The 1,147,574-nt window shown below is 44.4% G+C and overlaps 6 protein-coding genes, 3 long non-coding RNA genes and 2 pseudogenes across 28 annotated transcripts; 8 read left to right on the top strand and 3 right to left on the bottom strand.

The window, feature by feature from the left end:
• Positions 1–80,183: 80,183 nt before the first annotated feature.
• On the top strand, positions 80,184–91,967 carry LOC118501900 (uncharacterized protein CXorf49-like). The gene is given in 2 exon segments (XM_036031678.1): positions 80,184–80,197; positions 91,517–91,967. Coding segments are annotated over 2 exon segments (465 nt in total).
• Positions 91,968–100,165: 8,198 nt separating this feature from the next.
• Positions 100,166–106,719, bottom strand: LOC118501748. The gene is made up of 2 exons (XR_004904403.1): positions 106,639–106,719; positions 100,166–100,617 (listed from the first exon to the last, which is right to left on the bottom strand). It is a non-coding gene; the product is annotated as an uncharacterized LOC118501748 (long non-coding RNA).
• Positions 106,720–108,051: 1,332 nt separating this feature from the next.
• UBR5 (ubiquitin protein ligase E3 component n-recognin 5) lies at positions 108,052–230,979 on the top strand. 8 transcript variants are annotated; one of them, XM_036031327.1, is made up of 59 exons: positions 108,052–108,252; positions 147,822–147,866; positions 148,241–148,322; positions 148,809–148,885; positions 149,622–149,741; positions 154,746–154,935; positions 155,126–155,285; positions 155,877–156,026; positions 157,764–157,957; positions 166,249–166,365; positions 166,451–166,561; positions 167,441–167,595; positions 168,386–168,503; positions 171,821–172,005; positions 174,573–174,682; positions 175,474–175,586; positions 177,126–177,269; positions 177,366–177,477; positions 177,719–177,873; positions 178,153–178,350; positions 182,040–182,250; positions 183,171–183,297; positions 187,217–187,368; positions 187,799–187,894; positions 188,250–188,373; positions 190,602–190,699; positions 191,491–191,639; positions 192,147–192,238; positions 193,425–193,571; positions 193,688–193,806; positions 193,888–194,014; positions 194,336–194,465; positions 195,449–195,609; positions 195,725–195,964; positions 199,924–200,047; positions 200,643–200,754; positions 201,855–201,986; positions 202,368–202,625; positions 203,158–203,426; positions 203,769–203,980; positions 206,413–206,643; positions 207,162–207,235; positions 208,669–208,841; positions 208,940–209,053; positions 209,906–210,126; positions 211,544–211,664; positions 211,748–211,846; positions 214,787–215,030; positions 216,483–216,594; positions 217,278–217,422; positions 218,376–218,506; positions 219,918–219,978; positions 221,860–222,035; positions 222,264–222,348; positions 223,748–223,903; positions 224,258–224,371; positions 225,797–225,941; positions 227,257–227,342; positions 229,813–230,979. In XM_036031327.1, the coding sequence occupies exons 1-59, from the start codon at positions 108,191–108,193 to the stop codon at positions 230,023–230,025; spliced, it is 8,379 nt and encodes a 2,792-aa protein (XP_035887220.1). In that variant the 5' UTR covers positions 108,052–108,190; the 3' UTR covers positions 230,026–230,979. The 8 variants fall into 8 exon arrangements, with proteins under 8 accessions (XP_035887220.1, XP_035887219.1, XP_035887216.1 ...); XM_036031326.1 differs by having other exon boundaries at positions 211,748–211,852; XM_036031323.1 differs by having other exon boundaries at positions 157,746–157,957; positions 183,174–183,297; positions 211,748–211,852.
• A 6,063-nt stretch (positions 230,980–237,042) lies between these two features.
• Positions 237,043–261,383, top strand: RRM2B (ribonucleotide reductase regulatory TP53 inducible subunit M2B). Its single transcript, XM_028533813.2, has 9 exons — positions 237,043–237,372; positions 243,586–243,741; positions 248,418–248,534; positions 249,321–249,454; positions 249,884–249,978; positions 254,581–254,714; positions 255,556–255,660; positions 256,852–256,965; positions 261,184–261,383. Exons 1-9 carry the CDS (start codon positions 237,325–237,327, stop codon positions 261,334–261,336), a joined length of 1,056 nt encoding a protein of 351 aa, XP_028389614.1. The 5' UTR covers positions 237,043–237,324; the 3' UTR covers positions 261,337–261,383.
• Positions 261,384–326,217: 64,834 nt separating this feature from the next.
• Positions 326,218–667,386, top strand: NCALD (neurocalcin delta). 5 transcript variants are annotated; one of them, XM_028533999.2, is made up of 7 exons: positions 326,218–326,302; positions 432,561–432,612; positions 508,271–508,319; positions 527,132–527,234; positions 647,444–647,840; positions 662,033–662,138; positions 664,766–667,386. In XM_028533999.2, exons 5-7 carry the CDS (start codon positions 647,463–647,465, stop codon positions 664,861–664,863), a joined length of 582 nt encoding a protein of 193 aa, XP_028389800.1. In that variant the 5' UTR covers positions 326,218–326,302; positions 432,561–432,612; positions 508,271–508,319; positions 527,132–527,234; positions 647,444–647,462; the 3' UTR covers positions 664,864–667,386. The 5 variants fall into 5 exon arrangements, with proteins under 5 accessions (XP_028389800.1, XP_035887213.1, XP_028389799.1 ...); XM_036031320.1 differs by lacking the exon at positions 527,132–527,234 and having other exon boundaries at positions 326,276–326,302; positions 664,766–666,604; XM_036031319.1 differs by lacking the exons at positions 326,218–326,302; positions 432,561–432,612; positions 508,271–508,319; positions 527,132–527,234 and adding exons at positions 590,438–590,453; positions 590,484–590,551 and having other exon boundaries at positions 664,766–664,906.
• A 4,957-nt stretch (positions 667,387–672,343) lies between these two features.
• GRHL2 (grainyhead like transcription factor 2) lies at positions 672,344–810,406 on the bottom strand. 4 transcript variants are annotated; one of them, XM_036031318.1, is made up of 16 exons: positions 810,018–810,090; positions 768,431–768,626; positions 758,854–758,921; positions 753,411–753,804; positions 747,460–747,515; positions 743,878–744,034; positions 742,080–742,191; positions 722,560–722,654; positions 705,484–705,642; positions 699,487–699,574; positions 698,572–698,711; positions 694,646–694,677; positions 690,812–690,906; positions 686,649–686,734; positions 677,303–677,367; positions 672,344–675,225 (listed from the first exon to the last, which is right to left on the bottom strand). In XM_036031318.1, the coding sequence occupies exons 2-16, from the start codon at positions 768,596–768,598 to the stop codon at positions 675,111–675,113; spliced, it is 1,830 nt and encodes a 609-aa protein (XP_035887211.1). In that variant the 5' UTR covers positions 768,599–768,626; positions 810,018–810,090; the 3' UTR covers positions 672,344–675,110. The 4 variants fall into 4 exon arrangements, with proteins under 4 accessions (XP_035887211.1, XP_035887210.1, XP_028389722.1 ...); XM_036031317.1 differs by lacking the exon at positions 810,018–810,090 and adding an exon at positions 810,278–810,406 and having other exon boundaries at positions 672,634–675,225; XM_028533921.2 differs by having other exon boundaries at positions 672,634–675,225; positions 810,075–810,189.
• Positions 793,468–794,056, top strand: LOC114514783 (annotated as a pseudogene).
• Positions 810,133–817,134, top strand: LOC118501747. 5 transcript variants are annotated; one of them, XR_004904402.1, is made up of 4 exons: positions 810,133–810,216; positions 813,583–813,664; positions 814,092–814,478; positions 816,465–817,134. It is a non-coding gene; the product is annotated as an uncharacterized LOC118501747 (long non-coding RNA). The 5 variants fall into 5 exon arrangements; XR_004904399.1 differs by lacking the exon at positions 810,133–810,216 and adding an exon at positions 810,326–810,414; XR_004904400.1 differs by lacking the exon at positions 810,133–810,216 and adding an exon at positions 810,449–810,535 and having other exon boundaries at positions 813,583–813,643.
• Positions 817,135–848,677: 31,543 nt separating this feature from the next.
• Positions 848,678–869,152, bottom strand: LOC114514837 (annotated as a pseudogene).
• Positions 869,153–997,256: 128,104 nt separating this feature from the next.
• ZNF706 (zinc finger protein 706) lies at positions 997,257–1,006,257 on the top strand. 2 transcript variants are annotated; one of them, XM_028533669.2, is made up of 4 exons: positions 997,257–997,513; positions 1,000,816–1,000,952; positions 1,002,669–1,002,776; positions 1,003,432–1,006,257. In XM_028533669.2, exons 2-3 carry the CDS (start codon positions 1,000,818–1,000,820, stop codon positions 1,002,762–1,002,764), a joined length of 231 nt encoding a protein of 76 aa, XP_028389470.1. In that variant the 5' UTR covers positions 997,257–997,513; positions 1,000,816–1,000,817; the 3' UTR covers positions 1,002,765–1,002,776; positions 1,003,432–1,006,257. The 2 variants fall into 2 exon arrangements, with proteins under 2 accessions (XP_028389470.1, XP_035887208.1); XM_036031315.1 differs by lacking the exon at positions 997,257–997,513 and adding an exon at positions 997,876–997,897.
• A 26,338-nt stretch (positions 1,006,258–1,032,595) lies between these two features.
• LOC118501745 lies at positions 1,032,596–1,044,869 on the top strand. Its single transcript, XR_004904397.1, has 2 exons — positions 1,032,596–1,042,020; positions 1,043,943–1,044,869. It is a non-coding gene; the product is annotated as an uncharacterized LOC118501745 (long non-coding RNA).
• The last annotated feature ends 102,705 nt before the right edge of the window (positions 1,044,870–1,147,574 follow it).

Below are 1,147,574 nucleotides of genomic sequence, written 5' to 3'. Positions count from 1 at the left end.
GTCCTAAGTCATCTGCATGTGCGCCTTCGTCCTTGGCCTTCTGAGCCCCAAGTCTCTGAGTCCTGACCTTTCTTTACGAGCTGGAGTCCTGGCCGTCCTGGGACCTCAGGTCTCCAGTGGCCAGGGTCCTGCTCTGAGTGCCCATCTCTCAATGCTCATGGTCCTGTCCTCGGCCACCACCACCAAGCCACTCTGCCCCTGGTCTTCCATCCAAGCCCCCAGACACCCTGTCCTTGAGTGCTTCCTGATACCCTGGGAGCCTCCTGCCCCGGGCCTTTCCCCGCCGACTGCCGGCCAGCTCCCAAAGCCCCCTTTTATGGACTAAGACACGAGGTACTTGAGAATAAGTGGTTGGATGTGACACTGGGGAAGGAGACAAAGGCAGGGTTTGAAGGGCCGTGTGAGCCAGCTAAAGAGTTCGGACTTTATTTTGAGCATAATGAAGACTCCCTGGTTTCCTCTTCTGTCGAGAGAAGTTGCAAGGTAAGTCTGACAGCCACACTGAATGTGCACTTGAGGGGACAGCGGCAGCAGCCCAAGTTGGGGCTGGGGGTCCCGGCTGCAGGGACGGCAAGCAGGAAGCCAGCAGGGTCACCTTCTCCAAAACCCACACAGGCCCCATCCAATCCATTCTCCATGTGGCAGCTAGAGAGACTTTCGTATGTAAATCTGTCATTCCTTAGCCCCACCCCCAGAAAGTCTTCAATGGCTTTTCTGCCCTGTTAGAAGAAGGGCCAAAATCCTCACAAGGTGCTGGACAATGGGGTCTCTACCCACCACTCCAGGCTCCCCTCCCGCCATTGTCCCTGGAATTCATTACACTGGGACCACCGTGGCTGTCCTTGAAGTCCCACCCAGGGCACCTCATTCAGGTCTTGTGGGGGCTCTGGCCTGTCGGCTTAAAAACTAAACTCCCACCCATGTCCTTGATCCAGCCAACTCCCAAGGCCTTCTTTTGGTTCCCTCTTAAGTTTCCCTTCGCCAAACTAAGCACTCAGTTGACTTTGCATTTTTCTTTCATACCATCCTTTGTCTGTTTCCCCATCTGTAAAGGTGGGGATCTTGTCTTTTTTTTTTGCTCACCATTAGTTACCTACCACAGTGCCTGGCACACACTAGGGGCTTCAGGTTTATCCAGCGGATGACCAGATTAGTGAATCAGACACAGTTTAGCGCATAGCACGAGGACAGAGCGACAGAGTGATGACTCCTAGGTTGCTAGCCTGGGAGAACCGTGGTGCTGTGGACTGAGGGAAGAGACACAGGAAGAAGAGTAACGTTGGAGGACACACTGAGCTGGAGGCGTAGGTGACAACTTTGAGGTAGAAATGTGGAGTGGGCTGTGAATAAGCGGCGCTGGAACTTGAGAGAGAGCTGGGCTAGAGATATAAATTTAGGAGACAGAGTTTCATAGGCAGTTGGAACCCTGGAGTGGGCAAGATCATTTAGGAGAAAGAATAGATTAAAAAAAAAAAAAGAGGAGGGCGGAGGCAGTCCCCTGAGAAACAATAAGAAATGAGAGAAGTGAAGGAGCTCAGGAAAAGCTCACAGAAGGAGAATCAGAGTGCTAAGAGCCCCTGCACGGAAGTCTCTGGTGCATCACGAGACAGAGCCCGGTATTCCCTGGGGCGCCTGGGCCTTGGGTGAGGGGTCCCGTTCTGTGAGGTGAGGAGTCTTAGTAAAGAAAGTGATTTCCCTGGAGGTATTAGAATGGGAGGCTGGCCCCCGAGTCATAGGGGACGATGAGTTCAAGCAAAGATCAATGCACTCAACTTCGGACAGCGGTTGAAGACTTTCAAGAATGGTTCCACCCAATGCTGAGAGTGGACTCTGTTAACAGGAATGTGTCCCACTCTTTCCTGAGAGCTCCTGCAGGACTTGCACAGGTTTCTCTCGCTCCAGGCGATAGACTTCTGAACTCTAATATCACCATGAGTCCCATCCCTCAGCAAATGTCAGTAAAGGTTAACACAAGCAAGTTCTCAGTTTTAGATTCTTAAATACACAGGTCCGGGAATTTAAGTACACACATCTGTGTATACATGGCGCATTATGAAGATGGCCACAGCTTTATTTTAACTAGGATTCTCCCATAATCCCATCCTTGTAGTGATTTCACACTTCACCATGGTGGGTGTTCTTGACATCATTTCAAGTGACTTAACAAAGGTAGCGAGTCCTTTAAAGATCAGATGAAATGTGGTCTAGTCATGTCAGAAAGACAATGCAGCAATTCATCGAAACCTGCAGAAACCCATGGGAAGGATTTAGAGTCACAGTCCCTGCAGCATAAGCACAAGGAGCTCTAATGGGCTCTAATAAGACGGCGGGGGCCCTTCCTCACCCAGGACCATGTCTGTGGAAGCTCCCACCCGCCTCGGCTGGTGTCCAGAATGAACCTCCCCTGGGGTGGAGTGCAGCAGGCCTTGCCAACTTCCCAGGCTGGACAAGGCGAATGCTTGATGCCCTGTGTTGGTGGAACTATGGGTCCGGAAGGGCCTTCTCCGCCTCGTCCACCAGATAGGACAGCTGCAGGCCACTCCCGCCTGCTGGACCAGTGCTACAAAGATACTTGCTTCTCTAGCAGCTGTTGGATCGACATGTGGCACCTAAACACCGAAGATAAATGTCACACTCAGCGCATCCTCAGCTGTGTTAACAACAATTCACAGGAGAGAAAAACCCTGAAAAATTAACTGTGGCTATTTCTGAGTAGTAGGATTACAGATAACTTTTCAAATTCTCTTTTCTGCGTGAGCTCTAAGTTTCTTCAAAGAGGATATCGCTGATTTTATACTGAAAACTTCGATGGTATGCTGTCTGTCGCACCGTCAGCTTCACACTGGACTGCTAAGCCCACCTCTGGCCTCTGCCCCTGAGACTGAGGCGGGCTTCAGAGCCGTCCCTCTGAGGAGTCTCTGTAGTGACCACCTACTGTTTGGCCTGCCATCATCCCTGGCACCTTCTTTTAGTAAATATCTTGTCTCCTACCCCACCCTCTGCCTTTAGGTCCCACCAGTGAAGTTGCCCCATCAGGGGTCAGACACTCACCAGAGCCGGCCAGTCTGACTCTCCCCAGATCTTTCCAAGGGGGGCTGAGGATTGTGGGAGCTGATTCATGCTGGCGTGGTCCCTGAAGAGACTGTACCTCAGTTTCTGCCCTATTCTGTCATTTTCAAGTTGGTTCTTCAGCTTTCCCTTGAGTCTGTGAGCTCTTCCTATCCTTCCAATAAGCTCAGCTGTGTTAACAGCTGCTTCTCCTCGGTTACCCCGTCAGCCTCAGCTACTTCTAACCAAACACAGCAGGTACGGCAGCCTGTCCCCGGGCCGGTCCAGGCTGAACTTGTGGGGCGGCTGTTCCTCCGGTGGACACCGTCCCATCTAGTGCAGCGCCGCCCTCTGAACCCAGAACCGGCTGCACCAGGGCCACCATTCCTGAAGGCTCTGGGGTGCAGGGGAAAATGTCTCCAAACACCCTGTCCGTGGACGGTCCCTGGGGTAAGAGAGGCTTCACTGGGGTCGGAATCTCAGAAACTGAGCTTTGGAAAGCCCAGGTCATCCAGACTAGCTTCCCTCCTAACGGGGACTCTCTGCTCAAGCACCCCAGACAGATCAGCCAGGGAGAGCTGGGGGCTTGTGTACATGATGGGGCTACTGATGGTTTAGAAGGGTTAGTACTCCTGTGACCAGTCGCACTGGTTCGTATCTTATCTCCCCCTGCACCCCTTCATCCCCACTAGACTTCTAACAAAAACTTAAAGATTTTGTTTATTTATTTTTAGAGAGAGGGGAAGGGAGGGAGAAAGAGAGGGAGAGAAATATCAGTGCAAGAGAGAAACATCAAGCAGCTGTCTCTCGCATGCACCCTGAATGAACCTGCAGCCAGGCATGTGCCCTGACGGGGAATTGAACAGGCGACCTTTGCTTTGCCAGACCAAGCCCAACCAACTGAGCCAAACTGGTCAGAGCTTTTTACAAAAATCTTCCTGCTAAATAAGGTGAGGGAGGAGGCGGGGGAGTGTGTTGGCAGATGACTCCTATGGCTGCATCCCACAGGAGTCAACCTGGGGCCCGAGTTGCTGCAGTGGGAGGTTGCTCTTGGCCGTCTGGGTCTGAAAAGGCAACTGAAGCAGTATTTTCCTCTTTCTTTCAGCAAATATGCTCATTCAGGCATTATTGGGAAGGGGTGTTCATATACTAAGTAAATACACGAATAAATTTCCCCAATAAAATTTGAGGAGTAAACAGCACTGTTAGTGATCCCTGCCCTGGTTTGCCAGGGACTGAACGCTTTCCTGGGATGTGGGACTTTGGAGCCAAAACCAGGGCAGGAGACCGAGGCTGGAAGTGAGGGGAGGAACACCAAGTGCCTGTGGTGGTGCAGCCCCAGTGAGCCCGGCTCAAACCACGGAGCTGCCCTCAGCGGGTGCAAACCTGTGCTTCGCCCCTGGCTTTAAGGGGAGTAAGGAGTTTTATCCCTGGATCCTTCGTGACCACTCCAGCCTCACTCCCCTTTCTCCCACACTCTCGTATCTCCACCTGTCCCACCTCCCTTCAGCCTCGTGAATTCTCCAGGAAAAATTAGCGGCAATCTGGATTGTTTGTGAGGACAGAGACCAAAACACTGCCCTCACTTCCTTGAACTTCACACTGGAATCATTCAAACATAAGAGCACATTTCCACACCATCCTACATGCAGAAGGGCTCTCTTTTGCCACAGATGGTGTTTGAATAACATGAAGGGGTTGAGAATCTTTGTATTCCTCCCATCGCTCCCACCGTAACTGCCTAATTCTTAGTCGATGCTTACTTGAATAATAATATTTTCACATTTAATGAGCACTCGAGTCTGTGCCAGGCTAGCTCTCCCAATGACCCCCTGAAGCAGGGACTCTCCATCCCCATTCACAGAGAAGGAGACCGAGGCACAGAGAGTCCCACAGGCAGTGACAGGGCCAGGGTGGCCCCCAGTCTCTGTCTTTGAAGAGTGACGCTTGAGGAGAAGGTATCTCTTTATCCTCACCCTAAAGGTGAAAGAGAAATTGGATCTGAACGTCAGGACTTCCTGAAGTCCCGCTGCTGTCGTCCGCACTCCTGCAGCCTGGTCTGCTGCGCGCTGTGCTGTTCCGACGGAGCCATGTGCTTCTCTGCTCAGCGGTGCGCCTGCGTCCCGCTGGGGTCGCCGTGCGATGGGTGACTGTGTGCCTCCCCTGCCCACTCTCCGCTCTCAACAGAGGAGGTGTTCCTCTCCCAAGGGAACATTTCCTACCAAGAGCTTTTCCCTCCCACAGCATGGAGGGCTTATTTTGTAGAGAAGCGGGAACTTCTCTGTCAGTTCGTACCAAGGAAAATGCATTCAGAACAAAATGTTCCCGCAGAGGAGACCCAAGTCTTTCTGCCCAGGACGTGGATTTGCTACCTCCAGCTGGGCTTGCTCTTAGCCAGAGGATGTGCAATACGAACCCTGCCTTACACCCTATGTTCTGTGTGACTCAGCTTTCTGGCGAAGTCTCCCTGGAGCCCTGCGGTACCCTCAGATCCCTGACTCCTTCCTGTCTCCCTGAGAAGCACAGTGGAGAGAGAACAAGGTGGGACCCCCAGGGCCAGAAGCTGGACAGAGGCCAAGCCCCAGGGCCCCTTTGAGCTGCGGGACAGGAGGCCTCAGGAGGAAGGGACCAGAGAGAGGAGGAAGAGGGACTGTGCTACCCGTCTTCTTGTGCCTACCCAGAGGTTCTCAAACTTCTTGGTCTGAGGGCCACTGTATACTCCTGGTTATTGAGAACCCCGGAGATCTTTGGTTCTGTGGGTCTTACTTATCGGTATCATACGGGAAACTAAAACTGAGAAATTTATAGAACGTGTAATCATTTCAAAATAATAATAATGGTAAACATGGGTCACGTTTGTGTATGATCACTCTTACACATGACTTAGTGAATGTTCACAGCATTCTGTGGAGTAGAATTGCCAGGTCATGGGCTATGCACACCTCCAGCTCTATCAGGTGCTGCTAAACGGTTTTGCAGATTGTGTTTATCCATATACGAGGCCTGTCCGTAAAGTATCCAGCCATACGCTATAAATAACAGAGACATTTATTGAAGAAGACACAAGATACAAGAAACATTGTACATAGGACAATGACACCTCAGTCTCCTTCAAAGTAGGCACCTTGGGACCTCACACAGTTCTCCCAGTCTCCATCAGGTGCCCTGTCATATTTTCTCGAATCTCATCAACGGTATGAAATCTCTTCCCTTTCAAAGGGGATTTTAGTTTTGGGAAAAGCTAGAAGTCACAGGGCAAAATCTGGGCTGTAGGGGGCTGAGTCACCTGGGTGATTTGATGTTTTGCCGAAAAACTCTGCATGAGATGTGATGCACGAGTGGGCAGTTGTGATGAAGCTGCCAATCACCAGTTGCCCATAGCTGTGGCCTTCTGAATTATCTGAATAGTTTCCACAGAGGAATGTTCAAACTTAATGCAAAATTTGATGCAGATTTGTTGCTCTACTCGCTCCGTCATTTTGAATGGGACGGCCACACAGTACACATGCTCACTCTGTGGGGTCTCCTGCCCACACTGAGCAGTACAGTGAAGTCATCATTGTTCACACATGCACATTCCAGTCCACTCTCCTTGATTGCCAGGTTACATCAGTGTCATGCAAACCGTTCTCGTTATATTAACAATGGCTGGACTTTTTCCGGACAGACCTCGGACAATCGGTGGCAGGTTATTTTTAAGGCTAAGGACTGTCCAATCTCTTTTTGAATTTGTGCTGCTATGACACAAACTTCTATTCTCTCCTAAATGTGTTATCTAGCACACCTCACTGATCACTTACACGAGTGGAGATTTTGTTTGTTTGACAAGAATCAAAGAATGGGCAGAGGTTCACGGTAGGGCCCAGCTGGAGTGAGAACACAGCCTGTGGGGGATGCCAGGGGCCCCCAGGCTGAATTGGCTACGACACCGGGAGTCTGGGTGGTGCCTGTGAGCACACCCGCCGCCTGTGGGCGTCTTGGAGCATTCCTGGAGCATTCCTGGGAAATGCCTGGAGGGTCCAGCCTGTAAGACATCAGGGCCAGAGGCACCCCAGCTGACTTTTGGAATACACCCCACAAGGGGGAAGCAGTCTCCCCACTTTGACACGGAGCAGGGGGTGGCAAGGGGTGTGTTCAAGGCCCCAGAGAACAGAGCACAGCTCTGCCACCTCTCGCCCTTTGGCGCGTCAGCAGTGGCCCAGATGTGCCCAGACCGACCTGGAGGCAGTAATAGCAGCATCCAGGAGAGGGGAGGCTCCAGGGAAATTGTGAGAGGCAGCGTCAGGGCTGGCAACCCCAGGAGAGGGCACCCTTAGCAAGGGTGTCAGGGTCCTCAAGATAGAAATGCTGCAGGGACCAGACACCTCCACGGAGTGAGCTGGAGGAGGCAGGCAGAGCAGTGCGGTGGTGCACCGTGAGTCAGGCAGGAGAGGGCCGTGGCCAGCTTCTGGAAACGCCGCTGAAATAACCGGGAGAGGCTGGCAGGAGGCTGGGGGGCGCTCAAGCACGGCGGACGCCTCACACAGAACTGTGGTTTACTACAGTTGTGGTTACTCCTCTTGGCCAGGAAACCAGGGATGGTCAGGGGTCTCTCTTTTTAGATTTCATTTACTCCTAGTTTTGCACACAGATGTTTACCTTTTACATAAATACAACTAGAGTGTTGTTCATCTGATGTTTCTCAGAGTTCCTTCCCCAAACCCGGCCTTTAACACAACCGCAGTAACGCTAGCTCCCTCCCCACATACGCAACAGAGCAGATCCCCACTGGAGGCGGAGAAGTGAGCGGAGTGTGGTCCAGAGGCCGTAAAGTCTTACCCTAGCACCTTCCTGCACTCTCCAATGGTGGGAGGGCCTGTGGTGTTGGGTGTGGTCTATCCGTCCACCCTTCTACCCTCTCCTCTTCTGGGTCATTCTGGGTCTCTCCCCACTCACTCCTGGCAACCCCGGATGGGTGTCTTTCTAGACATCAATAGTCTGTTGAGCTGCCTGCAGTTACCTTCATGTCAGCACCCTCTGCCAGGTACCCCGTGAAACTGCTTCAAATCTTCTTCCTGGAAGTTCTATAATCTGATCACCATCTCTTACTCTCTAGTTTTTTCATTTTTTTAATGATACACTGAAGATTTTTTTCAGATTTTATTTGTTTGTTTTTAGAGAGAGGAGAGGAGAGAGAGAAAGAGAGGGAGAAGGAAACATCGATTGGTTGCCTCCTGTATGTTCCTCAACTGGGGACTGAACCCACAACCCAGGCATATGCTCTGATCGGGAATCGAACCCATGACCCATTGCTTTGCAGGACCATGCCCAACCAACTGAGCCACACTGGCCAGGGCTGAAGATTTTTAAAAAACCATCTAGAGGACTTCAGTCTCCTAATCCATCCAGCAGCCTCCACTCCACCTTCTTCTAGTCCACAAGCTCTTCCTCACCTCCTGCCACCTCCCTACCAAACAGAACTCAGTGACTCCTCTGAGTTGGGGCAGGGTAGAGGGTGCAGGGGCCCGGTCCCAAGGAGAAGGGGAGCACTGCCCTCGGAGGGCAGAGCACACCTCGCACTTTCTGCCTCAGTGCCTTTGCAAAGCTGCGTTCTCTGGGTCCCCCACACTTAACCTCCTCTCGACTTAGCTCACCCTGCTCATCATGGTTCGGGTCTCAGCTCAAATACCCCTTCTCTGGGGTCGGCCTACCCTGTCTTCCCACTACCCGCTGTGTCCCAAGCACATGTGACAGTGGCCGTGGCAGGGCATCTGTTAGGGCCAGACAGGAAGATTCATGCTGCTGGGCCCTCTGGCCAGAGGAACCTCAAGTGATCTCCTCTGGTGCAGGCAAACCTTCCCCTCCTCCTGGCCTGTCTTCTCCCCACCTCCTGCCCCCTGCCCCCCACCCCCCACAGAACACTGGTGTTTTGTGAGCCCTAGGGAAGTTTTTTTAATCGTAAGTAACAGAAAATCCAGTGCAAACTAGACTAAACACTAGAACTTATTAAGTTACATAATTAACTTATATGACCTGCACGTGTGTACATCAGGGTTGCAGGCATGGTTTGATCTAGACTCCAGTTCTCTTTCTCTGAGCTTCTTCCCTTTCTGCCCTCCTCACAGTGTTGGCTTCACACTCAGGTTTGCTTCCCTTAAGCTCACAAGATGGTTAATAGCAAAAACCAAGGCTACGTGTTTCCTGGGTTACACCTGAGTAAGAGATGGTGAATACTCTGCAACGATCAACAAGAGCCTGGGAGACCTCCTGATTACAGCACCTGATGACCCGGGCCCCCTCCTTGTTGCCGTGAAAGGTCATTGCAATGATCGTGGAGCTAGCAGGTCCTGTGTGAATCCTTGAACTGGGAATTTCAAAGTCTGTGTTTCGCTATGATCCCACCTTCAGGGACAAGCCTGCTGCCCTTTCTCCTCCATTCTATTTCACAGAGTTGTAAGTGATGCAGGCTCTGGCACCAAGTCTCCCCGGGGCTCCCGGGGGAAAGACGACTGTTTCCCGACAGCTGTGTTGCTGACAGTTGCCACGTTGAGGACTCCCTTGCTCCACAGAATTATAACCCCTTCCACGCTCCACCATGCTGCTGGGCTTGAAACTCCTATACCTACGCTGCCCTGGAAATAAGATGCATCCTTCCCAAGTGCTTGAAATATGGTGCTAGGAACTGGATTGTGTCCCCTTCAAAATTCATGTGTTGAAGTCCCGACCCCCAGTGTTTGGACATTGGACCTTGGACCCTTGTATTTGGACGCTGGACCTTTAAAGTGGTGATTAAGTTCAAATGAGACTGTAGGGTGGGGCCCTAATTCAATCGGGGCGGGTGTTCTTAAAAGAAGAGGAAGGGACACCCGGAATGGCACACAGAGCGAAGGCTGTGTGAGGACTCGGTGAGAAGGTGGCCATCTGAGCCACGGAGCGAGGCCTCCGGAGAAACCAGCCCTGCCGACACTGTGATCTCGGACTCGCAGCCTCTGGAGCTGTGAGGGAATGAACTTCTGTTGTTTCGGCTGTCAGGTCTGTGGCATAGTGTCATGGCAGCCCGGGCGGAACTAAGACACGTGGCTATCTTCCAACCTCTCCGTAGGAGGATCTCCAGCAGTGGTGGGGTGATAGATGGGTGACAACCAGCCCTCCAGGGACAATGGCCTGATTTATAGATTTGCCAGTCGCCACTGTGTAAATATGCTTGCTATGGCCTGTTTCAGGCTGTCAGTGTGATAGCACTGAGTGTCGAGCCGGGAAGGGACGTGCACCTTCGTCGTTCACCAGCCAGAGCCGGCTGGCTCCTGCGTGCCACGGTTTGTCGGCTGACCCCAGGAACAAAGAGGGTTGCAGCCCACGGTACGGCAGGATCTTGTTTGCTTATTTGTTGTTTTTTAATAAAGTGGCGTTTTACTAGCTTTCCCCTACTCCCACCAGTCACACGCACACATACACAGGCACCTACGTGCTCTGGTCCAGGGCTCTCGGAACAGGGACTGGCTTGAACCTGGAGCGGTCCACAGATTCTGTGTCCCCTGTGCTCCTCACAGTTAACTCCACATCCGTCTGACACACTCACGGGAGACAGGAGCAGATCAGAGCTGCGTGCGGTTGGCCGACCTCTGTTTCAGACCCAACCGGCTCTCCTTGAGGGCTGACAGTGGGAAAGGTATTTTCCAACCATCCCGGGATCTGCATTTCCATTTCTTCATTGTTTCTTTATTCCTACAAACCGGCTAGTTCCCAGAGACCTCCGCTTTCTTTCCCATTATTTACCCTACACGGTTTAACCTACTTGGGGACATATGAGCTAACTTTATATCTATCAAGGGCTTCACATCTCTCCCCAGAGCAGCTTTTAAATGTGCTTGACATCTGTACGTGAGCATCACAGTTCTGACGCAGGAGGCAGCAAAGGAAGAGCTCTGTCGTTGCTGGCCAGTGGCTAGTGTCCTGGTTGCCAGGCAAACGCCTTCTGGCTCTTGGGTAGGATAAATGGTAAACCAGGGCAGGGTGGAGGAGGGAGACGTGTCTCACCCATTAACTCAGCAGCCCTGAGCCTGGTCTGATAAGATCACCAGGCATTCAGAACATCACAAGCAAAATTACCATCGCTTAGGAGCGGGGGAGCCCTTGAAAGTCAGTGTGCATTATCTTTACTAGCTGGGAAAAGGAAAGTCTTGAGACTGTGTATTCATCCGAAGGCCTGGAAGGGAGAGGAGGTAGGGGTCCCAGAGCCCAAAGAAAAAGCCCATAAAGCAACTGGTTAGTCACCTGCCCCCTGTCATATATGCAAAGTGAACAAGTGGAGTCTGGAGCAAGATACAGATTCAGGCTTACAGACCCCCACAGATGCGTCCATCCGGGTAGTCACGTCTCCCCTAGGGAAACCAGCACCACCTTTATCTGTCAATCAATACATAACTCCCTCACTCCTATCCTGCCAACTATTTAAGTCCTCAGAACAAGGAACTCTCACTCTCTGGCCTGGCCACCCTTGCTCTTGCCATCCTTGCTCTTGCCTCCCCCTCCCCCACCACCACCTTAGCTAAGCCTGTTCTCTTCCATTAGAATGTATCACTAATAAACCCTGCTTGCAAGCTAATACACTTGCTGATCTGTAATTCTTTACTGTGTTGGCAAGAAGAGCAAGGCTTCTCCTGGTAACAGTTCCTTAGACAAATTTGATGATTAATTGTACATTTTCCATTTCCCTCCAATGCAGGCTGTGTAGCATGGGTACTGGGCTCCCTCCTCCATTAGCCGGGCTGCAGCTAATGCTGAAGAATCTGCTTGTCCAAACACCAGGGCTGCGGGCAACATCTCCATTGCCTTTATTATGAACTCTGTCTTTACTGAATGATTACCAGCAGAATTCAAAAGAACCCCTCTCCCCACCTAAAAGCCTTAGTTCCTCTTCCTCCTGCATGTCCCCTCTTCCTTAGGAAACTGGACTCTGCTTGAGGCAGTGGCTGGCATTTAGCTCAGGGCGTGCACAAGCGGCCACTGAGCACCTGCTCCCGGCACCAGAGCCGCTGGTCTGCAAGCACTCGGTGTGCCCTCTGCCGACCCCGGTCTCACGGGGGTTCCCGTATGGCTGCATCTTGGTGATGCGGCTGCAGATCCTGCTGGATTTTGTTTAGGAAAGATGCTCTTTGAATTAGGAAAATATCCTGAGGTGGGCTGGAGCAGGCTCCTGCCGGAACATGGAGCCGATAGTGTGCCTCTCTTCCCGACATCACACGCAGTGATATCACATTGGTGGCTTGAAACTGACCACAGAGGGAGTATTTAATTGAGGGAAATCACCAAACATTACAAATCAGGGCTTTTTCTGTCTCCCCCCCCCCCCCAACCATCTCCTTACAGCACACCACTGGAAATATACAGAGGGGGGGGGGGGAGGAAGGAAGCCCCTCACAGGAGCCACAGCCTGTGCAATCCCAGGCTTCTCCGCCCCACCCTTCCCATCATTCCAGAAGCTCATGGTGCTAAATGAGAGCGAAACAAATGTGAACCACACAACCTCCTTTGAAGGGACCTCTTCCCTTTCTGTCTCATTGATTGTCGTCCTCTCATTAGGACACCTGGTGGACTCCAGGGCTGCGGGCTCACTCACAATGCCCCTGCCATGATGGCTGCTTTCTGCTCTTTACCAGCGGTTCCCAAATGGAGCTCGGCGGGTAGGACTGCTATGAATACAGAGGTCAGAGCCCAGCCTCTGAGACACCCCACCTGTGACCCTGGGCTGGGGACCAGGAGTCTATATTTTTAATAAGCCAGCCTTATCCAGACCCTGAGTTAGACCGACTTGGAAACCACTACAAAAACATGCATAGATACACTGCACTTCTCGTCCGTCAGCAGCGTCCGAGGGTTCAAACCCAGCCAGGGCTGAGGCTGCAGGACTCACTCAGCCTGTTCTGTTTTCTGGGTTGACAGACAACATCTCTAAGGCCTTCTGCTCCGTCATCCCCTAGTCCACATGACATGCGGAGTCTTGGTGACGGGCTTGATTACCCAGGGACACAAAGGCTGACTACGGGGCACAAGATGGGGTGAACTGATTAACTGCCTCATGAAAAGCTTAATTACGCATCATCTTCTAATTTGTCATTTCCAAACGAAGCACAGAGGCTGCCAGGTGAGCTCAGCTGTGTCTAATGAGAGGCCGGGCACATCATCCCAGAGTGACTCACAGTTACACCCTCACACCCCCAACCCACCCCCGAGCTGATAATGAGTGGGTGCCCCCCCCAGTGACTCCCAAACTTTACAATGCAAATGAGTCACCTGGGGAGCTTGTGTAAAAAGCCCTATTGCCAGGCCCCTGCCAGATTTCTGCTTCTGTCCCCTCAGGGTGGGCCTGGGAGTCCCCTTCCTTAGCAGGCTCCCCTGGCGACTTGGTTTGATGCAGCTGGTTTACTGCAGCCAAACAGGTTTTCATGAAATGTCGGGTCTTAAAGCTAGTATCTTCCCTTAAGGAATTCCTCTGGAGTAACAATGAATCAGCTGTTTCCTTAGCTCTTTTAAAAACATAAGTACCAAATAAATAAATACACCACAGTGCCGAGTTTAGGAAAATAAACCAGGCATGCCAGCGGAGGCAAGTCTGTCGTCCTGGGAGGTCATCGGGCCGGACACACCTCCAGAGAAACTGGTACGTGGTGATTGACAGGAGGACGTCCCCAAGCGGGCCGGCTGTTCCCTCAAAGGAAAGGGGGGTGGTGGGGGCGGGCGCCAAAATCCCCCGCTGCAACAGCTGGATGCAATGTTCCCCCGCCAGGGTTAATGCAAGTGATTTCTTTTTGTGAGGGTAATCGCCAAATTAAATGTTTTAATTACTGAAATTATATGTGCATTTCTTCTGAGAGAAGAGCATCGTCGGAACACGGTATCCACTCCCCAGAGGGCGAAGCTGCTTTGCTGGAAGTGAAGGGGGTGTCTGGAGTCCATTTTAATTTCGCCATGAAACCAGCTTGAGAAATAAAGGCACAGAATGACAAGCAGTCCCAGCCAGCTGTGACTTAATGAGCACAATTCAAAGCTTGGAACCTGCTAGCCACATCCATATTAATATGTCTGTGGAAAAAGGAAAAAAAAAACAACAGAGAAAGTGACAAATCGTTATTTCTAGCGTTTGAAATGAATTTTAAATTGTTAAAATGGCAAACGCTGGTGAGCATCCCTTTGAGACAGCCCAGCTGTCTGTCTCCCTGCCTGCCCGAGTGCTTCCTGCGGCAGAGGTAGGGAGAAACGGTTTCTTCACACACCGGTGCGCCCTGGGTCCCTGGCCAGGTCAGCCCGTGCAGCAGCAGGGGTACGGCTGACCTCGCTCGGCTCCTGCTCCTGAGCTGTGTCCATCCCCCACACCCTGAGCCAGGCACCCTTGCCCCCTCCACCGGGGCTGTTAGTTCGAATTGTTTGTTGCATAACCATCGAAGTCTTCATGGGCATAAGAGTCTTCGTGATTCTGATCCCCCCAGTCACAAGCACATGAAAATAATAAAAATGTCTTTCACCAACATTTGGAGATCCTAAAAATAAAAAGTGCTGGGTAAGCCCGCAGTGTTAATAAGTACAAGGCGAGAGGGTGGGTGTGGGTGGGGCAGACAAAGGAAGTGCAGCCGAAGAGAAACCTCAGTCTGCGTTTTTGACATTCAACTCGAAATAGCTACCCGGTCAGGCAGGGGGAGAGGGCCCCTGGGCAAATGAGCCATTCCTGTAGCACCTGGTGGGTGGGGGTACGGTCCCTCTGGTTCTGGAGAGAAGGGTGTCAACACTCTCAAGATGAAGGGCTTTTCATTCCCCTGAACTTGAACTCTGCTGTTTGTCATTGTTAGTGGTGGTGGTGGTGTGTGTGCGTACGTGTGCCTCTGTGTGTGCATGTGTAACTGGCGGGCCATCCTAGTTCAGAGCAAGGGCTTTCAAATCAAACAAAACCCCTGGTCTTCCATTTTTTCATCTGGAAAGGGGACTAAAGTATCAATCCCATTGGGCATTTTCTGATAGTTGAACAAGAAATTTACGTACATGCTTAGACTCAGAGCCTGTCACAGGGTGAAGATTTTTGACACTACTTCTGACACCTGTCTCAGTGGCATGGAGTGGCAGGTCATTCTTCAGTTAAAAGCATCTTCTAACACATGGTGGCCACTCAGAAATTAGCATTTCAATTCAGCACCTAGTCATAAAACTCTCGGTTGTGACACCTTTGTGAGAAATGGTGAAGCATTTCACTTCTGCTTTCGTGTGAGGTTCATGGTTAAATCTGGATAGAGGATGCGACCCAGGAGTCATGTCTAAAACTAGAAGCGGGGAGTGACTGTCCCCGTCGTCAGTGACCAAATTCTAAACCCACCAACAGTCCAGGAGAGGGTGGGGATGGAAGAGGCACAGTCACCAGAAGAACGGCAAGCCCCCCTTTCCCTGGTGGACCTCTGGGTTTGGGATTCAAGCCGTGGACCCGAACCCCAACCTCAGACTCCTCATCTGTGAAACAGTCACAATAACACCTACATCACAAAGGGACAGTGTGGACCCAACAGGTGGTATCTGCAATGTGCTTAAAACAGCACCTCGCCCGTAACCACACGGACCACACGCCAGTTCCCGTCTGCAGCCAGGTGCACCACTCACGGCCCTCCGCAGCCGGAGCTTGTCAGTCTCTCCTGCCTTGAGGTCCTTCAGCAGTCCTTGAAGTCCTAGCAGATCGGATACTCTTCACTGTCAGCTGTTGTGGGTTGAATTTGTCCCTGTGAAAAGATAAGTAGAAGTCCCACCCCCTGTACTTCAGAATATCACCTTATGTGGAAATAGGGTTTTTCCAGAGGTAACCAAGTTAACATGAGGTCATTAGGGTCAGCTCTCATTCAATCTTACTGGTATTCTTATAAAAAGGAGACATTCAGACACAGAAGACGATATGAAGACACATGGGGGAGTGCCGTGTCAAGACAGAGGATTGGAGAGACGCCTCTGCAAGCCAGGGAATGACAGAGATTGCCGGTGAGCCGCCGGAAGCTCTGAAGGGTCCAGGACGGGCTCCCCAACAGGTTTCAGAGGGAGCGTGGCCCTGCTGAGAGCTTGATTCCGGACTCCTAGCTTCCAGAGCTGTGAGACAATACATTTCGGTTGTTATAAGTTGTGCAGTTTGTGTGAATTTGTCAGAGCAGACCCGGGAAACTCCTCCACCACCCTCCCTTGCTCCTTACAGCCGAAACTCGGCTGCGCACAGAACAGAAATGAAGCTTGGGGAACTAGGTCAGGTCAGGTGTGGAACCCACCAGAGGGCTCCTCGGGGATGAACTGAGCAACCGGACAACCGGACCAAAAAGAGGAGGTCATTTGGCTTTGAGACGGACACACACTCATTTATGGTCCCAAACCACTGTTTTTTAGACTACTGTTGACCCTTGAACAATGTGAGTTTGACCTGCACAGGTCCACTTACACACAGGTTTGTTTCAGGAAAAGACTATAAATGTGTTTTCTCTTCCTTATGACTTGTAAATAACATTTTCCCCTTAGCTTGGTTTCTTATAAGAATGCAGTGTATAATACACATAACATTCCAGGTATGTGTTAACGCTTTATGTTCTCAGTAAGGCTTCTGGTCAACAGCAGCCTATTAGCAGTTAAGTCTGGGGAGAGTCAAAGTTATATGGCAGTTTTTGACCCTGGGGGTTGGGGTTGGTGCCCCTAACCCCTGTGTTAGTCAAGGTTCGATTGTTCCCTGAAATCTTCGGGTTTCTTGTAGAATTCTGTTAACATTTGCTTTCAATGTACATTTCTTCAGTACATTTCAGTTATTTTACTGACTTCAGATAATAAACCTTTATTAAGTTCTTTACATCATTTTAACCCTCACAACAATCCTCTGAAGTGGGCGCTACCATTAAGCTCATTTCACAGATGAGGGAACTAAGGCACAGAGAAGTTCAGCAGTTTTCCCAAGGCCACGTAGCTGCTAAACGGCGGAGCTGGAGTTCGTGTGCGGGGAGTCCAACTCCAGAGCCGTCCTGTGGAATTAGAGCTGACTCTTGAACAACACGGTCTGAACTGACACACAGATTTTGTTCTACTGACCTCTGTTCGCTGACCTGTGCAGCTCAAGCCCACATTATTCAAGGGGTAACTGCAAGGGGTTTAGCATCGTAGTTACACTCAGATTTTCCACTGCGAGGTAGGTTGGTGCCTTTAACCCTCCCCCCAGCCAAATTGTTCCAGAGTCAGCTGTAGACTTGGCCTTCTGCCCATGGTTCTGCGTCTGAGGAGTCACCAACCACACATCAGAAATATTGTCATACAAAGTCATATTGTCGCCGATGGGTACTCATAGGTAGGCCTGTGATGGTTGGGTCTGTAATGAACATGTACAGAATTTTTTTTGGTCATTATTCACTAAACAATACAGTATAACAGCTGTTCACATAACATTTACATTGCATTAAGTAATATAAGTAATCTAGAGATGATTTAAAGCACCGGGTGGGGCAAAAGTAGGTTTACAGTTGTTAGTATGGAAAAGAATACAATAATTAATGACTAATAATTCAAGAATAAACTCTGTGTTTCACATACTCACAACTGTAAACCTACATTTTCCTGCCCTATATACAGGAGGATGTGCATAGGTTACACGCAAATATTAGATAATTTTATATGCGGGACTTGAGCATCTGAGGGCTTTAGTACCCACAGGAGATCCGGGAATCACTATACGGTCTCTGAAAACTATAACAAACACACACAAACATGTACTCTGAGATGTCCCATTTCCCATTCAACATGGCGGAGACTACCACAGCACAAACTTGTGCTGCCAGACACTCTTTTGTACAGAAAACCTTGTTTATTCACTTATTCATTCAATTCACTAACATTTATGGAGTATGCACTATATCCTTTTACGACCTTCCTGTAACTATATTGATTAGGAAGACCAAGGTTCTACTCTTGTTTCTTAAAAATGTTCAGATCTGTGTGCATCCATTCACTTAAAACCACACCCAACACAACAGTGAGTTGTGCACTGATGGGTGTTTCAGGGGGAGAACATACCATATTCACTGTTGTAATGTTTATTGTACTTTTGGATGCTACTCGATTGACTTCTGTGTTCACGGTAAGAAATATTGGCAGTTGGAAGAGAAATGCAAGTGATTCCATTTTTGAAGCCAACATTTTCTATTACTCTCCTTTTAGGCTTTTAGATCAGTTGAACTGAAGGACATCCCAAGCTTGCAAAGCAGGTGGTTAAAAGTGCCTGCTTTTTTCATGTATGGAAATCAGGATTTTGTTTATTCCATGCAACAGAAGCATGATGCAGGAGGACAAGCTTGATCTGAGGCCAATCGTGATCTAACTTATATTTTTTTATTTTTATCTGGACAGTCTCATTTCCCTTGTTGTTTGATTATTATAAGCTGTAAATATGGTCTCTTGAAACTAGCAGATAAATTTATACAGAAAAAAATAAATTTTTATGTTATAATTCAGTGTCAAGTTTCCTTTGAAAACAGATACAAGGTCTATGCACCATCACCCCTGACCACCACGGCACAGACTGCTACTGGGCAACACGGAGAGTCCGTTTTTGTCCCTTTCAGCTGCCCCACGCCCTCTAACCTGAGATCACGGATCAGTCCGGACTCAGTTACTTCCTGTGATATGTGCGGTCTGCTACGGAGCGCGCTCAAGTGGCAGGATGGTAGATGCGGTGCTTGGAGGTCACCTCGTAGACCACCCATTCAGCCCGCTCCCCAGGGCTGAGCTGGGCTTCTGGAAAGTCCGATTCAACCTTGCTGCAGATGAAAATGTCCTCCTGGAAATTCTCTGTTCGGATGTGGCTCTGAGCAAAGCTTCATAGGAAGTTCTCAGCTTCCACTCCTGATGAGAAAGACAATGAGTTTCGTAGAAGTGAGCCTACTCAACCACCAGGAATGGGACGGAGTACTTCCGCTAGTGACTCACTTATTAACTTGATTGAAGGAATGGTTTCTCTTTACAGAACTGATTTTATAAATAACTCATTTTCTTTTTGCATAGTTAATACATGCTCATTGCTGATAAATATGAAAATACAAATAGCAAGAATAGAAAGTCAATTAAAATATTCATGATCTTAACCCTGGCTGGTGTGGCTCAGTAGATTGAGTACCAGCCTGTGAATCAAAGGGCCACAGGTTCGATTCCTAGTCAGGGTACATGCATGGGTTGCAGGCCAGGTCCCCAGTTAGTGGGGTGCATGAGATGTGACCACACATTGATATTTCTCTACCTCTCTTTCTCCCTCCCTTCCCGTCTCTCTAAAGATAAATACAATCTTTTTAAAAAAATTAAAAACATTTAAAAAAGAGGTATGATGGTCATGCTTAAAAAAGATCACTTTAAAAATAATAAAAATAAAGTTTATTTTTAGAGTAAAAATTTTAAAAATTCATAATTTAAATACTTGAGAAAAACCACTGTTAACATTTTGATGTACATCCTCTAAATCCAAAGTCAGCAAAGTTTTCTGTTAAGGACTAGGAATAGTGAATGTTGTAGCTTTGTGGGCCAAGAAATAAAATTGAGTATATTATGTAGGTACATATACAACAAGAGAATTGCCATAAAAGTCTTACTGATAAAATTCAAAATATAATAACAACAACAACAAAACAACAATAACAACTAAGTACAATTTTTTTGTAACATAGATCTACTAATGGTAGAAATGGAATTCTTTGTTAGGGAGTGAATGACATTTTCTTTCATTGGAGTTCAAAGTTAGTGTTTCAGGTCTTCACCAAAATCTGTTGCAAATGCTCATCTTTTAATACTGATCTGTAATGAAATTTTCTGTAGTTCGTCTTTGAAAATGTCTTTTCTCACAAGCTAGGTTCTATTAAATACTGATATCAATCCACAAGCATACAATTTTAATTGAGCATATTCATTTTTTCGGAAGGCAGTTTTAGAATTCTATTAGATTCTCATTCGTCTTTTAGAATACCATTACAATGCAGATTAATTGCTTTCAGTTGAAGATTACGTGGGAGGAGCTCTATTGAGGCTCCACGGATTTTGAAATAGGGAAATTTCCCTTACACTTGCACGGAGGTTCAAAAAATGCTGTTGAAGCTATAGTTTGAGCTCTAAAAATATGTCCACAAAAATTTTGTGTGGGAATGGAGGTCTCGTTTCTCATTTTAACTTTGGAAAGTGTAATAAGCAGCTTGACCTTACTCGTGATTCAAACAATGTTAGTTAACATCAAAATGACTATTGCAGTGTGTAACTTTGCATATAAACACTGTTTTGTTTTCTAATTTTAGATGGAATTAAGAAGCATTATCAACTCTGTAGCAGAAGTTAATTTGCAAAGCCTTTCAGTTTTCAATGATAATGATTGCTTAATAAATAGATGAACAGATAAATTAAAAAAATAACAAAGGGAACTTCCCATTAAGAACAATTTCAATCTCAGGTCGAAGTTCAAAAATTGCAATAAGATTCTACCACTGCTAAGCCACAGAACTTAGTGGAGTAGTGAAAGCCCGGATGTTTAGCTTCTGCTTTTGACAACAATTCATAGAACTGACAATGGCTTCGTCCACAACAACAAATGACACTTCCAGTTCAATGACACGTGACAGACCCCAGTATTTTCTCCATGTACTAGCAGAGGGATCGCACAATGGATGACCACAGCTTTTAATACCCTGCCTTTTTACAAGCCTTGTAAGTTTTCCCGACGAATTGTCTCTCTGCCCCACACACGTTGTTTTCCCACCGTCATTCATAGCACATCTTAGGAGATTCCACTTCAGGTTGTAATGATTCAGTTTTCTCAGCTTCTCTGAGTACATTCTCACCTTTAGTTGTTCCATACACACTATGCAAAGAAGCTAATTTTTAAAAAGATTTTATTTAGTTAGTTTTAGAGAGAGGGGAGGGGAAGGAGAAAGAGAGGGAGAGAAACATCAGTGTGTGATTGCCTTACGCGCCCCCTGCTCCCCCTGCCCCGGGGACCTGGCCCACAACACAGGCATGTGCCCTGACTGGGAATTGAACTGGTGACCCTTTGGTTTGCAGGCCAGCACTCAATCTACTGAGCCATACCAGCCAGGGCCTGAAGCTAATTTTTTAGCCACTGCAAACTTGGCATTGATTTCACAAATTAACAACTGAGCACTATCGGTAACATCTATCAACTCATCATGAGCCAAAGAAAACCACTCAAAATAATTGGCTTTTAAAAAAATTGACTACTAATGTTGCTCCCAAAGTCCTCAAATTTTGAATTAATTGAAGAAAATCTAATAGTCTTTCTTTTTAGAAAAATGGATTGTTTTTATTTTTAGATTTTATTTTTATATTTTTAGAGAGAGGGGAGGGAGGGAGAAAGAGAGGGAGAGAAACATCAATGTGTGAGAGGTACATCGACTGGTTGCCTCCGGCACATCCCCAGCGGGGGACCTGGCTCACAAGCCAGGCTTATGCCCTGACCAGACATCGAACCGGTGACCTTTAGATCAAAGGCTGATGCTCACTCCACTGAGCCACACTAGCTAGGGCTCTAATAGTCTTAAACTTGTCTAATAGGCTTACTTTTCTCTGGATATATTTTCTTGGCTGTTACAATCAAATATGATTTAATTAACTCACCTTTGAGTGAGTTAAATGGCATTCCTTGCTTGGCTAATGATGGGCCACTCAAAAGTGAGCCATTTTGGTTGCAATCTCCTTTTCATGTTTTATTTTTATGAAGAAATCCTGTTGTCATGAGATGTGGCATTCTTAATTCTCTTATTTTTCTGGTTGTTGCTTTCTGTGAGTTGTGAATACCGTGACGAGTGCTTGATCTGGCGACGTGGATGTACACTGTATCTTTTTAGCATAGCGATGGTGTCACTGTGTGCTTTGCCAGAGATTCAATGACAAAACAATCCACCCTCCACTGTGCTTAATTAACAACGTGACATTCAAAGTCCGTTTTTCTCTTTTTGTTTTGACATGGCAGGTATGCACATATTATGTGCATATAAAATAATAAAATACATATAATGCCACCATATAGTGATAGTGCTCTCAAAATACCGTCAAATTATAACCGCGCCACTGCAAGTTGTGGTGCACTATTGCAATGTAATTCTTTTTTAAAAAAGATTTTATTTACTTTTAGAGAGAAAGGAAGGCAGAGAGAAAGAGGGGGAGAGGAACATTGATGTGAGTGGGAAACATCGATCGGCTGCCTCTTGTTCATACCCCAGCCTGTGACCCAAATGGCAACCCAGGCATGGGCCCTGACCGGGAATTGAACCAGTGACCTTTCACTTTGCAGGATGATGCCCAACCAACTGAGCCACATGTCAGGGCTGCAATGCAAATCTGGTCCTACTGGAGTTAGGTCAAATTTCACAGCTCTCCACAAGACTTCTTTCACCTCAGACACCATCCTCAACCTTTGGGTTTCCCAGCAGTCTACACCTCTGACCAACTGGCTACAAGGTTGGGGCTTTCCCCCCTCCTGAGGTTCAGTGATTCACTAGAATGACTCACCGTACTCAGGAAAGTGCTATACTTATGCATACAGTTCTATTATAAAGGATAAAAATCAGGATCAGCCAAATGAAGAGAAGCACAGGGGAAATTTGGAGGGTGACAAGTATGAAGCTTTCATGTTCTCAGGATGTGTCCCCCTCCCAGCATACCTACGCATTTCAACAACCAGGGAAGCTCACCTTAGGCTGACGTTTAGAGCTTTTATTGGAGTTTTATTACGTACACATGATTCATTGAATCAGTGGCCAGGAGGATGAGGTCAATCTCTAGCCCCCGTCTCCTCCTCAGAGGTCATGCCAATAGCAGCTCCAAATGGTTCTCGTCACACGGTTGGTCTTCCTGCTGTGGCCTATCCCCGATCCCCACCATCTCATCAGCATAAACTGTCCCACAGAAACTCACCACGAGTCAGAGTCAACTCATTAGCATAAACCGTCAGGACCCGCCAGGAATAACACAGACCTTCCTATTACCTGGGAAACTCCAAGAACTTAGACGGTACCTCCCAGGAACTAGGAACAAAAGCCAGCCAAATTCTTTATTATACAACAGCCACTGGGCAGCATCATAGACCACAGAGGGAGCCACATCCTGTGTCTGTTACAGCTCTTCCCTCTGCCATTGTAGCACACACGGGGGCAGCTGCAGCCCACACACAAACCCATGAGTGTGTCCTGATAAAACTTCATTTATAGACACGGAAACCTGAATTTCATATAATTTTCACGTGTCGTAAATTCTTTTTTTCCCAACCATTTTTAAAAATGTAAAAATTATCTTTAGCTCACAAGCTACAACACAGGAAGCAGGCCAGCTTTGGCCCCCATCCTATAGCTTCCTGACTCCTCTCTCATCCAGATCAAGGAAGGCCAGCCAACTGCAGCCCGAGAGCCGAATCCTGCACTCTGTGCCTGTAAATAAAGTTTTACGGACACAGCCATGCTCGTTCATTAACGTACTGCCTGTGGCTGCTTCGGGGTTGCAATGACTGCTTTGCGTCGTTGCAACAGAAACTGCATGGCCTGCAGAGCCCAAAATACTTATAACTTCGCCCTTTGTAGAAACATTTGCTGACCCCAACTAGACCAATAGAAAGGAGGAGTCCAGGTATATTGGCTTTATCATTTCATCTAATTACGTTAACACAATTAGGTAGGAGGGTATTATCGTTACTTTACAAATGGGTACCTAAAGCTTAGAGAGATGGAGGAACTTGTCCAAGGTCACGTAGCTTATAAATGTTGAGGATGGGTTCAAATGCAGACTTTTGGTGGCTGTCGGCATTCGTTGGGCTGTGGCTGTACATGTCTCCAATCTGCTTGGTGTCACTTTGCTTTCTCTTCTGGGTCGTATCTCTCTCTGCCTCTCTCTTTTAAGGACAGTTTGTGACTGCACACAGAGCCCACTTGGATAATCTCACCACAAGATCCTTAACTTCATCAGGTCCACAAAGGCCTTTCTTCATTGTAAGGTAACACTTAAAGGTTCCAGGGATGACAGACCCTATACTGTTGAGAACCATGATTCAACCTCCTGCACAAGAGGTACTGCCCAGGATCTGTGCGGGTCTTACAGAGAAGCAGGGGTCCTTTCACCACTCCAGATCCACTGTCTACTCTTCATCTTTCTGTGCTCCTGGGGGCTGACTGTGTGGATTGGCCTCTGGTTTCTGGGTGGGTCCTGCTAATGACAGTCACAGGTGGATGCTGTTTCCCTGGCTGCCCTGCTGCCTGGGTCCATTGAATCTCCACAGGCCACAGCTCCTGTCAGGTGACCCTCCCCATACGCCACCATCTCCAGGTTCTGGGAGCCACTCCCTCCCTGCCCCCTCCAGTCTAGGGGTGGCAGTATCCCCAGCCCTGCACTGTCCCTGGCTGGTCACATACCTTCGTGCATCGTCCTTTTATTTGATGTTCCTTAATCACCCAGTTTTAGTGTGTCACCGGTTTCCTGTCAGGCCCTTTGTGTCAAATCAGAGATCTATTTATAAGGAAGTTTACTAGCAGCATTATTTATAGAAACAAAAACTCAAAAACAGTCCAAATAACAAAATAGGAGACTGGTTAAGCAAATTATGACGTCTTCATACAGAATATACAAATATTTTAACAATAATATTGTAAAAGAATATTATTGAAATGATAAATAGTCACAGTATATTCCTAAGTAAACCCCCCATAAAATTGTATATATAGTAATGTCTTATTTTTGCAAAGTGTCTCATTTTATTTTGGAAAGAGTAAAACCATACGTAATATTACATTTTAATAAAATTATATCAATAGGTGCTTGTATATCTTATGTATAAAGTGTGTATTTTGTTATGTATATATGCCATATAATTATATTATATATGCTATAGAATGCAATCATATACGACACATTATATAACATGCTGTATTCACCATGTTACATTTTTTTCTAGAAAAAATTATTTTTCTGGAAAATTATTTACCCATCGGAGCATCTATGTTTATACCATACATGTTTTCTAGAACACACAACACACGTGCTATAGTTAACATGTATGTGTAGGCATGTATTTCTCTTTTCCAGGTCATTCAGCCTTTTAGGCTTCAAATAAAATTGGTTGTATGCTCTATTACATGTTTGTGGGAAGTATTATGCACAACGTCCTACTCGGGTCCATCCAGATTCCCAGGAGCTCATGGCTGCCTCAAGACTCCCTCTCAGCACCCCCGGGCTTCTTTTCCTTCTCCAGTGCCCCGGCTCAGATGTGGGATAGAGCCACTTTGCCGAATTTCTGCAAAACCACCTGCAGGAGACAAATGTATGTGTGGTGGACAGCTTCTTACTGTCCAAAGCGCCACGTGGCTACTTTTCCTGCAGTAAGCTTCTCAACGATCCTGGGCTCAGACCACAGTGGATGCAGCTGTGGCCCTGGCTGTGGGTGGGCGTGGCTTCGGGAGGCATGGGCGTGGCCTTGGTCAAGGACTTGGCCATAAACCTGGAGCCAGGGCAGGGCAGATCGGCTCTCTAGGTTCTGCTCGCTTCCATTCCTCCAACCCCCTCTTCATTGCTTGCTCTCCACCCCAGGATTACAAACCATGACTCCCTGATGACTGACAGAGGTCGTTCTGGGACAGAAGAGACCAACCAGTGGAAACTCTGAACTGTGAGTCCCTCCCATCTTCACCTGTCGCTAAGAAAAGGCAATGCACTTGCAGGCACAGCCCAGGGCTGGCTTGTCGAGTAAACTAGAAAATTGCAGCTTCCACGCTTAACTGGCTGTGTGGTCTGGGGCATGGTTCTTCACGTGCCTCAGTTTCCTTATCTATAAAATGGGGGTGGCAGTGTCCTGGCTGGTATAGCTCCGTGGATCGAGTGCCGCGGGCCTGTGAACTGAAAGGTCACCAGTTCCATTCCCAGTTAGGGGCCAGGCCTGGGTTGCAGGCCAGGTCTCCAGTTGGGGGCGTGTGAGAGGCAACGGATCCATGCACCATTCGCATATGAATGTTTCCTCCCTCTCTTTCTCCCTCCCTTCTCCTCTCCCTGGAAATAAATATATAAGATCTTAAAAAAAGAAAAAAAGAAATGGGGGTGGCAGTAACATTTAATAGGGTTGCTGAAAATGAAATGAGTTAAATACAGAAGAGTATCTTATCTTAGAGTTAATAATGTATGAAGTGTGTGGAACAAGGTATGGCATGAAGTAAATACTATTGAATATTAGCTATTTTATTTTCTCTTCATGAATATGAATTATGCCCTCCCCTCCCCCTCCCATGAACATGCAGGAGCAGCTATAGTCAGCTCAACTCTGAATTATGTATTTCTGTCTCTATCTATATCTAAAATCCTGGAAGAAAATATTGCAACATGTTGGAGGTGAGATTATGGTGTTTATTTTTTCCTTTTATTTTCTGTGTGCTTTCTCAAGTTTTCCATGTTTTGTACGTTGAGCATTTGTTATTTTTGCAACTGTGGAAAATGCAAATTTGTTTTCAAAACAAAGGCAAGAGAAGCCTCATGGGGTGATAATGGTGTGGGTTAGGAGAAATCCTTCCCCTGTGTGCAAGTCAGCTTTTGGGAAATCGGTAGCCCTTAAAAATTAATGATGCCTCGCTGTTTGCATCTCATAAGAAATCTATGATTATTTATTGCTCTTCAGACTTGCCATTTTGGCATCTTAAAGAGAAATCAAACACAGAAAAATTAAAGTGCAATGTTTGGTTTGTTTCTACAAACCGAATTGTTCTGAAGATTTCCCCTTTGCTTCCTAGATTTTAAGAGGCTGAGCCTGCTTCCTGCCCCTAATTGCTCTCTTAATTTAATCTGCTCAAAGTCTCTCCCGAGTGTAAATCATGGGTCTTCAGGGCTGACTCTAGCTGGTCTGGTCTCTTGCAGGGTTGTGCTCAGCTGTTTTACAGGTTCCCCTGAATTCTGTTTTGCTAGCTTTTTTCTTCCAAGCGGGTTTCTCTGACCTAATTAAAAGCTCAGGTATTTGCACGAAGTTGCACATTAAGCGAAAGGAGCTGGACTCATTTTCCTTTTCTCCAGGAGAGAGCTGGAGCTAGCTACGCATTTGTCCTGATTTTCCTGTTTTGGTCCCTGATCATTTCTCTTATGGGCGCACAGTAACTCTTGGTGTTTATCAAGCGTAAATTGGTTCTTTGCATAAAAACAGAACCCAAACAAGTTAGTTCACTTTCATTTCCTTCTCTGTAAAGTGGAGATAAAAAACATATATATTAGTTTCCTAGGGTTGCTCTAACAAACAATCACACACTTGGCTTAAAACAATAGAAATTTATTTTCTCCGTAAGTCTAGAGGCCAGAAGTACAGAATTGTGGTGTCAGCAAGGCTATGCTCCTTCCAAAGTCTCCGTGGGAGGGCCCTCCCAGCCCTGGTCCTCCTTGTCTTGTAGCAACATCACTCCATTCTCTGCCTCCATCTTCATGGGGCCTTCTTCACTGCGTCTCTCCTCCCTTTTCTCTGATGACACCATTGCATCCAGGGCCTCATTTAAGTCAAGGGTGATCTTATCCCAAGATCCTTAATTACACACGAAATATCCTATTTCCGGATAAGGTCACATTCCCAGGTACCTGGGATTATGATTCAGACATATCTTTTAAGGGGATGCTCTGCAACCACCAGAACTCATCAACCTTGTTGAGTTGCTCGGTGTTACAAATGGTGTCATAATGTGTGCAATGCCGCTACCACAGAGCCTGGCACACAGTATGTGCTCAACTAATCCTCTTCCTCCTCATCATTCTCACCCCACACCAAGGGAGCACTTCCATCCGGCCAGGGCTGACACGGAGCCTATTTGTGCCTCCATCCACTTCCTCCCCTCACAGCATCTCTTCAGGGAGCTGTTGTAATGCCCCGTTTTACAGACGAGCAGACGGAAGCTTCAGAAGCTTGGAGGGGCTGGCAATGACAGGTGGTGCCGGCACTGCAGAGCCTGTGCCCCTCTCCGCTGCAATCGGTTGCCTCGGGTCTGCCCTTCTGCTGTGACCCAGCACCACCCCTTCATCCCTGCCACACTGCACTCTGACCCAGAACCGTGTGTGGTGGGGAAAAGTAACAGTGGAGGAAGAGAAGAGAGAAGTTTCTGTGTTTCTAAACCGGCTTGGGTATCCTGGTGACAGGGCAGGTGGCTTGCCCCGGGGTGAGTGACCCGAGAGAGGGGAGGAAGTCATTGTGCCTTTTATGTGCTCACCTGGGAAGTCTCACATTACTTCTGCCACACCTAACTCACTTCTGCTGAGGAATGAATTTATTCCTTGGACATGAGTCACTCAGTTCAGCCCACACTAAAGAGGGAGGGGCATTAGGTGCCACCCTTCCGAAGGGAGAGTACCAGAGAACCTGGGGACAGACTTAAAAATAACCACACTACACACTGCATGGGAGGACGACGGCCTTTGTCTAAGCACTTAATGTGGGATTTTAATCAAGGGCTTAGCTCTGCAGAGCGAGGCCTAGAGCTGAGTTTCAGGGCGTGAGCCAAGGAAAACTAAACTGTCCCATACACGGGGAGTGGGGAGAGGGGCCTGGGAGCAGGAGCCTGGCAACACGCAGGTGCCTGCAGGTTTGTGAGAGACCAGGTTTCGGTGCTGTCGTGTTCCACACGGTGTGCCGAAGTGCAGGCCCCTCTCACCAAACCACTGATGATGAAGGCCCCCCCCACCATAAACACACACGCACGCACACGCCCTTGCCAGAGAGACTTTCAATGGTAATTACGGAAAGGGGCAGAGTTTCAGGTCCAGTCGATGGAGTCTAACAAGCAGGGACTACACTCGAGGGCAGCAAGCTGATCCTCATGATGGTAAGGGCCACGAGGTCCCTGGGAAGTCTCCCAAATCTTGGGAAAGGCGATGACAGTTCAGTGAGCCTGGAACGGGAGGTGATCTGAAGGAGCAGAGAGACTGCGCAGGGAGAGGTCCCTGCCAGGGAGTCATTACTGAGCGCGAGGAGCTGGAGAGGGATTCCCCTGGGAGGGGCAGAGCCTGCCCTCATTTCCAAGAGGAGCCTTCAGGCAAGTGGAAATCCTCATTAGCTGCTCTTCGGACAGAGAGATGGATGGGTATCAGCTCTTTGCGGTTAATTTTGCCACTAACTGCCTTGGAGGATTCAATATTTCTGAGCAAAGTCTAAGCTGCCATTTAGCAGTTTTCATAATGTTAGGTCCTTTGCTTTCCTCTCCAACAATACGTGGTGGTTTGGGAAGGGGGCATTCATGGGCATCAGGCTTCATTAAGCCTGAAAAATCAATTTCGTGTCTCTCAACCTGAGGCACGCCATCAGCTCTGTGGTGTCCATCACTCTGTTCCTTGTAGTTACTAGATTTGTACATCTCTCTTCTTCTGAAAAACATAAAGCCCTACTGAAGGATCTCTTAAGAGCAAGAACATCCCTGATATTTTGATATTGAACAAACACCCTTTCGACAAGGAAAGGCACCAAGAGGAAAGATGGTTAAGTGGGGAAGAGAACGTTATGAAGTTCAAATGTTTACCATTCCACCAAGACTCTGGTTGGCCAGGCTGTTACCCATTTAAAAGTCCTGTCTGGGCTCTGGTTAGTCACCGTGCCCATCAAGGGTGGGTCTGGGTCTCGGCCCGCCCTGGAGCCCCGGTGTGTGGCGTAGTCCATGTGCCATAAACATTGGTTGACGTGAGCATTCGTAAGAGACCATGAACACAGAGAGATCAGGTAGGATCCAGTTCTAGAACATTTCCAAAGGTAAAAATATTTCAGAATAATGAAGCCCCTGATCAAAAGGTTATGGATTCCCTTGTTTCTTACTAATGTTGATGGGGATTCAGGAAGGTGGAGGGGCAGTTCACAGGGCGGGGTGTGGGGGCAGTGCAGGGAAGATGGCAGGTGGCTGGTGCATCCGTCCATGCTATGCAGGCAGAAGTAGATTCACAGTCGTTTGTATGGAAAATAATATGATAATTGTGAATAATAATGCAAGAATAAATTCTGTGTTTTGCATGCTCACAACTGTAAACCTATGTTTGCCCCACCCTGTATATATCCATTAAGGCCAGTGAACTTAAACACTGTTTTTCCTATTTTCAAAAGCTTTGCTACCAAATGTCATGGAAAATAACAAAGTCTAAAGGGAGTAGACTTTGAAAGGGATCCTCTGCCCACTGATTTTGATATGGTCTGTTACTCTCCCCTAATTTTTCCTGCATTTGTGCATTTTAAATCCCCAAATAGATGCTGGATTCCATGAGAATAGGGGCTGTATCTTTCCCATCTCACCCACCCCCCGCCATACACACACACACAGGGTCGCACACTGGCCCTGCCTGAGGTTCGGCTCACACCACCTGCCTCCAGGTTCACTTGCCCAGTTCCTTAAACAATGGAAGTGTCAGCTGGAGCCTTCTTGTCCCTGAAGATCTGGACGGCATCGTCTCACATACACCCTCCCACAGACTCCGGAGAACCCGGTGCCTTCTCTGAGACACCTATAGGTTCCTGGGGGGCCTGCTGCTTCCGTGGGTTAGTTCCGCTTAGGGTTCACCTGGCCGAGTCGTATAAACCTGAGACTCAACCATTTCCTTATTTTCTACATATTCACACCGACACATCTTTGTGTGTGGGGCCGACTTTATTTTTACTAAAATCTCAGGAAGATGGAGAGATTTGCAACACAGAAAATCAGACAAGTTAAAAGTCAACAGCCATCCTTTCTGGCCTCCTTTTTAAGGTTTTATGTTTTCTTAGAATTTTAAAATTTTTTAAAATTTATTTTTTAATAATTTATTTTTTATGTCTTTTGCCCATTACGTTTATCCCCATCATACCCTCTCCCACCCCCACACCCCCAGTTGCCGCACTGCTGTGCCCGTTCCTGAGCCGGTCTTTCTCCTTTCTCGCTCCACCCCTCCACCCCTGCGATGCCCCTCCGCAGCCGTCCGCCTGCTCTCCATCCATGAGTCTGTGCCTGGTTTGCCTGTTAGTCCATTTTGTTCATTAGGTTCCACATGTGAGTGAAGTCACGCGGAAACACCCTCCAGCCGTTTCTGCAGCCTCCGCCCGGTAACGCTACCTCCTCCTCAACGCTCCCCTTCTCTCTTCTTGCCTCTTTCCCTTCCTCTCAGGAGAAAACGAAACAACACCCTCCCAACCCTCATATACAAATTCCTCCCATTTTCCAGGCCTTCCTTGCATACTCAAGTTTCATTTTAAAACACCAAAGTTTTAAAATTACCATTCCTAAAGAAAGACCCTTCCTAAATCCTTAAATTTGAAGACAGATCAACCCCCATCCCTAGTTTTTGTCTGGATATTAGTTAGTAGGGGAATGTGGTGATGATTTAGTTTTGTAATCGCTCTGATTCCCAGTTTCCCCATCTATAACATGAGGATAGTATAGTATTTGCTTCATAGAAGTGATGTGAGAATGAGTGAGTTAATGTGTAAAGTCCTTACTTAATACAGTATTTGGCACATAATCCACAGAGAAACGTTACCTACTCTTATTTGTCTCCTCCCTCCCTTCCCATGTGGGGTCCTGTTGGGTCATTTGGGCCTGAGTCACATGCCAGCAAACTCACACACACGTCCCTGCACTCCGTCAGCCGGAGCTAACCACGCCTCCGGCTGCTCTCCGCTGGCATTCTTGTGCCACTGGGTCTGCCCTTCCCTGCTGGCAAAGAGGAGTATAGAGAGGAACGAGGCAAGTCCCCATGTGAGTTTTTTTTTTTTTTTTAAAGATTTTATTTATTTATTTTTAGAGAGGGAAGGGAGGGAGAGAGGGAGGGAGGGGAGAGAGAGAGAGAGAGAGGGAAAGAGAGAGAGAGAGAGAGAAACATCAATGTGCGGTTGCTGGGGGTTATGGCCTGCAACCCAGGAATATACCCTGGCTGGGAATCGAACCTGGGACACTTTGGTTCCCAGCCCGCGCTCAATCCACTGAGCTACGCCAGCCAGGGCCCCATGTGAGTTTTAATCTGGAGGGAAAGATAGACGTGGACATGTGGAAGGAATGATCCAAAGAAGCTAGGAATGGGGCAGGGGAAGGACGAGCCAAGAGGTAAATCAACCAGCTTCAAGGTCTTCAATTCAAAATCAGTAACACAGCCATGTTGCCAAGTTGTCAGCCCAGAATCCCATTATGCAGTTCCTCAGTCGGTTTTCCATCTGTTGCACATTTTACCACTGTGCAGTTTTAAGACTTGCCACTGTTACATTGTGTTGATGATTTCAACATGTGCATATCAGTCAGGACTCCATCAGGGAAGCAGAGCCATTATGAATTATGGGATAAGAAATTTATTAGAGGAAATGGACCTTACATAATTTCAGGATGAGCTGGGGAAATAAAGGTCTGGGTAGAGGAGTCGAAGCATCAGGGAAAAGTCACCACCCAGCCCTGACTTTCAGGGAAATCTGGGACCCAGGCATATCCAGCTGCTGGAGGAGGATTGGGAGGGAGCTGGGGTAGAAGTCTAGCGGGGGTTGTTGGCTTTTCATAACGATGCCTCTCTGCTGCTCAGCACAGCAACTGCTGGCAGCCCAGGCTGCTGCTGCTGGCGGAGCGGGCAGGCAGGAAGAAATGAGGGCAAAGCAGAACCTACTGGCGCATCTGTGTCTGTCTCGCCACCTCTGACCAATGTGAATAAATTTATTTACACTTACACCTGTAGACTGTCATGGTGCCTGCTTCATTCTGCTTCCTAAAGCTCACACGACCTCCCTTTTGGCCAACTCTACACAGACTCGTACAGAGGAAGGACACAGTGTCCCCAGTGGGATCACCCAGTGCAACATGCACTGTGGGTCCCGGTATTCACTGCAAACTGGGTGAATGACCAATCACTGATATCTACTTCTTGGAACAAGAGGAAAAGTTACAGGATCTGGGTAAATGGCAGAGTCAAAATTCTATAGCAGAAGGTTCTAAAATGAGACTTCACAAACACAGCTACACAATATATGATCAAGATGGTTCTGCAGAACACTGGAGAAAGGACAGTCTTTTAAAATAAATGGTGCTGGGCCAGCTGGAGGCCCACACGGAGTAAACATAAACCTTGACCCCCCACCTCACAACGTACGTAAACATCAGCTCCAAGATGTAGGTCTAAATGTGAAAGATAGAACAATACATCTGCTAGCAGGTAAAATAGGAAACCATTTCCATGACTTTGACCTTGGACAAGATTTCTCAAAAACACAGAAAACACCACTAATCTTTTCTGGAGAAAAATGCGGAACAGTTTCAAAGCACAGTTGTTGGATGGAGTATAAATAAATTCAGTCACTTTGGACAACTGTTTGGTGAGGAAAAGCAGAGATTGCCACCCTAAAATATGCCTTTTGGGATATTGATTGTTATAAGCTGGTTATTTTTTTAAAAAACAAAGACTCTGGAAAACTCCTTGACCTTTCTTCTCCTAACCGCGTGGAAGAATTTCTGCTGAGGGCTGGCTCCAGGAAGGGAGACACCATCCTAGACACCAACGGTTCGGTATGAACCAGGTACGACACCCGGGGAGGAGCCTGGCGAAGTCCCCTCTGTGCTCCACTGTCAGAGGCGGCCCGGCAAATGAGCACTTACTGACCGGACACTGGCTTGTCCATCTCCTGTGAGTTTCCTTCCTGCCCTCTGACGTCCCAAAGCACAGCCGCCACTGTGTCCTTGGCTCAAGGTGGCGTATGAGCCTCAACTGCCTGATTTGTCCTTGTGTCTCACACTTATGGAACTCCGTAGGTACCTAAGTAATATGTTTGGTCATTTTCTCCAGTTAATCTGTCTCCTTTAATCGGATTATTAGCTCAGCCAAAAGAGCTTAGAAGGGTAGGAAGAAATTTATTTTTCCTCCCCCACAATGATGTTTACTAAAGTTGAATATAGGCATACCCTATATTCCAGCAATTTCATTTCTACTTATGTACACAATGTAAAGGAATTCTGGAGGTATACAGAAAGATTTATGTAAGAAAGTTTATAGCTACTTTATTAATAGCCAAAACCAGGAAGCAAGCTAAACATCCATCAACAGTTGAGTGTATAAATAACTCATGCTATAGATTCACACTATGGAATACTACACAGCAGTGAAATGAACAAACTGCTACATGCAGCCAGAAAGATGAATTTCTCAAACAAAATTTTGAGCGAAAGAAGCTGGGCACAACTGAATATACAGTGTTTGACTCAAAAAGCTCACTATGGGCAAAGCTAACCTCTGATATGAGAAGTCAGGAGGGTGATTTCCTCCAGGTAGTGGGGGTGGATGAGGAAGAGGGATTTGGAAGGGGACTTTGGATGTGCCAGGAATATTCTGGTGTTTGATCTAGAAGGTGGTTATAATCTGCAATAATTCATTAAGCGACACATGTATGATATGTACTTTCTGTATGTATGTTTTGCTTACCTTTTTAAAAAAGCATATTTTTTAGAAAAACTTTAAAAATATCCTGCTTTATCCATCACTGATCACCCTATCTTATAGTCTTTTTCTTATATCTTAACCTCTTTTATCTCTCCTATGTTATTTCCTTCCTTCTTGCTCCAAGCACGTTTTCCTTTCATAATGCTTTTTGCACCTTGGTCCCTAACTTTGCTACTCAACAAATATTTCTTGAGTAGCAACCATATATGCCTAGCACTGAGCCAGGCCTAGAGTTTATGATGCTGAAAACTATCAGGGACCCTGACCTCAGGGAACTCCAGCTTCCAGTGGAAAGAGGCTTCCAGACAGGTAATTGCATCATAAGTGATTCTTCCTTCCACCTCCCAAAATTCAGATCTTCCCCAAAGTTCTAGATTACAGTCAGAGTCTCAGAATCCAGTCCCAATGTCTCCCTCACCTCCTAGCAGGCCTCCCTGCTTCCCTGCTCTTCCCCACAACTCTATTCCCTTTGTTGCCTCCTGCTCTGACAGCCCTCACTCGGCAGCTCAGAAGCCTTCGGTGACTCATCCTCTCCACCAAATTAAGTTAAAATGCCCTCACTTATCATTCAAGGCCTGACTTGTTTTCCTGGTTTATGTCCTACTTCCCGCCTGTGGTTCTGTATGTATTCTGCTCCTTCCTCCTCCGGCCTTTGTGCATCCTCTCTCCTTCCCGCCATCATGTCCCATTAAAATGTGTAACAGTCTTCTTTCTAGCCCACTCCTAATGTCACTTCCTTTCTAGATTCTCCTCTGATGCCCTTCACCGAGTGACCTCTCACTGCGGCTCTGCAGAGCGAGCGCTCCTCTTACTTTACTCAGACCTGGTGTCTGGAGGTGATGGAGGCTGGGATTCCAGCTTTGCCTGGGCAAGTGAGATCATCCTGAACTCAAGGCTTGAATTTCCTGCCAAGTCAAAAGGAGATAATAATAGTACCTACTTCATAGGCCTGTTGGAGGGACTGATTGAGATAAGAACCCAAGCTGCTAGTGCCCGCCCTCTGCAGAGGGCAATTACTGTATTGCCTGGTTTATCTCTGCACCCCCTCACCCAGGTGCTTAAGCAATTCTCATGTAGAGGAATGGACACACCAAACCGGGCAGCTAGATTGACCTTGGGGATCTAGGGGATCAGTGTTAGGGCCCTGGGTAGGGTCAGCATAGGGCCCAGGTGTTAGCAGGTGAAGCGTTTCCACTTGTTCTATCAGGGCGGGAGAAACAAACACTAAGAGTCTTAACAATTGGCGGGGGCACAACCCCACAGCATAGGCCATAGCAAGTTACCAGTGCCTCGTGGATTGCAAACAGTTTGGGAAAGATAGCCCCCCAAAGCCTTTACTTTGGGGGCTCTCAACTCCGTGCTTGGGGACGTAGCTGTCTGCACACGGAGAGCTGAAAGGAGGCAGGAGGTGTCGGTCCAGTGCATTTGCATTTGAGCCCCAGCGGAAAATACAATACTCCTGATGTGTCCGGCGCCACTGGAGGAGGGAAACCTTTGGTGACCTCATTTGGCAGCACTTGTTAAATGTGAAGACGCACCTGCTCGGCGGCCCAGCAGTTCTGCTTCCAGGTGTCCGCTCCAGGAAGACACTCACACAGGGAGACTTGCTCAGGGAGGTGCGTGGCTGCACTGTTTAAGGTCAAGGAGTAAAAAAAACCCCTGAATGCTTATTCATGACAAATAAGTAAAATGGGGTGCATTTAAATGTTAAAATACAAAGTAGCAAATACAAAGGCATGAACTAGGTTTTTGTATATCAATATGGATCAAAGGTATTATTTTGAGGGAAGAAAACAAGTTGCAGAATGATGCATTCAGAACGATACCATTTAAAGATATCAAAGCGATACTATATATTGTTCAGGGCTAAATATATGTACAAGCTTTAAACAATGAGCTGAAGGGACATATGGGATGCACGCTAAATTCATCATTTTAGTTACTTTTGGGAAAGTAAATTCGACCAGGAACCAGGAGGACTTAAATTTTAACTGTAATGTTTTTTCTCTTTTAATTAAAAAACAAAACAAACCTTAACGCCTTCAAGGACAAATTTTAACAACTGAATTTAGGGTGATGGTTTTGGTATAAGAACACAATTCTATTCCTGGCTGCTGTGGCTCAGTGGACTGAGCACCAGCCTGGAACCAAAGGGTCACTGGTTCGATTCCAGTCAGGGCACATGCCTGGGTTGTGGGCCAGGTCCCCAGTAGGGGGCATGCGAGAGGCAACCACACATTGATGTTTCCCTCCCCTTCTCCCTTCCTTCCCCTCTCTCTAAAAATAAAATCTTAAAAAGAAAAGAGCCTTAAAAAAAGAATACTATTCTATATTGAAAAGATTCATTTTTTCTCAAAAAGAAACCCAACCCCCAAAATATGGCTATGAGCCTGATTTGGGGTATATGTGTTGCATTGTATTGTGTTAGGCAAGGAGGCATTGGTCAGGATCCTTCAGGAATATCTCTTTGCAGGCAATAGAAATGAATCATTACCATAGCATTGACATCTGAACAACCTGCTGAAGTTCTTAAACCTCTTCGGACCTTTTTTGACCATCTGATGAAAGCTATGACCTCTTGACTCTGGGGACACAACGTTCATATATATACAATGTGGCATATGATGTCAGGGCGTGTGGAGCCCTCAGGTTTAGAGTTGCACTGCTGCAGGGTATCCAGAGGCTGGCTTTTTTTTTTTTTTTTTTTTTTTTTTACCTCCAGAACAGCTGTTAGAAATGCATGGCAGAAAAACCAGGAAGACTCTTTAAAATGTAATATATATAAATGCAGCACTCTCTTTGCAGAAAGACAGTTTGGAGTGTGTGTGTGTGTGTGTGTGTGTGTGTGTGTAAAGCTGCTGAAACCTTTTATGAGGTAAATAAACAAGCTTTTCAAGAGCTTTCAGTTTGCATCCTAAAGTGCAATGTCAATAGGTCAGACCATTCTGGGAAACTTGAGACTTAGGAAGCCCAGTTTTTGCCAGTGTAAATGCCAGCAAACCAGTCCTCGGAGTCAGCTTCTCTCAGCCCAGAGCAAGAAATTTAGAGAAAGCCATTCGGTCTTGCCAAAGGACTGCAAAGTCTGTTCTTGCCGCAGGGACCACGTGGTGCCCAGCCCAGCCAGCCTCTGTCTCGCCTTGTTGGACGGCCTTGGGTTTCACCCAACATCCCTGAGGGGACAGAGCCTTTCCATTCAGGTTCCACGGTGTCCTTTCTGTCCCCAACCTCTGTCTGGGACTCAGGTAGCTTTTTAAACTAAATATCGTTTTCATATTTGAAATTTTTGAATTTGACTTCTAATATAGGAAGAAAAATAGGGGCACTATAGTGAAAAGAATAATTATGCACACTTCACGTCTGCTGCATCTTCCCCAGCTGATGCAAAGGTCTCTTCAGTGGGGCGATGAGCTGCCCACAGCCCCAGCTCAGAGCTCCCCCTCAGGAGTACCCCCTTTGGCGGTGCTGTGGCCCAACCCTAGAGAAGGCATTAGACACTTATGGGAAACTCAATCCCTTCCAAATGCCCAAAGTCAGATGGAGCCTTAAATATTTTATAGGAAAATATTTGCCAAAAAAAAGTGACTTGGCAATAAATCACAAGATAGTACTCATTAAGATTACTTACTGACAGGGACAGCTGACAAAATGATCCCAGCCCAGAATTATTTTGGAGCCATGAAAAATCTATCACCATATACATACGGGCAAACGTAGGTTTACAGTTGTGCGTATGGAAAGTAATACAGTAATTAATACCTAATAATGCAGGAATAAACTCTGTGTTTTGCATACCCACTTTGCCAAAGCGAACTGTTTTCTGATTGGGAGAAGGAAGCCCAGTCAGCTCAACCCTGAAATCCGGAGGAGAGAAGTGGCTTGGGAAACTCAGGCAGAGCCCCCACTCTGCTTATGTTGAAACAAGGATCAGCCCCCACCCCATCCCTACTGCAAGGCAGCTCTCCTTAAACACCCCACCTGTGCAGAGGGGGCAGCTCTGTAAGAACTCCGTGCCTGCCAAGGAGCTGTGTTTCACGGAGTCCCCTGGAACCTGCCCAGGGACTCCTGCAGGGTCTTAGTTGGAGACCAGGCTGGGAAGTGCACTCAACACGCCAGTGCTGCTCTCTGGGGAAAGCATTTACTCCCGACCAACACTTCCCCGGCCGTTTTAGGGGCCCGATGGCAGCTGTGCACCTGTACCCCAGGGGAGAGCCTGGGCGTCCCTACTGCCTGTGGTAGTAGGAACTACCTTCTCTGCTTCTAGGCTCCGTTCTGCTGCCTCGGAGGCGCAGGCAGGTGTCAGTGGCTCCTACGGAGAGCAGCGGTTCTCAGACTCCCACCTCAGAATAACTGTGAGGGGTCATGAAGATGGAAACTGGCTCTGTCCCCAGAGTTTCTGATGCAGTAGGTCTGGGGTGGCAGGGAGCCAGCATCTGCATTTCTAATGAGTTCCCAGGTAATGCTGAGGCCTGCTGGTCCTTGGACTAGGCTCGGAGAATCACTGGTCTGTGCCTTTCATCTAAAATGCCCCTAATTCCTCAGCTTGAGTCCAATCCCAGAAGGAAGCCCTAAATACGCAGCCCTCCTCTCCACAAGTGTTTTGGAAGGAGGGAGGGGTATGGACATAGTTAGCCAGACACAGAGTCCAAAGTCATGTACAAAACGGCCCTTTCATTTCACATTCAGGAGAACATTCCAATCCATTCTAGAGACCAGAAAGGGACTGGGCTGTCTGCAGCGGCTCCCTCCAGCTCTCCCTTCTCTCCTGAAAGAGGATTCTCCTTGAAACCGTTAGGCACCCAAGGGGCAGCTCCCTCCCTCGCTTTTATCCTGGACCTCCTGTCCTGTCTCTCTTTCCCACAAGACCCTCTTCTGCTTTCTGGCTCCTGCTGGTCTGTGCTCTGTTCATTCCTTTCCATCTTGATGGAACGAGGCATCAGGACCAGGGGAGGGAGTGGCAGAAGGAAAAGGAAGGTGTGCCTTCCATCATCTGCCCTCCGGATGTGCGGTATGTGAGACCATCGGGATTCCTGTGCCACCAGATTAGCAATGCCATGGCACGTGTGTCCTGCGTTATGCTACAAGAGTCTCCCTCTGACATCCAGGTCTGAAGTGCGCCCGGTTCCAGGGAGGGGGAGGGGCGGCCTTTTTATCGCACTAGGCGGAGTCAGCGTGCTGCTGATCTCTGTGGCAATGCCTCTCGCTCCTCAAAGGGCCAGGCTGCTGCTGGGAATCCCTACTCTCATAGATGCTATGATTCCAGACCATGGATTCCCCTCAGGCCCTACCGGGTAGGCCACGGCTGCCTTTACCTAGGACATAGAGGTGGCCCACACGTGGGGCATGTTAACCCTGATTAGTGTGCAATTCCCTAGCAGCGGCTCCTCAACCTGGCGGCCATCAGAGTCACTGGGAAACTTGTAAGAACATATCTATTATGGAAAAAAAATGTATGACACAGAAAACAAGGGTATACTTGTTTTCTTTATATATATATATAAAAAAATATATAAAAAGAGCTCTTACAAACCGATAAAAATACTGATAACCCATTAGGGAAAAAAAAGGAAAAAAGGCAAGAATAGGGAGTTTATACACATACAACATTCCAGATACTTATTAATGTAGGAAAATATAACTGATGTCACTCAAAGTCAAGAACATCTGAACATCGAGGTACCACTTCTCACTTATCAGACTGGCAAAGATAAAACCAGCCGACGATGCACTTCATTGTCAAGAATGTGGGGAAATGTGCTCTCATACATTGTCGTGGGAATGTGTGTTGCCATAACGTCTTTGGATGGCAGTTTGTCAACACCTATCAGAACGTGCAGGTGTGTTCCCTTAGGCTCAGTGACTTCACTGCTGTTAGTCCAGCAAAGTGATGTCTTAACACACGTATGAGAATGTATACACAGGAAGTTCTTAGCAGCACTTGCTTATGATGGCAAAACCCAGAGACAATAATGCTCACCAATAAACAGTGGGTTGAGTAAAGTGTGCCATGGCCATCCACGGAAGCTCTCTGCCACCGTCGGCAAGGAGGGTGTTGATCTGTGGCCATGGAACAATCTCTAAGACATGGTAAGAGAAAACAGCAAAAGGCAAATAGAGTGCTTTAATGTGCATCACTTCTTTAAGAAGGCGGGTGATACCTACAAATGTATGTTGATGCTTATTCGGAAATATGTGTAGAATGTTTTGGAAAGGGTGATAAGAAACTGGCAATAGGTTGCCTTTAGTTTGAAGGAATGATTGACTCTCTCTGTCTATATCTATATCATCCATCTATATATCTATTTATATAAACTTTGTGTTGTTTGAATTTATTTTTACTATAAGTATGCTCTATTTTATTTTGTTAAAAAAATAAAACATTCTCGCGCTCCCTCCTTAGGTTAACTGGACTTGAGACTCTGAGGTTGGGAGGCAGGAATTTAAGTTTTAGAAAAGAACTCTGGGAGAAATGGCGGCTTCTGCGGTTGGGACAGGGGGCACACAAGGGGAGCTTGGAGCATGTTATGGTGTCACAACTCAGGAAGAGCTCAACAAACAGAAAAATGGGGGTGTGTCAAAGGGACTCGGGAGTCAGTCTGAACAAACTTCCAACGGTCAAAGCTGGAAAACTGGAGCAATGAATTAAATAACATAGCATTGGGTTATAACCGGAGTATAAAATATAAACCCACGAGTATTTGAAGAAACCCAAAACCCTACTTCAAAAGAATATATGCACCTCACATTCATCGCTATGTTATTAACAACAGCCAAGATATGGAAGCAACCTAAGTATCCATCAACAGATGAGTGGATAAAAAAGCTGTGGTACATTTATACAATGAAATATTACTCAGCTGTAAAATGAATGAAATCTTACCATTTGCGACAACAAGGATGGACCTAGAGAGTATTATGCTCAGTGAAATAATTCAGTCAGAGAAATACAAATACCATATGATTTCAACTATATGTGGAATCTAAAGAACAAAATGGAAACGGACTCATAGACACAGAGAGCGGACTGGTAGTTGCCAGAGGGGAGGGGGCTGGGGGACTGGGTGAGGGAGGCGAAGGGTCTAAGAAGTACAAGTTGGCAGTTACACACCAGTCACGGGATGTAAAGTTCAGCATAGGAAGTACGGTCAATAATATTATAGTAACTATGTGTGGTGCCGGGTTGGCACTGGAATTATCCGGAGGGAGGATCACTTCATAAGTTATATAATTGTCTAACCATTATGCCGCATACATGAAACAAATACAAAATAATATTGAAAGGAAACTGTAATTGAAAAATACACAAATAAATAAATAAATATCCATGAGTCCATATTGGTATCCATAGATGGTTAAATGAATGGGGACAATGGACACATCTCCCTTACAAAAGAATTCCAAGTAATTTATGTAGATACTCTGCACCCTGGAACGTGAGGCTGCAGTCCCACCTCTCCACTGATATGGGCTGTACACCCTGACCCCACAGAGCACCGTGAGCGGGTGGAGGGATGCCCCCTTACAGTGCAGACACTACCTCCTCTGGGCGGTCAAGGTCAGCATCCACAGTGATAGGTCTTGCTGAGAGTGTGTACCTTTGATATGATATCATAAGAAGGATATAGCTGGCCCTCTGTATCCATGGGTTCTGCAACTGCAAATTCAACCAACTGCAGGTCAAAAATGTATATATTTCTAGAGTGTTATGTTGCTGACATAGACTATGTAACTAGGCCTATAATGGTTGCATCTGTATTGAACATGTCCAAACTTTCTTTTCTTTGTCATTATTTCTCAAAACAATAGAATATAACAGCTACTTTCAGAGCACTGTCATTGTATTAGGTATTATAAGGACTCTAGTGATGATTTAATGTGTACGGGAGGCTATTCATAGGTTACATGCAAACACTAAGTCGTTTTATATAAGGGACTTGAGCATGCTTAGGTTTTGGTTCCTGTCAGGGCCCTGGCACCCATCACCCCAGGAAACTGAAGGATGCCTGTGTTGCACTTCTATGATATCCCCCCCAAACCCATAACCTCAGCATAACCACAAGAAAAGCATGAGACGAACCCAAACTGAGGCACTTCCTACAAGATACCTGGCCAGGACTCTTGAACGCTACCAAGGTCATGAGAAAACAAGGAAACTCTAAGAAATTCTCACAGAACAGTGGTGACTAGAACATGATGACTAAATGTAATGTGGTGTCTTAGGATCCTGGAGCAGGAAAAGGATGTTGGTGGAAATCCAAATGAAGCCTGGAGTTAAGTCAATAATCAGAAACGGAAACAAAATGCCGGGCAGTTCTCAGGTAGCCAGCCTGGCTCCAGGCTGCCAGTAAGCACTTTGGAATCCGTGGCAGGAGCGTGGAAGTTCTCAAACCTGGGTGTGCAACAGAATCACCCAGGGAGTGTTAGCCCTGCAGATGCCACTGTAAAAGTTCTGATTCAGTAGATTCATGGGATTCGGGGACGTGCATATTTGTTAAAACAATAGCCACGTTTTCATTTGTTAATTTTTTTGCATTTAAAGTATATATTTTTTGCATTTAAAGTAAAATATTAAAGTATGTTTTTTGCATTTAAAGAATCTCAGTGACACCTTTGAGATTCTTTGCTGTGACCTTTACTACCACACGACTGCAGCCAACCACCCCACAGGTTTCCCCCTCTGTCAACTTTGCAGAGGCCTGCCCTTCCCCCCAGTTCCTTAGTGTTATGAACCTTAATTAGGTTGATTTGCTGTTTAGCACAAAGGGCTTCTACCAACCTGACTAACATAGACTCAAGGTGGTTGGATGCAAGCACACAAAGATGGGCTAGGCAGCCAAGACACTGGCAGCTTTGCAAATTCCACCTGCTTGGTCCTGGGGAAAGAGGAAAGCCTTCAGCAAGCACCTTGTGTAAAGCGGTATTAACCCCCATTACTCCTCCAGCTGTGATGCCATGGCAGTGGGTTACCCATGGAGCCAAGTCTTGGATGCACCTGAGCCTCTGCCTCCACCCAGCACACTGGTGTCAGGGAGAGAAGGAATATGCATTTTAAACAAGCACTTCATGGGCTTCTGAAATGCCACGTTTTGGACACAACACACTGGAAACCAAAATCTGATACTCATAATTATTATGCCCATGAATAAAATGTGCATTCAGTGGGAATACAAATCTTCAGAAGATAAAAAGATTATGAACTGCCATTCATTATGTAACATCTCCAATCTATTTGGGGCATTCAATGAATTTTTAAATAGAATTCTTACTGCCATTTGACATGTACTATGTGTGAAATGAACAAATACTGAACATAAGGAATTAATAGGAAACCTTCCAGCACATCATCCCTCCTGATCATGCCGACCTGGGATAATCAGAAGAGTTTATTTCCTACAGCACTTAAGTCGCATTTAGGTCATATTCTTTTCTTTTTCAACACAGGCACAATGTGGACCGTGAATGCATTTGCAGAATTAGAGGCTTGGCAGGTACGTTGTACTTCTCTCAAAGGCGTTCTGCTCCCTCTCCCTTCAGCTTCTCCCTGCCCACGGTTCCCTCTCCCTGGGACTGTCTCTCCCAACCAGTCCACGGCATCTCACGGCACACAGTCCTAGCTAATTCCTACTTAGGTCTGAGCTGGAAGATCATTGCCTTGTCCAGCCTCCCACACTGGTAAGGCCCCCCTCCAACAGACCCCCAGAACAAGTCATTCCAGCCACACCACCATTACTCAATTAGAAAACAAACCTAGAATTCCTTTCTTTGTATTTTGTTATTTTTTCAATCCATTGCTTGGGTTTTTACAAGTAAGTTTCAGTGCTGTTCAATGGAACATTCTATGAGGGTGGAGATGTTCCTTATCTCTGTGCGGGATTCAGTCCAGGACATCAGTTGCCTGAGCCTGTGCCTCCCTGCACCAAATGCTTCATCGCTTTCTTTGTAACTTACCTCTTCTGTTAGGCTGTGTATTTCTTCCTCCATTCACCCATTGGGCTGAGAGGTCCGGGAAGGTTGGTGGGAACTTTCACATGGAAGAGGTGATGACTGGAGAGGGTCCCGCGCAGCGAGGAGGTGCTTCCCCGCAGAGGAAGGTCCCGCAGGCAGATGGGACACCGTGACCGAGGTTCGGGACGTGAAACAGCGAGACAAAGCCCAGGAGAGACACAGCCACACACAGCTTGTGCCTCAGGAAGACATAAAGGGAACAGGACAAAAAAACTTACGTAAGATATGGGAAAACTGTTTAGAATTGGATCTTAGAAAGTGAAATGTAAAATTATAACAATAATCTATAGCGATACATATTTTAAACAAAAGTCGGGTAGTAATTTTCAGCCTGCCCTAACTTTAGAATGAAAAACAACGTGTTGATTTAGGGTTGAGGAGTGTTGGAGGTGGGGGACCTTCTGCTTGCCTCCCTTGCATTCTTGTGACCGGACTAATTTTAAAGTTGACATGAGACATTAAGAGGAGAAAAAAATAATTTAATTTTGCGCTCATGTGAAATCATAAAATTGATGCTCAGAGAGTGACTGCAAAGCAGGTAGCTTTTATATCTTTTTAGGCAAAGAAACAACACATTTGTGAGGATTTGACTGGAAGAAGAAACAGGTTTGGGTGCTCGTTAATGAGGAATCTAAACAAAGTCTGGACTTGGGTGGAGTAAGTCAAAAGAAGGAACAAGGTTGGTCTGTACAGGCTCTGGCCCTGAATTCCCCAACTCTGGCGATCAGGATGTCTCTCTGTCAGCCTTCCGTGCAGGGAGAGCACCCTTCCTGGGAAGACTTGTTTCCCACACTCAGGGAGACCAAGTGGGGTTAAGGCATCCCCCTTCCACAAGCTGCCTTTAAGCAATTTCAATGCAAATAATCAATGTGCCAAAGGGACATATTTTGGGGCAGCCTACTCTGGGCCCCACCAGGAGTCCACTTAAAAAAAAAGTCTGCTTTGACAAACATGTTGCGGTCCTTCATTTTTTCCCCCATCCCCGTCCCTTAATCTATGATTTCCAAGTGTTTCTCTTCAGAAGATTCTATTATGCCCATTTTGTCCCTCTTTAATTGTTAGCTGGTCTAACTCTGCAAGCCTTTTGTTTATCAGTGTTTGCCTGTGATTCCAGCATTTTTCCAACATTACTTCCATCAATTTCATGAAACCGTACATCTGGGGCTATTCAAATTATGGTAATTTGTATGTGTGCGTGTGTCCCAAACTAACCAGAGACATTTGCATAATGATTATCAGCTTAAGAAGAACTGCCTGCCGTGTGTACGGCTGGCATGCTGGGTATGAGGCAGGGAGCTGTGGGAAAACCTCCCGACACTAAGCCAGCGGGAGGACTTCAGCAAGGAATTCTGACTTTCTGACATCCAGATTTCTGATCTACCTCGAGGAATCTGTTGCAAGATTTCAATAAACACTGCACAAATGAAAACACCTACCATTGTGCCTCCTCAGCAAACACGAGCACGAGCATCCTCAGCAAACACTCCTGATCTTCCTCTGCAGTGCTTGGGATACCCTGTGTTGCATTTGCTTGATGAGCTGATGTGTGCACTGATCAGATTTTCATCTCATCGCTCCGTCAGATAAACACAAAACCCAACAGAAGAACTTTTGTGCTGCAGAGGGACAAAACAGGAGACATTTTTCAATTTTTAAGACAGGGGTTCTCAAGAACCTAGTTTCCCATTGATTACAGAGATAAAAGCAAAACAGGAATGTGAAATATTACGTATGCTGAGGATGGTAGCGCTGGGACTCAATAGAGCTGGCATCTGCAAGACATGCAAAGATTTTTATTCAGGGCCAAGGGATTCTGGAATCCAGCCTTCCTGCCTGTCATTCATTCTAAGGAAATAAATACATTAGACAGTGAAATAGGAGCATCAGCATGCCTCATTATGGTCTTAAAATTGAGTTTATAAATAAAAGTAAGAAAATGGAGCACCTCCAGGGCTCTTGTGAAGAATCAATGGCAAATGTGGGACTCTTTTGCTGCCAGCCAGTGCAAAATGCAGTTTTTCTGTCTCTTGTTTTCTAACATCTTTTCTGAATTCATATTTTAACAGACTTGTTTTTAGAATGTGTTGTGTCCCTCAGGAACAAAGGAACTCTTTGAAAAGAATTATATGTGAAAATTAGCTGGGTGGTTTGCAACCATTTACACTGGCAATTTGTATGCAGTGGCAGCCGCCTAAAATGTAATGTTTCCCTTATCATACAATTCCCATTTCTTCTGAGGTAACTTAGAGACGGAAGTCCCCAGTCAGTTAAGGAGTGAGGTCCTGGTTTTATAACGAGGAACTGAAAATAGTAATGAGATTTGTTATCATAGTAGAATAAAAAAAAATCACAAACAGAGGAAGGAACACATTTGAGATTTTAATCTTCGTGTGCCATGTTCCAGCCACATAGTAACGGTATCATGAGAGACATTTCTCATCATTTCTATGAGGTGATACTTGCAGCTATTTTCTTGGTGTAGGTTAATTTCGTGGAATTACTACACAAGGATGAACGATCATGTCTAAAGGAGAAAAATGCTTCGAGGCTGTGTCTTACTCCTACATACCCTCCTCGGGAAGTTTTCAACCAAGAATTGAGTATATAAGCATTAGAGGGATGTTTAAAGAAACTACTGACCTGAGAACATTTTGGAGGAGCAAGACTAGATATTGCCAACAGGGCCCAGAGAAAATCTAAGCTTCCCAACACACATGTCAGAGAAGATTTGCATGCCCTCTGTTACTTGCCATTTCCAGTTCCTCATAGGAGAGCTTTCTGTTAGGCCAATTTTCTGAATATATAAGTAAGTTTCCATAAATTAGTAAGAGAGAGCTCAACAACCCAACTGAAGACAGAAAGAGAGAACACAAATGGCATGAAAAACACTTTATCTGGGCCATTATTAACTCAAAGAAAAAATAGGAAGTTGTATAAGAAATGCAATCTTGGTTCACACCTTGGCTCAGCAACAAATAATATTTAAACGTACAGAAATAATAGCCTACGTGCTGAACCGAATACAACGCTAAGTAGCTTATTGAACAAGATGGACTGGGAAGGTTTCAGCTGCCAACCTCTGTCCTCGGTCTTCATCAGCCCCGTGGATGCACTATCAGACAGTCTCTGTAACTATTGCAAGAACTTTAGGTTATTCAAGTATTGCCTCAATTCTTTTCAGGTTCCCCCAAGTCCATCCAGTGTAGTCTGGTATGAGAATACCGAACTCTTACCCAATTTCTCCTCCTCCTCTCCCACAGCTTGGGCCTGACCCAGGCTTCAAGTTTGCAGCGGGCAAGAAGTGCGGGTAGGGTTGCCAAGTAAAATACAGGACGCCCAGCTAAATGTGAATTCCAGAAAGCAACAAATACTTTCAGTACAATTATGTTCCAGATATTGCATAGGATGTACTTACGCTTGGAAAAAGCATTCATTGTTTATCTAAAATTCAAATTTAACTGGGCTTCCTGTACTTTTATTTGCTAAATCTGGCAATTCTGGGTGGAGAGGTCCAACATCACTCATCATCTAGCCCCCTGTGCTGCCTCTGGCTCCTCTGGAGTTAGATGCAGACGTGGAAAGAGGAGACATGGCGGGGGGGAAAGCTCTTGACCTTCAGAGTTGTTGTCTGCCATGGGGCTCCTCTCCGTAAGTCCTATGTCCAAGGCTGACTTGGTGGGAGCAGCTCACCACTGAGGAATTTTTACCTGTACTTTCCTAGACCAGAAAGATGCCTCATGTTGACAATTGTCTCCTCAGCACGTGGCTTCTGTTCCGTGGGGTCATTCTTTACTCTTCAAGATAGTGCTGTTGGGCCCTGGCTGGCGTAGCTCAGTGGATTGAGCGCAGGCTGTGAACCAAAGCATCACAAGTTCAATTCCCAGTCAGGGCACATGCCTGGGTTGCAGGCCACGGCCCCCAGCAACTGCACATTGATGTTTTGATGTTTCTCTCTCTCTCTCTCTCTCTCTCTCTCCCTCTCTTTGTCCCTCCCTTCCCTCTCTAAAAATAAATAAATAAAATCTTTGGGAAAAAAAAAAAAGATAGTGCTGTTGGGTGAGGAATTTCCGAAAGCTGCCTATTGGCAGCCCTGTTCCACAGAATCCAATCTGGCCCGTAGAAAACCACATCCTCACCCCGCCAATCCCTGGAAGTGCTGGCCACCCTTGACTCTTTGTCCTGCTTCCAGGCAGGCCGCTCCAGGAAGCTCCGGCCTTCAGATTGTTTTTTTCAGGTGTGAGTCATTCACCAAGTGAGGTGACTATCCCCTCAAACTTCAGGGAGCACCTCTCATTCTTTGTGAGAACCCTCTTGAAATCCCCCTCACTCAGTGTAGGAGGAGTGGGAGGAGTCCTTCCCCCATGCCGCATGGGTGTGGGGCGGGAAACACAATACTGCCAACTCTTCCCAGAGCAATCCCCAGCACAGGCCACTTCTGCCCCCTGGTTAGTTCCCGAGGGAGGTCGTGGCTAAGGCCGGGAGCATCACTTTGGGGCCACGTAGTATGCAAGACCTGTGTGGATTGTCTGGAATCTCTGTTTAGAACACAGGGGCTTTTTGAACCTATTTTTCTCAACTTTGGAGTCTAAATTCAATCTCAGAGACTTTAAAAATCTATTTCAATTACCTGTTACATAACTAAAAATGGTTATATAATCATATCAGGAAAATGATGAGAGGGAAACTGTGTGTGTGTGTGTGTGTGTGTGTGTGTGTAGGGGTAGGCTTGTTCCTAAGTCCTGATTCTTGTTTATCATAACAGGAAGGCAGAGGAGAGTGTCTCAAACTGAAAAATCAAGAAGTAACAGTATAAGTATATTACTAAGAAATATGGATTAAAACACCAGCAGGGGGACCCAAGCAATTGAAAACACTTGTTTTTAGGGAGTGAGATTGGGGGTGTGAAGATGAATAGAGAAAAATACTGCTATTTTTCATTATAAACCTTTTAGTACTAATTTTTAAACAATGTATTGCTTTGATAATAAACATTTAAATGATACATTTTGACAAAGCCACCAACAAAGTATGTAGTTATTAAAAGAATGAGGCATCAAATGAAAAAGTTTCTGCACAGCAAAAGAAACCATTAACAAGACAAAAAGACAAACCACTGAATGGGAGGAGATATTAAAAAATGATACATCTGATGAGGGGTTAATGCCCAAAATATATAAGGGACTCACACAACTCAACATCAGAAAACTCAAACAATCCAAATAAAAAATGGGCAGAGGACCTAAACAGACACTTCTCCAAAGAAGACATACAAATGGCCAGCAGACACATGAACGATGCCCAACATCACTAACCCTGAGGGAAATGCAAATCAAAACCACACTGTGGTATCACCTCACGCCCATCAGAATGCCTGTCATCAGTAAACCAACAAACAACAAGTGCTGGCAAGTATGTGGAGAAAAGGGAACGCTTGGGCATTGCTGGTGGATTGTAAATTGGTGCAGCTACTATGGAAAACAGTATGGAGATTCCTCAAAAAATTCACAATTGAACTATTATATGACCCAGCAATTCCACTTCTGGGTATTTATCCAAAGAAAAGAAAAATACTAATTCAAAAAGATATATGCACCCCTAAGTTCACTGCAGCATTATTTACAATAACCCAAACAAAGAAGCAACCTAGGTGTACATCCATAGATGAATGGATAAAGAAGATGTGGTATATACGATGGGGGAACCTCAAAAGAAACTGGTATTGTCTTCTGGAGGGTAGGCCCCTTGTAGTACAGGCTTCCCCTGCTAGGTGAGTGTTCTAGGAACCCATCTGCATCAGTGTACCAGTGGGTGTTCAGTGAAATTTTTTTTAAAGACTCTTCCAGTGTATTTGCCCATTTCATGATGGATGGTTTATGAGCACACCCGCCCACACTGTGGTGAGTGTTCAGCAGTTTTTGAACAAAACATCATGAGCTCATACCCCACCCTCCCTACTCACCCATTCTCACCCCAAGCAACTTTTTTCCACCCCCCTGGATGAAAAAGTCTTCAAAGGGAAACATTTTGCTGATGTGGAAGAGGTGAAACAAAAAAAGGCAGAAGTGTTAAAAGGCATCAAAATCGATGAGTTCAAAAACTTTTTGAGCAGTGGAAATAAAGTCTCAACAGGTATATGGCATCAAATTGAGAGTACTTTGAAGGTGACTGAAGTTTAAACATGTAAGCGTAAGTACACAATTGTTTTATAAATAAATTGTAGGCTTTTTGGACCCCCCCTCACATATAATGGATTATTATTTAGCCACAAACAAGAATGAAATCTTGCCATTTGCGGCACTGTGGATGGCCTAGGCAGGGGTGTCCAACCTCTTGGCATGCCTGGGCCATACATTGAATACATTGCAACATGTAATCACAAAAAATATCTCATAATGTGTTAAGCCAGTTTATGATTTGGTGTTGGGCTGCATCCTGGAGAGGGTATGATGCTAAGTGAAATAAGTCAGACAGAGAACAGAGAAAGACAAATGCCATGTGATTTCACTTTTCTGTGGAAACTAAAAAAAATAAAAATAAAAAAACAAATGAAACAAAACAGAAACAGATCCATAGATACGGACAACAGACTGATGGTTGCCAAAAAGGAGGGGAGTGGGGAAAACTGAGACAAATCTGAACAATAATGACAGCTAACACTTTGAGTATCAGACATAGTCTGAATTCTGCTCTTATAGCAACTCATGTGTCCTCATGCGTTTGTTTGCTAGGACTGCAGGTAGGGGGCTTAGGACAGCGGAAACTGACTGTCTCTCCGTCCCACGGGCTGGCAGTCAGCAATCAAGGAGTCAACAGGGCCGTGCTCCCACGGAAACGGGCAGGGGAGGGTCCTTCCCTGCCTCTTCCAGCTCTGGCCGCCCCAGATGTTCCTTGGCTGCGGCAGCATCCCCCATGCTCACACGGCATTCTCCCCACATGTGTGTTACCTGTCTATATCCAGGCTCCCTCCTTTTATGAGGACACCAGTCCTGTTGAATCAGGGCCTTAGTGACTTCATTTTAACATGATTACTCCGAACATTCCCTATTTCCAAATAAAATCACACATTCTGAGGTACTAGGGGTTAGGACTTCAGCGTGTCTTCTGGCAGGGACAACCCAATTCAACCCATAACACCATGCAGGGACCCCATGAGTGGGTACCATCATTAGTACCGTTATCACAGGCGAGGAAAGTGGAGAACAGAGAGATTAGGTAATTTGTTCAGGAACACGGGACTAACTAACCGTGGTTCTGGGATTTTAAACCCAGGAAGTCTGGCTCCCATATCCTGTGCTTTTAGCCACTCGACCGCCCTCTTTCTCGCCACTGGGTGCACAGAGCAAGGCGGAGCAGAGGGTAGACCACGCTGTTGTTCATGTTAAAAACACTGGGGGCCACCATTGCGTGCAGGCTTACATGTGCATGGTACATCTAGGGAAGAATGCTCAAGGGGCTGACAGCAGTGTCAACCATGGGGAAGAGAATTTGGGGACCGGGAAGTGAGCCTTTTCTTTTATATATATTTTTCAACACTTTGAAGTTTGTTGGGGTTCCTTTGTTTGTGTGTTTGTGTGTTTGTTTACCACATACAGGAATTAATTTAAGGCATTAAATTAAGAATGAAAGAGGAGTGTTCTTGCACCAGTCCATCCCTGAGACTACGGGGTGACTTGGTGACCTTCTACGGAAGTGTGCAAGGACTCTGTTGGGAGGAAGCGATCTCACCGCCGGCTCTTAGACAACCTCTTGAGGAGAGACAACTGCCCCGAAGGACGGTGTGGGTGGCTGTAGAACATGGGGCAGTGGAATATTCCGCAGCCATTAAACTTTACGTTTATGAAGAATTTTTTAACACTATTGGGAAATATGCTTATACAATATTCATGAACTTATATGGATGGATATTCAGTTATCTTTAAAAACAAAGCCAGAAGGAAATAGACCTAAATACTAAGCCTGATTATTTGGGGTGGAAGAATTATGGGTGACGTGCATTTTCTTGTTTGTGCTTTTTCATCTAAGTCTGGAGCTAGAATTTAAAACATTTTTTGGGGAGGGCGGTATAAGGGGACTAAAAGGTAACATAAAAAATACAGTAAATATGAAAAAAAGAATTTAACACATTTCTCAAAATGCTAGCAGTGTTTCCGGTGAGCTGGAGGCACTCCCACACCGACCGTCGCCGACTGCCCCGAAGAGGCACCAAGGCGAGAGGAGTGTGCGAGCCTCGGAGAATTCTCCCGCAAAAGTCGGCCGAGAGCTCGTTTTCCCACGGAGGCACTTCTCTCCCACGACCACTTCCCTAACTTGATTCCTCAACAAGAATGTTTTAAAGGAGAACCAGAGACATGGGGGTGTTCTGCAAGGTATCAGCGGTTACACTTGAAACTCCATTAGGATTCTGTTCTTTCAACTGGCCGCAGGATATAAGCTTGCCCTGCAGGCCCAGAGTCAGCTGGTCAACAGTGGGGTGGCCCCCCATGACTACTCCTGCTGTGCACTGCACAACTCACGGGCGTCATTCATGTGGACCGATGGGAATAGAGTCCCCCAGCGAGGCACTTTGGAGCTGCTCTTGTTGTAAAACTTACCTAGCTTGCTGGAGAGGCTTGGACTTCTTTCAATAGTTCATCTCCTGTCACTATCCTGCTGAAATCATATAATGGTGACAGCTCTCAGCCCAGCTCACCACTGAAGGCACGTGTCTGCAGGGTGGGCTTCCACGGCACCAGCTGGTACATTACCCAGACAGCGTTAAACAGTCCTTAGCCCGGAGCCTGGCTAATTCTCCAGAGAGCTGGGGATCAGCTCCTCATATCCAAGCCCCTGGCCAGCAGCACTTCTTGGTTTGCATTCTAGAAAGGATCCCTGTGGCCTTCTCAAGGAGGCTACGTCACACAGCAGGCTAAAAGAAAACCTGCTATGAAGTACAGCCACAGTCCTCCAGGGACTGGAACTACTCTGATCTTGAGGTCTCTCTTCTTATGAAGCCGAGAGGCACCACTCAGCCCTAATCATTCTAATAACCAGAGAGATTTGCATAACGCTTTGACGTCTACAGAGGGCTGCTGACAACCAGGCAATGCAATAGAGCAGGAAAAGGAAGTTACAGCAAGGTATTGTGTGCTTGATCTCATTTAAGTTACGATGATCATAAATCAGTATGACCCTAAATACACAGGGAGGTCTAGAGGAACTTAAATATTATCAGCAGTTATCTCTTGGGTGGTAGAATTTGGGGGAGTTTATTTTTTTGTTTTTACTTTTTCATCGTAATTCTCAGTACTTTATTTTTAACCATCAGGGTTCATTATTTTTATAGATTAAAAACAAAAAATTATTTTTCTAAAGAGCAATTATATACATCTCTTTCGATGCACGTATAGCTTTAGGTAAGCTATACGTGCATCGTAAGCTAACCTGTCTGTGCCTCAGTTTCCTCCATTGTAAAACGGAGGTAATAACAGCTCCCGTTTCATGAAACTGAGGATGAAATGTATTAGTGGATGCAAAGTCTTTAGAACAGTGCTCAAAACATTGAAATGCTCAATGCTATTATTATTTTGATGGTCATGGTGGTTGACGTTAGTTTTATCATCATAACCCCACATTGCACAATGACATCGGCAGGTCAGGAATTCCTCGGAGCAAAAAGAGCCAAATTATTTTTACAACTCCACGAGACAGTGATGGTTGAAAAGAAAGATGTAACTGCATCGATACACTAAATATCAGGAGGTAAAATGCTTCAGTGAGGTAAATGTCTAGGAGATAACTTCCCAAGAAAAATGCAGTAATTTTTAGTTTAACAAACTTCAAAGAAGCGTATGAAGGTCATAATGAGACAAGAACGTCTCTACAGAATGCCTGCATAGCGCAGGCCACGGGCCACCTGCAACACTCAATCTGTTTCATCAACACAGACCCTGAAAGTAAGAATCTGGGAGGGAGGGGGGCAGAGTGGTGTACATTAACCCCGTGGCTTTCTCTTTGCAGTGGGCAGACGTCTCCGCCTGGTGTGTGCATGTTGGGAAAGGCCCAGAGAGCTACGGGTTTGCACACGGGTGCAGCTCAGGGCACCAGGCTTTCCACATGCATGAGCTCATGCAGCCTGACCCTGAAATACTTGCTCTCACGCTCCCCCTAATTCAATTTCTGGCTCAGACGCCTGTGGCTCCTGTACCCTGGGGTGAGGGCACCTTGTCTTAAATCCCGGGTCCAGTCTCTCATCTGATGACGACTGATAGAGGACGTGGCAGCGAAGGTGTGCCATCATGCAAGATGACGTGAACCAGGGACTGGGGTTAAGGAAACAGTGTAGGACGTCCTTACCACTGCCAGTGATAAACCCCTGGGCGAAGCTGCCTGCTAATTAAGGATGTGCAACAGCAAAGACCTGTTACCATTGCACTGAGAGGAATTCCGTGCTTACAACTCCACGGTAAATGGAAGCACTTTTCCTGAGCAGTTTCATGGCTGAAAAGAGGAATTGTTGTCAGTGGTACAAACAGATAACGTTTACGAGGCCGGCCACAAGAAGGGCCTTCGTATGTCTTTCTAGCAGATGAATGGCTCTGTCACCCAATGTCACCCCGTGACAAAAGTAAGACATCAGAGCCCGGCAGAAAACAGACAAATACAGATTCTTTAAATGGGGGAATAAAAAACTGTTTTTGTATACCTGTATCAGTTATTATCAAATAAAGACTAAACATAAATATTTTGAAGTAGCATCTAGCTTAGTGACCTGCATGTGTGGGCTCAGTTTTATGTTACTTGGTTTATTCACACCACACCGAGGGGAGAAGTGATTATTTAGAAAATGATTTGGAACCTGGTCTAATACAGGCTGTGGAAAAAAGCCCCAAGCTTCCACCCCCATAGCAATACTGAAATTATTTTGACCTTGAAAGATGTTAAAATAGTTATACCAATGACCACCTGGGTCAATAAAAAAAATCTTTATTGATTGGAGCCACAGAGCTTCTTGAGGTGGTTTCTGAGATAAACAAGTTGCAAAATATTTTCTTGTCAGTATTTGCAGACCACTGAGCTAAATCTCAAGAGCTTGGAGTAAGATGGTCCACTGGGAGCTAAACTATAAAATCAAGACATAATGGGTGGCAGTAAAAAAACAGTCAAAATCTCCTTAAAGAGAGAAAATGCCACCCAGGCAGGTCTTGGCTACCCCAGAAGAAGTGTGGAGGGAAGTGTGGGTGGTGCCCAGCCAAGGGGTGCTGCCTAGGGGAGCAGAAATCTTAGTCAACAGCTTTTGAATTTTGACTTTTTGGTGGGGGTGCCTGAACAGGCCAATCCCCAAGAGGAGGTGTGAGCAGAAGATTGTTGCCAAGTGGCCCTAAATGTTCAGATTCCTTGGCAAGAACCTCGTTAAAGTGAGCTGGAGGCACGCTGTGTGTGCGTGATAGCATTCAACACTGAACTAACCCGACTTCCCTTGCTCTCATCCCTTGTTCAGAAGCAATCTCTGGATTACCTTCGCTTCTCATGTCAGTGTCCCCGTGGAGAAACTCTGTGTGGAGAGGACGGACACCTCCTTGTTGTGATGGGAACAGTTGCTGTATTCCCATCACCACAATTATCTCTGGCGTTGCAAATGGATTTAATTGTTATTCAGTTTATGATTTGGCTTCCCGAACAACTTGACTACAGGGAGAAAGTGGGCTCCCCATGCCCACTTAGGCATTTCAGTCTATAATCTGCATTATGTTTTGATTTTGTAGCTGAAGTCTCAGCGGGCACCCTTATTTCCTGGTTCTTTAGAAAAAAAATACCTTCTTTGTAGCCCCAAAGCATTAAGGAAAGCATGCAAATGAATGCATTGGTGTTTTGGTTTTATATGTAATCTCATAGGCTTGGTTAAGGTGAGTGTAATTGACAAAACTAGATTTCTAAACCCATAGCACCAAGAATCACCCGAAAGACCACGGACAAGTTTTAAAGGTAACAGGTGTCACCTGAGGCCTCCAGAGTCCGCTCACCTTCCCTGGAAAAGTGCACCCTGTGTCTCTAGGATGGCAGACACATCTCTCTTCCTTTTCTCCCTAGATCTTGGACCATAAATGAGCTGGCTGCTTTTGTGGGATTATTTGAGACAAACTAGTAAAAAAAAAAAAAAAAGAAAAAAGAGGATATCTACTCAAAATAAAGAATTTGGCTTTTATTTTATTTTTTTATTTTTTAAAGATTTTATTTTTATTATTTATTTTTAGAGAGGGAAGGGAGGGAGAGAGGGAGAGAGAGAGAGAAACATCAATGTGCGGTTGCTGGGGGTTCTGGCCTGCAACCCAGGAATGTACCCTGGCTGGGAATCGAACCTGGGACACTTTGGTTCCCAGCCTGCACTCAATCCACTGAGCTACGCCAGCCAGGGCAGAATTTGGCTTTTAATAATTGATTCAAAGCTGTTCTTTCTGGCAATCATTAGCCATTAGGATCAAATGCTTGTTAAGTCCACTCTTAAATCATGATGACAAATCCACGTGTAGCTTGCACAGAAGAGAATGTTTGTGTTTCTGTCCTCCATGACAAGAAGTTATGCATCCAGCTGACCCAAGAGTAGTAAAAACTATTACAATCTAAGGCTAAGTCTAAAGGAAGAGAGGCCCCCCCACAATGCCAGTCTGTTCCCACTAGAGATTATTAACTGATCTGTCAAGAGACCTTTCCGACTCTGATGCTCAAGGTGGTTTCTGATGTACGTTCTTGTGAACACCACTGGTCAGGCAGCAGGTACTCGGCTGAGCCTGACCCCAGCTGAGGTCCATAAAGTCACATGCCAAGGAAAAGCCTGTAAGAACTGCAGCAGGTGTTACTGGCAGATTTCTCTTCCGGGGAGCAAAGAATCTAATAGAGGCTTCTACAGAGTAGTTACACTTAACATGTATTCTTCATGTTAAGTACCAGCTTGAAAATCCCAGACTAACAATTATAAAGCAAAAAGTGGCCACCTTTTTCACGGAGCACCTAATAAATTAGTAGATTCGTAATCAGGCAAAGAAAAGAATTTTCCATTAATCAAACTTTTTTGTTTTGAGATAGCTGTAGGTTGACAGTATGCAATTGAGATAAATACCATGGAAAGATCCTATGTCCCTTTACCTGTTTTCCCCAATGGTAACATGTTGGAAAGTTCTTGTACGAGATTACAACCCAGATATCAACATTAACACAGTCAAGATACAAAACATTTCCATCACCACAGAGATCTTCATGAAGCCCTTTAGCCACACCCGCTTTCCTCCCACTCCCATCACTCCTTAACCCCTGGCAAGCGCTAATGCATTCTCTGTTTCTTTTGTCCTTTCAGGAATGTGTGAGTGGAATAACATAGTACATAATCTTTGGGGACTGGCTTTTTTTTTTTTTTTTTTTTTTTTACTCAACATAATCCTGTAGAGATTCATCTAAGTTATTTTATCTACCCATAGCTGGTTTCTTTTATTGCAGAGTAGTATTCTATAGTATGGATTAACCTTAAATTGTTTAACCATTTATCTGTTGAAGGGCAAATGGATTGCTTTTGGTTTTTTGGCTGTTATGAATAAAGGTGCTATAAATATTTATGTACAGGTTTTTGTGTGAATAAAAGTTTTTCTATGTCTGGGGTAATTGCCCAGGGTCACAATTACTGGGTCAAATGTTTAGTTTTTAAAGAAGCTGCCAAACTATTTTCTAGAATGGTTGTACCATTTTGCATTCTCACCAGCAACATACAAGTGACCCAGTTTCTTCACATCCTTGATCGCATCTGGTATGGTCGCTACTTTCCATTACGCATTTTGATAGGTATTAGTTATATCTCATGCTGGTTTTTATTTGCATTTTCCTAATGGATAATCATGTTAAACATCTTTTTGAGTAATTAGGTGCCATTTGGATATTCTTTTTGGTGAAATGTCTTTTCATATCTTTAGCCCATTAGCCCAAAACTCTCAGCTATCAGAGAGTTTTGAGAGTTCTTTATATATTCTAGAGACTAGTCTTTTTGTCAAATATATGCTTTATAACTATTTTCTCCTAGTCTCTAGTTTGTCTTTTCATCCTCTTAACAAGATATTTCACAGAGCAAATGTTTAATTTTGATGAAATTCAATGTATTACTTTTTCCTTTTATGGATCATGATTTGTGTCAAGACTAAATATTCTTATCTAGTTTTAGATTATGAAGAGCTTCTCCTGCTTTTATTCCAAAGTTTTATGGTTGTATAATTTCCATCTAAGTCTGTGATACATTTTAAATAATTTTTTGTATAAGGCGTGATACTTAGGTAGAGGTTTGTTTATTTTTTTTGCCTATGATGTCCAGTCATTCCAGAACCATTTATTACAAATCTCTCTTTCTTTCACAGAATTCCTTTTCTATCTTTGCCAGATCAGCTGGGCATATTTCTGTATTTCTATTTTTCGTTCTCTCGTGTGTTCCATTGACCTAAGTGTATTCTCCCACAATGCCACACAGTTTTTATTACTGTTATACAGCAAGTCTTGGATTTATTTCCACTTTATTCTTCTTTTTCCAAATTGCTTTACCTTTTCTAGGTCCTCTGCTTTTCCATATACATTTTAGAACAATCTAGTAATATCTATAAAATCTTTCTGGGGTTTTTATAGGAATTGCATTAACCCCATATATCAGTTTACTGAGGATTAACAGTTTTACTAAGTTGACTCTTCTAATCCATGAACACTCTATGTATCTTTTAACTGAGTGCTCTTTGATTTCTTTCATTAGCTTCTTGTAATTTTCAGTATTCAAATCCTGCATGTACATTGTTAGATTTACACTTAAGAATTTCATTTTTTTTCTCTTTTTCTTTTTAAGATTTTATTTATTTATTTTTAGAGAGGGAGAGAGAGAGAAACATCAATGTGCGGTTGCTGGGGGCTGTGGCCTGCAACCCAGGCATGTGCCCTGACCAGGAATCGAACCTGCAACACTTTGGTTCGCAGCCCGAGCTCAGTCCACTGAGCTACTCCAGCCAGGGCAGAATTTCATTTTTTGAACAATTTTAAATGGGTTGTATTTCTTCTTTTGACTAATGTTTTTGTTATTTATTTTCTTTTAGAAAAACATACAATATACAATATTATATTAGTTTCAGGGGTACAACATAGTGATTCGGCATTTATTTAATAATTTTTTTACTAAATACTGAAAGTATATATAAATACTTAAATAATGATTCAGCATTTATATACTTTACAAGGTGTATTATACTTTATATACCTTACAAAGTGATCACCACAATAAGTCTAGTGACCATCTGTTACCACACACAGTTGCATTATTGATTCTATTCCCTAAGCTGTACACTCCATCCCCATGACTTATTTTGTAACTGGAAGTTCGTACTTCTTACTCCTTTCTTCAATGGTGTTATATTTTTAAACTTTGGTGTTCACAAGTTTATTGCTAATATATAGAACTACAACTGATTTTTATGTTTATTTTATATCTGTCAATGTTGATGAACTCACTTGTTATTTTTGTGACTTTTGAGGGTTTTGGAGATTTTCTATATAGATGTGTCATCTGAAAATAGGGATGATTTTATTTCTTCCTTTTAAATCTTTCATTTACTTCTCTTTTTTTCTAAAATTTGTATTTTTAATATATTTTTTAGAGATTTTATTTATTTATTTATTTCCCTTTAGAGAGGGAAGGGAAGGAGAGAGAGAGAGACATCAATGTACGGTTGCTGGGGGCCACGGCCTGCAACCCAGGCATGTACCCTGACTGGGAATCGAACCTGCGACACTTTGGTTCTCAGCCCACGCTCAATCCACTGAGCTACGCCAGCCAGGGTCTCATTTACTTTTCTTGCCTTATTGCTGTGGCTAGAATTTCCAGGATTATGCTGAATAGGAGTGGTGAAAGCAGACATCCTTACCTTGTTCACTATCTTAGGAGGAAAGCATTCAGGCATTCACAATTAAGTATAATGTTAGCTGCAGGATTTTGTGGATTTTCTTTATCAGTTTGAGAAAGTTCCCCTCTATTCCTATTTCTTTCTGAGAGTTTTTACTATGAATGGGTGTTGAACTCTGCCAAATGCTTTTTCTGCATGGATTAATATAATCATATGACTTTTCTTTTTTATCCTATTAATATGGTGGATTATACTATTGACCTTTGAATATTGAACCACCCTTGCATTCCTGGGATAACCCCATTCGATCATGGTGTATAATTCTTTTATATACATATAGCTGGATTCTCTTTCCTAATATTTTGTTAAGAACTTTTGTATAACAACTTACAATATTCATGAAGGGTATTATACTGTAGTTTTCTCTCTTTTTCGTACTATCTTTGTCTAGTTTTCATACTGTTATATAAATGAGCCCAAGATGTCCTCCCCGTATTGGCTCCTGGATTGTTTATTTCTTCACTGTAGGCTGGGACCCTTTGGCTCAGTAACAAACTCAATTTTTTTACTCCTCCAACACCCAATTATTTTCAAAATAGCTCCAAGAAGCAAATGTTTAGTCACTTAAGGCCTGCCTGCTGTGCATATCCCATGCAGGTTCACCCAGCATGTGCTAGCCATTGGTAGGCTAGAGCCTTATGGCAGTAAGACCCCAAGCTGCTGCTGCCCTTTCGAGTCTTCCGGCCCAGAGACTCCACACCATGCTGCTGAGTAATACCACCTGGACACATACGGCCCCTCTCCTCCGGGACCTCCCTGGTCCTTCTCCGCTTCTTGATAGTGGCTCTCTGGCCACAAGCCTCTGGAGGTCTCATACTATGAGGGGCTTCTCTTCACATGCATCCTTGTCCAAGCACAGCCCAGTGAAGCTCGTGTGCTACTTCCCTAGTCCTTTCATCTCTTTCTTCGGCCATCCCCCCATTCCCTCACATCCCCTGCAGGCATCGGGATAATACTACTAGCTTCATAAAATGAATCAAGAAGTACTCTGTTTTCTGGAAGAGATCATGTGGAATTGATGTTAATTTTTCCATAAGTGTTTGGTAGAATTTTCCAGTGAAACTCTGTCTGGGGATGGAAATTTCTTTTTGGGATCTTTGATTTAAAAATTCAGTTTCCTTAATAGGTAGAAGGCTATTCAAATGATCTATTATTCCATACTGGGTGTGGTGGGGTCGTTTTTGTTTTTTAAAAAATACAATATTTTTTACTGTTGTCCTCTTTCTCCTCCTCCCAGGGATCTGATAAGTCAAAACATTAGATTATTTGTTAGAATCCCACAGGTCCCTGAGGCTCTGTTTTTTTGTTTCTTTTCTTTTTCTTAAGCTCAGTCTATTTTCCCTCTGTTGTTCAGATTGGATAATTTCTATTGTTCCAGCTGCTTCAAGTTCACTTATTTGTTTCTTATCCCCTCCATTCTGCTATTGAGCCCATCCACTGAGTTTTCAGTTTCTGGTTTTAATTCTAAATTTTGTCTTTGGTTCTTCCTTGTATCATCTTATTTCTTTGCTGAGACTTTCTGTTTCTTTGCTGAGTCTATGTTTGTTTTGTTTCAAGCCTCTTCTTAATTGCTTAATGAAGCATTTGCATGAGGGCTGCTTTAAAAGCTTTGTCAGGTGATTCTAACTTCTCTGTCCTCTTGATATTGGCGTCTAGTGACTGTCTTCTTGTCATTCCGTTTGTGATCCTATTGAGTTTTGGTATCATGAGTGATTTTTTAATTTAAATCTGGAATTCGGGGGTACTATGAGACTTTGGATCCTATTAAAAACCTTTTTGTTTGAGCTGGCTTTCTCTGACTTTGTTCTGGCAGGGACAGGGGGGAGGTTCTGCCTCGTTACTGCCAAGTGGGGGTAGGAGTCCAGATTTCCCACTCCGCTCTGTGGACACGTGACGGGGCGGGTGTTCTTTGTTACTGCGGGGTGGGGGAGGGAGGTCCAGCTCTCTCCCAGGCCTGCGTTTACACCCCTCTGTCCTCTGCTGACACCACAGAGTGGGGAGTGGCCTTCTCACTGCTGGGCAGTGGTGGAAGTCCTGACGGCCCACTGGCCTCCCTGGCATCACTCCGGTGGAAAGGAAAGGGGTGCTGCATTACTGGGGGTTGGGGACGAGGCCAGGCTCGCCACATGGTCTCTCTCCACTGAGTCCACGAAGGGGATCTTGTTACCTCTTTTGGGGACAAAGTTCTCGTTCCCCAGTCTGCCCTCTCTCACACCACCCTGGAAATAGGCTTTACTTTGTGCATTTTCCCCTTGCAGTTTACATTCCAGTCTCAGGGAGAAGCCATCGAGGCTTCTAGCAGTGGTGGGGCTGGGACTACAGTATTCTTTCCTGTGGTATTTGGCTACAGGAGAGCAGCTTTTAACTAAAAGTTTTCTGTTCTCGCCAGGCTGCCCCTTTTCTGAGTTTTGGCTGGAGAGAGCGCGCTTTTGTTGGGGCCTTTTTGTTTTGCTTAGCTTGTTGGCATTTTGGGGTTGTTGGCTTCCCTGACTCCCAGTCTGAGATAGGCAAGGCAAACAGAAGGCCCTGAGAACTCTCCGCTGTGTTGTTGCTCGGGTCTCAGTGTCCCCAGCTATTCTGCCTTCTTCTCGCCACCTCTCACAGTCTCCGTAGGCTTGTTTTATGTACAACGTTCAGGGTTTTTCACTGTACTTAGTGGGAAGTATAGGAAAAGTACCCCTACTCTGTCTTCATAGCAGTCCTTAACTGGCCATTTTGAAAAACAGTCCCAACCCACATTCTGAGTCACACCAGAGACCAGCGTATCCACGGGATCCCCGGAGGTGACCAGCTTGATCATCACGTGAGCTGACTGTTCTGAGTGGCTCTCCAAGGAACTCTGGGGGCTGGGAAACTCCTCCAGGCATTTATTCAGCTTGAAGTGTTTTATCAACTATGTTAAAGGAGGCATAGTCACCAGTTTCCAGGCAGAGAAAGACCGGAGCAGTTGACCGTGTTTGTGAGTCAGTGGGGGTCCCATCTCAAGTGGGAGCTTTGCCTCCCAGGCCTCCGCCCTCAAGATTAAGGCTTTGCTGTTGGCCCCGAACCTACCCTCACCATCGTCTCTGACAGCCAGACACACACCCTCCGCTGGAATGTACAATCCCTACCTTTTCTTTTTAGGTGATGAGAAATCTACAATAAGCTTCAAAGCTTCAAATCTGATGTTACTTTAATCACATGTATATCCTGAATCTTTTGTGCACACAGATCGTTGGAGAATGTCTGCCAGGTTCACCAGGACACTCTGCCCATAAAACGGATTTTTTTGTTATCAGCAATTCATTGGTAAATGCTAAGAGAAGAAATGTCACCCCAAACACCGAGTTTTAAGTAGACCTCAGGCAGGCAGGAAAAGTCACTGATTGCATTGAAAGGTCTTGCTCTAAACTCCCATTTCAATCTTATGTGCGCCCAGACACTGCATGAGAAAGAGGAAGAAAAGCTCACTTTCTGCTGGTGCAGAATATTCATTCACTCTAAAGATGGGGACTCGGTCAGGATTACACTCAGCGGCAAGTGACAGAACAATCAGCGCGACAGTGGCTTCCACAAGACAGTAATTTATTCCGCTGCTGTGCAGAAGTCTGGAAGAGCCACCTGGAGCTGCTGTGGAGGCTGCGCGTGAGCAGGGGCCCACGCTCACTATGAAGCTTTCACGTCGCGGTTCAGAAAGAAGGAGACAGACTCTTCCCCTATCGGGAGACCTCCTCGAAACTGTGATTGCTGCCTCTTGCTGGCCTGACCTGGGTCACGGGGTCCAGGGAGTTGGCGGGAAGGCCGGGCAACACAGGGCTTCTTCCGAGCGGCCGAGTGCCTACGTAACCACGTGTTCCATTACTGAGAAGCACGGGGAGAATAAACGTTGAGGGTAAATAACAGTTTCCATCACTGGGACTAACAATGACAAAAATCCGTAATGTTAACGATGGTGACCACCCCGACTCCTGGCTTACTTTCACGTGTCGTGGTTGCTGAGCCTTCGAGGGCTTTTTCCTTTGGTGACTGCACCTGCCTCGGAGAGGAGGGTTCACGAGGAAGCCGCCCGCCCCTTCCCCCGCGGCGGCATGTGAGTGGGTTCTGACTCAGCAGCGGCTGAATGCTCAGGTTCCAGGAATGATTAATTCTGCCATGGAGTCTGTGGAATAATACAGAATAAATATTATGGCAAAAAGATCACAAGACCAAGCAAATTGCATGCCCTTGGCAGGGGAAATACAAATGTTAAAAACAAATCATAACCCGTCCGCCAGAGAGTCAGAGCGAAACTGTAGGAAGCTTTGGTCTCTCTGATGCTTGCAGAGAGGTGTGAGTGACCGACCCACCCTTCTCTTAATGTCTGCGCCTCCCCCTCAGTATATGGAGAGATAAATCCACGAAATGAGAAGATTCACTTTAAAATGCGGCTTCATGGTACGAGTAAAATGTGGACACCCACCTGCACAGCTAATGTTAAAGGTTTATAGTGTTAGGGTACTCACCTGCCATGGCACCCTGGGACTCAGAGCTAAGTAACTGTGTCTGAACTTTACCCAAAGCACGTGCTGATGCTGCTCTACCTTAAAATAAAACCTTCACTTGTTTACAACCTCTCACTTCTCTAGAGCTCAGCAATCTGCAGCCTCTTGGGAGTGCAGCTAAGAAACCCATATCTATGAGAAAATAAAATAGATGGCATACCAATTGAAGCATTTTTTCCCCCAAGGAAGTCCAAAGCATTCATTGGATCCTGACTCACAGGCCCTGTGGTCTTGCACTACACACAGCTCTAATAAGGCCTGTCACCTGGCTTCCAGCTGACAAGCATACTGGAGCAGTAAAAGCAAGAAAAGGGCTGTGCAGACTGGCATGTGAACAGCAATAGGAAGCGATGATTATGAACCTGCCATAGAGAAGGACAGAAATATACAAAGGATAGACAAGAGCTTGAATAAATCTGGTTTTCACAGACATTTAATGGATGGGCAAAGAGCCTGTACCTTAGCAAGTGCTGGTTAGAGTACCATGTCTTCGCTGAGCAAACGTGCATGCAATATGTGCTCCGTTGCCCTTGCGTCAGGGCACAAGAGTGAACTCTGGCCAATGGAATACAGACAAAAGTGCTATGTGCTGCCCTCAGGTACTGTCCTCCAAATGTAAACTCTCCCTCTCTGCCTTATGGTTCACAATGCAGAGGACTCAGGGATGGACTCTGAGGCCGGAGAAGATACTGGAGCCCCAGGCAGAAGGGTCCTGGCTCCTGAATGACCACATAATGCAGAGCACGGGTACTGCTCCACATTGGACCGTGATGCCTGCTAGAAATATTGTATTTTGTTGGGTCAAGACACTGAGTTTGGGGGTGATTTGTTACAGTAACCAGAATTTCTCAACCAAGGTAATAGAGAAGTTAGTACTGAAAATGTAAACAAACAAGCAAACAAAATAATCTGTGGCATCATGTAGTAAGTAGCAAGAAAACAGATACAGCAGGCTGCTATCTAGAAATCCATGTAACTCAGGGGCAAAACTATGGTAAAACTGTCACCTGTGATAGCTTGGGGGCAGGCCGTATGCCCATTGAACTTGTAGCTCTGTGGGAAAAAAGTTAGAAAGCCACATATTAGTAGTGTGTTGGTTCTTACTGGCTGCATTTGACAGACTATTAAAAGATGAACTCTTCACAAAAGCAGCCAGCGATGACCTCTGAAAATGGTTCACTATTCACTTGACCCAGAGACCCCCACAAAATCATGCAAATCAAGAAGTTCAAATCTTTGTGTTCACTTTAACAACACTCGTGAAACTGCCCAGGCCATCAAGGGCGTGCAGATCTGAGGAGATGCCAAGTAGTTGAAGGATGTCACTTTGCAGAAGCAATGTGTGACCTTCCGTCATTGCAGTGGTGGAGTCAGCAGGTGTGCCTGGGCCAAACAGTGGGACTGGATGCAGGGTTGGTGGCCCAAAAAGAGTGCTGAGTTTTTGCTGCACATGCTTAAAAATGCAAAGAATAATACTGGACTTAAGGGTTTAGAGGTCGATTCCCTGGTCACTGAGCACGCCCTGGTGAACGAAGCTCCTAAGGTGCAGCCCTGGACGTACGGAGCTCATGCACAGATTAACCTACACCTGAGCTCTCCCTGCCGCCCTGAGATGGTCCTACTGAAAAAGGGCAGACTGTTCCTGAACCAGGGGGGAGGTTACACAGAAAAAGAAAATATATCCCAGGAGAAACAAAAGGTTAGGGCCCAGAAGTAAATTCAGCATAAAATAAGGACTAATAAAAGGGAAAGAAAAAAGAAAGAAAAAATGAGCACAGGAAAAAAAATTGGCCAATTTGTATGCAAAAGTGAAAAGATAGAGAAGTCCAGAAATTCAGGGTCTCACAGAGTTGGAGAACAACTGTTTTAGGCTCCAGATTGAACGATATAAGCAAATATAAGGCTTTGAGCAACGAGGTCCCAAGAACATGTCTCAGTTGAACATGTGGCTCAGCCTTGCGTTAAAGATCGGATTGAGGCTGTGACCCTCCAAGCCAGGCCTGCCGGCTTGAAGGCAGACACCATCAAGTTGAAAGAGGCAAGGAGGGAGAGGGCAGACTCGGAATAAAAAAAAATAAGGCAGCCTCGAAAACTTTGTCTAGGACGGAATTTGGGGTAAGATTACTGGCACATGGAACTGACTTGAAGTAAAGAGATGAGAAGCCTACAATGCTTTTTAGTCCAGCAACCCAGACCAAAAACGTTTTCACTATTCCAAAGAAGTTTCGAGCCTCTAATCTTTTTTCCAAGGAGGGCACCCTCCCAAATATACGTTTCAGTTGTAGCTAAAGAAAAGGATGCACAATGAAGACTATGCAAAAGGGTAGGTGCAGAGCCACAGAAAACAATGGAAAATTCCTCCCAGGGGAGAGAATCAGGGCTTAATCAAGGGTATGAAAGTCGAGAGGATTTCAAATTTGTAAGGATCAGTGACTGCTGTGTGTTTTCCACTTTCTCTTCCAAAGGGAGTGATTAATGCGGTGATTCTGTGTTCCACTATTTTATTAGTGTGTGCAGAAGGCAGGGCCGGGACCAGGGTGAGGCGCGTGAGGCGCCCACGGTACAAAGTGTAAGGACGAGCTCACTGTTGGGGGTGCGAGAGCTGGCGGTGTACACAGGAGCCACTTTCAGGCCTGAAGGAGAAGACTGCACAGTAACACCTCATCTGGACATCCTTACTTTCGCGCTGAATGTCAAGACTGACAGAGGCTTTGGATCGTTCCTCTTTGCAGGGTGAGGGGACAGTGGTCCATGTGGGGAGGAAAGAATGAAACAGACCTTTGGTTACCAGAAACACAGACCGCAGCAGAGACTGGCACGGCATTCCCCAGTACCCATGCTCTCTCCTGCGTGGCACGCCGGGAAGCCACATTTTCTCATCCCTTTGCAACGAGGTGAGGTCCCGTGATTGCGTTCTGCCCAACAGGATGTGCACTGCTCAACACAATGGAATGCAGCTTCAGGCCTGGCCCCTGAAACCTCTGGTGCAATTACCACCTGCCGCCACATGCAAACAACTGCAGTGGAGGGCGCCCAGGCCCTAGGAGGTGACAGAACCGCAGATAGAAGGAAACTTGTCAGCAGGATACGCATTTCTCTTAAGTTCATGTAAAACATTTACAAGACAGACCACATTCTGTGCCATGAGCACACCTTAACAAATTTCAAAGAATAGCTAGCATACGATGTCTGTTCTCTGACCTCAGCGGAATTAAACTAAAAATCAATAACAGAAAGATAACTGAAAAATCCCAACATACATGAGCATTAAACAACACACTTCTAAGTAACACATGAGCAAAGAAGGAATTGCCAGAAATGTTTAAAAGTATTTTGAACTAAATGAAAATGAAAACACAACTTACAAAAATTTGTGGTAAGCTGTGAAAACATTGCTTAGAGGGAAACTTACATCACTGGAGGCCTATTTACAGAAAAGAAGAAAGATCTAAAATCAATAAGCTAAGTTTCTACCATAGAAAACTAGAAAAAGAGCAAATTAAATTCAATGTAAATAAAAGAAAACAATTAAGAATTAGGACAGAAATCAATGAAATCTGAAATAGATAATCAATCAAGAAAATAAATTTCTTTTCTTTTTTTAAATATATTTTATTGATTATGCTATTACAGTTGTCCCATTTCCCCCCTTCTCTACCCTCCACCCTGTACCTCCTCTCCCACCCACGTTCCCCCCCTTAGTTCATGTCCATGTGTCATACTTATGAGTTCTTTAGCTTCTACATTTCCTGTAATATTCTTGCCCTCCCCCTATCTATTTTCAACCTACATTCTATGCTACTTATTCTCTATACCTTTTCCCCCTCTCTCCTCCTCCCACCCCCCTGCTGCTAGCCCTCCATGTGCCCTCCATTTCTGTGGTTCTGTTCCTGTTCTAGTTGTTTACTTAGTTTCTTTTGGTTTTGCTTTAGGTGTGGTTGTTAATAATTGTGAGTTTGTTGTCCTTTTACTATACATGTCTTTTCTTTATCTTCTTTTTTTAAATAAGTCCCTTTAGCATTTCATAAAAAAAGGGCTTGGTGATGATGAACTCCTTTAGCTTGACCTTATCTGAGAAGCACTTTATCTGCCCTTCCATTCTAAATGAGAGCTTTGCTGGATAGAGCAATCTGGGATGTAGGTCCTTGTCTTTCATGACTTGGAATATTTCTTTCCAGCCCCTTCTTGTCTGTAAGGTCTCTTTGGAGAAATCAGCTGACAGCCTGATGGGAACTCCTTTGTAGGTTACTGTCCCCTTATCTCTTGCTGCTTCTAGGATTCTCTCCTTTGTTTTTACCTTGGCTAATGTAATTATGATGTGCCTTGGTGTGTTTCTTCTTGGGTCCAACTTCTTTGGGGCTCTCTGAGCTTCTTGGATTTCTTGGAAGACTGTTCCCTTTGCCAGATTGGGGAAGTTCTCCTTTATTATTTGTTCAAATACGTGCTCAATCTGTTGCTTTTCCCCTTCCCATTCTGGTACCCCTATAATTTGGATGTTGGAACATTTAAAGGTGTCCTGGATGCTCTTAAGCTTTTCCTCAATTTTTTGAATTCTTATTTCATCATGCTTTTCTACTTGGTTGATTCTATCTTCCTTCTGGTCCACTGTATTGTTTTGAGATTCAGATTCCTTCCTTTCACTATTGGCTCTCCTCCGCATATCTTCCTTCATCTCTTTTATGGTAACCTGCATCCTTTCATCTAATTTGTGCCCAAAATCAATCAATTCCGTGAGCTTTCTGATCACCAGTGTTTTGAACTGCGCATCTGATAGATTGGCTATTTCTTGGTCGCTCAAAAGGATGAGTCCTGGGAGACTGATCTGTTCTGTTGGAAACATATCTTATGTCTTTCCCTGTCTCTCCTCCTTTTTTTTCGGTCTGGTCGCTCTTGTTACGGTAGGGGGAGGAGCCTTAGGTGTTCACCGGGGCTGGGCACCCCAGTCACTAGATTGTGACGTTATATGTGGGGGCAGAGGCAGGAGCGGGACGGGAGGGAACAATGGCGGTAGTTCTGTTCTCCTGGGCTCAGACCCTTCTCTGGGATCCTGGGCTGTGAGCTCTGCCTTGGTCCACAATCGCTGCCTCACTGGGTCCACCAGCCGCAGCTTGCGTACTCAGGGTCCACCCACTGTGTTCTTGTGCCCCGGATGGCTGTTGCGCCAATTTCACGCCAAATTTTCCCCAACCTCCGCACGCCACCAACCTGCACCAGCCCTGCACCTGCCTGGCTCGTCGTCCCCTACCAGTCTGCGTGTACGGGTCTACTTCAACTTGTTGGCTGTCCGACTTCCATTCAGATAAATCCTCTGTCAGTTCTGAGTGTTTTTCTGTCTGTAAATTATTGTTGTTCTAATCTTGGTTTGCGAGGAGGTACGGTGTGTCCACCTATTCCTCCATCTTGCCGGAAGTCCAAGAAAATAAATTTCAAAAGCAGAATAGACAAATAGATCAATATAACAGAGAACTCAGAAATAGACTCCCACAAATGTAGTCACTGAGCAAAGGAGCAAAGGCAATACAATGGGGCAAAGATAGTCTCTTGAGCAAATGGTTCTGGAGCATCTGGACATCCACATTAAAAAAAGAAAAGGAAAAAGAAAAGAAAAAAAAGAATCTAGACACACACCTTACATCCTTCATGAAAATTAACTCAAAATTGATCATGGACCTAAATGTAAAATGCAAAACTATAACATCTATTGGAGATAGCATAGAAAAAATCTTGGATGACCTTGGCTATGGCAGTGACTTTTTAGATATAATCATAAAGGTGCCATTCATAAAAGAAATAATTTATAAGCTGGACTTCATTAAAATTAAAAATTTCTGCTCTATAAAAGGTACTACCAAGATAATGAAAAGACAAGTCACAAACTTGGAGAAAATATTTGCAAACTACGTATCTGATAAAGGAATGTTACCCAATGTACACACAGAGCTCTTAAAACTCAACAGTAAGAAAACAAACAACCAGTTAAAAAAGTGAGCCAAAGACCTTAACAGTTACCTCATTCAAGAAAATGTATGGATGGCAAATAAACACATGAAAAGATGCTCCATGTCACATGTCATTGGGAAAATGAAAATTAAAACAATGAGATAGCACTAAACGTCTAGTTGAATGGTGCAAGTCCAGAGCACTGACACCACCACTTGCTGGGGAGGGTGTGGAGCAACAAGAACACTCCTTCGTTGCTGGTGGGCATGGGAAGCGTTCAGCCACTCCGAAAACATCTCAGTGGTTCTCTCTTTCTCTCTCATTCTCTTTCTTTCCAAATCTAAACATACCCTTACCGTGCAACCCTGCAATCACACTGCTTGGTATTTACCCAAAAGAATTGGAAGCATATACGCCCCAAATCCTGCACGTCAATGTATACAGCCACTTTATTCGTAGTTGTCAAAACTCTGCAGCAACCGAGATGTCCTTCACTAGGTGAATGCATAAACCGTCGTCCATTCAGACAGTGGAATATTATTCAGCTCTAAAAAGAAATGGAATATCAAGCCGTGAGAAGACATGGAGGAGCCTTAAATGTATATTACGAAGTGAAAGAGGCCAATATGAAGAAGCTACGTACTGTGTGATTCCATCTTTACGACATGCTGGGAAAGGCAAAACTATGGAGTCAGGAAAAAGATAAGTGGCTGCCAGGTGTGTGTGGGGGAAGGATGACTAGAACAGTGAAAATATTCTGTATGATATTACATTGATGGGTATATATCAGTATATTTTGTCCAAAGCTATAGAATGCACAACACTAAGAGAGAACCCTAATGCAAACTCTGGGCTTCAGGTGACTATCATGCGTCAGTGTAGGTTCAACCTTGGTACCAAAGGAACCACTCTGGCGAGGGGTGCTGATAATGGGGCCTGTGTGTAGGAAGACAGTGTATGGGGAATCTCTGTTCCTTCCTCTCAGTTTTGTTTGAATCAAAAACTACGCCTGAAAAACGAAGTCTTTAAAAAAAAATCTACATTGTTGGAAGTGATAGTTTGTGGGAGGCAATGTTGTAAAAGTGGTGACTTGGATTGGCTGCTGGGGGTAGACAGCTAAAGATATTAGAGAACTAAGAAAAATAAAATTTTATTGTCACAGACAGTACTTTTTGATTTGTTCTTTCAGTTGGCAGGCCCGTGCTAATGATATGATGACTGGTCATGGAAGGAACTTCGTGGGGGCCGGTTGGTGCTCCTGTCCCAAGCCACGGGCACATCCTGCCTGATGGCTGTTGACAGATCAACACCGAATGGTCTCTCCCACTGACAAAATAGTGTCTCCAGGCACATGTCCCTTTGGTGGTGTGTGGGGAGTGGTGCCCTCGTGCATAAAAGACAGTTGTGTATGATAAAGTTTTGGAACGAATGGTAGATGAATTGAAGAAATAATTTTTATTGAATTTGCTTTAATAATATCAAAGTGGGAAGTCCTTGGTTGCTTTCTTCATAACTAAGCCTTGCAGGTACATTTTGGAACTTTCTGTCTCTGTCCACTCCTCTTTAAAAATACACCAGAGAAGGAATAGAGCTGGACATCTCACATGCCTCTTGCTTTCACTGACAAGTTGCCCTTAATGCTACTCGCCCCTTTAAATAAAGAAGATGAGAGAAACCTAAAACCATCCAAATGAAATTGCCCTGAGTTTCCCAACCTTTGACAGAAACCAAACCAGATACATTCAAGTCCACTTGCTAGGAGGGGAACGGAGTGAGGTCTGGAGTTGGGGAGGGTAAGTTTGTCTGGGCGCACATGTGCTTCCACTTACAGAGTAAAAAAAAATTGATCTTGATCTTTACTTAGATTTCGAGAGCGGGACATGGTTCCTAGTTATGTCTGCATGTGGTTCAAATGTTGCTCGAATCGTGGGCCACTATGAGAAGCTGATGAGAATGATGGACTTCACTCCCAGAAAAATGCACGGCAACACACGCGTGAGACTCGGCATGACACTCGTTTTATTGCCTTGGAAAATGTTTGTCCTTCTCTCAGAGAATTACAAAATAGTTATGTTTTTCTGATTTGGATTTTCAAGCAAAAATTACCAATCACCTTTTGAAAACTTACTGTAAATAAAAGTGTATATAGAACAAGAAATAAGTAATTCTGCTACAAAGTAATTTTAGTGAAAAAGATGCTGCTTCTTTGATTTTTAAATTTTGTTCCCCCCACCCCCACCCCCCAAAAAAATCCATTAGCCATTTATTATTTCCAGTTTTCTGTCATCAGAAGTCGGGGCACAGGAAAGCCGAGAACCTTGCAACTGTGGCAGAAGGCTTGGGGTAGCCTTCATGGCCCATCCCGACTGTTGGCAGAATTTCAATACAGGACTGAGGCCCTCATTTTCTTGTCGGCTCTCTAGGCTGGTGACCACTCTCAGCTCCTGGATGCTGTCCTCAGTTCATTGCCACGTGCCCCCGATAAGCAGTTCCTAACAGGACCGTTTGCTTGCTTGCATGCAGGCACGGTGTGTCTTTTCAACTTCCCAAAGGGCATCGCCCCTTTAAGGACTCACCTGATTAGGTTCAGCCCACCTAGATCCTCTCCCTTTGGTTTAACAACTGATTTAAGCCTAATCACAAGAGTGACTTCCCATGATTTTCACAGGTTCTGCCTGCACTCAAGGGGCGGAGATTCTATAAACCGCTTACACCAGGGGGTGGGGTCCTTGGGGGTCGCAAGAATCCTGCCTGCCCCGGCTGCATTCTCACAACTGCCTCCAGAGAGACGCCTTTGATTTAATAAGTTGTGCGGTTTTTGAAAAGATAAGACAAACGTTATCATCCGACTGACTTTAACTAGTGTTGATGGGACTGAGGGTTGAAACCCTAACGCACTAAAGCCTGCGGCAGTGACTTGGAATCGTGGCCAGCTAAGGATGGGCGTGGATCAAGAACACCAGGATTCTCCACAAACCCTTCAAGTAGAATTCACGTGACTTCATTTCCTTTGTTCTCAAGGCAATGAGGTCATCTTTGGCAAGGTCGGCTTCACTACCGCCTTGTGTGTCGACAAGGAACAGATTACGGATTCCCTTTGCACTTGATTGTCTGAGCAGAAGTACACCCTAAAGTGTTCTGGGGGCTTTTGGGTCACTCCCGTTTTCGGGCTGCAGAGGAATCCAAAAAGCTTCTTTGTCACTCTCAGTTCTAGCCTGTGGAAGCATGTGCTTCACTGACGGAAAGTTTGAACCTTCCTGTTTCCAAGTTATGCTTTCAAGTGTGTAGGCTTGGCCAAATAGTTTGTATTGGTTTTATTTTACTTTATTTTTCCAGCAGAACTGGACTGGGGACTGACTCCAGGACCTTGGTCTGAAAGATTCACCTCATTCAGTATGACCCCAACTCTCCGCCTAACACACCAGGCTGTGAGCAACCCCCCCCACCCTGCCCCCCACGAGCATCACTAGGGACGGGCTCTTCTTTTTCTCAGAAGCACACATGCAAACTGCTGCTTCAAATCCTATCAGCCCTCCATGATCTGTCTTATTCTGTCTGGTTGATAATATTCTGCTACTATTAGTTGACAAAACCTCGTGAAGAGATGGCAACGCGAGGCCTTGGCTTGGAGGATGGTGAACAAGCCCGCAGCGCTGGCCAGGCTGTGGGCCGGGTCTTCGGCACAGATGCCTGCAGACCGGCTTCCTCCTCCAAGGCGGGTGACCAGGTGGGCAGCCGGGCGTCCAGGGACACCTCCGGGAACCCGAGCTAGAGTTTCCTTCCCCTCCAAGTTTGCTTGGCAAAGACTCTTCACTGTTTTAAAGAAGTTAGTGGTGTGTGTATTTTCAAAAATGGGCTCAGAAAACATGTTTCTTTTCCTGGTGGCATTGGTCAGTAACAAGGAATAAAACCCAGAAGGTCACAGAGAAATGTTTGTAGTTTGGTTCTTCTCCATGCCAAAGAGAACTGTTATCACTTTCAATTATTTGAAGATCTGCTTCAAACTATGAGAAAGGACTGTTACACATTTTGGAATGCATGACGTTGACCGAAATATTCCTCCTTGGTCTTGAGCCCCCACTACACCCATTTCGGGGTGTCTGGCTTCGCCAAGGGCTCTCCAAAGAATCCCATGGGGGTTCTTTGGCTCGGTTGCAGGATGAGCAGTCTTGCAGAATGCATCAGTGTAAGGCAAAGGATTTGAGATGAACCCATCTGGTAAGATTCTAGCTATTTCCAAAACAGGGTTTTTCTCATGCGTCCACACTGCTTGAGTTAGTTGTGTTTTAGGATGCAGAAGTGTTTGCACGGGCAGAACCAGGACTTGGTATGTGACTGCGTTCGGCAGTGAAAAGAGACCACAAAGCACAAAAATTTGGTCATACTGTACTTTCCTTCAACATTTTCTAATTTAAGCCACACCTACAGAAGCAAAGGCAGATGTCTGTATCCAAAAGATAGGGTACATTTTATTTAATTCTTGCCAATGCTAAACTATTTTGGAAATCTTCGAATGGCAAGAGTGACAATTGTATATTACCCACCCACATACTTAGCACGTGGTAAAGACATTTAAGTAAGCACAAGTCAAATGTGGGAAGTTCTACCAGCAAACTGTTCCATTCACTAGTTATGTGTGTAATCAAAGAGGCAATTGTAACAGCTCGGAGCTGATAATGAACTGTGATGTCCAGTTCTGTAGGTTCAAAGAGAATAGCTTCCAGTGCATTACACTGCACTTATAAGTGCTTTTATATTGCCAGTATTTTCACAGATGCACGACCAATAGAAAATAGAATCGACAGCACTGAAAGAACTGTGATGCCCTGCTTCCCTCCAGACCGCACGTAACTACTCCAGCAGAGCAGTGTGACATGAGCACCTGGGGGCTGGCCTTGGCTTTGCTTACATTCCACCGCGGCTCAGTTACTGTCATTCATGTCAGCAGTGGCATCATAGGTATAACCCTGCATTTTATTCCCGTTGGCTCTGGTTTGCTGCAAATAATTTTATACTATGGGTAGCGAGTGCTGGCCCTATCTTCATCAGTGAACCTCTCTTTTAAGTGTAGGCTTTGATGTGTTTTGTGATTCGCTTGCATAAATCAATAGTTGTTTTTTTTCTTTGCACTCTTAGTCTTCTTGAAAAATAGTACTGAATAAACTAAAAAAAATATCTTTATCACATCCTACAACTATTCTATCTTTATCATTCCAATGATTGTGAGTTTATATGTTTATAGAAATCAACTCATGAATGCTAAAAAATTTGCTTTATATATCAATGAAATAAACTCCTAAAAGTAAATGCTATTTAAAAATAAAAATATTTTCACCTTAGAGTGTCAGGAATATTAGAATGAAAGTAATCTATATTATCAATGGTTCTACCACAAAAATCAATATTTACTCTCAAAAGTTGCAGTGTTTTCAAATGTATTTCAACTTTTCCATGCTTTTGAAAATTTTTAATGATTCCTAAAAATGTTCAAGGCTATTTTCCATCAGGAATTTTTTATGACTGATTTTTTAAGTGGAGGAGACCAGTAAGTCTAAGTAACAGAATATTGCATTCTTTGGCAACACCATATGCTAACTGTTGAAACAATTTCCTTAAAGTTTTAGAATTCACCTGGGTTTTATTGTAATCTTCAGATAAATTCTCGTGAGTACTGTCTATCACACAATTTCATGAACTTCGGACTATGTGCACGACACCAAGTGGACGCTGAATCGTTCTCTGGCTGTCAGATGAACTCGGATTAATTGCCGGTTATGACGAAGCCTCTGTTGCAAAGTTACCATCACGGACACCACTCTTCACCTTGCAATGGAATATCAGCACATCGTTTAAAGATAAGAACTGACTTCGGTTTTGACAATGTTTAAAGAACAACCACACTTCCAAGCAAAGGAAACTCGTGCAAGCACACACCACTGTCCATAGCTGAAATCTCATGCTGCCGAACAACAGCTATGAAACGTGGGGGCCATGCCTTGTAAACTTTACAGTTGTCGGCGGGAACAAGTAAGCCTGCTTGAGGAGACAGGCAAAACCCCAGCTGCAGACAATGCCAGGACTCACCAATGTTTTAGGTAAGATGCTCAATCGTGTTCTCCTGTCTTTGTCTGTCTGGGCTACTATAGCAAACATACCATAGACTAGAGGGCTTATAAAGAACAGAAATTTACATATGAAGGCTGGCAAGTCCAAGATCAAGGCACTCGTAGATTCGGTGTCTGGTGAGAACACGAGCCCTGATTCATAAACAGCCAGCTTCTCCTTCTATCTGCTCATGGCAGAAAGCAGAGGCGGGGGCAAGTTCTCTCCTGACTCTTTAGGACACTAATCCCATTCATGAGGTCCCCCTGATAACCTCATCTAATTCTGATTAGAATTTGGGGCCTCCCCAAGGCCCCACTTCCTAAGACCATCGGGTGTGAAGTAGAGTTTCAACTTGTGAATGCTGGGCAGACACAAACATTTACTTTATGCATGTCCTTAGTTTTTCTATGCTTTTATCCATATGAAACATTGGATATTTTTATGTTTTGCCAGACAAATATAATCATGACTTACATTTTATAATGTACACAGCTGGTTTAAGAGGTATAATTATTGTTCCCTATGGAATGCTGGGTAGAGCCCTGCCCACTGCCACCTTTTTTTCACTATTACCCTATTCTTGTCCTACCTTGATATTATATTTATGCAGTTTTTCCAGAAACCAAGTAAATCCTCACTTAACATTGATCAGTTCTGTGACTTTAAAGCAATACATAAGGAAACCAATTTTACCACTGGCTAGCTGACATAAACAAGAGTGAAGTTCCTACGGCATCATTGAACAAAAGGACGGTAAGCAAGGACCTGCTGTAATACCCACTCGGGCATTAGCCTGGGTTTTAGTATATTTTTGTATAACAGTCTAAGTGCTTTCTTATTCCATAGTTGAGAAAGGAAGGCCGTGGTGTTCTCCTTTCACGTCATTAATTGGCAAGATTGTAAAGTACGTTTTTCAAGTACATTTGACAGTGATTTCAGAGAAGAAATTACAGGGTTGCAAAAGCAAGTAGAAAGAAAGGAAGCAAAGCTTAGTAGCAAAATATCAAGTGTTCAAATTTGCTACAGAGTGGCAAGTAAGTGGCAAGAATCTTACCTGGGTCTGGAAAATGGTTTCACAGGCAATTGAAGTGCTTTCAGTTAAGAACTTTCCAAGATACATGAGACAGCATGAACCATTTCCTGTGCAAATCAAGGGCTCGGAGTCGACAAAACTGACAGGACCTTATTACAGCTTATAGAAAAACGGAGGAGAGGTAACAATGTGACTAGCTTACATGGCCGTTGTATGTTGACGATACCTCTTCCTAAAATGTCTTGCACGTAGTTGGGGACTGAGAATACAGTGACATCCACTAGCACATGCGTTTCCAGGTCCTGAGGAAGAGCTCCACCCCAAATGGTTTTCTTTGCTTCATAAAGTCAAGATGGTCCCTTGGGCCTGGGCACCCACCCTTTTCTTGCACAAAGGTTGTGCTCTGAGTCTGACCAATATCTAATGTACATAGTTACCAGAATGAAAAGCTGAGACCCCAAGTGCACAGAGACTGGGGATTCACATTGGAAAGGGCAGATAAATTTAAAACAAACTTTTTCAAATGATGAAAAATTTCTAGAAACTATGTTGCAAGAGATGTAAGGTATTCTGTGATATATATAATCAAAAGCAATCAAAATGTAATTAAAATACAATTTTAAATGAATTTTAAATGTTCGTTGATATGGTGTGTTATTTGTTGCTATGGCATTTAGAAGCATTACAAACATTCATATCATATGAACTTTCTCAAATAAAGTTTAGAACTTTCCCTAATAAAATTCTGCACCTCAAAAGTACACGCTGTGATGTCAGAATAGTGGCTGTCCTTAAGGGTGCAGTGCGGGGCCGGGCAGAGGGGGTCTGCTGTGGTGTGGGGAGGACCAGTTGCACCTGAGACTGGTCCCACCCACGGCTGTGCCCCCGGGGATGTGCTGCGTCCATGCAAACCAGTTTGGACAGCTCATTTAATTTCAGGAATTTGTGAGTCAGTTGTTCAACACAGCTGTCATTAAAATCTTAATCATACAAACTCACAATTAAATAAATTATACTAAAGGGTGCTCAAAACTTCCTACAAGTATCCATATTTTTCAGGTTACGTATGTACATTGTATCTGTATGGTGAAAATGTGTAACATATGCAGATATAGTATGTATATGTTATTGTACATCTCTTCCCAACTCTGCATTCAGTGCTAGCATGTCGGTAGTTTGAAATGGGCTGTGGTGGGCGATTTGGTTTGTGCCACAGAAATTGACAAATGCTACAAATCAGATCTTGAGCTTTGTTGATTTTCTTGATTTAGGAAGTAATGGGGGAAATGTTAAAATGCAGATTAAATTTACAAGTATGTCACATCTATAGCCATTACATTGTAAAGAACACAGAAAGATGAGGAAATATTCCTCCACTACTTGAAAACTGTTATCCAGCCCAGCCCAGAAGTTGCTCACGTCATTGGTAAGTGAGACACACCTGTTCATTATTTACTTTTGCCTTGTTGCATAATGTAAAGAAAAACATTAATCAACATTCATGTCAGAATTTATACTCTTTACCTGCAACCTTAGATTCTCTACAGATACAAAAATCCAGCAAAAATCAATGATTTTCCATGATTTCTTTATTTCCACCCCTTTGTTTCTGTTTTTTCCCCTGTAATTCTAATTAATGGGATATTGACTTTATTACTCTCATATCATCCTCCTCTGTTTATTTGTTCTACCTTCTGAGAGATTTTTTTCATCTTTATTTTCCAAGGCTTCTATTCTATTTTTAAAATTTGGCAATCATTTTAAATTTCCAAGATGTTGTTAGATAGGCTGAGGGTCTCAAGGTTGGGCAGTTCAAAGTGTTACTACTAAGTGTTAAAAGGTTTGCAGATGCAGCTGTAAGGAGGATGAGCTTGGCAGGAACTCAAGCGGATAAAGGCAGCCAACTGCAAGTCAGAGAAAGACAAACACCACATGATTTCATTTACATGTGGAATCTAAAGGACAAGATAAATCCACAGACAAGATTGAAACAGATCATGGACGCAGAGGGCGGACTGGTGGGTGTCAGAGGGGAGCAGGCTGGGGGACTGGGTGGAGGTGGGGAAGGGGTCAAGAAGCACAGATCGGCAGTTACGGGACAGTCGCAGGAATGCGAAGTCCAGCGCAGGGGACAGAGTCAGTACCATTGCAGGAACCATGTATGAGGCCAGGTAAGTGCTGGAAATACTGAGGGAGCACTTTGTAAAGTGTATGATTGTCTCACCACTAGGCTGTACACCTCAAACCAATACAAAATAATATTGAAAGGAAACTGCAATTAAAAATGAAAAAAAAAAAAACCCCCCACAAAGAAATGAACATGTAATTGACCGAATAGTGTATGTAAAGCAATGGGTGAGCCTCCCTTCAGAGAGACACAGCTTTGGATGTGAATCCCATCTCCTTTATTTGCTGCAAGTAAAACTACCTTGTGTCAAGCACGCCTCGTTCTTGCATAGAGCACCCCAAGTGGAGAACCCCTTGAGTACAGTAACAATGTCTTTCCTGTTCTCCCACTCTGTCATTTTTACAAGCTTCCTTTTTTTTGTTTTGAAGGTGCAAGTTTCATTTCGCAATGATTTCTGAGTACACAGAAGGATTTTGTAAAAGTTATCCACTCTGCTCTGAATTGTTTGTCACAGGATTGATTTCTCTGTTTAATTTGGTGATTTTCTTTTTGTTGTTGCAGCCTTTTCTCTAATATCTCGGGATCCTTGGCTGCTCGTATGTATATATTTTGAGATGAGGCACTAGGAATGCTTGGTTGTGTGAATTACCCTCTCCGAGTGGGCCTCCTCAGATCAGACAATGGCCCGAATATAAAAAGGCTGATGCCCCAACAAGTAAGAGGGAATTTCCTCCTGCCTGTCTTCAGCCAGGATATCGATTTTTTCCTGCTTTGGGCTTGAACGGAAACATTGGTTCTTGCTGGGTCTCGTGCCTACTGGCCCTAGAACTAGTGGACTAGAACTACCGGACTAGACCTACATCATCAGTTCTCCTCAGTCTCCTCAGTTGCTGACTGCAAGTCTAGGGACTTGTGAGCCTCCATAATCCCATGAGTTAATTCCGTACAATAAATTAAAGTACTTATCTATCTATCCTATTGGTTCTGATTCTCTGGAGAAGTCTGACTAATACAGTAACTTTTCCATTTACATTTGTTTTAATTAATATGCAAATAGAGTTCCTTATTTGACATGTCTTTTATTTTTTCCCTTGGGTAGAACAAATTTTCTTCTCATGAAGAAAGTGTATCTTACAGAGAGTCTCTCTAGTCAATGTTTTATTGATAAATTGCCTCTTGATTTTTAACATCCAGATGTCATAGTACATAAGTCTAGTGCAATGTGAGACATTTTTGGCTGATGTTTATATAGGAAAAAATTATATTTACACTTCCCAGACTCAGCACAATATTTTAAACAATACAATGAGAAGGAAGTATCGGGTTACATTCCCAATGAACTTGGTAGAATGTCCAAATCATGTGCAGACATTCTGAAAAGTGCACTGAGTGCAAAGTGAGGGGAATATATGTTTCAGATGTTGCAGAAGCAGAGACACGAGGGAACGGAATTTCAAAGCTGTGCAGCACATGGCTGAGTGGTGAGACTTAGCAGAGAGCAGGGAGCTGACACTGAGGTCATTTCAGGCAGGAAACACAACATGAACCAGCAGAACTTGAGAAACTGGCAGTATCAGGTCATTCTGTGAACACGGGCAAAGGACGGGCCGATCACAGCGGCAGAAAAAACGGAAAGGTCTGCGTTGTGCACCACTGGCCCCACCCCCAATCTTGGCCCTCTCTGAGGGCCAACCCTGGAGGTTGAACTTATTCCTACTACCATCTCCACCCCAGACAGCTCTAGAGGACCACCCTCCTGAGAAAACGATCGACCACAAAGACGGAATGTCAGAGACTTGAATCTGGGAGGACTGCCAGAGAGCGGCTGGGGCCCCAGCCAAGTGCCCTTCAGAGATGCCATCAGAACAAGCCCCAGCCACTCAGAGCTTCTAATCACCATCTATCAGAATGATCATATGGCTTTAATCCTTTCGTTTCTTACAGAACTCTCTTAACTGCCTTATATTTAACAGACCAACACGCACTGTCTCTCCAGAAAACATACTGACAGCTGTGTATGGTCCTGTGGACCCTTGAGCAATGTAGGGGTTAGAGTGCTGTGCAGTCAAAAATCCACATGCAACTTTTGACTCCTGAAAACTTAATCACTGTTGTCCCTCGGTATCCTCGGGGGTTGATTTCAAGGCCCCACAGATACCAAAATCCTCAGATGCTTGCTGCTACCTGTGCCCACATCCACAGGTTCCCAACCTCAAATGCAACACCTGAGGATACCAAGGGCTGACTGTATTTATTGAAGGAAATCCATGGAAGCCCCCCTCCCCGCACACCCCTCTTTCCCTGCAGCCTGACTGGCACCGCCCCCTCTCCTAACTCCCAGTGGCTCCACCCTGCTGAGAGCCAGCTCCTGGCAGACTCTGGGACAGATTGAGTTGTGTGGCTCTAGTGTGAGAGAGATTTTTTTCTTGTGCACACAGCTGGTTCCCTTCACACAGCCAAATCTTGGTCTGTTTGGGCCTGATAAACTCTGCTGGCATCACCCTGATGACTCTCTGAAACCTCACCCCCTCGACAAAGGTGTGCAAGCACCCAGAGGGTGGCAGCTAGCCTTGATATACCCTGAGACATTGGCTGAGTGGTCACAGACCCAGCACTCACGCTGAGTTTGAACCTGTATCAATCTGGTGAACTCCACTCTCCCCTACCTGGTGACTCACTGAGAACCTGTCTCATGCAGCTCAACTTCCTTCAGAGGCTCTTTCAGCGACTGAGCCTATCAGGCAGCTGGAAGGTGAAGGCAGGTGGAGGCAGGTCTCAGGGGGTCTTGGAAATTTTGCTGACCTGCCCTGGGGATCTGGTGCTGGTAAAAGCCAGCTTTGGTGAGCAGCTTGGTCCTTCCTTCACACACCCAGGCCCAGCAGAGGCAGCCACAAACTGCAGCTCACTTTGTAGCTCCAAACAGGTTGCCAAGGGCCAGTCAAGGCAGCATCTGACATTGGGCTGCACCAGAGTCCCTCCCAGGAGGCCCCAGAGTCAACATACCCAGTGGCTAGCTTCAGACAGCATCAGAGCAGTAACCAACTAATTCCACAAATGGTGCATCCAAAGGGAGAACTCAGCAGGCCCCAGACATTGCTGAGGCGAATTCTGCTCTGGGTGGGGAGCACCTGCACATCAGCTCGTACACTGTGGTCAGGGTTGATCCTCACTGTGAGCCAGGCTGAGGGTTGATCCCACACACAAATGGGCTAATCAAGGTTTAGTTACAACAGAAGGGTCCACGTAAGCCACACAAGGGTCATCCTGGAGCACCCAGCACAGGCAATCAAGGAGGCTGTGTCGCAGGGTCCCTTAGGATACCTGCTATGTTAGGCCACCCTACCAATACTGAGAGTCATAGTAGATCTACTCAATACATAGAAAAAAAATGCAAAGGGGCAGCTGAAATGAGGAGACAAAGAAACGTGCCCCAAATGAAAGAACATGAGAAATCTCCAGAATAAGAGCTAAATGAAGTGGAGACAAGCAATTTACCAGATATAAAGTTCAAAAGAATGGTTATAAGGATGCTCAAGGAACTTGTGAGAACTACAACATGGAAAAGGACAAATAAACCATAAAAAAGAACCAGTTAAGATATATATCCAATTAAAAAAATAAGCAAAGGACTTGAGTAGACACTTCTCCAAGGAAGACATACAGATAACCAAAAGACACATAAAAAGATGCTCAACATTACTAGTTATCAGGGAGATGCAACTAAAACCACAATGAGATACCACCTCACAACTGTCAGAATGGCTACCATTAATAAATCAACAAACAACATGTGTTGGCGAGGATGTGAAGAAAAGGGAACACTTGTGTACTGTTGGTGGGAATGCAGACTGGTGCAACCACTGTGGAAAAAACCCTAAACACAATTCAAAAGAACAGATGCACCCCTGTGTTGGTTGCAGCATTATTTACAATAGCAAAGATTTGGAAGCAGCCCATGTGCCCCTCAGTAGATGACTGGATAAAAGTGCTGTGGTACGTTTAGACAATAGCATACTACTCAGCTGTAAAAAAGAAGGAAATCTTAACTTTTGTGACAGCATGGATGGACCTGGAGACTATTATGCTAAGTGAAATAAACCAGGCAGAGAAAATAAGTACCATATGATTTCACCTATTTGTGAAATCTAATGAACAAAATAAACTAACACACAAAGTATAAACAGACTCAGATACAGAGAACACACCAATGGCTCTCAGAAGGGACAAGGTGGGGGGGCGGGGTGAAAAAGGTAAAGGGATTAAGAAAAAAAAAGGTGGGGGTGGAGATAATTAGTAATGAAAGAAAATGACTTGGGATGGTAAACACACAATGCAATATACAGATGATGTGTTACAGAATTGCATTCCTGAAACCTGCATAATTTTATTAATAAATGTCGCCCCAGTAAGTTCAATATAAATAGAAAGAAAGAAAGAGGAAGGAAGGAAGGGAGGGAGGGAGGGAGGGAGGGAGGGAGGAAGGAAGGAAGGAAGGAAAGGAAGGAAGGAAGGAAGGAAGGAAGGAAGGAAGAGGGAGGGAGGGAGGGAGGGAGGGAGGAACCCATGCATAAGTGAGCCCGTGCAGTTCCAGCCCGTGTAGTTAGGGTCAATGGCGTACTGCTCACCCATAACCAGCAGGCTTCTCTCTAGTACAATCAAATACTTCTCCTTCTGCAAATTGAGTTGTTCAGTTGTTGTTTGTCCCCATATTGCTTTTTGCCACTTGTACTGGTTATTTTAAATATTTAATATAATCAAACACTTTAAAATATGGTAAAATGTATGAGGTGAAAAAACTGTTGACCCTATTTGGAATAAGAACTCTAAAGATTTCCCCCCAAATTCTCATCCCCTGGTTACTCTCACACTAACCTAATTACTCTGCTTCACAGGGACCTTGCAGAGGAAATTAAGATTATTAATCATCTGACCTTATAAGAGAGGGAGATTATCCTGGATTTTCTAGATATTTCAAAAGTAATCACAGAAGCCCCTGAAAGCAGCAGAGAAAAGCAGAAGAGATGAGATATAGGGGGGAGACTGGAAAGACGAGAAGGAAGTGCAAGAAGAACTTGCTCCACCGCTGCTGGCTTTGCCGATTGAGAAAGGATGTGCAGAGCAGGGGAACGTGGGCAGCCTCCAGAAGGTGAGAATAACTCAGGCCACCAGGCTGCCAGGAAACAGGGACCTCAGTCCTACAGCCTCACAGGACTAAACTCTGCCAACACCCCAACTGATTCTGGAAGTGATTCTCCCTTCAGAGCCCCCAGGGAGGAATGAAGCTCAGCCAACCCTTCTCTTACAGCCTTGTGGGACCCTAAGCAGAGCCCACTGAACTTCTGACCTCCAGACCAATGAGATACGATGGGTATTGCTCGAAGCAGCTATGGTTGTGGTAGTTTGTTACAGCAGCAATAGGAAACCAATACACTGCTGAAGCCTAAATTTGTGACTTTGAAAAGATTTAACAAGAGGACTTGCCTGTCGGTGTCCAGTGCAGTTACCAGCTACATTTTAGGTCTCTTCCACTTTTGTTTTTAATGGCCACTTTACCTGGAAAAAACGTACAATTTTATCAATAACTAAAAAGTATATTAATTGCAAGTAGTTGCCTAAAGTAAAGTTGTAGTTTTGTAATATAGCAAAACACTCCCCCCTACATTTCAGGGAATGCCCGGTGCACTGATTTGTCACTGTACGGCACTGTCACTGAACAGCACCGTTGTACAGTGAGGAGGAAGCAGGAGGTCTGAGGGGACTGGGGTGCTTTGAATGGGGGGCAAGCTGAGAAAAGAAAAGATGAGGGGAAGCTGAAGAAAGTAGAAAAGAAAAATTGTAAAAAAGCAAAATAAGAATTCAGTAAAGCAGTAAGGCCTTTGACATTTTTTTTAATATATTTTATTGATTATGCTATTACAGTTGTCCCATTTCCCCCCTTCTCTACCCTCCACTCTGTACCCCCCTCCCACCCACATTTCCCCCTTTAGTTCATGTCCATGTGTCATACTTATGAGTTCTTTAGTTTCTACATTTCCTGTAATATTCTTGCCCTCCCCCTATCTATTTTCAACCTACATTCTATGCTACTTATTCTCCATACCTTTTCCCCCTCTCTCCTCCTCCCACCCCCCTGCTGCTAACCCTCCATGTGCCCTCCATTTCTGTGGTTCTGTTCCTGTTCTAGTTGTTTACTTAGTTTCTTTTGGTTTTGCTTTAGGTGTGGTTGTTAATATTTGTGAGTTTGTTGTCCTTTTACTATACATGTCTTTTCTTTATCTTCTTTTCTTAGATAAGTCCCTTTAGCATTTCATAAAATAAGGGCTTGGTGATGATGAACTCCTTTAACTTGACCTTATCTGAGAAGCACTTTATCTGCCCTTCCATTCTAAATGAGAGCTTTGCTGGATAGAGCAATCTGGGATGTAGGTCCTTGTCTTTTATGACTTGGAATATTTCTTTCCAGCCCCTTCTTGCCTGTAAGGTCTCTTTGGAGAAATCAGCTGACAGTCTGATGGGAACTCCTTTGTAGGTGACTGTCCCCTTACCTCTTGCTGCTTCTAGGATTCTCTCCTTTGTTTTTACCTTGGCTAATGTAATTATGATGTGCCTTGGTGTGTTTCTTCTTGGGTCCAACTTCTTTGGGGCTCTCTGAGCTTCTTGGATTTCTTGGAAGACTGTTCCCTTTGCCAGATTGGGGAAGTTCTCCTTTATTATTTGTTCAAATATGTGCTCAATCTGTTGCTTTTCCCCTTCCCATTCTGGTACCCCTATAATTCGGATATTGGGACGTTTAAAGGTGTCTTGGATGCTCTTAATCTTTTCCTCAATTTTTTGAATTCTTATTTCATCATGCTTTCCTGCTTGGTTGACTCTATCTTCCTTCTGGTCCACTGTATTGTTTTGAGGCTCATATTCCTTCCTTTCACTATTGGCTCTCCTCCACGTGTCTTCCTGCATCTGTTTTATGGTAATCTGCATTCTTTCATCTAAATTTCGTCCAAAATCAACCAGTTCCATGAGCTTTCTGATCACCAGTGTTTTGAACTGCGCATCTGATAGATTGGCTATTTCTTGGTCGCTCAAAAGGATGAGTCCTGGGAGACTGATCTACTCTGTTGAAAACATATTTTTTTTTCCCCCGTCTCTCCTTTTTTTTTTTCCAGTCTGGTTGCTCTTGTTACGGTGGGGGGCGAAGCCTTAGGTGCTCTCCGGGGCTGGGCACCCTGGTCGCTAGATTGTGACATTATATGTGGGGGCGGGGCGGGAGCGGGAGTGGGGCGGGGGAAAACAATGGCGGTAGTTCCGTTCCCCTGGACTCAGACCCTTGTCTGGGCTTCTGGGCTGCAAGTTCTGCCCTGGTCCACAATTGCTACCCCTCTGGGTCTGCCAGCCACAGCTTGCGTACTCAGGGATCACCGCTGCCTTCTTGCGCCCCCGGATGGCTGTTACGCCGATTTCGCGCCAAACCTTCCCCCGACCTCCGCGCGCCGCCGACCCGAGCCAGCCCCGCGCCTGCCCGGCTCGTCTTCTCCTACCAGTCCCGATGAACGCGTGTACTTCAACTTCTTGGCTGCCCGACTTCCATTCAGATAAATCCTCTGCCGGATCTGGGTGTTATTCTGATAGTAAATTATTGTTGTAAATTACTGGTTTTCTAATCTTGGTTGTACGAGGAGGTACAGTGCGTCCACCTATTCCTCCATCTTGCCGGAAGTCCTGTCGCCTTTGACATTTTTAATCACTAACTCAGAAAATACAGTTTTCTAGGTTGAAGGTCTACTGCCTACTCAAAAGTAAGTTCAAGTTACTTTCAGTGGCTTTTTAAATACTGCTTTATACCCTGCAGAGCGTCGTGACGTTTTTCCCTGTGCTTTCGAGGAATTCTTCCCGAGATAATCTGTGGGAGGAACTCTGTCCAGCAGAGCTCTCCCAGCTGCCACAAATGAGAAATGAGTCATCCCAGACACAATCTTGCTGTTCTGGTGGGAAAGGGGGTGGCAATTCCCTCTAGTGGGGAACGCCATGAACCCTTGTCCCAAATGGCTTTTATTGGGAATGGTATGTGTAGGTATATACAACATACATGGGTAGCTCATCAATGAATGTCAAAAGGCTATAGTCATACAAAAACAGGTATTATCTATAGATAACAATCAAAGGAACACAGAGATTTGTCATAGGTCAGGGTCTGTTAGTCATGCTGATGCCAGAGGGTCTTTAAGACGTGTTTCATGAGATAAGGAGTTCGTTTACTCCATATGCCTTGAACTTAAACATCCGCTTTATATCAGCAGGGCTATTGCAATGCAGAGCAAGTTTCCAAGGAAACAATGTACATTTCAGACCTGATTCCCACGGGAACCCGCAGTGTCAGGGTCGGGTCATGTCTGCCACCTGCATTACCTGGTTTTCCAGGGAGACTTACTAGCCCCTTTCAGAGCCTGCTCTCACGGGGCTGCAGTCTCCGAAACCGCACAGAGTGGTCCCCAACAATAATCTTCTCTAATCGTTGGTGAAAAATGAATTTGAATGATGTCTGAATCCCTTTCAGAAAAAGTTGTGTATATTCTTCCCCACAGCTCAGTGGCATCAGAACATTAGTATGGAGATTTGGGGCACAGCAAAGAACTAGTGTATTTTGACTATTTGTGTTAAAAGTTTTAGGGCGAGGTTTCGTTTTTTTTCTACCAAGTCTGCTAAATTCTGACTCCAACAAAGCAAACAGACTGGCAATATAAAATTAGACACCAGTTCCATGTCTTTTTTTTTTTTCATGAAACCTATTGTAAATAGATAATTGTATGAAAAAATTACAATTATAATGATCATAAAAAAATTAAAAACCAACCCCTATCTTTCTGAAATGCATCAGAACCAAAAGCCTACAAAGAATGCTGCTTCATGGTTCAAGCCAACAATTACCAAAATATATAAAAGTTAATGCCTTTATTACATTATGTTTCAGAGAGTTATTGAAGTTACTGAAGATTAAGGATATTGAAACAATTATAACTCAGAGGCTGTCCTGTGATGTTATATAGTTTAAAGCAGGATCCAATCAGGAAGAAATTTTTCACTAATAGGAAACAGAGGGAGGAATATCTCGAAGGTAAATTTAGGATAATTGCAAATATTTGATAGTATAAACTTGGTAACTAATTGAAAATTAAATGTTAGCACGGTAGGGGATTTTAGCTTTTGACATTTTGTGACTTGTGTGCACTTCAATAAGACTGTTCTACTATAAATACTGAGTTGTTGAGGAATTGTTTTAGGCCATAAGCCAGGACAGGAAATAAATGATTAGAACAGTGCCCAAGACAAATGCCCACGAGGACCAGGCAGGGGACGCAGAAAATGAAAGTGGCCCGATGTGTGAGAAGAAGGGAACAGCGGAGACGGGGAACAACTGGGAGTGGGAGTAGCCTCCCAAGGGGCAGCCGTTGACAAATGCGAACCTGCGTGATGTGATCTTCAAACTTTTTAAAGTGGTTTTGGATATTTGGATTTTATATAATATCTCTTGATATTTAATTCAGCAAATCAATTTTTTAAACCCCTATGAGTCAAATAAAACTCATACACTCTCTGGATTCAGCTTGTAGATCATCTCTAGATTACCAAGGGGGACGGCGTTAATATTCCATGAGCTCCTATTAAGTGTTTGAAGACTTGCAGATCACAGTAGAGTACAGCGGAGCCACAGAAGCACATGAGGGGAAGCTGTGGTGAGAAATGACCAGCTCTGACTCGTGTTAACCCCAACCAGAGCCTGGGCTGAACCCATGCTTCCTTGTGGCCTCCCCATGCTGATAGATGGATATCTTCTCCTTCTTACCTTCCCCAACCACGTGACCCTTCTGGGGTTGGAGCTCCAGGCAGGACTCTCAGTTCCAACCTTCTGCCTGTCCTACTGTCACCTCATGGCCATGAAATCCCAAGTGTCCTGATCACCTAGAGGGGGTCAGACAGTCCCATCCAAGCTGCGGCAGCAGCAACCAAGGCCTTGCTATTTCCAAAAGTTCCATCTTTCATTTGGGCCTTTGGATTTCTCTCGCTTTCTTAGGAGCTCAGCTCCATGTTTAAAAGGACACTTGTGTTTCATCTAGCATTTAGAGGCGTTTGGGGAAGGAAAGGTTTCGTGTTCTGGAAATGGAAGCCCATGCCCTTCTGTTTTCTCTTTCTCCGTTGGATCGTTTCAGACCAAAGGCTCCTGCATCTAGAATGTGGAAGGAGTTCCAGACTCGGTTTGGCATCCTTCTTTTTTTTAAATATATATTTTATTTCTTTATTTTTAGAGAGAGGGGAAGGGAAGGAGAAAGAGAGGGAGAGGGAGAGAAACATCAATGTGTGGTTGCCTCTCACATGGCCCCCAGTGGGGACCTGGCCCACAACCCAGGCATATGCCCAGGCTGGGAATCGAACCAGCGACCCTTTGGTTCACAGCCCACGCTCAATCCACTGAGCTATACCAGCCAGGGAAGTTTGGCATCCTTCTTAGATGATAAATCCCACTCCAAATCCGGATTAAATCTTTGATTCCAGCTACAGGTAATTATAGAGCCAGCACTAGAAGCCACCCCAGAGAAGGGATGTCAGGGACAAGACCCCAAGTCGTCTCCTCTTATTTTAATTTTTGCAGGTTCATTTATAAATTGAAATTACTCCTATTAAGGTTAAATCTCATTCACATTTTAGAGATTCCCAGGAGCTGGTAAGGAAACCCCTTTTGATGGGCATATTAAGATGAGTGGGATGGCCTTGTTCACAAAGCTGCTTCGATTTGCCTTACATTTATTTTGAATGAAATTCGCTGTTAAAGAGAGCCTCTTACCCACCCAGCTTTCCAGATACCCCCGTGATGATGAGGGGCCTACTTCACCTGAACTGCCCCCTTCAGACCCAGAGCTCCAACCTGTCGTGGGATGTGTTGCCCAGGGCACCACTCATGAGGGTAGGCATTTTTTTTAAAGAAGGAACCAAGTCAAGTCCAGTGGCTTGAATGATTCTGGAGACACGTCCAGACAGGGCGCCCCTGGTGGGCCAGGTGTGTTCCTGTCCTCTGTTCCTTGCACATTAGCTGCAACCATGCAAAGGGAGTTTGCTGGAGAACTGGACATCTCTTCTCCGGACAAGTCATCAGCTTGAGAGAACACCAAGCATGGCCAGTGGCAAGAGAAGCAGACAGGCCCAGTGACCTGCCTCAGTCCCCACCTCAGAAGGAGGTGCTTTAGGAGAAGAAATCCCTCATTGGCAGTATCTCAAAAGTTGTCCTGGGGGGGCACCCCAGGCCTCTACCCTGAAGGAACCAGCAGCCCTCTCTCAGAGCTCTGGCCCCCCAGTGCTCGGGATTGCTCTGAAGTGTTTCTCAGCCCTTCGGGCCCAAAGAGCCCAAGCACAACTCCAGGAAGAAACCAGTGGTGAACAGGACAAGGGAGTTTGAAATGGTGGCCCAAGGAAATACCAACCCAAACAAAAGCCCCAAAGGGCCAACTTCCAGCAAACAGGCCAGGGCCATTGCACCATCCGTGCATTTTGGAGGACACAACAGTGGAGACCCCAAGAGCAAGATGTTGCAAGTTCCAGGACATTCGCAGCTCTGGGCCACGGCCCAGGAAGGAGTCAAGCCCAGAGTGCCCCCACCCGCAGGTGACCAGGGTCTGCTTCCCCATCCACCACGACCGGAAAAGAAGCAGTGACCTCCTGGAGCACAGGTCTGCCCTCCATGCCCTGTGCTGCAGAGAGAAAGCGACAGCCTTAGAAGTCAGCTTGTGGCTGTGCAGTGCCTCGTCAACAAGTTCCAGATCCTTTGAGGTTGGACACAGACCCCTTCCCCCTTCCTGCACACACACACAGAGCAGCTGTGCCTTTTGAATCCAGGGCCTGCACCCGCACCGGTTCCCGGTTCTCCTTGCCCACTTCTCACAGGAAGGTCCTGCTTTGCTGTGTACCAGGGCTTCCCTCTTTCCTGAGGTTTAGCACAGCTTTTGTCCCCTGTGTGTTGTGGTGTTAAATTAAAGTACTCCTCAGAGGGAGGGAGGGAGAGAGAGAGAGATAGTGAGAGAGAGAGAGAGACAGAGAGACAGAGAGACAGAGAGAGAGAGAGCGTGAGCGCCTGGCGATCCTGTTGGAGAGATTTTGTTTTTCAGGGGGTGGAGTCGGGGGATTAAGGTCAAGATGCATTGTTTTAGGGTATGTTACTTTCATGTAATTTAACATGAACTCAGGAACTGGCAAGGAAAAAGATTAGGAGCTTAGAATGATAGTGTGAAGAAGAGGCAAGAAGAGGCAAGAAGAGGGAAGTGTGGGAGGGTTTCAGTGAAGGGGTGGGAAAGTGGAAACGGCCAGGCTGAAACCGGAGGCGAAGCAAGCTTCGGGACGGTATAATGGTTAGGGGCCCACCTCAACTTGGATGGTACTCTTCAAAGAATAAAATGCAATGAAGGGGCTATTTGGAAAAACCAACAAGGGTTAGTGAAGCACAGTGGGGGTGGGGGGGGTGAGCATTTCCCAGGTTATCACCCTCAGCCTGAAGAGGAAAGGAGGCGGGGCACTTACTGGAACCTGGGGAGAACCAGAGCTGTAGGAGGCAGGGAGGCCTTGGGTCTGCAAGCGGGGTGAAACCCTGGCCCAGTAGAGACGGAGCTGGGGGGTGGGGCTAGGGGATCTCCCCCTAGTGGTAGCCATTGGTTTAGTGCACATGGAGGCCAGAGGTCTAGGGGAGCCTCGGAGAAGCGGTCGTGGGTCAGCCTCCTGGAGAGAGCGCTGTGGAGAGTGCATCTGGGGAGGTGGAGGACTGTCCAGTGACGGGGGCCTGCACCACGGGTGGAGGGCGAGCTGGCCGACGTGGGCACGGGGCAAACACACAGAGCGCGCGCACTCTTCACCGGCCTCCTTTTCAATCTTTCACTCTTGCTTTCATGCTGCTTCTGCTTTTTCCTGTCAAAACAGTACCTCCAGTGTTGGAAAAGCACTAGTTTTGAAGGCCGTCTTCAGGGGATAACCCTTTCCCTTTCCCCCACTTGCCCCTCCCAGCTACAGTGCTCATGGAAAGGTGACAAAAATCAAGCCATTGTGCAGCATCTTGCTGGCGGGCAGAGGGGCACCGAACCAATAGGATGGGCAGTGGACTATCAGGGCAAATGGAGAATCCCACCAACCGTGTCTTTTCCCCGGGGGAATCCAGTCTCCCCTGGCCACCTAGGTCTAACACACCCTTTTCAGTTTAGTCTCTTGTGTCTCCATCTAGTCACTGGCCTTCCTTCACTGGGTAGCTATGGAGGAAAGAGAGAGAAAGAGGAGAAGGAAGAAGTGAAGAAAATATAGAGTGTGGCTTTTCCCCTTCCTCTCTTGTCGCTGAAATAATGCACTACTGATTTCCCTCTGTGGGTGGCCGTGAGCACTTGAACCCAATTGAGGGAGGGCTCTGGGGCCAACCTTTAATCACTTGTCAATTCGGTAACCGTGACCCGTAATGGTATTCTCAGCATTTTACGAGGACATTACTCATAATGATTGGTATCTTTGTGTGTGGATGGGGCTCACAGAACACGGCTAGGCTAATGTCCCCTTTTAGGCTGCACATACACAGTCTATTTTCTAGTCTGTGGAAATAGCCACTAATTGGAGCATCGGGTGCCATTTGTGAGCCTGCCTTGTTTGACCTGTGGTTGGTGTGAAACTAGTCAGCCCATTTCTGATTGCAAAATATCAGGTTGGTCTCTCTGCCTTTGTCATTTTTCAGCTAATCACACGTACCATGTCCTAATGCTGGGAGTGTAAGATTTGGAAACAGAAGATACTTTCCCCTTTTAAGCCCCCGATAGTGTGACCTTGAAAAGTTGCTCAGAGTTGCGCTCTGAGCCTTACTCTTCTCACCTGTAAAGTGGGGGTTTTAATATTGTTATTTTCCGCCCTGGCTGGCGTAGCTCAGTGGTTTGAGCACGGGCTGTGAACCAAAGCGTCGCAGGTTCGATTCCCAGTCAGGGCACATGCCTGGGTTGCAGGCCACGGCCCCCAGCAACCGCACATTGATGTTTCTCTCTCTCTCTCTCTTTCTCCCTCCTTTCCCTCTCTAAAAATAAATAAACTCTTTAAAAAAAATATTGTTATTTTCCTTGCACACGTAGCTCAGAGGGTTATAGCGTACTTTGGAGGTTGAAAAGCGCAAGTAGGCATTGATTTTTGTTTGCTTGTTTGGGTGATTCATACACCATGATTCAGGAGACAGGATTCAATGAGCTAGACACGATTATCCCTGGCAGTGACAAGAAACTTGAAAATACATGCTTCTCAAAAAGTGTGTCCTTTGGGGGCCAAGGCACATGGCTGTTGAAGCTGGGGACCACTCAGGGGTGAATGCCACAGCCTTGCTGCCAGAGCGGAAAGCTCGAGCCAGTGGGGCCGACAGAATTACGTGTGTGGATTACTTCCAATCACAGTATCAGGAAACCACTCTCCTTCCCAGCTCTTTCCATGACTTCTAATGGACAGCAAACTGGGAAATTAGCATTCTCTAATGGATTTACCAGTAACAACACTGAACAGAATCAGCAGCTGGGCTCAAGACCCAACTGTTGTACTTTCCAGTTGTGTGACTGCAGACAAGTCATTTATCATTGCTTAGCCGGAGAAAGAGGATCTTGAAATCCATTCTGCAGGACTGTTAGGAAGCGACAGTAAGTTTGTATACACAGTGGCATTTTGCAGGCTGCGGAGCAGGGGACAAATGGAAGTATTAGCATTCTTCCCAGACACTGAGGGAGGTGTTACTGAGCAGTGCATTTGCTCACACACAAATAGCAGAAACCGAGGGGAAAAGTAAGCAAAAGGCCTGGTTAATTCACACACTGGAACAACCAGCTTCTGAATCCTACAGATGTGATTAGGTGGTGTCCAATAGAGAGCCCTGGTGGTGTCCAACAGAGAGCCCTGGTGGCAATTTCAGTGGCTGGACATTTGAGCCAACGAGCAAAAGCTGAAGGGGCAATTTCCTCTACAGAAAAGAGGGATGGGAGGAAACCTAGTGATTTCCAAGCATACTCAGGGCAACTATGGGAATGTGGCGAGCAGCTGCACCATTTCCACAGAAAACAGAACTTGCGGGGGTGTTGGGGTCCGTGGGTTAGGAGCTGGGGCAGCGGGGCAGGCCAGAGCACTGTGGCCTGACTGTGAACGCAGCCAGATCGCCTCCTCCAGACCTAGGCTGGGGCACAGACACAGAGTTGAAGCACATTGAGCAAACGTGGGCCGACCCCTAACATTGAAAGATTTATCTTTGTGAGATGGAGCTTAAAGGTGCCCGTGGGGCAAGAGACCTTACTTTGGCAGGTAGCTCCCCCCAGAACTGAAGTGTGCTTTAATCTCTGAATTAGCCACTTGGGGCCATTTATTACAGCCTTACATAACCTGAAATACAAACTGATATTTGGAGATAGTCATCCTTCCTTCTTTCATTCATTCATTCATTCATTCATTCACTTTTTATCTGTGGATCTGGTATGGCTGACAGTTATGCATGGGCAGATAAACCAGCGTGGACGGGACATAGTCCTTTCCACGAGGAAGTGCCTTGAGTCGGGCAGAGCGTAAAGCCCGTAGAAAACTGTGGTGCACGAGCGCACTAGATGGAGAGTGCACTGTGGAGGTCTGGGGGAGAAAGAAATGTCACCTGACTGGAGATGATGGGTAACATTACAGAGAGTGGCATTTGGATCGGGACCTCAGAATAGGCAGCTTTCGGCAGGACGTTTGCAGCAGGGGGTATAGTGTGAATCTTTACGTGGAAGTATTTGATTTTTTTATTATGTCACAGCGCTTGTACATTACCCTTTTTCGACTTGGGAGGTTTTTACACGGTGTTTCGTACGTACCTGGAGTGAGCGGCCCTTCTTTCCAGCTTCTTTCCCATGGTTTCTCTGCAGAGACTCTGCTCAAACAAAGCCCTTCCTCTGGGCTTTTATCGTCCTTGTCATGTTCAAATCGACCCCATCTTGTGAGACCACATTCTCGTTTTTTTCCCCCTGGGGAGAAAGCACTCAACCTGTCTCTAACTCCTACTTATAAAGCTGGATCTCATGAAATTGTTATTTCTGTAAATCAAAAATGGTCAAATATTGACAATTTTATATAGCTCCACCTAATGGAGTCCCTTCCACTGACTTGGTATGCACATTGTCTCACGTTGTATACTTTTCATTATTAGAGCTTAAATTATCTTGTTTCCTTTTTTCTTGGCTTTCTCCCTGCTCCCATCCCCTACTCACACCTTGAGAGTAAGAAAGATACAGTCTTATCTTTGCTATATCCCTTGCCTCTAGCATATTGTACATGGTAGATGCTCAATACTTGTTTAATGAATGAATAAATGGTTTACCTTCCTGGTTCTATCCAGGGTTTCTGCACGCGTGCGTGTGCACACACACACACACACACACACACAAACGCTATTCCTATTTGCATACTAAACAGATTTTGTCTAGTTGTGGGACTGGGTGAGACTTTCTACGTCTTGCTTATCTCAGCTCTGAAAGGCAAGTTGTAGGGCACACTAGGTTACTGGTTCTCAAACCTGGCTGTTCACCAGTCGCCTTAGGGAAGCGTTAAAAATACTGATTCCAAGGCCCACCCCAGACCAGTGTAATCACAGTGTGGGTGGGGGCAGTAGTCTTTAGATAGCTTCACCTCCCAAGGTGACCCTTAGGTAGCCACTGAAATAGTCTTCAATCTGCACTTGAGAACCGCCAGACTCCTTGAAGTTCGGGAGAAAGGACTGCCTCTGTCTTGCTCATGGCAGGGTCCCCAGTACTTGACACAGTGCCTAGCACGTGGTGAACCGTGATGAACAGCTGTTGAATGCACGGACGGCTTTTCTGTTTCTGATGGCATCTGCAGCTGAAAGGGGTCTTACGTGGACTGGCCTTGAGAGTTTCTAGGGCTCCCAAACTCGAGATGCTTGTATATTTGAGATAGTATATTAAAAGCCAGGTGTCAATAGGTAGTTTAACCTCTTAGCCTCAGATTCTTCTGTGAAATGAGGGCATTGGGTTAACTGACCACTAGGGTCCTGTCGAACTTGATCTTGCTTTCCAAAATGACTCCTCTATGTACTAACTGTGTGATTTGGGGCCCATGACTTACCTTTTATTAAAATATCTGTAACCCCATTTTTTCACCTCTTGCGACTGGATTGTAAGCCCGAGGGCTGGCCCATCCTGCTGCATTCACCTGCAATACTCAGTGCCTGGCATATAGCCGTCACTCAAGAACTCATTCTTTGGAGGAATGATAGAGACATTTTTAAAAAATGCAACAAGAAGGTACAAGCTAGCTCAGCTAATAAAAAAGTGTGCATAATAACCTCGACTCACTGCACCACTAGTGGGGGCATGAAGCCACACAACCATTTTCCTTTTTCGAATAATGAACTTATTAAGATATAATTAACATATCATAAAATTAACCCTCTTGAAGTTATATATCAGTAGCTTTTAGTATATTCAGAGTTGCACAACCATCACCACTAATTTCAGGACATTTCATCACTCCCCCCACCCCCCAAAAAACCCTGTATGCCCATTAGCAGTCACTGCCCATTTCCTCCTCCTCCTAGCCCCTGGAAACTACCTGTCCCCTGTCTGTCTTTGCAGATTTGCATGTCCTGGACACATCATATAAAGGGTAATGTGCAACATCGGGCCTTTCGTATCTGACTTCTTTCACTTATCCTAATATATTAAGGCTTATTCATGCTGCAGCCTGTATTAGTACTTTATTCTTTTTGTGACAAATAGTATCATTCTTTTGATGGATATACCACATTTAATGTATACATTTATTGGATGATAGACATTTGGGTTATTTCCACTATTTCTCTATTATAAATAATGTACTATGAACATTTGCATACAAGTTTTCGTGTAAGTTTCCCGTTCTCATGGGGATATGCCAAGGAGTGGCCTTATGATTACTCGAGGTCTGTCTTTTTGATGAGTTGTTAGAACTGTCACACTGCTTTCCAAAGTGGCTGCTCCCTTTTACAATCCCATCAACCGTATATGAGGTGTCTGTCAATCTCTACATCCTCTCCAACATGTTATTGTCTCTCTGTCTTATCTTCACCATCCTAGTGGATGAGAAGCTATATCTCATTGTAGGAAAGATTTACATTTCTCTAATGATGAACGATGTGGAGTATCTTTTTGTGTGCTTATTGGGCCATTTGTATATATTCTTTGGAGAAATGTCATTCAAAACCTTTGTCCATTTCACTCCTAAGATTTAAAAACTTTTACTTGGCAGTATGGCATTATCTGGGTCTGGAGGCTTAAATTCAAATACGAGCTTCAGTTGCTCACCTTCACAATATTTTCCTACATTTTCTCGACTGCACCCTTTGACGGAGCAGTCCGGAGGAAAGCATCCTGCCTTCTCTCTCGGCATCCCTGCCCCTTCGCCACCCAGCGCTGTGCCCCTTCCTCTCGTCTTCTTTCACACGCTCCAGCTCATCCTCAGCTCCCTCGTTCCCCTCCACCCATTTCTAACTGCGACTGTTTGTCTTTTTATTGTTGAGTTGTTAAGAGTTTTTAAAATACATTCTGGTGCTAGTCCCATATCAGATGTATGTCTTGTAAATATTATCTCCTATCCCATGGGTTGCCTTTCTGCTTTCTTGATCTTGCTCTCTGAAGCACGAAAGTGTTCAATTTTTATAAAGTCCAGTTCATCCACTTTTTAGTTGTTTATGCTTTTGTATATAAGAAACTATTGTGTTCTCTGAGGTCACAAAGATTTGCTCCTCTATTCTAAGAGTTTGAAGCTTTATCCATTTTGGTGGATCTATATAGTGTGAAGTGCAGCCACTTTTAAAAAAAAGTATCTTTTTCTATAGTGAAATTTAGCAAACACAGAAAAATACACAAAATAAAAATGTGCAGCTAAATAGATTATCAAAGAATAAACATCCTATCATAACATTCCTATCAGGATCTGATAGGAATAAACATCCTATCAGAAAATAGGACACTGTCAGCACCAGAAGGTCCCCTCGTGCTGCTTCTGTATCGATGCCCCTCCTTCTGCCATGAGGCACCTACAGCTCCTTAGGCAGCCCCTTGTTAGCTTCTCTTAGTTTTACTCCCTGAACGCGTATCCCTAACAATATAGTTTTACTTCGCTGGTTTTTGAAGCTCACAGCAGTGGCTTTGTACCATCTCTGGCTTCTTTCACTCAGCATTATGTTTTTTGGAGATTCATTCAGGTTTTTCAAGTAGCTGCAGCTCACTACTGCGGTATGGTGGTATTTTGCATGAACACAGTGTGATATTCTATTTTTGATGGTCATTTGAATTGCTTACCGTTTGGGGCTTTTATAACTAGTGCTGCTATGAGCATCTGCTTCCTTTTCTCTTGGTGCACTTATGCACATCTCTTTGGTATATACCTGGAAATCAAAATTTTGGACACATGTATATTTCACTTTCGTAGAAAGTGAAAAACTGTTTTCCAAAGTGATTGTATCAGTTTAAGTTCTCACCAGCTATAGAGATGAGTTCTTGTTCCACACATCACCAACACTTTTAGTTCTCGGTCTGTTTGATTATAGCCATCGCGGAGGGTGTGCCATAGTCACCTCATAGGGGTTTTAATTTGCTTTCCCCTGATGAGAATGAGGTTGAGCACCTTTTCATATGTTTATTCATTATTTATGTATTTCTTTGGTGGAATGTCTAGTCTTCTGTCCATTCTTTAGAAACTTGGTTTTCTTCCTTTTTACTTAATGTGTAATATCTAAGAATGAAAAAATGCATTCTGGATGTCAGTAATGTAGTATTGCAAATATCTTCTTCCATTCTGTGGATTATTTTTTTCAAACTCTAAATGTTTTCTTTTTGATGGACAGATGTTCTTATTTATAATATAGTCTAACATAATGATCCTCTGTGATTAGAGCTTTTATACCCAGTTTAAGAAGTTTCCCCCATTCTAATATTATACACATACCATTCTATAATATCTTCTTAGAGACTTTATTATTTGCCTTTTACATGATGTGGCTAAGGATTAAGGTTAATTTAAAATAATAGTTATATCTAATCATCTCAGTACAATTTATATTAAACACTTCTTTTCTGAACTGCCCCAAAGCACCTGTGTTGTTCTAGTCCTGCAGTCACACACGGTCCTGTATACATTAGCCTTTATTAGTCTGTATCTGAGGTCATTATTCTCCCTCAGTGACCTATTTGCCTCTCCTGACACTTCCATCTGATTGAGAAACAGCTTGTGAGTTTCACTGAGGTGGAGGAGAAGTGGTGGGATTTTGGCTGAGGTTGCGGCAAAACTGTAGGTCACTTGAGGGAGACCAGACAACACCCCAGCATCAGGCGAACTAGTCCATGAATGTGGTACAGGCCCCCATTTAGTCAGGCCATCTGTGCTTTCTCTCAAAAATATTTTAAAGTCCTGAAAAAGAAGATAAAAAATATGTACAGTAAAACGACAGCAAGCTCACAATTATTAACAACCACACCTAAAACAGAAACAAAAACAAACTAAGCAAACAACTAGAACAGGCACAGAACCACAGAAATGGAGATCACATGGAGGGTTACCAACAGGGGAGTGGGAGGAGGAGAGAGGGGGAAAAGGTATAGAGAATAAGTAGCATAAATGGTAGGTAGAAAATAGACAGGGGGAGGGCAAGAATAGTATGGGAAATGTAGAAGCCAAAGAACTTGTATGTATGACACATGGACATGAACTAAAGGGGGGGGGGGGGATATGGGTGGGAGGGGGTGTGCAGGGTGGAGGGGGGAAGGGGAAAATGGGACAACTGTAATAGCATAATCAATAAATATATTAAAACATTTTAAAAAATGTTTTAAGGTCCTCTGTGTAGAGGTTTTCTACATCTTTTATTGAATTTTTCTTAGATACTATTTTATAGTTTTTATATTATTTAAATGGTATTTACATTTTTCATTCTCTGTTTATTTTTATATATAAAACAACTGATTTTTGTTGGACATTATACCTACTTCTATTTTGCTAAAGTTGCTTATGAATTATAATTTTTATATATTAAGATATGTCCTGTGGAAATGGTTTGTATTTTCCTTTCTAAAATGTATATATATATTTTGAGGTATAAACAGTTTCTTTTAAAGATTTTATTTATTTTTTTAGAGAGGGGGGAGGGAGAGAGAGAAACATCAATGTGTGGTTGTCTCTCACACACTCCCTACTGGGGACCTGGCCCACAACCCCAGCATGTGCCCCTGACTGGGAATCGAACCAGTAACCTTTTGGCTCATAGGCCAGCTGACTCAATCCACTGAGCCACACCAGCCAGGGCTTGAGGTATACATAGTTTTTATCTGGTTCGAATTAGAAGTCTATGAGTCTCTGTTAATCTGTTTATTTGTTGGTTTTCTTCCCTGTGTTTTCTTAGCTTGTTTGAGCTACTTCTTCCTGTAGTGAATCGTGGCCTCCTCCTTCTCCTTCTTCTGCAGTGTGGCTGTCACTACCCGGTACTTCCAGCCAACCTCATATATCAGGTGCCTCAGGTAGGCAAAGTGATGTGTGGACTTTAGACACAGAAATTTGCTTTCTCACCAAATGTCTGCTTTTTCTCACCAAATGTCTTCAGGTAGTCTCAAGTGACCTGGCCATGCTTGATCTCGTGGGGCAGCATACATTGCATAGTCTATCTGAAGATGTGCTTGGGATCCAGAAGTGGTAGGGACCATGGAAAGAGTTGATGTCTGTGTGCTTGTGGAAGAAGACCCGGGCCTGGTACCTCTACTTAGTTCTGTAGGAGTTGCCACCATTTTCCAGCCCAGCAGTACCTGCCTGGCCACCCTGACTTCCAGATGGCCTTGGAGGTGGTTTTAACCATTGGTTACCATTTGTTCTTCTGCTAACTCTGGTAGCTTGCCTCAAGAAAATTAATCCCTGTACTTCAATTTTTTTTCATGTCTTATTGCACTAGCTGGGGTCCTACTGCAATGCTGAAAGGCAGTGTTGAGAACAGACATCCCTGCTTTCAATCTTAGGGGCAAAGCTTTTAACATTTTGCCTTTACAAAAAGATGTTTCCTGTAAGGTTTTTAGAAATACCCTTTTTAAATTAGGGAAGTCTCCTATTCATTGTTTGCTAAGAAATTTTCTTTATGAATGGTTATAGAATTTTGTAACACCTTTTTCTTACCCTGCTGAAATGATGTAATGATTTTTTCCTTTATTATGTTAATATGGTAAATTACATTCATTGATTTTCCTACATCAAATCATTGAACTTGTTTATAATCTCCTCTCCTTTCAAAATTTGTTTTGCTAATATTTAAAATTTTGAAAAGTAGCCCTGGCTGGTGTGGCTCAGTGGATTGAGTACTGGCCTGGGAACTAAAGGATCACTGGTTTGATTCCCAGTCAGGGTACATGCCTGGGTGGTGGGCCAGGTCTCCAGTAGGGGGTGTGTGAGAGCCAACCACACATTGCTGCTTCTTTCTTTCTACCTTCTCTCCCCTCTCTCTAAAAATAAATAAAATAAAGTCCTTTTTAAAAAAAACTAGGCTCTCTTTGAGAACAGTTTTAGATTCACAGCAAATTGAGAAGAAGGTACAGCAATTTCCCATGTATTTCTACCTCCATACATGCAAAGTCTTGCCCATTATCAACATCCCCCCCCAGAGCGGTCAACTTGTTACAACTGATGAACATACATTGAAACATCATTATTATCCTGAGTCTATAGTTTATAGCAGGATTCACTCTTGATGTTGAATATTGTATGGGTTTGGACTAATGTATAATGACATGTATCCACTATTATAAGTACCATACAGAATAGTTTTACTGCCCTGAAAATCATCTGTGCTCTGCATACTCATCCTTCTCTCTTCATTAACTTCTGGTGAACACTTAATTTTTTACTGTCTCCATAGTTTTGCCTTTTCCAGAATGTCATACATTTGGAATCAGGTTATATAACCTTTTAGATTGATTTCTTTCATTTAGTAATATGCCTTTAAAAATTTCTCTGTATCTTTTCATGCTTGACAGCTCACTTTTTTTAGTACTGAATTTTTTTATTCCATTGTCTGGATATACCACAGTTTATTTATGTATTCATCCACTGAAGGACATCTTAGTTGCTTCCAAGTTTTGACAGTTATGAATAATGCTTCTATAGACATCTGTATGCAGGCTTTTGCATGGACATAAGTTTTTAAATCCTTTGGGTAAATACCAAAGAGTGTAACTGCTGGATCATGTGTTAAAAGTATGCTTAGTTTTATAAGAAAACACCAAACTCTCTTCTAAACTGGCTGTGCCATTTTGCATTCCCACGAACGGATAACAGTGTTTACTGCTCTGCATCTCTGCCAGCATAGGGTGTTATCAGTGTTTTGGATTTTCAGGTCCTGTTCTTTTATTCAGTAAGCAATCATATACTCACGTATTTTGCCTTTTCATTCTTCTTCATTCCTTTATGCATCCTGGGCTTACACTGGGAAATCATTTTCCTTTTGCTTCAAGAATACCCTGTAGTGTGGGTTGACTGCTAAAAATTTCTCACTTTTTTTCTTTCTTTTCTCTTTTTGGATTGTCATTTTTCTTTCATTCTTAAAGTTAATCTGCAGTAGTGTGCTTTGCCCACAGTGGGGAAAGCTTGAAGTGTCAGGGAGTTAAAAACCCACAATTAATCCTCAACTACTGAGGGATGAAGCTGATGAATAAATGCCTATAGCTTCTTCCCATTCCCCCAATGGGGTAATTCTGAGTATGGCCAAACACTGTCCTTCAGATGGTCCCCAGTGGGATTGAATTCCAGCTGTTCACAGTGGTAAAACATTCATCAGCTCATCTTTTATCATTTTTTTTCCTGTCCTTGTTTCATTTCTTCATTCCCATACAGTGCTTCCTACAATCACTTCCTAAATAAACTATTTACAGCTAAATCCTTGTCTTAATCCTCTATTTTGGGAGAAACCAAATCTAAGACAAGGCCTATTTCAGAGGTATAGCCCTCCAGGGCTCAACCCAAACTAAGAGGGGTTCATTAGCACTCACCACTGCATCGGGGAACCTTGGACCTCAATCCCTGGTGTTTTAGTCCGGCATGCTTGTCAGAACTGTTCAGCCTTTTGGCTTCCCACTCTGTCTTTCTGGAAATTGGCATTCATCCCAGAGGAAAAAGTGGCTCCAAATACAAGACTCACTTCCTTGGGTCTTATTCATCCCTTGGATCCCAGTCTGGTAATTCATCATTTTAACTCTCTTGTATCTTTAAGCAGATTTAAAGAGATACTTGGCTAAATTCTCTAGTTGTCTCCAAAGGGAGAAAAAGTCCAAATTATTAGGGGAAACTCTCCACCTCCTTTTCTAGGCTCGTATTGCACTTTGGCTCTTCAAAAAGCTGTTTGAACCCTGTTTATCTCCATTCCCTGTTTGTATTCCCTCCTCCCTCATCCCAGCAATGGGCTTGCCCAATTCCATGCCTTTATTCTTGTGTTTCCCTGTTCAAAGTGTGACCCACGAAAGTATTAGGGCCCTGGGAGACTAAAATCCTCTTGAACGTGCCATGCTGGACAACAGGAAGACTGCTGTGTCAAGGTGGCTGTCAGTCAAAGACCAAGCGGGCAGTGGAAATGGGCTGCCTCAAGTGAGGAGACTGGCTTCAATCAGGCCAGGAAGTCTCCGTGCTAGGAAACTGCGAGTGGGTAAATCAAGTGGAAGCAGGGTGGAAGCACAAAGATGAAGAAAGGTAGGCTTGGAGGAAAGAGTCACGAGGCAAAGCCTGGGTGTGCAGCTTGTTTCGGAGCAAGTCTAAAACGACTAGGCTTAAGCTATTCTATTTACCCAGAATATTCTTGAAAGTACAATTGAAATGACTTTTCTTAATTTTCTTGCCCGGAATCACATACTTCTTTAACTCCTGTAGCACTCACTGCATTTATCATATCACATTTTTTCCTATTGGCTTTGAATATTCTATTCCTTCTAAATTACTAACTAGATGGCAGTTGTGGCACAGTGGAAACAGCAATGGAATAAAAGTTAGATAATCTGTGTTTCAGTTTCGCTTCAGTAGTTACCTAAGGTGTTTGTTTGAGCCTCAGTGTCCTCATCTATATAATGGGGATAATACTACTTATCCCAGTGTGATTTGAATACTTACAGACATAAGCGCATTAAGTGGTACACTGTGAGTACTTGACAAATAAAAGCTTTCCTTTGCAGCATCTACTAAGTGTTATGAAGTACCCTAGGTGCTTAATGTATTATTTTCCTTAAACCTCACCACAACCCTATGTACACCTATTACTTGGAATATTTTACAAATTAGAAAAAAGACACTGTGATAGGTTAAGTAATTTAATCAACGTCACACAGTTAAGTAGCAGCAACAGTACACAATTCCAGGTCTGTCTGGCTCTAAAACTAGCAGTGTCCGTTGGTCTACCCTGCTTCCCCACGGCTCATATGGACTTCTAATAAATACTGGTCTTGAAATCACCTCTAGTCAATACTAATCTGAGCCAATTTTGGAGCTGGTGAAAGTGTTAATAGTGGTGAAACACTATTAAAAGCGTTTCATTATGTGTCTTAAGCAGTACCTACTCTATCCTGATTCCTAAGTAAATTTTCATATAAGGTCTATCCAGAAAGTATCTAGCCATGTACTGTGAAAAAAAATGTTTATTGAAAAAGATACAAGAAACATCATACATAGGACAATGATGCCTCAGTCCCCTTCAAAGAAGGCACCTTGGGACCTCACACGGTTCCAATCACCATCAGCTGCCCTGTTGTATTTTCCTGAATCTCACTGATGCTCTGAAATCTCTTCCCTTTCAAAGGTGATTTTAATTTTGGGAAAAGCCAGGAGTCACAGGGTGCCAAATCTGGGCTAAAGGGGGGCTGAGTCACCTGGGTGATTTAATGTTTCTCCAAAAATTTCTGCACTAGAGATAATGATACACGAGCGGGCATGTTGTTGTGATGAAGCTGCCAATCACCACTTGCCCATAGCTGTGGCCTTCTGAGGCATCTGAATAGTTTTCCTGAGGAGGAGTGATCAAGCTTAAGGCAAAATTTGATACAGACTTATTGCTCTACTTGCTCTGTCATTTTGAATGCGATGGCCAAACAGGACGTATGTTTAGTCAATGGCATCTACCATCCCACTGACTAGTACAGTGAAGTCTACATTAATGATTCACATATGCACATTCCAGTCCACTCTCTCTGGCTGCCAGGTTACATCCGTATCATGCAAACCATTCTCCTTGTATTAACAATGGTTAGACTTTTTCTAGACAGACTATTTTGCTTGAAAGAACTTCCTAAGCAAAAGTGTGTATATGTAATACATTAATAGAAGAAAAGTGTTATTTAATATTAAGAATTTATCACAAGACCCCCTGATTTTAACCAATATCCAGAGACTGGAGAAGTGGTTTCAGATTTTCATGTTTACCTTGAAAGAGGTACTTGAACCCTGGCCGGGTAGCTCAGTTGGTTGGAACATCCTCCTGCTACACCAAGATTGCAGGTCACGTCCCCTGTCAGGGCACATAAATGAATGCATGAATAAGTGGAACAACAAATCAATGTTTCTCTTTCTCTCGCGGCCTCCTCCCCCCCGCCCCCCCCCCCCCCCCCCCGCACCAAAATTTGATTTTTTTGAAAATGCCATAGAAGCCTTTGAAAGAAAGGCTCCCTAGGAAAAAAACAATTAGATCCATTGACAAATTTGCCATCATGATACCACTGATCATAAATTCAAGTAAGCCTTTGTGGGACAGAACGTCTTTCATTTGTAAGTCGTAAAAAAATCACGAACCATTTAAATCAGGAAATTAGTGGAAATTTCCACATTTTTTTCTTTGTGTAGCTACTCAATGGTGGTAGTTTTGGGGACATTGGGAAGACTGAGGTAAAAAAAGTTGCTGCAAGTCAGCTCTATGATCCTAGGATAGGACCTTGTGGAAAGGTTCTTACATAAGTACCTTCTCCAATAGAAGGCTGTGCATTTCCTGCACCTTAGCTGATTTTACACTTCCACTTTAAATATAACTGCGCAGGGAAGACGAGAAATAACCAAAAAACCCCCTAAGGTTCTGCTAAGTAATTAGGGCAGCCCCAAGGAAATCAAAGAGAGAAAACGCAGGAGCCCCACTCTTCCTTCCCACCTCCCTGGGGACATGCTGGCGCTCTCGCTGACTCCCTCCCCGCGCGGGAGGACGCGCCCCTCCGCCTGCTCATTCTCTAACACGTGCTCTCCGGGACTCTCACTCCGGAGCTTCCCAACCCCACCGGGGGCTGAGCTCGGGGCCGAACGGACCAATCGGCGCGCGCCTTACAGCGCCGTGGCCCAACAACGTTGAGCCGCCCAATCGAAAGGGCCTGATCGCCCGTTTCCCGGAGCTCCGCCCCTCGCAGCCGGAGCCCCCGCCCGCCGGTCTCCTCCCTCCTCCTCCTCCCCCCCGCCGTTTGCCCCTCCCCCGCCGCTCGGGAGCGGAGCTTGCGAGACGGAGAAACTGGGGCAGAAGTGAAGATGGCGGCGGCCGTGTTGGCGGCGGCAGCGGCGGCTTCTCGCCAGTGACGCGCGGTGCGGGCTCATCCCAGTCCCCACCTCCCCAGTTTGGACCCCGTCCGCCGCCGGGACCACACCGTCTCCGCATCCCGCCCCACTCCTCCCTCTCCAGTCGCCCTCCTCTCCCGACGCCCGGCTGCCGCTGGCGGCGGCGGCGGCGCGCCCCGAGCCCCGGCCGCCGGCCTCGCAGTCCTGCGCGCTGACGCCGGGGGAGCGGGTGGCTGGTAGATCTGCGCTCCAACCCACCCCGCCGGACCGCCGGGTCGCGAACACACGCCCGGCACGGAGCGACGGACCCTGCGCATTTGCTTCCCTCCATTTGGGGACTGGGAGGCGGCGGCGGCAGTGGGTTTTGGGGAGGGGAAGTGGGTTCGGGGGGGCGGGCGAGAGCGGGAGGGGGCTGTCCTCGGGAGGAGGACGAGAAGGAAGCACCATGACGTCCATCCATTTCGTGGTTCACCCGCTGCCGGGCACCGAGGACCAGCTCAATGACAGGTAATAAGGCCGGCGAGCGGGGGGAGGGGCGTCTCCCCGCCCTGCCCTCCCCCACGGGGCCACGTTGGGGCGGGCGCCAGTGTTTACGCGCCGGCCGGCCGGCAGGAGGGTGGGGCGGGGGCTGGTGTCCTCACTGCCCCTGGCTAGGCCCTTTCCAGGGTAAACTTCTGGTCCCGGGTGCCCGGGGCCGCGGGGGCAGCGCGGTGTAGATGGGAGCGCGCGCTGTACCCCCCCTCTCCTCCGAGGAGCCGCGTAGAACTCAGCGAAGATTGGGGGGGTTGGTCCGGCTCCCGGGGAGGGGGGGCGGGCTGTAATTATTGCCGGGCCCAGGCCAGAGGAATCCATATTAGTCAAAGTTGAATTGAGACAGACAATGCGGATGGGGGATGGTGGAGGTAAAAAGAGAGGGAAGAGGGCCCCGGAGTAGGGTGGGCTGGCCCGGGCCCCTGGGAGTTGCGTCCCTGGGGTGGTCTGGACCTGCCAAGCCTGGAGATCGCGGGGTTGGGGAGGCGGGGGCGAAAAGCTGATTCCCGGCAGATCGCGGTGGGAGGGGGTGCAGGGAGGAAGCGCCATGATTATTGTTATTATTATTAAATTTGAGCCCCTGCAGTGAGGTTTGCCTGCCCGAGGTAGGGATGAATTCAGGCGGGGGTGGGGAAGTGGCTTGGATTCCCTATGCTCTCCTCCCGAAATGGTGCTGGCAGCTCCTGCTCCCTCCCCTGTGGTGTGAGCTTTTTTGTTTCCTTTTTTATTCTAATGATAGTGTTTTCCTGAGTTGTAATTTGACAGCTGAAAAATCTTGCGTAGAGTCAAAGAAAAACTCTTACGTTTGCAGTTCGCAATGCTGCTTTTCCTAATACGCTGTAAATTTCTGGGATGGGTTTGCTATGGGCGGAGGAAGGATGATTTTTTTTTTTTTGGTCTTTCTTAAGAAGGCTGTCTTGGCTGTGGATTCATTTCTCTCTTTCCTCCTCCACCGTTCCCTGCCAGTTTAGGTTATTGAATGCAGGGTTGCATCCTCTCAGGGAACTGAGATAAAGCAGGAAAAGTTCCTTCACTGTTGCAAAACAGACTCCGAGTAGTCTGAGGGAGGCCTCCATTAAAGCAAATCTTAGAATCTAGGACTCGGATCCAATGATAGGCTGAATGTTTACGGGGTCACAAAATGGGGCATTTTAAGCCCCCTTCTCACTGATGCTTTCGCTGCTGTCTTTCATTTGAGTGTAGGGGGCCACCGGGATCCAAGTTTTGAAGTTAGATATAATTTTTGCTAAGTGACTGGGTGTCATAAGTTGCCTGACACCCTGTTTGTCATGCGCTTCCCGGAGGGAGGAGGAGGCCTAACTTGCTGCTAAGATATTAACCTCTGTTGCGAAGGAGCTAACTGCCTCAGGTGGGGCGGACAGCATTTCAATCCGAAAGCTGGCTGCTTAGTTTCTGGCGCGGGGTTCGGATTCCTGTGATCTTTGCTGTATCCGTAATTCAACGTTTGTGAAACTTTTGGAATGTTTTCTGAAGATATTACCATTTGGAATTACCACATAGATTCTTTAAATACTAGGAGAAGTTTTAAATCGTTTAAGATTTTGTTATGGGATCCTTATTCTGATTTTATTTCTTTAGCGATAGAGACTTTAAAAAGACTTTAACAGAGGATTTTTGGGGTAAGTTTTCGAATTAGGCTAGTAGCGCGGATAACTCTGCTGTCATTCACAGAGTCGAACTGGTAGTGTATGGAGTGTAACATCTTGTAACTTAGAAAATTGCACTAAGGAGGAGAGTAGTAGGGAGTGTTTTCAATATTAGTCTGATTTTATATATGTCAAGAATCCTGAGTAGTTGACTCAGTGAACCATGCATGCCAAAACCTATTTTGCAGTGGTGTTGGGCAATTTGATTGCTTTTTCAGGATTCCTTTTGCTTCAGCTAGTCTGAGAAATTGACAGGTAATGCATCTTTTTTTAAGCTAAGCTGCCTTTTTCTTTTTTTATTCCTAGTATAGACAAGTAATCAGCTTTGTTTTTGAGTCCTGTAGTGTCAGTATACAATATTAAGAATATTTAGATCATCTTTAGTTTTCATTTCATGAAGCAAAGTACAAGTGATTTTTAATTCAGACCATAAACTTTATGCATGAAAGGTGCAGATATTTTGAAATAGGAAAGTTTTGTGGGTAAAATTTTAGGGACCTAAAGTTGTATCTAGTAGCAGAGAAAATGTCTGGTCTGTTGAGATTTGTGGAGGAAGCATTTGAGACAGCCCCTCACCCTAAGTTTTGAAGTACAGTCACCAACTTGTGGTGGAGCTGTTCTCTCTGTCTCTCTCCTTTAGAAGAAAGGAGACGACCAGCCTATTGCTGCATTGCTTGAGAAAAATCTGTTTTCAAAAGATACTGGCTTTTTGTTTGTTTGTTTTGGGGTGTTTTTTTTTTTCTTTTTTTTTTTTTTATCTTAACATCTAGAACAAGAAGCCCAGAATATTTTCACCTTCAGAAAAAACTTGACCAAGGTTTAGTAAGTTTTGGTAATAGAAAAGAGTGTGCCACTATAGCTTGATTTTTATATGAGAAATTTGCCTATGATAGTCACAAGTGAAATGATAAATGATAGTTTTGGGTCAAAAGGGGTGTAAATAGGTGGACTTTATTCTTCACACAAAAAGTAAAAAGATTCTACAGGAAGTTTACTGGGAGTCAATTGCTCAGTTAAAACTTAGGGGACTCAAAACATCAGTATTTTCTTCAAATAAGGTTTCTTTAAATAGCCACATCCTGTTAAAAATCAAATTATTTTATTCATTGTACTCTTGTGATGTCTCAAACATGTAAAATGTACTCAGCATTAAAAAAAAGTTACATTGATTTTTTTTTCCTTCATTTCTTTAAACTTGCTAATTCTGTGGTAGTCTTTGTATATTTTTGCCTGTTAAAGTCTTTAATTATGGGCCCTGGGGGACCAAATAATGAATGCAGTCTATGACTATAGGTGGGGATGTTTGGGGCAGAGCAGAGGAATTCAGATGGCCTAGGATGTAGGTTGCTCCTGGTTTCCCAGAGTGAGTGCAAGGTCCCTGGCGCCCAGGGGCTGGCCTTCTGCAGGTATTCCTGGTGTTGAGTTGAAACCATTCCATGCTCAGATACTTTTGTGACCTTTTGATTTCCTTTCAAGTGAGTTTCTTGAGTTAATGCTATGTTCCTGCTTAAAACATTGCTCAGAGTAATGGGAAAAGGATACCAAGAACATGGTTCTGCCTGTTGAGGTTGAAGGGAGAGCTGGAAGGTGCTCACGGAGTTATGTACACCAGTCTTTTCACTAATGAGTTGAAAAAACAGGCCTAGAGAATTTATCCAGGAACACGATGAACTACTGACAGATGAGATCCACATGACAGGTCTTCTGGCTACTTCTTGCAAAGTCCAGGGCTCTTTCCACTGTTCCACGTGGCCTGTATTCTGCGGTATTTATGCTTTCTCAGGCATCCCAGCCTTAAAGCTGCCACCTGTCTTACAGTTTTGATTGCCCCTTCTTTCTCAGCTCGTCCCTCCAGGGCTCCAGACTGATGTTTGCTTTTTGTTAGGCTGCTCTAATCCTCTCAGCCCTTTCCTAGAGGTAAGTTAGGAGAGGAGAGGCCTTTTTGAGATGACGTGGGTATGGCTTGACATGCCACTGTCCTGCGTGGCATGGACTCCTTAGAATGAAGGTTGTTAACAATACAAACCAGTTTGCATTGTTTCTTCTGTATGGAATTTTTACGGGAGCTTTGTTTTTTATTATTGTCGCTTGTCGTGCAGTCATGGGCTGTGACTGGTTGAGATTGTCATATCGGAAGGGCATTTCTCTAAGCAGCTTCCCCTCTAGATGCTGTGAGATACGACAAGGTGAGATGGACAGGAGTTTGAAATTTGGAGTTCCTAAATCTGGATTTGTCTCAGCCCTGCTGTTTATTAACTATTCAGTATATTACAGTAGGCAAATCATTCAGCCCTGGAGAACCTCACTGCCCATTTCTCCTTTCCACCCTCCCCCACCTCACCTCAGTCTCTTACGGCTGAACACCTACCTTAACATCGGTGAGCAGCAGTTGAGATCGTGGGAAACACAAATATTATATAGTAGATTCAGTGGAAAATATTATGGAGATGGTTACTTTTAACTGCTGTTAAGTGTGGTCTGGTTTACAAATACAAAAGCACTACCTCCCAGAAGAAATTACTCCGGAATATCCCTAGCACGTAGTGTAGAACCCGGACACTTAATCTCAGATCAGTGGTTTTCAGCTGGATGTGATCCCCCCACCCCGGGAATTATTTGGCAGTGTCTGGGGACACTTTTTGATTGTCATAGCTGGGGCATTGCTACTGGCCTCCGTCTGCCTAGAGATGATGCTAAATACCCTGCAGTGCACAGGCCAGCCCCGCAACAAAGAAGATCCTGTCCAAAACGTCAGCTGTGCTGAAGGGGAGAAACTCTGTCCAAGGCTATTTTGAGCGCTATCGTTGTAAAACTAAATGGAAATGATCTTTATGAAGAAGAATCCAAGCAATATAAGTCTGAAAATGTGACTTTAAATGGAAATTAATTAAAATGAAATGAATTAAAATGTTAGTTCCTCAGTCAGACGAGCCACATTTCAAGTTTTTTGTAGCCACGTGGAGCTGGTGGCCACCACACTGGGCAGTGCAGGTGTGGGACAGGGCCCGCGTCATGGAGTTCTGTTGGACCACATTGACATAGAAGCACCTTTGTTTTTTTGTTTGCATGGCATGACATTTAGTAAAAGCTGCTTATTTTTATTTGGAACTGTTGGGTTTTAAAGACTCAGGTGAATCCTTGCCCTCTCAGTAGGAGGCAGAAAATATGCCAGGGATTTCATGCAGCCAAACAAAGGTGGTAGTAGGTAGTTGAAAGCCAAAATTTCAGTGTGCCATACTCAAAACCACAAATACTAGTCTGTGTGGGACAGAGCATCCCTCACATCACTAAAGCAGTGGGGAGTCTCACGGTTTAGTTAGTTGTTGAGATCCTTACTAGAAATAATAACGCAGCACCTGTACTGGAAAAGTACAGGTGAGCTTAACTAAAAGGATTAAATGAAGTTGGTTAAGGAAAGTATTGTAAGGTTAAAGACAAGGTATGACATGGTCAAACAAAATACTGAAAATCAGAGCAAAGAAGGGCAGATGAATTTTACAAATAAAAAACATCAGTGACTGTTGCAGGCTTAGGAGTAAGCGGACTCTTGGGAAGAAAATTACATGGTACATAGGAGCGCAACTGGGGGTAATGGGATGAACTTCAGAAAGGTTAGGCTTTTCCCTAACAATTAGGTTATTTAGGAAATAGTCTCCGAAGGAAAGTTTTATTACTGGAGACTGTCAGAGTACCCTTTAGTAGATTTTATAGGGGATATTGAAGGAAGCAGTTTTGTGTTGCAGGAGGGTGTGCTTGTGCTCTCTCCCCCGTTTTCACCGTGCCCGTCTGCTTCAGTGAGCGCAAACCCCCGTTGGAGTCCGTTTCGGTCATTTTGGCACCTTGGCATTCTGAACACATGAATCACTGTGATTATGAATTGGTGCTTTTATTTTTATAATTTTTAAGTTTTCTTCAAAAACTATTTTTAAGCTTCTTCTTATGGAAAATTTTAAGCAGTTTCAAACCTCTTCCCCACTTCCTCCCTACCATTAGATAATTGCATCAGTATACCTTCAAGATGTATCTCCAAGGGGAAGACAGAAAAACAAAACAAAAAACCTTAATATCAAAATTTAGTCTGTTTGATTTTCCTCTTGTCATCCATACTTATTTTTGATTGGCAATTTTCATCATTTTACCTAATGGGACTAATTAGGTTCTAACATGTTACAACATTGACAATTCCTGAGAATAAGAGAAAGTTTGTTTGGGTTGTAGACTTACAAGGAAGGGCAGCATCACACTGGAAATCTTAAGGCTCCCTTGTCAGCAGTCATTTGTGATGGTTATGTGGTGATAGTAAGGAGGAATTCTTGAAATTAAGTAATTTTCTGTGGGACATTTTGAGAAGTAAGATTGCCACGTGAAAAGTTTGCAACATTCTTCTCAGTCAATATGTAGAGGCCAGACTGTTGGTAAGTTGAACTTGGCTATTAGAAATTATTCTCTAATGAGGTCATATTTCATACTACTTTCTGGATAGAATCAGGGTAGTGGTAGTAAACCTCTATAAAATGAGAAATATGGTAAATTCTTTTTGTTGGCGTATTAAATAAGGTGTTAGTAATTAGTGGTCTTTCATGTGTATTTATTGCAAAAGTAATGTTATTTGTTTAATTTCTGATGTTATTTCTCACCTTAATAAAATGGTTTCAACTTTGTTTTGTAAATCAGCTTTATTGAAGTATAATTTACATGTAATAAAATTCACCCATTTTTTAAAAAGATTTTATTTATTCGTTTTTAGAGAAAGGGGAAGAGAAGGAGAGGGAGAGAAACATCAGTGCATGGCTGCCTCTTGAGTGCTGCACACTGGGGACCTGGCCCGCAACCCAGGCATGTGCCCTGACTGGGAATCGAACTGGTTCACAGCCTGTGCTCAATCTACTAAGCTATACCAGCCAGGACTAAATTCACCCATTTTAAATGTACAGTTTGATGAGTTTTTGACACATGTATACAAAATTTGTGTACCCACCACCACAGTTAAGACAGAGAACGTTTTCACCCCAAAAGTATTTTTTGTGTCTGTGTCAGCGCATGTGCCGTGACATGAGAAGTGGAAGACGATGGGTTTTGTAAGCCTTAAGAAAAAAACAATTTTGAGATTGGGAAGGTTAATTAATTTGATGAGAAAGTTAAGAGAGATGATATGGTAGGGTTATTTTATTGTCTAAATTATGAAAACAGGGTTTTTTATATATATATACACACATATGTGTAAGTATGTGTATATGTATGTATATACAGAAAATATATATAAAAGGCTCTGTCAGGGAGGGATATTGGGTTTGTGCAATTCATCATCTATTTTCTTACGTTGAAGGAGTGGCTTTGTTTCCCATCCAGAGTAATTTGAACTAGTCCAGTTATAGCTCTGTGTCATCATCTGCATATGGAAACCCTACTTTGTCTTCAAAGGAAGCACTGATCAAGTGATTTTTCTTAAATTGCATGCAAATCTAGTTTGAACATTCGTGCTTAGTATGCTTAGATTTCTAGTGGTGTTTAAACTGAAGTCTCCTAGAAACCCCTTGATGTTTTCCTTAAGTGGTTGCTTTTTTCCTGCTTATCAGGGGTTGTGACCGTTCTCTATAGCTAGGGAATAATGAAGGAGAGGGACTACTTCCGTGCTGTAGACAGTGTGACCTTTAGAGTCTGTTGGTGGTTCTTTGGGGAGGTACAGGAACTACTGTTTCTTTGCTCCTTGCAGTTGCCAGCAGGCATGACAACAAATTGCCACCACCTTTTTCTGCTGACTCCCTGTGAGGTTCCTGTCACTGCTGAGGGGATGCAGCACCAGGACTGGTGTCTTCTGTAAGGGAGGTTGGTCGCCCGTGGTCTGCAAGTTGGAGATGACATGGGGGCTGCTTTTGTTGGCAGCTTCTCATCTTTCTGCCACTTCTGAGAGCAGAGAGCTACTAAAAAATATATACAACATCCACATCCAGGGACAAGGTCCAGTATGAGGTGAGCAGCCAGCCCATAATGTCCCAGAACATTCCCGCTTCCACAGAACTGTGGAGTGGGTGGTTGGTCCTTTGCTTTTCTTTCCCGGGGCCTCTTGACTCCTCAGAAGACTGTCTGGACATGTAAAAAGCCTTTTTAGTTGACATGAAGATTTAATTTTTCTTTAGTAGATACTAGGACATTCTTGAGGGGTAACAGCATTGTTTTTGGGTATGGTATGTTCAAACCTTTTTTTTTTTTTTTTGAATGGAATGTTGAAGTTTTTTAAGAGTAACCTAACCTAACCAAATTGTAGTAAAAACATTTATTGTGGTGGGTTTTCCTGACTAAGAGATTCTTTTATTCAATGTAGTGCTTCTCATGGTGTCTAAATGGACCACTGTCATCAGGAGCTGAGGAACTTGAGGACTACTGTATAAAAGGCTCTTGCCTCTCCATTTCTTTGTTTAAAATAAAGTGATGCCAGCAGATAAGGTCAAGCTTGTGAGCTCCTTGCAGTCCCCAGCCATCCTCTCCCCATCAGGCTATGGGTTCTTCAGCTGTCTGTTTGAGAATAGGGTATTTTCCTGCCCTTCGAGGCAAGAGTAATCTGTTTTTGTTTGTTTTTTTTTGTTTTCACAAATGAAATTTTGAAAGTTCCAGTGAAGTTACAAATACTAGGGGCTCCCCGGAGCCCTAAGACCCGGGGAGGACAGCTTTGTAAATACGGGTGTCAGCGCGCCGAGGGCCACAGGGGTTGCACTGAGGGGGCAAAGCTGGCCCACCGCCGGCAGCAAACAGGAGGACTGAAAGAGTCCGGCCTGTGTAAATATTTGCCCTGGGTGGCCTGCCCGGAGCTCTGAGAACAACAGTGTTGGATTAATTTCCCTTGGTCGGTGAATGTTTGTGTGCTTCTCCAGCACGGTGCCAGGCCAGGTGCCAGGCCAGGTTCTCGTGCCGGCGCTTCCTGGGACGCTGCGCTGAGAAGGAGCTGGAACTTCTTGGGTTGCTGGGAAGGGTGATGTGAGACGTTAGTGGGCCCGGGGAGCAGCATCGGCTGAGTGTGCTGTGCATTTTTATTTAACTTTTTTACTTGAGAACAATTTTAGACTCACAAGAAGTTACCAAAATAATGTGGAGAGGCCCCTCGAGATTAACGAGCATAACGAGCTTCCCCCAATGATGACATCTTGATTGTGTCAAGTATTTTTCACATTCTTGTCAAAGTCCTGGAGGTGGAAAGGAACATTTTTCTCATAGGCATTTTTGAAAATTATTTATTTCTCTGCTAAGATAACAGATTAGAAGACCGATTTAAAGACTTGTCATTCTGAGATGGTTTTAGGTTGATGAAATATATTTTAGGCAGTGATTTTTTGGTCAGTCTGTCTTTGATATGATGGTGAATGGAATATAAATGGGAGGAAGACGGTTGGGGATTTGCTCTTTTTCTATCTGACACTAATTGGCCGTGTGACCCTGAGTAAATGAGGTACTCTCATTTGTAAAATGTGAGAATTGGGCCAGATCGTCTAGGTTTTTCCCACTCTGATTTCTATGCTGTTAGCGTTGTGGTAGGGAAAAGGGTTTTCGTGTTGTGGAATGGCTCGGGGGAGAAAGAGCTGAGTCTGTGGTTGTTCATGGTTTCTTTTACTTAAATTTTGTTGATGAATGGAAAAAATGAACTAGGGAAGTGAGAAAATAAATTTTACTCTTTTGTTCAATTCAAAGAGTATTTTGCCAACTAAAGTGTATGATTAGGGTACAAAGATGATGACTGTTGTTTCATGGGGCTTTCAGTTTAATGAGACAGACATATAAGTAAAGAATTAAGTGTGGATAGATAGTGTAAGTCACGGGGAAGAAGGGTCTGCTGATTAAACTCGGTGCTTATGGAGGGCTGTGCAGACAAGGTGTCAGAGTGTTGGGACTAGTTCATTATCTTCCATTCTCTTGAGCCTAATGAATTTTCGTCTGTGGGGTTGCAGATAATGTTCATCATAGGTGCCTGTGTTTGATACTGATAACGAGAGCCCAGAAGTCTTGGGCTCTGTGAGAACAGCTTACATACAGTGAATGGTTTTTTGTTCTTGCTTTTTATTTGCCAAAGATACTGTCTAGGGATAAGAAGACAAGAAGATAATTGCCCCATCAGGATGTGAAAACAGGTTGCTTCACCCTCATGCTTGGACTGTTTGGGGGTTGGCAAGGAGGGGAGACGGCATACGTGGGGAGTTTATGTGGGGAGTCTGCCCCTTTCTGTCACTCGTGCAGGCTGGGACTGGGATCCTGAGGCCACCTTGAGTACTGCCAGGAGAACAGTTAAAAACGAGACTGTGTCCTCTGACTCTCTCATTGTTATTATCTTTGTTTAAAATACTTACATATTTATCTGACGTACTTGCAATAAATATTTGACGATTATGGTTATAGATACTCATGTGATAGAACTGTTTTAATGGATTTAGAATTTCATACCAGATTTAACACCTCAAGGTGAGATAAAATAGTTGTAAAATACATTTCTGAATTTCGATGTATCTGCTTAATCTTTCAATTTTTGTGATACATTTTTACCTGTCTTCAGGTTTGCTTCTTGATATTGACATTATTATTAAGTATTACAATTCTTACAGAATTTGGGAGTGTTACTGTGTATCTAAAAGATTTTGTGGGCCATGGGGAGAGAGCTCTGGAAAGACACTGAATTTGGAGTTAGGAGGCTTGGTCTTTGGGTCTTGGATGTGCCATTGCCTCAGATGAGTCACGGCGTGCGTTTGATGTCAGAAAGTTCATTTTGGCTTTGGATCTGTGTGACCTGTGGGCCTCTAGATACTGTTTGATGAGTTATAGTTCATACATGTTGGTTAGCTTTGCCATTTAAAGATTTGATTTTTTACTTCCTACTTCAAATCTGCTTTTTCCTGCTTTTCTACCCTTTTGTACTTGTTCCAGTGGGTGTTTATAATTGTGGATATTCTAAACTCCACCTGTTTGTTTAACTGGAGGGAAGTTAAAAACCAATCCAGCTATTCTGTTTTTTTCCCCCCCATTTCAAACAGCTAGGGCTGATGTATTTGATACAAATGAATTTAGTACAGTTATATTATCTTTTAATTATACTTTCCATAAAAATTTAATGGGGCAAGTTTCCATGTGTCAGAAGCTCATTTGAAATAATGTATGATGAAGCAAAAGCACGTTGACCTACTGGGGCGGAAGTGTTTGCTGACCCGGGATCGTTGGTGTGTTGAGACTGTTCTCTTTTTCAAGGATGTTTAGGAGGTCCTGGTGCTTGCTGTCAGGTGCCCATGGGAATCAAACGTCTGTTTTCCAGGATACCTGTTACCATTCTGTATGTTAGGCTGTCGTAATCTATACTGCCTTTTGACTTGAGCAGACTGCAGGTACTTGACTTTGCTGAGTAGGAAATAATACCTGAAATGTTCAAAATTTTACACCAAGGATGATTTTAGGATTTTGGTGTTTTACAGCTGAGGAACGTGAGGGCTGGAGTGCCCAAGATGATTAGTTAAGTGACAAAGACAAGACTGTGCATTAACTCAGCTTTATTGCTTTTCCTTTTATTTTTGAAGTGGACATGGAAAGTTACTTGTTTTTGTGACAGATGTATATTAATATATACATGAATATAAATGTTAATATGGAAACACCATATGTATAAATGTGCCATTAAAATGTCTCATCATGTAATTCAGTAAATTTGGGGGGGCTTCTGCTGTATGTCAGTTCCAGTTTTGAGTGTATGGTGGTGGAGGTCAGTCTGTGGGTACAGGCTAGTACAGGGCAGTATGGTGCATGCAGTGAAAGAGGGAGTTCCAGATTCTTTACCAGAGGCACATATGAGGGAAGAAAGCTTACTGGAAGAAGGGATGTTGAAAACAAGGATCAAGATTCTGAACAGCAGGGAGGCTGAGTGGCTAGTGGAGGATCCATGTGATGCAGGGCAAGCTGTCGGGGGCTGGAAGAGCTTTCTACGCAGAAGGAACGGTATGTATTGCCTACCCCTAAATTGGGGGAGTACAGTACATTTGAAGAACTTAAGCCCAGAATGCTTAGAGTAATGAGTGCATAGGGTTTCAAATCAGTTGAGAGGTTTTCTTGTTTTTGGTAGAAAAAGATACCGTGTTAACTATTGGGTTGGCCAAAAAGTCCATTAGTTTTTTTCTGTACGATGGCTCTAGTAGTATTTAGTTGTCTTTGACTTCATTCAAAACAATTTTGTTTGATTGCATCGTGACAGCTGTCATATCAGTGTGCATTTAAAAAAAATCAAAATTAGTGAGTTTTTGTGCAGCCATTTTAATATTGAAGATGAGAGAAAAATACACAACTTCTTTGGCATATTATGCTTTATTATTTCAAGAAAGGTAAAAATGCAACTGAAATGCAAAAAAAGATTTGTGCAGTGTATGGAGAAGGTGCTGTGACTGATAGAACATGTCGAAAGTTGGCAAACGTTCTTGGTACAGTTGACAGTTTGGCCAAATAATTCTTTTCTGTGGGTCGGTCTTGAGCCCTAGAAGATGTTTTAGCAGCATCTACCCACAAGAAGCCAATAACACGAGAGAGCCGACAGACTCAAAATATCCAAATCAATAAAGTTATTGGTGAAAATGAAAAATGCGTCTTTTATTTTACAGAAAAAACATAACGGACTTTTTGGCCAACCCAATATCTTCAGTGGTGAGCTTTGTGTTATCATGATAATATAAATCTGATGTGCTAGGTCATATGTTGGCTGTGACTGGTTCATTGAAAGGTTAGACTTGAGTAACTGATCCAGAGCAGTAAAGGGCGTGAATTCCATTCCGGTTTATGCCAGTTGCTTGATTTCAAGACTGCAAACAGCATCCTTCCCCTCTGTCTAGCCAGCTTGTTGGTATTTGCTGTTGTTGTTACTGAGGACGAACAAGCGTGAGGGGATTGTTTAGATCACAAGCCTCATTGCTGTTGGGGGAAACACGGCAAATCCTGTAGATGAGCCAATATCACTGAGATAAAACAGTCTATGTTAATGACAAAACTTTCACAGGAAGTGCTGAAAATGACAACTTGTCTCTGGGTTATGAGTGATTACTTTTGATGTCTCTTAATATATGTTAGTATTTTACACACTTTCATATGAGCATGTATTACTTTAATAATGGAAAAAGAATAAATCCCTCATAAAGTGTTTTAGTTTAGTTAGTGATCTACCTAAAATAACATGAAAAGCATTTAATAGAGATACTAATTTAATTTCATTAAAATTTATTGTCTCTAGAAACTTCTTAGAGGAAATACAATTCTTCGCATAAAACTGAGGGCTGATTCTATAAGTGGATTGATCCACTGTGTTTTGCCATGTATGACACACACCCACACTTTCGTGCCCAGCATACAAGGGACTTTCATGCCCATGTATAACATGCACCCTTATTTTTCCCTGAAAAATTTTCAGCAAAAAGTGTGCATTATACATGGCAAAGTATGATATTATTTTAAAAATGTTATTTTGAGCTTTGATATTGAACAAAGCCCATTAAGAACAGATATGGGCACCATTTCTGACTTGAGCTTGCAGAGTATTGATTCACAGCCCTGTCATGAGGGACGGGTGCGCAGTGAAAGCCTTTCGGGTTTTGGACCAGGATGTATCACTTCCATTTTACAGCGAGTTCATCCCCGGAAAGATGACTTGTAAAAAACACTGCTTTTCCCCAGTTGATTGACCAGAATTTTTTTCCTAACTTAAATATAAGTGAACATTCTCAGAAAGCACTTTTAAAAATTTTATTAATTCATTGTTAGTACTTTTATTGAGGGCTTGTTTTGGGCTACTTATGGGCAAAAATTCCAGCCCCTGTGGGGCTTGCATTCTAGTGACGTGCTTTTTATATGATAATTATGAGACACTTCCTCTGAAATTTGTGGTGGGCAACATCTGTATGTTACATCTATTTGAATATGTTCTTATTAAAATGTAATCAGTTAGAAATGATGGGAAAGCCCACTGAAGTAACTGTTCTTTGTAACAAACATCCTTGAATAGTTTAAGTCATTGCCCTGCAGGGCAGGACTGATCTTTAAACTTGCCCTTCCTTCAGTCTGAGCCTGTGAGTGCCCTGGGAGAGCTGAGGGCTGACCTCTTCAGAAGATGAGCTCAGTGTGGTCTTTGCAGACATGATGGATGTTAGTACGTCTTTTTGCTAAATTAATTTGAACTTCAAAAATAAGCAAAATAGAGGACTTTATTTTATTAAAAATTAGTTCTTACAACTATAGTCCAACCTTTGGAATAAGGAGCGAATCAAGTTGTATGGAATTTAAACAGTCTTTGGCACGCACTGTTCCAATGCCATGGGAAGGTATCGCAGCATGACCTCACTTTCCCCTCTTTATTTCGGTAGGAGGCCTCCTTAAATGCTTGACCTTCACTCTGTGTGTGTGTGTATTTTTGACGGAGTGGATTTTTTTTCCCTTCAACATTCTATTGTAAACATTTTCAGATATGCATAAAAGTTGAAAAAAATGAACGACTATTTGGTTATTCACCTTCTAGGTTCAGTAATTGTTAACATTTTTGTCAAATTTTCAAAATATGCATTTTTAGGTAAATAATTTTGTTGAACTATTTGGAAGTAGCAGTCATTATGCTTTATTTTTAAATGTTTGAATTAATTAAATTTAAAATGTTTAAAATTTATAATATGACCTTCTGTGTAACTACCATCCTACTATCACACCTTAGAAAACTAACAAAAATTCCTTTAGACTATCCAGTAGCCAGTAATATACTCATTTTCCTCCCCTTATCCTCAGAATGTCTGTATTTACACTGTGATAGCTGGGTTTTTCAAACCACAATACAGTCAAGCTTCATACATTATGTTTGGCTTCACTTGAGGTTTGTCATGGAGTCTTTTCACCAAAGTATTTGCAGTTTCTCCAAAGGCCACACTTGATTATTAAAATCATTGTATTTTGAAGCACAGTTGTCATTGTTTTAAATTTTCACAAACTTTGACTTGTCCTTTGTATAGTTTATTCTGCACTGGATTACATTTTATTGTCAGATAACAAACTATGATCAGCAGCAGCTTGACTTCAAGACTTGTGGAAGTGATAGGCTGGGCCGCACCCGTGTTCAACGTGCAGGGACGTTTGGAGACCATTTTAATCAGAAATCAGTGGCTTATGAAGGATTTGGCCTGTTGGCTTTTGTGTCCTTATGCAGTGTCCTGACTGCAGGGGTGGGGAGAGGAGAACATTGTTCAGTGTGTGTTACCGGGCTGAGAGACAGGAGCGTCGGCCTGTCAGTGTCACACCAGTTGTTGTACTGGGGTGTGTGTACAAGTGTGGGCTGCTCGGGTTTTGTTTATGGAAAGATTGGCTTTTACTTTGAGCATAGTTTTACTATTCAGGTGAGCCTAAGGTTAAATAGATTTGTAAATAAGGAAGTTGAAATGCTTAAGGAAGTCCACAGGTGTAGGTAGGTAATACAAAGTTTTGGGTTTTTAACTTGGCACAGTTAAAGGAAACAGGTAGGAAGATACCAAAAACAAAGCATGGGTAAGGCTTTGTTCGCATACCGGTGGAACTAGGGCCAAAGAAAATGTCGAGGTTTTCTTTGGTCATTCTGGGGTTTCTTTGTTTGTTTGTTTATTTATTCGTTCATTTATTTTTATTGCTGTGTAATAAACTTCTCCGAACCTCATGTGAAACAACATTGTTATTATTTCTGGGCACTGACACTACTTGGCTGGGTGGTTCTGACTAGGTTTTTCTTCTGCAGTTGCAGTCGGATGGCAGCTTGAGCCCGTGGAAGACTCGGGGGTCCCGCAGGCATACCTTCCTCGGTGCGTGAGGTCCCTGGGTCCCTGCCTGCATAGCGGAGGCTTCCAGGCCCCAGCCCTCTGATGTGTCGGTTCAGAGTTTCAAAGGCATGTGTCCCAAGAAAGTGCCTCTGGCTGGAATGCCTTTTTATGACGTAGCCTCGGAAGTCACGCAGAGTCACTCTGCCTCATTCTTTTCTCAAGCAAGTCATAGGCCTGTTCAAGGGGGATAATTAGACTCCACCTCTTGATGGGAGGAGTGTCAAAGAATTCACAGATTTTCCCCCCTAAGACCACCACAACCATTAAAAAATATGATAAACTCAAAGTATAATTATTCAGAAGGAGATTTGGGTACCATGAGAGTATTAGGAAAGATTGGTATCATGTATTTGATATAAACACAAGATGACATTTTTTTAAGTGTTTTTTTTAAAGGAGTCTTTTTAAAAAAAGATTTATTTATTTTTAGAGAGGGAAGGGGGGGAGAGAGAGAGAGAGCGCGCGAGCGAGCGAAAGAGAAAGAAAAAGAAAGAGGGAAAGAGAAAGAAACATCACCGTGCGGTTGCTGGGGGTTATGGCCTGCAACCCATGCATGTGCCCTGGCTGGAAATCGAACCTGCGATGCCTTGGTTCGCAGCCCGTGCTCAATCCACTGAGCTGTGCCAGCCAGGACATTTTTATATAACAAGACGGCATTGGGCATTATGTATTTTGTAGACGTAGTAACTGTTAATGAACATGGTATTTCCAGGCAGAAGTACTGAACTTGCTGAACAACTTAACATTGCGGAGGCACTCAGTATCCCAGGTCAGGCTCACAGGGAAGTCGATGTAAATGTGTTTCTTTGATGTCACTGGTGCTGCTCCCATAGTTGGGCAGTTGGTTGGGCACATTGTGTAGGAAGTGGGAAGCATTTATGTGCTCTGAGAGGGGCTGCTGCTTCACTGTGATTGTGCTCGCATGCAGGGTGTATTTCACCATGAAATAGTTTTCTTTGGACAAGAACTACTCAGCTTCATCATCCATGTGATTAATCAGCTTTAGAACTGAATGTTTTGTATGTCCAGAGACACACATGCCTTGAAGTGACTAGGTTTTGCTGCTGAGTTAACTTGTTTTAATGATCATTTATATGCCTGCTCTGTGCCAGGCATTGTACTGGCTACTGACTATGCAGTAGCAATCACAAGAAACCTTAACAGTCAATTCCAAAGGGGATTTCCAGAAATCTCTTGGGCAGGGTCATTGAAATAAATGTGTAGCTTACCAGTATGATTACTATGAAGGCTGCCTATGAAGTTTGTTAGAAATAGGCCGTATTTCATAGCTTTGCCTAAGTGGTATTCTGGTATTATTTGTGGTCAGTTTTAAGGGGCTATTAGTCATGTGTCATTTTTCTTGCTGTGTTGCCGTTTTTATTAAATGGAATATGTGAAGTTGCAGCATCTTTTGTGCCTATGTGAAAAAGAAAGGCCCTGTATTTATTTTGTACGTACAGTGTTTTTTGTTGTTTTGTCTGTTTCTAATAAAAGAGGCCTTTTGTCATTATACAGTGAAAATGTGTCACTGGCCTGTTTCTAGGGGCCTTCCCAGGTCTGACACTCTTAAGGGGAAAGTGGGTGGAGGTCATAGATGGTGGAGATGGTAGGAGGTGCCAGTGAGGTGTCAGTTGTCATTGAGTCACATTGGGGCTTCAGAAAGCCAAGAGAGAAGGCAGTGGCTTACAAAGACTGCTTATTGTATCAGAGAGAAACTTACTCAAGCTGAGATAAATTTTTAATGACTCTTCTACATTTAGAGATAGTAAAAAGCCCAATGGACCACGAGTTTTAAAATTGACGTAAAAGTTTTCTTTATGTGACTATATTTAAAAAAGGAAGTTACAATAAGTTGTTTTATGGACACCCGCCTTTGGAGATTGAAGGATGTAACTTTCTGGATTTGAATTCTGTAATGTTTAGAGACTGATCACGTAATCCTGAGGTTTGCTCATTTTAAACATGATTTTTAGTGTTGTTACCCCTTACTGCATAAGAAGCACTGTTTTTCAAAGATCTCTTTTAGCATCCTGGCAGCATTGTTGGGGAGAAAATTTGAGTTGGAGGAGACCGAGCCTGGTTCCCAGGCTGCACAGCTCTGGGTAGTAGGTCTCCCAGCACCGGCCCTTAGTTTTCAAGCTATACACTGGGTTCTGCTGCCGAGGCTCGTGGGCACTTTCTTTGAATTGCAGTTTTAAATATTTGTAGATAAAACAAAATGTCATGGAAAAGGACTATGTTCTAGCCTTTAAAAGCAGCGCATTTACTATCTCGTGCCTACACAAACACATTTTTTAAATTGCTTTACAATATTGGTCTGGTTGCAGAGGGCAGAACCATCATCGTGCGTCTTTTCCCTCTTGCCTGGGGTTTGGGGGAGCAGAGCGGATCATGTGTAAAGTGGTGAACAGTCTCCACATTCAGTTGAGTATGGAAACTGGGAGAGTTGCTCATTTCTGACGCCAGTGTGCCAGTACCTGTTTACTAAGCTCTGGCTAGACATTTCATCCCGACGTGCCAGGGTGTCTGATGGTAGGCTGGGGACACTTTAGAATCATCACTGCAACAGCACTGAAGTGTTTCTGTCTGTTATGTGTTGTTTGAGTGAGGAAAGTGGAGAACAGTCCATCTCTGGCGTTGTATAATATTCTGGTATATTCAGGCAATCCATGCAGTACCTGTAATGTGCAAAAAATAAGTCACAGGCCACATCCTTGAGATGTATACTATGTAGGTGGGGAAAAATAGAGATGTAAAAAGTGGACTAGTAGTATCAGTGGCAACAGTTCAAAGCAGTAATTGATTAACTGCAAAATTGAGTAGGATCAATGAGTTCTGGATGAGCTCAAAAGAAGAAGTGCCCACTGTACTGTAGTACCTTGCTTATACTTTCTGTAGATAGCTGATAAGTGCCTTGGGTAGATAATGGTAATTCTAAATGTATTTTAGAGAAGTTGAGATGCAGATGCTGTGGCTTCACATTGTTCTTATAGTACAAATGACCTAAGAAGTACAGTTTTATCCATGAACTTGAGTTATGTCTAGTTGATACTATGTGTTAATTATGAGATCTCCTTAACATTTCTTTCAGTGCTTATTTTTTAATGGGGTGTGATGGTAGATATTTGCTGTCTTCATCCAGAGTGGTACACCCATCCATAATAGTTCTGCATCCCCAAATTCCTTTTTCACCTGTTCCCATGGAATGGGGAAAAGCAGTTCCTTTTCTTTCACTCTTTTGGACGTGGTAATGATGGACAGGAATAGCAGGAGCAGCTAACCTTTTGTACCAGGCTCTGTATTAGGCATATTAGGTGCCGTAATGCCCTGTTGGTTCAAACGTGTAAGTAAACTTTGCTACAATAGAAGTGAATGTATTGTTTAAATTATTTCTTGGGTGTGTTGAGGGACTCAACAACCTTTTCTGGGGTAGTTCAGATCAAAACTCTTGATTTAGTTCAAAGGTCAGGCTTTTAAGAATTCCTGATTGCTGTGGTTAGAATTTTTCTGGCTTGTTTACTTCATAGACTCTGGTCAAGCCACTAGAGAAACTGGTAAAGGAGTTTAAAGCAGTAGGGTCAACGTGCTTTAGACTTACTGGGTTCAGGAAGAGCTTGCAAGGAACCACTTAAGGTTTTTAAAGAGGGTTTTGTCCCTAGGGGGTCTTTAGTTTTGTTTGTTTGATTTTAGTCTCTGCTCTGTTCTTGTCTTCTGCTTTACCCCAAGCTGTTGGCTTTGTGGATGTACAGTTGATGTTCAGAATGCTTAAAACATTTAAAGTTGCACATACACATTTTAAACACAAATAGTACTTTTACTTTTCTGTCACTTTTGTACACAAGACCACAGGCGCTGCTCTGACATTGGACAAGTGAGTCTGTGTAGTTTCTATATTCAGAAAGGCAGGAGAGGGGAAAATTTTTGTTTTTCATTTCTATCTCAGTTAACTGTTCTGTTGATAGCTTAAGGAATTTTGGGTCTAGTTTTATAGTTTGTTTTCAAAGTGTTTTAAAACCTTGTTTCTACTTTGTTATTAGTGTGCTATTTTGTTGCTTTATTTAGATGAAAGCAAATTTACTTTTTGTGTATGCATTGTTGGTTTAGGATTATTTCTGATTGGGAATAATTTTTCCCCAAAATGATAACTTCCAGTATTTCTTTAGATGAATTCAGCGTCGTTTTGACTCCTGATCCTTTCTGCGTGACCTCCCCCTACCCCAAAAGTTTTAGGGTCTTAACTTCAATACCTGGTGCTGAGACATGTCATGTTGAAGTGCCTTGATGGTAGGGCCTTTTCTTGTTTTTGTATTTTGGGCCCCAAACACTTGCTAGGTCCCTTTATTCTAGAAGCTTGAATCATTCAGTTCCAGGAAATTTTGTATGTTATTTCTTTTAATACTGTTTTTTTCCCTCACTCATTTTCTGTCTCTTCTTTTGGAACTCCTGGTATTTTTAAAAATTAATTATTTTTTTAATTGACTTTAGAGAAAGGGGGAGAGAGATTTGTTGTTCCACTTATGCATGTATTCATTGGTTATTTGTATGTGCCTTGACTGGGGATCAAACCCACAACCTTGGCAAATCAGGACAATGCTCTAACCAACTGAGCTACCTGGCCAAGGTCGCAGCTCCTGGTATTTGGATGTTTGATGCCTCCATTGCTCCTATGATTTACTCATCTTTCTCTATTTTACATTGCTTTGCCATTTTGTTTTACATGAGGTTGAACTTTTTTCCCCCCTCTCTGTTGGACCAGTTTCCCCAGAGCGCAATCCTGAAGGTAAGTGTGTCTGTGCAAGCATTCTGGGTTGGGGATTGGCCTACTTCTCATTTCAATAAATAGCTTTCACATCTTCCAGTGTGCCCATCCCTTCCTAGCTAGGTGCCCCCAGCCACTTATTCTGGTGGGATTTCTGCAAATTGGGAACAGTTCTGCCTACAGGGTGGGAATTTAACTGCTCCCCAGGCAAACTTCCAACAGTCTTCCTGTTTGAGGTTACCCCCAGACTTCAGAGGCACCTGGTGTCCTCAGTTCCTGGGAACAGGTCTGTTCGCTGTTGATTCCCCTCCTGCAGATTTTAGGCTTCAGTTTCTCTCGTCAGGTTATTTGCCACTTCTCTGTTTGCTTTCTAGCTTCCAGAATTTTTGCCTCTCTTGCTTGAATGCTTCTCCTTGCCCTTATAACTTTAAATTTCATTTGTTGTCCTTTTAGTGGAGTTGCAGGAAGTAGTGGAGATAAACACTTAATGAGAAGTCCTATACGAGAAAATGATTCTTACTTATTCTAAATAGACTAGTTCTCCTACCCAGTGTTTTAGTCTGCTGCAGCTGCTATAGCAAACCACCGTAAATTCGGTGGCTTAAACAACAAACATATTTTTCACAGTCTTGGAGGCTGTAACTCCTAAATCAGGGTGCCATAATGATCAGGTCCTGGTGAAGGCCTCCCTCTTGGCTTGTAGTTGACTGTCTTCTCACCTGGACCAGAGCAGAGAGAGAGGAAGCAAGCTCTCTCCTGTCTCCTATATGGGCTTCAATGCCATTATGAGGGCTCCACCCTCAGGATGTAATTTCCTCCCCGAAGGCCCCCTCTTCAAACACCATCACAACATATGAGTGGGGAAGGGGGCACATTCAGCCCATAGCACCCAGTGTAATTTTTATGTGATTCTCTCTTTAGCTTGTATATTTTTTCTTTAATCTCTGCTCCTGTATCGATTCCTGGCCATTGCCCTGTTTGCTCTCAGAAGAGGTCCGAAGCTTGCTATAGGGCTTCACAGTAACTCTGTACTTTCCTCCTGAAGATGAGCATCCCACAGAGTGCAGAGTTACTAACTTTCCAAAATGTACTCAAGACTGACTCACATTTTAATTTTGCGTGACCTCCATTGGTCTTCAGGCATGAAACATGTTCTTCAAAACTTAGGGTAGTCGCGGTTTGTGTTTTACTGTTTGGAAACATGTTCTTCCTTATTTTCTTTTACATCTGGTGAGGGGCCAGAAGAAAGGTTTCCTTTTACTTTGTCTACCCATTCATTAAGGTTCTTTTCAGAGCATTGAAGTTCTTCTATACATACAGCTTTCATTTTGTGTGATTTTATGTCCGTAACAGGTAGCAAAGTGGGAGGGTTGTTTTGTTAGATCTGTGTCCCTTATATCTGCTGTCCTGGTAATGATATCTGTGTTTGTGAAGTACACGGGTCTTTCCTTTTTTTTTTTTGATTCCAGAAAGTCATTATTTGGTCACTGGAAAGTGGTATGTGATTTGTCGCTATCATTTCTTCCTGCATTGTTTTGACTTGGGCTGCTCTTGCACTACCCACTGTTTCGATGACTTGTAAAAACAAAGGAAAAAATTAAAAGAACAATAATGACCAACATTCGAAAAACTCTTAGAATTATTTTCTTGGCTTCCCGAAGTGTTTTGGAGAATTTTAACTTTTTTCATTGTATAAGAGCTCAGTGTTTTTTAGTTCAATAGATAAATCCTCATAAACATTTTCACTTGAAGAAGCCCCTTTTCCTGAGACGGTGCGTTCCAACCGCCGTCAAGGCCCATTCCCAACCCCTGACCCTCCCGGGGCCCTGGTCCTCATTAAATCTTGTAACCCAGAAGGGGTTCTGACTTCTCTTAAAGGTCATTTTTGCTTTTAGCACTCATCTGGGCACCTGCTTTACTATTTTATTTTTTGCCTTTCTATGTATATTTTGTTTTTACAAGCTGGATTGTAAATCACTGAAAAAATAAAATGTGTGGATCAACTCAGTGTTTCTCAACCTGACTTTTTCCCTCTCGGGCTTCCCGGACGGTAGGCCGACTGTCTTCCGTAGCTGCCGCTGGGTCAGGGGCAGCGTCTCCCAGCGCGTAGAACGCCTCGGGTGGGTGGGTTTGTTTCCCTGTCTCCCCAGGGTGTTTCATAGTTCAGTTTACTTCCCGAAGTACTTCGCGGCCCGCGTTCAGGAAGTGTTTGTGGATCCATCGGAGCTGTGGCGGGTGTGCTGTGTGGTGGGACTGGAGAGAGGCCTGGAGAGCTTTCGTCTGGCACGCTCCCTCCCACCTCTTAGTTGAGTAATTGCAGGTAAATAAATCACTTAACCTCTGTAGTCTTCTGTTTTCTCAGATGGAAAACAAGGAGACTATTATATCAAGGACTCCATAGTAAATTACGAAACTCTGTATGTGTTTGTTTTCCTGAGATCGAAAATGTTAAGGCATATCAAATTAAGTACAGTTCTGTGCTGGTGCCACTTAGTGAGAAATTTTTTTATTGTGGATTGTCTTTCCTGCTTTTTCAATTTTACAGTCATCTTTGTCATCTTTCCTTTTATGAAATATTGGTAATAATAGTGGGTTGTTTTTTAAATCTTACTTGGCAAAGCAAAAAATTGGCAACCTTATGTTTGTCCTTACAATTTGAAGGAAATTTTGCTAATCTGTTAAATCCAGGTAACATACTTTAGCGCATTAAAAAGGGGTGTTACCGAATGCCCTAATTTGGGGACAGTTCTTCCACATATTTATTAGGTAAAGCTTGTTAATGTTCCTTTTCAGAGTTTCTATCTTTACTAATATTTTCTCTGAACTATCAGTTTCTGGTAGAAGTATGTTAAATTTACCATTGGAGTTGACAGTTTCTCAAATGATCAGTTTTTAGTAGGTGTATTTTTGAGATTATGGTATTAAGAATGTTCACATTCACACATCTTAGACGTTCTTGTTGTATTATTCCTTCCCACTGTTCTCTAGTGTCTCGTTATCTCTATTAATACTTTGTTTTCCTCCACTTCGATAATTTTTGGCTTTTAATATGTGAGATGAGCCACTTGAATTAGTAGATTTATTTCTACTGTCTGAATTTCATATTTTCTGATTTTTTTTTGCTGCTTTTTTTTAATCCATTAGGTCCTTAGTTTTTTTGCATTCTTTTCCCTTTCCTCTTTTGATTTGGAAACCATAGGTTACTACCAAAATTCTCAGCTATAGTATTTTCTAACAAAACTGGGGGAGGCGGGGAGCACTCTCTAGCTTCCAGGATGAACCTGGCTATGGTACACAGTCTCTCACTGGAGAACACTTTCAGCCTCATTTTCCTTCTGCGGAGATGTTTATCTTCTGTTTGATCTTAGCTTTGTGTCTGTGTTTCTCTCTCCCTTCCTCTCTCTCCATCTGTGTTTTGTAGCTGTGTGTTTAGACTAGGAGAGGTTTTCCTGGAGTGAACTCACTGCACTGTCTCTACTTCAGCCGTTCTCCCACCCCGCTGGTTTGCATACCTGTACACAATATTTGGTAAATGCTTGTTACTTGATAACTAACTTACACATTTTGTTCCTTCCATTTGTTTTAGTTTTACCCACTTTTTTCAACTCTGGTTGGAAAGGAGAGAAAATGGAGGGAATGGAGGGACCACTCAAACCTACGGAGGGGCCTCTTCGCTGGGAGGAGCCTCTTCACTGGCTATCCACATCAGGCGCAGTGTTGGAGAGGAAAGGAAGGGCAGAGAATTTAGTCTAGTTCAAAGCAACAGTAGAAGCCTAGTGTGAATCTGCAAGATTCAGTAGTAGTGTTTGTACTCAGGCTGCCTTCAGTTTAGGTTTGTTAATTGTTTTGTTCTGTAAACAGTGAAGTGCATAATACAGATGCTTTTCATTTTTTGTGGGAAACAGCAGGGCTCCTTGTGTGTTGTAGCTGTGATGATGGTGACTGGCTTTTGCAAACATTCCTGTTTTAACCCAGTGATTATTGCTAGGACAGGTTTCAGACAGTCTTTGATTAGTCTGGCTTCATGCTAATAAAGATGCCCAGTAAAGTCTGCTTATACTGCTGAGGGAAAAATGATACTGGAATTTACTGCTGTCTCCTTAAAGTAGATGATTTTGAAGTTAAAGGTCTTTGATTTTTTCACTTAAAGGGATAAAAATGCCTGTGGCCATATTATTTGGATTTAAAAAATTATCTGCTCAAGATAGTCTGCTTTTTTTAACAACGTGATTTTTTTAACAGTATAATTTTAGGCAGAGGGGGATTGTTTATGCTGTTTCCTTTTTATCTTTCAAGTTGATTAAGTAGTAAGAAAATTGAGAAATCATTTTTATTAGATAAATAGAAAAGACAGAAAAAGCATTTTGTCTCTCTTGAGCTCTAGCTTTTGGAGAGTCTTTCTCTGTGCCAGGTGCCCCTCCGACTTCTGGGGCAGAGAGGTAAGGAAGACAGGGTCTCTACCTCAGGGAGCTAGGATGTCAGACCCGTGTCCTGGTTCCTGAGGTCTTACTAGAAAGAATGACCTGAAGTGTGGTTTGTGTTTAATTTGGGGAACATAAGATTAAGCATAAACAGGTTTGTTTATTGTAGGATTTGTTGGGTTTTGTTTTATTTATTTATTTTTAGAGAGATGGGAAGGGAGGGAGAAAGAGACGGAAAGAAACATCCATGGGAGAAAAGAAATATCGATTGGTTGCAGTCGCTTGTCATACGTGCACGGACCAGGGACCAACCCTGCAGCCCAGGCATGTGCCCTGACTGGGAATCCATTGGGCCACCTTCCACTTTGCTGGATGACACCCAGGCAACTGAGCCACACCGGCCAGGATTTATCAGAGTCTTTAATGGTCATATGTGAATTGTTAATTTCTAAGAGAGGGCTGTCCTGAGTGACATTAACAGTACTTGGAACAGTAGAGTGATTAATATTTCCCTAAATGTACTGCTAATCTTGTGATTATTTTAAGCAATCCTTACGTGTACTTGTGGTATTTTAGAGAAGTGATTTGCAAACCTATTCATGGTTAGAATCACTTTGAGTGTTTAGAATTTTTTTTTTTAATTTTGAGTTCATATGTTTATATGTTTCAAAATTCAAAAAGTGTACATTGGCACCCAGGAAAAATTTCCCTCCCTGCTCTGTTCTCTGCCTGCCTACTTCCTCTCTTCATAGGTGACTAACATTACTCTTTCCAGAGGCTTTCATTCAGGTGCCATAATTTATTTAGCCAGAATATAAATCACTGAGCCTTGTATTTGGATGTTTCTGATTTAGAAGATTGGGGCAGGGCCTAGGAATATGTTTTTTAAAGTGTTTCCTAGAGACTGATAATTAGACATATGTGGCATATTACCCAATTCTTAAAACAGCTCTGTGAAACAGATATGGTAACCACCGATGTTTTGGTCAAGAGGTAGAAACATGAGAGGGGGAGATGTTAAATGGCCTATTCAAGGTCACGCTCCATCTTTTAATGGTGGAGCTGGGGCTCATTGCCCTTAAAGAAGGTGCTGGCTTTCTTCGGTTATCTAGGTGGGACCATGTTGGCACCAATTCTGCCCTTCCGTGTCTGTAATGCTGATGATTGGCCAAAAAACCAAACAAAACCCCAAAGAAATAAAACATTAATATGGGTATTTATATCCAGTTCTTCTTATTTTGGTACAGCATTAAATATTAGACTGTTTTATTGCATTACTGGCCAGTAGATGTCCAGTGATTAGACTTTCTGTAGTTTGCAGTTTAAGGCACTTAGCCAGACTGACTCGTCAGTGTCAGGCACTTAAAAGGCAGGCTGCACTAGACATTTATCTGTCCTTCTGCTTCCTGACGAGTCTCCTCTCCTCTCCTCTCTTTCCTTCCAGCTTCTGTTGGCCCCTTTTGCTCTTTTTCTTAACACCAACCCAGGTTAGATCACAGAGGAGAGAGGTGGGAGGGAGCGAGAGCGAGAGAGAAGAAGAGCATCCTCTAAGTGGAAGAGAGTAGGAAGAGTCTCCCAGGGCTGTAAAGTACTGTGTGATTTTCCTGTCTGTCTGGTAAACTTTTCTCAGAAAATTCTTAAGAAAGCATTTCAGAACTTTCTGAGCATTGCAGGACCATTCGAACCAGGGTGTAGCCCTGCAGTGGGTTATTTTGTGGGATAGCATTCCTTTGGGTGCTTTAAAAAACCTTGTCTCATAATAGTGGTCATAGCAGAACATGTAAAACTCTTAAACAGCTTTGAAAGGAATAAAAAAATTTTTAAGCCTACCATTTTGAGGCTGTGTGTGAATGCCCATTCGTTTGTTTAACCCCCGTCTGTTGGCAGATGGTTACTAAGGATTTACTGTGTGTCAGGTGCTGGGGGCTAAAAAGTTAGTAAAACATGGTTCTTGCCCTCATAGAGTTTATCTGGTGGTGAAAGACAGGAATATTTCATCAAGCAAGTAGTTACAGCGTAAGAAGTGCTATAGATGAAGTATACACTCCAGGCGTAACTGGGATTCAGAAATGCCTAGTTGAGCCTGGAGCAAAAGGTGAGTTAAGGTTTCCCACAGTTTTTTCAGCCCAGTCTTGAGGGACTAGTAGCTCGATATGTAGAAGGCAGGGAGGGTGTAGTTATTCTAGGCTGAAGGAATAGGCATGTATAAAAACAGAGAGTACTTTGGTAGGGAATAGAGTAATTTAGGTAGGGAATTAATAAGAGTATAATAGTGTTTGCGGTATGTATAGAGTCCTAAAGGAGGATTGAGGAGATGTGATTAGAGAGATGGTAGGGGCCAGAAGAGAAGGAATCTCACTCTTTGTGAAATAAAAACCCATGCACAAGAAACAAAGAATTATAGTGCATCCACAGGTTTCCGGTTCCAAGAATTCCCAGACTTCGCTGTCATTCCCTGCTTCCCCAGGTTCCTCTGAGGTCTCAGGATTCAAATCAGACCGTTTGGTTTGGCAACCAATATAAGCCAGCCATGGTGGGTTTGAGCAGCAAAATATATATACGAGGTCTATATATTTTGGAAATCTATAGACCAACCATGGAAAAAGTCCAACCATGGTTAATATAATGAGAATGGTTTGTGTGACATTGATGTAATGTAGCAGCCAAGGAGAGTGGACTGGAATGTGCATGTATGAACAGTGACCACCTCACGGTACTGGTCAGTGGGGGTGGTAGACACCATTGAATAAGCATGTGTACTGTGTGGCTGTCACATTCAAAATGACTGAGCGGATGGAGCAACGAATCTGCATCCAATTTTGCATTAAGCCTCCATGGAAATTACTCAGATGATGCAGAAGGCCACAGCAATGGGTGGTGATGGGCAGCTTTATCTTGACAATGAACTGCCCATGCATCATGTCTTGTGCAGAGTTTTTTGGGAAAACATCAAATCACTCTGGTGACTCAGTCCCCTTACAGCCCAGATTTGGCACCCTGTGACTTCTGGCTTTTCCTAAAACTAAAATCACCTTTGAAAGGGAGGAGATTTCAGACCATTGATGAGATTTAGGAAAATATGACGGGGCAGCTGATGGCGATTGGGAGAATTGTGTGAGGTCCCAAAGTGTGTGCTTTGAAGGGGCCTGATGTGTCATTGTCCTATGTATAATGTTTCTTGTATCTTGTATTATCTTCAATAAATGTCTTTTTCATATTACATGGCTGGATACCTTCTGGATGGACATAGACACATATACACACAAACATATATGTACACACACATAGCCAGCTTTCCCAGGATGAGAAAAATACAGTTTAGTAATGATAGTGGCTACCATTTTGTGAGCATTTAAATGCCTGGCCTTTGCCAAGGTACATACAAAATTGCCTTCAATCCTTACAGCATCACTACCAGACAAATGCTTTTAGCTCCATTTAACAGACCAAGAAAGCTTCCATACTGTGGGAAGTTAAAAGTAAGCTTGCCCAAGGTTACAGAGCCAGTTAATGGCAGGGACGGAATCGAACCCAGTGCACTCTTTCCCCGCCCCACCATGCTGCCGCCCTTCACAGGACTGCAGGTGTGGTTCCTGTGGCCCACGGAGTGGGAGCTCGGGATGTGAATGACCGTTTCAGAGGCAGTAGAGTTGCTATTTCATCTTTGATGTTAAAAGGGCAACAAGAAGAAATCCCCATAGCTCGAGTTTAAAGAAGTTCTCCTGAATCTAATGGCCTCAGGATCCCAGGTCGGGATTATAACCTTATACTTGACTTGTTTCTGTGGAAAATCAGATTTCATTACAGGTATTTCATTTCAGCTTGCAGCTTTAGCTCAAGGACTGAATAATTTGCCAAATGGCAGTGTTTATTCTCTGAAGTGCATCAGTTATCTCATGAGACATTTGATTTGTATGTAGAGTTAAAATTGGGTTTGTAATGATTTCGAATACATTATCTGCATTTGGCAGATACTTTAATTAATGATGTTGCTGGTATTCAGAATGAGGATACAGCCGAAGGGTAAAGAAAACCCAGAATTTTCTCTTGAAATTTTGGCTGGTGCTGATGAACTTTTTGGATGGGAGATCTAAAGAAGTCTTCCCATCTTACCTGTTAGCACAGCTTGATTCTTGTATGTACTTAACAGTGGCATGCGAGGAAGGCGAAATTAGGTGAGATGGACGGACTTAACGGAATTCTGAGAAGAATTGTCTTGTCTTACCAACTTTCTTCTTGTCTATTTGGCATGTGTGTTTCCCTTTTCCTGTTTTTAAAGCAGCTGAAAAGAACATGGTTGGTTTGCTCTAAAGGAAAATGACTCATTTTGTTGTGTTCAGCATTTAGTTTCTCTGAGATGTGTTTATATTTCAGATGGCACAGTTGTTTGGCATTTTGATCTCTATTTTATCAGTAGAGTGTTATTTATGATAGTATATAGGAAATAACTAGAACAAATTTCCAGGTTAAGGGAAGCAATAACATAATTTTTTGCCTACAGTAGTTTGTTGATCATTTCTATAACGTGAATTTTGTTACCTTAGTTTTATAGAAATCTTTTGACCATTTTAGGAGGAAAAGCTAAATTTCCCATTTACAAAAAATTATATCATTTATTTATTTAGAAGCTTCCTTTTGGTCTTCAATGCATCTTGAAGGTGAATGTCCTGCATCATTTAGAGTGAAGTGAACACATGTAAACTGGCATTTGTCATCTCCATAAGCATGAAGTATGTATAAGTCATAACTATAATTGTTACTTAGGAAGCCGCCAGATGGATTTTTCCTCTACGAAAGCCATCATTTGTGTGATTTGGGGTCTTTAAAAGGAGTCAGATGTTTGCTACTTGGTATAGTTTTCTTTGGGCAAAAAGTGAGAAGAGTCACACTGCTATTTTAGAAATTGTCAGTTCAGATTTAAAAGCTAACATGTGGTTAGGAGTTAGGGCCGAGGAAAGGTGTATTAGGGATTAATGTACAGGCTGAGATTGAGTTATAAAACTGATCAGGTTACTCTTCACCAGGGAAATACCCTTTTCTGAGGGCGTGAGGAGTAGCAATCCTTCTGTCTGTAGCCTCAAACCTGGATGCCTGCGGGTGCTGGGTAAGGAAGGACACCCGGGCACCACGAGGGCACATAAGCCCAGTTGCTAGTTCTCGTTCTATAGGAGAAGCTAGAAATCTGAAATTCTAGGTGTAATCTGGTTTTAAAAGTTTGTGAAGAATCTTTAAAAGTCTTTTAAACATTTAAAATAACCTTCAACTCAGTACTGTGTGTCCATATGCAGGCTGGCAGTTTGTGGCATTTCCTTAAGTGTGTCTGTCGTGTCCCCGCCACTTTTAGTAAACGACTGTCCCTTTGCGAGTAAATCTTAGAGAAGCGCTCTTGTGTCCTTGCCCCTGCTGCCCCCCACCCCCACCCCCAATGAAAATCACTGGGAAGTGGATGCGAGGCACTGAGTGCCTCTGGGGAATTTAATGCTATGAGGAAGGCAGTGTTAAAATTTTTAATATGCCTTAGGATGCTTTGCTGTACCCTTTAATATCTAAACAGATTCGTGCATGGGTAAATGACTTACTTAGAGTGCAAGATAGACCAGTGGATTTCAGTATAATAGTGTGAAAATTTCCTTGATCGGGTTTCAGATTCTACATTGCAACCAACCTGTAAGGAACTATCACTTGTTGGGTTTTGGTATAGTATCAAAAAATATCCATTATTTTAAAAGTATTTTAAAAGTACATAGTTAGGAAGTTATTTTGGTTGACATTTGCGGCTGTTTTAGTAAGAAAGAACAATTATTTTTTTCCAGCTTTGCTGTAATAATTGGTGACTTGGATGGCACTAATGTTTGAGAATACACTGCGGCAGTCCTCCGAGTGTGGTCTGTGGACCCCGGGGATCCCTGACAGCCTTTCAGGGACTCGGAGGTTAAAGCTGTCTTCACAATAATATTGACACTTATTTGTCCTTTTCACTGCTTTGACATTTGTGCTGTTGTTCAAAAGCAGTGGTGGAGGGAAGATCAGCTTCTCAGTACAGATCAAAGTACCGGCACCAAACTGTGCTGAACAGTATTGTGTTCCTCACGTGTTTCTGCACTTGCAGAGGGGAAGGCGCCACTTCACTTAAGGGGGTCCTTGTTGAAGCAGTTACTGTTATTAATTTTATTAACTCTTAACCTTTGAGGGTATGTCATTTTAATACTCGGCGTGACAAAATGAGAAGAACATTGGTTTTGTTAAGGAAACATTTCTGCAAATGTTTTAGTTGCAAGTTGAACTAGCTATTTCTCTTCATGGAGTATCATTTTTGTTTGAAAGAGTGACTGACAGACTATGGTTATTCAGACTTGGGTATTTGACAGACATTTTCTTGAAAATGAAAAAGTGAGCCTGTTACTTCAAGAAAAACAACTGAAGTTATTTGTTGCCAGTGATAAAATTTAGCTTGAAGCTAAAATTAGAATTTTGGGAAATTTGTATCCATCACCATGAGTTGGACACTGTAAAATGATAGTGACGGGAACATACGTGGTTTCGACTTCGAAGCTCTGCACAAGTCAGCAAACCAGTACTTTCCACAGGACCGACGCATGCTGTCAGAGACTCCTGCATGGGCAAAAGATTTTTTCCAACTTTACTGGCAGGTTTCAGATGCCACATTGCTCCCAGTCTTTAAGAAACTGTCGCTCGTTGAGTTTTGGTGTAATATCAAAGAAGAATATCAGAAGAATATAACAGTGTGAAAAGGGTATTAAAGTATTCCTTCCTTTTCTAATGACTTATCTGTATAGGGCCAGCTTTTCTTCTTATACTCGGACCAAAGCAGTACCCTGTGCGGGATATTGAATACAGAAGCAGATCTGGGGGGGGTCTGTGTTATATTAAGCCTGGTAATAAAGAGGCCTGCAAAAGAGTAAAGCAGTTCTGCACCACAAATATTTTTTGGAAAGTAGTTATTTTTCAAAAGGTAACTTATGTCAATATATAATGAATTTGTTATTTAAAAAAAAATTAAAAATTTTCTTGCTTTTTACTTTAATGTTATAAATACCAGTGGCTATATCCCAACCAAACAAAAGCTTTTTGGGGTCCTCAGTAATTTTTAAGAGTCTAAGGTGGTTCTGAGATGGAAACGGTTTGAGGACCATTAAAGTGAGGGGTTGGGAACGGAGACTCTCGAGAAGACATAAAGACTGTTTGGGGAGGTGAAAAATGCACCCAGAGGTTCTGGCTGACTTTTAAATAACACACTCCCATAGACAATACAAAGAAATAAATGGTCTTTGCTTTCTTGAAGCCTAAAATCTTTTTTTTTCCCTGGTAACACTTAGTTTCTGTTCTGTTTAGTTTCTATATTTGTCCTTATAATACTCTTATTGCTCACTTCACTATTGTTAAATTGGAAGTTTTCTGTGGTTAACTATGACATGAGAAAAATTAAGGACACAATAGGGAGTTTTTAATATAGCTAAACTTAGTTAATTTAATTTATTCTAAGGTTGTAACCTTCTTACATTTTTGGCATGAAAATGAGGCACAGTAATTTTTTTCCTCTGTGTGTGTTGTCAAAAGAGCTATATTCTCTCATCACCCACTCCCACTTCCATTTACTGTTTCATGAAATCTCAGAGTTGGGGAACTCATAATCAGAGTTAAATTCAGATAGAGGCACTACAGAATGACTTTCAGAAAATGTATCTGAAATATAATGTCTTGAAGTCCAATCTCAGACATACAGTGAGAGAGTCAAAAGAGACTTTCAGAATCACAGAGATGAATAGAATCATCCTTATGTTCTGGTGGTTGTTGCTGGGACCGGGCACCCCTATTCTTACAGACTCATCTGCCATCCTCAGCACCATGGTGCAAGGTAGCTCCTAATATTTAAGTCACAACACAGAGTGGGTGGATAGGGGGAAAGGTTTTGGCCCCTTCACAGAAAAAAAAAATCACAGTTCAGCTAGAGGAGGACACTGAGTTGCCCCTGTCCATTTTTCTCCTGAAGGAGCTCCCCTACGAGCATGCCCAAGGTAGTTTGCCAGTAGCTTGCTTAGGACTATGAAAAGGAATTTGGGGTTGGTTGCCCTTTGGACTGGATAGAATAAGCTTGCTGATGCAAGCCATCAGCTTAACTTGCTGATGGCACAAGTACATGACCATCTTGGAATGCCCTTGGCCACTTGGCTAAAAGCACAGACTTTCCCACCAGTTACAGTGGCTGGCAGTGGGGACCAACATCATAGGTTGCATTTATTGACATCAGTGATAACTCGATCAGTTGGCATGCAAAGAAGCAGTTCAGAGGGAGCAGTGTGTATAGTCTGGTACAGTAGTTGTGTAAAAACACAGTGCATGAAAGTGAAGGGCTTTCTTTCTGCCTATACTGAGGAAAGGACACAGTGAGACAATGGAAAAGACCATGTCCTGTGGTTACACGTGGGTTTGACTCCTGTCTCTGCCATCTGTCTAGTAATGTAGTTCCCCTCTTCCAAAAAAAAAATACATACAATTTTATTGCATCTTGAATTTCAGGTGTGAAGATTTTGAGGGTTTGCTTTTGGGGAACTGCAGTAAATATTCTTACAGTATTTCTTTTTTTACAAGAAAATGCCTGGGGACAGATTTTGAATGTACTGCATTTGTGTTTTGGCATTGCCTGCCTTCTCTGAAATGGATGGCAAGAGGCGAGCTTCAAGATGTTTTCTGCAGGAATCTGCAATTTATTGTAGGTAACCTTTACTGACTGTTGGCTGTTGTTTTGTTGTCTGGATTACTGTGGAGGTTGGAGTGAGGTCACTTTAAAGACAGCTTGCTGATATTAGTGGGTAAACAGTGAATTATTAAACATTTTCTCTATGTCACCTGGTCAGTCAGCTTATAAGAGTTATATGGGCAACTATTGTAAAAGAAATTTGAGTATTCACACTTTTCTTGCTTGCTTAAAGCTTTAATTTGATGTGGAAGACTTGAGGTAGTTTTGTTGAGATTATGAGCAAAAACCTATTCTGCCTCTGAAACGGGTTGCATACAAGTATTATTGTACATTTTTCATGGTTGGAACTGGCTCTGATGAAGTGGAAGATGGGGAAAGACTTGGTAAGTTTTGTCCTGTCTTTGCTTGGAGTCTATGAAGCTGGTTCAGCTCATCATTAACATAAATGATTGGAATGTAAAGTAGACAAGGAAGGTTCTGTAGGAGGGAGAAGCTATAGATTTTTGTAGGGAGAAGGCGGGGCTACCAGGACAAATCCAGGGAGGAGGTCGTATTTGAGTTGGGCCTAGAATGACCAGGCGTGAGACTGGAGGAGACATGCTGGTGGCAGGGTGTGCCACTCCCCGCCACTAAGGGGGCTGCCAGTAAGCATGAAACATGGGTGGCGGGCCTTGTCTTAGAGTTACAGGTTCAGAAAGCCATCATCTCGTAGAAGGTGGGATTTCAGGACTGTCTCTCTCTCCTGGAGGCTTGAAACCTCTTAGGAATCTGGATATACCAAAATATTTTTAGTTTTGGAAATTCAGCTAGAAATACATCAGGTTTTTAAATTCAACTTAGGAATATGTGTGTCAGAACATGCAGGTGTGTTAAGAGGCAGGGAGGAGGGGTTAGGCAGAGAATGATGGAGCAGAACAGCCTGCACTAGGTACTGTTGCCAGTTGAGTAGTACCAGTGGGAAGATGAATTATTTTTGAAATTAGAATGTTAAATTTGGGGAAAGTGAGACTGAAATTATAGGGGATTTCAAGGGCAGTAGTGAAATGTGTTAGCTTCTAGCAAGTACTGCTGTACTTTGAATTCAGGTTTCTCTGTTAACATCAATTTGCTGTTACCTTACCTTGGCACTTAAAAAAAATTCCCAGCTTCTGGATCTGTAAGATATCTGTAAATTTGAAGGAATAAAATAGGTTATTGAATCAAGATATTGTCTAAGGGGTAGTTTTTATTAATTAAATTGAAGGGCAGGACACCCCTCTGTGTTTTGATGATGGCGCCCATTTTGGGCAGTATCAAAATGTCTTATTACGAATAGTTGTAGGGTTTTTTCTTTGACAGTCTTTCCTGAAGATATAAACATTAGCACTCTTGTAAAACAAACAAAAAAAAGACACCGGTTGCAGTAACGCAACTCGTGTCCTGGCTGATGGGTTGGGGGACTGACTGTGAGATTGTGCCGGAGTCAGCAGGAGTCTCGGCAGGAGGGCGAGCCTTTAGGGCTCTGAGAGATGAGGAGCCCTGGGGGCACGGAGGAGGAATAATGCTCACAAGAAGGGCAGCCTGTGCCCACAGTGAAGAAGTGGTTGAGTTGCTGCGGTACCAGATACGAAGATGCTGACACCAAGAAAGTGCTTGAAGCTGGCACGCCAGCCACAGTGAAAGGGCCATTCCAGGGCCTGCAGTTCCCTTGCCCTGTACATCCTGCCCAGTTTAGGAGTTTGCAGAGAATTGCTGGTTAGGCTTAGGTCTGCACCCTCCTCCGGTGCTCAGCCTTCTCCTCTAGCTTCTCTTCCAGCCTCACTTGTGTGCTGCCCATTCTCCATCCCTCCCCTGGGGTGACTTAGGACCTGACTGTAGGGAAGGAGCTGTGCGAACCATCAACTTTCTGAGTGCTGTCTTGGTTCTGGAGAATCCGTTTCCTGGCTCTGTGTTGCCTGCTCTGGGCTTCCTGGTGACCCGGGGTGTTACTGAACAAAGCAAGTGCTAGTAGACGGCAGCAGAGTCTCCTTACTCAGCTCTTCCGCACAGATGTCCAGAACTGAGCCTCCCCGAGGAGCGTCAGACTTAGAACTGACCATCTTGGGAGACAGGCGCCTTCTGCAAGCAGACGACAGTGAGTGTGTGGGAACCTCTGCGGACAAATCTGGCTTTTACTCTCTCACCTTGATCTCCTCCCCCTCTCCTCTGGCTCCTGTTTCCCTTCTCAAGACAGCTGTCTCATTCTCACTCATACTCACCTGTGGGAGACACAGACGTGAGTGTCAGGGAACACTGATGTTGCCCCAGTGGTTACCAAGAGCACGTGACCTATCTGTGATGGCACGGTTTTTCATCCAGGTGAGGCAAGTGAGAAGAAGAATCTGCAGCTCTGAGCTAATGAATCTGCAGCCAGAGGCCTCTCCTTGTTGGCACTTGCTCAGGCATGGTGCTTATTCTCTGCTCCAAAGAACTTCTTCTTTTCCCCATGAAGCATTTAGCTACCATCACCATCATCACAGCCATTATTATCAACATTATCATTACAACCATCTCCACCGTAGTTACCACCATCACCACCATAATCACCACTATCACCAGCAGTGAAGAACATCACCACCACCACTACCACCACCACCAGGTGTCACCAGTTACTCTGCATTAGACTGGATGCTACACTCCTTATAAACCCCATTTGGTCACATAACCACCCTGATTATGTAACTATAGACAAAAAGAAGGTAGCGATTGTGTTTCAACTGAGATATGAGAGTATACGGACTTGCTTTCTACTCTCAAGATTTGTCGGACGCACTTTATTTCTTAGTTCCTCCCTCTTGCTGGACTCTTCCTTAGGCAGCTGAGATCTGAACATCTGCCATGATGTCCTCACTGGCCACTTGTCTCCTTCAGAGTCTGATTTTCTGGTTCTGAAATTTTCAGAGAGCTGCATCACCTGCCATGAGAAAAGCCATTGTGATCCTTAGTAACTACCTCCCTCAGTTTTGCCCTTGACGTAGCCTGGCCTCCAGGGACACTGGGCTCCTTGATGTTCTGCACACACATACCTGTCTCGGCTCATGTGATTTGCTATTCTGGAAAGTTCACCTCTGCTCCACTTCACCCTGGAGCTTGGCCCCCTCAAATCCTGCCTGTTCTTCAAGTCTGTGTGCACCTTGTGTGTGAATTTATCCTGGTCCACTGAGCCAGGGGTGAGCCTTTCTCTCCTGCAGTTGTGCAGCATTTTTGTGCCCCTAGGAACATTTATCACAGTCTGGTTGGGGTCTGTCTGTATTGTGTGTGTATTTGTGGCCCAATCAAGACATGATCCTGGAGAGCAGGGTGTGAGCCTTCTTCTCTGTGATTTGCCTCCCAGACAACACTGAAATATTCAAACACAAACAAAAAGTAGCGGATACTACTACTACTACTACTACTACTACTACCACCCAACAGTGAACATAATACTCAGTAATTGATTATAACCTCTCAGTAACTATTTAGTAGATAGCTATTCCCAGTTTACAGATGAGGAAACAAGCATGGACAGGTTGAGAAAGTGTCTCAGTCATGGCTTAAAAATGGCAGAACCAGAACTTTAAGCCTTGTAGTATGGATCCAGTGCTCTTCCTCCTGCCACGCAAGTAGATGCCCCAGCTTTTTGCAGTCTCCAGGTCCCAATGGGCTCTGAGTAAGCAGCTGCTGCTGAGCTGTCTCCTCATGAAACTTGACAGATGTACACCCCTTGGTCCAGACTCTCCTGCAGTATTTGGAATTTTCTTCCCCACTGTTGCCTCACTGAGTACGCCCCCTCCCCACATTTGTGATCCAGCATGTATTACATTGAATATGGCATCTGTGTAGTGGTACTAAAGCCTGTCGGAAGCTCAGCGCTGACCTGTCCATCGTGTGTCCCAGCCACCCACAAAGGCTCTCCTGTGTCTCCCCAAGTGAGGTTAGATACTGAGTCGCAGGGCTATTTTGTCATGTTACACTTCGCTCCTAAAGTTGTTTTCTGTTACAGCCACATGTGAAGATTGATTCCGAAATGGAATTTGCTGCACTGTAGGGTGGTTTTCCTTTTATTTTAAAAAAGGAGAAAACTTTTGTTAGTGTTTTGTTAATGAGAGGAAATATAGTTAATAACTTTAAGCATTGTAAGCTTTAAGAGGAAGAACTTTCACAGTAGACAAGGGCTTGATCATTACTTGGAGACGTTCAGGATTTAATGACTTTGAGTGAGTGTGGCTCGGCCTGCAGTGATCGCGCATGTCTGCTGAGGAAATGCAAATGGGAACCAACACGCGTTTGTGATTTACTGTTTTTGCTTGAAGGTTTCTTTGTCCCTATTATCTGGGATTCATGCAGTGTGTAGGTGGCCAGTTTAGTCACGATAACTGTCTTGAGATTTGGAAGATTGATACATTTTATATGCACTTTTGGGATTGAATGTAAGAAAGGTAAAATATTTAGTATTTGGGCAAACTGTCTAAATAAGTGTCCATGTAAAATCAATCTGTATATGAACATTTCAGATGGCTAAGATGACATTGAATTTGACAACTAACAAGTGCTATCTCCATAAAAACTTTGCATATGTATCCTTTGCTAAGACATTTGCTTTCCTGTTGTACATTCATAGGAATTTCAGGACTGAAAAGAACCAGAGATGACTGACTATTCATCCGTCCTCACATAGGGGAGGACGTGAGACCTGATGGGCTTGAAGGAACCCTGTTAGTTAGCAGTAGCCAGGCTGGGGGTGGCCCCCAGATCACGGGCTGTCCAGCGGGCATTGTTTCCAGCACGGATGAGTGCACACTGCAGATGTGGTCAGGAGTCCACTGTGATTTTTAAGATTAGAAACTTTAATTGGTGACAGTAACTGTTCCCTTTATCCCCTAGGTATCCTGAAATTTGCTAAGTTTTTGTGTTATTAAATATTTTCTAGCCTTTTGATATTCTCAAAACCTATTTTAACTTTATAAATACTAGCTACTTGGAGTGAGATTTGGAGCCATGAAAGGAACATTAATTATTAATTTCAGTTATTGTCCAGCTCTGGAAAGGCCTTGACAGATCTTATCTCCCAGTGCGAGGCCCCCCCCCCCCCCCTTGCACTTTGTGAAAACTAGAGAGACAGTGTTGAACGAAGAAAAAAGAAATGGAATTAAATGGGTTTAGTTGTAAGCCAGTGACTAAGTACCTTCTAACAATGTCACTACTATGGTTTGGGGGAAGTAAAGCCTTTCTTAGCCCTTTCTCATATTCTGGCTCAGGTAGAGAGAAGTTTTGTAAATGACTCGTGGTAAAGGTGGGCAGTCCTGCTGGGCTCTGGGTGCTCTGAGGGCTGTGATTGCCCAGAATGCAGCCCAGCCGTGCAGTCTGGAGCCTCCCAGCCTGCCTTCTGGACGTGTGGTCAGCCTTCCTGCGGCGCTCAGGAGCACCACAGTGCCAGCGCTGTTTTCTCCTGTCTTGGGATTGGAAGTGTGCTTGTAAATGAGGGAATGGGTTTGGTGGGAAAGTTGGACACTCCAGGACCAATGAAAACACATTTTTGTTAGTGAAAATAAATAAATGTGTTTCACTTGGGGCCATGTCACACAGGACCAGAAGCTGTTTTTTGGGAGTGAGAATAAAGTCATCAGTGAGTATCTACTTTTTTGGGAAAGAACTTATGGCATCATTTGAAAGTTACTCTTGCTGGGGATTAAGATTCAGTTTTATTATTATGAGGAAATAGATTTGTGCCTCCCATATATTTTCATTTCATGTTGTGCATTTACATTCAAGAATCTTCTGTCCTGCGTGTGTATCATGTTGTGTTTAAAAATCGGCGTTCCATTGGGTGTTGATTTAAGTACCAGCTCTACTGCCACTTTCTGTTATGTAAACTCTGGAAGCCTCCTTCTGCTCATCTGTAAAATGGGATTAATAATATTATTATTGAAGTTGCTAATAGGATGGTGAGGGAAGGGAATTGCAGAGTCGACTTGTGATTTTTTGGGAACCAAAATCAAAGGTAATGTAAAAACACTTGTTGCCATAGCGAATACTGTGCACACAGCTGTTAGAAACCACTGAAATAGTGGTTATAAGCACCGACCAGAATACAGCTTTGTTTACACAGCATCTGTACATGTGGTTTATTCATGTTTTTCTTTGTTTTTAAAGGTTACGGGAAGTTTCAGAGAAACTGAACAAATATAATTTAAACAGGTAAGAGTTATAAGATATTTACAGTTTCCTGAAAAAAATGATATTTCTTTATTAGGAATAACAGCTCATATTTAGGCAGTGTCCATTAGGGATATTTTAAGCTATCAACTTTTTATGAGTTGGGTTCATTTGAATTACAGTTTCTCTTTATGCTAGTTTTTAAAAAATCTGGCATATCAAGGAGCTATAATGACTACGAGAATATACTTATTCTTCAATTATTGCTTTAAAAATACTCATATTTTAAACAGGATTTGCCAGCTTTTATTCTTTTGTTAATTGGATAACATATAAAAAAGAAAATAACTCTGCAATATATTTACCATTTACAAAATAATTTTACTTTCATACTTTTTTTTTCTTTAATTCACCAGCCACCCCCCTTTGAATGTATTGGAACAGGCCACTATTAAACAGTGTGTGGTGGGACCAAACCATGCTGCCTTTCTTCTTGAGGTAACTTACTTAAGGTGGAGAAGAGAAATGAAAATAAACAGTTAAAATACAACTATGTATCATTAGGTTTCTTTCTTTTTAAACATGGAAAATAACAGTTTCTTGCAAGATTTACTTCAGAGCTTACCCAATTCCATTCCCCTATTGTGTAAATTCTTTGGGCCAGAGAAAGCGTCAGTGATTTACCAGAGCTTGAAACTAAGTAGTAACAGAATGGAGAAGAAGTTCCTGACATTCAGTCATTTCCTCACTTTGATTCTGTTAGATTGCGGTATTTTAAATTACTTTTCCTGGTTTCTTGATAATGCATGTAAAACATATTTCCCCAGCTCAGGCGTGAGTGCCTTCTGAAAGGGAGCTTATTTGTTGCCTTTAGATTGACAGTGATGGGCACATAATGGATGTTGGGAAAATGTGAATTTGAATAAATTCAAATTTTAACACACGTTTCACTTTGGAAATTTCTTTTATTTTCTTTGCTTTTAGGATGGTAGAGTTTGCAGGATCGGTTTCTCAGTACAGCCAGACAGGTTGGAATTGGGTAAACCTGATAATAATGATGGGTAAGACATGTCCTTTCTATATAGTATTTAGCTCTTCAGAGGTATTATTTTAAATCTGTGTTTTGATTTTTGGTAACCCTCAAGTTAAAAAAAAAGCACTACAGAAAATGAGACACTTAAAACAGTGAAATGGTTACTTTGTAGTTTGATTTTATTTTTTATGCAAGTAGTGATGTATAGCTAAAAATACCAGCATTAAAAATAGCAGCAGCTTTGATGATCACTTAACAGAAATAGGTTACCAGAGGAGCAATGTGTATGTGGTAGGTCCTGAGTCAGATTGTCTCTTTGACTGAAAGAACTTGTTAGATCATGTTTTTTTTTCTTTTTAGTATTTTCAAATCAAGTAACTCAATTTGAAAATGACAAGGTCTTTAAAATGTTGGTCTTTATAAATGATGGGCATATAAAAAAGGTTGCTGGGCAATGCATGATGAATTTCAATGTACTGCTTCTAAGGAAAGCATGATTACTTTAAGAAATCTACAGAATAATTCATCTGTAGTTAAACCTTGAAAACAGTGTCAACCAGTAAAGAACTCCAGATTGTACGAGGCAACAAGTTGTTAGATTTGCTCTTGCATGTGAGTATACACCTTAGTGGGATTGATCAGAGAATACTTAGGCTGGTATTTTACTATAGGAAGTCTTGGAGTAGTGAGGCCTGGAAATCCAGGCTTGTTCACAGGCATTTTGGGACTATTCTGTGATTGTTCTACCTCTTGTTTTTTCCCAGGTCGAAGTTGAACAGCAACTCTGGGGCTGGGAGGACCTCGAGGCCTGGTAGGACGAGTGACTCCCCATGGTTTCTCTCAGGCTCCGAGACTCTGGGCAGGCTGGCAGGCAACACCCTGGGGTAAGCTGTGGCTGATGGTGGCGTCCGCTGGTCTGGGCTGGTGCTCTGGGAATGTTCCCTGGGAGTTCCTGTCTGTTGCAGTGTTATCTAGCGATGCAGTGAGGAAACTCTCCCGACTCTGGGCAGGAGCTCCTGTTGCTCATGACGAACCACCAGGATACACATAACCCACACAAGCTAATTACAGTTAACCCAGGTTCTTGGCCTTTAAATGTGAAGTGTTCACATGGGATTATAATGTCATTTAGAAATTTCAGTGATACCATCTTTGGTTTTGTGACTCATTCTTAGGTATAAAAAAAAAAACTTAAGATTTTTTTCATCCTGGTATCCAAATCTGATAGGTCTTTCTGAATTAATTTAGTGAGGTTTGAAATTCCTTTAGCTAAAACTTAAAGACAATAATAAAGTAAATTTTGCCTTTTTTAAAAAAATTGAGGTATAATTGACATAAAATTTCAAATGTACAACATAATGATTCTGTATTTATCCAGGCACAACACCTCAGAGCTAATTGTGGCTTTGGGTCCAGACCATTGCGGTGAAACAAACACTGCAATAAAGGGAGTCATGTAACAGTTATATTTATACTATTTTTAGTCCGTTTGTTAATTGCAAAAGCATCATGTATAAAACAGCAATGTATGTACCTTAATTAAAAATACTTGCTAAAAAAATGCGAACCATCATGTAATTATTACCATAGGGGAATTGTTGCCAAATGCAACCCTCTGTGTGCCTCTCCCCCCTTTTTTGTCCTCAGAAAAGCTGCAGATCTGGATTTTTATGTGAAGTCTCCTGATTTAAATATTGGAAGTAATTAATATTTTCATGTAAATAAATATATGCACATACACAGACCCACACACTGATCACAGGTATATAGGGTGTGTGCATCCTCTTTTAAATAAACTTTAATTTTAGAACAGGTGTACGTTGACAGAATTACAGACAGTACTGACAGTCTCATAAGCCCCCCACCTAGTTTTTACTATTCCTAACATCGGACATTTTGGTTTATACCATATTTGTTTATCTGTATATCTTCAATGGGCATTTAGGTTGCTTCTGCTGCTTGGCTGTGGTTAATAAGTACACTTACGAATATGGGTGTTGCAAATGCCTTTTTGAGACTCTGCTTTCAATTCTTCAGTGTATATCCAGAAGTGGTATTGCTGGGTCGTATGATAGTTCTATTTTTAATTTTTGAGGAACCTCCACACTGTTTTCTATGGCACTGCACCATTTTATAGTCCCACTGATAGTACATGAGGGTTCCAGTTTCCCACACCCTCGGCAGCACTTGTAATTTTTGTCGTTGCTGTTGTTAGTAGTCATTCTAACGGGTGTGAGGCAGTGATCTGACTGTGGTTTTGATTTGCATTTCTCTGATGATTAGTGATGTTGAACATTTTTCTGTTTGCTTGGCCATTTGTGTATCATCTTTGGAGAAATGTCTGTTCATGTCCTTTGCCCATTTTTAAATTGGGCTGTTTGGTGGTGGTGGTTGTGTGTAGGAGCTCTTTGAACATTCTGTATATTAACCCCTTAGGAGCTATATGATTTGCAAACATTTTCTCCCATTCCATAGGTCACCTTTTCACTCTCTGGATTATGTCCTTTGAGGCATAAAAGTTTTTAAGTTTGATACTACCCTTTATGTCTAATTTTGCTTCTATTGTTGCCTGTGCTTTTGGTGTCATATCCAAGAGATCATTGCCAAGTTTCCTGCCAGGAAGCATTTTCTTAGTTTTCTTTTAGGAACTTCATAGTTTTTAGGTCTTATGATTCTGTCTTTAATTCATTTTGAATTTATTTTTGTATGTGGTGTGAGACAAGGGTTCTGTTTCATCCTGTTGTGTATGGGTATCCAGTTTTTCTAGTATCATTTATTGAAGACGCTGTCCTTTCCCCATTGAGTGGTTTTGGCACCCTGGTTGAAGATCATTTGACCACATACACGAGAATTTATTTCTGGGGCCTCTATGCCATTGCATTCTATTTGCTTTCATACCAGCACCATGCTGTTTTAATTATGGTAGCTTTGTAATGCTGTCAACTTGTGAAGTGTGAGCCCTCCAGTGTTGTTTTTTGATCTTTATTTGCAAAATTGTGTTGGCTGTTCTGGGTCTCTTGAGATTCTTTATAAATTTTAGGATTAATTTTTCTATTTTTATAAAAAATGCCATTGAGATTTTGATAGGGATTGTGATGAATCTGGGGGTTGCTTTGAGTGTTATGGTCATCCTAACAATATTAAGTCATTGTAGTGGATGAACACAGGATATATTTCCATTCATTTACGTCTTTTAATTTCTTTCAGCTGTGTTTGGTAGTTTTTCCATTGTACAGGTCTTTTACCTTCTTGGTGAAGTTTATTCCTAAGTATTCTTATTGATGCTATTGTAAATGGAATTGTTTTTTTTTATTTTTATTAATGTTATATACTTTAATGCCCATTTGTTTTTCTTTTGGTCTATGAATGGCTCTTTACCATTTCATCTCTATCGGGTTGGCCAAAGAATTCCGTTTAGTCTTTTTCTGTAAAATAAAAGACATTTTTCATTTTCACCAATAACTGTATTGATTTGGGTATTTTGAGTATGTTGGCTATCTCCCACGTTATATAACATTGATTGTTTTCAGTCAATGTCTTGATTTGATCACTGTCAACTTCAACTGGTCTGCCCAACTGTGGGGCATCGTCCAGCGAGAGATCTCCAGCACGAAACTCCACAAACTACTTTTGACACGTTCCAACAGTCACAGCACCTTCTCCACGCACTGCACAAATCTTTTTTTGTGTTTCAGTTGCATTTTTACCTTTCTTGAAATAATAAAGCATAATATGCTGAAAATATTATGTAACTTCTTCCATCTTCAATATTTAAAATGGCTACACAAAAACTTAACCAATTTTGATTAGTTTTTTTAAAGGCACACTGATATGACAGCTGTCATTATACAGTCTAATAAAATGGTTTTGAATGAAGTTAAAGACAACTAAGTGCTACTAGAGCCATCTTAGGGGAAAAACCAAACGAACATTTTGGCTAACCCAATAAAACGTGTTATGCAGCCCTGAGAATACACTGTATTCTTCTCTAAAATTATCTTGGGCAGTTCTTAGACTCTAGATACCGATGGTGCATGAGCGTGAATTGACAGGGTGCATCAACAAGTGTAGATAGCTTTCATAAAGGATGGCACCAGGTTTGCTGGAGTGTTCCCCCCACCCCCATTTTACTGAGGAAACTGTTTAAAATGTTTTTATTTGTTAAGACAGAGATTCGATTTTCCAGTTAAGTGAGAAGAGAGACCAAGGACTTTTGTTGTATGTTGATTTGAGTATTGTTACTGATTAATGTAGTCATACATTTTTAAGAGGGAAAATGGAAGGCTTGGAAAATCAAATGTAAACTAAATCTATTTGTAGTGGGAGGTGGAAGGTTTCAGTCTTGGGTGAACGCAATGCAGAGGAGGGGGGTAAAGTACCACTTTCTAGATTGAATAATCTCTAAGTATTAGATTCATTTTAAAGAGAACTGGCACTGTCATAATTTAAAGGCTAATGTGATTTTTTTGGTGGTCATGTTCATAAGATCTGAATGAATGCAGAAAAGCCATTGTTTATGGTTATCTAGCTTACTTAATTTGAATGAAGATACTTAATTCTCCTGTTTGGGGCAATAAGTGAAGATGTCATACCCTTTCTAAGTTGTTTTCTCATACTTAAGAAAAAATTAGCCCTGGCTGGTGTGGCTCAGTGGATTGAGTGCCCACCTGTGAACCAAAACGTCACTGGTTCAATTCCCAGCCAGGGTACATGCCTACGTTGCAGACGAGGGCCCCAGCAGGGGGGTATGTAAGAGGCAACCACGCATTGATGTTTTTCTCCTTCTCTTTCTCCCTTCCTTACTGTCTCTCTAAAAATAAATAAGATCTTTTTTTTAAAAAAGTACTTTACAAAAGAAAAAGTCACTAATTTTTTTAAAAAACAGAAAAAGAAAAAATTAGGGCCCAGCCCCTGGCTGGGTAGTTCAGTTGCTTGGAGTGTTGTTCCGATACTCCAAGGTTGCAGGTTGGATCCCCAGTCAGGACACGTACAAGAATCAACCAGTGAATGCATAAATAAGTGGAACAACAGATCGACATCTCCTCCTCTCTCACCATCCCTCTCTCTTTGTCTATCTCCCCACGCCCCCTTTCTCTCCTTCTATAAAATCAATAAATAAAAATTTTTAAAAATTAACAAATATTTTAAGGAGTAGGTTATCCTTGGTCAAGTTGGTTAATAGTACTGAATATTAATGAACACTGTATTACCTGTGCAAATGAATATTTTATTCCATGCGAAGGACTTCGAGTTCTGAACTCTGAACTTTACTTTTTGTGTAACAGTGTTGGTAGTTACATCTGGTGGGTCTTTTAAGCAGAGGTGAGATGTGCAGTATAACTCATTTTAGACTTGTCAGTAGAAACACTTGGTGTGTGAATCTTTTAAAAATTTTAGTTATTATTTTAGAAGTCCTCACCTGAGGATATGTTCATTGATTTGAGAGAGAGAGAGAGAGAGAGAGAGAGAGAGAAAGGGGATGGGGGTTAGGGCAGAGGGGGGGGAAACGTCAATGGGTTGCCTCCCCTATGCACCCTAACTGAAGATTGAACCTACAACTTACCTTTGTCCCCTGAGCAGGGATCAAACTCACAGTCTTTTGGTGTATGGGACAATGCTCCAAGCAACTGAGCCACCCAGCCAGGGCAGTATGTGTATGTTTTAAGAAAATATTTTAAATGGCACAAGAGTATGATATTTATCTTTCTAAAAAGTGATTTTTATACATGAACATTTAAAAAATGAGGAAGTGTTATTTTAAAGCTCAGTTCCACTATCAATTAGACAAATAGCTTTATCTTAGCTTAAGAGAATGAAAATGAGATCTGAGGTGATCTTTCCAGAATGATTGTATAAAGTGATAATTCTATAAATTCTCCAATGTTTAGAAGCCGCTGGAGTTCTGGAGTAGGTGGGAGTGGAGGAGGGTCCTCCGGTAGGTCATCAGCTGGAGCTCGAGATTCCCGTCGACAGACCCGAGTGATTCGGACAGGACGGGACCGAGGGTCCGGGCTGTTGGGCAGTCAGCCGCAGCCGGTCATTCCAGCGTCCGTCATCCCGGAGGAGCTGATTTCGCAGGTACGGACCTTGTAGAGCCCTGAAGCGAAGGCACAGGCATGGGGTGAGGTGTAGCCGAATTGAATATTGTAATGGGCTGTAGTCAGGGCTCATATCACTGCTTTCCTATATTAATCCTAGGAAGATGATTTCGAGAAAGAATTTAATCAAAAGAGAATCAGCATAGCACTCTTGTATTTTTTTTTTTCAGGCCCAAGTTGTTTTACAAGGCAAATCCAGAAGCGTCATTATCCGGGAACTTCAGCGAACAAATCTCGATGTGAACCTTGCTGTAAATAACTTGCTCAGCCGGGACGATGAGGATGGAGATGACGGGGATGACACCGCCAGCGAATCCTACCTGCCTGGAGGTTTGTGGGTTGCCGGCGTGGTTTTTTCATCTCTGGAGGGCGAGGTTCTTTTAAAGACAGGGTGGGGTGGAATTTTAAAGTGCAGTGAATAGTTTGAGTTTAATTTCCAAGGTGGCAGGTACTTCTCACTGTAGTGGTTTTTGATTACAAAATTCTTTAAAGGGAAACTGGGGACATGTCTTTGCTCAGTGGACCTGTGTTTTATGCCAGTAAAGAAATGGATGTCTGTGTGTGGCTTTATCGCTGGCTGACAAATGACTCTGGAATTTTGTTTTTTGGTGCCTTTATTACTGACTATGTCTTACTCACATTTAAATTTAGACTAGAATATCTCTGATGTCACAATTATCTTAAATAGAGATCTTATTTTCTTGTAACTTTTTAATAGGTAGCACAGACAGCAGACGTGCATTTGATGTTCCTTAAAATATTTGTTAAAAATGTTCACTATTTCCTAGGTAGTTATTGCTTTTTTCCTCAGGCTATGTCGGTCAGTTCCAGATTTTGATGTTTTAACTTGCAGAGATCTTTCAGTGGTCTGCAGATGTTTTCTCTGTGCCTGCTTCATTTTCATTTGTTTCTGTTTTATAGAGGATCTTATGTCTCTTCTTGATGCCGACATTCACTCTGCCCACCCAAGTGTCATCATTGATGCAGATGCCATGTTTTCCGAAGACATTAGCTATTTTGGTTACCCTTCATTTCGTCGCTCATCGCTTTCCAGGCTAGGCTCATCTCGAGGTAATTTTGCAGTTATTTCTTTGTGATCATGGCTGACTGTATGGAGAGAGAGTGGTAAAATTTACTGTATTTGAACTTTTAACATTACTGTAGATGAAGTCATTAATTACTAGTGTTTTTGGATGCTTTGGCATTAAAACTAGTTATTTTTTATTTTTGAAGAGCCACAATACTTTAGAGATGATCTTATCTATATTGTGGAATATTCATCAAGGGTTATGACTTACGTAACTCTATTTTTAAAAGGTATTATGGATTCTGAACTAAAAGCAGAATTCTACTTTATAGTGACATGCAGCATTCGGAAAACAAGTCTCTTTATTTCATTTGATTAAAATAAAGTGATTATTAATTTTAAATCCTGGTTAAATGGAAAAACAACTTAGAATGGGATTGGCCAATAATAAATATATAGAAATGTTTAGCTTATTAAAATGCTATTTTAGAGGATATAGGAAAGGTTAGAAAGAAGATTTTGAAATTACATAAATATAAGACTTTCTATATCTATGTTGGTATAGATTTAGTTTGCATTTTAATTTTGTTAAGGCAATACTTTCCAGAATGTAAAACTGCCTGATTCAATAACAATCAGCTATATTATTTACTGATCATTAGTAAACTGAAAAAGATGCCGTATTATATTAAGAGCTTGTTGCAAATATCTGGTACTTAAAAAGTTTTAAAACAACAAACCTATGATCTTTTAACATACTGAACCTATTTAATAACTTAAAATTTTTTAAAACAAGTGCCTTAAATGCACCAAATGTTGTGTTTTCAAATATTCAGTATCTGACACAAATAACTCCTTCTAAATTTCTCCCTTTTGCTTTTTCTTAGGTCATTCTATGTAGTAGGCATTACTTTTAATTTGAGCCATGTAAAATTGCTGGTACTTGCTGGTGTTTGATCTTCATTAATGGCACTTTCACATGGTTCAACTTAATATGTTTTTAATCCTTATCAAAGTCTTGGAAAGTTTATTTTGATTAATTATTTAAAAAAATAATGTGTGAGCGAACTGCAAAAAACTGGCTGTGTAGAATTGATAGCCAGTCGCAGGGTAAGCAATTTTGTAAGGAAATCTTTCTATAAAGATTCTTAAAAGAAAAAAATAAAGTCCTATCTGGTTTCTCAAAAATTTTTAAATAAGACTTATGCATAAAAATCCAGCCTATAAAATTGCTGTAAACAAGAGCTCAGATTAACAGAAGTTTTATAGTTAATGTTAATGGATTTAACCATTTCAGCTTTTTTCCTGTATGTGCAGGTTTTTTGTTTTTTGTTTAAATAATAGACGACATTGTAACAGATACTATTGGTTTTACATATATATCCAATGTTGAAATTCTAATTTGTGTACATTTTCTAAAAGATAAATAAAAACTTGTGGTAAGCATTTTTAATGAAAGCCAGAAATTTTAAACTCCATTTAAAAAATTCAAAACCCAGTACAAAATAAAGTAATTCTCTAAAAACATGAAGTTGAAATTCAGAAAAGTCTGCCTCTACATAGTTCTTGAAAAGTACTAGTTTATGATGTTTGTACATTCACTTGAAAGAGTTAATGTTTTGAATGTTGCATGTCAGGCTTATTAGAAATACATATACGTGGAATTTTGTGAGTAGATAAACTGCTGTTCGTTGCCTCCTGAAGGGTCTTTACTAGAGAGTGGCTTACTTTTATCCCACTGGTGTGACCCAATTGCATACCAGTTCTCCTTCTTCCCTTAGAGAGAGACTCTGAGCTGTTGCGTGAACGTGAGTCCGTTTTACGTTTACGTGAACGAAGGTGGCTTGATGGAGCCTCATTTGATAATGAAAGGGGCTCTACCAGCAAGGAAGGAGAGCCAAACTTGGATAAGAAGAATACTCCTGTTCAAAGTCCAGTATCCCTAGGAGAAGATTTGCAGTGGTGGCCTGATAAGGTATTTGGAAAAAAAATCGCCATCCTTTCCATTTAAGTAGATCCTGGCAACCACCCTCCACATCCCCACACCCCCCAAGATTTCTGTTTTATTTCAGATTTTTATACTACTGTTAATGGAAAACACACACACACAGCTGTGATTTTTTGTTGTTAAAATATAGACAGAGCATTTTTATTTGGCACTACATGCGTCCTATTAGTGAGATGTTTCATTGGTGCCATTTTTTTCCACTTGATGAAATAAATTAGAGAAATCGGAATGGTGAGTCAGATGAATACATTAGCATTATGTTTTAAGACTTCTTTTCTGGTGGTGCTAATTACACTAGTAATTGGTGGTGTGTCTCTGGTGTGATTCATTTTGTAATGTCATGGGGACCCCAGTTTCTGCAGGGCACGTTTGTGGTCATTGAGATACAAGCGTGTGTGTCAGGGCAAGATTAGGGGTCTGTGTTTCTTTGATTAGTTAGCTGCCGCTTTTGATGGCAGTGAATTCCGACAGGCTCTTTGTTCTCAATGCTGTGGGAGACAAAACAGGCTGAACAGGATTGGACTGGAGGAGCCCTGCCCTGCGTCCTGAGAAGACGTATGATGACTGGCCTCTAGAAAGCATCCAAGGTGTTAAAGATTTTAAGAGTCTGTCACCGCCACAAGTAGAAACAGAGCTGATGCATCATCCTACTGATGGTGTGTAGGTTTCATCGTATGCAGTGATGGGTAATTCATCTTCAGGGGGCCCTAGAGGGAGCCATGATTTTCACCTCTCTCTTGTGCTGCTGCTTTCCGATTTCCAGAATCAGTTGGGTAGGAAATTTTCTTAAGTAGAAGTGAAGTAAAAGAACTTTGAGGTTAATCTCTAGCAGATAAGGAGATTCTGATAAGGATTTTTTTTCTTTGAAGTTGAATTTGGATTTGGGGTACAAAAGGAAAATATTATCTAACTTTCTGAATTTATTTTTCATAGTTATTGTGGATCTTGACATAGTTCATTTACTTTCCACTACATTCAGCTCATGTAGAAAACTCGAATGCAAGAAGGAACATGAATTTTAATCAGTCTCTTTGTAAGCAAAAGGTTATTCTGGTTTCTTTGGCAGCTGACAGACTTTCCCTGACTTGAATTCTTTTACTTATTTCCATAAAACTAGAAATTTCCAAAGTTCTACCTGCATTCCAAGTGGTAGAAGTGGGTGTTTAACCTCTTGGGTTTTTGTTTATTTAGTTCACTGTTCTGTGTTTCCTCTTTCCTTGCTGGGACCATAGTAGGGCTGTGTCTGCATATTGTCTGGCAGCCACAGAAGACTCATGAATCTTATTTTAATAGTGCCATTGCATGTATGTTGGTCTGGGCCTCTTCATCATTTATTGTTTTTGATTAATGAAAGGCTTTTGAGTAGTGCAAGTTTAGCAAGCTTTTCCCTGGCCACTGTACCCACTGTTAGATTTAGCCAGTATGTTTGCCTTTACTGAGAGACATGTGTTTAGGTCTCTTGTGTTCCGAGATGGGTACTAAGTACATCACAAAATCTGGACACCTCACAGACCTTACTTGGTGTGTTTCCTTGGTTTGTTTAGACATTGACTCAGTAGGAATAGCAGTTTGTGCAACCAGGTATCCTGGCTGGACGTTCTTTTCCTGTTAAACACCTCATTTAAAATATTATCACTGGAAAAGAGCTTTTTATTAGTTTATGATTGAAATTTAGACATCAAAAAATTTCAATTCAGGAAAACAGCTTAACTATTAAACATTATTAGTTATTAAAAATACCAGTGGATGCTTGTTTGCAGGGCTGAAGGCTCCATTCAGGAAGAGAATGTAGTTTATTCAAGGGTGAAAAGACCTTGCCTTCAGGTAACTTTGGACAACATGCAAAACTGTTGTACAGGAGAATAGGATAAATACTACATGGAGGAACAGGCAGTATGTGGGACCATGCTGGTCCTCCAGTGTAGGGACAGTGAGTCCTGAGGAGCAGAAGGTTTGGGGGAAGGCTCCGTCGGGGTTGGAGAGGAGGTAGGTGGAGTCAGGGAGATGTCAGCATGTCCTCTTGGGAGTAGTCTGTCTCTAAGAATATGCATCCCAGCTTAATATCAGAAATGACCTAATTCAGTATTTTTAGGCTGTAAGCTTGGTTAGTACCCACAGCTTTCTCCATTCTTCCTTTTAGTTAGGGTGCAGTTCCATTGGTGTATGATCTGGATTAGTACTGACTTGCCCACCTCCCAGCCAGAGGAACAGCCACTTCCTCACAGTCTCACCGTTTTCTGGTCTGGTGAACCTTTTAAATGGTGGAGTGTTCTCTTTAAGGCTTTGTGCTGTAATCTTCAACTGAAAATATTTGAGATAACCTTAAACCTGAAGTCTTTCCATGACCTGTTCTTTGAGTTAAATGTCAAAACTAGTGTAAAAGCATAATTGAAATTTATCACAGGGATGCTGAAAGAAAGCTCCATGAAGACAGAGCTGTGAGAGTAATTAAATCAGTATTACTTTAGTAGCCTTGATTAAATGCAGGCTGTGTTTTATGCCATTTGCTTAGGTGTTAGTGTTAGGGTGAGAATTTTGTAGGAAGGCAGAAAAATGGCATTAATACTTCTCAAGTAGATACAGGAATAAAATTTGGTACAGGAGGCTTTAGGGAGTCACAGGCGGCCACACAAAGGAATTACTAAGAGTGGACACTGGAGCCAGACCGCTGGATTTTATACCCTGGCCCTGCCGCTTAATAGCTGTGTGGCCTTGGTGCCATTCTGTAACCTTCCTGGGCCTTTGTGTTTTCATCTGTAAGATGAGGCTAATAATGGTTCTGACCTTATGGGATTGTTGTGAGAATTAAATGAGTTAGTACGTGTGAAGTGTAAAGTACATGTGAAGTGTAAAGAGCAAGGTTCTTGCAGAGTCCTGTTCCGCAAAGAGAACAGGAAGTTCCTGAAGGTCATGGCAGGGAGTGGGTGTGGGCACTCCAAGTAGTTCCTGTGGGAGGAGCATTTTGTGCGCCAGGGTCTCTGTTGGTAGGGAATTGGGCACAAGCTGGAAGGATATAAACATGCCCCTTTTCTGACTGGACTCGAATGCAAGTAATGAAAATATTTAATTACAATTACAATTTAGCACAGTAAGACATTAAAAGGCAGCCTGTGTACGTACCAAAGTAAGAAGTGGAGGGAGTGTCTAAGTCTGTGCCTGTAAGGTCAAGTCCCTAATGTGTAAACTAGCCACGTGTACACTGCTTTCTGAGTAGTATTACCAAATAACCAACTATCTTAGGATGCTGCGTCCCCTCCCAGTGCTTCTCTCCCTCCCCCGTTCCTGTGCCGCCCGCTGTTTGCTTATTGTCCTTTACATTTCTGCAGATAGCTTTGGTAATTCAGTCACTTTGATGAGAAGATGGTCTTTCAGTTAGGCGATTATCTAACATTGACTCCATTTTCACTTTTCAGTCATTTTTTATTGTAATTAACTTTTCTCAGATTAGAAATCTAGTTCTGTGTTGCTGAATGTGTAGATTGTAACTATATATGTATTTATACCAACCTACTTTTAACAAGAATCTGAAGTGACTTATTTAAAAGGGGAAGAAGGCAGTTATAGTAGTAACAAAGACTGTTAAAAGCAGAGTGCGAATATGAGAGCTGAGTAATTACTGTTGAAGGGAGAGGAAGAAGAAAAATTACACAGAAATTCATGCTAAGTAAATCTGCTGAAGCTGACCATGAAAATTTCACTTTGCTCTGTGTCCCAAATCCTTTCCATCTAAGGGATGCGTGCATGCTCTCTTTTCAGTGAGCTCCCAGCAGACCCGGTCAGAGTTGTGTGGTGGGTGAGGAAGAAACACAGTTGCTTCAGCAAGTCAGTGCTGTTAACTTAGAGTCTATCCCGTGCTATTCTGGGTCTATTGTCATATACAGCCTGGAGACAATAAGGAAGCTTAATCCTACCAGCCTTTTGAATTACAGAGTTGTGTGTTATTCTCAGTGTCTTTGAACGACGAGGGAGGAAATAGCCCCATGATGTTGACCTCCTACATAAGCTGTTGGAACAGCCTCCTTGTTGGAACCAATTGATCAGACTCATGGGCCGTGTTGCTTCCCCTGCGGGGTTGCGGAATTCGGTGGGAGAGGTCTTTGTTGTCCTTGATTTTAATTGACACTGGGACGTTTCCAGGAAGATCTGCTAAGGGTTACCCACGTGTGTCACAGATGTAATTTAACAATGAAACAAGAGCAGGACCAGAACTGGTCATAAAAAGGAAGAGAAGGCAGATGCACGCATCATGTGGGAAAGTAGACGGGCGAGGGTGATCGAATGTGGGTGCGCACAGTTGGTCAGACTGCAGTGTGACCTGCGTTGTGTTCCCCCGTTGTGTTCCCCCGTTTCAGCCACAGTGCACAGCACGTCGTTGTTGGGGCTGCTGCTTGATGGGAGGGAAACTAGTGTTTGCTGATAGTGGGAAAATAGATGAAAGCCAAGTTTTGGGGGAGAAATTCAGGAATAGACATTCCGACCTCTTCGAAATACAGATCACTGCACGCAGATGGCGCGGGTGGCGGGCGCTCCTGTTGCTGGGCCCACGGCCGCTGGTCTTTTAAGGTTTGGCTGTGAGCTACTTTCTAACGTGTTTTTAAGTTCCCTTCTCCCTTTGGGGAAGAATTTCTAATTTGATTGATGATCCGTTTGTTGTTATTTCGACAGTTGCAAATTTACTAATTAGATTCACCCTCTAAGGACTTGATTTTTGTTAAATAGAGCAAAACTACTGATCTTTTTTTTTTAAAGATTTTATTTATTTATTTTTAGAGAGGGAAGGGAGGGAGAAAGAGAGAGAGAGAGAGAGAAACATCAATGTGTGGTTGCTGGGGGCTGTGGCCTGCAACCTAGGAATGTGCCCTGACTGGGAATTGAACCTGTGATGCCTTGGTTCGCAGCCCGAGCTCAATCCACTGAGCTACACCAGCCAGGGCAAAAACTACTGATCTTTAAGGAAACAGTGCGTGCTCACTTTTCCAGCTGGGTTGAGGCAGGCCCCCAGCTTCTTCAGAAGCAGCTGCTAGTCTTTCATTAAAACAATAAAAGCATTGTTTTCTACGGCATTGTGAAATGAGTGAGCTAAAAATACTGTTTCTTTGTATGTATTTGATGGTTTTGTATTTCGCTACACACAAACCTAAAGCAGGCGAGAAACAGTAGGTGATTTTTCCGTTGTCTTCGTTTGGTTGGTGGTTGTGCCATCTGTCCAAATTTGTCTGTACAGTAGTAGGTTTTCGCTGGGCTCATCCGGGACTTCTTATTCTGGGGAACGTTAGCCTGTGCTTGAAGGGTCGGGGGCAGTCGGTTTTCAGCGGGCCCTGTGCACCCTGTTTTTGCCATAGGGATGGTTTGTTCTGGATCACACTGCTCCGGCAAGGCATGCACTTGACGGAGTTGGAATTTAGATTCATTCGTTCATTCAGTTCCTAGTGTGCTCCTTCTGTGTGCCATGTGACGGGTGGGCCTTTGGGAATGTAGGGGTGAATATGGTGTGGACCCTCCCGCAGGAGACTCAGTGGGGGGAGACAGACATTCACATACCACGTGGTGTGTTTACAGTGTGATCAGCGGTAAGGACTGAAGGTGAGAATCCAGTGCTCGGGGGATCAGAGCAGGGGCTGGCACCACCTGAGAGACTGGGCAGTGACTCACAGATCAGATGACATTTAGACAGCATTGTTAAGGTTAAGTAGGCGTTGACCAAGATACAAAGGCATTCCAAACATATCAAGCATGGGCCTAAGGTCATGAAAGGTTGCCGTGTCTTTGGGGAACAATGAGGATTCAGAACTGGGACTGTTGGGGGGGGGAGTAGGAGACGAGCAGGATGGAGCAAGACCGCAAGGGGCCCCGCACAACTTGCCAAGGAGTTCAGATGTGGTTTCGCACTCACCAGGAACTTAGGGGAGTTCTCAGAGAAGTAATGGGATAAGATTGGTGGGGTTTTGTTTTGTTTTTAAGGAGACGGACATCATTGGCATTGAGGGAGAAAGACAGGAATAGGACAAATCTAGAGTCAGTGGAGAGACTTGGTAGAATTGTAATAGAGAGGAATTGTGAGGCTCTCCACCAAAGTGGGGACCGAGGAAGGGGAGACAAGTGCACCACCGGTTCACTGGTCGCTCGGTTGTTGAGGGAAGAGGAGATGAGGAGAGTGCCCAGCTTCCCCCGCGTCCGTCTTGCGCAGAGGAGGTGGTGGGTGGCACTCCTTTAGGTGGGACTCCAGAAGTCAGGCAGCTGCGAGGAGATGATGCATTTGTTTTGGCAATGTTCCGGCACTTTCAGACCTCCGGGGCTCCTGAAGATTAGCCTGGAGAGAGGAGATTTACGTGTTTAAAAGCATGGTGCCCTCATGGATAGTCACTTAGGCCAAGGGTGGAAGATAATTTGAATAAAGCAACGAGGACAGAGCCTGGGACAGGGAGTGCATGGTGAGGCAGAGACGATGGAGAAAACAGTCATGAAGATCTGCCCTGTAAACAAGGGAGAGAAGAGGTCTCAGAACTGATGGTGGACAAGATCCAACAGTTGAAAAAGAAGGTGGATTGATTAAGTGCGTGGGGCATTGTGAGAACAGTCGTCGTTGCTGAGGAGAGCTGGTATGGTGAAACAGGCTGAGTGGTAATTCTCGTACTGTGAGCGGGGTTGAAGGAGAGATCAGCTTGGATGGTTGTTGGGATTGCAAGAGAGGGTTGTGTCTAGTGTGTGCGTGTGGGTTATCTTTAAATAGGAGACAAGGATACTTCAGTCTCTGAGATGGGGTGTTCTTTTATTAAGTAAATGTAGAAGTGGGAATATTCAGGAAGCTTGTGCTTTCTGGGTGAGTTGGAGATGAAGTCCGGGGAGCAGAGTAATGATGGTGGACTTGAATGGACCCCTGCTTGTGCTGGGCTCTGTGCTGTGTACTTATGTGTCCCATTATTTGGTTTTTACCCTCCCCATCTCCATAGTGTTATTCTTGTACCCATTTTAGAGGTGAAAAACGGGTTCAGAGAAATTACATAAGGTACCTGAAGTCACATAGTTAGGTGTTGGGTTTTGGACTCACTTGGTCTGATACCATCTTTCTTTCAACCCAGCGCTTCAGAAGGAAGTGTCAAGGGACCTGTTAAGGTGTGATGAAGCAGCCATGGAGAAAGTAGGCAGGGATTTTCAGATACCCATGGGGATGGGAAGAGAGGAGTCTGTTATTTAGAGAATTTCATGTTTGGTCTCTTTCCCATCATGACTTGGAAATGGGCCTGACCAGTGCTGATAAAATAGATTTTAAAATTACTTTTCTTTTTGTACAACTGTGAGGAATAACCCATTATTATTACATTGAAAATCTCGGCAGGCCTCACAGGCTTTAGCTGAGTACTACGACCCACCTGACCAAGTAGGATTGCAGTCCGACAGAGAACTGTAAAGACACTGTTGATTTAGCACCCCAAGGCAGAATTCCAAAGAGACTACTGTATAGACCTTGGCAAAAAGGATGAGCCGAAATCTGTTACTGGCAAGTTTTGTGGTGCGATTTCTGGGTAGCTTCATGGCTCTGATTATATTGGTCATATATTCAAAAAATTGTTATTGATAATTGTTTATTTACATGTATTATCCAAGCTTTGTATAATTTTGTTGCATTCTAACTCATTGCATGTGCATTGCCTTAAAACTAAACAGACTTTTACCTTAAAAACCAACACACACATTTGTTTTAGTAGCTTGGAAGAGCCTACAGGGAGGGCATCTTCTGTTTTGCCGCTGGACTTTCTTTCCCTGCTTCACCTCCTGTGCACTGTCCTAAGCCCTGGGGACCCAGGGGTGAACCAGACAAAGCTTATGTTCCAGTAAGATAGACTATAAACAAGTTAATATGATGCGTCAAGTTGTGAAATGTGTGAACTAAAAGGAAAGAGGAGTAAGGAGATAAAATACACGAGTGGTGGTTTTAAAGACTGTGTGGCCAGAGAAGGTCTCATTTGAGCAGACTTGATTGAGGAGAGGGAGTGATCACAGAGAAACAAGACAAAAGAACAAGGGCATGGTAGGAACCTGGTGGACGGATCCAGGAGCAGGAAAAGGCCAGTGTGACGTGAGTGAGGGGCTGGGCCACCTTGTGGAGGGCCTTGCAGGCCCTGCTGAAATACAGACTTCACATAGCTGTGGTTTATGTGTTCACATAGTCAATCCACAGGTTATGTAGTGATTGTATCCAAACCATTGGGTTTGGCAACTGTTACATTTATACCATTGTATTATTTTTTACTTTGTAGGATGGGACAAAATTCATCTGTATTGGAGCTCTATATTCTGAGCTTTTGGCTGTTAGCAGTAAAGGAGAACTTTATCAGTGGAAGTGGAGTGAATCTGAGCCTTTCAGAAATGCACAGGTATTTTACTATGTTAAATTTTGCATTGAGTAGGGCCTACATATCAACATACAAAATGGTGATCATTTTTCTTATGCTTTCAAAGAATCCTTCATTACATCATCCACGAGCAACATTTTTGGGGCTAACCAATGAAAAGATAGTCCTCCTGTCTGCAAATAGCATAAGAGCAACTGTAGCTACAGAAAATAACAAGGTATGACACACTTTCATTGATTGATGGACACTTCATGCTTAAATTCTTGATTTCTTTTCCCTTTTCCGTCTTTTCATTTTCTGTCTTTCTAACTAGATCCATAAATACAAAGTATCTCTGTTTTAGTAGAGCAATCCAGTGTAGGTAGGCCCTGGCTAGGTAGCTCGGTTGGTTTAGAGTGTTGCCCTGATACGCCAAGGTTGTGGGTTTGATCCCAATTGGAGCACATAAAAGAATGAACCAATCAATGCATGACTAAGGGGAACAGATAGATCAATCTATCTCTCAAAAAAATAAAATTAATAAATAAAAAATTTAAAAAAGGGAGAGTATGGGGACATCTGCAGTTGTGTCAACAATAAACATAAGGGGAAAAAGTGCTTGTAATTTAATGTGTGATCTTTTTGTTGCTTATGTATCTCTGTTATAATTTGACTCTAGAGGTAGCTTTCTACTTGAAGGGAAGGAAAATTATTCAAGGTAAATGCTGACAAAAGAGATATGAAAAGCACTGTAACTAGAGATTGCATTATAGGTTGAGAAGATATGAATATTATACCTCAGATTTTCAGTTTGCTTTAAAAGAGTCAAATTGTTTTTAAAATTTTGGAGCAAATGTTTACTTTTGATTAATGCTTTGTATGGTTTTAGACAGTTCAATAACTGCTATTTTGATTTATTTGTGTGAAGAAAGTAACTTGCTGTCTAGTCTTATTAAGAACCTTTTCTGGATTACTTATTATTATTATTATTTATTTATTTTTAGCATTTAGCTCAAAACATTTTAGAATTCCAGTCTAAAGAACATTAAGTTTTGACCACGATTCTTTTGCAAAGATGACTTGATTTTATTTAAATCTCTAATATTTTATTGTTTAGGTTGCCACATGGGTGGATGAAACTTTAAGTTCTGTGGCTTCTAAATTAGAGCACACCGCACAGACTTACTCAGAACTTCAAGGTGAACGGATAGTTTCTTTACATTGCTGTGCCCTTTATACCTGTGCCCAGCTGGAAAACAGTTTGTACTGGTGGTGAGTATGGAAGGCGGCTTGTGGATGCTGTGCGTGCGTAATGAATAGGGGCTCTGAGCAGCGGAGCGCCAGCACGAGGAGGTCAGCGACAGATAACGCGGTATAGGGAGGGGAATCTCACTTCGGAGCAAAGTGACATTAAAAAAATACCTTAAAAGAAAACCTTATAAAAGTAATGCATGCTTAGTGACTAAAATTATGAAATTTTATGAAAATATAAAGCAGAAATAAAAATCACCTATAATCCTACATCCTCAAAGATATAACTACTGTTAACATTTGGAGGTATTTTATTGTTTTTCCTATACATAAGTGTGTACTTTGCTTTTACATAATTGAAAGCATAGGTTAAAGGGTACTTTTTCATTGAACAGCATTACTTAAAATGTCATTTTAATGGTTATTAAAGTATTTCATTTTATGAATATTCTATGCCTTACTATTAGAAGGAACTTTAAATGTATTCTCTGTTGTGTTTTAAGGCATCACTAAATTTGTGTTGATAAATAATAGGGAAATCTAATGAAATATATCTATTTGGAATAAAATATCAACTGATGAATTTTTTGGTAAATTTTATTTCTACATGTTTAATAAAAATGAATCCAATTAGATATTAAACCTCTATGATCAAGTTTCAATTCAGTATAAGTTGAACATGTTAATATTCTGAAGCAAAAACATTGGGGAAGGAATGCACCAGAAATATGTGAATGACATGTGTGATTTCAGATTTGTTTGATGAGCTCATTTGCTGCTTATTTGACCAATTTTTGCTTTTTCTTTTCAGGGGTGTAGTCCCTTTTAGTCAAAGGAAAAAAATGTTAGAAAAAGCTAGAGCAAAAAATAAGAAGCCCAAATCTAGTGCTGGTATTTCTTCCATGCCGAATATTACTGTTGGAACGCAGGTAAGTGATTAGAATCCAGCCTGTCCTAAGGGGATATCCTTTCTCTTCAAAATCACTTTCTTCCCCTGTTAGTAACTCCCAAGTAAGCAGTTTTACAAATGAAGGTCATTTAAAGGACCAGGTTCCAGTCGCTTGTAGGTGGCACATCACTCTATTCAGTAGTTGAGTAACATGTGGGGTGTCGCCCAGTGTCAGGAGGTTTCCCTGGGGCCGGGTTCCCAGCCTTGTCTGGTTCTAGGAAGTGTTTGGTCTTTCATGCAGAGCCTGGAGCCTCGTACCTGACACGTACGTTCCTTCAGTTTGTCTGGTGGTAGCGCCGGGGCCACATTGTGTCGAACACATGTTCCCGGTGATTCTTAGGACCAAGTCAGTTGCTCCATGCTGCTCTCTGGGCACGTGATCAGCACGGCGCTGGAAGCTTTGTCCGATTACCCATGTTTCTGCCCGTTTCTGTGTGTGGACTCAGATGAGTTAGGCTCCTATAGGGAGGGATCTTACAGAAGGTGATTTTTCTAATACCCAGCTGGCTTCTCCACCTTTCCAGGAATCTGCAGAGTCCATCTTTCTCTAATTACCTATGTGTGAGGCTGAATTGTCTTTATATATACTTTACTCAGAGTAACTTCACAGCACATTGAATGCAGAAGCAGGCATGGGAATCCAGCTGTCTTCTATTAAATCAGACATTAAGAGATTTGCAAAAATGCAGACATCGCCACTTTTCTTGCTGATTTTTTGAAAATATAATTATTTCTCATAAAATTGTTTATATTATTAACAGGGAGTTTGTTACTGTTAAATGAATATTTAAAAAATCCTGAGTTTTAATTACTAATAGAATATATTAAAAACCGACTACATATGACACACATAAACAAAAGATTTTTAGGTTCTCAGTCCTGTTTAATAGGGAGAACGGGTTCTGAGACCCAGATCTGAGGGCTCTGGTCACACGTCTGATTCATTAGACTCACAGAAGTTTGTCTTCGGGGTCCAGCTTGACATTTATGTTCATTTTAGCAACTGCTGCGATGCACGCTGAAGGACTTTGTAGGCCCTACCACTCAGACAGACGTGGATTTGATTCCATAATGTGGTGCTCATTTCCTCATCTGTCACATTCTTTCAACTCACTTTTTTCTCTTCACTACAAAGTGATATTACTTGTACAGTATTGCTTGTGTCTTAAAAAGTTGTCACCATGTTAGCTGTTACTTTTCTTTAAAACCCAGTTCAGATGGAGCTGATCTTTTTGTTTGTGGCTGTTTTTTGTCCTACTCATGGTTGGTTGTTTTGTTCTGGTTCCTTTGTTGGCCGTCCAACTAGGAAGTTTTCAGCAGTTACCCACTATTTTGAATATTATTGTTCAGTCTCCATTATTTATGTCCGTTGCTGTGGCCAGATCTCCCCTTTCTTGGAGCGCCCCTTTTCCTGCTGAGTTTAAATACTGCCTTCTGATGTTCTCCAGGCTCCATGTTCACTGGACTCATGTAACAGAGGACGTCTTCGTCATTGCCTTATTCCTACGTAGGATGACATTACTGTAGACAGGGAGGGCAGAACAAACGCTTTAAAGATGTGTCAAAGGAAAACTAATTTAGCTCGGCACTGGATTGCTGAAAGATAACAGCATATTAAAATAGTTGGTGTAGAAACAGGTTTTGTTTTGAAGCTGTAGAAAATGGAAGTTTACGACGTTTATAGTAGTCACAACCACAGGATAAGGAGAGCACTCATGTGTTAACATCAGAAGGAACTGTTGATCATTTTGGGGTTTCAGCCATATCTGCACTCACAGGTTGTAGTTGTTGAGATTAATGTGTAGGCATATCTTCTTTTATTATGCTTTGCAGATACTGTGTTGCAGGGTGGTTGTTTTTTTAACAAATTGAAGGTTTGTGGCAACTCTGCATCAAGCAAGTCTGTGAGCACCATTTCTCCTGCAGGCTCACATCATGGTTAGCATTTTAGCAATAAAGTATTTTTAAACTAAGGTGTATATATATTTTAGACATAATGCTGTTGCACACTTAATAGACTATTATATAGTATAAAAAACTCGATATGCTGTGGGAAACTAAAAAAATTGCGTGACTTGCTTTATTGTGTTAGTAACTTTATTATGGTGGTATGGAACAGAACCCACAATATCTCTGAGGTATACTTTTATTTTCATTGCATGTCTTGTTATGTGGTAGACCCAGGACACACACCTCCCTGTCTTAAGTGCATTTTTTTTTACAAGAAGGCATTGATGAGTAACCTGTTCTGTGTCTTGCCACCTTTCCCTTTCAGTAACAGCCCTTTTTCTTATTGGTCCTCTTTCAGGCTTTCTGCTTTCCACCAGTCTTTTCTGAAAATTTGTGGATGAAATTCCCTTTAAGTCACAGTAAAGAAGAACATATATTCTCAAGAAGTTAGCTTCTAAACCCATTCATTAGAGGTTTGGGAACTGCATTTAGTAACATTCAGCTATGCTTTGCTAGAAATGCTACTTTATGCTGGCATTTCCAGTTCTCACACTTCTCAAATGTACAGTATCTTCTGTGTCATTTTAATTATAAAGCACCAAAAAACATGATCTTCATGTATGCTACTGTCAAGTACCACATAATCATTAGTTATTGGACGACTGAACAGAATGTTTGTAACATTGGGCTATCAGAGCAATCAAGAGAGATTTCCAGAAATAATGCTCATATCTCTTTTGGAGCTGCTATAGTGCCACCTTGCAGGTTGTCGGTTTCACAGTGTTCCCCAGTGGTGAGAATTTATAGATTGTTTACTCCTGAACTCAGTTAACTGCGAACACTAACATCTACGTACTCTTTTAATTTAAAAGAAACCTCATATTATCCAGGGAAGCTTCGGCCTGTAGAAATAGCAGTCTTCTGAGGGAAACAAACATCGATAGATTCGAAGTGTTAGAGCCTACGTAGTGTCATAAATTAAGGAAGGAAATAACTCAAATTATAAGAAACAGACAAAACATGAAATTGTTTTGTTTATGTTTCCCTTTTTAAATGATCTTAGTTTGTTCTCTGCTGTTTTTATTGTTTCCTTATAGCAGAATGTCAGAATATTCGCTGCCTGAAATGTTAATTTTCAGCAAATGTGCTGAAATTGTTCCTGCTGCTTTGGGGAGCGCATTTTCTTAATGGAGACCTTGAAGTCAATGCTTTAGCAGCCTCTCGATCGTGGATGATTGTATTTGGAAAACTGAGGAAGCAATATACTTTCATATATTCTATTTTTATACATTTTTGAAATAACTTCTAGTTTGTCATCTTGATGGTGATTTTTCTTTTGTTTGTCAGGTGTGCTTGAGAAATAATCCTCTTTATCATGCTGGAGCAGTTGCGTTTTCGATTAGTGCTGGGATTCCTAAAGTTGGTGTCTTAATGGAGTCAGTTTGGAATATGAATGATAGCTGTAGATTTCAACTTAGATCTCCTGAAAGCTTGAAAAGCATGGACAAAGCTAGCAAAACTACTGAAGCTAAGTAAGTACCATCCCCTCACTAATCCTGATTTTACACTGCTTTCTAGTGTGCGCTCTATACGAAGGGGGGTAATCAAGGGAGATTTAGAGGTGTGTAGAGACTCAGAAAAGTGCTGAAATGATGGGTTCTTGGTAGTATCCACAGGAGTTTGGAAAGGATGGCAACATCCCCCGTTCACTGCTTGGTTAATATCTGTGTGTTACAGTTATTCTTGGTGTTTAATGGCCAGAGTGACGGTGTTGTGTGGGTCTCCTCTGTTGTCTTTGTTCTGTCGTTCTGTCTGGTGCAGGTGTTGTGCAGCACGAACAGTGGGTCCAGCCTCCCTGTGTTAGGTCAGCTTTCTCCTCCTCTTAGTTTCTAGTCTTGCCTGCATCCTGGTCATTGGAAGGGTTTTACAGGTCACTGTGCTGGGGAGGAAAGTTCTGTGAAGGACTTGCAGACTCTTAGATGGGAGACGTACGTGAACAGAAATGCCGCTGCATCGTGTATAGCCCACATTTTGGGGCTGGCTTATGGTTTGGGAGCCAGATACACAGATTTTAACACCTGTACTGTTAGAAACATCTCCTCATCTTTAAAAATATGTGTATTACAATTTGGTTGTTTGGTACATGAACCTAAAAACTTTAATAGAAGTTTTTAAGTAACTTTTTCCTTACGCTTATAAAAATAGGTGACCATTATAGAAATATGGAGGAATAATATCACATCCTAGAAATAAAATTTTAAATATTTTGCTGTATATTTTTTCTAAATGTTTATAGACATTTAAAATAAATGTTTGGGATGTTACTATACATAGAGGTTTTTAAAGTGACAATTTTTTAGTGTACTGAAATAAATACAATTACAAATTTACTACTATTGCTGTTACTCCTCTTAATGGTAAAAATGCAAATTGAAATTCTGAAACACAGGGATCACCATTAAATAACTTAAAAAAGAATATTTAAAAAGCCAAAGCACATACCATATGCTCTCACCTTTAATTGGAACATAATCAACAAAAGAAAAAAGCAAACAAAATATAACCAGAGACATTAAAATTAAGAACAATCTAACAATAACCAGAGTAGGGGGAGGGGACAGTGGGGGGGAAGGGCTTTCAGGAACTACTATATAGGGCACAAGGACAAAACCAAGAAGGAGGGTGGAAGCAAGGGAGGGAGGTAGGTTTGGCTGGGGTGGGGCGGTGGTGGGGGGAGAGTGGTGGAGGGAAAATGTAGACAACTGTAATTGAACTACAATAAAATAATTTAAAAAAAAGCCAAAGCTATTGTAATTTATGTCTAATTAAAGGTTTTTTTGGTTTTGTTTTTAGTGCTTGGAACTTTCTCCCTAACTTCATTGATTTTTTTTTAACCTAAAATAGAAGTAACAAAACACATTTTCATTTTCATGAAACTTTGTAAAGAGTGTTTGAAATATTTTTGATGTGCATAAATAGTTTAAATGAGATTACAATAGAATATGCATTTTAAATCCTGTACTTATGAAGTTGTTTAAGATCTTCCTTGGAATTTGCCATCTATATTAGTTAATTTAGTGAAAGAACTAAGTGAAATGAAATGCTAAGAAGATAATTTTCATGTCAATCACTGTTCTTTGCAAGTCATTGAAACCACTCACTTTAAAGGCATGCTAATGGTTAGTCGGGACCACTTGGCTTCCGCACCTCAGGAGATTTGCCTGAGCAGCTGTTCACGTGTGCTTGCCCAGAGCACCTGGCTAAGATGCTGGTGAAAATAATACTGGTTTTCTGTGGCCTGTCTCTGAACTCACGTGAAGTTCCAGGTGGGGGTAAGGAGATGAGGGTTGGGTTAAGGTGAATGAATACTCTGATTATAGTACATAGCAGGCTGATCTCTGTATAATACATTTCTAACTAAAAATTGACTTCTGCCCTTTAGTGAATAAAAATATTTGTTTTTTTCCATCTGCAGAATATTGTATAGTTGGCTGCAGTTATTTTCTTAAGTATAATTAATGAATAACTAGGATTAGTTACGGGATTAATGTTAATCCTGTAACTTCTCATTTTAGTTATAGCAGGTGATGCTTCATCACCATATGGTTCAAGAATAAATTCTGGTAAACCACTGTGAGTCGAGTTCCTCCTCTGAACGCCAAGCAGTTAATGATTTAGTGGGCTTTTTCGTTGCTTTGCCTTTACCTTTTTGTTTTTTTTCAGTTGGACTGCTGTGTCCAAGCAGGGTTCACAGAAATGTGAAACTTGTTTGCTCAGGAGGCTTATGATGAAGCTGTGTGGATGAATCGAGCGCAGCTTTCATTGTTCCCCGATAGGGCTTATCTGAAGCATTATTCCAAGTTGTTGATAGCTCTGTGCGGTGTATTTCTTTCCCATTTTACAACAGGACTAAAAATGTGAAGTACGCACTGGGTGCCTTTTTCAGTGCCTAGAGTCCTAAAAATAAACTGCTTTGTTCAAGTGTTTAATGTGCATTCCCTTATATAAGAATAGAATTGAGCCTTAAAAATAAACCATTTGACAAGCTCCTAATACTTCCTTTTCCTAATTATGAGGAAAATCTTATTTCTCACCTCAGGCCCGAAAGTAAGCAGGAACCAGTGAAGACGGAAATGGGCCCCCCACCGTCCCCAGCCTCCACCTGCAGCGACGCGTCCTCCATCGCCAGCAGCGCCTCCATGCCCTACAGTGAGTGCGCGTCGGGGTGTCTGGCACGCCGCTGCGTCCGGTTTCTGTCTGATGGGGCAGCTCCTGCTATTTTTAATATCTTTTTATATAAATTGTGTTTCTACTGGTTTGATTTGTGTGTGTGTGTGTGTGCAGCTTTATTTAAATGAAAATGAAAAAGTATTATTTACAGCATTGGCTATTCCTATTGTATTTGAGCATTATAATTTTTTACAGGAAATAAAATGTGTAACTGCCACTAGCTAGCTATCTGCCCAGCTTTGCTGAGAATGTTACTGTAAGCTGGTAATGGCTCAGGCACAACTTCTGCTCAGAATTTGTAGAATTTGTAAACTTAGTTACTAGTGTATCTTAGATTTCAAGAGTGTTTTTAAAGTTCCTCACAATAAATTTATTTTACAGTGTAGTTGCTCTGCAGTTGAAACTGAAAGTTAGACTTTAATAGCTATGTGATAGTTTTAAAAACAGCTCAACACACCTTTTTTTTTTAAACCTTGCTCAGCCCTACTTTTGAGGGCCCAAGGTACGTTTGGTACTTCTTCCTTGCAGCTGGCTGTAGACTACTACAGTCCTTTTAGACATTGAACAGATAAGGCTAGTTTTCACTCTGAATTCATTAGTAAGTGGAAGTTGGTTGTAAGACCGCAATTTATAGAGCAGGAGACCACCAGATTTTTATTTAGCTATCTCGACTGTGTATCCCTCGACAGTGAGTGTTCATGTGTCTAGATGAAATCTGTAGTCTCTTTTGCACTGTCTTTTCGGCACTCACCCTTTTGTTGTTGTCTAAGAACGACGGCGGTCCACCCCGGCCCCCAAAGAGGAGGAGAAGGTGAACGAAGAGCAGTGGTCTCTTCGGGAAGTCGTTTTTGTGGAAGATGTTAAGAATGTTCCTGTTGGCAAGGTGCGTTCAGAACATCTAAGCGTTAATCTCTAACAGAACTGTAATGGTACTGGTTGTCCCAGATTTATGGTTGGTGAGTGTCCATCAGCTCCTCCGACACAGGTGCTTTGTTTCTCACCCTCCATGACCTCTGTGAGTCCCACCCCCTAATCTCATGCAGGTATCCCCTCTGTGCACGACAGATGAACAGGCGATTATTATGCCTCTTTGAGCATTTTTGCTATGTTGTTTTTTTAAAAAAATGCTGTTGTGGAATAATTTTAGATTTGCAGAAAAGCTGCAAGAAGATAAATACATTACTTCTTTTTTTTAAAAGATTTTACTTATTTCTAGAGAGGGAAGGGACAGAGAGAGAGAGAGAGAGAGAGAGAGAGAGAGAGAGAGAGAGAGAGGGAGGGAGAGAAACATCAATGTGTGGTTGCTGGGGGTCATGGCCTGCAACCCAGGCATGTGCCCTGACTGGGAATTGAACCTGTGACACTTTGGTTCACAGCCTGAGCTCAATCCACTGAGCTACGTCAGCCAGGGCTCATTACTTCTTGCTATAGCCCATTCTTTGGAACTAGGAGACAGTTCTAATGGAGGCCATCTTCCATAGCATTTAAACATCTCATTACTTTAAGTCACCTTTGACCTTCTCTTCCCTGCTCTGTGGAGAACATCTTACCTTCTAGGAAACCAAGTTAGTGGACTGTGTCAGCTAGAATGTCGTTAATTTCACCTTTCTCTCCACGTAACACTTAAAACCAAAATGGATCTATCGTAGAATATTTTCAAAGTAAAGGTTTTCCTGGTTGCTCCTTAATTTCTGAAATGTGATGGTCTTTCATTTGTACTTAAAGGAAAGAGTAGACACACCACACACACTTAACAAAGATCTTTTTCATATTCTGTTACATTTGATTGTCAAAGTGGAACTGTATTTGGGGGCAGGTGTTTTCTTCTGGCTCAAAATCAAAAGCAGTAAGTAGCAGAGGTGGGACTCAGGTATTCTGGGTTCAAGTCCTATGCTTGTTTCCCTGTGCATTATTGACTGTATGTATACCTGTGTTGTCCAGTATGGTAGCCCCTAGCTGCATATGTGGCTAATTAGTTTTGGTAAAATTAAGTAACATTAAAACCAGCTGCTCAGTCACATCAGCCCCTTTTCAAGCCACTAATGGCCATCATGTGGGACAATGGAACGTTACCCTCATTGCAGAATTTCTTTTGCATTGCCAGGCTCTAAACTATTAAAGAAGGATGATGTGAGGATTTTATGGATTATACTTAATTTTTCCAGTTGATTGCTAAACATCCGCAGACCGTAATCACTGGCTCTGGGGGATAGTTTTTCTCTAGAAAATAAGCCTTGAATAATAGATAACAACAACAAAGTTTTGGTGGGTCTGTTCATGTTGATTTAATAAATTGGTGATGATTGAAGGAACACTCAAAAAGAATTAAATTCCTCAATGTTAAATTAATTCAATGAAAACCATTTGCTGTATTGATTTCACATACAGTATTAATTTTTAGCGTATTTACCTGTGTTTCTAGGTGCTAAAGGTGGATGGTGCCTATGTCGCTGTCAAGTTCCCAGGGACGTCCAGCAGCACAAACTGTCAGAGCAGCTCTGGGTCAGATGCGGACCCCTCTTCTCTCCTGCAGGACTGTAGGTTACTCAGGATCGATGAGCTGCAGGTGAGTGTGGAGGACTCGCTCGGTGGGAGGGTCTTGGGACTGCCTCCTTGAAGATGTTACAGAATTTGAGAGCAAAATTCCTTTTGTGTCATTTAGGTTGTCAAAACTGGTGGAACACCGAAAGTTCCTGACTGTTTCCAAAGGACTCCTAAAAAGCTTTGCATACCTGAAAAAACAGAAATATTAGCAGTGAATGTAGATTCTAAAGGTAAAGATTCTTTGAGTTTTTCAACTGCCATACTCTGTGTCTCCTCAACACTCACACAGTCAATGACAGATTAAAGTGGCTTGAGGCATTTGACACTTTCTGTTCCCTGCGTGTAATGTAGTAGAGTAACATGTATCTGTTGGAATTGATTTACACATGTGGCCAGAGAAGTCAAAATTTGGTAGTGTTTATCAGAGAGTACTAAAGACATCTAGTAATTTATTTTTATATGTTTCTGAAGGTGTGCATGCTGTTTTGAAGACTGGAAATTGGGTACGGTACTGTATCTTTGATCTTGCTACAGGAAAAGCAGAACAGGAGAATAACTTCCCCACAAGCAGCATTGCTTTCCTTGGTCAGAATGAGAGGAGTGTAGCCATTTTCACTGCTGGACAGGTACAGAGGCGTTTTTTGCTTTTGAAAAGTGATATGACAACATTGTCGTTTTTGTGAAGTAAATAATTCTAACTTGCTTATTATTAACTAACGATTGAGGAATTTAGAATTTTCAGCACATTTGAATACTAGGTTTCCTGCTCGGTCATTATTACTAACTAATATATATATGTATTTACAGATATAAAACCAATTAAAAATAAATATGTAACTATTGTAAAAATCAGAGATACAGTTTTGATTGGTAAGCAGATTTTATTATTTCCTGTCTGTGCATAGGAGTCTCCTATTATTCTTCGAGATGGAAATGGTACTATCTACCCAATGGCCAAAGACTGCATGGGAGGAATAAGGGATCCTGATTGGCTTGATCTTCCACCCATTAGTAGCCTTGGAATGGGTGTACATTCTTTAATAAATCTTCCTGCCAACTCAACAATCAAAAAGAAAGCTGCTATAATCATCATGGCTGTAGAGGTAATGTGACTTTTGAAACTACTTGCTATTTGAATTCACGAGACAACTGATGAGTCCAGTTGATAGATCGATCATTCATTGCCCCTTCCCTGCAGGAGCTAATAGTCTCTTAGGACAAGAGAGATGAGTGAATCAGTGATTACATGTCATTCAAGTGTTTGAGGAGGGCATGCACAGTATGGGGATGGACACTAACTGTAGAAAAGGCTTCTCTGAGGAGGCAGTGCCCTGCACAGAGCTCTGAGTAATCAGATAGGAGTCTCCTGGACACAAGGTGAAGGTGGGCCATGTTATCTCAGGCATGGGAGAATTCGTACCTTTTGCTAGAACAAGAAGGTAGGGCTCACAAATATTAGTGAGCGGCACTGGTAAAGTCTGGAGAAAGGCACTAGGTGTCTCATGTGTTAACCTAAGGGTTGTAGGAGTTCCCCTGAAAGCTAGGAGAAGGAATTTAAACTGGCCTTCACAAGGAAGACTAGCAGTAGACAGAGAACAGAAGTTCAGAGACAGATAAAAAAGCTAATATAGTTATCCAGGTGAGAAACAAAGTAAGCTTGAACTCTGGGAAATGAGGAAGAGTGGGTAGATTTGAGAGCTGTGAAGAAAGTGGAAACTATAAAGTTTGAAAGCTTCTCATGCGAGGGTGGCTGTTGTGGAGAGGAAACATAGAAGGGGAAACATGGGAAGAGGGAGGAGGAGGAGTTGTGTGTTGAATATGCTGCTGTTGAGGTCTTTGTCAGATGCCGAGGTAACACCATGGGAAGTTACTGAGCAATTGGAGCAGAGGTTGACCTCAGTTGACTTAGAGAGGCTGCACGCTGAGAGTACCCGGCGGGGGGGGGGGGGGGGGGGGGGGGGGTAGGGAGGCCGATAGGCGGCTATTAAAATAATCTAAGTGGGAGGTGAGGGTGGCTTTGCCTGGGAGGTACAGTTATGAGTGGGAAGTGATGAGATTCTGGGTGTGCCACATGTGCTTTAAGGTAGAGCCAGTGGGATTTGCTTATTGCTAAATATAGGGTGTTAGATGGAGGAAGCAGGAGGGCAGAAGGTTTTGGGAAAATGAAAGTGCCACTTACCGAGACGAAGACTGGTTAGGGGTGGGGTGTGCCATCAGGAGTTTGGTTTCAGACGTGTTAGATTTAAGACGCCTGTCAGATACCCAGGAGGAGATGTGTGCCGAGTTTGGTGTGGAAGTCCAAAGACCAGAAGAGAGAGGGGACCAAGCTAGAGAAGTAACACTTAGGAGTTGTCAGTGTATGTGTGATAGTTAAAGGAATAATGATGAGGGATATCATCATGCAGAAGGAGAAGAGGAAGGGTCTAAGGACTCAGCTGGGAGAGGAGTCCCGGCACTTAGATGCCGGGAAGACGATGAGGATCCTGCATGAGAGACTGGAGACTGGGAGGAGTGTGGTCTTGGTCTCTGCAGTTTCTGGCAGTTCCCACTGCTTGGAATTGCTCCAAGTCTAAATGTTGTTGCCTTTTATTTATTATACAGGTTGTGTTATCTTTTTTTACACCCAGCTGCCTCCACTCATTTATATTACTTTAAATGCTTGTGTAGGCATTTGATTCTGTGACCCCTGCACTTTGTCAGCATCTCAAGGGTAAAGATAAAATGTGTCCTTACCCCATGTGTAGGGGATAAAGTGTGTCATTTATCTTTGTACCGCAGCGACTAGGGCTCGGTGCATAGTGGACTTGCAAGAATTATTTTTTGTGAACTCTCCTTGCATTTTGCTATAAGAATAAGTAACAAATACAACATACAGTGATGCAGAATAACTTCTTTTGCTTATAACAGAGTAAGTGTGGTATTGATACTCTCAGCTCTGAGAGCCTGTGTCTAGTCCAGCAGGTTGGAGATGGAAGTTCCTTGAAGAGTAGCTACTCCTAGCAAAATTGCTTGAAGATGTTCTGTGTCACAGCAGTGTGCAGCAGAACACCCTGATTTTCATTACCTTTAAAAGTAGTGTGCTTCTTGTTCTTTAGACAGACTTGGACATAGTTCCACACCAGCATACTGATTAATGCACATATGTCACTTGACTCTGGCGAGGTTAGTCGTATGTGGCCCACCTGGTACTCTCAAACCGGAGATTGCAGTTTGTGGGGTCACCTTAGAGTCGTAGTTCCACGTTCAGATGGCCCATCTCACGTGTGGCGGGTCCTGAACACAGTTTCTTTTGTCCCCTACCCTGTCCTGCACTCTCCTCCTTCCCATGAGGTTGGACAAAGGGATGGGGAGGTGGCAAGTTGTTCAGTTGCATCTTCTCTCTCTCCTTTGTATTTCCACACATTCTTTCCCCACCTGCTTTTTTCCAGCAGTTTCTAATTCTAGTTAAAATGAACAATATTGCTTGTTTTCTGCAACGAATGCTTTATATTCATTCCATTAAATATCTCATAACTATAGTTTTACATTCTGAAAGAAGTTCATTTAAACTTTTCAGTATGTTCTTGCTGTGGTTTAGTACATTCTGTTGTCTTATAAACAACAGAAATTTATTTCTCACATTCTGGAAGCTGGAAGCCCAAGATTAAGGCCTGGGCAGACTTGGTGTATGGTGAGGGCTTGCTTTACCCTCATGTGGTGGGAGGAGGGAATTCTGTTTCCTTCAGGTGGGTTTTTTTTTTTTTATTTTATTTATTTATTTTTAGAGAGGGAAGGGAGGGAGAGAGAGAGAGAAACGTCAATGTGCAGTTGTGGGAGGTCATGGCCTGCAACCCAGGCATGTACCCTGACTGGGAATCGAACCTGTGACACTCCTTCAGGTGTTTTTAAGTGCATTAATCACACTCATGAGGGCTCCCCCTGCTGATCTAATCACCTCCCAAAGGTCCCAACTTCAAACACTGTTACATTGGGTTGGAGCATTTCAATTTTCAGCATCTGAATTTTGAGAAGGGGGCGAGGACACAAGTATTCAGTCTAGAGCAGGCTGTTCCTCAGGTAATGAATGATACATTCTATCTTTTATCAGTACTACCGTGTCCTTGATAATGAACTACATTCATTGTGGCCTCTGAGGGGGGCATTGCTTGTGTCATGATTACTGGGAAGTTGAAGGTTTTGGTTTTTAGGTACCATAGCATGGTGCAACCTTTAAGAGGGTGTGAGTAGGCTTGAAGTGGAAGGTATACCCTTTGCTTAATTGGTTAACAGTACTAATTAGGGTTCTAATTTGGTCATTGTTGCATGTTTGGGGTGGGACAAAGTAGGTCTACAGTTCATAATGCATTAATTAGTAATGCAACCATTAATAAATAATAATAGAAGAATAAGCTGTGTTTTGCACCCTCACAACTGTAAACCAGTACTTTTGCCCCACCCTGTAGATAATGTGAACCAGGGGTTGGCAGAATGTGGCCTGCAGGCCAACTCCAGCTACTGCCATTCTGCTGAACGCTGTACATCGGTACTTTCCTGCGACAGCCTGAGTCAAGTTAACTGCAAAAGCTGAAAATATTTACCAGTTCTGTATAGAAAATGTACCCACTGTTTTCCATTCCTGTCAGTTGTGTACCCTATTTAAAGGGTACCCTTAAGTTCAGCTCCTTTTGCCATGCTACCTGAAATTGTCCTTATTTGCAGAGCTGATTGTATTATTTTGTTGGCCACGAGAAATTTTTGACATGTGTAATGTTACTCAGATTTATTGAAGATATTTTCCCTAAATTGTGCACAGAAACAGACCTTAATGCAGCACATCCTCCGCTGTGACTATGAGGCCTGTCGACAGTATCTTATGAACCTTGAGCAAGCGGTTGTCTTGGAGCAGAACCTACAGGTGCTACAGACATTCATCAGCCACCGATGTGATGGAAATCGAAATATTTTGCATGCTTGTGTATCAGTGTGCTTTCCAACCAGCAATAAGGAAACTAAAGAAGAAGAGGGTGAGATTAAAAACTATATTGAAGTGTTTAGGAGTTTTAGACAATTTTGAAAGTGTAACAACAATTGAAGGAAAGAAGTTAATCATTATGAAGAATTTATGGTACTTTGTTTCATAAAATCAAGGAGTTTTTACATTCTCAGAAGGTAAAAGTTAGTTTCCTCTTATTAGGATGAGCATATGACATAAGCAAGTAAAATTTTTATTGATGTGTTTTGTTGTCAAGTTCTATTCTCTATGATATATACAAATTCTCTGTGTGATAATTAATGACCTTTACTGATCTTATAATTGCAGGTGATTTTTATTGCCATGAGAATGAATTATTTAGCAAGTGAAGGCAAGTTACATTAAGGCAATCTTAATCCCAGTTTTCAAAATACAGAGGGAAAAGTAACCTAATGAGCTATTAGATGTTTTTGGAAAAGTAGGGTTTTTGCTTTAAGGTTTTTCATTGCTGAATGAAGGGGGAAACTGAAAACCTAAAAGTGCAGCTGTGTAACTCTTAATGTTTTTTCTTATTTTGAATTCTGCCAGTGATATTCTAGTAGCCACATTTTTGAATAGTGGTTTGAGTGAGTGGTATATAAACAGAGATTGAGGTATTGATATGTGGATCTTTTCCCTCCTTGGTAGTGAGAGCTGTATTTCATTCTACTTATGAATAACCACAGTTTTGATCTTTTGGGGGTTGAAATGTAAGGCAGAATAAAGAAATAATTCATATATTAAAGTTCATAGTTCAATCTAGCTTAGGCGTTTATTGCTCTAGGGAGGAAAATTTAAGTTATTAGTCATTTCTAGTGTATGAATCAGAGCATTGAAACACAAAGCAGTTAGCATTCAGTGGCCTGTACGTACCTGATCTCTTAGTTACTTTTGAAGTTTAAGTTGATCCTAATTTTTTCTCTTATGTTTCAGAAGCAGAGCGCTCTGAAAGAAATACATTTGCTGAAAGGCTCTCTGCTGTTGAGGCCATTGCAAATGCAATATCAGTTGTTTCAAGTAACGGCCCGGGTAATCGGGCTGGATCATCGAGTAGCCGAAGGTAATGTGATTTTTACCAGGAAAGCTTAACTGGCGGAAGAAAATCCAAGTGCAGGAAAAAAATGTATCTCTTACTTACCATATGCATGAATTGATGGGTCCTTTCATTTTGTTTTTGTTCCTCCCAGTAGCACCCTGGGAAAAACACCTGGTAATTCTATTCAGAATTTAGGTGTAGAACAACAGTAGGGCCTAGGATGCTTCAGAAATTTGTGATAATTTAAACAAGTAGTTCAGACTTGAGTCTTTAAATGTGATTTAAATTGATCATTTTTGTTTCCTAGGAAGCTATTTTCTTTAGTTGGAGAACAACTAATAATAGTAATTGAAAGAACCTCAATCTTTTATTTTCAGATAGCTTATTTAGGTCAATTTCTCAGATGTCTTAATGATCTGGGAGGCAGCGAAAGGCTGGTGTGTCTTAAGGGTGTTTGGTATTACCAATTTTCAGGCTTCCTGAGTTTTGGGATGGGCAAAGCTAAATAACATGTTAAAAATTATTACTAGGTTTTTGAGTAGGTAACCAATACAGAGAATTCAGGATATAGTTGTTCTCCTGAAGAAAAAGCACACGTACATTAGACCTGACAGCCAGAGTTCTTGGACACTTGACAGACCATGGACGGAAGCACTGCTCACTGTGCTGACGTGGCAGTTGGAAAGTCTACCCAGAGTGGAGGGGTTTTTTGCCTGTTTTCTGTTACATATTCAACTGTCCCTTTAAAAACGATTCCTCTAAAATTGGTACCAGGTTTATAGCTTCCCAGGTTCAAAAACATCCTGAGGTGAGATTTATCAAACACTATTCTTTAGGTGACCAAATTATAATTTAAATCAGTACAAAAACATTATATAGACTATACGAAATGGAAATGATGACCAGCTTATTTGTTTAGGATTACACTGAGCAGACAAAGTATTTGATTAAAAATGGAGAGCAACTTAAATGCTTCATGAAGAAATTAGTGTCTGAATTATTTCAGGTATTTCATTTCCTCAGGGAGAATACAGGTGCAAATCAAGTTGGACTGTGATATGGTTGGTCCAATGCCAGTGCTGCCGGCATCTTTTTTTCATATAAGGATTATTTTGAAGGCAAAGACTAAAAGGAGCTTCAAGAGTGGGTGATGCGTTGCTCACAGAAATAATTTGCAGAGTAAGCTCCTTTGAGGCATTTGCCGAAGATTTCACTGCAGTGCTCTTACCCAGTTCAAACTCAGGGCTGCCGATTGAACAGATGAAAGCACAGGAGTCTTATTATCCACGCCGGGCGGTAGGAAGTCCACAGACTCTGCTTCACTGAAGTGAAACCCTCCTCTAGCCCACACTGGATTTTCTAGGCGATGCCCCTTGATGAGTATGCAGGCTGGGATTCATGAGCTGTAAGCTCAAAACTGTTGACTGGAGTACTGTTAAATGCCTTCAAATGATGATTTGACTCAGAAGTTTTGTTATGTGACTCAATAGTTCCTGAGTACAAAGGGCAGATTTAGTGGAAAGCTTGATTGATGCATCTGATTGCAGGTGTATGTACTCTAGAGATTGTTAATCTGGAAGACACATGACCTTCGCTTTTTTGTCACAGTGGTATGTTTGAACATGACTGGATTCTAAGGCTTCTGTAGCATGGATATAACGTGCTTACAAAGAGGAAATTACATCATCCTTGAATTCTTCCATATTGTCAGAAAATACGATGACTTCCAGGCAAGCCTATACGAAGAAATGTCAAAACTCTGAACCTTAGCAGCCAAGGTGGTATCTTCTCAGTACTGTCCTCAGCCACTGAGGATACAGGTGAATCTTCATGAATTGTGTACAACATCTTGAAGAATAATTTTCTTTTTTTTGTTTTTTGTTTTTGTTTTTAAAGAATCTGTATGAGGAGCTGGGCATTGTACTTAAAAATGTTTCCAAGACCTAATGAAGAAAAGAGGTTAAGGACAACTTTTTTTTAATGACAAGGAATGGTCCCCTCATTTAATATTGAATTGTCTACACCACAACAACAAAGTTGGGAGTTTGCAAGTTCAAGATGAGACTATGGTCTCCATTTACCTTCACTTATTCTTAATCTGCTCTAAGCTAGAGATTGGAGAGTAGTTCACATACATTTTGTTTGGCCTGTGCAATGTTAAATTTTTTTTTCTTTAAAATTTGAATGTCTTTAGATGAGCATGCGCACTGCTAGTTTGCCATTACTTCCTACTTCTTATACCTGACTGCCCTTTCCTCTACTTATTTTATCACCTGGGCCCAGAAGGCATAGAGTTTGTGAACCTGGTGTAAGCCTTCTTGATGAGCCCAAAACTTGCATTTATTTTCAGGTTACTTGCAGTGCCTCCCAATTATAGCTGACTTTTTTTCTTTCTGTGTGTGGTTGAGTAAGATACGTTCAGGACGCTGAGGGTCTGTGTTGAGCCTAATTGAAATGGCATAGGAGCGTCACAGTGGACAGTCACCCTGGTGTGTGCTGTCACTGGTAAGGAGCCTGCTTTCTCCGTGGGTGATGTCTTCAGACAGAAATGTGACTTCAGATGAAATAATCACTGTGCCCTGCTCCCCTCCCCATCTTAAAACTCTTAAGCTCAGATTTCTAAATTGGGAGAGAGAAGACATTGATAACATAACAATTAACTGTAGGTATTTTTAAATAGTGAATACTATAATAACTAAGATACTATTTGAGACACTAAAATTTATGGCAAAGTCTTCCAAAGAATGTTTCTGTTTCCAGAGGTACATCGTTATGCAAAAGCCTTGTAAAATAGACATTTCTTGAAAGTAGCCTCTAAATGAAATAGAAATTTCCTTATAAAATTGAAACATATTGCTATGGAAAAACACAATTACTCTCAGATTAAATAATCATAATTAGAAATTCAAATATTAATAAAAATCTAAGTTACTTATTTGTAGACGTAATAATGCTCACCTGGTAAGGTGTTAGGTTTTTTACATCAGAAATGTCATATTTTAGGGATTAAACTTGCAAGGAAGAATGAAATCCCTTACGTGTTGCCTGGCCCTTAAAATTGAATTTTTACTCTTTTCATTTAGCAGCTCTAAAATTGTGTCTGAGTTGAAGGGATTAGTCTCATGCGCTCTCTTTTAATTGCTGTTAATTCTTACTGTATTAATTTTGTAGCTTTTGTAAGCTGTTATTTGGAGGTAATAGATTTTTGTGTAGGTAGTTACCAGTTCCCCTAACGAGGTCTGTGTTTATGAATATTTCTTTTTCTTTTAGTGATGTGCACACCTGTGCAGTATTTTTTTTAATAGCAGGAGAAAAAATATTATGCCCAGATATTAATCTAACAACACATTTTACAAGCTCCATTTTCCTTCATTAATTTACTTGGGATGCAAGATGTACTGTTAAAAAAACTTTTTGTATAAAAAATAAATCTAAATTGGTCTTTGTTTTGAAACTACTTATTCTGTGGATATTAGTTCAGTTGCTTTTGAGATCCTAGAAAAGGGATCTAGTGGGCTAAACCAGTCTCTGCCAGTTTTGTGCTAATCAGTCTGTTCGCTGATGTCTATTACTAAACTTAATTCTTACTGATTATAAAGAGGACAGAAAAGTTTTTTGTTTCAATATTCAGCTGTCATTTGTCTTAACTGTATAAAATATTATTTTCTAAACTTCACCACAACTTTTGTTCCCTGCGCTTAAGTTTGTGTGGGAGCTTAATACAGTGGCTTTAATGCTGACTTGGGTACTAGGAGCCCTCAGTTTCATTTTTATTCCTCACTGACTTATTCTGTGCTTCCAGAATTGGCATTTGTACTTCACTGCCCTTGCCTGGACTATTTGCTTGTAGAACAAACTTTGATCTCAGATGAGAAGTTCTGTGCACCTGTTTCATTACGTTTGGTCACAGTAGTGAGTTTTGGTTTTGTCCACGTTCTTCTAGTTTGAGACTGCGGGAAATGATGAGACGGTCGTTGAGAGCGGCTGGTTTGGGTAGACACGAAGCTGGAGCCTCGTCCAGTGACCATCAGGATCCAGTCTCACCCCCGATAGCGCCCCCTAGCTGGGTTCCTGACCCTCCTGCAATGGATCCTGGTAAGGTGTTAGTTTATTTAGTTTTTAACCAAAAGACAAGGTTATGAAAGAAAAGTAATTGAACATTTAATGGAATATTGAGAAATCTGAAATTTTAAAGTAGCCTAATATGTATTATAATGAACTTAATTATAAAGATTTGGTTTAAGGGGTTTGTAATTTAAAAATTAAAATTCTAGAAGCTCTTGTCAGGTATCTTCTATTGAAATGTTTCCGTACTGGTAAGGAGCTACCTAGTAATATGTCGAGACAAGTCAATAAATTACCCAGGAGATTCCTTCTCTTATAGTTAGGGAAAGAAGTGCACACTCAGACCTCTGTCCGATTTGTCGTTTGGCTTGCGCAGAAGAGCCATAAGGCCAGTTAAAAGAGCGTGTTAGGGCTGTGTTGCCTGTAATGATATACATCCTGCTGTTCTGTTTACTGAAAGATGGTGACATTGATTTTATCCTGGCCCCTGCTGTGGGATCTCTTACCACAGCAGCCACTGGCACCGGTCAAGGACCAAGCACCTCCACCATTCCAGGTGAGAATCTCTCATATTTTGTTTGCTTATTAGGCTTTTGGAAAATAAAAGAACTCCTTTCAGAAATAAGTTTTACAGGTTCACGCTTTATCTCAAGGTGACTTTCCTTGGCTTGAAAAGCATCTAATTTTCTTCCCTACGTCAGTGAAATTTTGGTGTACATGTACATACATTTCATCAGTTGACACTTGTAAAATATGTTAAAATTCTCTTTCATGAAGTGACCAATTTATTACTAATACTAGATATTTTTCTGGTGCTTCATTTAATAGATTTAGTATGTTATTTCAGAATATTCTTTTACTCTGTCTTGTTTACTCTTGTTTTGTTACCAAGTGGCTCTGCTTAATTACAGGTCCTTCCACAGAGCCATCTGTAGTGGAATCCAAGGATCGAAAGGCCAATGCTCATTTCATATTGAAATTGTTATGTGACAGTGTTGTTCTGCAGCCCTATCTACGGGAACTCCTCTCTGCTAAGTAAGAAGTTTAATATGCTTTTGATAAGATGATTTAGCTTAGCTCCTTTTAAGTTGATCTTCTTGTGGTGTGTGACAACAATTACCTTATGTGAATTTAAAATAATTTATCAGAACCCAGCATTGTATTTCCTCTGTTACTGTGCTCTCTTCAGTGGAAAATGCCTTCTCCATAAAATACAGTGCACACTAAATGAATATAAAATGATTTTACGTTAGTTTGATCTGAGTGTGTATATGTTAAAAAGATCACAGTGCTTTATTATTCTCAAATGTGAACCCACAAATCAGTTCTATCACTGTCACCTGGAGAACTTTAAAAATTATACAGATTCTCTCCCAAGCTCCACACCAGAAGCCTGACTCCATAGGTCTGGGATGGGGCCTGGAACCTGTATTTTAAAACTGTGCAGGTGGTTCCGATGGTTTCTTCGGAGATCTTTTTGGCTCGTAGACTGCATTGTGAGATTGTGCAGAGTTTTCAAATAAGTATTCTGTGGTAAATGCTCATTAACCATTAATAGATTATATCCCTGCTTTAAGCATGATTGTTTATCTTTCTTTACAAATTCTTAACAATAAACATTTTAATAACAATTAGCCATTATCGGCACCAAATGCTACTTGCATTAACTCTTCTAATTCTACCAATAACCGTCTGGAATAGGTGATATTATTCCCATTTTACGTTGGAAAACACAGAGGTTAGTTAATTTGCCCAGGGTTACAAAACTGGGGAGTGGCACAGCTGGAATCCCAACGCTGGTCTGTCTCTTGCTGCCAGAACTGAGACATTAGTTTGGGGTAGGAGGGACCCACATATATTTTGGAGTAAACAGAAGGGAGTATTCTGTAGTAGGTAGCTTTATGAAGATGAAGTTTGAGTAGGATCATGAGGAATGGATAGGGAGAAGAGTGAGCAACAACATGGAAATGGAGAAGAATAAATATTTTAAGAAACAGTAATTCATCCAATTGAAAATGAATGGTCAGAGGAGAACAGTAGCCAGTAAATCTGAAAAGTTAGATTAAAGCCACCACTTTGGCCTCTATTCTTTGGGTTTGAATCTCCTGAATAGTGACTTTGTTTAGACTGTAGTAGTATCGAAGTGGGGTTATAAGGATAACGGTGTGATGGTGATAGAAAAAAAGATTAAACTAGGCAAGAGTAGAGACTAGAGTTGAGGCTATGTTTTATATGCCTACTTACAATAAACTGAACTAATGAGTTGTTGAAATGGAAAAGATTAGATGCAAAGTAAAAAAATTGGTTTAGAAGGAAGATTTCATAAGAATCCAAGTTTTTTGTCTTAGTTGCAAGGGACAGTGATATTGGTGGCTGACATAGAGAAGGCAGGAAGAGAGCAGATTTGGGGAGAAAGACGATGTTAGCCGTTAGGTGTGTTGAATGTGAGGGAGCCCTGGGAAATCCCAAGTAGATTTATCAAGTAAGCAGGTATAGATGTTGGTACTACCCTCATAGAAGTGGTAGTTGCTATGGTGGATGAGAGAGGGAGGCACAGGTGGGTGGGGTTGGAATCCCTCCTTGGAAATTCCAGGAGGGATTAGAAATTTGGTAAAGAGTACTGAAGGTGTGTGTTTAAGAGAAAATGCATAATAATACTAGGTAATATTTATTGAGTACGTATTATTTCACAAGCATTGTGCTAAAAGCTTTTTAAGTAATTATTTAATCCTCATCAAAGTCACATGAATAGAGCCCATTCCTGTCCCCATGTTTAAAAAGTATTAGTTTGACTCCAGAGCCCTTGCTGGTCTATATAGTCACTAAAGGCTAAGAAGAGGAAATAAGGAGATAAGGAGTCAACAGAGGTGGCTTTCTTTCTTAAATGAGATAAAATGAGAATAGAAAATAACCATCAGTGATTTTCAAATGAGTGATGGGACATTATTTAACAAAACATAACTAGCCCTGGCTGGTGTGGCTCAGTGGATTGAGTGCCGGACTGCGAATCAAAGGGTTACCAGTTAGATTCCCAGTCAGGGCACATGCCTGGATTACAGGCCAGCCTCAGTAGGGGCATATGAGAGGCAACCAAACGTTGCTGTTTCTCTCCCTCTCTTTCTCCCTCCCTTCCCCTGTCTCTAAAAATAAATAATTTAAAAAAAAGTAGTTTTTGTTTTATCGTGAACATGTATTTCTTTTATAATCAGTAAGGAAATGTAACTGATAATTAATATTTTCATGTATAATTTTTATGACTTTAGGGATGCAAGAGGGATGACCCCATTCATGTCAGCGGTGAGTGGCCGAGCTTATCCTGCTGCCATTACCATCCTAGAAACAGCCCAGAAGATTGCCAAAGGTAATCGGTGCCAAGTCCCAAATGAGTTGCTTATTTTTTAACCTCAGCAGATTCTGTTCTGTGCACATAACACCACAATTATTCAAACTTTATTTCTGTATATGGAAATTATGGTTGATTAGAAACTATCAAGATAATTACTTTGTGTATATGTTTGTGTGTAAAATTTCAAGTGTATTATATCTTCTAACTTTGCATCAAAAAGCAGCTGGTATAAATTTCTTAAATTTCAAAAAGTTTCCGTAATGTACAGTGTAATAATCTGTCTTTTGAAAGTAAAGATGGATTATTGATAAAAGCTGCCAGTAGTTAAAATGGTGGTAGTAATAAAATTTTATAGAAATTATAGGCCAGATATTTTGCTCTTTGTTTTAATTTGGAATTCATGCTTAATGGAAAGAATTAAGGAATATCGATTCCTGTCATCCATTCTTTAAAAGATTAAAGTAGTTAATCCTCTTTAAACTACTGGTTATAAATAGTTGATGTGATTGTCTATACGTTGTTCAATAGAGCCAGGCCTTGAATCCTGACTGCATAGTTCAGAGCTAAGGACTGGGTGGCTCATGTGTGGTGCATTCGTACTGTCATCTTCAGTGGTCATGATAGCATTATATTTTGCTTTACTTTGCACCAGAATTGGCTGGATTTACTTGCATGGTGACTTTGTACATCAACTTTTTAAATTAATATATGGTAGTTTCTGATTTATACTCTGTAAATGTTAGAGCTTTTCCATTTGAGGAAAGTAGAGGATGGCTGTGATTAAATCCTTTCTTTAATATTTTTAGCTGAAGTATCCTCCAGTGAGAAAGAGGAAGACGTATTCATGGGAATGGTTTGCCCATCAGGCACCAACCCTGATGATTCCCCTTTGTACGTCTTGTGTTGTAACGACACCTGCAGTTTCACGTGGACCGGAGCAGAGCACATTAACCAGGTCAGCTGCTTCGCACTTCCTTGCGTTTATGCCGGCTTTAGTGTTCTTTTCCCCATGACCGTCGCTGGAGTTATGGTTTGTAGCTCGGGATCGCAAATCTATTATTTCATGTTACTCTGAGTTATAAACTTCTCCAAAGAAAATTAATTTTTATTGAAGTCTGAAATAAATGAGGCAGAGGAGTTGAGTCTTAATTATGGAATATCATGAGAATTAGAAATCTTGACTAGGTAATATAATCCAGTCCACAGCTCTTGATATAAATTTTATAACTATACTCCTTTTTTTCTGGATGATGTAAATTAATTTTGCCCTACTGGGAATACACGATTTGCCTTTGTCTGGTGTCGCTAAATGTGTATTCGCTGTCCCTTTCTATGACTTTGTTTCCAGAGCACATTAATTTTGCTCTGCTGTAATTGTGATTGAATTGTTGTAGAAAATACCAGAAATAATTATTATGCTGAGGCATATCTATCACTTTTTAAGTATACTCTTTTAATTTAGGATATTTTTGAGTGTCGAACTTGCGGCTTGCTGGAGTCTCTCTGTTGTTGCACAGAGTGTGCAAGGGTTTGTCATAAAGGCCACGATTGCAAGTGAGTACAGTCTCATTTACTCTAATATTATAAACTGCTTGGGTTCTTATTTCTGCGTGGAAATAATTTATACCAAGTCATATTTTGTTTCATGATTTAGAAAGCAGAGGTTTTATCAACTTGCCCTCTTTAAGCCAGTTTATGTGTTAAAACATGGCTCTTGATTTAAAGTGTCCTTTGAGATAAATGTTTGTTCTTTAAATAAAAGTAGGCTAATATGCACAGGAAATGTGATCATACATTGTGAGTAGGATCAGATTAATCTTTTGAGATACAGCTACAGGATGGTTTTGTCTGTATGCTCCAGCCAAAGAGTTAGGTCCCCTGTAGCAGGGTTTAAGTAGCAGGAAATCACATTAAGAGAATCACAGTGAATGTTTGGCCTGTGCTTCATTTACATCATAAATTAAATGTAATAACCTTTCAGTTCAGCAGCATATTTACCATGACTAGTTTGTTCTCACAGGTTTAAGAAGCAGTAACATACCCTAGCACTAACATTCGTCGTGTGCCTTGGAGTCTCATAGGGACATAGGCTGTAACTGCTGCAGGTGCCTAGGTAGTTGTAGTTGAGAGAATTGGTTAGTAAAAATCGTCTGTTTTAAAATAAATAATTATGTGGGACAGGTGGAAAATTATTATAAGTACTATATTGATACTTATTTATGATTTTCATTAAAAGAATTTTGGCTGTTTGTCTTATTTTAAACATCCAAAAGTGATGTTCTTCATTCATTCATTGCTTGTAAGTCCACTCACTATGTGAGTAGCTATGGTGATGGTAGGCAGGATTGTCCCTGTCCTCACAGCATTGACAGTCCTGTCAGAGGACACAAGCAAGAGACATCTGCCCATAAGGGTTTGGGGGGGTTCATTAGATGTACGTACATAGGAAGGTCACTTAAACTGAGTTGGGGCTGTGGGGAAATAGGGAAGACATTCCAGGGGAAGTGACTATACCCAAGTCAATTATAACACACCCCTTCTCAGGAGAGTTTAGTGGTGCTTTATAGACTTCACACCACTAAGTAATCCTCCTTATTACGTGTATGTTAAAAAGTCTCACTTTGCATTTCAAAATTAACAAGGCTTTTGTTTGGTTTCAGTGAATTATGCCTCCGTAATTTCAATATATACCTTTGTCTTTTTAAAAAAGTTTTTGTACTTGTGTGTGAATTCTTTTTAGACTCAAACGGACGTCACCGACAGCCTACTGCGATTGTTGGGAGAAATGTAAATGTAAAACTCTAATTGCTGGACAGAAATCTGCTCGCCTGGATCTGCTTTACCGCCTGCTCACTGCCACTAATCTGGTCACCCTGCCAAACAGCAGGCAAGTGGGCTTTTTAGGACCTAAATTAGGTTGAAAAAGCACAGCACACCCAAGTAGTCTCTCCCCACCCCGCCCCAGCACACACTTAACCCTCACAGCAGTGCTCTGTTTTGCAGGGGGGAGCACCTCTTACTCTTCCTAGTGCAGACGGTCGCCAGGCAGACGGTGGAGCACTGCCAGTACAGACCTCCGCGAATCAGGGAGGATCGGAACCGAAAAACGGCCAATCCCGAAGGTGAGTACATTTTACAGTTATGGCACATATGAAAAGCAGATGTTTATTTTTGTCTTACCCACAATTTCTTTTTCTCTTTAGATTCAGATATGCCTGATCATGATTTAGAGCCCCCGAGGTTTGCCCAGCTTGCGCTAGAGCGTGTTCTACAGGACTGGAATGCGTTAAAGTCTATGATTATGTTTGGGTCACAGGAGAATAAAGACCCGTATGTATTCCTTACTTTTTTTTTTTAAGTTATTTATTTATTTATTTTATTTTTTAAAGATTTTATTTATTTATTTTTAGAGAGGGAAGGGAGGGAGAAAGAGAGAGAAACATCAATGTGTGGTTGCTGGGGGCTGTGGCCTGCAACCCAGGCATGTACCCTGACTGGGAATCAAACTTGAGATGCTTTGGTTCGCAGCCCGCGCTCAATCCACTGAGTTACACCAGCCAGGGCATATTCGTTACTTTTTTTTAAGGTTCATGTATTTCCCATGTTAGTGTAGGCGATCACAGTGCATTCTGTCTTTCCTTCCCCATCCAGCCTGAGTGCCAGCAGTAGGATAGGCCATCTTTTGCCAGAAGAGCAAGTGTATCTCAACCAGCAAAGTGGCACAATTCGGCTGGACTGCTTCACTCACTGCCTTATAGTCAAGTGTACAGCAGACATCTTGGTAAGCCCTTTGATCGGTTATTTACAAGCACATGAAAAGGATGTTTCCCTACACTTCAACTAGTTAAAACTCAGAAGTACTCATAGCTCTGATTAAGCAGTACATCAAGGGGAATGGAATTTGGGGGGTGGTTTCAATATCTCAGTTAATAGCAGAAGCTCCTTTCATTCTAAATGAATTCCTAAAATGTGTGAAAAACACAACAGTATAAAAATGTTGAGAGAATTGTATAAAATTAATAGTAACTCAGCGCAGACTCTTAAGAACTCCTTTTTTTGCTGTGGAATTAGAAAAGAATATAAAGCACAAAACCCAGTGCCGGTGAGGTTATGGTAAAAAGAGCACTTGTGCTGTGGGATGGTGTGGCCTTTGGTCTTCTTTTGGGCAACAGTTTAGCAATGTCAAGAGCCATAAAAATATCACTGCCCTCAGAACTTGTCCTAAGGGAATAATTTATGATACGAGAGAGAAAATCATGTCACAGAATAATATAAAAAATGGAAATATTTTATGGATCCAATAATGGTGGACTGATGAATCAAATTACAGTTAATCTACTTACTGAAATGTAGCAATTTAAAAATAAGGGTTATTTTAAGTAACATTTAAAAAAAACAGAAAATAACATGAAATTGGGTCTTCTCTGTAATTAATACCTATATGATAGACCACGCATAGAAATGAGGCTAGAAAGTAGTAATGGTTAAGTGAGAGGGATGGGATTATGGATTTATTAATGTAAATACTTGAGTTTACTTTGCTGCTTCAGTAAGCACCCTGTAATAAGTGAAACATGTCTTCCCCGGACTTGACATATTTGTATTGTCCTTCTAAGTATTGATTGCTGTGCATAGGACTGTGAGACTGAAAACAAGAAATCAGACATTTGGGACTGAAAAGGTGTTAGAACCTTTTATTTCATGAATGTCTAAACATCTTTTAAGGTGTATCAACATTAATAGACTGATTATAATTTTTTAAAGCTTCTAGATACTCTACTAGGTACCTTAGTGAAAGAACTCCAAAACAAATACACGCCTGGGCGTCGGGAAGAGGCCATCGCTGTGACAATGAGGTTTTTGCGTTCAGTGGCAAGAGTTTTTGTCATTCTTAGTGTGGAAATGGCTTCGTCCAAAAAGAAAAAGTAAGGCATTCTTTTTGTGACTTTCATAGTGTTCTGCGTAAATTTTTTGTGAAAAAGATAACACTGTGTATGAAATGATTCATAAAAGATTTCAATGTTGTCCTTTTTGCTTCAGCAACTTTATTCCGCAGCCAATTGGGAAATGCAAACGAGTGTTCCAGGCACTGCTGCCCTACGCTGTGGAGGAGCTGTGCAACGTGGCGGAGTCGCTGATCGTCCCCGTCAGGATGGGGATCGCACGCCCCACCGCGCCGTTTACGCTGGCCAGCACCAGCATCGACGCCATGCAGGGCAGCGAGGAGTTGTTTTCAGTGGAACCCCTGCCTCCACGACCGTCATCTGACCAGTCTAGCAGGTAGATTTCTACCTGATAATAGAAGCTAATTAATTCTTGCTCTGGAAATGTCATGTTTGGCGTACCAGAACCTTTCCATAAACATTCAGCTGATGTACATGATCATTTGTATAACAAATAGTAAAGGTTTAACTTTGGAACATATGAAGGCACTTTAAAAATTATGCATGTGTCTCCACATTTAACAGACGTACAGTTGTGGGTTTTGTTTTTGGTTTGGAAAGGCACTGTTTTTATTATGCCAATGAAGTAATCTGATGAGAAAGGTTACTTAAGACTTTCACAGATGACATTACTTTCTGCTCTTTCTTCCCTTTAAATGATAACTGCTGGAAGGTCAAGTTGAAGAGGGAAAAGATAGAACTTTCTCTGTGCCCAGAGGCTAGTGGGGCAAATTATATGTAATCTAAATAACAGTCAGAATGATGAGTTTTAAATATTCTCTAAAACAGCCATATTAACTAGAATAGGGCTAAAACACCTCAGTAATAAGGTGTTTCTAGTTAACAAAGTTATTTAAATTTCATTCATCTTTTCCTATTTTTTATCCTCACCCAAGGACATGCTTATTGATTTTAGAGGGGTAGGAAAGGGAGGGAGAGGAAGGGAGAGGAACATGATGAGAGAGAGAGAGAGAAGCACTGATTGGATACCTCTTGTACACACCCCAACTGGGGAGCAAACCTGCAGCCCAGTTACACGTTCCGGCTGGAATCGAACCTGCAACCTTTCTTTTGGTTTACTAGACGACACTCCAACCAACTGAGCCACATCAGCCAAGGCCATCTTTTCCATTTATTTGATAGTTTCCATCACTAGACTGTAAGCTCATTGAGTCAGAATGTTTGGAACCTAAAAGTAAATGTAGTGTATTTTATGTAGCACAGTGCTTCTCAGACTTTAATGTACATGAAAATCACTTGGGGTTTTGTTTAAATGCAGAGGCTGACTCTGGAGGTTTAGGTGGGGCCTGAGATTCTGTATTTCTTATGAACTGTCAGGTAATTCCGAAGCTGCTGGTTTAGCAGCCACACTTTGGAGTTGCAAGGCTCTAGAGATATGTTTTTTAATAATTAAAAAACCTTTTCTTCCATCACCATTTGTCCTGCCCCACCCCATACCCTCTTCCAGCTCCCCACCCCCACAGTTACCACACTGTTGTCGGTGTCCATGCGTTCTTTCTCTCTAAGGCTCTAGAGCTCTTTAGAAAAATACTTGTTTATTTTATTTGGTTTTCTCGAGTCTGGTTTTCTTACTGTATGTGTGTGTTACAGTGTTTTTGTAAAGATCTTTAAGACCTTAAAGACCCTTCTTCCTCTTCTGGACATCTGTGTGTTACTAAGAATGGCCTGCTTTAGTATTTGGACAGTTGCCAAGTCTCAGTCCCTGAATTCCATCGGGGGTGAGGTTGGGTATCTGCTCTCTCCCTGTTCGTATTACTCCATTACTCCATGCGCCCCAGCTCTTCCTTCGCTGTCAGGTCCATAGGGCACCCTGGACTCTGAATCCAGGTTCATGTCAGAGCTCTCCCATGGCAGCCTGGTCAGCTGATACACTTCTAGGATTTGCTGAAAACTGTTAGAAATCAGGCTATACATTCTCAGACTTGCCAGATACACCCTATGTCCAAAGGTTCTGCTAGTGAAATCCGCCTGGACTCCTGTGATGCTCCTGATTCTTACACCCTGCAAGGAACCCCCAGTTACTTACATGGTATTTCCTTGTTAATTCTTTGTGCCCTTCCCTTGGTTTTATTTCAGAACATAAAATTTTAAACAGATTTTGGTATCATCTCATCTCAAAAGAGTATCCATGAGCCTGTTGTTATCAAGTTGGTTTTTTTTTAAATCCTCAATGGAGGAATTTTTTTTTATTGCTTTTGAGACGGGAAAAGGGAGAGGTGGTAAGAGAGAAAGAGACATTGATGTGAGAGAGAAACATTGACTGGTTTCCCTTCTCATACACACCCCACCCAGGGATGGAACCCACAGCCTGGGTATGTGCCGGGACCGGGAATCAAACTCACACGCTTTAATCCTCTGGGCAACAAACACTCCAGTCAGTCGAGCCACACCAGCCAGGGCCTACTGAGTTTTAACATTTCACCTTGCCCTGCTTCTTAGTTTCTTTATTAAAGTGTTGCGCACTCCTAAGCTCTCCTCTTTACTCCATTTCCCCTGGGTGTCCTCTTAGGCCAGTCTCTCGTGTCTTCCAGAAGGAGACCTCACTTCGTAATCAACAGACAGCAGTGTTGACGCTTCAGATGCTGCTGTGATACAGGGGTCTCTGATTAGGATACACTACAGTTAGTCCTCCGTGTGGGGTGTATTGGGCCAACGTTCCAAGCATGTTTTAAATAAAACATAAACACTTGACCGGTTTCTGGGATTTCTCTTGTGTTGAATGATAGATCGTGTTTGTGACTCCATGGAGTATAAATTCTCAGGTTTACTAGTTTTGCTTTTTCTGTTTTTTCTTCCCATCTTTTAAAATTCTTGTGTGCTTATTAAATAACCTGTGTCTATCTCTGTGCCTCGTATAATTGTTCCTGAGATGTTGGTATGAACTAGGAACTTTCCTAAGTATTACAGGTGTTTACCTGTCTGAGTCTTCCCAATAACCAACAGATACCACAGTCAATCTAATTGTAAAATTGAGGAAACTGAGACTCAGGTAGGTTAGGTAACAAGGCCCCACAGCTGTTGAAGTTTAGAGATATTTAGAAATCTAGACAGGTCTTTTCCTTTCCCCTGTTACACTAGGCAGAGAGTTAGACGGCAGAGTAGAGAGAAATCACTGCCTGGTGTGTAGGGAGAGAGTCGAGGCACCGGATTAGCCAGCACTGAAGCCTGCGCGCCCCCCCGTGGCACCAGTGGCAGCCCCAGACATGCCTGAGCGCAGGCGTGTAGTTGGAAGTTCTCTGAGGAGGCCTGTCTCCTGTCTCTTCACCCAGCCATGGCTGATGGAGGTTAGGTCTCTTGAAATCTGGTGCCCTATCGTGGTTTATGTTTGGCTTCCTGCATTTGAAGGGGACAGAAGAGAGGATCTGTATGATGCACCCTCCTATTTTGCTTAGACCCCAGGCTGTCTTCTGTGAAAAGTATGCCTCCTTTAATCCCTCCAGCCCGAGACACGTGTTGATTCGTGAAGGCTGTCAGTTGATGACTCTTCATGTGTAACTGGTTTGATCTTGTTTTTCACAGCAGCTGAGGTGAGGACAAAGCAGTGTAAACATTCAAAGGTCCTTTAACCTCTTTTAGACTGTGTTTTAAAATCTGCAAATAAGGGATAATCGTTAGGTCACAGGGTAATTCAGCAACCACCTGCGTGATAAACTGCACTCTGGTTCTCTTTTTTTTTGTTTGTTTAATAATGGAGGCGTCTGTCCTTTCTTGGCTGTTTCTCAGTCTGATTTTCAGGGAAGTGACACTCTTGCCCCCACCTTTCATTATAATTCAGTTTTAACATCATACTTTTGAACTGATGTCTTTCCCCCCCGCCATTCACACCCAAGCAAGTCGAAGGCCAGTGAGCTGGGGCAGGGGAGGCGATGGCAGGTCTCCTAAGGGGTGAGTGTGCGGAGGAAGCACACCGCATTAACGATGGCTGCTGCTCCTGGAGCCCCAGAGGCCCCTCAGCCTCTGGGTTGCCGCTGTTGAAAGCAACGGGAGAGGGAAAAACCTCCCTTTAGAACATTTCAGTGGAAGGACTCATGAAAAGTACATGCATTAACACAGATTTGAAATGGCTTACTAAAAATAAAAACAGTTCTGAGATTTATAAGTTAAATCTTTAGGATAAAGTAATTTCTTTGGGGTTTATATTTTCTGAGAGATTAGATTAATTATTACTGGTTTCCAAGAACGGATTTAAAAAAGCGTCCTAGCAAGGGAATCCCGTTGAACCACACTGGGTGCAGGGGCGGCAGGTGCGTGCTCCTGACCGCCTTCTCCTTACAGCTCCAGCCAGTCCCAGTCGTCCTACATCATCCGGAACCCACAGCAGAGGCGCATCAGCCAGTCCCAGCCTGTTCGGGGCAGAGACGAAGAGCAGGATGATATTGTTTCAGCAGATGTGGAAGAGGTAGTTTTAACGGTTTTCATGGTGGTAGATGAGAGGCTTTTATTTGGGAGGGAAGGAGGGGGAAATAGTCACTCTAAGTTTTAGTAATAGTAGCTTGCTAGTATTAAATGCGTCTGTTACCAGATTTTGGCTGTATTTTCTCATTTGTGGTTATATATCTTTAAAAATTTTAATAGTGCTGAATTTACTGGGTAATAATAGGAAATTGGAAACATAAACTTGTATTTACTTAAGGGTTAATAGAAGAGATACTTAAAAACAGTTTTAGTAATTTCAGGCAATGTATTTGAAGTAGAATAAATACCATGTACGTATTTTTTAGGTAAATTTTATAATGGCAGAAATTTTTAAAAACTTACATTCCACACAATTGTTACAACTTCTGATTTTGAGGTTCTGCATATGGGCAATGATTATAAACTTTGAGATAGGTCAACATAATTTTTGGTAGCAAATTGTAACTAGCAAATGAAGAGTTTGACTCCCTTTATTTAGGGGTCCCTGTGTTTTCATTTACTGATTGCTGCGGAGGAACACTGGCAGAGAAGTGGGCTTATATGTGCTTTAATTGCCTACAAATAAGATTCTGGTTTAGGTTGAGGTGGTGGAGGGCGTGGCTGGAGAAGAGGATCATCACGACGAACAGGAGGAACATGGGGAGGAGAACGCCGAGGCCGAGGGGCAGCACGACGAGCATGATGAGGACGGTATGCGGGCCGCTTGAGAAGTTATTACTAAGTATGGGTGACCCAGAGACCCTGGCTTGAAGGGCGAGACCAGTGTGGAGAAAAGCCCCATTTGCTGTAGAGTGAGAAAGATATGCAACATGGTTTCTGCCAGCGGAGTCTGTAGCGTCTTTTACAAATTTTAGGAAATAATGTGGTGTGCGTATATATAGAAGTATACATGGGAGGGATGGGGGGTGGGCTGGGATGGGAGTAAAGGACAGAAAATTATACTTGAACAATGATGAAAATAAAATTAAAAAAACACAAAAACAAGTATACATATATAAATATATATAAAATAATTTATTCTCTTCTCCCTGTTTACCTCTTGGTTTGCCACTTCAGTTTTTTTAAAGGCTTTTAGAAATTAAGTATAACCAATATTAGGAGACACTTGGAAATTAGAAGAAAAGTGACCCCCAGTGCCACCCATGTACTCACAGTCTGTATGTTACTTACAGTTCTCCCCCGCACTGCCCTGTTCCTGTGCGTGTCTTAGATGCTGCATGTCTGTGTAGGAAAGTCTTGTGACTTTCTTTTTCACTTTTAATCGTCATGTTGGTCTTTTTACTACACAGCCAGCTTAACCATTGTCAGTAGCCATACGATAGACTTTTTTAGAACCAGCCTTCTTGTGGTATAACTGACATACAATAAATATATCATTTTGTGTGTTTTGATAATGTGTATATACCGTGAAATATGAAGACTAGACATTTTTAACTTCCTTCCCCTTTTGCAAGCCCAGCACCTGAAACAGATGAGAATGGAGCAGTGGACCTAGCCCAGAGCAGTGCCCACTGGCCAAAGTCCTCCTGCTCGACACTTTTTTATGTAGGGCTCTGCAGGACAGATTTTGAATTGCTATGTAAGAATCCACTGAGTACCATAATTTACCGAGGCCTCCTTTTCCTGCTCAGGAGGCAGTTATGCTCACTGTAGTGTAGTTACCACTTCTCTCGGCCCTTTCTTCCCCTTCTTCCTTAGTTCCCTCCCTTATGATGTTCTGGCTTATAGGACCCAGTTTGGATCCACAGTGAGTTTGTACTTCTTGTTTCTTATTTAAATGTATCTGCTAGGGAGTGACATGGAACTGGACTTGTTAGCAGCAGCTGAAACAGAAAGTGACAGTGAAAGTAATCATAGCAACCAAGACAATGCTAGTGGGCGCAGAAGCGTTGTCACTGCAGCAACTGCCGGCTCAGAAGCGGGTACGTCACCTTCTCCTAGCAACTTCCTTACTGATGCTAACTAAGGCTGTGCGTGTGTTCAGCGTGAATTTGTTAAACTGTACCCTGTGCTAGGCACAAGGGTGACTACGGCTTTTTATAACTTTATTCTTTTTCCTTAGAGATGTTAGTAAAGAAGCCATTAATTTTAATGGCTTTTGCTTTTCTGTTTTTTTAAAATATATTTTAAGGTTCATTTAAAAGACTTCTTTTGTAATTAAACTATTTTAGTTATGTGCTTTGTGGACTGTTGAATATAGCCTGCTATTTAAGATAGTATGTTTTCCTGAATGAGGGGTTACACTGTTGTTTTAAGTATCAACAGACTCACAATGGTTTTGGTTTTAAAAATTAAAAATTTAGGTGCAAGCAGTGTTCCTGCCTTCTTTTCTGAAGATGATTCACAATCAAATGACTCGAGTGATTCTGATAGCAGCAGCAGTCAGAGTGACGACATAGAACAGGAGACCTTTATGCTTGACGAGCCTTTAGAGAGAACCACGAATAGCTCCCACGCCAACGGTGCCGCCCAGGCTCCGCGTTCCATGCAGTGGGCTGTCCGCAACACCCAGCATCAGCGGGCGGCCAGCACAGCCCCTTCCAGCACGTCCACGCCGGCAGGCGAGTCTGAAAACTTGGTATTCCTAAGGGTGCTTAATGGGTATTTTTGGAAAGTACGCATGTTCATCTAGAGAACAAATAGTTTCATGATAGTTTTCTGTTGTTTTGCTGAGGTCAAATATGAAAAGTTATTTATCTAAGCTTAAAAATAGAAGGGTTTCTCAATTTTTGTAACATTACCACCTTAGGCTAAATAATTGTTTATAGTAATTATCCATTGCAGGATGATTAGCTACATCCATTAGCAACCCCTTGCCCTGGTGGGACAACCAAAAATGTTGGCATACGTTGCCAAATGTCACTGTTTTGTGGGGGCAGTGGCAAAATTGCCTCTGGTTGAGAACATTATGTTAATAACTCTTGTCTCCCTCATTACTCCCCTCCCTAAATTAGTGTGACTTAAAAAAAGTTTTGCTGTTACCATGTTTGCAAATGTAGTCAATCTTTTAGCTTTCTTAAATATATACAGTGCTTGAGAAACACCATTAGCCACTGACATTAGCTTATTGTGCTTGTCCTTTGTTCCTTACAGCAAGTTCAGCAGGCTTGATTTATATCGATCCTTCAAACCTACGGCGGAGTGGAACCATCAGCACGAGCGCTGCAGCTGCAGCAGCTGCACTGGAAGCTAGCAATGCCAGCAGCTACTTAACATCCGCAAGCAGTTTAGCCAGGGCTTATAGCATTGTCATCAGACAAATCTCAGACTTGATGGGCCTTATTCCTAAGTATAATCACCTAGTGTACTCGCAGATTCCAGCAGCTGTGAAACTGACTTACCAAGATGCAGTAAACTTACAGGTATGAAGCCACTGAAAAGTTATTCATTCAGATACACTTTTTGGTTGTCAGTTATGAGAATTCCAGTATAATGGGAATTAACGTTGCAAATATTTAAGTGTTTAAATAATACTACTATAGTAAAGTCCTCACTTAACTTTGTGATAGGTTCTGGGACTTTAAGTAAAACGAAACCAGTTTTACCTAATTGATAACAAACAAGAGTTACGTTCCTACAGCATCACATCAGTGAACTGACATTATTTGAGGCCCTGCTGTATATCAAGTTTAACTTTATTTGGGTAGTTTAACTATTTCAGTTTGGTTTTCACAGTTTTAACTATTTTAGTTTGGTCTTCATAGAACTATGTAGAAGAAAAGCTTATACCCACTTGGAACTGGATGGTCAGTATTATGGATTCTACTGAGGCTCAATTACGTTATGGTTCTGCATTAGCATCTGCTGGTGACCCGGGGCATCCCAGTCATCCTCTTCATGCTTCTCAGAACTCAGCGCGGAGAGAGAGGATGACCGCACGCGAAGAGGCTAGTTTACGGACCCTCGAAGGCAGACGGTATGAAAACCTTCCCTCATGTTTATGTTTAGAAAGAACCTCGTATTCTAGAAAGTTTTCTTACATCAGACCTTGCTCTGTTGTGAAGGAGGGAGTAAACGCCTAACGTTTCTACTTTTTAAATTGTGTAGCTGAAGCAAAACACATTAGTTATAATCCAGGCTATTTTTTTTTAAGATTTTATTTACTTATTTTTAGAGAGGGAAGGGAGGGAGATAGAGAGAGAGAGAGCGAAACATCAATGTGTGGTTGCTGGGGGTTATGGCCTGCAACCCAGGCATGTACCCTGGCTGGGAATCGAACCTGGGACACTTTGGTTCCCAGCCTGCGCTCAATCCACTGAGCTATGCCAGCCAGGGCTATAATCCAGGCTACTTTTTAAAAAATTCATTTGTATTATAGGAATCTAATACTAAATACGTGGTCATTTTTGAAGGAGTTGGTTTACATCCATGTCTTCTTATTTCCAAGGGCCCCCCTCTCCATTTCTCCCTTGAACGGCATACATATTCACAGAAAGACTTATTTTGACCATGATTAAGTACGCATGTGGTTTGTACTGGGGAGGGGGAAAGTCTGTATAATTACCAATGCTGCTCTGTGGTTTTCAAATCACATTTCTTTTACCTGCTGAATCATAAAGAACATTTTGTGGATCTGTTGTTTTGTACTCAGTTACAAGACAACCGTTTTCAGGACTAGGCATCAGGTTGAACACTGGTCAGCAGAACAGTGGCCGTGCCATATGGTGAAAGTGCCGAACCTCAAGTCAGAGTCCTGGGGTTTGGTTCTAGCTCCGGCTCAGGGTCCGAGGCCTTGCTTCCTGGGCTGGGGGGCAGGGTGGACCACAAAGAGGGAAAGATGGGGTCTAGGAGACTGCCTAGGAAACTTGACAGGACCCACAGTGGGAGCCTACAGGAGAGGTAATAGTTTCTGAACTACAGTGGGGCAGTAAAGGTCAGGAAGGGGAGAAAGCTTTGAAAGGTGAACAGAGTTGAGGGCCTTGCTGAGGGATGGAGCAAAAAGAAGCAGAAATTACTTTTAGACTTTTAGACTTCAATTTTGAATAACAGGAAAATAAAGAGAAAATCCTAGAGGAGTAGAATGTACACACATACTTGGTTTTTGCACTTGTTGAGACCTGGGAGAGAATGCAAAACGAATGCCTGGCAGAGCGATCTGGAGCAAAGATAGGACTCGGGAGGCGTCAGCTGTCCTGCCCTAGGAAGCCTGCTCCATGAACACGCACACGCCTTGTTTTCATTAGGCCAGTGTGCCCTGAAGAACGGTTTTGATCAGATCTTTTCTCTTGTTCTCGCTCTAATGTAACAGCTTTATTAAGATACAATTAATATACCATATAATTCACCCATTTTAAAATGTATATAGTTCATAGTTTTGAGTATATTCAAAGCTGTGAACAACCATCACAATTAATTTTGGAATACTTGATGTACACAAGAAACTCTGTGCCTATTAGCAGTCATCCCTCCCATTTTCTCCTAGTTTCCAACCCTAAGCAACCACTGATTTCCTCTCTCTCTGTCTCTGTAGATTTGCCTATTCTGGACATTGCACATAGATGGAATCGTATATGTGGTCTTTTCTGTCTGGCTTCCTTTGCTTAGCATGATGGTTTTAAGGTTCATCCATGTTGTTATGCAAAGAGCTGAGGCCTGAGAAAAACCTCGGCAAACTGCTTGCCAGTTCCAAAGTGACCACGAGGACTGGCTCTGAAAGACATGGGCTTGTTAGGAATTAATGCGTGCCCTGGTGGTGGCTGGCCAGTGAAGTTTTCTGCAACACAGGCTTTCCAGCACAGGGTTACAGAGAGTACAGAAAACAAAGCTGTTTTCTTTGTTTCCTGCCCCAGGATGGGGCGTGGGAAGGGGGTAAGACACTTGCTCACACGCAAGCTGTGTCAGATCAAAACGCTAGCTGTTTTTCAGTTGTTTAGGGTCCAAGCTCACATCTATAAGCAGTTTCTCTCAGGCTGTTTCTTGACCAGTGAGCTGGCCAGGCTCGCAAGCTCAGTCCCGCAGTCCACTTACAGATGGTGTCTATCGTATTTTCACAGAACAACAGCTTGTTCTGTGGATATATCACCTAAGAACTTATTAGAAATGCAAATTTTGGGGCCTTACCCTAGACCTGCTGAAACTGGGGGCGGGGCCAACTACCTGTTGTACCAAGCCCCCAGGTGATTCTGATGGATGCTGAAGTTTGAGACCCTTGTCTTAGGGAAGGAGCTCTGCTGGAAGGAGGATTCCAAGGAAACTGGGATTCCTTTTCTGTACAAAAGATCTAAAGTAGAGCCATGGCCTTCATGGGTTTTTATTTATGGAGTGCTTAATTTTATATACTTATGATGGTGGTGGACTTCATGTTTGTGTTCTTTTTGTAATCACTTCCATTTCGTTTTATTTCTGTAGACGTGCCACATTGCTTTCTGCCCGCCAAGGAATGATGTCTGCTCGAGGGGACTTTCTAAATTATGCTCTGTCTCTGATGCGGTCGCATAATGATGAGCATTCTGATGTCCTTCCAGTTCTGGATGTTTGCTCACTGAAGCATGTAGCGTATGTTTTTCAAGCCCTTATATATTGGATTAAAGCAATGAATCAACAGACAACATTGGATACACCTCAACTGGAACGCAAAAGGTATCCATACTTGCCACGAGGTTGGTTTAAGAAATACTTACTTGCTCAGTGTGGTCTTCATTAGTACATTGTTGACTTTTGGAGTAAGGAGAACAGCATTGCAAAACATAAATAGTGCAGGAACATATTGTGTAGGAATTGAGGGCTCGAGTGTATCCAGCCTTTCACCATAGCTGCTACTTCTCACTTAAAACAGGAAACCTGAGAATTCAGTTAAGCTTTATGTTTGAGACAGTTTGACCTGGTAGGTCATCTTTTCCATTAGAACTTATGTAACCACTCACTGTTTCTTGGTGTGATTAGCTTTTTACTTCTGTTTAAGTCTATTTTGTAATTGTAGTACATTTGGCTGGTTAGTCTACGGTTCCCAGAGTCTGGAACTTTATCACAATGTTTGAAATTGGTTGAATACTTAACAGACCTTTTCAGTGTTTTTTTGCTTGTAGTTCCCATCATCTTTGCTTCTGTTCAGAGTAGACACATATTTCATGTAAAACGAATCGTTTGTCTTTTTAAAGGACGCGAGAACTCTTGGAACTGGGTATTGACAATGAAGATTCAGAACATGAAAACGATGATGACACCAACCAAAGTTAGTGCACAGAACAACCGCTAGTCTGCTTCAAGGAATGGCTGCCTCAGTAGTTCCCCTCAAGCTTTTTAACTTCATTATTTTCTGTCTGGGTGGGAATTTCTCTTTTCTTCTCTGTGTCCCATTTCTTGCCTTTTCTGTCCGCCTTTCCTTATACATTCTTGCATTATTTGCTTCATAAATAAGGATGATTAAAGGAATGTTAGGAACTTTCCAGCAGTTTTTTTCTGCATAATCTTTGTATTTCTCCTATACATTTTTCTCAATTTGAGGTTTACCTTTACTCTTAAGTGTGTAGGCATCACATTAAAATCTTAGCAGACTATTTGTTGATTTTTTAATAGAAATTTTTTTACATTAATAGTTTATTTATTAATTCTTTAGAGGGGGAGAGAGGGAGCAAGTGAGGGAGAGAAACACCAATATGTGGTTGCCTCTACGTGACCCCCAACTGGGGACCTGGCCTGCAGCCCAGGCGTGTGCCCTGACTGTGAATCAAACCAGCTACCCTTTGGTTTGCAGGCTGGCACTCAGTCCACTGAGCCACACCAGCCAAGGCTGTTTGTTAATATTGATGCAAAATAGATTTAGTCAAGAAAATGAGAAATATCAATTATAACTCCAAAATGTCAAACTCTGTGACAGTTAATGCAATAAAAAGAAAATACTCCAAACTCAAGAAATTTTTGGAATCTTCTATAGTCTGTAGTTTTCAGCTATTATTTCAAGTGGAATTAAAATTTTTAAAAAATGAGGTCAGATAGTCCACTTGACTCTTATTATAAGCTAGACCTTTTAGTCAGCCCGGAAAAGACAACTGACCTAACTGCTGGTAGATTTTGAGAACCCAGCCACCGCTTACGATGTCCTCACAGCACACTTTAAGCACCACTCACAGTTTAACGCAAGCTGGTGAGCTGACTTCCTATCAGGGTTCCTAAGTGCCCAGAGATTTCCTTGTTTATCTTCTTATGGAGGAAGCAGAACTTACAAGTGAGCAAATGCTCAGATTTCAGCCTCTGACCATCCCCTCTTTTTGGGGTCATGTGTGAGCCAGGTCCTGAATATGCTCAGGAATCTACCTACATTCAGATCTCAATCTCCAGAGAGGTAAAGGAGAGGCCATGGGAAACTTCCGTCTAATACAAAATGGAGCAATATTTGTTATAGCCAATACTTTTTTTTTGCAAATTTTTATTATTTAAAAGACATAACATAAAATTTATTATTGTAACCCTTTTAAACTGCTAATATTTTAAGTCATCACTTTAAAATGTTAAAATTTTGGACCATTAACTGGTTTTTGAGTGGCATTCACATTTATAAAGTGGTAATGAGGATTTTGGATTGAGCAGATTAAGGTATATTTTTTATCCTTTCCATTAATTAAGTGATTTTTCTAAAAACCAAACCTTTTATCTCTTTATGTTTAGGTGCTGCTTTGAATGATAAGGATGATGACTCTCTTCCTGCAGAAACTGGCCAAAACCACCCGTTTTTCCGACGCTCGGATTCCATGACGTTTCTGGGGTGTATACCCCCGAATCCGTTCGAAGTGCCTCTGGCTGAAGCCATCCCCTTGGCTGATCAGCCACATCTGTTGCAGGTAATTCAAAGGAACTCACTGGTCTTAAGGTTTCTTTTTAATTGACTTTGTTTTTTCAAGTGTTCGATGTAACTAGAATATTTCTGCTAAAATTCCAGCCAAATGCTAGAAAGGAGGATCTTTTTGGCCGTCCAAGTCAGGGTCTTTATTCTTCATCTGCCAGTAGTGGGAAGTGCTTGATGGAGGTTACAGTGGATAGAAACTGCCTTGAGGTAAGATAGTAAAAATCTTTGTAATACAGTATTTGTGAATGAGCACTTGTCCCCAGCATCCACGTTTCTGGAAATGTATTAATTCAAAATATTATATTTCCCCAAATAATGGAAGTACCAGAAATTCCTGTTTTATGACAATAAAAGGAATTCCAGCTGTTTCATTAGCCTGTTGTGAGACAACTTCACTGTGTCAGGTTGCTTCGTCTGTGAAACGGTAGTTTCGTTATGTGCTCTCCCTACTTCTTGGAGTTGACTGTTGTGATGCTCTTGAAAATGTGTTTATATGTGTATATAAAAGTATACATTTTATATATATGAGCATGTATAATATTATCTTGAGACTTCTTTTTTGCATCTGGAATGCAAATAAATAACAGCAGTAATTATTGGATAATTCTATTTCCTGGGCATTGTCTCAATCTTTATAGCCATGTTGGGTAGAAAATACTGTTTTCTTGATTTGGTGGGTAATATAAATTGAGGTTTGGGGAAGATTTAATAAATTTCATGTGGGAATGTCTGTCATTGTATAGCTAAATAAAAGATCTAGGTTTTAGATAACAGTCTGATTTGAGAGCCTAAAATTTTTACTATTTACTATTTTTACTTTACTGTTTCTCCAGTGAAAAGGTAGTAACATGCTTAAGAGCAGGGATAGAAGAAATTTAGTTGAATAGAATATTTCATTATCTAAATGATAAAGGGAAAGTTTGAAAGTGCAAAAGAGACGTAAGCAAACACAGATGTTACAAAGATTCTTTTAAAAGTTCCTGTTGGCTTCTGTGGTAAATGCACTGAAATTGGTGGTCAGTTTTTAAGTGTGTAACTTTTAAGTGTAAAAATTCACAGGTTCTTCCAACTAAAATGTCCTATGCTGCCAATTTGAAAAATGTAATGAACATGCAAAATCGGCAAAAAAAGGAAGGGGAAGAACAGAACATAGTGCCAGAAGAAGCTGAGAGTTCAAAACCCGGGCCATCTGCTCATGACCTGGCTGCGCAGCTGAAAAGCAGTTTGCTGGCTGAAATAGGGCTGACCGAGAGCGAGGGGCCGCCGCTCACATCTTTCAGGTATTTGTTAAGTGAAGACAGTTTTTCTGTCGTATTACTTTTAGGCTATTATATGATTGTGAGAATTTTTATTTATATATTTCATAATTTTATTTTAGTTGTATATAATAAAATGAAATGTTTTTGTGTTCTGATACATTATAAGCAGATATTTAAGTAATAAATATGGGTTTTGGGGGCTTTTTGTGACTGTTGTCATTGATTGGCATAATTTTCTCCTTGCTATTGAGGAAATTCTAACACTGTTTTTAATGTTCGGTAATAAGTTTATATATGTGTGTGTGTGTGTGTGTTTGTATCTGTCAGCCAGTTATAGAGTTGTTATCAGCAGCTCAGCTAAGGGGCAGTGTCAGAGTAACTAGAAAGAAGTTTCTAGATTTGTGGCTGTCACACTCACTTCAGCTGTTTTGCCAGGTCCACAGTTGGTAATTTTCTTTTAAGAGGTAGATTCTTTGCTTTGCCGATAAAAATTTGCCAGCATACACTGTGGCTCAATATGACTCATCACCAACTGATTTGTAGAGTATCTGCTTCATGCTGTTTTTTGCTTAACATAATGTCAGATTATATTTTTGCTTAAGAGGAATTAAAGCTGGTTTAGGAAATTCTATACACTATACATGGTCTAAAAACCATAAAAGGCGAGGAAGAATTATGGACTGGGCGGCCCAAGTGTCCTAGAAACAGCTTGCCTTGGGCCGAAGTAGTTAGAATGGGTAGAAGCAGGTAGACTGACAGAGAGAAGCGCGAGAGGGAGGGGGACGAGGCAGAAAGCTGTTGTTAGTTGTGTGCTAGTAGTGAAGGGTGGGGGTGCGGCTGAAGTAGAGTACTGCCTTTCAGGATGGAAAGAAAATCATGGAAAGGAAGAGAAGCTCTGCAGGACTGGATCCCCCTGGAGGAACTGGGGGGAAGAAAAATTAGAATTGGTTTCGTGTGCGTGCAGTAGGGAAGTAGATGTTACTACGGAAAGAAGTCAGGGGGCAATATCATTGCAGTGAGAGGCCATGTTCAGTTTTAGCATTTTGACTTGGAGTATCATTGGAGTGACTATATCAGTGCGGTGGAAACTCTGGCTTATTGTGGAAGTGTGAAGTAGAGAGGGGTCTGAGAGTCGCCTAGATCCATCTAGGAGCCAGACATCGTACTTGAAGGAGAGGAGGTCAAATGAAAGATGAAGACATGAAGCAGCCTGGGTGTATATCGTTACATAAAGGACAGAGGGGGAAATGGAGTAAAAAGGAGATGTCCTGTGAGGAACGAGTAGCTAGAGAAAGTTCTCCACTAGAGAAGATGTGGTTTGCAGTATTTAAAACCTCAGAAAATTAAAAGACCAAATAAATTACTGTCATTGGCCAAAAGTCAGAAAGTTTTGGAGTTGGCTAAATGACTTTCCACTCTCCCCTCAAACCCCTCCAAGGCCGCAGTGCAGCTTCATGGGGATGGTGATCTCCCACGACATGCTGCTGGGACGCTGGCGCCTGTCGTTAGAGCTGTTCGGCCGGGTGTTCATGGAGGACGTGGGAGCAGAACCTGGATCGGTACGTGTGTTCAGCACTTTACATTCTACTTTGTCTATAAGAACGTATTTCAGAGAATAATTCTGTCATGCATTTTTTTTAAGATCCTAACCGAATTGGGTGGTTTTGAGGTAAAAGAATCAAAATTCCGTAGAGAAATGGAAAAACTGAGAAATCAGCAGTCAAGAGATTTATCACTAGAGGTAAAGGTATTCAGATTTTCTTATACTATACCTATAGTATGCCATTTATATGAAGTATAAAAACAAAAATTAATAATCTTGCTTAGGGATATGTGCTGTGTAATTCAAAGTTTAAAGAAAATAGATGGTAATTACCAAACTTAGAGTAGTGGCTATCTCTGGCAGTTAGTTTCCGAGCATCCTCTGGGGATGATCAATGAGGTGTGTTTTTTTTTGTTGTTGTTGTTTTTTAAGTATCATCATGAAAACATGGATTTTAAATGTCTTGGATGTGTTTCATGTCATTGGGGATATTGTTCCAGCTGATGCTGAAATAGTCTCTTTTTTGGCTAGTAGGAGTCTGGTTCCTTTTTGGCTCCTCAGTCCTTTGGACATGACTCCAGTAATCTTTGATAACTTCCTTAGTTTCCCGTATGTCTCATCAAGTGTATTTCCTGTCACAGACTTACTTAGGTCAGCCATTTCTTCAAGAAGCCCTGCTTGCTTTTAGTAGGGAATTGTATTCTGAATTGTATTTGTAATCTAATCTGGGTTGCTCCTGCCTCCTAGATTGGTCATTGCTTCTAGGTTTTTTTAGTGGAGAGAGAAAGGAAATGCTCCTTATATAAAAAAAAAGAAGAAGAAAATTACCTCATAATTTCATACTGATAATCTCAATCAAATTACAGGTGAAGGACCGCAAGGTTGTTTTATTTTCACCTTAGTCTTTTATCTCCTTTCTTCCAAACTGAATACCCAGATTCCCAGCAATGCTAATGAAACCCCTTATTGCTTTTACCTCACAGCACACACACAACAGTCTTACAATCATAAGGTCAACGCTACCACAAAAGGATTGTTGAAAATAGCTTAAGATTCACAGTTTTTTTGCCCTTACAGTGTATTCAGTTGGAGATGTATGGTCACGTTACTTTATTTTAAAGTTAATTGAAATAATTTGTATCTGTGTGGTTTTTGCTACTATCCATAAAATTAGGACATTTTGTTTCATTTTGCTTTCAGTTTTTAGGAATTCATTTTTCCTTTTTTTAGTTTAGTTATTTTATTTCATAATGTAAAATTTCTACAGTGTTGCAAGGTCAATTACACAAAGAAGAAGTATGTATTTGGAGAAACCTATTTTGCATTCCTGTTGTTGTTTCTTTACAATGTACACCACCTTTCAAGGCCTTTGTTTCATTTTGTTTTCTTTTTAAATTATATTTTATTGATTATGCTGTTACATTTGTCCCAAATTTTTCCCCTTTGCCCCTCCCCTGTGGGAATCCCCACCCCTTTGTTTATATACATGAGTCACGCTTGTAAGTTCTTTGGCTACTCCATTTCCTATACTGCACTTTACATCTGTAGACTTACATCATGGCTATTCTGTAACTACCTATTTGTACTTCTTGACTCCCTCCTATCTGTCAGCCATCAAAACGCTCTCTGGGTCCATGATTCTGTCCTTGTTCTTCTTGTTTGCGTAGTGTGTTATTTATATTTTGATTGAACTGTTGATAGATTCGTATGTGTTTATTATTACCATTTTGTTCACAGTTTTGATCTTTTTCTCAAACAAGTCCCTTAATATTTCATATCATAATGGTGTGGTGATGATTAACTCCTTTAGTATTTTCTTGTCTGGGAAGCTTTTTATCTGCCCTTCAATTCTAAATGATATCTTTGCTGGGTAGAGCAAGCTTTTCATGACTTTGAATATTTCTTGCCAATCCCTTCTAGCCTGCAAAATTTTTTGAGAAATCAGCTAACAGTCTTATGGGAACGCCCATGTAGGTAACTAACTGCTTTTCTCTTGCTGCTTTTAAGATTCCCTCTCTGCATTTAAGCTTTGGCATTTTAATTATGGTGTGTCTTGCAGTGGGCTGTTTGCATCCATCTTGTTTTGGACTCTCTGTGGTTCTTGGACTTGCATTTCTGTTTCCTTCACCAAATTAGGGAAGTTTTCTTTCATTCTTTTTTCTAACAGATTTCCAGTTTCTTGCTCTTTCTCTTCTTCTGTCACCCCTGTGATGCTGGAACACTTGAAGTTGTCCCAGAACCTGTGTACACTATCTTTGTTTTTTGGACTCTTCTTCTCCTTCTTGGTCTTTCTTTTTTTAAGATTTTATTTAGTTATATTTAGAGAGAGGGAGAAAGAGAGAGCAAGAAACACTAATATGTGGTTGCCCCTCACGTGCCCTGCACTGGAGACCTAGCCCACAACTCAGGCATGTGCCCTGACTGGGAATTGAACCAGCGACCCTTTGGTTTGCAGGCTGGCACTCAATCCACTAAGCCACAGCAGACAGGACTCTTCTTGTGGTTCTTAATTGGTTGTTTTTTTGCTTTCTTATGTTCCAAATCACTGATATGATTCTTGGCTTCATCCATTCTACAGCTGATTTCCTGTAAATTGGTCTTTATTTCAATTAGTGTATCCTTCATTCCTGACTGGTTCTTTTTTGTGCTGTTGAGGTCCTAAGTTCCTTGAATAACCTTATAACCAGTGTTTTGAATTACTCATCTGGTAGATTGCTTATCTCCATTTTGTTTAGTTCTTTCTCTGGAGTTTTAATTTGTTTTTTCTTTTGGGCCACGTTTCTTTGTCTCCTCATTTTGGCAGCCTCCCTGTGTTTGTTTCTTCGTGTTAGGTAGACCTGCTATGGCTCCCCGTCTTGGGAGCGTGGCCTCTAATGTACTCGGTGTCTGGTGGGGCCCACTGACACAGCTCCCCTCTCACCGAAGCTGGTTACTTGAGGTGTGCCCTTTGAGACATAAAACATTACGTGCTTTAGAATGTTGTTTATTTGGAATGTATACGTTTCTGAGAACCTAGATCACTTTGTAATTATTTAAATTGTCAAGAAAAAGCTAAAATCAGATTTTCAGATTTTACATAGAAAGTTTTCAGGGTGGTTTCCAACACTGAACTCACTCCTTGCTGATGTGTTTCAATAGGTCGATCGGGATCGGGACCTTCTTATTCAGCAGACCATGAGGCAGCTCAACAATCACTTTGGCCGAAGATGTGCTACAACACCAATGGCTGTGCACAGAGTAAAGGTCACATTTAAGGATGAGCCAGGAGAGGGCAGTGGTGTAGCTCGAAGTTTTTACACAGCCATCGCGCAAGCATTTTTGTCAAATGAAAAATTGCCAAATCTAGATTGCATCCAAAATGCCAACAAAGGCACTCATACAAGTAAGTACTCTATGGGCAACAAGCATCATACAGATCTTTCCTTGTTTGATTGAAACAACGGTAATTGTGGTTATATATGTACTTTCATTCTAGAGTGTGACTTAATCTTGTTTAAAGTACTCTGAACCACAGATTAGCACTTTGCTGTTTTACTGCCACATTTATTTTCCTTAATCTTTATGTTTTTGAGTTTCTCATCTCAGTTGTTCTAGGTTTGGGAGTGGAGTTTATAAGATCCATGGAAATATAAATGTTCACCAAGCAGACTGCAGTATTTTCCACTCCTGTGTTATATTGGTATAGATACCTGAGAATAAAATACTGTTCTCTAGGGCAGCACTATTAAAAGTATGATTTGTAGAGTTGTTACCCGTTCCTAATGAGATAATGAAGCCTGCAACCAAATGTAAATTGGTTGATGATGTGTTACTAACCTCACTGTTTAATAGAGCAAGACTAGTTTTTGATAGTAAGATTTCTGTTGACATTCTGGTGCAAGTTCTTTACCTCCTTTGGGGATCAGCACTTTGGGATTAGAACCCTTGCCTAATTTTCAGGATTACAATTAGCAAAGTAAAATGTGTGTGAAAATTATAAAAGCCTTAAATAGGTGATAATTGGCATTCATGTAAAGTAGGGGTGGAATAGTTTCAGTTTTGTAGGTTGATGAATAAAGTAATTGAGGGAGAGGGAATTACTAAGAAAATCCTGTATTTTACCTAGACTATAGATAGTCAGTCAAACCTCGGTTCTCAAATGTTCTGGTTCTCAAACAATTCAGTTCTCAACCAAGTTGTTCCCGAAAACAGTGTCTCTGTTGTCTAATAAAATGCCAGGTCTTGATTCTGTACCCAGCAGTCCTTTCATGGTGATACTTGTGGGGTCAGTCACACATTTCGCAGTTGACAAGATTCAGTTTTCGAACAAATTGCTTCTCAAACAGTTTTCTGGAACAAATTAAGTTCAAGAGCCCAGGTTCCACTGTGTTTTATTGCAGTTCTGTAAAACCACTACTGTACAGGCTGAGTGAGCTCTAGAAAGGATTGAGTGTGAAGAGATTTGGGTGCGTACCCCAGCCTCACATCATTAGTTTCACCATCTGACTTTCTTTAGTCTTAAAAGCAAGTACCAGTAATAGAGAAGAGATTCAAATATGGTTCTAATGCTGTAAGAAAGCTCAACATTATTTATGGTGAAAGTAACATAACCCTGGTTGCTACATATTGTTCCACAGCTTTGACATGACAAGGGGAAAATTGATTAAACACTGAGTGAACATCCAGGGCATGCTAGATACGTTAGGGAGAGTGAAAGAAAGGCACTAACCTGGATGGTAAGGAAGATGAGCTAAGGCCGTCATGTCTTACTATATCTGGTCTTGTCCTCACATTGACTTGAAAGTAGTTGTATTTACATTCATGTAAACAAAGTGTACTTTCTGTTTTCTTCCAGGTTTAATGCAGAGACTAAGGAACAGAGGAGAGCGGGATCGGGAGAGGGAGAGAGAAAGGGAAATGAGGAGGAGTAGTGGCTTGCGAGCAGGTTCTCGGAGAGATCGGGACAGGTAAGATAGTTTTGTAACTTTTCTTGAATTCTACCTTTTTGGGTGATTTGAAGGTAGGCCTGTAAATAAAAGAATCTCAATTACTGGTTTTTAGAAAATCAAAGTTAATATTTGTGTATATACATATTAATTAAAAAATAGTCTAACCAACTGTTATTAAAACGTTCTGCTTTAAAAACTCAAGGGCAGTTGAATTATATTTGCTTTTTATTTATCATTCTCAAGTTCTTAATTTTTGAAATTTTTATTAACTTCATAACAGTCCTACATTTGTTTTAAAATTACAAATGTGGCAATTATGTTATTTAAACCTCTTAACTGTTCTATTAGGATGGTGGGCATTTTACTTTTGACTAAAATCTCTAAGAATTATGGGTAGGCTCTTGATTATGGTACTTTAAGGGCCTACTCCCTTAGAATCAAATTCAACTATGCATTGTGAATATATAGATTTTCAAAATGTAGGTAATCTTTATTTTCCAGCTGTCATAGGTTTTCAAGTGACAAAATGTAGGTAATCTTTATTTTCCAGCTGTCATATGTTTAGGCATTTCACCGCCTTGGGGTGCCATACCTGGACCAACTTACACACTCTGGTTTTCTAGCCTCATTACTGGTTGTGCTGGTGTTTTCGTTTTGCAGACAGAGGAAATGAAGTCATAATAGCTTTGTTCTTCTTTCAGAGACTTTAGAAGACAGCTTTCCATCGACACTAGGCCCTTCAGGCCAGCCTCTGAAGGGAACCCTAGTGACGACCCTGATCCTCTGCCAGCACATCGCCAGGCACTTGGAGAAAGACTTTATCCCCGTGTACAAGCGATGCAACCAGTATGTACAGTGCATTTAGCTGCCACTTAACCGGCTGTGCAACACTTTTGTTTTTTTGAATTAAAGTTGGTATTTTTAGAAAGTTGTCAGCTCCTTCCAAGCCATGTGGTTGAGGCCTGTGGTAAGAAAGAAGCTTAGGAGGGAACGTGTTTGCTGGAGGGTCACTGTGTGTAGCTTGAAGTCTGTTTGGTCCCCCCCCCCGTGTGCTGCCTTGGCATTCTACCTGTGGTAAAACAATTCTCTGTCTGTTGTATTTATTTGTACCCTTATTTGCATACATTATTGTTACATTCTAAAGCAGATTTTTATCTGTTATCAACCTGTAGCTAGAATACATTGCAAATATTGTACTTCACTGCTGATACGTATTACAAGATTTTTATTTTGAATGTTCTGTCAGGTTTCTTTCATAATATGAAACAAACTGGCTGTGATTTTTGTCTGTCTTTATACATAACTATATGTATATGATATAGCAAAAGAATAATAAAACTGAGAAACCCAGTTATATTTCTTTCATTAAATCCTTAGCCTTTAATGTAGGCATCTTTTTCTCTCTCCTTCCTCCTTCACCACTTCCAGCCCCTTTCTCTTTTTTTCCAACCTAAACGAAAGAAATGTTTCTGGCTCCCTAATAGGAAATAAAAACATGCAAATTGAGTATTTTTGTATGTTTACTCATGAATATCAAAAGCATTACAAAAAGGCTTGCCATACAAATATTAAATAAGCTTTAATAAGACTCTGCTAGCGCATGGACTATTCATTCCTTACCGAAGTTCTCTATCATTGAACTAGTTTAATAAAATACCCTACTGGTTCAGTAATTTCTGAATTGTTATATAAGTTTCTTATACATTTTTTTGGTTTTTCTTTTGCGGTTAGGGGTAAGATTGATTTAGACAAGAGGTTTCAGAGAGTAGGGGCAATTAACATTTATTCATCGTTTACAGGCATTTGCAAGTAAAATCACTGGCATGTTGTTGGAATTATCCCCAGCCCAGTTGCTTCTCCTTCTAGCAAGTGAAGATTCTCTGAGAGCAAGAGTGGATGAGGCCATGGAGCTCATTATTGCGCACGGACGGTAATGTGTACAGTTAGTTGGGAAGGCGTTTCCGTTTTAGCATCAGCTACTTGATTAGGTGATGTGGATGCCACCATATCTTAGAATTTATACTATACAGCACAAGACTTCAAATGGCTTTTTAAGAGATGGCTTAAAATCTATGATTGAGACATCCGAGTTTCATATGTACTACAAAGAGTTTTAGCAGTCCCTTATGTATCTGGTACTTAGAACTTGTAAGAAGTACATCTCAAATTATCCATCACAATACCCCTCATGGCAGAAACCAAAAAACCTCAAGGAATTGGGGCGTAATCCCTAAGTTCTTGCCATAAGCATTCAGTTTCATTTAGGTCTCCTGATTTATCTTAACCACGCAAGATTTTGCTTTCCCATTGTGTAATATATTTGTTTCAGTATAAAAGTCTTATTTTAAATGTGTAACATATATTACTTACCCTTCTTCTTCCAAGCTGACAAATGACATTAGGAAGATATGCCTTCTGTCCTGGGGCTACTCTGACAGTTTGAGGCTTTGAGGTATTCGTTATTTTAGACGAAAATCTTTTTTTCTCCCCAGTCATGAGGAACTTAGATTACAGGTGGAAAGCAGATAGGCTTAAGCACTGGAACTAATAGTCACTTCCCCTGTTTCAGAGACTTTGAGTGGACCAAGCCAAAGACTACTGCTAGAAGTTTATTTTCTTTGCTATTACTATTTTTCTTCTAGACTTTGTGTGCTATTGTATCCTCTTTCGTGTCTCTGGAGGTGTTAGCACACTGACAAAGTTCAGACTGTTATAGAAAAAGCTGAGAGGATATACATATTTGATAAGAGTTTTTGTGTAAGGTTTGCTAATTTAGTAGTGTTTTCTATGTGATGCAAATAATATATATTATATATTATTTATATATAAACACGCAAAATAGAGACTCATAGAGAGCAGGCGGACAGCTCTGGAGGAGGGATGGGGTGGGGGGACTGAGCAAAAAGGAAGAAGGACCCACGGATAGCAGAGTGGTGATTGTGGGGGGTGGCATAAGAGGGATAAATGGTAATGGAAAAAATACAACACAAAAGAAATAAATTTTAAAAAATTAATTCCTATTGTAATTGCTTTCTGAACATTTTCCTGCTCTTCACAATGCTCCCCCGAGCGTACGTTTCAGCACCTCTGTGAAGACCACATTTATTCTGTCTTAGACTTGAGCTCATTATCTTGAATCATAGATGGCACGTCTAGTGCTTTTCTGTATGTATTACTGACTTCTCTGTATTAAGACTAGTAAGTGCCCCAGATATTTATTTATTTAAAATCTTAAATGTATTTATACATTCTTATAAATTTGAATTCAAATGTTTTTTTCTACACTAAATTTGAGAAGTTTCAGTTATCTGGAATGTGAAAGGGTTTTTATTTGTTTTTAGGGAAAACGGAGCTGATAGTATCCTGGATCTTGGATTATTAGACTCCTCAGAAAAGGTACAGGTAAGAGAGATTTTGTACATGTACTAGTAACGAGTTACCTGAATTACAGAAAGGGAGGAAAGCCATAGTTATGAAAAAATTATGCCTTTATAAGTAAAATGCTCGATTATAGTAGGAGCAAACCAAAGATAGATGTCATACAGATTCAGGTAGTAAGATTGGTTTTAATTAGGGCTCAGTGTACCCCTACTCACTGGCTGCCTCCATTTGAGCACAGCCTGAATTAAGCTTTAATTTAGAGATGTCATGAATTAATAGCAGAGGAGAGGCAATAAGAATCCTAGAGCTTATTCCTCAAGTGCTGAGTGTCAAAGCAGCAGACGGAATGTGATGTACAGGGTAGCAGTTAGAAAGGCTCTTAGTGTCTGGTGCATTTCCTTCTTAAGCTACCTGAGAACTTCATTTCAGCCAAGATGGAGCAAACCCAGTCTCTTATCTCTTTCACTGCTTACAACTAAAGACTCTGGACACAATGCAAAATAGAATTGCCTGGGGATCCTGAAAAGTAAACGGTAGCACCCAGATTGGAGAGGGGAATCAAAACTTGGAAAACAGTTGGTATGGCATTGTTTCAAGGAGGGGAGAGTAAGGCTGGTCACTGTTACTCCATCTTAGCTGGAAGGTAGAGCAAAGGCTTTGAGAGCTAACCTATGGTAGAAACCACTGTCTGAGTCCAAGACAACCTGAAGAAGTGAATATGCAGAACAGGCCCCAAACAGTACAGTAATAAAAGGCTTTGGCAACTTAATTGGTGCTAGAACCACTGCACACAGGAGGTGACACTTCCAGTTTGACGCTAACCTGGTTGATTGCCCACTAAAGCCAAAACGTCAGCATTCCCTGACAAGACCCCAACTTTCACAACTTTAATACGCGAAGTCTATTACACTCCAGAGTGTAATTCTGGAGTGTACCCCAGGATACACTCCAGAATTACTCAACATGCAAAGAACCAGGAAACACTGACCAGTTTTCCCGGGGAAAGAACCAGTGGAAGCTAACGTCGAGATGACCCAGTTGTTAGAAGTATCAAAAACACCAAGGAATAACAAGATAGAGGTTCTAAGCAGAGAAATAGAAACTTTATAAGAGAATGAAAAGAAAATTTCAGAATTAAAAGTACAATGTCTGAAAAAAAAAAGCATGAATAGGTCAGTAACAGAATGAAGATGACAGCAAAGTGCCAGTCAATTTGAAGAGAGTTACACATTATCTATTCTGAAAAACAGAGATTTCAAACGGAACTTTTTGGGGGGCCATGAATGATTAACTATTCATGTCATTGGGATACCCAGAAAAGAGAACTTGCAATAGAAAAAATATTGGAAGAAATAATAGCTGAAACTTCCCCAATTTGATGTAAGACAGACTTATCATTTGAAGAAGGTTGGTGAACCTGTAAACAGGATAAAATGAAAGGTGCATGTCCAGACGCATTATAGTCAAACTGCTTTTGTAAAACGAAGGAGTCAGCAGTGCTTTACATGGAGATTAACAGTGATTTGAAAGACTGGATTTCTCATCAAAAACTGTGATGCAGAAGACAGTGGAACATCATCCTAAAAATGCTTTAAGAATTATCAACCCAGAATTCTACATCCAGTGAAAATATCTTTAAGGAATTAAGGTAGAAGGAGCTACCAGTGTTTCATTAAGTGATTTAATTTATGTGAACAGAGATCTTACAGACCTACCATGGCACAAGCTTTGTACATCACAGTTCTCAAAGGATGAATTACCAAGTGTGCCTTTAGTGTATGTTACACGCATACATTTAAATGTGAATGTTGGCCTACTCACCAGACTTCACTTTGAATGACTAGTTTGTATGTTTTGTTTTTAAAATTAATCTTGGGACTCAACTTCTGATACTGTTGTTAGGAAAACCGGAAGCGTCACGGCTCCAGTCGGAGTGTGGTGGACATGGACCTAGATGACACAGATGATGGCGATGACAATGCCCCTTTGTTCCACCAACCCGGAAAACGAGGGTTCTACACTCCACGGCCTGGCAAAAACACAGAGGCGAGGTTGAATTGTTTCCGAAACATTGGCAGGTAAAATACCCCTAATATTATATTCCAAGTTTTAAAAGATTTCAGTTAATCAGACTTTGTAAAATATATTAGTTTTAAAAATATGTATATATTCAAATCCATAATGATTAGAAATGAGGCTATAGAAAGTTTCTCAAAATACTGTATGTATATTGTATATGTATGTGAGGGGTTATGCATATTTCTAGAATTGTTTTCGAATTTAAATATTTTTGTTTTTGCTTTTAGGATTCTTGGACTATGTCTGTTACAGAATGAACTGTGCCCTATCACATTGAATAGACATGTGATTAAAGTGTTGCTTGGTAGAAAAGTAAGTGATTTTAACGAACCAAACTGCTCTTACAATTGCAAAAATTGTCTTTTGTAAAATAATTATATACTAGCATACTGTTTATGGCATTATTTTAATATTAAATTTTAAAGCATTATAGCCATTGTAAATCATTTTCAAGCATTTTCTTTAGTCAAACCCACTGTTGTTTTCTATTAATACAGCACTGTTATATTATGATGTGTGTGTGTATATATATATTATTATTTAAAAAAAACACAAACTCTGACCCTACTGAATTCTTAGCTTCAGAGATCAGACGAGATGGGGGTGCCTTCAGGGTGGTATGGCCTTAGACTGACCCTACTGAATTTTTTTAAATTTAATTTTATTTCTTAAAGATTATATTTATTTATTTTTAGAGAGATGGGGAGGGAAAGAGAAGAGGGCCAGAAACATCAATGTGTGGTTGCCTCTTGTGTGCCCCCCCACTGGGAACCTGACCTGCAACCCAGACATGTGCCCCAACTGGGAATCGAACCCATGACCCTTTGGTTCACAGGCCAGCGCTCAATCCACTGAGCCACACCAGTCGGGCGGGAAAAAAAAATTTTTTTAAGATTTTATTTATTTATCTTTAGACAGAGGGAAAAGGAGGGAGGGAGGGAGAGGAGAGAAGCATCAGTGTGTGATTGCCTCTTGTGTGCCCCCAACTGGGAATCTGGCCCACAACCTAAGCATGTGCCCTGACTGGGAATGGAACCAACAACCCCTTGGTTTGCAGTCTGGTGCTTAATCCACTGAGGCACACCAGCTAGGGCTCTATTGGATTCTTAAAAGTAGTCTAGCTAGAAAATGTTCTTGTGCAAAGAAGAACTGGAATTAAAATTTAGCAGCATTCAAGTGTTGCTATGTCTAGCCTTTAACAAGGTTACAAGGTTTATGGAAAAGATCATGGACTTAAATAGATTACAAGTTTAACCCAATGACCTGATCTTTAGCAAGTTACTAAATTCCTCTGAACATCAGATTTATCATGAATTAGTAATCTATATTTTATAATTATTGTCAAGATTAACAGGATGCATATTTACTTTAGGACTAGTTGCTCAGCACAATCATTGTTTAATAGTGCTGGTTTTTGCAAACCTGTGATTTTGGAACTTAAAAAAATTACACTTTGGCTTTGAATTTTTTCAAAATAGTCTTGCAATATTTTGAAAAAATATTTGAATACTTTTCATACTTTAAAAATTAAATGTGCTATCAGAACCAAAGATTTATTAAATGTTTCCTCTTTAAATCAGTTGTATGTAGTGGAAGATTATTTTTCATCATTATATCTTCAAATAGAAGATATCTTTATCATAGATTTTAATGTACTAATGAATCCAGTAAAGATACTTCTTTCATAATTTTCATATGATTACTTTTTTAGGTCAATTGGCATGATTTTGCTTTTTTTGACCCTGTGATGTATGAGAGTTTGCGGCAACTTATCCTTGCTTCTCAGAGTTCAGATGCTGATGCGGTTTTCTCAGCAATGGATCTGGCATTTGCAATTGACCTGTGTAAAGAAGAGGGTGGAGGACAGGTAAAGCAATTTTATGTAGTTTTCTGATTCTGGCAAGAGCATTTGGTTAGTCTGTTGTGTTTTTCTTATGTAGAAACAATTTAGATAAGAAAGAAAGAGAGAGACACACACACACACACACACAAATACAGAGGAAAAAAAACAGTTTAACAGAAACAGAGGGGGCGCAGGGGGGGAAACAGAGAAAACAGAGATTGAGAATCAGAAGAGTTTTTTGTATTTATTTAGGGCACAAGGTCTGGATCTCTTAGATACTTGCCAGATACAGAACTGTCTTTAGGTTTAAAAATTTAGGAAATTGTTTTATGAACTGTTAAGCGAGCTTTTTAAATGGCACTGCTAAATTTTCCACAGGTTGAACTTATTCCTAATGGTGTAAATATCCCAGTGACTCCCCAGAATGTGTACGAATATGTGCGGAAATACGCAGAGCACAGAATGTTGGTAGTTGCAGAACAGCCATTACACGTAAGTGTTTTCTGAACACTGTTACTTGATCTGAAGAGGCTGTATATGTCCTCCTGTGTGGCAGACTCGTTCATGGTACATTCAGCTTGCCTATAAAAGGTCAAAAATTTTAAACCAAAGTGAATTTATTTACAATGTAAATTACACCCAAATCCTGGGCCATTACTCACATTTTTAGGTGAAACTACTTGTAAAAAACATGTGATCATCAGAAACTTAATTTTGTGTGCAAAAGTTTGGAAAAGATGCTCGTGGGACGGAAATGACTGTTTTGGGATCCACGACCACTCATACTTTCGTTGACTTACTAGATGGACTCCTAGGATTCGGAGGCAGTTGTGCTCATGGTTATGGCTTATTACCGTGCAAGGGCTCTCAGCAAGGGGTGCAGGCTTCCCTAGTTCTCTCGCTGGGCTAGGGCTGTCACAAAGAACATGCTTCTTTCTTTAGCAGTGACTTAGAGCAACACGTGCAGTGCTTGTGCTGAGGGAAGCCTGCTTAAGAATCAGTCTAGTGTTTTTAACTGGAGGCCAGTCCCGTAAGTATATTCCTCCTGCCTTCACAACCAGACATGATTACCGAAAATCAGATTCCCAGAGGGAAGCACGTGTTCATCCTAAATCACACTGTATGCGCAAGTAGTCTGGGCAAGTTGTACAGTAGGGTTCATTGCCGGAGACATTCCGAACAGCCACATTAGATAGTCATGTAGGCAATATTCCAAAAACCAAGTTCAACTCTTTCCTCTTCTAGGGAAAATGTGTGTTTGTGTAGATTAGGACTGGCAGCGGCAGATGTTTCAGATCCTTGCACTGGGAATGGTTGTGCAGGCTCTCCAGCCCGCTGTCAGGGTTCTGGTCGTGGCTGCAGCGCCCTCTGTCTGAGGTGTGACAGGAGCAAACTACTTAGTTCTTTGTGCCTTGCTTCCCTCCTCTGAAAAATGAGGACAGGGTAAATGAATTAATACATGTAAGGTGCTTAGATCAGTTCTTGGCATGTGGTAATTATTCCTCAGTCAGCTTCTAGATTTGGGGGTTGTGTTGGGGAAGTTTGTTTTGTCATTATAATATCTATGCTAGGATGTTGGGAGGATAGCACATTGGACAGATGAAGCTATTCTTGTTTATTTAACGACTACCTTCTTGGTTGTTAATATAATTTAAAATTTTACTTCAGTTAATGACTGCTGTGTAATACTCCTTCACCTTTGAAATGAAGCCTATCGATCACCCCTCCCTTTGCCTCTCTTTTGAATCTACTAATACGAAATTAAAAATGCAGAACTTAATGTTTTTCTCTCTGGTTTAAAAGGAGAAGTAGTATTTTTAGAGAGAAGCTGCTAAAATTAGATATTAGGCTTTAACAACAATAAAGGGTACATGGAAAAGTGCCAATAATAAAAGGATACTTTTTGACATTCTCTAGGCAATGAGGAAAGGTCTACTGGATGTGCTTCCAAAAAACTCATTAGAAGATTTAACAGCAGAAGATTTTAGGCTTTTGGTGAATGGCTGTGGTGAAGTTAATGTGCAAATGCTGATCAGCTTTACCTCTTTCAACGATGAATCAGGTATGAAATTTTTGAAATGTTTATTTAAGGAATAAGTTAAACAGATGGTTTGGTCAGTCAGCATTTTCTGAGTTTCTACTTTTTAGATACGTTTATAGGGCTTTGGAAATGCTGTATTACTCAGATGTTTAAAAGTTGTTTTTTTTAACATGATTGAATGATGGTGGCTTAGCATTAGGCTTTAATGCTTATTTTTTCTAGATTTTAAGGAATATATAGTTTATAAAAAAGTAAAAATTCTTTGTAGTGAGCAACTGTGTGAAAAGGATTTTATATACTAATAAGAAAAAACAATTCATGTGACAATTCCATTGACTTTCCTGATTCACGTCTCTTAAACTCTATAAAGAATTTGACTGCGTGGCATTTGCTTTGTGGAACGGGACCCAAAGTGCACCTACAAAGACATGGCAGCACACAAACACACAGAGAATCTAAAAAGAGTAAAAAGAGGTGGGGATAACCTCCCTAGAATAACATTGACCTACAGTGCTTGGTTGGCTGCCGCTTGCTGTTTCCCAAGTCCTGTCTGTAGTCTAGCAATAGGCTTCATAGCTGTGACTAGACGATAAAAACACCAGAAGCTCCAAGAAATTCATTATGAGAGGATTATACCTATAGCCCAAGATTATTGCATACATTTAAGTGCCAATTTTTTCATCTTTATTTTTCATATTCTGTAAACAACTTCAGCCAAATTATAGTAAGTTAAATTTGGATACATTTTCTTGTTTTTTCTTCATGCTTGGTAGCATATATGTCATTGTATAATAGTTTTTGTACTACCTTTTCATACAGTTTTCAATACTTTTGAGGTAAGAATTTGTCTCATGTACAAGTCAAAAAGCTAGGAGGCGAAAGAATATATCTCAAGATACTCCGGTTATGATCCTCAGATCAGCAGCAGCATCTGAAGTTTTCTAGAAATGAAAAATTTCTGGTTTCTTTTCCCCACTCCTCCCTGTAGACCTTGTGAATGAGAATCTGCATTTTTAAAAGATCTCTAAGTCGTTTGTAAACTCATTAAAATTTAGAAGCACTGGCTTAAGATCATGAGAAGAATCCTGACTTTCAGATGGGATTAAAGTCATGTGATTATCAGTTTTGAGACTGAAGGTTCATTTTTCTTGTCTTGGTTATCTTGAGTCAGGATTGACTAATAAACTATAGAGATTTTACAGTATGCAACTCGTCCTTATTTCCTGTATTAAAAATCAGACCTAAATAATATTTTAATTATATATATTATAATAAGAAATACTCTTATAATGTAACTGCTGGTACAGTATATTGAGTTTATGTTCTTCAATCTTAGGAGAAAATGCCGAGAAGCTCTTACAGTTCAAGCGTTGGTTCTGGTCAATAGTAGAGAAGATGAGCATGACAGAGCGGCAAGATCTTGTAAGTTAAGTTCATCAAGTTGTAGAAGAAGATATAAAATGTTAAAATAATTGTGTATGACAGCCTTTTGTTTTGAGTTTTTAATGGTTGGCTACTTAAATTTTGGTTAAACTATAGAAGGTCAGATAACGGGTAGTTTTGCAACTACAACAGAACAGCTGAAGGATTATCTGAATAGTATAGTGTCTCGATTACTATCTGGCACTAGCAATAGAGTAGCTTAATTGTGGTATGTGGATATTATACCTATGATTTTAATCTCAATATTACTAACTTAGAAGCTGAAGTCAGATGTTAACTTTTATCACAGTGAAAAAGTATGTCGTAAAGTCAATGGAATTTATGTCCAACCTAGAATATATCCATAACCAAATAACTTGCCTGTTAATCTTGAAATGGAAGTCTCCACTAGATGTTCTTGTAGAAATTTGAGGAACGTTTCCCTTACTGAACTAGTCTTAGTTCTCTGTAATCTAAACTAGATTATTGATGCAATGTATAAAAATGATCCCATTTCTAGATACATCCCCCAGTTTTATTTGAGAGGGGGAAATGGTTAGTTACTTGTGCAGGAAAGCACAAACTTGTGGTTTCCCATTGATTTTCAATTCAGGCAATAACTTAACTTTGGGGAAGGGAGGGGGTCCTGTGTTTAGTACTCCTTAATCTTTACACGTGTGTCCCCCGCAAGCCTTCCAGTATTTCTTCACTAATATTTCAGTTTGTTCAACAGTCCTGGTGATTTCCATTTAGATTGTTCCGTAGGTAAATTCTGTATAATTGGTTCCTTATAACTTCGCTTTCCCAATCTTGTGGACTGTAAAGTCCCTACCTGTGCTAGTACCATATCTGTCCTCGTTGCTTTCAGGAGCACCTAAATAGCTTAGGGTTATACCACTTGCAGTCAGTCTTTGAATTTGGGAACCTTCTTTCTCTGTAATAGGCAGCATACTCTGTAAGATTCACCAGAAACTGAAATAGAAATGATTGGCTATCTAGTATGAATCTAAGGTATCTGTTTTTATCTATTCCCTAGTTTTAATTTTCTGCTGCTTTTAAATCAGTACATCCTTTGTCCAGTTAGTCAAAATTAAATCTCAGTGCAGTTTCTGCTTTCCCAGAAGAGAAATATGCTAACTCTTCAGCCTTGAGACAGAAAGACAGAATATCTCTCTATGAAGGCCTCAATATTTCCAGTCAATATCTTTAATTTGTGAGCTTCACTTTTAAATGCCTGTATGAAATCTATTCCGGGGGCTCAAGCAGTATATCAAAGTGTCTTTTCTCTCTCCTCTTCCCTTTCCTTCACATACTGTTGGCTTTGTCCTGATGTGTTTGAGGGGAAGTGCTGAGGGATATAAGAATATAACAGGGTTTCCCCAACTGTTACCCCTTGAATTATTAGTCCTGCAAATTATAAGGTTTCTAGAATTAATGGTATTTCTCATGAAACTAGGCTTCAGGAAATAGCAGATTAGTTCATTGAGGTTTCCTAGTCACTCTGGGATATTGAATATGCAAGGCCCAGCAGAAGAAGTAAGGCCTGCTTGAGTGAGGCTGGTAGAGTAATGATATGGGTATGATAATTTATAGTTTTAATTTGAGCTTTCACTTAAAATGTCATGTAGTGTGTTTGAGTGTGATATTGTTATGTTACAGAATTACATACTTATGATTTTGTAATAAAAGAGGGCGTTATTTGTGCTGGACCCTGTATTTGTCTGTTTAGTTGTGCACTATAAATGCATTAGATTTTAAAAGCTTTATCTTAAGAGATAGGCACTGTGTTTAATTATCACTAAAGAATGGTATACATGCATGGATGTATGGATCAATGTGGAATGGTATGTATTTATATACATATAAACATTACAGGAAAGCATATCCTTGGTTATCATATGTAAGTAAAAATTGAAGTAGAAGTTAACATTCATCTTAGGTCACACAAAATAGGTGTGTAGTAAAACTCAGTGTTAATGTGGCTTATTACATGGATTTTGATGTACAGATTACTATTATAAAGTTATTCTGTATCACAGCGTAGCACTGAAAATACTGGGTTGTTTTGCTAGTAGATAAATTGCAAAATAAATTTTTTTGATAACTTGCATGAATTTTTTAACTTTTTTTGATAACCTGTATGAAATTTGGGAAGACTTCATGTATTTTTTTCCACTAAGCAATTCTCCGTGCAGTTGAGCCATTGGAAAGGACCTTAGTGAACGTTTGGCCTGAGCCTCACGGTACAGACGAGAAGCTGAGTACCTGAAACACAGCTGCTTTTCCACACACCTGGTGCTTTTTTTTTCTTTTATCCCCGAACCTTTCCTGTTCAGTACAGAGAAATATATTTGAATACCCTTTTGTAGGTTTTAACACAAGAAGGGGGCTATGTGTATGTTTGCCAGAATTAAGGGTTGAATGTTAATCTGTTAAAAGCCAAAACTGTAATTACTGTATTCCTGTTTAGGTTTACTTTTGGACATCAAGCCCATCATTGCCAGCCAGTGAGGAAGGATTTCAGCCGATGCCCTCAATCACAATAAGGCCACCAGACGACCAGCATCTTCCTACTGCGAACACGTGCATTTCTCGGCTTTACGTCCCACTCTATTCCTCTAAACAGATTCTCAAACAGAAATTGCTACTCGCCATTAAGACCAAGAATTTTGGTTTTGTGTAGAGTATAAAAAGTGTGTACTGCTGTGTAATATTACTAGCTAATTTTGTAGATTTTTTTCCATTTGTCTATAAAAGTTTATGGAAGTCAATGCTGTCACACCCCCTGGAGGTACCTTACAGAGATTAAGTGCAAACATTCCTTGCTGAGTTTGTAGCATAAAGGCCTGAGGAGCACTAGCAACATTTGACTATAATGGTTTGCTAGTCAACAACTTCTGGGTCGCACCCCAGCCAAAGATGACAGCAGAACAACATAATTTACACTGTGATTTATCTTTTTGCTGAGGGGGAAAAAATGTAAAATGTTCTGAAAATTCACTGCTGCCTTTGTGGAAAGTGTTTCAGCAAAGGTTCTTGTATAGAGGGAATAGGGAATTTCAAAATAAAAAATTAAGTATGTTCTGTGTTTTCATTTTAACTTTTTTATGGTGTTTAATTAATTTGTGGTTGGCTGCAATTGTGTATCATGTATATGGAACTTGTAAAAAGTTCTGGACATTCAGATCTTAGAGATAAAATCACTTTACCTATGAAAACCACTTATTGCGGTTTATTTGGCTGCGTTGAGCTCTAGGATATTAAATGATATCACTAATATTTTGCATGTAATTGTTCATTTGAGTGAGGGCACTTTTTTGTACATACGATGGGGCCAATGCACAATACTTGATCACAATCGACTTTATTTTTCCTTTGTATCCCTATTTCAATGAGAGGTCAGCCAGGAGGTTACTGCACTTCAGTTCTAACTAGACATTTGTACTAAGGTATTTCAGTTATGTAAACTCAGCCTGGGCACTTTCTGATAACTGTAAAATGTTTTATAAGATCATGACTATTGAAGATACATTTTGGAAAATTTTAAATGTTCGTGAGCAGCTTAACTACTTTTGTATCTAGCCTTTTTTAAGTATCTTGTTACATTTTTTTAATAAATTACAGAAGAAATGTCAAGTAATATTGAAGAAACAATAGTTTTTATTTATGTAGTTGTACATTTTTAAACTAAGGGCAATACATGGACACGGTTATGTGCATAAAATTTTTTGATTTAAAGAACTGAAAGTTTATATACACATGGACTAAAAAAAAAAAACAAGAAATTCAGTCCACATTTTACAGTTAGCAGAGAATCCTGAATGGCACTGGCCAGGCCACCTTTTCTTTTTACAAATGGGGGAAGTGACCTTGGGACCCTTACTTGGCATAGGAAGTTAACTCACTTAATAGCTACTTAATAACTGAGAGGTTCCTTTTTGATGACCCATTAATTATGTAGCCTAGGACCAATATCTCTAAATTCCTGTGGTTTTAGTAGCATAAGTTGATGGCATAATAAGGAACACTTTTCTTCATGAAGTCTTTAATAAAGTGACTTAAACTATTCACTTCATACGTTCAACGTGAGGAGAGAAATTCTTTGGAATCTCTCCTACCTTTCAGTTTCTTCATAGGACTCCTGGCCTTCGGGATGTTTTTCATGTTCAAAGGCACTACACTTTTATTATATAACTTCCTTCAGAAGACGGAACCACATGATATTCTCAGCCCTGCTGACATAGTAAATATTAAAAACTAAAATGATAGTGAAACTCATTGTATTAACTTAAAACACAACATGCTGTGTTAGATTTGTGTAAATTAACCAAAGGTAATTTTACAAAGTAAGACATTGGTTTTTATGTCTAAATGCTATTTCTGAGTAAATGAAATAGTAATTAGATTAAGAGCTGATCATTGATGTGTCTGAAATAGATAAAATTTATATATTACCTTCTGTATGCACATGATGGGGTTGATAAAATATGAAATGAGAACAAACTAGATATGAATAGGACATTTGAAACCCTAATTGTGAACTTATTTTTAATAATTACTGAGAGAATGAAAATATTTAAAATAATGCAAAATGTCTCAAGTCTTCCTAAATCAAGATTTTTGGTTAAAATGCTTTTAGGAATATTAAAAGCAGAATGAATTTTTTTTTAAGTAAAGCATAAAATGGTTCTAAATGTAAAATAAAGTCATGTAAAATAAAGTTCTCTTTTGGTCTTGTTCAGTGATTAAATCTAATAGACTTGAAAACAAATTTAGGAAGAGAAGACCAAGAATGAACTTTACTGAGGGTTTCCAAAGTTCTGCTGCTTTTACTCTTTTCTTACATCATCTAAATATCAAAGACTCCATAATGACTTACGGGGCAGGCTTGAGAGGGCTTTTCAAGAGTGTGATTTCACTATTTAGTATTTGCTCTAAACATTTCTCTCCCAAAGATACTATCTTTGTGAGTTTAAAGGCAGCAATCTCTGGATCTAAACGCAAACGGAGATCCGCTCCCCTGCGGCAGTTCTCATGTGACTGAGGCTTCGGGCTCTCTTGTGGGACTTGTTAGTGCACGTCTCAGTCATGCTCAGGTTCAGTGCGTCTCAAATGGAGGACAGAAGTCTTCATTCTTAAACGGGATTCCAGGGGATTCTGAAACACTACCCGAAGAGCATTACTTTTCATTAAAAATATAAATTCCCCTCTTGGTAAGCTCCTAGGAGCTACATCTTTCCTACTTACAACCGTGGAAAAGTACTTCCGTTCATCGCCTTATCCTGAGGAAGGTTCTTCCTCCTGATAAATGGCTGGTTAGAAGTGCCTCCAATAAACTGCCTGGACAGTGAGAGGGAGTGTTTTCCTTTTTGGAAATATTTTCAATATTTACATTAACCTAAGTAAGTCAGCATGAACATACAGATAACTCTTCTACACCTCATTTGATTAATGTAGAAATTAAAGTGTGACTTTATTCATGTCAAGATAGGTTAAATATAAGGAAAGTATCTTACCTCTTAAAAAATATGTATTACTGGACTATTATGACTGTAGCATGAAGTTTCTCTTAATTACTAACCTTTGTTAGTACTTATGTGCCAGGCACTTTGTCAAGTGCTTTACATTTATTATATTTCATTTTATTCTACAAGATAAAGCCTATTACCAGCCTCTTGGATAGGAAACTAGACACGGGTTAAACAATGTGCTCCAGGCTACACAGCTAGTAAGTGTGAAGTGAGGCACGTCTCCAGGCATTCTGGGGCTCACATTCCTCAGGATCGGGCGACACAATTTTGTGGAAGGTATGATTATAAGCCAGTGAGTTGGTCACTGAAGTTTCTTATCACCCAATTCTAATATCGGGTGGGGGTGAGTGTTCCTCCACACCATCAAGCGATGCTGTGACACCAGCTGGGTGTCCTACAATTCACCTCAGATATGACACTGTACCTGAAGACAGTATCAGCTTCCACAGGTAAAGGGCTCAGTCCCATAAGACCAGACTCCAGATGCCAACTGCAAGCTCAGTTTGTTACCTGTACATCTGACAGGCTGTATACGTCAATGTTTTGTACCAGTGGTTCCCGTGACTCCTTCCTTGGGTTTGGTTAATTTGCTAGAGCAGTTCACAGACCTCAAAGAAACATTTTACTTATTAGATCACCAGTTTATTACAAAGATGTAACTTAAGAAAAGCCAGATGAGAGATAAGCATAGGGAAAGGAGGAGGAGCTTCCATGTTCTCCAATATGCCACTCTCCCCGAATGCCAACTGTTCACCGACCTGGAAGCTCTCAGAACCCTGACCGTGGGAGTGTTACAGAGCTTCACTACATAGGCATGACTGAAGTCCTTGGCCATTGGTGACTGGTTCAACCTCCAGCCCCTCTCCCCTCCCTGGCTGTGGGGTGGGTTAGCTCTCAAGTTCCAACCCTACTGTCACCAGGCATTCTTGCCAACCAGCCCCTATCCTTGGGTGCAGTCCAAAAGTTACCTCATTAACAACAAAAGACACCTTTATCATTTTTATCATGTAGGAAATTCCAAGGGTTTTAAAAGCTCTGTGCCATAAACAGGGAAAAGACCAAATATGTATGTATTATAAATCACAGTATCACAGTATACCCCTGGTCTTTGAACACAAATACCTACAGCAAAACAATCAAAGGTCAAAGAATAATGGCAAATTACTAGAATTCCCTTCGGTCCACAACTAGGCAGTCCATCATTGAGACTGGCCACTCAGGTGTGCAGGCTTCCACTTGATTGTGTCAGGTTCCAAAAGCAGGAGAGGAATCGGATGTGTATGGCTTCACCCCACATCTGGTGTAACTGAACAAAGGAACTACCATTTTAAAAAAATGTTTATAAAAGATTATTTTTAGAGAGAAGGGAAGAGAGGGAGAGAAACATCAATGTGGGAGAACACTGATCAGTTACCTCCCCCACTGGGGACTGAATCCGCAACCCAGGCACGTGCCCTGACTGGAAATTGAACTGTCCACTTTTCACTTTCAGGATGATGCCACCCTAGTCAGGGCTCTTCCCCACCACCCCCAATCCTCACCTGAGGATATGTTTATTGACTTCAGGCGAGGAGAGACCTTGATGAGAGAGAAACATCAATTGGTTGCCTCCCTTATGCACCCTGACTATGGATCAAACCTGTAGCCTACATATGTGCCCTGACCGGGAATCGAACCCACAACCTTTTGGTGTATGGGATGATGCTCCAACCAACTGAGCCACCTGGCCAGGGTGGAACTATCATCTCTTGCTCTGAGCCTCTTTCAGTATGGCAATGCAATATGGGATATCCCTAATTACATAACCATTTCTTCATTCCTTTACCCATAACTACTATATTTCCTTCTCTCCATTTATACCCCAACTTTTCCACCTTTGGAAAGGACCTTAGGTTCTGCCACTGTGCTTGCCTACATTGCAGACAGCAATACTAGTCCAGCAAGTCCTTCCCACTTCAGATAAGGTAAGGTTACAAAGGTGTAGAACTAGTGGGCTATTTTTACAACCAGGCAATACAGCTGAATTCACTGTTAGCCCCAGTTTGGCAGATGGGGTGAAGGGACACCCTGCCCCATCAGACCCTTGGGAACTCCAAGTTTAAAAGCAGAGTTTCTTGCTGAGGGATCATTCCTGCTTCTAGCCCTTGTAGTTGCAGCAGCCCTGGTTCTGTGACCACCGCATCAAGTAGAAGAAAAAAAAGTTGAAGTGATGTGAGGAAGAAAGAGTATCAGCATCTTATTTCCTCTTCTCCAGATCCGACAGAAAAACCTACCCAGCAAGGAGACTCCTTTAGCCCCACTCATACTCATGTTGAGTGTGGGCACATTAACAACCACTGTTTTAATTACTCATTCCAATTCCTTCCCAAACTAACCAAGGAGGAGAGATCTCTCTGCCCACTGTTGGACATTATGGGCTATAAATTATGTTTGCTCCTCGGTCTGAAGAAATAACAATAAACTGTGAAGTTCAAGCACCTTGATTTGATTTGAACCTTTCTGTTCCACGACCTCTACGATGGCCTGATTAGTAGTGTACTTGGAAGCTACCAGAGTAATTTCCCACCCCAATAAGTCCTTTACAAGAAATATATTATCGAATCCATACAACAATCTTATTGGGAAGGAATTATTATTATCCTACAAATGAGAAAAGTGTCAAGATGCTAAGTAACATGTCCAAGGTAGCACAGCTAATAAACAGGGGAGCTCAAATTCATGCCCACCGTATGGTTCTAAAATTCATATTCTTTTTCACTAAGCTCATTTATTTTCATATCTTCAGTAGCAAATATGTTATCTGACAGACATATTGTTGGATGACTTTAATTAAATGACAGAATTTTTGCTCTTATTTGCCATGTGGCCTATGATAAACGATCTAACTTCTTTAAAACTCAGTTTTCTCATATAGTTTATTGTATTACTTAAAGGTTATATATGTAAAAATGTTATTCTACACTTGACACCTGGTAGTTGCCCCAGAAAGGATAAATGAGTCTAACCCCCTACTCTAGGGCAGGTTTTAGAAAGAACTTTCCGTTGTTTTCAAAGCTGAATTTTCTATCCTATTTACCCCACTTCACACGGCTATCCACAAAACAGGTGCATGTTGTTCAAGGCTTAAAGGTTCAGCTTCAAGCTACCTAAACAAATCTCTTTCACCTCATTTTAGATCAAACTATTTTTTTCCTTCTGTTGTACTTTTCTTTAGATAGTTCCCCTGAGAGTCGGGTCTTGGTAATTCAACCAAATTATTGTGACCATCAATAGCCACTGCCTGTGCTGTTACAGGGGAGAATTTCCTGCCTCCACGGCTTTAACTTTTGGCCTTGTAAAGAGCACTTGGCAAGAAGACAGTGCAGTGGACTACTTTCTAGGTGGGTAATCTTGTCTATCCTAAGTCTGCGTTTCTTCACCTGCAACGTGAGGGCCACTGCTATCGCTACTTCAGAGATATACTCACAAGTAAATGACTTAATTTATATAAGGTGCTTAGGATGGCGCCTGACACTTTGTAAGAACTCAATCTACACGACGAAAAGCTCAGTTTGTTTAAACAATTTCAGAGCTTTCAAAGTATTTTCCTAAATTGAGTCATTTTCCCCTCTCACCCTTACGCCCCACCTACTCCGCGCACAGGCACACTTGTCCCTGCACCCCTTCTTGGCGGAGCGTAAATACAAAACAAGGCAGCGTTCCCCCCTCCTTCGTTTGCTGGCGGCGCCGCAGGTTTTTTCTCCCACCCAGAGTGTGGCTTCCCCCCACCACTTCGCACAACGGTGGCGCTTTCTCCTTATCGTCTCATCCGGAATGTGGTCCTACCGCCACCTGGCCATCTCTCGGGACAGACCGAGTTAGCGCGACATACCGTGTTCCTGGGGCACCGCGAGAGCTGCGGGGGAATCGCGACCTGGAGAGGTGACCTAGCGTGACGGACACCTCCGGTCCGTACCAGGGCAGTGGAGCTCGGAGTTGGCAAGGAAGGTGGGGCCGCACGGGGAATCGAGGCCCGGCGGGCTCCGGCGAGCTCCCAGGCACGGCGGGCGGGAGGCGGGGCGGGCGCAGGGGGTGGGGCGGGGCCAGCCGGGGAGGCGGGCCCCTGAGGTCGTGTTGCCCGGGCAAGCCCGGTGAGTCCACACTGTGTAGGAAGGAGGCGGGGCCGGGGCACTGGGGTGGGGCGGGGCCAGCCGGAGTGGGCGAGTCCATGAGACAGGGAAGGCAGGACCAGGCCTACGCAGCGGGAGTCCCTCACTGGGCAGACGAGAAAGCAGGGGCGGTGCAGCGGGGCGAGGCGGGGCCGGCCGGCGTGGGAGGGGACTCTGCTGCTGGGGGTGGGGGCGTATTCTGCAGCCCTACGGGCCACCTGGGTTCAGTCCTACCCGGAGGTGGCCTGCGGTGCCTGGTTCCCTCAGCTCCCGTCGCTCTGGCGGAGTCTGCGAGTCTGCGCGATGGGCGACCCCGAGAGGCCGGAAGAGGCCGGGCCGGAGCTGCAGGAGGTAAACGTTACTGCCGCTGTTTCCCTGGTCCCACAGTCAGCCTAGCTTCTAGATTGCAGGTTGCGGCGGGGACTTGCAAGGTGCAGGACCGCTATGGGGAAATTTCCCCCTTGCCGTTGGAAACCCCGTGCGGGCCCGGCCTGGATCCCTGGCCAGAGCCCGGGTTCAAACGCCCAAGAGGCCGTCCCCGGGGACGGGTGAGGAGGGAGCCGGGTTTCTGCTCCACTGCTCTGCACCGGGGCCGAAGGCAACGCTCTGAGGCTTCAGGCCGGGGCGAGGCGCACTCCCTCCTTGACTCTCCTCCCATCCTTCCCTTTTCTGGAGCTCTGGCCCCGGAAACTGAGGCAAAGAACGACGGCTGTTGGACTTAGTGGAGAAATGCATGTCTTGTTTGGGGTGGTTCGAAGGAACTGGATGACGCCGGTGGAGTGGAGATGATCCGTAGAAGAGCGACGGAAAATCTTAACAATCCAGACAACCCGTTCAGGAGGCCAGTTTTGCCCGTACCAGGTTACGTAACTAGTTGTGACTCTTTGGGGTGTCACTTTCTGCTTTTATACAGTGGAAGTGGTACCACACTCACAGAGGATTAAGTAAAATACGTAAAGCATTACGGAACTTCTGGATGCTTCATAAAACCTAAGCTAACATATCCATCCTCTCTGCTTCTCTATTAATAAAAGTACCTAACAGTAAAGAAACCGGGATTTAGTAGACCGGAGTGTTGTAGGGGTAGTTCAAATTGTTGCTCCATAATTTTCATACTTTGTTATTTTCCAGATACTAAACTATTTGTGTGTCCTTTCAATCTGTTACTATGTGGTTTCTTTGAATAGTTTCAGCTCACAGAGACATGCTTAACCCTACATTTCTTTAGAAAGTTGTAGATTCCTGGTTTGTGATTTTATTTTATTTTGATTTTGTAAACATTTAGTAACTAACAGATTGTTAGCATCCCTCCAACTTTTTCTTCCCATATGGAAACAAATACCTTTAGTACTGAAGACAACTTAGATTTTCCCTTTTGTGGTAGTGGCCCCAGCAGTCATAAAGACGCAAGGCCTGGAAGTTAACTTTTATTCCTATTTCAGTGACACACACCCACAAAGACAGAGGCAGAACTCTATTTTGGTCTAGAATTAATTTTAGTGAGCATCTGTTCTGATGCCAAGGATGCCTTAAGTACATTGTTTCTCTAGATGTGATGGTGCATCATGGGCTGTCTGTATCAGAATCACCTGGAGTACTTTGTAAAGAATGTAAATTATTGGGCCTACACGCAGTTGTCAATTTTGTTTTTTTAAGTATATTTTATTGATTATGCTATTACAGTTGTCCCATATTCCCCCCTTCACTCCCCTCCACACCCTCTCCCACCCACATTCCCCCCCTTTAGTTCATGTCTATGTGTCATAAGTTCTTTAGCTTCTACATTTCCCATACTGTTCTTACCCTCCCCCTGTCTATTTTCTACCTACCATCTATGCTACATATTCTCTGTACCTTTTCCCCCTCTCTCCTCCTCCCACTCCCCTGTTGATAATCCTCCATGTGATCTCCATTGCTGTGGTTCTGTTCCTGTTCTAGTTGTTTGCTTAATTTGCTTTTGTTTTGGGTGTGGTTGTTAATAACTGTGAGTTTGCTGTCATTTTACTGTTCATATTTTTTATCTTCTTTTTCTTAGATAAGTCCCTTTAACATTTCATATAATAAGGGCTTGGTGATGATGAACTCCTTTAACTTGACCTTATCTGGGAAGCACTTTATCTACCCTTCCATTCTAAATGAAAGCTTTGCTGGATAGAGCTACCTGGGATATAGGTCCTTGTCTTTCATGACTTGGAATACTGCTTTCCAGCCCCTTCTTGCCTGTAAGGTCTCTTTGGAGAAATCAGCTGACAGTCTGATGGGAACTCTTTGTAGGTGACTGTCTCCTTATTTCTTGCTGCTTCTAGGGTTCTCTCCTTCATTTTTACCTTGGCTAATGTAGTTATGATGTGCCTTGGTGTATTTTTTCTTGGGTCCAACATCTTTGGGACTCTCTGAGCTTCCTGGACTTCCTAGAAGTCTATTTCCTTTGCCAGATTGGGGAAGTTCTCCTTTATTATTTGTTCGAAAAACTTTTTTACTTGTTGCTCTTCCTCTTCTCCTTCTGATACCCCTATAATTCGGATGTTGGAACATTTAAAGATGTCCTGGAGGTTCCTAAGCCTCTCCTCATTTTTTGAATTCTTATTTCTTCATTCTTTTATGATTGTATATTTCTTCCTTCTGGTCCACTCCATTGATTTGAGACCCAGTTTTCTTTCCATCACTATTGGTTCCCTATGCATTTTCCTTCATTTCACTTAGCGTAGCTTCATTTTTTCATCTAATTTGAGACCAAATTCAACCAATTCTGTGAGCATCCTGATCACCAGTGCTTTGAACTGTGCATCTGATAGGTTGGCTATCTCTTCATGGCTTAGTTGTATTTTTTCTGGAGCTTTGATCTGTTCTTTCGTTTGTGCCACTTTTTTTTTTTTTTTGTCTTGACACGCCTGTTATGTAGAGGGGGGTGGAGCCTTAGGTGTTCACCAGGGCGGGGCAACCCAGCTGCTGGGTTGTGACACTGTATGTGGGGGCGGGGTCCGAGAGGGAACTATGGCACTTGCTTGGCCATAGTTCCAAGTCACTTGGATTTCAGTCACTTCTGCACTTCCCCCAAGCAAACTGGGCCCTTCTGGTGCTGATTCTTGTGTGGGTGGGCTTGTGTAAGTTCTAGGACCCTGTGGGTCTCTCCAACGAACTCTCCTGTGGGGCTTGGAGTCTCTCTCAGAACCTCAACCCCCACAGGTGTTTTCAATTGGTGTTTTGAGGCTTTATTCCCTGTGCTGGAGCCTGGGCTGCACGGTCTGTTTCGCTCCCCAGTTTCACCTGGTTTATCTGCACACCAGTGTGGGACCACCCGGTCTGCCAGCCACTTTACATGCCAAGCCCCTCCACAATCCACCATCTTACTGCGTCTGCCTGCTGCTGCCTTGTGTACCCGGAGTCCTCCAGCCACCGCATTTGCCGTGACCCCTCCCCTCTCTGTCCAGCTGCCCAACTCCACCCCTCCTGCTGGTCTGGATGAATGTGTCTACTTTAACTCCATGGTTGTCAGACTTCCATACAGTTCAGTTTTCTGTCAGTTCTGGTTATTACTTTGTTTCTAAATTTTTGTTGTCCTTATTTTGGTTGTACAAGGAGGCACAGTGTGTCTACCTACACCTCCATCTTGGCCAGAAATCCATCCTCCCAGTTCTCAATTTTGATCGTGAATCAAAATCTCTTGAGATAGGTTCGGGACTGCATTTTTAACAAGCACTTCAGGTCATCCTGGCACACATGTTTTCAGAACACTGCCTTGAAGGGTTTATACATGGGCTTTGATAGAGGTTTATAAATCTCCTGAAGTTTGAAGATTTTTCATGTGTAGACATGAATCTTCTAAGAAAGGGGTGTATAGCTTTCATTCATTTCTCAAAGCTAACTATCTAATTGATAGTCTCTGTTTTTAAAGTAAAAAAGTTCAGGCCAGAACAGATTAAGTGACCTGCCCAAGACCACACAGCTCAGTAATGGAACAAGGTTTAAAACCAAGTTCTTGTTCCTAATATTCCATTTGTTTTGTCAGATTTGATGGGAATAGAGGAATGAAAATGAAAACGATACCTACAACTAGTATATGATCATGTCAGTATCCAAATATTCTACTTCACCTGAGCAGTAGGAGAAAGGTGAAGGCGAATGAAAGTGGTGGAATTTGGGTGGATGGATGGAAGGGAGGGGCCTATGCAGGTGAGTGCAAGCTAGAGAATCTTGCCTTAGATGGGTGCGCTAGCACGTCCAGGTGCCTCTGGGGACAAGGTGACCAGAAACTGAAGCAGGTGGAAACTAGTGGCACTATTCTGGAAGAGACAGCGGAATGTTGCCAAGAAGTGCCTCGGTGAAACTTTATTTTAGATCCTCATCGCTTCACAGCTGTGCAGCTGCCACTTGGTTGTCTTTCTGCCTGCAGCCTTACCCGCTCTCCTATCCTGTTTACCACTGCCCGAGCAATCCATCATTAAACTGGTGCCTCTGTGTCACTCACTCCATCCAAATAAAAACTGTAGAAAGGGTCTCAATTCCCACCAAAAAATGCCCAACTCCTCAGACTGGCAAAGCCCTGTGCAAGCACTTTTTCATGCTAACTGCCGTATCTTAATTCAGGTTGTCCTTCCCACCTCTAACGTGACACCATAGTTACTACCAAAATCTAGAGGTTTTTTTTTCTTTTCTAATTCATGGATATCTGATTAATCTTCCTTATGCCATCCCTGTTCATGTCAGTTGCTAATCAGGAACGTTCCACGACTCTGCACAGAAATGATTCTCAGACTGTGCCGCACAGGGAATGCCCACACCTGGAGGCTGGGAGCGAGTGTGGAGAATTAGAGCAGGAGCCTCCCAGCCCCCCAGATGTTTGAAAATCTTTGGCTCACACAATTCCTGACCTCTTAGTTTCATATCCAGGGGGTGGATCCTGTTCCAAATTCCTCTCTGTCTCATCTGTTGGCCCTTTACTTTAGCCAAGTCAGATCACTTCTGCCTTTGTTTTACACACACTCCAGTCAGTTTTCATCTCAGCTGGCCACCGTTCTTCCACCTGCCCTTGCTCTAGGCTTCGTCCTCAGTCCTGCTGCTGCTGCTGCATAAGACGTCCCTGGGTAACTGCAGCCCTCCCTGTGGTGACTACTGATGGCATCTTTAGGGAGGGAGTGGAGACAGCGCCTCTGCCTACCATAGTATTGTAATTTCAGCTCTTGACTGGACATCTGGAAATTGAACCATTGTCTTTTTTATCAACCAGATCAACTGTTTTAAAGACTTGTATTTGCAACTTTTTATTCTTGTTGTGATTTGTCTCGGTGGGGGGAGTTGATTCCAATTAAACTTTTGCACTCAGAAAGCTTGATTTGAGTGGTCATTAGATTATCTCACTGATGGATTGTGGCTTTATGTTAATTAAAAAATTCAAACAGCAGCCAGTAATCTGAGCCCAGGATAAAAAGAAATTAGCAGCCCATTCACTTGCTTAGCTAATGCTTATTGATGTTGTGCCTGACACAGTACTCTGGGAACATCACAATAAATAAAAACTAGTTTCTACACTCTGGGGCTTAAGTGCTATAGCTGAGAGGCTCATGCCTTCAATATAAGCAGTTACCAAATAAGACAGCATGTGTGAAATGTGTAAGCCCCACTTGTGTGTGTGTGGCCTCAGGCTTCGATTGTGGGCCTTTCTCTCATCTGGCCTTGCCTCTTAGCTTCATCCACATCAGCATGAGGATTAGTGGAGGCAATGGTAAGGATGAAGGAACACAATGAAACAAATCCCAATAACCTCGATTTACATGTTTTGGTCTATTTGTATATACTTTGTATATCCTCATTCTCATGCACTTGTAACTCTTCTGGTGCTCTTGCTGACTATTAAAAAAAAAGAAAAGGCACTGTCCCCTGTGGGAGTACCCTGGGTGTTTCCAAGTAGTATGTATGTAGGTATGTTTCTCACTTCACTCCTCAAAGCTTTGAGGCAGCCCACAGTGAGAGCAAAGGCAGTAATGTTAACATGTAACTAGCAATAACAAACTGGTAGATGGTCAGCTTCAGAGAAACAAAGGCTCCATTGGTACAGAGTTTTCAGATAAGTATTATTATATTTCAGTTAAGATTAGAAAAGAACACATTAAACTAAAAAGAATAAAAGGTTTTAACAGTAGCTTTTTGTGCCAGCATTCTGTCTCTGGGAGAGGAACAAAGGGGACTTCTTGTTCATAAACTTAGAAATTTTCCCACTGTGACATTTATGGGTTGAATTTTGTGCTTATCCTCAAAGCAGCATTAATGACAATAGTTTGTTCAGCTTATTATGTGCCAGGTTCTGTTTAAAGCACTTTTAGTCATCAAAATTAATTTGATGATCACTTGTGAGGTAGATACTATTTTATTGCTTTGAGACCAAGGCTCAGAGAAGTTACACAACTAACCAAACACTGTTAACCAGCTGGCAGATGCGAGTGAGGCTGCAAGCAGACTGGCTCCCAGACCTCTGCTGTTTCCCTCATCACCCCCAGGTGTGTGTTTAGTTATGAATAAAGAGGAAATACCTACATAAAGTGGGTGTTTGTGCTTTAATTTTCATAGAGGTTGTCTTCAGATCCCGGTGAAAATGCAGCGGAGTCCAGTGAAGAACCACTCCTGAGGAAGAGTTCTCGCCGGTTCGTCATCTTCCCGATCCAGTACCCTGACATCTGGAAGATGTACAAACAGGCCCAGGCGTCCTTCTGGACGGCAGAAGAGGTCAGTGGCCTCGCCTCCATCAGCAGTCATGCTCTGGAGGCGGTGCTCACATTTCCCCTTACAGGACATTAACAGAACGTTGACTTACATTGTGAGATACACTGCATAAGGTAACTTTGTATGAGATAATGTTTGTAATTACTCAGATGAAATACAGTGTTTGCCAATGTTTGGTGTTTAGATTGGTGTCCGTACAGGTTTCCTACCACAAAAATGGCATCTCAGGCTGCCAGATTTTTACTTCTAGTATATTTTAGGAGATTTTCTATTTTTAAACAGACATTTTTTTTGTTTGTTTTTAAACAGACTTTTGGTTTGCTGTGACTAAATGAAACTAATCTTTACTTATTGTCAGCAGAATAAGTAAAATTGCAGCTGTAGCCATAAAATGAAAGTGAAAGCCTTAGGGACCCTGCCTTCAGTTGAGATTGTGCAGAAGGAGCTGTCGAGTGAAGCATTTGACGGCGGACGGTGCTCCCACTTCTGAGCTCCTCTCCTGCCAGGCTGGCCCCGCCCTCAGCCACATCACACCGGGCACAGCTGCCCCAGTAGACAGGGCATCTGGAGAATGCTTTCTATTAGTGTGGCATTTTCCACCTAGGAAATCACTTGAACTCAACAAATGACAAAATACTTGCTGGTTTGGTAAGGACATTTGTCATGTCAGTTGTTGCTTTGTAGTCTCACTGAACAGATAGCCATTGTTGTCATTTTTTAACATGATGGATGGTACCTGCATAGCACTCTCGCTCTCTGTGTATGTGTGTATCTGTCTGTCTGTCTGTCTGTCTATCTGTCTATCTGGGTAGATATATTTGGGCCTATATGTCTATGCATTTTTTTCCTTGAGATTGATTCTATACATGTAAACGCCTGCTGTTAAGAATACAGGCTCTGGAGGAGCTCCCTGGGCGCAAATCCTGGGCCTGCCACTTATTAACTGTGGAACTGCAGAAGTTGCTTAACCTCTCCGTGTAATTTCATTGGTATATTGAGCTAATAGTACCTGGTTCATTGGGTTGTTATGAGGGTTGACAAGATAAATCTTGTCAAAGAGATTAAGGCCATATTTACAATGTTAATTGGCGTTTAAAAGCACCAAATAAATGTAAGGTATTATTTTACCCAGAATGGGGGAAATTTGCACTAGAAATCAGAAGCACATTTTTGAAGCTTCTATTACAAATTTTACCCATTTACCCAACTTTGTTATATTGTTATGTTGTTAACATCTTTGTTGTATTTGACATATAGAGCAAAACAAAACCCCAGCATTTTCAAATTGGGTCAGAGTGTTTGGCACACCTGACTGCCACTAACTGTCTGTGGTTTTTTTAGATTTTATTTATTTATTTTTAGAGGGTAAGGGAGGGAGAAAGAGAGGGAGAGAAACATCAATATGCAAGAGAAACATCTGTCAGTTGCCTCTTTCACACCCCCAACTGGGAACCCCGCCTGCAACCCAGGCACGTGCCCTGATTGGGAGTTGAAGTGGAGACCTTTCAGTTTGCAGGCTGGCGCTCAACCCACGGAGCCACACCAGGCAGAGCGCCTGTGGTTTTTAGAAAGGTTTTTGTTAGATGTAGTTAAGAGAACAGAGGGAGTGTACAGGTGACTTTTTCATTTATCATGTTAAAAAGACACTTGGGACACTTGGGTTTCTTGAAATTCATTTGAAAATTATATGCATCTTTTAGTAAATATAATATATGTTATATTATGACTAAGAAACATTAATTTGAAAAATTATACAGGGTGGGGCAAAAGTGGGTTTACAGCTATGAGTACATGAAACACAGCATGTATTGTATTATTTATTTATTAATTATTGTATTATTTTCCATGTGAACAATTGTAAACCACCCTGTAATACACAGGTTGATATGTATTTTGTAGGCAGTTTATAGGAAGATTCAAATACATATGTTGAAGGCAAGCCAAGCACATTTAGTTCCACATATTTTTCATTTAAACAAATTTGTCAGTTATAATTTATCAACTTTAGACATTGTTTTACCAATGGTTCAGTTTTATTCCTAAATATGGATAGTCATCAGGAACTTTGATTCAAAAGACAAAGTTCTGGGGCTTGTTTTTATATTTTTTTAAAGATATTATTTATTTATTTTTCAAGAGAGGCAGGCAGAAAAAGAAGAAACATCAGTTTGTGGTTGCCTCTTGCATGACCCCTAACTGGGGACCTGGCCTGCAACCCAGGCACACACCTCGACTGGGAATTGAACTGGTGGCCCTGTGGTTTGCAGGCTGGTGCCCCATCCACTGAGCCACACCAGCCAGGGCTGTTTTTTGTTTTGTTTTTTTTTTTAAAGCTACCTAGGTAATTCTGATAACTAGTAGCTTGGAATCAATATTTACAAAGTCAATTGGAGAATTTACTCAAATAGGATAATGCTGGACAGAAAGGTTTATGTTGAGAATGGAAAATAACCGATGTAGTATAAATAAAATTTATAGGACCTTGTGAAAGCTGAGTGTTTGAAGAGATTAGTTTAATATGCAAGAGTGAACATATTGTGATACTAACATTTAGTATCAGGAATATAATACCTAAAAACCAGGAAGATGCCCTTCAGTTGAACCTCAGTTGAGCTCTAAATAATGTAGGACCTGATTTTTAGCTTGCATATATTAAAAGATATATACAGATATTTCCCCCTTCCTGCCCTGTTGTATCCCCAACACTCAGCATGGCATTTAGCATGCAGTAGTGTTGCATAGGACTGGGCAGTTCTTACTAAACGCTATTCATACTAAATGTAAAAGGTAGCACAGCATTTTGCAGATACACCTGTAAAGAAGATGAGCTTGACAGGTACCTACATGACAAGTGTACCCAACATGATGAGTGTAGCCAACTGCAAAGGAGATATCAATGCGTAATGAACCAAACAGTGTGTATAAGCAATGACTGAGCCTACCTTTTAAGAGACAGAGCTCAGGATATGAATCCCCTGTCTTCTTTACATACTGCAAGGAAGTAAAACACCCAGCAACAGCCACTTCTCATTCTTGGCCACAACACCCCAAGTGATGAACCCCTTAAGTTTGGAAAGAGGTGCTCAGTAAACACTGAAAGGATAAAGTAGTGAGGGAAGGGGTTTTAGAAAAGAACACAAATGATTAAAAGAATGAACCAGTCCTTTTTAGAGTGGTCAGAGAGATTTGGTTTTGTTTAGGATTTATTTATCCTTTCTTGTAGGATAAATAAAAGAAGGACAAAGGAGAATTGCACATTTCAATGTTTATGAGGTTACTGTGAAACATACTTAAGAGATCTTCCAGAAATGAAGTGGCATTTACAAGGTACATTTAAAGACTATTTTTGAATTGTAGATTCCACCAAATTCTAGAGCTTATCTCTCTGTTAATTCCAAGGACTGGTTCTACCAACCATTTTAAAAAACAATTCTATTCTCAGAGGACGGCATACCTATAAATTGCTTTAAAACCCAGGTTTGTTACCTGCCTGACATTACTTCTGGATATGAAAGTATATTAGCCTGCAGTCAAGTAGCAGCTGTAACTGCTTAACTGCCCAACACCACAGTGTTAGATAAAGTGTTGTTTAAAATGTTAAAGCAGTGGTTGCTGAAAATCATTCGTTCATTCGCCTTAATTCCTTCTTGACCAGTGTCTAGTCTCTTTTCTGCCTCTTGCCCTTTTCTCATTTGTGCCACTAGACTATGTTTCCCCCAGCTTTATTTTATTTTATGTTTGTTAAATATTTTATTTATTTATTTTTAGACATTGGGGGAGGGAGGAGAAAAAGAGGGAGAAAAACCAATGTGTGGTTGCCTCTCTCACACCCCCTGCTGGGGACCTGGCCTGCAACCCAGGCATGTGCCCTGATTGGGAATCAAACTTGTGACTTTTTGATTCGCAGGCCTGAGCTCAATCCACTGAGCCACACCAGCCAGGGCTCTCCCGGCTTTATTGATAGTATTGACATATAACATTGTGAGTTCGAGGTATACAACTTTTGATTTGAGATAGTTATATACTATTGCAAAAAATGATTACTACCCATAGCATTAACTAACACCTGTATCCCAACACATAATTACCATTTCTTTTTTGTGATGAGAATAGATTATGTTAATTTCAGTATTTTGAAAGTATATTTTGCCAGCTTTTCAATTTACCAGAAGATAGATTCCTTTATAATCTTTTTATTTTATTGTGTTCCTCAGTAATTGTCTTGGTGCAGGCTATAGTAAATAATACCCTAGACTGGATGGCTTATCAGCAACAGAAATTTATTTCTCATAGTTCTGGAGGCTGGGAATTTTAAGATCAAGGTGCCAGCAGCTTTGCTCTCTGGGGAGGGCTTGCTTCCTGGTTTATAGACAGCTCTGTTCTTGCAGTATCTGCACATGGCAGAAAGGGCCGTGGAGTTCTCTGGGTGTCCACTCTCTTGACCTAATCACTCAAAGGCTCCACCTCCAAACTCCATTATCTTGGAAATTAGTTTTCAACACAGGAATTTGGGTTGGGGGTGAAAACAAACATTCAATCCGTAGCAGTGATGTTAACATTTTCTCCTTTTTGAACATTTTACTGCTACTGCAATGCCCCTCCTTAACTTTAAAAGTTTTCCAAACATTTTGGGAAGAATTTAACTTCAAGTGAAAAATTTAAAAATCTTTTTATTTTAGGTTGACTTATCAAAGGATCTCCCTCACTGGAACAAGCTTAAACCAGATGAGAAGTATTTTATTTCTCACATCTTAGCCTTTTTCGCAGCCAGTGATGGAATTGTAAATGAAAATTTGGTAAGATTTTTTTTTTACTTTTGTTTCCATTTAGCGGTTAAATGATGATGATGGCAGTAAGATAATTAGACTGAACCTAAAAACCTATGTCTAGGAAACAAACTAGATGAAGCTTATTTCTTGAATATGTTTTTCTGGTGAAGTATCAGAGGAAATGGTTTATGCATTTGTATTGTTTGACCAGCAAAATATCATTAAATCAAGCATATAGTACCAATCAAAATTGCTTAAAATGCATAAACATGAGTTTGATTTTCACCCTTAGATATGAATCCTAATAAAGCAGCACCTGCACCTTAGTAACCCTTCTGAAGCTCTGTAACAATGCTCTGGGTTCTGGCTCCCCATCTTTAAATCTGTGTTGTGGGTGGCCAGGAGGCATACTTTCTTCGTAAAGAGAAGAGGGAGGTTCCAATTTTCATCATGAACTGGCAGGGGCTTCAGTAGATTTACTGTCTACTGTCAGAGAAACAAAATGACATAAGGTCAATTCTATAAAGTAGAATATTTTTTGTTAGGTGTTCTACAATTTATTTGGCAATACAGTCTATTTCTCCACCTAACAGGCCAATGTATGTAACTGCTTAACAATACATCATGCAGCTAATTTATTGTCGAGGGTTGATGAGTAAGCAGCACTGTTTAAAACCATCCATAAGGTCTTTCTGATCTGTTTGTGGCATGACAGGCGATTTCTAATGGATAACTCTGATGTCTAGATTCTGATTTCTAGTGTTTAATGAGAGCCTGCAGAACTGGATATATTTGTTTCCTTTATTTTCATAGGTGGAGCGATTCAGTCAGGAGGTGCAGGTTCCGGAAGCTCGCTGTTTTTATGGCTTTCAGATCCTCATCGAGAATGTTCACTCGGAGATGTATAGTCTGCTCATAGACACCTACATCAGAGATCCCAAGAAAAGGTATCACCGCTGGGATTTTATTTACAGAGGTTTATCCTATTGTTTGATTATGTTAGGAGCAGAATTTACTCCAAAACTAAATGTTAGGTAAATATTATTCAAATATAGAAGTTTAGGGGTATAATGTTTTCCATGGCTTAATAATGTGTTTGTTTTAAAAAAAGAACTTGTATAGAACCCGTGGAGTGCATTCTGTTTTGCAATTGAATATTTGAATTTAGTCAGTTTTGTATCAGATCAGATCCAAACCATTAATTTGAATTTCACTTTAATTTCTATATTTTATAGACATGCAAAAATACAGAAAGATTACAGTTCTTATAGTAGACCATAGAGTTGCAATTATTATCTCTGATTAGCAAATGAAAATTTATTCTGATTAAGAAAAACAAATGAATAATTTTGCCATTAATTCTTTTGTTTTGACAGGGAATTTTTATTTAATGCAATTGAAACAATGCCATATGTTAAGAAAAAAGCAGATTGGGCCTTGCGGTGGATAGCAGATAGAAAATCTACTTTTGGTATGTAGCTTTATGTATATCAAATTTGCCTGGTGTGACTATCTCGAAGTCTAAATGTGCACTTTGAGTAGGATCATTTTTTTCTAATAATTGTTTAGAAACCATCATTAAAATAATCTAAAGCTGTATCTATTCTGTTTAATAAATTGGAAGTTGAAAGGTTAAGATGTCAGTGCATAGTAACAGGTGAATAAGTCAGTTACATAGAATCTGACGAGAGTCTTAAAGCAATCCGCAGTTTATATCTGCTTTCACAAATGTTTATTTTAAGAATTTAAAACAAGTCAAAATCTTTGCATTTTTTAGCAAACAAATACGTAGTTTCTGAAAAAACTAAAGATTAGTGCAAGAACAGGCTTATTTTTCACCCTTCTGGACGAACTGACATCCAATAACTTTTTTTAATGAAGATATTAACATTGTATTTTACACGTAGTAGTTGCTCAGTAAATCTTTTTTAAATTTAATAAAATATTCAGATAATTCATTTGAATAACTCTAAGTATCTGTCTTATTCTTATCTGTTTTATAATTGGTGGTCTTTATTTTCCAGATTTATTTAAATGGTGGGGAAGCAGGTCTCAACATTTTTAGTCTCAGGATTCCTTTGTACTCTTAAAAATTATTGAGATCATATGGTATTTGTCTTTCATGGCCTGGCAATAAAAATATTAATAAAAATATTATTGAGGACCCCAAAGTGCTTTTATTTGTATGGGTTATTGATATTTCTGTATTATAAATTAAAACCAAGAAACTTCAACATATTAATGCATTTTCAAATGAGAGTAACCTGTTAGAGTTTAACATATATTTATGAAAAAAAAACACCATATTTTCCAAAAAAAATTAAGAGGGCATAGTTTTTAATTTTTGCAAATCTTTTAAATGTCTGATGAAATAGAAGACAGCTGAATTATATCTGCTTCTGAATTCTGCAGAATGTTGTTTTAGTTAAATTATACAAAGAAATCCACCCTCATTCAGATACATAGTTAGAAAAGGGAGCAGTATTTTATCAGGCTTTTCAGATTATTATGGAAATGCCGTGTAGCATCTGGAAAACGCCACTATGCACTCATGAGAGAATGGTAGTAAACAAACAAACAAACAAACAAAAAATAAACAAACAGTGCCTTGGTATTATTTTGAAGATAGTTTTGACGCCACAGACCTTGGTCTGTGAGTTTACAGGGACTTCTGAACCACACAGTGAGAACCAGTGATGCAGTATAAGGCGTGGCAAGCTTACAGTATATCTGGGAAGGCACAGCCTGCGTTGCCTTCAGTTTATTCTGAGAATGAGGAAAGCACTGATTCTCAATGTGCATAACCATCACCTGAGACTTTGTGGAAAAACTCAGAGTGACGCTGGAGGCCCAAGTGGGACTGAGGAATCTGCATTTTTTGCAGTTGATGCTTTCACGGGTGGTTCAAGAGGCACATTTTGAGAAACGTTGGCTTTAGAGAAAGAAAGAAAGAAGGGAAATTGCAAGGTGTTCAGTGTGCACTGGAAATACTGGGCTGGATAGGTACCGATGGAAAATGAAGAACAGGCTCCCAGAAAGCATGTGTTTTGTGACACTGCCAAAGAAAGCAACCTGGAAATAAAAAAGAGGCAGGTGGCCGTCACCATGTGACATCAGGGGCTTCATTTAAATTTTTCATATTGCTCACTTTCAAGGCAAACTCCATTCAGGGTTTGAAGTCAGAGTCTCAGAGGAAAGAGCATGGTCTGAAAGGGTGCCAAGGGAGTGGAATGGGTGGTGGGAAAAGAAAAAGGTGAAGAAGGCTTTGATGGCCCTCCTCTTTGGGAGATGAGCTAAAAGCAGTGACATGAAAATGTTGTCTCGCCTCAGCAGACACCTGCACTTTCCGTTAACCCGCTGGGGAAGTGCCGTTTCGTGAACTGATTGTGCCACCTGCACCTTCGTGCCTTTGGGTGGGTGAGGCTGGCTTCGGGCTCTGCTAGTGACGATTTAGGTGGCCCTGATGACTTCTGCACCTAGTAGGACTCAGGAGAGCAACCGTTCTTTTCTCACATTCAGACTCTTCTAACTTTTAGCTAAAGAGAACCCAAGAGTATTCCTTAAACAAGCATTAGGTTGTTTGGAAATTGATATAAGTAGATTCAATTCCTGTAGAGCTAAAAATTCTTAATTGTATATCTGCTTAGTTTTTAAAAAACTGAGATATACCACTTAATTTAAAATATATCTTTAAAGAACTTTGAAATATTAACTGTATGGATTCAACCTTAACATATGTAGTGAAATTTCATTTCAAACATCAAAAAGTGTATCTTAGTGCATAGCTTCATAAGAGATCAATGCATCGTTAAAATATCTCCTACTTCCCCATCTCTGAAACAAGTCACGAGGCCTTCACATTCAGTATAGCTTTTAGGAGAAATGTTTTGGAAATCTCTTTTTAGTTCACATTCATCCATGGAAATATGTAAATATACCCTTTATAATTCTTCAATCCTCTGCAAAAAGGATAGGCTTCTATATGTCTGTTATGATTTTCATTCTTTAGTATTCACATGAATGCACAAAATAGTTAAAACAACAATTTCTCTCTTGCTCACAGTGTTTGTATTAAATAAGAGTCATTTACTTACAGATCAGTGTCCACATGACATCACCTTTATGTCAGTGAAAAATGTATCAATTACAATTATTACCTTATTAATAGTGAAATGAAAATATAGTAGTAATTTACATAGTAAACTAATGATAAAGCATTAGTCTAAAGAGCCATTTTTGTATTCAAGAATTACCAGAGCATAGTGATTATTATGCTCTGGTAATTTTAAGATTAAATTTTAGAATATTTAACATATACTCACTGAAGAGTCTTGGTGATTCCTTCTACATAGTATGTACTCAAGTACTTACTTAATTTTCATTTCTTCTATTTTTCCAAAGCGACTGTTTAAATTGTGCCTATAAAAATATTGTAAAAGTTTTTCTGGTACTTTGGGCTAATAATAGATACATATTTGGTATAATTGCTCTGTCTAATTTGATTTGTTCATGGTAATCAAGGAGAAGAACAAGGACAGCCAGAGCACTGTTTAGAGACAGCCAGAAGTGTTTAGACCTAGTCATCTTCTTTTTAAATTAAATGTTATAACCACCTTTGTTTGGGAAGTTACACTTATTCAGTTTCTTCATCAAGTTACAGCAATTTCTATGATGTCCTTTATCATCAAGTGCAACACCAGTGTGCTGCAAGAATTTTTAAAACATGCAATGCCTGTTTAGTCAGGGGCACCGACCTCTATTTTCTTAAATTGTCAAATAAAATAATGACAACAGCCAACACAACAGTAGCCATCCAGTGTGAATGAATCAAAATTATACGTATTTTTTGTCAGACTGGTAAAAAATATATACTTTTTGGTGTGTTGCTGAATTTTAGTAATTAGTTTATATGTGCAATGACGTGAAAAAGGTTGAAAATCAATGGAAGCTAATATAGTTTCCATTGATTCACATCAGGACATATTTGTTAAGTGCCTGTTATTGCGTTTTTGATCACATCACAAGGACTGGGATGCAGGCTATGATGTCACTATGAAACAGGTCTGTAGCTGGCTCAGTTACTCGGCTGCCTTTCACAGTGTCATAGACCAAGACTTTTCTCCCTGGACAGACACATATATAAATATTTCTCCTGAGCAGGCAGTGTTGTGGCATGAGGGGCTTGAGAATGATCTTCTCCCAGGGTAGACCTATAATCACCCCCTAAAGATAGTGTTACAGACATACTGCAACATTTCATTCTAGGAGATGGGCTTCTGCAGAGTCCTTCCCTAATAGTAAGTAACCTTTGAAATTGGGCCTTGTATCTTTAGCAGACAGAAGACTGTATTTTTCCTATGTGATGGGACATTTTATCCAGTAGATGTATTTATAATCTTCAGCTCGAATGTACCCCCTTACTGGGGACCTGGCCCGCAACCCAGAAATGTGCCCTTGATGTGCCCAACTGGGAATCGAACCAGCGACCCTTTGGTTTGCAGGCTGGCATTCAATCCACTGAGCCACACCAGCCAGGGCTATCTGCTTTTCTTTAATTGCATATGCAGGGCAATGATTTTTGAAATGTTTATAGCTACACTAAGATATTTCTAAAGTATGAACTTCAGCAACCTCCCTTTTCCCAGCCACAAAGAGGGGGGCATTTGTTGTAAAAGCTATCTTCGACTCTCTACTCTAAGACACACACACACGCACAGGCACACGCACTTAACTGCACTCACAGGCACGCATGGTGCACAGATAAATCACCTCTTTTTTTTTTTTTTTTTTTTTTTGGTATGAAAGGCTCTCCATCTACATACCAAGACCTACAGGAGTTCAGTGTCTGACATAAGACGTGAAGTAGACGTGCCTTTCTGCTGTGGTTGGTAGAGGTGGCAGAGTTCCTCCTGTGTAGATACTTGGCTATCACACTAACTCATTGATTTTATTTCTTGGCAGATTAGCTGTGTGGTATTGTTATAAAAAATGTATAAAAGTGTGTGTATATATAGTTTACAAATGTCTGCAGTATATGATATTTCAGAAAATGAAACTGTTTTTTGTTTCTTAGGGGAAAGGGTGGTGGCCTTTGCTGCTGTAGAAGGAATTTTCTTCTCGGGATCTTTTGCTGCTATATTCTGGTTAAAGAAAAGAGGTCTCATGCCTGGACTCACCTTTTCCAATGAACTCATCAGCAGAGATGAAGTAAGGAATGGAGTGTTCTTCTAGTTATATTTGTATTCATATTCGGTGTTCATTTATTGTTCTTTCCCCTGGAAAATGCTTGTGACCCAGGATCCTGGTAATTACTGGTAAAAGAAAATACGAGGTCATTTCCTCCCTGGCTTTTAAGACACTGTGCTTTCCTCCTGCCTCTTACTGTTCTTGGTCTCTTCTGTTCATCCTTAAATATTATACCTCAGGTTCCCATCGTGGCCCCTTCCTTTCACCGTACATGACGTCCTGGCTGATCTTACTTATTCCCATGGAACTGGCTGCCATCTGGATGCTCACAACAACCACAGCTTTGTCTTTGGCCCACGTGTTCTCTCCTGAGCTCCAGGCCTGTGTGTTCGAGTGCGTGTTAGACGGTTTCTCTCGGAAGAAGAAATCAGACTCATCGTCTTTACCCCGAGATTTGTTCTTCCTTCTCTTTTCCCTATCCCACTGAGGGCCACTGACTTCCATCCAATCATTTCGTAATTTTTTTAGACATTATAAATGAATGAACTTTTATTTTGGCTCTTCTTTGTTTTCCTTTAAAAAATGCTTGTGGTTGCAGATTTCTGTTGTTATTAATTAATTCTTCTTTCATGTTGATGAACTAAGATTTGCTGACACTGAAGCATTTTCACTATAGGTTATTATAATTGGCATTTTAATGAGATTTGGAGAGAAGAAGTTCCTGGCCCTCTTGGTGCTCCTTGTATCTTCCAGAGGCTACGTGCTGCCTTCCTAGAACCTGCTCTGTCCGCTACCTGGCACGTCAGTGTGCTGAAATGGCTGTTGCATTTTTTTTGACATTGGTATTTTTCTTCTGTTGTAGGGGCTTCACTGTGACTTTGCTTGCCTCATGTTTCAATACTTAGTAAATAAGCCTTCAGAAAAAAGGGTCAGGGACATCATTGTTGATGCTGTTAAAATCGAGCAGGTAAGCAGGGAAGCTTGTACGATCCACACATCTACCTCTGAAGTTTGTACCGTTGTATTATTAGACTGACTCAAATGAAACGGTCATTTTGTAGGTCAAAGTAAATAAATATCAGTGATTTTATATGGTCAGTCTGACAGTACTAACAGGTAATGTGTTTCAATGATTGTGTCAGCTTGTACTGGGGTTTGTAAGTGAGTACTGTATGTGAAGGTTTTACGTATGTGAAGTCTGTTCAAGGACTGGTTTTTCTGTCTCATTGACCTGTCAGATTTTATGCCCTAACACTATTTAAATTATTTTAGCTTTATATTTTTAGATTGTTAGCTACTGGAGGGCAGTGATGGTTTCTTGTTTGTTTTGTATTGTCAAAAACCTAGCAGGGCGTCTAGCTTGAAGCATGCACCAGATGCTCATAGGATGAATTAGTGACTGGTAAAACTTAATTTATAGCATGTAATGATACATTGCTAGAAAGATCTAACTGCTCCACTTAGGATGTGTTTTTATCATTTGAAAGAACTAGCTTAAAATTAAAAAAAAATTTAAATTTAATACTGTGTAGTCCAACAGCTGTACTTTTTATACTGGGAGGGGGAAAAGGCATAAAATACATTTTGGTATCTTTAATCGTTTTGAGAACGAAATCCAGATGATTAATGGTTTTATTTTTCCTCTGTTCACACTCACCACTGTCTGTCAGCACAGTCGTTCAGTTTATCCCCCAGCCCGCAAATCCAGTCCTATTTCTTCCTCATTTTCTTTTCTAATTGTGTTTTCTCTTCTTTGCAAAACCTGTCTGTAACCATGTTCCCCACGATGATCTTCTTTGGTGAATCTTTTTCTAGATATTTCAGGACAAAGTATCTCTCCCCCCCCCCTCTTTTTCTATAGAAAAAAGCATATGAATTCAGGTCCTACATGTGCTCCTTTACCAGTGATTTGATTATTAGTTTCCATCTATTTTGGCTATTTGAGAATGTGAAAAAATGTGAACAGTAAATACCCCAAACATTTTAAACAAATGGACACTGTTTGGCATGTTGAAAGAATTTAACCTAGTGTACTTTCCTTGGACAAGATTAGTGATTTAGAAGATGAATAATACTAAAACCCACTTTTTATGTGGAAGATACATACTTATTTCTTGATCTGCCTTTGTTCTGTATTCTGTTTTTGTTTTTATCACAGGAATTTTTAACAGAAGCCTTGCCTGTTGGCCTCATTGGAATGAATTGTGTTTTGATGAAACAGTATATTGAGTTTGTAGCTGACAGATTATTTGTGGAACTTGGATTCTCAAAAGTAAGGTGTTCTATATGTATTACTACTAAGCTAAAATGTTATTTGTCAAGTGTTATAATTGAGCTGAAAGCATCTGTAACATACTGATTTACTTTTAAAATGTCCATGACAGAGCCTTGTTTTGCGTGAACAGAAAGGCTTTGCAAAATCCTTTGAAACTTGAAATGAAATTCATAGCAGAAGTAGGAGCCTGATAAATCTTAGAATAAGGTCAACAAATTACTTTGTAAAAATTGCAGGAGTCTATTTAAAAGTAGAATTATTATTAAGTAATTGAACTTAACATGTACATATGTGTTTTACCCTCATATAAATCTCCATATATCTTTGTTGTAATTTGGGGTATGATAGTTTTAAATAGGAAACAGTTATTATGAAGACAATAGCTGTCCTAACTTGACTCTGAAAGAGCTCAATTGTCTTTAAGTTATTTCTGCTGTTCTGTTTATCAGAGCTAAGGTACCTGAGTTTCATAAAGAGGTGTGCTTTTCACATGACTTAGCAGATGGAGGCTGCAGCCAGGCTACCTGGGTTTGAATCCTGGTTCCACCACTTTCTAGCTATGTGACCTTAGGCAAGTTGCATGACCTCTACCTGTTTCCTCATCCGTAGAATGGAGATGATGATGATGATGATAATAATAATAATAATAATAATACCTACCACAAAGGGTTCTTGATGAGTTAGTAACATAAAGCACTTGAAACAGGGTCAGACGTACAGTAAATGCACACTGAGTGGGCACGTCGTATTCAACATAAAGTGGGACATTCATGTACCTTTCTGATGTACGACGCCATGGTGGTTAAAAATTATTTGATTTTTGAGCATGGAAATGTAAGTTTACATTGTATTTATATTTAACAAGAAGACTTATGAAATGTGTGATTCTGGGGTAATTGTTAGCTTGGTAATTGTTATCTTTATATTCCGGAAACCACAGAAATACTGTGAAGAAGGAGTCAGGTGAGGGAAAGGTTTTTGTAAGATAAACTATTTGTATTTTATTATTTTAGTTGCAAGGTCCTCTCTATATTTATCAGTAATTAATGAGAGAAATCAAGATTATAATTGTATTACTATGGTCTCTTAAATTTATAAACTGTGTATTAAAAATGTATATTTCTTCCTAAGTTATACCAATGTGTGTGTTATAGGAAAATTAATTTGCTTCCTTAAACCTCAAAGAGAACTCATCGTCCTTTGTCCCACCACCACATCCTCCCATCCACGCATCCCCGTTTTTCTGGCTCATTGAAAGACTGTGGCTTCCTCGAAGACTAGTTTTCCCTCCGTGCCTCCTACAGAAGAATATCTAAACCCAGTGTAAACAGTGTTTTTCACAGGTCTTCAGCATATCTCAATAAATTCCCAAGAGCAGAACTTATGCAGACCTCTTAGATTTTAATGCATTAAAATGAGAAATTCACAATAAAAGATTACCAAAAATTCCATCTACTTAGAAATTGAAAAGATGACCTTTAAAACAAGATTAAAAATGAAAATATAAGCTAATAGAAAATATAAACTAAATGACTTTAGGATGACTGTGTATAAAAACTCATAGAATCCAACCAAACGGATCCTCACAGGAAAATGTATAGCCTTGAATGAGTATGCAAAGAAAACAACACAATTTAACATACATACACTAAACTCTGAGCTCGAGCAGCTGTAAGAAGAACTGTTCTGATAGTAACAGTTTTTGGTAAAAATAAGAGATTATTTAGATTGGCAAGTGGTTGTCATTTATACAGAATTCTAATTAGGAGCCACATTGATGATATTTTCAACTTCTCTTTTAGTTTAGAATTAGTCAATAAATATTTGAGTGCTTTCAATGTGTCAAACAAGCCACCTAATTTAGTTTGTCCTCAGTGACCCTGTCCATGCCATGAGTGATTTGGATCAGGTGTTTTGGGAGGTCCCTGGTTTTAAAATCCAGTGAACCCATGCCTCGGGTCTAGTGCTCCCTCCGCTTGCCCCGCTGTGTGTGACAGCTCGGTTCACTCCCTCCCTCAGTGTTCCCGGCAGGGAAAATTTCACAGGGTTCTGCCACCCAACCACACCAGCGGATGAGCTTTTTTTGGAATTAACACACACATACACACACACACACAAACCACAGAGTATACAATTCACCTATTAATAAATGTACAATTCAGTGATTTTTAGCATATTCACAGAATTATGCAATTATCACAACAATCTATTTTAGAACATTATTTTTGTCACCCCCACAAAGAAACCCTGTACCTATTAGGAAGCAGTCACATCTCATTCCCCTGCCCGCATCTCAGCCCCAGGCACCTCTAATCTAATTTCTGTCTCTTTAGATTTGCCTGCTCTGTAGATCCCATTTCACATAGCTGGAGTCATACAGAATATGGTATTTTGTGTTTGGCTTCTTAACATAGTGTAATGTTTTAAAGGTTCATGTGTTTTATAGCCCGTATCAGTACTTTATTCCTTTTTATGGCCCATTAATATTCCTTTGTATGGCTGTACCAAATTTGATGTTTCCATTTTTGGGTTGATAGACATTTGAGTGGTTTCACTTTTTGACTATTTTGAATAATGCTGATATGAACATTCACATAGAAGCTTTTGTGTGGACATGTTTTCATTTCTCTTGGGTATATATTGAGTTGGCCAAAAAGTTCATTTAGTTTTTTCTGTAAAATAAAAGATGTTTTTCATTTTCACCAATAATTTTATTGGTTTGGATATTTTAAGTGTGTCAGCTCACTCCCACATACTATAACGTTGATTGTTCTCAGTGAATGTCTCCATTTGATCGCTGTCAACGTCAGCTGGTCTGCCCAACCACGGAGCACCGTCCAGTGAGAAACCTCCGGCACGGAACTTCGCAAACCACTTTTGACACGTTCCAACAGTCACAGCACCTTCTCCACACACTACGCAAATCTTTTTTTGCATTGCAGTTGCATTTTTGTCTTTTGTGAAATAATGAAACATAATATACTGAAAACGTTGCTTATTTTCTTCCACCTTCAATGTTAAAATGGCAACACATAACTTGACCAATTTTGATACGTTTTTTTTAAATGCACACTGATATGACAGCTGTCACAATACAGTCTAACAAAATTGTTTTGAATCAAGTTAAAGACAACTAAGCGCTATTGGAGCCATCTTACGGAAGAGAACCAAATGAACTTTTTGCTGGGTCGTATACTAACTCCATTTTTAATCTTTAGAGCCATTGTCAGTCCATTTTCTAAAGTGACTGCACCATTCTACACTAACGCCAGCAGTACACGAGTTTGTTTCTCGACATCCTCACCTAGACCTGTTGTCCGTTTCCCCCGCTGTCGCCACCCTGATGTGTAGGAAATGGTATCTTGTTGTGGTCTTGACTTGCGTTTACCTAGTGGACAATGGTTTTGAGCGTCTTTTCCCATGCTTGTTGGCTTTTTGCGTATTTTCTGTAGAGAAATGTCTTATTTGTCTACTCACATTCTTTGCCCATTTTTAATTGAGTTATTTGAATATATTTTTGTCTGTGGTGTTCATAATTTCTGCTAGAATACTCCCAATTGAAAAAAAATCTTTTATTGACCCTCGTGAATCATTAAAATGTCTCACAGTTTCCATCAAGCTGTAGCCCCAAATCTGCCTCTTAAATTGAGAAGCAGTGAAAAAGCCTCTTGTCAACATAAGTCTCACTTTGGGGGGTCACTATGGATAGAATTTCTTCTGCCTTACCTCAGGATGGTCCCTTAACTGATGTGACTATCTGTTCTTTTATGAACTATGAAATACTTAGGTCTACACTACATTGTTGGTAATTTAATAATCTGTAGTATCCTGTATAGGTGACTACCTATTGGTAATACCTGTGAGAAATGTCTGTAATATCTGTGGTGTATTAAATTTCTCAAACTGTGAAAACATTTTAGTTGGTTGGTTTTAAATTTTTCACTTCCTAAAATAACCTTTTTTTCCCCTTTCTACTTCTTAGAATACCAGAGATGGTAGTACAGTTTCTTAAGGATGCTAGTGGGTGATCTTAGTCATCTGAAAATGCAGCAGCCCTCAGCACCTCCAGGACCCCAGGGGACGGTGGGACCCTGAGCTGCCTGGGCAGGTGTCGGGCGGCCCGAGCTCCGTGTTAGTTGCCTGTTGCTCGGCTTGTGGGATGTAATTTGGTTGCCTCAGAATGTCTACTGACGTTTCCTTTATTTTCTCTTTCAGGTTTTTCATGCAGAAAATCCCTTTGACTTTATGGAAAACATTTCTTTGGAAGGGAAAACAAATTTCTTTGAGAAACGAGTTTCAGAGTATCAGCGTTTTGCAGTGATGACAGAAACCACGGACAATGTCTTCACCTTGGATGCGGATTTTTGAAACCCTCCCCATAGCTAAACCTGTCATTGGTAAATGGCAGTCCGTTCTTCTCTGCTTAAAAACAAATCCAGACCTTACAGTATCTCCTTTAGGGAGTAGGAGTTTGCTCAACAGGAAATCCAAAACCAGGCGTCCATTCATTTGGATTTATGTGAATGCACTGTAACTTTCCAGTTTAACGAGCAGAGTGTGACCTAACTGTTTTTGTTTTGTTACTGAAATGGAAGATGGCATTACGTAGCGATTGCGAGTTCGAGGGTCGGTGTCAGATAGGAGTTTGAGATTCTGTTCTTCCCACTTCGTGTGATGCTTGGCAAGCCAGTTAATCGCTCTCTACCTCAGCGCACTTGTCTTTAAAATGAGTGTAATAGGCAGTCCTAACTTCATAGAGGGGACGTGAGGAGCAAGGCCCAGAATAAGTACTTAGTGCCACCAGTACTGCCGCCGCTGCTGCTATTACTCCTTCTCCTTACTTTTGTTAATAGTGTTAATCACAGTGCTACCGTGATAAAACCCTTCCATCTCAAAGCAGTTGTGAACTAGATTCTGAGACCTGGAGTTGGATCTTTGTATTTTTAGTGTTTAAGGAAGGATATAAAAAATGTCCTAAAAATTATACTTCTCATTAATTTGAGAGTAACAACTTTGAATTCCTCAGTATGTAGTACAGGAAGTTTAGTGCTTAGTTGCTTTGGGCAGGATGCTTATGGAGCAAAATCCAGGAGGTTATTGTGGTAGTTTGCCTTGTGGACAAAATGATTCTGCTCCTTTAGAAATTAAAAAAAGGTAATTATTATCAGACATAATTATCAGACATTATTATCAGACATTTAAACCCTGGAAGGTTTAAAACCAGGTAAATATGCTAGAATAACATTTCCCAAAAAATATTCTAAGAGCTATTAGCCTCTCTAGATGTTGTGTGGAGAAAAGAGATTCTGTGGTCTGGTGAGTTTGGAAAATGCTGTGTTGTCCCTTCCTCCTTGCAGTGTTCAGCCCGTACATCAGAGACAGACATTCTAGGGTACACAAACTTATTTCCCCCCCACTTATCCCAAACTTAGCACAGATCTGCTTTCCATGTGTTAACATCTAACCTGGCTACCGGTCTTTAGGACATAGTTTGGAAAAAGCTGGTCTAGAACCATTTATACATAGAAGAAGGGCTTGTGGACTAAGCCACGGAGAACCTGGTGGGGTTGTGAACCCATTTCAAGTCTGTGCCCGGCTGAGTGAGGCACGTGACTGGGCTCAGGTGTGTTTCCTTAATCTTCTTATCACTGCTTTGCGCTGTTGTTGTGAGATGTAGTTCTTTCAATGGGACTGGGCACGCCGCACGGAGGCAGGTGGTGGGGGAGACAGAGGTCCACAGGAGACTGAGAAGTCTGCCCTCTTGAGTGTAAGGAGGTGTCAAGAGATAGCCTGAGCCCCAGAAAGCAGTGGGGTCCCCCACTCACAGTGTGCAACTTGATGAAATTCTGGAAGTTAAACTTTAGAGATTTTCTCTTTGTATACATTTTCGCTTCATTTATGCCATAACTGTCTAACTGATTAAAATAGGGAGTTCTCAAGTGGATGCAAAGGGAAATGACTATAACCTTATTTGTTAGAATATCGGAAATGAGATAGGTGCCCTACGGTAATATCATTTATCTGTTTAGTGCTTCTTAGTTTGCCGTATGTTTTTACATCATCACCTCATGTGATCTCACAGCAGCTCTCTGAGCTCCACAGAGCAGTTAGTATTGAAGTTTCACCGCTGGGAGGAGCAAGGCTCAGAGAAGTTAAGTGACTTGGCCGAGACCTGTTCATAGTTGCTATCCCCACAAATGTTCCTACAACGTAATTTTTTACAGAATATCATGTTTCTTGTATTAAGTATTTTGTCAACCATCTCAATTTGATTTTGCCTGTTTCCAGCTAAAGTATCATATATTTTAATGATCATATACATTAATTAAAGTCTCAGAGTATCAAACATTTTAACTATAATCAGGTAATAAATTCCAAGAAATGTATCTACTGCCACACAAAAACATAACAGTTAAAATTGATAATATCTGTAATGACATCGGAATAGAAGAAAAACTGTCTGCATTTACAGCCCACATCTCCCATGTTTTGAATCCAAATTTTTCTCCTAGGTAAAGACCTGTGCCTTAATATGAAGCTTATTTACAGTAGCAATAAACCCAACTGGATTGAGATGAAACCATTTTAATACCAAAATACTGGATTTTATACACTGGTGTATTATATTCAATATTCTATACCCTTTTCCAGGCCCCCAGGTTGCATATTTATTTATTATGTTTAATATTTTGGCTCTTAGTTTTTAAGGAACCAGGAAGTTGTAGAATTTCTTTTTAATGTTATTTTGCAGGTAAAGAACAACATTCAGGGTATGTTTATAATTTTTTACAGCACCTGTATCTAGATCATTGCTCTGGTAGTCAAAGTTAAGTTTACTTGGGACTGTAAACACTGGCAGTTCTGTGACACATTGCGTTTATGAAAACTGTTTCAGTGTGGCATGTGGAATCGTGTCTTGGGAGGGTTTGGGAAGACACCTGGATTCAGGGTGTTCCGGCGGGCCGCTTTGCTGTCTGATCATATACGATAATAAACAATCAGCATCACAACATAAGCTTACTCCAGTCGTGTCTTTACATACGAAATTTTTACAGTTCTCTCATTTGGGGACATCTGAAGTTTTCTGCTTCTTTTGCCATTTTGTTTCTCATTTGTCCATTAAAAAAGTGACTATTGACAGAAGCTGATACTCAAACAGTGGAGGGAAGCAGAGGAAGAAGAGCCACTTGGCCCTAATTGCTACCATGACAACGCTGAGTCCTTCTTTAATAATCTCTCTCGTGATGACAGTAGAGAACGGAGACCAGCCCGGGCTGATGTCTCCAGCTGGCATTGTTTCAGCATTTGGAATCCCACTTTGTCCAAACTGTGTCCTCAGCGGGTGCGGAGGCCAGGAGTTCTTGGTTTCCATGTGGCAGGGATCTTCACCCCCGGGCGTGTCCTCCTCATGGTGGGCCACCGGGGGTGTGGGGGCAGGGGGTTTGCAGACTGCGAAGGTAGGAAAGACAACACCGTGGCTGCATAGCCTACAAACAAGTCTTTGAAAATAGGTGAATTTCTAGCTCCCCGTGGTCCTGAGAATTGGTTTCAGTCTTTGCCAACAATGAAGACGGGAACACGTTGGATATTTGTCATCAGCACTGGGTTTTTGTGTGTGTGTTTTTTTTTCTGCTTAATTTCAAAGATACAATGCAGTTTTATTGGGCCAAGGTGGGGGCTGCTTACCTTTAAAAATGAGCATTAAATATATTTGAAATAGCAAAAGGTTAAGCAATTTTTAAAATATAGTTAAACTAAAGCAGCACTTCCAGAGGACTAATAACTGAAGGGACCTTTCTTATCACTAAATCGTATCTGGCAGTTACTACAAGTTGCCTGCAGGTAGGGCTGTGATACCGTGTTCTGAGCCACAGAAGGTTGGGTGCATGCCTGCAGGTACGCGGGTGTGCGCATGCGTGTGTGTGTGTGTGTGTGTGTGTATCTTTTGCTCTTTCTTTTTGGAAATCTGTATTAACCCTTTTGAGGTAGCTTATGTTGTCAGTTAATTACAGTGCTAGATGGTAGAGAACTTTGTCAGTAAACTATGCACACACAGTAAATACCATTTCTTAGGCAGAGGTAACTCTGTATGTTGTAACATTCCATTATATTCCATTGCCAATGAAACATTAAGAGCTTTTTAGAGCTGTGTGAAAAGCAGCTAATTTTTTAAAGGATAAACATTTCCAAGGCAGTAAACACACTGTGTCCTGGCAGCAGGGGGTGTGCTGAGGAGCAGAGCTATGCCTGGGTCTTTTATTCCCGGCTCTCTAGGCTTAGGACCTTTTAATTTAATTTTCTTTTGTAATGTTTGGAACACAAATGAAGATCTGATACATCCCTTTATTATAGGAAAGGATAAATTACTCATGCTCATTGTAAGAACTTCATTTTATAGGAAATGATGTATCACAGGATTTGTCCGAATAATAGATTTTTTCAGGATATGAATGTAAGCAATCATAGATAAGAATGTACTTAGCTGTATTTTCAAATAAATAACAGCCTCCCTTTTCTAAGACAATAAAACTAGGCCTCGATTCCCTTGTTCTTCCTGATAATGCCGGGAATGTTGTTGTGATAAGGTGACTCATTCCATCATATTTTAAGAGGACGGAGAGGGTCAGAAGTTACTTGGGGAACCTAGGAGATATCACAGCCCTGGTCCCCGGGGCCTGTGGTCCCCAGATGACTCGGTGTAGAGTTCATCGCTAATACAAATTACTAGTACATCTTTTTGATCTTTTAAGCTCTAGTGGGAAAAAAGTCGGACCTCTTGTGTGTTTTTGTGAAGGTCATAGAATAAAGCAATTCAAAGATTTAAGTATTTTTATCTCTTGATTTTCCTTACTAGTGATTTTATTCACTAGTGATAAAGATGTAGAAAACCGTACCGTGGGACAATTGGAATTTTCAGCGATGGTTGACATTTTTAATTTTATATCTTTTGTAAAGGTCTGCAAGGAAATGTTTTGTGATTTGACTTTATTATTAAGTTTTAATACTTGGCAGCCATCATTTAGAGAATATTGCCTCGTGCACTTTGCTTGCATCTTAACAGCAAAGCCTTTGGGCGGACCCACAAGCCATGACGTGGAACACGCTTCTGAGGCGTTCTGAACGTCAAAGCAAGTGCCGTGACAGTCCCGCTAGAGCTTAGACTGTTGGCGATGTCCTGGGCCGATTCAACAGAAAAACCGCACATACCAGCCCTAAAGATGTGCTCTAAAAATAGGAATTCACACATTTTCCAAGCCCTCCGGGTCACTGATGGGCCACTCGCTGCCCCAGCAATCACTGGCAGCGTGGCCTACCTGTGGTGTGCCGTACGATTCAAAGTGAGGGTTTTACTTTGAGGCAGAATAAAATTTCAGTGAAGAAAAGTGATTATGGAGAAAGTGCTGTAGATTTAAAAAATAAATTATTTAATTATCAGAATCTTGCATTTTACATTTGTATGTTGAAATAAACTGTATCATAGCTACTTCATTTGTATATGTCCTTTTAAGGTAAGAGTATTTCTTTATGAATGCAGGAGCTCCCATCACCGGCACAGAATTCCCAAATTGCATGTGTGCAGGTGAAGCTGAAAGTGAAATGTCGCTGACTCATTCTCAGCGACACAGGAAGCCCCTGGTGGGCGGTGTGGGAGCCAGGTCTGTCCTCCAAGCAGGTCTTCCACGTTTGCACGACGCTGCCTGAATCGGCCGCCAGCTGAGGAACTCGTCCCCGGCAGAATCTGCATAAGTGGGACAGAAGTGACTCTGTGCATCTTTGTTTTGAAAGGTCGGCTCCTTTTCAGACAAGTTTGAAGGAGAATCTGACATTCCCCAGGCTTTAGGAAGAAAGGATTTAAGCCTTTAAATTTTAGGCTTAATTTGTTCAAGAAAATACAGGTGAAAGTGGAAGGCTAAAGAATGATTAAAAAAATTTTTTTTAAATTTATTTTTAGAGAGGGAAGGGAGGGAGATAGAGAGAGAGAAACATCAGTGTGCGGTTGCTGGGGGTTATGACCTGCAACCCAGGCATGTACCCTGGCTGGGAATTGAACCTGCGATGCTTTGGTTCGCAGCCTGCGCTCAATCCACTGAGCTACACCAGCCAGGGAAAGAATGATTTTTTTTAATACAGATAAGAAAAAATAACAATCTTCCTCTAAGTTCACAAGATTCTTATGCATTTGATTCAGCTTTACAACCATGTGTTGATTTTTCCAAATGTCTCGTTGCAAAGTTACTTGGTATGTACTGTGCACAGAGAGCTTTATGAGGTGTGTATCTAAGTATTTTTTGCTAAAATACACATTGGTCAATCAAGACAACCCTTTATATATATTATAGAATTTGTTTTTTTTCCCCAGAAATAAGTTGTTTTGTTTTTGTGTAGTATGTAGAAGCAGACTGTCATAGCTACATCATTTGTTATGTCCTTTATAAGTAAGAGCATTTCTTTATAAATGCAGGGGCTACCCTAATGAAGAAACATACATTTCCCCAACCCATTATGGACTCAACAATCCCGTTTTTCCAGATTCGCATCCTAGCACAAAGACTGCTAGAGAAAAGGTCATACAAGATGGATTGGACCTACGATAAGTTCACAATTACCCACTGTCTCAGTCTGTTGAGGCTGCTATCAAAGAAAAAAATGCCAGGTGGCTTAAACAAGACATTCGTTGCTCACAGTTCTGCAGGCTGGGAAGTTCAATATCAAGGTGCTGACAGGCTCCTGGTCTGACGAGCCTCACCTCCTGGTTCGCAGACAGGCGGCTGCTTGCTGTGTCCTCACGAGGCAGAAGGGAAGAGAGCTCCCTGAGGTCTTTTCTTGTCTTTAATAAGGGCACTAACCCCATTCCTGAGAGCTCAAGGCCCCACCTCTAAACCCATCACGTGGGGGATTAGGTTTCAACAGGAATTCTGGTGGGACACACCTACCTCAGTACTTTCTTGCGGTTCTCTGTGATGTCCTGGTTGACTTCATCTCCATTCTCCACACTCCGCTTCCACCCTCCCTCCTCGGAGAGCTGCCCTTGTCACCTGCTTTTTCTCTGTGCCCTGCGGACACACGAGACATTCTCAGAGTCCTCTCAAGAAGCAGCCTCAAACCAACAGATGTCAGTAACTAGAGGCAGGTGCTGCTTTAGGGTCAGGAATTGAAACAAATCTAAGCCAGCATATCTTTATCTGCCCTCACTTTACTACCCTGAGCTTGGGGCGGGACTTCTTGGGACGGTCCAACCTTGGGCAGGTCCGAACATTTTAGAGATGTGGTTTCAGGTTCCCAAAGTCTGTCCTAGGCAACCACGGTCAGGGTGCACCGTTAGGTAGGATGTAGATGTCAAGTCTAGGAACTAAGAAGTTGGCGATGGAATTCAAGATGCAAATTCCTGTGCATGGTTTTTTGATCTGTAGAGACATTGCCATCACAGAGTGCCTAAGGAGAATACCTGTGTTTCCCTCCCTCTTAATTCTGGGAGCTGCTGCTCTCACTCCCCACGTGTGGTTCTTGAAGGGCTGCCAATACTAGTCCAAATGCCACGTGTCTGGGCTTAGGGTTAGCGTGGGACCAGGCAGGGCCAGGACCTTACCTATGGGTTTCCTAGTTGAAATGAAAAGAAGAGGATCATTTATTCCCATGACAAGCTAGAGAAAGAGTCCTGGTTCTAACTCCCGCAAGACCTAACTGTATTCCATTTACCAACCTTTTGTTATCAAGGTAATAGATGCCTACTTTGTGTCTAGATAGTTTATTAGCCTTCTTGACTTACCACCCAAAGGACCCTAGTTAAAACAGAAATTGGGCCCTGGCTGGTGTGGCTCAGGGGATTGAGCGCTGGACTGCGAAACAAAGGTTCACTTGATCGATTCCCAGTCAGGACACGTGCCTGGGTTGCAGGCCCGGTCTCCAGTAGGGGGCGCATGAGGGGCAACCACACATTGATGTTTCTCTCCTTCTTGTTCTCCTTCACTTCCCTTTCTCTCTAAAAACAAACAAATAAATAAAATTAAAAAATCCGTATGCTGGTTCCTGGAAACAAACAAAAAAATAAATGGAAAGAACTAGGGTGTTCATGTGCGGATCAGTGAGGGAGCTGAGAGCCTGAAATCTGCACCCTGCGTGGATCCCGCCGAGAGCCAGGCGTGTGAGCCTTCGGGGAAGGGGACGTGCTGCTCGGAGGCCCAGGTGAAGAGTAGAAGGGCGAGACAGAGCCGAGGTGTGAATCGTGGAAGAGCAGGGTTGTTACCCAAAAGACTGGTGTCCACGGTCTAGGTGGCCTAGTGCACTGACGACACTGCTGTCCTTGTTTTATGTAACTTTTCCGGGTGACTAATGTGTCTGGGCTTTCTGCACCCTGTGCCAGCTCACAACCGCGTCTGCCCTTTGCTCCAGGTGAGCATGTTCACACACCAGAGGAAACGGGAACAGTCTGTGGAATGGCCAAGGAGGGTGTGCTTGACGTCCCCTGGTCGTTAACGAGGGCGTCCAAGTACTGAGAGTAAAAGTGTGTGCTTCCCGGTATTTTGAAAATTTAATTCCCAGTAAAATAATAAACATTGGTACCTACTTCAAAGTCTGTAAGGCGATTTTGCAATCACGTCATTGCAATCATCTCACTGGTTCCCTAATATTAAGAGAACTTGCTATGTCACAGTAACATTACTGATAAGGAGCCTGAATTTCAGACAAGCTACTTGCCCAAGGCTACATATCTAGTGCAAGTCAGAGGCAGGACTCCAACCTGAGTGTCATGTCTTCAGGTGCCACCTGTGCTCACTGGGCGCACCCACATTTTTATCGCTACTGCTGGTGCTACAAGACTTGTGGTGGGATACGATCCCCTTGACCCACACCCTCTTTCTAACATGCTGCATTAGTAGGTACCAGTTTAGGACTTCATCGGTCCATCTTGGTGGGGGTTCTGCCCCAGAGCTTGCTGGGAATTGCATCTGAGCATCTCTTCATGGAGGGTGAGGAGAAGGCTCGCCTGTGGGGGCCTGGCTGGAATAGTAATACCGCGTGAAGACAAGGGCAATCAATACTTGTTTACTCATCATATATGTCAAATGAGTCTTCAAAAGTATTTCTTTAAGTAAAGGGTAATTCATTTTAAAGTGTCAGGTAAAGCAGTAGGACAGGTGGAATACAGAATGGCACGCCCTGACCGTGGTTGCCTAGGACAGACGCTGGAAACCGGAAACCACGCCTCTAAAACGTTCAGAGCCGCCCAGGTAGGAACGTCCCAAGAAGTCCCGCCCCGAGCTCAGGGTAGTAAAGTGATGCAAACAGAGATATAAACTCCTGACCCTGAGGCAGCACCTGCCTCTAGTCACTGCCATCTGGTTGGTTTGGGGCTCTCCGTTTGGAGCCCCCGATCTCAGAGCACTTGCACTGTCCCTCACGCCAGTCTCGGAGGGCGTCTACCCCGCGGAAGGCGATGTCCAGACACAGTCGCCTTTACAGCTCTTGAGAAAACAGACGAGGAGAAATCTCTCCCAAGCATACCTCCCGTGTGTGACAGCAGTCATCACCCACCGCTCGTCTCCGGGGACTCAGCCTGGTGAATGGGCCCTGAGAGTCTGGTGCAGGAAGTTCCTTCCCCTTTCGGATCCCCCCGCCCTTGCTCCTGCTTTCTGTGCCGGTTAGCCCCTACCCGCTCCTCGGGAAGGCCCATTTCTCTGTGTGTTCACAGCCCTCTGTGCTCTATATGTGGCACACAATGTATTAAAATGATAACCGAGCCACTTCCAGGTGAGGACAGTGCTCTCCATGTTTGCATTGTCCATGCAATGCGAGTTAGCTGTTCAGTGAGTATTTCCTGGATGAATGAATGGCTGAGAGTCGTACTCAGTTGTAGCGTGAAGCCTTGTGTCACGTGATCAGAATAGGCTGGTAGCCAAAAACTGTCGTTCTCAGAGCACAGGCAACCCCCATGCTTTACACATGTCATCTCACTTAATGCTCCTCACAGCCCTGACGGGAAGGTATTTTTCCCCTTTCTTCCGCCCTCGTTTGCTGAGTGCATCCTAAGTGCCGGGCACTGTGCTGGGTGCCAGAGATCAAACCATGAAAAGGGATGATGTCCGCTTCGTGGAGCATAGAGGTGTAGACACATCATAAACAAGCAAAGTAAAGAAATGTTACTTCCTCCATTTTTGAGGTGACTTTCAGAAAAATCTACGTCTTGTCTACTCCTTGCTTAAAGTGGTACAGATGGCCCTGGCTGGGTAGCTCAGCTGTTTGGAGTGTCGTTCCAGTACACCCAGGTTTCGATTCCTGGTCAGGGCACATACAAAAATCAACCAGTGGATGCATAGATAAGTGGAACAACAAATCTGTCTGTCTGTCTGTCTGTCTCTCCATCCCCCGCACCCCAAAATCAGTTTTTTAAAACAGTGGTACTGACAGAGCCAGACTGGTCCAACTCTGTTTGGTCTCAAGGCTCGTGCTTTCTCCAGAGTCCCCGGTAAAAATCTTGCTGCATCTCTGCTGGGCACAGAGTCGCAGGCCCCATCCCACTTCAAAAGCTGCGAGGCCTGGGGTGCCCAGGTTGAGGTGGGAGAGGCAGCTGGCAGCTGCAGGTGTGGCTCAGGCTTCAGGGGAGAAGGCGCAGCAGGTGAGGGTCAGGCTCTGCTTCTTCCTGCTCGCAGCTGGTGGGTGGTCCTGTTGCGATCAGTGGGGCATTTGGTTCCCAGGGCTAACGGGAGAATTTAGCAAAGCTAATTCCATCGAATTTTCTGAAAGGGAAAAATAGCTTCAGCAACTTGCCAGCTGCTACCAATAAGCTCCGAGTTGCCGGTCCTCCATGGGTCCCTCCTGGAAGCGGAGAAAGCCATCCCTGGGGGTGGGGGAACACTGTACTGAGAATCCTTCCGTGCTCTACAGACCAGAACCGTGGCCTGGATACTCCAGCAGGCCCCTGCCCTCCATCTCCAGCCTTGGGCTTCTTGTGGGCGGTACCTGCTGGGGAGGTAGGTGGTTGTGGAAATGTTTTGCTGGAGAACTCACTTCCTGACTTCCACATGGTGGAGCCCTTGCCCCGCTGGTTGTTTGCAGCTCAGGCTGCTCCTTCCCTGCAGGAACTGAGGAGGTAGACTGAATAAAAGGAAGATTCTGTTTCCAGATGCGCTTGGGCCGCTGGGCAGGACACACGGAGGAAATCCGTGCTCAGCACTCGCCCTTTAGGAAGGGCCAGCTCCCTGCTGGAGCCCTTGGGTGCTGCAGCCCAGGCTGGCTGTGTAGAGATGGGAGTCTGAGGAACGGTGCCACGGGGGAAGCCCTGCGTCTCGGTACCGACGGGAAGAGGAGAGGCCTCTTTCTATAAATGGATGCTGAGCAGTAACGAAGCAGCTGACCACACCACACGTCCTTGTGAGCTGTCAGGAGGCCTGGACTGGTCACAGAGTTGCTGTGGTGTCGGTATTTGCTTCCGTGGGGGGGACGGTGCAGAGGGCAGAGTCAGAAATGGCAGAAAGATGGCACTCCCCTCTGGCCCATTCTGAGGGGACCCGAGGGTTGAGGGGAACAGACTAGCTCTTGTCAGCTGTCCCAGAAGGGGTCACGTGAGGGAGTCCCTATGGCCTGGATCCCCGAGGCTGCCACCCACCTCAGTCTGGGGTGGTGATGTCTAGGGTGGGGGCAGGATGGGTGTGTAGTCACCATTCAGGTCCAGGGAGCAGGTTTCCTGGAGGCTAGGGGTCACTTAACGATGCTCCATCCTGTGAATCCGCCTTGACCCGGAAAGCACACGTGGGACGCTGCTGCTGTGTGGAGGAGCACAGGCCTTAGAGCCGAAGTCCTCGGGTTCAGATCTTGGCAGCACCACCTGCGGGCTGGGTGACTCTGGCAGGTGATTATCCGTGACACCGGGAAGAACAGCGGTATGGACTTCCTGTGTGGTGTCATGTGGGACAATAAAAATAGCACCCAGCAGACACTAAGTACTCAGCAACTGAAGCTAGTATCTCAAAGTTTCTCTCTGGCACTGACATTCCAGCTCTGTGCCTGGAACGTGCCCAGTGGCTTAGAGAGACGTCATAGTCAGTAGTCCCCCTGAGGTCGTGTTATGGGTTTCTTGCTCTGTCCCTGTTAACAGTTTCATTGTGTGAGTTTCATGTCCGTCTGACAGACTGGTCATTCAAATTTTTGCATAAATTTCTGTATTAGTATAGAAATTTTAGTATGGAGTCTTAGTATATCCAGCATTTATCCAGCTGGGAAATACATTCTTGTGTTTCCTTAACAAAAAATATAGTTTTACTTTGCATACAGCATTAGGAGCAAGTGAGATGCAGTCCACCTTAATTATCCGTGCCGGTTTAACATCCTTTGCTGCTGTTCCCTTTGAAAGCTAATGAACGAATCACAAGTCCTAATAGTGAATAATTGCCATTGTGTTCTACACTGAGCAAGACAGGCAGCGTGGGCACCTCAGCGGTACGTCGCTGCTCAAAGGAGAACCCTCAGCCCCAGATCTCCTCCCGCTGATCCCTCGCCTGGACTGAGAGCCCGAGGCGCAGACTTGCTGCTCCCCCACCTTCATTAAAGGCCCTCCTTGCGCCAGCTGGGATGCAGACGGGTTATCGTTTGCACTAGGGGCCTCGATCTGAGCCTAGGCCCCACCACTGGGATGCAGGTGTGGCTGGGTACATTGAGAAAGCTTGTGTGGCAGCCCACCTGAAGTTTCTTTGTGTGGGGTCTCCTGGGAGAGAAGCAACCCCGGGGCAAGGAGGGGACGGATCTGACGGGTTTGAGCTGAGTGATGGGAAGGGGCAGAGATCCAGAATGTAGCGGGGAGGTCGCTCCACAAGTGCTCTCAGGTGACACAAGGGTGAGAGCCGACCTCGAAGGAGTGGGTTTACACAACCTCGCCTGTGTTGAGACACAGACCACAATGAAGGGAACACAGAGGGAAGGTGTCCGTTCTCTCCAGGCCAACTTGTATTTGACCTTGGTGCCTGGAGGAGCAGCATGGAGCAGGTGTGCTCAATTGTTCCGACTTCTTGCCATTACAAGTGTCCATGGGGAACGTCGATTTATGCACTTACGCACTTTACGTACATAACTTCGTGCATGTCCAGCATTCTCTCCTGGGATAAACTGGGTCAGAAAAATGCAGAATTTTGAAGTTGTCCTGCTACTTTTTAAAAAACTCTATGTGCATATACAGCCTGACCTGTGTCTTTTTTTCCTTTTATATAAGAGATGTTTACATACAAAACTTTCTTTTTACTAAAACTATAGATACATTCTGAAAACTTTTCTTTGGCCTTAGAGGAGGCATTTTTGTTTTCATTTTATTTTTGGCCGCACTTCTATTCATCTCTGTGGCAGCTCCTCTTAGCTGTCTACTCCAAAGCCATCCCCAACCCTTGCCCACTTCCAGTGATGGATGTTGGGGAAGCCACGTACTTGCTTTCTCTGTCTCCTTTGCAGCAAACAGTGGCTAAGCGGCCCCGTCTGACTAATGAGAGAGACGGAAGGGAAAGCCTGCTGGAGCCTTATGGAGAAATATTTTTTCCTCTCCAAGAGGAGGCTTGTGAAAAGAAAATCTCTGAGGGGAATACTCCCCTGTGCCCTGCCTTCAAACAATGGTGTGAGGACGTAATCTCGGAATAGTGGCAGCCATCTTGTGATCACGAGGCAGCAGGCGTGGGGAAGAACAAAAAAGCAAAATACTGATGATGACAGAGATAAAAGGGGAAAAAAGCCTGGGTTTTGAAGATACTGTTACATGGCTGGATCAGCCTTGGAAACTCGTACCTCCTGTTCTCTGTTCTGCGAGACGATAAGTACCAAGATTACCTAAGCTGTTCTTACTTGTGGCTTCTTTTACTACAACAAGTGCATCTTAATGGAAACAACCTCTCCTTTTTTTTTTTTTTAACAATTCAACATGAGATTATCATCCCTCCCCACCCATCCTGTATTCCCTCACCATAGGGTGGCTTTGATACTCCCACTCTGATTACATGATTTACAAGCCATTTTAAAATGGAAGACACCAGGTTCATTTCTTAGCGATGCTGACACCCCTCACAAATGTTCCTTCCCCCTCAGCCCCAGTTCAGCCTGGCTTTTGCAGGGTGTGCCCGGGGACACAGTGCAGCCCTGAGCAGTCAGTCAGCTGCCTTCCTCATGGCTCCACCCTGCTGCCCCCCAACCCCCCAAAAAACCCATGGCAGCAAGGTCCTGGAAGAAGGCATTCCTGAGTGCCGCTGTTGAACAGCCCTGTCTGCTTCTCATTCAGGACGGACCCCAGCACCTTCTTCCTGAGGAGGGGTCAGAGTGGGTGGGGTCTCCGTCCTACTGCCTTGTAGCTAAGACCAAGTTAGACAGACTTAATGTTAAAACCAGAACCTTTGTCCTGGAAATAATACATGAAGTGCTCATGCCTGGAATGCAAAATGCTCAGCGATTCCTTCAGATTCAAAGTCAGCTGGAACCCTTTTCCCTTCTGCAGATATGTTTGGACCGAGTCAAATGTTTGATTGCATTACTCTCAAATGGCTGGCTTCCTGTTGTGGTTTAGCTAATATTCAACTTTCCTGTGACAGGAATAAATTACAGGGCTTATTCCACCCTGTAGCCCATAACTGTCACAAAGAACGCACGGGAGGCTGTGGGAGCGTGTGATCACGCCCCGTGGCCAGGTGGGAGGGCGCAGGCAGGTGATCAAGGCCCCCTTCCTGGTTTGGAGTGCCGTAACCGAGGACAGAGGGGAGGGCGGGCAGAAGCTCAGGTGGAGGGGTTACAGGTGCACTTGACACAGACCAAGGTTCTCAGTGAAAAGGTGAGCCCTGCGGGGAGTTGCAGAGAGCAGTAAAGTGAGAAGACAAAATACTTTAGTCAGACAGATAAGAAAAACCTTGGTCTACCATGTATTAGCCACATGACCTTGGGTGAGTGGTTAAACCCCTCCGAACCCCAGTTTTCCAATCCATAAAATGGGAGTTTAAAGAAGTTGTAGTGTATTAATTCACTGTAGTGATGTACGAGGAACTCGGATCTGAGCTGGGTGTAGAGAAGGAAGACCGCTGGGAGAGGAGAGAGGTGGTCAAGTCCAAGTTGTGGCTGAGCTGGTCTCAGTGGGTTTTAACTGTTAACCAGTTTAAAGTGATAGTTTATTTTCCCGTGGTCAGGCCAGGCCCCCCTTAAAGCTGTGTTACTCACAGGATAGCCTAGTGCCACTTGCTGGCTTATTTCATGGAGAAGGAGACAAAGGTTCAGAACAACCAAGAGCCTTGCCCGAGGCCCCCCGGCTGTTGCAAGGTGGGGCGGTGACCAGAACTAGACCTAAGTGTTAACTTGAACCCTATTTGGTAACTAGGACTTTAAAATTTTCAGCCCAGGCTGGCCAGGGGCAAAATGGCATAAATCCCCACCTTTTGTGCCCTTTCGCCTCTCCTCAGGCTCTGAAATTTCCCAGAAGGCATTTTCCCACAGCCAACCTCACACTCAGTAGAGAGCTTTTCCCCAAGTCAGGAACAAGACAAAGATGCTTACGCTTGCCCCTGCTATTCAATGTAGAAAACCATGTTCTAGCCAGAGCAGTTCGGCGAGAAAGAGAGAGGCCTTCCACATTGGAAAGAGAGAAGTAAAACCATCTTCTTTTTTTGCAGATGACCATTTTCCACATAGACAGGCATTTAAACACTTGTTCAGAATAAAGTGTAAATGACTGATAACCTCGATGAGAATGATTTTTCTCTCAGAGGTGTTTGCTTTCAAATCGGTGTGGTAAATTCTGCCTATGCAATGTATTGCATTGGTTAGTGCATACAGACTTTTAAAAAAGAATTCTTACGTTTTCCACGGCCACTGAAATCACAGTGTCCACAGAGTGGACTGCCCTACCCACACTGTCACGTAGCGCCTCTTCCCAGGCCCCTTTCTCCTCTTTCTGTCTTCAGCTTCCTTCATCTTCTTCTTTTCACCTGTTTAAAGGTAGGACGGTGCTTAAGGTGTGGTCCCTGGACCAGCAGCAGCATCACCTGGGAACGTGCGAGGAGGCCGGTTCTCTGGCCCTGCCCCCGGCTGAGTCAGGAACCTGGGCTGGGGCCCACACAGCTGTGTTTTAAAAGCCCTCCAGGTGATTCTGAATCACACAGAAGGCTGAGAACCAGTGGACTATGGAACAGAATAACACCGGTAATTTATCCACATTAGATGTTGGAATACTAGCTAAATAATACCAGGGAGTGTTAACAACAATGCAATCAGACACAAAATGCCACCCCCTCCCTTAGCTTGGCATTTTGGCGAGGACCGCCTGCCGGACTGCTGCCCCAGGTCCCCTGCCCACCCCTTAGATGCCCCTTGGGCTCCGCCTGGCTCACTCTTCAGCCTCTCTTCCTCCTTCCTCTTCCCGCCCCTTCCCGAGCTCCGGCTCTTTCCCACATAGGCTGACACGAGTTCGCTCAGTTTGGCAACACTGTTGTCTGGATAGCTCCCTTTTGTCTGTCACCTCCCTTCACGCTGCCATTTGGTTCTGGGCCCTGAAATCTTGGAGGCTTGGCTTCTTGAACATGTAGTCCTCTCTTATGAGCTTATGGGAACAATTGCACAGAAATCCCCACCACCGCTGATGGTTGTTTGTTGGGCAACTTGACACATTTTCTTTGTCCGACCTTCAGAGCAAAGCAACGGCACTTGCTTCTCTGCCTAATCCACTTGTCTAAGGATCCTTTCATTACTGACCTCATTCTGATCAAAAGGCAATTCTGTGAGGAGCTGCAGATGCTGATGCATGAGAAGCTTCTGTTTAAAAAGGACAGCTCTTCACCTGGCAGCCAGGTGAAACTTCTGCCACTTTGGAGCCTGGCAGCAGCAAATGAGCACCCTGATGAGTCCCCCAGCCCACGGGTTCTTCGCGGAGCCAGACTACAGACTGAAGTCTGCACTGAACCGGGACATCCCGGTACGGAGGCACGTGCTGGAACCCCTGGTTCACTAGAGCCCTGCAGGGCCGGAGCACGAAGACCTTGACTTTAGGTTTGCCAGTCCCTCATCTGTGGCGTAGTCAGGGACCTGGTAGCCACCGAGATGGCCTTCCTGCCTAGACATCCTCCCGGAAATGAAGAACGGTTGGCAGTTGTGCCCTGTGAACTCAGTTTCCCCCCAGGCAGGCTGGCCTTGGGGTTGTGAGCACAGAGGGCATCTTTGGGGGCCTTGGTCTGACGTTCGGGCCTCCTGAGAAGGACACTTCGGGACATAGTTCTGTTACTAGCAGGGAGCGTTGGAGCGACATTTCTCAAAATGGTAAATAAAATATTTTAAAATGCAATCTTAAGAATTCACTTTCATCTCATAGCCAGATGCCTTGGGGGTATGTGTCTCTCCAGCACAGGGTGCTTTTTAACTTGATGCATTCCACGCTTGGTTATTTCGCTCTGGTACAATCACTGAACTGACGGAACAAATCACTTCTTTACAGATTGGACCAGAAGGTGCCTGCCTCTTGTGGAACTGGCATCTCAGAGGATCCCAAGCCAGATCTCTGTAAGGCATAAACAGAGAAAGGGAAGGATCGGAAGGGAGAACTGAACTGCACGGTTTTTTCGTTTCTGGCGACCACACACTGAGATCCCTTGTGAGTGCTGGGCATGTGGCTAACATATTTAATGTCCTCACCTAAGACATTACGATGAAGACCAGGTAGTTGGCTGGGTTTGCCAGGGTTCAGTTCGGTACCCAGGACCGGTTTACAATGTCTGAAGACATTCTTCAGTCTGAAGACATTCCCATTTTGGAAACAACAAAAGGAACTAGCTGAGAACACAGACGTGACTATGGATGAACGATACACAGTCTGCTAAAAAAAGAGGACTCGTGTGCCTTTCAATACTGAATAAAATAATACACAGCACAGGAGTGTTCTTGCTTAAACTCCAGTTCCTTCTGAAGATATTGGCAAACTCTTCCAGCCACGAGCTGCGGATCTCGAGTCTGATTCCAGCCCACGTGTCCCGATCCCGTCCTTCTGGTCCCAGCCTGGGCTCGTCGCTAGAACTTCACGTTGATTTTTACCTCTCAGATGCTGAGTCTCCTCGGCCCCATGCTGCAGTGCATTCTCATGCAGCCATCTGGCCTCGCCTCTTTTCTTTTATTTTTTGAAGATTTTATTTATTTATTTTTAGAGAGAGAAGAAGGGAGGAAGAGAGGGAGTGAGAGAAACACTGATGTGAGGGAGAGTATTGATCGGTTGCTTCACACATGCCCCCAACCAGGGACCTGGTGCACAACCCGGGCACGTGTGCTGACTGGGAATCGAATGGACAACCTTTCAGTTTGTGGGACCACGCCCAACCCACTGAGCCACACCAGTCAGGGCAGGACAAAGGGCCTTACCTCTTTTGGCCTCTGAGCTTTCCCATGCTGGGCTTGTTTCCGCTCACATTTTCTTTGTGTTTTGTCCTCTGCATGGCCTCTGAGACTTTTTCTTAGGCATCTGTTTTTCAAACCTTAGTCTTCAGCCTCCAGACCTCGAAAGCAGTGTTTCCCAACCTTTCCCCACTACAGCACACCAAGAAAGTGAGATTTCCGTTTCCCACCATGATGAACTGGCATGGTTTTGAGCCTCAGTGGAGGCTTCAGGGGATGGGGACAACCAGCTCAGGGCTCCAGCCACCACTGGACAATCAAGAGGTCAGCATCTTGGGTACCCTTGTAGAGATGCTCTGCTCTTGTAGAGCCTGCCTTGGCCACTTGACCATGCAGTTAATGTCCACAGTGGTATCCTAGCTCTTTCTGGTCCCTCCTGCCTTCTTGACTGTGCAGTCTCTGCTGTCCTGCTCAGTGAAGACTTGCCTCTCAACCAGCTTTGACCCCTCCCTGCCTGTATCCTTGCTATTCTGAGTGTGGTCCTCGCCCCGGCACTCCAGACATCTCCTGGGAGCTTGCTGGCCATGCGGAATCTTAGCTCATGTACAGTCCTACTGACTAGGAACCTGCACTCTTATTCCTACCCTTCGGGTCATATTCCGACAGTTTCTTTTAAGTGTCTTGACCCCTCATGGGTCTGTTGGCATGTTTATCTTCTCTGGAAATGTAGCAATGCAGGTTTTCTTTTTTAAAAAATAACTTTTTGTTTTTCAATTACAGTTGACATACATACAATGTTATATTGGTTTCAGGTATACGACCCAGCAATTAGATATTTATATAGCTTCTGGCATGATCAGCTGATAAATCGAGTATGCATCTGATCCCATACATAGTTATTACAATATTACCGACCATATTCCCTGAGCTGTGCTTTGTGTCCCCATCACTGTTCCGTAACCATCAGTTTGCACTCCTAATTTCTTCCCCTTTTCACACAGCATCTGCTGTTCCTTTAGGTTTTCGACTCCACTGTGGTTGAAGGCTAAGTGGTTATGAATGCACTGGTGCCTCTTTCCTACTTTCTTTGGAAATAATAGTGCAGTATAGTGGGAAGAAGAGGGTGTGTGAGCTGGACATCTGGCTGGGATCCCAGCTCTACCACTCACTACTGTGTGATACTGAGGTTACTATTTAACCTCGGGGCCTCCTTTCCTCATTTGTTATCTACAATAAAAGCAGCTGCCTGGTGGGGCTGCTGTAAGGATAAAATAAGATGATACATGGGAAGTGCTGACAGGGCAACCCGTGTTTCTCCTTCCTCTCCCTCTCATGTGTTTCTCTCTCCCTATTCCTTGGCTCATGGTCCTTTTAAGAAAGCAGATGAAAATAAAGCCCAGCATAAGGCTTCCTCTTTGTGTGTTCTAGCATTTGTATTCTCCATGCCATCTCTGGACCACCCTCTTTCTCTTCCATCACTACATACTTTTGCAGAGTGATTGCATGGTTTCCATGGCATTGACTGCTAATCCCATGCCGGTGACTCCCAGATCCTCTTCCTCTTGCCTGAACTCCAGACCGCATTTCCATCTGCTTGCTAGACACCCTACAGACCAGAGATCACTCAAATCAAACTCATTGTCTTTCCTACCACTTACACCATTAGAGTGAAATTCTTTTGCCAGTATATCTCCCTGATTAGGCTCTCTGATCATTTTGAGGGCAGGGATTGTTTTTTATTCATTTTTGAGCCTTTAGCATTCAGACAGATTTTATTTGAAAAAAGTCTTTATTTGACCTCCATTTTTGAAAGATATTTTTTTCTGGGCATAAAATTCTGGGTTGAGAAGTCCACCCCCATACCAGTATACTCCCCCTACCTTATCCGTGGGTTATGCATTCCAAGACCCCCAGTGGATGTCTGGAACCATAGATAGCACTGAATCCTGTGTTTGAGTTGACCCTTGAACAATGCAGGTCTGAATTCCATGTGTCCACTTACATACAGATTTTTTTTTTTCAACTGCCCCACACAGTTCAAGCCCACATTGGTCAACGGTCAACTTTGTGGTTGGGAATCTGTATATACAGAGGGCCTACTGTAGTTATACCTGGATTTTCCACTGCACAGGAAGTTGGTGCCCTTAACCCCAACATTGTTCAAGGGTAAACTGCATACTATACTTTTGCCTATGAGTACTCACCTTTCCAGTCAAAGGAAGCAGTTTATGGCTTCTCTTCAGCATGTCTGAATTGCCAGCATCATTACTCTTGCACTTTGGGGTCATTATGCAAATAAAGTAGCTTGGTAGAAGTTAAGTTTAGAAGCCATCAATTTTTGATGGATTTAAATTTAGCTTTTCCTTTGAGGAAACACTACAAAGTTATAAAGTTATGCAAATTTATCCAAGAAGGAAATACACAATTACTGATTTCTATGGTAATTTTTCTACAACATTATTATTAGAAACCTGATGCTTTCTCTTTCTGAATGAGGACAAAGGAATTACTTCAATTCATGAAATTACAAATTTCAGAGACTTCTTAATAAGAATGTAAGTAGTTATGAAGACATTTGTGTGTGTTTTGTGGTGCTGTGGCTGCTGCTAAATTTAATGGGAAAAACAACTAGGATTGTTATATCTCCGAATTTCTCAATCCTTTTAAATAAAACATTCAAATATCAATCAGTTAATTAATGCAATTTATCACAATGTTTTCTAAATCAGAAATCTAGACTGTGTGATCCCAATATGAATATATTTGTGAAAACAAACATTACCTCCCCAGCCTCTGGAATGTTTCATGATTGAGCTACATTTGCACTCCCTGATTTTTTCTATGGATTGGCTCATCATGATGGTGATGAAGATGAAGAAGATGAAGCTGATGATGACGGTGACCGATGATAATGGCTATACTTATAAAGGGCTTACCCTGTTCCGAGAGTGTCATCTCATTTCATCTTCACTGCAACCATATGAGTAGGTGCTATTATTGTCCCCACTTATAGATGAGGAATCCAAGGCTGTAGGCCCTTCACAGTCACGTGGCTGGTGAATGGCAGAGACACGATTCAGACTCAGATATGCTCGACTCCCAAGACCACTAACTTTGCTAGAACAAGTCACACGGCTCTACAAAGTTGGATTAGTTTTTGAGCTCCTCACAGGACTGAATCTCACATCTTGATTTTGGGGACACAGCCAAGGCAGAATCACTGACAAAGATCTTTTTATTTTCCTCTGCCTTGTCAGTATCACTTTTCAGGCATTTCTCTGACACCTCCAAGTACAGAGCTATTTGTAAGCCTCCAACATGCTTATGACTTGGAAATACCTTGTTTTTTAAAAAATTTATTTTTCAATTACAGTTTGCATTCAATATTGTTCTGTATTAGTTTCAGGTGTACAGCATAAGGTTATACAAGAAAAATAGGGAGGTACCCTGTTGTTACCCCAAGTATTTTTGGATTATTAGATCCTGTGGGTGAATTTCCATGGATCAAATGGTCCTCTTACTTCAAAAACTGATAAAGCCTAGTTGTTTACCCCAGAACTCCATACCTCTTAACAGTTAGAAATACATGATCTCTTTCTCTGCAGCAGAGCCTCCCTGTGGGAACTGTCCATGGTGGCTCCCTACAGAGCTAACAAGTTATATTAGGACCTTCCAGTGTTAGACATGGTCCTGATTTCTAGCTCTCTCTTTCTCTCTCCCTTCCTCTCTCACTCCCCCATTTTTCTCTCCATTCCTTCCTCCCCTTCCCTTCCTCTCTTTCCCCCCTCCGTTCATGTATTTTTGATTACAGAGATACTACAGGAATACAGGAAAACTATGCATATCTATCTAATTTGTCCCCTTATATTTCAGATTTCAAGATTCTAATTTTCTGACGGTTAGAAATAGAAATATGTTTATCACATGCTAAAACAATGAAAGAATGTTCTTTGATGAGAAAGATCATAGGATGTCTACCGTACATCCAAAATACTTGGTGTCTTTAGATTAAGTGTCACGTATTGTTAATCTTTAAGTCCCATGAATATAAAATGCAAAAAACATTATAGTTGCAGTGCCACTTTGGCTGAGTTTCTGAGTATATGAGCCAATTGTTTAGGGAGCAAAATGAACCAACTCACTGTGGTAGTCTATATTACCGTTTCCTGTAATTTTGGTCTTCCTCTCTATTGTATATTTATGGGAAGATTATACATCCCTGCCCTGTTGAACTTAGAAGTGGCCATGTGACTGGCTTCAGCCAGTATAACAGGGGCCACTTCTGAGCAGCAGCAGCGGCAGTCAGCACGTGTGGTTCACAATGCCACAGTGCAACTTCTCCATTAGCCTGAGTCCCAGACTGAAATTAATTGGACCAGAGCAGCAGCTGACCCTGGCGGGACAAGTAGAATAAAAAAGGAATAAATCTTTATTGTTGTAAGTCACAGAAGTGCTTCGAACCATTTATTACCACAGCATGTATAACTTAGCCTATCATGAGTGGTGCTAAGCAGTAGACTTTGAATTTATATAATAAAACCATTATGGGTTACAAAATACTCAACCTCCTTTTCTCTCCTTCTGGCTAGAACTAAGCTTTCTTTTCCATGGGAAGTATTCCTGATAGCCCAGACAAGTTTCTTGGCTCTCTGTATTGGTTTGCATAGGCTACCATAACAAAACACCATAAACTGGGTGGCTTAAACAATAGTTGTGGGTGCCTAACATGCCAAGGAGGAGCTGGTGGAGGTGGCTGTCAGAACTCCTGTTACCATGTGCAACATTTGCTTTTAAAAAAACAATAGAGTTGTCTAAATTCAAAATGAAAATCTAATTGCACCTAGTATAACCTAAAATTAAAGTAAGTCCTTGCTTTCTTTTCCATTGTGTCTACTTTGTTAGAATGAATGAAGCTTAAGATTTAATAGTATGTTCCCTTGGAAACAGATTCTGAGAGATCTGAATGCCCAAGGATGTTTTGGGGGAGTGGGATTGGGACGTTTACTTGTAAGGACATAAGGAAGGCGGGATTGGTTAAAGTGAGAAGCTGTCAAACAATGTGGTAGCAGCTGAGGCTTCAGCTCACCCTTTGAGGGGTGCTGGAGATAGGAAAGCCCTTCACGGTTGTCCACATGGAGGCAACGAGGCCTGGCCTTTGTATTGTTGCATTGACCAGTCATGGTTGTAGGCTGCCCTCTAAGGTGGGCAAAGCCCTGTGGCTGAAGACAATGTTCAGTGAGAGACACAGCTGACATCAGTAGCTGGGGGAATGAATGCATTGACTCCAAACAGCAGATCTGGGTAGATTCATTGCAACCCACCTTTGCGTCATTCATATTGACTTTCTTCTTGTAGTAAGTTTGCCCCACCTTGGAATAGGTTTCACAGGATTCTTGTTGACCTTGTATTTTGGTGAGTGAAAATCTCCTGAACCCATGTATTCTACCAACTGGGACACAGCTCCATGTCATGGCCATGGATTTGAAATGGCACCCAGTCCTTTCATTTTATCATCTCTGAATTGGCACCTCGGATGTCCTTAAGAGCCCTTTTGCCACCATCAGGCTGATGGCTTCTAGTGGCGGGCAATGTCAGAGGACCAATGGATGCTGTGATCACGCTCTCATGGCTCCACCTTCTTTCCTGGAGTGTGAGTCCTTCATTTGGAGGCAATGTTTTGTGGTGTTCTGTGTAGGTGAATCAAACACTCTCTAAGTCCTTGGTTGGTGGTTCTGGGCCAAGGCCCCCAAGAAAGGAAAGGCAAACTTCTGTCCAAAATGCGTTGATCTCAGTTGAAATACATTGCTGCCTCTTTTGGGGTAAAAATAGTCAGTCTCCATGAGAGATGGTGTCATACCCAGGAGCTAAGCTCTGTTGCTGGCACGTTGGAGATTCAACAGTGGCAGCAGCTAGGTCAGCTTCGGTGAGTGGAAGTCCACGCTGCTGGGCATTGCCTCCATCCCTGCCACTGTGGCTGTCATTCATGAGCCCAATGTGCCAGCAGCAAAGTGGGTGAAGTTAGGGGCTGGCTGATGACACCTGACCAATCACTCTGTCTACTGGGTTGCTTAGCCCCTCTTCGACTGGGGACAATCTCTGTCAGGTGTTAACATGTGATACATTGGTATTTTTGCCCACTACCATTCTTCCATATGTCTTTTCCAGAGATATTTTTGACCCTGATATTCCAACCTTTCCCTTCTCAGTTCCCTGCCAGGCTGTTGCCATTCTCTATGAGTCCATGTATATTCCACCTCAGGCCACTTTCCCCACACACAGTGGGTGACTTGGTGTTCTGTCTGGATCTCTGTGTTTCGGGAGGATTTCCTTTCCTTTCAGAGCTGTGGCTAAGTGGTGTAATCAGCAGCAGGTTCACGTCAACACACCAAGCTGGATTACTGGATTAGTCTGCTTGGGCTGCTATAACAAGATGCTACAAACTGGGTGTCTTGGACAATGGGGATTTATTATAGTGTTGGAGGCTGGAAGTTCGAGACCAGTTTGTTAGTATGGTCAGGTTCTGGTGAAGGCAGTCTTCCTGGCTCTCAGATAGCTGCCTTCTCGCTGTGTCCTCACATGTTGGGGGGAGAGAAAGAGAGAGAGAAAGAAAGAGAAAGAGAGCACTGCCTGGCGTCTCCAACACTGGTTGGAGCTTCAGCATATGCTTCTGAGGGGGACAAAATTCAGGCCATAGCATGAGCCAACTCATCCATGAGCCAAGATCAGCCTATTTTCCTCCTCTTTCAGCTGATAATAAGCCCCACTGCTCCCCACTGTAGCCTCAGATATGAACTGAAATAGAGGGATTCTACCTTGTGCATCTGCTGCTTGCTTGTACCCTGTGGGCCTGCTGGTGCCTGACCCTGGCTACACCACTTCTGCCTTATGATGGATCTCTCACCTTTGCCAGGACCTATGTCGTGATGGGCAGCTTTAGCTGCATGGCCATCTGATGTCCCATGCTCCATCCCTACCAAGATGAGACACTTTATTTCTACCAAGACCTAGTAGCACGCAAGTAGCTGCTTTTGAATTATGCATATTGCATATATTACCCGTAATGATGACAAATGACTTTTTAAAAATCTAATGATTTAGGAAATGGCTTCCCATTACCTTCAAGATAAAATCTACACTCACCCTTTACAGAGAATCTAAGTCCCCTAAGGACCCTGTTCCCACCAACTCTCTGTCTTCATCACATTCACCATGTACAGACATAAACCCCCTGGTTCAGCCCTGCAATCCTTGCATAATCCACATGAGTGTCAGGTCCTGTCAGGAAACAGATAATACACACAAAAGGGGTAGCTGAAGGGTTTAGTAGGCTGTATACCAAGGTGTGGGAAGAGCTAAGGGAAACAAGAATGGAAGGCCATTAATTATCAGTTCTTGGCCTGAAGGGGCAATGTGAGGGGACTGTTCCCAGGACCTCAAGAGTGATGGGTCATCCTAGGGAGTCGATTCCTGTGGATTCCTCCCTGGCTGGCAGGGAGGGAACTGGGGAGATTATTATCTGAACTTTGTCTCCCACTTCCCTCCATTCTCCACCTGGTGTTAGCCCCTTGGCTGAACCCAATTAGAAGCAGGAAAGCAAGGGAGCCCTGGAGACACATTCCGGAGAAGCCACCCCCAGTGCACAGAGCAGGGTGGACAGGAGTGGAGAGGCAAACAGAATATGGACCATATGCACTGCGCTCCATCACGCCTCAGCGTGTGCTTCTCCCTTGGCCTGGAATGCTCACTCACCCCGACCCCCTTTCTTTTCTGCCTTGTTCACATGATACACTCATCCTCAACCATGGAGACTGATGCACAGCCTTTCAATTCGAATAGCAGCCCATGCATAGCTCAGTTACAGCACGGAGCACATTGCAGTATAATCGTTTATTTACCTGTCTGGCTCTCTAACATGGGAATTCATCCAGAATAGGAGCTGGGCCCTTTGTAGCTTTCACTCCTAGAGCCCAGCACTGCGTCTGCATCTAGTGGGTGCACAACAGCTATCCCTTGATGACTATCTTCCTTTTTCTGAAAGCAGAAACTCCTTTTTGGGGGTAAGCCCCTTTAAATGTAAACCGGACAAGGTTATTTACTTAAGAGGAACAATATTCTCCTGATTTCCAAGTTGTTGTAAAGTTTAAAAAGCCCTTACCTATTTAGGGAACAAAACCACTAGCCTAGCATCATCAGTAGTAATGGCTGAGGATGGATAGAAACCAGGTCTTCTGCCCCCTTACCTGTTGCTCTTTCTTCTCCTCACTAGACATCCATCCCCAGATGAAACTGAATGCATCAGGCAGGTCTGAGGATGACTCACAGAATTTCAACAGGTGGCCATCTCAGAGGGAAAATTTGAAATGAATGATATTAAATGCCTGGTTGAAGAAAATGAGTGACTTTAAAAAAGGAAAACACTTTAAGAACTTTGCTGAGTCATTTAGAGTTGAATTCCAAGAAAGGGAATGTCCGGTTAGATGGATCAGCTTCTTTGTTTTTAAAGTGAAAACATGTTTGTTGACTAAGTCGTAGGCTGCTTGAGGTCAGAAACAAGCTTCGCTTGTTTTCTGTGAGCCTTAGACTGACAGGTTTGAGGAATGGCATGCTCTCCAAAGCAGCCAGGTGAGGTCAGTCCCAAAATGCTCGGAGCGATTCCTGAGATGCTTGCTTTGGTTGACTGCATACAAGGAGTGTAGTGGTCACCAGTGGGTTAATGCCCAGCATCCATCTGTCCTTCTGACAAAAGCATTCCAAATTTCCTTTGGGAAATTACTTCTTGCATTTCCAACTTTGTGGTGTGGACGAGGTTGACTTCAAACCTGAGGTCCAGAAGTGGCCTTGATTGGCTGATCAGCATATCACAGTTTCTTGGCCACAGCAATTCTTTCAGGAATAAGCCAATGACACAGTCACCAGAAATCCTGGGAAAGTGGCTCTCCCTCTCTTTTTGTTGGACATGAGGGAGGGGGCAGTTGTTGGAACTGCTGCACCATCTACAACCACGTAGGGTCACAGGTTGGAGCCAAAACAAAGGAAGTGGAGGGAATGGGAATCATGTCCCAATGACACCCTTTGAATCTTAGATCAAGTTGCACCTGAAGCCACACTAAAGTGAGCCACTGCATTCCCTAGTCTTAGGCCAGTCTGAGTCCTGCTTACTGCCGTAAATGCTTCATCCAGGGAAGCAGCATTTGTGGGTGAGAAGGAAAAGAGAGTTTCCTGTGGCTTTTCATGTTAAGCCAGAGAAATGGCTGGGTTGTGGATAAGGGCATATAGCAGAATCACCTAGGGAGCTTTTTAAACCTTTCTCTCCTGTACCAGGGCTCATTCCAAAATCACTCTGTGTGTGTGTGTGTGTGTGTGTGTGTGTGTGTGTGTGAGTGAAAAGTTTAGAAGCTCTGCCCCAGGTGATTCTGAAGCAAACCAGACCAATCATGGGACTGATTCTGCTGCCCACAACTAGACCTTATACATAACGCCTCATTAATTCCATGGGACCGGCTTGCAATCGAGGCCTGAACGAAGGACCCCACTTGCTAACTTGACTCAGGGTGTTGAGCACTCAGCCCTTTTTTAGGCCTTTGCTGGTGCTAAGCAGTCAGCTTACCCTTTCTCCATGGGAGAACCTCCCATGGACTCCTACTTCCCCTCCATCCCGCATCTCTTCTGGAACCTTATGCAGGTGGATCTTTTAGGTTCCATGAGCTCACCTAGTCACAGAACTAAGGAATTTAAGGTGTGAATTCACAATGTAATTCCCACTGACAAGAACTGATTGCAAGGGTGCAGAAACATATTTAAAGTGATGCGTAGGAAGTAAATACTAGGAAATAGGGCCTTTTAAGCCTGGAGGTTTGGCCCTTTCCTACCTCTTCCCACCATATTGCCACACCAATTCTCTCTCCTTTTCTTTTTTTCTACCAAACGATACCTGGTTAAGATTTTGTAATGTGGTTTCTTATAATGCAAAGCTCGTTAATTCTTCCTGTGCTTAGCTGACCCATCAGAGCCAGAACACTGCTTAAAGGGACAGGGGAAGTGATCTGCTCTTGTACCATATTTTGTATCATAAAAGTGAATGCTGGGTGAATAAAAAACAAAATCTCAAGCATAGCATCCTCAATTAAAAATGCACAATTAACTCACTCGACAGCTCCCTGTGTATGGTTTCCGGACTGCCCTCTCCACCCTGACCCCGGCCAAGGGACACGGGGTGCTCACTAGCTGGCTGAGGAAGGTAAGGGGAGGGCACTGAGGGAGGACAGAGAAAAGTGATGATAGGTAATCATTTCTCAGCTCTCTGGAGAGAAAGACTTCAGAATAGCCTCTCCAATAACCACCTAGCAGTATGATGGACTTGGCCCCATCCACAAAAGGTGTTATTAGATTTCTTGGAGAATGATAGATACTACACAGGCCTTGCTAAAGTGCCTTCAACCAGCAGAGCTGCTGGGTGTGGCGTGATGTGCTGTGAATACCTAGGAAGGTGGAAGATGTTCTGTCGAGCTTTGCACTTTGTTCTTTGAGCTTAACCCAGAGACTGAAGAGCCTGGGGAGGAGCAAGAAACATAAATAATGAGGACTGCTAAGCACCACGTGTTAACTAACAAGAGGACAAGAGGCAAAAATGTCTTAGTCCTCTGACTAGTGTTAGCTTCATCGACATTTCTTGCCCCATCTTCCCTGCCACATCACCTATACAGTTCAGCAACCACTTCAAGAGCCAACCTAAGGCTTGGGCCATTGCCAGCAGGGTGAATCTGCTCTTCTTCCCGAGCTAGGACCACTGTTGGGACCTTCTCTGTTATTTACATTGGATGGTAGTGGGGAGGGGAGGCTGGCGGGCAGTTTATTCCCTCTGTGCACATGTTGAGAAAGATCTCCAGAAATATTTGATCCCTGAAGTATACAGGTCATAGTTTTAATAGCATTTTAATACTTATTGCTTTTAGCTTGTATATTAAAATATGAAGTCTGTCCAGAAGGTATCTAGCCATGTAATATGAGAAATAGAGACCTTTATTGAAGAAGATACAAGATACCAGAAACATCATACGTATAACAATGACTCCTTAGTCCCCTTCAAAGTGAGCACCTTGGGACCTCACACAGTTCTCCCAGTTTCCATCAGCTGCCCCATCATATTTTCTTACATATCATCAGTGGTCTGAAATCTCTTCCCTTTCAAAGGTGATTTTAGTTTTGGAAAAAGCCAGAAGTCTCATGGCACCAAATATGGGCTGTAGGAGGACTGAATCACTTGGGTGGTTTGGTGTTTTGCCAAAAAAACTCTGCATGAGACATGATGCATGAGCGGGTGTGTTGTCGTGATGAAGCTGCCAATCACCACTTGCCCATAGCTGTGACCTTCTGAAATAATCTTAAGAGTTTCTATGGAGGAATGTTCAAGCTTAACACAAAATTTGATGCAGATTTGTTGATCTGCTCACTCAGCCATATTGTATTTGATGACCACACAGTACACGTGCTCACTCAACTGGGGCATCTACGGCCCCCCTGAAGTTGCCATTGCTCATGCATGCACAGTCCAGTCCACTCTCCTTGGCTGCCAGGTTACAGCAGTGAGGCACAAACAGTTCTCATTATCTTAACAATGGCTGGACTTGTTCCAGACAGGCCTCGTATTAACTACCAAAATAGAAGTCCCTTCAAAGGAGAAAATGAACAATACCTAAAGACTTTGCTTCCTTTTCTGGAAAAGGGTTAGCAAAATTTTAGTTGTACAGAAGATAGTTGTATCATGTTAAGCGGAAGTAGGACTCGTTATTGTCTTTATTTGGAGATTAAGTATGCTCTAAGGAGGTGTGTGTGGGTGCCATGTTGATGTAGGGTAGACCGTGATTGATGGTCTTTTTGACATGTCAGCTTGACTGGGCTACACTTTTCTGTTATTTGCTCAAACACTAACCTAGGTGTCATTGTGAAGGGTAATTTTTGGATATGATGAAACTCCACGATCAGTTGGCTTTATGTAAGGGAGACTTTCTTAGATAATCTGGGTGGGCCTGATTCCCTTGAGTGCCAGAGCCGAGGTTTCCCTGAGGAAGAAGAAATGGCACCTGTGTGCAGCTGCTTTAGCTCGTGTCCCCGAGCTCTACTGTGTCCTTCCAGGCAGTCTGTCCTACTGACGTTGAACTTGTCGAGTCAGCTCCCACCATTGTGCAAACCAATTCTTTTCAATACACCCATGAACGCATACCTCCTACTGGTTCTGCTCCTCTGGTTGAACCCTGACTAAGTAAACCTGGCTAAAATGATGTTTACGAATGTTAACGATGATTATTTCTCAGGAATAGGATTCATTTTAGGTGATGTGCTTTTGAACTTCTTCATTTTCCCCCCCACAGTGTTCAAATATTTTAAAAGAACATTCTGAAACCAAAACAATAGTTAAAAATCAGCATTTTCAAATACATAATTAAAAATCAACAATTTCACAAAATCATCTAAAGCCTGATTCTATTTGCAAAATGCTCACAGTACTCTAGCAAGTGTTTGTAAAACTTAGAGCTTCTAAAAACACACACAATTAAAAAAAAACAACTCTTTGGTCTTTTATACAGAACTGAACAAAAAATTTCACCTACGTATAATCTGTTGTGTTCTTTTTGTTTCTTGAATGTTTATTAAGTCCAGGGACCATACCTTACTTTTCCTTTGTTCTGTTTGCTCTGCCTAACTCAGGGCTGAGTACAGTGTAGGCCCCTGTCAATGTCTCTTAATTAATAAACGTCTCATACATGTAAATACGTGTCTGTCCTAACCTACCCTTAGGTCTTTTCTAGTAATTCCCAAAAGTATCCACTTTACCCTTTCAAACTAGGGTGTTAAGCACTATAATTTAAAAATGTACTAAACATTAAATTGTTACAGTGCACATTTTCTTTATTTTATTAAAATATATAGACAGTATTTATTTTTATTAAGTTGAAATAGCTTCATAGTTACCATTTTGTGCTTTGCTCTCTTATTGATAATATTTCAAGCCCACGTAACTTTGAGACAACGCAATCCATAAACTTGTCTTTTTAGTGATTATAGAGCAGTCCATCATGAAGATATGCCAGAGTTCGCTCATCCATATCTCTATTTTTAGACATTTGAGTTGTTTCCAGTTTCTCTTTATTATAAATAATGTGGCTGGGAAGGTTCATTTAAACCAACAGCTTTTAACATTATCTGTTTGGGGTCATTACTTTAGGTCAATATCCCTAAAGATGAATTGCTTGGGAAAAAAGGCACGGATATTTTGTTAACTATTGCCAGACTGCTTTCTAGAAAGACTGAAAGAATTTTACTGCGTTGTGAACGATATGTTTCCCTGAAACCAAATTCACACTGGGTTGTTCACCTTATTATTTATTTTTGGCTAGTTGACTAGGCATACAATGTCATCCAAGCTGCTTTAAGCTGCTGTGGAATAGCAGCCTGAATACCCAAGAAATTGCATTGTTGGGGGCTACAGTCATGCCCTTGAGATTTTTACAAGTAGTTTTGTCTGGCTTAAGGGTCTCTAAGGCATCCACTTAAATCTTTCTAAGGCTTTTGCCAAACAAATGTAGAGCTGCGCTTTTGAGCTGAATTTCATACTGAAGCTATGTTTTCCTGGTGGTGCTTGGATCCGATCTTCGCCTTAAGGCCATCTCTTACATTGAGAACATTTTGCTGCCTTGAAGACTTTCCTGACCCTTTGTTTCCTTAAAATTCTGATCAAGTAGTTCCTTATTTAGTTTATTCCCTTCTTCCTGTATTTTATCATAGCATACACAGCTAAAAGAGGGCAATGGGTAATTTCATTTTGCCTGGAAATTGGCTTACCAGATCCACAAGTTCTGGGTACCCTTTCTATTTGTGACGTCATCACAGTAACTTTTCTCTTGGTTTATTTTTTAAAAGTATATTTTATTGATTATGCTATTACAGTTGTCCCATTTTTTTTCCTCCTTTTATCCCCCTCTGCCCTGCACCCCGCTCCCTCCAGCATCAGCCCCTCCCCAACTTAGTTCATGTCCGTGGTCATACATATGAGTTCTTTGGCTTCACCATTTCCTATACTATTCTTAACCTCCCCCTGTCTGTTTTGTGCCTACCATTTATGCTTCTATTCCCTATACTTCCCCCCATTCTACTCCCTCCCCCTCCCTGCTGATAACCTTTGATGTGATCTCCATTTTTGTGATTCTGTTCCTGTTCTAGTTGTTTGCTTTGTTTTTGTTTTTGTTTTGTTTTGTTTCAGTTGTTGATAGTTGTGAGTTTGTTGTCATTTTACTGTTCATGGTTTTGATCTTCTTCTTTTTCTTAGATAAGTTTCTTTAACATTTCATATAATAAGGGCTTGGTGATGTTGAACTCCTTTAACTTGACCTTTTCTGGGAAGCACTTTACCTCACCTCTGTTCTAAATGATAGCTTTTCTGGATAGAGTAGTCTAGGTTGTAGGTCCTTGCTTTTCATGACTTTGAATACTTCTTTTCAGCCCTTTCTTGCCTGTAAATCTTCTCTTGAAAAAATCAGCTGATAGGGAAGTCCTTTGTAGGTAACCATCTCCCTTTCTCTTGCTACTTTTAAGATTTCCTCCTTATCTTTAATCTTGGGTAATTTAATTATGATGTGTCTTAGTGTGTTCCTCTTTTGGCCCAACTTGTTTGGCACTCTCTGAGCTTCCTGGACTTGTATGTCCATTTCTTTTGCCAGATTGAGGAAGTTTCCTTTCATTATCTTTTCAAATAAGTTTTCAATTTCTTGCTTTTCCTCTTCTCCTTCTGGCACTGCTATGATTCGGATGTTGGAATGTTCGAAGTTGTCCCAGAGGTTCTTAAGCCTCTCCTCATTTTAAAAAAAATTCTTGTTTCTTCCTTCTGTTCTGGTTGAATATTTATTTCTTCCTTTAGGTCCAAATTGTTGATTTGAGTCCCGGTTTCCTTCCTTTCACTGTTGCTTCCCTGTATATTTTCCTTTACTTCACTTTGTATAGCCTTCATTTCTTCCATCATTTTATGACTGTATTCAATAATTTCTGTGAGCATCCTGATTACCTGTTTTGAACTCTGCATCTGACAGGTTGGCTATCTCCTTGTCACTTAGTTCTTTTTGTGGAGTTTTGGTCTGTTCTTCCATTTGGGCCATATTTCTTGTCTTTGTGCACCAATCTGGATAAATGTTTCTTCTTCAACTCCTTGGTTGTTGGACTTCCATAAAGTTCGATTTTCTGGCAGTTGTGGTTACTTTTGTTTTTAAGTTGGTTGTTATCCTTCTTTTGGTTGTGTGAGGAAGTGTAGCATACCTACCTACACCTACACCTTGGCCAGGAGTAGTCAAACTCTGAGCCTACATTGTGGGTTCCATCCCTGGTCGAGGTATGTATGGAAGGCAACTGATCAATGTTTCTCTCTCACATTTTCTCCTGGTTTATAAATTGCATCCTGCTGGCCTCACTGCTCTGCCAGCCCTCACAGTAGTCTTCTTGAGAGTCTTCAGGCCTCCACTCACCTTCTGATTCCCAAACCAATCCTGCATGTTTTAGAAGTTTCTCACAGCAGCACACATGACTAGTTGCCAGCCTCTGTTTCAGTTATCTATCACTGTGGAACAAATCACCTCCAAGCTTAGTGGCTTAAGAAAACCACCATTGTAGTATTTTTTGTGATTTTGTTGGTTGATTGGTCTTAGCTGGGAGGTTGTTTTGTTCCATGTGGTGTTATCTGGGCTGCAGAGGTGAGACTGGGCTGGGATGTCCAAGATGATTCATTCATATGATTGGCAGATGGCATTGGTCATCCACTGGGTGCTCAGCTGGAGAGTCGAACAGAGGACCTGGTGTCTTCCGTACAGCCTCTCCACGTGGCGTATTTCTACAGTTGGGAACTGAGTTCTAAGAGGAAGGAAATAGAAGCTTCTACTCTTAAGTATGGGCCAAGAGGTCCCAGAATGTATTTTTACTGCATTGTGTTGATCAGAGCAGTCCTGGGGTAGATGTACTTAGATTTAAAAGAAGGAAAAAGAAACTCCACTTCTCAATGGCAAAAAAGCACAGTCATATAGGAGGGAAGAAAGTATATGTATCATCTTTGGAGGTTATGTATCATGGTAAGGTGACTTGGTCATTTATTAACTTTTCTCAGGAATATTGTGATGATGAAAGACACCCACTGTTTTTTATTCATTCATTCATTCATTCATTCATTTTCAGCTTTTTAGAAAGTATCTACTATGTCTTGGGCTCCATTTTAGCCTTGATATAATTGTACACAAAAGGCAAAGTCCATGCTTTGATGAAAAGAAAAATAGTTTAGTTGTGGGAAAAGAAAAATCAATAAACAAGAAAAATAGTAGATAGTTGTTATAGGTTGAATTGTGCCCCCCAAACCTGTTTATATATGTCTTTCCCAATAAACATGGGATTCCTCCAGAGACCATTCATCTTTAGTCTTATAGGGGTCTCCAACTCATTGACCCCACCACTGTATGATACCCCATTATGACCTCACTTCTTATCCACTTCTTAGACTCTGAGGTCCAGAATTTTAACATTTCTCCCTCGGCTCTCTTCCTCTGTCCTACTCTCCTGGCATATCCCAAACCTAATTAAATTCAATTATCTGCTGACTACATGCCTGAACCCAAGCATATAACGTGCTTGGCAAATGAAAGTGATTGGAGTTGATGTGTGTTATTTCTGAATAGAAACTTTAAAAATCAATGCAAAATTTCCTTCCTTCCTTCCTTCCTCCTTCCCTCCCTCTCTCCCTCCCTTGTTTCCTCCCTTCCTTCCCTCCTTCTTTCCCTCCCTTCTCTCTCTTTCTTTCTTTTCCACCTCAGTGTCTGACAGCAATACAAATGGGGGCTGCTCTATAAGCTTGGGTTCTGGAGTAAGGAGGAATCAGAGTAGGACCCCAAGCTGACTCATGATGGGCATATAGAGTAAGGGAAAAGAGAACTTTTAGTTTTATGTCACTGACAGTTGATTGTTTATTTCTATAGAACAACTAACTTATACCTACTAGCACAGGTGAGTATAAGTCTGCCAGATGGGAAAGACAGGTAAGAGTATCACAAGCAGAGAGAATACTGTGTACAAAAGCACAGAGAAGTGCAGGGACACCGTGGGGGGAATGTAGCATAGTTTGAATGGAGTAAGGCTACAGCAATGAGCCTGCAAGAGCAGGTCAGGATTCGTTTGTGATGGGCATGTAGTGAGAGGATATGGAGTTTAACATTTGTCAGGGAAGTCATTTGAATCAGCGGAGGTTTTTAAATAAGTTTAGGTTTAGAACAAAATTAAAGGGAAAGTACAGAGAGTTCCCACATAGTCCTACACCTAACACATGTACAGCCCCTCCCTTCCAGTATCAACATTTCCCACAGAGCGGCTCATTTATCACAGTTGATGGGCCTACACCGACAGACCAATTCACCTGAAGTTAGCGGTTACATCAGGGTCCACTCTCGGTGCTGTATACTCTGTGGGTTACATGTGTCCATCATTATAGTATCACACAGAATAATCTCACTGCCCTGAAAATCCTCCTTGTTTTGCCCATTCGTCCATCCCTTTCTTCCCAACAACTCTTAGCCACACTCTTCTTGTTACTGTTTCCATAGCTTTGCTTTTTTCAGGATGTCGTATAATTGGAATCATATAGGATGTGGCTTTTTGCTTTGGCTTCTTTGACTTAATGCTATGCATTTAAGATTCTTCTGTGTATTTTCATGGCTTGACAGCTCACTTTTTTCAGTGCTGAATAATATTTCATTGTTTGGACGTACTGCCATTTCTTTATCCATTCACCCACTGAAGGACAGCTTCATTGCTTCCAAGTTGCGGCAGTTGTGAATAAAACTGCTGTACTCATTTGTGCGCAGGTTTCTGTGTGGAGATCAGTTTTGAACACCTTTAGAAAAATACCAAGGAGCATGATTGCTGTATTGTATGATAAGAACATATTTAGCTTTGTAAGAAACCATTGAACTGTTTTTCCGAAGTGGCTGTACTATTCGGCATTGCCACCAGCAGTGAATGAGAGTTCTTACTGCTCCGCATCCTGGCCAGCGTTTGGGGTCAGTGTTCCGGATTCTGGCCATTCTAATAGGTGTGTAGTGGTACCTCATTGTTTTAATTTACATTGTCCTGATGCCTGTAGGATGTGAAGCATCCTTCCACATGCTTATTTGCCACCTGCATATCTTCTTTGGAGAGGTGCTTATCAAGCTCCTCTCCAAAGCCTCTTTGGCTTATTTTTTAATCAGAAAGAACCAACTTTTATGAGACCCAATTTCCTCGCTTGCAAAACGAGAGCCTGGATGCTGCCACTGTCTTTAATCACAGGGCTGTGGAGAGGCTCGAGGTGGGACAAGACACGTGAAAGCCTTTTGGAAAGGATAAGGCTCTCATTACATAGGAAGTATTATTTATGGGGTCGTCCCTCCGTCCCTTCAGCATGATTCTATTCTTTGCTGTGTTGCTTCTAATATGTCGATTAAGTTCTAAGATGACCAAATCAGAAAATTAAAACCAAAAGAGAAAGATTTCATGACCAAAGAGAGTGGCACTCAGCAAGCTCTGGATCCTGTAAAAGCTCTCCGTGGCTGCTGTGATGACTCGCACGGCTCCCTCCCCAGGGGCTGCAGGGAAGCAGGCTCGTCCCCATCCAGGCAAGGGGAGGGGTTGCTGTTGCCTTGGAGAACGAACCACACAGGGAGCAAGATGAGCAGCAGTTCGGCTCCCTGGCATGCCCGTGGTAGATGCCCTACCGCCTGCCAATGGGCGACATAGCTTTAAAAGCATACACGTGTGCGGTATCTGTTCCCTAGGTGTTCGTGACAGCAGTGATAATTGAGAAAAGTGCCACACCAAATCCACGTTTTAATATTTTAGATTTACTTGATATTAGCTACACCAGTAGTTGTTCACCAGACTGGCTGCATAAGACTCCCTGGGGGCTACTCATATACAATTTTGTTCACTTAAAAATATTTATTTTGTCTCTAATGGGTACTAACCTGCACTCTAGACATGGGGATATAGCAACAAACAAAACAAAGTTTTGGCTCATGTGGGGGTTACACTGAGTGTGGGGAGGTACGTGACAAACAAACACATAAACATAATATGTCAGATGGTCACAAGTGCTATGAAGAAAATAAGGCAGAGTGACGGTCGCAGAGGTGATGGGCTGGGGATATGTTGTTTTAGACAGGGGCTCAGAGAAGACCTGTTGGTAAGGTGACATGTGACCAGAGCCCTTAAGGACGTCAGAGAAGAAGGTGTGTGGACATCTGGGCAAAGAGCCATTATGCAGAAGGAATAGCAGGTGCAAAGGTTCTGAGGTAGGGGCATTTTTTTCTTCTTTAAGAAATAGCAGAAAGGCCAGCAACTGAAGATGAAAAGGTTGGGGTGGAGGGAGACTTAGGAGGTAAGAGCTGGAAGCTGGGAGCTGGGTGCAGATTAGGAAGGACCTTTTGGCCAATGAAAATGATGAGATTTGACTTTTTTTTTCCTTGCAAAAAGCTTTATTGTTTCCATTTGGTGCAACGTATGGGCAGGGAGCTCCAGGGTGGTTAAAAGGATTCCCAGTGGTTTCAGGGAGAGTTACTTCCTGGCAAAAGCCATACACTAGGGGAATGCAGAAGGGCCCCTCAAAGGCCTCTGGACTCCAAAGGCTCCTAGTTGTGCTGGAGGGTGAGCCTTTCAGAAGAGACACTTGCCCAGCCCAGCCTGGGGGCCACAGCCTGAGGAGGTTAGTCAGCCGGTTGCCCACCTTCTTGATGAGCTTCACCTCCCCATCCAGGAAGTGGCTCACAGGAAGTCGCAGAGATGAGGGTCTGCACAGTAGAACCCGGAGCCTGGTCCAGGTTCTTCTCCTGAGTTTCACCCCACTCATCTTGGGTGACTTCAGCATGTCCTGGCAGAGAACGTGGCCACTGCACTGGTTCTGCATCTTTAAGAGACACTCAGTGCCCTCCCACTTCTCCTCAGCCAACTCGGGGGAGAAGCGGCCCACGCCCTTCAGGGCAGCAGCCTCCTGGTGGAAGGAGGAGCCCAGAGAGAGGTAGGTGTGGGGGGCCGCCCATGCAGGGTGACCAGGTGGTGGACGGCAGGCTCCACCTCGGTGGGGCCTCGGTGGGAAAATTCTGTGGGAAAATTCTGACGAGCGTAAGAGCTCACGGTTGCTTGGCAATGAGGAGTTAAGGTCAAAAAACGCGTTGGCTGGTCTCGGGGCCGAGGATGGCGGAGGTGGTTCCGAAGGTGGTGTCTGAAAAAGAGGCTGGAGGGTGGTTGGAGGCGAGAAGAAGGGGGGTCCGTGGGTCTGCTCCGTGCAAGCCCTGTTGAAGCAAGAGACAGATTCAGGGGACGGCCAAGGGCACTGCCTGACTTTGGTTTCTAAAGGAGCACTCTCAGCTGTCCTGCGGAAAAGCATAGATTATAAGAGAAGGGACAAGAATAACAGCGGGAGACCAGTACATACCTGCCGTGTCTCTGGTGGGAGATGATGGTAGTCTGGACTTGGGGCCTGGAGGTGGAGAGGGTATAAATATCTACTGTTCTATTGCCTCTCCCACCCCTCCAATTTTAATTTAGAAGATTTAGGATAGGAGCTAGTGATAGGGGACTCAAGACTTGGAAAATTTTAGCTTAAGGTAAAAAGCTGTAAGTCTAGCAAGTAATGTGTATGTTGAGCTTTTGTTTCAGAAACTACAGATAAGGCCCATCCTGGCTCCTGGGAAAAACAGCGGACCTCCTGGGGCACTGGCTAGGGATTACCGCCTGGGGACATGTTGGAGGCATCCAGGCCTTTTGTGTGACACCCCGCCCCCCTTGGGAATAGCTACCTGCTGAGACCAGGAATACTGCAGTTTTGCTCACCTAATCCTCCCTGAATTTCAAAGCCCTCACTGAACCTTGTTTGTCCTCCCCCACCCCCTTATAAAAGATCTGGAAGGGAAAGAGGGGAAGATGGTTTGTTAGGGTGTGAATCCACCATCTTCTCAGATTGCCAGCCATCTGAATAAAGCGCCCATAAAAGATTCAATCGCTGTCATTGCTTATTGGATTTGGTAGTGACAGGCAGCCTGAACGCCGGTGTCTTTCCGGTTACACTAGGAATCTGTATATTTTTAAAAGTTCTGTAGGTGAATCTGCCCTGGCTGGTGTGGCTTAGTGGATTGACTGCTGCTGGCCTAGAAACCAAAAGGTCGCAGGTTCGATCCTCAGTCAGGGCACAGGCCTGGGGCATGGACCAGGTCTCTAGTAGGAGGTGTGTGAGAGGCAACCACACATTGATGTTCCTTCTCTCTCCCTCCCTTCCCCTCTCTCTAAAAATAAATAAATAAAATCTAAAATAAAAACGTTCTATAGGTGAACCTGAGGCATGGCCAGGTTTCAAAACCAGTGATTGGGGGGAGAAATCATACCTTCCTTTCCTCCGAGTCTTCCCCTTGGACCTCCCTCCGCTGCTTCTGTTCTTTGCTCCTCGTCCAGCTCAGGGCTTCTGCCTCAGGCGCCTGGTGTTTCTTATCTGTCCTCTCCCATTGTTTTCTGCTGTTCCCAGCCTGCCAGCCCTCAGGCAGCTGCCCACTCATGCCCTGGAGGCTAAGTCCACATTGCACCTTGATCTACCTCCCCCACCGTCCCCTATGCCCTTTCCTTTTATCTTGTTACTTCCCTGCCAGAATCTTGCCCAGTTCTGCTCTGCCTCCTGGATAAAGTCGGATCCACCGGCCCTGCAGCCTGGTTCCAATCCATCAGCCCACCTGTGGGAACATCCCATCCTGCCTGCCCAAAGTCATCCTCAGGGGCCTGCGTGGTCCGTGTGCCTTGCTTTAGAAACAACGCAGAAGTTTCCATTTCTGCCTCTTTCCGCGTACAATTTCGTCAGCAGCTGGGATGGTAGCTCTCTTTCCTGCCTTACCAAATCCTGTGAAGGCAGTGCACACATTTTTATTAAAAACATATTTTAAAGGTGTTTGAATGGTTAGTACATGCACATGGTTCAAAGCTCAAGAACTTGAAAAGGATATACATTTAAAAGTGACTTTCCTGACACCCCCAGTGGCCAGCCCGCAGGTCTGCACCCCAGAGATGTGGCTCTGCTGGCGCCTGTAGGCCCTTTCACGAGGCTTCTGTCATGCACGGGGGGTGTGTGTGTTTGCATCTCACACTTAAACATAACTTTCACAGACACATACACTTGTGAAAATATTCTTTTCTTTGTTTTACTAATGGTAGTCATATCAATTGTTCTGCCTTCATTTTTCTCACTTAAAATATTCATATTGTTCCCACACAGAAATGATTTTTCTGTTTCTAAAATCAAATTTTTATTTATTTCTTTTGTATCATCAAATGATCTCAATTTGGGGGTAGTATTTTTTTGTGGCAAAATATACATAACACAAAATTTACCATTTAAACCATTTTCAGTGGCATTAGGTCCATTCATGGTTTTGTGCAACCACCGCCATCACCCATCTCCAGACTCTTTCGTCATCTCAAACTAACCCTCCATACCCATCCAACACTGACTCCTCATCCCTCTCCCCGCAGCCCCTGGCAACCACCATTCTACTCTATGTCTCAAGAATTTAACTCCTCTGGGTCCCTCATGTAACTGCAATCATGTAGTATTTGTCTTTATGTGTCTGGCTTATTTCACGTAGCATATTTCAAGGTTGGTTCATCTATGCTGTAGTGTGTATGATTATCCCCACCTTTTTAAGGGCTGAATAATACTCCAGTGTGTCTATACCACATTTTGTTTATTCATTCTTCTGGCCAGGGATGCTGGTTGCTTCCATTTTTTTTTGGCTACCGTGAATAATGCCGCTATGAACATAGGTGTACAAGTATTGGTTTGAGTTCTTGCTTCAAATCTTCTGGCTATATATTCAGAAAAGGAATTGCTGGATAGTACGCAATTTTATGTTTCATTTTTGAGGAGGCGCCATACTGTTTTCCACAATGCCTTCCTCTTTCACATGGCTGCCTTATATTCTATTATATCGATACACCATCACTTTTTTTAAACCAACCCTATGGTGATGGATATTAAGAATGTTTCCAGGCTTTTGCTATAAAAATATTGCAGTAAAACTTCTTGGAATTTTTCTTATAGTTTAATGTATTTTAACAGCAAACTCACAGGAACAGCACAGAAGGCAGACCACATTAAAAACATGCTTGCAGGCAGGACAACTCAGTTAGAAAACTATAGTGCATGAATGGAATCTACAGGATGATAAAAATGCTACAAACTCCATTTCGTAGCCATCAGTAAGAAATTTACTTGTTTTTAAAAAATCCAAATGCTGGCACTATAAGTGTTACAAAGTTGAACTGCTGAAACTTGTTCGCTGAAACACTTCGACTTGCGTTTATGCGGTATGCCCCTGCATTTATATTTTAACATTCACAGACAAAAGAAAATGGAAAAACTGCCAATACATGGTTTCGGTCCCCTATTTTCCACTTGCAATATTATGCTTATATACATTTTGACCCCATGGGAAAAAAATATTTAACATTCAGAGCTAACAATAACAGGAAGAAGAGCTTTTTAAAGAAGGATGAAGTTTCCCATCATACTGAATTCTTAAACATGTTCTCCACATGTGCGGTGTGCTAGCTGGATGTCTTTCGGCATAATTGTTACACGTCTGGCATGGACCGCATACCGGTTGGGGTCTTCAAAAAGGCCAAACAGATAGGTCTCACTTGCTGCCTGCAAAGCACCCATAACTACACTCTGGACTCACAGATCTTTTTGAAGTCCTGAGCAATTTCTCGCACCAGGCGCTGGAAGGGAAGTTTGAGAATCAGAAGTTCAGTGGACTTCTGAAAACGTCTAACTTCACGAAGTGCCACGGTACCAGGCCTATCACAGTGAAATTTCTTCATACGTCCAGTAGTGGGCGCACTCTCATGAGCAGCTTTGCTTTGTAAGAGCCTTGGTACAGAGACCTCTCGACTGACTCCTCTTCTTCAGGCGTCGCTGGTTTTAGAGAGTGAGGGCACAGCAGAGGCTGCAAACAATGAATTCCTTGGAAATTTTTGTTTGTCTACACAGAGTGGTATATCTGCGAGAGAAATTCTTAATACAATTGTTATATCAGAAAATATGTTTTTCAAAGATAGATTTTATTTTTGGAACCGTTTTAGGTTCACAGCAACATTGAATGATGGTGTAGAGGTTTCTCATATACCTCCTGTCTCCACACATGCTCAGCCGCCCCCACCATCCGCATCCCCCACAAGAGGGGAACACTGGTCACAACTGATGACCCTGCATTGACACATCATAGTCACCCAAATTCACAGTTGGCGTTTGGCTTCTCTCTCGGTGTTGGTTTGGACAAATGCGTAATGACAAGTATGTGGCACTATAGTATCATACAAAGTATTTTCATCGCCTCCCAACTTCTCTGGGCTCTGCCTACTCACCCCTCCCTCCCACCAGCTCCTGGCAACACTGATCTTTTCGCTGTTTCCGTAGTTTGTTTTTCCAGAATGTCATATAGTTAACATCATGCAGTATGTAGCCTTTTTTGATGGGTTTCTTTCACTTAGTAATGCATTTGAGGCTCCTTCATGTGTTTTCATGGCTTGATAACTCATTTATTTTTAGAGCTGATAATGTTCCGTTGTTTGGACATAGCACAGTTTATTTATCCACCCAGTTATGGAAGAACATCTTGGTTAGTTCCAAGTTTGGGCAGTGATGAGTAAAGCTGCCGTGCACATTCAATGGCAGGTTTTTGGATGGACATAAGTTTTCGACTCCTTTGGTTAAATACCAAGTATGATAACAGTATGTTTATTTTTGTAAAAAAAAATGTGGAACTGTCAGCAATGTATGAGAGTTCTTATGGACTAGAAAGGCTAAAGGGTCTAGTCTCCTAAGGTGCAAGCTGTTTGTATTGATGTGAGTTATTTTGCTGTTTGTGTAGGTGCTGCAGTTCAGGTCACATTTTATTGACTTTGGGAAGTGCCTGGGTGATCACTGAGAATCCTCCACTCTTGGTGGTCAGAGCTCTTGTCTTTCCACCATGGGAACTCTTGGGAATTTTATTTACAACTTTCCAGTTTTGGGTTTTTTGGGGTTTTTTTTTGCCCGACCTTGTGAAATTTCATTGTATACCTGCGTAACCCAGCACTCATCGAAGACTCAGGCAGACTCACGGAAATATTTTTCATGTTGTCTACTTAGCTCCCTCCGTTCCAGATGTTTGGTCCACAATTTTCAGCTGCCTTGATATGCCCAAACTCTTGTCTCTGTTTCTTTCAGCCAGGCCACCAGGCTCCATTTGACTCCTGCTGTCTGTACCTGTGACCACAGAATTGCCTCTAGGCACAAAGCTGGGTTACGTAGAGCCCAGTTTGTTTCTGTTTTCTCACAGATCACTGTCCTGCGCCCCTGTCGTCCAATGACTGAAACAGTAATTTCATATGCTTCCTTCCATTTTCTGACCAGGGAAGGGAGGCCTGTCCTTACTCCATCATGACTGGCCGCAGCTTTTTGCATTGGCATTTGAATGGCAGCCCCTTTTATTTATTTATTTTTATTGGTTGCTCTAGGGATTACACTGTGCATCTTAATTTATCACTATCTTTTCAGACTTTATATTGAATTACTTCAAGAAAGAGGTAGAAACTTAGTAATAGTATAATTGCATTTCTTCATCCTCCTTGTCATCTTTATCAGGTATATTACATCTACATGCATTTTTGAGATATAAATCACATACCATAATACTCACCCTTTTAAAGTGTGTTATTCAGGGGTGTTTTGAAATTGTGTTTTAGAAGTCATGAACCTACCACACTGTAATTCCAGAACGTTTTCGTCGCTTGGAATGGAAAGCCTGTGCTGGTCAGGACTCGCTCTCCGTTCCCCTCTCCCCTTGCCCCTGGCGGCACCTCTCTGCTCTTCTGTCTTCACGGATTTGCCCGTTCTGGACATGTCACATACGTGGAATAATATAACAGCTATATGCATTTTAAACCTAATAATATTGTGTTATAATTTTTGCTTTAAGTAGTCAAATGGCTTTTCCGCAAATTAAGAGAAGAAAAAATACATCGTTTTCATAGTCACCCATAACCACCACTTTTGGAGCCCTCACTCTTCCCTGTAGATCTGAGTTAGCATATGGTGTGATTTCCTTGTATTCTGAAGAGCTTCTTTAGCATTTCTTGTAACTTCCTCTTCCTTGGTTAAGATCTGGGGCCAGACAGGCACCAAGGAAGCTTCTGTCATGTACCAGTTCCATTACTTGATAAATTGAGATTTTCGAGGAATTTATCCATTTTATGTAAGTTATCCAACTTATTGGCATAAAGTTAATGATATGATTTCCTAACATATGTTTTTAAAATTATATTTTATTGATTATGCTATTATAGTTCTGATATCCCCCCCTTTGCTCCCCTCCAGCCAGCGACCCACACTCCCTCAGACAATCCCCCACTCTTGTTCATGTCCACAGGTCATGTGTATAAGTTCTTTGGCTACTCCCTTTCCTATACTGTGCTTTACATCCCCATGGCTATTCTGTAATTACCTCTTTGTACTTTTTTTGGAAATATTTTACTTATTTATCTTTTGAGAGAGGGGAAGGGAGGGAGAAAGAAAGGGAGAGAAACATCAATGTGTGGTTGTCTCTTGCGTGCCCCCCACCCGGGACCTGGCCCATAACCCAGTCATGTGTCCCAAATGGGAATTGAACCAGCGACCCTCTTGTTCACAGGCCGGCACTCAACCCACTGAGCCACACCAGCCAGGGCCTATTTGTACTTCTTAATTCCCTCACCTCTCACCCACTCTTCCACAGCCCCCCTCCCATCTCTTTATACGTTAACCTTTGGCATCTTACTATGATGTGTCTTGGGGTGGACCTCTTTTCGTCCATCTTGTTTGGGACTCTCTGTGCTTCCTGGACTTGCATGTCTATTTCCTTCACTAAATTAGGGAAGTTTTCCTCCATTATTTTTTAAATAGATTTCCAATTTCTTGCCTTCCTCTTCTCCTTCCGGCCCCCTATGAAGTGAACGTTGGTTGGGTTGCTTAAGTTGTCCCACAGGCTGCTTTCACTATCCCCATTTTTTGGGATTCTCTTTTCTTCATGTTGTTCTGATTGGTTGGTTTTTACTTCCTTGTGTTCCAAATTATTGATTTAATTCTCAGCTTCATCCACTCTACTGTTGTTTCCATTGTTCTTTATTTCAATTAGTGTATCCTTTGTTTCTGACTGGATCTTTTTTATGCTGTTGAGGTTCTCACTAAGTTCCTTGAGCATCCTTATAACCAGTGTTTTGAACTCTCATTTGATAGATTGTGTATTTCCATTTCATTTAGCTCTTTTTCTGGAGTTTTGATCTGTTCATTTGGGTAGTATTTCTTTGTCTCCTAACTTTGGCAGTCTTTCTGTGTTTGTTTCTATGTATTAGGTAGAGCTGCTTTGACTCCATGTCTTGGCAGTGTGGCCTAATGTAGTAGGTGACTTGCAGGGTCTATTGGCACAGCCTCCCCTATCACCCAAGCTGGGTACTCAAGGTGCACCCTTCATGTGGGCTGAGTACACCCTCCTCTTGTAGTTGAGCCTTGGTTGCTGTTGGCAGATGAATGGGAGGGATTTACCCAGGGCAATCAGCTTCAAGGACTTGTTGTGACCACTCACCCCCAACCACCACCGTCTGTGGAGGATCAGCTGTGAAGGGGCGGGTGGAGGTGCTCTGGCGTGGTCTGTAGCTGTCCACTGGGTGCGCTGGCCCTGGGGTTTTCCAGGTGGTGCAGGCCAAGATCAGCCCCTTCCTGTGTTTTGCCCAGGACCACCCTGCCTGAATTAGAAAACAATCTGAGATGGCACTACTTGTGCTGGGCTTGGAGATTTCCAGGGGAAGTCACGCTGTGAAGCTGCTGGTTCTGGGTCTGGGGCTCACTGAGGCCAGCTGCTGCTTGTTTGAGAGGATTTAGGAAGTAGTGAAGCACGAGCCAGGACCAGCCATTCATATGGAAAAGCAGCCTGTGTGGGCCTGTAAGCTGGGTAGGGTGGAGTCTCTGGGGATCTCCAAGGTGGGTCAAACAGTATTAGCCAGGTTGATGGCGTCTCAGATATGGCACCAGTCTGCCGGCTCTGTGGGGAAAGGACCCAGAAAAGGGACAATGGCTTCTGCTCACTTGGATGCCAGATATCTCAGCCTCCCCCTGCACACTACTGGTGCCCCTCAAGCTGCCACCCCAGTGCCAGAGCCCAGAGGGAGTGAGTCTGAGTTGTTGAGTCTGTGTGTGGGTTCTTTAAGAGGAACTGCTTGGGGCTCCAGAAATTCCTTCTACCAACTAAATCCCTGCTGGGTTTTGCAGCCAGAAGTTGTGGGGACGTATCTTCCTGGCACTGGAACCCTGGGCTGGGGGGCCTGGTGTGAGGCTGGGACTCCTCGATCCCGAGACATCCCTCCCAAATTTTTGTCCACCATACGTAGGCAAGAGACCAGCCTGTCACATGTCTGAACCCTTCCTACTAATCTGGATGGATGTGGTGTCTTTAATTCTGTAGTTAGACTTCTATTCAACTCAATTTCTGTTGGTTCTGAGCAATGGTCCTTCTACATTTTCGTTGTAATTTTGTTGTGGTTGTGCAAAGAGGCGAGCCAGGCCTGCCTATGCTGCCCGCATATACTTTTAAGGTTATGTTTTCTGTAGAGATATCCCCTCTTTTGATCCTGATACTGGCAATTTGTGTTCTCTCTGTTTTTCTTTTGATTAGGTTTGCTAGAGGTTTATTAGTTACAATCTCTTCAAAGAACAAATTTTTGGTTTTGTTAATTTTCTGTATTGGCTGTTTTTCTGTTTCATGGATTTCTCTTGTACCTTTATTATGTTCATCTTCCTACTTATTGTAGGTTTCATTTGCCTTTTCCTATCCTTTAGGTTTCAAGGTATGTCATTGATTTTAACCCTTCTTATTCTTTCATATAAACATTTAAGATTATAACTTTCCCTTTCATTATGGCTGTAGTTGCCACCCACTTTTTTTTTACCTTTACCCAAGGACATTTTTTCATTTTGTGGGGAGAGAGAGAGAGACAGACAGACAGACAGACATTGATTGGTTGCCTCTCATATGTGCCCAATGAGGGGTCCAACCCACGACCTTTTGGTTTGTGGGATGATGCTATGATGCTCCAACCAGCTGAACTGCACTGGCCAGGGCCCCATTTTTATATGTTGCATTTTTAGTATCATCCTATTTAAAATATATTTTAATTTTTCTTGTGATTTTTTTTCATGGGTTATTTATAAGTATATTATTTAATTTCCAAAAATGTGGGGCTTTTCTAGCTATCAGTGAGATCTCTCCATTCAAGCATTCCCATTGGTTAGGCTGTTAGCCTACAATATTCAGTTTATGAATGGCCATGTAGACCTTGTCTTGTGTGGGTGCAGTCCAGCTATGGTAGGCTGACTCCTAAGAGGGTACTCAATTGTCCCCCAACTCCCTAATTTTCATACCTCTATGTAATCCTCTCCCCTTGAGTGAGGGCCAGACCTAGTGGCTGCTTTTAGCCAATCAAATGCAGTGGAAGTATTGGCATGTCCTTTCTGTGATGTGTCTTGACTTCTGTCTCACAAGGAACCGAGGTTAGCCTCAGGCCAAAGTCAGGCCATCCAGCCGACTGAATGAGGCCCTCAGTTTGACAGTGTTCAAGGGACTGAATCTTGCCTACAACCAGGTCATTAAATTTGGAAGAGGATCCTCCTCAGTTAAGCCTCCACGTGGAAGCCCTGCCCCTGGCTAACTGCAGCCTTGTGAGGGAGAGGGCCCATGCATGGATTTCCGAGCCACAGAAACTGCAAGATGATAAATGTGTGTTGATTTAAGCTGCCAAGTGTGGGGGCTCAGCAGCAACAGATAGCAAACACATCAACCCTTGGCCAAAAAGGTGCAATAAATCTGTCCGCATGCCCTGGTGCCTCTGCTCTGTGCAGCTCCGTCTTCTCAGGTCCTCTGCCCCGGAAACTCTCAGGTCCGGGACTGAGTTACAAACTTACTCGTATCCTCCACAGAGCCTAGCTGAGTGCCACATTTCTAAGGTGCATTTCTATAGTATTTATTTATTTAGTATCTTTAAGCAGGTTTTCCAACTTGAACTGCCCCTCCTGCAGCCTTGATGGTGGGGGGCGGGTGGCACATCTCAATAAGTAGTGAGAGTATTCAAGTTCCCCAAGTTGAAGGACCAGGCCTTCATGGATTCCCTCCCCTTTCCCCTCCCCCACACAGAGCTCATCTGCACGCAGTCATTCTTTTCACTTCCAGACCCGCATCGGATACCATCCTGCAGGTGTGAAATCTGCTTTCCCCACTGCCGCTGGTGGGCTGGATGACCCAACTTGGCCGTGCAGGGAAATAGGCTCCCTGTGGGGTAAACCTGAAGTCAGAGGAAGTGGGAGGTGGGACTGAGCCGGGCAGATACATCCATCTCCTTTCTTCCCTCTGTGGACTGTTCCGAGGTACAGCTGTTCCGTGCAGCCCCTCTAGCAACGCCCCGCAGCCCCGCGTGAGCCTGCAGAACAGCTGGCTGCACTCTCTGTGGCTCGTTGGAAAGGACCACCCAGCGCAGTCATGACTCTCACCTGGCTGCTTTTTTACATCTTTCTTTGTCTCACTTCTACTTTCCTTCACCTTCCCTTCCTCCTGGACTTGCTCCTCTCAAAGAAACCATCCATCCCTTAATTCTGGCCTCAGGTTCGTCTCTCTAGACGAACCTGGGCACTCACAGTTTAGCTTTTAGAGTCTCAGCAAACAATTCCTGAGTATGGTCTAGCGGGGCAGATAGAGCCGTGACGGCCCTTTGGCAATTCACAATTTCCCATATTATCTTGCGTCATGTTCTGTCATGTTTTGAGCATCTTTCTCCAGTTTCTCAAACCATATACTAATGGCAGTGAGTGTTACAACTGGCAGATTGAGGAAAGAATCAATTGGAAAGAAATGGGACTGAATATGGATTTGGTAGTTTACCCCTACCGTTCCTCTAGACTAGCTGGAGGGAGCTAAAATGCATTTAAAAAAAAAAAATGAGCAATGCAAAAACTCACTACTAAGGGCCAGGAGAAGATCTTGCCTGCGTCCCACCTCCCTGTGCTGCTGCCGCGCGGCTCACTTCTCTGCAGTTCCGTGAGAATGTCCTGGGGGCTGTTCGCAGAGCCTCCCGCGGACAGACAGGCCCGGCCCCTTCCTTCTCTAGTCAGTTCTGGTTTTCAGCAGCACACCAGGACGAAGTAAGAACTCAGACACGTTATGGGTTTTTTCCCCTTAAACAAATGGGAACTTAGAAGCATCAATAAAATAATTACACGTGCGTGCCTGTGTTTCTCCTTCCACAACACTGCGTGCTGTCCGATGACATTGTTTCTTCCTCAGCCTCTAACGTCATGTAAATTAAGTGCAACTTTTGTCCTTTTGGCCTCACAGCTGGGTAAGTGGAGCCAGACCCAAAAAGCTGTAAATAAAAGCAGACCCTAGACACTAAGAAGAAGTGAGTCTCTTCTGATGCTGCTCATGATTTGAGAACAGGAAAGCACTGACTTTCCTTAGTGCGGGGTTGAAGAGAGTGTGTCTGAGAGGGCAGCCGTGCCTAGTGCCTCCACAACTTCCATTTGCTGGCACTCACCGCGCCTCCCTCGTGGTCTAATGGGGCTCCGCTGCATCAGGAGGTGCCCTCGTGGTTGTTCTGGCAATCAAGTGACTCTGTGGTGGCTGTTACAAGGCCCTGAGTCCCTCATGCAGGAAACATTATGCGACACCAAAGAGAGGCCCCTAATTTAGTTTGGGGTGGGTTTGGGTTGAGGAAAAACCAAGAGGACATCTTCCCAGAGTTTGACAGCATTGAGCTAACTCTTGAAGGCTAAGTGGGAGCTGGCCATACAAATCAGAGGGATGAGGGGGTTCTGGGAATCAAAACAGATGCTCAAGAGTAAGTTTTGTCTTTAGTAATGACATGTGACACATAATCATTCTTTGGAATATTGAGTTTTATGCCTCAGAGACACTCTCTTTAGATGGTAACAGAGATGTGCAGATAACAGGAATAAAATATAAGACGCTATGTATTACTTCAGGTAAATAAATAAGATAAAACTGCATTACTCTTTTTTCTCATGTTATTGTCTTCTAGATAATTTTCTACTCAATTAGCCCCCTCTCAATCTCCAAACATGTTTGGGTCATCCCTATTCAGAGAGATATCCTCTTACATGGGGCAGAAGTTGAGACTGAACAGGAAACTCAGCCCTAATGGACTGAACTGAACAAGGAATTCATGGAGGTTGTTGAAGATCTAGGGTTAGTGCAGCCACGGGAGCAAGCCAGATGCGGTGGCTCAGAGGATGTCAGCAGGACCTGGTTTCTCTCTGCCTCATATGAGGCCCCCTCCTTCCGGGGGCGAGATGACGGCAGAACTCAGGACTGCTTCTAAGTCTTAACCCTCCTCCCCTCCAAAAAAGAGCGCCTGCTTTCCTGACAGTTCCAGTGAAAATCCCAGAACTGGGTCTACATACCTTAGATTTCAGAGGGGTTGGATAACTTCCTCATCCGTGCCAATTCTTGAGGGTTTTTTTTTCCCCCAAAAATGACTCCAAGGAGAATGCTGGTGATATGCATTGAAGTCTGGATTATGTGGAGTGTATGGGATGAATGCATAGAAAGTACAATTTCCCTGTAACAATTTGAGAATTGTTGCCAGAAGAAGTGGGGAGATAGACAGTGAGTGGCCAAAAGAATGTCTGCTGTGTTGCCTGTGTTGTTTTCTCATCAAGCTAGTGGCTTATCTTACTAGCTGTGTGACTTTTAACAAGTTTCTTAATCTTTCTAAACTACTTTTCCTATCTATAAAATGGGGACAATAATACTTCACACAGCTGCTGTGAGGAGACAATGAAGTACTGTACATGTCCTCGCAAACCTCTTAACCCGGAGGGAACTCTTGGCCAAGGTTAGTTCCTTTGTTTTTCCTATCCCTTTATCCTCTTCACTTTGCAGCTAATATCCTCCAGTTTTTACTCTACACTTACCTTCATCAATTTCTCATCTCTTGTTTAATTCTTGACTCAACATGTTCCAACTTCTGCCCTAACTGCTCCACTGGAAAGTCCCTGAACAAATGAGCTCTTCTCGGGCCTCGCCTCAGTTGATGCCTCTGCAGCATGGGAAACTCCTGACCGCCTCCTCCTCTTCAAACCTCTCTCCTCCGCAGCGTCCACTGAAGTTTCCTCTGCCAGTTCTAAGTTACCTCTATGGCCGGGCTGTTTCAGCACCAGTAAGTAGCTCCCTCCTTCTTTCAACTCACCCTTTCAGAGTCCAGCCCCGTTCACATATTTGCACTCCCTGTGTTCCCTCCAGAGGCTCTTCTGAATTTGAAATGCCATCTCAGACTTCTTTTCTAGAGCTGCTGATATGGATATTTATCTGTTCATTCATTTGATGTTCCTTGGATTGCTGGGTGCTCACCCAGTGTCAGGCACTGCGCTAGGTCCTGAGGACACACTGGTCTGCAGGGTAAATTCAGCCCTCGTGTGGCCCCCTCTTGCCAGGTCTCAGAGGTGGCCTGTGGACTGTCTACGTAATATATTAGGTTTATGTTTAACATTTTAAGAAATAATCAAACTTTTCTAAAGAGATCATTTTATATTCCTGCTAGCAATGAATGAGAGTTCCAGTTGCTTTATATCCTTGTTAACATTTTGTATGTTCTACCTTTTCAGTCTGAGCTATTGTAGTGGGTACGGAGTTGTATCTTATGTGTGGTTTTGGTGTGTATTTCTCTAATAACTAATGATATTGAGTATCTTATCATATACTCATTTACCACGTATTTTCTTTGGTAAATAATTTTTTGTCTAAATTTTTACTGGAGTTTTTTCATGTTGAAATATAATAGTTCTTTAGTTGTTCAGGATACAAGCCCTTAGATATATGTTTTACAGGTATTTCCCCTGTGGTACTTCCTGTACACACACACACATATTGTTTCTTAAGACTTTACTTTTTTAGAAAAGTTTTATGTTTACAACAAAATTGAGAGGGAGGTGCAGTTTTCCCATGCACCCCCTGCCCCGCACATACATACCTTCTCCCTTATCAACATCCCTCTGCAGAGTGGTAGGTTTCTAACCAAGGCTGAACCTACACTGACACATCAGAATCACTCCAAGTCCATGCTTTACCTTCAAGTTCACTCTTGGCGTTGTACATTCTATGGGTTTATACAAAAGTATTGTATGATGAAATATGGTCATCATGTATGTAGAAAGAAAACATAGTTTCAGATTTTCTTACCATAAAAGTAACCTTATTTTAAATCACAAAACCTAAAAATATTTCCTTTCTTTCTCTGTTTCCTTCCTTCTTTCTCAGCTTTGTGAAATCACTGAGTTCATCCTGTCATACTCAGAACCTCAGCATTCCTGCTTTCTGTCTCCTGCAACATCAAAACGAAATGCCTCCCCCTCTTGTGGCACAGTTGCTCACCTTTGGTCTGGATTAGAGACCCTCCAGAACATTCCCAGAAGCCTGTTCTTCTCTGACCAAGGCACGCCCTGCACGACCATGTCACGTCTGTTTACGTGCTTCTTTCCTCTATTAACCCGTTTCCTGAGGAGGGGAAGCAGCTTGTGCATCGTTGTAACTCCTCACGCTGGCACAGAAGAGGTTTCCCAATAACCGCCCAGGTTGAAGTGTGTTGCTATTAATAGTGAAAAATGAGTCTTTTCCTAACTGTAAGAAAAACAAATGTTAATGGACAAAGTTTTCTCAATTGCGTAATTTTCTCCCATAGTATTCTCTTCAAACTTTGGGATGCTTTGCCATTTGTCTTCTGTGAAACCTTACAGATTAAACAATGTTGTTATTGTTAAATGTATTAGTTGATGAAAATTATTGATTTTAGAAAATGATTTTTTTCTTTTCTCCCCATTCTCCCCCACTCCCTCCCCACTGATAATCTTCCATGTCATCTCCATTTCTGTGATTCTGTTCCTGTTCTAGTTGTTTGCTTAGTTTTGTTTTTGTTTTTTAGGTTCAGCTGTTGATAGTTGTGAGTTTGTTGTCATTTTACTGTTCATATTTTTGATCATCTTCTATTTCTTAGATAGTCCCTTTAACATTTCATATAATAAGGGCTTGGTGATGATTAACTCCTTTAACTTGACCTTATCTGGGAAGCACTTTATCTGCCCTTCCATCCTAAATGAAAGCTTTGCTGGACAGCGTAATCTTGGATGTAGGTCCTTGCCTTTCATGACTTGGAATACTTCTTTCTAGCCCCTTCTGCCTGGAAAGTTTATTTTGAGTAATCAACTGACAGTCTGATGGGCACTTCTTTGTAGGTAACTGTTTCCTTTTCTCTTGCTGCTTTTAAGAGTCTTTCCTTATCTTTAATCCTGGGTAACTTAATTATGATGTATCTTGGTGTGTTACTGCTTAGGTCCAATTTCTTTGGGACTCTCTGGGCTTCCTGGACTTCCTGGAAGTCTATTTCCTTTGCCAGAATGGGGAAGTTTTCCTTCATTATTTGTTCAGATAAATTTTAAGTTTCTTGCTCTTCCTCTTCTCCTTCGGGCACCCCTGTGATTCAGAAGTCGGAGTGTTTAAAGTTGTCCCAGAGCTTTCTCAGCCTCTCCTCATTTTTTGAATTCTTGTTTCTTCATTCTATTCCGGTTGGATGCTTATTTCTTCATTTTGTTTCAAATCCTTGGTTTGAGTCCCCGTTTCCTTCCCTTCACTTTTTGGTTCCCTGTATATTTTCCTTTATTTCACTTTGGATAGCCATTTCTTCCATCATTTTGCAACCAAGCTCAATCATTTCTCTGAGTATCCTGATTACCAATGTTTTGAACTCTGTATCAGATAGGTTGGCTATCTCCTTGTCACTTAGTTCTTTTTCTGGAGTTTTGATCTGTCCTTTCATTTGGGCCATATATCTTTGTCTCAGTGCACCAGTTATGTAGTAAGGGGCAGAGCCTTAGGTATTTACCAGGACGGGGCAACCCTCATTACTGTGTTGTGGCTCTGTGTGTGGGGGAGGGGTCAGAGGGGGAACAATGTCACTTGCTGGCTCTGCTCTAGCCCTACTTTCCGTCATTTCCCTCACTTCCCACACACAGACTGTGGCCTTTCAGATGCTGATTTGCAGGTGGGTGGGTTTATGTATGGTCTGGGACCCTGTGAGCCTCTCCCACGGAGTCTTTTGTGATCCTGAGAGTTTCTCCGACTGCCACAACTTCTGCAGATTTTTACATCCAGAGGTTTTGAGTCTTTAGTTTCCCATGCTGAAACCCTGGGTTCTGCAGTCTGTCTTACTTCACAACGGTTCTTCCCAGCTTATTGGCCCACGAATGTGGGACCAACTGGTACACCAGCCACCTCCTTGGCTATGCCTCCTCTCCGCCTTGGCTGCCCATTTCCTCCCCTCCCACCAGTCTGGATGAATGTTTCTTTAACTCCTTGGTTGTCAGACTTCCATGAAGTTTGAATATCTGGCAGTTCTGGTTGTTTTTTGTTTTTAAATTTGTTGCTGTCCTTCTTTTGGTTGTGCGAGGAAGTGAAGCATTTTTACCTATGTCTCCATCATGGCCAGAACTCCTGGGCTGCTTTCTCCAAATCCTTGGCATATCAGTACATGAGCAGACCCACTAGAAAATCATTATTAATAAGAATATTTAGAAAATAACTTATCATTCAGCTGCCACTGTCAAAAAGTGTTTGGTCTACTTCTTCATGTACATATTCAGAGATGAAGTAGTACTGTGTTGGCAGCAGTGGATAATCCATTTCAGTGGAAATCTCCCCGATCCCAGTGATGTTGTGCTTTTCGTGGTGTATGTCAGTTTATCCTTAGCTAGCGGGCATGGGCTATAATTAAATGAAGATGTATTGTTAGATACACACGTAGGAGGAAACAACGTGATCTAGATACAGGGTGTGAAATGTGATCATTGCTGATTGGAGATGAAAGAGGAGACATTTAAAAGCAGTAAGACCCTTTTATAGAGCTTGTAAGGTGAAGAGGGAAAAATATACCTGAGGAGAAATTAAAAGGTCCTAATAAGATGACAGGCTCAAATTATCTGAAAGGGAGTCCACAAGTTCTGAGGCTCCATCACCAATGGAAAGTCTCCTCTCTTGGGCAAAATGCAGACATGATTGGCCTTAGGTGGCTCTGGGGATCTGAGGCACAGTGGGTGCAGTTAGAATTCAGTAGGAAAACATTTATTCCTTCTTCAAGGATCTAGGGAATTAAGAGAGAGTAAAGCAAGTACCGTATTTTTTAGACTATAAGATGCATCCCCCACCCCCAATTTGGGAGGAATAATGGTTGTTAATGCTGCTGCTGAGTTCTGTTTACATTTACATTGGTGAAATACTATGTTATTAAATATTTTACCACATCTTTTGCTTCAAAAATGTTTTTTCCAGCCCTGGCTGGAGTAGCTCAGTGGATTGAGCATGGGCTGCGAACCAAAGTGTCACAGGTTTGATTCCCAGTCAGGGTACATGCCTGGGTTGCAGGCCATGACCCCCGGCAAACGCACATTGATGTTTCTCTCTCTCCCTCTCTATCTATCTATCTCTCTATCTCCCTCCTTTCCCTCTCTAAAAATAAATAAATAAAAATTAAAAAAAAGTTCTTTTCTATTTTCCTCCTCTAAAGCCCAGGTGCATCTTATTGTCTGAAAAATATGGAATATACCTCCATTAGGCATTTCCCCTGCATTGTAACACAGGCTTATATATGAGTCTCCTCCATTAGACCTTAAGATTAGTGAGGGCATGTACTAACTTTAGTTACTGTGTAGAGAGAATCTAAAACTGTGCCTGGCACATAGAGAACACTGAGTAAATATTGGTTGAATAAAAGATTTTGTCTCACAGAACTTAAGATCTTGCCATCAGGGAGCAAAGAGATCTTATAGACTGGTAGTCTCCAAATCTCTCTGGATATTGGAATCACCTGTGGGGTGTACAATGGGGTACTTTTAAAGAATACTGATTTTAAAATGCATAGGAGATACACCCTTTACTCCCTCCAGAGGAGACAAACCTGAAGATATCTTCCTAGTCCCTGAGATTGGGAATAAGGCAAGGATGTCAGCTCTTGTCACTTTGATTCAGCATAGAACTGGAAATTATATCTAATGCAATAAGACAAGAAAAAATAAAAGGCTAAGAAGAAATATAACTCTCAGCCCTGGCTGGTGTAGCTCAGTGGATTGAGTGCGGGCTGCGAACCAAAATGTTGAAGGTTCGATTCCCAGCCAGGGTACATGCCTGGGTTGCAGGCCATGGCCCCCAGCAACTGCACATTGATGTTTCTCTCTCTCTCTCTCTCTCTCTCTCTTTCTCCCTCCCTTCCCTCTCTAAAAATAAATAAATAAAATATTAAAAAAAAGAAATATAACTTTCTCCCTATTCACCAATGTCATGATTGTCTTCATAAAAAAATCCTGATAAATCTATGAAAAACTTCCTAGAACTAGATGAGTCTATCAAGACTACATGATACAAGATAAATATACAAAAGTCAATCATATTTCTATGTACAAGTCATAAACAATTGGAGTTTGAGATTTACATTACATGTTTAATAGCACAAAGGAATTGTAATACATAGTTATAAAAGTAGCAAAAATGTGTTAAGATGGAGGTGTAGGTAAACACACATCACCTCCCCACACAATTACAGAAAAAATTACAACTAGACTACAAAACAAACATTACTCAGGATCATCAGAAAATCAAGCTATACAGAAGACTGACAACCAAGGATTTAAAGAAGCCACATTCATCCAGATGGGTAAGAAGGGCAAAGATGCAAAGACACACAGAGAGATGCAGGAGAGGTGGGTAAACATCAGGAGGGATACCTCTAGTGTGAGAGATCCCAGCCCCAGACCAGACCACCCAGCCCAGGGTTCCAGCACCAGGAAGATAAGTCCCCAGAACTTCTGGCTATAAAAACCAGTGGGGGTGGGGGGGAAGGAAGAGGCATCTCTGGAGACCCTACTTAAAGGGCCCACAATGTATTTAGGACTTATGCAGACCCACTCCCTTAGGGATTCAGCACTAGGGCAACAGCGGGAAGGGCACCAGTGGCATATGGAAGAAATTGAAGTGATTGGCATCAGGGTGAGTGCCAAGAGACAGCTCCCTCCCAGGCAAAACTCCAGCTGCCAGGCAGTGTCATTGTGCCCTCTCTGAGCTCTGCCCCCCACAGAACTACAGAGTAGTGACCCCAGTTGCCCTGCCCTGGCAATTACCTAAGGCTCCACTCCATACAACTTACAGGTGTGCTTTTCTACAATAGGCCATGCTTCTAAGACAAGGAGTCAAAGCAGGTCTACCTAATACACAGTAACAACAAACAAAGGTCTAAATGAGATGGAGATAAACAATTTATCAGATGCAGAGTTCAAAACACTGGTTACCAGGATGCTCAAGGAACTTAGTGAGGGCCCTAACAGCATAAAAAGTATCCAATCAGAAAGGAAGGATAGACTAGTTAAAATAAAGAACAATTTACAGGGAAACAACAGTAGAGTGGATGCAGCCATGAATCATATCAACAATTTGGAACATAAAGAAGCAAAAAACAACCCATCAGATCAACAAGAAGAAAAAGAATTATAAAAACAAAGATAGGCTAAGGAGTCTCTGAGACATCTTCAAACATACCAACATCTGAATCATAGGGATACCAGGAGGAGAAGAGGAAGAGCAAGAAATTGAAAACTTTTTTGAAAAAATAATGAAAGAAAAACTTCCCTAGTTTGGTGAAGGAAATAGACATATGGGTCCGGGAAGTATAAAGAGTCCCAAACAAGATGGACACAAAGAGGACCACACCAAGACATATATTTAAAATGGCAAAGGTTAAAGATACAGAGAGAATCTTAATAGCAGCAAGAGAAAAGCAGTTAGTTACCTACAAAGGAATTCCCATCACACTGTCAGCTGATTTCTCAAAATAAATTTTGTAGGCTAGGAGGGACTGGCAAGAAATATTCAAAGTTATGACAAGCAAGACCTGCAATCTAGATTACTCTATCCAGCAAAGCTATCATTTAGAATGGAAGGGCAGATCAAATGCTTCTCAAACAAGGCAAAACCAAAGCAGTTCATCATCACCAAGCCATTAATATATGGTGTGTTAAAGGTAATTATATAAGAAAAAGAAGATCAAAACTATGAACATTAAAATGGCAATAAATTCACAACTATCAACAATTGAATCTTAAAAATCAAACTAAGATAACAGGCAGAATATAAATAGAATCATAGATATGGAGATCATTTGGAGGGTTATCAGTTGGGAGGGGGAAAGGGGAGAATGGGGAAAAAGGTGCAGGGATTAAGAAATAATAATTGGTAGGTACAAAATAGGGGGAATGTTAAGAACAGTATAGGAAATGGAGTAGCCGAAGAAGTTATATTTATAACCCATGGATATGAACTCGGGTGGGGGGAATGCTGCAGGGAATGTGGGTACTGGGGGCAAATGGGGTAAAATTGGGACAACTATAATAGCATAATCAATAAAATATATTTTAAAATGCATGAGGTCTTTATGTTCAAAACTACAAAACACTGATAAGAGAAATCAGAGAAGACTTAAATAGAGAAATTTATCATATTTTAAGGATTATAAAAATGAACATTGTTAAGCTCTTAATTATCCTCAAATTGGTCTATAGATTCAAAGTAGTTACAATAATAATTTCAATAGGAATTATGTATATATTGACAAGATATTCAAAAGCATATGTGTAAAGGCAAAGGAACTAGAACAGCCAAGACAAGTTTGAACAAGAAGAACAGAGTTGGAGAACTTGCACCGCTTGATCTCAAGACTCATAAAAAACCTGCAGTGATCAGGACAGGGCGGTACTGGCGAAAGGGCAGGCACATAGATCATTGGAATGGAATGGTGAGTCTAGAAATAAATCCACACGCATCGGGCCAACTGATCTCAAGATAAGTAGATAGAGAAAAAATAGTCTTTTCAACAAATGGTGTTGGAATAATTGGACATCCATAAGCAAAAAAGATGAACCTTGACCTCTACCTGGTCCCTTATGCAAAAATGAACTCAGAATGGATACTAGGCCTGAATAAAAATACAAAACTATAAACGTTTAAGAGAAAACCTTTGTGATGTGGGATTAGGTAAAGAGATATAACACCATAAAGATGACATATAAAGAATTTATGAATTAGATTTCATTAAAATTAAAAGTTTTGCTTTGTGGAGGACTGTTGGTAACAGAATGAAAAGACACAGCACATATTGGGAGAAAAATAGTTACAAGACACATAACTGATGAAGGATTTGGGTACAGCTTACATAAACGACAAACTCATTAATGTGCGAGCAAATGAACCAGGGAAGAAATAGAAAACATTTTGAAAGACGTTTCAGTGGAATCGAATAGGTGGCAGATAAATACATGAAAAGATGCCCAACATCATTAGTTATTAGGGAAATGAAAATTAAAGCCATTACCCACTCTTTAAAGTGCCTAAAATAAAACAAAACAACAAAAATCTAGCAATATCAAGTTCTGAAATAGAACTAGAACAATTGGAATGGTCCCATGTTGCCGTTGGGAATGCAATTCAAAGCAATTTGGTAGTTTCTCTTTTTATTTATTTCTATATTTTATATAAAATACGATTGACATGTAACATTATATTAGTTTCAAGTGTACAACAGAATGGCAGTTCCTTATATAGGTAAACACACACCATGGGATCCAGCAATCCCAGTCTCATGCATTTACCCAAGTGAAATGATAAGTCCATTCACACGAAGTCCTGTAGGCCAATGCTTACAGTGGGCCTATTCACAATTGCCCCAAACAGGAAACACGCTAAATTCCCTTCAACTGGTGAATGGATCCGCAACCTGTGATACATTCATATGGTATAAAGGGAATAAACCAACGATGCACTCAACAACACAGATGAATCACACTTGCGTGATGCTAAGTGGAAGGAGACTTACTTGAAAGGCTACACGCTGTGTGACTCCATTGATATGACATTCTCAAATGGACAAAACTACAGAGCCGAAGGCTGCACCAGTGGTTGCCTGGGTGACGGTTAAGGGAGGGCTTGGCTCCACGGGCAGCAGCATTTTGGGGCGATGGCGCTGCTTCGGGTCTTGATGGCAGTGATGGCTGCACAACTCTGAATTTATCCAAGTTTGCAGAGCTGTTCCTTTACAAAGTGAGTTTTACTTACTGTACATAAATTTATGAAGAGCCCTCCATGACCTTGTGTTGTTCTTAGGATAAATTCCAACTGGAATGGATTTTATGTTCTTTACTCTGACTCGCACAGCACCTCATGGCCTGGCCCTGCCATTCTCTGGCCGCAATTCGCTCTCCCCTTTCCCCCCTGTACTGATGACAAGACACCAGCTTCCTAGTAACATCTAGCAATGGTTTGTGCTGTCGTTGTGGTCATGGAGCCAGTTTGCTGCTCCTCGTGTCACACTACCTCAGGCTGAGGAGCTCACTGGGACTGCTGCTCCCCGTCTTTTGGGTGGCTTTCGGATACAGCCCAATGGCACCTCACCTCCCAGCGTACGCCCTTTGTCGGACACCTGGGGCCTTCCCCAGTGCTTCCCAGACACCTACTTGGTGACCACTCACATGCAACCCTGGAGTGATGGTGATTAACGTTGGCCAGTGGGAACAAGGAGCCTGCAAATTAACTTCTTCTCTTCCCACCGCACCAGTGCTCTTTCCCCTCACCTCCGACAGGTGTTTGGAGCTTCGGAAGCCTTACACTGCTTCTCTGAACACCAGAATTCATCCCTTTTCTCTTGGGTCCTCCTTCAGCTGATGCCTCCATAATGCCTCATATAAACCCACGGTGCTTCCTGCAACTCTGATGACAACAAGGAGCTGTGTGACACCCTTCCTTACAGCTCTCCACCTCTGTTCCTGACTCACTGCTCTCTCCTCTCAGTTCTTCTTTCCTGGGGGGTTTCACTGTCCTGTAAAGTTGTGGCGCCCAACCTTTGGCTAAGGCTCTACTTTCCAGGGATTTTCGCCACCAGCTACAGCTCCACCGAGCTCCAACTACAGCTCCAACTACATTAGATTTCCTCATGTTTTTGGAGTAAGCTGTGCGATTTCCCCTCCAAACTAGACCCTCTGCACGATGTTTCCTCTGCCTGGCTGCTTCCCTAGTTGTCCCAGAATGTTGCTCCACGTGAATTTTTGATACAGTCCTTATTTGTTGTATATTTTGCTCCCCCTCCCACCCCACCTGTTATCTATCTCTCTGTCATTGAACTGGAAACCTCACCACATCACCAGAGCGTGGATCTTGTCTGTCTTCTTTGGGGCTGTGTCCTGAGAACCTAGAACACTTCAAGCACATAGGAAGCCCTCAGGAAACATTCGTGGAGTGCATGAACAAATACATGCTGTTGTTGGCCTAGCTAGTCCAAAATTTATATATGCAGTTACTTCCTAGACAAAAACTTCAATTTGGTGCCCAAACTTGACCCAGTGCTGTGGTGAGAGAGCTGTCCCAGCAAATTAAACCTGTGTAACTGAGAGACTCTGACTACAAGCCTAGTGCCAGTTGTCTCAGTGTTCCTTGTTTCCAGTATCACACAGTTAAGGGACATTTTGAAATGTAGGGCCCACCTGGCTGGTGTGGCTCAGTGGATTGAGCATTGGCCTGTGAACCTAAAGGTCACTGGTTCAATTCCCAGTCAGGGTACATGCCTGGGTTGTGGGCCAGGTCCCCAGGTTGGGGCATGTGAGCGCAACCACACATTGATGTTTCTCTCCCTCTCTTTTTCCTTCCCTTCCCTTCTCTCTAAAAGTAAATAAATAAAATCTTTAAAAACTAAAAATAAAAAAGTAGGGCATAAATTCAGGCATAAATCTTCAGGCATAAATTTCTGTGACCTTGAATTAGGCAAAAGTCTAATTAGACTTCTATTAGATACAACAGCAAAAGTACAAGCAACGAAAGAACACATAGATAATATGTGTTTCATTAGAATGAAAACTTTTGTTCCTCAAAAGATACCACCAAGAAAATGAAAAGACAACCCAAGAATGGGAGGAAATATTTGTAAATTATATATCTGATAGGGGACTATATTCAGAATATTTAAAGAACTCTTTCTTATACCTTAATAATAAAAATACTAATAGACAAATAACCCAGTTAAAAAAGTGAACCAAGGACCTGAAAAGACATTTCTCTAAGGAAGATAAACACATGAAAAGATGATCAATACCCTCGGCCACTAGGAAAATGCGGATCACAGCCACAATGAGACATCGCTTCGCACTAGGATGGTGAAACGTAAAAATGGCAAATAACAAGCGCTGGTGAGCACGTGGAGAAACTGGGGCCCTCACACACTGCCGGTGCGAATGTAAAGGGGTGCAGCACCTTTGGGAAACACTGTGCTGTTCTTCAAAATGTCCAGCGTAGAACTGCCACACGGCCCAGCAATTGCACTCCTAGATGCACACCCAAGAGCAATAAAGACATCCACACACATACAGACCTGCACGGGAAGGTTCATAGAACGTTATTCAGAACAGCCAAAAAAAAAGCGGAGACACCCCAAATGTCCATGAATTGGTAAATGGATAAACGATGTTTCCATGTCATGGGGCCCTATTTGTTCATAACAAGGAATGAGGTACCGGTGACGTGGGTAAACACTGTACTACGTCACGGAAACCAGTCCGAACAGACTTCACATTATTGTATGAAGTCTTCATTTTATGGAATGTCCAGAGTGGGACAATCTACAGACACAGGACATTGTTCAGTGGATGTCACGGGCTGGGGGCGGGGAGGAGGAAGGGCGTGAGTGCCAGCAGGTGCAGCATTTCTTTTGGGGGGCGCTCCAGCTCAGCTCTAAAATTGACTGGTGATAGCTGGGAGTATAGTAAAAACATTAAATCGTGTACTCTGAAGGACTGAATTTTATACTATATACATTATATCTCAATAAAGCTTTTTTTTTAAAAAAAAAGCAGAGTTGATTAAAGCAAGATTTAAAAATAAAGAAAGTGGGTTTTAAATCACTGAGTGACACTGCCACCCCAGCCACTGTCACCTCCCCACTGCTGCCTCGGGCCCACTAGGGTCTTCCTGCAGTGTCCATGGGCACCCACCAGCCCAGGTCGCAGCTGGGGACCCCTTGTGGCCCACAAACCTCTCTTGGCCTACAGAGCATGTAAAAGATGTAAAAATTAGCTTCCAATATTTTACACTGAGAACAGCTCATATGAAATGTGCATTTCTGGCTTCTCTGAAAAAGAAGAACCAAAACCAAAACCAAATGGAAAATTTTTAAAAAACCTGCCCGACTCGATGGCCACCCTGGACCTGCATTTCCCGTGTAGAAAAAGGAAGCTGCCCTCTCTGCGGCACGATGCCCTTCCCAGCCTGCCCCGGTCCACCCAAGCCAAGGGCTTCTTCGTGCCCGCTCCTTAGTCCCGTAAGCCCTTTTAGGGACATTGGAATTGGCAGCACCTGTTCAGACCTTTTTCCTGGCTTCAAACCTTTCTCCTTCTGTATCCTATTGCCTTAGGCTGTTTGGTGATTGCCTGAGCTCAAGTGGCCAACCCTGGCTGTACATCACAACCTCCTGGGGCCCAAGGAAAACATGCCCAGGCAAGGCTACACCCGCGACCAGTCAAATCCAAACCTCTGGGGAGGAGGCCTAGGCCAAGCATTAACAAACGAAACAACAAGCCAGCTCGCTGGGCGGCTCCGGTGGGTACGGACAGAATCCACGCCAGAATGAGTTTTAGTATCCAGTCACGGTTTACTGGCCTCTCGGACAGCGTTGCTGCTCAAGCATTGCCTGGGGGAGTAGTTGATGTGGAAACTGAAGGCGGAATGAAGAGGATGGCTTTGGTCAGGTGAACCTATTCACTTGGTTTTCAAATCAGGGTTGGCAGCTGTTTAGACCTAAATAAAACTGTCGTTTCCATGACTAGTCATATTGAAAGGTTTTGTCATCGTGCTAACAAACACGGACAGGTCAAGGTGACTTTACAGCTTTACAACATGGCACCTTTTGCTATTTTTAACCAGCAAATGTTTAAATCAATGAATCTCAGTTGCTGTTCGCACCTCTGATAGGTTCTGGAAATGTCACTGGGGTTGACAAATGCAAAAAGTTACAGTGGCTTTTTGAAAGGTCATGAGTGGCCAACACAGTAAGACCAAAACACAGTGGTTGAACAAACAGACCAGACACATGCTTTGTACCTCTCCAGTGGAGATGAAAGATTTGGTGACATTCTGGGGTGGTCCACAGGGTGGTGGTGGGAGTGTAAGGTGCCCCCTCAGTTGTCCTTTTTCCGAACTCTTGTTAAGCCATCCCTAGACCATTCACAGGCTTTGAAGAGCAAAAACACTGGTTAGGCAAGAGCAGCCCCCTCCCACCTTGTGAGCATGTATGTCCTGCCAAGGGCCCCTTGAACTTCACCACAACCATCAGGGACGGCAGTCGCCTCTCTCCACCCCACACCAAAGCCTAGCAGAAGGTGCTGTGGGTTGAGTTTGACCACCCCACGACCTGAACAGGCAAACGGATGGCACCCCTTGGAAAGTGCCAGCGCAGCCTGGCTGGAAATTTGGGCGGTGGGCTAGGACTAGGGTGCGCAACGTGGATGAGTCTGGTGGCTGCACGGGGCAAGGTGGGGGCATCCGCTGCACCTGCAAAACCCTGCACCTCAGGTTGGCCCCCTGAACCCCAAGACAGGCTGCCTGTCAGGCGGGCACAGTGGGGAGGCGGGGTGGGCGGTTTCGAGGAGGGAGGCAGCGAGCGAGGCTGGGGAGGGGGGCGCGGCAGGCGGCGTTGCTGTCCAGGGGGAGGCGGGCGGAGGGAAGGCGCTGCCGTCGCCTCGCCTGCGGCGACACAGACGCCGAGAGCAGCTGAGGCGGTGAGTCGCAGCGTCTGCCCTCCGTTTCTCTGGAGCCAGAGCGGAGTCGGAGTTGCAGCCTAGGGTGGGGTTGGCGGTGGGGGTGGGGGTACAGTGGGGGTGGGGGAGTGGCTGCTGTGGGGACAGGCGGACTTGGGGCGCGGCGGGCGCATGGGCGGGCACGAGGAGCGTGCGGTCCTGGGGACCTGTCCCCGCAGCCCTTCCCTGAATCACTTCGCCCTCTTAGTGCCTCTGAGGGAACAAAACAAAACAAAACCAAAGACCCCGAGGGTGAATGGCAGAAACGGAGAAAGCAACTTTGCGGAGAGGGACGCGCAGAGGTGCGCGGGGCGAGCAGGATGGGGGCGCGCTGGGTCGGAAGGGGGCGTTCGTGAGCCTGGTGGCCTGGGGACCTCAGGAGCTTCTGTCCCAGGTGGGGGTTGGGGTCAAGGTCGAGGACACTGGCTGGTTCCTGGGCCTAGGATCGGCCCTGAGAGGTCACAGAAGGCGTGTGCCAGGAGTAGAGACCGGGGAAGGGGGCTTTGGGAGCGTCTGAAAGGCACTAGTTGAAAACCCAGGAGGAGTGGTCTGTGTTATGGACTCAGGACCTGAAAGATTTGCATCTCCGGCCCTCGGGGACTCGGGAAGGGGTGTGCTGGGGAGATGTGTTTGAGTATTTTTCAGTGCATACCGATTTATTTTTAGCTTCAGAGAAGCAGGATGTGCAAAGTGGGTTGTATCAACCCGGGAGGGGCAGGAGGTCTCCCTGTCCGCAGGAAATACACAAGTTTCTCGCTGCAGATGCTCGCTTCCACTTCAACGCCCAGAGAAAGAGAGCCGTTTGGCGGTCTAAAGATCTCCCTGCCAGGACCGCTTTTTTCCTGAGGGTCCGGCTGAGGCTGCACACCAGGCCAGCCAACTGTGTTGCACGTTGGCTTTAAATGATGGTACACGTTCTGTTCATAGAAAAACTAGTGCGGAACACAGAGGCAGGGCCGCCAAGGGCTCACTCACCGGCGGAGAAGGAAACCACACAAGCTTGCCCAAAGTTCTCCCAGTTCTGTCTGATTTGAAAAGAGCAGGCTTACACAGCTGTATGACAGAGAGCAGGGCTCTCTGTTGGTGCTCCTCAGACCTGAAGAGCAATGCTGGTGAGGTTTTTCACAACTGGAAGAGGCCTGGGTTTTAGGGTCAAATGCAGCATGCGGGGGTGGCCAAGGAGAAGGGGGTGGTGGGATGAAGCGGGGAGTATGGGTGCATGGGGACACCACTGGGGGCTGAGTGCAGACTTGGGGAGGGGCTTTCTTCAGTGGGAGAGGCTCAAGAAGTGAAACCCAAATGTTCAGGTACCCACTGCATACCACTGGAAGTTGTCCTGGAGTCTCACTTCAGCCATCAGTGCCCACTTCTGAACACTCCTCACAGGAGGGTGCTAGGAGAGCGGGTTGTGAGGGGGAGGGTTCTGCAGCCAGACTGATTTGAGCTGTGGTTGGAGCGTGCATGGCTCCCAGACCTTGGGCTCCTTACTTCACCTCTGTCTCCTGATCTGTGCCACGGCATTGATAATAGAACCAACCAATCTCAGGCTTGTTGTAAAGATCAAATGAGTTGACGTGCAGAAAGCACTCCACACAGTGCTTATTCAGTAGTAAGTGCCACACAAATATGAGCTTTTAGTATTTTTGTCGTTGTCACCAATTAGTTCATGGCCTCATAACTTCTTGCCTGAATTGCTCCAACCGCCTTCACATGGGGCTGCTTGCTCCCGGTCAGGACACTCTTGCTCCAGTCTGTTCTCCAAGCTGCAACTGGAATGCTCGCTTTGGAAATGGAAATCTAAGCCTGTCATTCTGCTTCACTTCCTCCAGAGGTTTTCTGTGGTTTTCAGGATAGAGTTCGGACTCCGTGGAATTTCATGACCCCACCCTGTTTCCTCCCCAGCCTCATCTCCCAAGTCTCCCCACGAGGGCCTCTGCCCTGGCCACGGAGTCTCAACACCTGTCCCCCTCCCCCCCCTCGTTGGGTCAACTCCTATGCATTCTTCCCGACTCAGCTGCAGCCACACTGCCTTCCAGCAGAACGCTTGGGCCCCCACCTCGAGCTGGCCGAGCTGCCCTTGCTTGGTGCTGGCCCGTTACCCTGCACATGCCCCTCACATCACTCTGCATCATCATCTCCCTATCGGTCTTCCCTGCCTGCAAGTGCCTTGGAAGGTGGATTGGGAGATGCCTGTTGAATGGGTTAACTGAGTATCAGTGAGGAGAAGTTCAGCCCTTTTCCCTAAAGGCAGGAACAAACATAAAGGATGGCGTAGAGGAGGACCAAACCGATCTTACACACACTACTCCACAATAAAAAGTGTTGGGAAGTGTGACATGCCGTCTTGGAACCATTTCAGAGGTGTGTGTTTGTGTATGTTCGTGTGTGTGTAAGAGATCAGACTAACAGTGGATGCGTAGTGATCTGAACTCCTTCCTTGCTTCCCTCATGAAAAGGTCAAATGCCTCAGGTTGGGTGGTGGGGGAGGAGGTCCAGCTCTGTGAGGTGACTGGATTTGGTTCTGTGGGCAGAGGTGAAGGTCACCACATGCGTGAGCTTTGTGCCCTTCCTTGGGTTGTAGCTCCGCCCAGAGTGTGGATTTCAGCTTGCCCTGGGACTGGTATAATGAGAACAGGAACTCTCTCCCGTCATCAAAGCTCCTCTGTTACTTTTGGGCAACTCCGTGTGTTCTGTGGGTGCACGCACCTCTGACTAAGGCTGCACTTCCAAGCGCTCCCTTCGCGGGCTCCCAGGAGCCCTTCGGAAGGAGATAAAGCCGGTGCCCCATGCTCTGGGAAAGCCTCCGAGTCTAGTTCAAGGATGCAGAGCAGAGGGGTTTTTTTTTTGTACAGCTGAGAGAGCAAAAATGGTTTTTACATTTTCAAAGGGCTATAAACAAATCAAAACACAAAGAAGAGTATGTAACAGATCATGCATAAAACCCTACCTAGTTTTTTATGGAAAATCTTTGTCAACTGCTGTTCTGAAGCTGAGAGAATTGGTTTCATTTTGCATGTCATCTTTGATTGATGGGTCGCGGCTGCCTGGAGAGGTGGGCTGAATATGAATCCGTGGCCAGGTCCTGACTCAGTAGGATGACTGCTGTGACCAGTTAGCGATGGTTGTCAGGGTATGGGATTCGGAAGTGGTGGCAGACAAGCTTTGTCCTCACCATCCCTCTGTCTCTGTCACCGTGCTAGAGAGCATCTGTGATGGAGAGTAGTCCAGAACAGAACACGTCAGTGCTCTATTGAAAGGGATTCCTAGAAGAAGCCAGGAAATTTCTACCATAATGATGAACTATCACCATAGTTAACATTTGTCCATTTATTGAGCGTGCAGTATGTACGTAAAAGAAGATCTCATTTCATCTTTGTAACATTTTTGGGAGATATTTATTTTAAATAGGACTCACTTCTATTGCAACTGTCAGACTATTTTAGGTAAAAAAGGAAACATTATTTTGGCTCTGAGAACTCAGAAGGATACTTCAGGTAAGGCTCAATCCAGGACTCCAGCATCATTATCAGACTTGATTTCTCTCTCCACATTTCTTGGTTTGCTTTCTGGAGTTGTTACCATTTTTAGGCCCCGTTTCATTATAGGATGGCTCTAAGAGCTCCAGATTTTTAAAAAAGATTTTATTTATTTATTTTTAGACAGAGAGGAAAGGAGGGAGAAAAAGAGGGAAACATCAATGTGTGGTTGCCTCTCTAGTGCCCCTTACTGGCGACCTGGCCCACAACCCAGGCATGTGCCCTGACTGGGAATCGAAACAGTGACCCTTTGGTTCGCAGACTGGCACTCAATCCACTGAGTCACACCAGCCAGGGCAGAGTTCCAGAGTTTATGCAGTTTGAGTTTTAAATCCAGCCGGAAAGTGGGAGCCTCTCTGCCAGTATTGCTCACAATGACTGGCTGTGCCTCACTGGCTCTGACTGGGCCCCAGGCCTGTCCCTGTGTTACGGCGGCTGGGGTTCCACACAGTGCTAGGGCTGGGCTTGGGCACGGGTTTCACCCCTGAGCTGGCACCTGCAGACGGACTAAGGGGTTTCGGATTGCAAAACAGCAGACCTCCACCATAGCACTGCTAGCATCACACCCACTTCCTAGGTGAGGGAGACAGGCCTTGGGCACTCGTTAGCTTGTCCAAGGGCATACTTTATGCGCTTAGTTATCTGTGAACAGAAAAATTTAAAGTGAGTCTAACGTGAAGCTCTATTCTTTTATTTCTGAAAATACAGCAGACTAACTTCCAGAAATGTTACGTACTGACAGGCTAGAAGATATGAGAAAGGAAAAAGACAGACTTCTTTGGCTGGAATTTTACTCACTTATTCAATCAATTATCTTGAGCAGTTTCTACATGCGCAGCATCGTGTTAAGCTCCAGGGATACAGGAAGAATAAGATCTAGTTCCCTATCTTTAAGGAATTTATATTTTAATATGGAAGTGCGAGACATAATCAGGGGACAGAGTGACTGGAGCTATGGGGGCGGAAGTGCAGGAGCAGAGCCCCCTCAGTGGAGAACATGACCTTCTGGTTTGTCCACTGACACATCCCTACTACAGTGCTTTGTGCGATAGTCAAGGAATAAATATTTCTTGAATACATGATTTGTTTTTATTGTGGCTAAGCATACATAACATAAATATTTCTATGCTAATCATATCATTTAACCGTGGCGCTAAGTACAGTAAGTACATTCACATCATTGTGTGGCTGTCACCATCCGTCTCCAGAATGTTTTCGTCTTCCCAAACCGAAACTTCACACCCGGTACACAAAAACCATCCGTCTACCCTGCCGCCCAGCCCTAGCAACCACTGTTCATTTTCCTTTCCGTCTCTATGAATTTGCCTCCTCTAGGTACCTTACATAAATGAAATCGTACAAGATTTGTCCTTTTGTGACTGACTTATTCCACTTGGCATGTCTTCAGGGTTTGCTCGTATCGCTGTATGTGTGAGAATTGCCTTCCTTTACAAAGCTGAATGATATTTCATCATATGTGTATACCCCCTTTTAAAAGCTTTTTTTATATTTTATTGATTATGTTGTTATAGTTGTTCCAGTTTTTACCCCCTTGCCTCCCTCCACCCAGCACCCCTCACTTCCTCAGGCAATCCCCACCCCACCCCATTGTTCCTGCCCGTGGGTCATGTGTGTAAGTCCCGTGGCTCCTGTATTTCCTACACTGTCCTCTACATCCCCAAGGCTGTTCTACAACTACTTACGTGTACTTCTTAATCTCCTCACCTCTTCACCCATTCCCCTACCCCCATCCCATCTGGTAACCATCAAAATGCTCTCCATATCCACGATCCTGTCTCTGTTCTTCTTGCTCATTTAGTTTGTTTTTTAGATTCAATTGTTGATAGATCTGTATATATTGTCATTTTATTGTTCCTAGTTTTGATCTTCTTCTTTTTCTTAAGTAAGTCCCTTTAACATTTCATATATGAATGGTTTGGTGATTATGAAATCCTTTAGTTTTTTCTTGTTTGGGAAACTATCACCCTTTAACGCTAAATGATATCTTTGTTGGGTAGAACAATTTTGGCTGTAGGTCCCTGCTTTTCATGACTTTGAATATTTCTTGCCAGTCCCTTCTGGCCTACAAAGTTTCTTTTGAGAAATCAGCTGACACTCTTATTGGAACTCACCTGTAGGCAATTAACTGCTTTTCTCTTGCTGCTTTTAGGATCTACTCTTTGTATTTAATCTTTGGCATTTTAATTATGATGTGTCTTGGTGTTGGTCTCTTCACATACGTCTTGTTTGGACTCTCTGTGCTTCTTAGACTTGCATGTCTATTTTTTCACCAAATTAGGGAAGTTTTCTTTCATTATTTTTTCAAACAGATTTCCAATTTCTTGCTCTTTCTCTTCTCCTTCTGGTACCCCTATGATGCAAATGTTGGAATGCTTGAAGTAGTCCCAGAGAATGCTTACACTATCCTCGTTTTCCTTTGGGGGGGATTCTTTTTTTCTCTTGTTCTGCTTGGTCATTTTTTGTTTCCTTATGTTCCAAATCATTGATTTGATTCTTGGCTTCATTCACCCTACTGTTGCTTCTCTGTAAATTGTTCTTTATTTCAATGATGTATCCTTCGTTTTTGAATGGATTTTTTTTATGCTGTTGAGATCCTCACTGAGTTCCTTGAGCATCCTTATAACCAGTGTTTTGAACCTTGCATCTGATAGATTGCTTATCTCCATTTTGTTTGGGGTTTTTTTTGGAGTTTTGATCTGTCCTTTAATTTGGGCTATGTTTCCTTGTCTCCTCATTTTGGAAGCCTCCCTGTGCTTATTTCTGCGTATTAGGTAGAGCTTTTATGACTCCCTATTTGTAGTTCTTAATCTCCTTAACTCTTCAGCCATTCCCCTATCTACCCATGCCATCTGGCAACTATCAAAATGCTCTTGGTATCCATGATTCTGTCTCATGTAGTAGGTGTCTTGTAGGGTGGTGTGGCACAGCCTCCCCTATCACCCAAGCTGGGTACTGAAGGTGTGTCCTTTGTGTGGGCTGAGTACATCCTCCTCTTGTAGTTGAGCCATGATTACTGTTGCCAGGTCAAAGAGAGGGATTTAGCAAGGGCAGTCAGCTGCGAGGACTGGCTATGACCACTGACCACCAATCTCTGCCCTCCATGGAGGATTAGCTGTGCTCCTACATGGTCTGTGGTTGCCCACTAGGTGTGCAGGCCCTGGGGTTTCCTGGGTGATGCAGGCCAAGATCAGCCCCCACGCGTGCTGTGCCTGGGGCTACCCTGTATGAGCTATAAAGCAATCTGAGATGGCTGCTACTTGTGCTGTGCTTGATGATACCCAGGCAAAGCCAAGTTATGAATGTAGTCTGGCTGCTACTAGTGCTGTGCCTGGGGCCACTTAGCAAGGGCTTCAGGGGCTGAGGGTCTCATTGAGACCAACTGTTGCTTATTTGAAAGGATGTAGTAAGTTGTGAAGCATGAGCCAAGACCAGCCATTTATATGGAAAAACCACTATTAACAGCTGTAAGTTGGGTGGGATGGAGCCTCAGGGAATCTCCAGGGTGGGGCAAACAGTGTTAGCCAGGTTGATGAAGTGTCTGATATGGCACCTGCCTTCTGGCTCTGTGGCTTTGTGGGGGGAGGATTCAAAAAAGGGACAATGACCTCTGCCCCCCTTTCTGTCTGGGAGTAAGCTGTCCCCCAGCTCTTGCCTTGATGCCAGATACTTCACTTCCTTCCTGTATGCCACTGGTGCGTTTCAAGCTGCTACCCCAGTCCTGCAGCTCAGAGGGAGTCAGTGTAAGTCTTTGTGTGGGTTCTTTAAGATGAACTGCTTTGGACTCCAGAAGTTTCTTCCACAGACTCGATCTCTGCTGGTGTTTGCAGCCTGAAGTTATGGGGACTTATCTTCCTGGCATTGGAACCCTGTGCTGGGGGCCTGATATAGGGTGGGGACACCTGACTTCTGAGATATCCCTCCTGAATTTTTATCTACAACATGTAGATGTAGGACCAGTACATTCTGTGTCTCTGTCCCTTCTACCAGCCTGGATGGATGTGATTTCTTTAATTCTGTAGTCGTCAGACTTCGATTCAACTTGATTTCTGAAATTTTGGAGTCATTGTTATTCTATAATTTAGTTGTAATTTTGATGTGGTTCTGCAAAGAGGTGAGTAGTGTTTATCTATGCTGCCATCTTGACTGGAAGTCTTTCCACATTCCATCTGTGATGGGCAATGAGTTGCTTTCACCTTTTGGCTATTGTGAATAATGCTTCTATGAACATGGATGTGCGAGTATTTGTTCAAGTTTCTGCTTTTAATTCTTTTGGGTGTATATCCAGAAGTAGACTTGTTGTAGCATATGATAATTTTATGTTTTATTTTTGGGGAACTGCCATACTGTTTTCTACTGCAGCTGCACCGTTTGACATACCCACCAAAAGACAAGGATTCCGATTTTTCCGCATCCTTGCCAACACTTGCTATTTTTGGTTTTTAAAAAATTAATAGCCATCCTAGTGGGTGTGAAATGTTTAATACATTCTGTCAGGATTAAATTGTGAGGAGTAGGGATAGAGTCTGCATTTTGTTCAGAGAGGTGTGAGTAGCTATTGAACATTTGTGGAATGTGGCAGTGGCTTGATCCGAAAGATCCTGACATTAGAGAGAAAGGGGAGAGGAGGAAGGCGGAAGAGGAGTTAGGTGGTCATTGCAATTATCTAGATGAATGAGAACCTAATTGTTTTCTCCACATCTATGTAGCTAAGGCTATTTTCTTTTTATCACCACACTGAAAGGTATTGGACCTGGGAGGAAAGGTAAACAAGGCACTGAGCTATCTCATGGCCAAGGATGCTGCAGACAAATTGACAGCTCTTGCTAATAATAACAATAATGATTGCAAATGCTTTTATGTACTTCTGAACAAGGCAGTGTCCTAAATACTAAGGGTTATTCAATAAAGGCAGTATTCAAAAGGTGTGGGCAAAGTTAAGGGAAGTCGCCAAGAGTGGCTAGCAATACATGCAGCCTCTGCTTCCCCAGCCCTGGAACTGGCGTGAAAGGGCAGTTTCTGGAACTGGTCTTCAGTGGGGGAACACAGCTACTGCCAAATCATGCCCTGGCAGGAGGGCTCCAGGCGAAGGCCTCTCCAGCCACTCTTTGTTCTCACCTCTGATCTTCTGCTGGCGCCTCCCAATTGGCCAAACCAACCAGAAGCCAGAGGACAAGAAAGCTTGTTGATGTCAGGATTACCTTGTACAAAGAGAACAGCCACCTGGGTCCCAGAACAGAGTGGAGGGGGAAGGAGGTGGATCTGGAGGGGCCAGCAGAGAGAGTCCAGCATTAAGGGGCATTATGATTCTATTTATTTTACACAAATGGGAACTGAAGCATCAAGAGGTTGTATGACCCATCCAAGGTCAGTAACTTGTGAACCTGGGATTTGAACCCAGGAACATTTTCTTTTTCTGTGTATCTGAAATGTTGGGTTTTCCCCAAACCTGTATGTTTCGATTCTTTGAGAATAATCTGATAAGTACAAACTTAGCTTGGCTGTCAAAATGTGTGATTGCTCAGAATTGCTCAGAATTGCTCTTTTTTCCTAAATAACATGTATTTTCATAGCTGATTGATTATGTTTAGATGAAAAATATTTTCTATATAATTGATGAGGGTGACAATATGTCCTCAAAACCCATATGAAAAAGATGGAGGCTTGTTTTATTTTGCTTTAAGTTGAATGTTCCAAAGGAGTTGCCAGTGTAACTTAAACATTAATGAGCCCTTGGGCTGCGGCGTTGCAAGAAGAGTGTTCAGGACAAGAGAGAGAGGGGTTCCCCCTGTCCTATCCTGGCTGGAGGAAATGCAGAAAGCAGTGTCCAGTGTGGGATGGAGCCCACCTCCCCTGAGGCATGACTGAGGGGCTCTCTAGCTCGAAAGGGATTGTGTGGGAGCCGGGTGATTGCAACCTCCAAACACATGAAGCACCGCGTTGGGGAAAAGACCTTCCCTGGGGCCAGAACCGGGGCCGCTGTGGAGCAGGTTGGGCTGCTCGGGAAGGCCTCACATTTTCCATTCCAGGAGGCTGTGAAGCGGAGGCCGCGGGTGAGAAATGTGGTTGAGGGCTTGTGTTTATTTCCTGTGGCCACTGTAACAAATATAACATGCTGGTGGCTTTCAATAACGGAAATGAATTTGTTCACCAATCAGGAGGCCAGAAGTCTGAAATCAAGATGTCAGCAGAGCAAAGCCTCTAGAGGCCTTGGGGGAGAGTTCTTTGCTTGCCTCTTCCAGCGCCTGGTGGATGTCATTATTTCTGGGCTCGAGGCGGCATCGCTCTCCTCTCTGCCTTCATGGCCGCTCTCCTCTCTTCCTCTCACGGCCCCCTCCTCTGCTCTCTGTGTCTCTTATAAGTGCACTGGTCGTTGGCTTTAGGGTACACCTTCATTACATCCGCAAAGGTCCCTTTTCCAAATAAGGTCGCATTCACCTGATAACTTTTGGGGGACACCATTCACCCTGCTACAGGGCTCATAATTGTACCTTGCAGCCCTTGCACCTCTGATTCTGTTATGATGCCCCTAGACTTGATTAATCACAGGGATTCTAGTGTCTTGATACAGTAGAGGTTTTGTAAATGCTCTTGATTTGATCTATTAAAATTTTATTCTCCCTTTATTTTTTTGTGGGGTTTTTTAAAAGATTTTATTTACTTATTTTTAGAGGGAGAGAAAAAGAGAGGGAGAGAAACATCAATGTGTAGTTGCCTTTCGTGTGCCCCACATCAGGGACCTGGCCCACAACCCAGGCATGTGCCCTCACTGGGAATTGAACTGGCAACCCTTTGATTCATAGGCGGGCACTCAATCCACTGAGTCACACTAGCCAGGGCAAATTTTATTCTAGCTTTTAACAACAAAGCAAATAAGACACTTATAATCAACCACCCCTTATTTCTGAAATGGAGGGGTGAGTGAAAGAGGCGGTCAAAAACTAGCGTGATCTCTGCCTGGGCTGGAAGCTTTCTGTGCTTCGCTTCGCCCGATGGCCTTGGAAGCAATGCATGGGAGAAAGGGCAGCCGCTGACCCTGTTCTGGCTTCTCACTTGGGGCTCTTCTGGCTTCTGTTAAGACTAGAATTACTCAGAGGAAGGCTAGATGTTGGACACTTTCAGAAAAGAAAAGTGGAAGCACCATAGGCTTTACTTCCTAGGCTTTCAGAAACCATTGGCTTACAAATATGGTTCATAAATGTTGCCGACCCATCAGGGAGCATTTTGTGCCTGTGTTTTCAATATTGAGCCCCAGTCTGGGGTCTATGTACATGGGGCACAGGAGGCAAGGCCAAGGGTAGCTTTAGCAATTACCTGGCCAATTTGGTGGCTATAGCCCATTAAATGGGCACATCAAGAAAATCCACTCCAGGGTATGAATTATTTTGTTTGGTTGTCTGCACTGGTCACGTTAACTGGGTAACAGCCAAAATCTATTTCGTCTGTGCAAGGCAGAGGCAGTTGTAATTAAGGTGTGTTTCTCTCCGGGGAGGGGGAGGGCAGCTAATTTTGGTATCTCAGCCACTTTGCAGTTTGACTTCAAAGGAGAGAGAGGATAGAGAAAAAGGTAAAACATCCCTCCACTTCATTATGTTCTATATTCTGCTGCATCATTGTGGTTCTGGTTAATACTAACTCTGGATCTGTGGGCTTTAGACAACATGCCTGGAGCACCATGATGCTTACAGAATCTAGTCTCACCAGCTGCAGAAACTGGCCTGCCTTGCAGGAGCCCAGCTGCAGAGCTTGTGAGGCCCAGTGCAGAGTGCGTGTGGAGTCCTTGCTAAAATAGGAAGAACTTCTAGAGAGTGCGGGCAGAGCATTAGACAAGTGCGGTGACCTTCTGAGCACGGGTCCTTGTGTAACTGCACAGGTCACCTGCCCATGGACTGGCTGTGGCCTTGCGTGGGTGCTGAGGATGGCCTCTTTTTGCTTACCTTCTTGACTTCCAAGGAGTGACCAGGACAGCATACTTGCCTTAGCGGGACCATACCCTTCTGTAGGGCAAGGGCACAGCAAGCACATCTCTAGTTGGCTCCTCCAGATCCTCTCTTGCTCCTTATCTACCTGGCTCTGTGCCCTGAGAGGCTGATCTCGATGACCATTGGCGTCAATGGCCACCTTTGTCTTCTGACTTCTGGTATAAATCGACCACAGGTGGGCCCAGCCCACGCTTGGGAGAGTGGGAGGAGAGTGAGGTAGGTTGTTTATTTTCCCATTCCCTCCTGCTGGGTGGCACGTGGCAGGCTGGCTTCATCTGTGTTCAAAGTTCACAGCTCCTGCCAGATGGCCTCTCCACACAGCTCCCCTCCTTGGGTGCCTTAAACCACTCCCTGCCCTGGTGCACCCAGGCTTAGGGGCAGTGACGACTCCCTGCTGCCTTAGTACTGTGTGATACTTCATTGCTTTCCTAAGCCCGTGTCACCGTCTTCTCCCTAGCCTCTTCAGCAGGACTCCTCAGCAGGATTAAATAGCACCCTCTGCTGCCTGGGCCCTAACCGATCCAGCAGCCCTTTGTCAGGGTTTGAGCACAGCAGTGCGCTGCCTCGGAGAAGCTGATGCCTCTGATGACACGTGACTGCTATGCCAGCACCTGGGAAGGCTGGCCAACGGGGAAGCAGTGTGTCCACATCGCAGTGGTGGGGAGCACGTGCTTGGGAGTCAGGCATTTGGCTTCTCCGGTGTAACTGTGGGAGAGTCATCGCACCTGTAAAATGAGGAGAATGATAGTTCCCTGCATCTAGGGTTGCTGTGAGTGCCACGTGAAATCACGTGGGCGTCCACCTTGGCACAGTGTCTGGTATACAGCAAGTGCTCAAAGAGCATGGTTGCTGTTGCCATGAGTCCTATGGAGCGTCCCAGTTCAGGGGAGGCAATGGCTGCTTTGTCTCTGATCTGAACTCAGGCATTTACAGCCTAGGCTGCAGCGATGATTATCATTTTCTTCAGTTTCACTGTTGTGTTGGGTGTTATTTCTGTCTTCTCAGCTAGTTTCTACTGTTCTGAAGGTCGGGGATTCTATCTTATAATTTTGGGGGGTACTAATGTAAGTTCGTATCCTAGTTGCTAGCACATTGTTAGGTCAGGAAATTTGTCTTGGCCAGATGTGAGGTGGCCGTATAATTTACTGTTCACTGGGGGACGCTTTGGGAATGAAAGACGAGTGTTTTTTAATAAACACACCAAGTAAGAAAGCACAGACAGGGTGAGCAGGGACATGTGGTCCCCCTAATTAAGTGGGACTCAAGACAGTTTTCTAGGGTATGTTTAAAAATTTGCCAGCCTACCCCCTTTTGTATTAGTCTGCCTGTGGTGTATGAGATGAAAACATGAGATTTAAAGAACACAGAAAAATATGTTTAACTTTCCTAATAGATTATGGACCTGAATTTGAGGCAATGGGTCTGGGTTTCTTATACCAATACAGACCTGCTTTTATGCCTTATTCTCCTACTGGACTCTGGGCATCGACTTAGAAAACTTCTGTAACTACTGTACATTACCCCCCCCCCCCCATACAATATCCTGATTATAGTCCTTTTTGCAAGAGTGATTATTTGTGTTCAAAAGATGGCAAAAATAGATTTATATACATATATTTTTCTGAACATCTCTGTCTGTTTTTCTGGTTGCCTAGGTGACATTCCCAAGAGAATGCTGCTAATCTGGTATTATTAAAGCCAAGATAAGATGGAAACTATTTTTAGTCCTTTCTATACCTTTTTTTTCTTTTCCACCAGACCATTTAATTGGTTTATTTTATTTTTTTTTCTGTTTCTTTTGTTGGAAGGCCATGTATAACTTCCTTCCTCCAATTCTAATCTGGGAACTGGGAACTTTTTGAAAATCCATGTAGTAATTCGGTACCTGGTTCATTCAGCACTGCGGCCCCTGCATTGATAGTCTATTGATTTGGTTAGTTGATAGTGGGTGTTTTACTTACAGATCGTCCATGCCAAGCTTAGGCAAAGGTTATCTTTGGTGTAAGGAAAACAGAAGGCCACTTATTAGCTGTGCAGCCCCCTGGAGCTTGTATCGTAAGGTGACAACTGGGTAATACATACGTCATGCCTGCTTCATGGGGTCGTTGAGAAGGTCGAGAAGGTTAAGTGGGCACACGCATGTCAGCAGGAGGTGCAACGTCTCGAGTGTAAAATGTCTCGTGTTGCTGCCGTGGTTGCTCTTTAATATCAAACGTACAAGTGCATCGCCTTTCAGAAATGATTCCATGTAAGATACACAAATACTTGAATTTACTAAAGAGGTAAATTAGGGGGATTGTTATGTTCTTTAAGTTTTTTTGATTTTATAAACATTTCAGGTAATTTCTTTCACTAGTGAATACCCATGGGTGTATTAATAGCTGTATGGAAATGAAAAATCTCTACCATACTTTTGACCCCCACACTTTTAGGAACGTAATTATAGTCTTATCACCCATAGTTCAAAGGCAGTGTTAATATTTGGGATATTGTCTGTCATTACTTTTATGTGAACATTTTTGTAAGGATTTATGTAAAGATATATATCATCTACATCTCTGTAGAGCTATATGAGCGTTTTGAGCGTTTATCTGACCACTGTATGCACTTGAAGGGGAAATATTTACCTTAATTCAGTGTTAGAAATAGGGTCTGAAATACTGCAGATACAAATGTGAGATGATTAACTTGGATTATGTGGCAAGTTTGAGAAGAGAGATGGACTTTACTCTGTTGTTATTTACACTTGTTTAATACTGAGATGTCGCCCTGGCCAGCGTTCCTTCTTCTTTTGCGTTGTTATTCTATTTTGATAAATAGATTTATCATTTGATAAATACAGCAGATTGCTGCATCATTGCCTGTTTCTTTAAGTGAAAGGGCAAAGTTCCCTACTTAATAAAGAATGAAAAAAAATTGGTTGCTGGGGTTGCTAAGCTCTCTGGTAAGAACGAATCTTCTATCGGTGGAACTGGGAAGAGGGAAAAAGAATTCTGTGCAGGCTTGACTGTTGCACCTCACGCTGCAAACGCTTCTCATCACGCAGGCGTCACACCCTCTCACATCGCCCCAGGAAGGGCGGGCGCGGCTCAGTGTGATGCTTTGAGAGAGAGATGGCGCATTCACGGAACTTTTATAATAGCATGTTATTATAATTGTGCTATTTTATTATGAGTTGTCATTAATCTCTTACTGTGCCTCGTTTATAAGTTAAACATTACAGGAGGTATATTTGTGTGGGAAAACCCGGCATGTACAGGGTTTGGTACTATCAGCTGTTTCGGGCATCCTCTGGGGGTGCTGGAATACATCACCCCGTGGATAACGGGAGACCGTGGCACACTGGGAATCTAGAAAGTAAATGGTTCTCCGGAGTTCTGTGAGCTGTTTAGACAAATTACTGAACGTGAAATGGGTGTCTGAAGTGGGTGGGGGGCAGTCTGTGGGACCGAGTGCTTAATCTCTGGCGTCTGCGTCAACTCCAGGTAATTAGTCAGAGCTGAGTTGGTGTCCAGAGTCGGAGAACTGGAAGGTGTGGAAAAAACCCTTGCACGTTAGTGTCAGAAGTGAAATACTGAAAGTAAAAGAAAGGGAAGTTTTTACTTTTACAAGAGTTTTACATTTTTATTATGAATCTTTTGTAGGCAATGCCTAATTGGGCATATAATATTCATTCCTGTGATGGATATACCACCATTTACTTAGCTATTCCTTTATTGGTCATTTGGTTGAAATTTTAAATAATTTTTTGCCATTATCATTTTTGTACAATAGCTTTTACTCTATATGAGATTTTATGCTGGATTATATTTCCAGTAGATTTAGTACATTGAAATTTTGAACATTAAAAAAATCTTGATTTATTTCTTCCTTTGCTTTCCGAATGGCTTAAATCAATTCCTATTTCGTGATTGTGTTGGTCTCACCTTCTTGTTCCTTGCTTTGGTCTCATCTTGACAATATTTTTACTGACTTGGTAACCAACAGTACTTCAGTTTCATTTATATTTCTTTGGTTACTAGTGAAGCCAAACATTTCTTTTTCATAGTGTATACTGGTTGCATTTCTTCTTTTCCTCATTTTCTGTTATGTGGTCTTTGGCTCTGGACATTTTTCTCATCAGTTAAAATTAAGAGTGGCATTTTAGTTTTTCAAACGACACTTCAGGATAAACATACACAAAGGAAACCCTTCCCTGGCCCCCCCAGCTGTGAGGGCCTGGGGCGTGTCTGCCCACCTTTCTCCTTGTTTGTGTACGCAAATACACATCTTTTTAAAGATACAAAGGGGGTTCATTTTACAACCAACTTATCTTGTTTTTCACTTAAAATATACATCCTGGGTATAGATCTTGAATAACACATAATAAAATGTTTTGGTCACATTTGCTACAATTATTTTCACAGGGTATGGGTCGCCCCCTGACACAGTTGTAGATTGTCAAGTGGGCAGATGTTCCACTGTGGTTTCTCCCGCTGAGAGGACAGCCGGCCACTCTGCTCTTTCACGGAGTGTGATGAACCCTCAGCTCTGTTTTCTACTGGCTTTGAAAAATTTCTTAACTTAAAGAAACCCATGCTATTATTTAATCCAGCTGTAATTTATTTTGGTGTGGAATAAGGAGGAAATGAGAATCTAAACTGAATATTTTTCTTCTTTAAGTTACTAATCAGGTGTTGCATCACCCTTTGTTGAATGGCATTTAAAAAAAATTCCCATATGACAAGTGACTTCTCTTATCTATGTATTTTCCCCAACTGTAAAGTAGTGGAGTTATAATCAGAAAGGTTTTTTCTAAGGAAGGAAGATTTCGTATTTGCCTAGAAATAAGCCACACCAGGAAAATCTTGGTGCCCCCCCGGGCCTAGACCTTTCCCTTGTGACTCCAATACAGTGATGCAGCTCCTGGGTGTGGCCCGAGCGAGGAGGGGTGAGCAGCAATGTGTCCCCGAACGATTTCTCGCCCATCCTGACTGTACTGCCACAAGGCCGTGGGGCAAAAAAATGTAACCTCATTTCCTAGGTGAAGAAGCCAAGCGAATTGCAATGATTCACTCAGGGTTATTCCTGATTTCCAGACAGTTAATTGCTTCATGGTGTTCTGTTGTGGTCTTCCTTCTGATTCCCTCTTATAGTGATCAATTTATCTTTGAAACTTCAAGTTGGGCTGGCTGCCTTGGTGGTGATGTTGGGAATCTCAGGAAGGTCATGCTATAGTTGCACCTGGAAATGAGAGCACATTATTCATTATCATCGGGGCTCGTCATAATTATTATTTTTCAGCAAGCATTTATTGTGTCTGCTCCGTCTGAGGCTCGGTGCCGGATGTCGTGGGAAAAGACAAGGCTAATGAAACACTTTTCCTTTCCTCAGTGGAGTCACACTTTTTCCTTTGATACTGTTTTAGTTGCTTTTAAAAATGGAGTCTTTCACTAAAGTAAATCAATATTTTGTGCTGTACTCATTCCATGGTCTGGAAGCCCCAAGGAGAGGGATGGTGTTTTCTACTGAGCAAGTCTTGCGAGTTGAGCGCACTGGATGCTGCGTCCCATTCAAAGCACTTCTATGAGGTACTTAAAATATCTGACGACTTGACTGATGTATATTTTATAAGGTAAGATGAGCCTGGAGATCTGTAGTATCAATGTCTCCTGTTTCTAAATACACTTTTTGGCCCCAGCTTCTCTTCCTTGGGACATTTAGGTTACTCATGTGGTCAACCAGGATCTAAAAATAGACTTAGAAATTTTGTGAGTTTTTTTTTCTTGGCTGATTAATGTGTGTTTTTGTGTATCCCCAACTCTGCTGTGTAACTATTTACTTTTGCATTATGTATAGCTCTTAGCAACCAGCAGTGGAAATGAAAGCTAAGAGCACAGGCAGTCCCTGGCGGAGCTGGGGAAACCAGCCAGCTGAAGCCTCAGAGAATTCTCCCGTCCTCCCCCACCCCGCACTCTTGGCTCTGGGGTCCACCCTGCCGGCCTCAAGTTCCTGCTTTCTGCCTTCTTTGCTGGTGGCCGAGTGTGGACCAGAAGGAGGGAAGGAAGGACCCCTCGTGGCCCTACTCTTATCCATCCCAGTTCCCTTTGCTGCTCAGAGTGGGTGGGGTGAGGGGAAGGGGGGCAGGCTTTGGCCACTGCTGATGTCTTGGCACCAGTGACCATATTGTAGTGTCAGAAGCACTGAGATGCTATGTCTCATTTGGAACTCTGAATGCATTTCCATAAAGGAAGGTCACAAGTTGTATCTGGCCTGTGCAGGACCCTCAGGAACTCTGGCGCTAGGGCAGCTCTTTTAGGGTGACTTAAGTCAGTGCTTAGAACACTGCTGTTCAGGGGGAGCACATTCTAGGTTCTACATATTCCAAATTGGAAACAGACTTAGAACGAGATCAGTGTGTAGGTCAAGGGGCTGACTGTGCAGTCCAGGAGTGCCTGGGCCCACTCATGGAAGGCTGCCTGGCCTGAAATGTGGGCGTGTGTGAACCCCGCCCAGCCCTTCTCCCCCAGCCCTCTGCTGAAGCTGAAAGAATAGGTTAGTTCCTTGATGTTTAGAGTAGCAATTGTAGCAATCATACTCAACAGCTCACATCCTGATTCTACAAAAAAAAAAAAAAAAAAGGAGGGAGAAAGACCTTGGGAATATAGATTTAATTCTTTGTGCCTTTTAGCAAAGAATGTGAAGGCAAAATTCACTAGGTTCTTTGTGAGAGGCCGGTATTTCTTTCCTGAAGAAATCTAACTTCTGTTCCTTTCTCAGGACTCCTGTATACCTGCCTCTTCTCAACACATTTTGGGGAACATGTCTGAAGTTTGTATCAGTGAATATTTTTTTTTTGCTGTGGAAATAGAAATTTTAAAAAAGATTTTATTGATTTATTTTTAGACAGAGGGGAAGGGAGGGAGAGAAACATGAATGTGTGTGTGGTTGCCTTTTGCACACCCCCAACTGGGGACTTTTCCCGCCACCCAGGCATGTGCCCTGACTGGGAGTCAGACCAGTGACCCTTTGGTTTGCTGGCTGGCACTCAATCCACTGAACCACACCATCCAGGGAAGAAATAGAGTTTTTTAAATAAAAAAGATCCTTGGAAGGTACTCTATATCATATTTCTTTAGATAAATCAGTTTTTCTCCCTTCAAAGGCTGGAAAGCATAGATCAGCAGTTCACAATAATTAAATGATACTTACCTGGAAATGGACAAAGTCTGTATAGTCTGTAAGTTTCACAGAAGGGACAAAACAGTTAAAGAATAACTGCCCACCCACCAAACCTCTAGGTGAATTTTTTTTCCAACCTCAGAAGGGGTGGACCTGCTCAGAACAGGAAGTGCTGTAATCACAGGACAGCAGTTTGAGTAATGAGAGAAGGCTGCCGCGTTTGCCTTTGCTGTTTCTTTCAAGCTGAAGGCCAGGACGGTCAATGCACACTCTCCTCCTCCACAGCAGCGGCATCTTTTGCAGGGCACACGCACTGCACACGCACTGCACACGCACTGCGCACGCACTGCGCCTGTTGCACAAGAACAAGGAGCTGTAGACATAGCCACTGAGAAGTGGCTAAGCTTTGAGCAGTGCAGTTAGAGGCAGAGCGGAAGCCTTGGAAGTTGGCATATCAGCCCCAGTATGTGGAGTTAACTTGTCCTGACGGGTCAGTGATGAGCCCAAGAGAAATAGAGCACAATACTGTTATATATATATATATATATATATATATATATATATATATATATACATATATGAATAAGTTTAAATTATTGCTTTAATTTGGGCTCTCTCAGTGGTCAAGGACTAGGACATCACTCAAACTAATGCAAGTTCATGAGCTCATTGTAACAATGACCTCCTCTCATTCCATCCCCGTCCTGGCAGGGAGAGTTATTGTCTCCACTTTACTGAGGAGAGGCAGGCTTGGAGAACATGGACTGTGGCATGGGGGTGGTCAGCGGGAGTCGGGACTCACACACAGGTGGACTCAGGAGCCGTGCTCTGTAACCAGGTACTGCTGTGCCCGTGACAGGGCTCTATGCCTGGGAAATAGTGCCCAGCTGGGTCTGTGGGGACCAGAACAAAGGACTCCAAATTTGGGAATGGAGTCATTATCTTTCTCAGAGGTCACGCGGCCTCTGCTCAGTGGACCATTCTCTTTTTCTCTATCTTCTCCTGTTGCTTCATTTTACATATGAGCCCTGACTGGCCAACCCGTAAGGCTGTAATCCGAGGTCTCCATACCTCCTGGAACAAACTCACACGTGAGAGTTTCCAGCTAATCCAGCTCATTGAATCAGGCCACAGAGCCATTGGGGCCTGGCCAGCAAAATCAGCTGCCTTTGGGTTGGCCGCTCTTCCCAAGCCCGTTGGTGGCTGCTTTGTGTGCAGACTTCTCTGGCACCATTTTCCCAGGCGGGTACTCGTGGGGAAGGCAGCACACACTAGAATGGGAAATTGTTCAAAGCAGGAATTTAACATCTCTGGTGCAAGCTTATTTTATACTTCAATACTTTTTCTATCTTTATGAAACGTCGAAAGAATCTGTTAGGACTCTTCAGGTTGCAAATGATAGAAACCTAGTTCAAAGGGGCTTAGAAAACAATGTAATTAGTTCCTGTAACTGTAAAGGCAAAGGCTTGGCTGGATCCAGGTTCAAACAGTGTCATCAGAATCTGTCTCTTGCCATCTCTGGGCTCTGCATGCTTCTGGGTTGGGTTCATCCTCAGGCAGGCCCTCCCTTATGATACCCAGTCACTGCCCGCCGGAAGCGCCAGGCCTATCTGTTAGGCGAGCTGCCTCAGTGGAGAGTTCCTTTTTGCCTAGAGCTCCAGCAGAGTTCCCAGGTTGTATTCTCATCGCTCTGGACTGGTTGCATGCCGGCCTCTCAACTGGATGTGGCAGCCAGGTGGATTGGGCAGGTCTGGGTCACTGCCACCCCCTCATTGAAAGCATATGGCTGGGAACGGAGGAGCATGGTCTCCGGGGACACCTGAGAGATCAGTGCTCGAAGAAAAGGGAATGGATGCTATCTTGGCAAAAATACCCGCCGTGCGTCCTGTGGAACGTTTTCAGAACCGGCATATTGTAATAACTGGACATCTATAATCAAGGTTTGGGGGCTCACAGGAAGCAGTCTGGGTCCCTGACTTTATCTAATTTGTATGTGACAAATTCAAAGATCTCAGAAATTGTAGATGTTTGGAAAGGGCTAGATCTCCTATGTTTTGTAGGTCATTAATCCTGAAACATGATGCTTTTAAACCAAGTAAGATTGTTACTAAGACTCACATCTTTTTGAGAAAGCCAATTGCACTGTAGTTTGGCTTTAATTTTTCATCAAGTAGGAGGATAAGGCTTGAAGGGCACTTGCAAGGTGCCCTCTATTTAAATAAAGTCTAAACTGTTTTGGCATTGAAATGACTTTGGTAAATTATATAAAGGCTTTGTTTAAACTTTTAGCAGAGCCTAGGATTTAAGAACCACTTTATTCAGGTAATGATTAAATTGCCCTATTTATATATCAATGATCTTAATACTCACTGGAAAATGATTGCTTGGTTCTTAACTACTTCATAAATCAGGAACTTCTAGGCCAGGGGAGGTTAAACCAGCTAGTCCTCACACAACCTCAAGTCTTATGTGTGTGTCTGTGGCGGGCGGTTGAGATACAACTTTACACTGATAGAATCCCATATCTCTTTGTTTCCTGTACGTACTGCAGTGGTCCCAGAGATGCTTTGGAACAAATGATCAGTTTCTTTTTCTGTCAAAGTTTTGCAGACAATGGCCTTAATTTCTTTCACTTATTTAAAATTCTGTTATTCATAGGATTGAAAAAAATCCACTCATATGTGGCCAAAATGTGTTTCTTCTCCTTCTTCTTTCACTTAATGGTGCAGCTGTTATTTGGTCCCATGCTGGTCTGAGGATCTCAGTTGCAAACAACAGTACTTACTTTGGCTCGTTGAAATACAAAGGGAGTTTTTAAAAAGGGTATTAAGCAGCTCACTGAATTTCTGGGGGGATTGGAGTCAGACCTGGAGGCCGTGCATCCAGAAGCACTACACGAGCTACAGCACTGGTGACTCCGGGGGTGGGGTCAGGGGGGACCCTGGTGTGGCCACCACAGAACCTAGGTCCCTCTGCTCCTACCAGTGAATGAGTCCTGTCTGGTAGGATCTCTTCAGTGTTGCGTCTGCAGTCTGAGCATCCTGCCATGACCCACCAATGCCCACCATGGTGAATTCTACACGGCCCCTCTTTCTCTATCTCATTCTCTTCCAAAACAGATTTTTGCATGGATGCTGCTGATGGGTGGAGCCCAGGTCGCCCCAGGTATAAGGTAGGCTGGGGAGGCAAATTCCTGGCTTCCCTCTCTGGGAGGGGCGACTCAGAAGGAAGTTTCTGAAATGAGGGAGGAGTATTGAAAAATGCTGTTTGACCACAGAATATGATACAGTACTACGCATGTCCCAGAAGGGGATCTTGTCTTACCTCTGGACACCTTGCTCTTTTAAAGCTGGCTGCCTGAGCAGTAGGGCTGTTCCTTACCGCGTATCATTTGAGTGACCCCAGAAGGACCCGTGGCCTGATGCCACATAGATTTATTTTTTTTCATTAAGCAGATGGATACCCAGTTACTGCCCACAACCCACCTCTTTATTGTTCTTGGTTGCTTCATCGTATCTGCTTCCCTTTCCCTGCATGAAGGCAAGAGGCTCATCTAAAAAGGAAAGACGAGGCATCTGGTGCTCAGAGAGAGTGACCCGCTTGCCTAAACCCACACAGCCTGTGAGTGATGGAGACCCAAGTCTGTCTCCAGAGCCACCTCCTCTAACAACTCGACACCACTGCCCTTGGAGCCGGGCATCTGATATGAGGACTTCCCTCATCGGTACTGGGGGGCGAGCTGGACCTCTGCGGAACCCCAGCTCTGCCCCTCTGCCCCATTCAAGGATTGGTAAGCCCCTGACATAACCAGGATATCAGTATTAGTTTCAAATATTACAATAGTTTCAAATGGAATCAGTAGTTTAAAATGAAGCTTTAAAGACATTCACTGGGGCTTTCAATGACTTGGTTTACTTTATAGTGTAATTTGTTATTAGATGGTGCTGTGGGCTGAATTATGCCACCCCCCACCCCAATTCATATAGTGAAGTCCTAACCGGACACGTGACTGTATCTGAAGCTAGGTCCTTTAGGGAGGAAATTAAGGTTTACTGAGGTCATAAATAAGGATGGTCCCTAATCTGATAAGGCTGGCGTCATTTTAGAGGAGGAAGAGACGCCGGAGGTCTCTCTCTGTGAGAGCACGGGGAACAGGCCACGTGAGGGCATAACAGGGTGGCCGTCTGCAAGCCAGAAAGGGTGCCTCCCTAGCAGCCTGCTCTGGTGGCATCTTGATCTTGACTTCCAGCCTCCAGAACTGTGAGAAAGTAAATGCAGTATCTGTTGTTTAAGTCACCCACCCTGTGGTGTTGTTACGGTGGCCTGAGCAGCCTAATGCTGATAGATTTGCCTTACATCCTGACCAGGAAGGTAGGGATGATAGTTACACGTGCAGCATGAGCTAGAGGAGCAAGGAGGCCTGGAGGAGGGCAAGCACCCTTCTGGCCAGGGGGTCGTTAAAAGGTCCCCCAGAGGCAGTGTCACATCGAGGGAGTTGGAGTGCCTTGTGGGCAGGGCAGCTTCATGGTTAGAAGCATGAGCTCTGAGATCGGACTTTCTGAGTTTGAATCCTGGTGGTGGTTTGCCAGCTGAGTAAGTGTGAGCAAGTGAACCCTTCAGAATAATGACTAGCTGTCTCACAGCGTTGGGGAGATTAAATGAAATAATGCATGTGAAACAGAGCTATACTTAGCCCATAGTAAGCACTCAATGAATTAGTAATATTCCTTAGTTATTTATATTATTTTAACTGGCAGAGAATGGGGTAGGGTGTATTTGGGGGGAGGAGAGGCAGCAATCACAGGCTGAAGATATGTGTGAACAGCTGTGTGGTTTGTCTGCAGCCCAGTTCAGAAAGGCTCCATTTCTCTGAGCTTGTAGTTTTTAAGGAGCCTCCTCTTGCAAGAGGTTTCCTAAAATGGACTTCAAAGCAGATAAAAGCATATCCTGGCACGCCTGCGAATGTTTCTCATTGTACATGAGTGCATTGGCCTTCTGGTTTATCAATCAGTGCCTTGAGCATCTGGTTGGCGTGAGTCAGTCCCCCAGGGTCTCATCACCCCTGATGGAACTGATACAATCAAATTCCTGAATGTGCAGAGCTGAAGTCCAGGCCTTGGACCTGTGGTGACCCCTGGGAGGTGAAGGCATTGCGAAGCCCAGCTGGAAACAGAGAGCTTGCCCACCTCTTTCTCTGCTCCCTGACCTTTTTCTCTGCTCCCCTACCTCTTTCTCTGCTCCTCCACCTCTTTCTTTGCCTGCTACCTCTTTCTCTCTTCCCCTTGCTCTTGCCTTTAAACTTTCACAGTGTGACAAGCTGAGCCCCAGACATGTGTCGGGGATGGGCAGAGCCTGGCACACTGACGTAAGATGGTCATTAAATGCTCCCTAAACAAATGAAGAGTACCTGCTGCTGGTGATGCAGTGAGCTGTGGAGTGGGGTGGGAGGGGTCATGCCTTGGAAGCAGGGGTTCTGGGGTCTGGTCCTTTTTCCCATTTACTTTTTGCCTTTGGACAAATCCCTTAACTGAGCCTCAGATACCGTATGTGTGCAATGAAGATCAAATTTTTACCTGCTAAAGTCAGAAGATGGCTGAGTGCCCTCTTGGTGTCGTCTCTTCTGACTCTAATATTTATGACCTAGTAGGATGACCTCCCCATAATGGTTGAGGCTATTATGGCACAAAATATTTCCAAGCGGAATCCAAGGGGAGCTACGCAGTCGATCTGCCCTCTCTTGCCCTCCCGTTGTTTCCCGTCTGCTTCCTTGTTGCCCCGTGTGAAGTGTGAGCTAGACTGATTGAGGGGAGTGTTAATGGTGGGAAGAGTGGATGGACGCAGTTCTTATGTATTGTCCACTGTGCCCATCACGACACTGAGCATATAAAAGGTGCTTAATAAACTCATTAGATTGCCTATTACTGCCTCATAATCAATTAATTCACATTGTACTCCTGAACTGAAGACACTGTTTGCTCCATCTACAGAATAGGAATAACAAGAAGCAAAATAAACAGAAACAAAATAAAAGTGGTTATTTTGAGGAAAAGAGGAGGCGTTTTAAGGGCTATTAGTGCTGTCCCTGAGTTGCATTTATCTAATAATGACTCATGTTAGTTTATTCTGAGATGTTTTATAATTTTGAAATTATCACTCCTGTCACCACACTTCATGAGATAGAAAATTAAAACAGTGATTTTTATGTTAAAATCCAGGCTCCCGCAGCCCCATTTTCAGGAGCTAGGGGTGATACTGCTGAGTCGTCCTTCATGTGGTTTGGACAAAGACCAGTTGAATCTTTGCCCCGCCCTCTCTTCAATGGAGCATTCATTTCTTGTTTGAGACTCATGTAAGCTGGCCAATAAATGGGCAGCCTGTTCTTAGATATGCATGAGTGCTAAAGGTTCTCATTTTAGACACACAAAAGCCAAACTAAACACCCATTTTCACTTGTGTGTAGCTTCCTAGAATAAGGTCACAGCTGCGGTATACTCAGTGTCTTCCTTATAGTGAATGTGGAGCCGGGCCACGCTGGCTGGACCCCACTCCCTGGCACCAGCCGGTGCTGTCCAGGACTCGGCCTGCTTCCCTGGGCCAGGCGGCCTGCGCGCAGAGGGGGTGCTGTTCGTTCACTGTGGGAATCAAAAGGTGCGGGCTAAAGGCCTGCGGACATGCTTTGTTTACCCCAGAGTGTTTTTTAAACTTGCAAGATTTGTTATCAACTTTAAAAAGAAAATAGAAGATATCTCATAAAAATGTGGCTTTCAGGCTTTTCTTGAAAAATCACAAAATCATAACATCATAACACCGGGTCCAGTTCTCACGTGGCAGCGATCGGTGGCTGAGCGATGTCCGTTTTCTCGGGGGAGGACACCTGCGCGCTCCTCTGCTGGAGTCTCTGTTCTTTCCACTGTCCCACGGCGACCCGCGTCATTTACTCTCAGACCTGCCTGCCCCCATGAGCCTTTGCGTTTTTCCTTTTTGGTGGTAAAATATACGTAACATAAAACTTACCATGTCAGCCATTTTCAAGTGCCTGTTTCAGTGGTATTAAGTGCATTCATGTTAATTGTGCCACCCTCACCACTGTCCGTCTCCAAAACTTCCTCACGTTTCCAAGTTGTAACTGTACTCACAAGCGGCTTCTCCCCACCCCCCCACCCCGCCCCTGGCAATCACCCTGTCACTTTCTCTACGAGCTGAACTGCTGTGGGCACCTCCGGTAAGTGGAGTCATGCAGTATTTGTCCTTTGATGACTGGCTTATTTCACTTAGCATGGTATCTTCAAGGTCCATCCACATTGTCGCGTGCGTCTCATTTTTTTTTTTCTGGTTTAAGGTTGAATAATAGTCCGTTGCATTTTGTTTATCCATTCACGGGTCCGTGGACACGTGGGTAGCTTCCACCTTTTGGCTATCGCAAATAATGCTTCTATGAACATGAGTGTGCAAATATGTTTGAGTCTTCTAAGCATTTGTTTTTCTTTTTATTTATTTATTTTTGACAAGTTTCTTGACAGTTTCCTAGCTATGCTCTTGTAAGAAAACTTTGCTTTCTTTCGCTGGTGACCTAAAGGCAAAGCACTGCAGGACTGGACTTCAGCTCCACAAACTTCTTTGGGAAGCATGAAAACTGTTCTTTGAGACATCTTGTGGAAAGGACTTAGGTTCTTTAAAATTGTAAAAGCTAGTAACCATAGGATTTTCAAAACTTAATATCGAATTAATCAAACTGTCTGGAAGCAACGTTTTGTGATTTATTCGGCCTTGGATTTAGTTATGCAAAGCTCCTGTTTGAGAAAGAAATTTGCAATGTGTTTGGCTTTGTTGACCCAGACGAGGCTTGTTTGTCCAGCTTCAGTGTGTGATGTTATGCCAATGAGGCCTTTCTCTTGTAGGTGTTGATAATGGGAAATATAAAAATAATTTAGATTTTATTTCTGAATTTTTAGGTTGCAATAAGTTAGGGAAAGTGTAACTTTTTTTTAACTGAACGCTAAATGCGAAGGTCAAAGTAAGCTTTTGTTCTTTTTTTTAGAGATTAGTGTTTCTGATTTTTTTTGTTGTTGTTGTTGTTAATGACAGGATCAACCTAAGTGTCCTGAACTGCCCTAGGCATATGATAATTCCATTTTATTATCATGTGAACAAAATCTTGATGTCAACTTGAAATTTTGGTTATTTAGGTAGACTTAAGCCTAGAATTTGCATTGCTGGTATTTACTTAGCATTTTGGACTAGTACAGTTACAGACAACATTTTGAAATCAAGAGTGCAACTAATGCTTTGGCTGGTGTAGCGTACTTGGTTGAAGCATCACGTTGTAAACCAAAAGATTGCCAGTTTGATTCCCAGTCAGGACGTGTGCCTGGGGGTTCAGTCCCTTGTTGGGGGACATGCGAGAGGCAACTGATCAATATTTTTCACATTGATGTTTCTCTCCCTCTTTCTAAAATAATAAATAAATAAAAAATTTAAAAAGAGTGCAACTAGCATTATACAGAGAATATTAAACCCTAAGAAAACACATGGTTTTCAAGTACTTACAGAAATTGCTTCAGTTTTACTGTTTTCTTAAAAGCTTTATGATTACATTTCTTTAAGGGTGTTTTATAATGTAGCCTTTTAAACTAATGCAGCAAACCTTCATCCTAATTGCCAAGTTCTTGCTGTAGTTACTTTTCATTCTTTCCAATATGCTTGCAGTTATAACAGAGCACGCCAGTCCTAATTCACATGCATACACTTTTGTATTCATATTGGCTTAACCACCGTATGTCTGTGTCTTGATTTAGACCCGCTGTCAAAGGGAAAGGAGAGAGAAGGAGGTAGGATGAAGTTTTATTATGCTACGATTTCAAAATTGGGAATAATGACCTGTGCATTTGTCAGAGCTGAAGACTCCATTTTCTCTGATTATCTGACAGATACTCTTGGGTCAGGGAGCGGGAGGACTAATGTTTCAGTTGCAAAAATGACAGGGTAAGTCGATGAGCATTCAGAATAAGGAGGTTTTGCAAAGAGGTTATTGGTTATTGCCAGAGACAGGGTGCTAACAGATAAGATAATCCTGTCTCATGCAGGCATCCAGAACTCCTGGCCTTGACCTTCGTGGTCCACTCAACTTCTGTTGAAATAGCATCTGTGCGTCAACCTTTTTGCCCAGATCCTTTATCATGATAAAGGATCAAGAGTCAACATCTTGTGATCGTGAGCCACAGAAGGCACAAACACAACAGCAAGAGATGATAAAATTATCTTGACCTTAAACACTCTTGGGGTTGGAACCTGGTGTGGGGGTCCCTGGTTGCGACTAAGAGCCCTGGATCACAGGCTTATTGTGCAGGTGAATGAAATAATAGGTGGAGAATACCCACAGACGATCAAGTGTGGTATGAAGGTTAGATGCAGTGAATGAACCAGTTTTTGGCCTTTCTCCATTTTCTTCCTCTTGCTGTAGTTCCTTTTTGGCTCCTAACTCTCAGTCGTACCATTTGTGATATCTTAGACTATGGGACTTGGGGAAGTTATGACTTTGGTAAGCTAAGCCTACAGCTTAGGTTAGCTATCTGGGAATGCCCAGTTTTTGCCAAATCCTTACACATCCATGACTCCCTTCAGTGCCCATGTTTTCAGGGCTGTGGTTGTATTTCTCAGAGATCCCCAGCGAAGTAATCCTGTGCCTGGTCTGCCTTTTCCCCAAATCACACTGGAGAAAGGCTAGCCTGAGATGTGTAACTAATTGGTTTCAATAGAAAGAGCAAATATGTACCAAGTCCTCACTTTGTGTCATCCACTCTTCTAGGCCCTAGAAATGCCTATTGGGGGTGCAATAAACAGGTACTTTCTCTACTCTCTGGAAACTAGATAGAATTAAAGTAGCATTAAAGAGAATTAGAAGTAGAATTCTAATTAAAGTAGAATTACATGGCCTCTCATTTAGAGTAGAATCACAGTGGTTCTACATTTGTTGGATGGACAGGGAAAACCTCTTTGAGGAAATAGGCTTAAAAGACTTTTATTTATTTATTTATTTTGAGAGAGGGGGAGGGAGGGAGAAAGAGAGGGAGAAAAACATTGATATGAGAGATACATCCATCAGTTTCCTCTCACTTGCCCCCAGCTGGGGACCTGGCCCACAACCCAGGCATGTGCCCCAGAATGGGAATCGAATCGGCGATTCTTTAGTTCATAGGCTGGCACTCAATCCACTGAGCCACGCCAGCCAGGGCAGGATTTAAACTAAATTATGAATAACAAGAAGGAATAAGTCACAAGGATAGATAGCATTTGGGGAGATTGAAAGCTAGAGAAAGAGGTTTGGGGGTTCTCAGCTTAGACATGGTACTAAAAGCCATGAATTTGATGAGACAGCCTGGACCTTGAGCAGCGATTGGCAACATGGCCTGTGGCTGGGCTCTGGGGTGGTGAGGGGTGAGCTGAGGGAGCTCGAGGAGGGGCCAGTCAGGGAGAAGCCCAGGGGTCACCAGTGAAAGTGTGCTTGGGAAGTGACCTTTGATCTCCAGCCTGTTACCCTCCTTTTGGACTCATTCCTTGGACCTTTTCACTTCCTTAGATTCTTCTTTGAATGTAGGTTTTGCTGAGGCTCTGGCTTTAACCATTACTGCTGTTTATTGGCAGTGGGGTGACATGGGACCCTCAGTGTTAAAATCAGGACATGCCCAAGCAAATTGGGATGAGTTGGTCACCCTAATAAGAGGGAAGCTTTGGCAAGACTTAACTATTTTATCCCACTGATTTCATTGAAAGGTGGCTGGTGTAAGATAACGTCACAACTACTGTTAGAATAAATGTCCATGGTGTTTATTTCTGCTAGAAACAATCTAGAAAGGAGTGCTCCCCCCGTGAACAAGCCTCATAATGAAAAGCAAGTTTGAGACACTGTTCAGTTCCATTACCCCTAGCTTAGTTTCATTTTAACAATATTTTCTTGGCTTGGGTTTGTATTATTAGTAATTTCATACATTTCAGGGTGTGTATTTTGAGTAGTTATCTCCCCAATGCTTCTAAGCATTTGCTTCAGTTAATTGCACCCTTTAATGAACCCACTAACAGTATCTTTGCCATTGTATAAATTACAAAACGGGAGCCAGCCACTCCTCAGTGGGTTTTAACTGGTCCGAACCTAACAGATGCTCAAAACATAAACAGAGGACTATTTGCTTGCCTTTCATGACCCCATGTTGGGTGAGTGGAAGAATGAGGGCCTTCGGGTGTGCAGACCCAGTAGTGAGGGCTGCTGCCTCACCATCCTGAACGCTTGTCATCTGTTCACATCTCGCGGGCCCAGCTTGGTTTTTAAGCCCACTCCGCCTACCACACCCAGTTCTGCCTCCCTTGCTCCATCTGTCACCGTCCACCTCTCCTGTTCTTGCACTGCCTTGCTGGCCTGGGCCGGAGGAAGTATTGGACACGTTCCCATCTCCATCTGACCAGTGCACCACCCTGGCACATGGCGTGAGCGTAACTTCACACTTGACCAAACGTATGTTCTCGCCGAGGCCAAATGGCTCAGAGTCAGGGTTCCCTTCTGTGCTGGTTTCTTAGGGCTGCCATAACGAGTCACCATGGACTGGGTGGGACACCTAGAACAACAGAATCTTATTCTCTTATCGCCCTGGAGGTTAAGAAGTCAAGCTGGTGGCAGGGCCGTGTCCCCTCCGGAGGAGACCTGGGGAGCATCTTTCCTTGTCTCCTCCCAGGTTCTCCACTGGAAGTCCTTTCCGTTCCTGGCTTTTGGACACATGCTTCCATCTTGATCTCCATCTTCATCTGATGTTCCCCTCTCCATGTGTCTCTTTGTCTAGTTTTCTTTTCTCCAAAGATAACAGTCCATGTTTAGAGCCCTCCCTCGTTCAGTGTGGCCTGACCTTAGCTTGTTTACCTCTGCAGAGACCCTCTTTCCAAATAAAGTCACATTCACAGGTGCTGGGGGCAGGAATTCAAATCTCCAAGTCTTTTTGGGGAACATAGTTCAGTCCAAGAGAACTTCTTACCAGTAGATCCTGTGAAGAAGAGTATTTTTTCATTGACAGGATTTGGTGAAGTTAACCGTACACTCAAGGTAATAACAAGGTAGTTATACCATACACTAAAGGTAACAAGGTAATAATAATAACAACAATAATAATAACTAATAGAAATAGATAAAAATAATTAATAAAATACATAGTAAAATAAATAAATTGAGACTTCAATCCCAATACCAACTCCAATGTGCATTTTTTCCCACATCACCAAGTAATTACTGGAACACAGTCTGATTCCACAGGTTGAAGACTTCATCCTAAAAGACTGTCCCCTCCTCCCACTTCAGAGGCCAATCACAAGGAGCTTGTCACCTGTGCTTTTGACCAATAGGCTATCGGCCAGAGGTTCCCAACACCCTCTCCTTGGGTTCCATTAGTTTGCTAAAGCAGCTCACAGAAGTCAGAGAAACATTTTACTTACTAGATTAATGGTTTATTATAAAAAGATAGAAACACCCAAAGTATGTGGGCAAAGGCTCAGAGCTTCCATGCCCTCTCCTGGCCTGCCACTCTCTGTAAATCTCCACGTGTACACCAACCCAGAGGGTCTCTGCGAACCTCATCTTTTTGGGTTTCTTTTGGAAGCTTCACCATTTGTAGACATGCTTGAATCAATCACTGACCTTTGGCTATTGAACTCAATCGCTAGCCCCTTACCTTCCCAGAGATCTGCGGGGGCGGGGGAGGGGCTGAAAGTTCTAACCCTCTAACCACATGGTTGGTTCTCTGGTGTCCAGCCCTCATCCTTAGGTGACAAGGGGCTTTCCAAAATTTACCTCATTAACATTATAAAAGAAACTTTATTGCTTTTATCACTTAAGAGCTTCCAAGAGTGTTAGAAGCTCTGTGCCAGGCACTAGGACAAAGAACAAATGTATATATTTCTTCCTGTAAATGACAATATCACAAGGCAGAATGAAGCAGTGGAAATAGTACAGGATGGGGGGCTGATGTATTTAAATCATAGTCCCACTACTTATTTGAGAAGCCCTGGGCAAGTCACTTACTTTTTCTAACCTGAAGTTTCCTTTTTTGTGAAATGAGTACTATATCTATCATACCACGCTGTCGTGAGATGCACAGAAGATGATTTACATAAAGCATCTGGCACAGTGCCTGACACAGACTGCATGTTCAAGTAATGTCACCTCTCACTTCCCTTTTAAACAGAGCTGACTTCATGTATATGAATTTGCAAATGTCTTTGTGATCTTTATAGAATTTAAAAGTAATAACTGTATGGCTAATGTTGAGATTTCTAGCCAATCTGAACATTACCCAAGTTTTGTATTTTAAGAGTGACCCTTTTTGGGTATGACTGATAATTTTGGAACTGCTGTAGGAGATAGTTTTTTTTAAGTCATGTAGGGAGTGATGGAATATTCGTAATTGGAAACTTTATAGGTAATCAAATACCCTGGCTCACTTAGAAACAGTTGCCTTGGGATTTTGTTAGAGTTGCTTAATCCTGATAATTTCTTGCAGTGCTGGGCTCATCTGTCTTATCCTCGGCAATTTGTAAGGTACTTAGGGACAGGATTTGTTCCTTTTCATTAGCTGTCACATCAGTTAGGAATTGTGTTTGGGAAGAGAGCTGACTTCAGTGACTCAAAATCATCTGGAGGTAGTCAGTCCAGGGAAAGTATGGCTAGAAGTTTTCTGTTTTGTCTTTGGTGCACATTTCCGTTCTCAAGATAGCCTTATATGGGAGAAAAGAATATCCCACGTGTATAAGAACTTGTACAACTCACTAGCAAAAAAGCAAATAAGTTGATTAACAAATGGGCAAAGGGCCTGAACAGACATTTTCCCAAAGAAAACAAACAGGTGGTCAACAGGTACACGGGAAGATGCTCAGCATCACCGACCATCAGGGAAATGCACATCGAAACTACAACGAGCTGTCACCTCATGTCTGGTAGCATGGCTGTCATCAGAACGACAAGACACAATGAGTATTGGGGAGGATGTGGGGAAAAGGGAACACTTGTGCATGGTTGGTGGGGATGTAAATTGGTATAGCCATTATGAAAAACAACATGGAGGTTCCTCAAACAATTAAAAATAGGACTATCACATGACCCAACTATCATATATATCTGAAGGAGGTGAAATCACTATCTTAAGAGATATCTGTACTCCTTTGTTCATTGAAGTATTGTTTTCAATAGCCAAGACGTGGAACCAACCACATTGTCAACAGATGAATGGGTAGAGAATATGTTATATGCATACAATGAACTTATTCAGCCATAAAAAAGAAGGAAATCTTGCCATTTGTAACAACATGGATGGACTTTGAGGGCAATGTGCTGAGTGAAATAATTTTAACAGAGAAAGACACGTATTATATTTTCATACTTATATGTGGAATCTAAAACATAGAAACAAATAGTAGCTTTTTGGTTGCAAGGGACAAAAAGGGGGTGAGTGGATGAAGAGAAGGCATGTGGGATAAGTAAATGTGGTTAAAGAGTATATACTTTTAGTTACAACACAAATATAAGTTCTGGAGATGTAATATACATCGTGGTGATTATAGTGAACAATACTGTATTGTATATTTGAAAGTTGCTAAGGGAGTAAGTCCTAAAAACTTCTTACCACCAGCACAAAAATGGTGACTATATGATGGACATGTTGACTAACTTTATTGTGCTAATCATTTGCTGTATATAAACATAACAAATCATTGTAATATATACTTCAAACTTACACAACATTATGTATCAATTATATTTCAATAAAGCTGTAAGAAACAAAAAAGATAGCCTTATGACCCTGGAGCCTTCACACCCCTGCTCCAGGTGGAAAGCTGCAGAAGAGAGGAGAGAGGCAAAGGGCTATCTGTGAGTCTCAGCCGAGTCAGGCCTCAAGGATCCTGATTCAAACCTAGCCATCTGTTTTCTTTTTTGTTTTGCTTTTTAAATCTCACAAAATACATGGTCTGTAAAGAAGGCTGGGGAAATGCAAATATTTTTAATGGAGACTTTGCCACCTGGTAATATAGATGGGAGATAATGGATATGTTGGCAGCTAGAAATCTCTGTCTCAGCTCCCTGAACTCACTTAATTACCCCCTTCATGATAGAAATGCATTTCCTGTCATCCAACCAAGATTGTCAATCACACTGAAAAGAGCCACTAAAGAATAGTTCTTTCTAGAGCACCTAGGATAGTTTTTGTTTTAACTCATGGGAATTTAGGGAAGTCATTCATTTATACAAGTAGTAAATTGTTTGTGTCTTCTAAATGTCTAGCAATGTGTGAAGCTCTGAGAATAGAGCCACGAGTAAGACAGGCTCACTGTCTTCTCTCCTTGTGACAGTCCAGTGGTGGAGCAGAGATAGATGAATTCAAGAAGCACGTAAAGTTATGAAGAACTCTTATTATGATGACGAGGATGATGTGTCTTCAGTACGATAAAGTCTCTTGGTCATAGGGTTAGGGAAAGCTCCTCACTGCACAGATGAGTTGAAATTTGGTGGATGACTAGGAAATACTTAGTTGAAGGGGATGTGTGGGTAAATAGCATTCCAGAAATTCCAGGCATTCTTGAAAGAGGGAATAGTACAGAAGAGGGAAGGGCGGTGGTGGGAGGAGCATGGGAAAAAGGCTAGTGTCCTTGGAGCACAAGGAGCAAGAAGGAGCACATTTAGAAACGAGACTGCAGAGGTGGGCAGGGACTAGCCATGTGGGGATGTGTTCATCCCATTAAGGGCTTCAGTTATCCTCCCAACAGCAATGGGAAGCCACTGAGGTTTACGGTAGAGGTGGGATTTAAGGGCATGTGAAGCGATCATATTTGCTGTTTAAAAAGATTTATCTGGTGGATAGTGGACTGCAGTGGATTGAATAGTGGCAGACAGATTAGACAGGAGTCTAGGCAAGAGATGATTGGTTCGGGATGATGCTAATTGTAGGTGTGGAGACAAGTTTGTGGATTCAGGAGGACGAATGTAGTTCTTAGAGCCACTTGACTTTTGAAGGCTGATGATGATCTAAATAAGTCTTTTTAAGATATGAAATTTCATTTTTAATATGGAAGAGAAACTAATTACATTAGGCTTATTGGTAGTAACAGGGCAGAGTCCTAGAGGTTTATTTCCTCTCAAAACAGCCCAGGCTTCACCAGATCTCGACTGGGGTCTTGACTTTGGTCTTGGTTTGGTCTTGGTGCAGTATTTGTGATTTCATATACTTTTTCTAATCCGAAACACTGGGATTTGGATAAAATGTACACCCAAACCCTGAATGCTCTTGTACACTCAAACGAGAGAGGCTTAGGTGATGTTTTCCTTGTCTCCATAAGTTTTATTAGCTTTCTTCATTTACCACAATTTGAGAATTAAAGAGTTGAGAAGTTTCATGTTAAACATGCTGCCCTAATGCAATATTTATTTTGACTCTTCCCTGTCCTTAACACCATGAAAAGTGTCAGAAAGGGTTAGCAGCATTAACCCACCAGGACAAAGAGAATAGGGGAAGGGATGATTGCATATAAGAGATGCCAACAAAATTCTGAGGTATGGAAAGCTGTGGGATAAATGGTAACCAAGCTGATTTGTGCCACAAACCCCCAGAAAGCCTCAGGTAGTGGTGGTACTGGATACTTCCCAATGTGGGACTGATGAGAAGGCTACTTTAGAGAGGATCCCCTCCCTCCATTCGTGATGCTAGGCAAGAACCCTTCCTCTACTTTGCATAGTTTACTGCCTGTAGAGGCGAAACTGGGGATTTCCCAGACAGTAGGCCAAGTCAACAGACACGTGGCAATGCCCGGAGACATTTTTTTCTTGTCACAACTCGGCAGCAGTTTGCTACTGGTATCTAGTGGGTAGATGCCGCAGATTCTACTAAATATTCTACAATATACAGGCCCGCCCTTACAACGAAAGTTTATCTGGCCCCAAATGTCAGTAATACGAAGGTTTAAAACTCTGAGTTGGATGAAAATCTGAGGCAAGACTCCCTGCCTCCTCTACCAGTATGGACATGCGCGTGCATGGGCGTTGCGGGAGATGGGAGAACATCTCTACTGGGAAGCTGAGAAAGATCGTCAGAGAAAGATTCTGACATCTTCAAATCACCAACCACGTGATAGGTCCCTGCTGATTACCCACAGTCCTACCCAATCTCCCAGAACTTCCATTTTTTTTGAGACTCTCTTCAATATGAACAGAGAACCAAGCCTCAGCAGATTGTTGAGGAGAGTCTCTTCATGAGAAATGGAGATAAAAATTTAAAAAAGAGGAATTCAGAAGAAAAATGAAGAATGAAAGCAAAAGAGGAGAGCATTAAAATAACTTGATTGCAGTATCTCTAGGGAAATAAGAGATGCTATTGCACTCCTTGAACTAGAACAGTGTGTTTCTAACAGGAAATGGATATTGACAACACAAAAGAAGTTATTGGAAATCAAAAATATGAGAGTAGAAGTAAAAATGAAGGTAAGTAACGTTGAGGAACTCACAGAAAGTAGACCAGAAAGACCAAGAGACGGGAAAACGGGAGAGAAAAACAACAGTGCAACGAAGTCCAAGAGTCTGATACCCAGCTAGCAGGGATTCTGAAAAACATGGAAGGAAGGAAATGAGAAGAGAAATTACACAAGAAATTTTCCCCCAAGGCTATGAGTTTCCAGATTAAAGGTTTGCTGAGTTCCCAGTACAAGAAATGTGTACCATGATGAAGTTTTAGACTTTCCAACAGAAACACCAGAAGGTAGAAGTTGATGGCGTGTCGCCTTCAACATTTGGGGGGAAATTATTTCCCCTTAGAAATGTCCTCCCTCCCTCCCATTCCTCCCTCTCTCCCTCCCTCCCTAGCTCCCTCCCTTTCTTTTTCCTTCCTTCCTTTCTTTTCTTTCTACCTATTTATTTTTTGCCACACATTTTAAAAACTGAGATAGATATAATTCACTTACCATAAATTCACCCACTTAAAAGTGTACACTTCAGTGGGCTTTTTTTCATTTATTCAAAAAGTTGTTCAACAATCACCACTATCTAATTCCACAACTTTTCCATCATTTCCAAAAGAAACCTCCTTTATAAGTTATATTCCACAGACCTTCTGGCAAATGTTAAAGCAGAATAAAGACATTTTCATGTTACACGACTGACGGGATTTCTCCCCTGTGGACCTCGTGTTAGGAATGTGCCAGGGGCCAGGCTCTCTGAAAGAGGAGCATATCAAGAGGGAGGGAGGTGTGGGGTGCAGGATCAGGTGCAGGACCCACACGATCAAGAGAAGGGAATAGTTCCCTTACAGCATCTGTCTCACTCATAGAGTTTGGGCAGATTTTAACAAGAGGATGGGCCACTCCAAGGAGGATGTCTTTAAAGAAAGTAGACCAACTCTGTATAATGTGATATCTGCAATGAGAGAAATTTTAGGGTTTAGTGTGAGTTTTCAGGAGACATCAGTGAAACTTCTATAGAAAATCAAGGTAAATGAAAAATGAGGCAAAAACCTAGTAAAGAGAGGACCAAGAAAGAAAAATCTATTCTAACTGTGTATTTAAAGAGCATTCATTGTGTTCCTGGACTCTTGTGTTTGCACAGAATTATTCATTTAACTTTCACAGCAACTTCATGAAGTAGGTGTGAATACTATTGTGATTTTACAAATATAAAAAATGATGCACCAAGTCGTGTAGATGGTACCCGCTGAGGCAGGATTTGAACCAGGGCAGTTGGGTTTCAGAGTCATAACAATGTAAATATCTTACTGTAACCAAAACAGTGATATGACTGTACAGAGGTGACAATAGGGTAGGGAAATGGGAGGAAGTAATGTTAACAGCTAAATTCTAATATTTGCTAGGAGGAAGTAGTAGCGAATGCCCAAATGGAAAAAGGAAATAAGACAGAGGTTATGATGATGGGAAACAGCTAAAAGAGTTGTTACTGGCAGGAAATGAGAATGAGAGGCAGGGAGGGGGGCAGGTAGCAGGCTGTTCGTTTTTTCTCTTTAGCCTTAAAGTGTGATTTGACTTTTGAAAGCAATATACATCCGTTAGTTTGATTTAAAAAACAAGGCAAAAAATCAAAAACAAAGACAGAAGACAGCAAAGACCCCTTCAGCCTCACATTGATCAGCCAGGTGGAATCTCAGCTGGCACCCAGGACAGGGTTGAGACCCCATCCTCAGAGGCCCTGCACCTTCCTTGAAGATTGGCAGCTGCAGCCCTCACGCTGTGACCGGGTGTGGGAAGGCTCCTAAGGGGCTGCAGAATGGTTTATTGCGGAAGATAAGCCCAAATCATGCTGAGCCAGTTTGAAATACAAGCCTGCTATTCATGGATTATTTCAATTGAAGAAAAGTATCTTCTTGGCTTGGGTTTGTAGATTTCATTAGACAATTTCAGAGTCAGAGTTGTGGGGCCAGGTGCCGTTTCAGGGCCCGAGTCAGAATTTATGAACCCTTTGGTAGGGAGAGACTCAGATTGTACAATATTTCTTTTATGAGTATTGCCTCCCACAGTTATTTTTTGTTCCTTACACATCAAAAGAAAAAAAGTCATCGTTGATAAGTACAAAGAGGGAAATACATTGACTTTCTTTGGCCCTTTTGGAAAGTAGGGGGATGTAGGAGATGTTCACATCTCAGTTGTAATTGCTGTTTTTGTTCCGAGCTCTCTTTTGCACTATTCACCCGTGGACTCCAGAATGATTTGAATGAGAGCCCCGGTAGGACTGGCCCCAGCCAGGGTTTGAAGGCATGCCAAACGCTCAGTGAATTTGCAGCCCCATTACAAATGCACCCCTCTGGGAGGGAGCACTTGGTTTTTTATTGCCAAAAAGAGTCGTTTGAACTGAATGGGCTCCTATTCAACCATTTGTTACCTTAAATACTCTTCTCATTTTTTTAAGCTGGCGATTTCTTTATTTTTATTTTTTTGAGAGAGATGGGGAGGGAGGGAAAATGAGAGGGAGAGAGAAACGTTGATGTGAGAGAGAAACATTGATCAGCTGCCTTTCGTAGGTGCCCTAACCAGGGACCAAACCCACAACCTAGGCTTGTGCCCTGACCAGGAATCGAACCTGTGACCTTTCAGTTTGTGGATGATGACCAACCCACGAGACACCCCTGGTAGGGCTAAGTGGGTGATTTCTTTACCTGTGCTCCAAAATAAGGAAAAATAATAATCCTAGAAATGACGGAAGAAATATTAATTTCAAATATTGAACCACACATAGGGATAAATTTTCTTTGTGGGGCATTTATGGGGGAGACATATTGCAGCCATTTGAAGTGGGTCTTGGGGGAAGTGGCTATTCCACCTCCATTTAGATGGAGAGGAACGTGGGGAGAAGCTGCCGTTTTGCAGAGGCCTTTTAGCTTGTACCAACTCTGGCCAGGACGAAGCTCATGTGTCACTGTGCCTCCAGGGAGAGCTTCACTTTTCAGATAACCGCTCCTCTGAATGGCTATTATCTGAAAATAATAAGCACCAAGAGAAGGTGTTTTAGGGCAAACACTGACACATACCTTTTTATTCCTTTTTGCACTCTGAGGGGGAGAAATAAGCAGTGAACTTGAGTGTGGCAGCATTAGCGAGTATCTTCAAGGAAGGGTCGGGGGTGTTGGGTTATGAAGCCAGATTTAGGAAGGCAGTTTAAATGCAACACTCAGCTCTGCTTCTTTTATCACGTGATCGTTACAAGGCAAGAGGGGGTAACAGAGTGCCCTGGACCGGCTGACCTACACAGCAGACATGTATTTTCCGTCTCAGGGCCCCACCTCCACACACCATCGCATTGTGATTAGGGGTCCAGTGTATGGGTTTTAGGGGCGATGTAGTCAATTCATAACAGTGTTCTATCTTTTTTCTTCTTATGATAAAAAGAGAATCATCTTTGTTTTTAAATATTTTATTCATTTATTTTTTAGAGAGGGAAGGGAGGGAGAAAGAGAGAGAGAGAAAAACATCAATGTGTGGTTGCTGGGGGTCATGGCCTGCAACCCAGGCATGTGCCCTGACTGGGAATCGAACCTGCGATGCTTTGGTTCGCAGCCCATGCTCAATCCACTGAGCTACGCCAGCCAGGGGAGAATCATCTTTAAATACACATTGGAATGCTACTTAGCCCTAAGAAAATACAAAATATTGCCATTTGCGACAACACAGATGGATCTTGAGAATATCATGCTAAGTGAAATAAGTCAGTCAGATAAAGCTAAGAACCCTATGATTTCACTCTTGTGTGGGATATAAAACTGAAACTAGCAGACACAGACAGCAATGTGATGGTTGCCAGAGGGGAGAAGGTGAGGGGTTGGGGGTGGAGGGGTCCTAACATATGGTGCAGAAGATGGTTTGACTTTAGGTGGTAGTGCACAGCGCAACATACAGATGTAGTATTGAGGGATGTTCGCTTGAAACCTGTGTGGTCCTCTTGATCACTGTCACCCCCATACATTTAATAAAACTAGAAAAATTAAAGAAAATACATACAAGCATGATAATGTCTGGCTTCAGGTGTGTGCACAGGACAGCAGGCCGACTGAGTGACCCGAGGGGAGGATTCATCAGAAAGGAGTGCTGATCGGAAGAGCAGAGAGAGTGCGCGTGCGGAAACCTTCCAGTGATTTGAAAGCTTCTGAATGTTAAGTCAACAATAGGCATAAAAAGTCTAAAATATTTTTAAGCCCATGGACCATTTGTGCCACAATATAGATCCCTTTTTATCAGTGTGAGAGCAACAACGTTAAAGAACGATTTTCTATGTAAAAAGGGCTTTGTTGAAAGAGTGGAAACTAAATGACTCATTAGAAATTTTCAACCTCAGAAATGATGTGCTAATGCATTTGAATTCTAAGCAGATCGAGCTGTAGGCTGGTCCTGTTGTATTCATGTGATTTATGGGCATTATGGTAACCAGTACATTGTGTAACATTAAAAGCATGAATATTTTGTTCTTTTTTTCTTGACAATATGGGACAAAGCACCAAGAAAAGGGGTCATAAAAGAGCCCGCTCATTGTTTCTGTTCTTAAGGGACGGGTTCTCAAACTGGGGGAGCATGCATGAGATACCGACGCCAGGGCACTGCCCCTCAGAGACAGATTCAGAAGGTAAGGAGAGGGGCCCACAAATATGAATATTTAGCAAATGCCACAGGCAATTATGATGCAGGCGGTCTAAGATTCAGACTTTGGGAGGGTGGAATCAAGATGGAAACGAAATAACACGAAAACCAAACACACAAGAAAACCTGTCCAAACCTTTTCTAGCATCAAACTTGTTCCCGTCTCAAACCCTTATGACCCTGCATGCTCGTAAAAGGCTTGTCTTCGTGCCCAGTGAGTGGGCTGGAGGCTTAGACGTGCTGGAGCCCCTCCGAGCCCACTGGTAGTATGTAAAAATTTTTTATCCTCACCTGAGGACAGGCTGATTGATTTTAGAGAGGGGGGAAGGGAGGGAGAGAGAAGGAGAGAAACATCGACCGGCTGCCTCTCACACACACACCCGGAAGACCCTCCGGCCAGCTGAGCCACCCTGGCCAGCGCTGGTCGTATTTAACTTGAGAACCATCGATTAAGTATAATAGATGTCAGTCATGATGTCTCCTTGCCATTGCAGTTTCTGTGGGAGACCCGAGCCCTTTGTGCCTGCCATGTGGGGGGTCACAGAAGTTTGATGTCCCCCAGAGGCTCCCCAGAGCCCAGGGTTTAATATGAGAGCCTTCCTTCCATGTCAAATGAAACTCCCAAGGCCTTCCCTTGGGTTCGTGCAGACACCTGCTGCATTCCAACCCCTCCCCCCTACACCAGCCTCCGACAAGAGTACTTCACTGCAGTTGGGTTGAGGTTCCCTGGAGTTCCATGCCTGGCTCTCACAGGAACAGAACAACAATACCCTTGGGGGCCAAGCCTTCCAGTCCTCAATGCAGCAGTGGGCTCTCCTGCCCCTACATCTGTGCTGTTTGAAAGAGCGTGGTGTGACATGGTATGTTGTTTCTAGATGCTTCTGCACACCAGTCTTGCAATGCGTGCTTATAGGAAGTTGTCAAGATGAGCCTGGTATGAGGCGATAAAGGTCGGCTGGGGGTCGTTTAAATAAAGGTATTTACTTGAGATTGTTCCGAATAATCGAACTCTTAAATGAAAAGTCAAAAATAGCAAACACCACTGCCCGCTGACAGCACACGGTGCCGTTAACCTTTCATGTGAAGTCACTGGGAGAGAGATGAATTGTATTTCCTCGGTGGACTTTTTTTTTAAGAAGGTGGGTGGCACCAGGGCTCTATTTTTATTTAAAAGGTTTGAGAAGTGCAGTGGAATGGCTGTGTTTGCCATCAGGTCTTTCCTGTTACTTGACAAGGCATGAATACGCGGAGGCAGCAGAACCGGCCGTCCCGCTTGTTGCTGTGGCGCTTTGCTGGATGTGCTTTGTAATATTTGGGCAGGTTTGCCATTATCCTCGTGTCTTCGTTTCCTTAAATACGACTTCACGCCTCGTGGCATGATGGAATTTCCTTAAATGCTGGCAGATTGCTTTTATGTTCAGATGCGCAAAGGGAAAGTAATCCAATTTATTAATTATGCATTTCAGTTAATATTCATTTAAAGCTGTCAAGTGACTCGCTGTAGGAGGTGTGTGAGAACAGAACTGTTAAAATAGCAGCAGTTGTTGCTATAGATAGGGCTCATGGCTGCTACGCCCATAACCTGTTAAAGACATGCACAGTTGTAATGCAAAGCCCTCTCTAATGCAAACTGGGCTCTGGGGGGTGGAGTTGTTTGTCCTCCCCCTTTTCTGGAGCGTGAGGTTATCAGGCAACGCTTCCAAAAGCTTGGGTTCTATACCAAAAACTAGGTGTAGAGATCATGTTTCGTAAGAGGAGGAATGAATCCTTCTGTCTTCAAATGCTAAGTTTCCTGGGGACTTGGAGCTGCCATGAGAAGGACATGAATGCCTCTGGGCTCAGTTTCTCTCCCTGTAAAATGGAGGAATACCGTGGCCGTGCAGACTGCTCTTTGTCCCACCCACTTCCTCAGGATGACTTAGCTTTCTGAGGGTCAGATAAGGAGCCAATGACAGGCAGCTGGTAGTTTTTCAGCCTCTGCTCTAAGCTCGTGCTCCGTGCTGTTCGTGTGCACGAAACAGAAGCTCACTAAAGCTAGTTCAGGTGAAGGGGGAATGGATGCGCAACGGGTATATTCCCAAACATGGGTGCCGGAAGGCCGCCAGGCTCTGTGGGAGCTGCAGCAAGAAAATGACTAGAAACTACAGCCACGGTCCCTAGTCCTCGGGAATTGTCTGGCTTTCACTTTTGCTTCTGTATCCTCAGCTTCCTCCACTAGATACGGCCCCGGCCTTGAGTGTTTGTAACCTCTGAGGCCTAGAACTCACCAATGACTGTGTATAGATTCTAAGTCTCATATGCACTCATTAACAAGTATTAATGTGTAAATGAAAGAACAATACACTTTCAGACATTGATGAATGAATAAAATAAGATGATGGGATACAGAGTAACAGAGGTGGGAGATATTGTGCCACCTTTTTTTTAAAAAATTTATTTATTTTAAATTTTAGAGGGAGGGGAAGGGAGGGAGAAGGAGGGGGAGAGACACATTAATCAGTTGCCTCTTGCATGCATCCCACTGGTGACTGGCCTGCAACCCAGGCATGTGCCCTGACTGGGAATCGAACTGGTGACCCCTTGGTTTGCAGGCTGGTACTCAAGCCATTGAGCCACACCAGCCAGAGCTGTGCCCCATTTAAAAAAGTGATCAAAGAAACATTGGAATTGACTTGAACGATGAGCTAGCAATGTAGAGATCTAGAAAAGACCATTCCAGGAAAAGGGATCAGCATGTGCGAAGGCCGAGTCAGGAATGAAAGTGATGGTTGAAGGAACAGCAGGAGGCCACAGTGGCTGGAGCGCAGTTTGTGAGGGGTGAGTGGCGGGAGGCGAGGTCTGCCAGCTGCGGAGTGGGGCAGCTCACCGAGGGACGGGCTTGTAGCGCGGTCAGGAGTTTGGGCTTTTTCTAAGTGAAATGGAAAGCCATTGGAAGAATCTTAAGTTGGAGAGTTATAGAACCTGATTCACATTTTTTAAAAGGTCACTCATGGCTATTTTAAAAATACAAAGTAAAACGGCAAGACTGGAAGCAGGGAGACCAGGTAGGCGACCACTGCAGTAACCCCCGTGAAAGGGGGCGGTGGCTGGGATCAGGGTGGTGGCAGTGGAGCTGGTGAAGGGGCCACGTGGGGCTACGGCAGGATCTGTAGGTGAGTTGGATAGGAGGTATGAGGGAGAGATGAATCAAGGGTGCTGACTAAGATTTTTTTCTAGACGAACTAGTAGCATGGAGTTGACATATACTGACGTGGGGAGACCAGGAAAGGAAGAGTTCTGGACATATTAAGTTTTGAGATGCCTACAAGACACCCCAAAAGGAGATGTCAAGGGGCTACTTGAATATTTGAACCTGGAGCATGGGAGAGGTCAGGACTGGCAGTGAGAATCTGGCTGCCATTCCAACCAGGGCTTTGGCTGAGATCGCCCAGTGAGATTGCGTATGCATATAATCACATAGTTGGGCAGAGAAGGAGGCCCAGGGTTAATCCCTGAGGCACTCTGATGTCTAGAGGAGGGAAACCAGCAAAGAAGACTGAGGAAGAAGTCAAATTCCAGAGACATTGAATTCAATTAAAACCTGGCCCACCAAGGTGTAGGTCTCCATCAAGTTTGCTAAGTACTCCTGGCCTGGTCAAAAGTGGCCAAAGGGAATTGGAGATGAGGCGTTCTGTCCATTGAGTTCTGTGGGCAGGATTCCCTCAGATTTCATAACGGGACAGGGTAGGGATTCTAAAACCTGCCTCAAACATACTGGAAATTTGGTTGTCAGACCCTTAAGGATATTACTTCTTTTTCACTCTCTCTCTCTCTTTCTCATCATAGCTTTCTCTTAGTTTGTTTCATTTTTACAAACTTCTTACTAGTTCTATCTTACTTTTTACTTTCTAAAAGATCTTCAAGGTCCTTGGTACCACCAGTATTTGGATTTCTTCCTATCTTTCTGTCTTCTTTCCTTTCTTGGCCCCACCTCATAAAAATTACTCTCTGTATCCACATTCATGGACATAATCCAGTGTCCACAGCGCCAAGTGTTTGGTACTCTGGGGAGGAGCCGTGGGACAGGGCCACCATCGTAGGCAACTCTTCTCCAGTCAGTGGCAAAATGATCCTGTTATTCTCTCACACACATGCTGTCTGAATAAATCTTTCACCCAGATGATGCTAAGGCATGCCATGAGTCTAGATGAACAGTTCTTTTTTTTTTTTAAGACTTTATTTATTTATTTTTAGAGAGGGAAGGGAGGGAGTAAGAGAGAGAGAGAGAAACATCAATGTGCAGTTGCTGAGGGTCTTGGCCTGCAACCCAGGCATGTGCCCTGACTGGGAATTGAACCTGCGACACTTTGGTTCGCAGCTCGCGCTCAATCCACTGAGCCACACCAGCTAGCGCTAGATGAACAGCTCTGCTCAGGGAAGAGACAGGGAAAGAATAGAGAGCATTACTTACGTTTGGGAGTGCTGTGAGCAGATGTTGTTTAGGAGACTTGACATGATTTCAGGATGGCTCTGTAAGGGATGGGGTTGTGTAGGGAAGCTGGTTTAACATTGCTTCACTCTGTTTCCTTTCTTCACACTGAATTTTCCATCCTGGCCAGCTGATTGCTATGCAGATGTGAGCTATGGGCGGGCTCCAGGCACAGCCGGGTGAAAAGTGCAGGTGACCCTACAAATCCACCATCAGCGTTAGAAAAACAGCTCATAGCCCTGGGTGGCTGGCTCAGGTGGTTGGATTGTGGGTTCGATGCCCGGTCAGGGTGCATGTATGAGGCAACCCATCAATGTCTCTCTCTCACATCACTATTTCTCTCTCTCCCTTCCTCTCCCTTTAAAAGCAGTAAACATGTCCTTGGGTGAGGATTTTAAAAAACAAAGCAGCTCATAATGTGTATTCTTGGAAAAGGATGGCAAGCCATTTATTGTGTGTTAATTATAGCTAGCTGTTCACCAGTGTTAGACGGATGTGATTAGAGGGCTACAGAGAGTACTCACTCCATCCAAAAGCCTCGTAGATGAATGCAGGAGTGTTTTGTGTTAGTTCCCTCCATTCTTGCTGTGGGAGGACGTGTTTTCCCTGGCAAGTCATTTTGAGCTTCTATTTCCCACATATCAACTGTAGATAATAGAGTTGACCTTTCTCACTCAGATTATTGGATTTGAAATGTGGTAAATGCTACAGGGCTGCTAAAATCTTATTTTCTTTCTCTGCTTTCAACCCCTTGGTCTCATTTTCAGGGAGGCATCTGTTAGGTCCAGCAAAGGGGCGACCTGGAAGGCAGGTGGTGAACCACCTTCCTAGGGACGAGGCTGATCTTCCATCTGCAAACCTGTGCGGTCACTCCGCTCAACTTGGTTACTAATGCTAACTCCCCAGTGTTCTCTCCGCCGAGTATTGGACAAAGGTTATAAAGGTATTCCAAAAGCTGAAGAGAGAAAGCCTCTCAAGTCTTTCCTAATTAACCCTTTTTTCTTTCCTTAATTCCTTTTGGTATTTTTACTATATATGACCATTTTTAGAGTTTTCATTATAGTGTACACAAAACTTGCCTATTCTTCTATAATTTTTCACAAGGTAGTGGTTTTAGTTTTCTGTAGACTATTCCTTAAATGAGAATGACTATCATTTATTTACTCTTCTCTTCTTTGAGGGCATTTACTGTTCTACTTATTCACCGCTCTGTTACGGAAGGGCCCTTTTCCTTTCTTTTGTGTTGTTTCCTTAGGAGAAAGTCCCAGGGGCAGTGCTATGGGTAGGGCTGCCAAATAAAACACGTGCCCAGTTAAATTAGGATTTCAGATAAACCATAAGTAGTTTTTAGTTTAAGTATGTCCCATGTATTACTTGGTACAACTTATGCTAAAAAAGTGTGCATCTCTATTTGAGATTCAAATATAACTGGGTATTTGATTTGCTAAATCTGGCAACCCTAATTATGAGGCAAAAATTAGGAACACTTTATGAGCCAAAAATTCTATTATTGATTTGAATAGGGAGGGGAAATTTTCAGAAGGGTGAAAATGAAGGAGAAAAGGGGAAGAACCCTAAGATATTCTATAAGTAAGTATTTAGGTTTTTACACTTACTTTTTAGCGGATTTACATAATCATATAGTATTAGATAAACCTACATAAATATTCATAGTCAGACAACAAAAAAGTTTTGGACCCGAGGCTTTGGTGACATCTGCATGGCGGCACTTTTCTTGATGTGGCACTTGCTCTTAGTTTCCTACGTGCTGTGTGGCCCCCTTCTTTCTTGCTAACAGAACCCTGATTGTGTTCAGGGCAGCAATGGGCCCCTTTAAAAACTCAGTTTCTCAGGCTACCCTATACCTAAAGGTGGCCATGCGACTCAGTTCTCACCAAAAAGAGGTAAGATGTCTTGGTGCAGTGTCTCCCGTTCCTCCTCCCTTTGGCCTGGAATGCAGCTGTGATGTGTACAGGTGTAGCGGCCGACTCATCACCTGGGGAGGAGAGCCCTACACAGGAATGATGGGACTGGTGAAAATAAGGTTTACAGCTGAATGTAACCGGAACTGACATACCCATACTTGATTTTTAAAAATCACATTATTCAAATTTATTGCATATGTTTTTATAAGTTTACTCAAGTTCTTTTAGAAAGAGGAAGGTACAAATCCATATACACATAAATAATAATTTCGTGGAAGTCAGTATGCCCACAGGAAGAGGCTGAGGATTTCCTGAGGAACTGATGTGATGGTTGCTGGTACAAGTTCAGTCAGGGTTGAAGGCCGTGAGGCCTAAATTCCTAAGGCACAGAGACTATTGAGGATGGATACAGGTGACCAGTCTGGCCTTGGGGCACGAGGACTGAGATCGCAAAGGAAGACACAGTGACACACAGGAAGGTAGGTCAGACCATTGGGAGTGGAGTTCGGAATCGGTTGTTCCACCAAGGTCAGGAACTTCTGAGGTAAAAGCATAAGACAGAGTCGCAAGTTAGAACAGGAATTTGTCCCCATCGGTGGCTCAACCCCGAAGAAGCAGCCCACGGACACAGCTGTGCTTCTGGTGCCACTTCCCCACCTGCTTTGTGCCGGGGCTCATCTTCTGCCTCGGCGCCTCTGTAGGCCCACGAGTCCTGAAAAATGGGGGCAGTCATCAGTGAGGACTAAACCTTCTGTGACACCTCTGGCGATTGGAAGATGTTTTCCATAGCTTAGCTTCTCATTCTTTCAAAACTTGTCTCTCCTCTACTGCCTATATACTTCCAGTGTGGGTGCCGGCTGACATGTTCATAGTCTCTGGCTTGCCCCTTGGTTAAGTGACACCAGGTGAGTTAACACCGTGGGTGGCAGGGACATTCCTGAAAGCCCTATCCTCCCTGGGACAGCAACAACTTAATTGCACTTCTTGGAGGGGTTAACAAACCTCAGTAACATGTTCTGTAACACCTCAAACTAAATGGATTCCAACTCAACTTCTTCTTATCTGGATCCCAAAAATGGCCAGGGCAACTCTGATGCCACCTAATGTGGCAGAGGGGGCAGTTTTAACCAATTGCTATTGAAGCAGCTTATTCATGCCAAATTAAACGTACAAACAAATGACCCTTTAGACACACTATTAGGATCCCTCTTAGAGTTTCAGAAAGGCCCAGACCCTCAGACAAGGTCTTGAAGCTTAAGCTTCTTTAGTGATGTGGGAAATTCGTCTCTGTGCATCCCTTTAAAGAGATGACTTAGAATTTTGCCATTTTATTTATGATGCGTCTTGGAGTGAGCCCCTTTGGTTCCTCTTGATTGAGACCCTCTGTGCTTCCTGGACTTGTGTGACTTTTCCTCTCATCAAATTGGGGGAGCTTTCCATCATTGCTTTTTCAAACAGGTTTTCTATTCCTTGCTCCTTTTCTTCTCCTTCTGGTACCCCTATTATATGGATATTATTACGTATCATGTTGTCCTGCAGCTCCCTTAACCCCTCTTCATTCTTTCTGAGTTTCTTTTCCTTTTCTTGCTCTTTCTGGGAATTTTTTTCTACCTTGTCCTCCAGCTTCCTGATTTGATCCTCTGCTTCATCTGGACTGCTTTTGATTCCTTCTACTGTGTTCTTCAGTTCAGATATTGTATTCTTCATTTCCTCCTGACTCTTGTCGATAGTTTCTATGATCTTTTTTCAGGTAGTTTGCAGTAAGTTCCTTGTAGCTTTCCCTGTAGATTTTGTAATTCTCACTCAGCTCATTGAGCTTCCTTATAACCATTGTTAGGAGCTCAATATCTGATAGTTTACTTGCCTCTGTTTCATGTAGCACTCTTTCTGGGCATTCCTCCTTAAGAAAACATCATCAGAATGAAAAGGAAACCAACCATATGGGAAAATACATTTGGCAATGATACCTCAGATAAGGGTTTGATCTCTAAAATATGTAAGAACTCACATGCCTTCACACCAGTAAGACAAACAATCCAATTAAAAAATGGGTGAAGAACCTGAACAGACACTTCTCTAAGGAGGCCATACAGAGGGCCCAGAAACATGAAAGGATGCTCAGCATCACTACACATCAGAGTGATGCAAATAAAAACCACAGTGAGATACCACTTTACACCGGTCAGAATAGCCATCATAAGCAAATCAACAAACCACAAGTGCTGGCATAGTTGTGGAGAAAAGGGAACCCTGGTGCACTGCTGGTGGGAATGCAGACTGGTGCAGCCACTGTGGAAAACAGTAGGGAATTTTTTTTAAAAACTAAAAATTGAACTGCCTTTTGACCCGGCAATTCCACTGCTGGGATTGTAGCCTAAGAATCCTGAAACACTAATTCAAAAGAACCTGTGTACCCCAATGTTCATAGCAGCATTGTTTACAATAGCCAAGTGATAGAAACAGCCTAAGTCCCCATCAACAAATGAGTGGATCAAAAAACGATGGTATATTTACACAATGGAATACTAGGCAGCAGAAAGAAAGGAGCTCCTATTCTTCATGGCAGCATGGGTGGAACTGGAGAGCATTATGCTAAGTGAAATAAGCCAGATGGTAAAAGACAAATACCACATGATCTCACCTGTAAGTGGAAACTAATCAACAAAACAAGCAAACGAGCAAAATAGAAACAGAGACGTGGAAATAAAGAACAAACTGACAGTGACCACAGGGGAGGGAGGAGAGGTGTAATGGGTAAAGAAGTGGAAGATCAAGTCGAGGAACGTGTACAAAGGACCCAGGGACATAGACAACAGGGGGAAGGATTGAATGTAGGAGGGGGGAGGTGGGTAGGGCAGGGGAGTGTAGAGGGGGGAAAATGGGGACAGCTGTAGTTGAACAATAGTAAAAATATAAATTAAAAAAATTTAAAAAAAGAGAGAGACATGTGCCAGGCACATACACATACCGTTTGCTCTGTTACTGGGCAATCTGAGAGCATTAGTTTTTGTTTTTAAATTAATAATGTTTGGGTGACCTATGCTACTATTAAAAACAAAAAGATGAAAGAAACTTATTGTAATTCTACTGTGTTGGGGATTTTGATGTACTCGTATTTCTTCAGATGTTTTTTTTAATTGACACACACACACACACACACACACACACTTCTATATATATATAATTTCTATGTCCTGAATCAAAAAAAAGGGGACAACTTCATAGTGTTATTTTAAAGATGATATGGAGAGTTTTCTTCTATATTATTAAATATTCTTATACAAGGATGACTTAAAAATAATTGTATAAATATTCTGAAATTCCTTATTATTGGACATTTAGGTTATTTTAATGTTTTATATTATAAGTAAGATTGTGGTAAACATCTTTCTACATATATCTCTGTGCACTTTTTACTATACACATAATAAATTCCTAGGATAAGCTCCTAGAAATGAAATTACTGAGTCACAAGATATGAAAAATTTAAAGAATTTTATACATGTAAATAAGTTGCTCTCTAGAAAGTCTGTATGAATTTATACTTTTGAAAGAAATGTGTGAGAATGTTTTTCTAAACTCTTGCCAGAAACATATACTATTATTTTTTAAAAATCTGTGAAATGATATCCTCTGATTTTAATGCTCGTTTCTCTATTATTGTGATGCTGGATATTTCTTACATGCATTAGAATTTGTGTATCTTTTGTAAACTGTCAGTTCATGTTCTTAGGCAAGAGTTTTTAATTAGGTAATTTTTAATTAAGGCAATACATTTCCCAAAATACATAAAACTATTATTATCATTATTTTGCATTTTCTTTTAAATTTATTGATTGATTTTAGAGAGTGAGGAAGGGAGAAGGAGAGAGAGACACACACACAGAGAGAATGCTGATGTGAGACAGAAATATCAACCAGTTGCTTTTGGTAGCGCCCCAACGGGGGATCAAACCTGCAACTTAGTCATGTGTCCTGACTGAGAAATCAAACCAGCAACCTTTTGGTTTTTGTACTATGGTCCAACCAACGGAGCCACGTGGCCAGGGCTATTTGCATTTCCCCATCTGCTCTTTCTCTGGCATTTCTTCTTCCTCTTCCTAGATAAAGGACTGCTCCAAGAGTTGCCCTGGACCCCTATTTTATTTTTATATATTAGAATGAGCCATATGAAACTGCAATGTGGCTGAAAAATGATCAAATGCTAGCAATTTTATGTGCTTAAACCTGATATATTTCTTCTGACAATCCAATTCAGTCTATATCCTTCTGTCTGTCCATCCATCCTCTCCACAAATATTTACTAAGCAGCTGCACACATCACTCTCTAAGAATGACTCCCTCGCTGCCTTCAGCTCTGGCCTCTCTCCTGAGCTCTGGTTTCTGTATTTTATGAATTGGCAAATCAGATACACTCTGGCTCTATAATACTCTTCCTATCATCTGTCCCTATGGTATCTACCTTAGTTTAGATTTTTATCATTTAATGTGTGTCTTAGTATGTTTGGGCTGCTGTAACAAAAACTGCTATAGATTGGATGATTTGCGAACAGAGGACATTTTGTGGTAAACACGGTTCTGCAAGCTGGAAGTTCAAGATCATGGTGCCAGTAGATTCAGTGTCTGACGAGGGCCCACTTCCTCATAGATGGCGCCTTCTCAGGGTGTCCTCACATGGTGGAAGGGGCAGGCTAGCTCTCTGGGGTCTCTTACAAGGCCATGAATCCTGTTCATAGGCTCCACCCTCATACTTAGGAACCTCCACAAGGCCTCACCACCTAGTACTCACCTTGGGGGTTAGGATATCAATATATGAATTTGGAGATGGGTTACAGAAATGCTCATACTATAGCAACGTGTAATGTTTTCTTTCCCGCGGTGTTTTCTTCCTTCTCTCGTCTTCATACTACTTTCCTTATATACAAACCTTTTTCCTCTTTCAAGGGTCATTTTAAATGTAACACTTTCTCTGATCCTAGCCCCCTCCCTATCCCTTATTACATCACCTCAGATAGAAATTTCACCATTCTAATAGCTCTTTATATGCATATCTTTTCTGGAAGTTTTCTCCTCCTACCATTTGGTTATTTCTGTACTTTCTCTTCTATGGAGATATAATTTACATATAGTAAGTGCAAAAGTCTTAATTGTACAACTTGATGAATTTTTATATTTGCATATTCCTGTGCAAAAACCACTCAGATCAAAACATAAAACATTTCCATCACCCCAGAAATTTCCCTTATGCTTTTTCCCAGTTAGTAACCACTGCCGGCTACCAAAGGTAATGATGTTCTGATTTCTATCACCATACACTAGTTTTCATGTCTTTGAACTTCAAAAAAATGGCATCATACAATACACACTCTTTTTTCTCTGGCTAATTTTGCTCATCATAATGCTTTTGAGTTTCATCCATGCTATTGCATCTATCAATAGTTCTTTTTTTAAATGGCTGTGTAGAATTTCATTGTATAAATAGGTAACCTTTGTTTATATGTTCTCCTGTTGGTGGAAATTTGGGTTTCCAGTCTTTCACAGTTATGGATAAAGATGCTGAAACATTCTTAAACAAATCCTTCTTTCTCTCGTGCATATACCTAGAATGGATTTCAGGGTCATAGGGTAGGGATATGTTTAATGTTAATAGAAACCACTGGACAGTTTTCCAAATGGGTTATTCCATTTTACATTCTCACCAGAAATATGTGAGAGCTGATTTATATCCTTGCTGTCATCTGAGGGTGTACGTCTTTTTCATTCTATTATATGTGTAGCGGTGTCTCGTTGTGATTTTAATGAAGCATGTGGTTTCAATTCCATGATGAATAATGATGTTGAGCACAATGTCAAATGCTTATTGTCTGTTTCAGCAATTTTCAACTTTTTTCATCTCATAGCACACAAACTAATTACTAAAATCCTGCGGCACATCAAATAATATCTCTTTTGCCAGTATGATAAAAAATAGGTATAATTTTGATTCATTCACACTGAGTGGCTATTATTGTGGTGGCTGTCGTCATTGTTTAAATTTGACAATCTAAGGGAAACGTGGTCAGTGCCCCTGTTTAGGTATTGCGTCTTTAAAAAGTTCTTGCAACACACCAGTTTAAATTCGCTGGTCTCTTGGGGTATCTTATCTTGCAAAGTGCTCGTTCAAGTTTGTTTTGCCCATTGTCTTAATTACTGAAAGTTTAAGTCTTCCAACTTTGTTTTTCTTTTTAAAAATTGTCTTGGCTATTTTGGGTCCTTTGAACTTCCATATAAATTTCAGAATAAGCTTGTCAATGTCTATAAAAAGTGCCTGCTGGGATTTTGACTGGTGCTTTGTTGAATGTATTAGGTTAATTTGGGAGAACTGATTCCTTAACAATCCATACATATGGTATATCTCTCCATTTATTTACTCCATTAGTAAATCATTGCTGATTTATTATATCAGCAATGTATTCAATGTAGGGTTCTTGCATATCTTTTGTTAAATTTATCCCCGTGCATATGATTTTTATGCCATTGTAAATAGTATTCTTTTAAATTTTAGTTCTGGTTGTTAATTTTCAGCCTGTAGAAATACAACTGGTGTCTGTATACTAACTTTGCATCTTGAGTTCTTCCTTAATTCACATGTTTGTTTTAATTGTTTGTAGGTAAGTTCCTTTGGATTTTCTAGATATATAATTATGTCATCTGCTAATAAAGTTTTATAGTTTCCTTTATAATATTTATCTCTTTTCTTGCCTTATTGCACAATTTCTGTACATTTCTTTCCTCCTCATTAGACTATAAGCTACTTAAGGAAACATCCTTTGAGACAAAGCCCTACCACGGTGCTATAAACTCGGGAGAGATGAAGGGGATTTTGTCTGACTGTGTAAATGACACTTGAGAAAATAATGAACTTAAAGCTGTAATTCACTGTTCTGTATGATCAGTGAACCATTCCCAGGAAAAAGAATGCTGGTTGAAACCCATTTTGGGGAGTTGGTACACACTGATTTGCAAGGGTTGCCGCAGGTGCCTTGAGGACTCTGGGTCATTCTGCCTGATCAATGGTCCCAGTTCCCAGTGCTTGCTTCTCTGATGTTACGTTAGTGTTCATTGTGTTCTCTCATACAAGTCTTGCTAGGCGTTTGAGACTTCCAAAATAGCAGTGACTGCCTCTCCCCAAGATAGCACGGAGCAGATGGATCCCTGGACCTCACTGCCTTTAGTCCCAATTCCCCAAGCTTCTGTTGGTATAGAAAAAAAATCTGCATTTTCAATATCACTGGAGTGAAGCCTGGGAAATTTTCAGTTTTTGAGCCTTTAAATTCCAATGGGCAATGCTATTTTTAGATTTCTAGTATGCGAGTGAGAGTATATTAAGAAATGAGGATGAGGGCTCACGTGAGTCGTCCCTTCCTATTAAGCTGCTGCTCTTGCCTGTTCTGGAGAGTCAGGGGACAGAGCTGCAGAGGACGCCCAGGGCAGGAGGGGAGCACTGACCGGACTACGCTACCCATTTTGCATTTTGGTAGCAGTGAGCCTTTCTCTTTTGATGATCCCGTTGTTCATGTGGCTGGAAGAGGATGTCTCTTCCACTGCACGATGAGTTTGCTCCTGAGGAGGTGATTCCACGGTTTCCTCACTTCTTTGCAAGCTGCAGATATGCCGGTAGCTGTTTCAACAGTCGATTGGCAAAGATTTAAGGCAGTTTGGACTCAAGGCCACAGAGACTGCTCTCTGGCCTTCTACTCTTTGGTTGACATTTTTCTATTAAATTAGGCTCACACATTGAGCCAGTGTAGCAGTGAGTGAATTATGTTTTTGCCACTGCATAAATATGGGTCACCTTGAAAAAAACAAAAGTGACAGAAATAATAGAAAAGAGAAAACCAAAATGCATGCCCTTGTAAATTTGGATTAAATAATATAAATGTGGGATGATTACTTTTTTCAAATGCCTGAATTTCTCCACTATTTTATATATTTAGTTTACTTAAACATTTACAAATTGACATTGGAACAGTGTTCTACAAGTATTTCTGTAACCATTATTAATAGGACACTTCTCTTTGCCCAGTCACCTGAATTCCTGCCCCCCAGATATGATTAGTCTTTGTAGTCTTTTGTTATAAAACAATGATAATTGTTTTCCAAACTCTTTTTTCATGCTATCACTGCCATTTGTAAATCTGGTTCTGTCTCTTAATAACCTGTGATATGGATATATTTCCATGTCAAGAATATATAGCTATATTTTTAAATAGTTACTTTAAATAGTTACTTACAGTAGACATCCTTGTAGATAAATCTTGAGTATTATTTGATTCATTCCTTAGGGTAAATTTCTTAGAATGGGATTTTGCCCAACTTCCCTACAGAAAATCTGAATTATATGTATATTCTCGTGAACATCAGATCGAGGGTGTTTACCTGTACCTTTGCCAACACTATTTATTGTGATTTGCGTATATTTTTGATTATTTGTGTATTTGTCTCTTCTTGGGGGTTGTAAGCTAAATCTGTTAGGATCCAGTCAGACAACCCCAATCATCGTAGGTGTTTCAGTCAGAGGAGGTTTCATGCGTGGCATCGGCCCCACACGTGCTGGAAATCTGACAGCGACAACGGAATGCCGGAGTCACCCACAGGGAGCAGCCGCAAAAACAGCGGAGAAGGGGTAGGGTAAGAAGAACTTAGGAGCTGTGGGGAGGGGCCTGGCAGGATGGGCCGGGCCTGAGGTGAGGGGCAGCCTGGCTGGTGAGAGTGCCCAGCAGTGGCATTCTGGTGACCAGGCCTGTGTGGCTAAGAGGGTGACACATCCCGGGAGACACATGGTGGCTGCCGCTGGGAGTGGGCAGAGAAGCTGAGACAGGAGCCAGCCTGGCACTGCTGGCGGTGTGATGCTGACAGGAATGGGAAACTGGAAGTCCCTTGTTTGTCCTCCCGCCTCCCAGTCTCTCTCTAGTGCCTGGTGTCGGAAGAAACTTCCAGGAAGTCAGCTGACAAGGGCGTAGGTGACACTGTTTACAGTTCCAGCTTCAGGATTGCAGGGCAGAAGACAGACTGCTGGGCTCGGAGCTAAGCAGCGATAGGTACGTCGCCAGTGTATTCGCTTGCTTAAGCTGCCGTAACAAAGTACGTGAACCGGGCGGCTTCCAACAATGGAAATGTACTGTCTCTCAGTTCTGGAGCTTAAAAAGCTGAGATTAAGGTGTTATTCTTTACACAGGGACACTAGTCATGTTGGATTAGGGGCCCGCCCTACTCTAATGTGACCGCATTTTAATTTAATTAATCTGCAATGACCGTAGTTCTAAATAAGGTCACATTCTGAGGGACTAGGCATTAGGACTTCAATATATGAAATTGGAGGACACACTATTCAACCCCAAATACCCATATATATAAACTTCTTTAGAACAGGGTCCTTTCAGCCCTAAAATGCTATATAACTTCTTTGCATTTTTCCAGTTCTGGGTACAAAGAATGTGTTTAATATTGTTAAATAAATGAATAAATACTAAATTAAATGAGGCACATTCATTTTCAGGCTCTGAAGTCTAAATTCATCATACATTTTACATTGAAATTGCAAAGAAAATCTGTCAGGTTTTTTAATGTCAGATGCTCTTTAATTATAAAACAGTTAAGTATCAAATGCATCCAAAGCATCCTGGTGATTACAAAGCTTATTCCTAAATTTAATACGAAGTATAAGTTTGACTTGTCTCATCTCTATCTTTAATTCTAAATATTCCTGTAGTTGCAAAATCACTTATCCCATAAGAAAAAAGAGGTTTTCCAATTTACGGGGAACTGAGGTTATCATCTCAAGTGGATGGGGGAGCTTCTTGGTTAACAACTTAAGACGGTAACATAGTTGCTTATTGGTTAGTGTTGGAGTTGGGGATGTAGGATCTACCTATTTTTTTAGGGTTCCTTCTGGGGCCCCAGACAGATGTGCTGTTGCATCCTCCGACCACCTGCTGGCTGCCAGAGCATTGGGAAGGCCTCGCTGGGCACTCACAGAGTAGAGGTAATAGATGAATCCCAACCTAGGCTTTCTCAGAATATTTCTTTCATGAACTGGACTTTCTGTTTCCCAGCCCAAATCAAAGAATGATATTTTCCAAATGTTAAAGAAAGAAGTTAACTTACTGAATGGAACTATTTGGTGACTGCTATTGCTTCTTCGGCTAGCCAGCACTGGCAGACAAGAGAAGTGAACAAGAAGTTGCAAATTATAAATATTAATATGCAGCTGATCTTGCTTGGTTCAGCAGCTCATTTGTGTGGCCCTGTGTGCTTTCTGCTGCAATTTCCTATCACCTGGATGCATATTGTGGTAGCAACTTGTTCCTAATGAATGGGCTAGAATTCCATTAAATTCATGCAAAGTATATGGAACATTGTGCTGTCTGAGCAAGTGAGATAAACAGTGGTTCCAGCAACCAGGTCAGACATGGCTCCTCTCTTTAGGGAACTTCCCGAGGAGTGGGGAGTTTGGACAAACTCTGGTTTAAAATCCCTGTGCACAAAGTCACACCTAGCATGGAGAGAGCTAGTGGTCCACACCCCACACCCTGGGGTTGGATGCGAAGCCATACAACTTAACCTTTGGCTGTTACCTTCCTCTTCCACTTCCTTCCTTTTATGGTGCTCCCTCTGACTCATAATGGGAGGGGGGCATTTTGGGGGACGGAGATGAAGAAGTCTCTACCCTTGAAGCCCTTTCAGATTAGTGAGATAAACAAATATTTATACTCAACAACCTTTGTGCTGGAGCAGAACTGGATACACACTGGAGGAGACCGCAGGACCCTGCAGGGCTGGGAGCCTTACTGTCTTTGTGTCCTCAGGGCCTAGCCCCAGGCCTGGGATCAGTCACTGTTTGTTGAAGGAGGCAACACAGTTTGTCTCAGGAGCCTTCAGAAGAGAAAGTTCACTTGAACTTGGTCTTGAAGGACAGGGAGAAGTGTAATAGATGGCAGCGTAGGGAAGGAATTCCCTTTTACCCTGTTTTCAATCACTAAGTCCCCTTCCCTAGATACCGCTAAGATTTGAGTTACGGCTATGGGTGCGACCGAGGCCCACCGCTCTGTAGGGTGTTTCTAGGGTAAACTTCTCTCTCCCGGGCCCCAGCATAGCGCTGACTGGGCAGGGGGTCTAGGAAACTCCAGTCCCAGCTGCATCATTAACTTTGAGATCTTCAACAAGCCACTTACCCACACACATGCACACGCATGCACAGATACACACACACAGTATGGGGCAAAAGGAAGTTTACTGTTGTGAGTACATGAAACAGTTTATTCTTGAATTACTACTTATTAATTACTGTATTATTTTTCATATGAACAACTATATACCTACTCCCCCCATTTGTGATGTTGTGAGATAGTGTGAGATGTTCAAATGCAGAGATCAAGTAGACGTCTGGAAATGTGGATTTGGCTCTCAGGGTGGGGGTCTGGTGAGATGGTAGGTAGAGTTAGGGGTCATTGATGTATGATTACAATTGTAACCACCTGAGCGGTTGAGACTGGGAATAAAGGAGAGAAGAATGAAAAGGAGTGTATGTGAGGGGAGTAGAAACAAAGTCTCTGGGTTCACTGGGCGCCCAAGAAGGGATTAAATTGGACATGAGACCTGCCCGACCACTCCTGGCCTGGTGCCTGTCTGCCGGTGTCCCGCCTCTCAGTGAGCCCAGATACACCTCTGTGCTGTGCGCATTGTTGAAAGGAGCCAGAGATGGCACTGCATGCTTGCCTATGCCAGGTGCACAGCACAGAGGTGTATCCGGCTCATCGAGAGGCAAGCGTGCAGTGTCGTCTCTGGCTCTTTTCAACAGTTTGGGCTTTGGGTCGTGGTAGACCACAAAATTAGTTCTCGTGTGGGTTTGTGGGTGAAGCATCAGGAGAGAAAACCAATTATGTAGAACAAGACTGATAAAACCGGAGGACTGGGAATGCGCATGCAATTCAACAGAACAGAGCAAAGGCGGAGCAGGTGATGAAGGGGATTCTGGCATCGTGAAGCCAGGTGGAGGAGTCTTACTAGGCCCCAGTATAACATGGAAGGGGACGTCTGTTTGCTAGATGTGATTCAGTTTCGTTCTATCCTCTTCATTTCTGCTCCCTCCTTCCCGGGGCTCCTGCTTCCTGTCCCAGGACTGTGAGGTGTGCTAATGCACAAACGTCTTGAATGAGGTGTGGAGCTTCAGGTTCCTCTGATTGTGAGGAGAGGGTACAAGTGATACTGCTCAGGCTGCCTGAACGGTGTCTGTTTGGCTTTTGAATCTGGTTCACACTATTTCACCATTCAAACACACCAGCGTCGTATGCCGTCAGGAGGCAGTTGTCATTCAGAGAGAAGGCTCTGAGTGGTAGTTTACCAGATGATCTTCCTGGAAAGTTCTTGTTTAAAGGAAATTAGGTCAAGTTCACTTAAGGACAGGAGTGTGGGGGGTGTGCATTTAGGACAAGACTGATTCTTTATCACTTAAAAGTGCACAATTGAAGGATGAGGAAAAAAAGCAGTAGCAGAGTTAAGTGTTTAAGTAACATTTTTTCAATGATATCTGATCTGTGTTTTATATCCTGACATGGTCTCCAGATTTAGATTCAGTTTTTGTTTTAAAAAAGGGAACCAGAGGCATGGAAACAAGGGACAGACTGGCAGTGACCAGAGAGGCCGGGGGAGGGGGATAAGGGTGGAAAGTAAGGGAAGAGGCTAGTCAAGGAACATGTATGAATGACCCATGGACATGGACAACAGGGTGGGGACTGACCGTGGGAACGGGGTGGGGGTGGGCTGGCTGGAGGAGAGCAAAAACTGGGGCAACTGTAATAGAGCAACAATAAAATATTTATTTAAAAAAGGCTTCGCATGTTTTTCTGTCCCCTTAGGTGCTCTAGGGACCGGCATGCTAGAAATAAATACAAATGGAAATAAGGGAATAATTCAGGGTTTGTGCACATGAGAGGAGGCTCGTGGGGTGGAGATATTTCCCCATAAACAACAGTTTGGGGACTGTCTCTCTCTCAGACAGCATTTGACAGGTCAGGCAAACAATATTTTATCATACTGATTTCTAGAATCTGAAAGATTTCTTTCAGTCTTCTTGAATTCACCTTTAAAATGCAAATAATGCCAGCAATCAGGTTGTTATCACCCAGTAACTATATTGTCAGTTATTGTTTCTGCTGGAATTAGTGGGAATGAGCTTGGGGGTCGGTGTCTAGTGGCAGATGGGGAGGGGCAGAGCTTGGAGGAGGTCAGAGGGCGTGAAGCTGGTGCTGACCTGAGCTACCGAAGGGTGACGTCACAGACAAGCATCAGGCCAATGCGCCTTCATCGCTTGGGGCTACGCACAGAAAAACTCTCTGACATGTGCTTTGGTTGAAGACTTTTCCCCCAAAGTTTTAATCTGACATGAATTTGTGCATCTTGCACAGATGACTCTGGGTGCAAAGGTCATGTTGATATTTCACAGAACAGGAAGGAAGGTTCCTTTGCAGACGTGCAGTCAGATGCTAACCTGTGGGCACGTACCTGCCTCGCTGCTGATCTTCCCTCTCCTCCCTAGCCGCCAATCTTCAAAGGGAATGGTTTTTCCCAAATTGTATTCTTTTAAAACTATGTCACAATCATAATTAAATAGCTGTTTATGTCATTAATGACTGCCTCCCTGACTATGCCCCAAGCCTCATTAAGGCAGAACTCTGTCTCTTTGGGGTGCATCTCCCAGGCCTCGTGCCATGCCCCTCTCAGATTCTGGAGCTATACTGATCAGAACTCTAATGAGCTGCAGGCTGGAGTTAGAGGTACAATCCCTCCCTCGTCTTGGGCAAAGAGCGTAGGTTGCTCTTCATAGCTAATGAATAGGGTCCTAGGAAACCAGAACCCAATACATTTTAGGAAGGGTGAGTGAGGAGGGAATTGGCCTTCTTGGGACAAGAATTCTTGCTGGTTTAATGTCCTTGTGATCATTCCAAACACGTGACCTGTGATGTTTCTTCCTGTGCTTTCCTGGGATGCCTCCGTTTTGACCATGTCTGTGTTTACTGGCCTCCTCATCAGGGGAAAGGGAGCGCGAAGAAAAATGACTCATTTTACTACTTGTTAGCAACTACGTGTTGGGTCCAGGAAGGTGAAACTAGGAGTTTAAAAGAATCCTGGTGGATTTTCTAAAGCCCTATTTGTCTTCCCACGAATAAGTGAGTCATGTACTGTTACAAAATTGTACGCAGTTATAAAGTTACTAAAAATGGTTCAGAAAATCCCCACAAACCTATCTACTTAGAAACGTGGCAGGGTGGAAATGGTCTGGGTTTTTGGCTTTGAGGGAGGGCAATGATGGTGTTTATAGTATTGGTGCTCCCAGAGGTAACGCCCATAGGCCAGGGAGAGTTTGAAGGTGAGGACAAGGTCGGGGAGGGAGGAGGCAGGGGATGGGGGCAAAAAGCTGAGCTCCAAAAGGCTCAATGCCCTCACCCTTGGTGTTTCCCATTTGGTGACACCAGAGGATCCGACTCTATATTTATGTCTTTGAACAAGAAGGAATAACCTTCCAGAAGTCCGAAGCCAGGATTCCTCGGGGACCTGCCAGGAGCTGGGACAGGGGCTCGCGTGGATGCTGCAGCCGTGCACATCCTCAGTTCACCCACCAGTGCTCTGTCCCTGCCCCTCACGTCCCAGTGGAGGTCACAGGCGGCCTGCAGCTGGGCCTCATCAGGAGGTGAGGCCTGCACATGGGGCAGTGGGAAGCCATGGACAGAGTTGAAAAAAATGCCTCCCTGATTCCCATCAGGACACAGTAACGTGACTCCTCGGATCAGCAGACTGAAGTCTGCTGCAGCCGCTCTGCGTGTCTATTTTGGGTCTGGAGCGCATCTCTCCCACTGTTTCTTTCTCCTTTTCTCCACTCTCCCTTCAGACCTCAAAGCCCCTTCTGCTTTTTAGTTTTTTCATTTGCCGGTTGCCGTGGAGTCCACGGCCTGGGGTTTCTTGATTGTTCGCTGGGGTGAGAAGGAATTGTTGAGACTGATACTTTATCACAGGTGGGACTCCACAGACAATACCTCAAATCGAAGCAGGCCGGGGTCCTCCATAAATCGTAGCCGAGTGGGCGAATACATGAGCAGATGAGGAAACACAGAAGAACAAAAACTAAAGCATGGACTTCCATTAAGGGAATCATTCTGTGCTGGGCACTTCACAAGGGCACTTCCTGCTGAAATCATTGACCTCTGCCCCCTGGCTCAAACATCCATGAGGGAAAGTTTGTGTTTCTGTGTGCTATGCAATTTTGTGCATTTCATATCATCAGTACAACAGAAACTCATTTTGGTCACTGTAGACAATGGTTAGCTTGCTAAGGCATGTATGTATGTTTCATACATATCTCTCCCTGGTACCCACGCCGCTGTACCTGGGTTTGAGCGGCTGTGCGGCTGCCTGCCCATTCATTGGGACAGAGCAACTGACAGATATAGCTCAAAAGTTGTTGAATTGCATTTCATGAACAATGAAGTAAGGCTCTTTTTGGTACTTCTATTAATTTGCACTGGGTGCTTTTGATTTAGCTTTTCCTTTCATTGGTTAGCGACACTCTTAATGACAGTATGGATGTCTCTGTTTCTGATTCTGTTCCCATCTTCAGCAGCAATTTGTGAAAAGCCTCTTCTCGGAATCATCATGTCATCACCACCCCGTAGAGGAGTATATATATCTTCTTCCCTTTGTGTATTTTTAGACATAAAATTGAAAATGAGAAATATTCTCGTGTTAACCAAAGCTAAGTTGTCCGAGAGTCCCTTCAGCCTTGGCTTCATATGTGTTGTACTTCATTAAGTGTCACTTGTCCACTTCATTAAGTGGACGTGGTGAATAGTGGCAAGTCGTGGGTACAAGATGAGGTAGGTACCTGAGGAGTTCAGGATGCAATGTGTTTAAAATATACACATGTAGCTGTTTATTCCTCCACTGTTTCTCGAGTCCCTTTGGAGTAGGTGTTGGAAGGAATAGGGGTGAATGGTGCATGCTCTTCTTTTTTAAAAATTTGTTTTATTTTTTATTTATTTTTCCCACCACCATTTATCCCCCCATGCCCTCTATCACCTCCACCCACTTGCCTGCCCCCTGTGATTATCACAATGATGTTCAAGCCCACAAGTTCTTTCTCTCTCTCTTCACCCCCCTTTTTTGCTAGGTTGGTGCGTGTCCTTTTTAAGCCACTCTGGGGCCCTGCCCTGTCAGGTGTGTGGAGGACAAAGGCAGGTCTCTACTCTCCAGGCATTGTGGTGGACTTGGCCTCACATAGTCTTGTCCTGTGAGAGACAGGGCAGTACAGTGTCCCTGAGCAGGGACTCCGGGGCCAGACCCCCTGGGTTTGCATTCCCACTCTGCCACTGACTGCCCGGGTGACCTTGGGCCAGTTACTTAACATCTCTATACTCTTTCCTTGCTTGTAAAATTGGAATGATGATAGTGACTACCTCCAGGGCTATAATGACAATTGAATGTTAATACATGAAGATTTTTAAAACAGTAGCTGGCACAGAGTGGGTGAGTATCAGTGTTTGGTATTGTCACGATGACGATGGTGGTGTTCCCGCAGTGCCTGTGTGTATCCTTGGATTGACTGAGTAATTGATTCAGTCATCTGGTACACTGAACAGATTCATTGAGCAGGCACACTGCATGTAAGTAAATACTGTGCTTGACCCTGAGATCTTAGAGATTAGTAAGACAGTCCCTGTCCCCAAGGTGCCCTCTCTCTGTGGGATGCTGTTTGTTTTTGATCTGCATCTGTCGTAAAGGTAGGAAGGGCTCCACAAATGGGCCAAAAAGGGTAGGGGGAGCAGTGTTCATACAAAGACTGAAAAATATAGAGTGATTCAGCATTATTGGTATTTGGAAGACTGGAACCTGGTTGTGCTATGGAGGTGTGATGAGTCATCTGTTGGTCTCCCCAGCCCTCCTTGCCCCAGTCTCACATGTGGTTTGAGGGGCCTGGGGATAAGTGAAAGGAGTGCAGACCTGTCTTGCATGAATATCCAGTGACCTTTGTCAGCGCTCTGGCCTCTTGGTGGGGGGTTCCCAGAGCTCTGGGGCCAGAGGATGGAAGAGGAAGGGTTAACTCCGAGCTTCAGCAGATAAATATACAGCCTAAACAGCATTTGGGGATGAGATCACTTCTGTTTTGGGAATTTAAAGGCAAACACAGTTGCATTTGTTCTTGTAATCATTGCCTTGTTTGAGATTGTTTATGTTTAGAAATTCATGTTGGAATATTTAGCAGTTGGGGTGCAGAAACCAACTCTGGCTACTCCAACCAAAAAGGAACCCACTGGAAGGCCACGGGGCAGCTCCCAGAGTGAAGGAGAAGCATGCGTTGTATGTAACCTGGCCCCAGAAAGGAACCTGTGCAATTCTGGGGTTCTCAGTATTGGAGAACTAAGGGATAGTCTTTTCAGGACTACCATCAGGATGAATTGTAACAGTCATTTTCCACCCTGGCATTCTTCCCCTGGAGATTGAAATTCCTGGAAGAACAAGTCAGCTGGGTCATTCTGTGCATCCCCTTACCAGAAGGTTCGCTAAGCTGAGGAGGGTAGTCCAGTGGGTGCTGGTACGACAGACGCTGGGAGATGTCCACCCCTGACAACGAAATGTTGTATTTCTCAGGCCTCCCTCTTCCTAATCTCTCTGGCCTGTTTAGTTTTAGATAGTTTATCGAGAGCACTTTTGCATTTTAGAGCATGGCTTGGGGTTGCAGGGGACGTGTTAGTAACTGTGAAGGGGCAATAAGGAGGCAGCAGATGGAGCTGTGGATTCCAGAGCACAGGGCTGCACTGAGTGGCTTCGCAGTTCGTCATGGTCAGGAAGCCACGCACGGGAGAGTGTGGGCTAGCTCCGTGTTTCTCCGGGGGATTCTCAGTGAGAACTGCATAGTTTGAAGTTTCATTTAAATAACAGTCTTAAAAATATGCCCCTCTCCTGGATCATCTGAAAATGTGTAATTTCACAGCACGGATGCTTCTTCATCCACTTCGGTGCATTCGGGTTTTCTGCAGCCTTGGCGCTGAGGAGAAATTCGCTAGTTGTCGTGGTCTAATGAGCAGGATATAGAAGCAGGATTGATATAAAAAGAGTGCATTTGCATCAACAATGGCAGAGAGTGCTGTTTTTCAGAGACTAAAAAATACTTGAGAAGTGGGGTCTTCACCTGGCACGTAGCTGCACAAGCACGGGGAGTGGAAGGGAGACTGGGCCGGAACAGTCAGCTCCGAGGTCCAGCTGAAAGCAACCATCTAGTCTCAGCGAAATGGCATAATCCTTTACGTGGCGTGAATGATGTTTTGTTTTATTGGCTTTGCAGTTCTCTCTGAATTTAATGTGTATTTGTTTGTATAGTGGTATGAGACCATCAGCCTAAGATGTCTATAAGCCATTTTGTATTTCTGTATATTTAAGTGAACTATGATAAAAATAACTTTGGCCAACCCCAGAGGTTCTTGAGGAATTTTTTTTCTTTAAAGAGAAATTATCTTATGCAAGTTTTTAGACATGCTGGTCTGTGGGATACGCCCCCTCCCTTCCCACCCGCTTCCACAGGATGACATGCCCCTGTCCCCAGGGATGTTGGGTGTGGCCATGTGACTTGGCTTTTGCCAGTGAGAAATTCAGACACAAAAGCAGAGGCTTGAGAAGAGCTTCTGGTTCGCCTTGGCCTCTTGCACTCCTCCGTTTCTCCGAGATAAGGCCGCGGCTCAGGTGCTGTTGGTCCAAAGAGGATGACAGACACAGAGAGCGATCCTGAACCATTGGAGCCCAACCGAGATTAACTGAGCTCTAACCAAGCAACGGATGTGTGAACAAGAAAAGGAAGCCTCTTGTATGGTGCTGAGATTCCGTGGTCGTTTGCCACATGGCATTATTGTGGCAATAGCCAACCGATAGGATCTAGCACACGGATTAGTCAGTCATGCAATGGAGTGTGTAAACCTCGATTTTATTGAGTCAGTTGATTTACTATATGCCAGTTATTTCTGTGGGTATTGGAACTACAGCAATCAACAAGACAGACCAAGTCTTAGCCCTTAGGGAGGGAGTATGTACCGTAGTTTGGACTATAAGATGCACCTTCATTTTCCTCCCAAATTTGGTGGTGATGGAGCGGGGTCACAGGTTATTAAATATTTTACCACATTTTTTGCTTCAAAATTGTTTTTCCTATTTCCTTCATCTAAAACCTAGGTGCGTCTTATGGTCCTAAAAATACGGTAGTCTAGTGGATTTTCAGTCACTTTTGCTTCACTGCTTATGTATCTGATGAATGCTTTGTTTTTTTCCTTCTCCCAAAGGGCAAGCTAACTTCGCTCTGACATGTTTGGAAAGTCGTGGTTATCTGGATAAATGTGATCCTGTCTACCTTGGATTTTATATTGAACAAAAATGTCGGGGAATATCTTGACTACTGATCTTGCCATCATTATCATCAAAAGCACCCTCATTAAGGCATTTACTTTTCTTGTCTGCATGTAGACATGTACACATATCTACAAATGTCTAGAAAAGAACAGACAAATAGAAGGAAAAAATACGAACATCATCACTCTGTCTGCCAATTCTGCTTTTGCTTGATTTTGCCTTTTACAAAGTTTTGACTGGGCTCCATGACTAAAAATAGCCTCCCTGTGTACGTGAAATTTCACCAGAGTAAATGGCTGCGTGCACTTATATTTATGCATGTCTGAGAATTCTGCCGACTGGGGAGGTCTGTGGCGGCCGGTCTGTAATGAAAACAGCATCCTGGGAAAGGAATTTGAATGTCATGTTGAATACATTTAAAGATATTCAAATGCCTGAAAAGTTCAGTTTTATGAATTTAAGACTATGGGGAATCGGTGGCAAAAATTCGCATTTCTGGGTTGGTGGAGAGCAGCGCTGAAACACGGCGGTAAATACTCAATTCTCCAGGGCCCTCAAGCTGCAAGGCCTGTTTCAGGTTTAACTCAACGGCAGTAAAGCTTGTTTGTCCAGATTAGTGCTGGTTGGTAACAGCAAGTAGCAGGCAGTGTGAAAAGTAATTTATTGCATTTTAGAATACTGTGAAATTTGGATTTTTTTTTCTGTGATGTTCAGTTCCCTTTTTTTCTAGGCTTCAAGGGTGTCAGTGATCTCGGGTTGGTGAGATGACCCTCTGACACAGTCATGATGTACTTGGATGCCCATCCGAGCCATAACAGATCTTCGTCCGTCCGCCCCAGGGATCCATGGGTAAGGGAGGTCTGTAGTTCTCAGAGAGAGTCTGGCTTTCCCCTCTGGCCATTCTGTAGGTAGTAAGGCTCTGGCTAGACTTGACCCACCATAATTTCCGGGATGATGCCCCTTGTTCTTTCTCAGAAGCTCTGCTGTATCTCATTGAGTTTTCTTTTTGGGGGACGTGAGGAGGGAATGGATTGAAAGTGTGTGGGGTGTTTTGTGCGGGGAGAAGTCTGGACCAACCTGATTCTGAAGGAGCACAGTCCTAAATGGTGAGAAATGTGGAAAGGCAGGTGATGTTGCTTTGACTCCGGATGTGAAGAGTACTTCCAGGCCATGCGGAATTGAGAGGGAACTTTTAGGTATATTTTGGAAATGGTTTTTCCCATTTAGAAACAATATTTTGTTTCTAGGTAAAGAAGCTAATGATTTTCCTTTTGATTGAGTTAAGTCCAAATGGTAATGTGATCTTGCTGGATCTGCTTTCAAAGCTGTTGGGTTTCCCAGCTCTCTGGCAGCCCACTGCCTCCCAGGGGCCGGATGCTGGGGCCGGATCTGTTTTAATGATCAGGTTCTGGGGTTCAGTCAAGGGAGAGGTGTCACAATGTTAGTCAGAAAGGACTAAGTGCTGAGGAAACTGAAGCTGAATTGAGGGTCTGGTTTCATAAGAAAGACCTCTGTGTGCTTGGGGAGGGGAAGGAAATCATTGTTTACCTGGGGCCTGGGCCAGCTGATGCTGGCTAGTGCCTAGACTCGGAGAGAGGTCTTCTTACACCGACTGTCCAGAGAAACCAGAAGTGGTCAGAACCAGAGGCCTGGGTGTGTTCTCTGACCAACATCCTCCATGTTGCCGGAGACTTGTTAAAAATGAAACTTTGTGGCTCTACTCCAGGTCTACTGAATCAGGTACTCTGAATGAGTCTGACTGGTTGTTCTAACAAGCCCTCTATGAGACGAGATCTAAGTTGGAAAACCATAGCCCTTAAAAGAGCTATGGGGCACCAGGGACCCCAAATCTGTCACCTGGGACTGAGTGGAGTGGGTGGGGGAGTCCAGGGCTCATCATGAAAAAGAGAATATTCTCTTCCCATGCAATAGTTAACAAATTAGCAGAATGGTAATTTTATATCTATCTATTTATTTTAAATTATATTTTATTAATTATACTGTTACAGTTTTTTTGATTTTCCCCCTTTGTCCCCCTCCACCCAGCACCCCATACACCCTCAGGCAACCCCCACACCATTGCTCATGTCCATGGGTCATGTGTGTATGTTCTTTGGCTACTCCATTTCCTATACTGTACTGTACATCTACATGACTATTCTGTACCTACCTATTTCTACTTATTAATTCCCTTACCTTTTCACCCATTCCCCCATGACCCACTTCCCCAATGGACAACCATTAAAATACTCTCTGTATCCATGATTCTGTCTCTGTTCTTCTTGTTTGCTTACTTAGATTCAACTGTTGATAGATATGTGTTTATTGCCACTTTATCATTCATAGTTTTGATCCTCTTTTTCTTAAATAAGTCCCTTTAACATTTCATATAATAATGGTTTGGTGATGGTGAACTCCTTTAGTTTTTTTCTTGTCTGGGAAGCTCTTTATCTGCCCTTCACTTCTGAGTATCTTTGCTGGGTAGAGCAATATTGGCTATAGGTCCCTACTTTTCATGACTTTTGAATATCTCTTGACAGCCCCTTTTGGCCTACAAAGTTTCTTTTCAGAAATCAGCTGACAGTCTTATGGAAACTCCCCTGTAGGTAACCAACTGCTTTTCTCTTGCTGTTTTTAAGATTCTCTCTTTATCATTAACCTTTGGCATTTTAATTATGATGTGTCTTGGCATGGGTCTGTTTGCATCCATCTTGTTGGGGACTCTGTGCTTCCTGGACTTGCATGTCTATTTCCTTCACCAAATTAGGGAAATTTTCTTTCATTATTTTTTCAAATAGATTTCCAATTTCTTGCTCTTTCTCTTCTCCTTCTGGCACCCCTATGACACAGATGTTGGGCCTCTTGAAGTCCCAGAGGCTGCTTAAACTGTCTTCGTATTTTTGGATTTGTGTTTCTTTTTCTTTTTTAAAATATGTAATCTTTATTATGTTTTTTTCCATTACCCTATCGTCCCCTTATACTCCCCTACCCCAACAATACCATACAGGGATTCTCTTTTCTTCTCCTTGTTCTGATTGATTATTTTTCACTTCCCTATGTTCCAAATCATTGATTTGATTCTTGGCTTCATCCACTCTACAGTTGTTTCCCTGTAAATGGTTTTGTAAATGGTTCTCAATTAGTATGTGCTTCATTTCTGACTGGGAGTTTTTATACTGCTGAGATCCTCACTTAGTTCCTTCAGCATCCTTACAACCAGTGTTTTGAACTCTCATCTGTTAGATTGTTTATCTTCATTTTGCTTAGCCCTTTTTCTGGAGTTTTGATCTGTTCCTTCATTTGGGCCATGATTCTTTGTCTCCTCATTTTGGCAGTCTCCCTGTGTTTGTTTCTATGTATTAGGTAGGGCTGCTGTGACTCCCTGTCTTGCAGGCATGACCTAATGTTGTAGGTGTCCTGTAGGGTTCAGTGGCTCAGCCTCCCCTATCATACAAGCTGGGTACTCAAGGTGTGCCCTTCATGTGGGCTGAGCATACCTCCTCTTATAGTTGAGCCTTGGTTGCTGTTGGCAGGTCATTGGGAGGGATTTACCCAGGCCACACAGCTGCAGGGACTGGCTGTGACCACTGACCACCAACCTCTACTCTCCACGGAGAATCAGCTGTGCAGGGGCAGGGTAGTGGTGCTATAGCTGTCCACTGGGTACACAGGCTCTGGGGTTTTCCAGGTGGTGCAGGCTAAGGTCAGCCCCTGCCTGTGTTTTGCCCTGGGCCACCCTGCCTGAGCTATACAGCCATCTGAGATGGCTGCTACTTGTATTGGGCTTGGAGATTCCCAGGCAAAGCCAAGCTGTGAATTTGGACTGGCTGCTGCTAGTGCCGTGCCTGGGGTTACCTAAGAAGAGTTACAGATGCTGGGGACTGGGGGTTTTCTGAGGCGGGCTGTTGCTTGTTTGATAGCATTTAGGAAGTTGAGAAGCATGAGGCAAGACCAGTCATCCATATTTTTGGTAGGACGCAGTTTCAGGGAATCTCCAGGGCAGGGTGAACAGTGTTAGCCAGGTTGATGGAGGCTCAGATATGGCAACCATCTGCTGGCTTGCTGCTCTGTGTGGGAAGGGTTCAGAAACAGCGGCCTCTGCCCACATTTCTCTCTGGGATAAAGCTGTTCCCCAGCTCCTGCCTTGAAGCCAGACACTCCATTTCCTCTCCATATGCCACTGGTTCCTCTCAAGCTGCTGCCCTGGTGCTAGAGCTCAGAGGGGCTGAGTGTGAGTAAGTCCATGTGTGAGTCTTTGAATGGAATTGCTTGGGACTCTAGGGCAATTTTCTTCCATTGACTCAATCCCTGCTGGTCTTTTCAACCAGAAGTTATGGGGAGTTATCTTCCTGGCACTGGAATCCTGGGCTGGTGGCCTGGTGTGGGGCTGGGACTCCTCTCTCTTGAGAAATCCCTCCTGAATTTTTATCCACCACATGTGGATGTGGGACCAGCCTGTTCTGCATCTCTGCCCTGCTTACCAGTCTGGATGTGGTTTCTTTAATTCCACTTTTGTCAGTCTTCCATCTGACTTGATTTCTGACTGTCCTGAATGATGGTTGTTCTATAATTTAGTTGTAATTTTGGTGTGGTTGTATGAGGAGGCGAGGTTGTATGTGTTTACTTGTGCCACCATCTTGACCAGAAGTTGATGGTAATTTTAAAGAGATCACTAAATACTCTTTCAACGCCCCCCCTCAAGTATTATACTAGCACAGCTATGATTCATGACATATTGAAAACTTAGAAAAGTAGGTGCTTAGATCATATTTTGATATTTTACTATTTGTTTTACATTTTATAGCCTGATTTCTTTTATGTTTTCTCTGACTTCTTTTAGAACTGAAGCCTCAGAGTTCAGTTTTTGATCTGTCTACTTCTCTCTCTCTCTCCCTCATCCCTGTCACCTGTAAGAGTAAATCCCTGTGTTCTTACTAGGGCCTCTTATATGCTAGACCCTGAGCTTTGATTAAAAGGCATGGTCTCTGATGTCAAGAATAGGTAGCGTGTGGGAAGATGATGGGGTCCTGTTTATAACAACAATCACAATATGTTAATGGTCATATGTTAATTGCCATAAATATAAAGAAATTTGGGGGTAAAGAGGATGGACTGACCCACAGAAACTGGCAGGAGGGTTGCCCTTGGGAAATCTTCGTGGAGAAATGTGAAATTTGAGCAGGCCTAAAGGAACAACACGTTTACCAGGGAGTCAAGGTAGGGAAGAAAGTTCTAGATATAGGGAATACATAAGTGACTGTATTTACTATAACAAACTACCACAAACTCGGTAATTCAACAACATAAATCTACTTAGTATCCTGTAGATGTTGCACTGGGCTGAAATCAGGTGTGGCAGAGTGCATATCTCTGTAAAGGCTGTAGGGGGCGATGTGTTTCTGTGTCTTTTCCAGCTAGAAGAGGCTGCCCGCACTCCTTGGGTAGTGCCTCCCTCCTTCCTTCATCTTCAAAGCCAGCAATGGTGCATGGTGGCGTTTTCGTGCAGCACGTACCTGGTTGCCTAGACTCATGATGAGATTGGACCTACCTGAGAAATCTAGGATAATCTATACATTTCAATGGTATTAACCTTATTACATCTGCAAAGTCCCTTTGCCATGTAAAGTAACACAGTCACATGCTCTGTGGATTAGGGAATCTTCAGGGACCATTATTCTGCCTACCACAGGGATAGCATGGGTGCTGGAGAGTACAGAGGCTGCTTTAGAAATATCATATTTTGCCATGTATAATACACTCTGGTATATAATGTGCATGCACATTTTTGGCCCAAAATTTCAGGAAAAAAACTTTTGTTTTAAATTTTAGTTTAATTATTTATTTATATTTAGATACTTGTTTTTTTGTATTACAAAGGAATTTTAGCATTTATTTTTGAACACATTGTGGTACAAGAAATTTTATGTAACCAATAATTACAAAACACAACAACAGATTCAAGATACAAGAAATTTTATGTACTAGTAACGTTATTAGTGCTGCCTATGCATAATGCGCCTCCTTATTTTTCCCTCAAAATTTTGGGCAAAAACTGTGCATTATTCATGGCAAAATACAGTCATAAGAAAGCCTAGCATAGGAGCACCATGGCCAGGAGTGAGGGAGAAAGTGCTGTTGAGAAATGAAGATGTATATATGGCAAAATGAAAGATTCTATCCCAACCAAGATGCAGAAGCCCAAGTTTTAAAAATTGTAGTGGCTGAGTTAATTCAGTTGACTGACTATTTTAGATGTGTAATTCCTCTCTCTTGTAGGGGATAAAATGGATGTTGGTCACAGGGACAGGTGTAGGTGGGTAGAAAATTCCATTTTCTCTTCTTCCAGTTTTTCTTACTTAGTTTATCTTTCTTGGTCACTGGTCTAGAGAATTGGGGGGTAAGCCACTATGAATCATAGGAGTTTTGGTACAATAGACTTGCTCTTCAATAGAAGCTAGGATTGCATTGCCATAATAGAGCAATTCACATCCCCAGCCCTGAGGGGTGCATCCGGGATGTACACAGTGTTCCTTTAGAGTGAAATAACAGTAAATCTTGCTCACCTTCCTTTCTAACAACATTGTTTGACCTGAGAACTCTTTTTAGCTGCTTTCCCAGTTAAAGATGGCGTGTCATAAAAGGAGACTTTGATGGCTGTTTTAAAATCCCCAACATTTAAGTCTCTTAGCTGGGAAATCATCTTCCTTAGTCTGTTCTAGAATGCATTTTCAACTGGTCATCGAACAACAGTTATTGACTACTTATCAGGAACAATAATGGACTTTAAATTGGCCATAAACTACATACCCTTTTCTAGTCCAATCTTCACCAAATGTTTCATGCTGCAAACTACCCTGAATGTAAGTTGGTTATCATTATCAAAAAACATTTTTCCCTTAATACTTCACTGCTGGGAAGCAATAAGGGAGAGAAGACAGTCGGTGAATGTTAGGTGGAGCTGAGCAGTAAGTGGAGAAAATGTGGAGTTGAGGAAAGTATTTTAACCTGAGCTGGGAAGAGCACTGCACCAGGGCATGGACAAAGCTTTGGGGACATGGAAAGAGAGCATGAGTGTGGGAGGCATCCTGACTTGAATTGAAATCCTGCCTTATTAACATAGGTGGAAATGTAAGATAAAACAGTTACTTTTTAGTAGTGGCTGGAGTTTGAAAACTTAAGCAATACACTTGTGTTGTTGTCATTGCAGAGTTCAGCTTTTATTGAATGTGTTACAGAAGAGGCTTAGTCAAAAAAACCAAAGCCGATGTCACAAGCCTCCTCAGATTCTTCTTTCTTTGCTTCCACTTTCTGTTCCTCGGCTGGGCTAGCAGTGGTGGAGGGGACAGGGGATGGGACCTCCTTCTGGGGCAGCACCTGCCACTGGGGCAGGTCCACCAGCACCTACATTGCGGCTGAGGCTCCCCAGGTTGACAATGGACAGAGCCTTTACAAATAAGCCCGACCAGAAAGGTTCAACATTTACACCAGCTGCTTTAATGAGGGCATTGGTCTCACTCTCCATCACTGTCTCCACATCGTGGTGCAGGACAAGGGCCAAGGAGCCAGGTGAGTTGAGATTGAGGCCATGGTGTGGGCTGCACCAGAGCTGCTGGGAGTGAGGCTAGTTGCCGGATGGAGTGAGGGCCTAGCCTCAAGGCAGCTTAGCTTCCTCGAAAGGACTGAGCACTTTAGCGGCAGCTGGGGAAAGGGAAAGCAACACACATGGTTTTAACAGGGAAACCATAAAATATAGCCACTTACACATAAGTTCTATTAAGTATCTATTTGTGTTTTCTTATAAACGTTCTTCAGTATACTTGCAGATGTTGAGGTCAGAAGTTGAGGGATTCTATAAATAACACTCTTCTTTCCTGCTTAAGTTTAGAACTGATTAAGAAAGAGACACAGGAAGAAAAAATTTTTTTAAAAAAATATATATTTGCACACCCACTTAACCTTACATTTAAGGCCCCATTCTGCAGTCTAGCTTTTATCAGGCCCTAATCTTGAGGTTAAGTGGGTTTGCAGATTCCTTCCCCTCTCTCAGCCCCAGGCAGTGCTCGAATGAGATGCATCCACCCCAAAGGCAGGGAGGGAAGAAGACTGGAACACACACACACTCACTGCGGACTCGCAGGTCAGCAAGAGAGGAGAAGGCAGAGCATGCTGGGCAAGCAACTGTCAATCAAACAATCCATTGCTGCTTTCAGCCAAGAATAGCCCATAATGCTGCTGCTCCTGGCAGTCCCTATTTGGCCTCATGCCACCCATGAAACTAGACTTAGTGCTTCTTTGCATGCCCTCCACAGAAGCCATTTAGATTTTATTAAAAGTGTCATAATGGAGTTGAGGTGGGATTGGAAGTTATAACACACACCCTATAGGTTTTTCCACTTCCCCCCAAGTCCCCATGAGTTATTTTACCTAAGTCTTTGATTTTTAGCTTATTAGTGACTGGATCTCTTCTTATCCCTTCCACCATCCGTTTCTCCGCTTCCAGATCTTTCCATCTCTCAGTCTTCCCCTTTTTCTATGCAAAGTGTGTTTCCTAATCCAACCTCCTTTATACTTCTAAACTCTTGCTCTTGACCCTGCTCAGCAGACAAGGAACATTTTAGGGGCCAAGGCTCATTGAAGATCATTGAAATGTAGTAGGAATTTATAAATAAAATTTTTATATATGATCATGGGATGTTACATTTTAAAGGGAAAAAGGAAAATTACATTTTTCAAGCTTACTCTTCTTCTTTCATTTTGTTTGTGGTTTGGATAAAATTTGAAAAGTAGTCACAAAGTTCTAAAAACTCTAGACTTGCCCAGCACCACGATTTCATGTTTTGTCTCATCTTTTTTGTCTTTTTTAAAAGGTCTCTCACAGGTCTTGATTCAATGGCAGACGGTACCTCCTCGAGTGGCTATGCCTCGTGTCTCTGATAGTCCTTGTTTGTTTCTTATTTTAAGTCTAACCAGGAGGGATGACTTACATATAATAAGCTTTGGAAGGAGAAATGGATATATCAGCGCTGACATGTTGTACCAGGAAGACTAATGGGGCTTTTCCACCCATCAGTGTTTTTAATTCTGACCCACTGTATTTTCAGACTATAAGACACATTCCCCCCTCTTCCCCCCACAAATTTTGGGGGAATAATGGTTGTTAATGCTGCTGTTGAGTTCTGTTTACATTTACATTGGTGAAATGTTATGTTATTTATGTTATTAAATATTTTACCACATTTTTTGCTTCAAATTTTTTGTTTCTATTTTCCTCCTCTAAAACCTAGGTGCATCTTATGGTCCCAAAATATGGTATATCATTTTGTTTTGAGCCATATTATTCCTTTCCCTTTGAGTCTGGGAGAGTCCTATGACCCCACTGAGATCTCAGCTCCTACATGCTGTTCTTGTTCTTGTCCTACTCATAGCAGGTACCATTCATTTCATTCCAACAAGTATGTCATTTCAGTTAACACTTACAGAGAGCAGACTCTGTGCAAGCACCGCGTAAGGCACAGGGGTCTGATGGGAACCAGCTTTCGTCACTTCTCAGCTGGCTCTTGCAATTGCCTCCCAATGATTTGCCCATCTTCCCTCCAGCCTTCTTCCAAGCTGTCCCCTGCATTGCAGCTGGAGCGACTGCTTCAAACCACAAGTCTGATCTTGTCACCCTTGCAGCTGCACCCACTGCTTTCAGGGGCAAGTTAGGCTCCAGAACAGGGTCTGCAAGGGGACAGTGCATGACTGGCCTCTTCTGCTTCTTCCAGCCTCTTCTCCCTCCGGGCTCCTCAGCCGGGGCTTCTGTGTTCTCTCCCACCGGCCTTCTTTCAGTTTGCCAAAACGGCTTTCTTCCTCCCTCTTGAGAATCTGGAATGTGTGGTTTTCCCTGCTGGAAGGTTCCTGCTTCTCCCTTTCCCTTGGATAGCTGCTGCAGGAACCACTTTGGTCTCATTCTAAGTGACTACTTCTCAGGAAGTTTTTTTTGCCCTTCCTGAGTAAGTCAGTGCTTCAACAGTTCCTGTGAATGCAGTGCTTTGCAGTTGTAATTTTATATTCGTTTGATGGATGCCTGTCTCCTCCACTAGACTGTAACCTGTCCAAGGATGGAGTCTCATCTATTTATGTTAGTCATTGTATTGCCAGTGCCCAGCACAGTGGAGACTCTCCATAAACATCTGTCAGACGGATGAATGAGCATAGTCAGGTTCTTGCCCTCCAGGAATTTAGAGTCTAGTGGGTGGAAGGATGGCTCTTAAGCAGAAAACTGAAATATGATGTGGTAAGTACTCTCTATCATGCTATGTGGCACATGGACAAGGCTTCTGTCCCAGACTTGGGGATGGTGAGGAGGAAGTAGAACTATTTTTTGTCATATGGGTTGCCATTGGGGTTTTGATAGGTATGCATTCAATCTGTATATTGCTTTAAGTAAAATGGCCATTTTAACAATGTTAATTCTTCTAACCCATGGATATGGAATATCTTTCAATTTCTTAATATTTTCTTCAATTTCTTTCAACAATGTGTTACAGTGTATATGTCCTTCATCTCTTTTGTTAAGTTTATTCCTAGGTGTTTCATTCTTCTTTTGTGATTGTAAATGGAATTATTTTCTTCTTTTCTCTTTCTGGTATTTTGTTGTTAGTATATAGGGATGCAACAAGTTTTCATATGTTGATTTTATATCCTGCAACTTTACTGAATTTTTAAAATTAGTTCTAATTAGTTTTGTGGAGTTTTTAGAGTTTTCTATATATAGAATCATGTCATCTGATAGTGACAGTTTTACTTCTTCATTCTTAATTTAGATGCCTTTAATTTCTTTTTCTTGCCTCATTGTTCTGGTTAGGACTTCAAGTACTATTAACATGCCACTTTTATTGGCCAGTTAAGAATGGAGAGAATAGAGATAATATTTTAAATATCCCAATTTTACATATTCAGAATGTAATATGTAAAATATTATATTCATATTTAATATTAGTATTTAAATATTTAATATTTTAAAATTTCCCATTTTTTGACAAGATATACAGGGTCTGGGACCAATAATGCCCCTTGTTTATTACAAAATCTTGTATTACAAAATCATATGCATGCCATTCTGTAACACATCAATATCACACTCAAGCACACCATATGACATTTTAAGTGAAATGTTCAAATTGCTGTCCATCTCATGCAAGACATTCATTCATGCACACAACCAACCACACTCAAGCAGATGTTACTTCTGCTGGACCCTGTATTATATTAGACTTTGAAGAAATCACGATTTTTCATTGTGTTTGAGTTTCATAGAACATATGAAATGAGTTTATAACACATATGATGACTTCTAAGGCATATATATACCAGAAATGTCCTGGGTGCATTGTTCTTCATATTTTTAAGTTGGAAGCTTGTCCCCTCACAGGATTCCACAGATGATTATAATAGAAGGGTCTGACTCCTGTTTATATTGTGGCTAAGTATGGCTAATGCTTGTTTTGATATGGCCCTCGAGCTAAGAATGGTTTTTAAATGGTTGAGAAATCAAAAGGATAATAGCTTATAACATGTGAAAATTATATGAAATTCAAATTTCAGTTTCCATAAATAAAGTTTGATTGGAATGCAGCCAAGCTAATCCCTCTAGGTCTTGTCTGTGGCTGCTTTTGTGCTACAGCTGCAGAGCTGAGCGGTTGTCACGGAGACTCAGGGCCCCCAAAGCCTAAAATATGAACTATCCAGCCCTTTCCAGGAAAAGTTGGCCCACCCCTGTTCAGTTTCTAGTGCGGTAATAACCTTCAGTGAAACTCAGCTTTGTCCGTTTTGGAGCCAGTTAGCAGGCAAGGGCAGAGACAGGAGCCTTTAAGCAAAATAAAGGATATGTGTGGATTTAACCCCTTCAAGTCTTCCTTTCCTTCCAAGGCAACGTGGGCGGGACGCTTATGAACAGTGAGGCACTGTGTGGGGGAAACGCGATGCTTTCACACCTGTCGTCGCAAGTTGTCGTGGCAGGTGGGCCTGCTCCCCAGGCAGTGGGAGGGAGCCTGTGATTAGAGGTCTGCACTCTTGTCATTTCTTAGACCCAACTGCATTAGGTAAAAAAGGGCATAACCCAGTAGGAGTGTTTTTCTTTTTCTTTTTTTTTTTTGACATTCTTAGGCTGTAATCTTCTCGACTGCTTCACCAGGATTTATCTGCTATAATCACTGAGCTCTGTGGTATATGTTATCAACAAGTCAGAAGAACTAAGAAACCTTTTCCTTAAAAAAAAATTATCTTAAGCTGCCAACCATGAAATGCTTAAAAAATAGTTCTTTATATAGTTTCATAAAGCACTTCTGAGAGATTCTTCCCATTTACCTTGCTGCTGTTAAAAAACCCCCAAAAATATTAAGTTCAGTTTCTTTCTAGATAGAAGAGTTCTGGTGGGTATAATTACCTAGCAAGTTGCAGTTTAGAAATGTTCTGCCCATTTGAAGACCTACTTTGCTGAGATTTTTGTTGAAATTTCTTTTTTGACATAACTCCTCATGGTTTGGAATGGAAACCCTAGAGATACAATACCCTCCAGAAATCTCCTGTTTAAAGAATGCTGAAATAATGGAACATTGTGCGAACTTGCCGCACCATGATTCTGATTCCTCAGCACGCACGTGGCGTGTGATTTTTGTGTTTGATTTTTGTGTTTCAGTGGCTTGGTTGTGGGCCAAGAGTGTTCAAGGCTTCGTTGAGATGGTTCTGTGATTTTTTTCCAAGTTGTCCTTTTCTTTATCGCCCTCGGGACTCCAGTGCTGTTGAGTAAAAGTGTTAGCCCATAGAATGCACAACACAAAAAGAGAACCCTAATGTAAACTCTGAGCTTCAGAAACAATTTATCAGTGTTGGCTGATCAGTTGTAACAAAGGTACCACACTAAGCGTACATGGCAATAGTAGGGGAGGCTGGTGTGTGGGGGTTGGGAGAACGGACTTTCCGCTCAATTTTTCAGAAAACCAAAAACTGCTCTAAGAAATGAAGTCTATTAACTAAAAAGAAATAAATGGGATAATGGCAACACTAGGTCTTAATCTCTTTCTCTTCTTAGGATTCATTCATTTTTGAAACTCTCAAACCCACTTATAAAGGAATAGTAATTCACCGGCTGTTGCATAACAAAGAGGCATAGTCTTCAGGATGTGCATTCCATGGTGGCTGGCATTGTGCTGTGAGATCTCTGGAACGGGGTGGACCGGAACGGGATGGCAGAATGACTGGAGGGGAGTGACGAGCCCCTTCTTAACGCAGAACGATGGAAGGCAGCTGGGGCTTTGTGCGTGTTCAGAGGGAGGAGTGATACTTTGTGAAAGACTGGAAAGTTGTTTTGAGTTTCTATTCCTTTCAAGTTTCCATTTTAAAGCAAGTCGTGGTGGTATCACCCAAGAGAAGCCGGGGTAGCGAACGTCCTGCCAGTCAGCTAATACCTGTTGAGTGCTTGCTTCTTTGTTCTAGGCCATTCAATACAGACATCTTTAAAATGGAGATAAAAATCATAGCTCCCATTGACCTGTGGAGATTGACCTAAAGCTCCTCAACATGTTGTAAGCGTACAAATTATAGATAAACTTTTCCTTTGATCTCCCTGTGGAAGTTGAGGCACATGACGTCTGTCAAAGGCCTCGCACCCCTTCATTCTCTGTAGCCGAGCTCCGTGCCCCACCCTGCTCCAGCCGTGCAGTGGAGAAGAGGGGGGTGGAGGCAGCTGTGTGCCGAAGGGCGACAGGCAGCTAAGCCCTTGAACCTGTCTGACCCGGTAAGGACAGTGCATCACTCCTTGGAGGATCCCTGGTAGGTTGTTTCAAAGTAGAAAAAGTGTGTGTGTGTGTGCACGTGTGCGCATTTTTGTGGTTATTTTTCTTCTCCAAATATTTATGAGAAAGTACTTAAAGAGATAAAACCCACAAAGAACATTTAGTGAAACCCTTGACACACACACAAATGTAGCTCAGTGGCCAGTAAATGGCAACAGGCAGTTCCCCACTTACAAAGATTTCCCAGGTTGGCGTGAGAGAGCGTGCTTACAGGGCCCAGTAGCCCCTTTTCTTATCTCCTCTTCTGTTCTGGTCGTGGAGGGGCCACTGACCCCCTCAGCCCAGTCTCTGAGTGATCAGCAGCCACAGTGGGAGGAGGAGGTCATGCAGAGGGGCCCTCAGGGCTGCCACATCTGTGTGCGTGCTGGCTGGGCAGGATGCTTCTCCCCTCAGAGAATCGGCTTCACTGAGTTACATTTTCCTGCGATTTGTCTGCTTTTATAGGGGAGGAGAGATGGGAATTACGTGAGCAACCTGTGTCTTTAGTGAGAACTGCACACCAATTTGATTGATTTCTTTGTCAAGAAAAAAAAAAACACAACAGAATAATAGTATAACGTAATACACCCACATTTTAATTAATTAGCTGTTGTTATTATTATTATTATTTTGCCTGAGCTAAACAGGTTTAGTCAATCTTTATCTCAGAAATTGGGTGCTTAAAAAATCTTTATTAATTAAAATTACATTTTTAATTAATTGATTTAATTAATTGTGATTAATTAAAGTGATTTCTGTGATTCTTTTTATGATCCCTAAATATTTTAACCTATAAGCCCCCTCAAAATCTTCTCAGAAGCAGGCAAGAATAAATCTTAAGTAAATGTAAAAATAATACCATATCTTCATGTGAGAAGATTCTCCAGACCATAAATACAATTTGAATTCTAGTTCACCTCTTGGCTGCACGTGTTTTAGTTAAATACAGAGACTTTTCTATTTTTTTAAGGACTGGAAGAGTCCTCAGTAATAGAATTTTCTCTGCTTTGGAGGCCAGTCTTGGGCACTAAGTGAGGAGATATTTAGAAGGATAAAGAAAAATTCATTTACTCTCTTTTTCCTATTCACTGAAGTTCGGAGCAGATGCACACGCGGCCGGGTGCTGCTGCGGAGGAGCGCGCAGCGCTCTGTGAGGGGGGGTGGGGGCCGTGTTGCGTTTGCACCTCCGTCCCTCGGCTTTCTGCTTTCTGGCGGTGTGATCTCAGTTTCTTCAACTGAAAAGTGGGAAGAGGAAGGACCGTACTTACCAGGAGAATTGCCGTGAGAAGTAAATCACATAATTTGTATAAAAAGGGCTTAGGCAATGCCTGGTCCTGGATAATGTTCAATAAATGGCACTCTCATTATCCTTTTCTTTATCATCAGGAGCATTCAGGGTTTTTAGCACGTACTATGATACATGCTCTAGCGCTGCATTTATATAGTAGCTGCTAGCCACATGGGACTCTTTACATTTAAATTAATTAAAGTAAAAGTAAAAATTCAGTAAAAATTCTTCAGTGGCATTAGCCACACTTCAAGAGCTCAACACCACGTGTGGCATATGGCTACCACACAGCACCCTGCAGACAGAGAACCTTTGCCTCTTCGGAGACAGTCATGTCGGTCAGTGCTGTTGAGGGGTACACTCAGTGGCATAGACACTCACAAGCCCAGTCATCTTTCAAAACTAGTGATTTAACAGTGTATCAGATAAAATACTCATGGTGAAATAAATTACAATAAAGCTGTAATAGTCATGATGGTAGTAGTAGTAGTAATAATAATAAATGTGACCAGAAGATCAGATGTTTATTTACTTGGTAAAACTTATCATGCAAGTGAAATGCATTATAGTGGCTCTTCCAGTGTGTATAAACACTGCCTAGACCACATAAGGGAATCAGCACGTGATTCTGACAGAGAAGCTTAGACAGATAAGGAGAGGCCGGACACAGCAAAGGAAAGACCAGTATCATCTTGGTAGTGGGCTGAGTTTATGTTTTTTAGAAGGATCCTTTAAGGTGCTGGGAGGCTTTATTACCATATTTTTAGGACTATCAGATGCACTGGACCATAAGACACACCTAGGTTTTAGAGGAGGAAAATAGGAAAAAAAATTTTGAAGCAAAAAATGTGGTAAAATATTTAATGAGATAAATAACATAATATCTCACCATTGTCAATGTACATTACATTTACTAGCCAGGTAAACTACATTCGGACTATAAGACACACACCCCCTTTCCTCCCAAATTTGGCAGAGGGAGTGTGTCTTATAGTCTGGAGAATATGGTATATGTTGTTCTCAATCGGTGAAGTGGAGTTTATAGATACTTCAGTGCAACATCAGGAAACAACCCAGTGGTGAATTATTTTAAAGTATTGTTGGACGAGGTCTAATGTAAGCATGCAAAATTAATGATGACATGGCTTATTTACAAGGTATCTGGAATAATTTTATCACACATGCTAAATTATTTGGGGGGACGCATTATATCATTTGAAAGTTATGTAAACATTTAATTTCTTGCACAGTGCTTAGCACGTTGTAGGCTCGATGAACATTGGTGAACTAAACCGAGTGTCTTTGTGAGTCCCCAGAAATGGCTGGCAGAAACAGTGCAGTTCAGCACGGTTTAAATTGTGGGTGTTTAAGCCCCTTCAGTGTTCTAGAATCAGTTGGTCATGACCAGCATTTAAAAATTGAAATGGAAAGAAATGGAATGGAAACTACCAGAGTACGTTGCTTGTATTAAGGGAAAATATTGAATTGTAAAATGTTTGCTTCAGATGCATATGTGTATGGGCATAGCGAGTCGGAATGAAGTTTTTTTCCTCTGAGGGCTGTGGTCAGAAAGGTTTACAGGCCAGTGGTGTAGATGCGATTCAGGGGTCAGCTGGACAGTCGAGCCCTGTGATTGTTGATAATGATGACCAGAATAGCTAAACCATAGCCGTCTCTCCTTGTCCTCTGCTTCCCTTTCCACAGTTTCAGTAACTCCCAGCCCACTGCTGTCCTAAAGTATTAAATGGAACATTTCAGAAATAAAGATGTATAAGCTTTAAGTTGTGCACCGTTCTGAACTGTGTGGTGGAATCTCACGCGGTCCTGCTCTGTCCCCTTGGGACCTGACTCATCCCTTCACCCAGCCTCTCCACACTGTCTGTGCTTCTCTTCATTGGCCATCTTGGTTATCAGACTGTTGTGGTCTCCCGGGGCCTGTGTTCAAGTCACCCTTTGTGTACTGAGTGATGGCCCCGAAGCACAAGAGTGGTGATGCTGGCAACCTGAACATGCCAAACAGAAGCCATGAAGGGCTTCCTGTGAGTGAGAAGGTGAGTGCAGTACAGTAAGGTGTTTTGAGAGATACTGCATTCACATAACTTTTATTACACTATATTGTTATCATTGCTCTATTTCATTATTATTATTATTAATCTCTTACTGTGACTAATTTATAAGTTGAACATTATTGTAGGACTGGGTGAAAAGCCTAGTACAGATAGGGTTTGGTGCTGTCCGCGGTTTCAGGCATCCACTGGGGGTTTTGGAATACGTCTCACATGGATAAGGGGGCTGTAATTCAGTTATGTAATCAAGTATAAGATGTAAGAATTTGTCAATTTGATGGGTAAGGTGCTGCTCTCAAGATCACAGAGCTGTTGAGGAAGTTGAGCTGAGAACTGAACCAAGAAAGACTGTGTGTCTCCAAGTCAGTGGACTGGAGTCCCCGTGTAACACTCAAAGACGCCTTGGAGCGAGGCATTTTCCTGCATTGTGAGGGGCACTCAGTGACCTTGCCATCAGAGCACAGCCCCGGACAGCAGAAGGAAGTGAGACTGAAGTCGATCCCTCCGAGCTGTGGGCCGCTTGGTTCCATGGTAGCAGTGTATTATGGTAGAAAGCCCTGAGGTTAGAAATAGAGACTTAGAACTGAGTGTGATGTCAAACAGTTGGTAATATTTTTGAGCCTTGAATTTTTTTTCTTGTTTTTTTTTTCCCATTCTTTTTTGTAGAACTGTTGTCTGCTGAGGGGCTTATGAACTTAAATGCATCTACTCTGTGCCAAGTGCCTTGTTAAGCACTTCGCATGTACTCACACACTGAATTTTCATCTCATAGAATCCTACCTGGTAGGTCCCATAAGCCTCCCTGATTTCCTGGTATCAAAACTGAAGCCCAGAGAGGACCATTAACTTGCCCAGCCTCATACAGCCACTAATTGGCATTGCTGGGGTTCAGCCCATTGAGACCTGCTCCAGAACAATGCGATTAACCACGACGTTAAATATTCTCCATAAATGTTATAGGAGTCCTTCTCAAATTTGACCCAATCAAGTCTTTGAACACCTTTGGAGTCTCTTCTGATTGGTCAAGGACATGCTTTCTATAATAACTCATAGAAACATCCACTCAACAGTGTCATACCACCCATCACTCTTCTCCCTGCTCACTCCCTCTGGGATGAAGGATGGCCTCTTCCTTCCCACGCCCGCGGAAGTTACCCCAGCCTTTCCCGCAGCTCTGCAGCCCAGAGGAGCAGCTTCCCAAATATTCCTCTCTTCCTGGAGCCATTTTTGTGCATCTTCCGGTTACCTAACGTGGATTAACTGTTTGTAGTGGGTTTATTCGTCACTTAAAGTTGTAAATAATAACACTACAGCTTCTCCAAACATCTCAAATTCCTGTTCTTTGTCTCTTCTAGTGGTTTATCAGGCTTAACTAATCTGACTGAAATTCTCCAAAAAGAGTTCTTTTTAAATAACGCAGGTAGCAATTTTCCATATGTTGTTTAACATTTTCTGCTTAAAATGAAGGCCATAACTGGCTGCAAGTAAGTGAAAATATGTTGAAATTCCAAGTGTTGGTGCTTGAAGATTCTGGTAACGTTTTAATTTCAGGCATTTGAAGCAAACTAGAGTCTTTGAACAAATGCCCGGATGATTTTTTTCCCAGCAGAGATGTAACGCACCCTGGAGTCTAGGGGTAGCCACCAGCTGTCTTCTCTTTGGCTTGGCTTGTCCTTTGGGAAGGAACAGGGAAGCAAAGACAATGAATAGTTATGAAATGTTCTCCTCCCAACCCTCCCTTCTAACTCCAGCCTGACTTAGTACAACACATGTAGCTTATTCTTTTTCTTTTTTCCCATGTTATGTTTAAGACGGAGATGAAGAACAGCTGCTGGCTAACCTGCACCACCCCCTCCTGTACTTGCCACCCTAATCATGAGACCCTTTCACCTGTAGTTCTGTTGACACAGGTGATGTACTCTCTTCTCCGACTCTTCATTTACTTCATCACTCTCAGGAATCTGGGAGTCACTTTCAGCTTTCAATTGCTGAGGTCTCATAAAGCATCTAGTCTAAGACCCTAGACTAGACAGGACCTAAAGTGACCTCACACCAGCTGTCCTGTGATTGGCTCCGTTGCCATGGGAAACATGCAGTCATCCTTTGTGCTGATGAGCCCTGGCAATGCAGGCCCATCCAGAAACAGAGTCCACACAGCCACGTCTCCCAGAGCTCATGTCCCCGGCTCAAGTGCACCTCCCGCCCTGTAGGGTTTCAGCCCACTGGTCCGTGACTTCCACAGTGCAGGAGCCACACATTCAGCTCTGCAGGGTTCCTCCTCACACATTCTCTTCTTGGTTGCTTTTCTCTCATCCCTGACTTTGATATTCTTGTCGTAAAGTGAACTGAATCCCCTAAGTAGTTTTGGATGCTAACTTTAAAAATCTGCTTCGGGGTCTATTATTTCTAAATTGAGAGGGAATTTCCATTTTGGTATCCCGTTACACGTGTAATAAATAGACCAGACTCTTTGAGGGCTGCATATACTCTTAGGCCTGGGCCAAGCTTTGCTGGAGCGAAATGTGCTCTCAAGGCCTTGTAGCAGGGAACTCCTCCCAGGGTAAAGCTTACATGACAGACCTTCTACTCAGTAGGAAATGCTCTGATTTGTGGAGCTTGCTGCTAAATGGTTGGAAACCTACCCATAGCAGGTGATTGAGTTTTTTGATTAGAACAAGGAAACATTTTTCTTTGATTAAGATATCGAGGGTAACTGGGCGCCAGCAGCCGAGGCATTTCCCCTTGATTGCAGCCTTTTGTGTCCAGACCGGCATGCTGGGTCAGCCCCCCTTCGGACTTCTCGGCCAAACCAAATGGAGAATTCGGAGCTCATGGATCAGCTAGGCTGGCAATTTTCAGAAAGACGTTTAAGTGGTTTTGACTTTCTTTCTGAGCTCCTCATGCCTTTGCCTGGGGTTGGGTGACAGGGGACCATCTGCATTCCCTCTATCAAACTGGCTTTTGAAAGAGCTTCCAGGTCAGGGGTCATTACAAGTGGTCCCAGGCCCTATATGGCCCAGGGACAGGATTTCATTTGGTTGTTTTTGTAGGTCTGCACAGCATTTCAAAAGGCAAGTCATCTAGGTTTGTCTTTACTTGGATGACAGTCCTGAATGCCAGCTGCACACACCCTGCAGCCATTGGAGCTTGGCTCCCTGGGATCTTGGATCTTTTAGGACATCTTCCCGCATGGGGTGAGGTGAACGCTCCTGAACAAACAAACCAACATGCCTTTGCGTACTTGGGAGACATGGTAACACAGTTTTAGTTATAGTTTTTCATCTCTTTGATCAGTGATTGATTTGTCGTTGGGAAGGAGTGATGGAAACATACCTAAAAGATACCTAAGAGAAGTGACAGTGGGCACATCTCTCTCTGCGTCACAAAGGCTGCACACACGAGGGCTGGGGACAGAAGAGGGGCAGTTATTACACCAAAACAAACAAACAACCCCAGAAACTGGAGACAATTAGAGGCTCATATTCTTTTTCCCTGCCAATAACAGTGTTTTAAACTTAAATTGAAAAATTGGTAAAACAGGCAAGGGATGACTAAGTAGGCCCTTGGTCAATGGTACTTTAATGGGACAAAAACTGCACTGGGAAAAATACACCTTTAACTACCCCTTACACTTCTACTGCATGTAACCACCGGCCCAAGAACCAACATACCACCATTGGACCACAGCAGCCCTGCCATGAGAAACATCCCATGTGGCTTGGTGAGGCGCTCTTGGAACTAGACAGCATCCTCCCTCTTATGAGTTTGTCTCTGTCATGAAGGTACAACAGGCAGCTCACCTTGAGCAGCCCCACTGACAAGAACGGTCTTTTCTTTGTCACACACGGATCTGGCAGCATTTCCAACCCTCTCTTGCTCATTGCAACTGGCCAGAAGGATTTAGGAGAGATGCTTGTAATGGCTTTACCCCCGCCGAGTCTCCCTGGAAGGAACACCTGTTGGAGCTGATCAACGTGGCATCAAAGCATGGGCAGCCCATCTGTGCTCCAGACTGTGGGATGCACAGGCATGTGAGTCTAATTATAGTGGCAGGAACCCATTTGTGCTGTGTTCTCATCTCTAATCAGAATTCTGTTGGAACCAGGGTTCTATTTATAAGGCCTTCAAAGGAAGCCACCACAGTCTTGTTGGCCCATGGGTATGTGGTCCTTTCTGGGCTATGCGGAAAGCTCAGTCAGTCTTGCCCGTGTCCTTCCAATTTTACTCCGGACAACAGCTAGAGGCTGGGGCTGGTTCTTTCCCTGTGGCAGGTTACCTTTCTTCAGCATAGTGCACAAGCTCACGGTTGCAGAGCCTGTTGAAACCTTAGGCTGTGATTCTTGCAGGGTGTTATAGTGGGAAGTGAGCAAAGCTAACTTTGCTTTCTTAGTGTGTTTAGATACTACCAATGATAATGATAAACACAGTGCTTATTAGGAGCTAGAATTTATGTAAAATCATTGAATCCCCACAGACCCCTAGGAGGTAGGGATTATCACATTTCTGTTTTATAGGAAGGAGACTGAGGCACAGAGACATCAAGGAAATGGCCTGAGCTCATCTAGTGAGTAAAGGGCAGGAGAAGGAACCAAATCCAGGCAGCATGGCTCCTGAATCTTTGTTCAGATCAAACTCAGATTAATGGTGTAAAATTCAAATGAAGTCTTTGAAGGTTACGCTCTAAAGTAGTATACAAATATTAGTTATTGTTGTCCTGCAGGTTCCTTAGGGGTGAATGTTACAGACAGGAATTCCTTCTGGCGATCCCGGAAATGAGAGAGAGAACAGTAGTCACGTGTGTTCTGACAATGCCACCAGCATGGTCATCGTATTAGTTTTCTATTGTTTTGAACAAATAACCATGGGGGCTTGGGCTTCAAACAATCCACATTTATTATCTCACAGTTCCCAGGGGCCAGGAGTCCAGCGCTGGTTGGCTGGGCCCTCTGTTCAGCGTCTCTCCAGGCTGACCTCAAGGTGGTGGCAGGGCCCATGATCTCATCTGAGGCTCAGGCTTGTCCTCCCGGCTCACCAGCTGCTGGCAGGGTTCATTGCCTTGAACTTGTAGGACTGAAGCCCCTGTTCTCTTGCCAGCAGTTGGCTGAGACCACTTTTAGCTCCTTGAGGCCACCTCTAGCTCCTTGCCAAATGGCTCCCACAGGTGGTTTGCAACAGAGATGTTCACTTTCTTCCAGGCCAGTGGGGGTGTGTGCTGCCCTCTGATTACCTGTCTCTCTCTGCTTGGCCAGGATGGGGTGGCTGTCTCATCCTCACTAGCCACGTAATGTAACCTAGTTGGGGAAATGACATCCTATCGTATTCACAGGTTCCACCCACTCTCAAGGGGAGGGGACTTTATAAGATTGGTACACTGAGGGTGGGAATCGTGGGGGTCATCTTAGATTTTCCCAACATAGTCATTGCGGTTTTGGAGCCCATGGGATTCTCAGCAAAACCACTAAAGGGAATTGTAAGAAATTGTGGTGGGTTACTAATGAATGTAGCTACGCCACCAGAAAGGAGTTACGTGCTATCCTGGTGAATGCTGCGGAATCTGGAGCCCCTCTACTTAGCGCTTCTGGGGCTTTGCTGCCTGCCAAGGAATAACAATCAGGCCACCAAAAGGCAGGTGGTAGAAACTGCCCAGGCAGATCACGGACTTGATCCCGATGACAGCTGATGCAGCCTCCTTTGCCAGGCTCGCAGGCACGCCCACCCTGTTTCTTACAGACTCTGCAAGCCCCATGCAGGGCATATTTGAGAAACATTTCTTACCCAGAGCAGGGATTGTTCTTTGAGAGGATATAATTATCGCCTCTGTCTGGCTGACCCCTAGGCAATTGCTTTCTTTAGGCATGGTGTAGGCAGTCTGTGTAGGTAGCTGCTCGTTAATTTCTGTCACATCTCACTTGCCCTTTTCCTGGGGGCAGTTTAAATCTCAAAATTGATTCAGTTGGGAATTACTGTGGAGGAAGTCTGGGGCAGAAAGGCAAAGGTCATCACAGGGCATAAGGCTCTATCATAAGCAGCACTACCTTCACCGGGCCGGGAATTTTGTTTGTGACGTTAAATATCTTCCCACTCAGATGACTTGAGGATGCAGACAGGGAATAAAGAGACTTTATCTGGACACAGGTTGAGTTCTTTGGTGTTGAACAAGTTGAAACTTCAGGTGTTGAAATAATGAAAATCTTTTATTGATATAAGATGTTTTTATTTACGAAGTCCTATCATTTCAGGTCACAGTCCTTTGCTCTTTGTTTTTATGAAGATTAAAAAACAACAACAGCTGCGTTTTATGGTCTCACAAGGAGGTAATTGATGAGAAGCACTCAGTTGGTCCCGTAGTCATGTTATAAATTAGATCCTCTCAAGTTGGCTGAGGGCAGTGGCCTATCAGGAATACTTACATGATGGTACTGAGATCACCCTTGTATACAGATGTTTTAAGTAATACATGCTAATTGCAAAAGATAAAATTAGAAAAAAGAAAGTTAAAAAAAGAAGTAAAAAAATTCCTTGAGCAAGTTACTTAACTCCTATGCCTCAGTTTTCTTTATAAAAAATGGGGATAATAGCCTGGCTGGCATAGCTCAGTGGATTGAGCGCGGGCTGTGAACCAAAGTGTCGCAGGTTCGATTCCCAGTCAGGGCACATGCCTGGGTTGCAGGCCACGGCCCCCAGCAACCGCACATTGATGTTTCTCTCTCTCTCTCTTTCTCCCTCCCCTCCCTCTCTAAAAAATAAAAAAATAAAATCTTTAAAAAATGGGGATAATAAACTGTATTTACCTCATAGGGTTATAATAAAGATTAAATGAATTAATGTATTTATAAGTTGCTTGAATAGAGCTCGCCACAGGTGAGTGATATACAATGTTTTTTTAATGGTTGCATAGAATTCCATCTTCTGGCTGAGTCATAATTTATTTAATTGATCATTTTCTTGGAATTTGGGTGTTTTTAATTTTTTGTTATTATAAATTATGAAACCCTTTTAAATACTTTTTGTGTGCCCATTTTTTTCATCTGTTCTTTAGGCTATATTCCAACAAATAATGTTTTGGACCCAAAATATAAATATCTTTAAGTTCTCTGCTATTATTGGTAAACTAATTTTCTGAGAGGTTGTACCAATTTACACCTCCACTGACAGTGTTGAGAGTATCGCTTCCTCACGTCCTCACTTGCTGGGACAGAAGACTGTGCTGTTTTGATTTGCACAGTCTTTGTCTTGTCTTTGGTGGCAAGGCAGATGGATGTTTTTCCATATGTGTGTTTGCAATAGACATTTATTACTTATAAATTATTGCTTTCAGGCCTTTACTTATTTTTTACATTTCTCTTTTTTAAGTGACATTAAGTGCACTTTTGTATAAAAAACACACAGTCCATTTAACGATGATGAAGAGGATGATGAAGACAGCTGCCCAAGGCAAATATCACGTACAACAGAGGCGGCAGCCCCATGGAGTCGAGTTCGCATGCCTGGCTGGGCCAGCCTCTAATCTTCCATCAGAGATGTTTTGTCGTAGCCTTTGTGTTTTCCAATTCTTTATTATTATTATTAGTTTTGGTTATGTTTCTATAGCAACAGTATAAATAACTGCACGCCATTATCTGGGGAAGGGGTTGCCGTGGACGCTGCTAGAAATGCTGCGAGAACAAGACCATATCCTGCCTCTGTAACTGCAGGAATCATTGCAAACTGATGGGCTTCTGTGAATGAAATTTCATTAGTGACAGTCTTCTCATCATGATAAATATTGTGACTACCTGGGAGAGAATCTTTTGGTTTATTAAAGAGATAAGTAGTCACCTAATGAGAAACTGTCAGTAATCTCGTGAACATATGGTGGAATATTTTTTTTAAAGGCCTAAATGTGCAACAGGCCTCAGGAGCAAGCTGTTTTCAGTAGCTCCTGAGTTCTGCAGGCTTCCCCTTGGTTACGGAGACCTCTGGCTACTCGCTCTACTGTTGCTGAGTGGTGAATATAAAAAGCAGTTGATATTCTTAATTTGTGTTCCTGATCTTCTCCATGCAAATCTTGCTGTCTCATGACAGGCTAAAGCATGTAATAAAAGCACGTTTTTTAAAATAGCATAAAACATGTCAACTTTGGAAGATGAAGGGAATGTGTTTTGTTCTGGAAACAGACCAAGATCAATGGGTAGAAGTTCAACATTTTAGATTGGTGTAAGGAAGAACTTTTTCTTTTTTTTAATCACAAGACGTGTCCACCCGTCATGTGGCTCCCTATGTGGAGGTGGTCATTGGAACTCTCCCAGCAGGGATTCGATGATGAGAAACTGAACAGAAAGTGGTCGGACTTGTATGCTGGGCAAGACCCTGGGCTACGTTATTTCTAAATTTTTTTCAACTCTGAGATTATACAATTATGTAAATAAAAAAATTACGTGCTTCCTTATTTAAAGTAGTGAAATTCATAGAAACAGAAAGTAGGATGATAGTTACCACGGGCTAGGAGGGGGAAAGGGAGTTGTTATTTAATGGTTATAGAATTTCAGATTTGTGAGATGAAAGTTCTGGGGACCTGTTTAACATAATGTGAGCATATTTAACACTACTGCATGGTGTATTTTACAAATGGTTACGATGGTAACTTTTGTTTTGCATCTTTTACCAAAAACATCACAAAACAAAACAAGCACATGTGCACTACGAGTGTCGCCCGAAGCCAGGCACGTCAGTGTAAAACAGCCCACTTCTGCTGTTAGAACCGAGGTGCCCGCACAGGAGCCCTCGGCCCACCTCAGCCAGCGGTGGTGTCACTGTCGTGGCCACCACAGGCACTGCCAAAAATCCAAAAAAATATAAAAATGCTTCTCTGTTCTTCTTGTCCCCCAGTCTCCCACTAGAGCCCCAGTTGACAGAACCCTGCAGTAAACCAACCTGTGCGTCAGTCTGAGGAGTGTGCCCTTAGAAGCTACGTGGAAGAGTGAGCGTGGAGCTGAGCGACAGCAGGCACTGTTAGGAGCAGCCACTGCCTTTTCTCTTCCACGTCCATGCCCAGCTCTTTCTCCCGCCAATGAACTTGATAAAACAACAGAAGCATTATAATGCAATGATCCCCTTCCCAAATGAAGGCATTCTTACCATTTTCCTGATATGGGAGATACAAAGTTCCATCGGTCTAAGGGGTTAATATCGAAAATTTATGAAGAATTTATAAAGCTCAACACCATAAAAACAAACAATCCAATTAAAAAATGGACAAAGGACCTGAATAGACACTTCTCCAAAGGGGACATACAGATGGCCAATAGATAAATGAAAAGATGCTCAATGTCAGTAATCATCAGAGAAATGCAAATTAAAACCACAATGAGATATTGCCTTACACTTGTCAGAATGGCCATCATCAATAAATCAACAAACAACAAGTGTTGGGGAGGATATGGAGAAAAGAGGACCCTCTTGTACTGTTGGTGGGAATGCAGGCTGGTGCAGCCACTGTGGAAAGTAGTATAGAGTTATCTCAAAACTTTAAAAATCAAACTGCCTTATGACCCAGTGATTCAACTTCTGGAAATATATCTGAAGAAACCTGAAAAATACCTGAATGCTAATTTGAAAAAATATATGCACCCTTATATTCATTGCAGTGTTACTTACAATAGCCAAGATTTGGAAGCAGCCCAAGTGCCCATCAGTAGATCAGTGGATAAAAAAGCTGTGGTACATTTACATGATGAAATATCACTTGGCCATAGAAAAGAAGGAATCTTACCTTTTGTGACATATTAGATGGGCCTGGAGAATATTAGGCTAAGTGAAATAAGCTAGTCACAGGAAGACAAGTACCATATGATCTCACTTATATGCAGAATCTAATGAACAAAACAAACTAACAAACAAAATAGAAACAGACTTGTATGTACAGAGAACAGACTGACAGCTGTCAGAGAGGAGGGGTTTGGGAGGCTGGGTGAAAAAGGGGAAGGGATTTAGCCCCCCAAAAAAGAGAGAGAGAGATAGAGAGAAGCCCTTACAGACCCAGGAAAAAATGTTTATCAGTCAATGCATTCATATTTGAGTGATATTAATTTCTCTCATAGGTTAGACCTAATCTTTTATTTTATAACCCGAAAGACTAAATTATAAAATTAACTGTCAAGAAGTGCTCCTTACATGACATACAGGGGAAAGAAAAAGGAGGAAAGTAATTTCTACATACAAATATGTACATATAAAACAATGAAGAAAATATACACAGTTACTACAGTCCTCATTTCTGTAACTGATCACAAGGCCATAATTCATCTATAATCTCCTCTATCTCTGTTTCTGTGTCTAGCTATCTAGCTGTAGTGATAGCTATAAAAATAGATATAGCATATATATATATATATCTTTATCTGTAGTTAGAGATGTTCCTTTTCTCTTATCCACATCCATGTTCCTTTTCCCTTAACTAGCCCTTTGGTTTATAAGGATTCTTATCTCATGGTTGACAACAAATCTCATTTCTTAAGGGTCTGTTCTTAGTCGTACCTCCTTTACTGGTCTGGTAAAATCCACTGTTACTTTATGACTGAACATGGAAGTAATTGGAGCCTCAGAGAATCCTCTGGATCACAGACATCCTCCTTCAGGCCTCCACTGTCGGCAAGCAATCTTATTTCATCTTAATAAGTGGGGGCCTGTCACTTCAATACGCATGGTAACATCTTTCTTTGTCCATATTGGTTCAATGGCACAGGGCTCTAAAATGACCAGAGGCTAGTCTCAAATTTTAGTCCAGTAGAGCCATTACTATGCCTTCAAAGAAAATATTTCTTCCTTGGAACCAATAGAACCCCAAATCTCAAAGACAGGAAGCAACAATTTTGTGATATATTGGTTAGGTTGTAATAATAAGATCAGACCCTCAAATTTTTAACCCTTGGTTCCCCAGGCCCGGTAGTCTAGTTATAGAAGAAATAGCACCCTGTATGGATTGTTGATTCAAAGCATAAGAGGTCTGTCCAGAAGGTATCCATACAAGTACTATGAAAAAATAGAGACATTATTGAAAAAGATACAAGATCAAGAAACAGCATTCATAGGATAATGATGCCTCAGTCCCCTTCAAAGTGGCATTAGGGGACCTCACACAGTTCCTCCCATTCACCATCAGCTGCCTCATTGTATTTCCTGAATCTCATGGATAGTCTGATATCCCTTCCCTTTCAAAGGTGATTTGAGTTTTGGGGAAAGCCAGAAGTCTCAGGGGCACCAAGTCTGGGGTTTTTGGGAAGCTGAGTCACTTGGGTGATTTGATGCAAAAAACTCTGCACGAGACATGATGCAATGAGTGGGTGCAATGTTGCGATGAAGCTGCAATCATCGGTTGCCCATAGCTGTGGCCTTCTGATCATGCCAAATAGGTTCAGCAGAGGAATGTTCAAATTAAACACAAAATTTGATGCAGATTCACTGCTCCACTCACTCAGTCATTTTGAATGTGACGGTCACACAGTACACATGCTCACTCAATGGCGTCTACCACCCTCATTGCTTAGTACAGTGAAGTCATCATTGTTCACGCAGGCACATTCCAGCTCATTCTCCTTGGCTGCCAGGTTATATCAATGTCGCACAAACTCTTCTAGTTATATTAACAATGGCTGGATTTTTTCCAGACAGACCTTGTATATTACACCTTGTACCATAGTGCCAGAAACTCAAGGTGTTATATTCCAGTTGGTGACTCTCTTTGGTAGGTGATTCCACCATTCTGTTAGGGCAGCTACTTCTAGACGATGGAGTATGTGGCAAGATCAGAGAATTTCACGGTCGTAAGCCAGCTGCTATAGTTCTTTTGTTGAGAAATTAGTGCCTTGGTCAGAAGAAATGTTGGGAGAGGTATTGTGATGTTAAATTAGGCCTTGTCTAAGTATGTGGATGGTGGTGCTTGCAAAAGGCAAATCCATATCCGGAATATATTCCAGTGAAGACTAATCTTTGGCCTCCTCAGTGCTGGAAGGGAACCAGTGCAATCAACCCCCAGCAGACAGCTCCCTGGCCCACTGGGGCTCATTGTTCGCTGCTGCTGTTGGAAGACTGAGCGCCAAGTAACGGTGGTAGCCGGGCTTGCCATTCTGCATCTACATCTGGTGATAAAGTTAATAGACGATTCCACTAGACCAGTTAAAGAGGGATATTCACTCATTCAGAGAGCTTTATGGATTTTGCTGACTACATACTCATGATCCATTCCACTGTATTCCTCTGTCTCCTTGTATTTCCTGCAAAGCGGTAGCTGAGTTGAGAGGTGTGATCTGACTCCGATACAATTCCTCTGGCAACACTATAGGAGTGTCTTTCATCAGGAAGCATATATGTGTCCCTCTTTTTGTAATGCCATCGATTGTTGGGGCTCAATGCTTAGATTCATTTATTTATTGGGGCTGGTAAAATGGTGATAGTTTAACTAAGACTATTGTTTTTTCATTGATCGGGTGGAATACCTTTATAAAAATTTGCTTTCCCTCATTTTCTTTTCAATCACTCAGTGGTGCAGTACATTCAGGAGAGACAAGACAATTATTCGATTCTCCTTTATTGACCGGGTTTCACAATAATGAATTGGTTCCCTTTCATCCTCCAGAGGTGTAAATACATGCAGGACCTTGTGTACTTAAGCATATTCAGTGGGTTCCATTTAATTGCAATGATCTTTTCTGAAAGCTCTAAGCCCAGTGGAAGCCTCTTCAAGTTGGCTCCTGTTTGTTTCTCCTGGATGTCCTTTGTAGATATAAGAATCCATGGACTGAAAACTCAAGAATGGCATTTGTATATCAGCCTTTTCTCCCACTCACTTGTGTCCTTAACTGACCAGGGACTGTGTTTTGAAGAGCAGGGCACACCCTCTATACAAAAGGGATCTGTGCTTTCTGTTTACAAATATTCCTGACTTTGTGTTTAGAGACCAGAGCACCGGCTTCCTGCTGGGCCATTCTCCTCTGAAAATGAGATTGCTTTGCCAGCGTTGTCCACCTTTTCCGGAAAGATTTGATATTAATAGTTTTCTCTAGAATGATATTCTTCTGTAAGGCATGTGCTCTTATCTAGTCAAATATGTGGGATAAAAATTGAAAGCAGTTGAAATGTTTTCTTTTAATTCCCCTCCCCACCCTGAAATTTTCTATGGAATCCTTTAAATGTCTGTAAATTAACTTTCAGGAAAAATATAATTAATCTTATTAACTGTGAACTTGCCTCGGGCTTTTTTGTGTGGGTAGAAGGACTTGAATTAACATGAGCTGTGACTTCGAAATTCAATTTCCCATCCTCAAAGGAAACTCATCCCTCCCCTCTCGCTAACCTGCTTTTCCTTTACCTCGAATGCTGTGTCTTCTGCTTTTATCTTGCGCTTGGACAGTTCTGAACATTTAACTCTCTCATTTCTGTTTCTGTGATAATCACTTTCTAGCAATAGAATTCCTGTAAAAAGGTTTATGATGAAAAATGGGCAGAAATACTATTGACCCAGCACATGAAAAAGAACCACCCACGAGTGAGAATAAAATAGGTTTGAGACGCTTCTGACATCAATGCCTGTAACTGTTTTCTTTTGGTTTATATCATTCCTGTCTGCAGGACGGCTAATAGATTTGCATTTATAGGTATTCTTATTGTAGAAGGCTTTTCTGTACAGTTCTGTCGGATTCTCTGGCACTAGCCTGATACTCAAAGCCCTTCACAGTCTTACTACTGTCCTCTAAACCCCCCGGGACTCTACTGCCTGTTGGGCTGAGGGTGCACTTCTCACTGTGGTTCCAATTTACCTTCCCGTCTCTCCACAAGGGTAGCCCTTCAGGTCACTACAGTAGATGGATCGCTCCCGTTTCCCTGGCACATCCCATGCTTTCCGGCTTTGCCTGTTGCTCTCACAACTCCTTCTATTTGGAACGAACTTCCCTTCCGTATCTCCCTGCAGAAATCCTGTTCTTTGAAATTCCCCCTCCTCCATGAATTTCTTTGTGATTCCTCCATAGGAATCACTTTTTCCTTCCTTTGGACTCCCAAGCAATTTGTTTATGGCAGTTGCTTTGTATTGTTTTGTTATGTGGATAATGATTATTGTTGCTATCATTTGTGTATTTGTCTAATACAATCACTCACGGGGGATAAGCAGGACGGCCATATATCCACTTGTTCCTGGGACAGTCTTACTTTCCTGCTTGTCCTACCACCTTGTCTGGTTCACACTTACTTCTACTCAAAAGCATCTTAAATTGAACAATACATCAAGTGGTCGCCCCTGGAATATGTGACGGGAGAATTAGGGCTGCATCGTACTCATATGTGGGGCAAAGGAGTTCACAGGTTCACAGGAAGGAGCAGCCTTGAGCTGGGAGGGGACCGCTTTGCCGAGACCATCAGGAAAAGCTGAAGAGATTACTTTTGATTCCTCCAGAGCTGGTCCTCCTAATGGCTCTGTCTGAAGATATTACTTTCCCATTAGAAAGCTGGTTCCCTGAGGGTTTAATAAACAGTCCCTCCCAGCATGAAGGGGCATTGTTTCCACACCCTCAGGTCAGGGCAGCTAAGTCTTCAAAGGACATATGAGGGTATTGTGTGGAATATTTAGTACACATGTGAAAGGGACCGTATTTATTTATTATTTATCGTCCATTCCTCTTTATTTTTAAAATTAACGCGCAGGACAGTTGACAGAATAATACCCAGTTCCTTTGTTTTGCTGTCTGAGCTTTCCTCTGGTGTTTACTCCACATGCTGGGGCAAAAGTGGGTTTACAGTTGTGAGTATGTGAAACACAGTTTATTCTCGTGTTGTTATGATTAGTTATTATGTTATCGTCCGTAGGAACAACTGTAAACCTACATTTGCCCCACCCTGTGGATACACTTTGGACTAAGTTGTGTTTAAGTAAGATTTATGGGTTCACATTCTTTTTATGAACCGCTTGGATATAGGTTGAAGACGTCATGATACTTTACCCCCAAATACTTCTAAAATAGGTGGGGACAGTCTTCTGTACAAACACAATGTCGTCATTACATGAACAATAATTCCACAAGTCATCTAATACACAGTTCCTATAAACAGTTTTTAGGTACAGAATCCATTTGATCCTTTATGTCTCTTTCATTTCGTGACCTTGCACAGTCTCTCTGCCTGTTTTGGGGCTGTGTGTATGTGTATATTTGTGTCACTGTGTGTCCTTATCTATATGTGTATATATATTTGTGTGTGTATGTGTGTCTTTGTGTGCAATACATATTATTAATATGCACTATTTGAAATTCTTCCCCATCTTCCCATTAAAGACATTTGCCTTTATCCACTCAACTTTCTCCTCCTCGCCTTTCTTCTACAGAAAGTTCCGTCTTTGTCAGATCTGCTGCCTGCTTTTTACAATTCAGTGATGAAGGATCTGGAGATGGGTTGATGGGCTGGCACAAGGGAGAGGGGAGAGGAGAGGGGTGTCCTTTGGAAGTCAGTTGTGGAGCTTTAGAAAGACCGGGTTCCCTCCTCTGGCCCTCCCCCACCTGGGAGCTCTGCGATGTGGAAAGGAGGCCCTCCTTGCAAAGCAGTGGAAGGAGCTTTGAAGAAATATTGCTGTGAGTCATGTATTGGATTCTCCCTGGTGTTCTTTAAGAACAAGTAGATGTTATGCTTACTTATTAGTTATTTTTAGACTATGATCCCCTAAACGTGGCATTTCCCCAGATGAGGCCTCATGGGAAGCCAGTATTTATTCTGATCATACATATCCTTTGTCTTCAAAGGAGAAAGTCCATAGAGGGAGAAAACTGTCTTATGGTTATGACCTCATGCCTTAGAATGTCTTACGGGACTTTCACAGTTCACAGAGTTTTATGATCTAAACCAGGACACTTGACAGTGAAATATTTATAGCAAATATGAATATGATGGGGAAATAATTAGTCCAGGACAATACTCTTAAGCCAAAATGGTGTTTGGCAACCAAAACATAGGCACACACCTATTATTTGTATCAGAACTTATCTTGTACAAATGAATGAAAACAATAAGTAGACATGAAAAAGTGCATGTGCGTTCACTACTACGCATAAATATTAGATTAAACAATATGAAATTAACCTCCCAAAGCAGCAACTTCATTGTTGCAACCTAATATGAAATGCCCATAATAATTTCAAACTTTTGATTGTCTGCCCTTTATTTCTTTAAGTAGTAAATTCTTTGAGAATAAAATCATTCATTTTTCATTCTGTTATTTGTTTTTTGTTCATTTATTTACTAAGTACTTACTGAGCACCTACAACATGCAGGTGCGGTGCTAGAGGCTGGGGACGGATGAGTGGCACAGTGAGGGGCCCTCGTTCCTGAGAGCACTGTATGAGCATTAGTGCACTATTTCCTGAATCTCGCTAGAATTTGCCCATAAATAAGTGAGCATAGTAAGTTTATGTTTGTTATTTGATGTTAAAAATCTGAAGTACAATTGAAGTACAAAATTATCTTGCTGCCATTCTTACGACACTCTGACACATTGATATCTGAGGACTGGGTCCCTCTCTGTATCCTTTTAAAGAGTCATGTGCCTCAAAGACATAACTTGATGTTTGCCACGAGGAGTTTGCTGTCTGGTAGAGTGAGAACAATGTGCGAGTGCATCAGGCAGCATGGTGCTGTGATTGAAGCCTGTTCAGGGCACAGCTGAGCTGCCAGTACGAGGGAGCCATTTAGGAGTGGGTATGAGTGGGGGCTAGCATATCAAGTGTACTGACATATTTGAGAAGGATATCTCAAGGATGAATGAATTAATTGAAGATGGCAAAGGAGGAAAGACCTTGCCTGCAGAGAGAGGACAAAGCTTGATCTAAGGCAGCGGCAGCAGGGTGGAGAACAGGAGACAGAGACGCCCAGGAGGCCCATCTTTGAAGGGAGGAGAAGGGGGAGACCATTAGATGATGTCCAGGCCCTTGGCTTGTGTGATGGGCTAGTGAGAGGAGGGGGCGGTTTGGGGGATGGGTTTGTACCTGATCAGCGATCAGTGCTGAGTGCTTGTGGGACATCTAGCCTGATGTTACCTGAGTAACTGATTAGTTAATGACACCGCCTCTGAATATTGCTGATGCGTCAACACGGGATTCTTTGAGACAGTTGGAAGCGTTCAAACTGCGTGTGAAGGAGTACTTGCGTTTTACAACTGACAGATTGCTTTCTTCTGAATTACTCATGACAGACGTATTGTTTTTGTGTTTGAGAGACATTTGACTTTGTCACAGTTCTGAAAATATGTTGTTTCTGATATGTTTAGATGGTGGGTTTTCAAAAATTGGTAGCTGTCACCGTGAGGCTGGCTGTGTTTTGTTTCTTCCCATTCAGTTTCCCATTAAATACACAAGCATAACATCTGGCATCCTTCTTTTTAAGGACTTGGGAACAAGAGGCAGCGGGGATTAGACTTAGCACTTGCCACATCACCCAGCTGTAATGATTTCACCTAGAGTTGAGTTTGAAGCTGACTGAGCCAGCCCCGTCAGGGGCGGCACTGTGTCGTGGTGCAGAGGGGCTGGGAGAATCCCTAACACAGCGGCGGGACATCCTGAGATACACTAGCCCATCAGTGTGTCGTCACTGAGGCGGGACCGCAGCCGGGAGGCATCCAGGCAACGGGATGATGGGCCCCACAGAGCACTTCTCTGTTGTTTGTCGACCACAGCCCCGGCGGCTGGTATCAGCAGCTCTTCCTGCTTTATTTCATTTTTCACTGACAAATCCTCTCCCGGCTGGAGAGTCATGTATTTTTAGAGTTGGAAGGGACCTTCATAATTGTCTTAATCCAAACCCCCGGCATGTTTGCAGAGGAGGAGAGCAAGACACCCAAGGGTGAGGCGATTGGGTCCCGGTCGCGCAGCTAACCGGTGAACGCTGGGGCCCTCTTGGGCTCCCCCCTCCACGGGGCAGGAAGGGACCCTCGTCCCACAGTCTTCTAGTTTGTTAGTTGCCGGAAGTTCAACAGTCTTCCTTCACTTTCTAAAGCCTGTTGGAAATAATCTCTCTCCTTTGAAAGAAGTGAAGACGTGTTTTACTCAGAAAACTTATTTTTTCCCCAGATGGGTTTTTGTTCTAACCATTTGTGACTCCCCTGCATTCTGACACGGCTTCCACGGCACAGCGTGATGGCTCTCTCGTGGCCAGCACTGCCCAGCTGGACGTGTGTGCGGCAGTCCCAGCAGAGCCCCGCGTGCTTTGGAATGTGAGGCTGCCTCTCATTCAGGGAAGGACAGACGCTGGAAACTGGTCAGCAAACTGCCTGGGTCTTTAGGGTGGGGGACCCTAGGAACTTCCTGAGAAGCAACCATTTATCAAACAAACCTTCAACAGGATCCTTGTCTCTGGAAATTAAAAACCTCATACCTCTGTCCCAGGACCGAGCTCCCCAGTGACTCCTGAGCTCCCATGGAAGCTTGCTGCCACTGGAGGCCGGGCGTGTGGTGGACGGCGTGGCGCCTGGAGCATGGCCCAGTCCAGGGGGGAGATGGGAGATTTGAAAATGACTTGTACGTGAGGAGAGGAAGAGAGCTCAAGGGGTGCTTATCAGGGACGGTTTCAGCTCGATGGGGAAGGATCTGGGAGTCCTTTCCAGGGACTGCAGTGCCTACCCAGCCCTAGCTTTCTCCCCACACTTCCCCCCCACCCCCCTGCCCACCCTGCACAAAATCCCCTCTCGGGTCTGCTGTGGGGTGGCAGGGGAGCAAGGCTTCACTCTGGCTCGTCGGCTTATCTGTGCCCTTGAGGCTTGAGTTTAAAAGCTAAAAAAGCCTTTTCTCTGCTCCTGCTGGAACATCTCTTCTGTGAGGCCCTGTACATGGCGGGATCCTCCTTCCAAACAAAGAAAGGATCTCAGGGGATAAGACAAGGAGGGAGAAACATCAGCTACTGGCTCCACACCGAATCGCACTGCATTTGTAAGAGCTCACTTAAGGAAGAACAGGGACTGTTCCTGTGACAGTCTCAGCTGGAGCTGTTTCCAGGGGCAGCAAATGCATTTCACTATGTGAGCTGAGTTTGTGGAATAATGAGAAACTGCCCTGGTAGATTTTTCTCCAATCTCTGGAGTACACGTAGAGTTTTTTCTTGCTGTAGCAAAGCTTAATTTTGTACCAACGTGGTCAGGGAATCCTGGAGCTCTGTGGTACTCAGGGATGATCTGTGCTGGGTATTCTCTGTCCTTCCAGGTCCGTTGTCCCCTCTTCTCTGCACTATTGGGGGAGAAGGTGGTCTCCCTGGGCCCTATCAGTGGGCTCCTCTGCCCTCTGGCTTCTGTTTGGATTTGGCCAATAGGAGGCACCCACGTGTCCATCATTGGGTGGTTTCCTTAAGCTGGTCCGTGCCTCAGAATAATCCCCTTCATAATAGCTCCCATGTGAGTGTGTAATATCTTACCTGCTGGGACTTTGAACTGATACATCATCTAATCCAATATGACCATTTTGTAGATGAGGAAACTGAGGCACGGGGGGCCCACTGGGTTTTCTAGTGGTGTCCTTTTCCCCCTCTCCTCCTCCTCTTCCCAGCCATGGTTGAATACTCAGAGACTGAACCCCTGTGGCCCAGGCATGCCTGTTTGGGGTGGGGAACCCCCTGGCACAAGAGTCTGCTCTGCTCTCATGTGATGATATGATTCTAAAGAACTTCCATTTATTTGAAAAGTAGATCCTTAAAATGGTATTTTAAGTGGTATATGCATACCATAGGATATTTTTTAGTTTTAGACAGGAATGTAAAGCTGTCATATGCAACAAATGATGTAGCTGAACCTTGAGTCATGCTGCGTGAAATAAGCCAGTAGTACCGCATGGTGTCACTGACATGAGGTGCTGAGAAGCAGTACATGTGGGAGCGAGAATGGTTACAGGGAAGGGGGAGGAGGGGGGAAGGGAGCTGCTCTTCAATGGGTGTCGAGTTTCAGGTCTGCAGGATCAAATCAGTGCTGGAGATCTGCTGTACAGAGTTGTACCTCGGTTGTAACTGTGTTATACAGGCAAACGTGTGTCAGGAAGGCAGATCTTGCGTCATTTTTTTAACCACATAAAAAGGAGCCAGATGTATTTTAATAGGTCAAAGAAGTAGCTGGTCTTCTCTGGGAGGCCTATGTTCACGGGGGCATGGCTGGGCTAGCGGAAAGTCGGGAGATGCCGTCTTTCTCCAGGCCGGAAGCACCTGGTGCCAGGGCTTGGCCAGAGGCGTGCGAGCTGACCTACCCCCCACCCTTCTCTCAGCCCTGCGCCCTGCGCACACATCCCCACTCCAACATGCGAGGGGTCAGGGTTTCTGGTCATGCCTCTGACCAGGGTGTGAGTGAATGAGTGTATGTGTGTGTGTGTGTGAGAAAGAGATTGAGATTCTTCTTCTATTAATTTTTCTAAGTTCTCTGAAGAGTCGTTATTGAGCACTAATATTTCATTGATTATAAAATTGATTATGCAATGTTTTTTTTCTCACATTTAATTAAATTAATTATATTTTGCTTTAACTCCCTTTTAATAATAGGACCTGCAAGTAACATTCAGGGCAATACAATATTGGAATATTATATATCAAATGTTAGAGTTGACAAGAAATTAGAAAAACTGGGTTAATTAGTACAATTCTTGATCTCTGGTTGATAGTAATGATAATTATAGCAAGTGTTCGTATTTGTAAAATACTATAGCTCTGTTTTTCAAAGCTTTGTCAGATTCATTATCTCACTTTTTGTCAATGACACTTTGAGGCAAATGTTAGGTTATTATCATCATCTGTTATTTTCACCCCATTTCAGACAGGCAGTCACTGAAGTTCAGACAGGTAAAGGCAGAGGTCGAGCCAAGGTCGTCTAACTCCTAAGTAGCAGACCTGGGAGTAGGGGTCCAACTTCTTGTAAAGCTCTGTTTAATACCACCCAACACTCCATGCATTTATTAAGTGTCACAGAAATTACAGTACCAAAAGAAACCTTTGAAGAGAAATAATGCTATTTAGACTTTCACGTCCCAACTGATGGATTAGTCCTTCCTGAAACACCAGAGGCGAGAGTGGAGAGCACAGAGGCTGAGGACCTAGTATAAGTTTCAACTCTGTTGTGCAACTAGATTTGTGATCTTTGGCCAGTTGCTTATCCTCTACTACCGAGTCATCTCATTTTACAGAAAGGAAGCGAGTGTGTTTTAGGGTTACAAGGAAGAAATGAATGAATGTTTGTCGAGCAAAAATTATGGGCAGGCATTATCCTAGGAGATTTATATCTAATATTTCATTAAGTAAGTTATCTTTTGAAGGTTCTTTAGAAATTGTAAAGCACCATAAAAATGCCATTTGCCTACCTATGGCCTACTTATTCATTCATTCAGTTTTGAAAAAATTTCTTGTTCTGTGACCATTTGCTCAAGGCTTTGCCTGAATAAGTCTACAAGAGCTCTTTCAATAAGTATAAAATAAAACTTCTAAATCTTAGTGTTGCACGCCTGTTAAATTGGTAGCTACGTTTTTTTTTTATTGTTATAATATAACAGAGCATTGTCTCTGACAGTAAGTGAGTCCTGACAATCAAAGAAATATGGCAGTGAAGGAGGAAGCCTGTAAGTTATTAGCATGAATCAGAAGATGAGTTGGAGAGTTAAGGTCTGAAGAATGAGTTTACCAATTTTTACTCAGTCAATGTTTACTAGGCATGTGCTGTGAGACCAGTGCTGGGCTGGGCACGAGGATACAGCCGTGGACAAAACAGACCCGATGCCTGGGCCCCTGGGACGACAGGATAGACTGCATGCATGAGGTGGCAGAAGAAGCTGTGCAGGCTTCTTTGGAAGTGTCGGTAGGGGAGCTTAAGATGGTCAAGGGAGCAGACAGCCTCACTGAGGAAGTGACACTTAGGAGGGAAGGACGAGCGGGACTTGGACAGGTAGAGGTGAGTGGGGAAGGTGAAGGCAGTGCTGGCCGAAGGAGCAGCGTGCAGGAAGCCGGGAGGTGGCAAGGAGTCTTGCGCTGAAGGCAGTCCAGTGCGGCTGCGGCAGGGGTGATGGTGCAGAGGTGGGGACCAGGCTGGAGACATTGCGGGGCATCAGGTGATGAAGGGCCTTCAAAGCCAGGGCGAGGCTCGGCTTTTCTCCCACGGGTACGAGGAAGTTGTGGAAGGGGTTTCAGGAGGGGCGCGGTGTGCCATGCTTCTGTTTTAGAATTGTCACTCTGGCCGCTGGGCTGCAGAGCTAGGGCAGACAAAGAGAGTGTGGCAGGAATCATTCCTACTTGAGCAGAGGGGTGGAAGCTGGGGTGGGCAGAAGGTATCGAGCGATGCGAGGGAATCCTGGAACAAGCAGTAGTCCCCATTGCTGATTGCATCCCCCTGATATGATATCCTCCGTTCCTAATTACCTAAGACAATAACTTTATTTATTTTTAACAGAGTGACTTCTTCTGACCTGAGGCTTCAAGTGCTTTGAGAGATCTACTACCAGGTAAATACAGAAAATGCTTTCCTCAGTTTTATACACACTTTTCTCCCAAGATGTGCTAAGACCTAAATCCAACCTCTTGTTTAACCTTTGCAATAGCCCTAGGAGTTATGCACTGTTTTATTTCTTATATATTCCTCACAGAGAGGTGAGGCCACTTGATCAGCATGCACAAAGACGTTCTTCACAGCACAAATTATAATAGCCAAACAAAACATGTCTTGTTCAACTTGGGGCCTTTGTGCTCGTGTTCCAAGCAGGCAGGCAGAGAAGGGCACATGGTCGTGTCTTCCACCTGAGTCCGTCCAGGTGAAGAGTTGTCCTGGTTGCCTGGGGCCAGTGAATTTTGTCTTATTCTTAATGGCCACCATGAGCTGCAGAGGAGGCTGGAAAATGGATCTTTGGGTTGAGCATATTGCTGCTGCAAAAGAAATCAGGGCTGGGTTCGCTCTGGATGGAGAACTAAATGTGGACACCAGACAAACAGGGAGCTAAATATCAGCTTTCCTCTCAGCGGTCCTGAATTAGAGAATGAGCTCAAATTATGGACAGGATCAGCTGTAATCAGAGCTTCTATTGCATTTGTTGCTGAAATCTTTCATGGAAAAGAAAACCACATGCTGCTGAGGATGGAAATAGAGAGAAGGGAGGTTCCCAGACCTGCCTCCATGCACTCACCCTCACCCAGTCTGAACAGTCCATGGAGCTGCTCCCTTGAGGATGGGTGAGGGGTGCAGGGAAGGGTGGAAGTCATCTTCTAGTAGTTTTAAGAAGGTCAACTGTTTTGTGTTATGTGCCTAGGAAGGAACATACGACATCTTATTATACATTTTTACCTAGTGTGACAATTGTGTTATGTTTGTTTCTTTGTATATTTTCCCCAACTCCTGCTGTTCATGGCCTAGAGGTAATCTGATCTGGGAATTGAGACGGGGAGAATTCATGTGTTGAAATCATGAAGCCTCACGAAGCAAACAGAGCTGGCCTGCTTATAGATTTTAAAGAGTGGGTAGAATTGTTCCAGGCGGGGAAGAAGGGTGATTCAGGGTGAATCAACAGCACCGGCTGCAGGCAGTGGACTGACTTCCAGCTGCTTCGGAAGCTTATTGCAGGGCTCTTCACAGGGTCCCCCTGCATGTCTGCAGACACACACACACACATACACACACACACACACACACACACAAACTGCGGCAGCTCGCCGCACCTGCAGGGGGTTGGTGCCCTTGCGTGCAGTGGGCACTGGCTTCTCCTCTCAGCTTATCATCCTTGACTCCTGCCGTCACGCTGATTTGGAAAACGGCAACAACCAGCCCTGCTCCCTACCCAAGGCTCAGCTCAGGACTGTGGGTTGACAGCTAATTGTCGCTGCTGATTGCTTTGCTGACAGTGCTTTGTAGCTATTTTGGTTTTTCTTGAGTGTTTCTTAATTAGAGGAAATGACAACGTGTGCTGTCCAATCAGCCTCTTGTCAGACATTATTACATTTGCAGGGGAATCAGGCGGCATTTGGGCTGGTGCCTGCCACGCTGGTGCGAGGATCGCAGCCTGAGCCGTGCACCCCCTCAGCTCGGAGACGGGCCTGCTGCCAGCGTGAGGGAGAGCACTCGTTGTACCTTCCCAGTGTGGGTTCCGACTGCCTGAGACTCTACCAGGGTCCCTGGTCAGGCTGTGGTCGACTTCCACTCACAGGGTCCTTTGAGCAGCAGCGGTCCCCTCCTGTGGGCCGATGCCCTGAAACTTCACCCTCACAGCGGCCATTGCCCTGACAGGACGCTTTCTTCTCCCAGAAATGAGACGTTTCAGGGTTCCTTTGGCATCTGCCTTTGTGGCAACACGGCTTACTGGTGACGTTGTGCAGGGCGTTTGCCCTGCAGTGTAGGAAGTGAGATCTTACTACGTTGCTTGAATGAACAGGAAGAGCGATCTTGAGTTATAAAATAGTCCGGGTTTAAAAATAACCGTGAAGACCTTTACAACTCTGCAGGCCACAGAGTAACTCCACCAGCTACTTTTTAAAGGGTGGTTCTTTCTAAGTCTCCTTCATTGAATGCTTGACTTAGAATAGCTGTGATTATTTGCACATTAACTATGAATGAAAGTTTCAAACATCGATTTTCAGATGAGTATGGCCCCTTGTTTTCCAATTTCTTGTGTGTGTGGTGTGTGTGTGGTGTGTGTGTTTGTATTAATTCATTGTTAAAAGGATTCATTGGGCCTGCTGGGGTGCCGTCGGGCTTCCCGAAGCCCAGTCCCTGTGCTCAAGGACGTTACACAGGAATTGGGACGTCAGCCTTCTCCATGGTCTTCGCTTCACTCTGAGGCGTGCGCCTGGCTATGTGGGTTCTGTCCAGGAGTGGTGTTCAGTGTTGGAGCGAGAGCACAGAACACAGGCTTGTCCGGGGCTGGAGAGACAAGAGGACAAAGGTGTTGAGGGTTTTATGGAGAGACTGTGAGTGTGTCGGGTTGGGCACAGAAGGAAGGGAGGCCCGTGTGGTGTGTGTGTGTGTGTGTGTGTGTAGGCAGGAGATCCCCGGGAGAGGAAATGGGGAAACGGAGAGGGGGTACGCGGTGAGAGGTGTAGAACGACACGCTACCTGCTTTTCCTGTGTGTCTGTCTTGTCTGCTCAACCAAAGAGTGCAGGAGGGCCAGGCGGGGCATTCCCTTCGTGTCTTCTTCAGCGCACGGCACACGCTCCTCGGTGTCTCCTGAGGAAGTCAGCCCAGCTGCGGGCTGCGGGTGGATCGTGGGATCAGTGGTCAATTTTTTCATGTATATGGAAGGAATTGACTGCCATGGGTTTGTGTATATGATGAGCTCCAACGTGATTCTGATACAGTCTGGTGGTGGTGTAAACATGCGTGGGCTCACACACACACACACACACACATACACAGACACACACTATGGTGAAAAGGAAGTCTCTACCATTTGATATTCATTCACTACTTTCAGGTGGAGGGAAGTCACCGTCTCAGGGGGACAGTCTGGGGAGACCTCAGAGAGCCCTGCCCTGTGGTGTGGTTTGGCCTCACCAGTAACGCCGAAAATACCGCCCCTTTCCATGGACCACAGTTCTCCTTCCACTCTTCGTGATTTCCTGGGCTAAGTGCCTGTGAAAGCCCAAATGAGTGACGTAAATGTCTTTCTGACCCAACAACTCTTCCTCTGCTCCACATTCAACTTTCTCTCGGGTTTAGGTTTAGCTAAAAAAAATCTTCATAAAAGGTGTGTACAACTGGAGTCCCAGCAAAAACTGGAGAATACAACTTTAATGTTGGTATAAAAGCTAAAACTTCTCGGTACCATTTCTATATGTACTCATATGTTTTGTAATGAACTTGCTGCTCCCAGGGCACCACGCCCACTGTGACTTCTTTGCAACGTGTCTTCCATTCCCTGGCTTCCCATGTGCTGGCCCGGCACTAGGACGTGGTGGAGGCTTATTGGTGTGTGTGCACCCGAAGCGAACGTGCCACATGTTCCATTAAAACATGCCGGCAGTGTCTCTAACGCATATTTCCTTAGGTACCATCTTAACGGTCCTTCTGCTGTGCCCCAGACACACAGACTTGACCAGAATCATGTGGTTGCCATGGCATCTGAAGAGAGCCCTTAGAAGCTCATCAGCTTCTCCAGACAGAAGATGGTAAACTGCTCTGATAGAACATTTTCTACCTTAGAAGCTGAGAATAGACACGACATTTATCTGAAACGGCAAATGTGATTTTCAGAAGTTCTCTCAAGCATGATCTTTTGTAAGATATTTGCTGAGAACTGCTCGGAGGTTATGCGCTCCGCCCTGACTTGCAGCCGCGCTCCTTTCATGTCTGATCTGGAAGCTTTTTTCTGAATAAAATAAAATGTGAATGGCTCTAGCTAAGAAATTGCTTTGAATTTCACAGAAGAGTTGAAGTAGCTGCTCTCCTGTATTCAGGGAGAGTGAAGCAAAAAATGAGTCTGCCGTGACTCAAATGGCAGGCCTGTTTTCTTCTGTGCAGCTTCTCCCCAAACAGTTCTTTGATGTTAATCTAATTCTCATCAATCACCAACTCCAAAGCGGCCGAGCTTAGCTCTTTGAAAGGGTTGCGTTTTAGAGAGTCTTATTGTCTGAAATTTCTGCCTAATGGCGAGGCCACTGAACCACTACTTTTAGCCGTAGAGTTAGTAAGCAGGGATTATTTAAGTCATTAATTTCTATTGCTTGACATGTAGAACACTTTGCAGTGTTCAAAGCGCTTTTGCATCCATTGTTGTAACAACTGCCTTAAGGCAGAAAGACAAGTTTTATGTTTTCACCCCCCACACCTTCTTTTTTTTTGAATGAGGGGATCGAGGGTCAGAAAGATTATACCTCCTGCCCTGGCTGCTGTAGCTCAGTGGATTGAGTGCAGGCCTGTGAACCAAAAGGTTGCTGGTTTGATTCCCAGTCAGGGCACATGCCTGGCTTACAGGCCAGGTCGTCAGTCAGGGGTGTGTGAGAAGCAACTGATGGACGTATCTCTCTCACATCAATGTTTCTCTTCCTTTCTTGTTCCTTTCCTTCTTCTCTCTAAAAATGAATTAATAAAATCTTTTAAAAAAGAAAAGATTATACCTCCTTTAAAATCAGTTCTTAACAGGAAGTAGGCCTGGAACTAGAACCTATTTTCCCAGTTCCTAATTCAGACTCTAGTTGTCCTGTCATGATGGGCACAGTGTTGAGGATGGTAAGGGGAAATCTATAGATTGTTTGGTAATTAGCTGCTTAATCATCTGTCTCCTGATTTGAGTTTAAGCTCCCGAAAGGCAGAGATTATTTTATTCATTATTAGCCCCAGTGCCTAGAATACTGCCTGGTACATAGTAGGTTCTCATGAACAGTTTTGTTAATAAACGAGTAACACTAATGCCAACACATCTGCCTACCCCCTTCTTATGCATCCCAATGACATAAAAGTGTTGACTGTGAGAATTATACTAAAATGAACAGGCAAAGACATGGGCCCGTGGGCGGTGCAGGTTGTCATCCAGCCAAGTAACTGGTGAGCACTGAATTGAGCTGTGCGAAAACACAGAAGAGATGGAAAACAGAGATCCAGCCTTCTGGGAGCTCAACTCCACCTTAGAGAGACGGACTGCCCCATCACGGAGAAGATGAGGGAAACCGCTGTCCAACAGCCTGTTCGATGGCCTTGCCATCTTGGAAATTCAAAGTCAAGGGAAAGGGAAAGGACGCACACGGCAGAAAGCCTTGACTTCAGAGGGAGCAGGAGGTGGAAGAACTCCCCTGTCACGTCTTTATCTGGTTCCATAATTACCTGTCCCTCTTCGAGTGTTTTCCTGTGAGAAACTAAATATACCTACCGGTCTAGTCGAGAGATGAATCATTCCAATTAACTGGAGTAGAAGGTGGACTTTGACAAAGCTTCCATTGGCTTGTTTCTTTAAATAGTCAAGTGATTATGCTGTAATTTAGCTTCAGTAAACAGTTGTTTTCATCCTTGTCTCAGCCAGAACTAATAGTTCCCATGTCCTTTAGGGGCTTTTCAAGATTCAGTTCTCAAACCACCTGCTTAAGTAGCTGTCCACTCACGAAACTCTGATTTAGGTGGGTCTTATGCAGAGTCTGGGAATCTGCTTTTATTTTTTAATTAAACATTTACTTTGGCATAATTTTATATTTACAGAAAACTTTCCATATTCCCTTCACCTAGCTTCCCCTAATTTAACTTCTTACCTAACCAGACATATTTGTCAAAATTAGTAAATTACTATCAGTGCAGTAACTGAGCTACAGACTCTATCTGAATTTCACCAGTTTTTGCATTAATGTCCTTTTCCTGTTCAATCCAGGGTATACGTTACATTTTGTTGTCATGATTCCTTAGTCTCCTGGGACCCAGGATAGTTTCTTAGTCTTTCCTTGAATCTCCCCAGGTGGTTCTTAGACATCAAATCCTATGCATTGCTCTCGCAAAGGCAGGGACAGACCCTGGGCACAACTGTCAAAAGCTAAGGAGCATGCGCGGTGGGCAGGGGGAACCTCGCTGCCAGAGTGGTACCTTGTGATTTTTTCATCCCGTGCCACGCGCCTATCAGTCAGGGATGCAGCAGGGAAGCAGAAAGCAAGGTCTAGAGAGTCCAGAGAGAATTCAGAAAAAGTACTATGTGCAGAGTGTAGGCAGGGTGGAAAGAACAAACGAGGGATATGAAGGCCACCAGGAACTTGAAGCAGGAAGAGCTTTTATGCCTTGGGGGCGGGGCGAAGAGCAGGGCTCAGCCAGTGGCGCAGTAGTCAGGGATGGGGAGTTGGAGGTTCGGCCATTGCCAGAACTTCAAGACCCGCAACGTGCAGGAGACACGGAGGAGTGCAGGCTCAGGTCTGCATCTCCTCTTCCCTGAACCTCCTGCTGCTGCCTCCCATCAGTGGAACTCAACCAGAGAACAGGAATCGGATGATACAATTTCTGGGCAGAGCAGGAGGAGAGGAGTGGAGAATGGATGTGGAGAGTGGATTTAGGGAGGGATCGAGGTGAGAAGAACTAGCACCATGTTAAAGCGAAGTGCAAAGAGCAGTAGCCTGATAGTTCATTGTGCCTGGGTTAAAGGTGTGCTCTGTTTATTAATTCACAGCTACCATATATTAGGGGTCCATGGCTTAATTAAAAAGGAGAATCTAACAAAAACATTACATGAGCCTTGGAAACTGTACAATTTGTCAACATGTTTGCAAATTTCAACAAATATCCTTTTGGTGGCTAATGATGGAACTGTAGCCTCCAGCTAAACAGATAAATATCCAGATTGAAGCAAAAAAAGTACCACTTGAGACAGTTTTAGAGCAATGATGGATTTTAAGAGTGTATAAGCCTACGACCCTGTAGGATACAGACAAAACTGTGCTTTTGTTCATTTGTTTTGCTACTTGACTCTAGTTTTTGAAAGGCGTTAGGTATTTTTATCCTTTCTGCAGTATAGTGACTTAAATTCTGGGTACCAAAAAAAAATTTAGAAAATGTTTCCTCTTCTTTTTGTAATTGCAAAAGAACAAGAGTGGAAAAAAGAAGCTTATCTTTTCAAGCATCCACATGACTTACAGAGAATCACTAGCTTTTAGAACTGCGCTTTCCTGGGGTTTATAAAAAAAATTTAACGGTGAGGGAGAAATAAATGAGAATTTTTCTTTCTCCTTTAAAAACAGAAGTCGATGTTAGAAAGGAGGAATATTAGCTGTATTTTGCTGGCTTTGATAGTAAGTCTGACATTGACTATGTTACTTGCCAAAACAGAAAGGTTGGTAGAAGTCTGTTTTGTTCATGCATGTTTTCATAGACATTGGTCTTTTGTGTTTGCTCACTGTCCTCAGCCAGGAAGCAAGCCCTTCGATATTTATCCTGCAAAGTGGTTGCATTGGGATCTTGGCAGGAAAACAGAATCAGCCTCCGAGGGCTTGAATGAAGAGGGCTTAATGAGAGGACCCACTGCCGCCCCTGTGGGCAGGGTCACGGGAGGAAACAGAGTGGTCCAGCATCCAGGACAAGCAGCCGAGGGAAGCCATGCCATCCTCAGCCCAAAGAGACAGAAGTAGCACAAGGGGGAGCCCAGTGAGCATTGTAATCATGGAGGAAGGGCCACTCGACAGAAGCCAGAGCTGTGAGGGGACGTAACTGCAGTGACACGGGAGACAGTGGGGAAGACAGCACCACTGCTCTCCTCCCACCCTCCCGTCTTTGGCTGGAGACTCCATTACTCACACCCCACGGGAAGCTAGAGGGCCAGGGAGTACGGGCGACCTGGGGGCAGGCGAGGGGGAGTGCTGTCGATGGGGCATTACCAGCAACATGGTCCACTGCTGGTAAGGTCCCCAAATGATTACTTGTGACATTAGATTGGAAGCATTGCAGATAGATGCATTAAATTAGTGGGAAAAATCCCTTTTTATAGGGCGAGATTACAGTTTTAAAAACATACTGTTCCCCTAGCTTGTCCTGAAGTGTGAATGCATGGAAGACCTGTTATCTCCAGTTCTCTCTCATCCTACACCCTGTCGGGAGACAGGTGTGGACCTTCACACAGTGCAAAGCCTGAATGTGACCTCCAGGGGCCCTGAGGGAGGGGCACTGGCCTTGTCACGTTATTGGTTGCCCCAGATGGCATTTTCCGGTTAAAAATGGCCACCAGAACATGTATGCTCTTATTTTCTTAATGGGTTGTTCTGTTGGAGCTAAACGTAATTACTAAAGAATCACTTCCAGTTCTTCATCGATTATCTGTGCATAAATTATTTGAAGAAATAGACCCAGACAACCAAGTGGCAGATAGGCTCATGTCTGGGAAAATGCTCCCTTCGTCCCTATCCCAGCTGCCGATTGTTTGAAAATAAAAGCAAAACACAGAACAACCTTCAATGCAACTTAAGCCAAACCTGATCCCAGGATCATTGAAGAATTGTTGCTGGGAAGCTCAGAGAAATAGAGCCGAAAATAGACTGGCTACAGCAATTTCAGCAGAGGGACCTGAAAACGCTTTCTGGAGCCAGGGGTTTTTTAGTAAGTGACAAATCAGCAGTGCCCAGAAGACTGCGTTCTTGGGGAAAGCAATTTGTGTTTGATTTCCCTATTCCTGGTGGACTCTCTCTCTCTGCAATGCTTCGTACCCAGTTTTTAAATGTGATGCAGTGGAAGTTTGTCAGTGTCCTTTCTGCTGTGATATTTTTGTCCTATTTGAGCCCACTTTCCTTTCCATGTTGGTGATGGATTCTGGGGCAAAGCTACCTTCGTGGGAAAAAGCTCCAGAAAGAAATGAAATCATACTCTTTTTTAAAAAAGATTTTATTTATTTACTTTTTTAGAGAGGGAAGGGAGGGAAATAGAGAGAGAGAGAGAAACATCAATGTGCGGTTGCTGGGGTTATGGCCTGCAACCAGGCATGTACCCTGGCTGGGAATCGAACCTGCGACACTTTGAATCGCAGCCTGTGCTCAATCCACTGAGCTATGCCAGCCAGGGCTGAAATCATACTCTTTAAAAATATGATCTCTGTATTTATTTATGCCTGTTAGTTAGTTTACACTGTTACTTCTCTTTGTCTCCCAAGCCTAGAAGAATGTCTCACCTGGATTGGTCTTCAGCTATATTGACTGATCTCTTTAGATCATGAAAAATGTTAAATGAAAAGGTAAAAAATTGGTCATAAACTGGTGGCCACATGGTTTAAGGTTTAAAGGTCGTTGACTTTGATAGCATAAATGAGTTGAATCGCAATCTTGAGCAAAGCTAAAGGCAAACAGTCGGTCAGCATGCCTTATGGAGACAGTGTCATCTCCTCGAGGAGCTAGAGTCAATGAGCCGCCGACGGCTGCCCTCAGTGGATATAGAGACGTTTTTGTCCTTGTCGATCCCGCGGGTGCAGGTGTTAGCGCAGGGCAGTAGCGGTTAATGCAAAGCCGTGCTGGCTTGCTGTAACCCCAGGGGAGAACCCGAGCCCCCTGGTAAGGGGCATCAGCGGTGATAGGAACATCGTCTCTGTCCTTCACAGCGATTCCTGTCTGTGTCAAGATCATTTTTCCCAATCACAAGGGTGGTAAACACTGGTGCATCTTTAACTCTGGTGCCTTCCATGCTCCCTCCAGTTCAGTTAGTCACCATGGTGGTCCCTTCCAGCCTTGCACGGTAGAGCATTTCTTTTTTCCATCGTTATGGGCAAGGACCTTCCTGATGGCCTGCTTGTTGAGGGAACCTTCCACAAGCCTGCCTGCCTGCCTGCCTGCTCATAGTATTTCCTTGCTCCTAAAAAGTGAGCTTCCTAGACTACAATATTTATCAGAATCTGTCTTAGCTCAGAATCTCTCAGGCAGTTCTTACCGACCGTGTAGACTCCCTGTCGGTAACCCATGAATGAACTTCTGTGAGCAGCGGCTATGGGCAAGGCCCTCTGCTGGGTGCAGTGGTGTTCACACAGACCACGGCCACCTGCCTGTTCCCTGGGTGTCCTCAGTGAACCAGTTCCTGCAGAGCAGGGGCTGGACTTGATGTGTACAGATGCACAGCACCAAGACGGGCTTCTAATCAGCGTTCCTGATTACATATTTCAGTCGAGGATGGTTTTTTAAAGTATGTATTCTCAAAAATTATATACCTAGTTCCCTCAAGGCTGCTTGATGAAGCTTGGCAGACTCACAGGATTTGGCAAGTCCCACAGCAGGGGGTTGTGGAGCCAAGATGTCAACCCGGTTTGTCTGATTCCGGAGCCCCTTCTGCCCCAGAGCCTCAGGAAAGTCCGTCCTTTGAACCCGTGAAAGTGCAGAATGCCCCAAACACAGTGGGGAGTTTTGTGCCATGGACAGGGAAGGGCGGTGGTGGGGCCAGGACTTGCCAGAGCTTCGGCCACCCCTCATTCTGTGTCAGACTCCCCCCTTTGCATCCATCACTGGGATTTACTAGTTGAAGATAGTATCCTCTCCCCGTGTTACTCCTTGGAGAGTAAGAAATAGTCCCTCAAAACTAAGGGCTAAAATTCTGATCCCTCTTGGGCAATGGAGCTCCAGGTTTGTCGGGACAAGGGTTCATCAGCCAATTAGTGGATATAATTGTTGACCTTTTGTTACTAACCTAGTGGTGTGCTCATCCACCTAATGACAGGAGCCCTCCTTAGGACAAACGATGATCTTTGTTAATTTTGGGTGTGGCACGCTTGTTCTCCACAGCAGCTGGCATAATGTGGTGGCAGCAGCTAAGAAGCCCTGGACTTCTCATTCTGGAAATGAAGGGAGTGATTTGTTATCTTTTCTCCCTCTAGGCTGTGTTTGTGGCTTAATTGTACTAACCGGTTAACCTAAGCAGGACCTGGTCCCTTCAGCCCTCTGTTTGTCCTGCCAGGAGCAGTGGTGGGTAGTGTGGCCAATGGGAGGCTGAGTGGTGGGTAGTGTGGCCAATCGTAGGTCACAAGGGCCTGGTCCCTGATTCCTCTGCTTGTCCTGGGAAAATTACTTAACATTTCTGCACCTCAGCTTCTTCATTTCAAAATGAGAATAGTAAGAGTACCTACTTCACAGGGTATTCTGAAGAGTAAGCATGAAATCCTTTGAAAAAATCACTCGGCACATTACTCAGTAAAACACATCACTTGGCACTTTACTCAGTACGTAGTAAGGACTCAGTAAGTGATCCGAATAGCAAATACTGAGCGAGCACTGGTTCTGTGCCAGGCCGGGGGTGCCTTCCACAGAGACCCCCTGGGGCTGTCACCCTCAGAGTGAGGCGTGCACACTGTGTCAGGAACTGCTGTGAGTACTGTAGGCGTTTTAACTCTTCAATTCTCACAGCGGTCCATTATTAATCCTGTTTGCAAGTCGCACTCGGATGTTAATTACCTTGCCCACCTTCAGCCGGCCGGTTGGTGGCTCGGCTGGGAGACGGGCCATTTGTATTACCGTGGGCCAGGTGGCAGGGTTGTCCTCTTTCCCGTCAGTCACAGAATGGAGGGACGATCTTGATGGTTCAATGTTCTTTATCAATCCACAATACATTGGTCATCCTTCTGTGTTTTAATGTTTTCTAAAGCAGTTTCTATTTTCAGTCTTTATAAATAATGCATATAATTTTAGCTTAATAATAAAAATTCATTCATTCACTCGACCTTGGGAAAAAGTTACACGCCTTTCTTTAGCATAATCCAACTACCTGTGATGAGGGCGGAGGGAGGGAAGGAGAAAGTGGTGGAGGGAGGGAGGGAGAGGGAGGGAGGAGCAAGCCACTGAACATTTGAATAACGCCAGCAGTTCTCTTCCCCTCCCATCGGGACAGGCACCAGCCTGCACTGTTTGCTCAGACAGCTTCACTTTTCACAGGACTTCCCTAGTGTGAGCTTCGTATCACATGGAGTTTGTTTTATTTTTTACATTTTTTTCATTGTTTTTTTTCCTGTTACCATTTATCCCTCTTATACTCTCTTCCACTTCCACCCACCCATTCCCCCAGCAGTCACCACACTGTTGTCCGTGTCCGTGAGTCTTTTTATTTTGGCTCGATCGCTCTGCTCCCTAACCCCACCTACCAGAGCTGCCATCCTGCCCTCTATCTATGAGTCCATCTGTCTTGCCTGTTAGTTTAGTTTGTTCATTAGCTTCCACATATGAGTGAGATCATATGGTATTTGTCTTTCTCTGACTGGCTTATTTCATGCAGCATAATGTTCTCCGGGTCCATCAGTGCTGTCGCAAAGGGTAAAATTTTCTTGTTTTGTATGGCTGAGTAGAATTCCATTGTGTAAATGTCCCAAAGTTGTTTTTTTTTTAAGGTTGTATTTATTTTTAGAGAGAGGGGAAGGGAAGGAGAGAGGGAGAGAAATACTAGTGTGTGGTTGCCTCTTGCATACCCCCAACTGGGGACCTGGCCCACAACCCAGGCATGTGCCCTGACTGGGAATCGAACCAGCAACCCTTTGGTTCAGAGCCCATGCTCAATCCACTGAGCTATACCAGCCAGAGCTGAAAGTTGTTTTATCCACTCATCTGCTGTGGACACTTGGGCTGCTTCCACATCTTGGCGATTGTAAATAATGCAGCAATGAATACAGGGGTGCTTACATTCTTTCACATTAGCGTTTCGGATTTCTTCAGACAAATTTCCATAAGTGGAATTGCTGGGTCTTAAGGAAGATCCATTTTTAATTTTTTGAGGTAACCGCATACTGCTTTCCACAGTGGCTGCACCCATCTGCATTCCCACTGACAGCGCAAAAGTGTTCCCCTTTCTCCACATCCTCGCCAGCACTTGTTTGTTGATTTATTGATGAGAGCCATTAATAATGTACATACTTTTCGTACAACATGGCTGTCAATGAAGCAGCTAGTGCAGGTGCTCGGCCTGAGAAGCAGGATCTGCTCCAGCACCAGAACTAGCTGTGCTGGGATGGTTGACGGGTGGCGTGGCAGAGCCCACCGAGGCTTTCCTGGGGATTCTCAAGGGGACTGCCTCTTTGACAGCCCCCTTTACCCTCGGTGGTGAGCAGGGAGTGGGCAGGAGGAGCATGGCAAGGGCTTTGATTGCATTGGCTGTGCCCTCTGAAATGGTTTGGGCCCTGGATGGCCCCTGCCTTGTCCATAGACACCCTATAGAAAGCACCCCCAGATTTGTTTCATTATCCTTTGGGGTGTTTTTCTACTCCCTACCTGCATCTGCCTCTTTCCCTAGCCCCTTTGTATTTGCTGGCTCGCTGAACCCTTTCTTTCCCTGTTTCCTTGACCCTGTCTTGCTCTTTTGGCATCAAAACCTCTGCCTTTCTCGGCCTTCCCTGAACTTTCTTGCCTCCCACTTACTTGCCAGTGGAGAGAACTCAGGCACACGAGTTAGTACTATTTAGTTCAAGTAGATAACTATTGCAAACCTCTGCATGTTTCAAAATGATTTTTCCCCCCACAAAACTTTACTGTAGAGGCTCAAAGAAGATTTCAGGGTTAGGGTTTTGGTATTGGGGGTTACCATGGAAATACATCAGTGTTGACTCCGTTTCTTCTCATATCCCCATCCCATGTAAAGCTGTAAGGGTCTCAGCCTCATGGGAGCAGGTAGCGTTGGTAGTTTTCCCATGACAGGTGAGAGGCACCTGCTAGTGCGTTAGCTCTTGCAACAAGGCTGGGTCCATGTGTGTTTGTCTGACTTGTCACACAGAGTCTACTCAGGACACCCTCAGACTTGGAGAAGATGAATCCTACTGTAAAAATAGCGCTTCGTCTACATGATGCCAGGGAAAAGGTGAGTCAGTGTGCCCTCTGCCACCCTTAAAGGAGTAATGAAGTGTGTCTTCCTTTCTACTGAAAACCCAAATAAACCACTTCCTACTCCTGTCATTCACAGAGCTAAGTTAAAGCCAGACGGAGGTGGAGAGAGAGAACACTTTCATCTAGGACAGAGACAATGGAAATGGTAGGATTAGCAGTTGTTGCTATGAGGACTTGGCCCGCAGTGATCACTCAGAGAATGGTAGTTCATTTGCTATTTGCCGAGGGGAGTTTGTTCCACAAATTACTTTTGTGGTGTCTGTTATTAAAATGACAGTTGGAAGCTGTGTTTAGGAGAATGTATTTGCCCAAAGCCAGGACAGTCTGAGAGAAGATGGCTTAGCAACAAGAATACAGAGTGCAAATCAGGCCTGTTTCTTTGTTTCTTTCCACATGATTGGTTTGCATTGGTTAGGATTGGATTAAAAGGAGAATGTTTTTCCTCTTCCCCGACTTCCTCAGAGCTGGGTTAGTTGTGCTCCCTTCATCTCCCCAGCACTTTCTCTGGCAAGGCACTCATCACATTTCATGGGAATTACCTGTTCTGTGTATCTTTTACAAGTCGGGGCTCTTGGGATCTATACCCAGCATGGTGCCTGGCATAGTGAATGGATGGATGGATGGATGGTGGGAAGGTGTCCTGTTTCCCTTCTCTTCTGCAAGTTCCTTAAATAAAACCCCAGGTCTAGTTCTACAGCCGATCACACAGGCCCTCCACAAAAGCCCTGCTGCGGGTCCTCCCCTGTTGTTGCAGCCACGCAGGGACTGATATTTAAGGAAGTGTGTTGCAAAGAGCTGCATTAACTCTCTGCATCCAATTGTCAAGGAAACTTGGTGAAATTCGCCAAGCTTCCAAACCAGAAAAAAATAAGTGCAAGTGCTTTTTCTCGGTATTCCTGTACTAGAATTAAGGAGAACGAGAGAGGCCAGGCCCGGATCTCTTCAGACTGGGTGGGCCATGCAGATCCTAGTCAAGTCGGATGAGGGTTAATCTGATAAAGTAATTTTATCCAAGGGAAATAAAGGAGATTTGAAAGCCTGGACGAGCAGGCAGGCTGGCCAGGAGAGCGTCAGCGAACAGCAACCCAGCCCACTGCTCTAAGGGCAGCGGTATTTTCGGTGCCTTTAACCCGTAGGTGGACGGCTTCAGAATTAGGGTCCGAGTTCATGGCTTTTATAATTTAATATTGCATTCTAAAATTTCCTTCAAGTTTCCACATTATCATTTTAAACAAAGTCATTTTATTCTATTAAACCACCATGCTCTATTTTGGTTGTTTGGTGGGTGTTCCCATTGTTTTTACCGTTATAAATAATGTTGCCATGAACATCCTCTTGTGTACAAAGTTTCTTGTTTTTTCCTTTAGTATAAATTAGTACCTTATCATGGGGAATGAACATTTTTATGGCTCTGGGTATCTACTGTGAAGATATTTTTTAAATGCTGCAGTGTGTACATCTTTGGAATAAATTTTAGCTCCTTTGAAAGCTCTGTGCCCTGTTCAATGACATTTGCCTTTCTGGGACCGTTTGTTCTAGTTATAAATCTGTGGTCGTGCACTCCTAATTATTCATTCTCTACAACTTGCTCTGAAATCCATATGTAATCTAGGTTCCCTCTAGGAGGGTCAGTCTCAGTACGGCCTCACACTGAAGGAAGCAGTACCCAATGATCAAAAGCAATTACTATACATTAATTTTACTCTTTATTATATCTTTCAAAGAACACTAAATGGAGGTTCTTAACACTAGCTTTTCCCTGCGTTTCAATTCTATCACACACTGCAGTTGCTCGAAGCCTGTTCTCTCTTCATGTTGCCGTGTCGTTTCCAAATGGCTTCTCTGTTCTCTGGCTGCTGACACCTGCTGTCTAGCTCGTCCACTCAGCCACCTGCCCTCAGCCCACACACCACACATGTAACTCCTTGTTATGGAGACCCTTCCCTGAGAAATGTGGTCTGAATGTTTTCTGGCTGGAGCTAACCTGACAACAAGAACATGCCCTCCTGAGAAGCAGGTGGGGATAAGGGAAGGCCACACAGTGACATGTTCATAATTTTGTCCCTGTCACAGGTAATGATAACAACCAGCACTTATAAGTTAACTACAGGCCAGGCACTGTTCTATGTACCTTACGTGTATTGTCACTGAATGCTCATAACGACCTTGTGAATTAACTAATATCATCAAATTCCATGTTTGAGATGAAGACACTGAACTAGAAAATGCTTTAAGTAACTTCCTCAATGTCACATGGTAAGTGGCAGAGCTGGGGCTTTGAACTAGGTGGTCTGGTTTTAGAGCACTGGGTTCTCGATTGCTGTACTATACTCCTTAAATTTCTATCTTGACATATCTGATATTTATTGTTTATATATCTTAGCTGCATAGATACATAAATAAATAATTTTCCTTATTTTATCAAAATATGGAGCAAAAACTTGAAAACAAACTAGAGTTATTTACTTCTTACTTTAAAAAAATTATTTAGGGGCTTTGTGCTATTGTCTGTGTCAGCCTGCCTGCCACAGAGTCACTTTCGTTACTTCTTGTCACAAGAAAAGCCTGTTTTGACAAGGGCAGTGGGAAAATATAATCCGTCTTAGAGTCTGGATCCTGTAACTCGTGTAGAAAAGGATACTGACAAGGAGCGGTGGCTGAGACTCTGAAAGAAAAGGGTTGGTTGTGTAAATTGCTTTTTATCAATTTCTCAAGGAAACGCATACATCTTGCCTATGTTCTAGGTCTGGTTTTAATGCATTGGCTTTCATCTCTGACATTTTTCTTTTAGATATGCCAGTCACTTGGTCTGGTTCACTGCTTTCAGCCCAGAGACAGCGTGTGATGCAGCGCTCAGATAAGAGTCTCCTCCTTCAGAAAAATTGCTGGCAAGCCAGATACAGGAACACATCTTTCTGGGTCGGAGAAAAACAAAGGGCTGTTGTTTGTTTGTTTTGCCTGAGAAGAAAGTGTCTAGCACTTCGGGTCATCCTTCACAGTATCAATTTACTGTAAAAACATTATTCAAATGTTCGGTTTGAAACATGGTCTATAGTCTGCCCTTCCAAGAGGAGTGCTATTGAGAAATGGCAACAGTCCTCTAGTGTTTTTTTGTTGTTGTTGTGGAATGAATGCTGGATAAGGAGTCAGGAGACCAGAGGTCAAGGTCATTTCTGCTGATAACCAGCTGCTTCGGGCTCCTTACGTATCCTCTGAGTCTTACTCTCTTCATCAACAAAATGAAGATTTACACTAAATAATTTCTGTTCCTTTCTACATACATAATAAACACCAGATAGATTTCTGTGCTAGATAGTATTTAAGACGCTGCCCACTTTATGATGGAGGGATTCAAGGGGTCCCTGGGAATGTCCAATAAGGTGTCAGCCACGACCCCACTGTTTGGAGCATCCTTCATTCCCCCCAGTACTTACTAATGCTAGCTGCCTGGCTAGCACTCGAAATTGCCCAATTAAAGATTTATTCTTTAAGATTAGGCAGTGCTTAAAATAAAATGTCACTAGAATAAACTTTGTAAGCTGCTTGCTGTATTGTTTAGTCTATTTAATCCAATAAGCAGTAATTTAACACATACAATATTCAGGACACCGAGGGGGCTCCGGGTGTGCTGGAGAGCTGGGCAGGGCCAGGACGGGGCAGACGGGGGCCTGCTCTTGGAGGACCTATAGTGAACTGCCACGGCTGAGCACTGTGGACTGCGAGAGGTTGCACGGAGAACGGGATGGCTGTCCGGGACATTTTTTAAAAAAATGAAATTAGGCTTGAATATGGCTTTGAAAGGCAATTGACTGATAAAAAAGACATAAAGGGCTATGGCTTGGCATGAGTCAAACCTTAGAGGTGGGAATTACCAGGACAGGTTGGGAAGTGCATATATTTCAATACATAAGATGAAGCCATGGTACTGGACAAGGTGGGCAAGGACATCAGATTTAATACAGCAAGTGAGAGGGGTGACCACTCATGCTTGAACCGGAGAGGGAGATGCTGATGGTGAATTTTGGGAACTTTGTGGGGCAGGGTGTGCAGGGGAGTTCGCAGCCTCTAAGTCTTCGGAGCTTCAGCCGGCACCCGCTGAATGCTAGCCGATGTTTTTGGAATTTGATCTGGTGTCCCTCTAGGAAGAAGGGTTGACAAGTCGCCTCACCGGCAGAAATGAGTAACTCGGGAAGAAAGACGAAACACTTGAGGGACCTTAAAGTGAAGGCACAGGCGTTGGCAGGTTAGGCTCTTCGGTTCTGGCATCAACATTCATCCCCTTTCCGCTTCCGATTCTTCTAGCCCGTAAGGGTGAGTAAAATGTCACACTGTGTCAGGCCACAGATGCCTCTTTTGAGTTATATTTAGATTCCCGCTGTTTTTCAAGGTATGAAAGCTTTAGAATCTGCCTCACCCCTCATTTCTCTCTCTTCTCACTGGATGAGGATGTGTGTAACAGGTTCTATACTGGAATTACGGTAAAAGCTTTTGAGTCTGGTTACCTATTATTGCTCCATAGCAAATCACCCCGAAACCCAAGGGCTTAACACAATAAGCATTTGTTTGCCTCACGCCTCTCCAGTCTGACCTGGGCTGGGTGGGACTGCTCCTCCCTGCCCCACATGGCGTCAGCTGGGGCAGGTCAACTGGAGGCTGGAGGACCCACTTCCAAGGTGGTGCACCCGCATAGCTAGTGCGTTGGTTGTTGCCGTTAGCCAGGAGCTAAGGGTGGGGGAATTGCTAGAAGGTTGGATGGAGGGCCCTGGCTCCTCTTCACATGGTCCTCTTGTTAGCTGTTTGGTTTCCATGTGGCATGATGGCTGAGTTCACAAAGTGAACAGCCTGGATGAGAAGGAGAGAGAGGGAGAGGGAAGAACAAGCAAACAAGCCAGACAGAAGCTGTATCGCTCTTCTGACCTAAATTTGTGAGTCACCAGGATAGCCTCCACCACGTGTAGGTGTCAGTAACCTAAGTCCCCCTATGTTCGAGAGGAGGGGAATTGAACTCTACTTCTAGATGGGAGAAATGTCACAGAATTTGCCAACATGCTCTGAAAACATCCACAGGACTCTCCCTTCCCTTCCCAGTTCATCTTCCCCTCTCTTTAACTGTAACTTTCAGTGTTCATAGGAGTGAACAGAGGATTCCATTTAGGGACAGGGCCACATGGAGATGAATGAAGTGGGGGTTGGAGATGGTGACGTAAAGGAGAGAACTTGCCCCACCTAGAGCTGAGGGACCCAAGCTGCCAGTCTGGAACTTCTGGTTGGACGGAGAAGCAAGAGTTAATGTTATCACTGCCCCACTAGACAATTTATTTTTGTCCAATTAGTCTGCTTGACTATTATAATATTTTATTTTATATATTTTTTCTCCTCACCCAAGGACATGTTATTGACTTTAGAGAGACGGGAAGAGAGGGAGAGAGAGGGAGAGAAACAGCAGTGTGAGAAACGCTGATTGCTTGCCTTTTGCACACACCCCAGCTGGCGACTGAACCTGTACCCCGGACGTGTTTCCTGACTGGGAATTGAACCCGCAACTTTTTGGTTTACAGGATGACACTCCAAGCAACTGGGCCACATTGGCCAGGGCCTCTTTGATGACTTTTTAAGGGCAGCATAGCTGATAATATAATCCATGTAGGTCAGAAATGGAATCATGCTTTTATAAAGAGAATGTCCTTCATCTTTGAAGCCGGTGCTGAAATGGCAGGTCTCAGCAAGGAGCAGAATGCTGGATTACAGGGAGCATGGGACCGACCTCTCTAGAGATATTTTATACTCCAGTGAAGTCGATCATCTCTGGGTTCCATAAAACCCCTGTCTCTGACCCCGGTGTCTGCAGTCACAGGTCACTCACGAGGTATTCCAGCCCCCAAGTCACGTGGGGTGCCTGGGCCTCCGGCAGAGACAAGCGTGGCAGCAAAGACGTGATCTGAGATGATGGCAGAAACTCCCCAGGTGGACGTTCTCTCAGCGTCCCTGCGTCGATCGTGAAACACCTTCCCTGTGATTTGAAAGCCGAGTGCTGGGTTCTCGGCGCTCCTTTAACCTTGCTCTTAAAGAAATTTCATCGAGAAATGTTGCTGTACTCTGTTTTCTGCAGATAGGTTCTGCATGGCTGAAGTAACACTTGATAGCCGCTGGCTTGTCTTAATTTCCAGCGTTAGCAGAGGGAGAGAGGATGTGATTTGGAGAGTCCTTGAAGGCCTTTCCACTGATGGAAAGAACATGCTTCAGCGCTTGATTTCCCAGGCTTCTGAGAGTTTTTTTTTTTTGAGTCATTTAGAAGTAGCTGAATGATTTCTGCAGTAAATTCCAAACTCCCCTCTCGCAAGAGCTTCAACATGTATGAGTCAGCTGTCCTAGAGAGAAGGTTGTTACTTCCACGTCTTAAGGCTTAGGGTATTTTTTCTACAAATAATGCTATCTGATGTCATAATGATACATATTGTTACACTGATATTTATTAAAACGGTGTCATGCATCCGCATCCTGGAAGAAGGCTACATCTCTGCCATTGGTTTTGGAAATGAGAGCCTATTCTATTGGATGCAGAGACTGGGCTTATGGTACCCAGTGCTTTAATTAAGCAGAGATTTTTTTTTGCATTAAAACCTGTAGAAAGTTTAAGAATTAGAAACAGGAGAACTGTCTAAGGATTAGGAATGAGTCACTTTTATAAACATTACATAACTAGTCAGATTCTTTCCCCTCGCCTGGTTCTTTGGGTGCTTATGGTCTGTAGAAGCCTCAGGTGGAGGCATTTCTGGAGAATGCTAGACTGAAATGATGTTGCAGAGTCCAGGCAGGAACCAGAAGGCACATGCAGGAGAGATGGAGTGACCTGCTTACAAAAGTGTAGGCATGGCTAAGGGAAACCAACAAAGGCTAAGGGAAACCAACAAAGGCGAATGAAAACAACTGGGGTGGAGGTGGTTCATTCCCACCCCTGGACCCGAGGGGCCAAAGGGAGGGACTAGAGTGGGGTGGAGGAGGTGCTGCTGGGTGGGCTCTGCGCTTTTGGCAGAAGAAGACGTCCCCCTACCAGGACGGAGGCGGGAAGAGTAAGCCCTCCAGCCTCTCTTCTCCTTCCTTCTTGTCACCTGCCCAGGCCTTCCGTCGGCAGGTCCTGACCGAAACCCAGAGGGCAAGAACCCATTGCTACATAAAATTTAGTGTTCTGGGGTACGGAGCAGGGTAGATTTGAAGGGGCCAATGGAAAACAGCTCTCAGAACAGATAAACACAACAGTTTTGGTTTTAGTTTGTTAGGGGTTTTTTTGTTTGTTTGTTTGTTTGTTTTTACAAAAACATCAAGCTCATTTGCTGAGCCTAGTTGCATTATGAATTTAAAAAAATTCTCTCTAATAGGCTAAGGGTAAGCACTCAGATTGCATAAACACACCCCTCGCCCCAGTTTCGTTGGCTCGGGACAAAGGGAATTTGAGACTTCACGTTTCTGGCTTTCTTCAAGCCGTAGTGTGGGATTGCCTTTCTGAGGTTAGGCAGCAGAGGTAGTCGAAACAAACTCTTTCTAAAGAGGAGGCGATCCTGCACCAGGAAATAACACCTGGTCAGAGTGCACAACAGAGCGAGATGAGGAGGAAACAGCCCATTGACCGGACTGCAGACCCCTCGGTGCCTGGGCGGGGGGCGGGGGGGTGGGGCATGGGGACAGAGCCTCGGAGGCAGGTCAACCTCTGTGATAAATGAGCTCAAAGGAAGGAGCAAGCCTGGGAAGGGTTCAGCCTGTATCCCAGAAGGATGTTTATCCGGTAGAACCTGCATACTTGCAGGTTTGGAACAGCCTACGACCCCATGGTTTGTTTCCCCTTCACAAATGGAATTGCCTTATACTCCACGTGCCTGGTGGGGTCACGTAGGCTGCACGCCGGTGGGGAAGCAGCCCAGGCCACAAGGGGAGAGCATGTGTCTGCGGAGGCCTTTACAGTTCCCAGTGTAAGCTAATTCACGTGATGCGTGAGAAGCATGTTGCATGGAAACTCTCTGTGGAGCTTTTTGGTGTATAAGAAGTCACAGGGATTTTCAAGGCTATAACCTTTTGTAAGAAGCCTAATAACATGCACAGTGGCTTTTCACATAAAAAGTGGGTCTGTTGTTTCCCATTCAGTCTGCCTCAATCTCAAAGTATATGGCAAGCTCACGGTGCCTGTTCAAAAGCAGGGCCTTTGGGCAATTCTGGCCTCCTAGGCTTTGGAAGGAAGTTGGCTTCTTTGTCAAAAAATAAGGATGTATACTGGGAATATGTATACATCAAAAGAAAAAGAAGTGTTTGCGTAAGTAGGTTATAGTCCCCCTAAGGAACCATGTTCTGCAAGTATGACCATGGAAAGACCGAAGGGTCTGAAAAGTTCCTTGTGTCACTCGGTTTGAAAGTGACCTTCATTTGTCCTTGGCCCTGGATTCAAATCTTCACAGAGGCAGCCTCTGTGTGGGAGAATAAACCAGTAGTGTTAATTGCACTTGCTTAATTGAACCATGATAAAAATCAATCCTTTCATAAACAGTTGGTTTTCTGGATGACATTTTCTGCTGTTGAACCGCTCCTTTTATTGTGTGATGGAAAGAAAGGTTAAAATGGTTTCAATAAAACGATTCAATCTTTTTTTCCCATCCTCTAAAAATATGCTGTGGAAGAATACTATTTTAATTGGAAGAACTATTTAGCTCAATAAAACTAAAAAATATAACTGCGTGTAATCAGGAAATGGAATAGTCAGACTCAGACATCTGAAAGAGCCCACGAGGTTTTCCATGTATGCGCACAAGAAATGTATACTGAGATACACAGTTTTACAGAATAGTACTTAGGAATCTTGGTAACAGACCAACAGGTTAGGCCTGTGCTCCGTAGAATGCACAGGGCTAGATTTAAGAAATATAAGATGAAGTTCTTGCCTTCAAGAAGCTATTGTCTGATTGCAGAGATAAAAACCCATGAAAAGTAATTGATATACAAAAAATAAATAACCATTCCATTGAAACAATGCCACAGAGCTGTGCGTGCTTATCGCTCAGAGAATGGTACGGGCAAGCAGGTGCTTGATTCAGAACAGGGAGAGATGATTATGGAAAGGCCTGGAGGGACGTGGAGATAGAACTTGAGTTGGGTTTTTCAGGATGCGTAGGACGTGGATAGACTGGGAAGGGCCTTGGGCATTACAGGAGGAAATCAGGAAATAATAGAGCTTAAAATGGACAGGCATCTTCATGGTCACATAATACACACTGTACTTGAACACCACCGGTGAGTCACAGCCTTCGGAAGTAACCTGCTCTATTTTTGCTCAGTATTAGTCATTAGAAAGTTCTTTGGTTTGGTCTTCAGGTAAAATCGACATTCTTTCCCCACAACACCCCTTTAGCTTCCAGTCAAGTTCCTTCCTTGTAGAGAAGTTTGAATACCTCTTCTAGTTGTGAGCCCAGACAATATTTGAGGAAGACTATTTCATTCCCCTAAGCCTCCCCCCCCGTCTTCTTTCTGCTGTTCCTCGTTTTTCATCATTCCCAGATACGTTGCTGTCCTGCTTATTTTTCTCTATGCACCTCAAGACCCTTCCTCCACAGATACATCTTTCTCTCGTGAAACATGGATCTGATCACTTTACTGTTGAGACCTTTGGCAGTCTGCCCGTGCCCGCAGAATAAATGCAGCCTCCTGGTTTACCCAGCAGTTGCGGCAGAGTTCCCCACAGAGAACCAAAAATATTTACACCACGCCCTGCTTCTGTGAAATGCCACCTTAATCAGAAGACGTGGTGAAACTGCTGCAGCATCTCTGATGCAGTGTCTCTTCCTTCGCTTGTCCTGGGAGTGGGTCTGGCTGAGCTAGGTTGTGTTTCTCCGTGGAGAAGGGGCAGGGAGGGGAGGGGGGTTGTGGTTGTGCTGTTTTTCCTTTAGTGAGGAAGCAAGGCCGTTGCCCAAGTGCTGTAAATACTGCACTTGTGTTGTCCGGGCCACTGTGTGGTGGCCTCCCCCTGCTCTGGCTTCAGACCAGTGCAGTGTCTTGCTTGTCATGACAGCCAAGCCTTTGACCACGGCAGCGCCGCCCCATCCCGAGGGGTGGGTTCCGAGGGCCCTCAGGCTCCGATGTAACACAAAGGCTGTGGTGGCCGAGTTGCTGATTTTTACCACTTCTTGAAGCTGACAGGGTCTTCTGGGGCCTTTAGGCTGTCTGGGAAAATAGGTTAGTTCCCAGGAAGATAGATGGCCAAGGCCTGCAGAGCCCGTCCTGAGCGCTAGGTAGATTGGGTTTCATTTACTTCTTTCTATTGCTGGTCTTGTTCTGTCTCGTAATGATTTGAGCTGTTACAGTCCAACCCAACACACTTATCACAGCATTCTGAAAGGGATGATCTACCAGTCCAGGGAGGGAGAATAGATAGCTTTTGACTTTACTGAGAAAGCTCAGAATGACTTATTGTTTTCATTCTGTGTCATTTTAAAACAGTAGCACGTTTTCTCTGCAGAGCCCTTAGACGAGTCTTCTGTTTCTCACAAGTGGCTGCTGATTTGCCGTAAGGGTCACAAGAATTCCCGGCACCCTTGTTTTATCTCTCTGCCTAGCAATGACCACTCTCTGATATTTTTCATTTTTACTCGCTGATGTGTTGGAAGCCGTGTGAGAGTGGAAACACCGTCTTTGTCATTACGCCGTCCCCAGCATCTGGCACACGGCAGCTGCGCGGTGAGCGTTCGTGGAATGAATGTTACACCGTTCCTGGTGTAAAACGCCCCCTTCCCCACACTTGGGAGTGGGGGTGGCCTAATGGGCCTTGTGTGGTTTTAGCAAAAGGAGAAAAATTCCCGGAATTAGTGCTGTCTGAGATGCCCTCCGAGTTACTATAAGGTTCGTCCCTTATAGTTGCTTTCATTGCCCCACTCTTGTTAGCCATCTGCCCACTCCCAGTCCTGGACTCGTCTGGAATGGAAAACTGCCTGATGCATTATTATTCTTCCCTGGGTTTTTGCCTTCTGAGTGTTTTTTTTTTGCCCACTTATATGTGTTTTGAGTAGATTGATCTGAGTCACCTCTTTACCATACGGCACATATTTTCTCCCAATCTTGTTTATTATTCCTTTATCTCCCTGAGCAACTGAAAAGCTGCTTCCTTATTTCTTAAGAGACCATAGCATTCACATCTAGGAATTGAGCTTCAGACAGTTACACATTTCCATCTGCTTCTTTACCTATTTTCTTTTGGAAGCTGCCCTCTCTGCCTCCCTCCCTCCCTAAATTAACAAAGGGGTAAAAAGAGGTAGGTAAACATGTTAGGATACATATGAGTACAGTAGCCATATTTTCTGAACTCAAAAACTCAGACCCTGGAGTCCGACAAGCATGCATGTGCACTTGTGTGGGCCGCTGGTCGCCGAGTACACGCCTGTACATCTCCTGCAGCAAAAACCTACTGGGAAAAGCCACGGGGCTCGGTGGGGAAGGGGAACAGAGTGGAGAAAGGAGGACGGGGAAGACAAAGCCTGTGGGCTTTCCTGTTCCCTGCTCTGTTTGCCATGGCTTATTTGTAACTTTTATAGCTGGTCTTTAAATATTTGAAGACATTTTAAGTAGAAGACTTCCATAAATCAGGCGAAAATGAGTAACGTGCCTGGTGCCCTGTGCTGACTGGGGATGGAAATCTGTGCGTCACATTCTTCGAGCACTGCTGCGGGACACGGCAAGGGAGCTCCCCGCGGAAACGGAGGGCAGGCAGCTGTGTGTCTGGAGTCAGGGTCTGCAGGGAGAAGAAACGCCCAGGTGGGGGTGGGGGTGGGGGTGCTGCCCGAAAGTGCTCACTCACGCGGGCCCTTTCATGGGGCGTTGGTTTGAAATAACCAACAAAGCAGCGAAGCCTCAAAGAAGTCACACTGACATTCCCTCATTGACACCAAATCTGTTGCTTGAAAAACTTAGCTTATTTGAAAATTGGTTGATTTTTAAATGCCTTTTTACCTAATTTGGGCACATAGAAAGACTTTTTGGAAAACTTAACAAGAGTTCCAACCAAAAAAAAAATGTCCTAGAGGGAAGAAAAAAGGCTCCTAATTCTCTTAGAATACTTTTAGTTTTGAGCAGAGGTATCCAAACACAGTAGAGTGTGAATGTTGAATAAAAATAGTTTAGGACAGAAATGGAAAATAGAGACTTGTTCTCTCGGTGTGAAACACGTGTAACAATGACAATGTTTTTCTTTTTTCCACCTTAACCACTTCTGAACAATGTCTTATGCTGGGCACACAGTAGTTTCTCCTCCCCACCATCTCGTCCCCTCCTTCCCCGCCCCCACCCCCACCCCCATCCTGCCGCTTTCCCTTGTATACTGTTAACACGGTAGTAATTTAAGAGTAAATTTTGTTATTTTTTACTTTTTAAATATTTTATGTATTTATTTTTAGAGAGAGGGGAAAGAAGGGAGAAAAAGGAGAGAAACATCGATGTGAGAGCCAAATTAATCGATTATCTCTCATATGTGCCCCAACTGGGAACCGAACCCACGACCCAGGCATGTGCCTGGGATGGGAGTCAAACAGGCAGCCTTTCACTTTGTGAAATGATGCCCAACCAACTGAGCCACACCAGTTACAGCTTTAAATATGTTTTAAAATATCTCCCTCTTTTGTATACACTGGGCCCCGTCCAGAGCCCGGCACATCATAGGAACTCAATTTATATTGTCAACTAATAGCTAACATTTATTAAATAACAGGCATCCTGTTAATGAAAGAATCAGCCTCCACAATTCTTGCAAATCAAATAAAATGCAAATAAAGTTTTTAAAAAGTCCATGTGTGAGATTTATCTTGTAGATAGCTTTGAATTTCCAAGCCAGAGCATACATCACATGCTGCACTGAAGTTAGTTGTGAACATTCAAGTTTCTGGAAGTGTGAATTGATTTCAAGTAAGTTACCTTCTCATCCTTGTGGGAGACAGGGAAGGGGTGGGTGGTTTTACTGAATTGGAACTAACACAGGGAGAGTAAATTGTGAGTGGTCTCTCATGAGAACAGTCAAAGAGACAGGCTTGTGTACCAGTCAGGGTCCCAGCAGGAAGTGGAAGCCACCTTAATTTGGCGGGCAATTTGAGGAGACTTTGACAAAAAAGATGACCTACAAAAGTCAGGGTAGGATTTATAGAAACCATTAAGAGAGGGTATGATACCCCTAGGCTAGCTACCCGGGGGAGTCCTCACTCCCTCCAGTCCTGAAAGGTCAGGGGATGGGGAGTTAACCAGGGCCCACAGAGGGTGGCAGGAAGGAGCTGTGCTCTTCGGTAGGAGCACAGCCTACCCGTAGCATCTTGGCCAGGAAGAAGGTGGGGGAATGCAAACAGCACCCTCACCCTCACTCTCCTCCTACCTCCTCACCTCCTGTCAGTGCCTTCTGTTGGTACAACCCCACCAGAAGTCAGGGAATGGGGAGCCCATTAATTTAGCCCATCAGGGTCAGCATGGCTCAGAGCAAGGTGGGGCAGGTTGGATGTAAGGTACAAGGAGAAGGTGTAAGGTAAAAGATAATAGAAGGCGTAGCTTGCATCCTCTTCACTGAAACCCACCAGAGGACACAGAAAGCCTGGGAAGTATGAGAATCCCATAATGGAATGAGGATATTTATGGGGCGGGAGGCCTTGGAAGGTCAACCTGGGCAATGTTCTGATGAAGAGAAGTGTTATGGCCAAAGTCCTGGAGCAGCTCAGTGGTAGCCGGTAACCTCAAATCCCAGAGCTCTCATGAACTGATCATTGGTTCAGCAAGTACTGGCAAGCACCTCGATGTGTTGAGCACGAGAGCCTTGACCGGGAGACTTTTGGCACCCTCACTTTCCAAGAGTGCCAGGCTCTGTCTGTAGACTGCCTTTTAGTGCAGGGACTCAAGAGGAGGTCCCCAGACCAGCAGCAGCAGCAGCAGCAGCGGCAGCCACCTCTGCCTCTGTGAGCTGGTCAGAAGTGCAAATTTATGACCACACCATGATCTTCTGCATTGGTTTCTCAGGGGGGAGGGGGTGGTGTTCAGAAGTCTGTGTTTTAACAGCACTCCAGGTGGTTCCATTGCAGGCTCAAGCTTGAGAAGCTGTAGCAGACATTACAAACTTTTACAGCATGCAGAAGCAAGCTCAGGGCTGTGAGCAACACACACACTGCAGTTCACACAATTCTTTCTCAGTCTTGGTGTATTTTCAAATGGTTCTCTAAAATAAGGAAATTGGATTAAAGAAGTGGTTTTCAAACAGTGCTTATCTGATCCCCTCCAGAGCAAAGGAGGTCACTGGGCCTATCCACTCAACTCAAATGATAAATGTATCTTTAAAATGTTTTTTGAATATAGGGCTCTAAAGGTTAACGTGCATGCGGAAACCCCTGTTTCCAATCCCCTCTCGCTCACATGTTCTATGTGTCAGCTGCATTGATTTAGTATGTGTGGAATCTGTATTCGTAGCTCACAGAGATGCATATTTTTTTTAAAATTTCAAAATATTAGCACTGACTTTACGACCAGGGGTGCTATTTTTCCATTTCCTTTGTGGTAGAGCTAAAGGGGTGTGCTCACGAACCTTTCTGCCCTAAACACACATGTGATTTCCAGAATGGCAGTTACCGCTTGGCAGCATGTCCTTCGTTGTTTCATCCCCGTTACTGCTCTGAACACAGAGAATTTGCAGAAAATGTCATTGCATTTCTGCTCACGTCAACTCGTGCATCTAAAGCTGCCCATGTGTGCATGAGGCTATCAAATATTTAAAATGGAGAGTGATATGGTTCAGCAGGCAGGCTTAGGGTTGTTCCAAAACCAGTCCTGTAAAAGCAATCGCTCATCATTTTTGCACTTGCATTTTTGTGTTTGTTAAAAAGCCATAATAACATATTGCCTACCATGTCATATGTGGTGGTTCTAGAATCTCCACACAGAAGAAGGGTGGGGGCCAGCAATCTTTTTGCTGGGATGGGGCTTGGGATATGGAGTTACTCCTCTTGAAGGTACATGGGGACGGGGGTGTGGTGCATGCAACTCTCTTTTCCATCTGCTTAATTTTTCCATAAATCTAAAATTGGTCTAAAAAACTAAAGTCTATTAAAAAAGAAAGGTCCCCTGGTCAAATACCTGGAGCAGAAATTGTCTCTGTGCCAATTTTCCTCCTTGCATTCCCGGCCAGGGTGCTGGCCCCGCATCCTGCCTACCCACACCGCGGCCCTTCTGCTCCACATGCCTCTCCTGCTGGGGGCATCTCCGCACACACCTCTCCCTCTGATCCCCATTAACTTCTTTCAGGGGCACTTTGGGGCTCTCTGTTCACTCTAGCTCACTCAGTTGCTCTTGAGATTATAATCACTGCTTCTTCCCTCTGTGAAGGAACTAACAAAACCTTCGTACTGACAGCTGATCACCAGCCCAGATCCAGTTCTTGGGGATTTGGGGACCACAGTCTTTCAGTGTGACCTAGCTCAGGGCGGCTGAATTATGCCGAGTGAAGCCTTGTGCTTCTTTTAAGACTTTTTCTCAATATTAATTAGATGGTTTTCCCCCCAAAGTGAAACCTGAAGTATTTCTGAAGTACGTGAGCAGGGTGGGAAAAAGTAACTTGCAATGCAGTGCCAGATACTAAAGACACTTGAAAAGTGCGCTGGCTGATGAACATTCTGGAGATAAGTTGAGTTCACAGGGTGGAAGACATTAGCTTTCAGACCGCCATTCCTACAGAAATTCTCTGCAGGTTGCCAAGTGGCTTCTGATCCTTGTTATTCTCATAAAGGCCATCCTACGGAAAGGAAGGGGAGAAAACAGAAAAGACATTTATGTAGTCACACTTCACTGGATCTGGACGTAGATGGTCTTATTTAATGCCCACAGCATTTTGAAGTAGGTATTTGTGTACCAGTTTAGACGAGGGATCTGAGGGGTGTGGTGTTGCAGCCCATGCGTGACCCGGCCAAGCGTGGAGCCAGCAGGGCCTGACCCAACAAAGCCTGCACCGGATCCCAGGCGGCCCCCTCACCCTGCCCCCGGCAGGCCCACTGCCCCCAGCCCTAGATTTTTTCTAGGTCCTTGGCATTCGCTTTTCGGTGTTGCCAGTGCTTTCCAGAGGCAGAAGTTTCCATCTGCACACCTGTTTCCATCCTTCTCAGCATTGTCATCCCCCTCACATCCCTCTAGTGACTCGGCTGATCCCTCACAGAGAGTTTGTGAGATTACATGGAAAGGCTGCTTGGGTCTATTCCCCCACTCGAGGCAAATCTGAGGGCCCGCTCTCCCAGGTGAAGAAGATGGCACGGCTCGTGACTTTTCCAGCTTTCTCATACATGGTAGTTACAAGAAGAGTGGAGGAGGGCACATAATTGGGGCCCAGTGGGCAGCCATGTGGAGAAAATAGAGCCAGGAGTCGGGGCAATCCTTCTGCAGCCTCATCTTTTATTAAGACATTTCAGTGACTAGTGGAGGTGGGACTGGGGTTGAGCCCACCTTGGATCCAGCTCCACTCTGATGTTGCAGAGACAGCAGAAGCGAAGTTGAAGATAGGTGAGTTGATAGATACCGAAGCCTTATGCTTTGTACCTTTAGAAACGTTCAGGGAAATGACCTCAGTGGAGGCAGGATTTAAACCACATTGTAATAGGCACAGCTGCTCCAATTTCATGGGTGTGTGTTTTTTTATAACTTAAAAAATTAATTTTAATACAATAGCAGTGGAAGTAGAATTCTGTATTAGGTCTTCTTAAGCACAGCCTCATTTTTGTTATACCACGTATGGAGTTTCAGCCCTGAAACTTAATAACTAAGTAGAGTAACATACTGCTGGAATACGGTTATTCCATGCAGCTGGTGAAACCGGGGGCAGATGAAGCTTTATTGGTCAAGGCTACAAACACTCAGCAGAATGATTAGTCTCTTTGAACGGTAGGTATCTGCCCTCCAGGAGGGGGCAGCCAGTAGCAGTGGCAGGAGATTTGCATGGAAAGATTTTGTGGTTACACTATTATAGTGCAAAACATAATGCAATTAAAGTATCCAAATGGCTGAACAGAGGTTGGAAGGGGAAGGAGAAATCAGCTGGAGCAGTCCAAATAAATGAACAAACCCGAATAATGCCCTTTTTAAGAATAACGCATATGGGAGGTTGTTATTATTTGCATTCTAACTATTTGCAGAGTCAGGGCTGCAATAAGTAGGGACCTGGGTTTGGAACTGGTTTGTGGTAGCTAAACAACCTACACAGGTCAGCCATTGATTGGCAGAATAAGGCTAGTGAGAGTCAAGGTAGAAGCAAGGCACTTAATGTTTACAGTGTCTTATTATTTATTTACTTGCTTGTTGTTAGTCCGAGAGCACTGTGGGAATCGTACCTAAGTGACTAAGCCAGATAATTTATGCCTTATTACCTATAAACACACACGACATTTGCTTTTCCCCCTGCTCTTTACATTTCCCAGATCTGAACTAAATCTGAGAGCTTGGACCTATTTATTCTACAGAAGGTTGGAAGTTATAAACTATTAGGTGGAATCATGCAAAATTGTTGTTTTTGTAAGTCAAAAGCAGCCAAATACTAGTAATTTCCTCTGATTGAACTAAGCATGTGAAAGGGCTTCTTGGTAAATTTTGGATGTTTCACAAAATGTGTGTGATGTCACCCGTTATCTGTTGGTCGTTATCAAGGATGAAGCTTCCTGTTGGGAGGAACTCAAAGTCCTTCTGAGGTGTGTTCTGAAACATCAGGTTTGTCACCAGGCAGAGGCCGTCCTGTGCTCTACCAGCCAGCGGGCCCACCTCGGGGTCAGGAGACCTGGGTTCTACCTCTGTCTCTGTTAGAAGAGATGATAATGTAATTTGCACCTCCAGCCCCCCAAGCCATGTCTTGTACTCAAATGAAATGTGTTGAAGGGCTTCCAAAGTTAAAAATTACATTGGGTAACATAGTATCGTCATCACCATCAGGACCAGTGTAGTGGAATTCAACGGAGACTGTTCAGAGACAGGAGCTGGCAACCTTGGATGCGACACCACCCAGGCTTCTCTGTCCCTTCTGGGAAGTGTGTCCACCAGCCGACGCAGGCAGGTTTCTCCTTGCAATGTGAGAAGGGCCGGCAGAGCTCGATTTATATGAAAATAGAGACATCATTTGGATGTCACCTTATTGTTTTTTTTTAATTAAAAATATCTTCAGCTTTGTGCTGGGAACAGCAAGGAACAAATGGTCCCGTGTGTCACCAGGTTGGATGGAGACAGGTGGTGCCTTCAGCTTCACCCCGGGTGCTTTTCTCACACGCAGAGAATGCCCGAGTCCCCAAATTTCAAGGTGGTTAAGGGACCGAGCCACCGGAAGCTCCAGCCTGCTTTTCCTCCTGTGCACGCAGTGGAACCCAGTCACAGCTCACCCGGGCCTGTATTCCCAAGCAGCCTGGGCTCCACAGACGTGCAGAGGTGGCATTTTGCTACCAGGGACTTCTCACCAGGCCGTGGAGCCTCAAGCTGCTTCAGGAACACATTCACCACTTCCCTCTGTTTCCATTTTGGGGCTTCACTGAAATTTTTTTGGAGGAGGGAACAATCACTGATCGAGTTGAGGAGCACAATGTAGAAAGCACGTAAACACATGGCCATTTGGACTAGCATTTTGTGTTTATTTTACATTTTAAAAGGTATAGGGAGCCTGGGGAAGAGTTAGAGAATGGGGGGAGGAAACGGAACTCTTTCCTTGTGAGAGATTCTCGTGAATGCACTGTGTCATGTGTCTGATGCACAGTGCCTGCATCATATCACACAGTCTTCTTCACAGCGTCCTGCTGGGCAGTTAGCATGAGGCTGAGCTGCAGCAACAAAGCCTAGGCAGGGCCGTGATCTCAGCCACTGACCTTGAAGAGATGACCTTTGTTTACCATGACCTAATCCTAGATGGTTAAAACTGGAGTGCAGAAAAATCTATTTGTCACAACAATTATGCATCACTCTTGTTCAATCTAGAAAAACCGCTCTCAGCTATAGGGGACCTGGCGAATTGGAACTTAAATCTCCTATTCCTTTTCTTTTAAGCAAAACACATCATCTGTTAAGGTTGTTGGCCATTTCTGTTCCCAGCTTTTGTGACTTCCTCACCTGGGAAGAAAAAATCTTTATTCTGGGAACACCTACTTGGGTAGCTCCCTTCAGCTGTGTGGACATAAAACAGACACCTACCCACTATTCTGAGAATCTGCGTAAGGCCTCTTGAAGGTCAATGCTCCATATTCTAGTCCTTTCTGAGGCTCGAACTAGTCCCCCTGGCTAGTGCTCTGGATTCCATACCGCTCCAGAAATGTTGGAGGGGAGGTTCTGATGCTGGAACTCCTCCAGTTAACCCGCCCTGGCACAGTGGTCTGATCTGCAAATGGTTATGTGTGTGTGTGTGTCTATGTGTGTGTGTGTAAATTGCAAAATGTTGTATCAACAAGCAGCTGTGACTCTGGGGACAGGAATGCAGACCTACCTTAGAGTGGGGTGTCCCAGAGAGTGAGGCTGGGGAAGAATCCCTGTCTTCAGCTGTCTCACTGGCTGGCTACGAGGCGGGCCCCAGTCCCCATGACTCCTGTAAGCCCGCAGGCCCTTGGGTCCTAGGTCACCCACTAGTTGGCAGGCGCTGGTGCTGGAGTGCTGGATCCTGCTGTTAGCAGCGTCCCCGTGGGTTGTCTATGGTGGCAGGAAATGCAGCATTTCAACCAATTGACCTGGCTTTCTACCTCCTTTTGCGGAGGGTTCGTAAGCACATCTGACTGCTTGAACAGGAGACACAAGGATTCTTGTTCCACCCAGACGGGTTTTCCAGAAAGAAAGGCCTCCTCACCAAAGAGAAGGTGACCCTGGAGTCGTATTGTTCTCTCACCAAAATGTAGTGAGAGAACACTTAGGTGTTCCCTCAATCATCATGGCCTTGAATTCCTTGGTCCTAGTTGTTTCTCCCCATTTCTGAAATGGGGATTCAGCCCGTTTCCTTAGCAGCCTCTGTCGTGGTTTATTACGCTGTTCAGGGGCCATGTGCAAAGTTTTAAGATTTTAAGTTCATATCATAGTAACCAGTATATGATCACCAACAGATAGGTAAGAAGTGGAAATAATTAGAATTTCGTTTGTTCCAGAAATTTTCAGCAGCTGTTTTGAAAGCTCTGCGTCTTTTTCTTCATCGAGCATTCCAACTACTTGTCGTCATAGGTATGTCGTCGTGCACACCCAACATGTACACGTTCTATAAAGTTAGGGCCATGCGGTAGAGATTATTTTGTTTCTTAGTTTGTATTCCCACATGACGTTGTTTCGTGTTATTACATCTTTTTCGAAAGGGTGACTTGCACGGGTGTATTGAATAGGGCCTCCAGCTCAAACCAAGCAGTCAGGTGTGGTTGCTCCCCTCGGTGAAAGGCGGTAGGAAGCCAGGGCAGTTTACTCAAACAACGTTTAGACACGTTGGCTCTTTCCACCTTCACTCTTAAAAATAGCGCGATGATGACTGTCTTTGCGTGGGAATTTCCGTGACTTTCGCTGATTAGCTCTTTAAGGCAGACTTTCAAATATGAAATTTCTGGTTTGGAAAGGGCTTTTAAGCTTCTTCACACCTATGCCAAACAGTTCCAGGTGACAGTGCTAGGTGTGGCACATTCTTGGCAACAGGGACAGAAACCTTTAAAAGTAGGTTTACCAACTTGAGCTATAAACAATGGACAACTTTCCCCCCCTTTTTTGTTTAGTTTGCTGTTGAGTCAAACTGCCTTAGTATACTGATAATGCATATTTTGTGAAGTATCTAATCATGCCATTTTTTCTCATGAGCGTATTTATTTTCAATTATTTTATTATTTGCAAAAATTATTTATATTTGAGGGATATTAGCTCTTTGTCACCATCCTTGCAAATATTTTCTTAGTTTTATACTGTCGATGGACATACAAAAGCTTTAACCTTCATGTAATGAAATCTATCAATTATACTTTATAATCTACTTCATTTTATTAAATAAGGATGTATAAATTAAATAAATATTAATAATGACATGAGAATAGTAGCACAGCATTGCTCTTCTTTACAGATAATTTAGGCAACAGAAAATCTTTTCTAAAAATCTGTTTTTACTTTCGACCTGCTATTGCTTTTTTCTTATGCTTTAAGTGCAGTTCTCTAAACACTCTCCAGGAAACCTTCAGAAGGCCTCCTGTTCAGGGGTTCCCCATTTCAGGCCCAAATACCCCTCTTTCATGAAATATAAAGAATGGGTTGTCGTACCTGTTTTCCCGTGGGACTCCACTTTTTCTTTTCGAAGTTAGGTAAGTCTTTGACTTGTGGGTAAGTTGGATTTCTATAAATGCTTAAACATTTGGGCAAGTGTTTTGCTGTTTTCACGTAGTATTTGTAGCAGAAATTGGCCGGCTGCTCACCAAGCTTGCTTCCTGGTTACGTAGTTGGTTGCACAGCTCAATATGTTCCTCTGGCCTGGGTTTCTGGTTAGGTGTGGCATATCCCTGGGCAATGGCCAATGGCATGCAAGCAGGAGGCAGGTGCACCACTTCCAGACTTGGCCCACAAGCACACTTTTTCCTGATCCTTTATGACCTTTCTCCATGGTAGCTTCGGAGGCCAGGCATTGAGGTTGGTGGAGCCACGACAGGGAGAGACCCTGAGTCATCACCAACATGAACCTTGCTTTTGGATCTTTGGGAGGGAGAAATAAACTTCAGTTGGATCAAGCTGCTGAAATTTGGTTACAGCAACTGCTGTTACCTTAACTAACATTATATTGTTGGTGGTCAAGTTGGAGAAGATTTATATTTGTAACAGACTGAAGCATCATGATCAACTCCTTAGTTGATCTAAATATCTTCCTAAATATTCCTCTCTCCCTAGGATAGAGGACTGGCAGGAGCCTTCATGGGCTGTGTTTGCAACTGTCTCATTTGGCTTCACAGTGACGTGGCTTGTTGTTCCACGAAGGGATTTTCTTTCTAGGGGCCCACTGTGGGGTTTGCTTTCAGTTGCAGATACTAAGCCTGAATACTTACCAGCTCATATAATGGAAAGTCCACAAAAAGGGTGAATTCAGGGAAGGCTGATCCAGCAACTCCAAGATGTTACCAGCACTCACGTTCTGTTTGTCATTCCACCTGCCATTTGCCAGTTTCATCCCGCAGCAGTTCTGCTCCCTGTCGTCAGACATTAGACGCCAGATACAACTGCAGTAACAGAAGTGGGGAATACGGTGCACATTAAGGAGATCTAGAAAATGAAGTGAGATAAATGGGGTATGAGGAATGAGAGGGGGTTTTAAGAAACAGGAAAAGTTAGGTCCATGTGCTCAGTGATTAATAGGGAGCCTTCTTAGGTTCTGGAGCAGAGCCAGGGCATGATGAAAAGTGTGTTTATGGAGTCCAGCCTAGTGTTATTTTAGTTTGTATGTCTCAGTGAGGAGTGCATATGACTTGGGAAGAGGCTTCATTTCTGAAGGTCTTTCAGTGATGTGGTGAAGTCGTTTTCAGCAATTTGTAAGAGCTCATTATCAAAGTTTCTGGGATTTTGCATGCCAATTTTTAAATCATTGGTGGCTTGAAATTGATCATGAAGAAGTATTTATACCATGGAAATTGACAAACAGTACAAATCAGGACTTTTCGCCTCCAGAAAGCCAGTTTACTAGTACAGTATGGGTATTGCTGGGTACATCTGGTTTTCTTAACCTGCTCCAGAATAATAAGAAATCCTACCAAATAAAAAGAAAAAAATGAATACCAAGACCAAAATAAAATCACAAAAGGACTCTATGGGATTAATGATCAGTTATTGCTCTATGACAAACAAGCCTAATAATCTAGTCGCCTTCTCCAATGAATAGGAACTTGTTGGGAGTAAGTTCATCTCATGGGAAATAAACACCTCGGAGGTATTATTTTAACTTAATGCTCCTCAGACCTTAGCGAGCATGTCAGTGACCTGGGGATCCTGTAAATGCACATCCTGATTCAGTAGATTTGGGGAAGGGTCTGAGATTTCATGTTTCTAGCAAGCTCGAAGGTGTTGCCATTGTTACTGACTGGGCACCTTGAGTAGCAAGACTTCAACCCTTAATAGTCTGTGCAGGAGAAAAGGGTGAGGGTGAGACTGTTACTACACAACAGCAGTGTTAGATGGGAGGAGTCCTTTCTCCTGGTGACATTTTGCAATGAGGACAGGGAGCCATTCTTTTCATGTCTGGCCCGCTGGGGAAACTGACTGAGTAAGTTAATGAAATGGAAGGAGATTTTCCAGGTACTAACCAGGGAAGTAGACTGTAGGAAGCATTAGAGGTGACTTGATTGAAGCTAGTTACCAAACAGACCAGCAACCAGATTGGCTTGACTGGAGAAATCAGACCAAGAAATGAGAGCAAGCTGAAGGGAAAGAGATGTTCATCCCTCTTCTTTTGCATTTATTTATTTCGTAGGCAGATCATATGTTCTCTTGGACTATCAGGGTAAAAAGAGAAAATGCAGGCTGCCGAGTGGAGTTTGGCAGACTGTGCAGCAACCCAGTCTTGTCCTCGAGATGCATTGCTTTCTTTTTAACCTGTTGCCCAGGAATTATTTCTCAAGGGTAGGTGAGTTCATTGTCACTGGGGGGAGTGTCATGGGCTTTTGTATAGATAGCATAGGCTTCTGCATTTTTTTCTTGGAAATAAAATGAATGAGCCCTGGTTTGAGTTCTCAACTTTATTTGTGTTTCTAGGAACTCTCTCTTTGGAGATGAACTGATACATCTGAGATGGTAGATTTTTATGCAGGGTCCAGAAATCCCACCAAGAATATCTGGGTGAAACACCAGCCTTTAGTGCTCTTTTTAAAATCTTCTTAGGTTTGTTTTGCTAAATATTTCACTATGGCCCAGGCCAGCTGACTGTTCAGCTAAAACCAGGCTCTGTTTTGTGTTTGGAAAGTAGGGAAGAAGAGGGAAATGCTGAGGTACAGTGGAAAATGCAAGAACTCTGCAAAGTTGCCTGGAAACCCCTTTGTAAACTTGAGCTAAAAGTTTGGTTAGCAAGTGGAAACTGCAATGCTTAACCAATACCACAATTAGCCTTTCTGAGATGCTGTTAAGGCCCCAGCAGTTCAGTTTTGACCAACTGAGAATTGCCATTGTGCAAGACTGGAAACTTTGACCATGAGACATGCAAACCCATTGAACTTAAATCCTGGAAGAGACCTTGGAGATGTTCTAATCCACCCTGCAGGATTTGGAGATGAGGAACTGAGGCTCAGGTCTCTCATCAGAATATATGACTCACCCTAAGTCACCCTGCTTTCTGGAGAGAGAGCCAAGACTAGAGCTCAGCTATCCTGATATTTTTATTTACCATGGGTGACACTTTTAATCATACCACAGGTTATTGATTTGCAATGTACTAGGTGCTGTGATAAATATTTTACTTTTATTACATCATTTAATACTCATAAAATCATATAAAACTACTATTCATTCACTTAGGCCATTCATACTTCTTACACACCCACTGTGTACCAGCTGTTTTCCTAGATGCTGGGAATACTACTGTAGCAACTGTACTCATATTTTTATGTTCTAGTAGGAGTGATAGACAATGACCAAATAAATCAACAAATTGATCATATCAGATAGTGATGAGTGCCCTGGGTAAAATAAAACAGGCTAGCATAATGAGGATGCCCGAGATGGAAGAGGAAGGCTTTGAATTGAGGAGGTGGCATTTGGGCTGAGACCTGAGTGACAAGAAGAGTGTTTTAGACAGAGAAACAGCAAGTGCAAAGCCCCCAAAGGGAAGGAGCTTGGAATATTCAAAGACTAGGAATGAAATCAGGGTGATCAGACTATACTGGTGAGGGTGGAAGTGAAATATATTAAGAGCCATGAAGGATTTTCAAGGTCAAGGTAAAGAGTTTAGGAAAGTGGAAAGCCTTTGGGGCATTTTAAAAGCAGGAAAGTGAAATGATTCAGTTTATGATTATTACTGTTCCTTTTCTATCATTTTTTCATTTTACAAATGAGAAGCCAGGGCACACAGAGGGCCTGTGACTTTCCCAAGGTCACGTAGCTGTTGGTGGTGGCATAAGCGGCATCAGCTCTGAGTTGAGCTATTCCAGATCCCATGCCGTGCTGCCTCCGCTTCCCCTGTGCTCACTTTATTTCTACATGTAAAACAGTTATACTAGTGCAAAAAATGTATAAAAAAGTCTTGACCTTAAACACTTGAGTTAACATTTTCCTCCTGGAAAATGGGTCAGGGGCAGCGTGCTCTGTTGCATTCTGCTCTTAGAAGAGCGAAGGAACTGTGGCTCTGGTGTGTAAAGGTCTTCTAGCAGCCACTTCAGTGAGTTTTATTCTGTCTGGTGTTGCCATTATCTTCTGGACAATGGTCAGACAAATGCAGCAGAACGGTATGGTGGGCAGTGGTGCATCTACATGGAAATGAACAGAAAATGAAATTGAGTCATGTGGGAGCTCTGCATTGTTCCCTTCTGTGAATCTGAAAGAATTAGCAAACAAGGTGACCAAACAAGCAAACCAAAGGTAGGCTAAGTCATCATGTTTCTCTGTCCTTTCTGAATCATCCAGTCCAAACGCCCTTAGATGGGGCAGAGCAAGGGAGGAGTTCACTCAGTGTGAATGAGGGGTGGGCATCATGGGAAGAGAGGAGGGATGCTTAGGCAGCTTGGGCAGGATGTTGGAGCCTGACTGGAAGGAAGGAAGTTGTCTGCACAGTCACGGGGTGCTGAAACCAAACAGGGGTGAAGAGAATGTCTGTCCTGGGGGTGGGAGGGCAACAGTAGCAGTGAGCGATAGATATGAGCACACCTACTGCCCACATACTGGTTTCTAAATACCATTCCCCACGGAAAGAAACCGGGGCTCCTCGGAGAACTGGTTGGAAGAGCTAGCACAGGAAAAATACAAGATGAACATGAGCCATTACGTTGTGCCCAGAATTAAGGAGTAAAAAAGTAAGAAGATAATCAAAGAATGATGATGGACATAGATATCAGCTTGAAGGGTCTCCCCCTGGCTAAATCTGGCATACTTAGAGCATTAAAACGATAACACTGTACCCCAATGAATAAGACAGGAATCTCTGAGATCTTACTAATGTAAGCAAAGAAAGAACTTGAAAGTTTCTTGAGGAATGGGATAGTTACAGTTTCACAGTACCGTCTTATGAAATACTTACACATTATACGGGAAAAGCAAGTGGTGAGAACGCTGGTGGTAAATATGCCTGGTGAGCCAGGTTTCTCCAGGGAATACCACCAGGAATGCACCGAGTCAAAACTCTGCCACCTGCGGCGTGCAGTGAGAAGGACACTTCTGTGATGTTCCTGCCAAAGATGCCAAGCCTGGGTCCAATCATGAGGATATGTCAGAATAACTCAGATGAAGATCTGTTCTTCCATATAACTGTCCTGCAGTCTTCCAAAAGTGCCCACGCTAGGGAAGTCAAGGCATGATCCAGAAGTTGTTGCAGGTGGAAGGAGACTAAAGAGTGATGACGAGTGAATGCAACTCGTGGTCTGAACTGGCTCCTTGTGCTAGAAGAGACATTAGTGGGACAAGTGGGTGAACTTCGACGGGGTCTGAGGGTGATATGACAACAGTGCTTTGATGTTAATTTCCGGATCTCGGTGGCTGCATCGTCGTTACAGCGTGAGTACGGGGAAGCATTCATGGCGGCGAGGAGGCAGGATGACAGCAACTTACTTTCAGATGGTTCACACGCGCAGCTTTTGTAACATTGCTGTATGTTTGAAATTGCTTCCAAATAAAAAGTAAAAAAAAAAAACTAAATAAAAGCAGGCTACAAGGTCAAGGGCCTGGTGTCCCTCTTATGATGTACTCCTGTCTTTACAAAGAAACCATTTTTGAAGTGCACTGGCTCTGAGACCAGATTGCCTGGGGTTGAATTCCGGTTCTGACTGTCCTTGGGTAAATTATTTATCCTCTCTGTGCCCATTTTCCTCACCTCTTTGAGTGCAGGGGGGATAATGATTCCTTTTATAGGTCCAAGATGAGATTTCAGTGAGATAGTCAGACAAGGATTCTAGATTAGGTCTTAGCAAATGGTGAGCCGTCAATAAATATCAGCTATTATTCCTTAAACGGATAAAAACATCTATGTAATTTATTCTCCTTAGTCTTTTAATAACACAGCTTCCTTGAATGAGGTCCAGGAAGGTCCCTCCTTGTACTGGGCTTCTCCCTCTGCTGAGCGGTGTCATAACTAAGCCCCAGTTTGCATGACCAGCTCTGCTCTGAAAGTACATTCCCACAAGCAATCCGAGATAACAGTGACAGGATTCTGGACGTCCCAGGAGCCGCTGGGGAGACCTTCAGTCCATCTTTGGCTAACTAGACAGAATTGCAAGATTTGCGCAGATAAAACAAGACTTTAATTGCTAGCACCCACAGCCAAGACTGTGGGAGGCCAACAATTAATTTCTCGGGTCCGGAATCCAGAATTTGCTCATGGTAATAACATTTTTAGAACCGGAAGGGACCTCGGACATCATGGGGTCCAGCTCTCTCACTGTGTAGGTGAGGGGACTGAGGCCCAGAGATGTAAAATATGCCCCAGGTATGGACTTACCACTGGGATTCGGAGATATCCTGACGAAGAGGTAACATAAAGTGGACAATGCTGAGGTCTACTTTATGGCAAAAAAGGCAAAAAGTGTTTCTGGTAGAGAAATGCACACCTTTTGGGTGATAGTAAAGGAATTTACCAGATTCCAAGTGGGGACCTCTATTGTGGGGTACCCTAACCGACCACATATCAGACTAGGGGCTCCGTGTCAGCAGCCTGGCAAGATCTCGGCTCTAGACTCCCTCCCCACAGCCCCCAGTTTTTCAGTTTTCCTCTGATCTGTGTGTGTCCCACACGGCACAGACAAAGCGCTGCTCGATCCTCTGATTGCCACCCCTAGGTTCTAGCAGGTCCTGGCGTAGCCAGACAAGGTATCAGGGCCCTGGCCTTGAGCTCCTGACTGATCTTTCTGACTCTACGGTTGCGTAAAAATTCCTCAAGTGCTCTGGTCACTTTTCGTCCATTCCACGATTTAGAAGACTCCAGCTATTTTTGGTAAGAAAACAAATCTCTTTCAGGCTGCCACTGAGTGTGCCAAGATACATCCTGATTCATTATACCACCACCAAGATACAAAGCCCTATAAATAGGGGACTTGCCTTAATATTTCATTTGGCATCAGGATGCTAAGTTCATGTTCCCTGCAGGCAGTCCTTTGGACTGATTTCATTGGGTTTCCTGGGCATGGTGCTCTTTGACTGCACGGGGCAACTTCTTGTTTATCTCCATTTCTGCTTGGCTTGAGATGAAGGCTCAGTGCCTTGGAAAAAAACCTGCAACTTTTCACCACCCATCTGTTTAATAAGTATTTTCCCTTTTCTTTTTTTAACTCACTTGTTATGCTGACATTACTGTGTCTAAATAGACTGTCTATATTTGATTGCATTGTTCATTTTAAAAAGAACAATTTTTTCCTGATTAACTAGAATTTAAAGTAAACCAGAACTAGATCTCTTTCAATAATGCAAGCATTAAAATTACTTTCATAAATCCCAGAGAGTTAACTATCATAATGTCTATGTTTGTCTCTGGGATCCTCTAAAGAAGAGGCCTTTCCTGTTTTTATTTATTTCTTGGGGGGGGGGGAGGAGGCATACATTTTTATTAAATATGGCTCGTTCAGAATTTAACTTTTCCCCAGTTGGTATTCCTGTATTTTATTAAGCTGCACAGTGAATTTTGGGTAAAATGTATTTGGGGAATGAAGTCAAAGTGTAGTTGTTACATGATTGTATCCTCCCAGCTGGGCCTTTTGGTATAGGTTAGGTATAAGGATTTTCAGCTTTATAAAGTGTGTTCTTTTGATCATTTTCTCTGCTCACTCCTGTAAGATTAGGTAAGATACTGGATGGTAACTGATTTTCCATATTGTTTTTCTACTGTCATCCAAGTAAATACTCTTTTATAATCCATAGTTGTTGTTATTATTGTTGTTCTCCTCCTCCTCCTCCTCCTTCTTCTTCTTCTCTCTCTCTCTCTCCCCCAATCTGTCTGGAAAAAGTCCAGCCATGTTAATGTATCAAGAATGGCTTGCATGACATTGATGTAACCTGGCAGCCAAGGAGAGTGGACTGGAATGTGCATGTGTGAACAACAATGACTTTGATGTACTAGTCAGTGGGGGTGGTAGATGCCTTTGAGTGACCATGTGTCCTGTGTGGCTGTCACATTCAAAATGACTGAGTGAGTAGAGCAACAAATCTGCATCAAATTTTGCATTAAACTTCAACACTCTGGCTGGAAACTATTTGGATGACCCAAAAGGCTTTAGCTATAGGTAACTAGTGACTGGCAGCTTCATCAGGACAATGCGCCTGTTCATGCATCATGTCTTATGCAGAGGTTTTTGGCAAAACATCAAATCACTCAGATGACTCAGCCCCACCCCTCCATCTCAGATTTGGCACCTTGTGACTTCTGGCTTTTCCCAAAACTAAAATCACCTTTGATAGGGAAGGGATTTCAGACTGTTAATGAGATTCATGAAAATACGATAGGGCAGCTGATGGCAATTGGGAGAACTATGTCAAGTCCCTTCTACTTTGAAGGGGACTGAGGTGTCATTGTCCTATGCACACTGTTTTGTATTGTCTTCAATAAATGTCTCTTTTTCATAGTACCTGTCTTGATACTTTCTGGACAGACCTCGGTGTGTGTGTGTGTGTGTGTGTGTGTGTGTGTTTCCCTCCCTGCAACATATGTATTCAATGTATACGTACATATACTTGTATTGCTATAAAATTGCAAAGGAAATCGCCTTTGGTGCATGTTTGCCACAGCAGCTGTAGCTGAAGGACAATTGGGAGTTAATGATTTTTGTGCCTTGGACAGTTCCACTCTGATTGAAGTATCTCTTTCCACCAGCTGTGTTTAGATAAACTCTCTGAGAAACTGGTTTGAGTTGGTTCACTTAAACATAGTCGTTTAACTCACATTCTAAAACATGTTACCTTTCCGGGCTGGCATGCAACCAGTCTGAGATTTTCCTGTGTTTGGGCTGCAGAAGATAGAAAACCCGTGATTCAGGCACGGCACCAGCAGAAGGAGCCTCTTTGGGGGTAGCAGATGCTCCATTAATAGCTGTGATTTACTCATTATATCAATTGTGGGGATTTGAGGACACCTCTAAATTGTAATACAGTTTTAAAGTTATTAAAAATTTTAGGTATAGTACAAATAATTCTAATTCCTTTACCTAGATTCTACATATTTGCATTTTGGCTTATGGCTTATTTGCTTTATCATTCTCTCTCTCTCTCTTTCTCTTTCTCTGTGTGTATAGGAGGGAGGTTAGTGTGTATTTTTCTCTGAACTATTTGACAGTAAGTTGGAGACATTACACCCTATTACTCTTAAATTCTTGAGTGTGTATTTTCTAAGATCAAGCCCATTCTCTTTATAACTACTACAATGCTCAAAACTAAGGAATTTAACATTTATGCAGCGCTGTTATTTAATCCACAATCTAAATATAAATTTTGTCAATTGTCTCAATGTCTTCTATAACTACTTAAAAATTATGTTTTAAAGTGTAGACTTTTAATTTTGCCACCTCTGTGTTTGCTTGGCTATTTGCCCCAACTTCCCCCATTATCTTATTTAATTAAGCTGAAACTACATTAAAAATTGCTTCATTTCTAAAGTACTGCTGTATGTTTTATTGAAAGTTTTTATAAGTATGTGACATGACCCACCTGAGCAGGTGAGAGGGAGTCACTAACCTACGAATTTTCTTTTTTTTAAAATTTATTTATTTATATTGCATTTTTCCCTATTACCATTTAGTCCCCTTATACCCTCCCCCTCCACAATCACCACGCTGTTGTCCATGTCCATGAGTCCTTTTTCCTCAATCCCTCCACTCCCCTACCCTCCCCGCTTAGCTGTCATCCTGCTCTCTATCGAAAATGTTCTAGTCTATTGTTTTATTCCATTGACTTAAATTAGAAATAATTTATTGAGCACCTGTGATGGCCAAGTCATCATCCTAGTGGTTGCAAAATATGAATGGTTAGAGAATAGGCCCAATCCTGATGTCCCACAGTTCCAGGACACCTTCTGCCCTGGCCCTCAGCACACGCTGTAATTCCCTTCGAACAAAGCTTCTCCACATCCGTTGCTTAGCTGGTGTCTGCCATCTGGGCTAAACTGTGAGCCTCCTGAAAGCCAGAGTCCGTATTTGTCTCTCTCCCCCTGTGTGGATAGAGCCCATTGGGAGCTGCAGTGTAATTCTGACACTAATTGCCAGGTTAAAGGCTCAGTCCTGTACAAGACCCCTCTCTTCAGACAGAAGTGTCCCAGAGCTCTGGGATTCCCAAGCCGCCTGCGCTTTGGACCATCTGGCTACCCATCAGGGCTTCCCACTACCCCTTAGATTCCATAATTCACTGCAATGGCTCACAGGACTCAAAACAGTGCTGTACTTATGATCGCCGCTTTATTACAGAAGACACAAAAGAGGAGCAGACAAGTGAAGACACGCAGAGGGTAAGCTCTGGGTGGGTCCCCAAAGCAAAGCCTCCCCGTGCTCAGGATGCATCTCCTCGGCACATGAGTGTGTATCACCCACCAGGACTTCGATCAAGCTTTGGTGTTCAGAGTTTTCATTAGGGTTTCATTGAGCAGGCACAATTGGTTGGATTATTGGCCATGAGGTCGAAGTCTCTGTCCAACCTCCCTCTCCTCCACAGAGGTCAGGTTAACATTACATGGCTCAAAACCCCAACCCTCTAATCATATGTTTGGTCTTTCCAGCATGGCCCATCCTAAAACCATCTGGGGGCTGCACCAGGAGCCACCTCATTAGCATAAACTCAGGTGCAGAGTGAGGAGCCATCAGAAGGGACAAACATACTTCTATCACTCGGGAAAGCCCAAGCTTTGAGTAGGCTCCCTCCTAGGAACCAGGGGCAGGGCAAGTAGTGAACAAATGGTCCTACAGGTGACATTACTCCAAGGCCCTCTGCATCCAAACAAAAGGAAACCCCTATCAGAATGCCGTAGGACAAAGATGCTGTGCCCTCTAAAACCCGGTGACCTCATAAACAGTACCACAGCTGGACTTAGTCTTCTCCTCTGTCCCTGAGCACAGCGTGCATTTATCTAGCACCTGCTCAGAACAAGGCTCTGGGCCACGCCCTGTTTCTCTACCTGGGTGACTCCTTTAAACTGTTTTTCTTGCACGACCTCCTTGAGGTCTCTAATTTTTCCTTTCAAAACAGCTAGATCTCCTCAGCCCTTGAGGAGGGCAGAGTGATAACTGCACGGATGTCTTTGTTTTACAAACCAGGGAGGGCAAGGTAGATTTTTGGCTGACTCTCAACGTCTCTCCAGACTGGAGGCAGGAGACGTGTTGACGGCGATGGCTGGGTTAGGCAGGGTCCTAATCGCCATCAGCTGACCCTCAATTTCTGTCATGAAAACTTCGGAGGGCTTGTGGCCACCTCGTGCTTCCTATGATGTTCTTTCAGTGGGGAAAAAGGCCAGCAGTCGGAGACTCCCAGATCAAGATGCCTGTCACCATCTGCAATGGCTACTCTTGATCTGGGGACAGATGAAGTGGGTGACAGAGGGGCCATTGCCCCACATCTACCCCAGGTTGGAAGAACTGTTTTTTCCTCTCTGTGGTGAGAGACTGAAATTTTGTGCCAACAAAGAGGGGTTCCTGACAGAAATCCAGGCTTGTTAGAGAGATCCAGGATGTGCCACCCAAATGCCTCCAGATCTGCGGGGGTGAAGGAGAGCAGGAAGACAGAAGGGCGATGGGGAAAGAAAAGGTGTGGTTTCTAAAAGGAAGATTCTTGCTGCCGCCTCCTAACAGCCAGTTCTGCCAGACACGTTGGCCCGCCTGGCAGGTAGCGAGCCCATGTGGAGAGGCAGCCTCTTATCTTGACAAGGAGGTGATCTCTTTGCTCCCTAAGCACCCTGGAGAAAATTAGCCCCGGGAAGCCTCTCAGTGCCATCCACGGCGCCTTGAGCTCTGCAGCTGATGAAGGGCCCCCGTGGAGAGCTCACTGATTACAAGTGTGCTCTGCAGCTGTGATCAGAGATGGGTGGGAAGGAGGGCTCAGGGGTGTCAACATCAGCAACGTTTCTCCTGGAATGAGGGCTAAAGTGTGTCCAGTGGGCAGTGCCTGCATAGTCTCTCACCTGGTGCCTGGTCAGGGAGATCAGCAGGTAAAATGAAGCGTGGTTCTGCCAGCCAAAGCCTGTGGCAGATGAGGTCACGTGGAGCAGGAGATGCTGGAATCAGACGGAGACGCCGCAGCATAGCCAAACAGAGACAGTGTGCAAGCCTGGCTGATTCTCAGCGGGTCCAGCGTGAGCTGCGCACATAAGGGGTGAGTGTATGAAGATGTGAGCTGTTCGGGGGTGACATCTGACAGACTCGGAGGCCTGTGGAACTCACATTTGTGTTCTTTGCGTGGACAACACCCAGAGCTCTCAGTTCCCAGTTCCCACTTGCCTCCTGCCCAGTGTCTTTCAAGGCTGCTCAGAAGTACTCAGATCTAACACTGAAGAACTTACTCATTTTTGCTGAAATGATTAAAAAACAAGTCATGGGTAGTTCGAATAGAAGTAAGGTCTTTAAACAATACACAGACTAAACGATCCTCTTCTCCCCTCTTCGGTGAAGCATGGCTGGGGTGCCCTGACTCTAGGAGAACCCGGGGCGGGGCTCAGCGTGGAGGGGGCCGACTGCTTGGTTCCTTCCAGATGCCCGAGGGACTGTCGAACGCTGAACAAACAGATCCCAGAAGTTCCCAGGCCTTCCTATAGCTTGAGAATTAGAACAAATATCCAGCGTGGAAACTTAACTTTGGAAAAAACCAAGGAAACTGAAGTCAGGGGGTTAGTGACTTAAGATCATGTATTTATTTGTTCAAGAGACATTTGCTGTGTATCAGACACTGGGAGGAATGTTAAAATATGATAAAAATAAAGTGTCTTAGGAGGCACCAGTTCCATCAGCTCTGGTCATGCCCACTGGCAGGCACAGGAGCCTGTTAAACACTCAGATGCCTTTGGATCAAGGTGGAGAGCATCACTGAAGCCCCAGCTGAAGGGTGGGAGTTCGGGGGTCTGTGCTCAGTCTAGGCCCTGAGTCCAGCCTCTCTCCGTCCGCGTGCACCAGCTCCCACACATCCACAGAGCATAGACCCTCCTCTACATTCTTGCATGGTTGCCCCTTACGTGCTCTGGCCTACGATTGCTGAGGCCGCTCCTGTAGCTTCTGTGAACGGGCTGCCTAGAAGCCTCCCTGCTCAGGGTGTGTTCTCTGTCTTCCAAGCAGGTAACGTTTGTACCAAATGACTTGCCATTGCATAACATGGGGTACCCACTATCTTTTCAGCTCCTGTAATATTTTCCTCGCCATTTTTGAGCCTCTCAAAATATACATTGAATATATCACCACCTGTGATCTGTCCCAAAGCCAAAACCGCATACCTTCGTTTCATCATAGCAGCATCCCAGGAGTGCAAATGTTTTGAGATCCCAGCCAACTGTGCTGTGGAACAAATCACTACGAAATGACAGTGGCGCGTTACACACAGCAGCGAGCACTGGTGTTTAGCTCATGTGACTGCAGGTCACCTGGGCCCGGTTGGGCTTGGACTCAGGCTGTGGCCTTAGGTCCAGCCTATTCCATAGTCTCTCATCCTCGGACCCACAGGCTCCTGGGGCCCTCTCGGAACTGCAGCAGGGACCAGTGGAAACACACAGTCTTTCAAGGCCGAGGCTCAGAGACCTTGTTCACTGTTACTTCTGCCCACATCCCATCTGCATAACACAATACGAGTGAGATGCGGATTGTGCTCTGTGTCTAGTGGCAGTAACTTCAAAGCCACAAGGCAAGGCAAGGGGAGGGACCCAGAATTGAGAAAAGAGTGCACTCTAGTGCCGTTTTCCTGCAGCGTTAAGAAGGGTATCTAGGGATCTGACAGACTCTTAAGAAGCATTTCAATTAATCCTCTTCTTTAGCCCCAATATCAGCTTCTACTTCTAGAGACATCTGGTCCTGCCAATTCCCGAGCCATTTGGGGGTTACGCAATGTAAATCTAGTTGCTTCTTGCCTTTCCTCCTCACGCCTGAGGATTCACATTTTCAGGCTTGTTGAGTCAGTTACCACTTGCCCATCTGCTTCCAGCTTCCAAAATTTCATTGCTGTTGTCTCTTTTCACATTCTCTTTGTCCTTGTGTATTTATGTCTGTGATAAAATCCTTTTCACTGTCATTTTTGTGGGGCTTGGGGAGAGAGTAAGGCTAAAAGCATGTTTCCAATCCATCATCATTCCCACCTGGCTCTTCCTTGACACCTTAATGATCAGCCTCCTTCCCCTCTTCAGCTCCTCTGGCTTTAATTACGCGCTGCTCAGAGCCCCTGGTTGCCCGGAGACAGCTCAGCCGCGCAGCCCTGATGAAGTGCCTGACAGGGCGGTGACTCACGTCTCCTTCTGGCTGGTTGTTGGCACAGTGTCAGCTGCAGGATCGCCCTTTCTGACTCGCTGTTGTGTCCCAAAACCACAAAAACATTTTAAGAAATTATCTACCTGAATATACTTTTTGATCTGGATCACTTTTTCTATCAGTTCATTGGAACTAATGGGGCTGGGAAGGATCGTTTGTAACTCATAGTTTGGCCGGCTCTTCCCCGTTTCCCAAATGCTGGTTGACGGGCACACGTCCTGTCTGAGGGGCGAGGAGACTGGGGAAGGGCGCTGCCGCAGCGGTGACCCGCACCTCCCGGTCGTCTTCTGGCCCACAGCCCTCCAACGGCACTGGGTGCTCACAGCTGCAGCAGCGGAAGGGGTTACCTCAGGGGAAAACCACCTCAAAATCGAATGGAAACATTTTGGAGTGCTACCTGGACAGGGTCCTACAAACGTACTTCCAGGCACGGGAAGAAAGAAAACTGACCTGTAATGATGATTAGTGAACCTTGACCCTTGAACTCAAGTTCAAATCCTGATTATGCTTCTTTCATTCTGTATCTGTTCAGTAATTTTCTTGATTTCTTGGGTGAGAAAACAAGTCTCCTTACTCCCAGAGTTGTTGGGAAAATGAAAGAAAACAGTGAAAGCACCTTGCTCAATCAAAATCCGATTAAAATAGGAGTGTTGTTCGGGGGTAGTTAGGAAGGTAAGTAGTTTATACCAGGCGGGGAGGTAGTAAGAAGTCCATTTCTATAAACCTCCATCACTCGGAGCACTCTAATCCCGGCAAGCTGAGTGAACTCTGCGGGCTGTTCATTGTGAAGTACAATGAACGATAATCAATGGCCAATGGGCCTTGGCAAGTGCCAGGCACTGTTCTCAGCCCCTTGTCCCTGTTGTCATCTAATCCTCAGAACAGCTCCACAGAGTGGGTGCTATATAGGTCACAGGCGGCAAGCACAAGGCCCGCAGGCTGAACCCGGCCCTCCACCTTGTTTTATCCGGCCCTTGTGCCTACCTGGTGGCAATGCCAAGCTCTTGCTTAACTGTTACGGAGTAGTTACATTTACACAGTCCTAAAATTACATACGGCCCTTTGAAGGCAACCTTGAGACTGATGAGGCCCCCGGTTAAAATGAGTTTGACACCCCTGCTACAGATGTGATTATCACTTTTTCAAGATGAGGGAAATGGAGGTGAGAGTAGTTAGGTACGTGGCTTAAGGTCATGCATTTAGTGGTGGAGCGGGGACCCACCCACCGGCACAGGCCCGGTGTCTGCAGGGAGAGGGCTGCAGAGCCCTCGCATGCCTGCCTCGTCCCCAGCCATCCTGTCCAGGCTCTTCTTCGAGGGCTGGTCGTAGGGCAGCTGTCCAGTGGTGTCTGTCATGTTCCATTCTCACCTCACTGCTGCCCTCCCCTGAACAGCTGTGACGTGTCCACAGCTCCAGTTCCCACCCTGCGCTGCAGACTGCCGTCCCCATGTCCCACCACGTCTCTCTCGGTGCCCAGAGGGGTCTCCTCAACTGCTTACGAAGTGTCTTCACACGTGTGCCTGGAAATTCCCTCCAACGCTTTCTACCTAACATTTTTCTCATGATTTTTCCTCCTCATCCACTAAGACTGTTCCTTTTCAGTCGGGCAGCACCACTCACCTAGGCGGGCATGGGAGTGGTGTGGGGGTCATCCTTGAATCTCCTCGTTCACCCTCCAGGACCACTGAGTCCCGCCTGCTCAGCCGCCGAGGTAGCTCAGGGACGGCCCTGTCTGCGTGTGCTGGGCGGAGTCTCCGCTCCAGGCCTGTATGATCTCTCACCCAGACCGTTGCAGCATCTCCCCTAAACAGTCTCCCTGCCTCCAGGCTTGCGATCTTCCAGTCCTTAGTTCACATTGTCCTCAACACGATCTTCCCAAACCATAATCCTAATCATGTATTTTCCTGCTTAGAACTCTTCAAGGGACTCTTAGTGACCTTTAAAAGGCCAGTATCCTCAACTTGGCTTCCAAGCCTGGGGCTGACCCAGCCAAATCCTAGAGCTTCGGCCTCAGCTCCCATCTCTCTTTTCTTTCTTTTTTTAAAAAATTTTATTTTATTTATTTTTAGAGAGGGAAGGGAGGGAGAAAGAGAGAGAGAAACATCAATGTGGGGTTGCTGGGGGCTGTGGCCTGCAACCCAAGCATGTGCCCTGACTGGGAATCGAACCTGCGACACTTTGGTTCACAGCTCGCGCTCAATCCACTGAGCTACGCCAGCCAGGGCTCCATCTCTCTTTTCTTACATTCCTTCCCACAGACACAATGAACTTCTTTCAGTGTACCTACACACCTGTCACTCACCCTATTGCCCTTGTACATAAAGCTGTTTCTTTTGCCTGGAACGGTCTCAGTCCTTCCCCTACTACACCTTTCTCTCCAGTTCCTGCTCATCTTCCAGGTATTAACTTAAACTGAGAACTTTCTCTGGACAGCCTTCCTTGAACTTTCTAGCCTTTATTAAATGCCTTATAAGCATCCTGTGTAACACTATAATTGGTTGTAATTGCTTGGCGGTCTCTTTGGCTATCCTAGAAATCCCTTAAGAGCAAGAACCATGTAGGTCTAGCTCATTACTGTATCCCCAGAGGCTAACTCAATGTCTGGCACATAATAGGAACTCAACAATTATTCAATGAATATTTAATGAATGTTGCATAAAAACATCTAAGGTTGTAAATCACCTCATTCCCAAAAACAAGACCTCCCAAAATTCAATGCTCTTTTTTCTCTAATGTATTATCACGTAAGAAGGCACACTAGAGACATTCCTTTTCTAGTAATTATTCAAGACATTGGGGAATAAAAGAAAGTAAGAGGAGGACTTTCCACCTCTTTTTTTTCACTCTTGAGATTCTGATGTCCTATTCGTTTGAATCATTTGACCCCCTGGGGAAGCTGTGAGGGGAGGAGGAGACAATAGTGGATGAGGTGGGAGGGGTTAGAGACGGGAGCTTTGGAAGCAGGCGTTAAGGACAGAGTTCCGGCTACACGTGGCCCTTGTCCTCCACATAATGCGCTCATCAAAACCCAGCATCGTCTGTTTTCAGTAGCAGGAGGTGTATTATTGGAGGGGACATGGCTTCACAGTATCAGCCCAGGCATTTGGACCTAAATATGCTTACCTCATATTCTTCTCCTTATTCCCTGGGGTTCAATTTCCTCTTTATCCATCTCTTCATTCATAAGATGGGTGGCTTGGCCAATAGCAACTCTAGTTGTTAAACAGAGGTGATGTTTTTTATTAGACCTCCTATTATTCTCTGATCCTCCCAATTTTCACTTGAATCACTTGTCATGGTTTGTAATTATAAGCTTATTTGCATGATTATTTGTTTGCTGTCTGCTCTATACTCTATTTCAACCCGTGTCTCCTCCTGCTCCCAACTGTTGTGAGGTTCATGAGAGCAAAGGCTGTTTATTCTGCTGGTCACTTGGCCCCCAGAGCCTAGCGTGTTGCCCAGCACATAGTAGGGACTCAAAGAATGCTTGTGTAAAAAACCGCTGGCTGAGTGAACAGTAGTTCAGTGAGGGAAGCATGTGGGTGACTCCCTGACCTCTTCCACAGGTTACTCCAGAGCATCCTGCCCCAGCTACACTAGGTGAAAAGAGGAGAAAGGAGGAGTCAAAAGGCCTTTAGCAGACCTCGTGTAGCCCATGGCCATTGCTTGGACGGTCCGACCATCATTCCACTCACCTTTGTCTCAGTTGCTGTCTCTTTTTTGTTCTTCCACACATCAGTCCCACCTGAAAGCAAAGGCTCCAAGGCTGGCATCTGAAAGATAATTTAATGAAGGGATTGTTCACAGAGGTATGAGCAGGAGCAGGGAACCAAAGGGGCTCTGGAAGCATCCACAGGCCAGCAAGAGTGAGAACTGTTATCACCCTTGGGCCTGCAGGTGGGAAAGCTGGAGCCTGGTGAGAAGTGGGGGCATGGAAGGGGCCATCCCAGCGCCATATGTGTCAAGGGACACAGTCCCTGTCAGAGCAGGGTGCAAGGCCCAGAGGGTAAAAGGAAGAAGTACCCCCCACTCTCACTCTTTCCACCCTTTGATCTCTCGCTGAGTCTCCAGTTGGCACAGCCAAAGGGGGAGGCAGAGAGGAAGGGCTCTCAGGTGATACAATCTGTAGAGTCAGCCTCGTGGGGCCCAGCAGGTGGCGGATGGCCCTAGCAGTGCAAAAAGCTGTCTTGTTCCATTACTGTTAGTAAGCGACTTTCTCTTTAAATACAGAGAGCCTGCTCATGGTCCGCTTCGCTGTACCCACCTCCAACCCCGCTGGTTTTGGCGCCTCCTGTCTCTTGACTTTAGTTGAAATCTCTCTCTGCTTCTCTGCAGCTCTGCTGTCCGCTGTTCTTCCTCTGTCTTGCATTTAAACTTTTCCAGAGACAATCCGATTGTGTCACCTTCTACTCTCAGACAGGGTACTCACCGGGCAGCCTATGAAAACTGCCTTCGGGACACATGCCTATCTCTGGTCCAGTCAGCTACAAAGCCAGCCGGGCTAGGGTAAAGAATCTCTCAAAAAGGGTGTGGAGCAGACTGGTCAGGGGAAACAGCCTGGCTAGAAATCACCTTGCATGTTCAGCACATTGTCATCCTCACTTCTACCCCCAAGATGATGACATCAGTGTTAGGCTGCTAGGAGGGACTAGCTTCTGCTCCCCGTTCGAGCCTACTCACACAGGGCAACTTGCTCTGTCAGTTGGATTCTGCAAACGTGCCCGGCATTGGTGTCTCTTCTCGTGTGATGCATCTCCAGCTCCCTCCTCTGCTCTGGGATTAGCTGGGACAGCTGTTGCGTTCCAGATGTTGTGCTCAGAGTCTGGTTCACGAGCTGATGTTGCTCTGCTTCTAATCAGAGTAACCATCTTCATTTGTCTTCATAAAAAGCAAATGACTCTGTCAGTGAGGTTCCTGATAAAAGGAACAGGGCACAATGCTTTGTAGTCATAATCAGCTCTGCAAAACGTCCTGCAAATAGGAAATGAGTGTTTTCTGGCATTTGGATTATGTTCAAAGTTGAATTTGCAAAAATGACAGCGACTGGTTGTTGGTAAAGTTCTAGGGTGGCAGCCTTGATCGGTGGCTAGGACACTGTTCCCTTTGAGTGCTCACTTCTCCCTGCTCTGCAGTCTCTTCTGAGCCGCCTCAAGAACAGAACCAGTGGGGTGACGCTTTGGGACCATTTCTCAATCTCAGATTCTCCGTGATGCTCAGTCCTCTGCGCACACCCCTCCTTTTACCTCCATCTTGTGAAATTCTCATCTTTCATGTTTCAGCTCCCGCGCCTCTTCCCGTGAGACAGTGATCAGGAGGCCAGGCTCTGCAGTCCAATCACTTGTGCTTCATATCTAGCTCAGCCTCTCGTCAGCTAGGCCCTGATTTTTCCGTTGAGAATGTGGCACGGTAAATGGGTGGGGCTGCGTGTTGCAGTGGTTCTGCATGCAGGCCTCAGAGCCAGATGGCCTGGTTTTGAATGCTGGCTCGACCACCTCCTAGCTTTATGACCTCGAGAAAGTTGACAAACCTCCCCGTGCCTCAGTTTCTCCATCTGTAAAATGGAGCTGATGACATCTGTATTGATTTGTTGTGAGGATTAAATGAGTTCATTAATGAAAAAGCCCTTAGAACTCACACATGGTAACCTTTAGTGAATGTTGTGCTTTATTAACTTCTCTCATTGAGTTGTACGGATTAAGTTAGGTTAAACACGTAAAGCACTGGGATCAGTTCTGAGTAAATGGTGGAGGCAGCCGTCATACTGCGTTGTTTTACTACTCTCCGGCATGCCGGGGAGAGGTTTGTCCGTCCCCCTCGTTTTTATAGTACATCGATCACACTCCTAACAGCATCGTTCATGCTGTCCCTGTTTGAATTCTGCCTTCCATTTCAGATTGTGAGGCCCTTACAGGCAAAGAGTCAGCAACCCATAAATGTTTGAGATTGGTTAAAATGAAAAATTGCCATCGCTTAGTAAGCTTTTGCCCCTGAAGACTGATGTTGATAAGTTCTCGATGCGCTTTTGTCCAGCAAGAGGCCGGCAGCAGCCGGGTGGGACTTCTGCCGTGGGTACGCCTGCCTCTCCTCCTCAGCGCCGAGGGTTGACCCTGTGGGAGTCGGGCCGTGCGCTCGGGTGCCGAGGGAGGGGCTTTCCCCATCCTTTCAGTGAGCTGTGTACAGTGTCTGAAATGAATGATCAGTGACGCTTGGGGCCTCTCCCTTTCGCCCCCTTTTTTGTAAAACATTTGCTTGGTTTCCAATGCAAGTTTCATACCCTTGACTCAAACCGGAATTCTTCCGCGGCGAAGTGTTCGCAGTGAGGCAGGCAGGTCCCAACGATGACTCATTCAGGTGATGGCTGACTAACCTCCCTCGTCGCAGGTACGAGTTCAGAGGTTTGGGAGATAAAAGAAAGAGAAAAGAAATAGCAACTTACTTCCTGTTTTTGGTTTTCCTTAAGCGGAAAGAAATGTATCTTTTTCTAATTTGAAACTGCTTGGCCCATGCTGGTGAGATGTGAGAGAATCACAGGTAATGACTGTGAAAGAATTGACATCTCACGATGATTTGTTTCAGAAACGGCCATCGTTCAGGCTGAGAAGGTGCTTTCAGTCCACACCGCAGGTCCGCCGGTCCCCCCGCCCCTCGTGAACACCTCTGCAGGTGCGCGCGTGTGACAAGGGCACCACCGTAGACGTGCCCGATGTGCGCTCTTGCTTGTCATAGGGGAAAGATGCATGGATACTTGCGATCTGGTTCATAAGTTTATGTTACACATCAGAACAATCAAAACCTTCCTTTATGTAGATAGTGAAGGAAGAGTGATGTGTTAGATTTCTGATAAAGGAAAGCATAGATTACTTTTGAGATTTAAAATATCTTATAACCTCGCTACAGAGGGAAGTTTACCAAACGGAATTTCTCCTTTATATTTATTTCAGACTAGATTAAAATCTGAAATTTGTTGGGCCTTGTTTGTTGGTGAAACGTTGGTATTTTCCTACTTCTTAAAAAATCCTTAATTTTACCTTAAAATATTTTATAGCTCTGGTGGTGGGTTCTGTTCACATGCCTCTGAAGCAATGGCCGGTTTGGCTGTTGTGTGCCCTTTAACTTAAAGACAATTCCACCTTGTTCTAAGTTTTCCATTCAGCAGCTAACCAATTAGGTTCTGTGCAGCTAAGTCAATATGTTATGGTGCTTGGTAATATCTTTTGTCCAAACCTAGAGCTTGTCCCACTTGGGGTTTGGATCATCTGTTGGCTTAAGAGCTGTGTTCATTGTACTCGCTGTGTTTGAGCTCTGCGCCCCACCCCCCCAGACAGTGTGCCTGCCGCTGTTTGCACAGGCTCCGTGGGAGAGAAGGGCTGTCACTTGGGAGGTGAAACAGTTGCTGGGGCTCTATCCAGATTAAGATATCTAGTGCTTTTTAGTATATTTGTACATGGTTTATATGTTTTATTTTCTATATATTATAATGTCTTGATATCTCAAAGACCTTTCAGGCTAGGGGGAGACTGCCGCTCTCTGGGCTAGCCCATTCTCAGAGTGAGAGCAGAGGGCTCGGGTGGGGGGCGGGGCATGCATGCCCTTGGCATGAAGACTGACCAATCCAGAGCCGCACCTCCTCCATCCAGCGGCGTTCACATCAAGCCAACACCCGCCCCCCAAACCCATCCTACGTTGTCCCAGGACCCATACTAGGCAACCAGCGACTACTTTCATAGCCCAAAGCCCAGACTACAGGACTTACTTAAACCAGCCAATCTTAAAAGTGTTGACTCTGTCCAGCCTTGCCTTTGCCGTGAAACCCCCAATAAAGGCTCCAGCCTAGACCTTTCCCTTGCTCTTGCTTGCTGCCTCCTGACCTTAGACAGGCTCTGGCTTTCCCCCGTGGGCCCACGTGTCGTGCCTCCTGTTCCTAGGACCTGGGGCCGCATGCAATGTGTTTTCCTGAAGTTCTCCTCTGCCTCGTCCTAGGGTGGCGCCTGACCGACATCACAGGAAAGAGTACAGGACAGTTTGTATTTTCAGTGTGTCAACGTTTGATGGGACACGTTGGGGCCTTGAACGTGGGCCATCCTTTTTCTTCTGTACACGTCTCCTCTGGCAGACGGTGGGTTACTGATGGTTACACACCCTCATCCAAGGGTGTCATTCACTTTCTTTGGTTCATTTCAGTGCTTGTCTTATTGCCAGGAAGTTCTCCTTGATATCAAGCCCAATTCCTTCCCATTACTACCCAAGGCAACCAGTTCTCCCTGGATATCTGCCTTCACAATTAATTTCCTAAATGTATTTGAGATTCATGACTTGCCAAAAACATGGCAAGTCCAGAACATTCTTCTGTACTCCTCCTCTCAGGATTGCAAACTGAACAAAATCTGCTGGGCTCCAGAAGTAGACAAGGGTTCAAAGAGCACAGCTGCAGCCTTGAAAAGAACATTAAGTGATAAAAAATGGCAACAATTGCATGCTGACCATTACTCTCCTAAACGCTCCTCTTATGCACGGGTCACCTCCAAGAGAATGAGGTATTGTTTTCTTACAGTATTATGAGGAAAGAATAGAGTGAGAATGACTTAGGATCATAATGGCCGCTGCCACTTACTAGCTGTCTGATCTTAACACCCTGTTTTCCTCTCTGACTCTCAGTTTGACTATCAGTATAAAGGGGGGTGATTGCAGCTGTATCATGGAATTGTAAAGATCAAACGACATTACCAAACAGAAAATACTTCACAAATGCTAGGCATTCCACAGTGTCAGTCTCTCTTTGCCAGGTTTGTTCATAAGTACACTAAATTTAATTATCACAAATTTCATTCATTAAATCAGAATCTGTAGCTATTTAGACAGGGCTAAGCAGAAGTTAATTACTTACATTTTTTATTAAGAAGAAAGGATTTGCTAAACAAATTTTGCTGTCAACCAGAATGGTGATAAGGAGAAAAGTTAAGCTACTTAAAGCTTTTAGAAACTCCTATTTGCAAATCAAGAGAAAGAATTAATTAAAAACAATCATTATCTAAATCGTTGGAAGGGCTGTGGAGACAGCCCCGTCGGTAATGCTTGCCCCTGGTCCCCGTGTGACTAGTTTCTGTGTGACTTACAGAGGCGTGTCTCATTAAAATTAGGCCGTACTTCAGACAGCTCACTAATTACAACGTGCTTTCCTTGCAATTAATCTGGACCCCCGAGTCTCTAGCAGTGACATACGGAAATTCAATCAAGGTAAAGTGCTGTCCTTCCAACTGCTGCCTCTGTCATCACCAAGACTGTGGGATAGACCTTCACGTACTTACAGTGATTTGCACTGTTGCTGCACGCTCCTTTCCTGTCTCTCTGCTAGTTCATCGAACATTTATTGGCAGCCAGTCGGTGAGCTGGCACTCCATCACAGTAGAAGAATTTTTCTCCTGGCATCAAGGTGCAGAGATGAAGCTGACCTTCTGTAACAGCAGAGATGTGCTTCTCCCTCTTTCTGGGAACCCTGACCAGAGCCAAACCCCGAGAGATACCAGCTTAATAAGGTTTTTTAATAATGATCCTAATAAGAACAAGGCAAGAGTTAATTGTCTGCCTCCCTGTAGTGAATGCAAAATGCAAGGGGTGACTCACCCCTGTGTTGAGGCCACGCAGGCCCTGGCGACCACAGTCATGATCAGGGATGTGTGGGGCGGTAAGCCTGGGCTCCGAGTCCGGCTGGAGGATACCCCAGAGGCCACTGCCGTTATGAAGACATTTTCAGGGATATAATTACTCATGTGTTTTTATTGCCACTTGCAAAGTTTCACCATGATTTCTTTGCTTGTTCAGCATTGCAAAATTTCATTAGAAAGGGCAGGGCTGAGCTGGACCATGCTGTTGGCCTGCCCCTCCTGGTGCTACCATTTTGATCTTTCTGTCACAACATTATCAACGTATGTAACCTGAAAGCTACGGCAGGACGTTCCCGGCACTGCAGAACACGATTGTTAAGAGCTGTGGCTCTGAGTCATCTGGCTTCCAGCCTCATGACTTCACTTAGCACTCTGTAGCCGCGGAGCAGTTCAACCCTCTGAGCTACAGCATTCCACGCTGTTAAGGGGGGATACATGTATATACCTCAGAAGCGTATTATAAAGGTTAAGTGCAGTATCAAACAGTATTTAATAGGGTCCTTCAAATACATATATATTTATACATTGTATTTATTTGTATTTATATATACACATGCAAAATATTTTGTATTTATCTACAAAACATATAATAAATATTACTATGAGTAATACAAAATAAATAATACAAATTTATCATTACTGTTTGAAGTCTGATGGGCCAGTTGTTCTGATGTACAAACAGGAAAATGATGAATTCTTGAAACAACCGCTCACTGAGTGCAGTAAACCCGAGGATGGATTGTGAAGCAGAAAGTTTACGGGCATTTTAGAAAGAATTGCAGAGAAGCAGTAGGGGTTCTTAAATAACAAGTCGTGCCCTGTAGGAGACCATTCTGCATGGCGTGGGCCCAGCTCCCACTCGGAGATGCACAGGACCCATGCCCACAGATAGGTTCTCCTGTGGGGAATCAGGCCTGCAATGTACCTAGGCCACTATGAGTCTTGCTCTTGCTAAAAAACTCCCTCACCCTGAATTGAGGACATTTACTGCAAAGTAACTTCCTAAAATCCATGCTAAACCTTCCAAGGACAGTGTAACTGGTTCAACTACTTTTCCCTTTTCATTTACAAATATCCTTCTTCTGTGATGTGATTATGGTCATTGGCTCCTTTGTTTTCTGTAAAAGGTAACCACCTAAAGCAAACCTGTGCATAGTAAATGAGGACCATCATGTAATGGGTGGAGAAACCCAATAAAGGCTGGTGGGCCGAGGCTTTTGCTCCCCTTGAGAGAAAAGCCGTGCTGTCCCTTTTCCTCCACCAGACTCAGTAGTTCAGTAATCTGTGTGAATGTCTCATTTCATCCATAATGACGTGGACACTGCGGGCTGGGGTCTGCATCAGTGCCATATCGAGGGGAGAGCAGGAAGATGCATTCGACTAGGGTCTGCAGGTTTCAGAAACCTTTTTTTGGAAGTCTTGCACAATGTCCTGCTGGAGAACGGAGAATCTGGGCTAAAGCATGGCTTAGGTGACCGCATCTCCATTTACCTTTCCCAGCATTGGCTATCATGACATTTGTTCGTTTTCCTTCACCGCACTCACCATGCATCTAGTTCTTTTTCTGATTTATTTATTGACTTAATGATTATTTGTCCCCCACAAGAAAGTCAACCCCACAGGGCGGGAACCGTGCCTGCCTGGACCCCATCTGCAGCCCCATGAACTGCACTGACCCAGGGTCGGTGATCATTACATACCCGTGGGGTAAGAGAAAGGGAGAGAATTCCTGGCCAGGTGCAAAGGTGGGACTCAGAGTGCTGGGTCCTCGGATAGAGGTCTCTATTAGAACGTCACAGAGCTCACCTGGGTTACATTCATTGAACAGTCTGATAATTGACAGGAACACACAGAAGGCTTGTTTGTCATAGATGTTGGAGTATATAATGAATATGTCGTAACAAAATGTATCTCAATAAGCTAAAATCTGAGTCCATGAGATGGAATGAATGGAGAGGGAAAATTAATATGCCGACATTTAGATGAATAGATTCAGTTTCCAGGGCAGGCTGCGAGGACCATGCAAACAGAGCCGAGATGCTGCTACAGGTCACGAGGAAGAGCAGGGTTTAGCTGGCCGTATGCTGATTGGAGTCACAGGCACCATGTCATGGTCGATTTTTAAGGTAAACCTGCCCTCGACCAGCGGTTGTCTGCCTTGGCTGAGTATTGGAATCTCCTGGGGAACTGGTTAACAAAGAAACAGAAGTATGCTAAGGATCAGGCCTCACCTAAGAGACTTTGGTTCAGTGTGTTTTGAGAAAGATTTAAGTATTGTTTTGCTTCATTTTGCTTTTTGTTTGTTTGCTTGTTTTTGGTTCCCAAGCAAGGTTAAGAACCTCTGCTCTGGGCTTTGCCCTTACTAATAGCAGCATACCTTCCATAACTCTGTCTCTAGCATACTACTTTCTGACCATTACCTTCTGTATTTCTAAATTAGCTGCCACTCCGCCATGAGAACCCCGCTACCACATTTTTGCCCACTAGGACCCCTGACCCATGGACCCTACCAACTTTCGACTGTTTCTCACGCCCATCGTCTCCTTACTCCCCTCTATTGCCCACTCTAGTGATCCTAGACTTCACGTATTTCTCCCGACAAACCCCAACCCTGGTTAAATCCAAGCGACACTGGCTGTGGCTGGAGAAGACCGTGCAACCATGTTGAGTGATTGTCCTGAAAACCGTGACTGCAGACCTTACCTGGAAAGTGCCCCGTCACTCCAACCAGTCACCCTAGTCATTTCACTCTCTCGCTGTCCTAGATTATTTTTTCCCTTTTCTCTTCCTTCCTCAAACCTCAAAACAATCTTCTCTATACTCTCAACTAATGATTCTGCTTCTCTCACTGAGATGAGGCAAACAATCCGAAGAGACTATCTAAAGAGTCCTATTACAAAATCTGGTTACCTCCCTACTGCTGGACCTATATGCTCTCCTTCCCTGTTATTAGCTGAGATGAATTGTCCCTGCTCCCAATTAAAGCCAGCATTCCCATGGGCCCTCCATCTCACATTCTTTCTTGCTCAAGGCTGGGCTCCTGCAATTGACCCCTAATTACTCCTGCTTCATCAATTTCCCCCTGGATCAGTTTCGTCATCTTGCAAACACAGTATAAGATCTTTCATCTTTGGGAAAAAGAGTCCTGTGATTCTATAAGCAATAGCCCAGTTTCTCTATTCCCACTTATGGCAAAAGCGGTGTGTGGACATCATCTCTACTTCCTCCCCTCCATTTCTCTCTGACCCTACTCCTCTCAGAGTTCCATCCCCACTGCTCCACCACAACCAAGGCCACCAGCGACATCTGTGCTGCTGATTCCGGTGATCAGTTCTCAGCCTCAGCCTCTTGGGTGTTTCAACAGCGTTAGATGCCACTGACCATTCTCTTCCTGTCTTTTTATTTTCCTTTACTGTTTTAATGATGTGCTTTCTGTTGTGGGCTTAAGTCTCTTTAGTTTTATGCTAGATCTACAAAAATCTTGCATGGTTACTTGGTTCCATGAAAAGGACATTTTAATGTCCTACTGAAACTCAGTTTGAATGTTTGTGTTCATTGATACTCAGTTACGCTAGCATGTCAGGGCGATCCTGTCCCCCCAGGCCAGTGTTCAGGGGGTGTTTGCTGAATTTGGGGGTGACTGTGGAAACTGGGTTTTTAGAATCATTATCTCAGTTGTCTGAAATTCTTTACCTATTTCAATTTTTTTACCTTATAGTTTTCACAACATTTTGTCTAATTATTGTTACTTTTGCCTCTTTTTTTTAGTTTTTTAATTGTGTTTTCCCCATTATCACTTATTGCCCTAATACTCTCTTCTCCCTCCGTCCACCCCCACCCCCTGCTGTTGCCACATGGCCGTCCATAGCCAGAGTCCCTTTTCTCTTGCTTCTCATGCAGAACTCCCTCCTTCGTCTTGAGCTTCTTGAACTATTTGCACTTACGTCTCCAGTTCCTCTGCTTCCAGATCTCCTTCATTCTTTTTGGGATCTTTAATTTGAGACTTCTTCAACAAGTATTTTATATACAGTCTCTTACTTTAAATTTTCTTTTCTTCCCAGCCAGCTTGCCCCACTGTTCTTGTAGAGATATGTCCACTCCCTTCAGCTTTGCCTGATCTGAGGGGCATGGTCCAAGTCAATGCTTATCTTCTTGTTGCGTATTTAAATCTTACCTCTTCTTTTTCATGGCAGCTTGTAAAGCCTATTTTTGTCTCCAGAATTTAGAAACCTGACAAGCAGGCATGGTGCTCAACCAAGATCCTTGAAAGTGGAGTCTCAACACGCTGCCTCCCTTTCTTTACTTCCATTTACTTCTCAGCCCTTCGCAACCTGGCTTTCCCTTTCATGATCTAACAGAAGTGCTCGGAGGAAATCCACTCGTGGCTCTCTGTCATCCTTTCTGAAGGGATGTTTCCTCAGCTCTCTCCTTCCCGAGGCTCCCTGCCATCATTGGTGCCATGGCGCCAGTCTCTCTAGACCACCCTTCTGCTCCTCTTTTCCTTGTTGGACTGATGGTAGGCATTTTTTCCCTTGGCTTCTCTTCCGCCCGCGCTCCTCTCCAGGGCTCTGTTTCTGCTCCTCTGTTTTTCTCACCATGCGTAATCCTTCCGTAGGAACTCATCCATCCTCCTCATTTAAACACTCCCATGACTGTGCTGTTTCCTCTGCCTTGAATACCCGCCTTTCTCTCCTCTCCTACTCCACCTTCAAAACTCATTTTAGTTATTACTGCCTCCAACAAGGTTGTCTTCAGTCCTTGCATTTCACCAGCTGTCCCCCAACCATCAGCGGTCCCCCCAGAGTACACTTGTTGCCACCATTAGCATACCATGCATTACATTATAATGAACTTATCTGTGACCTCCTTAAGGGTAGGAACTAGAACTATTTTTGTATTCTTGTGCCTAATACAGAACTCAAGAGCTTTCTTGGAGGCTTGATTTTCTTTGAATTGCATGTAATCCTTTTCATCACCAAGATGAGAATTGTATATTAGTTCAAGAAATAATTTTAGAAATTGTACTCTGGATCACATTGACCCTTGTTAACTTTTTGTGGATCTCTGCCTGTGGATCTAGGCCTATCATTTGCAAACTAAATCTCCTTGATCCACTTCCTAATTCTCAGTCAAGGTCACTATCATATATTTAGGTGGTTTAACTATGGTTTGATTTCAACCACTACCTATGTGCAATGGTTCCTGAATCCTTTTCTGGAGCCCCCACTGCTCCAGAAAACTGGCCGCTTCCTACCCCTAGCATGCAAGCATTTCCTGTCCTCTTGTCCAGAGTTCCTGTTGCCTTGGTGTCTCCAGTACCCAAGACATGACATTCAGGACTGGTGAGGAGGGAGCTAGCCCCACGTCCCTCATTTGGACGTCGTGTGTAGGTTGGGGAAGGGGAGCAAAGGGGGGTGCTGGTGAGGTCAGCACAGAAAGTAACTGGCAAGATGAGAAGCTGGTTATATCAATTTTCTATGACTTTTATAACGAAATACCACAAACTCAGAGACTTAAAACAACACAGATTTATTCTCTAATAGTTCTGCAGGTCAAGTATCTAATATCAGCTCCACTGGCCGAAGTCAGAGTGTTGGCAGGGCTGGTTCCTTCGGGAGGCTTGAGGGCAGAATCCATTTCCTTGCCGTTTTCAGCTTCTAGAGTCTGCCTGCATTCCTTGGCTTCTAGCTCATCGCTCCAGTCCCTGCTTCCACCACCTCAGCCCCCTCCTGTCCCCCTCTTAAAGGACCCTTGTGATTACTTTGGACCCATCAGGGTAATCCAGGTCAATCTCTCCGTCTCAAGACCCTTGCTTTAATCACATTGACAATGTCTCTCTTGCCATATAAGGTAACATTAACAGGTTCTGGGGATGAGGGTGTGGCCATACTTGAGGGGCCATCAGTTGGCCCACAGCAGTAGACCTGGGTTAGTTAGGAGGACACACGACTTGTAGTTGAAAGAAATCCAGAATCTTCGATTTTTAATCTTGTGAGGGTCAAGGGGTGTGTGTGTGTGTGTGTGTGTGTGTGTGTGTGTGTAAGAAAAACTGTTGCTATTTGTGTTTCTTCCAGGTAATAGAAAACTAATTATGCCAATGAAAAAATTCTAGATAGTTTTGTGTGTGTGTGTGTGTGTGGTGTAAAAGTCATAAACCTTAAAGTCATTTATATGAACTGCCTCTGATTTATGCCTAATATCTGACAGCAAAATAATATTATCTAATTACTCTTAGATTATCATCATTTAAGTTTTGCTTTATTACAGTGTACCCCATGCCTGCTCCCCGCCTTGACAAAGCAAGGGGCGTGCGTGTCGGCCACTCTGATGAGCTCTCCTGGTAATGGGGGCATTGAGACCGGCTTTGGGACTCTGAGCAAAGGAAGAGAGAGTTATTTATAGCTTGCTTTTCCCCCTCTCATGCATCCTTTTCTTTAAAGGGAGCCATGGTTAAGGGAAATAACTGGTTAATTTAAAAAATGGGAAGAAAGCCCTTTATTTGAGGAGCTTGACAGCCATGGGACACACAGGTTCACTGAGGCAGAAGGGCTGCTAGCAGGGCGGATGGAATCGAAAGGGGCGTTGGAAGATGTCTTTGTTTGGTTTCTCCCCAGGAGCAGTTCCGCAGCAGGGATCTGAGTAAGCAGCTGGGGACATGTTTATGTTCACTTTCAAATGTCTCTTAGACTTGTGTCTTGGGGGTGGCAGGGCATTTTATTGCTTCCACTTTTCACAGGCTGAGGACCACCCCTGGGGTGTTCCCCCTCTCCTTCCTGGCTGCACCTGTAGACTGTAGACCCCTGCCACGTGGGAGAGAGAGACCTGGAGGCAGAAAGGTGGAAGATGCCCAGGGGCTCCACTGACCGGGCACTGCCAGCCCTATAGAAGTCCATAGTCCTTCTCCCTTCTTCCTTCCCCCATACTCCCCCTTTTTACTATAAAAATTGAAGTAACGACCAAGGCATGTGATGTCCTGGCTGCAGAGGGGCACACTCCCCTCCCCCAGTACCCCTCCCCCACCCCGCGCTGGTGCTGAGGGAGGATGGTTCGCACTCAGCCATCTCAGGAACATCCGTGGGGCCAAGACTGCAGGGGCGGCAGGATGTGGTGCAGGTGCCAAGGGCAAGACTTGTGGAGAAGGCTCTTCTCAAGTGATGCGCAGTTTGTAGTGAGGACCCTCCGACGGCCATCTGTTTATCAGGAGAAAGATGCCAAGTGCTTCCAACGGCACCGACCTGAGCTGGAAGTGAACCAGATGTGGGGTCGCTCCCCCTTTATACAGTCGTCACTTCCCCAAGCCTCTGTTTCTTCATGTGCAAAATAAGAACAACAGTTTCTCCTTTTGGGGACCGTAATATGAAGCAGAAGAGGGACTGTACCTGAAGTGCTCACATGGTACCCAGGAATGAGAGTAGTTGGTGTATAGAAAGGCAAATGAAAAGACAGCTGAAAAAAAGAAAGAAAGAAAACAGAACTAGGAAGGGGTTATTGTCACTCAAGGCATCTGTTACTAGATCAAGTCACAGATGTTCGTATTTCTTGCTAAATCGTGTCTGTGACTAGTTCACAGCTCAGGACATAAAGTCAAGCATGGGTTTCACTCCGGATTTCTTCCTGCTGCCCCTCTCCCCTCCTTGATGATTCTCTGGTAGAGTTTCTGGCTTCAGATGCACACTCCTCCGTTCAGGGTGCCTGGCTGGCTTCCACCACAACCCTGCCAGCCTGGACCAGAGGCCTGGCTTCATCCGCTAGAGGAGTCTCCATTGGTTACCCAGACCAAAGATGAGTGAGTTGCTCCAGGTCATCCCATCAGGTTCTTATGTGAAGTTCAAGTTACTGTTTGGCAGCAAATGGCCTTTTTGCCTTGGGGTGAACATTCTCTGTTTCGCTGGTCCTTGGAGTGGAGATAATTGGTACTTAATCTGCTATAGGCTGGCTCACCCCAAGGCCCATGAAGTGGGTGGAATGGTCCAGGGTGCAGTCCAGGCTGGCCTCAGGCTCAGCAGTGACAGGAACAGCAGAGCTGGGACACAGCCTTCTCCTCCTGATTATATGACAGTAATAAGGAGCTTCTAGTTCAGAAGGCAAAGTCACTGGTGAACCTCCCCCCACCCAGATGAGTTGTACAAGGTTTGCAGTAGAAACGAGTAAGGGCTACAAGACAGCAATGTCACCACTTCCCTGGGATAGAAAAAGTCGGAGTCATGGCCAAGGCACTTAATGTACTGGCTGCAGAGCACCACCCACCCCCACCCCTCCGCCATACACACACACACCGGCGCCAGTGAAGGGTTGGAAGATGATCTGGACTCTGCTATGTTTATTGCTGTCTGAAGGAGATGGTGCAGAGCTCTGTAAAGCTGCAGTGGCACAAATGTTGCTCATTCATCCTGCTGCACAGCTTTCCTGTGTTGCCTGGGAAAGGCAGCACATTTTGATGGGTCCGGATCAGGAGACCCGAGTGCTCCTGACTTACTAAACCTGGAGCATGGACCCTCTTCTGCTTCCTGTTGGGGTGATGTGGGAGGAAGAGGATCTGCCCGTGAGCACGGAACGGACTAGGAGGGGCGAAACACAGGCCAGGTCCACTGTGAGCTCAGAAGCTTAAGGCACTCTAGCATTAGGCCCACATGGCCATACATTTTGTAAGATTTTTCAAAAGAAAAAGATTTTGACTACAATTGGTTAAGAGCACAACTTCTGTCTCCTGTGGCTGCTGCCCCACTCTCCTCCTTGGTAATGCTCTGGTAGAGTTTCTGACTTAAGATGCACAGTCCTCAGTTCAAGGTGGCTCCCGGGATCCTACCACAGCCCCGCCAGCCTAGCGCAGGTGAGGCGGTGGAGTAGCCAGAGGCATTTTGGGGACCAGTCTCAGGGGGAGGTGAGTTGGGGATACATTTTTATTTGGGTTTCATAAGAGAGATTTATTTTATTTACAGTCATTTCCATGTATACATGTATACCTGTATCTGGTAGTTAATTAATGAAATGTTAATATGCTAAGCAATTTTTCAATTAAAAATATTTAATTTCTATAATTACTTTTCTCCTTCTAAAAATATTTACATTTATATTTAATTTTGTATTCATAATTTGTACTTTCTAAAAAGGAGCCTCTAATTGTTATAAGCTCAGACACTATAAGCCTGCAATTGCCCTTCCATCTCCAGAGAAAACTCTCCATCCTCCCTCCCTCCCCCTCCCTCCTTCCTCCCTTCCTTCCTCCCTCCTGCCTGCCCTCCCTCCCTCCTTCTTTCCTTCCTCCCTTCCCTCCTTCCTTCTGCTTCTTTCTTCTCCACATCCTCTTCTTCCTCCTCCTCTTCCTCTTCTTCTTTTAGGGGCTAGGGCTTTACAATATTTCCATGGACTTTTGAATTCTTGCTCCTTTTCACTTCCTCATAGAATCAAGGAGCAAACTTTTCACGTATATAATGGATTAAAAAAAGTTTTATAGTATGGTCGGACAACCTGGCCGCCATGGTAAGTGCTATTCCTACACAAGAGTATGTTCTGAGTTCTGGTCTGCCCACTGGAAGGACCTTCTGGCTAACGACTGCCCCTATGCCCACCCACCGTTCCAGCCTACCCCAGACTCCTGTCAGCGTCGGCACCCCCTGCCCTCCTGCCCCCCAAGTCAGCCCCCAGCACATGTGCTCCGCAGCTCTGTGTCTTCGAGGTTAACGCTTCTCAGGTAGCTTCTCTTTATGCTTCTTATACTAAGAGTGCTAACACTAACCTGTTGGGCTTCTTAACCCCAGTGAATGACAACTAGCAAACTAATATTCAGGGAAAAGTTTCGTGAGGCAACCACAATGAAAATGATAAGAAATAAAGTCCCCACAGTGAATAAAGGGGTAGGAATAGAATAAAACACAGAAAACTCAAATAAAAACTACACACTGTGCTGAGCCTGGGTCCTGGTCACGTACAAGCAAACAGGTGTTTGCGCTTCCGAGGGCCCGAGGGCAGCCTCATGGAATCACTCGCGTTTGTAATGCTTACCGTGGACTTGGTATATACAAAGGGCAGAACACTTGAAAAATTCTCATCTGTGGAGGTACATATTTTAAAGCTTTAATTTTTCAAGGGTCTCTGTGGTCTGGGGTGCCTACTCCTACAGCATGCACCACCCTTTGGTATTGTCAGCCCAACAAGATGGGGTTTTATTCAACTGATGGAATTCAGGAAGAGTGTGCCTCAGGGCTGGGACTACGTTTTGGAATCAGACGAACCTGATTTGCTGTGGGATCTCTGAGCTTCATGTCCCTCATGCACGTACTGAGGGTCCTCATCTCCACCTCATGAGATCTTGGAGAGATTGTCCATTTTTAAATTGATTTCTGTTAAGGATTAAAAAAACAAGAGTTGCCACGTGAGGCTTTTTGTAGGATCATTTTTCAGTGGACTCCTGGCTTGTCATTAAAATTGCAGCCCTGACAGATTTCCAATCTCGGCCGCTTCCGCATTCAGTAGACATGGAAATATTGGTGAAAATATTTTCCTTCTTGTTTTTTTTTTAGGTTCATTTTCTCTGATGTTTCTGTATGGGGGCCATAGGAGAACAGGCTGCACTCAGAATAAAACCCAGACTCCCTCCGAGCCCTGCCCACCCCACTGGGCTCCTCCCCACTGCTCTCCCCTGCGCTCCCTGCTCCGACCCCGCCTGTCTCCCCGCCCTTGTGAGGCCCTTTCCTCCGCTTCCACTGTTCTTCTCCAGCCCTTGGCCAGGTTGGCTCCTTCTCCCCTGTCACTTCTCAGTTCGGAAGACACTTCCTCAGAGTCCTTTCTCTTGAGGAGATCCTTCTCCGTCAGGCTTCGCCTTGGATGCAGCTTTTCTGCTGTCACACTCACGACGATGCGCCGCCCTTGATACATCCACTCTACGTTCCCTTGTGTTGCATCTGTCCCCCCTCCGGACCCGATGCTCTGAGGCAGGGGCTTTGCTGGTCTGATCTGCAGGGCGCTCCTTGTGTCACGCCCAGAGCCTGGCACATTCAGGTCCTTGCGTATTTTCTGAATAACTGATAACAAATAAATTGGTGAAAAGATAAATGAGGTGGGAGGAGGAGCTTGGGTGGGTGACGGAGGAGGGCAGGGCGAGGACCAGTGCTGGCGGGTAAATAAGCTGCCCGGGGTCTGGCCCTTGGTGAGTGACCGCAGCGAACCGGCAGTCCTGAGAATGAACGAGGAATCTGGGGCAGGTGGTGGGGTGGGGGGGCGGAGAACAGGGCCGGTATCCCTTACGTGAGCAGAGGCTTTGGAGCCACCTGTTTCGGGCGGCGCCGGTCTTAGCAGTTCTTGGTGGGAAACTGACTGCTGTCGTTTCCCTGCATGGCATAGAAACAAAACAAAACAAAACAAAACCCATAACACATTTTGAGACGTGGGAAGAGCAGCTGAATCCCGGTGGAAACCGGTGCTGCTGCCCTTAACTCTCTTGTTCCCTAGGGACCCAACCCCCCACCCCACCCCTCACCCCAACCCTACCCGACCCGGTCAAGACGCCAGTTATTCCCGGGTATTTGCTACACCCTGGAACTTGTGTTTCCCAGCAGGACAGAGGGGAGGAGTTGTCAAGACCTGGGTCTCAGGAGCCCAAGGATGGCTCTGCCACTGGTAGAATGGGAGCTCTGGATGCGCTGTTCACCTTCTGTCGGCCTCGGTGTGAGCAGGCACTCCCAGACATGGTCTGGTGGTTAAAGTGGACAACTCCTGTAAAGGGCTTAGCTCACTACCTGCCCCGGTTGGTGTTCGATGAAAATGCTTTCTTGCCAGTTCTTCCAAACCACTTTCATCTGTTTAATCAGCCCCTGTGGTCATAGAGAGCTTTGGATGTAATCAACAGAAATACACTGAGACTCCTGGAGCCAGAAACAAATCATATTTATTGGAGGGATATTAATAGCTTAAAGAATGGAGGGAAGAGCTGACCAGAAGGGACTTGGGGAAAATGGGACCCAGGACAGCTGGGTCTCAGAAGCAAGAACGAGTGAGCCATCCTTCTGTGGGGAGGCCACTGCTGAGAGCACAGGGGCTCGGGGTTTAAATGCCCGCATCAGAACCAGTGGCCTGACCTGGGGTTGGGCCCTGTGGTCAAGGCAGCCCAGTTTCTGGACGAAACTACCTGGACACACCACAGACCTGATGCTAGGTGTTCCTGAGGACCTGCCAGCAAATTACTCTCGACTGGCTTTTCAGCTTCTCCTCTGTCAACATTTAATTGCCTTTGTAATAACCCAACATCATTCCCTCCCATCTTTCTAGATAATCACTCCATTTTTTAAACGAATTCTATAATGTTTATTGACTCATACATTGATTTAGTCAACAAATATTTATTGAGCAGTTAATAGGTGTGGTGTTCTGTTCTGGAGGCTGGGTCACCCCAGTGAACCAGAGAAACCCGTGTCTTTAAGCCCTTACTTCCTATGGGGGGAGACAGGCAGCCACACATTGACAAACAAATACATGGCGTCCAGTGGCAATGGCGCTGATGACCGAGTGCTGATGGGGAAAACCGTAAGACAGGGGAAAAAAGAGTGAGGAGTGTGTGAACATATTGCTCAGTTAGGGTATTCATGTTTACCTGAGTCTGTCATTCTGTTCACATGCTTTGAAAATTTATTTTTAATTATTGTTGAAATATAATATTATATTAGGTCCAGGTGTGTAACGTACGTAGTGTTTCAACATGTACATACCGTACCAAGTGATCACCACAGTAAGGCTAGGAACCGTCTGCTATTGTACACAGGTATCACGACAGCATTATTGACTGCATTCCCTGTGCTGCTCGTTACACCCCTGAGTCAGCGTTCACATTCGATCTCTGCATTTACTTGTCTGTCAGAGACTAGCTGCGACAGACAAGTAAATGCAGCTGCCTCCCTTCCTCCCTCCAAGACTGAGCACCTGAAAGGGGAATCATGTCATTCATTGCTAGTCCTCACCCCTTCCTTGAGGTCGATGCTGAGTAAATGCATGTCCAGTAAATGAGTAAAAACACCCCGTATGACCTGGCTGTTGGGTGACTGTCCTTGGCTGCTTCTGAGCCAGGCAGCCGTGCTCCCCAGTGGGACCCTGCAGGTGGCCTGGACGGAGGGGAGAATTCCACGTAGGCTCTGCCCTTGTGGGCTCTCTGTTAACGTTGTTGACTGACCAATGGTGAAACGAGACATTTAGCTCCTATGTGGCCAACTTCTCTTCTCTGGGATCCAGTTGGTTTCTCTGAGTTACTGTTTTCATTTTGTCATATCATACTTTCTGCATTTGAGATCAGCTCTGAGAAAGAAGTGAGGAAAATATGCCTCCCTCACAACCTGAGTCACAGAACCATGGTGACAGAATGCATCGCGGCATCTGAAGGAAGCCCAGGACGGCCCAGCCCAGGAGGCTGTGCTATGAGTACAGGGGTGCAGGTAGTGGCTCCTTAAGAGAAGCGGGGAGCCTGCTAAACCTGCTCCCTCCACACTCACTGCCCATATGGACTGACGAGGAGAGAACTAGATTAATCCTCATCAAGTAGAGTCTGAAAGTAGAAACCAGGACAATGAAATGCTTTTGGTTGCTTTTATTAAATATGTGTGTGAATTAGAGCTGTGTTGATAGCATGGTGTTTACACGTGGCCTCCGCTCCAGCTTCAGCCATGACTTTTCCTGCGGACCAGTGAGGGGACCGCCCTCAGCACAGCTCTCGGGGTGCCACGGCAGCTGTGCTTATACACAGTCAGCTGTGTTGTGAGTATATTTAGCTTATGCTCAATGCCCCGGGAGGATGAATAGCATCTGTTTCCAGTTTCATTGTGTTTTGGAGCATGGGACATTTTTTTTCCCCAGATGAACAAATATTAAGACTTTTCCACTTCCTGAGGAAAGTTAGGGTTGGATTTCGTCTGCACTTCAAATTGCCAGACTTATTACATCAAATTAAGATGAAACGTGAAGAGCCATATGTTCTAGTCACAAGTACTTGCTCAGTGAAAATGCTGTGTTTGGGTAAAATAATAGATACCAGCACTGAGACTAGAAACCACTTCATTGATCATTAGCCTGAGTGGAGGGTGTGGCCGACCGATGACACCATTAGAGACAGGGGTTAAGGGGTGTTGCTAGCTGTATGGTATCTTCATATGCCATTTAAAACTTGTCCAAGCAGTGTCTGTCCAAGCTTTTTCAGACTTTCTTATCATAAACCTTGAAATGTGTACCTGCAAACCAAAATAATTTATAGTAACGATTTTAAGCACTGCCACCATTAAAAAGGGATTCACTTTAGGCTTCTGAAAAAGCAAATTTGCCCTGCTGTATCTATTTATTTGTTCAGAAATCATAAACTTCCTGAGAGAGATTGTCAAGGAAAAGTAAAGGTCAACTTGAAGTGGAGGTCGGAAAGGGGTGTTGGGACTATTACCCACCCTGTCTGTGCCTGGAATCAGTGATGGCGACTGCTCCAAAGTCAGCCCACTGCCACCCGCTGGCTGGGCGTGGATTAGACCCAGAATTCCTCACCTTCACCCCTGTGTTCTTTCTGCCCTGTCCCCTGTCTTCTTGAAATGATTATTTAAACTATTGAGGTACATGCAAAATCTTCAAGAATTCTCTTATGGATATGTTTCAAGGCAAGCAGCTGTACTATGGGGTGGGAAAAGGTAGGTTTACAATTGTACAAATAAATAATACAATAATTAATAAACAGTAATGGAAGAATAAACTTTTGTTTCACATACTCATAATTATGATCCTACTTTTGCCCACCCTATATAAAAAACAGCCTATTTGTCCATTATTTGTACCTGCATTGCTACGTGCCATGCCCCTCCCCCTCCATCATTTTATTATCAATCTCTGAGAAAAAATAGGCAAAATAGGTTGTGTTTCAATGTTCTCCTGTGAGCGGATCAGTGACACCTCTCCAGCGGCATAGAGAGCAGGCAGAGCTTTAGTCCCTCTCGTGTGATGCCCTCTGCCCCCGGCCTCACCGGCCCGACCGAGGTGCCGTTTAACAAGCTTGGTCCTCAATGCCCTGTCCGCTCAGATACCAGATACTCCACTCTTTGGGGCCCTGTGTCAGGTCAGCTCTAGTAATTGCTCATGATTCAGCTTGCCATTGTAACCAAGCACCTGTTTGCTTGTATTTTTCTTTCCAGTGAAATCTGAAAGTCTGAAGACGAGTTAACTGTGTACACTTTAAAATGCAAAGTACTTTGAATTCACTTTGACTTGATTCCATATACGAACGATGTACAAACCTAAAATATCACTTTTCAAGTGGTAAGGTGTTTGGATGTCAACAAAATAGCTATGAGAGAGAGGAAAATACAAAAATCATTTTTTCAGCTAAAAAATCATGCTTGGAAAGGTTATATTTTATTAAGCCAAAATCTTGTTTAAATATCTATATTATTAAAATGTACAGGTTATTATGGGTAAGGAAGATAGGAATACATCTTAGATTAGAATTCTTACATTGCTATAACTAAAAACACGATACCAACTATCATTTGTGGAACACCCAGAGGTTAAATAACTTGCCCGAGCTTCTTATCATTGAAATATATTGCTTCTAGTCTATGTGCAAGGGGATAAATTTCTTAACTTTTGGTAAAGCTCCTAGTTCTGCTGTAACTGTATTCAGTTCCCTGTTGGATGCATAGAAGAATATGAATCCTTGGTGTACTGACTGAGATGCATCTTTGCAATGATGGGCACATCATGAAATACCCACAGAGTGAAAGAATGTTAAATTTTTTTCTAACATGTCAGGTGAAACACCTTTTCTTCTTGAATTATTACCATTGACTTTTGTTAATAAAAAAGAGAGGATATTAAAAAACCTAAATAATTGTGCATTTCTTGGTATTTTCTTCCTAATAAAAATGATACCCTGGTATTTAAGAATTCAAGAATTCGGTGATATGAATTGAGATTTTTTTAGACAGATTTTCCAAGAGGGCTTTGACCCTGCTGATAGTTTTAAAACTGTATTGGATAAACTAATTAGATTGTCTAGACTGGCGCTCCCAGAGGTACCAAAATGCACTTTTCCCGAAGAGAGGTTATAAACGCCAGAAACAAAATCTGAGAGACCACCCTCCTCACCATGCGCACTGACGATGCAGGTGAACGGATCACACCCGCTCCTGGAAGCCTGTGCAGTTAGACACACTGGGGGAGGCTTCTCACAGGCCCACCCCTCTGATCATCCCTTTCTTCCGACTTGTGAATCAAACCAGTACACTGCGTCCCTTCATTGACCTATGTTACTGCGATTTCTTATTGTTGCATTGAGACACTGTGTCTTACTCTTTCTGGAGTGTCCCTGACCTTCGGGTCATCTTGAAGGCAGCTCGTTTGGTACTTGCTCTGAAACGACAAATGAAGGCCCATGTTCTTGAGGGGCCCTTCCTTGACTCTGTATCCTAGTCCAGGGAGTTTATAAATGCCAGCAAGGAGTCAATAAATATAGTAAATGAGTTTTATAAATATAAAAAAGTCTTCCTTCTTAAGTCCTTTCTGCAGAGCCCCGTCTCTACCCCACCTTTCCCAAAGGTGTTATTGACAACTGCACCCATGAAAACAGTGGGGATAACGACCTTCTAAGCAACCCATTGATATATTTGCATTCAGCAGGGGTATTTTGTCTATTTTCTTTTAGATCATCTCAACTTCAGTCTCTTGGAACGACTCACTGGTGACAGTCAAAAGTAAGTGTACATTTTAATTTTTCTTTCAATCAACTGTAAATGGAAATTGCCGTTTTGTTCAGTGGTTTTCATGCGAGAGAAGTTCAGTCAAATATTTTATCAGTGAATAATAGCACAATGAATGGGAGTTTCCTAGGTAGGAAAAGATAGTAAAGCCCCTCTTTAAAATTTGTGGAAAGGATAATGATAGAATGGAAGTAAATAAGGCACTACCTACCATCCTGTAGCATAATAAAGTATATTTGCAGCCACAAAGTGGAATAATTTTTGTTTTTAATTTCATGAATTTATTTTTTATTTTAGTATAGTTAGTATGCAATTTTATGTTGGTTAGATTCATATCAAGTGTGTGATACAGTGATTGGACACTTTATACCTCACAGAGTGATCACCCCACCAATTCCAGTCAGCCTCTGTCCTCATGTGGACACCGGCTGCATCCCAGGCAGCTTACAGACCCTCTCAAGAGCCCATTTACAACAGCCGCTTCCTTTGTTTTAAATGAGACACAGCCCAAGAAGTATCTTAAATTGCATTAAGCAGTAATTAACATCTAGCAGAGAGTTTGGCACCTAATGAGCACATAATAGATAGTAGTTAGAGAATAAGTAGGTAGATTAATTAATTCATCAATTTTATGCTTTGTGAGGTCCTCACCACCATGAGGCCACGTGGTACAATGCTTAGTGCCCCAAATCCGGAGATGCTTGGCGTCAGTTCCCGGCCCTTCCGCTTCCCAGCTGCACGGTTCTGTGCACGTGTCCCAACCTCTCAGGGCCTCTGTGTTTCTGTCTAGAAAATGGGGCTACTAATACTACCTATCTTCTTGTTATCAAGTTGTCACAAGGATTAAATGAGTTAATATTTTTAAATGTTTTATTAATGCCCGGCACATAATAATGTCTGTAAAAATGTTTGTTGAATAAATTAAAATAAATTGGCATACAGGGACACTCCAAGGTCCCATATAAGAGACTGAAAAACTGGTTTGGCCTAGAAGCAAAGACACTTCAGTGACAATAAACACAACCTTCCACTCAAGGCTTGGCTTCCAGTGACCGTTCCCTGATAAAAGGAACCAGAGCTCTTGGGAGAAATGGCTGATTTAAGACTGTGGCAAGAAATGTGCAAGATGAGCCTGGAGTATTTTATATAGTGCCAGGGAGTAAGGAGGTGCTAAAAGAAAGACCACGATAGTGTATTAACACTGGTGAGTGCAACATAGGGTGAGTCACAAGGGTAGAAAGTGCTCCCAGCGGCCGAAGCTGGAACACTTTGAGCAATGAAGTAAATAAATTCATATTGGGATATAACCCAAAGTAGACTGTAAATATCTCTACTGATATAAGTAAATGATTGGATAAACATTTGAGGAGGCTGGAGAGCTCTCCCATGCAGAATTCCAAAGAATGTATGTGGAATACTCTGGTTTTTAGGAGGGAAAGCATTACTCCAAATGGGGGCTGCACACAGTGACTCCTTTTCAAAGAGCACAGAATAGAAAGAGAGGAATAAAAGAGTGCCTAACCGTAGGCAAGCTGACAAATACCACCTCAGACCAGGTGACCCCGGTTGGCATCGGCAGTGCTGTGTGGTGTTGGTAGCAGGTGTGCTCGGTATGACGTGATGACAATGGCACGTTGCCTCCGTGGCCTTTCTCTCTGCAATACATAACCGCAGTCTACTGAGGAGAGAAACACAAGACAGATTCTCATAGAAGCACGTCCTGTAAATCAGGCCTGGCTTGTGGTCCTCAAACCTCTCCAGGTCATCCCAAAACAAAGGAAGCCTGGGAAAGTATGACAACCAAGTCAAACCTAAGGTGACCTGATAACTAATTGTTATGTGGTGTCCTGGACGAGACCCTGGAACAGGAAAAAGGCACTAAGTAAAAAATAAGGAAATAGGAATAAAGTATGGAGTTTAGTGGATAATCAGGGAGCAGCACTGGTTTGTTAACTGTGAAAAATGTACCATACTAATGTAAGATATTATTCATAGTGGAAACCGGGTGTGGAATATACAGGAATGCTATACTGTCCTCACAGTACTTCTCTAAATCTAGAACTGTTTGCAAAGCAAAAGTTTATTTAAAAGCAATGAAGTGCACACTTTTTAAAAACTGGTTTGGAGGTATACTCGTCCAATTTTCGAGCACCTGTGAAATAATAGTGTTTTGAAAATTGACGAACTCATTTATGTTTTGAGACTCATACATGGAGAATTATATTCTGCATTAAAAGCTTTGATTTGGATAAAGGTGTGCATATCTATAAAGCATTCTGTGATATTTCTGCAGCCCGCAAAAGGAGGGAGAATATAACAACTGGCTACACAAAACCTTTTTGCAAGGATACTTGTTATTGGAGTTCCAAGCAGAGGATGACGTGTGCATTAGTTATAGATTACAGCATAACAAATTAGTACAAACGAGTGGTCTGAAACAACATGTAATTAAATGTTACCCCACAGTGTCTACGGATCAGGACTCTGGGTGCAGCTTTAGATGGGTCCTCTACTTGGGGGCTCATGAAGATGCCATCGAGATTTTGGCTGGGCTGCATTTCTTTTTGAACTTTGGGTTTTATTGTTTGTTTTAGTTTTCCTTCTAAGAACATGTGGTGGTTGGCGGAATTCAGGTGAGCTTGTAGGACTGAGGTCCCCTGTTTTCTTGCTGGGTGTCACCTGGGGAGTTCTCATCTGCTAGGTGTTGTGCACATTTCTGTCCATGTGGCTGCTCGCTTCTTACAGGCCCCGTTACAACGTGGCAGCTTCAGGCCAGCAGGGGAATGTCTCACCCCATCCCACTGGGATGGGGTCTTCCATATGGTGACCTGTTCAGGGAGCCACTATCCTTTTGGTGTTGCTGCATTCTGCTGGCTGGAAACAAGTCGGGGTTGTGCCTGCACTCTCGGGGAGGGGATTGTGTGAGAGATTGCGTGAGGGTGTGACTGACTAAGGGTCACTTAAGGGCGTGCTGGCTGTAATGGGACAGGTTCGAAACAGACACAGGCAGCTGGGCGTTGGGATGGCCACTGTGCACGAACAAACTACAGATGAGGAAGGCAGGTAGAGAATGCTTGCTTCTTGCTTTCAGGCAAACTGAGGCTCGAGGTAAATAATTTATTTCATCCCTGCCCCTCTCTCCTACTCCTTCCCCCACATGATTATATGTAAACTATTCCTCCTCAAAGTTATCCAGTATGAGTTCTGATTATTTGAAGATGAAGAAGTCAGAGAAAAATATTGGAGATAGCCCATTAGGACATCAGCACTGTCCTGACTAGTGTTTTGTTTTTGTTTTTAGCAGTGAAGATATTTGCACCAAAATGTGTTCTCAATTTGATGGCAATAACATTTATACACTTTAAGAAGCTTCCTTATAAAAGTTTAAATAAAATAGTCATATCTTAAACTGTTCATGACATAATTTTTTCTTAAATCCTTACCTGAGGACATACTTTCATTGCTTTTAGAAAGAGAGGAAGGGGGAGAGGGACAGAGAGAAACATTGATGTGAGAGAGAAACATGGGTTGCCTCCTGCATGCGCCCAGACTGGGATCAAATGGGCAATGTAGGTATGTGCCCTGACTGAGAATCGAACCCACAGCCAACAGCTCAGTCATGGGATGATCCCCCAACCAACTGAGCCACACTTGCTAGGGCTCATGACTTACTGTGTTTTCCATTTTTGAGAATGTTTACTTTTTTAATACTTAGGTTTTAAAATTCTGTCTAATAATTATGAATAGGGTAATAATATTTAGGTTGTATTTTTTTGCATTTTACATGATGATGATAAATTTATCTATTTAAAATATATTGAATACTCACTTTCACCCATTTCTTTTCATGGATTCTGAATCCTTTTCTTATAAAATGTTAAAAACAGAAATACTGGTATTGGCATTTTGTCACAGTATCATAATCCCCACTGAGATTTTTATGAATTCAAATAGTTATTTTTTCCTGATTGTTCTTAGAACACCAAAATGTCCCCGAAATGCTAACTTTCGGCCCTGGAGCTGCATGAACCAAGCTGCCATGTACATCTGGAAATGCAGCACAGGCATTCTTTGTTCGAGAGGGTCTGAGCCTGGCTGTTGGTTCAGATACTGCGACCACTGTGTCCGTGCATCTCCACGGCGGGGACTGCAAATCACAGACCCTTGCCGTTCCTGTGTCAGATGCGCAGCCACCTTGAGGGAAATGGGCCGGTTGTGGAAACGTAGCTCCTTAGCAGCTGAGCTGAAATTCAAAGGGAATCTATGCTGCAGTAATTCAATTAAGAAAGGAAGGAGTTCTTGGTCAACTCCTTCCTCACCCTTCACCTTTCCTCACCCTTCACCTTTCTCAGGTCTCTTCTTACATATTATATATTTATATATTTCTTCTGCTCACTCAAGACTAAGCCTTAAGCTGTGGTCATTTGTTTCTCTTATGCCAGTGGTACAAAGGGTGCTTATTCAGAGCAGTGAGGACATAATCATCTGTAGCTATTGGTAAAATAACTCTTTTAGCAAATAAAGGTCAAAGCTTGCTTGCTTGCTTCCTTTCTTCCTTATAGTTGTTTTCTTTGTAAGAATTAAATAAAGGCATCTTTTTAAAGAACACAACATAAGTTAGAGTAAACAGAAGTAACCTTTCCTGCTTGCGAAGGGAGGGAGTATTCAGTGAAAGCGCAGAAGAAGAGCATTTGTCTTTGGTTGGAAGGTCACAGGATAAAGCCGTTCTTTATCAGAGCTGAGTCCAGCGGAAAGTCTTGGAATCTTTCAAGGTCGTTGGCCTGTGGTAGTCATCAGATCTCTTTCCCACAGAAAGAGTTGAAGGATTTAGATTTGCCTGATGGTTTCATTAGATTTATTTTCCATGTGTCTTAATATATCAATCTGGTACTTTCACCCATTACTGAAATCCTACATTTATTTATTTTGCATCATGGTGATGAAGTCCAAATCGGATTTCCTTGCTGGGGAGTGCTGTGCTGGCGGTAGGTCATGGTCATCTGGGTCTTCTCTTGGCATGACAGACGTTCGCCGACTTATTCGTTATATCTCTTTATTTGGTACTGTCCTTGGGGCCCTGTGGCCCCGGGGAAGCCGACACCACCTCCTTCCTCCCACCCTGAGCTCTCCTTTTCCCGAGTTCTCTGTCATACATGTGTTTTGTGCTTGGTCATTCTGCTTATCTTATTCACCCATTGTTTGCTATCGATATATATTTTTTCTCCACAGAGACTGTAAGCTCTTTGAGGTCAAGGATCCTGTCTTTTTGTCTCTTATGGCTCCACAGTGCTCAGGATCCTCGGCACTCGATGAGCGCCTGCCACCTCCTTCGTGCCTCCAACTCTTACACCTGATCCAGAGAGTGTTTTCTCATATCAAGAGAAGTACGGGCCTCCCATCTGTCTTGCCCAGAGCTGGGGGCCACAGAGGTGGGGTGAGCCAAACAAAACATCCTCCACTCCTTTTAGAACCTCCCCCTCTCCTCTCAAAACCACCTGCCCATTCCCAGAGTTCCGGGCTCCTTTTTAGGCGTGTCCCTGGGGACTCATTCTCCAAGGCCTGACCCTCACTGAGGTCTCAGCTGAGGATGATCCCTCCTAGGCATGTTCTACGGGAGCGATCCCGAAGACCAGAAAGACTTCCAGGTCCAAAGGAATGCACGTCCAATGGTGAAATTCCAGGCACCATGATAGGCAACGGTGGAGATATTGTTAATCCATCCTTGTCTGGCCTCCCTTAAATCACACCACACAGGTAGATGCCTACGCTGCTTGCTCATAGGTCCACTTTGCCTGGGGATTATTAAAAGAATGCAAATGTTGATTGCTGTTCATATGGTACGAGTAACCCAGCAGGGCCTACATGTGCCCACAGAGGCAGACTGATGTACTGTTTAAGAACTTTTCTTATCACACATCCTGAGTACCACTCTCAGTTTTTTTACTTACCAGTTCTGTGGCCTTGTACAAGTTTCTAAAATATTCTGAGGCAACTTTTCTTCACCTATGACACCAGGATAACAAAGCCCATCCCAAAGATGCTATAAAAATTCAATGAGCTAAAGTATGGACCATTCTCAGCACATAAAGTAAATATATATGACAAGAGTGCCATTAATATAATGTGTAGAGCTAGGGAGGATTATAAATCCAAGCAAGACAGTTTGGAGGTCAGAGGCTGAGAACAGATACATAGAGCAAGACAGTAATGGGGTGGGGACGGATGCAGGAGATCTTGCTGGAAGAGGACGTCCTCACCTCCTCCAAGACCATGAGCGCCGTCTGGTATCTGTGCTGGCTTCGCCACAGGTACCCAGTCCCCTGGTCAGCTGGCCTGCAGAAGCGTTCTGGCTGTGGAAGCAGCCTGCTTGGGTGCACATTCTCTCCACAGGGCAGAGGGGGAAAGGTTGCTTCACCGCTTCTCGTAATCATTTCTGAGTCTCTCTCTTCCTCTTGGACTCTGAGGTCCTCCAAGCCAGGAGCTGACAGTTCATTCCTGTTATCCCCAGGCCACTGTTGAGAGCACATGCTCAGTGCCTAATTATCAGTAAGATGATTGAAAGATATAAGGTGCTGGATTTTTGCTGCACAACATCCAACGACATGAATGATCATATAAAGGGTTTACAAAGACTAAGTACAAGTATGTGAACATATCTTCCCTATATGCAAGAACATGATTCAGTCCCAGGAAAGATGGAAACCTCTGTGGTTCTCTGGAGCAGCACTGTTTGTGGGGTCACAGAAGAAAAAAGATGTGACTTAGGAACAGCCTTGCAACAGCCTTGAAAATACTGGTGGTTGTGCATGAAAGGAAAGACAAACAAACAAAACAGAAACAAATTAAACCCCCCAAAACATAGGACACTGGGAGAGAAGTCTGCGGAATCAAGCCTGATGCCCGAAGGGGTGAGTTGGCAGAGTGGACTCGGTCGTGGCGAATCCACCTGACTTGTGATTTCACACTTCTCTGGGCTTCTGCTGTCCCATGATATTCGGAGATGACCGTAGTCCCACCCCATCGGCCTTCTCCAAAGCAACGGTCTTTAAAAGCTGCATGTTTTCTTTCTCTTCTTGTCTACATCTTGCATCCTGCTGTTTACAAGATTGGTTCTGTTCTTGGGTGGTTAAGTTGTCAGAGTCTGAGCCCCTTCATTCGGGGGAAGCCTGGCTGCCCTATGGGATCCCAGTGCAGTGTGGCATCTCCCAGTGAAAGAGGCATGTAGCGTTTAGGAGCTTTTGACCAGCTGTGAAACTTCTGCGCATTCAAGTACATTAAACGCTTGAAAGGGCCTGCTATGCATCTCATTGCAGAGATATAACACCAGGCGCGACTTCTCACGTGCACTGATGCCCCCTTAGAAGTTGCCTGGAGTAACATGAGCTCTCATTTATTTCCAGAGTGGGGTGCTTGCCCTCTTCTCTGCAGATTTGGGATGGAAACGATGTCTGCATGCTTCCTGCCCCTTCTGCCTGCTCCTGCATCCTGTCCTCACTTTGGTCTGCTCTTCCTTCTCCATCTGAGTGGTCTCTGCTGGGCCTTGTGTTCAGACGCTGCTGCTCCTGATCACGACATGGCAGTGACACCTGGGACAAGTGGGAACTGGACATTGGAAATAATTCCTTTTGCTTTCGTGGAACATGGAGTCCCGAAAGGGGGTTGGGGATTGAGTGGAAGTTGCTTTAATTATAATTGTAGTTGCTATAATTATAATTGTTTAAATTACAATTACAATGGCTCCCCACACCAAGAGGAACGGTCCTTGGCAAAGTGGTAAAGCGGGCCGAGATGGGCCTTCCCTTCTGTGCCTCTTCACGGCTTCGTCCTCCCAGGTCTCCTAACATCCTAGAGGCAACACCGTTCCCTACTTCTGGTGCCCCTGTTTTCCTAGACTGTCCTCATCAGGAGCTAGTTCTCAATACTCAGTCCCCTTCTCCTGGGTGCTGACTTCTAGCTCCCCAGATATCCCCCCTCTGGGGTGCTCACTGTGGTGGGCACATGGGTGATCTTGGTCAAAGTTGCCTATGCTGGCGATGCTCCTCTGGGGCAGAACAGGTGGGATGAAAAGCACAGCTCTCCAGACGTCGGATGATCTGACTTTTTGATTCTAGTTTTGCCACTCATTAGCTGAGGACCTTAGGTTACATTACTTAACCTTTCGGAGCATGTCCTCACCCATGTACTGGAATTGATGAGTCCATACTGTCACGTCTTAAATATGAGATTTTTTTACCTCCCAGGAGAATCATACACCTCAAATGAGATGAAACATTTGACAAATTTTTATATATGAGAGGTTCTGTGCAAATGTAAGTTAAGAAGGCCAGAAAGTGTTGTAACCATGTTCAGAATGTTAGCTTCTTGAGAGATAACGTGATGGAGCAGAAAGCTTCGGCCTGGCTTTAATGTTGTCTACAGTCTCCGTCTGCGAGCCTTCATTTCCTCATTCCTACAGAAGAACGCGATCAAACCTCACGGGACTCTCGTGAACGTTCAGCCACTCCTGGATTGGGAGTTGAGGTGGCTGGGAGGCTGGAGGAGTCATTCATAAAAATAGAGAAGCCAGGTAGAAGAGCAGATTTGAGGGTCAAAAATAAGATTAGTTTTACATAAAATGAATTCAAGATTCTGTAAAATACCCAATGAAAAACAGAGAAATGCAAGGGAGAGAGAAAGAGAGGGAGAGAGAGCGGGATGGTGCTGGAAATGAAGATTTAGGAATTATCTGACAAAAGATAACTATTGAAGCTGTGGGCATAGAAGCATCAATACAGAAGGAAGTTGGAGGAAATGAACCCTGAAGAAACAACTGCGGTAGCACTGCCAGATAAAATACAGGATGCTCAGTTAAAATTGAATTTCAGGTTGGCAAAGTATCACGTTTAGAATAAGAATGCCCTGTGTGATATTTAGGACATACTTTTACTAAAAAATATTTGTTTTTGATCTGAAATTCAAATTTACCTGGGCATTCTGTGTTTTTATTTGCTAGGTCAGAGCAACCCTAGAGGGTGGGGATTGCCCGTAGTTATGGGATGGCCAGGAGAAGAGGAGATGGTGGGAGAGTCTGGAGTGGAGAGACAGATCCCAGGAAAGCTAAGCTATGGTGCCATCAGGGAATCAAGGACAGAGTGGATTTTGGGAGGGCTGAGCAAAAAGGTTGAGGTCATTGCATTTGGCAACTTGGGAATCATTAGGGACTTTGGAGAAAGCAGATGGAGGATGAGTTGCAATAGAGTTAAGGAGTAAATAAAGTAAGGGAGAGGGAAATAATGAGTGCAGACCCTTCTTTTAGGTAGTATGAAGAAGAGAAGGAGGGAGATGGGATGGTAAAGGGTAAACAAATAAAAGGCAGGCTTGCAAGGCTAGAGAGACTGAGCCTGTCCTCCAGCTTTGCAGAGGAGCCCAGAGAGGTGGCATCCTGGAGATGCAAGAGGAGTGATGGGGATGGGACGGGGTGAGCTCTGGGTGATGGAGGGAGGGACAATCAGGATGGAAGTGGAGGAAAGTGGACGAAAGTTAACCTTTGCCTGGTGGGTGCTCCATCCTCCTCCTGGTAATGAAGGAAAGAGGGGGTGATGATAAGATGTGCAGGTTTTCAGAGTGTGGCAGAACAAGGGAGGCTTTTTATTTCCTTTTGCTGTCTGACCATGGCATTGAGATTGCATTTATGGGGGAGGGATTAGGGCAACAGAAGAAGACTCAGACACAAAATATTCTGCCTTTTCTGATTGTGCAGATCTGACAAGAGCTCAGAAGGTTGGTATAATTCATCCAAGCGGGAACCATTTTGCTCCCTCGTGTTGTGTCTTCCCCCAGCTCTCGAGAGCCGTATTGATTCATAACATCATTAAATGGCTCACCGGGGAAGAGAAAATGACAGAGACAGAATTGAACAGACTTTCACTCCTCTATTTTGTTAAGCCAGGAGACTCTGGCCATGAAAAGATCAGGGTCATTTATCCATGCCCCTAGTGCTGGCGGTGGGGTGGGGGACAGCAAGAGTGCCCAGCAGAGGGCATTTCTGGGGGCATGAAGAACTCTAGTCTGCGAATTCCTGTCTATACCATGCAGATTGTGTCATGGGGCGCTAATGGCTTTGCCCTATCACACCCAGCATACCAGAGACTCACAGATGCACAGGTGATGCACACTGATTTTAGCCGCTTTCGGCTCTCTGGGAGCTTAGGTCAAAAGATGGCCAGGCTGCTCTGCAGAAGGAGAGGATGAGGTTGAGGAGCAAAGCAGCCTGCAGTTTCTTAGCTTCTTTTCCTCATTTGCAGCACAAGGAGAGAGCCATTTGTCAGGCTGCAGAAGCCTGAGAAAGCTGAGAGAGAGAGAGAGAGAGAGAGAGAGAGGGAGAGGGAGAGGGAGAGGGAGAGAGATTCAGATCTCAGGGAGGGGCAGGGTGGGTGCCGTCTGCCTGGGGAAGCTCTTGGTGCCTCCACGCCCAGAGAACACTGACACTTCCAGCCCCTTCTCCACAGCCTTCCTTCTCACCTGCATCCTCGGTAATACAGAGAAACAAATGAAATTCCTAAAGGTAGACTACTTCTGCTTAGCTATTTTTAGTATTTGTTAGTATTTATCAAGCTTTTCAGTGTTCGTCTGCCCTCGCACCCATCTCTCTTCCTGCCTCTGTGTGCTGGGCTTGGGATGGAAGGAACATGTGTAGCAAGCAGCTGGTGGCCTGATACGAGCATCTCCTAGAGAGGAGAGACTGTGGGCCTATCAAATTGACCTCCCGCACCCGCAGGCTGAAGAGAAAAAAAGTCTGCCTTCCGTTGGCATTGGAGGGCAATACAAGTGGTGATGAAAATGAGCATATCTAGGTGGTGTTTAATTAGGTCCAGGGCCCTAGTCAAGGAGCTGGGGTAGAGAATCCACACAGGCATGGAGGTCATAACACACGCAGGGTGATTTGGAAGCCAGGCAAATAAGTAGAAAGCCACAGGATGTGAGAGAAAAAGATAAAAATCCATGCAAGACTCTAGGACCTGAGTGAGCTGAAGGGCTGACGTAACGAGAGGTGGGGTGGCACTGAAGAGGCCAGAGGATGGATGGTAGCCCAGGAAGTGATGGCTTCATGCTGAAACACTGCTTGTTCCTGCCTCAACTGCCTGCCCTGTCTCCTGGAGGCGACCGTGCCCAGAGCAGCCTCGTTGCCCTGGAGAGAAGCTCCTGGGGATGTGTCCTCACAAAGGGCCACTGAGTGGAAGCAAGGCCAGTCCAAATGTGCGTCACAAGGGTCAGCGTGGCCATCGGACCCCCTGCCTGCTTATTAACGTATTCGTGGATTAGAAAGCAGAAGAGAGTTGTTTCTTTTTGCAGCTGAAGAAAAAAGTTTTGCCTTGATTTTTGTCATCTTTTTAAATCTTACTATCTTTTTGATAATAAAGGAAGTCAACAAGAATTCAACGAATGGGCTCCGCAGTAAAATGAAGGGGACAGAGAAAAGAATCAGTGAAGTTGTAGATAAAATTCAGGACTGACCCTATCCAAATGACAGAGAAAATAGACTGAAAGCGGAAAAAAACAAAAAGGACAAAACCTCAGGGGACCTATGGGGACATGGAAATTGGCTAACGCGTGTCACCGACACCCTGGAAGGAGAGAGAGAGGACAAGGTTGAAAGAGTGTTTGAAGAAACGATGGCTGGAAGCTTCTCAGATGTGACAGAAGACACAAACCTGTAGCATCGAGAAGCTGAGTGAACACCTAACAGGATTAACCCAAAGAAGCCCACACTCAGGCACATAGCAGTCAGACTTCTGAAAAATAATGTCACAGAAACGATTTTAAAAGCAGCAAGAGAAAAAAACAAGAACTGATCTGCAGGGGCGAATCTATTAGAAGGAGAGGGGCTTTCTCCTCAGAAACCACGGAGGCCAGAGGAAGTGGCAGACTGTGTTTTAAATGCTGAAAGAAAAGAGCCGTCAACTCAGAATTCTAAATCCGGGGAAAACATCCTTCAGGAAAGAAGGAGAGAGCATGGCATTCTCAGCTGAAGGAAAACCTAGAAATTTGTCCCCAGCAGACTTATGTGAAAGCAATAGCTAAAGGAAGTTCTCTAAAAAATGAAGCAATACAAGAGGGAACCTTAAAATGCCAGGAGAAAGAAAGAATAATGCAAAGAGTAAAACATGGAAGTACACACAATTAACTTTCCTTTTCCTAAGTGATCCAAACTGTATGTAATGATTGAAGAAAAAATTATAACACTGACTGATGTGACTGTCAATGTGTGTAGAGAAAATATTTAAGAAAATTATTTTATAGACGAGGGAGAGTAAAGGGATAGAGAGCGAGGTAAGGATTTTATTTCAACTGGTATGATATCCACAACAATATGCTTTTGTAAGTTATGTACATTTAATGTAATATGGAAAGCAAACATTAAACAAAGCTAGACAGCCCTGGCTGGGTGGCTCAGTTGGTTGGACTGTTGTCCCATACACCAAAATTTTGCAGGTTCGATTCCCTGTGGGGGCACTTACCCAGTCATAGTTTCAGTCCCTGGTCCACACGCGCAGGAGGAAACGAACCCATCTTTCTCTCTCATTGATGTCTCTCTCCCTCCCCCCACTTCCTGTCTCTCTAAAAGCAATAAAAAACACATCCTCTGATGAGGATTTTTAAAAGCTATACAAAGAGCTATTTGAAAAACTGTACTAAAAAAGCTAGATAAATAAAAACGGAATTCTAAGAAATGTCTGAGTACCCACACTGAGGTTGGAAATGAAAATAAAGAAAGAGAAAATAGAGAACAACGAGACAAAAAGTAAAACATCAGGCTTAGGCCAAATATACCAGTAATTACTTAAGTGTAAATGGTCTAAATATACAAAATATAAGACAGATTGACACAGTGGATTAAAAAAATGATCCAACCACATTCTATCTACAAAAAAACTGCCTTAAATTGTAATAATAGAAGAGGGTGAAAGTTAAAAGATGCAAAAAGATTTACGAAGCAAACATTCATCTAAAGCTAGAAGGAGGGGCGGTATTGAAAGTGGGGTACGGAAGACTTCGGAGCAAGGAAACGAAAAAGGCCGCCGGGGCCGTGGAGAGACATCACGTAATGAATGGTGAGAGGGTCGATCCGCTGGAATGTACCTACGCGGCGAATGTACATACTTTGCATGCACTTCCGTAATATGTACCAAACAACAGAGGAAAATACGTGGGATAAAAACTGATGAGACTGAAGAAATGAACACATCTGCAGTTAGAACTGGAAACTTCAGCACCGCTCCCTCGACAGCTGAACGGAGGACCAACAAGTGCAGAGAACACAGGAACACCGATCCAGCTCCCGTTGATAGAATCCACCAACAGCAGCAGAAAGGACATGCTTTTCAGGCACCACAAAATATACACCAAGATAAACCATAAATCAAACCTCTTCAGATTTAAAAGAATTCAAATTGGGAGGAAAATGTATAGCACTAAATACTTAGATTAGAAAAGAGGGAAAGTCTCAAATCAATAATACAAGTTCTCTGCTCCAGAAACTAGTTTTCTAAGAAACTAGAGAACAAGAGCAAAATAAACCCAAAGGAAGTATCAGGAAGGACCTCATAAAGAACAGAGGTCAATAAAATTGACAAGAGAAAAACAGTAGAGAAAGTAGATCAAACAAAAAACTCATTCTCTGAAAAAACCAACAGCTGAAAAACCTCCAGCAGCACTGTGGAGAAGAGAACAGACACAAATCACCGAGCTGGAATCCAAAATGTAACATCAGGGCAGACTGGCAGACATCAAAAGGGTCACAAGGGAGTTTTTACAGAAAACTCTCCACGATGGAGTTTCACAACTTATATAAAATGGGACAATTTCCCAGCAAGCACGAAATACCATAACTCACCATATAAAATAATATGAATAGCTGTATAACTAAGGAAATTAAGTTAGTAACTTAGAACTCCCCAAACAGACAATTGGCAGACCCAAAGAGTTACCCTGGAAAATTCTACCAAATATTTAGAGAAGAATTAAGTATTAATCCTATAAATCTCTTCCGGAAAATAGAAGAGGAGGGAATAATTCCCAATTCATTTTATAAAGCTACTCTGACACCACAACTCGAAAAAGACAGTGCCCCATGGGACAACAACATGACTCTCAAGTTTTCCATAACAAAGTATTGTCACACAGCATTCAGCAATATATTGAATATGAAAATAGTTATATACCACAACAAAATGGGGTTTATTCTGGGGATGCAAGGCTATTTACTTAATTGAAAAGCAATCAATATAGTCCACCATATAAACAATCTAAAAAAATTGCAGCTGCACTAATTGAAGGAGAATAATCATTTGACAAAATTCAACTAGCTATTCATGACTTTTTTTTTAAAAAAAACCTCTCAGAAAAATAGTAGAGAAGAACTTCCTGAAACTGATACAGAATGTTTATAAAAGACCTGCATCTATCAAGTACTGGAAATTCTACACAGTGAGATAAAGGAGAGAAACCAGAAGGCGTACAGACCAGAAAGGAACGGAGCTGTTCTTTGCAGATGCCGTGAGGTCTGCTAGAAAAATCCAATGGAATCTACAAAAAATCCTCCCTATGTATTTCCATATGCTAGCAATGTATACATGGATGCTGAAATTAAATATACAGTGTCACTTATAATTGCTCAAAACATGAAATACTTATGTGTAAACCTAACAAAACATGCACACAGTTTGTATGTTCAAAACTGCAAAATGCCAGTGAAAGGAATCAAAGAAGTTCTAAATACATGGAGTGACATACTGTACTTATAAATTGGAAGATTCAGCATAGTAAAGACATCGGTTGTCCCCAAATTGATATGCACTTTTAATGTAATTGTTATAATAATTTCAGCAAAGAGTTTTTTAGATACAGACAAGATTATTCTGAAAATGTATATGAAAAGGGAAAAAAGGTGCAATAGGATGTCTAACAATTTTGAAAAAGAAGAATAAAGTAGGAGGAATTGATCTACTGATTTCAAGACACATTATATAGCTACAGTAGTCGAGACCGTGGAGAATTAGCAGAGGGAGAGGCACAGATGAATGGAACAAAATACAGAACCTGGAGATAGCCACATATAAGCAGAGCCAACTGATTTTTGACAACTATCCAAAGCAATTCAGTGGAGGAAAGACATTTTATTTTTTTTCAGCAGATGGTGCTGGAGCGATTGGGTATCCATGGGCAAAACAAACAAACAACAAAAACACCTTGTACAGCACAAAATAGATTGTAGATTTAAATGTAAAACATAAACTATGAAACTTTTAGATGAAGTGTAAGAGAAAACTTTAGAAGCTTCCTCCATGCAAGTTCTTAAAACATGGTATCAGAGACATGATCTCTAAAAGAAAAAATAAATAAATTGGACTTTATGCAAATTAAAAATATTTGTCCCATGAATGACTCTGAAGGAGATGAAAAGATAAGCTACAGACTTAAAGAAAATATTTGCAAAACACATACCTGATGAAAGACTCATATTTACATTGTACAAAGGACTCAAAACTCAACCGTTAAAAAGGAAACAATTCTATTAGAGAATAAGCAAAAAAAATATATAAGGAGACATTCTACTGAAAAGAATATATAGATGGCAAATCAGCACATGAAAAGATAACCACTACTAGCTATTAACACCACTAGCTATTAGGGAAATGCAAATGAAGACCATGATGAGCTATCTCTACACACTCATTAGAAAAACTAAAATAGAAAATAGCAAGGATGCCATATGCTGACAAGGATGCAGAAAAACTGAATCTCTCATACACTGATGGTTAAAATGGTATAGTCACTCTAAGAAATAGTTGGGCAGGTTTTTTTACATTATATTTTATTTATTATGCCATTACAGTTGTCCCAGAGTTGGGCAGTTTTTAAAAAACTGAACATAAATCTATCATATGACCCAGCATCACCCTCTTGTGATTTATCCCAGAGAAATAAAAATGTATATCCACACACACAAAAAAAACCCTGTGTGCAGTTTCTCCTGGAAGATTTATTTGTAATAGCCCAAAACAACTAAAATGCCGTACAATGGTGGTCAAAGAAACTGTGATACATTCAAGCCACAGAATATTCTTCAGCAATAAAAGAAGACAACACTGGGGGATGCAACAACTTAGGTAGATCTTGAGAGCATTATGCTGAGTAAACAAACAAACAAATGAACAAAAATGCCAATATCAAAAAGCCACATAATGTATGGTTCAACTGATCACCATTCTAGAAATGACCAAAAGATGGAGAACAGGTCAGTGCTGTCTAGGGATAGGGCTGGGGCAGAGGGATGACTGTGAGTACAGAATGGCGGTAAGAAGGAGTTCTGTGCAGTAAGGGGCAGTTCTGTGTCTTGATTACAGTGGAGGCTACGTGAAGTCTCCATGTGATAAAATGATTATAGAACTGTAAAAAAAGAGTATCACACATGTGTTTGCTGAAACAAAAATATTCTTAGGTTTTGCTGATCTTGAGCTTCATTTACTAAAAACTGGCATCATTTGTATGTAGTTACCTGATACTTGCTTTTTTTTACATTCATTAGATTTCTAAGGTTCATCTAAGCTGTTGCATACAGCTGTGATTTATTGATTTTTCCCTGTTGTCTAATATTTTATCGGATCATTGTGACTCAGTTCATTTGCTCTCCTGTCAGTGGGCATTTGCGTTAAATACGGCTTTTTGCTATTTTGAGTAGAGCTGTTAAAACACTTTGTGTGTGTCTTCCCGTGCAAATATACAAGTTTCTCTGGAGAATAAAGGTGGGGGGTGGGGTTGCTCAATTGGAGGATATGTAAACATTCATCTTGGTAAGATTCATGAGATGAGGTTAAATTGTTTGCAAGTGTTTGTGTGAACTTATACTCCCACCATCAGTTTAATTTGCACTTTTCTGATTACCAGTGAGGTTGTTCCCCTTTTTCTATGTTCATTTGCCATTTGTAATTTTCTCCTCTGGAACAGTGTGTCAGATCTCTTGCTCATTTTTCTATTGTGTTGTCTTTCTCTTACTGATCTGTCACATTTCTTTATATGACCTGAATACCGGTCTTTTATTGATTTTACGTGTTGCAAACTGGTCTCAGATATTGGCACATCTTTTGTTTTCTTTTGATAAATGGATCTGAATATTACAGTAAGAAAATAGTCAGCCTTTCCTTTTATGATTAACACTTCTGTGCCTTAAGAATTCCTTTCCCATTCAGAGACCAGAAAGATGGTTTTTTTTTCTTCAAGTTTTAACATTTTGCTTTTCACAATGAAGTCTTTAATCCCTCCGGAATTGATTTTTGGCTGTGACTCTGCCTTGACTTTTGGCTCAGTAAATTATTCCAGCCGTCATGCGAGTTCATCATCTTTTAATTCCAACTTCCCTGCCATGTATGGTTCTGATGCTTGCTCTGTCTCTTCCAATTGTGTTTCTTGCCCTTTGGTCTGCCTGGCAATTTTTTCTTGGTAGCCGGACATGATGTACCAGATACAAGGAAGTGCTGTACATAGATCCTCAGTGGTGACAAAATGGAAGATCAAATGTCAGAGCACTTGATATACCATAAAATGTATTTCGTAAACAAGGAGGAAAGATGCTGAGCTATTTTCTCAGAGAGCAAGTCTACTGTGACTCGGAAGTTTGACTGAATGTAAAGACTTGGGTAGTCATCTCTTGAACCTCAGTTCTTTCTGTTTCAGGCATCTTCCGACAGCCCCAGAGCTAGTGTTTTCCCGGGTGCACATCCTCCAGCACCAACCTCCAGATCCAGATTGTTGCTGAACGGTGTTTCTGTGCACACTTGTTGATTTTCTCCCCAGTATTCTTCCCCTGCACCCTTTCCCTTCCTCACAGTATCTTGAATGTCTTTCCACAAGATTTTTCTTCAGAATGATTCTACCCTCACCTCCAAGGATAAACCTTGCTTAATTTAAAGCCAGTCAGCACAGTTTGGTGGCTGGTTTAGCAGTGGGCAGTCTGAGCAACTCTGTCAGACCTAGACAGCCGGCATGCTACACTGTCCCCTTGGAAGGTGGATGTGTGGTCTTCAGCTGCTGTAGCCTTTATTTTTTGTACCAGGAGGGGAGGCAGCTGGGAGTTCAAGTCAATTTACAGAGAACACCTGTGCCGAAGAACTGCAGAGAATCAAATGGTAGTGTGAACCTCGGGCTTCCCAAACCAACCCTGCATCTGGGGTTTTCCCCCTACAGTTCAATGAACCAAAATATTTTCTTTTTTTTGTTATTTATTTGTGTCAGTGAATTTGAGTTGGGTTTTCTGTTATTCGTAGCCAAAAGATTGCTGAATGGTAGTTTCTATATATTTCAGGAAAAGTTATATACATTATTTTAATATGTTATTTATTATTTTAAATAATATATTACTTTATATATTACATAGTTTTATATATATAATTCCTACATGTGTGTATATATACATGAATTTATCCTGAAGTTTATAGTCCTTCCAGGATTAAGGCCATAAAGCTTGAACGTTACTAAGAATGCCTCTTCCTCCCTAGAATAAATTGCTTGCATAACACCTGTCTAAAAGACTTTAGAGTGTGAAATGCCAGGACATGAGCCTGCTGTTTTGGGGACTGTACCGATCACCTGCTGTGATACAGACAAAGACCAATTAGACTGAAATATGTCAGTGTTCTTGGAGGGATGTTTCCTGTTTCCTGTTTGTAAAGGCAGCTACAGAAGAATTAAACGCAACAGCCTTATGTAAACTGCTTAACTGGGCTGTCAAATCTGCAAGTAAAATATTCATTGATTATGAGTGGTCTCAGTTGCAGGGCCACAGAGCCGCTGGTGATAAAATCTGCCGCTGATAAAATCCGCCACGATACTGTGGGAGGCTCCGAGTCCTGAGGCTACACGTGACTGCGTACTGTGAGTTACTTTTCTCACCCCTCTGAATGCCTGAGTTTCAAACTGTGTAACTTATGACTCAGAATGCAAAGTTACTGCCTCCTAGTGAGGCTGTTGCCTGGTTCTATGTTTTGGTCTTTGGTGAATGGAATATGCTAGCTGACATCTGTCATTAAGGTTTTGCCGTGAGGTATACGTTTCCATTTTTAAGTCTTGATAAATTCATGTTACTGAGAAAGAAAACTGTGGCCCTGGTCTAAATTTTTATAATATTCTGCTCCCTTCTCTGGTGACTCTGATTACATAGAAACCTTATTTGAGTATAAGAAATTCACTTAAAAAAACAAAACAAGATAACTGATCATTTAAAAACCTGTCTTGCTTCCTGGCAAAAAAAAAATGGGTAATACGTACATGTACCTGCCCCTCCTTTCTTTCTCGATCTACTCATTTGGTGTGGGGAATTTAAGTGGATACTGGGCAGCAAGTGGAAGGGATGTTTTCTAATTCAGAAAAGGTCCTTCTGAAATTCTACTGCAGTATCATCCGGATGGCAGCGGCCACAGCGGTGCATTTTCTATTAAGACAGGAACCTTATTACTTTCTCAGTGTGTTGATGTGGGTCTCATAAGCCATCTCTTGGGATATTGAGGAAATTGGCTTTTCAGAAAGGGAAACCTGGTATATGAATTTTGTGGATATTTTCAAAATATGCTCCTGGCCCCAGATGAGAGCCAACCAAGATTTGGAAGCAAAGTATATGGCTTAGGCCCTGGCAATACATTTTGGGGGCTGTTTGTAAATGAAGCATAAAATTAATGTAATATTTACTTGGCCAAATAGTTTTATATGAGGATCAAATGACAGAAATAAAATAAACATGGGCAAGAATCAAACCTTGCTGTGTATTTTACTGATATTGCGGAGGAGGGAGGTAAGTTGATAGAAAAGGAAACATGAATGTGCTTCACTCGTCCCACTTCCTCTATCCCCTCCAAGTCTCTACGGCCTATTAGTAACTATCTGCTGAGCAACACGGCTCGCCTGAATGTCATAAGAAAGTGAAAGTGAAAAGTCTGTTTTCCAGATTTGGTAGGTCAGTCCTCTGAATGAGATCTGTCGAACAGTAAAGAAATATTTGAAGTTGTGCTAAGTAAAGTCTAAAGTTTGTTGTTTTTCCTCTCTCTTCTTGACATCGAGAATTAAGTCTCAGCCCAGTGCCTTTCTGCTGGAGGCCAAGACAGAATTGTGCATTGGAGTTGGTAGGGATGAGGCAGCCTGAGAGGCTGCTTCTTATAGATAGTGCTCTGGTCGAACTACTTATGACTGTCACAACCCTGAATACAGTCATAGCCATTGCATTAGTTTCTTGGATCTTTCTAATTTCAACTGAAGAATAATAAGAAAGCGCCAAAAGACAGTAAAGCAGGAGTGCAGTTCAATGTAAGAATCTTTTCCCGTGACCTGGAGGTGTAGGGGGTCGGTATGGCTGCTGTTGGCCTCTGGTCATTCTGCTCCTCCTCCAGCACCCAAGTCTCTCTTCTGTCAGTGATCTCAGGGACGGGTGACCCCTCCCTGGGGAGGCCCTTCTCGTGTGAGCCCCAAATACACTCTGCTTCACCTCTGGTTTATGTGGAACAAGGAGAGGCTGCAAGACTTCGTGCTGCAGATCAGAAGCATCTGCCAGACCCGAAGGAGGACCACTGGGATGAGAAATGGACAGGAAGGCTCTGAGGCAGTGATTGGGCCCCCGTCTGACTACTGTTAGCTTGTGAAGGGAGCAACCAAGGCCAGGATGAGGGTGACCCCTTTACTGGGGGCTAAACTTCCTGTCTCAGGCTTTCGAGAGGGTGGCTTCAGTTAGCAGCTTCTGCCCCAATTTCCTGGGATTTCTGGAATTTTATTTGAAGGGTTCCACACGTTTGAATAACAATTGCCTAGTGACAGAGGTCCTGGTAACCATAGGTACGGAAGATGTATGTAAAGAAACTATTTTAAGGTGAAGTATACAAATAAAATTCAGGCTTATAATTATTTCAGATTTGCTGTTGTCTTGGTGTCTCTCTTTAGCTCCTTTGGGCTGCAGTTGTTTATCTGGATCCTCGAGAATTCCGTGCTCTTCCCCAGGGCTTCCTATGTGACTGGCCCCTTAGTTACATGGGATTATACAGAATTATGGTTTTCTACAGTTCTCTGCATTAAAGACCTCTTTCTTGCTGCTCCTCCTCTTAAAAAAATATTGTCTTAATCCTCTTAGCTTAGGAGTTTGCTACTCTGTATCTTCAGTGTTCCATAAAGTCTTCTCTAACAAAAGCTCCTATTTTGTCAAACAGAGCATCTTTCACTCAGGAGCAGCAATGGGGAGAGATTACCTCAGAGGCTGTGAGTACGAGACACCAAATACTTAGAGGATAATTAAAATCTGTTTCCAGAGGTTTTAAAATACAGGCATAGGAACAAGTAAATGCTCATTATCCAAATAATTGATTTCCTGACCACCATTTTCCACCCGGCTATGTTCTTAATGCCAGAACAACTAATAAATTAAGTGAGAAAAAGAAAAAAAGCAAACTGCTTTTTTATTAGTATGTTGAAAACAGAATAGAAAGCAGTTGAGTTCTGAGCAATATTACAACAAGTTCTTTTAGGGCCATGTAGACTTCCGAGAATGCAGCTTGCAGTAGATAAATGATGGTCTCAGTTCACCAGGAAGTTTGATTAAGCACCTAACTTGAGTCCGAGGAAGGACGGTACAGTAGAACATGGACTCATAGACATGTACTCACGTATTCATACAGAATACATGGACTCATATATTTGGTAACAGATTGTGCTCCTGGAAACACAATGCATGTATTCATTCAATAAATACTGGTTGAGTGCTTGCGATCTGACAGGTGCCGTGCTAGACGATGGAGCTGTGAATGGGGAGCCAGGCAGATGTGGTTCTGCCTACAGCAAGGGGTATGGGGTGGGGCGAGACATCAAGCAAATAATTATTCCACAAATATATTTTACACCTGTGATAGGTCCTGTAATGAAAACCAGACCAAACCAAACATGAGAAACTATGAAACTATCCAACTCAGGCACGATACCTGGTTTAAGTGGTGAGCAGGGAATCCTCCTGCAGAAATTTGAAGGGGCTGGGGATGGAGAGGAGGATGCTCTGGGCAGAGGCTCTGAGACAGAAGAGCGTGGAGCTTCCTGGGAACTGAACCGAGGCCAGCGTTGCTGGGAGCAATGGGGGCGTGATGTGAGGGAAAACTGGAGGGGTGGCAGGGGCAGGTCATGAGAGACTCAGTAGGGAATGAGTGAATGGACGTGTATAGTTCATAACATGAAGTGAGTCCTGTTGCTGCCTGTCATTAGTGTGAGAATTAAAGAAGTCTGCAGTTGCATAATGACTCTGCTGTTTGGAAGAAAAATTCACTCATTCATTCACTCACTCGTTTAAACACAGACAAAATCCCCGTTCACATGGATTTTAACTTCCACTGGAACAAGCAGATAATATGCCAATAGGCAAATATATAGGTTTTATAGTAATTTTTTCTTTATGTGTAATTGGTGTCACTGGCTTTTAGATGGAATTTAAAAATAATTTCAAGTATTGTATGTATTGCGTCTAAGCGCATTTATTTCTTTGTTTAGTTACATGAAGTCATACGCTCTAGTGGTGCTAGGACAGCTGTTTTGTGCAGTACTCAATGCATAGTCAAAGACTTGGAGAAATCCCAAGAGAGGACAATAGAGGGAACCTGTGAAGTTTGTGTTAGTTCGTTCTGTTTCTGAGGAGCTAGTGGAGGTACTGCGACCCACCCTGCATCTCACAGCCTCTTCCTGGAGTGGGGGCGGCAGGTTGAGGGGACAGTGTAAAAACTTAGGTGAAAAATAGCTGAGACTAACACGGATTGAGAAAGATCCCAGGGAGAGTATTTCAGTCTTTCTGGTTCTTTTTACAGAAAGAGTTTAGTATATCTTCTTATACACTTAATCTATTTTTCTATTCCTTTTTAGAAAAAAGAGCTTAGTATATCTGCTCACATACTTAATATACTATATAGATTTTGCATATTTACTATCTCTACAAAAGGTTCACATTTTACAATCAATGTTCACGTTTAAGTAGAGGGATTCCTTTGCCACATCCCCAAAAGCTGTTACTTAGCTGATGATGCATCTTAACATCATCAGTGACTTACAGCTCCGAAAATACTACATATCTGGATCCTTGTTTGAGTTTTCACCCAGACCTGCCCTTTCTGGAGATCTGCTTGAACATGTCCTGAGGACAATGTTTGTGAATCTGTATATAACACAGTACCATTGATGGAATTCAATCTGTATGGGGCACCTTCAGGTCTTGCTTACAAAAATTGGGGGGTACTTCATTGTATCAAAAGGAGGCATAATAATGACCTGTTGTTTAAAAAATAGTATTTATTTAGTTTTAGAGGAGAAGAGAGAGAGAGAAAGAGAGGGAGAGAAACATCAACGTGTGGTTGCCTCTTGTGCACAACCCACTGGGGGCCCAGCCCACTACCTAGGCATGTGCCCTGACTGGGAATCGAACTAGTGACCCCTTGGTTCGCAGGCCAGCGCTCAATCCACTGATCCACACAAGCCAGGGTTAATGATCTGTTTCAATCTTCAGGGACTTCCTTGTTTCTGATTTTCAGATTGCATGAGTTAAAGTGATTTTCACATATGCCAAGAGGGAGGATGGAAATGCTGTCCATGTGATTCTTTATTTGGTACAGGGCTTCCCAACTGTAACACCGTTGACACTTGGGACCAGATCATTCTGTTGTGAGGGGCTGTCCTATGCAGTGTAGATTGTTCAGTGGCGATCTGGTGCCAGTAGTGTCCCCGCATCCATCTCTACCCATTGCCAAATGTCTCCTGGGAGGGGCAGCACCGCTCTAAGCTGAGAACCTCTGCTTTAGTGCATCATGGCCCATGAGTGACCTGCAGCACTGTGCCTGAGCTTTGTACTGCAGTCGTAGTGTTGCAGACACGGCCGATGCTAAATGCATAGCTTTCATATCAGCAGGAGGGCCTCTTTATAATTCCATAGTTCCTACACCACAACTTAAAAAATTAGGAAACCAGAATTAGAAGGCTAAATAATCAATCATATTTTTACTCTGCCAAATGTGTGAAATTCTAACATGGTAATACGTCGTCGTTGTTGTTTTTGTCTGTATGTTTGTTTGTTTTGTTTGGGGAGAGGGCATACCCTTTGCGAGCCCTGTTTGATTTGTTAAACGGCTTATTAAGTTTTACCCTCCACATTTAAAACTTACTTAGTGGCTTAACTATTTTTTTAAAGGTACATTTGTGAAAATCTGAATGCTGGCAAACACTCCCAGGTGGTCGGCTGCAAGGATTAATAGCTTTTTGGTGACACACAGGAAATTAAAATGAAGCGCAGTTAATGAGTTCAGTTCTGGTTTTATAGGAAGCAGAGAACAAGAGAGAAAAAAGGGCCACTCCTGTGTCCCTTGGGGGTGGTCCTTGACATTAGAGTGTAAGTTTCTAGAATGGTATGTTGGTTTCAGGTTCCGTAGTCTCTGTGGTTTAATCAGAGTTCATGAAAACATGAAGAATATGTGTTCTCCCTGTACAAATGTGATAAGTACTACAAGCTAAGAAATGACATTTTAAACTCACTTCAATCATACAGGATCAGATCTTCTCAAGTGGTAGTTTACTACGCTGTGGCACCTGGGAAGACTTAAGATTGCCTGAGTTTACTTAGAAATATGACTAACATAAGACACCACTGGAATAACTATTTTTAAAAATTCCTTTTTACTATTATTATTTACTTCACCTAAAGGCCCCGTAGGCCCCTTACTTCAAAGTGTTACATATTGAGACCAATATTACTTTGGTTCATGTCACTATCATGTTCAGGAATATTTAAGAACTTGCAGTTGTCTCAGAAATAAAGTTCTAATTCTTTTCCATGGCATTAGAAGTCCCCTGCTAGCTGGCTGCCCTTGACCTTTCACATTTATCTCCTTTACTCCCGTTGGCCCCACCCCCATGTCACGCTCCAACTGCAATGAACCCGGTGGCCCAGGACGTTCTGGTACTTTTCTGCCTTCATTTTCCTAATCCTGTTGTCTCTACTTCTTAAATCTCAATCTGTGCTCAAGAATTACTTTTTCTCTGTATCATTCCAATTTTACTATATGTGCAGAAAGTAAGCACCCCTACCTACGTTCATTGCAGTGTTATTTACGATAGCCTAGATTTGGGAGCAGCCCAAGTGTCCATCAGTAGATGAGTGGATAAAATAGTAGTGGTACATTTGCATAATGGAATACTACTCAGCCATTAAAATGAAGGAAATCTTACTTTTGCAACAGCTTGGATGAATGCATAACCTGGAGAGCGTTATGCTAAGTGAAATAACTTCCTTTGATCTCTTCCTTCCTTTGATAACTTCCTTCTATCTCTTCCTTTGATTACCCGTTTAATTCATGGGAAACAGAGGGACAAAGGAAAATCAAGTCCCTTCTGATTCTATTGATCAACAGCTTAAGCCTTTTCTATGTTGGATTCTCTTCAAAGCAGCAGCTGGTAATATATATTGAACTTCTAAGATCCTAACATTAAAAAAAAGAATCATTTCTTCCATGAAACTTTTTTCAGATTTCTCACCTGGAATGAAACTCTCTTGCTCCCTCTCCTCCCTCCCCCTCTCTCCCCGCTCCTCTCCCTTTCCTAGACTAGTGCTTCTTAAACTAGGTATTGGAAGGAGTAGATTGTTTTAAATTTCCAGTTTGACACAGCCAATACATGTCCTCCTGTCCTGACCAGTCCTTTGATTCTGCCGCGTCAAATTCATGGTGCAAGTTTGGCAGTTGTCCGGTGAGGCGAGATGGATCCACGTGATCACATGCTGGGTGTGGCAGCGATGCCGAGTCACGGTAGGATTGTCTGCACAATGACCTGTCCTGTTGCAGTCTGGTAAGGAGTAGTTCATGGGGGAGTGCTGGCCCACAGACCACGCTGTAAGCGGCACCGCCCTAGACTATAAGCTCCGTGAGGACAGGACCTAGTCTGCTCTTTTAGCCCTGTAATTCAGCACCCAGCTCTGCCTGTCACATAGTAAGTGCCCTTAGTGCAGGCAGTACGATCGCACTGTGGATAAATAGGACCTGTCTCCAAAGTAGCTTGGATCAGATCTCGATCACTTTTTAACATGGACAGGATTATATGTCTTTTTAAAAAATATATTTTATTGATTATACTATTACAGTCATCTCATTTTTCTCTCCCCTTTATTTCCCTCTACCCTGTACCCCTCCTCTCACCAGCATTCCCCGACCTTAGTTCATGTCCATGGGTCATACACATAAGTTCTTTGGCTTCTCCATTTCCTATTCTATTCTTAACCTCCCCCTGTCTGTTTCGTCCGTACTATTTATGCTTCTATTCCCTGTACCTTTCCTCCCATTCTCCCCCCATCCCTTCCCTGCTGATAACCCTCCACGTGATCTCCATTTCTGTGAATCTGTTCCTGTTCTGGCTGTTTGCTTAGTTTGTTTTTGTTTTTGTTTTTGTTTAGGTTTGGTTGTTGATAGTTGTGAATTTGTTGGATTATCATATTTTATCAACATCAGAAAATAGGGATGAATGAGAGTATCAGACTGATTTATTTTAAAGATATGTGCTCTTTAGTATAAAATGTACTGAAATAAGCCACACCTCCAGCTTCCCAGTGCTGGTCTGGCCTTTGTAAATGACAGTCACTTGATTAATAATTCATTTACTTTCATGAGATAGTTGCAAAAATCCACTTAAGTCATATTTAAATAAAATAAAGGGATATTTTTAAAAATCTAAAGCATTTTGCCTGTTAAATAGCAAGATTGAGAAATTATCTCAGGGAAATGTGTTCCTAGTAGAAAAAAAAGCAGCCCACACAAAAAAGCTATATTTAAAGCTAAAATGGCTTTTTTTTAATGCAACCCAAGGGGATACATTGACACTCTTAAGCAGTCTAAAATTGTGTTTCTGAAAATGAGAATCACATGGAGTTAGTTTAACATCTATCACTGTAATTTCTACTGGGAAAAACACTGAGAACTGAGTTACATTTTTCAAACTTTAAAATGTAAGATTCCAAAGAAATTGCTTGACAATGCTATTTGAAAATAGATTTCTAACTTTCAGTAGTTCAAGAGTCTTTCTGGAGTGTAGAAGTAGTTGCAGTTGAATGTTCATATTTTTTTCATTGAATGTTTCATTATATTAAAGTTAACAGCCAAGAAAAACAAGGACATTTACTATATATGTTTTTCTACCCTTATTAGCCACTTACTTTTCCATGGATGGAACATTTGTTATTTCTGGGAAACATATGGCACATGACCAGAACCATAATTAGTAACAGTTTGATGTTATAGGAATCTGAAATTTGGTTATTTCTAGCTTTATTAGATCAGTGGCTTCCTCGGAAATTTAAAAGCAGCGAATACAGATCCTACGGGTGCCCTCTGGAGTCAGCTTCTTTTGCCATTTACAAATGGTGGTATTTGCTTTCTTTTAATTGGGGGGTGGGGGTGGTGGAGGTGAGCAATTGAAGACTCTTGCAAATACTTACATGGCTCTGCTCCAGAGCCAGAAGGTGCTAGAAGGAGGCACTGTTCAAAGCGTTTTATGTAAATCAACTTACTGAAGCGTTGCAGTTGCGGGTGAGACACAGAGGCAAGAAGACCTTCATTTGCCCGAAGTTATTTCAGTGAGAAGTTGTGTTGTTGAGATTCACCTGAGAGAGTCTGGTTCCATCCGGACTCCACGCTCTAACTATGATACAATAGTGTCTGTCGTGCAGCACTGCTTGTCTAAAGATGGAAAATTCCAGAACTCCATTGGTAGAATCCTGCTGAAAAGGTGATTATTATTATTATTTTTTTTCAGATTACTTCTTTCTAATACTTACCTAGTAACTGGGAAATGCTGAGTAACTGGGGAACACTGGATACTGTGAATTCTGGGTCACTGGGGATTTGGGGTAACCAGGGAATGCCAGGAAAAAGACACAGGAAGCCATTCGATGGCAGCCACATCTGAGCTGCTTCCTTGTATCTGGAAACCAGAGGACCGTTGCCATCAGTACAGGACCTGGGTCGGGCCTGCAGAGCTGGTCACCCTCACACAGCATCCCCCAAAGCAGTGTTATGTTTGAATCAGACGATTAAACATTTGTAGAATCATTTTACTCCCAATCTTTAAGTGTATTTAAAATTCACAATTTTCTAGCACTTGCTATATATACAAACACGAGAGTGGAGAGCAGACATCTTATGGAAAGCATGTGTGCTTATTTATTAATTCATTCATTTTTTAAGACTGGCGGGCACTGTGGGGGAGCAGCTTAGCAGAGAGCCCTTAGCCTTCCCCACAGGACATTTACCGCTGGGCTCTCACACGCATCCCAGCCGGGCGACGGAGGCTAATCACTTCTGCTTTGTGTTGGAAGCCGTGGTTGCTGAGGCTGATTATTCACAGAAGTAAGGCAAAGCATCTCAACATTCCCAAAATGTAGTGTGTCCCATCCTGTGTTACTAATGGAGTTCTTAAGGACTGAAATTGCAACATTGCTTAGCAACCTGCATCATAGTAGTTACTCTTTTGACCAGTAGCAGCAAGTAGTATGTCTTATAAACGTCCTGGTGGGTATCTTCATTTTCCTTTCCCTTTCTTCTGGCATGGCTATATTCATTGCCGTGGTAATAAGAGTGCTTAGACTGTGTGTGTGGGGGAAGGGTGGTTTTAGACACACTCCCTTAAGTGCAGAGATCAGCCCTGAAAGCTGGCATTAGTCCAAGCTAGAATCAAAAGGAAATTAGGCTGTAGGTAAGGAAAAGTAGTAAAAGGTTCCTTCAACTCTTCTGTTCCATGTAAGACTTCTATTTTCACTGCTGGCGAGTATGCGGTATTGGTTATGTCACCCCTGTGAGATGTGGGAACTTGCTGTAATACTTTTCAGATTCCTTGTTTTGCCAGCTCTGGCCTTTCAGGCAGTGACTGGAGTCCCTAATAACCAACAGCAAATGCCATTTCTGCTTCCTCCTGATGAAGAGGGAACGCTTTGGCTGAGAGCAGAGCTAGCACGCTCCTGCCGTTTGCCCTTCACCAGGGGTGTGGGACAAGTCGATGTCAGGGTGAATTTGATCTGGAGGCGCATCTACCCAAGCCCCCTGCCTTCTCCGCGCTGGAACAGTAACTGTCGAGAATCCCGACGCTCTCCTCTCTTCCCCTTCTCTGCCTCCACAGCCATCCTAGACCGGGCTCCTAAATCCCAGCGTTCTAACCTGGCTTCTGCTTTAAGGAAGAGCAAGAAATGCCAGGCATTGGGGCCATCTTGCGGGAAAGACTGTCTCTAAAGAAGTGGGAAGAACTGTGGAAGGCAAGAGAGCCAGCCGTCCCCACACGGAAACAAGGGGGAACGAATCCTTTCACCACTGGAACAAAGGCAGCCACTCATCCTGGATGGGAAGATGTTCCCCGGGAGACTGTCACCCAGTGACTGATGTCTGTTTAATCCCAAATCCTGGAGGGGCTTTTGGGGGTTTGAATTAGCGGATTGCTGGGTTCCTCCTCCCTCCTGAGGAAGGGTGGAGGAAGGATCCTAGAACTCGTGCACCTCCCTCCTGCGGGGGCGGTTTTCGGCACTTTGCGCATCCTCGGCTTTGCTTCTGCCTTGTTGTGCCCTAGATCATTAACTAATTACGGACCCAGTCCCTTCTGTGCACTTGCTAATTGGGTGTTTTGGAAAATTGCTCCATGCTGGCTTAAATAATGAGGAGAGAATTAAAAGGCTCAGAGGTGCTGGGAAAGACAGACTGTGACCATTGGAAATCCAGCAAATGTCACTCAAATATCTGTTACCCGAGTAACCAGGGGATACGGAGCACTGGGTGGGGGGGTAGAGGGAAATACAATGGAGTGGTAAAAGGGACAAGGTTGCCGAGAAGGTCTGTTGCTGTGGAAGGAAATCCTGCCCGAAGGCTGTACAGGCTGGGCCGCCCTAGCCAGCTGGTGCCTCCTTTTGGGGAAGGGGGTTCCCTGGAAACAGGGCAAGGGCCAGGACTTTGGGGTCCAAACCACAAACATCTGTGTCTGGACTCTGCTGCTGACTAACTGTGGGACTCGGAACAAATGACTTTACCTCCGTGAGCACCCAGCTCTTCACCTGGGAAATGAAAAACAACAGTACTTGTCTCAGAGCATTGTGGTGAGGAGAAAGTGGGTTCAAGTTGGGGAGTGTCTAGGCCACTTCCTGGCATGTAACGCTCTCAGTACTGGCCAGTCATTGTTATGCAGCTATGTGGTCGACTCAGCGATGCAGTAACAATAAAGCTGTGAGCACAGGCAAGGCTGTTACCCTGGCACAGCTCAGGGAGGGCTGGCTTTTAGATGTGCTGCAGGAAAATCATCATTCCCATTCCTTCCTCTCTACTTTCTTTCTGGCGCATTTGTTTTCTCCCCTGATTCTCCTCATTCCTTCACTCTTCCTCTTAGGAAAGGGACAGGAATTTAGAAATAGGATAAGAAAAGTACAGCTGTTCAGCTGGGGCCTTGGTTGTTGGGGAAGTGGCCACAAGACCACAGCTGGCCAAATGAGCCATGGAAACCATTCCCAAAGCACATTCTATCTCCCTGATCACTTAAACATTGTCGATTTGCAATGCTGTCACTCAAACAGTAGTGATTTGCAATTTCAGATTCGAGATTTTTCTTCTCCATTAGAATGTAAGCCTCTAAGATATCATGGATTTTTGTGTCTTTTGTTCACTGCTAATTCTTTAGCATCTAGAGCTATGGTATGGACATGGTATGTGTCCAGTGAATATCGGTTGGAGGACGTTGGGGTTAGTAGGGAAGAGGGAAGGAAGGGAGGGAGGGAGAGGAAAGGGGAGGGAGGGAAGACTTCACCCAGCAGAGCTTAAGGCAATAAAAAGAGTCTTAGAAGGGAGACCCTCCTGTCTAACCTAGTGGGTTGACAGAGGAAGCCTGCAGATATTCAGGTCAGCAAACATTTAGCAAGTTCCTACCCCATACCTGGCACTGCACCAGGTGGTGGGGAGGTACTAGAAAATAAGTGATCATCTTTGCTACCAAGGACAGATGTATAGGAAGGACCTAGATGGTCTTTTTTTTTTTTTGGCTGAACAAAATTCAAAAAGGACTTTATTCCGTAGCAAAAATGTTGCAAAGATCCTCGACTTACAGAAAGAAAATACAAGATTATTCTAAAAATAACATAAACCTCAGGCTACATGGGATCTCTACAGTCGTAAGTGCGATCTAACTGAGGTAGCCTTTGAAGCAAGGTGGATACTTTGTGTATTCCCAGACGCATCCAGAGGAGAATGTGGACAGCATCAAACACACAGGTGCTTTATTAGTTTCCTAGGGCTGTGTAACCCAGTGTCACAAACCGAGTGCCGCGGGACAACAGAAAGGTATTCTCCCAGTGTGGGAGGCCAGAAGCCTGCAGTCAGGGTGCTGACAGTGCCGTGCTCCCTCTGAGGGCCGTCAGGAGGAATCCTGTCTCTTCCAGCTGCTCGTAGCCCAGTGTTCCTTGGTCTGTGGCAGAATCACTCTGACGTCTACTTCCGTCTTCACGGGTTGTCTTCCTTTTCCGTCTTCTCTTCTTTAAGGACACCAGTCGTGGGATTAGGGTTCCACCCTACTCCATTATGACCTCACCTTAACTATTACATCTTCAACGACTGTATTTTCAAATAGGATTGTTCTGAGATACTGGGGGTTGGGACTTCAACACATCTTTTTGGATATCGACCCGTAACAGTTACTGATCCAGGATTTTAAATGTAAAGAGAAGCCTTTAAGATAATACTGGCTGTCAGTATTAAGCCAGTAGATTAAAAGCAGATCTGAGGATATTAGTGTAATCTTATATTTATATTTACACATATACACACATGTATATATATGCATATTACACACAAGTACACACATATGTGTACATGTATATATACATGCATATGTGTGTATATACACACACAAGGTCTGTCCAAAAGGTATCCAGCCATGTAATATGAAAAATAGAGACATTTGTTGAAGAAGATACAAGATATAAGAAACATTCTACATAGGACAATGATGCCTCAGTCCCCTGCAAAGTAGGCACCTTGGAACCTCACACAGTTCTCTGATCTTTGTGGATTGCAGCCCGTACACGTTCAATGTTCTCAGGTACTCTGCTCATTGCAGGCCTTCCAGAAAGTGGATCACTTTCAACAGATTATTGACCAACTTTGAAGCATTTGTGCCACACTTGTATTTGCACTGCACTTGTTGCATTGTCTCTGAAAGCCTTCTGAATCATCTGTTTCAGTGGAGGAATGTTCAAGCTTAATGCAAAATTTGATGCAGATTTGTTGCTCTACTCGCTCAGTCATTTTGAATGTGACAGCCACACAGTATGTGTGCTCACTCAATGGTGTCTACCACCCCCACTGACTAGTACAGTGAAGTTGTCATTGTTCACTCATGCACATTCCAGTCCACTCTCCTTGGTTGCCAGGTTACATCAATGTCGCACAAACCATTCTCCTTATATTAACAATCCTGGACTTTTTCCAGGTAGACCTCATATATCACACATACATACACACTTATTTATGCACATATATGCACATGCTTTTATAAATACATGCAGATACATAGATACAGAAATCAATACAGATGTGTGTGTATGCATGGGTTCACATACATACATAGGTTTTCTAGCCCTGGCCATTAAGAGATCCTAGAAGCAATGACACCAGATGTCAGTGAACACACCCAGCTTCCATGTCTTTGTTCTAAATACTAAAGAAATCAGGGACCCTTAGGGGAATGACTGATTCTGGGGCTTAGGCATGATAAAATACAACATGGATTTGGAGCACTTGTAGTGCTAGAGAGTTTGAAAATACTAAAGATAAAAATTGTTTTTAAAGGATAGAGCATGTCTAAAGGTACAGGGGGTCAACCTAAAAGTTCACTATAGCTAAAGTGGAACAATTTGAGCCAAAAAAAGTAATGATATTATTAGGTTAAAACTGAAAGACTGAGATAAATATGGATGAATCCATATTTATATAAATAAATGATAGAATGAATGAAGAAATAAATAAGAGAGGAGCAAATCTTTCTTATACAAGATTTGCAAACTATAAATGTAGAAGAAATAGGGCAAGAGAATACCATCATTAGAACATAACAGCAATAATCATTGCAGTTGAGAAATAACATCCATTGGCGAATCCTAATATTAGAGGGCAACTTTAAGGAAAAAAAAAAGATATTTGCAGAGTCTCAAAGTATCTCCCCCAAAATATGTCATTTTAACATATGTCACGGATTCTGTGACAGTTCTTCCTCCAGGAGGTTAAGGTTAATTTTCTTTGCATGTAGGCTGGACTCACGTGCGTGTAACAGATGGAGTGTGAAAAAAAAATGGAGGAATTTTTGGTTGATCAACCTCACAGACACGGCCTTAAACAAGGGATCGAGGTTAATATCACCGCTGACAAGTAATATTGATAGCATCTGCTCCCTGATATGATGCAAAGAGAAGGACTATGCACCTTGGTGACATTCTTCCTCAAATATCTAGTCCTGGTCTAATCATGAGAAAATATCAGACAAACCCAAATTAGTTGCTTTTTAGCTTCTAAACTGGGTTATACCAGAGTGCTTCTAATTGTAGATTTAATGGCAATGTTATTGTTGGTTATAGCAGGGTATGAATCTGATTTATCCATTCTGAAACATTGCTACATATTTTGGTCCCTGGTGTGAAATCGTGCATCCCAGCCTGGGTAACAGCTGCATTCCCACCCTCTGCCCTCAGCTGGAGGCTTTGGCAAGGAAGGAGAAAGTACGGCCAGAAGCTGACATCATGTCCCGTTCTCCCTAGTTCCAAGTCATTTCCATCACATGGTATTTCCCAAGCTTTAGTCATTCATGCCTCATCCTCATGATTTTTTTACCATATCCACATTCTATCTATACTATTCTTTTACTTAACGTCTTTCTTTAAATCACTCCCTCTTTATATTTTCACCTGAAGCAGTAATGGCTGTGAAATTACAGATTTGATATGCCAGCTATATTTTTTCTAATGCACATTACAATAAATACACAACCCGAATCTACCTTATCTATGCACTTCCTAAAATTGCACTCCATGCTTTGAGAAACTGTGCTGTGAAGGTAAGCGGCAGAGCCCTGCAGATTTCACTGCCACGTGCCCTTTGCCCAGGGATCTTAGAGCTTGGGAAGAAAGAAAAAGCCATTCCTCTCACTGAAAATTTTGGGGATCTCATTCTAAGGCATTGGCGATTGCTCACTTTATTTTGGTTTGGAATGAAGTACAGAGTGTCTGAACCTTCCTTCTGAGGGAGAGGCCCAAAGAGAGAAGGAAGGCACTGGCCTAAAAACTAGCAGTCAGCAGCAGGGGAAGGAGCTGGAAAGGAAGAGTAATTACCTGGAGTAAGAGAAAGCAGCAGGAAAACAGGGGGGTGGTCGGGGAAAACACTGGAGGGAAATACAGTTGCTCAAAGAAACAGAGCATCAAATGAAAGGTGAGAGGTTTCATCGAGTCCTCACTTCCCCCTAGTTTTTGACTTTGGGACTCTCATTCGCAGTGTGAGAACTGATTGGATGCATTGAAGAATCAAAAGTACGGTATTGTCCAATAAACTTCCTGCTAATGGGATCATGCTCTAAACAGGTTAGCTTCTCCATGACATATGGCCTTGGCATGAAAGATGGATTTAATACTTTCAGACAGAAGGAGTTACGAAGAGTTTAGGTGTTCTCTAGCATCCTTTTGCACTCAGTAAAGAAAGAGAATGGCTTTAGCCTTTGTCATAACACAGATCTGACTGATTCAAACCCACCTTTGTGCAAGGGTCAGTCACATGTAAAGAATACACTTTAAAAAATCTGAATTCCAGAGGATTAAAATGTCTCTGTTTGGGACCATGTCCCCTGGTTTGAGACTGAAGTAAGTGCCTGCAGATGGGTCCAGCGTGCACCACACTGGACTTCAGCAGGAGCTGATGAATCCCAATGCCGTAGACTTGTGCTTGGGGCTGGGGTTGGGGAGGGATATCAGGAGCCAAGTCAGCTACACAAAGACTGGTCGGGAAAAATGTCCATGTTGTTTTGTATTTTTCCAGACTTTCCTATTTAAATATAGTGCTGTTTAAGAGGGAGTGTTGATAGGATTTCCATTCTTTCCAAAAGAGTACAGGAGAGAGGCTCTGAGAAGATGGGGTATAATCCACCCGTCCAAGAGAACAGATTCAGCCAAAAGACAAGGAGCTCTTTGTCAAGCTGTGCCGAGAACGGTATTGATTACCCTCTCCCGAGATAAATTTAGGAAAAACCCAAGAATTAAATTGTACTCAGAGCACATGAAATACATGCAGCCTCATCCACTGTTCTTCCAAAACCTCAGCTAGGATATTTATAATAAGGTTTTGGTTTCTTTCCAGATTTGAGAGAACACTTGTTTGAAATTACATTTTCAGGTCAATTTCTGCCAGATGTTCTTCAGATAACTTATGACAACTTTTTATTCCTTCTTCTTTTTTTTTAGAGCATTGTTCCTTGAAGATCCCCTTATTTCTTTCCCTATTTATTTTCTCTTCTCCATTTTATCCTTGGCTCTCTTTAGAGGAAGACCCATGGACAAAATCGTATTTATCCAGGTGTTTCCGCTTCGAGGGAGAAAGAGAGTGAGAGAGGGAGGGAAGAGAGAGAGAGGAACTTTTGCACTGGTCTTGACTTTTCAGAATTTTCGAGACTACGTCAAGGCTGTGGCAGGTCCAGCCTTTGTGCAGAGCCTGTGCGTCTCAGCAGCATAGCCTCCTCCAGACGTGGCAGGGCCACTGCGTTCACGTGCGTCTGAGAGCTCGGCTCAGCTCGCTGCCCTTGGCTGGTTCCTGGAGTGATTCAAGGAAAGTCACAATTTAGCTCATTGGATCAGGAAAAAAAAAAGGAAAAGAAAAATCAGATTCTTTCATGTGATTTTTATTCTAGTTTGTTCATTTCATATGAACTTTATGTGAACAAAGCAACCTGTGGGAAGTATATATACAACAAAATCAAAATGAAAGACAATCCCCTAGGATAAAATAGAAACCGTGGGAAAATATTTTCTTATTAGGTACTTCTTCTGCCTGTGCTCCAAAATTCTCAGTTTTAGCACTGTTTTCTAGTTGGGGAGAGAGTCTTTTTCTATAGCTCTAAACCACTGAACCAACCGTGTTTCTGATGGGGAAGTTATTTTCCTAAGTGTATGAACTGATGGCAGCCTGTAGAGGCTGAGTTGAAAATATCAGAGCGTCTAGTTGGTCCTCCCTTACCCTGGCAGATTAGCAGTGTGCCCATACCAACATCCTGGTCTATTTTCTGTTCTTAATTCCCTCAAGTTTTGAACTGTAGAATAACATATGATGATGTCTGGTTCCAGGCAACATAAGACACAAGTAAATATTTAAGAAATTTGATACAGGAGAAATTCGGTTTGAAGCTTGTCAAAAGAGATGCATGAAATCAAGCCTCGATGAAATGTTTTTCTTCCTTACATCTGGTTTATCACGATTTGACGAAATTGTCTTTACGGACTACTGCCACATCATTTTGTGACTAGCACAGTCATGGGTGGATTTCTGAAATACTCTTGTGCTAACAGTACCTGTATACAAAAATCAAAATAGGAGGTCTATGTGTACAATATGGTTTAAGTCTTTCACTGAAACAGCATCCTTTGAGCCTGTATTGTTACAAATTAATATATGAGACGGCCCCAAACAAGCGTGCAGGCGGAAGCCCCTGCCCGCAGCCCTCACCTTCTCCTGCTCTCTCACCTTGGGCCCCTCCCCTTGAGAGGCCTCCCACGTCAGCACGTTGCACTAGTTTCCTGTAGCTGCTGTAACAAGTTAGCACAAACTCAGTGGCTCACAGTAATGCCCATTTATTATCTTGCCGTTGTGAAGGTCAGAGCGTGAACTCCAGGTCTCAGCAGGGCTGCATTCCTTCTGGAGGCCCCGAGGAGGTGATTCGTTCACTCCCTTGTCCTCTTTAGCTTCTAGCGGCTGCCTGCACCCCTTGGCCCATGCCCCTCCCTCTCCCATCATTCCAACCTCCTGCTTCCATCGCCTCATTTCCTGCTGCTGACTCTGATCCTCCTGTCTCCCACTTACAAAGCTCTTGTGACTGCACTGAGCCCACCCAGATAATCTAGGATAATCTTTCCACCCTGAAATTCTTAATTTCATCCTGTCTGTAAAGACTCCTTTACCATGTAAGGTGACATGTTTACAGGTTCTGGGGACTAGGATGTGGGTATCTTTGGGAGGCCTACCATATATGTGAACTCTCTGGTTCAAGCTCCATCCTCTACCCCTCCACTCACTGCCATCTCCTCCCATCCTTCACACACACACACACACACTCCTTGGGAACAAAAGTGACACTGCATTTCTGCCCTTGGGAGGACCAGCCGAGATAAGGGCTTACACAGGTCCTGGAAGTGGCTAGAATAACTGGACGTGAAATTTCACAGTCTTGGGCACCTGTAACGTAATCTAGGCTTAGGAAAAGGTCAGTGCAAGCTCGATGTAGGTGTGTGCCCTTGGCTCTTGGACTCCCTGACCCATGAGGAGAAGAAGGCCAGTGTGGGGTGCTCTAAAGCTGAGGCTCAGAGCGGAAGCCAGTTGCTCACATCTACAAGAAGTAATGCCTCTAACAGCCAGACTGGTGACATCATCGAGTGCCTGGAGGTGGGCTGTGGGAAAATGGAGACCATCTGCCCCTTCAAAAGGAGGCCGCAGGTATGGTCCCAGGAGAAGTGATGCAGTGTTGCTACTTATTTTTGAGCAAAACTAGAAACCTGCCTTTGTATTATCTTAAACATGTGAGCAAAACAAAAAGTACACAGGGACCATCAGCACTCTAATTTGCAACTGGCCTCTGGCTGCCCGGGGTAAGCACAGAATACCTAGGAACAGATGACTACACTGAATGAGTAAACAATGAACGTCAATGCCAAGTTCAGAGATGGTACATTAATTAAATTGTCCAAAAGCTGAAAATTCATTCCTAGCCATGCCACATTCTCTAATAGACTCGTCAGAAATTTGGCAGGAAGATTAAATGACAATATTAAGATAAATATTAAGGAAATGCCAAAAATATGGCAATGTCATCAATTTGGTATGAGCTTCTTCCCACTATAAATTTCACAGAGAGAGAAAGTAAAGTTTATAAATTAAAACTCCAAATTAACCCCACCGACCCCAGTCAGGGCCGTCGTCCCGGGGCCCCGGCGTGCGCAGTGGGCCTTCTTGGTCACGGTCTCCGTTTTCCTGGCGGTTGTCGCTGTTCACGAATCGTGAGTGGAAGCCATCTCACTCACTGTGTTGGCTTCTTAGCGAGAGACTCAAGTTGCCTTCACATGTGACTTGAAGCAGAAATCTTCTTGAAATTGTGTCTAGAACCACCATATGGCAGTAAGGAGGCTTGCTTCGTGTGTTTTAGAAGCGTGACTGGGGTTAATTGAGAATATATATTATATATGAGAAAGCTTTCAAGAGGGTCTCATCTGATTACAAGGCGGTGCTCTGACTGCTGGTCAGCGTCGTTCAGGTCTCTGCCCTGGCGCACCTCAGCCTCATCTTCTCAACAAGCTTTTGTGCTCTTCAAAGCGCGTTCTGGCTACCTGACGTACTAATATATGTGGAATGATAAGGAATTGAGTTTTCCACGGAGGAATGGGGACCTGTCCTCTCAAGGCATCATCCCTAAGTTTGAAATCCTCTATTACTGCATTTTGAGAAGAATAACCACAGAAGGGAATGCGAGCATAAATCCTCCTGGCTGGTGAGAAAAAGTAGATGATGGAGGAAGCCTGGATTTTTTTTTAAGTGACAAACATGGTCTTAAAGACATTCCAAGAAGAGAGGGGAAGAGATCCAATCTTTTCTAAAAATTGAAAGCAAGTCCTTGGCAGAGGCTCAGCCAACAAACAGAAAGAAGCCTCATCCCCCCAGTTACAGAGCCACCATCCAGACGGAGTGAATAACCCTGGCCGGTCCAGGAAAGCCTCAGAGTTGAGAAAAATGGTCACGTGCTACATGTATGCTCATGGCCATGCCTTCCACCCTGACAAAGGCCACGCGGGGAGGCTGTGGAGGGAGTGGGGTGTGGGGAGCGGGGTGGGGGTTCTGAGGACGCAGGCGCAGGTGGGTGGAGGAGACAGGCTCCGGGGTCAGCCCGTTTGGATTCGGCTTCAGCACCACCACTGCGCAGCTGCGAGGACTCGCAGACTTGACCTTCTTCCTGGGCCTTCCCTCTGTCGCTGGTGTGTGGGAAGCACAGGAGCGCCCGACTCGTCAGGTTGTTGTGAAGATTAAGTGGAAAAGTTTGTAGAAGACTACTCGGGAAGTAGCAAATGCTAATACACATGTGTGATTATTAATTTCTTTCTACAAAGTGTAAACTACCAGGGAAAGGCAGAAACATGTTTCTTCCAGTCACATGGCATTAGTCTCCGAACCAGGAGCAACACATGTGACCAGATGTGGGCTCTTCCCGAAGCAATTAAAGAGTTTTCTATCTGTCCCTGGTAGAAAAAACTGTGTTGGGTTAAATGCTAAGTGGCAGTAACCAAATTAATGAGAAATGTGCAAAGCTGTACTTGGCTGTTTGTCAGTTTTAAAAATGTTCATCAAAATTGTGTCCCTTCTTTATTTGTCTATTAAAAACGAACCACTAGTTAATGTTTGCTTGTGACTTGAATAGTTTAGTTGTAGAGAAAACATAGTAAAGGGAAGCACATGCCAAACATTTTCAAACTTTTTTCAAGACTTAGAAAGATGGAAAGATGGAACCTTGCCTTCAGCAAGGCCCCTGGATCCTAATGAAGAAAACACCCTTCAGCCCTGAGGGACTGGCTCCGTGGGTCAGGGGTTCATCATCTGCCCGGGCCTGGGTTGCGGGCCAGGTTCCTGGCTGGAGGCGTGCAAGAGGCAGCTGATGGGTGTTTCTCTCGCATATTCAAGTTCCTCTCCCTCTCTTCCTCCCTCCCCCTCTCTCTAAAAATAAATAAAATCTTTTTTAAAAAAAATACTATGCTTTGGAAACCAGCTTCCAAAATCTAGGCTTTTGGCCTATGGCCTCAAAAAGATAATTTGATTAGGGAAAATTCACTAAGTCCTGGGAAATGTCATAATTAATTATATGATAGATATACTTTAATTTATAGTTACTATATAGATATACTTTATAGGTACACTGTACTATGTAATTACTTCTAGATAGATTTTAGTTATGGCATAGATATAGTTTAATTTATATAATAACTTGTTCTTGACCAACTGTGACTAAAACAAATTTTTATAACTTGATTCATTTTCCCCATTAACTTTCATTATACCATTTATAAACATCATCTTTTTTTCTGTTTGATTTTAATTTATAGAGACTTCTAATTCCTGGTCAGATGTGGTAGTTAAAAACCTATAAATGATTACTGAATATTATCAGGAAATATAACAGTCCTTTTTACTATTTCTGAGCAGCCTGGTGATGACTCCTTTAGCAAATTTGAGGATTATTTTTTGTAATGACAGTTACAGAATTGTGAGATAATAAGTGGTTAACATTCTTTGAAGACACGGATCCTCTCTTCTCTCTACCATGGCACCCTACGGTGAGACACTGTATGATGCCTGGACAGGAAGCCAAGACCTGGGTACACACGCAGCCTTGACCACTAACTTGCTGTGGATGAAGCGCCTGCTTTAGGTGAACACTAATTTCCACGTCTCCCTTCCTATCTCATGAAGCCAGAGAGTCTCCAACGGGCCCATCTATGGGGGAAATGCAGTCAAATATATGAGAACACAATCGGAATGTAAGGTGGAGTTTATGGCAGGTACTTCACACACAATTATCTCATGGTTCATTACCATTAAATGTATTCGTTCATGTAGTCTGCAGTTTTTCTTTGTTTGCTCTTCTTGAAGTAGGGTACATATACTTTGGTTAGTTTTTTTTCTAATATCACAAGTGTGGCCTTGAAGTCTTTATTTTGGTTCATTTAGGCTATGGCCTTGAGTTTCTTTATGAGTTCTGGGTTAGCAACGCTCCTCCCATACATGTGTTCATCCTGCTTTTAGCATCTGTGTACTTGTGCTCTGAGAGCAAGAACCATGGTGGGGCTCTCCCACTGGGGGCTGGAAACCCAGTGACCCAGGAGGTGGCAAGAGTTTAAAGAGCTCCATTCCCTCTGCAGTGAACTTCTGGGGGCTGGGAGCTCCCAAGATTGGTCCCTTAGCCCAGCAAACTCACTCTGTCAAGAGGAACAAAGCATCCTGTATTAAGTTTATTTTTTATTTGTTTGTTTGTTCTTTTTATGTGCTATAAAAAATTGCTACAAACTTAGAAACTTAATGACTACAATTGCACAGTTTTATTACCTTAGAGTTTCGGAGGTCAGAAGTCCAAAATGGGTCTTGCTGGGCTAAAATCAAGGAGTAGGCAGGGCTGAGTCCCCTGGGTGGCTCTAGGGGAGAACCCATGTCCTTGCTTTTCCACGTCTAGACGTCGCTCCCATTCCATGTCTCATGGCTGCCTTCTGAGCCAACAACAGTGAGTTGAGTTCTCATATCACACCACTCTGACCTTGTTCCAACCATCCCCTCCCCTTTCCTGATTTTCACTCTGACTCCCTCTTCTGCTCTTACGGACCCTGGTGATCACACTGGACCTACTCAGGTAACTCAGATTAATCTCCCATTTAAGGTCAGCTTATTAGCAACCTTAATCCTCTATGTAACTATAATCCTCTTGGCCATGTAACCAATATATTAATAGGTTCTGGGATTAAGATGTGGTCATACCCAAATTTATGGAATATAGCAAAAACAATTCTAAGAGGAAAGTTTATAGTGATCAATAATTGTGTTAAAAAACAAGAAAGATTGTAAATAAACAACCTAACCTTAACTCTCAAGGAACAAAGAAAAGAACAAACAGTGACCAAAGTTAGTAGAAGGAACAAAATAAGATCAGGGTGGAAACAGATGAAATAGAGACTAAAAAGACAATAGAAAAGAACAACGAAACCAAGAGTGGGTTTTTTGAAAAAAAAAATTGACATACTTTTAGAGAGACTAAGAAAAAAGGGAGAATATTCAAATAAAATCAGAAATGAAAGAGGAGACATTACAACTGATAACACAGAAATACAAAAGAAAGATCATAAGAAAACACTCTGAACCAACAAATTATAACCTATCAGAAACGAATAAACTCCTAGAAATATGCACCCTACTATGACTGAATCTGGAAGAAATAGAAAATCTGAATAGACTGATTACCAACATTGATTTAATAATCAAAAAACTCCCAACACCGAAAAGTTCAGGACTGGATGGCTTCACTGGTGAATTTCACCAAACATTTAAAGAATAATAATGCCAATTCTCAAAGTCTTCCAAAAAATAAAAGAGGAGAAAACACTTCCACACTAATTTTATGAGGCTAGCATTATCCTCACACCAAAGCCAGACAAGGACACTATAAGAAAAGAAAATTGTAGGTCAATATCCCTAATAAATGTAGATGCAAAAATCCTCAATAAAATATTAGCACACTAAATTCAACATCACATTAAAAGGATCATACACCACAATCACATGGAATTTATTCCTGGAATGCAAGAATGGTTCAACATATGCAAATCCATAAAGACGATCTAGTACATCAACAAATGAAGGATAAAAGTTACATGATCATCTCAATAGATGCAGAGAAAGCTTTTGGCAAAATTCAACATCCTCTCATGATAACAATTCTCAACAAAGTGGGCAAGAGGGAATGTGCCTCACTATAAAAGGTCAACCATGAGAATCCTGTGGCTAACATCATCTCAGTGGTGACACACTGAAATTGTTTCCTCTGAGATCAGGAACAAGACAGTGATGCTGGCTCTCATCACTTTTATTCAACGTAGTACTGGAAGTTCTAGCCAGAGTAATCGGGCAGGAAAAAAAGAAAGAAAAGTCACCCAAATCAGAAAGGAAGACGTAAACTTGTCTCTGTTTGCAGATGATGTGATATTATATATAGAAAACTCTAAATATTTAACCAAAAAACTGTTAGAACTAATACATGAATTCAATAAATTTGCAGATATAAAATTAATATACAAAAATTAGTTTTTGTACACTAACAACCAACTATTGGAAAGAGAAACTAAGACAACAATCCAATTTAGAATAGAATCAAAAAGAATACAATACTTAGGAAGAAATTTAACCAAGGAGGTAAAATTTCTATGTACTGAAAACCATGGTAAAAACTTAAAAAAAATACAAATAAAAAGTAAATAAATGAGCATCCAGTTCTTGAGTATATCCATTTCTCTAATTACACCTGACTGTATCTGTCAGGATAGACTATATTTTGCTGCTATAAAACAAAAACAGAAACAACCAAATCTCCATGGCTTAACACAGTAAAATTTATTTCTCACCCCTTTGAAACCTATTATGGGTCTAGTTGACTCTCCAGGGTAGCTCCTTCATGGGTTGGCTCAGTTTGGAAAGGAACCTTCTGATCAACATATGCTTTCAAGGAAAGATAAAGCTGGAGGACCTCACATTAGCGATCAAATGATTTGGGTTAGCAATGACACATCACTTCTGTGCTGGCTAGCCCCAGTCATATGGTTATGCCCAAGAGCAAAGGCATGGGGTATTAACCTCCTGTGTGCCTAGAGGAGAACCACATACGGGAGAACAATAGAAGTGTCTACCATATTACCAAGCTAGAGAGCTAGGATCATCCTCAATTTCTTTCACTTGCTACTTATGATCAGTCACTTAACCCAGTGTCACTGTCACTCATTCTCTCTAAAGATCTCCTCCAGCCACCTCTCTATTTCACTGCCTTTACCACTATCTTTATTCTGATCCTTATCCTGACTCACCTACATTACGACACAATTTCTTAACAGGTATATTTGCCTGCCATCTGGTCCACAGCCCACCCATTCTCTAACTGCCTCCAGAGAGATGAAAAGTTTTAGAGTAGCTCTCATCTCCTTTATTATAAACTCTGTTCCCTTACTGTGACCTTTCATGAGCTGACTCATGAAGGCTAGTATACTGTCCAGCGGCCTTTCTCATCCCTTTCCCACGTGCTCCAACCAGACCCGGTAACTAGACAATCTTGCAACAAGCCATGTGCACATCTTCTCCATCACTTTGCAACTGCTCTTCTTTCTGTGGGAGAAGCCAGTCCCTCTGACTTTGCCTGACATATACTCCTTCATGCTCAGCTTGAGCATCTTCTCTAGGCGTCTTATCTGACTACTCCCCCTGGTCTCCAACAACCTCATTAGGAGGCTGAACCCCTGCTTCCAAGGCATTTTGCTCCCCAGTGCTCAACCCAGCCCCGCTTTCACCACTTTGCTTGTGTGGGCAATGCTGTCTCCTGTTTGTACCACTCAGTGGTTACATTATTGACCTCGGTGTCCCCAGTGCTAGTAATGGTTGGTACATATAAACATTCATTAAGGTTTGCTGTGTAAGATGAACAAATCGATATTGTAAATTTCTAAAAGGGAGATTAAGGTGCCCAGTGTTAACCTGTCTTTTATGAAGTTAAAATAAAAGCCACAAGATATTGTATCAAAACATATTGTTATCCTCCAGGATAATAGCTGTGCTAGCTCTGCAGTTAAGCAGAAATAAACTATTGATCAATTGCTGGTCTTACATTAGAAGGAATGAAGCATCAAGAACCGGAAAAGCCTTATTGGAGAGACCAGGGAAACCAGGAAACAGCATAATGAAGTGCGGGATGTGAGGGAAGAGGGAAGGCAGTGAGTGGGAAAGAAGTGTGTGGGCAGTAGGACAGTGAGCGTAGGAGCTTCTGGTCCTGCACACTTCAGGATTTCAGCTCTCCCTGCAAAGCACTGTCCCGTGTCCTAGGTTGCAAGTCACCAAATTGTTTGAAACCATCTTGGAAGTCGAGAGGCTCCTGTCTTGTCCCCATGAAAATCCTGTGATTCGGAAGAGGCCTCCTGTCCTGGGGCACCGACACCGGGCCCCAGCAGCCGGTGCTCCCTGCGTACCCAGAGCCTCGGAGGGGCCCGAGCCGCGCCTGCCGCCCTGTTCCAAACCGCTTAGCCCTCTTTGGCACAAGGAATGCTTTCATCTTCCTGACTAAATAGCATGTAGAATTAAAGGTTTTATTTTTTTTAATGTACTTTATATCCCTCATCTTGAGGGGGCTCAAGCTGGCTGTTGGGTCAACACAGATGTGAAGTCTCTCACTTATAATCCTGGAAACAGCAGTTGTTCCTGAAAGTCCCGTCTCTGTGTCTCGAGCGGTGACCTGTGGGTCAGTCGGGCCTCTCCCGTGACTTTTGATGTGTAAGGGCTTGTGTTTCAGTTGGGTTTGGTTTTCTTAACTTCACACTGGGCTAGCGGAGAGGAGGTTAAATGGGATGTTGGGGTCCCCTGGGGAGGTTCGAACAGATGGAAGTTAATTGTCTCTTGAGAAGAGAGGAGTCTATTCAGCTTTCATTCACGACCGGAAGCTCTTTTTCTGCCCGTTAGCAAAGAACAGGCACGAACTCCCGGGCACGGTGTCCCCATCAAAAGCCTACAGATCAACTTAGTTCAGTTCAAATTAGCAAATTAAACAATTATTTGTTTTTATCGTGATAAAAAGAACCATTTTTGTTCTCTTTTGCAAAGTTGTCCAGATCTTGTTGAGAGGTATTTAGAGCAGAAAGAAACATTTTCTAATCACCTCACATCTCCTTTGCATGTAAAGCTATCAGATTTTAGGGCTGGGATGTCCAAGCCCCCCCATCATTTAGGCTCTGTCACCAAAAATATCACTCTAAAGTTTGCCCATTTTTCCTCACCTATTTTTTTGTGGAATCTTTTATTTTAAAATACCTTTCCATTCTGGTAAGCTAAAGAAAGTGCAAGTAAAGATTTTTAATATATCACCCTCCAGGAAGTCTAGAGGTATAAAGCTGGCTTGGACAGGACATTTTTTAGGACATTTGAAATAAATACTTAGCACTTAACTAAATGCCTGCTGCTATTGAAAGCCCTTCATAAATGTTAATTATTTAATACTCATAAACCCTACTAAGGATGTATAATGTTTTCTTCACTTTACAGATGAGGAAACAGAGGTCCTCTCTTTAGAGGTCCCAGGACAGCCAGTGAGAGGCAGGTCCAGGATCCGGACACGGGCGGCCTGGCTGTGAAGTTCACGTTCTTCACTGCTGTGCTGTGCTGCCCTGGGCACCTTAGTGACTTTCCTAATTAATATTCTAGATCACAGAATGTAGGCTGCCCCACAACTATATTGCACATGGCCCATTCACAACCCAAAAGTTCAGAAAATTTACATAGAATTCTGGATTTTCCTGACTTTTGAAAATGGTATTATTAAGTTTGTATTCCCAACTCAGCAGCCAAAGCTGAGAACAGCTGTTTGGACAAGGCACGCACACTCCACTTTGCTGCAGCCCCAACCACCGAGTCCAGGGAAATTCCCTGTCTGACCCTTTCAGGCTTGGGAGCTTGTGGTCTCTGTGTATGGACACTGCTCCGGTACAGCAAGGGCCAGCTCCAAAATAGGCTCCTCAGTCTTCTAAACACTTCATTTCCTCACTCCTCCCTGTCACTGGGCTTCTGAGAAGTTATGTCCAATGGTTGATCTGTCCCCAAAGCGAAGACTGGATGGGAGAAGGAGTCACTCCCTCCGCCTGGCATCCCCAACCCCCATTGTTATGGAGAAGGCTCTAACCACACAGCTTGATGGTGCAGGTTGGTTCCCCAGAGTGAGCTGGATCATAAGACAAGCCACACTGGCATCCAGTAGTGAAAGGAATGGTTCCAAGGTCAATACAAGTCCTGCTGGAGGACCAAGGGCATCAAAGAGGCCAGACGTTTAGAGTTGGGCAGAGAAGGAGTTAGGAGAGTAAGGAAATAGAAAGAACACAATATCACATAGCGTTAGGAAGAACTCAAGTGTTAATGCACGTCAGCAGAGCCCGCGCTTCCTCATCCACACCATGGAACCAGTGCTGCGGCCACACAGAGTTGCCGCTGGGGTTCCGTGAGGCCATGCCCTCCATGCTGGCTATAGTGCCGGGTATGGTGCATGAAGCCCAAAGCACTCAGGAGGTCCTGAGTGACCCTGGAGAATACTCAGGGTTGTTGGCGGTTTGCCATACATACAACAGAATACTACTTAGCCATAAGAGCAGGTGACATACCGCCATTTGCCATAGCACAGCTGACCTTGAGAATATCATACTAAACAAAATGAGTCAGAAAGAGCTAAGAATCATCTGATTTCACTCGTATGTGGGATATAAAACTGAAACTCACAGAAGCAGACAATGGTATGGTGGTTACCAGAGGGAAGTGGGTGGGGAGTCAGTAAAGGGTGAAGGGGACCAAATACTTAGTAATAGATGGTGACTGGATTTTGGGTGGTGGGCACATGATGCAATATACAGGTCATGTATATAGAAATGGACATTTGAAATCTATATAATCTTATTAACCAATGTTACCCTAATAAATTTAATAAAAGAAAAAGAAGAAGAGCATATCTCCTACCCTCTGCTTCACACACATTTGAAGGTATACAGCTACACAATGAAAAAGTGCAGCACAACATACAAAAAAGTTGTTCGAAGCCTTTTGACATTTTATCTTGTATCTTAAAGTGGCTCCAGATGCCGTTCTGTTTTAGAGTGTGTGTGTGTGTGTGTGTGTGTGTGTGAGAAAACATCCAAGAGCCCTCCAGTAACCCATGGATTTTCTTATTCCTTTTCTTCCCCAAGTAGCCTTGCATTTAGAGAAAACATGAACCCAACACCAGTTCTTTAGAACAAGTAGGTAGCTTTTATGTTTCCTCATAGGCACTGCACATATTTGCACTACTTCTCTCCCATCGTTTACTTACAGAAAATAACATCTATTAGAAAGCAGCTGGTTCTCTGTTAGGTTCGTTTACCCAGCAGTCAGTGGGTGTGTCCTGGCTACATGTGCGGGCAGCCAGATAGATCTCCAGACAGAACGAGAGTCTTCCTCTGCGTGGCAGGGGGCTGAGGCAGGGCCTGTGACCCTCCTCTGGCTCTTTCGAAGCCTAGAGCATCTTAAGTGACATGCACTCGAAAGGGTGTGACTGGCTCTGACCAGTGTGGCTCAGTGGGTTGGGCATCACCCTGCAAAGCAAAATGTCACTGGTTCTATCCCCCATCAGGGCACATGCCCAGATTTCAGGTTCCATCCCTGGTTGGGACACATAAGAGAGGCAACCAGTTGATGTTTTTCTCTCACAGCAGTGTTTCTCTCTGTCTCTTTCTGCCGCCCTAAACTTTTCTTTAAAAATAAATAAATAAAGCCTTTGAGACAAGGGGGGTGGGGCGTTACCAGGTCTCTCTGAGTAACACCTGCCAGAGTGGACCGTAGACATGCTCAGCCCAGAGGCTTTTCAGCTTAACCATAACCCACAACCTTCCGACTAACTTCCGGAGGCTTTTCCGATGGGACAAGGGGATGACCAATCAGATGTGGAAGGCACTTTGAATTAATATCATCTGAAAGACTTAAATTTTTTCATTAGTTTTATTGAATGTGGCAACACTTCTTGAATGACGTGAGCAGCCGGGGAGCCACGTGAAAGGGTCTCGTCTTTACCGCGAACGTACCGGGCTGCCCCACTCGGGGCCTGTCCTTTTGTTGTCATTCCTTCTTTCAAATGCCACGTCAGTCAGAATGGCAGAGGTAAGAGCTGGCACTAGCTGGTCTCCACTGGGTTATAAATCTGTCCAGTGTGGGTTTTTAAAATGAATAGCTCTTCCCATCACAGCGGCTGCACTGGCTCCATTTAGAATGCAGGAGACTTCCCTTCTCATGCCAAGGAAGCAGTATTTCGTGAATTTTAGCTTGACGTGGTTCTTGGTTTTCTATCTGGAGAATGGGCAGGGCAATGAAGACCTTTTCCAGAGTGGCATTATGGATCATTGACGGAAAATTCTGAGCCATTCCCCACCCCTCTGACAGGCCTGAGCCTTCCCCAGCATGCTCTTTGCATGGAGGGTCACTGTTTCTCACGAGCTCGAATGCCTGGACTTCCACCCTCTCATCAGAAGATCCCTCAATTTAACCTCATACCTCACCCCACCCTCTATCCCTGATCTAAATCTTTGTCAGTTTCTCAGAAAACCTGGCACGTGTGCTGGCTGCTGTTAACCTTCAGGCCCTTGGGTTCTGCCTTCACCCAGGAGCAGTGTCTGTTTCCCGTCTTCGCACCTGTACCATAAGCTCCTTGAAGGCAAGAAACATATATTTTCATCTGCATATCTAGGACTGATGTTTAATATGGTAGGTGTGTTAGTTAAGAATTTCACTGGCTCCATGTAACACAGATCCCAAAACAAAGGCTTAAATAAATTAGCGGTTTTCACTTGCTCGTAGAATCAGAGCCCTGGAGTGGGGAAGTCCGGAGGTGTAATGAACTTCCATGTGTCCTCAGGGACCTAGGCACCTTTGTCCATTTAAGTATCATTAGCTCTTACTTGGTACCTCTGGTCCCCAAATGGTTGAACCTTTTCAGCATCATGGTCACATCCCCGGCAAGAAGAAAGGGAAGGAGACTGGGCAATTTCTGGTAGACAGACTTGTTGGTGGAACACACCGACAAAGCAACGGTTAGCCAACACCCTCTAAAGAGCTCTCCTAGTTGTGCCTCCCAGCTACTCCACTGACTTCCGGTCAGGGCACATTCCCGGTTTGGGGCATGCAGGAGGTGACCCACCAGTCAGTGTTTCTCTCGTGCATAGGAGAGGCAACCAATTGATGTTTTTCTCTCACATCAGTGTTTCTCTTCCTCTCTCCCTTCCCCTCTCTCTACAAATAAATAATTAAAGTCTTTGAAGAAACAGTCAGGTAGTATTCAATTCCCTTTGTTTGTGGAATAAAAGATGGGAAGAGAACAGTCATGCTGTATGAGGTCAGGATTAGAACTCCCCACTGTTCAGCATCCTTGCCATTAGTTGAATTTGCTCCAGGCTTTTCTCTCTCTGGGGTGGGTTTCACATGAAAAAACATTGTTCTTGAACTTTTGAAGAGGAAAAGAATCTAAAGTTGCATCCTGGATGAGAAGTATGTGATATTGACAATTCAGTTCACTCCCGACCTCCCTTGTGGGCATCTGAACATAAAGCCAGTGTCAGCATGTGTCATCGGAACCTAAGGGAAGGGGTGGTAACCTTCAGATGATGAAAAGCGCTATTAACTGGGACCCAGGGGGACCATCACTGGAAATATGCACTTCCATCACACACTTGCGAACTCTTAGCCTGGAGGTGTAGGAAGCAGCAGGGAAAGGTCAGGATGCTGAGACCCAGAGACGAGCTGTCAGAGCGGGTGGGGAGGATGGGAGAGAACGGTGCTGGGCCTGGCGACGTGACAAAGATGTGTAAGCCACTATGGCAAACGTTAGCATTTGTTAAATCCTAACACACCCTGTGTACGTGGGTCTTATATTTTTCTCTGTACTTTTCTTTACATTTTAATACTTCATAACTGAACATTTAAGAAATTTAAAGGAGAACCTTTGAATATTGTCTTCAGATGATCAGTGTAGCACAGAAGAGAAGTTGCAGTAAGTAAAATAATCACGGCCCTACAAATATGAAGGACAGAGATTGTTTAGGGGCATGTGTGTGCGCGTGCGCGTGCTTTTAGAAGCTTTAGCATGCACTGACACCCATGGAGGATGTTTGAAACATAGCTTCCTGACTCGACCTACTTCTGGCTCAGGGGGTCTGGGGTGGGGACTGCGAATTTGAATTTCTATTGAGTTCTTGCAACAAAGAAATCGTAATGATGTCTTGTTGAGCAGACACAATGTGCTTGTCCCAAAATGATCTGGATTGGTTTGATTTATTTATTTAACAGATATTTAGTAAGTACCTACTATGTGCCAAGTACTATGTTACATGCTGGAGATATGCAATTTACTATATACTTACAATTCCTTATCAAGAAGCAATCATTAAGTATATTTTATATGTTTATGCCAAAAGATGAGAAATTGCTTAGACACTAAACTTCAGATATTATAATAACTAATCAGTAGGCTGGAGGAGCACCCTGGGAGGACTGTGTATGAAAACTTTGCATTTTTGCCTGTAATAATGATTGCAGAGAATCTTCCTTTTCTCTCTGGGTTTTCTCCCAGTCCTCTCCTGTTCTTTCCTCCTTCCTCTCTCCTTCTCTAACCTGGACAAGCAGACTGTATTTTGCCGTGTATAATGCGCAATTTGTTGTCCAAATTTTTGAGGGAAAAATAAGGATGCGCATTATACATGGATAGTAGTAATTCCATATCTATACAAATGTTTTTAATTCTTTTATTTATATTTATGCATTAAAAGTATAACTGGAGAAAGCCATAACAATATCCATATGCAAAATGATACCCTGGAATATGATAAATGGTTTTGTTTCTAAATATAAATAAATAAAAAATCAAATTAAAAAATTAAAACGAAAGATTTTTTCCTTGAAAGTTTGGGTCAAAAACATAGGTGCACATTACATGTGGGAGTGCATTCTACATGGCAAAATATGGTAGCTGATTCACTGACTCAATAGTTGTCTCAATCTCCTTTTTCCTTGCTGCCTCTTACCAGAGGCTCTAGAAAGCCAGATGTTTGCTCTGCAGGATTGCCTGGCAGCCAGGGCTGGCCACCTGGCCCAGTTATGGCCGACGGAATGTAAGTGGAGCTGTGCTAGGGGCCTTCTGGGATACACTTTGCCTCTGTATAAAAGGGATGGAAGTAAGAGGAAGATCATTGGTGTAGGCCATTTCCCTCTTTTCCTCTTCTGCTAACTATATCTTCCAGCCAAAATTCAAGCTGGGAGAAGGGGAACAATTATCTTCACTCTTGGAGAATTACAAACTTCATTTTAAATGAGCATAATTACCAATTTTAAACACGTCTCTAATTTGTTTTTCCAGTTTGTCTAGCAGTTCTTGGAATTAAACTTTGGCCTCAGGTTATCTGAACTGGGAGTTCATTGTTGAATTGTCCCAAGTCAACAGCATTGAAAAAATTTCATTTTAATTGTTCGTAGAAAAAGCAGTAAAGAACTGTGTTGGCATCGGCGTCCTACGTGCTTTCTTCATGGTTCTGGCCAAAGCATTCTGTCACTGTGATGAGCTGGGCTGAGTCTTCAGTCTCCAGATATTCAGCTTTTCTCTATTAAGTTGCAACGTTTGTTGTTTAACCTTTCTGCGTCATTGTGAATAGGAGAAAACTGCAGCATTAAAGCTGTCTTTGGAAGTCATCTAGCTCCTTGCTCCTCGGAGCGTACAGAAGTGTGTCCGTGGACTGGCCAGCAGCGTCGGCATCACCGGGCAGCTTGCTAGAAATGCAGAATCGTAGGCCTCACCGCACACCTACTGAATTAGAACCTGCCGTCGAGCAAGGTCTCCATGTGCTCTGTGTCCACGTTGAGATTTGAGATGCACTTGCCTAGTCTGACTCCTCCATCTGACCTAGGAGGAAACGGAGGCCCGGGCAGGATCTCAGAGGCAAGCAGTGGCTGAGGAAGAAGGGTGACATCTGACAAGCGAGCAACCTTGACCTCCTGGTCTCCCCAAATGCAGGCTCATGAGGTGGCTGGAAACTCTGTGAAACCTGCCTCTGACCATGCTTAAACCTGACCACTAAGTACGAGAGTGTTCTAGGGCTGCTTTCCCGGTGGGCACTTTTCTAAAATTAACTGGAAGACTAACCCCAGTGGGACAGGTAGAGGCTGACGTGGTCCTTTCAGACCCAGATGGTAAATAATGAGTCACCATCTATTCGAACCCGTGGCTGTGAACAGTTTCTCAGGGGTGGCAGGAGCACAGATGTTTACCCTACAAGGAAGCTGGAGGTCAGAACCCACAATATTTATGTTGGAGTTTTCACTGTTTATATGAGGAAACATCCCCATTAATCCCCACATGTCTGTTATTGAGTAGGTGCCTGAAGTCAGGTGTTCGTTTAAAACAATAAACATAACCTATTTCTCATATTTCAGGTTTGATGCAATTACTGCCTAAGGCAGCCTAGTCCTTTGGGGTTATATGAGATTTTATTTTCACTGTAAATAGGACTATAAATTCAAGAGAATTGGTCACCCATGTATAGATTCTAACATTTTAGTGTTATTATAAAGAAGAAATCATTTTTGATGGTCAAACCTTACAATGTGCTGGGAAGCAATGAAAACGATTACTTTAGAAACCACGATGGAAAGGATAAAATGCCATGTATAATATTTCTGATGCCAGAAGAAGTTAAAATACCCTGTCACATGTTTAGGTCTAAACTCTCAGCCTTAGGCCCAAGGTCAGGTGTAAGCGGCCTGAAACAGGAAGTTCCAGGGTTCATGGGCCTGGAGATAGGGAGAGGAGGAGAAAGGGAGAGGAGTGGTTTTTCCCCCCCTCTGGAGGAGGCAGAGAAAGAAGGATTTGCATTCCTTTCTCATTGAGGCCTGGATGTGTGTAAATGAGATATTACATACCTTACAATGCAGACCAGTCCGCAGAAGTCTGGCAAATAGGGACCATTCAATATGTGCTCTTTTCTCACTCTCTTCTCTCTTTCCTGTGGAAACATACACTCAGGATACTGTCCAGGCAAAAGCCAGAGGTAGACTGGGTTTGCCCAGGAGGAATTATCTGTACTAGCAAAACATACAGAAGAATGTTTCCGTTGTTACTAAGAAAAGAATAGCTGTATGAATCATGGCGCTCCATGAGAATAGGAGCAGCACATACAGAGTCTTCACGCCCTGGGGTCATGATAAATTCGCATTTCCCAATAAGGACAGGGGCTCCTGTGGGCTCAGCTTGAAATGATGAGAGCAGGGCCCGCAGGATCCACAGTCGGCCACCTGGATGTGGAAGAGTCTGGGTGAGGTCCGAGGGGGTACAGAGCAGCTGTGCCCAGACTCGCAATGTAGAAGGTGCCAGGGGCACTGCAGAGCGCCCTCAGGAGGGGACTTTCAGGGTTCACAGGAAAGGCAACAGGAGCCCACAAGGCAAACAACCTTTAAGGGGAAAACAAGTCTGTGCAAAGCATTTCAGTGTCTCTTTCATGAAAAATATATAGGTATAAAAATGGGGAGGGGGAAGAGGGGCAAAGATCTACTTAGGGTTTCAAATACTCTTTGAGAGGCTTCATCTCTCAGACTGCGACACTTAGGATTTGCCACGAAACTGGAGATGAATCTGGGAGTGGGTACGTGCGAAGACTTGGGTTAAGATAATCCAAACGGCGCAGGTAGATCTTCTGGAGCGGTGATAATCACCTCTTACACTGGTGTGGCTTTTCCCTTTATACCTCTCTTGTTTGGTTCTCATGGCAACCTTATGAGGAATTTCCCTCTAAGGCTGTGCGCCCCCCACTAGACCAGTGACCCCTACAATGGACAGTCCCCTACGCCCTGGAAGGGTGCACAAGAAAATCCATTGCTTGCACAAAGGAACTAGATATTAGATTTTGAATATTTTTCTTTTTTTAAAAGATTTTATTTATTATTTTTAGAGAGGGAAGGGAGGGAGAGAGAGAGAGAGAGAGAGAGAGAGAGAGAGCGAGAAACATCAATGTGCGGTTGCTGGGGGCCATGGCCTGCAACCCAGGCATGTGCCCTGACTGGGAATTTGAACCTGAGATGCTTTGGTTCGCAGCCCGTGCTCAATCCACTGAGCTACACCAGCCAGGGCAGATATTGAATATTTTTCTAAAAATAAGAAAGAAATTATGCTTTACCAGTATTGAAAATGTTGACTGAGCTGGGCCCATTGAGTTTGCACATCAGACGGCCCTGCACCACCGTGCCCAGGAAGGGTTCCTGAGGATGGAGAGACTTCCCATGTTGGAGTGCCCGAGTGACACCGCCCCCCCTACCCCCAACACTTGCTGGTTCACTCTCTGCACATTGCCTCATGTTGCCTTTTACTCAGCTCTAGTGAGCTGAATTTATGGATTGTACGGTCTTCCTTCTTCAGACAGAGTGGCCAAGCAACTTAAATGAACCTTGCAAAGAATGCGAGCATAATGACGCAAGCACAGGGCACACCCAGGAAACAGCAGAGCGGACAGTTGTTATCCCCGCTGTGAGCTCACAGTCAGACATTGCATGATACTGACGCCAGCCACAACTGCACCCAGTGGTCAAGGTGCTGAAACCTTTCCAAGAAAGCTGATGTGAAATGTGAATGATTTTCACTATGCTCGATGATGAGTGTAACTCAGGAATGCATTGCGCCTTGTAATATAAGCCTGAGGACACTGGGGAGCCATTCAGGTTGGCAGTTTATTTGAAAGCTGCATATCCGGGACACAGATAGGAGCCTCTGTGGTCACCCCCCGCCCCCTGTGGTGGAGGTTAAAAGCATGCAATTCTCAACAGTACTTTAAAAATTCGCCAAATTTACTGCTAGATATTTAAGAGCCTTTTTTCAGGTTTCTTTCTTATTAGCAAAAAAAGCCGCTTATGACTGGGTCAATACTTGTTCTTCCTGAAGCCGTTGCAAATGGTTGGAATAGTACCTAAAAATATAGAGTGACAAACAAAATGCCCTTCTCTGTCAGCTGACACTATTGGAAGAGAAATAGAAAACACAGCTGCATGTCAGAAGGAGCGAGGATTAGAACACAGGTAGCGGTGCACAATGTCGGCTGTTTGGTTGTGTGAGAGCGTGTATGTTGTCAATACGTTTCAGCCTGGAGTATTTGCTGGGGTCCGTTTCAGTGATTCAGAAGCTAAAGACCTACTTTAAATTCGTGCGTGTGCACCTGCATGCACCACATCTGGGAAAGTGTATAGAAGATGATGTGCCTCCAGCAACTAAGTTACTTCTTTAATGAAAAAATGTTTTCTGAAGCCCTGGCTGGCATAGCTCAGTGGATTGAGCTCGGGCTGCGAACCAAAGCATCGCAGGGTCAATTCTCAGTCAGGGTACATGACTGGGTTGCAGGCCACGGCCCCCAGCAACCACACATTGATGTTTCCCCCTCTCTCTTTCTCCCTCCCTTCCCTCTCTAAAAATAAATAAAATGAAATTAAAAAAAATGTTTTCTGGAAAAGCTAGGTAGATATGACCACTGAGCAGAGGTGTGGCCCAATAAAAGTCATTCCCCAAACCACACACAGAAAAGCTTTTACAACAAGGTAGGTAGTGCCAGAAGGGCGGCAAAATGATCCATGATGTCATCCCTATGGGATAACTTTCAAAAAAAGAAGACCTTCAAAACATAGGGGAATCTTTACAACCCTGTATAATGAGATGTGATCTTTTGTAATACATGGAGGTTTCTTGTATGTTTTCTCCTGTCAAAATATTAAAGGAGTTATTGAACTTGAAATGAGTTATTCATTTTCCTTTTATGAAAGAATGAGACCAACTACGCTGATCTTTCTTGTGATGATAATTGTGCTGCCTAGAAAAGAGTTCTGGGGGTGAGGAGAAGCGCTGTGAAACTGTCATGAAGAACAAATACATATTCATTGTGTAGCTGACTCACGAAGGGGGTGAGCCAGCGAACAAAGCCATTTGCCTTCCCAAAGGCCATCACGTCAGGCTAGGTCGAGTGCCCCCTTCCTCTCTGCACTCTTATACCTCCCTGTGTACGTGTCCATCCACCTTCCCCTCTCACCCGTCCACCTGTCATCCATCCACCCACCCGTCCATCCTTCCTTCCATCCTTCCTTCCAACAAGTGCTGATAACTCACTAGATGTCAGCGTTCTAGGTGGTGGGTATACAAAACAGACCGTGAGCAAGACCACCAAGAATCCCAGTTTTCATGAAACTTAATTCTAAGGATAGGAAACAGACCATTTAAAAATGAATAATACCTATAATAAGTTAGATGGTGATAAATGTTATGGGGAAAATAAAGGAGAGAAGAAAATTGGGTTGTGCCAGGGAATACGGTGCAATTTTCAATAGAGAAAGCATCACTGAGAGTACAGTGTTTGAGGAACGCCCTGAAGGAGAGAGTTTTCTGAGGAAGGATTGTGCATTGGGTTTTAGTTGCAGCTGAATGAGCGAAGGGAAGAGGAAGTGCCCAGGGGGTGGGTGCGGGGGAGCCAAGAGGGTCAGTCCATTTGCAGACTGAGTAGAGCTGTGGAGGCCTTGCAAAGATTTTGGCTTTTAGTCCAAATGAGATGGGACGTGCCTGGCAGTTTCTGTGCAGAGGACGTGACTTGGTCTGACTTACATTTTCCCAGGATGCTTTTGGCTGTGTTATGGAGAATAGACTACACGGGCGAGTCTTAATCTGTCCAGGCCACTCTAACCAAATACCTCAGGCTGGGTGGCTTGTAAACAACAGAACTTTATTTCTCACAGCTCCAGGGGCTGGAAATCTGAGTTCAGAGGGCCAGCACGGTCAAGTTCTGGTGAGTATGCTTTTCCAGGCTGCAGACTGCCTGCCACATGGCGTACCCTCACATGGCAGAGAGCAAAGAGAAGCACGCTGTCTGCAGACTCTTATAAGGACACTAATGCCATTATGAGGGCTCCACCCTCATGACCTCATCTGGTCGTACTTACCCCCCATAGCTCCCACCTTCTAGCACCAGCACAGTAGGTGGGAGGTTTCAACAAATCCACTTAGGGGGGCACACATATTCAGTCCATATCCAGGGGCAAGTGCAGAAGTAGAGACCCATTAGGAGATATTGTAGTCACCAAGGTGAGAGTCACCCAAGGTGGCTCGGACCACAGCGGAGGTGGGATTATCAATCACCACATCACCTTGAAATTACCTACTTTTTCTTTTGTCTTCTCTGCCTGCACAGTACATTCCCAATCCACATTCCCGACCACAATCCTGACTCATCAAAATCACAAAATACCTTTTTTTTTGAAATGAGCTATGCTCATTTCAAGGGATCTTTAGAGCTCATTTTCTCAAGTTCTGGATAAGAGATGATTGAAGTAAAAAAATAATTTATATAAAAATTAAAGAATAAATAAGTGGCTATTATGAGAAAGAGGATGGTTGGGGAAGGATATCCTTCTTGGGCACGGAGGCTGTTTTGAAGGAAACCCTTCCGTTCCCAGCGCAGCGCCGGGTGTTTGGGTCAGACGCAGAACTGTTTCGGGCTGATGTAATACTTGGAACCACTGTGTTGCACACAGTTCCAGGATGTGTCTTTCCCACAGAACACAGCGTGGATCCTTGAAGTGGCTCACTGGGGTGATGATTTATGGGTGTGCATCTATGTGTATCGTTGAGAAGTCTGTAGCCATTGTTGGGGGAGGGGTGTCCTGGTTGTCTATAATTACAGAAACAAAGCAGAAGCCGTCATCTTAAATACTATTTGCTCGGGGACTTAATTATATAGTTTGGATAATTATAGTCAATTGAATAATGGCTCCTACAAATGTCAGGTGCTCTCCTGTGGGACCTATAAATACCACTGTCTATGGAAGAGGTCTTTGCAGATGTGATCAAGTTCAGGGTCTTGAGACAGAGATTGTACCCTGGAATAGCTGGTGGATCCTGAACGCAATCACCAGTGTCCTTATAAGAAAAAGTCGGGAGGAAACTGGACAGAAACAGAAGAGGGGAAGGCAATGTGACACAGAGGCAGAGATCTTAGTAATGCAGCTCTTCAGCCAAGGAATGTTGGTGGGCCCCAGAAGTTGGACGAGGCAAGGAACGGAATCTCCCTGGAGCTTTTGGAAAGAACACGGCCCTGCCAACACCTTTATTTTGCCCCAACAGTACTTATTTCAGTCTCCTGGCCTGCAGAACCGTAAAAGAATTCGTTTCTGTTGTTTTGAGCCACCAAGGCTGTGGTAATATCGTTACCACAGACACAGGAAATTAATACACTAATATTGAACTAGGCTTTAATCTATGTCTTAGACGGTCATTTATCCTTCAAAGGAGCTAGGACATTGTGTGTCCTTCAGTTTCTCTGTGAAAATGGCAGCAACGACTCCACACACAATTGTGATTTTAAAACCAAGGTAACACGCTGATAGCGCCCTCCGGTGTGGCGTACCCTGATATTGGCTCAGTTGTTAAGCCAAGACCCTCCCAAGTTAGGCTGTGAATAAGTTTGTTTGCTCTTTAGCATTTTTATGGTAGTCAATAGTTGCTGAAACAGACGTATACTACTGAGTCATCTCGCTTTATGACTTTATTTACCTTTGGGTTAAAACTTGATCTGTTCAAAAATTCCAAAGCACCTACGCACGTGGCCATCTTTTTCCCCCCTGAAAGAATTAAAAGCATTTACATAGCCATAAAAAGAATACTACTCAGCCATAAAAAGGATGGAAATTTTACCTTCTGTGACAGCATGGATGGGCCTAGAGGGTATTATGCTAAGTAAAATAACCAGTCAGAGAAAGACAAATAGCATATGATTTCACTTATATGTGGAATCTAATGAACAAAATAAACAAAATAGAAAGAGACTCATAGACACAGAGAACAGACAGTCAGCTCTCAGAGACAGGGGAGGCCGGGGGCCCAGGTGAAACAGGTGAAGGGACTGAGAAGAAAGAACCATAGGCACAGGCAATGCTGTGGCAGCTACGAGAGGGGGAGGGTGTGGGGGTAGAAGAGGGTAAAGGGGGGAAATGGTGACGAAGGACACGAGACTTGGGGTGGTGAACACACAATGCAGTATACAGATGATGTGTTACGTAATTGTACACTTGAAACCTATATGATTTTATTAACCACTGAAATCCCAATCAATTCAATTTTTAAAAAGCAAACTTCTATTTGGAGTAATTTGATCTACTGAGTATGTAGCAGATGCTTTTATACAACACTGAATGAAAAATCTGATTAAAGATGACTTCAATCTCAGTCGTACTCGAGCTTTCTTCACCCTGATACCTCACCACCCTCCAACCTAGAAGCCCTTTGCGGAGCAAAGCAAGGGATGGTGAAGCGGTCTCGGCTGACATGCTCATTACCGAGGTCCCTACAGTCTCCTAACGTGGTTCTTAGCCATTGTGCCCCGTTAGACATGGAACTTACTACCCAAGATGAACCCCCTGCTTCCCAGGGTCCATCCTTGTTGGGTGGACCACGAAGGCATTCCTCTCTGGGTCCTGCCATCTCCCTGTTTATTTCCAATGCTGGGAGTCTGGTCTCAGCTACTTACAGATACCCTTGAATCTTGGGAGGATTTTATTACTGTAACTCAATGCTTTAATCTATCTTCCAAAGGCCCTCAGCTTCCTCCCCTTCTGTGAGCATCTTCAATGAGCTTTAATTTCTGGAAACGCAAGTATCCAAGGAGACAGTCTTCAGTGAACATCTCCAGCCTTGACATCTGAGTCCTCTAAGTCAGGATCAGAGAACTGTGACCAGTTACCCATTCAACCTGCCCTCTCTTTTAAATAAAACAAAACAAAGTTTTATTGAAACTCAGCCATGCCCATTTATTTATTGTCTAAGGCTGGGGTTTTTGTTTGTTTGTTTGTTTTGTCATAATAGTAGAGTGAATTTTTTTTTAGATTTTGTTTATTTTTAGAGAGAGGGAGGGAGGGAGAAAGAGAGAGAAAGAAACATCGATGTGGGAGAGAAACATCAGTTGGTTGTCTCTCTCATGCCCCCAACTGGGGACCTGGCCCACACCCCAGGCATGTGCCCTGACTGGGAATCAAATGGATGAACTTTTGGCTCGCAGGCCACTGCTCAGTCCACTGAGCCACACCAGCCAGGGCTAGAATGAAATATTTAGAACAGAGATAGTAAGACCTGCAAAGCCTAAAATACTGCTCTCCGGCCCTGTACAGAAACAGTTTTCAGACCCATGCTCTGAGTCAAGGGAACGGAGCCAGAGTCGAAGAAACTCAGAAGTGGAAGAGCAGAGACTTCAGATCCAAAATTAATGGCCTGGCATGTTGTTCTGCCACCGGCTGTCCTTCCGCTTCGTTCCAGGGGTTCCTGGGAGTCTGAGGTAGCTCAGAGGCCCCAGCATGGTTTGGGTTCGGTTCAGACTGACCCTTGGACCCTTTTTTTGAGCTGTTGCAGGGGTGGTGGAACCACATATCCTCAGGACCGTCTGAGTCTCCATGTTCTGCACATTCTAAGGTGGCCGAGATCCAACGCGGTTGCTCAGCAACCCTTCAGTTGCAGCTGCCCCCACCTCGTCCTTGCGGTTTTCCCAACACTTCCTTAAGCCCCTGGTGTGCGTGAACTGGATTGACAGACCCTCAAAGACAAGCCCTCCAGACAGTGGTCAGACACTGGTGTGCCGGGCTGTGCACACCGGAGATGGACGCACACCTTTACAACGTGCTGATTTAATGGGGAGACCTACGCTTCCACTCAAAGGATGACAGCAGATGCATGCAGGTGGTCGTGAGCTTGCCATTTGGGAGGACAGTGGTGACCTGGAGGAACCCCTGCAGGGCAGGACATGACTGTCAGCTTCTGTGAACTGGATCATTTGTGGGTGTGACCACACCGGCACACTTTTTTAAGAAAGGAGAGGAGAAGAAATGATGTCTATATAATGCCTCATGGAAAAGATGCCCTATCGCATTTCAGAAAAGAAGGCCGCCATGTAAAAGGCTCTGGTAGATGAGAACATCGAAATTCCTCTTCATTGCCCGGTGATTTATATAATTCATTTGTGCAGAATGATGATGGTCATAGTGTGGCACACCCAGAAAACGTACAAATTTGGAAGCCCAGCAGGTCTGGGTTCAGATCTCAGGCTCACTTATTCCACCTTTTTCACTTGGGTCAGTTTGATGACCTCCGGCTTTATCGCCCATAAGGTGGGGATAATATTTCTGACTCCCAGCGTTCATGTGAGGATTGAGTGAAAGAGTTACCGGTAATATAAAAGACTTCCTTACTGCTGGGCAAATAGTAGTCCCTCTATTCTCTATCCCTTTCAACTGGGCTCATTGTTGAGGTAACAAAATTCACAGGAGAGCACTCCATTTAATGAGGTGGTAGGAGCAGTGGTTCAGCCAAAAAAAAATTAAATTGTAAGGTTTGATCTAAAGAAAAAGGATAGATCGACAGCAGGTTGTTAAGGGAAAGCAGGGTCCGTATATAATTTGCATGCCAGAATAGTGGTTTTCTTTGTAATTTGGAGGCTGTTGTCACCCTGTGAGAACAGCAACAATGAGGTTTTGTTTGATGGGTCCAGCTTTGGGCCCCATCAGGACCAGGGTACAAAAGGCCAGTGGATACCGAGAGGGCTCAGTGCACAGGGAGGCTGGCGCTGAGCAGTAACCAGTCCTGCCAGTGCTGATAGCATATTCCAGCTTCTACTCGGAGGTTGGGGATAGGCCAAGGTGACAGAACAGAGCACAGGTTCCATGCAGAACCTATACTTACAGAAAGTATTTTTTTTCTTCCCTTATTCTTTGAGATCAGAACAAAGAAACAATTGGCTGGCCACAGAAATGTCATGATGATTAAATGACATTTTGTACAGGATAATTGTAGGATTTACATTGTTTCCTTTTGACAATTGATCAAAAGCAAATGAAAATTTATAAGGCAAACTGCCCTCATGCGGATCAATAATAAGTGGCTACATTTAATTTTCTTCCTAGGACTTTGGAAAGCAAACTGAGGGATCTTTCCAGAATTTGCTTTTTTGCTTGACTCAGCTGGTGCTGTGCTATGTAATTCCCTCACCGGCACAAGCCAGTGGGTTGTCATCTTCCACAATACTAAGAGGATTTTACAGCTTCTCTCTAGGGCTTTTCTGCATTGTGATATTAAACCCCGGTTAAAGAACTGAACATTCTGAGAACACTGTTGAATTGTCCAGCATTTCAAGAACTCATCAGACATGTAAACACCCATGGACTCCTTCCGTCTTTCTAGAGATGACTTCCCCCCCCCAGGTTGTTGATGTTAAGAAAACCTGGGGAATGACGGTCTTTTCATTTTCATTTGCTCAAAGTCTTGTCAGGATTGACCAAAATTATTATTTTAATATCGTTGTCCTGAAGAGCCTGGCAAAGTTCCAAGGCAAGCCAAACTCGGGCTGCTGTCTGGAGTGAGGTTCACGGGGGAGGCCTTATGGATGGGAACTTAGGCTCGAAGGAAAAACACTGAAGGGTCCTTGTCTTTCACATGTGCGCCTCTTACACTGGCAGCCTTTTAAACCAAGCTTACAGGACCTCGTCTTTGAGCCAGTTCTAAGAGTGTTCTTTGTCTTTTTTTTTTTTTTTTTTTTTTTGAGTAAGTGGAAAATTGCATGGTTTTGATAACAGCAGGGGGGAAATTCACATTCTACATGCTGACTATATTTTTAATTTCCTAAAACTATAACTCCTTGCCAGAACGACTCTGGCGTTCTGTGAAGAGGTTCCATTTGTCTTAGGAAAACTTTTGAACTCAATGTAAGTGCCAAATATCAAAGAACGGTTTTACATCTTCAAAAGGTGTGTAAAAGCAATTAGACTGCATTTTACGGGCTTTGTTTTGGTTGAATATGATGCTGGTCTTCAGAAAGGGCCTTCTCATTCATTTTTTTTTTAATCTGAATAATTATATCAGTGAAGGTTTGATCGGGAAAACACAAAACACATTAGGCTTCAAAGGAGGCTTCTAACAGGAGCTGATTCTGAAAGTACAGGCTGAAGAGACAGAAAGGGAAGGTGGGATGGCACTGATCAGACTGGAAGGGGCTGCGGGCCTAGAGAACAACAGGGCGGAGGGGACACCCCACGTGACTGGGCCCCTGGCACTGCCCACTGCCAGAGTCTGCATCTGCTCTCAGCCTCCGGATGCTCCTGCTGGGACTTCAGAGGCCACGGGAGCCCAGAGCCACCTGCCGCCACTGCTGCCGGAACTGACTGCCCTTGCCAGACGCACAGCCAGCAGCAGAGAGAGGAGAAGAACAATGGCTTCTCTCCTCCCACCTTCCAGAAGCACGCCAGTGTCTCCCCCTGCTTGGAAGTCAGTTGGCAGGGTTCTGGAGAAGGCAGCTTGCAGGGTCCAGCTCTCTGCGAAACAGAGTTAAGCATGGAGAAGAAGAAATAGAATTGAGAGCAAACAGGCAAATGACCAGCTCATTTCTCTCCTTCACACAAAGGTGGAAAAGGTTCCGGATGAACCTGATGTGGAACAATGCAATGTCTCACACGCCCCGTCCAGCTTCATGAGTAAATGTTCACGTGGCTTTCTCTTCGTTTTCCAGAATACTTTCAATTTTAAGTAGCTTCCACTGATTTGGTAGTTAAGGATGAACTACGACTAAAAAACAAGCCACTCATTTTCTAGTTTATCTTTTGTAATTAGTTTCTTTAGAAAGTTTTGGAGGAAGTCAAGTGACATGGACTTATGCTTTTACAAAGATACTAGGCAATATACAAATATGTCTCATTTAACACTTGCAGCAACTATATGGGGGAGGGAGTGTGTCCCCAGAAAGCAGGGTCTCAGAAAAGGCTCTTCATTTCTGGAGCAGGCACAGGAGCTCTGCTTAACGTTTTCCAGCCAGCATGTGGTGGCTTTAGATCCTGAAGAACATTGCAAACTTTTTACTTGCAATCCAAGAGATACCTGGATATGGGAAGAAGGAGATTCAGGAAGAGGTTGCCAAGGGATTTTTCCCACTGTCACGCTACTATGAGCTCCAAGAAAGGATGCACACTCCAGTGCAGAGAGGTGTCCGTCTTGAACTTCCGGAGCTCTTTGCTTGAGTCTTCTCATAGTACAGGTTTCAGTATGTGTTTTATAGTTAGTTTTCATTTGCTTCTCTGCCATTTCCTCCTGATAGATTGTAAGCACCTGGAGGACTGCAGTGGAGGTCCTGTCCATCTCTGGACCCCACATAGGGCCTGGCAGAGGGCTAGCACTTAGGAAGGGCTGCTGAGTTGCTGGTGTTGGAAGGCCCGGCCTCCTTCAGGGACGACACAGGACCAGGGCACAGGAACTGGGATCTTCAGAGACAGTGTGACTCAGAGTGCCTTCCCTACTCACTGGCTGTGAGACCTTGGGAAGGCTGTTCATTGTTCTGTAACCTATTTTATAAAGTGAAAATAATACCTACGCCTCAAGGGTCTTTTTAAGAATTAAGTGGTTAATGTACATAAAATCCTTGGCCCTATAGCTAGAATAGGCTAAGTGCTTGATAAATATTAATTTGCATTTTTATTGAAGGTAACAAACATATAAATCAATTTGATCAGGATTCAATAAACGGTGTGTTAAGTGGTTTAAAAAAAGATTTGTGAGAACCAATCCATATATATACAAGATTTACCTCTTAGAAGCTGAGTATCTAGAAGCTTTCTGGATGGAAAAAAACACACAACTGGTTGAACTGGAAACGATCGGAGTTTTCAAGTGCAAATGTAGGCGTCTAGTTTGTTTGGGAGGCCATTACAGAATGCCATACTGGGCGGCTCATGAACAACAGAAGTTTACTTCTCACGGTCTGGAGTCTGGGAAGTCCAAGGTCAAGGTGCTGGCCTATTCAGTGTCTAGTGAGGGCCCACGTCCTGTGTCAGAGGTGGCAGTGTTTTTTCTGTCCCTTCACATGGTAGAAGGGGTGAGGGAGCTATCTGGGGCCTCTTTTATTAGGGCTCTAGTTCCATTCACGAGGACTCTGTCCTCATGACCTATTATTCCCTTCCAAAGGCCTCACCTCCTGCTGCCACCACATGGGGGGTTAGCATTTCAACATATGAATTTTGAGGGGACACAAACATTCAGTCTGTAGTAGTGGATATGTGAAATCCTCTGTGTGTGCGTGTATACTTACTTGCACACCTGGTGTTCATGGTGTTCACTTCCTTTGCAAAACTATTCTTTGGAATTTCACAAGCAGATTTACGTACCATGACTTCTTTATACACTTGATGATAAAAGTGTCCTCATTTGGTCTCGCTCCCCTGTTGCTTTCCCAATCGCTGGCAATTTGTCATCTCCTGTTAAAAAGATGCAAGAGAGCTGGTGCCAACACAGATAACTCAGATATTGGCCGAGTGTTTTCAAGTGTATTGTTTTGGAGATGTTGAGGGTGAAGGGTTAGAGGTCAGCATATCCTGACATTCATAGCTTTAGTTTAACCAGGAAAAGCTAATTCAACATTAGCCTTTTCATGCACCGTGAGTAGCCAGAACACCGGTAGAACCCATCCCATTCTTCGGTGGAGATTCCTTCTTTACCAGGGTACATATTACTTTGGCAAAAATTGTAGAAACCGGGTATCAATTTTCAGAAAATTGTAAATTGGTAATAACTGGCTTTCCTTTATTTTTCACATTCTTCTACCCTAGTCCGAGTTGCAGACACCATACTTGAGTTAGTTCTCTAAGTTCATATTACACATCTCTCTCTCTCTCTTTTGGGGAGTTTTAACACTAAAAAATAAATTCACTTATTCACCTATCCAGTCATTCCTTCCTCCCTTCCTTCCTTCATTTATTTATTGAACAAATCCATTTTGAGCACTTACTATGTGCCAGGTATTGATTCATGTTGTACAGAGTGAACAAAATAGGTGCTGTCCCTGGTTTTAAAATGTTAAAGCTAAGTAATCCCTAAATTCTTAATACCTCAAAAAATACCTTATGTAGGGTCCAGCAGAAGTAAGGCCTGCTTGAGTGTGGTTGGTAGGGTAATAATATGGGTGTAATGATTTATAGTTGTTTTTTTAATAATAAACATTTTTTAAAGATTTTATTTATTTATTTTTAGAGAGGGAAGGGAGGGAGAAAGAGAGAGAGAGAGAAACATCAATGTGCGGTTGCTGGGGGTCATGGCCTGCAACACAGGCATGTACCCTGACTGGGGATCGAACTTGTGACACTTTGGTTCGCAGCCCGCGCTCAATCCACTGAGCTACGCCAGCCAGGGCTGATTCATAGTTTTAATTTGAACATTTCACCTAAAATGTCATATTGTGTGCTTGAGTGTGATGTTGTTATGTTACAGAACTGCATGCTTATGATTTTGTAATAAAAGAAGTGGTAATAAAAAGGGGCATTATTTGTGCCAGGCCCTAGATTTTGATGCCTTATTTTCATTAATGATTTGTGTACAAAATTCCTGAGGTCAGCAGGGAAGGGCAGAGGATGGTGGTTGTCTTCCTGACAGCCCGCCCAGCTTTATATCTGAAGTCCCTCTTAATAGTAAAAAAATTAATCAAAATATTTACTCTTAAACTTATAAAGTAGATCATTCTACATCAGTTAGAATGCTTTGGATTGCTAGTAACATATAACCTAGTTCAAAATGGTCTAGACAATGAAGAGAGTTCAGCAAAAGCCCAAAGTTAGGAGGAGGGTGACTTTCTACATCACCCACAGGGTCACGAGGTGAGAGAGGGACTTGGCCCCATTTTCCTGAAAGTCTCATGGGATGTCATCTGAGTCATTCAGCTTCTCCCCTCACTGTGATGTGCTTCCAGTTGGGACGTGGGTTCTGTCTCCTCCACTTCACTTGGGGGAAAGGATGCTGCGTTCTTTATCTCGCCAGACGTGACTCATGGGAAGCACTAGACCAGTGCGACTGCAGATGAGGTCATCCCTTCTTTAGGATCCAAAATCTTTTAAAGAATATACACAGATGTGCATGAGTAACAACAAGTGTCAAAAAATGGCCTGGCACTGCCACAGAGTTTTCTGGCCAAGCCCATGGGATGGGAAGGGATTTGGATGGAGATGAACACAGAGCCGATTTCCTCATTATCCTCCCACTGTGTAGACTGGGAAACGGGGAGAGAGAGATGCCAGCCTGAGACTTTGGCAAAGCCGCATCGGGTACGGATCAAAATCTGGGTCTCCATGGATAAAGGAGCAGAGGTCCTAAATATAATTTACAGACAAGGAAGTACAAATGGCAAACAAATATATATAACAATGTTCAACCTCTCCAGTAGGTCAAGAAATAGAAATCCAAGTGATGACAGGTTGTTACTTGGTGCTCATTAAACTGAGAACAACAAATAACCGATGCATACGGTTGCTATTATTACGCATAGGTATATACACACCCATGCCTGCTGCGGCTGACACACCCATGCCTGCTGCGGCTGACACACCCCTGGAGAAAGGGGACAGTCAGTTCTTGCTAGTGGCAACGAGAAAAGTCACAGTTCATTTAAAAGTCTGAAGAGAGCTAGTGTCAGCAGGCACGACAATTTTCATACATAATGGCTTACAGATCACTCTCATTCACCTTTTTCCAAGGTAACGGTTTAAAGGAAAAAAGTAAATGTATGAATATATTTATGTGTTGCTGGCTCCCGAATCTCTCAGCAATCTGAGCATGGGTCAACAGCCTGGCTGTAGCTGTTCGCTGGAATTTATGCAGCAGCTGGAAAGGATAAATATGGAGGCTTATGGAAGGTATTTATTAGCCCACACTGAGTAGGGAAAATGGGAGAACTTTTGGCTTCTGGGATCTTTGGCGTCTGATTTGATGCCAGCTCTCGCGTGAACTCTCTGACCTCGCAGACTGAGTCAGGCATCCCAGACAAGCAATGGTTGCCCTTCTGAAACCCAGTTTCCCCAGGTCTGCAGTAACGGTCTTATCTCATGGGGCGATTGTGAAGATCAAACGAGACAGTTCACATGATGCAGCCCACCCAGTGCCAAGTGAAAAACAAGCCAAAAAAGAATCATACCAAATATTATGGTAACTATATTTATTGTTTTCTTTCAAAGGAGAGTTTAGAGGAGCGCGTGAGCCAACAATGAGAAAAGGGTCTCGTGCAGGATCAGGGAGTGGGTGAATATTTTATTTTTGAGCATCTCATGTTTTAATGTTTCATATGTTGACATTTTAAAGAATATATGTCTAAGTTCAGAAGGCTCCCAGGACAAAGTCCTCGTGTCAGAACCCCTCCCCTTCCTAGCAGCTGGAGAGCTGGATTCTGCAACCTGCCACAAGTCTCAGAATGCAATTAAGCCAGGGAGCCTGCCGTACGGATTTTAAATGGACCGATTGTATCTTCTTCCTTTCCGCAGCTGTTTGTGGAGAAGCTGCGGTCCTTAGATGCCTCATTATCTCACACCTGTGAGGCTGTAGTGTTGCTCCCTGAGAACCCAATCATGTTTGAAATTTCTGATGTCAGGGGTGTTTTAAAAAATGGATGGCCTAGCATTTCCTCAGAATGCTGCATTCATGGGAGGGGTCTTCCACCTGACCTGCTGGGAACAATGCGTCTTTCAGGCCGCCTGCACTATGAATGGGATGCTCTGAGCCTCCTCTCTTTGGGGTTATTATTCTGAAATCCTCATTGTCTGCAATGCCCTCTTGGCAGCTGGATAGTAAAATGCCTCAATCTATCACTTCAGTCTCTTTTCTTCCTCCTCTTCTTCCTCTTCTTCCCCTTCTCCTCCTTCTTCAGTAGCTGATTGGTGAAAGAAGCAAAGGCCAGCATAGCTACATTTTATTTCTGTGCACCTGCATTATTTAGGCTGTCAGAAACTCAAGGAAAGAGGCTGCAACCATGATTATTATTAGGCTTGGGAACTGCAAAAACAGGCAAAAGAGATTTTCTTTTAATGTCAGTGGCAGGGAAATGAAATGACAATCCAGAAAGAACATGAACCAAGGCATGAACTCTTTTTAAAAATATTTTATTTATTTATTTTTAGAGAGAGGGGAAGGGAGGGGGAAAGAGAGGGAGAGAAACTTAATGTGTGGTTGCCTCTTGAGTGCCCCCAACTGGGGACCTGGCCCGCAACACAGGCACGTGCTCTGACTGGGAATCTAACCAGCAACCCTTGGGTTTGCAGCCTGTGCTCAATCCACTGAGCTACAAGGCATGAACTCTTAAAAACAATCTGCTAATTAACTGTGAAGAGGACAACATTTTAATCAAGCACTTTGTCTGCTCCCAGGAGTCCCAGGAGTCTCAGAACTTGTCTGTCTTTTGGCTACAAACTAGGAGGGGAAGGCTGGTCCCATTGGCCTTGCAGAGTGCCTTCCCAGGAGGAAGGACAGGGGCTCCTATGCTGGCACGTGCATCCTTACCGGAAGTGCTGACGCTGGGTATGCACAAGGCATTGGATCTGCCGGCAGTGTGGAGAGGTCAGGACATCCTGATGGCTTTTGGGGCTGAGTGATAGAAACACCATCTTCTGATTTTAAAATGGTAAGAAACTTTCTGAAGACCAAGCCATAAAAAGGCCAGAGGATGGGCACATATAATTTTTCAGAGATACTTTTCTCAGGATAATCACTAGGTGATCTTCAGTCTACAGTTTTATGCAGTAAAAAAAAACGGGTAAGCAGCTGACATATGGGGAAGGGTGTGGGCTACTGTGTGTAGTGGACAGATTTTCCATGAACCTAATCCTGAGACTTTTCTGTGGCTCAATCTGGACAAATCCTATAAGTGAAGGCATTCTAAAGATGTCTAGTTTCTGGGAGAATGGATTGGCGGAGGGCGATCACGTGATGCTACACCATGCAACGTGGGCGCTGCACACCTGGGGCCATTTCCATAGTGGTTTTTGCGCCAAAGAAGAAATGTTTGCTCTATAATCAGCATGCATCACCTTTAGAATCAGAAAAATTTTTTTTTTAAGATTTTATGTATTTATTTTTTAGAAAAGCAAAGGAAGGGAGAAAGAGAGAGAGAGAAACACCGATGTGTGGTTGGCCCTCACACTCCCCCAACTCAGGACCTGGCTTGCAACCCAGGCATGTGCCCTGAGTGGGAATCGAACCATTGACCCTTTGGTTCACAGGCCAGCACTCAACCACAGAACCACACCAACCAGGGCCAGAAAAGAAATTTTAAAGAACATTTCTTTTAAAATACTAATTGGTCTTTGTATTAGAGCTTGGATGAGCTAGTGTCCAATCTGCTTCCTACTTACTAGCTGCATGTCCTTGAGGCAGGGCCTCAGTTACCTTGTTACACTGGTTTACAAAACCCTCCATAACCTGCCCCACAATTGCTTCGTGCACTGTGTTTCACTTATTCTTCTGAGGATTCTGCCGTCCTAGCCTCTGCTTCAGATCCTCTCACATGCCCTGCTGCGTCTCCTCTCTGAGGTTTTAAACCCTCTTTTTTCTCTGCTCAGCACATCTCCCACCTCCTCCGCTGGCTCACTCCTCTTTCTTCCTCACTCAAGGGTCTTGTCTCCAGGGAGCTTTTCCATGAAATCCCAGACTGAGTTAGGTCCTTCTGGGCTGGCGGCAGATAGCGCTCCTTCTGTATCACTCCTTGTTTATTCGATGTTGTGATGCTTTAACAACTGTAAACGCTGGGAGGCCAAGTTCTAAGTGTTTCTTATTCACTGCTGTGCCTTCCAGCCCAGCACGGTGCCTGACACACACAGCAGGAACTCACTGAAGATTTCTCAGTGAATAAGTGAATGAATAAACGAATGAGTGAACGAACAGAGCAAGATAAGCCCCAAGGTCTTTTTCAGTTTTGAGAACCAACGGCACTAATTTCGTGAAGCACCAAGATGTGCTGATTGTCTTTGCTTTCAAAGGATGGCAAGCCCACTCCAAGTGCCCAGGCACAAAGGGAAGTTATTGACATGCTGGTGAGCGGTCACACTCTTTCTTCAGAGAGAAATTACATTTCAGTTCCTTCGTTGATGCCAATATAAAAAAATGTTGTGACTCTCCACAGATAAGATTACAGGAAATTAAAATAGCCTCAAAGCAGGTTTGACAGGACAGACCTCCAGCTTACCTTTGGATATGGACCATGGCGTCCCAGCCAGCCTGGGAACACACCTCTTCCTGCAGCGCTGGGCCAGGGCTGGGTTGTGGATGACAGCAAGGAGAGCAGCATGGTGCCTTGGTTTCTTCCTTGCTTGCCCTTTAGCACGTTCTCTGACCTGAGCCATAATCAGGCCAGTTCTTGAAAATATTGTTACTGCAATGGAAGTCTTTTCGTAAATAGAAATTCCAGAATCAGAGGATTCAACAGAACTGCCAAAGGTCAGCCAGGGCAACCTTTGCCTTCTGGGAGGCCTGCTGTGGAGTGACTGCCGTGGGGTTTCCAGTAGTGGGTTTGCTCCCAGCTCTGGGGGACACCTCTCACCCCTGAGGCTCTGTCGCAGTTTGCTGTGCTTCTCTTAGCACATTTGTTTTCTCTCCTACTCTGCCCTGCTAGCTCCTTGAGGCTGGATTCATCTGTATTTCTTCTGTAAAGTTTTGCTAAGAAGACAAAAACAGCACACGTTTATTGCCTGTATTAGTCTCCCACAGCTGCTGTAACAAATTACCCCAACCACAGTGTCTGAAAACAACATATAGTTATTATCTAACAGTTCTGCAGGTCAGAAATCTGAATGGGTCTCACTAGGCTATACTCAAGGAGTAGTTGGGGCTGTGTTCCCTTCTGCAGGCTCTAGGAGAAGATCCATTTCCATCTTAGTCCATTCGGGCAGCTACAGCAAAAATGTCCTCCACTCGGTGGCTTACAAACAACAGACATTTATGTCTCACAGTCCCAGGGGCTGGGAGTCCAAGATCAGGGTCCCAGCACAAGGGATTGAGGGTCCCCTCTCCAGGTCGAAGACTTTTCATTGCATTCCCACATGGTAGGAGGGTCCAGTAAGCTTTCAGGGGCTCCTTTTGTAAGGGCACTAATCCCATTCAGGAGGGCTTCACCCACTGACCTCTCAAAGGCCCCAGATCCTGACACCATCACGTTGGGGGTTAGTTTCTCAACACGTGTACTTTAGGGGGATACAAACATTCTAACAAGAACAATTTCCCTTTTCAGCTTCTGGAAGTGCCTGCATCCTTGCCTTATGGCCACTTTCTCCATCTTCAAAGCCAGCAACTTTGAGCTAAAACCTTTACATGCTGCCATCTTTTAAAAAGATGCTTATTTAAATCATTGTTCTTTTTCAATTACAGTTGACATGCAACATTAGATTAGTTTCAGGTGCATACCCCAGTGATTAGACATATAACTTACTAAGGGGTCATCCCAATAAATCTCATACCCATCTGACACCATACATTGTTTTTAGAATATTATTGACCATGTCCCCTATGTTGTACTTTACACCCCCATGACCATTCTGTGCCAACCAATTTGCACTTCTTAATCCCTCCACCTTTTTTACCCATCCCCTCCAACACCCGTCCCCTCCGGCAACTGTCCAAATGTTCTTCACATCTGTGAGTCTGTTACTATTCTGCTTGATTATTTATTTTGTTTTTTTACATTCAATTGTTGATAGATATGTATTTCTGAGAAATGCAATTCTTTAGTCAAATGTCCTTCTGAAAAGCTGTAATAAATCATTTCTTTGTAATTAAATTGTATTTTATATTCACCACAGGAGGGAGGTGTGCTTTACGTGTCCTAATTAATGTTTTTTGCTACATTAGAATTTATACGCATTTGATTTTATAAAAGCAAGATACGCACCTTTGACAGTGTCAGAACATATGTTTTATATAAGTCTGTGTGAAGGTTGTGTGGAAAAAATTTTGCATTGGAAATAACTGGGCATTGGCAGTTCTTAGAGTATGTGGTGTGTTTGCTTTTTTAGGAATGGATTTTTTGAGAAGAAAACCTGATATCAACAAGTTAATAAACTAATGTTCTATTTCCCTCTTTTGTAAAGAATAAATAATAGGCTAAATATAATGCTATGCTATAGTTCTAAATGCTATTAAATCAAAATAAAAGTGTTGAGAATACATAGTGCTCCTGATAATGAGAACAATTATTTGTTCTCACTGTAACTTAGCAAATGTAGTTTATTTGCTAAAGAAGTCAATTAAAACAGAAAATCATATTCAAATAAGTTCATTTTTTAGAAAGCATAAATTCAGGGTAAACCGGGCCCTAATTAGCACATTTCTGAATTATTCGTCCTAATTATGAAGCTTCGTGTTGTCTCTGCAACTCTACCAGATGCGCTGCTAAATCGAGAATCCCTCTCCATAATCACCCTGCAAGGTGGTTGTTAGTATTCCACTTCACAGATGATAACGTCAAGCCTTAGACAGGTGAAATAAGTGGTCTGAAGTCACAGAGATGGCTGTCATGTTTGGGGAGCCCACAGGGACAGCCGCGCGTACCTGCCCCCAACGTGTACGTTCCTCACATTGTAACACGGCAAAGAATCCTCGATGCCAGCACTTCACACAGAGCCCCAACCGAGTGCCTGACTTTGGGCTGGAAACGATCATGGGGATCCTGTGTGCGAGTTTACAGGAGCTGCACTTCCTTCAGATGCGAGCACAAGGAAAGCATCCAGATTCTTCATGCTTTTCGGGCCTATTTCTTTATCCCTTGGCAGCAGGACGGGACAGAATCCGTGGTGACTGGTAAACATTAGGTTTACACATAGGCAACATCGGCCGTCTGACAGCAGAGACAGGGCTCTAACACCGAGTTTCACAGAAAAGCGAAAACAACAGTCTTAATACAGTATTTGCTCTGCTTGCACTGGATGCTGGTGATGGGAAAGTGGCATTTTGCAGTCTTCCTTTTGTATGGGAGATTAAATATAACGTGATGATGCATGGACCGTTTGCCTACAAAACCGCCTCCTTAGTTTCATGTGAGGAATTCTCTCTCTTTGAGAAAAGAATTTATTCTTCTCATTCAACCCATGAAAAGGCAGGCAGGGTGAAAGGAGAGGCCATTTTTGTTCATTGTGTGATTTTGTTGTCTCTTCTCCTTTCCCTTTATCTTCAGTGCGTGGGACTCCTCAGCACCCAGAAAGACTGTAGAGAGTCTTTGAATGAATCTTACCAACTATTAGTAAAAGGTGACTAATTTATTTACTCAGAGACATGAGGAGCCGCTTTGTAGTACTTCTTCTGCAAAGCTTTTGAATGTAGTGCATTCTCTTTTCTTCTATAGGGATTCCTGGGAATTTCATGAAATTCTACAAGCTTATTTCACATGTACAAGGTTCTCAATTTTTCCTGACGGTGGAAATGTGAGCAGTTGGGGACAAACTTAACGTATAATAATTGTGCCTTAAACACGATCACTTTCCCTCGTCCTCCTGGTGGCTGTACTCAGCAGGGATTCAACAGCAGAGCTGGAGAAAGCCTGTTGGCTTGCCTTTCCCAGAGAGATCCTGCAGCCCCTGAGGGAGGGCTGGAGCGGGAGGAGCCCACTCTTTCTGGTCCCACCCTTCTGGAGTGAAGCTTCTGTGAGCTGCGCTGAGGGCCTGGGGAAGACGTGGATTGAGATTCGGGAGCCACAGACCCTCAATGTTCTTACCAAGTTTTAGTCGTTTTCTTTCTTTAAAAAAAAAGTAAATGTTTCTTCATTGGCTGCATACCCTAAGGACAATTTTCAGAGACTTTCCATGATACTTTCAAGTATTTTTCATCAGTGATGCTTGTTTCGCTGGGGATCAGGTCCATGGGGTTCCTCAAAGTGCCCACCAAAATTGGGGCCTCGATGTCTGTTGCTTTTTTTCTCTCTTTAACATATATGTTTGGTTCAAATATTCCTAAATTCTAATGTGCATCTTTTTAATCCATGGATTACTTAGAAGTATATTGCTTAGTTTCCATTTAGGGGTTTTTCTGTTTGTCTTTTTATATTGATTCCTAGTTTTGTTCTACACTATGCAGAAAGTATACTTACGGTTTCAATTATTTATGTGTTGAGACTTTCCTATGGCCCAGCATGTGTATCTTTTAATTGGAAGATTTAGTCAGTTTACATATTATGGAAATTATTGGCATGTTTGAAATTAAACCTTTTATCTATATATTTGCCCTTTCCGAATCTCTCTGTGTTTTTATCCAGGTTCATTTTCTACTACCTATATAGTGCTGGTAGAAAGTCAGTATAATTTTGTTGGAACAAATCCCTCATTTTCTGACTAGAAATGTCCTATGTCACCATCATTTAAACACTTTTAACTAAACTTTTATGTTGAGATACATATAGATTCACATACAGTTGAAAACACAACACGGAGAAAAACCATATGCACCTTGCCCACTTGTCCCAAAGGTAGCGTTTTGCGGAACTGTGATACAGTGGTACCGCCAGGCTGTCCACACAGACGCGGGCAAGACCAGAGCATCGCCTTCCCCGCAAGGACCCTCCTGCTGCTTCTTCACAGCAGACCCTTCCCTCCCTCCCCAGCTCCCTCTGTAATCCCTGACCGGTGTAGTAACCACTGATCTGTTTGTCATTTCTAGTATTCTGTCATATCAATAATGTTACATAAGTGGAGCTATAAAATGTATGACCTTTTGAAATTCGCTTTTTCCCTCAGCAGAGTCCTTCGGACATGGGGGCAGATTTCTGTGTGCGCCCGTAGTTTGCCCCGTTTTAGCAGCGAGCAGCGTTCTGGGGTGTGGAGGTGCTGGGGTTGGTTTCCCTGCTCACTCACTGGAAGCATCTGCGTTGTTTCCACTTATTGGCCGTTACAAGGAGGGCTGCTATAAGCATTTGTGTACTAATTTTTATGTTAGCGTAGTCTTCATTTCTTTGAAATACCGAGGGATAGAATTGCTGAGTCATATGGTAGTTGGGTGGTTAATTTTTTAAAAAACTGCCAAAAGGCTTTCCATAGTGGCTGCCCCATTTACATTCCCACCAGCAACGCCTGAGTGACTCAGTGTCTCTGTGTCCTTCCAGCAAATGCTGGAACAGCATTTTATTTATTTTAGTCATTTCGACAGGTATGTAGTGATATCTCATTGCGGTTTTCACTTGTATTTCCCTAATGGCAAATGATTTTCAAAAAATTGTTTTGTGTGCTTGTCGTCTGTATACATTTTTGGGAAAAATATCTCTTCCTGTATTTTGCTGGTTTTCTAATTGAATAGTTTATTAGGTTTTCACATTTGTTTGTTTTACTGTTGAGTTTTACTTTAAAAGTCTTTTGTTGTGCCTTTAAAGTTAATATGAGTTAAAGTTAATGTTTTTTGTCTCGCTGCTTTAAGATTTTTGTCTTGTCTTTAGTTTTCAGCAGGTTGGTCATAATGTGTCTTCTTTGTGTGATTTTCTCTGTAGTTACCCTGTTTGGGGTCAGTGGAGCTTCTTAATTCTGTTGTTTTGTATCTTTTGGAAATTTTGGAAATTTCGCAGCCAATTCTTTTCAAATATGGCTTCTGCTCTATTTCATGATTCTGTCCTTCTTTCCTGAATACATGTTATCATTTTATCATGTTCCAAATGTCTCTTACATTCTTTTTTGTATTTTCTATTCTTCTTTTCTTCTTATGCTTCCATCTAGATATTGTCTGTGATCTATCTTTAATTTCACTAATTTTCTCCTTTGCTATATCTTCTCTACTCTTCAACCATCTGTTGTGTTTTTAATGTCAGTGGTATTTTTCAGTGCTTTCATTTTAATATATTTCTTTTGTAGATTTTATTTTTTACATGTGGAACTCTCCATCTTGCCATCTATTTCCTTGAACACATTAATTACAGTTATTTTAAACCCCCTGTCTGCCAACTGCAGAAGACGAATCACATGTGGATCTATGTCTATGGCCTGTTTTTTCCTAGATTTTGAGCAGTTAGGCCTGCCCATCTCCTGGCATGATTACTGATTTTGGACTAAATTGGGAGTGATGTATGAAAAATAGTAAGAGCTCTGGATGATGCTGTATTCTTTTAGAGAGGGTTCATTTTCTCTGGAGTGGAGTTAGAGTGGGGTCGAATTACTTTGATCCAACTAGGTATTCTAATAATAATTCTAGGATGGAAACTAGTTTTGTGGAAGGTGCATCTAGTTCTTGTTTTCTGTTACTTCCAGGGAATGGCCTTTTAGTTATGAGACCCGAAAACTTAGGACACTGACCAACTCAAACTCCTTGGAATGTCGTACTCCAATTTTTAGCTCCAGAGGGCAATAAGGCTGCTGAATTTTTCTTTTATGTTTTTATCCTCTTTGATGTATTTTTATGCTTTACTTCTTGTTCTCTTGTCTAACACTATTTTGGAAGTGGCAAATGCTCCAGGGGAAAAACTGTTCGGAATGTTGGGGTGCCTTCTTCTCTGTGATTCCTTTACACACACACACACACACACACACACACTCTAAATTTTTACCCCTAAAGTCCTGGATGCTCTTGAATATCTGCACTCCAGTTGTTGTCTCTCCAGCCTCTGAGAATGCCAAAAGCCTCACACCACTCAAGGATTAGCTAGTTGCTTGAGGAGAAAAGCAGAGATAGGGTGAGGAATATCAGGCTAACATCGATATATTTTTGTTTTATCTGGGCACTTAAAGATTTTTTGCCTCTGCTACTTTGATGCCTTCCAACCCCTTTTTTAAAAATCCAGCTCTTACCGTTATCCCAGTGAGAGTGTTGGTTCGAACACATGGAACGACGTCGTGGTGGGACAGGAAGGGTGCCCAAGCCTGGGCAATCCACGTACCGGCTTCAGTGAAGACTGCACTAATTTGGGCACAGTTTTGTTGAGGGTCTGTTCACTGTTTCACTTGGCCCACTTTCCTTGCTTCAAATATTCCTGATTAGATTTTTCTTGCCGTATTACTCCTTAGGCCTAACCCAGACTAAAATCGTTACAGTTCCAATAGGCAGAAAAGATAAAATGGCTCTCTCCTCCTCCTAAGAAATTAAAAATAAAAACAACTCGCAAGTAGACAATAAACATAAATCATTTCATTCTTTCTAAAAATTTGTCAGATGTAAGTTATTTCCAAAAACGTACGGAGCCGGGTCTTCTGAGTGTGGAGCCTGGCTCAGCCAGGGACAAAGCAGGCAAGTGCCTTCGCCTTTCTATGCTCGAGGTGCTCCCGTTGTGAGAGGTGAACAGAGATTTGTACTGCCCCGTAGGGTTACTACAATAAATGGTTTAATGTATCTACAGCATTTAGCACAACACTCTGTGTACAGTAAGTGCTCAATTAATGTGAAAGATTATCCAGCATCAGCAGCAACAGCCATAAAATACATCAGCATATAACTGGAGTACACTTATAATAAGTATTTATGATTTAGAAATGTTTGAATTACTTGGTAAGTTGACTTGGATGGATGCATTGGCTAAAAATTTTTGTGATACATTGTTTTCTTTCTCTTCTTTTCCCTTTGTATTTTTTGGGGGGCTGAGGGAGGGCTTCCTAGTCTCTGTGAGTGGGAAGAAACAGGAACCGTTTCCTTCTGCCGCGCAGCCTTCATTTCCCAGTGGCTGAGTCAGGCAGCCTTGCCTGAGCCTGGGTTCCACACTGGGTACTAACTGTGGAGTTGGGACGAGTAAGATTCCATCCTTTCCCTGAAGGACTTTTAGGACTTACCTGAGTCAAACGAATAAGTAAGAACCTACACATTCAGTCCTGACACCGGGTGTCAGACTTTTAGAATACATTAACATCACAATCTTCCCAGCAACCCCAGCATGTAGGTGCTGAAGCCCATTGCATTCAAGTAACTTGCCCAGGTGAGAATTGAACCCGGTGCCTCCAAGACCCACGTCCACGGCCTTCCCACCAGCATTAGGGCCGTGAGACGGAAACGGCAAACAAAAGGCCGATTACAGTCATCGCTCATGACCCAGCAACCTGTTAATTCAGGTGTGTGAACCCAATTCAAACTGATTTAGTGGCGTTTGCCAGTTATTTCCTGCAAAGTGGTCAGACTGATAACATGCAGCTTTGATATTTACACGGCAAGTCAAAACCATAGTGCAGAAGTATCTTTGAACAGGTATTTTTAAATTCAGTGAACCGTTTTCACCTAAAAAAGTGAGTTGTCACTTAAAAAATGAAACATGTGTTCTTTCAGTGCTGTGGTCTCAACGTTGTAAAAAGGTCCTTGTGTATTTCCTCTGATCTTTTCAAACTGCATTTGGATTAATGAGCCAAATTGATGGAAATCTGAGCTCCAAAGAGACCATCATCAGGATTTCAACCCTGCAAGAGACTGGTGGCATTTTTAGCTGTAAGAGGGATCTCTAATCCTTAGGTAGTTTGCAACAGAGAGTAAGCAATGGCAGGTAGGAAGCACACCACAGAAAAAAGGATCACACGCGCCCACTTTACATATTGAAGGTCTGTCCACCGCTTATTTTAACTTATAATGAGTTTAAGCTCAAGTCAGTATATTGTAAAATATACTTAGCCTTAAAAATAATAGAAAAAAATTAAAGTGTTAGTTTTTGTTAAATTTCAAACTAATTGACACCATGAATTTCAGGAATTTTTAGAACTGAGAGCTTCTGGTTTCAGAGGCCGCCACCTGTTGGCAGATAGTGGTACTGCAGTTTTACTCCCTTAGATGCTGGATCTGGGTGAAGAGAAGCCTTCAGGCAGCCACGGATTTGGGGTCAGAGAGCTGATTAAAGCAGGCAGCTCAGAGACGTGGGATCCTGAAAGTCTAGAAGAATATTCTTTCTCTTCTCTCTTCCCATTCCCTTCAATACTAGGATGTGCAGTGCAGAACAGAAAACCAGTCTCTGACTAAACAAACTGCAAATTTGTGTATTGTGACTGTTCCTGCAATCTGCCCCCCAGTGAGACATCCTGACCCATTTAGACAGACACTGGATTCAATGAGCCAATTGTCCCTGTGCAAACAGGTAAATTCTCTGCTGTCATTAATCTGAAATTAAAGGGGAAGTGTTACAGTTTGGTTTTACTTTAGCTGTGCTATAGCTAATAACATCATAAAAATAGCTTTTGAAATAAAAAGATATCTTTTCTTCCTACCAGAGCTGGGACAGAAGTAAAGCAAGTGGAAGATGGAAGGGGAAGATTGCATGGCCAAACAGTTTGGACATTAATCTTATCATTCAAGAAGCAATTTCTGTGATTCTGAAGAAATTGTATTCTTTTGGAGTGACAAAAATGTAATCTGCCCAGCTGGCTTCGTTTCCATTTATATTTTGCAACACTCCAGAGCTACTCTTTTTTTTTTTAAAGAAGCCAGAATAGACATCCTGATAATGCTGGCGTGGAAAGGTCCCTAGGGTTTTAAGAGCAATCTCTTCTCCCCTGCTTTTCTCCCCTTTGCCCTGTGAAGGAGTATATGCTTTCTGCATGTATCTTTCAGAGTGCCTTCCTGTGAATTATATTGCACTGTGTTTAATTGGCTTTCTGTCATATAGGGGGAGAGTGAAGTAGGAAATAAGCACACGTGTGGTGTTAGAAGTAAGCTAGGCCGGTCCTAAAGGAAATGAAGCTGACATTAGAAATTGTACAGGACTGTATTTTTTATTCTTCTGCTCTAGGCTGCACTGAACTTTGCATTGACAGAACCCTTACCTGTTTACTCCATGCTGAGCCCCAGAGGGGTGTGGTTCAGAGAGGATTTAGGAGGAGAGGATTTTGCACCTGTGCCATGATGCCAATGCAAAGGTCCAAAAAAGTTATACATGTACTCTCAAGGTTGTTTTAAAGTAGCACTGGTTTGACTAGTGGCCTTCATCCTCGCATGCACGTTTTATGGGGCGGGAATTCTGAGCTTGTCTCCCTGCACCTCCCCATCCTAGATGGTGTCAGGATCATTAGGATTTCTCATTCTACTCTGGGCTGCCACCCCCTCTGTTTCTTGTTTTTCTCTCCATCACTAGCATGGCTCAGTGCATAGGTTGGATTCTTATATAGTTTTAAAATGTCCTTTCTTCCAACTTCTCTTGAGCTTCTGTTTTTATCCATTTACTCACAAATAGATTTCATTAGTTCAGAAAACTACCCCCAGGATTTTTGAGTTTCTTTCCTTTTGTTCTGCAGAGAAACATGCTTCATGCTGGTGAAAGTGAGGCCGACAGGAACTTCAGAGTGGCGTGCACTTTCCTGCAAGTACCAGTAAAGAACAGGCACGGAAGTCTTAAAGAGGAAAGTTGCAGGCACTCTTGAGTCACCGCTCCTGAGGGTTGAGGGAGCTGTCCGTGATGATTGTGGGGGGGGTGTGTGTGTGAGAGAGAGAGTGTGTGTGTGTGTGTGTGCGCGCATATATCACACACACACACACACACACACACACAGTGACAGATGACCTATTGAAATAATTTCAGAGCTGTTCTGTGGTTGCTACGACAACCAATGCTCTCTTGGCTTTCATCTGGCCATGTGACAGGGACTTTGACGTCAGCTGGAGGCAGAGTCTGTGGCTGAGTCCGCACAGTCAAAGGCCTGTGAGAATCTGGTGGATGCTGGCTGCTGCCGCTGCTGCCGCTCCTGCGCTCCTGCCGCTGCCGCTGCTCCCGCTGCCGCTGCCGCTGCTACTGCTCCCGCTGCTGCTTCCCTGGGGCTGCGGAGCATGGACTGTTAGATCCTGCACTTCTTCTGTGTGAGGTAATGAGTTCCCTTTCTGCACAGGCAGTTAGATGTTTCATAGATCCCTGTGGTTTTGCCCTCTCTCTTACCTACCACAAGTTTCTCTTCATGAGCAATTATCGTTGTACCAGGGGAAGAATGTGAAGTGGCTTCTAGTTGCTAATTTTGCACGGAGTCTCTGGAATTTGGTTAAACTGGGATTAATGTTCTATGAAGTAGGTGAAAATATAATCGCCGTTCTTGCTCAACACTTGCTAACAGGACATTATTTAAAGACATGGATTTTGCAGCTTGAGCCAAATATTCCTCATCGAATTCCAGGAATCCTCCCTTCAGCATAGCTTTGGGTTTATGGACTCCCGCCCTGCCTTGCAATACATTATTTACTTTGCTTTTTTTTTTTTTTTTTACAATTGCTACCCTATTCGGAATCATCCCAGAATAGTTTGGAATTTGGTTTGTATCTTGTTTGTAGCATTCAATTAGCAACAACAGGCACAGCAGGAAAGAACATTATACTATGAAACAAAAATTGGGGTTTTTCTTGCAAATAGGGTATTCTGAAAATACCAGGGAAAACTGTCAACAGCTTCCCATTTAGGAAAAACATAATCTGGACTATGCCAAGGAAGTTGGGGTGGAAACTCTTGCATGTGGGCATGCAGTTGCTTTTTGGTTTTTAAAGCAAAAGGCGGGTTTTCAATATCTTCCTCTGAAAATTCAGCTGTGTAGAGAATCACAGTGGATGGTCTCCACTAAGGAGTCATATAAGCTATTGGTATATTTAGAAATTGAAATAATTTCTTTGGAAGAAAACAAGAGCCCCAAAACTAAATTATTATTGGTGGATCTACTTTAATTCACACACAGATATAGTCACTAAAAATTTGCTCTAGATCATGAGTGACTAGAAAACTGATTTGTAATGCCTTTTATTTCTTAATTCCTGCAACATGATACAGTGCAGATTGGCTTATTTGCCTTAAGGTAGCTCATTTCCTTTTTTTCCATCACTGTGCATGAGTTGGATTATTCTGTGGCTTGGAATTCAAAGAAAACCTGTGGTATTGAGGTTAATCAAAGCCTAGATGTATAACTGGTTTCTACATCTCACAAATTTGACAAGAGGGAAAAAGGGCAAATTTAAAAGCAGCACATGCAATATACCTACTATTTTGATGACTAGGAAATAATGGTATAACTGTGCATATGAAAAATATGTGTTCCATTGTATGTGAATTACATCTCAATTTAATGCAAGAATATATTATTCTTATTTTTGTGTTCTTTATTAGTTCCTGAATTCTGATTGCATTCATTTTACTCTGGTGATGAGCATTTTGCAAAGTACTTAGCTTCAGTGACAAGTGAATATTCGTGGGTGCATCAGTAATTTCCCAATAGCTTTCAGTGAGTGAATATTCATTTAACTTGCCGACTTTAGAGATGTCTATTTTGGTCAGAGTCTCCGTGGGGGAATTTCCGAAAGGCTGATGTGCTTGTGCCCAGGGCACATCTCTGGGTGCATCACTTCATTGAGCTCATAATCATAACTCGGTCATGAGCATGGATGGGACCAGCAGCACTGTTATTCAAAAGCACTGTTGTTGCTAGAGTACTTTTGATGTTTACTCTTTTTTACTCAAAATAAGGAATTACCATGATACTTGTCCAAGTAGTTTTCTTGATGCTCTTTCTATATTTCACACGAAGGTTATAAAATGCTTGTATTTAGTGCCCTTATAAAATAGGCTGGATTTCAGCACTGTTAGGTATGAGAACGATGAACTCAGTGTTGATGGCAAAATGTTCATGATAAATTTTATAACTAGATGAAAACAACCTATGCTATGATAGCAGAGATGTTCTTAGAATCTACAGGTCTTCTCTTGTGGCAAAACAAGGGTGGGGGTGGGGGAATGACTGTCAACAGAATCCCTATTTACAACAAGGAAACTGTGTTGATTTCAAGGTCAAGTTTGTTTCAGCTTCAGAAGATACCAGCAAGGAATGATTCACTCCAGAAACCCAGCTGTTGCATTATTCAATGTGTTGGGTGTAGTTTCAGGGATTTTTAACCTTTCTGTGCCATGGACCTCTTCAGTGGTCTGGTGAAGCCTGTAGACTCTCCCCAGAATGCTGTTTTTAAATGCATAACTCAGGGACAGGGTTTGCAAGGTTACAAAGGAAACCGCTTTTACCGAAATACATTAACCAGTTGTTTTAAAAATCGTGATGTGTGCTTTACTTAACAATACACACTAGCAGGTATAACTACTATAATTTGAAGTAGCAATGAGGGTAAGAGATATTTTGAGATATCTATAATGACTGTAATGTGATATGAGAACACCTGCAATTTTTCTTGGCAACAAAATCACAGGTCCTATAGTTCGAGGCCTCCATTTTAATGAAAAGAAACACTAAATTTCAGTTTGAGGTTAGTGGAACTGAAGATGTAGTATTTTTTTCCATCCAAGTCTCTGGATCCCCCTGAATTCTATCTACGCCTGAGTTTAATGGTTGTGAGCTAGCAATGCTGAAAGGTCATAGAACAGCATTAAGCAAAATCCACCATTAGCGTGTCCCCATTTAGTTCCACCATATCTGATTTTACTCTCTGAAGGTGTGAATGTCCCAGAATATTCTAATTTCTATGTGAAAAGGGGTGATATATCCACACAGCTACCAAACTGTAACTTCTTGCTTTTTTTCCTCCTTGAAATCCATAAGGAGTCTTATGCAATTTGGACTGAGAAACTCTTAACTGGTTAGATGGGGGTTAAGAGGAAAAACTCATCATGTTAATGCAAGTTATGCAAGTTAAAACCATGGACCATAGAAGTAAGACTATAGCTATTTACAAAGGGACCTTTGTCCACTCAGAAAATAGCAGGAGTACTTAGATGAGGAATGAGGAATGGTATATGAGATTGCAGCTGAAGGAGTACTCTGGAAGGTACTTTGTGTACAACATTTGAAACATGCATTAAAGAACGTTTAGTGTAAAGCACCTGCATGAATTGATGAATTGCAATTTCAATTCCAGTTAGTCAGGATAGAGCCTGCAGGTTTATCTGCCAAAGATCCCCAGGACAAGACACATTCAAAATGAAGTAGGGAATGGAGACACTTCCCAAGTAATCTGAACTCAGAATCTTACTTGACATATTGGATATTTAAAGACGATACAGGACGTGTGAATATTATTCAGTGGGACTAAGTAGTTGTCTCACTCTCCATGTCACGTTGAATTTGCAGAAGATAATGCCTAGTTTTCCTCTCCAACCAACCAGGCTGGCTTTGCAGTCAGTTGGCTGACGTCATGCAGCATCGTCTGTCTGGCCTGGGTCAGGGGGATCCGTGCCGTCCTTTCTCGGTGTGACAGCATTGGAGCTACGACGTTTTGCACAAACTGTTGTTTAAGCTCCATCCAAATCCCTAACGTTTGAAATGGAAGCTTAGCAATTTTTCTTCGTGTGTTCTTTGGGAAATGACGAAATAGGATTTTCTGAAACATGCCTTATTCTTTGGATGAGAAAAGGACACCTGCTTTGGGGGCCTTGATGAAGAAATTTGGAAAAGGTCTAAGATCTCTGGCTCCACACTGTAGTTTGTGCTTCTTTGATGGCAGGTGTTTGACATTTTAAGTTCTGGAAGGAATGTGCCATTTTTCTAATGGAATCAACTGCTGTTTAAATGGTGCTCCATGATGGAAATCCAACTAGAATTATCATTCCAAAACATGGTATTTTTCTATTGTTTCCAGAAGTGATGCCGTAAAAGTGATGCTCATTAAGACTCTGGTACAAGGTTTATATGGTAAATATTTAAATTCAGTGGAGCCACGTTCTCCAAACTAAAGACAGTATGTTCTTTTTCCCTCTGCAGTGAGCCTTAGTTTTTTGGACATCTTTCTATAAATACCTTTAATTAGAGACACTGCATTCTTTAAAAATTTCATTTATACTAACATGAAACATAGTATACACAGCTAACATTAAAGTTCTATATTTGATTTGCAGGAAAGAAATCTCTAGTCTGAAAGATACCCCAGCTGCCACCTGTCCTAATGGAAGGATTGTCCATAGTTTCTGAATTCTGTCCCACTGACTGCAGGAAAACCAAAGGCAGCACATTGCTTTCAAGCAAGATGAATTTTTAAAGAATGATTCCATAGTTTCTTTACTTAAATGAGTTCAAACCTCATCCATTAGAGGTAAATGTCGAGAAGTGTGTTACAACATTTGGCTCAGCCGACTCCCACAGACTTCCATGTGATTCATACATCTCAAACCACGACCAATTTTGTGATGAACGTATTTACAACATCTTTGGAGATGAAAACAGCATCCCCCCAGGTATCCCACCTACGCTTCCCCACGTCTTAGCAGGGATCAGGTGCGGTGTGAGGTAACATCGCTTCAATCCACGAGCATTTATTAACTGGCTGTTGCATCCACAGTAGTAGAGTCGGCATTTTGGGTTCCGCCCTCCTCTGATCTTTGAGTGATCTGTGCCACTGGCATAAAGAGCCCAAGTTACTCTGTGGACTTCTGACTTTTGTTTGCCTGAGCTTCCATTCAGACATACAGTCTTACGTGCGTTTGATGAGGTTTGAGCACGCACTAAACACCGGGCGTGCTGTGGTGGACAGGCAGGTGTGGTCTCCCACCATCACGGAACTCACGGTAGCTATATCGAGAACCTGCCCAGGTTTCTCCCTCCCGAGCCGTGCTAGCCAGTGTAGTCAAAAAGAGAATCCTCACTAAAAGAAAAAAACAAACTAACCGACATCAAAACAAAAAAGAAAGGCAAACAGCCTGGGAACTATTTGATTTTACACCAGCATCAAACCTTAGAAGAGACACTCTCCAGCTGGTGAATAGCCAGCCTAAGTTGTAAGTAATGTGTTCGTGTCAGTGTCCAGGGTGCAGACCGGTGTGCCCTGCCCTCCTGCCAGTGGGCGGAAGGCGGTCTGTCCTCCAGTTCAAAAGGAAATGAGACTTGTAGGTACTGACCTAAAGAATGATATTTTTAATGCAAATATTCTTATGCAAATAATGACAGCCATTCCATTTTATGAAAGGAATTCTTAAGTTAGTGGGGCCCGAGTAGAACCGTAGCATCTTCCTGGTACTAACCCACTCAAGATAGGCTCACTGCTGGAATAAAAAGCTCCATTTATGCTGGTGTGATACAGCACAGTTCATTTTTTGCTCCCCTACAAATCAGGTTTGGGAGAAGGGTTCTGCTCCACACGGTCATCCAGGGATGCAGGCTCCTTCTGTCTAGTTTAACTGATCTGGGGGCAAACCCTGTCTGTCACCACCATAGGTGTTACTTTGGGCAGGTTCCCTAAGTCACAGTTTTCTTACCTGCATAATATTAGTATCTGCCTGGTGGATTTTTAAGTTAAATCACTTGGCACAACGACAGGCAGATGTTAGGTACTCAGTCGTGTGAAGTGTTGTCATTCATTTTCTACCTCTGAGAGGGCTGCCGCCGCCTCCATCCCTGAGGGGCCCAGGAAGTGCTGCTGTCCACGCGGGAGGGAGTCTGTCCCTGGTGTTGTGAAAACAGCTAGCACTTAAATGGTCTTAAAAGCTCTTTTCAAAAGATTTTCTTTTCTTCACAATATCTATTTTTATACAGGAGGAAACTGAGGCACAGAAAGTTTAAGCAAACTGCCCGGTGTCACATGGTATGTTTTGGAGCTCTAGGTGTTTGGCTCTTGACTCCTGGCTCTTCATCCACTATGTTGTGTTGCCTTCCAAGCTGGAGTATGCTGTGTTTTTCCTGGAAGTCGTGTCATATGCTGTGACAGGTTGTACTCCACAAAAATGGCCACACAATTATACCCACTTCCACGTGCTCTACTAGAATCTCGGTACTCTCCATCAGGAGGCGGAGTCTACCGCCCTCCGCTTTGCCCGCAGGAGCTGTGATTGGTCCAACAGGTAGAGCACTGTGGAAACAATGTAGGTGACTTCCAAGGCTGGACATAGGAAGAACATAATTTCTTTTCTCCTCAGCTATTTTTTGTTTCTCTCACACATGACTCTTGCTCTTGGAGACCAGCTGCCATGTGGTGAGGAAGCCCGACCGTGAGGAGGGGCCCCGGGTTGAGGTCAAAGGTGACAGCCAGCATCCACTGCCGGACGAGTGAGCGGGTAATCCTTCAGGGGACTCCAGGCCCAACCGTTAGACCCCCTTACCCCTCCTGGTGCCAGCTAGACCAGAGATGAACCATCTCTGCCCAGCCCTGCCCTAAATTGCAGACTCATGAACAAAACAAGAATTATTGTTGTTTTTAAGTCGAGTGTTGGAGTTATTTCTTAGATGACTAGAGTAACTGGACCAGAAGGGGTTAACTAGAGATGACTAAAATACCTGTATAGAGGGCTAAACTTTAGGTATGTATAGACCAAATAAGTTTTTGCAATTTGGTATAAATATGTAACCCAATTAAAATCATTTCTGAAGGAAAATGTATTTCAGCTACCGATCAAATTGCAAACAGGCTGCAGGGACACATGTGTCTGTGAGCTGGGAACAATGTCCTATACATCCGTGCTGTTGCTGGTCCCGGGAGAAGGTTTGGGCTGCCCTGAAACTGGCCTGTGCGGCCTGGCAAAACCTCCCTTGCTGCCTCCGGCCGGCTGGGGCCCTCTCTGCAGGACAGGCCGTGGTGGACGGCAGTGCTTGGGCCGTTCTCCCTTGGCCGCTGCTCGGTCCTCCTTTCCCGCCTTTGTCTCCCTCTCTCGCATCCACTCTGTGTAATCTGCTGCCTAGTTTTCTATTGTTAGACCCCACGGTCTCCCCGACACTCTCTTTTGTCCCATTTCCAATGCTTCTAACTCATTTTTTTTTTCCTCTCTAATAGTTTATAGTAGAGCTAGGGAATCCCTCATGGTCAGGTAAGATTCAGCTCATTCAGCAAAGTCTTTTTTCTTTTGACAAAGCTGCCAAAATGGCAGCTGTCCAGCTGGCTTGCAGCTCCGTATGTTGGTCAAAGCTGGCATGTGGAATACTCAGAAATGCTGTCCTTGTGCCCTCACTCCAGGGGGCATCTCTGTCTCCTCTCCCGCGGAGAATCCAAGTCTCCTGCAGAGACTTATATGTCACCCCCTCCTGGTGGTCTCCCCATCTTCCCTTTAGAAGGCTAATTGTTTTGTTTGCTCATTCCTATATTCTTTCAATGTTTACTAGCTTCATCTAATGAGCCCTGGAGTTAAGCACCCATAAAAAGATTTCTTTCGTGTACAAGGACTGGTAAGGCTCCTCCAGGTGTCTCTTATTTGCTTATCGTAGACATCAGGCAGATGTGGCCTCATCATCCAGACCTTTTAAGGACCCGCACATGACCTCCAAGATACACCAGCTATGTAAGGTACTACAAGGGTTATATAGGTCCAGCCAGTCCTTGAAAAGCTTACAGTCCAGCTGGGGAGGTTGGACAGCATATGTAGCGGGGGTCCAGAGCTATGTCTCCTTTATGGGCTGCAATTTCTTGTAGTGCCTAGTGTAGTGCTGGACACTTGGTACCTGCTGATTAAATCTCCGGTAGGTGAGCACTGAATACATTAACCACAGAAGGATACGTGGCATTGAGATGACTTAAGAGAAGAAGTGAGCAATGAAGAACATTAGGTGTGACTACAGAAGTAAAAGGATTGTCTATGAGTAAGAAACATCTTAAGTATATCCTCCTGGTAGCAGAAATAAAACACCCTATCTGGGATCAAGAAACTGGTTGGGAAAAGAAAGAAACTTACAATCCATAAGGTGGGTCTCTAAAGGAGCTAGAACTGATGAGTTTAAGATAAGCTGCATTGGACCTGATAGACAGCAGGAGCTAGTAAAAGGTTAGGAGCAAGTGAGCGGTATACAAGTTGAGGTATCAAACAGTGTTATACCTCAATTATACTGTTTTCTTTTGGCTTAGACAATTTATTCTTAAAATCCTGAATATTTGTTAAGTGTTTTCTTCCATTTTTCTCATAGAAAAGTTCTAACTTTATTTATTTATGTATTTTTATTGTTGTTCAAGCACAGTTGTCTCCATTTGCCTTCCACCACTTTCTCCTGCCCCACCCACCCCCACCTCGCACCCTCAATACCAGCCCCCTTTGGTTTTGTCCATGTGTGCTTTATACACGGTCCCTGATGACCCTTCCATTCTTTCCCCTGTCACCCTCCTCTATGCTCCCCTCTGGTTACTGTGAGTTTGTTCTTTACTTCAGTGTCTCTGGTTATATTTTGCTCGCTTGTTTGTTTTGTTGATTAGGTTCCACTTGTAGGTGAGATCATATGGTACTTGTCTTTCACCACTTGGCTTATTTCACTTAGCGTAATACTCTCCAGTTCCATCCATGCTGTTGTGAAGGGTAGGAGCTCCTTTTTTCTTTCTGCTACGTAGTATTCCATTGTATAAATGTACACCATTTTTTTAAGATTTTATTTTATTTATTTTTAGAGAGGGAAAGGAGGGAGAAAGAGAGAGAGAGAGAAACATCAATGTGAGGTTGCTGGGGGTCATGGCCTGCAACCCTAACCCTAACCCTATGCCAGCCAAGGCTTGTACACCAGTTTTTTGATCCACTCATTTACTGATGGGAATTTAAAAATGTGAATTCTCTTTTGCCCTCAGTGCCATGTGAGTGGCCCTTTAAACTGTAGCTGAGTAATATCTGTAGGGAGAGCTAATTTCATAATTTTATAAAATATAATTTGTTATTTAGCAAAGTCATTCTCATAAAACCCAAACTAACTGAAAAAAATCAAGGCTTCATAACATTCTCTATAAAACTACCCTATAATAATAATTATGTAATTATAATTGATATTTATGATAAAACCACTGGAATATTTGCACCATTATTCTGACAAACCTTCCGATTAAGTCATCAGTGAAAGACTAAATTATGTTCGGTGAAGTTTTAGTTGTAAGTACATTTCATTTATCTGAAGTCTTTTTGAAAACTGGCCATCAATATATATATGTTTGACAACTTATCAGAATGTTCTAATCAGTCCACTCCATTCTTAAGAAAAATTTTGTAAATTGTACATGCAACAAGTGTGATAATACACGTGTACAGTACAAAGAATAGTAGAAAACATATGCCTGAGTATCTAACAAAAACAGAACGTGTTAGTCATTCTAGGGAAGGTGCAAGTTCACACGCTGATATCGATGACAGCTTCACACAGCAGCATACAGATTACTGCGTCCCCGGGCTCCAACACCTGTGTATTTATCAAGCACTCATGTGGCAGGTGCTCGATAAATATTTGTCAAGCGGGTGAAAGAATGAATGAAACACCTGTGGAAAGGTTGGGTTTGCCCTTTCTGAAATTGGTGTTGAGTAGCACCTTTGCTGGGCACTATGCCAGGTAAGGGCAGGCATCTGCTTCTCATCCCAGGGCACTCAGTCTCCCTGTTGCAGCCACACTCAGTCCCATCATGGACTCCACATACCATCCATCTCTCGTCTCCGGGGATCATTCACACCAGGATGTAGCATGTCACTGAAGACATCTCAGCAGGGTTCTCTTATTTGTCTGTAAGACAGGACTGTCGGGGGAATACGCCGTTCCCTGTGGGCTCGCCCTTCACCTGCCACTGCAGAGTCCTGCCTCAAAGGGCACATCCATCACACTCCTAAATGTCTCAGCATCCAATGGAGCTTGTTTTTTTTAAGAGTGAGGCTCTATGGCCACTCAACACTGTCATGTTAGATGTGGGACAGGATAGAGCAGGGCATTCCCAGCTGTGTGACTCAGGAGCTGCCTTGGCAGCCATCACGCTATGCCAGGCCACGCTAATAGGAAGATGAGGTCTGGGAATGTTGGCAGTGTGAAGTGACTGGCAAAAGGGACACATTTTTGGCAGCCCATATTGTAGTCAGGGCTAGAGACACAGGGAGAGAAATGACTGCATGAATGTGACACAGGAAGAGAAGCTGGAGTCCTCTCCTCATTCGAAGTCCCAGCTGGATCTGAGCTGCTGCGTCAGTGGAGAGGAGCACCCACCCAAACGGACCCCTGAGGGCCTTTGATTGGAGTAGCCCCCAGAGCTGGAGAGGACAGGTGCACAGCCTAAACATGGGCCCGCAACCACTGTGGTCAGAATCAAAGTAGTGTGGTTATAAGGTACAGATTCTTGAGGCTGAATAAAACCTTGGAATCAGAATCAAATTTGGATGTCAGGGCTGGAGGTTGGGTTCTGCCTCATCATAAAAGTTCTTACGTGATTCTTAACTCATACCAGCTAATCCTTGAGAGCCATCTGTACCTCTTAACCTTCTCACTCTGCAAGGACCTCCCGCTGTGGGAAGATTGCCCAGCACCAGGAATTTCAGCCAAGAATGTGACTAGGGAGCATGTTATATGAGGAGGCACGCTCTGTGCCCTCACCTTTGACAATTGATTCTAGAACATGGGCTTTTGGCCTCGAAGGCAGGGCTTGCTTTCAGGGGTCAGTAAATTACAGAGTCATGATCTGCACCCTCAATGAAACGTGACCACCTAGCGTCACTAAAACCCCCTGCTGTGCATAGAGACCATGGGCCATAAAGACCTCAGAGGCAAACAGGAAGTCCTCAGCCCAGACCACTCCCACAGCTGGAAAGCAACTCCAGAGCCCCACTAGTGACGAGCAATCTGAGGATGGGGCTAACCCCAAGCTCATAACCAAACCTCCAGATGCGCTTCAGTAGGGTGGTCAAATCTAGCAAATAAAAATACAAGACACACAGTTAAACTTGAATTTCAGATAAACATTGATTTTTTTTCTGTGTAAGTATGTCTCCTGAGGTATTTGGAACATACTTATATACCAAAACAGTATTGGTAGTTTATCTGAAATTCAGATTTAACTGGGCATCTGGCAACCCTACCCCTAATCCCATTTATGGACACTCTTCCAAAGACCCAGCTGTCAAACGTGGCTCTCTGGTCACCACAATTTGACAAGAGTGCAGGGCAGGGAGCATGCTGCATTATCTCCACCTTCCTCAGAAAGCCTAGTACAGCGCTCAGCTTCTAGTAGACAGGTTGAGAATCCATGTTAAATGATTCTTACTCAAACCAGGTGAACCTTGGTGCTGGCCACGCGGGAGTTGAGGCGGAGAGAGCCTGGCTGGCAGAACTGACGGGCTACGGGTAGCCTCCTCATATCAGTGGGATGGGGTCGTCCACCCTGACTCATGGTCCATGGTCTCCATTGCTTGTGACATGAGATGGTGATGGCAAGGCCTGAAAAATTACATCTTGCAACCAAAATATGTCTCTTCTTCTTAGAGGTCTTCTAGCTTAATGCATGCCTCACTTCAAATATCATGAGTAACTATAAAGATTTCATAAATTAAATTACATTTTCCCACTGGTTAATGGGATCATTTCAGAGGTACATCTCCATTTTTTTCTTCCCAGGGGTAATAAGTTAATGAACTACACACAAGGGAAGTATCTATTTCAAGGAAGCTTGTAAAATGAAAGAATACTTTGTTTGGTTATTTCTTTCATTGTAGATCCCCATTTATTTTTTAAGTAGGGGCACATCTGTTTCCAGGAAATGGTTTGTTAGTAAGATAAGACTGGGCCCCAATGGGTGTGGCACAATTGGTTGGGTGTCACCCACAAAGCAAAAGGTCACAAGTTCGATTCCCAGTCACGGTGCATGCCTGGGTTGTGTGGGTTTGGTCCCCAGGTTGGGGTGGGTACAAGGGGCAACCAATCCATGTTTCTCTCTTACATTGATGTTTCTCTTCCTCTCTTTCTCCTTCCCTTCCCCTCTCTACAAATAAATAAATAAAGTCTTTTAAAAAGTAAGATAACATTGGCTTTGTGGGAGTGTGCCAAAGAAGCTTCAAGATGTTGTGTTCTTCTCTTGTGATTTATTCTCCCAAACTGCTATCCAGAGGATAGGTATTAATGAGAGGAAAGAGGAGGAGCCGCCTATTGGTAATCAGTGGGCTGTGCTGTCTACTGCTCTGCATTCCGCCCCCCCCCCCGCCCCCCTGGGCCCATGGCTGATGATTACCGGGGCTTGCTTAGCAATGTGTAAGAGTCCAACCACCCAAATCCCCTTGCTTGTCATGGCAGCATTTTAACTTTGCCTAAGTGGTACCCCATGGCCATCCGGATGAATCATTTCTCATCACCTACCTTCGAGGTAAATTAGTATTAATCCCCCATAACTCAGTGAGAAACCCAAACCCCAAAGAGGCTGATTCTGGCCCACAAGTACGTGGTAATCAGAGCCAGGTCCGTGACTGCTAAACCTCTTTCCTCCTCTGAGTAAGCACATTCATCCTCTTTCACTGGTCTCTTTGGGATATAAAAAAAGCCAAAGTTTAGAAAAGGTGTTTCCATTTACATAGCCAGCCCGGTGTTTAGGAAATGAATATTTATCTCTAATCTCATGTAAGAATCGCCTAGAGCGCTTTAACAGCATGCCAGTGGTAAGGTCCCTTTCCCAGGCATTCTGAGTCATTTAGTTTGGGGTGCAGCATGGGCACAGGTTTTTTGTTTAATAATAATAATAACAATAATAACAACAACAACAATAATAATAGTAAACTACCGCGATGCTCACATACAGGGAGGCTGAGAAGGCAGGCCCAGGCAAAGTCAGCAGGGGTTCATGAGATGCCGAAGTTCCAAATCCAACCCACCAGTCTCCCCCCACAGGTCTTCGCCATCCTACCATTAGAGCCCCTTCATGGGGAGTCTGTGGAGACATACACTTCTAGCGTGGGTTAAAGCATTTTGTTACCAGAAAGGAAACGTTAGCACAGAGTGATTTACCAGTTTACCTCAGCAGAAATGCATCACTCTGATGAAGGGACAAGGAGAAAGGAACAACCCAGTATATGATGTGCCAATAATATGGGTGAAGGAGAGATGGTGGGAACCCTGGGCTGCCCCAGGATCGTGACCATGTAGAGGTGCCATGCTCCTGGGCAGTGATTTCGGAGAGTGAATGGGTGAGGGTTTGGGGTGGGGGAGGGGAATCTAAGGAGGCTCATTGGTTCAGAGCAGCATGCACTCTGAGGTAAGACTGGCTCTGTCACTTAAGCTCTGTGATCTTGGGTAAGTTACTACTTCTTAAATGATCAGTTCTCCTAATTTGGAAAACAGGTAAAAATTGCAACCACCTCCTCTTTTGTTGGGACCTGAAACAAGATAGTAAGTGATGTAATACATTAGTGTCTCCTGGCCTTTCCAGGATTCCTGGATCACTGTTAAGTGTTCTCAATTGAAGTGGGGATGGACCCTTACCCCTTCCTTCAAGGTAACTAATTCTCACAAGGAACCTCAGGTTAGATATAAGGTGGTGAACCATATGCTGACACGGAAACAAGAGTGGATGGAAGCTTGCCAGGGAGTCCCTTGGCCTCAGAGTTGTAGGGTGAAGCTGTGGGGTCTGGGATCAGGTTACATACATCCTTGGACCAAAGGCTGAGAACAAGCAGGAAGAAGCTAAATGGGGTTGTGACAAGACTTGGCTCAAAGAACACAGAGAGCCACCCAAGTCAGAGGCTATGAAGCCAAGTCCCAAGAGAATCCACGACTCAGAAGCCAGGAAAGGTGCCCAGGGCTGAAGGAAGTGGTTTCAGGAACAGCCTTCCAGTGCCCACTGTTCCTGGCCAGCAGGGCGTCTTTGTTCCCTGCCCCTCTGCGAGTGCCTTAGACCCAGGGGTCCCAGGAGCCAGTGTCTCAGAGGCCTTCCGGCAAGTGTGTGTGCTGCTAGGAAGATGCACTTCCTACATCAGAGCCCTCTGACTCTGCTCTGCCGCTGTGGCCGACCAGCACAGCAGGACCCGCGGAAAGCTGGTCCCAGGGGATGTTCCATGATGAATATACTTATTTTCTGGGCGAGTGAAATGTAACGTATACTGGAGGATTTTTCAGTGCTTTTAATTTCCTTGTAAGTGTTTAAGAGGAAGACTTGGTGATATGTGTTTTCCGAACTAATTTGACCATGGAATGCTTTCTTCTTGGGGAGAATCCCTAACTCCTATGGCTCTTTTACTGTCTTAACTCCTGGAGCCTAAGCCTCAGGGCCCCTTCCTTACTTCCCTGGGGTGTGTAGAGCCCTGTGAAGGCCATGATCGCATTCCCAGGTCACTTTCACTGAGAAACAGTCACAAATGAGGCTGTAAACTGTATGAGGACAAGGCCGTGTCTGTCTTGTTCTTCTCAATGGCACGTAGTTGAGTCTCAAATAGTGCCTATTTGTGGAATGATAATTGACTAAATGAATGAAACAATCTACATTATGCCAAACCCCAATTGCTGCTATATATTGTGCCTTCGGTGTCAAATACTCGACCGCCCTACTCCTGCTGGGGAAAGCTGTGTAGGATGGAGAATCAAGAGATGTCAGTTTCGGTCCTAACTCGGTGCCTTTCCTTTTCACCTGTGATGATACCTGTATATCGTAACAGTCCTGCCCACCTCACTTCCAAACAGCAGTGGGAATAGTTTGCAAAATTAAACTCTCTGATAATATAAAATATAATCTTAATGATTCCCTTAGGAAGTAGACCCATCTGCTGGTGCTCTGCTGGGTCTGTTTGTCTCCAGGCTGAGCCTTTCTGGAAATCCAGGCGCATGATCGTGAAGGCTGCCCCAGGTGTGCTCTGCAGCCACAGGCTTTGCAGGTCGAAGTGGAGGAGAGAAATGGAAACACAATGGGCAGTTTTCTTTGACTGTTTTATGACGTTTCTTTTAAGCAGTTTTCCAAATAAGTAAAGCCTTTCCTCTCTGCTTCATACTACTGAATTCTTGGGATGATGCATTTTGGTGAGAGTTTCCGCCCACCTCACCTCACCCCTGCCCTGAACTTCCTGACGTGGAGGTCCTGCGATGCTAGCCTGGTCCCCACTGGGGCTCTGCAGAGGGTCGCTCAGACACAGCTTAACCAGTCACTGCCTTGTGTGGCAGCCGGGACTTGTTACTGCCTGCGGGTTCCATCCGTCCGCACCTCACTGTAGCACTTCACTGTATAGAGTGGATGTCTATGTGTCTATCACTACATGTAGTGAATATATATGTATCACTACATATGCTAGAACATATATAGAAATTTAATTGTTGGGGCTTCATACATATATTAAGTAGAAGGTGAAGCAGCAACTTGGGTGAGGAGGAACTGGAAATCGTCCCAGGCCCACAGCTGCACTGTCTGAGCATGAGAGCTCTTCTGTCCGAACTCTGCATGTCATAAGTTAATGTTTGATTTGGGGGATTGCCTTTAAATGTTATTAGTTACACTTAATAATGTATAAATGTATTCTGATCACACTTTCTTAAGCCTTATAACATAAGGCTTATAACATAGTCTAAAGATTTTATCTATTTTTTAAACATTTATAGGAACAGTCTTCAACCAGCATAAGGATTAAGCCACGTTTCATGTTGGATTAAACAAATGACTGTGTTGGAAATGACACTATTTGAAATCACGACTTCAGGGAAATCCGGACAGTGGCCGACTCTGCCCTTTGCTCTGGGGGAGAAAAGGAGACTTGGAGTTCTCACCTTTTGCCAAGTGGGTCAAGGCTCCCCGATGTCCCAGCTGACAGCTGGCGCACGCACACAGATCACTTGCTCTGATTTTGTTTTTTCCTGGGAAAGAAATAAATAGCAACTATCTGCCAGCCTACTTCTTTGCAGGCAGGCAGCAAAAATTTGCGTAGGGAATCTGGCATTTTAAATCCTCTTTTCTACGTAAATTGTCACTACCAGAGAGTAAGGAGCAGCCTGTTTACAAAGAGACTGTAAATAATGGGGAAAATCCCCCCAAAATAATACTTAACAACACTTTTGCCTAATGACTATGATGCCAGCTCCAGATGAGTTTTTTTTTAAGGGAGTTAGTCTAGGGTGCCGGGCATGCGCAGGCGCCTGGAGCTCTTGACTGGAGAAATGACTAATACAGCAGAGCAAACTGGTGTTCCTGGGCTGTCCCCTCGCTGTCCAGCATCTGCACAGAAACGCGGGTGATGGCGGTGTCCAGCTGGAGAGCCCGGGGACACATAGCAGGTTTCCCGAAATCCAAAGCTTTCTCTCTGAAATGTGTGGCCACCAAGGATGCATTTCTGGGATCTGAAGTCTTCTGGCTCATTCAGATAACAATAATGTTAGGAACCTTCCACCTACAGGGTACCTCTTCCTTTTCAAGGACAAGAACAACAAAAGCCCTGTCAGTCTGCTAATGATCTTTGGTCCTGTTGTTTGAATTCTATTGATTTCTATTCCTGGGTTGCTAGGTCTTCCGTCAGTGCTTGGCTGCCCTCCCTTTGGTCCGCTGGCCAGAATTATCCAGACTCCTGTGACTGTGAGTGGCTCAGCCTGGGTTTTATTAGGTTATCTAATTCTTTTTCTCCCTGGTGGCTAATTTTGTTTGAGATTTCACAGTGCTTCTAAATTTGTGTATGTAAACAGAGACCATGCTTTTCTGCAAGTCGCTCATTAGAATCAAAATGAGGAAGAGTTTTTAACTTTCCTACAACTGGAGCCCATGAAAGTTGCTGTTGTAAGTGGGTGTTGAGAATGTTCCCAAGTGTCTGAGCAAAAGAGGAATTTGCATTCACCTCCAAGCAGGCCTGCCTGCGTTAGATTTGTAAAGCTGGGGCCAGTGCGTGAATGTGTGTCCGCGGAGCCATCCGGTCCAGGGCTTTTGTGTGCCGGGAGTTTTTTCATTGCTGCCTCAGTATCATTAGTTGTAATCAGTCTAGTCAGGTGTTCTGATTCCTCCTGACTCAGTTTGGGAAGACTGTCTGTCTCTAGGAATGTGTCCGTTTGACCCGCGTTGTCTGATCTGTTGGCATGTAGGCGCAGTTGTTGATCATGTGTGTCAGTCAGACGCTAGCGCGCCTGCAGTTGTTGCCAAGGGAAAGGGAAACGGCCGTCTCTGTTAGGTGAGGAAGTCTCCGGAGCACTCAGTGCAGTGTTCACCTGAAACCTCACAGATGGGTTTGAATTCATTTCCTTTATGAAGAGGGAGAAACAGGTCGATCAGAACATCACTAAGGAATTGTTTGAAATGCCAAGAAACATTCATCTGAGGAATTTAAATAAACTGGTGTAGGTCTTCAAGTTTAATATGAACAGTGTTGTTCTGAGACACCTGGGACAGGACATTGTTTTGGTTTCCTGTGGCTGCTGTAGCAAACCACCACAGATTTAGTGTGTGAAGCAACAAGTTTATTCTCTCACACTTCTGGAGGCCAGGGGCTAACGTGGGTCAGCGGGGCAGAGCTCCTTTCAGGAGACACTGGGAAGGAATCTGTTTCCTTGCCTTTTTCCAGCTTCCAGAGGTTCTCTGCATCATCCCAACCCCGGCTTCTCTTGTCCCGTCTTCTCCTCTGACTCCAGGGCTCCTGCCTCCCTCTCGTAAGGACACTTGTGCTAACACCGAGCTCACCTGGATCACCCAGGAGACTCTTCCATCTCCAGATTCTTAGTTATATCTGCAAAGTCTCGTTTGCTGTATCAGGTGACATGTTCGCAAGTTTTAGAGATTAGGACGTGGACATCTTTGTGGACTGTTATCTGGCCTACCACAGATAACTTAATTTATTCTTTCTAATTAGTTTTCTCACTGGTCTTCCTGCAAAGTTGCAGGGGTTAATTACAGCTCTGATCTGCGGGCGAGGACTCTGAATTTGAAAATGTCATCCCGCAGAAAGACCCGCTATGAGAAGGTCTTTCCCTGCTGGCGCTTCAGAATCTGCTCCGTCCAAGGGAAACTTCCAGTGGGCACCAAAGGGTGTTGTCTCCCTTTCCACCAAAGTCTTGCAGTTGCAACGTGTATTGGGTCGGCCAAACTGTTCGTTTGTTTTTTTTTTTCTGTAAGATGGCTCTAGAGGCGCTTAATTGTCTTTAGTGTCACTGGAAACAATTTTGTTAGATCGTATTGTGACAGCTGTCGTGTCAGCGTGCATTTAAAAAAACTGATCAAAATTGATGAATTTTTGTGCAGCCATTTTAATATTAAAGATGAAAGAAAATACATTTTCAGCATAGTGTGCTTTATTATTTCAAGAAAGGTAAAAATACAACTGAAATGGAAAAAGGAAAAAGATTTGTGCAGAGTATGGAGAAGATGCTGTGACTGATTGAATGTGTCAAAAGTGGTCTGCAGAGTTCCGTGCTGGAGATTTCTCACTGGACAATGCTCCATGGTCAGGTAGACCAGCTGAGGTTGATAGTGATCAAACAGAGACCTTAACTGAGAACAATCAACGCTGCACCACATGGGAGAGAGCCAACATACTCAAAATAACCAAATGACTAAAGTTATTGGTGAAAATGAAATATGTATCTTTTATTTTATGGGAAAAACTAAACGGACTTTTTGGCCCACCCGACAGCTCACTACACAGAAGCAAAAGCCGTAGAGGTAGCATTCCTCACCTTCAGGGCCTAGAAAAGACTCAAATACCCAATCTGTCCCCCACTAAGTGTGCCATGTGGCACAAGTTCCTTGTTTTCGTTAAACCCCAAGCCCTGTATCTGCAAAACAGAGATGATAATTTCCAGAATTGCTGTGAGATCACAGAACTAAAATGTGCCAAGCGTTTAGCCCATGCCAGGGCTTAGTTGTTGCCCCGAGTGTGGCAGTCATGGCAGGGCCCTATACCAGGCCGGCCCTCGCTGTGGGCTGCCCAGTATGCCAGAGGCAAAGAGTGCACACAGCAGGGCCAGGGCACTGGCAGAGGAGAAAGCAGCAGGTCTGGCCAAAGACGCAAGCCATGTCTGTGTGAATAAATGAAGCAGACCACCAGCAACACGCATAAGAAATGGAATTCTGCCCTTACACTGAACTTACAGCACTTGCCCATGCAAAGTCGAGAACTGAGTAACAAAACCCAGAAAGGGAAGGCCAATCCCAGCACGGAATGGTGTAGACGGTGACCTTCTCAGTACCGTAGGAGAGGGAAGGAGTCCTGACTAGGTCAGTCCGAGGCAATTCCCTTCGCCGCCCGTGCTGGCCGGGACTGACACCTGATCCTGTGTAACATTTACGGCTGTACAAATCATCATTTGCGTGCCGACTTACTCTTAAGTAATGGGTAATACTCTTTTATCCCAGCATGTGGCGTCCGCTTTATTCTCAGTAATCTACTTTATTGTCATCCTAAATCCTGATTGTAAAAACCTTCTCCAGATGTTATATGTATGATTTTGGACCAAGTGCATTCTACCTACAGAAAGCACTGATGTTTACTGAATATTCATTCTGTGCCAGTCCTTGCATGTGCCAACTAGTTATGCCTTGCAGTGGTTCCATTATAATTCTAATTGACTTTACAGATGACAAAACGGAGACTTCTACAGTCTGAGCAGCTTGCCAAACTCACAGAACTTGTAAGTGGCTCAGCCTGGAGTTCAGTCCAGATCTTTCTGTCTCCAAGCCCCAGATTCTGGCTCTTAAAGGGAGAAAAACCAAGTGATAAACGATATTAAGAACAACAAAAAATACTTCCAAAATGGAAAAAAGTGTTCATAAGTGGGAAAAGTGAATTTTGTAAACTGAATAGGAATGTATAGTTATATATACTTTATTATGGTACACTTTATATATGTTATGTTAAATATGTAATATATATTTTAAACTTTTTAAAAATGATAAAAGTTACGGTCCCTTTTCCTTTAAAATGTATATATAGCCCTGACTGGTGTACCTCAGTGGATTGGGCATCATCCTGCAAACCAAAAGGTCGCCAATTTGATTCCCAGTCGGGGCACACGGGTTCCCAGCCAAGTCCCAACTCAGGGTGTGCGAGAGGCAACTAATTGATGTTTCTCTTTCTTCCCCACTTCCCCTATCTCTAAAAATAAATAAATAACTTTAAAAAAATAAAGTGCATATATGATACACATGCATGTGAAATTTCACACCCAACTTCAAGAAGTTCATGTCAGGGGTCTTTAATATGTTTGGATTACATGTAAAGAAAAATCTGGAAGGATAGACAGCAGATTGCTCATTGCACTCTTTGAGGAATGGGTTTGTATGACATTTTTATGTTATCCTTTATGTCATTCTGTATGGGTGGAATCTGTTTTCAGTGAGCATGTATTATTTCTATAATTAAGAAAAAATTTTTAAAGGCAACACAAAATAAAAAAGCACAGGAAGAAAAATTAGGAAAATTTAAGATTTAAGGTTTTGAAGTCCAATTGTCTCCGATTTAAAATGGAATTCACTGTTTATTTTTCCTCTGATGGCCAAGCTTCTAGTGTTTTCCTAAGTCATAACCAGGGATGATGGATAGACCTCTGAAAAAATGTAAAGAAGGCCTTTGTGAATGCACTAAATATGGGCTAGTTTGTCCAAAATGAAACTTTCTCTAAAAGTTCAGAATAACCAAAAATAAGGCGTGTTGGGGGTGGCGGGCTGGAGGGACGTTCAGCAGGATTTTCTGAAAGCATTACCGGGGCTCTCCACGGTGGGGAACACGCGTGCGTGAGGCTGTCAGTGGATTCTTTATGTGAGAATTAAAAGGCCCTTTATGACTAGTAATACGTGCCCTGCAAGAACTGAACAGTAAATGAGGTTAATGCCACATTGCAGAGGAAAAAAGCAAAGTATATTGTAGTAGAGGTCTGTATGCTAAGCAAATTAGACTTGGGCTATTGTTTAAAATGACCTCTTAATCCTCATGCCCAGTCAGCCTGGCACTAATTGAAATGGCTGTTTCCAGTTTGCCCTGTGCTTAACTGAGGGAGTTTCCTGAAGCTCCTCACCTGCTTTCTTTTGCCGTTGCCCCTTCCACCCCCGCCCCAGGGTCATCATCTTACACAGTAATGCTGGGTTTGGAAGACACTTTCTCTCCTCATTCCCACCCCTCCCCCATATATACATCCCTTGTCTTCCATGAAGGGAGTTTCCATACAGCTTTATAATCAAATCTTATTTTGAGTGTAAGCAAAGATTCCAGGAGCAACTTACTTTTCATTGAAGAAAAAAATTATGTACTTTAAAAAAGGAACCTGTAATATTGCAGTCTGATGTAATTTTGGTATATTGGATTTTTGTACCTGTTGGGGTTTGATAGTAGCTGGAGACCAGGAGCTCTCTTGCTGAGGATAGCAGTGAGCCTCTTCCCTCTGCCGCCCATCTGTAGAACAGCGCCCCCCTCTGGTTCAAGTTGCAAGTTTATAAGCAGCAAATAAATCATTATGCAACTCCTTGGATCCGTACCAGTGTGGTAGGTAAGAAAGGGCAGGACTTCTTTCCACTGCCCTGCCCAATCTGGAGGTAGAATGGGTACATGACTGTTTGTTCTTCTCCCTAGATGTGATGTAAGCACTGTTCACATGGAGTTCTGTGTACAGAAGTGAGCATAAGGATGTATTATACACCTCCTTCTAAAGGTTGGGACCAGAGAAGGATACAAATCTCTTTGCACACTGCTCTGTCCAGTTACAAGCTTCTTGTGTGCTGTGATGAGAATCCTACGGTTAACACATGCCCAGGGTCATAGCAGGTCTGATCTCCCTTTGGGAGGCAGGCTCTGTGAGTACCAGGCTGTATTACAGAGGCAATGAATGTACCGTCGTAATTACAAGTACCAGCTTTCCACTCACAAGCACCTGGGTTTCAGTCCTGGCACAGCCACTTACTGAGTGTGGTTTTAACATCTGTCCCCTTGCATGAAAGATGGAGGTATTAATACCCACATTGCAAAACCATTTGGAGGATTAAATGTGTTGTCACATGTAAAGTACCTAGCACCGCAGTCAGCTGCTCCATAAATGGCAGCTGGTGATATTAACGTGCTGTTAGCTTTCTCATTAAAAAAAAAGGCTTTGCTTTCCCTGTCAACTGCTGTCCTTTCTTCTTGCGCCCCTTTTGAACAAAGCTCTTCCGAAGACAGCCCATACTCACTGTCTCCAGCTTCCCTCCCTGCCTGGGTTCCTTAACACTCCGGAGGGCTTTGAGTTCACTCCTCCTGTGCTGCTTTTTTTGGTCAAGGTCACCAGTGGCTACTGCATTGCTGAATGCAATGACCTACGCCAATGGCAGCAACTAATCAGCAGCATTTGATAGAAAAGATGACTCCTCCCTCCTTGATTGATGTCCCCCTGGCTTCGGGACAACACTTTCCGCAGTGTCCTCCTGTCTGAACAGCTGCTTTTTCCCAGCCTCTGTGACCAGCGTCCCTGATCTTTAGACATTCAGGGACCCAGGACTCAATGACAGTTTCTCTTTTCTATCAATATTTATTCCCACAATGATCCTACCCAGTCTTCTTCTGGCTTAAAATACCATCTTTGCCAGTGATTCCCAAATATCTGTTACCAGCACCAAACTAAGGGCCAAATTCCAGACTCACACCCAACTGCCTACTGGACCCTCCACTTGCATATCTAATGGGTATGTCAAGAACCACGAGTTAGTCAGGGTTTGCCAGAGAAACAAGTATTTATAATAAAGCCTATGGATACAGGCAAGTCCCCAGGTCTGCAGGGTGACTCAGGAAACTGGAGACCCAGGGAAGCTGCTGTTTCGTTCCAGCCCTAATCTGAAGGCCTGAGAATGAGAAGAGCTGGTGGTCCAGTTCTTGTCTAAAGGCTGATCCAAGAAGAGCCGATGGTTCGGTTGAGTCTAAAGACAGGAGAAAAGCCAGTGTTCCAGTTCAATGGCAGTCAGGCAGGAGGAATTCTCTTTCACTCGGGGGAGAGCCAGCTTTTCTGTTGTTTCCAGACCTTTAGCTGGGTGTGTGAGGCCCACGCCCATGTGGGAGGGCAGTCTGCTCCAGCTGGTTTACCTACTCGGATGCGAATTTCACCCAAAAGCACAGTATACTCAGAATAATCTTTAACCAAATAAATAAAGTGGACAAGCAATAAATGTTTGTGGGATGAATTGCCATTGCAGAGATGAGAAAACTGAGGTTTACAGCCATTAAGCAATTTGCCAAAGTGACACAGTAAGATTCTAAAGCAGCAATTAATAGTCACAGACAAGAAGCACTGGTGTTAGGTATGCTTCTGCAGTACTGTTTTTGAACAACTATTTTCCATCTATTTTTTTAATTAAAAATAGACCTTACCCACACAGCAGTGCCCGGAGACCACTGCCAATTTACGTAGTTGTGCCTGACCGTAGGAAGGAGATTTATTCTCTGAGTCTTTTCTCTATGCTTTTCAGTCATCTGGTAAAATCCTCTTGTTCTGAAATATTTTCACCTTTTAGAAACTAATGGATTAATGATATGTTCTCTTTGCCTGTTTTAAAGCTCTTTAGAAGCCAAGCCAGATATCACTTTGGAGCTTTCCTTATAAGTTAATCCTTTGATCTTCTTATAATACTTATAATGGTATTAAATTATTTCATAAGAGCAAATGGGATTTTTAATAACTATATCTTTGTGTAATCATCCACAACTATGAGGTGAGCACTTACTCTGTGTGGGCTTGCTGACAGGGTGAGGGCAATAAAGAGACTTCCAGAAACTCCTGGTTCGAATAGGGAAGTATGTATATATTAGTTGGGATATTAATTCAGCTGCTTTAACAGTGACTAACAGTGGCTTCAGCAAAATAGAAGGGAACTCATTTCCTCTCTTTCTCTCTTCCTCTCTCTCCCCCTCTCCCCAGCAGATAAGCAATCAAGGGAGAGGGCACTGTCCCCTAAGGCCCTCCACGGCCCAACCGCTTCCACGGTGTCACTCCACCATCCCCTACTGTGCCGCTCTCATGATGGGAGAATTTGGCTCCCACCCCCACATATACATTATGGGCCCAGGGAAGAGGGAAGAGGAAAAGCGAACAAGTGGCTTCCTTTTAAGGACATGACCCAGAAGTTGCACATCTCGCTTTTACCCACATCCCATTGGACAGAACTTGGTCACGTGGCCATATTTAAGCCAAGAAACATAGTGTGTAGGGTAGCCACATGCGCAGCCTGGGGAATTCTGTTACTAAAAGGAAGGAGTGATTGATTGTGGGAGACAAATAGAAGTCCCTGCTCGGCCACATCTATAAATACTTCTGTTGCTCCAACTAAATAAGGTCTTAAAGGACAAGGCTGCACCTCACCTGCTGGACACCTTGCGCATTGTGAGGGGTCAATAAATAGTTGTGGAATGGGTGATTCAGTTCATGCACTCTCATCCAAGAGATTTTGTGGAGAATTATTATTATAATGCCCTGAATAAACACCATTTAATCCCAGGGTAAACACTTCAGGAAAATAAATATCAAAGGACATCACGGTCACAGGCAGGTTCTTCGTACACTTACACACCCCTTCGTGTTCACCGAGAGAGGCTGCCCGTGCGAAAACAGATGCAGAGGCTCTGAAAGGTTCATGTCCCAGCTGATCAGCGGCTTCATTCATGCACCCCTCTGGGTGCATGAAGCATCAAGCCACTGCTCCAGCAAATTTGCAGACCTAATTTCGGAAACTAAAAGCCAGAGGTAAGTGACGTTCCTTGGCACACGTACTGCATTCCCTTCTCAATGCATCGTGCTTCCCGGGGACTGGGATCCCAGGCCTCTCCTCCCCCACGTGGCAGTTGGGCCGGTAGAGTTGTGCTCTCTGGTCCACAAGGAAATGAAATGAACCCTGCTGGAGGAAGTAAATACAGCAGCAGTAAAGCATCCCTCCCCTGAGTCTGAACATCTGTTCAGACTTTTCACAGCTCCCACGAGAAGGGGACGGAATACAGGCTTAGATCTATAAAGGAAAAACTTCATCCACTTGTACGCCGCTAACTGGCAATTTATGATCATTTGACTTCAAGCGGCCCCAGGTTTATCTCTATGATACCTTTGAAGGAAGGCCAAGCTGGGGCAATAAACACGGTAAACAGGAGTGTAAGGGGCCACAAGTCATAGCCACAAGAGCAAACCTTTGCAGAACTTAACGTCATGAGCTATTGAATTTAATGACTGCTGAACATGGCAAATGAGATATGGATTCAGTAGCAGAGGGCACAAACACGCCCCAGTTTGAAACCAGGTTAAGATAAAGTTGAGTTGCTCTATAAACTTGAAAGGAACAGCCTATGTGCTGTGGTTTTGGAATTCCACTAATGCACACGGGCCTTCTTCATTCACCTGAATTAGCAAGGAGTTGGCTGAATCTGCTTAAGGCAGCTTGACGCTCTCCTGAAGCCTCAGCTACCCGAGTCCAGATGTCAGTTTGCATTTGCTTTGGGGTGAGTGGAGGTCCCTTTCTCCTCATGTTGTCATCTGTCCTTCTCAGAATACTTAGCCATATGGCCTCGGGCCAATCCTTTACTTCTGGTGTGGAAGGCTCTGAGTAGCTGGTAGCTCAGCTGGGCCCCCAGCTGGCTCTTGTTTCCAGCTGCTTCAGAGCCCGCTGGCCTGGACATAAAGGGGCAGTGATAAGCATTGTAAAAATAAAGTCCCTCGCTAGCCAGGCCAGCCAAGCCCAGGCCCTGTGTTCTTGGCATGACAAGTACTTGGTATATGAGGTATTCCACTGGGAAAAATGGGATGAGATATTCTCTAACCAGGCCTGATCTTTGGATTATCAGTCAGTAGCTCTTGGGAAATCATGTCAGAACCAGGCTAATGGGACACGAGCCATAACCTTGGGTCAGCTTGTTTATCGACCGCCATCTTGACTAACCTCTTGGGTTCTGGTAAGGCCTTGGATATGTTTTTTATTGAATTGCTAAGCGAGAGTAAATACTGAGCATTGTTTAATCAGGGACCAAGCTGGCATCTCCTCCATATGCCCTACCAATGACCTAGTCTGAGCATCAGATATTGCCGCCCAAGGCAAGTGTTGGGGGTAGCTGTACACTTTCTCATTTTTGTTGTTATTTGTTTGTCGTTGTTGTTTCACTCGAGGGAAGGAAATAATAGTGACAATAGCCCCTGAAAATTCAGTCTGATAACCTGGAACTTTGATGACTTTTTCTTGTCCTATTTGGGCATTAATGTCTAGCTTTTTGGCTCCCTTCCCTTCACTCTCCAGAACTAGTCACTGTATGGCTGGATTGAAATAAGAGTAGGAAAGAAAATATTGCTCTCCTGGGCCCGAGAGTAGGCAGGTCCCTAGCATATTCTCCAGAGCTACCTGGAATCCAGATGAGATTTCCTTCCAGGAAAAAAAAATATGTTTACTTCATTTTACTACTTACAATTTCCCCAGTGTTAATTAAGGGAATTAAAGGCAAGTCTCTCTCTCTCTCTCCCTCCCTTCCTCGTCTCTCTCCTTCCGTTTCCTTGTCTTTAAAGACACGGCCTTCCTGATGGGTTGCCTAGGCTTAGAAGAGGGAGCCTTTGTAAACATTTCTGCTAGCCATTGGCATGGGAGCACTGTGTAAATCAGCAATGCGCTCTGTTGTAAAACTTCCTCATGATCAACATTCACTACTGTTTCATTTTATGAATGCTTCTTTGTCTTCAAAAAAGCATTTCAGATTGAGCAATGCTGTTATTGAAAATGCAGGAGGTATCTGCTTGTATTCTTGGCTGGTTGAATTGCAGATGGCCGTCATGAATATTCCAAATCCAGGTTCCTACAGGTGAGTTAAAAATAGTAATTTATGAAGTGAGTTGGAGATGGAAGAGGAGATTCAGTGTCCTTATTGTCCAGTCGAGTCCCAGGATTTGTTCTTTTTAGGTAAAAGAGCTCTGAGATCTACATGTGGCTCAACTATCCAGTTTAGTTGGGATCAAGTTTTTTCTTATTCTTGGATGCATAGATTCAAATTCAATTACCAAAAAAATTTTTTGTTTTACATTCTCTGTGTGACAGAGCTATGCTTAGCACTGGAGATGCACAGATTATATAAGGACCAGCCTTCCTATTGAGGTGTTCAGAATCCCTCCAGGGAACTGCCATCTGCCACCAGCAACTCTCTTGTGAGGCAGTGAGCACTGTAGTACAGATATGTGCTAGAGACACGTGGCGGGGGGTGAGGTAGGGTGTGGAATATAGGGTGGGTAAGAGCACCTGGTCTTTGATGGAAGATGTATGGGGTTAAATCTGGATCTGCCATTATTAACTTGGTGAACACGTCAGTGAATGAATTATTACTTAACTTTCATTGTTATTACTGGAATTAAAAGAAATACTGGAATGGTAAATAAAGTGCTCAAGATAGAGTTTGACACTTAGAACATGCTCAGGGAATGATCATGTGTAACTGATGAGTAAGCAGTTGATTTGGGCTTTATTTGGTAGAAGTCTAGGCAGCATGAGGGACCGTAGTAGGGGCTGGGACCTCTGTAGGAGACACCCTATGATGAGCTGAGAGAGCGCATGGCTATTTAAGAGGAGCCTGTCCTCATCGTGGTTAGGGTAGGAGTGAATGGGGAGAGGGCCAAGAGCTTTAGAAAAGACAGATAGTGGCCAGTTTGGGAAGCAATCCGTAATATCAGGCTGAGATGTTAGACTTGCTATTGAATACAGTGGTGTGTTATTAGTGTTTGCAAGCAACGAAGTGGCATAGAGAGATGTGAACCTAAAAAAATAGCCTCCCTCACAGCTGTGTGTGGAATTGTCTGGAGGGGAGGCTAGTCAGGAAGCGAGTGCACTAGTGTGAGCAAGGAGTTATGCTCACAGTCACTCCATCAGTGTTTGTCGAAGAACTCTCATCTGGGCATTTTGTTAGAAACAAATGAAGACAGAATGTGGGCAAAACATGGAGAGAGGAAAAGTGATACATGTTTCTGAGATACAGTTGAGCAGAACTGGTGACTGTCTGGGACCGAGGGTGATGAAGGAAGACGAGTGAAAAACAATTTCAGGGGAAAAGGAGATCGTTTGCCCCACTGGAATTCAAATGGTCAGAGCCAGGACAGAAAGGAAAACAGCCGCTCTTCTTTTTGCCTTTCTCCTCCCCCTCCTTCTTATTCTCTGCGAAAGAAATCACAGGGGCTAGTGATGGCAAGCCCTCCCTGAGCAGCTGGTCCACGGCCTTCTGAGGTCAGGGCGTGCTCTGTGTTAGCTTCCAGAGAGATAAGGAACATTGAGTGAACAGGGAGAAATTAACAAACAGCTTGGGACAATATTCGAATGGTTCATCATTGCACCTTGAATGTTCAACTAATTTTCTTTTTAAAAGAGAGATATCCGTTGACTTTGGAAAGTTCTTTTCCTGCCGAGGTGGAAACGTTATGAGAGACGATATTAAATAATGGAAAATGTGTGGTTATTTGATGAGCGGCGGAGGCCGGGATCTGAAGGCCATCTTAGGTAAACAGTTGGAGTGAATGGTGATGTGTAAATATTGACATGGAACCCAAGAGGAAACACGGAGAGGAAAAAGGATTACAGCAGGAGATGGTTTTTGCTTATTGGAAAGACGTACGTGAGGGAATAATACAGTCTTTTTAAAAAGACAGCTGTGTGAGACGGAGGAGGGAGCCGCTGTGTCTCTGATCATGTTAATCCTTCCAGACGCCATCAGCCACTCCTTTATTGGAAAGATGGCGGGGGGACTGTGACCTCATTTATTGCCAGGGATGATTGAACAAGAGTCAATAACTGACATGTTGCACAGTGGAGATTTTAATAGGACAAATTTAATAATCCCAAAAGAAAACACACTATGTATAGAGTGTGTTTGAGCCAGATTCTTACCAGGATAATCTCATCCGGCCAGATTCTTTTATCCAAAGCACTCACAACTCATGAGAACAATTCCACAAACTAGGGTACGGGTGATGTTGCATCCCTCCTATATTCTAGTTGATTCTCTAGAACCCCCATATACCCTACTAGCAGGCAAGCCAATATATCTCCCTTGATCTGATCCATCTCCTTAATTGTTGAGCACTCTCTAGGGCTTATTCAGTTCAAAAAGGGCCCTTAACTTCCATATGCCTTGCCTGGATTGCTGTGGTGTCGTCGGTCCTCCTGGACCTGCTTCTCACTGTCACACGGCGATGACGTTGAACGCTGGCTCTCTGCAGCTTGTCATTGATTGCTCATTGCTGCAGGGAATCCTAGCTGGTCCTGCTGACCACTCAGGCCAGCCAGGATTCCCAACCAAGAGGGTTAACCTACACAGCCACTTCTCTCGGGACACATGTCAGACTCAGTGGTGCTGAGTCAAGGCCTCTGAAGCATCTGCCTCCTCATGGAATCTTTTTCTGAAGGTCCTTCACCCAAACAGTGGACCGGCTGCTCTGTTAGATCTTCAGAATGTAGGATCCAGAGTCAGTCCTCCTTGTAGACTCTAGGGCCACTAGCCCTGCATCTGCACTCTTAAAGGAGGCCACTTCTGGTTGGATTTTTGCCGCCTGTCTTAGTAAAAGAAAAGGGGGGAGGGAACAAAAATTTAATCTATGACAGATCCACTATGCTAAGACACCTCTGCATGTGAGTATGTTTAGACATTATCTTGCTTCTTATTCTCTTCACATCAATAGTAATTCCAGAACCCAAAGCAGTTCAAGCTGAGCTGGCAATGGTATTAACCTGTTGGGAATCTCTTATTGCCACCACTGTATGTTTTTACTGATAAAAGAATATTCTGCTTTACCCTGTGCCCCACATTCCCAAGACATACACATGTTTGCATACGACATAGAGGATGAAAGGTAAATGGTTAGACACGAAAGGTTAGCTCCATCCTGTTTTGCTGTTTACAGATGAGGTGTTGATCTTCCGTTGAAATCCTGGATTTCAGCTAAGAGCAGCAGGTAGGCAGTCACCGTGGCTTTAGAGTGTATTTCCTTGGCTTTTGAAAACCCATGACCGCATCATTGCCTTAGATGAGCCTGAGGGCGTGCGATGCAGGCTGGAAAGGGGCTGCAGGAAGGGAGACTGCTGATGCGGAGGTTCTGAGGGAAAGGGGATATGGGCTGAGTGGTGGACAAGCGGTGCGAGGCGTGCGTGGCTCTGTGCGGGAAGGCCCTCTGTGTCCAGTGTCCAGGTGGGACCTTGATGGCTGTTGGACCCACTGTCCTCTGAGTGCGGCTGTGCTTTCGTTTACCACCTTTGATTAAGGTGACTATAGTGTTTATTGTTCAAGTAGGATTACTTTTGAGAGTATCAATATGACTCTACTGATAATAAAGCCAGGGCAACGGGTGTAAACCAGGAGCTTGCCGGCAAACCAGGAGTGATATGTGGTCATCTTAACAATAATAGAGCTATATTTTGAAGATACTGTATTTAAAAACAGAGCTCTTAACCACGAAAAATACATTATTCTGATTGCCGTGGGAACTACAAAAAGCTGTGCCAGCTGCAGGAACGGGCAATCCTGTTGTACAGAGAAGACTCATACACAGAGCAATTGCCAGGAACCACTCAAGATGGTGTCCAACCAAGTGCCAAATGAGTGTCAGTCGTGGGTTGTCAGTTACACCTCAGTAAAGCTGGCGACGTCATGAGATGGGGCAGGAAGGGCGGTAGACTTGGGGTTAGAAGACCTGTGTCCAGTCATGAATTTGTCTTCAGCTGGGTGACCTTACTTCACCTCTGAGCATCCATTTACTTGTTTAATTGATTCATGCGTTTATTCAGTAAACATATGGACTTGCGCTGGGCCATTGTTTCTCGGTGGTAAGGGACATAACCTTTACAGAGAGACACACCTGGGTTCAGGTTGCAACTCTGTCACTAACCTTGGGAACTTGAACTTATTGAACCCCTCTGAGCTTTGGTTTCCTCATCTGTTAAATGGTGATACTACAACCCAACTCACGGAGTTGTTGTGAGCTCTTGTAAATGAGGGACTAGGGTGAGATTTTGTATATGAAACACTGAACAGTTTCTGACACGTAGAAAAAGCTTACAAAGTGATCCCAATTATTATTACTCTAGGCACTGGGCTAGTTGCTGGGAATGCAAAGGAGAATGGGGGAGAGGGGCACTATGCAGGCAAAAGCAGACAATAGCGTCTGCCTAAACCCCTCCCGGGGCTGCTGGGAGGATTCCGTGAGGACAGGAGGCAAAAGAGCTTGATCTGCTATATAACGTGCTGAACAAAGGAAAGACATTACAGCTGCTAGCCGTGGTGGGGCCTTGTCTAGACTCTTCCCTTTTCCTGTTAGGGTGGAAATAAGAGATAACCTGCGAATAAGAGATAACCCACGTGTCTTCAATAATCCACACATGCACTCTCTCACAAAACAAGCAGCCCAGAGGTGAAATGTTTCCAGGATTGGTTATTTCTGTGGCTTAATGACATCATCGAGAGTCCCTGTTTCCACTGCCTTCCTCAGATGCTGGTTGACTCCCCTCAGGATGACCCTGGCTGCAGTAGTTCCAGACAGGACATCCCCACCACACCACACCAAGGCAGAGACTTCCTTGTGTCACAGATCCAAGAAGCCCGTCTCAGAATCCCACCCCCATCCTGTACACTAACCTGTAAGTCCCATGGGCCAAAGTTCGAGTCCATGTCTGTTCCCAAGCCTGTCAATGAAAAGCCAGAGCTACTATAATTGGCTTATGCTACTCAAGATCCACACTCCTGAGGCTGGGAATGCTTTCTTTCACCTGCCCCAAAACAAGGCATTGTAGAGGATACAGAACAGCTGAACAAAGTCCGGTTTCTGCTACCAGGGACAAAAGAGAAATGGTTGCTGGGTACTCATGTGCTGTGTTTTCTACCGTCTCTATCTCTAGTCAGTCACTACATCCCATTCTACCTCCAAAGTAGCTCTTAAATTCTCCCTGGCCTCTGCCCGGGTTCCCAGCATCTCTTGCCTGGACTCCTGATTCCTTTTATTTCTGTCCCGACCTTTAGATCTTCCCTTCGGCCCCCCGTCAGCTCTTTATATAATGCAAGTGTGAGTATACCAGGTCCTAACTTAAAACTCACAAGAACTGATTCAGAGGCAACCACCTCTTTGAAGGTGCTGCAGGTGTTTTTACGGCTAATTTATAGCCCTGATAAGGAACAGTCTTGCTTTTGAGCTATTTGCATATTTTCTGTGCTTCCTATTGTCTTCTTGGTCCAGTACCGCAGCACTGGCTACACGTGACTATCGACCACCTGACATGTGGCTGGCCCAAACTGAGATGCGCTGAGAGTAAAAGAGACCCTTTGGCTTTCCAAGATTGACAACAGAAAAGAAAGAGGAACTTCAAGTATTTCATTAATAATTTTAAAATGGATTATATGTTAAAATGATCATGTTCGGGATATAGTTTGCTTAAATGTAATATATTATTAAAATTCATTCCACCTGTTTGTTTTTAATTTTTAATGTGATGGCTAGACTACTTAAAATGACCTGTGTGGTTCACGTTTGTAGCCCCCACTGTTGTGCGTGCCCCAGATTGCTCGCTGTCGCAGAGGGGGGGTTGCGTCGTATTTGATTCATTTTACATGGCTCCCGATCCCCGCCTCGGGGCCCACTGGAGTCAGAACCCACTCAAAACACTACAGTTGGTGAAAATGAAGTGCTTTTTATTTCTTCCCGAGTTCTAACCAGGCTGAAGCTTCTATTTAAGTTTTGCCACATTTGGAAATCACTCTTTGTTGTGGTTACTTCCAGGCACTAAGTGTGTTATGAAGTAATCCAGATTGAAAGAGGAAAAGAATTAAAAGATTTTGATTGAGTTTGCTTGTCTCTGTTAGTTTTCATTGTCTTATCAGACATTCCTCAACAAATTATATTTCATACTTTAAGGGTGGTGATATCTGCATGACAACCCCCAGCATTTTTAGTTATTTTTACGATCATTATTAGTAATAAGGAAGCAAATGTACATTATGCTCTTTGTATTCAACTCCACTGAATTATAGCCAACAGTTACTTTTTTCATGAATAAAATAACTATATATATACTTTAAAAAAACATTTATTGTATTCTTAGCCAAGATTATTTAGAAGACCAAGGAAATTAATATATTCTCAAAAACATTTAGGAGGAAATCTGTTTATAATGGCACAATAAAAATCAAAAATTTTTATATTTCATGAGCAGACATGAAGGAATTAAGTTTTATTATGGTAGCCCCCCAAAAAGAAAATGCTATTGTTTGGAGTAAATCTTTTTTTTTTCCAGAAATGTCTGAAGACTCTGTAGTTTGAGTTTGGAAATAAATAATATGCACAGTCACCCGTTACGAGACTGCAGCAGGCTTGTCGGGTTGCCCTCTGGTCAAAGGGCGGGGCAGCCTTGGAAAGCCCAGCACTGCCTGCCCCTCCCCGCGGGGGCCTCTGGGGGGTCCTGTTCCCCTGAATGAGCAGAAACAATCAGGGAGCCCATTACTGTGTCAGTGGGGCTGCTTTAGTAAGTGCTCTCTGCCAGGTCTGGGGAAGAGCATTGTTTCCTTGGGCTTTGATCTTTTCGCGGTCACTCAGGGAAGCTGCGCCCCAGTGACATGTGGAAGCCGGGAGGCGCGGTGGGATTCAGGGACCCTCCCTGTTCATGGAGTCATTATCCTGGGAATGCTGGGTGGTCCTTACTCTCTCTTTTATCTTCTTTTGAATTATGATAAAATATACATAACAACAAGTATACCATCAACCACTTTATACCACATACCGTTTTAGGTGCATTAAGTACATTCACAGGGTTGTGTAACTATCACCATTGTCCATTACCCCAAACAGAAAGTCTATATGAAGTAAGCACACCTCTCATTCACCCCCTTTTCCCCAGCCCTGGTAACCTCTGTTCTGCTTTCTGTTGGTAAATTGCCTTTTCTAGGTGCCTGCTGTAAGTGGAATCATGACCTATTTGTCCTTTTATGTCTGGCTTATTTCACTTAGCACAGTGTCTTCAAGGTTCATGGCATGGTAGCATGTGTCAGAATTTCATTCCTCTTAAAGACAGTTGTATTGCATTGTGTGCACATACAACATTTTGCTCATCCATTGATCTGTCAATGGACATTTGCATTGGTTTGACTGTGCGTGATTTTCCAATAGAGCATGAAGTCACATAGTGACACTCTAGTCATTTCTGCATTTGGGTCTATCTATTTTGATGGGAAAAAAAGGAAACTCAGATATTATCATCCTAAAATGATCTGACTTCCCTGCCGAACAAGAGAGCACGCAGTGTGGGATGATGTTATCAAGTGGAGACCTCTTTATAATTCACATTCCCAGGGCCGGCTGCAGACCCCTCCTGGAAGAGGCAGCCTGCTCGTGGCCCGGCCGAGGCTGAGACGGCGAGGGGCTCCTGAGGGTCTGGCCCAGAACTCCACCCGAGGGCTGTCTGGTTGCCAGCGCAGGAAAGAGGATTTGAAAGAGGACAGTGGACAATTCTCATTAGAATTGAGGCAACTGAGAGGAGGATTGCATATGGCCTCTGTTTAGGAGGGTGAGGCTTCCTTGGTGTTCTGTGAGGTAGTGTTCGTGGGGGTTGTAGCCACAGACCTGGGAATCTCCAAATCCTCTTCCTCTGATCCCTTCTGCCCCAACTTGGGGTTTCCTTGGGAGCTATAAATATACAGACTTTGGGAAATCCCAGCGCCTCCTGTCTTTAGCTGAACCACCAGGGTTGGGCTGCTCGGTTGCAGTGGGTGGTTTAGACTCCCAGCCCTCGTGAGACCTCCTGCATCCTCTCAACTCAAACCTCAGTGTTTCTGCCATTTAGCCGCTGAGCTGGGAGGGACAGAGTCGCTGTACTATATATATATAAGCAGCGGGGAGGGGAAAATGCCAGAGATTCCTGCATATCCCGGGAGCCAGGGGAAAGCCAGGGGAAAGCAAGGGGCAGAGGGAATGTACTAGACTTTAACGAAGTGTACGCTTTGCTGTTGGCATATTAGTAGTCTGGAGACTCAGCCTGCAACATCAGTGCTTTTTGGGGAGTGACCTAACTAGAGGGGGAGGGAAGGGCAGAAGGTCTTCCTTTGTGTACGTACACACAGTTTATGTACTTTTTTTATGACAACCATCTATACCCCCACACTACCATCCCTGTTTCACAGGGGACAGTGCTGAGGCTCTGAGAGTGTGCACATGGCCCACCGCCCACTCGATGGCAGAGCGGGACTTAGACCCAGATCTGGTGGACGCCACCACCTGTGATCTAACGGTTTTTCCGTAATATTCATTTTGTCGGACGTGGTCCCAGATGAAGTTCTGTAAGGCCTCAGAACACTCGCCCCATTAGTGCCCCCTCTAACTCTGCTCAGCAAGTAGAATGGGAACTCTGTAACAGGTCAGTTTTAATAACTACGCTTTGCTTCCTTTGCGAAGCATTCCTGAGCACGGAGACCATCCGTTCTGCAGAGCCTTCTCTGAGGCTGAATCTAGAAACCACCGCAGCAATTATAATATGAAAAGTGTTTCCAAAGAAAAAGATAAATGACCTTCATTTCAGAATACTGTCCTTATTTTAACAGCTTTTTTCCTAATCCACAGTCAAACCTGGTTAGAAATAAATGTTAGAGAGCAAAGTGGTGGCTTTGGAAAGTTTTTCTAAAGGGATTGTCGAAGGACAAGTAAAGCCAACCGCACAGCTGCGAAGATGCTGCCACACCTGTCGTGCAGAAAACAGGTGTGCACACACTCCAGGGTGAGAGGAGTGCAAGGTGATTACACTGTGGCACCAACAAATTTCACACACCCCCGGCTGTCACCCGGTTCTGTCCTCCAGGTTCACTTGGTTGTGTGGTTGTACCAGTGCCGAGACTGTTAATGTACTGGTTAGAAACATGAGTTCGGGGGCTACGGCCTTGCACCTTAGTCCTGGCTCTACCACTGATCAGCTGTGTGACCTTCAGTAGTTCACTTAACTCCTCTGTGCTGGAGTTTTTCCATCTGTAAAATGAGGATGATGTTAGGGCCTCCTTCCGATGATTGTTAAGGGGATTAAACGTGTTGGTGTGTGTAAAGCTCTGGTTCATAAGGAATGCTTTACCAGAGTACCGCAAGAAACAAAAATCACAGCAACCAACCAGAGCCCACCCTGGGAAGGACAGGTGGCAGATGGGCAAAGGTGGGTTTTTTTAACATAACCTGGGTCTCACGTTCACAAAGGACCACACATTCGGACTTTTGTTATTATCTCCCCTCAGGTTTATACATCACCTCATAGAGCTACACTGACGAGCTTGATGGATGGGATGTTCACATGCCGCTTGAATTAGGTCCCCGGACCACAGCTTCTGTGGTGCACTGTGACTTCATTTTCTTTATTAATCCTACAGTTCACTTGCAGGTGTTATCATTATAGTGCACTGAATTTTAACGTGTATTATAAAAGCTTAAATTCGCTAAACATACATACTTAGAGTAAATCGCAATGTTTGTAAGTCTGCCTTGGCATTTCTTCTCTTCTTTCTAAGCTGTGGGGATACAGAACCAGGAATTCGGCCAGACCTCCTTTATCCCCTGGGATCACACCTGTGCCTTTGGGATGTGTTCAGAAACGAATGTGTTTCATTTCACTGGATGAGGAGGGCCTGAGTTGATGGTGGCAGGTCGTTCAAATCAGCTTTGCCCGTACAGTTGTTAGTGTGTAGTCCTTCCCCCCACACTGAGCCTGCAAAGGGCCCCCGGCAAACAGACGTAAGGAAGAGACGATCCGTGGGGATGTGTGACTGTGGTGGGTTCCACGGGGTCCCAGCTGGGATGCTTCCATGTGGGAGTCCCCTCAACGCCTTCCACAGGGAAGACGTCTCACCGCACATAAAATAGCCCGAGAGGTGGCTCAGTGACGTCATCGAGGGTCTTCTTGTCTATCTTCTCTCACACACTCAGCGTCACTTTATCTTAATGTTCTGTGGTCGCAAGGACCATGGCAGGTTCAGCCACAACATCAAACTGTGGAAGAAGGCTGTTTCTTTTCCTCTCCCCAAAGGCCTCTAGTAACTTTTATTTTATGTTTCATCGGCCAGAATTGAGGCTGAAGCCTTTCCCGGTCAGTTCCGTGCAAGGGGAATACCACCACCATCATTGGCTTAGACTAATCAGAATTTGCCCAAGATGCAACGGGGAGGAGGAGAAGACACCAGGACCACATCACGGCTCTGCTGGCGTGTGCCTCCCATACCACATGTGACACTGACTTTCAGCAGTGGGCTTCTTGTGTGACCCTGCTGAGGCCACTGTAATCAGATGTTGTGGCGTTGGCTACTTTGAGTGCCGTGTTAGACTGACATAACTGAGATTGGGTCGTGTCTGTTCCTCAGCCCATACTTGTCCTCAACCAGGTCTCCCTCCCTTTAACGCCCACAGGAGCGAGGGCAGCCCTTTCAGACCCAGGCTGCATTTCCCTCAGTGTGTCACAGTAGTTAGACATCTTTTTGGTGGGATATTATGGAAGGCCAAGTGAGAAAGGAATCCTTAGCTAACTACAGGGTAATCGTTATTTCTGTTCAAAGATTTATCTAACTAAATGATATCAAAGACATACCTGTAAATGTGGTAGATTGTGAAACCCACATTAGGGAGGCATATGGTGATGACAGCTCGGATATTGGTTTTGGTGGATGAAAAGAGGACAAGGATGCCCTTCCAGCAAAAGTTCAGGAAAAATACAATGCTTGCTTTGCATGTGAAGACCTGAATTTCAAATCTCATCGCAAGAATCTGAGTCAGCCTGAGCTGTTACGAAGGTCGGCCTTGAGTCTGCTCCTATGTTTGCATCTTACAGAGATTGAAATGAACCTGAAATAACACTAACATACGTACATCACAACTTTTATTATTGCCCTTGCTATTGTTAACACTTTAATAATAAACATACTAGTGAATAATAATCTTATAAGATTATAATAATAATCCCTCACTCTTTGAAAGTTCACAATATGCCACAGCTTTTACAAAATATGTACCTACATTGCACCTGTTTTTTCTAACGAAAAGAAATCCAAAGATGATTTTCACTTAACAAAAAAAAGGCAAAAAATAAAGACAGTGTTTAGTGTTTGTTTTGCAGTGAGCTATTCTGCAGGCAGCGAGCACCCTTAGCAGACAGGGTGGCCCTGCTTTAACTAGATGTTAGTGTTATTTTACGTTGTATGTGTGATTTGGCATAATTTTGTAGGTGGTTTTGGGAATCTAGAGATGCTTAAATATGTTTCCATGCAAATTAATGGTAATTGCGTCTTTGCTTTACATCATTTCAGCTTATGAAGGGTCTCATAGGAACACTCTACTTTCAGGCAGCAGACACCTGAATTCGTACCGCACTGGATGATGTACACACTACTGTCACATGCAGTACCTAATCGGGTCCGTACTTTGTAAGGTATGATTGTCATGCCCATTTTGCATATGCAAAACTGAGGCACGACAGCTTAAGTGACTTACTCTGGGTCACTTAACTAGCAAGTCACAGGACAGGAACTCAAATTCAAATCTTTGACCTCAAAGTCTGTGTTTACTACTTATCATCAGGTAACCTCACTGCATGTTGGTGCTTCTGAATTTCGTCTTTACACAGGAGGCCTGAAGTTCCTCTGCATGTTTTGCTCCATGACTTCCCCTCTCTGAGCCCTACTTTCCTCACTGCAAAGTGGGGATAACCAGTTCGCAGAGTTGTTGTGGACAATTAAAGAAGATAATGAATGTGAAAGTGCTTTGGAAAGCTGTGAAGCATCACACAAGTGGGGTCTTCATTTTCAGTTGCCTGTCTTTAACTGTGATGCTGAGCTGCATCGTGGTAACAGGTGTTTGGAGTCCGGTGCAGCTGGATTCTAATCGAGCGCCTCCGCGTACTATCGGCCTGGTCTTGGAGAAATCGTTTCATCTCCCTCAACCTCAGTGCCCTCATCTGTGAAATGGGGGAGTTGCAGTTCCCTCCTAGGGCTGTTACAGGGATTAAATGAGACGACATGTGGAAAACATCGAGCACCTGGCTGGCATGTGACCTGTGACGAGAGGGAGTGATCACGGACTTGGGGACAGAGAGGCCCTCAGGTGCGTTAGAGACTCATCGCACGGCAGGTGATTGCGATAATGCCAAAGAACAAGGAAAGAACAGACTTCTGGACACAGCTGTTACTCACTAACTACATTGGGACTTCACTTTGTAATTAAATCTTCCCTCCCAAGGGTGTTATTTTAACTGGGTCCTATGGAGAAAAGATTCTAATTAACTCTAGCCAGTCCATGGGGGTAGGGAGTCTGAATTCAGTGTACCTGATTTTGTATGTGGAAAGAAAATTTGACACAGTATCAGTGAGGCTGGGGATGAAAAGATTCCGTTGACCGATTTTCTTACTTGGAATTTCAGTGACCAAATCTTAAAGCTTATTTCTGCATAACTGAAGCTACTGTGTGCCAGAGCACCACACGTGCGTGCTACCAGTGGGGGTTTCCGTGCACTTTGTTCCGTGGGGAGGACCCGCTAACACGGTAAAGCAGGGATAATCGGAAGGAAAGCAGTTGAGTTATTCTGAATCAGTGGTGGGGCATTCATAACAGTGGTGAGACTTTTCTGTCTTCTGCAATTACTAAATTTTATTTTAGTCATTTAAGTCAGGATTTCTCACAGAGGTATAGGGCCCTGTGAACGGGGTGGTGTCTGTCAGTCCCTTGGCCTTCTGGGTGACAGGACCACTCGGGCCCCCAGAGCCCCTGGCACCCACATTTGCCTGCCCCAGGGTGCTGCCTGGATAGTGTCATCTTCCGCGTGTGCCAAGAGGTACTCGAGGCCAGGAAGCACTGCTGTGTCCTGCTACCGCAGTGGGGCACAGGGTTAGTAGATATTCTCATAGGTTGTTTCCTGACTAGTTTAACCTTGACCGTGAAGATAAGTGGTAGATAAACCAGTAGTGAAATGGGATCCCAACCCAGCTTGAAACTCCAACTCTAAGATTTTTAAACCTTGATAGGGAGAAGCTTTAAAAAAATTCCACAAACTGTGTCTGTCTTGCTGGAGATGGAGATTTTTCTACTGCGTTGGGCTATTTCTTTGACTAGGAAAACCACCCAATGTAAAGTCATGGACATGGCTTTGGACATGGAGATGTCTACAATTCTGCCCTGTTTTCAAGAAGTGACTTTTTCGCTTTGGGAAAAGGTGTTGTTGAGGGGTATTCTGGTGGCAAGGCAGAGCTGGGGCTCCCACTTAGGCCCATCCCAAGAGACCAAGCTCCCCACGGCTCTGCGACGCTGCCTCCAACGGGCGAGCCCCGGTGGGATGAAGACGGCAGAGAGGAGGTTGAATGGAGGAGTGGAGGGTGGGCTGGAGTCCTTGGGGAGAGCTGAGGACCCTGAATGCCAAGGGTGGTGGGGGCTGAGGGGGGAGAAAGAAGAATGGAAGTGGGGTGATGGCCTGGGGACTGGGCCTTGTTTGGCCTTTGGTCCTAACGCCAGCGAATTGTATTCTCTTTGAGAGGCACAGGGGTCCTGCTCCCAAGCCAGTGAACTCTGCGTGCCAGCGTTTTCCCACCTTCCCTCAAGGGTTAAGTGAGGACACACACTCCGAGCCACCTCTGTGATTTCCCATGCGGCACCTTGGCCGGTTGAGGGATGCTCTCCCACTTACCGTTGTTACTCCGAGTGCTGGGGGATCTTCGTTTGCCCGTTTTCAGTCCCCACCCAAAGACAGAGGAGCACGTTCCCCACAAAACTTGATTGGGAGATGCTTCACACAGAGCTTCACTGCAAGCTTCAGCCTTGGGGTCTTTTTATAATTCTAATCTCATACTGTAGATTTACGATGTTCTCATAAATCTGCGAACAGATTAGTTTACTGTCCTGTTTCTTCTGGCGTCTGTGACTAATGAAAAGAGTCTCCGAATTTGTGGTGTCACTCACAGCTCTGTGTTGTTTGAGGGACCCTGAGGAATGGGGGGCAAGGAAGGTTCAGGAGAGGAGCATCGCTATCTCTTTGTGCCCACCTGCACGCACTGTCCCGTTCTCATGTCATGGGACCATAAAGCCACCTTTGTGGCTTTTAAACATTGAATTTATTGAGGTGACATTTGTTAATACATTATATGGGCTCCCAGTGGACAGTTCACCTATTTACTGTATTGTGCGGCCACCACCCTTCTGCCCCATAGAATAGGAATCCACTGGGACTTCTCCAACAGTCCTGGGCACACAACTCGTTTTTGGGAAATTCTTGTGGAATACTTCAAAAGGACCTGGGGTGTCCTTGAATAAAGATACTACTCCAAGCTTCTCCTGCATATTATAGTGCATAGCTCACAGTTGCAATCTAGGTCTCACGTGCATTTTAACTTTTCAATCCCATATTTGATCTGTTGGGGATAAATTTAAAGAGTTAAAAATATGTCTTTCAGCCCCTGGCTGGTGTAGCTCAGTGGTTTGAGCGCTTCAGCTCAGGCTGCAAACCAAAGTATCCCAGGTTCGATTCCCAGTCAGGGCACATGGCTGGGTTGCAGGCCATGACCCCCAGCAACTACACATTGATGTTTCTCTCTCTCTCTCTATCTCCCTCCCTTCCCTCTCTAAAAAGAAATAAATAAAATCTTTAAAAAAATATGTCTCTATGTACAAGTAAAGTCTTTATAATTTAAAGGAAAGAAATAATGTAAACTATATGCATACCACTATTAAAATTCAGATTTAAAACTTTCACTTTTGGTTTCCATGCAAAAATGGATTCAACTCCATTTTGATTATTGAAGTGTGTTAATTCTAAGACCTTTATTAGGCTCCTGTTGTTCTTGTATTATCACTTTCTGTGTGAATATAATCAAATTCTATTTTTGCATAATTTCCTAATAATGGAAAATGCAGCTCTTAAAAGAACAAGTGATTGACTCAGAGGATTGCAGTAATGTTCTGTGTTACTTCACACGTTGTCACACATCATAATTCATGAATGAAGGGAAAGAGAAGTGCCGGCAGCCTTATCTTTGCCATTGCTCCAATAGAATAGTTAACAGAAAACAACACTCCTCCTTAGTGTCTTTCTCCTTCAGTAAAAGTAATTTGGATACATTTCAGATCTCTATTAGTTTTTACTAAATCCTTTTTGTTCCAACCCCAACCATCCAGTCCAGGTTTTCATGTAGGAGTAAGCATGTTGCCGTCTGGGGGTGAGTCACCAGTGAGAACGTTCCAGGTGGGCAGCTCTAGCCGTTTGCAGCATCCTTATGTCAGCGCCCGGAGCACACGATGTGTGCCTGTTTCATAAACTGAAGGTGTCTACCCGTTTCACACGACGATGCGTAGCCCGAAATGTGCTCTCCTTAGTTCATCTCTGAAGCGCCACACCGTGGCTGTGTTTGCTGACACCATGGCTATCAAGCTGTGTGTACGAATGAGTTATTTGGTGTTAAAAGATTAAATAAATAGGCCAGAGTCACATTAATCAGGAAAAGGCAGGATCTGATGTTCTTTGCATCTCTTCTAACGAAGTTGGTGCATTTCGTGGTTCAGCAGCGTGGGGACCCTGAAGTAGGCTCCTGGGGACCCCAAAGTGGGCTCCTGCATGTATGTGCAGGGACGTACTGTAGGGGGCAGGATGCCTCCTTTGCTTGTCCTTGTCCTACTAACACGGCTGAGGTTCTGCCTATGCTATTGCCCCCGCTGACCCTACCCCAGGTAGTGACATATCAGGAAAATGCCACAAGCATTTTGGACAACTTTAGAATATTGGGGGAACATTTATTTTTTATGTCGATTCTACAGTATATTTTACAATGTTTGTTGTGATGCAGGGATTTGAGAAAATGAGGTAGCTCAGTAGAAGTGAGCCACCCCATTAGAAGGCGGGAGGAGTAGGAGGAGTGTCAGGTGGTTACTGCTGGGCAGGGGTGGCGGGTGCGCAGCACCTAACAGAGTAACCCCCCCTGGGCACACACTGTCTAGTCAGGGAGGTGCTTTGCTCAGCTGGATACAAAACCTGCCCACAGAGCTGTACCCCATCTGTTTCAGAGACGGGGGGCATCCTTTGTTTGGATCTTCTGCATTTTGTGTCTCTATGTTCACCTTCCCTCTTAAGATTAAGCTTCCATTTTACTTTCTCTTATCAAGAATAGAAATAGTAACCAGAATGTGAATAGCTGGACAGGAAGCCTTTTCCTTCAGCACACAAACATAAGCATGTGACCCAGCACCTGGCTGCATCCTCCCTGAGCTTTCGCCCTGTTTTCTACTATTGGATGTCCTGCTGAGTGGACGGGTTTCCAAGATCTGTGTTCTACTTCCACCTTTAAAGCTTGTCAGCCACGTGACCTTGGGAAAACCCTTAAATCTTCACCCTCAGTTTCAGTAATTAATCTTGCTGCTTCTTTTCTCACCATATGTCAAGGATCTGCTGAAAGGATAGCATATGGGAAAGCCCTCTAAACTCATGCAAGAAGAGACTGTACTTTCTTTCAACTTGTGGCATCGGGCAGCTGGTAGAGTGCCTTGCAGACACTTGGAGTTCTGTAAATATTAGCAGTAAGGATGAGTGAGTTTAAAGATAAGGTGTACATGATTCCAAATTCAGTGTCCTCTGTTTTATTTAAAACTTTTATAATCTGTATGGAGAGATCAGGAGCAAAGGGAAAATAGATTGAATTAGAATTGAGACCAAACTAAATTTCACCATTCATTCATTCAATCAACAGATTTGTATTGAGGAACTATTATGTGTAAGGCCTCATTCTAGGCACTGAGGTTAGACCGGTGAGCAAAACAGGCCAAAATCTGTGACCTCAAGCAACCTCTATTTTAGGGGGGAAGATGGACAATAAATAATATAAAGTTGATAGTATATTAAAAGTTATAAGCAGTAAGGCAATCAATATAGTAGTGAAGGAGGATCAGAAGTTCAAGTTTTTACTGGGGAGTGAGGAGAGGAGGCACAGAGAAGGTGATATTGGAGTAGATCTGAAGGACTGAGTCATGCATGAGTCATGAGGACGTGGGAGTGTGGCGTAGGGAGGATTTGAGCCGTGAGGATATGAGGGAACAGAGACATCTGAGGCAGAGGGAACAGCATGAGCGAGGCCCGAAAAAGGGAACATGCCCAGTGAGTTTGAGAAAGGAGACCTAGGAAGCTGAAGTAGAGAGAAAATACTTGAAGATGATAGGATACGTGGCCAAAGAGGCAACAGGATGCCGCTGAGTGCTCACTCTGCCAACCTCTGTTGCATTTTCTTACCTGATCCTGACAAAACCCTACTTTTCTGGTGAGGAAACTGATGCATGGAGGATCCTAAGTTCCTAGGGGTCATCCAACTAGTAGGTCTTGGAGCGGGGATTGGATGCCAAGGCCTCTGGTTCCAGCACCCATGACCTTAGTCACCGTCCTTATCACCTCTCCTGTGCACACCGATCCGCTCCAAATCGTGCTTGCTGATGCATTCTGGGGGACTTTTCTTTTCCTTAGCCAGCTGATTGTGACTGTACCAGCATCAAAAAAAAAAGAAAAAAAATCCCAAGACTACTTTGTTTCCTTGTAAGAACAATGTAAGAAAAAAACCAATACTAATATTATGTCTTATAAATTTTGACCCTAGACAAAAAACCAAAAACACAAAAAAGCAAAAACAAAAAAACCCCCTCAGTTCCCCAGATATTCATAGTAGAAGGAAAACTCACTGAACAGAAGTCCATAGGCATTAACTTTGGTTACTACCTGCTGAACAATTGCCAACTAACACCAATACGTGTAAATATTTTAGCTGCACTCGCTTCATGGAAATCCTTTAAAAGGACACAAGCAATGTGTCACCTTCTATGGTCAATAGGAAATAGTCTCAATAGAATGGAGCCACCATTTCTGGAGCATCTACTCCATGCTAGCATCTTCCTCAGACCTGTAGAGAGGAGTAGCAACAACATTCCACAGATATGCTCACTGGTCACCTGGAAAAGGGAGAACAGCTGAATGGAGGAAGTCATACCCTCCACCTGAACACCAGGTAAGATATCAACAGGTAGAGAAGGAGAGAGCCATAGTTACAAGGCTGACAAAGGGTTTAATGTTTATCTTTAATGAGCTCCCTCCACTGGATCATTGTGGGGATTGGCATGACAATAAAAGTATTTGTGCAAGTTCAGGGTAGAATTTGGTGATTTCTATGAGGTTAGGTTATGACCTTAACGGGCCCTGATTACCAGGCTATGAAGTTTAGCCTTTAATCTGCCCTCAGTAGGGAACATGAAAGATCTCTGAGAAATCACATGGCCAGATCAGATGCAGAGTCTTAGGCATGGAGAGCAGTTAATATCTCTGAGTTCAGGTGGGAGTGGCAGCAATGGGAAATGAAGTTGAGAGACAAGGATTTTCCTATGGCTATTTTTTTCCCTCACTGATAGAGTTTTGTTTTTATTTTCCAAAAAATTTATTCCTTTTTTTTTTTTTACCTCTGATCTTCATATGAAAAGCTGGTTAGAAAAAAAAAAAAAAACAATAAAACAACTAAGAATGATTTGTTCCCCCAGGTAAGGAAGAACTGATTCAGTCAATCATTGATATCCTATGTCTGTTGCTGGTATCCAGCTTGTTCTGAACACACCATTCTCGGCCCGCCAGGCTCGGTGCTGGGCGGCTGATTGGCCACGGGGCTTCTCTGAGCCTGCTCTGATTCTGCCCAGCCCCCAGGTGGCCGCCCCACCCCAACCCAGCCTCTGGAGAAAGAAACACAGAGAGAGCAGCACAGTGACCTGCTCTCCATCAGCTGCTTCTCTAATGAAACTGATTTGCTTAATTTCAGGGTAAAATAATGACTTTTGTGCAGGGAAAACACTCAACCAGGAAACCAGGAGTCCAGCAGGAGTCCTCTCTGCCTGCAAACACACGAATGCTCTCACATCTGGCAAGTGAACCCAGGGGCTCAGTCTGGCCGGAAGCTCGCGGTGGCTCTTCAGCTTTCTCTCTTCCCTCCTTTTCTTTCTCTCTTTCCTTTTTTCTCTTTCCTTCTTTTCCTTCCTTTCTCTCTTTCCTTCTTTTCTTCTTTTCTTTTCTTCCTTTCTCTCTTTCCTTTTTCTCTTTCTTTCTTTCCTTTCTTTTTCCTTTCTTTGCTTTCTTTCTCTCTGTCAGTTTCCTGCTCTTGTGCTTTCTAATTCTCCGTTAAAGCAAGGGGGGAGTGCTCCCAGATGTGGAGGGCTCATCTTGTAAACACCCCACTAAACTGAACCCTTATCTCATTCAGACTAATAGTCGATGTTCATTGAGCACCTTCTAGATGCCAGACACGATAGTGAACTCTCCTCAGCCACTGGGATTCCCTCTTCTCAGTTAGTCCTTCAAACAGCCCAGGAAAACGGTGTTGTGAGGCCTATTTCACTGTAGAAGAATGAGACAGAGTTCGTTCAGATGACGTTCCTAAGGTCACACAACGTGGTCCTATAAGAAGAACTTCAATTTAGTTCCTCAACTACCAAGTCCAATTCTCTTCCCACACACTTTCCTGGAGGACACTAAAGGTGCAAGAGGTTAAAAGAAGTTCCTTTATAGTCTGTCCTTGTTAGCTGATTAATGGACTTTTCATTTGTATGAGTGGTTGAGGGACAAATACTGATATTTCAGTTGTGCTGGCCAGGGTAGGGAGTGGTTGACCAGTCAATTCCCACGGAAGCAGCCATTCAAACACCAGAAGTAACTGAGCCAAAGATATGGATGGGGTGGGGGTGGGCAGGGTGGTTCTGATCCCGCTCCCCTGGGACCACAGAGGTAGGACCGTGTCGTGACAGTCCGCTTCTCAAAGCCCCTCATCCTAGGAATAAAACCAAGATGTGATATCCCTCTACCAACTCTGCAGTGAAGTTATGAAAGTCAAATATTAATGAAAATGCCCCAAGCTGCAATCAGAATCCCTTTATTTCCCCGTCCCATGTAGGATACTATTTTTATAAAAATATTCATTCGAATCCAGGAAACAGTAGATGTTAAACACATGTTTGTTGAATAACTAAAAAAATCAGGAACTATTCTTAGACTCTGTGGAGGGGCTTGTATCAATTAACTGAATGCATCTGTGGCCCCTGGAGAGTGTCTAAAAATGGGGACATGAGCTGCTCTTGTACCTCCAGCTGCTGGCTAAGTGGTGAGGCCTGGACCCACACAGAGGATCTGTTTGCTCTTCTCCTGTGACAGCTCGCTATTCTGCTTTACAGTTGTATCAAAACCCAAAGTAATAATTCTTGTCTTCTAAATCAGAGAATATTTAGTACCGTTAGCTAAGCAGACATTTATTGCCACTGGATTTCCACAGAAGTCAGCCGACCTAGGAAGGGTCCCAGCCTGTGGCAGCCCTGGGGGACTGTTGAGGGCCCCAGAGCTCCCCACTCTTTCCCTCTCTGCAGCCGGCACTCGCCTGGCATCTGTCCCCGAGGCCCCAGCAAGCAGCTCCGAGTCAGTGGCCTGATGGCCAGGATGTACGATGCCGAAGGGACGTGGGCACTTCATCTGAGGCCCTTTACTTCAGGGGCTGCACTGATTTCTTTCTTTGGGACAGTCTCTTAGCATCCGCAGGTCTGCAGGGTGACCATTTAGTATGGCCCTGTGCGTTTACTTAAGGACCCTATAAACTCACCTCCAGTTGCTGGCACTGTAGGAGGACGTGGTGGGGGTGTCAGCCACCGGCTAGACTTGAAGTGGCAAGGAAAGGGGTGGGCATGAGAAGTGAGCAGTGGAGGATCAAGTAATAGAGGATGTGGCGTGCTATTTGGGCAAAGTAAAGAGGGGGCACTTACGTGGTGACAATAGTGTACTCTTTCAAGAGAGCAAGGTGGGTGTGCATTCCTAGGTGCTAGAAGTAGCAAGTGGCAAACTTGCCTGTGTATGCCTGTAACACAGGAAGGCCGGAGGGGACAGAGTAGAATTCCAAATCCAATTTCAATTCCAGTTCAATTCTAATCTTAGTTGGAGTGCAAACTCCTGCAAAATGCTTGATAAGGGTGTAATGGCTCTAGAGCAGCCATTTTCAACTGGTGGGCCACAAGAATTTTTAAAACACAATACATTGTTTAGCCAGGGCACTGACCTCCTTTCCCTTGGATGGCCAAATGAAAAAATGAGAACGGCCAACACAATCATAGCTGTCCAGTGTGAATAAATCAAAATTATACCTATTTTTTGTCAGATTGGCATAAAATATGGTTTTTGGTATGCTGCAGTAGTTTAGTAAATAGATTATGTGTGCCATGAGATGACAACAGTTGAAAATCACTGCCCTAGAGGAAAATGGCTTGTTGGAAAATCTATACGGGAGAATCTGGAATCCATATCAAGAACTTCTTTGCAATAAATACTTCCAGAAGAATCAGGAAACCAGGACTGAAGTGAATGCCCAGGGAATAAGAGAAAAGCCCATCAAGGGAAATTAGTTAAATAAAGTTCATGCGATGAAATACTGAGGGGCTGTAAGGCTCACGTTACCAGCTTGGCGCTAGGTCAGTGCTCAAACTCAATACGGTCTGTCGAATCAATGAAAATTCTGCAACTTAAAAGGATGAGGTACATCCATTTGTACAACATGGAAGAACAGCCACAATATACTTTTAAATGAAGTGAAAATTACAGCATAGTATAGTATGATGCCACTTACAGTTAGAGTGAACAGATTTCATGTACATGCGTGTAAATGTCTGGGAGCGTACACACAAAGAAAACTGGCGACAGTGGTCATCTTCTCTGGAGTGCTTTTGAGTCGGAGCACGGGTGTTCATGTTCTAGTTCCCACGTCCCTTTATTCCTTTTTAAGACAATAATGATGTCGTGCTTTGGTTATCAACGAAACCAAAAATGATCTCCCCATCTTCAGGGGAGGTGCGAAGAGTCGTTGTTAGATAGGGTTCTATTCAGATTTTTAACATAAATGTATGTTTTGTTGGCAGTTACGTAGTTGCAATTTTATTTTTATGAAAAATAAAACCTGGGCCTGGCCGCCTGCAGCCTGCAGCACAGGCGCTGTGGGCGAGGGCCCCGTTGCTCCGGGCGGGCCCTGCTCTCCGTGAGAAGGGCAGATGGGCTTCCTGGGCTTCCTCTCGGCACAGGGGAGCGGAAGGAAGAGCAGGCTTGTTCCACCGGAGCCTCCTGCTCACTGTGTGTGCGGTACCAGTTCAGTTCTCATCTGCAACTCTGTCACCTCTCTGCAGGGAAGCCTGGTGTGCGGCTCGGAATCACAGCTGTGCCCTCTCAGTCAGGAGATGCAGGTCCCCATGCCCGTCCTCGCAGGGAAGGAGGCCTCCCTGCTGGCGGCGGCTTTGTGGCAAACTCCAGCAGTTCCAGCAAAGCCATTTTTTGATGCAGCTGAGCTTGTAGGAAATAGGTCTGGTTTCCATACAACAGCTGATCTTCCCAGAGGCTTTGGTCAAGAAAAAGCTAAATTTGGGATTGTCATATAACTTCAATGGTCTCTCTTTAATATTTTAATTTTTCCTTTTATGTACCACTGTGTTTTATTTCCTAATTTGCTCATTATATATAAATATCTCCGTTGATATATATGGTCTCTTTTTTTCCAATCTTCAACCTGAGGACATATGTCCATTGATTTAAGAGAGAGGAAGGGAGAGAGAGAAAAACATCAATTGGTTGCCTTCCATACATGCCTCTACTGGGGATCGAACCTGCAACCTAGGTATGTGCCCTGACCTGGAGTGGAACCAACAGCCCTCCGGAGCACAGAACAATGCTCCAACCAACTGAGCCACACAGCCAGGGCTATATATGGTCTTTTTTTAGACTCTCACCGGTTGGCAAGTTTCCTTGATGAGAAATTTCTGAAGCAATGTGCTCTTCAGGCTTTTATCTAGTTGTCCCCTATGCCCCCTGCCCCCCGCAGTGAGAATTGAAAACAACTGACCTAGAAAGGAAGCTATTGGATTTTAGCCGCCTGTAAAATTCAGATGGCCAAAGGACCCAATGTCCAAGTCATTGTGAATGACTGCCTGCTCCCATTCATCTGTAACTGCCATCATTCCCCTCCCTACATTTCAGGAAGCTTTTCCTAGTTATGTTTCCCTAATTTAGATGATCCATCGGTTAAAAATTAGCAGACAAGTTGACACATTCCCTCCAGGCAAACATTTTTAATTGTCCTGATCTCATTCTGAAACCACTGCGGGTTCTGTGTTCTTGGTTGTAGCTGAACTTGACCTTGAGGCTAGCATCTCGTAAATTCCATTTTAGGAGACCTCAGCGCAGTTTGCATTGAGACTTCCCCTCTAAAGCTAACCAGGACATCCAGGGTTAGTTGAAGCCTCTTCCCTGGGAAGTCTACCTCTGGGCTCTGGGGAGTTAGCTCCTGGAGTTTTTGGAACCTCCTGAGGAATTGCAGACATGAAACACTGCAGACCGTCCTCTCCACAGAGATGAAAAACCTGGGCAGAAGGGCGCCCAGGCGTCCCGAAAGGCTGTTCACCAGTCGCCATTTCCTTTCCCTGTGGCATCATTTTTAGGAACTATGCGGGGTTTTTTTCTTCTTTTTAAATAGAAAGTTAACTCATATTTTAAATTCCTGGTCATGGCTCTTTGCTGGTGGTTTGATGTCTTCTCCGCTTGTATATTTGGCTTTTTCATCTGCGGTCAATATTAACCCCAGATTTATTTTTTGGGAGAGTGGATGTGACCCAAAATAAGTTGGGAAATTCCATGTTACCCTGATCAGAGCAAATTACTAAATAGCAGAATGTGGATATTAATAGAGTAGACATGCATTGCAGTTCATGAAAGGCAGTACAGATTCAGAAAAAATTAATATGCTATACATAATATACGCTATATTTATATACTAAAGGGTGAAGCTATTTGCTATTAAAAGTATTCTTCAAGGCCCTGAAGCCAAGGCCTTTAAGAGGCGAAGTGCAGGTGTCTGGGCGAAGGGGGCGGAGAGAGAAGTCGGAGATGGCTGGCGCCCACTCGGACGAGCCTGCTGGGCCGGAGGAGGGAGTCTGGGTTTTGTTCGAAGTGTGCTAGGACGTCCACGTGGAGCTTTAAGCAGAGAGACATCGTCTGTTTTGTGTCTTTCAAAGGTAACTCCGGGGAGCTGCGTGGGCCTCGCCACATCCACGGGCCCGGCTTCGCCTTCTCTCTTCCCATTTCAGCAAACCTCAGCTTCATCCTGGTAGTTGCTTAGGCCAGCGCCTCGGAGTTATGCTGGGCTGGTCCCTTCCACACCCTACCGCTGAATCATCATCCCATCCTGGTGACTCCAGCAAGCTATGTCCAGAACCCAACCGACTGTCACCTCCTCTGCCACTACCACCCGGCTTGGGTGACCCTCGTCTCTTGCCTGAATCACTGCAGGGGCCCCCGACCAGTCTCCCCACCCCTGCCCTCACCCCTCTTTAGCTTACTCTCAACATCACAGCCAGAGTGATCCTGGTATTGTAGGATATAAACCTCTCCTGTATCACCTTTCTGCTAAAATCGTGCTGGGGCTTCACGTCACTCAGAGCGGAAGCCACAGTCCTGGTCACCTCCAGGTCCCGCATCACCTGCTCTCACCACTCTCCTGGTCTCATCCCCTTCCCGTTCTCACGCCCTCCCCTCCGGCCCTGTCCTTGAGCGTGCTAAGCACGTTCCTCTTTAGACCCTTCTCGTGCGCTGGTCCTCTGCCTGGAGTAGCTTTTTCCCAGACACCTCCAGGGCCACTGCCTTCACCTCCTCTGGTCTTTTCCAAATATTACTTTCTTAGTGCGTCCTTCCCTGGCTTCTTAATTAAAATTTCAGCATCCACCCACCCACCCTGGTGTTCCCCAACCCCTTTCCTTCTTTTCTCCTTGGTACACCTCCATCTACCGTCTCACTTATTTATTGTATCTGTTGTATGTCTGCTGCCCCAGACTGTAAGCTGTAGGAGAACAGGGATTTTTTCGTCTTCCTGCTGAACCCCCAGTGCCTCAGCCGTGCCCCACTCCTAGCAGACACTTAGCATGCATGTGTGGGATGAATGAGTTCCAGTGGGAAGTTGTCTCCTCTCTCACCACTTCTTCTTTCTGACTTGTTATGGGACTGTTGTCTTAATTTCTAGGTGTCCTTTGTCCATGGCGCTAGGTGGGTGTGGTAGATAAAACCAGTGGACAGCCAAGTACAATTCGAGCTTACCATTTGGCTCTCTCATTCACAAGCTGTGTGACTCCAGACAAGTTGCTTAACCTCTCTGAGTTTTCATTTCTTTGCTTATAAAGTAGAGAAAGTCTTCCTGCCTCTCACACAGGATTGCTGGGAAGCTTCAGTAGAATAATGTATGAAAGTCCGTCAAGGCGAAGACCTGGTTTTCGTTTTTCATGTCTGGCCCTGACTCAATGCTGCAGCTTTACGTACAAGACTGTCTCGTTTAACTCGCACATCACATCAGTGAGGGATGAATTCAGACTACTGAATTCATTTTAAAGATGAGGAAGCTGAGGTGCACCAAGAAGGTTGAATCACCTTCAGAATCACCTAAGAGCTAGGCAACAGCAGAGCCAGTTTGGACCCGAGCAGTTTTATCCGGTGGCCTGAGATTCTCCCCATTATGCTCTGCTGGCACAAGATACGTGTTTTAACGACTGAATGGAGCAAATGAAAAAGATTTTACCTGAGGTGCAGCTTTTGTCTCCAGACTACTTTTTTTTTACTACTAATAAATGTGGCATTTCCCTGGCATTATTTTTCCCCCTCTTCAACTCAAACAGGCAGAAATTCCTGCCTTTCAAAAGAAAAAGGTATTGTCAGGCACGCCTCTGTCTCCCCCCAGCCCCCCACCCGGGAGTGAAACTCTATCGTATGTCCCCGGATATTTTTGCCATCCAGTCTAACCAAGCCCAGATGGTTTTCACAAGTTCAGATATCATGCGTAGCAAAGAATGTGTAATTATCTGTTGAAATGAACGCAGGACTGAATTGCAGACACCCTTATCCCGAAGAACTTACTGCATGCTCTTCTGCCTTGTTTGTGTGATGGCCTTTCTGTGTTAATGAACTTGCACATGTGGTTTAATTACTGTTCAGTGGGAAAGGGCGGTGCACCAATCAGTCCCTTTGGGAGATGCAGCCAAGATGCTGAGGCCGTTTGTTTCTAGTGCAAAGACAGCTAATAAAGGAGAAGTGCGTTTTAAACGTTGGGAAAGGAGCTTAAGTTTAGTTTTGAAGAAACTGTGTTTTGTACATTTAGGGAAATGAATCATTCTTTAAGAGAGTGGATTTAAATATTGAAATGGCGTTTTCCCCCAAGGCCAGATGCACAGTGATTTGCACAGAACCAGAGTATAATAAAAAGTGTAATAATGGTGATTTGATTGAACACTACACCAGAGAGCTGTATTCCAAAGAACTCGCCCTCCTGAAAGGAAAACAAAATTACTTGTAAATTCCAGCAAATGTTTCAGAGCTCTGTAAGCCCATGTATTATGTATTACCTCATGTTTCTGAATTCCTGCCTCAGGCAAATTGCCAACTTAGCAACTAAATGACAGTTTGAAAATTCTAATAAAAACCAGCCTCTCTAATTTGGCTTATATTTCTTCGGAAAGAAAAGAACACAAGAGGGGAGTGAAAGTTATTGGAAGGTTCACATTATAAATTCTGTCTGTGCGCCATTTGGAGTTGAGTTGTGCTCTTGTATAACATGATGTTTGCCTGTTTCCGCATAAAGACGGACCCCCGAATGGAATCTCCTTCCTGCAGCTGTTGGTCCTGCTAATGGGAAGAGAGCTCCCTTCTCCCTGCTGCTGGGAGAAGCTAGCCTGTAGGTGGGGCCGGGTCCGTCTGCAGTGCAGAACTCCGAACACAAAATCAGTTACCTTGGCAGTTACTGAGGATTGCTTGCCATTTCCTGGGCCGTGGATATTACGAAAGAAGTTTGAGCAGTGTGAAATGCAAATGCTGCCCTCTAGAAATTTATTTTTAGTGAGAGCAACAGATGCGTATGCAGGCAATGCTATACTTGACGAAGTGTTCCCCAGCCCCGGTATTTCCAGCGCGCACCTGGCACCAGACATAGTTATCACAGTATTATTAACTACATTCCCTTATGCTGTACTTTTCATCCTTGTGACTATTTTGTAAGATGAATTTGTACTTAATCCCGGCACTATTTCACCCAGTTCCCCAACTCCTCCTCCCCTCTAGCAATCATCCTTCTGCTCTCTGAGTCTGTTTCAACTTTGTTTGTTCATTTATTTTGATCCTTAGATTCCACATATAAGTAAAATCATATGGTATTTGTCTTTCTCTGACTGACTTATTTCACTGAGCCTGGTACCTTCTCCTTCCACTCATGCTGTCACAAATGCTAAGATTTCATGCTTTCTTGTGGCTGAGTAACATTCCACTTTACATATGTACCACCGCTTTTCTATCTGCTTGTCTATGGATGGGCACTTGGGTGGCTTCCACATCTTGGTGATTGATTGTAAATAGCGCTGTAAGGGACACAGTGCTGCATATATTCTTCTGAATCACTGTTCTGGATTTCTTTGCATATACACCCAGAAGTGGAGTTGCTGGGTTATAAGGCAGTCCCATTTTTAATGTTTGAGGAACTACTGTATCATCTTTCATAGTGGCTGCACCAGTCTGCATTCCCATCAGCGGGGTTCCCTTTACTCCACATCCTCACCAGCACCTGTCATTTGTGAGTTTACTGACCAGCGATTTTGACAGGTGTGAGGTGATGCCTCATTGTGGTTTTAATGTGCAACCCTCTGACAATTAGTGACACTGAGCGTGTTTTCATGTGCCTGTTGACCATCTGCATGTCCTCTTTAGAGAAATGTCTACTCAGGTCCTCTGCTCATCTTTTAACTGGATTGCTCTTTTCTGTGTGTATTTGTGTGCGTTGAGTAGTGTGAGTTCTGTATAGATTCTGGATGTCAACCCTTTGTCAGATGTATCATTGGTGAGTATCTTCTTCCAGTCAGTAGCTTGTCTTTTTTTTATCGATGGTTTCCTTGGCTGTGCAAACCCTTTTTAGTTTGATATAGTCCCATTTGTTTATTTCCCTCTTGTTTCCCTTGCCCCAGGAGGTAACATCAGAAAAAATGTTGTTACAAGAAATGTCTGAGATTTCACTGCCTATATTTTCTTCTAGGAGTTTTATTGTTTTGAGTCTTACATTTAAGTCTTTAATCTATTTTGAGTTTATTCTTACATACAGTGTAAAAAGGTGGTCTTTCTCTCTTTCTTTCTTTCTTTTCCCATATACTTGTCCAATTCTCCCAGCACCGTTTACTGAATGGACTATTTTTACTCCATTGTATGTTCTTCACTCCTTTGTCAAATATCAACTAATCATAGAGGTGTGGGTTTATTTCTGTGCTTTCTATTCTGTTCCATTGATCTGTGTGTCTGCTTTTGTGCCGTTGCCATGCTGTTTTGATTACTCTGGCCTTGTAGTATAGTTTGATATCAGGTAGCATGATACCTGTGACTTTGTCTTCTTCTCAGGATTGCTGTGACTGTTTGGGTTTTTTTGCAATTCCATGTAAATTTTTGGATTATTCTAGTTCTGTGAAATATGCCATTTGTATTTAACTACCGGATATCTTTAGTGTGCCAGATAGCATTATGAATGCCAGGACATCATCCTTTTAGCATAAAAAAATGCCTTTTCCGAAGAGATTATTCCACATTTCCATGTTGTAATTATTTATCCCTCCTTCTTGAAATCACCAAATGTTATTTGTTGTGGGCCTAAGAGAGTCTAACCCCAGTGGAGATTCTGTCTCAAGGGGCAAACTGTGCAGTGGGAGTGAGACAGACATAAACACATAAGCACAAAAAGCATAAAATCTTAAAGGAAATGGAAAATCATAATTAAAATGGAGATGTGTTGTGTTTTATATATTCTATAACTTTCCAGGTGTTACTTTCAGGTTTTTTCCTAATATAAGAAAAATGCAAAATATAAATACAGAACCTCTTTATGAGAAAGGGTTTACCTTGACCATGCTTCAATGATAAAACTTTGGAAATAGGAACTAAGCTCAGATAATACCTCCCCTAAGAAAGCTTCCCTGATTGCCCCCATTTGGCTTGAGTGTCTCTTCTGTGTGCTTTCTCTGCACCACACCCATTCCCTGTCTCTTACACCGTCCTCTCCCTGCCCCCGCCATCCCTGTACACACACACCTGGGTGCGCCTTCCAGAGGAGGGGACATGTCTTACTTTCCTTTGCATCCACAGCACCAGAAACGTGTCTGGTATATGGCCCTCAATACATGTTGAATGGCTGTGTGAATGGGAAGACGGTAACTACTGGTGTTTTCCCATCTCATAAAAGTTCTCTTTATTCTTCACACCATATTAAGTTTACAAAATATGTAACTAAAGGGATAATATACATATAGTCTTGTTTTTAATGTGAATGTATTAAAACTCATATTAATAGCGTATTTAGATAAGTATGCGTTCAACAGCGCAGAAGGACACACCCCCAGATGCCGGCAGTGGTTATCGCTAAGTGTTGAGATGTGAAGTGACTCTGACCTTTTCCTTCACGCACGCTGTGCTGTCCTGCTATCTTACTATGGATGTGTGCTATTAGAGTGAGAAAATACGAAGCAATCTGTATTTGAAAAAGGAAAGTTTGGCCTATTCCATAAGCCCCAATAGTAAGACATGAACAACTTGATGAAGCATCATCTTTTCCATCTAAACCCTGTGCTGACAGCAACTTGACTTTGTGAATTTAAACAACTGACGTAGCATGGTAGCTTTAATGGCATTAGATAGGTTTCTATTTTCCTTACTCATGTCTGTTTGTAATATTCAGCAGGTACCCAAGCAGCACTTTACTTGTAAAGATTTTCTCTCTTTCTCTCCTTTAATTCCCCTTCTCAAAGTTGGATGGAGTGTTAGAACCTGTCTTCTTAAAGGCACGCATGACCTCTTGCAAATAGATAAGGCAGAACTAAATAGCCAGTTCTCTCTCCCCCACTCACATTCTCTCTCTCTCTAGCATTCTGTCTCTTTCAGTGATATTTCTGCTCTGTATCATTTGCCATCTTGTCTTTCAATCATTTTTTTGATTGACTACAGTTTTGGAAAACCGAGACAATATTATTGAACTAAAATAGACTTCATTTCTTTTTCCCAAAGGAACAAGCTCAGATTATAAAATGTGCCTCTTCAGAACAAGTCTAAAAATTATATACATTCTTTTCTATCTGCAGCTGAATTCTTGCTGCCAGGATGGGAAAACAGAACAGCAAGTTGCGCCCGGAGGTCATGCAGGACTTGCTGGAAAGCACAGACTTTACTGAGCATGAGATCCAGGAATGGTATAAAGGCTTCTTGAGAGACTGCCCCAGCGGACATTTGTCAATGGAAGAGTTTAAGAAAATTTACGGGAACTTTTTCCCTTACGGGGATGCTTCCAAGTTTGCAGAGCACGTCTTCCGTACCTTCGATGCCAATGGTGATGGGACGATAGACTTTAGAGAATTCATCATAGCCCTGAGTGTGACGTCGAGGGGCAAGCTGGAGCAGAAGCTGAAATGGGCTTTCAGCATGTATGACCTGGATGGAAACGGCTACATCAGCAAGGCAGAAATGCTAGAGATCGTGCAGGTATGTAGCCCCAGCCCTTCCCAAAGAGAAGTGTGTGAGTCACGGTAAGAATCGGAAGGTGCACAGGACAGCTTAGTGCAAAGGTTGCAAACTGGGGGTCCATCTGTGCATGGATTTGGCCTGCCCAGTGTTTTTGAGAATGTGGGACCCACGTTACTAAACAGGGAGATTGCACAGGAAACTGCAGATTGTTTAGATCTCTTGAAAATTCAGGAGGTCTGACAAGGCTGGACCCCCATTCTTGGCTCGCATACGACACCTGAGGCTTAGTGATAACTTCCACCCTGCAGATGGACATGCGGTCTTCAGTTGGTCGTGCTCACAATGGCCTCTTCACTCATTTATTGCAATGACCTGCCTTTGACGTTACATCTCCTGCAATGATATTTAATGATCAAACTGTCACTGGGTTCAAATCTTGCCTCTTTCAGTGACCATCTCTGTGACGTTGACCTCGATCACCTAAGTGAGCTTCAGTGTTCTCATCTGTAAAATGGAACTGCCCACAGTGCCCGCCCATATCAGGGGTTTATTTTAAGATTAGTTGTGACTCTCCGTGTTCAATATTTAGCACAGCACCAGCCATTAGAAGAGCTCATCATCATCACCATCATTCATTTACAACTAGTAGACTCAAGTAAAAAGAGGGATCTCTAGTCTAGGTCCTATCTAGTCAGAGACACAAATGCAGAAATCAAGGGCTCCATCATTTCAGTGTGAGGCACTCCACTTTATTTCCCGAAGTCATTCACCGAGAGTAAATTTTCTGAACAGGACAGGAGAAGGGGCCCTGGTGTTGGCCACACTTTCCTTGTGTGACCCAGGAGGGAAGGGTGGAAAAGGAACATAAGAAGCTATGGTCATGGCAATGACAACTCGATCAGCAGTGAGTGGGCCCCAGAGGTAAAACTAAGGAGACCAAGACAGGGAGAGGATCAGGAGAGCCTCAGCTGCCAGCGATCAGAAGGACCAGGTGGGCGTGCGGCACCGGGAGGGCTGGCAGACAGTCGCTCGCCATCTTGGCAGGCAAGTAGATGCATAGGAAGCATCTGGCGGCAGACAGCAGGTCTGGGAGAGTGGGCATCCGGCATCCTGGGGGGCTCATCACAGAAGCCAGCACTCATGCCAGGACATATGGGTTCAGAGCTAGGGCTCCAGCCCCTGGGATAATGGGGGTGGTGGGAGGGGCCGGAGGAAGGCTCTGGAAGGGTGGAAGCAGGATGTAAGTGAGGAGACACAAAAGATTCAGCTGTTGGTGAGGATGAGGGTAGATGTGTGGCACTTGCTTTCCAAAGACCAAGGAGACCTGCTCATAGAAACTAAGGGCAGAGGTGGAAAGAGACCTATGACACTGACTTGTTATTGAGCCAGGTGGCTAAGGCCTGGGGTCTGCTCCCGGGCCAGTGGGACTGAACCCACGTGGGCAGTTGGAGTGACAACTGCACACAGTTCAGGGATCCAAGTGACCTCCCTGTGTTAGGAAACACTCCAAGACTGGCTACTGGTTCCCTCCTTTCTGCTTGGGCCACCAGTGGCAAGTTATGTTAAATTAGCCCCTCGGAGACAGGCATCTTAAACAAAAATGAAGGATTTCTCTCCTCCTCCAGAGATAAATGCATGAAAAATATAATGTCTACTGTAAAAACATGGGCACTGTAGGAAAAACAAAGAAACAAAGAAAAACAAAAACAAAAGAAAAATTCAAAGGCAAAATTCAAAGACAAAAACAAAGAAAAATTTTCCATAATCCCACAAAGAGAAGCACTAATTATTTTCTCAAATATCTTCCTAGTCTTAGTTCCATGCATTTAAAAACGCCAATTTCATAGTGTATACAGAATTTTGTACTTTACCGTTTTCACTTAGCAACACAAGCATTTTTCATGTTATAAAAACTTAATAGAGATATTTTAAAGGCTGCATAATAGTCATACACTTTAATATACTTGATTTTCCCCTACTGTTGATATTTAGGTCGTTCCAGTTTTTATTATTACACATAATATTGGAACTTTTAAAAATAAAGTAACAAATAATTTTGTGCACGAAACTTTTTCTATATTTAGGATTATTCCCTTAGAATAAACTCCCAGAGGTGCAATTACTGAACCAAAGGGAATGAACATTTACTTCTACAGTTCTTGATGCCCTCTACCAAATTGTGTTTCCACATGTTCTCCCAAAGTGAGGGAGGGTGCCCCATATTGGTGCATTTTTCTGATTTTTTCTTAATCTTTGCTTAATTTTTCTTAATCAGCTCAGCAACCACAGTACTTGAGTTCTGGCTAAGAAAGAATTCAGAGCCAAGACTCAAACTCTAAGAGAAAGTTGATTTAGAAAGTCACAGAGGTGGAAGTGAGCCTTAGAGAAAATGGGCCCAGGAATCAAGTTGCAGGGGCAAAAGAAGGGCTCTTGGAGCTCAGGAGAAGGAGAGCGACAAGGAAAACACCCTTGGGAAAAGGGGTGGGGAAAGGCCCAGGCAAGATCCCTAGAGAGCTGCACTGGATCCTCTGGATTGAGGGTATTCACCTGGAGGTCTCAGGGGAGGGTCTCAGTCGAATATGCATCAGCTTTCCAGGTGTGTCCTTGCAAGGTCATGATTTCTACTGATTGGTTGGCACCCAGGCAGGGGTCATTAATCAGTGCAGCTGGCTCTGATGTCAGTCATGGCATCGCTTTTCTGATTTTGCTGCTTTTCCGGGCCTGGAGCTAAAACACAGCTGCAGCCTAGATATTATCCCTAGAGGTTAATGCTTAAGGGAGTGGTCATGCAAGGGCCTATGTGAGGGTCATGCGAGGCCACTCTTTGGTCCCTTGTTCCTCTTTCGAAGGGGTCTACCACATGACTGGTGACATGCCAGGGGAAGAAAGGTCAGGGGAAGGTCTGAACCTAATGAGCAGCTATGATATGAAAGGTGAGGGTGTCTAAACTGCACAACCAGTTATATGAAAGTTCAAGGGATCTAAACCGTATGACCATCAATGTGCTAGGCAAAGGAAAGGTTACCCCGGGGGCGAGGTCCTTGTTTGCCCAACTTTGCCCATTGCTAGACACCTGGGGCTTTCTGCCTTGGTGACCTTCTGTAGCTGACCCATCCTCCTTGCTCTGCTCATGCCTGCTTAACTACCCGCCACATGTTGATGGAGATGTTGACCCCTAGGCTGGGAGAACCCTCCCAACCACGTGGGCACACATTCATTCCACACCTGGGGTGAAGCACCTACTAAGTAGTAGCTGGTACTGGGAATCAATAGTATAGGGAGGGAAATAGATTCCACTGTGCTGTGGAATCCAGCTTGCAAGGGATATTGGGACCATTGCAGAGAATGCGCGGGAGGTGCCAGCAAGCACCCTCTGAGCCTTTGCTGACTTCCTCTGTATCCGATGCGGAATGTCAAAAGTGACCATAAAACCAAAGGAGCATTCAGTCTAACAAGGCATTTTCTTCTCTGTGAAGTAGCTCAGTCCACTCACAGGTCCTGGTAAGTTTCCAGGTTATAGCTGGAAAGATACAGATTCCTTAATAAACACTTATATACTCAGAGTTTTTAAGAAGGCTGCAAATGGAGATCTCAAATTTCCTAAGTTGTTTTCTGCAATACCGTACCCTGATAATCAATATTCATTGCAGTAGAGAGAAAACATTGCAACAGCCTGAGGTGACTTCCAAATTGCCAATGAGATTAAATTACATTTGGAACCATTTTCCTACTAAGGGCTATGCTAGTCTATTCTGCTACTTTGTCAACTGGCAACGCATGTATTCTGTCTCATTTGTATGCTAATCCCCAGTTTTCAGGGATTCCAGTTCCGTGATGAATTGGAATTTGCTGTAGAATGTTCTGGAACTTCCTACTCTATTCCCACCCCCCACCATACCCCCACCCTCTGAAAGCCCACACTCCAGGCCTTACTGCTGTCCCAAAAAGGGGTGTGCCTTTGCAGGGATTCTCTTGCATTTGGTCCTAGCTGGCTTGCACCCTTTAGCAGAACCTGCATCCGCAGATGCTGCGTTCACTTTGGAGGAGTCACTGTCCCTTGGGTTCTGCTCTGCATCTGTTAGAAGTGATGAGATGGAGGCAGGCTGTGGGCCTGCCGATCATACACAAATTAAGGCTGTCTTTGGTAAACTGAGTAAAACCTGTAGCTGGATTGCAAGTGTCAGTATATAAGTTCTTGGCCGAATTCCTATCACTCCAAGGCTCAGAAATTCAAACGATTTACTAAATGCAAATTCATAATGTTTGTCATAGTGTATGTCACCTCCATACACTACTAACTGGTTGAGGTGAAGTTGGGGGTCTGAACGAGTTCATCATTAGGCTTGACAATGGATGGGATTTAGTTTTTCTTCCTTGATGTTTCTTCCTGTAGTTTAGCTTTGCTATCTACAGAATACTGTTTATGACAAGTTGAAATCCTTTGTACTTCCCGAGATCGGTAGGAAGGACTCTGATGTGGACTCTGTGATGCCGAAATACACTGGAGTAGCCTCCACTTGCTCAAAACAACACAAAGTTATTATCTTACAGTTCTTGAGGTCACAGGTCTGATATCAACTTCCGTGGGCTAAAATCGAGGTGTCCACAGGTTGTGTTCCTTCTGGAGATTTTAGGAGAAAGTCTGTTCTTTGTTTTTCCTCATTTCTGGAACATTCCTTGGCTTGTGGCCCTTTCATCCATCTTTAAAACCAGCAACGGTGTATTGACTGAGTCCGTCTCATGCTGCCATTCCTGTGGGTGTCTCATTCTGCTTCTCTCTCAAAGACCCTTGTATTACATTGCAAACACCAAGATAATCTAGAATAATCTCCACATCTCAAGATCCTTAAAGTAATCGCATCTGTAAACTCCCTTTTACTGTGTAAGTCTATTCATGGGTGCCACGAATTAGGAGGTACACACTGAGGGGACACCACTTTTCAGTCTGCCACACATGCCAAAATGCAGTTGTGTTCCTTTATAAAAAATAATGTTGTGCTATTGGAACATCTGGATGAACAAGCAAAACCATATGGCAGATTTATTTTTAGAGCCTTAAATGAGCATTTTTACATTCTTTTAAATGAACATGTTTGTTTGTTTTTTAAGTGACAAATTTAGGAACACGATTTAGGTCCAGTATTTTGTTATGGCACCAAAACCGCCTCTTGGGAGTCTTAGGCCAGATGACAGCTTGGACCATGTTGCAGCAGATGCTCCCCTCTGGGTGGGGATGGGGGTCAGCCCTCTGCTGCAAAAGGATGGAGACCCTTGTCTGCCCTACTCAGTTTGCTGCCCCTCAGCCCACTGGGGGCAGGTCTGAGTACCCACAACCCATCACAGCGAGACTGTGTCTGAGGAAGGGCCAAGGAGTGCATGAGCAGTGTGGCCAGTTGGGCCATGAATGCTTAGATACTCACTGGGATCTTGCAAATGAGGGAACTGAACGTAGGGATCCATCAATGGGACCACGACAGTCCCAGGGAGAGAATGTAGCAAGAACGTGGAGATGAACTGTCCCTCCTTCTGGTCTGCGAAAGTAACAGAGACCCTTGAAAGAAGTTTTTAACGACAGGACTGCCATTGGTGAGGAGTGAGCACCCGTGTCCGAATGAAGGCTGAAGAGGGAGCCAAGCGGGGAACTGGCGTGTGAGAGTTGGCAGCTTGGCCAGCATCACCTCGCCTCCCTCCTTTTGTCAGTCTCCCTTTGCCTTCTCTTCCTTGGACGAGTTACTGAACTTTCCTGTGCATTGTTTCCATGACCTGTGAACTAGAACTAATTACTGCGCCTGCCTCACGGGTCATTGTGAGAGCTAAACAGTCATTACAAACAGAGCGCCGAGCATAGCGCCTGTCACGGGGTGTCGATAAATATCCGCTGCTGTTATTCTATAGAAGTTTCCCCAGCTGGGACAGGACGTTTTCTTGCAAAATAAAAGAAGGTCATTTCCCATTCAAAGGTCAAGGCAATAGAATCTTTTATTAACTCCTAAGTTAAACTTACCTAGTCATACAGTATATGTTCACCAAGAAAAGGGGGGCAACCTAGCTAGACCTCCAGTTGGCGGAACTCACAGAAGATTCTTGCACAGATAGCTTTAGAGGTTCCTGGCCTTCTTCCCCTGTTGCCTTTCTTGCTAAACACCAGCCCCTCTGGGAAGGAGCTAGAGCTTACAGGCTGCTCTGATGTTCACAGGGCTCAGATGGGAGAAAGATCACCTTTCTAGGGGAGAGTATGGTTGGCACCAGGGGCTCCCCAAGTCTGAACTGTGAACTTGAGCATGCCTGCAGGTGCACTTCGTGCGTTGGGACCGTGGGGATGGCCTGTCTGGATTTGTTCTCAAGCTCAAGTCAGGGACCTTCCGGAAGGAATGTATAGTCTGACCCACAGCAGCTCTCAGGGAGTTTACTTTAAAGACCAGGTTGGAATAGTTTCTAATTATCATATTCATTACTTGGATGTTAATGAGTGCTTTGAAAATAGTTAGTGCTCAAATACTGTTGTCTTGGAATCAGTTGCAATCCCCCTTAGTTGCAATTCTGGGTTAATTGGCACTTTTGATGAAGACAGAACGAACCTCAGAATACCTTTTGTTTATCTTTTCACACCTTTCGTATGAATGAAATCTGAAAGAAAGAGGTTGGGTGTACCCTGGCGGTCCATCACAGAAGATTTCATTTTTGAGTGCGGGCTGTGAACCAAAGGGTCTCCAGTTTGATTCCCAGTCAGGGCACATGCCTGGGTTGCAGGCCAGCTCCCCAGTGGGGGCCACGTGAGAGGCAACCACACACTGATGTTTCTCTCCCTCTCTTTCTCCCTTCCTTCCCTCTGTCTAAAAATAAATAAATAAATATTTTTAAAAAAATAACTAAAAACAAATTTCATTTTTATTTCTTTTAGCACTATGGGGAAAAGAATTTGTTTCTGATTCACTCATGTGATGAATAAGGCATACACAGCTGTAGAGCAACCAGATGAGGAGGTGGGTGGCCATGCAAAGGTTTGCCCTGCGGTGGCACCAAACTCACAGAGTAATCCTGCCCAGCTGTGAGAGTACCGACTGGGACCATTCCAGGCAACCACAGCCTGTGGATGTTTGTATCACAGAGAACCAAAGTAAGGACCAGAGGGACTTCTGTACATCCTTTTTGGAACCACTTCCTGAGTGGCACTTGAATTTTCTTCTCCCAATGATCTTTCTAAATTGGCGTCATAGACACTATGTCACTTTGAATAGAATCCTCGGGGACCTGAAACATTGTGCTCTTCTGATTCTGGAATAAAAATGGGGCAGGGAGGGAGCTTCTAATCCATCGTGATGTGGCCCCTGGGAATTCAGCTCCCAACTCTTGCCTAATTCTCAATTATAAATGTGGACCACAAATGTCACCCTGGAATGCAGCTAAGATTTCTTTCCTGGAGAAAACTCTTGAAAGCAATTGCTTACGCTGGTGACTTTCTCTTAGAACTAACGTAGTGCTTGCTCATTAGTTGTGTTTGGTTGCGCCTTTTCTTATTAGGGATTTGATCTTATCGTGACAAGCCACACTACAGTTTGGGTTCAACCCTTTGCATTGAGCGCCCCATCTGGCAGCATGAGTGATGTCTACCCAAAAGACAGCGCTCTTTTGGCTGCTCCCTCCCAGTCTCCTCTGTGGACTCCTGTTTCTTCTCCTGCTCCCTGAGCATGGATGGAGATTCCCGAGCAGAGTTCCAGCCACAGCACTTGTCTCCTTCCATTCTCTCTGAAGTCTCATCTTCTCTCTGCTTGTTATGGGCTGGGCATGGTGCTAAGTCCTTTCCACGCTGTATTAATTTCCTAAGGTTGTCATAACAAAGTACAGTCAACTGGGTAGCTTAGAACAGGAGGAATTTGTTCTGTCACAGTTCTAGAGGCCAGAAGCCCATAATCAAGGAGTGGGCAAGGTTGGTTCCTTCTGGAGACTTCCCGAGGGCTGTCCGTTCCCGGCCTCTTTCCCAGCTTCCGGTGGTGGCTGGCCATCCTGGGTGATTCTTGTCTTGCAGGTGCATCCTCTGATCCCTGCCTCCACTGCCACATGACATTCTCTCTGTGTGCCTGTGTCCAAATTTTCTTCTTTTAAGGACACCAGTCATTGGGCTGATTGGGGCCTGTCCTAATCTAGTGTGATCTCATTGTAACCTGATTACATTTTCAGAAACCCTATTTCCAAATCAGGTTCACGGGTTCTGGACGGACATGGTTTTCTGCAGGACACCAGTCAACCTAGTGCACGTAGGGGTTTCATTTGATCCTCACGACAACCTCATTGGCCCCATTTTATGGATGAAAATACAGATTACATCCAGATCTTCACCTCTGCTAGTTTCAACTGTTAATGGACATTGCAAGATGTTGTGCTGGTACCTCAAGGTCAACATCCCAAACACAAGCTCATTATTGCCCCCCGCCCCCCAAAGTGTGAAGGCCGGTAACACAAACTCCAGAACCCTGTTTAGGATAGTCCAAGGGTTCTTTGGAAGGGGCTGTTTGAAGACACCTTTGCATAACACTTCACATAAGGTAGAAGGATATTAACTACCCGTATCTAAACATGATGCGTACTACCAGTGACTTGAACTGGTATAAGACAGTGGTAGGAGGAATAATAGATTTAAGAAAATATTAAGGAGGCAGATTTAGTAGGTCTGGTGATGGGCTGGACATGATGGCAAACAGTGGAGAGGTGCCAGAGCTGTCTTTGACTCGATTGTAGGATGATGATAGGGCTATTTACAAAATGATCAAGTTGGGGGGTGGGGGTGGATAACAATGAGTTTGCTTCACATATTATCTTGCATGAGACCTAATATAAAAATGGAGCTGCTTAGTGGGTGATCTCTAGTGGGTGTGCCCAAAGCACCTCCTCTGTAGACTATTAGGAAAGTTACTCATTTAACATATTCTTCCAGCTCTGAATAAGAATGCCCTTATACCATTCCAGATACATATTCGTCCGATTTTAAAAGTGTTTCCAGGAGAGAGCCCAGTGGCCTCCCTCCACCCTCCTCTCCTGGTATGTGATAGCCTTCTAAGCAGGGGGCTGACCTTGACCTAGAATCTAAAAACAGCTCTGTACTGCCTAGCTTCTTTGTCCTCGGTTGGCTATCTTGGGGCCTTGGATGTCCTTCCTGATAGAAGACGCCACATCTTCTGATGAGAGGAGTCAATCTGGTTTCCTTCAGAAAGAGGGTTGAGCTTTAACTCTTGGAATTGTGCCTGCCCCCCAACAAATTTTATGGGTTTGGATGGGAGTCCTTCCTTTCCAACATTCCAAGAGGGAAAAAGGAAGAAAGATATAGACCGTAACGTAAGGAAGCTGGTGAGGCCCCTGGCCACAGGGCCTGCGAAGGGCGGAGCCGGAGCTGGGCTCCTGGGTGTCCCCTTGTTCTGCATTTACCCAGAGATGAGAATGGGGTTCTTCAAGTTTAATTAAAAACAGGATGTCCCTGCTGGGCCTCTCATGGATGTTGCTAAAAATAAAGTAGGGAAGTAGCCTGGCCTCTTCATGGTTTAATCCCATTAATTTGGGGCTGGGGGAGGTGGGGGTGGAATCGGAGCTAATAAAAGACATGATTTGTTTTGGATTGCTGTCTGGAGTTGTCTTTCCCTCTCTGCCCTGTGAAGCCCTGGATTTTGAAGTTCTAATGCCATCAGCGCCAGGCTGTTGGTGCCGTGGGAAGGGAGCAAAGGGACAGACAACTCCCTGAATGTGATTTTGCCAGGCTGTCATGCTCCTACTCACTCTCGGGACCGCTGGGACTCGTCACCCCAGCTCTTTGCTCACTGCTCTCATACCACCCACGGCATAGACCTGGTTTTGTGCACTTCCTGTCTGCGAGCTGATGCACATTTAAAAAACAAAAAACATAAAGCATCTCGTCTGACTGCTATGAGAGCCATCTGTGAATGTGGGTCTCTTAACGGAGCACTCCCTCCCTCCTCAGCCCCACAGGGCACTCAGACGTTAGCCTCTTGCTCCGTCCCAGAAGCCCCGTTTGCAAATACATTCATGTGAGGGCATCCTGACCTCTGTTGTCTGCTTTTGTTTTGTTTTGTATTGTATTAAGCTCCTTATTTCTCTGCCCCAACCCCACTCCTTTTGCCTAATGGCTAACTCTTCTGTTGAGACTTTTGTTGAATGTGAGTCTCATTTTCTGATACAAACCCATCTGTCTCCTGGGTCATTCCTTCATTCGTTCAACCCAGAGTTTTAGGGAATAATCTGGAGGTTATTACACAGCCGACTTCCCATCACAATTCCATAATGATAATTTTATGAGCACCAGCTATTAGAGGCTTAGAGCAACAAGGAGTGCTTCAGATCGGTGGGTTTTACTCACCACCAGAGGACCCAGACATCCTGTAGGTGACGGCTTCCCTAACAATGACTAAGGCATTACGAGAACCACCATACCCATCTGAGTGCTTTTGGCCTTCAATATGGTGTCTCCCAAGCCCTGTGCCAGAGGGTTGGTGAGATATAAAATAAGAAAGAGCATCTCAGTTTTGTGAATAATTGAATCCCCATCACCTAATGCATAGTAGACACTCAGTAAGTATTAAATTATGAATAATCATTTTTTAATTCTCTCAATACCACTGCCTGCAAATAAGGGAATAGCAGTATATCAGAGAAGTAGATGTAGATAATACATTCAAACTTGTTAGCAGCGCCATCTGTGTGTTGCTCACTGGAGAAATGCAAATACCGTAACAGAGCCCGCAAGGCCTGATGGTCTGTCTCTGCCCGCGCTGGAGCCCCACCGCGTGCCCCACTCGCCTGCACGCTCTCGGCCTTCTCACTGTGTCTCCCGCCTCCGTGTCTGCACGTGTGTTTCGCTCTGCTCTTTCCCTCTCTAAGCTCCACGCTTTCTTCACCTCTTTGCTCAGTCTTCGCTCCTCAGGGCAGCCTACGCAAACTCTCCTGACGAGGCCCAGTATCCCCAGCACATCACCCCCTAGAACCACACATCTTCCTTTCTGGCACTGCTTCCAACAAAGGTTTTACATGCATTTCTTTGATTGTTTGAGTAATGCTGGTCTGCCTTATTTATCAGTAAACCCATGACGGCAAGGACAGGGTAGATGTTAAGGCCTGGTATGTAATAGTTGATCAGTAAATATTCGGTGCATGACAGAGGAATGGATGAGGGACTGAGCCCGGGCTGGGGCAGTAAACAAAGAGCAGGCACTCCCCCGACCTGGGGTCTGCGAGTGGGACCCTCGGTCTGCAGGCCCCGAAGTTGTCTGCGGCAGCACGTGTGTATCCAGGAGCAGATCTGAAGGGTTTCTAGGGTGAGAGCCCATCACTTTTGACAGACTGGGAGGTTTCACATAAATATATTGAATTATATGAAGAAAGGGAGAAGGAAGAGAAAAGAGGGTGGGGAAATGAAAAAAAAATTATGAAAAGATAAAGGAGGAACTTTAGAATGAGAAGCATAAGGAAAGGACATTGAGAGAGGATGAGAAGCATGAAGAAGCTGCTGGGATGGGGAACAGTTATTCCTGAATGAATCCGCTAAACTTGGCGAGCCTAAGCCTGTACCAGACCCATGTGAGGGACTCACGGGGACTCAACGAATAGCCAGATCTGACTGCCACCCTCACATCTAAAAGGACAGTGTCCTGGGTAACTACAAGACAGAGTGCGGGGAATGAAGTGATTCAGGAGAGGTTAGGTGGAGCCATTTGAGAGGAAGGGAAATTATACATAGCAGAGAAGGAAAGAAGGCCATGGAAGGCTTCCTGGAAGAGGGTAACATATCAGTCTGCTCTCAGCACATGGATAGAGATTTCAAGGTAAAAGAAGAAGGATAGGTAAACACTCAGATGAGAGTCTAAATAAAGCTGCTGGTCCAGGAAACCCAGGAGTGGGTTGGACAGGTTGCCAGGTGCGCTACAACCCCTGCAAGGCCTCTGAATTGGGGGACTCCTCCTTTAGCCAGTTACAGACGCACAGCGGGTGGCACCCAGAGGTACCAAGTGAGATGAGCTTACTGAGGCCGGTACAGACTCAGGGAAGAAACAACGAACCCCAAAAGTTGAGGACATGACATGCATGTATCCTTAAGACTTCTGCCAAAAAAGTTGCGTTACAGTTTGCTCATCCATGCTCTTCCCCTATCACCCCTGCAGCTCGTGAAGCGGGTCAGCTCCTGCTCCTGTAAAGAGGTCATACTTACATGATCTAGAGCAATGCTTGCCTCCAGATACTGTTTTTGTCGTTGTTTTAAGCCTCCTGGACTTGTGAATTCACAAAACATTCAGATTACTCGTATGTCAGTTTGCCATTCCTGGGAGGTGTGTGTGTGTTCATCAGCTGGCGCTCCCGGTTCCCATAACTGGGCCGAGAGTTACAAGAAAAGCTCCCGGCAGGAGGAAAGGACGCCGAGGAAGGGGTGCTAGCCCTCACGACGCTGCTGGCGTAGTCAGCCTTCTGCAGCAGGGGAAATGGGGACAACTGCCACTGAACAATTTAAAAAGAAGAAAAAGAATGAAAGACTTCTGCTTTCTACTCCTGTTACTAAACATTTACCTGGCCCGCGAAATCTAAGCATCTCTTTTTCCCACTTGTAAAGATAGCTCTCTGTAGCCTTTTCTAGTTCCCCAAGGAGTCAGGTTTCTCCAGCCGCTTGGCCCGTGGCGCACTAACCCCAGCACAGATGGCAGCATGGACCTGGGCTGGAGGGGACAGCAGGTAGGGGGCTGGGAGGAAGACAGTGTGTGGCTTGCTCCTTGCCTCCAGAGCACGCTTCGGCGGACGTTTCCTGGGAAAGCTGACTGTGGCCGAGTTTATCCCAACGACACCCACGGTCCCAGAAAGGCCACAGCTGTGAGCTTGACCTTCCTCCCAGACGGAATGGCTGCGGAGGCAGCTCTCAAGTTCAATGAGGGCTTTGGGTGACTTCAACACAGACTCAGGAAGCCTGTCCTGAGGGGTCCCTAAGGGGTGAGATCAGCCCAAGGGCAGCACACTGGGTGAGTCCCCTTTTCATTCCGGTGTCACCACTGGGAGGAGAACATTCACCCCCTCTCTCCAGAACACAGTCTAGGGACCCGAGGCGGGCTGGTCCTAAACACGGCTGTAAAGTGGATGAGTTCAGCCTTCGGTGTCAGTTTTGCTCCCATTTCCCATCCGGAGGCTGCCCGCCCTTAGCTGCCTTCCTCTCTCTCCTCCCTCCAGTGATTCACTCCACTGCACGTGGAGTTCCAGAACCTTCTATGTGTTTGTGCCCATCCTCTGGCAAAATTTACTTTTTGTGAAACATGTTTCCAGAGCTGAAGTTCCCAAAGTAAATCTGATTAGCAAAGTCATGATCTGGGGATGAACGCAATGACTTTCCGTTTTTCTTCCCATATAAAAACCGTATCTGACAACCGGGCCCATCCTGGGGGTGGGGGGCCCACGGTGGTGGGGAGGCCGGCTCAGCGCTGTGAGCTGAGCTCCTTCAGGGGGGCCCTCTTCTGCTCATCAAGGGTCCGATGGGCCCAGTCTGTCTCAAGCCTGACGCTGCATCATTACTTAAGCCAACACTTGGGTGGCACATTGTTTCCCTTTGGGGGATATTTGGGGGCTTGCCGAGAAGCAGTGGGAGACGACTGCCACGTGCAAGGGGACGACGGGCACTGGACGGGTGGGTGACACCTGCCTGTGAGGCCAGGGCCCTGGCCTGCAGACTGTCAGGCACATGGCATGCTGAGCGACCTAGCTGGAGACCGCAGCAGACACCAACCCGTCCCTCTGGCCTGAGGAGTGTCACCTGCAGCCTTCTCCTAGAAGCAGGGTCCTCAGAACAGCAGCATGGGCATCACCAGGAGCTTGTTGGAACTGCAGAATCTCACCCCCCTTTACATCCCCCACCCCACCCCACCCAGTCAGACTCTGCATTTTCACAAGATTCCCAAGGCGTTCATATGCGCATTGAAGCTTCACACCCAGGGGTCTGGCGGGTCTCCCTGACAGCTGTCACTCCTGAAGTTTCTCAGTGCCACAGCAAAGCTCTGCAGCCATCAGAGACTGTGCATCTGTTTCTGCAATGCATCAGCAGGCTCGGGGCCAGGCCCCATGTGGAAGGGGAGCATTCCCTTCACTGCAGCCCTGTGTGGGGAGATTTAACGATGGGGCTATTGTAGGCCAATCCAGCCTGTGTTTCCCTCTTCCCACTGTGTCGCGTCTGTCCCCAGGCGATCTACAAGATGGTTTCCTCCGTAATGAAAATGCCCGAAGATGAGTCAACCCCGGAGAAAAGGACAGAAAAGATCTTCCGCCAGATGGACACCAACAGAGATGGTAGGTGGCTGAGGCTGCTTTGCGTTGCCCTGAATGGGGGCTGCTAGAGGGGCTGAGGGTGTCCACGCAGGGAAACGCCACTTGGGGACAAGATACTGGCCACAAGGACCTGGCTCACAGCCCTTTCTTTGTAACAGCGGCTCATCCTGCCTGCTCCTCGGCTGAGCAGGACAGAGAAGGATCGGGGTGGGGTCAGGCCCAGGCCAGAGCAGGCTGGGTCCCTGCAGGCGGGCTAATGAGGAAGTGGGGAGGGACTGGGTGTCATTCTACCCAGACCCTGGTGGCTTTCTCCCGGCTGGCCAGGGCATTAGTGGGGTCTCCTGCACACTCTCTGTGTTTGACTTCCTGGAGCCAAGTGGGCCCCCACAGCCTTGGGTGGGTGGGCATGGGAGGGGAGAAAGGGGGCCCTCACAATGCAAACCCAACCAGGTAACACAAAGCGAAGTGCAAAGGAAGGTTGGGCTTCGAACTTCAGAGCAGAAGGTTTTAGGCGTTGGGCTGCAGGACAGCATACAGGAGGCCCCGCCAGCCTTGAGTTTTGGATGAACAGCAAGTGAGTTTTTTCATACAAGAGTGCCCTATGCAGCATGGTGAACATATGTATATGAAAAAAAGTGTCATTTTTTCAGATTCAGAGTTAACTGGGCACGCTGTATTTTATTTGCCGGAACTGGCAACCCTGTCTGGACGTCGAACCTGGATCTGTCGTGCTAGGCCCAGAGCCCCGGGCCATAATGAGCCCTGAGTCACTCACAGCTCTTGCCGTTATTACCAGCTCACCTGCCCTGCTGGGCATCCCCTGCAGTTCTCGTCCATGGTGAGCTGATGGACAGACTGACAGGAGGCTGTGAACTAGAGCCAGCCTCTCTCACCCCACATCCTCGGGGCCCCTGCTGCCTGAGGGTTTGCGAGTGCTGGCCAAGCATGGCCCGCTTGCCGTGTTTCCTCCACAAAGGTGCCCTTGCCAACCAGGACATCTTATCCTCCCTTAGGCACCTGACTCACAGCAACTAGCCTGATTGTTTTGCAAAGACTAGACAAGTATGGGGTTATGTTAATAGTTAATGAACTTGCTGATGTCTGACCACACGTTTTGCTCTGCTCCAGGGAGCACAGGTGGCTGTGTGTGCTGTGCCCAGGCCCAGCCGCCTCTTTAGAATAGGGCTCTGGGAGGGAGAAGATCCAGACGACGGGATAAACCCCAAGGCCAAGTCCAACCCCTGCCCGGAGCAGGACTCATCCAGAGTCTGCCACCATTAGACTCTTCTTGGTGGAAGCTCTTCGCTTCCAACCCCTGGCTGCTGACCTGTTGAGAAAAGTCTGGGCCTGCAGTTCGCTGGGTGACACCTTAGAGGCACAGGGTAGTTAGCCAGAGAGAGCTGGTTGTGCACCTGGAACACGGGGTTGGTTCTACCACTTTGACCTGTGGGCCCAGAGTTGCTTTTGGGGGGGACCCCAAAGTGGTCAAGGGACCATCCCCATCTCCTTTCCCTCACGCCAGCCTTCACACCTGAGGAAGCTGTCACCGTTTCGACCAGTGCCTGAGCCCGGGCACAGCTCATAAAACATGGCGAGGACACAGGCTTAGAGGGGGCCTGCTCTGCATATTGAGAATCAATAGATACATTAACTCCTGCCCTTTCCCTTCGTGTGGATAAGGTGGATTTGGCTGACTGAGAACTAGGACCTGGAGGAGGGGGCTGTGGCTTAGGGGAAGACAGATTTTACTGGGGTGGAGGGTAAAAGCTCCAATAGACGGCACCCCCTCCTGCCTGGAGCTGGAGTCAGTTGAGAAATAAAGGGCAATAGTGGAGGAGGCCAGCAGACCGAGCTTCATGGAAGGGTGCAGCTCAGTGGGCGTGGGGGCCAAATCCCCAGCGGCAGGGACCCAGCAGCCTGACGCCAACCCCGGGGGTGGGGGGCAGAGAAAGAAGCGGGCAGTGCTGAGCAGGAAGGCGCGGCAGCCCCTCCCAAGGAGGGGCCCTCTGCAAGCACCAGGAATGGGGGAGAAGCTTCGCCTCCTTCCAACACCCTGACAGAGGGACCCTCTGGAAGGGACACACGTAGGAGTGAGATCCCAGGGGGCAGAGCCAGCCTGTCAGGGTAGGAGAAAAGCACCCTGATTGATGGGTGGGACCGGGGGGCACCCCTCTGCCTTGCCCACACACCCCTTTATTCTCCTTACTGCATGTGCTGTCCAAAAAGGGCCCTCCCTCGGCTATCACGGTGGCCCCTTGCAGAGGTCCACGTGACCTGCAGGAGGCTCCCAGTGACATGGTAGGAATGGCCCCAGTGCCCAGGGAGCCCAGCTCGGTCTCCTGAAGGCCCCGGGCCATTCCTTCCACAAACACTCAGTGAGCCCCCCCCCCCCGGGGGTAGAAAAGTCCGGAGGGCAGGGGTCATGTCAGGGCCACCCAGCACCCCTGCCAGGGCAGGCACGCAGCGGGATCTCAGGAAGAAACGTGCGCAGGTCTCGCATCCGGAAGACAGAGTGTGGGCTTCACGGCAGGGGTGGGGCGGCAGGGACAGCGGAGCCGCCACTGCTTCCGAGATGCAGTGGGAAGAGCGTGGGTCCGCCAGCTGCCACCTGCCGCCACTCACCCGAGCTCCATCCTCTCGCTCTCTAGGAAAACTCTCCCTGGAGGAGTTCATCCGAGGGGCCAAGAGCGACCCGTCCATCGTGCGCCTCCTGCAGTGTGACCCCAGCAGCGCCGGCCAGTTCTGAGCCTGCACCCCACGAATCGAATCGCACAGCTGCTTGTGTTCCCTTTTGATTTGTCTTTTTTAACTTTTTTTTTTTTGGCCAAATATCGACGGTGATGCTGTTCCCTGTGCGGTCAGATGCACCTTCCTCGTGACGCCTTCAGCTTCTTTTGTGGTGGACGCTTCCTGGGCATGCCCAGAACCCCAACGCTTGTGGAGAGCATGTGCATCCTGCACAGACTTTGTGATGTTCGTTGTTCTGACGACTTTCAATCGTTATTATTATTTTTCTCTTGATTCTAATGTCTCTGTTCTAACACCGAAGACTCGGAGAGGCAGAAGGAGGGGAACCAATCTGGTGCCAGGACGGGCCGGCAGGCTTTGAGGGGCTTGTTGGAAAAACAAGACTCCCCCCTGGGTCTGTCGTCACATGTGCCTGAGGGGCGATGACGCCAGACATGGGATTCCCAAAGTAAGAACAGGGAACCTTCTGGGGCCAGGCTATTACAGGGACCTGAGGAATTCCCCCCTCGCAGGCCTGCCCTGCCCCGCCCCCAGCAGGCTGTAGTTTTTAAGCTGTGAACATTTCAAGGTAAATTAATAGCAACAAGGAAAAGATGGCTCAGCTCTTTCTTCACAGGTTTACACTAGTTGAGCTAAGATGAGTTTGCTTGGAAATTAATCACAAATGGTAACATATTCCAAGGCCAGGTCCATCTTGTTGCCTCTTGTGATTTAAAAAAAAAAAAGGAAAGAAAAGAATGTTGTATATAAAATATTGGGTATTGCAGACCAAATTAAGTGTTTTGCCTTGTTTAAATAAAATGCATGTTTAGTGAGCACTAATCCAAACTTATTACAGAAGACTGTTTCCAGTAGCTTATTGTGAAGTAAGCCAACTATAATGAATGTCTGTGTCTTGTTTTACAGTCATATCTGTCTTTGCACAAATGCACCAATCAACAGGTATATTTTATATATTCCAGAAAAGTACTAAGTAACCATGGCTAGGGCCCAAACCGAATTGTGAATGCTTTTCCAGAGTAGCGGTGCCTGGAGGACAGAAGCAGGGCAGCTTGGAGTGGGCTCATTGACTGGAGCGCCAGAGGGTCAGCCCTAGGAGAGAGAGGAGGCGACGGCTTGGCCGCCAGCCCCGCAGCCCATTGGCAGCATTACGCTGGAGGTGCTCAGTACTCTGTAGACCCAGAAACGGACCGCCTGGCAGGGACTACCCAGTGGCTGAATCCACGAGAATGGTTAGGGAGCCGCAGCAGGAAGGACGACTTTCCGTGCCCCGGCTGGCCCTCCAGGGAGTGGGAGGTGGGACCGTCATCTGATCCATCGTGAAGAAGCCGGGGGCAAGTGTGTCTGTGATTTCCAAGACCCACTGTGGGAAATGCAAAGGTCTTTCCCATCACCGTGTTCTTTGAATGCAGATTTTTATTTCCAGAAGCGACAGCACAAACTTGAGTTGCTGTTCAGTCAGGGGACCTCATACCCACTAATTGGAATGGAAAGTGAAGAGTAAGGATTGCAAGTCACAGGGCAGTGACAGTTCGGTAGGCGGGAGGCGGGAGACAGGAGGAAACCCCAACACTCAGCTGCCCGAGAGAAGGTAGAGAGGTCCTCCGGGGGGCCTGCCTGCTGTCACAGAGAGAGACATTGCAGGCACGAGAAAGATGACGCTGAGCTGGTTCCAACCTCCAGATCCTCGGGTATTACTTGAATCCACTTTAACAGGTAGCAAAAATCCAAATGTGTGTGGTTAACCAAAATGGACCAATTGTGCAGGATGAAATTTTGAGACCTGAACTCAGTAAAATAATTTTAATTCTCCTCAGAGTGTCACTTTCTCACAGTGTTTTATCCTGAGACTGGCCAAGTTCCTCTGTGGCCCGAGCAGTAAAATCTAGTTTTCAAAAACAGGGAATTAACCTAAGACTTGGAGTGCAGAGGGGGCGAGGCGACCCAGCACCTCTCTCCCTAGCGCTCAGGAGTCACACCTAACCGTCCCCCAATCTCGATTCAAGGTCCAATTCCTCCTTTAATTCTCCTTAGATGCTGGAGTGAGTGACTGTGTGGGAACTCCACCTGGGCTCTGCCCTGGGTCCCGATAGCTTGCTGAGCCTCGCGTGTCCCCTGGGGAGCCTCGGGCTGCAGTGAGCGGCAGGGAAGAGGGGCTCCAGATGTTTAGGGAAGAAAACGAGAGCCAGACGCGCGGCTAACGAACGCCAACACGCCGGGATGTACGGAAATAGCCCTCATCCTGGCCTGCCGTTGACCCTGTCTGTATTTTCTCGAGGGTTGTTTTTCTTCTCCTCCTTCTTCCCGGGAAGGCCTTTGTATGTCTAATCCAAGGCACTCGTTTCTGGCCGGGGGACTCTGCGGCACCCAGAGGGCTGGATGCCTGAAGGTTTATGTCACTCCTGTGCCGGGCTGTTCATTGTCACTGCTGTGTTGAGGGACCTCTGGAAATGGAGTCTGCTCTGTCTGACATCAAGCCAGGCTGTGATGTTCAAGGGACTGGAATAAAGTGGCTTATAAATTGAAGGATGATACAGAGTTCTTGGATGTTCATACCCTTGTTTAGGGGGGAAGGGGTGCCCATGGTGCTGTCCCACCCATCTTGTGCCCCAGGAGCGCCTGCCACAAGTGCAGGTAATAATATACAAACTCATCCATCCCATCACTCCCATCAGTGGAGCGGGCCCTGTATCGGCTGACTTTGCCGCTCTAGCTCGGCAATCAAACGATTGTCTGGGCCATGCGGTTTCCACGCCTACACTACTGCTCCGGCTGCACCTGTGCCTACGTGAGGGTCCAGGTGCTGGTTCCGGTCTCCTCCTGGGCATGCGTTCTGCTCTGGAGAGACACAAGGACCAGGGTTTGTGAAAGGGGACCTGGGGGAGGTTGCCAAGCCCCAAGCCCCAAGCCCCATCCCAAAGCATCCTTGGTCTGCACCTGGGCTTCCTGATGTCCTTCCCCTCGTGGCCTTCACTTCCTTTCCATCTCCTCTCCTTCCTCACAACCGCAGCTACAAACTCTGCCTCTCACATGAGGCGCATTGGAGTGAGAAACGGAGGCGACCTCCTCCTCAGTAGGAAATCAGTATCCTCCTCGCCTTTCCCTGTGCCTCTCAGCCTGAAGATGAGCCAGTAGAAAAGGCGAGCTCTGGCTGGCATAGCTCAGTGGATTGAGCGCGGGCTGTGAACCAAAGTGTCGCAGGTTCAATTCCCAGTCAGGGCACATGCCTGGGTTGCAGGCCATGGCCCCCAGCAACCACACATTGATGTTTCTCTCTCTCTCTTTCTCCCTCCCTTCCCTCTCTAAAAATAAATAAAATCTTTTTAAAAAATAAAAAAAAAAGTTAAAAAGTTAAAAGAAAAGAAAAGATGACACGACACGGAGTCCACGCCTTCAAAGCCAATTCAGATCGGCTGTGTGTTTGTTTTTTGTTGCAGCCGTGGGCCCCACCTCCAGCACAGCAGGCCATTCCGTGGGAGACAGACGGCCAAGTGCCAGCTATGGTGGGAGCCCCGTGGGCCAGTGGGACCTCACGTAGGAGATGAGTCGGCCGGGGGCAGAGTCTTTTTCTGCTTGACACAGTTTCTCTTGAGGCCCTGCAGCGGCCTCGATGCCCACGAGCACTGAGCGTGGATAACCACGTGTCACCCATGGCAGTGATGGTGAGAAGGTGGCTGGGAGCCTCCACCCCGATGGGGAGTCTGCGGCCCCACACTGCCTGGGGGCCAGCCTGGCCATTGCCAGCAAATTCCCAAGCCCAGGGCTCTTATTTTCAGGGTATTGTCCCAGCACCTCAACCCAGCTGGTTCCCCTCACAGCCTAGTCCAGGCACGGAGGGCGCACGTCAGCCGGGGAGGAGACGGGGTGTCCTCTCAGCCTCATAAAGGAGAACTGTTCACAAGAACGGTCTTTGGAAGAAATAAAGATGCTTCACGTTTGCCTCTCCTGTCTTCGTCAGGAGATGCTTAGCACTCTCCTGGAATTTTCTGTTTTTTAATGTGGCTTGAAGAAATAAGAGAAAGAACATTGAGCCCTGTATTTTCCAAGCAGTAGAGTATCAGTGAAATCCACCTAAAATAGAAAGATTGTTGCAGAGTGGACGGTGTTTGGGCCAAGGGTATAACCAGTGGTATATTCATTTCAAACAGGTTTCTCGATACGTGAATGGCAACCACATGTCCGGACTTAAGAGGCCCCGGGCACTTGCCGCACTGGGTCCTCATGTGCCTGGGGCTGGTCCCAGACACACCTGGGGTTGCAAACAGTGATACTCCGAGAACATTCCATGGTGTGGTGTTAACTCCCTAGGGCAGTTCAGAGAGGGGTCAGGGCCTCAAGGAAGCTTATATCACGACTGCTTTTCTCCACACTATTCCGGCGAATGGATGTCAGTTTAAAATAGTTTTCTAGAAGAGATGGCGAAACTGCTTCAAAATTCTAGACAGCTCAGCTTGCCGACCCCATTAAATACTCATAAAATCTGCCATCAATGTATCACACACATGTAGACAGAGGGCAGACCCTGTCTCAAAACGTCCCTTCCCAATATCAATGTTTAATCACTCTGCTGGGCTCCCATTGAGTGTTCTGTGCTGGCCCAACACAGTACCAAGCACTACAGTACTGGAGGGGTGTGTATGTGTGTGTGTGTGTGTGTGTGTGTGTGTGTGTTGGGGGTGAAGGCTCAGACAGGAGTACTAGCAAAGAAGGAGGTCAGGCTCACAGCTCAGCTGGTCAATCTGTCCAGCACCTTAACAATGACTGTGAAGAAGCTTACACCTCTGTCCAATGGCTGGTTCCTTCCTGACTGGTACATGAGAGAGGTGTTTGCTGCCCAGGGAATGAGTGGGTGGCATTTGCCTTTAGTGGCCTTCTAACATTCCCTTCCTCTCTTTTCTACTTTTGAATGATTAGAGCCCTGCCCCCACTGTTTCCAAAACACCCATGCACCCATTTAGCTCAGAGAAGTGTGGGGATGGGGGACCCTGCAGACAGAGGGTGTGTTATGCTAAAATGGGAGGCCAGGAACCCCACTCGGAATGTTTACATGTAAAAATAGAGCCCCTGCCTGACCAATGTGGCTCAGTGGGTTGGGCATCATCCTGCAAACTGAATGGTCACTGGTTTGATTCCCAGTCAGGGCACGTGCCTGGGTTGCCAGCCAGGTCCCCACTAGGGGGCGCGTGAGAAGCAAACGATGGATGTTTCTCTCCCACATCGATGTTTCCCTTCTTTCCCTTCTTTCTAAATTTAAAAAGAAAAGAAAATAGAAAAGTAGAGCCCCAGTGAATCCTGTTAGAGACCATTTTATTTTTAGAAAAGATTTTATTTATTTTTAGAGAGAAGGGAAGGGAGGGGGAGAGGAAGAGAAATGTTGATGTGATATGAGAAACATCTATCAGTTGCTTCTTGTGCATGCCCCAGCTGGGGACCGAACCCGCAACCCAGGCATGTGCTCTTGCTGGGAACAGAAACAGCAACCTCTTGCTTTGCAGGACGATACCTAACCCACTGAGCCACACCGGTCAGGGCCTGTCGGAGACCATTTCAGAAGGAGTTAGCTATGGTGGCCACAGAGGCGCCTGTTCGGATCTTTCTATTACAAAAACCTGGTTCTGGAAGCACAGCTGACTGACGGCTCCAGCTGCAACATTTGGAGCCACCTGTGTTCACTCGGAGGCCATACTCTTCCCCGGCTGCTCCCTGTCAGTGCACAAGTTGGGGTGTATGAGGATCCCAGATGGGATTCTTCCCACCAGTGACCTTTGCTCAGGGACTCTCCACCGGCCTGGCTGAGACAGTCTGAGTCTCCTCCTGCCCAAGCTTCCTTCCTTCCCTTTCTCCTTTTCCAGGGGGCCAGTCTGCATGCTCTGCCTGCCTCCTCCTGCTTGTTTCCCCTTCGCATGAATTCCCCCAATAAATCTCCTGAATATCTAATCCCATCTTGGCTTCTGCTTCCTGGAGGACTCGAGCTGATGACCATCCCTTCCCCTCAGCTGTTGACCCTCAGAAACGTAAGGCCCAGACATGGAAGCTGGCAGCCTTCCCAAAGTGAGGTCCTCGTGGGTGACCTCCCTTCACATTGTGGAAGGCTGAGGGTACGGGGGGTTTCTATGCCTTAGGACAGAGGGGATGACTGATCCCACTCCCAGGGCAGGGGGGTAAACCCCTATTAGGTGCTGGTGACGCCAGGCTGTTATCGCCTCATACATCTACCTCTGTCCCCAGAGTGGGGCGCAGCTCCTGGTCCATAGTAACCAAACTGAACTGGTGCAGAGTGGAAGGCAAGAGGTGGAAGTGGACCCTGTGGCCCTGACAACTGGCCATCCTCACTACCCAACCACAGCCCAGTGCGGGGAGGTGGGAGGGGGCGTTGGCACACAAGGTGAGCCATGTTCACCGAGGAGCCGGGCAAGGACTGCCGTGGGCCAAGGCAGGGACTGCTCCGGGGAAGGTGTGGAGACCGGCAGCATCCTCGGCAGCCGCTACTTAGACCAGGGAACATGGGTCACGGCAAAAGGCCTCAAGGCCCATTTCTAATCCCACGATCTCTCCAGAAACCTCCATACGCACTTCTCCGAACCTCCTCTGCCCTCCCCACTGGCCCAGACATAGAGGCTGCTGGGCATGCCACTGGGGTTGAAGTCAGAGACAGCTGTCTGGAGGCAGGTTTTGAGCAAAGATTTGAAAGCTGTGGACATGGTTAGAGAGAGAGAAGGTAAGACGTGGAAGAACGCAGAAGTGCCATTGGTTTGGCACAGAGAGGCTCCCGGGACATGATCCTGAAGACAGCAGAAGGGGTGTGGGCGGCTCAGCGGGTGGGGGTTCACTGAGGAAACACCAATAAACACCACGACAGTGAAGCAGGTGTTTACATTTGAGCTGACAGGTACTAGTGAGCCTCCGGGCTCCAGGACGAGGCTGTCATGATGGATATGAAGTTCCCCGCTGTGGTTTCGGCCTCTCTGTAGAGGCTGGAGCAGATGAAGTGAGGGCCCAGCAGACTTGGTGCGAACTCAAGCGGGGGTGAGTGATCTGGGAGTGAGGAAGCTGAAGGTGAATGGAGGGCAGAGCCTGCCCTCTGCCCCGGGGAACAGGTCAGTACCAACCATGCCGGTGGCCTGTCACAGTCACACTGCAGGCCTCCAGCTTTCTGCAGCCCCCTCTCACTCCGCCTTGGGGTGGGACACAAGAAGGCGACCGGAGGAATGCCCGCTGTGTTGAAGCCCGGGACCCGCAGGCGCCCAAGGGGAGCCTAGAACCTTCCCAGCTCACACACAGCTTCCTTTCCTATCAGACAAAGGACCCCAGTGCCGGCCTCATGAAACACAGCAGACACTGTCATTGACTCTTACTTTATGAATATTTATTTTTTCTTCTTAAAAATGTACAAAAAATAAAATAACTGTATTTGTAGTTTATAGATTCCCCCTCTCCCGTTTACAAAACTATTAAGTTACATCTGCCTTTTTTTTTAAAACACAAGAGCAAATTGTCCATCTGTCAATCTCCCTTGCTTGCCTTTACGAAAGGGCTGTTCATAGAATTTGGCACAAACCCTCTGTTTTTGTTGCATTCCATGATTTTAAATAAGGAGGAAAAATAAATGTTTGATTCATTTCACGCTTCCTAAGTTTGTGGCATGGGATGTGCCTTAGTCTCTCAGGATTCAATTTGAGATGACGTCTGATTGCATTTTTCTGTTGGTCTTCATTTCCAAAGACCCATAAAGTCTGAGCAATTTGGGTATGTATTTAAAAACAAAAACAAAAAAACACCCTTCTTTCACATGTTCCTCATTTTACATGGATTTTTTTTAAAGCTTATTTATTTGAGTGTGATTAAATTAAGGGACAAAAAAAGAGGAGGCAAATTTTCCTTTCCTTCTGGAGTGTTTTTGCTCGGGCACTGTTCCTCACCTGAGCTCTGCTAACTCACACAGTGAAGAACACGTCATAGCTAAGCCACGGGCACTCTGGGAATGCCGAGGGGATGCGGTAAACGTGGGGGCCAGATCACCTGGGAGGTGACACTCCGAGCCACCCTTTGGTGGCACTGACCTCACACCCTTTGTTCTGCCAGTGGCCCCCACTGCTCAGGGACCTGGAACAAATGCAAAAGCATTTCCGGTTCCCCTTCTGTCCAGGGCCGGACTGGCAAGCAGTTTTCCCCACAGAGTCCAGCGAGAAGGGCAGGGAACCTGCGTCGACTGCCAGATTACTCAACCTGTCCCCTCACCCGAAGTCCCATGCCCCGTCCAACGGCATTCACCACTCCGTCCGCCAGTGATGCTGGAACCCACCCCCAAGGCCAGGAGCGTGGGAAGTGCACAGTGTGGCCGGTATTTCCACACTGAATGTGTCCATCTAAGACCAGAGCCCCATCGGCACCCAGGAGGGTCCCAGCTGCTAGTCCAGGGCGTGGCCGTCACGGAGTGGAGGGGGAGGGGACAGACAGGAGCAGAGCCGAATCCCGGATGCAAACCTTCGGCACCACAGGGAGGGGAAGGCTGTCCAGACGACACGCAGGAGGGTGCTCCCTTACCCCCTCCCGGAGGCCTTTCTAGGCAGGGCACCAGCCCTGCGTTCCGTCCAAACCCTCTGCAGCCTCACAGAGAACAGCAGGGCTGGCAGGGCAGGGAGCCCTTGCAGAGAGAGCCCCCAGGTAAGACGTCAAAGTGCTTTACAAACAAATCTGGGCCCTTACACAGAGCCTGTTCTAGATCCAGGACCTTGGGTGGGGGTTGCATCTCACTACCAAAAAGCTGGTGCTTCCACTCACAAGGGTGAATGCAAACCCCTGGACCACCTACCTGTCCCCTCAAAGAGGACAGCGGCCCAAGACGGATCATGGTTTTGTGGTTCTTTTGTGGTTTAGGGAAGTGTGTTTTCTCCTCTTCATCTCTCAGGGCCTGTAGCAGGAGGTGGAGTTCTCTGGAGGCTGGTTTCAGAAGAGCCAGGGCTCTTGGGGCACTGCCCCTCCCTCCCCCCAAATCCAGCAGTCTGGAGCAGAAGCAAGCGGTCCCTTCCCCTCCAGCACGGAGACCCAGGAGGCCTGCCCCGCCCACTCAGACCTGAGCTGTTGGCACCACTCTCGGAACTGCAGTCGGGCTTAAGGGGCCACTTGAGATGAAGGACATGCTTGTAAACCGAGAGGTCCTGCCCAGAGGCCAGGATCCCCATGATCGCCACGGAGCTCTGCAACGGGCCCCAGCGGCAACCCCACCGCGGCCTCTCCAGAAAGCTCAGGCAGTGCCAACAGCAAAGCTGGAGGGGCCGGGGCCTCAGACAATCTGTCCCAGGAGCCAGCTCAGAGGGAGAATCACACAAAGCACATCGCCATGGGGTAAAGGCGGTGGACTCCAAAGCAGGTGGTGCCCATGGAGAGAGAACGTCCTGTGCCCACCAGGACACCTGTCTTGGCACCCACCATAGTCACTCACACCCTGAAGGCTGCTTCCCTAGCCCAGCACGTCTCCTGAACAGCAAAGAGGCGGAAACCTCTTACAGAAAGCAGTCTCCAGGTATGTGCCTCCTCTAGGCCAGCGGCAGCAAACATGCCCGCATAACACAGGTAAAATATATTATTGCAATATTATAAACACTATGTACATGATATCCAGGCATGTCTTCTGTGTCACCTGCTAATTACATGGTGGCTGAATGTCTTCCTGTACAAGGCCCGATGGCCACTTGCTGGGGACCCCTGGAGGCATCTAGCAAGATGACCGAACCCAGATCAACCTGAAGGGTTGACCAGTCAGGGGGTGTCCACCTCTTACCCGGCCTCTGACGACTGCACCCAGAAGCGGCTCATTTTGTCCAGCCACTCGGGGGAAGCGGAGAGGTAAGACAGATGGACAAGGCCTTCTCCGGCGCTTCGAGATGAATGGATCGGCGGAGTGGCCCTGGCGGGCTCTGGAGGGCGTCCTCTGGGGCCGCAGTGGCCTGCAGAGTCCTGGTGGGCCAGCCCGGGGCTCCTGAAACAGGTGGCCAATAAATAAGGGTCTGGCGGGTGCAAGGCCCCTTCCCGAGGGGCTCAGGCCTCAGCTCCACGGCAGGAGCTGGTGGACAGGCCGGACACACGGACGGGCAGCGGGGCTTTGTGCCTCGTCCTGCCCGCAGCACAGTCGTGTAACAGCAGTTGTGAGGCGGGGTGGCGGGTCTGCGGGTTGCGGGCCGGACCCCCCTCTCCCAGGGAGGAGTGTGCCGAGGGCTCCTGCCGAGGGCGCGCCGAGACCGGGGCTCAGATTTCCATGAGGGTGATCTTGAAGCCTTCCACCATGCTCTCCATGTTGAGGATGAAGGTGTCCTCGTTCGAGTAGTGCTCAATGATGTTGTCGTCCATGTTCACCAGGATGCTGCCGGGGTTGGAAACAAAGATGCGGTGAACACCGTGCTCGGGGCAAGGACAGGCCGCGGCGGGGTGGGGGAAGGGTTCCCTCTGCCATTCTTTTGCAAGGGCGGCCGGAGGGGTGGAGGAGACAAGGTGCAAGGCAGAAAAGAAGATCCTCCTTATATTGTCTTTCCCCCAAAACCAGTTTGAGGAAAGCAAAGCCTCGATTCCTCAGAACTAACCTCATGATTAAATAGGACGCCAGAGATCATTCAACCCAACCATCTTGATATACAGATGGGTAAACCGAGGCCCCGAGGAGCTCACAGAGCCTGAACTCACAGACTTAGCTGTTGGCATACTGACAGAGCCAGGATCTAAACAGCTAGAGACCCCACTTTCATCAAACCATACTGCCTCTTGAAAATGCATCTTAAAAAGTATTTTGCACCAAGGAGGAAGAGGAAGATAAACCGAACTGCCGCTACCCCTCGCTGCGCATGCGCGCCTGTGCCAGGGTTCCCGAGACCTTGCACTTCATCCCCAGAGCAGCCCTGCAGGTGGCTGTGATTAGTGCCGTGTCGCCAATGAGAAAACTGCGCTCAGTGGAGTTAAATCATTTCCCCAAGTTCATCTGGCTAGTTCATGGCTGAGTTGGGTTTGGCCTCACTCTGAAGCTCGTGCTTGACCACACGGGACCTAGTCCTTGACTAACGACCTGCAGCGAATTGAGTTTTAAGAAAATCAGCAACATTTGGGGTCTGTCCACGATTTAGCAGTCCTTGAGCCAACCCCATCCACTGAAGTCAAACAGCTCTTACTCTGAGGATGAAAAACTGACTACCGTATTACAGCCATGTGTCATCGGGCATGTGTTTAGACTTTTGGAACTTCAGTTTATTCTTCTGCAAAAATAAGAATAACAACTCTGCTCTGAAGGCTTGTTGTTAAAATGACAGTATTTGGAGCAGGGCCTGACACAGCGCTCGGTGAAAGGGAACGCCATCCTCGTCGGCATGGGCTGAGGGTGGTTTCAGCTCAGCAGCAAGAGCCTGAGATGCCACTCGTCTCACAGTCGGGGAATAAACCCAGACTATGGCACTGACCTCGGAAGGAACTGTAAAACGCATTTTAGTGAGCTTTCCAACAAGGGCTCAAGTAGAAAGGGTTTCTTGCTTGACCCCCCATCAAGCAAGAGACCCCATGACTGAGAAAGCCTGGGCCACCCAGATCACCCATGGTCTTTATGAAAGAGGCCCAGGGAACAGTGTCAAGACCCATTTGCTGCTTTTCATGGGGAAACAGCCCCAGGAGCTGGCTTCACGGAGACCCTCTGGCACTGGACCCACTGCCTCCTGCGGTCTCTACTCTTAGAGCTTCAGAGGAAGCCCCAGGGAGACTGGGGTGGCGGAGAGCAGAATGAGCGAAGCATTTGAGTTTGGGGGCCATAGCCCCAGGTTCAAATCTGTGATCTGCTTATTGTACATGAGACCGTGGGCAAGATGCTTAACCCCCGTCTGGCTCACTGTTTCCTCTTCAGCACATCAGGGATGAGAATCTGCCCCGCAGCATGGCGATGAACGACAGAGCAATGCACATAAAGCACTTAGCGGGGGACCCAGACCTCCTGAACACCCAGTCAATGGCAGCTGCTGCTCTAAACACTGAGAGCAAGTGGGTCCAAGGATCTGTTAGATCATTTTGTTAATAATTACCTCGGAAGAAGGAATTCTTTTTGTTCCTACCCTCAGCCCTGATGCCAACCCCCAGAGCAGCAAGGGATTCTTTATAAACTCCACTCTCTACAGAAGGGTGACTCTGCCACTCTCCCCACCTCTAGAACCCTCTATGCCGCCCCCCTAATCCTGTCACTGGGGTGGGGTGTCTCAGCTGACATCAGGAAAATGCGCTATCACCCTCCCTCCCATTCTCGTGAAAGGTCCTCAAATGCATCACGCTTGCAGGCTGTTCCCTGGAAAAGAAGGCGCAGAATTTTGTAAAAGACGGACAATTGGAACTAACAAAAGTGCCACCTTTGTTTTTAAGGCCCTGTGTTGACTTATCCGATTTGAAAGTTAATTTAAGTTCAATTTCTTTCTTACCCTTTTTTGCTTTTCTTGTAAAGCTTTGCTATCTTCTCCACAGGCAGCCCGTATTTCTCAGATATCTGTAACACCAAGGACAGACAGGCAGGTGAGCACAGGGGGGCGGTCTGAGCAGAAGCAGGGCGGAAGCTCCAACGTCTTCCTCCTGCAGATTTTCCTGGATGCCTGCGTCCTCACTCATGAGTCAGACTCTCAAACGGCCTCATCTGCAAGGCTCTCCCTTTGGACAAACCTTAAATCATTCAACAGCAGATTCAGCCACATGGGGATATAATCTATGATGAAGGGGTCATTTCAGATCAGTCGGAAAAGATGGACCCTTACACTAGGATGTTGCGGATTAAGTAGGTAGCCATACAGAAAAAAACTAACAAGTGAAGCTGGATCTCTTCACCACTCCTATATCAAAATGAATCACATCAAAATTTACTTGTGAAAAATGAAACCATACGAGAAGAAACCCGTGAGTCAGTTTTTTTTGTTACTCTTCTTCAAGTAAGGAAGATCTTTCCAAGCAAGATATAAAACCTGAAGAAAAAAGACCAACGGTTGATAAAAACAACATAGAATTAAAAACCATCATAAAAAGCTGAGGCCGATTAATACTCTGGCAAACATTTTTGCAACATAAATGACAGACATGAAACTAACCTCCATCAGTTAGAAAGAGCCCCTGCAAATCAAAAAGATAACAAAAACAAAAACACCTAACAATTCAAGGAGAAAAGAAAAACAAACAACACAAAGAAGTAATTTGCAGAGAAAAGACAATAGGCACATGAAGAAATGTACCCCCTCGCACATAATTTAAAAGTTCGCATTAAAGCACTAAGATACTACTTTTGATCCATCAGACTAACACAAACTAAAACATTGGTAACACAGTGTCAGCCAGGCCATGAGAAACAGCAACCCTCAGGTTCCATAGACAAGAGAACAAGCAGCTCAGCCGTTCTGGGGGGGAATTTGGTGTTAAGTTGCTGAAATTAAAAATGCATATATCATATGACCCACCTATTCCACATCTAGTCATCTGGGCTGCAGAAACACACTCAGTGTACACCAAGCTCTATAAAGAATCGCTGTTCATAATACAGAAACTGTGTACAGCAAACTTCCACTAAGCACGTATACCTCGGCTCACAAACCAATTGATGACAGTCAGAACTGGGAGATCCTCACAGTTCCTGCACAATTCCGGTTTCCACTGGGGCCTGCTGGGAGCAGCCGCAGCAGCTCGCCTTCCCTGGTCGCTCAGTGAGTGCCCAGCAGGTGGGCACACAGAGGTCCGCATCATTCGGCCCGGTGCGTTACAATGCAAGAGGCACTTCTATGGGCCCTGTGTCTCAGATGAGGCAGCTCAGGCTTACAGGTATTAAGTAACTTGCCCCGGGTCCCTCAGCTAGTAAGAGACCGACTGAAAGGTAACCACCTAGCAGTCTGGTTTCAGATTTATAGTTGAGACTGTTTGGAGGGGGCCTCATGGACCCCATCCAGTACCAAGCAGCAGCCAGCAACATTGACGAAGGTGCACCAATGCTGCCGAGGAGGACAGACAATCTCGAGGAGAGCAAAGTGCTACCCTCAGCATGTGCATCCAGGGCAAAGCCAGCTCGATTAACATGCCACACGCCTTGGTGTTCTCTGCCTCCACGCAGGGTGACGAAGAGTGTTTTGCCAAATTCAGAACCCTGGGAAGAAGTGAGACTGTGCAGGATATCACAGGAGGAAGCTGGCCATCTGTTGGGGTGTGTGTGGGGCGGGGGGGAGGTTACAGCATTCCTCGTGCCCGAGAGTTGGATGATGTCACCATGCAACCCTCCCTTCCATGCACAGAAAGCATGTGCTGTGCCATAAGTCTCTCAGAAAGAGGGGGACTCAGAGTGCTTGGGTTAGTTGGTTGCTTGTTTTGCTTTTCAAGTTGTCTAAAATGAGCATACACTTTCATAATTTTTAAAAAAAGCCCCTTATTAATATTTGAAAAGACTTCCTTGACGTCTAGGAGGGTCCTAAGTCTTGGATACATCTTAACAATGTGTTATCGCTTGTCTGATGGTCTATAATTTGTAGACATTAACTTGGTGGAGAGTTCTGTTTGCCCAGAAACCTCAGGTGTGTGACAGGTAGGACTCAGCAATGTCCCTTGTTTTTTTGTTTGTTTGTTTTTTAACAACTAGAGGACTCAGTCTGCTTGTCTCAGGTTGCCCAACAGAGCTGCCTGCTCTGGAAGCCTTTTAGTTTAGATTCAGAAATTGTTCCGCGTGGGCTCTAAGATGTGCGTTTAAAAAGAAGGGACTCCTGCCTGCACACAGGCCTGCTGAGAGGATCAGGGCACACAGGCCTTGGTCTCCCCGCCTGAATGACTCAACTGGATAGACGAGGGGTCTACTGGCCCACGAGCAATGTTTTCCCTTGTGCGCATCAGCTAGCTTCGCCAGGAAAGCAATCCACGAGGGCCCTTCCATAGCCCTTCTGGCTCGAAAGAATCTCAATCCGCCCCCTCACCCCATAGCATTTAATCATTGCATATACACATGAACATATATAGTCATTTATAAAGTATTTCTATGTGCTATGTTAAGTACCTTATATACACCCACTCAGTCTTCGCACCAACCCTATTTTTCATCTCATTGTTATCCTCTTAATGATATCCCATGTTACTATTATTCTCATTTCAGAAACAATAGAACTGGGGTCTAGAGAGGCTGAGTAACTTGCTCAAGGTCACACCACTCCTTGGAGCAAGGTCACACCACAATGGAGCAGGATTTGAACCCTGACTGTGCGAGACCAACCACTACACATACTGCCTCTTGCCTGGTGGCGTATTATTGCCTAAGCTTCTTTCTTTTGTTCATTGTGAGCTGTGACTTGGAATGTTATTAACGTTTCATATGTTGGACATCTCCCTAACTGGACTTAAGTCGCCTGAGGGCTTCAACTGGCTCCATCACTCTGTGGAGCTATCAGACCTTGAGAAACCCCCTCTGTGGGCTGTGGTCTCCGGATCTGGAACATGGTGATGGTATTTACCATGCCACGTGCGCGGGGAGATTGTGAGAATCCAGTGAAGCGGTGCGTGTGAGGTTGCGTCACAGCACTCAGCACGGTGGTAACTACGTGCTCAATGCAGTTTATTTATGTTCAGGGACCTGGGATACACAGAAAACAAGAGAAAACGTTCCTGTGCTCATGAACTTTACGTTCACTGGGGGAAATGAGAAAGAATAAACGTTTACCAAATGCGAACCATGTCAGGTGGTGGTAAACGCTGTGATGTACAACAAAGCAGGACCAGGGAATAGAGAGATGCTGTCTATGTAGGTGGCGTGGGAAGGCCCGGCTGAGAATCAGACCTGTGTGCAGAGGCCCGAAGGAAGTGAGGGAGCGAGCTTGCAGATCCGGGGAGGAGCCCTCCCGAAACAAGGAACAGCAAATGCAGGGGCCCTGAGGGATGAGTAGTCTGGGTGGGCTCGAGGACTAGCAAGGAGCCCACAGTACTCAAAGCTTCTTGATGCGTAGGGTTACTAGGTGAGCTCACTCAGAAACGCACCCCCAGAAAAGAGAAAGTCTGAAAACTCATGCTACCTCCACCGCCACCATCATCATCACCAAATCCTTGTCTGCAATCCAGATTAAAACTTAATTATATATAAGGATAAAGAAGCCAAAGTAAATCATTACAATTCACATGAATGGCTTGACTGACAATACCAAACATGCAGGTGAAAAGAGAAGCATTCTAATTTATCCAAATGACACCAAGTATAGGAACATTCAGTAACCTCTGGCTGGCAGAGAACTTTTTAATTTTCCCATGCAGGCGTCATCTGCATGAACAGTGATTCCTGGCATGTGAAATGGAGGCCCGGGAGGTGCAGGACCAGTAAATAAGAATTATCCAGTCTGTTCTAAGGAAAAGTGACCCGGTTTGACAGAGACAAACTATGCTTTCACTCCTGTTTGTCATGGTCAAGAGTTCTTTCAAAGACAATGAGGGGTCAAGTACAGCATAAACATAACTATTCTGGAAGGTAAGCATGTCCCACATTTTGAAGGAAGCCAAAGACTCTGAGAGTGACCTGCTCAAGGCTACAGAGTCCTGGTCTGAGCCCCAGTCAACCAAGCTCCCCACTCCTTTTCCTGCTACATGCTTCTGCGCATGTGCTCACGGTGGGACCTGTGACCTTGGTCTTACGGGAGACTTTTCTAGTTACGGCCAACTCAGAAATGGTAACTCAGAGGAGAGCATATTGTCTGCTGAGTCTAAAAACAACCCGATTTCTAGATAACACAACTGCTCCATCCCATTATGCGGCCTGACTTCCAGACCTAGGAAAACCGGTGTAGGCCGTAGGAACCCTGCCGCCACCTACAAACTGCGCATGGAATCTGCCTGCTGTGGCGCCTCCTGACTCCGCCCTCAGTTCCCATCTGAAGGGAGGTGGCAGCGCCATTCTCTTCTGTCTCCATGACAAGTCAACATTCCACCACCAATTGCCAATAATAATTTTTTAACAGGGAAAAAATACATTTTTTTGGCTTTTCATCCTCCTGTGCAGACTTTCTTTTCCATCTAAATAATCCCACCCTGAGAACAGGGATTTTGGAGTTTAACAGGAGAAATGAGAGCTGGTTCTTCATTGGAAAGCAATCCAGATCCTCCCGCTGTGGAAGCGGCTGCATTGTCCTCACTGTCACTGTGGCCCTGTCAGCCAAAGTCTACTGAAGGCCCGTGTTAACTCATTAAGGTTCTTGCTGATGCCATTTGGCAGAGAGGAAGTTGCAGCACAACCAACCCTCCCATAACTAGTTCGGAAGGGAATGAAACAACGTGAATACTGATACGAAGCAGGGGTTCCTCCTTCAAAAACAACTGAGAGGCACACACACAATTCCCACAGGCAGTTTTATGCAGGAATTGTGAGGTCTGCCCCCAGAAGACTGTGAGTACCCCCCGCAGTGGGGAAAACATTTGGCCTTCCCATACCACTGATGGGAGATGAAGGACAAAGCCCGGACCCAGGCCCACAGGACGGGGCCGTGCACATGAAAGGGCCTGCACCGCCGCTCCCCTGCTCATGGCTACTTTTGCAGGGACTTCGGCCCCCAAAGGTATGAGTGGGGTCATTCCCATTCTGAGTGAGTATGCACATCGGGCCTGGGGACAGAATCCAACCCTAACGGGAGGCAGCTCAGGATGGCTGTGAACATGGCTCAACATAAGATTGTAAATTTACTTAAAACATTATGAGATATTTTTTGTGATTACGTGTCACAATATATTTAATGTGTGGCCCAAGACAACTCTTCTTCTTCTAGTATGGCCCGGAGATGTCAAAATGTTAGATACCTCTGCGGCCTACTACGAATCCCCAGCCAGGGTTCACGGCAGGGAGTGGCTCCTAAACTTGAGTGTACTTTAAGGTCAGCCAGGGAGCTTGTTTCCAAGGCTGATCCCTGGGCCCACCCCTAGAGCAGGACTCAAAGGTCAGGTGTGGGGCTCTGGGATGGCACCACTGAAGATATCCGGGGAGATTCCAGTGGAATCTCCCACTTAGGGAAGCAATACCTGAGGCCCACAGCACCTGCTGGGTCCACCGTGAGTGGGGCGTTGTGTTTTCACAGGAAGTCACTTTCAACCAGTGACAGGGTTCCAAGTGACAGCTTGAGGTCAAGTATAACATTCCTGGATTACTTGACCTCAAGCTGTCACTTGGAACCCTGTTTAAAGGTTTTCTGAAAAGTGGGGGATTTTTAAAAATGTAGCTTTTAGTTGCTAAAAGATATAAAGCCCCACAGGTGATGATATTTTTAAAATTAGAGCGATAACAAAAGCATGGTGGTTAGGGTGCACTGCTCCCCGTTTTGAAGCTGTGTTTCCTGTGGGGCCCCAGACTGTGCAGCACACAGAGCATTTCTCGGGAGCAGCTGTCTGTGTCCGGGCCCAGGGGGTGGGGAGCTCTGCGTGCAGATTCCAGAGTGCCCGATGCGCTCACCTGCCCCCTCCCCAGCTCCCGGCCTCCTTGGACGTGCCTGACTAGTGGGAAATTACACGATGGAATCGTGAGCAAAACTAACTTGCCATCTTTGGGGTTATTTGAGAAATCCAAAATCTGAGGAAAAGGAGGAAGTGTTCACTCTGTGACTTTTCTACCTCTGATCCCTCCTCAAAACAATGGTTTAGAGACAAAAGCTAACCCTTGTCGGGGACTTAGGAATCAGGCAGGGAGTTTTACATCTGTATCATCGCATTTCATCCCCACAACAACCCTGTGAGGACAAGGCGAAGAAGTTTGCCCAGCTAGTGAGAAGCACTGTCCAGAAATGAACAGGGGTTTCTGAGCCCTAACTCCATACGCTGACTTACTAGGGCCACACTGTCTCTACGTGTGTGAGTGCCAGGATGGTAAAATGACCCTGGTACCAGCCTGTGAACCAAAAGGTTGAGGGTTCTATTCCCAGTCAGGGCACATGCCTGGGTTGCAGGCCAGGTCCCCAGTTGGGGGGCGCGAAAGAGGCAACTGATCGATATTTTTCTCCCTCTCTTCCCCTCTCTCTAAAAATAAATAAAGAAAATCTTTTTTTAAAAGGATGGTAAAATGTCACACGCTAGTGAGGTGCTGCTCTTAAGAGAACCTATACCCCAGGGGGAGCACTTTCTGGCCCCACCTGGGCCCCCAAATAAACTTAGGGTACAACTATGGCAAGCAGGATCCAGCGTTCTTCAAAAATTTGCCTTCTCACTGCACAGGGTGCTCAAGCCTTCACTTAAACGGGACCCGTCGTCCTTCGTGGTCTCCCCCAAAGTGCTAGGGTTGCTAGCGGTGCTGCCTCAGAGCTCGCCACCTGACCACATCCCAAAGGGGCTTCTCCCGCCCTGCTTTCCCACTTGCGGGAGACAGCTTACACTGGTGCTTGAATGAAACTGTTCTTTCCCGGTTTAATACAGGCGAGATGAAGTCAGAATTGCTCTAAGAAATCTGACCAGAACCAGCCTGGGGAACCCGCTCTGTCCACGGCTCACAAAGTCCGCGGATACCGCGCATTTCTCTCCCCTCTCCCACCCATGCCCAGGCCAAGCAGAGCCAGGAGGATGTAACGAGCTCCCCTAAGAGGGGTCAAAAGCGGACTCTGCTGTGGTGGGGAGTGCGGACAGAGGTTACCTGCAGTGGTGTGGGTGGTAGTAAAAGTGATATTTAACCTCACAGTGGTCCCGCGAGACCACAGCTACAGAACACTTGCAGAACTGGCTGGATGTCGAATGCGGGAGACGAAGACACAAGGAAATCCCAGCCTTGTGAGGCAGCTGGGGATCAGTCTAGGTCAGTGTTTCCCATGCCTGGCTGATCTCCGAACACCTGAGGAGCTTGTTGAAAATATGAACCTTTGACCCGCCACCTCCATTCCACCTCCAATTTAGCAGAGTCAGATCTGGAGTTGAGGTCTGGGAAGATGCCCTTGCATACTGCTTACTTTGTGTTATTATTTCCCACTGTCCCAGGTGAGTGGCTTTCGGCAATAAGATCTTAGAGGCCGGGCTGGGGCTATGAAACCTGTCCGAAGAAGCCCCGGCAGGCCTGAATATTTTATAAGCTCCTCTAGCTCCTACGTTTACCTCTGGCAATGTTAGGTTCATTTTAAAAATCCTGGTTCATTTGAAGAGAGATAGATCATATTTTTGTTGTGTTTGTTTCTATTTTGTTTTTCCTTCAGGCGCAGCCGACTCAGTAACAATGAACTCCCTTCCACTGCAGGACCCTGTGGGGTCTGAACGATTCCCCGGCCCCCACCAGTGTTCCTCGGAGGGTGGTCCCAGCTCAGCAGTGCCTGGGGGCTCGTTCACGACGCCAGCCACAGGCGCCAGCAAGAAATCTGCGCTGGGGATACTGCTCTGCATTTCAGCAAAAATTCCAGATGAGCGGTGAAGACATTTTTTTTACACATCATACAATTTGCCATTTTTACCATTTTAAAGTCTACAATTCGGTGGCATTTGGTACATTCACAATGTTGTGCAACCATCGGGGATTTCTAGTTCCAGAACTTTCCATCACCCCAAAAGGAAACTCAGTAAGCAGTTGCTTCATATTACCCCTTCACCCAGCTCATGAAGCAGTCATTTCTTATGACCCTTTCACCCTGCTTTCTATTTCTATGGATTTGCCTATTCTCGATATTTCCTATAAATTCAATCATACAATACATGACCTTTCTGTCTGGCTAGGAATTCCACTCCTTGGTATATACCCAAAAGAACTAAAAATGTGTTCAAAGACTTGTGCATGAATGTTCACAGCAGTACTATTCACAACAGCCCGAGGGTGGGAAAACCCACGTGTCCACCAACTGATGGATGGAAACCGAACATAGTCTATTCACACGATGGCATATTATTCAACCGTAAAGAAGAATGAAGAACTGATTATACTACAAGATGGTGAACCTCAAAAACATGCTGAGCACTGCGGGTACAATGAATCAGCAATAGGAGACCATGTATTGTGATTCCACATATAGGCACTATCCTATACATTTCAGCATTTCACCCCATATCCCAAAAAATGCGGTTTCCCACGTAGTTGTTTTCCCACCCCACAAATGACTGGGACTGCCCTGGGCAGGCCTAGCGTCTCAATCACTATAAAACCCCACAGCTTCCACAACACGTAGAAGGAGAGGAGAGGAGTTACTTTCTCCTTGTAGAGGAGAAAGTAACGGTGACAGGGAGTTAGAAGTCACATTCAAAGTGGAGTCATATTACAGTCATGTTCAGATAAATAACACATGGATAAAAAATAAACTAACGTTTCCTGAGCCCAGGTAGGGTAATCCTTGACTAAATTAGGGGTGAAAAGGGAGGAAGAAACTTAGAATTTTTCTTCAGAATTCTGTAATACATTTTTCTTCTTAGCCAAACAGAGGTCATACTTCTATTTTAGATTACATTATCGCAGCTAGCACAGCACTCCCTAATTGATTTTGGTCCGTGCATATTTGGAAGTTAAACACATCTAATTTGGTTTAATGCAAAGAGACAAATGGAATCTCACAGTTAAAAAAAGAGAGAGACAGAGAGAAACTCACAGTTTAACCTTTCTCTATGGGATCTTACTCTGATTGGCCTTAAACTGGCAGGGAATTGGCTGTTTTTCAAAGTTTCCTTCCCTTTAAGATGCTAATAAGCCCTGGCAGCACAGAAATCAGTGTCTCCACAAATCTCTCTGCTTTTTCTTCTTTGCAAAGCCATTCCAGAGCCATCTCAAAGGCTGTGCTTGAATGAACGGGCTCCAGCTCAGGAGACCAGGAGCAGGTTTCCTGGAAAGGGGTCCCTGCTTACCGCCTCCATCAGGCCCTTCACTGTGGGTGACTTCAACATCAAGGCGTCGAACACGTCGTCCGTCTCCTTCCTCACGTACAAAAGCACTGAAAGAGAAGAGGGAGGACAGCCGTGACCCAGGAGCCTGCGCAAGCCCCGCAGCTGCCACAGGGGACAGCTCCTGTCACACAGGCGTCGGATGCTGACGGTGGCTGCTAACAAGCCTCAGACCCCTGACCCAGACCACATCCCGGGTCAGGCAAGGGTGACGACCAGGCACTTCCCTAGAGGACCTGCAGCTAGGGGCTGTCAGGGAGCCACTAGAGGGCATGAACTGACTGCTGGGTAACAGCACCTCACAGGCTGTCAGACACTTTTACACACGGTAAAAGCCATTTCTCAAAGGTGAATTTCTCAAGGTGGATACAGGATCTCTCTCGGATACCTCTTTCTGTGACTTCTGCTTTCTATTTATTTATTTGATCATTCAACGAGTATTAATGAGTTCCCATCGGGGCCCCTAGGTCCCAGGCTGTGAGCTAGGAGCTGAAGCCGCAGAGACGAGTAAAAACACAGCCTGCTTTTAAGGTTGCGGTCCACTTAGGAGGGCAGGCATTCCTCCAATAAGCAGACAGCTAGATGGAGTCTTAAGAGCTGTGAAGGAAAAAGACGGGAGAAAGTGCTTCCCAGGGCCTGAGCTTTCCAGGGCCGTGAGCGGGTGGGGCTCCCAGAAGGCGACCTTGAAGGAGAGGTCTGACTCATGAAGGGTGTGTAGGCATCTGCACAGGCAAGGGCGGTGGGTGGGGAGAGCAGGGACAGGACGGGAGGGCAGACTCCAGCCCACAGAGCGACCTGTACGAAGGCACAGGAGGGAGGGGGTACATACTCTTAGCAAAGAGTATGACAGGTCTGGCTGTGACCCCAAGTTCCACTTGCCCTGGTCATTTAGCCCCTCCACGCTTTGCTGTTCTATGTAGAACACGGGTAGTAATAATATCTGCCTCATGAGATTGTTGTGATGGCTAAATGAAGTAACCTCTGTGTGGGATGCTCAGCACAGGGCCGCGCACACAGGGCCGCGCACACAGCAAGCACCCATTCCTCAGGCAGCGAATGCTTTATCAGGGAGCAACTGCCGTGGTTCTAGTGCCCTGAGCGAACGTGAATGCAGCTTTCTGTTCATTTCTCTGTAACAAAACATTCTGAATTTGGCAATGCACAGAAACTGGGAGATGATGATAAGGCCCCCATGTGCCATGAGAGAGGTGAGGGCGCTCCACCAATGCCTACCGTTCCTCCCAGCTACTGCTCGGGGGCTTACCTCTCAGACAAAGCTGGGGCTGCCATTCAGATGCGACCTTGCAGCCCCAGAGAGCTGACTGTCCTTCCTCACTGTTGGTGATGGTGACCAGGCTTGTGGTTCTGCCTTCAGAGAGCAGGAAGAGGGACAGGGCTGTAGCCCGGAGCACCTGGCCACCGAGGAAGCATGCCGGCCAAACAGCCCTGGGGAGCCCGGGCCCCGACTACAGTCAGATACCAGCTGAGCTACAGTCATCACTAGCCCGAAGGAAGGGCGGCAGAGCAGGGACAGGAAATCAGCTCAGACCTGAACTCCCGAGTCTTCTCCCCCTTGTCCCCACTCCCCAAGGACCTCATTAAAGCCGCTGCTTTAGAAAGGCCAAGTCTGCATGGGTGCGCATGGGCTCTGCCTCAGTTTCCTCTCCACCACCGCCGGCGGATGTTACGTCTGTGCGTGACAAAAGCAGGACGAAACCAAGCCGCACGCCTGCAGTGCCGCAGCTTCTTCTCCCCACCCAGCACAGAAACAAAACACCACTTAAATACGTAGCCTGGGTGCGTCTCCAAGGAGTAACAAATTTAGGCCTTCAGAAAGAATATTTTATAGCCTCCACTTCAGCAAAAGTGCCCGGTCACCTAATGACATGGCAGGGGGACTGGACACTGGCTGCGCAGTTAGACCGCAGGACCTCAGTTACCACTCGATGAGGAAGTAAAACCAGCTAAATAAATACCAAAACAAACAAAAACACAATAAAACCTCTAACTAGTGGCTCCTACACATGAACATTCTGTACCTCCTTCCTACAGCCCTCAGCAGAAAAGCCTAATGTCCAGCAGTCTGAGCCCGAAGAAGCCCCAAACATGTTCTATTGAAATGAGTGCTGCTCCCCTGGTTCACAGGTCTCCTTTTAAAATTATTGTCTTTGGAATAGTGTGGCTCTGGAGAGGGTTAAAGGTGGCATGGTGGCCTGTTGACAGACGTGTCCTGCTGGGCGTCTTGGCAGCCACACTCTGGCACGCTGGGCTCACAGCACACCCCGCAGGGTGCCCAGGGAGCCGGCTTTCATTAACCTGGATCCCGGCAGAGCCCTCCTGCGGTCCACTGCTGCCGACAGCAAGAGCTGCGGCCACCCAGCCCAGGAAATGGACAAAGGCAGACAGCCACAGGGACAGCCCCAAGTGACTCCAATCAGAGCCACCCTGAGAAGTGGCTAGAAAGGCAAAACAACTAATGACATTGCTGATCATTACACTAATTTTCTCTCCCGGGGAATGTCTAACAAATCCACAAAAGGAACCATCACTGATGCTGATTCCTAGTGCTTGTCAAAGACCACCAGCTCAGATGGGGTGGCGGGGTGGAGGGGGAGGTGGCTCTGAGGGGCGGGGCTCAGTGGCAGCGGGATTCCTCTGCAAAGCCCAGCCGGGCCTGGGAGACCATCTCCTCTGCTGCTGGTAGGCTGCAGCGCCCTCTTGTGTCCCTATGAGTTCGAGGTTTCAAAGACCAGGTTCTTGCTTTCCATCCCAGCCCAATACAATTCCCGGTGGCAATTTTTGTTCTGAGGTCACACTCTCAGAATCATCTGAAAACCATGACATTTGGACTGGTCAGCATGCACTAAATAGGGATGCAAGCTACAGTGAATTTCGCCTGTGTGATTCTTTGATTTCCATAGAGCTCTGCCCCCATTCTAAAGTACGAGACACAAAAGGCAGGCAGGAGCAGAGCTCAAAATGCGCTTGAATGTTTGACGGGGAGCCTGCAAAGTACGGAAGTCTTTTAGAGGCTTAAATGCTGCTGCTGAAACTACCACTCTGCAGGCTTGTATGGTCTTTCCTTTCTGAAACACTAACTACTTATTCACAATTATGGTAGCATACCTTAAGTAGAACCTGGCCTAATCCTAAAACAGATAGTTATAATAGCGAACACAAGTGCTTACTATGTATCAGATACTTAAGTGTTTAATGTGCATTCACTCATCAGCCCTCACGGCAATCCTGGGAAGTCGGTACTCTGGTCGTCCCCATTTTACCAGTGAGGACAGCCACTGAAGTAGCGGGAGACCTTCCCAGGGTCACACAACTCTACTCGGCTGAGGGAGGCTACCGACGGCATGCTCTTGACCATCATGTAAATCCCATTTAAACAAATGGGAAAAGAAAATAAAATTTCTCAATAACAAAAACTCAAGCCTGTGTGGAGGGCGAATATAGTTAACGTGGTAAAGCTGACTCATTAAAACTCCAGTCCTGCAGAAGTCGAAGCTCTGGAAGCTTTGGGTGTCAGCTGCAGCAAGTTATGGGGGGAACTGGTATCCCACCCCTGACACTTTCCTCTTGTTCTGAGGAGGGACAGTGAGTCATGAGCAGAAGCAAATGCTGGGCAAGAAACTGGCGGGCTGCCTCGTCTCCTCCTCTCAGGGAAGCTGAGTAAGATCCTCGACATGAGAGAGGATGGAAATTGTGATGTCACCGAAAACCGGTTTATTTATTGGTGTGAGATTGATCACGTGCATCTACTGAACGAGTCTCCTTGCTGGCACGTACGTTATTGTCACATGCACAGCGAGAGTTTCTTCTTAACCTCATATCTCACTGCTGGGTGTGTCAGGATATTTATTACATTTCTCCCAAGGCAAAGGAAAGAGCCGGTGCCCAGGAAGAACAAACATTTGCTTACAGTGTTTTCAAAGACAGGGTTTAAAGCGAAGGAGAAGACTGTGAACTGCCTGTGCTCATAAAAACTCCCCAGGCCGACCCTGAACCACAGGGGCGTGGGCTGGGCTGGGCTGTGTGTTTTTCTTGGTCAAACACCCCCTCCCGCTCCTGGTGGGAGGGTGGGTCACTCTGCTGATGCCAGTGGAGCGCCCCAGAGATACCTCGCTTCATCCCTTCTTCTTTTATCTGCTTGGAAGGTGTTGGGCCAAACTCCTCTTCCAGGGGCCTGAACATCCGTTTAACCAGGACACTGCTGCTAGAAAAGATGAGCAGAAAGCATTAAGGAAAGCACACAGGGCAGTAGAAGAAAGGTTCGTGCATGTTCAGTTCCCGTCTTTCCTTTGCTTGCATATCCCTAGTTTTCCACAACTGGGCCTACTCATCAGCCTCCTTCTGCCCCTTTGCAGGTCCCCAGCCATCCCTCTTTGAAGCAGAACGCACGCACCACTACCCTCACAGCATGGATGGAAGACATGCTTCCCATTGCTGACTATGGATCCACCAAGGTGAGACCTCTGGGTTTCAGTCATTCTCTCCCTCCCCTAAGCCCTCGTCCTGCTGAGAAGGTCAGGCTGGGGAGCAGCAGGATGAGCCCTGCTGTCTGTGTGGCCTCCGAGCCACACGGCCCCCTCCAAACTAGCCAGGGCCCGGGGGTCCTGAACTTGCCAGCCCTGAGGGCACAGAGGGGACCTGTGGAAATGGTGCAGGCCAGCCTCACTGAGCCTCAGTTATGAGGCTGCCCCGACTTCCTGCTGCTCCACGAGTCCATGTGGTTGGAGCAGATGACAGTGCAGTGGAGGAGGTTCCCCAGAGACCCAGACCTCCGCTGCCAAGATCTCCCTTCCTTCCCCTTGGGAGAGACCTCGGTCCCCTTTCCTGAGAGTTCGTGGCGTGGCGGCCTGGCATGTCTCCAGCTGGGCCAGTTCTGACAGTTCTGCATTTCCTACCAAAGTTCCTGTTCTTTCTGGGCACTCTTAAGAAGGGAAGGACTGTTCCAAAGGAACAGGAATTGGAAACACGGACTGTCTTTGAGAGGCGTCAGTGTTAGGCGTCAGTGTCTTTGATGCTCAGTGTTAGGGGCTCTGTGCACCAGGCAGGCCAAGTGCCAACCCTACCGCCTTTCAGTGATGGTCTAGCTAGGCTCAGGGGCCGAGTGCCTCATGCACGGTGATGCAGCTAATGAGTGAAAAGGGCGGTTAAGAGAACCCAGCTTGGAGGGACAGCCTCATGCTGAAGGTACTCAAGAAGTCTGAGAAGACGAGGAAGGGTAAAAGAAGTGACAGTGAGAGTCCACATTCTCCTATTTTATTCCCTAGTAAGTCAAACTATGGAAAGAGCGAGAAGGAGAACTCAAACCCAATTCCAAAGTGATGGTGGTAGTAAATTTTTAGGGCAATCTCCCCTCTGTCTTCACCTCGCTACTTTATCATAAAAGCAGGCCATGCTCTCCTGCCATGACTTGGATCCGGAGTGGCCACAGCCTCAGGAGCAGTGACTGAGGAGCCCGAAGCCCCGCCAGACCGTGTGACATCGCTCCCTCACGCCGCACAAGGGCTCCTACACCCGTGGTTTTCTTTTTCTCGCCAAGCGAGATTTACTCGTATCTTTCCAGTTCTGTTGACTTTTGATAGCACCCTGTTCTGAGCCGTGAAAAACTTTGCCATTAAAATAACATCTTGGATAGACGACTTTTCTCTTGAGAGTTCAAAACTGCTTTTTCACACTTTCAAATCTATGCGCCCAGCAGGGAGTCAATGAGTGTGTGTGGTCTGAATTCAATGGTCACATTTATTTTCAAAACAAGGCCAGAAAGGAGGGGCAGCTGCGGCTGCCCCACTGGAAGGGTGCAAAGAGCCTGAATTTCAGCTCTCCTGATGCCTGTCCCATTGCTCGCCTGCGCCATGGAAGGACTCGAGGACAAGGGGAAAGGTGCTTTCTCTGATGTCAAGCTCCCCCCCACAGGCACATGCGTGATAAGACATGACTCCAGGGCTAGCAGCACTTGAAGCCATTACCAGGAGGAAGCAAATGCTTGAACTGTAAACAAAGGGCTGCTAAGTTTCACCAGAAAAAACAAAATCCTGGTTTCACAGTTGAGGAAACCAGAGCTCTGGGGTCAAGGAGCCGGCCCAAGGCTTCACCTTAGTAAGCCGCAGCCCAGGCGCGGGACGTGGGCTTCCTGAGCTCGGAGTCCACGTTCTTCCCACGATGCCACCTTGTCCCTTGTAAAATACGTGAATAACAGATCAGAACTGGCAATGCTAATCATTTCTGGTCATTATTCATGTGCCAAGATAAAAAGAACAACCTAATTACGTATTCAGAAAATTGAGAGCTCAGAATTGAGAGGGCAGATCCTGGAGAAGGTTCTGCTTCTCCCCAGCCAGGGAAGGGTTTGACTCCTTTGAGAACCCCTAGCCTTCAGGACAGAAGGTGGCACACTGCTTTCTGCAAAGGGCGCGTCGGCAAGCACTTGGGCTTTCTAGGCTCCAGGGTGTCGGCTGCAACCACTGCACTCACTGGGGCAGCATGAGTGCGGCCATAGACAAGACATGAAGGGATGAACACGGCTGTGTTCCAGTGAAATTTCCTATAATTTTCACATGTTAGGTGACATTCCTTTGGATTTTTTCAACCACTTAAAAATCTTGGTAAACAGCCCTGGTTGGTAAACAGCTCAGTGGTTGAGTGCTGGCCTGCAAACCAAAGGGTCACAGGTTTGATTCCCAGTCAGGGCACATGCCTGGGTTGCGGGCCAGGTCCCCAGTAGGGGGCGTGTGAGAGGCAACCACACATTGCTGTTTCCACTTCTCTGACTCCCTTCCCCTTTCTAAAAATAAATAAAATAAAATAAAATTGTTGGTGAACAATACAGAAACAAGTGGTGGGCCTAACTATGTCCTTACAATATACTTTGCCCACCTCTGCTTCAGGAAATGACCCAGCAATATCTCCTATACTTACTTCATGTTGAAATGTTTTATGAGTAAATATATTAATTATATAAGAATAGGGAAGCCCTGGTTTGACTATAGTTTGAAAAAAATTGACCTAGAGATTTTTAGTTACACACATGTAATGCAAACCATGATCTTAGGTACAGTTAGGTAATGTAATGTAGAAAAGTGAATGTTGAAAAGTGAATATCGTTGTAGGCTGTTTTACAGCATTCCAGTCATACGAAGAACTAGAGCCAATGACTCGAAGTCGAAAGAAGCTAGACAAACCACCTTTCTGAGGGCCACAATCATCCCACACCAATGATCTACCTCACACCCAGTGAGCATATTCAGAACAGTGCTCTCACTGAGAATATTCGAGTGGAAGCTGGCTGCTCAAGGATGTGGCAGAAGATGTTACATTGCTTAAGAGAGAGGGCCAGTGAGGTGAGCTTGAAGGGTCCTTCTTGGCTCTAAAATTTCAGGAGCCCATAACACGAGTTGTGGCTAGCAAACAGGAGGCCGAGTCCTGACGCACAGCACCCTGGGAGGCTCTGGCGACCGCAAGTCCATTCTCTCTTACCTACAATCCTGCCAGCACTGAAAAGGTGCTCAGCCTTCCTGTTACCAAGGAACTGGCCTCACCAGTGGCCCACCAGGCTCACTTCCCAGAGCGAGGGCTCAGGAGGCACACGCAGGCGGTCCAGGTGACACTGAGAGCAGGCAGGCTGCCTCCTTGGCTCTTGCCTCAAGCTCAGTTTGCGTTTGTGTTGAGGCCGAAAAAATGATTTTGGTAATGGGATGATTGGTAAAAAGGTGCAATGAAAGAGATGTGTCATTTAGAAAAACAGCTAGTTATTCAAAGATAGATGGGGGGAAGGAGAGAACGGGGAAAGAGAGATTTGGAAGGAAAGTGGTATCTCCTCAACCTTCCTCCGAGCACCCAGAATCGAACATCTCTCAGCTCGGAGTCCTGCAGTTACCCTTGGCGTGAAGAGCTATTTCTACAGACCTGCACTGACTTCGGGTGTGTAAGTGAAAGAAGGAGTGTCTTACCCTTCTCGTTCGTCATCCGCGTTGTAGTACACCTGTGGGACAAGACAAGAGGCTCACTGCAGGCCGGAGACGGAAATGGAAACAGTACATGAGGCACAGACTTTCCCAAAGCTTTACACTGTCTCATAAAGAAAGACAAATCTGTTTATTGATGCTGTGTATGTGTCTGTCGAAGGAAATGCACATTTAACCTCCTATTCTCCATGGGGTTAATTCTTACACATTAATGAAATAAAACTGGAAATCTCAGTATTTCCTGCTCAAGTCCGTCTGATCAGATTATCTCTAGCTCTAAGCCAAATCTTGCTTTGGACAGTAAGAAAATATTTTCCTAGGATCTGAAAATCATTGTTCAGAAGGGCTGTAGAGCAGGGCCTGTGAGTGAGCAATGCCACTGGGCCCACAGGTGAGCTGATCCCAGGCACTGTGCTCAGGTGATGGAAGGGGAGCAAGGAAGAGGGCCCCGTGGCCAGGCAGCAGTAACCCCAGGCCTCTGTGTATTCCTCGGAAGGGCCCAAACCCCTGGCATCCTGCAACCTCAGAAATTTAGGAGTTAGCAGTCTCCAAGCTAGGGAAGGCCATGTAGCTCTTAAAGGTATTTGTGGCCAGAGGAAGATCTTCAGGAAAAGACTCGTTTAGGTGGTCAGCACGGTGGTAAGTGCACACAGGATTAGAGCAATTAGGAAGCATCCTTATTATTTCATGAAGCAACAGGAAAACTCCAGCGGGGATCTGCTAGGTACACAGGTTCCCTTGACCCAATTCCTCATAAAGGTCAGTTGTAGACCTTTCGTGAGCTGCATCTGTGGGCTCTAGGCCCATTTTCATTTGGGTGAAGAACAGTGCCCAAGGTACTGTCAGACGCTTACATATTAACTTCAAAAGTCACCTCTAGTTCTAGTGCATTTTGTCATTGTCCCTGCCCCAGTTCCCTGGGAGAGACGCAGCTGTGCCTGGACAGACACCCTGCCGACAGACTTTCTCCTGGGACCCTGCCAAGCCCGGACTTAGCTGTACCGCAGAGCCGGTTACCTGTAACTCCTGGGGAGAGTCAGTACAGTCATCAGCTCAGATTTCTATGAGGAACGTTCCCCTCTTAAATTTGTTTCTGCCTATTGTTGTAGTGTACATTTTGTTTCTCCTCAAATAGAAAACGATGACGGTAAGACATCCCCCAACCCCAATTCCAATTTTCAGTAGGACATCTGAGAATCTGTCATTGTGATGCACTAGAAACGGGACTGTCCATCTAGACGCAAGTGGAATGACCCATGTAAGTAGGGGAGCCTGGGCCACAGCCCTGGCTACACACCTGGGTTTTTTGTAAAAAGGTCCTGATGCTGGCCTGTGTCTGGCTGGATTCTTTACATGTGACTAATGCACCCGCCCACCTGGCTCCAAGGCAGGGTGGTGGGCAGCTCTTTGCAAAGTTGGCTGGCGACTCAGACACGGTGCTTGCACAGTGTATTTGTCCCTTCGTATTAGTTTTTGATAACCATCTGGTAAATATTCTAGTTCACGTGCAAATCAGTGAGATCTCAGGGGAGGAGGGTACAAGTGGGCTGAGAGAGAAAATCCTCCCTCTCCAGTCCACATCCTTGGCCCACTAGGAATCGCTGTACCATGGCTGAGGTGCCTGTAAGTGTCGCTCAGGAGCCTCACTGACTGAACTAGAGGGCTCCTTGCCCTGTACTTGGGTGGAGCTGCAACATGACTGGCTCTAACAAAGTACATACCTGCGGTGGTTACTGAGCTCACACTATCACTTGCCTCTTTCCCCAACCTCCGCCTCTCCCACCCCTCATGGCTGAACTGGCCCATCCTTTACCTGCCACTGCTGGCTCTTGTTTAGCATGCCAACATCTGCCCATTCCTGCCCCATGCCTCCTTCTCACCCTATGGCACTGCCGTCTCCCCTCCTGCTTCTGGACCCATCTCCCAGGCTTCTAGTTCTTCTACAAAAAGGCATCCTTGAAAGGCTTGACCAGCCACACTAGGTGCTTCTTTCCTTGGTCCAGCAAGTGACCGGACCACAGAACAGTCACACATGGTGCCAGGACCCAGCCGAGGGGCCCCTTGGTTGCCCAGAGCTCAGGCAGGCTCCCTCCCTGACCCTGTAACCCTGATTCCAAGGACACAGGGACAGCCTGGGGGCTCTGCCAGGGTGAGCCCCTGACAGCAGGACCCAATTTGACCTATGGCACGGGGACGCGGTTTGCCATCGCTGAAACCCACAAACAGTAAAGAGCTCTCCTTCCCGTTGGATTCAGCCACAGGCGAGGTGCCCAGCTCAGGACGCAGAGGTGCCAAATAAGGGCAGAAGACTGACCCTCGTGGGAAGCCAACTTGGGTCACTTTTTCTGTTAAGAGTTATTTATTGCTTTTTACAGTTCAGAAAAATGTCGCCAAGAGAATAGGTCAGGCTGTCAGCTTTGACATGATGCTGAAACCAGAACCATGACAGCAGACAATAAAACCAATTTAACTCAATGATCCTTTCCTCCAGCAGCTGGGGAAACCTAACTCCACAAGAGCCCACACAGCAGGGACTGTAGTTACGTAAGTCACCACCATGTTCTCAAGAATTAAAAAATAAAATAAAAGTTAGTGCTGGTCCGCCTGTCTTGATAAATCATCACATTCTTCCTTTCCCATCTGCGTCCCTGTTCCTATCAAACAAATACGACAAGATGGGAATGTCAAGTTAGTTTTTAGTGGAATGTGCCCTAAGAGAAAGCTGCGGGTGTTTTGTTACCGTGCTGTGTGTGGCTGCTTTGTCTCACACATATCAAAAACAACACGAAGGGACAAAATATTTTCAAAAGGAGAAAGCGACACCAATCATGGCTTCTCCTCCCAGACTGAGGCCAATTCCAGTGAGCGTCTAAACTGTCAGGACGGAGGAAAGACGCGAGTGCGTCAGTGTGCCCCTATTTCTCAGAACAGAACATTCTCCAAAGGACTTTGGGATTAAAGAAAACTACCCAATGCGAGCTTCACTAAAGCTCCGTCAGTGTAGTGAGAGACAGTTCTAGCAAATATTAGGAAAGTCATTATTATTTTCTTTTTCCCCCCACATCTTTCGTTTATTGCATAAAATAAACAATACAAAAGATACTGCAGAAAGAAAAAATTGTCCATATATTGTAACCCTACCATCAAGGGTTATGATCATCCTTGTTCCCTTCAAGTTCAGCCCTACATTTGGAATCACTGTGTAGAACAAATAGGTGTTCTCCTTTTCTTCACTAAACATTGTCATAACTAGTTCCCATTTTGCTACATGGTTTCCATCACTATAACTTCATTGACCACAGAATAGTCTATCAGCTTGAGCTACCATAATGAGTTCATTATTAGACATTTGTTATTTTACCATCAGCTCTTTCACTTCACTTGCAGATATATCTAGAAGACAGAAATTGTTTTTCAAAGAGCTTGTCTACAGTATCATTTTTAGTGTAAAATGGCTTAGCTATTTAATGGGATCTGTTTAATTTACTAAAGGGAAATTTGTTGACCGGGTTTTATTTAATCACGGAATTTTTCTCCATGAAACTTTATGAAATTACAGGCAGTTCAATTTCCCACCATTAGGTGGAGCTCTATTGCATCCGGCTAATCCCACGTGAGGAGGCTGACAACACTTTTTACAGGTTATCAGCCTTCTAACGTTTCTTCCTCTTTCGTAGCTTTGTCAACACTCCACTAATTTCAGCTCCTCCTTTTCTTCCACTTAGTAAGTTGGTTTCCCCTCCTAAGACATTCCTTTGCATAAAAATCCATTTTCAGTAGGGAATGACTCTGCCAAGTGCATGGAATGCTGGTTTCATTTTTAAGGTCAACACTGTCTGAAGCGATTCTCTGTTAAGGCCCTCCCAGCCCCAGGAATGGACGGCAGGAAGACGTCAGCAGGCAGCCCATACCTGTCCTGTCCTCTGCAGGTTTGCGAAGTGCACGTCAGGTATGAAGAGGACTGGCTGCGAGTGCAGGTCAGGCATTGTTTTGAAGTAGGTGATGTCACTCTTCTTTTGTAAGGGTATCGCTGCCAGCTTCCCTTCAGAGGCTGGACGTGACCAAAAACCCAAAAATGAGAGCGTTATTCATGACTAAGAACTCTCGAATGAAAGCTCTAGTCTCAGCTAACCTTCATGACCTTCTCCCACGAAGCTTTCCAAATGCCAAAATGTGAACACACTTGAAAGACTCCCCTATCCCGCTGCCAAACCAACAGGAAGAACTTGGACTTCCAGTGAGCACTCTCAAGGCAGAGCGCTGGGCCCCTCACGCCCTCCTGGCCCTCTCTGTGTCCTAGGTTTCTTTTTGTTTTTAAATTTTTATGGAACTTACTAGGGTGACATTGGTTAATAAAATTATATGGGTCTCAAGTGTACAATTCCACAACACATCATCCAGATATTGTAATGTGTGTTCACCACCCGAAGTCGAGTCTCCTTCCATCACCATTTATTGCCCCTTCCCCCTCTTCTATCACTCCCACGCCCCTTCCCTCTGGTGAGCTCCACACTGTTGTCTGTGTCTATCAGTGTTTTGTTCGTTTAATCCCTTCACGTTTTTCACACAGCCGCCTTTTCTGTCCCTAGATTTCTTGTCTGTAGAAGGAAAGTGTTGGTCTCCATGATATTACAAAGTCCCTCCTAGTGCAAACACTCTGTGATCATTGACTGTATTTGCTTTTCACTGGGACAATTTACTCCATCTCCACTGCTAGGGAAAAGCAAGCAGTCCCTTGCAAGTCTGCAGTCTCACCTGCAACCCACTGCTTCCCACCTGTTCCCTAGCGGGCCCAGGGCAGCCTACCCCTTCTCAGCGACACTCACAGTTGTTGCACTGGGTTTGGGAAGCCTGGCCTTTTCCCTTCTTCCTGTTCTGCTTCCTCTCTTCATCTCGGATCTTTCTTTCTGCTCCCTGTTGGGGAAAAACAAATACAGACAATGCCAAGTATGTCACCCACACACAAATGCATTGCTGCACTCAAACCACAGAGACAGGAGACAAAACGAGGGGAGAAGGTGAGGGGGTAGCCCCGTCGCCACCACTCCAGTGAGGGAGGGCTCGGTTCTAAGGCTTGAGAGTGATCTCGCTTCTCCCAGATTTCTCCTTTTTTGGTATCTTGACTATTTAGACAACTTCAATTTTGAAACCATACATAAGCCCAGACCCAGTTCCCGATGCCAGTGAAGCCAGTTCAGTAACATTGGTGATTATAATGCATGTCCTAAGATGAAGCCTTGGACCGTTATCATCACTCCTAGGCACAGAGAGGGCACTCAAGTTGAGTGTGAATTCCCTGTAACACTTTTCCTTTGCTCATTGTGAGGGAACTTGCTATAATCATTGCAGTAATGGGAATGACGGAGGGCACAGGGAATCCAACAGGATGTAAGATCTCTCTGTATCTACAGCGTGATTCTGTGTTTTGTTTTCATATGTTCGAGGGGTCTTGGAGACGGTGCTTGTTCAACCAAACAGAAAAGAGTTTGGTCCATTCCCCTCCTTTTTCGCTCCTCTGTTGCTTGTGATCTGGGTTTTTCATTGGCTTCTCTTCCACATCCCATCCTGCCTAACCAGTTTCCCATCACCTTCTATCACTTTCCTCCTTGGCCTTGGAGGATTCCATGAGGACTCCCCCTCCCTTTGGTCACTCTTCCACGCCAGCATTGCTGCCTGTTCCTTCTCACCCCACAGATACAGACGTTCCGACAGTTTCCTCTCCTTCCTCTCTCTCCATTCAAATGGGTGTGAAATACAGGCAAAAGGCTCCTATAATTCATTTTCTGTTGTATCCATGTATGGCATTTTTCTATGTATTCACAGCTCTGTATAATTAATATAAATAGAAATGTGAAACTTTTATCTACCTATAACAATTATAACTCACCCAAGACACACCCCACGGTTTGTCAAGCAATTTTATTGCTAAATTCATGTTTTATTTTGTACTATTTCTAGCAGGAAAAGGTCTGGAATTCATCTGTTTCAAAATGTCTATATGTTCAATGTAGATTTTTAGGAAATAAAGTCACTTACTAATTATTTTACAGACATTAACATAAAAGATGAACATAAAACATAGGGGAGAGCTCCACAGAGCCTAGTCCCGGCTCCGGGGCTCTACACGACACTTCCTGCCCAGAAGGGCCAGCTGTGAGCTCGGAAAACGGATCTGACGGTGTCTGAACATGCTTGGCTGAGCCACAGATCCTGTCTCTACAGTACAGCGTCGACTCCCCAACGGCCCAGGGAAGCTTTGACACACTCCGTTTAGATGGAGAAAGCTTCCTTGGCCATGTCCTTCCAAGAATTCCTTTCCTTCCTTTTATCTGTTATGACCTGAAACTTCTAGAAAACATTGTTTCCACGATTATTAAAATGTGAAAAAGTCTAGTTCTTCCAGAAGAACATAATTTGTATAATTAGGTACAAATACCAAACTTATCATTTGAAAAAAATTCCCCCACCTAAATGTTCACTATGGACTATTGAATTTAAGAAATCATGCCTGAAGATTTCCTGATTATATTGTGGTCACTTTTCCACCTCTTGAGAGAGAATGGCTATCTTTGGTTTTTATTTGACATATATTGTGTCTCTTAAATTTATTTTTTAAATGTGCTTTGATCCATTTAAAGTTGGCCAAGGTACCAGGAAGAGGGTTTTAAGGTTTTCCATAATCTTTCCACAGACATTGCCTCCAAGATCATTCCAAACAAAAATTAAAAATGAGAAAAAAAATTTAAAACTTTCATTCAAAACAAGAATTAATAAAGAGGAAAAAATCTATTTTTAAAAAAGAATGTGGCTTTATTTTTCAAGTTTTGCAAAAGACACAGTTACTGTTTGCACTGACACAATCCTTGTTTTGTTTTTTCATTCCCATCCTCCCACCCTCTTCCTCCTTGCGGAACCACAGCTTGTTCTCTGTGGGTCTGTTTTTGTTTGTTTTCTTTACTCATTTTTTTAGAGTCCACGTATAAGTGAGATCATATGGTGTTACTCTTTCTCTGTCCAATGTATTGCACTTACCACGATGTTCTCCAGGTCCATCCTCATGTCGCAAATGGTAAGATTTTATTCTTTTTAACCAACCAGTATTCCATTGTATACAAAGTGGAGCAACAGTCGTGAGTAGGCTTACAGTCGTGAGTAGGCAAACCAGTTCATTCTTGTATTATTAATTATTGTATTAGTTTGCATATGAACAACTGTAAACCTACTTTTGCTTTTCCCTATCTATGTACTGCATCTTCTTTATCACTTCGTCTGTTGATAGACATCTAGGTTGCTTCCATAGCTTGGTTATTGATAATACTGCAGTGAACATAGGGGTGCACATGTTTTCAAATTAGTATTTCTTTTTTTTCTGTGGGTAAATACACAGAAGTGGAATCGCTGGATTGTATGGCATCTCTATATTTAATTTTCTGTGGAACCTCCATACTGTTTCTCACAATGGCTGCACCAATTTACAGTCCCACCTACAGGGCACGAGGGTTCCCTTTTCTTCACGCCCTTGACAGCACTAATGTGTTGATTTGTTGACAATAGCCATTCTGACAGTCTGTTTTAAGCTGAAAGGCATTTAAGTTAGAATATATTCTGTGAGGATTTCATTTTTACTCCCTGCTCCATTCTTTATGTTGCTGATACCATATTTTTCAAAAGATTTTATGTATTTATTTTTAGAGAGAGGGGAGGGGAGGGAGAAAGAGAGGGAGAGAACATTGATGCCTCTCGCACACGCCTCAACTGGGGACTGAACCCGCAACCCAGGCATGTGCCCTGATTAGGAATCAAACCGCAACCTTCCACCTTGTGGGATGCTGCCCAAACAGCTGAACCACACTGGTCAGGGCAACACCATATTTTAGGTCTTTTGTGTAGTGGATCTTTTAACTACTTATTGTAGTTTCATTTGAATGTGATACTTGTCTCTTTTAACCTTTGTAGTAGCTTTTTAATTGTCTCACTGGCTGTATTTATTCAATTCTTGTTTTTCATGAAAGATAATGGAAGTAATTAAATATAGATATAAAGATTCAGACACAGGTATTAAGTATAGGTAGACAGGCCCTACACTTAGACAGATACAGACAGATCCTGAATTTTTCATGCATAAGTAGATGTATGGTATTTCAATAGAAGGATCATACTGAAAGCAAAGTAGAGACAGCCTTCTCATCCTCTGCAGTCTCACAGGCGCATTAACTAGAAATCAAGGTGGAGAACTGCAACTAGTACAGGATTCCGTCTAACACTCTGGACTGTGATTAGGGAACTTGCAGTTTTAAAATGAGAATCTCTTAATTCTTTTGCTTTAGATAATTCAAATTCATCACTTACATTTACACAACCATTTGAAAAGTACAAACATTGAACTTTTTCTCTTTAATCTTCCAGGAGTGAGTTTTGCCTGGTTTTTAAAATCAGAGCTGCAAATATGATGACAGATTAGTGCAAAAGATTTTATATTCAGTTTATTAGAAATGTTAGTAGTGGTGAAGGATAAAATACCCTGTTTGCCCCATAAGATTTCTTCCTTTCTTCCTAAATTTCTGACCCTCAGTATCAGGATATATAAACTAAAAACTACCTACCATGAACTCTACATCACTAGCAACTTGCAACAAATGACAGCATTTCCCAACATCCTGCTATCATTTTCTTCTAGTTAGCACTGTTGTGTATTAGACTGATATTTAAAATAGGAGCTATAGCACCCTGGCTGGTGTGGCTCAGTGGATTGAGCACTGCCCTGCAAATCAAAGGGTTACAGGTTCAATCCCTAGTCAGGGCACATGCCTGGGTTGTGGGCCAGGTCCCCTGTAAGGGGCACATGAGAGGCAACTACACATGGATGTTTCTCCCCCTTTCTTCTATGTCCCTTCCCTTCTCTAAAAATAAATAAATAAAAATTTTTAAAAATAAAAAGTTAAAATGAATTAAATAGGAGCTATAGGAAACACCACACATTTTCTGATTGACAAAGCGTCTGTTAATATGATTCTTTCCAGTTCTTACATGCTTGCACAAGCACACACACATAAATAAGCTGTTCTCTTGGCCATCTCTTTCCTTGCTGCGGATCACCCTCTTTTGACTTTTGGAAAAAGATGCTCCAAATAAACCCACACAATGCTCTTTTCCACCCTCTCCCTTTTACCGGACATGCTTTTAAAAATATTTTCAAACAAGAAGCATCATCGGTCATTTCATTTACTTTCTTAGTTTCTTAGAGCCCTTATTCTAGGGCATACACAAACAATAAAACAATACTTCCTATTCATTCTGCATCTTAACTCTGATTTTTAGAGTTATTACAACAACACTGCAGAAAAAAATAATTATACCAGTATCCCGTAAGCACTCACTATGGGAATAAAGGTAAACGGATTGCCCAGTGCTTTGGGCCCATTCTTCCCCCTTCCTCCTTGCCTCTAATTTTACTCCTCACTTGCAAAAGGGAGGTTTAGGGAGGGGGACTCCAGGATCAAAGAAGGCAACTCAAATTGTTTAAATGCTCTTCCAGTTGTACTTTTAAAATTCCATGCTGTACCTCAATTTAAGATGTTCTGTTAATGTTTAATGTGCTGATTTAAAGATGTAACTGCATTCTTTTTTTTGCGTTGAAAGTCGGCCTTGGCTCTTTGTTGAGGTTTTTGAATCGTCACTTGCCGTTTTGGTATTTTATATATATAAAGTTACCAATTCACAGGAGTTCTTTGCATGCAGCTCCTCTCCTTTTCACTGGGGGACTCTGGGCTCCTTACCCGGGCTCGCTGGCCCGCCGATTTCTCACCTACACAGCCACTGCCCGTGGGCTGAACCGCCCTCTGTCTCAGGAGGCTCTGCCCCTGGGGGCGTGCGTTCTGCTGCTCTGGCAGCTGGCGGATGGGCACTAGCCGAAACTGTCACGACCTGAAAGGCTAGTCGACATTCTAGATGTTACCACTAGATTTCAGTATCTGCCACTATGCTGCGTGTCCGTAAACTCAGTGCAGTTCTAGCTCAGGTATTTTCTTCTCTCTTCTTGTGGCCATTTCTGCTGTCTGTTCACAGAACCCACCTCTCCCTACATGCGGTCCCTCCTACAGCAGCCCTCTCAGAGGTTGTAATGGCCCAGTAGACCTCCCACAGCCCGCCTCACTCTCCAGTGAGCACCGTGGGTCAACTTTGGAGGTGTCCTGCTCTTCAACAATCAAGGGGTCCCTTTGCTTTCCCTGAAGAGGCTGATAACACACAAGTCTTGAAATGGTTGGTGCTCAGTACCCCTTAAGTCTTGACATGGCTGGGATGTGGATCTTGTGTCACATAATCACGGGATTTTAAGCTCAGCTATCCTAACTGCTTTGTCTCTTAGGGCCGGATCGGAGAGATTCAAACACTGTACCTTTTCCGGAGTGCACGTTTACTAATGCACTTATTTTATAGGTGCCATTTCCATTTCAAAAACCTCTAAACGAGACCCCATTTAACCCACAGAGTAACAAAGGTTACATCGATTGTTCTGGCACAGGACCTATACCCAGTACAAAGTATTAATCTATTACTTCAGTTACCCAAGTGAATCAGACTCAGCACAGTACCATGCCAGTTAGGCATGAAGTTAGTCATAAAAATGATTGACAAAAAAAAAATACAGTTGACTGATGACTCCCTAGATAGGAACTGAGAATGAAAGATTACCACTCCACCGTGATTGATAAGGTGATTATTTTGACACCACCAGACAAGAGAAGGTGACAAGGGGGAAAGTTCATTAAAAGTGATATCTAATAACAAAGATACCTTTATGACAAACTGTCATCTTTACTCACTTTGTCGCAGAAGACCTTGATCTGGCAATAAGCTCTATGAATGGGTTTATTACTACGATTATTATAACTGTATGTATCAATCTGAATCATCAAAGGAAGTCCTTTCACGCCTTTTTGGGAGGAGAAATCTGTACTCAGGCAGTTCACAGTGATGAAAATCTAAGGGAGGAGAAAGGAAAAAAGGTTCTTAAGTCACCAGGAAAAGAATCAATAAAAAATGCATAAGCCTTAGGACTAGAAATCAAAATACTAAACTAATCTATAAGGATAATTGAAGAATATTTGGATACTCTGATATTAGAACATTTTGAGCATATATAACAAATTACCTAATTCATGAATATATAAAACATTATTTTCATATTTAATTTAAAACAATTAAAATTACTTTTCTTAGAGAACACTGATAAAAGCTTAATTATTTTTCAAACACGCACAAGTTAGCTGGGTAAAACACTATTTCCTTAACATGTTAAAGCTGTAACTTCTAAGAACTATATCAATTTTCTTAATATCTGACTTGTGGGATAAAAAAAAAACACACACTAAATAACACCTTCTGCATTATTATACTGAAACATAGTTATTTGTTTACATACCCATCTTTCCTACTTAGCTATTAACTATGAGATTTGAGAGCATTTCTTATCATTTTGTATTTCTGATACCTAATACAGCTCATGGTGGAGTCAATAAACACCTGATGAGTGAACCAAGGAGTTTGTCTACAGAAAACCCATGAGAGTGGGAGTTAAAGCACCACGTGTTAGCCCCAGCTCTGATACTAACCATCTGAGAGACCTCGGGCAAGTTCCGTATTGTCCTTGGTTCTCAATTTTCCCTTTAAATCGGAATGTAAACTCTGTTATAGAAGAAGTGGGAAAGTACGAGAGGAGCTGGCAAAGGCAGGACAGGAAACAGGAGGCAGAAATGCAGTTAAGGCACCAGCATGCTCCGCTGAGCACATGCGCCATCAACAGACACAACAGAAATTACATGAATAAAAAAAGGAAACAAATTATTAAAGATTATAGCATTGACCAATAGAAGAGCTGAAAATAATAATTTTATTATAAAATACTAAGGAGAATAGAGAGAGGAATATAAGTGACTAGATTTACCCTCATTTTACACAGTGGGTAGATGTCAGTATACAATTTAAAGTTGATTCATTGTAAAATAGAGTACAGCGCCTAGATTTACATGGTAACTATATAAACATTAAGAGTTGTCGCTAGGAAAAAACAGGTGTTCTGTATTATACTCCTGGTACTGTTTTCATTTAATACCATATGTATTATTCTTACTTCACATGAAACTTTAAATCACTCATTGTTTTAAAATTGTATATTTATGCATTCTGAAAGCCATTTCATCAGATGCATTATCGGACCCATGTTTTATCTGGTCCCCTCAAAATTTTCATTCACCTTCAAAGCCTTGACCTGAGCAAAGCCTTTCATGTCCCAGCAACACCGCTAAGGGCGAGCCACGGCTACGAACTGCATTGCCAAAGCCATTCGGATTGTTGATTTAACTACCAGGCCTGACTAATTAATTTCCAGCTCCATGCCTGTAGGCTTTCGGTAGTTTATACACCAGCTATCTAATTTTTAGTTCTGTGTCTATATCATGATTATTTTTCATTTTACTTGTGAACCTCTCACCTGGCAATAAGAAACACGTTAGCAAGGCACCACACATCAACAGCGGTCAAGGTCAGAAGACAAGTCAAAAAAGAAAACATACTCTCCTAGGGACACTTGACTTCTTTCATTGTTATCCCTGGCATGGCGATATCTCGGCCAGAACATGGGAACATAACTTTATGTCAGCAAATCAAACGACCTCAAACGACCACTCTGGCAAGTGATGCAGCTGTTCACTGTTTGGGCCTCGTATCTCATACACCAGCCTTCCAGTTGGTGCTGTAACCTACAGGGGTCTCAGCCACACAGGTTATGGTTCCACTCCCTCGTAAAGCCTGCCTCGTACTGCAAAAGCCAGAGGAGAAAAGTGTTCTGGTAATTATTTCTAAGCTATTAGGATTCGCGGCTGGCTCACTGAGTCATCTACACATCACTCACAGCGGGCGTACACTCCACAGTAGGGAAATAGTACTAACTGTGGCCTTATCATCTCCGAGTCTCAACTAAGAGAGCTGGGCTGATGGAATGCGTGTATTTACAAAGGCCACTTCAGTAGGACAGGCCCACTGAAATAACAGGTGCTTATTGGCAATACATTACAGTAAATAGACTCAGTCCTCCTCGGAGGAGCTTAAACAATCAGCCACCCAGTAGAGAAAGTTTTTAAAGGTCAAATGAGCTACAACACACTGGACTTGACCAGGAAACACTTAGACTGGGTCCTGTAATAGAGAAAGGTTCTTCGTAGAAGGTCCAATGGGCTCTCTTTGATTCATGGCCTCCTGACTCTATGAAAAGCAAACAAGATGAGAACTGGCCTTCTTTGCTACCTAGTGCTGGCCTCCCAGAGTTACCCTTAGAGGCAGGGGTATATAATAGGGTTGGCACAGCTTTCCTCTTGCCTGCCTGCCTGACCCAATGGCAAAGCACAGTTTCAGACCTGATGGTATCAATCACAGTCTCGCTGTGGTGCACTCAGAACCCAAATGGTTGAACTTTAACTGCATTTGGGGAAGTGGGTGGGAGTGGGAAGGCACAGAAGCACATTAACTAAAACCTTGGCTTGGGAACTGATAAGCATTAATTTGTTTCATCTTGCAAACCCAACCATGTCCCAGCTCCAGGCACAGCAGGCGAATGTGAGATCAAATTTCTTGGAAGTTTATCTACAAAGCACTGTTTGTAAATGTGTATTACAGAAACTTGGGGAAAGATATGCCTTCCCCACCAAATGTGCATCCAAATGTCAAGCACGGAGAGTTCTTTTTAACCTCGGTAAGAGCTGCGATTATGTAAGGAGCATGTAAATGCCACGAACAACTGGCCTGTCACCGGAAAGTTATGAATGTTGCATATGCTCCTACAATTATTTTCAAAATCTCAGTTACTTGTTTTCCTATAATCCTGACAGTACGTAATTTAAACAAAAACATATTCATTAAAACAGGTGTATCCAGGCAGACAGTAGAAATGATTTTAATTTCGTCACTGGTTTAAAGATTGAGTCAGATAGAAAGATTGTTTCAAAATGTACCAAGACCTTTCCGGAAATAGAGGCAGTCTCATGACAATCGATATTTTTAAGTCAAAGAGTTTTTACATATGAATTACAATTCCCACTTTGTAGTTCCTGCAGAAGACCAGTGATTCTGCCCAGGTTATAATACCTTTCAGCTGTGCGGTATGGATAGTAGGATTTATTAAAATAAAATAGGTCGATGATGGGCTTTAGAAGTGCTACATTAAGTTGATTATTAACTCCCAAGATTTTTCTGAGAGCTTGCCATTAAAATAAACAGGCCAATCTTTGATTTACAAAACAATTTGAAATTAAAAAAATCAAAATGTCCATGATTTGGTGGAAAGTATTTTTCTCTTTAAATAACTGTATTTTGCATTTTCAAGATGATCCTTCCAATTAAAGACTGCAAAAACTATTTTCTTAGGTTGAGACCCTTTTCCAAGAAATGGCAGATGCACTAGGCTCCAAATTACAGGGTCATAAAATCAGCATTTTCTCCCTAAAGCACAGACAATGTGTAAACACATAAGTGTGGTCTTGCCAATTTCCCTACTCTGTTTTCTTCTTGGTTCTTAGAATCATCAAAGACCTTCAAATGGTTTTCCTATATTTCAGTGTTTTCTTCAGTTCTATGTGATTGTATTGGGTATAGATGCAATATCAAATAAGACAGAAAGACAAAAAGTAGACAATATTAATATGTGAATTCTCAATCTTGGGCATTATTCATTTCTTCACGTGTTCATTCATCAGATATTTATCACGGGTCTGGCCCATGCTAGGAGGTGGGAAATAAGAGTTGTGGGCAGGTTAGATACCCTGCCCTCAAAGAGCTTGCTATTTTGTTGAGGATCGAGGAAACTCCTAGGTTTCCTGACACCCCTATTTATATAGCACTTTTAGGGAATGGTTTAAAACATGACAATCTATTTCTTCATATTCTCCTACAGACACTGTGGGTACATCTGTATACACACGCACACACATCTGGTTTACTCACATAGTCTACCATAGTTCTCTATGTTGTTTTAGTACTCGATATTTTCCATTTCCAGAACACACGAAGCGTGCTCTCAGCTGACAGCCTTCGCTGCTTGCTCTGCCCTCTACTTCCAGTGCTCTCCCCACAAACCGTCACATTGCCAGCCCCTTCTTCTCACCCAGATTTCAGTCTGAAGGCAGCTCTTCCCCGACCGCCCTGTCTAGAGCTGTCTCCTGCCTCTTCCTCCTCCCGACCAGTAGCACACTCTGTCACACTGCTCTTTGCTATTCCCTTTGTAGTTTATCTCACTGTTTATCTCTTTAGTGCTTAACTATCTGTTCACTGTGAGCCCATAAGGAGAAGGCCCTTGTCGACCCCAAGTTCACTCTAGTCCCAGTGCCAGGCCCATGGTAGATACTCAACAAATATTTGTCCAATGAGTTAAGATAAAATTACTTTTCTAAATACACATTTCCCTCTTTATCTATGCTCTTGCTTTCATAAGCAAAACCTCTTAAGAGTTGAGAATGCTTTGAGTAGCTGAACTTGTCAAGATAGTACAGTGGGGTTTGCTGCTCTGACCAGATCTACACTAAAAAAATGTTACCTGCCTGTATATCAACAACTATAAATTGAACACCAAATAGATAGGTATAGATACAAGAAAGGATAGATAGCGGTACATGGTCCAGCTGCACACACATGCACGCGCCATGGAAGACACTGACAGAGAGATGCTATGGGAGATACAGAAGCCCATGGCAGGACCCTGTCCTTACAGAACAGGGAAGGCTGTGACAGTTTTCACTGTGGTATAGTGTGTATAGTTCGACAGTGAGTTGAATATCCCAGGCTACACTTGCTGTAAGAACGTGATGAAAAGGAGAAAGCACAATAAGTCAGCCAGGGAAGATTTCCTGTAGGAGCGCTGAGCTAGAAGAAAGCAATAGCCTACTGGGAAAGGAGGGTTTGTGTTGGGAGGTTCTGAAAAAGCCTGAAAAGGGACACTGGTGAGGGAGGAGGCCAACCACGGTGCTTATATCACTGTTGTCAAATAATGGACATTTGAAGAGGTCAGGTGGGTATCATGGAGGCCAAGGGCAGATAGAACTGTGGCTACAGCATCTGACATCCAAGTTGCAGGGAGGACAAGGAGAGAGAGGACTGAGAAAAGGCCACCAAGTTCATAAGGAAAAAGGGTTTGTGTCCAAGGCCAGATGAATGGAGGGAAGATAGGAAACTACACTTCTGGGGCTCATGAGACGGGACATGAAGATGGAGAGGAAGCAGCTCAGCTGGCCGCCGGGCAGAGGGAGGAGGGATGGATGGGAGCATGGGCCATGCACAGCTGGGCCCAGTGGAGGCGTTCTTCCAAGACAGGAAAGGTGTTCGCGCTGTAAGAGAGGAAGTCCGTGAGAGGCTGCAGAAAGGAGGAGCTGCGGGAGCTCTGAGCCTCAGAGGCAGGGATGAAATGAGATCGACTCACAAATGAAAGACTCTCTCTGAAACTGGAGGGCAACATGAGAAGAAAGCACAGCAAGAAAAAAACATACAAGAGGCTCGAAAAAGGTCTGTGCCTGGTACAAATACTAGCACTATGACTTTGGACTTGTTAACCTTTCTGGGCCTCATTTGCCTCATCTTTTAAGTAGTTATACAATGCTTACCTTGGTACTGTGACACTTTAAAATGATCATGCTTTAAACTGTAAAGAGTCATGAAAACCTCTCGTCCATGGTCTCTGTCTTCTTAGTTACCTAGTCATCCAGCTGGTCCTACTCTTGGACTCCAAGCTCTTCCTCACCCCGCCCCCCCCATCCCCCACCCCCGCTGATGGCACGGTTATGCCTTTCACCTCTGCAAATGCTCTTGCGAGGCTAGCATCCTTCCTGTCCCTGGTCCCCCAGTTCAAGCTCTCCTTGTCGTGGGACCACGACAATAGCCTCCTATCTGGGTTCTCTCCTGAGGCCTTTTCTGAGGCCAAAGGACTCCAATGTAGGTTAGTTATGATTCACGTTAATTTGAGCAAACAAATATTTAAGGAGAAAACATAAAATCTTTCTCTGTCCAACACTTTTAGAGGGGGGGAGTCCGGGCTTTATGGAGGGAAGAGCAGGGAGAAACGTCTCAGGCAGGACTTCATTGCTCCTCAGACTGTGGGATTCTGCCACCTGCTCTGTCATCTGTGATCTTGTGAACAGATCTTGTGAAACAGGACCTCAGAAGGAAGAATTTGGACATTGCGTAACAACAGGTTGGGCTGTTTCGTAAATAATGAGCTCCCATAGAGGAAGAATTTAAGCCTAGACTAAAAGATTCACTCACTACACTTTCTGATCATTTGTTGTTATTTTAAACCTTTTCTGTTCATATTTAATACTTCAAGTTGGTGTTGAGTTTGTAATACCTAACTGTGACACAAAATTCAAAAGGCACAAAAGGGTGAACTGAAATCTCACCCTGCCCTACACTGTTCCCCATCAACCTCCAGTTTCTCGAGTGTCCTTCGGTTTCTTCCATGTTCCTCTAGAAACAGGCTATGAAATACACATTCCTTTTGTCTTTTGTGTAAATGATAGCATAGTAAACACACAATTCTGCATCTTGCTTGGACAAATTTTGAAGATAGCTCTTCCTTTTTCTTTTTTTAAAGAGCTGTGAAGCCCTGACCAGTGGCTGAGTTGGTTGGAGCATCGTTCCGTACACCAACAAGGTTGCAGGCTTGATTCCTGGTCAGGGCACATACCTAGGTTGTGGGTTTGATCCCTGGTTGGAGAGTGTATGGGAGACAACTAATCGATGTTTCTCGCTCACATCAATATTTCTGTCCCCCCGTCTTCCTGCCTCTCTCTTTAAAATCAATTTTAAAAAATATCCTCAGGTGAGGATTAAAAAAAATCCATAAAATATGGAGTAGCAGTTTCTTTAACATTAGGTTTTTTCCCAGTCTTTTTATATATTTATATATGTCATATAGCATTTCATCTCACGAACAGTGACGCGGTGCATGTCTGTCAGCACAGGTTCTGTGCGCACGTGTACACACAAATTCCTGGCAGTGAACAGGCCACGACACTGACAATTTTAATCTGACTTTTGTCTTCGCTATTCTAAAATTGCTTTCTTCAAAGTCAGCTTTCTCAGTAGCATCTTTATAAGCAGGGGTTCTCAGATTTAGTGTGCATCTTGTTAATACATAGATTACAGGGCCCTACCCCCAGAGTTTCCAGTTCTGTAGATTTAAGGCGGGCGGTCCGTGTCTTTGCATTCCTAACAATGTCCACATTGAGGCTGACGCTGCAGGGGGAGGCCCGGGCTAGGAGGCACCACTGCCTACAACACTGACTTCCTTGGCCAGTTCCTCCTCCTCCGCCTCCACCTCTTCTCCCCGAGCCTTCTTTTCTACTCTCCTTCCTAACCACCTCTTCATTCTCTGGTTCCTCTTCCTCCACATTCCCTAAGTAGGGTGGGTCTAAAGTCCCACCCTTACCCCTCTTTGCCTACCCTCCAGTTCTCTCTGTGGCAACCTTATCCCTTCTCGTGACTTCCATCAGCCCCTCTTCACGAACAGCTCTCTACCTGCCCTGCTGCCCCGCACAGTCCCCTGGCTCCTATGCTCTGCTCTCTCTGAACCTCCAAGCACATGTTCTTCCACTTGGTTTGCTCCTCTTCCCAACATCTGCAAGTCTAAATTGTACCTGACCCTTAAGACATGCCAATAGGCCACATCCTTCCTTGTTTTCCCTGATCCCACAGAAAAGTGACCTCTCTACATGCTGAAATATTTAGAAGTGAAGGATAGGGGTGTGTGTGTGTGTGTGTGTGTGTGTGTGTGTGTGGAGAGAGACAGAGAGCAGGAGAAGAAGAAGAAATGAAGAAAAGAAGAACAAGAAGAACAAGCACAAGAAGGAGAACAAGAACAAGAAGAAGAACAAAAATAAGAAGAAGAAGAAGAAGAAGAGAGACAAATCTGGCAAAATATTAATAAGTCCTCCTAGGTGAAGGGTATGTGATGTTAATTGTATTAGTCTTTTTAAAAAAGACTTTATTTATTTATTTTTTTGTTTGTTTATTCATTTATTTATTTAGAGGGGAAGGGAGGGAGAAAGAGAGGAAGAGAAACATTGATGTGCAGAGAGAAACATCAATTGGTTGCCTCTCGCACGCCCCAACTTGGGACCTGGCGTGCAACCCAGTCATGCACCCTGACTGAGAATCAAACCAGTGACCTTTCAGTTTGCAGGGTGATGCTCAACCTACTGAGTTAATTGGATTAACTCAGGGCAATTGGATTGGATTAGTAAAATTTTTAAATAAATAGAGTTTCTCTCTCCAGAAGTCTCTTAGCACTTTATGTTTATTAGAGTCACTGTCATTTTCTACCTCATTACGACAGTGATTTACAGCTATGTCTCAGGCCCCCGCCCAGCCAAAATGTTCTGAGAGCAGATACTCCACCTGGCTATCTGTCCATTAGTTCCCACTGCCTGGCCTAGAGCATGATAGCAGCAGGCATAAAACTTCAAAGGAATGATTGCCCTTTTGCCAGAGATAATGTAGAAGATATTACTACTAGATCCTCCCAATATAAAAAGTCAGTTTGGAAAGAGCACATGCTCAGACAGCCCAGGGTGGGAATTCCGGCTCTGCTATGCATGAGCTGTCAACCTTGGTTAAGCTTGCTAACCTCTCTGGGCTTTTCTCATTCTTCATTAATTCCATGAAAAATTATATCCACTGGAAAATATGAATACTGAGTAATGTTTAAAAAACATCTGGCAGGGTGCCTGGGGTATGGTATTGCTCAACAAACATTAACCATGGTGCACACTAACACACACCGTTGGTCTATGAAATCCAAGCCTGTAGTCTAATTCTCTGCGTGCACACAACAGTTCATGCATGTGAGTTACAGACCCCTAAGCAGGATTCAGGTCAGAAACCATGGATACTCTACGTACGTTCCAACAAAAGATCAAGCTGTTGATATCTTATTAGCGAGATGCCTTCCAAAGATTACTCCTTCTATATATGAATTAACTATGGCTTTATAGCCCTTCCTGCCATCCATTACCTTATAAAACTGGAACAAAGGCATGGCTTTGTTTAAGTTCAATACCAAAGACTCCAGCAAATGTTTATCTTTCCCTTTTAAAGCTTCCATAACCCACGCCACGCCCCAGCAAACACATAAAAACGCCATTTGCCCTGCTTCACGGCGTGTATCTTGACCTTTTAAGACCCTTTCCAGGAGCCTCCCCCAGCCTTTTCTTTACTCTTGAGACCATAGAAGATGCTCTAGATTATTCTCCAGCCTTCCATAAGAAACCCTGTTTAAAATGGGGTCCTACTTCAGCAAGAGTGGAGTGTAACTCTTTTTGAATCAGTAATGTCAACCCCATTTCATCCTAGATTTTTTCATGAGCAAAACTAGGACTCCCCCGGGGAGCAAGAGAGGATGAGCTGGGTCAGGAACCAATGGGCATCAGGTGCACGGTCTCCTGTGGCTTGTCCTTTGGTCTCTTTCCCTGTTTAATCCTTACCTGAGGGTATGTCTTTTTAAATGGATTTGAGAGAGTGGTGGGACAGAGAACAAGAGAGAGGGGTGGGGAGAGAGGGGGGAGAGAGAGAGAAAGAGAGAGAGAAAGAAAGAAACAATAAAGAAACAATAATTGGTTGCCTCCCTTACACGATCTGATGGGGGATCGAACACACAACCCTTTTGGTACACAGGATGACGCTCCAACCAACTGAACCTCCTGGCTAGGGCTGGTTTCTTTTTCCATCCTGCAAATCAATTATTTGTGTATCTTCTCTTCTCCCTGGCATCCAGCACTGGAATTGGGCAGAAGGACAACGCAGTCCATTTAGAAACATCCTCTTGGAAGGCATGATTTTTAAGCCTACGAAACTGTAATGTTCTGAGGCATCATGCTTGACACACAGGGGGAGCCCAATAAAAGCTGATGAAATATTTTAGGGCAAAAAGAAATGTTGAAAGAGAGAGAAAAGGAAGGAGGGAGTGAAATAATACATTTAGGACAATTTGTTAGATTCGCCATGACTTGGTACTGAATTTCAAGTCAGCCTTTCAATGAGCATAACCTTATTTTCCACCCCAAGAGACTGAATAATTCGCAATGTTCAAGAAGGTTAGAACACCTTTATTTTGTCCAATTTACTGCCTTTCGTAGGTCATAATCAGAGCACTGCCCTCCCATTTTTTGAGTGACTAAAACTGAAATAATGAGGACAGAGGGGCTGTGTTTTTTCTGTTCATTAGCAGCTGATCGGGGAAAAAGCTAATCTGACTTGCTGGCCATGGACTGTACCGTGAAAAGACAGCACCGGGAAGAGAGAGGGCTGGTCTGGACACTGTATGGGGAAAGCCAGCAATCCTATACAATGGCTCTAGTGATGTCCCACAGCATGAAGCAAGTCATAATGGGAGCCACACCCAACATCCTGTGTCCAGGGCAGCCATGGGGCTGTGCCACGGCATCGCAGCAACTTCACTTGCTTCCTTTAGGATAAACCTAAACACACAGAAGAGGGCATTCCATTCCCAACTTTCACCCGTATTCTCCTGTTCGTCTGGCTGACCCATCTTACACACCCATGTCTCCAGACCTCACACCGGGTCTCAGATGTTCCATGGTATCTCTCCATATCAGAGCAAAATCAGCCACAAAGGCAACAGTGTAAGGAAAATAAAGTAAAACTTTAAGGAAAATGGGGCCCAGGGGAAATATCACCATGTGTTCCCTCACCTTGCATTTTCTTACAATGTCAAAAATTACATGAAATCTCTTTTGTAAATCCAATTTATTTAAAGCACCCAAAGGGACCCAAAGTTCGAGGCATCTATTTATAAAGTAAATATTGCTATATGTAAACATTGCTTCCAATTTACTGGCGTGATGAATGCAGCTTGTTTGCTGGACTTCTGAAGTCGTAAACACAGAGCCGAGAGCCACTGTGTGCCTTCTACAACTTTCATTTTCCCTGATAACAATCATTGTTCTCGCTTTGAATTTTTTCGTGCTGTACTTCCTGCATGGCATTGCAGCAAAAGAGCAAGGAACAGTCTTCACTGTTCACAGCAGGAAAAAAAGCATAAAAGAAAAGTGTATGAAAATTATCTAAATGAGTGTAAACTAAAAATCTGAACACCACGGAAAGGAGCTAGAGATAAGTGGGGGATGGAGAATTAATGTGTCAAGACATGGAGAAGAAAGCACTGACATTTTACAACATGAGAAAGTGTACTGATCTTCAATTAATGCAGAGTGAGGTAGTGATTGTGCCAGTGAGATCGCTAATGTTAGGCTAACATACACACACAGTTGAACATGACAAGGAATCCTCAAAGTCCTCATGCCCAAATCCACGCTGGTCAATGACATGTACGGTATCAACAGAAAATGCAGTAGGGAAACCAAAGACGTGGACAGGGCGAGACCCGTGTGCTTGCAGTGTTGGGTCAGTGACGCCATCTGGGTAGGGACAGCGGAGACAGAGGGTGGCAAAAGCAGGGTGACTTGATTAAACAGCTTTGCTCAAGAAAATGGGACTGTTCATTTGTTTTCCTTCTTTCTGCAACTATAGGTGTAGCACCCTATAGACATCTTTGAGAAGGAAAACCATAGCATCCTTTGGCCTTTAAAAAAATTGAATATTTTCCTGTATTGGGATGGCTAAGACCATGGACTCTGGACTCAGATGGACGTGGGTTCAAGGCCCACCTTTGCACTTGTGGAATCGTGCAGTGCCAGAGATGTATAGAAAGGTGATCCTTAGTGGAATCAGAATGTGGGAGGCACAGGAAAATGACCCATGACATCTCGTGGCCTCTCTGCTCCCCATGCCAACCCAGTCAGGTGTCAGTCTTGTCCACCCCCAATCTCACACCAAAAATTTGTTAATAGGAATGAAAATATACATATGCCTTATATGAGTCCTTAACTCTTTCTAAAAATTGCAACAGATTCCTTTCTGAAAGTTCCCCCCAAGTCCCTAAATGCAGGATGAGTGTGCACCACTGAACATGAAAGCAGAGGGTGGCACCAGGCAACCCCCAAAGCCCTTCCTACAGCTCAGCACAGAGCTGGGAAGGAGGGGCCGGGTAGGCCTCCCCACAGCGGGCAATGGCTCTGCTTCTGCAGGCAGAGGTGCCAGGCTAGAAGGCAGCAAAGAGTAACCCACAGGAGAAAAAATTTCATATATCTGAATCGCAATAGATTTTTAAAACCATCTTAGAGACAGAAGGGATGGGCCAGTAGTGGATTTCTTTGTGTGCTTGATGATTTAGAGGGGCTGGTAAATAAGGGAGGGGGAGCATTTTCACCAACTCTAGAGCATTCCAAAAGCTTGGCTGTATAGAAATAGGTAAAGCAAAGAAATAGGGGGAAACTGGTATGGCGGTCCAGTGAAAAGGCACAAAAAGGAGATTTGCTCCTCAAAGTACCAAGGAGCGTCTTAATGCTCAAGTCATTCTCCGTGGTCACATGGAAGGGACCTGCATAGCACACTGAGGTTGGTTTCATCCTGAAATCACAGTGCAGAGAGAAAAGGCACCGGACAAAAATAGGTGGCCCAGTTTCAAGAATCTCCTTAGAAATCTGGGAGAAAGGGGAGCCTCTGATCAGGGTTTGCTGTGCTCCTGCTCCGGTGGGGTGGGTGGGGGGATGATGTCATCGCCCAGAGAAAGACAGAAGCACCAGGTGCCAGGAATCTGATCTCACTGCTCTTCAGTAACTCAGTAGGGTCTGCGTGGGACTTCCTCATCTTGGGGATTAGCCACCAATAACTCTGCTTTGTAGGTTTGGCTACCAGTGATGGCTACGGGAAGAAAGAAAAACTGAAATAGCCTTCTAAATGGGAGTCATATGAAAGAATGTAGCACAGCAGTCTGGCTACTAGAATCATGTGGATGGGACCTTAATAATATCCATTGACTTCAATCATCTGTTTTTTTAATAATCCCTGCTCCCCTTCCAGCTGAGGAAAGTGAAGCTCAGACGGCAGAAGTCGCAAAGCCGGCTCTCCCGGTGCCAGGAAGACTGCCTGGGTGCCTGAACCCCATTTCAGTGCACTTCCCTCTGTAGCACCTGCTGCCTCAGCCCCATCAATTTCCAGGCTGTGACAGGTGGACAGGGACTCACAGCCTTACCCTCCTAGAAGTCACCTGAGTCATTCCCAGGGACCCAGGGACACCTGTTCACATTACACAAGCGCCCAGACTGCACAGACGCTGAGGACTAGTTCTGCCGCTTGCTCACTCTGTCACTGTGCAGAAGGACACCTCAGCACAACCAGCAAAACCGGTCCGGGGGGAAGAACTCAGTAACAGTTCTGCCAGAATCCCGCGGCAATCGATACTAGAAATCAGGAGTTAAGTCCCAAACTGCATGTTAATTGTTTTAACACTTTCCCTAGTCAGACTTTTGCCTCTAGTTAAACTAAACAATGAGAACGGCACATCCTTTCCTCTCTTCCGCTCATGGTCAACAAGAGGGAGAAGGAAAATGTAGGTCAGCAGCAACAACAACAAAAGTAAAACCGTGCTCTGGAAAAATCTGTCACCTTATCATTAGCTCACGATTCTACATATGTAGTAAGAGATGCAATACTGGACTGTTGTTTGCTAGTTTTTTAAATACATGTACCAAGACTTAAATATCTGAATAAAAACTGTAGTTAAACATTGCCGTCTAGGGAAGACGTGTGCTTTTCTCGAACAATGCTGCTGTGTCTTGAAGTTTATTTGTAGTGTTTCTCGTGACCCTGCCATCTCCGAAGCTGGTCTTACAGAAAAGAAATCTCCTTTTAACCCTGAAGTGGTATTGTACAACTTGTTGATATGACATTTGATCCCCAGTGATTTCTGGTGTTTTTATAAAACATCTTCAAAGATTAAGGTATACCACTCTTGTGGACATTCGAAAGCATGTCACAGCCACTCTCTTTAACGGTGCCAACCCAAGCCCAACCTGGCCTTGCAAACACCTGGGCTTGTGGCTGCCAAAGGCCTGGCCGAAGGAGCCAGGGACTGCGGGCAGGGGTCCCGGGCCCCTGTCTCCACTGCAGCCACCTCCCGTGAGTCACTATGCTCCCCAGTACTGAAAACCAGTGAAGGTGTCAGCTGCATATTCAGCTGCCTGAGAGGGCATGGTTCGGGCACGGAAATTCAAATGCCTACCAGGGCTGGGCAGAGAAAGTTCCAGAATGGAGAAGGCTAGCAAAGGCTTTCGAGAGAATAGCCAGTCCCCCACGGGAACCACTCATGGCCTTGCAAGCACTTGGGCTCGTGGTTGCCAGATTCTTTAATTATCCAAAAGAATCTAGACACCTAGATTGCAATCATAAAGATCTCCTGATTGCTAAATGTGAGCAAAAAGTTAAACATTGAAATAAAAGTACATAAATGCTTGACATATACACGCACATTCTGTGGACCACATGAAGGCTCCAGGCCACAGATTTGTGTCCTCCGGCCACAGGAACCAAACCACCACGTGGCACGGAGTGGGGCCCCAGCCCTGACGCCTGCGAAGGGTTTCTGTGAGGATGTCACCGGCAGGAACCAGAGAGCAAATTCAACCGCTTCTATGTCCATCGTATGAAAATCGCAAACAAGTCCCCTATGAGAGAGTTGCCTTTACTTCTTGCTTTGTTAAACTTTTTCTCAACCACATGATTCCATTTTTTGCTAATTATAACATCAGTGATATGTTAAAGAAATACCTTAGGCTCTGCTAGTTGAAAAAAAATCTTGCCCTCACTAACGATTTATCTTTTATGGTTTTTCTTTAAAAGCCCTTCCAGTCGTTTGAGGGAAATTATTTGAAATTATTTTGTATTGTTTATTGGTTAACTCAGACTGCCTACTACTGCAGCCATCAAGCAATAGTAACTAAAACATATATATTAAAGAGACAAACACATTTTGCTACAAGAAGCAAACACTGCCGGTTGTCAAAGCTCACGTGAGTTTGAATTCGTCATGCGGGGACAGTGCACGTGCACAAACACACTGAAATAAGAAAAGTGAAATTCTGCCTTTGGATAAGGAGTGGTATTGTCTTAACTAGGCTGAAAGTCAGGTCGGCTCAACCCCAAGTCAGGACCTTGCTGTTGCCTCTCAGAGCCTCCATCATTCAAGCAGCCCCTCCAGCTGTGGCATTTTCTTTAAAGGGTCCCCCTATGGACACAGAACGGCGAGGGCCTTCACCCAGGAGTGCTCGTCACCACAGATTGCACAATGATGAAGTTAGGGCTCCCACAGCAGCTCACATTTACGCTGACAAGCCCTTCCAATGCTGGGACCCCACGATCTCCCCAGGGACCTGTGGGGGGCCTGCCGCCCACTCCTCACACTTGCTCTGTAGTCCCTGGGTCACCCTCCCTCCCCCAGGGCACTGATTTCCACACATCACACCCCCAGCACCACACTTGCTGTGGCAGAGTGACTTGGGAAAGTTTGTTTTGTTTCATTTTGTTTTGAGTTAAGGGAACTGAGTGAGGCTCAGAGAGATGAGGTGACTCACTGAGGACTCTAACCCCAGCCCCACTGGGCCTTGCACAGACCCTTTTCTTGTTCCAGCCCAGGAACCTAGCCTCTGCAGGGAAGGGGCAGGAAGGGAAACAGGGCTCTGGGCAAGGAACTTGAACCAGACGGAGAAGACCAACTCCCCTACAGTTCTGTGTGGGGCCTGACAGCCCACCCTCGCAAGGCCTGCTTCGCTCCGTGGGGCACCTGAGCCCCGGCAGCCCGCTCCAGGCTGCTCTGTGCTGTTGCTGTGTGTCCATTTAAGTCACCTTCCTTGGGCCTAAAGCCAGTTTCATTTCAATTGTTTAATACCTGAGTGAAATGAGACACTGAGCAATTCATCTTCCGTAAGTCCGGCCCACAAACTCCAATCCAGTTTCCTTCTCACCCAGCCTTCCCCCAGCTCGAAGACAATAACGCATTGAAGGGAGTTGTTTACATTGACCTTTCCATTAGTCTGAAGACAGAGTTTTGTTAACGCCCACACCCGAAGTACAAAACAAACTGAGGTTTCATCTGGAACCTTCTCTTTGGTGCAAAATAAAGACCGAGAATCAGAAGCTATGCAACACAGAAAAGAAAGTGCCCGGCAGAAAAGTTGGGAGTTTTCATAAACTCAAAGGGACCCGTGGCCAGAAAGCAAATCGAGTATCAGAAAGTTTCCCTTTTTCACAGGGGCAACAAGGTGGATGTCTGTCCTCAGGGTACACACTCCTTGCTGGAGAGTTACTGCTGCCCTTTTTAACCCTACTGACACCAGGGAGGAGTAGGAAGAGCTCAAGCAGTCAATAAGGGAAAAAATGGCCCAAGGTCACAGGGAGCACACCACGGGGAGGGAAGTTCGGAGATCTGCAGCCCTGCCTCCTACTGTTGGCTCAACCAGGCTACACTTGGAAGGGCTCATGGGGTCAGGAGACTTCCCAGTCACTTGCCTATGAAAACATCACGCTGAACACCTCTCTCCCTCTGAAGGAGGCTGCAGTTAGACAGGGCTGTAGGAAGATCCACAGTGCAGGGAGAAAAGGCCTCCTGGCCCATGCTGGGCCAGCCCCACGGGCTCACGTGTGGAGCCTGAGGCTCGGGAGGGCCGTGGGTCTCAGAGCATTCTGCAGAAGGCCACATAGGAACACATGCGCCCTTTTCTTCCTCACCCCCCAAAAGGCAATTGAGCTGAACAGAATTGGATGTTTGTGACTTCTAGAGAAAGATAAGAGGTTCATTTCTTTTTGTTCTGGCTCAAGTTAACAGATCTTTCCCTACCTATAAAGGCTTTTATTTAAAAAAAAGGAAAAGAAAAGAAAAGTCACCTGCAGAGAAAGGACACGTTACTTAAAAGATCCGAACAGTGAATCAATGCTGCTTTCTTACTCACCTTCGCCTCCTCGTTCACGTCCCAGGTGAAGGAAACAGCATTGTATGCAATCTCTTCGATGTTTCCAATCGTGTTAAAGCTCTCCTTGTAATCCGCTGCAACATTAAAATAGAAAACGGGTTTAAAAATGAAAGTTAACTCAGCAACATGTCACTTTTTTACTGGGGAAACTGACACTTCGCCTCTGCTTCTAGTTGTTTCTATGGCAACAGTTAAGGAGTTATGCTTGCTGATATGTTCTTACTAACACTTCCAAGGACGCAAACACGTTCCTCTATTAAAAGACTAAATCGAGGTGAAGACATGTTCCTGATCTGTTCATTAGTTCCATTTTTCACTAGGTTTATAAAGTTATTCTTTTTCTCCCGAGTCCCTTGTCACCAGCCCATTCCTTCTCCTGCCCACTTTCCTGCTGCTGAGTTTTCTGGGAGGGCCAGAGCAGTCCGTGGGGACTGTTCTGCAGAGCAGAATATTCTCTGTATCCGCCGGGCAGTGTCCTCAGGACTTCGGTGGTGGAAATTCCAGCACAGGGCTGGAAAACCTTTTTTTTTTTAACTTCTTTTTGGACTTGGGTACGGAAAGTTGAGGCGATCACACTCAGCTCGCTATCATCACCTGCTCATTTAAGGCCCTCCATCCCTTTATTCATGGAGCATTTGCTTATCGCGCTTTATCCCCATCACCCACCCTCACAGATGCAGCAGCTCTTAATGTGTTTGCTACGTATTGTGATAAGTTGTGTTGGTTCGCCCGTATGCATAGCGTTCATTTTCACCGACTGGGCTGTGCTATGGGTAGGGCTGTCAGACCCAGGAAATATTTGGGATATACTCACCCTTAACGTTATTTGTTTTTTCTAATAAAAAAAAATCAAATTTAATTGAGCACCCTGTATTTCATCTGGCAAGCCTCACTCTGGACTTTTCCAGAGTTGACTACACACCTCTTTCTAACTGCAGCTGTGCAGAGTTCCAGGGGGACCTCCAACCACCGTTTATCCCCTCTCCTCAGAGCGGGCCTTTGGATGGTCTCCAGCTCCTGGTACCACAGACAGACCTGTGATCAACCCCCTCATCACTCACTGCCTCCGCTGTCTCCGCCTCTGCTGGTCTTCTGGCCTGGACACGGGGTTCCAGAGCTCACTGCTTCCTGAGGTTTCTAGCTTACGCTTACTTACCATCCGGGGTCCCCCGCTTCTTCCGGCCTCCTTAGAAATGACATCCTGCCTTAATTCTGTCCTTTGTGTACTAAACAAACATTGCTCATGTCCTGCTGGGCTGGCATCACGGTAAAACCCATATTCTTTCCTCTGAGGCCTGGTTTATCCACAAATTGATCACCTAGTCACAGGCTTTCTTTCTCTCTAAGCCTCCACAACTACTTGCCTGAAATGAAACTGTGATCATGTGCTTTTTATAGTTTTTATAAGGCTAAATATTTCACCACAACCTATCATGCCCTTCACAGTTAGGTCCTGCACACGACTCTGTGCATTCACACTGCCCCTCACAAGGGGGGTCAGAGGGAGGCTCAATTATAATGATATTGGGTCTATTTGTGTATGACTCCTGTTAAAATTGTCCATTCTGAGTTAGGATAGGAGTTCGCCACTACGACTGACTCCCAGGATGAGTAAAGTGCCTGTTGTCCACGAGATCCGCCATGTTCCTGTCAAATGGTTGTTTCCTCTTCCTGTTCTGTTAAGTCACCTCATCACTGAGGGCTGGTGGCTTCTCCAGGCCCTAACAAGTTCTCTACGTAAATGCTTTAAAATGTTGAAGTCTGCCCCCCTGAAGTTCGCATGTGTAATCATTTTCAGCTGTTTACTACTCATTTGTCACAGAATCTAAGTTCATGTCAACCTTTACCAAAATTGTAATTACTTTTTCTTATTAATACAACTCCTTCTACCCTGGCCGGTATGGCTCAGTGGATTGAGTGCCAGCCTGCAAACCAAAGGGTCACCAGTTCTATCCCCAGTCAGGACACATACTTGGGTTGCGGGCCAGGTTCCCAGTAGGGGGCACATGAGAGGCAACCACACATTGATGTTTTTCTCCCTCTCTTCTCCCTCCCTTACCCTCTCTCTGAAAACAAATAAATAAAAATCTTTAAATACAACTCCTTCTCTTTTGTGACTCAGGTTGAGGGTAGTAATCCTATTGGCTTCTTCCACCCACAATACAAATAGTAAAATAAAGTCCATAAAAATAACAAATTTAAAATAATCCATGATAGAACAAAGAGAGTTTGATTTTGTTTTTGTTTTTTAAATAAACTCCTCATTTCTGGGCCCCGATTGATGGTTAAACCTACTCGGAGGTGCCCTCCAGAAAGGCGCTCCTGACTCACTCACTCTCTAGACCCCAACAAAAATTCTATTTCCTCTCTTTCTCCCCAAACTTCTACTTTTGGAGCCAATCCCATGGGTACAAAGTGGTGATGTTATATTTGCATTTGTTCTACCAGTTATGAGTTCAAGCATCTCTTCCCTTCCGGGACAGCCCACCCACGTGCCCTTATTTAAACTGTGGGTTCAAGCTCTTTGTCTAGGTTTCTACTGGTTTCCCAAGGGACACTTTGAAGCAAAACTATAATCTTTACATTTTAAATAAAGCAAACACACTTTGCTATAAAAGCTTGTAAGTTCACCACAGGAAAGTCAGAGGCCATGAACAAATAAAACTATTTAAAAGCACCAACAATCTACTCACCCACAAACAGCTACTGAAAAGACATCTGTATATACTTCATTTTTCCTATCTTGGTCTCTGTCTCCTTTTCTCCAAAATTTGTAAATATTTGTACAAAATCATGTAACAATTATTTTTAATTGCTTTTTTCTCTCAATAGATTTTCAGCATATTTTTAAAATATTTTATTTGTTTGTTTGTTTGTTTGTTTGTTTTAAGCGGGAGGGGAAGGAGGGAGAGAGAGAGGGAAGGAAACACTGATGTAATCAACCTGCTGCCTCTTGCACATCCACCGGGACCTGGCCCGCAGCTCAGACACAGGCCATGACCGGGAATCAAAACAGTGACCTTCTGGTTTGTGGGACGACACCCAACCCACTGAGCCACACTAGTCAGGGCCATCTTTAGCATCTTTTCATGTCAATAAATAAACATGTGAAAAATACTCTTAAGGGCCAAATACCATTATATTAGATTAAAACGAAGTGCCATAACTTGATGTTGCTCTTGCTGGTTACTTAAATGATGTCTAGTACCTTACTATACCTTAAATATCACTTCAATATCTTTATGACTAAATATTCATATATATTTCACTTTTTCATTAAGATATATTCTCAGAAGTAAAATTTATAGGTCAAAAGCAAGTATATTTTTAAGGCTTTAATTCATTTCATCAAATTATTCCTGGAAATATGGAAAAAATTTATATTAAAAATGACAGTGTATTAAGTTCCTGCTTCTTTCCAAATTGGTATGCAAAACATGCTAACTTATTATTATATTTTTAAATTAAAATTTTTTCTTCACTTATAGGTTTATATTCACTATTATTTTGTATTAGTTTCAGATGTACAGCAGAGTGATTAGACAATCATATACTTTAGTTAACTTATTATTCTAACTTGCAATTTCTTGATTGCTAAGGAGGTAGAATCATCTTCCATTTGCTTTCTGGTTCTTTGTGTTTCTTTATATTCTTTCTCTGTTGTTTTTATATTTATTCACTCACCCAACAGCTTCCTGTTCTGCTCTTTGCTCAGTTTTCTCTCAGGGTATTCAAATGTTCTTACTGATTTTTAAGTACATATTTAAAGCTAACAGATAAGCCAAAGGAAAACCATTTTATACCCTACAAACATAAAATATGGCTCTATGACTGTATTGGGGATGATTTTAAATACAAACCTGTGCTTTCAGCAGATCAGCCAATCTATTAAAATTTTGAAGAGAGAAGCAGATTACTGAATTTAAAGAAATTAAGTTCCCTAACTCTTCATGGCTATTTGTTTTAAAAGAAAGTCATGCAACTCTGTTTTAAAGTTTTTATAAGCATTTTAAGAAAAGTTTTGAGGTCAATCATACATTTAAAAAGTAAATATTATATCTAGAAATAAAGACAAATCAAAGTGGTTTGGTCAAACACTTATCCTAGATCTCATAAGTTGCTGCATTATAAGGTTTTATTTTTCCATTGTTTCTGCAACTGAAATTTAATCACTTTAAAAATGCATTAATTAGTTGGATACTCAGATGACCAATAGACATATGAAAAGATGTTCAATGTCGCTAATCACCTCACACCTGTCAGAATGGCTATCATCAATAAATCAACACAGAATAAGGGCTGATAAGGACGTGGAGAAAAAGGAACCCTTGTGTACTGTAGGTGGGAATGCAGATTGGTGCAGTCACTGTGGAAAGCAGTATGGAGCTTCCCCCACCAAATTAAAAGTGTAACTGCCTTATAACCCAGCAATTCTACTTCTGGGAATAAATATATCCAAAGAAATCTGCAATGCTAATTTGAAAGAATATATGTACTCTTATGTTCGTTGCAATGTTATTTACAATAGCCAAGATTTAGAAGCAGCTCAAGTCCCCATCAGTAGATGAGTAGATAAAAAGTTTTGGTAAATTTATACAATGGAATTCTACTCAGCTATTAAAAAGAAGAAGAAGAAGGAAATCTTACCTTTTGTGACAGCATGAATGAATGGACCTAGAGAATATTATGCTAAGTGAAATAAGCCAGTCAGAGAAAGACAAGTACCATAAGATTTCACTTATATGTGGAATCTAATGAACAAAATAAACTAACAAACAAAATAGAAACAGGCATAGATACAGAGAACTGACTGACAGCTGTAAGAGGGGAAGGGTGTTGGGGGGACTGGGTAGAAAAGGTAAGGAGATTAACCAAAGGAAAAAACTCATAGACACAGACAACAGTATGGTGATTAACAGAGGGAAAGGGGGTTGAAGGAGGTAGAAGAGGGTAAATCAGGGATAAGTGGTGATAGAAGGAGATTTGACTTGGGGTGGTGAGCACACAAGAAAATATACAGATGATGTGTTAGACAATTGTACATCTGAAGACTTCTGGACAAAATGGAGGCATAGGTAATCACGGCTTGCCTCCTTGCACAACCAGAGAAAAATTACAGCTACATTACACAACAAATATCACTCGTAACTGTCAGAAAGTCAAGCTGTATGGAAATCCAACAACTAAAGAATTAAAGAAACCACACTGATCTGGCAGAAATGAAGGATACACTAATTGAAGTGGAAAACAATTTATAGGGAATCATCAGCCGAGTGAATGAAGCCAAGAATGAAATCAATGATTTGGAACATAAGGAAGAAAGAGACATCCAATCAGGACTGCAAGAAGAAAAAAGAATCCCAAATACCAAGGATAGTGTAAGGAGCCTCTGGGACTACTTCAAACGTACCAACATTCACATCATAGGGGCGAATGTTTCAATCCCACTCTAAAACACTCATTGCTTTGGGTGAGGGCATTGTCATCTCTTGACATTAAAATGCAAATATTCTTGGGGTAAAAACAACTGCCACAAACTGAGAACTCACTGAATGTCAAGGCTGTGTCGAGCTTACCAACCTAATCCTCACACCCAGTCTGTGAGGTAGGTATTAGCATCCTCCTACAGAGAAGTTGCTGCTTGTAGAAAATCACATGGCTGATAATAGGCCAACCTGTGATTTGAATCCAGGTCTGTTTGGTGCCAAAGGCCAAACTTTTAACCATGGCCTATATTTATCTTGCAAATCAAACAATAAATTCTTACCAGATATTAATAGCTTATAGAGAAAAATCACAGCACATCCTATGTGGCAACTGGCTGGGAGGGAAGTGCTGAGGAAGGATCAATGAGGCAGAGAGACGAGCCGTTTTTGGACAATTGCCTGTTCCTTGACAGAGGAGGGCCAGCTTGGGGTGCTGCGCTGGAGAGAAGCAGAGAAAGCATCTCCATATCTCGCAGGCACCACAAAGACTGGAAGAAAGTCCAGCAGCCAGCCCTTTGGGAAAAACAAGGCAGGTGGGGGTGAGGAAACACTTGATGGTGTTGCAGCAAAGGGCTGCTGAGTTCGGGTGACTGTGTACCAGGCACTTTCATGTCTGTTTCTGGCAAGTTACCTTCTACACAGGAATTATGGGATTGGATTCTACTTGAACTGTTATGGGCAGCATGATGGTAAATCATCCTGTTATCTTTTTTCTTTTTTGCATATGATCAGTGATGTGTGTGTAAGTGTAATTCTGGAATGCTGTCAAAGGCATTTTTTAATTCTTTCACCTTAATTAAGTTTCACATGCTTGGTAAATTATAACTACCCCTTCTAATTATTTTTTTATATATTGTGGGAGATTAAAAGGCGTGGTATAATTAATATCAAAATTGCTTCTCTTCTGAAAGGTGTGGATTTTGCCTGGACTAGTGAAATAATGAATCTGGAATGCTGAAAACAACTCAGGGCACTACTGCAAATTCAGCATGCCTAGTCTGCAGTCTTCGAAGATATTTTTAAAGTCAAGAACTCAGGGCACTTTATGTATTTGAGAACAGGATATACAAGGAGTCCACTTAGAGGTCAGCACCAAAGCGCAGGAAGAAAGGACGCTGGCAGCAGAGACACACAGCCCTGAATCTAATTTTCGCCTGCTCGCTCCAGACCCTATGTATGACCTTCAGTGGGTTATGGAACCTCTCTGAATTGAACTTCATCTCTGCAAAAGAGGAACAATATCTAAGACCACAAACCCTGCTGTACCACAGTGGGTGACGGGAAACATGGGTCCCCTCCGTCTGTAAAGCTCAGAGAGGACCAGCTCAAATTCAGAGAGGGTCATTACAGGAGGATTCGCTCTGACTCAAAATAGGTAGAATAAATAAACTTTAGTCCAACTAGGTTTTGAGACTTTTTTCTGTTTTTCAAAATTAAAAAAAAAAAAAACAACTCTTTAAAACCTGACTCACAAGAACTCTAAGAAGTCATTTCCTTGTTACTGCTTTTCTCCCAAGTCCAAGGTAAAGCGTGTTTCCTTCAGTGTGCTGACACTTCACCTGAGTCATGGAGGCTTTAAGTGTATCTCCAACACTTTGTCTTGGCTTCTGAGCAAAGAGAGGAACAGCACCAGTTTTGGGGAGACCAGTGTGAGCTAAAAACATTTCACACACACCAACTTGGACAATTCTGATCAGTAGCTTGTTCCTGGTTTGTGGAATAGGAAACTGGCGAATGTGTTAAATACCTTCCCTCCCTGATAGTCATTTAGTTTTGAGGGGCCAACCTGGGAGTGGAACGGAAGAAGTTCTGTCTACACACGAAGCCAGAGCCCCTTGATTTCTGTGATATATACAACCTTAGAAATGAGTGCTTTTCCATACACAATCTGGGGCAAGGATGGCTGAAATTCTGAAGACAATTCATGACTCACAGAATGTGACTGGAAAAAGAGTGTCTCTTTGATATTAAAACAGGAATTAATATTAGTGATACTACTTATTCTCCATGGTTTATTGTCATATTCTTACAGATAGCCTCTAAGATGGAACCTTTCTTGGAATTTTCTCTTTTGGCTAAACTTACCGGTAATACTTTATTTAGGTTTGATTCACCTTCCTGTTTCCAGAGAAGAAATTGTGTGGGCCAATGTTATGGCTTTCAGCTGCATTAACCATAATTGTAGAGTAAGAAAAGCATTTCACATTGTAATCCAGTACTGGGTTCCATTTATGTTAGCATTTTTATTCTATTTGATTTCCTTTTTATTTAAGAATGCTGATCCTGACCTGTGAACTTGACTTCAGAATGACAAAAGGTCATATCCTATGTGCAGACACACAAGCCCATATGTTCACATACATATATACGCACCATGGCTTCTAGCTCTGGGTTTAAATCAACCTGGATGGGCTTAAAATCAACCTCTTTTCACTTGTCTATGTTACTCATGAGGTTTGACTTCATTTTAACTATTTTTTTTTCTCTTAAAAAAATCATGCCTGGTACTTTCTGACAGTTTGCTGAATGAGTGAAGATATAGATCGTGCTTTGGTAAATAACTTCCTCGGTATGCTACCTGAACTAGTCACGTTTTATTTCAGTTTTCCATCCTTCACCTTGTTACCTCATATACTAAAACTCTTAGGGGTAGGTGTGGGGACAAGGAGTTACAAGAAGGTAGGAGTAGAGTCACTGCCCAAAGTAGCTGGCCAGTGTCATCGTCTCAGACCCACACACAGGGCCCCCGCCCCTGGCACAGTAGTCCCCAACCTCCTCTCACCCCAAATGACATTTCTAGGAACTGTGATAACTTCCCAGTTAAACCAACATTAATGTATAAAAGAAAATGGAATTCTTTCTCAAGCGATGGTACTTCATTATTAGTAAGTCTTGAGAATTACCGTTCTCTAAGACCTTCAATAGTCTCTCCAAGACCAATTCTAGTATCTAGCAGCCCTCTGTGTCAGAAATAATTTTTCAACACACATAATTGTACTTCTGAGTGCAGATTGAACAGATTTAAACAGAAGAAAGGGCTGTCAGAGAACTGGTGTGCAGGACAGACACATTACAAGGACTATACATCCTCACATAGATTGTCTGTCACTGAATTTGAACCACAGCCCCAGTCTCTTCAGCTGCTCAAGTTCCATTCAGATTAATCTCCAGTTTCAACCACCCTGCTGGCACCCCACCACTCAGTCACACACACAGACCTGGGGACGGAGAAGGTAAGTCTGCCCCGTGTGTGACGGGACTACAGTGTGCGAGGGGACAGTGCACTGGCTATTTTTTTTTTACATGAATGATTTTTTGTTTGTTACATGAGTGACTTTTGCAATAATTGTTATTTGAATTAACAATGCCACTATTCCTGTTTACTTTTCATCCATTAGTAGAGGATATAGATACTATTTCAAAACTGAAATTCTAATTCTCTTAGACATATTTCTTCAAGAAGAAGCTTTGTCCTTCAAAGGAGGGAGCAGTTGCTGCCTTCACTGTTTCCCTTTGCAACGCTGGCCGACCACAGCGTCTGGGGGCTACGGGTGTGCGTTCCACTGAACTAGCCTCAGAGAGGGAGAGACGACAGGACCTCGCCCAGCTGGCGTCCTTCTCCATCTGGGAGATGGAGATAATACCAGCCCCACCTCACAGGATCACTGACCAGCGATGGGACGCTCATTTATTTAGAGCTCAGTCCTTTCAATACTTGTCTCTTCAAGAGCAGAAAACCTGGTGGCGGCTCCGCATCCCTGGAGCCTCGTCAAAGAGCTTTTTCCAGATTAGCTTCATCTTATTTTGGGTTCTACCATTCAAAGAGCTTAATTTAATTTTGCAAAAACTTTCTCTTGGCAAGTTTTAGGCTTTGTAAACAAAAGAGAAGAATTTGAGATCTGCCCGTTTTAACACTGGGGAGGGGACTGCGCAGACATGAATTTGTTTCTGCCGAAAGGCTGGCTGAGAGAGAGGCGTCCAGTGAGTGCTGCAGGAGCACGCCGGCGCTGTGGCCTCGTGCAGTGAACTGTTGCGTCTCCTGCAACTCTCAGGCTGTTGTCTCCAGGTACTTTTTGGATTGAATAAGCTTTGAAGCCAACCAAGCAATCCTAAAAAATGTGAAACCATCAGGTCATCTGTGGTTCCACTACGTGAATCTCAAAGAAAGAAAATAATTAGGCCCCAAACAAAACCCAAAACTGAAATAAAAGTATACATTACGTGTTTGACGTGAAAGCGTGATCTTACGTAGCTAAAGATAAAAAGGCCAAGTCCCACCCATTAGGGGAAAAACAATGTGGTGCCCAGGAAACATGGAAAAAGGAGAGTTAAACAGGATTTAAAAAATGTACAGTATGAAATACAGTGGATCTATGAAGTGGTCTCAGGGGTATGTGTGTGTGTGTGTATGTGTGTGAGAGAGAGAGAGAGAGAGAGAGAATTTTGAAAGCTCATAATCTAAACCAGTGTCTCTTCTCATTAAAACAGATTCTCAGGGGGTCTTTTGCCATTCTCTCTGTAACATGCCTTCTTTTGAACTATTCAAGGCTTTAAAATGAGGCTCTAAACACACGTCTCAGGAGCAGTGAGGAAAAATGGTAATGGACCACAATTATTCTAATATTTAATTTCCAAATCTAGCTACTTTTTGGCGGGGGAGGGGATAATTCACTTTTAAACTATCTCCTATTGTTTGCTTCAGGGAAATAATAATAATTTCTAGTCACGTTAAAGAAGAATAATTTCCCCTGGTTTATTAGTATATGTATATTTTCATGCTAGCAATTAAGTCTTAAAAGTTGTTAAGCAAGTTTCATCAAGAGGGCTATAGGAAAATAAAATAATGTTTTAAATATAATAAATTAAAGTACCAAATACACATTTAGCTCCCTGGCATCTAGAACAACCTGACCGAAATTGATCCTTGCAGAATGGACAAGGAGAGAGCGTGACCCCACCTGAGTTTCCAGATGGCTAGACACCCACCCGCCTGCTCACCACGGTGTTACCTACGTGCACAAAGCCGCACGTGGTGGTGCTCGCCAGCCAGTCCGCAATGGCTAAGCATCTACTCTGTGCCAGGCTCCTCTGTACCAGGGGCTGGGTATACAAAGGTTAAAAAAAAAGTCCTCTCTCTAGTTAAGAAGCTCAGCATCTAGGGTGATGGGCAAAATGTAAACTGATAAACCAAGTGAAACATGGCAAAGGGCTATTTTCTAGATATAAACTAAAACCCGTGCAGGAAGCAGCCGATTCTGCCTGGAAACATCAGGAAGATCTCGCCCAAGCGGGAACAGGGAAACTAGTTCTTAAGCGGTAAAATATCCACCCCGTAAAGAAGGACGGCAGGGTGATTCTAGGCAAGGAGAGCCTCAGAGAAGGAACACAGGAGAGGCTGGAAGTAACTAGAAAATCCGGTGAAGGGCAAAAATAGACCTGTAGATTTGGCATTCAGAAATTTTAATGAAAAAAGAAGTTACACTGGCTTGAGACACCAGTAGTAGTTTAGGGTGTGGGTTAGGAAGAGGGATCCTCTCTTAGGAAACATAGGGTGGAAGGAAAGAGGAAGAGCCAGCAATAGCTTGAAAGGGAGTCTGCAAAGATCAGGACCTGGGCATACCAGCAGTTTGTGAACTTGGTGCCGTCTTAGACCCTTCCCTTGGGGGTGGGGAGGGGTGGGCGGGCAGTCTAGAAAAGGACTTCCAGGATGCCCAGATCACCCCAGAAGGAAGTCATTCTCCCCAAAGCTGTCGTCCCCAACAAGATGAGCTTCCGGGACTCACACAGAAACATGCATGTAATAACTGAAAACTACAATAGCTCAGATATTATTAAATGTTAACATATTTTGCCTGAACTAAGATTCAAGTTAAAAGAATACTTGTATTTTATGTTTTAAAATATATAACTTTAATAGCCTATCATACTTGCATCACATAAACGTTTTCTAACCAAAGCTGAAGGAAAAGGAACTTTCAGTAAAAGTGGCCTTAGCTCTGGTCTGTAGGACAGAGGGGGCTCCCACGGTGTGAACTCACACTAACAGTTAGAGCCGAGGACAGGCAGCACAACCTCGGGGCCAGGGGGGCCTCACGGCACCTGCCAGGTCTGGTGGGGGTCGCCGTTTTAAGTTGGGGGCTCCTGTGGGGTTTTGTCTTGTTTGGTTTTGAATCAAATTTACTTTTCCTCTCTATTTGGAAGTGTGGAAACAGTCTAGAAAAACATCAAAATTCCATCTACTTGAGTTATTTGTAGAGCAAGGCAGACGACATCCGACCACAGGGAGAGCAGGTTTGTATTACCCTGGGGGACGAGAGCCCTCCGGAGAGCAGCTCTGAGGGCAGAGGGAAACCCGGGGGGAGAGCGGTGAGCGGTGAGTGGTGAGCGGCAGGGCACTCTCCTCTCCTAGGCCTGCGTGGGCCCTGAGTTCACGCTGACTACCAGGCTCCCTGAGCTTCTGAAAGGCGGCAGCTGCCTCCCCCACCGCCTCCCCAGCGTCTCCCCTCCCAGGCACGGCTATGAAACCTGCAAGAAAGCGCGCCTGTGGGGCACAGCCACAGCCAACCTCCTCTGGGAAAAATGCGTTAGTTCATTTTAATCACTTTGATACAGATTTTAATCACTTTGTATTCAAAAGTGGAGCACGACTCCAGACTGGAGACAGCTCTAGCCCTGGACAGAGCAGCCCAGCTGAACAGCTCACAGGGGTCGGCAAGCTTCAGCGTTTGCGAGTCTTCCGGCAGGCTTCTCTCTGAACCCTCAGAGAGAACTATTTAGATCCAAACTTGAAGAGATGTTTTTATTTAGTTAGAACTTAAGTTTTCATGAAAAGCTTTACCTTAATCTAAAACTGCTCTCAACAGAGCACAATTTAAAAACCGGCTCTTAAGAAATAGATCTGTAGCAGGGCACAGATGAAAATCCTATAATCACACATTAATACCCAAAGGTGCACTATAATCGCCTGCCAATTACCGAAAACTAAAGGATTAATATTAACCATGTAACCAATACATTCTGACGTTTTATAATCCCCTACAAGGAAAGATGTCTGTGAACTCAAACTAAAGACAGAGATTGAATAAAGGGCAAGTGGTCGATTTGACAAGTAACTGCATCAATAATGGCTACACTGAATGTGACTGTCAAGTAATGATGCCTATTTGTACGTGCTGGGGGAGTCGGCCTGATTACGTGACGATGGAGAATGCCCGTTAAAAAAATGCAGATTCTGGGATGTTCATTCTTTCAGAGCATCTGCATTGCGAAGTAGTAAAGTCATTCATAATTATGTTCAGGAGCGTGAAAGTCCCTGTGAATGTGCCTCAGTTTATCTGTTGTGGCTTCTGGCTCTCCTTCTATAAAGTTAATATTAGTTGCTGAACGTCTAATTTTCCCTCCCTGATTGAAAGGGAACAAACAGAAAAAGGCGCCTTCCCCAGAAATCGGTTTTGGAATTGCCCACTGTGTGAGTAGACTTCATAGGCAGTCCAGTTCATTGTGTGACTTGCTTCATTTCAAGCATTTTTTAAATGGCTCACACTGTGCTAAATTGGATGACTCCCCTCTGCAAGTGAGTCCCAGGGAAAAGCTACCCTGCTCTGTGTGTGACAACACGGAATTCCTCGGGGGGACCTGGCTGACCTCAGCACCTGGCCGGCCTGTACTCCCTGTCCCCACCCCTCCTCCTGACTCCCCCGCCCAGTTACAAAATCAGGACTTTCTTCTATGATCCTTTCCATCTCGTTTGTCTCCACAGCTAGGCATCAGGGAGAGTCTAACTCTCCTAGAATGTGTCTCTAGTTCCTGGGGTACCTTTGTATCTCCTCAGTGATTCTCAAAAGTGCCTGAAATCAAGTACTGCAACTTGTTAAAGAGGAATGTCCCTTCACTGCAATATTCCCCTTGCCTCCTACATCTGCATGTTCCCCACTGTCTGTCCTTATCGGAGTCCTGGGAGGACTGATGTATGAATGGAACACACCCGCTTGGATGAATGACTTTCTTACCTATTCCTGGATCTCTAAAACCCACTCTGTGCAACAATAGAAAGACATGGATTAGCCAAAAGCAAGGCATGCATGTTATACTTCAATATAAAAGGGTATAAACACACACACAGACTTCAATATCTCCCCAACAAAACTGCAAAACAGGACTCCGTGGAGCCATGATGGTGTCAAAGCCACAGAGAGCAAGAAACTAGGAGCTTAGTCACCCTTCACATCTGGTGTGGGGATGACCCTACAGTGAGTCTTTGCAGAGGAGCTGAAATGGGAGCGTTCCCCTCATATTCTACCTGCAGCTCTGAGGGCTGCCACCAGGGCACAGGTGGTGAGAACCAATAGCCCTCTGACACTGGAAGCCCCTGGATGCCCTGCTGGGCTCAATCCATCTCCTCTGGACCTGAAAGTCTCCTTTCAGAGCCTGAGACCAGCAAGGTCCACGCAGGCTTCACATCCATGCTGCCCTAAGATTGCCCTCAAAAACAGTGAGCCTTTCCTCCACTATCATACACTTCTGTCTCATTTTCTCTCTCCCAGGTACTCAGAGCTTCCTTCCTCCACCCCACTCTCTGTATTGGATGAACTGATAAACACTCCCACTGGCATGCAGGAGAGGCTCCACCCTTTCCAGCAGTGCTAACAGTTTCTTGGACTTTGCCAGCCCTGTTTTGGTTTCTCTGTCTTGGCCCCTGTACCTATGCATGAGCTCCTTCCTTCACTTGTAGCACCTTCATCCTCATCTGTGACCCCAGATGTTTTTATTATCCTTGCATAGAGGTCTCAGAAACTCTCCTCTGGGGAGCACCCCTCCAAGCTGCCACTCACCCTGTTAACATCTTAGCCATTCACCATCTTACCTCCAGACTGGAGCAGTTTGAAGACAGGGCTCTGCCCTATTGCCCCTGACTCCCCAGTCCCTACATAGGGTTTGGCGTGTTTACTGACTGGATGTGGAATTTCTGTAAATGGGTGGTCCCTCACACGAGCCCAGCACTAACTCCATACCCTGTGATGGAGGGGCTTTTGCACTCACAGACAAGCGAAGGACCAACAGGGTCTAAGGAACTATCCATCCAAGAGGAATAGTTGGCACAGGAATGCTTCTTGGGCTGCAGAATGTAAACTTATTTATGACCTGGAATAATTGTTGTTATTCAACAAGCTCGCAAGAAAGAACTTGTGAGACCTGGAGAACTCTGCTCGTGTGCTTTCAAAAGCAGCAGCCCACTGGGGCCAGCATTTGTTTGTTTTACTTATATCTATAAGAGCTAATTGCTAACGTTTTTTCCCCTCTCTGCCAGTTAAAAATAGTAATGTGTGGCCTAATGGACAAGAATCACACATCTGAACTGGCTTTCAGAAATGTCAGAGCAAGCATCAGCTGGGGCCCACCGCCCAGGCTGCAAAACGTCCTCAATGTCTGGAGAGGATGGTACAGAGGGGAGAAGCAGCAAGTCAGAGCGAGGCCAATTAATGAATGTCTCCAGTCACTCCACTTCTAACCAGTGCTGGTGGGGGAGGGGGCGCGGGTGGTGGCAACAACTATCTAGGGCTCCGGAGGGCGGAATCCAGCCCTCCACCTTGTTTTATCCAGCCCAGCACCTTGTTTCTACCCGGCGACAGCGCCGAGCTCTCGCTTAACTGTTAAGGAGTAGTTACACTTATACAGTCCTAAAATTATATTCGGCCCTTTGAAGGCAACTGCGAGGCTGAGGTGGCCCCCGGTGAAAATGAGTTTGACACCCCTGCTCTAGGGGCTAGGGTGCAGATATGAAGGTCTATCCAGAAAGTATCCAGCCATGTACTATGAGAAACAGATATTTCTTGAAGAAGATACAAGATATAAGAAACATTGTACACAGGACAATGACACCTCAGTCCCCTTCAAAGTAGGTACCTTGGGACCTCACACAGTTCTCCCAACATCTCTTCTACTGCTCAAAATACTGCAAAATTATTTATTGGAATCACAATCAGCTGCCCCATTGTATTCTCCTGAATCTCATTGTCTGTCTAAAATCTCTTCCATTTCAGAAGTGATCTTAGCTTCATGCCAAGATCCTGTGTCAAAATCTTGGACATATTAGTTTTTGGAATCCCCAGATCAGCTTCTAGTTCTCGATCTTTGTTGGCTGCAGCCCATACATGGTCAACATTCTCAGGTGTTCTGGGAATGTTCAAGCTTAACACAAAATCTGATGCAGATTCGTTGCTCAGCCATTTCAATGTGACAACCACACAGACACATGCTCACTCAACGGCATTTACCACCCCCACTGACCAGTACAGGGAACTTGTCATTGTTCACTCATGCACATTCCAGTCTACTCTCTTTGGCTGCCAGGTCACATCAATGTCATGTAAACTGTTCTCGTTATATTAGCAATGGCTGGACTTTTCCGGACAGACCTCATATGTATATAAATAATGTGTTGCATAGTAACAGCACTCTGCAGTGAAATCAAGGGAAGTCAGTAGTGATGAGGGTGTGACTTTTAGGTAAGGGGATAGGGAAGGTCTCTTTGATGAGCTGACAATAAGAAAAAGCCTGTAAGAAATAAGGGAACCAGCCCTGAAATAAAGGAACCATAACTAGGTTGTGGGTTTGATCCCTGGTCAGGATATGTATGAGAAGCAACAATCAATGCTTCTCTTGCACACGAATGCTGCTCTCTCTCTCTCATATCCTCTGGTGAGGATTAAAAAAACAAAGAAATGAGGGAACTAGATGTACAAGGTGCAAATATCCGCCCAAGGAGGGGCATGCCTGGTGTGCTGCGGGAACAGCCTCACCAGGAACCCCGCTCAGGGCACAAGGAACCTTGGAGTCAAGGCTCCATGTGCAGACTCCTCCTCTGGGCCCTGGGCCCTCAGGCTCCCACTCTGCTTTGCAGGGGGCCCACCAACAGGATCCCACTGGGAATGCTGTGGCTCCTCCCCCTGTCAGGCAGCTAGCCCTGTGGGATAATCAGAGGGTTGGGAGCAGCCTCAAAGAACAATCAACCATCTAATCCAAGTGATATGTTATATAAAAAAAGACATAGACTGTTTGTTAGGCATTGTTTTTACAGGGCACAAGAAACAACAGAACAATCCTTGAGCATGCGTGCTGGGGATGGCCAAATAAGGAAAGACACAAATGGCAGAAAGCTCCATCAGGCTTTGCTTGGAGTGGAGGCAGGGAGGCAGGCTGCCGGCGGGAGGGCAGTTATCCCAGCAGCCGTGAAAATGAAAGCATGTGCACACTCATACACATAAAACTATGTGGTGCACAATTTGAGGACTTTGAGGCTCCCCTAGTCCCACCTACTGACTCCAAGGACCACTGGTTACTACCCGCATGGCTCAGTTCAACATGCTGACCGCAGGGGCTGGTGGGGAGATTTGGGAACTACAGCTTTGGAGTCCTGCCTTGAACCTCCAGCGCCATGGAGGTTACGAAAAAGGAATACATTAAATAATTCTGGATTCTTCCTTCCCCTTTTTGGCTACTAGAAGGGTAATTTCCACCCAAGCTAGCAAATGGAGAGCTCGTGCAATCTTCAGCCTCTCCCCCCCCCCCCTCAGCAGGTCGAACCACGGTGCAGCCTCACAAAATTCCCAACACCTCGGTCCCAGTCCCCGCCGACGATGGCACCCAGCACACGGGTGTATTTGCCATCACAGCCTCATCCCCCCTTTATATCGGAAACAGTGTTAACAACCCACCGGTGGAGGGACACATGGTTTGATTTTTTTAATCTATTAGATAATGAATTGTATGAGATTTTTGCATATTTCCTTATCCTGTCTGAGTAGATGTTAGGTTGAGGATAAGGGTAGAAACTGTGGTCAGAAAATCAATTTTCTGTTTGAAACTAAGGGGCTGATTTAATGGCTTCGTCTCCCATTCAGAGCAAGGATCCCAAGTAGCCATGAAGCTACTTAGTAACAAGTCACAGATCTATGTGTGTGTGCACACCCACACACGTGCATGTATGAGCACGTGCATGTGTGCAGGGTTACGTGAGAGCAACGTCTGGAGGCAGACGGGGGTGATAAAGAAGAGAGATAAGACTTGAAGTCCTATGAGAGCTGAGAAACCATTCTGGCCTAAGAAAAGTAAACCTTGTAATAATATCAAAGTTGAACCAACAAGTATGCCAGTAAAAAGCTTCTATTATTGGCCTTATTTGGACCAAGTCCACATTTCTATTTAATTGTTCCTCTCATTTTCTTGGGTAATAATTATAAGGCTAACTTTTCAAATAAAATAAAATGATTCCTCTGCTCTATGCAGATTGGCTACACAGCAGGTTAGGGCAAGTAGCTCTAAACCCTGGTTCTAGTCAGTCAGTCTGTCTTGGAGGTTCAGTGTGTGACCTTGCTCATGGAGACAAGTCACTTGGGGTGGTGGGTCAGTGAGCCTCTCTATGCTCAGTTTCCTTGCTTACTAGATAAAGAAGTTGGACTAGTTAATAGAAGATATACATCTGTGGGGGGTGTGCTTGTGCATATGAGTGTGCTGTGAGGTAGAGTGGCGTAAGCATTTTGCAGGATAAACCAGTAATTAGCTCCAATATATTCTATAGCGAGTCTCTAACTCTAACCTGGTCGCTAACCTCTCTGCTATTGGTCAAGGGCATCTAGCAAGGGTAAGACAGAAGACTGAAAAATCCATTACTGCCGGGTGTAAGAAATCAAAGCAAGCATCCTTCTAATGGCTCAGTAATACTTTCTGCTACTTGACATGATGGAAACCTTCATTTCGTCTGCACTCACTGGGACGCATCCTCCAGGTCTATGAAATGGGGTGATAAAGCCCATGAGAGAGAAATGACTTATTGCTTATGGAGACAATATTAAAGTGTTAAAAATTACTTAGAAACACATACATTACTGTCTGTGTTTTTAAGTAATTTCTACGAAACTTTAAGATCCAATCCCTGACTTCCCCTGCTTTTTTCTGTGTCTCAGAGGTTCATTCCTGCAAACGCAATGTGTCAGGGTCATGTGCTCCACGGCTTGTGGGTACATTTGGCCAATGGGAAGCACCTGTGAGAGATGAGGAGGCAGGGAGAAGCCAGGGCACTCCGTCTCCTCCCTGCTCTTGGCATTGAGGGGAGTCTCTAGCAGCAATTCCTCTGTGGTTCTACCCCCTTTTGGAAAGCCAGTCCCTCTGTGGTCACAACTCCTAATGCGGCAGCCTCCGCAATGGTTACAGCTCTTTCTGGGTGACTCCCCCAACACCCACCACCTCCTTTTGAGCCTCCAGCCCTGCAGGTAATAACAGCATGTTCCTGCAGCAGCTCATTTCTGTATTGCCTCATGGAGCCTTCAGCTCTTCCAGCCTTTGCAATGGATTCCCTCACTGGGCCCTGCTTTCCTGAGAGGACCCTGAGTCTCATCGAAAGGACTACAGGTTGTAGAGAACAAACATCATGTTCAGGAGTATACAGGCTCCAGAAAATGTACTGGGCAGATTCCTCACTTCTTTAGTGCCAGGGGAAGTCTCTCAAAGGTTTCATTTGCCGGCCCATTTAGTACTAGCTGCACTAGACGTGTGTTTGAGTGATGGAAAACTGGTTGGAGAGTTAGAGAACTATAATACAGTACCCAGTCATGTGACCTTTGCAAGCACCTTAGAGCCAAATGAGCCTGGTCACTGACGTTGCGGAGGGATCAGAGTTCACGTGGCCTGCCTGACTGTCCATTAGGATCAAACACTGAAGGGCATGAAAATACGTTTTAGAAACTGACATAGTCCTTGCATCTCAGTATATTCCTATTATCGGTGTGGCATCGTTGACTTTCGTAGGACAAAAAGTACTTCCCACTCAACCCAATTTTGAATTCTTAGCTGGTTGGCACCAGATGCACTAACAAAGGAAAAGTGCGTAGGCCAGTGCCTGGCACATCACCAGAGCAGTGTGGGTCCCAGCGATGCTTTCTGTGCTGGGCCATCCTTTGCATCACGAAAACGTGTCGGTTACCAAAGACCATGCAGGGAGGTTCTGGGTCAACCTACCGATGTCGAGGACGCGCTGCTTCGCCGTGTGCTGCCGAGAGTGCCAGTACTTCCAGTATTTCAGCTGCTCGTCTCGGTTTTTGTCTTCACTGAAGACCACCATCACCACGCTCTGTGGAGGGGAGAATACTGGGATTTACTTTCTGTTCACAGCCTCGGTTGCTTCGCATGGTCTCTAACCCTGGAAGTTCAACCAGTAGTATGTTCCTGTGATGTTGCTTTTCTGGCTTTACAAAGCCCAGACAAGCTCAGCTGTATGGTTTGTTTTGCTTTAAAATGAGCCTACTTAAATGATAATTGGAAAGGAGAACAGCATATAGAAAACAAAAATCCTACATCATGTTTACCAAGTCAGAAACAACCGAATTAACCAATTACCAGTAAATTTAATATTTTGTGAGGTGAGCAGGAATAGCAAAAAAATTTTTTCTTGTACTGAAAATAAACACGTTTGAAATTTTGTGACCTAAATTTATTTATTTAATAATAATAAATAATAAATTTATTATTAATAAATTTATTTATTTAATATTTATAATTAATTAATTAATTTAATAATAAATAAATTTATTTCAGTGTAATGTGACGTACTTTAAAAATGAGCTTGAGAAACTTAAGAATACAAAAACCCCTTTCAGTTCTAAATTATAAACAGCCTCTTTAAGCTAAATACACATTAATTCACCGTCATTTAGGAGATGAAGGCACCAAAAACAAACAAACAAACCCGAAGAACCCTTTAATTACAGCACCAGGGATGTGGCTGTCCCTTCTCACTCCATATCCTGCTGCCTGGAGGAAGGAGCAGCTGTCCTTCCCTGTCTTTCTCCCCGAGACAAAGCCAGAAAACCCAAGTGACCCAGAAATCCCTATGCGATGATTTTACTGAAAAGTAGGCACAGGCAGGCCGGCCAGCCAGTGCCCGGATCCTCTTCCTTCTCTTCTACCTCATTTGTTGTCTCAGGTGGGAATCTGGGATGGGGGTAAAATCGGGCTGCCCTGTGATCCCGGCCCACACCACAGCATTCCCCTCGTGGTGTGCTGAAGAGCTTGGGAGGAGGGAGCTATGGATAACATAAGGCGGGTGGGCACCATGCCCATAGCAGCATAAATCACTTTGCAGCAGGGCAGGGAAGTCCTTCAACCTCTTCCAGAGCTCTGTTATCATTTTCCTTTTCGGTAGAGAGGGATTACCAGTTCCCTCCCTTCTCGGCAATGGTGAGAATGCCAGAAGCTGGCAGGCTTCCAGGGCACTTTCGTTTCCCACAAATCGGACTAACACTCATGAATGTGAACATTCCTCCAAGTCACTCCTCGTAGGGATGGTATCATGCCTCGGCCCTTGGCCCCTGGATAAGCACTGGGCTGCAGAAGGCTTTTAGACAAAGCTGCAATGGGTCTGGGGACACAGATGAATTGCACCCTCCTTTACAGAAGAAAACAGCAGCAAATATGTAGAAATATGTTCTCGCTTACGGCTACTTACTTAAAAAATTAGGATCAATTGACTGAAAATGCAACAGCAGCCAGGTAGCACACAGGTCATGAATGAAGCCAGGAAAATTCCTTGGATACAGCCAGAAAGCATGTCCCAACCACGTCCCTTCCCCAGGGTTTATTGGTTACTGATTAAAATGATAAACTACAAGTCAGTAAGTTCTCTTGCCCCAACTCATTGACATTTGTTTTAGAATGGTTTATTTTGGAATGTTTTTCTACGCCCTTCCCACATGACTGTGGGGTGGCAGTTGCATTCAGCTGAGCCCTCTGTGGATCACTGAAGAAATGCAGTGCGTACCCTGACTTTGCTGATGGGGTGTCGGAAGCACTTGTTGTCTCCGGTCTCACTGAGCGTTATGGCATAAAACTGTCCCTTGTTGAGGTAGGTCATGGGGCCCTCCCCTTGCTTCTGACGGAGCGATTTGGTGGCTTCCAGGGTGTACTGAAACGTGCCACTGCGAACAGAAAACAAACAGGGGTCAGATTCACTCACTTGGACACAACTGGCTTTCTGATCAATTGCACATCGATATTTTTTGTATGAATATTAACCAATATTTACTCTATTTCAGAGACAAAAACACAGCATATGGCAAAAGAGATGAGACCAGACCAAAGGTTACTGCTAGCATAATGTATACGACATTCCTAGCAGTGGTCCAGAAACCAGGTGGTTCAGAAGGGGACAAAGTCCACGACGTGCCTAGCCGATCGTGCAAGGTCGTGCCAGCAGAACCTCTGTTAGGTTTAGCTGGCAACGGGCAATGCTTGAAGCTTAAGGATTTATGGAATTTGCCATTCTTATCCTAGCAACAAACCAAACGTGTGAACGCTTTTATTCAACTCCTGTATATACACCTCATCTGTTTTTTGTCTGACCAAGATATTAAAAATACGTTCCACTTTTAAAAACCTCAAAGACTAGCCCTGGCTGGCATAGCTCAGTGGGTTGAGCATGGGCTGGGAACCAAAGTGTCCCAGGTTCGATTCCCAGCCGGGGTACATTCCTGGGTTGCAGGCCAGAACCCCCAGCAACCACACATTGATGTTTCTCTCTCTCTCTCTCTCCCTCCCTTCCCTCTCTAAAAATAAATAAACAAAATCTTTTAAAAAAAAACCCTCAAAGACTGAAAACCCAAAGCTCAAACATTCATGACTAAAAACCTAGTTCCAGAACAGGGAGTATTTTTTTGATTTGTCACGTTTTGTTTGTTAAGCCTGCAGAACACATGACACGGTTGCAGCTCTACACCAGGGGTGCGCAAAACCAACAGTCCATGTGCCAGATCCAGCTCGCTGCCTGTTTCTGTAAATAAAGTTTTATTGGAAAATAGTTACATTCATTCACTTATTGAATGACTATGGCCGCTTCTCCGTGGTTGCTTTCACACTGCACAGCAGACTTGAGCAGCTGTGACTGCATAGCTTGCCAAATCTAAAACATTTACTATATAGTGCATTACAGAAAAAGTGTGCAAGTTCTTGCTCTGAATAATTTCCCTACTATTTTAAAACTATGATTTAACTTAAAAAACAAAACACTCATTTTCCCAACTTTAAAGAAAATATCAATTATTTAAAATGAATAACAAACGGGAATCATAATCTTTCTTAGCATGCGCATTCGGAAGTACGTATTTCTGCTACTCTTCAGGACGGCACATAGTGACAAGCCAGTAATAACAACTCTGTGTATTTTCTGAATTGTCAGAATCTCTTCACTGAGTCTCCCTATTTTTAAGTTCTTAAAATGGCCTACTTACAAGATTATGGGGGACTCTTGCTTTCTATGGTTAATATTTTTGCAATATTTAATTTTTTAACTCTTATAATGAGAAAAATTTGAAGGATGGAATAATATTCCTCCTACATGATAAAGATCTTAGGCTTAAGCTGATAAACAAAACAAATTCCAGAATATGTATCATAGAACAAGGTGGGATGTAAATCATTCAAGACAGAATCAATTCCATTATCATTTTGCCTGGAAAAAGCAATTTTAATATAGCCATTGAATCATAAAATTTGAGACCTGGACAGGATATTAAGAACCGCCTAGACTAGTAGCTTGCAACTTGTCTAGGACACAGACTGCTTGAAAAACAAAAAAAAAAAAGCGCAGGAACAACTATAAAGGACACATGGACAAAACCGGGGTGGGGGGGTGGGATCAGAGGAGAGAGGTGGGTGGGATGCAGGGGAGGGATGGGGGTAAATGCAGACAACTGTACTTGAACAACAGTAAAATAATTTTTTTAAAAAAGTAAAAAGCTGTGAACCCTCTTCCCAGAAAAAAAAGATAGAAATATAAATGCTTTTACTTATAATTTCAGGGGTTTGTGTCTCCCAAGCTTATCTATAATGGAGGCCAAGAACCACCCTCCTCATTCCACAGCTGAGCAGCAGCTGAGAAACTTGCTCACTCCACGGCAGCAGCAACGACAGCCACAGAAAAAGAAACCAGGTCAGGGGGCTAGTAGGTCAGTGTTTCCGTGCTCCTCATAGACCTGACAGCTAATTATGGAGTGAACTGGGTTGATTTATAGCATGCAAATTATGTATGCATTTCCACATCTTAAAAGGTGATTTGGAACTCTAGCTTTCCCCCCTGCCCCCTTCTCCATTCGCCAAATTCTGACTAGGATGAGCTGGGGCGGGGGGCGGGGGTGACAGGGAGCCTGAGGTTGGAGCAAGATCCCCAAGGACCAGGAGAACTTCAAGTGGAAACAGAAACTGGAGGAGGGAAATACATGTAAAAGCAAAGGGGTGAGGAAGACAAGGGTTAAAGAAGGACCAGGACATACAGGGCCCTAACCACCTTCATAAGGAATTTGTGTTTAACTCAGAAATGGTGAAATCACCGGTCAGTTCCATGAATGTGAGGGATAAATACATTGCCTGCCATTCTCTTCTGTCTTCAGGCGTGATCACAACCAAGCTCTTTGAACACCTGTCCCCTCAACCTAGGATGTTCTTAACTCTCCTCCTTTTCTGAGAAAGCTCCTGCTGCTAATCCTTCAAGATCTAATTCTAAATCCAACTTCCTGTGAAACTTTGCCTCCCATCCCCAGCCACACCTACACACTCACCCATACCCTGTAGGTCCTCTCAGCGTTGTTTACCTATCTCTGCAGCAGGACTCACCACTTACCGAAAGTATTGCCATTTGTCCATCACCAAATTTGTCTCCTCCAAAAGTTGATGGGCCCTTTGTTAGGCTAGGTTACATCTTATCCCTAAACCCTACGCATTGCTGGCGCATGGGAGGCGCTGGAGTGTGGAGTGGCTGGCAGATATGTGCAATGTGGAACGGATGGGGAAAGAAAGTGTTGACAGGGAGATTAGTTATATTGCAATAGTTCCGGAGAATGTGAATAAGAGCACACTAGAAAGGACAGGACAGATAGAATAGAATGCTCAGTACTTGGCAATGAGGTGAGAGTGCAGGAGGAAGGCAGGCAGATCCTTACACCTCTAGAGCGGTGGCTGGGAGGATGGGTACATCTTTAGCCACAACAGGAAATAAAAGCAGAAGGCCAGATGTGAAAGAAGCGGAGAAGGAAGGAAAAGAGAGGGAATTAAAGACGAGGAGCTCCATTATGCACACGTGGGTCTAGAGACACATAAGTTCAGAGGAACACCTAAGAAGCGGTGTCTAGTCAACAGAAGAACAAAGACATGGTAGGGGCCTCAGAAAATTGGTTAAGACTGGAAGTAGTAACATAGAAGTCATTTGTATAGAGGAGAGAATTGAACACAAAGGAAATCAGATTGTTCAATGAAAGTATACAGAGAAAAGGGGTTTAAAAGTATAACTGGGGGGCACATTTAAAGGCACACCATTCATCAGTTTTGGGGGGCATCTCCTGGTGCTGCCTACCTTGATGTCTGGTCATACATGTACTCCTCAGCCCCAACTGAAGCACTCCGAAATTTCTGCAAAATTTCAAAGGTATAGAAATTAAAACAGAGAAGTGAGTCATTAGTACAAATGTAAAAAATGGTAAATGTGTCCACACTGTCTTTTCTTCACTTAAGAAAGGAAGTTATGTATTTGGGGGCATTACGTCTTCAACTGCAGTGAAGACAGTTGTCATTTGCGCACAGAACTCGCACGTCACCTGCACACTGAGAATGACACTCAACACAGCACATCTGCACTTGGTGGGTTATTCACATGTCTGCAGGTGTTCTTAAAGTGTTTGCAGGTGCTGGAAACTGTTTCCTCAGACAGTACAGCACCTCTTCCATCTCCCATGATCTCTAATGCTTATTGCAAAAGTCACAGATTCTGAGTTACTGGGCCAGTAATTACAGAGAGGCCACATATTATAGTACGAGCATTATCATAGAGCGGTTTGGAGTAGTTTCGAGGGCGAGATTGTCGAGGGTCAAGTTCTAGCTCTTTTGTCTGCTATCTGTATAAACTGAGGCAAGTGCCATATTTTCTCCATCCGTAAAATGCTTCCTTATAGTGATTAGAAGGATTAAATGTGCAAATAAAAGTACTAAGAACAGTGCCTGGTACACAGTAAGCATTGTAAATGTGTATTAAATTCTGTTAACAGTAATAATTTGGCCATATTCAGTGCCTTTCTCTAAGATACTCATTATCGCACTATTGTAAGAGTAAGTTTGGGGGGAAACTCTAAGTCTTAGTACTATGTAAAGAAGCTCGGGTCCAGAGATGTTCAGTTGTTGTATGTTTAGTGCAAGTATGATGCCATCTGCTGCACTTTAAAACATTTTCAAAAGCAGAAGCACAAAAGCCCTGACTCTTGATCCTAAAATGAACATAATAGAATATTGATGAAAAAGTACTTTGCTGACCTCGCCCTTCCTGGTCCTTCCACTGTAACCTTTTCTCAAGTGTCTCTTTCTAAGAAATAACCTTCCTGCTTCTCCTTTCTCTGCCATAAACTTACATATTTTGACCAGTAGTCCAAAGGTTTCCTTCTTAGGAAAGGATTACTCACAGCTATTTTACAAACTTTCTCCACAATCCCTAACCACCACCTCTAGAATTTAGTGTAGCCTTACATCACAGTTTGTATGTGTATATACTTATGGTCTCTATTTTCACCCAGTCTTATGAATTCCTTGGATCCAAGAAGACGGTTTGCCCTTCAAACTTCACCCAAATGCATTCCAGGAATATTTCACAAATGCTTCTTAAATGGTTTAATAATTATAACAGAATCAAAGATTCAGGTTTATTTTTTTATAATCAATCAATCAATCAGTCAATCAGCAAAGCATTCAACAGGAAGTTTCTGGGGCTTCATCTTCTCAGTGCCAGGAGAAATAGAGGAAAACTATAAGACACCATCCTGTCCTCAAAGAGATAAAAATTGGTGGAGAAGGGTAACTTCACATGAAAAACAACAACAACAGAAAGAAAAATACAGCAAATGACTAAATATGTGGAATCTTTCATTAATTCCTGCAGGTGTCCTGACTGAAAAAGCACAGAATGGGCATGGCCAGGAAAAGGGGAGCTCAGCAGAATTTTAGGAAGGTTTCATGGAGACTGTCAACCTTTCTCTGACCCTTAGAAGCCAACTAGAACCCAGATTAATGAAGAAATTGAAAAAAGTAATCCAGGTGAGCTAGGACCACCATGATTCAGGCCAAAATGATGGGTACAAATGTGCTACATACTGGGTTGGCCAAAAAGTTGGTTACATTTTTTCCAAACCATGGCTCTAGTAGTGCTTAGTTGTCTTTAACTTCATTTGAAACAATTTTGTTAGAATGTATTTGACAACTGTCATATGAGTGTGCATTATAAAAAAAATCAAAATTTGTGAATTTTTGTGCAGCCATTTTAATATTGAAGATGGAAGAAGATATGTAACATTTTTGGTGTATTATGCTTTATTATTTCAAGAAAGGTAAAAACTCTACTGAAATGCAAAAGAAGATTGTATTGTGTATGGAGAAGGTCCTGTGCTTGAGCAAACAGGTCAAAAGTGGTTTGTGAAGTTTACTGGCACTATTGATATTTTGGCCCAATAATTTTTTGCTGTGGGGCTGTCTTATGGAAGATGTTTAGCAGCAGCCTGGCCCCTACCCAATAGAAGCCAATAGTGAAAGATAGCCAGCATACTCAAAATATTCAAACCAATAAAGATATTGGTGAAAATGAAAAGTATGCCTTTTATTTTACAGAAAAATATAATGGACTCTTTGGGCAACCCAATACATGGGGTCAAGGGCACAGACCTGCTCTGACTATGAAGGAAGGACCTGAAAACCAAGGTCTTCACTGCCCAGTACAGTAGCCACTAGCCAAATGTGCTAAAGTTGGTTAGAATTAAATAAAGTTAAACTTTCAGTTCCTCAGTAACCAGCCACATTTCAAACACTAAAGGACACCTGCATCCAGGGGCTACCCTATTGGATAGCACAAAAGAAAGCTTCCATTGTTGCATAAAGTTCTATTGGACAAGTCTGATTTGTTAAAAGGTATCTACACATAGTCTAGTTAAAGATGAGGAAAATTTGGAATAGGAGGGTCGCATGCTGAAAAGTGCATATAAGGAAGTATTTCAGAGACAGAGGAGATGCATTTCCAAAGTCTTCTTTGAAGGAATATGCGGTAACCTGACATGGTGAACCAGTACTCCTAAACAGAGCCTTGAGTAAATGTATTGTCCATGCCATAGAACTCTGCAGCCTCCTGAAACATACTGGACTCACAAATTCAATGATGCTAATGCACCATGTGATGTGAGAAGGTGTGATAGACTGCAACTGTTCGCACTCAGAGAGATTGTCAGTACACTAACTGAAATAAGGAGTCTCATTCCAATAACTATGAGTGTACATGAACAAGAACTCCGAAAATAATAGTTGATATGTTTTAGATGTAGAATTACTATTTTCAAGTTGAAAATTTTTCCTTAATTCTGTTACATTATTGGTATAATTCAAAAAACTAAATGTGGAGTCCACTTGGAAAACAGCATGACCCTTCATGAGCCCTGATCACATGATGGGTCACATGGCCCTAAATGATTTAGTACAAAGAATCAGAACCAAAAGGCTTAGGCCATTCTGGCTATAGTTACCAGTTTTCACAACTGTTTGGAAACCTTCTGATATAATTTGAAGGGCACCTAAAGGCAGGCAGACAGCCAACATCACCACACCTAACTATGATTTGATGATGTGAGGTAGTACATCTATATATTTCTTAATCACTTGGACCAAACTACTCCCTTCCTGATACCACTACACACACACACACACATACACGATTCAGTCTCTAATAGTAAATGAAATCTGCTAATTCAGCGAGGGTCATAGACATTTTAATAGTATTCCTAAAAGAGCACTAGATTATAGACAAATTCTTCTTAGTGAAATTTACTTGGTGACGTCACGGAGCTCACCTAATCTTATAACCTGTTGGCAATGCCACAGCTAAAGATCACAACAGGGCATTCCACTTAATTCATATCAGATTGAAATACAATATGCAATGTAAACACTGATTTCCAAGACTAGGAGAGCAGCAGAAATATTTCAAATATTCCAGATTCGGTGGGAATAATCTTCATATTTAGTTTCTGGTAAGTTACTTTCTCATGCACCTCAAAACAGAACCCCAAATACAATAGCTTCCTTTCACAAGCCTCTTTATCTACAACACAAACACAACTGATAACACAACCCCCAAATAGCATGATGGTTCCGTTGACATTGGACCACATCTACGGACTCTTCTGTGACTAATGGAATATTTCCACACCGTGTAAGAAAAACGGCAGTGGCGACCCGTTAGTGAAAAGTCGTGTACCTCCTATTCCCGTGTGGAGTGATTTGCTTTTCCTAAGGAAGCACCCCTGACTGCTTGAGGGCCAGTCAAATGTTCAATAATACTACCAAACACCCTACAAGTTTCCTTGCTCAGTTAAAAAAAAAAATCTGCTAATTACTTTAAGCAATACAGCATGGGAAGCTAAGGACACTAACTTTAAGACAATATTTTCATTATGAGGATACTGATAATTTGGTCATAAAGTTACTGGAACTCAAGAATACAGTGGCCTCTCAAGGGCAGAGACCTTATCAAGCCTTGCTCTGCTCATTGCCTGAGTTCCTAGAATGCACAGCAGGCACTCAGCACTGGCTGGTGCAGGACTGGAAGGGCTAGTAGGGCAACTTGAACACCCTAACTTTCTACCAACACTGCAGAGAGCTAGCCTTTTTTGTTCCTCTTCTCCTGGTCTGAACGATAAAAAATAATTACGTGGATAAAGGACACTCAGATCTAGAAAAAATAAAAGATGTATTCGTGAATCACACTGTCTTAAGCAATGGGACTACTGAGATTAGGTGGCTCCACAAGGTCTCTGAGCACACAGAGGCAATAGTCAAGGACACTGGTCCTGCAGGTGACGGCCTGCGAGGACCGCTCTCTCCCCCTCAGTTTGACCAGGGGCAGACTTCTGCTCTCCGTGCCTTAGTTCCTCATTTGGCAAACAGAGATGACAATAGTAGTACCTACCTCACGGGGGTTTTGTGGGGATTAAATGAGCATATATCACTTAGAATGATGCCCAGCACACAGTAAGTGCTTATTAAATGTTTAGTGCTTTTACATATTGTTGTTTAGGGATGTAGTCTCAACCTCAAGAAGCTGCATTTTGTCCCAATGGTAACTACATGAGCAGCAGGCTACACATGCTGCCAGCACACTCGCTCCTCTTTAGGAAATCAGAAACCCCACGTTTTCCCCTTCTGCCATGGTCTTTCACTGGCCCAGGTGGACTGAAAAAATGGGCAGCCAATGGCATCATCCCAAATGCACAGGCACTGTACCTAAATGTCAAAGAAGCTGACTGAACTAATTTAAAAATACATTCCATATTCTGGGTCAAAAACTAAAGAGATGATCCACAATTATATCAGTAATTGAGGTTATATATTATACACTGTGATACATACTTACCATGAAATACTACTTAGCAATTAAAAAAGCAAACTCTTAGCACAAGCAACAACATGAATGGCTCTCAAAGACACTGTGCTAAGTGAACTAAGACCACAAAGAGGATTATGTATTCTATTATACCAGGAGTATGAAATTTCAGAAAAGTTAAACTACAGTGACAGAGGGCAGGTTCATGCTTGTCAAGAGGAAGGGAAAAGAGGGCTTCGAGTGCGAGGGGAATCAAGGAGACTTTTAGGAGGAAGGGACTTTCTGCGAGTCTGACGTTGGTTACACAGTCGTACACAGTGCCAGTGCTTCACAGTGTGCGCTTAAACCACGTGATTTCAGAGCAAACAAGCCAGCAGAGATCATTGTTTCTATAAAGTCTATGGGCACATGAGCAGGCTATGTAGTCTCTATAAGGTACAAAGTACATATATACACACTTACTTACTGAATATATAAATTTTCTTGAATATTCAATCAGACAAGGTTGTAGAGCTATATTGTTTTTAAAAACAACGGGCAGGCAACAGCTTTAGCTACTGTTTGGATGGTTACAAACCAGAAGAGGTCAGTAAAACTTTAAGAAGTAGGAAGTTTCCACACAAAAATCTCTTTATGCCTCATAAATATTTAACTTTACAACTACAACTAAAACAAAGAATTCTATCATGTAACAGTCAAAAAAACACACAACTATTCCTCTGCACACCTAGACCAATGGTTTATTAAAGCCTGCTTGTAACGAAAGATACAAACACATTTAAAAAAAATAACTGTAAATTCACAGTTTAATTCATTTATCCCACTTAAAAAGTAAATAGAGAACAGTGAGCTGGGGGCCCTGGATTTAGGTTCTTGCTACCAGTGAAGGAGGAGGGACTCACCTCGCTGGTCCCGTCCTTGAAGCTCTCGCTGTAAGTGCTGTCCGGGGTGCTGCGCTGGTCATCCTTGAGGTAGGTGCTGTGGCTGGCCATGGAGGGCACGCCGTACTGAGTTTGCTCAAAGATAACCACCCGCTGCTCCTCACCATCTCCCCGGGGATAGTGCACGGGTGGGGTCATGAACACCGGAGTGAAGTCTTCTGCTTTCACCACCGTGATTCCTGACACGGGGACGATGGTGGGGCCCTCGGAGATGGCCGTGCTGTACTGTTCCCGCTTTGAATTCTCCAGGTGGTCTTGATTTAGGGAAAGGTTCACTGGAACAGTCTTTAGGACCTGTACTCGGTTTTCTCCTGTGCTCACATTGCTCTGGGCTTCACCGGTGCCAAGACAGTTTCTGTGTGTTTAAACCCACCCCGCAATAGGATAGAATTAGAAAAATCACCACCATGCAACTCTTCATAACATAACTGATGCAGGCAATAATCAGTGGATGCAAATGTATAATAATGAGAGGAAAGGGTGATGGTGAACTTCACAATGGGATGCAATGGACCTTTGCATCACTGGAGTAGGACAACTACACATGAGCCTCATGGTATCATGCAATCAGCCCCACCCAGAAAGTATTGCTATAAAAAAAAATATTGACCTTAAATCTAAATAGGCTTTATGCCTAACTTCCAGCTCTCAGGAAATACGGGAGCTGGAAGAAAGACCCAGACAACATCACACAGAAGCAACTGGACAAACCAGAGTGCAGCACATCTTACTGACCTGGTTTTCTCAATAAGCCAGAGGCATGAAAAAGGAAGAAGGGTGGGAGGCTTATTCTAGATTAAAAGAGATTTTAAAAACATAACCATCAAATACGATCTTGTCTGGATCCTGATCTGAATAAACCAAAGAGGCACTGACAAAGCGATGGGATTTTGGAGGTAATCGAATATGGGCCGGTGTTAGGTGACATTAGGGAAGTATGTGGATTTAGTAGGTGTCATAAAGATCTTAAGATAATGTAATAAAATGTTCTAGGTGTTTTTGGAGATACAAAACAGAAGTAGTTAAAGGTAAAATGACATGATGTCAGGGACTCATTTAAATATTGTTACAATTTAAAAAAGAAAAGGGAGCCCTGGCTGGCATAGCTCAAGAGATTGAGTGCAGGCTGCAAACCAAAGCATCGCAGGTTCGATTCCCAGTCAGGGCACATGCCTGGGTTGCAGGCCACGGCTTCCAGCAACCGCACATTGATGTTTCTTTCTCTCTCTCTCTCTTTCTCCCTTCCCTCTCTAAAAATAAATAAATAAAATCTTTAAAATAAAGAAAATAAAAAAGAAAAGGAAAGAGAAAATGGAAATTAGGCAGGTATTAACAAAATGTTATCACTGAATCTGGAAGATGGGATGGATATTTGGGGGGTCATTATACTATCCTCTTTACTTCTGGATATGTTTGAAAAGTTTCAAAAGAAAACATTTTAAAATAGCTTTTATTTTTTAAAAAAGGCAGAAGGAGAAATAACATGGTAATTTGAGGGGAAGTGAGAAGGGTATTTTTCACTTTTCTGTGGACTAAGCTAAAATTTAGGAATTGTAGGAAAAAGTAGAAGTGAAAATTTATCATTAAAATATTTTCACTAAATAAAGAAATAGTGTGAGTTCACTGATAGCTTTAGCATTGAATTACTCTCGGGGCTTACGGAAGTGGTGTAACTGGACTTATGTGAAACAAGATCTCTCAGATCTCAGACCTCCTGGCTGGTACAAAGAAAAAGGTGAGGATTTAGAAAATTAATTCTTGCTGGACTAGGATGAAATATTTTCATTTATACTAAATTCTAGGAGAGAACAGAAGCAAAGAGAGCCTTGTTTATGAGACATTATTGTTGATCGCAAAATGATTTTACTGGTGAAGTCCCTATGGTCAGTAAAATCTGGGGCCACCTCTCACTTACTTATGGTTTATTCTGATGGCTATAGAGAAAAAATACATATCTGGAATGGAGCCCTATCTCCACTGTCTGCTTTTTTTTTTTTTTTTTTTTGCACTAGTATGTTCTTTCCAGGTCTTATTGGCATCTCTCATGAAGAGAAATATTCTTTTAAAGATATCATTTATTTATTATTAGGGAGAGGGGATGGGTAGGAGAAAGAGAGGGAGAGAAACATTGATGCATGAGAGAAACATCAATGAACTGCTTCTTGCACGCTCCCGACCGGGGACCTGGCCACCACTCAGGCACGTGCCCTGACCGTGTCCTGACGGGGAATCAAATCAGTGACATTTCAGTTTGCAGGATGATGTCCAATGCACTGAGCCACACCGGTCAGAGCGAGAAGTCGTCTAAAAAAATTGGTTCTCCCAAGATTTGAGTTCCCTTGGCTCCTCCCTGCAAAGGAAGCCCATTAGCTTCTGCGCTTGCCTGACTCTCAAGCAGAACTTGGTATTTCAGCTTTGATTTTTCAGATAAAACTTCAAAGTGAAGTTTGAGGAAAGAATGGCTCCACATGAACAAAGCCAACAGAAAAATATCTAAACTTCTCTGTCACAGAGCTGTAGAAATCATTCTGGAAAATAATCCTTTAAAGAATAAAATCGCAAGTCTACAAACATTCCGGCTTTAAGTAATAACCTGCTTTCATGGCCAAATCAATCAGTGAATCTGTATATAGGATAGAGAGAAAATTTAGAAATTATGTTTAATGTGAGTTCAGTGAGCTGGAGGATGCCAAAACCCAGACCACCCATTTATAGCAGCATTTCCTAAACCCCATTATTTAGAACATTTGCATGGAATGTTAATAGATGTTCCTCAAAGAAAGGAGCCCATGATAAAATCAGTATTAAATCAAAACAAAACAACATTGCCATAACAAGACCACCCTGGTGGGTCACAAATATCATGACCTGGTAGAGGCCCCCCAGGTGTGCCCTCATCTGTTCAAGGGTAACCCTGAATTTCTGAAACTCATTTTCTTCCAGATCCTTCTGTGGAGGGTTAACTATTAATGCTTGTGGGTAATGTCCTGCAACGTGGGTGTGGAAGTGTTGGTCTAAACTCACTAGCTACCAAAGCAATTACCCAGTTTCCACTCCTCTGGGCTTTGAACTAGCACAGCCTCAATGGCTTTGCCAAAATGTTCCAAGTTCACCAACTCCTCTATAGTTAAGAGTCCATTTTAGTCCAAATTTCTTAGTTTTTTTAATTCATGCAAAATGCGTGAATTCTAAACAAGAAACATAAGGCAAAAGATTTTTTGGTGGTCTTATAAACAAACAAATAAATAAGCAAACTATATAGCTCTATAAATCTAGTCAAGTCCTTATTATTACCTGAGGGGGAAATAACAGACTCAGCACCAACCTATAATGTGTTCCTGTGCCTCTGTAGGACAGCATTGGCTTTAGAAGCTGATGCTGGAGCACCTCAGAAAGACATCCCCAAAATTAGGTGATTAGAACAAAGTAAGAATTATTGTGAGATACCAACTCAACTGCAATATAATTTAAAATTGAACCAAATATTAAAATATGAGAAAAACGCAATGCTAAGAAAGGTACATTAAATATACTTTTTAAAAAAATTTTGTTAATGTCATTGAAATTCCATTTCCATAGAAGCAGCTTCTGTATACAAACAGTTGTAATGATAACGTGTGAGCACATGGCACCTTGAGTCACAAATGCACTGCAGATCAAATGATATCCTTCCAAATTACATCCAACCGGAGTCTATAAAGTCATAATTAGTCGATACAAGGTGGTTTTGTCTATACTTCACTGACAGCTTTTTTTAAAGGTGCTCCATTGAAATCACAAAAGTAACCGTAAACATACAATAAGCAACTGTCACTCTTTAGTGGTGTTTTAAAAGAGGCTTTAACAAAAACATGGCTTCTTTTGTCTATTTTGATGCAGAGTATATATATGTCTTAGGCTCATTTTCTCCCAGATCCCTCTGTGATCACTGGCATAAGACTTAGTAGACAGCATGGTCCTCGCTGAAGAAATAGTGGCTAGATGGAGAAGACGTTACAGGGCCTGAGGAGTGGCAGCCTCTCTGTCCCTGTCATCACTACGACCAGCCAGGGCCCAAGGCCCCGGGCAGCACGGAGCCTCAGACCTGCGAAACTGCAGATCAGAGGCAGATAGTCTTAATCTTCTGCTGGGGTGTAACCTGGTACACAGCCTAGGGCTGCTGGTTGGTGGGTGGCCTCCACCGCTAGTCACATAATCAGACTATAATGTCGCAAGCAGTTCCTATCAAGGCCAGATAAGATTCTGACAGACGTGTAAAGCAGGGGATTTCATTCCTCCTGGTTTCATATTTCCATTTGAAAAAACCTTCAGTAGAAAAACAGCCCTGGCTGGTATGGCTCAGTGGATTGAGCCCTGGCCTTCGAACCAGAAGTTCACCAGTTGGATTCCCAGTCAAGGCACATGCCTGGGTTGTGGGCCAGGCCTCCGGTAGGGAGCATTCGAGAGGCAACCAACTGATGTTTCTCTCACACATTGATGTTCTCTCCCTTCTCCTCTCTCTAAAAATAAATACATAAGTAAAATCTCTAGAAAAATAAAGTTAAAAAAGAAAAACACTGTGGCATCTCCCTTCCTCTGCAGGAGCAGAGGTGTATTTGATGAGTTTGGAAGAAGTGGCTGAGCAGGGTTGCCTTTTTCTGTCTGGATCCTCCTTTATGTCCAGATCAGCCTGATCAGAAAACAAGGGACAACCCGGTCACCTGCGACACACCACAGGGAGGCCTGCAGTCCTGCCTGGGCCCAGACGACTAAGGGTGTCTAAGGCAGAACTGAAATGTTATGAATTGAAGATTCAAAATCACATTCTCTGATTGCCTTCATCAGAAATCAAACTGATTTTTTTTCCCTTTTTAATTTCAATCTGTACGACTGTCTTGTTTTTTCAACTGGTTCTAACTTCAAGATTGCAAAAGAGGAGTGTTACATAATGATCTCTTAACACTTTCCTTGCTCCTGCACCCTGACAATGTTGGGCTGCCTCCCTGGGCTGAGAGACAGCCTGCCTCTCCTCTGCCCTCATCAGAAGCAAGCTCCAAGTGTCTTGGCCCCTCAGTAGGCTGATCATAGTTAGACAGCTGAGGGACTGACAGGAAAATTCAGTCCAGCAGTGGGCTACCTTGCCAGCTACCGCCTCTAGAAGGGTTTTCAGCCTCCTTGGAAGGGGGTAGGTATATTAAGAGCCTGCTGGTGAACTTTTGGTTGCACAACCAAGAAATGCAATTTTCTCTCCCTACCGAGAGATACTGTCTTTGTCCAGCCTTCAAAAGACAGATGGAGGAGGCTATGCTTCTTAACCCCATCTCCTATCAAGAACAAAAACTATAGTTTAATGCTGGTGTTTTCAAAAAACACAGAACAAGAGTTATTTGGAGGGCCAGGCACAGGCCTTTACATAACACCATACCTTTTGTCCTGATCTTCTTGGCTGTCACTCGATTTGCTTATAGGCAGCAGCCTCTTGTCTCGAGGAACCTGGAAACATCAGCAACCATCAGTCAGATTTACACAGATGCAACTGTGACTATGTGCAGGGTTATATGCTAGCATAGTCAAAAAAAAAAAAAAAAAAAAACAAAAAACAGAAAACTGAAACGGGACGTTCTCCAGAAGAAGGTGGCGGGCTTGCTATAGCCAAGAGATGGTTCAAGGCTACATAGCTACAATGACAGTGGGCCAGACACAGAGAAGCGATGTCAACAGAGGCCACACCCGGCAGGATTCCGCTGTGCGCTGCTGGCACGGGCAGTGCTCTGGGGCCTGCCCGACTCCCGAGCCCGCCCCACCTTGGGAGTGGATGCAAAAGGAACATGATAAAGGAAGGACGAATCTGGACATCCGTGGCCTGGAACAGACAGAAAATGTCTTAGAGCTACAACAAGTCTCCTGCTTAAGAACAGGGACTGACCCTGCACCCTGAGGAGGGGCTGCAGGTGCTGACATGGAGGACAGCAAACCTGGCTCAGACCTGCATCCAAGATCGCTCCACCCAGCAAAGCCATCACTTAGAACCAAAGGACAGATACAGAACTTCCCAGACAAGAAAAAGCTAAAGGAGTTCATCACCACCCAACCAGTATTACATGAAATATTAAAGGGTCTTCTTTAAGAAGAAAGAAAAAAAGATAAAAAATATGAACAATAGAATGGCAACAAATACATATTTATCAAAAATTAATCTGAAGACAAAATTAGTGAACAAACAGAACAGAAACAGAGATACAGAGAACATTTTGACAGTTGCCAGGTTGAAGGGGGACTGGGGGATGAGTGGGAAAGGTGACAGGACTAAAGAACAAATTGGTTCTTTACAGAATGGTCATGGGGATGTAAAGTACAGCATAGGGAATATAGTCAATAATATTGTAATAACTGTGTATGGCATTGCATGGGTATAAGATTTACTGGGATGATCACTTAGGAAGTTATATAATATCTAATCACTGGGGTGTACACCTGAAACTAATATAATCTTGTATATCAACTGTAACTGAAACATAAAAAGTGATTAAAATGAATGAATAGACAAATAAAATAAAAGAACATTATGAGAAGCATTTTTCTTCTGAATTCCCCTAGCAACTCGTACGGTTTCCGCTCACCTGAAGACATACACAAGCCCGGTCAGCAGAACTGGGGAGACCCCACAGCTGGGTGGCTAAGAGTCAGGACCTACACTGCACTGCCAGTCCAAATCTCTAGCTCTGCCACTAACGAAATGCTGCTTCACTTTCCTTATCTGTAAAACAGGCTTACTGTTTTACACCTCACAGGCTTGGTTTTTCTTTATGATAAAGTATTTTTAATTTAATATTTATTGCATTTTTTCCATTACCATTTAGTCCCCTTTTACCTGCCCTCCCCCCAGCAATCACCACACTGTTGTCCATGTCCATGAGTCCTTTTTCCTTTTTGCTCAATCCCTCCAGCTCCCCAAAGCTCCCTCCCCACTAGCTGTCATCTGCTCTCCATCTATGAGTCAGCCTCTGTTTTGCTCGTTAGTTCAGTTTGTTCATTCGATGCCACATAGGAGTGAAATCATATGGTATTTGTCTTTCTCTGACTGGCTTATTTCGCTTAGCACAATGCTCTCCAGGTCCATCCATACTGTTGCAAAAGGTAAAATTTTCTTCTTTTTTATGTCTGAGTAGAATTCCAATGTGTAAATATCCCAAAGTTGTTTTATCTACTCATCTACCGATGGACACTTGGGCTGCTTCCACATCCTGGTGACTGTAATTAACACTGCAAGGAACATAGGGGTGCTTGTGTTCTTTCAAATTAGTGTTTTGAGTTCCTTTGGATATATTCCCAGAAGTGGGATTCATGGGGTTTTTAGTTAAATTAAATGAATAGATTTTTAAAAAGTATTTAGATTGTATGGTACTTTATAAGTATTTATTAAATAGATATAAAATAAATCAAAGACAAGTCCTTCATTCACATGTCAATGCTGGGGGTCTACAATACTCCAGGCATTTTGCTAAGTGCTAGATAGAAATGAAATTAATAAAACATAGCTCCTACCATCTACTGAAGATGATACATAAGCATAAAATTTCTATACCCATCACCACCATCCACGTTCATAACAGCATTATTCTCAATAGCAAAAGGTGAAAACAACCCAAATGTTCATCTCCAGATAAACAGATAAACAAAATATGGTATATACATACAATGGAATATTATTCAGCCTTTAAATGAAATTCTGGTATGTGCTATAATGTGAGTGAGTGAGCCGTAAGGAGATTACACTGAATCCCATGTGACTCCAGTCCATACACTTCCCTCTGAATGCCTGCCTCTGGGTTCTGCCTCCTACATCCCTCCCCGGACTGCTGCATCAGCCCCCTAACTGTTCCCTTCACCTAATCCCTGCAAACCTGTTCTGGATCTATTAAGAAAGTCCAAAGTGATTTTAAAAAGGTAAGTCTGGTCCCATTATGCCCTTACATAACACTCTTCAATGCTCCCCATTATTCTCAAGAACATGGCCTCCAGAAGCCTCCCCTCAATGTCAGCTGCCCCCATCACTGCCATGCGTACAGCGCCACCACCTCTCTGGCCACGTGACCTCCTCCTGCAGCGGAGTCAGCACACAAAACCCTCTCTGCCTGGAACACACCCACTCACTCCCCTGCCCCACCCCAGCTGCGCCTTCTCCAGGCTAATTTGTGAGCATACTTCAAGTCCCATCTAAATGTCCACATCTCAGATTAGACTATAATCTCCAGGAGTGTCCCCCTTGTACATGGTTTTGTCCCAAGTGCCTGGAACGTAGTAGGCCTTCACAAAACACGTGTTGAAAGAATGAGTGGATCAATCAAAATGGCCTGGAAAATACAAAACCCAAGAAGTAGGAGAAATAGGGATTCCAAACACTGAGACATGTCAGCAACCCCCCCAGACTCACAGAGGCACGTGTCACTATAGCCCAGGTGCACTGACTGATGAGGGCTCAGAGCAGACTGCTCGGTGTAGGACACGATGCAGCCAAGACCATTGCTCACCTTCGGGTGTGCTCCCGTCTGGGCTGCTCTGAACTGTGTTTACCTTTGGCCTCCCAAAGACTGTCCTCCACAGAAAACTGAGACCTCTGAACTCCAGCCCCTCTCTTGAGTCTAGATCCACTTTACTGTCTATCAAACATCCCTACCTGGACATACTGCAAGCACATCACATTCAACATACAATTATCTTTCTCCCCGTCACCTTTCTTCTGCACTCCCCACCTTGGTTAATCCAGGAATCATCTCAGACAGCTCACTCCTAGTCACGGGGTTCCCCCACCAACTCCTTCTCTCTCACACACATACACACAGTCCATTGCCTGCCCTTATTCAAACAAAAAGTTAATGATTTCCTGAACACAATGCTTCGTCTGTATTTAGTGTTTATTTTGGTGGCTGACTTAAGGAGAACCTCACGAGTGCTGACCCAGGGAACCCCACCATCATGTTTCTGCCAGGTCTTCATCATCTTCTATCCGGACAATTGCAATGGACGGCTCACTGGATTCCCTGCCCCATACCCCACCTCCCTGCTGCTGCTGCTGCTGCTGCTGCTGCCGCCACAGCAACGTGCACAGATCCTTCCTACAGTCTATCAGGCCTATGTTCAAGATTCTTCAGTATTAGAGGCAATGGTGCCAGACAGTATGGCAAAAGAATTACAAGGTATTTCATTTTCTTCTCAAAATGAAAGGCTGTTAAAAAACCAGCTTATAAATATATATTAAGTTATTTATTCATTCATTTATCCAGCAAAAAGCAAGGCCACATGCACCTAGTCCTGGACGCCTATTTGAGAGAATAAAGCCCAGTCCACCAGCTGGGCTCTTTCAGAGGGATCTACCACCTTTTGGATCAATCTTCACAGCCCACCCCCTTCTGACCCTCACCTCCTTCTGACCCCCACCCCCATCACCACCGCAGTTCAGCAAGACTGACTACTTGGATTCCACTAAGTGCAACCTGGGGTTTGATACTTCATGTTTCCCCATCTCCTGTTCCCTTAGCCTGAAATGCTTTCTCTCCACCTGTCTGCCTGACAAACCCTCCTCTATGTCCCAACAGAGTAGGCACTGCTTCCTCTGGAAAACCTAAACTCTCTAAGAAGGCATCAGCCTCTCCTCACTGCTCCCAGAGCACATCCCTTTTACAGCACTTCCTGCCATGAGTTGTGGTTATAGTTTTATGCAACTGCGTCTGTCCCAGGCTTCGACCTTTCAGAGATATTGAACTGGGTCCCATCTGCCTTTTGATATCTAGCCCACCTCCACAATATCTATTACCATGGCTGGAAGGTCACAGCTAGTTAATAAATATTTATGGGATGGATGGATGAATACTGGAATGAATAAATGGATGACCATACAAATGGGAAAGCAAACCAACAAAAGAACTAGTTTCCAGCAGCACCAGGTGGACAGAACAGCTGGAAACCAGCTGGCTGGGGAAGCGTCTTTTCACTAGACCTGGAATCTGATGAATATGAACCACCAGCTTCATCAAGGAAAAAATAAAGTCAGACAAAGTAAGTTAAACTACTTTTAAAAATAACTTACAAATGGAATTTGTCATGTTTTTTCTGTCACGCTCAAAATTCATCAAGAGGACACATTTGGCTTGAGCGCTCCTATTGGCAAGTAGCTTGAACTGGACAGAAAACTGGACTAGTATTGGAGCCCCTCAATTATGAAAGGTTCTGGCAATTTGGTTGTTTTTACAACAGAGACCATCTAAGTAGCTTCAAGTGTATATTTTAACAATTTGAACCCATTTTCAAATGGGTTTAAGAAAAGAATTTTTTAACAGTAAACAGTGTTATGGACTGAATTGTGTGCCCCAAAAGTTCAGAAGTTGAAGCCCTAATCCCCGACATGACTATATTTGGAAAAAGGAACTTTAAGGAGGTAATTTAGGTTAAATAAAATCATTAAGAGTGGGGCCCCAGTCCAGCAGGGCTGCTGCCCTTACAAGAAAAGACATCAGAAGCACACATGCGGAGGGAAAAGGCCACGTCAGGACACAGCGAAAGGATGGCAGCTGCAAGCAAGAAGGAAAGAGAAACCAACCCTACCAGCACTGTGATCTCAGACTTTGAGCCTCCAGAGTTCTGAGAGAAAAAACTGAACCTGCAGTCTAAGCCACCCAGTGCATGGCAATCTGTTATGGCAGCCTGAGAAGACTAACACAGTGTAATGGAACAGACATTAGGATTGACCGTGACCTTGGGTCAATCCCACCTAGTTGCCTGAACTGTAAAATATAAAACATGGTGATGGGCTTCACTGCAGTGATCCTATGGTGACAGGTTTAAAATGTAGGTGGAAGGACTTGGACTTCTCCAAGGAAACACCAAGCGGCAACGACACGGGTACTGTGGAAGGGCCTGCAGGCCACAGGGGGCCCGAGAACGGGAGGCCGCAGCAGCTTTGGTGGAGGGTTTGGTGGTGGCATCTGAGGTGAAGTGGAAGATGTGTTTGGGACAAGGTCACAGCCATGTTCAGGTCCAGGCCTGAGCTCTGGGGCTGTGGAGCCCATAGAGGCAAGGCCAGGACAAGGAGTGGATGTCCTTCACCAAGCCGGGCCGCCTGACCAAGCACATGCAGATCAAGTTCCTGGAGGAGAACCTCTCTTCTCCCTGCCCATCAGGGAATCTGAGATCATCGGCTTTTTCCCGGGGGCATCCCTCCAGGATGAGGACTTAAAGATTGAGCCGATGCGGAAGCAGACCCATGCTGGCCAGAGGACCCAGTTCAAGGCATTTGTCAGCACTGGAGACTACAATGGACATGTGGTCTGTGTGCTAAATGCTTCAAGGTGGTAGCTACTGTCATCTGTGGAGCCGCCATCCTGGCGAAGTTCTCTATTGCCCTTGTGCAGTGAGGCTACTAGGGAAAGAAGGCTGGCGAGCCTTCTCTCACACCAGCTCTTGCAAGGTGACCAGCGCCATGGCTCTGTGCTGGTCACCTCATCTGCCCTCCTGGGCTCTGGTCTGCTCTCAGCCCTGTGCCCAAGAAGCTGCTGCTGAAGGGTGGAACTTCACCAAGGCCGCCTCTAAGACCTATGGCTATCTCACCCCCGAGCTCTGGAAAGGGCCCATGTTCACCGAGTCTCCCTATCAGGAATTCGCTGTCCATCTTGTAAAGACCCACCCCAGAGTGTCTGCGCAGGGGACGCACAGTGGCCGCCACATAATTTTATATAAAATAATAGTAATAATAATAATAAAGTGAATGAAGCATGTTGGAAAAAAGACTTTGAAATGTATAAAGTATCATGCTATGATATGTCTTTGCCAGCCTCCAAGGACACAGACCAGCACTTCTTGAGTGCCTACTGTGTGTCACACACTCCTGTCTGACCATGCCCAACACTGTCCCCTAAGGCACAGGTGGCAAACGCAAGGCCCATGAGGCCAAATCCAGCCTCCACCTTGTTTTATCCAGCCTGGCACCCTGTTTCTACCCGGAGGCAGCAACAAGCTCTCGCTTAACTGTTAAGGAGTAGTTACATGTATACAGTCCTAAAACTACATTCGGTCCTTTGAAGGCAACCTTGAGGCTGAGGTGGCCCCCAGTGAAAATGAATTTGACACTCCTGCCATAAGGGATAATGTACCCCAACCTTAGGAGTAAGGGAAAATGGTGATTATTACAAAAAATCAAATAGCATTCCAAAGAGGTATTAAAAGTCTATCAAGTTTAAATAATAAGATGGCAAGAAATGTTACAATGACTTCCCAGAGTTGATCCTCAAAAATAGGCTCTCTTCTCATTAACATTTCACTTTACTACAGAAAGAAAGGCCCACCCTCAATGTAGATCTAACTTGGTTGTAACTGTAACACCAGCATATATAAGCCACGAACATCCAAAGGGCTGACAGAGGCCTGAAAATGATCACTTGGACACAGAGTGTTTGGAAACAAAACTAATTCTTTGATATTTAAAATGTTTCGAGCAAAAATAGAGTAAAGCTTATATGAAATAAAAGAAGTCATGTAACTATACTCATCTAAGAAAATACTAAGTCCTAGAAAATACTGTATATTCTAAGTTAATCCTGGAAAGTAATAATTCAGCAGAAATAGACTTGGTTACAAATTGAGATTTATGTAAAGTCCCCACTCTGCATTTTAAAATATTTACAGAAAATAATATATCAACACCTTTAAATATTAAAAATGTACAAGAGGATGGTAATCCAGATGCTATAATTACTAATAATTATTCTCTAGGAAATAAAATACATTGATTTCATAAATTACTAATGGTTTTTGTTATGTATGTTTATCTCTTTCATGAAAAGAATTGCCATATAATAAAGATATATAAAATTATGTCCATTTCACAGCAATGGAATAAAATCTATTTTAAAAATAGAACAATGTATTTCTTCAAAATATATCTTAATATATTTCCTCCAAGCCTTATAAAACTGTTAACTAACACGTTATTTTAACATAGTTATGAAAGTTAGTTATAAAAGTTATAAAAGAAGTTGTAATGACCCATGTGATTAAATCAGAGTCATTTTAATGATATATTACTAGATATTAAACAAGTTTTAACTATTTTTTATTACAAAGGGAAACTGGGATCTCTTTCTAAAGATGAGACCATTTCCGAACACATCACGCATTATCGCAGACGTGTGATAGAGCTGACCCTCCGAGAAATGGCCTCGTACAGCAGCAGTCTAACCGACAAGTTCTGTGTTTCTGTACCACCCGCAACAGATTTTGAAATTTTCACTCCAAAACATGTAGAATTCATCCTTGCATTTCTCAAATGAGCTCCTTGGTCAGAAAAAGAATCAAAATGATAAAACAACCACGGTCAAAGACAAAGAGAAGGAAAAGCCTACCATGAAACCATCTTTGCTTTTCAGGCTCATTTTTTTTCAGGTGCTACTTGTGTGCTGGAGGAAAGTGCCCCACTTACAGGAAATGTGTGTGGTCTAGGCCCCAACATATGCTGTCCTCTACAGCCCAGGTCCCCAAAGCAAAATCCCTTGTTGCTACGGCAGGAGCCATATTGGGAGTTTTACGCCTTCACAAGAGGGCTGTCAAATTCTGCCAACTCCACTCCCTTGTTAAAGGGAAAAAGTCAGCAGAGGCTGGCAAGGGTACCAGTGGAGTATTCTTTATATGTTTCTCTAGCACTTTCTGATAATAAGATGCATTTATCTGAGTTAATGGTATCCTCATTTAAAATACCCTAGATGGTCTGACTCACACCTTGTTTTGCATCTTAGAGAAGGCCAGCTTGGCTTGGTTTTCACTCATCTCCCCACAGAAGGAGCCCTCCTGGGTGTTTTGCTGGGGAACATGGGGGGAGCTGGAAGAGGGATGAGTCACTGCAGGGAACTTCGGTGGGAGAGGAGGCCTGGGGGCACTCCCAGAGTTGGGGGTGGAGGGAGGTCATTGGAAAGCATGAGATCTCTGGTTTAAAAGAGAAATAGGGGAAAGCACAACTTGCAGAAGTGGACACTACTGAAAGGAAACAGAAAGGAGTAAGCGGGAAGGAAATAGGAAAGCAAGTCTGAAGCTTACGCAAAAGGGCACTGCTCCTTTTGGGAGATCTTCTCATGATAGAGGGAGAGGGGAAAGTGAGGAGTCAGTTCTTACTCTAAAATAAGAAGTTCACTGTGTCTAGCCAGCCCAATAAACACCACCAGTCTTACCTTTGAGCCAATTCCCAGCATTAGCCAATGGTGTTTACCATCAAAGCAGGCAATAAATCTTCTCATTCTGTAAATACTTGTGGATTTTGTACACTTCACCGGTTCTCAGGGAGCAGGTCATACCAAATACATAGTCCTTTCTAATGAGATAAGCCACTGTTTGTTGTCTGATTTCTTGAAATACTCCTATTTTGAAGGTAGTGTAGGGCAGGTATTTTTGTAACATAAGTGTATTTATTTTGTTTTAAGGGCTTTTCAAAATATTGAGTACCCATCAAAACAAATGGAGACAGTTAGGGTTGTAACAAAATTAGGTTTTAGAATTGCTACAGAAGTCTATATCCCAAGAGCATTCCTTATAAAACTGAAAAGTCTAGAAACCCTGAATGTTTCTTGCAAAATGGAAATCTAAAGGCAACCTAAATGCCCAAGAAATGAGCAATCACTAAATTATGGTATAGTATGCAATATAATATTCTTTAGTCACGGAAAATAACAATCATAACGCAAAAGTATTTGCACAATGGCATGAGTAGGAATGATATATTCCTTATGAGTAGGAATTAAATAGTATGCACACATGTGAACGGAGAGCACAGAAGAAAACCTCCTCTGATGGGTGGCTTCATCGAAATCAGGGAGGCAATGAGAACAGAGAGAGGCTGAATTCCGTAGGAGTGTGGAAATACTATTTGCTCTCTGAGGGGCATAAAGATTCTGTCCCTTCTTCCCACCACTGAGGGGAGGCCCTGGGGGCAGGGAGAGGAGGGCGGAGGCTGCAGGGGCTACCTTGTAATAGTCGTACAGCAGGCCGAGGGCAGCGGCACTGTCCTCGTCACCATTGATGCTCATCATCGCCTTGGTGGCCGCAGTCAGCGGATTCTCCAGATACGACTTCCAGGCTTCATCCTCACTGGTGTAGGCTCTTCGGGTGTTGAACGGAGGGTCAGTGGGCATGGGCACTAGGGCCACCAGTCGTTTATTACTGTAAAAGCAAGAGAGATGTGAGGTTCGTGATCAGACAAATATTCCTTTTCCCACTAATAATATACACATTACATGGTGAATTTGTACCTCCCCAGAATGGAGAGGAAGGATAATTAAAACTGAAGTGACTGCCACATTGCATTTTTAAAACCACTGATTTATTGTTTTCACCATGAGAACAACGATCTTTAAAAGGTTGTATAAGTAGTGTAAGTTGGTCCCCTTCACACCTGATTATCCATAGCTAATCATTCTAGGAGCCAAATCATTTTATTTGATTCTTCTTTTTTAAAAAAGATTTTATTTATTTATTTTTAGAGGGAGGGGAAGGGGAGGAGAAAGAGAAGAAGGGAAACATCAATGTGTGGTTGCCTCTTGCGCACCCCTTTCACTGGGGACCTGGCTTGCAACCCAGGCATGTGCAACCCTGACTGGGAATCGAACTGGTGACCCTTTGGTTCCCAGGCTGGCACTCAATCCACTCAGCCACACCAGCCAGCGCTGATTATTCTTCATTAATGAATATTATAGTGAAATCCTATGAGGAAGCAGGTTTCATTTAACTCTCTGAGTTCTAATTAGAAATAAGTGCAATAATACATAATCACATGGTAATGATTATTAAAAATCATCTCATCTAGTTTAATGTACAGTTAAAATTACTACAGAATTAGAGGTTAATCCAAGTTGCTTAATTTAAAAAAGGCAACATAAGCTACATTGCAAACAGGACACATTGCAGATATGCTGCGTATTAAGGATAAGAAGCAAAGACCTGGGACAGTATTGCCACAGAATCCTACTATATTTAAATGACACAGAAGCTATGGGTTACAAGAATCATCATGGAGAGTGAGGAGTGTATCTAGAGAATTTTCAGTAGAGACTTCAGCAGAGATTTGATAGAAAGGAGCAGGAACACTCACTTATCAACCCTAACCAAGCCAAACTTGAGTAAAGCAGCCATTGACAAGGCAATTTCTTAAGGAGGATGAGATAATGACTCAAGCATCCGAAGACCGCCACAGTCCTGAGGTCCCAGGTCAAGGCCCGGTTGTCAAGCGGAGGCACCTAGAGAGGCTTTGGCACTCATCTCAGGCCCTCTTTCACTTGTTCCTTGACATGGAAATAAAATGGAACAAAGAGACATTGTATTTCAGCAACACCTCTGTCCACTCATGGTAACATGACAGGGACAAGTGACAGGACTGGAGAAGGAAACACTTACACTAATCAATGGAAATTCGGCCACCAAGGGTCTTGATGGTCATTAAGTTCTAAAAGAGGTCTCTTTTCATTGACATGGCTCCAGGACCCTCCTGTGGTAGAGGGTCTCCCAGCTCACTTTGTGACAGAGAACCGGTATGAATCCACAACGGTGTTTTGGGGGTCACGGATGTGCTGGCGTGGTGCCATGCACTGGTGTAAGGTCAGAAAATAACACTGACATCGGGAAGACGTGTTTGGGGAGGTGGGGTGGGAAATTCACCATCAGCAGGTTGGAATTTTAGGCGAAATGGTCTCCAGGCCCCTAATTTGAACTCTTTGTGCCCGTGGTTCGGTAGAACTGATTTGGGATGAAAGAAGGGATATTAACCCAAATGCAAATGAAGTGGATTAAAAGGATAAAATCAAGTTTCTGGAAGTAAATGAGGAAAGCCTGGTGGAAGGGTTTCTGAACCATTAGGAGGGACGGAGACACGGGAGTCGTGGAGCCCCTCACCATGCGTCCTCGCTCGCCACTGACAGTGGCAGAAAACTGCCTGAGCGGCTGCTTCTTTGCGCCTCAAGTAAGGACAGGAGTGCCCACCCTGCTCACTTCAGCATGTGATTGTGAGAATCACATAAAAGAATGGATAAAACAGCGTTCTGTAAACTGTACGTGTTGTGCAAATAGCAGGTCTTGCCATCACTGCACATGTCTATGTTCCTGAGAAGTCTGTGGGCATGCCAGTTTTTGGTAAAATTTGTTACAATTTGAAAGTGCTAGCAATAATCATTAATAAAAGGAAAAGTGAAGTTATCATTTGGCAATATTCGATTAAGTATTTATTAAGAGCCCAATAAGTACCACACTCCATGCTGCTTACAGAGGACACAGAGGCAAATGAAGCAGGTACTGCCCGATAGCCACGTAGCTGGCTGTCCAGCTGGGCAGAGTGCCACAGGAGGGAAGAGTGTGAGAGAGGGAAATGGACGGGGTCTTGAGGGGAGATGACAGAGGCAACTAAGACAGAGGGGACTAACCTAATCAGAGGGTCAAGGAGGAACCAAAGTTTCTACAAAGTCCTGAAGGATAAGTAGCACTGTGCTGGTCAGTGTTGAAGTGAGCATGTGTGGGAAATATTTCTTAAGGTGAAGAATATTTTGGCAATGCAGAATAATAGAATTTTCTGACAAAAGGGGCCCCTTTGTATTCATTTTGGATGCTCAGCTAGGGATATTTGCGCGCTTTGATCTAATGGCAAAATAATAGAATTTTCGTGTTGTAAAAGTTATTAATCGTATAGCATAAGGTTGGATTTGGAGGCACAAATGTTGGTGGACTCCTGAAAGTCTACAGGTGGAAGAGATAAGGCCTCTGGAGAGAACCAGAAGGCAGAGGTGGCGGGCCCACGTTGTGCCAGTGCCAACCCCTCCCCTTTCCACGGTTGTCGAGTTGGGGCCTCCCTGGGTGCCTGGTCTGTAGCCTCTACTGAAAGGGTGAAATAGAGGATACTGAACCCTACTCCTTGCCCATGAGGACCCAGGCGCCATGCACACTTTCTAGACACGCTCAGTCCTGCAGGAAGGAATGAAGAGCTTCCTGTTATTTGCAGTCACCTCACTATCGAAAAAGATGAGGGTTTTATTCTGTTTCATGCCTAAGAGAAACACATATTGCTAAGGGAAGAGAGTGTTAATTACAACACTGGCTAATTTCCAAAAGTTTTCCAGGAAGTGCCAGGCTAAAGGATGAGAGCCAACTCTTGATATACACTAAGCAGTGTCCCGATTCACTGGCAAGATTTCTCCTCGAGTCTTCCTTCTTCAAGTCCCTACGCCCTCCTGCCGAGCTTCCTGGATTGCTGATTTCATCTGTTCCCAGCACAAATGCTCCCTCATAAGTTTGGACTCTTCCGCCTTTCCCCAGTGATGACACGGCTGATGAATCCTTACACAATCAACGGAAACAAATATTCTGAAAAGTACAACTTTACGCATTTCTTTTAATATTTTTGATGGCCAAAAGGGCCTTTTGTGCTCTTCCCGTGAATTGCGTAATGACTTTGGTATTTTTTCTTCACAGATTATAATCTCTCTGGTACAAAGCACTGTTGACTAAAGAGCTTGGTTTTATAACGACAGGATAATCTTTCTGGTACAGTGAGCAAAAATGTCGACTGGTTTAAAAAGGAAAGTTTCACAGAGCAGCTTTTACCAAAATTTGGAACAATTTCTGTGGTTGATTTCATCACTGTTCTAACTCTGCCACGACCCACTTTTTAAATATTTTTTTGTGTAGCTTCAGTTATATTAGGTTCTGGGTGGCCTCGAACACAGAATTGCAAAGAGCAACTATAAACTCAATCTGTGGATCTTCTCCGGAGGAGTCTGGATTGGCACCTGAGCATTAACAGCAAGGCCAAGGCTGCGTTAGATCATGCGTATAACTTTTCTGTTCACATTTGTTTTCGGTTATCCACTGCTTCATTTTGTGGGTGTTGGGAGAACAGTTGAGAGATGAGTCATCAGCTTTGTAGTGAAAGAGGTGGAGCAGTCATGTGATTGAAATCACAAGCAACCAGCTCAGAGAAGCTTCAGATCGCTGTCAGAGACTGCCTGCCACCTGCCACCCTGGAGCATTGATAGGAGTCTAAGGCAGGAACGGTTTCCTGCAGAGAAGCTTATGAAACTTAGCACACAACATCTTTACCTCCTAAAGGTACGTGTAGTAATAGTCAACAAAGCCAGGCATAAATCCACTGTACTTGGGACCACAAAACAAAAATGAGGAGAGTGAATTGTTCACACAAATTATCAGTTGCAACCCATTTCTCATCATCCATTTCTTTCTTAACTTCTAGAAGGAGCGCTAGTTTTTGTTTTGTTTTTTGTTTTTTCTGTAATCTAGGAGGAGGGTGGTTTTGGAGTTGGTTTCAATAAAACCAAGATGGTTTTCAATAAATCTAGGGGGAGGATGGTTTGGAGATGGTTTCAATAAATCTCAGTTTTAATCTGCTCTGTCCTAGGAGATCTCCAATGATACTTATCTCCTAGAAGAGGGCCATCAGACTCATTTTCACCGGGGGCCACATCAGCCTTGCGATTGCCTTCAAAGAGCCAAAAGTAATTTTAGGACTCTATTAATGTAACTTCTCCTTAACAGTTAAGCAAGAGCTGGGTGTTGCCCCCAGGTAGACACAAGGTACCAGACCGGTAAAACAAGGTGGAGAGCAGGATTCGGCCAGTGGGCCTTGTGTCTACCACCAGTGGCCTGGAGTTTTCCCTCCCACATTGTTCCAGAATTGCCTTATAAGACCAACAGCATATAGCAAAAGTGGTAGTATGGTACTTCCAGAATTAGATAATACAGTCTGTGACTTCCATGTTGGTATGTTGGTATAAATCAATCTCTCTCTCTCTCTCTCTCTCTCTCTTTCTGTCTCTCATCTCTATCTCTATCTTTCTCTAGGAAAAGCAAACCAACATATTGTGAGGAGGAACTGAAGCTTCAGCCAATAGCTAATAAGGAACTGAGAACTGCCGACAACAACATGAATGAGCTCAGTAGATTTCCCAGAGCCAAGGCTTACATCAATCATAGCCCCAGATACGAACTTAACTACAACCTTATGACGGACCCTGAGTCAGAGCCAGTCAGCTCAACTGCTTTCAGATTCCTGACTATCAGAAACTGTAAGGTAGTTAATATTTGTTGTTTTTCCTTATAAGTTTTAAGATATGTTACACAGCAGTAGGTAATTAATACTTTCCCAATAAGTTTTAACCATCCCCGCTTTAACCATTACTCCCCCTTAAGCCTCCAGCCTATTCTCAACATTACACCATCTAGAGAAATCCACTAAAACATAAATCAGCCCTGACCAGTGTGGCTCAGTTGGTTGGGCATTGTCCCGAAAGTGAAATGTCGCCGGCTGGATTCCCGGGCAGGGCACATACCTAGGTCGCAGGCTCCATCCCCAGTCAGGGCACTCGGTGGTCCTGGGGAGTAATCAGGGCGAGTGCGAGTCAACCTGTTGATGTTTCTCTCCCTCTCTCCCCTTCTTCCCCTCTCTCTAAGCTAAATAAATAAAACCTTAAAAAATGTAATCACACCATGTCACTTCATACTTTTTAGAATAAAAGTCAAGGCACTTCCAGTGGTCTGCCGGACCCTAAAGGATCTCACCTCGCTTACTTCTCCGACCTCCTGTCCTAATACTTTTCTCCTTACTCATTCTGATCCTGTTCCCTGCTTACGTCTCTACCTTAGGGCCTTGGCTCCAACTGTTTCATCTTCTTGGAATGTACTTCCCCCAAATACCCACGGCTAACACTTAGTTCCTCTAAGTCCAATCTCACCACTATGAGACTTCCCCTGACTACCTGATTTAATGTAGTGACCTGTCTCCACCCGCCCTGGAATTTAAATCCCTCTAGAACTCTTGATCTCCATTATTCAGCTCTCTAATCCTTCTCTCTTCCCCAGCACTCACCATCTTCTAACATTCCATGTAGCTTTCTTATTTATTGTGTTTGGTGTTCATTGTTTGTCTACCCTCATGAGAATGTCCTCTCCACGAGACCTGGGATTCTTTGTTTGGTTCATGGCTACGTCACACTTGGTGCCTGCCTCATATGTGGTACTCAATCAACATTTGTTGAATGTGTGAATAAAAGTTCACTGAGGAACTGAAGTGTAAGTAGGAGTTTTAAGTGTTGTGAAGGGAGTGGGGAAGCTATCTGTTTCACATTTTGATGAAATCAATTTATAACATATTTGTAAAGTTGGTTGTGAATCATGAAGTGCTATACAAATGCAGGTTGCCTTGACTTTAGGAGGCACTGTTATAAGTTTACTTTAACAACCATTCATCCCATTTGTAAGTAAACTATCTTTCCCTCCTGTCCTAATTATTGCCTTAGAATGAAACAAATTATATTTCACACTTCTACTCTCCTTAAATGTGAGCTACAGTACTAGGAAACCAAGCAAATTTACATGCAGACCAAAGGGAAGCAAGGGGAAGATTGGAATCCAACCAGCAAAGGTCTGATATTCATGACCCTTTCTCCCACCTGTCGGTCATTATTCCCAACGTTGACCTGAATTAGTGGAAAAAGAATGTTTTCCACTCAGGACAAGCACTGTCCTTTCTTTAAGAAGTGAAGCTTTCATATAACTCTCATTCAGAATTTCATTTTATGTCCTCTACCTCAGTCTCCCCCCACCTCTCTGTCTCTCACAGAGCCCTTCTCTTGATATGGTATCAATTCTGTTCTTCAAATAGAATACCTTATGTTTTTTAATAAGAAGAACAGTCTCATTTATCTCAAAACTAATATCTCAGATCAATAGGATATCTTATACTCTGAGTGTTCTGCACTTGGGGTTTGGTCCCCACCCACTTCAATTGTTTGACACTGACCTACTGTAGCTCATTACTGATAGACAATACTTCAGCTGCCTGGGGGGTGGAGGGTGTGTTGTGGAGGGAGACCGCATTCAGAAACTAAACTTAAGAGCAAAGTTTCAAGAAGTGACAATTATTCCATCTTTTGGAATCTTGGCATTTTTCTCCATGAACAGAATAAGACTTTCAAATGGAAACTAATGAACCAATCATCCTAGCCATGGTTAACATCATAACTGAATTGCCAATGATGTTAGTCATTGCACTGCTGGCTATCTTTGGTAATATGCCCCCTTTTGGTGCTCACTAAAGGCAAATCACCGGAGATAACAGACACTTTCCATGTTAGAACAAGGGCTGAAATTTATTAGGAACTTTCTACACTGAATATTTGTCCTTAATGACTCTAACCTTTTGCCCCTGAAATAATTTCTGTAAGATTCAGGGGAATGAAATGAATCCACAAACCTGGGATGATATTGATAATCTTAATGTTGAATACTGTTATATTTAAGAAAGGAGTCCATTCAGTGAAAATATTATGATAACCTCCACCATGTAAAAGGTATAATTTTTGAAAATTATAAACTCTAACAAAATTTATAGGTATAGAAATTAAGATAGTTCCATTTTTAGATACACTAATAACAAAATACGCTGATCCACAGATTGAAGCATATTTATGGCACGCGTGCACACTTTCCCTCTATCTCTTTCTCTCGTTGTCCCCCCAGCTTTGCTAGCACCCTCAACATGATCTTAGTCAACCTACTGAGTAATCCAGAACAGAGACTGAGAGGATTCGAAATATAATTAAGAAGCTGCAGGAAAGGCACATCATCAAGTGGTAAAAAGAACCATAAGGAGAAAGATATCCCACTTGAAAGTAAAAGCAGGAGGATAAGAAAAGAATTTTTTCAATGTAGAGAATTTGTAGAGATCACAATCTTTGTGTGTGCATGTGTGTGTAGCAATCTAAATTCAAATGTTTATAGTGATCATATGTGAATTTTTATTTGCTTCTTTCCACTTTTCAAATAGCCTTCAATAATAATAAGTCACACATACTTACTGAGCACCTATCATATGCCACATAGTGTTCTAAGCCCCTGGCATGGGTTAAATAGCCTTAAAGCTGGTATGCAGACTTGCCCTTTAGACAGATGAGGACACTGAGCAGCAAGTGCTAAGTAATCTGCTCAGGGTCACGTAGCACTCAGCGTACACCAGGATTGAATACCAGAGCTCTTAAGCGTCCCTCTCTGTTGCCCAATTCTTAACTAAGCTCTGTTTTCATAGTCAGGGAATAAAAGTTACTTGAAAAGAGGGATACAAGAGACCAATGGAACAGGGAATTTCTTACATGCAAGTAAATAACAAGATTTCCAAATTCAGGGTTTTAGAGAAAGCGTGCAAAGGGAATTCTATGAACTTTTTGAAGACAAAGACATTATGATTAGATTATTTGTAGAATTCAAGGTGCTGAAACATTCTGCAGGGTATGTATCATACCAGGAGACACATACCATAGCAACTCCTCATTACTCATCTTTAGTTTGACATAGCTACAGGTCAACTTTCCAAAAGTCTGGTGGAAAAATTTACATAACCGACTTGATAGAAATGTAAATTAAGTAATTAGAAAATACAAAAACATTATATTTAGATACTGACCAAAAATACAATTTTTAAAGAAAAGAATCTTTTAAAGCAAATCAGTTTTAAAAACTAAAAAGAAAATCCATCTTCAGAGGAACTTACTGTGCTCAAATCTCTAGCAGAAAAAAACAAAACACAAATGTCTCTTAAAAGGCCACAGAACATCCCTGACAAGGTGGGTCGGTTGGTTGGAGCGTCATCCTGTGCACCAAAAAGTCTTGGGTTTAAGCCCTGGTCAGAATAGATACCTAGGTTGGGGGTTCGATCCCCAGGCAGCAACCAATCAATCCAATCAATGTCTCTCTCTCTCTCTCCACCCCTTGTTCCACACCTCTAAAATCAATAAACATATCCTCAGGGAGGGATTATAAGTGAGGGGAGAGCAGAGATTGAAAAACCATTTTTAAAAGTAGACTGCAGGACAGACTTCATCTCAAGCCCATTTCAAATCTGAAAGATTTGCCTGAAATAAAAAAAGTAATAATGTATATACAACGTGGAAACAGAAAATTTTGTCCAATTCTAAAAGATAGAAAGCAGGGGAGACTGAGAGGAGAAACGAAAGCCAAGGCTACTCACCAGCTCTGGGGCAGGAGAGGTTGATGCAAGAGTGAGTACCAGTTTTCCAGGCCCTGGCTGGCGTAGCTCAGTGGATTGAGCACGGGTTGTGAACCAAAGTGTCGCAGGTTCGATTCCCAGTCAGGGTACATGCCTGGGTTGCAGGCCATAACCCCCAGCAACTGCACATTGATGTTTCTCTCTCTCTCTCTTTCTCCCTCCCTTCCCTCTCTAAAAATAAATTAATTAAATCTTAAATAAAATAAAATAATTTTTTAAAAAAAGAGTGAGCACCAGTTTTCCCAGTGAGCCTGGAAAACCCTAACTCAGATTCTTCAGGGTCTACGACCAAGCCAATCATTCAGTGTTCCTTTGGTCCAGTACACCCAAAGGAACTAGCTAAGCATTCACTTCTTAAATACAGAATGAGTGGACCTTTGGAAGCCCTAGGATCAGAGAGAGAAATAACCTGGGAAATGCCTAGAGTAAATTTAAACTATCCATTGGAAACCAAGAAAATGTTAATCTTAAAACAACAGGAAAACCCTCTCATATGTCCAACCTCCTTGGACCTCACTTGTACATATGCAAAGGAATCTTCCAGAAATCCTCAGCACCGGTGGCCACTCCTTCGTTTAAGAGAACAGCCCACTCTGGGAGAGTGAGCTCCACTCTGCTAACAAACCCTGCCAGCTCTGAAAGGTGATCAAATTCCACTTTTAATAGAAAAATTAAGAAGCACCAGATATTTAAGGAAATCTAACAAGAATGAAAGAGAATTCTCCAAGAATATCAAAAAAGCTTATTGTTGAGGAAAATAATGTCGTATAGAAAAAATAATGTTAGAAAGATACTACCTCTACAAAGCAAGGTCAGGTCACTATGAAAAGTAAATAATCATAATACAAGGTAGATAATTTCTGAAATAAAAATGAAATTTTTTATGAGGTTTGAATTGATAAGACCTAAAAAATGCAATGATCTGGGAGATCTAAACAATGAATTTCCCTAGTTTTTAGAGAAAGAAAGTAAAAGAAAAATTTAAAAAGCATGCAAAAATACATTCAGATGTGTAATATTCAACTAATAAGAGATACAGAAGAAAGCAATGAAAATGGTAAAAGGAAAAATAATCAAAGAAATAACAAAAGAAAATGCCATCTAGTTGAAGAGAAATTTGAGTCTTAAAAAGTAAAGTCTTCAAAATTCTGAAAAGAATAACAAAAGAAATACATCAAGCCATAGCCTGCAAAAATTTCTGTGCTAAAAATTAAATAGAAAATGCTACCCAAAAACAACTTGAAAAAGAACTAAGTAAGTTACAACAAAACAAGTCAGCCAGCAAACTTCTCATCTGCGTCACTAAATGTTGTAAGATGAGAAAAGAGATTTGAACGTGGAATTCTGAACACAGTAAAAGTTCAACAAGTGTGATGGCAAAATAAAGACATGTTTAGTCATGAATGGATTCAAAAACTACTCTACTCATATATCCCTTTGGAAAGAATTTTTCCTCAGCTCAAAGTGAAAAAAGACATTCATGCTTAGGAAAGAAAAGTGATCTAGCAATCAGAGTATCAAATAAACCAGTAAAATGTTAAATGGACTGTAACTAATTTCTGATCATGAAAATATAGTTTATGCCACTAAGAAAGTATCCTTAAGGATAATACCAAACTACAATGAAATATCTGAGAGGTTATAGGAGAGTAATTTTTTAAAAAGTGTACTGAAACATTTCAAGGGTTCCAGCTAAGATGAGGGTGTAGATATGCTTCACTTCCTTGTACAACGAAAAGAAGGAAACAACTAATTTAAAAATAACAACAAAAAAATAACCAGAACCACCAGCAAATCAAACCATATCAAAGTCTGACAACCAAAGATTTAAAGGAGAAACATTAATCCAGACTGGTAGGAGGGGTGGAGATGGGCAGCCAGGGCAACAGGATGCATGGCAAGGTGGCAGCTGGCAGAACAGGTGATCCCACATTCACATATGGATAAACCAAGAGGAACAACTGGGGAGCGAGACAGACCACAAAACCCAGGGTTCCAGCACAGGAAAAGAAAGCCTCAGAACTCTGGCTGTAAAAACCTGTGGCAGTTGTGGTAGTCAGAGAAACTGCCAGTCTCTTGAAAGCAGGCAAGAGCTGAGCAAGTGACATTGGTTTTCTCTCTGACCCCTCCCTCACATACTGTGCCGCAATGCAGCAAAGTGGGTTGCCCCATCCTGGCAAATACCTAAGGCTCTTCCCCTTACAACATAACAGGTACATGGAGATAAAGAAATATGGCCCAAGTGAAAGGACAGATCAAAGCTCCAGAGAAAGAACTAAGCAAGGAGGAGATAGACAACCCATCAGATACAGAGTTCAAAACACTGATAATCAGGATGTTCACAGAAATGATTGAGTACAGCTGCAAAATAGAGGAAGAAGTGAAGGCTATACAAAGTGAAATAAAGAAAAATATACAGGAAACCAATAGTGAAGGGAAGGAAACCCGGAGTCAAATCAATGATTTGGAGCAGAAGGAAGAAATAAACATTCGACTGAAAAAAATGAAGAGACAAGAATTTTTTTTAATGAAGAAAGGCTTAGGAACCTCTGGGACAACTATAAACGTTCCAATATCTGAATCATAGAGGTGCCAGAAGGAGAAGAGGAAGAGTAAGAAATTGAAAACTTATTTGAAAAAATAATGAAGGAAAACTTCCCCAATCTGGCAAAGGAAATAGACTTCCAGGAAGTCCAGGAAGCCCAGAGAGTCCCAAAGAGGTTGGACCCAAAGAGGAACTCACCAAGGCACATCATAATTAAATTACCCAAGATTAAAGATAAGGAGGGAATCTTAAAAGCAGCAAGAGAAAAGGAGAGAGTTACCTACAAAGGAGTTCCCATACGGCTATCAGCTGGTTTCTCAAAAGAAATCTTACAGTCAAAAAGGGGCTGGGAAGAAGTATTTGAAATCATGAAAGACAAGGACCTACATCCAAGATTACTCTATCCAGCAAAGCCATCATTTAGAATGAAAAGGAAGATAAAGTGCTTCCCAGATAAGGTCAAGTTAAAGGAGTTCATCATCACACAGCCCTTATTATATGAAATGTTAAAGGGACTTATCTAAGAAAAAGAAGATAAAAAATATGAACAGTAAAATGAAAACAAACTCACAATTATCAACAATTGAACCTAAAACAAAAGCAAAAACAAACTAAGCAAACGATTAGAACAGGAATAGAGTCACAGAAATGGAGATCACATGGAGGGTTGTCAGCAGGGAGGGGGAAAGGGGAGAATGGGGGAAAAGGTACAGGGAATAAGAAGCATAATTTGTAAGCACAAAATAGACAGGGGTAGGTTAAGAATAGTATAGGGAATGGAGAAGCCAAAGAATGTATATGTAAAACCCATGGACATGAACTAAGTGAGAAGAACATTGGAGGGAAGCAGGTGCAGGGCAGAGGGGAATAAAGGAAAGAAAAAATGGGAAAACTCTAATAGCATAATCAATAAAATATACTTTTAAAAAAAGTATACTGAAGATTTTGCTTTGCCCAGAGAAAGAGCAATGGATAATGATTAATTCCTGATATTGACAGAAAATAAGAGTTTAAATGTGTTTATTAAAAATTCAGTGATGATAATTGCTATGATAAAGACAGGATATAGAAATTTTAGAACAGCAATTCTCATAATATGTCTCTCAGATATTTTCAGAGGTCTGTGGGGTCAAACTATTTTTATAAAATAATAGGTACTAAGATACTAAGATATTATTTGCCTTATTCACTATGTTGACATTTGCTCTGGTGGTATAAAACTAACAGTGGGTAAAAGTTTTGGTTCTTAAAATAAGTCAAGAAGTGACATCAAACTCTCCTTGAATCAGTGTATTCTTATTGACACACACAATAAAAACAAAACAAACAAAAAGTGCTACCTTCGCTTGAGAATGTCCTTGATGAAGTAGTACAAAGTACTAGTTTTAATCTCAAACTTCAGGCATGCATCTTTTCAACATTCCGTATGACAAAGTAGGCACTACGTACAAAGCACTTCTACTTCACACTGAAGCACAATGCTTCCCTAGAGGAAAGGGACTTGTGTGACAGTTTCAATAAAACTGAACTAGTTGCTTTTCCCCCTAAAACTCCATTATTACATGGAAGAATGACAGACCAATAAACCATGTGTTCAGACTTGGGTGTTTGACCAGCACTTTCACAAATATAAACCAAGTGTGAGTTTATCATTTCAAGTAAAACAATTGATGGCACTTGTTGCCAAAAATGATGAGTTTTCAAGCAAAAGTTAGAATTTTTTAAAACTGACATTGACCACTATTGTTGACTTTATAATACTTAAGCATTTTCTGATGAGACTGATGGAGATATCAGCAGGTGTGACTTTTTACTAATGCATCCTCATCTCTGAAAACCCAACACAGATCTAGTTTAGATGGAGAAAGTGGGTTACTGGGGAAGTGACACCTAAGCTAAGACTTGAGGAGGAAGAATTAGTAAGAGAGAAAAACAAACGAAAAGAAGAGGTGAAAGGGGTCATGGCAGGAACAGACTGTGCAAGGTCCCTGAGGCAGGATGGACCTTCTCCCGGTCGAGGAACTAAATGAAGGACAGTGTAGCTGGACCACAGTGTTCCAAGAAGAAACAGAACAAGATCGGATGAACGTTAAGAGATAGGCAGAGACCAGATTATGCAAGGATTTGTGATTCACTTTAAGAATTTTAACTTTAAGTGCATGAGGTAGGTATGCCAGGGTCTTTAGCCACAGAAAAACCTAATCAGTAAGTGTTTTTGAAGGATCGCTCTGGCTGCAGTGAATGGATGAAAAAGAACAGAGGTACTGGGAGGCCAAAAAAGAGGCTACTGGAATGGTCCAGGAAGAGATAAATTAAGGATCCTTTTCTACCTACTGAAAAAAAATCATTTTTATAAAGTCTCCCTTAAGAGTAAACAGGCTTTTTTTTTGCATTCAATATTTTATTACTTATTCTTCATTTAGGTAAAAGTCTTAACTTTTACTGTCTTTGTACAAGTGGGTAGTATGTCTTACTCAATTTGCGATTATACATAGCATGTGAATTAGTCTGCAGTCTCCAAAATTAACAAAAGCACTCAATGGTAAAAACATTAGAGTCTACCTCCATCTTTAATAGATAAGGAACTAGATTAGAGACCTAACAAGGTTACACAAGAAAGTAATGGGAAAGCCCATACAAAATCTGCATAAATCTGCTGATTACACAAGATGACCCTTCTATAAAACAAAATAGGGCAAATAAATGGGCTTTACTATACAACAAACTTAACCTAAAACAAATAATGCTGGAAATAATAAAAAATAGTTCACTCTAGTTTGCCTTCTTAGAATTTAGACAGGCTTCTGAGAACACTATGAGGAAAATAAAAACCAATTACTTGTTTTTCCTCTTCTGGACAATAATCAAAAACACTGTTATTCCTCTTGCCTTAGATCTGTAATTGGAATTAAAAGTTAATTTTATAATTGTATATGTTATATGAATGTATATGGATATGCATATGTGTATATACATATATCTTTACATAGACATGCTTAGGGTTGGGTGGAACATGTGTGATGTAGATGAATGGGAGTAGAGTAGAGAGAAGAGGTGAAAAAAAGAAAGGGAGGAAGACAAAAAATACACTGTGTACAATATGATCACATTACGCATTTATATAAATCATGTGTGTGCATAAAACTGTAAGCATGGAAAGAAACTTATCTGAGGGAGGAAGGAAAAGAGGGACGAAGGGAAAAGGGAAGGAAGGGGGTTGAAAGAACTTCTCTTCCAAACAAATTGATGGTTGCCAGAGGGGAGGGGTGGAGGGATGGGTGAAAACGGTGAACGGATTAAGAAGTACAGATTGGTAATCACAAAATAGTCATGGGGATGCGAAGTATAGCATAGGAAGTATAGTCAACAATATTGTAATAGCTGAGTATGGTGCCAGTTAGTTACAGGAAGTAGTGGGGCAGGAGCAGGCACTTTGTAAAGTATGTGATTGTTTAACCATTACCCAGAGAAGTACAGGAGACAAATGTTAAATCAACAACTTCTGGAGCATTCTCACTAAAATCTCTCCACTATGGAGAGAAGCTCCAAGACAGGTGAATAATAGCTTGGGAGAACCCTTTGAGATAGATACATCATTACCTCCACCATCAGACTTCAGCAGAGATGAAAAGAACTTGGGATTTTTCTGGTATGAAGACGAAAGAGGAGAAGAAATGCAGAATGATCTCAACCATGTGTAAGTAACTCTTACTGGCTAAGAGTGAATTGTTCTGTACTGAAGGGACATTGATTCATGCATAGAAAGATAATATGTTGTGTCAAGGACTAGCAGAGAGGCCCTGGAAGAAATGTCTAACATAAGGACCAGGAGCCTGCAGAATGGTCATGTCTTATGACCAAACACACAAGGGAAGACCAAAAATCAGGTGGTGCTCCACTGAGTGAAGAGATTCTATGTAGGCACCACTCCTGGGAACCCTAGCAATTGGTACCTTTCCCCATATTAACGATTTTAGCATGGGAAAGGTCACACACAGGTAATGTAAGTGAAATTAGGAGCAGGGCAATATGTGATGTGGGGGTCTCCACCTTGGAAAGTCAGAAAAGACATGCCTTATTGTGGACACAGCACGGAATCACAGGGGATGGACCTGGGCTGTGGATGAAGAAGACCACCTCGAGCCTGGAAGATCTAGAATGTCTAAGACTCTGCAGACACATCAATTCTCCTGTTGGCCCCATGACAGCATCAGGGGGAATGAGCCAATTATCAGGGAAGAGGTATCACCTTGCCTCTCCTCCCCGGTGTCACCGCTGTATGAAAACGTGCAGCGCCACTTCCCACCCTCAGTCATGGCAAAGGCTGGACAAACTTGTGCTAAGCCTTTTCGAAAGAGTGGTGAGGTTGCAAGAGACATAAAACTTTCCAGGAATTGTGGCTGCTTAATTACAGTGCTTGCGATGCTTGTATCAGACTGCTTCAAACATACTAGGAAATCTAAAGCAAAGACAAAAGTCGATGTTGTACTTTTTACGTTACTTCACTCTCTGTGTAAACCTCACCTTGTCTGCCTTGTCTCTGAGGAAAGTGAACAGTGTTTAAAACTATACAGATGACCTAATTAATGTAAGAATATGTTCCAATGAAACTGTCCTGCAGAGCTCACTCAAACACAGTGAGCAGGCTGATTTCTTTGACAGGAAAGGGCTAATGGAGCGACAGTCAGCATAGTTCTTTGTCCCCATGGCTTTTGTAACTTGGGGTGATTGGGGCAGCCATCTGGACACTTTCCTGCCCTTCCCGCTGCCCTGGGGTCTCTGGTCCAGCCAGAGGGGTGAGGTTGAATGGAAGAAGGAGCTAGCATTAAATCACCTCAGCAGTGAAGAGGAACTTAGCAGGACTGAAAACAAAATAGTAGGTAAATGTGGTAACTCCCTTTAAAGAAGAGAAAACTGGGGCAGGAGCAGAAAGAAGACCACTGAAAGCTGCAGGTGAAGTTTCATGATGACTTTCCGTGTAAACTGCTACCAGTGGTGCCATCACTCTGAAGCACCCTCTTCTTTTAACCCTCGTGACCAACAGGAGTGAGGATGAAAGTGACAGATGTGGACAACCAAGACGACTGTCTCCAGCAGCCACAGTGCTTGACGGTCAAGGAGAGGACAGACCTAAAACCCAAAGGCACCCCCCCCCGCCACACACACACAAGAAGAGGATGCCTTCCTGCAGACGTGGAGTGAACTCAACACGGAACGTTGGGCCAAGTCGCCCACAGGCTCCACGTGGCCGAGCTGAGCTTTCCCACTGTCACGTGGTCAAACGCGCAGGCTTTGAGCCGGCCTGGAAAGGGCATGCAAACACATCTCAGATGGCAGAAAAACAGTGAAGGAATCATTCATTTTAATTATATCATAACAAAAGGAGGTTTGAAAAGAACATGTCAAGCATGAACAAGTCAAAAAGAAATGGCACGACGACAGGGCAAAAACTACCACAGGAAATCAGACAAATAATGAAAGAACATGGTGTGCATAAGAAAACAGAATTAACCCCTCCCTGAGAAAAAGAATAAAATTCCCAGAAATTGCTCTATACTACAAAACATAATAAGAACACGAATTCAATAAAAGAAAAGTGCACAGTTGATGGCACAATAGAATGAGGCAGAAAGGGAAATTGCAGAGCTGAGAAAAGAGAAGACCAAAACAGCAGGTTATAGAGCAAATAATACCAAGGGAACTGAAAATGGAATTAATGACAGAGGAAAGACTTGTGATAATCATGGTGCATGTGGAGAAGAAACAGAACTTCGAGTTATTAGATAATAAATAATTGGGGGTAGACAAAGAGGAATGAACATGGAGATAATATAAATGTTCCAGAAATAGAACACCAAACAAAGGAAAGAGAAACAATATTCAAAGTTCTAGTACCTAGAGGCTTCTGGTAAAATATGGCACATTGAACAGATTACCAAAAACCCCATTAAAATGATAGTTCAAGCCGTCAAAGGACTGAGAGAGGAGGACAGAGTCCGTATCAAACACACCAACTAAATTAGGGGAGACGGACACTAGAAGAGTGGCCACTGCCTCGGCAGAGTGGAGAACGATAAAGCCTAAATGCATGCTGAGAGATATCTAAGAAGAAAGTCAAGTAGTACCATTGACTATGACAGTCCGGGGAATTGGAAGCATTAGAAACCTTGGAATGTGGGGAATAGATACAAACAGGATTGGCTGAAAGTACCTAAAAGAATAAACACCCCCTCCCTCATATCTCTTTTCCCACCCCAAATTATCAGGCATCTATCTCTCCTACGTTTTAGCATGAAGGGGAGGTCAAATCTCTGGTAACACTGAACCTAAAAGCCTGGAGGTTGGGAGCACCAAGCACAGTACAGGGAGAAGGTGGAGCCCTTGACTGAAAGTAGAGGGGTTAAGTGAAAGGGTGATGTAAAAACTATGAGACTCTCCTTTCGCTCTGAGTTTCCCAAATCCCATCCCATCCCAGTACTTGTAACCACAGGGTCCTTCTCTGGAGGCAAGCACTGGCCCCAGAGAAAACAGCCTGAAAACCACCCAGAGAAATGGGCAGATCAACGAGCCCGTCCGCTGCTGCCCTCCCTGCACTCCCCATGCAAAGCTTCCAGTCAGCTGCTGACTGAGTAGCTGTCACATGCGGCCATTGAATGTACTGCACTTCTGAACAGCCTGAGGGAGAGGCAGGAGCCGCGCGGATGGAAACAAAAACAAACTACAACAAAAACACAAACAAGCACAAAGTAATGGAGGCAATGCAAGAGGACAGAGAAAAAAGGTAACATCCTCAGAGAGATAAAAAGAAGTTATTGCATCTATGTAGTCAAAAGAGGAGGCTGGAAAGAGACAGAGAGAGCTAGAGCTAGAATATTGTAAATAATAAAAAGCATGAAATAACAAAAATGCTCTGGAAAGTTTGGATGATCAAAGTGAAGACAGCTCCAGAATAAAAGGAATAAAAGGCACAAAGATAGACAATAGGAGCAAATTAGAGTATCAGTCAGAGGGTAAACATGTGACTGTGAATTCTGTAATGAGAAAAGAGAGAACTTAATGGGAAGTAATTACTACAGAAATATTGGAAAATGCCCCAGAACAGAAAGAAGGACCTGAATGAACAGTACATGGAGTATCTAGAACAAAAAGTGTAGGAGGGAGTGCGGGGGTGGGGCAGTGACTGAAGCATATTATCATATTTCAGAAAACCAAATACATGGAGATGATTTTAAAAGCTTCCAGAGGGGCACTGCAGGCACACCTGGGAGCAAGGTGGGGGAGGGGGGAGGACGATGGGGTTTGGGCACTTAAACTGCCTCCCATGAAACCTGAAAACTTACACGTCTTGGTTTGCAACAGTGACTCCAAAGGACCAGAAAAGCACAAAGGACAGAAGAGACTGAGGCTTCCTGACCCCATATCACGGCATTATTTTCCTGAGTCTCCTTGTAACCAGGACTAAAACCTTGACCTACGGAAGCCATCAGATTCATGAACTTAATGAAGAGATAGGACCCTGGGAGTGGAAGAAGGCAGAAAGGCAGTCTGAGCAGGGGAGGAGTGCTGAATGGTTTAATTTCAATATTAAAAGATATTTCTACTTATAAACAAAGCTCATGAAGTAGGAAGAATGATTAACATACCCCAACCCTATGTGTGTGGATGTATGTGGAGAGAGAAAGAAACAGAGAGACAAAGAGAAAGAGATGGGAAAGGCGGAGAGGAGAAGGAGAAAAAAAGGGACAGGGAAGCAAGGAGGAGGATGGGAAGAGTGAGAGGGGGAGGAGTAGGGGTGGAGGAAGGACTGGGATCAGGGGAAGAAGTCAGAAATGGTACGTAAAGGTCGAGAATCCCCCTCAAGTGTAACCCACAGCCCAGCCCCTGCACCTTACATCCTTCTGCACCTAAACATCTCTAGTGAGAAGTCGCTCCTTACCAAGCTATTTTTTCCACTGGTAGAAAACTCTCATTGTAAGAAAGCTTTTACTTTGTGCCATCACAGGAGTGTACCCTAACGGGGAGAGAATAGACCAGGGTCCAACGCCACTGAAGCCAGGCCTCCCCCAGGATGCCCCCCGCCAGTGACAGAACTCAGCCCAGATGCCAAGGCAGGAGCAGAAGTCTGAATGCATGAAGTAGAGGCCTCTCCTTAGACTGCTGGGCATGCAAGAGGCTCCCACCCAACCTCCCCTTCCTCTCTCCTGCACTCAGGGTCACACTGGCCTCAGGGCCTGGGCCTCCCCACCTTACCCCGCACCCTCCCTCCACCCCCTCACACAGGAATTCCCTCGATAAAATCCTTGCTTGTTTAATCTCATCTTGGTGACTGTTTCTTGGAAGACTTGAACTAGCATATAATCCTATGTATATTTTACCTAAATTAAGACAAAATCTTATTTTTAAATATTGGTCCCGGTTCTATCCACGGGAATCACTGCAAAAGTCTATTCTACTGTGACCCCAGTTTTGCTAGTCAAATGCACATAAAAGCAGGGATGAGCTGTCCTCTGTGTGTGTGTGTGTGTGTGTGTGTGTGTGTGTGTGTAAGGGTGGAGCTTAAGGGAGCGAAAGTGGTGGTAGGAAAGGTAAAACCTGATAAAGGAATGGGGCGGAGACAAGTCCACGGCTAACAAAGGTGATCTGAACATGATGATTTTCTGGAAAATACAAATGCTAAGTAGAAAGTCTGAATAAACAAAGGAAGGATAGAAAAAATTGAAAGGTTAATCAAGGACCTTCACCAGGTCCTGGCAACCTTCAAGGAATAGATCATTCCAACATTGTTTGAATTATTTCAGAGAATAATAAGACATGGAAAGTTTCCCAACTCATTCTAATCAGCTAGCATAACATGGATATCAAAATACAACAAAGATAGCATTCAGCCAGGTACACTTACAGACACACACACACACACTCCCCCAGAAACAAGAGACCAGTAATAACTATAATATTTACAATAATAATATAGCTGTGACGACAATAATAAGGATAGCTAACATGTATTGAGTGTTTACCATGTACCATGTACTATTCGAAAGGTTCTATACCTCACCCCAATGCTGGAAGGCAAAATCTCTTACTATTAATCCTGTTCCCAGAGGAGAAACAGGCACAGAGAGACTAAGTAATTTTCCCAAGGTCACATCACTAGGAAGCAGTGGGACTGAGATGAATATAGATATGAAATCCTCAAAGTATGTTTTGATGTCATGGCACACAAGGCGTGTCCCAGGAGTAGAAGAATGCTCTCCCCTAAGATTGGGAAAATTATTTATGAATATCACTACATTAAAAGAATAACAAAGAATAAAAATATGAAAATCACCCTCGATAGCCAAGAACCTACAGCACCATTGTGCCTAACTGCGAGACATGAAAACCACTTCCTTTACAGAACCTTCTCCATCATTCCACTGTTCAACATTGCACTTGACATCCTGAGCAATGCAATAAAAGAGAAAAAAGTTTTAAGGAATCTAAAAACTGAAAAGGAGGAAAAATTGCCACTATTTATAGATAACATAATTATTTAATGGATAATTTGAGATTCAGTAAGAGAGGGGAAAGGGAGATAAATACATAGATAGATATTAGAATAGAAGAATCTTGTTGGTGGTCAGATATAAGATCATATAAAACCAAGCACTTTCAAAGTCCAGATCATATTTAATGCTGAAACCCTTAGGATATTAGATAAGGATTTCCACTCACACACCTATTAGTAAGTGTTAGCTAACATTATTCTATAGCAATAGGTTGATATACTCAGAATGAAATAAAAGGTATAAAAATTGGAAGAGACGAATCCACATCATCTGCACACAATATGAGAGCATGACTGATACCCAAGATAATTGGATGAACTACAAATAAAAGGCAGTAAAATAAGGTGGCTGGATACAAAATAATATTTAAAAACCAGTAGCTTTCCTATGTAAAACAACCAGCTAAAACATACAAAAGAAAAAAAAAAGACCCCCCTTAAACAGTACTGAAAAAAATACTTGAGTAAACTTTGGAAAAGTTTGTATTTTAAGAAATAGTCCCAAATACACATAGATAATTTAATATATGATAAAGACTGCATTTCAAATAAGTGAGAGAAATGTGTATTTTTCATTAAAGGAAATTGGCACAATAGAGTGTCCACCAAGAAAGAATCCTACTTCATTTCAAGTCAATTTCAGGTGGATGAAAGCTTTCGATGGAAATGTGAGGTCATAAATCACAGACCGATAGAATAAACTTTGGGAGAATTTAGTGCTGAGGGAGGATAGTTTGTTTGTAACTTTAGAACAGAGAAACCCTTCCTAAGCAAGACATAAAACCAAGAAGCCATTTAAGAAAACAGATGAATTTGGCTACTTAAAAATGTAAAACCTCCACAGAGCAAAACACAACATAGTCAAGGCAAAGGACAATCTGGTAGACAATGGACTAATCTCTCAGTACAAACATAGCTCTTAAAATTCATCAAGAAAAGGCCAAGAACACCCCATGATCCAGCAATTTCACTTCTGGGTATGTATCCAAAACAATTGCAATGAGGACCTTAAAGAGATATGAACTGTGACATTCATTACAGCACTATTCACAATGGGCAAGATATGGAAACAGCCCGAGTATCCAGGGACAGATGAATAAACAAAAAATGTGGTATATGCATACAGTGGAATGTTATACAGCCTTTGCAAAGAAGGAAACCCTGCCGTTTTTTGGTAACATGGATAAACCTGGAGGATATTATGCTAAGTGAGGTAAGTCAGACACAGAAAGACAAATACTGCGTGACTCCACTTACATGAGTTACATAAAGTAAAGCAGTCAAACTCAGAGAGGGAGGAAATACAATAATGGTTACCAGCCACTGGAGTGATGGGGAATGGGGAGTTGCTATACAGTGGGTTTTAAATTTCAGTTATGGTGGATGAATAAAATCTAGAGATCTGCTATGCAACATAGGACCTGTAGTTAACAATAAGGTATTAGGCACTTCAAAATTTGCTGAGAAGGTGAATCTCATATTAAGTGTTCTTAATGTACAGACGGACACACACGCAGGCACACAGGAAAACTCTGGCCACGCTGCATATGTCTATTATCTTGATTGTGGTACTGATATCACAGGTTTTGCATATGCCCAACCCATTGAATTGTGCACATTAACTATGTGCAATTCTTTGTATATCAATTGTACCTCAACAAAGCTATTATAAAAAATTAAAAGATCAACAATGAAATAGAAAAATAAGCAGAGAACATTGACAGTTCATGGGAATAAAAATACAAATGCCTTTTAAATTAATATAAAGAATTAAAGACATGTAAATTAAGAGAATAAGAAGATACCTTTTTTATATATTAGCAAAAATTGTAAAGACTGATAAGATCTATTGCTTGAGAGTAGGCAGAAATAGGTATATTCAAACATTATTGGAATATAAATCAAAGGAGCATTTTTGGAGAATAATCTAAGATTCTTTTTGGTATGCGTAGCCTGTGCCTCAGAAGTTCCACTTCTGTGCATTTATCCTTTAGTCATTCATACTGTGGAAATTGTGCCACCATTTTTTTTTCAAAAAAGCAATATTGTACTACTGACATGAACCACTTAAAATCATAAAATAATGTGTATTAAATCATTCATTTATATTAAAAAGTGACCCCTGGCTGGTGTGGCTCAGTGGATTGAGTGGCAGCCTACAAACCAAAGTGTCAACGGTTCAATTCCCAGTCAGGGTACATGCCTGGGTTTCAGGACAGGTAACTGGTTGGGGGCCTGCGAGAAGCAACCACACTTTGATGTTTCTCTCCCTCTCTTTCTCCCTCCCTCCCCCTTTCTCTAAAAACAAACAAACAAACAAATAAAATCTTTTTAAAAAGTGAAAAAATTAAAAATTCTCAAATACATAAGCATTCATGTGTGATATAATGCCTAGAAACACATCTGGGAGGTTTTCCAACAAACTGCCAAAATTCTGCTGAAAATAATTGGAGAGGAAAAATTACAAAAGGGGTATTTATCTTTTTTCTCCCTAAATTTACAATTATTGTGTAATAACTTATTTTTTAATATTTGTACATTTTAATCCAGTAAACTCCAGTTGTAGAAATTCATTCTAGGAAATGATCTAAAAAATCTTGAAAGGTTTTATGTCTGAGGTTTTTATAAAACTATAGCTTTATGATACAAAAACTATGGCAACAACCTACATGTAACCTAAATGTAAGTTAATGATAGTAAATCCACAGCACATAATCCTCTGCAGCCATTAAAATATTTAGAAAAAAATGTATATAGCTAGCTTGGGAAAAAGAAAATTATGTGCAATATGACCATTACTTAAAGATTGCCCTTCATTGGCACAGTGATTTACAGATTTCATGGGGAGAGGCCATTATTTGTACCATGAAAATAATAAACTTCCTAAGCAAACAAACCTTAAATTGACAGCTTCAAGAACATTTGAAAAAAAAATAGGAGAAAGTATGGCATGCATCGTGTGAAATCGTAGATAATCAAAGAATGCATTTTTTTAAAGGCTTAATTTTTTTATTTTTAGAGAGAGGGGAAGGGAGTGAGAAAAACAGGGAAAGAAATGTCAAGAAATAACCTCTCACACGCCCCCACTGGGGACTGGCGAGAATTTACCTGGTGACACGGCGACCCCCCACCTCCCCGCTTCACAAGTCAGCACTCAGTCCACTGAGCCACACCAGCCAGGGGTCAAAGAGTGTATTTAAAATAATGAGTTCAACCTTCTGCTAAAATTAAATGTTTTTCCCCTAATTAGTAGCCAAACTAATTAAGCCGAATTTTCCTTTTCATGCCCTCTGTGTTACATCTGTAGGAATAAAAAAAAAATTATATATCCAAAAGGTTAACCATAAGAGGGAGATTGAAGAAAACAGCCTTGATAATTCATCAACCAGATAATTGAGTTCCTGATTAAAGCAGCTGGCCCTAATGCAACTGACATTTTAAATATAAATTCCTAATTGTCCTAGATGTTTTCATGTCGACTCAGTTTAGAAAAGTGGACAGCTCTGGTGGTGGAGGGGGGAGGGGGAGCAGAGGGACCGAGCAAAAAAGAAAAAGGATTCATGGACACAACAGTGTGGTGATTGGTTGAGGGGGTGGGGCGGCAGGGACAGGTGGCGGTAGAAGGCGGTATAAGAGAGATAAATAGTAAAGGGAAAAATATAATAAAAATGGTTAAAGTTTTTTTATTTTCATTTGATGGTCACAAAAAGAAAGAAAAATACCAAATTACTTCCATAAATTGTCAGTTTGCACAGCTGTTACCACTAACGCTATAAGCGACATTCATTAGACAGAGACACAAGCAAACGCTCTAACCCATGGCTCTACAAAAGTTCTGTAATATAAAGTTTAACTCCACTTCCGCTGCGGCAGCTGTGGAGGACCAGCCGCGGTGGCTCTGGGCTCCCCTATGGCCTTGGGCCTCACCAAGGGCCACCAGGTGACCAAGAGCGTGAACGAGAGCATGAGCAAGCCGAGGTCCAGCCGCCAGCATGGCCGCCTCCCAGAACACACCGATTTCGTGCAGGACGTGATCCGAGAGGTGTGTGCCTTTTCTGCTACCAGCGCTGCGTCATAGAGCTGATCAAGGTCTCTAAGGACAAGAGGGCCCTGAAATTCATCAAGAAGACGTGGGGACGCGCATCCGTGCCAAGAGGAAGAGACCAGAACCGAGCCATGTCCTTGCAGCCACGAGGAAGGAAGCAGCCCGGAAGGACTGAGCCCCTTCCCCTCTGTGTGTAATAAAACCTGTTCAGGAACTCGGGCAATCAAAAAAAAAAAGTTTAATTACAGAGTCCTAGAGATTTATCTTTGAAAAGTGTCTCCATTTTAAATAGCCCTACTACTGAGATAAATAACCTAAGTGTTTCTTAACTGCTAATAATAGACCAAAGTAAATAAATAAAGTGAATGGATGAAAGCTTGACCAAACATAAGGAATTTTTTAAAAAAGTGGCAAGTCTTTTCAAAATAGAGCAGAAAATTTGAAGACTCTCACTATTTTGTCTTAGTTTGGACTTCCCTGCCTCCACTTTTCCCACAACTAATTACCTCAAGAGTGAAGGGTCAGTGTGCTTATTTCTTGTGAATTATGTTTTTTCTAATGATATTGTTTAAGGTTCTCAGACCTGAAACGAGTAGTCTGTCTCGCCTCTGTGGTCTCACTGCCCAGCCTGGAGGCACTGCACCAGTCATGAAGTGGAAGGGGTGTGTACAGCAACTCCTGAACTGGCTGTCATCCGTCACCTAGGGAACATGGATCCCCTATTCCTTGACTAAGTTCCCTGAACTTGTGGTCTTCCATTAGGGAACTTGAATGCTGACCTGGGTCATCGCTTTCATCCTCAAGAGATAGGGGCTGTCAGTTAGGGACTGCTCCCAAACCCAGTGACTTGTACTGAGAGTGGAGACGTAGCTGGACCTTCCACCCATAGACTCCTTTTACTCATGCTGAACTTTGTGCAAAACCCCCAAAAGACCTTTTATGATTTAAAAAAATACTATATATACATTAAAAATAAAACAAAAGACAAGCTCTTCTGAGATGGAAAATATAATTTGAGTGAATGGAAAGAAATGCAATTCAAAACCAGTTACAACTTTTAGCCTATTAAGTTGGTAGACTGAAGAAAGGCTAGTATGCATTGCTAGGGAAGGAACGTGGGATTCTCCCACAGATACACCGGGGTTGGGAGTGATTATGAGAACGTATCTGGACGGCAATTTGGAAACACGAACCAAATGTTTTTAAAAAGAACATACCTTTCCACCAGGAATATCTATTCAACGAAGCCTATTTCAAGAAAATAACTAAAAAGTGTGCAAAGATTTAGCCAAAAGGATAATCATTCAAATATTGACTCTTAATAGTAAAAAAATAGTGAGAAAAATATCTAAATGTACAACAACAGGAACTGGTTAAATTAATTTGAACATTTCCATTCAATGTAAAACGTTAGGGCCATTAAAAATATTTATCACCATAAAAATCTACCTGTGATCAACAACATTCATTTAATGTAAGTTATAAACTATATAAATGACTGTCTCATCTCAGTACACCTCGTGCATTCGTGTATAATTGCATAGAAAAAAGTAAAGATACAGATGTCAAAATGGTAGCATTGTGAGCAGTGGTAACATCTCTGAGTGGTAGTTTTAGATTAATTCTATTCTTTTTTTTTAAGATTTTATTTATTTATTTTTAGAGAGGGAAGGGAGGGAGAGAGAGAGAGAGAGAGAGAGAAACATCAGTGTGCGGTTGCTGGGGGTTATGGCCTGCAACCCAGGCATGTACCCTGGCTGGGAATCGAACCTGGGACACTTTGGTTCCCAGCCCGCGTTCAATCCACTGAGCTATGCCAGCCAGGGCTAGAGTAATTCTATTCTTAATGTTTTTACAATTAAGTATGACTTGATTATCTTTCAAGGGGTTTTTTAAATAATCTTAAAAGGGAGGCTAAAATAAAGGAAAAAAATTTAAGGAGTTACTTCCATAGAGGTTGATCTCAAACTTTCCACATTTGAAAACGATGAAAGTACTTATACACACAAGAAGAATATACATAACATCAAAAAATTAAAGTTCTGAATATTTTTTTAAATCATGGAATCAAGTGACACACAAGAAGCTAGGAAGATAATAGCTGGAGATTTGCAAAAGGATTAATAATCATAGGTGTGTAAAGAGCTCTCATGAATCAATCAGAAAAATGTCAGCATTCTAGTTTTTAAATGTGAGTGAAAAACAAGACCAGGCCACTGCCATCCCATGCGGTGCATGTGTGCAGATGTTCGAAGGTGCCCTTTTCCCTGGGGAGAGGCCAGAGGGAAACTCGGCTGGATCTCAGCCCCAAGGTCCCTTTGCCCAGGACACAGTGACACAACCGTATGTCATAGCTATGGCAAGAGCAGGGTCTTCAATAAAAAAGAAATATAGGTAACCAATAAATATCAGAGAAAGTGTTTAACTTCTTAATTAGCATACTGCAAAATAAAACAAAAGTACAGATGTTTGCCTTTCATTCAAACTGACAAAAGAAAAACTTCTGAGTCTCATTTGCTGGTGCCACAGTATGAGAAAGTCTCAAACACTGTGGGAAGAAAAGATAAATTTTTCAAATCTTTCTAGAGGTCATTTTCAAATTTTGAATTAAGAACCTAAAAATATTTGTCTTTTGTTCTTGTACTCCAGAAACATATTCTAAAGTAATAACGAGAGATACAAAGATTTATGTGTAAGCATGCTTTATAATAAAGATAAAGCAAAAAAACCTGTGTAAAAATAGAAGATAGATTTTATCATTAAATACTATGTAGAAGTCCACTTAAAAGACTAGTGAATAATGTAAAAAAGGGGGGATGAGAAGTCATAATTTGTATACTCTTTTATAACCACATTGACATGTATGCATATGTTAAAAACTGTAAGAAAACATATAAATGTTAGAATCCTGGAATATGAATGACCTTTCTTCCATATAGGTTTCTCTAGTTTCCATTTCTTCCCCATGAGCATATATTATTTTCATAATCAGGAAAAAAAGCCTCCCCAAGAAAGATGCTTAAAAAAGAAACTTGTAAATGTAAAAAACTGTATAACAAAATAGTTGCAATAAAAGTCGGTCTCTGCTGTATAGCATTGGAAGCAATGAGGATTCAGCAATGCTTCCAAACAGTGATTTATACAATAGTCCATCAAACACTCAATACAGCAAAAATCTCAGAATAGTAAAAACATGTTCAGTTTCTTCCACATTCCAGGAACATTTGGTACAACAACAAAATCTGGCTAGTCCTGAAAGTTCTGAAGAGCATACTCAATCTGGTGCACCTGGCCAAGCGCGGGTCTGCTGCAGGAGAACACTTAGCAGTTGTAATGAAATGTTTCCCGGGAATCGACCACATAGGTATTTCATTGCTTAGGAAGGACCAGGAAGACCAAAGCAAGTAGGTCTTTTAAACGAGGAAAGAGAAGGGAAACGCTATATGGGCTACCCCAGTTCAATGCAACTTCGGAATACTAGAAGGGATTAATGAATTGTGTCCCAAAATTTGAGGGCGGATTCAAAAAGCAAATGTGTGACTTTGTGTGGCTGAACAGAATACACACCACAGCTTGTGGGGGTTTTTACTAAAACTGAAGGTACACACAGGATAAAAAGACAAAACGTAGCCCTCCCCTCAGCTCCCTCTACCAGCCCCATGGGGGGGTGTGCCTTTATTTATACTTTGAACATACAAAGAAGATGATGATTTTTTAAATACAAGGTGCAGGATTTGAGACCCAGTGAATTCCTGCACAATGAGAATGAATGCATGGGGGAGGGGTGCCTGATGAGCCTGGGGGAGAAGGGGGCAATCGCAGATGTCACTTTGGAGCCCACAACCAAAAGGCCTACCTATGAGTTCCTGTTTCACCAGCTGGGTTGATTCCCACAACCAAACACTGCTTTGGTTTTGCTCACATTTACCGAGATCGTTTCCATTTTTTTGAACCCTCCCTTTTCCATTTTTTTTTTTCCTGACATAATTTGGCAACTTCAGGGTCCTCTGGGGCAGTTTTCTTCCTCAAAGTCACATTGCGTACTTTTTGTTCCCTGTTGTGGATGCTCCTAGGATGTGTTGATAAGCAAATAATTTCACATTTGCGACAAAGCCTCCATTACAGGCTGCCTGCAGGAACTCCAGTGATGCAATCTCATCCAGCTTAACTATCAGACTCCGGGCCGGGTCTGGCATGGTCTGTGTACAAGCTTGTAGAAGCAGGTAGATGAGTCACACGTTTGGCCCTCTGGGGAAAAGCCAAGTCTATGTTATGGAAAAAATAAATTGTTGTTAAAAAATAATAGAAACTTAACTTTGCCTATAACTGCTTCTTGTTTTTACAGGAAGTCATACTCCAGGCCCTCCCTATGCCTCCAAAAGATTAAGGGCAACTTGGACCCACCACCGCGTCTCTCCCACGAACAGGCAGGCAGTGGCTGAGAAGGTGTGGAAGGCGGCCTCACCTACAGAGGATTTGCTGCAAGGGAAAGGGGGCAGTCGCACGCAGCCTCCTGAGCAGAAGAAACGGAGTTTCTCTCCTTAGTCATTCTCCGCCTTCCGGTTATAAAAAAGGTTGGAAACTACTACACCCATTTTGTGCTGTTTTGAAAAATAGTTGGGCTGGATAACTGGGCAAATCCCAAAAGACAGAGTTGTTGTACAAATGCAGCTACCCTGCAGGTGAGCGAGGCAGGGCGCAAAAGGCACCGCAAGAGGGGAGTGCAGGGGGCGTGCCTGCGTCAGGAGGGACGCCGGGGCCACTGGGCAGTCAGAGAAATTCCACCCAGAGCAAGCGAGGAGGCAGGCTTCTCCATTTTATTTAGCGTATGTGTGTGATGTCTTTAAATGTGTCCCGGTCAGAATGGCGACTTTAAAAAATAACCTTTTAAATTTCTCTCCTTAATTTCAAAAGCAGTATAAGTTCACTTCAGCATGCTAGAAAAATATAGAGGTGCAAATCAGAAACAAAGGCACCCACAATTTCTCTACAGACAGCAAACTACTTTTAACCTATTGTGGTTTTATTATTTTTATTCTTTATTCTTTATGCCTATAAGCATTCTAAGGCAATACATCATAAACGTTTTCTCCTGTCATTTTTCCATAACGCTTTATAAGTTAAGCACTTGTTTTACTGACTTTCACCTTCAAAAGTAATACAACAATTAATATCCTTGATTATTTCCTTAAGGTAAATCCTTAAAACTGGGAGTCAGGTGTCAACAGGTTGGGCCATTTCAACTGGTTTTGCTGAACTGCTTTCTACAAAGTTCATAATAATTTATAATCTTCTTAGAAATGTATTTTTTCCAAATCCAGTTTTGTTAATCTTGGCCAATTTGACAGGAAACTTGGAACTTCCCTGCTCTATAATCTGTATTTCTTGGATGATCTATAAAGCTAAACAGTATTTCATATGTTTATTAACCACTTGTATAGCTTTTGTGAGTTGTCTACTTGTATTAATTTACCATATTTTTACTGAGGCATTTGTCCTTTTTAATATTTTCAAAAGCATGTAAGATATACATATTTTTCAAAGTAGACACCAAGACTCCAAATAGCTAAAAATCAAAAAATAAAATAAAATAAAAACTATGGTTTGCAAAAGAGGCAATAATGTACTTTAGGGATTTTATAATCTACCAAAAGTCCTTCAGCGTGAGACCTTCCCAGGAGCTAGACTCTTCCCCATCCCCACTCCACCATACTGCAGAGAAAACGGAATTCAGAGGCTTTCCAATCCTATAACACAACAGAATACCAGAGAAGAGCATTTTATTCTTAAATGGTTACTGTGTGCTCTGATGTGAAATAATACATTACCTCATAACCAAAGTGGAACTGCAGGTGCTACTCTCATCCTTGTATTATTTAACACCTTTTCTGAACACTTACCAAACTACCGGCATGGCATTATTGTCTGACAGTGGGTATCCCTAAATTAGGTTTTATTACCAGGAGAAGAAGAAGGAGGAAGAAAAGAGGAGAAGGAGGACAAGGAAGAGGAAGAGAAAGGAACAGAAAGGGGGTGCAGGTGGTTGGGGAAGCCAGGAATTGTCCCATTTGCCTAAGGTTTCCGACTTACTGAATTTTATTCAGTGTTCCTTCCATTTTGACATTGCCTCCTCTCCCTCCAAGAGCCTGTCCAGAGCAGACCACCTCCTGGGTTCTCTCTGGAAAGGGAGTTCTCAGAGCACCTGCCACGTCTTTTCATCTGATTTTCTTGTAACCTTTATCTACCAATTCGGTGGAGCCATGCAGGGGTCCTCGAGGCAAACCCTTGGTTTTACCACCTAGCTGCCCTTCTGAATTCTACATGGCCCTCTGAAATCTTCCCACCTGCCACAAGTCTGCTTCTTTGTCATCTTAGCCAGACCGCTTTTTGTTTTTTTGGTAAAGGAATTCGGGGGCAAGGGAACAGAAGCATTCCCACCGTGCCCTGTACTGTCCTAGCTTGCTAACACCCCTCTCTCTCTGTGAGCCCCCATGCCCCCCCCCACCCTGATCCCTCTGGAGGGAGAAGACCCGCAGAATGTTGGAGCAGATGGTTCTCCTCAGAGATCATTTAGTTCGACTTCATTTTACAGATGAGAATTAATTAAAGAAGAATCCTCTGATCTTCTGTTGTCTTCTTTTTTATTGGGTTTATTGGGGTGACTTTGGTTAACAAAATTATACAGGTTTCAGGTGCACAATTCCACAACACATCATCTGTACACTGTACTGGGTGTTCACTGCCCCGAGTCCAGTTTCCCTCTATTACCATTTATCCCCCACTCCGTGTCCTCCTCTGTGTCCCCCCCAACATTTCCCTCTCCTCCCAGCCATCACCATGCTGTTTTCCGTGTCCATGAGTTTTTTTCTTTTTTGCTCGATCCCTCCACGCTCCCCCCACTCAGCCTCCCAACCCCCCACAGCTGGCAGCTTGCTCTCTATGAGTCTGTCTAGGTCTTGCATGTTAGTTCAGTGTGTTCATTAGATTCCATATGCGAGTAGAATGGACCTGGAGAGCATTATGCTAAGTGAAATAAGCCAGTCGGAGGAAGGGTCCTCTGATTTTATGTTAATTATGTTATTGGCAATACAGGAAAGAGGCCAAAACTACCTTTGTTTCTTGCTTCGTTGAAAAGTTAACTCCGAGAAAGCAGGATTACAGAAAGCAGTTACTTTATGGGGCTCACTGAAATGAGAACTAGAAACAATTATTGGGGGGGGCAAATGTAGAAAGGGAAGTCCACACTAACGGTAATGTGATCAGAATCCTAAACAGGTATTTCTAATACTTATGTTCATACAAGGTGGGGGAAAGTAGGTTTATAGTTGCAAGTAAGCAAAACACAGAGTTTATTTTTGTATTACTATTTATTAATTACTATATTATTTTCCATGTGAACAAACATAAACCTATGCTTGCCCCACCTTGCATTTTAAGGAGGAAATAGGCAATGCTTCCCCTGTTTTAATCCCCCTACAAAAAAGGAGACAGCATATTTTTTCAAGTTAATCAAAACTTCAGCCCTGGCTGGCGTAGCGCAGTGGATTGAGCGTGGGCTGCGAACCAAAGGGTCGCAGGTTCAATTCCCAGTCAGGGCACATGCCTGGGTTGTGGGCCAGGTCCCCAGTGGGGGCCTCGAAAGAGGCAACCATACATTGATGACTTTCTCTCTCTCTCTCCCTCCCTCCCTTCCCCTCTCTAAAAATAAATAAATAAAATATTAAAAAATAAAAATAATAAAAAAAACTTCAGATTTTCACTCATTCTTATAACCCAACATGCAACACAGAAGAAATAATGTAAAGCACCTTTCTCAAAGCGAAGTTTTAGCTCCAAATCCTACGCTTGGTTACTCACATGCCCTGTGTGATGCCCTGTATAGATTCCCTACATCTAGGGTTCTGGGCTTCAAGCTAGAAGCAATTCCCCAGAAGGACAAACGCCACATATCACCCCACCCTAGACCCCAGCAGGAACACGGTGACTCTCCTAACTGAGGAAATGCTGGCGACTCAACATCGGCTAAAGCAGTTTCTTTCTGCTCCCTCTCGTCCTGTCCTTTCGCCATTCTTCCCTTCCCTTCAACCTTCTCCTTTTCTAAAACCCCAGTCTAAATTCAGGAACCTTGAAAAATGAAAGATGCTGGCCTTGAGGGTGCGTTGTACTTGCACATTCAGTGTTCAGATGAAAGGCAGGTGCCAAAATAGAAAGAGGCAACAGGAGAATCCTGCTCTCCTTTTCTGCTTTGGACAGTGGTGTCTGCGCTCACACTTGTACCAGAAACATTTCCTTGGAAGTGCAAGTGAAGCCAGCCCACTCTAGGAGTGCTCCCCAGAAAGGTCACTGCCGTGTAAAATAAGCGGTGGCCTTCCCCTGCAAGCCCCTTCATGTGCTCCATCTCCGTAACCCAACTTACTGTGTCAAAATGTACACTGAAATCCCTTGAAATGTACCAGCTTTTCTAGTACTTTCCATAGCACTCTAAAAATGTGTATAGGGTTGGTATTGTATATGACAAATCAAAATGTACTGTTTTTAGGAATAATACCACTTTAATCCTGTTAGTGGTATTATTCCAAACATATCAAACTGAAACACTTCTTAACCCTCTTACCAATAAAATGGAGGGGGAGAGTGGAGATAGATCCCCAAAGAGATACTTTCTTGCTTCTACCCCATTTAGCCTGTTATAGTTCAGTCCTTTTGCCATTTACCTTCAAAAGACTTACATCATGAAATGGAATTTCCTGGTAATGGATGGAGGGATGGATAGGTACATCGATCCACTGATCTATCTGTCTGAACCAAGGAGCTGGGACATCTCTAAAGCAGCAATTTTCAACCTTTTTCATCTCGTGGCACACATGAACTACTTACTAAAATTCTGTGGCACACCAAAAAAATGTATTTTTGCCAGTCTGAAAAAAAATAGGTATAATTTTGATTCATTCACACCAGACACCTATTGTTGTGTTAATTGTCATTTTTTTATTTGACAATCAAAGGGAAAAGAGGTCAGTGTTCCTGACTAAATAGTCAGGTATTGCATATTTAGAAAACTCTTGCAGCACAAGAGAATCACTGCTCTAAAGGACAGAAACAGGCAGGCAGGTCGGTGGAGGGCAGGGTGGATCTGCGTGTGGGGCACCTGAATTTGAAGACCTGTGAAGCTGTCTGAGGGACTCCCGGGTTCCTGCTGTTATTACTAAGCAACCCACTAGTCCTGAGCCAAAGCAAAAATTCCCATTCAACCTGTCGCTGCTCGCTAAGGAATTTTTTCTAGACAAGTTTGCCAAACCAAGAGCTCCTCTATTTCAGCTCAGACCTAGTTTTTAATAATCGAGCAGGAATCCTTGAATATCTTTTGAAAAGGAAGAGAGTATCCACACCCCAAAGTGAGTGCCAAGTATCATGAGTGAGACTACAATTAACCTAGGATGAGGCTTTTCTTACATTGAAAAGAACTTAAACGTTTCCCAAAGTTAAACTGAGTTGACTTGAGTTAGATGGGGGGACGTCACGGGCTGCCATCACCTTCTCCCTGGGCTCAGGTAACAAGAGTGGGTTGCTGATACTGTAAGTGAAGCAAAGGCAACAAAGTTCACTGACTAAAATGACACCTAAAGTCTGATTAGCATTGATCTCTGTGCATAAAAGCTGCGTGTGTGTATGTGTGTGTGTGTGTGTGTGTCGATCCCCACTAAGTATAACACAGGAGGGAAAAAACCAGGAGACAGACCAAGGGAAGGAAGGGAGGGAGGGAGGGGAGAGAAAATGTTGGTTCACACTAGGGAGGAAGTAAGAGGGATTGAAAATACCATTTAACCAAATTGCTCATTTTTTACTCAGATGTATACCTAGTTCTATGAGAGTCATGAAGAGGAACTGAAGCATTTGCTGAAACTATCTAAGACGTTTTAAGAAGATTTAATAACCTGACATCAAAATAATGATTTTTTTCTTAACTTATTCATAGATTTCAAACAAAATAACTTCTTGGGGTTATTGGTTATTGCTGTTGTTTCCATGATCCTATGTGTGTTTGATTTACCTGCCTGCTTGTTGAAAGTCTCCTTGACTTTGCAGAGTCTAGTAGAAATGGCTCTTCACCAGTTGCCCCAGTACTTACTTTAATCCTCCTTAAATCAGATGGCACAGCGGCCAGTTGAGTGGCTTCATCTCCGCAGCCAGTTTAAAAGAGGACCTAATTACAGGCCAACGGAAGGCCTAGTACCATCTCATCAGGGCACTACTTCAAGCTACCATTAGCCCTAAAAATGAAACTGTAACCAGCATCTCATTAAATCATTTCACCAGGGACCAGCATCAGATCGGACCTTGTTATCTTTGACTTTGTGCTGCAAAGTCGAATCCAAATTCAATGATGACTATCCCCAGAAAAATGAACGTTAGTTTTGGATTCTAATGTGAAACTATAGAAAGACAACACCGGCCTTGTAACTCCAACCCAGCTCCCTGGTGAGTGGGATCCAGACTAAAACCTGACCCTGACCTTGAGCTACGTGCCTGGCAGAGGCCCACACAGGTGACACCACGGCAAGTCACGTCTTTCATGGCTCTGGAAACACTGGCCCATCAAAAATGACATAATTCTTCCAGAAGGGGCCGTTCGGCAAGCAAGCAAAGCAAATGATGTTGAGAGAAGGCCTATTTCTTACACCAGCTTCTTATATCAGAAGCCACTCATCCAGAAGCATTATAATAAACATAAAATAAACCCGCAGGTTTCATTTCATTTACATACTGATAAACACCTGAGAAATTGCATATAAATTGAATTTATTATAGAAATACTGACTTAAAGCATTATTTGGCTAACCTACCCATTCACAAACAGTACCAGGACATTGTTTAAATGCAAATGCCCTGGCCACTCTCTGGAGAATATGATTCCACAGTTCTGGGGTGCGGCCTCAGTGTCTGTAGTTTCACCGAGTGTCTCAGGTGATATTTTCGTAATCAGATGAATTTGGGAAACAGTCATTTAAATGATTTGTATGGAGAGTTCTACTATTAAGCACATACATAATTATCTTCAACTTTTTACAATTAATCCAGCTCTTCCTGTTGTTCTCTAGCATTTTCTTATTTTTCAGAGGAATTAACTGCCTGTGTATTAGTTTGTTGTACTTCACTGAAGATGCACAACTAACCAAAGCACACTGTTTGCAATGTCTCACTTTCAAACAGTGAACTAGCCTATATTTTTTAATAGACACAAGTTTGCAGAAATTGAACGAGGTCCAGAGGAAGGCAGGAAAGGTAAACCTTATTTTGCTGAAGGCTGATGTTGAAGAACTGAGATAGTCCCAGAAGAGTGACATGACACAGGACAAGTTTTGGGGAAGCAGGACTGTCAGAGCAAACACTACCTGCAGGTGGTCCCTCCTCTTCAGTTCTCATTCCCCAAGTTCTTCTAGAATGCACTCATTCACTCATCTCTAAATTAAGGAGCATGCAGAATTCAATCTATTGTAGGGATGAGAACACTAGTCCCTAACCATTAAACTGGTGATGCTTCAGGGAAAGATAAGACCACTGTTATTAGCTGATTCTTTATTTACTCACCCCTTGACTGCCGGGACCGTTTATGAGTATAACGTTGTCTGGTTTTTAGTATAGTCATAGGTAGAGAGTTGGTTCTATTAGTTTACTTAATGGGACCATAATCTCTCTGCCCCTCTGCTTCACCCACATGGGGCTCCTTTCTGATCCGAGCACACGCTAAGCACTCTCCCAGCTCAGGGCCTTTGCACCTGCTCCTCCATCTGCCTGTAAGACACACTGTTACCCCAGGTATCTTCAGCGCTTTACCCCCGACTTCCTTTAGGTCTCCGCTCAAAAGCCTTCTCATCAGAGAGGCCATCCCTGACCACTTTATGTAAAATAGTTCTCTGTTATTCTCAGTAACCTGCTTTGCTTTCCTTCATAGCACCTATCACTATCTAATTTATTATGTGTTTACTTCTTGATTAATCTACTGTTTGTTTTCCACAACCAGAATGTACGCAGCACGAGGGGAGGCACTTTGTCCTACTCACTAGTGAATCTCAATGTCAGCATCAATGTCTGGTCTATAGTGCCACTCAAGACGTGTTCATTGAATAAACGACTGCATATTTTTAGTGGCCTAAGAAATATATGATTAATTCTTAATATTTGTGGCTTTAAAAGATATTTCATATAGCCAAATGGAAACAAACATGTGCCTTCATAAAACTAAAGAGTAAAAGTTTAATTTAAATGTTTCATTCCATTACTTAAAAGGTTATCCACATGAAATACCTAACACTTGGGCATTTCCTGTTTTCTTGCTAGAATAATGGCCAAACTTCTTAAGATAAAAGTACACAGAATGACTAAGAGTAATTGTCTTAAGACAAAGAGTGGGGTGGGTCGGGAGCAGGGAGATTTATACTATGGCCTGATAAAAACACCATTGTATTTTCTTTTAGTAACTTGTTAGGTGTTGCTTTAATTAAAGTTATGTCTGTTCATTTCAACATCATTAATCGTCAGGGAAATGCAAATTAAAACCACGGTCAGATATTACCTCACACCTGTCAGAATATCTATCATCAATAAATCAACAAATAACAAGTGCCTTCCAGGATGAGGAGGAAAGGAACTCTCCTGCGCTGGTGGTAGGGCCGTCCGCTGGTGCAGCCCCTACGGAAAAGAATGTGGAGGCACCTCAAAAAGTTAGAAACAGAACTACCATAGGACCCAGCAATTCCACTTCTGGTCGTTTACCCAAGAATATCCAAAACACTCACTTGAAGAGACATGAACACCCCTTTGTTTGTTGCAGTGTTATTCACAATGGCCAAGATACGGAAGCAACCCAAATGTCCATCAGTGGAACATTACCTAATGGAATGTTAGCCATAAAAAAGAATGAAATCTTGCCACTTGCCACAACATGGATGGACCTAGAGGGCATTGTGCTGAGTGAAGTAAGTCAAAGACAAATATGCGGAATCTAAAAGTCAAAATACATAAAGAAAACAAACAGACTCAGATACAAAGAACAAACTACTAGTTGGCAGGTGGCAGGAGGCTTTGGGGAGGATGGATAAAAAAGGGCATGGGATTAAAATGAACAAATTGCCAGTTATAAAAGTAGAAAAAGTACAGCATAGGGAACATAGTAATACTGTAATAACTGTGCATGGTGTCAGGTGGGTGATCATTTTGTAAGTCATACAAATACCTGATCACTGTGTTGCATATCTGAAACTAGTCTAATATTGCATGTTGACTAAAATTTTTTTAAAAATTATGTCTGTTCATGTCTCACCTTCCACTAGAGTATAAGCTTCCTGGTGCTATGGCTCACCTTCCACATCTTTTTATTCCTCTATAATGTCTATTTGAACATGTTGCAAATAGTAGGCAGTCAGAAAACACATTTATGTCGTGAAAAATACCTGTGGGTATCAAATGAAATTATACTCTCTGAACGTATATTGCATATGGCAGTAAAATAATAGTTTCTAAATCTGGCATCGCTTTGCTAGGATACACTTGCTTGCTGACAAAGGTCATAAACCTTTATAATATTTAAGAAAGGGGGAACAGAGAATTTTAAAATATGTACCAAGACACACTGTCCTAAAATTATTTTGCTTTAATTAGCAATAGTATCAACACTGCAGAACATAAAAAGCAGGACACTTCAATCTGAAAAGCCCACAACATTAAAAAAGACGATGCTACTATTTCCGTCTGGACTTGCTAACTGAAATGGTCTTCGTATGCTGTCCAAAAGATCACCTGCACTTTATTAGGTTTATGGAAAAATACCCTGTGTGTATTCCTTTAAGTTACTTTCAGAAAACACGGTCAGGCCTTCTGGGTGGATTTACCGGGAAGCTGACAAAGCTCCAGCTTTCAGGACCTCTGGCTTGCCTTGGCAGGAAGTCCCAGCCACTGCTCAAGTGTTCTTGCTCTTAAGAGCCTGCACCCCTGCCTCACCTCACATACACAATTGCATAAACTTCAGGTACACAAAACCTGGATCTATGCCTGCCAGCCTTCCATTAGAATAGTAAGAAAACAAGCCTAGCATTGGCAAAAATAATCCAAAACTCGGTTATTAATTTCCAGCATTTCTCGGCAGTCCAAGCAGATCGAGACAAGTGCGGTCCAAGGGTGTTTTTCTTTGCTGCATTTGTTGGTGTTGTTTTTCCCAGGATGCAAAATTAACTCTTGGAAACCATAAGTAGGAAAAAACTCCTTTCACTAAATGTATGTATATGTAATCCTAAGTAGTTATCACCATAAAAATTAGGTAATGCATTGTAGTCAAACCAGATCGCTAGCGTTTAGCACTTAACTTCAATTCTAAATTAGTTGTCCTTCTTGGTGCTACGTATAACCGTTGAAAATAAAAACCCACCCGTTTTCATTCTTAATTCATTCAAGCCGTGTTGTATCACAAAACTAAACAGTGCAACCAAATGTTAATTGTGTGATTTAATTAAGGAATTACAATAAGTCTTATCCTATATTCCCTAGATTAGCGACCATTTTTGACACAGAGATCAAAACAAACCAAAAACCCTGCTGTCATCTAGGCTTTGGGCGACCCAAGTTTTCAGAATCGAGTAGTGATTTCTTAACTCGAGTAGAGATTTCTTAAAAGCCACAGAGAGAATCTGAGGTGAGCGTGGGAGCCTTCATAGAGCCATACACCTTCCCGTTCCTTCCCCTGCTCCCCCGCCCCCCTTCCTGTGTCTGTAACCTAGTTATTCCCCTCAGGTGTGTGGTACGCAGCTACTTTTCGTTGGTAGGTGAAGTGGTACAGGTACCTGGTAGACTTTTAAAAGCATGACAGCGTGTTGTTAGATATGCCCACCCTACCAGCGGCTTTACTTTGAGGACAGTCTCTCCCTTCAACCCCAGGACAGGTCCGCAGCGCATTCCCTCTGCCCCCCGAGTCCCTGAATTCGGGACGGTGCTTGGCCACTTCTCCGAAGAGAGGCGCAGGCGGCTCGCGGCCTCTGGGCGTCCTGCCCTTGTCCTGGGGCAGACGCCCTTAGTAAGGTTTGCTTGAGTTTGGCCACACCGCCAGGGCAAAGTTACCAGGGAAAGCAAAAAAGGTGGCCACTACGCACTTCAGCTAAGACACAGCCAGTTCCCAGCTCACGAGGCGCCTCAGAGGAGGGGGAAGGGAGTGTGGCCATCGAATCCCAGGAAAGGCCGCGGGACCCACCTCCGGCTCGCTCCAGCTCCCGCCCTCGGCCCCACCTCCCCCTGCCAGCACAAAGCCGTCCCGAAGGCAGGGGCCAGGCCTGCTGGGAGGCCGCCTGGACGCGACTGGACCCGGCAACCCGCGGCTCAGGCCACCGATCGCCAGCGAGTCTAGAGCTCCGGTCCCGGACGGGAAGGACGCGCTTCCCGGCTCGCCCTTCAAAGCGCGGGAAGTCGACCTCGCCGCCGGGGCCCCAGGCTTTCCAGCGGAGAGGTCCCGGGAAGACCCGGTGCAGCCGGTGCAGTCCCGCTAGCGACGCCCGAGGCGGCGGCCTGCAGCGTGGAGCGCCGGGGCCAGCGGGGCTGCGGCTGGGCCCCGGGCACGCAGGGGCGCTCGGAAAGCGCCCAGACCTGGGGAAACTAGGCAAACTTCAGGCGACCCTTTGCGTCCCGCCGAGGCGCAAACTCGATGCCTCAAATCAGTTCCCCTCGTTTTCCAAAGGCCCTGGCCTCGCGCACCAGCGTAAAGTCGCTAAACAAAGCGGGGCGAGCGGGTGGGGTAGCAGTGGGAGTGGGCAGGGGTCGACGGGCGCTGCGGGACTGCTCCCCAGACCCCGGTCGCCCCCGCGCCCGGCCTCGCGTTCGGGGCGCGCACACGCACACCCTCCTGCACAAGTGCGGGAAGATGGCCGTTTCTGCTTCAGTATAAAGGCTCTTTGTTGCGCTCACACAAAAGCCGCCAAGAGCCGCTTTTCCAGCAGGCCCGTTGGGCAAATCGAAGGAACTCAGCCGAATTTCCAAATAGCCCTAGAAGCCTGAAGTGGTGGGAGCGACTAAAAGAGAGGGGAATAACAGGCCTCCCGCCTTCCTCTCCCCAAACCTCTGTCCATATCCAAGCACCAGTCCTGGGAGACGGGAGTTGAGACCCTGCGTGAGGGAGGGAGGAAAAGAGGAGAACCCACTTTTCCTACCAAGGCCCAGGGGGGGTATTCGACATTCACAATACTGTAGGGTTTCTCCCGTTAACCAGGGTAGAAACCTAATCTGGAAAAAAAAAAAAAAAGTCCGGATACACCAAAAATAAAAAGAAAAAATAGCAACAATAGCAACGTAAAAAAAAATAAAGCAAAAACATAACAAACCAGTTGCCATCAGCCCAAAGTGGTAGTAGCAGCAGCCGGCGCGTGTGATCCACTTACTTGTCCGACTCTTGTGACATGTTTGATCCAATGAACTCGCTCCCCTTTTCCTGGAGCCTCAGCCTCTGGTGAAACTGGACTTTCAAGTCTGTGCAGGTGAAGGTGTGTGAGAGCGCCCGAGATGGCAGAACAAGAGCTACAGGTAATTCTGCTTTTCCGTCCCCCCTCACCACTCTCGCTCGCTCGCCCGCTCGCGCCCTCACCTAGCCGGAAAGGTGGGATAAGGAGGGGCCCCTCACATGGGGCCCGAGCTCGGAGGCGGCCGGGCGGCGCGGAGTCCTCCTGGATCGTGGCAGTGGGCAGTCACAGAGCAGAAAGTGGCGGACTTGGTCGGCCACAGGTAACTTTCTCGCAAGGAGCTGAATTCTTTCACTAAAGGGTACAAGCCCGAGGGACGAGCTGCGCGGTGATTGGCTGTGGGGCTCCCTCAGGTGAGCTGCCATTGGCAGAGGCGCGCTCAGGTAAGGCCCTTCTCCAACTGCAGGTAACTCACTCCGAAGTTTACCTGAGTGGAGCGGTGGCACGTTTGCTGCGCTGCGGCAGCCCGCGGGAGCTGAGGGTCAGTGCTTCGAGCAGACTTCACGCTGTTTTCCTTCTTCCCGGGGGCCGACCGGGGGTGTGGCGGGAGCGGGGGTGGGGTGGGTTGGGGGGCTTGGAGGAGACAAGGAACCAGGAAAAAAAAGCTACACCTGCAACCACTAGGGATTGTGGGTCGAACGGAAGGACTAAGGAGAGCTGAACTCAGGTATCGCAAGCCAACCGGAATCAAATGCGCAGCACAACCACAGGGCTTTTAATGTCCACCTTCAGAGGACTGCTGGACAGTGGCAGAAGAGTTCGGGGCTGAAGTTTACCTTGTGCTCAGAGAAGGGGAAACGCGGCGATTGCCGGGTCTGTTGCGTAATGTCATTTCTAACATTCTTACCCACAACAAACACTTTTCGTGTCCCGATGTGCAAAAAATACCAAGTAGGTTACAGATTTTCAAAGAGACGAGCATCCCTTCATGGGCCGGGCACGGGGGCAGTGGCGTAGTTTTTGGTGGGGTGAGGAGATTTGGTTGAAGGGACACTAAAATGGCCCTGGAGCACCTCTTCCATGTCCACTCCGCAGCCCGGGATCCCAGAGCTGCAAACACCCCTCGGTCCGTTCCCGCGGTCTTCTGACGTTTCCAGGCAGGCATCAACATTTGCATTGTAATTCAACAGAAGCAGCTACTACAAAGGTGCTTTATCTTTCCAGCTTAATACGGTTGCTACGGAAACGATCCAGGATGAAATTGACTTTCTTTGTGGTTTTCTGTCACCTGGTTGGAAACAACGCGAATCAGCAAAGGTGTAATTAACGTACAATCGCTGCTCCCAAAGAGTAGTTGTGGAAGTTTTGATAGGGATCTGGCCCACACATGTGAATTGCGGAACTGAGGAAGGACATGAAATGCTTACCATACAACTTCTAGTTTAATCTTTATGGATCGGATATTTCCTTTAACATTACTTTATGAAACAAGGTTTCACTCTCAGCGAATGAATTTCAAAATTGTATTCTTTTTAAAGACAGTATAAGCACACACACTTTTAAAGGTAATATTTTAAGATTATACATTACGCATCCCTCCTCTCCCCTCTTAATCTTTTTAGCGGGAACCACATTCCACTTTGAACTGTCTCTGTTGTCACATACCTCCCGATTTCTAAATAGTTTGTACTGCTAGCTCGATCTATCCATTTAGTTATCGTGCTTTAACTACCTGTTGTCTCAGATAAGGCTTTAGCTTTCACAACCCCCCCCCCCCACCCAGTTTCCCCTTCCGCCATAATTCCAAAATAGCTCATTCACGCTTTAGGGGTTGTAAGTAGTGGGTGACTGTGGATGCACCAGTCAGCAGAGCCTACTGGTGTAGTAAGGTCGTTTTCTTTCTTATAAAATCTTTTCTCTATTTACTTTGTTATGCAGCCATCCTGATATTTTTTCTACAACTTATCTATCCAATAACTATCAATTTTATTTTCCAGATGATCAAACAATCAATTCCATCCCCCCCCCAACATCCCTCCAAGTCTTTTATCCTTCTGTCCCAATGGAGATGGGAATAACAAGGTAAACTTATGAAATTTTTCATAAGTTTATAAAAGGTGCTCTCTTATCTTCTAGCATCCAGTGTTGCTGTTGAGAATTTCAGTGCTATCCTTATTTCATCTTTTTATGACCTGGAGTTTTTCTTTCTGAAAAGTTTTTAAATAATCCTTTGATGTCTAATATTCTGAAATATCATAATTACGTGCTGGGTACTCAATAGCAAAGTTTGCCTAAGTTCAAATCATGCCTCTATTACATGACCTTGACCAAGTCACTTATTCTTGCTGTGCTCTACTTTCCTCGTGTATAATTATAATATGCATAATGTGTCTATATATATTACAAGGGGGGAAATAATAATTTCCTCATTGATATATCTTAGCCACTTAGAATAGTGCCCAGATGCAAAGCAAGGCCTCAGTTATTGTCCACTCATTTCATTTTTGAAACTCTTAGTTGGATATCGAATCCTCTGGATTAATCTTAGAATTTTTGTCTTTCCTTTGGACATCTCTTCATGTTTTGTTCTATACAGGGGAATAGTTCCTTACTTTACTTTCTGCTGAAGTTTTTTTTATCTCAGCTATTCTAAGAGCTCTTTTCATGTTTTATGTTAATTTTTTAAACAATTCTATGATTATGTCATGGGTGCAATAATTTCTATCTTTCGAGGACAGTTACTCTAGGGTTTTCTTCTGCTTTCTGCCTTCTCTCTGCTTCCTTTTTTCCCATATATTTGTTTTAGTCTCATCATGTTAGAAGCTTTCTTCTTAGGAAAACCTCAGTTGGTTAGAAAGTCATCCCTATACACCAAGGTTGCAGGTTCAATCCCTAGTCAGGGCACATACAAGAATCAACTGGTGAATTCACGAATAAGTGAAACAGCAGGTTGATGTTTCTCTCTCTGCCCCTCTCTTTCTCTCTCTCAAGAAAAAAAAAAGATTAAAAAAAAGAAAGAACAACAAAGTCCCATCAGAGACTCCATGTATAGGGAATGAGAGGGAGTGTGCTTGCTCACTGGTGGGTTTGATGAATGGTGATCAGGTGAGAGCTGGTCCTTCCATAGGAGGGGCCCCAAATATCAGAATGAAAGGTCTTTTCTTTCGGGCCCTTCAGTTTTTCAGAAGAAATACCTTCATTCTCGTGCCTGAGGGAGTATTCATCTGGCTGCCAATATTCTGGAAACAGTTGAGAGAAAGGGGTCTGGATGAGTCACTGCTTAGTATGCAGTTTTCACAACATCATTTTCTTTGCGGTAGGCACGTTACTCCTGCCCTTATTCCTGCATGGGGCACAAGCCTCTCTCCTGTTTCTCCTGCGGGAGTTGTGATCGCCCGGCTGCAAGGAGTGGAACAGGGGGCCTAAGGACCTGACAACTAAATGCCCACATTCACTCAGCACCCGGCCTCTCATCTCTCCTTCACTGTAGGGACCCTGGGTCCTCTCATCAGTACAGTGATCTGATGATCTACGGCATCTCCAAGACCCAGGTGACTCTGGGGATTTACAGGGTATTTGAGCTGTTTCTATACTGACCTCTTTATAACTTCTGCTATTCTCTTAAATCAGCTTCCACTCTCACTGCCCCATCTTTCAGAATTGTGTTGGAATATATCTTTTGCAGATGACCCCTCCTCTCTCCCCTTTGTCCCTGTGGATTTATTCTTCTACCTTCGTTTACTATCCTTTACAGAAGACCATAAAGATAAATAATGGTGAGTCAATCTATCATCTTCAATATTAAGCCATTTTCAAAATGTTTTAGAAGATTTTCTCAAACTGTCCCAACTTTGATTAGATAGCTTAGTACCCCACAACTGGCTTCCTACTGCTGTACTAATTGGTTAGGTTAGTGAAGGAGAAGGTCCTTATGGACAGTTTTAAATTGTCAATCATGGAATTACCTTAGTTACCTAAGGGTTTTGATTCTTTTGGCAGAAGAATTATAAATGAATGGGAAAGTCCCTGCCACACCCATCATGACAGAGTACTTCTCTCTCTCCAAACACCTGTGTCCATAAATACTTGAGTACAGTAGTGGTCCCCAAAGTGTGGTTTCTGGATGGACCGCCAACATCAGATCACCTGGGAACCTGTTAGAAATGCATGCTCATCACCTTGCCCCAGACCTGAAGCAGCAACTCAAGGAGATAGGCAGCAGTTTGTATTTCTAACAAGCCCTCCAGCAGTGCTGATAGGTTAGAGTTTGAAACATACCTGAACGTTATCCTAACAGGAAGAAGTAGTACACCCTTAGCCATCAAAGGCATTCATCCTAAACTATGCTGGATCCAGAGTTTTCCAACCGTTTTCAATAACCATGAGGTAAGAGTGGATTTTACCTTCCTTGATTATTCCATTACCAAAGTAGTGATTTTTAAATATACTGGTTGACCACTGTCTTTAACTAGAGCAGTTAGCACATTAAAAGAAAAAAAAAAAGAGACCTGGCATCTGCCACAGTATTCATCATAGACTTTGGGGTTTCAGCACAGTTTAGTTTGATGGTCATTTTATGTGGCAGCAACAAAATTAATATTCATATAAAAATTAGTGATAAGAGAGTACTGTTTTTAGACTAAATTATTTCATTTATGAAATTAAAATTTTAGTTAAATTCCCAGGGAAGAAAAATAGTATTATTTAATTCTGTTTTTATTTTAGTAGTGGGCTTTGGCATCTTTTATGATGGCTAATCCCATTTTTCCAAAGTAAAAAATACAGCATTTGATGCTAAATTGTCAGAATGGTGAGTCTCTTATAGAGAGACTTGGGGAAAAGGATGACATTGCTGCGGCATCTGGGCAGAAATATCACGTTTGAAAGGGTTACAGTTTAGTCAAATTCGTCTGCTTGCTGTGTGTTCTTCCACTGCACGATCTCATATGCAGGGCTGTTGTAATAGGTCTGTCATCGAATTTACTGTGGAGCCAATGATCAGTGGTATCCCCCAGGTTGTTTTGCACTAAAAGAACGCTAAGTTGTTTGACCAGCTATTATCCATAAGAAGAAATTTTGCAAAGAATGAAATGTACCTGGATGCCTGGTTTTGAAAGCAAATAGAGATTTAACCAACTGAGTTATGACAGTTCTCTTGCAGTTTAAAGCCACTTCTGTTTGTCATGGTTGCATGGGTATGTATATTTGCATGGACACTTACGGTTTTTATGAAGGCTCTTGAGGTAGCAGTGTGAAAGCTAACTGAAGTTTGCATATTTCCTTCAGGATAGCATGCGTTTCTGCTGTTTGGGCTGGCCATTGGTAACTCTTCAACAGAAAGCATGGTCCCATAAAAACGTAGTGCATGGAATCGGAGAAAGCCTACAAAATGAAGTACAAAGATCAGAACAAAAGTGTAACTAAGGTGATTCTGAGGAAAACAGATAGTGCAGAGGTGGGATAAAGACTATATTATTAATATACAAGGAGATATTGCATCAATGAAACAAGAACAGCATACTACTTAAAAACAATAAAACAACAATGAAAGGATAAAAAAGAACATGTAGACATTAAAATGTAAAAGCTGAAATAGAGCCTTCTGTAGTATATTTGAAGATGGAATCAAGGAAATCTCCAAAAAGTAAAACAAAAAATGACAGCGAAATAGGCAATAAAAAAAAGAAAGGGTATGGAAATTGCAGAATCAATTAAGAAAGTTTAACATGTGACTAGTAGGTGCTTCAGAAAGAATGAAAAAAATGGTGAGTGAATCATTAGAGAACAGATAAAAATACGATTTTTAAGAACTGAAGTGTTACAAGTCTAATTGATAGATCCACCTACTACTCAGCACAGGTGGGTCATTATTAAATGACATAAATTGAAGCAATTATCATTAAATGTCTGGTCTGAGCTTTCCTGAGAATAAAAATAAAATAAAAGGAACAAAGCGAAACAGTTCAGATACAAAAAAATAAGAATCAGAATGTATCATCTTTCTCAACAACACCGCAAGCTTGAAGGTATAAGAAAGCAATGTCTTTAAATACTGAATTTTATGCCTAGGCAGGGTATTGGTGAAGTATAAAAGTAGAATAAAATTCTATTTCAGAAATTCAAAGTCTCAAAATTGTCTTCATTCACCCTTTCTCTGAAAGACACTGGATGCTGTGCTCCATTAAGACACGAAAGAACAGTCCTGACCAGTGTGGCTCTGTGGAACAGAGTGCCACCCCATAACTGAAAGGTTGCAGGTTGGACCCCCAATTTGGGTACATACCAGAAGCAACCAACCTATGAACCAACCAGTTTTTCTCTTTCACTTCAATGCTTCTCTCTCCTTTCTTCTCTCCCCCTGTCTCTCTAAAGGCAATGAAAAAAGAAATGTCTTTGGGTGAGCATAAAAAAAAAGACATGGAAGAACAAGATAAAAACCAAAACGGGATGTCTTAAGACTGAGAAAACAAGGGAGTCAACAGAAGAGAAAGTTCAAGGCAAGTCAGAACGATGGCTTTGTAGCAGGCAGGCTTAGAGAGCAACTAAACTTTCAGCAGAGGTCCCTGGGTGGGGGTTGGGAAGTAGAACCCAACTATTAAAGTTAACATCTTGAAAAATTATATCAAGAAATCATTTGAGGGCGTGGAAAGTATTAGCAACAGGCACAGAGAAAATTTCGCAAATATTTAGTAGTCAGTAACTCCAGATGGGAAATAAGTACAAGAATGGCAATATAAGCATATTAATTTTAGTACATACTTGGTTCAACAGTGAAGAATAGTCATATGATGATAATAATAATAATAATAATAATAATAGAATTACTGAATGGTAATTTACTAAAATTGGTGATAAAACTTAGTTGGGAAGGTGGAAAGAGGAAGATGGTATTGTGCGGGCATGGAGGAAATAAACGGTGTGAAAGAGTTAAATCATCAACAGAAAGTCAAAAGTTGTAAATCAAGAATTAGCAACATAAACATCAGCTAGGGACGCTTTGGGCTGCTACCAGCATCAAGGCTGATTAGTGGCATCTCTTGGCCTTTGGCTTGTGGACACGGGATGAGCCCTCCAACTTTAGCCATCACATCCATGCTTAAGGCAGTAAGAAGGGGAAAGGGTGGTGCCCATAGCTCTGCCATTTATCAGCACAGCAATGCCAGCACTGAAATTAGAAGCCTTCTACATGCCTTCATTTGATTGGCCAGGACTGGGTTACAGGGGTACCACTACCTGCAGGGATGGCTACAAAAGTGGATATATAGCTTTTCCAAATCCTGAGGTGGAAACAAGCAAGAAAAAAATGGATATGTGTTTTGTGTTAATCAATCAATATGTTTTCTAGACATTTGGAAATAAATGCTAGAATTTTTTTTGAAATCCAGTAATATGGTACATTTACACAATGGAATACTGCTACTATGCAGCAGAAAGAAAGAAAAAGCTCCTACCCTTTGAGACAGCATGGATGGAACTGGACAGCATTATGCTAAGTGAAATAAGCCAGGTCGTGAGGGACAAATACAATATGATCTCACCTTTAACTGGAACCTAATCAGCAAAACAAACAAGCACGCCAAATATAACCACAGACATTCTGACAGTAACCAGAGGGGAGGTGGGAGGGAATAATGGGGGGAAGGGGGGAAGGGTTTTCAAGAACAACTATACAGGACATATGGGCAAAACCAAGGGGGGTGAAAGCAGGGGAGGGAAGTGGGGATGGTTGGGGTTGGGGGGGGGCTGTGGTGGGGGGTAAATGCAGACAACTGTAAATGAACAACAATAAAATAACTTTTAGAAAAATGAAATCCAGTAATAATAATAATTGTTTTAAAAAGTGTTGCCTCTTAGGAGTAAGAGCGGAAGAGGGGAAAAATGAAGCACAGATTGTTGTTTTTCAATAATATCAATATTAGTGTCAATATTATTATTCAGTGTAAGTATTTTACTTTTAAAACTATATAGTTGTATACACATACATAGTCTATATATACACACATTTATAACTTTGATCAAAATAAGACTGATCCATAAAATAAAAGCACAAATTGCAAACATATCATGTTCCCTGTTGCCCAGGGTCTTTGCATTTACTCTTCTCTCTCCTTGAAATTCCTGCTCTTTTTCTCCTTCTCTAACCAGCTTTTAACCTGCCCTCAGAAAAACCTGCTCAACCATCTCATCCTCAGGGAAGCCTCTTGGGCTCTCCCAGGTCAGGGACAGGTACACTGGGAAGATACATTTCTCCATGATTTATTTTTGTAACATCATGCTCCTCTTCCTGAAACTTAGCACAGTTGTGACTTTACATTTATTTGCGAGGTGTTCAATCATCAACCATCCCCTTCCTCCAGACTCTAAGCTCCATGAGGACAGAGAGGATGTCTATTATTGGCTTATTGTTGTCTCCCTAGTGCTTAATGCTATACCTAGCATTTGGTAAATATTTGATGAATAAATGGCAAATAATCATGAGCATTCTTTTCCATTCTACAACTTGAGGAACTTTGAGAGAGATATCATCAAATTGAGCAACTTCATCAACAATGTTGAGTAAATAAATGAATTCTATAAGCATTAGTGGAGCACCTTCTATATTTCAGGGGTCCAGTTGGGTTCCTTATTTAAGTTTTAATAGACTCTATAAGACAGGTTATTATAACAGTTGAGAATGCTTTCAGCAGCAAGCCAAAGAGTAGTCAGCTAGTAAGGGCTTTACCCAAGACTGGGTAATCCATCTTGCCTTATAAGAAGTCTGGGGACTGGAAAGAAGGGAGGCAATTGCTGGCATTTGATTGGCAGCTGCATGACTCAGAGCTCTGGGTCATTGTCTTTGCACTGGTCTGCCTCTCACAGCAAAAAGTGCCATGTCCTTATACAACCAAGTTTAGAAGCAGGAAGAAGGTAGACAGTGCACTTACTTGCCCCAAGGATGAAAAATCTTTCTCAGAAGGCCCCATCAGGTTTCACCTTATATCTCAGTGGTCAGAACTGGCTCACATGGCCAGTATCAATCAGGTGTTGAATGCACACTTCATGAAATTAGGAGTCTCCACTCAATATCTGAACAAATCAGAATTGTTATAACAAGAAAGTAGTGGGAGACTGGTGTTTGGTTAAAAAAAATCAACAGTGGTACCATAGTGTTGGATGCTTCATAATACAGGTGATAAATTTGACCCTTATTTCGGATAATGTAAATAGCAGATCCGAGATTCAAATCTTGATTTCTCTTATTTCAAAGTCTGTATAATGTCACCACCTAGCCTTGAATGTGAAGAAGTTATTCCTGTAACAAAATGTGGTGGATTTAGTCAGGAATGGCTTTGCAGAAGAAAAACACTTTAGACAAAGTCTAAAAAGGCTTGAAGCAAAAAAAAAAAAGCAAAACTCCACACATATTGGGTTGATGGAGAGAATGAGGGTGGTGGTGGGGCATTATATTAATACTACTCTCTTTACTTTTATTCTCATATAAAAATGCTTTTCATGTACCCTACTGATCATCAGAGCATTTCTTCCTATTTTGGGAATTTATTGTTACTTTGATGATCTAAATGAACTATAAATAGACTGAGAAGAGATGACTCTTACCCAAGGGAACATACCAGAATGAGAAGCCAGAGACCATGGCTGGGGCTACAGCAGAACAGAATGTTCTCTCTAAGGTTTTTAATGAGGCCTGCTCAGTGTCAATGCCTCAATATACTCTCGAAAGTGTCTCAGCCTGGAAAAACATATTCAAATAACCTACTATCATATAGTGACTCCTTCCCTGCTTGGAAACCTTCAGCAGTTCCTCAGTACACATCAAGTAATCTAATCTACCGTTGAGATGTTCTTCAGTCTAACTCCAACAGCCGGAATCCATCCCCACTGATCTTCTGCATAAGGATACCTGAGTTGGGTGTGGCCTGATGTGGGACCTGCAGGGCTACAGACTGGAGAGAACTGTTCTTGTTCAAAGCTTGAGACCGCCTCCCTCCCTTCCCCTGCTCACCAAGAACAAGTATAAGCAGAACCCTAAACCATGCATGAAAATTGGGAGGTGGATCCAAAATGCCAGAAAGGGTATTTGAAGGCACCTTAAAGCTTAAGAGGGCCGAAAGCAGGTCTTAAAACTGGACCATGAATCTAGGATATCAAGTCAAGAGATACAAGTATAAGTCCATTGGGAGCATTGAGATTCAGACAGCAAAATATCTGGGGCAATTAGCTGTGGCCTTCACTGGTGGGGATGATTTGATTGCATTTTCTACCATGGTCTTGGTACAGCCCCCTCCCTCCCCTGTACTGCGTGGTCCTGGCAGAAAGCCATGAACTTTTCCAGGGTACTCTGTCCTGTATGAAGCAGGTCTCTGTGGCACATACTGATCCATGCCCTTATCAATATACTAGGTTTTGGACACAACAAGAGCTTAGAACATTTTTTTACTGTACTTTTTCCATCTCCAGTTGGCAGAGCTTCAGGCAGAGACGTGCCTGAGGGTAGGAGGAGGGTGTGGCAGTCCAGCCCGTCAGAAAGGGGATTGTCATGGGCTAGGGCAGTGGAGGCAGAAGCCATATGAAGAAGGGCTTCTGAGATCCTCAAGTACTTGTTTTCCATGTTAGAAGAAGAGAGCCACACTGTTGCCCAATTCACATGTCATCCCTGATTCTTGGGACCAGGTGGCATAAGTCATCAGAGAGTTTCTGGAAAAATCTCTGAGTAGCCTATAGCCCCTTCTGGTTCCTGTGAGATGTTGGATGTTAGAGATGCACTAGAACCCTGCTCCGTAAAGTGTAGCCACAGACCAGTAATAATGGAATAACCTGGGAGCTTGTTAGAGATACAGAACCTCAGTCCTCCTGGACTGAATCTAAATATTGACAAAATTCATATGCACATTCAGGTTGGACAAACACTTGCCTAGGGCTTGGAGATGCAGCCATGAGTGGAAGCCATATATCCTGGGTGTTTAGGGCAAAGAAATATAATGGATTGTTACAGGTAAATTGTGGACCAGTTCTGTTGCTGTAACAGAATTTCCTCTTCAGAACTCACTGGGGGTTATCAATGGATGAAACTAACATGATGAACACTCAATGAGAAACTTTAGAATGGTGTCAGGTGGTCACCACTTACACCTACTGGTCGATCTCAACATCCCTAAAAGTACAACCGCCAGACACTGTGGACCTTCTGAGGCACAACAAAGCCTATGGCATCAGCTTTGAGATGTTATTGCTTAAAAAAAGTAAAGCTAAATCTAGTCAGGCTTCTGGAAGTACGGAAGATAGGGAAGCTTGTTGACTAGCCCTCTAAGAAGCCAAACAGGCAAACCTAGAGTGTTGGGAAGCCTCTAGGAATCAGACTTTTTACTACGAGAAGGCAATGACATGAAGAAGAGTACTGTGGGGCAGAGGAAATTACACCGAAATAGGTTTAAAAGGCGAACAACCAGATGTAATTTGTGAATCTGGTTTAGATCTTGAATTGGACAACTAACTGTCAAAAGCCATTTTTGAGACAATTGGGGAAATTTGGTGAGGGACTTGGTATTAAGCGGTGCCAAAAATCTGCTCTTGGTTTTGTTGGATGTGATACTAGCATGGTAGTTATATATGAAAATGTCCATATTTTAAAGAAATGTACGTGGAAATTAGTAGAGGTGCAATGACATGACATCTGAAATTTGCTTTAAAACAATTCAACAAAAGGGGGGAGAGGTACAGATAAAGCAAATGAGACAAAATCTTTCACAAATACTGAATTTGGTCAAATGGGTATCGAGGATTCATTGTACTGTTTTCTCTACTTGCTGTGTTTAATTTTTTATAAGCAAAATTTTCTCTAAAAGCATCAAAACCCAGACCTCAATTTTTATATTTGTTTAGCTACTAGACTGCAGGGAAGGGAGGAGACAGGGGGAGCTGGGTGTGGAGGCATTTATACAATGCTTTGAGAACCAGAATGAGGAATGTGGGTCTCCACCCTCCATTGACCTATAGGTAGGTGAGAGCCTGGGGAGTGTGTGTGTGTGCGCGCGCACGTGTGTGTGTGTGTGTGTTGAGAAGGACTCAAATGAAAATATTATATTTAAACAGAATGACTCAACTCTTCCTGGGGAACTAGTGAGTTACCAAGCTCAGGATGAAGTTCCTAAGGATGAGGTTTGCAACAGGGAATTCCTTTCCCAAAATATCAGGTGATGCCCAAACCAAGAAAGCAAAGAGAATAGAAACTGGGTGAGAAAACAAGTATCTCTTTGCCTGGTAGGTCCCCAGAAACAAAGAAACTTCAGGAATTATCAGGGGAGGTTTGTGGTCAGGCCCTGGAGACAGACATGAAGAGAATGAGCATGCAAGACTTGGGGAGGGTGAGGCCAGCCTGTGGAGAGCAATGTATCGCTAATCCCTGCTCAGTGTGGGCCAAGAATGAAAGGATATCAACTTAACTTTTCTCAGTCCTACCTCCTAACACTACCCACCCTTCCTCAACTCTGTGCACCGGGCACACTGCTCTAGACACAGTTGTATCTTAGATACTCAATCCATTTTCTGGCTAGCATTTATAGCAGTTTAACTTAAATAACTTAAGACTGATGTAGGAATGAAGAAAGAGGAAGAAGGAAGAACAAAGGTGATTGCTCTTTATTCTTAGGATTTGAGGGAGAACGAGGCTTCTTAGATTTCCACCAGAATCATAAATTGCCCAGAAGGAAGGACACACAGAAGTAATCCTGGAATTCCAGATTTAATCTGTTTTTTTTTTCATGCTATCGGTTGCTGCCACATATTTTCTATAGCAATGATGTGCTCAGAGTCAGAGGTGCTGTGATTTTAGGACATGTAAAGCATCGGTTATTAGGCAACCCTCTGCTTTAAAAGTGCCTTTGATGTTTCAGTACAAGCAGCTCACACAAAGTAAGAATTTTAGTTCTGTTTGTATTTTTAATATATAACCATTTTAAAAATAAAACAATGGTATATTATTATCTCAGAAACACAGTTCCAGAGAGTCAGGAGTCTGGGAGCAGCTCCGCTGGGTGGTTCTGGCTCAGGGTCTCTCCTGAGGTTGTGATCAAGCCACCAGCTGGGTCACTGTCATCTGAAGGCCAGAGGATCTCTTTCCAAGTTCACTCACATGATTGTCCCACAAACTGTTGGGTGGAGGATTCAGCTACTTGCCATGTCTATCTCTCCATAGGGGTGTCAGAATATCCCCAAGAAATGACAGGTGGCACCCCCTAGAAGGAGTGACATAAAGACAGAGAAGGAGATGGGGAGGGAGAGGGAGAGAGGAAATGCAAAACAGAAGCCTCAGCATCCTCTACAACCTAATTTTGATGGTGAGACGTCATCCCTTCTGCTGTATTCTATTGGTCACACAGACCAACCCTGGTGCAGTGTGGGAGAGAACTACGCCAGGATGTGAATATCAGGGGGTGAGATCATGGGAGCCATCCTGGAGGCTACCTATCATATATGTAGTTTTCAAAGCTCAAAAAACAAATCTTGAAAAACTGTTGGACATCTTTAGGACAAAGCTATATGCAGTGTAGTGGGGACAGGACAGTCTTTTAAACAAATGACTGTGAGCCAGTAGGCTATCCAAATTAAGGAAGGAAGCAAGGAAGGAAGGAAGGAAGGAAGGAAGGAAGATACCCTTACCTCACACAAAATGAGTCAGTTCCAGGTGGATTGTAATATTAAATGTTAAAAGTAAAACCATAAACCTTCCAGAAGATAACAGAGAAAAGTAACTTCATGACCTTGGAGTAGACAAAAAATATCTTAAGCAGAACAAAAAGTACTATCCATAAATTGGACAACATTAAAATTTAATCCTTCTACGTTGTTAAAAGAGTAAAAAGAAATCCACACACCAGAGAGAATGAGTTTTTTAACTCATGTAAATAGTAAAGAATGTATACCCAGAGCATATTTTTAAAACTAGAAGGAACAAGGAAGAAAACAATGAGAGAGGAGAAAAGAAAGAAGGAGGGAGGAAGGGATAGAAAGCAAAAGAGAGAGACAGAGAAAGAAAGACAGAAAAATTCTACAAATCCCTAAGAAAGAGGTCATCCAAAGGAAAATGGACCACTAAACTTGAACAAGCATTTCCAAAAAGTGAACATTCAAATAATCAATGAAGATAAAAATGTACTCAAAAGCAAACAAAAATTTGTTTTTAATGCATCTTAAGACAAAATACCTGTGAGAGTAACTCAAATGCCTGAGGATGTGGTGTAACATGCATGTGTCTGCTCTCAGAATGTCGAATCATTTTAGAGGAGAGCTTCAAGTGTTCTGTATGTTTCTTATAAAAAAGAGTTTTTATTTTGGATTTTTTAATGATTCTATTTTCTCCACAATAAATGAAAGCTTTTTTTGTTTTTCCTGGCTGCTCTAGTTTATCTCCGACATTTTGCCTTTCTAGTTGAATTAATTGGGTCCTTGTTTCAGCTGTTCTGCTGTGTCTCTCAGGAGAAATTTACGCAGTATCCACCCATCTATAGAACCTGAATTGAAACTAAACATCTGTGGTTTAAAAAATTGAAGCAATCAGAATGCACAGATTAGGAAGGAAAGAAAAGTCCAAGGGAAAGGAAAAAATGTCTGAGTGGAATTCGCCTACTTGGAATCTGGGAGAAAGTCCCAGTGAGTCACCAGCTGGTGGGTTGCCCCAGGCAAAATGCAAAACGTATCCTTAGCCAGGATCGACCTACTGTCCCCACCCTCTCTGTGAGGGAACACTGCACTTAGAAAGGAAGACATCCTGTCCCTAAGTCGGCCCCCACACTGCCCACACAGATTTTCATGATGTAGGTAGACATCTGTCCCCAACCGCTTTACAAAGCTCCCTGGTTGTCTGTGATAACAGGTAAACTGGCAGTCCTTGGGAAGAATTCTGCCGAAGAACAACTTTGGTTGATATGTTTATTATTTTTTTAATTGAAAAAATTTTTAAGTGGAATTGCACATAAAAATCTTATTTCAGCTTCTTTTTAATAAAATCAGATGACTGGCAATCCCGGGCTCATGTGTTGGCCCGGAGTGGTGCTTTCTGTCTCCTCAGCCTCAGCCTCTGCCACACCCTGCAACCCTTGGGCTGAGTGTCACCTGCAACCTTAACCACTCTTCTAGTACTCGAACACTTTTCTGCTCCTATGCCTTTATCATAAATGGAGGAAAAAACCATTTAGACTGAGGACCACCTATTTTAAGAAAATTGTAAGACAGCCTACTTCTCTGTGGAAATAAAGACTATTGCCATGTTTACTATGGAAAGAGTAACTGTATCTGAAGAACACAAATTAGCCCTGACCAGTGTGGTTCAGTCGGTTGGGTGTCATCCCTCAAAGGGAAAGGTTGCCAGTTAGATTCCTGGGCAGGGCACATGACTAGACAAGGATTTGCATTGTTGTTTTTCTCCCTCCCATCACCTCCCTCTAAAAATAAATAAATAAAAATCTTTTTAAAATTTTTAAATAAAAAAGAACACAAATTAATAATTGTCATAAAAACAAACTGAAAAACAATATAGACATTTCAGGATTTTGTCATACTTACGAATAAAGTCAATGAAGTTGTTGCAAAATGCAGTTAGGAACGTGATGCTAGTGCATCACACCTCTTACAGATGGTGGGTTTCTAAAAGTACCTATTGAGCATCGAAAAATATATCTTCTCTAACCATGTGCGAGATAAAATGGGAAAATTTAGAGGAACAGCTTGTTGAAGTTCCCAAAGAGGCCTTCAATAAATTGCACTCCCTGTTCCCGCCTTGTTTCTACACAAGATGAGCCACAAAATAAAAATTGAAGGCGGAGGCCAACATGTTATCTTTCCAACCGAGAGAGGCACTCTTGAAGGCCGTGACTTAACAGGAGAACCCAGCAGGACCTGCAGCCTGAACTCTGGAGTCCGAGTCCCCAGCCAGGCCAAGGTCCACGCGCTGACACAATGGAAGGGCAAAAGGAAAAGCTCACGCTTTCCTGTAGGCGGGGTGCATCTGAGAGAGTGAAAGACAGCCAGAAGACAAACAACATGTCCGGTTCAGCTTCTCAAGTGTTCAAATCAGGTAAGTCACTCTAGTTAGCTTCATGAATGAATGTTCATGAGTGATGTTAATGAGAATTTAGATGGGACCAAAGAATTCTTAGACATGGGAATGGTGATGGGAAATGATTTGGTTTTCTGTCCTGTGCGGTGTGAGCCTACTCTGGTAAAACGCAGTAAGTGTGGTTCTGATGGTGTCCTTGTGAACAGCAGTGTAATGTCAGACTTGCTTCAAATCTCCACCCATGGTGCAACACGTTCTATGTGTCAACAAAGTGTAATGTGTCAATATTGGGATACCTGATGCTGTAAGTCTCTTGGTGGTAGTGATCTTAATACAAAAACTACTACCTACATTTGTAAATACAGTGGATCCTTCAACAATGCAAAGTTAGGGGCACTGACCCCCTCCCCACCCATGCAGTTGAAAATCCACATATAACTTTTTTTAAAGATTTTATTTATTTACTTTTTGAGAGAGGGAAAGGGAGGAAGAAAGAGAGGGAGAGAAACATCAGTGTTCGAGAGGGACATCGATTGGTTGCCTCTCTCACACACCCCCAACTGGGGACCTGGCTTGCAACCCAGGCACGTGCCCTGACTGGGAATCAAACTAGTGACCCCTTGGTTCACAGGTCAGTGCCCCATCCACTGAGTCACACTCACCAGAGCCACATATAAGTTCTGACTTCCCCAAAACTCAACTACTAACAGCCTAAAGTTGACCGGAAGCCTTACTGAAAAGTCAACTCTCACTAACTAGACTCTTCTGTGCAGGTTACTAAGGGCCACAGAGAAAGGCCAAGGTCACTTATTCAGATGATTGTTGCCTCTTTGTGCATGTGTGCTTTTAAATCCCTGATATTTATTGTATCTCATCTTTCTTTCAGAAATTTTATAATGAATCATTTAAGTTTTTGTGTCAGAATTTGATGTAATCATGTGAAATATTTAACCTACCAATTGGCATCCTGTTTTTAATGGCCTGCATACCCGTTTAGCTAAAATTGAACAAGAATTTTAAAATTGTTTACCTCTCTGTGGCAATACAAAGCAATTGGACCTAGACCAAACATTCCCCTTACCCATCTCATTAAGTATAAATACCTCTGGATTCTTTTGTTCTGTAACATTTTCTGAAACTATTATCCTACCCCAGGACGACTATTTTCTTTGGGCTAACATTCTGGCACTTCTAGTCCAGAGAAACTGAAGGGTAGAGTCCAAACAAGACTTTGTTTACTTTTTCCACACTTCAGGAACCAGAGTAAATTTAGTCCAAAGAACCCTAGGGGGAAAGGGGGAAAAAGGAAAAGAAAAAAAGGCTTTTCATCGTGCATAATTGAAATGAGCCAAGAAGGCTTTATTTACACTGGACATTATCACCCTAACTAGAAGGACAAGACAATATCTCCATAATGATAGATTAACTGTCCTTGAGAGCAGCTATTAATGAGATATGATAATCAAACGGTTGTTTGAAGGCATTTAGAGGTTAATAGAGTAGACTTCTTTGAGCTGCCCAGTTTTTGCAGAAGGAGTAGCACATTTGGGCTCCATTTCTAGGCATCGCCTTGACGGTACTTGCCTGGGTTCAAAATAGTACTATTTTTTTTTTCTCCAGTGCTTATCTGTTGGTTGGATTGGCTTCCGGAGAAGGGAAAGGCCAGCAGCTCTCCCTGCCCCAGGCTGGGGCTGGAGGCTGCTGTCTGTCTGTCCACGCAGACAGTGTGCCAGCCACCCTCACATTCCCTGTTTCCACCTGTAGCTCCCCACATGGAACACGGCTGGTGGGCCTCGGTTTTCTACCTCAGTGAGCATTGAGCATCCAACAGGCTGTTTTGATGCCTTGCTTTCAGGGCCGGGTTTAACAGAGCAAGGGCTGGAATTGCCTTCCTAGGAAGTCAAGAAAAATGGTCTCACTGAAGTCCCCGCTGGGAAGCTGTTGCTACTGGTACTGCTTTAAGTCAAGACAGGCCGCCTCCCTGCTGTGTTATGTTGGACCGTATGCAGTGGTTGCTCTTCAACCGCCTTCGACAATAAAAATGTCAGTTATGAGTTGAACTGTGTGGAGCACAATGGGGTGAATTGGGGCAAAGGAGGAGGGAAGAGGTGTTTATTGAAGACACACTGTGTGCCTGCTAGGCCTGATAACCTTCTCCTACCTTAAATTCCTCCCAGAACACCAGCCACATGAGGGCAAATAACATGTTTTTCTTGCTCACAGCCCTATCCCTATTGCCAGCACAGGTTGTGGGTTTGATCCCCTGTCTAGGCGCATGTGATTCCAGTGCTGGGTGCGCAAAGGAAGCAACCAGTCCGCATTGACTGGTTGCCTCTCTCTAGCACTGATGTTTCTCTCTCCCCCTTCCTCTCTCTAAAAAAAGCAGTGGACAGATTTCCGCAGGTAAGGGTAACAAAAAAAAAAGAGTAGAAGGAATTCAATAAGGATGAGGACAAACACCTCCCAAGGCACTTCCTGCGCACACCAGTCACCACACCAAGCCCTTTATTGGCATTAGCCTGTGCACTGCCCACGACAGTCCCCGACTGTCCTCCTTTCACCACCTGCAGTCACACGACACCACTCCCTGCATTTCAAGTGGGCTCTTTCTTATTCCATAGCTCTAGCTCTTAACACTCATCACTTCAGACGGAACCGAAATGGCATCCTGTTATCCAGAAGGAACCTAAGAAAAACTAGGGAAATGCAATATTGAAATATCAAAAGATAGGCTATCGTGTGTGTATCCTTCTGGCCATAAAATGCCACTGGGTTGCCATTGTCCAAACATTCCGACATTCTTAGTAAAAAACCCAGTCAGGGCCAACTGGGAATAAGGACACTGGGGGAAAATCGGGGCAGATGCTGTTCTTGGTAAAACCACCCTTCAGGGCAGGAGGCAAGAAAACTGGAGGAAGATAATGATGAGCCACGAGGAAAAAATGGCAGGGAAGGAGGCTGCCCCTTGTGGAGAATAAGAGGGAGGACCCCAGAGCCCACCACTGGCTCACTGTATGACCTTAGAAAAATTACCTCCCCTCTCTCAGCATTAGTTTCCTTCCCTGTGCAAGGGGAACCGATAATGTAATCATACTGCATAGTTACGGGATTTAAAATGAGGGCATTTGTAAGGGACCTGGCACACATTAAGAATTTAATAGTGAAAGACAAATACCGTATGATCTCACCTTTAACAGGAACCTAATCAACAAAACAAACAAACAAGCAAAATATAACCAAAGACATTGAAGTAGAGAACACGCTGACAGTGACCAGAGGGGAGAGGGGAGGGAATTTCAGGGGGAAGGGGAAGGGTTTGCAGGAACAAGTATAAAGGACACATGGACAAAAACAAGGGGGGGGTGGACATGGGAGAGAGGTGGGGAGGGTTTGGGGGGTGGGCTGGGATGGGAGTAAAAGGCAGAAAACTGTACTTGAACAATTAAATTTAAAAAAGAATTTAATAGTGATTCTTCTCCCTCTTCCTAGGGATTAGAGAAAGCAAATTCACTTTGCTTAAATGCATATGAAAAGGCTTCGGATGGCTTCCCAAACAATGAGGATCTTTGTCAGTGAATATGCAAATCAAAAATAAAGAGAGGTTAAGAAACCTTGGCTAGTGGGTTCCTATCTCTCCCTACGATCAGTCTCATCACAAGGGCTTTGCACCTTAGAAACAAGCTGAGGCTCCCGTTCCAGACGCGCTGTCTCAGATGGGGGTGAACCCCCTCCTTCCCTGACTCCAGCCCATGCTGGGCACCAAAGGATCTTGGAGCGGAGAGCCCTGCCTCCTGGCGCTTCCTTTGTCATTAGCCCCTGCGCCGAAACTTAAAAGGAAAGACAAGGAAGGTGGGGGGTGGCGGGCAGTGGCTGTGTTGCAGCTCAGTCTTCCTGCACGCTATGAAATTGTGTGAAACAAGGGGACAATTCACAGAAAGGCACCGGTTTCGGAATCCAAAGGCACTGCCTTCAGAACCCGAGTCAAGATCCCTAGTGTGTGGCTGCGATCGTATCGCTGACATCCTCTCTCACCAGCTTCGAGCTGCTCACGAGAACGACTCACGGAGACATTTAGCGTTCATTCTCAGTACACACCTGGCTTTTCATTTACAAGCAGAAGAAACGACGTCAGCTATTTTTTCCATTTGTAATTGTTTTCTTTGGACCCTGACGCTTTAGTCACTGTTTGTCCCTGCTCATTAAAGAGCTTCCTTGGACTCACATCTTCAGTCCCGCTCTGCCATGGAAGACTCGGGGTTTGGACAGGCTTCCGCGGGTCCTCCAGGAGCTGGCGTTAAGCCCCGTGCCGCCCCGGACTGTGGTCCACTTTTCCTCTCCTCTCACCCACGGCGAACATCTCAAATGGACCATTTAACCCCGCCTCCCACTTTCCTTCACTTCTGTTTGATCTCAGACATAAAAAATTTTTTGACTCATTTAAATTGCCTTATTTAAACTGACAAAATGCAGTGTGTACAACTTTAGCCCGGAAAACACCATGGGAATGGTCTTTACTATTGTGCAGCATGAAAAAGGAGAAGCAGAGCGATTCCAATGGCTGTTTGTTTGTTTAGTGCGTGAGGGCGTGGGGGGCAGGGCGGGAATGGGAGCTGCCGCTCTCTTTCCTCCCCACTTCGTTCCTCCGCGCCTAAACGTTAGCACTTGCCCTCTGGGCAAGCGGGCTGATTATTTCTGTTGGGAGTCTGCCTGCCTGTTCATTTGGCCAACACTTGACTTCTTTTTAAAATTTATAACTACACATCTTTAGGTTGCAGCCTGACTTTAGCTCTGAGGCCGGCTGGTTGGCATGGGACCCACAGGCCTTTGCACACCGAGGGAAGGAAAGGCCGAGGTTCAGATACGTGGGGCTATCCGGTAGCTCTGCTGGTGCATGTCTGGATTAGACCCACACAAGCCAACTTCCTTCCTAACGCTTGTGTTTTCTCCAGCCCACTCATCTTTTTGAACCTAACGCCATACTCACGGGATACCTGGAAGTGCTGCATGCTGTGAAAGAGGTTTCTAATTCACAGAAAGAATTCAAGGCGCCAGCAACCATGCTGATGTTGCTTTTCTACGGTGTCCAAACCCGGTTCGGGAAAAACAACCTACGGAATGGCAAGTCATTCCACCATCACCAGTTGAGTACTCAACTAAATAAAGGGTTGGTTTGGCCAAGCAGCAAGAATATATCAAATATTGGCTAAGCAAATGGCTCCACATGTGGTTCACCCGGAGGTGGTTGAAAAACACCTAGGTGTCCAGGTTATGCCACAGACATTCTGATTCAACGGAGCTAGATGTATTTTTTTGAAAAACAAGTTCTTCGGGTGATTTGAATGAGCAGCAGGATCTAAAACTTTTGGGCAAGTCTCTCTTCTTTCTCAGAAAGATCCAGAATTAGTTAGTTTAGAAGGAGCTATAAAATAGGTTTGCTGTTTGGCGGCCTCTGACGCCTGGATCTAAAGCTACATGATTGTGCCTTGTGTGAAGAATTCTCTCCCTGACACTGTGAGTGCTCTGGGCCTCAGTCTCCTCAGCTATAAAACAGAGGCTCCGCTTGTATAATTTCAAAGGTCCCTCCAGGGTCTGACATTCTAACATATGGTGATTCTTAATTTGTTCATTACTCAAATTCCTGAAGAGAATTCTAGCTGGAGGTAGTAAAACAGAATTTGAAAAGTGCTGAATAGATACGTCAATAAATATAAAGATAGATAGATAGACAGAGAAAGGAAGAGAGAGAGAAAGAACAGGACTGGTAGAACCAAGTCTTAAAAAGCCCTCAAGTGTCTGGTTACATGGCAGGCTTAAGAACACAGACTTAATGGAGGTCAGCTTCATGTGACATTGGGCCAAATACTTAACTTCTCTGCCTCAGTATTTTTTTTATTTTTTATTTTTTTGGTAAAGATTTCATCTCTTTATATTAGAAAAGGGGAGGGGAGAGAGAAACATCGATGAGAAAGAGAAACATCCATCAGCTGCCTCTCGTGCGTGCCCTGACCAGGGACGGAACCGCAACCCAGGCATGTGCCCTGACCGGGAATTGAACCAGCAACCCCTCGCCTTGCAGGGTGATGCCCAACCAATTGAGCCACACTGGTCAGGGCTCTGCCTCAGTTTTTTAATCTATAAAACTTAGTCAATATTAGTACATGCATCATAGAACTATTAAGCAAATTAAATGAGTTAATTTATGTAAAGTACTTTGAACATTACTTGTCTATAGCAACTGCCCGACAAATATTACCTGTTATTATTATGACTCCTAGACTTTTTCCTCTGACCAAGGTCATTGAACTACAACTGAAAACCCTCCCTGCCTTGAGGTTCTGCTGTCTCATTAGCTGAATAAAATTCATATTAAGGAGAAAAAGCTCAACTGGATTGTGAAGTACATTTGCTGCTGGAACCCTATGAAAAAATATTACTTAACAAAGGGCAAAATCTAGGTGTTTGAGAGTGGTCACATCCCCTTACAGGATAAGAGGGGCTTCCATATAGTGTCTGCTCAGGAGGGAGAAGACCTTAGGGTCTCCCATAAGACCATTGCTCTGAGATTATGATTTTGTTCTTAGAAATAACACCAGGCTCATCTTTCCTCAGGAAAGAATCAAGGATTCTCTCTGAAATCGTTTAGACTAGGGTCGGCCCAGCTCATCCACACACCCAGTGCTTCCAGAGAACTGTGAGAGACACAGTAAATGATCCAGGGGTTTGGATTCCCCGTGCTAGACCATATTCCCTAATACAGTGTGCACCCGGGCTTTGCCACTGCCCAGCTTTTCCCTGTTCAGGATTAAAATCCCAAAACAGTCACTATGACCCTGAAAGCGAATAGCTGTTTATAGAATAATGACTCCAATTTTCTCCTTCCACATCTATTATAGCCTGGGTTGTTTTTAAGCAACCAGAGAAAATAGGCCCGGGGCTCTGGGGGGGGGGGGGGGGGGCGGGACTAGGGGGGAGTAGTTGCTTACTTCAAGTGAGTTCAACTAGGACACGTTTTTTTAGAGATTTTTTTTTATTTTTAGAGAGAGGGAAAGGGAGGGAGAAAGAGAGGGAGAGAAACATTGATTAGTTGCTTCTCACACGTTCCTAACTGGGGACCTGGCTGGAAACCCAGGCATGTGCCTTGACTGAGAATCGAACCTGTGACCTTTTTGGCCCAATCCACTGAGCCGCACCTGCCAGGGCAGGACACTTTTTGATTCATGCAGAAGACAATGTAAGAACACAATGTAGGGGGCAATGATTTGACTCACTCAAGGATTTCTCAGTTTATATCTCGGCACAAATTCTCTCCATCAGTTTTATTATTGCCTTTCAAATTTGAGTTGACATACAGCACTTGATTTGGTGCTGGAAGCTGCCTGAGGGGTGGGGTGTCAGAGGTCCCGGTGGGGGACAGGACACTGTTTCTACTCTGGCCCCTGCTTTGGCTGCTCCACCAGCTCTGAAAGGCTTAGCCTGTTGGGCTGTTGCAGCGGATGGGCGGTGGCCTGAAGGCCCTAGCCACAGTGAAGTCTATTTATACGTGACTTTTAATCCATCTGGCTAAATGCTTTTTATTTTTTAATCTTTTCAAAGAACCAGCTTTTGGTTTCATTGATTTTCCTGTATGTTTTTTCTGGCCTATATTTCATTAAATTTCCATTCTGATCTTCATTGTGTCCTTCTTTCTGTTTTTCTGAGGTTTGGTGTGTTCTTCCAGGGTATTAATATGGGAGACCAGGTTATTCACTTGAGATTGTCCTCCTTAATGTAAACATCCACAGCTATACATTTCCCTATAAGCACTGCTTTAGCTGAATTTCATACATTTCAATATATTCTGTGTTCATTTTTATTCCCATCAAAGTAGTTTTTGATATCCCTTTTGATTTCCTCTTTAACCTATTGGTTATTTAAGAGTGTGTTGTTTAACTCCACATATTTCTGAGTTTCCCCCAATTTTTCCTTCTGTCAATTTTTAATTTCACTTCTGTCGTAGTCAGATAACATGCTTTGTGTTATTTTTATCCCTTTAAATGTATTGAGGTTTGTTTTGTGCCTGTACTAGGGTTTGGGGTTTTTTGGTTTTTGGTTTTGTTTTGACAGTCATAACAAAATGTTACAAACTGAGCAGCTGAAACAACAGGAATTTGTTTTCTCAGAGTTCTGGAGACTGGGAAGTGACATATCAAGGTGGCAGCCCATTCAGTTTTGGTGAGAGCCTTCTTCCTGGCTTGCAGAAAGCTGCATTCTCATTTTTTTAAATTTTTTAAAAGATTGTATTTATTTATTTTTAGAGAGGGAAGGGAGGAAGATAGAGAGAGAGAGAGAGAAACATCCATGCGCGGTTGCTGGGGGTCATGGCCTGCAACCCAGGCATGTGCCCTGACTGGGAATCAAACCTGCGATGCTTTCGTTTGTAGCCCATGCTCAATCCACTGAGCTACGCCAGCCAGTATTTTTTTAAATATTATATTTTATTGATTATGCTATTATAGTTGTCCCAATTTTCTCCCTTTGCCCCCCTGCACCCAGCATTCCCCACTCCCTCAGGCAATCCCCACACCATTGTTCATGTCCATGGGTCATGTGTATAGGTTCTTTGGCTACTCCATTTCCTGTATTGTCCTTTACATCTACATGGCCATTCTGTACCTACCAATTTGTACTTCTTAATCCCCTGATCTTTGCACCCATCCCCAACACCCTCTCCCATCTGGCAACCATCAAAACATCCTCCATATCCATGATTCTGTCTGCTCTTCCTGTTTGCTTAGTTTGATCTTCAGATTCAATTGTTGATAGATATGTATTTATTGCTACTTTATTGTTCATACTTTTGATATTCTTTTCCTCAAATAAGCCCCTTTAACATTTCATATAATAATAGATTGTTGATGATGAACTCCTTTAGTTTTCTCTTGTCTGGGAAGCCTTTTATCTGCCCTTCAGTTCTAAGTGATAGCTTTGCTGGGTAGAGCAATCTTGGCTGTAGGTCCCTGTTTTTCATGACTTTGAATATTTCTTGCCAATCCCTTCTAGCCTGCAGTTTCTTTTCCTCACTTGGCAGAGAGAGAGAGAGAGAGGCAGTGAGCTCAGGTGCTCCCTGCTCACAAGAACACTAATCCTATCAGATCAGGGCCTCACCCTTATGACCTCATTTAACCTTAATGACTTTCTTACTCTACAGTCACACTGGGGGTTAGGGCTTTAACATATGAATGGGGGTGAGGAACAATTTAGTCCATAGTGGTGGCCTAGTTATGGTTTATCCTGGAAAATGTTCCATGGATAAATACTGGAGATAGTGTATTTCTTTTATTGTTAGATGGAACGCTTTATAGATGTCTATTAGGTCTAGTTGGTTTATGGTATTGTTCAGGCCTTCTATTTCCTTGTGATATTCTGTGGTGTATTTATTTTCATTGCCAGCTTTTGATATTGTGACTGTGTGAAGCATACAGTAGTTTTATTTGTATCTACAAAGCATAACTGTAGTTACAACATTTCTGTGAAGCAGATAAATAATGATATTAGTATTATACTTTTTTAAAATGGACAAGTCGAGCAATTAACTTCTATACCCAGGATCACAGTGAGCAGGGCTGATGGTCAAGTCTTCTGACTGAGCCCAGTATTACCTTCCTTACAGACCAGTTACGAGGTAACAGATGTGCACATTGTGTTGTGTGTGTGTTGTGTGTGTGTGTGAGAGAGAGAGAGCAAGGGAGAGAGAGATGGGGACACAGACAGACAGAGAAGTGCACTGGGCAAGTGTGATGTTAAATTTCTGTGTATCCTAGAGCCACAGTCAGGTTTAATCATTCTTGGAATTCTCGTACATGAGCAGGCTGCAGTTTCAGACTCATTATTTACCCAACATTCTCCTTTCCCTCTTGCCTAAGGGAGAAAGGCGCTTTCTCTGGAACCAGTAGAGACCACCCCCCCCCCCTTCCTTATCTTTCCTAACCAAAAGCCTACGGGCATGCCTGTGCCTCCTCACGACTGTGTTATGAATGTGAATTGGAACGTCAGACTGACCACTAATAAGGCAGACAAGCTGCGCACAGCTTCTCTCTCCCGTGCTTGCAGCCTCCCCTCATTCTCAGCTGACTGTCGACATAGTCGGCACTCAATCAATATCCATTGATTTGGTTTCATTTTGAGGCCAGGCTCAGTTGGACCCTAGTTAATGACCTAGTGACTTCAGTGAAAGGTGGGGCTGATGGTTACCCAGATGGACCCCTGGAGTCTCTCTCTGAGACACATGATAGATGAAGACTGAGAGTGGGAACGAGAAGCAGCACAGGGTCACGGCAAAAGTATGACATTTGGACTCTAGTCCTGCCACTGAGGCTCGTCACCTCTTAGGGGAGCTACAGTCTTTGTCTCCTTGACCATGATGTGTGCGAGCACTCAATATAACAGCCTTAGGGGTTATATCTGCCTTAACATTTTTCTCTGTGAAATGCTTCATTCCTTTGCTTACTTGCTTTTATCTCATGCTCTGATTCAACAAGTATTTATAGAGTACCTACTGAGTGCCAGGCACCAAAGTAGACCTGGATGAAAGACAGGGATAGAGTTACAGAGATAAATACTGAACCATGGGCCCTTGAACCCATCTTGCTAGATGGAGAGAGAGAGATGGGGAGACGTAGAAAACAAATACACACAGGATTAGATTGCTAGCTCTTAGAGTGACTCCCACATACATCCTGTCCAGATGATGCTTGCCTCAGGAACCTGGGAAACAGGTGAGGCCAAGGGGAAGTGGGAGGCAGAAGGGCTCAGTGGGAATCTCTTGAGCACTCCGTTATATGTGAGGAGATCATAGGTCATCGCCCACTCACCCACTGAAGATGTGAGCAAAGAATGGATGTGGTGACTGTGTGTGTAGGTATTTAGGGTGAGTCAAGAACCCACATGGAGGTGTTTGTGCTGCGCCCACTAGACAGACTGCCAGTGTTCCCTGAACATGGTTGCTCCCGGAGCAGTTGTTTCTCAGATGGCCATGGAACTCGAGTTGGCCTTGGAGGATGGCCCGTGGGTCTTCCAAGATCATGCCCCTGGAATAGTCTCAGCGAGGACTGACCTGCAACTGAGCACATGGCATCACCTTGGCTCAGCTCGGCTGCACGCCTGGTGATCACAGAGCCTACAAACCAAACCAGTTCATGCAAATGTCTAACAGACCTTGCAACCAAAACTAAACAAGAATATTTTAAAAATCTTGATTTCATGCATCTCTTATGTAGCCAGAACAGTCAGACGGCCATGCACAAGAGCAGGCCACGGTGTCCAGTAATATGTTCACTTTGCCTCTCTTTATGTCGGGCCAGATCAGGGGAAATCTCACCTAGGCCTGTGCATACACCAAAAAGAGATGCAACGTGGGTGTAATTGAAACCCCACCTTGCCTGGCTGGCATAGCTCAGTGGATTGAGCTTGGGCTGTGAACCAAAGTGTCGCAGGTTAGATTCCCAGTCAGGGTATATGCCTGGGTTGTAGGCCATGACCCCCAGCAACCACACATTGATGTTTCTCTCTCTCTCTCTCTCCCTCCCTTCCCTCTCTAAAAATAAATAAATAAAATCTTAAAAAAAAAAAAGGAACCCCACCCTGGCAGTGAACGTGACAACAGCAACACAACCAAACTGATCACTTACTATGTGCCAGGCACTGGGTTAAGCACTTCGTGTGCATTATCTTACTTTGCTCTGGATCTTATGGGGTAGTTACTACCATTCCCTTTTTTAGTGATGGGGCAAGTGGGTGTGGAGATTTCAAACAAATAGCACAATAATTAAAATCCAGACAGGGTAATTCCTAAAGACACATTCTTAACCATTGCCCAATATTGCACTTCTAATGGCCCTGTTTTCGCATAAGAGAAAATTAAGCAACAGAATACACTCTCTGCAACATCTTTCTCTTCCTATGGCTGGAGTTTGATTTGAGTTTTTGTGTGTCTGAGGCATTGCCGTTGGGTATGTTTTTTTAATACTGTAAATACCTGCAAATCTTTGATGAAGTAGGCACATCGTACAGCACAATTAAATAAAAAGGCAACAGAACACACACAGAGATCCTGGAAATCGACTCCATCCTTCATCTGCCTTTGGGGTGGGGGCTGGGGGTGTTGTCTTCATGGCTGCCAGACAGAAGGTTGTTTGAACTTGGCTGGTTAGAGAGCCAGAAGAGTGAACTTGAAGAGAAAGATAAACATACAACAACTGTTCAAAGCTTCAGGTGTTATGATTGCTAATTGAGAAAGGCTCTAAATGATACCTGCTGGTGTGCAGGAATTTTACTCCCGGGGATTTGTGGCTCGGGTAACTCGGGGACTGTGTTCCTTCAGATTCCCCCTGAAAGGAAATGAAAAGCGATTGTAGAGCCCTAGTCAGCCAGGAGCGGGTACGCCTCAGAGTAACCCAGGGCAGCTACAGCACCTTTATCTCTGAACATCGCCAGGTGGACTCTTCATACATGCACACTCTCTCTCACACACAAACTTCACACACACACACTCTCAAGACATATCACATCCAATCCACATGTCATACCCACAGCCACACACACATGCTCTCAGACACACATATACATGCTGTCTCATACACACTTGCTCTCCAACAAATCCACACGCTAGCTCACATAACACTCAACATGCTCATATGCACACATGTTCTCACATACACACATTTCTCTACACACACACATGTTCCTTCCTCATAGTCCCTCTCAGTCTCTGTCTCTCCCTCCCTCTCTATTACCTGCACAATATACTTCTGGCAAAACTGCCGTAGCTGTACTAACCTGCCCTAATTTCTTTCTGGGCCCAGGCCCAACCAGCATCTTCCCAGACCCAGGCACATTTAGCTGTCCTGCTGCCTTCACCTTTGCCTCAGAGTCTGCTCACGCTGCCCCAACTTCAAATCACATGTAGGTGTGAGGCTAGAGGCTGCTAAAGGTAGGAGTCAGTGTGCTGAGTGAGTAGTAGTCGCAGTGAAAGGCAGGAGCCCCTAACTGACCCCTGACAGGTACCACCCAGCATCTTTGCCTCTTTCTGGCTTCTTCCCCTTCTGGAGACAGCTTGTTGTGGTGCGCAGGGCTTTGAGAACCATAAAGCCTGAACCGAGTCACAGTTCTGGGACCTTGGGTGAGCTGCGTGGACTTCTCTGAGTCTCGGCTTCCTCTGCTGCGAAGTGGAGGTGCTGTGCCTGGCGGCTGTGGAGAGCATCCGCTCCCATGCCTCATAGGGAACATGGCATCTCAGTGGGGGTTCTTATCAGTGATTTTTGAAATGATAAGTTGTAAAATGCATCTCCTACTCACTCCCAACTCCTACTGGCAAACTTTCTTGCCAAATGAGTCAGCTTTGTGTCAATGTTGATCCAAAAAAAATTTTTTAAAGAGAGGTGCCAATATACTACACAGATTAGCATCACAGGAAAGCACCTTTGTGCTAGTTCTAATAAATGAGTGCGGGAGGAGAAATCATTTTAAAAGCCTCTGTTTTTACATGTAAGAGGTTCAAGGGTGAGTTGGCATTGTGAGTGGCAGAGGCAGCTGTTTCCACGAGCAAGTTTGAAGGCCCAGGAACCACGATGCCCTCTCTCCCCACGAGTCTATTCACTTCTTCCTGGAAGTATTTAACAGTGATGATTAATTGCTAATTTTGATAAGAAAAACATGAAATACCACAGTTCCTGTGGAGAGAAAAGAGCAGAGAGAAGGGTTCTGTAGATATTGAGTATAAAAATCTCTTTTCACAATTTTGCTGAACACGATCCCATTCAATGGTGGAGATGGCTGTAAATAGCACGTCTTGAGCCCCTCCTATGTTTCAGGCACTGTTTGGTGTCTAATATGCTCTGTCTTTCTTCTCCCTTATAGTGCTTGTCACAATAGTAATGATGTCATTGTTATTATAATCTATCGAATGTGTCTCTTACTAAAGGACCAGGTCTTACTGTGGGCCAAGTCTGTGCTGTTAGCTGTCGCACCACCTACGTCTAGCACAGTGCCTGGAATATGGCCGTGCATCCTAAACGCTCACTGAATGAGTGAATGACTACAGTCCTTGCAGCCAAGTTGCAAGTCAAGCAGCATTACCCCTCAATTTTCAGATAAAGAAATGGATGCTTAGAAAAGCTAAGCGGCCTTCCAAGGAGACGTAACTTCACGGTGCTGGGAACTAAAGCCAAGTCTGTTGGTGCCAAGTACTTTCGTTCTCTCAACTACTAAAACGAGTGACTATTCCAGCGAGAGCCTCCACCGGTTGCCTTGCTTGGGTCATGTACACCCTGAAGGTACTTAACACACGTTTTTCTGGGTGTCCCTCCTTTAGCTAGTCCTTAGTCTCCCCGACAGGCTTCTTCTCCTTTCAGCTTCTCATTCATTTATTTTCTCCTATCTTTTTTGTGTTGCCTTTGCTTAGCCAGCCCCTTTATTTTCGCTCTGAGCAGAAGATGCATCTCAAAACAACTCCCACCTAGTCCTTCCTTTGCCCCAGGAATCCCAGCCAAGAAGCCAGGATAAATATCATCAGGGCTGTGCCATGTAATTAACAGGCACCCCGACTACCCTGGCCAGAGCCAACAGTAACCTCTGTGTTGCCAAGCGAAGTCCAAAGGGCACCCTACTTGCCCTCTGCTCTCGCTCTACTTGGACTTGGTCTGCATGCACTACTATGTCAACTCCTACCGAGAAGCACTGTGTTCCCAGTCCTAACCCATCTCTCCTGTGCAGCCTCTTCTTCCCAAGTGGTGGTGTTCCGGGTTCTCACTCCATCTTATGTAGTCTCCCTGGGGTACCGCATCTACTCCTCCGAGGCTTCGATATCACCTTTATCCAGAGCTTCTCAATGTTAGTGGGCAGAAGGACAATCTGAGGGAGCCTGGTTGCTGGTCCACCAGGTTAAGGAAGGGGGCTGCATTCACATGATTCAGAGCAGGCTGTTCTTTGTTCTGAGACCATAGGATGAAACACTCTGAGCTATAGGCTAATATTTCCAATACTAAGCCCCTCCAAGTTCCAGACTGTGTGGTTGGCTTGACACCTCCCTGGTTGCAGCAGTCACAGCGATGTACCACCAGATCTCCTTTCTGCCCCAGCTATAGGGAGTGCTGTCCACATCCAGCCTTCAGCGGTCAGTCTCTTCCAGAATTGCCTCGGCTGGAGAGAGCCTCCTCCTCCAAGGTCATGTCACTTCTCAGGGTAGTCCATGTCCCATCACTGATCAGGGTGGGAGTATAAAGGCTCCGCCATCCCAACTCAGCTTGGAACAGCTCTGAAAGGCCATATTAGCTCTGGGCCTCTCAGGGGGTAAGCTGATGTGCTGGTTATCTAATGCTGTCTAGCAAACCACTCCAAGTGCAATGGCATAAAACAATGGCAGCATTTATTTTGCTCGTGAATCTGCAGTCTGGGCTGGGCTCCAGGTGGGAGAAGGGGCAAGGAGATGGCCCATCCCTACTCCACCCAGTGTCTGCTGGGGTTTCTTGGGAGTTTGGGGCTGAATGCATTTACAAGCTCGTTCACTCACTCACATGTCTGGCACCTGGACTGGACACACCCAAGGTGCTGAGGGCTGGAACTGCTGGGCTCCACAGGTATCTCTCCATATTTCTATATGGTTTCTCCATATGCCCTCCCCAGCATGGACGCTTCAGGACAGCCAGACTTCCTCCTTGTGGAATCAGGGCCCCTAAAATGCACATCCCAAGAGAGAAAACCAGGCAGAAGCCATATTGCCTTTTATGACCTAGCCTCCTAAGACATGCAGCATCACTCTGGTGAAGCAGTTACCAAAGTCCACCCAAGTTCAAGAGTATGGAGCATAGAGCCTATCTCTCCACGAAAGGGTATCAATGTCACACTGAAGAAAACGCAGAGGATGAGACACAAGTTGGTGTGACCATCTTTGCAAAATATAATCTGCCACAGCCAAGCGCATCATTAGGCCTGCCCAGCAGCTAGATCTCACTGTCTGCCCACTCCTGTCTCCTTCGCTTTCCGTTTTTGGAGGTGTCACCCTCAAGAGCACACCGTAAGACGTATTCTGATCCCTGAACTATGTCACAGTGCCTAGTTCCCAGCAACTCAACCTGTAAGACTATCACACTCAAAATAACACGTTCAAAGAAAGACATCATCTTCCCCTCCATCTGCTCCGTCCCACCCCATCTGCTCCTCTTTGTACTGCTTCATCTCACTGAGTGGCACCACCTCTGTCTAGCATCCACCCCGTCCCCCTGGCACTCTCCACAGCCTGCCTCTCCCAGGCATCTTTCACATGTGTCCACTTTTCTTCTTCCCTCATCTGGACCGCCACCGTCTGTCACCCTGACCTGCTCAACAGTCCCACAACCCGTCTTTCGAGCCCATGCCTGGCTCCTTACAGCCCCAGCTCCGCTTATTGCCAGATGATCTTTCTAAGTCTCATACAGGGTTTTTCCTTCCCCTATGCCCACGTGATGAAGTCCAGACTTCTTAGCGTGGCTCACAGACCCTTTGTAACCAGACCTTGCCTTCTCTGAAATCCTCATCTCTCACCCTTGCCCGTCACACTCACTCACTCTGAGTGTCTTTCAGCTCTTTTGTGAAGACCATGGTAAACCCCGCCCCTTCGGGGATGTTCCCGCCAGGTGGACAACACTATTTTTCTCCCACAAGAGAACCACTTATCCTTTGGTTTTGGTTCAAATTTCAGCTCCTTCAATAAGCCTCCCCCTGACCCCTGGACTGGGTGAGGGACTCTGACCTGAGATCCTACAGTGCCCCTCCCACCACAGCACAACCATGTGGCATGGAAATCACAAGTGTGACAGCCTTCCCTGGAGGCTGGGAGTTCCACCGGGGCAGTGGCCATGTCGTTGTGTTCACCAGGGTAGCCAAGGCACTTAGCCCAGCGGTTGGCACACAGTAGGCACTTAAACAGACTGCTGGGTACAGCAGGGCAGGTGTGCACCGACCGATTCCAAGGGGCCCCAGTTGCATAGACCACACTGTGGGTGTGTCCCCTAGAACAGCGATTCTCAACCAGCGTGCTGCAGGAAATTGTGCAACATGCAATACCTGACTATTTAGTCAGGGGTGCTGCCTTCTATCCCCTTAGACTGTCAAATTTAAAAAATGACAACAGCCAACACAACAATAGCTGTCTGTTGTGAATGAATCAAAATTATACCTATTTTTGTCTGATCTGCAAAAAATAATATTTTTGGTGTGCCATAGAATTTTAATCATTGGTGATTAGTTCATGTGTGCCATGAGATGAAAAGGGTTGAAAATCGCTGCCCCAGAATCATTTGGTCCCTACCATAAGCTCACAGAGTGGCCTGGCTAGAAGTTCTGACTGCGCGCTTATTATCAGTGCTCTCTGTTAATAATGAAATTAATGTTTGGCAATAAGAAAATAATCTGATCTCAATAATCTCTTTTGAAATGCCAAAGAATACAACATTTGCAACTAGAAAAAGAATGCAAACACCAAAGCAATGGTTCGCATGCTGGATGCACGTTAGCATTGCCGGGGAGCTCTGGAAAAGTACCGCTGGCTGGGCCCCACCACAGGCTGCTTCAACAGGATCCCCGGGGGCGGGGGGGGCCCAGCAGCGGGATTTTTCACATCTCCCCAGGTGTCTCTAATGTGCAGCTAAGGTTGAGAGCCTCTGGCCCAAGGAGCACCCAAGCACACCCACGGAGCTTAGGAAACCCGCCCGGCAATCATTAACCTCACTCTCACACCCCTCGTTCAAGAACCACAGGGCTGAGCACCCAAGATTGAAACCATCCTCTGGTAGCACGTGCTCCCCTGCTCGCAGACTCCTCGAGCTCCTGGGCAACTAAACCCGACCAGCTTCCTTCCCTTACACATTGCCCGCCCATGTAGTGTGCCTTTGTTCTGCCTGCCCAATCGGATTAAAACGGAGGGGAGTGACAGTGTCTTCTGTTTCCTCTGTATTTCAGAAAGCCCTGGGCACGTTCAAGGGCGCAATAGACTGGCAGAGTGTTTCTTTTTGTATGAATTGTCCAAGTTCCTCTGGAATTTTGCTACCATAAGAATTGTGCTTTCTTTTTTTTTTTTTTTTTTAATATTTTATTTATTTATTTTTAGAGAGGGAAGGGAGAGAGAGAGAGAGAGAGAGAGAGAGAGAGAGAGAGAGAAACATCAATGTGCGGTTGCTGGGGGTTATGGCCTGCAACCCAGGAATGTACCCTGGCTGGGAATCGAACCTGGGACACTTTGGTTCCCAGCCCGCGCTCCATCCACTGAGCTACGTCAGCCAGGGCTAGAATTGTGCTTTCTTAAGATAGCCCAGAAATCTGTGAACAAAACCTGCACAGTGTAACTTGCCCTTCCCTCTTCCCCAGAGAAGTTAGGTTCGTGCTTTACGATCGAGTTTTGACCAATTACTCCGTGGTATGGTTCCTTTCTCACCAATGCTCCCGTCGTTGTGGTGTTGATTTGCTTTGAACACAGATGGATCTTTGGTCCTATTACTCTTTCCAAGGAGGGGCTTCTTGCTGAAGTCATGGAGGAGCACACACCCTTCCGTGTGTGTGTGTGAATTTGTGTATGTGTATATGTTTTAAAAAGAAGCAACCCTTTCCTTTTACATTAATTTTTCAGCCTCCCAGTGTTCACATACCATCGCAGATTATCATCATAAATTATTATGAAACATTATTACCTTTTATAGGTAGGAAGTTGGATGCATTTCAATTGCTTCATTCAGCCACTAATTGATTCATGTAGTTCTCTGACATTCAAGTTCCAACGTATTGCTTCCATAAACAGGAGAAATACTTTCCACTTGGGGAGGTGGCCTGCGCAGTCTTATGGTATGTGATGCTCACTCTTAAAGCACAAACTGATTTCTGAAGTTTATCGTTGTTCTTTGTGTACAGAATATTTCCCTTTCTGACATGATTTTTTTTTCTTTTGCTGACCCAGCGGGTGCTACTGATGATTTGGTGGATTTTAGTTCTATATTACCATATTTAATTTTATTTCTTTTTATTATTTTGTACTTTAACTTGTCTCAGAAAGGACTTGGGATGGCTGGTTTAGAAAAATGTTCCTTTCTCATATCATTTGTTCCATAAAACCCACTACATTCTGTAAGTTTCTAATCAGTGATCTTACTCATGTTCCCAGGATCTTACATCCCGCCTGATCTCCAGCAGAAACCAGAGGTCTGCAGGCAGTGGCTGTGGGGCACAGAAACGGCAGGACAGCAAAGGAGCAGAAGATGCCAGATGTGTCGCCCTTTCCGCTCAGGGTCTCATCCACTTCTGTTTCTACTGACTTCTAACCAAAGCCCTTGGCTACATACTGCTGACCCTTTCCCTTCGAGGGCAGGAGGCCAGATCAGCTGATGTGCTCGTGTCCTTCTCGGCACTAATGTGACATTTAATCCTGAAGTCCCCTCAGGAATAGCTGGGTGAGGCCTTAGAAAGCCTTTGGCTCATACTCTTTCTCATGTCCTTTCCAAGAGGGTTAAAACAGCCCCAGTTCCAACTTACTCTTCCATGCGGCTAACCACCACCAGTCCCAGAACAGTCTTAGTTCTTCTGCATCAAATGAAGGTCCTTTCCTCTGAGCCCGGGAGCTCTGGGGTCGCCGGGAGGGTGGAGTACTGGCATTCTTGTAGTCCCTGTTCACTCCCCAGAGCCCTTCCATTTGCCATCCTTCCTCGGGCTGTACCTCCCAGTGTCAAGGCGGCCTCCTCTCTAAGGCCTCTCCGGCCACTCTGTACATTCCTGAACTTGGAGAACCGTTCCCTCGCATCTCACTGTCTCATAAAACGTTCTGACTGCAGCATCTAAACTAAAAGCAAAATGTGCACCTACTTCCAAACTATTTTTTAAAAAATCATTATAAAAAGTGTCTTTTAAATACTCATGGGGGTAAAAATGGCTAATCTAGTGTGGCTCCATCAGAAATGGCTCCCCAGGGACCTGCATACCTTCCTCTGAAAGATAACACGTTTGCTTGAGCTTGAACTTGAGGAGTGTGTTGAGTATTCCTGTGGAAACATCTTGCTTCAGTCCTGTAGGCCGGGATTAAACCATAGACTCTGCCCCCATCCTAACTGGGTGACCTGGGGCGAGTTATTTCATGTCTCTGAACTTCAGTTTCTTCATCTGTCATGTGGGTTTGGTCACACCTGTGCTAGGGCGCCTATACAGATTGAATGAGAAAAATGCATGGTGAACAGCTGCAATAGGTCAGGCACTGCACTCATAAGTCAAGGCGCAGACTTGTCTAAGTTGGAAGCCGTTCCTGACATCACGCTGCTGAGACCCTGGGAGAGGGTTACAGACCAGTTTTGGTGTAGATGTGGAAAGCATTGTCTAAACAGAAGTGAAGGCTCAGTAGGGTTTAGGCAGAGAGGGTGTTCCCTGCAGAGGGAACAGCCTGTGCAGTATGCCCTGGGGCAGAGAAGGGGCATCCCAGAGTGAGGTGAAGAGGCAAACGACAGTGAGACCATCAAAAACCACATAAACCATTCTTAGAAGACTGGTTAGGACACTGTTTTATTAATTCACATAAAAAAACTTTTGGTGCTCTAAAAGAGAGACAAAGCAATGAGCAGTCAATATGAGTAGAAACAATGGAGTTTTATGATTCAGTCAGTATGATTTAGTTATCAAGCCCCCAAGGTCAGACGTCCTGCAAACTTCACTGGCCCTCCCCATCCTCATCCACCCGAGGCCAAGTTGCTTTGGCTAGCCCCACGCCATTCTTGTTTCAGAAAAGCCAGGAGCTTAGAGAGAGCTGTCAGCACTTGAGGATTTGGGAGGTGATTGCCCGCCCGGTGAGTGGGTTCTCTCAGTGTTTAGACTCTTCTCCTTTCTCTGAAAGCCCGCTTTGTAATCAGTGTGGTGACCTAAAGAAAGAGTTGGAGAGAGACAATCACCCAACATAGCTACTGCCCTGTGTGGTCGGTCATTTGAGCTTAGCCAACGGAGGAGGAAGCAGGCGTGGTGGGAAAGACCCCAAGCCATTATCCGAAAATACCCTCCCCTTCAGAGTACCTTTTCTAATTCTGCTTTGGATTCTTTGATGCTAAAATCTTTTTAAAACCCCTGACCCCTTACCAACATAGGCAGTCATAAGGGAGAGGGGCAAGGGCTAGAGCCTGGAATTGAAGACGGCACACACAGAGGGAGCTGCCCTGGCGTGCGAGGAAACTGGAGCCCCCCACACAGAGTTGGAGACAAGTAGAGAACTCTGGGCTGTTCTGAAGTTACTTTTTGACCATCAGACATACATTCCGAACCTGGGCCACACGGGTCACTACTTTAATAAGTTTCATATCAACAACAACAACAATAGGTGATGTGACATGTATGCTGTGTGCAAGGCCCCCTACCAGGCAGGGAACTTACCTGTCATTCCACACAGGGAGGCGATTAGGGAAGTATTGCTCCCACTGCTCCCACTGTGCGGATAAGGAAGCTGGGCTCAGAAGGCTGAGGTTCCTTGCTCAGGGGCCCACAGTCAGTCCGTGTGTGGAACAGTGAATCAGGGAAACACATGAAAAGTGGGACATTTGAGAGCTGATAGAAGCTGATGGCTAGCGATGTATTTTTTGTGGGAAGTTTTGTGTTTGGAAATGAGAAAGTAATGCTCATCAGGGATGTTGTGTAAATATTGTTTAATATTTATTTTAAAGCAACCCCCAGAGAGACCTCAAGAGGATAAAAATGCCCATTCATTTGTCCAGTGTGACCGCCAAAGGCCCCTTCAGTACCTATAGTCCCTTTCTGAGGGACCACAGCACTCACAGTATGGCACCCTGGAAGACAGCCAGGTGGGCTTCTGGCTGGCGTTCCCCTCGTGGAGCTCAGGCACGCCACACTTGACTCCCTCTCTAGTGAGCTGCTGGGGAGAAGGATGCTAGGCAGGCCCGCAGACGGCCCAGCTCCACCACCCCGGAGCCCTGAGGACATTTTCTGGGGAGCCAGCCCTGCCTGTTGGGCTCTGGCGGACAAGTCTGAGCTGGATGAACAAGCAGGAAGTGCCAGTTCCTGCTCTGCGCGCACTGATCCTGGGCTCTTTGTAGAATAACCTGTCCTGCCCAAGAACAGGAGCCACCCCCTGCCCCCAAGCAAACTGGCCCAGCGGCACCGCCCCTCTCTGAAACCTGCTGGACGGAGAGCTTGTGGGCTCTGCCTGCATTTTTTAAGTTCTCTCTTTGGAACAGTCTGGGAGCACCTTCGGGTGTCACTTTTCTGGCAATGATTCTGCGGGCCCGCCCCGTTCCCCAGCTCCCACAGTCCTCTGACTGAGGAGCCGGAGGAGTGGAACGGCAGCCGGCAGCTCCTCCTCTTGCACTAGGCCTCAGGTTCTTTGTCTGTAACGTGAAGTACTCAGATTCAGTGAGCCTGCAGTTTTGATTCTGAATTCATTATCAGAAGAATAAAAAGGACAGCCAGTGCTACCCGAACAATTGAAATAATCCTCTCTCCCAGTTAAAGGAATGGACGCACCGGATGAGATACGGAGGGAAAACCGAGGTGAACACGCCCCAACCAGGGAAGCCCAGGCCTTGCCACACTTCGGGAAGTCCCTAGACCTGGGAACCTAATCACAGCGGGCCCTCCGCTGACCCAGGGTCCCCCAGCAGCAGCGCCCATGCCCACCTTCCAGCCCCCCCACCATAACAACACAGTGAAGGAGCAGCAGCATTCCTGTGATGTGGCACCCCTACTTTGAGTGGCGTCCGTGAAAGGAAAGAACACAGAAGTGGCTCTGGAAGAGACTCTTATGACCCAGGCTACCCTCTCTTCTTTGTGTGAGCGCTCTCTCTCGCTCTCACTCTCTCTTTCTCCCACCAGTCGAGGTTTATTGTGAAACCTCAAGGGGTGAGACGGGGATGGGCAGGCCAGGGCAGGGAGAGGAGCCGGAGGCCTCTGAGGTGTCCTTGATGCGGCACTCTCTATGGTCTCACTGACCTTGCTGAGGTGCTGGCTGTCACCACTGCTGTCCTTGGCAGCCAGGCCCTTCTCCCCACAGGGCTCTCCTGAGCTTGGAAAGGAGTGGCCCCTGCTCTCCACCTTACTCTCAATGGAGTCCAGTGCTGTGCGCCTGCCCTTCTGCTTCAGCTGCAGGTGCTGCTGCAGTTCACGGGAGGTCTGGGTGAGATCCTGCTTCATTGCTTATGCATCTTCCCCATCTGCATAGCATTGGGGCTCCACTTCACAGCTCTGAAAGCTGAGAGTGTTGGAATAGAGGTGCAGGATGGCCTGGTTTCTGTTCCTTACGTGCAGGGAGATGGATTTGGCATTGAAGTTCTCGGTCATGGCTCAGAGGCCTGGCCTGTCAGCTTCTGAGCCAGGCCAAGGCATAGATAGAAATGCTTCATGGCCAGTGAGGTGATAGGTGCATGAGGCACATCAGCTGGGTCCCCTCCCGTTTGGGCCAGGACATACCCCACGATGTTCCCATTCTCTTCCTCGCAGTGTCGGAGAGCTGCGGTCAGGAGAGGCCAGGGTGCAAGCAGTGCTCCGTGTGGGAGTTCCCAGGCAGGCACAGGAGGCCGCAGCGCTGCACGTTCGCCAGGTCCTGTGGCAGCAGGAGGAGTCCCTTTCTTCTCTGTACTGGAGAGGGCAAGCTGAGGCCCCAACTGTTTGCATGACATGCTCAAGGTCTCACCTGTCATAGGTTTGGGGCTGAGTCCGTAGGCTGCAGTCTCCACGGCCAGCTCAGGGCCTACGAGGAGAGGAGGGACTTTTTACCTGTGAGTCACTGCCATTTCTACCCCCCTGAGGAACTCGCTATCCAGTTGGTCAGGGTGGACAGCCTGTGATTTCCATGAGTGATTTGGTGCTCGTGGATTTCATTTCAGGAGCTCTGGCCACCCCAACCTATGCCTTCCGGTTATCTTGAATTACCACGGCGTGCTAGTTCAGAAACCTCAAACAGTGCGTGATCAGCTTTACCACTCCTGATAAGGGGGAAAAAGAACCTGTGTGCCCGTTAAAAAGTCATCATTGGGATTTAAATCAGCCTTGGTTAAAATAATCAAGGGATCTCAGGGACCATGGAAAGGTCAAAGGTTTGCTGGTTTAGGGTTTCGTGGGAACATGCGCGTGTTTGGACCAGGCCCAAGTGCCTGGTTGACCTGTTTGACAGGTAACAATTAGAGAGTAGGAGCTTGCCTGGCTGGAATGTGGCTGCAGAGGCCGGTGGAGGATCTGGTTTACCTGCTGGGCAGGTGGGGCCTGCTGGGTCCGACAGGCATGTGCACGCACAGCATTCCAGAGAATCGGTTTTCTTTTAAAGACACAGCGATGACTGCAGGGCACAAAGGGTTGGGCTGAGCCCTGGCTGGAAGCCATTAGCTATTTGCAAGGTAAAGAAGAAAAATAAATAGTTCCCTCCAGACAGCTCAAGGAAGAAACTGAAAAGGTATTCAAAAAAAAATTTTTTTTTCTTTTAATGCCTAAAATGAACATGTGCTTCGTGTCTCGAGACTTGAGAAACCCCAGACTGGTACAAAATGCCAAAGATAATAGAAGTGAAAAGTCACTTCCCCCTCCCCCAACTTCTTTTCCTTCTTAAAAAGGTCATAATATTGAGGGCGAAAGATGGGCTCCTTGAAGGATGGTGTCTGCTTGAGACAGTCTAGAAATGTGTTTGCTATTTTCCTTGCCATAGCTGCAGAAGAAGCCCAGAAAAACAAATTTCTGGGGTTTCCCCCACCTCAATAAATTGTATATAATCTGTATATTTTTAAAGTTAAAAATGCTGTTTCGATAAAACACAATTAAAGAGAGTAACTTGCTATTTAAATGAATAGAAGAAGGACATTAGGATGTTACACATAATGTACAACAGGAAACCCACGCAGACACAGGCCTGCATACATACCATGACTTCTTTTTCATTCAAAGGGGTTTTCGGTAACATCACTTCAATCTCCCTGTTTTGTATTCATCACTGACTGGCAGGGGGAAATAAAGCCAGGAAGACTGGGACCTGAGAATCTCAATGCGATAAGGAACATTGCTAAAACAAACTCAAAACTCTTTAAAAATTTTCAATAATTTTTAAAAACTGACCAACTTACTTCTCTAAAAATTACAACCTCCCTCTCCTTCACTGTGTCTCTCTTCGTGGCAGAGATTAGGTAAGTCACCTCCAAACAAATGATCGGCGCTTCCTGCTCTTGTGGCTGCTCTCAGAGCCCTGAGGTCCCGGGGGATAGTCCCAGGGGGACAGTCCCAGGATGCAAGCCACCGAGGTCCTGCCTGTGATGGGGGAGGCACAGGGAAGGACTGGCAGCTAATGATTACACTGAAAGTGGCTTGCCAGTTCAAAGAGTTAATTATAGTGAAGCAGAGGATCTTAAAATTCAATTGGCAGAAGCAAACAAGCAAACAAAAACTTAGCTGTCTCATTGTTGACTATTGCTGGTGGTAAAACAGCTGCTAATGTGTTGACAGACTATTTACCAGAATTGATCAATAGTCAGTCATAATAAAAAGTCAGAACAATAACAACTTGCAAGGACTTACTGTGTGCTATGTGCCGTGCCAAATGGTCTACATTTTCTCACTTAGCCTCTACAGCGATCCTGAGACAAGTATCATCACGATCTCCAGTTTACAGGCAAGGTGACTGAGGCACAGAGAAGTTGCAGGACTTGCCTAAGAGCAGCCCGTTGGTAAGTGGAAGAGCTCAGCTCTGAAACAGGCAGTTCATTCACTCAGTCACAGCTTGGAACGCCTGTCCTGAGACAGGCACAGTGCCCAGGGTCCACGAGACCATGATGAACTCTTCGAGTTGGTCCTTCATGGACAAATGAGACTTCACAGAGTCTAACTGGTGTTTCCGACCCCTACAGCAGCTCTCTCAACCACCCTCTACATCAGCGATTTTCAACTGGCGTGCCGCAAGAATTTTTAAAACATGCAATACCTGACTATTTAAACAGGGGCACTGACCTCTTTTCCCTTAGACAATTAAATAAAAAATGACAACAGCCAACACAACAATAGCTGTCTAGTGTGAGTGAATCAAAATTATACCTATTTTTTTGACAAAACATATACTTTTTGTTGTGCGGTAGAATTTTAGTAATTAGTTTATGTATGAGATGCAGAAGGTTGAAAGTCACTGCTGTACATGGTTTCTTGGTGGTACACACACCTTAAAATCCGCCATTGTGGCTGACTCCACGGATTACCAGAGGTTGCCCTCTGCCGTTTCCTAGCCACTCTCAGTCAGCCTCAGCCGCCGCGTCTGAGTGCAGCAAAGGACGACGGCCATTTGCTAGGATATACACTTCCTGTCCACTCCAGGCCTGCTTTATTTTATGTGCCAAATAAGTACAGGATACATAAATTCAAGTCTGTAAGTCCTGAGAGCAGAGCTTTCTCTGGGTGTGAGAAGCCACTTTGATGACAAGGTACCTTATTAATAACAAATATTTGCAAATTGGTTTTTACCTCTTCATGATTAGAAGTTGATCTTTACAGATTCTGATATAATGACTGTTTCTTGAGAACCCTGAAAACCACATAGCAAAGTTGGCTTGCACTGTAAAGTGGTATCCTTACCCTGCAACACTGTACATATCCCGGTAAGGTCATCTTTATTTCCCAACTGGTAATATTTCCTCCTCTTAGTGTGTATGAATCCTGAACTTTGTGCTATTCGGCCAATCTCTCCCTTGTGTGCCTTTGAGCACACTCTGAAGGACAGACATGCTGCTGTCAAGATGACCCACATTTGGTAGCTGTGGAAAGGCTGAAGGGCCACTTGGGGTACAGTAATAATATAAATGGTAACAGTAATAAGTACACAGAGGGCCCGCTCGGTACCACGCCAGACTCACTACACGCATTGTTTCATTTAACAATTACAGCGGCGCCCTGGCTGGCACGGCTGAGTTGGTTCAAGTGTCATCGCATAACCGAAAGACCACCAGTTTGATTCCCAGTGAGGACACATGCTGAGGCTGCAAGCTTGATCCCCCATTGGGGTGCGTGCGAGAAGCAGCCAATCGGTGTTTCTCTCTCACGTTGATGTTTATCTCTCTCCCCCACCTCTTGAATGAGAATAAAATAAACCTTTAAAAATAATAATGATTACAGTGGCTTTGGATGTGCATTACGACTGTAAGTAATAGGGAAGGGAGCCTGCACACAGAGAATACATAACTTACCTGAGATCACACAGCTAACAAACGGCAATGCTAAGGTACAGAGCTAGACCCATCCGGCTCCAGGGGCTGCATCGGACAGATGTGGAAATGAATGACCATTTGGTCTTCCAGGTTTCACAATTCTGAGATATTCTGCTCTACTCTGCTTTGAACGAGGCAGACCAGAAGTGCTGCCCTGGGCTCCTCTGGTCACCATGCTTTAAGTGGGAAAACAAACAGTCTCAAGCAGGTTTTAAGGAGAACAACCAAAGCAGAGAACAAACTCAATCATGTCATGTGAGGAAGAGTTTAAGGACCCAGAAATATTTATACTCTGATTCAAGAAAGAGTAGGCTGATGCTGTGTGCTTCCAAGTTGGAAAACCAGGATCAACAAGAGGAAGCTGGAGAGAAACAGACTTTGATTGTATATAAAGACAAGTTTGTTATCCCTCAGTCTGGAGAACAGTGGAAAGAATGTGTGAATGCCAGTTCCATCACTGTGGTGAGCATTTGTTGTTTTTGTTTTCTAGAGTCCATTCCCCTTTATTCTGAAGGCAATGGCCTGATTTCCCTTAAGGGAAGTCACATTTCCCCATTGGGAGCAGTCTTGGTGGGATAGCCAACCAAGTAGTGCTAATCCCCCCGGCCTAGAGTATGTGACCCAGTCAGATCCTTTCTCTCAGGATAATCTATCTTGAGCTGAGAAACACGAGGGTGGACAAATAGCTGGAGTTGAGTTGCCCCTGAGAAGCGCCCTGTCCTATCTGAGCATTGGCTTCTGTTCCTGGATCTTAAACTTCCCACAGAAGAAGCTGCGAACTGGTCAGAAAACATTAGAGACCTGCCTGGTGTGACTCAGTTTGTTGGAGCATGGGCCCTAACTGAATGATCACCTGTTTGATTCCCAATCAGAGTTGTGAGTTCAATCCCTAGTCAGGGTGCATGCAAGAGGCAACCAATCAATGCTTCTCTCTCTCATCAGTGTTTCTCTCCCTCTCTCCCTCTCCCTCTCTCTCTCTCTCTCTCTCTCTCTCCCTCCCTCCCTCCCCCTTCTCCTCTCCCAAATGAGATTATAATGGGAGAAATTTTTTTAAAAAGAGGAAAATGCTCTGGCTGGTGTGGCTCAGTGGACTGAGTACTGGCCTGTGAACCAAAGGGTTGCTGGTTCGATTCCCAGTCGGGGCACATGCCTATGTTGTAAGCCAGGTCCCCAGTACAGAGCACATGAGAGGCAACCACACATTGGTGTCTCTCTCCCTCTCTTTCTCCTTCCCATCCCCTCTCTTTCAAAATAAATAAATAAAATATTTTTAATAAAAAGAAAACACTAGAGATATCTAGTAAGAGCCTTCTTGCTCATGAGGATGCCAAAACACTAGAACTGTTTAATTCTAGTTTAAGGAGCCACAAATATTTGTATTCTGACTGAAGAAGGAATAGGCTGGTGTTGTGTGGTTCCAAGATGGAAAACCAGGATCAATGAGAGGAAGTTGGAGGGAAACAGACTTTGATTGTATATAAATCACTAGAATTGTTTGATTCTAGTGTTTAATTAATATATATTAATTAAATATTAATTAGAACAAATATTAGAATTATTTAATTAATATACATTAAACATGTCCTTCAAGCTACATTTTCATCATTGTATTCCAATCTTTAAAGAGAATCAAGAACTGTATCTCCAACCTAAGCTCTTTACAATGTGATTTGACCTTGAAGAACAGAAGTACTACTAAATAGAGTACTCCTCTGTCCTGTTCTTCAATACTCTCTCAATTCCATGAGCTACCTGTGTCTTCCCAATACATTCTGTTTTTGCTTAAGTAAAGTAGGACTGCTTTTCTAAGGTGAGCAAAGAGTCTTACTGACACAACCATTACCTCGACACATGACTGTGATCACAGGAAACAGACCTCTCTGAGCCCTACTTCCTTTATGTGAAAAGAATCCCAGGAGGTTTTAGAGTATAATGTAAGATAGTATCTGTAAAGAGATAGGCACATAGTAGGTAATCAGTAAGTGTTCGTTCCCTTGTCTTTCTCCTCTAAAGCATAAGTTTTATGTTTTCAGAAAAATTAAGAAAGATAATGTATGTAAATTAACTAGCATAGTGCCGAGCACCATAGTAGGTGCTTAATAAGTGGTTCCTATGATTTTATTACAATTTGTTTGTTACTGGAAGAATTCAAGTCACCATCGGGAAATCATTGGCCAGAGATTTATAGAAGTAATTCAATGATGGGATGAGTGGTTGGATGTAATGGCCTCATTTCTTTGCCGCACTGAGGGTCTGTGATTCTGTGTTAGTGATTTAGTGTTGTTTGTAAGGATGTGTTAGCTCCTTTAAAGCAAAATGGCAGAGGCCAGACAGAGTCTTGGGATGAGGACAGAACATGCCTGGGTGCATCCTCTGGGCTGATGTCCAAGCCAATGCTGAGGAGGGGGTCACTACCCAGCCTGCCCTTGGACAGAGCTCTGATGGTCACCCAGGTTAGTGTTCATAAGGTCCATTTGACTCAGAGCTTCCACCATGGTTTTGCCTTAATCAGGAACAGACGGTCACTCAAGTTGTTCCAGAAATAATGGGGTTTATTGAAAGGACACTCATGCAAAGTGGCCCTGAAAAAGAGGCAAGGATCCCAGCCTCCAAAAAGGCAGGGATCACAGCAGCTCTGTGATATGCTCTTTTCCCATGTCCAACTCTCCTCCTTATAGCAAGGTCTGTCTCTGGATGTTGCCTCCTTTATCTTCTTTGCCACCTGGATATTTCTGATGATTTGCCCACACCTGACCCACAATGGCCATTCAGGCCCCACATCTGCATGGTCTCCCAGGTCTAGGCACCAGAACTAATTTCTGTCTGGGCATTTTTTCCTAAAACTCTAGGAAAGGATTTGACTGGATTAGCTGTTGAACCAGACTACGTCATATGCCATACATGAATAAACCATTTTTTGAAGATTTTATTTTTAGAGAGAGGGGAAAGGAGGGAGAAAGAGAGGGAGAGAAATATCGGTGTGGGAAAGAAATATTAATCAGTTACTTCTCGCACTCGCCCTGACTGGGGACTGAACCTGCAACTCAGGTATATGCCCTGACTGGGCATCAAACCCGTGACCTCTCACTTTGTGGGATGCTACTCAACCAACTGAGCCATACTGGACCAACTGAACCACACTGATCAGGGCTGGATGAACCATTCTTGAGATCCATGTCCTTACTAGGTACAATCAGATTCACCTCGTCTTCTGCCAGGTGCACCAGGTGCACCTCGTCCTCTGCCCACTCAACAGGAAATATGAACTGGCCAGAAAACACGAGAGATATCTGGCAAAAAGCATCTTAACTGTGATGACACAAAATATAAGATATATTTTATATATTAAACACCCCTTTCAAGATAAATTTTCCCACCATTTTCTTCTAGTCTTTCAAGAGGATTGTATCTCAACCTCAAACTTCAGAGGATGTTGTTTGCCCTTGAAAGAGATCTCCTATGAGAACACAGAACTTTCCCTCCTGTGGCAGATGTTGACTTGAAGCAACTGAGCCTTCACACAGGTTATGTAGGATTCTCGAGCTGGGACCAAAGGGTTTCAACGGACAGGCTCTGGTTTTTGGCTGAATGAGAGGTGAGAGGAGGACCCCAGGCCACGAGGATGGAAAGGAGAGGACAATAAGAAGTGAAGGGAGTCAATGCGAGAGCTGGGTGGGAGAGAGAGGTCAGATGGGAGCTGCAGAGCGGGAGGAAAGGCAGCCAAGGCCAGAAACCAGACAAAAACCGCTGCTTCCAACTGGGCCAGAATTTGCAGTGAAACTAGGAAAAGAGTATACAGAATCAGGAAGAATGAGAGAGCTGGGCTGGGTGAGGGCTCAATCCCGGGGACTGTGTTGAGTGCCAGCTATGAACAAGGCACATAAGACCTCTCCAGACTTGGAGCTGTATTTACCTTGTGAGACTCTAATTGTCAACATGTATTGGATTTAAACACTTAGAAGTTCTTAACTGCAGTAGTCTCATGGCCTCTGATTAAACGGTGGTTCAGGGAGTAAGGAAGGTAAGTGTCTTAAACCATATTTAACACAAGGGAGAGTGGAACATTCTAGAAAAGGGCCCTTGGACATCATGTTCCCTGGGAATATTTGAAAGCCAACCCAGGGATTGCCCTGTAATTTGTTGTAGCTCACATGCCTGTGAGACCCCACCCCCAGGGCTGGACTTGTATCTTCCCAATTTGCTTTGAGGTGCTCCTTTGACAAAGCGTCTCCAAGAAAACATTACCACAGTCTCTCTGTAGGAGTGGGAGGTTTAATGCATTAACCATGGGCCTCTGGGGGCTGGGCTAAGCAGAGGATTCTGGGCCCAGAGTTTTGGGCCCATACACTTCAAATCTGAGGATTAATGCTTGATCCTCCTCTAAAAGCGAGAAGGTGGTGGGGGCAGGGTTAAGCCTCTGCTGGTGGATTACAAACACTTCAGATACGAATCTTTAAGGTGGGAACTTTGCAAACAACAAGAACAACCAAGGGAAAACTCTACAGAAAGTCTTACCTCAACTCATTACTCAACTTTGCGAATTTGGAGGGCTTAATGAGACATTTTAAATAAAGGAAGGAGTTACTTAAAGGCTAAGGATATCTGGGGCCAGCTTAAATCGGGCAATGAGAAACCCAAGTTGCCCTTTCAGGATATTATTCACCCTATAAAAACAAGGCGTATTTGTTCGCAGTAAACATGTCAGAACAGCAGCTGTATAGGACAAGTGTAGACTGGTTGCTGTCCAACCTGCCAATTTTCAGATAAAAGACCAGGATCTGATAAGTGACAGATTACCATTAGAACGTTTGCGTCAGGATCTTTTCTGGTTCATTATTTCAGTGTCAAACTCATAAGCGTATCGATAAAACTTCAGAACAACTTGTGTTCTCATGATGTATTTGCAATATTTATCTAATATAGCGCAGCGAAGAAAGTGCTGCTCAATGGCTATCCTCAAACCACTGAAATCCCATGACCTGTCAAACAGAGATGAAATCCCGTGACTTGTCCTAGCGTTGCTGTAAGACAGGGCGAGGCCAGATCCCCAAGCTATACACAAAAGCAGTGCTGCCCTGTTCATGAGCAGATTTCGTCTTCACCCTACGGCCCCAGTGCATCTCTTAAAGGGAGAGAATTATCCCAGCTCGGTGTGTCCCACACTTGTACACTACTTCACAATTTTTGCCATATTATCAAAAGGTTCATAATATTACTTACTGATCTTTTTTCATTAAATCAAATCACCCTTTTTTAAAACCTAAATAGAGTATTTCTGAATAAAATTTGTCTTTCCCAAATCAGTTTTACTTGTGAATTTATAGCTTTTATGGGCTAGTTGTTTGTTTTTTCTAATAATGATTTAAATAAATATGCAGTATTAAAAGAAAAAATGTTGGCTAAAACGAATAGCTAAAAACATTTTGTGTAGCCCTGACTGGTATGGTTCAGTTGGTTGGCCATTCTCCCACAAAGGAAAAGGTCACCAATTCAATTCCTATTTAGGTCACATGCCTAGGTTGTGGGTTCAGTCCCTGGTCAGGGAGCAAACGAGAGGCAACCAACTGATGTTCCTTTCCCTCCCTTTCTCCATCCCTTCCCCTGTCCAAAAAAAAAAAAAAATTGGGTAACCTGGAGTGGTGTGCAGACCACTTTGGAAAAACACTGCCTAGCTAAGGAGAATGCTAGGTGTGAATGAACCTTTCTTTATGCAATCTGTCCAATTCACTCATGGAAGAGGGTGATCGGTTCTAACGCTCGCATTAAATGGCTGATCTATCCTGGGTTGATCACTCCCTACAACTTCACTTCCTCATCCGAGGAAGTTGGACTAAATAAGCTCTGAGTTCCTTTCTGTCTCTAACGATCTGCAGTTTTTCATGATTCTGTTGTAGGGCCCAGCACCCAGCAGGAGACGCGGTCAAGAGTTGGTTCCCTGGCAACACTCCATCCACCTGCTTTACCTTGATAATTTTACAGGACTTTGCTTTTCCTTTCATCAGCAACAGTTAGGGAATACTTCTTCCAGCCTATACTGGAAGGAAAAGCCCCCTTTCTCTAGTTTGAATGAATTGCCGTAGAAAAAAAAAAGCAAGCGGGAAAAGGCAGTTGGAAGAGGGCTTTGAAGGATTGCTGACTTAACCTCTTTTGGCGCCCCACCTGCTCTGAAATGGCCTTTGGGAAAAGGAAAAGCAAATTGATTACTCCACACCTAAGAGCTCAGTGATGACAATAAGACACAATTAGAATGGGTTATCAATCTAACAAAGTAATGTCAAGTGAGCTAACCTCACTGAGCCTTTATTTTCTCATTTGTAAAAGGAGTTTGAACTGGATGATTTGTAAAACTTCTCCCAGCTCAGAAGTTCCTTGTATGACATACAACTTTCATTTTTTTAAAACAAAAAAGTGTTTTAAATTTAATAGAGTGCCTTTAAAATCTGGCATTAGAAGACAAGAATAAAGTTACTTTTTAGAATAATCATCTATCAAACTTCTACTAAATGTGCAGTGTTTAAATTTGTGGAACCATGTTTTATCTATGGTACAACCGAATCTAAATGTCACGTGTCCACATTATTCATTATTTTATTCACTTACTTGGTCACTTTTTCTTCAAACGTGCACTGCACACCGCTTATGTACCAAGTAGCGGAGCATGGTGATTACGAGTCTAATCAGAGAGGCAAAATAACTTGGGGTTGAATCCCACTTCCACTGCACATTAGCCCTAAGCCTTGGTTCATTTTTAAACCTGGAATGACAATATATTGATCATAATTATAGGGTTATTGAAGATTAAAAGAGATACCTGGTAGAAAGTCAAGTGCCCCAAATATAGTAAGCACCCAGTGAAAGGGAATTGTTACCCTCCTCTTCATCACCAGTGTCAGGCGCTGAATTGTGTCCCCCCTCCTCTCCAAATTCATACATTGCAGCCCTAACCCCCAGTGTTTCAAAATGAGACTGTATTTGGAGACTGAGCCTTTAAAGAGGTAATTAAAGCAAAACAAGTTTGTGTAGGTGAGTCCTGACCCAACGCTGGTGCCTTTATGAGAAAAGATTAGGGCATGGAGGTAAGACCATGTGAAGATGCAGGGAGAAGAGGGCCATCTACAAGCCAAGGGGAGAGGCCTCAGAAGAAGCCAACCCACCGACACCTTGATCTTGGACTTCTAGCCTCCAGAACCGTGAGAAAGTAAATTTCTGTAGTTTAAGCCACACAGCCTGTGGTATTTGTTGCAGCAGCCCTCGAAAATGAATAGAGTCATAATCACTGTGTGCTGGATTCAAAGGTGATTATGCCAATCACTTATTTTCTCACTGAATTCACAGTCTAACAGAGGGAGACAAGCACGTAGGCAAATACACTTTGTGATACCAGCTGATAAGAATGGAAATCGAGGTCTGTACATGAGAGCACAGGAGAGGGAATGCTTTACGATACGGAGTGGGGAATACTTACAGAGAAGCAAAGGGAAAAATTGGAAAAGGTTAGAAAGGGTACCAGTCCTCAAAAGGTCAAGGAAGGTCATTTGGTAAATAAGGCGGGACAGGGCATTTTCGGCAAGGGGACAGCACCTGCGGTAGAAGGTGTGTGACAGGGACATTCTTTAGCATTTGTTATTTAGGAATCATCTGTTCTGTAAGATGGGACCTCACCTGTCTGTGATGGAGAGAAAGTCCGTCTGAACCAAAACCAAGTGAGAGAGACGCGCTGCATAGATCAGCTGGGTCAGCTGGTGCCTGGACATCCTTTTTACGGCCCAGACCACTCAGGCGTAGCGCAAAAAGAGACAGTCCGTTTGGGCCCACCAGAGCAGTGAGCAGGCCTGGGCGTCGTGCTTGGACGCGGAGGCAACACGACACCCCAGCATTAGCTCAGAATGGATAAGAGGACGATAGGAATGGGGGAGAAATAACCCAGTTCTGAGAAGGTGGTTAAATGTAATCCATTTATTCTGGTGTGTTTGTCGGTGGGGATTTAGAATATATAAAAATATGATTACAATAGGCTTCACATAAAGCCCTCATTATAATTTTTTAAAATTATGTCATTAAATGAACTTGAACAAGCAAAGTGGGGAAGGTAATATTATTACCTGCCTGTTTCATGGATTGCCGAGGATTAATGACATAATTAATATCGGTAAAGCTCTCTAGCAGTGCAGAAGAAAAGACTAGAAAACTAAGTGTTATTTTCTCTCCCCCCATCCCCAGCATAGCTAAAGGACCAAACAAAAAACAGTCTGTCTTGGCTTTTTATCTTGTTTATATAACAAAAAATGATGAAAGAACATTTTGTTAAAATACAAAAAAATTCTCCATTTTACTAGTATGGCAACTTTGATTGCTCCATAGTTCCTTCATCTTTATTCTGATTCATCCATGGTTGCAAATCATTTATGTACTTTGTATTTTACGTACTTAAATGTATTTTGCATCAGCTTTTTTTACATATTATTTTTTTATCTTCACCTGAGGACATTTTTCATTGTTTTTAGAGAAAGGAAGTGAGGGAAAGAGCAAGAGAGAAACATCGATGTGAGAGAGAAATACCAACTGGTTGCCTCTCATACACACTTGGACCAGGGACCAAACCCTCAAGCCAGACATGCGCTCCGACTGGGAATTGAACCCAAGACCTTTTGGTTCATGGGACAACACTCCAAACAACTGAGCCACACCAGTCAGGGTGCTTTAGCTTCTTTTGTTTTTACTTAACATGTCATACATCTTGTTCATGTTGCTCACAGAACCTTTATAACTGAAAGTGTTCTGTTGGTGCATAATTGGTATGCCATAAAGTCCACCCATTTTAGTAGATAATTCTAGAATTTTTAGCAAATTTATAGTTCTGCAAATGTAGCTAAAATCCAGTTTTAGAACATCGCCATCCTCCAAAATTCCCTTGTGCCCATTTGTAGTTCCTGGTTTCATCCCCTGCCCCAGGAATCCACAGGTCTGCTCCCTGCTTTAGATTCAAATGTCCTAGAACTTTCATGTGAAACTGGATCTGGTTTATTTCAATTAGCAACATGTTTCTAAGGTCCATCCACACTGCAGGAAGTACTAGTAGCCTGCCTACTTGTGTCGCTGAATGTTATCTGATTGTATGGATGTATTGTACCACAGTTTGTTCATCCACTCACCAGGCAATGGACACCTGGATTGCTTCCAATTTTGGGATTATTTGAATACTGCTGCTATGAACATATGTCTTTGTATAGATATATGTGTTCCCTTTTCTTGCAGATTACCAAGAGTGAAATTGCTGAATTAGATGGCAACTCAGTGTTTAACTTTTTAAAGAAACTACCAAACTGTTCCAAAGTGGCTGCACTATTTTGTGTCCCCTTCCTACATACAGCAACGTACAAAGGTTCCGATATCCCCACATCTTTGCCGACACTTGCTATTGTCTTTCTTTTCGATTATCATGTTGAAAGGAGGTGGGAAGTGGTATTTTATTGGTTTCAAAGTGTATTTCCCTAATAACTAATGATATGAAACATCTTCTCACCTGTGTTAGTAGCCTTTTATAGATCTCCTTTGGTGAAATAGTTATTCAAATGTTTTTGCCTGTTTTTAAAATTTTTAAATTAGGTTGTTTGACTTCTTGTTACTGAGTTGTAAGAGTGTTTTTTATATATTCTGGATTTATGTCATTTGCTAGACATACAATTTGCAAATATTTTCTCTCAGTCTGTGTCTTTTCATTTTCTTGGTGGTATTTTTTGCAGGAGGAAAAGTTTTTCATTTTGATGTTTTTCTTTTCAGATTATGCTCTTGGTATCATACCTAAGAAACCTTTCCCTAATCCAAGGTCACAATGATTTTCTCCACTCTGTATCCTAAAGCTTTTTAGTTTTGATTCTTATGTTTAGGCCTGTGATGTATTTTGAGTTATTTTTTGTGTCTGGTGTGATGTGAACTCTAAGTTGTCTTTATTTCAATGTGGACACCCAACTGTCCCACCACCGTTTGCTGGAGAGACTATCGTTCCCCCCCTAAATTGCCTTGAAGCTTTTGTCAAAAATCAGTTGCCCATGAACATAACAGTCTAATTTGGGGCTCTCAACTTTAATTCATTCCTATCTCTCTTTATGCCAATACCACACTGTAATTGTAAGTCTTGAAATCAGGTTATGTACGATCCTCCAACTTTGTTCTTCTTTTTCAAAATTCTTAAGGCTGTTCACTGTAACAATTTTTTAATAGTGCAGAATAGTCATTAAAATGGATGTTTAATAATAAATACACTGTCACTTTTGATACCACAAAAGAGAGTTTTGGTCTTTTTTTTTTTCTATTGCTATAAACTTTACAAAGAACATCCTTATGCCTATATCTCTTGTTTCTCTTGGTTGTTTAATTTCTTAAGGTGAATTCCTGGGAGGGAATTACTGGATCCATGGCTAGGAAGGTGTGTACGCACCAGCCTGGTATGAAAGGGGACAACCCTGGCCGGTAGGGCAGTGGTTTTCACACTGAGGAGCTAACACGTTTTGAAGCACTTAACAAGGTGCGAGGCATATGCTAATGTTCTATGCCCATCATTTCAATGGCACTTCACAACTCCCCTTAAAGCAGATGTGATTATCCCCATTTAGCAGAAGAGGAGGCTGAGTTAAAGGCTGGGACTCCCGTGAGGCGCACGTCCCAATCTGACCAGCAGGTACATGGTAGGGCCAAGACTGCAGCCCAGAAAGTCTCCCTGACTCGCTGCTTTTGTTTAATGTTATACTTTGAATGTGAAGATTCATCTGGAGTCTCTCCAGAAGGCTCAGTGCTGGGTGTTGGCACTCTCCATAGACACCCTCAGTCTGTCCTTGTTCCACACTTCCTCCCACCCAAGAGCTCTCAAGCCTTTTAAACCAAGGACACCGCATCTCCCTCTCCCTTGACCCGGAGTGTGGACAGAGAGGAGTGCACAACGATGGGGCTGTCCTGCGGAACAAAGCGAGTGCCTCAGCCCGGAGGAGATACCAGCGCCACTGTCCTCCTCGCTCAAAGGAGCAGCCACAGACAAAGCAGCTGGGGCCCTGCCTGGGAGCCTGCCGCTCGGAGTAATGGAGACTCTGGGCTCGGCTAAGCAGGCCCCACGCAGGTGCCCAGGCCAGGAGAGTTTGGGTGTCTGCTTTGTGCAGGCGGGAATTTGGGCTGCCTGTCCCAGTCTTGGGCCACTCTCAGTCAAAAGCTGGCATTGATGAGGGCAGTGGGTCCTGTTTCATTCCAGGACTGTGCCCTGAAACAGCACGAGGCTGAAAGTAGCTCTTCCCTCCCAGGGGAGATGCTGAGACTGCACAAAGCGAAAGCCTCACCACCCCCACCCTTTCCCAACCACCTGCTGGCAAAACGAACCCTCTATGCCAGGCTATTGTCCAAATGTTTTCCTCTGCCCCAAGTGACCCACCTTCCCGCCTCCCTATCTGCCATTCTCCCAAGACCAGCTCAAATCCTATTTAGGCTTTATCTGAGTCTAAATCCACAGCATGGCTACTACATGCCCGGCACATGTGCCAATCTGGGAGGTTGTCCTACATCTCCCTGCGACGCGTTAACTCCTCTACCTCAGTGCCCTCTCAGCACTTCATCTCCATGTCTACTGTAGCGTTCACACTGTGGCTCCGCTCTCTGAGGCCCCACTCCGGAGCTTCTTCTCTTACTGTTGACTCTGAGCTTCTAGCCTCCAGTCTCTGGCTCAGCAAGCTGATTCTGATCTCCTGGTTCCTACTGAACCACAGAGTCCTCTGTTGTTGCTCTTCCCATCATCTCCCTATAACCAGGGCTTCTTGACGCATGCTCTGGGAAACACTGCCATACTTGTAACCCCAGCCTGGGGATCTGACTCAGATTCTGAATGCCCCCTTGACGCACGGTTTGATTTTGCCTTATCATCCACAGGCACACCTATGCTAGGACCATCCAGCCCTGAAACCTCTGCAGCGAGAACAGCCTCCCTTCCTTGAATGCATATTTTAGTGTAAGTGGCTTTTGCTATAGATAAAATTACCTATGGAACAGGAGGTATAGTTGTGACAGTTAGATGGGGCTTCCTCCAGAGAGTACTGAGAATTAGGGTCAAAGTTTAAGTCCAGCTGGTGCCCTACAACTAACTCTGGAGACTGGTCAAGACAGGCAGGCCGAGCATGTACACCTATTGCCTCCCTGAGCTTTGACAGCGTTGCCCATGGCTTCCTTGTGAAGCTCTCTCCTGCTTCAGATCTCGTCCCCTCTCTGCACTCCTCAGCCTCCTTGGCTACATCTTCTTTTTCCACCTACTTCTTAAATGTGGGTGTTCTCTAAAGTCCCTATCATTTCACTTTCCTGCAGATTTAATTCCCACATATACGTCAAGGATTCTTAAATCCACCTCCAGCTGAGCCCTCTTCTGGAGCTCCAGACCTGTACCTAGTCATCTGTGTCCCGTTCCTCCATCCCCTCCCCTGGGGATACAACTGTGAGCAGATGATCTAATTCTCAGTGGTTAGAGAGGGGTGATGGGCAGTGAGGACAGGATGACGCCATGGCTCACCCATCTATCCATCCACTCCACAAGCACCATGCTCCTGTGGGATGCTAAGTACTGGATTAGGCACCAGGAACGAAAAGAGGAGCCAATACTTGGTGTCAAGAGCCCAGATCCACATGAGATATAGAAAGATGGCATATAATGCAATGTGGTAAACACAACACTTGACGGATGTAAATAAAGTATTGATAGAATGGGCTCCAGATGTGGGAATTTATTGACTCTGCCTGTGGAAGATTTCACAGACAAGGTGCGTGGAGACATCCCTGCTGGTCTCCAGATTTTTAAGGTTGTGGGTACTCGCACACAAGTAGATGGGTGCTCCAGAAACGCTCAGCAAATGCGAGAGTGGGGGCCCGTAGCCAGGGCTGAGACTGGTGGGGCAGGGAGAGAGGAAGCCAGGGTCATGGCCAACATTGGGGAACAACGCTCCTGACCCTGAACCCTAGACTTCTTTTACATCAGAGAAAAGTAGACCCCTCACTCTCTTTTTCAAGTCCTTATGAAAATTTTCCTTGTCATTTAACAAAACTCGGAAGTCATATGGAAAAGAATCTTAGAATTTGGCCAATCCTGTTTAAGAGCAGAACGCTAAGTCTCACACCTGTGATAAAACTAAAGGAGCTCTGGTGGACGGAGGTGGGAGTGCAGCCCCATCAGCCTCCCCGCCCCATGACTGCCCCTGCTGCCCCCTGCAGATCCCTAAGGACCCCGGGAGGATAGTCTGCAAACTACCACGTCCTCTATTTTAATTAGAGTTGAGGGGGAAAACCTCTGAGAAATGCAAGTAATCTGTCCAAGGTCACACAACTAGATTGTGCTAAAGCCAAAACAGGACTAAGGTTTCTGTGCTCTGCCCGCTGTTTTGCTCTTGTTTTTCCCCATATGAGCTGCTCTGGGGAGACTGGAGGAGCCAAAGCAGAAGTGCTAATGAAGAATGGAAATCTGGACTCTGAAATGCAGGAAGTAAAGGGGGAGGGTCCCAGAAGAGTAAGAAAGAGAAGAAAAAACACAGGGGCTGCAATGTTGACACTGTTGACCAATTGAGGGGCTGTTTGCTCAGTGTTACCTGAGGATGCTGAGAAAGCCTGGTTTCCTGCTACTGCCCCGTAACTGGCTTTAGTGTCACTGCTGCGGCAGGTTTTCTTTCCCTGGTATAAAAATGCTATTGTAAGCGATCTGTCACAATCTGCAGCCTCTGTGCATCCCATACATGTGCTCGGCACTGTGTGGAATGTTTTGTGCAGATGCAAAGGGATAACTGAGGTGGCCTGGCCAGAATAGACTGCTCTGGGGGTTTGTGCCCACCTCGCCATGCCCCCTTAACTTTCCATTCTATGCTCACTCACAGGAAGCCTGCTCCCTGTGGCCTTGTTTATTTACCATGATCTTACACCCTGGACCCAGTGACTGGGCTTCAGGTGTCTATCTGACCCACACAGAGCCAATCAGAGCCCATTTGCAGTAAATGTGGGGCTCGGGTGGGGAGAAAGGAAGAAGAAAGAGACAAAGAGAGAGAGAGACCACCTTAGGAAGAAGAAGGAGGAGGAGGAAGGGGAGAAGAGCCAGAGAGAGAAACCAGATAAAAGGAAAGAGATGTACGTAACAGCCTATTGTCACCTACATGCAGTGCACACCAGAGAAGGCAGATGCAAGGAACACTCAGAGAGAACCAGGGACTATCCCCAACGTCCCTGACAGCAGGTTCTCAGTCCTGCTCTGGGACAGTGCTTGAGAGATGGAAGTTAGTGGCACAGTCGCTCTGGCAGGAGGTGACAGTCCCCTTGGACTGAAAGCCTCCACAGGACTCCCCTTCCCTCTCCCTCAGGCCGAAGGCCATCCTGGGGCTGCTGCGGCTCCACACCCCCTGTTATGGGGGTTATGCTCCACCCTTCTCTTCTCGCAGAGCTGTTAGCGGACAGACTTCAGGTAAGGACTACACTCGCACAGGAATTCAAACGTGTGCAGGCACAGTGGAAATGAGAGCTGCTGCCTTTAACCCTGAAGGTCAGAGCTGCGGTCAGGCCGAGAACTGGCATGGAGAGACCCACCTGTTCCCCTGGAGGAGGGCCATGTCACCAGCAACGCCCCCGTTCGGAGGCAGAAGCTGCTCTCAGCAGCAGTCCTCCGGCATTCCTAGGGGAGCAGTCACCAAAGGGAGTCTTCTGATGCCACGCTCCCATAGTACACCCATTGTTTTCCCTTGGATTGTTTGTTTTGGGGTGGCTTGAACAACAGGGGCTGATTCTCCCAAACACATCTTGGCACTGTTACCGGTTGTATCAGTGAGCACTTGCCTCATAATGTTGTGTAACAGATCACCCCCACATTCAGGGTTTACAGCCGCAAGCATTTATTCTCACGGTCACGTGTCTCTGTCTACCGCAGGGGTGACAGCCTGGAGCCCCAGCGTCGGCCGGCCGGCCTGGGCTTCTCTTGCACTTGGGTTTGGTCCGCATGGAAGGAGTCACGATCGTTCAGGGGAAGCTCTTTTCATGGCCCCAACAAAGAAGCAGGCGGGCAATGCCCACTGTCGGAACTTGCATTACATCTGGTAGCAACCCGTGGACCAAAGTCGCACAACTCTGTGTATTTCCCAGGCTCTGGGAAATACAGGGCGGGCCAAAGGAAGGTTTACAGCTGCTCGTATGGAAAATAATGCAATAATTAATACATAGCACTACGAGAATAAACTCCATGTCTTGCACACTCACAACTGTAAGCTGCGTCTGCCCCACCCTGTACACTAGCACCCGGAGCTAGAAGAACAGGACTGACTATTTTTAAGCAACCGCAGGCCACCACTCCAATATTCAGGGACGCTCCTTCCCAACATCTGCCCCAGAGCCGCGCGAGAGGCGGATGGAACATACCTTTGCCAACTGCATCGGTCTCGCGTGGCCTCCCTCCAGATCCAGACACGGTCTTCTCACGCCACTTCCCGTCTCCTCTAAGGCGCTCTCTCGGCACAGGCCCTCCGTCACCGTCACCATCACAGTCACCGGCGGTGGTGGCTCGGCCAGTGCGAGCCGCTTCTACGGATCCTCGTTCTGGTGCGCCTTCCCACTCCTCACCCCGCACCCCACGGCCTCCTGAAGGTTGCAGTTGCCATGGATGACGCCCAGAGGTCCAATGGTCCCCACAGAGCGGTGATTATAAATCGTGGTTTTATCATTTGGATTTGTCTCTTACCTATGCCGCTCCTCCAGATGATAAAGTTTACAGAGACAAAGCCCGTGTCTCCTTTTTTCGCCACCAGTGGCCCCATCGCCAATCACAAAACAGGCCAAACACATTTGGTAAAGAAGTGAGTGAAGGGGCCGCACACCAGTGGGTGCTATCGTATCAGGGCCCCAGGCTTTCAGCATTTCCCTGAGCGCTGGTCACAGGCCTCATTAGAAAACCACCCCCCTCCCCAACGCTTTTGCCAGGTGAGCTAAGACCGATGGATCTCGAGGCTAGTGGCGGCAGAGCCTCCCCTACCCCCGCCTAGGGCCCCTCCAGGTTCTTACCTGCCTGGGCAGGTCCCCTCTGCCCCATCCTCCGGCCTGATGACCATCAGGGTATGCAGGTAGGCTGAGCATTGCCCTCTTTCCTCAGAGCTATGAGGGAGCACACGTGCTGGCTTTCACCGACTTTCTTCTCTGCCTCCCTCTCCTCCTCCTTCTTCAAGGGCAGGAGAGTACTCTGATGCTGGAGGATCCGGGGAGAGGGGTCCTTCCAGGTGACCTCTCAAATCAAAGTCCAATAGCCCAAAGCAGATGGGAAATCAGAATACGTGCTGGGTGCTTTCCAGAGATTTCGAGCCAGATTTGGGTTCACATCCCATCTCTACCACTTTACTGACCGCGTGACTGAAGACAAGTTTCAGAGCCTCCCTGCTCCTCCATTCCCCGGTGTGTGAGACCGCAGGGCACTGCCCTGCAGGGTGCTCATGAGGATCCAATGAGAGAATCTGTTTTAAGAGCTCAGCACAGTGCCTGTCAAATACTGGATGGTTCAAAAGAGGGGTCCTTCCTCGTCCCCATTGCACACGCTTATTTATTAATTTCTCCCCCCTCCCCCAACTTTTGCAACGAAGGCAGGCTAGAACGATGAGCACGTCAGCCCAGAAGACGCCAGGTTAACATTCAGAATCTGAATCTGGGAGGAAAGGATAGTCCCTCCCAGACTTTTTTTTTTGTTTAATCTGTTCTTACAGCTGATAAAGCCTGCGATGTATAAATTTAATTATTTAAAATATCTTCTCATTCTTTGGAAAACTTTCATCTATATTCAAGATTTGAATTTCGTAAAAGAAAGGCCACTGTAACTAATCAGTAAAAGAGAACAGAACTTCAGAAAAAAAATCTTCTTTATGTGAGACAGAGGTCCACAGGTCCCTCATTTCAGCAGGGCCTGGCAAGACTCCTCATGGCAGGCTGTTCAGGAGCACAGGCCCGTGCATGAGTAGCCCACTTCCCCAGGTGGGATTCACCCAGCCGTCCCACCTGGCCTCCTCTGCCTCCTCCTCCCACCTCCCACCCACCCCTGCCGTCGCTGATGCCATTTCTGGCTCCTCCCACAGACCTGGCTGTTCCTTGCCCTTGAGTTTTGTTTTCCTGCATTTTTCCCAGAATGCTCTTGCCACCTTTCTGTATAGGGTTGCTCTTACGCATCCTTCAAGGCCCAGACTAAACATGATCTAACCCAGGAGCCTCGCCTCCCCCACCCCCCCGCCACGCCCCGCCCCAAGAGTCGGACCTGTAGAGTAGCTCCAACCAAGCAGAATGCAGCTGAGGCCACCGCTCCAGCTCTGGCCGGATTCCTGACCCTCACCGTGCCCCGTCTGTCTGTCGTAGCCTGGCAACTCAAGTGTTCCCCTCAAAGTTTCTGAGCTTACCCAGGGCTGCCAGTCCTGCCATCAGTCTGCATCCAGGCTCCCGCTGCCTCCTAGGTCATCACGGCAGCTCTACTCTCTTCTTCCCCAGGTAGCACCAGCATATCAGGATTTTACTGAAGCTTTGGGGAGATGAGGGTTAGACTGTAACCAAACATAATACAGGCAGCAATTTAAAACGTGTGTTAAAGAGCCGTGTCCTAAAATTCTCCTATCCATCCCCTGCCTTCAGCTATCGCTCTTGGATAGCACCCTTAGGTGATTGCCCTGTCGCAGGGTTTGCCTCACTCCTCCAAAGCCTGCTGACACACACCCACCATCTTCCTACGTCCAGCCCCATTTCCTGTCAATTCCCCATGCACAGCAGGTTCAGTCTGCACTCCCCCCTCTACCCAAGATCTGGTCCATCTTTGGATGCCCCAAACTCACGCGTGAATGAGAGTCCTGTCTCCCCAGATCTGTGCCCTCTGGCCACTTACACCAACAGCAGGAGCTCTGCAACCACCTCCCTGCGCACGCAGCAGAGGGTGCACTGCCTCTCCCACCAGGCTCTGTGCATGGAAGGCAGCTGTCCAGAAAGGAAGCCCCAGGGTTAATGGGGTTTGCTCTGTTTAGGCTGGTGATTCTCTGCCTAGAGATTTGTCAACACAATGTCTCTGCTAGGCTGGAGCTTCTAGGACAGGAATTGACTTATCTTTATCTGCCCAGGATGAAGCACTCGTAAATGTTCACTGAATGCATTAAAGAGCTCACAAGTGGAACTGACCTAGCTTAACAAATAGCGAGCATGCAAGAAATATTTGTAGAATAATAGAATGAATCAATGGATCGATGAATACATGCTAAACTGCTGTACCCTTACTCCATTTTCTTCCTAGCGAGCTCATGTCTTTCTGTTTCTGACTCAGGCAGTTAACCTGACCTCAACTTGTCAGGACATTTAGCTTGGTTTGACCTTGGGCTGTATAGAATTTAGTGGTTGTGGACTCAAGCTCTGCAATCAGATAGATGAAGGTTCAAATATCTGTCACTCAGGAGTCCCATATGGCCTTGGGCAGGTCACATGGATTAAGTCTGTTTCTTCCCTTTAAAATTCAAAATAAACAACAGTACTGACCTCTCAAAGATTGGGGCAGAATCAGTTGAGATAATCTATGTAATGTACCTAGTATAATGGCTTAATGCCTAGCACACAACAAGCACTCAAGAAATGATGGGTGTTGTCCTTAATTATTGCCATTGTCCCCTCCCTGTTATTATCATCCCAGGCATCTGGGCTTCATGAGAAGGCTTACAGCCTTCCCCAGGACAAAAGTGTTGCCTCTCTGTAGAGATCACCATTTACTCCTCTTTGCAAGGTGTGGATGCACTAGGTAGAGATGTACTGATTACTCTAAGTGGGTGGTCTCTGAGACCTGGTTTGGAGAGGGAGTGCTTTGTTTTAACAACATCATTCTTTTTTTTGTCCCCTTTAACAAAATTGTATAAGAAATGCCACATACAATGAGATCAAAGCAGAGTTCTTCATAATATAGTGTTTATAATGCAGCTTCTGGAGCTACTTGCCTCAGTGGGAAGCCTAACTCCTCCAATTACTAGAATGCAAAATTGCCCAAATTAGTTAACTCGGTCTCGGTTTCCATAGCTGCAAAACGGGTATAATAATGGTACACACCTGGCAGGGTAGTTGCATGAGTGAATGACTGTAACGAATGACACCTAGTGTGCACTCAGAAGTTAGCAGTTCTGATGAGGGTGTCTGACGGTGGAGGAGAAGATGAACCAACTCCCAAGCATGACTCAGGCATCCCCACCAGAACCGCATCTTAAAATCCAGATTTTCCTGGTTACACTGTTTTTGTTTTATACCTGCCCAGATTGGAGCCACCCCACTAGGAACACCCCAGGATGCCTCTGCTCTCATTAAGCACTTGGTGTTCTCCATGGACCCTGATATGACAGAAATTTGCTCTAGAAGATCCCAGTTCTGCCCCAAGCTCAGGATCATGCCCTTTATCCTTGACTTTAAGGGCTGAATTTATAAATGCGAAAGGAATTGCATCTAAGTCATGCAGGCCCATGTCACACTCAGTTTAACTGGACTTTCTCTGAAAAGGACAACTCTGCTTTGTACTAGTTAATCAAGAAAAATGGAAGCAACTAGTATGGTCTTGTATGTGCCTTGAACTCTTTTCAAAGTAAGTAATAATGTGAATCAACTTGGATTAAATTGGGTCACTTTGATCAAAAGTATATTGTAACTTTTATAAATTTGTCACTTTTGGAGACATATTTCTTTCCAGTTATATGAAGACCACGGATGATTAAGATGCCACTTATAAATACAAAAGGAGCTAGATTATGAAATAAGTTATACTTGAAATAAAAACTATATCTATGAAAACTATACTAAGATTTTCTCTGTTAAAAGAGAGACAGTGCCCTGGCTGGTGTAGCTCAGTGGATTAAGTGCGGGCTGCAAACCAAAGTGTTACAGGTTCGATTCCCAGTCAGGGTACATGCCTGGGTTGCAGGCCATGACCCCCAGCAACTGCACATTGATGTTTCTCTCTCTTTCTCTTTCTCCCTCCCTTCCCTCTCTAAAAATAAAATAAAAAAAGTCTTTTAAAAAAATTTTTTTAAAAAGAGAGATGGTGATTTTTTAAATTAGGTAAAATGAATAAATATTAGCACTATGTCCTAGATTTTCAATCTAGACAGTCAAATTATGAAGATATAATTTTAAAGGTTCAATGAATCATTGATTAGCTAAAATTCTTTGGGAGTGGCATACTTTGGTTAATTGGATTTTCTTCACTTTGTCAAAAATTTTTCTAGAACACAGTTTTTCCTTCTCTTCGTCCTCCTTTCCTCTCTCTCCCTCCTATTTTCTCTTCTTTCTTTCTTAAAAATGAGTAAAGAGATATAATTTGATCTTCCTGCTCTTCTGGACAATCATTCTGAACACGAAATTTCACTGTTCAGCCTCGAGATATAGAAATCAGCTTGATTAATTCTCTGGACAATTAAATAGTGAATAAGTGTATGTTATTTGACAACTCCCAGGTCATTCTCTAAGACAAAGGCTTCACTTGCTTTCTTTATAGCTTGTAATACTATCTGAAAATAGACAGTCCATTCACCTGTGTATGTGTTTTCTATCTGCCTGGCCCCCTCAAATGTAAGCCGCAGGGTGCAGGGACTCTGTCTAGTTCTGGACTGAATCTCCAGCACCTAGCAGTCCCTGGCACAAGACAGTTCCTTTATAAACCTTTGTTGCAAAATGAGTACCTTGGTGTCCGATTCTTTAGTTCTCACAAGTCAAGTGGAAATATTTCTCGCGGGTTTTAGTTCTATGATGACTTACCAAAATACCATGATAAAGAGTCCCTGCTTTTTACCACATAGTATTCCAGAAACTTGCATCATGAGGCTGATTGATCCAAAAAAGTTCTATTTTCTCAGAAGGAGGGTGGCCTTCTTTTGAGGTAAAGGTGTTTAATTAGAGACCATCTTCAAAGGATCCAAACATGTACCCAAAATTATAGCCAAAGGACAAAACAACCTCTAAACCACTAAAACAGTCACAATATTACAATTAGCCCCTAGATCACCAGTCTTCCCATTTTGCTTGTCAGACCCTTTCAGGTTCACTCCTGGGGACTTGCTTGGAAAGCAGGAGGAGAGACACATGAATAGCTTCTAATCCTTCAACTCTCCCCTCTCCTTCAACCTGTTTGTTTCACTTAAAGAAAGGAGTCCATGGACAGGAAGGCTTCAAAACCAGAGTTCTAGATCTAAATTGCAACAATATCTTTACTGTACCTTATGGTGCCCCAATTAAATTTCCATTTACTTAGCCATTCAGAAATATTTCCTGCGTGCCCCTGCCCACAGCCCCGGGGGTACAGCACTAAATCGAGGAACAGAAGTCTCTGACTTCACGGAACCGGTATTGTCTTGGGGGAGACCACCGAAACCACAGTAGTAAATACATATGTCAGATCATGGTAGGCGGTGCCGGGAAACACAAAGCAGGCTCAGGGCTGGGAAGGGGGGTGACAGTTGTCCATAAGGGAAATAATACAATAATTAATAAATAATACAAGAATAAACTCTGTGTTTCATGTACTTGTAACTGTAAACCTACTTTTGCCCAACCCTGTATTTTGGAGGTAGAAACAAAGTGATCTGCTGATGGATTGAAAGTGTGATGTGAAAGGAGAGGGGTGAAGGGTGACCCCAGGGTTTTAGCCTGAGCAACTGGAAGGATGGAGTGGCCGTTTCATTGAGATGTTCAGCTTTCATACAGAACATCCTTGACATGTGCCCCAGCATCCTCCCAGAGAAGTCCTGTTCAGTTGGCCCCCACTGGGATCACAGCAAGCCTTAGGGTCCAAGAGGCCTGAGGATCCACTAAGTAAAATGGGAGAGGCTTGTGGGGAGATGACCTTCCTGAGAAATGCTACCCCCAGAAAAGTGGGACACCAGCTGGGTCTCTCCCCTATCCCACCTCCCCACTCCTGGGGAACCTCTGGAGGCTTAGGTGGGCAGAACCCAAGACTGTCTCAGCCAGGCTCAGAGTGGCTTAGAGTAGTGTTCCCTCCTTTACAGCCATTCCCTCTGGTTGCCCCCCTTCCTATTCAGCCAGCAGTTGTCCTGTCTTGAGCTCCTCCTGCTGAAACCATCCAGGTAAACATGAGCACACGTGTCTGCAGGAGCGGAGCTGTGTCTTGGCTGTACTTATCTCCCTAGCACCTGGAGCCGTGCATGTATTCAGACATCCACGCATCTGAAGATTGGGGAAATAAGGTGAAAATGTACAGGGATCCAGAAAGTCCCACCCTAGCGCTCTGGTACCCCAGTACACATCTTTGATGTGTGTCTACATCAAAGCCAGCCTGATGCAGGGGAGACGCCAGCAGCAGTCCATGTGCCGGAATTCAGTGGCTGGGAAGGCCTGGTTCCCACCTCCCTGGTCCACATGTAATGCAAACAAATAAACACTTAGGGTCTTTTAAACTCTCCCGTAGTAATCCATTGTCTGTTTCAAGCAATATACATGTCCACACAGTGCACATGAGCTCATGAGGCCAGCTGTGAGGCCGGCAGAATGGAGCCAAGCTGGAGCTCTGAACCTAGTGAAGAAAGAAATGCTCAAAACAAATGCATTGTCCTCTCCATTTGCCCTATTTTTACCATCCTAACACCAGCAAACAATTTCTTCCTGTTTCTAGTTAGGTTCTTCCAAAGAGTCATTTTACACATGTGGGGCTTGATGTTCTCCTGCCTTCCGCTGGGTCCGCCTTTCCACTGTGCACTGACAATTGCCCACTGCTCGGCTGAAGTGGAGTTCCCATCTCCCAGCATCATATCCACACTCACCTCTAAGGGGCACACATCTACCTACTCACCCCTCCAGACCAGTGATGATGGCGCCTACTGACCAAAGGGACGTGGGTCTTGGCAAGGGGGTCCAAGGGTTTCAGCAACTGCGCTCAGAGGGCAGGTGAGACAAGGGTCACACTATGGGGGTGAGCCGGATAGAAAGATGCCTGTGGAAACTGACAAGGATAGATCTGCTGGGAGGTGGGGGTGTGGAGAGAAGAGGTAAAAGAATGGAAAACTGTCCCCCATTTCCTAAAAACAAAAAAAGAGAGAGATGACCAGAACATCAGCAGTTCCAGAGGAGACAAGACTCACAATTTCATGGCTCAGTTTGTTTGGATGTTGCTCACTTTCTTTTCTTTAAGTAGTTCAAACAGGACACTCACTGGCTGTCAACAAAATCTTATGACTTACAATGTTATAAGGTGTTTAGACCTGAAAAGCTGTGATCGGTGATGAGTGCCTGGCAGCTGAGGACTGGTTTTAAGTGTGCTGGGAAGTGCCTTACCCAGGTTCTCAGTCCCAGAAGGAGGTGGGAAAGGCAGGGACACAAGAGCGGGGACTCAGGAAATTGAGAGCAAAGTGACAAGTGGGAGGAGATGGTGCTTTCAAGAGAAACAGGCCAAACGTGAGCCGTTTCCTACGTCAACTCGTTCAAGGACAGGGTGCTCTGTTTACATCTGCAACCGTAAGACAGCCACATGCTTGAATTTTTATATCTGACGCTTTCTTCTCTGACCATCACTCCTTGTCTATTGATCCATTTTGATCATATATGTCTCCAAGGCATACATTTATTGCCCCAGCATTGGACCACAGGCTGGGACCAGGTTCACTGCGGCAAGTTAGAGAGGACAGTATGAGAGCACTGATACACCAGGGCTCCACATGGGCCAGGGATATGGACTGGCCCTAAAAGCCAGAGCAAGCAAAAGATCAGCCCTCTTGGAATCACGTAATGCCTGTGGATGGGAGGGGCTGGAGGGACCGTGTGAATCCTGGGAGAACCCTCGACTAGCTGCTTACGCTGAAGATTCTGAGGGAGCTCTGCAGATGAGACCCTGTTTCAGGTGTAGGCCTGAATGACCACCTGAAGCCTTCGGCTCTGATGGATAAGGATGGACCTCCTAGAGCAGGGAGGACTCTTTTTCCCAAAATGAGCAGGCCAATTGGCCGTGGTTAAGTTAGGTGAGCTGCTACATATCCAAACTTTTGGTCATTTTCTTTCCTATTTTAGAGTCTAATGAAGAGAAAGAATGAAATGTACTCACAACAACATAGCAGATAAGTACAATATTTTACCATCACTGGTTTGATTTGTGTACCAGGTCCTTGGGTTTGCACCCGTGGGTAAATACTATCTCTTTAACCGATTATGGAATGATGCTGCATTCATTTCAGTGAGCCAGTGGTTAAAATCCATTTTGCAATTTCCCTCTCCCTAGGTTTCCGAAAACTTGAATACAGCCACTGGGTAGCATGGTTATTTCTAAGGAAAATTGTTGGTGCGCCAACCACTCTGATCAGTTAGCACCATTGTGACAACCAGATAATACAAATAAAGAGGAGAAAGCTAAAGAAAGAGCAGGAAAAGCTCGGGGAAGAAAGAAAAGAAAATATGTTAAAGTCGTTGAGGCACAGAGACATGAGGAATGGAGTTATATAAGAATGCACTTGTAAGAAATCCAGGTGGCACAACACGAGATAAAAGAAAAACCAGGAGACTTTGTTGTTCTGGGCCAGGTGCCCTGGAAACCAGTGCTGAGACAGAGATTTGGGAGGTCTTGGGGACAGCTCCTTTAAAGAAAGGAAGAAAGCTGATGAGCAGAGGGAGAAATTCAAATGTGATGCTGTTGCCACAGAAGCCTCAGCGTGTGCCATCCAGCCAGGGGCCCTGGAGCTGGGGCAGTCCTCTAGAGCTGTCCCACGTTGGGGCAGCGGGGCCTGGACTTTGCACCCTCCCATCAACCAGTCCTCAGAGATGGGCTTCCCCGGGCTCAACTGGGGTAAGACAGTCTGCCCATCTGAGGGCAGTCCTCTGAGACAGACTGAGCCCTGAGCTGTGGGCCGCCAGCAGGCCTGACAACTGGAGGAATCTGTTCCTGGGCCCCGCTGGGGCAATCTGGCTAGCACAGTGGGGCCTCTGTGTTTTACAAAATCCTCAAATCCAAGAGAAGAGATTATTTCAGGACAGGAATGGCCAGCCGGGTAGAACATTTCTGAAAGGATGGCTTAGGTGAGGCTAGAGACATACCAAGATGGAGGTCCTGGTGACCTTAACCAGGGCAATTTTAGTGGAATTGGAAAGAGAGATCATTCTTTTGATAATGTTATCAGTCAACAAGGGCAGAGATCTGGGAATTAAATGGAGAAAGACTAGAGGCGAGGGAGGTTTGTTATTTAAGTTGAAAGATACTAGAACGTGTTTGTTTGCGGACAAACAAAATGACAGGAGTCACAGGGAAAGTTAGAGGGAGGGGATAACTTCAAGAGTCATGTCCTTGAGAAGCGAGACAGGGTAGGATACAGGGCACCATCGGAGGGGCAAGAGTAGATACATCAGCCAAAACAGCAACACAGTAGGCCTGCAATGGGTCCTAGGTGACTTTACCTCTCTGCTTACATTTGACAGGAGAGAGGAGAGCCATCCCAGGCCTCGATGGGGCCATCAGATTCCCTCTCTCTGGAATTCGGAATGGGGAGGGATTCAGAGGTCAGACTCAGCCTGGGAATGACTTTGGAACAGTGCTTCAAACCCAGGAGCTGAGGAGTAGCTACCTTCCATCTCCCACGTCGTGTTCAGAGAAGTGGAAAGAACAGGAAGCAAATGCTTGTAGAGATGAGAAATGAGACAGGTGACTTTGCAAACCAAGGGTCCAGGACAGCGTCCTTCGTGTGACTGGAGCCCTTCCTGATTGATGTGCAGTGAGCCCCAGTCAAAATGCCACAGAAGGCGTCCCGGCCAGCCTTGTGCAGAAGGCCGCTCTGCCGTGTGACTCAGGCCCTTGTCTCAGCCGTGGACCCTTCCATGGATAGGACCCTTCCTGGAAGGACAAAAATGTTCCTTCCAGTTCTGTCCCACTAGTGGAAAAACTGGATGCAAGAGAATGTAAAGCCACAAGAAACAATTAAGATAAATATGATTTATTCTTTCAATGAATAGTATCTAGCAATTCAGTTTGATTATGAAGGCTAGATAGAAACATAAAGCAGCACAGGACACTGATTTTAATGCACTGCATTACCCGTTGTAAAAAATGCATTTGAAAAAGATGGAAAAAAATACACCAAAATGGTAACATTTAGCAGTAATGTTTCATGTCCGTGGGATTGTGTATATTTTCTTCTGTTAAAGAAAAATATACACAATGTTTCTAAGTTTCAGGACAGAAAATTTCTCTATTTTATTTCTAACATGTGGCTATATTATTTAGACAGTTAAAAAATATCCTTTATCCTAGAGCTCAAAACTAAGCAGCTAGGGTAGTTTCTGAAGGCCCCGGGATCATCACAGATCATACGCCTGAAAGGAAGGAGCGAGTCAGCCCGAGAACAGGGGCCTGCGAGGGCTGTTGGAGGAAGCGGTTGTTCCCATCAAAGGGGACGCCCACCTGCTCTGTGGACACAAATTACAGTCCCTCCACAAACCCTAAGAGGAGAACTGGGTGACCACTCGGCACGATCAGATCTTGCAGCCTGTTCCCATCACAGAAATTCTGCCATGAAATAGCTGATGAATGGACAAAAAAGCTGGGCCGCGGCCTCCTGCTGGGCACCGGTCACTGCCCTCCCTGGCCCCTCTCCTGGGCTGTTCTCTCCAGCACCTTGCCCTTCTGCAACAGCTCTCCCCTCAAAAGTGCCAAAGGTTTCATTAGGGACCACGTGGCGCACTGACCTTGAACTTCATCTTCATTAAGTGCCTTCAAATAATAAGGATTCCCCTCCACTCCTGGGGAGGTCAGCTCCTCTCTGTCCTGTGACTCTCCTTTCCAGGAAAGGTCATTAACTGGCTTGTTCAGAGGTCCCGGGAAAAAGTGCTTTGTGTTCCTGGACTCAGAACATTTCTCAGCACAGGAGCCCAGACAGCGCTGCAGGCAAGGGAGAACTGGAAAGAGAAAGTGGTGACAGGGGAGTGAGGATCATGACTCAGGCTTGGTCCTGAGTGACCAGCCACGCTTCTGTGCACCGGCTCAATCCGGAGCTTCCCGAGATTATAAATCCATCGAGCCATCTGTGTTCCTCCAGCTTAGTCTTCTAGTCTGTACAGACAGAGGACAAGGAAGGGTGGACTGCTCTGGCTTTAAGTTCATGAAGGAAATGAGCCCTGGTGTAGCTCAGTGGATTGAGTGCAGGCCTGTGAACCAAAGGGTCATCAGTTCGATTCCCAGTCAGGGCACATGCCTGGGTTGCGGGCCAGGTCCCCAGTACGGGGCACATGAGAGGCAACCCCACATGGATGTTTCTGTCCCTCTCTTTTTCCTTTCCTTCTCTTCACTCTAAAAAGAAAGAAATAAAATCTCAAAAGAAAAAAAGAAATGAGACACCCACCCCACAGGCTAAAATATAAACTTGCTATTGACCTTGTGTCGATAATAATTAGCTACAGCAGATAGAAATGTATTCGGAGTAAGTTCTCCCCAGAGAGCAGAATTGGAGAATAATGTGAGGGGAGACCCTCACCCACAGAGGACCAGAGTTAGTTATCAAATGAATGGAAATTACCTACTCTATAGTAAAGGTTAACATTAGTGAGTGACTACTATGTGCAGGCCCTGTGGTAGACAGTAAGCAAAGCTGAAGCTGTTGGATGTGCCCCATGACAGATACCCACTGTCAGGGACCAGGGATGCTGGCCACATGGGCTGATGCCTTGGTGTATCAGGGGAGGGTCTGGATTAGTCCGAGTAGTTAGTTCCCTGGCAAGTCCAGATACAGGCAGGAGGCAGGAGCAGAAATTGCATCATGGAGGGGTTCCTGGGGGTCCCGCACACTACTGGGTGTATCAGAGAAGCCAAAGTGAGTTAGTCACCCTGCAGGTCTTTGCTTCAATGCCATTTCCTCCCAGAAGCCACCCCTGTCTCCCAGAACTCTAAGGTCCCCATTTACATACTCAGATTGAAATGTGGCATTCATGAGTGTGATTGTTTGATTAATGGCCAGTTTCCATGAAAATAGGGATGGGAGGGGTCTCTTTATGATCACCATTGTGCCCCCAGCCAGGCACTAGTAGGTTCTCTGTACATATTTAGTGAGGTAATACCCTTCATCGCTCTCACCACATCACAAGGAGGTAAGCACTTAGGTAATTTATTGTCTCTCAGCCGTCTTGTTCATTGCTCAACATGAAGTCCCAAGTGCACAGGAACCTCCTCTGTCTTGTTGTCCACCCGCATTAGCACGGTGCCTGCACATGAGGCCACCCAGTATCGGTGGCAGGAATAAATAATAGGTACACAAACAACTATGAATAAAGATCCAGAAATGGAGAGGAAAAGGAAGACCACACTGAGAAATTAGGAGTCAAACATGACCAAGAATGGAGTTGGTGAGCAGAATTTCAGATAGTCCAGGATTTCTGCTTGAGTGGACGCGAGATGCCCAGATTTTCCTCTCCTGGACACAGTGTTGTGTGTGGGTGAGGGAACAGGGAAGGCTGGCCAGCATGCTAGAAATGATAAACCGAGGCCAAGGGTTTCTTTGCCCTGGAGGAAAAGCTAAGCCATTTGTTTTCTGCTCTGCAAAGTATAAAGCTGGGATCCCTTGCTTTTGTGAGATGAAGACTTGAGCTCCTGAAAAGTATGGGGAACGGAGAGAAATGGTTCAGCACCTGTAAGACCAGGTTCTCCGCGTAAGTAAGGGTGGACCCTGACCTCTTGGCTTTAGTGCCTCTCGCGGAGTCATTGAAGCACCAAGGCCGACTAGTTATGAGGTCAGCTTCGTGCCTGGTAGGTAGAGACCAAAGCTGCATCAAAGCTGCTCCTGCTGGAACTTCCAGTTTCTCTTCTTCCCAGGTGTGAGTGCAGACAGGTTCTGGGAAGGGTTCAGAAAGGTGAGCGCCTCCAATTCAGAACAAGGTCACCACGGAAAGATGTGAGCCATACAAAAAGCTACTCGAGGTTTCTCTCAGCTCTCTCTTTGCAATAATGCCTCTCCCTGGATCGCTAGATAATGGTTGCTGAAGTTGGCTGCTAAGGCAGAGAATCTTCTGGAAGCTAAGAAACTGCAGAAACAGTGGGAAGATCCAAGAAGTGTAAACCAAGAAGCAGACGGGAATTGCTGAAACAGTCTTCTCCTCCTGGGCTACGTCTTCCTCCCCTCACTACCCTCCTAAAATGTATGGGACTTTTTCTTTCTTTTTTTTTTAATGAAATTTCTTCTTCTCTCAACTTTTGTTTCCCACCTTCCTAGTCACCGAAAAGGAAAGGGAGAGCTCTGAATTTTTAAAGCATCTTCCCAATCTTCACCCCAACACACCCCCTTCCAGGACACTACCCATTTTTAGCAGAGAAACAGGGCAAAGTGCAGGCTGGTACAATAATTTCATGGCCGGGTCGATCTATGTGGATGGCGAGTGAGAGAGTTTAAAATGGTGCTTTGCACTTTAAGTTGGCTGCACTGCCATGGACTCAGTCTTGCTACAAAAACAAACGTGTCATCATTACTTTTTAAGGCTCCTCAGAGAGGAGAGGGGGCATGTCCTGTATCTGTATCCGGTTCATCTAGGGCAGTTTTAAATGTATTCATTTTACCAGTCTTTGGTCGGGAGAAGGCAAAACTTTTTTGTGTATGCGTGTGTGTGTGTGTGTGTATTCTGCTATTTAGTACTTCAGTCCAATTCACCCAAGAAAATTTTCTAGATAAATTTAACTTACTTATTTTATAGATCAAGTGCCACAAATTTTGGATATCTGTACATTGCTCTGCTTGATATAAGCTGTTGTCTAATTTGCCCTTCATCATAAGAGCAACACGGAAAACATGTATACCACAAACATTCTTCAGTGTTTTCTAGAAGTGAGTAGTTTATATATGTTCATTCAAATAAAGTATTCACAATCATGCACTTATTTAAATATAAGAATATAAAATGCTATTTCCAGGCAAGAGTAAAGAAAGATCCCCAAACTTGTAACTCTGTAAAATGCTCTCATTCTGCTATGAAATGAAACGCAGCATGTTGTCTATGAGCTGGGGGTGCGGCACAGCGCTGGGGGTGACTCCGACTGGGAGCCCACAGAGCCACGCCACAGGCCCGAACTACCACTTGCCTGCCAACTGTGTGAGTGGGGCCAGTCACGTGGCCTTTGCAGGCCGCTTTTTCCTTCAGTGGCACACAGGGTGCCTGGACTTCATGACTTCTAGGGGCCACCTGAGTTCTGAAATGTCATGATACTTAGAATATGAAAGAAATTTAGAATCATCTAGTGCAGGCACCCAAGCTGGCCCACTGCCTGACTTTGTACACCCTGAAAGCTAGAAATGGACTTTATAATTTTATATGGTTTATAAAAAAACAGTATTTCATGCAATCTAAAATTCTATGAAATTTAAAATTCTATGAAATTTAAATTGTAGTGTCCATAAGTAAAGTTTTATTGGAACTTTACTTTGGCTTTTGAATTACAACTCAAAAAGAGTCGCACAGTTGCCATGGAGACCATATGGCCCACAAGCCTAAAATACTTACTATCTGGCCCTTTGCAGAAAAAGGTTACTGGCCCTGATCTAGTCCAACTGCTTAACAGATGAGCAAACTACAGTTTGGCCAAGTCCTGGATCAAAAAATAAAACATAGTTATAGAAAGATGAAAGTGGCCATTAGGAAGCATTCCAAGGGATGAAAACAATTAACAATAAACAAATGGTTAAGGATACAAACTGAACATCTTCCTCAAATGGCCAAGGAAAAGGTGTTATACAAAAGATAAGGACAAAGGAATTACAGAAGCCTTGGAGCACCCTGCACTCATTCCTACAAAAGTGATGCTTTCTTGATCAGGGATCCCACTTGTGATGCATTGCTGAGGACGATCTGGGAAGCAGGCAGATTACATCAGAAATGGCTTAAGATTCTTCATGCTGATACGATTCCAGGAAACTTACATTCGAGTTCACTGGAGGACATGGAGGTGGACATTAGAAATGCTTTAGTGGACCTTTTCAAACATGTAGGAGGTCTGGCAGGGGCAGAGCAGTGCCGAGACCAGGGGAGGGAAGCCCGGGACCGATTAGAACTCCCAATCAAATGCAAGTCAGGTGTTAGACAGTCCTAAAGCTCTTACAACACAGAAGCTTGGCTTAGAATAGCCATCATTGTTCTGAGGACTTGGCCCACAGTGGCGGGCTCACACCCCGCCTGGCAGGAGGGTAAATAAGAGAAAAGTAAGTGTGGAGTTGGCCACCTGTCCATTTTGGGAGGGTTTAGACAATGTCCCATGGTGGGGGTGGGGCACGGAGGCAAGCTCATCATCCTTCAGGTCACACAGGGAGGGCTTCCTTTGCCTGGGAAACGACTGGTGCTGTGAGGTAAATATTTCAAGCCCAAGCATGACCGGGGAGCAATGAAACTACCCGAAGATCCAAGCTGCTGGCCATCAGCCGGGTGCCAAGCATTGCTCCTGTGGGAAGGGCCCCAAGTGGTTAAAATATAAAATTGAACTTGGCACACAGACAGGATTTACCCTGGAAATTCAGACTATTCACAACACATAGTATGTATACCGCTGGAGTCAGAGGGTTTAACTCCAAGTTTAACTCAGTGGTCAATGGCGTGAGCTTGCCAGCCAGACCGCCCACGGTTACAGCTCCAAGCTGCTGCTTGAATTCCTTGGGCTGGGCAAGTTACTGAACCTCTCAAGCCTCGTTGTCTTCTTCTGTAATAATAAAATAATATTAAAAAGGGTGATAAGAATAGTATGTACGTGTGAGCTGCTGTATTTAAATGAGATTATCAATGCCAAGTTCTTGGGAGATCTGAATATTGGTGAGATCTCATTGAATGCCCCTGCTTGCTGGGGCTGCCTTGTGATAGCATATTAACGTAAGAAATGCATGTGGGTGCAGATAGTTCTGGATTGGAGGTCCAACTTCGCCACAGAGTAGCCTTGTAACCCAGAGTAAATTTTGTCAATTCTTTGAGCTTCAGTTTTCTTACCTATAAAATAATAATAATAGTAGTACTTATTTCAAGGGGCTGTTATGTGGTTTTAGTGAGAAAATATACGTAAAGTGCTTGAGAGAGTTTCCAGCACTTAGGTGCCATTATTATTATTATTATTATTATTATTATCATTATCATTATTTATCAGTTCCCTCATCACCAAAAAGCATTCTGAAGACAGGCTGAAACACAGGAAGCCTGATACGAGATGCATACTTGGCACACACAGTATAAAGAATTTTCACACGAACGACTCGGTGGTAAAAATAAGTTTGGGTTGTCATGAAATCCATCTCCTAAGGTAGAAGACAAGATGCAAACTCGAGGGAGATGGTGGAATGGAGGACGGTCCCAGTCGGAGACCCCATTGGCGCAGGGGACTGCCTCCCACCCCCAAGCCTTCCTCGCTGAGCCCAGAGGGCAACGTGCGCCCCGGCTGCTTTGATTCTCCCCTTCAGCATCACTGGGATTCTTGCTTCTTGTTCTCCCTTTCTGCCAGACCCTGTCATTCTTGTTTCCTGTCAGGCTTCTCAACATCTGGAACATGTGGCCACAATCCCGCTTCATGTTCCAGGTAAAATGTAAGCACCTGTCTCATCTTTATCAGCAAGAAGAGAGAAGCAATGGCCTCTGGAGAGGAAAGGGCTATTTACTATCAGCCCAATCTCTCTCCTTAGTTGGCAGAGCTGGACTCCATTTCCTCCCATTAACAGATTTGTTTGCTTATCTGATATTCCCCAGATTATGTTACCGGGCACCCACGGTGATGGGGCTTGACAAACCTGCTCTCCCCATTCCTCGCTGCCCACATCCTTTCACTGCTGCTAACGCCTCCACAATGAACAGAAGGCGGCCTATCAGCTGGGATCAGGAATGACAAGAACATGTGTTATAGATATCAGTGGTGCATCGCTGAGCATAAATTGTGATAAGGCCAAGGTGTTGCTTCTGCTCAATTATTTAGGAATGCCAGAGTAGAAGGTTTGGCTTTCCTTCTGCTTTTCCATCTGCCCACAGAGGTGGTCCACTATGGAATAAAAAACACTTGTAACTCATGCCCTGTATTTGTAGGTTCTTTCCTATGAATCTGTGGGGTCCACGGGAGCACTTCATCCAACCTTTTCATTCTCCTGATGAGGGTGTCAAAAAGGATGTTGACAGCTGGACTCTGGTCAAGCCAAGAGAGGAGCCTGACTCTCAGGCCACCACTCTTTCCTCCTTCCAGCCCCTGCCGTTTCCCATGCTCATGGCTGGAGAGGGTTCTCCTTGGTATCTTTTCTGCATACTCTATGCAACCAGGACTCATTTGGGATGAACCCAACCTATCTTCTCATCCTTGAGTCCCGGCTAATGTTTGGTCTTCTCTGTGCATTCCATCCTTGGCAGACCTAAAGATTCCCCCAGTAGCTTAATAATCAGGACAGTTGCTTATTTGGGGTGAGGAACTGGGCTTTATAGTGTAGAGGGTGAAGCCACTGCATGCTCTTTCAGCTTAGGTAGGATCGAGAATACAAGTGCTGATAAGAAGGCTGATTCTGAGTGAGGTTACAAACCAAGCTGGTCTCAGGGCCTTAGGCCTACCTACCAACCTCCTCTCCAGCAGCCAGAGTCCTGTAAGGCCAGTCTTAGGACTGCTCAGATGCCTTTCAGCCATGGTCACGGTAGATTGAGTCAAGAGGTCAGGACTCTGTCTCAGGAAACACTGATATTGGGCTGCTCTGTTGCATACAAAGTGGGCAGCCAAAGACGGGAGCCCTGGTGGAATGGTGGGAATCAAGATTCAAAAAGCTGTCAGGAAACCTGACAAGAGCTCCTGGGGAATGTTTGAGCAAAACTGTTCTGTCTCGACCAGCATAACGTGGATATGTCACTTCACCTTCCCTACAGTTCTTTGAGGAAATTGTTATTCTCCCCATTTCGAAGGCCAGAAACAGACTTGGAGAAGTTATTTGCCAAAGTCAAAGCTAGTAAATGTGAGAGTCAAGACTTGAACCCAGGTCTTCTTACTCCAAATTCATGTTCTGTCCAAGTGAGCATGTGGCCTTTTAGAAAAGTTCGTCTACGTTCACTAGACAACTCTGGTTACCACATGAGTGTGGCGTTCCGAATCATGCAGTCAAGCTTGCGGTCCTAAGGCTGGGTAGGTATCACTGACCACGAGGTCAACTCTGCGTAGATTGATTTCCTTTGCCACAGTGGTACTCAAATGATCCCCTGAAGAAGAGTCTTAGGGGCTTTGATGGGAACAGAGAAAGAGGATGGGCACAGGTCGCCTGCTGTCTGCACTCAACCCCCAATCCTCTCCCTATCATCCCTTCCATCAGAGCTGCTCCATTGCTGTGGGTTGGGACCATGTGTTTGAAAAAGCTTTCAACAACCCCTGCATTTCCAGATGATCCAACTTCTGGTTCAACACCTCGCACAAGAGAGAAATCACATACTAGGTGAGTTCCAGAATCCTTGAGATCCAGCAGATGAAGATGTCTGGGTGGTGCCCTTAAAATTGTCTTCTGGGCGAAAGAGCCCTGCAACACCCTCACAAGTCTGATGGCCTGAAGCTAGCACAACCATAGAAGTCAACGTTGCTTTAGAAGTTCCTCAAATTTTTAAAATATTTGCATTAGAACCATTGTACATATAGTCCAAAAATCTGACTTTCCCAGAGGCCTCAGTAGGGACTGTTGTGAGACCAATAGGACAGCATCTCTGATGTCACCCTCAAGAGGCCGAAGAAGGTCACCCCCAAATCACAGCTAGTGATTTGTCAGGCACCAACTTATCTAAACTTTTTGATAGTGATGCTATTTAGGGAGTGCTTAAGATCTTGCTTCCCGGCAATGTCAGGTTGACCCGAATAATTTCTTACAAATTTTTTTAAATTAAACAGAAACAAGTGATGCTATTTATACTCTTGGCTGTCACCACCTCTTGACATAACAAGCTCAGTGAGTTGCCGCCACCTATGTACTTTCATTTCCCTGTCCTATATTTACCTCCCGAGCTTCCCAGGGGCCACCCCAGGTATGCAGTGTGGATAAACAAGATCAACCTGATGTGGCTGGAGGACCAGTTGAGCAAATCATTCTGGAACTGACAACTGCATTATGGCAAACGCACGTGGGCTCAGGTTTTCAGTCCCGTAGAATCCTTTTTCTCACCAATGTTCTGAAATCTTGGGCGTGTGAAGCCATTTTTCTATTTCTTAGACAGCTGAGCAGCAGGAGAAAAGGGGCTGGTTGTTTGCCCTCTTTCACCTGGGTTCCTTCACATATCCTTGTCTTTTTCACCCTAGCCAACTCTATGTACGATTTAGAGAAATGCAAACAATCTATTTGCTTTCAACATTATGAGCCTAGAAAATCTCATTCTGACCTTCTGACCATCTCTGCACAAGTTGTCAGTAATTCCAGAACCTCTTTCATACCATCAAAAATTACCTCCTATAAATGTACCTCAGTGAACAGGCATTAGAAGGGAATAGGGCTCAGTTCTGAATAAAGGAGCTCAGATAACTAAGCATAGAACTCTTTAAGATCCAAAGAATTGTAACCTGACTTTCTCCATGTAGATAACACAGACCTGAGGTTAAAAATTTGGCTTCCTAGACTATAACAAATGGTGTTTTCTATTCTGGCCTCCATAAGAGACTGTGCTGGCCACAAAGACGAGCAGCTCGGATCCCTTGACACGGGTGCATGACTGTCTGAAGGAGCATGCTATCCCTCTGGATCTGGTGCCATATCTACCACGGCCATGTTTCCCCCAGACTGCTCCCAGCCAATGATGGAGCACGATGGAGTCCCTGAGCACGGCAGGGCATGGGGCTCTCCAGCCAGATGTTGGCTCAGAGACTCCCGGTCAGCCTGTCTGAGACATTCCATGAACTGGCCTGGAGTCTGAGACTCTTCCTGCTTACTCCTTCACAAAGGTCCGGTATCCCTGTCTTCTCTGACTCCCTCTTTTATCCTTCACAAGCATTGCCATTCTTTTGTTTCTTGGAAGACCTGAACTAACACAGCCTGCTCTGGGTTAAGTCTGCCCCACCTACTCCCACCTGCTTCCATCAGATGTGTCACGTGTGTTCATAAACATGGGCTACACGACAGCCACACTCTTCCTGCTCCAGCTCAAAAGAACAAAACCATGAGAAGAGCCAAAAAATTTTGCAAAAAGAAAAGAGGGAGAAAGAGAGAGAGAGAACGAACTAAGGAGATCTTCTCTCATCAGATATTAAAATGTTTTATAAAATTTTATAGTAATTTACAGCCCAGTAAAAAACCTGGTTCTGGTCCAGAAATATACACAAAGATAGAACAGAATAGAAAGTCTAAAAGCAGACCCAAATATTTATATAATTAGAGTATGATAATGGTGATTGTTCATGTCATTATGAAAATATTACTCAACGAATTACACTGGGAATTTAAGAATAACTCACCCCAGAATTAAGTACATTCCATTTTAATTAATATTTTTAAAAGAACCTCAGTTTTCCAGCAATGGCAAACGAGGCAACTCAGACCAACCTCCCTGCAGAAAACAATTAGAAGATCTGGACAAAGTTTAAAATACGTCTGCCTCGGGGTGGCGAACACACAGTATAGTCTGTACATGATGTATTATAGAATTGTACGTCTGAAACCTATATAATTTTATTAACCAAATGTCACCACAATAAATTTAATTAAAAAATAAAAATAACTGGCTGGCGTAGCTCAGTGGATTGAGCACGGGCTGGGAACCAAAGTGTCCCAGGTTCGATTCCCAGCCGGGGTACATGCCTGGGTTGCAGGCCATGACCCCCAGCAACTGCACATTGATGTGTGTGTGTGTGTGTGTGTGTCTCTCTCTCTCCCCCCGTCCCTTCCCTCTCTAAAAATAAATAAATAAAATCTTAAATATATATATATATTAAAAAAGAGAATTCTTTAAAAATAAAATAAAAATAAAAATAAAATCCATCTGCTTGAAGGCTCTGAGAGCTTAAATGCTTAAATGTCAGTGAAGAACAGCCTGCCATTCTAAAAGAAGAAGAAAACTCGGGACATCAGTACAGCACCTGGGAAGGCCGACTCCTAGGGGTGCTAGCTTGTTCCACAGTAGGTGGCAGAGAGGCTGGAGACAACAGCATTTCTGAGAGCCTTGGGAAGCTGAGGGAACAAAAATTAGACTACAAGGATAATTGGAAAACGGAAGCCCTTAGTAAACTTTCAATTCATTGGTTTGTTTCTCTTTTATCCTGAAGGGCTACACCTGGTCAGTGAGTGTGGCAATACATGAGCCTTCATGTGGGACACGGCTTCCAATCCTCTCTCACGCTCAAGAATGTGGAGAGGAGGAAAGCGAGACAAAAGACAACACTGTTATAAGGAGTGCATTTCTGAAAGGAAACCGTACGTGCCGTGCTCCTTGGCTGGCAGACAATGCAAATACAGATGTGTTTCCAAACAATGACTCAGCATAACGACAGCTCGAACTCGGGCCTAGGAACGCGTGAGAGTGGCGCAGCAGTCATAACACAGCCCAGTGGTAATAATGAGGACCCGCACGCCCGGTTTCCTCTCCATCTGTGTTCTGCTCTGAGAGCCAGTTCCAAATGATTCCAGACCAGATGCCTGCAGCAGCCCCAGGTTCAGGTGTGGCTGAGCCAGTAGGTCTTGGTGAAAGCACTTAGACACACAGCAACTGAGGTGCCATAGTAATGAGGATGGCCTGGGACTCACAGGTTTTGGACCAGATGACATAGGGATTGTTTTTGTGAACTATTGCTGTGTACCAAAACACCACAAAACTTAGTAGTAGCTTAAAGCAAGTACAGTATTTCTTATTTTTTCATGAGTCTGGGGGTTGAACAGGCTCAGCTGGGTAGCTTTTCTCTTTCACCTGCTACAGCTGAAGTCACGGAGCTGTGCTGGACTGGGAGCGTGGCTTGGACTGGTATCCAAGGCAGCTCCTCACCCACTTGTGTCTCTCTGGGTTGGTAATCTGGTCCCAGCAAGTTTACAGTATGACAGGTAACTTCCAGAGTGTGTCAGCACCAGTGAAGCCTCTGCTTACTTCATATCTTCTCGTGTCTTATTGGCCAAAGCAAGCCCCACAGCCCATCCAGGGTCAGTGTAGAAGCTGAACAGTCTATGACTATTCTGAGGTATGGTTTATTGGGGGCCAACAACCTCACAGTCTACCATAGGACCAAGACAAGATAGTGGGGTGATATGAGGGTGTGAAAGGGGAATGCAGTGGGGGTGCAGAGGCCATGTGGGAATGTAGCCACAACCTGAAACAATGGTCCAATTGGGGGTGGGGGCGAGGACAAGGAGATCAGCAAGGGGACCATGGCTGGTTAAACAGACACCGTCGACGGCGTGGTCAAGAGAGCAGAATAGAAATCAAAGAAACTAGATAGGTCGCAAGGTGGAATCTAAGCAATGGATAGAAAAAATTACTGATTTCTCATAAAGAGAAGTTGGAAGAAAATGCTTATAAATCCATGTGCTGTCACTCAAATGGGGGAGCTTCGATTTTCCGAGGGGTCCCTACAAAGCTCTTTGGTGTTTGAAAGGGAGGATGGCCAGTCGCAGGTGGGTGGCTCCCTGGAGCCCCAGCTGGGTCCCAGCTCCTCTCTCCATGCTTCCCGCGTTCCCTGGCCCCTGATGCCAAATGTTTGCTCAGATGCTCCAACTCTGAAATTTATTTTTAGTGTCGTTTAGGCCAATTCTACTTTCATGTATAAGATGTCAAACATTTGTACAAAACTGAATAGGAACAATTCAACTAGTAGGGTTACCTACTAAGAGGGAAAAAGTCTTTCAGGGGTTTCCAAGGTCCCACATGATTCTCTGACCTCATCTCCTGCTTCCCCTCCCAGCCCCACTCCCGTCACTCTGGCCACACTGGCCAATGGTTCTATACCAGGGCCTGACATCTGTGGCAGTGCCTCTGTCTGGAAAGCTCTTGTCTAGAATACCCACAGGACTCCCTCAGTTTCCCCTAGATCTTAGCTGATATGTTATCTGATTGATCACTTCCCTGACCATTTTCCCTACAGTATTTAAAATTTCAACCTACCCTTTCCCCACATAGCGCTCGGTCCCTCTTCTCTGTTTTATTATTCTTCCAGAGTCCTATAACCATGCAACATACTACGTATTTTGTTTTGTTTTGTTGTTATTGTTGTTGCCTTTGTTTGTCTGATTTATTCTGCGTTTTCCCAAGGTGCTAACACGCAGCCAGGCTGGCAAGGAGCAGAGTCAGGGCACAGGCTTCAGAGTTACTCAGACCCGGGTTCCAGTGCTGCCTCCCAGCTGAGAGATCCCATGACCGGGCCCAGTTCCTGATGTCTCTAAGCCTCGTTTGCAAAAGGCAAGTCATGGAAGTCCTTCTTATCTCTCAGGTCCTGTGGAGATTAAAGGAGACATGGCAAATACTGGGCTCAGCTCATGTGTGGTGCCTGGCACACGTGAGGTACGTAAGGTACAAAGGTAAGTGCTAAGTAAACCACCGGGTTTCCACACGCTGGGATTCCTTACTTGGTGGTGCTCGTGCCCACCCTGCTGAAGACAGAGTTCGGGGCAAGGCAGATCCAGCTGCAGTGACTGCCTCACACTCTTTCAGTGGAAGTGGTCGAGATTAGCACCAACAACTCCAAACAAACCCCCCAATTGTTCTTTTAGAGCCCAGTCTCTCTTCTGTACCGGCAAACTCTTAGTTTCATCTTAAACCACACCGATTTCTTCGAGCAACATGGAGAATATTGAAATTGCAGTTGTCAAAGGTCCCTAGCGAGGAAGAGCGGCAGGAGAAAAGGAATGCTGTGAGCTGCTTTTGGGGAACTGAATATGCGCATTGATTGTATTTGACTTTTTGTCGTAAAGAAATGTATCAAAAGCTTTCCTCTTTTTTAACTTTCTTTCTAAGGGGAAGATAGTCTGGGAACCCCCCAGGATCCTGGCACTGGACACTCATCTCCTCATGGGAACTTCAGGTTTGTACCAGGAATATTTACTTATTTCCACAATTTCTTGATGTTGCCTGCTATTTGTTTGTTTGTTTGTTTTAATATCAGAGCCTCTTCTCAGGGGGGCCTTATATAAAACTAAATTTTCAATAAGAACAATTTCTCTCTAGCTTTTTCTTCCTGGAATGATCTGATAACAATAAAGGAGAAAGCTAATTTTTTAAAAGATTTTATTTATTTATTTTTAGAGAGGGAAGGGAGGGAGAAAGAGAGAGAGAGAAACATCAATGTGTGGTTGCTAGAGGCCGTGGCCTGCAACACAGGTATGTGGCCTGACTGGGAATCGAACCTGCAACACTTTGGTTTGCAGCCCGCGCTCAATCCACTGAGCTACGCCAGCCAGGTGAGAAAGCTAATTTTTAAAGAACTTATTATTTATACTCACTTGCAGCAGAATAGCATTTCTGGTACCTGGAGTACGAGAGACCTGAAGCTGCAAACCTGGCCTTGGAGCACTTTAGATTCTATTAAGGAAATCAGATTTGCATGCAACTAACAGCCATAAAGTGTGCTGAGTGCTGCTGTAACAGTACGAACAAAGCAGACAGAAAGAGCTATTGCTCCCCACTGTGTATAAGGCAGTCTGACAGCTTTCCAGAGGAGAGGTTTTACCAGAGCCAAACGAGAGGGAGGGTCATTCAAGTGAAAGGATCTGCAGAAGCAAAGCCACAAGAACAGATAAGGCGACAGGTTGCACATTTGCAGGACAGTGAGGGTAGCAGTCCTGTGCGGCTCCCCCAGGGCCCTGGGAAAGAGTGGCCAGAGAAGGTGCTAGAGAGGCAAGTGGGAGCTAGTGTGAAAAGCTCAAAGAGCCACAGTAGAGATTTGAATGGCACCCTACAATCCATGGGGAGCCACTGGAGGTTTCTGAGCGGACACAGGTCATGACTAGGGCTGTGTTTAAGGGAGCTCACTGGACTGTCCCTGCGGGGCTTATTATGAGTGCATCAGGGGCAGCCTCGGCCTGCAGAGAGATGTTGGTGAGTTCTTCTTCAGCCCGCCCCCCACCACCAGTTTCCTTTTGGATATAGACTGGTGGGATTATAGCCCAGAGGACAGCATGTGATCCAGGCTAGGCCACTAAGACACTGCCTCTCTCCTGTGGAAACTGACTTGAGATGAATGGCAGAGACTGAAAGTGGGCGCTTTGTTCAGCAGCCTTGGGACCCCCAGCCCAGAGCTGCTGGGCATGGCCTGTTCTCATCCCCGGTTTCTGTGATCCTGGGACTCCCCCACTTTCTTTCCATAGCTATGCCTTCTTTTTTCTCTCTCTCTTAATCATGTCAGTGTTAGTTTCTGTTGCTGGCAACTAAAGAATCCGGATGTAGCACCCATTGTAATTTTAATCATTTAAAAGCGTTTCTTGAGCACCTACTATGTGTCAGGCATGCCACTAGACATGAGGGATACCATAGTAAAAAAAAAAAGAAATGTCTACCTTCATAAGGCTCTTGGTAAAATAGACAAAAGAATTGAATAAATAGTCCCATGACAGACCCTAGAGGGACAGATATGACCAAGGCGAAGTTCAAGATTTCAGGTTGGGCTCAAGGAGACAGGATAGAGGATGTCACATGTAAACAGAGACCTGAAGATTGAGTGAAGAACATTTCAGGCAGAAGGGACAGCACCTGAGAAAGATCTGAGGCAGGACATAGGGTTGCCTGCCTTGGCCTGACCTTGGCCTGACCTTGGCCTTTGTTCATTTATCTGGTGGAACTCAATCAGACCCATTCCAGTTTCTTCCTGCTCTGCCACCACCAAGGGCAGTGGCCCTGGCCTCAGGAACCCAGTTCTCTTTCTCTATGAGCTTCCTGCTCTTTATACTAAGACCCAAGGCAACAAGTCAAGTCAGCCACCTCCAGTGAATCCTAGCCATGCGGGATGGGGTGGTGGATGCTGAGATGCACCACCTGGATCCCCCTTTGTGACTGAAGGGCCCACCCGCTGTGTTGCTTGAGTCCTGCCAGCAGACAACCCTCAGCTGTCAGTCTTACCTGATAAGCAGACTCTCCAGTTCTGGAGAGTCCTCCCATATTCAGAGCTCTAAGGCTTCCTTTGAGACCTCCTGGCCACTCAAATTCTCCCTCTGCCTAATCCTGTATCCTCCCCTTCCCTTCTACAGGCTCTGGTCCCAAGAGTACTCCTTATCAACCCCCTGCACACTAATTTCATCTCCTAGGGAACCACCTGGCAACAGATGGAAGGAATCAGAATAAAGGATGAGAATCCTGAGTGTGTCTATCCTAGTGGACTTATTTTGGACCAACCTCAGTACTTACCACTGGGGTTGTACTAGGTGCCGTGCCTACAACACAGAGGATTCTCAGTGAGTGCTGACTCAGATAAAGGATGGAAGTTTTTTCTGAAAATGTGTATAAAACCACACAACTGTCAGTTGTTATAATTTAGAGCTGGAACAGGAAAAAAACAAACGATAACACCGATGGGAAAGTAAAAGATGGGACCAGATTAAAAGTTGGAGACCCGGAGCAGAGGCAGCAAAGAAGAGGATGCCGTAGCTGTCCAGAGGAGACACAGTGAAGGCAGCAAGGAGGGCAAGCAGGCAGAGAAATGGTAACTGGGAAGAGCAGACAACACAGACCAAAGGCGCCTACTAAAGGGGCCATCAGTAGTGCTCAGTGCTCCAGAAATGTCCAGTGAGGCAGGCAGGGATGCACGTAAGGCATCAGATATGAGAGCGACACTCCCATTGACTCTTCCAGAAATGTTTAATTGGTCTTTGCCAGTCTACTGGGGAAAGGGTAGGGGGCGGGGTACACAGGGCATATCTGTCTCCTTCACAACCATGGACTTTGTGTTTAAGGAGCTGCTGGGACCCAGGGGGCACCTGACAACCATCTCTACTTATTGTTGACCAATTCTTAGGTGTTTAAAAAAAACAAAGTGGGTATTTTATTATCACTAGTGAAACAGTATGTTGGAAAATCTGTCTGCCACCAACCTCTGCCACACACACGAACACACACATACCTACCTACCCCCTACTCCGTGTAGCCCAGTTGCTGAGTGTAAACAAAGCTGTTTCCTGATGTATCGGAAGATGTGCTTTTTCTCTGCACCAGCCCAGGAAGGGGATCTCTGAGCTCTCCCTGCACTTATTTATGGCGTCTACACCACTTTTGAACACTGGTAATTCTTTAAAGAGTAGATAAATGAATCACTAATAAGATGGCATGCTTCTAAATTTAGGAAAGGGTAAACACTTGTTATAGAATACAGATGAGAGATCTAAAGACACATTTTGAAGGGTGTACGAACAGGATACTGAAGGCAGTGGGAGTGTTTCAAAATAAAACAGTCCCCCTTTGAAGTGAGGGTACATCAAAGCGAGCTCCCCTCACTTCTAAGAACGTGGACTTTGTGTCTGCGGAGAGGGTATGAATCCACATGCCCAATTGCATGGGTGATCCCGGCGCAGTCTCCTTGTCCCATGTTGACCTGATCATGGTGGTCTGTCGTTTACTATGTGTGACTGTGACATTTGGCACATCACCACAAGGATGTGTCTCTCTCCCCACCAGAATGTGAGCTTTTTGAAAAAATTTTATTTATTTACTTTTAGAGAGAGGAGAAAGGAGGGAGAAAGACAGGGAAAGAAACCTCAATGTGCAAGAGAAACATCGATCTGTTGACTCTCGCACGCCCCTAACCAGGGACCTGGCCCACAGCCCAGGCACATGCCCTGACAGGGAATCGAACTGGCAACCTTGCTGTTTCTTGGATGAGGCCCAACCTACTGAACCACATCAGCCAAAGCTGGAATGTGAACTTTTCCTGGGTAGAAACTTTTTCTCCAATCGCTGGTTTCCCAGCACACTGCAGATTCCCCGTGACACAGGAGGCATTACAAGCACATTGAAGGAAGGGAGAAAAGGAAAGGGAGGAAAGGAGAATGCAAGGGAGTCCGGTCAGACTCATGGAACTCATTCAGAGTTGTTGAAACACTTCACGCCTGTCGGCCTTTGGGTGGCTTTCATTGCCTCCTAGAGTACAGCAGGAGATAATGAGAAACACACACATTCGGAACCGGGACCCTTGGGCTTGTGTCTGAGCTCCTCCACGTCACGCCTGTACGTCATTGGAGGAGTCACTTAACCTCCATGCCTCAGCATCCTATTCTGTAAATTGGGGATTATTATTTTTACCTTAAAGAGGTCTTGAGTGACTAAGTGAAATAATATATGCGACACCATTCAACAAACTATTAAGTGCCAAGTGATTGTTAATTTACAAGTATTATTACCCCGGAATTAGAACTACATCTAACTGAATTGTCATATCTGTGTCTTATCTGGCAAGATATTGCCCTTTGAGAGAGTATTTTGAAGGAGAGAAAGAGGTCTGATCTTTTACTCACTTTTCTTCTTATTTTCAGGACTCTGCTATTCTATTTACATTGGGTGAGATGTTAATAGAATATCATTTACAAGAACCTGTTTGTGGGTGAGAGTGAGCCCAGTAGTCCAATGACTGACTAGTGGCCTCCATTTCAATCAGGCTCCCTTGAGGACTTCATAAAACACAAATTCCCAAGTCCCCGTTCTGAAGGACTCAGCTCACTTGTTCCAGCGAGGGGATGGGGCTCTGCGTTTTGAAAAGCAGCCCAGGTGAGTCTCATGTGCAGCTAGAAGGAAGTCCAGGCAGGCTTCTTTCTATTTAAAACTGTCAGAACACCTTCAAGGTCGGGCCTGAGAATTTATAAATATGCCCTTTTCTGCTGGATGATTGCCTAGAAAATGCTATGAGGGTTCACACCATCACACTTTGTTATCTGAAACTAGCAATGTTATGGTAGAAATGCTAGCATGTGCGTGGCATTCCCGTAGCAAACTCACAGAGAGGCATTGGACCTAAAGTCACATTTGGCCACTGGGGCAAGAGCGGGAGATGTAGAGCTTACTAGGGCTCTTAGAAAAAGCATTTCAGTCGCCTTTTCCTCAGCTTCAGGAGGAAATGGTATAAGACATACCTCCAGCTATTTCACAGGGTTGTTTTGATCTAGCAACTAATGTGCAAATGAATGGTGTTTTGGACGTTGTGGGCGGGCTCATACGCATTGTCCTCATTGGTTCAGGCAAGCATTTCTCTCCAGGAATACTTTACGATCATCACAAATCTTTTTAAAAAGTGGTTTGTTGAAATTTCCCAGCATGATCAGTGGGACTGTACATCTTACAACCACTTTGGACAACTGTAGTAAAGCTGGACATTTGCGTATCCTGCTCCACGCCTGCGCACACACCACGGGAATACAAACATTTCCCCGAAGACCTGCACTGATGAGCGATAAGCACAGTCACCTGGATCAGACGGGCAGCATCTGAGCCTGCTGGCAAGGTCAGGGGGTCAAGGTCAAAACAAATCATCATCATCAGCATCAACTATTGACTTCCACCTGCCTAACAGCTCCACACAGAGCTTCACCATGACCATGCACAGTAGACTGATAGATAAACCGTACTATGTCCACACACTAGGATACTCTACAGCATAGAAAATGAATCATTTCCAATAACATAATAGCTAAATTCACACACATAAACTGAATAAATGAAGCTAGATTTCACAATCCCCAAGAATGTAATCCAGAGGGTGGCTGATGAAACTCGCCAAAGGAAAACTCACATTTATTTGAAAAAGGGCCCCCTTCTTCTTTTTAAAGATTTTATGTATTTATTTTTAGAGAGAGGGGAAGGGAGAAAGAGTGGGAGAGAAACACTGATCAGTTGATCAGTCGCCTGTCACAGGCTCCCAGCTGGGGACTGGCCCACACCCAGGCATGTGCCCTGACCGGAATCGAACAGGTGACCTTTTCATCCCCAGGCCAATGCCCAATCCACTGAGCTGCACCAGCCAGGGCAGAAGGACCCCCTTCCTTCCCCATGATGCCAGGAAGAGCCCACACACTGCACCCCCTGACCACTTCCCCCACTGGCCTTTCTGGTTTTCTTTAGAGACATCTGGCCATAAATGCCTGAAAAAAAAGATATGCCCATAAGGTGTATTTACAAAAGCTGTATGGGTTGAGATAATTCAACCGAATGAAGGAAAATGGGAGCTTCATGCTCAGAGTAACTTTCTTTCCACCTCAGAACCCGCTTCGGCCAGCACTCAGACAGAAATGCTGCTTACTGGCCAGCTGAGACAGAAATGCTGCTTACTGGCCAGCTGGGTGGGGTGTTCAGAAACAAACTTGGGGAAAGAAGACGGTGCATTTCAAAGTATTTTTTTGAAAGTCGGAGCACATTGCTGTGTATGTTTTTTTAAAAATTTCTTCTTAAATGGTTTTCTTTCTTACAAAATGATGCATGTTTGTTTTTAAGTCAGTCAATACATACAGAACAGTACAAAGCAGAAATCAGTATGTTAAAAAAAAATCACCCATGATGACACCTCCCCTAGTAACTATTTGAGTGTTAAGTAGTTACCATTCCAACAATTCTCCAGGCCCAGATAGGGATTATTTTGTAAACAAGGAGTACAAACCTACACACACAACGAATTACAAAGGAAAACCGTTGGGCCCTTGTGATTTCAGAGAATGTTAAATAGCCTCTTTCTGGTCATTCCTTTGATGAGATGAGCCCTCTGATAAAATAGTTAGAATTTTAAGGCAAATGGTGCCTTTCTGATCAAGCCTTGGTCTAACTCAGAGGAGGGAGTGGGGATGGGAAGGGGAGGAAGAGCGCTAGTTCCCTGTGGGGACTTGCTGCATGAAAGGTCCGGCTGACACATGCACCGACCACCACAGAGCAGAGAAGGGAAGAGAAGGCATGGCCCGGAGTTCCTGCCGGAGCACTGGATGAATGAGAAAAGTGACGTGACTGGGGTAATGAAGGCGTAGAAGTTTTCAAAAATGAGCCTAGATCTGATCAAGGAAAGAAACAGAACAAAATAGCATGTCATTGGTCTAAATACTCTTTTTTCCCACTTATGTATTTTTATTTGCATTTATTAAAATTTTATTGATTATGCTATTACCATTGTCCCAATTTTCCTCCCAATGTCCCCCTCCACCCAGCAGCCCCCATGGGTCATGCCTATGATAAGTTCTCTGGCAACTCCATTTCCTGTACTTGCTCTTAACATCCCCCTGCCTGCTCTGCAACTACCAATTTGTAATTTCAGTTTCTTCTATAATTTTTAAGAGGGCATGTCTTGGAATCACAGATTGCATGTGCTAAACCTGCTTACAAGTAAGCAGCTCACAAAAATAAAATTCTCACAAATTGCATGACTCCTTCTCCCAGCAGAATTTTCACAAGCTGAAGGATAATTTAACAGAGGGGAAGCAGGACAGCAGGTGACCCCTGACCTTGCCAGCAGGCTCCGATGCTGCCCGTCTGATCCAGGTGACTATGTTAATCGCTCATCAGTGCAAGGCAGTCAAGGACACTCTGGGAGTGAGGAGGAGACAGGATAGTTCTCCCCTGCCCTGAAGTTTTTTCAAGTGTAAGTGCTTTTAAATGGCAACCGCTGGGGCAGAAAGCCCCTAAAACTTGGTGACTCTCTCCGTGGTTCTCACTTCCATATCAAATTTGGAACTGATTTCTGCCTCTGATACCATTCTCACTGGTTAAGGACAGAGAGCAAACCCAAGCTGTCGGTAACCCACTGTTGGGGAGCATGTGCGTGCCCCGCCCTGGTCCGTGAGCTTCACATGTATTAACCTGTTTAGTACTCATCACTCTGTAAGGCAAGCACTACTATTATCCCCATTTTACAGATGAGGAAATGAGGCAAAGAGAAGCTAAGCTACTTGCTTGAGGTCGCTGAGCTAGTGTGTGAGCGAAGGACTTGAGGCCAAAACCTGACTCATACCGACTGGGGGCAATTATTAAAGTTAGAATGGAAACCAGATTTCCTTAACACACAGCCAGGGTCCTTGCTGTCACTGTACAATTATTTCCTGAGGCTTTTGAGTTACAAAACCCCACATGACGCCACCCCCTCCTCTGCAGTTTATTAGGTGGCGTATTGGCCTCCTGACCTTGCACACCAGTGTGCCCTCAGCCTCTGTGCAGGAAGTGAGAGGTGTGCATGTGCCCTAGAATGTATGTGCCTGTGTGTGTGTGAATGCAGAGGGTGTGTGTAAGTAATGTGCGTGTGAGTGTGTGTGCATGCTTGTGAGGGTGTGGGTATGAATTTATGTAAGTGGAGGGATTGTTGCTGTGTGAGTGTCTTTGTGAGTATGTGTGCGAGTGATGTATGTGAATGTGTGTATGTGCATTTGTGCGTGTGTGTAAGTGAAAGTGTGAATGAGTGGGTGAGTGAATGTATCGAGGGCAGTACAGTGTGAGTGTGCGTGTGAATGAATATGTATGTATACAGGTTAAGGCAAAAGTAGGTTTACAGTTGTTCATATGGAAAATAATACAATAATTAATAAATAATATTACAAGAAGAAAACTGTGTTTCACATACTCACAGTGTAAACCTACTTTTGCCCCACTCTATGTGTGTGGATATGCATGTGCACAAGCCTGTGTGTGGGCGTGCATGCAAATGTGCACACATGTGAATGTCTTAGTGTGTGCACGCATGTGTCTGGATGAATGCCTGTGCACGTGTACATGTATGAGTGACACAGGTGAGTGTGTTTGTGCACGTTGCGTCTGTGTGAGTGGTGACGCCAGGTGCTGCTCCCGACTTCCTTTCCCGGCAGCCAGATCGAGTGACACATGAGCTCTGCCCTCGAGAAAGTTTGAGGAAGTTGTCCAGGGACAGCCCTGGCCAGGGAGAAGGGAATACGCAGCTCTGTGCCACTGGGAGAAGTGGCCAAGGGGACTCAGACAGGCAGTAGCTAGCAAACCCACTGGTGCCACCCCAGCCTCACTCCCCAGACCACTGCATGTGAGTGCTGCCCCCTACCGGGGCCCGTGGGTTTTCCCTTGGTCCTCGCCAGTGGAGTGAAGAGGGAGGTGGTCAGGAGCTAGGGACAGAATAACGCAGGCCTCGGAGGTGAACAGACTTGGGTTCACATTCCTGCTCTGCCTCTGGACACTAAAGGACACTAAAGGACACTAAGGGACTGTGGGCAAGTTACTTCACCAATCTGTCCTCAGCTTCCCTGTCCGATAAAAGAGAGCGACCACACACAGCACAAATTTTATGGTGAAGACCAAAGGAGCCGATGCATCTAATAAAAACACCACTAAGCACAGTGCTTTGCACAAAGTATATGCTCAATTAATGATATTATTGTTCCAATGAACAATGAATAAAATAACCCTGTTTCTTTCTTCCAGGTGGCCACTTTGGGGAGATCAATAGTTCTCATAAGTGAAGCCTGGCCCTCTGGGAAGTTTGCAGAAGCGTTTGGTCCATCCTAATTACACATCAGGGCACAATGAAAGCCACTTACAAGTGAGGCCCTGGACTCAGAAAGAGTTAGCATGCCAGAACAGTGAGAGCCCTCCTCACCGTCCGCTGGGAAGCCAGCCCTTCCCTTTGCAAGAGGAAAGTAGAAAAGCACTTATTACACAACAAACCCAATTAACCAGCTGAAAACTCTGACTGGAGTGAATTATGCCTCTTAAAAAAATGAAACTCTACACCTGTAAGTGTGAGTTGGTTGTTCGACTGCTCAAGGACCAGGAAACAAAATAAAGAAAGGGAACTCTCAACAGGGAGGCCGCAGTGTCACCAAGGAGCACCGAGTCAGAACAATGACTGAGTGGCTGGCTGAGGCCACCTGCCTCAGAGGCAGGAATTGAGTCAATAAAGGCCCTAAACAAACAGCTGGGCTTTAGTGTTCTCAACCAGTTTGCACAGTGGTTAAAGCTTGTGGGCCAAGGAGCACGGAGAGCCTGCACACATCCTCTATTCAATCCGAGCCAGCCTCCCGGGGCAGATGCTCTGTTTACTCTGCCTCTTTCATTGCAGAATGGCCACCCCAGTAGGGCCTGGGGCTGAGCTGGGTGGGGCCGGCCTTGGCGGGCAGTGTCTGCCTCCACAGGCGCGCAGCTCCCCCGCCTGCAGAGGCAAGGGCTGGTTGCATATTCCCCTAGGAGCAGGGCTTAGGGTCCCGTCCCTCCAATAAAGCAGAAGCCTCAGGTGAGGATGGTAAAATGGTCAGTTAGACACGGTCTTGGAAAACAGCTTTTCAGAACCTTCTCCAAGGTGGGAAAAGCGCGTGAGAGGAAAGAGGTTGGTTTGCAGAGGTCCCGGCTCAGTCTGGGAAGCAGGGCTCCAGCCTTCCACCAGCTAGGCCCCTCAGCCTTCCAACTACAAACTTAAACATGCTCCCACTTTAGCAACTCGGAATTTGGGCAGATCAGAATTAAAGAATTTGGGGAACGTGTACTGTGGTCTCACGTGTGATAAATGACACGAGGCTGTGTCAGTGAACCAGCTCTGTTCATGGCATTCAAGAGAGGCAGCTTTGTCACTGTGAAGAGCTGGAAACATTTCTGAAGGGCAGGAAGTGGCACAAGACGGTTCCCATGGTAAACCCTAACTTCACAACATTTCACATTTTGGAGGCAGCGGGGGAGTGAAGAGGAGACCAGTCGAACGCCGGAGGACATGCAGGTTCCGTGTTGGCACAAGGCGCTATTTCACATGGGTGGACTTGGCCTCCGGTGCCTGCTGTTTCCCATGGTGCACCTGTCTCTCTCACTGGAACAGTGAGGGTTTTTTCTGGGGCTGAGACACAACTGGGTCAGAAATCAGAGGGTATCATCCACAGCCCAGGCCCCCAACAATCTTATCCAGGCCTCCTCTTAATCTTCCTACATTGCAAAGTTTCTTTTTCCTACAAAATTCTCATGCCTTCAGCACAGCGGTTCTCAGCTGGGGGTGGATGTAGCTTTGGCACCCAAGGGGGCATCGGAAACATTTTCTGTGATTCCAGCTAGGGACTAGAATGCCACTGGTGTGTCGTGTGGGTAGAAGCCAGAGATGTTACTAAACATCCTGCAGTGCCCAGAACAGCTCCACACATCAAAGAATTATCCAGCCCAAAATGTCACTGGGTCCTGACATCACAGCTGTTTTCTTGAAAACCACCCATTTGAACCAATTCTCAATATGGCTTAAATAGCTAAGAATCCACGTATCACCTTCCAGGGTCAGTTGGCTTTTAAAAACACTTGAGTCATCTGCTTTATCGGAGCGATGGGACCCTAAGCCCCGCTCCTAGGGGAATATGCAACCAACAGGCACTCCTGCGGGCAGGGGAGCCGCACACCTGTGGAGGCAGACACTGCCTGCCACGGCCGGCCCCACCAGCTCAGCTCCAGGCCCTACTGGGGTGGCCATTCTGCAATGGAAGAGGCAGAGCACACAGAGCATCTGCCCCCAGAGGCTGGCTCAGACTGAATAGAGGGTGTGTGCGGGCCTTCCTCGAAGGCTTCTGGGAAGATACAGGAGGAAGGTGTCGTATATGTGTGTGTTAAGAGAGGCCCTCCTGGCTGGTCCTTCAGTCTTTTTCCCAACATTAAAATGCCTTCTGAGAAGAGCAAATTAACTTTGCAGGGGGGAACTCCAGAATTTCCTGACATTTCAGAGCTGACATTTTCGTTCTCAACCTTTCCTCAACAAGGTATTTCATATTTCATAAATTCTGGGATTAGGAACTTTCTTCTCCAGAGAGCAATATTAGCTGTATGTAGTCTGTGGAGATGGCAGTTGTCTGAATGTTGAATAAACCTAGAACATCCATCCAGCACGAATTTCATTAAATGTGACCTATTTCTCACACTTCCTACGGCTGTTAGCCCAGACTCTTCTCTGTATACAGGGGTGGCAAAAGTAGGCTTACAGTTGCATTGTGACATTCTTTTGAGTTAATAAAGCTATTGCAATAATCATAACCTGCATGTCTTTTTCCATGCAACTGTAAACCTATTTTTGCCCACCCCTGTATATTCACACAGAAATTAAACAAAAGAATCTCCAGGCATTTCTGAAGTGGGATTTTTATGTGACTTTATCTTTAGTATTCACAATTTTAAACGTGAATGAAATTGATGTGACGAGAAATGTCAATTTGGGATTTAAGAAGTATGATAGTTTAATTAGCTGAGAAACAGGTCGTTATAGTTTGAAAAGGAGAAAAATTATTTTATTTTTGTGAAGACAAAAATATCTAAAACAATGCACTTCTGGTACTACTGTGTCTGAGTCATTTTGCTAAGTGGACTCAGTCCACCTGCCCTCTGCTCAGTGAGATGGCGTCCGCTGAGAGGGAAGCAGGACGCTGAGGCTTCAGGTCTGCAGAGGCAACAACAGTGAGGACAGGCTCTTCGACACGCGTTTAGCCTGGGTTACCTGTAAGCAACAGGTATTTTGCCCAAATTTACCAGTGACAGTGCTCGTATCACTCATAATGGGTTCCATTTACACAGTCTAGTAGGATGTACAAACACAGGAAAACCAAGTGGAAAATTAAGGACATGGCTTCACAACATGATAAAGACATTAAAAAAGCTATGCAACCCTTCTTCCCTACATTAGCTCTGCTTAGGTTTTTATTTTACTTTTGTAAATAAATTTTCCTCTTTACTTGATTTCCTATTATTATTGATGCTTAGACACAGAAGAACCAGAAAAGGTAACTAATATTAAAAGGGGTCATATGACTTCATGAAAAAGGGACCTGTTTGCATCATGGGGTGCCCGCTGGCATCTTTTCAGCTCTCACGATAAGCCAGGCCTGCACCTAGAACAAGCGCTTGCTTCCCTTCTCCCAAAACAGTTAGGTGAAAAACGAAAAGAATACTTTAATGAATCCAGTTTACCCTTAGCCTGTAAGGGTCAGCCAACTTGCCAGTCTGTGCTTTCTGCAACAGTCTTGCGCATATTTGTCCCTGTGTTGGCGTTCCTCCTACTGTGTGATGAGCTAAGTCACAACTGAAGGGATGTCAGCCCAGCCTTCCCAAGGCCAGCCACCCCTCATCTCCCAACAGGCTCTGGTCTCCATTCTCAGGGCTCAGCCAGGGGTGTGCTGGTAAATATTTAACAACATGCTCTCTAAAAAGAAAAGCTTTTTATTTGCTAATTCCCTTCATGTAAATAAACCCACAATGGCCAATTTTAAGCTATCAGCTTGAGGTCAGCGAACATGGAATTGGGAAGAGATGTGCATAATCAGTTCAGCTAGCCAGCAGGAGCTGGCTGCAGGACACCTCTGGCTTTAGCTTGGGAGGCTAGCTCACTCATGACTGTGCTGGAGTTCCGCACCTTCTCTGTCTGCTGAGCAGAGAGGTGGAGGGGCCAGATTCACTGCTGACTTGGCCAAGCAGGGAAGTAAGGAAGTACATGAGACAGATGGCAAATCTCATGGGCTGTGACTCCTTATCTTATAACTTTAATTGACTCCTGTCTTCTCCGGAGAACATGAGAAACCAGCGTCATGGGAAATGTAGCTCATGAATGCCATTAGCATGCAGTCCTGTCCCCTTGCTATCACTGCTGAAGTCATTACCCAGAACACGGTTTGCAGGTTAACGGTAGCAGAAATTACATTCTAATTCAGACAGTGTGAAAACTGGCTTGTCCATTTTGATCTGAATTAATAAACAAGAATAACTAAATTGCCACAGAAAAGAAAAGAAAACCCAGAGTCCTAGCCAATATCAAGAAGAACAAAAAAAAGATGTTGATTAGTTAGAATAGAGAACCTTACCTTCAAACCTTATTTCAAATCTACACATGGAGTGTGATGTTGATTTCGGCCCCCCAACACCATACATTCATGTTTTCCACATAAATTGTGGCCAAATAATAAGTATACCCTTTTTTATCAGTTAAGGATGTATTTATGCTGCTTTGAATGGCAAACTTTCTCCAAATTGTTTGAAAGAACTAATTTTTAAATGAACCTTTATTGTGCCCAGCTTACAGTACTTCAGGATTATGTGGAGAAACGACTTTAAAGTGCTTTGCCTAATTTCTTAACAATCGTATCAGGACTCACATTTTCCAAGGTCACTGATCCAATCCAAAGCGTCAACTTAGAAGCATCTAAACAACCTTGTGATGTTTATGTGTTCAGAAGTATGTGTGAAGCATTTATTTAGAGTTTCTTTAGCACTACTTTGAACCATATGATAAAAATCAGTCATAGTAATGACTTTATGTGTGAATTAAATTGGCATCTTCCAGCAAAGTCATTACCCAGACTCATTACCACATTTTTTTGGCTGCATCAAAAAGTAAAATCGATTTTCTGTAAAAGAAGATCAGCCTCATTAACTTTATAGAAAAGAGAGTCTCAGTCTCTGAAAACATTTTAGCAGTCTTTTCCCCCTTTTCTCTTCTTTTCTTTTTGTTGTGAAAAACATCATACATTCAGGAGAGTATAAAGAAAATACAGCCCATTTAAGGGGTAATAATAGTAAAATAAAGATTTGTTATTAAGTTAACTAGAAACTTACCCAGGGTTACTTACATGTTATAGAGCTTAGCGCTAAATAAAAACAAGAAGCCCCTTATTCAAAAAGCAGAAATAATGTGCTATTAAATGTACTAAAATATAAAGTTTTTTCCTTTTCTCCATGTTTTTCCTCTGCTCATGCATATACTTCATTATTCCATCAGACTTCAATTACAAAACACAAGTTCAAAGACAACTTTATCAAAAATTTCAAATCACAACAGCAGAGACTATGCTAGACCTCCTTTAAGAGAGCTCAAAAGTAATCCACCAAAGGATCAAACAGATCCAGTCTAATCAAACTGCTTGCCGTAACAAAGTCTGGCATTCATTAAAGGTACACAACAAAAGCTGTCAGCATGATTCACTATATCCACTATCCTATAAAAAATAAATAGTGTACCTATAAAGAAGCAGGAAAAAAGACCCATAATCAGGAGAAAAATCGATGAATAGAAACAGAACAAGAAAAGACAGAGGTGACAAACTTAGCAGATAAGGATCTTAAAACAATTGTTTATATATGCTCTACACACTCAAGGATGAAGAAAATAACAAAGACATATAATAAGACAAATGAAAGGTATTTCATTTTTAAAATAAAAATTCCAAAGATTTTTAAAAAATAAAATATCTAAAATGAAAATTCCATTGGCTATGATTAATAGCAGATTAGGAGGTACCAAAGAAAAGATAATGAACTTGAAGACATAATGGAAACTATCCAAACTGAAGCACAGAGAGTAAAGTTCAAGATACATAGTATATTCTAAAGCATCCACTTTTTAAAATATCCAGTAGTGAAAATAAAGTAGAATACTAAAGGCCATCACATTCACCACTTCTATTTAACATTGTACTGGAATACTTAGCCAGTGTAATAAGGAAAGAAAAAATTTTAAAATGCATATAGATGGGAAACGGAAACATTGTTTATTCTCAAAGTAATTGTGTACAGAGTGGGGAGAGCAGTGATCAAGTAAATTTGGGAACAAACTGGCATTTATTGTAACTACAGAATTTTTACAAATACTTTTAGTTTCAATAATATTGTTGCTATATATTTTAAAAGTCTTTATCTCTTTTTGGTGCACACTAAAACACATGAAAGGATATGATATCTGGAATTTGCTACAACACATCCTTCCAATGCAGGGGTGGAGACGGGAGAGAGGGTAGAGAAACGTGCTAAGGTACGCATGAAGATGGATTGGTGTGAGTTGGGACTGGACAATGGATATATGGGTTTTCTCTATTTTTGTATATATTGAAATTTTCCATAATTTGTTTTAAAGACAGCACAAGGCAATACAAAGCGAAAGCCACCAAGTGGCAGAAGATACAACACATAAACAAGAAAGAGTATCCAGAACATACACATAGTTGCTACAATTCGATTTTTTAAAAAAATAGCCCAATCAAAAAAATAGGCAAAATACTTTAACAGGCACTTCACAAAAAGAAGAATAAGAATTAGAATTAGAAGGAGACAATGACATTTAAATGGCCAGCAAACAGATTCATTAGGAAGGAAAAACAATTAAAACACAATGATTACCACAACACACCCATTAAAGTAATTGAAATTAAAAAGACTGACAATACCAAATGGTGGTGAAGATGTGAACCAATGGGGATGCTCACACGCTTCTGGTGAGCATGAATATTCATAGAACCATTTTGCAAAATAGTTTGGCATTATCTACAAAGTTAAATATATGCACACCTTATAACACAGCAAGTCTATTCCCACAAATATTCTAGAATAAAAATGCATGTTCAATGTGGACCAAAATCTATAAGCAAGAATGTTCGTATAATTCACAACAGCCCCAAACCAGGAAGAATCCAGATATTTATCAGTGGAAGAATGGACAAACCAGTGCAATCAAACAATGAAATTCTACATAGAATTAAAAATGGACAAACCACAACTAATATACCATAACCAACTGAGTCTCCCCAACGTGACACGAAGCAAAGAAGCCAGACACAAAGGAATCATACTGTGTTGTTCCATTTATATAAAAGTCTGAAGCAAGCAAAACAAATGTGTGGTTAAGTCAGAAAAGCAGTTACTTTTAGAAAGAGGGAATAAGCATTGATTGAGAGAAGGCATAAAGTGGGCTTCTGGGTAGTAGCATAGTTTTATTTTCTGACATGAACAATAGTTAAATGTGTTTACTCTGTGAGAATTTTGTGTTGTATACTTATAACTTTTGCATGTTTCTATACGTGTGTGTACTTCTCACTAAAGAGTTTAAAGTATAAAAATATATAATTCATTCATTCATTAATCCATTCATTCATCCAGTAAACCTTCGTTGAGGATTGGTTATAATATAATTGTAGCTGTTAGTGGGTTTCTGTATAAGTTTCTCATGGAAAAAAATGGTCTTGCTTTTTTTTTCTTTTTTGATCCCATGATGCTATGCAGAGGTCTAAATAAAATGCAAGTGTTCTGGAACCTTTTATTTTTCACTGAACTTGGTTAGTCTTTCCTCTGCCATAACTCACTGGTGTGCTTAAGCCACTTGGCCTTTCTGGACATGTGATCATCTCTGGAGCAGTTGACCTGAAGTAGGTGATCTTTCCTTCAGCTTTGAAATTCTAGTGAATTTCATCAGCTTTAGCTGAGCACATATTACCTGTGTTAGTGGATTTACTAAGGACTGGGGCTAAAAACCAAGCCATTTAACAAAATCATGGTCCTGCCTTTCAGACGCTCGTAGCCTTGCCAGCAGCAAAGAGACCATTGTGATGCAGCGAAACAGGGCTTCGGTGGGATGTTTGCCCAGATTCTGAGCAAGCACATGAGGAGCGCCAACCCGGATTCCCGGAGGAAGGCGGCCCAAGGCTGGGACACCTGGGCGCAAGGCGCTGCCATGTGGAGTGAGCCCTCCCCAGGCTGAGCTGGTAAGGCCGCCTTGAGGCCTGGACGCAGGAGGAAGCGTCCACCCAACAGAGAAGCATGGGGGGGACCATCCAGGGCAGGCCCTGAGTGAACAAAACAGAGTTTTTATGCTTGTTTTTCAGCATGTTATGGGAAACCTAACAGTCTGTGTATCAGAATGGTGGGCGACAGTGTACAGAAGGGAGGGGGAGTCCAGAGCAAGGCAGAGCCAGGCCAGGAGAGGCCTCGATTGCTGTGAAACAAAACCACAAGTCAATATTTACCTGGCCGGGAAGGAGCTCTGTCTCCTCTTCCCATTCCAACTTCCGGGAGTCGCCCGCCGGCTGAGCCAGGCCAGGTGAAAGCAGACTCCTAGTGGCAGGTTAGGGAGCACCCAGCCCTGATGGCCTGATAATCTTGCTCCAAAAAGTAAAACTTCGAAGGGCTCTTTCAAATTTCAGGAAAATACAGGCCTACCGTCATTAGCGATGCAGAGGTGAAGTGAGTTGCATATTACAAAGCACAGTAAACAAAGCTAGGGAGGTCACCAGAAGGTCCCCACCGGATAAATTGCCTTCATGGAGCTGGAAAGAGCAGCCAGCAGTTCCCACTCTGGGAAAATACCTGTTGATTCTTATCCAACTCTCCCAGAGGCTACCAGTCCTTTGAAAGACCTGAAAGGTTGCTTTGCATGCGGGCTCAGCAGATGAGGTCATTTGCATATAGGTAAATTTCCACACATGGATGTAAGGAACTAGCAGGCCTTTGCATTATTTAATGTTGTTAAGATTGAAACCTTCTGGGGGTGGTGGGCTGGGCTGGGAGTAAAAGACAGAAAACTGTAGGTGAACAACAATTAAAATTAAAAATAAAAATAAAAATAATTTTTAAAAAGTTGAAACCTGAAGTCTACTTAGCACCCATCTGTGTAACCGACTAATAGACACCAAGATTCACACCAGAGAGCCAAGACCTGCAGTTATTTTAATGGTGGGGAATACTCTTGGAAATGGAGCTTAGAAAAATTCAGAGGAGCTTATACAAGCCCCTGAGGACAGCTCCACACAGGGTGGCTCCCCCTGCTCCCCTCCATCCCTAAGCCACGCCCCCCATGCACCTATTTCTCTCCTCTTTGGTGGGGCTCTTGGCTGTCACTGATGAGGAGGCACCGCTGGCTTGTAAGGGGGCAGGGCTGAGAGACACCCTGCGATGTGTGGGCCAGTCCCGCTGAATGAAGAATCGTCCCTCCCCCTGCATGACTTTAGTTTTCACTGGTTTTTAAGTAATCCTCACCCAAGGATATGTTCATTGGTTTTTAGAGAGAGGGGTAGGGGGGGAGAGAGAGAGAGAGAGAGAGGGAGAGAAACATTGACATGAGAGAGAGACATTGACTGGTTGTCTCCCATGGGCACCCACCGGGGGACCCAACCCCCAACCCAGGTCTGTGCCCTAACCGGGGCCTGAACCAGTGACGACGTTTGGTGGAAGAGACAATGATGCTGCAAACAGCTGAGCACCCCGGCCGGGGCATGACTTCTGAATGTCGAACTTAATATTTGCAAATCTCAACATGGGGAGCACAAAAACATTTAAATTATGAGAAAAGTAATGAGAAAGGAAATATATGGATAGACCATCACCAAAATACTGAAAATCCACAGGAAAATGGATTTTCAGGAGCCACCAATTTCCCCATGTCTGGTTTTGATATAATCTTTTCAGGATACCAGTGGGATTAACAGTGCTCCTCTCACCTTGAGACATCGAGCTAGGGTGTGTGTGTGTGAGTGAATGAGTGAGAGAGAGAGGGATCCGTGCACTTCAGGTGCTAAGAGACTTGCAACAACACTGAACCTGGTGGCCAGCACCGACACCAGCGTGGGCTGTGGCGGCTCCTTCCCTAGCATCCACATTGGCCACCCGGCTGCTCCTGCCCACACAGAGATGCCGCTTCTGCCACAGTGCCCTCTGCTTCCCAGCAGTCTGCCATTGACAGTGAGACGTTTGTGAAACCAGCTTCCATTTCAGAGGAAGAACTGTTGAATTTAATCAGTAGCATAAATAATGATGATAATCTCGATGCCCCCCCCTTGCCCAGCTGCCTCTTCCAGAACACACGGATGACAGAAAGGTCTGCAATGCTGTGTCTCCAGTCAAGGATGTTGGTGGCTTTCGTGTAACTAGCATGGGGTGAATGTGTCTGGACCAGCATTCCATGTTACCAGCTGCCCCACGGGGTCTGTATGGAATAGTTCAGCAAACTAGCGATGCCACTGTAGGCATATGAAGTTCGATCACAGCAGATATTTACATGTCGGCTAACCTGGAATGAAAAATGATGACAGTGATTGACGTGGGCCTGGCCAGACCTAAGGACTTGGCATGCTCACCCAAATGCTTTTATTCCCCATGTTATGGTTGAGCGAGCTGAGGCTTAGTGGGGGAGCATGAGTAGCCCGGTGATGCTCCTACAACAGGTCTCAGTGGGGTTCACACCCAGCCTGTCTGCCTCCAGAGCACCAGAGCTCGCCCCGCCTCTCGCCGCCTCTTGCTGAAACTGTTCGGCAGCAAACCATTTTTTGATAAAAATCTCATCTGTGTCTCACTGCACACTTAGTTGCCTTATGAAACCAAGCACTGCAAACACAACTTGCACTCAGGTGGATGATTTGGGTCCTTCTTTATAACTGGCCGGCAGCGATGCCCATGTGGGGGGGGGGGGGGGGCAGCTGTAGTCCCCGGCCTCAAGTTTTCTGTTCTTTTCAGCTTTCTGTTCCCAGTCTCACTACCCTGCTTTCTGAACCTGAGTCCATCTTTGTACCTGCCTCTAATAATTTTTCTCTTTTCCAAGTGGCTGTTCTTCATCTGTTATGTAGCAGAAACTTAAATAGTCAGATTGGAATTACGTCTAAAATAAGAGTAAATGCTCCTGAGTAAGCAGCTCGGGCTCTGTCTCAGGCATGAGTCACATGAATGTGGGTCTGTGTGTCAACACTGCCACCATTTTCTTGGTGTAAAAGCTCCCCCGCCCCCACCTTGCTTCTCTTTTTGAATGAGATCCTAATAGCTGAACTGATGGGGTTGAGGACCTCCATAAAGAAGTGAGAAGTTGCTGCAGTGCCCGTGTACCGTGAAGGACCTACCCTCCCATTAGGTGGCTGTGAACCCTGTGATTAGCACCTGCTTCCAGGAGCCCTGGCGCCCTCAGAGCCCAGGGTCCGTAACGCTAGGGAACGCCAATCCCAATCCTCACTGAGGTCCGCGGGAGAGCCTCCCCTGCTCCGACATCTAAGCACCCAGAGGAGCCGCCTGAAATATGTGTTGCTTTGTTCATGCGAAGAGACAGGATTCAGGGGATAAAATCGTAAGCCATTATTTTATTTTAAAATACAGCAATTGATAGGGAAATAAAACCACCATTTATTCTCTCCGACTACATTGAATGTCCTCTGTGACACAATGTCGCCACCTGCTGACCAAAACATCACAGCGCAATTTGTGCATAAAATTATGCCCAGGGCATATCAGCTACCACCTGTATACTAAGTACAGGTTACCGCAATTTGTGTTCCAATCCAAAATAACTATGATTTGTCTAAGCTTCACTCAGATAAGTATCAGCTTCTAATTACATTTTCCTTTCTTGAGTTTTCCAGAAACATACTTCCATTTAAGATAAGTAACACAAGGTTAAGTCTTTATTATTACTTTTTAAAATGAACGCTGGCCTTTACATAAGAACTGCAGAAAGAAAACAATAATTTATTTATCATCTGGCGATAAACAGAACTAGGGACAGCCTGGTGTGTGCTGAAGAGGGACCTGGCCCCACGACCCCCCTGTCCCATGCAACAGCTGTGTGAGTCTGGGCCTCAATTTCTTTGTTGTAAAACAGAAACACACATGCCTACCATGGAGCACATCCTGGAAAATCACCAGCAAACACACAGTGCAGGGCACAAGTAATTTAGTGCCTGTTGATTTAGTCTCCTTTTATTAAAGGAAAGATTATTCCGTAAACTAAATACACGCCCACGTAGCATATTTCCTCTAGGACTGTCGTAAGAGAAGTATGATTTCAAAGCATACATCTCATGTAAGACTCTAAAAGTAAAAGCAAAACTCACGGTAGAATGGTTTTTCGTGGTGGTGGTGGTTGTTTTTAATTTCATGGCTCACAGACAAGGATTTCCACTGAATAAATTACCAAAGGAATAAAGTTAAGTGCAGTAAGGTCATGCTTTTGCAAACATGAACATTTGCTTTCTAAAGAGAATCCAGCACTCTATCTGAGGAGTCGGTTGGCTGAAGGGCTCCGAGTGCTCAGGCGCCGTGAGCCGTCCAAGCAGGCAAGCCCCCAAGGGGGGACGAGCGTGGGGGCCTTTGAAAGAAAAGTGTTTTGTCCAGGGAGCAGAGACAACTCTTCCTAGTTGTCTTTATTTATCTGTTATCCTGACCCGAAGCACCACCTTCTCAAAGCATTATAATTATTTATTTAATTGACCATGTCAGTATCGTCTTCATTAAGTGTACCAGTCAAGAAAATTAGAGTTAGACTGATAGGCTCAAATCCCAGTGTGGAGCAAGCTGCCTAAATTACCTCCAGCTTCCTTGCGGGGTTATGATTAAGGTTAAATGCATTAATGCATGCAGTTGCCTGCCACAGGAGCAGTGCGGGGCGCAGAGGGAGTGTTCAGAGACGTTGTTTATATCAAGCTGTTGTGTAACAGGGGGAATGCCACTCTGACATCACCCGAATGAAACAAGATCCTAGTGAAAATGAGCTAACATTTGTGAAGTGCTTTCCCTGGTGCCTGGCCTGTCCAAGGTGCTCAATATATGCTAGCTATTATTATATTGATAACAGTACTATTGTGGATAACAAATGAAAATAAAGAATTACTTGCCCGGCTTGTGCTAGGTGCACAAAGGCCTGAGGGGAAAAGTGAAAACATACTATTGTAAGGTTTGTGTGCCATGTATATGTGAAGTGGTATATTATCACCAGAAGGTAGACTGTGATAAATTACAATGCATCATGTAAACCCTAAAACAACCACTAATAAAACAAATCAAAGAGTTATAGTTAATAAGCCAAAGAAAGGACAAAAAGGGACCATTAAAGATATTCAGTGAATCAAAAAGAAAGCAGGAAAAGAGGAAAAATTTTGAAAGAAAACAGAGGCAAACTGGAAAGCAGTAAGAGGGTAGATTTAAAACAATTATCTCAATACTCATTACAGGTAAGTGGTCTACACAGTCTAATTAAAATGCAGAGACTGTCAGATTATATAGACCCAACCATTTGCTGCCTTTAATAAATATGTGTGAAATGAAATGAAATTAGAAATCAGGAGCAGACAGACCTCTGAAACTCCAAGGGTGTGGGAATGAGACGATACACTTTGACTGATCCCTGGGCAAAAAAAAAAAAAAATCAAAAGGCAAAATAGAACGTGTGCTAAACTTAAAGGAAATGGAAACAATATTTGTGGGATTCTGCTAAAAAAAAAAAAAGCCACTTAGGAGAATCTTATAACACCAGATACTTATATTGGAGACAAAAATCCTCAAAATCAATGGCTTTTAAGAAACTAGAAAAAGGAGAGAAAGTGAAACCAAAGTAAATAAAGGGAAAAAATAATAAAAACAAGAGTAGAAATCAATGAAAGAAAAAAAACAAAAATAATAGAGAAAAATTATGAAAACAATAGCTTCAATAAAATCAATAAAGTTGACAAATCTCTAGCTAAACTGATCAGCAAGAAAAGCAGAAAGACAGAAATTATCAGTATCAGAAATGAGAGGGGATATTGCTTGAGATTCTATAGATAATAAAAGGATAATAGTGGAATAATACAAACAATTCTTTGTTGATAAATTTAATAACTTAAATGAAATGAAGAGATTCCCTGAAGAACACAGACTCACTCAGGAAGAGACAGACAACCTGAACAGCCCTAAGCCTCCTAAAGCAACTGAATTTGTACTTAAAACCTTTTTACAAAAAAAAAAAAAGCCTCCTGGCCCAGGTGCTTCATTAGTAGATTCTACCAAACACTTAGGGGGAAAAATACCACCAAATCCGCAGCTGATCTGGGCAAGGGAGGAAGAAGAGAAAGAGGTCCAGGTCACAGGCTGCTGTGAGCACCTGCTGTGTGCAGCCGCCCCGCATCCACCCTCTTCCGCTGAAGCGAGGGACCTCCAGTTTCCCCGAGACATCGCATGAGTCCCACTAGTCAGGACAGACCTCCGACAGACAAGGAGAGAGTCAGTAGGCAGGCCCCGTGGGGCCGTATGCCCTGAAGATCCCAGGCACGTTGTCACAATAGTGTTCGCACTGAACATCTTTTGAAGACAGAAAAACGACTAAGCAGCCAGGTTGGTTATAAGCTGAGCTCATGGCCTCTGTGCTTAAAACTTCCTGAAAATGAAGAAGATGGACCAGAATTTGAATGGGCTCACTGGCTACCTTTGCTTGCTGCCTTTTCTTGCTGCTTTCCCCTCTGGAAAAAAAATAAAGGCACTAGATCTGATTATCCACATCTGTTCATCTATTTTAAGGCCAAATAACTTCTTATCAGTTAGCATGTAACCTGTTCAAAATGTTGCCTTTTGTACCTGAACACATTTACTGGTGTGTTTGGGAGTAACTTCCCAAACTTCCTGCTTATTTATCCAGAATGCAAATTCTTGGAAGCTCAATTGGGAATATCAATTGGGATACTCCTTCCAGTATGGATAAGCAACAGGTTAGTGATGCCTGAGTAATAAACTGCTATGAGATAAACTGTCTGCGAAGACCCTCTGAACCATCAAAGAAAGATTCAAGAAGGCGTTGGGTGGCTCTAGGGCCATGCACACTTCTCTGGAGGTTTATGTGAACATCGATCATCATCGATGCCGTTTTGGTAACTTTCAGTTAACCTGAAGGAACAAGTCACCAGCAGCCCCATTTCTCAATCATTGAATGAAAGGGAGTTTTCTATTGTGGCGAATGAAAGTTAAAGCACCACAAGGAACTATGAGCCTATAAGTAGCTAAATGGCTGAAATATGTGCAAAACCTCTACGACCCTGTACTTACTTGCTGGGCACATCATGCATGCAGTTTTAGCTTTGTAAGTGTCCTAAGAATATGTTTAAGAGACGAATAAGACAATTTCCTTATGAAGAAGGGACTTTGGGGCAATCCAAATGGAAAAGCAGAAACAGGAAACAGAAAGATTAGTCTTGAGGTTCTGAACAGTCTTGAAGTACAGTTAAAGAAAACCAAAGCTTCAGATGGTGGAGTTTTAATCCCTTCCAATTAAAATTAAAATAACGAATGAAAAACAGCACTGAGTAATTCTTCTGTGGTTGAGGCAAGGAATTTGCTTGCAGTTAGAAGGGAGATGGGAGAAGGAAGAAATGGATGGCCTGGGAGACCCCTATCTGCTGAGCTTGGGGAGGAGCGGGAAGGAATGTTCTCCGGACAGCCGGGGTGGAGATGGGTTCTCATAAGGAAAATCATTACAGACAGGCGGCGAAGGTGAGATCCCTGGATGGAGATTTCTTAATTTGGGGGAGCAACAGCTGCCTTCCAAGATCCAAGTGTCCTTTCATTCATTTTTGAAGATACAAAGGAAGACAGTGAAGCCTGAAGAGATGGGATTAAATCGAAAACCCAGATCTGAAATCGGAGAAGCAGACCCCAAAATAGCTATTACAATCTATTTAACAGGAGGGCTTTACATATTGGAAACAAGTTCTTTTTTTTTTTTTTTTCCAGCACAAGTGCATTGAAAGGAGAAAATAGACAATACAAGGTGGAGATTTTGGGAGGTCCCTTGGAATGCATGTCCCTTCGCAGCTCCAATTCATTTCTTTCAAGGCTGAAAACAGATCTGCCGTAAGCACCAGGCCTTGATGACCCAGCTGGGCTGCGTTTGATTCTGGAACGAACTCAGTCTGTGAGTCATTCTCATGACCACCAGACCAAACAAACTTGCCGTGTAGTCACAAGCATAAAATTTAGGATTGTAAAAATAAATTTGAACAAACATTTATGAAATGGGCCACAAGGGCAGGACTTGTAGATCTGAAGTCTGGGTCCATGTTATGGCTATGAAGTTTCCTTCCTCTCTGCTTTTAGAAACTGCCCCCACTCCCCACCCTCTCACACCCTTAGTCTTTCTTCCTGGCCTTTCGGAATTCCAGCCTCTCTCTCACTATCTGCCCCAGGCACCCACAGGGGCTGAGAGGGCTCTATGGTTAAGGAGGGGAGCATGGAAGTTGGGGGACAACTGGCCTTCTGCCACTCACGTTGAATTCTCTTCAGTGTTTCAATGTCTGTCTGTGGAGATGCACCTTTTTTTAAGCTGCTTTGGCATCTGCAGAATCTAGCAGAGTGCTTGGTACATAGTAGGTGCTCACTAGAGGCTTGCCAAGTGATTGATTATCACATAAGACAGACACAGAGCACAAACTTTCAGTGTAAACTTTGTGAGGATAAAAAGAAAATGCCTTGTGTATGAGTAGTACTTTGAGGCCACTAATTACCCGCATTCTAATCTCAAAGTCCAGATGATTTATCATTTAAGGGTAGAAACATGTACATGAAAACAGTGGACAAGAGATGGAAAACAAAAAGGCTAATGGGCCTGACACTGAGCTGAACCTCACTCTCCTGAGTTCTGATTTCCCCTCCCTCACTTCTTCAATTGGCAGCCATAGCCCCTGAAGCAGCAGAAGGAAGCCTGTCTTTCCTTTGCCACCAAGGGGTAGTGGGCACAGTCGCCGGCCTGTCCCAGGTGAAGGGTGGCACTAATGAGGAAAAGGGAAAGAGACACCTTAGTGCCATCCGGCCTGAGCTGAGTTTTCACACTGCTCCACAGTTAGTGGCTGGGGGCTGGGGGCAGGGGACAGGAACTTCTGGGCACTTCCAGTGCCATGTGTGCCTTTATGTGGTTAAAAACACGCTGAAATAATTTTTTAAAGATTTTATTTATTTATTTTTTAGAGAGGGAAGGGAGGGAGAAAGAGAGAGAGAGAAACATCAATGTGCAGTTGCTGGGGGTCATGGCCTGCAACCCAGGCATGTACCCTGACTGGGAATCAAACCTGCGACACTTTGGTTCGCAGCCCACGCTCAATCCACTGAGCTACGCCAGCCAGGGCTGAAATAATTTTTTAAAAGGAATCCAAGGGGACTGAGAAGAAGTATGACATTGTCCACTCCAATGGCCATCAGATAGAAGGTCAGCAGCTTGAGAAAGGAAAGGCTGAATGTCAAAGACCCACATTCCAGAGGCAGAAAGAATAAGAGGGACCCATGGAGGGGAAGGGGAGCTGGGGGGAGGAGCCAAGAGCATGGGGGATGAGGCATCCGGGTGATGAAACCAAGCGTTCTAGTCTTACAGTGATTTTAGATGCCAATCCAAAAATCAAGATGTGGTTTGGGATGAAGGGACATCTTTAAAATCAGGACTGACAAATCTGGAAATATGTATGGTTGTCATACGTGGGTATTGCACGAACTGGCAACCTAGGTGACGGAGCCTAAGAACCAAGACATACAAGAGGAAGGGCCCTACTTCAATTTGCTGCCGTGGCTCCATGACGGCTGGCAGTGTGAGAACACACGCTTCCTGAGGTTTCCATTCCTGCTACCGGGGAGTTGGAACAACAAACAGCTCTGGGCACTCTGGTGCTGACTGACACTTGAGTCATATTGAAAACAATAATAAAATAAAAACAAAAAAGCCCTGATTTGAAAAACATCATCTGAAACTAGAAATCTGTTTGATGTCTGAACACAGTCATCATCTCCCCAGGTCTGGCCAGCAGACTTCCAATCAAACAACAATGTACAACAAAGTGTTTTCTCTGTAGTTTATAGCAACTGTTCCAAGACAGAGCCATCCAGGAGATCAAAGTTGCAAGAACAAACATTATTTTTACAGATTTCTTTTTAAAAGAAATGTGTTTCTCAGCATAATTCCCTACATAAATAATTATCCAAGAGGTGCTCTCCTCCCCCCATCCAGGTAGTCTGAGACTGAGAGGGGGCCCAGGGAGATCGGGGAGTCACTACTCAAGAAAGGGTCCTGGGTATCGGACTGGCAGACACAGTGGGTGTCCAGTGGGATGTGTGAGTGTTAACTCACTGTGGCCAAGGTTAAATCTCCCCTTAGAGATGGGTTGGAAGGGCATATGGGCCTAGAAGAGCAGGCCAGGAGACAACTCATAGAGCACACAGTTTATAAAGGATGACCTCCATGGCTCTTGTACCTAATAAGAAATACAAAAACACTGAGATATTGCTGGCAGTTACTATTTAAGGATTTACTTGTTATGTTGCTAAGGAAGTTGCAGAAACAGATGGAACACACTACTTAAAAGATGAAATCTTCAGAGTTCCTGGGGGTTATGGGGCCCCATTTCCATCCCTCCCTCACTCCATCTGGACTTTGATGTGGGCTGTGGCAAAAAATACCACCACTTTCCTGCAGCACTGCGAGTTTAAAATGTGGCAGTTTCGTGGAGCTACACTGATGACAGACTTTGGTGGGTGTCTTTGATGTCATACCTGTCCGAGAACCTTGCTTTCATTTCCTGTCATGGTGCCTGGCAAGAAAACGTTTATTAAATGAACAGAAAGAAGCATAAGTTAGTAAACAAGTACATGGAATCTATTGAGCATCTATATATACCTAACTCTGGCTCAAACACTTTCACGTGTAATTTAATTTAATTTTCATTATACTCCTTAACTGATGATCAGGGAGGTGTACACAAGAAACTTAGCTCTGGTGTGGAAGATAAAGCACAATGGAGGAAAGTTAAACGACAAAATAAAAAAAAAAACCACACCAGGTACAACAATACAAAGGATTCATTCATTCATTCATTCATTCATCTGAAATGACTAAAAAAACAGACAAAAATACACGAAACAACAGCCCTCATCAGTCAACGAAGGACAGTAATCTATCTCTGTGGGACAGGAAACTACTAATGTGAGCCCCAGACCTGCCCCACCACACTGCCTGGAGAGAGGCTGTGGGCTACGGTGCCAAGGAGAGGGTTCCAGATGGAGACTGATGGACTCCATCAGTGAGAAGACAGAGCCGAATCCAAACCAAAGACATTATAAGTAAAGAAACGTACAGACTAATGTTTCTCATGAACATAGATGCCAAGATATTTAACAAGTCAAATCCAACAATATACATCATAACCAAATAGAGTTTAATCCAAGAATCAAAAATTGGGTTAAAAATAAAAAATCAATGTAATTCACCATTTTAACCAATAAAACATTTTTTAAAAACACAAGATTATGTCAATTTATTTGACAAAATTGGACAATTCATGATTTAAAACAAAACTAGGAATAGATAGAAATTTTCTCAACCTAATAATGAACCTCTATGAAAAGAGCCACAACTGATCGTACTTAATGGTGAAGGACTGTATGCCTAAGATTGGGAACACATCAAGTACATTTTTTTCACCACTGCTATTCCACCTTGTATTAGAGGTGCTAGTCAGTGCAATAAGGCAAGAAAAAAATGGCATATAAATTGGAAATGAAAAAGGAAAACTGTCTTTTTTCACTGAAGACATATTGTTGGTGTAAAAATTTCTAAGGAATCTAGAAAAAAGCTAGTAGTTAATAAGTGAGTTAGCAAGATCACAAAATACAAGGTCAGTATGAAAAAATCACTTCTACTTTGAAGAAAATCATAAATTGAAATTATAAAGATATTATTTACAATAAACATTAAACTATTAAATTCTTTTATGCAAATTCCACAAAATGTGTGCAAGACACATACACTGGAAACTATAAAACATTACTGATAGAAATTAAAAAGGGTAGATACACCATGTTCATGGATCAAAAGACTCAATGTTGTTAAGATATCAATTCTCTCTAAATTGATATATAGGTTCAACAAAATTCCAATCAAAATCCTAGGGTGCTTCTTATAGAAATTGACAAGCTGGTTCAAGAATGTGTATGGAAATGCAAAAGTCCTAGAATATGCAAAACAATTTTGAAAAAGGAGAACAACATTTATAAATTATCCTACCTGATTTCAAGACTTGGTATAAAGTGCCTCTCCCTTCCCCCTTTTCTTCCCCCATAGGAGTGCATCTCCTAACTCTAAGGGTCCCCACAGACTTGCAACCAAGAGAGCAATGGCAGCAGCAGGTTGTCCCAGGCTGACACCCTGAATCTGTCCCCAAGGCCCCCTTTTTTCTGGCTCTCCAATGAGCTGACAGCAGCCCCGCCTTAGCTCACTTCTTTCCCATAATGTTTCTAGAGAGCCAACGCAGCCTTGCCTAGTCTCTCTCCTCTTGATTCTTCTGTCCTGAGCCCTTTCTTGTTTCACTATTCCCAACTCTAATAAAAGTACTCTTAAAATTAAAAATTAAAAAAAGAAAGAGAGAGAATAATGTTGGTGTAAAGATAGGCATATAGATCAATGGAACAGACTAGCAAGTTCAGAAATAGTTGTACACATACTTGGCCAATTGGTTTTGACAACAAAGCCAAGGCAATTCAATAGGGAATGAATAACCTTTTCAACAAATGGTGCCAGAACAGGTGGTTATCCTTACCTCACAACATATATAAAAATTAACTCTGAATGGATCATAAACCTAAGAAAAAGAGCTAAATCTATACAACTTTTAGAAAAGAACACAGGAGAAAAGTTAAGTGACTTGGGTTGGTAAAACATTTCTTAAATAGAATACAAGAAGCATGAACTACAAAGAAAAAATTAATGAATTAGACTTCATTAAATTAATAACTTTGGTTCTTCAAAAGACACTACTAGAAAGTAAAAAGACAAGCCACAGAATGGGAGAAATTCTTTGTGAATCACATATCTGATAAAAGACTACCCAGACTGTATACAGGACTCTTACCACTTAGTAGTGAGAAAACAAAGAACTCAAGTTTTTTAATGGGCAAAATATTTGAACAGACATTACATTAAAGAAGATGAATGAATGTCCACAAAGCACATAAAAAGTGTTATCAGAAAGAATGAAAACTAAAACTACAGTCAATAAATTACTACTGCAAATTCGTTATAATAGAATGGATAAAATTTTTCAAGATATGTAACACCAAGCGTCGGCAACGACATGGGGCAGCTGGTGCTCCCGCACACTGCCGGTGAGACTGTGACAGGGCACAGCCATTTCAGAGAGCAGCCTGGAAGTCTTTTATAAAGTTAAACATGTGCTTGTCATGTGTCCATTCACTTTTACTCCCAGGTATTTACCTAAGAAAAATGAAAACATACGTCTGGCTAAAGACTTACTTTTTCTTATTTTATTATTTTTTAAAGATTTTATTTATTTACTTTTAGAGAGAGGGGAAGAGAGGAAGAAAAAGAGGGAGAGAAACATCCATGTGCGGTTGCCTCCACACGGCCCCCCACCAGAGACCTGACCTGGCCCACAACCCAGGCATGTGCTCCGACTGGGGAATCAAACCAGAACCCTTTGGTTCTCAGGCTGACACTCAACCCACTGAGCCACACCAGCCAGGGCTGTCTAAAGACTTATACACAAACGCTCGCAGTAGCTTTGGTCATAATAGCCAAGACCCAGAACCAACATAAGTGTCCACAACTGGTGAATAGACACATATCTTATAGAAGGTCTATAAAATAGAAGACTAATTAGCAATAAAAAGGAATGAATTCTTGATAATAACAAAAACATGGATGCATTTCAAAAGCATTATGCAAAGCAAGAAAAGTAGACATAAAGATCATAATACTGTATAGTTCCACATGTATGAAGTTCTAGAAACAGAAAAATTATAACAAGAGGAAAACAATCATTTTTGAGGGGACAGGTGTGGAGGGAAGGGACCGATTAAGGGGCATGAGGAAACTCTTCGGGGTGGTGGTTACACAGTTGTCTACACAACAAAAAATTAACTCTTAAAATAGGCGAATTGTTACTGTATGTAAATTATGCCTAGATAAAACTGACCTAGCCCCCAAAATGAACATGTATCATCCTCAACTCACAGATGAGGAAACCGAGGCTTGTGAAAGGTAAGGAACAAGCCGACGTCCCAGATACAGCAGGGAGCAGACCCAGAATTCAGACCCAGGTGTCTGAGTCCACAGCTCACCTTCTTTCTTCTACATTTGACCTCCTTCCTTGCTGTTCATTCCATAAATAATTATTAAAGTGCCATATTAAAAGAACTTGAAAACTAGCAGGATGAGACTCCTATTATGAATATTCCTTGCCCAAGAGTGAATGGTAGTCTCCCCGCCATTAATTCTTATTTCGAAGCCCTACCCTCTCTGGCTCCTCTCACGGGCTGTCGGTGCGAGCAGGGCATGAATGTCCCCCTTTGGGGACTCGTGTGTTTTTCCAAGGCAGGTCCTTATCCTGGAATCCCACAGGCCCTGCCCGGCCCACACTTCCTGGCCCTCCACCTCCTTCCTCAGACCTAGGTCTTTGCCTTCCTTATCCCCAGGCCTAGACCCACCCCTCCTCTAGCACTTTCCCTTGCTATCTACCACACTCTTCATTATTCTGTGCTCATTTGTCTTGTTCTTTTGTTCCTCTTGAGCCTTGTCCCCTGCAGGCCTACGCAGTCCCTAACCTGACCAAGAGCTTCATGGAACCCTGCTCATTAGGTGCATGTGTCCTCCCAAAGCACCCAAAACAGTGTCTCTTACACCCCAGGAGTTCTAGCGTGGACTTGAATCTTCTCAGCTCAATTTATTTCAGGCGAGCAAGCCCTTGTTAGGTGGCTGCTCTGTCTCACATGCACCAGTGTGCAAACACAGAAGTTACTACGCTGGGGTGCTGTTATTCAAGGGGGTTCCAAGGCATCGGCGGAGACAGGCTGGTAAGGACAAAATCGCCCACCTGTGCAATGGAAGCAGAGATAAAAATATGAGTGAGGCCCAGGCCGTCACAGCGGACAGTGCTCCCACTCTCTGGGGTGGTGGGAGCGGAATGGAGGTGGGCGTGGAGATTCAGGCAGTCCTCACAGGGCAGTCACCCCCAGTGCTGGGTCTGAAGGATGGAGAGGGGATGTTGAGAGTCCAGGGGAAGTACACACAAAGGCAGTGAGCATAAACAAGCACCCTGTCTACGGCAGCAGACTTCGGGAGTGTGGAGTGTGGGGCGTAAAGGGAAGGCAGGACTTGAGGTCTGGCAGGGAGCAGGAGCCAGGCAAGACCGGGCTCTGTTATCGCAAGAGTCCGAGCACCAAGCCAGCTGGGAGCCAGGGGTGTTGCTAAGAGAGGAGCAGACTCTGACCCCCGCGCAGGAAGAGATGAGGGAAGAAGCAGGCCCTGGGCTCTGACCCTGCATCGGGCCCTGCTGCCATCACTTGGCAAGTTTTAGGTCACTTACTCTGGAGGGCTGTGTCAGGTAGTAAGTCCCAGTCATGTGCCTACTTTACAGATGAGACACGGAGGCCTAGAGAGGGTAAGCAATATGCTCACAATAGGTTTTTAGGATATCAACCCAGGGAGTCTGATTCAAGAGCCCAACCATTTTACTTCTATCCAGAAATATGGCAGGACTTCAGTTTTTAAAATTCCTCCAAATAGCACTAGGCCTATCAGAGGGAGCAGATACAGTGCAGGTACAAATCTAAAATAAGGGAGATAAACCATGCTCAAGATACCAAGGGAGGCTATTCCTCCTGGGAAAATAGCAAGAGGTTCACAGACCTCCTCCTCTCTGGAAGAGCAGGGCTACTATCTGTGTAAGATTATCGCTTACAAACATAATGAAGTAAAAATCCGCTTATGACACTTGAAGGCAATGCTGTGTAGGTCATGCCTCCCGGATGGAGTTCCAAGCATGTTGGGTGGAATGTGGCATCTTCCTGTGTCGCAGCTGCGTTTTCTGCTGAGGAAGCCCCAGCCATCCCCGCCTCTCTGGTTCCCAGATGTGCCAGGACACAGAGGGGACCCCCATAAGTCCTGATACCCAGCCTTATAAAATGCAGGCTCAGGTGTCTGCAGCTCACACTTTTCCTCTTGATCACTGGCATCTTGAAGGTCCTCACTGAAATCCTGTAGCTCACAGAACAATGTCCAGCTTCCTTACCTTGGCCTTCAAGGCCACCCAAAAGTACCTTTGGCCCTTGGCCCCCCTCCCCACACACATACTCCTCTTCGCCAGTCCACACCACCCACCATCCTCTCGACTAGACTTGTGTGTTTCTAGGTCTGGGTCTTTATTTCCGACGTGCCTTGGCTGGGCTGCACCTGCCTGCCTCCCTCCCAGCCATCCCATAAAACAAAATTCAACCCACCCTTCAAGGCTCAAGTCAAGCACAACCCGGTCACTCCCAGGAGAAGCAACCTCTCCTGGGGCATCCAGTGCTTATTTGCATCACTCCTCACCCCCCTCAAGGGCAGCACCAGTCAGGTACACGTTTGCATGCCCCCGGGGACCAGGCCTGAGCCGGACACAGATCAGGTCCTCATTAGTATTAGCTGGACGGCTGCAGAGTTCACCTAGTGTTCTCATTGCCTCCAATTCCTGAGACTCCCCGAGTCAGCAATCTCTGATGAGAATCTGCTGTGTCTTGAAAAGACTCACAGAAAAGGGTATTTCACAGCTTGGCTCCAGGACTTGGTCTAGAATCTAATAACTCACTGTTGGGAAACTCCTCCTGATGTTTAATTCAGCTCCTCCAGCCGCATTGTATGTAGATGTTTTTCATTGTCGTTAGCACTTCCGAACTTTGGAGAACAGCTGGGGCCCATGCCTGGCATAACGGCTCTTGGTAGACATTAAAACTCTGTTACAACATGACCTGCTGTCACCCGGGGTAGCATGGTGTCCCCTGAACACAGTCCCACAAAGTGCACGTCCCCAGGGTGTGACCAGCCTGCACATATTTTAGACCTATTTCTACCTAATCAAGTCCTGCTCTTCAGCTGAGGATTATTTAAATCAACTTTTTCCTCTTCTAGTTAAAAAGAAAAAATCTCAGTTCTCCTGAGGATTATTTCTGACCTTGTCCAATATTTTCAAATTTAAATACAAAACAATAATTTTGTAAGGGTCTAAGGGAAGCTTCTAAATATATTAAATCCTGTGTGTGTGCGTGTGCACGGTGTGTGTATGAGGCCTGACATGTATGTGGTGTGTGTGTGTGTGTGTGTGTGTCAGAGAGAGAGAGAGAAAGGAGGAGAGGGAGAGAGAGAGAGAGAGAGAGAGAGGAGAGCCTGGATGATGACTAAGCTTTCATTCTGCAGATCAGATTACTGTCTAAAAATCCAGTCTAAAGTCTAATGAACATAAGGTAAGCATTTGAAAACCCAGTTACGCACTCGGAATCGCTCTTCTGACAGCTGGGCCCCCTGTCATTTTGGCTCCAGGAAGCTGATCAAAGACCACAAATTAGACCTTTATGTGGTCACCTCAGGCCGGCCCCGGAGCAACAGATGTTGAGAGAAAGAGAGCTCAGTGTCTCTCAGGGAGTTCAAGCTTGGCATTTTTTTACTCTTGAGAGTTATTTGAAGATTCTTAGGTTTGACTTTTCTGGCACAGATCCAGAGAGTCTTGGCTGTCTAGATCAATCCTAAAAGAGGGGTGTTTTGTTTTGCATTTATGCATTAGGTAAAAATCTGTCACTGTCTCCATTCACACACCTGCGCGCGCGCACACACACACACACACACACACTCACCTTCACATCCGTGATGGTGTGCACCCAAATTAGATAGTGTGTCCAGGATGAGGCTTGCCAGCTGCTTTTCGGGAGCAAGGAATCCTTCAGGATCTTAGAATAAACCCCGTTTTACGTTTTATCCAGCAGATGGCGCTGTACACCGTGCTCTGCAGAGCGATCTACTGGTGATTTTGAGGGACTCCATCAACCGCCAAGAGCGAGCGTTTCCCCGCCCAGCCGCCCCACCACCAACCCTCAGATACACTCTCCCCCATTCTGCAATCTGACAAACATAATTCATCCACCACAAGCCTCCGAATGGGTCATTAAATATATAACAACTGTTTCCTACTAATGGATTCATTCAGTGCCTCCCGTGTGCCAGATGCAGTTCCCAGAGCCAGGGATGTGATGGCTAGCAAAACAGAGGGCTGAGTGAGGTCCCCAACCATACAGAACTTTCTCATCAAGCACTCAGACCGCTCAAAGACACAGATAACTCTGTCATGTAGTGTCTGCCATCGAATAGGTACTCAAAAGGAAAATAAACAGACTCTTGGTGGGCTGGCCTGAGAAAGCAACAGGTGAGCAGAGGCCTGAATGATTCTAAACAAGTGACTCCAACTTCAGGTGCACCTTGGAATCATTGGGGAGCTTTAAAAGTGGTGCCGGACCCACCCGTGGGCGGGCTTACTTAACTGGTGGGGGGAGGACCCAGCACTGGGGGGATTAACACTCCCAGGTGACAGCCAAGGTTGAGAAGCATTAGCTCTGAATATCTAAGCAGGAAAGCATGTGCCTTAGCAGGAATTCTCCTGCGCTGAATGAAAAGTGCCCGTTATTCCGAAGAGCAGAAAGGTGTCAGGGACTCTTTGCTGCTTCCTGACATTTGGCTGCAGCCTGGAGGCCCTGCCCCCCACCGCCCCCCCAACCCCACTTTGGGGCTTAAGCTGAAATCTGGTCTCAAACTGGGCAGCAAACTCACTCAGCCAGAAAACGCCCCACGCTGGCAGTCCTTTGGGCTGGTGAATCATCTCACTTCTCTGAAGAGCTGGGAGAACCCAGCCACTGCCCTCTCCCACCCCCACGTGGGTTCCCTGGACTGGCCTGCCTGGGAGCAGGGGTGGGGGGGGCCATATTACCAGCTCTCTGTCATAGGAAAGGGAGCTGTCTTTTTGCTCCTCGATGACAACTCCGAGCTGCTTCTCCCACATCCCCACCTCTTCTGACCTCTTACCTGAACTCCCTGCCCCTCCCCCTCCTGCTCTGGAACGTATTAGGAATCATGAAAGGACAGAGGATGTGAGGTTGTGAAACTGACAAGTGGGCACAGCTGTGCTCTTGGAGCCTGACAGATTCTAGCCGCTGACCCCAGAGTCTGTCTTCCTCGGACCACATGGGACTCGTCTCCACTGGTGCCCCGCAGAGAGGCGATGACAGATGCTACTCAGCCACCTCTGTAAGCATTTCCTGCTTCTCCTCCAGGCAAGCTGGAGACCGTCATCCCCTCTCCGCAAGGCTGACCGGGAGCAGCTCGCCACCGGCACCTTCCTCAGGCTCCTGCTCCAGGCCAGGTGTCTGCTCTCAGACACTGAAGTGACTGAGGAGGCTGGGGGAGGGTCCAGGCTGAGGACAGCTGTCCTGAGAGATCGCTCTGTGGTGAGAGTGCACAGAATCTGTCCTGGGGCCCAAGCCACCGTTCTCTCTCTCTCTTCATAACCATGGAAAATTCGAAACATATACAACAGTGGAAAGAAGAGTAAAGCAAAACCCCATGGGCCGCAACATCAAGTTTCAACAGGTTACCGACCTTATGTCATCTCTTGTCAGAACTCTAGGAGGCAGGGATGGACAACTAAAGTGTGTCTGAGACAATATGTCCTTTACCCCAAAATATGTCAGAGGGACACCTTTAACTGATAGGACTTTTTACAAAATCACTACCATGCCGTTATCATTTAATACCACATTAGTTCATATTCATATCTCCCCTTGTCTCAAAGATCAGTTATCTTAAACTGAGATCAAGTTGTCTCTTGATACAGGCAAATATCTTACTGATTTCCCATTTAACCCACTTTAATTTCCCAGCCCTTCTCGTTGGGCTAGGAGCAAGCGGTTGGGTGGGAACAATTCCCTTTGGCATTGACCTGGGAGGTTTAGTGCAAGGTGCTTGGGAACTGAGCGCTTGAGTCCTGGACCTGCTCCTTCATGACTAGCGGGCAGTCGGGGTGAGCCTCCCTTTCCAGTCTCTCCCAGGGGAAGACCAGCGCTTGCTCTGAGCCTTGCAATGCGCAGAGAGTGGTCTACTCTGTGGTCTGTGAAACTCTTAGAAACCAAATAAACTTTGGTACACAAATCTTCAACAGTATTCCTCTGTACCAAATTGTATTGTATTATATTATATTACGTTATATTACTTTACATTACATTAAGCTCTGTTCCCTGGTGTGGACCATCCAGATAATTCTTAAGAAAGGCATTGTATGATCAATGGCCTTAAAAGAGACACCCTCCCCCCCCCCCCCCCCCCCCCGCCCAGTTAAACCACTCCTCTGACTTCAGAAGTACAACAAAAGCAAATTGCCCTGTTCTCCCCATCCCCCACCTCCACCCTGGTCATTAGAAGATGGTTAGTTTTCTTTTCCCTGGAAGCTGCTCACTTAGGAAGGAAGGGAGGGCAAATGTCAAAGAGTGTTAACAGGGACTTAGTCAGGAATTTGGATGCTCAATTGCAATTTATCTCTGGGCAGAAGGAGATTTTGCTACGTTTTATTACTTAAGAGGTCAACCTGCCTGTTGATATATAGTCCATGAAATGTTTTAGGTGATCTCTGAGCTCTACTTCAGGGTAGTGGATTAGTTTTTCATTGCTACTGTAACAAACTACCACAAACTACCACAAACTTAGTGGCTGAAAACAACACACATTCATTGTCTCACAGCTCCGGAGACTGGCAGGCCAAAACGAGGCTGGCAGGACTAAAACCAAGGCGGGGCTCCAGTGGAGAGCGTGGTCCTTGCTGTTTCCAGCTTCCAGAGGCCGCCTGCCTCGTGTGGCTCGCACCCCTCCTCCCCTCACCCAGAAGGCTCCCTCTGCTGTCACATCTCCTCTCTGCTCTGCAGCCGCCCTAGGAAAGGGACTCTGGGGATAGGTTATATGGGGCAAGACCATCTCCCCATCTCAAAATCTTTAAACACATTTGCAAAGTCTCTTTTGCCATGTCTGGTAACACGCACACACAGGTTCAGGGCATTAAGATCCAGACCCCTTGAGTGGGGAAGAAAGAGCTACTGGAAACGCAGGCTTCCCAAACCACCTCGGAACTGGCTCCGGTTCTAACATCTTCCGGTCCGCGAACAGTCGTATACATTGTGCTCTGGGAAAGCCACGGCTGGTTGTTTGTCAGAGGGTAGGAATTTGTGGACTCGGAAGTAGATAACACATACTCTTTTCTCCCCTGTGAGTGGAAACTTCTCAAACTAGAAGCATCCATCATAAAAACCTACTCGGTTATCATCATCGAACAGCAGTGGTGTGGGCCTTCCTTCCTCTTACAGGGTTACCTCCAAACATGAGGTGGTTACCTCTGCACCCCCTTGCATCGGGGAAGGCTCTGGGACTGCTTTGTCTGGGCCCAGGCCCTGAGGCCAGGCAGCTTTCATTTCCTGTCTCAGAACCGTGGCTCTGGGGGCCCTGACGCACTACATAAGAAGTCCAACCGCCTTGCTGGGGAGACCCCATGACGAGGCCTGAAGACTGCTGGGAGAAAAACAAAGGCGTAGCTGAGCACAACCTCCCAGCTGTTCGCACTGAGGCACCAGGTGCTGAGCCAGCCGACCCTCCAGACTAGCCCAGCCGACTGCCACCGGCTGACTCAGCCCACTCCCGTGGGGCCAAAGCAGCAGCCCCCCGAGTCCTCCCTAGATTCCTGGGGCACAGGGCTGCGAGGGAGCAGAGTGGCTGTGATGCTGAACCTCTAGGTTTTGGGGGAGCCTGTTGTGCAGCAATGGGAAACTGCAACAGAATTTGCTGCCCGGCACAGCCACCGTGTGCTCGTCACTTTCTCCACGCTCCGAGCGGGGGCAGGGCGGGAGGGGCGGAGGGGGCCGGCGGCATCCATCCACAGTCCCAACCCACGTGTCACCAGGGGTGTGGATGTGGTCCTCCCCTCTCCACATGGTGATGCACTGCGGGGCTGGCTCATCTCGGAAGGGCAGATCATGGAAATGGTCTAGGTTTAAGGCGAAGAAAGGAATAAGAACTTTGTGATCCGAGAACGTCCATCCCAATGTACTTAGTAGTGGTAGTTATAGTAACGGTGTTACGGGAGAAATTAAGTGGAGGAGTCATTCTCTGCTAGGTTTAATATTATCTCCCAACGTGGGCGTGGATGACAGGTTTAAAGTGCTTTATTTTGCATCATAAATCATTTTCGAGCATCTAAGAGGGGAGAAAAGGACAAAGGAAAAGGAAAACAAATCATGTTTTTTTTTTCCTCCCCAGAGCCACTTGCTAGTGGCTTATGTAACTGTGGATTATGTAATTCGTGGACACAGGCACTCTCTTCCTGTCCTGAGCTGACCCTCCTCCCTCTCGCCTGCTCGGGTCCCCGTGCGGGCTCACGTGTGCCCTTCCCCGGCCGCGGAAGGGAGCTGTGTTTCGAAAGCTTCGCTTGGGTCTGTGACTGCGTATTAAGATCAGTTGCCCTCGGAAGGTTGGGTCGAGCCTCGCACAAACAGTGATTGAAGAGCTGCCATGGGGCAAGGCTGCCTCTCCAGGGAAGTGACTTCACGCCTCAAGGGGTGGACCTGAGCCCGGAAAACAGCCGCAGTGCTACTAAGCTGCCTCTGAAGGCGTTTCACGTTGACTCTGTCCACAGCGAGGTCTGACTGTCAAGGATCAGAAGCTGGAATTCGAGGGCTGTCGGGACCCCCAGCCCAGCCCAGCCCAGCCCCTGGGACCCTGAGCCAAGGCCACAGGCTGTGGGAGGCTGTTCTCCAGCAACTGAGACGGAAGCCGACCGTGCCGTGTTTTGTTCTTGGAGAGGAAGACTCCCAGGCCGAACGTCCAGTTTTGAATTTTAAAAACCAGTTTGGAATCTTCCACACGTCTTCTCACCATCTGAAAGGCTTTGCTCCTTGTCACCTAGCCCACCTCGGCTGAAAACAGACAAAACGTGTGGGTTTGAAAACAGTGCAAGTCAGCGCCCCCCCAACCCCCCCAACCCCCGCCCCCCAGCTCAGCTTCCCGTGGGCCCGCGGCGTGGGGGGAGGATAGGACAGGAGAGAGCAGGGTGGCCGGGGCAGCAGCCTTTCTGTGTCTGTGATCTCCACCTTTTCCACCGTGGGAGAGTATCATCCAGCACACTCGAGAACCAATATCGGAGACTTTCTGGGTATCAAAGATGTTACTTTATTGGCCAAGTTTAACCTGCGCAGGGGCGAACTCTCAAAGTGTCCAGCGACACAGTGCCCATAAGGAGCTGCAAACGAGAGCCGCCACGAGCGAGTACAACTACTTTCTTATATAGGGGCGGGCAAGCAAGCGTTATACAGAAGCAGACGTGGCAGTTAGCAATTCGCTTACAGAGACCGCGCGCAGGAATTTCAAACCAAGCATTCTTGCATAAGGCGGGAAGACAGGCTGTTTGTTCATTAACCTAGTAATCTCCTGGCTCTAGCTAGCTAGTTTTCTATTTTCTCTTTAACAACTACAAAGCATTGCTTATCTAGCCTATCCAGGCGAGAGCGTCTGCGAGACACGGGATGTTTGCTTAACTGTACTTTGTCTCTTTTATCATTTCTTTTAGCTACAATGTGGTTCTTGTCTATTATGGTTAAATTTAGTTCTTAATTTCCTTGTTCCCAACAGGAGTCGCTGCAGACACAAGGAGCACAGCTCTTCCAAGGCCGTGGCGCCCTCTCTCCAAGACGGGACCCCTGGCTGGTGAAAGGAACCACCTGCGCCCTGGGCCAGACGTCGAAGGCAGGGCCTGAGCTCCATCTGTCCCCTGGCCTGGAGGAAAGGGGAGATGGCCAACCCTGTGTTCCCTGACCTGACTGACCTTTGTCTGTTTACACTGAGAAAGGAGCAGAAGCATTGCTTTCTCCCAACAAAGGTGACGTTTCTCACAACCAAATTCACCAACCCCCAGTGGTGACACCCCTGAAAGTGGCAAGCCGCAGACCGCAGGCAGCAACAGTGAGGTGCCCCAGAGGAAGACACAGGCGCCACCCTACAGACCAGCACTGGGCAGGTGCGGGCAGGGGCAGTGGGGACGAGACTCACCTGACGGGCTGCACAGAAGCCTGGGGAAGCAGGACAGTGCAGGGGTCAGAAGGGAGGGATTAGGGCAGGCCCTTTTGGTTCGTCCATTTGCACGTGGCTTTGGCATGTCCTCTGACCTCTCTCTTACCTCTCCTTGGGAGATACCTGCCCCACCAGGTGGTTTGAGGGTTCCAGGTGATAGCACAGGGAGAGAGGGCAGGGAGGAGCTGCCGTATACAAGAACCCAGTTGGTGGAAGGGGCTCACGACAAGTCATCCCAGCCTGGGGGTGAGAAGGGGGTTCTGCATAAATCTTGGGAATTGCTCTGGGATCCAAGGAGCAGTTGGTGGGAGGTCCCGAGTTTCCGCAGCATCACCGGCCTCCTTGGCTGTGCAACAAGGCAGGCAAGGCTAGGGGCACCAGGCCCGGGTTGCGCAGACACCAGTCCAGGCTGCACGTACCCTCAGTCCTTAGCAAGTGCTGCATACAACCAGCGGTCCTGGATTCCAAGTTGTACTGCCTTCCCAACTGCCATGCCTGTCTGGCAAGGTCCCACCCACTGACACCCATCCCACCTTACCAAAGCTGGACTTGAATGAGTGTTTAGAAAGAGAATTCAATGGCGGGGCTTTCTTTCCCATTTCTTTTTGCAGCTGTTTTCCCAAGTCACCAGTCCCCAAAATAAACTTGCTTTTGCTTTGAACCAAAATTTCTCTTGACAGACAGATGATGCACACACACAGTGACCGTTCTGGATTTGCGGGATTCTTTGGCTGTGTTATTAACTGGCTCACAGGTACATCATGGAGCTGTCAGATGTCAAAAAGTCCAAAAAGGAAAACACTAAAGGAAATTTATTTCTGTTCATTAGTGTGGTACCTCAGAAACTGTTCTCTTCGTGAACCACGCACATCACATCATGTGTGTGTCTGACTTCAGGAGCTTCATGGGATTTCAAAACAAGTTGCGAATCCTGTGTGTCAGCCTGAGACTTCGCAGAGGCCTCGTAGAGTAAACAAGTGAACAACTTGGCCTCGCTTTTGCTGTTTTTACAAAGTCCAGCTTATTCAAGAAGACAGAGGGCAAACCGTAAAACTTATCTTTGCAATAATGCCTTTCTCCAAATGCTCTGCGTCTTCCCAATCACAAGATGACGTGGCAGTCCCGTGAGGCAGCAGGAGTCAGGGCAGTGCCCACACTGACACGTGTGGGAAGTTGCAGAGCAGTCTCGGGCTCTGGCGGACAGAGGGGGCAGACACAGCAAGACCTGCTCACTCGGCCCTGACCGAATTCCTGACCCCCAGTTCCACGAGTGTGGTGCACGGCTGTTTTATGCCATTCCATTTAGGGGGTGATTGTTATGCGGCCATCATATTGGAACATACACACCCAATGACATCTGAATGAAGACAGACATCTAACCAAGAAAATCACACATTCACTTTGTGAAAACGTATCAGTTGCCCTCCACTCTCGTGCTATAAACAGTCTAAGAGCCCAGGTGAGTGCCCTGCCCAAACTCACCTCCCCATGCCTTCCCCTGAGTTCCCTTTCTCTACACCCCCAAAGTCAGAGGTATTCCAGCTGAGGTTTTCCAGGGACCACACGGGGGCCCCACACTCTTACTGTAGGACCCATCCTTTCTCTCTCTTCGTCCAAGGTCTCATCAGTAGGAAAAAAGGTGGAAACCTATAGGAATAGGGTTTTGAAGGTTAGCACACCAGGGAGTATATTTGGACACGTACTCCCAGCAGTGTGCGGCGCTGGCTGTCAAGTCCAACATCTTTATCTTTAACCCAGCAAACAGTAGATCACCATCTGCGAAATGGGAACAACTGTCCTCATAGGTTCGCTGTAAGAGTGCCATGGGCTAATATACAAAAAGCACTTAGAACAGAGTCTGACACCAAGTCTCAGTGTCGAGGAGCCGGTACTGTTACCGCCTCTACCACTGCAGTCATCAAGGGTGTATTCTGCAGCCTCCAAGGGCTCGGGAATGGAAAGCATTGGAGGGGACCTAGAATCAGGGAGGAGGGGGCACATCCGGGCACAGTGGCCACGTGGAAGGTAATGAACACCCTCGACTCCACCCTCACTGCAGGTGCTTCGGGGGCCTGTGCTTCTCTGGGAGGTGCAAGTCTTATTTTGAAGCGTATGACAGGGTAAGAGGGCCAGAAATGGCTAAAATGTTGATAGGAGAAAGTAAGCAGAAACTGACTCAATTCTGACAAAAAAAAAAAAAGATTAAAATCAGCTCAAGTGAAAAGGAAAATCGATCGTTTCACCTAAGCGGAAGCAGAAGGATGGAGAGTCAGGGTGGTCGGCTCTGAAGCTGATAACAAGACTCCGGAGCTTTTTCGTTAGGAAAACGTTTCCAGGGTGCACCCCTTCCCTCAGATTTCACCTTCCATCTCATTGGCCGGTGACGCCACATGACCTGCCTCAACCAATCCCTGGCCGGGGGAGTGAAATTACCTTGATGGTCTTAGACCAATCAGCACTCACCTGGAGACTCACCCCGAAGGGCCGGCCTGGGAGAACGGGGAAGAAAGGTAGGTGCAGCTGAGTGGTTGCTGACCTCTCCGTATTATTCCAAAAAGCTCCCTTCCGAGGAACATGCGATTTAACCATACAGTGATGAAAAGGATTAAGTGATGAGGATGAAGTAAAAAACACAACTAAACAAAAAACCAAGGATGCACAAAATGAAGCCTGAAATACAATTAAGTGCAGAAAACCGAGGGTGCCCCTAGGCTTGCTGGAGGGGGTGGGGGGCCACGGACGCAGGTCTGACAGTTAACGAAAGCAAGGTCAGCAGAACTTGCAGACGGAGGCTGGTGGACCAGATGTGACCCATGGATGTGCTCTGTCTGGGCCTTTCCAGTGTCTTGTTTGCGACTCTTTTTCTGTTGGTTTGTTTTCATTTGTTTGTTTATTTTTCAGTTGTTTGGTTGCCAAACTTAAACAATTGGGATATTTCATTTTGTTTGGAAGTATGTCTAAGTTACCTTCTTAGGTAACTGATTTTAAAAAATCAGCCTGCCTTCCCCGTGGCGGCCATCAGCCAGAGGGGATGTAGGTGTGCCCCCTGGAGCCCACGTGGGCTCCCCTCGTGGCCGTACTACCCACGCCCCTCATCCGTGACCTGCACCACCCCACGGGCCCCTGAGTGTGTGACCCTGGGACTGGGTTACTAAGTCCCTACAGTAGAAGCCGGCCAGTTCCTGAGGAGAACATGGGGGTCCCAATCCTAAGCCTGGTCCTCAAAACATGATCACTTCAGGGTGTAATGAGCGCCTCCTCTTGTCCTCACCATAGACCCCTTGAAGACTCTCACAGGACGGCTCCTTAGTAAGGGTTTCTACCCAGACCCGGGGGGACGGACAGAGGGAGCAGGCCTATGGGCAGAGGGAGAGAGGCGGATGGAAGCCGCCCACCACTTAGGGGTAACCTTTCAGGAGAGAGTTTCCAGGGCTGCTTCTCACTTGGAGAAGGCTGGCTTTTGCACAGAAGAAGAATGTGTCCCAACAGCTGAGACGAAAGAGAACAGGAGAGGGTTTGGGATGAAGGACGAGATTTGGAGAACGGTTCTCATTCTGAGAACAACTCCACAGCCTGTCCCTAGTCTGAAGCGCTGGCGTTCCCCTCCCCAGGGAATCAGGTCTCGGATCGAAGGAGCTGCCTTCTGCCTTGGATTCAGCCTTTCACAGCAGCCATGCGTCTTCCGGTCCAGACCGGAATGTCCACTGACTGGAGGGATTAAGAAATCCATATGAGACATTTTGTTGCATTCCTTTAAACATGAAACGCTTCCTCCAGAACCAGGTAAAGGGGCCTCTGAGCAGATGTGCAGGCAGATGGGGCCTATCGGGTTTCCTGTTCCCGGCCGCCCACTCGCCGCAGGCTCTCCGGAAAAGGACAGATAATGAAAAGTGACTCAGGAAGGCAAGAATGTGAATTATGTGACTCGCAGCCCGGATCTAGCCCATGTATGGTTATTGTTCGACCCACCCCAGCAAGCCTGGCTATGAGAGGCCAGCTTCCTTTAAAAAAAATTTATTTTTGCAACATATTTTGTGTTCGTGGAAATAACATCCATTCAGTTTGGTCCATTCAGACAAAACAGCCACAGAGAGAGGGAGGGAGGAAGGCGAGAGAGAGGGACAGACAGACAGACAGACAGGACAGACAGAGAGAGATTAGACGGAACCAGCAAACTTGTTTTGGGCTCCCTGCCACACACACGCCAGCACAAACTACATGCCCACTGACCCACAGACGCCACCTACCTGGTCTTCATCAGAATGATGGAAGGCCTTCAGCAGAACTGGAGCAGGAAACCAGTTTCCCAAGCTGCTACCTACAGCAATTGGAACCACGTTATCACGTGATGTGCTTCATTGAGCTCTTGAACTGGAGAGAGGTGAGCACAGGAGCCATTCCTGCGAGTGGCAAGAGGGGATGGCTCTGTCCACCTAGACCTTGAGGGGAGGGAGGACCTTGAGACCTGCCGCTGGGAACCAGCAGTTCAGGGAGAGGAAAGAGCAGAGCCGCTCTTTCGTATGGCCAGACTCATTTCCACAAGATTTGGTCCAAGTGAAGGTCATTGGGAAAAGGACACAATGTAGCTGGAGGGACACAGCCTGGCCTTGAATCTTGGACCACCTGTTTAACCACTCTTTGCCTCAGTTTTCCTATCTGTGAAATGGGTATGATAATGGCCCCATAGAGGAATAACAAAGGATTGCTATGAAGGCAAGATGAAATTGTATGGGTAAATCTGGACCCAGTGCTGGACGCAAAGTACTCAGATAATTTCCATTATTTCTAGTCCTAGCCCAGCAACTCAACCCTGAAATGGACTTGAGTATGCCCAAAAATTTGGCTGAAATGAATATGCACACACTTGATCTTAGCCATCAGGCCAAGAAGCGATGAACATGTAAAATACAAAGCTTATCCCTGGTTATAGCCAGTAAAAACAAGAAGTCAAGTGAGAGAATATCCCTGGCATATCTTAATAAACTATACAACACTACGCAAATTTCAGAATCTACTGGAGTGTTTCAAAGAGGCTTGATACTTTTCAGCAGAGGGGGAAAATCAAGTCAGAAAGTATTTATTCCATTCCTACTATGTGCCTATAACTATAGAGAAAAAGATATGATAATAAGTGTATAATCAGTACCTTTTACATATCCAGTACTTTATTTTATTCACTCCTTCAAGCTAGATATCTCCGTTTTAAAAATGAGGAAATTAAGACCCAGGTTAAGCAACTCAGTCAAGGTCACAAGATCAATAAATGGCTGAGCTGGGACTGGAACTTGTTCTGTCCGATGACAGTATTTACTGGGCACCTTCCATGTGCCGGGCAATGTGCTGACCCCTCCCTCCATTGCCTTGTCTACTCTTCAAGCACTGCTGTGGGGCAGGTGCTGTCGCTGTGCCCATTCTGTAGATGGGGAAAAGTTAAGCAACAAGCCCAACATCTCACAGTCACATAGAGGAAGAGCTACGTGTCCACCTCAGGTCACAGTGACCCCAAAGCCCTTACCTGTCACTGTACTGTATGTATCCTTTGTCTCAAAATGTGACTGGTCATAACACAAAATTCTGCATAATCACAAAATTCTGAGTTCCTGCGGACAGCCTGACTCTGCTCCTTATGCAGAAGAGATTTTTATTTTTTTCTCTTCACTGCAAATGCTTATTAGCAAACATTCTCTCCTAGAAATATGTATTCAATGTTCCTCCAAAGGAGACTGTTCTTAGCCTCTCGTGACGACCTAAAAAAGCTCCAGGTCATGAGAAACATTGTCTCTAAGAACATTTGTCTTAAAGAAGAACAAGAGGCCCTGGCAGGTGTGGCTCAGTGCACTGAGTGCAGGCCTGCGAACCAAAGGTCACTGGTTCAATCCCCACTCAGGGCATGTGCCTGGGTTGTGCATCCGGTCCCCAGTTGGGGGTGTGCGGGAGTCAGCCAACTGATGTTTCTTTCCCTCTCTTTCTACCTCCCTCCCCCTCTCTCTAAAAGTAAATAAATAAAATACTTTTTAGAAAAAGAAAGAAGAAGAACAAGAGTTATTAAATTGGCTTGGATTTTGAAGGACCTTACCAAGGGAACACTGGAGTGGTCTTATTTGGACTGATTTCCAGAGCTATGAGCATCCTGGTACTTACAGCAGGTGAGTCTCTGACGTGTGCCCCCCACAGTGCACTTCTGTTCGACAGCACCCACCTCGAGTGAACCCCGACCCTCCAACCACACAGCTGTCTTCCGGAGAATCAGGTGGAAGGCGACTGTCACAAGCCCGGGTTTTCTCCCTCCGCCCCCCAGCCTTCCCTGATCAACCTCCAACCTTTGGTTTTTGCAGATCAAAGTCCTTGTTAATTCTATTAAGAGTAGGCCAGAGAAAGGTATGATTTTCCCCCAGACACGTGCTATCTAATATAATAGTCACAAACCATATGTAGCTAATTAAATATAAATGAGTTAAAATTTAGTAAAATTTAAAATTCACCTGTCAGTCACACTAGCCACATTTCAAGTGCTCTGCAGCCGCCTGTGGCTAGTGACTCTGGGTATGCATGTGCAGATCTAGAACATTCCTGTCGCACCAGGGAGTTCTGTTGGACAGCGCTGGTCTACGAGCCCCTCTGAGGAACCTGGAAGACCTGGGGCTCAAGCCATGGGGTCTCTTTCAGTTTGGGTTTTCCCTGAAGCAGATTTGGGAGCAAGGACTCAAGTGGGAGTGTTTCACGTGAGAAGCGCAGGGCACACCAGCAGGGAGGTGACACAGAGAAGGACAGGCAGCTGATAACCCGTGGAGAAATTGAGAGATGGTGTAAAACGCATGGCTCAGAATGACACCCTCCGGAGACTGGGAGCAGGTATCCGTGCGCCAGCCGGGCGGTTGCTTCCAGGCCTGTGAGTTCCCAGCACTTCCCATCTACCTGCAGGTGAGCGGAGATTTCAGAGGCTGGGCTGGGGCAGTCAGGGAAAGTCCTCAGATTCAGAGGCAGAGACAGGCGGTGGAAAGTTGGTCTGAGCACCCCCAGAAGTCTGAGAGATATGGACATTGCACAACATGACACAGATGCTTAAGGGTCACCTTACTCCCAGAATTTTGCCTGAAACCTATGTCCATGACCTCGATTCTGGGTTACTCTGTAAAGAGTGATCCAGCCCTTTCAGCCGGAAAGATGATGAATGTCAAGGGACAAGGAAGGAAAGGGAAAAGGAATTCAAGGGTGCTCCGACACTGGTTCTGCACTGCCTGAAAAGACCAGTTGATGGGGAAGGTAAAGACTTGCTGTGCTCCACCCCGGGGGCTGGATGCTGGGTGTGGATGCACCGTGGGGGTCAGGAGCCCGATCAAACAGTGAGGCAGCCTGGTGCCCACTCACCTCCTGACACGTCCTGGACTATGAGTGCCCAGCTCTGCACCTGTCACTAAGAGCAGGGGTCCTACGAGTGGAAAGCACCCCCGTCCCCATTCTGGATTGCATCGTGTCTCCCAAAAAGATGTTGAAGATCATGCACACTTTTGGATTGGCTATTCCTCCTTGCCTGTCTCACGGTCCTCACCCTCCCATCCCTGCCCCCTTGGACCACCTCCCAAATAAACTATCTGCATCCAAATCTTTGTCTCAGGCTCTGCTTCTCGGGGAGCCCAAATTAAGACAAGTAGCTGGAGCAAGGATGCAAAAGCAAGTCTGGCAGGAGGGCACAGAAGACACCAGAGGCCAGTTTGTCTCACTAGTGTGTAAAGGTGCCCAGCAGGTAGGTGAGAGTCTGGGGTCGTTGCCAGTGGCCAGACCACAGGGGCCACCAGGTGCCAGGTGAGGAGCTTGGCTCCAACCTACAGGTAATGGGAGCCACTGAGAAGCCAACGGAGTCACAGGGGAGCCATGAAGGGAAGTGACCTGCTCAGAGCAGCTTCTACGAAGACACCATGCTCGCTGTGTGTGAGGGGCTGTGGGAGGGGCCAGGCTGGGGCACTGAGGTACATTAGGAGGCCGTGGCCATGGTCCAGAGAGTGTGAGAACAAGCTGAACGGGCAAGGGAGCCATGAAGACAGCACTCGGGATGGAGTCAAGAGAAATGTCAGAGGTGAAGTTCACCTAGGATGACTAATTCACCTGTTTTCCCCAACACCCGATTTTTGCACCAAAATTCTTACATCTTGGGAAATTCCTCAGAAGACTGGGACAGTGGGTGTCTCAGTCCGCTCAGGCTACTGTAACAAACACCACGGCCTGGGTGGCTTACACACAACAGACATGTGTGTCTTGCAGTTCTGGGCACGGGGGTCCGAGACCAGAGTGCCAGCGCTGGTCTGAGTTGGGCAAGGGCCTCCTTCCATGTCATGGACTTCTTGTTGTGCCACCTCCCACAGGCCCTACCCCCACCCACCATCGCCGTGCGGGCTAAGACTTTGGTATATGGATATTGGGGGACACAAACATGCAGACCGTAGCAGCTGGTCACCCGAAATTCAGCAGACCTGAATGGGGTTCAGGAAGAAGGTGGGATCGAGAATAAACAGCCAACTTCAGTCATGGTTGTGGGACTGCTGTCTCCAGGAAGAAAGAGAGTAAGAGAAGCTGGGTTTGAGGATAAGATGGTGCAGTTGGTTTGGGACAGATGGCATCGGAGGCGTATTTGGGGCTTAAGGTAGACATGAATGGCAGCAGTTGGGACTTACTGGGGCGGGGGTGGAGTGGTAGACAGCACCCTGAGAAAGCCACGGTTCAATCTGCTGTGATCAGGAACCCTTTTTGATGAGCAATTTGTTTTCCTTCTATCAAAACCATGATTTCTCTGGGGCACTAATATTAAAATTGTAACCATTGCCTGAAGTGGTTATGGGGGTGACTCTGGCACTCAGTAGCACTGTGAGTGTTTAGGATCTGTTCACCCATGCAGCCGTTTACAACCTAGTGGGGGACAGGCATCTGACACGGGGCAGGTTTGACAGCAACTCCCAGTACAGTTGCAAATATAGGTGTCCCTCCCTGTGTGTGGAGGGGTTGTACCCATCGCTGAAGAGTGGGATGGAGCCCACACCTGGGAGGAGGATGGACGCATGGCCGGAAAGAGCAGGGAGGGCTGGGAGAAAACGAGTGGGACGTTTTGGGCACTAAGCTTAGCAGACATATCATGGGCCCCAACACTCAAGTCCTTTAGTGATGTGCCCCAGATAGACTCGGTGGCTCTGGATAAACCCCAGTTTACACTGCTGCATTTTCAACTGCTCAGTGAGTTTTATGACAACTCCGACATTCTCTGTAAACCAGCCAGGGTAATACAAACACCATCGTTCATACAGCGGATCGCTTTCTACTTGACCGTCTTCCAAACGGTTTTACCCTTACCGACTCGTCTGATCCTCACGGTAACCTGTCAGATGAGGGCTTCCATTGTTATCTTCATTTTTGTTAATGAGGAAATTGAAGCACAGAGCGATTGGGCAATTTGCCAAAGTCACTTAGCTGGTAAGTGAGTGGCAGAGGGAGTGTGCCACCAACGCCAACGTGGCGTCACCGGACAGGACAGCTCCAGCGACCTGCGCCCCTCCCGTCCCCGCCCGCCAATCCTGGGGGGGCAGTGTCTGCTGTCACACCGAGCAGGCTCCTCCTGTCCTGAGCACCAGCCCCCACTGTCCCTGCCTCTGGCTGACGCCCAGGTCTCCCTGCCTCCTCCAGCTTCTTTTCAATAACTTCCTGGACTCTTCCTTCTTTCCATATTTTACACTAACAAGCGAATAGATCAATATGCTTTATTGCTCTCCTTCAGAACGCATAGTTCTTTTTAGACAGTTGTGAGCTGTGCTATATCCTAGCCTGGACTGGGCGTCGGGGACCTGGGTTAGATGCATAGCCTGGTCTCTCACTGTGTGTTTCTGCTTCCTTCACTTCTTCAGGTCTCCCTGGCTTCCCGCGTCTCCAAAAGGAGGTGTCAGCTTGATTGGTGATTTTCAGTGTAGACAGAGGGCTATCAGAATCACGGGAGTAGGTAGTTCAGGACTTTTCCCCACTGTGTGGTCTGGGCTACTCTTGATCATCGTTTTCAAAATACATCTGTTCTACGTCGTCTCCCCCAAGCGCTCTGCCTGCTAGAGGAAAGCAAGCTGACAGGTTCCCCCCGCCCCCGCCCCCGACCCCTGAGATTCCAAGTGAAGCCTCCCCATCGCCCCCTAGAGGAACCACTGCTGTAGAAGTCCCCTCCCGCTGACAGACGTGCCTCCCAGCTCTTCAGAGTGCGGGGCCTGAGAAAGATGGTGAATCACTCACTGTTCCAGATGATCCCTAAGATCCAGGGCAGCACTTACGTCCACGAGACAATGATTTCTGCACAGTGCTCTTGTGAACAGCTAGGTCACCGCCCCGTGACTTACGCTGCAGAGCTGAGAAAGGGTAATCGGCCTAAAAAGTGGTGGACGGAGTGAGGGAAGGGGGCCATGTCACCAGTCACAGGATGATTTTACACGATACAGTCATGCAGATGTGCTCTGGGTTATCTAGCGGGGGGGGGGGGGGGGGGGGGGGGGGGGGTTGGGGGGGAGGGGGAGTCAGTTTCCCAACCTCCGTAGAGATGTCTTCAGACCCCTGAAACCCACATCTCCTCTGGCCCCAGGTCTCTGCTCGGACAGGTCCCCGCGGAGGAGGCTGCCCGTTTCCCTGACTCCTTTCACAGCCCTGCTGAAATCGGTCTCTGCTGGTCCCCACTGCCATGGCCTGTAAGCCAGCCTACGTGTTCACGGAGTGCCCACTGAGCCTGGAATCGGGTGCTCGGGGAGCAGGAGAAGAGGGGGCAAACCCCACGTCAGCTCCAGGCCCTGCTCTGGGGAGGCTCTCGGGCCGGCCTCCTTGCCCCACCACAGCTCGTAAGGAGGGAAGGGAGAAGTTTGGGGAGCAAACAGAAAATCAAGCCCAGGTTCATTTACTCACTCGAAGGGATTTGCCAGGTGCAGGGATGAGGGGCACACCTGGAGTCTGACAGCTCAGTGAAAGGGGCGAGGACCAGGGTTGTCATCTTCTGCCCTGGCCCTGGCCCCAGCCCCAGCCCCAGCCCCAGCCCCTTCCATCCCTGGCCCAGTGGCCCACTTCTGTGGGGTGGGAGTGGGGGGTGGGGGTTTGGACAGTTGTGCTCTGACCTGAGTTTCTCCACCTGCCCTGGGAACTCAGAATCTGGGCTTCCATCCTCACATAAATATAAACACACCAGGTTCATGCTTCTGCCTAAATTATATTCCCACAGAATTTCCTAACACAACAGGACTTTGCTATTGCCATAGTAACCCCTGCGTGTGAACAGCAGACTCCGCAGAGAGAAGGATGAAAATGCAGAGAAACCCAAGCTTCCAAACAGTGCACAGAGTGAGGGGCAGCCAGGCTGGGCTGGCGGCCACAGGCCTGACCCTGCCAGGAGGGCCTGGGGTCTGGACAGATGGGGCCCTGAGGTTGGGGGTGGTCTGTGCTTTCCTTTGCAGCTGTATTTGTTCATAAGTTATAGTATCTGGACGCCCAAGAACAGTGAGATTGCCCCGGGGGTTTTTTTGTCTGGTTGACACAAACTCCCTCTCACTCTCTCTTTCTCTTCTTTCCTTTTCGGGAGATCTGGGGGAGATACTTCTGTTTTCCGAGGGTGTCACTCTGTGGCACACTTTGAAAGAGCCAGGAGGCAGACAAAGCTGAACAGATAAGGGAATGGAATCAGTGAGCAGGAAGGAATGCCTGGGGCTGAAAGCGCTCTGTCCCTTCTGTGTGCACAGTCCTCTGGCCAAGTTCCTTCCAGGTCACAGGTCCACGGGCACCAAGAGCCTCCACTCAGGCTCCAGAACGACAACCACAGAGGCAGAGGCCCAGCCCTGGAGGCAGGCAGGGCAGGCTGTCACTGAGTCCCTTTTCCCTCAAACGTCTCGTGTGGACAGGAGATGAAACGGCCTGCAGACTGAGTCAAGGGGTGTGCAGAAAGACAGTAACACATCCGGCACACTGCCGGTGAAGCGCCCGCCACGGTGCCCGGGTCTGGGCTGACAGGGTGGCCACTTTAAACAACGCTGGGGTGTTGTTCCCACGGCCGCCCACATTAGAGAGGCCGTGGGCTCTCTCCTCTCAGTCACAGTTTGTAAAACGGGTTCCCGTTCCTAAGACCAGAACCGTCACTGGACTTTTAGAGACTGCTGCCTCGAAGTGCGTGTGTACGCGGAGGCGTGCGTGTACTGCTCACACACACAGACAGAAGCTTTTCAAAACACTTAAATCTCTCAGTGATACAGCTGGTGATGCTTCGTACATTTGAAACTCCTACATGCCTTCTTCTAGACAGCGGGCTAGGAAACAGATAGGGACTTAAGTGCCAGCAATGACAAACCGCAGAGCCCTGTCTCCCCTGCAGGCCTTTGTCCCTGTCACACCCTCCTCCTGGAACCCCTGCCACACTCTCTTCTTCTGTTAATATCTGTGCATCTCTCAGTGCAGCTCTGAACATGCTCTCATACTGACAGCTTCTCCGGCACCCCAGGCTTGCTTAGGAGCTGAACCTAAAAGAAGTTTCTCAGAAGATGGGGCATTTCCCACTTGCAGTTTGGCTGAGCTGCCACTAGGGCTCGGAGGTGCCCCGGTTAGATGTTGGCAGACAGCACAGAGCAAGAAAGCGTTAGCTGCAAGAGCAATACATCAGCTGTCTCTCACCAGACACTCTCTGTGGGCAGGGCTCCACCACCGGCTAGGTGGTTTAGTAACATTCACATTCTCTCGCAGGTGTGCCCAGCTTACAGAGAGGGAACAGGCTCAGGGAGGGTAAAAAAGCTTCCCTACGTGGGGAAGTAATGTACAGCCTGGTGACTATAGTTAATAAGACTGTACTTTATATTTGAAAGTCGCCGAAAGAGCAGATCTCAAAAGTTCTCCACGCAAGAACAAAAGCTGGTAACCATGTGTGGTGATGGGTGGTAAACAGGCATCTCATAGTGATCATCTTGCCATAGAGACAACTATTCAAATCCTGATGTTGGACAGCTGAAGCCAATGTAATGTTACATGTCAATTACACCTTAATAAAGAAGAGACCAATGCTCACTTACATTAAAATTGCAGCAGTGTCACAGTAGATGAAATAAAGTTGAATCATTAAAAAAAAAACCTAAGTCAAACAACTACCAAATGGCAGAGCAGGTGTTTAAACACAGAACTTGGGCCAACACCCCTGGCCTTCACCGTGTCGTGAGGTTGCATTTGACATGCGCTCCTCAGGCTTGCCGGGTGCTTTCTCAATCCCCGTGAGTGGGCAAAGATCCCACACAAAGCCATGTGGTCATTTTGTGCCAATAGCTTCCTGCCTCCTTCACAAGCCTTGGTCAAAACCCTGGCAGCAACCAATCGAGAGCCAGATTCTGAAGAGGCAGTGCCAGGGCAGGGCTGGCCCATGCAGAGGCCTGGGCAATTGGCCCAGGCAAGGTGTGTGCTTTGTGTGGGGTCGGTCGGCATTTCTATTTCCAGCTCCTGCGATTTCTAGTCAAAACTTATGCAAGTCCTGAACGCCGGAGGCTCTCCCTGGGTTTAACACACTCACAGTCTCTTATTCCTGATTTTCGAGGTGTGAAAATCCTTCTTCTCTCATGCCAAGTTGTATCTCTCACGAAGACTCCTGCAGGCTGGTTTGGAACTGTGAGACGCCCTCCGCCGCAGAGACAGACGCCGAGAGCGGCTGTCTGATGCAGCAGCTGCGCGGAGACAGCTCCCCTCCCACCCAGCGCCGCGGAGGACCGTCATTCCTAGCGGCGCCTTTGTTGTTCCTCACACCCCAACACGCACCCAGCTGAGGCGACAGCCAGAGGCAACCTAGCGGTTAAGACCAGAGCTCTGAATAGACTTTCGTCTGCTGCTTGCTACCTGTGTGAGCCCCAGTGTGTCTCTTGTTCCTCATCCGTGACATGGAAGCACAAGCATCACGATGCATCACAAGCATCATGACACTTGCATCAGTGATGAGGGGATTAAATAAGACCATGTATGCACAGCATTAGCAGCAGGACCTAGAACACAGGAAATGCTATGGTTCGGTAAATAGATCAGTGGGCTTTAGATTAGCCGATGGTTGGGGGGTGGGTGTTCCCTTCTATTCAGATTTCTTTGATTCACTTCAAATTCCCTTTTGACAATAAAATTCCTATTCCAGAATATGACTACAATTTCCTAGAGGGAGAAAGTACATAGAGATTACGTCTCACAGAGAGAAGAGAGCAGGGGGAAAGGAGGGTGGTGGGGAGAGTAGTCAGACTTCCAGGTGGTCCCCAAGATTCTCACACCCCAGTACACATGCCTCATCCCACCCTCTTCTCTTATGCGAGGGGAACTTGGAGAGATGACTCCTTCTCAGCCGACTGGCAAAAATAGATTTGTCCTTTCCTCAAACAGGAAAGCAAACTGCCCTCTGAGGACTGCCTGTGGGGGCTCAGTGGCTGGGGCCTGAGGAAGTGCTCTCGGAGCTGAGAGCCACCCAGCAAGAAGGTGGAAACCTCAGTCCTCCAACCCCAAGAACTGAATTCTGCCAACAAACTGAATGAGCTTAGAAGAGAACCACAAGCTGCAGGTGAGACCACAGAGCCAGCTGACACTTTTTTTCAAAGGGAGAAAGAGAGAGAAACATTGATGTTCAAGAGAAACATTGATTGGTTGCCTCTTGCACACCCCCAGCCGGGACTGGGCCCACAACCCAGACATGTGCCCTGACTGGGAACTGAACCAGTGACCTTTCAGTTTGCAGGAGGACGCCAAACCCACTGAGCCACACCAGTCAGTGCCCCTGAGGAAGGCCTCTCAGAGCTGAGAGCCACCCAGCAAGAAAGTGGAAAACTTTCACTTCAAATTCCCTTTTGACAATACAATTCCTATTCTAGAGTTTTCCTCCCCTGAAGTTTTGATCTCAGTGGGGTGAGACCCAGAGGAGAGAGTCCAGCTACACCATGCTTGGACCTCTCTCCTTAAAAATATAAGTAAGCATTTGGCAGATATCCCAAAGCCTTGACAAGAAATGAGTGAGTTGTCACCTGAACTGTTTGTCTAAGATAGGGAGAAGGCAGCAGGGAGGGGCTGTAACAAGAAGTGGACTCAAGAACCATGTCAGTACATTAACTGGACGGGCGTGGGGCTGGGCCAGATGGTAATGGAGAGTGGGTAGGGTATGACGGATGACTCAGCGACGGGTGGTTTGCTAAGCAAATATAGTCTCATTGTGGATATTTCCAGTCAATCCCCTCCCCCTTCTTGTCTCCATGTCTCCTTCTCAGCAAGAATTGTTTATCCATTTCTTGTTAAGTCCTTCTCTTTCCATCCCTCCCCAGCAGGTGGAGAGAGACGGAAGAGAGCCCTCTGGAGGAGTATTCGCACCTCAGTAGGAATGTATGGGAAGTCTTAGGGTCTTCAGGACCCAGTGGAATGAAACAACTAGTGGTGGGTTCTCGGGCATGATGGAGAATAGAGGACACGGTTGTGGGACATTACGCTTCCAGGAGATGCTCCCAGTCCCCCAGCTTGGCAGTCATGCTTGTTGGGGCCAGATGTCCCTGTATTATTACAGAACATTGGAGTGGCACAAGACCTTCAGTTTTTAAGCCCTGACCTTAGAGTCAGCGAACTGGGCCTGCAGAGGTTAAAGTGATTTGTCCGAGGCTCTTCAGTACCATAAGGGCAGGGCCTGGTCTAGAATCCCGCCCCCTGACCCCTTAGCAGGGCTACTGACCCACACAGTTTCACAATCACCATTGTGGGTGGATGTGGCCAGAATCCAGGAAGGGCCATGCGTGTCAGAGAGGAAAGGAAGAGGCAAGCACAGTCTCCTGCTTGGCTGGCTACAGTGAGAGGCCCCCAAGGGAGCGTGAGAGGGGCAGCACCAGTGAAGACCAGTGCGGAGGAAAGCAGGGAGAGCAGGAGGGGCTGCAGGGACCAGTGACCAGGACTAAGAGAAGGGCCCATTGAGAGCCCCAACTGGGCCACACCCACTTTAAGCTCCACCCACATCGAGAAGCACAGGCTCCTCATTGGCTTTCTTGTCTCTGGTCTCTAGTGCAGCCCCATGTTGTTGCCAGAGAGATTTTTTTTTTTTTAATGAAAATCAAACCACATCACTCCCTTCAAAACCCTTCAGCAGTTCCCCACTGCCCAGAGGTCAGAGCAAGTCCGCAAGGTCTACAAAGCTCTGCCTCCGTTACTTGGGCCCACTCTGGACCACTTCGGGTACTAACAGAAGCTTAAGCAAGCAAAGCCGTTCTGTGATTTTACAAGCAAGAGGCCTAGAAGTGGGCAGGCAGAGCTGGAGCATTGGCTCATCTCACCAAGACCTCTTTCCGACTTGCTGCTTCACCTTCCTAAGCACGTGGGTTTGCCGGCCCAGGGCTGCAAGCTGCTTGCTGCAGCTCCACATCACTCCTTACACTGAGCAGAAGCGAACGGTCCTGACCAGCAACCGTGATGTCTCCTTCGTGAGGAGAACAAAGCACATTTGTGCTGCCAACCCACAGCAGATGAGCTTCAGTGTCATTGGCCAGACCTGTGTCACATGGTCACTCTTAGCTGCAAAGGAAACGGTCAAATTTTGCATTTAGCTTTTCCACATGGTAAACTGTCAAGGGAGAAGAGGGTAGAAAGGCCTTTTGGGTTGGTCTGGCAACACTGAAGCCACACTGGCTTTTCAAGCTCCTTGGTGGCCACTTGCTCCCTTGCCCAGCTCTGCTGGGGTCGCCTCAGGGTTCCCAGAGTCTCATGCGCTTCCGTGGGTTCTCATTCTGGAACATCCCCACCTTGCCAGCTCGGCAAACCGCTACTGCTCCCTCTTGGCTCAGCTGACGCTGAACAACCTGCTCCCACAGCTCTCAATCTGCGACGCAGGTAGTCCTCCACCAGAGGGCGCTCCGTAGACCATGAGCTCCCTGCGGCAGCTGTTGAGTCTGTGCCTATTTTCCCAAATTTCAGACCTGAAATCTTCATCGTGCCTCCTTTTCTTCCACATCCCATGTCTGATCCATAGTAAATCCTTTCAGCTCTGCTCCTCACTACCAGAGTCTCTCACTTGTGTTACTGCAGGGGTGTTCAACTGATCCCCTACTTCTTCCCCTCCCCCACCTCTATCTAGTCAATTGTCACCACAGCCAAAAACATCACTCCTCTGCCTTCAAGCCCCAAATGCCTCCCCATGTCACTCAGAGTTGAAGTCAAAGTTCTTTTCATGTTTTATAAGATGATCCGCCCCCACCTCTTCTTTCTGGATGATCTCATCTCCTACAACTGCCCCCTTACACATGCAGACAGGTTACTGACTCCTTACGGATCTTACCCAGCACTCTTCTGCCTCAGGGCCTTTGCACAGCTGTTCCTCTGTCTGCACAGCTCTGCCCCAGACGTCTGTGTGGTGTGCTCCCTCCTTCCCTCCCTCCCTCGGGACTTCACTGGCATCACCATTAGAGGGGGGCCTTCCCTAACCACGTGCTTTAAAATCACAATGCCTGACCTCACGTGCCCCTCCCCCCACTTTCAGCTTTGTTTTTCTTCAGGTTTATCTAACATAGTATGTAATTTATATATATGTAATTTGTTCACTTATCTCCACCACTAGCCTCATAGATTCTAAGCTGCATGAAGGCTGTTGTATTTTCTGCTATACAATTGGCATTTAGCACACGTAATAATTGCTCAATAAATATTGATAACTGAGCCCTGGCTGGTGTAGCTCAGTGGATTGAGTGTGGGCTGTGAACCAAAGGGTCGCTGGTTTGATTCCCAGTCAGGGCACATGCCTGGGTTGTGGGACAGGTCCCCAGGGGAGGCCACATGAGAAGCAGCCACACATTGATGTTTCTCTCCCTCTCTTTCTCCCTCCCTTCCCCTTTCTCTAAAAAATGAATAAACATAAAATCTTTAAAAAATATTGATAACGGATTAATGGAATAAATGGATCTATGTATCCACAGAAAAATGACTGGCCTACAACAGAAGATCGGTATGTGTGTTGAACTCATCAACAACTGTGACTGGCTGAACTTGGAAGTGCAGAGAATGAACGTGCTGGGCAAAGGCTCTGCCAAGAAGCTGGCATTGGGACAGTGCGTCTGGGACCAGGCGTCACAGCCTGGGGAGCCGCGTGTGAGGCAGGAGGGGGCTGGGGAGAGGGAGAGACATTCAAGCTTTCCACTGCACCCAGGACTGTGTTCAATTAACCCCCAAAAGGCAACTCAGGTCTGTTTTCCTTTTCATCCTTTAAGTTCAAGTTCTATTAGCAAAAGCTGATGCCCACAGCATGAATCTTGTTTGAGAGGGTAGGAAGAGGGCTGTTTTTGTGCAGATGAAAAAAAAAAAAAAACAAGACAAGGAAGCTCCACTGACGTTGCAGGTCGGGCAGCAGAACAAAGGCCCGATTGGGCTGTTGTGTAACCGGGCCAAAGATAACGCAGGGAGGACAAAAAGGGAAATGCAGGGCCCCGGGGCGCGGTGCCCCGACTGGGTCACCTCTGTAATGCGAGCTGTGTTTGTGACCCACTTTAACTGCAGTGGGTTGTGTGTGTCAGAGTCGAATCGGGGCAAACCTGGTGGCTGTTTTTGGAATTCGAGTCCGCCTGGATGGGTTTGGTCCCAGGCTTCTCTCCGGTGTGTGGTTTCTCCAGCAAGCAGCTCGACTCCGGTCGTTCACGCTCCGGACTCCAGCACAGACCGTGAGTCTCACCTGCTCAAAGCTGGAACATTGTAACGCCAGTCGGATGCAGGGAAGATGCAACCATCCTTTTAATGTGGCCACACACACACTTAGCAAGTTTCTGAATATTTATGTAAATGAGTTTCACACAGAGCACCTGTCTCCAAAGTGGGAAGAAACAGAAGCTTCTGAACATGTGGCCACAAATGACACTAGACAGGGTGACTGGTAGGTTATAATGTTAAAGACTAAACAAGAACAAATGTGTGTTTGAGGTGGGGACACACTACAGAGCTTTAGCTTCATAACTTTCCTTGCAGTTCTGGGCTTTCATCCTGCTTATTTTGTTAATAGTCACCTGCAGAGAGAATGCAAGTCTCAATTTGAAAAAGCTATTGTATAACGGCGCATTTCCATTTCCTTCAACCCTGTAAAACACTTGTCAAATCTTAAGAGTGCTTTCTTGCAAAACGATCTAGATTAAGACAAACCAGGAGGGTCATTTCGTTGAGGTCACTTAAAGGTGCTTAGTGTCGTATTTGAGGAAAAATTTCTCAGGAGCCCGTAAAATGAGAGCACTCTAGTAGCAGAAGCCTATTTTCATATTTGTATAATTATAATTTTGTATGCAATATCAACATGCAATAAAATTGTACTGCAATTAGGTTTTTATTAAATTTAAAACCTCTAAGAAATGCCACGGCGTCTGTGCCCCACGCTCCTGCAGCGTAGCTTCAGGAGATCTAACACCACCGTTTTGCGGTTTCCAATTGTCGTAAAATAAAGTCCTTGGCAAATTGCTGCCGCCAGCTTTTCTGATTAGCAGAGCCCTGGTGGCCAAGAATTTACAGTCGCATCTTCGCCATTCTGCGCATTTGCCTGACCTACACGTGTACTAAATCCTTCCGAAACCTCCTGGAAAGAAAACCAGAAAAGAAAAAAACCTGAAAACTTTCAAGGGTAAAATGTCCTTGAAAATCCTTCTAAAGTGCATTCTGACATCAGTCAAAGGTCATACTTTTTTCACTGTTGACTACTAATTTCCCAATATGAATCTTTTAAACAGACATAGTTAACAATCAGAATTCTATGGCTCCTCTTAAATATTAACGCTTCCAGTTTTCTTAGAATAAGCCTCATCAGTCGTCAATTTTTATTGAACTTGATTTCAATATTCACAAAAGGATTAATAAAAGTTGTTTATAAACCATTTTAATCTTCTTGAAAAGAAAAATAGCACATGAATTAAAAAATTTAAGTAAGTATGCCGTATACTCATAGATAGCATCACCAAACAGCCACAATTGTTCCAAACTTTCTGAAATAATCCAGATTCAAGTAATTTTATTTTTTCCACTGATGGTAATTGGTTAAATGTATAGCTAAATGAGATGTGAATTTTATGAATTTTCTCATAAAATCACATTCAGAAATTAGCAAAAAACCTGGGTGAGACCACACTCTATTTTTTAGTTTGGACAATGTTTGTTGTCATTGGGACCATGAACTTTTATCAAGAACAGCATTACTAAAGCCAATGGAATCATATTAATTTTTTCTGATCTCTCTGAGGGAACACAAAATCTCCTTTGCAAGAGATGACACGCTTGCTTTGGTCAGGACGGCTTCCTGCAGGGCATGGGGCAAGTTAAAGCGGCAGGGAGAGGAGAGGAGGCCCTCGGGCCTCAGGACTCCAGCACCAGGTGTAGCCCAGGCTCGGAGCTGACAAGTGGGCTGCCCGAGTCCCTGTCTGTTCACTTGTGAAACAGGCCAGATAATACTTCCCTCCTTGGATGTCTGCGGGATCGCATGAGATGTCTGTGAAGCCGCCCTGGGAACCACCAAGGACTGTCGGGTGTGAACCAAGCTGGAGACCAGACGTCCTGGACCTGAAGGCCTGAGGAAACTATGCAGGAACCCAGGTAAGAACCTGTGCAGGTGAGCAGGGCTGAGAGGCCACAGCCAGAGAAGAGCCTGGGCCTCGGCAGCATCCTCAGATGTAGGAGAAGAGCTGGGGGTGGTGGAATGGACTGAGGCACCAGAGAAACATTAGCTTGAGGGCCTGCTGCCTCTGCCCGCATCTGAGTGCCTGGAGTAAGCTCTGAGTACCTCCAGAATGACAAGCTCGATCCTTAGCTATCTAGGGGTGGATGGTCTGTGGGTTCCCCAGAAAGAGCACCCAGGGCTATGAACCATAAAGTACTAAGATGCCCCCTCTCTTCTTTTTTCATAAATTCACATTACCGAATAAAAAGTAAATAATGACATTCATTCTCTCTTTCCATTCACCCTTTTCCCAGTTCTCAACCCTGTCTTTAAAAGCCTTTCTCTGTTGATTGCAAAATGTTCCTAGTTATAATTCTGAGCCCTAGTTTTACAAATGAGAGGAAATCTTGTGATCAGACCCAGGTTCACTATGTCACGTGTATAAACCTGTATACCATTAAAATCTGGTCTCGAACCAACTGTAGATCTGTATGTACATGTAGTATGTAGCAATTGTGTGAACACAGTGTAACCTTGGATACCAGGCAACCCAACTCTCTCCGTCTTGTTACTATGGCAACAGCACAGAGGTGGGGTATGGGGAAACCCAACATAGCTATCGACATACTGTGCTTCCAGCAGAAGGAAGTGGGGGGGAGGGGGATGCGGAGGGCCTTGGCTGTTCACCTCTCCAAGGCTTCATCTGAAAAGGCCTCAGGGACAGTACAACGACCTGTGTCACCAATGGCCAGGGAACCTCTAAGCGGTACCCTATTATACACTTCTAGAGGAGTGCAGGGCAGAGAGGGTAGGCTGGGGTGCGGCAGGTCGTGGACAGAGGTAGGGCAGAGGAGAGGGAAGCCAGTGAGTGGAGGAGTGTGGGGCAGAGGGAGAGAGCAGCTACCCAGTGAGAGAAAGGCTGGGTCCAGAATGTTATTGGCACAGAACTAGACAGGGGAGAATCCAGAACATAATCCTGGCCACAAAATTCACATTATGAACGTTAGCCCAGTTAACCCTGCAATGAACCACATGAACCACGTGAGCAGTTGGAAAGGTGAGGCTGAAGGTTTTAGAATATTCTAAAGATCAGGTAGAAGGAGACAAAGGTATTGAAACAAGAAGGTACCTGCTTCTACCCCACTACTAGTTTGATCAAAAACCTGTGTGCACGCGGCCTCCCTCAGATTTGAGCCGCGGAGCCCAGTGCCCTCTCCAGGCCCTTCCTCTCCCTCCGGCACCAGGTGGAGACTCCCTCTCCTGTGCCTGCGGTCCAGGCCTTCGGAGCCCCCAGATGCCTGTCTCTACTTTATCACTTACAACTTTTGTTATTTTGTTCAGGTTTATAACATTTTTAAGAGCCAGAGATATTCAAAAAAAAAAAAAAAACAGAGGCAATGGACCATTAAAATAATCACTAATGAAAAATTCATAAAATTTTGGATGAAGAGAAAGGCACAGACAGGAGCAGACAGGAGTGCTTGTGTTAGAAAAATCTAAGCTGAAGAGAGCTGCTAACACTGAACCCAAAATCTAGATGTGAGCATTTCGGCCACCAGCTCTAAACCGGCAGCCCGGTGAGGTTCTAATGACCTGGCGAGCACTGAAGATGTCGGTCACTGCGCCTCCTCCCCATGGGCCCTGCAGAGCAGACCGCCGCACCCACCGTCCCTGCTGCCCCCCTGAGCCTGCCCTCACTTACACCCACCACTGGCTAGATGAAGGCAATCCTTCCATAAACTGACCATTCATTCATGCAGCAAATAACTTTTGAGGACTGACTGCATGTCAAGCTCTGTGACAAGTATAGGGGATGCAATGATGCTACGAGTGCCGAGTCTCTCCCCTGTGGAAGAAAACCCTAAATGAATCATTTACCTTTGGCCTAGCAGGAAAGGGTAAACTGGACCAATCAGATCCTTGTCTCAGAACCTGGGAATACAGACAAGGAATAGGGGAGCCCAAGGAGCTGAGCGGTCGGTCATGTAGACCTGGGAGCCGAGAAGGCGATTCTGGGCCATGGGAAAGGGGTTGAGGTGTTCCTGATTGCAGAAGGGAGAGCTGGAGCTCAGGCTGGGGGACAGGATGGGACAACAGACCTGTGGCCGGATGGAAAGGAAGCGATTTGTCTTGTTGCCAACAGCAAGTCCAAGATCATGGTGCCAGCATGGTCACGTTTAGAAAAAGGAAATGCTTCTTGGGTTGCAGACTACTTACTTCCCACATGGTGGACGAGGCCAGAGACCTCTCTGGAGACTCTTTTATGAAGGCACCAGTCCCGTTCACAGGAGCTCTGCCCTCATGATAGGCATCTCCCGAAGGCCTCCCCTCCTAATACCATTATCTTTGGGACTGAGGATTTCAACACAGAAATGGGGAATGGGGCATGAATATTCAGAGCAGAGTACTAAGTGACTTCTCCAGTCCAGTATGGGGGCATCTCCGATTTGTGCTCCCAGCAGCCATTGACCATCTTCTGGTAATTAAACACAGGACTGATTTTTCTCTGGGAAATCTGCTCCTCCACCCTCACATTAGTACACTGGCTGGAAAGTACAGTAAATGACCTGAGTCTAAGCCAGTCAGAGCATCCCATTCCCTAGGCCTGGCGATTGGACCCAGTCAGAGCCAATGAGATTTAACAGCGACAATGGCAGAGACTTTGGGTAAGACACCACTGCCTTGGCTGGACTTGAGGTGGAGATCTGTGAGGAGCGGCTGTGGCTTTCTTGCCATGCTCTGGAGTAAGCTGGAGTAAGAAGTCATCACACAAGGGAGCAGAGGCAAAGGATGGGGAAAGAACCGTGTCCTGGTGACCTTGTTTGAGGTCCTCCCAAGCGGTGCCTGAAACCAGACTCTTCTTGAATGTTTCAGTGGGGTGATCCAATAAATTCAGCTCTTTGCTCAAGCCAGGCTTTGTTTTTTTAGTTTTATTTTGTTTGTTTGTTGCCACAAACAAGTGAAATAGTCCTAGACAAGATGATATATCTTATCCGAGGTTGGGACGAGGCGGAGAGGACAGGAAAGAGTCAGTGCCACACAGCAGGGGCAGAATGACTGCAGTGTGGCGGGGGTTCAGGGACAGGCGCCGGTCACGTGGATGTAGTGGTGATCAGTCTACATGAAGAAAAAATCGAAGCACTCACAGTTCTCTGTTTTTGTTTTTCGTGTGGTTAAAATTTTGATTTTTGTATACTGTTGTAAAAATGCATAATCGGGCCTTTTATTTCCTAATTATGGCACTGGCTTACTTTCTTTACACAGCTGTGTCATATTTCCCAGAAGCTAAAGAGAGGGAGGCACGCCTCACACACACATTCCCCCCAGGCTGTGACCCCCTGCCCCCTCCGCAATGCCATGTTTAAGTGCCATGTATTTTAAGACACACTTTATTTTCCTGTTTATGACAAGCATCCAAGACAGGCAGCCTCACTACACATGTACGACTCTGTCCCCAGAACTTGCTTCTCCATCAGTGACCACTGCCCTCCCCGCGCCCTCTTAAATCCCTGTCATCTCACAGCAGAAGGACAGACTCTCTTGCTGTCCCCAAGTGTGTCATTCTCAGCCTTACTTCCACTTTATATTTTACAGAACAAACAATAAATGAGGTTTCATCTTCATTGGGTTCATATCTGTTCTTCAAAGTGCATTGAGAAGAACACAAGTCCTGTGAGATGTTTCTCACAAACAGAGCTGGAAATCCAATTTGGTAACCATCATATGCCATAACTCCCTTAGAGATTCAGAGTAGACTTTCATTCTAAGGCTCTGAGAGGTCCTACAATTTAAATTTTGTTTAGAGCTAAACAAAAATCTCTTTACGTATTCTACTAGCCAGAGATAATTTTAATGTTGTGTTAACTCCTCACATTCTTCAGAACAAGCACGCCATAGAACACGCTTTGAAGAATGCTGAGTTCAAGGAGAGCATGACCAAGTGTATTTTAAGTAAATCTTTTATTGACTCTACTACTGGTGTAAGAATGGAACTTCAAAAGATGTGAAGCAGATTAGGAATGTTCTTTTACTTCTGCCTTAGTGGAAACAGGTGCTTTTTATGTGCAGACGGGATGTATGAGTCCGTCATTTTCATTCTTTTCCTTAGACCCTGCAGCTCCAACTGTTCATGCAGCAGTCGTGCAGAAGGCCAGCTGAGAGGAGGGCTGGGCAACGCCCCTGGATCTGCTCCAAGGGAATAGGCATGAGAAATGCAGAAGCAGGGGTGACAGCGAAAACTGTGCAACCGAGGTTGAGCATAGCTAGGAGAGAGTGGCTAAGTTTATAATGATGCCACTGAGACTGTAAATAGAGGTGGCATGGTCTCCTCCATTATCGCTTTGCTCACTCCCAAGGTCAGAGGGAGGCGGAGGCGAGGGAAGCAGAGACAGAGCTGTTCCAAACAGCAGTCACGGAGGATGCCTTTTCCCTCCTTGTCCCCGGCATGCAGCCACTCATCAGGGCTGTGTTTTGAATACTGTATGTGCCAGGCACTGGGTAAAGACTTTAATATTTTTAAAAAAGAGTTCAATATACATTATCTTATTTAATCCCCACAAGAGCCCCGAGAATGCCAGTTATCACCATTTTGCAAACGAGGAAACTGAGATGCAGACGCTGGCCTAAGGCCCTGAATGTAACAAACTGGCAGAGTCCCTATATCCTTTTCCCAGGAAGCTGTCACCTTGCCACCTTGTCACAGTCCCATGTCACCTGGGCAGTGCCCAGCCAGCTCACCCCACCTTGTCCCAGGGTGACTTGGGAATGTGGCAGGTGTGTCCAAGGCCTCAGGCCCACAGCCTGAAAAGGCAGGTCTGTCTTCACTGACAGTCATGGCTTGGGACTCGGGCACCTGAGTCTGGGAGGAGACTGGAAGCCAGGTGGTTGCCTCGAGAGATTTGTGAGCAGTTTTCAAAGTATCCTAATGGGGGCTGGGAGAGGGAAAATGCGCTTGTCGCTGGTGCGTTTGACTCACATTTCCATGTTGTAGTGACATAAAAATGATCACATTTTTAACCAGTGAGGGTTTTTAATTTTAATAAAATACAAAGGGAAAAGAGGAAAACTGGTCTTTGTTGGGCTAACAGCTGGATGATAATTAACTATTATTAAGAATAAAGCAGAGCTCTGGCCAAGGTGGCTCAGTCGGTTGGGTGTTGCCCTGCACAGCGAAAGGTCGCCAGTTAGATTCCTGGCCTAGGCACACACGTCGGGTGCGGGTTCAGTCCCAGGCAGGGCACAGACAGGAGGCATCGGATCAATGTTTCTCTCTCTCTCTCTCTTTCTCCCTCCCTTCCCCTTTGTCTAAAAATAAGAATAAACAAATAAGATTTTTTTAAAAAGAACAAAGTAGAAACCTTAATACCTTTCGAGGCTTTTATGAACTAGGCAATTTTGATGGGGAAGAGAGGAGAGAAGTTTTGCACCATCTGCAGCCCTGTCCCTAGTGAGGGTGGGGTGCTCAGGCTGAGCAGGGGGTGCCTAGAGGTGGTAAGGAAAACTGAGGCGGGAAAAGCCTTGGGAAAGCATTGCATTCCAGGCGACTTATTTCTTTACCTCCAATTGCTGTGATAGAACCAGAGCTGAGTCATCCTAGAAAGGGCACATGCTCAATTTACATATCCATCTGTTTAATGTGCCTGCCATCTAACTTTGTGTGGTAGTATTGTTAACTGTGCGTGTGTCTGATGCCCCCACTATTTCATACTTCCACATTCGACTCACACGAGCAATGGTAAATGTGGGGGTCTGAAATCAGATGGATCTGAGTCCCAATGCTGACCTTGCATTTGACTTTGGATAAATTGTTTCCATTCTACGAGCCTGTTTTGTCTCCTGTAAAATGGGGGTAATAATAGTCCCTTTCTCAAAAAGTTATGAAGTTTAAAAAAAAGATAATGTATATAAAATCCTTGGTGCAATGCCTGGCACATAGGAAGTGCTCAAAACATGATGCTGTCCCTTCTCAGGGAGAAAGCTGTCATTATCCGCAGATGACATGATGCTGCACACAGAGAACCGTAAGTATTCAAAACCTCAAAAACTGCTGGAACTGATAAATATATTAAGTAAAGTAGCAGGATACAAAATAAATATCCAGAAATTAGTTGCATTTTTATGCACCAGTAATAAACTATCAGAAAGGGAAACTAAGTAAACAATCCCACTTACCATTGCATCAAAAAGTGTAAATCCCTAGGAATAAATTTAACCAAGGAGGGAAAGATCTGCACTCAGAAAATTATAAGACACTGAACAAAGAAACTGAAGAAGATACAAACAAATGGAAGCCTATACCATATTCATGGAGAAGAAGAATTAACACTGTAAAAATGTCTATTCCACCCAAAGCCATCTATAGATTCGACACAATTCCTATTGAAATGCCAATAATATATTTCATAGAACTAGAACTAAAAATAATCCAAAAATGTATATGGAACCACAAAAGACCCTGAATAGCCACAGTAATCTTGAGAAAGAAGAACAAAGCTGGAGGAACCATATCACCTAATATCAGACTATACTGCAAGGCCACGGTGACCCAAACACCATGGCACTGGGGTAAAAACAGACATACAGATCAATGGAACAGAATAGAGAGACCAGAAATAAACCCACATCTGTATGGTCAATTAATATTTGACAAAGGAGGCAAGAACATATTATACAATGGGGTAAACAGAGCCTATTTAATAGATGGTGTTTATTGTATTTCAGTGAAGACCATGGAGTCACCCCATTTGGAGCCCAATGTTTCATGAAGCTACCCTGAGCCAGAGTCTATCATCCCTGTAGCTAGATGCTTAGGAAGCTTAATGAAAACGGGACAATAAGGAGTCCACAGTCAGCTCTCATGATCTGTCCTGAAGAGGAAACAATGGCCCAGAGAATTCTGTTGTGGATTGAATGGTGTCCCTCCACAGAAGACAGGTTAAAGTCCTAACCTCCAGTACTTCAGAATGGGACCTGATCTGGATGTCGAGTAATCAAGCAAAAACTGAGGTCATTGGGTGGGGCCAAATCCAGTATGGCCAGTGAGTGTCCTTATAAAAGGGGACATACGAATATAGACATATGCATGCAGGGGGAATGCCGAGTGCAGGTTGGAGCTATGCAGCCACAAGTTAAGAAACTTCCAGAACGTGGGAGAGAGGTCTGGTACAGTCCCTTTTCTAGAGCCTTCAGAGGAAGAAAGTCCCTGTAGACATCTTGATCTTGGACTTCTAGCCTCCAGAACCATGAGACAATACATTTCTCTTAAGTCACTAGGTTCGTGACACTTTGTCATGGCTGCCCTAGCAAACTAATACAAGTCCCAAATGTGACTATCCCAGAATCATTTGGTTGGGTCTTCTAAATTATCAAAATAGGATTTTTATTCATTGGGGTGCCACTGGATCGGGAATTATGAGTTCAGAAAAGCATGGAGTAAATTTCGCCACTGTGTTATCTTTCATTTGCTGAGTAAACAAAATGAAAGAGGAAGCATGCACTACTAAGGAGAACGAATTATTTTCAAACTCCCATTTGGTTTAGAAGTAGCATTTACACACAACCAGGGTACTAGTTAGAAGTGGTTTCCTGCCTGTTCACTGGGCTGAGGCCCCAGGGAACTCGCCTCTTTCCCACCCGGCGTCTCCCGGTCCACCAGTCCGCAGTTCAAGTTCTCTCACAGACTGACTCATTATCTCCTCAGCTAGTTACAATGGGTGAGGTTTCAATAGCAGCTTGACTGGGTGCTTTCTGCTTGCTTCTTGTGCTGCTCCGATTCCTAGGAGGCTGACCCACACAGACTGTAAAAATGGGCTCCCTTCTAGTTCGGTTCATCCAGAAAGAGGCACTGGCAGAAACTGAGAGAGGGAGGAAGGAGGAGAGTGAAGGAGGAGCATGTATTCCCTGGGTATGATGCTGCTTCCCCTCAGATCACAAGGGCTACTGTATCCTCCTAAGAGGGCCACAGGCCCTGTGGCGTGACCTACCAGGCAGCCCTCCTTTCTGGGTCCTGTCAACGGTTCCCTCCCCTAACCCCTGTAGTGGGGTAGGAGTCCCACAGCACTGCAATGTCCTTCACCCGTAAACTCTGCCCACACCTTTGTAAACACCTGTAGGTCCTTTATTAAACCCTCCTCAGGTTCCCTGGGTTAAATATGCTATCTGGCTCCTGCAGGGACCCTGGCAGCTATACTGGTAAAGTGTATCAAAGCCCCCACCTGTATTTGCTCATTTAATCCTAAAAATGACCCTTTGAAAGTAAGTAGCATTACTTTAGAGTCTCCACTTTAAGAGATGGAAAAACAATCTAGGAGGTTAACTGAGAGGGACCTCGGGGGCCTGCGCTGGCCTGCATGCCCAGGTCCCTCTCCCCCTGGGCTCTGCGCTCTCACAGCTTTGCTGTCCTGCCTGTCTAAAGGTTTCTACAGCAGCTGTGACAGAGAATCAGGGGAAGATTCCAGAATCTGCTAGGGCACAGGAGATAGGGCACCGCTGGGTTAGACATTTGTCATGAAGATCTAAGGAAAGGATATTCAATCCCAGATAACCAAAATGTACCTTTTGTAAAAACAAGAAGTTGACCCTCTCAGTAATGAGGCCGTGGTGGGGGGAGGGGGAGAGAGACATGAGTGTGTGGGGAGATGCGGTCAGCGAGGTGCAAGAATTCCCCTGCAGCCAGGTAGCAGCTTGTAGTAGAGTGTGCACTCTATCACCCGTGCCCTCTGTCTTTCAACACATTAATGGTTCCTCATAAATATTGATGCCCTAGACAGCCTCATGAATATTCATTTGCCCAAGTCATCATTCCGCAGCCAGGGTTTTGGAGCGAGCCATCAGTTTGGTTGGTACTGTTAGGGATTTCATGTGCAAGATTCCTTAAGGAGAAGCAATCAGATGGGCTCCCCTCCAACCAGCGTGCCGAAGTTCTTAAAGCATCAATATTTGTTTGGGGGATTTTAATGTTATTCTATTTTTTCATTTTATTTGATTCTGCTTTACCACTCAAGCTAGAAAATCTCCCTATCCTGGCTCTGGTGGCTTTTAAGGTGGCTGAGTTACAAAACTTGAGTTGCCAGAGGTTGTGGGATGCTAAGGCAGAAAACATTCATGCTCTGTAGCAGAGAAAAAAATTAAAAAGGCAAATCCATGCACTGTTCTCAGTCCATGAATCTGTGAGTGGGCAGAATGACAAAAGCCACACACGCCCTGGCTCCATCACTCCGTGTCCGGGTCCCCATGCCAGGGCTAACATCCTGAAATTGAAGCTGGGTATTCTTTCTGAAACAGCGGCTAAAACAGGCGTCCACAGTCAGTGATCCTCCACGGCTGCTGCCCCGAATCCTGTCTGCCTAAGCACAAACAAGCCTTTTCTCATGAGCAAACACTCTTTGCTACTTCATGTTCTTGCTGTTGAAATGAATAATAGTAACATATGACGTTTGTCTCGTGTGCAATTCTATCTCTAAGTAGCTGGGCCTCTCTATCAAATTTAAACTCTCGGAAGTCACAGAGGAATGGAAATAACAACTATGTGGAAAAAATAGATCAGAGAGTTCCAGGCATTGGAGCTGACAGACTTGAAATTCCTGTTTTCATAGGACACAAAAGGGGAAGTGATTTGCCCAAAATCATACAGCTGTGTTTCATGGCAAAGCAGAAACGAGAACTTTTTACAACGTTCACCATACAAATGGTGAGACACATGGGGGAGCCGCTGAAAACACCGCCAGATGTCCAGGGTCAGTTCTTCCGTTCTTACAGATCACACCTAATCTAACTCTAGCCACACAACTAATCCACATATCTCTACATCAAGGAGTTGGGCCAGAAAAGAACGTAACTTTTAGAAGCATGTTCGATGATTTAACAAAATGCACGAATTTCAATGATGCATAACATACAAATAATGCAATATGAGCCACACTTTTGTGGCTCAGATATACTGTCCTTATCGCTGTTGATGTTTGGATAGAACGCTCAACTCACGAGGGCGTGCGTTGTATAGGTCTCTCCACGTTTTCTTCAGTGTCAAACGGAGGGCCTAGGACAGAATTAGCACCTAATAGATATTTGTTGAGTATAAGATTGTTACAGGGTGTTGTTTTTAAAAATTACAAATGAGTAAATTATATTAGACAAGAGATGGATATTCTTGGGATGACATCATTGTTACATGTTTTTATCTTCAAATGCCTTTACATCACACTGCTGACCTAAAAATGATTTACTTCTATTATTATTTTTACACTATAAATTCCATAAGATCAAGAAACCATTTCTGTATCATTCACCTCTGTAGCCCCGTGACTGAGCGCCAGGCTCGGCACAGATTAAGCACTCCATAAACACTGGTCGTGGTGTTTCTTTTCTACGATGCACTCAAAGCATTTGCCAAGTCATCATTTTGTATTTGTCAACAAGATTTGCAGCTCTTACTTCAAAACACTGGCTGGTTTCAAGCCTCTATAGCTAGCTTTAACTCTTAGGTAGCAGTGAAATACAATAAGCGGCTTAACTTTGGGCCAGATAAGCTCTTAGCATTTATAATACAATAATAATCAAAGCGCCAAGGAGCGTACCAGACAGCTTGACTATGGGACTGAAGAAATGAGAGTTCCATGAGCAAAGAATCAATAAACCTCCCTTTCACTAACAGAAAAAATCTTTGGCAGCTCTGTCACCAACTCTACTTTCTCATCTGAGGGAAAACATTTTCTAAAGTCTTTGTTCTTTTGAGAGCTTACAGATGGCAATGACTTAAAAGCCTTTTCAGTACTAGTAACACACTGCATGATCCTAGCCGAATTCCACATGGCATCAGTTGACTAGACTTGGAAGCCTGGATGTTCACAAAAGTACATGCCAAATGCCTGTCAGTTACATTCTGAAATAGCAGGCAAAGATGTGGAAGGAAAAGGCACTCTAGATCAGGGAGGACACAGAGAAAAGTATACTGCTAAGAAGGAACAACGGTGGTTTGGATGGCATAAAATAGACCAGTATAAACAAAACAGTTTCTAAGCAAGAGATGAGATGAGGTGTATGGATTGGGTTCATGAATTCCTACTCAAAGGCTTTGAATTCTATGTGAGTTAGTTAGCTCCTTCTGCGTAACGAACTACCGTAAAACTCAGTGGCTCAAAACAATAAGCACTTATTATTGCCCACCATAATAATATTGCTGAGAAGTCCTTTTTGTCTCAGCTGGGCTCATTCATATGTATGCAGTCTCCTGTGGGTTGGATAGGCAGCTCTGCTGATCATGCCTGGTCCTTCTCACATGTGTGGGGACTGTCTCTCTATATGGTCATACAGGAAGAGTTAACACTAGGCCTGATGTTGCCCTTTAGAAGGATCTGCTTGAAGAGCTGACTCTTGGCTCATGTCTGGGAATTTGGCCTCTGGAATGTCTCCTATGTTACTAACTGTATTAGTTTTCTTTTGCAGATGTTGACAAATTACCACAAATTTAGTGGTGTAAAACAATACACATTTATTGTCTTACAGTTCCAGCAATCAGAAGTCTAAAATGCATGAGCAAGACTTCCAGAGGCTCTAGAGAATAATCCATTTCCTTGCCTTTTCAAGCTTCTAAAGGCTATCTGCATTCCTTGGCTCATTGACCTCTTCCTACATCTTCAAAACCAGCAGCCTAGCAACTTCAAATCCATCAATCAATCTCTCTCTCTCTCTCTCTCTCTCCCTCTCTACCCCTCTCTCTCCCCCCACCCCTGCTTCTGTCATTATCTTTCTTTAACTCTGATCCTGAATGATTCAGGAAGATCTCCCCATTTCAAGATCCTCAACTTAGTCACATCTGCAATGTCCCTTTTGCCATGTATGATACCACAGTAACACGTTCCAGGCATTAGGACACAGACATATAGGTGATGATGGAGAATAAGATAGATTCAAAAGCAGGGAATCCTAGTGATAAAGCAGTTAGAAAGCTATAGCCAATTGTTCACAGATGCAATAACCAGCCAAAAACCCAAGTTATCTATTTGAAACTTAGAGAGACTTAGAAAGAAGCAGTCCTATCAAAAAGAGGGGTTTTCCAGGAGAGGAAATGGCATGTGCAAAGCTCTAGGATCAGGGAGAATGTGGTTCTCTGTGAGTGCCGTCAAAGACCGGTGTGACTGAGGCATGAGGATGAGAGGAAGTGGTACCTAATGTGGCGAGGAAGGCAAACAGGTGCCAGTCTGTGCAGCAGTGACTTTTTCTAGCCAAAATAATGAGTCTTTATTTCATTCTCAGCATAACTAAAAGTCACTGGAAGGCTTTATGTTTTCAAAATAACTCTAGTGTTGAGGGGCAAGAGTGAAAGTGGGAAAATGAGAGCTTTGGTCCACAGAACAGCAGCAGACTGACAGGGGAGCTGGTTGGAAATGCGGCACATTGGCCCCTCCTCAAACCTGGAATCAGAATCTGCATTCTGGCAAGATGCCCAAGTGATTCATTTGTACATTAAAGTTTGAGGATCACTGAGTTGGAAAACCAAGGTAGCTTGATCGAAGTAGTGGCCGAGGAGATGGAAGAGAGAATGTCTTAGTCATGGGCATTCAGACTTGTGTTGGGGTTGAATGCTGGTATAAAAAGGACGATGATCAAAACACACAGAGATATGAATGCCGGCGTGGAACACTAGTCTTCGGTGTCAGTGATGTTTTCAAGCAGAAGTCCAGTACCCTGGAGAGCTCCCATAAAACAATGAGGGTTTTTATTTTTTTTTTAAGGTTTTATTTATTTCTTTTTAGAGGGAAAAGGAGGGAGAAGGAGAGGGAGAGAAACATCCATGTATGGTTGCCTCTCATACACCCCCTACCAGGGACCTGGCCCACAACTCAGTCATGTGCCCTGACTGGGAATCGAACCAGCAACACTTTGATTCACAGGCCAGCACTCAATCCACTGAGCCACACCAGCCAGGACAACAATGGTTTTTCTGAAAATGAAAGTCTAAGGATTTGTAAAGAGATGACTTTTATACTCAAAACCTTGAAGTCACCTTTGATTATATACTCTTTTTCGGGGGAGGGTTGTAAAGAGCTTCTTTTATTTGTTTTTTACTTATTGAGATGACATTGGTTAATAAAATTATATAGGTTCCAGGCCTACAATTCTGTAATACATCATCTGTATATTGTATTGCCCGCTCACCACCCCACTTGACTATATACTCTTGGCAAAGCTCTGATGATCACTGAATGAAGTTCTATGATTCCTGGAAATCATCTTCAATACACAAAGAGCTTTCTGTTCTATTTGATAGAATGACCATGGTAGCTGATCTGACTTGCATATTCCAGTGAAATTATAACCCTGAAGGAGGCCAGATGGCTGAAATGAGGTAGAGGTGAGAGAGAAATACCTTTCTGATACTATTTGCTCTCCAGGACCCCCAATTTCCTGGAAAAGGAGTTACAGTTCAGCCTAGGTTCAGGGATTCAGCCCCAAAATAGAAACTGCCAGAGAACTAACCGTGACTCGGGAAATGGAAAGGGGTCGGATGTGGAGGAGACTATGGAGGAAAATCAGTAGAATCTGGTGAAGGACGGGGAGGAGGAGGGTGTGGGGCACCAGAGCCCTAATTGCTGCCAGGGTCTTCCTGTTGCTCTCATCCATCCTGGCTACAGACAAATATACAGCAGTCCACTGAAATCCCACTGACCTTATCAGATACCAACATGCCCCTCCCACTAAAATGATTGACATGCAGATGTGCAACAACTAGAATTTCACACATTGTTGGTGAGAGTGTAAAATGGTGTAACCGCTGTAGGGAAAGGTCTCAGGAAGTTAAACACACATCCACTACACAACCCAGCAATCAAACATCTCGGTAAGACATACTTCCAAAAACAGACTTCTACAGGAAGCTTTATGGCAGCTTTGTCCATAATGGCCGAAAAGTAGAAACAACCCAAATGTCTTCGACTAGAGAAGAAGTAAACAAATCATGGAATATTTGCATAATGGAATATTACTCGGCAATAAAAAATAATTTAAAAGTTGATACATACAACAATCATGATAAATCTCAAAAACATGAATAAACAAGTTTTGTTATATTTGTATCATGAAACATTCCCTAACAATTACAAATAAGGAATGATGAACACTAGTGACAACAAGGATTAATCTTAAGAACAAGACTCCAGATGCAAGAAAAAGTAGATTTAAAAAAGGACATACTTTGAGTGCGGGCTGGGAACCAAAGTGTCCCAGGTTCGATTCCCAGCCAGGGTACATTCCTGGGTTGCAGGCCAGAACCCCCAGCAACCGCACATTGATGTTTCTTTCTCTCTCTCTCTCTCTCTCTCTCTGTCTCTCTGTCTCTCTCCCTTCCCTCTCTAAAAAAATAAATAAAATCTTAAAAAAAAAGGACATACTGTGTAATCCCATTTATAGGAAATTCCAGAAAAGACACAAACTAAGGCATGGCAATGGCCATCAGGAAGGTCGCTGACTACTGGGTGGGACAGGGATGGGAAGGAAGGGGACAGAAGACTATTTCTGGGGGTGACAGAAATGTTCTACATCTGGATTGGGGGGTTGCTTACTTAGGTGTATACATTTTAAAAAATTCAGCTGTACACTTAAGATCTAGGAGTATTATTGTGTATACAATTTACCTCAATAAAAATAAATTCTTAACAACAAAAAAATCCCACTGGCCTTTGCCTCATGTACCTATTTCAAGGGTACATGTACCTATATTGCTAGGATGCTTCACCCCAGAAAAATCTGTGAGTGATACTCAACGATCTTTCTGGTCTGGAAAGAATGTGCACAGGGGCTGGCGGTTTACCCAGGAGGTTCATGCAAAGCTCAGAGCAGCTGGGCTTAGCCAAAGCTTTCATGCAGGCTTAGAACAATGCCCATGACACATGACCATGAAATTGTAACATCCTCACTGGAGCCTGTGTGTCGTTAGAAATCTCATTTGGAGTGGGATCGCAGCTCCTTCTAAGCCACAGGAGCCTGATGAATTGCTCAGCTGTTCTTTAGGGCAGTTCTGGTTTCAATGGCAACTGGGGGAGAAAAAAAACACCCAGGTTTTCGGTGTTATGAAAATTCAGTCTAGTATAAAGGGCCCTAAAAGAGGAATTGGAGAACAGGGGGACAGAAGAATGGGGCCACCTGCTCCCAGCTCTGCTCTTTTCTCACCATCACCAAGTTTGTCCCCATTCTAGTTGAGCTTTGAAACAGCTCCCACCCAGAGTGGGCTGGTTCAGCCAACCTGTTGTATTTACCATGAACCAGGGGCTGTGCCATGTACTTGGAATGCAGGAGAGAAACCCAGACCCTTAGAAACTCATTCTGGTGGAGACAGCTGCTGTCACATCGAGCATCTGATTTGATCCTTACGACATCTCTGAAAGGTAAGTAAATCAGAAATAATTATATCCCCTTCCATTTCACAAATGAGTAAACTGAGACGCAAGAGAAGTTCAATGATTTGCCCAAGGCCACATCGTAAGTAGTAAAGTTGAGATTTCAACTCAAGTGTTTTTATGCTGGATCCCCTATTCTTTCTAATGCACTATGGAGACGTATATAAAACAGGTATGTGTCCTTTCTCTGCTGTAAACTCATTGCAGTCTTGGGTCTGAAAATATTTGGGAACTCATAAGCATAGTTCATGGGGAGGGAAAGTAACCAGATCCAAGCTGTACCTAGTCCTCAAATAAGCATCCCTGTCTGGATGGACACGGAGGGAGCAGGCTGGGCCCAGACAGGTGCTCCACATCCACCGTGATGTGGTCTGATGGATGGCTGGTGCCTGCTTAACCAGGTAAGTGGCTGGTAGTCAGGCTAACTCCTTCCATACATTGTCCACCAACAGTGTCTTTCAGAAGAGCCTGATCTGTGGGTGAGAGCACAAGAGGCCCAGCAAGGCAGTGAGAGCATCAGAGTCCCAGCCAAGCAGGCAGTGACTCAGAGCAGCTTTCCACGCCTCTGTCTGGGGTGGTCGAAAGCAACAGAATCAGACTTGAGCCAAAAATAATTTGTGATGAATACAGATGGCTCACAAATCTATGGAAAACTTGAATATCCAACTGTCAGAAGGGACAAGAACTAGGCTGATTCTGAGGATTCAGGTAGCAGGGACAAAGAAAAAGTCTTTTCTTGGTGTTGACATCAACATTTTCTATCCTTCCCTCTTTTCAACCAAGATTCAGTCTCCTAGGGGAGAGAGGGCCTGGAATGGCTTAGCTTGGGCTACCTGCCTTCACCCCAGCAGGTGATGGAGAGAGCATTTTGAATAACAGTATCCAGAAAACCACATGCACTGAGTGAAAACTTGATTCCTCAAAAGAAAATCAGAATGCTGTTTCCAGGAGAAGCAACATGATGCTGAGCAGCCAAAAAAAAAAAAAAAAAAAAAACTTAGATGTCCACGATAGGACTTAAAGGAAACTAAAAGACTAGACAGGGAAATAAACAAGGAGACAGAGTCATAGGCGATAACAGCAAGAACAAGTAAGAGCTCCCTGTAGCTCAGAACTCACTGCCAAACACCAACTCCAGGTGAATAGCAAGTATCTTTCCAGACCTCACTGAGTCCTGGGCTAAGGCTCACGAGAACTTTATTGCCTCACTCAGAACATGCTCAGGGATGGGAAGAATTTGAGTTTGACATAGAATGATAATAATATTAGGCATAACATCTTGAAGAAGCTGAAAATGCAGGGGCTGGCCAGAAGGAAATAGTACAGTATTAAGCACACTATATTTTATAAAAGGTAGTCAGCAAGAATTAAATTACTTGGATTTAAGTAATTATGTTGCTTATAGTACAGAAAAAAATTAGAATGTATTTGAAAAACATAGAGCAAAAACAGCTAAAATATTTTAGTATCAGATACAATTTCCTCAGAGAAAAAGTATCCTTTGGTTTGAAAGTTGTACCATGACCTATCATTTAGAATACTTTGGGTTGTAATCACTAACAAACTTTTATTTACACTGGCTTAAACAAGGAAAAAGGTTCATATCACTCAAAACAAAATATGCAGAGCTAGGGCAGGCTATAGTAAGAGTAAAATTCCAGACTTAATGATATCATTATAGCTGAGATCAGCAGGTCCTAAATCTTTTGGTCTCAGGACTTCTTTACATTGTTTATGTTGGTGATATACATATACATACATACACATACATACATTTATTGTATCAAAAATTAAAACTGAGGAATATTCAATTTTTAAAATTTTTTTAATATTTCAATGTTGCTTGAAGCATATGAGAAAAAGTGACCTTATATAGACATGTAGTTAGAAAAAGAGAGAAGTTCTCTGGCTGGTATGGCTCAGGGGACTGAGTATCAGCCTGTGAACCAAAAGGTCACCAGTTCGATTCCCAGTCAGGGTATATGCCTGGGTGGCGGAGCCAGGTCAACGCTCCTCTCACACTTCGGTGTCTCATCTCTCTCCCTCTCTTTCCCCCCCACTCCCCCTTTCTCTTAAGTAAATAAATAAATAAAATCTTTAAAAAGAAAAAAAAAGAGAGGGAAGTATTTTAATAGCCTTTATGATCATTGTAGTAGATATTCCTCTTTAATATTATACTGAAACTCAACAGATACTAGTTTCCTAAAAGGAGCCAGCACAAAAGAATACATGTTGTATGATTGCATTTGTATGAAATGTCCAGAAAAAGCAACCCATGGAGATAGGAAGCAGATTAGTTGTTGCCAGGGCCTGAGGAAGGAGGAAGTGGAGAGTAACTGCTTAGTGAATATAGGCTTTCCTTTCGCCATAATGAAAAATATTCTGGAACTAGATAACAGTGAGGTTGGGAACTGCCCTGCCTGGTATCAGAAGCCATAACCCCCGCAAAGGCTAAGGCAGAGGGAACGACCTTGGACAGTAAACCAGCAAGGAGACAAAAGCTTATCTCCCTGGCAGGAGCGCGGCTTCTGCTCCTTTTACTTCACCCTGCCTGGCCCCCAATGCTTGGTCGGTTAGCCAATGATGGGTAAGATTCCCTAAGGGAGGAACAATCTAAGACAGGCACGATCACCTGGGAGGCCCCCAAGGAAGGACTTTGGGGGCTACAGTAAAAGGGGGTGATGGACCCTCGCCCCTTGGCTTTCACATAGCCTGAGTCTTCATTGTCTGCAAGAAAATCTCCTAATCTCTTGGCTGCCTTACTTCCCTTGCTTCACCTAAGCCTGAAACAATGACTGGGTGGTGCAGCTCTGTGCTGGAAAGAGCGGGTTCCCTGAGTGATCAGGCCTAAGAAAGAATATGTAAAATCCTGTGAAACCTGCTTTGTTTAGAATGCTCTCAATTGAATGATAAGGGTCCAAGAAAGAAGTAAGTTTGTTCCTCAAAGTATTACAGCTCTTTAGCTATCTGACCCTGACTCAAAATAGGCCCTCAGACTTCTTTGTTATCTATTGTTTGATCCTTACTTCCTGGCAATGAGTAATGAGCTTTACCTGAATTCCTATGTAAAGGAACCCAATAAAAGCCTGGTCGGGTGGGAGAATGGGGCACTCTCCCCTAGGGAGGGTGGTCCCCACTAGAGAGAGTGGCAGTTTCGTACCTATTTCCCCACAGGACTCGGTTGTCCATGTGTATGTTTTCCTCGTGTTTCGATGAGCCATCCACAGCGTTCCGGGGTCACTGGAACGCGGTCTTGACACAGTAATAGTTGCACAGCATTGTGGATAAAATCCATTTGACACTTTAAAGTGGTTTAAATGGTGAATTTTATAATATGTGGGTTTTTACTACAATTTAAAGAAAAGAAAAAAGTTTTCCTAAGATTACACCATAGTAAATGAGTCCCAGAGATGATTTGGTGAATGAATTAGCACAGCACTGGGAGTTTGGGTCCTGCAACTGCTTTAGAAAGTCTTGTGACCAGAAAAGCCGGTGTTCGTGCTGCTTGTCACCTACCAGAGCCTATAAGCAGAGACAAGCAGGGGACTGAATCTTTATGGGTGCTTTATTCAGGTGGTTGGCAATCTGAAAAAATAGTGGGTTCATGCCCTAATGGACCATCTTAAATTCCATTTTAAAATGTCCCTTTTTATAAGGAGAACAAAGTATAGGTAAGGGGTTTGGAATTGGGGGGGGGGAGTTCATTGGATTAAGAAAAGTACAGCATTCTCGCCCCAGGCGGTGGTCTTTAGCTGTGTCCTGGGTGGTGGGCCTCTCACCCTGGAGCACAGTGGCTCAGATTCCATCTGGAATTGCTCGCAGGCCTCCTGGGGCACACAGGTGGAAGTGCTTATGGTCTCCTGGAGTCAAGGTGGGTCATACCTTCAGTTCCCGGAACAACAGCTTTTTACATGCATTGATTACTAATCTTATTAGCTATGACTTAAACTAAGATTTTCCAACTTTCAAGTCCCCCATCGGTAACATCACATAATGCACTAGGTTCGAACCATACCAGGCAAACACCCTGACAGAGAGACGAGGATGTCACTTAACTCAGCTGACAGGGCCAAGGCACCGACTGACATTGCTGTCTCAGTGCGCACGCCCAAACACACTGATTGAAAAAACAAGCCCGGATACCATCTTGGAAAAGAAGACAGAGTGAATCAAAGCACATCTGGCCATGGATGTTACAGTTAGAACAGATCTTGAAAATATTCTCATTTTGGAGACTAAAAAAAAAAAAGGGAAGTTCCTGAAAAATTATGACCTGCTTAAGGTGGCGTAGTTGATTAATGGAAGAACCTGGCCCGAGAGAACCAACATCCTGACTGTCTCCTGCACACGGTCTTCACAGGCAGGGCCATTCCGTAAACCTCCTCCAGAGCAGTTGTGGCCCGAATATTTGTTAGCCGGAGATGAGTGTATTTCCCCTACGTGTGCCCTCACACACATATACATAAAAGCCCCTGCTATCCACACTTTCAAAGTAGTTCCTCTTCTTGTGCTCTAAATCTTGTTTGTTTAATCAGGTTAACTCGCAGGGCCCGAATCTAGATCTCGGTTTATGGCACAGCCATGTTAGCAAGCTGGCCTCGCTACCTTCATCGTCACCCATTATGTTCCAGAAACTAGTCAGCAAACCTGCCAGCTCTCACATTAGAATATCTAGCAAACCTGGACACTCTTCTGTTCTCATCGCGGTGGCCCAACCTTTGGCTTGGACAGTTTCATACACCTCCTAACTGCCAGCATCACCTATGGCTGCATCCAACGCTGATTCAAGAGGCACGTGAACCTGAGAGGAGCGCTCAGTTCCCAACCCTACGATCCGATCCTTTCAGTCGGTGGAGGTGGGCTAGAGTCTGGGTGCCGCGGTGCTTTCCTCCTCGGGCCTGGCTCCAGGTTGACAGTGACCATGAAGACGAGCTGTGAATAAGTTTGAAAGACTCTGACCTCAACAACAGCACCTGTGACAAAGCATTGAAACTTTATTCCTTCAGATGCAGAGAGCCATTCTAATTTAGTGCAGTGCCTGACACTGATTCTCTGGTTGCCCGGGTGATGACCAGAGACTGGAGGCTCCTATTTCCTTCTCACTCTAAAAAGCCTCACTCTGTGAAACTCTGGGGTTGTAGAGAGCCTACCAAAGGAAGGATGGTGCAAGAGTAAAACTATTAAGTTTATAAACACAGAATCAGGGCCAAAGAGGACTGCCCGGGAGGCAATTTGGTGGAATGCAGGAAAAAGACAGGCTGTTTCTCCCACGGGCAGAGCGTGCTGCCAGAAGTGTCCAGTAGCAATCGGAAAGCATGGGAGTTTAAGCTATGCTCCAGCCCACTCTGTTAACTAAGGCAGAGCAATGAGAACATGCTGTCGAAAGGGTTAGTTAATGCTTACAAACTATGAATTTTAGGAATTAAACTGCCATGTTTCAGAGATGACATCTTTGTCCAGAACTGTTTTCTGCTAGTGCATGCTGAGCGATTACTGTATTGCGCCATAAGCCCCAGCTTTCAACACTGAAATTCAGACTAGAGGGCAGACGCTCCTGTTCGATCTGCTCTAGCAGCATCAGGAGGGACAGGGAGACAAGTAGCAAGACTGTCCAGTAGGGCCTGATGCCCCCAGCAGCCACAGCGTGACAGGCTGTCCTTTTTACAGGAACAAAGTGCACATCAGATTGTGACTAAAGTTCTCGAGCGAAATGAGCTGGGGGTGGCTGTCCCTTTTTCTGTGAGATATGAAGGGTATCTGTCAACCCCGTACATGGGTCCCCTTTTGTTTATCGTTCCTGGTTGTTTTTGATACAAATATCTCCATAGAGAGTTTTGGAGAAACGTGTCTATATACATCACAAATAAATTAAAAACATGTTGCCAGTGGATCCCACCAAGGACCCTGCGGGAGTGACCCAGTGGGGTGGGCACACTTTCCCGCTAGAGGCCAAGCCTTGCCGACAGAAACCAGGCTGCACAAAGCATTGTCCAGCCCCTCTGCGGGCCCAAGAATAGAAGCCCCCAAGTCTTGGACAGAAGAGGTGACAGAGAGCTAACCCACATCCACCTTCACTGCCATTGAACGTTAGGTGAAGGAGCATAGCTCAGGGTCATTGGCCCGACAGGTCTGCTAACCCCAGTCCAAAGTCAGCCCCCATCTGTGGGGGGTGGAGCCTGAAAAGCAAACACACTTCCAAGAGGCAGCTTCTTGCTGGCCCAGGAGGAAATGAAGGGAGGAACAAATCCCACCCACCCATGCTGAGGAGTGGAGGGAGATTGCTCCACCCCATAAACTGACAGAGAGGGAGGAGTGTCACCCACCACCCAAGGACTCACCCACTCAGAGGCCGCCTGCGTTGAGGGCAATCCTGCACAGCCCGTCTGGCTCAGAGAGGAGAGGCAGCCCCACAGTCATCTATCCCTAAAACAATACCTACCCGTGATGGTTAGAAAACCTTAGTAAAATTGCCATTTAGGAAAATGGAATATCTCGATTATCAGCCCCCTGCCTACCAAGCTCTGTGTTCTAATGGCTGTTTACTGGCAAGGTCTGCTTGGCCAAGGCCCTGAGCCCCAAAGTCTGGAGGTAGGGCTGGTAGGCATAGCAGGTAACCCCCACACCCCAGTTGAAGTGTGTGCGTGGGGAGAGAAGGGCTGCCCTCACCCCCACTGCCAGTGTCTTGAGCCACCAGCACTCTATGAAACGCCACTCAAAGGTGCCAGGGACGGCAGTCATCTGCCCAGAGCCCATGTGCTCTGTTCCTCGTCCAACTCCTTCTGGGAAGGACCTGTCCCTGAACCTCTTCCCAGTTGGCTTCGCGCTCTCTCCCCTCAGCCTGGCTCCAGCCAACTCTTTTCCTGCCTACATTTACCCACCTCCGCCCTCCACCACCCCCTCATTGTCCCAGATGCTGTCACGAGAACTCCTGTCGCTGGGCTTCCCTCCCCCGCTCTCTCTCCATGGATCAAATCCCCTGAATGTTGCTGGCACTGCCCCCGGAGAGGCAAAGAGAACTGGCAGGAAACGGACAATCCCCTCTCAGCAGGCACTTGCCTGGCCTGGCACAGTGAGAGGCAGCGGTAAGAACCTTTCTGCCCCCCTGTCCTCCGCACCCCTCTCCCTCAGCACTTCGCAGCATTGCCCCTTTTGTATATGTTCTTTCTTTTACTCACCCCTTTTCTTTGTTCTGTCTCACTGTCTGCCTTCCTTTGTCTGACTCTTTGTGTCCCTAGGTGGGTTTTTTCTGCCTTTTCCCCCTTCCTCTTCTTTCAGTTTCTTTCTCTCTCCCATGCACAGCTGTTACCTGGCTGCCTGCATTTGCACACAGCCTCCTAAAAATCTCTCTGCGGGCGCAACTTCACCTCCAATTCGTCTGCGTTAGGCAGAGTGACCACTTCACGTCACTCGCTGATTCAAGACCCTGCACTGATGTCCCGGGACCCACAGAGCTGAGTGCAGACTCCAATGCAGCGGACAAGGCCCTTCACCACGTGCCTTTCTTTCCATCCACCCCACCGTTTATTGGTTCACCAAACAAATCAGTTTATTATTGAGTGTCTACCATAAGCAGATACTATACCAGGAGCTGGAGATAAAATAAATCTCGGGAATACTTGCAAATAAAACAATGTCTGCTTCCAAATAACCCAGGCAGTGGGGGAGGGCACATTAGTAAAACAGAAGAGTTAGTTAGAGAGAAAACAAGATTGACCAGGAGTGGGTAATTATTGAAGTTGGGTGCTGTGTATGGGGGTTCATTATTTATTTTTCTCCACTTCAATATATGTTTGTAAACTGTTCCGTTATAAATAGGATGGGTGAGGAGAACTCCCCTTTTCTCTCATCTCTCCGTGTGCCCTCCCTCATAACCTGCTGCAGTTTGTCGTACTTGCTTAGTTGCCTGCCTTTCCCACTCGGCTGCAAGCTCTGTGCTCAGAGGACGGGTGTTTGGTCTGCTCCCTGCTTCATCCCCAGAGCCTTGCATGCACTGGATGCTTAGTAAACATTCCCTGAATGAATGAATGAATGGATGGATGGATGGATGAATGAAAGAAATGACCTCTGTACCTTCTAGCAGAGTGTCTGCACAAACCTAGCCTGGCTCTAGGGCCTGGAGGGGGTGGGGGCCGGGGAGGAGCCTGCACCCCTGCTACTGTCTGGCATGTCCACCCTGGGCCACCAGCTTTGTGGCCCAGTCGATTTACGGCAGTGGCGTAGAAATTTTCCGGGCAGAAGAAATTCGAAGCTGATTTTGTGAAGTCCAAATTATTGACTTCATCATTTTCTCTGACTTTTCAGTGAAGTAAAAAATGAGCCAAAAATGACATTTATTGAAAGTTTCTTCTCCACTATACACCACCTGCATCCTGCCATATTTCACCACAGCACATCTGAGTATAAATTGAATAACATGACATGATTTATTGTTTGATAGAAACATCAAGCGCAAAATTCTTTCTCTGGGTGTGCTGACATATTTGGCTGGTCACGTGTCTGCTTCTCAGAGCAAGGCCTTTCCTGCACACGCTACCTAAAGCAGCCACCCCCACCCCTCCACCCCCTGGTCTTGCTCCCTCCTGCTCTCAACAGCATCAGTCACTACCTACAATCGTGGTTTACTTATGGGTGGTCTGCCCCATCCTCTCCCTCAGAGTGTGAGCGACCAACAGACGGACTCAGGCCAGTGCTGGGCACCCGACAGACGTTCAGGGAATGGATGAGTGGATGGAAGTGGTATTCATTACCGAACAGGACCTCCCTGCAGTACCAGAAGCAAACTTTTTAACACGGTCTTTTGACTGTGCATTTATGCAAGACTTCATAAAAATGTTCTTTCTGTAAAATCTACAAAGGCAATAAAACTACCTTTACATGTTAACACTAGGAGTGAAAGAAAGACCTCTCATCCCAAGAGCTTGCATTGCAATCGGAAGAAGGTCTGAGAAACACAGGGAGCGTCATGAAATGTTGGCAGTGCAATCTCCCTGCAGTTGTTCAGTGGCGTGCTCACACCAGTGCTATCTAACCGAAGAACGGGCTATAGTGTACAAACAAAAACGGAAGCATCTTTATATGCCTTTCAGAATTCTTCCACAACATGCAATTTTAATGGCTACATGTTCGTTTGCTGTATGGATTTCCTTACTGTTCAGGCATTTAAATTAATCACAGTCTTTTATTTTAAGCACTGTTATTATAAAAATGTACTAATAGTTACATTTTTTTACTAAATAATTACTTCTGTGAAATAAAGTTCTTATGAACAAAAGTTTTAATTGAAGGATATAAATATTATCAAGGCTCTTGAGACCTTCTCCAAACACCACCATTTCCAAGTTCTTGATCCTTGAAACTGAGTAGATCCTTACTCCACCCTGAAGCTGGGGCCCCACCTTGCGCCCCTCCCAGTGGGTGGGAACTTGTGCTCTGCACACACACCTCCCAGATATCTGCTTCCTGTCTGCCTCCCCACCTCAGGGTTGCAGGTGTGTCTTGGGTAGATTCTCCCTTTCCAGACCCTCTGCCCTGCTGTGCAGACTCCCAGGGCAGACAATTTTTCTGAACCGTGTTAGAAATGTGTGCAGGGCTGCCCCTGCCTTGGTAAGTGCCCGGGGTCAGGGGCTAGCGCTCTGTGCTTCCCTCTTTCTTTACATATAAACACACACAATAGTCTCAAGTCTTAACCACAGTGTCTTGGTTCTTATGGTATATTTCTGGGCATGTCTGCAACTTACATGATACTGTTTCCTTGGCAATGTACTCTTAAATGCAATTCTCAATTATAACACTCTTCCTCTAATAAAACAGGACCTTCTTTACAGTGATCAGCTCTATGGCACAGGTTCCAGGATGCCTTGTGGAAAAGCTGGATGACGACTACTAACGATCCACCAAAAAACTCGCAGCTCTAATTACCCTCCAGAGGAAAGAACGATATTTAACCTGTTTTTAAGTGTTTTGTTGTGGTAAAATGTACATAACATGAAGTTTACCATTTTAACCACTTCTGAGTATACAATTCAGTGGCATTATGTACGTTCGCAATGTTGTGTAACCGTTACCTCTCTTATTTCCAAAACTCTTTCATCACCCCGAACAGAGACTCGATAACCATTAAGGGGTAACTTCCTACTTCCCCCTCTCCTAGTCCTGGTAACTTCTATTCCACCTTCTGTCTTTATAAATTCCTCTATTCCAGATAACTCATTGAGTGGAATCATACTATATTTGTCTTTTTTTTATACTTGATAAAATATTTGTCTTTTTTTATAGTATGATAAAATATCATACTATATTTGTGTCTGGCTTATTTTCTTAGCATAATGTTTCCAAGATTCATCCATGTTATATCAGAATTTCTTTCCATTTTATGGCTGAATAATATTCCATCATATATATACCACAGTTTGCTTATCCATTCATCTGTTGATGGACATTTAGGCTATCTCTACCTGGTGGCTATTGTAAATAGTGCTGATGTTATTAAATGACTAGCAATTCTAATTACCCTAATTATAGAAGCATGGTATTTAAGCTGTTCTTGTGTTTCACCCGTGTTCCAAACGTATGTTTATATATACCACTGGTGACATTCTCTTTTAACAATCAGTGCTGTAAACAGTGTGCCAAATAAGGCTAATTTATTTTAACCTCAGTCCAGGAATTATTTGAGGAAGTTTACAAAATATAAAAGGATCAAAATAGGTAGAGAGGAAGATGGAAAGAAAAACAAGATGAAGCTAGGAGTTACACAAAAAATGTGTAACATACCAGAATTCTGGCAAAGTAAGTAGCTCACAATTCCTAAACTTCCTAGTTACCCAAGAGAGAAAGGATCAGTTATAAGAGTGGTAGGGTCTGTAAGATAAGCAAATAGACACACCAAAAATTGCCCATTGCTCAGGAAAAGGAAGCCTTGATGTCCCCGGGATTGAACTCTAGAAGAACTGGGGAGAACCACTTATACAGTAGGTCATGTCTTCTCTGACTTCCTTAGCAAATGCAAGCTATGTTCCGTGCGGCTGTTCTTTATAGTGCTGTCCAGAGGAAGCGAAAGGTATAACATGAGGTGAAACTCACAGTTAGGTCCATGGGGAGGGGATGGAGAAAAGCTGTCCAAATATTCAGTTCTTTGCCCCAGGGATGAAATTTGAATTTTAAAAGGAATGAATGGACTACATGATCTCAAGAAATAATTTCTTATTTATGATTTCTTACAACTAAATTTTTTATAAGAGTTGAGTAGCAGAGAATGTTAGGTTATATTTTCTAAAAGGAACCTTTCACCCATGTTACTGATGAAGGGGAATTTGATTTATTGAACAATCTTCTAACCAGAATGTAGGCCTGCCCTCCCTTTATTAAAATGAGAAGACCTAGACAGATACCAAGTGTCGGTGAGATGTGGAGCAACTAGAATTTTTAAACACTGTTTTGGGGAAGGTAAAACAGTACAATCACTTTGGAAAAATGTCTGACGATTTCCTAAAAACTAAACATATACACCTGTCATATGACCTAGCACTTTCACTCTTACGTATTTGCCCAAGATAATTAAAGCATATGTTTGAAGAAGGACTTGCACAAGAATATTCATAGAAGCACCCAGGATTTTTATAAATAATGAAACACTGGAAAAAGCCTGAGTGTTCATCAGTAGGAGATTGGATAAGCAATCTGTGGTTGATCTACATAGTAGAATTCTATTCAGCAACTAAAAAGAACAGAACAACTCTACAATCAACAGCATGGATGAATTTCAAAAACATTATGTTGATAACAATTTGGTAGAAGAGGGAAAGTCAGGATAAGGATTCTTATCTAGTACCATGGCCCACAACAAACTGCTTCAGTTTTGTCATGAGAGAAATGGGATAAATATTTTTTAAAAGAGGAATTATTTTTAAAGGTTTTATTTATTTATTTTTAGAGAGGGAAGGGAGGGAGAAAGAGAGAGAGAGAGAGAGAGAAACATCAATGTGCGGTTGCTGGGGGCTGTGGCCTGCAACCCAGGCATGTGCCCTGACTGGGAATCGAACCTGCGATGCTTTGGTTCGTAGCCTATGCTCAATCCACTGAGCTACACCAGCCAGGGCGAGGAATTTTTTTTAAAGATTGTATTGATTTATTTTTAGAGAGGGAAAGGAGGGAGAAAAAGAGGGAGAGAAATATCAATGTGTGCTTGCCTCTCAAACGGCCCCTACTGGGGACCTGGCCTGCAACCCAGGCATGTACCCTGACTGGGAATTGAACCTGCGGCCCTTTGGTTTGCAGGATGCCACTCAATCCATTGAGCCACACCAGCTAGGGCAAAAAAATGGGATAAATAATCCCTGATTGTGAGAAGTAAATAAGTTTGTGATTTTACTTTGTATTTTAAAATTTTAAATATAGATTATCTGTATGTATCTTTCTATAATTTGCTACCTTTTATTTAACCCTGATTTGTAAGTACTTGGTAAAGATTGGTGTGGAACAAATATAAAATTATTATTAGTCAAAACAAAAAAAGATACTGGTTGGTAAGAGGGAGAAAAGAGAAATATTGTATAGCTTGAGTAGAATATCATGTAATAAATTGACTATGTTTGTTTCTAAAAACATTATGCTGAACAAAAGAAGTCCTATCAAAAGACCACACGTATAGTTTTATTTATGTGAAGTTCTAGAACAGACATGTTATCTGTCTATGGTAGATAAAATCAGGACCGCAGTTACCTCTGATGGAGTGGGGTAAGGACTGGCTGGGATGGGGAAGGAAAATTGGGGTGAGGCTAATGTTCTACATTTTACAGGCATTTAAAGGGAACCCAAATTCATCCCATGGTATTCTTAGGATTCATGCATCCATCTGTATGTAAACTTTACCTCAAAAGAAAGAAAAGTAATTATTAATAAGTATTGAACTATCATTAATGAAGTGCATTTAAAGTATATTGATGTCTACAACTTAATTTAAATTTCATTAAAAATATAAGAATAGACAGAGGGGTAGGTATGCATATGCATAATACACAACAAACCAAGTAAAGGAAAATATTAATGGTAAAATCTCTGAAGGGAGATATATGCTTATGTGCCATAAAATTCTTTCAATGTTCTCATATGCTTGAAAGTTTTTATATTTTAAAAAATCCAAAAGAACAAACTCATAGATACAGAGAACAAACTGATGGTTCCCAAATGGCGTGGGGTCTGGGGGATGGGCGAAAAGGAGGAAGGGGGCTAAGAAGCACAAACTGCCGGCTCTAGAACAAGTTACAGGAGTGTGAATTACAGCATAGGAAATATGCCAGTAATACCGTGATAATTATGTGTGGCATGAGATGTTTGCTAGGCTTATCCTGGTGACCACTTCAAGGTATATGAATGTATAATCACTTTGTTGTACACCTGAAACCAACGTAATGTTGCATGTCAAGTATATGATAAAAATTAATTAACTTTTAAAAGTTCAAAAGAAACTAGAGACCTTCACTAAGATTCTTGCCCAAAGTTATGACCACTCCATTTCCTCCATGGAAATGGGCCTAAGTAAAAAATAATGTAATAATAAAAATTCATGCTAAAGGAATCTTAAAAGAGACTAGATGCCCGTGGGATTATTATTAACCTATGATGGGCCTTAAAATGTTTATTAACAGTCAATCACTTGGAAAAATTCAAATGAGATAAATCATCAAACGTAAACATCTGTGGGCACGTTCAACCCAGACCATTACTACTGCAGTTTAAATATAATCCACCAGGTGGCAGAGAAAAAGAATCACAGAACATGTGCACATTTCTAATTTAAATGAATAATGGAAAAGACGTGCAGGTTATTAACATGAAATTCACTAAACAGGGCATAGATCTAAATGTATGATCTAAATCTGAACTCCAATCTTTGCCTGAGGATATTTGCTTATGTAAAAAATGGTGATTATCCGATGTGCCATGCTCACTTGCACAATTTCACTCTTTCAGAGGTTAACTTTCAATTACTGGTGAGAGAATGACTCTGCCGCCATCCCTTCTCACTGTTCCCAGGATGCGCCTCGTGCACTCATCACCCCCATTCGTCTCAGAGTGGTCCCAGCCTCCCCACTCCCACCAGAACCCAGAAGCCATGAGGCTTCCCAATTCTTCATCACTGTTAGTAGACGGTTATGCACTCCTCTTCTTACTTTAGGTTTTACCTGCAGTGATAATGATTTCAATGCAGCATAGAAATAAAAGATGTAAAGAGAAAAAGAAGAAAACATTCCACAGTGTAATTACAAAAAGGCTAAAAAAGTAAGTAGACTAGATATAATTGAGTTATTCGTAGAAAGCAACATAGGTTCCTACGGAAGAGCAACCATGTCATTACTACCCTTGAGCAGGACTTGATGTGTCTCCTGTGATTTTCCAGAGGGAGCCCTAGTGTCTGCACACTGAATTAAGACAACCTCTCTGCATTTCCTGTCTCCGGCACAGGCTTCTGGGATGTCAATGAAGCAGCAATGATTTAAGAAAATGTCAACAGTTGTCTAACTTATTTTTTGTTTAGAAGGAGGAAGAAAAGGAAAGAAAATAAAAATCAGATCTGTGGAGCCAGAATTCCTTTAAACAAAAAGACAGAGCACATTGTCACAGATGACGGAAAATATCCATTATTAGTGCGTCTGCAGGGGCGTGACGCTGCTGCGAAGGAGTCGGTGATATGGCACGTGGAATGTCCAGCTGTAGCAGGCAAAACAGCAGCCAGCTGCTCTCAGAAACCGACTGCACTGATAATACCCAAACCCTGCTTTAACATTAAAGTGCTACAGCCTGTTTTAGGTTTTGCTGAAAAGCACGTTTTTTTGGCAATTTTCTTTTCACCTGACAAATGTCATCCTATGGGAACAGAACGTGAGAACTCTCTGGCAATTTCAGAGCTTCTCGTTAGTCTCTGTTGGACTCGTCTAGCAAGTCTGCTCGTCCTTTCCCTAGCTAGGCAGCAACCAGACAGATTGGCGTTGTTTAGGATCACGCCCTGCTTTTAATGCTTATTCAGCCTCATTTCCAATATTTTAACCTGCTACCTTCATCCATGTTTCAATGCAAGTTTATAACCTGAAATGTTAACCCTGCCATTCTTGATCACAGTTTGGACTAAGCATTTATATTGTGAAACAAGATATGCACTGTCACCTGAAAAATATGCTCTAATAATTACAATAATATGTTATAGGAAAAGATGGTTTGCCTGAAAATTAAGGAACACAAGGTCTCATATTATGGCAAATTTTATATGTATTTTTCTATTTTGAATCTAAAATAGGAAAAATGATCTTCCTATTCTCAGTTTCTTTTCCCCATATCGAATTTTCTCCAAACTGAGAACATTTGGAGAAAGTTATTTTAAAGCCAATTTTCAATTTAGTTATAATTAGATTTTAGTCAATACAATGGTTTTTAACTTTGTATACTGTCTTTTCTTCCAGTTAATTGGTTTATTTCATAAGCCAGTTAACCACTTGTAGTTAATATATGCTATCAGGAAAAACACTGACTTCCATTAGATACCACAGTGGCATTATGATCCCTGTGGAAAAAAATAAAGTAGAAACTGAAGCACAGTGATGTAGCATGGCTTGCCCAGCTGATGTAAAAATTTCCCATCTCCTGAGCTGCGTGATTGGTGAGGACAGTAGACTAGTCCCTAGGACCAATGGGAAAAGGCCTTCGGTTCAATCCCCTGGTACAACTGATACCAATGCACCATTATGGTTACAGATCCTAGTGAGCCAAACATCTGACCCATGTAAGTCATAGGTCAAAAGATGGATTGGGCAAGAGAAGGATCTGTGTGTACCCACCCATCCCCACAGACACAAGGACAGCTGGGAGCATGAGCCCTGCTGCAGCCCTTCAGTGGAGAAATGAAACACTAAGGTTGTCAAGTAGACACGCAGGCACATTGGAAATTTCAACTATGCCAAGTATGCTGAAGTATCCTGATGACTATGCTGGATGAACCCACACATCCTATTGCATTTGTTCCCAATGACACATCATTTGTTTATTAAAGACATCCTTTTCTTCTTTGTACTTTAAATTCTGAGCCACTAAAGATAGCTCTCTTTAAGGCTAACCAATTTATGTTCTTTGTTGGCTTTCTGGAATTATGTGAAAGAAGAAAAGTAAAAACGTCACTAAATAAAACTAACACTTGGATACTTGGGTACTCCACATCTACTTTGGAAATAAGGATATAAAATATAAATTTCCCATATTGGATTGGCCAAAAAGTTCACTTAGTTTTTTCCCATACGATGGCTCTAGTAGTACCTAGTTGTCTATAACTTCATTCGAAACAATTTTGTTAGATTGTGTTGTGAAAGCTGTCATATCAGCATGCACTAAAGAAAAAACTTATCAAAATTGGTGAGTTTTTGTGTAGTCATTCTAATATTGAAGATGGAAAAATGCACATTTTTAGCATATTATGCTTTATTATTTTAAGAAAGGTAAAAATGCAACTGAAACACACACAAAAAAGATTTGTGCAGTGTGTGGAGAAGGTACTGTGACTGACTGAATGTGTCCGAAGTGGTCTGCAAGGTTCTCGATACTATTGACATTTTGGCCAAATAATTCTTTACTGTGGGGCTGTCTTATGCATTGGAAGATGTTTATTTTAGCAGCACCTCTGGCCTCCACCCACTAGAATCCAGTAGCAAGAAATAGAAAACATACTCAAAATATTCAAATCAATAAAGCTATTGGTGAAAATGAAAAATGTGTCTCATTTTACAGAAAAAACTAAATGGACTTCTTGGCCAACCCAATATATTATTATATTTAGCAAAGTTATAATCATATTTTAAGAACACACATTTTTATCATAAATGACATCTACTCTAGTCTCTCATTTTTCAGATTAAGAAACAAGAGCCAGAGATAATAAGCGATTTCCCTGTGCAACCCAGAGGAGAATCAGGACATGGTCAGGACATGGAAAGAAACTTGGTGGCCACGTTAACTACCGTGAGGCTGGTGTGGCCAAGTGGAGGAGGAACTCCCACACTGGAATTCATTCCAGAGGCAGTGCGGGGTGGGAGAGGCGTGAAGGGTTTAGAATCAGACAGATTTGGCTTCTCACTCCAAGAGCTACACTCTTGGATTGGGAGTTACACTCCGAAAGAGTGTAACTAAACTTTTTTTTCCTCATTCTTAGTACTGACTAGCTCTCCACCTTCTAGCTGTGTGACGGTGAGAAAATTAATCTCTTGGTGTTTCAATTCCATCATCAATAAATTAGGGATAACCAGACCCACTGTGAAGGTCTGACGTGAGGATGAGAGACACACAGCAGGTGCCCAATTAATTGCAGCTATTATGACTATCATTAGGAGGCTTTACGCAATAATAAAGTCAGTTTCCTATGGGAAGGTCATACCAGGGGCCTGGCTTCAGTAGGGCAGGCTCAACGACCAACCGTTCCAGAAGAGACAATAGGTGCAGGGATCACCTGCCATTCTCCGTTCCTGTCCCCAGATGTCTTTGCCACCTTATACTGTTTAAAAAAATCTTTTATTTTGACAATTTGGCCCAGCACAAATTTGGTTTGATGCGTGATCTTGAAATGTTGCTAAGCTACCAACCTGGCCTGCACAGAGGCTGAGTCAGAAGTCTGGGTTATCATTTGTATGGCGTCCTAAGCAAGTGACCCAACCGGCCACAGCTATGAGAGCAGGGAGGGCAGGGAATTTCCCTCAATTTATGCAGGCAGCAAAAACCGAATACAGGTCACTATCTCATTGGTACCCATGGAGTTTTAATCTGTGGAGGTGACTGAATGATGATATGGAGAGGTCAATGCCATTTAAAGAAGAATTTACTACTTACCATTCCAGACTGGGGGGTGGGGGTGCATGGCATGCCACACAGCGCCCCGTGCGGAGCACCAGGTTTTAGTCAGGAGGCAGAGGCAGGAGTGAGAAGTGTGCACCAGAACCTTCATTGGGGTTTGTGTGGGAAAGGCAAGGCAGGGCAGGGTGAACATGTTAGGATCAGCCAGGTTGAATCACTCTGGCAGGCTTTAAGCTGGAGGGGTAGTTTCTAATTGCCTGGTACTTACCTGGTCAGGGGAAATATTGGCGGGGGAGTGAGAGTGAGACAAGCGGAGTGGTATGAGGTATAATCTCAGTATTGGCTGGTTTGCAAACAAAAGGTATAATCCTAGGCAGTTGCTATTGTATTTGGGAATTAGCTAGCCCTGGGACGTACAGTCTCTCCCTGGCTCTGGAAGGCCCCCCAAATATTAAAACATCCTAAGATACAGAATACGGAAAACAGGATTAATATAGTTACAGAAGTTTCAAACAAGTATTTCCCCTTTCATGCTATTTGCTACTCATCCCTTAATCACTTAGGCTCTCCTAGGGTGTATGGAAATTACATTTTCATTTTATATATATACATAGTAAATAGCCTTTGTTTCAAATTTTCATCTGGTTGGAGTTTGGGGAGATTTTTACTCTGCCTTTCATAAAAAGAATTCTTTTAGACCCTGAAGCTCATGTTGAGTGATCAAGTCATAGAAGTTCAAGGACTAGAAGAGGTCTTGGAAGTCTCTTAGACCAACTCTTTCATTTTATATCTGGGGAATCAGTCCTTAAAAATTCTTCTGGGTCTTAATGGCTTAACTGCTATTAAAATCAAACAGAGTATAATTAAACATGTAATTAAAAGCATCAATAGCCACACTTGGCCAAAAAGTGGTTAAATTTCAGAGTATAACTAAACCTTTTTCTTCTTTTCTTGCCTCCTCTCCTCTAAAGGAATAGTTCCAAGTAAAGACACTAGAAAGAAATCTCTGCAGATCATCACAAGTGAGAAAAAAAAAACTACGGGAATTGTTTTCTGGACAGATTTCTCTGTATGGAGCCATCCTGCCCTCACCAGTGCAGTCACCAGCCTTCAAACAAAATCAAGCCCATCTACCAGGCCAAGATAGTGTTACGGGCAAAATCAAGGCAAAGGCCCTCACCCGATAGACACCTGTATGAATTCCTGTCTGTAGAACAATGACTCACTCTGTTCTAGAGTTTCCTGTTTTGTTTTGCTTTTTGCCCCAGTTTAAGAATAAAAATGGTTGATCTCTCTCTCTCTCTCTCTCTCTCTCTCTCTCTCTCTCTCTCACACACACACACACACACACACACACACACACTCACCCTGGAATAATACTCAGCCATGAAAAAGAATGTAACTTTTCCATTTGTGAAAACATGAATAACTGGACCTTGTGGGCATTATGCTAAGTGAAATAAATCAGAGAAAGACAAGTACCATATGATTTCACTTACATGTAAAATTAAAAAAAAAAACCCTCATAGATACAAACAACAGATTGGTGATTGCCAGGAGCGGGTGGGGGTGGGCAAAATAGGTTAAGGGAGGTGAAAAGATACAAACTTCTAATTATAAAATAAATAAGTCATGAGGATGTAATGCATAGCATGGTGACTATAGTTAATAATATTGTATTGCCTCTCTGAAAGTTGCTAACAGAGTAGATCTTAAAACTCCTCATCACAAGGGGAAAAAAAGATTTTGTGACCATACATGGCGACAGATGTTAACAACATTTGCTGGAATTATTTCACAATATACATAAATATAGAATCATTGTACACCTGAAACGAATATGTTATATATCAATTATACTTAATTTAAATAAATAAGTAGCTAGTAAAAATATTTTTAAAGAGTAATACTTTTTTAAAAACATCAAGGACAGGCACATTCAATGTGGAAACTCTTTTCTCCACAGCTTGTTCAGCTGTTTGAGAGCCTAATGATAAGGATGGTGTGCAAAGAACCGGAAAAGTGGAATGACAGACACCGAGGCATGCCCTCAGCACCTGGAACAAAACGTAGCGACTCTAACTGCAGGGAGATGCCAAGGGTGCCAGGAATGCCTGGACTTATTATAATGCCTGGACTTGCTCATCGATCTTTCTAAAGCACTGAGCGCTGTGATGACATATGTACTACCTAGAAACAAACACGGTTAGACGAACTATTAGAGATAAAAATAATTTCATTAATTTACTTTTTGTTTTATCACAGTATTACATGCTCAGAGTTTAAAAATTCAACTAGTCCTATAAAACTAGTTATTTAAAAAAATAAAATAAATAAAAAACCCAGCGGTTCCCCACCTTCCAAATTCTTTTTTGGCCACAGCAACTTTTTAGAAGTTTTTTAGTCAATTCTTTTGGTATTTATCTACATGTCTCTAAAAATACTTCCTTATACTACTCTTTTTGGAAGGTTGTTTTTTTCCAGTTTTAGGCATTATATATGCACTTCCCACTATGGGAGATGAGAATTTAGCTCTCTTCCAGCTCTTCCCCCACTTGCCCCCACCGCACGTACAGACTTCTTATTCCCCCATCCATACAGGCTTCTTATTCCCCCATCCGTATTGGTAGGTAGGTTCATATTCACACTATTGTCACTATGTCGATCTGTCCACAGCATGCTCTGTGATACTTAGGAAGGCTCCTAACTCTAGTGTGGAGGGATCATTCAGGCATATACTCATTCCACAAGTATTTATTGGATGCCTTCATCATGCCAGGCACTATGCGCACTGCTGGCTACACTGGTGAAAAGAACAGATGGAGAGCCTACTCTTATGGTGTAGAACAGTGGCCCAGCCTGTTTTACAGTCTGTTCCGTAGCCAGACTGCCAGGAGTCAAATCTCAGCTTTTCCCCTTCGTAGCCATGTAATCTTGCGCAAGTTAACCATTTTGTGCCTTAGTTACCTAAGAGTTGTTGAGAGGATTAAATGAATCAAAATAAGTAAAGCACATGTAACCATATCTGGTAGACAGTAGGTACTATGTAAATATTACATATTGTTATTATTCTAAGAGTCAAATGGAGAGAATTTCTATATATATGTGTGTATATATATATAAACACACACACATTCTGCAAACATAAGTTTAGCCATATACCTGTATATATATTTACATATACATCTATACATACACATTTATATATGTGTGTGTGCATAAATATGATGTACATATTTACAATATATCACATAGCATGTAAGTGCTAAGGGTAAAAAGTACAGGGTGCTATGAGAGCGTTAAACCAGACGAGTCCTCCTTTAGATGGGGACTCAAGTAAGGAAGGCTTCTCTGAGAACAAGATATTTCCGCTGGAAGTTGAAGAGGGACTAGAAAGTAGCCAGAGTGGGGAGAAATGTGTTACAAAAGAGGGAAGAGCATCCATCAAAGCCCCAAAGTAGGGGAGAGCTTGGTGGGCTGAGGAACTGAAAGAACACTGAGCTGGAGAACAGCAGGAAAGCAGGACGTCAGGAGCCCAGACAGGGCTTGGTGGGCTGGCAGGAGCAAGACCAGATTCCATTCTGCATGCCATGGATGGCCAGGGAAGGGTTTTAAGAATGGAAGTGGGCTCAGCAGATCTCCACTTTAAGAAGATCATTCTGATTGCCTAGAGGGGATTGTCTGAAAGGGGAACTGGAGAATTTCTCCACAACCTGGTAGGTCCAAGCCCTGCACCAACCAGGTGAAAGGTGGTGATCTGGATTAGAAAAGCGGCAGTGGAGAGGGCGAAAAGTGGCAGCGTCAAGGGCGAAGAGTGGACAGTGTCAATATGTATTTTGGAGTAGAATCATCATGACTTGGCAATAGTTGGAAGTGGAAGCTAATGGGTTGACGAGTGCCAGGGTTAACAATGAAGCTTTTGAAAGAGTTACCCCAGTGGGTGGCAGTGCCTTTATTGAGATAGGATAAACAGGTGAGAAGGAGATTTGTGCATGGCAGTGGAGAGAATATCGGACATTCAATTTTTCATCATTCTAAATCAATTTTTATATAACAACTTTATCGAGATATAATTCACATGTCACAAATCAGTCACTTGAAGTGTACAATTCAACAGTTTTCAGTATATTCACAGAGTTGTGCAATCATCACAATTTTAGGACCTTTTCATCATCCCAAAAAGAAAGTCTATACCCATTACCAGTCTCTTCCCATTTCTCCCCAATTCTCCCGGCCCTAGGCAACCACTAATCAACATTGCTTCTATTGACTTGCCTATTCTGGATATTTCATATAAATTGAATCATACAATATGAGCTCTTTCATGATTGGTTTCTTACACTCTTTCAAGATTCATCCATTTTGTAGCATGTATCAATATCATTTTTTTTATGGCTGAATATTTCATTTTATGGATATACCAGATTTTATCAATATATCCTTGGATAAACATCTGGTCTGTTTCCACTTTTTGGTTATTATAAAAAGCCAAAATGCTGTGTTGAACATTCAGGTACAAGTTTTTGTATGGTTGTGTCTTCATTTCTCTCGAATAGAGACCTAGCATTGCAATTGCTAGATCATGTTGTAGCTCTATATTTAACCTTTCGAGGAACTGCCAGAATGTTTTCCTGAGAGGCTGGGTTTTACCTCGCAAACACAGTGTATAAGGTTCCAGTTAAGCCACATCTTCTCCAACACTTGTTATTTTTTTTTTTAATTGTAGCAATCTTAGTGGATGTGAAATACAATCTCAGTATTTTCATTTGTATTTCCCTGATGGCTATAATGATGAGTATCTTTTCTTGTAATATTGGCCATTTGTGTATATTCTCTGAAGAAATATATCTAATCAGATCTGTTGCCCACTTTTTTTTAAAGAAGCGCACTCTTTTTTTTTAAAGATTTTATTTATTTACTTTTAGAGAGGGAAGGGAGGGAGATAGAGATAGAGATAGAGAGAGAGAGAGAGAGAGAGAGAGAGAGAGAGAGAGAGAGAAACATCAATGTGCGGTTGCTGGGGGTCATGGCCTGCAACCCAGGCATGTACCCTGACTGGGAATCGAACCTGCGACACTTTGGTTCGCAGCCTGCGCTCAATCCACTGAGCTATGCCAGCCAGGTGTTGCCCATTTTTAACTGGGTTATTTCTTTTGTCACTAATGTTTTGGTGTCGTACCTAACAACATTTTGCTTAACCCAACATCACACAGATTTGCTCTTACATTTTCTTCTATGAACTTTATAGTTTCAGGTTAACACTTAAATTTAGGTCTGTGATTTGTTTTTATTAATTTTTGTACATGGTGTGAGGTAGGGGTCCAATTTCATTCTTCTACATTTGGCTATCCAGTTGTTCCAGTACTATTTGGCAAAAGGACTATTCCTTCCCCCATTGAATTTTATGGGCAACTGTGTTAAAATCAATGTGAATATATATTTCCAGATTCTCAATTCCATCTCACTGATCCATGTGTGTGTGTCTATTCTTATGCCAATGCCACAGTCGTGAATACTGTAGTTTTGTAACAAGTTTTGAAAATGGGAGTTTGAGCCTTCCAACTGCGTTCCTCTTTTCAATATTGTTCTGGCTACTCTTGTGTAAGGAAATACACGCTTTTCTACTTGTCTTCTCTACTCTCAATACTTCACTGCAACACTACTTTGCCTCTGACACCAGATATGTAGGTCTTCCAAACATCAACTAATGTTGCAGCACCAGTTGGGTGTCCTACAGTTGAACTCAATTCTGACACTACCTGAGGATAGCATCAGATCCCACAGGTCTGGCCTCTTCCCACTTCAGATGCCCACTGCATGTCAAGTTGTTACCTACGCTTCTGACTGACCAGCTATCTATCAGAGGTTTCCATGATCACCTCCTTACATTCAATTAATATGCTAGAGCAGCTCACAGAACACAAACATTCACTTATCTTTAAACTGTTATTATAAAAAACATTATAAAGGATACAGATGAATAGCCTAATGAAAAGATACATAGGGCAAGGTCTAGAAGGGTTCCAGGTCCAGGAACTTCTGGCTCCATGGGATCGGGGTGGGCCACCCTCCCACCATATAAATGCCCCATTTGCCTATCCAGTAACTCATCAAATCTTGTTCAAGAGTTTTGATAGAGCTTAATCCCCAGACCTCTCCCCTTGGCCTTCCCAGAGGTCTTTGGGAAGGGCTGAAAGTTCTAATACTCTAATCACTTGGTCTTTCTCCTGACCAGTCTCATCCTGAGGCTATCTAGAGGCCCCACCATAATTACCATGTTTTACCATGTATAATGCATCCTCACATTTTTGTGCACATTATACATGGGACTATTATATCCATTATTATAGCCATAATATGTAATCATTATATCCATGTATAATGTGCATCTTTATTTTCCCCTCAATAATTTGGGCAAAAAAACCATTGCTGGTACAGCTAAGTGGATTGAGTGTAGGCTGCGAACCAAAAGGTCGCTGGTTTTATTTCCAGTCAGGGCACATGCCAGGGTTTCGGGCCAGGTCCCCAGTAGGGGCCACATGAGAGGCAACCACACATTGATGCTCTCTCCCTCCCTTTCTCCATCCCCCTTCCCCTCTCTCTAAAAATAAATAAATAAAATCTTTTAAAAAATTGTGGCAAAAAAGTGCATAATTATACACAACAAAATACGGTAACTTGTTAGCATAAATTCAGGTGTGCTCAAAAGAGAATCCTTAGGAAAAACAAAAAATGCTATCACTCGGAAAATTCCAAAAGTTTTACAAACTTTTAAAATTTTTATTGAATTTATTGGGATGACATTGGTTAATAAAATGATATAGGTTTCAAGTGTACAACTCTGTAACACATCTGCATATTACATTGTCTGTTCACCACCTAAAGTCAAGTCTCCTTCCATCACCATTTATCCCTTTATCCTCTTCAACCTTCCCCAACACCCTATCCCTCTTTTCACCACCACACTGTTGTCTGTGTCTCAGGGTTTTTTTGCTTAATCCCTCCTTTTTCACCCAGTGCCCAATCCCCACCCCTCTGACAGCTGTCAGTCTGTTCTACGTATCTATTAGTCTATTTCTATTTTGTTGGTTTATTTTGTTCATTAGATTCCACATGTAAGTGAAATCATATGGTATTTGTCTTTCTCTGACTGGCTTATTTCACTTACCATAACACTCTCCAGGTCCATCCATGCCACGGCAAAAGGTAAGATTTCCTAGTTAAAAAGACATCCTGCCAGCCAGATTCCTCTGTTCCTTTCCACTGTCCACTCTCATTCATGGCTAAACGAACACAGCTCTTTGGATTTCCCCTCTATGCACCCTCCAAGGACCTCATCCACCTCCTATTAAGCCAGGTTAATACAATTATTATGGTTATGGTGATTATTAATGATTAAGCTATAGCTGCATGATATGTCAACAAAAGTCCTGCTTTCTTTAGACACATGCAGTCATTCAATATCCATTTATTTTATTCAGGTCCCATGATGTTTAACACATGGATAGCACTGAGTAAACTGATGAAAATGAGCTTACATTTGAGTCCTGGAGAGAGATTAATAAAATTTAATCATGCAATTTAAAATTGTAGTATAGGAGGAAGAGTGAGGAGCTGAAAGAGGGATGAAAAGGCAGGACTGAACAACCGGAACACTGCATGACACCCAAAAGCAAGAAGCAGCTAGCGCCTTTCTGGCTATTTTAAACAATTCTCTGGTACCTAAAGCCCAGTCCAGGCAATTTGGGCTGTATTTATATTCAAATAACGACTCCTGAGCACTGATGGGTAAATTTGGGAGAGGTGAGGCTATGGGGAAGCTGAACGCCAAATGCAAAAGCTTCCTTTTCTTCTTTCTTTTTTTGTTTTTTTTTTTCTTGCTGTTGTTGTTATATCTAACTACAAACCTATGTGTGTGTAGGGGGTAGGAGAGAAGCAGAATAAAATCATTGTCTCAAATGCCGTTTCCAGATAAGTCAGCAGATAACACTATGGCTCTTGGTAGACTGGAAGTTAAATATTGTGGCCTGTAAATCAAAACACACTAAAAAAATCAACTCCCAATTTTTAGCAACCGAGTATCTTGTTATCAGTCAGCCTTTACCGGTCAGGGAAACCTAGCCAGCAATTTTCACTGAGGCTGTCAGGCTTTGCTTTGCAAACCACTGAAAACCTCACATTGGTCAAGTAACGGGGGTTTCCGTGGGAATGAGGTAAAGGGCGCCCGGTAAGAGAATAATGGTTGCGTGGCCCTGTTAAAGGTCGCCCGGCCCGCCGGCCTCACTGAGAGTGGGGCGGCAGTGTGCGTGGGTGGCGGGCTCCCCAAGCCGTGACCCACGTCGCCCCAGAGCTCCGGTCCGGGCCCCTCCCGTGGCCGGGGCCCAAAAGGCGCGTGAGAAGTGACACTGAAGCTGAGGCCTGGCCGCCGCCCGAGTAAGTGAGCGAGCCACTTGTGAAACACGTTGCGGGCCGTCACCCACCAACACCGACATCACGAGGATCCTAGGGCGCACAGAGGGGCCCAGATACAGCAGGGCAGGGGGAAGGGGCGGGGCGGGGCGCGGGGACAGGGGACGACGAACCCTGCGGTTCCCAGCTTGCAAGGCCGGCAGTCGCAGCCAGGCTCCGCCCTCCCGGGCTTATGTAATAGGGGAGCGCTGCCATTGGCCAGCGCGACCGGAAGGGGAGCGGGCGTGCGAGCGGGGCGGGGGGCGGGGAGGAGCCCACAGCAGGAAGGCAAGTCGGGGGGGTGGGCGGGGGCTAGGAGGAGCGGGCGGGCACTGGGGCTTTTGGGAGAGCCGCGCGGCGTGCGCGGGCACGAGGCTTAGTGGCCTTTCCCAAGACTGAGGCGGCGGCGGGTGCGCGCGCGGCGGCGGGTGCGAGGCGCAAGCTGTTGTGCTTCAGGCTTTCCTCTTTCCCCTCCTAGGCGGGTGCAGGAGGCCGAAGCGGTGCTGGGCGCGCTCCCCTTTCCTCTCCCTCTGGCCACCTCCTCCGGCCCCTTCGCGCTGCGCGGTCTCTCCGACGCAAGACTGTCCCGGCCCGGGTGAGTGGCTTTGGGGGCGGCGCTAACGCCCGCAGGACGCCGGGGAACCGGGGTGGGCGCTCACTGGCGGGGTCGGCGGGAACCGTGGGAGGTCGCCGGGGGTCGCGAGGGGCTGCCGGCCTACCCCGCCTCCCCGGGGGCCGCCGGGCTAATCCTGCCTCGGCGCGGGCTGCGGGAAGGAGGGGAAGCTCGGGCGCCTGCCAGGCCCTGCAGGTGGCCGGGTCGCAGGCCAGCCACGGGAGCTGAGCCGTAACCTTACCCCCTGGCGACAGCAGCTGGTCGTTTTCTCGACGCCGGGGCTCCCTGTAGCCGAAGGTGCCAGGTTTCGGGCAGCTGAGGCCTCAAGTAGGCGCGTCTCGGGCCGGGGTCGGTGAGGAGTGAAGGGTAGGTGGGAGCTGTATGGGTCCTTAGAGGTGGGGAAGAGGAGAGGGGGCTCCCCGAGGCGAGAGAGGCGGGTTTGGGAAAGAAGGTGGGCTAGCCCGCAGCTGTGGTCAGTGAAGTGTTGGATGAAATAGACGTTAGTCCTGGCGCTTTCATCTTCTCCCTTTCCCAAAAGGATGTATTTAAAAATCTAGGGTCTGATGTTGATAACTGCACGGGCCTGTTCGGCGTTTCAGTGGTTATGGAGAATGATCCTACTTCCTGGATCCAAAATTTTCTCTTATTCATTCTGGTTTTGGTTTTAATAGAATCTTTGGGGCAGTGCTTACTTGTTGCCTCCTGTAAAGAGCTCCTCATTTTAAAAGAACTCGTTATTCTTTTTACTACTTCCCTCTTTGCAACCCCTTCAGAAAGCCATACTGTTACATTAAAAAACAGCTTTTAGGTATTTGTAAATGACTTCTTGCCCCTTGGTTTGTCACATTTAATCAAGGAGCCGTTATGTTTAAGATTTTGTAGAAAATACGATTGGCTTGGGAGCAAGCCCTAAACTGTCCAAAAGCAGGTGGTTTGTGCGTTTGCATTTCTACTTTCAGAAAGGAAATCAGCGCAGTTACTTGTTAGACGTTAGGGGCCTACCCTACGAATTTAGACTGTTTCTAGTTCCTTTACCTGGTATTAAGGTTTCTGTTTTAAAAATAAGAAAAAGTGACCAGTCTCTTACAGAGTTTTTATGGGGGGTTTTTTGTTAGTTTTTAAATACAGTGGAAAGTAGGTTAAATCTGTTGTGTGATATTATGTTTGAGGGGAAATCTGACATACAAAAGTTAAAAAATAATGTGTATCTAATGACACTGCTTATCAAGAAACTGATAACCATCAAAGTTCTGTATTAGTGGACTGCAATTTTTTAAGAGTTTTTTCTCCCAGTGTAAAGGAATTAGGAGGTTACCCACACAATCAGCATATTAACATACATAGCATACATCGTGGGGAAGAGTTCAGGTGCATGAGAGGACTGAAGTGTTCTAATGTAAGGTTCTGATGCTAAGACATTGAGACATTACAAACATTTCAGTACAGGAAGATTGAGTACCGACTACAGTACTATTATTTGAATAATATGTAAGTATCCCAAATCTATTTCCATAGCAATAGGTTTGTACGCTTGCCTTACCATTTGGACTTAAATGTACTTTGAAAAAAATTATTCCATTTGGCTTGGAATTTGGTTTTTAAGAAAATGGAAGTTTAAGGACTAACACATCTGGTAATATTTACCACTATTTGGTAAAAACAGGGTTCTTATGTTAGGCTTGCATACTAAACATTTTTGTAATTTGTTAAAATATTCAACTGACTTTCTAGAAAAGCACTGATCATCCTCTGTATTTTATTTGACTTTCAGTTCAGTAGTCAATGCTGGAGGGAACCTGTCCCATTGGTGTATTTTTTCAGTTTCCCTTTTTCTTTTTGGGAGAAGCTCAGGTGTTTCTATGAAATGCTTTGACCTCATATCCATAAACTAGTTAGGGTTCCAGTCAGAAAAAAAAAATCAGCACTCCTTTCTGGGGACGTTGAGGTAGATCCACTGTATGTTTATGTCCCGCAATGATTTAAAAGTTTAAAATTTACAGTCCACCAATAGTAGAAAATGGTGTCTTTCATTTTTATACAAGTACCCTTACCCTTTAATAAGGCTTGTTTGCTCAACTGGGAACTAATTTAATCTTATTTAATAATTGTCCAGCTATGGCCAGTCTTTAAGAAAGATTTAGAACAGCACAGGAGTTTTGTGAAACCTTAGTATTTGAGAGAACAGTCCCCATTGCTCCTGTGATCTCTTTTAGAGGCATTAGGTGACAGCTCTTATTTCTCTTCAAGTTGTGCGCGTCAGGTCACAGCAGTGAGCACTGGAAGGGGAACACACCTTTGCGGAGTGACCCAACAAATGATTGGGGAAGGGGACTAAACTTTTTGGTAAACTCTTGAAGATTATGTAAGTGCAGAAATCTTAGGTAGATAGCTCAGTGAGTTTTACAAGTGTACACGCCTATATAACCATTACTCACATCAAGATATAAAATATTATCACACCCCAGAAATCCCCTTCATGTCCTTTCTTCCCAGTCACTCACTGCCTTCCAGATTATTAGTTTTGCCTGTGTGAACTTTGTATACCATATGTTCTTTGTATTGGGTTTCTTTCCTTTAATATTGAGTTGTTGTCATGTGACATAATTTTTTTTCTTTTTGAATGCTGCATAGTAGTTCATTGTAAAAAAAAACAACACAAGTTACACATCCATTTTACTACTAATAGACATTTGTGTTTTTTCCAGTTTTGGAAACAAGTGGTCTGAACACTCTCGTACTCTGTCTTTTGATGTACATCAAGAGTTTTCATCCTTTTTCATCTTGTGGCACATGTAAACTAATTACTAAAACTCTGCGGCACACCAGAATCTATTTTTTGTTGATCTGACAGGAAAAATAGCTGTGATTATGATTCATTCACATTTGATGGTAGTTGCTGTGTTGGCTGTTGTCATGTTTTTATTTGACCACCTAAGGGGAAAGAGGCCAGTACCCCTGACTAAATAGTCAGGTGTTGCATGCTTTAAAAATTCTTAGGTTACACCAGTTGAAAATCGCTGGTGTGCATACATTTGCATTTTTGTTGCATATATACCATGTGGAATTGTTAGGTTATAAACAACTACAGACAGTTTTGTACAATGGTTGTACTAATTAATTTATTCTCTAGTAGCATTGTATGTGAGAATTTGAAAACCCATACATTTTGATTAACAACTGTTTCTATGAAATTTGAGCCGTTGATTCTGAGATTGTTAATCATGTTTCGATTATTCTGTATTAAAGTAAATAAATTACTCTAATGCCTCAACTTCTGTTTTTAGATATGGCTCGTGGACAGCAGAAGATTCAGTCTCAGCAGAAAAATGCCAAAAAGCAAGCTGGACAAAAGAAGAAACAAGGGCACGACCAAAAGGCTGCTGCCAAAGCTGCCTTAATATATACCTGCACTGTCTGTAGGGTAAGGGAAATTGAAAGACATAGCTTTCCCATGGATAGTTCTTTCATTAAAGATTCATTTGTATAGGTTAAAATTTTGCAGTCATGTCAAAGTAAATGCTTTACTTGAAATAGTAGATTTGAGAACTGGTTATTTTACGAATCCATCTTTCTTCCTTCAACAAATACTTTATTGAATGGCTCCTGTAGCCAGGCAGTTTTCCAGGTGCTGGAAAGGAGTGAACAAAGTCCCTTTCCTCGGGGTGAATAAAGATGCCTTCTTAAGGTGAAATAATACACTTTGAACTTTGTAAAGAATTCAGGTCTGCCCTGGCTGATGTGGCTCAGTGGATTGAGTGCCAGCCTGCAAACCAAAGGGTCACTGGTTCAATTCCCAGTCAGGGCACATGCCTGGGTTGCAGGCCAGGTCTCTAGTAGGGGGCATGCGGGAGGCAACAATACACTGATGTTTCTGTCCCTCTCTTTCTCACTTCCCCCTTTCTAAAAATAAATAGATAAAATCTTTTTTAAAAGTCAGATATACATTAAGAAGTCAGTTTAGTTTTAAACTATTAAGATACCACTGAATAAGACTCATTATACGATTGTTTTGTTTTCTTTCACTAAGTCCATTGTTAGGATGTGTGTAAAACTATATGGAGTTTGTTCACACGTGTGTTATTAGAGTTGAAGAAGAATCATAGCAGCTGCTATTGAGTGCTTACTATGTGCCAAAGCACTAAACCAGGTGTTTTACCTGTATGATCCCATTAATCCACACAACAACCCAATGAGAAAAAGTACTTTTATTGTAGTCGTTTTACAAAAGAATAAATTGAGTCATGGGAATTAAATAATTTGCACAGGTCACCCAGCTAGGACATAGAAAAGCTGGGATCTAAACCCAGGTAGTCCAGCTCCAGTGTCCACTCTCTGGGCAAAACAAGTTTTTCAGGCCAGAGTCTCTTTCTTGCCCATTTGTTTAAGCTCACCACCCTCGAGGTTAGCACATAGAAATTCTAAAGGAAATGTACACAGAGAGATTGCTAGTATGGATGGGGAGGGATCTTGATAATACATGATTCCTGGGTTATCTGTTGAAGTCATTACTAATGAAATAAAAGTTCCTGACTTCACAAAAGACAGATCTGTTGCGTTAAATATCTTGTTCATATTGAACTTTGATGCATACTCAAAATAACAAAGTTAAACAGCTTCAGATTCTATTTGGAGAGAAGCAGAGTAAAATCACTGAATTACTGATAAATACTTTGACTTAAAAGTACTAGAGTAGTTCACATGTTCAAAAACTCAAGACAACAAAAAACATTTATGTTTTATCTAATTGAATATTCTAAAGAACTAATAATTAAAGGTCCTTGCCTAGGGAAGTCGGTATAGTGTAGTACAGTATTTGAAAGTACTGTAGTACAGTACCTAGCACCAGGTTAAAGCATAGGTCTTGAGCAAATTAAGCTTTCGGTGTTTGTTGCCCTATCATGTAATATGAGCACAGTAGGAATTCATGTAAGATTACTGTGAAGATCAGTGAGAATTTTGGTAACATGCTTAACATAATAGTGCAGAACAAGCTACCGATTTGCTGCTAGATGAGCGGAATACTTCATTCTCTAGCCCACCCTGTATGCAATGTGGGAGTATGTTAGGCATTTCTTTATTACATGGTCATTTTTTTATAAGATCTGACTCTTTTTTTTTGTACAATTTTTGTAATTAGACACAAATGCCAGACCCTAAGACCTTCAAGCAGCACTTTGAGAGCAAGCATCCTAAGACTCCACTTCCTCCAGAATTGGCTGATGTTCAGGCATAAAGTTGTTTACAGGTAATTGACCTTTTTTCTTTTTGGTAATGTCAGGGTTGTATTCAAGAACAAAAGTGTCTTCCATAATTGTGAAATTGATTTTACTGTCTAGATGAGTCTTTATTGCTTCCCCTTTTTAAGTAAATGTTCAACAATTGTTAGAAGTCCACTTCTCAGCCCATATCCTGATGAACTAGAAGTTCCTCACTACATAAAAGTTCTACTTGCTACTGTAGCCAGAAATGGTGGGGGATGAAGGGATTCTGGCCAACTCTGGTCCAAGAATGGAAGAGACTTGTCAGCTTAAAGAAAATAACTATTTCCAAGGTACTGAGGGTCTTGCTCAGAGAAATGAAGCAGACCAATGTTCCTGAGAGCCTTTTATAGGTACTTTACTTAACAGTAGTTGCTTGAAAATAATCGGCTTAGATTTTCTGTGTGGTTGGGTTTCTTTTTTTTTTTCTTCCTAAATAGCTGTGATGGTGGTAGTGGCTCGAGAAATTTCTTTTTGAGTAAATTAATCAGAGTTCTATTTATAAAATCCCATTGACAGATCTGTCAGACTAACTTGATAGCTTACGGGTATTGTGGGGTTTTTTTTTAGACATTTGAAATGTTTGTAAATTGTATTTGTGCAGTGCTTTCCTTCACAGAAAATTTTGCTTATGTTTTATAGGTGAATTCATGACACCTCTGACTCTTCTACTGTCTGAGACCTTAGGTAACAAACCTGCAGCTGCTTTTCTAACAAACTGTTGATCAGCAAAAATAAAGGGGCTACAGAAACACTCATTTTTATGCTGTTCCCTTTGGGCTTCATGCAAAGACAATTCTGTGTAAATGTACAGTTGACTCTAATTTGGAAATCTGAAAATCAGTCCATCCTTGTTATAAAAAAATTTTTTACAATTGTAATTATATTGATGTTCATATTGTGTAAAATAACTCATTTAATAAAGTAGTACTTTGATTTTACAACATCACAGGATAAATGGTTCTAGAAATTCTGTTCTAATTTTTCACATTATTTGCCTTATAAAAATGTAATGAATTCATCAGCTAGAATTGCAAGTGCAATTCTTATCTCCCTCTCAGCTCAGTGGCAGGTTCGTTAGTTAAACTAGAGCGGACTCATTTATTAAATTTGTGTACACAGTTTTATTGGCAGCTGCCTAGGTGAGGAATGACTTACCTGCTTCCTTAGTATATTGCAATCATATGTCATTTTCTCTTCTGATTGTTCCATGTGTTTGAGGTTGGAATATTTCAACTTGCTGTATAACTTGGCTATAGATACCAGCTAGGTATGCCCTGTAGAGATAAGTGATACATTCCTAAAGCGGTTGGATCGTTAGTGAGCCCTTCTGAAAAACTAGGTTCTGAAATATGTGTCGTAATGAAATAATCAGTAAGCCTAATCGTTTATTACAAAATATGATGGAATGTATGTGAACTAGTAAAGATTTATCTTTCATAAATTATGCTGGATTCTTTGAACATTTTTCAAATTCTTTAATTTGATATCGAAACTCATAATGTTGAAGTTTTTGGAGCTTATTAACGATTTGACCAATGGATTTTGCATGAACGGGAAGATTGGAATGACTTGTGGCTGGGTTAATTCCCAGAACCTTCTCCCTCCTTTTCTTTCTGAGTCGTTGATTTTGGGAGTTTACTTTGTGCTGGTTCCTAAAATCAAAGACTATGTATTATATGATTTCCGTCTGAACCAGAAAAGTGTTAAGCCAGTATCCACATTCATTTGGTTCCAAGAATGGGGAAGTGGGTTGGTTCAGATGGTTGAGGTAAATCCTACCCAGTTAAGGGAGGCTAATTTTAGGGTTCTTCTAATTTGCTTGGGTTAGCTATTAACTTTACGAGTGAAACTGCTGTAACTCAGTTTAAATTTTCAAGTTAATAAAATAGGAAGAACACTCAATTATTTACTGGTAATTGCTTAGAGCCACAAACCTGATCCTGTGGATTTAAAAATGCATTCCTCCTTTCTGCTGTAACTCATCACTGCATTGTTTTTTTTTGCCGTGCCCACCTCGTTTGTCTTCATTGTAAGTTTAAAATAAGATATTTTGAGGAAAATCTTCAGTGGTGATGATTTCTTAGCAATTCCTATTCCTATACTATTACTTTAAAATAATGATTTTTTTCATGTATTTAATTTCCTAATTTTCAGATTTTAATGTTATTTCCTTATATGTTGATTACCAGACTATTAGACTTTGCCTAATTGCTTGTGGGGGGTATTACAGAAGTTCTGGTTAAATTACAATTTAAAGGTTGTAAAGTGCTATGAGCATATTATGTTTAGCAACAAATCATTTAAAAACCATTCACAAGTTTTGGTTTAATTTTTTTTTCATTCATTTTACTGACTGACTCAGAATAAAAGCTTGTTGTTCTTGTATTTAACCCTCTTTTATAAGCAGCTGAGGACATCATGTTTAACTGTCTCAGTGATAGGACTGGCTGCATTGATCTTGTGTAGGTGTCAGTTCTCATCCTCTGTGTGAGGATTGTTAGGACAATCCCCTTTATTGTGTTTGAGCTAAATCTGCTATAAGGGGAAAATTTAAATTCTTAAACATCCTCGTTATTTAATTCAAAGATTCTTTAACAGATTACAGCAAAGTTCATTATAAAACTGTTATGGTGTCTTCAAAGACCTGATGAAATACACCGAGAGAGAACTGGTCCATTTGTATTCTGTATTTCCAATAGTTGCCAAAAGGAATGGGGCTAAGATTCAGCTTGTTCCTATTCCCCTTCATGTGGACCTGCACCCCCTTCTCTACCTGCACACGGGGCTCAGTTGTGTTCTGTAATGTCTTATTAAAGGAGATGTTAAAGAAAACCAAACTAGTCTAATTTCTTCTACATGTTAGGGGTTTTTATATTGCCTCTTCCATTTTTGTTTTTTCATTTTCAACTCAGAATTGTCTCCTGAGTAGTTCTAAGGGTGATGAGATTTCTTTCATTTCTCATTGTTTTTCCTGTAGTCTATTTTGGATCTACAGCATATCCTTAGAAATGAAAGGAAGCATGTTCTTCTGAAACCTCACCCTGTAGGATGTGTACTAAGTTGTTGGAAGAGGAAAATAATTGCCTAGTAATATAAAATAATACTAAAAACATCTGTAGGTCCGTTAATTGGGTGGATAACTCCTTACAACATTGACTCAGATTTGAGATAACACTTTTGGTTTTATATTTAAAATACTATAATAGCTAATTAGTTACACCGTAATTCAGTTCTGAGATGTATATCACATGAATAAGGTAGAATTTACCAACATTTAAAGTACTGAATCTCAATTCATTTGTGCTAGATTTTCATTTTTGTGGTGTTTTGGGTTTGGTTTGGTTTGGTTTTAGACAGAGATACATAGTTTTTGGAGTGTATAGCAATGAAGATCAACACCAGGGGGTTGTGTTTACTGTGACTTTATATTCTGAAATCTTCCCAGCTAGCCGAGTTTTATCTGTTGTAAGAGTTTCAGAAAAATCTTAGGAATTTCCAGTGTGTAGATTTAATAAAACATCTAACAACTTAACTGAGATAATAGATATTTTTATTAATAAAAGTTTATCCTGTCATTCATTGTGGATTACCATATTAAACCAAAAATTAAATGTCTTTTATTTTAAATGTTCTTTGGATAAGCTGTTTACTGACTTGCTGTCCTTTGGGAACGGGTTTTGCTTTTGAGCAGCCCTTCATTAGCTCCAATTTCTGCCCATAGTATGGCTCCAAATTTAAAATCTGTACATGTAGACACGGACTTAAGTCATTTATTTATGTCCATAACGGGCATATCTACAGTTGTGAAGTAATTACGTTAAAGTCATAGTACTTTTTAATCATTTTTTATGCATGCATCTTTTTCTATACATATGAATGATGGTTTAGGTTTTTATAGACCAAATAGGTACCTCACTTTATGACTGCTTACTGTCTTGTAAAATTCAGAATGTGCCTTGTATTTTGGATTCTTAGTAAAATTCTAATTACTATGAAGTAGGCCATCATAGTATTTCCTCTATAACAGTGTAACAGTGTGTCTCAGAATGAGGTCTTAAAGATAGGGTGACCATACATCCTGGTTTGCCAAAGACAGTCTAATATTTAATAGTAAATATTAAATAATATTAGATATTAAGTTATCTCATTATAAATCTTAATATTACCTCCTTTTACTCACACATGTCAGTTTAAGAATATGTCAAACAGCTTCTTTTGTTCTTTAACTTGAGCACTTAAAAACTTTTTTTTTCTTTTATTGATTCTAGAAAGAGGGGAAGGGAGGGAGGAAGAGGGAGAGAAACATTGATGTGAGAGAAGCGTGTGTCGGTTGCCTGTTGCTCGTGCCCTGCCCAGGGAGTGAAGCAGTAGCCCAGGCTTGTCCCTTGACGGGGAGTGAAACCAGGAACCTTGCAGTTTGCAGGATGATGCCCAGCCAACCGAGCCACACCAGCCAGGGTAAACAACTGCTTTTTTAAAATGTAGAATAAAAAAAATCTCATTTTAAAACCCCTATGGAGACTTAAATATCTGGTAAAATGAACTAGATTCCAGAACTTTGAAATACTTTTATTCACGGGCATTCATGTTAACTTTGTAGTCTTTGTACTAAGTTGTTTAGACTTTTGTTTCCTGACCATCTTTTCACCCAAAGGACTTGCGGGGAAAAGGCCAGTTGGGATTAGAGGTGCAGCCTGTTGGTGTAGAACGCTTGCTGAGGGAGCAAGGAAGGAGAAGCAGCACTGGGTGCAAGTTAGCTGTCTGCCGGGCTGATGATACTGAAAACTTACAGCAGATCTTTTTATTTTGATACAGGTTGCTTCTACATACTTGATCTGGATATCTAAAAGTTCCTCTTTTATAATTCTTAGTTTTGGAATACTTTCAGACCTATGGAGAAGTTGTAATGGTAGTCCGAGGGAGTTCTTCTATCCCCTCACCCAATTTACATTCTTTTAACATTCTTCCGTAATATTCTTTTTTTATATTAATTTTTTTTCTAGTTATAGTTTAGGTACGATATTATATTTGTTTCAGATCACCCACCCCTAATTAGTTCAGATCTTCCATAACTGTTGTATGCTTGTCAAAACCCAGCTTTGGTATGTTAATATTAGCCCATCTGTCTATTAATGGCCTTTTTCTGTTCCAGGATCCAATCCGGAATGCTACGTGGCATTTAGTTGTCATTTCTTCTTGGACTCTTGTGTCCTGTGATTTCTCAGCCTTCCCCTTGTTTTTCATGACCTTGACAGTTTTGAGGTATTCAGAGGTATGTTGTAGGGCGTCCCTCAGTTTGGACCTGTATAATGATTTCCTCATGCTCGCGTGAGGGTGACTGGGTTTTAGGAGGACGACCACAGAGGTGGTGAAGTGCCCTTCTCATCTCCTCGTAGGTGAATGATTCCCACGTGACATCACTGGTTAAGGTGCTATCTGCCAGGTTTCTCTACTGGAAAGTTACTGTTTGCTTTCTTTGCAAATGCTGTTCTTTCAAAGTCAGTCCAGCCCTTACTCAAGGGGTGTGGGAATTTAGCTCCACCTTCTGGAGGGGAGAGTATGTGCGTCTGTGTGCGCGTGCATGTATAAAAATAGATACACACATGTATATGTATATATATGATATTTGGAATTCTATAAGGATTTGTTTCTTCTCCCCATTTATTCAATTATTTATTTATATTCACATGGACTCACAATCTGATACTCTGTTATTTAATTTGTTATTCAAATCATTCCAGCGTTGGCTTGGCCACTGGGTACTCTTTCAGATCGGCTCCTATATGCCTTTGCCACGCCACATCGTTTTTTGAGCATTTCCTTGCTTTGTTCCAGACGGATCTCGTGTTTTCCCTGCCCAGCCGCTGGGAGTGGCCCACCCCTGAGCCATTTCTCCAAAGAGCTCTGACCCCTTTTATTAGAGAATGGTATTTAGAAGTAAGATCTGGGCACTGGGTATGAGGTGTATGGGTTCTTTTTTGTTTAATTATGAAATGTTGAACTTTTCGCCACCATTAACTAAAATCATTTGAGTGCTGTAGGGAGAAGAGTATCTTCATCCCAGCTCTTTAGAGGATGAGCTCTTTGAGTTTTCCGCACATCATTACTGAAGCATTCTCTTTTAAGTCACCGACATATTTATTGAGAATAACATATATGAAGGTGCTTTGTAAGCTGCAAAGCATTACATAAAAGTAATTCATTATTATAAAAGAAATATAAACTAAGATTCCTTATCTTTAGAAATGAAAATGCATTTTAGAAGATAATGCATATATTTATTTACATAACTTGAAGCTATGTGGTTAAGTGAATGTTGTGTTTTGTAGGCAATAACTTCTACAGGATACACATAAGAGGGAGATGACTTGTGGGTTAGAGAGGTTCCTCTGTGCCCAAAAGAATGGGGAATTGGCTGGGGGAGGAGTAGGAGTGAATAGGGAATCAAAAAGAGGTGGCTGAGTGAGCAAAAGCTCAGTGAAGTACATAAGTTTCTTTGAAAGCAAGTGAGTAGGCCAGCCAGAGCACAGGCTTGTGAATGAGAGCCTTTGAGCCTGCGGACGAGAGTGGGGAGCGGTCGTTGAATGGGACCAGATTGCGCAGAGTGTGCGCACTGCAATAACTGGTTCACGTTACTCCTGACGCCATGGGGACCCTTGGAGGGGTGGGAGAGGGGAGTGACGTGATGTTAGGAAGGAAGTATTTACCACTGACACATCATCCTGTTATTACAGTTTTTCCCAAACTCTCGTACTTTCCTTATTTTTTAACAGAGTATACTGCCCGTTATTTCACAGTTGATCATTCAAGGCCATTAAGAGCGCAGGTGTACAGGCAGTAGTTTTGCTCTGCTCTGATGCAGTGATACGGCTAGTGCTCCAGCAGCTGTATTTAGAAATGGTTGCCTCTGCACTAAATGGTCGCAGGCTGCAGTGTGTCTCTACATGATATTTCTTGTCTTCTATTTTGTTATAAAAGTAATATGTTTTCATTATATAGAGAGATTTGGAAAATATGGTAAAGCTGGGGTTTAAAAATTTACCAGGACGGTACTTTTTGGTGACTGTTTTCTCTCTCACACACACATGTACACACATGTACTTGTGCGTACATGCAAATATGTATGTTAAGTTGATGCACACTTTTGTTTTTATGTAGCCACTTTTACATATTATGTTTTTGTTCTTTGCCATTTCAGTTAACACACATAACAAGTAGGGTTTTTCTCACGTTAGAAACTCTGTGTAAATGAAGTTTTTGTGACTGTATGATCCTTTTGGGTAGGTGTGCTATATTGTTGTTTTTTAGCCAATTTCCCTCTTCATAACTTGTGTAGAAGTCTATTTCCAACATTTAGAATTAAGCATCATAAACTTTAATTCTTTCGCTAGGAGATAGGTGGTGATATTTTGAAGAACGTATAATATTTTTAAAAAATTGAACCAAAGTTTCAGTGGACAGCAGAGGAGAGCAGGTTACACCTGGCCAAAGGTGTTTGAGTGTTGCCTTACTTTCGTGTAAATACTAGCACTTTTCATGAATTTGTAGTTTAAATATGGTTTATTTCCTTGATTTCTAGTGATATTTGGGCATTTTAATTATATTTGTTAACCATTTTTAATTCCTGTTTTTGTGAATTGTTCATTGCCCATTTGTTGGTTTAGGGTCTTCTCATTCCATTCAGCCTCCTGGGCACAGTGAACTGGGAGGGACTGAGGCCCGCAGGGGACGTGAGCTGACCAGCGCTGTGAGCGTCACGCTAGCTTCCTGCAGGAGACATCCTGCTGGACTCTCGGGGCACAGCCTGCTGAAGTCTTAGCTATAGATTTAAACAAACTGTAAAATCACACCTTGTATTTAAGGCGTATTTTTATTCAAGACTAATGAAATCTGCTTTTAATTTATTGACACCTGCCTATTATGAAGACATAAGAAAAGTAATTTTTATTGTAAGTCAGTTTAGCAAATTACAGTAACAAAGTAGCCTTTCATGCTTCTAGATCTTTCTGATCAGCATTTTGTTAGGTTCTATTATTTCAAATTTTCGTATATGTAACAAAAGAGACTGTACTTAAGACTTGCTTTGAGTAGCCAGGAATATTTCTGATAGGAAGTGTTTCTGAAATAAGATAGGAGATTGTAAACACGAGAATTTAAAGCTGTAGTTGAATGACCCAGTGGAAGAAATGTCAATTTGTAAGTTCAAATTTGGTTCTTCTTTTTCCTAGCCAGGTGAACTTGGACAAGTTAGTTACTTCACCTTTCTGAGCTACAGCATCTTCTGTCACCCTATAAAACGCAGAAACTAATACCTACCTCAAAGGACCGTTCTGCCATAAGGAGGAAATAACACGAGTTGAAGTAACTGCTCCATCATTGGTGCTCATCCTTCTACTGAAATTCATACATAAAGTGTGTCACACCTGCCCTTCTTATTTCTGCTTGTGCTTTTTCTCACTGCTGTGCTTCTCTCCTTCCCATCTAACCTCATTCTCTTTCTGTGGAAATGTAACCCGTTCTTCTGGGCTCAACTCAAATACTGATTTTTTTCCATGAAGCTCAGCACTTTATTATTTTTTCAATAATTTTTGAGCGATTGTTACTGATTTGAGAGAGAGAGAAAGAAACACTGATTTGTTGTTCTACTTACTTACGCATTCATTGGTCAATTCTTATGTGCGCCCTGGCTGGGGATAAAACCCCCAACTGTGGCGTATCAGGACTGTGCTCTGGCCAACTAAGCCACCCAGCCAGGGCCGAAGCTCAGTATTTTAAAAAGATTATTAAATGTGGGAAAGAGGAATACATAGTAATAAATATGAAACAAGGCTGGAAACTATTTAAAAAATAGTGCCAGGAGACTTGAGTTTTAGGAGGGCCGAGTTCCTGAAAAGTGGTAACGAAAATAGCTTAGTTTTCAGCTAAGCATCCATCACAAGGAGTGTTTGATAACGCTGCCTTTGCACCTTGTTTTTATTTGCCATGTGTTTTGCAAAGTCTCATTGTCAAACTGAAATGAACCTAATAGGAGTAAATACTAAGGGGATGTAAAATTTCATTGGGTTTTTACCTGGCCTTGATTAATTACAATTCCGAGGGCTAAAGGAGTTTACAGGATTTCTCCCTAAGTCTGAACCACTGTCATTCTAGGAAAGGGATATGGATGAGAAGCTACCCACTGCACTCAAGATAGGTAATTTGTGTCTTGATTTTCAAAAAGTACAAAAGAAAATATTGAAGAAAGTGCAGAACTGTATATTTGCTCTTAGTCTGTAAGTAGATACATAATTGCCTTTTTACTGTGGGCCTCCCTTTTTGTCAGTTGAACTAATTTCATGTGTAGTTTTACGTCTAGTCTCTTCCTGCAACCTGGTTTGCTTTCCCACAACAAGAGGAATTCTCCCAAAGCTCAGTTCCAGTCACGTCCCCGCTGAAGCTGTCGCTCGGTCTCCGTTGCTCGCCAGACGAGCCCACACTCCTGGGCCGTGGCTGACAGTGCCTCCACGGCCTGGCCCCGGCAGGCGCCCCAGCCAGCCCCTCTGCTGCCTGTCCGACCCCAGGCTCCTGCCAAGGCGAACTGCTTGCTGTTCTTGGGTAACTCAAACTACCCTTTCTGGCCTCCAGTTTTTCTGTCTCTAATACTGGAGACAGTGCTCTCTTTCTCTTCTTCTGTTCCTTTGAGGCTTATCTCTTAACTTTTCATCATGCTCTCCAATCTAATAGGATTGCGCTTTCTTCCTCTCCAAGCCACTTCCAGTAGTCTTTTATCTTTTCATCATCATGTGTTCTGGGGTGTGGTTTGTTGTTGTTGTTGTTGTTGTTTTAAGGATCCTTGGGAACAGTAATTACTTGTTTCTGTGACTACTGGAATGTTTATGACCAAGCGTGCAGCTATTTATTACCTTTCAGTGTGGCGTTCCCTAAATGGCAGGAAATGATTCTCATTGCTTTTGTGAATTACTTTTTTAAAAACTTTTTTTTTACTTTTTTAGATCACTAAAGTCATAAAGGGTGTTTGTTACAAGCGATACCATGCATGTAGAATACTTGACAAAGTATTTTTTTCTTTTTTTTTAAAGATTTTATTTATTTATTTTTAGAGAGAGGGGAAAGGAAGGAGAAAAAGGAGAGAACATCCATGTGTGGTTGCCACTCACGTGCCCCAGACTGGGGCCTGGCCCACAACCCAGGCATGTGCCCTGACTGGGAATTGAACTGGCAACCCTTTGCTTCACAGGCCCACACTCAATCAACTGAGCTACACCAGCCAGGGCTGTCTTTTTTCTTTTTTGAAATGAATATAAAAATATACTTAAGGGACAACTTGATAATATATCTTAATTTCAGCAAGACAGAGTAGTTTATTATAATCTTAATAGCAAGATGTCATGCAGACGGTAGTACATTTGAGTTAAACCAATTTGGAATTCCTGTACTTTGATGTTTAATAGATGAGTGGCCCCTCTCAAGTTCCATGAAGCTCTGTCCTGCCCATTTTACATAATGTATGTATGTGTGTGAGCAATTTACAGGTAGCACCAAGTAGGAAGTGAAGCTCATCGAAATCACAATTCAGAAAGATTGTAGGCTGAAATATTGAAGTGAAACCAACAGGAAGTAGTTCAAATGGAATTAATGTAAATCCATATAATGTTTATAAAAATTGTGTTGTGCGAGTCCAAGAAGGACAAGAATTCATTGTGGCATTTTTTCATGTGAGAGCCAGTTTGTTTTATTGCAGGCTTATGAGTCAAGCGTGATTCTCAGCTTTAAAAGGTGGGAATGTGACCTTAGTTTAGGAGTACACACATGTTAATTCTATAAAGGCATCGTATAGCCAGTTCTCACACTTGATTCTGGGTGTTTTTGTTGCGGTTTTTAAGTGAAATGTTTGGCTAGATTCAATTCCACAGGGGAAGAGGCCTAGGATGGTGAGTAGACTGTACACTGTTTACAAGGGAAACACTTGGAAAGTAGCTAGGGGGGGCAGGTCTGGGAGCCATGGGTGGAGATGACTTCACTATAAAGAACATTGCAGTGCCTAGATCGAACCAATTGCAGAATGGCATGCCTTAGGGAATGAGCATCCCCTCCCTCAAGTTCTTCACGAAGAGGTTGCGTGATGATGTCTGGGGCAGTGCGTCAGGGTGTTGCAGCAGTTGATGGGGGTAAGGCATGTGGGCTCCGGGATCCCTTTCCACGCAGCAGTCCTGTGAGAGCCAGTAATGGACAGTCCAGGAGGCACTGCGTTTTGAGCAAGTTTTGTCAAGAGGACAATAGAAAAAAGTAGTAGGGAAAACGGCTCTTATATTGACTTATTTTAACATATCAACTGTTCGGTCTTTGTCCTTACCTTTCTCAGATGCTTGTAAGTTTTAAACAGGGGAGAGTGTTGAGTTCAGATAGGAGTAAGGATAACTTTTTCACATTTGGACCTGAGCTGTACATCTGACTATAGGGTATATAATAGCTCCTGGCTTAGAAGTGCTTCTTTTTATCACCTGGCAAGCAGTATGTAGTAATGTAAGTTTAAGTCAGAACCGTTCTTTATGTCAGTGGACTCCACACTGAAATTACAAAGTTCTGTTGGTAAAAGAATTCTTGATTGTATACTAATATATCTATAAATTATATGCATGTACATCCATTGTAACTTTAAAACCTTCACAACAGTAGACATAAGATAGGATGAGATGAAAAGACATTCTAATAGTGCTTTCCACATCCCAATGGATCATCTCACATTGGCGCTTGTAACGCACACCCCTCACTTTGGAAACCATTGCTCTTTGGCATAAAACTTGGGACCCTACTGTCCCATTTGTTTTTAAGCTAGCGTTTCTAGCAAAACTTACAGATGCATACATAGATCTGTGTAAATCAGTAAAAGCAAATGAAATGTATAAAGTGTCTATGCCACATATAAATGTCTGCAAAGTATGTAAAAAGTAAAAGATTCATTATGCACTTGGAAAAGTAAACTTCTAAAGGGCATGTGGCAACATTTTTTTTAAGTATTTAGCACACATAGTTTGAAACACGATACTAGGACTTAAGTCAGAACTGAAGAGGGAGATTTGCATTAATATCCATAAAGGCGATCTTTGAAACCTTAGAAAGAGATGATATCTATAAGGCAATGTATAGTCAAAAGAACAGGCAGCTGAGTGTAAAACTGTGGAAAGCCCTCACTGTTACAGGATGGGTAGACAGGAAGAGTCACTGAGAGCAGTTAAAGGGGTAAGGAGAGTACCAGGATAATACGGGCTCACGGAGGACCCGAGAGAGGAGACAGAGCTACGGCTGGGTAGTCAGGGGCAAGAGCTCCCCTTCGTTCATTCATGAAGTGTCTGCTTTGTGCCAGTGTGTGGATTAAATACTCTCACCAGCAGTGATCATCATCCTGAATGCTTTCCTGAGGTCAAGGTAGTGTGGTTTTGAAAAAACAGAAGGAGTGGAAGCTAGGTGGCAAGGAGGGAGCAGGTGAGGAGTAGGCTCGTGTCGCATGACAAATGTTCATTTCCACAGTCAAGGCCGCCCTTCAGAGCACGAGTGGCCAGGGAAACCTGTCTGTAGTTGGGTAGGAAATGTGCCCACAGTTTAAACTATACTGTGTAAGGGTGTTCGCTTTTTAGGTACAGTAAGCTCAATTTATACTTAAAATGTTGGCCTAAAATACTACAACATGATTAAATATGCCATATTTAGGTATAGCATCTTAACCTAGGCTCTTAGTTTTTAGTTTTCTGATAGGTAAAATTTACTAGCCTTTATTGGTAGCGTGAAAACAGAGTATTTGATTTGGTTGGACAGTGAATAGGGATTCATTTTATTTTAGGTAAAAAGAAATGTAGTAGTTATTTTCTAGAAGGAATTTCTGGAAGCGAAAGTTCTGGCTTGATGGTAGCACAAGGCTTTCACACTGGCTCTCCTTTGACCTAGGGTTCAAGGCCATCTGTGCAACCCGTCTGCATGGGTCAGTGGTGGAGGACACGTTCAGGAGCTCCGGTTAGTGCTGTGAGGAGGAACTTTTTCTTAAGTCCGTTAAAGTGCTTTTGTAAAGTGTCCTTTGAAGGAGTGATGTAGTGGTTCTCCAGGGTGGTGCCCAGCATCCTAGTGTGTGGTTTCCAGCTATGAAATCAAGTTAGCTATTGATCATTTTAAAGTACCCAAGTCTATAGGCTGTTTTATGAATTAGAGTGGGTTCATGATGCTCCCCAACAAGAGCACCAGCCACCTAGTGGCATTTCAATGGGCTTTCTCCGTAGGGAGAGGAAGAGTTCAAGTTACACACAGCCTATCTGTGTGTCATACATGTGAACATGAAGTGGCATGTGTGTCGTAGCAGGAAGAAAAGATGTTAGAGTCACTGATGTAGAGGAAATAGCACAGGCTTCTCAGTCAGGTAAACCTAGGTTCAGATCAATCACTGCCATCTAGCCTCTGAGCGATGTTAAGTAGCAAACTCATCCCACATCTCGCTGCCCTCTCTAAAATGAGGATAACTACCTGCTTTATGAGTAGTTGTGAGCATTTAGCACGCAGTACCTGCACACGGTAGATATTAAAAGCCAAAACTGTGGCTCTTGGCCATCCAAAAGTTAGCACTCCCTGGGAAAGGTGTGGGGTACAAATACACGCTGGACCCGGCTTCCAGTCTGGATAGATGCAAGTGTTCAATATAATGTATTTGACGTTCATTATACTTTGAATAAACAGCAGTGCTAAATGCCTTGCCTAACTCTTAAATGCTTTGGAACTTCAGTTATGTAAGAATCTGGTTTGGGAGTAATTAGTTTTTAATTATAATTAATTTAAAAACAATTATAACACTAGTTCATGCTTCGTGGTTAACAATTCAGGCAATACAGACGTAGAAAGTGTGTTACTCCCTACTTTTCCATTCCTGTCATGAAGCTGGTTTTCCTTTTGGTTTTGATTGGTTTGTTTACTGATGGGTTGGTTAGTTTGGGTTTTGCTGTTTAAATTCAAAGTGTTACTATTTTTTTAAGATTTTATTTATTTTTAAAGAGGGGGGAGGGAGGGAGAAAGAGGGAGAGAAACCTCAGTGCATGAGAGATGAGCGATACATCCAGTCAGCTGCCTCTCACACGCCCCCTACTGGGGACCTGGCCTGCAACCCAGGCATGCGCCCCAATAGGAGCCAAATCAGGGACCTTTTGATTCTCAGTCCAGCACTCAAACCACTGAGCCACACTAGCCAGGGCCAAAATGTTACTATTTTTAAATGATTGTTTGCATTGTCTAAAGGGGAAAATTCCTATGACCAGTAGTCAACCTACTGACAAAGACTGCTTCTGAACTCAGCCACGCCTCTATTCTTTAAAATAACCAGATTTTAACTGGCTTGTGTATGAAAGGCCCTAATAAGAGAGCCTGCTACTTTTTTTTTGTATAGAAAAAAAAAACATTTTATTCTTTTTCATTAAGGGTTTTTTTATTGTTGACACTATTACAGATGTCCCCAGTTTTCCCCACCTTTGCCCACCTCCATGCAGCCTTCTCCCCCCACCCCCAGAGCCTGCTGCTTTAATGCGATGCCATGGTCCATGGTGTGTGCAGAAGCTTTCTGAGTGAGGGAGGCCTGGAGCCTGGTCACAGCTCAACTTTCCTGCTCCTTTTCCATGGAAATGTTTGAGTGCGTATTCACAGAAAGTGAGGTTTACTAGCACTTTCTTGTTTAGGTCTTTAAAGCCTAATTATGGGCCTAAGGGAGTGAATTTGCCTGTTGTAGGATTGTTGTGCAATTCCTGGGAAAAGATGTTAAAAAGGAAGAATTTGAGTTTCAGAGAAAATAGTTTTAATGCACTATGGATGGTACAAAAACAATTTTTCCTTCTACCTTTCTAAGTTCTTCTGGCCTGGCTGATAATCCAGTTAACAGAGACAGATTAACAGGAGAAACTGTCCAAGGCACACGCCAGAGTGCCATAAGGATGCAGACCCAAGAATGCACTGAGCCAGCTGAGGGTTACCCACTCTGGACTAAGGAGAAGGGGGACAGGGGGCTGGGATTTCTGTGATAAAGAAACTCCTGCTGGGACCCCTAGAAAGGACAGGACACCGAAGGAAGTTGAGCAAACAGGCTTTGCTGGATTTCTCCCTGCCTGCTGCGTTTAGTTTGCATTATGATGCTAAAGTGATGCTCTTCCTTTAAGCAGGTTTTGTGTCCACTGCCTCAGCCACCACGTCCCACTGCCCCCACCAGCCTCTGAGGAATCCAGCAACTAGCAGGGTGACAGCTGGCAGAGTCGGGTTTGTTGGACCTGCACCAGCACGTGGCCCAGGGTCTAGTCTGGTTAACCTGTGCCCTGCTGGTTGTTGAACGATGTGTTTTGAATGTTCATCCCTGTCTGTGTCAACAGCTGAATGATGAATGCAAAAGCCCGTGTTGGGTAAATGTATTTCTAATACTGAACACAGGAGTGTGATGCACGATTTAAATGGTCAAATGCAAAACTGCTGGGACCGCCATAGCTCAGGGAAAAGTTCCCATGCTTGCTTCGGTCTCTTAACACTTCTGTTTTACCCTGCTTGCCTTTTCTCTTTCTCATGTGCACAGATTTTCTTTCATCGCGGCCTGAGAGGACACTCCCCACTTTGTCCTTTTCTATCTCTGGACCTTGAAGTGGGTACCTTAAGTCATTTGCTGTCAGTGTTGGCAGAAGGCTGTCAATGACAGGATTGCTGTCGCTGTTTTAACGCTGAGATCCCTCTACAGCTGACCCTCGAGCAATGCGGGGCTCAGGGGCACCCGCCTGCCTCTCACTGGAAAACTGTGTGTGACTCTGTCCACCCTCTGCATGTGTGGGTTCCCTACCACCCACCGGAAGAGCAGTGATCCTCAAAGGAGAGGTAGAATGTAGTTCTGCCCTCTGATGGACTGCTTCCACCAGCTGTTCTGTTGGCCTTTCGTTAGTTTTCCAAAGACAACATTTAAATTCTGGTTGTTGGGGTGGGGTGGGAGAACAATTGTTTCTTATCTGGGATTAAGCAGTATGGTGTAAGAATTTAGAACGTGGCCTCTGAGCTCACCCTGTTTGAATTTCGGCCCTGCCTCTTACCTGTGTGTCACTAGGTGTGTCCCTCAACCTAGCAACCCTCAGTTTCATCATGGGCAAAGTAGGGATGATAATACAAGTTCATTACCTCTTGAATGTGATAAAAGCATTAAGTGCTTAGAGCAGAATATTCAATAAATGCTAACCAGACAAAAATGACAAAAAAAGAAGCTAATTTTCTGACCTTGGCAGATAAGCTGCTTGAGTTTTCGGTGTCTGAATTGTTGGATTGCGCCAGGTGGCTTTGGGAAAGTCGCCAGATCCTTCCGAGTTTCGGTCAAAGGAAGACAGTGCATATTTCCCAGGCTTCAGGGAGATAACGCAAAGGCACCTGTCGGAGTATTTGCCCAACAAATAATTACTGAGTACCTTCATGGCCCAAGTGAACAATTTTGGTGTTCATGGGGCTCACACAGCAGATTTTCAAACAGAAAAGGCAAAGATAGGCCACACATTCGAGTTACGTAACCTTACAAAGGGAGCCGATTCTGTTCTTTATAACATTACTGAAACGTTCTAGTGGCCAGCAGCTACAGCAGTTACGTCACTAGTACGAAACAAGTGGCAGTAGCTGGCGGCTGTCTGCACTGAGGGATTTATAGGTGACTGCATGTGGATTTAAAGCCACCTTTCCGGAGCCACGGGCTGTGCTTGCGCTGACCGTGTCTGCCAGTGGTCTCCCGCTCTGCTAACTCCCGTGGGAACAGATGTTAAATGTAATCTGGATTGTATCTCTAGTGACCTGGCGCCCTGGGTGGTAAGATAAAGGCTCCGGAGCACAGGTGGTATTCTTTAATCTCCCTCCCGTTGAAGGTCATGCCCAGAAGAGGTCTGGGAAGTGAACAGATGGTGTTATACATAGCCTCAAATAAGAGAGTTTGTTTTTCTGCACCATGGTTTGTAGTATCAATATTTCAGAGCTCTAAAGGGGCCCCTGGGAAGCTGTTAGTTTAACAGATGAGGGAAACCACCTCTGGAGGAAAAAAGGGGGAGAATGTCAGGACAGGGTGGGAAAGCCTTCAGACCACAGTGTAGTTCTCACACTGTAGGAAAGAAGACGAGTGAAAAAGCCTCAGGTTGCAGTGCAGCTCCAAGAAAGCCATCGGGCCTGTGGAGTGTCCTTAAGCCAAAGTCGCCCGGGAGAGGAATTCCGTGCAGGGCGGGGAACGGGCCAGCACTGCCCATCAGGCTGTCTGTGGCCGGGGGTGGTGTTCCAGTGGGGTGGAGCGCTTGGCCTCGCCACAGAGACTGGCGGAACCAAAGCGGGCACAGTGGGGGCTGTCAGTCACCTAGGCTTCCCGCCGCTGGTTGTCCTAAAGGAGATTTGAATGGCACACTTATGGGCGTTGCAGACCCTCAGTGCACCATTTTTGGTGAGGAATGGGGAGATGTAGCATGTGAAGGTAGGCCTTAAGAATCCTGTAGGCTTGCCCTTACTGGTGTGGCTCAGTGGGTTGGACATCACCTGCAAACAAAGGTCCCTGGTTCGATTCCCAGTCAGGGCACGTGCTTGGGTTTCAGACCAGGTCCCCAGTTGGGGGCGTGTGAGAGGCAACTGGTCGATGTTTCTCTGACACATGGATGTTTCTCTCTCATTCTCCCTCCCTTCCCTCCTCTCTAAAGATAAATATAATCTTTAAAAAAAAGGGAAAATCCTAAAAGCTAAAGGACCCACATGTGGATCCCTGTTCGGCATTGGTCACCTATGTGTCAGGCACTACGGTGCAAACCTGAGCACGATAGAAGGGCCCGGCCTTCATGCACTTGGTAGCCCGCTGGGCAGACAGGGAGGAGGGTGCCATGTGTCCCCCTGTAGATAGGGTGGTCATCAGATTCCTCTCTGAGGGCCAGGCAACGTGGGCCTTGCAGGCCGAGAAATAGCAAGTACAGAGGCCCTGAGGCAGGGAAGAGTTTCGCCTGTGGTGGGAATGGAAAAGGGGACCATATGCTGGAGCAAAGGGAACACCCAGGGATGGGACGGCCAGGATGGGTTTAGAGTCGAGCAGGAGCCAGAGAAGACAAGGCTTTGCCAGCTGCCGTGAGGCCTTCAGACTTGATTCTGAACAGAAGATGTTCTGCACAGGGGAGTGAAGGGATCCAGTTTGCATTTTGTCAAGGGCATTCTTCCTGCGGTGTTGAGGACCATTTGGAAGTGCGGTAATGGGAGACGGATTAGTGCAGATTATAGCAGCATTCCAGGGGAAAGATATTAGAGTCTTGGACTTGGACGGTGTCAGTACCGAAGTGAACTGATTTAAAAGATACTGAAAGGCAGAGTCAACCGGACCTGCTCATGGCCTCTTCGGTTCGTGGCTTAGCTGGTTGGAGAGTGACGCCATACACTGGGATGGGAGAAGGAACCGACTGCGGAGTAAGAACTCAGTTCTGGATGTGTGTGGAGTGCCCACTAGCCAACTGGCAATGTCAAGTGCATTGCACTTGAAACAGTTGTGTCCGGTGCATATGTGATTCTAGGTGAGAAGGCGAGCTGGAGACGTGAATTCTGGAGTTGCCAACATGTGGAAGGTCTTTCAAGCTATAGGACTGGATGAGATCGCTTAGAAGAGAGAAGAGGGTCTGGACCCAAGCCTGGGGTACCCCCAACATTCAAGAGTGGAAGGAGCAGGGAAGAACCAGGGAGGAGGGGAACAAGCAACCCAGAATCGAGAGGACTTCAGGGAGGGGGCACTCACTGCTAAATAAATGGTGGGGGCCAGTGAGACAAAGCTGGAGAAGTCTCAGCAACAGTGAGGGCATGTTGGTGATCTGAACACATCGTTTTAGAGTGAGTGGAGAGGACAAAGCCAGATCTGCAGGTTCAGGAAGGAACGGGGGAGGAGCCGGTAGAAACAGGGTGTGCAGACCTCCCGGTTGGAGAGTCTCATTGTAAAAGGGAGCTGATGGAGGAGGATGCACAGTCCCCAGCATCCTAAATGTTCACTTACTTGGTTTATGGGTTTTAGGGCAGAAGTTGTGGAAAAGAACATCGAGACTAATAGTCGTCATTACAGAAGCTGCCCCCACCCACTGGGAGAAGAGGGCCCTGGTCAGCAGGGACTCCCCCTGGATCGGGCGGGTCAGAGTGGCGGGGCTCCGAGGGACAGGTGTCCGTCAGCAGATGGAGCCCTCGGAGGTTGGTCCTGAGCAGTGGTGTCACTCAGCTGTCTCTGACTTAGCTCAGGGGGAATGAATCCAGAGTCCTCTGAGAATGCCAAGTGACCAGCCGACAGGGCCCGCCTCTGCGGGGTCCAGTGAGAGGACTGTAACTGCCCAGGGCGAGGCCTGCTCCCACCTCAGCGAGTGAGCCGCTGCTGCAGGAAGGACAGGGCAGCACTTGGGCCTCGGGAACAGTAAGACCCACCCTGAAACCAGTAACGGGCTTCACCGGGTCCAGCAGCGCCCCACGCTGTCACTCGAGGCTTCCTGGCTTTGGGGCAGAAAGCACCTCAGCGGACCTGCAGCACAGAAAGGCAGGAGCCAAAATCAGCTGTCATTTTTCTCTGTGAGGGTTTCCCAACCCCTGATTGGGAAGGCGGTAGCCTGGGGAACAACTGTCTTGCCAGAATGATGCTCTCTGAGCAAGGGCCTGGACTCACCCTGTGAAGATCAGGGGAGATGTGCTTGTCAGAGGTTCAGTCACGTCACCAAGAAGGCTTTAAGCTGGAATTGAGAGGGTGGGAAAATGGCTCAGGTGGAACTGTAACCCTTGGTATGCGTGAGAAAACACGTGTGACATAGACTTAGAGCAATTGGACGTTCCCTGAATTTGCATGGGAAAAGGTAAGCAATGACACACGGTAAGCCCTCTCTTGCCCACCTCCTGGATGGGTTCTGAGACTTGAACAGGATCAACAGCAGCTAAGTTCCTGGGGTATCTCATCAACATGACAATGAAACCCTGGTATTTGAGGACCTGCAGTATCTGAATGCAAGTTAGGTCAGTATCAGTCAAGCCAATGGACTCTGAGGTGTTAGCACCTGAAAGAAGTCTGTATTTCCCAGATGCTCCTGAAACATGGGGCTGGAACTAGAACACTAGGAGCTGGGGATGCTCGGATATAAGGGATGGCGTATGAGTAGTACATGCACAAAAGTTACAGAAGTACACAGGAATCCAGAAACCTGGTAGAAAAGAGAGAAGCAGAAGTGATTTCACCCGGGGGCGGTATAAAACTTAAAAGACTGCAGGCCATTCTCAGCATCTGTAGGCTGTAGTTTCCTAACCTCCGTTCCAAAAAAAGAGGCAAGACGCAGTAACGGTAAAAATGCATTTCGGTTCTCAGCCTTTGCTAGAATGTTCACTCTGCTAAAGTGTATTGGGCAAGTTCTCAACATGTTGACAGTTTCACCTCTGTGAATGAGAAATGAGGATTAACTATGTAGACAGACTTCTCACCAAGAATGAAAAATGTAGCATTGTAGAGTTCACAGTTTCATGCAGAAAAGGCACGGAGGCTAACAGTGAAAACACGGTGTGAAGACTCAGACAAAAGCCCTGGCTCCCGTGGCTCAGTGGGCCGAGCACCGGCCTGCAAACCAAGGGGCTGCCTGTTTGATTCCCAGCTGGGGCGCATGCCTGGGTTGCAGGTCCCCAGTGAAGGAAAAAACTCAAAAAGGAGCAAGGGCTGTGCCCAGGTCCTAGCAGGAGAGCCTGGGTCCGCAGGGGCCTCCCCGGGGTTGGACGGAGCCCCGCTCAAGGAGTCTTTCCTCTCCCCTGTATTATGACATGTAAAATAAAACGCTCAGAAAACCATAGGCAGGATTTCATAACCGGAGACTTTTTAAAAGAGACTCTGGGGGAAGAGAGCTGAAGCCCTAAAAAAGGCAGTTGTGTCATGTAATCACATGATTGACATGAGAAAGGAGGTACCTCAGAGGCCCTGTGGCACAGTGGAGCTCTAGTGTAGGTGAGGTGCCAGCAGGGCCCCCGAAATGGCATCGACTGGCAACCAGCAGGAGGGCTGAAGCTGGTCCACTGAGGCCTCTGGCTGGGGCCGGTCAGGACTTAAACAGAGGTGTTTGGAGAGCAAGGGTTAAGGGAGGAGAGTGATTCAAGGCGACAGCTGTCAAGAAATAGCAAAACACTGTTTTAGGGAGGGGTTGGTAAAGGGAGACCCCGGAGATGATGGAGACGGCCCAGAAAACCTGGCTTTGTCACCATCTGTTTCTTCGGTCCAGAGCCGGCCATTTCCTTCCGGGTCTGCTGGTCAAGCACAGACCTGGACTCGAAGGCAGCCCTGGTGTGTCAGGGTCTCACCTGTTCGCACCCAGCACTGAAAAGCTCTGCTCTGAGCGCACTAAACTGTGCTCGAGGGCCCGTTCCACGCGTGTTACGGGCTTGTGCGTGCCGTTGGCTAAGGCTGTGAGGCACTGGAATACTCACCAGGGCTCACAGCCTAAAAATTCCTTTTTGTCTACCAAAGCTGCCACCTGATCAATAGGACAACAGGCAAGGTTTCCTGAGGTGGGGTGGGCCTTAAAACTGGTGTGCTTTTCTAATGGCTACATCCACAGCGGTTCTCGATTCTACACAGAAAAACACAGACAGCTGGGCCCCCACCCAGCCAGACCAATCAAATCAGGATCTGTGGGGCACGGCCCAGGCATGGTTTGGTGTTTGTCTGTTCTGTTTTCAGCTGAGTTGCTCTGAAGTGCGGCCAGGGTGGGGAGCTTCTACTGTTTCAACATTCGGAAAGTATCGTACTTTTTAAAAGGTTCCATTCCACGTGCTACCTATTTCTTTCCAAATTAAAAAAAAAAAAATCCATGTATTCTCCATCAAAAATAGTGCTGTCAAAATTAGAATGTCTGAAACAAACATGGTTTTGGAGGACACTCTATAAAGGTGGCTGTACAAACTCTATTTATGTCTCACGGCCCTAAAAACTTATTTTCAGGTCAGATATAACTGAATAGCCCTAAATTTTTACAGCTTATGAGACATGGGTGTGGTCAGAGGACAGGAATCGGGGAAATATCAACCGGCTGTGGACAGTACAAGCCAGTAAGTTTGAGCCTGTTTCCTGGAAAAATTATAGAATGCCTGATTAAAAAGTCATTTTGTGAGACTTCAGAAAGGAATCTGTAAGGAAGGGTAGACCATTCCAATTTGGGTAGATTGGGGACAGTGCTGGTGACCGGGGTCATCCCTACCTCTATCCAGATCACACAGAACAGCCTCAGATTCTGAGACAGAGAAACGTAAACGGAGTCACTACTCAGTCTGAGTTTGCATCCGCTGGGTTGTCTAGTCCTCTTTCTAGTTCTAAGATTCTTTGAAAGCTATAGTTGCGAACCTCTTTATTATGGAAGTGAATGTTAATGTAAAGAATGTTGTCCCAAGTGATGCTGTACTTCAGCCCTGGAATACCTACATATGTAAGGGGGTGGGGAGCGGAATAGGCCAGCACAGGTTCTTCACGTTGCTCTTTTCCAAAGCCTCTCCCTCTCCCCAAACACTGTAAAACCGTGTATAACAAACACACTGGCTTTGGCTCACTGGTCTCTTAGTCCAGACTCCGCTGTTGTTTTTCAGCTTCACCTTCGATGACTCATGCTTAGTGCCTCTCCAGATAGCAGAGTCATTTTTGCAAGAGCTGACCTGGGCTTTGTTCCCCTGGCTGCGGTCACACAGGGCGCGTCCATGTTCTCTGTCCCTGCACAAGCTCACCAGCTCCTAATGCGCCAGACAGACTCTAAGTGCTTTCTGGAGACCTACCTGAAGACATCAGCTGCCCAGAGAATCCCCTGTGGAGAAGTCCCATTTTTATGCCTTACTCAACCCAGTTTTCCAATCATGAATTATCTGGAATATTTTTGGAGAAAAACCAGATTTACAGAACAACTGCTGGGACCTTTACAAATGTCTTTACCCCAAATATAGGCAAAGTTAAATTTATTCTTTGCTTATAAATCAGAGTAAGACTTAGGTAAAATTGGGTCAAGAAGGTGCATTTGTTGACCATTGGTTCAAATGCATGTAGCAGAGAGCTACCGCTGAAACACTATGGAGCTTTATCTCCTTCTCACCTAACAGTCTGCAGTCCTGCCTTCTGGGACCAGTGCGGAGTCCGCATGGTGTCGGACCCAGGCTCCGCTTGTCTTACTGCTTTGTCATCCCTAGGGGATGGCCCTCACCTGCATGGTCCAGATGGCTCACCACAGCCACCCCATGCAGGCAGGAGAGAGGCAGGGCACGGCCTCTCCCCAGAAGCTGCACCCAGCGCTTAGAAACGCATGCGCATGCACACACCAGCCATAAGGAAGGCTGGGAGATGTATTTTGGTCAACCAGTAAAAATAGACTCCATTAAGAAAGGAAGAGAACAAAGGGAAAAACAAGTGGTCTCTCTAGCATACTCCTGCAAAGTAAAACATTTCAGAAGGGAAAGTGGGCAGGTCAGGGAGAAAGGAATCGTTACCTCCTTCAAGGATATCTGGCTGAAGGTATTATCAAAGGCTTGCACCCTCCCTGATTCTCCTTTAGAGGGCATCTGGCTGGCTGGAGGTAACGACAGGCCCCAACCAACCGAGCTGGCCTCTCCTCTAGGGGACTCTGGACCCCCGTGTGTGAGGCGGCCTTGAGGTCAGCAGTTCCCACTCAGCCCCCACTCAGAGCCAGCCCACAGCCTCATTAGGACATTGCAGAAACCGCAGAGGTTCTGGGCTGGAAGAAATGGTCAGAACCTGGAGGGAGAGGGTTCTCCCAGCAGCTATGCTAATTAAGAGGATAAGCCTGCTTTCCACACGCGAGTCATTGATGTGCACACACTCTGCTTTCTTGCCATTACACGCCTCACTTGTCACCAAAGCATTTTCCATCGGTTCCTGGGTGTTTTGCTCACACCTTCAGATTTAGCACATCTTTCCCTAGTGCTCCCGCTTTTTTCCTGCAGCTGTTTAAAACAATTTTCCCAAGCATTTGAAGAAATCCACGTACACTCCCCTCCCCCTGCTTTCCTTTTTTAAACAAAGAAAATGCTGCTTTCTGTTGCAAGAAAAAAATGAAAAGCCGGAGACTATTTTGCCCTTTAGGTCCACATGGCAGATCTAAAATTGCATATTCTTCCTACCTGCGTGGAACTTAGGTGGGAGGTTTGTGCCAAGGAACGGCACTGTATCGCAGTCGCAATCTGCAGAGCGGTTTTCCCCCTGGAGTGATGCGACTGCAAACCGAATGCCGCCTGCAGGTCTGATGCCGACAGGGTGTGTGATGGATGGGACAGCAGCTCCAAGCCCTCCCCAGGCCAGTGGTGTCGGCCACGACAGACAGACCCCGTTGACAACGGGAAGACCCTCTGATGTGTTTTTGTATGATCTGCAAAGCATTTCACATGTGTATCCCATGTCAGCCTCGCACCCTAGAAGTAAATAAATAATATTTCCCCCAGTCTGGTGGTGAAAAGCTGAGGCTAGGAAGGGTTAAGTGACCGAGAATGAACTTGGAACTGGGTCTAATCTATCTGCGTTGCTAATGTGAGATGTTAAAGAACTGTCGATAGTTAAAAGAGAATGAACATCTATTTTTAACGATGTGCTAAATGTTCCTCTTGCCACAGTCCAAGATTGTCCTGAACTTTGATTTGATAGAATTATTTCTCATAATCCAAAGTCAGGCTTTGAAATTCTTTTCTGCTTCTGGGGCTTTTGCTTTGAAGAAAGGATGGCAAGTGCAGATCTTCCTTATGTAAGCTGTAGGTCTTCCGTTTCAGTTCTCTACCTGAAAATTGGTGACACCCTTCGACTCTGCCGCTGTGAAGGAAAACAGTCTCTCGTTGCTGCTATTTAAATATTAGGTGCTTAAGACTGAAGAAACTATATATAAATATTGCTTATCAAGAAGCCTCCTGAATATTTCATTTCTAACGGAAATGCTGAGTGTTTTAAAGCAACATTATCCATCACAAAACAATCTGAAAAGGAAAAAAAATCCCACAAGAGTAACAAGGTCTATTTTTTGTAGGAAGAAGCTAGTTTTCACAAAAAGTAGTGTCCAATTTATAAGACTCCTAGAAAATGGATTCTATATTGAAAATTGCTAAGAGCCCAATCCTTGTTTTAAAGATGCTCTAGGCCCTGGCTGGTGTGGCTCAGTGGATCAAGTGCTGGTCTGCTCACCGAAAGGTCATGGGTTCAATTCCCAAATGGGGCACACGCCTGTGTCGTGGGCCAGGTCCCCAACTGGGGGTGTATGAGAGGCAGCCAATCAATGTGTCTCTCGCACATCGATGTTTCTCTCCCTCCCTTCCCCTCTCTCTAGAAGTGAATAAATAAATTCTTCTTTAAAAAAAAAGTCCTTAAAAAATAAATAAAGATGCTTTAGGATGGGAGTAAATGTTCAGTATTTTAAATGTGTATTGGAATGAATCCAGATGAGGTTTTTCAAAGAAAAGTCACAAGTTTTATACAAGAAATCTAAGAAACTCTGAAGCTGTGTCATTTATAATGTAAAATTAATGCAGTTGAAATTCAGTGGTTGACTCATAGCTCCCACACTCTGATTCCATTCTCTCTTGCTCATGTGGTTTTCTTTAAAAATTAGTGATATCGGCTAAATGGGACTGTTTGCCACTCCTACTCAGAGGGAGCAGTGCCTTTGTGAACATGTCAGCTCTGCCCCATCATTACGTGCCGTCATCGAGGGCAACAGAAGCAGCCTGGCTGTTCATACGCCGTCACCAATATTAGTACAGGTTCAGCACCAAAATTCAAATAAGACAACCCTGAAACTTGCACCTGTTTATTTTATAAGCATAAGCCACCATTTTAATACCAAGAAATGTACACCTAGACTGGATCTTTGAAGTCATTTAAGCCTCTTTGTTTTGGACTTGGGGAAACTGAGGCACAAAAAGGTTGGGCAACTTGGCCATGGTCACACAGCGTGCACCTGAGCCTAGAACCCAGGTCTGTGAGATTCCCAAGTCCTTGTTTCTTCCGTTGATACTTGCTTCACAGGGCGACAATTTGCCCCAAATTATCTGTCCCACACCCTTTCCACAGCCTGCATCAGCGCCACGCAAGGGGACCTTCCATTGGCGGCATGCTAATTAGGAGGCGATTTCACAAACACTCTGTAAGAGCCTCCACATATGTAAAGCCGGTGAACATCTCTCTCCCTAAATCTGCTCAGCTCCACTCTTTGCAGTCTAGTTAGGTTTCTCCAGACTAAGCAGCTCCATCACTTCCTCCTGTGAGGTGCTTTCTGCTTGCCCTATTCTGGACACATTCCACTGACACTTTCCAGTCTTCAGTACCCCGTTTACTAAAATGGGCCCCCCCGCCCCGCAACTGGGACTCCTGCAGTTCGTTCCTCATTCTTGTGTTTCTAGGGTCCATTAACCCACTGCTCTCCTTCCTGTCTCCCAGCCCTGAAAACGCAGTCACTTTGCCTGCCCTCCTTCCCTTCCAACCCCCAGCCTCCAAGCAGTTCCTCTCACAGCTCACCCTCTTCCTACTTCCACTACTCAGTAGTTTTCACCTTGACTGTGGAAATGGTCCCTTAGCTGGTTTCTTTGTCTGTGTCTCCCCAGAAATGCCTCCCTCATCACCAATGGCTATACAAAGACTGTTTGCTTTTGGTTTGTCTTCTCCCACCCCCTGGGCAAAGAAGCCTCCAGCCCTGGGTCCTGGTTCAGCTGAGCCTCTCTGTGGCTTTAGGTATGTGACTTCTATGTTCAGCCTCAGTTTTTCCACTTGTAAAATGATGTTGAACGAGACAATCTCTAAAAAGCTACCTCTAGTTCTAAGGTACTCTGTATCTCCCCTCTCTCATCTGCCCAAAAGACTGCTTCTAAAGAAATCTTCCTAAAACACTGATCTTCTTTTTCCTGCAAAATCTTCCCATTGCCCCCTACTTTCACATAATTCCAAGTCTCCTTCACCTGGCACTCAGAACCCACTGCATGTTGGTACTAAACACTCCTACCAGATCACTCCATGGTCTTCACGAGCCCACACTCAAGCTAAACTCCTTGGTTTGGCAGCACCAAAAGCTTTTACCTTGTGCTATAGGTGGAATACATGCCGTGTTTTCGTAACCTCCTTGAAAGTGAGGACCACACAGCCTCTAGCACTTGGTAAGCACTCAGTACGTAGTTGAATAAACGTATTAGCCTGGAATTGCACAGAAGTTTTTTGGTCATCACATCATACTCTTGACTTATACTGGGCTTCCAGTCAAATAAAACCCTTAAGCCTTTTAAAAGTACAGTCTTCCGTTGAGCTGCTTTTCTTCATTCTTTCCCTTAGCCCACTTTGATATTTGGAATTTCATCTGCATCCATCTTCCTCGACTCTACAGAACTTTTTGATTCTTGACTCTCTTATCTAGTTTACTGCTGCACGGTGACCCACAGGTATGATTTGTATATTGACTGTTTCATTAAAGTTGATGCAGATGTTGACCAGGAAAAAGACCAGCAGCTTGTCAGATTGGCAGGTACCTCATTCTCTAACTTGCCAATGACCTCTTGTCTAGTGGTCTTTGGGTACATTATTTAACCACATATTACTAGCTGCTCATTTTGTTATAATTCATTGTGCATACAGACAATGGAGAATATTCACTCATTCAACTCCTTTGTTGAGAACCAGTCATGTACAAGGCAGTACGAGGCTTAGTGTGATAGAGAGCAGTGATTGCAGTTTGGCCCCTCTCCTCTTTGAGCTGCAAAGAGCAAATAAGACTCACACACAGATCCACGTGGTACAAGGGAGAATAGAGGCCGAACACAAGAGGTAGGGCAAAGGGCTTCACGGATTCAATGAATGACGAGACACACTCCTGGCTAGGTGCAACCTCACAGAATGAGTGGGGTTGTCACAAGTGGAGATGAGAGGATTAGGTGCAGGCTAAGCTGCTGTAACAAAGAGTCCAAATCACAGAGGCTTTATCACTAGGCTATTCATTTCTCTCAATAGTTAAGATAGGCACATTGTCCAAGCTGTTGTTCTGACCTCGATACAAGGCTTCCAATTGCATGTTCAAGGTGACTGCTCCTGTCCTCACCATGCTCAGCCAGCAGGAAGGGACAAAGCGACCGAGATGTACCACTTAGTCATTCTAAGGGCATTCTGAGGAAGTTCTTTACAATGTTTCTATTTATATCCATCACTTCGGCCGCACTTAGTCACATGGCTACACTCAGGTGAAAGGGAGTGTGGGAAATGTAGTCTTTCACTGGTAACACCATACCCAGCTAAAACTACTTTGAAGAAGGGGAAAGCTGATACTGAGAAGACAAGAGTATACCACAAAGAGAAAAAGAAGAATTCCATGTGAGAAGAAAAACTGTAAAAGGGAGGTGACTGATTAATTTATATCTCAACCAAGTGGAAGTTATCGGGAACATAGATTTGGATTCAGCAGAAAAAAAAAAAAGAACTCTCAGAGAAGAAATGGGCTGTCTTGAGAGTTAAAATTCTCTACCTCTGAAAATGGTTTTGAAAATGTTAAGAATAATTTACACTCAGAGGCAGGATGCATAAAAGGCCAGCCTTTAAGGCTCTCAGCTGTGAGACTGGAGGTCACATGCAGCGGAGAGGAGACAGACCATAAGCTGTCAGGACGCTACAGCACTAGCCCCAGAAAGAGGCAGAAAGGGTGGAAGAGGCCAGAAGGGACTGGAAGGAACAGATGTAATACAAAATGAACAGAGCTGGGTTATCCCTGTGTGCGTGCCCCAGAGGATGTGTGGGGGTGAAGCACTGCTTGTCGATGTCTCAGAAGGGACCTGCAGGCAGGGAAAAGCAGCTCCCAGGAGCACGGCAGCTTGGCTGACTTGGGCAGAAAGGTGGGCGCCAGGAGGCCCTCCCTCTCCCATGGTCAGGTGTGGGCACCACTGCACCTTTCCCAGCCCAGCAAATAGAACCCAGTCTTTCTGCATAAACCAATGAATATCATGATAGGCCCTGCTCCTGAGAAGGCATGTTCGTGAACACGTGTTTTCTCGCTCTGTCGTGATTTTCATGTCTATTTAAATTCAGTAAAAGTATTACTGAATTTTAACATTGTGTGGCCTGTTTTACCCTGCCTCCCTTCAGGTCACCAAAGGTGTTCCATCTGTTTGTTTTGAAAATGCAGCTGTTCTCTGGATTTATGTGTGCTCTAATAGCAAATGTTTTGTGTCACAATAAAAATCATTCCTTTGGTAGATACCATTGTTGCTTTGTGTTCTGTCCAAGAACAGTATTTCATATCTGTTAAAGCATAGCCTCGCCCCCCAGTAAGAGTCCATGGGTGGCCAGTTTGTATTCCAAACCAAGGGGGTCAAATTTTATAGCTTCTAACGGCTGTTAGGGCCACGTCTCAAGGGTCAGAGCTGTAGAGGAAATGCTCTTCTCAAGCAGCCCTTGCAGATTCCCAAGAGAAGAGAGGGAGGCATCAGTGGAAGGGGCTTCCAGTTCGGGTGCCTCTCTCCTGTGGATTTAAGGCATTTTTGTCTGGAAGATGAAGCATCCGTATGTTGGCACAATCACGGGAGCTTCCTTGTATAGGAGCACTTGCTGTGTGTCACACTCTGGCCTCAGGTCTTGGTCCTATGAAGCAGGTTCTCTCAAAGCCCTCATTTTACAGACAAGGAAACTGAGCTCAGAGAGGTTGAGTAACTGATACAAAGTCACACAGAATTCAGTCTCACCTCATTCTGTTGGACTTCAGAGCCCAAGCTCTTAATCACTATATTGTACTTTGTACTAAGGAGTATATTGTACTTCTTAGACAGAGTTCATACTCTGATGCTGCCATAGACTGTGTCTCTGCTTCTCGGGCAAGTAAGCCAAGGCAGTGGCACCATGGCAGTTTCCGGCAGAGCCTGAAGGGAGGTGGAAGGGACAGGACAGAACTTAGCTGGGGGACACACAAGGCAATTGCACCTGACTCACTCCCATGGAAGTTGTGTGGCATGGTGTGTTGAAAAGCTGTGGAGGCAGGTTGTCCGAGTTCACCGTGTGTGACCTTGGCCAAGGTAGTAATCCTTTCTATGCCTCAGTCTCCCCATCTGTACAATGAGCATAAGAATAGGATCTTTCTCACAAGATTGTCTTGAGGATTAAGTGAATGAATATATCCGCAACAAAGGCTACTAGTTACCCCCCACAATACCCTTTTTCTCTTTCCATAGTAATGACTACCAATTTTTAATCACACAGCCTCTCAGAATAAACACTACAATTCCTAGGCTCCCTTGCAGCTATGCATGGGCCATATAACTATGTCTGGCCAATGTGATATAAGTGACCTCTGGCCAGGGGTCTGCCTGGAATGTGGATGTGATACCTGGTATCTAGCTGTCATTTTGGACATAAGGATGAGGGCAACACCCTCAGGATAGTACAGCTGTGAGCTGGAAGGTACCTTTGTCCCTGAAGCCTTCATGAGCAAAGCCACCATATCAGTCCTTCACTGCCTACTTTTGCACTTTTACATAAGAGAAAAATAAATATTTTAGCCACTGTTATTTGGGGCCATTTCTACTCATGGTTGAGCCTAATCCTAGTCTATAAAATGTATAAAACACTTGAAGTGATATCTGGCACATAACAAGCAACTCAATATGTGTTGAATAAATGTTATTATTGTTAGTTATTAGTGTGTGTTAATTAATGGATTATGTGAGGACAAATTATAGAAGGGCTTAAAAGATCAGGAAGAGAAATCTGACCTTGATGTGAGGAGTTTATATTTGTTAACTTCTAAAAAATGATTTGAGAAGAATTGAAGTAAAATGACCCATAATCACTAGGGCCATCCTATAAGGATAAAAGGCAAGAGCTGTGGAAAGCAGGGGAGAGAATTGCACCAGAATTCTAGGCTAAAGCTGGTTATGAAAGCCATGCATAAAATGTAGTCCTGAGTTGCCTGGCTGCTTCAGTTTTGAAGAAAACAGAAGCCTCCGCAGGCTCTTGTGTGGAGGTTTCCCATTGTGCAAAGGCTTCGTTAGGCAGCTGAACCCAGCAGTTCCGTGCAAGACAGATTGGACGGGGAAGGACTGAGGGTTCATTAAGGAAGCCGTTGCAGGAGCCCAAACACGAAGTGATGGAAACGATGGCGATGGGATGGGAATCAGGAAACAGGTATGGAAGATGATTCGAAGGAACTCTAGAGGACTTGACATGGAATGCCTCCAGATAAAGCAAATGCAGACATCAAAGATGACTGAAGTTTCACATCTGAGCAATTACAGTAGTCAGGTGTCTGCTATTGAAGTGCCATGTAACAAGCACTCTCATAATCTCAGGGCCTTGCAACAATAAACACTTAATTTATCGCTTACGGGTGTGCAGGTTGGCTATGACTCTCTTGGGTGGCTGGAACCAGGCTTGTCTCCAAGCTGCCAGTTGTGTTCAGATCTATTCCAACTGTCTCCTCATTCTGGAACCAGAGGCTATTCGGGCAAATTCACTGTGGGGCAGATGGCGGAAGTGCAAGAGAGTTAGCCAAGCCATGAAAACATATCTAAAGCCCCTGCTCACAACACCTCCAGTAATGTTTCTATTAGCCGAAGCACGTCACGTGGCTAAGTCCAAAGACAGTGGGGTGAGGCTGTATGGGCCAATTCTATCACATGGCAGGAGGAGTAAAGACGAAACAACAATAACCCAACCTGCCACAACAAATAGAATACGAGTGATGCGGCGGGCATGGAAATTAGGAGTGGAGCAGAGAAGAATGGTGGGTTTCTTAAAGTGAGGCCACCTGTCCTGTGACAGCCATCTGTCTGATGCAGAGTTCTGGCACTGCAGTCGGGATTTCTGGTTCCAGGTCTAACTTGGGAGCATACTCATTCTTCCTCTTGTTGCTGCTTCTTTGTCACAGAGGTTAAAATTAGACCATCAAGTGGACCTTTCCCCCTGCGTCTAAGTGTGCCAACCCTTTCCCTTCCCCCCACACACCATGGTTAGGAACCTGCTGTGCAGTCACTCCTGAGATCAGCTTTGCAACAGACATTGGTGGATGTGCCATAAGAACAGTTCCCCAACCTGGGACCTCCTATGCGAGGGAAAATCTAGAAGGGAATATCCCCAGATGGCACTACTGGTGATGGGACTTCAGGATACTTGAGGTCTCTCTGTGTATTTTCCAAAATTTCTATAATGAGCATATATACATCTTGTAATTTCAAGGATTCTTAAAATGATTTTTAACAGATCATATCACTGGCTTGACTTCATTTTGCCCCTCGTTTGCCGGTACATATCTAAAGAAAAAGTATGTCTCTGAAGTGCTAGTCAGCACGGTGGACCAAGCCTGCCTTCCCGGGAGCAACACACGCTTGAGGCTAGTTCCCTCCTCCCAATACTAACCGCTCAGACATAGTTTGAGGGTTTCTTTTCTTTTCACTCCTGAACTTTCTTTGAGAGGTGAGAGGTGGGCGGGGGGGTGGGGGGGGATTTTAGTTCGAATACAAAAGAATAAATCAGATTTTTCCTCTTGTTCCTCACGTGTTGATGTTTGGGTTTTCCAATCAAACTGTCTATAATGAAGTCAAGAAGGAAGCAAGCACCAGGGAGCCACCAGCCCGTGAATGTTGCAAATGCTCCCCAGCCCCTCCCACACTTAGCCACGCCCCCCTCCGTGACGCCTCTGGCAGAGGCAAAACCAGTGACCTGGAAAGACTGCTCTGCTGGGGTTCTCCTCACCAAACCCCCATTCTCGCAGACCACAGAAGAGCAGGTTTTGAGTAAAAGGAGCATGAGCTTTGAGTCAGGCTAGTCCTGACTCCTCTACAGCATGATCTAGTTTCTCACAGCTAAGCTTCCATTTAACCTCCCCCACAGCCACGGCATCCTCTTCCTCACCTCCCACGCACACCCTGACTGCTTCTTACTTACATCTTCCTTGAGGGACACTAACCCACAGATCCTCCACCATCCACTTGTCAAGTCCAAAGTTCAGCCCCTAGTTTACGTTGGCGGTTGGTCGTATGTGGAATCTTCAGTTATTCACATTCTTCCAACCCTCCTTCCCTTGGTTTCTGTGAAATCGTGCTCTCCTGGTTCTCCTGGGCGCTCTCTGAACATTCGAAGTCCTGTTTCTTCCTCTCTCAGCCTTTCCTTGTTGCTCTCCTGGTGGCCGCCCTCTGCTTGCTGGTGTTCTCACCCCCACACTTTCTCAGTGGTCTGATTCATTCTTTGTTTCCACCACGATTCATATGCTGATAACTCCAGCCCAGACCTTTCCCTCTGATTCATATTTCCTGGAGGAGCTGGTCATCACATGGATGTCTCATGAGCCTGAAACCCAGCATGTCCAGAGCTGAATTCATCTCTCCATTAAGGCACTTTGGTTACAAGCAACAGGGCCTGACTGATTCTGTCTAGCCCGCGCACAGGTTAAAGGACAATTAATCCTTCCTTAACTGGAAGAATTGCAAGATGGTTCCTAGAATCAAGGAAAAAAATCACTGAACAACCTGCAGTCTGGTAGGCAAGGACCACGTTACAGCATAGATTCAAGTTCCTAAAAGTGAATTTGACACGCCCAGCTTGGGTCACAGCTCCACTTCTTGAGTCTGTTCTCAGAGTAAAGGGAGACAAGAGATGCGAAAGGTCCCAGAAAGACAATAGCCACCCTGTGTCCCAAATCTGTTTTCCCCCCTACATTTTCCGTCTCAGTTGGTGATTCTACTACTATCTCTCTCTCTACCACTGAGACTGGGAAGGGGTCTCTCCCCCACTTACCCCACTCCCCTCCCTCTCATGCCCCCCTCACATCCATCTTGTATAGCAAAGACCATCAACCATTAAGTTCTAAGAGTTTGCCTTTAAAGTAGTTCTCCAAACAGTTGCCTCCGCTCCATCACTTGGACCTCTGAACTCTGTTGGGGTCTTATTATCTCTTGCCTTGATGACTGTTAAGCCTCCCAAAGAGTCTCTCTGTTCCCACTCTTGTCCACCTCAAATTCTGCCTCCACAGAAGAGCCGGAGCAATCGATCAGAAACCCACATCTGACCATATTACTCCCTGTTTGAGCTCTTTGCCTACAGGGTAAACTATGGGACTTAGAGTACGTATTTCTTGATATAAAATTAAGTTCTGCCAGGGCCTGGCCCCTGCCTACAATGCCCAGTCCATAGTCCCTGCTCCGCAGCCTGTTTTATCCTTGCTGATGGCAGCCCCTCTGCCTGAGAGGCCACCATTCTCCCTACCATCGACCCGGGACCTGGCGATCCCCAGCTCATCTTTAGAACTCAGTTGAGCCCTCAGCCTCTCCCTCACAAACCTCCCTTAAGTCTCTCTGGGCATTTCCCGTGGGGTTGAGGATCCCTCCTGAGTGCTCCCATAATGCCTTAAACATTTCGCTATCACCGCACGTAAACCACTGTTGATGCACCTCTGTCTCTGCACCTGCATCTGCCATCTATAAATTCTTGGAAAGCAGGAACAGGGCAAGGCGTACAGTCGTGGCTCCACAAATTCGTTTTGAGTGGTCTTTGAACTTGGTAAATCACAAACTCTCTGGGCTTCAGCTTTCTCATTACAGAAAGGGGATAACTCCACTTATCCCATGTTGTGAAATTAAATGGAATAAAGCCATTAAAATGCCTTACGCAGTGGCATATAGGACCTGCTCAGTTAAAAGTCACTTCCCTCACCACCATTCATCCTCCCGCCACAATTTTAATTAAGAGGAAGAAGATTTCTTAGTGTCCTTTGTTTAGCTGTATGTCTTCCTAACTGGAGCATAATCTCTGTGAGAAAATGGGGCACGTCTGTCTTGTTCATTGCTAAACCTCTTACATATGGCAGGTGCTTAGTAAATATTTTAGGGTAAATGAATAATTGCTATGTATGCCTATTTGATCATTCATTTGCACCTTCAATTGAACCTAATGCTCTTGTTTCATTGCCCCATTATATAAATCACTGACTTCAATTTGTTTAGCATGCCTTGTTTCTTGTTGCAAACCAGCTGATGCTCGGGGAAGAATGGAGACTGGGTTCCTGCACATGCCACCTCTTTCTAACACACACACACACACACACACACACACACACCATGCTGCCCTAGGAACTGACAGGAAACCCCTGCTGACCCAACTCTAACAGCGTGGAGAACATTTCAATGAACTCGCCCCAGCACAAGCCCCAGCAGCATTAAGACCTTAGGCGTGGGAATCAGACCAGCAGGGCTTGAATCCTGACTTCGTGACCAGCTATGTGAATTTGGGCCTCGTCTATAAAATGGAAATTGTCATACCATTGGGGGTAGTGTTAGAATTAAATGTGCTATGCTATTTGCTTTGCATTCATTAAATGTTAACTAAAAACCCTATTATGGCAATGTCTATAAGCTTTGCTCTACCACAGATTTTTGGCCTAATTACTCATTCCAGCCTTCAGAATCCTTTAAGAATGGATACTTCTACAACTCAGAAGAAAGAGAATGAAACCATGAAGGGATCTATGAAGGGACTGGAGGTAGTTTTTACTTACTTCCCCTTAGATTATCATATATGATTATGATGAAAGCCCAGTGAAAGGGTTACAGAAATAATATTCTGCCTCTTTTAAAGATAGAGAAACTGACACCCAAAGAGACTCAGTGACTTGTTCAAGGTCGCACTGGCAGTGAACAGCAGAGTCAACGATGGCATCCCCCTAACGAGCAGCCCCTCAAGCTAGTCTCTGTAAAGACAGCTGACACTGCAGCTCGAGGGAACACTGCATGTGCCCACCTTGCCCTGCAGCAGTCTGGCTGCTGTATGCTGCATGACTGAACAGTGTGCATTGTCCTAAACGGTAAGTATGTGCTTCATGTGCAACAAAGACTCTCTGAGCCACTTCCTCCAGCAGCTATGCCTGTGAGCCAGGGAGTGGCGAGAGCTCGCAGCAGCTGGGTTGGCATGCACCCTGCTCACTGCTGTTTAGTCGTGCAGAACACCGAGCACCTCTCCCTCCGGCTTCTCCTGGCAGGCAGCACTGTGTTCTCTCCATCGGCCTCCAGTGCTTTTGCTGTGGTCAGGGAGAGTGAGCAGAACCCTCGCAAGGTTTTGGTTACTGGAGGTGGACATTTTGTGATGAGAAGCCCGTCTTTAAAAGCATGCTGTGCATTAGCATCCTCTCATTTGAAGAGAGCTATTTTTGTCTTCCATCTTAGAGACTGTTCCAAAATATGGGAGGCAGGGACCAGAAGGCAAACCAAAAGAAGCCAATGTCTCCAGCTCAGAAGAGAACAAATTACTGCCATCCCCTCAATAACTGTAACAACATCAATTGCCACGGCACCGATAAAGAACAGGAGTCAGAGTCAGCTGCACCGTGGTCTCTTTCTGTGGGATTTCTCTCCTTACCCTTCAGGAACAGGGTTTGTTGCCATGGTTACTAGCAAACCACATGACAGCCTCGCTACCTAGAAGTGTAGGAGAACAGCCCATCAGCCTGTGATGGGGGAGATGCCTCCCTCCCAAGCTTGGTCGCTTTTCCTTCGCAGACCTGCGTGGCCCCGGCATCTCCCTCATTTCCTATATCCCCAGCTCTGAGGTGCAGGGCCGGCCATTCTTTGGGCACCAGAACGTTGCTTTTGTGATGAAAGCAACACAAGTTTTCCTCAAGGGCCTCTCCCTCTAGTTTCAGGAGCCCCTCTTCCCCTCCCTAGCCCCTTCCTTCCCGGACCCCTCTGACACACACACACACACACACACACACACACACACAAGAGCTGTAATTAAATACAGCACTGAGTTGAGTGGGAAGCAGTGGAGCACACAGCCTACACCACTTGAATAAGCTCTTTTTTAAAACTCAAGGATGGCATGAGTCAGGGATTTTGAAGCTGTGGTACAGTCAGGATACCAGTGCCTCAAGGGGATGGAGGGAAGGAGGGGAGGAGGGAGCACCGGTTCTACCGGTTCCTAAAGAGACCAGGTGGGGCCTGGTTTTCCGGGCACAACCTTCAGGGGGTCTGTAGACCCTCTGACTGCCTCAGGGTCATGGAACTGGGTTCACTCTGACAACCTCTGATATGGTACAGTAGACATAACCACCCCCGCCCCAGCCAACGGCATTGCTTTCTGCGAAGAGAAAGTCAGCGCCTGGAGAGAGCTCTCAAACAACAAAGTTCTCCACCTCCCTACCTCCCCATCTCCCCACCTCCCTCGACACCTTCCCGGTGGAACCAGATGGCATTAGTGGGTTAGCCCAAGTCTGGAGCTCTGGAAGTTGGCTGGGGAGTGGGTGGACCTCAGCAGCAGCAGCCTGGGCTAGAATTGCACATCCTTTTTTCTGACAATTACAGATTGCCTACTTCTCGGGTTCAGATCACATCTCTTCTTGTCACTCCCATCAGATTTTCTGGTCTTCTTTCCCATTGCAAAAGCAAAGTCAGGATGACACATCAGCAGGCAACAGAAGGTAAGGCCTGGGAGGGACTCCACCCTGGCTGTACTAGGTGGTTTGGAGGACTCGCCTCAGGGCCCCTGCCTCAAGGAACAGAGTGTAGTGGTGGGGGTTGTGGGATGTGGGGAGGGACTTGGGAGAAGCAGCGGACTCACAAATGTAGCTAACCTGTGGGCCCCCCTGGGCAAGGGCCGAGGAGGCTAGCAGTCTCTAAAATGAAGGGCCCAGAGGTGCACGGCCAGGGCGCGTGAGACTCTACCCAGTGGGGTACAGAAAACATTCAAAATTCCATATATAGTTGTTTGATCTCTTCCTTTTTTATATCTATTTTGGAACATGTATTATAATGTATAGTATGTAGTTATATCAAGTAAGATCAGATTCAGCTGAGATTAAGAAAGATGAGATTAGGCAAAACAACACTTTCACCAAGAGAGAACTTGACTTCTTTCTCTTGTACATGCGGTCTGGGGGCAAGCTGCCCAGTGCTGGTAAGGCGTAGTTTCTAAAATGTGGCTACCACTTCCTTGTCAAGGCTATTGCTCATGGTCAAGGCTTCTTGTCTACCGTGGGCAGCAGGAGGCAGAAAGAAGAAAAGAACTGCATGCCTCACCCACTAAGGACACCTCCTGGGAACTGCACCCTACGCTTCTGACAATTCATTGGCTAGAATCTGTTCATATGGCCTCATATAGTCTACTCTGCACGTCATGTGCCCACTGGGGAATGCTGCACTAGGGAAGTAGGAAGGGACGAACACTGGGGTGCCACTAGCAGTCTTTACCACAGTACTACAGCAGTAGACTGGCATATGTGTTGTTAGTACTCACAAAATAATAAAGGTACTTCTTGGGGGGCATAGTCAAAATTGGTTTCTATGTGGTGGAGTTCAATGACTATTGCTATGGATTGTAGTACCCAACAAATACATGTAATTGATTGAAAGAAGGAGTAAGGGATTTTTTTTTAACCACCTGGCATCTCTTCACTCTTCTCCAGGGCAGCACTATGGAGAATGTTGTGTGAGGACTCATTCCTCATCCACTCTCAGCCACGTAGTTGTGAGTGGCCCTGATTAGCCTCAGCAAACCAACTTCTTCCATCCCTTGGCCACTGGGCTTGGTGCCGGTTACTGAGAGTCAGGACCGAGACTTTTATTCGGCTCTCAGAAGGGAGACCCTGGACACGAAGCACGTGAAGTGCGGAGCTGCCCAAACCCCCTTATAACCACGATGGGAGAGTTTGTCTGGGAATATGGCCAACGTTCAGAGGAGAGGGGAGCCATGTGGAGAAAGGACCAGGTCCTGGTGATATTATTTTTCCTCCTGTTGCTACTTCTGAACAGCTGCATCTGAACTCGAACACAGCGTGCGCTGGGATCAGTAGCCATCTTGGACCCGATGATGAGGTCAACCCCCTAGAAGAAACAGAGCAACTAGCAGGAAGGAGCCCAGGACTGGATGACCTCCTGCAGCAGAGCCACAGAACCTGGCCTGTGTCCATGTGAAAGAGAATCAATTTTAATCTCATTAAGGTCACTATCTATTTAAGAGTCTTTGTCTTAGTAACCAGCCTATAACCTAACTAGTACACACGCATTTTCTTGTTTATTTCTACTTATCTTATTTAATTATCCAAGAAAGTGAGTGCAGAACAAAGATTTGAACCCAAGACTGCCTGACTCAGGAGCCCATGCTGCTGGCCACGCGTTCAACACTCAGCTCCTGTGTCCCCTGGGCTGAATCTCTTACTACGTGCAGAGTGGAGTCTCGATGCTTTACACAGTTCTCTCATTGCCTCTTTGCATGTAAGTGCTTTGGGTCAGAGGCTGGGCTGATCCCCCTTGCATTGTCCAGGTCTGCAGGGCTTGGCAATCTCTCTGTAACTGTTGACCAAATACATGGTCTTACTGAGCTTCAGAATATCTAGCAGGCTATTGGAGGATCAAATGAGATAATTTTGAGAAGATGTTTTGGAAACTACAAGTTTTGATTATAATTAACCCTCTCACTAGGACATTCTCTACCTTGAGGGCAGGAATATGGCTGTTTCCATCCCGTGTTTCAGGACTTTCTTCTGGTGACTTCCTCCACGAGTCATGTTGCTCTTAGAGGAGACCTCACAGGCTGCTCAGACGCACCTCTGCTGCCCTGCTGCCCTGCTGCCCCCACTTGCGTGGCGTTTCCACTGAGAGTTCTGTTGGTAAATGGCCCTTAACAACTGGGAACTGACATCAAAATGTGACTCAGCAGTATAGGACAGGGGATGAGTTCATGCCGTTCCCCAAGTATACCCGTGAGTTCTCCCCTCCTTGCCTCTGCACACGTTCTTCTCTCCGCCACAGTCCAGAGTCTTCCTTCAAGGTCAGGTTCAAAGTCACCTGCTCTGCAGAAGTCTCCCAAGTTTAGCAGGGGCATCTAGGGGGTCTCTTATTTTTCTTGTGTGTCACTTTGTACCTTATTATAAGATGTACATTATAAGATGTATATTATATTATAGTTTGATTTGTCCTTTTTAAAAAAATAAACCCACTTCATCCCAACTACCTTCTATGCCCCTCATAGGAGAAGTTTTCAAGGGCAGAGACTGTGTCTTATTTGAGTCCTCAGCACCTACCTCAGTGCCTGGTGCCGTTGGTAATGTAACAAATGCTTACTGAGTGGATGAGTGAGGAAACATGTGAGCAAAGAGGTCTACAAACTTGGTCTGTAGCATTATGACAAACTCATCAAATTCCCATTGGTTAGCTTACTCAGATATGCACTCATTCACTCATTCAAATTTTATTGAGTACCCATTACATTCCAGACACTAGAATACAGGGCAAATGGGAGAGACCGAGTCCCTACCCTCATAAACTTATATCTGAGTAGTAGAAACTGAAAATAAATAAACAAATCAATAAGTAAACAAGCTATCTACCGATGCTGATATATCCCATGAAGGAAATGAACAGGGGGAGTGTGACAGGGCACCTGAGATTGCCAATGGGTTATATTTTTAAAAAATGTATTGACTTCAGAGAGAGAGGGGAAAGGAAGAAGAGGGAGAGAAGCATTGATCTGTTGTTCCACTCACTGATGCACCCACTGGTTGACTCTTATATCTGCCCTGACTGAGGATCGAACCAGCAACCCTGGTGCCTTGGGACGACACTCCAACCAACTGAGCTACCGGCCAGAGCAGCCAATGGTCTACTGCAATGGCTGGGCCAGGACACTTGAGCTGAGTCCTAAAGAATGAGAATGAGATAATGAACATGGGGAAAAACAGAGGATAACCCCAAACACGGGAAAAGAAAAAAAAAAGACTGCTTCTCTCTCTGAGGCTCCATGTTCTCATCTGTAAAACTGACATATTAAGAGCACCCACTTGAGGGTTTGCTGTGAAGCTTAAATGCATTGATACACTTAACATGATGCCTAGCACATGGCAAGCTCTTATGATCAATTCTGGGGTGATGCTATAGAAAGGAAATGAGGGTGAAGCCACAGAGCCCTCTGTAATCTGTACTTCCTTTCCTGTGTTCTCCCAAGCCATCTGTTAAACAACACATTTAAGAATGTTTCTGGGCATCGACCTCAATCTCTGGCCTACATTCTCCACAGTCTCTCTAAAATGAGTGTAAATACCGTCTAAGGTTGATAGGGGGAGCAAATCAAATGTGATGATGGATATGAAAGCTTATACAATGGAAATTACTACTATTGTATTGTCGTCTCCTCATAGTTTCTCCATCATTTCTGGCTGCAAGCATACCATCTATTTTGCCAAGGACCTTCTTACAAACGAAGCCTGTGAAACTGAAGGTGGAACTTCAAGCAAGCTCTGGCACAGTGGGGACCACACCTGAGGCGCACAGACCCGGCACAGCCTCAGGACTAGGTAATAAGTCAGCAGAGGCTAGAGCAGAGCTCCAGTCTCCCTTCCCCAGGGGCCAACCCGATGCACCTACAGCATCCTGCAGTTCGCTGTGTTACTCCGGAACCAAGGCTGTGTTTCAAGGAATTGCAAGGCACTTATTCACAAGGCTAGTCTTATCTTCTGGGCAGATGGGAGGAACCTGTGTTTGTCACAGGAGCAGATAGAAAGATTCGAACTACGTCAGTGACAAACCCTTTTCTGCAGTTCAAAGTCCTCTGAACCTGTGGGTTCTCTGATAAAGTGGTGTGTGTGTGTGTGTGTGTGTGCGTGCACGCACACGTATGTGCATACAAGACAGGAGAAACAGCACAGGCTCCATACTCTACGTCACTGACTCTAACAGATATGATTATTTTATGTATTCACGTCTTCAAGTCTGGCCTTAAATGGCAACATAAGCAGAAAGATGCCAAGAAGAGTAATGGAACAAGAGCTTAATTATAGCGGCCTTTGTCCAACTAACACGCCAATAATTTGCCTCATTGAATGATTCAGCAGTTATCCTGCCAGGCTCCCAAAGAAAGCCCCTATCTGAGATGACGTAATCTCTCTCCACACCCACTGCCACACATTTACCGTCCCTCCCCAGAGCCACAGTTCCATCTGTGGCACCTTCAGTTGCCATCTGCATGGTGACAAATATGTATTTCATCATTTAAATGGTATTACAATGCACAATGTTGCTAATCAAGCCCTCCACGTTTAAAAAATTCAATAAAAAAGTTAAGACAGGAAAAATCTTTGCCTCTAGTGAGCTCTGTATCGGCAAATTATGCCTGCAGAATGCCTTCAGTGCCTCAAATTAGATATTTGATCTATGTACCCCATGAATATTTATACTTTGAGGCAAAATGACTTAATTTATCACTGGAAATCGAGGCGACTGTCTAGACTTGCTGTGCGGCAGGCGCTGCAGAGACTGTGAGGAGAAGGGAGGGGACCCTGTTTCTACCCCGCCCCACGCACCTGGTGTGAGGCTGGCAGATGCGTTTGCTTGCCTCCCTCCAGTCCAGCAATTTTCCACGTCTTCATGACTAGCCAAGTGCTCTGGGAAGGTGCACTTATCCTCGTCTAGACCAATTTTGATTTTTCTTGCCACTCTTGCCTAGGTATAGCATTCACTGTATTTCAGCTTATGTCAAAGGGAAATGGAACGAGGTCTGGCTGGTGTCGGGGAGTTCTGAGAAAGATTTGCTTCCTAATAAAAAGAGCTCCAAAGAATAAGTAGTTCTTTTTTTTTTCTGCCACTGGATATTGTTGTGATGCAAGGAACTCCTGCAGCCATCTAGCCAACATGAGGGGAGGCAGATGGGAGGATGACAGAGATGGCAAAAACCTGGGTCCTTGATGTCATCAGTAAGGTGCTGATAAACCAGCCTAGGGCTCCCTTACTTCCAGACTTCTCATTATATAAGGTAATACCTCCTTGGTTATTTAAGCTGGTGGATCAAGGCTGCCTATTACACAGAAGCTGAAAATATCATTACCACATGAGGCAGTGACTTTCAAGCTTCCTGACCATAAACCAAAGTAAGAAACATGTTTACATGTAGTGTATTCTAAAATGTTCTCTTTTATTCTATTTCATTTCTTTAAATTCAGGTCATGACTCACAAAAGTGATTTCAAAATTCACTAGTGGGTCATGACCTACATTTCTGAGAACATTAAAGTCATAGGGGACATAAGCTACTGTGATATAATAGAAAGCATAATGTGGTAAGTGTCGTAAGACATACACTGGCAACGTGCTGTTGCAGGACAGAATGATCACTTCGAGTCTGGGGACATGGGAGTTTTCATGGAAGGGCTGGACCTTGAAAATTAGCTATGTTTCCTGCAAGAGGAGGGGGTGAGGAATTAAGGGGGTTAAAAATGACAAGAACAGCCCTGGCTGGTGTAGCTCAGTGGATTGAGCGTGGGCTGCAAACCAAAGCATCACAGGTTTGATTCCCAGTCAGGGCACATGCCTGGGTTGCAGGCCACAGCCCCCAGCAACTGCACATTGATGCCTCTCTCTCTCTCTCTCTCCCCTCCTCTTTCCCTCCCTTCCCTCTCTAAAAATAAATAAATAAATCTTTAAAAAATGACAAGAACAAAGGCAAGATGGTAGGAAGCACAGACATGTTCCAGCACCAATGGGTACACTTGAGCAGAGGTGGTTGTGTGTGGTTTCGAGAGTAGTGAGAACCAGGGTCTGATTTGGTTAAATCATGTGCAGCCATGAATGGCGGGCAGATGGGAGCCTACAGAAGGACCTTTGGGTGGACTGGATCTAAGGAATTAACAGTGGTTGGTTGGCTGTGTCATATAAGAAGCTCAAACGGGTAGAGTTTAAAGCTTGAGACAAATGAGAAGGGCCTCTGCTTCGGGAGGTCAGCTCCTGCTCCATCTTTTCATTCTGCCTGCAGTCACTCAAACCCGTTGTAGGTCGGTGGGGTGCGGGGGGGTCTTCGATCTGTGAAGTGATTTTCAGTGGTGAACAAAGACTGAGCTGGCCTTCCTAAAAATTCTTCCTGGCAGCCCCCAATTTAATCCAACAGTGCTGATGCTGTGATTCTCCTAAATGAAACCAACAGAGTGGGCAAGTTCATGGCCGATTTTCAGTTCCAGAAAAGCCAACAATCCCCAACTTCTCGTTGTTCTTCCTACGTCCACCTGCTTGCCTTCTGATGAGTTCACATTTGGTTAGATCCAGTCCCAAAAGGTAGGCTGAGCCTTGCTACTTGGCACCTCTAATGAAAAAAAGTAGTAAATGGAGGAGGACTTTGAATTACTGGTTAAATCGGGCATCTGGGCTGCCTGTGTCGTCCCTTTCTTGCTCCCCACTGAAAACCAAGGGCTGACTCTCGTGATGGAAGCTGATCAGAACCGACCTGTGGGTCCTCCTTATTAAACCCACAGGTCTAAGGGATTGGCAGATGGGAGTGGAATTTTCCTGGGAACACAGATACTGAGGAATAGAAGCAGATGTTGATAAAACTAAAATGGAATCAAGTTTATTCTTACCCTCTCCCCTCAAATTAGTGAAAGTTTTTTTTAAATATTTAAGACCGAATGATCAAATTTCTGGAATCCTGTTTCTGCCCTGACAGTTGACAGCACGCCACCCCCGGCTCCTTAGGAAAATTACAATGAATGCCTACCCTTTGGGAGTGCAAAGGAAGCCAATGGCTTGGTTTGCCGTGCGGGGGCATTTGGATGATAAAGCGCACCAGCTAGCTACAGTTGACCCGGAAGCATATGAAATCAAGTGATGAGTTAGCATAATTATGTAGATTTGGTCTTAATACCTTCTTCAAATGGGTTTATTTGGACTTTTTTTTTTTCTTTTAGAGAGGGGAAGGGAGGGAGAAAGAGAGGGAGAGACACACTGATGTGTGACACCCGCCCCCCCAGCTGGGGACCTGGCCCACAACCCAGGCATGTGCCCTGACTGGAGATTGAACCAGTGACCCTCCAGTTCACAGGCCAGCACTCAATCCACCAAGCCACACAGCCAGGCCTATTTGGACTTTTCTTTGTAGAACATTCAACTCCTCCTGTGTTAGCACCTAAGAATGGAGTTAGCACAGTGAGTAACAGTCAAGTGTGAAGGAAAGAGTAGAGGGGTGGGTACTATTCCTCTGAAGTCCAAAGCCACGCTCTCCAGCCTCTCCCTGCCCTGCTTCTGCTCCTGGCCTTCCCGCTGGGGTGCCTGACACCCCTATCCTCCCAGGTAGCTAGGACCCTAGTGTCATCAGTGTTCCTGGTTTTCACCACCATGTGCAACCACCAGATCCTTTAACATGTCTCGTATTTCTGTTTCCACTGCTCTGACACTTAATTCAAGTTTTCAGTACATCTGGACTAAATGACTGGGCTCGCCCTTCAGTTTCCTGCTGTGCTCTCTTCCCATGTTGCCCACACCTCCCTCGGCTACTGAACTAACTTCCTAAATACCCTTTAATATCGAGCCCCAACCTCTCATTCCAGTGTTTCCTCCTACTCTGTCTGCTTTATGGACCAGAGGGCAGGGTAGAGAAGGAGCTCCTTGTGTTTAATCTTGAAACATTTATCATCTTGTACTGCATTTTCCTAGAGAGATCTGACATACCCTCTACACTTTAATCTTCAAGAGGATAGGGGCTGCACTTTCACGCTCAGTGCCTACCATGGTGCCTGGCCCGTGGTTTGTATCCAACAAATAGTCCGGCGAATTGATGAATGACCAAAGGTGTAATAAGTCAGGGTTTCTGGTTTCAAATGGAATTTATTTATCAGTACCTCTGTCAACTTCCTACTAAAACACCTATTTAGGATGCACAAAAACAGTAAGAACTTGGAGTCTCACCAGAAGCTAAAAATCTGCCAGAAACTAGAAAATCTGCTGCCTGAGTGTGGAAGAAATTTAGAATAATTCTGTCTTCCAGGGCCCCCTTGAGAATCCAAGTCTGAGCCTCTACATGCTCCGTCGCCTCAGACGGAGCAGGCCTATTGCACCAAGGAAGGAAGCTAGACTTTTTATTTCTCTCTGGATTTTTATATTCTGGCCTGGAAGTCTAGGGTCTGGATTGACCAAAATATTAGGAATTTATTCTTCAATTATTTAGGTTTTGTGTTGCAAGACAGAACCTCATTCCCCTCTTCTTGACCTTGTCACAGTGTTTGGTTTCTGTATTTATTAAGAAACTTCAAGTCCCAGTTTCATAAACAAATTCCCAGAAGACACTAGTGCAAAATGTTGTGCACAACTGTGTGAGTACACAACACATACAATACACAGTGTGTATGCATACATACACAATAATGTATGCGCACAACAGCAAAGGGTGCTTGGGAGTGGTTTGACAACAGACAGACTACACCGGGGGACGTGCAGTTTCAACAAATATGCTTCTGGTGATGACAGGAAGATACAGGAAGAGTTCTGGAAACAGCATTGTCCGGGGCCCCCGTGTGTGTGTGCATCTCATCTATTTAGAATGCCAACTAGCCAGATACTAGATGTAGGAGGGGATTCTGACTCAATCCGACAAAGCTACACTAAAGGAATAAGTAATTTCTAGAAATTGGAAATTACCTTGAACTGTGCACATTATACTAGCTTCCAGTTAAATATCTGAGAAAAGGATTCTACCAATGCCCAAATGGGCAGTGAAGGGGGCCAAGAGCAAACCACAGGGGCAGCCAACAGATCTCCCTTTATTACAGGGTAAGTTCTAGAATGTTGCAGATTAAAGGAAACGGACCATCAACCTGAAGCCTGGAGGGAGAACAGATATCTGAACATAATATACTTCAGGACCCAGAAGAGAATTTTAGAAAGCCGTTTTGTATCTTGGCTAGGACACAAAAAGAGATGGCCTGTTTGAAGCAGGGGCAAAAAAATGATGAGGAAAGAGTAGGTTTAAATGAAATGAAGACAGCATTTTTTAAGAAACACATTGTGTGGAAAATGAAAACGCAAGGGCATATGGTGAATGCAATGGAAGTGAAGTAAGCAGTGGATCAGAGAGCACCTAAGGGTGACTGGTGTTACCGGGGAAGAAATAAGGGCAGCTGGAAAGAAGCAATAAAAAAAGATGCCGTCTTCCAAGGCTCAGGTTCCCAGGTTACCATACCCATGAAGCTTTGTCCAAACACGACCCGTTCAGTAATATACTGAGCACCTGCTGTGTCACATGCTCTGTGCCACGGGCCAAGATCAGGGGGTGGTCAAAGAGACGCACAGCACAGGCCTTCCTCTGGGCCCCATCCACGCCCTTCACTCGTTCTCCTGCGGTATCTTTAATGTGCCACATTTGTAGCTCTCAACTTACCAGGAATGTGGGATCTTAGACAATAAATAAGATGGTGACTTGCTCAATTCTGTATTTGCAAAATCTAGTCCCAAAATTGTTTTTTCAATGACTGATTAAGTGAATGAAAGGAACAGTACCAGATAATGTTAAATGGGTTCTTAACAAAGGTTCCTCTAGTTCAGTTTCTGTGAACGTAACAGTTGGAATCAACTCATCTAGAACCATCTGCTGCTGATTTTCTGACCACACCTCCTCAGGCCTCCTCAGGGTCCGGAGTTCACTGTTCTTGCAAATATGTAATTACCTGGTATTCAGACAAGTTTGAATAACTGACTTTAATAAATTTCCCTCTAATTTGAAAAGAACCTTAAGCTCATTTGTGTACAGAAAAGAGCGAAGAAAAAAAATATCGCTCCTGTAAGAGGTGCTTGCTGACGTCCTCCCGCTCCGTTCCGACTGAAGCCGTGCGTATCTGAGCCCTTGGAAGACTGGCAGGCACGGAGCAGATGCCCAATGACAAATATTTGTCAAGTGGATGGTCACGAGCAAGTACCGGCTCTCCCATGGCCTCCGCTGCCCCTCGGGCTTCGGGCGGTCCTGCCCTGGTACTCCCAGGCACGGGGTCAAGGCTACTGTGGCCCTGGGAGCTGATGCCTGCTCTCCACTCCAAGTGCTGCCAAGCACCTCCGGGCTCTGAGGCTACCAGGCATCTTCTGCATTTGGGGTCTTGGGCCCTGGGTCTGTGGAGGCCATGAGTGCTCTCTGAGGTGAAAAGTCCTGGTTTCTGGAGCTCCGTGCAGTGACGCTGAATCTGCACCCTTCAGGAATGCAGAGAAAACCGCCCTTCCTTTTGTCACAAAGGCTGCAAACCTGGTGTCCTTACCTACTGATGACTTGGCTTTCTGATAAAATTTGATGCTCTTAATATTTTGGTTGGTTTTAATATGTTGGCACCTGTTTTGAATGCACCAATAGAGGCTTGGTGGGGCCATTCTCCCATTAAGTATTTACCTGTGGCTTCACCCAAGGCAGGCTCCTCTCTACTTTTAAGACTCAAAAGAAGAAAAACTGGGAAGGAACCTAAGCTAGATGTTCTGTTCACAGCAGGACAGAAACCCCTTAGCCTTCCTGTCTCTGCCGTGAGTACAACTGTTCCACCTTAGCGTACCTTAGACAGAAGGGAACCCGCTCCTGAGTGGGAGCTGCCAGAGGGTTGTTCTCCCTCCCACCCCTAGGGAAGAACTGGTGGAAAGCAGGGAAGAGGCAGGCATGACTGCATGCCCAGCAGAGAGCACGGAGATGGGTTACAAGGTGAGGAAGAGCTGCAGGAGGCAAGGCCTCAGGGTGTCAGATGTGGTACCTCTAGACAAGCAGTTCATATCCTTGGCTGCCCGTAAGAGTCATCCAGGGGGCTTTTAAAAGTCCTGAGGCCCAGGCGGCACCTGAGGCCAATCACACAAAAACTCTGGTGCTGGACCCAGACCACCAGTTTTAAAAGCTCCCTGGTTATTCCAGTCTGCAGCCAAGGCTGAGAACCATCGCCATAGAATCTCTCTTCATTCATCTCTTAATCTGCTTCTCTCTGGTTGTTTTTGTGGGGACATAGAGACTGCCCCGGGAATGGAAAATACCATGTGGCCAGGGATCCAAGTTAAGACCAGGGGCTGGAAGGAAAGAAAGAATGTCACCACCCTTCCACTCTCTACTCAAAAACACAGAGGTAGCTGATTTTATCTTCCGCTGCTTGCATAAACTACAGGCCCGCATGCGCAGTTAATCAAGGTTTGGTGGCTGTGTAAGACCTTAGTCCGGTGGCAGTAATGAGCAGTCCACCATCTTGTCCCCACAGCACAGGTAGGGGACATAGTTACCAGGCAACAGCTGGAAAAGGAAGGAACTTGACCCTGCAATGGAAAATTCTGCAAGCCTGCCTTTTTCAAAAAGCCCACCTTTTCCTACAAGCACGCTTTTTCCCCACTTATAAGAGCAGCCAAGCAGAGCCAGCCCCTGCGCCGATTCAAAGGACTGCCCTTTCCTCTGTGCAGCCTTCCTCATGCTCGAGCATAAGCTAAGTAAAATCTGTCTGGAAATTTCTTTCTGTGGGGTTTCCTCTCCGCTTCTGTCTTGGAGAACCCAAGAACCCCAACACCAGTAACAGTTTCACTCCATAGAAAGCTCTTCCTACCACAGCCTCGATGTCCACCCTCTCGTGACAATCGCAATAGAAAAAGTTGAAAACTAACAAAGCTTCCTTCTCCCAGCATCCACATAGCAATGAATTCATCCTGCTTGGGTTCCGTGCGCACCCTTTTTACTCTGATGGCCGTTGCTGAGGGCCGGGTGCAAAGCCGCCCCGTGAACTGGACTGTTGATTGACAGCACCCCAGAAACAGCTGGAATGACACAGAGCAATTCCCTCGAAGTTCTGAGAGGACTGAAAAGGAATAAGCCAGATGCATCATCTAATTAAATAAAACTAGTTACACTTCATCTTCGTTAATATAATTTATCGTCAGCGTGATTTGCTTCAGTTGTTTTTTCCGTAACCAGCAAGATTTGGGTTTTATGGGGTCTTGTCTTCAAGTCTCTTAATCACTGCAAGTGATGAGGTCACTGCTTCCCTGGGGCAGCCCCTGGCCTGCCTCTTGGCTGCCTGGGCCGAATTACAGGTTTGTGGTTCCCTGGAGTCACACACTCACTGACTTCTTGCCGCTCGGAAGCCCCGTTGCCCTCTTGACTTTGCTGGATTTCACTCCAAGATAATCTAACAATGCTGTCACCCTTCGGGATGAAACTACTCGCACTGTAGTATTGCAACTGAAACTGGAATCCAAGTTTCCATTTGCGTGAACTTTTGCCCTCTCGTGCTGTCTTCAGGCTGGAGGAGCCCTTGTGGAAAAAGCACTTTTTTAAACTGAAAAATGACTGCGATTGCACACAGGACCCTTCATTGTACTACATTCTTGTTCTGAACGGCAAGTACCAAATTCCCTTTTTAAAACTGGACATTATTGAGAACAATAAAACACATTTCCAACCATCCAGAAAGAGGAGAATTTTCCATCCGTGCGAGGGCTGTGTGTTTGAGGAGGCAAAGCCCCGGGAACACCTGTGTGCAATTAACCTAACGGCAGGCAGACTCCGTCCGCGCCCACCGTGCGCGTCCGCGTCCCCAAGGCCCTCGGTCTCTGTGGTCCATTTCCGAGGCCTGCATTGCACGGTTTCTGAATTCAGCCTACTGCAGGTTTCACAAGGTTCTGGTTACACACCGAGCAGTTACTTTTGATCTTTGTGTTTCCCAACTAGCTGAAGTCATTGCTGCAACGTAACAGATGAATGGGCGGGGGCGGGAGCGGGAATGACTGAAGGGTGGCAGCTAGGACTGGGACGGACAGAGAGCCTCTGCCCCTGTGAGTGCTGCTTCTGGTGGCCTCTATTGTAAAGGAAATCTTGGCCTTTTGGTTATCAGGTAGACACCTTACAGGCCTCTTCCTGTTTTGCTCACGTTTTGCGTAGTTTCAGATGCCCTGGAAAGGGCCCCCGGAGCAGCCTCGCTCCACCACTAGATGGAGGAACACCTTCACCTGTGCGGCTCGGCAGACCAGGGCCCGCGGCACCCTGGCCCCTCACCCTCCTCCACGGCCCTTCCCAGTCTGGGCAGGAAGCCACCTGCCGCAGCAACGGTCACTACCGGGGTCATACTCATTGTGTGCTTTACATTTGGAGATCTGATTGCTGTGTGAAGCCGCAGCATCCTCTTTGGTGTTCTTTGAAAGTTCTGTGTTTTCCCAGCTGTTCCCCAAACCTTTATTGGCCAGGGCAGCCTTGCAGATAGCTTTCCAAAATTACCAAGGCTATCACATTCTTTCCACCCACAGTATCGGCACTGACACTCCACCATTTGGTAATGTGAACCTTCCCCCCGCCCTTCTTAGGAGTTTGTCTCACTTCTGCAAACCTAAAAAGTTGTGTGTGTCACTCCCAGCCCGTGCGTGGCACAGGAAAGGGGTCGTGGGACTCAGCCAAGATTAGTTTCCTCTATTCTTGATTGGATGTCATACAAATAGAATCACACAGTATGTCTTTTTTGTGCGTGGGTTTTTTTTGTTGCTGTTATTAACATATTACTTATGAGATTCATCTATGTTGTACTGAGGTTCACCACTAGTTATGCCCTTCTTATTTCATAATTTGTTTTTTTGTTCCCTTACGGACGGATATTTGGGTTATTTCTAAGTTTTTGATGCTGCTGTGAACATCCTTGTATGAGGATTTGGGGGATGTATATACTCATTTCTCTTGTGTGCACACCTCAGGGTAGAATTGCTGGCTCTTGTTAATGTATGTTTAGCTTTGTTAGAAACAACCAGCTTCCCAAAGGGGTTACTTTAATATGTGTTTCATCCTCACCACAACCTGAAGTTTTCACCAGTTAGCTTGCAATTGCTCAGCTCACAATTAAGCACCTACTATGTACTAAGCACTGTTCTAGGTGCTGGGATACAGCAATGAGTAGACAAAGTCCCTGGCATTAACGCATTCTTGCGGGGTGGGGGGCGGCGGGGGGCAGTAGGGGGGACAGGTCATACAACAAAACCTAAATAGCCAAGAAGGTAATTTCAGGTGCTGACACCTGCCATGAACATGAGAGTGATCTGAGGGAGCTCCGTGGATTAGGGGTTGCTTCTGCTACTGCGGTCTCGGAAGTCTCTCTGAGAAGCTGAGTCACAGCCCGAAAGATGTGGAGGGTGTGGTCTTGCAGAGCTTGGGGAGGAGTTTTAGAAGAAGGAAGAGCAAGGGCATCCGCCCTGGGACAGGAAAAAGCGTAGTGGGCTTGGGAGGGAGAATGTGCATGAGGCTGGCACACAGTCGCTCATTCATTCCACAAGGCAGTAGATACTGAACTTCTGCTATGTGTCCGGCCCTGTTCTGGGGTCTGGGATCCAGCAGTGAACAAAACAGACAAACAGCCTGCTGTCACGGAACAAGAAGGAAGGAGCAGACAGGAGAGTTTGCAAGAGGAAGCAGAGGCCAGTTTAATTAGGACCGTGTAGCCCATGGAAAGGAGTTTGGATTTTATCCTGAATCGGTGAGAAGCCACAGGAGGGTTTTAAGCAGAGACGTGAAAATGATCTAGTTTACGGAGATGCAGCAAGGACGGAGTAAGGGAGACTCGGTAGAAGGCCATGCAGTGATCCAGGCCAGAGCCTCTAGGCTGGGACTACAGCTGCAGCCATGGGGACAGTGACAGTGACCAGCATTCAGGATATATTTTGGAAGTGGAGCCAATAGTGAGAAAAATGAGGAATACAATTTAGACGCTAGGTTCTTAGCCTGAGTAACTGGGTAGAGAGGGTGGTACCATGCACTGAGACCAGGAAAACTGGGGAGGAATTTGGTGAGGAAAAGCAAGAGTTCCATTTTGCCTAATTTGAGATGCCAATGAACTTTCAGGTGGAAACGTTCAAGAGACTAAGGGGCAGGCAGGCGTTCAGGGGAGAGAGATGGCTTAAAGATCTAACTTAAAGAAGCATCAGGGTGCAGATGAATTTTAAAGCTCTTAAAGCGCAGGATCACCTGGGAGGAGAGTGTAGACCCTGAAGGGGACTGAGGAGGTCTTGGAATACACTGAGAATTTCAAGTTCCATTTCACAGATGAGGAGACTGAGGCTCAGGGAAGCCAAACAAATTGCTCAAGGTCACATGGTATGACAGAGTCGGTCTTGTTTCAAGGTCTGCATACTTACTTCACCTGAATACCTGCAGTTTCTCAGCTCTACCACTTTGACGCCATGTGACCTCAAGTGAATTACTTCACTTCTTGCTGCCTCAGTTTCCTCATCTGTAAAAGAGGACTAACAATAATTACACGTGCCACACAGGGCAGTATGAGTACAAAATAAATCAGTCTAGTTACGGTGCTTAGAACAATGCTCGGCACACAGTGCTGTTAGCTAATATTGTTACATAGGCCACAGGCCGAGAACACACAGGCCTCAGAGGTGAGAGGAGGCAGAAGCTCCAAATCCAAATGGCCAGGGAGACCTCAACCTGGATCTGGGGAGGGTGGGTCGGCCTCAGGCAGGAAACGCTTTTCTACTTGTTCCAACAACTGGTCTCAGGGTGTGGATGAACCTTGAACCTCTCCCTCTTGCCGGTGAGCTGTGGGCCTTTGGGTTCATGTCCGTAACCGGGTCAGTGTGGGGCCGCAAGAAGAGGTCACAGCGGCTCATGCTAGGAGCAAAGCCCAGTGAGGAACGGCCTTGGTGCCAGAGGTGTCTGCAGGAGCCCTGCTTAATGCCTTCAAGTCTGGCTTTGTTGGCATTGCTGTGTGGCATAGTAAGAAATGCATTTGGTCTTTATCTCCGTTCCTGGCACAAGTATCTTAAAACTCTTAGAATTCCCTGATTGCCCAAACTATCCTTTGTCCTTCCTAATGAGCCCCTTCTGAGTATATCGGAGAGTATGCTGATGAAGCAATTTAGAGCGAGGCCCCTGCACAGTCTCGGGATGGGTCTAGTCACCAAAAAGTACAAGTGGAAGGAAATGAGGGCTACTGGTGGCTGCAGATTAAGCTCTATAAAAACTCTTGAAAAACAAGATTCAGTGAGCTTCTCGGTTGGTGCCCACATCCGCGTGCGGGCAGGGTGGCGCACCCCAGTTCCCTGGGACAGAAGCTCCTGCCCTCGGACCCTTCCGGACCTCCCGCTGTGGACCTCTTACCTGGCTGTTCATCTGTATCCTTTATCACAAACTGGTAAATATAAGTACACGTTTTCTGAGTTCTGTGAGAGGCTCTAGCAAATTAATCGAAACTGAGGAGGACATGGTGGAGCCCCGGATTTATAGCCAGTTGGTCAGAAGCACGGGTGACCGTCTGGACCTGTGACTGCCATCCACAGGGGGGCGGTCTTGTGTGCCTGGACCCTTACCCTGTGGGATCCGATGCTGTTCCAGGAAGATGGGTCAGAACGCAGTTGAACTGTAAGGACGCCCGGTCAGTGTCTGCTGAGAACTGAAGAACTGCCTGGCAGTGTTGGAAAACACACATCAGACCCTGACTCGGGGTTCCTCCAATAGCACCTCGCTGTAAAAGCTGAATCTGAAGGCAAGAGACGAGGAGATCTGGTGAACGTTGAATGTATTTTAAGTCCGTGGGGCAAACCCCTGTTTTGTGTGTGTGAGCACAGTGCCCACTGTTTTCTAGCTTTGGTAATGGCATCCCCTCCGTTTCTTGGAGTTACTGCCCCATCCCCGCCCCATGTCACCCCCAGACCCCACTCCCGTTTGCAGGCGTTGCCCAAAAGGCGAACACATGATCTAAGTGGCACCAACCGGAAATTGTCCCACTAATGTTACAGGCATCGGGAGAACCACCTTTCTTTCCTCAGGGGTGGCTGAGCGGTGATGACATAAGAATGAACTGCCTACATCCCCCCTCCCTTCGTCCACCGGCCGCAGGAGAAAGCAGAGCCAGTGCTGCCTGAGCCCGTGCCCCTGTCCTTCTCAGAGAGGGGAGTCAATACGTCCCCCCTGTTTGCTTAAGCTAGTTGGGGTCCCTCACAAGCCCAAGGGACTGATTCATGTGGGGTTCCCCTGGGGCTAACAGCCACCGCCTTAGCTGAGTGATTCGGTGCTGTCATTTAGTTTCATGAATGATGAAGCTAACAGGTTAAAAGTCCCAGCCCAAGTCCTCATGGCAGTAAACGAACTGACCACCAGAGCTTACGGGTTCTGGTTTTACGTTGTCTCCCCTACCTGTAGACCTACCACTTCCCATGCGGCCTCTGAAGTTCCTGGGGGAACCCAAAAGAAAGCAGCCCCCAGTTCTATTGCCAGAGTGTTTAGAGACCAGGAGACACCAAATGGGCAATGGTTTGCTTAGGGACCTGGGATGTCTCCGGACAAGGAGACTGGGGCAAAGAAATCTAACAGCTCTGAATCGAAATCACACTGTTTTGGGTCAAAGCAACCCTCTGGACCTGGGTTTCTACACAGTAAAAGGGTTCAGTTGAATCACCAGTTTCTGAATGGTTTGGCAGATTTCCAGAGTCTCATGGATTCCAGTCTTCCTAGAGAAAGAAAATCACTGGGTGGTATTTATGTCATCCACATGTGTGTACATGTGTGTGTGTGCGTGTGTCTATGTATGTGAATGCATGCATGTATGCACACACTCAGGTTCCAGTCTTGCAAACTTCTCCAGAAAAAAAAAAAAACTAGAAAGATGGTGAAAATAATCAGAATTCCTTCAAACTCCCTTGGGAGCCATTTTCGGGATCGGCTCCTTTCCCTCTTAAAGCACTTTCCTCTCGGAGCTGACTTCTTGTCATAGCCCCTGAGTAGGTGAAAGCCATTTGAGAACAGCCTCGTATTATTGTCTTGCTTTCCTTCGGGAGGCAAGGTGGGAGGGTGATTTGGGGAGTTGGAGGGGGTGGGAGACATTATCCCTGCACCTCAAATCTGGCAGGCCCAGGTTTAAAAAGCTCCAGAAAATAAAGCACTTAAAAATACAGCCAGGAGAGAGCAGACCCAGGAGGCCCAGAACTGGAGGCAAATGTGGGTTTTCAGTGTTATTCTTGTCTTCGCTGGGCCAGTCACGCCCCCTCGCTGTTCTCGCTGCCTGGAGCAGATTTTTTTTTTTAAAGGGTAACTCTCTCCTTGCTGAAACGGAGCTTCTGTCTGCCTATGGAATTCCTGGGTACAAAGGAGGGACTGGGAGAGGGAGCCAAGTTTCCGTCTGGCCACCTCGCTGCCAGAGCGGGCTCAGGTGGCAAGAGTGTGGCTGCGTGGGTGTGCGTGTCCCTTTCTCCATCACTGTTTTGCTGGTGGCACAACCAGCCTCTTAGAAGATGCTAATGAGATGCTTGTAGAGAGCTACAGAATCATCTGTGGCAGATGGTAGAAGGTTAGGTTTTGATTTCTCTTGTTCCACTGTGTTGTTTTTCTCTAAAAATGTGCGAACCAATGTGCCGCTTTCTTGGGCTCCATTTCGACAAAGCCACAAATTAATTTTTAAAATCCTTTTCATCGACTTTCCCTCTAATCATAAACTCAGTGAGCAACATCATCTTAGAAACAAAAGCAAATCATTAGCCAGTTTCTTACTTCTGCCCCTCCCATTCAGTTGTTTATTTTTTTTTTAACACAGACAAGAGAGATAATATACACCAGTGTTGTGAGTGTTCCTGGTAATATTTAATTTCATTTTCTTATTGGCTGGGGCAAGGTTGGGTTATTGTGTTTTGATTAATCTTCATTCCCTCAATAGAGAGATATAAAAGCAAAAAACATTATAGGAGCCAACAAAAGAATAGATACCACTTATTGAATACCTTCAGTGTTCCCGGCACCATGCTAAGAAATGCATGGACATTACTTTACTTAATCCTCACATTAACCTGGGGAGTTGGTACTATGATTATCTGTTTTACAGATGAGGAGACTGAGATTTGGAGGAAGAAACTTGTCCAAGATCAGAGGCCAGGAAGTGGCAGAACTGGAATTCAAAGCCAGTGCTTCATGATGGTATTTCCTTGTTTCCCTTCATGAGTTTCAGCTGCATTAGTGCTGGTAGCCTCTCAGACTCAGAGAGGGGCATTTTTCCTGATTTCAAACCCTTAATTGGGGCCTAAGTGGCAAAGGGCTCATTTATGGTGAGAGTTAGATACAGTTATAGAGGCACTGGCTTGATCTCAAAGACTGAAGGTGGACTCCCACTTTGCAAATTAAGAAATTAGGGTCCAGAGAGTATGGTGTTTCGTTTACCTACTGCTATGTAACAAACCACCCTAAAATTGAGTGGCTTAAACCACAAAACCACTTCACTGCTCATAATTCTGTGGGCCGGGACTTTGGGCAGAGCTCAGCAGGGCTGTCTTAGGACAGTTCTATATGATGTTGGCCAAGCTGGCCGGATTAGGGCCTCTCACATACCTGGGCCCTCGAGGTTGGCTGCTGGCTCTCTGCTGAGCAGGGTAGCCGGGACCTTATATGGTGGCTCAGGGCGGGTAGAGAGAACAAGGCCTAGGCCCAAGACTGAACAGAGCTCCTTCTGCCTCCTCCTATCACTCAAAGCCAGTCCCAAGGCCAACCTAGATTCAAGAGGAGGGGAATAGACTCCTTTTCAGGACAGGGAGCAGCATGTGCAAACTGGGATGGCCTGTGCATGGCCAGCTTTGCAGACAGCACTGCACATGGTGACTTGCTAGTGGCAGACATCCAAGCATGAGGCCAATGTTCAGAAAATCCCACTGTGGGAAAGTACATTCTATTTGCACTGGTTCAGCCCTAACAGGTAAATGCGGAGGGGATTTTAGAGGTGACGAGAACTGGCATCACTCATCCAATCCTGTAACCGATAAACGATGTTCTTTTGTGTCCAGTTGAGTCCAGGGCCCACATCACACACTGCAGGGAGGGGGTGGCACTCCACTGGCCTGGGCAGTCTGCACACTCTCTTTGCCCAAGAGAGAACCCCCGGCACAGGAAAGGGTGCAGGGGGTATTGGCTCCACTGGGGACTCAGCAGAGGTGTGCCCAAGGATGTTTCAGGAGTTGCCAAAGTAAATAGAGAAGACAGAACCAGTTCCATCAGCCCCAAATGTCCAGTCCAGTGTGCCTCTAACAAAAAACATGGATGGCCTAGCCAAGAAGAATTTAGTGAAGAAAAGAAAGGAATTTCAGACCTTGCCTAGAGGGACATTTACCATCACTTAATAAGGCTCATCCACCACCCCTACCCTCCCACCCAAGTAAAGAGGAAACATAAAATCAAGGTCAAATGTGGGATGTATGTGGGAAAGAAAAATAAAGTGAATTATGATCAAATGAAGACTAATCCAAACCCAGTGGCTGTTAGAGCCAGAGGGAGCCTAAGGGATCAAATTTAGTCTGAACCCCATTTTATGTATGAAAAAACTGAGCCGCCCCCTCCAGCAAAAACAGAGAAATGAGGTGCCTGCCCCAGGACCCAGAGTTCACTTATTCTTACATTGATAATGAGCACTTAATAAGCACTGATTAGGTGCCAGCATTCTGCTGGGTGATGGGAACACGCGGTGGAGTGGGACACAGCTCTCGCCATTGCAAGGCTGACTGTCCGGGGAGGGGGATCTGACAACAGTGCTTACAAAACAGTACCGGGAACACTGAGCTGGCAGTGCTCAGGGCAGACTGCAGGAGCCTGGAGTGAGGGTGACCCTAGGACCGGGGAGTTCCACGGCTCAGCTGCAGCTCCCTGGCTGTCAGAGCTCATGGGCTCTCTGTAGAAGAAAGTTTTCTTTAAAAATCCTGCCTACTGAAGTGCCCATCAGTGCTACCTTAGAACCCTGTGATTTAAAAGAAAGTGCAGCCTTATGATCTCGCGTGCATCAAGAAGGGCAAACCTTGGCTGAGCATTGCATTCGGGCAGATCCTACCAGAGCATTCACACGCCTCCTGACATGCGCAATCTCCTTGCATGCAGTCCCCACCACCAGCCTCAAGAGAGGCAGTAAGCTTTCATTCAGAGCCTCTGGCTTCTGATTCCTTCACTAGGCCACTAAATGCGATATAAACTATAATATAAACAGAGCCACTTTAAAATGGGGCTGGAGCTACCACGCTAGAGGAAGTGTCTTGCACGTCTTATGTCTCAAACTTTTGGAATGTTCAAACATGGCAAAATGACCTTTGGATTGGGCCTCAGCAACTTTGTTTCCCCCAAAACTGTTTGCCAAGATAACAAGAAAGCAGTTATTTTGACTATTGGACTGATGACTTCCAGATCGAAAATTTAAAACATTGTTTAGAATTAATATCACTATGTTATGTTATCTGCACCAATAGAAATACCTTCCTTCTATTGACGTAATTGTTCTTCCTCCCTTCTCATAACTGCCCATTGTCTTTTTCTCCTAGCTGGAAAATTATTTGAGCTTTTGCCTGAATTTACAATTCCTGAAGCTGCTATTATTGATCTCGATAAATGCTTGTTTAGCCCTTTGAAAGGCCTCTTCGTTTTTAGGTTAGCTGAGTTGTATTCTGGTCGGCAGCTCAGAAGAGCCATACCAAGGGAGAAGTCCACCACAGCATGAATGGTCCTACTACAGTAGGACCTTCACCTTGACCCTTCTTACCTCCCCAAATTCCTCCAGCTCCCACAGCCTCGCCTCCCCTTCCTTTCTGCACCACCCTTCTTCCCTCCAGACAGTGTGGTGTTCTGGCTTCCAACCTAATCCTATAAGAAAGAACAGGGAAGAGGGACCCTGGAAGGCTCCATTCCTTGGCAGACTCTGCCATGAGGGGCCAGCCTAGAGTTTAGCCACCTAATACCGCTGAACTTCACTGTTTTACACACAAGGAACAGGGGTACAATTTTGCCAAGCTAGGAAGCAGAAGACGTGGGATTCGAACCCCTGTCTATCTCCTCCAAAGCCCACTTCTTTAATGTGAGGTAAGCGAAAGGGTAAAGGGACAGGAGTGTTTGGCGTCTTGCAGCTCCAGGTGTAGCCCTCAGCCCAGCAGCCTGGGCTTCACCTGGGAGCTTGTTAGGAATGCACGCTCTCCAGCCCTGCCCCAGACCTACCGGTAGGGAACCTACATTTTAAAAAGATTCCAGATGATTTCAGTGCCTAAAGTTTGAGAACATGGGGAGTTTGCAAAATGCTGACGCCCAGATCCAGCACCGTGGTTCGAATTTAACTGGTCTGGGTGCGGCCTGAGCATCAGGGGTTTTTAAAGCTCCCCAGATGGTTCTAACGGGTAGCAACCTCGGACAACCACTGGCAGGAGAAAGGGGAAAGCTGAAGGCAGTGTAAGGTGGGTGCCACTAGCGACTTGCCATTCCCTCCCAAGGCAGAGCCACGCAGGCGGGTGTGACCAGCATCGGGGAGGCCGGTCAAGAACCATGACAGGAGAATGACAAAGTGGGTTTTCTTCCCACCAATGCACGCAGTTGGGCCGAAACCAGCGGCGGGAGGACGGTGCCGCGGCGGGTTAATTCACCGGGTCCCTGCCTGCACCGAGAGCCTAGCGCTGGCAGACGGAAGGCAGCAAGCGGCGCGCAGGCGCAGAGGCGCGGGGCTGGGTGGTGGCTCAGGCTCCGCTCTGACCGGGAGGGGATGACTCACAGGGCGGGGGCGGCCGGGGCAGCCAACTGCAGACGCCGAGGGCCCAGCCTGCCCGGCAACAGTCGCTTTGTCGCTGCCGCCTCCGGGTGGGGTGGGGTGGGGTGGGGAGGGGAGGGGAGGGATGGGGTGGGGAGGGGAGGGGAGGGGAGGGGTGGGGAGGCCGCCGGGCAGGTGCGGCTTGGCCCCGGAGGGCGCGTTCGGGCGGTCCTTTGTTTCCTGCCCAGCACAGCCGGGGCCTGGGCGCTTGCCTTCCAGAGCTGAGTCACCGCTGACTGCCAGGTGTGTGGCCACATGTCCACCCCCCACCCCCGCCTCACCCGGAAGGACGCGTTCCTGACTTCTGTTCTACAAAGGCCTTTACTCACCCTACGCCAGTCCATCACCAAGGTCACCCCAAGCACTGTCACAGCCCTGAGCAGGAGCCGCTGTCCATGAGGATGCCACCTCCAAAGGCTCAAGTGTTTGAGGCCTGAGGCAAAGCTCCGCAACAGATCTATAGTGGCACGGTCCAGGAATAACCATCTGCAGTTCCAGGGCCCACGAAGGCCTCAGGTGTATGGGATATGGCCTGAGTGGGCCGGCCCGCGGTCACGTGGAGGACTTGTCAGAAATACCCATTCCCCAGCCTTGTTGACAGAGGATGAGGGGTAAAAGCCATGGAATCTGCATTTTAACAAGTGCCCCGGGTGTTTTTTAAGCAGGCAATTGGTGGACTTCACTTTGCGAGTCACTGATTTTGTAGAAGTTCCCTTGAACATGGGGTAACCACAGTGGGTGCTGCTGAGTGACCACAAGTTGAGTTTGCCGGAGACGCAACTAGCAGTTGGCAGAGGTGGGAGTCAATCCAGGGCCCCCAGACCCCCTGGGGCCCACAGGCCCATGTAACTTAGGAGCACAGGCCAAGCCTTCACTGCAGGGATTCCTCAGAGCTCTGAACCTTCCTTCCTACCTCTGTTGTGTTGAATGTCGTCTCTCATCTGAAATAAGCAGAATTCGCTGGCACTGTTACCTCTTATTTTATGGCTGTCATTCCAGTTTTGTAGACAGATTTGGATATATTGTAGCTTTAGCCTAATCAGCCACCAATGGGCACGATCCCCCAGAAGAGTCTGCTATATCTAGGTAGATGGCACCTTGAATGGGTTTTTATGTAATCTCTAAAGGTTGCTAGTTTATCAAGAGGGTAGAGAATTCACTGGAGATTAGGTTAATGAACAATCCCCTTTATCCCCTTGCTTGCCAAGTGTCATCTTATTCTGTTAATAGCCCCTAATAAAAAAATGAATGAATACATTATCTTTTCAACAATTTATTTGAAGTGTGGACACAGGATTCTGAAGGCAAATGGTCTGACTCAAATCTTAGCTTTGCTATTTATTAGCTGGTAACCTAAGGTAAGTTTCTGAGCTCTTTGTGCCTCAGTTTTCTGATCTAAAAAAATGCAGTTGTAAAGATTTATTTTACACTTTCTACTGCCAGATATTGTAAGAAGGGATATGCTAAGTGTTACGTTATTCCCACCTTACAAATGAGGAAACTGTGGCTCAGAAAGGCTAGATACCTGAGCCACTCCATCTCAGTCCACACCTGTTCCATCCCAGCCTTGACCACGCCTCTTCATTGCCTCCTCACTCCTGATTGGCTGTCAGATCTTAGCCATGCTAGTCTCATCAGTGCACCATAATGGCACATTTTTAAAAGGAATTACTGTATACCATGAATTAGTATGAACACTTGAATTAATTCATTTAATTCTTACCATCACTCCATCAGATGGGAATTATTTTCATCATCTCTCAAGGGAAAAAACCGAAACAGAGAGACACTGAGAAACTTAACCCAGGTTCGCACTGCTAGGCAGGATCAAAGTCAGAACTTCATACGTGTCAATCTGCCAGGCCTGGGTAGAGACTGCCCCACTGTGCTGCCAGTCACATGTGTCATATGAGGGGAGAGGGGTTCTCTACTCTCCTGACCCACGATTTGTTTCCTTCCCATCAGCCCCACCAGCTTATGACTTCTGGGCCTTTGAAAGTTGGTGCTTATAGGAGACAACTTGAGGGGCTTTGGAAAATTGAGTACCTGATCCTCTGGTGACTTGGGGGCAGCCTCCAACAGCGGCACATCCAGTGCGAGGGGTGTACACTGATGTTGCTCCCCGCCCAGGCCTGGCAGTGCCACCCAAATGCAGGGGAATGGTCTGCAGGCCCAGCTTCCACATGCTGCTGGTCTCCCACATGGCAGCCTGGCACTGTCTCCACATGCGTGGCCACTCTTTTCACACTGAGTTTTGATGTGTAAGCTAGACATATGAGTGTTAAGAGTGATGTGGTGAAGTCTCGGGTGTAAATGGGGAACATGTTATCGGAAACCAGAGGAAAGGTGATCCTTGTTATAAGGTGGCAAAGAACTTGGCTGAATTGTGTTCTAGTATTTGGTGGAATGTAGATTTTTTTTTGAGCTATGAAATTGGATATTTAGCTGAGGAGATTTCTAAGCAAAATGGTAAAGGAGCAGCTTGGTTTCTCCTGAATCCTTAGAGTAAAAAGCAAAGGGAGAGACGGATTGAAGAAAGAACTGTTAAGCAAAAAGGAACCAGAACTTGGAAACTTAGCAAATCTTGGTCTGCCATGTTGCAAAGGAATGCAAAGAAAGCTTGTTCTGATAGAATGCTAAGGGTGTGGCTGAACAGCCATTTCACACCAAGATCAAGGGTGTAACCAGAGATCTAATCAGTTCTCTCAGTGGAAGCCAGAAATAGAGACAGGATTATAACAGCAAAGATGCTGCCAGTTTGAACTACAGGGGACAGAGTGAAGGAACCCTGTGGGGCTCTTGGATCCTAAAGGACCAGACCACAGAACTATTTGGTTGCAAATGTGCACTGTCCTTCAGGGAAAGGGAAGAAGGACCCTGAAGGCAATCCAGAGACTATCAGAGGGAGACTCCCACCCCCACTAGGCAGAGCTGCAGAGGCGGAACTAATGCCCCGTGGGTCTGCAAGGCACAGCATTGAACCCAAGAGGATTAGTCTTGAGTCAAGATCTAGTGGAATTTGCCTTGCTAACTTTCGGACTTTCTTGGGACCCCCTGCCCCTTCCATCTTTCCCATTTCTCCCGTAGGAACAGGAATGTCCGTCCTGTGCCTGTCCCACTGTGGTATTCTGGAAGCCTGGAACGGAACTGGTTTCACAGGCGTACAGCAAGAGAGGAATTTGCCTCAGGATGAATTGTGTCTCCAGCCTCACCATACCTGAGTTAGATGCCGTTTGGATGAAATTGCACTAAAGACTGTGGAGCTGATGCTGGAATGAGTTAAGGCTGTCGGGACAGAATGAATGTAATTGTTGAGAAGGACATGAATTTGGTGGGGCAAGAGAAGAATGCTATGGACTGAATCGCACCCCCTCAAAATTCGCACATTGAAGCCATGACCCATGATGTGATTTTATTTGGAGGTGGGGCCTTTGGGAGGTACTTAGGGTTACATGGGATTACTGTCCTTATAAGAAGAGACCACAGGGGGAGAGCTCCGTCTCTGTCTCTCTTCTTTCTCTCTCTCTCTCCCTGATCCCCCCTCCCTCCTTTCCCCCTGTGAGGACACAGTGAGCAAGTGGCCATCTTCAAGCCAAGAAGAGGGTTCTCACCAGGCACCAACCCTGCTGGCACCTTGATCTTGGCCCTCCAGCCTCCAGCACTGTAAGGAAATAAATTCCCATTATTTAAGCCCCCCAGTCTGTGGTATTTTGTCACAGCAGCCTGGGCTCACTAGGACAATTCTGTAAGGCCTATTTTGAATCTTTAAAAACTCTGGACTTCCTGAGGCAGCAAGGACGCCTCTAATGGATTTGGGGAGAAGCCCTGCAGAAAGAGCTGGGGTGGGGGCCGGGGGAAGGGTGGAAATAGAAGAAAAGCACCAACAATACAATTTCAAGGCGGGAATTCACTGTGCTCCTACCTTGCTCCAGGCACCGTGCTGAGCTCCACCCTGAGTAACACTGCCTTTGGCCCACAGACACCTGGGGAAGCTGTCTTTTTTTCCGGCTGCTGCTGGCCTACCAGGCCTCCTGCTGGCCCATAATCCTTGCTTCCCAAACCTCCCTCCAAAGACAGGGAAGGATGGCCATGGGCCCCACCCCATTAAGGAAGCCCCAGCTTCCAGAAAGCTAGGAAGGTACATGCAGCCCAGAGTGCAACCAGAAAAGACACTGGAGTTCGGGCTGCCTGTCACTACCAAACCCAGTAAGCAATGACAGCGATTGAATCTTTTATGGGCTCCCTCGTGGGGGGTGGGAGGGTAGGACCCCGCCCTTATTCACATCCACCCAGCTCCTTTCACTCCAGGAAACCTAGGCAGGTCCACTGTAGCCCTCCACAAATGCCTGTTAAATAAACAAATGGGTCGTGTCCTGTGACCTTCACAGCAACTCTGAAATGCCTGGACAGCTATCCTCACCAGCCCTGATCCCACAGAGAGAGTAGGGAGTTCAGAGTCTAGTTAAAGTTCCATCACTAACTGTGTGCTGTGTGTCTCGGAGACACTGTTCAGAAAACCTCTCAAAGCCGTTGTTTCTTCACTTGTAGTATAGGGCATTCTAATCATTCCTTTGTTGTAAGGCTGTTCTAAGATGCTGCTGAGGCAACATATGGGTGAAACATTTATATGAGCTATTATTTGATGATGGAATTGAGGCTCAGAGGGGTTAAGTGACTTGCCCACAGTCACACAGCTAGTACGCAGTAAAGACAGAACTTGAACTCAGGACCAAAGAACTTCTGGGCTTTCCAATACTCCACATAGAAATGCAGGCTTACATATACTTAAAAAAAAACAATAAAAAAAAAAAAAAAGCAAAACCCAAATAAGCCCCTGGGTGTAGAGAAAGAGACTCAGGTGTTTGGAGGAGAAGTCTTGGGCCACGTTGCTCCCCACGGCTCTCTGGGGGCGAGAGTGTGTGGTGAGCTTTCCAGGGAGAACTGGGCCTTGGGTAGATTTTTTTTTTATTTTTATTTTTTTACTTTTAGAGAGAAGGAGGGAGAAAGGGAGAGGGTGGGGTAAGAGAGGGTAGGGGGCAAAGTGGAGATAACTGTGCTTGAACAACTATAAAAATTAATTAATTAATTAATTAATTAATAAGAGAGGGAAACATGATGTGTCGATCAGTTGCCTCTCATGCACCTCCCACTGGGGACCTGACCCACAACCCAGGCATGTGCTCTGACTAGGAATCGAACCGGTGACCTTTTGGTTCACAGGCCAGCACTCAATCCACTGAACCACACCAACCAGGGCCAGTTTTTGTTTTTGTTTTTTTTTAATCCAAGGACTAGCCAGGGAGAAAATTCAGAGAAGTGAATAAGCAAATAATTTTGTTTGTCAAGACAGAGAAGCTGAGGAAAAAGCAAGGAAAAGAATTAGCAGTTGTGTGTGAGAAGCCTTTGCCAGGGAAGGGGCTCCGCACAGCTGTGAGCACAGGCCTTCGGCTCCCAGCCCAGGACTGGCTTGGAAGGGCCCTTAGAAGGTCCTCACAACCCAGCACTGCACCTGAGGGCTGCTTGCCTGGTGTTAGCTCCTCTAGGTGCAAGCTGCTGGTCTGAAGCCAATCTAGACAAGGAATGAGCCAGGCACAGCCGACCACCTGTCATGTCACCTGTGCTCGCAGTAGACTTATGTCAGGGTCTTGTACCCGCCGGTGAGAGAGGCATCCTCCACCCCAGTGTATAGGTGAGGCTCAGAGAGGTTAGGTCATTGTTAGGTCACTATTCAACAGAGTTGTTCCTTCCCAACACACCCTGGCTGTTCCTCTAATGCATGGCTGTGCACCTCCAACCACAGAGTCCCCATGTGTGCTCTCCCCGGGGCCCCCCAGTGAACTCTGGGGACAGTTTCCATGTGAGGCTGCCCAGCAGGCAGGCTGGCATTACCTAATTGCTGGCCAGCTTCTTTTGTCGCCTCATTTTTCCAAGCTGCCTGGCTCTGAAAGCCTCCATCTCAGACAAATGAGACTCCGGCCTTGTTCTGCCTGAGCTCCAGCAAAAGGAGGAGATCAGACAGAGGCTGTCTCCTTGATGGAGCAGCAGCCAGGAGCCGCGGCACAAAGCGCTGGGGGCAGCAGATGTCTTTAGCGGGCGACAAAGCCCCGGCCAGTGCCCTACTTAAGGCAGTGGCTTTCCTGATTGGGCTCTGCCTTCTGCTGTGAGGTCCTGGGGTCAGAATTCTGCACCTAGGACTCAATCTTCATCAGCTGGCCTCCCTGGGGAGATGAACCCTTGTTAGAGCCAGCTGCAGCCTCCTGAGAGCCTCTCCTACCTCCCCAAGGCACATGCTCCTGGGTTCAGGGAAGAAGGAAGTCGTCAGAAAAAGGCACATGGCTGCAGGACCTCAAACAGGTCTTCATGCCTGGGGGCTGGGGCGGCACCCAAAGGCAGGGCTGGTGCAGGCGCCCAGCTCCAGAGTGACATCCTGGCCCTCGGGGCTCCTGCTCAAGGCTGAGGCATCTGCCTCTGAAAGAAAAGTCCTTGGAGAGGCCCAGAGCAGTCTGGCCTCACCCTGTCTCTATTCTGGCCGTACGGGTGGTGGACAAAGCAGCCTGGATGCCCTTCCTGGACTTTAAGATCAAGGGCAGGAACTGTGCCCCTCTGAACTTGGTATCGCTGCTGACACAGAATATAGCTAAGCCTCAGAATATATAGCTAAGCCACAGGTTAGCAGATGCTGGGACCAAGCACTGTTCTGAGTGCTTTAGGTGTGTTAGCTGATCACCCTCACCTCAACGCTAGCAAGTGTTACTCCCATTTGTGAGGCCGGGGAACTGACACACAGAAAGATCAGGTTCATAAAGTTCACAAATGGGACTCAGGTTTCAGCCCAGGCAGTCTGGCTCTGGAGTCCACGTTCTTAACCATCATACCACAGTGACTCCCCATAAATAATGGATGGATGGATGGATGGATGGATGGACGGACGGACTAATAGACGAATGGATAAAACAATCAGTTATTGGCTATAGAGAGAATGACACAAAAACTTCCTGTTCAAAATGATTTCCTCTGTTTATAGTTTCAGGGCCTGTGAATCTGCTACTGAAATGCATCCCTTTCCATTTTAGTCTCTAACTGGCTTCAAAAAATGCCCCTAAGCAATCGGGGTGATGTCAACCGTTGGCCATGCACTGTGGCCACTGGGATGTCCAGTGGAGGCCTAAGGGCTGGGAGGAATAACCCAACTTGTAAGGAAAGAGGAACAAGGGGTTGGGAGCTTCCACAGAGAACACCGCTGATGGTATTGCCCCTGGTGTGGCACAGGGGCTGGGACACAGGCTTTGAGGGCTCCGAGCTGGATTCAAGTGGTGCTGCCTCTACTGGCTATGGCCCAGAGCAAGTCACGTGACTTCTGGCAGCCCCGTTTCCCCACCTGTCAGTGGGAATACTGATAGTTACCTTAAGTAGCTATCATTAAGTTATAATTAAATAAGCTATGTAGGTGATGTGACTGGCGCAGAACAGATTCCTAGCCTGATCTTCCTTCTGAAACTGGTTCCTGCTCCGGCGATTCTATTTCTGGTGTCCAGGGCATTCCCCTGCTGACCCTCCCTCTCTCCCAGCCCTGCCAGACTTCTGCCCTGTCTTTATTTTTCAGGTGACCCCAGCCCTCCTTTCTCCCACCTGCGCCCTGGCCTGGGCTCCCACTGCCTGCCAGTGGACTCTCAACCCTGAGAGATCAGAGAACACACTGTAAAACGAGGTGGAAAAGGCCCCTGGAACACCCCCCTTGCCCAGCGTCCCTGTCGTTGTCTGGCTCCAACACTTTGCCAACGCGGATCTCCAGCTACCCTTCACTCCCCACCTTTTTTAATCACTTTTTCTCCCATCCCATTCCATGGCTCCCCCTGGCTCTGGTTAAGTTCTATACATGAAATTATGCAGCAGGTGACAGTGAAGATACCCTGTCCCTTCCAAACCTGAGAGACAGGACAAAAAGAGGCCTGTCCCCTGGGGGTGAGGTTGGGGCAAAAGGAAGATTTTTTTTATGCAACCAGTGACCTGACAGCAGAGAGAGACGGTAGGTGTGGGCTTGCTGTGTGTCCTCGGATAATTCATGTGTCCCCTGTCATGCCAGGACAGACATCCCCAGTTCTGAACACTCAGGCACGGAGGAAGGCAGTGATAATAATGAGTGTTTAGGGTAGGTATCCCAATTCACAAAGCCCCTCTTGTACACCCTGTCACTTGAACTTCACAGCCACGCTATGGCAGCATTAAGTCCATTTTACAGATGAGGAAACTGAGGTCTTGAGAGTTTAAATGACTTGCCCAAGGCCTAGGCCACAGGGCTGATTGCCTGAATCATTTTTCTACCCCTTTCTTAGCAACTTTCCAGTTTGCACTCTCAGCCACTGACCCGCCCGTTAGTCCCACCCTGGTTGCTGAGCCTTGTGGAGAAAGTGACACAGCCAGGAGGACGGTGGCCGCCACAGACTCTGACCTCCCCCTCAGCCAGGCTCTCAGCAGGCTCCATGGTCCTTTTCCCACACATGGCCTGACTGCTGTTCGTTCTGTTAACATTTTAAACTGTCCCTTCCCCCTTCCTTGTCTCCTGTCACACTCAACAGATGGCCTTGCCGCCCATTGCTTTGGACAGGCATGGTCTTGGAGCAGGAGTGACCCTTAGTTCCGGCCCCCCGCCTGTCCCTACCCCAGGGGTGTGCTTTTTCCCTCTTCAGGCTTCAGGCTGCAGGTGTTCTTCCTGCCGGAGGCCTCCACTCGGAGCAGCTGCTGCCCAGCCGGCCCTGGCTCTCCACGTCCTCCTCCACCAGCGGTCAGTCTTCTCTTCAGAACATCTCACCCTTTCCTCTGCACTGCGCCCCCTGCCCGGGAAAGTTTTCCCACCTTTCTTGCCACAGCATTTTTCACTCTACCTCCCCATTCAACGTGACTGCTTAAAAGACGAATCCACACCGGGGTTTGTCAACCTCAGCACACTGACATTTTGGACCAGATATTCACTGTCGTGGGGGCCATCCTGTACATTTCTCTTAGTTCTTTTGGGCTGGCATAACAAGATACTCTTGCCTGGATGGCTTAAACAACAGGCATTGATGTATCACAGTTACGGAGGCTGGAAGACCGAGGCCGAGACCTGAGAGGGTGTGGTTTCTAGTGAGGGCCTGCAGACGGTCGCCTCCGCACCCCCACAGGCCTCTCGTCTGAGTGCTCAGAGAGACTGCAGACTCCCCCGTGCCTCTTCTTAAGATGGCACTAATTCCATCAGGCCAGGGCCCCGCCCTCATGACCTCATGTGACCCTAACCATTTCCCAGAGGCCCCATCTGCAACTGCTGTGACAGTAAGGGTTAGGGCTTCGACACACGGGTCTGGGCGGACACAACATTCAGCCCATAACAGCACTGCAGGGTATTCAGCAGCACCCTAGCAGGTACCGCTACGCATGCATTCCCTTCAGTTTGCAAAGATGGGGAAGGATTCTAGATGCCAGTGGTGACAGCTGGGGTAGCTCCTCCTCCCCCAGCTGTGGTACTTGTGGACAACTCCCAGTTGTGACAACCAAAATTTGTCTCCAAGCCTTGCCAAAGGTCCACTAGAGGACAAAATTTCTCCTGTTCAAAACCATTGGTCTACACTATCTCTTTCACTTTCGTATCCCCATTCATTTCTCAATTCACTTATAATTGCATTTTCTATTTCTCCCTCAATTTACCAGAACTGCTTTGGTAAACATCTTATACCCCATTATTGTTAAATTGCAGTGTTCATGGCTCTGAGCCACATGCTTTAGCGAAAACTATTTACCACCCGCCGCTTCTGGAACCTCTCGACTCTGCGGGCTGTGGATGCAGACCCCATTGTCGGCCTCCGGACTGGCAGCCTCCTCCCACCTGCCTGCAGTGAGAGCTCAGCTTCCACTCTGAGACCGCCATGCTAGTCATTTACCTCGCCAGCCTCCTTCCTGCCAGAGCCGAGTAACGGGACCTGAGGGAGAGGCTAACTGGGAGCCATTGTGGGAAAGATTTACTTTCTGATAGAGGGAAAGGAGAGACATGATAAGGAAGCCATGTTTTGGGTGAAAAGTTGATGCATGGAGCTGCTGTAGCCATCTTGCAAACGTGAGGAAAAGCCCACAAGACGTCTGACTTACCGAGCCATCGAACCGACCCTGGAACTGCCACCCTCTGGATCTCCGTGAGCGAGTTAAAGCTCCTAAGCCAATGTTATTCAGTTGTTCTACTACTCATAGCCAAAAGGATCCGGATGACCCAGCTCCTGAAACCACTCTGTCTCCATTGTCATACTGTTCTGGTGGATTCCTCACCATCTCCTTCCAGGTCCTCTCCGCCTCCCTTTCCCCTGACAAGCTGACGTCTCCAAGGCTCGCTCTTCTCACTTCCATCCTCTCCCATCATTTCAATGACACCCCGGGTGCAGATGACTCACAAATCTGCATCTAGTGCTTTCTCCCAAGCTTCAGACGCTTACATCCAGCTGCCCACTAACACATGGCCGCTGTGGTGTTTCTTTTCCTGGCTCTCATGTCTCTGCCCCCACGTAATGCTGGATTTCTGAGGGTACAGTCCTAGGCCCTTTTCTAGCTACACTTTCCTCTTGGGTTCCTTCATCCCTTCGTGTAACTTTAAATGACATTTCTATGTTGAAAACCCAAGCTTCTATCTAGAGCCCAGACCTCTCCACCGGTCTTGAAAAGGCAGCTTATCTGCCGTAGGTCTGTACTTGGAATATCCCGTGAGCATTCATACCACGTGCCCAGCACCCACCTGCTTAAGGAACTGTCCCTCCCTTGTGTGCTCCAGCTCCGAGACACCCACCGCCATCCTCCCAGACCGGAACCAATGAATTATGCACAACCCCCTTTTCTCATCTTGCACACTCCACAACCACCTAATCCCTCCTTTCTATTCCAAAATACCCTGCTACTCCGCCCTCCTCTCCAGCAGTGCTGCGGCCCCTCCCAGCTGACTTAGCACCTCCACTCTTGCTTCCCTCCAACCCATCCTCCACCCTGCAAGCAGAGTGACATTCCTAAAATGCAAATCTTACCTCACTTTTCTGCTCACAGTTTTTCATTAACTCACCATTCCCTTCTAGCAGTGGTTTTCCAACTGTTTTCAGCATAAGGCCTCCAATAGACATATAGTAAATTAAAGCAGAATAGGAACAGTGGAATTTAGGGAAGGGCATCTGGAGACTCTCCCAGATGCTCAGCCTCCCCCTCCCCTCCCCCAGTCCAACACACACACACACACCCCAGTTTTGTTAAGACAGAGATGCTGTCTAGTCTGCCCTACCTAGATGGCCAGGCAGCACCTCCACCACATCTCTGGCAGCATCCAGCATCTATTGGATACTCTGGGATCATAGTTTGAAAGTCAAAACCCATTTAAGTCATTTCATGACTGCATGTACTGTGGGGCCCTGGGTGACCTGTGCCTTGGTACTAGCAGGGCTTACCTAGCTCTGTAGGACTCGAGGTCTCTGGATACAATTTGCACTCAGGTATAAACAGAAAAGGGAATACTTCTTGGTACCAATTGCATTGCCGCCACAGTGCTGCCTCAACAAACAGTTGCTGGGATGTATTTATCCAGTTGGGGCTGAGCTGCTAAACTACAAGAGCAGACTAATTTGTACAACAAGGACAAAGCCTCTTTGCAGGTCCCTGCTCACCAGGGAGGCTCAGGCCCCTCGGCACCCACCGGAGGGGTGTGCTGTCCGTGAGCCGGGCAGGCTCTGGAACACAGACAGCTCCGGGCTCAAAGCCCGGCTGTGCTGCTTAAGAGGCATGTGACTGGGACTAGATAACCACTCTGGGCCTCAGTTTCCTCATCTGTGAAATGGCTTGTCATTAGAATAAGGACAAGGGCTGTTAAGTATCAAGTGCTCGGTAGTTTCTCAACAAATGGTTGTCATTTGGGGACACCCCTCACCAACCCTGCCTCATTCCTAACAGGGTTCAGAAGCAAGTGTTTCTGGACTTCATGAGTGACTGAATCACCCTCACTCACTGCTTTCCCAAGTGGGGGTGGTGATTGACTGATCAATGAGCTTACACGACCCGGGCTCAGCCCCTCCTGACCCCTGTTTCAGATACCCTCCCCCTGGAGGGCAGCTGGCCAGGCACCCTCAGCCCCCACATGGGGAGGGAGGTCTGCCATCTCGGGGGAGGTCTCTCCATCCACAGGGGTGCTTTCTGCTAGCCTCCTGACACCCGGTAGTGGCTTTCAGAGTGAGTTCAAGCCGCGGTGAGAGTGTGGGAAAGGTGAACGTCAGGGATCCTTCTGTCTCGGAGAACTTTTGATGCTGAGTACGTTAGATATGACATCAAAAGGGGGCGAGTCTGGCTCACCCACTCTAACACCCAGGGAGCTAAAAACAGCCCCTCGCTCCATTGCAAAGGGCCAGACGGAGACCTGGAACAGGCCAGGGACAAAACAGGGTCCCGGCATCCTCCTGGATGAGCTTCGGGGCCCCAAGGAAGAGGGAGTCTTACAAACAGCATACTTAGCACACAGCCTGGCCTACAGTGATGCTGTGTCAGTAGACAGAATAAAGGGATTCTAAGTAGAACCGAAGCCAGCACAGACCGTAAATCTGGTGACGGCATCCCCAAGGCCAGCCACCTCAGTACCTTCCCACTGTCCCAGGAGTAAAGACAGGCTGCACGCACGGCCCGGAAGCCCACATTGTCACCCCACTTACCTCCAAGCCCCACTCACCTTTGCTCACTCGTGCCAGCCACACGGCCTCATTCCAGTTCTTATCAATGGGCCTTTCCTCCCTCAGGAAGTGACCTTTGACCTTCCCTGGTTCCCTGAATGGAGTTCCTTCCGCCTCCATCTCTCCTCCAGAGCCCAGGGGAAGCAGTTCCCAGCAGGGAGCCACAGCTGAGACCTGTCTGCTCACCAGGGGTAGGCATGAGGGGGAAGGGGTCCCTGGGAAGAGGAGAAGCTATAAGAAGGACCTTCCCTCGCCCCTGCCTGCCTGCCAGTGCCTGGGTACTGTCCCCTGTCCTCCCTGCTTGGGGGGAGGGGCGGTGGTAGGTAGCTGGGGCACAGCGCCCTTCCCAGAGAGGAAATGAGTTGCTTTTTAAATTTGTTTTAAATAGTTCATTTTTATTGTTCTTTTTTCCATTACCATTTATTCCCCTTATGCCCTCTGCACCCATGCGAGGTGTTAGCGAAGGTGGCGTATGCACACGTCCGAGACTCCTGCCCAGCCAGGCCAGGGCTGGGGCCCGAGCTGCCGACTTTTGCGGCTTCTCCGTGCCCACGGCACGCACTGACGTGGCTCCATTTGTCACTCGGGTGGAGAAGGAGCTGTGGGATTGACACGAGGGCAGGGCTAGTGTTAAATGAGATGACGACTGAAAAACGCTTTTGTAACAGGATGTTCCCGAACTACATTCCTGTCATTATTGGGGGCAAAACGATTCGGGAGGATCTTCCCGGGGAGAGCCTGGGCCGGCACCGCTGGTGTGGCCATGTGCAGAGTCCATTAGATGAGAGCCTTGAATAATTCCTTGCAAGGCTTTCTCCGACTTGCAAGATTAGGTTGAAAATAAGAGCAGGAACAATTTCTAAAAGCGGCTCAGGTGGTTCCAGGATGGCCAGCGTTAGGCAGGAAGGGCACCGGAAACTGCATGGGGGAGGGGGGCCGTCGGCTCACATCGGCTCCCTCCCTCCTTCCCTGCACCCGCCTCCTTCCCCCAGGACGGCTGAGCCCAGGCCAGAGGCCTGGGAGGCTGACTTTCGCCCTGACCTTGACACAGCACTCCCTCCCAGGACTACTCAGAGTCCCTCCTGCACACTTTCTGACTGACTCAACCCACACCCAGCTGGGCAAACTAGCACAACCCCTGAGCCCAAGAGGAAAAGGAATAACAAGCCTTTTTTTTTTTTTTTTAATTGGGTCAAGAGAAAAACAGAATTATAAAAATTGCAAGTCATGGTTAGAACTCCTGTCATTTTTCAGGACGCTGCTGTGCTCTGCGCCTCCCTCATGTGAGAGCTGGTACTGCGGGGCGGGGGTGGGACAGCTGTCACCACAGTGCGGCCACCGCGAGTCACCGAGTCACCGAGGCGTGCTCGTGCTGGGCTGGCGTCGGCCACATGTGCATTACCTCACCTGGCCTGACGGTCCCGTGAGGGGGATATTATTAGGGCCCTTGACAAAGAGGCCGAAGTTAAAGAACTGTGACAGAGACAGCACCACCATGTACGGTGAGACTGGCGCCAGCTTTGCCTTGGCCAACCTGGTGGACAGACAGTCTGGGGGTGTCTCCTGGGTGGCCTGGGAGCAGCCAGGCCCCATGGGTCCCACCAGCCTCTTTTGCCTCTCTTTCCTGCCACCTCTGGGCTCACCACATGGGCTCAGGCGGCCCCAGACCCACAGGTCTGGGGAGGTCACTCAATGCCGGCCCCCCACAGAGCCGCTCCCCACCAAGGCCACCTGGCTGCTGCTTTGCTCGGTATTTACCGGAACTCCAGAGAGGACATGGAACCTCCAGGGCCTTCACGGGGTGGTATGAAGTCCCAGGGCCTGGGGGAGAAGGCTGTGGATTCTCAGGAAGTCCTCAATGTTCCAGGCACAGCCAGCGCTCAGCCTCTCCCCTCAGATGACCTTCAGGGAGAACTCCTCGTCTTGTCTGGCTTTCTGATCTGCTGTGCCACCAGCCTTCCCAGGTCCCCACGTGCAGATGCAAACCTGCCAGGTGGGAAGGAGAGGCCTGTCACAACTGTCCCGTGGTCATCATTTTCCTCCTGGCAGTAAACAATACTCTTTCATTCAGCTGGCATTCTTAAGCCCTTGGGCTGAGCTGGGGTTTGGGGCTGCCAAAATGACACAGCCCTGGAGCTCTCGTGGAACCCAGAGTTGAGTGGGGTAAACAAATTGTTACAACTGTCATGTCTCAGGATGATTGCGGTACTAGGAGCACATCCAAAATGCAGCGCCAGCCCTGGGGAAGGCGTGATTAACTCTGGGGGGAGAGGCGCCAAGTCAGGGGAGTCCAGAAAACATAGTTTTAACCATGACCTCTGAGCACACAGGCCAAGTCCCACCTCCTCCCTGGAGCCTGAGCTGGCCACGCCCACTGCCCCTGCCCCGCCCTGCCCCGCCCTGCCCCGCTCAGGATGCTCCCAGCTGTCCTTCTGCACCTACAGTTGCTCTATTAATGCTGCGTTGTTCATGATGCCTTTTTGTCCATGGCCCCCTCTCTCAAATGGATTTTAAGTTCCTTCAAGGCAAAGACTCTTTCTGGTGTTTTTTCTCTCCAGAGGGCTAAGATCTCGTTAGCCATCCTGGAAGGCTTAATAAACACTTTCAGAGTTTAGTGACCGAAAGGCAGCCAGGTCCAGGCAAGGTGCAGGACCCCAAATGAGAGCAGAACCAGTGAGGGGGCAGGTGCTGCTCCGCCCTCAGAGAGACAGTGCAGCAGAGCCTCCCCTGCAGGAGGCGGCCGTGGGGGAGGGGAACTCCTTTTCAATTTGTCAGGAGCTGGCTTTTCGCAATTTAACTTATGACCTACGTGTAGTCAAATATAACTGTAAAATTAAAGTCAAAGTCAAATATTGGGTTGAGGATGATGTGCTTGCTCTTTGGGGTGGTTAAAGCTGCTGCTCTGTTCTGTACTGGTAGGGAAGACAGAGGAGTAAGACAGTGCCTTCTGCTCAAAGAGCAAAAAGGCCCGAAGAGGTGGTGTCTTCCCACTCCAGGTTCTGGTTTTATGTGGACAAAGAAAGGCAAGTGAATAAGCTCATATTGAAATGACCTTTTACTATTAATTTTGATCAGGGTAACAAATACGCCTTTCTTTAACATCAAAAGGAGCCACAAGGCTTCTAATAAAAAGCAGAAATTCCCTTGTCCCTGCTGTTGCAAGCACTTTCAACTCTTTTAGACATTTCCTGGTAGTTTTCTCCATAGTTTTAACTAATACATTTCTCTCTTTTTTTTCTATTTTAGACACGTATTAACGTCCTCCTATGGCAGAGGAAGATTCAGTTTTTACATTTTATACACAGCACACATTCAGAATTATTCTCCATTATGGTATCTTACCTCTTTTGGATTAATTAATACGCAGAATTTATGATGATGTGCCTCCAAAGATATTGTTAAATATGATTTATAGCTAAGCCTCAGAATTTATCATTATGTTTTTCTTTCATGTACAATGTTTTGTTTCCCCCGGAGCTGACCACCTGGTTGCGTTTGTTCAGATTTTCCAGGTCTCTCACTAATCACTTGGAGTAAGCGAGCAGATCATTTGTCCTTGTCGTGCGTGAGCCCAAGTGGCTGGTGTCCTCCCTCCATCCTGTGCTCCACTCTGAACGGAGAGCTCTCTGGACCGACTGCCCCACATTGTCCCGAGACTGCCCTCCGCTGTGCTCCTGTGTTACACTAGATGTTTCCTGCATTGCTTTTTGTTGGCTGGCCCCCTTATTTGTTGAAACACATCCTTGAAGAGATGCTCGAGACAGAGTCCATCAAAAGTGATTTGTTGAGACTTTTCCCATCTGAAAAACGTCTTTAGTTTATCCTCACATTCAATTGGCAGTGTGGAAGTCATTTTCTTCAACATAGTGAGAGCATTGCTGCATTGTCTTCTGGTTAACAAATGTGTTCAGAGAAATCTGAATGCTATCTCAATATCTGATCTTTTTTATCTGCCTCTGGAAGTTTTTATCTCTTTACACCTGGTGTTCTCAAATTTCACAATACTTTATCTTCTTTCCAGCTTTTGCTGTTCTTTCTTTCTAGAACTCCTATAAGCTTGATGTTGGACTTCTTGGATTAGTTCTCTGGTTTTATCTTTTCTTTTTTAATCTTTTTAAAAGATTGTATTTATTTTTAGAGAGAGAGGGAGGAAGGGAAGAAGAGAGGGAGGGAAACATCAATGTGTGGTTGCCTCTTGGAGGCGCCTCACCGGGAACCTGGCCCACAACCCAGGCCTGTGCCCTGACTGGATACTGAACCAGTGACCCTTTGGTTTGCAGGCCAGCACTCAACCCATTGAGCCACACCAGCCAGGGCTGGTTTTATCTTTTCTTTCCTATTCTTCATCTCTTTGTCTTATTCTATTTCTTGGGATACTTCAACTTTACTGTTCAACTCTTCTATTGAAATATTCATTTCTATTAAAAAAAGCTTCTTAATTTTTACACATTTTTTTATTCTCTGAATGTTTCTCTTTGTCTCCTGTTCTTGTTTTATACATGCAATGTCTTCTTATGACACTTTAGGAATATAAACTTTGGTTTGAAATTTTCTTCTGCTTTCTGCCTTCATTGAGCTTAGGTTTCCTACATTTCTTGTTTTGTTTGCTTAGATCTCTGGCATTTGTGTTACAGGCTTTAAACAAATGTCTGAAGATGCTGGGCTCACTCTTCATGGCACCTTGCAAGCTACTTGGATGCTCTGGGCATATATTAATTATAATTCTTAAGAGCTTGGGATCTGTAGTTAGCTAGACCTGTGTTCGAGTTCTGTTCATTTTATAGCACTGTTACCTTGGTCAGGTGACCCATGCTCTGTAAGCCTAGTTTCCTCACATGTTAAAGCGGAGATCGTGATCATAGTGATGGCGAGGCTCTCGGGCGCTGACCCTGCACTTGCCCTCAGCATCCCACTTGCCCCACGCTAGTCCTGGCCCTCCGGACCACCTCACATGGAAACTTTGAGGATTCAGCAGAGTAATGCCTTGTAGGAGCTTGGTCCAGAGCTGGCATATGGCAAATGCTCAGTAAATATGAGCTGTTACTACAGATCAAGTGATGCAACCTTTATTAACTGAAACCTTCGTTTAATCCCCACTGTGCATGGGTATCATGATACTCCGACCATGGAGTCAGAGGATTAGAAAAGAGAGGGAAAAGGAGAACGAACCAAAAAAATGCAAAAAAAAAAAAAAAGGATTATGATGATAAAAGTAGAGAAAATATAAAAATCTAACTAGAAAAGGCTAGCCTAGAAGACAGAAAACTGTACAAAGCAAATTTATATGGATGCTGAGGTCTCAGCTGGAAAGATTTTTGGGGATGAAGAGAGATGCCTTCCTCATAATGAGGAATGAATTAATAAGAAAAATCTGGAATCCCTTTCTCTTCAGAAAAGCAGAAATGATTGATTCTTTGAGGCCTGCCTAGGAAGCAGCCTCAGGCCACAGAGAAAATAATCTGTTACGGTTTGTGTCCCCTTTATTTTCATATGTGCCCGTCACTGCTGATGCTTCTAAGTTTTAATGGATCGTTAGTCTCTGTGCCAGGGCCCCGAGGTGACTTGAGTGAGGAGCAGAGCGAGTTTATAGGTTTGAGAAACAAATAAACAAACACTGGAGACTCGTTTCCTCCTTAAAATTATGGGAAATATTCTCTCTCTCTCTCCCCCGCTCCCTGCAAAAACACCACAATGGAGTAGAAAACCAGGAGACATTTAGAAAAATACAAAAGAGAACAAGAAAATTGTTTTTCTTCTCCAAACTCCTCAATTGCCCTCCTCAATTTAAGAGTGCTGGATTCCATTTGGCTTAGGTACATAAAGCATTTATCAATAGGCTTTTGTGGTTGCCCCAAAGCTCTTTGCCCCTGTGGGTCTAACACTGGGACTCGGCCTTCCTAGACAGGGCCCTGGGACAGGGGCCAGAAGCCTGGAGGGCTGGGACACAGTGCAGAGGGGAAGGACACAGCGGCGCCTCCTCCTCCTCCGGGCCTGCCATGGGGAGAGCCTGAGGGGAGACAGGATGGCTGTAGTGCTTCCACCAAACACAAGGAAACATCTTATCACAGACCATCTGACCTGCCTGGAGCCCCATCGTTTGCTTGTGTCTTGCTGGCATTTGGGGGCCTGATGGAAAAATAAAACCTGTTTAAAAGTAAACAGAAACACTACTGTAGGGGTCGAGGGCGGGTTTATTTTGCCCCTCAAGCCTTTGCTAGCAGTGCTCAGCCACCTGGGAGGAGCCCAGGCCTGTGCGCTGGGGACCGGGGGAGGGGGGGGGGGTGCTGGCTGCCTCCTGAGTGGGCCCTAATCCAATGCAACTCATGTCCTTATAAGAAGAGGAAGAAATGCCAGGAATGGGCACACACAGAGGAGAGACCATGTGAGAACACAGAGACCGCGGGCCCCCTGCAAGCCAAGGAGCGAGGCCTCAGGAGAAACCAAACCAGCCAACACCTGGATCTTGCACTTTCAGCCTCCACACCTCTGAAAAAATGGATTTCTGTTGTTAAGCCACCCAATCTGTGGCACTTTGTTATGGCAGCGCTAGCAAACAAATGCCCATATAAATAAAAGGCATCTCTTAAAATTCTCTTTTACTTTCACTATTTCCTGACTGAAACCAGAAGCAATGTCGCCAGGGAGGGTGAGATGCTGGACACTGGAGGGCAGAGGGCAAAAACACAGCCCCTGAGGAGGTTAGGGGCCTGGATGGACCAGGGGAGAGATGAGTTTTCAGACAGTGCAAAGGGCTGACTTAGGTTTAAACAGCACCAACCAGCCTGCTTAGAATCTTCTTGTCCATCCCTGTTCAGCTTCGGGGATGGGCTTTCCAGGTGTGGAGTGGGACAGGTATGGCATTGACAAAAGATGGAATTCTAGCGGGCCTGCAGTTTTGCGAGCCACAGCAACAGAGGGGAGCAGATTTGTGTGTGTGTGAGGGGCTTACCCCCGTGACAGACCGTGGAACTGAAGGTGCACAAGGAGAAAATAGAGAGGAGGGTGGTGGGGGACACCCGACATGGGGTAGGGTTTTCGGTCCTGGTCCAGTGGAGGAATGGTGGGAACTGGGGTTCTGGAAGAAATGAGAAGTTAGGAGGTGGTTGAAGAAGAGGTTTTTCTTAATAACGGGCAGGCCTAGCACCTGTGAGGGACAGGAGATCAAGAAGCAGAAGAATGGGGCGTGGAAAGGACCAGTGCTGAGGATACTGAAATCACCAACAATGACAGTGGAGGAAGCTGAGAGGGTGACAGAGGTCTAGGGGTGACGGGGGTGGCTGCAGGCTCAGTGGATGGCTGTTCCTACCTGCTGTCCAAGGGCATGAGCTTCAACTCTGAGGGGTCTAAGGTTAACGGGCTTGCAGTTGACCCTCATGGATACAACCCAAGAGTGAGAAAGCTCATTGGTGACTGGCCAGAGTCACAGCACCCCCAAAGCTTTCTGTGGCCCCAGACACGCACACTGATCATCCAGCCAACCTTTTTGAGTTATTCCTTTGCCAGCACCTTCTGAGGGCCCAGGATGTGCCCCACACAGCACTGGCCACTCCAGGAGGGTCAGAGATAAAGACGAGACTGCGCCCTGGAGGAGCGCAGAAGACCCTGAGCCCATGCCTCACAGGGTCCCCCTGCCACGGCGCTGTGCCTGGGACCTGAGCTGCCACCCCTCAGTAGGTGGATGGCGGAGAAAAAAATCAGCTCTTCTCTCTCTCCCTCTCTCTCTCATAACATGCATTCAAGCAGCCTAATAAGAGAGTCTATTCAGATTTTGTGCTTGAAACAATGCTTTCTGGCTTCTAGGACTGTATGATTGCTTATACAATAAAGATAGATCCCCACCGCCCACCCCCCCATAGGGTTTTGATTATGGGAGTATATTGTGCTTTTCACTCAAACATCCAACAAAAGCTTCATTTGACTGAAAAACAAAAAAACCTGTCAGCTGACAAATTACAACCATGAGTCAAACAGATGAGGAGGCAAACCTATTCCATTCTCCTCTTCACCTTCCAGACCACCTTGCTGGGATTCTGAGAAACAGTTTAGGCCCCCAGCCCAGCTTCCAAATGTGGCCAGCGCAGAGGAGGGCAGCTGCTGAGTAAGAAAGCATGAGGCCATCTCCCTGTCCCGGGGCCCCTTTGCACCCTCTTTTCTACACGTTCTCTGCCATCCAGAGACCGTGGCAGGGACCTTACTGCTGTCTTTCCCCGCTCCGCTGCCACGTACCCCCACACACATCCATACAACGCACTCGCACAACACCCCTCACATCTTTTACTTTATCTCCCTAATCAGGGAGGTGAGTGAACTCAGACAGGGTGACCTGGAAGGGAAAGGGTTCCCCCTCAACCCCCAGGTTGCCAAAATGCAGCCTTTGTCCAGAGACAGTAGAAATATTCAGCTTAACTCAGTCAAAGACACAGGAAAAATATCTAGCAAACAGCAAGCAGTGGTCTTAGTACAGCCCTGGATCATTGAGACCATGGAAGTTTGCTGTGTGTGTTTCCAAGAAAGACCCTGAAACATCTAGTAAAACACATTATTCGACAGCTCGTGAACTTGGCACTCAGAGAAGTGAAATGACCTTCCCATAGTTATACAACTCATAGAAGGTGTGGCCAGGACTTGAACTGGTCCACCTGACCCCTGACTCCCACACTGGTGCTCTTTCCTCCTCCTGAACAATTTGCCCAACCACACAGCGTGTGGGTGCAAAGCACACACCTTGCTTCTCCTACTTGGGCTCCTGACATTCGGTACCTGGCCAAGCTGGTGCAGACCGTCCACAATCCCTAACTGCAAAACGGGAGGTAAGGTACAGTGTGGCTTTGTGATGACCCATAGAGGGTGGCGCCCCTCCAGAGCCAAGGCCCCGCAGTGGCAAAGAGTCCATGGGCCATAGACAGGCTCTCGCTGGGATGGGCAGCTGTGTGAACAGTGGTCAGCCACTTATCAAAAGACTTTCCCAGGTCCTAAGGCCCAGAGGAACTTCCTCTGAATCCTGGCCTTGGATTTAGGCAGCATCATCTATGAGAGGAGAAAAAGGGCTTATCATCATGCTGTTAAGAGGAAAGCTCCTAATGATAGTTATTTATAGGTTTGACACGCAGTTTGCTGTAGCGTTTTCTGCACAGCAGCCTCTGTTGCAGCAAGATGTCTCTTGTAAGCAACAGCAGGCCCCCGTAAGAATAGAAAGGCGAGGACAGGTGCGAGATAGTTCGATGGTAGGGTTTTTCCGGCTTTGGTGATGGGTCTGATGTGGGGGAGAGAGAGAGTCCAAGCGGTGGGGACAGAATGAGGACCTTCTGAAGTCCCCAGCACAGGGTGCGGCGCAGTGAGGGGACAGACAGCTTTCGCACCACCCTGGACCTGTCTCCGGGAACAGAGTGGAGCTTAAGTTAATTAAGGATTTGCCTCCCCCTTCCTCCTCCTACATTTGCTTTCGGGAAATGGCCCTACCACCCATGCAGTCATTCAAGCCAGAAGGTTGGGAGTTATTCTCAGCTCCTCCACCCCTCCCCACCCCCACATCCTATCCACATCCACGCTGTAGCCTCTTCTCCATTCCCCTCGCGCTAGGCTTGTTCGGCTCCGTACCTCAGCCACAACTTTCTAGCTGGCTCTCTTTTCCTCCCTCTGACCCGTCTGTCATGTGGGCACCGGAGAGATCTTCTCACCACGTCACGCCGTCCTCAGGCTGAGCCCGCGCCAGGCCTCGGCGCTCGCCTCTCCCCTTCCAGGCGCGCTCCGGCCTCTTCTGGTCACCGGAACACGGCCGGTTGTCCTTCACAGATTGGCAGTGTTTTGAGGGGAAAGGATCAAGGGGAAAGTCTCAACTCCAGGCTCACAGGTGTCGCTCCTAGGCCACCAACCCCTCAGCTTAGACGACTCACAGGCACTCCAGACTTCAGTGTCCACAACCACACCCGCAGTGCTCTGCCTCCCACACCCCATCCCAAGTCTGCAGCTCCTCCAGGTCAATGGCACCCTACCCAGGAATTCGAGAAAGAAACCTGGCTAGCTGTCCCTCAAGTCTCTTTTTCTCCTCACACCCCTGTGTGGCTTTCCCATCTCACATTTGCCTCTCCCCTCTTCCCCCTGTCCCCACTGCCCCACTCACCCTCTGGCCTGGGCACAGAGGCAGCTCGAAGGGTCCCTCCTGCTTCTACCTCTCCACTGTCCCCTGCTGTCCACACAGCGGCAGAAGGGTATTTTGTTGCTTTGCAGTCAGTTTTCATTGCATTTGTCTTTTGAGGAGATAATCCACTTACACGAATTAAAATTCAAATGGTGATTTGGGTCTAGTACCCAGATCACATAAAGACCTCTGAGAACAACAAAAAAGACAGGCAGCCCAACCAAAACATGGGCCAAGAACCCGAATCAACATTTCTTCAAAGCAGAAACGTCAATGAACCACAAGCACTGAAAACATGCTTTATGTCACCAGACATCAGGAAATCAAAATCTCAATGAGATATCACCTCCCATCCATTTGGATGAGTATTATTTAAAAATTGGAAAATAACAAGTGTTGGGAAGGATATGAAAAAATTGGAAGCTTTGTGCACTGTTGATGGGAACGTAAAATGGAGTAGCCACTATGGAAAGTGGTTCAGCATTTCCTAAACATTTAAACACGAAATTACCGTATGACCAGCAGTTCTACTCCTAGGTATGTACCCAAAATAATTGAAAACTGGTACTCAAAAAAAATACTTGGGCATGCAGGTTCATAGCAGCACTAATTACAATAGCCAGAAGGTGGGAGCAGCCCAAATGTTCATCAGAGAATAAATGGGTAAACAAAATGTGGTATATACATAAAATGGACTATTTTTCAGCCATAAAAAGGAAGTACTATGCCATGGATGAACCTTGAAAACAATATGCTGAGTAGAAGAAGCCAGACCAGAGATCACATACTGTATGATTCCATTCACATGAAATATCCAGAATAGGTAACTCCACTATGGTGGGAAACAGATTGGTGGTTGCCAGGGGCTTGAGGGTGGGATGGGAAAGGAAGAACAGCCAGCAACTTCCTAAGAGGTAAAGGGTCTCCTTTCGGGGAAATGTTTTGGAACTAGATAGAGGTGGTGGCTGCACAACATTGTGAATGCACTACATGTCAGTGAATTAAAAGTTAAAGAAGAGCCCTGGCTGGTGTAGCTCTTTGGATTGAGCATGGGCTGTGAACCAAAGGGTTGCTAGTTCGATTTCCAGTCAGGGCGCATGCCTGGGTTGCAGGTCAAGTCCCCAGGGGGGGCCACATGAGAGGCAACCACACACTGATGTTTCTCTCCCTCTCTTTCTCCCTCCCTTCCCCTCTTTCTAAAAATAAATCAATAAAATCAATAAAATCTTTTTGGAAAAGTTAAAAAAGAAAAGACAAAATTCAAATGGTACAAGATTATACTGTGAAAGCCTGCCTCCCACTCCTCTGCTCCGGCCGCCAGGTCCCTCTCCCCAGGGATGACCAGTCTCACAGTGTCTTTACGTCCTTCCTGACTATTCCACACATATTAATTGTGGCAGCCACAGAGGTGCACAGCTGAGACCTATCTATCTGAGGGACCCGTCTGCTAGGGTGCTGTCAGCTGACAGCCTCCAGCTGCTGCACGTGGGGATGCACCACAGCGGTCACACTAAGGCCACACTTTTGCAGGTCTCTCCCTGTCAATGACAGGGCCCAGCATGGGCACTGGAGCAGGACCAGCTCTGCCTGACACAAGACTCCTTTAATGTGTCATCTTTGCTCTGCGGCCTAGATAGACTCAGGGCAGCATTGAAGTCTGAGGCCCCGCACTCATCCCCCCTCTCCTTCCACAGGCAGCAGCGGGCAGGGGGTCTGAGCTCCTCCTCCCTTACTTCTGTTCTCCCCGATGCCCCCCACCCCACCCCCCCGCCACCTCCCATCTTCCTCTAAAAAAAACGGTTCTTCCCAATAAATCTTTTGCACTTCTAATTCCATTTTGGGTTCTGCTTTCTGGAGAACCCAAACTCTCTCTCTCTCATAAACACACACACACCTTTTTCTTACACAAATGATAGCTACACTATACACACGGCTCTTTTTTAAAAAAATGATTACCTGAGTATCTCAGAGACCAATCCAGGTCAGTACATAAAGAGCTCCTTCATCCTGCAGTTGTCCAGCCTTTACTCATCCAAGCCCTTACTTGTCGATACTGTTGGATTTGGTCGCTCCCTGGTAGTTAACTCTTTTCTGTCTTTTGCAATCATATACAAGGCCTCAGTGAATAACCTAGCATATGTTGATTTTTGAAGCATGAATGGGTAGGTTAAATTTATCAAAATAAAATTGCTGGGTCAAGTAGTGCCTTTTCGATTTTGATAAGTTTTACCAAACTGCTCCCCTCAGGGCTTGTATGAATTTATAACTCTACCCACAATATGAGCTTGTCTGTTTCCCACCCCTTTGCCAACACTGTGTGTTTTCAAATCGAATCTCTGCCAATCTGGTGGGCAAGGAGAATGATTTAAAAGAACAACAACAACAACAACAAAAACCAGAAATCAAATCATGTCACTCTATTGCTTAAAAGTCGGTGGCTTTGCATCGTGTCTGCATGAAATCTGAGCCGCCTGTCACTGCCCACAGAGCCATCCCTGCATGATCTGCTCCCCATGCTGCTCTCCAGCCTCATCTCTTGCCTGTACATGTGCTTCTTTTCTGTTCCTCAAACACGCTGAGTTCATCGCCAGCTCGGGGCCTTTGCACAAGCTATTCCCACCACCTAGAATGCCCTTGTCTGAATCCTTCAGGTCTCAGCCTAAGTACTATCTCATTAGTAAGGGCCCCCAGACTACCTTTAACAGTCGATATTTTTATTGTTCCTTGTACACTGTTCCCATCATGTTATTTATCACAGTCAGAAACTACTGTGTATTTACTTTTCTTCTGCACTAGATTTTAAATTTTACAGCACCTGCCTCATATTGGGTACTCAGTAAGAATAGGTTGAAAGAATGTATGAATGAATGACTCAGTACTTCCCCCTAGACTTCCAATGGCATTAGACCTTTTCCGCATTCTCTTACAACTCATTACTGTCAAAGTTACCTTGTGCTTCTAATGCTGGAAGGCTCCTCCTTTCCCAGCTGGCTGCGTTTCCCAGGTGTTTTCACCCTGCTAATATTCTCTGGGATCCTTCGAAGGCAAAATAGGACTCATGCCCAGTCACAGCTGTGTGTCCACAGGAGCACATTAGAGACCCCACCAAAGACTTTCCGTAGTCACCAAAGCAGGTCTCAGGTTGCAATATGCTGCCTCAGGAAAAGGGACGGATCCCTGTGTTCATCTGGTTAATAAGATTTTTCAAGTGAATCCATAGAATTGTACAGTTTTAAGCCAAAAAGTCAGAGCAAGATGCAAATTTAGAAAATCCAAGGTAAACCTTCACAAGGGAAACAGAAAGCGTGTCAGTTCACGGGACACTTTTTTATGGGTCGGGTTGTGTCCTCCTAAAATTCCTGTCCTAACCCGCAGTAGCTCAGAAAGTGACAGTATTTGGAAATAGAGTCTTTGCAGGTGTAAGTTAAGACGAGGATACACTGAGATGAGGTGGGCCATGATGCAGTACTACCAGTGTCCTCATAAAAAGGGGAAATTTAGACACAGAGGCACACAGGGAGAATGCCGCGTGACGATCAAGACAGAGGACTGCAAAAAATTGCCAGCAAGCAGCAGAAGCTAGAGAACAGGGCACAGGTTCTCTCTTGCAGCCCTTGGAAAGAACCATCCAGAACAGCGAGAAAATCAGTTTCCATTGTTTAAGCCACCCAGTTTGTGGTACTTTGTTACAGCAGCCCTGGCAAACAAATACAACCAGCAATCATGTTAGGCCAGCTTGGACTTTGGTATTCTGCACACGAAAGGTGAATCTGTCCATTTTACCACCTGAATAAGCTCAACCCCAACCGTTTCTTTGTTTGAGTGGCAGAAAGAGTTGGGGTGGGGATGGGGGTCCTGGGGTGTGGTCCTGGCACACCTCTGGCTTCAGTAGGTGGTAAGGTGAGAGGGTTGGACTAGGTGATCTCCCAGATCGATACTCTATGGTTCTGTCATTCCCATACCCTTTCCCTCTATGGGCACGGTTACCCCAATACTCTGCCAGGCTTAGGGAGTCCGGGGCCAAAAGGGTCTCAACCAGCAACTTAGACGTCGGCAGGGGCCAACAAGTTCCAATAATGTCTTTGCTGAGAAACACCTATAGGGCGGTTTTGAGGAAAGGATATGGACCTTGATGTCAGACAATGTTTCAACTACCGACTGCCATATAACAGATCCCTCCAAAACCTGCTGATTTCCAACCACAGTCTTCTTACTCCCACTCACAGGGCTGTGGGTTGACACATCAGTGGTGTGGTTCTGCTGGGGGTTTCCACATGGCTGTAGTCAGACAGTGACGGAGTCAGCTGAAGGCTCACCTGGGCTGGTTGTCCCAGACAACAGCTCACTCACGTGGTTGGCAGGTAAAGCTGGCCAAGTTGGGATGATGGCTTCAACACATGGTTGAGGCTTCTCCCAGGATGATGGCTTTTTTCCAAGGGGAAGTGTCCCAGAGGGAAAAATCTCAAAAAACTGCACGTCTTCTCATCATCTAGCCTTTGAAGTCAACCGGCATCACTCACAGGGTATCACGCTGGTCAAAGGTGTCACGAGACCTACCCAGATTCAAGGACAAATAAATAGACTCCATATTTTGGTGGAGCAGAGGAAGAAGAGCAAGAGACATTAGTCCATCTTTGGAACTATAACCTACCACAGAGGATTTGGCTTTAGGTCCTGCCTCTACCACTTACAAAGACTTCCAATGAAGCTCTCTGAGCTTTTGGTATTTTCCTTGAAAACATGGAATAACATGGTACCTAACTTGCGAGGGAAACTTGAAAAACTTGTGGTGGCCCTTGAAACCTGTGGTGGCCCTTGAAACCTGTGGTAGCCTTTGAAACCTGTTACTATTGATGTTTTCTTATTAGCAGGAATGTCAGCCCTAGTTCCAGAAATTCTCCTAATGTTCTGCATGCATCTGCCACTTTGGTTTTGCGGACTGTGACTGAGGGCTCTGAAGAGCACCTGGGCGTGGCGGGGGGGTACTGGGGCTGGGAGAGCCATGGTTTGACCAAGCAGGCCCAACATTTTTTTTTCTTTATTGGAGTTTACTTTTTATTTCTATTTGGTCAAAGTATATCATCTGTTAAAATTCCTTGAACTCTTTCCTACCTCATCTTCCTTTTTTAAAAAAAGATTATTTATTTATTTTTTTAGAGTAGGGAAAGGAGGGAGAGAGGGGGAGAAGCATCAATGTGTGGTTGCCTATCGAGTGCCCCCCACTGGGGACCTGGCCTACAACCAAGGCATGTGCCCTACACTGGGAATTGAACTGGCGACCCTTTGAATCTCAGGCTGGCGCTCAATCCACTGAGCCACACCAGCCAGGGCTCATCTTCCTTTTGTTCCCCAGAAGCAACCACTTCCAACATTCACAACTTTTTTCCTTGTGTTTCATTCACATGTTTTAAATAATAGTCATACACAGCTCTTTAGTCACTTATTTTAAATATTTTTCAGTATAGTAAGTGAATATTTTAGAATATTCACTCCTCCCCTTTATGTACTTTTCATCCTTCCAACATAATTGTTTGTCAGCTTTGGGTTGGATCCACATGGTGTTTTTATTATGATGATCATGTAAAATAAGCATTGTTCACGACTGAGCCAAGGAATGAACTAAGACTACATTTCTTTTTCACAATATTTTCTTCTTCCTGGAATTGATTATTCCTTCATAGTTTGCATTTGCTTTGTTTTCTCTAAACATCTAGTCTTTCCCTATTCCCAATGACTCGGCAAACTGACAACTTTATACATTTTTTTTTATACCTCAAACCTGTTGGTAGTCCGAGTTTCCCGGAGAAATCTTCCCCCAGTCTTCCGTGCTCTGCTCGAGCCCGGACTGGCTGGTGCTGAGCTCTGCCCCACAGCTGCTATCCTGGGACATCCCTTCTCCAGCATCCTAGAGACTCTCTTTGTCCCCTCTTTTGTCAGATCGCATGGTGCTCTCATTCTTGCCTACTCCCTCATCGCGGTGGAGCATCTCCAGCGGTTTCCCAAGAAAGTCTACATCAGATGTAAAATTGTTTTGTATTTTGCGTGTTTGAAATGTCTTTATCTTACCCTCCTACTTATTGACAGTGTGACTGGAAATAGAAGTTTAGGCTTAAAATAATTTTTTTTTCTTGGAATAGTGAAAGCATTTTTCCAACATCTTCTAACTTCCAGTGTTGCTATGGAGAAATCCAGTGCCCTTCTGATTCTCAGTGCTTTATATGTAAATGTTTTCATTTTTCTCCTTGAAAATTCTTAAGACTTTTTTATCTCTAGAGTTCTACAGTATTACAATGTTGTGTCTTAGTCCATTTTCAACTCTTGTGCTGGGCATTTCAATCAAGACTGTGTCCTTCCATTCTGGGACATCTTCAATGCTCTCATTACCATCATTTTTCTCTGTTCTCTCTTTCTAAAACTACTCTGGTGTTGAACCTCCTGAATTAGTCCTCTAACTTTCTTATTTTTTCCCTCCCACTGTCTTTCTCCTTGTTTGCTTTTAGGGAAATTTCCTTAACTGTACCTTCTAACACTGCTACAGGACTTCTGAGATTTTCACTTCATATTTTTCATTTCCAGGAACTCTGTCTTGCTCTACTTGTTCCTTTTTCATCACATCCTGTGGATACACTGCCTTCTCTTGTGCTTCTAACTATATCAAAATAGTTTATTTTCAGTTTCTGCTGCTCATTTATCATTTCTGCTTCCTTCGTAGGTTCTTTCTTTTCCCTGTGTGGTTATTTTATTCTCTGCCATGGTGGATGCTTCCCTCCATGATGATCCTTGGCCGTCCCTCACCTTTAAGGATGAGACTCTAATGAGCGATTGGAAGTTCTGTGTACACGGATGGGGTTTCTGCTCGGGCGACCAGGGGGACAATGGGCTTTTGCACCAGGAGCCTCCTCCAACTGTCGATATGTGCATGTCTTTTTCCCCAAGTGGGTCAGTTGCTGCTGAAAAGAATCTCTCGATCTCCTGTCCCTATTGTTCTGAGGCTCGGTGGGGAGAGGGGCAGGGGAGAGGGAGTCATGTAGTGTGCAAACTTCTACCCTTCCTCAGCCTCCCTCTGAACCTCATGTCATTAGCACAAAGTCTCGGTGGTTCATTTTTTCTGGAAAATAAACTTCCTGTCCCCTGCGGGAGAAGTAGGGGCTGGGACACACAAGCCTCTTATAAACACCTCTGCACAATCCTTTCTGTTTTCTGTTTCCACAGTACTTGGCGCCCCCGTTCTTGAGGCTTGCCAAGGTTCTATGGGCCGTCACAGTTTGCTTCTCTTCGGTGTGTGCCACCCCTGCCCCCGGGCACTCAGACTCTCCTCCTGTCTGCTAATTCTTTACCTTTCCACTACCTTCATATGGTGCGGCTCAGGTTCACATACGTCTCCCAGAATGTCAGGAACTTTTGAGGAGGAAGTGGAGATTGCTCTAACTGCCATCTTGAAATCTGAGGTCCTGGCAGCCTTTAAGTCAGTACTGGGGAAAACGGCCTGTTTGTTCTAACCTCAGATCAACAAACACATGTGGAGCATCTCAAAGGGCTCAGAGCACTGACTGACAGTAAGAGCAAAAACAACAATAACCACTTTAGCACCTACTATGTGCCAAAATTTTGCGTAAGTTATCTTTAATCCTCACCGCAACCTACAAGGTGGGTTTTATTATCCCTATTTTACAGATGAGGAAACTGAAGCCCAGCAAGGTTCCATAACTTGTCCCAGTCCATGCGTTCGATAAGTGGCAGAGTAAGGATTTCAGTTCTGGTCTGTCTGGCCACAAATCGCCTCTAACAAGCTAAGCCTACCTAACAAGTCTACCTCAAGTCCCCCAGTGGGTGGGCCTCAAATCTTGGGTAACCAGTCATGTCCGACACACAGTTACACATGAGTGCTTAAAAGGGAAGCCACATTGCATCTGTTCATGGTGCAAATAAGTCCCTTTCGTATTTGTTTTTTTCAGTTGTTCTCGTCTTGTGTTCGAGATGAGCTCTCCAGGTAAGTGGCTAGGCCTTGAGTCTGCGGTGCGCAGCCATGAGCTGATTCTAAAAGAACCCAGTTCAACAGGAAGACAGCCGCCCTCCCCCTGCTCTCACTCCCGCTACTTGTGGAGCTGCAAGAAGGAGCAAGCGTAGCCATGGTGATGGTGGCAGTCTGCTGACAGCTAGCTGAGGGAGAGGAGAGTGGGGGAGAGGGAGAGTGGGGAAGAGGAGAAAGGGAGAGGAAATCTGGGAAGAGGCCTGCTGCAGGGGATGGGGCTAAAGGATTTCTCTGAAGGGGCTCTTTTGGGCAGGGGCCAGTCGGGGAGGTGCAGCCCCCCAAGCTGGGTGCCTGCTGGGTGCTCACCTGCCTCTCCCGCCTCCTCAGCACTCCCTCTCACCCCTTGCCTGGACTCACCATGCAGGTGGGTGACTCACAGCACCTGGGGTGTAACCAGGGCAGAGGCGGCACACAGAAGCCTCCCTCTGGAGCGTTCAGAGGGTGGGGGTAGGGGAGCAACATTCAGAGAAGGCAGATCTGAGGGCCCTGGGCTTCACTTGGACAGGGTGGAGAAGGTGATGCTGAAGGCCCACTCCCCTGCCTTCTGTGGCAGCCCTGCCTCCAGCTCCACCACATCCTGGCTGAGCCTGGGGGTCTCCCATGGACACTGCGTGACAGGGAGGGCAGAGGGGCCCTGGGCCCACTGCTTTCACTGGGCTGGGTGCTCCAATATTTCTCCAGCGTTCCCTGAATGTCACTCTCTGCTCCAACCCCTTCATGGGCTTCCCATCCCTCCCAGCATAAAGACAAGACCCTGGAAGCAGTGGACGCAGCTCAGATGCTCTGCACTGGCCTCCTTCCCTCTGGTCCTGACTCCTACCTACTCAGTCCCATTCACATTCTACCCTGGGCCACACTGGATCTTTTCCTTCCCTGCAGTTTTCTCATAGCGTCATTTCCTCATATGCACCTTCCCCAGCCTGGGGCGTTCCCACTCCCTCCCTGGCTTTTGCCCCTTCATACAGCAGCCCAAACATCACTTGGTCAGGAATATCTGTCTTGGCCTTTCAGACCAGTCGCTCCACCCCTAAGGGCCCATGAACCTCTCCTTTGCAGTGTCCCTCACAGCTGCCATGACTTGGTATGAAGTCTCTCCTGGCACCAGACTGGAAGAGGCAGTGGACCGGGTCAGGCCTTGGTCTCTGCTCCCATGCATCCCACACAGTGTCTGGGGGTTGGTCATCACTCAACAGGAAGGAAGGAAGGAAGGAAAGAAGGAAGGAAGGGTAGGGAAGGAGGGAGGAAGGAGGAGGGAAAAAGGAAGGAAGGAAGAGGGAGGGAGGAGCACATCCATTAGCCCTGCTCAGGGAAAGTGGCTACAGTCCACTGATTCACCCTTGCCCCATAGGAGACAGAAATCACTGTGACTTTCTCTTGCCCTATGGTTCCCCCATCTTCCCAGAGGCCATCATGATGGTGAAAATACTATGAAAATTAAGAGCTTTGGGCCCCTTGAACCAAATGATCATTTATCTTACTCTCAGAAATGTATTTCTTGAAGGTGGGAGTAGCTGGTATGAAAGGAAGCATTTCTTGAACAAGCCGCCTCTGGTGGGGTACTGCCATCTGGCTCACATTTCAGAGCTTTGCTTCCTCCCCCCACTCCAAACCCCCACCCCCCACCACACACACACACTCACCAGCCCCTGTTCCTGTGTGCCCACAGCTGTCTGATTTCCCCAGGATCCTCTGCCCCTAAAGGACATTGACAGGAGCAGGGCTCTTGGGAAAGCCCAGGGGAAGAGCTTCCAGGGGCAATCTCCCCTAAAGGCTGCACTTCCAGTGGGGGGACAAGGAGACAAGTAGGGGTTTAAGAGGTCGCCCTTGCAGGAGGTAGAGAAGGCGGTTCGTCTTAGCCCTGCAATCCCAGCCCAGGTCGTTGCAAAGGGCCCCAGGGAGTGAGTCAGCTCTGATAAACCCAGCACCGGGACTTTGATAAGATAGAAGGAAGGGTGTTTACATGCAGCCCTTTAATGCCAAGCTGTCAGGGCCGCTGGTAGAGAGGCCAAAGAACACTCTTTGGAAAGTAGAGGAAGTCCTGCTAGAAACCAGAGGGAAGGCAGAGTACCAACGCACACTTCCTTGAACTTACTTTGAAAGGGCTCTGAGTCAGTCCTACTAGAGAAAGGTGTCCTGATGCATAATGCATTCTCTAGCTGTGTGGCTGAGTAAATCATTTTATTTTTCTGCTTGTTAAACTGCCTCGAAGCCAACTCAGATGATCTACTGAGATCACTTCCACTCTATAAATGTTTATGGAATTAATTCATTAATGTCTTCTCTATGGTGAACTTAAGTTTGAGTCTCCATTCCCATCTATCCCCCTCATGTCCTCTTCCACCTCCACCCACCTCCTCCCCACAATCCCCACACTCTTGTCTGTGTCCATGAGTCCTTCTTCCTTTTTGCTCCATCCCTCCACCCCTGTAAGATGGAGCCTGCTCACAGGGTTGTCCCAGCGTGGTGCCCAGTTCTAGGAGGAGAAAGCTGGCTCGGTTAGTCCCTGTACCCCGCTTCCCTCACCTTCCAACAGGTGCAGAATGGGCTGCTGCGGATGTTCGGAGACCAGCACATTACACTTCTGAGGAAACTCCTGGCTTGTTAAGAGTGATCTGGGAAGCTACAAGAGTTTGTTCCTTCCCTCAGCAGGTGCTGTGCCCGGAGTGCTTCAGCCTCGGACCCACAGACCACTTCTACGTGAAACTCTGGTTCAGATGAAGAAGTACCACTTCAAGAAGAGGCTGGGGGGCTGGGGAGCCCCTGTGAGAAGAGGAAAAAGACACGAAGCAGGGCAGGGTGCTCTGCTTGTAGTCGTAGAAATGATCCCCCAAACCCCACAAAACCACAGTCAAGACTAGAGGGTTTTCGGGGTGACCTGCCCCAGCCTCCTGGTTTAACATGCAAGGGAACAGGTTCACAGGGAGGAGGTGAACCTCCCGGGGTCACCCAGAGAGCAGGTGGTGGAGCTGGAACTGGAGCCCAGGTGTCCTGTCACAGGGGGAGGTCGCTTTTGGACTTTGGATCACCTGCTCTAAGTTCTTTCTGAATCTCGGGGCTCTGCTCATTCCCACCAACAAGGTTAGCACGGAACTGAGGGATGAAGTCCAGCTGGTTGGAGCTAACTCTCTGAGCGGTTGCTTCCTCTGAGCTTATGAGCTCAAACAGACACACACACACAGTGCAGCAAAATGTAATGGTAGGTCAACAGTGAAGAATGTCTTATCAATCATAAAAGCTTATTTCTGACTCTGAAGGTTTGTTTAATTAGTTAGTTAGTTCATTTGTTTGTTTTTAATATTAGCCAAAGATAATCATTCATCTACAGACCTCTTGAGATTCAGGCAATGTATCAAAGGTCTCTCTGAGTTGTCAGTAAATACTGTCATCAGGAAGTGACCATGGTCACTCCAGACTGACCTTGAAGGAGTCACACATCTGCACCCCCTGCAAAGACCCAAGGAGAGACTGTCGCTTGTGACCAATGAGCAGTGGCCAGTATAACTCTCGCAGGAATACTCTGCACAAACCAGTGTCCAATTAAACCATGGGGGAGGCAGTGCAAGGCGGGCAGAGTTTCTACTTTCTTATCAGAGACTAGCGAAGGACACACAGGATAGAGTTCTCCATCCCCTGGTGTGAGAACAGGACCCTCTGGGTTCTCCCAGCCTTGTGATTTAAGTAAATGGACAAATTGTATTTATTAGGTCCTGAAATATAGGAGGTAGTGTCCAAGGAAACAACCTCCAGCCCGGGGTTGTTAGAGAGAGAGTATCATTACCCATGTGAGAGTAGCACCCCAAGCCTTGACTTCTAAGACCATGGGTCGTGTCCAGGGGAAAGGGTGGCGAGGAGATAAGGCAACTGGGTGTAGAGTGAGATTCTGTTCAAAAAATTTCAGAGGAGTTCCCAAGTCTCCTTTCAGGCTCTGATGAGACATGAAGACCTTGAGAAACACGGAGCAGGGTAGAGAGGCTATGAGAGTGGACCAAACTAACTTATAGCAGCTCCTAGCAAAATACATAGTGTCCAAGTTAAGAGCACATGCCCAGGATGAAGATAGTTGAACTTGAATCCTAGCTCCTCCACTTACTAGATATGTGACAGATATTGGGTAGATGTCTAAACCTTCATTTTCCCACCTGAAAAAACGTTAGGATAATAATACCCACCTAAGACTGTTGATGAAATGACAAAAATACATGAAACATGTATGACAGTGTCTGGGACACTGGAGTAAGTGCTTGTGTTACTATCACTGCATAACAGATTACCCCCAGACTTAGTGACAGAACAACAAGCATTGTCTCACAACTTCTGTGGGTCAGGAGTCGGGGTGCAGTTTAGCTGGATGTTTTCCCCTTAAGGTCTCCCAAGAGGTCACAGCCAAACAGTTGGCGAAGAGGTCTCATCCGCAGACTGGGCTGCTGGGGGAAGTGACACATCCAAGCTCACTCCATGGTTCCTGGCAGGCCCCAGTCCCTCGTCACGTGGTCCTCTTTACACAGGGCTCCCTCATGACAGCAGCTGGGCTTCTTCAGGGCACACACTCTGAGAGAGAACAAGAACAAGACAGTGTGCCCAAGAAGGAAGCCGCAGTCTTTTCACAGTCTAATTTCAGAAGGGCACCCCACGACTTCTGATGCATTCTACTCATCAGAGGCGAGCCAATAAATCCGGCACACACTCAAGGAGAGGGGGTACACAGAATGTGAAGATCAGGAGGCAGAGATCATCGGGGGGTTTTCTTAAAGAGTGCTACTACTGTGGTTAATTGGTATTATCTATTTTATTATTCTTTGAGTATATCTTATTCCCCAAATTATTCTCCATTAATGCCATTATAAGTTTCCACTTCTGTGTTTTGCTGCTGCTGTTCCTTCTGCCAGAAATGCCTGCTTCCAAATATTAACATTTTCAACCCTACCCATTTGGGAGGCCAGACTCAAATGCCACTTCCATGGAGCCTACACTGATCTCCCCTTGCTGGAAGTCATTGTTTCCTTCTCCAAAGTCCCAGGGGTAAAATCTGATGAGGGAAAGTGACAAAGGACAGCTATTTGTACTCAAGAAGATAAATGCAATAACACTTTGATGAGTACAGTGAGGAAACTCAAATATATTCCATGTTCTTTTAAAAATCAGAAACAGGCATTTGGTTTTGGGCATCCAGGTCAGAGAGGGTAGCAGTTCTGTTAAGACTATTGCAGAAACTGCTCTCATATTCTGCTTGCTCTGGGCTGGCTGCGCACTTACTCATTTGCTGACCCCGAGGATGAGGCTTCTTGGATAAAGTTGACAGGAGTCACAACAGTGACGACCCCTCTGTAGGGTAGGCCCCCACAGCTCCAACAGCATGTACAGGCACAGAGCCTTCTGCCCAGCTGGAGGTCAATCATTGGAAAGTGAATCTAACCATGGAGGTTTGTTCTGCTATGAATTCTCCTGTGGGTTTGTAAATTCTATCTTCCAGCAAGATTCTGTTAGGCTTAAAAAGAGTTCTTTTCCATACCAAACCAAAATGCTAGGGGTGTTTGTTTGTTTGGTTGTTTGGTTGTTTTTAAGAGGAGGGAAGAGAGAAACTGACCTGCTAATCCACCCACCCATGCATTCATTGGTTGCTTCCCACATGTGCCCCAACCAGAGATCGAATTCATAACCTTGGCACATCAGGCTGATGCTCCAATCAACTGAACCACCGGCCAGGGCAAAATGCTATTTTTTAATGAGTCCAGGTGTCCCCAAAAGATAAAGTGCCATGGAGTTTCTGTGGGGGTTGTGGGCTGCTGAGAAACAGACAAAACCAGTGCAGTGAGTATGCCTGGTACGGAGTCATGGATCCAAACGGAACCGAGTCAGCCACAGCCTTGAGTACAGGGACACAGCCTTGAGTAGAGGGACATCAGGACAGCTCCAGAGGAGAAGGGAATTCACATGTATTATCCAATTGCCACTTGTCCGACTGAACACTCAATATTCACGGGCTTACTGAATCCTCAGGAAAGCCTGGTGAGTGAGGTAGGGGGTATTCCCCCCATTTTACAGATGAAGAAACTGAGGTTCAGTGAGGTGAACTGGCACGCCCTGGGTCACACCACCAGCAGAAAACAGGACTACTTGCCTCAATGCCATGTTCATTCCACAATCCCCTCTTACAAATGACTGGAAGAACCAAGGGAAAGGCAAGGCTAACTGAAGTTACTCCAAAAATAGCTATTACACACAAGCTTAAAGTTTATTTAGTTCTCCAAGATCTCCAATCAAATTTCAAGGCTTCTTCCCTTATTGTTCCTGAGTTACAAAACAAGCAAATCTTCTATAGTGCCAGTTTGAGGGAGAGGGTTGGAAAAGAGGCTTACTCCAAATAATAACAAGACCTCCACAGTCTGCTCCCCCCTACCACCCCACCTTGACTGAAGATATGTATTATAAGTGATAACATAACCAGAAACTTAACAAGATGGAAAATTTACATCTAAATATTAGCTTCCATTCTTATGTGAACCATCTCCCTTTCTCCTTACTCTTTCCATCTGGCTTTCTGTTATTTTAAGATTGGGTCCACTTCCCTATCCCAAAGGAGATGACTCCCAGACTCCCAGAAGGAAGCAGAACCCCAGAAGATCAGCAGGGCTGATTCAAGGCTCTAGGGTAAGAAGATGAGCCCAAAACCGTTGATGCCGATGTCTTTCTGAGGGCCTCAACGTGGTGACGTGGACTGGTTTAAACGCCTGTTGAGACTTTTCGGGGTGTTGTTATGGAGGGCTGGGAGGGCTGGAAGAGCCCGCTGAAGACAGCACTGTCCTTTGGTCTTCCCCACAGTATTCAGTTGGCACAAGCCCCCGCCAAGCCCTGGGCCAACAGGCGCAGTGGGACTCCACGAAGAGACTCTCAGACTCTGCCCTCAGAGAATCTAGAACTCTACCCGGGAAATGTGGCATGCACACGTCACTTAAAAATAAGACAGCATGTTATCAGTGCCATTAGAAAAAAATAAAATCAAATTACTATTTCTTAAAAGGGAAGAAAATTCTGACACATGGTATAATGTTAATGAACCTTGAGGCCATTATCCTAAATGAAATAAGCCAATTACAAAAGGATAAACTGTATGATCCCACTTATAATAGGCACCTAGGCAGTCAAATGTATCGAGAAGACAGTAGAATGGTGATTGCCAATAAAATGAGGCGGGGGAAATGGACAGGCATTGTTTAATGGGTATTGAGTTTCAGTTTTGCAAGAGAAAAAATTTCTGGAGACCATGTGAATACACTTAACAATATTGAACTGTACGCTTAAAAAAGGTTTAAGATGGGAAAATATGTTATGTGTATTTTACCATAACTAAAAGTAAGAAATGTGATGGCAAAGAATTACTTTTGACCTGCAGGGAGTAAAGCAATTATACAGCTAACTGGAAATACCAAAGAAGGCTTCCTGGAGGAGGGGGCATTGGAGCTGAGCCCTCTAGAATAGATGGGTTAAAGATGGACAGAAAAAGGCATTTCAGGTGAGCAGAGCAGCAGGAGCGAAAGCACATCCTTTAAAAAAAAAATCCCGAAGTTTTTCTCTTTCATTGCATCAACCTGAACAGACATGCTCCCCGCGATCAAACTGCTGGGGCCAGTGTTCGCGACTGCCCCCTGTGACTTCTCGGCGGGGCCCGGCTGTCCCGCCTCCGCCTCCCTTCATCTCTCCCCCTCTCTGCGCTCGCCTTTTCCTGCTTCTTGTTCTCACTCTCCCTCAGGTGTCTTTTGAACCTTCTAAAATGAAATCCTTGACAAAGGTTTGCTTTCAGCCCAGAAGCAGGCTTGCTTGAGGTCTCTTCAGCAACAGCGGACGCCCAGAGACTGGCACACCTTGATTAACAGACCCTGTTTTGTTGTTCTTTTTCCTCCCCGGCTACCTGAAGCTTAAGAGGAAATTACCTCATCACTGGCAACGGGCAGGTCTGCATTGTGAGAACAGGCTTTCCAGCAGACACCCCACCGCCAAGTCTGCCCGATGGACCGCAGCCTTACAGAGCCTCAGTGGGGCAGGGAGGGGAGGGGAGGGGAGGGAGGGGGCGGCCGTTGATACCGATTCCTGAACAGGAGTCTAGAGCAGGGTGGGCCCCGGGGAGAATTTCGGTCTGCGCCAGGATTAGCAAAATCGGAATGTATTATTCTCCTTGCTAACCAAAGAGACACCTCCTGCGTCTGGTGAGCGTGGTGAGCAGGCCGCATCGTCCGCGGTCCTGCCTGGCCTGGTGGAGCCAGGGCCACAGGCGCCAGGTTCTGAGGATCCCCGTGGACCGCGTGGAGCTCACCCTCTCGGCCTCCCCAAGGGCAGCCCTGTGGGTGGGTGGGGGTGGGGAGTGGGAATGGGCAAATCGTGCCTGTTAGAGCAAATCACGTTCTGCCTAGCAATAGCGAAGCGAAATCCGCGCTCCATCCTGCCCAGTGGGATCCACACAGGCTGCCAAGTCTCCGATGACAAAATCGCCTTGTTGTCAGTTTTGTGCTTTTTTATCGTGTCTTTCATTTTCCGTTGTAATCTATAGTTCTGAGTGAGGACTCGGTTCCCCCTTTTGGGGGACGAATGGTGCCAACTCGTGGACGTAGTACGAGCAGCAGCATCTCACGGGGAGCCTCTCCACAGCCTGTGTCCTGCCTGGGCTTCACGTTGCCCTTTTCCCCGCGTGGACAGCGCCAGGTAATGGAAGGCAGGAGAGAAGGCCGGCTCAGGGCATTTACTTTGTAGGAACTGACCACTTGGGAGTTGAGGGGGGAAATCCAGTTTTGGTGTCTATTTGATTCCATCGGAAGTTGTAACCAGGAAATCGTGGGCTCTGCCGAGCCCAACAGGGTGCAGGAAGACTCCCCGGGCATCCCCGCTGGCTGCTGCCGGCTCCCAGGATGCCTCCTGTCCCCCCATGGAGCATGCTCTCCTTTTAGAAGGAAATTAACTGTCAGAAAACTCTTCCTTAGACTAAATGCAAACCAAATTCTGCTCCTTTAATAGCTTCCGCTCAAAGATACTAATGCCAGGCATATGTGCCTATAATATGTATCTTGACTGACCAGGTGACTGAATAGTTGATAGAATAAATGAATAAATTATTAAACAGAATAAATTGGCAAGGAGGAGAAAAAGGGAAGGAGGGAAAGTAATTGCAGTTGTGAGAGGTAGTGGGGGTGGTGGGGAGGGAGGGGAAAGGAACACTGTTGCTAGGCAGTTTTTTTATTTTGGGGCGGGGAGAGTAGGGGGGGAGGCCTGATGGTCCCAGCAAATGTTTTCACTCCGTAACATCTCTTAAGCAAATCAGCCAACTAACAACAACAACAACAACAACAACCAGACAATCCAGTTTATAAGTAAATCAGATTGTACAAATAAATACATTTGTGAAAGGAATTCAATTACCTTTGATTAGTATAAGAGTTACTAAAGGTAAGTGTTGCCTATTTTTCCCGAGTTGCTTTCTCATGACCTACTTCTCTCTCTCTCCCTCTCTCTCTCACACACACACACACACACACACACACACACTGAGCTCACAAATCATTGCTTCCTGGCCTCCCCAAAGTGAGCTGTCTAGATAAACCAGCTAACAATTCCCTTGATCTAGCTCAGGCACCCTCCCACTCTGCCTCTCATCCCCAAACAGCTGCCCCCCCCGACCTATTAAGGTGGCAAAGGTCCTCCCTGGCACCCCCCCAACTCCCACACACACATCTACAGCTCCATGTTCACCAGACAGAAGGCAAACACACATTGCATCTTTCCTGCTGTGTGGGAGGGTTGGGGAGAAGTCCGCGGGGTGCAGGCTGCAAGCGATCCCCTAAATCTCAAGATGAAGTGGCTCACGTTGCTTTGCAGGCTTCACATGGTGATTCTGGACTCAGGCTCAAATAATCTGCATTTTCCCTGCCATCTCCTTCCCACCCTCTGGTACAAAGGAACTGGTCCTACCCACCAAGCACCACCACATACACTCTCCCCGTAATTGAGAGGGGAGTCCTTGCCAATGTGTCTGATGTCTGAGCCCTCCCTGTCTGGAAGGACAGTCAGTCCCTTCTGGAAGGAACTAGAATGCAGTGAGCATGGCAGCAAAGGCTGCAGAAGTTGGTACTGAAAATGCCACCTGTGCTCTGGATCCGTCCTAGGTGGGTAAGCTCCCTCACTGCCCTCCTCTCCCCTCCCCCTACCATATGGGATTGGATGCCAAGGCCACAAATACCAAGTAAGATGGAGAATAAGAAACTAGACATTGTTCTCTGGCAATAAGGACAAGCAGTCCAGATAATACCAGCCGGACCCTCCCAATGTTCCTTAAGTTGGCTACAAATGGACCCTTGGCTTTCTGCCTTTCATTTTGAAGATAACTGTAGCTATACTTCATCAAACATCTAGTAGGCATTCTCTGTGCACTTGTGCTTAGAATCCTCAGTGTGGAAAGGACCCTAGATGCAAATCAAGGTTTATGGAGCTCCTACTCTGTGTCTGACCTTCGGCTGGAAGATCTTCATCCACTCGTCATGCACAGAATGTCTTTTCCAACCCCGTGAATGGGAGTTGGCCATTCCTCCAGGCCCTCCCCTAGCCCTTCATCAGACCAGACATTCCAGGATGCTTTTCATAATGCTCTGTTTTTCAGGTAGCAGGTGTCCTGTCTGTCTCTCCACTCAGACCAGGAGCTCCATGGGGCGGGCCATATTCCTCCCAAATCCCTTCCACTTCCTAGCACAAATCCAGTCCACAGGGGTTTAACAAAAGGCATGTATAGTGGAACTCCCCTCTTCCACTGTACCGAGAAATACCCATTTTTCCTCTGCAAAGGGAGCCTGGCCTCCATGAAAATTGCTCCAGGGTATAAATGGGTTTTATTCAAGGATCTGGTGAGACACAGAGTTAGAATGTGCTCCCGGTGCCCTGCCAGAGCTGATACCAACAGCACGAGGGGGCACAGGCCCAAGTATATAGGGTTGCTCTCCTCTACATGACCTTGACCTCATGACAGAAAGCTACGGGCTTGCTTCCTTTGGCCCAAAGGGGCTCAAGCAGCATCTCCAACCCAAAGTGTTCTCCCACTAAGTGTTACCAGGCTGGCAGCGAAGCCTCCCTGATTTTGCTGGATAATTTCCAGGTAAAGTATTCCATCCCTTGTCCCTAACCACTGACATGCACGCACTCTTTCCGGTTGTGAAAATAGAATATGGAATTCTACTTTCCAACAAACATTCTTTCATCTGTTCAGAAATCTCCCATAATTGTTTGGGTTCCCCCTGAAGTGGAGACCCTGAAACAAGGATTCAAAGGCAAAGAGAGCACCAGTAGCCAGAGAGAGACAAGAAAAGGAAGGCAGCTAATAAAGGGTCTGTGACCTAGCTGGCTGCCAGCGTAGGTGACAGAGCTTCATCCCATCGGGGAAGCTCTGGGATTTCATGTAAAATACACCTTTCAGAGGTAGCTCCCCTGAAGGGTGTGGGAGTCAGCGCATTCATCGTCAAGGCTCTTCAGTCATTAGTTGCATGATGCTCCCCTGAAGGCTCTCAGCATGCCACAGCTAGGGGAGGGTGCTCCAGGGGTGAGGGGAAGCCCCTAGACAGCGGAGCCCCACACTGGATGCTGGAGTGCTGTGCATGGATTGGGAAGAGCTGACAGGAGCCGTAGGGCGCTGGCAGAGCGCTCTGCAACTCCCACCTCCAGAAGATGTGACCGTAATTCACGTGCAAGGATTGTAATGGTTGAGATTGTAATGGTTGAAAGCAGAGTCCTTGAAGACTAGGACCCAGGATATAAATCAGTGACCAAAAAGGTTGAAGAAGAAGATACTGGAAAAGATGGTGGTTATGCACTAATGCCAGCTCCTTGCACCTCACAATCAGTAGGGGTCCAGTCTTGTTAGTCCTGCAGGGACAGGAGGCAAAGCGTGCAGGACTGTTTGTAACAGGTGGGGTGGGTCAACTGGACCCCAATCAGAGGCCCATGGTCTGTCTGGCAGTTTCCCGGGACTAAAGCAGGAGGTGTAAGGAAGGATGCGAGAGAGGAGGGGATGAGTCAAGAACTAATACACATCAAATACCTATTGCAGGGCAGCCCTTTGCATTCCTTGTATCATCTCATTCCAGGCTCACGGCCATCCCGCAAGAGCAGCACATGACCCCTGAGGTGGCCACTGGGGCAGTGTTTGCTCAGAATGGCACCCAGTTCTTCTTCTGGGGAACGCTAATTTATACCAGAAGGTAGGGTGGGGGCTGCCAGTCATGGTCCTCCATCAACCTGGCCACAAAGCCTGGTCCAGGGTGTACATGTGAACCCACATGACCTGGTAAGTGGCCATCCCTGTGATTTTCCAAACTGCAGCAGGGAAAGAGAGCCTGTCATCTTTGGAAGTATACTAAGGCGCAGGAGGTTAGGGAACCTGCCTGCGGCACACCCTCCCAAGTGCCAGGGAAGGGGGCCTCTCCATGTGTGTCTGGCTCCGCAGTCAGCACTCCGTGTCTGCAGGTCAGCCTCAGTAACGTGGTGCAGGGCTAGCGCCAATGGGGAGAGCTAAATCTGGCTTTGATCTGCTAAAGTGCATTGTCAATATTCAGGAATTTTCCCCATCCGCTTCTTCTAAGCCAAACACTCTTTTACCATGATTGGGAAACACTGTAAACTTCTCTAAAGTTCACTTACAAGAAAAAAAAAAACCCAAGTGACAAAATACTCCAGACAAATCTATGCAAGGGTTCCACATTTAAATACACGGTCAGTTATAACGCAGGGCTCTTGGGCAGAGTTGACAGCACAGGGGTGGCTTGAAATTAGCCACATTGGGAGTATTTACATCACAGGAATTGGCCAATGTTACAAAACCAGGGCTTCCCCCACCCCAAGAGTCAGTTGTTACACATTAAAAATAGGCATCTTAGAAGTTCATTTCCTCCTAAGCCCAAAGGGGACATTCTCAGTATCACTCTTGGAGGGGGTACATGTCCGGTGCCCACCAGATGTCTAAGCCTGGCACGAGAGGCCCCCAGAAAGTCATGGGTATTTAATTGCGCCCTCCTCAGCCTGCGTCAGGGGCCGCTGGGGCTCTGTGTCTCTGTACACCGTCCCTACGGGCATGAACAAAGTCCCTTCTTCTTTTGATCTTACACGGCTCAGCTCAGCTTGAGACACACAGTGAGTGTAGGTTGCCTGACTTGGCAACTAAGTGATTCCTGCATCCAGCCCTGTCTCACTCAAGAAAAGGAAGAAGAGTTGTAAGGGGTACTCATGCTTCATCACCCTCAATTTGCTTGTTGAGTCCCCACAAAGAAAGAATGGGAGTCGATTCCCAGGAGACAGGCAGTGAGCCAGGGCGTCATGGGCAGGAGCCCACCTTCCGGCCCGACCTCACCCCTCTGCGCTGAGGCAGCCAGGGCCGTTTTTCTGACATCAGATCTCCTTGTGTTAAATTTGGCTGCAACAATTGAAAACAAAAGTCCGTGACACATTTTAAAGTAACAGACAGTACTCAACTCAAAGTAGCATCCAAATACAAACATCTAACTGTGTATGAGTGTTTGGTTGGGTTTCATGTGTTTGTTGTTTTTTGCTCAGAGAAAAACAAAGGCAGGGGGACTTCTGTGAGCTTCAACCAGGAACCAGGACAAAAGCAAGTCAGAGAGGCGAGAATGGAGGTCTCCAGGCGCCAACCGCCAGCCAGAGCCTTGGGGAAATGCATTCACTCCTCCCGGCTAGCGGCGAGGGCCCTGGCAGAGGGAGCAGTTTCCAAAGCTAACATTTCCCCAAACGCCTGCCTGACAGCGTGGCCCAAGTCCAGCTCAAAAATGCATCTGAACGTTTTAAGGCAACAACGTAGATAATTGTATTCAGAACTGGAAATAAGTGACCTTGGGCTAAAATTTCTCCAGCCCAGTGGAATGATTTTTAAGTGCACGTGTTATTGCTGATATTTAATCTGCTACCAGCACCCAAGAGCAGAACAATTCCTCCTTTCAGTTTCTTCCTCGGGCTCCTCCCCTCACAGAACCTTCCAGGGCTGAGCAATTTGGACTTAAAAAACGGTAGCTATTCATGTTCATTATCTCCCATAAAGTGCTACTTTCCAGGATCTGAGTCCCCATCCTCCGCTTTCTGCCCCGGCTGCTGTGGATTCTGCAGATCACATCAGCATAACGGGACTGCGTAAGCCCCTCATGTTGTTAAAAATTAAAGTGAAATGGTTGGGCACTGCTCTGCCTTTGACTCATCTCAGAGAACAGGAGCCAGATGCTTCCTTTAACTTCCTGTCGCGCCCAGGCTGCAAGCACCTCTGGGGGCACAAACTTCCCCGAGTGTCCACCTCGGGTATGTGCAAACCCCTCGACAAGGAAGTGGTGTGGTGGCCCTTGGTCTCCACCAAGCCATAGCTGGCCAGTTCTGGGAAGGTTGACTCGAGACGTGCTTTTTCCTTATCTATCCAAATACCTGACATCTGTGCCAGTGCGTCCTCACGGCACTCGACTGCCCGGACATGTGCAATATCCGTGTGCAATATCTGGGGCACTTCTCCATCTTTTCTTTGGTTCTGAGTTTTCAGAGGGGTTTCTTCACATGTGTGAATGCGAAGTTTGTACCTTCTGAACTAACTCATCGCCCTCTGCAACATGGACTGCCAAGTTTTTTAAGGGACATTATTACAAACTTTTAGAATTTTTTTAAACATTTTTTGTTTATTTTTGGGGGGGTAAGGAGGGGGGAAGAGAGGGAGAGAAACATTGATGTGTGATAGAAACATTGATCAGCTGCCTCTCGCACACCCTTCACTGGCAACCTGGCCCCCAACCCAGGCGTGCGCCCTGACAGGGAATCAAACCAGCGACTCTTCTGCTCATAGGCTGATGCTCAGTCCACCGAGCCACACCAGCCAGGGCAACTTCTAGACTTTTGAATGGAAGTCTTTTACCAAGATAATTTTTTTGTAAAAAAACATTTCTGCTTCTAATCACCAACATGAATAAGTAACTCTATATTTTCACTATAAATTTTTACTCTATATGCAATGCGTATTTTATATGTTGCTATAAATGTATGTTTCTACCTAATTTAAGCCTCTAAAAACTCAAATCAAGTCAAGTTGCCCATTAGTGTGGACACTGTGTGCAGGACACCACGCACTAGAGGAGAGTCAAAGAAAATGGAAACTGCATTACTTGGGCTGAAGGGATGCAAAGTTTTGTTGAGGGAAGACTACAACATAGTGTAAAACACAGTGTGAGATGGGTAGGATACACGGGCCATCAGCCCGAGAACCAGTTTATAACTCTGACATTTCCAGAAAAACAGGATTCCCACCACAAAACTGGCCCCACATAGAGGATGGATAACAGCCAGGTTCTTAACTAGCAACTATTTCATAAACAGAACTGGAATGACCTCTAGCAGGACAAGGAAAAAAAACCTTCTCTAAAGATTCTTGTGGAAAACATTCACTGATCTCTTTACCAGATCCTACTCGGAGAGGCTCTGCCCTCTGCATGTCCAGAGTGAGATGGAGGAGAGACACCCATCTGGCTCTCGGGAAAATCAGAGGCCTCGCTCATCTTGTGTGCATCCTGGGCCCTGGCAAAAAGGCCTCGGGCACCTCTCACCCGGGGACTCCTTCGGCCAAAGCTGACGTCAGTCATAGAAGGTGTCAGCCCCCCATTCTCATCTCAGCCCCATGACAGTCCAGGTCTCCTGAGAGTCGACAGACACATTATCAGGGAAAATGGGAACAGCAAGCTTTGTCCACAGCGTACCCTTGGGGTCATCCTCCCAAGGGGTCTCATCACCTGTGACATGTGGCAGCAGCCACTGCCCTGGAGGCGAAGATGGCTCTAGGCTGGCTTCACTTGCCTTTCTGGCAGCAAGACTGTGACTTGGGTCTTCCCCTCCAACCAGGTTCAGTCAATCAGGTGAATTCCAAATACACAGGTCCACTGGTGCAGTGAAGGGAAAAAGCCAAAGCAGAACATTTTATGGTAAAAGAGAGAACAGGGTATCACTTTGATATATGATACTAATATGCGTAGTATGTATGATACTAATATATGATACTAATATAAAAAATGTAGAGTATCCGATACTGGTAAAATAGTAACCAAAGTAATTTTGAATCTATACCCCTTCTCCTAAGTGAGGGGTCCACAGTAAGTCCCTGTTCCCCTTCAAAGTCAACCTCAACTCACTGGCTTACACATCGAGTCTTGATCAACTGCCTGTTCAAGGTTCTAATAGCTCTGGCTACATGCTGAGTGATTTTGGCCAAATTGTTTAACTTCTCTGATACTATTTTCTTCACCCTAAAAGTGCAGCTGTGATGACTAGGTTCTGTTCCAATGCTCAGAATCTAAAGTTCTGTGACTATGCTCCCCAGTGACACCCCTGTCCTTAAAGAAGTGTTTTTTATTTAGGAAACAGTTTCTAGAGATGTTAGCCTTAAGCATCCCAAGAAATGCAGAGAGCCACAAACAGCAGGCTGGGTCAGAATCCTTCTCTAGGAAACCTGAAAAGTGTCTCTCGGAATGGCCACTCACCCCAGTCTTTTCAGTAACACTTGACCCAGAAATAGTCACGCCATCTGCAGGGATGAGAAGTTCTGAAAAAGTAGGGCAGTAAAGAAAACCATGGGACTTCAGACGCAGCTGCATGGGACTTCAAGAAGCAAAGGCCCTAGTGACAAGCTAACAGTGGACGGCCATGCAGTCTGCAAATGATCCCTGCAGTGATGGGGTCTCCAGACACCAGGTGTTTTCTGGACCAACGCTTGCCCCAGCCCCGAAGATGCCATCGGGAGAAGAGGGAAGGGCGAGGTACATCAGTGTGGAGTGACAAGTTACCCTGACACTTACCTGAGTCCTGGAATGAGGTACCGCCGTGCAACTGGTAACAGGAACTTCTCCAGCGTGGTGTGTACAGCCTGGGCACCCCCACCCTGCCTGCTGGGTCTGTAGGGTGTGTCAGATTCGTTGAAACAACTCTAGGCTCCAGAAGATGGCTCTGCAGCAACCAGAGGCCGCACCCAGACCCCACCCTGGGCCTCGGGCACCTTGGGGGTTCTGCTGTGTCAGGGATCCAGAGCTTCAATCTTTTTGTCTTCAAAATAGGTGGTGACAAGCCGGCTTGGCTACCCCAGAGGAGATGTGACCTGGGACCAGGGAGCCCTAGGTGTGTGTACCTTTTACCTGCGTCCCTGAGAATGAAAGAGAGGATGCTGGCAGCTCCGGGAGCTTTGGCTCAGTGACCTGGCATCGTGGGCACGTTCGTAACTTGCTCTGTGGACATTTCCTGACCCAGGAAGCAGAGGGAGCTGCCTTAGTTCAGCAGAAGTGAGCCCCACTCACCTTGGGTGTGGGAATTCTGTCCTGTTCCATTTATTAGAGGACAGTGGCACCTAGGGGATCTCTCTCTCTCTCTCTCTCTCTCTCACACACACACACACACACACAAGTGCCCACTCTTCAGTCATTCCTCCTGCTTGTGACTGAAGAGCCCCAGGCTTCCTGGCCACTGTGACAATGGGTGGAGCCCAGTGGGGAACAAAGGGTCCAGGCTGGACACTGAAGTTGCTGAAGTTGCTGCTGGTGCCGCTGAAGACAGAGGACTTCGGTCTCTGCCAGAGCAGCTGGGTTACAAAACCCACCCCTGGATCCAATTCGTGGTGGGGTCTCTGGGCACAAATCCCGGTCACTCCACACTACCTCAGACATTCCTGAACAAGAAGGAACCTCATGCCTGTCCTTGGGCCATAGTCAGCCCCGCAGGGAAAAAGGCAGGTTGGGTGGGGCGCCCACGACGGAGGCCGGCCCGAGAACACCTGCGGTGAGAAATGGCGCGGTGACTCAGCACGTGGCACTCTGCCCTCAGACTCAGCCCTGACTCTGCGCCCTGCCTGCTGGCTCAGGGAAGTCATGGAGGGTGGCTCTCTGGTGAGTCATAGTCCAAGAGGCTGACCACTTACACTCCTGGGGAACCCAAGACTTTCTCAGAAAGAAACAGGCGAAACTAACCTCTATTCCCTCTTCCTCCTTCTGGCCCCCGTTTGCCTGCACTGATGACAGCAAGTGCCATGGGAAGTGCTAATATGCCTTTTCACGGCCTCCAGAACTGTGGTGGAGAGTTTCTGGGATGCATCAAACACAAAATATTAACTGGAGAAGACTATGCAGTTTGTTTTATCAGTGCAAAGGATCAAATTATCTAACTCAATCTAAATCATCAAAACAATCATCTAAATCCACACCATTCAATATGGTAGCCATGAGCCACACCTGACCATTTAAATGCAATTAATTCAAATTTACAATTTCGTTCCCCATCACACTAGACACATTTCAAGTGCTCAGTAGCCACATTATTGGACAGCACGGATACAGATCTCCATTATTGCGGAAATTTCTGTGTGACAGAGTTGATCTAAATACACAGCAAGCATCAGAGATCCACCAGACCACTCATTTATCTGTTTCCTCTACAAGCATTCACGGAGGGCTGGCAGTGTGTTAGCGCCTGTGGCAAGAACCAAGATGAAAAACAGGTGCCCCCTGCACTCCAGGAGTTTATAACTGGTTGGGAGAACACATGTGGGGCCAAAGATCTAGACCTTTCTAATTCCGGGAAGAAAGCAGGCTGCACAAGAGAGAACAGAACTCTAAACAAGGTCAGCTTTAGAGAAGAAGAGCAGAGGAGTGAGCCAACCTGGTTGGACTTGAACTTGTCAGTCTTTCATTCAACATCTGCTTGCAGATGTGTGGGGGCCAAGTTAGCTCAGACCTGAGTGACAGGAGTCGCAGCCACAGGGCTATGGGCCAACAGAAGGGAAGGCCAGGACCAAAGCGCACACCTGGAAGGACTGCTGTCTGCGCCCCCTGCCGAGGGTGACTTCTAGAACCAGCTGGACGAGGAGAGGGCCGTTTTCTAGGGTGTCATAGCCAGCCACGGGACAAGTGTAGGTTCATTTTGCCCTTGACCTCCTGGAATTCTTGAACACTGTGCTTCACCACGGTTCTGAGAAAGTGGTGAGCAACCAGCTGGCTCTTTCTCCCGCACAGCTGCTCCTTGTGTGAAGGATTTTCACCGAGTGATTTTAAATGTTTTTACAAGGTGTTCAAATTGGGTAACCACATTTGATACGCCTAAAGTCAGAGTCTGGAAAAGCAGTCACCGAGCACCAAGGGGGCCCGACCCATTCTCAGGAACGTCTCAGCAAGGTCGTCTTAGGGAGGGAACGCCTGAGGGGGAAAGAAACCAAGATAAAAGGCAGACGCTGGCTTTATTAACTAGAAATGCCACCTGACAGTGACAACGTGAGTGGGAAGGAAGCGCATGGGAAAACGCAAAGACCGGAATCAGAGCCCCCAGAAGGACGAGGAGGTATCTTCAGCCCCAGGAGGCTGCAATGACTTACAGTCGGGTGACACGGCGCAGCTGCACTCTAGAGACACTGGTGGATTTGGGGGCAGAACATTGTTAACACTTACCCTTGGAGGGCGTGTAAGGCAGGACACCAGGCTCTGGGTTCCTCTGGACAGCCAGGCCATAGAAAAACTGTTCTGAACAAAAGACTAGGGAAAAGGAAACTAATTTTTTTAGTATAATGTTTTGAATACGGTTCAGAGTATAATTTGGATTCAAAATTCAAAAAATATAAGATCGAGCAAAAAGGGAAAAGGACTCACGGACATGGACAACAGTGTGGTGATGGCAGAGGGAAGGGGGTATATGGGAGTTAAATGGTACTGGAAAAAATACAATAAAAAATTTAAAAATGAAGACTGTGAACAAGAAAATGAAATAAAATATAGATAGATAGATAGATAGATAGATATCTATGAAAGCTCACAGTGAAGTCTCCTCACACCTACCCCTCATCTGCCTGGTCCCGGCACCTCTCCCGCCTCCACCTGAGCAGCCCTGTTGCAGTCAGCGCTCATTTCTTTAGGCTTCTACAAAAAAATGCAAATATATATTCTCATTTCTCCCCCCTTGTTGTATACAAAATGTGCCAACTATATCCACTGGCCTACCTGTTGCTTAATCATTTGATGACAATGCTGGATGTCCTGGAACCCTGCCCATGGGCTCACAGAGCCACCTCCTTCTCTCCCACAGTTGCATGGCGCTCCTCGCACGGTTAGGCCACCTGCTGGGTACCAGTTCCCCGTCACGGACACTCCACTGCTCCCTACGTTTTCCCATTATATTGATAACCCTGAACGTACAGCCTTTCCCGCGTGTACAGTGTATCTCTATAGTGAAGTCCTAGGAGCAGAGGTCAAACAAGCATTTGCAAGTCGGGTAGATGTTGTCGAATTGCCCTCCAGCCCAGTTGTGCTCATTTTCACTTCTACCAGCGACGTTTAAGAGTGCCAAAGGAATGTGCTATCAAATTCTGGGGGTCTTGCCAACCTAATATGTGAAAATGGAATCTCAGTAGAGAATTAATTTGCATCTATCTTATTATGAGTGAGGTCAAACATCTTTTATATGTGTGAGAGCCGTTTGTAGTTCTTTTTCCTGATTATATCTCTTACACCTTCTTCAATGGAGTTTTTGGCTATTTTTAAAAGTCAGTTTCTTATTAATTTTTCCGATCAGCTTTGTTATCAATTCCAAGCTCTTTATTTGTCAAGGACACTAGCCCTTTGTCTGTGCTATGAGGAACAATGAATATAAACACAGAGCTAATCAATAACTCATTTGCCCAAAGATGTTTTGATGATTTCCCAGGAAATTCTTTTCAAGGCAAGGTCTTTCATCCCCTTGCCCATACTCCTCCCCCCCACCCCCTCTGGTCGCACCAGGTTTCTGGCTGCCCCTCTTTCACGGGATTTTCTTCTTTGGGTCCTTTGTATTGGCTGTTTCCTCTTCCTGGAGTGAAATGTTTCTCTTCATCATCCTGGCAAATTCCTGCAAAACTTTTCAAGACCTGTGACACTTTCTCATTACAAACACCACATGGGGCAGAGGAGAGTGACAATTTAAAACGGTGAGACTCTTTGCCCAAATTATAAGTGAGTTGAGGGGAGACCCAAGCTGGGCAAAAGACTGTGAAGCAGTGTGAATCTGCGGGCAGGCGTCTAGTGGGAGGCTCTGAGAGGCAGAGTGAGGTCAGGCAGGGGGAGGGTGTGGCTGAATGAGGAAGCTACTGCAGGGCACAGTTGTGGAGGGTGGGACCTGCAGAGGTGAAACCTGACGGGGTGTGAAGTCTAGGTGCATGCACCCAGTGAGCTGTGCTTTCAGAAGGGACTGGAAGACAGGGAGGTTCTACTCCCAGTTCCTCTCCCAGTTCTACTGGGAAAGGACACAGAATATGAATGCCAGGGGCCCAGGGTGGTGCTACAGCACCTTTCAGTGGATTATATATAGGAAGAGCCATAACAACTGAAAACCTAGGAACCCTGACCTAAAACTGCCTGCTTTCCCATGAACCCACAAAGGAGAGAAAGCATAAGAGACATCTCAATCCTTGGCAAGAAAGTAAGTAAGGGAAAATATTTACAAAGACAGAAAGCCCCTGGAATCTGGACTTTGAGCAGCCAGAGAGGGTGAGAGGAATGGAAAAGGCTGGGAAGAGACTGCTGGAACGCTTTAACCCTAAACCACCAAGGAGGAAACACACCAGACGGTGTACTCAGATTCACCACGCTATGGGGGGGAGAGTTTCTTAAATTGGCCTCCCAGATGTATTGTGCTCCAGGGTGGACAGACTGAGCAATAGGTGGGTACCACTAGGAGAGGCAGGGGCCAGGTGATAAAACCTGAGGTACAGCTTTTGCAAAAGGATCATCCCGGGTCAATCTCCTGGCAGAACTAGTAATCAGCCAGGAAAAGTCACAAGAACTCAGAGACACCTTCTGGTTGCAGGGGGTGGGGGCAGGGGGAGGCTGCCCTACAAGCAGCTGTTCCACATGGCTCATTCTGTGACTCCCCAGTTCCATTTAATAAATGTTTGGGGGCCCTACTTTGTATTAGACACTGCTGAGTCATGGAATTGTGAGTGAGGCACCAGGCTGTCCCAGTGGCGGTAGCCTAGTGGGAGAGGTGGACACTTACACGGGCCAGTAGCATGTGCACTCTGATGGAAGCTGGCATGGGGGCTGTGCCCAGATGACTGGGATCCCTTGGAGAATGGCCCACCTATGGGAGACCCCCTGAAAGCATGCGTCCCAGGAAGGGATAGAGTGCCCTCCTGCAGTGCAGAAGGAGCTTCAAATTAACATGTAGACTTCCAAATAAAATAGGAAACTGGGAGGTCAAACTGAAAGATGAGTGCTCTCTTCCTTCTGATGGTTCTGAACTGACAGTCAAATTTCTGCACCACTTACACCTCAAAGGCAAGGCACGTGCAAATTCTGAGCCAAGAATAGAAGCCACGCCTGATAGAATCCATTCTCACTCTGCTGTTGCTGACTTCTGTATTAGCTCTTAGCTGAGGGTCAGCATTTTCTGACACCATCTTCTGCGTTGAACTCTTCCCCCGCCCCCCAAATCCTTTAAGCATCTCCAATCTTCCAGGCAGCCTTATCCAATATTTATGCGATCCGGACACAGTGAGGCTGCTTTGATTGCAGTGACTGAGGGCTGGAGGTCATCCAAGCTTGGCCCTCAGCAGTGTGCTCTTGGCTGCTGTTTCCCAGATTTGTCCCCCCCACCCAACCCCCACTGCAAGGATCCCCAGGAGTCCTACAGGATGAAGACACACCTCTTTGTTCAGAGTCTTTGCTTCCACCGGGCACACAGAGGCCTGCCACACCCGACAGGGCAGGGGAAAGAGCACGGCCGCATACTTCAGTTAATTCCCTTTTAAAGCCCAGAGATTGTTGTCCTCATTTTCTTTTATTGTGACCAGTTAGAAGAAGCAAGAAATCAACAAACCCTCAATGCACAGCCCACCCCAGGAGGGTCAGCACTTGCAACAGGCAAATGGGCATGACTTGGGACCCTCTTTCCCCCATTGCAACAGCATTCCCGAGGCCGGGCTGCCCGTTTTCTTTCATCGGAAGCAGCAATGAGGTGCTAGGACCCGTGTGGCTCATTCTCTCACACAGCACACGCCTCTGTCTGGGCGCTAAGTAATGAAAGCGCCCCTGGACTGGCTGCCAGGACCTTCAAAGAGAAAGGAAGGCCAGTTCAGACCTCTGTATTGATTTGCCTCCAGCACAGAGGCCCGGGGGAGTACGGAGCCAACTCCCTTGCTGTCATCGTGTTTGCTCAACCCACTAATAGAAAGAATGCCACTACACGGCCGCATCCAGACAGAGCCCTTCTAGTCAGCTAGAGGAGATGGCATTGACCACTGGGCCTCCTAGAAGGATGGGAGGGTTTTTGCCAGAGAAGGGCCTGTTTCTCAATGTCACAGAGAAGTAACAGTAGCCTCACAAGTATAGGTCAGGGTGGTAAATACCGCAGAGCTCTGTCTCCTCTCTCCTTCTCCCTGCCCTTCCCTCATACAGATGTCAGTGCTGATCAATCGTAATGCTTTTTCCCCCTGAGCACATGTACTGTCCTGGGAGCCGTAGTTGCTGACACAGATCCTTGGGCCGCAGAAAAGTGAAGACAGGGGCATTGATCTCTTTTCCTGGGAAGGTTAAGTTTTATAATTAACAAAGTTTGAAAGGGTCCTTTGTTGACACTTTTAGAATTAGGGGTCTAAGTGAATTTATTTTTTTTCTCATGGGGAGGCAAGCATTGAGAGGTAGGTTCACTGGGTGAGTACTAGCAGGCAAGAGCAGGGACGGGCCCAGAAGATGCTTTCACATTCCAGGAAAAATCTACGAGACTGCACTGAGCTGTGTTGGAGATAGGAATGCAGGACACATACTTTGCCTCTGGGCTGAAGTCAACCCCCATCTCCCCCAGCAGCTGGGAGACCAAAGGCACACGGCTGTGGCTACAGGAAGACAGAGGACCGGCTGCCTAGCATTCTAGTCTCTTTGGTGATCCCTGGTACCCGGAAAAAAATAACCCTTCCTACCTTTCTGCTCTTAGGTTGCTTCATTCATTCATTCGTTCATTTGTTCATTCACTGATTCGCCAGCACTCCTTGTGGCCCTGTCTTTGCCTACGCAGTAGGACTTAGATGTGAGAGTATTAAGTCAAAGTCCTACTTCTGAATTTTCTAACTGTCCCCAAGCTTCCCCTACTCAGTTCTCTGGCACGCACTGCTTCAGGTGGGGCATGGCAGCAGAAAGCAGAGAAATGCCCTTGAGATTCAAAGGCAAGTCTAGGTTTTCCATTCACCAGAGCTTAGGATGTATGACAAAAATCAAGGTCCTGGCAGTAACTTTTCAAGGTGATCTGTCCTATATGTGTATCTCGATTGTGGTGGTCATTATAATTGCATACATTTGTCAAAACATGTGGAAGTGCATCTAAAAAGAGTGAACTTTGCTATCTGTAAATTATCCCCTTCAGAGTGAGAAGAACGAACATAATTCACAGGGACAGTAAGGTTAGGGGAGTATCAGGGGTCCAAGCACAAGAGCACGTACGAATGTGCATCACTCTTGGGATGGGCTCTCAAGTTCCTCCAACTCAGGCAACCAGCACGAGGGGGAAAGTAGGAGCTGGACACAGCCCGTTAGGCACGGTCTGAGCAGTCCCCTCATGCAGGGTGACCAGATGCAAGTGGCATGGGGCAGGCCCACCAGGCAGGCAGCATCAGGAGGTCTAGCCACAGCAGCCCAACCCCAGGCACAGAGCGGTGCTGCCCAATGGGCAGCCTAAACATGAGCTTAGAGACCCAGCCCTGCAGGGGCCTCTCACGAAACTAAAAAATGCTCAGCTTCAGTGACAACTGAACCAAAATTTTGCTTATCTAAACATCCCAAGTCAATTTAATTTCAACATTCACATAAGTTTTGTGTTTTAAGGGTCAGTATTATTTTTACATTGAACCTCATGCTGGCGTGAGGCACTGCAGAACTGTCTCTAAAGCAGGACTCACTGGCTGGCAGGGCACAACACTCTGGCGGACTGGTCGAGGACAGGGCCCTCACCCGCACCGTGTAGCTGACGGCTGGCACAAAGAACCTGGCAGAGGGGGACCGTGGGGGCTGAAACTCAGCTTGTGTCCTGTCTACCAAGCCTGGCGTCCTAGTACAGGGTGAGCCAGCCCACAAGAAAAGACATGGGGTTGTTATTACTGGTTTCCACGAGCTGCTGGCTCTGCTGGTAGGTTATAAACCAGTCAAGACCTGGGTCATGTGGCCCTTGGGGAAACCAGATAGGCTAGGTCAGGGCCCGTGAGCACCCAGGTCAGATCTCTCCTGCTGACAGCACCTTTGCCCAGTGTCCAACTCAAAAAAGAAAAAAAGATGAAGGCCTGAATCCAGTCCTAACCAGGCAGCCAACCAGTCAACAAGTAACACTTTGGGCAGGGCCATGCATGCCTGATTGAGGTCTCCTTGCAGGTCTCTGACTTAGCAATTGATCCCCAAGTCTAGGCAGGACAGGGCTTTGGGGCTCATTGAGGAGGCACAGTCCCAAGGCCAGAGGGGATTAGGTAGCTGCACCCAGGGTTCGTCCTCCATGGCAGGCTGAGGAGCCATGTGCTGAGAAAGTGGGTTTAGCCAGTCCTCCCAGAGCTTTGGCAGTTGGCTGCTGGTGGCGGAATGTTAGCAGCACTCCAGCATCTCCCCTGTCCTGCCTGGGGCCCTCCTCTAAAACACAGCTCCTGTAGCCCTGGCCCTTGTGGCTCAGTTGGTTGGAGAGCCCTCCCACAAACCAAAAGGTCGCGAGTTCAATTCCCAGTCAGGACACGTGCCTAGGCTGTGGGTTCAATCCCCAGTCAGACACGTGAGAGAGGCAACTGATTGATGTTTCTCTCTCACGTCGATGTTTCTCTCTCTTGTCAATGTTTCTCTTCCCCGCCTCTCAGTCCTTTCCCTTCTCTCTAAAATCAATAAGCATGTCCTCAGGTAATAATAAAACAAACAAACAAACAAAAAACCCTTCCTTAGAAGAGTTTTATTCTAGTGGGATGAGTCCAGAACAGCGTAAAGATGAGGGGTATGAAGCCAGACCCCCATGTATAAAAAGCCTGAAATCCGATTTTAGGGGTTACACTGGGCAGCTTTATTTGGTCACAGGATTTGGAAGGGGGAGGGGACTGCAGACTGGGGTATGCCGAAGGAAGTGACATATGCAAATGAGTCACATGCCCGCACTGCCGAGACCAGACTGACAGCTTCATCACACAGTACCCAAATCTCTCAGGACCTGTTTCTAAGGAGGCCTGGTGTTTTCTCTTGTCTTTTGGCTATTCCCCAGCGGCCCAGACATGACTTAGCAAGGAAATTGGGTTTGACTTTAAAAATGCCCCTTTGTGTTGGTAGCGCTGCGGCCAAGATAGGCTCTGTGCTGGATTATTGAAAGGCGCAGGCGCTTGCCGTCCCCAGCCACAGCCTTTCATCTCCGCAGCTCCACTGCTTGCCCAGTAATTTTAAACATGCAACAGCGCAAGGCTCTGTGCTCATCAGCGTAGTGCTGAGCCAGATCCCAGTCATGCTTGAACAGCTGCCAAAGCACCCAGGGCACCAGGCTTTGCTCCGGGGTCACAGGGATTGTAGAGTCGGGCAAATGGATATCTAGCCAAGCTATTGTTGCAGAGAAATCACATCTTAACATAACTAAAACAAAAAGCATTAATTAACCTGAAGCCAGTTTCTTCGCCTGCTTTTTTCTATTGTCATGAATGGTGCCACCATCCACCCAGGGGCCCAAGCCCACGTCTCGGCCTCACGCTCGACCCGTGGTGCGTGTTACCCCCTCACTCCGAGGCATGGGACTGGTCTCCAGGTTTTGCCTGCGAGCCTCTGAAATATTTCTCAGATGCATTCGATCGCTTCCATTCCCACTCACTACTCCTGATTCGTCGGCTGTTCTCAGCTCTCCTCTGGACTCCAGACCACTCCTTCCAGTCAGCTCCCTTTCCTTATCCTTTGGCGACGGCAGTCTAATCATACTATTGTCTAATCTTTATCGTTGCTCATTTGGGGATAAAGTCAAAGCGCTTCGTCCTGTCAGTCCAAAAGTTCTCCATTTGAATGTGAGTTCTGCTACGTGCAATTCTATGACTTTGGGCAAGTCACTTCACCTGTGAAATGAAAAGTAATAACAACAGTGAGGATTAAATGAAATAATGCACAGGGCCCGGCACAAACAACGTCCCCTTTTTTATTACAAAATCTTCTATTACAAAATCATAAGCATGTAATTCTGTAACGTAACAATATCACACTCAACAAACACACCATGTGACATTTTAGTGAAATGTTCAAATTAAAACTATAAATTATTACATCCATATTATTATCCTACCCACCACCCTCAAGCAGGTGTTACTTCTGCCAGACCTTGTATGTAAGTGACATAGTCCAGTATCCGGTGTCTGGAAAGCGCCAGCAACAATTACCTTCCTAACTGTTGTTGGTTTTCAAACCCCGGCATTCCCTCCCTTTCCATCTTTATCTCCTAAGCAGCGAGTCATTCTGTACAACCACACACGTTCCCTGAATACCTTCTACCATCTCATATGTTCCCACTTTTGCATACACCATTCTCCTGCCTACAACAACCTTTGTCTCCTTGTCTGGCTAATGAAATGCTACTCATCTGTCAAGGCCCATCTCAAATGTTACCTTCCCTGGGATGCCCTTCATGCTTTCATCTCTGCATTTTCATAACCTTTGTACACCCTATTACTATATAACTCTTGAACACTATTATAACCCATTGCCTCGAAATATTTTCTCTTGTGTGTGCCTCCCTTATGGTACAGTGGGCACTTTAACAACAGAGAAAATGTATCCACTCAAACATTCATTTAGTAGTAACGTACGTGGCATCTCTCAGGGGCCAGGCATTGTGCTGGGCACTGCAGACACAAAGATGTATAATGCATCTTCATTAACATCTATATTAATCAGGTGTTTACTTACAGACAACAGCATCCACTCTTGTCTATGCAGAGGGTTTTCTTATAGAACACTGGTAGCTCACAGGATCCTGGGAAGCACTAGAGCCAGGCTTGGGGTCTCCCATGTATGGACAGCAGCAATGCAGCTGGGAACTATGCAGACTAAGAAAAATGATCACCCACACCCAGGCAATATTCCAGTGAGAACACCATCACCTTAACACCATGTGCTAGGGGCTGGACCCCAAGAAATTCAACTGTACCTGCCACAAAGGAACCAGCTATCACCAGCCAGCTTGCCAGAAGATCCAAGCATCGTTGTTCATTTCTATTCGAAGTCTCACACAGGTGTATCTGCTTGATGGAACTTATATCACATTCCTACATCCCAGCTACAAGGCAGTTTTCTAAATGCAACTCTTCATTTTCCAGCTCAAACAAGAAGGCAAACTACGGAATTTTTACACTGGGTGTTGAGTGAGCCAAACTAGAATATCCTGGCTTTTAGAGAGCTCCAGCTTAGGGACAGAGTCAAGCAAATAGACATCCCGATATTATCAGTGCAGTGCGAGCCAGAGAAGCGGTCAGCAAGCCCGGTGAGGGGGCTGTGTATGAAAGCTATGGCATTGTATGCCAAGTCTTAAAAGCTTGCACTTTATCCTAAGGGCACTGGGGAGCCATTGAATGATTTTAAACAGCCAAGTGACACGGTCATATTTTAGTTCTGGAACAATCTACCTAGATCAGAGAGGGGAAAGCTTAGAAACAGGAAAGCCAGTTAGGAGACCGCTGCAGTCATCTGGATATGATGATGATGATAATATCCAGAAGCAAAAAGGTGGCAGTAAGGCTAGAGAATGGGACAGAGACAAGACAGATGGACTGTGGAGGTGAGGAGGATTGGGATCTGCAATCAATGCTCAGGTCCTGGTTCGGCTGGATGGGTACATTGTGATAGGCTTTGCCAAGAGGAGGTACAGCAGGAAAGATGTAGGCATGTCGGGAAGGATGAGTCCTTTCACAGGCATGCTGCTGAACAGTTAGCTGTCCATGTGGTAACTAGGAGGTGCCTGTGAGACATCCAGGTGGGGATGTTGAGTCAACAATGAGATAATCCAGGTCTGGTGCCCACGAAGGAGATTTGAGCTATAGAGCAGCCATCTACTGCCCTTTTTCCCTGGACGTCCTACCGGTCTGGTTGTAGGGGAGCTCTCTTTTTGAGTAACCACATGTTTTCGAGAAACTGGTCCCTCACCTGTAGGAGTAGATATTTAACCAGGCTGTCCAAGCAGAGCCCACTACCTTCAGACACAGAGCCTGGTGCAGTGTGGTCATGTGGCCCAAACTGGGCTAGACAATAAGAAGCCCTCCCAGCTTTTGCTGGACCCATCGGGGAGGTTGACAGGTTGATAAATGAATCCCTTGAGTATCCGAGGGCCATTTTTTCCATCCTTGATTGAATATCAAGGTGCTGGGTGTTACCAGGAGGCAGACTGGCTAAAGAAGAGGGGAAGTGAGTCACCCAGACTGACGTCACTTTGTGTCTCCTGCACCAACAGCAAGGCCTGAGTGTAGTAATCGCTCAAGTTAAGTTTCATGAGTGAGGAAGTGAAGGAAACTTTAAAAAGTGTATTTATAAGGTATAGTTCTGCAACATATCAGATCACTAAAAATGTTATACCTTGAAATTTTTAGAAAACGATTACAATGGATCTAGTGGATATGCAGACACTTCAAAACAGGCAAATTCCAGGTTTTCTTCAGGGGGTGGGGTCGGGAGCATTTCACTGGGCACGTCGTATTGTCCCTCACAGCCATTTCCCTCGATTGTTTGAAGACGTGGGTGAATAATATTAAACACATCACAATATTAAATCACTGATTCCTTTCCTTCCAATGGTTGATGCCACAAGAATAATTACAGTGTAACAGCAGGACTCGCTTTGAAAATCTCAGGAGCTTATTTTCCAGGGGCTGGTGCAGTGAGACAGCAGGTCTGATTAAATTGCAAAACAACAAAGGCAATATAAATTAAGTTGCCATTTTAATCGAGTAGGGATTCCACATGTAAAAGGATATGTAATACGTTTTGCCTACCATTGTGTACCATAACCCGTAACTTTTGTTTTGCATGTAAAACCAAAAATCTAGCCATGATTCTCCATGTTGCTCCTTTCTTTTGCTAACAAAGAAAACAGGAAATCAGAAGAGCTTACAGATCTGGTCGTGGGTAATTAATTCACTTGACCCCCTCATTATCTTTCCATTTCTCCACGTATACCAGAAACCAACATATGTCCTGAGCTTTAATTAAAGAAGTCACCCAGAAGGTATTAGCACCACTTTCCTTGCATGCTGAGAATATAAGGGCACTGCTGGCAGTTGGAATTTGTCTTGGGTTGTTGGGGAATTGAGGGAGAGGAACGCTGAATAGAAAGGAAAAGAGGGGGGGGAAATTGGGCAGTCACAGTTTCTGCCATAAAGAAGGGTTTGCACATTCCTGCTTCTTAAGCTGTAATAATAAACAAGCCAGGCAGGAAGGCACCAACTCCCCCTCGCCTGTATTTGTCTTTTCCTTTGCCTGGTGCCTCCCGGATCCTAGCCCTGGCGTCTCTGGCTGTGGTCTCTTCGTGGCAGGGTCACACCGCTGCAGTCCCCGGAGCCTGATGTTTGCAGAAAGGAAGCCTGAATGCAGTTGGGCTGAACGGAAGCGTTTCTTCTAGCAGAGGACAGAGGAACGTTGCAACACACGCATGCATGTGCACACGCACACGACTGCAATTTCTCATCCCTTGGGGATTCCTGGCCTGATGGCAGAGCTATCACACGGGTGATTTTCAGCAGCGTGGGTGCAGGGAGAGAGGAGTGATTGTGGCAAGAGGCAGTTCTGCTGAAAAAATACCAACCCTCTCTATTCCCTCATCTCCTATCTTAACCTGTCTGTCTTCCTGCTCTCGGATGCCCTCTTCACTCACACCATCCCCCAGCTATTTCACATGCCCTTTCCTCTTCTTAGAGAGAAAACAATGTATTCTGTTAGGGTGGCCTTCCTAAGACAGCAGGCAGAAAGGAGGTAGGAACCTGTTTGCAAAGGACTAGAGTATCAGCCAGTCACAGAACCGGTGCTCAGTTAGCATTTGGTGAATGACTGACAGACAGAAACACAGCTGGATAACTCACATAGAGCCAAAAAAGCTTTGAATGCAACCTAGATAAAAACAGACCGTTCTTTCCCCACTCACCTCCCATCCTGCCCTCCCCTCCCACGAGCCTCTCTGGACCCTGCCCCAACCCCAGGAATTACAGACCTAAAAACGTTGCTTTAACTTGGTGAAGTCCTCAAAATTAATAAATAAACTACATATCTGGACGAGTGGAGGGGCCAGTACTGCAGGTGAGAATCCCAGACCACTGCCATGTTGAGGGCTGGAGAGTTCTATGAGATCTAACATCGTATACATCATAGGTTCTAAGACTAAAACGTCCCCAAATTGTTTCATCCTTTTAGGTCAGCTCACACTGGAGTACTAAAATGCATACTCATGCTATCATCTTTGAGCACCTACTGTGTGTCAGGCGCTTCGATCAATTATTTGGTTCAGTGGTCCAATGACTCTAGTTCTATCACCCTACTCCACACTGAGATTCGGGGGCGTTAGAGCAGTTGCCCTAACAACACACTGGCAGAGTCGGGTCTTGAACCCAGGGCTGCCTGCTTCCCAGCTGCCTCCTGCTGTTCCTCACCTGCAAAGGAGAGTGGCCTCATTTGCATTTGCTTTCAACAAAGGGTGCAAACTATTCCCCTGCTGCATGTTGGAATTTAAGCCTGATCATTTTCCTGCAGGCCAGCTTTTCTCATACGAGAATCCCATTTTGCCCGTTACAGAGACAGCTGTCCCCACAGAAAACCCTGGTGACCCATTAAAATGTTCTCATGAAAACGGCCTCTGGCCAGACCAATAGGAACCAAGATGAAGAGGCGCACTGGAGCCTCTGGTGATTTAAAGACGTGTTGGCTTCTCAGCCTAGTGGCCTAGTGGGGCTGGTACAGGTAGAAACGCTATTAGGCAAAGCCACAGAAATAACAATTCAAATTAAGCTTTATTCTCCAAACCATTGTAAGGATAATGAGTGCACTTCATAATAAATAATTGCTGGAAGTGAGAGCAGGGAAGAACACATTGGAAAAGGCCTCTCAGCTTCAGTTTCTCCATGTGTAAACCCGGGGATGCAGTGATGTAGGGAGATGCAGTAATGTAAGGAATGCAGTGCCCACCAAGCCCTGAGCCCACAGAGGGCTAGACTCAAATGTGTAAAATTCATGAGCCAAGAACCGAGTTAGAAACAGGTCTGTGCTCCTGGCAGCCCCTGGGAGGACCCCAAGAACCATGCCCTGCCCTGAGGCAGGTTCCCCTGCACAGCCTTCGCTGAGGCTGGAAACCCAGCTCCCTTAGACAAGCTTAAAGTCAACGCTCATCACTGAGGAGGAGGGACCCGGACTAATCCCAGTTCTGCGGCTTCCATGGCAGGCACTCCCTGCTTCCTGTGAATTCGGTGAATCACCCAATGGTGCCTGGGGCACCTGCTGGGCCTCTCCTTTCTGGGCATGTTTGATTCATCATTGTCCGGCACCCCTCGGTGGGTAGCACCCACACATCACACTGGGTCGTCACGCTCGGGGAGTAATGGGGACAACTGGGTGCTGCTCCTGTCTTTCCTCTATCCCCACCCTGATTTTGGGTTTCACCCATCCAGATCAACGGATGAAAACCTTACCTGCAGAACCACCAAGAAGCAGACAGAGAGTGCCCAGGGAAGACAATAGTTACAGCCACGATGAACATTTGGGTACAAGTATCTGTTTGCATACCTCTCTCCAATTCTTTTCGGTATATACTTGGGAGTGGGATTGCTGGGTCATATGCTATGGTTTCATTTATATGAAATAGTCAGGATAGTAAATGCGTAAATGCAGAAAGCAGATTGGTGGTTCCTAGGAGAGGGGAATGGGAAGTGACTGCTTAATGGATTCAGGGTTCCTTTAGGGGTGACAAAATGTTTTGGAACTTCATAAAAGTGTAAATGTGCTAAATGCCACTGGATTGTACATTTTACAATGGTTAACTTTATGCTATGTGAATTTCACCTCAAAAAAAAAAAATATATATATATATATATATATATTTTAAGTTAGGGCCATAGACCTGCCTTCCCAGGGAAATGCAATATGAAGTAAAAGCAACTGACCAGCATAAGACCAGACACCTTGACCTTGAATGCAATTACAGTGCAGTCACATTTTATAGGGAGAAGGAGGTGGTCTGGTAGTTTCAGAATCATAAAAGATGAAAATCTTCATACCATCAGTATTACCACTGGTATTCCTTAAAATACAGTAAGGCTTTTAAACCTCTTGGATGACTGGTATTCACAGTCCCAGGTACAAAATGCTGTGCAGTACTTCCTATGTCCCTCAAAGTTGAGAACCTCTGAGCTAGAAAGAAGGGGAAAAGACAAGTTTATATGCACATGTCTGGTCCTTCTAAATATTCCACCTTGATACAGGTGGGGAGGAGTACAATGTGGTGATTATAGTTAATAAGATCATATTGCATATTTGATAGACGCTAAGAGAGTAAATCTTAAAGGTTCTCATCATAAGAAAAAACAGTTTTGTAACTGTGTGTAGTGATAGATGTTAACTGGAATTTCACGATCATTTTGCAACGTATACAAATATTTGAATCAAGATGTTAAATACCTGAAACTAATAAGTTGTATGTCAATTATAACTCAGTAAAACAACACACGCCAGGACACAGCAGAACACATAAGCAAATGGGAAAACATACCGTATTTTCTGAAAGGTGACTCGGTGTCCTTTTCCTTTCTTGCATGAAGAGTATGCGTACAACTGTAACTGAACAACAATGGATAAATTTTAAAAATAGGTTAAAACGAGAGTATGCTGATCTTCTTAATTTGATTTTTTAAATTTAGCATAATCTCTATAAACCTGTAAATGGAAAGAATGGAGGGAAGGAAATTTTGAAAATGTTTCTACTTGTTTGTAAGTTTTTGTCCCATTCCGTATACCTCTTAAACCTCTGTTGTATAATCTTAGTGCGTGGCAATGGACTGATTTGTTGTAGAAGTTAATTAGGTGATTACATCTCATTTGGGAGAGGGTTGAGAGAGGTTGGGCTCTGTTAAAGGATAATACTATTTTAAAAATAAAAAAGATAAAAATCATGACTCAAGATGATTACAGGGCAAAGATTCTGTTTAACTCTTAATTACCAAGAGAGCCAGCAGGTATTATAAGAGAGAACTCCAAGTCCCACGGTTTGCAGTTGGATGAGGAACGCTAAAGTGAGTTGACAAATGGATGTGAACCTGTTCAATAACTACTGAGTGATCATCAGTTGCATTCCAGTGGGCACATTTGCACTCCTCGGGCCAGGGACTATTACAGTTAGTTTCCTACAAGCAAACACCTACCTCTATGGGGCTGTGAATAGCCTCATGAAAGACAAAGGCACATGGTTGAGCTTACCCAAACAACCACTGAATTTCAAAATCTTTCACATTTTTTCCCTAAATTTCTAAAGTCTGAGTGTGCTTTACCAGCCTCCTCAGGTTGAATGTGTCTCTCTCCCTCTAACCCTTCAGGAGGCTGCCGTGTCCCTCCGGGGTCAGAGAACTCCTGGGCAGCCGGAAGGACACTTTCTCCCACTCCCTGTACTGGACCATCCAAGCACTGGGAATAGGGTTTTGTGCACCAAATGGTGCTTCCCTGTGGGAAGCCTAATGTGTGTATTATCCAGTGCAGAAACAGGGCTAAAAGACAGCTGAAACCTTTTCCCCAGTGAAATTTGTCAGGCTCACTCCTACTGTTTCTTCGCCACCGCCACCCCCTCCATGGCCTCTTTCTGGTTACATGGTGTTTGCTTTCAGATCCTGCCTAGTAGGTCTTTACCCACACAGACCTGACTTGCTTATTGGAAGAACCCAACTAGCCATCATGCAAGCTGTAGTCTCTATTCTCTTGCATCAGTGTCCTGCTCAGGGTGACTCAGCTGCCTGGCCCCTCTAGACACCCAGCTGGGCCATACCATTATTGTATTCCTGCCATTTCTCATATTCAGATGGTCCACCTCCAGGAATCCTATTGTGCTAGTGGGTTGCCGGGGGGGGGGGGGGGGTGGCTCCTGGCTGGGCTAAAATTGTGATCTGCAGTTTGAAACAAAGAGAACTATATCACAGACCCAGTATGAATTTCTTATGCACGTCAAAAGCCAGGTTTTCTCTAAGCTAGAAATTGTGGGGTCCAGATGGAGACCAGAGAGAGAGGGAAGCAGCATGAGGCTGAGCACAGAGCTTACAGAGGACCCTGTGCCCACCCTCGTGAAAAACAATTGTCTAGTTGGGAAGCTGTAGCATTCCGTACTAGTCAGGATTCTCCAGAAAAACAGAACGAATACAACATGTGTGCATGTAAAAAAATAGATAAATGATAGATAGATAGATAGGTAGATAGACAGATAGAGATTTATTTTAATGAATTGGCTTAAGTGATTATGGAGGCTTGACAAGTCCAAAGTCTGCAGAATGGGCCAGTAGGCTGGAGACCTAAGGATGAGCTGATGTTGTAGTTCAAGTCCAAAGGGTGTCTATTCCAGAATTCACTTCCTTAGGGTAGGCCAGCCTTTTGTTCTATTTAGACTTTCAACTAATTGGAGGAGTCCCGCCCACATTATGCAGAGCAATCTGCTTTACATAAAGTCTAAAAACATCCTCACAGAAACATCCAGAACAATGTTTGACCAAATAAATATCCGGGCATCCCAGCCAAGATGACACATAAAATTCCCCATCACACATTCCCAGGACCATAGCCTGGGCCCTGGGAGCCAGTGGGCCGGCGGTCCAGGTAGTGAAGACTCTGCTAAAGAACAGGCTAGTGCAGGGAGGAGGGAAAGGGAAGTGTGGCCTCGGAGGGGCCAAACAGAGGAGGGTAGAGAAAACCACGCCCAGCCTTATGACCCCCCTGCCCTTCTAACTAACCTCCCTTGCTACCTGTCCCAACTTCAGGCTTACTGAAGAATTTCTAATGAGCTCCCAAAATGAGCAAACACAGCTCATCACAGCCTTGTTCAGCCAAAATACCCTTGTGAGGACCCAGTGAGCACCCAGGGGAATCTGCACTTCCTTCTTCTGATTCCTGGGATGCCCTGTGACTCTCCCTCGCGGGTTTACAGTTTACCTGTGGCTGCAGGGGACAGTGTGGGGACCAGGCAGCAGCCCGTTGTGAGATGACAGTGACAGAGAAAGGCAGCCCTTCTGAAACCAGTGGTTCCACTTTATCTCCATTTAGGGCTTCGGGTCCTGGGTACAGGTTGAATGGTACCCCCCAAAGTAATGCCCACACCCTCAATCCCTAGAACCTGTACACATGACTTTCTGTGGAAAAGAGATATGATTAAATTTAGGGTCTTGAGATGACATCATTCTGAGTGTCTAGGTGGGCCCTAAACCCACCTAGACCCAGTAAGAAGTTTCCTTGTAAGAGGAAGGCAGAGGGACACTGGAGACGGAGGACAAGGCCGCGCGAAGATGGAGGCAGAGACTAGAGCTCCTCAGTCACAGCCCAGGTGCACCTGGAACCACCAGAAGCTAGAGAAGGGAGGCAACAACACCTATTTCAAACTTCCAGCCCCCGGCACTGGGAGAGAATTAATTTCTATTGTTTTAAGCCATCACAGTTGTGTTAACTTGTTACAGCAGGCCCAGGAAAGTAATACACACTATTGGTGGCCCTTAGAAGTTGTCAAGGCACTGAGGATGCAGGTGACAACATAAGCACGAGGTCCCAGCCTGAGAGGAGGCCAGTGCAATGTCCTAGCTGTAGAGAAAGTGTGATGATATACACAGGTGCGTTCATTCACGCCCCTCAGCAGGCCTTTACTGAGCGCCCGTCACGTGCCAGGCATTGTGTTAGGTGCTGATTATGCAAGGATGATCAACTCGTCTTGGGAAGGCTGTGGCTTCACAGCCGACTGTCACAGGTGTTATTGGGTCCAGGCTGTTCCTTATGAACAAATAAACCATCTCGTGGTGAGCTGTGCCACATGCGGTGCTCTGTGCTGGAACTACCCCTTCCTGAGCCCTGTCGGGCCTTGCCTGCCTTTCTGTTGTAGCTTGCTGCTGCTTTGGTCCAGACTGTGCCCTCTCTCCTGCATCCCTGCTCACATCACTCATCCAATCCCCAGCATATTACCAGCCAAAACCCTTTCTCCCCTGGCCCACCTAACAGTGAGTCCCTGGGGGTGGTTATAGTCCCCCTGCCTGAGTGTGATCCCTGACCTTGCCGTGTACTAACTGAGTAAATTTAAGAAAGTATTTACAATTCGCTGGCCTCAATTTTTCCATCTGTAAAATGGGAATGTAGTGCCTGCCTCACAGGGCTATTGAGTGGATTAAATAAGACAGTGCCTAGGTCCCAGTGAATACCCAATAATTAGCAGCCATTATTATTAGTTTTGCAGAACTAGTTGCCTTTCCTACTTCTCCCCTGTCTCCCATTAGAGGCCTGGGGTCCCTACTGCCCTAACCTGGGAAGTTTTGTGTGTCCAATATAGCCAGGAAGGCCTCTTTCAGAATGTGCAAGGACACTTGGCCTTGAGCTCAATATCCATTGAGCAGAACAGCAATAAAGAGAACAACCTGGTGGATGGTCTACCACAAAGAGAGGAAATGGGGTTCGGACTGACCCAACAGTGGGCCTGCCCGGGTTCTCAAAGAAACAGGGGTCTGAAGCAGGGAAGGAAGTTGGGTCCATGCATCTGCCACTCTCTCTCGTGCTCAGAAGCGCTGTCTGTTCTACAGCTCTGGGCGACCATAAACACTGGACTTGTGTGTCATGGCAGCCCCTTCAAGGGGGCCGGCTCCTCCCACACACTGAAGAAGAATAAGAACTAGGAATTTCAGATGCTCCTCATTTCCCTCTGAGTCCTAGGTTTTAAAATTCATTAAAAATGGCACTTGGTACTCAAATACTTATATGCACATGTTCATAGCAGCACTATTTACAATAGTCAAAAGGTAGAAATGACCCAAATGTGCATCAACAGATGAATGGATAACCAATTGTGGTACTTATATAAAATGGAATGTGGATCAAAAAACTATGGTACATCTACACAATGGAATTCTATGCAGCAGAAAGAAAGAAGGAGCTCCTACCCTTTGCGACAGCATGGATGGAGCTGGAAAGCATTATGCTAAGTGAAATAAACCAGGCGGTAAAAGACAAATACCATATGATCTCACCTTTAATGGGAACCTCAACCACAAACCAAAGGAACAAGCAAAATATAACCAAAGACACTGAAATAGAGAACAGGCTGACAGTGTTCAGAGGGGAGAGGGGAGGGAATTTCAGAGGAATTTCATGGGGAAAGGGGAAGAGCTTACAGGAACAAGTACAAAGGACACATGGACAAAAACTAGGGGCTGGTGGAAATGGGAGAGAGGTGGGGAGGGCTGGGTGGGTGGGCTGGGATGTGAGTAAAAGATAGAAAATCGTACTTCAACAACAATTAAAATAAAATTAAAAAAAATGGAATGTTACTGAGCCATAACAAAGAATGGAGTAGTGATACATGCTACAACCTGGAGGAACCTCAAAAACATTAAGATAAGTGAAAGAAGCCAGATACCAAAGGTCACATACTGTATGATTCCATTTACATGAAATATCCAAATAGGTAAGTCCATAGAGACGAAAAGCAGATTGGTGGTTGCCAGTGGCTGGGGGGTGGGGGAAGGAGGAATAACAGCTTCATGAGTGAGGGGCTTTCCTTTGGGGAATGAAAATGTTTTGGAAGTAGATAGTTGCACACCACAGTGAATATACTAAATGCCATTGAATTGTTCACTTTAAAATGGTTCTATTCTGTTCTGTGAATTTCACCTCAATTTAAAAAAAAAATGACACTTAACCCTCCAACATAAAAGAATCCAGGATCTAAAAACCATAACTTCTACCTCCTCCTCCCCAACTCTGCTTCTCGGATTTTTGCGTGCTGTTGTACCTGCAGAGAGAACGAGGCTGCAGGTCCGGAGCCAATGCAAGGGCTCGTTCTTTCACGGGGATTACTTTGGAAAGAGCCAACCGAAAAGCCAGATCAGGTCATCTACAAAGATGTATTTGATTTCAGAGGCAATTTGTTCTAAGTCATGGTATCTTTTTTACATTCAAGGAAAGCTTCCATTCCAGAAATATTAGTGTTTTTTAATACCTCCCCCACACCAACTGTAAGATCTCACCAGCTCTCTGGGTTTGCAGCGAACTTCATATTCCTTCAGAAGAGGGTTGGCCAAAACCATGAGTGTCCCCGTCTGACATACAGAAGGAAAATCACTCCTCCCCCTCTGTACCTGTTCTCTAAAAGATCTTCTCAAAAGATGCTCCTCATAGCAAGTATGCAAATTGGTGGCTAAGGTAACGTTACATTTGGAGGAACTACTTCTAATTTAGATGGAACAAATGCCAGAATCTCCAATCAGTGCTGTGGATGCCTGAGAGCAAATGACTCCCTAGTGCCTCTCAGATGGAATTCTCCCTCTCACTTATCACTCAGGGCAGGCGCTCAGGGCTGGGACGGTGGTTTGTCAATGCTGGGAATCTAGACTCCTCCTAGATTGTTTATCTGGTAACCCTAGGAAGTTGACTTTGTTCCCACAGTCCAAAGTGGCTCAACACTACATCCACACTCCTGCCTGCAGGAAAAGATAAAGAGGAGTGGTGGTGGACAAACCCACTTCCTTTTAGACACATGACCTAAAAATTTCACACATCACTTCTGCTGATATCCCATTAGCCAGAATCTAGTCACACTGCCATATCTAGCTGCAAGGGAGGCTGGCCAAGTACCCTGCTTAAACTTCTAATGCTACAGAGAATGGGTATGGGGAAGTACAGCTAGGACTCAGCCCCACTAGCTGACTTAATGTTACTTCTCTTACCAGTACCTACAGTCTCTTTGCACTTATTCACAATGGCAGAGTCACGCCCCACCTCTGAGCCTTTACTCATGTTCTTCCTGAACATAGAATCTAGTCCTAGACTAGATGGAACCTGGTTCCACGTCATCCTCCACACCTTCACTGTCCCTTCAGGTCTCATCTTCTCTCCAAAACCTTACCTGACAATGCCAGCCCACGGCGACCGCCCATGACATTTTTTAACCTTTCTCTTGTCATTATGTGTGTGCCGTTCCATGTAACTGTCTTAATTTCAGAACTAGACAATAGGTTTTTTAAGAACAGAATCCATATTGTAACCTCTATTATTTATAGCTTACTGCTGAGCATACATATGTGTTTAACAGTTATGCTCTGAAGTGAATTGAATTTGATTAGAATGACATGCTGAATAATTTGGGACAATATTCTTGTTTTCTTTTAATTATGGTATTTTTCACCTGAGTGTTCTGCATAATCAACATATATACCCATATATAATATATAATGATGTACATAACCTGCCATTATGTATATAATCTTTATAAATAAGTATAAATAAATAAATAAGTGTGTGTGTGTGTGTGTGTGTGTGTGTGTATACACACACATTTTCCACTCAAGAAAAGTTTTTATTTTTACCTAGTTTTCTCATTCAATTGTTTACTGGACAACTTTGCACCAACACTACCTGCACTGTTTCAAAAATTAAATGGGATGTCCTGACTGGTGTCAATCAGTGGATTGGGCATTGTCCCAGAAACCAAAAAGTCCCCAGTTTAATTTTTGGTCAGGGCACACGCCTGGGTCGTGGGCCAGGCCCCCGTTGGGGGCGTGCTAGAGGCAACTGATTGCTGTTTCTCTCACATGTTGATGTTTCTCTCCCTCTCCTTCCCCCTCTCTCTAAAATTAAATAAATAAAATCTTTTTTTTAATTAAATAGGATAAGAATGGCCTTAACATTTAGCACAGGACTCAGCACATACCTGGTACTAAATAAATGTTAGGAGAGAAAAGTCAAGGGCAGAGTATAAGTGTAAACTGAGTTAAAGTGTTTAAACTGACCGCAAGAGTAAGGACTCTGGTGTAGGGCTCTGGTTTAAACTTTGGCTTTTCTACTTATTCGCAGTGCTGCAGAGTGTTAAAGGAATTGACTAATGTGTGCTTGTCATTTTCTATTATCTCTCAGTTCATTCTATACTTTGATTTGTAAAGCTATGTGGGCTTGGAGTCTGAGAATTATGTTTTCCAGATTCCCTTGCCAGCTGATTTCCAGCGAGGATCCGCTCGCTGTTGGGAGGCACGGCTGAAAGACGGGAAGGCAGGAAGAAGAGGAAGCACCCTCTTCCTCCTTCCACCTTCTGTCGGACAACGACGGCTCGGGCACCTTTGGACACCCTTAGCACCAGGGCCGAGCCACTTTCCCAGTGGGGGAGAATGTAAACTAGTTGTGAGCTCGCTTTTCAAAAAGGAATCACCAGCATTTTAGATAATGTTTGAAAGAAGTTATAGTCTTCCAAGATGACTCTTTTCAAGGATAGCTCTCATTCTGAGTAAACAGATCACATCTGTGTGTGTTTCTACCTAACTTTAATCAACCTAACTTTATAACATTATATTTATGGAACTTGTTCTCACTTCTCTCTCTGGGTATAAAGACCCCCAGCCGTCCTGGTGTCTTTGGTGCCCATCATGACCTAAGGCAATGAGACTGTCTGAACAGCACACAGATTTTGGAAAAAGTGTGGTGCACTAATCTGTGCCTAACTCCTTCCTCTCTGTAATCTCAAACAAGTTACTTGAGCTCACTGCCCTTTGGTTCCTCTTATCTGCAGAGTGAGCACAATAAAACTCCAAGGGAGTAACTGAGAGGATTAAAGGACACAGATGCAAGTGCCTAACACAGGGCCTGGGCCCAGAACAGTCAATAAACAGTTACTGTTATTAGGACAAACATTACTGTTATCATTAGTACGTGGATGTGGGGTTGAGGGAGACACTCCTGGATCACTCCTCCCTTGTGGGAATACTGATGAGTCTGTTTAAATGACCCAGACAGCTGAGCCGGGAACAACCCGTGTGAGGTCTCAGCAGAGCAGGGAGGACCTAAAGATGGCACACCGGAATATTTTCCTCTCTCTTGGTCCATCTATGGGATCCTGCAAAATGGGAAAGTTGTGTCATTTCAAATTACATCAGCACGTTAGCATGTTAATACAAGAGACGTCCTTTGCCAGCAGTCTTGGGAATGTGGTGTTCCGTAGGCTCCAGAACACTGCAGGAAAAGGAGAAGTTTTCTCCTTTGAGAACCAATACTTTCCCCAAAATATTAATCATTTGGAGGAAAATCATTCAAAAACATAGTATTCACCTCTCTATTTTTTAAAGCAAAGGACACGATTTAGCCTTTTTGTTCTAACCAGGATTATGAGTATGAACCTCCATGGCGGCATGGAGGGGTGGCTCAGGGCTGGGTCTCCCTCTTGATTTTTCCGCCTCCTCCTTCCTTGATGCTGGGTATTGTCTGGATACAGCAGGCCTGAGACACACCACACGCACCAACCGTGAAAACAGCCAGCCAGCCAGAAACCACCAGTGTTCAGGAAAGTGGCCACACTCTACCTGAGACACTGGTTCTTGGCCAGGCAGAGCCTGGAGAGAGACCCTGCTTCAGCTATGTAACCCCAAGCAAATTACTTACTGAACCTCGGTTTCTTCACAGTTCAGTGAGGCTAAAAATAGTACCTACCTCAGAGCGGAGTCATGGGTCTTAAACATAAATAGAGCTGAAGTGCTCAGCATGGGCAGATAGTAAATGCTCAGTGAACATTATCTACTATTATTATTGTTACTATGAGCAAGCAAGGTCTCCAGAAAGCTCTGACTTCCCTGCCCCAAACTCATAAATGACTCCTTTTTCGTATCTTTTCTTCTATCTGTTAAAGACAGATTAGAAAGGGTATCCTGAACAGACAACGACTAAAGCCCTCTGTTTTTCTCCCCATAATCTGGTGAGAGGATTTCAGTCGAGGGGGAACTTCGATCATTTTGTCAAAAGCCAATCCAATCATTCTCTCAAGGGCCCAGTTTCCTGCACTGGGGGCTTGGCCACCCAGATGAACAGCGTCTGCTCCTCTGTGAGCCGCACGGGCAGGCACTCCGGGAGCAGGAGTGGGCTCCAAGGACCAACACTCAGTCAGGTCAAGTCAGGTGGCGGAAGGGCAGGAGCCCCCAGAGCTGCTCATCTGGCTCCATTCATCACACTAAACAGGCAAGTGCTGCAGAGGCAAAGGCGGCTGCGTCTGACCACACAATGAGAATTTGGGAGACAGCAGTCTCTCCACGTGGTTATTTCCTATCTTCTACACCCTGAGGGGGGTAACAGCCTCAACGTGTACTAGTCTGGCCATTTCACCCCTAGGGAATGTGGTTGAAGGTCACTCTGAATTCGAGTGAAGACAGCAACAGCTGCAGTCTTTGTCCAAGCCCAGATTGCGAGCTGCTGAGCAGGCCCCGGCCCTGCGCCTCATTACGCGTGAGCTCCCTGAATAAACCGACAATGGGCCCTTGAATCAGCAGACAAGTGTTTCACCAAGCGCGTGCCAGTGGTCAGGGCTCAAGTCTTTGTGCCATTTTGCCGCTGACACATGCTTCTTCCAGGGACTCACGCCTCAAAATAATATTCCCACGATAAGTGACAGAATGAAGACTATCTGACAATTTTTATATTTGATGTCCCCACGCCTGTTCTCTTGCCACCAAACCTACACAACCTCTATTTACATATCAGCAGCTGTGCCTGTCTGCACACGGCATTGCTTTCTTACAAAGTTGGGGGTTTATTGAGTCTTTATAAAGCAAGTCACATTGTAAATGCACTAGGTGACCTTGAAATTGTATTAGTTCTTTATCACTGCCTAGCAGATTACCCACAAAACATAGCGAATACTATACGATAATAGCTATCTATTGTTCTCACAATAGCTGTGTGTTAGGAATTCAGACATGCCTTAGCTGGGCAGTTCTGGACAGGGGTCTCTCATGGTGCCACCGTCACGATGTCAGGTAGGACTGCTATCACTTAGAGAGCCTGCTCACTCACGTGGCGAGCAGGGCTGGTGCTATTGGTGGTGGAGACCTCACTTTCTTTCCACGGGGGCCTGCTGAGCTACTCGAATGTCCTTATAACAAGGTCGCTGACTTCCCCCAGAGTGACTGGTCCATGACAGAGCCAGGTGAAAGTTGTTCTTTTTGTCAAACCCACATTCTATGTGTCATAAGGGCATCCATCACTCAGTGGGGAGGGAATTAGCTCTACCCTTATAGGGAGCAGTATCACAGAATTAGTGGGTATGTATTAAAACCACCACAGGCTCTTAGGGGTGAATCATTCACTTAAGAAATATGTATTGAGCACCTACTATAGACCCACACTTTGCGATGCTTGGAATACATCCTGGACAAAACAGACCAGAAGCCCTGCCTACCCTTATGGAGTTAAGATCTGGTAGAGACAGACAGAAAACAACAAAAAGCATAATAAGTATGTTGTATAGTGGGTTGCAAGTTTAAGTGCTCTGCAGGTAATAGAGGGGAGGGGATAGAATGGGGGAAGAGGGCCCCAGAATCCTGGACTCAGGTTACCTTTTAAATAGGGTCATCAGACTTGCCCTCCCTGTGAAGGTGGAGTGGGGCAGGTGATGGTTCAGAGGGCCTAGCATGTGACCAACAGTGCCCAGCTCCTGGTGGACCCTGTTCATTGCTACTGTGCTCCTTCATGGGTTCAGGTGGGGAGAAGAGTTTTTCTGCAGCCCATGAGAACTGCCAGTGGCCCTCACCCCTAACTCGCCTAGGAGGAGGTTTCTTCCTAGGAAACTGTGGGCCTCCTGGGCTACTTGAATGTCCTCACAACAAGCTGTGGCCACCCCAGCTTCAAGTGCCCTTTATGACTGCTCAGGGAGAACTTCTGTGACCCTCAGAGATACAGAGCAGGCAGCCTGCATGTTTGACACCGCCTGTCCAAGTGGGGAGGACCAGTGAGTCACTCAGTCCTGAAGACATCACATGTGGAGGAGCAGAACTCTTACAATGCTGAACGTGTAATTTTAGTGTTTAAATTCAATCATGGTGTTTCTACAACTGGAGGCGAGCTCCAGACCACACCCAAGAGGAGCTGCCCAGCCCAGGGAGTAGTAGAATTTTGAAGGTTTCTGAATCATAAAGGGAGGGAGCTGGAAGGACAAGACATTCCTGGCTTGGGTAGCCAAAGAGCTGTCAGTACACTGCTGGCCAGGTAGACTCTTGCTAATAGGCTGCCTGGGGCTGGAGGAACTAGGGATGAAGCAGTACAGGGCAGGTGCCAGAGGATTCAGCGGGGCTCCCAGTTCTAATACAGCCACCCAGTCAGGCTTGAGGGGCCACAGGGCAGGTGGAAGGGCAAGGAATGTTTGCACAGAGATGTATGAATGTTATTCCAGGGGCAGTTACTGACCTAGAGAGTGTGGTGACAGACAGCCCTGAGACATAGGCTGCCCTTCAGTCTCCCATGCAGCATGTCCAAAGGAGAGGGACCTCATCCAAAGGAAGAGAGAAGAGGGGCACAAGAGGACCCAAGCATTGGTTCTGGGTGTGAGAGAGGCTTGTGCATGTAACAAGAGATGGGTCCCCAATAGAGCCACTCAGCTCAGCCCAGAGGACCTCACCCAAAGATGGCTGTGAAGAGACAATGAATGAGAACACTTTGCCCCTGGATATGCTTTAGACACAAGGTACCACCTATGAGAGCAAGCAACAAGTGCCAGGATGAAGGGTGGCAACATGAAGGAGCCCCACTGGTATCAGAACAATCATCTATAGCCAGGTCCAAGCCCGTGGGGTCAGGGGCACAGGGCACCGAAGCCGAGTTATACTAAGGAGAACATTTATTCTTATTTGGAGGGCAATATGCCTGAATAAGGCAGAGGCTGGGTGGGATGGACACATCCAGGTTTGCATCCTGGTTATGCCATTTAATAGCAGTGTCAGAAGTCTCTCAGCCTCTCTTCAACCTCAGTCTCCTCACCCACCAACCCCATGCAGCTGGTGACACGGAGATGAGGTAAAGCACTGAACATGGTTCCTGGCCCATACAAGCCTCCACAAACAGCAGCTATTTTTATTGTTACTATTTTTACAAATATTGTGGACAGCCACATAGGTGGAGCTTTGCTTGGTTTCTCTGCTTGGCATCTCTTCCACTCCCCACTCCACCCACTTGGTTCTGGTGTCCAGCTAATCCTATGGCAGGGGATTAGCATGTGACTAAATTGGGCCAATAAAATTTTCCACAATCCTAAGTGCTGTCATGTAGGAAGGCAGTTAGAACTGAGTCATCCTGTGACAGAAACTTTCCTGCTATCATCCTTCTGAGGGTCTAATATACAATTCATCCTTGTAGTATCCTAGGTTTGTTCACTCATTTTAGTAAAATACATCCCCTAGTAGATTCTTAAGAAAGAGTACATAGAAAAAAAAATGAGACCCTGCATGTCTAAAAATGTCTTCATTACACGTTCTCACTTGGTGTAAATTTGGCTAAATATACAAGTCCGGATATATTTTTTCCAAATGTTCCATTTCCTTCCAGCATCTAGTGTTCCTGTTGAAAAGTCACATGTCATCCTCTCCCTGATCCTTTCTAGTGGCTTATTCACTCAAGAAATGTCTCTGGAATCTTCTCTTGATTCCTAGGGTTCTGAAATTTTGTAATAATGTGTCTTGATATGAGTTTCTATTTTATGGTTGTTATTTATTTTGTTTGGTCACTTCATGGGATTTCTTATATTATTTCTTTGATAATTTTCTTTCCTCAGTTTTCTCCATTCACTCTTTCTGAACATACTATGAGATGAATGTGAAACTCCTGAATCAATCTTCCTAACTTCATAGTGTCTCTTATTGGTCTCCTACTTTCCAAATTTGTATCTTTTATTTCCTGTTTTCTATGAGACTTCATCAATTGGATCTTCTAACCTTTCTATTGAATGTTATTCCATCATTGCACTTTTAATTTCTAAGAGTTCTTTCTTGCTCTCTCATTTTTCTAGGATCTGTTTTTATGTCATAAATTAGTAGTGTTTTTTTATTTGTTTCTGCTCCCTTACTTTTTCCCTGTTTCCTCCAAGTTTCCTTTTTCCTTTTGGTTTCTGGTTTTTATGCAATCAATCTCCCATGTTAAATATAAGTCTTTAATCATTCTTGAATGTCAATGTCTTCCAACTTGTAAATCCAGTCTCTTGTATTTTTCAGGCTGTTGATTTTTTTAAAATATCTACATAAGGAATACATAAATGTATTCTCATCACCAAAAATTCAAACAAAATAAAAGTATGCTGAGAAAAATGTAAAAGTCCCCACATACTCCCACTCCTGTTCCCAAATGTAACCACTGACAACAGTTTGGTGTGCCGAGATATCTTCTACCATACAGCCTAATGCCTTCTGAGTTAATGCAGACATAATAAAACGGCTTTCAGGGAGGATCCACATCGTGTCTGCATGTGTGTGTGAGTGTGTATATTTTAATTTGTTTGATTTATGAGAGTTATTTAATTTTTTAATTAATTACCTAACATTTGAAAATTAGGAGATCATATAAAAATCAGACTCCTAAACTTTCTTGAAACAATTGGGAAGTCTGGCAACATGGGACTCAAATGCCCATATTATGAAGGAGACTTTTTTTTCTATAGTTCTCCTAGATCCCACTGGACCTGTACTCACTTGTAGTACTTGCATGCCTTCTGTAGGCATTGAAATTAGTGATACCTAGGTGAAGATATTGGTGTGGGCTCTGTGAGTTGTAACGCATCCATCGCTAACTAATAACACATCCACCTACCAGATAATAGGGAGGCCTGTCATATAGGAAAACATAGAGGGGAAAGGCCTCCTATTAAAATGGCATGAAACAGGGTGGGCTGGGGTAGACTGGACCTTGGATCCATGGGACTGTTGGATCTAGAAGGTAGGATGGCTCATTAACTGCTGACCCCTGACTTCCCTGAGTGGTGTTTCTTCCACTGATCTTCCCAAATGTAGGTTCCAGGGCAGCAAAACACACTTTCTGACTTCCAAGTAGAAGAATAGGTACAGGCTGAGAGGCAGATGAGGCAGGGAGCAGCAGAGACGTTGACCTGCCAGGAGGAGAGGACACTCAGTATGAGCTGCCTGTCACCATGGCCACTGCCAGTCACGAATGGCTGCCACTCACCCTCAGGTAGCTGATCACCAAGGCTGACTCCTCACACTTTCTCCAGTCAGGGAGGCAGCCCATGCGCCACTTCCTCTAAGCCTCATACCTGCTCATCAAATGCAAGTGGGCTTTCAGTGCAGCTCTAATCTCTGCACACAATTCTTCTACCTCATTTAACCCCAAATTACCCCCATATCCACTCATTCAAAGCAAACCATGATTTGACCCCAGATGGATGCTTTTAAAAATACAGGTTTTATGAATCCTTTTATATTACAAAAGGTTAGGGAGAGGCCAGTAAAATCATTTCTGTGGGAGGTACTTCACTCTAAAAATATATATTTGTCAGCAGGAGAGCACATCTCTGGCTCTCTTTAACTCATGGCTACACAGATAAATGTTAGTGTTTCTTTTTATAATTGCACAGGTGTATGAGATCGTTTGGGGGGAAGCGATTGGCCAGACTTCATCATGTGTCTGTAGAACACAAAGCAGCAGCCTCGACTCCTGCCGGTCTCCAGTTTACTAAAGGTCTCGTGGGCCGTTTTTCACTGAAGCGCCGTGTGACCCCTGTCTTGGCCACTGTCCTCTCCTCACCCTGGCTCCAACCTTTCTCCCCCCGTTCCCACCAGCCTCACTCCCCAGGGTGCTCTAAGCAGTCTCCAGAGGGCCCTCAGCTCTGAGGCCTGCCCGGAGATCACAGAAACAGGGTAACAGCCCCTGTTAATGTTTATTCTCTGGTTCCCAGTGAGATACCCACCTTTCTTTTACTAAATTGCTGCAGTCTATTGTACTTGAGAAATGAAAGTGTTGTCTTTGGTCAAATGCTCCCCTTGAGCACAAATAAAAGCACATTTACTGGGGAACCCAGGGGCAGGAGCCAGGCCCCTCCAAAGACACTATTTTAGGGTACAGCCAAGGAGGAAAGAAAGGGGTGGGAGTGAGGAGACGAATTAGATGATACTTCTCTTTCTTCTATCCCAAGTTAAATTTATTCCTGCTTTTGCTTTTATCTAACACTGCTGTCATCATTTCTCTTGGTCTCTCCGCATTATTGCATAGAAAAGTGGAATTCTGCGCCGAGCGTGGCACGGAAACACAGGAAGTGAGCCGCGCAGAGCTTTCTGTCAGATTCCTCACTCCCCTTCCCGATCGCTCCTCCGGCCTCCCGGTCCCCAACACAGTCGCCACCGAGCAGGGCTTCCCACAGCTTGGATTGAATCTAAATACTAAAATCATCCGAGATATACTCCTCCTGGGACATACAGCAAAATATAATAAGTTTCTCAAAATGTGACCTAATTATAACTGTCCTTTTAAGTTTTATTTCCCACTGGGACTAAATGTCTGCAGTTAAAAATAATTCTTGAAACAGGTCCATGTTACCACAAAACTTTTCAGAGTCACTTAAATGTTATCCATATTCCCAATTTATTTTTCTCCTCTGTTCCTGTGTGATAAAAGCCAGACAGCTGGAGGGGCGGGAGGCCAGGCCACATTTCAGGCAGAGAGAGGACGCACTGGGCCGGAATTCTCACAGCTGAACCTCCCCATCTGCCCGGACGAGGGGCCAGGTGACCACTGGCTCACTGACACCCCATGCATTAGTGACCCCGCATCATTCCTGGTGTCAGCCCCCAGATAAGCCCCGAATGCCCAGCAGTCACAATTCCCTCCCCTTCTCTTCCCATGAATACATGCTCATAGGGTTTAAGCCTTATTCCCCTCTGTTGCCCCACATGGTTTTCGATTCACTCAGGCTTCAATCCTCCTGCACCTCCATGCTCCACAGCACTCACTCTCTCCTTCTAATGTCTACTTCCACATTCTGCTTCCATAAAGCTCCTTTTAGAGGCAATGCTGTCTTTCTGAACAGAAGCAGCCCACAATCTGGTCGGCCAGCAACCCTCGCTTTATTTGCACCAACTCGGATAGACCCGGCTCCAAACAGTGGGGTTTTCTGAGGACCTTTTCAGAAGCTGTTGCCTTTTCAGCTTCTCCATTTAACTCTCTCTGTAAAGGAACAAAAGACCAGGATTCTTCTGCTCAAAGGCCACATACCCTGAAGGCTCCGCACACGTGTTCTGAAGTTAGACAGGTCTAGGTTTGAATCCTAGGTGTACCACCTGGGTGGCTTCAGATGTGTGTTTGAGCTCCCCAAGTCTCAGTTTCCTCATCTGTGAAATGTGGATGATAAAGGAGTGACTTTCTAAGTTTGCTGTGAGGACTGAAATGGATAAATAACACCAAGCTGTTAGCACAGGCCCTGGTGTGAGGTAAAGCCTCTGTAGATATGAGTTATTATAATTAGAGCTTTTAAAAAACTCACTTCTTTCAACTAAGATAATGCCATTAGTGCAGATAGAGGATGCTATTTCTGCTTGCCAGAGGGTGCCAGGAGGATTTAAGCCAAAGATGGCTAGACACAAAATTACCTTAGTCATCGGGATGCTCTTCTCTCCTGACTGCAGCCCGTAGAAGTAAACAGCTAAGAAAAGAGAGAGGCCTCAGCCCAGATCATCCCCGGGTGTGCTGGTGAGAATCCCCAAGCAAAGACATGCCACTTCCAAGACCTCCCCCAATCTGAAGAGGAGATGCTGAGTTTTAAAGTGAGCAGATACAGTTTCATGTTTAATCTCAGATATGCACGTTTATTCTGTGCTAAATCGTTGAGTCCTCCCTGCGAGTGGGGGTGATTGGTGTTTGAAGCTGGGTATCGAATGCCAAATCTGATATACGGAGCTTTATAAAAAGACATAGATAGTCGCTGAGAGCTCCCACCCGGTTTTGGCTAAAAGCACTAGCAGAGAAACTAGAAGAAGAGAAACAAGAGAAGAACATGGCTGGCTGGAAGCAACAAAGAACAGACAAAAAATTGAGTGCGGTTAGAAGCACAGCTTGGCAGTGACTGTGATGGGGACCGGGGGCAGGAGAAGCAGAGACCTGGAATAGTGGGCTCTGCTGCTCACCTGCTGTGCGTCCCCGCCATGCTGGGTGCTGTGAGGTCGGAGTCGGAGGAGAGCCAGCCTCCACACAAAGCATCTGGCAGCATTTCTAGCATATTTATTACAAGGAGATGGTTGATTGAATGCATGATTATGGGGCTCACATGTTAAGACAAATGTAATGGGAACATGAGACCCTTCCACTAAATATTAACAAATAGGAGTTACCCTCAACCGGTGAGGAGTGGGCTGGTGGATAACCAAGCCCTTCACCCTTCTGTCGCTGTCTCTCAGAAGGTCGCCTCAGGGCAGAAGTGCATACCTCTACTTTCCCTTAAGGGCTCTGCTCCCTCCTGTGTCTCATTTCCCCACTCCTTCATTAACGGCCACCTGCTGGATTCGTTCCCTAGACTGTTTCCCAGGCTGCCATAACAAATTATGATAAACGTGGTAGCTGAAAATGACAGGAATTTATTTCTCCCAGTTCTAGAGACCACAAGTCCACGGTCAAGGTGGTGGCAGGACTGCATTCACTCTGAATGACAGTTCTAGGGAGAATCCGCCTTTGTCTCACCTAGCTTCTGGGGGCTCCAGGTGCACCTTTGGCATGTGGCAGCCTCTCTCTGATCTTGGTCCCACCTCCACATGGCCTTCTCCTCCTCCGTATCGCCGTCTTCTCTCTGGGTCTTCTCCGGACATTTGTCATTGGATTTAGGACTTACCCAGATATTCCAGAATCATTTCACATCTTGAGATCTTTAACAATCACATTTGCAAAGACTCTTTTCCCAAACATGGTCACATTCACAAATGTGAGCCTGAGGACATGAATGCATGTATTTGAAGACCACCATTCAAACTACTACCCCTGCCAAGTAAGCAACTTACACTCATCTCTGGCTTTGCTTTTGGTAGAACCCAAACAAAGCAAGCAGCAAAGGAAATGCAGCCTCTCTACCTCTACCACCAGGCAGGCCTCCTAGAAAATGCACCAAACAAACAGCTCCTAAAGCTTATCACCCTCAATGCTTGTCTGATTCAGCACATTATCCCCAGGGCTTAGCACACAGTGCCTGGCACATAGTAGGACTAAAAAAAACCCCAAAATTTATTGAATGAATAAGGTCTCGCCACCAGATTCCCAGGTAGAAAAATAAACTTTGAGGTGTTTTTCCCTTAATTTTTTTTTACCCAACAGCTTTATTGAGACATAATTTACCTCCTGCAAACTCCACCCCCTGTAAGTGGACAATGCAGTATTTTCAGCAAATGTATAGAGCTGTGCAATGATCAGCACAAACCAGCTTTAGAACATTTCTATTACCCCCAAACGTTCTCTAATATTTGATTGCAGCAAATCCCCACTTTCATCCCCAGCCCTAGGCAACAACTGATCCATTTTCCATCTATAGATTTTCCATCTATAGATTCTCTTTCTGGATGGCTGGCATAAATGAAATTACATAATCTATAGTCTTTTGCTTCTGGCTCTTCTAAGGTAGTGTAATGTTTTTGAGACTGGTTCACATTTTAGCATATATCAGTAGCTCCTGCCTTCTTGTTGAGCTGTATTCCCATGGATTTGCCATTGTTTATCCATTAAGAGTTGATGGACATCGGGGTTGGTTCCAGTTTGGAACTCTTATGAATAATGTTGCTATAAACATTCACACACAGGTCTATGTGTAATCACATAATTTTATTTCTCTTGCGTAAATACCTCAGGGTGGAATCCAACTTTATTTTGAACATTTTCAAATCTGCAAGAAAGTTGACGAATGGCACATAACACATCATTTACCTTGATTCTCAGTTGGTAGCAACATACCTCTGTGTCTCTATAAAGTATTTTCCACATGCCGTTTGATAGAAAGGTGTAGACATCGTGACAGATTACTCCCAAATACTTCACCTCCTAATAATAAGGCCATTCTCCTACATAACCACAATACCATTATTATAACTAAGACTTTTTCCCAAATTTATTTTGAATTTTTCAAAACTACAGAAAAGTTTAAAGAGTAATATACTGAAGTGAACCTCGACTTTGCTACCATTTCCCACACCGCTGCTTTGACCCCTCTTTCTCAAACCCTCTCGCTACTCCTGCTCCCCAGAGATTTGTCCTGGGCCATTCTCGCTGCCCAGCCACGGAATATTCCTGCCTCGCCACACTCTGACTCCTTCATTGTTTGTTCCCAGGGTTTTCAGGGCTGACTTCACAAGACTCCAAGGTGCCTCTAGTGTCTTGTCCTGAGAGATATTGCAAAATCTCAAATCTCATATCTCCTCTCACCTCCTTAAAGGCTTGGCTCAGATGTCAACTTTTCAAGGACACCTACTCTCCCCATGCTATTAAAAATTTCAACCCATCTCCCCGCTTCACGAGTACTCCCTAACCTCACTTATTCTGCTGTATTTTTCCCCAAAGCACATATGTACCACCATCTAACAGAATGTCTGATTTATATGTTTGTCATATTTATCAGTGGCCGCCTGCC

This window comes from Phyllostomus discolor, chromosome 7 (assembly GCF_004126475.2).
Source record: "Phyllostomus discolor isolate MPI-MPIP mPhyDis1 chromosome 7, mPhyDis1.pri.v3, whole genome shotgun sequence".
NCBI lineage: Eukaryota > Metazoa > Chordata > Mammalia > Chiroptera > Phyllostomidae > Phyllostomus > Phyllostomus discolor.
The sequence above is the reverse complement of the archived record's forward strand: the minus strand, read 5'-3'. Positions and strand labels throughout refer to the sequence as shown.

Excerpts from the sequence above, each read along its gene's own strand:
- UBR5 (XM_036031322.1), top strand. The coding sequence starts at position 108,191 with ATGACGTCCATCCATTTCGTGGTTCACCCGCTGCCGGGCACCGAGGAC. Across the intron at positions 108,253-147,821 it reads GAGGACCAGCTCAATGACAG|GTTACGGGAAGTTTCAGAGA; the intron begins GTAATAAGGCCG and ends TTGTTTTTAAAG. Across the intron at positions 147,867-148,240 it reads AACAAATATAATTTAAACAG|CCACCCCCCTTTGAATGTAT; the intron begins GTAAGAGTTATA and ends TTAATTCACCAG.
- ZNF706 (XM_028533669.2), top strand. The coding sequence starts at position 1,000,818 with ATGGCTCGTGGACAGCAGAAGATTCAGTCTCAGCAGAAAAATGCCAAA. Across the intron at positions 1,000,953-1,002,668 it reads ATACCTGCACTGTCTGTAGG|ACACAAATGCCAGACCCTAA; the intron begins GTAAGGGAAATT and ends TTTTGTAATTAG.
- NCALD (XM_028533999.2), top strand. The coding sequence starts at position 647,463 with ATGGGAAAACAGAACAGCAAGTTGCGCCCGGAGGTCATGCAGGACTTG. Across the intron at positions 647,841-662,032 it reads AAATGCTAGAGATCGTGCAG|GCGATCTACAAGATGGTTTC; the intron begins GTATGTAGCCCC and ends GTCTGTCCCCAG. Across the intron at positions 662,139-664,765 it reads GATGGACACCAACAGAGATG|GAAAACTCTCCCTGGAGGAG; the intron begins GTAGGTGGCTGA and ends CTCGCTCTCTAG.
- GRHL2 (XM_028533921.2), bottom strand. The coding sequence starts at position 810,094 with ATGTCACAAGAGTCGGACAA. Across the intron at positions 722,655-742,079 it reads GCAGCGCGTCCTCGACATCG|CGGATTACAAGGAGAGCTTT; the intron begins GTAGGTTGACCC and ends TTAATGTTGCAG. Across the intron at positions 675,226-677,302 it reads TACAAGAAAAGCAAAAAAGG|CATCCTGGTGAACATGGACG; the intron begins GTAAGAAAGAAA and ends CAACCCCGGCAG.
- RRM2B (XM_028533813.2), top strand. The coding sequence starts at position 237,325 with ATGGGCGACCCCGAGAGGCCGGAAGAGGCCGGGCCGGAGCTGCAGGAG. Across the intron at positions 249,455-249,883 it reads ATCAGAGATCCCAAGAAAAG|GGAATTTTTATTTAATGCAA; the intron begins GTATCACCGCTG and ends TTGTTTTGACAG. Across the intron at positions 256,966-261,183 it reads TGGAACTTGGATTCTCAAAA|GTTTTTCATGCAGAAAATCC; the intron begins GTAAGGTGTTCT and ends TTTCTCTTTCAG.